Source organism: Alligator mississippiensis, chromosome 1, assembly GCF_030867095.1.
Source record: "Alligator mississippiensis isolate rAllMis1 chromosome 1, rAllMis1, whole genome shotgun sequence".
Classification (NCBI taxonomy): domain Eukaryota; kingdom Metazoa; phylum Chordata; order Crocodylia; family Alligatoridae; genus Alligator; species Alligator mississippiensis.
Window position 1 is genome coordinate 253,363,478 of NC_081824.1, and position 1,128,282 is coordinate 254,491,759.

Here is a 1,128,282-nt window from a genome sequence, read left to right on the forward strand (position 1 = left end):
CAAGGACTGAGCCCTGGGGGACCCCACTGCCCACATCCCTCCAGGTCAAAAATGACCCGTCCACCACCACTCTCTGGGTGCGGCCCTCCAGCCAACTAGTGACCCACTTGACTGTGTAGGTGTCAACGCCACAGTCGCCAAGTTTTTTAATGAGAATGGGGTGAGAGACAGTGTCGAAGGCCTTCCTAAAGTCCAGAAAGACTATGTTCACTGCTACACCTGCGTTTAAGGATTTTGTGACCTGGTCACAGAAGGCCACCGGGTTGGTCTGACAGGACCTGCCTCTAATGAACCCATGTTGGTTTCCCCTAAGCATAATCTCCCCTGCTGGCCCCTCGCAGATGTGTACCTGGATAACTCTCTCAAAAAGCTTACCCAGGATTGAGGTAAGACTGACTAGTCTCTAGTACCTGCATTTCTTGGTACTAGCAAACTGTGCATTAGCTTAATTTACTGTGCAGTAAATCCTGTGCATGTGCAGATGGTGATGCTTTACAGTGCATTAGATTAGTCTAATGCTCAGTAAAGTATCTCATGTAGATGTGCCCACTGAGTCAAGACTCAAAAAAGGTTGAGATTAAAACAATTAAGAATAAGAAAAGGAGAAATACATTCTGGGTTTTTTCCTGACTCCTGGTGCTTGGGTCACACTTTTAAACTTTACTGTGCAATCTGGAGAACTAGAAATGAATTTTAAAAAGGAAAATAAGATTATCACCTCATCCCCTAACCTAAGGAACTGGATTTTTTTTAAGCACAAAATACTGTGGCATTCACAATACAAGTGCAAGAGGTGGCACCACTGGTAACTTGTGGCCCTAAGTCACTTAGGCACTTTTTATAATCCTACCCAATTATTTTTTAATTTGTAGCAATTTAGTAACATGGTTGGCTCTAAGTAGTTTCTGTTCATATACTACTTGGCTAATATTTGGTGAGTAGTTACGGCAGTTAACAGCTTCTTCCCTACTAGCAGCTTACACTGACATATGATTGCTTTCCTATATGCAATTTGGCATGGCAGGGTATTTTCTAATGAAGATATGACCTAGATTGTTCCTAGCTGGTTTTGCTACCCCTCCTTCCTCACAGCTGACCATACAGCCAGACATCTCTTTTGCTGCTACTGCTGGTACCACTTTTTGTATATATTTATCTTAGTCTCTTATTCCCCTGCTGCTGCCTAAGGTGGAGCTGCCCTGATTTCCCCAGAATGCACTCAAACAGTGGTGTCAAATTCATCAGACCCTGCAGGCCGGATGTATGGTGCTGGGCTGGTCCACAGGCCAGATGAATTGCATAGGGCTGGTCTATGGGCAGAATGAGGCCCACAGACCAGCCCTGAATGCTGGATCCAGTGAGCAGGGCTGGCATGGTATGGACAGCACATGCAGTGCGCACCCTGGACCGGCCTCACATGCAGCATGAGTCCTGGACTGGCTCTGCACTCCACAGGCAGCACAGTCCTAGGTGCAATATACAGTGCATGCCCACCTCAGCCCTGCGTGCCACATACAGTGTGTGGGATCCAGAGTGCAGTTTATGTAGCCTGTGGGTCCACTCCAAGACCCATAGGCAGCACTGCAGGCCAGATGAAAGTCTGTGTCTTTCACACCCCTACACTAAAACACACCAGACAGCTTGATAGGGTCAGGTGCTCATGGCTGTGCTGCAGAGAGAACTAATGTGTAGGTGTAAATCATCCATATTGGTCTCACAAGCTGGAAGCAATAACAGAGTTATGACCATGTGGCAGGGCACTGTTAGCGCCTGCTACTTTAAGGGCCAGAAGGCAGCAGCTGGGAGGTGCCTGATGGGGGCAGCCATTCTGGATTCAGGGCTGCCCATATAAACAGGGCATTTTGCTGCTGGGAGGCCAGGCAACAACATTGCCTGGCTGTTGGTATCATCTGGAGGTAAGGGAGGAGCTGTAGGGGATGGTCAGGAGGCTCCTGGTCCTGGGCATGACCTAAAACTGCACCCTGCCAGGAGTGGGTGGCTTGGTGAGGCTCCCAGTGGCGCGGGAGCCCCAAGGAAATGCCAGGCCAGTTACCACCCTGGTGAAAGGCGGGTTGGAGAGCCTTAACCCCCAGCTCCCACAACTGGGTGGGTTACCCCCTTGTAGGGTCTGGAAGGTGGACCCCAGCGAGAGAGTGGGTCCATAGACTCAAACCTGTCTTGCCATCCCCCAACTGGTCCATGCTGGGGCCAGGATCAGAAGGGTCAAAGGGCCGGAGGCCCACAATGAGGGACGCCCAGAGCTGAGGGCCTGGGGTTCTGACTGGCCTGGAGGTGGGCCAAGGCCTAGTAGAGCCAAAGGTCCCGTGGGGACCACACCTGGAATGGGGATCAGCTCAGGGAGGTATGTACCCTAGAATGAAGGCGGCTTAGGCTGCCTGAATGGAGGGATTCAGGTAGGGTTCAAATAGCAGGATTCTGGGGCCCAGTGTGGGCCCGATGATATTGACAACAGCTGGATGCCATCTGTGAGGCTTGGGCTGCGGTGTAGGGGAGGAATGGAGCTGCAGATAATGCCCCCTGGCATCAGGGCAAGAAATGGGCAGTCTCCTGCTTAATTAACATTAATGAATTAATTAACAACAAGGCATGGTGGGTGAGAAGGCGGGTGGCTAGCCCAGAAACAGGTAGGCGGGCCACAGGAAATCGGCCCCGAGGAGGCCCCCTGTTACAGACCACTATGTCTGAGTGTCACGCTTTGCACAGATTGGCTGAAAGGCAGAAATAGATCTGCTATACTGAAATCTTTACTTTGAAGATACCTGTCTGCACCCGGGAGCTGTTCTAATTCTGAGAACATAGGAGAGGCAGAACATGGATATATGTATGGTGCAGAAGAGAACCTGGCAGTGTGTTGCAGTGGGATGGCGATACTACAAAGTTCCCCACTAGGTGGAGCTGTTGTGGTCTACCTGAAAAAACAATCTTAATTTTTTTGTGAGTTTTAGCTGCAGTATTTGAACCTTTGTCTTGAGCTGCTTCAAGCATGTTTTGAATCCCTACATTTGACATTCTGGGTTGTTGCTGAAGCACTGTGTTTTAGACTTGGGAGCCCAGAGGTAATAAAAAGGACTCACAGAAGCACCTCAAAAAGAATGAATATGATGAATTGCCCTGCAAAACCTCTTTCTGAGGGGCAGGCAATGAGTCTCTGAAGATGATCTGTTTTTTTTCCCCTTCCCCTCTAAAACAAGTGGCATAGCTCTAAAAAGCTTCTCCCTAGGGAGTTAGCTCCTTTGGGAAGGAGGATGGTTTGGGGATTAAAGATGAGTGGCAAAGGTTTTATGAACATGTTGGTTGTCTTCAGATATTGTAAAACATTACATCGTTAATGGGCTTGTATCTTTGCACCTTCTGTTTTTCTATCAGGAGAATGATTTTAGAGCTGTTTACATGCCAAACATGCATACTCGCAGCTGTGGATCCTGGAGAAGGGAAGAAAGCACAACTTGACTTAGAATGGCCAAGATCACACAGGGTGACTAGGGCCTTACCACAACGTACCTTTCTGAAGTCCCATTGCTCCTGTCATTAGAAGTGCGCAGCCTAGAACCTAGGTCCATTGTGAATCTGCTCTCACAGATCAGGTCCTTCCCAACATCCTTGCTGTCTTCCCCAACTCTCATATTGTCTTTCTTAATTCCCAAGATCCATTGTGCTTCCCCTTGTGTCTTGACTCCAAGTTCCCAACCATTCACAAGGGTAGAGGCTGGGGAGGATTAGGCTCTCCCAGACAATGGGCATGTCTACATTAAATGCTTAATACACAGTAGACTGATTAGTATTAATGTGCAGTAGAATTTGTTTACTGCTGTAGAATCAGAAAAAATAAATGCCTTAAACTTTGATCATACGAGTTATAAGATAACATAACCGCTTTGTGGAGAATTGCTGGCTCTGTATAGTAGAACAGATAAGGGAAAGTGTTTGTTCTTTGTAACTCCTCTGCAACTGCTTCACCGCGGCCTTGAAGATAGCAAAAATATGTACAACTCTGATTTCCAGGTGCAAAAAGGGAGTGTTATTTCTCCCTTTGTCTTCCCCCATAATTTCCCATCCTGATAACAGCAAAGCAGTATGAGCGAATGTTTGTTTGTAGCTGCTTTCCTAGCTAATTCCACTATATGATCATGTGAGTTGTAAGCGACTGTTAAAAAGTATATAAGCCTCCTGATTTTGCTTTTGGGGGGGAACCCCTTCCAAGTGCTTGGGAAATCCATGTCACTTTGGAGTCCCCCCTACAGCTGTAGTTTCATTTAAATAAAAGCTTCTGCTGACCTGACCCAAAAGTATGCTGTGTGTGTTTCCACAACACTGCTCATTAAGTGTCATGAAAAAACTATGCACCTTTGCTACTGTTCAGTGACACTGGCTACTGCACATTTATTTAATACATCATATTACAGGTACTAAACTTAATGTGCAGCAGCAAAGGCACTTTTGTGCACATGTAGACATACCCAATGAAAAGTTAGCATAGTGTGTGGGGATCCCATGAGATGAGGACTATATACATGTAGGAAGATGAAGTTGCTCCTCTTATTTTTGCTATGCTGGAGAGGTTGATCACTGCTAGTAAACATGTATTTGATATATACACAATAACACAGCTCATTAAAGCTGATGGTATTGCTTCATGCCCTTCAATCTGTGCATGTCAGGAGAAAAATCCACCAGTAAAGGCAGGAAAAAAAGTCAGAAAAGCACTGGTAACCTAGTCCTGAGAGGATGCCCAGAGGAAAAAGTTATTTTGGGAAGTCTCAGTTCTTTTGGGAAGCCTGGAACTGTGGGAAGGAAACTGCCTCTTGCTGTTCGATTCTGCTGTGTTCATGGAAATAGACCTGTGTATATTCTCTGTAAATAATAAGGATTGCACCAAGATATGCCTGATCACACAGTTCATCAATTTCTAGGCCCAAGGGGGCTACATTATTGTCCAGGTAGCGGTAGGAAAGACTTCAGCGTTAAATCATAATAGAAAATTAGCTTTTCTTTTCTCGGTTGATGTAGCGTAAAGGCACAGCTTCTTCATTAAAGTCAGTAGTGTTTGCCTGAGTTTGATGATAGGTCTTATCCTAAACATCACTGAAATCAGTGGAGATACCTCACTGGAAATATCTGTAGGTGCATAATTTCAAATGATATGAGTCAGCACAACTCTAGTATTATCACCTTTTATCCCTAAAGAGAGAAAAATGGCAGAAATGTTTTGCAGAGGGGAAATAGGGGAAAGCCCCTTAACATGCAATTTTTCACATCTCTCTAAAGCAGAAATTCTTGAAACTGACAAGAACAAAACATAATGAAACTTCTCGAAGCCAAAGCCCAGAGGACAAAGAGCTTTCCCTTTTCATTAATCAGAAGATGCTGATTTGTGAACCTGTCAATAAGGCTTATTGGAGCTGTGATTCATCTTGAGATAATTCTGAAGGTTATCTGGCAGCATATCTGAGCAGCCTAACTCGGGGATTAACCTTGGTTAAGGAATCAAAGATATTGCTTTAAGTTGAAAATCAACGTCAGTGGAATTTTGCAACTTGTAAAGTGCCTGTAATACACCCTTTATGCAATGAAAGTGTCAGTACCTTGTTTAAGAGTATATAAATAGACTGCCATGAAAGATACCACAGTAATGCCATATAGTCTGAGCTCCTGGCTATGGACAGAAAAGAAGCAGCAGCAATGTAACCAGCATCTTCTGCTGTGAAGTGATCATCTGCAGGGCTGAGGGCATTTTGATATGTACACGCACCTACAGAGATTGACCATTCATTTCACCTCAGCCTTCAGACAGCCATCATAAGGGACTGGGTTTCAGGCTCTACTAGCCTGAAACCTGATGAGGCAAAGGCTCCCAATACCCTTCGCTTCCCAGCCTCCTTACATTATCACTTAATTTATCTAAACTCCCACCATGTCACTGAATTATGTTTTCAGTAATGCTCATTGTATATTAGATGTTTTCAAAAAAGAAGAGAAAAGAAGGCTTGAGTTACCACCGTGAGGAGGAATACATAATCTAAAGACCAGACAGAGTAAGGGAAGAGGAAGGAGAGCAATAAGTATGTATGTGTTATTTGCCCATGTGTGTATGCACATATATTTGTTTCATATGCTAAATTACTCTCCAAGTTTTCCCTCAATACATCCATATAATTAAAGGAAATGACAACTCTAGGAGCTGAATGAGCAGCTGCTTCATACCTGTCATTTGGGGCTTATTAACTTGAGATGATATTAATAAACCAGTGCTACTATCACATGCTTGAGGGAGGAATGATGGTTAACCTTGTGTTTAACACGGAGAACTATCTTGGTTCTTTCTTGAGTTCTTCCATTGATTATTCCTAGTGTGATCTTAAGCAATCCGTTCATCTCCTGATGCTTCTCTTTCCCCATTTGTAAGATATGAAGAATGCTATCTACCTACTTCAAGCAGGGGCTGGGACATTAAATTCATTACTGGCCATGAGATCTTTTCTGTTCAAAGTGCTAGAACAGTAGTTCTCAACCTTTTAGAACATCCTCCCCTGGAACCTATATGGAAAATCGTCAAACAATTGCAACCCATACTAGAAGAAGACCCATTTCTTAAAGAGATCCAGAACCACCCATTCTAACCTTTAAACAAGCACCGAACCTCACCAACCTCATCACCAGAAACAAACTTTCTAAGGCCCAAAGCACACTGAACAGATCCAGACCATGCTGGGACAAGAAATGTATAACCTGCCAACACATCTCCACCACCCCCACGATAATGACACCCTACAACAGAACCATCAGCATTCCTGGATCTTACATCTGCACTCCAGAAATATAATACATCTCATTGTGATGGAGCACCTTTGGTGCTGGGGCAGCAGTTTGCTGCAAGCAGCTGAAGGAGCAACAACACCCAGCTGAGATGCTGCTCACGGAACAGCTTGGTGGTAAGGGAGGAACTACAGGGATGGCAGGAGAGTCCTACAGACCCAGCGAGGTCCAGAGCCCCAGGAAGAAGGCTTTGGCTGAGTGAGAACAAGGCCCAGCCTAAGCATGGGTCTGACAGCTGGTAGGCCTACAAGGGGCCAGGCAAGCCCCAGAGTAGAAGAGGGCTCTATGGTGTGACCCAGAAGGGTCCCCTCTGGAATATGGGAATCAGTGGCTGCTAGGCTGACTTTCTGATCCCTCACACTGGTCAGTACAAGAGGGCCAGGGCCTGAGGGTCGAATTAAGCCCAATGCGAGGGGCAGGCTAGGGCCACAGTGAGCTATCTGGCACCCTGACTGGCCTGGAGGTGGGGCCAGAGCCTGTAAGGGCTGAAGGTCCCTTTGATGGGGGTGGATATTACAGCCAAAGAGAGTAGGGGTCAGCCAGCATGCAAGCTGTTACGAAATCTGAATGGGCCCAATGAGAGAGAGAGAGAGCCCAAGTGTATCAGCCAGGAGCCCTAATGAGGGAACTAGATCAGGACAGGTAGGCCTGCTTCGTCCTGGGTAAGACCAAAAACTGCACCCTGCTGGGGAAGGGTGGTCTGGTGGGACTGTTTGTGGAGGGACAGTTCCCCAGAAATGCCAAGCCAGTTACCTCCCTGGTGAAAGGTGGGTAGGGATGCCTTAAAACCTCAGCCCCCACCATCCAGTGGGTTGTTAACACCAGAGGTTAGTTGGGCCAGGCACACCCAGGGGAAGGCACCTGAGCCCAGTGTGAGAGTAGCGGGCCAGGTACACTTGTCAAGAAGCACCTGAGCCCCATGTTGGGGCGTAAAGCCCCAGTGGCCCCAGGGAGGGACACTGGTAGTATTTTGGGTCCAAGCAAAGGAGCCAATTAAGAGTAGGGGCCTTGCACGCCTGTGAGGAAGCACCTGAGCCCAAGGGGCTGCAAGACCTCCGTGGACCCAGCAAGGGTGCAGTAGTGGAGTTGGCCTCAGTGAGGGGGCAGTAGAAGCATGGTGGAGGAGAGACCCAGTTAGACCCAGGTAAGTCCTTGGATGCCTGAGGTCGCAAGTGGCCCCTAGGTCAAGTGGGCAAGTAATTGGCCCTAATCAAGGAGTAAGAGTGATGAGTAACCCAGAGAGGGGCTCAGGTCAGAACTCTGCTCAGGGCAAGGCAAATTGGCTAGTCACTGTGCAGATGAGGCTTATGAGAGGGCCCAAGAGGCTGCGCACTGGCTGGCCAGGGAGTGTGAATTGGCAAGCCTGATGGCCTATGGGAGCTGCTCAAGCAAGCAGGGCAGGCTGAGTGTGGTCCAGTGTGGGGCAGTGAGTAGAAGACCCAGTGAGAGTGGGCAGAGTGCGAGTGGCCTGGTATGAGCTGCTTGTGTGAATGAGGCCCATTAGGGCAAGGAGAGAGAGGATGTATGTGTGAGGCCTAGCAAGGTGCTGAGTTTGGCCCAGCCTGAGCTGGAGCATAGAGCAACTAAAGGATGACATCTGTGAGGCATGGGACATGATAAAGGAAGGTTGGAGTCGTGTTCAGCACCCTCTGGCATCAAGGTATTAAAATGGGCAGCCTCCCACTTATTGTTACACCATTTTACTTTACATCAAAGGCGTGGCAGAAGAGACTGGGCAGACTGTCCTAGATAGGTGGGCAGACCAGTACTGTGACTGGGCCTGGGAGATTGTCCCCTATCATACCCATCTAGTGCACCACATGCCCTGATGGAAAATATTGAGGAGAGACCAAACAACAACTGTGCACCAGTATGAACGCACACCAAAAATCTATCACAGACAAAAATACCAATTACCTGTGGGTGCACACTTCTCACAAGACAACCACTCTCTCTCCAGTCTCTCAGTTCTAATCCTCAAGGGGAATTTACAGAACACTTTTCGTAGACAAGCCTACGAACTTTACTTCATAAATCTACTGGATACAAAAAATCATTGACTAAATATAGACATTGGCTTTATGGCACATTGTAACCTGCCTGCCATTCAATAACTTCTGGTAACCTCTCTACAGCTTACCAGCTACATTCTATCACCAGGTCAACATTCACCCCTTCCCCTCCACCTAGCTGTCTTGCACCTATTGTCTCCTATGGTCTCTGATCTTCCCTGACTCTGATTTCCCTGACTCTCTCTGTGCCTGAAGAAGAGTGTTTATGCCCAAAAGCTTGTAAAAAAACAATGTCTCCTACAATTTAGTTGGTCTAATAAAGGATGTCACATTTACCCAAAGAGCCTTGTCTGCCCTTTAGACTGAAAGCACTCCTCCAAAACTTTTCAGAATTTAGTGGCACCCCATTTAAATAACTAATATAAATATATTATGAATAGAATGGAGTAAGCATTATATTATTAATATTCTATTAATTAAATATAGACATATTATATTCACCCCTTCAGGCAACTGGTGGGAAGCACCCCCCTAGCAGGGTGTGTTTGTTTCTAGCACAGCAGTGGACTCCCCATATGTGCCTCCAGGTCACTGGTGGGGATTGGGAACCACTGGGACAAGCTCTTCCCTTAGTTGCCCAGGGTGATCTCCCTTGAAGTCTAACCCTGGGGCCCTAACGGACAGAGTCTGGGGATGCCCAGCCAGCAGGGGCAAGATGCCAGGTGGCACATGCAGCATGTGGGCAAATGCTGAGGGGGTAGGAGGGGCAGAGCATGGACAAAAGGACACACAAGGCCTGGAAGGGGATAGGCAACAGGCTAAGCAGGTGCTGCATGGTCACTGCTGCTGCTGGGGAGGTGAAACTACACAGTATACCTCAGTTTTCAGGAGGCATGTTGGAGTCAAACTGAGAAGCGACTGTAACAGAAAGGTGTTCCTGCCTGCCAGAGCCAGCCTTAGGTGTGGGTGACTGCCCAAGGCGTTGTGGTCGGGGGGATGATCCCTGCCCCAGGCAGGAGGAGCAGTGCCCAGCCTAGCCCACCCCTGTCCTCCAGCTACTGCTCAGGAAGAGCCGGGCTGGGCACATGTGGCTGGGGTGGCACCTGCTGCAGTCTACCCACCTTGCTCTACACCACAGTAGTGGTGCCTGCCCATGCACCTGCCTGGCGCACCATTGCTGTTCTGCCTCCTCACGAGACTGTGCCCCATGCCCCTGCCCAACTGTGTCCGTCTCTGATTGCAGCAGTGGCACTGACTTAGGGGTGGGCACCAAAATACAAGTTCATCCAGGGTGCTGTTTTCCCTAAGGCTGGCTCTGCTGCCTGCATGATGCAGGCAGGTGTACCTCTTTTCTTGCAGCTCTTCCTGGTTCAGCTCTGACATGCCTCCTTGTGGCCATCAGGCCTCGAACACCCGGTCACGAGCAGCTTTACCTTGTATGGTGGGTGATGTTTGCCTCGCACGCTCTCATTGCAGACCGAGTAGTTGTTCCCTCCTGAGGTGGTTTGCCCGTATCTCAACTGCCACGACTTTGAGTGTTCCCAGAGGGGGCTGCCTCCTCAGGGTCTCTCAGTTGGGTGTAGTCTGTCCAACGGTCACTTACGGGGCTCCGCCATCCCTACACCCTGTCCTTACTATGCCTTGTCAGTTGGATGGGCCAAGTCACTCCTTTATGGTGAGGTCAAGGATACCAGGCTAATCCCTGGTCCTGGGGTCTTTTTTTCTATACCTGACGGAAGAACCTTCGCATGGTCAATGCCTATTCTGGCCTCGTGGCCTATGTCACAATGGGATCTCTAAGGCTCCTGCCCTCAAAGCACTCGGGTATCTGGGCCCTTTTCCCTTTTCTTCTCAACCCCTTCATTCAGGGAAAAATGAAAGAAACACCACAATCACACTGCTAAGCCCTGGGACCCCAAGCTCTTTCCCTTTATGTACTTGCTTCGGTTAATCCCGTCTGCTCCCACTCTCAACCCCTTCATGCGGGGAAACATAAATTAAAACCCATAATGAAATTCTAAAGTGCCTTGCTTGGCGTCAAGCCAGGGCTTTCGGTTGTCCTCTATCTATAGCTCCGGGGTCCTTGTTCCCTTGGGGTCCACCCCAGGTACGATCCCTGTGTCGTCCCCCATCATCTCCTCTCTCTGGACCGGCTTAAGCCGGGTGTCTCGGGGCCTCCCCACATGCCTCTATTCCTCTTCTGAATTCAGGGTAACCACCATGCTCTTCCACTGTCCTCCCCGTTGCTCCTCTTGAAGCTCTCCCCACGGTGTTGTCTCTTCCTCCTCCCCATCGTTCCCCACAGCTCCCACCTGATATCCTGTAGTTCATCATGGGCTCGTTCCTCCTTGTTTCGTATGGGTTGTCTCCACAGTCCGCAGAGACTGTTTTTAATTTGTTTATGCAGCTGCCGGCGTGTTCCCTGCCGTCACCGGCACACTCCTCTTCAGGATCCTTCTCTGGCTCCTTATCTGAGGCTTCGTGCCTCTTAGGTCTCTCTGGGTGTGCGTTTTCCATCCGCACGCTTCTCCAGCTCTCTCCCCTCTCTTCCTCACTGCTGGTCACCATCTTTATCTTTGCTGGCCGGTGTTTATTGATGACGTCACCGGTCAGTTTCAATTGAATAAAGAAGCGACTGATGAGCCGCGCGGGTTCCCCTTCTTGCTCCCACTTCGCTGCCACTCCTGCTGCAGGTAAGTGTTTTTTCCTTATTTCATTTCCTTGGTTTGTTGTGCCCCCTTCTTGCTCTTCCCTGTGACACTCCTGAAACCGAGATGAGTGGGGCAGTTTCTCCCTGCAGCACCCCAGGCAGGTTTTTGTGGCACCCTGAGCTGTGCCACCTTGGTTGAGAACCACTGTGCTAGTGAAAGAATAAGGTAAAAGATGTCCTGACTGTCAGCAGAGGATAATCTGGCAACCCTAAACTATAAACTTGAGGACATACAAAACAATGGTTCCCAGCTGCCCATAACCATACTGTTCCTATTCTTCTGTGACTTATATACTAAGTTCCTATTTTCTGCCTTAACAATGAGCCTCTTTTCTCCAAAGACAGGAACAGATGTTGCATTTGACCCTGGATATGTTGTGCCTGCATTTGTCCTGGAACAAAAATATCCTGAGCTTCGTCTGTACAAACATCAACATTCAAATCAGGATTTAGTGAGTGGCTGAATGCAGCACCGCCATTTGCCATTTATTCAGTGATGTAAGCTTGGGGTAACTGTCTAGATGTACTTTGCAATATTCCAGGATAAACTATTATCTCTTATCTGGGAAACTTTTTTAGGGTTTATCTTGGGACAACAAACATGGATATCTGTATGATTGCACTTTGTCCAAGGATAAAACTGTGTATCTTGGAAAAAATTATGTATGTTTCCAGCGTAAGTCTGATATTGCCAATAATGAAGTATCTGAGGAGAAGAGGGGAGCTGGGGTAGGTGAAGACCTGTTACTCCTAGCCAAGCACAGGGAGTGCTGCACTAATTGAAGTGCCATCTACATCTTACAAATTTCTCTCTCTCCTTTTTCAGAAGTTGAGATGCTACATCAGGCTCATTCCTTATGGAATGTAGAAGGTAATGTAGTCACAGATGAGAGAAAGAAGGTTCAAGTATTTAATGTCTTTCTTACTTTAGTTTTCACAAATAGGGGTCAGCTACCAGCTGACGGGTGTAGGCGACAGGAGAGATAGGGAAGGAGACAAACAGCCTAGAGTGATGGCAGACCAGCTTAGAGAAGCTAGATGCTTTCAGATTGGCAGGGCTGGATGGGATGCACCTGAGAGTATTGAAGAAATTGGCTGAGGTAATTTTGGAGCCATTCAGGTGAGGTCTCAGATGGATGGAAAGGGAAAAATATAGTGCCCATCTTTAAGAAGGGGAAGAAGGAGGATCCAGGGAATTACAGACCAGTCAGCCTGACTTGTACATGGAAAGATCATGGAGCCAATCCTTAAGGAATCCATTGTGAAGCACCTGCAAGAGAATAAGGTGACCAGGAAAAGTGAGCATGGATTTATTAAGAGCAAGTCACACTTCACCAATTTTATTTCCTATGACAGGGGTGGGCTATTATTTTGGGTGGAGGGCTGCTTAATGAGATTTAGTGAGCTGCCAAGAGCCGCAAGGGTAGCCCTCTCCCTTGACAGGTGCCCCACTCCCTGGTTACCATCATGGGACTGGAAGTCCCACCCCTAACCCCTGACCTTTGCCACTGGAAGCCCCTCCCCTTGGCCCCAGAAGTACTCCTCTAGGGAACGGGGGATTGTCGTCTGAACCAAAAAAACCCAAATCATATACAGAAAGTCAAACATTTACTACAACGTATTTTAATTTTATTACAAAAAACATTTTTGTCATGATTTGTGTTTGTGCAGTATATATAGAGGTGACGGAATAATAGGTCAAAAATTATTTCTTATTCTTGTATTTTGTGTGGGTGGGGTGTGGTTGGGGTGGGTGAGTATGTTTTGTGGGCTGTGTGTGTCAGGGATTGTAGGGTATGTTGCAGGGGGTGTATAGGGCAGAGTGTTGGTGCATGGGGTTTGTGGGGTATGAGGGAGGGTAGGGGGTGTGGGGACTCACCCACTCATACTGTCCCCCATGGTGCACAGCTCTTGCTATCGATGGAGCCTCAGGGAGCTTGTGGCACTGCTGCCTGGTGGCATGTGGCTCTGGTCAAAGCTGCACATGGTAACAAGGAGCACAGCCTGCCCAGCCCGCCTTTATCACACAGCACTCCCCACCATGCACGTGCAACTCCCAGCACTCACACAGCACTCACACAGCACCATGCAATGGAGCTTGCTGCAGCCATGGAAGCAGGGGCAGGGCTCCCTGCCACTTCTGACGGAGTCCCAGCAGATGCACAGGGTGTGGAAGACAGCTGGGTCTAGCATGCAGGGCTTCCCCTGGTGCCGTGTGAGTGCTAGGAGCTGCCTGTGTGTTGCAGGGAGCGCCATGCGATAGAAGATGTGCTCCTTGTCACTATGCTCAGGTCTGGCCAGAGCTGCATGCTGCCAGACAGCAGTGTCATGACTGCCCTGAGCGCCCCTGCCTCCTGCTGCCCCCAGCAACAGGAGCTGTGTACCTTGGGGGGCGAGGGGGAGAGTGTGTAGGGGGTCCTCACACCCTTTACCCTCCCTCACACTCATACTCTGCCCACCCAAGCTCCACACTCCCACTGCCCCCCTGGGCACAGGCTGCACACTGCCACCAGCCCCAGACCTGTGCTCCCCATCCTCACCCAACTGCAGCCTCTCCCCCTGGCCGCAGCTTCTCCTGCCACCACTGCTTCCCTACCTGTTGCCTGAAGCAAGTGCTGCAGTAGGGAGACAAGGAGGAGCTGCTGGACGCTGGGGAAGCTGAGCAGGTCCCACGGTGGCTATAGCAGTGGTATCAGCAGCCCCACCCAGAAGGTGTGCGCTTGCTGGGCCTGGCCCTTCTGCGCACAAGGGTAGGAGTGAGCCACGGAGGCTGGGTGGGGTAAAATTCATTGATGTGCAATCACGGGCCAGATGGAATTGCCTGGCTGGCTGGATCCAGCCTGCGGGCCATATTTTGCCCACCCCTGTTCTATGATAAAGTGACAAGCTCTGTGGATGAGTGGAGAGCAGTGGACATGGTATACCTTGACTTAGCAAGGCTTTGGATGCTATCTTCCATGGTACTGTCATAACAAGCTAAGGAAATACAGACTAGATCCAAGTACTGTAAGGTGGATACACAATTAGTTGGATCATCATACTCAGCAAGTAGTCCTCAATGGCTCAATGTCTAGTTGGGAGGAGGTATCATGTGGAGTTCCCCAGAGGTCTGTCCTGAGTCTGCTATTGTTCAGCATCTTCATTAATGATTTGCATGTTTGGATTGAGCGCACACTTAGCAAATTTGTGGATGACACCACATTGGGTGGAATAGCATACACTGGAGGACAGGGCTAGAATCCAGCTGACAAGTGTAGGTGACAGGAGAGAGAGGGAAGGAGACAAACCGCCTAGAGTGATGGCAGACTAGGTTATGGATTAGTCAAGCTGGATGCTTTCAAGTTGCCAGGGCTGGATGGGATGCATCTGAGGGTACTGAAGGAATTGGCTAGGTTATCGTATGATCTGGATAAACTGAAAAAATGGTCTGCAATCAAATGAAATTCAACACGGACAAGTGCAAAGTCCTGAACTTCGGACTGAATAACTGCATACACAAATACAGCCTGGGGAATGACTAAGTTGCAGTACTGCAGAGAAGGACTGGGGGTTCACAGTAGACCATAAGCTGAATACGAACCAACGGCATACTCTTATTACAAAGTATGCCAGCAGCATCTTGGGTTGTATTAACCGGAGCATCCTTTGCAAATTAAGGGAAGTGATTCTTCCACTCTATTCAGCAGTGGTGAAGCCTCACCTGGAGCACGGTGCTGGACCCCACACTTCAAGAAAGAATTGGATGGTTTGGCAACAATTTTGTTGCACAGGGCAACAAAATTGATCAGGGACTTAGGAGGTGAGAGTTTCATAGTTTCATAGTTGGTAGGGTCGGAAGGGACCTGAGCAGATCATCAAGTCCGACCCCCTGCCATGACAGGAAAAAGTACTGGGCTTAAATGACCCCAGCAAGGTGTTCGTCTAACCTCCTCTTAAAGACCCCCAGGGTAGGAGCCAGCACCACTTTGCTTAGAAGTTGGTTCCAGATCCTAGCTGCCCTGACTGTGAAGTAGCACCTCCTGATGTCTAGTCTGAATCTACCCTCTGCCAGCTTGTGACTGTTATTTGTAGTCACTCCTGATAGTGCTCGGGGGAACAGGGACTCCCCCAATGCCTGCTGGTCCCCTCTAACTAGTTTGTAAATGGGCACTAGATTCCCCTCAGCCTTCTCTTGTGGAGGCTGAACAGGTTCAGGTCCCTTTGCCTCTCCTCGTAGGGCCTGCCCTGCTGCCCCCCGATCATGTGGGTGGCCCTCCTCTGAACCTGCTCCAAGTTGTCCACATCCCTCCTGAAGTGTGGCACCCAGAACTGGATGCAGTACTCCAACTGCGGCCTGCCCAGTGCTGCATAGAGGGGGAGGATCACCTCCTTGGGCCCGCTCACGATGCAACTGTGGATGCATGACAAGGTGCAGTTGGCCTTCCTGACCACATCCCCACACTGCCGGCCCATATTCATTTTGGCATCAGTAATGATTCCAAAATCCTTTTCTGCATCTGCACTGATGAGAAGGGAGTTCCCCAGCCTGTAGGTCTGCTGCTGGTTCTTCCTCCCCAGGTGCAGCACCTTGCACTTGTCAGTGTTGAAACCCATCCTGTTCCCATCCGCCCACCCCTGTAACCCTTGCAGCCTATTCCTCCCTTCTAGTGTGCCCACTTCTCCCCACATCTTAGTGTCATCTGCAAATTTGAACAGGGTGCTTTTTACCCCCTCGTCCAAGTCACTGATGAAGATGTTGAACAGTGCGGGTCCAAGCCCTGGGGGACCCCACTGCCCACATCCCTCCAGGTTGAATAAGACCCATCCACCACCACTCTCTGGGTGCAGCCCTCCAGCCAGTTAGTGACCCACTTGACTGTGTAGGTGTTGACGCCATAGTCCCCAAGTTTTTTAATGAGAATGGGGTGAGAGACAGTGTTGAAGGACTTCCTGAAGTCCAGAAAGACTACGTTCACTGCGACACCTGCATCTAAGGATTTTGTGACCTGGTCATAGAAGGCCACCAGGTTGGTCTGACAGGACCTGCCTCTAATGAACCCATGTTGGTTTCCCCTAAGCATAATCTCCCCTGCTGGACCCTCACGGACATGTTCCAGGATAACTCTCTCAAAAAGCTTACCCAGGACCAAGGTAAGACTAACGGGCCTATAGTTTCCTGGGTCATCCTTCCTCCCTTTTTTGAAAATGGGAACCACATTGGCCCTTTTCCAGTCCTCTGGCACAATGCCAGAGCACCACAAGTGCTCGTAAAGCTGTGCCAGGGGTCCCGCAATGACCTCTGCTAATTCCCTCAGCATCCTGGGGTGGAGGTCACCAGGACCAGCTGATTTAAATACGTCCAGTCCATCCAGAAGTTCCCTGACTAGGTCCTTTCTGACCCTAGGCCTGGATGCGTCTCCCCTGGAGTCTGAGGGGGTCCTGGTGGGTGGGCTGATCGGGTCCCTGCTCAGGAAAACAGAGGCAAAGAAATTGTTAAATAGGTTAGCTTTGTCATCTGGTGTGACGACCAGATTTCCTAGTGTGTCCTGCAGAGGCCCCACATTACCCGGTACCTTCTTTTTGCCCCCTATGTATTTAAAAAAGGACTTCTTGTTGTCCTTGATCTGGGTCGCTAGTCCCAGTTCCATCTCCGCCTCGGCCTTCCTGACCGCCCCCCTGCAGCCCCGAGCAACCGAGATATAGTCCTCCCTGGTGATGGCCCCTCCCTTCCATTGGGTGTACGCCTCCTTTTTAGCTAGGAGACTTTTCCGTATGCTTTTGGTGAGCCATGGGGGCTTTTGAGCCCTCTTGCCCCCTTTGGTTTGTGTTGGGATTAACTCCCTTTGGGTTTATGAAATTATGAAGAAAGGCTGACAAAGTGAGGGTTATTTAGCCTGAAGAAGAGAAGACTGAGGAGGTATTTGATAAGTCTTCATATACCTGAAAGGTGATTATAGAGAGGATGGAGATGGGCTTTTCTCTGTGGCTGCAGGGGACAGGACTAGAAGCAAGGGCCTCAGGCTGCAGTGGGGGGTGTTTAGGCTGGAGATAGAGGAACTTCCTGACTCTGAGAACTAGGGTTATTTCAGTTGGAGAAGGGAAGCCTGAGAAGGTATTTCAATAGCAGTCTTCGTATAGCTGAAGTGTGATTATAGAGAGAATGAGGCTAGGGTTTTTTTGTGACTGTAGGAGGCAGGACAAGTTGCAGCAGGGGGAATTTAGGCTGGAGATGTGGAGGAACTTCCTGACTGAGAGCGGTCAGGCATGGGAGCAGGCTGCCTAGAGAAGTTGTGGACTCTCCATGCTTGGAAACTTTCAAAAGCAGGTTAGAAAGGCAGAGCCAGGGATGGCCAGCCAGGGAGCAGCCTGTCTGGAGCAAAGGACAGAATGGATGACCTCTGGAGGCACCTTCTAGCCTGACTGCCCTATGAGCCCAGCTCCTACAGCCAGGATGTCAGTGCACTACTATGCAGGGAGCCTGGTTTTCTCTGATGAAAAAAAAAATCCCTAATTTTTGGATTAAAAAAAATAAGTAATCCCAAATTCACATATTTCTGCAATCAAAATGAAACACCACTATTTGGAAAAGGTGCACATATATGTATCTCTATATATATCTATATATATATATCCAAATAGATTTATATCTATCTATATCTATTATCTATAGATATACATAGATACACACACACACACACCATATATATATATATATATATATATATATATATATATATAGATGGGTCAGTGTTTGGGGTTATATATATATATGGTATATGTGTGTGTGTGTATATCTATATAGATCTGTTTATATATATATATATATATACACACGCACACCTTTTCCAAATGTATAGTGGTATATATATCTATATCTAGATATATAGATGTATATACCACTATGTATTAGTGGCGTTTCATTTTAGTAACGGGAAAATGTGAATTTTTGGTTTTGGTTACTTTTTTTGGGTAACTAGAAAATTGGGGATTTTTTTAATCAGAGAAAAGTAGGCTTCCTGCTAACGCGCCAAGAACACCCATAAGATCTTGACGTGACCGAGGCCCCTGTCCTAAGAAGGCGCATGCGCGTGGGGCGGTGCCTGCAGGCGGGCAGAACCTTCATAACCCCTGAGGGGGCGGGGGCAGCAGCTGCTCCCCAGTAACCATGGCAACAAGCCCCTCCTCTGCCCGGCCCCCGTCTGCGCAATATTTCCGGGGTGAGAGGACGCTTCCGCTCCTGCGTAGAAGGGGGTGGCAGGTCAAGATGCCGGAATCCTCTCGCTTGTCGGGCGTGGGCTACAAGCCACTGGTGGGCGTGTCGCTGCCGCGGACGCTAGACCCGGCCGAGTACCAGCAGTCCGAGCAGACACGCCAGCAGCAGGCCGAGCGCCTGGCCCTGCGCTCCCGCCTCAAGCTCCAGTACCAGCTGCAGCTCAACAACCCTCACCGCCATGGGCTTGTCGTGCGTGCAGGGCCGGGCCAGGGGTGGGGGCGGGGACCCCGGGGAGCACCTTTTCCGAATGCAGGCGCGGGCCCCGCCCCTCCCGCACCGTGGGGGCCCCAGTCTGCCCTGTGTTATTATGTCTCCACCTTCTCCTCCATAAACTTACCTGCAGGCTGCTGGGGGAGCTGCTCTCCACCCTGCCTGGCTGCCAAGTGCCTCCAATCAGCCTCTCTCCAGCCCCAAGCAGGTGGTGCAGGCTGGAGCTCTCCCAGCCTGCAAGGGGAAAACCGTGGTTTCCCATGTTTTTCTCCTTCAAAGGGGAAACTCTGTTTTTCTGCAGCAAAAGGAAAACCTGGATCCCTGTACATGATGCTGGGGTGATAGTGGCTATGATTTGGCAGTGTCTAGGGGAATCTGGGACAAATGCTGGCCCAGAGTCATTCAGCCCAGAACCAGGATTTGAGGCTTACATTTCAGGGCAGCCCCACTCAGGGTAAGGTGGTCCCCCTGACTTTTTCCAACTGTTGTCTCTAATACACATGTCCAGGAAGCTACTGTTTGGGGCCCTGTGGCCGTTTGCCACTTTTGGTGGTCTTCCAAGTCACCCCAGGCACTACTCCAAACCCACACATCTCTGTTGCAGGTGCTTGAGGTTCTGTAGAGTAGTGGTGCCTCCAAAGCTCATCTGAATGTGAAGAACTTGTGTTTATTCTTGCACAGGAAAGCTCTGTCTTAAAGTGTTACCTTAGCCTGTGAGGATTCAGTGAGATTTGGAGACTTCTTTTCAAGCCTCTTTCAGATTTCTTTTGAGAGGCGCAAAGTTCTAGGGGTTAGCACACAGGGGTAGGAGTGGTCTGATCTGTGCTAGATTCTTTTTCTGATAATTTGCTGGTTGTTTGTTGCTGACTCAGCCATATTGCACTTCAGTGGGGAAGAAGAAGTTGAAGGATTGACTAGTGTAGGGCTGTACCAGGAGTTGATGTGCGATCAGGAGATAAATGCGAGTCAAAAACTAGCAAGTTATATCTGCCCTGCCCTTTCAGTGGGTCTCCCTAAGAGCCTTGTCAGTGTAAACAAGGTTTCAATGATGAAATACTCTTGTTACTCGGCCATGTTGGCCAATACAAATACTGGTGTCTTCAGTTGTTTAAATGTGAGCTAATGAATCCTTGGAACCTCTTTAGGGTGCAGGCTATTCCTTCAGGAATAGGCTTTAAGAAAAGACCAGGCTTTGGGGATATTACATGAGCCTGAAGCTATATTATTTAGGAAGTGAAATTCCATTGCTTTGGTTAAGTGAGAGAGACATAAGATCCAGTTAATAAGCTTAGCTTTAGTCTCCTTGACTGAGAAACATAATAGGTGCCCCCTGAGGTGTAAAACAGGTTAATGTGAATCATATTACAGTTGAGCATTGCTCACTGCATTTTCTTTGCATTTAGGAAGATCCTGCCTTGCTTCGTTGGACCTATGCTAGAGCAAACGTCTATCCACATTTCAGGCCCACTATAAAGACGTCCCTGTTGGGAATTGTATGGGGGGTTGGACCTGTTGTATTCTGGACTTACGTCTTCGCAAAACGGAGGGTAAGTTTAACCAGATGCGTACAGCTTTTAATAAAAATAGAGCTCTTGGGGGCAAGAGTTCTTACTGGACTAAGAACATTTATTCCCAGGAGTACCTCATCTTGGTAGGGTAATGGAAAAGGAAGGAAAAATGTAGTATTAGGGTGACTTTCCCAAAGCAGTAGGGACTGACTGCAAAGCACTTCTAGCAGTGCTGTTTATATGCTCATGACTGGAGGCAATTCCTTATTGGTCTGGGAAACTTATTTTCTGTCAGCAGCTGTTGCAGTGCTCTGTTATCTGGGCTTTTCTTAATGCTGTCTATGTAAATAACTTCTGGTTTAAAATAACATTCTCCAAAAACTTCATTGACTTCTGATTGTTCTTACCTATTAGATGACAAATGAGAGAGTTTGCAACAGTCTGGTGCATTGTGATTTTTCCTGTCAGCGGAATAATTGAGGGAAGGTCTCTCCACTAAGCCAGTATTCTATTTAGTCTGTTTTTTTAATCTTTAGAGAAGCTTATCTTAAGTTTTAGAAGCACAAGGAGCTTTATTGTCATACAATTCAGAGCAATGTGAGATCCTTACCAGCGTGTTCAGTTTTTCAAGGAAGTGTGATACCTCCTCCTAAACCAATGCTATTACTCTTATCCACTGAACTTATGTCCATGTGGAACCAAGAGAGGGAGGGGAGGAGTGGTTTCCTTTCTTTTAAAAGACATGACCAAATCCTTGACCAAGAAGTGGAACTTTAAATTACACTGTCCCTTTAAAAAAAATGTAAGTCAGGTTTCTAGATGTTTAAAGGACCTATTGGTGGAACGTTCATAGAACTGAATTGCTCAAAAAGATGTTGTTTAATGCAGATGTCTCTTGCCAGTGTTTTGTAACCCAAATAGCCTGATACAAGAGAACTGGAAAATAAAACTGTCTGTATACAAGTGAAGTCAATTTGTTCCATCAGTGATGTTTAAAACTTTATTCTTTAGCACAAAACTGTTCTGTGGATTATCTGTCCAATTCTTTTAATTAAGTTACTTCCTTTGTATAGTGTTGAGGCCAAGACAGTGAATTAAACCCCCTCCTCTCAAATATAAAGGGTGAGAAGATCAGATCCAGAATGCTTAGAGCGTGAACTCTTTGGAAGAAGCTGCCTTGTGCTTGTTGTACAGGGCTGATGAAAGTGGGATCTTGGCTGACTAGGGTGCTTGGGTGTTACTGCAGTGCAAAGGAGAATACAGGCTTGGAATCAAGTGACATTTCTTGAAAATGAAATAATAATCCAGTACAGTTTCACTTGAGAGAGAAAATGGACACACATTATTTGGGACAATTTTTAATACTAGTCAGGACAAAGCCCTGTAGAGAACATACAGAGAACAGTCCTCATTGGTCAGTGGAAGTGAAGTAGATTATTGTTCTATCCTTTTTCTATTTTGGGGGTAGGAGCTTGTATGGTTTACTGATTTCTGTGTCTGGATGGATTGCTTTTCTGCCTGGCAGGTAAGGGGGAAAGACTGGATATTTTGGTAACAGCTGGGAGAATAAAACCACTGAAGTATGTGATCTCTCCAGCTCCCACTCATAAGTGCACGTGCAGTCTTTCAGCCTGAAGATAAGTTTGCGCCCTGGAGTGTTTCTTGTCTATCATGGGATAGTAATTTTGTTTTCTTCTCAATGTAGGCTCAAAAAGAGAAGGAGATCAAGGAAGGCAAACGTGAGCTACTGGCTCATCTCAGGTGTTGAGTCTGGGAACTAGATGTTGCAGCGTTGTTATTGGGCCCTTCATTGAATGTCCAGTATGTTGTACGTTGCTGAGATTTGATCCTATATAAAAATATAAACTGTATTACTCTTCATCAGTCTCTTATTCTTAATGGTTGTGGGAACTGTGACTTTGTGCACAATCCTATTGTCTAAAATTGAAATTGATAAGATTATAGATAGGAATATATTTGGGAATATAAACCTTTTATTTATTACCTTGGATCTACGTACAGGGCTTCTACTTAATACATGTAAGTTATGTACCTATCTAAGTGCAACTTAGAATGATTATTTAAAGTTATAGCAGTCCAAAGTATGCAATGAGTCCAGGATTCTTCCTGAATGTCTGTCTCGCAAGCATGCTCATTGTTTCTGCCTTGGAGCCAGTTAGGCTATATAGCTTGCTCTAATCAAATAACAGGGAACTTCTGATGACAGGTTTTGAATAATTCAGTAGCTGATCTGAGCAGGTTAGGAGGCTGCCTGACTGCTTCCTCTCTGAGTTACTGCCTTGAAATGGATTAAATTTAAGTCTCCATTTTACTTAAAACCCTGGAGGCCCCAACCCTCTACTCTTGTAAATTTCTTAGCAATTTAATAGTCTATTTCCTTAAGTAAGGATTGGTGGATTTACCCCATGAACTGAGAGCTCTTACAGTGTGTATGATCAGCTACATTTCCTCATTCACAAGAAGCATTTAAGTAGGGGAACAAGGACTTAAAAATAAAAAAAAAAGGGTAGTTGGTCATTGCCAATTTAGTATATATAATATATAATCTAAAGTAATTTCTGGGCTCCATTATTTAAGGATGGGGGTGGGGGGAGATAGAGAGGGTCCAGAGGCAGGTGGCAAAAATGATAAAGGGATTGCAAGGCAAGCCATACAAAGCAAGGTTGAGTGATAGGTATGTTTAGCTTGTATAAGAAAAGACTAAGGGATGTGTATGTGTGTTGGGGATGACATGGTAGCAGTTTTCAAATATTTGAGAGGTTACCATTTGAGAGATTAGGGAGAATAATTGATCTCTCTTGCTGCATTGGGCACTATAGGAAGCAGTGGTTGTAAATTGTGATGGTAGATTTAGATTAGGTCTCTCAGAAAACTTCTTTCTTTTATTAGAGTAAGATGGTGACAAACTGCCTGGAGAAATTGTAAAATCTCCTTCAGTGTAGGTTTGTAAGAAGATGCTGGATAAGCATTTGATAGGGATAGTTCAGGAATAGTATTCCACCATTTGTGCAGGGGTTTGGACCAGATGTTCCTTGAGGTTCCTTCCAACTCTATACTAGGGTCCAGCATCTGCAAAATGGGAATAACAGAGATCTCAGAAATATGCTTTGAATTTCTTGTGTAAGGTGGACAAAGTACTTTGGAAAGAAGGTGCTCTTCACAGGCAAAGAACTGGCTTACAGTGGCTAGCAGAGAGAGAGAGAACTGGGTTTGCCCTTTTGCCTCCTTATAGATTGTGTATGAAAACCCAGAAGAATGTCTTGTGCTTTTCCTTAATGTTACAAATACTGCTCTCTTCTGTCCTGCCTGACTGGAGAACTAGTAGGACTCTGAAAGGAGAAGCACCAATGGAGTGTTCATGAGGGAAAGGATTTTAATTCAGGCTGTCTAATTTAATTTTTTGTTTGGCCTCTAGATGCCATCACAGTACAGATGATAGAGAACACCTGTGCCTGTCAAGTGCTTGGGAGAAGAGGACTGTCTTTTTGTATATAAATTATTCAAAGCGCACTGTCCCTTCACGTGAGGCCTGCACATTCTCCCAATCCATTTGTGTGACCAAAGAGCAAACTGCGAGATAAGACTTTACATTCTTGATGCCACTGAAGGGAAATGCAAGTAGCAGGACCCTCTGTATCAAAAAGGAGCCAGAGTATAATTCCCATGCAGTCCCCTTTGATGGAAATGGCTAAATATTACTCAGCTAATTGGGACTTGAGTTGCCACATGTCGTGGGAGAAAACTCCCTGGTGTTGTCTAGCAGGCTTCGAGACCAGACAACACGGGTGAAGGGGTAACTGTAGTTTATTTACTCAAGTAAAGACCATAAAACAGCAAAGAGGTAAAAATGGCCCCGACTTAAGGGTGAGGCAGTCTTATATACATTTTTTAACAAAGAAACTACAAGGTTATTGAATATGCAATATTTATGGTAATCTCCTTATATGGTGCATTGTAAATCTCAGTACTTTTTCAGAGGAAAAAGTTAGTGTTATCTTATACATTTTAATCTGTTTTTCTGTGCTCTGTTGTATCATTTTTTTTTTCTCTGGGCCCCCCTTATCTTATCTCACTCCTAGCTGTAGCTGGTATCCAGTATACAGACTTAATTTCTGCTTTTTTTAACAAAATGGTTAAGGCACTTGACATAAGAAAATGGCTGGCTTAGAGATCATTTTGTCTTGTGGTCAGCAACATTGCTAGGCCACAGGTCATGCCTAGTGTTTAGCTACAAAGCTAATACTATTTAATAATCTGAATTATAGTTAACAGTATATTATAGAAAACTATTTTATTTTAGGGTAAAGACAAACTTGCCCATCACACACACGTAAATTCGCTCCTGCAGATGTATTTGTTTCAGGCCAGTTGAGCAAATTGTTTGGTAGGGGTTACAGAGGCATTACACTCATCTGGTCTTTCAGGGTGGGGCTACTGATAAAATCGCTGCACCTGTCTGAGCCTCTTTGGGCATGTCCAGACAAGCACACACATGCACTTTGCAGTGCCTCAAAGGCTTTTGAGGCACTGCAAAATGCAGGTGGCACAAGTCAAAAGGTTCTCAGCGCTGATTATTTGCTGGGTGGAGCCAAAATTAGATTCCAGGATTAAAAAACACTCAAAAAAATAAAAATAAAAAAGGCAGGGTGGCACATATGGCTGCAGCGTGTGCTGCCCAAACCCAGAGTCTGACCAGCCAGAGCCACACTCCAGCTGCCAGCCAGGTTACACATGCCCAGATCACCATCGCTGCAGCACTGGGAGGCCTCCCAGAACCCAAGGTAAGGCTGCTAGGGCCAGCCCAGGTGCTGCTATTTTTCCTTGGGGAAATGCACCTGCATGCTCATCTGGACATGCCCTTTGTGCAATTAAAAGGGACTGACAGTCTCTACTGATAGAGTTCAGTAGTTGGAGCTAGAATGTCCTGTTTACTAGTCTTGTTATTTTCAGACTCCTCCGAATGTTTCTTGAAAGGTGTGTGTTGTGCTGTGGGGGACTGGGTTGTTTCCTGGCTGGCTGTGAAGTGGCTCTATTCAGAGATGTGGAAAAGGTGAATTAGGATTAGAGAGAGGAGAGGGTTATATGCTGCAAAACTTCAGCATGTGTCCTGGCAACACATTATCACTAGTATCAATTGATGCGAGTGCCTACAGCAAAAGACATTCAAGCTTGCTGACTGATTTGGACTAGTGTGAGTTAACGCCCCCCCCCCACCCAAGTACCGTTTCAGCCCCTAGAGTACTTAGTACTAGTTTATCCCTTGGCCGCCTTGAATTTTCAGCCAGAGGCTTATTTCACTAAGAACAGGAAACTCAAAAATCAAAGGATCTCCAGTGCATCCTAGGTGGTAATACTCTGCATATTCACAGTGCCTCTATGCAGGGCTCTGGTTTGATGCTAAACCTACTGCTAGCAGTGTTTTTTTCCCCAAACAGAAGCAGCTGAGTCCTGGTTCCAACTGTTGTGCTCTAATTATTAGGTTACCTATATACCTCTCTCACTCTTGCATCAAATCATAGAACTTGCACCTCTCCTTCAAGATAGGTGATGCCAAACTTGTTCAACTGTTTCAGTCTGAAATTTGTACCTAAACCAGTGCTTATCAACCTTTTCACACTTGGGGCACTGTCCGTAAGTTTCCAGAACTTAGTGGCACCCAATTAAAAAACAAATATAGTATAAATATTATAAATGTAAGTGTATACTATTTATCAATATGTTACTAATCAACTGTAATATTATATTATAAAATATGAGTAAAATATTACCCCCCCTTTGGGCCTAGCTCTGCCTGCCCCACACATGTTCCCAGCAAGGCACCTGGACTCCCTACACATGGATCCAGTTTACTGCAGGTGACTGGGAAGTGGCAGGCCAATTTTGCCCTTAGCTATCTGGGGGCAATCCTACCTGAACTCCAGCCCTGGTGCCAAAACGGTGCAAGGGCAAGGTGCAAGGGGGGGGTGTCAGGGGGCTCATGCAGAGCTCCCCATGCAGTGGGGAGCAGCAGGGATCACCCCCCCCCACCCCCCCTGCACACACACCTGGCAGCACCCAGTGTGTGCTGGGGCTTTTTTTTAAACTCTGGGAGCTGGGGCAGGTGGGGGTAGCTGTGGAGGGGCTGGGGGAGTGGGTGGGGTCGGGGGGGGGCTGGGGGTGTGTGGGGGTTGGGGGGATGGCAGGGGTCTCCCTATGGTCCCCACCCCTAGTACTTACCAGCTCAGAGCCTGGCTGCTGCTCCCTGTTACAGCCACCAGGGACTGCCCAAATCATCAAAGTTCTCTGAATCTTTTCCGAAGATTCGGAGAGCTTTGACTCTCTGAATCTTTTCCGAAGATTCGGAGAGCTTTAAATTGATTCAGACCTTTAAATTGGTCCCCTGATCCGATTTGGATTCAGAGATTCGACCACTGAATCGGGCCAAATCACCACCTGATGCTTTGCACAGCCCTACAAGAGGCTCCAACTGTAGTAGTTTAGCTTGTGTTAAAGGCAGTGTGCCTTGTTTCTGTTGGTTTACAATAGTATAGTTGGCATCAGTAGCATAACTACAGATGAGTGAGGGGGCCATTAGCCCTGGGTGCTGAGTAAGTATGGAGGCAAGGGGTGCCAGAACAGACACAGTTATGCAGCTATGGGCTCCAGCTGCTTGGAGTATAGGAAGAAACAGGGAGGAAGAAGAGGGTCTGTAAGGGATTACATCTCCCAACCACTTCTGAATTTAGTTCTTTATATAATGGTTTGGCGTGGGGTTCAGTGTTGGGGGGGGGGTGCAGGCAGGCAAAAGGCTTACCTTTTTGTCTGGGGGACATCTTTTTGCTGTTCTACACAGCAAGAGCCTATAGCAGTCAGGACTCCCTCCTGGCTTCGACCTATAAGTCCTGGACACCAGCTGGTTTAGGGCTATAGGCTGGGTCATGTGTCACTGGAAGGATAACTTTCCCCTGATTGGCATTTCTAGATTTGAGCTCAGTTCTGGGTTGCATCTCCTGCCTTATCATTACCCTCTAACTGAGAGGCCATTCCTTGTGTGAGTGTAATGTTAAATGGTGGATCCTACAACTGCCTCGTGAAAAGTGTCTCATTTTCAGACAGATGGAGAGGGTGTCAGCCATCACCTCCTTTACAAGGTAGAGAGTTTGCGTCCACCACAGGGGGAGAGCTGCTCAAGTGTGTCAGCTCCCATGTGTCACGAGCAAAGCTTTAATTAGATACGTAAAAGCTCAGAATAGTGGTGTTTTTAATTGGTGTTCACAAGTTACACAGGCTTGTAAGGATAATTCATTTATTTGGTTGCTGCTTCTGTAATGACTGCACCGTAATGGTGCTTGATGCACTGAACTTTCTAGCCCTTCTGCATGCACATGCAGATTTTTCCCATCCTTGTACTTGGCCTGAGAGTACAGTGAGCCCTTCTGTTTACTTGCTGCTCTGGTTGAAATGACTCTTCAGTGGCTCCCAGCACTTATAGTAGCTCTTATCTAGGCAGTTGGAAGTCTTGAGGCCCCACCTGGTAACAGCCAGGCTGAAGGAGGACTCGAACATGAAGGCCTGTTGGGAACCACAGAAAACACCTCAGAGTAGGAGGGTGAAGGAAGAGGTTGAATAGGCACATAGTAACCCTGTTTTACTAGACATAGGTGTCAAAGAGGTACAGCACTCGCCACTGAAGAGAGCCTTGCTCCCACCTGCTCACTCAGGGAGAAGAAGGCTGCGATCACTAAAATCTGCTGAGATGCACCACTGCACGACTGTATTTTGGTAGGTTCCTGTGAACATCCTAGAAAATCAGAATTCCAAGGAAAGGCTCTGATAGGCCCCTATTCTTTAGAGCTAGTTGTTATTTCTGGATCAGTCGGAGGCGTTGTGGGGTGCCCCTTCACTTGTCCTCTTGTGTTGAAGACCATATTAATTAACAATCTGACCTCAGCTGGCATCAAATGAAGTGTCCATATTGTTAACCAAATGCTCAGGGTACAGAGTCCCAGCAGGGAACTCGGGGGCACTAAGGTGTTTCTAAAAATCCATCTTTGGGGTGGGGTAGGATTGCAACAATGGCCCCAAACACATGTCCAACATGAAAGCCAGGAACTGTGAATGTTTTGTATCACTGCTACCTGGCTGTGGAAGCTTTTTTCTTCTGTAAGGCTCTTACCATGGTCCCGTCTGCTACTCTCTCAGGCTCCAGCTTGGCTTTGCTTGCCTTCTCAAAACACTCAGCGTCTGGCCCGTGGGGGGTCATCATGCTGTGCAGACTGCCCCCTCCTGGCTGGAACCCTTTTTCCTTGGCCTCATAATGCCCTTTGATGAGCCCCATGAACTCACTCATGCAGTTTCCTGTGAAAATAGTCAAAAGTTAGGTGGTTGTCAAGCCAAGCCATCATAACTTGGCTGTGAGACCAGCTAAGCTCACTACTTAAGTTGAGCTGGATCTGGTCAGCATTTGAATCTGAGACCTCTAAGCAAGTAGTAATGGTGAACCAGTTGGTGGGTAGGTGGAAGGCAGGTCTATGCACACTTTTTTCACCAGCATAATTATGTGGATTCAGAAACAGAGGCTGTTAACACTCCCCTCCTAGTTAAGCCACTAAAAGGGGTACTTCTATCATATGCCATTATAGTCACTTTATACCAATATAATCAGGTTGACTCGAGGGCCTTGCACTACCTCCAGTGTATTGGTAGTAAAATTGTACATAGACAAGCTTATAACATGGCTTGACATTTATATACACTGTAGATCTCAAACCACTATATAAAAAGGGTCAGCATTATCAGCCCTCTATTATAGTTGGGTATAACAAGGCAAAAAAGAATTTCCCCAAAAATCACTCAGCGCATGATTGACAGAGCTGGACTAGAACCCAGGTCTATTCAGACCTACTTCAGTCTGATTCCAGTGTCCAAAGCACTAAGGCATATTGTTCTACATGTTTCTAAAACCTCCAGTCTGGGACAGTTGCTTGGTTCTTTTATGCTCATGGTTTCTTCTTGGACATAAATTACACAGTTTCTCTCTAGTGACTGGGGATAATATTATGTGAACTGTACTCATGAGAAGCAGTAGCTTGAGTAGTCCTAATGAAACTGGTAGAGTAAAGTGTGATAGAGTAGGATACCCCTCATATAACTGACAGCGGTTCAGTCTAACCCTGGAGTTATTATTAGGAGACATTCTCTCTGAGGGTAGGTATTTTAATAACTTTGGTCCCCACCCCCACAAACAATTACCAGGTGTAATTCCTACTTGTCTCAGCAGACTTGACTTGACCAAGCATTATGTCAGCATTATACCTGATGATAAGTGGGGTTCTTTTTGCATTATCAAGCCAAATTGCTGTAGCTGTGTTCTATCCAATTCATTTTAAGCAGAAGCTCATCTTTTCTTGAATGCCATTCATTAGCTAAAAATATAGCTGGCCTATATATGCAAGCAAATGTTCATTATTACTCATCCTTGAGCTTTAGCATCTTGCATAAGAATGGATCATTGTGAATTTTTCATAAAAATGGCTTATGAATTGTGTCAGGGATGCACAAAGTAGTATACAGAACTCCCAAGTCCTTGCACGTAATGCATCTGCAGCTGTAAAAATATATTGTAATATTTATAACATGCTGTAGGAAGGGTGGTCTAGTTCAGTGGTGGGGGCCAATCTTTTTGGCCAACTTGGCACAAACTAACTCTCCTTGGGCACGACTACATGTGCAATTAATGCAAATGAATAAACAGTTCATGCTGGAGTTTATTGTTCCTGGGAACACCAGTTGCACATCTGCCCAGGACTGCAAAACATTGAGCCAGGTTGGAGCAACCCCAGCTGACAGGGGACCCAAGGAATCAGCCTCCCAGCCCGGGGCTGCTCTGACCCAGCTCAACGTGCTGTGCCTGAGGCCCAAGGGTGCTTCTGTGTGGGGCTAGCTGGCACCCTTGTGACCAAGCCAGCCCTGTCAGCATCTACACATGTAGATAAATAACACCACCATAGGATAGTACTTATGTTAACATGTATTATCCTATGGCAGTGTTTATCAGTTTACGGCACCCTAATAGGGGCATATATGTAGACACTGAGACTTTATTACAGAACTAATTAGCTCTGCAGAAAACGTGTAGACATGCCCCCCTGAGTGCCAGTCTGATACTCTTCCTTTGTCCAGTCTGCTGGTGTATTCACTGCTCCCTGCCCAGTCTCCTCCTGTGTTTTCTGCTTCCTGCCCTGTGCTCCCTGCTTGATCTCCTGCTCTGCTTTCTGATTCCTGCCCTATCTGCTGCTGTGCTGCCTATCCCCTCCTTGATCTGCTGTGTCTCATGCAGAGCCTGCCTGTGCCACTTGTAGTGCTTGTGCTGTAGGTTGGCCAATTTCTGGTCTAGCTAATGGAACACTAGACTGGGTGGGACTTGAGAGATGACCCGGATTCCATGTCTGGTTTAGACACAAACTTCCTGTGTGATCTTGAGCAAGTTACTTAATCTACCATGTACTTCAGTCCCCATCTATAGAATGGAGATAATAGCAATGGTTCATTTGACTGAAATGCTGTGAGGAGAGAATCAATTCCGTGATTGTCAAGTATTTGGACACAGCAGATATGTGCAAACTGAACTGTACAACACAACATTCTCTGAATGCAAGAGCAGGAGATGATAGTGCTGTGGATAAAGGACTAGATTTTGCATAAAATATATGAGAAAGCATAACTGGTTCAGAGTTTGACTACTCATGTCCCAGACTCGCTCAGCCCCATTACCCCTCCAGCGCAGTGCAGAGCTCTTACTGCTTCACAGATTTCAGCAGGGTCTGAGGCGCTCAGCACTCTGCAAACCCAAACCCTCTCAGAGCCAGCGTGATGTGTTTGGTCCAGCAGTTTAGACCCTACCATCCCACTGGTGAAAAACAACCCTGTCAGTCTGAATTTAGTGTTTAACAAAGGCACTTGCAGTGACCTGGCACTGGCTTAATTGGTCTCTAGATGTTTTCACTTCACTTTTCATTATTTCAAATGAGAGCAGGCTAGTGGGCCAAGTGCTTGCTTCTAGGATTGATTCAGATGGCTGCACAGCTGCCCACTGTGCTGTCAAGGGACCAAGTTTCAGAAATAATATCCCATGCCTCCTCAAAGCTCTGTCCAGTAACAAAGGAAAGTGCTTATTAAACAATGTTGAATGCTTCCACATTAAACACCATGGCTGTAGCACCATGAAAGGTGCAGCTGTGGAGACTGAGGCCTCTTATTTATCTAGAGGAGAAGCACTACTTAGGTGGCAGTGAGACAAGCCTACCCCACATACAGCTTTGTCAACATCTCACCCTGGGTTATCTGTTTGGGGTCTGAGGGGCATTAAATCTGTATGGTCCTTTGAGTCCTCAGTTCTTGCTCAGGGACAGCCAGTAAGGTTTTGGGGCTTTTGCAGCGTAGTTGTCTGTCCACTGGGAACAAGAATAGTTAATCTCTGGCTTTGTTCTCTCCAAAGACTGTTGGGGTAATGGTAACAGCACTGTTCATCTTGATACAATGCAGTGAAGAAGGAGGATGGTTTTGTGGCTGTGACATTTAGCAGAAGTGAGCTCAGTCCCTAGTTCTGAGATAGACTCCAGGTTTGAGCTTGAGCAAGTCACATGACACCCTGCACCTCAGTTTCCCCATCTGTAAAATGGGGATAGTAATACTCTCTCATGCCCTCTGTCTCTCCTTTGTGATGAAATGATAAGCAATTCATGGCAGGGACTGCCTCTTACTACATGTTTGTACGGTCCCTGGCACAATGGGGACCCAAATTTGGTTGGGATTCTCCAATACTGTATGTGTACAGCCACAAGCTGCTGCTCCTAGCTGCTGTAAAAGGAAGCAATTTTGCTCTCATTTGTTTCTCCAAGGGCTGCAAGTGCCCCATGTTAGCTGGGCCAGAGTTTGTAGGTAAACTGTGCTTTGTTCTGGCACTGCTATGGAGGACAGCAAGCTTGCTTTGTGCCTCCCCCAGGTCCCCCCTTCCCAAGGGTAGCCGAGTCAACAGGAGGCGTACTGTGGTAGTAGGGTGGCCGGAAGGTGTGGTTAGCCACCCCCCATCGAGGTGGGAAGATGACGAAGTCCGCAAGAGCCACTCCCGGACGGGTGGATTTGGCCGTCAGGACAGTGAAAATGGAAGGGTCCTACACAAAAAAAGACAGACGGACAGATCAGAAAACATGGCCAAGTTCAGGCCTGTCAGCCCAACTGACTGAGGCCCGCTAGGTTAGTTGCTTTCTCACTCACATTTTCCACCTGATGTGTGGATGCTGAGGGGGGTTTGGAGTGGGTGTGAGAGCACCCATTAGCATAACTAGGGCAGGGTGACCATGGCGGCAGCTCCAGGTGCTGACTTGGGGGTGTGAAAAAATAACAGCTGCCTGTTCTGGGGGCTGGGGGAAGGAGATGGGCCTAGCTGTTTCCTCATTTGTCTAGCCTTGAAGGGACCTAGGTCCTGAAACAAGTACTTTATTCCCTAACTCCCCACTATGCCCTGGTCCTGTTTCCCCCTTTGCCTGGCTCCTGACCCAGGAGAGGGGCAGGGGATGTCCTGAATCCAACGCCTTGCAACACTTCCTCCTTCTGCCCTGCAGGGCTGGCTGGATTCAGGGGAGACCCTTTGGTTCTGCCCCTTTCATGTGCTGCACCCCTCCTCCTATGAGCTGTCCCCTCAGTAATGACACTAGATAGAAAAGGGTGAAGCTGAGACTGGGGGCAGGGGAAGCAGAAATGCAGGGACTTCCCAACCCCAGTTTCTGAGGGCACTGTGCCCAGCATGGAGACAAAGGGGGTGGCAGGACTGGAAGGTTGGTGCTGACAGGAAGGTCAGGCTAGGTACAATCAGGAGTCTTCTGGGAGTCTGATAGGTGCTTGGGCAGCAGAGGATGCTTGTGATGGAAGGAACCAAGGGTCTCTGTGTCGAGACCTGTACTTGCTTGCAGTAACAGTTGGCCATTGCTCTTCTCTACCTCCTCAGGTCTGTGGACCTCTCGTCACATTCCTGACAGATCAGTAACCCACTGGTAGGGCAGCAATGCTGTTCCCCTCTCTGGGGAGGAAAGCAGAGCTGGAGAGGGAAGGGGTCTGTTCAGGCCACACAGCGAGACAACCCAGAAGTCCAGCCCAGCAGGCTCCCCACATTGTTTCTGTGCAGGACAGTGACAATCAACAGGCTAGGAATATAACCTTCCAGCCCTTCCTGAGGCAGGTAACGATTGCCTCTCGCCTTTTAACCATCAAGGAAAATGAAGCATGGAAAGATTGCCAAGTGCTGATACTGGGATGCAGCAGGATGACTGCCTAAACTTTCCTCCCCACACCATCCTTCCCCCTAGCGTGCTTTACTGGAGAGGGGAAGAGGTTTTCTGCTGGTTGTCTGGCTAAACCCTTTCCAATCTCCCTGTGCATCCGCTCACAGAGCAGTGCCAAGAGAGAGTCTAGCTGAGTGCACCTGTCCCACTGGACTGGTTTTCTTATTAGAAAAGCTGCTCCCGCCGATTTTGGCTTTTTTTTGCTTTCCATAAGCATTGAAAGCTGTTGCCACCAAACCTGCCGGCTCTTCAGATATGTTCCTAGCTTCAGGCTCAGGAGGACCAAGGGAGGGAGTGTACTGTGTCATTTTCTCATTATGAGAGGTGACTTAGGATGAGACTGGGGCAAAATTCTCTTCTCTGAGTAGCCAAGTGGGTGTTGGATCCAATCTTCAGCACATGGGTGCCCCATTGGGCTGCATAAACCTGTTGTTAGCAAACGGGGTCACATGCAGTTGTGTGTGAGAGCAGGTGCCACACTTCTGAGACTGCCCTTCTATGCTAGAGCTGAGTTGGGTCTGGTATGAGAAGTGTTTGGGGGGGTGGGGAGTCCACATAAAATCTGATCGGAAAACAGGGACATGTAATACTTGCAGTGACTTTCTGGTGCAGTAGGGCTGCTCTACTCAGTGGTTAGTGATCATCTGCAGAGCTTTATAATCAACAGAAAATTATACTCTTGGTCAAGAGTCAATTTAGTCAGTTTTAAGCGCACAGCATTAATTTCATGATGGTTACCTAGAACGCTGTAGTTCACAAGAGTAAAACGCTCTCTGCGCCAGCAGGAAGTGAACAGGAGGGTTTAGCAGCTCATGAGGATAGAATTAATGATGACTGGATGTGGCCGGACTATTATCTCAGCAGTCCATGTGGTTGATCCACTCCTGTTCCCCTTCCCTGCCTGTTGGAACTATGAGGTCAGACCCACTGAAGAAATTTCCTGGCTATGATTATGCACATTTTACTACATTTGTCACCTGGTCCCCTTTGCTCCTGCTTGCTGTTTGTCTCATCCCCCTGTTACATATTGCTCTGTAGACTGCAGTTTCCCTGGGGCAGAGACCGTAAGTGGCACTAGAAAATATTAATTGGGGGAGCTGGGCAGTGTGGAGCATACCTGCTTGACTCTGCCCCTCCCTCCAACAGGGCCGTTCTGCGGCTGGCATGCGCCGGTGCTATGTGCATGGCAGTGGAGGAGCATGTGGCAGGGCGCTGGGTGCAGCACTGAGGTGGTGCTGGTGTTGGAGCTGCTGTTGCCGACCCAGTTTGAGGACTCTGAGCCCCATTGGCCCTGGCCTTCCACCACCTATACCACAGACTCTTATTTACTATGCGACTGTGTAGCACCTATCAGTGGGGCCTAACCTAGTTATAGACTTCAGGCACCACCACACCAGAAAATGTTAAATCATATCAGTAGTATAATAATAGTATAATAATAATAACTATTTGATAACAATTTGATGTTATGGGAAAAAGATTATGGTCCTCACACAGTAGTGACATATGAGGTTCTAATCGCATGCTCCATGTAAAGTGTTTCAGAAAAAAAAGGAAGTAGAAAACAGAAGTCATATCACTTTAGCATTTAGCAGGTATGCAAAAGAACTGACTTCTATCCCTCCTTTATGTATTTAGTGGGCAAAAGAAAAAGCAGCTATCAGGACAGGGCAGAACCAACTTCTTCCAACAGTTTTGACAAAGGAATGTCAGTGTTATGAAGCTGTCCTGGTGTGGAAAACTGGGCACTCTGTATGGGTGCTGCCATATTTTACTCAGCCCTGATTTGGCTCACTGCTGCATGGACTTGCACCCAATTGCTTAAGGCTGAATTTGACTTTGGCTTGGATCTGCACATGAATGGAAGGAGTTGTGGGTTAAGCACGGGGAGTCAGGATTCCTCAATTCTCTTCCCAGCTCTAGAGCTGATTCACTGTGTGGGCCACTGCATTAGTCATTTAGGCCAGGACTTTCAAACTTCAGTGCCTGCAGTTTTTCTCCTACCTCTATAGTTAGACACCTAGTAAGTGATCTGATTGTGCACAAGTTTTAAGCACCCGCAGCTCCCCCTGACTTTCAATTCCAATTCCAGTTTGCATAGCTCTGCCAGGCACACCCCTGGAACTTACCACGTGGTCAAAAGCAACAGAATTAATGACCATGAAGTTATCCAGATTGTACTTGTATGGTGTGTAGTTTCCATGCCAGGCTACGACATTGAATGGGGAGAAATCCTATTAAAGTCGATAAGAACAAAGGTAAAAGATTACATATGGAACACTCCAATGTGCTACTAAGATGCAAAGCACCACACCTTCTGGTATTTAATATGGATTTGTTGCTGGCAAAAGGTGGCATGTTGTGAGTGGAGGCCAGAGCCCTCTATTTTGCAAAAGAACAGGGCACCTTTTCTCTTGCTGCCCCCTGCTTATGGGCCTCAGCCACACACTGGAAGAACCATCTCTGGAGAAGAGCTGAAAGTTCAGTCTTTGAACTTGGCAACTCTGCTGAGGCTGTCCCTACAGAACAAGTTGTGACCATGATTTTTCTGTAATGGGAACCCCTGCCTGCTAGAAATTATATGTCCCTGTCTAGTCCTTTTTATATATACCACAAAATAGCGCTTGGAAGCAGGGAGGTAAAGGCCAGCACCTGTGTGGGAAGAATCATCGAAGCTAGAGTCAAACAGTTCTTTTAAAATATTTACTAAGGAAGAGAGAGTTTAGTGGGAGAGAGGAGTATGCACTAATGAGCCAAGGGCTTGCTCCCGCTCCCATATCAGCCAGTAGGAGTTTGACCATTGATGTGAGCAAGAGTGGTGTTATATGATTGACCATGCTGATAAATCATGAATCGCACAATATGCACAAGCAGTAACAAACAGCATTTCAAGTCTGACCCCTTCTCCCCAAAGAGGATTCTAATTTCCTTACCTGATGGGCTGCAAACAGCTTGCCCTGATACTTGCTGATCACTGTATAACCACCTGGCACTTGGCGATCTTCATACCAGGCAACTGGCACTAAGAAATCTCGAGGGTTAGCCAGACCATTGGCTCCTGGCACAGAGGGGAGAGACAGAGATTTCTGAGTAAACTTGTTAACTGTGTGGGGACCATTACACCTTCCTGCCTAAGGAGATGCCTTTTGTGTTCTGAACAACAATATGGGTGCCCCCCTGTGCTCCATAAAATGCCTATTATGCCAAAACAAAATTATTTACCCATAATCCTTGCTCTTATGAGTGTGTAATTGTGATACAGCCTAGCTTTTAAATCTATGTTCCCAACATGCAATCAAGAAAGAGTCCCCATAGCAAAAAATTGTACACTATTACCCATCTTCAGTGGCAGAGGGAGCATTATCTAGTGGTAAAGCAGAAAACTGGGGATCAGGTACTTCCAACTGTGCTACTGGCTGTTTGTATAGCATTAGGGAAAGTTACCTAGAATGCCATCAGATGCCTAACATATTTTAAATGAAATGATGTAATGGCACTTAGTCACATACTCCTTAGTGTATTATAAGGGATAGTTAATGTCTGTAGAGTATTTTCAAAGTACAAAGCATTGTATGAAGGCTAGGCATTCTGCTTCTCATTATTGTTACAAAGTACTCCGTATTCTTTGGATAAAAATGCAGTGCATTAGTACCCACTGCTGAGGTTTAACAGTTGGTATTTTCTTCCAGCTGACATTTTCTCAAAGCACAAGTAAAGTCAGAATAAACCAAGAATAAAATATAAAGCAACTTGATCTTGGAAGGGAGGTGGGTGAGTGGTGGGGAGAGGCTCTTATAATTATCACTCCTTAAAAGAAGTATTACACACAAGTACTATCATTTTCTTTTCTTGCAAAAAGTAAATATTATAATAGATTTTGCTCCCCCCTCCCTGCCCTGCCTCCTGCTTGGGGAAACTAAAAAATCCCCAGGATATCTTTTTGAAACTAATGAAAAAGCTTGTAATAATATAAATAATCAAGTGGAACAGACACTGACTACAACAGTCCCATGAAATTAATGTGTCCCAGCTGCACTGCTAAGGTTAAGACTGCTGAAGAATCTTTCTTATCACTGCACTCCACAGGACCTCAAGGTCTAAGACAAACAGTGAATGAGGCAAAGGGTCTGCAGAGCACTTTTTCTGCAACAAAGGTCATTTAGCTGCTGTCCAGCCATATAATTGCAGATTAGGTCGTCCTCCATTAATGATTTTTTAGAGTTGTCATTCACACATGGATAGAAACATTCTACTATGTTTTGTTTTGGGGTGACAATTTTTGTCATCTGAGGCCCTTTTCCAGGACAGATTTGCCAGGTTAAACACTCATCATTTTGACATTACTGACTCTGTTTCCTTCAAACATGTGTTTAAGGGTGTGTCCCACTGAATTTATAAAGACAGCCAAGCTTTATCATCAGTTTATGAGAGGGGCTACATGACATGGTTGCCAGGCTTATCCAGTGTCTTAAGAGGCCCCTTCCAGACCTGTGTGTCCATGACAGTTCAGAAATTTGGCCCTTTTTAACTCAAAATGCAAAACCAAATTCCACTCTCAGATACACTCATGTCAATCCAGAGTTATTACATGGATTTACTTGGATTACCTCAATTTACACCAGTTTAATTAAAGCAGAGTTAGGACCATTGTTGGTAGATAGGAAATGTAAATATGGTTTTGTTTTTTTTAATAATTTCAGATGGTGCTGAATTGGCATATATGGCACTCCCCAGTAAGGGAGTACATCTTTGTGGGATTCTCTATGGGATGGTAGTGAAGGAGTAATAATTTCTTTCTATACTCTCAGAGAATTAGAGGACTCTTGGCCTTCAAGTAGTTCGTTAGAGTTGTGGTTATGCTGCATAATAATACTGTCCATTCAACCATGAGTGAGCAAAGCGCATCTCTAGAAAAAGAGTGGGACCAAGTCGGGGCATGTATTGGGGCTTTGGATTTATTTTTGGTAAAGGACATTCTGAAGTCTTAAGCCTGTGTAGGCCACTTGAAGAGGGCTGGACCTGGCTGTCTCTAGTTCATATGAAGGCAACCATCAGGGAGGGAGGAGGGATGAATTTTGGGCTCTTAGTTCCTCACTCTTCCAATTCCACTCTCTCTCCACCGAACTTGCTATAAACTTGATGGAGCATCTTTACCGATGGGTCCCAGGTCTGGTAGCTCGAAATGCACCCCATACACCTCCAGGATGTAGCCCCTGGTTTCTCCAAACACCTCCACACTGAAACGCATCCCTTGCTAGATGGGAAAAATAAAAGTAGATATCAAGATACCCTGAGAATTACAGTCACTGGCCAAAATGAAACTAATGCAATAGGCAGTTGAGGCATGGTTTGTGGTCCAAATGCAGCCATCGACTTCATAGTGGCCCACAGGCAGCCCTCAAAGTTAATGTGGGAGGCCAACTGAAGTTCCATATCCCAGCATGCTGCATGCGACACTCAACCTACATCCAGATAGTCGAACTATAATGCATGGTTCTCTATTAAAGATTAGGTTGGCTGTGATTGTGAAATTGCATACCAATTAGGCCAGTTCCTAGTACATTGGGAAAGCAGCCTCTGATAAGCAAAATGTAGGTCTCTGAGGCGTGACTGAGAGAAAGTCAATGTTTTAATATTAGTAGGGTGCTTCAACCTCAGGCACCTCTAAAAAAAACCATAAGAAGGCAGCCTTCTGCCTCATCCTTACCTGAATGACACAGATTTCACTGGGCTCCACCAGCAGCTTGCCAAACTCAGTGGTAATCAGCAGCTTTCCTTGCTGTGGTACTGTGGGAAGGAAACATAAACACTAAAGGATCTGGAGAAGCCACAGCTTAGAAATCTTCTCCAACCAGGCAGTGCTTAGGGTGCAAATGCACATGTTTACTGTATAGTAAACTGACTTCTCTAAGCAATGGAAGTGGAGCAGACATGCTAAGTATTAATATAGCCAGGTATGGTTCACTTGAATCCAGGGTAAAGTTGCACCTAAAAGAAATGTACAGTTGCTTTACTGCCCTGGCAAGCTACTTGTCCTCTCTCTGTGACAATGTCATCTCTCTGGCTCAAGGCAAACTGTCTCCTCTCCATGCACTGACTGGACACTGCAGAGTGAAATCCAAGGTAAGTTGCTCCACAGTGACTGTGTCCTTTGTCTGCATCCCTAGTCTCTCAGATGAAACTGGCAACCACAACCAAGTCATCTAACCTGAATAGTGTAGTGTGAGACTGATCACTAGAGAGAGCCACCGGTCCAAACCTTGGCTGAAAAAATGGGCCAGATGTTGGGAGAAACAGAGACATGAGTTGATGGCAACAGAGATCAGCAATGGAAGGTCAACTCAGTAACTCACCGATCAGGAAGTCACCATCTGAACTATAAAAACACCTAAAGAAAAACAAGTATGTTCAGACCATCACAAACCACACGGGCACACACACTACAGGCTGCAACAGTAGGGCCCCTCAAGCAGTTGGAGTGCTGCAATAGAGAGCTTCCCATGCATGCATCAGGATGCCAAGTACAGGTGACCTCAGGGATCTCCCTGCCTGGCTGGTGGAAGCTAAGCACATGCAGGAGGCAGCAGGGGTCTAACAAATGGGTGGAGGAATGGCTCAGTCCTGCCTCTGCCAGTGGTCCATGACTCCCCACAGAACCTCCATTCTCACATCTGCACAATGGGCAGTACTACTGTATTGCTCTGGAGGTCTATTTATGCCTGTCAGGTGCTGTGCAAGTGCCCTCCAAGGGAGTGTGTGGCTTGAAGGATAAGGGATCCATGCACCCTGCTGATCCAGGAACCAAACCTCTCTTGACTCTGCAGTCCTTTCCCTGTCCTCACCTCCCTGCTGTATGTCTGTCTGCCTAGCCCAGGGCTTCCTCTAGCATTTTCCCCAGGCTGCCTATGCACTTTGGTGGTGTGCGCAGGAATACAGGGCATACTTAGGCAGTGCCATACATACAACAGCTGATGTCTATGACCTGCAGCATGAGTTATCTATAGGATCTGTGGACTCAAGCACCATTCTCACATGCAAACACCATCTTCTGGGGAACTGGGGCCTCAAACTCACAGTCACTGACCTATTGATCATGGAGGTGTTACAGAGGAAGATGTGGACAGCGATTCCGTTGCGTGACCTGGGCTCCCCGGCTCCACACAGTGTGTGCAACCCCTAGGAGACAAATGTACACAGTAATTTGTACTGGATGGAGTTGAGGTTCCTTCATCCATCAGACAGGCCTGCTCTCTTTGACTGGAAGCCCTCCTTCTGCACAGACCCCCTCCCCTCCATTGCAGAAGGCTTCTATGTATTTCTGCCATTGGCTTTTCATGAAAAGCAACCAGAGAGAGCTCCTAGCTAATCACAAGGCATCACCAGGAGACCATGGGTGAACAGAGCTTCTTGAAAGCCCATGAAAACTGAGGGTGTTGAAAACTGGCAGAAGATACAGCCCCAGACCTATGGTCACTGACAGGGAGAGGGCAAATTCTCCCCAAGCAGAACAACTCCCCAGGTGTCTATCCTCCCTCCCCCTTGTAGGGTTTGTTGGTGAGCTAGTAATAGGAACAGCAATATGCTGGAGTGCACATTTCTGAATTTCCCAAGGAACAGCCAATTTCTTCCTGGGTGCCATTGCAAACCCAGTTGGGGTGGGGAAGCAACACTGGCAGTGGAGTGGCTTGGAGGATTTCAATTTGATAGCTGTGGCTGCAGGAAGCCCCTGTGATGAGAACCCTTTACACAATGGTTGGCTACTCCTAACCAGACAGTTTACTAACAACATGTATACAGTCTATGAGATAGGGCAGGGCTCCTGCATTCTGTCCCAAGCTCTGTTATTCACTCCTTCTATGACCATGGGCTCGTCACTGCCTCCACTTCCTGCTCTGTGATGTGAACTGAGTTACCATCTGCTCTAATAAACCCCAAACAGATGCTCCAGAGAGTTCCACTCCTTTACTTACGCTCACAAAGTCCAGCTTCCTTTGAGAGGCCTTCGGGATCTCAAAAGGCTTCCACCTCAGCTAGATGAGAACAAGCAAAACATTGGGAAGAAAAGGATGCTATATTATCATGTGAACAACTGCAAAAAGAGCAGAGGCTCCCACCCAGCCTTCTGTTTCCCAATATACTTTCTCTTCAACGAGGGGGAAGAATGTTACCTGCCAAAGTAGGCTGTTGTCTACAAGAGCTCATGCTCCTCTGAACCTGTTAGTCTCTAAAGTACTGCCCTGCACTAACTTCTGCCTGACTTCAGGCTAACTGAGCTAACCAACTCTCTGTTTAGAGAGGCGGTGTTTTTGCTTCGTGCCTGAATACTTTGGTTTGAGGATTCATTTTTTTGCTTCAGTGGGCTTTTAAAATGTTTGCAAAAAAATTGTTTTTTGTTTTTTTTAAGACAGGTGCTCTCAAGATTAAAAAATCCTATTTAAAAGCTGTCTCCTCCCTCATTACTCTTTGTACCTGAAAAGCAAAACAAAAATCAGTTTAGCCAACCTTGTATTTATTGCTGATGCTATTTCATCACTGGTGGATTTTTATGCTTCACTTGCTATGCTGCTCCCTGCCCTTCCCTGTGCCTCAATCTCCCTGTCTGTGAAACAGGCATAATGACACTTATTCACAGAGGTGCTGGAGGCTGAGTTAATTGCTGTCTGCAAAGCAGTGGCAGAGCCCTGGAGACAGCATTAGGGAATTTCAAAGCATTTATTGTTGATGTCACAGTCAGCTTCATTCTCCAGCTCACCGGCACTAGCTCAAGGTTGCATTTGTGCTCCTAATTCAGCAAAGGCTTCAAAATAAACCAAGTCACCTGCAAGAACCAGAGAGCCCATGGCTCTGATGTTGATCTCACTGACCCTGAGTTTACACCAATGTAAATGCAATCAGGAGTTACTCCTTTTTACACTGGTATGAAAAGAGAGCAGAGTTTGGCCCTCTGCTGAACTGTTTTGTAAGCCATGAAACCAAGAGGATTTTGCAATCTTTTTTTTTTTTAATTAAATCTAAACATTGAGCTTATGCTACTCATCAGAGTCTCCTTGAGAATTAACCTTAGGAAGAAAAGAACGAGCCGGTGAGCTTGGCTGCACCAGATGCATCAGTGCATGGAACAGAGCAGGGGTTCATTGTTAATTAATCAGCTACACCCCAGGCCTGGCACTACTACTTGACGCATAATTACTCTGTTCTTTGAAGCCATCTGCTTCTAGAGAAGCCCTGCAGTTCAAGCCCTCTCCTGGCCGGTGGGGTCAGGTCAGCTGGGCAGCAATTCCTCCTGGCAGAATCCTACTGAACCCAGGGAAATGGCATTTGTGTTGCAGGTGTCAGTGTTGAAGGATATTAGGACTGGACCCTGAAAAGGGAGTTAGCAGAGATCTCAAAAGTACAGAGGAGAGAGTGTTGAATGAAACACCCATCACTTATCTTCCATTTTTACTAAATGTTGTACTTTCTTAATCTTGTACTTTTCTAAGAGACAGGGCAGTTTGGGGAATGTCGGGATGGATGGGCACATGAAAGAGAAAGGATGGCCCAGAGGTTAAAAGACAGGGCAGGGGGTCAGAGGACACATCTACATGAGATGTTTACTGTGGAGCTGCCTAATTAGCTCTGCAGTGAAGTTTAATGTCTACACATGCAGCTATATTAGGGTGTGATGAGTATGATGACATTCTTTAGTGTGTAGCAGTGCACATGTAGATGCTGATGGTACTGGTTAGGGCATGAGGGTGCCTCATGCAGGAGCTGCCTGCCAGCTAGCCCCACACTGGAGCACCTTTGAGCCCCAGCCAGCCCCTCCGCAGCATGTTGAGCCAGGGCAGAGCAGCTCCATGTGGGCTGGCTGGCTAACCTCTGTCGGGGCCTGCTGCCACCTGGGGCTGTTCCAACCTGGCTCAGCATGCTGCAGGCCTGGGTTCACGTGTAAACGTGGTGCCCGGTAGCAATAAACTGGCACAAAATGTGCCGGAGTTTATTGCTCCATGCTAATAGCATGTGTAGATGCACCCAGAAAGTCCAAAATCACAATCTCAAGGAACTCACCATCTCAAGAAATCTCACCATCACCTCTCTCTGTCTCAGTCTCCTCTCAGTGAGATGGGGATGATAATTACTTGCTTCACAGGTGTGAGGCCTTGTATCACTTTGAGATCCAAGGACATAAAAGGGCAGGAGAAGGGTAAAGGGTGTAAATGTGATTTAAACTAGACTGATTTAAACTAGACCTCACAGCTTGAGGGTCTGGGAACGGTGAGTGAGACATTTGCCCTCATTGCTGGATGCAAGGCCTTGGGAGGGTCTGGATGAAACATCTGTATGTTGGATGCCACATAACAACACATTGTTAGGGACTCTCTCCCAAAGAGACCTGGGCTGCCCAACAAGTGGTACCTTGGAGCTGGGGATGATTTAGATGTTGCAGAAAGTGGGGAAAAACCTCAGGAGGGATCAGTGTAGGACAAGGTTTTGACCTGGAAGGGTGTGGGCAGTGGGGTCCCGCAGAGCTCAGTCCTTGGACCGATACTCTTTAATGTCTTCATCAGTGACTTGGACGAGGGAGTGAAATGTACTCCGTCCAAGTTTGCAGATGACACAAAGCTATGGGGAGAAGTGGACACGCCGGAGGGCAGGGAACAGCTGCAGGCAGACCTGGACAGGTTGGACAAGTGGGCAGAAAACAACAGAATGCAGTTCAACGAGGAGAAATGCAAAGTGCTGCACCTAGGGAGGAAAAATGTCCAGCACACCTACAGCCTAGGGAATGACTTGCTGGGTGGCACGGAAGTGGAAAGGGATCTTGGAGTCCTGGTGGACTCCAAGATGAACATGAGTCGGCAGTGTGACGAAGCCATCAAAAAAGCCAATGGCACTTTATCATGCATCAGCAGATGCATGACGAATAGGTCCAAGGAGGTGATACTTCCCCTCTATTGGGCGCTGGTCAGACCGCAGTTGGAGTACTGCGTGCAATTCTGGGCACCGCACTTCAAGAGGGATGCGGATAACCTGGAGAGGGTCCAGAGAAGGGCCACTCGTATGGTTAAGGGCCTACAGACCAAGCCCTATGAAGAGAGACTAGAGAAACTGGATCTTTTCAGCCTCCGCAAGAGAAGGTTGAGAGGCGACCTTGTGGCTGCCTATAAGTTCATCACGGGGGCACAGAAGGGAATTGGTGAGTATTTATTCACCAAGGCGCCCCCGGGGGTTACAAGAAATAATGGCCACAAGCTAGCAGAGAGCAGATTTAGATTGGACATTAGGAAGAACTTCACAGTTAGAGTGGCCAGGGTCTGGAATGGGCTCCCAAGGGAGGTGGTGCTCTCCCCTACACTGGGGGTCTTCAAGAGGAGGTTAGGTGAGTATCTAGCTGGGGTCATCTAGACCCAGCACTCTTTCCTGCCTATGCAGGGGGTCGGACTCGATGATCTATTGAGGTCCCTTCCGACCCTAACATCTATGAATCTATGAATCTATGAAGAGTGTCAAGCATAGGAGCCTTTAGACTAGGCCTGGCCCTGATCTGCACTTTTGTGACCAGCATGAAATAACCAGGTTAGGGTACACCTCTAGGCTTTCCTTTTTAACACGTTTCTAGCCCTTGTAATGGCAGAGAAAACCTTCCAAATGTGGGCCTAGAATAAGTGCAAACTGATGCCAGGCTCTGTCTGAGTCTTCAGACAGCCTCAAGCAGTGACTTCAAGCAATCACCTCATTGGTGTGACAACTGTAAAGGCCAGTGGTGACATTTAAACATGAACTATTCTTCCCCAGTGATGTTAAACCCTTGAGGGCTGGTAATTGGGAGTCACTGCTTGCAAGGAAATGCAGGGAAAACACAGATCATGGAAGGTGGAGAAGGAAGAGAAGCGCATCAGAAACTGAGTTTGTTTAAAGAGGGGCAGATTTTCTCACTGACAATACTGAATGTGACAATAAGCTATCGAATAACTAATGAATAAAGGGTAAGTTATCACAGAGAGTCTGTGTTCACCCTTCTGTTTCTGCAGAAAACTCCAGTGATAGCAGTGTAAGCTCTTCTGTGGACTGAAGGCCGTGAATTTATATCCCAGCACAGGGGGCATAGTTTAACAAGGATCTGGCCCCCTCCTCCAAAACAGTTTGATCCCCCTGCCATGTTCGATGTTAGGACCAGCATCTTATGGTATTTGTTTGGTGGGTTGTTGAGTTGTTATTATGTTAGAACCCAACATACCGTACACTCAAGGGAAACACTTGCCCCGCTTCAGTGGGTTTTGGATGAAGTCCATACCTGTCCCGCTCTACGGGCTCCTTATGTATTGAACAGGTCCATAAAAGATTTCATGGAAGACTGTACTAAATTGCGCAAATGCTGGTCACTGGCACAGATCTAAGAAGGTCAGTCATGCCCGCAGACTGTGAGCACTTAGACAGACAGTGGACTGGACTTGTTTCTATGGCCAATTAGTTCTGACACTTGACACATAGACTACGACTGTACCCACAGCTTGCCAGCCAGGACCTCAGAAAGAAATGGAATACTGATGTCTCGTGGAGGTCTTCTGACTTCCAATAAATAAAAGCCGTTGGATACTAAGCTTCCAGAGTCACTTAGATACTAGAGTAGTAGGCTCTACCAAAAGACTTGGAAAAACAAGGAGATGTTCTCCTTGTGAGAGAAACTGAAACTCAACTCCATCTCCAAAAAGGGAAGTTGAAAACTGGCTCCCTTCAAGAGCTCTTTGAAATGCATTCCCTTCCCCTCAAATTGGATGTGTTGGTAGAGGGAGGGGAGGGGACAGCAGTTTTGTTAGTTTTCTTGAAGACAGCAAAGGTAAAGAGCGTAAATAGCTGCAGAGATTTTAGAGCTGGGTACCTACAAAAGGATAAATAATTTGAGATTCTGTTTGCAAAAGGCATCAGGAATGATGAAACTATAACAGCAGTCAGCTGAGAAGGGTTGTGAGGCAGAAATACATGCATATGATCCTGTCACAGCTATTTGGTGAGTGACTGGAAAACGTTCCAGCAGAACTGGGGAAATATTGTGATAAATGGTGATGCTGCCGGATGGTGGGAAATTAGCTAATGATGATGCATTGGAGAACAAAACCCCAGAGAGGCTAAAGCCAATGAAGACGAGATCATGTAGAGGGGAGGATGGCTGGAGGGAAGCAGCAGATTAGCGAAGACCAGAACTGTGTGGCTGGCAGGGGGAGGAAATCATGATTAAAGATGATGGCAAGGCTATAAAAGAGGCAAACAAATACAGCCCCTCTGCATGATTCTCCAGGATGAAACCTTGATTTCCCAAAGGAAACTGGCTAGAAGGGGGAAACATCTCAGGAAATGAAGAGAGGAGGGGGTGCATGTAGAGACAGTCTGTTTGCCTGCCTGCCGGGCAGATGAATTTTTGATTGGGGAAAATGAAGACTGAGGCACTGCAGAGGCTGTAGGGAGGAGACCCTGGCTTGCGGGTAGCCTTGAGACAGCACAGCTTGAAATCAGTGCTGGTCTCTGCTAACAGACAGCCAGGGTGCCAAGGGCAGCATTAGAGCCTGTCTGCACCAATTATAAGGTGTGCCCTTGAGCCTTTGCCTCAAGCCCATACCCAACACCAGGGCCGGATTAACCCTTTAGTGAGCCCTAGGCAAACAAACTCATGGCCCTGGGCCAGTTGAGACCCCCCACCCCAGCACTGCCACCCGCAGGGAGTGGGGCTTGCAGTCACTGTGGCAGCAAGGCCAGCAGGGAGGCAGATGGAGCCATTCATGACACCACCATAGAGGAAAGAACTGGTGCCCCCTGCAGCTCATGGCCCTAGGCATGTGCCTAGTTTGCCTATGTGTTAATCCGGCCCTGCCCAGCACCCATCTATATGTGAACCCCTGAACCTGGTCCCCAGGTGCTATCCAGGCAGAACCTGGCAGCTCTGTGGAATTCCCCAGTACAAGTTCAAGCCAAACCTGCCTGCAAAGCTCAGAAAATCCATCTTCTGCAATCCCCTGTTCCCTATTTCTGCTATTTCTGTATCCTCCCTCACCCCTCTGCTTTTCTCTCTATAAGGCAACCAACTGTCCTAGATTTTCCTGAACAGCCCCAGAAATCAGAGCTGTGTCTCCAAGGACTCCCTAAAATGGGACTCTCATTCCCAATTTGAAAAATTAGTGCTAGATCAGCATCAGGCAGGGTCATGCCTGGGGACAGAGTTTAGAAATCATGAGACTACAGGACCCCCAAAACTGACCAGCCCCTTTCAGTCTCTCAGCTGGTAAGAGCCAAATGTGGAGCATCTGGGACTGTGTCCAAGATTTTGCTCTCTCAGTGTTCATCCTTCTATTGCCTGTAAGTAGAGCCAAACCCATGAGAGAAGTAGACCATAGACTAATTCCTAGAAGGGCTCTGCAGGGGAACCAAGGATATACCATATTTACTCTCATACCACATATAGCTTTTTAATGAAAATTAACCATCCCAAATGGGGGGGAGGGGTCTTAAGTGAGGGAATTGGAGGCATGGGAGAATTAGAATGGCTGCCAGGGGCTGTTCTTGGCTCCCAGCCACTTTGAGTAGGGCCAAAGTCAACTTATTAGCATCACTCACCCTCCCCATGCAGCTCCATAGCTACAGATTTAACCCTCTCACAGCTGCTACCAAATTAACAGTAGCTTTTGAGGGAGCAGCAGCTGTGAGAGGGTTAAACCTCTAGGTGCGAAGCTGCAGGGGGAGAGTGAGTGATGCTGATGATGAGTGGATTCCAGCTCCACTCCATGCAGCCAGCATTCAGCCATGGCGAGTCTTTGCTGTGGCAGGTAAGATTCTGGGAAAAAAATTGTTCTTCAGTCTGTCTTCCCAAAACAAGATGCATATCTTATTCAGGAGTGTGTGATATGCTTGTAAATATGGTATCTTAGTGCTGATCTCAAGAAAGAAGCAGGGCATGATAGATGGCTGTAGTGCAAGCTATAAGGAGTAATGCGAGTGGGGAAGGGTTGATTCCTCTGGCTTAGACTTGTTGAGGGCAACCTCAAGGTTGATCCTAAATATATGTGGAGACAAACTCTAATTCACTAGGTTGTATGGGAAAGCATCCTCTGGTAGCCAGTGTACAGGACCAGGAGTCAGGATCCTGGTTCTAATCTTGCTGGGATTGTCAACTCACTGGGTGACTGGTTAGATCATTTACTTTCTCAGTACCTCCGCTTCCCTAGAAATAAATTAGAGATATTAATGTCTACTTAGCAAATGGGGCATGGCGGGGACTGAGTATTGTTTGCTGCATGCTGTGAGACTGCTGGGTGGGAGAGGCTAGAGACAGGCGCATCCTGGTTTCTCTCATGATTGTGTTTGACAGAATACAAATGTGACTTTTAATAAACTGGAATTGGCCTTCATTCCAGTGGTAGGTTCAGGCCTATATGTGTTTTCAAGACACATTTCCCTTGGTGTGCAATGTACAGGACCCTCCAGTAAAGCAAACATCAAGTTTCCAGCTCAACACAGCCTGTTGCAGCTGTTTCCTCTCTTAAGACATGGTTACCTGGTTGGGGTCAGGCTCCACTTCATCCCAGTCATGTGTCACCTGGCCTTCATGAATGCATTCAAAGGGCTTGTGGCAGACTGAGGGCAGAATTCTATAGAGCCAGCTGCAGAGAAGAAAAACACCCGTGTTACATACAGGCTGTGGCTAGATTAGGAGTGTCCAGCTTGTGTAAGCCCTAGGTCTTGCTTGCATATGCGCATTCATGATCCACGGGCATGATGTGCATCATGCCCGTGGATCACAAATGCTCATATGCAGGCAAGACCTAAGGCTTACGCAAGCGGGACACTCCTAACCTCTCCCCCATGGTCACCATCTGGTTCATCATCAGCACTTCTTGAATCCACATGGGCTCTCTCTAAAGGCCTCTGAGCAAGCACTGGCCAAACACAACCCTGTGCAGCTGATGAGATCTCCCTGGGTTCCAGCCCTTGCTGCATGTTATGTAGTAGATGGGCTAGGTTTTCTTTCCCTTTGTCTTGCAGCAGAACCACCTTGTGTTCCTGGAACTAGTTATCTGGGCCACCTGTCCTCAGACAGTGAGTCCTTCATTGCCTTGCTGAGGAGAACCAGCCACCCCTCATATGGACTGCACTGCACCCACAGCAGCAAGAGTTGGTTAGACTGCCAGGTGCTCTGTGGTATGTCCTGTACTCTATAAGAAAGGGGAAATGCCTTACATCAGTGGTTCTCAAAATTTTTTTTTCTCAGACCACTTGAAAATTGCTGAGGGTCTCAGCGGACCACTTAAACTTTTTTTTGTTCTACAAATCAAAGCACACAACTCATTTTATTATCAGTAGTCTTACCTTTCTAAAGTGTTGGATGTGCCTGTTTTTTTTAGCAAAGTTCTGGGAAGTCACGTGTAATGTTTGTCAGCTTTAGCCTTAGGTCACCTTTCTGCAGACCACCCGAATGGAGCTCGTGGACCAGTGGTGGTCCGCAGACCACAGTTTGAGAACCTCTGCCTTACATGAATTCCCTGCCTCTCCAGTGCTCCCCTGGGAATGAATTTTTAGCTTACTGCTGTCCTGTCTTTTCCTGAAATATACCTGCTTCTGATAGCAAGGAAAGGGTTAGTGTATTAGCTTGCTCCCCTGAGGAAAGAAGCACTAGGAGGAGAGGGAGTAAAGGTGACATGGGAATGTCTGCATAAATCGGTTTAATTGAACTCTAGCCATTGAGCTGTGGGTCTGGTGTTGTCTACTCTCTCAACCTCTCCATAAGCATAGCTCCTGTGTAGCTGGCCAGTAGGAAAAACTGTCTGGCCTTCCCTTTTACTGTGCACCAGGGTTGGGAATACAAAGTCCTCCCTTCTGGCTAGAGGTAAGCTCAAAAGCCACATAGGAGTTGATCCCTTAGGGGCAGTCAGACCTGAGACTTGTATTATAGCCTGGTCCTGCTTTCTGCATCTACCTGTGCTAGGGATAGACATTGCACACAAACCAGTTTAAGCGATCAGTTTAAGTGCACATAAACCAGTTAGAAAATGGCTGAAACCAGTTTGAGATAAACTTGGTTGACTGTAGTATCAGACTTAACTGATTTGGGTCAAACTGATTTATGCAATGTCTGTCCCAGACCCCTTGCTGGTTTAAGTTAAACCAGACACCCCCAGCATCCCAGCATGCTCTCTGGGCTGGGCAGGGCTCTCTGCCCCACAGGAGAGCTGGCCCTGCCCCCCTGTTCCTTGGCTGCAGCTCTGGCAGAGACTAGCAGGCTGCTTCCCTCTCCCCCTCATCACTCCCTACTAAGCAGGAATTCCCCCCTTCCCTCTGCCTTGCTGAGAGGTATCTGTGTATTAGCTAGCAGACCACATGCTGGCTCTGAACTGTGCTGTGACAAAGGCAGAATCAGCAGGTAGCTGGTAATGTCCCTCTGTTGTTTTCTTAATGGGGTGATAAACACTGAGTTAGGGGTGATACACATTGTTATCAATTCTCTGCTGGGCTAATAAAAGCATCCTGCTGGGGCCTGGCCATGCCTCCCACCGCCCCTCCCCCCCACCCACACCAGCTCAGTACTGTAGAAGGGAAGGGAAGGGAAGGGAAGGGAAGGGAAGGGAAGGCTGCTCTAGCTCTCCCCACTCCTCCCTCCTGGCTTCTATCCTGAACCACTGCAGGCATATGCCTGCATTTCTGGAATGAAAAAGGAAATGTCTATCCACCTACAAATCAGGTCAAGCTTTGCAGGTTAGACTAACCTGCAAAGTTTGAATCAATTTAGGCTCAGGCTTTTTGAATGTCTGTCCCTAGCCCAGAAAGCTCCAATTCCTATGAACCCCGACAGAGCCCAAGGCCCAACCCCTGTGGATAAATGGATTTCTGCTCTGCTTCTTTCCTGCTTGCCATGCCAATGGCTGGCTGCCCCTCCCCCTTGCTCTAAGCTGGGTGCCTGAACCAGAATACACACAAGAAATGGGCCAAACCAGGAGATGGGCTTTTAACCAGGCAGGAGGCCAGAGATAATCAGAAAGGCAATAAACAGGCATGCCAAAGCCTCTGATGTGGTGCCTCTGATGTGTTATCACTGCTGCAGTTAGGAGGAGGGGAGGGAGCACTCCCTTGGGAGATGGAAAATTTCCGTCAAGGACATCTGCACGCAGCAACAATGATTCAGTCCCTTCCCCATGCATGCCAAGAGAAAGCCGGCACCAGCCGGCAAAGCAGAGAACCATGAAGCAGCTCAGAGGATACATCTGCCTTTTGTTTGGATGAGGAGCAGACCAGACAGGGAAGCATCTGGGAGAGCAGCAACATGATATACTGATCCTCCATGATCAGGTAGGGGCCAGAGCAAAATGACGGAGATGAGGCAGAAGGACATTTTTTGGGACTGGAACAATCCAGCCTGTGCTGGGAATGCTTTTCGGTACTCTGTGAGATGGCCACAAGTGTCAGACTGACAGAAAGCAAAACCTGTGCAGAGACAGCCAGGCAGTGGAATTGCAAGCTTCCCCCATACCAGCCTCTACTAACCCTGGAGGACCTCCCCAAGAAAGAGAGAAGAGTTCAGCTTCTGCATGATGAGACCAGCCAGGAGCCTAGGAGGGGTGGTTCTGAGGGCAATGGTTTACAATGGCTGCTTGTAACTAAGCTGAGATCTTCACCTTATTTCACAGACTCACGATGATGCCACCCCCCCCTACCCCAGTAGTTCATCCTATGAGACATCTCCTCTCTTCCTTTGTCTCATCTATATCCCCTACCCAAGGAGGCCTTTCTTCCCTCCACCATTAGATAGGTCTCGTGCCTTACTCCAGCTATGACCTTTCTCCACCCTCTCTCACTCCCTGTTGTTGTTTTAAAAGTGCATTTCTATTGCCATAAACAGCTGATTGAATCGAGTCCAACCTTCTGGGATGCTCAAGGGAAACTGAGCATGGCCGGCTCTCCCCAGGCCTGCCCTGTACACAGCAATAATTTGTGGTAGTCACAAGTCAGCATCACAGTACCTCCTCTTATTGGTGGGCCTGGGGCAGGTGAAGGCTGAGCCTGAGAGCTGTTCTGCATAGAGACCATAGGGGCAGACCTGTGGGTTATTCTAAAGCAGAGGAGAAAACGAGAAAAAAAAAGGTTAAAAACAAAGCATCAGCATTCACCTTATGAATGGTACAGTAAATAGAGCTGCATCCATGTAATCCTGATTCCCCCAGGGGTGAAGGACCTAGAGACCTCCCCATCTGTTCAACAATAACAGGATTAACCAGCAATGATTCCTGTCTGGTGCCTCCTACTCTCAGGAGGCTACGTGTGAAATGGGTGTGAGCCAGCCTCTGGGAACAACTCCCATGTACAGTGCAGCTGACAGAGCGCTCTCAGGAGGCTACACAACATGTTCACTAGGATACACAGGGGCAAGATCGATAGAGGGGTTGCTGAAGGAAGGGAAGTATCAGTAAAGCCAAGAGAACCTGAACTAGGCCATCAAGTTGTGTTTTGATGAGTGGGCTCACCTATACCTATCCTATGCTTCATGTTTACCTGGCTAAAGGATTCCCCTACCTGTCCTGCTCTTTGGATCAGGAAAAGCTCCATTCAGCAGGCATTAAACATGGCACCAGGCTTCCTGCACCCAGTGGGGTTAGCTTGTAGTAGGGGCCCTTGCACCCAGTGGAGTTAGCTTGTAGAAGGGGCTTTCTGCACCCAGTGGGGTTAGCTTGAAGTAGAGGGTTAGCTTGTAGTAGGGACCCTTAACCCCTGCTACTTTGAGAGGTAGGGAACCAGTATGGCAGGGTTGCAGTTAAATAGGCAGCTAGGCAGGGGCCAGCTACAGAGCTATGTGGAGCCAAGGAAACCCACAAGGGGTTAAAGCGGTGTCAGGTAGAAAGCAGTGGCTACAGCTCAGGGTTTAAGGTGTAACACCCCAGGGCAGGCTGAGGGCTGAGTCACATGACTAGAGAGGGCAGAGCCCCAGGCCATTAAAACCCTAGGTACTGCCTGCTGCCCTGCCCTGCCCCCGGAACTGGTGCCTGTCACAGGGACATGCAGGGAGTAGGTTTTAGCTTTGCCCTGGGCCCCAGCCCCACGCTGTCACTTCCCCATGATCTTGGCCCCAGCCCCTGCCTGCCCATCCCAGTCATAGACACTGCTCCCTACCCGCCCGCATCCTCATCCTATTTGCCCAGCCAAGCACGCCCTCCCCATGTGGGTCCCAGGCTGTCTCCATGGAGACCTCATGCCTGCCTGCCCACCCACGCACCTCATGCCTGCCATGACTGGCTGCCCACCTGCTCCATCCAGTGCCCCTAGTTGTGCGTGCAGGGCGGATGGGCAGGGGTCACTGGGTAGTAAAGCCAGGTCCAGTGGCAGTAAAGACACTGGCAGTGGCAGCCAGAAGTGTGAGGGCAGAGTGAGCTGCTCCCAGGGGGGTTGTCAAGGAGCTGAGTCTGGCTACTGTGCCACTCCCACCCTGCTGCTATGCTGCCTGTCCCTGCACACTCCAGATCTTGGTCTGCCCGAGAGCCATGTGTGGGGATAGGGTGGGCTGCTCTCCGTGCCAGGCGGCACATCTGTGCCTGGGGCTGGTAGGACTGCCTGCATGGGCCACAGCCCAGGCTGACCCCGTGCCTGGGCCAGGCGGGGCCAAGGGACCCATCACTGGCCAGACAGAATCACCTAATGGGCTGGATCTGGCCCACAGGCCATATTTTGCCCATCCCTGCTTTTGGGTGATTGAGGTGGCAAGGTCAGAGCCCCAAGGCCAAAAGACTGTAGGTGGTGGGGCCACAACCCAGTTAGGCTGGCCAAGTTGAGCCCAAGGAAAGAACGTAGTATTGAGAAAGACCACCAAGAGCTCACCAGCCTCCAAGGGCAGCTTCACCACATCTTTACCATCAAGATGTGGCAGCCAAGGAAGCTGGGTGAGACTTTGAGAGGCAGAAGAAAGAGCAGGGCAGGACTAACACAACTACCAGAGGGCATTACTTTTACCCTTGGACCCCATCCTGTTACATAGCCCGTCTGGGTAGGGGCATTTTTGGTGGAACCCTCTGAATTTGAGCAGGGTTTCCAAACCATCCACCTAGATGCAACCACTCCTCCCCCTGACACACAATATTCCCCTGGGCTTTTGCTTGCTGTGTTTTAAGCAGCATCTTTGGAGTTAAAATCGATAGGCTTGTTCCTCCTTTTTGGTAAATAAACTTAAATATGTTAATTTAATTAGACTGATGCTGAATTATTTGAACTCCGTGAGAAACAAAGCCACCAAATAGGATAGGAAATGCCTCAATGGGGTGGACAAAACATTCATCCTCCTTAGCATCTCCAGGATCCTGCTGAATGTTTTGCTAAGACAGAGAGTCTGTCTGGTCCAATCTTTCGTCATGCATCTGCACCAGAGGAGGCCGGCGTTCCAGTCTCGTGTTCTGTCCTGACAGGATCCAGCCCCAGGTGTGACAGTCAGTTGAGAAGCTTACGTGGTCCCCCTTATCTTTTTGATCCTTTAACCTCACCTTGTCTGAATGGTTTAGCCTGAAGCAAAGGAATCAATAGGACTTGTAATTTTTATCTTAGCTAGCATCACTGCAGATGCCAGCCTTATTAACACTGCATAGAGGAAGAGAGCCACCTTTCAGACTTGGTGTTTTTCATTCATTCTTAAATTTTCCATTAACTCTTTTCATGTTGCATATATTAGGGAGTGACCAAACTTTGTTCAGCTTCATATACTGCAGCCAGGAGAATGACAGGTATAGCTAGTTTGCCAAGATGGATTTAGATTGCAGCTGTCTTCCTCTTCAACAGAGTGGTGAAGACCTTAGACTCTGGATCCCAGGATGCAATCATGCATTAAAATATGGGCACTGTAGGGACCTGGGGTTGCTCCTTCCTATATAAGGTGAGAGCAGCCATTAGTCTGCCCTGTGCATGTGGGTGAGTCTCTAGGCTGCATTGAACCATCCTTGTCTTGTGTGTTGCATTCTGTATTGTGCCCTCTGGGCAAACTGTTCTGAGAAGTGAGAAATGCAAAAGTTGGTATTCCTAACTCAACTTGAAAGAGGGCATGACTCTCCACAGCTTTGCCCCTTGGCATATCATTTATGCGTTAGCAGAGTGAAAAGTGAGTGCAAAACCATAAAATCCAGATGTGGGAGAGTTTTCCCTCCTACTTTGCCCAAGTATAAGTGATTATACAACAGGGACGGACAAAAGATGGCCTGCAGCCTGAATCTGACCCGCCAGGCACTTTCATCTGGCCTGCAGTGCCCACCAACAGATAGTGCTCCACCCAGCCCTTCCGCTCATGAGGGTGGGAGTGAGGCACCCATGCATACACATCCCCCGCAATGTACCCTATTGCGCCTTGCTCCCACCCTCGTGAGTGGAAAGGCCTAACCTGACTCTGCCATCACACAGCTTCCAGGTAGGGCTGCTGCTGCCCCTGCTGCAGCTGCCCCCGTGGGAACCCGCTTGGCTTCCCTAGTATCCAACTCACTCTGGGCAGCAGGTAGGGAAGCAGTGAGGGCAATGGAGCTGCAGCTAGGGTGGAAGCGCGGAGAGCAGTGCAGAGCCTGTGCCCTGTGGGGCAGCAGGAGCGTGGAACTTGGCTAGGCAGGGTGTGGGTGTGAGGGAGGGTGGGGGTGTGGGGACCCCCCACACACTCCCCCACATGGCGCACAGCCTCTGCTGCTGGCAGCAGCCGCAGGCAGGGTGCTCAAGGTGCTAGTGCCTGGTGGGGCACGGCTCCAGCATGCAGGGGTGAGGAGCATAGCCTGCCCAGCCGCCTCTATCATGGGGACTGCATGCTGCGCATCTGCAGCTCCCACACAGGGAGAAGCCCTGCACTGGAGTCAGCTGTCTTCCCTGCCCCATGCCGCACAGGTCCTCGGACTCCACTGGGAGTGGAGGGAGCCCTGCCCCCTGCTTGCCCCCCTGAATCCAGTGCGGAGCTTCCCTGCTGCGAGTGCAGGAGCTGCTGGCACACAACATGGAGCCCCCACAATAGAGGCAGCTGAGCAGGCTGTGCCCCTCACCCCTGTGTACAGTGCTGGCCGGAGTTGTGCCCTGCCTGGCACCAGCACCTGCACCAGGCACAAGTGTCCTGAGCTCCCCTGCCTGCTGCTGCTGCATGCCATGTGGGGAAGTGTGTGTGTGGGGGGCGGTCCCCACACCCCCTCACCCCACAAACCTCACACACCCACACCCTGTCCCCACAACCCCCACTGACATACACACACACCAACATACCCTATGCCCCACCAATACACACAGCCACACCCCCTTACAACTCCCCACACCCCACCATACACACACAGCCCACCTTACACACCCCCCCACACAGCACCCCCCACACACAATATACAAGAGTAAGACTTTATTTTTGAGTTATTATGCAATCACCTCTATATACAGTACGTATACACAAATCATGACAAAATATTTTTTGTAACAAAATTAAAACATGTTATAGTAGGTGTTTGACTTTTAGTGTATGATTTGGGTTTTTTTCTGGTTCTAAGATGGCACCCCCTGCTCCCAAAAGGAGTATTTTGGGGGATCGGGGGGTGGGGGGAAATGCAAGGGGCGGGACTTCTGGTGGCAAAGGTCAGGGGTTCAGGGCTGGGACTTCCAGTCCCAATATAGTGACCGGGGACGAGGCATCTGTCAAGGGGCAGAGCTACCCATAAACTGGCTCAGTGGATGTATCCTGAGACCAGAATCAGGCCCAGGTCTTTGATTCCACAAGCCATGGTGACTTGCTCTGATTACTGTAGTTGGATAGTGCAGAGTGAGTGAGGCAGAGGTGCCTCTGTTTAAAAACCAGGGGTAATGTAATGGAGTTAGAAATAAATTAATCCATTTTTCTTTACTTCTGACATTATCATAATCAGGCTGGCAGTTTCTTTTCCTGCCCACATCTCAGGAAAGTAGCCAGGACCTTATCTAGGACTTGTAATTCAGCCTAATCAGAGGCAATTTTCATAGGTGCACCCAGAGACACTTCTCAGTCAGGGCTATTTCTCTGCCAAATTTCAAGCCTCTACAATGATCCACTTCAGTGCTACAGTCAATTGAAGAAGTCACTGGAATTGCTTCATAATGAGGCAAGCATTCATTTCCCCCACCTTTTTTCAGTCTCAAACAGGGTTGAGCCATTTTTTTCTAGCTCCCTCTCCTAAAAATCACTTGGACAGAGATCAGGCTTGGGAGACTTCAGCCCCTGAGGTGAAAGGTCTGGAAGGGTAGGACTGACTTGGAGAGAACTTTGAATGGAGCACTTGAACTCTAGTTTTTGCTAATGCTCTGACACTGCAAGAAGGAGGCCCCTAAGCATCGCCTTGATGGCAGGGAAAGTGATGTCGGAGTGGCAGGGGGCAGTGTAGTGACAGAAGTTAGCATTTACAGATGCTTCCTAACAGGAGATTGAGGAAGTTGGGAATTGCGTGATGGTCCCTCAGTTTGCTAGGAGCAGTTAACGAGAGAGCAAGACCAAGGGACTGCAGAGGCTTGCCTACTGCTCCACAAATAAAGTTTCTTGTTTAGTTGTTCATGTAAGGCTGTTTTTACTGAAGCCAGGCACAGTATCACATTACCCTGTGACAATGAAGAATAACACATCAGTACCTGTCCCTCTGGTAAAGCTCCAGGGCAGCGTGGATCTTCTGAGACAAATTCGTTCCCAAATCCTGACATGTACTGCAAAATAACAACGCAACAGGCACACATGTTAGGAGTTTCAAACAAGCAGCTCTGCCTTCTCTAGGATCTCTGGACCCACTTGGGTATTGCCACGTGGTCTATTTTGGTTTGCTTTTTTTTCCATAAATGGTCTTTGCAAGGCATGAACTGGGGCCTAGCTCCATTCAATTTCAATGATACTGGAAGGCATGGGCAAGGTTCCCATGCTGTCTAATCTACCTGTGCATTTTGAATGTACCCAGCCCCAGATGAAGAAAGTACTTCATAGGCAGGCAAGACAACAGTTTGCCCTAGTTGAATACTAATGATAGAGGTCCTCCTATACAAGGAAATAAAAACTCTTTGCTAACAGTGTGCGGCGGGGGGGGGGATGGTTCCACCAGCTTTAAGACTGGGTCAGGGTTACTCTTTAAACAGGGATCTTCCTCAGTGCTTTAAAATCTACATGCCTCCCCATGTTGTCCTGTAACCAACACTGGAGCATGGGGAATAGCCAGTGCTGCCAGTCTGGAGCAAAGAGTTTCTGAGACATCATGCTCCCTACTACACAAGGGCCTGGAAGTAAAAATGTTGCTGCTTCTTTCACTAGATGCAACCAGGGCTCAAACTGCTTTACTGATCTTCCCTAGCCTGATGCCACCCATGGGGGGTTGGATTCCACCCTCACACCCAGGGGAGATTGCCACCCTGGGCAAATCTGGATTTAAAATGCTAGCAGGTGCTCAGCCCAAGTCTCTATGCTGATGCCCAACTGCAGAGCCATATTAGAGATAGTCATCTGCACACCCTCCTAGGCTGACTCTGCCTGTAGCTGCTTACCACAAAGATGGGGGGTGGCAGAGCTGAGCACAATCCTCATCCCTGCTTCTGCACAGGCATACAACTCCCCTCTACGGCAGGAGGAGCAAGGAGGAAGCCTGGGTTCCTCCCTTGTGGCACCTGAAATACCAGCTGCCCTCTTCTCCCAGACCTCCAAGAGGGCACAAAGGGCAAAAGCAAGGAGCTGAAAGCACAGGGGGGAGAGGAGGAACAGAGGTTTTGGGGCACAGCTTCCAGACCCTCAGTTGCTGGCTTCCTCTCTTCACCCTGTGACATGCTTGTGTGCAAACTAACAGTCCACTGGGCCAGCGTAGGTAAGACTCATCAGTGTCTGTAGCCCATGATATACAAGGGAGTGATGTGGGCAGCTTTACATCTGGCTGTCTTTAACTCCTTGGCTTAATCCACTAGATACCCATTTACAGTTGGGTAGGTAGGAGCAGCCTTTTGGCACCAAACCAGAGCAAGCTCCTCTGGAGCTGTAGTGAGATGCTGTAACTGCTCAGCTTAGAGTTAACTCTGAATTCCCGGCAGCTGGCATTGAGTTGATCTCTGTGTTAGAGAGAGGCAGGAGGCACCACACAGCAACCTGAACTGTGCATTAACACAGTTTTTGGCAATGATCAATGAACTCAGCTTCACGCAGAAGGTGGGAGTTAAATATTAACAACTCCATTTACAGGTTGCAGAGGTGAAGCAGAGAGAGGGTAGCTGGCTTGTCTTAGCTGCATGCAGCAAATCAGTGGCAAAGCCAAGATGAGAACCTGAGAACCTTGACAGTCATATTTTCTGCCTTAAACAGGCAGCAGTTAAATCTTCTCTGAAGAGAAGCTCCTAGTCACTGGAGTAGCTGCTCTGAGGTTTCAGTGCCAACCCCCCAACCTGAGTATGTGTGCAAGGGAAAGGCAAATCCTGGTTTGCAGCAAAGGCAGCTGCCCTCCATCTCACACTGTAGTCAAATCCCTATCTACACCAGTGTGGAAGCTATTCTGTAAGACTTTATGCCACTACAGCTACATCAGCGCAGACCACTTGACAGCAGACCTGGCCTCAGGCAACTTGATGTTTGGTCAGGCAACTCATGTTCAGGGCCAGAAGACCTAAAGCAGCATTTCTCACATTTTCCTCCCTGCAGGTGGGTGACATTTAAAACATCTGCCTTGTTAAGAGATGGGTGTGAGGATGCATATGCATGTGTGCTTGTGCTCCACTTGTTCTACTCTGAAGGGTCTCAAGGGGAAGGGCTCTGAAAGGCCAGCACACATTGTACCCTAATTCAGCTAAGAAAGAACATCTGTAAGAAAATTTGCATAAGAGAAGGGGAAAAACATAGATCGCTTAGAGCCTGGACTATCTGGGACCAGAGCACGTTCATCAAGCTGTCACAGCTGCCTCAAGTTGCACTGCAGGGTGCAGAGATGTCAGTTCTTGGGATGTGATTGCATGGGTAGCACTACTAGATGTGTTTAACACGCTGCTTGTTGTCTTGGCAGGTTGGGGATTGACCTCATGGAATGGTTCTCTTCTTCTAGGAGCTGCCATTGTCTCCCACTGTCAGGGAATGGAAAGGGACCCTGTAAAGAGCACAGGGATAGGGAGGGATACTGGAAAGGTTGGGGGCCCGGAGGCTGTGGCATGGGGTGATGAGGACAGAAACAGGATAGTGATGGGGCAGGAATGGTTGTTTCCCTGGTCAGTGTGGAGTAAAGGGATCTTCTCCCTGTCTTGGCTCTTAAAGTGGATCTATACAAGGTCCCTTGTAGTGGGACAGAGTTTCTCTTCCCCTGAGCACTCTGAAACCAGAAACCATATCTCAAAGGAGCACTGCAGTCGTGTCTGGGGGGAGATTGTTTAAGACTCTGTGTTTTGGGGGATCTAGCTCTTCATTTGTGAACTCCTGGGTCTAGCCATGCTGATTTTGATTGCTCAGCAACAACAGTCCTTGCAGCACTCCACCTGGCCTCACAGGGTGGAGTCGCAGGCCCCAACTCCTGGAGTCAGGTGATAATGTCAGACTTCTCAATCTCTCAGCAACATGTGCCTGAGTCTATTGACAGACTGAACCAATAGTGGGGAGAGGCATGAATGGTCAGCCTTTCATCTCAGGTGGACATTAACTCCCAGACCAGCCATTCCCAGAAGATGGGGCTCATTACCCTAAGTGACCCTGTGGCATTTACCGTGTGAGCCAGGAAAATACAGGGCGGCTTACACAGGATGGGGGGTTGTGAGCCCAGAGAGACTGGGAATGGCTACCTCAAATTGCACTGCTCTCAGGAGAGGGCTTGCCACCTCCAGCCCAACAGCAGATTGCCCACAATAGGAGAAGAAAAATGTAAGGGGCTTAGCTCACCGACACATGCAGATACATGCTGGCTGCTGGGGCAAGGATAGGGAGAAGGACTTCTCCTGCCACCCTTGCCTATCTGGTGGGTGGAAAGGGAACTCTTACTGCTCCCAAAGAGTAGGGTTTCCCAGTTGCTGGCGTTGTCCCTTGTGGGGGGATCCTGCCAAGGCCACTCCAAGTGGGGAAACAGACTTGTGACATGGAGGCAGAACCTCAGGGGTCCCAACTGTAGGGTGAATTTAGGGTCTGGACCATCCTAATCTAACCCCACTGGCTCTAAAGATGAAACCAACTGGGACCCTCTGGTTTAGAGGAGGACATTTTCCTCTTTTTCCTCTCTTGCAAATGAAAAATCACTGGGACTCTGCTGTCTTTAAGTCTCTACAAGCAGTGGTGCAAAATGCATATTGATATGCAAAGCAGTAGGTCACCAAAAGCAGCCCTGGCAAATGTGCTGTATTGGAGCACGCACTCTTCCCCCCACCTCTTCCCTCCCCCAGCCGTTCAACGGAAATGCAGCAAGATGGGATGGGACTGCAGCAGTTCCAGAATGAGTGAAGTCTCACTCACTGCATTCACCTTTCCCAAAGATGCAAACACACTGAGAGTTTGCATCGTGGCAGGAGGCAGAGAGAGGCAGCAAGGGGCAGGCCTGAGCCTGGTGTAACGTCATCTGCACAGAGGAAAAGTTTTAGTGCAAAGCACATGCTGCCTGAGAAAGAGGTGCTATGCAATCTTGTTGACTAGTAGATGCACCAACTTAATGTTCCAATTTAATACTGCGGGAGGGTGAGACAGTTCTTGGCTCTTCAGAGACAGGACTAGTCTGTGGCCCGCTACTCTGTCTGAGGAGCCCCTCAGATGGGTGGAAAACCCACCAGCCTGTGGCTCAGTTCACTGCTGCATGAAATTTTGATTAGGAAAAACCTATCAATTCTGCCCACCACCCCCAAGCTCAAAAGCCTCAAACATGCACAGCTGACTCAACCCAGCGGCAGGATCAAAGATCGGCTGCATCCAAATTAGGGTGCCCGAAAGGTCTACCCCTGCTCGTTTGCTGTGATGCAAATAAGCAAAAGCAGCTCATGATTGAATCTGCTCCACGTCCACGTTTTTGCTGCACTGCATCTAACACAGCCGAAGGGCGTGAGGATGACAGGAGAGCTCTGGGTGGCAGGCAGATTTCCAGCAGAGTGAGCCGCTGGCTGCTCCCCTCATACATTGTGCAGTCAGGGGGAGCTGCGGAGGCATTTATCATGCCTTATCAATACACAGAGCTTGGAGACTTGGGGGGGGGCTGCAGGTTTGTGGGGAAGAGCTGCTTTTTGGGAGCGCTCTCACAGCCCTGCCCTGCCTTCCCCACTTCAGTTGCATTGCTTTGGCAGGGGCAGGAGGCTGCTGCTGAGTCACTGTTTGTCAAATGAGGTTTCCAGCTCCCAGAACTGGGAGGAGGGGGTCACAGGTAACTGCTCTGAGAGCTGGAAAAAGACATCTGCTTCTCATTGGTGGTAGCCCGGGGGTGGGAAGACACATCCTGCCATTTATTTATTATGGAGTTGTTTATTTGGCTCTCAGGTTTTTGTTGCTGTTGTTTTATTTTGCCTTTTTCATCCTATGTTCAAAAAGACTCCCCTCTCATTTCCTCCCTTCCAGCTCAGTCTAACACCCTGCTTTGCCTGAGGTGTTTTGCTGTGGCTATACCGCGATGCATGTATAAACCAGGCTGGGAAATAAAGGCCTGAAAAGCGTTGGAGGGGGCCAGCACCAGCAGCTCCCCGGGGCACTCAGAGCTCAGGCACTGAGGCAGTGATGTAACTAGGGGTTGGACAGTGGGGACCAGCCCCTGGTGCCAACTTAGGAAGGGTGCTAGAATTGCCCCTCCCCACCCCCGTGGAGTCTGCCGTCTGGCAGGAAAAGCAGCTCCACGGCGTTGTTCTTGTAGCAGCAGCCAGGTGCACAGACACCACGAGGCTACTGTAAGAGCAACAGTTGGGGGAGCAGTAGGGTGACCACCCATCCCTAATTGGGCGAGACAGTCCTGGAATGGGATCATCAAGTCCTGGTCCCGGGCTGCATGACTCCGGGACAGCATTTGTCCTGGATTTGCAGCATTGTGCAGGGATGCGGGTTTCTCCTTGCAGTCTGGCAGTATTCCAGCCTGCAGAGGGTTGGCGGGAGCAGGACGCAGGGTGCACCATGTGCACATGCACGCCTGCGCACATGCACGTGTCTGGGAAAGAGCTGGGCAGCATGGAGAGCAGCTTTTTGCAGGTAAGTCTGTTGGGGGCAGAGGGAGTGTGTGGAGGGCGCAGACGAGGGAGTGGGGCAAGGACTAGGGCTGGGGGTGCTGCCCAGTCAGGGAGGTGCATGGGGCTCTGGAGCTGGGGCAGGGAGCAGGACAGAGTCATGGTTGGCTCATCCAGGGGCTGCGGGGGAGGGTGGTTTCCTGCTTCTGTGCGCTCCCTCCCACGGAGGGAACCATGGGGCAGGGAGGCAGATGCCCCCCAGACTTGTGTGCAGGGTGGGAGTGGATGTGGGCTGCCCACTGCAGGCTCGGGCCTCCCCGCCCTGCTGTTCTTCCCTCAGGAGCCCCGCGCCACCATGGCAATGATCCCCCTGCCTGCCTGGCAGCAGCTGGTGGCATGGGAGTTGTGCCCCCCACTGCTGCCAAGTAGGCAGGGGGCATGCAGTTGGCATGGGGCTCCTGGGGGAAAGGCAGCAGGGCATAGAGTCTGCATCTGCCCCCTCCCCACTTGGCTCTGCACCGGTTGTGCTGCAGGGGTGGGGAAGGAGGGGGAAGGCAGGCATGTGTCCTGGCTGTACATTTTAAAAAGTGGTCACCCTAGGGAGCAGACCATGTTGCAGCAGCAGCCACAACAGTGGTAGCAGCAAACAGAAGAAAAAAAAACAGGGACTGGCTATGAGTTCCTGGAATAGGTAAGATTTCTCTGCCCCACCTCCGACACACTTTCTGAGCCTCAACCCCTCCAGAGCTCAATGGCACCTCCTTGCTACAACCCCTTCCCCACAACTCTCCTGCTCCCCTGCATAGTTTGCCCAGGGTGCAAACCCTGCTTGTTACATGTTCGCACTGAGGGGAATGCCGTCCACGCTACCAGGAATACGTGGAACTGTCACTGTGTGACTGCAGTGCAGCAGGTCTAAATCCGAGTCCTGGCAGGCAGGCGGCCATATCAGAAAAATTTTGGCACCAACTGGCTGCCTTGTTAATCGACTTTACAGAGTAGCCGGACACTGAACAGGCCATTGAGACTGAAGTCTTCTTGCTGGACTGGGGTTAGAATAATAGAAAATGAGGGTTGGAAGGGACCTCAGGAGGTCATCTAGTCCAGCCCCCTGCTCAAAGCCGGGCCACCCTAACTAGATCATCCCAGCCAAGTCTTTGTCTACCTGGTCTTAAAAATCTTCAGGGATGGAGACTCCACCACCTCTCTGGGTAACCAGTTCCAGTGCCTTACTACCCTCCTAGTGAGAGAGCTTTTCCTGATATCTAACCTCAACTTCCCTTGCTGCAACTTGAGATCATTGCTCCTTGTTCTGTCATCTGCCACCACTGGGAACAGTCCAGCTCCATGGTCTTTCAAACCCCCCTTCAGGTAGTTGAAGGCTGCTATTAAACTCTCCCTGTTTTCTCTTTGCCAGACTAAATAAACCCAGTTCCCTCAGCCTCTCCTCCTAAGTCATGTACCCCAGCTGCTGAACCATTTTCATTGTCCACCATTGGACTCTCTCCAATTTCTCCACATCCCTTCTGTAGTGGCGGGGGGGGAGGGGGGCAATACTGGACACAGTACTCCAAATGTGGCCTCACCAGTGCCGCATAGAGGGGAAGAGTCACTTCCCTCAATCTGCTGGCAATGCTCCTGCTCATACAGCCCAGGATGCTGTTCACCTTCTTGGCAACAAGGGTACATTGCTGGCTGATATTCATCTTATTGTCCACTGTAACCCCAAGTCCTTTTCTGCGGAGCTGCTGCCCAGCCAGTCAGCCCCCAGTTTGTACCAATGCATGGGATTGTTCCATCCTTAGTGCAGGACTTTGCACTTGTCCTTGTTAAACCTCATGAGATTTCTTTTGGTCCAATCCTCCAATTTGTCAAATCTCTCTGAATCCTAGCCCTACCCTCCAGTGTATCTTACACCAATACACCCCCCAGCTTGGTGTCATCTGCAAACTTGCTACAGGTGCACTCCATCCCATCCTCCCATCCCATGCTGGGGTATAATGGAGAGAGACTGGTGGAAGCAAGTGCTGCCCATGGCCAAGTCAGCTGTCTAGGTAAACAGAAGGCTTCCTTCTCCAGGAGCAGTTCCAGCACCAATTCCTATCACCGTTTAAAAAAATGAGGCAGGGATGCATTGTACACAGGGCTGAAGGGCTGATAGCTGTGTTGACTCTTCTGCCTGTTATTCTGCTCCGCCCACCTTGTTCTGATCCTTCAGTCCAACCTAGGTTAGTGGCACTCGATTGGCTCAGTGGAGGGATTTTGTAAAGGCCTATCCAGTAGTAGCCTGTCCAGATGGAGCTATGGGAGTAGGACCCACATTTCCAATTAAAGAAATTTTAAATGAAAGACATTTTAGGCCTGTTAGGAACACCAATCTGAAATCCTCTCTTTCACTAAGTCCTTTAACGATACAAGACTGGGTAGTTACTAACAGCTACATGTCCTCAGTTTATCATCAAAATGGTTAAAATGCTCCCAGGTAGATGAGAGGCTTAGTGAGAGGCTGCTCCAGGGACCTAAGGAGATTTCTCTAAAAAGAAGAGTTTGCAATGGTTCTAGCTTTTGTTTGGGGGATTTTTATTATTATTTCTCTCATGATCCTGCAGTATATTATGTAAATGTGATCTTAAGAATTCATCTGATTATACTTTGTCTTTGTTTTGACATTTTTCAATAAAACAGAAGAGATGAAAGCTGAGCTCAACATAAAAAATTAAAGAATGCTCATTGATTTGAATGGCTGGGACACAAAGTGAAGTGCTCTCATTGGGAGCCATGCACTGACCTATAAACCATAACCTTTTGTCAGACGGATTAGACAGCAGGCATGGAAAAAATGCTTTTGAAGTCTGAATAAACAACCTGGAATATAATTAATGCCCCTTTTCAAACACTGTGCATAATACATTCTTCTATCAACTACTGATGCATGATACTGAAGAATAATGTATTCTTTCATACACAAAAACACCACTGCGTTCATCAGTTAAGACTGGGCTGCACATAAGGCATCTAGCACACACTGACCAATGCAATGAATAGACAAGGTGATGAAGAACACTGCTGTTCCTCCACATAGAGACGCACACCTGACTAGGAGCACAGTCTGCATGTACCACAGGCAGTGCACTTTCAGCATACCCACACTGCTCCCTGCCCTCAGGTTGTGTTGTGTTGTCTACTGTGGATGGTGGCTGTGCTGTTAGTGAAGCAGACACTTCTGGGTGGAAGAGTAGATGGTACATATTATTAAGTGGGGGTTAACTTTGTGTTTGGTGTTTACCTACACACAACTTTAAAAGGCAGACTTGGATCTTTCAGAGTAATGATGCTTAACCTCTATCATGCAGTCTCCCCAGGGGTCCAAAAATATGGTGAGGGAGTGGTGGCAGCATTAATTGCAGCTACCCTGCTGCCAAATTTTCAGACCTGTGGGGAGCCCCATGGGTTGGATGACATGGCCCTTATGTGCTAGATTGTGTTGGTGTGCCGTGAAACCAGTGTGTGAAGGGCACTCAGCCAGATCCAGTGTGTGTGACCAAGGCTATGCACCAGATTAGATCTACACATGGACCATGCACACCAACCTTCCATTGCCTTCAGCCCACAGAACAACCCTGCACATGGGATCTGTCTTGAGGACTGGCCCCAAACCATTCACGTGGTCCGCAGGACCAGAAGGTTTTCAACTCAGAACTTCCAAGTTTTGGAGAGATCCCACTCTTTCTGAAAGGACATTGATCTCTCTGACAGCAACAGGCTCCTACCATGTCCAGGCCACTGTATCCTGCTGTGGAAGCCTTGCAAGACCTGCAGACTTTGCTTGACCTAAAGGACATGGCAGGATTAGTGGGGGCTTGGAGAAGGTCATCAAGAATGAGGAGAGGCCTTGGAAGGAGAGCAGAGAGATCAGGACTGACTTATGGGGAGTCAGAAGGATGTGGTAGAGATGTAAAAATAGTGAATGATATAGCGCAGAAGGAAGGGAACGTGTCTGCTCACCCTGATGTGGAACACAAGTACAAGGGGACTGTTGGTGAGACAGAGGCAGAAAATGCATAGCCAAGAAAAGGTTCACAGCGGAGCGTTGGAACTCAGTGCCCTGTAATAACCATGCATCCTAAAGGACTGGGCATTTAGATAGATGCCAGGAATACCAAGAGTTATACAGTATAACTAGGGGTTAGCACTTGGGGCACCAGCCCCAGGCACCAACTTGGAGCCAAAGAATGGCAGCTACTGGCACTGCCAGCCTGCCAGCCCCAGCTGCTACCACCAGCCCAGCTGCTATCACTGCCCCTGCTGGCTGCTGCTACCCAGGGCACAGAACTTGTTTGTTACACCTCTGGTAAGAGCTGTAAAACAAACCAATCAGGTCACAGCATAACCTCTGCCTAACTGCAAGGTTTCCTGCACCTTCCTCAGAAGTAGCTGCAACCAGGTACTGTCACAGACTTGATGAACCGTGGCTCTGGTGCAGGATTGTAGTTTGCATATTTCTATTCATATGGAAAGGTATCTTGCCCTTGCACTGCATGCTATTATTGTACTTTTCATTCGCTACTGAAGCATCATGGTTTGGCTGGGAGATGGGTGCATATCACTCTCCCCATCTTGCCAACAGGGACCCCGAGCCTTGAGAGGGGAGATGGTATGCGAGCAATCACCAGTGACGTAGTAGCACAGCTAGGTTTAGAACTCAGGAGTCCTGACTCACGGTGCTTCCTACTACCTTTCGATGGTTGAAGAAACTCCAACAGCATGGAAACTGATCTTTCTCCTGGTTGCTTTGGGGTTAATGTAGAGACTGCAACAGCTGGGCAGATGTGGAAAGGCAAATCTCATTGGCTGTTTGGGAAACACCCACCAGCAGCCCCAGCACAGGAGGTGGCTGTTGGGGGAGGAAGGGGAGCACAAGCATCCAGATGTGAGATTCTCGAATGGGGACAGTCTGATCATGGGGGCTTTCAAAACAGCTCCGATGAAACACAGCAAAATCCTCCATCCTGAGGGAGGCAGACTTTAAACCCTACCGTGACATTAATGTAAAAAATAAATAGAAGGACTTTAATTTGAATGGATGAGATGTGGTATATATGGCCAGAGAATCACCCTTCCTCGACTACGTCTGGCTATCAGCCCCAGACCACCTCTCCCACCAGCCCTGCTAGCTGACCGCCCCCATTCCACCCCATGGACCAGGCACCTCCCTGCAGACAAATTCAAACAAGATCCTAAAAAGTGTTCCCCGCATCCTCCCCTCCACCCATTCTCTGGGGCTTTAAAGGATCATGGAACTGCCACCTGGGTGCTGGAGTAGAAGATGGACGAGAAAGAAAATCTTACACCCATGCACTCAGGACTAGAAGGGTCTGGGGCATCCAAATCACTTACCTTCAATTCTGCCATTCTCCTTAGTTCTTTCTCTATCCAGGGGACCCAAAGGTACAGTGGGTGGCTGGCTAAAATAATCTCTTGGAGTTTCCTACCAACAGAGTCTTTTGGCTGATTTGCTGGTGAGGATAGGTGCAGGAATCACACTGGCCTGATTGCAAATTGTCTGCCTGACAAGTCAGAAAGTCCAAGAGGGTTTTCAAACTGTTTACTCAACTCAGCCTGGGTTTAATCAAACACAGGCCTTTCTTCTCTGAACCAATCGAGGGATGGATCTGAGGAAGAGAGGGAAGGACCTTGTTCTCTCCATTCTCCTGCATTTTTTAAAGTGAGGAATGCTATCCATGTGCAAGAAAAGGGGAAAAAAAGGACTCTTAAAGGACAAGGCAGCATTTTAGGGGAAAGGAAATACACCTTTTTAAAATGCTTTCATTTGGATCTTTTATTATTATCCCTTCTGGCAATTTTCATCCTCAGATATCAGGCTACATTACAAATATTTCTTAATTCTGTTTCAAACTACTGCTGTGAGAAGGAGGGAGAGGGATTGTGTCCCAAGTTGCGGTGTGGCAGGCTGCATTTGTGAGGCAGCACGCAGCAGCTGTTCAGTGCCAGAAGTGAAGAAGAAATCAACACTCTATGGATTAAAGCAAGTCAAAACATTTTTAATATCCAAACTTTGACTTTTTTTTCAAAAAACAAAGGGGGAAAGTTCCCCAGAAGGTTTATAAAAATGTCCAACTGGCTGGAGAAGCTGGTCGAAATCAACTGAATATTGAGTTTTCAAATTTATGGGCAAAATACAGTTTGCATCTCTTTCTTCCTTTCTTCTGGACAGCCCCAGATTGGCACTGGAAAGGGGAATGTTGGAAGGCAAAATAGATTTGCACAAGTTGGTGTTGGGTCCAGACTCTGGGGTTAACACAGGGGTGGGCAATTATTTGGGATGGAGAACCACTTAAGGAGTTTTGGTGAGCTGTTGAGGGTTGGGGGTGCCGGTTCTGACCTGGCCTTGGCCCCCTGGCACAGCTGTTTACACCATCCAGTGTAGTGCAGGGAAGTGTGTGGAGGTGGGGTGGGGGCGGGGCAGGGAGATGCCTATTGAGTCTATCTGGCTCTGGCCCATCTGCCCTGTACCCATCACTGAGGGCGCTAGACATAGTGAATGGGCAGGGTCTCCATGGAGACTTGCCTGGGACCCCTGTGGGCAGGATCCACTTGGCCAGGCATATGGGATGGGGCCATGGAACTGGCACCCATCACAGAGACTGGTGGGCAGCAAATTGCAGCTCTGCTCCAGGCCCCAGCCTCATGCTGTCATTGCCCTGCAATCCTGTCCCCAAACCCACCTGCTCATCCCACTCCTGGATGCTGCTCCCCACCTGCCTGCATCCCATCCACCCAGCTGAGTGCACCCTGCCCGCGGGGGTCCTGGGCCGGTCTCCCTGCCCACCTGCCCCCTCCATGCAGCACCCCTGGCAGTGGGTGCAGGGTGTACAGGCCAGGGTGCCTTGGCAGTGAGGCCATGTCCGGCAGCCAGGGAGACACTGGCAGTGGCAGCCACAAATGTGAGGGCAGAGCGAGCTGCTGCCGCAGGGGCTGCTGGGAAGCCAAGTCCAGCCACTGTGCCACCCTGACCCTGCCACTGTGTTGCCCTGCCCCACAGAATACATCTCCTGGCATACCCAAGAACTATGCCTGGGGGTGGTGCGACTGGCTGCACGCAACACAGCTGGGGTTGCCCCCCACATCTGGGCTGGGTGGAGCCAAGGGATTTGCCGGAGGCTTGACAGAATAACTTGGTGGGCCAAATGTGGCCCACAGGCTGTATTTTGCCCACCTCTGGCTTAACAGCTATATTTTCACAGCACCTACTAGGCTTTCAGGAACAAACAAAAATAATGATTTCCATATGGAGAAAGAAATGAAATCCTGGAGAAAAAAAGAAAAATGGAAAATGATAGATGTGAGTAAAAACACAGGTGACAGAGGCAATGAGGAATAGGGAGCATTATCTATTTGCAGCACTTAATGCTTTCGGCCAGTGGTGAGTTTCTCACTTTCCAAATCAGCTGGTGCTAGAAATGTGGGGAAGCAGTGTACCCAGCCTAAGGAAGAATGACATCACACTCCAGTGAGCTTGTCTGATTACCAGAGTCTGCTTGACAGGCAGCATCTGACCTCGTAGACCGTGCATGTGCAGTAGAGGAGTTTGGTGCCTCTGGTTCCATGTTAGCCCAAGAAACCAAATCTCTTTAATCTGGCTGTATTGTATCATGCCACAACAGCTATTGGGACCCGACTGTGATTTGCTATAAAACACAGACCACAGCCCAGCAGCATTAAAATTCAGACACATGATTTTGTATTGACTTCAGTAAGCAATTTCCTTTTCTCTATATTATTGGTGTTGCCATTGCTACTACAGCAAGCCCAGAAGCCCTAGTCATGAACCCCGTTGTGCTAGGTGTTGCACAGAAACAGACGGAAAAAATGGCTCTAGCCTTGAAGAAACAATGGGCGTTTATAGATGTGCTCCGGCAAGTTGGGAGAGGACATGCTTTAATTAGTGCAGCTCCACGAGCCACACTAATTAAAAGTGCCCAGAGCATTACGTGTATTAGTGTTCCCATGATGAAAAATGGTGGCGGGGCACTTTGAACTAAAGCTCATTGAATGAGCTTTAGCTTAAAGCACCACCATTTTTCAGTATGGGGACGCTGACACATGTGACACTGGAGTCTACTGGAGAGCGCTAATTACCACACTCCTGCAGATTCGATTAATTGAGTCTGCTCTGATGCACTGTAATTACAGTGTATTAGAGCAGCCTCCCTGCATGTGTATAGGAGCCCATTCGCAGTAGAAGCTGTGAGCGAACAGGAGAAGACACTGGAGGAGACAAAGAGAGACCAAGGAGGCCTTGGTCTCTTAAGAACCAGTCTGGCAAGGTGGTCAGTATGGCACAGAGGCAGAACGTTATGGTTTTTGTCAGCTGGGTGGCAAAGGAGAGCCCGAGGGAGGAGTGTGATGGTATCTGCTGAGGTGGTTTTCCAGTGTTTTTGGTGAACTCCTCCCAGCCATAAGGGACAGAAGGAGAAGGCATAAATGCCATTGTTTGAGAGTTTAAGAGCTGGGCAATGCAGTCTGGTGACATGGGCCTATCATAGGTGAGAGATGATGTTTCCATACTGAATGAGGCATGATGGGCTGGGGCAGGGCCTTTGAAAGTAAAGGCAAGTGGTTTATGTCTGATATAATAGACAGGGGAGAGTAAAATCTGCTGCATATTGGTGCAACACTAGATTCAGTGTATTTGGATTTTAAGTTATGTGGGTTTTTTGGCTGCTGCCTCATCTACAAGAAAGCAGCCACATGAGCTGCCCAGGCTGCAGGAAAGAGGGGGACGTATGTGACATGTAGTGACATATATATAGTGATCAAACATGCTTTCTAGTTTTACTTATGTTGTACATGACCATTGTAAGGGTTAATTTGTGGTGTTTTGCCCAGGCTGTAGGTGTGTTAATGGTCTTCATGCCGTTGTATGCTTTGCAGAGTGGAGACCATATGCTTAAGCAGCTTCCTTATAACATACTCCCAAGGGAGTAGGAGAAGAGTTAATTAATGGGAGGTGTTTGTTATAATAGGGTTGGTCAATTTGCTGTGGCTCATTTCCACTGAAACCATTGAAACCTTGTAAACAAAGGTTGGTGTGGCAGGGGACCTTTGCTGCCTGCCACTTTAAGAGGCTTTAACAGGCTGTGGAGCAGCCCACAGGTGTGGTGTGGCTTAATGAGGTAGGCATATGACTGAAAGAGGGCTCCTGGATTGGAGGATGGGGCTGAGCAGCCTCACTATAAACCAGGCTCTCAGAACTGAGTAGGCAGTTGCTGCAGGGAGCCAGAGGGATAACGTTGCCCAGCTGGAGCTGCTGCTCCCACAACACCTGGAGCTCAAGGGTAGGAATTATGGGGATAGAGGAATTTCCTGGTCTAGGGGAATGACCTAAAACTACACCCTGCTAGGGTAGGATGGTGCAGTGGGGCTGCCTGTGGTAGGTGGTCCCCGGGAAATGCCACACCAGTGCCTCCCTAGTGAACAGCAAATATGGGGTGCCGTATAGCCTCAGCCCCCATGACCTGGTGGGTTATCCCATAGAGGGGACAGGCAAGGTTCCAGGCATATCATCAGCTGACTTCCTGCCTCTGGGGCAGGGGGCTGGACTTGATGATCTTCTGAGGTCCCTTCCAGCCTTAATGTCTATGAAATCAGGCCTGAGACCCAAGGAGTGTAAGGCCAAGAGCCCTAGTGAGGGGGCAGTGTACTGGACCCAGTGAGGGTGTGAGTGAAAGCAGTGAGAAGGCTGCCTAGAGTAGGGCTTGCACGGATGGGCCTGAAGGACTACACATGGGCTGCATAGAGCAGGGCCCATATGAGGGGGCCCAAAGTGCATAGGCCGGCTTTGAATGAGCTGAGTTTGGAGGGGCCCCGAGAAGGTGGACCTGTATGAGGGAGAGAGGACAAGCAGCTCTTTAACCTGATCAGGGAAACCCTCGACTGGCCAATGCTGGGGCTAGGATCAGATTGGTCAAAGGGCTAGAGCGCCAACTGCGAGGGATGCCCAGAGCCGAGGGCCTGGGGTTCCAACCGGCCTGGAGGTAAGGCCAGGGCCTGTGTGGCCAAAGGTCCCAGAGGGGGCCATTGCTGAGAGAGAGAAGGGTTCAAGGAGCTTGCAGCTCAGTGTAAGGGCGGAAATTAGACTGCCTGAGTAGGAGGGATCCAGGTGGGGTCCGGACATCAGGCAGGCATGGAATGAGGTCTATTTTGGGGCCAGGGCTACGTAGTGATACCATCTGGCATGGGACATGGTATAAGGGGAGGTTTGGATCCGTGTATTATGTCCTTGGCATCAGAGAGTAAAATGGGCAGCCTCTCACCTTATGAACAACTACTAATTGGTTACATAAAAGGTGTGGCAGGCGAGGTAGGTGGGTGGACTTCCCTAGACAGGTGGGTGGGCCAATGAGTAGACCGGCCATGAGATGGCTCCCTGTTACAGTTGGTTATAATGAGGTTGCACTGTACTGTGCAGTGCCTAGTACAATGGGGTCCAGATCCAAGCTGGAGTTTCTGGCACTTTTTTTTAATACACATATTTCATAATGATGTAGAGCACTACCTACTGAGTCACTGCCCATCACCCCTGGCTGCAGCACATAGATATCTCTTAAAGAACTCTTGTCCAAACACTGTTGTAGCCCTTTCTTGCATGGCATGTGAAAGCTGTTGGGAATCACAGTATGAGATTGTAGGACTGTATATTATTATGTTGTCCTAGTTTGACCACACTTGCAGGGCAAGGAAAAGAGACTGGCTTGAACAGAACTGTCTGGGAACATGGTACCACCACAGTGTGGAACGGCAGGGATGGGTTGTGTCATTGGTGCAGGCAGCAAGACCCGCTGGAAATCTGATGTGACATTTTCTGCCATATGTCACAGGCAGAGAGGCAAGTAGGAGCCACAGGGGATGTCATTGTGTAGCATGGGGTTCAAAATGCAACCAGGACCTTTGCTCAATTGTATAAACATATGTAGGAGGCAGTGTGGTGAAACGGATCCTTCCTGACAGGGTGAGAAATCTGCCTTGTTGTGTTTTATCCTGAAGTACTGTGTCTTATACAGGGTCAGATTCCTCCTCCCATCTCTTTTTCTCCAGCTAGAATGCCCCACTTTAGCAGCCTGCAGTCACAAAGTCCCTGTTACCTCATCCTCCCTGGCCCTGCACCTTTTGTATGCTCACTGTGTATTGCCAAATCGTGAACTGCAGCCTCTCTGGGGCTAGTGCAGCATTACTGCTATCTGTTTGTACAGTGCCTAAAGCAGTGGTGTCTTCCTCCTTCCTCAGCACTGGTTGCACAATATAATAAATAATATTATAAATTACAATGATATTGGTGTTCATTCTTTTCAGCCTTGCAGCAGACTTTTTAAAGAACGCATATGTTTTTGAAAATAGATCCGTGTGGAAAATCTAGTCATTGCATTCTGGAGCTCCCCTGAAACAGATGTTACTTATTATCGTTTTTTTGTTCATAAGAGGGCCCCGGTTGTCAGCAATGGAGACCAATATTTCCTCTGAGTCCCAGAACAAGTACAGTATGGATGGCAACAGGGCCAGCTGCTTCCATACTGCTCCCTTGGCTGAAATGTTTCTACTTCAGGAGGAGGGGCTGCTAGGAAGAAGAGGACCTTTAAAAACATTTCTGTCCTAAACATCTCAGGTTGGACTGCCAGCAAGGGAGCTGATTTCTGATTTGTGCTGACTTTTGTGACAAGGGCACTGGGGTGAGACCATAATTCAGCCCATACAGTAGAAGTAATACATGGAATCTGTACAACAGATGCAACAATGTTAGGTCTGAACAGTTTCATGGAAAGATCCAGGCCCTAGTCCTAAGCTTCAAAGCTATCCCCATCCTCCTTTAATAAATGTTTAACCCACAGTGGTTGGTGCATATCCACTTTGTAAACACATTAGCTTGCAGGTCAATAGTGAGGTAGGAGAGCACTTATTCCCAACCTTGACTTACCTCCTGCTCTCTGTCAGCGATCCAGAGATGGTAAAGCCAGAAAGTTTCATTGTGCTCATCTGGCTTGACCTCCTGTGTATCATAGTCTGTGTTGCAGAAAGAGCTGCTTGTGCATTTTACTTCCTACTTTGCCTTCTGAAATCTGACCTCTCTCTGGGACAATTTTTTTGTGGGGCACAGAGTAGAAACGTGTCCACTGTTTTGGCAGAGTCCATGCCCCAAATTCTATTTTGCCTCCAACACATTTAATAGACACTTACCTGGCCTGTTAGGTGTCACTGTCTCTACACAATCCTATTCTATCCCATGTAGCTGCTACAGAACAACTAAAGGCATTTGGATTCTTCTTGTGTCTCCATTTTGACCTGGGAAGATCCCCAAGTCCCTAAGTCCGGCTTATTTGGTATGCTCAAAAGCGGTGCAGCACAGTCTCAGTCTACATGTTCAGTGATCCTGGTCTAGGGTGGCCATTGTCCTCTGTCCTCTATTGATATGAAACCTGACACCTTTTGTGTGTCATAAAATAGAGGGACATAAAATAGAGTGGGACATAATGGTGTTGGGTTTTGTATCAACAGAGGACAGAGTAGCAGAAAACCAGAATGTCCTTTATGATGGCCACGCTATACTGGTCTGTCTGGGATGTGCATAGTCTGCCTAAGGAATTAGAGACTTGGAAAGATTCATAGATTCATAGGATCGGAAGGGACCTCAATAGATCATCGAGTCCGACCCCCTGCATAAGCAGGAAAGAGTGCTGGGTCTAGATGACCCCAGCTAGATACTGGTCTAACCTCCTCTTGAAGACCCCCAGGGTAGGGGAGAGCACCACCTCCCTTGGGAGCCCGTTCCAGACCCTGGCCACTCGAACTGTGAAGAAGTTCTTCCTAATGTCCAGTCTAAATCTGCTCTCTGCTAGCTTGTGGCCATTGTTTCTTGTAACCCCTGGGGGTGCCTTGGTGAATAAATACTCACCAATTCCCTTCTGTGCCCCCATGATGAACTTAAAGGCAGCCACAAGGTTGCCTCTCAACCTTCTCTTGCAGAGGCTGAAAAGGTCCAGTTTCTCTAGTCTCTCCTCGTAGGGCTTGGTCTGCAGGCCCTTGACCATACGAGTTGCCCTTCTCCGGACCCTCTCCAGGTTATCTGCATCCTTCTTGAAGTGTGGTGCCCAGAATTGCACGCAGTACTCCAACTGCGGTCTGACCAGCGCCCGATAGAGGGGAAGTATCACCTCTTTGGACCAATTCGTCATGCATCTGCTGATGCACGATAAAGTGCCATTGGCTTTTTTGATGGCTTCGTCACACTGCCGGCTCATGTTCATCTTGGAGTCCACTAGGACTCCAAGATCCCTTTCCACCTCTGTGCCACCCAGCAGGTTATTCCCTAGGCTGTAGGTGTGCTGGACATTTTTCCTCCCTAGGTGCAGCACTTTGCATTTCTCCTTGTTGAACTGCATTCTGTTGTTTTCTGCCCACTTGTCCAACCTATCCAGGTCTGCCTGCAGCTGTTCCCTGCCCTCCGGTGTGTCCACTTCTCCCCATAGCTTTGTGTCATCTGCAAACTTGGACAGAGTACATTTCACTCCCTCGTCCAAGTCACTGATGAAGACATTAAAGAGTATCGGTCCAAGGACCTAGCCCTGTGGGACCCCACTGCCCACACCCTTCCAGGTCGAGACCGACCCATCTACCACGACTCTCTGGGTGCGGCCCTCCAGCCAATTCGCCACCCACCGGACTGTGTAGTCATCCACGCCACAGCCTCTTAACTTGTTCACCAGTATGGGGTGGGATACCGTATCGAAGGCCTTCCTGAAGTCTAAGTATACGACATCCACCCCTCCTCCTGTGTCCAGGCGTTTCATAACCTGGTCATAGAAAGAGACTAGATTGGTCAGGCACGATCTGCCCGCCACAAACCCGTGCTGGTTTCCCGTCAGCATAATTTGCCCTGCTGGGCTCTCACAAATGTGAGCCTTGATAATTTTTTCAAAGACTTTACCAAGGATGGAGGTGAGACTGACCGGCCTATAGTTGCCCGGGTCCTCCTTCCTCCCCTTTTTGAAAATGGGGACCACGTTAGCCCTTTTCCAGTCCTCCGGGACTTGGCCCGTGCGCCACGAGCATTCGAATATTCCTGCCAGTGGCTCTGCAATGATGTCGGCCAGTGCCTTCAGCACCCTCAGATGGAGCCCATCCGGGCCTGCTGATTTAAAGGCATCCAGTTCTTCCAAGTGACTCTGCACCATCTAAGGATCTACGCGTGGCAGTCTGGTGCCTTGCTGCTGCCTCTCTACAACCCCAGTGAGAGACTTGTCGTGCCCCTCACTTAGGAACACTGAGGCAAAGAACTCATTGAGGAGTTCAGCCTTGTCCCCTCTGTCTGTCACCAATTGTTTCTGCCCATTTAGCAGTGGTCCTATTCCTCCCTGGGCCTTCCTTTTACTCCCTATATATCTAAAAAACAATTTCTTGTTGTCTTTTACTTGGGATGCCATCCTCAGCTCCATGGTAGCTTTGGCCTGTCTAACTGCCTCCCTACAAGCACGAGCAGAGGAGGTATATTCATCTTTAGTGATCTCACCTTGTTTCCACTTTTTATGTGCTCCCCTTTTGGCCCTTAGGCTGCCCTGGATTTCTCTGGTCAGCCAGGGAAGCCTCCTGGCCCCTTTCCCTTTTTTGCCTCGCTCAGGGATCGTCTTGCTTTGTGCCCGAAGGATTGTTTCCTTAAGGCACAGCCACCCTTCTTGGGCTCCCATCCCTTCAAAACTCCTACTCTGCAGTGCATCCTTGACTAATCACCTGAGTTCATTGAGATCAGCTTTCCTAAAGTCTAGCACTTTCACCCTACTAGTTACCTTACCCACTCGCCGTCTTATGTTGAATTCTATTATTAGGTGATCGCTGTCCCCCAAATGGCTACCAATCTGGAGGTCCCCTACCATGTCATCCCCTGTTGCCAATACCAGATCCAGTATGGCATTCCCCCTAGTGGGACCATGTACCTCCTGTGTCAGGTGGAGGTCCTGTACACAGGTTAGAAACCTGCATGAACGGTGGGACTTTGCTGTCTGTGACTCCCAGCAGATGTCCGGGTAGTTTAGGTCCCCCAGGACTACCGCCTCTTTAGCTTTTATGGTCTCCGAGAGTTGCCTCAGGAGCCCCGCATCTATTTCTTCCCCTTGGTGTGGGGGTCTGTAGCAGACCCCTACCACCAAATCCCTTTCTCCTTGACCCCCATGTAGCCTAACCCACAATCCTTTTACTTCCTCAACCTTGGATTCTGTCTTGATGAGGGTTGATGTATATTGCTCACTGACATAAAGTGCAACCCCCCCCCCCCTTTCTTCCCCGACCTGTCCTAAGGGAAAGATCGGGCTGAGTGATGGGGAAAGGAGACCCACCCACCATTTTTTCAATAGCCTAGTGGGTATGGGGCTTGCCCAGCAAGTGGGATACCTGAGTTGGAGAGGCCACTGAGTCAGAAGGGTTTGAACCCATACCTCTCACTTCCCAGGAGAATGCTCTAATTACCAGGCTATGGGCTAGACAGGACTCAGGGCATCCTCTCTTCTTCCTTGGGAGGAAGGTGAGCCACTGGGGGAAAATGAATGCTAGAACCCTGGGCTGAAGAAAGGAGCCTGACTTTGCAGCACAGTGAGGCAGGCACTCTGCTGGGAGAGAACCTTGGGTGCTGTGCCCTGCTCCCTGTTCTGCTGCATTTTTGCAGTAAAAATTCATTGGATAAACTTGCTTTCAGTGCTTATGATGAGGCTGTTATCTGTGGTGACTCTCAAGTTCTTTTTTTAAGTAGCTTATTTCCAGTACAGAATCTCCCAACCTTTAGGTACAGCCCACAAGCTTTGCTCCCACATATGTCAATTTGCATTCAATATGTTGCACTGAGACTCAGATGGTGATGGACGGGGCATGCTCATCATGCTTCATCATCTGACTTAAGTCACAGGTGTATTTATTACAGGATTGGTCTGTCCAAAGAAAACCCCTCTGGAGAGAAGAGGAATTAATATCTTCATGGGCCAGTCTTTGGTCTCACTCATGAGATTTGTGGATGAGACAGATGCTTAATGGTGGGTTAATTTCTGTTTCCAAAATAGAGGCACCTGACTTCTAGATGCCAAATAGAGAGGCATCACTATTACTGCACTCCCTAAATGTCTGCTCTTATAAAACTCCTCATCCTGATCCCAACATCTTACTCAGAAAGACTGAGCTGGGACATATTGGCTGTGCATCTCATATGATCAATAATAAAGTGTCCTTAGGGTTTCTATTAAAAATCAATTATGTTTTCTAATACAGAAAGCACCCATCATGGGGTGATTTAATATTGGACCTCATCCTGCCAAACAAAGATTGGTAAAAAAGGAGAAGTTATGAAACTTAATGACAATGAATATGTTACATTTAAAAATGTAGGCAACTGATAAGGGAAGCTAAAATAATCAATTCCATCCCAGTGGCCAGTAGGGTTAAAAACAGATACCAGTCTTTGGGAATCAGAAAAGGTCCTTGGGTCTCAGACACAGGTTCATTGCTAGATGCAGATGGCAAAAAGCATAAACAATGGTATAGAAAATATCAAAACCTTCAATGTATTTCCTCTCTGTATTTGGAGTAAAGCAGGTAGATATATCCATTCCATGTGATATTGTGCGTGGAGCAGAATGTTTTCCAGGCGAAATTTGCCTGCTTGAGCAACAGCAATCTATTAGAATTAAACACTTGCAAATTAATAGCCCTGAGCAGGATACAGTCAAGAGTCTGCAAGCAACTAGCTAAGGAGCTTTTGCAACTACTCACATCCATTTTCAGTTGAGTTTTTCCTGGAAAGCTGGGGAAACTCCAGAATATAAAAGGTGTGACCTACTGAACTACAGCTTGGTTACCCTGATGTCAGTCTTGAGCAAAATAGTGAAATGGTTCATTCAAAACTCCATCACTGAAGTAGTAGAGGCTAAAAATATAAGTAATGCCGGTCAATGTGGCTTCATTAAATGTAGATCTTATGAATCTCTCTCTCTCTCTTTCGAGAAAGAAAATCATGATTTTTAGTACAAGACTGCATGTCTGGCTGATCAGTGTAACAGACTTAATATAATGCACTTTAGTTTCTCAAGGCTGGTGGTTCTCAACCTGTTTGGACTCAATGGATGCCCCCTCATTGGACTCGAGGCACCCCTCCATAACTTGTGTGAATTGAGTGGTACCCAATTTCAAATACTAATTTATATATTACAGTGCTAGCTTCCTAGCAGCAGTGATGATGCGGGATGGTCCAAGCAGGGATAAGCCTGAGTTGGCGCTTAGCTACTTAGTTTATCTGCTTAGCTCCTTACACCTTAGGGCACTCTTCAGAAGATATAGTGACACCCCAGGGGGTCCTGCATCTTGGTTGAGAATCATTGCTCTAGGCATTTTACTTGTTTCATGTGACGTCATAATGAAAAACATGCATTCTTGTTCTCACACTTGCCCTGATGAGCTAATCACCTACCTCATGTCCTCCTTACAAAGGGTATCCCTTTTCATGCTTAATTGTATGCAGTGGACTCCTTTTGTTCCCAATAGACCTTTACATGAACTATAGAGAAATTTTTAAAGGCAGCTGAGGCAAAAATATTCTGGTTGTGTCTATGAGACTGAGTTGCCCAGAGCTGGTGTACTTAAGCACATCTGAGCAAGATAGGACTTCCTTGTTGGGTTCTTGCTAATTTATATGGCTGAGAAGCCCCTGGTTGGATGGCTGTCTAAAACCTCTCACACAAGGTATATGGATCTGCCACAACTCTTTCCAAACAATAAGGAAAGAGAGGGCTTGATGTGTCTGACATTTCCGTGCAAGTCTAGCCAAAACAGCCCTTCCATCCCCAACTCCATGAGCAAAAACCTTCCAGGCTCTATTTATCCATCCTTATGGCACAAAACCTTTAGCACAAACTCGCCCTGGTAAGTATATAAAACTGATATGACAGTGGCTCAGTTTTCTTGGCTAATGTTTTTTCTAGGGACTCAGGCCTGAATTTAATATGTTTCACAGGTAGTTGGACTTTAGGAGTGAAAGAAGCCTGGGAGCTTTTGATTCTGTTGAGGTTTTTTTTTTTTTCTTTCTCTCTCCCATACATTTGTCTTGGGGTTCATGATTGTTTTTCAAAAAGCTCAGCATCCATCTGAGGTCTGACTGTAGCGATGCAGCAGCAGGAATGAACCTACTTATGAAAGATTTACCTTCAAGCTCCCTCTGGTGACTTGTCAACTGGTGATAGGTTCATCCATAACTGTAATGGTCTTAATGTCAAAGGAAAATGGTGCTCTGAGCCACAGAAACAAGTCTGTGCTGTACAGGAATCAAAGTAACCAGACTCTTAGAAAGGGAAGCCAAAGAGGAACATAATGTCTGGTGAGGGGCTAGAGCAGCAGTTCCCAACCTCAGGTTGTGACCCAAATGTGGGGGCAATGCTGGCAGCACTGCACACAAAGGAGCCATGCTGCACCAGGAGCTCCCCTGGACCACCACCACCACCCTCCGCTCCCAGCAGCGGGTGGCAACAAAAAAAGGTTGGGAACCACTAGGCTAGAGGAAAGTGAGGTGGGGAGGAGAGCGCACCAGAAGGAGCAAAGCTTCTTTCATCTGCAGAACAGACCTGGGGTTCTCATTTGTGGAGAAAGACCATCAGAAACAAAGTGCCAGCTAACAGCTGCACTGGGTGGCAGGCTGAGGGCCATTAGTTTGCAGTTTATAATAAATGGAGATAACAGTAACTCCTATTTATGCTTTGGCAGCATCCAAGGCACCTGTTACAGGTTGAGTTAAACCTCCTTGGCCTATCCTTGGCAGGCATATCCTAAGGCCTTCATGTGAGAGAGTTAGCAAAGGCCATTAGGCTTGTCACTGGGCAAAGCACAGGTGTGTGCAAGTCTCATCTATGTGGCATGGTTTTGCTGAGCGGTGTTTGTGTATATGTGTGTGACAGAGAGAAAGAGTCAAGGGGAGAGAAAGCGAGAAAGTGAGAAAGACAGCCTGGCCAAGCAGCTGCTAATGCAACCCCAGGACAAGCCTGCTGAGAGAGCTTTCAGAGGGAGCCTAAAAGAGGTCTGGTGCTGGGGTGAGGGCTCGTTTGACTCCTCTCATGTTCCAGGAAAACAGGACTTTGCACGTTCTTTGTATACGAACAGGATTGCACCACAGAAATAGCTGACTCCACATCCTAACAGGAACACGCTGCCAGACCCTGCATCTTTGGTCAACTACTCAGGCTTAATCCAGATTGGTGTCCTATTATAATTAATCATCTATATTGCAGATGTACCCTAGAGACAGCAGGTGAAATCAGGGCCCTGATCACACAGATAAGAGACATTTCCTGTTTAAGATAATGTTAAAACAGTGGTTCTCAACCTTTTTCGTACTGGGACCCATTTGCAGAGATCGATAGCTTGTCTTGACCTACAGTGCCCTGCTCTGCCAGTTTCAGTGCCAGGCCACCTTCCCCCAGTGCCAGCAGGCATCTGCCCCTCTTCCCAACCGCCCCCCCATCCCCTCCGCATGCGCACACATGCATGCACACACTGCTCCCCTACCACCCCGACAGTCCCCAACCCCTGGCCCTCCAACCCCCTCTCCCCATATACTTACCTTCATTCGGCTGCTGGTGCTGCTCCCATGACCCTGCCTGGCTGCAAGCTGGCCATGCCCCAAGGAGCCCCTTGTGGGCTAGAACGCTGCCAGCCTGCAAGGAGTCACCTGTGCTTTTGCTCATTTTTCACTTGCTTGCGACCCTTTGAAATATTCTTGCAATCCACTTTGGGTTCGCAACCCACAGGTTGAGAAATGCTGGTTTAAAAGATGCAAATAGATGAAGGACTGGTACTGCAACATAAGGCTGTACATGACACAGCTTTGTTAGTCTTCTAAACCATTTTCAAGGCTGATTACAAGAACCATAACAATGGAAGGGACCCTCAAGGGTCATCTACTATAGGGGTGGCCAACTTGCGGCACATAGGTGGCTTGGGTATGTGGCAGATCAGGGAGGGGACAGGGAATGCAGTGACAGGGCAGAAAGAAGAACAGCTTATCGGGGCTGGAAGCAGAAAGCAGAGCAGTAGACTGGGCAAGGGAAGAGGATTGGAGTGGCACTTGGGGAGGTTATGACACTAATTTGTAGCATGCCAGCCAAAAAGACTGGCCCCCATTGATCTAGTCCAAACCCCTGCACAAATGCAGGAATACTATTTCTAAACCAGTGGTGAGCATTGCAGCCTCCAGCCTATTGGCTTAACCTGGCCTCTGGAGCTCCCTATGTGTTTGGAAATTTGGTGGTGGGGGGGCAGCGGCAGCATTAATTGTTGTAGCTTCCAGAGACACAGCAATTAACACTGCCACCGTACCCCCGCCATCAAATGTCTGGATCTGCAGGGAGCACTGCAGGGTGGCTGCCATGGTCCTGCACATCAGATCATACCAGACATCTTTGTGGCCAGATCTGGCACATAGGGCTGGGCTGGATCACTCCCACAGACTAACCCCACGCACTAACTGGATGCTAGATCTGGCCCACAGAATGACCCCACCCACAGGATCTGGCCTGAAAACTGGCCCTGTGCTACTCATCTGGCCTGCAGGAGCAGAAGAGGTTGAGCACTAGTGTCCTAAACCATTTCAAACAAACGATTGTGCAGACCTTTCTTGAAAACCTCCAAGGAAGATTCCACAAAAACCTTGGGTAGATATAAGATGAAGTGTGGCAGGGATAAGGTAGCTTGTATGTGTGAAGGAGTGGGAAAAGGAGGGAAAACAGACAGTGTGTCACTTGCTGAGCCATTTTGTAAGCATCACAGCACAGGTGAGTCCGAGTCCTGCTCTATGCATAGCGGTTGCACCTATGATTAGAAAGGACAGGTAGGAAGGAAGATGTTCTCCATCCCCATGCTGAACTTGGACCATGGAGTAGCACTGAGAGGGTAGGGACTAGGGTTTCATGCCTTTGCTCTCTAAGCCAACACTCAGTTGCTGGAATACCTTGTGCCATGGCAGATGGCAGTGCCACAGGATGAAGACTTCAGCTGGGAAGCACATTACAGAGAGGGTCATGGATGAGTCCCATTTCTGCTCAGCCTGCAGTTTGCCAGTAGAGGAACCTTGATGAAGGAAAGAGCAGCTAGAATGGGTTGGGTGGCACGATTTCAGAAGGGGAAAACTGGATCAAACGGCACAGCAAGCACTGGATGAGAGTTGGAAGAAGGGCAAGAACAGTGGGTCCTAAGGCTTGTCCAATTTATGCTCTTTGCTGTGCCCACACTACCCCCTTCTGCACTCTCTCCTAGAGAACCTGTTCCTATTTATTCCAAATCCACACTGTTAAAATGGAGTTAAGAGTTCATGTCAATAGCCAAGGTAAACCAAATAGCCAAGATGCTGCAATTAGCTCAAACGCCAAGGAAATTCAGAGTTAAAATTGAATTTAAACAAATCCAAACATGATCCTGTGTGGAAATACACTCTCAGGGCATTGAAACAACCCCAACTCTGCCCTTTCTTTACACTATGAAGGGAGAAAAATTAAAACAGATAACATGCCTTTGAAAGCCAATTTGTTCTCATCTAGACCCACAAACATCAAAATGCCTTTAATCACAACTGTGTGGATTTTCATAGAGTCACTGCAGGACAGAGCTAAGGGTTCTTTTGAAGAAAAAATCTTTCAAGAATAAGGAGCTACAAAGAAGTGAGTGTTAATCTTATCTCTCTCACACATGCAAACACTTGTACCTACGCATAAGATTGTACTCGAACTATACTGAAGTTTGAAGAGTCTCTAAAAGGACAGAGTTAAGGCTATTTGGGCGCTTCAGACTAAGTTGATATAATGGAAACATCCTAATTTTGGCAAGCCCTCAAGCCTCATTTCATTAAGTTTAATAATAAGAAGAACAATAACAATACCATCTATTTAATGCCCAATGTATTCAAAGCATTGTACATGGATAAACTGATTAATCATAACTACACCCCCGGATAAGCATTATTCACTGCTCAGATGAGAACAGCAAGGCTGCTGGGTGGTGAAGTAGTTTTTTAGGTCAAACAGTGAATCACTTTTAACAGTGGACAGAAATAGATTGTTCAAGTCCAGTTCTCATGGCTTGCAGGTGGGTGAGGATGAGAGGACAGACTGAGCTGGACCTAATACAGACAGGGGTCCTGGAGCTGGGATCGCAGGCAGGCCCCACTCCTGAATTGCTAATACTGCACCCCCATTCTCCTGCCACAGCCCCTTGCATGCCCTCTTTCCCCTTCCTGCTCACCTTCTCCCTTGAATGTCTTTCCCCCATCCCTCCCTCCTGCTGTTCCTCTAAACCCATTTTCCCCTCACCACTTACAGCTCAATTCTCTTGTTCAGCTCTCCCTTTCATACCATTTTTTTTGCCCTCTACCTCCAATGTCATCTCTACAGATCTCTTTCCCTCCCACTTTTGTCCCATGCTTCTCCTCTCGCTGTCTGTACCCACATCCCCCAACTCTGAGGGTCTGAAGTGGCATCCCATAAGCAGGGGTTGCTCCACAAATCAAGGGTGCTGGAGTGTTGGCCCACCTCAGAGGTTATCTAAGACTTTAGTCCTTGTGGCCTAACTAGGAAGCATCCCTGTGGAAACCTGCAATTTAGGAAGGGCCAGAAGAATTGGATCAAAGGGGCACTTCAGGCACTGGATACCTGGAGGATGGCTGAGAACAATGGCTCCTATGGCTTGTCTAATTTATCCTCTCTGCTGCACCCACATTGCTTGCATTCTCTTTTGCACTCCATGCTGGAGAATCTGTTACTAGTATTCCAGACACAGTGAAATTGAAGTCAAGTATTCACATCAGTAGCAAGGTACACTGAAAAGCAGACATGTAATGAATCCACTGTGTTCTATCCCTTCTGGATGTGAATTTACCTCTGAGATGTTTTTCCAGGCTGAGGCTATACTTGTGCCCCCTAGTAAAGCCTCAGTGCTGAAAGGTACAAATGCTAGCTACTCCAGACTAGTCCTAACCAGGCCCAAGCTACCTCAACAGCAGAGTCAGAAACAAGTCAAAACAAAGCTTTCAGTGACCACAGCCAAGGCCTTTTTGGGGGGATAGTTGTCGGCAGTCCCTTGGTATGAGAATGGCAGTCTTCCAGTAAATAGGGGAGTCATTGGTGGGCATGTCTACACATGCATTTATACTGGCTTAAATTTACTGTGTAAGTAGGAAAAAGTCAGTGTCTACACATGTAGATGACCCGAGACTTAATTTAGTCCTGGGTCAGAGCAGCCTGCCATGTACCCCTGTGGCCACCGGGGGGAGCTCCAGCATCTAGCCACATGGCTGCCAGCCCTTGGGACTAACTTTAGTCCCAAATTGAAGCCAGGAGAGGCGGCCAGCCAGGAGCCCTGGGGCTGGGCTCAGGCCAGTCACCTAGTGGCTGGACAGACCCAGCAGGGAGCCCCCCTGGGTTACTGCACAGTAAAGCATCTACATGTGTGTTACTGCGCAGTAACTAATTGGGCATAAATCACCATATTTACTGCACGGTACAGGCATGCACCTGTAGACGCATGCCCATATTGCACAGTAATTTTGGTTACTGCGCAGTAAATCCGCATGTGTAGATGCCCAGTGAGTCCATATTTAGGTAACTAATCCCAGATCCACAAGTTTGAATGCAGATATGGCGCACAGTTCCAGGAAGGAGTAGATCCTGGTGATGTTGAGTCACAGATCTTTTCCTTTGTTTCTCTTGTCTATCTACCTCCATAATGAGACAAGTTTGCGTGAAATGATCAAAGCCTCATCATACATCACAGCACCATTGCACACAACTCAATGTGCGAGTCTCCCAAGTACTAACGTTAATACTGAATTTATTCAGATTGGCCTTCAAGGTGTGCTTGCATTTTTCTTTTGCTCACCTCTAGAGCGGTGACCATCAGTGAGCTGGCAGTGCAAGACCTGTTTTGGGAGCTGGTTGTCAGGCATCCTTATGACATGTCCTTTTCAATGAAGCCAGTGCCATATAAACATGACATAAATGTTGGTGGCATTTGCTTGAGCAAGAAGGCTGACATTCACTCTTCTGCCCTTCCAGTTGTATAAAGGATTTTCTGAAGACATTTATGATGGTAATCTCCTGGTAACATACTTCATTCTAGAGGACTGCTGCAAATTCTGTTTAGATTTCCAAACAAAAGCTATGCTGGAATTGAGTTAACATGGGCCCACAAACACTGAGATACTTAATCACGCTGGAGAAGCTGAACAAGTCTGGGGTATTCTGCATCAGGTTATAAGGGGCAAGAGGAAAAGCCTGACACTGGGTGTGAGATTTCTAAAAGGATCTATTTTAATTAGTTTAGAATGCCTAAAACGATTAACAGATGACCCTGTAAAGGCTGCCATTCTGAGAATATGCTGTTTTTTGTTACCCATCAACCTACGCCAGAGCCGCTAACCACACAAACACACATCCTTCTAATCATTCTAATTGTTTTCACCGTTCAGACAGAGAGCCCCTCACCATGCAGCTAATATGACCTGACCACATGCTCTTGACTGAACCACCTAAACAGAGCACCAGTGTTGGGTTCTTAAAACCTTTGGAGCAGAGGTGTCAAACATATGGCTCATGGACAAGATCTGGCCCTTAGAACTCTGTTATCTGGCCTGCAGGGCTCCCACAGTGGCTGTACATTCAAGAATAGAGCATGCAGGAACAGGGCCCACCACCAAAATCTAGGGCACAGAGTCCCCCCTTATGGACACGTCAGTGGCCAGGGGTGAGCAATGGCTACATTAATCCCTACAACAGATTCCACTTACCCCATTGCATCTAGGGCTCCTCCACAGCTCCTAGAGGCTTCTTCAGCATACTGTAATTAATTACAAGGCTGCTTCAATGCACTGTAATTACAGTGCATCTGAGCAGATTAATCGAGTCTGCTGGAACATGGTAAATACTATGCTCCATACGACTCCAGTGTCACGTTGTATCAGTGTCCCTGCGCTGAACATGGCAGCAGGGTGCTTTAAACTAAAGCTTGTTCGATGAGCTTTAGTTCAAAGCACCCTGCTACCGTTTTTCAGCGTGGGGACACTAATACATGTGATGCTCCAGGCATTTTTAATTAGCGTGGCTCTCGGAGCTGTGCTAATTAAAGCACCTTCCCCTCCCTGCCGCCTCCCAGAGCATGACTATAAATGCCCCTAGAGCCAGGCCTGGGGCTAGGGCAAGTTTGACACCAGTGCTCTAGGAATGAGCTGTAGAACTTCTTGAGGAGTGGTTAGCTCCCAGAGGCCTGGGACCTATTCCAGGCACAGGCAGCATCAGCCCTCATAAAGGTGGGTCCCTGAGCAATGTTTGCCTGGCCCTTCCAGCTGTGAGGTTCAGCAAAGTTATGCTGCATTCAGCAGGCAATGGGCTGGTGCAGGACACTCAAAAAAAAAGTTGTAAGGAATGATTACCTTGGGTCAGCTCACAGCTCTTGTCCAAGCTGATGCTTTTTCCTATAGTAGCTGCCATTTTGCACTCTACATTCTGAGCCTTCATTTAAAATTGAATAAACCAAACTCTAGCTTTTAAGTTAGTAAAGGAAACCTTTCATATCCACATGAAGGTGCTGATGGTATCCTCAGCTGCAGGTGGCCTAACAAAATAGGTATGAGAGGCAAAAGCAATTCTTATTTCAATGGGCTGTTGATGCTGAAGTCTAATAATGGGCATGTAAGTGGCACTCTCAGCATGAAAGGAAGGAGGATAAGCATAGTAAGGCAATCTATGTCTAGCATCTGGTTTGCCACACCCCAAGAAGCCAGAGAAATATCCACAGGGTGAAGGAAAGAGTTAACCAGGAAGCAGACAGGCTCAACTGTCTTGTCCTGTTATACAGGTTTGTGCTCCTTGCTGCTCAGCCTAATTCGTCTTCACATTAGGGAAGAACTGCTCCTGTTTTAAATGTTGGGAAAAAGGAAATAGGATTTACTCAAGGCCACAGAGCAAGTCAGAGATGGAGGCAGGAGAAGTGGCTTTAATTCCTGACTCCTAGCCTAATGCTGTAATCACTCAGGCATATTCCCTCACTGAGCTGGCCCTGCAAACCAATTATGCACAGGGAGTAAGCGCATAGGTTTGCTGTTCTAAATTAGATCATCAGTTCATCAACTGGAAAGGAGCAACGACCCCAGGGAACTCAAGTTATACAGATGAGTTCTTTTTGCTGAGGGGAAAGGCTGCAACAGCTCCTGCATCAGGTAAAGTCAAAGCTCCTGCTAAAGTGACTCTCTTCTTATCACTCACAGGAGTTACAGTGAGGAGTTAAACTTTTACATGCTGGCATGTGCAGTAGAAGAGGATAAGACACCAACTATTCAGGGACTTCACTGCTTTACTTAAGAGAGCACTGTGTCATGCTTGTCAGAAAAGTCTATAAAATAGGATTCCTGGGGTCAGTTCCTGACCCTTTGGTAGGACTTGGGAAAAGGACTCTTATTTTTGAAGGCGTCCGTGATAACTCTTCTACACTTGTCTCGTGCCAGGCACCCAAAATTCAAAATTTTGAGCAGGTCTGAAAGTCTTGGTACCTTTGTAATCTCCACTACCAAATAAGGATGTTGATTTGCATTGTATCTCACACAGATTCTTGGAAGCTTAGTTTACCCGTATTTGTCAAGTGCTCTGAGAGCCTGTATGAAAGGGAAAGGGGAGGGAGGGAAATAAAGTATTTATGTTAATACTTTAATATATGAGGCTCAGTATTCCTGTCTGTCATGCTTGCACCTTGTTAGTGGCAACAGGCAGTTTATTTCCAGGCCACTGCCAAAGAAAAGCTGCAGGCTGATACAACACAGAGAATGCAGAACTCTACTTACTGTCAATTTTACTCCTGTATTTTATTTTCTCCTCCTCCCATTTATTATTAATCTGCATTTACATTTAACTCTGGCTTTCATCCTCTGGTAGAGGCCAAGCCAGTGCCATGTTACTGTGAGGAAAGAGGGAAAGAAAAGCAGGATCAGTATTGGGCTTTGAGATGCCCAATAGCCTCATCAAGCATTCTTCCATATCCCCAAGAATGATCCAGAAGCCACTGATTTTGAGAGTGCAGAAACTGTCAGAACCAACCAAGCAAGCAGTCTATTCATCTAGTGCAATGGGCCTTCGACTCAAAAAATGCCAGTTCTTAGCTTGTACTCATGTTCTGACTACAAAAAAAAATAGAGCAATTCTTCTGCTGCAAAGCTCAGAAAAACAGCAGCACCTCAGAGCTGCTTTTGACAATATGGATTCCTACTTGAAATCTCTGGGTTTACCTTGTGAATCATGTGTAGGTGTTTGTACACGTAAGACTGCTAATACTGTGTGGCACTCTTAAAAGGATCTTGTGGCACCCTGGTTAAGAATCACTGGCCTCTGATATCTTACCTCTCACAGTGCTAGAGTAGCTTCTTTATGGGAATGCACTTTCCAATCTGCAGCACTTATAGCCTCCAAACCCAAAGCACATAGGTGTTATTTCCCTTCTATATTTCTATCCACAGGTATTCTTAACTTTATTTTTGTCTTATCCTCTTCAGAGCCGCCTTGTGCTCCTGGTCTCAATAATAATCTTATTGTATTGAGTTTCGTGTGTCCTGCACATAAAACTGCTTCTTTCAAAAATGTGATTTTTTTTTTTCCTTTTAAAAGTTAATACAAATATAAGGAGATATTTAAATATGAAATAAGATAAATAGGAGCACAACATTCACCATCTCTCTCCTCTCCAAGGTAAACAATTCCAATCTAAACATCAATATAAACACCAGTCTCTTCCTAGAGAGATTTTTTTCAGGCGTTAAATCATCTTCATCACCTGTCTATTTTTGTTACACCCTTTTTGAGCAGAAATGAACACAATGTTCCAGAAGAAGCTGCACCCATTCATTTATATAGTAGCATTCTAATATTTCCTTTCTATTCCATTCCTTACACATTTAGATTCATTCTGCTTTCCTTGTTTTTCTTTACTTAAGTGCAAATGAAAAGCCCACTCAGTCTCATCTTTCAGCTAGAGGTAAAATGAATGTAATTCATTGTAGAGAGTTCATAAATCTTCCAAAATGGAGGAAAAAAATTACACATACATGCTGTGCATGATAATGCTTTCCACAGCTGTGTGGAAGACACTAAATATATTGCACAAATCCCAAAAGATCCCATATTTCCAGAAGGCCTGTGAGCCTAGGAGAGTCTAGACCCAAAGTCAGGTTTGGGGAATTTTCCCCCGTGCCTTCATCAGCATCAGTAGCTCCACTAGTTGAGCTGGCCAAAGCACTGCTTACTCTTTATTCTGCCTGGCATGAGCATCACTGCCTTGAAGCATTCAACAGGATAGGAATGTTGTTGCAAATGGAGAGAATGACTCTCCTGCTCAATCTCTGGATGGTGAGCAGTGTTCAGTCATAATGAAGGTTCTTCAGCGTACCTCCTCCAAATCTTTTTCTATCTGAAAAGCCAGGAATCTGGAGATAGGGAAGATAAAAGATTTTATGTCAGAAGCAGCGGGAATGTCTTCCAGCCCCTGAGAACATGCATATTACCTATAATATTACATATTATTGGGCAGCATCACTGCCTTCTCCTCCTGCTTTTCCAGGCTAGGGCTTGAGGGAATGCTCTGGCATACCGTTAGTGGGCACTGCCTAATGAACAAGATTCAATACAGAGGTCCTGATCATGGGTGTTAAAGACTATGTGAGGCATTCTGAAAGAGTTGCACCACAACATGAGCCCAGTTATTCCAGACAAATTCCAATTTGGTTAGTTACACAGTCCCTTACTGAGGTCCCTGCAAGTTCAACTGTACATAGAAATCTTCACCACCTCCTTTCCTACTGTGCTGTATTAGGAGAGAGGCTGAGGTTTGTCCCAGCCACCAAGAGACAGCACTTCAGCAGTCATTGGCATGACAGCCTTTATCAGTTTGTGAAGCTATCAGGATGAAACAGACTGCAATGATGTAAAATGTTTGTACTCTTTTTCTGCTGCATATATGCACAGTGCTGACACTGACCATCCATTCTCACTAAGAAGATCTATTCTAAACCACCACCAGATTCTCTGCTTCAAGAGATTTCTAACAGATTTACACTTCAGAGCATCTCATGGCAGCATCTCATGTAGCTGTCCATAAGACCATGGCTCAGGAGTCATCCTACTTGTCTACACAGAGGCACAGGGGAGGTTTCAGGGCAGCAGCCTCTCTCCATGTCCTTTCATAGCCATCTTCCCCCTTCATTCAATCTGTTATATAGCAGCAGTATCACAATGTAAAGAGGAAAGACATCTCAGAATTGGCCAAAAGCAGCATATGTGAATACATATGGGTGGGGCAAATGCTAATTTAGAACACATAAAAGAGACTGATGGGAGTATGCCCTGTTGTGGTAAATAAAGAAAAGTAATACATTTTAGCAAAAATGTCAGTTTAGTCAGGGCTTTTTGACTCAACATTCTTGACAAACCTCAACTGATGCAAAAGTGAACTCATAGGGCACATCCTGATACATGTGCAGGGGCATGCATTTGCTGCAGCACGCACCCCTGCATGTGGAGTTTGGTGCGGGGCAAAATGCCCCGCTTTGGGGAAACGGCTATTTCCCTGCTCTTCCTGGCTCTTGGTGTGTCGGAGGAGCCAGGGAACAACTAGAGGAGGGAAGATGCTCTGGCCAGCAGCCAAAACATCTGCCTGGAGGACCTAGCCTTTGTCTGTTGGTGCACAGTGTCACTTTTTTTTGTGGCATTTTTTTTTGGCACCAGGATCCCAGCTTTAAGGTGTTGCAAACCACATGTCCATGCTCATCTGGATGTGCCCACAGGGTGCATCTATGTCGCCTCCCTGCTGACAGAATAAGCCGTGCCCAGTCCCACTGCAGCGCATTAGGGACAGGCAATTAGTGCAGACTGCTCAGGAGTGGACTGAAGTGGACCCAAGCACCTCTCATCATTCCCCCAGCATTGCTGTCAGGCTCTCCTATGACAGAGCTTGAGTACAGCTCCAGGGGGGACATTCAGGGCTGCTGCAAGCTGTCTATTCAGCCTAGCTACCAGTCTCTGGTGTGCCTGAGCAGGAGCAAGTGGGTAGGGCTTATTTATTGGCAGCAGATCCAGGATCAGAATGGAGGCCTTACAGATGTGCCCATAGATATATTTCATGCCCACAGATATACTGCACAAATTCAGTCAGGTCTGAAAAGAAACAAGGCAACTTTACACAGGTTACAAATAATGTAGCTAACAAACTGCCTGGGGGTGGGAAGCAGGTTAAGTGGAACAGTTCAAATGTCACAGAACACCAGAGCTAGCTACCGTACTGTTGTAAAAATCTGCTCAGCAAACCTTAAAAACCACAAATGAGCAGAACCTTAGTTTTATGCCTTATTCCTTTATTCGAAAAATTATATGTCTAGCAGCACAGCACTCCCTGGCACCACTCTTGGGTACTAGTCCAATGTTGGCTCTGAGGGGAGAGGCAACACATTCACTAGCAATTTCACACAGCAATTTCAACACATTCACTAGCACTGTTTCCTACAGTATCCTCTATTTTTTGGGAGCCTCCCACCAAGCACTTGATGATTTGATCATATGCTGTAATCTGACTCGTATACTGGTATTACATTTAAGGACTGTTCTTCCATCCACGCTTTGAGATATACAAATGTAAGTTTCCCAGCTCACAGATGGGCAGAACAGAGCCTGCTGCAAATACCACACCTGTTTATGTGGAACAGATCACTTCAGGCAGTAACAAAGGTGGCTGTACTGAAGCCCTGGTGTCTCTCTGTTGCGTTTTGTCTTTACAGTATGCATGGTGACTTGCTTTTAATTTTGTATTAGACATCTGGGCTGTTACTGAGAGTGCAGATCAAAATAGTCAGCAGTGTGCCCTAATCTTTAGCTCACAGTCATAAAGATAACCTTTGGTTACCCCCTAAAACCATTCATATGAATAAACAGATCTTACATCACAGTGTCATACCCAACCAGTCAAACAACTTGAAGGCAGTTGCTTTAAATTATTATCTTCTTGGAATGGACATTTTCTCTTATTAGCGTACAGACAAAAATGCCTTTGTAGAATTGAAACAGGAGAAAGCAGATTTTTTTTTAAACAACCAACCAAAAATAGAATTAACTTAGGCAAAAAAACCCACAAGGGAAACTATAGCATACACTGATTTTCCTTACACTTTCTCACCCTCCCTATGAAGCTTTCAGCACAGGTATAGTTAGTAGACCTACATTTTTTTATTGTTTGTATCAATGTGAGCACACCACCCAAACATAAATCTCAGTTAATTCTTGTAACTTGTGAAGCAGGTTGGTATTATTTCCCTCCCACCCCTGTTTTCATTAGGGACATCCTGCAAAGAACAGAGGGGTGAAGTGACTTACCCAGTCCCCAATTCTACCTAGTTCTTTACAAATTTGAAAAGACTAATTTATGAACCATGTGGCATTCTGTGCCATTGCTCTGGTGGCTCCATTGCTTTCTGTAGCATTGTTTTCTTCTCCACATTATCTGATCCCCAATCCTGACATATCAATTTGAAATGGTATTAATATTTACTATTTCACCTGCTGACTTTTTTGGAGTCAACACATCCCAAACTGTGCATGCAGTTTGTACTAACTGACACTGCTTTTCCCCTGCATCCTTCCAGTATAATTATTAATTCCACTACTATTTATTGATGCTGAATCTGTGTTCAGTTTGAGGGCCCAAGATCTGTACTCTAAAGGACAGAGCTTTGTCTACCAACAAAACCAGAGTTTGCATCATACAAGAAAAACATGGGAAAAAAAAGAAGCACAGACCTGATTACCATCTCGTAAAAAGTACCTCTTCTCTATGACCTGGGGAAAGCAATCAGAGAATGGTCTTAGTAGTCATTGTATGTACCTAACCTTATAAACACAGTCAACACTTGTGCAATACAGCTGCAGTCACAGTCATCTAGAAGATGATGAAAATTCCTGGTTTTAGCTGCCTGGGACGGAGGGTGATATGGAAGCAGAGTCCAGCCTGAGGGGTAGCTCAGAATTATATAGCAACCCATCCTGTAAGAGAAAATCCTAGCCAAATGGTGGTGTTTACAATGCATGGACTATAGGGGAAAGGCAATTCCTTGGCTCCCAACACCCTTCCCAGGAGAATGAATGGTTGGTGCATGTAACACAGGACCAGTGCTGTGCAGAAGTACCTGCGCAAACTGTGCATATGCCACTTCTGGAACTGGAAGCAGTATAGCCACATGAGCACGCTCTTGCACCTGGGCTAATCACAGGGTTTGAACATACAGGATTCCAAACCAGCTCTCAGGAAGTGAAAGGTGAGTGAACTAGCTTGACCACTTCCTTAGCTTTTAGAATACACATGGGCTTCCTACTGTAAAATAGTGCAGAACAACTCAATTGAATCTACATCACCTTATCAAAAAACCTGCTGAGCTTGACAGCATTGGATGAACCTGCAGCCAGATAGCGGGGGTTGGTGCAGTCCTGGAACACACAAGAAGCAACTCAAAGTTGGGAAATGTGTTACACAATTTTCACTAAGGAGCAGGGAAACTGCTGGGAATCACCTGGTACATGGCACAACTCTTCAGCTATCAGCCTCTGAAGAGGAAGCAAACTGAGTCATGTCTCCCCACACAGAAAGATCAGCTGGAAATTTTTTGGAGGGTCCAGAATAGGGTGGCCATCACAGAAGACATTCCTGTTTTCTACTACTCTGTCCTCTGCCGATATGAAACTCGATGCCTTTATGTCCTATATTTCTCTCTTCAAGAGAAAAATAGAGGACATAAAGGCATTCGGTCTTGTATCAATAGAGGACAGAGGAAAACTGGACTATCCTCTATGATGGCCACCCTAGCCCAGAAGCATCCCTTTTGCAAACATGAGCTAGGATTTTTTTTATTTATTCCTTAGGACCTCTGACTTTTTCCTGTTAAAAATGGTTCCCTTAGTACCCAGATAAGCTAAAGGTGCTGGCTTGACAGCTCCTAAGATTGATACCTTCTATGCCCACAGAGTACAGCAGAGGAAGCTTCTTTTAGCCAGGTCCTGCATTTGTGTCTCAACCTGGATTTGGAGGCGTTTCTCTAGGCATAAGAGAAAGTCCAGCCTCTACACCTGTAAAAAGTCTAACTTTGTATCTATGTCTCCAGCTTTACTTCAGCTACCTATACAGCAAAGTGTTGATTCAACCAAAGAAATGGTACATCTGGGAAGAGATGTTGTCTTTGTTGGATTCAAAAGAGTTTGTGGAAGAAACAAGAACAGGATCAAGAAATCCTAACTCTAACTCCCTGCTTTAAAACTGAGAGCACTCTGACTCCCCACCTCCAGCATCTTCGTTTATCTGAACCACGGTTAATATTTCACCACTGGGTAAGCATGCAGTGCTGACAATGGTGCAAACAACCAGGAGACTGAGAGGGCAGGCTGCAGCAGTCCAGTTCCTGTAACTAGATCCTTATCCACTATAAAACCACCACCTTTTACACAGAGTGAAAACAACTGTTGACAGAAATACTAACCAAATTAATCTCTTCTGCATTGAAATCCTCAGCCAGGAAAGCTGTTCTGGTCAAAACTTCATTGCGCTTAGCCTCTGGGATCTGATCCAGTTTGGTTCCTATTACCAGTAGGGGAATCTGGTTATCAGCAAACTGTTCACGGTCATAGTCCCTGTGCAATGAAAACAGAATAAATATAGCCCTAGGCAAGAGAAACAGCTCCACAAGTTGACAAAGGGAAACAGTGTTCTATTCCTTCTACTCCAGGTGGGTAAAGGGATACTTGGATACCCAGTATGCTGAAAGACAGGAGATACATTTGTCTGGGCCATGTGGGAGGGTTCCTGTAGATGAATCATGGTAGAGAAGGATACCGAGAGGGAAAAGAGAAAAGGAATTTGCAGTTAGTACCCCAAACATGCATGAAGATTCTTATGTGAAAGCATCCACTGGAAGGTGTGAGATAACACAACATTAACTGGGAAAAAACAGAAATGGAAGGACAACTAACAGGCTGGTTTACTGCACATACACCAAAGGTATGATGTCATCTTATAAAATGGGTCAGGGGAGCTGCAATTAAAGGTTAGTTTTAAGCATTCTTGGTTAAATTCTGCTGTGATATCTATGAAGTCTCAAGTCTCTCTCACAGTATTCAAATACAGCCTTGTTTTCAAAGCTGCACCTGAATATTATAAATTCATACAAAGACACTCCATGAAGAGATAGGAAATTAATATCTCCCCTGAAATATTAGCCTCTCCTATGAAATAGCAAGGAGGATGCAATTAGATCAGCTGGGCATTAAATGACTCATACTACCACATGCAGGAAAAGACAACTGTTGTGACTATTGTGACTTTTGACAAGTTTCAAGTCAAATTTAAACAGCAATAGAAATAGCCTACACAAATGAAATTAATGAAATATATATTTTAAGAGAGAAAGACTAGCTCAGATGCAAGAGATCAATGATTCATTGTTAACTCAGAAACCCTAACTCAGACTATTCCCCCTTCTTTCTTCAACAAAAGTTCATTTCATTTTCAGGTATGTCAAGCTTCAAAAGAGTTATTCTTCTGCCCACAAAATCAAAGACTAAGACAAAAAAAAACAACCCCTCCACTGCTAATGTTCTTTTATTTAAATAGAAGAGAAGTGTCAATATAAAAAACAGCTGCAGGGAATCTGGATTTGGAAGAAATTCAAGATGGCAGCTCAATACCATATGGGCTGTAGAACCCCCGTCCCCAAGTTTTTAAAAACAAACAGAAGCACGTGTCTGTAGACACACACTTGTGTCTTTCTTTCCACCAAACACTACCTCGTTTCACTGCCATCCTTGCTTGCATGATTTCTCAAAGGTCTGAAAATCTTTTCAATTACAATTGTAAAAACAGAATAGGAGAAGATAGGAACAAATCCTCCATAAGATACAAAGCTAATTAGAAACAGGTATTCTAACAGATTTTTGCAAGGTCCTTGAGAAAAATCCTTCAGAGAAATCTGGCAGATTTAGTGACTTTTACTGCTTCTCAAAGTAAAAAGCCAGTCTGGACATGGAAACAATCAAACACTCAAGGTATTTTTTGTTGTTTTTAATGGTCCTGCATGCCACAAGCAGCCAAGACTTTAGGGCAGGGGTCAGCAGCCTTTTGGTGGCATGGATTGGAGCTTGTGATCTACATATGGCTGTAGGCTAGAAGTCTCTACTGTGGTCCCTGCCACCTCCCCCCACACCTCCATTGTGTCTGGAACACACAGATCTCCACCATGGATGCTTTGTGAAGGAATGGACCCATGCAGGACAGATTCAGACCATGGGCCATAGGTTCACCAGCCTCTACTCTAGTGTAGCAGGGAATTAAATAATTTTCACGTGGCCTCAGAAACATGGCAGGAAAAGCATGCAGACATATTCTTCTAAACCCAGGCCACTGTCAGACAACTGAAGAGCCCAGCAACAGCCAGGCCTGCTCTACAGATGCAACAGAAACAGCGCTTCTCTTCTGAAGTCCCCTGGCTCTTCTCATTTCGCCCTAGAGCCCTGCCCGAGAATTCTGCACTCAGTCAAATGTCTTGGAGAGTTCAAGTGTCCTTAGTGATGACCAGAGATGAACAAGGACATGATAGACCCAGATGATATTTAGGGCTGTGCGTGTGTTTGTACACTCACCCATTTGTTACGAGAACTCCTGTTGGAACCACATCCCTGTTGAGGGCTTCCAGTGACCAGCGATACAAGTTTTGAGAAGACTTTTTGTTGGTTAAGTCATGCACCAAAATGATGCCTAAATGGAGAGTTAAAAAAAGACAGGATATAACTTGACATGTTCCCTAACCTTTGTATTTGATCCAGAATCTCTGGAATTAAGAGATAGTTTGGTCTGAAACATTAGGAAAAGGGACCTGTTAGGTACTTCTTTAAGTAGTCTATCATTGTGGAAATATGATAGCATTTCTAAACATGACCTGAAGCAGGAACATAGTAGGATCTAGTTTTCTGCCCTCCTCTGTCTCACAATTAAAAACAACCTCCATATATTCCTTTTTTTAAACATACTTTAAAAAATGATCTTAAAATCATCAGGAATGCCAGTTTGTCTCATCTTACTTTGTTGGGGGTGTGCCTAGGATCTAGAAACATGGCTTGTGAACTGTCTTAGAAGTTAATTAACAGGGTGTTGCATCTTTAACAAAAGCATTTTTCTTTTTACTCATTAGCAATTTGAGTTAATAATTAAAAAAAATTGAAACGATGCATCTAGAAATCCTTACCCTTTTCAATTCATTTGATTGCATGTGTATTAAATGATAAGCTGTGCTATTAGCCCTATTATAAAGGGAAGCATTATCAGCCTTAATAAGACCCTGTTATTGGTAGAGTAACATTTTTACCAAAATGGTTCAGTTATCTCCAGGAACAAAAGTAGGAAAAAAGATGTGGTTTGGCCTATTATAAAAAAACAAAACACCTCTGCCCTTCTCTTTTGAGTACTCCTATGATATAGAGGGATTTGTTATTTGGGAGTGTGACAGTCTGTACCAGAGGTTGTTCTCTGCCTGTCTGTGAATATTTGCTTGAATTGACCAAGTAATAAGCCTTAAAGCAAACAAACTTAAAGAAAGAAAACACATACATACACACAAAACCCCCCAACATAATCAAAAACTATATCACAGTTCACTTGTGCTCCATAGAGACTCCTTAGATTCATGCAGCTCCATTCCCCAAGAATTCCATCTGGATTAGGTATGGGCCAGGCTGGGGCTGAGCAGGACTTCCCCTGCAATTGTTGCTCTGGGCTGCTGGGTCCAGGGTCAGGCTCTGCACTGACAGCAGGGAGTCTGCCACTCCTATGCTTTCAGTGATGCTCCTGGTGGGACCAGGCAACACGTGGAGAAGTATGCTGCTTGATTCAAATGAAAAGGGGATAAAACCCAGACCTAGTGAGAAAAGACTGGGAGGAGCATTGGTTGGGAGGCAGAGACTAGAGGCTGGCAATGGTGGGAGGAAGGAAAAAAATATGGTATTAGGCATTGCAATGAGGGGAGGAAGGAGACTTGGGAGCTATTCTTCTGCTGTCAGCAAATGTCAAGGAAAATCACTGGTAAAGTGTTTTGTTCCCTTCTACTGCTGATCCAAACAGGATACTACTCCTAACAGCTATTCCATCAGCTCAAGTGGCAGAGATCGGTAGGGAAAATCCAGTCCTGCCTATGACCTCTGTGTATATCTCTGTATGAGGGAGGAATTTCAGCTATTTTCAGTTTTCTAGGTTACAAACAACAAACAAAAATAAGAAAGAAAGGTTGCAAAGTGAAGTTCTTAAAAGATAGGAAATGTCAGAATTAAGGCTGCCTGTACAACCTTAAGTTGGCCCACTTGACAAGTAGGCACTATGATAGAGTCTTTACATGACCACATACTGCTTTTTCCAGAAGGGCCTCTATCCCACTAAGTGTGTAAAATGGACCTGCTGTAAGGATGAATCAAGGTGGTATAAGGAAGGAGACTGTTGTCTGCAGGGCCCATTTTATTTCCTGCAGAACCTGAAAGATGTACAAGAAATCTGAAACAAGGGATTGTAAGAAGAGAAAGGCTGGTTTCAGTTTGGGCATTTCAGTAGTTCTGGAGAACTGGATTTGATCCCTGGCCTTATTATTTTGGTACCTGACTTCGGATATGAGTTTTTGACTGGAAGAAATACAGAGCACTTGTCACTGCAACTGAAGTAAATTAAAATGAATCTGTGCTTTAAGTATCTGGAATATCAAGTGCTCTCAAAAACATTAATCTTTTATAAATTGAGACCTAAGGGGACAATGCGCCTTCACATCCCAGGAATGTTATGAAAACAGTCCAATATTTGGGAAGTGCCTAGATGAAATCCACAGAGAAGCCTATAAGGAAAGTAATACTTTTGTCTTCAGAGCAGAGTTTGAATAATGTATAGTAAAAAAGACTGGAGATGCATGCTGAATAATAATCAGAAAATATGGTACGGCATATCTGCTTGATGAGTGAGAATTATCCATTCTATGCAGTGAAGGAGACTGGGGTCTTGTGACAATAACAGTAGCAGAGCTAAGGACTGCATCATAAAGCACATGCAGAAGTGGCCTGAGTTAAAGTGATAAAGGCCATGCTAATTCTGGCGTTACCTAATTTTCATATGCTTGGCTTTGCAACTTTTATAGGATTTGACTTTGCTGCAAAATTCTTAAGTCCTTCATTCCTTCACAGAATAAAAGGAGAGAAGCTCAGATTTTCTAACATGAAACTAAATCTTTCCTTATATTGAATAATGATCAAAAATCCAATTTTTCATTACAATCCATCTTTAAAACCATAAATTATGTTTCTTAGGCAAACTTCATATTTGACCCTTCTAAATCCAAATAGGTATCCAAACAGATATCTTCCTCCTGGGTAGAGGAAGGAAAAAGAACCAATATAGCAAAACTTTTGCACCACTTAATACTCTCTTTAAAGGCACTCCAGTACCATAATGATGGGTGGAGTAAGAACCTTAATAAAATAATGTTTAGGACAGAAGTTTTCAGAAGTGATCCCTGGTGTGGGGGTACTTACCTTTCTTTTTCAGTGAACTCCTGCTTTGCTTCCAACAATGATTTATAGGAGATTTGATATCAAGTACCACATCATTCTAATTGAAATTTTCTTTCCCCCTCAAAACCTTAATTCTTTTTAGAGGATGCTTTTTCCTGAACCATCAGACCTATAGCATCAGTATTTCAAAGATGGAGATGCTACCATCTCTTCATTAACTTTTACCTGTAGATTTTGAGACTCAGCTGCTAAAATAATTTTGCAAAAGAAAAGAAGGCCAGACAGCAATCAGAACACTGACATTTTATAGGGGAAGTAGTTCTTAGTATGCTAGAGCATGAAATACTTGGCAGGACTAATTAAAAATGGATTTTCTGACCAAAAATATTTTCTAACATAAATATGGGATCAGACAGAAAGAGAGAAAAAAATTCTCAGAATCTTTATTATGCCTTTCTTTATTAGGCGAGACATGCCTTCATAGCTGCCTGCACAGCCTGAGGAAACCCCGCTGCAGCTTCAGGAACTCCCTGTTGTGCTAGTTCTGGAATGCTGAAGTGAAGCGAGATGCCGGATACTGCTCATTTGCATATCATTACCTAGGGTGGTTTTCCAGCTCATAGCTGGCTCCCTACAGATGTCTGACTTAAAGTTACGAATTCCTTTTGTGCCATGTCTTCAAGTGCACACAGCTTTATAGAGCCCAGCAAGGCTCGAGTGAACCCTGCCCCTGAACCAACAGAGATGTCCTACCACAGAAAGCAGTCAGTGACAAACATATTTACACTAAACATACTTTACCATTCACAGAGTTGTAAAATACTGCTCGTGTGCTTTTCATACTACTAGCGCTGCCCACTGAACCTCCAACATCCCACAATTCAGTGTAGTAGGTCTTCTCTTCTGGGGTCCCCTCTTTGTAGTCATGAATCTGATAAAAAATTCAACCCATATATGAACACAGTGCCAACTACAAAAGTGATCCATACAAAAACTGGAAGAGTAAAGATGTGCAGTGCCGAACCAGTACCTTTTAAATTCAGTACTAAAACTACATCCCAGGGTGCTGTGATGATCTCCTCTCTTAGCTAAACAGATTTGGGTTACATCAAGAAAGCGCCAATGAACACCCAAAGTGTTCCAAGAAAAGGTTGCAGTGGACTGAGAGGAGACAGTCCTTCTGAGATGCTAGTAAACTCTGAATGGGTGAAAAACAAGGCCCTGACCTCCTCCTGTAGTTAAGAACTACATACCAATTTTAAGAATAGCAGCATTGGTTATTGGAACTGGAATCCAGCCATGATATTTCCTTATTCCTCTAAACCCTTTATAAAGTTTAAAAACCAATTAATTAGTCACCAATTTTCTTTTTAAGATCTACTGGGCAGTTGTATTATAAAACTATGAAATACAAACCACCACATGTTTCCCTCAAAGATTTAAAAATCGCTGGCATCTTTTGCCCTAGGCAAAGAATCTTGGAAAGATGTTATCCACAATGGGCAAAGGAGTTTTTGTTTTGGTTTTTTTTTACTATGCCATATGGATTGCCACTGAGACTGAAAACTTCTTCATGAATACCCAGACTCTCCTGGACATCAGATTCTGCACTCAACAAACTATGCTTAGGCAAGATTTTATTTATATTCTGCTCACGAACTTCCTTAAATGAAATAAAGCAAATGAAATCTTTTCCTTCAATACATCTGGCTGGCAACATAACAGCATGGTAATGGTCTCCCAAGGAATTGTGAATTCAGTTTATTCATCCTCTGATTCAGAATTGACCACTTACCAAAAAGTAATAAGGATAATATCCTAGTGAGTATATATTAACTGTCACTGTGCTGTGATGCTTTGAAAGACAGATGTATCTTGGCTTCTGTAGCTGGTGACATTGTAAAGCTTAATTTGTGTAAGTAAAAATATTCAGTCTAGAGTAATAATATTTTTTTCTTAGCACTTTTCCCCCAAAGGATTCTAAAGTTTAACAGCAATGAAATGAACCTGACTTTGGGGTGGAGAGGGTCTGTCAGCTCATCACAGATAAATGAAAGAAGAGGAAATTTTACCTAAGGATGTTAGCTAAATTAAGCTATTCTTTAAGAAAACACCAGTGGTCATTTAATATTCATGAAAAATACCCAAGACTTTGGTATTTAAAAATATCATTCAAAAGACCACTCAAAACTTAATTATAGACATCTGAAAAGTGAAGGCCCAAACTAGTTCTGAATCAGATTTAAACTTGTGACCCAGAAAGCAGTGACCACAACATCAGAAATAACAACAGGAACAACACTGCAAGTCCAGAAGTTCACTTACTCGCACATCCACTGAGCAGCCCACAGTCCAAGATGGATTTCCCAACACCTGATTTTGGCACAACAGATGAACAAGTGAAGATTTCCCAACACCTGAAAGCAAACATATATTTAATTTGCATGATAGACAACACAGATCCTTACATTTGCCATTAACACCATATTTTTTGTAGGGGTGCACAGATATATTGGTCCGATATCGGATTGGTACCGATATAAAGAAAATTGGCTGTATCGGAAATCGGCCCGATGCAGCTGATAATTTGGTCGATAAATGCCAATGTGTGTGTGTAGCTGCAGCGCAGCACTCAGGCAACAAGGAGCACAGCGCAGCAGCATGGAGAGCTGCCTCCAGCTGGTAAGTTTCTTGTGGTGGAAGGGGCATTGGGGGGGGGGGGGGGGGGCGGGTGTTCTGCCACCACCACACACCTGGCACAGCCCTGGCTCAATGCCCAGCCTCCACCCATGTGCTGGGAAGGGCCGGGGCTGCACCAGGTGTGCGGTGGCACTGGGAGGGGGCTAAAGCGAAATTTGGGGTGGCTGTAGCCCCCTCCATAGCTCCCAACCCAAGCCCAGCCCTCGGTGAGAAGAGCCCAGAACAGCCTCAACTCCTGCCCGCAGGTGCAGTCCATCTGCCCTGCCCCATGCAGACCCAGGGGGCACAGGCTCCACCCCTCCGTGCCCTCCCAGGGTGCACACAGCAGTGGGAGCACCCCCCCAACAAGCCATGGCTCTGCCCCATGCCCTGTCCCAGCTGGGCAGAGGCTGCCCCTGCCCCCTCCCTCACCATGGGCATTGATCTGCACCCCCCACGCCCCTTCCCTCCCCTGCTCCCCTTCCACCACAACAGACTTACCAGCCGGAGGCAACTCTCTACACCGTATAGGAAATCTAATTGGTATTGGCTGATATGCCTCCTTAAAAATTGGATATTGGTATCGGACCCAGAAATCTCTATCGATGCACCCCTAACTTTTTGGTATGCCGTTACTAACATACCAAAAAATGGCACTACAATAATTAGTGGGTTCAAGCGATACTATTAAACCCAACATTTAAATGAATGTTCCAGCATGCAATTGCCTTAAAGAAGGTACTGATGATGGGTATGTGAGAAATACAAAAAGAGCTAACAGCATGCTGACTTTAGTTGGAAGGGTTGTATGAGGCCCATCATTTACAGAACATAAGAACTATCATTTACTGGTCAGCCCATACATCTATCTTGCCCAGTATCCTGTGTTACACAGCAAGGACTGCAGAGCCTCTTTCCTGTCCCTGGTCCAATCTCATCTCCAGGCAGAGTATCGCTGGGTACTGTCCACTGGAGCCTTGGACTTGTTTGAAGGCCAGTGGGCACTGTCTGGTGTGCTCTGCTGGGTGTCCCTCTTTGGCACACTAGCTTTAAACCTTTGATCTCACTCCTATCCCTGTTATGTCTTTAGTTGTCCCCAAAAAACAGTTGTTGCCTACCTACTGGCCTTCCTCTCTAAGGGACGCTTACAGTGTTTCTTTGAGGGTACTGCCCCATGTTCCCTAGGCAACAAGTAAGCTTGTTACACAGCAGGGATGGCAGAGTGACTTTCCTGTCCCTAGTGCAATCCCATCTCCAGGCAGAATATCACTAGGCAGTGCCCACTGGCTCCTTGGACTTGTCTGAGGGCCAATGGGTATTGTCCGGTATGCTCTGCTCAGTGTCCCCCCTTGCCACACTAGTTATTAACCTTTGACCACTCTCATTCCTGTTGTCTTTAGTTGTCCCAAGCAATTAGGTGCTGCCTTTCCAGTAGACTCTACGTTTAAGGGAGGCTAATAGTTTATTTGGTGGGAAATGCCCCATGTATCTTCTAAGGCAGCAAATAGACCTTTGTCACATAGGCAGAGGGGAGGCTGAAAGGGAGAGTGAACAAGGTGTGACTAGGGGTTTTCCCATCGCTCTCTGCTACTTGCGTCCTCCACCATTTAGGTTGTATGTCTTATTAAGTTGAAACATGGCTTATCCACCGTTATGACTGCTGCATCTAGTTTGGGGCACTACACAGGAAGAAAAGCACAGCTGAATTGCAAGGACCATGCAAGACAACTAAAGAAGTAAGTGGGCTGGCAAGGACTAAACGAGAGAAGAGTGGCAAGATGAGGGCAAGCCCCTTCAAGGAGCTGTTTTGCTGAGAGGAGGAGATGGTGACAGGTTACCCCTGAAGTATCTAAAGCCATGGCCCTCAACCTTCCCAGGCTCAAGGCCTCCCAGGAAAATGACAGCATTCAGGTCTCGCTCAATTTTGGGAAAAAAAGGAATACACAGAGGTTGTTTTAAACTGCAAGACAGAAGAGGGCGAAAACTAGATTCTACTACGCTCCTGCTTTGGATCATGTTTAAGTAGAAATGCTATCATTTCTAGCATTTAAGCTCCTTAAAGAAGTACACAACAGATCCCTTCTCCTAATGTTTCATACCAAACTGTCTCTTAATACCAGAGCTTCTGGATCAAATACAAAGGTTAGGGAAATGTCAAGTTATATCCTGTCTTTTTTAACTCTCCATTTAGGTATCATTTTAGTGCATGACTTAACCAACAAAAAGTCCTCTCAAAACTTGTATCGCTGGTCACTGGAAGCCCTCAACGGGGATGTGGCTCCAATGGGAGTTCTTGTGACAAACAGGTGAGTGTACAAACACACACACAGCCCTAAATATGCACGTGGGGTCATTGTTCATCTCTGGTCATTGCTCAGAGCACTCACAGAAGTGCCGTTTCTGTTGCACGTGTGGAGCAGGCCTGGCTGTTGCTGGGCTCTCCAGGAGTTTGACAGTGGCCTGGGTTTAGAAGAACATGTCCACGTGCTTGTCATGCCATGCTTCTCAGGCCGCAGGAAAATGACTTCACTCCCTGGTGCCCCAAAGGAGAGGTCGGCAACCTATGGCCCACAGACTTCGTCAGTCTTGCATAGGCCCAGTCCTCCAGAGCATGGGGGATGGGTTCCCGAACGAGGCTGAGCTAACTAGAGCCCGCCCCCCCCCCCCCCCGGGGGGGAGGTCCACAAAGAGGCCCAGAGCCACCTAGAGCGCCCCTCGCCCAGCGCCCCGCCCCCGCATCTACGCCCCGAGCGTGAATCGCAGCTATGGGTTCTACACCAGCTCCGCCCCCTGCTCACGTCACCGTGTGCGTCACTGCGCCCCCCTCCCCCGCCACCAATGCCCGGCGCGGGGGAGAAGGGTCCGGTACCTGCGCAGGCCTAGGGTGATAACGGGAACTCCCCCCCCAACTACTCACCGGAATCCCCCAGCACCAGCACCTTGACCCTGTCCAAAGCAGCCATCTTAGCCTGCCTAGCAACAGCCACTCAGCACGCCGCCCAATTGCGAGCTAACTCTCCACCCATTGGCTCCGCCTCTTCCGCTTTCCATTCGCCGAGGCGGGGAGGGGGCGGGATCAAAGGTGGCTATCACAGATAGCGATTGGTTCCCTCCTCCTGTCCACCCAGGATGGCGGGTGGGCGGACCTCTCCCTCTACCGTTGGCGTGCCGAATAGGCGCTTGCGTCACAGCCGTGCGACACCGCCCGCGTGCGCGGCTAGGAATTTGTGACGTGCATTGCCGGAGACGGGGGGCGCCAAGCACCACCCGGAGCCGGCAGGTCAGTCCCGCGCGCGCGGCGCCAGGCTCTCCGCTCCCGGCCTCCTGCCAGCTACTGCGCAGGCGCACCCGGAGCTTGCCCCTCCCGCCGGGCAGCGGCGGGGTCGAGGTCCGGGTCCGGCATCACGTGCCTGGCGCATGGGCCTCCCCGGCGGGCCGCACGGACCGCCCACGTGGGCGCGGGGTGGTGTCCCTCGGGCCCGTCTCCCCAGCCGCTCGAGGGGGGCAGCTGAGGAGCCAGTGGGGGGCGGAGGGGAGCGTGTCCGTTGGCAGCTGTGGGGAGAGGGGCCGAGGCGGCGCGGAGTAGTTGGGCATCTGCCTGGCCCCCGCCCCCACGCACTCTGCTCTGTGCCAGCACTGCTCGTCTGGGCCACCGTTGCCCTGGGGTGCTGCTGCTCCCTGCACAGAAACCGGGAAGGAGCCTCAGGTCCAGCCTTGCAGCTAGGGCAATCCTGGAGGCTTTTATCTTATGCAGCAGGGGGCGCGAGAGGAGCCAAGGGCAGTCCTCCTGCACTGGCTGCGGGTGCATGGGGATATTGTCCTTCTGGTCATAGACAGTAGGTCATAGTTAAACCATGTGGGCTGGAAGGGACTTCAGTAGGTCATCTAGTCCAAAGTCCTGCTCAAAGCAGGACCAGCCCTAACTAGATCATCCCAGCCAAGGCTTTGTCGAGCTGGGTCTTAAAAACTTCTAAGGATGGAGCTTCTACCACCTCTATGGGGAACCTGTTCCAGCGCTTTGCCACCGTCCTACTGAGAAAATTCTTCCTAATAGCTAACCTGAACTTCCCTTGCTGCAACTTGAGACCATTGCTCCTTGTTCTGTTGTCTGCCTAATATCTAACCCAGCGGTTTTCAACCTTTTTTGTACCAGCACCCATTTGTAAACATTGATGGCCAGTCCTGACCCAGTGCCCCCAGGCCCAAGCTCCCCAGTGTGTAGGGCAATGGGGGGCCCCAAGCAGCTCCTCGCAGGCTGGATATCTGACAGCCTGCAAGGGAAAACCCAGCGTTTCCTACATTTGTCTCCGTTTTAAAAGTTTGTTGATCCGTTTTTAAAGTTTGTTTGCAACCCTTTCATATATTCTTGCAGCCCACTTTTGGATCGTCACCCACAGGTCGAGAAACACTGATCTAACCTAAACAATCAAGAGCAGTTACCTACAGCAGAGAATACACAGGCATGCTTGCTCCTGGGTTGTCAAGGTCTGAGGCCTCTTGGGATCCCTCTTGGTGGTCTGAGGCAAGCTCTGGCCTTCCATCCCTGTGCGTTTGTGTGGAGGAGATGTAGACCATTTAGGGTCAAATGTCTGTAATTGCTGCATAAGGATCTCTTGGCTAGTTGTGGCTTGGCTTGGCTTGGCTTTGTCAGCAGTGAGTGTGCATCTCTGCCTTGCGTGTCCAGGTTCCCTTGAAAATATCCCTCAACATCTGCCTTCTTACGTACTACTTGTAGCATCATAGGAAATAGGGGTTGGAAGGGACCTCAGGAGGTCATCTAGTCCAACTCCCTGCTCAAAGCAGGGCTAGGGTTGTCACAGGGGTAGGCAATGTTTTTTGGCCGGAGTACTGAAAAACACCACAATGCCTACCTCGGAAGGTGCCGGCGTGCTGGCATGGCAGAAAAACAAAATGAGGGTAAGGGGTACATGGCAGGATGCCCTGGTTGTGCCCCTTGCCCCCCTCACCCAAAGCCCCTGCCCCCCCAGCCCTGCTGCCCCTTGCCCCCCAGCCTGGGCTCTGTGGCTGCCAGCAGCTACCCTGGCTCTGGGTAGCTGCTGGAGCCCGGGCTGCTCCCAGCAGGGCTTGCAGTGTCCCAGATGTCTGCTGGGAGCAGCCTGGGCTCCTGACTGACAGCAGCTCCCCAGACCCGGGAGGCTCCAAACAGCTTGTGCCAGGCTTTGGCATCAGCTCCACACCAGCACTTGCACCTGCATGTCAGAGTGGGCGATGGGGGAGGAGCCTGAGGCAGCTCAGCCCTGGTCTCCCGCTCCCGGCACAGAGGTAATAGCAGGGTTCCAGAGCTCTGCGCAACTGTTTGTAGCCAGCCTGGGCTCTGGGCAGCTGCAGCAAGCAGCAGGCAGGCTGCAAACAGCTGCGCCGTGCTCTACAGCTCCGGCATTAGCTCCGTGCTGGCAGTGACTGCATGCAGATCTCGGGGTGGGCTGCACTGCCCCGCTGTCTGCCCTGAGGTGCATGTGTAGTCACCACCAGCACAGAGCTGATGCCAGAGCTGTAGAGCCTGGCGTAGCTGTTTGCAGCCTGCTTGCTGCAGCCGCCCAGAGCCTGGGCTGGCTACAAACAGCTGTGTCAAGCTCCGTGCCGAGAGTGGGGGAGAGACTGGGGCTGCACTGCCTCAGGCCCCTCCCACCGCCCACTCCGACGCGTGGGTGCACGCGCCAGTGCAAAGCTGATGCCAGAGCCCGGCACGGCTGTGGGGAGCTGCTGCCAGTCGGGAGACTGGGCTGCTCGCAGCAGGCAGCTGGGATGCTGCAGCCCTGCTGGGAGCAGCCTGGGCCGGAGCTGGGGCTGGCTGTGGTGTGCCATGCTTGGCATAAGTGCCAGGGGTTGCTGACCCCTGGGTTACCATATGTCCAGTTCCAAAAAAGAGGACACCTGTCAGGGGGACACCTCACTCCCCATCCACTGCCCCCTGGCCCTGCCAGTACCCCTCAATCCTGACCTACAGCCCCCAACCTTGCTGCTGACCCACAATTCCCTCCCCCACCCTCCTGGTCATGCCAGTGCTCTTCACACTCAACCCGTGACCCTTTGGTGCTGCCAGTGCCCCACAGCCAACCCAAAAGCCACCCTACCCTATGCTCTCACTTCCAAGCCACAGTGTCCCGTCCCGTCCTCTCCTGTTCCATTCCTCCCCCCACCCCCGGCCGCCCTGCTGGTTCCCCTCACTTCTGACCTGCAGCCCCCTGCTCCACCCAGCTTTGCTGGAAGGGTCCCCCACTGCCCCTGTCCTGACCAGGCCAGATCACGGTGACTCTGATTCATGCGGGCAGCAGTGGAGCACGTCCAGCCTCAGCATTGGGGGGGGGAGAGGAAGGCGGCCTGTGGCACCCCTTGCCTTGGGCCATGGCTCCAGCACCAAGCTGGGCGGCTTGACCATGCCCCCCCCCCTCCTGGCTGCATCTCCTGGGTGCCCTGCCCCTGTGGGCATGGGCATCGGCCCCTGTGCCACCAGCCTGGCCGTGGAGCTCTCTGCTGTGCTCTTCCCCTGCTGGAGGGATAGGCGACTTCCCCCTGCCTTGCCACAGCCCCAGCACCTGGACACCTTCCCCCAGCGGCAGCAGGCACCCACGCCTACCTCACACACCCATCCCTCTATACCCACCAACAGTCACCAAGCCCTGGCCCTCCAACCCCGGCCCTCCAACCCCAGCCCTCCATAGATTTGCATCCAACTGCCGAGGTTGCTCCCATCACCCTGCCTGGCTGCATGCTGGCCGCATGCATATGCGTACACACTTGCATGTGGTGCTCTCTACCTCCAATTACCTTCCCCACCCCACCCACCCCCCATTCCTGCCAGTGGAACAGAGCAAAATCCCAGACATTTGTTTAGATTTCAGAAAATTGCCTGGATAGTAGGGGTGCACTGAAAGAGATTTTTGGGGCCAATCTCAATGGTTGATTTTTAACAAGTCATATTGGCCATAGGTCATAGGGAGCGTATGCCTTTGGACCTGTGCGCGGGGTTGGGTGGGCTACTGCTGCGGGCTGGGGCTGGTGCCAGGCTCTTCCTGTCAGGGGGCTGGACTGCCCTTGGGGCAAGTGGCAGCAGTGCTGGGAGGGGACTGGGGGGAGCCCTGCAGCCACCCCAGAATTTGGCATAGGCCCCTTGCCCCCATCCTCCCCTCCCAGCATTGCCACCACCTGCCCCGAGCACAGCCTGGCCTAGCCCCCAGCTGGGAAGAGCTTGTCGCAGACCCAGCTCCAGCCCGCAGCAGCAGCCTGCTCTTGCTCTGTGCACAGATCTGGGGGCAGGAGCTGCTACTCCCTCCCCGTGCCCCAAGATGAGCCACTCGGGGTTCCATCCCATGCTCTGTTCCAGCTGTGCAACACCTGCCCTAGCCCCACTCCGTCCCTCACCACAGGGGTCTTGATCTGCACCCCCTTCCCCCAGCCCTTTCCCTTCCCTTACAACAGACTTACCAGCCAGACCCAGCTGCTGTCCTTGCTGCCAGGCTGTGCTAGCCACCTGTGTGCTGCGCTGTGGCTGCGCATGCACAGGCCACTTATCAGCCAAAAAAAGCCAATTGCTGATGCTCTCGATTTTCCTTATTTTGGTGCAAATTTGATATGGGACTGATGTTTCAGTGCACCTCTACTGGATGGAGATCAGAGGAATCCAGCTCCAGCCCCTTTGGAACCACCCTGCAGGTAGTTGCTACCTAGCAGGTAGCTGCTATTAAATCCCCTCTCAGTCTTCTCTTCTCCAAACTAAATACGCCCAGTTTCTTCAGCCTCTCCTCGTAAGTGATGTTCCACAGCCCCCCTAATCATTTTTGTTGCTCCCTGCTAGACTCTTTCTCATTTGTGCATGAGACCTACAGTATGTCACTATGCAGTGGGGAGCCCAAAACTGGACACAGTACTCCAGATGTGGTCTCCTCATTGCTGAATAAAGGAAAGAATCACGTCCCTTGATCTGCTGGCATGTTACTACTAATCCAGCCCAGTATGCTGTTAATCTTTGCAAAAAGGACTCATGTCACGATTCAGACTGAATTGCTTTTGGGATTGGAGGATCTGGAAAGAGGAATGTAGTGGCAGACCCAGCACAGTAAAAAGGGGTGATGGGTGTTCAGGATTCCCTAACATGAATCCCTTGAGATAGGAAATCCTCCCTGTCATATGAAATCAAGATTAACTGCCTACTGTTCCAGCCATCTCAGGTCTTCCATATTAGTGCTTACATCTAAAGGGCACAAGTTCACATCTCCAGCCCCTATTTTACTCCTTTTGTGACTTAGCCTCACTAAATATGAGATTAGCCAGATCTTCTCTTGTACAACAACTCTGTCCTTCCATCTTGATTTATCTGGTTGCTCTTCTGTGAACTAAAATTTTTCTTCCCCTCAACCCTTTTGTCATTATCTCTCTGGGAACCCTTGAAAGGTTGCTTACGACATGCTGACAGCATGTCCCATCCAGAGTAGTTCCAAGCATGCCCTGCCTGCCTGCTCCCGTGCTTCATAAGGCTTCTCCAAGGAGCTGTTTTGATCAGCTGTCCTCAATTCTGCTGGAGACACAATTCTGTCTTCACTGGTATTTTCCAGGTTTGGAGCATGTTGGCAGGAACAGGTAGGCAGGGTACGCTTAGGGTGGCCACCCCACTGCCATGGCGTTGACAGACATGCAGCACTGACACTTGTGGAAAAAAACCCAACACTTTACTGGAAGAGAAAGCATGTTAGTTTGATTTGCCTCCTCAGCATCTGTATAGGTTGAGCACTTCAGTGGGGCTTTTTGGCACTTTGATCTAAAGCTTAGAACATTTCACACCCTGAGAGTGACATGATGAGCCATTAGAGTAGATTGAGGTTTGTAAGAGATGCCTCTGTTCAAAAGGACCTATCAACAACCAATTATCATTGGAAGCAATTCCTATCCACTGTTTGCAGCGACTATGTTATTCCAGTCTGATCCCTGGGAATGCTTTCTGGTCAAAGAAATGCTTCTGCTGGGACTGTACACCTTGAGGTTCCTGTTGAGCAATGGTTCTTAATCTTTACAGAGTCAAGGCACCCTTCAGAAAATGCCTTCTTTTGTTGCAAAGTGTATAACACATTGGAATGCTTTGAATACTATGAATTCTTATTTGGAATTTCATGTTTATTGCAAATCATGTTTACATACCTAATAGTGTTAAGGTTGTGCAGCACGTTACAGAACCCTTGAAAGGATATCAAGTGCCATGGCACCCTGGTTGAGTATCGCTGCTTTGGAGTGATAAAATTTTAGCACGGTATGTCTTCTCTTCCTATGTCAGATAACCTGTCATTAGTGACTGCCAGGTGTTGATGCTTGACAAGTCAGCATCCCCAGCCATGCATCTTGGTCATCTGTACATGATAGTAACAGGAACATCAGTGTAGGAATGAGAAAACAGATTGTTTCTGTCCCTGATTCTTCCAACTAAATCAATGTGATCTAGAGCTAATTGCATTTTCTGTGATTATCCACATCTATAAAAGAAGGTAATAATTCTTATGTAAAACAGCTTTGTGATATAAAAGTGCCATCCATCCTTGCTAACTTCTACTGATGGTAAATGGAGTTGTGTGTGAATGTGAGAGAACATTGCATCCTGACCTTACATTGTTCAGCTTCTATCTTGAAATATGGAACTTTGTGTCACTTCTGCTCTTACTACTTATGGCTCCCAAATGTTGTTTGCAAAAGTAGTAAAACTGCACCTTGATTTCAGACATTTCCTTTAGCAAATCTCACAGAGTTTCTACCACAGAATGGTATCAAAGATAATGCCCATAGGCCAGGATCGCTCTGGAGGCCTGTGGTCTGGCCGCTATGCTAGCTCTGGGTCATAGAGTCTCAGAGAAGTTGGGCTGGAAGGGACCTCCAGAGGTCTAGTCCAACCGCTTGCCTGAGGTAGGATCACCCCTATCCAAACCATCTCATACAGCCATAATCTAAACTCTATGTAAGACTTCATTCAACCATGACAACATAAACCTAACCCCCTAACCTGCTACAGGTAAAGCAGGAGAACCATGGCAGCCAGCCTCTTGAGCGTATATAAAATGTCAAAAATGCTTCTATAAAATGTCAATGTACATTGAAGAGGGCCTCACCTCCTGCTACAGGGACAGGCAAAACCCCCTACAGTCTATACCAATCTGACCATAGGGTAAAATTCCTTCCTGACCCCAAATACAGTGATTGTTTTGGCCCTGAGCAGAGGGGCAAGAGCCTCTAGCCAGAAACCTCTGGCTTTGGTCCTAGTGGGAGTATTGGCACACTCCAGTCTAAATCCCCAGCCTTGGCTGTAGCCTCTGAGGGAGGCTTAGAAACACCCTGATACAAGGGAGTGTGGGGCGGATCAGCAAATCCCAGAAGCATGGGAAATACCCATCGTAGAACATGGGGATAGCTATACCTAGATCATCCCTAACCAGTGGCTATCCAACCTCTTCTTGAACAGCTCCAGTGAGGGAGAGTCCACAACTTTCCCAGGCAATCTGTTCCACTGCCTTATTGTCCTAACAGTGAAGAAGTTTTTCTGGATACCCAGTCTAAACTTTGCTGCAACTCCAAGCCCTTGCCTCCCTGTCCTTCTCTCTGCAGCGAAAGAAAAGGTGCTGTCCTTTTTTATGGCATCCATTTAAGTATTTGAAGACTTATCATGTCCCCTCTTGAGTGCCCTTTTGGCAAGCTGAACTTGCCTAGCTTCTTCAGCCTGTTTTTGTATTACTTGCTTTTCAAGCCCTTGATCATCTTCATTACTCGCCTTGAACTTTTATGTATCCTTTTTAAAATGTGGAGCCCAGAACTGCACACAGTACTCCAGATGAGGCCTAACCAGTGCTGAGTAGAGAGATACTATCGCCTCCTGTGTCTTGCACCTAATGCTTCTATTGATGCAGCCTAAAGCTGTATTGGCCTTTGGTGCGGCTGCATCACGCTGCAAACTCGTACTGAGTCTGTGGTCTACCAAGACTCCTAAATCCTTTCCATAGAGTTGATGTCGATGTTACTTTTTTTCAAGTTAGCCTTGAGGACATCCTTGAAACACTTTTTTTGCCCTCCTCTTGAGCGTATATCTTGACAAAGCTGGGAGAATAAGACTTGCTTTGGGAGTCTGAAGTTGCACATTTGGATGACGTGGCTGGCCCACCATAGTATTATATTTATTCAGCCTGCATTTCTCCAATTCGTTTATGAATAGGTCATGTGGGACCTAGCCAAAAGCCTTTCTGAACTCCAGATACACTATATCTACAGCATTCCCTTTATCCAACCAAATAGTTACTTTGCCAGAGGAGATCAGGTTTGCTTGACATAATTTGTTTTTCTAAATCTATGCTGGCTGCTTGCAATCAGCCCTTCCTCCTCCAGATACTTGCAAATGGTTTCCTTAGTATGCTCCAGTAGCTTCCCAGGTATTGAGGAGAGGCTAACTGGCCTGTAGTTTCCCACATCCTCCTTGTCTCTTTTGAAGAAGGGCACTACATTGGCTCTTTTCAAGTCCTCTGTCATCCGGCCTGTCTCCTATGACTTCATGGAGATCATTGCTTAAGGCTCCCAGATCTCCTCCACCAGTTCCTTCAGTACCCTAGAGTGAAGTTCATCCAGCTCTGCTGACTTAAATTCATTCAGATCAAAAGAAAAGCTCTCCGACTGTCTCTTTTGTTATTTCCTTCCTCAGTTTGCCCCCTTCTTTATCCTAATAATTCTTATTAGGATATCTTAGGTATCTGGCTGCAGCTTTCTTTTTTTGTGAAGACTGAGGCAAAGTAGTTGTTGAGTAGTTTTGTCGTTGTGTCTCCGGTTAGGAGTTCCTTCTGACTTATTAATATAGGACTCTCAGCTTCCTTGGTCCTTTTTTGGCCAACATACTTAAAGAACCTCTTCTTGTCCTTAACCTCCTTTGCCAGTTGCAGCTCATTCTTTATCTTTGCATTCTTGATTTTGTCCCTGCAGGCTCTGGCTATTTCCAGGTATGCATCCTTGGTGACCTGCCCATTCTTCCCTTGCCTGTATGATTTCCTTTTGCATTTGAGGCATTTTAGAAGCTCCTTTTGCAGCCACATTATTCTCTTGTCATTCTTCTTGTGGTTCCATCACGTCGGGACAGTTTCTTGCTGGGCTTGCAATACTGTGTCCCTTAAAAGTTTGCAGCCCTCCTGGGCACTTATTTCCTTCACTCTGTCCTTCCATGACATCATGCCTATTAACTCCTTGAGTCAGACAAAATCTGCCTTTTTGAAATCCAGCCTCCTAATTTTGTTGACCTCATGCTTTCCCTATCTCAGGATCTGAAATTCTATCATATCGTGATCACTTCCTCCCAAGTTACCCATCACCTTGACATCCACCACCAGTTCTTCCCTGTTGGTCAGGACAAGATCCAACACAGGTGATCCCCTAAGTGGGGGATCTAAGTTGACCCTTATGGGGCCCGGCCTTACGGGCAGAGCCCAGGATGTATGCTGCGTGTGGAACCCTTTCTAGCTGCTCTGTGATCTTTGCCGCATATGGTGCCCCTTTCTCCCTCAGCCCCTGCCTGGAGTGAGCATCATCTGTCACAGTTCTGAACCAGCCAGGGGGTACCACGTGCAGCACAGATCCTGGAGCAGCATGAATGAGCACTGTATGTAGTGAATCTAGCATGGATGGGGGAGGGGAGGGTCTGTGGGTCCAATCCAGCCTGTTGACCAGCCCCTCATTACTGGGACAGATGAGTTTGACACCCCTGCTGTACACGCTTTGGAAAAATGCCTCTTTTCTTTTCTTTAACATTTCACACCATTAACTTAGTAACCACTTGCTTTTATTTCAGGGGATGACATAAAAGTGATAATTCAATTTTTAACAAGAACATAATATTTTCTTTCCGTTCTCCATTGCTGTGGGGTGTCTCCACTAGTAAAAATACCTGACAAATTTCATGCTCTCCAGAGAAAAAAGGCGCAGCAACTATGTGTTGTTGAGCCCAGAGATTGCTGGATCTCTACGCAGTGGGATTCAGGATGCTTTAGAAAGTATTTCAGAAGACATGGGGTTTGAAACTAGTTGGCTGTAGAGACAGATACATATGGTTAAAAACATGTTAGATAAGGGGATGGCAACCTCTTGTTGCAAACTGGCTGCTGTTTGCAACCTAGCTCCTGCTGCAGGCTGCAAGACGGTGCATCCTAAAGCATTCAGCAGTTGCTGTGTAGGAGATAGAACAGGGCAGGTGGTAGGACCCAGGGGACACTTCTGCTGCTGCCCTGGCTGGAGCATGCTGCATATTCCCACCCAGAACTGCCACCAAGGAGATCCAGTCTCTTCACTGCTGGTGAGCTTTAGGTTGCCGACCTCTTTGTTAGATGGATCTGCAGCTCACTGTGGTGAAAAGAGGTAGAGTAGTGTAGAGACTAGAAAAGAAGATCTTTTATTGCTTCTGAAATAGGTAGGGAGCTGCTGGAGATACGAGCTAGTGGACAGCATATTGAAGATGCTTTTTAGACAACTCACCAAATCATGATGGACTTTCTCCCACTGCAGCTCCTTAGAATCTGCTTATTTTTCTTTTTACACTTCATAGCTCAGGAAGATTGGAAAGCAGTTCTGTGGTTCCCCCCTTCAATATCCATTGGAAGACTATTGCTAAATTTAATAGAGCTCAGGGAGTAGGTGGGATGCGATACAAACAGGATTGTGTGTTGTTATCTGGGTCTTACCATAACTGTGTAGCATTTTAGAGATCCTTAGAGACATGGTTGCTAGCCTGTGAATTTATGATCTGAATTAATTGAACCAAAAACTTGAATGCAAGAGATACATAAAATAGAAAAAGGAGTTAAAGACTAGTTGGGACTTTGGTTCAATTTTATTTTTCACCTGTGGCCTACTGTGCAATTTCAGCAAGAAATTTCTTCTCTCTGCCTTGGATCTGTGGTAGAATAATGAAATAAGATTACCCAGGCAACCCAGTGGGACCTGCTGGAATGGATTTAACAACTCCCCCCTCCCCCCCCAACAAACAAACAAACAAAACCCCAAAGATCCATTTTAAATTGGAAAAAAAGAAAAAAAATCATAAACAAACTCTGCGTGAATCAGTCCTTTTCCCCAGCCAAAGTTCTTTGTATAACTAGAATGTCTGTGTTCCTGCAGGTGACCCTTCGTCTCCTGCTCTCAATTCTGCTTCCAAGCTGGGAAAGGTTCAGAGGATTTATGGAGGTCTTTTCTACTCGTAATCCTTGGCCGAGTTACTTACAGTTCATTTAACCCACTGGGTTTTCAACCCTTCTAGACTCAAGGCACCCCTCAATTGACTTGAGGCACCACTTGTAAAATGCCAGCTCTGAGTTTTTGCTTGTTTTTTGACTGCAGAAAAATAGTAGAGCAATCAGAGCCGTCCCTAGGGGTGTGCAGCGGCTGCGGGGTGGGTGGCAAGTGGCATAGGCGGAAGAAGAAAAAAAAAATGGGGGTGAGGGCTGAATGTGCACGTGCAGCTCACACACCATGGAAAAGTCTGAGGGAGGGGAAAGGGCCATGGGGGGCAGGGGGAGCAGCATTGCCCGGCACAGTGCCGTGCTGGTCCGGGCTGCCTCCTGGCCCCACCAGTTCGGCCCTGGCCCTAGCCACATACCGCCCGGGGGGGACCCAGAGATGGGGGCCGGGGCGGGCCCAGCCTTGGCTAGACCAGTGGGTCCGAAGGCTCTTGCCTCCGCGCTTCCTTACTGCCGCTGCTTCGAAAGTAGCCGGCGCCGCCATGTGCGTTCTGCCGTTGGGCACGCCGGGCAGTGAGGCACACGGTGCTGCACCACACCACTTTCGAAGGAGTGGCAGTGAGACATGGAGGTGCGGAGCAGAGTGCAGCTTGCAGCTGTGGCCTGCTTGCCCCATGCAAAAAGCAGGGGCCTGGGGCGGTCCCCCCACCCCTTGGCTGCCCAGTGCCGCACCTCTGGAGGGGCCACTGGGCTCCGATTATCATCCCACGACCCAGCCCAGCCAGGGCCTGATTCCCCATGACTGGGCCCCCGGCCAGGCCTGTTGTGGGACAATCAGTCCATGGGCGCGTCACAGGGGAGGCGGAAGGGGGGTGAAATTCACCCTCCCCCAAACTTTGGCTCCCCATGGTGCACACAACCATGAGAGCTGCCAGCCTGCGCTCCTGGAGGAGCTGCTGGGCTCCGACTGTCCCATGACCCGCCCCAGTCACAATGTATGGGGCCTCGGCCAGGCCAGGTCATGGGACAATCCCCACAGTGCAGCAGGCAGGGGCAGGGGTGAATGATTCGCCCTTCCCTACCCCGCTCTCCCCTGCATTGTTGGGGTCTTGATCTGTGCCTCCCCCAGCCCAGGGTGATAAAGAAGATTAAAAGAAACTTACCTGTCTGCATGCAGCTGGGCCAGCTGTGGTGGTGGCTGTGAGTGCAGGGTAGCTGAGTGTACCGCTCCTCCCCTTTGCTAGAGCAGCCTGCGGCTATGTCTGCTGCTGCCGTCCGTTTGGGGGTGCTGAGCCCCGTTAGGCCCCCCCTTCTGCTGCGGACTGGAGCTGGCAGCGCTTGGCGGCAGCAGCGTGTGGCGGCTGCAGTGGGGCCTTTACAGCATTGTCTGCGGACCCCCCACAAAGTGCGGGGCCTGGGGCGGTAACCTTGTGCCATCAACTAGTACCTTTTGAGTCTGACCCCGGAGCCAGTTGCCCAGCCATTGGACCAGTAAAATGGTGGAGGCCACAGTTCCCCACCTTGGTCATGAGAACATCATGGGAGACCAAGTCAAAGGCCTTCTTGAAATCCAGATAAATGACATCAACCCCATCTCCCTTGTCCAGGCAATGCATCACCTGGTCATAGAAATAGATGAGGTTGATCAAGCAAGACCTTCCAGTAATAAAACCATGTTGACTGGCATTCACTAGGTTGCCTTCCATTAGCCTGCTGCTTTTGTAGTACTCGTAAGCATCAATTAAAAAAATGGCTATCATACTTTTATTTAAGATCTCTGATGTTGCTGACAAATTGGAGTTCCCAAGTCATCCATACTGTGATTGCTATCCCATTCATACAATAAACATCACTGTCTTCATGGATTATTGTGATACTCGGGTAAATTGAGTAGAACGATAGATCAAATAACATTGGCAGAGATCTTGGTCAGAGTTCAGCAGCAAGTTTCTTTTGTGGCTGTATATGTAGTGAAGCAAACTTCCTTTGCCTCCATCATTACATCAGCACAATCCTGACTTGTGGCATTATTCCATTTAGTTTAAACTCTGGTCCCTCTTAGTGTCAGTTTGCATGTTGCTTATTGTCAGTTACGTGGCTACCACTACTTCTGCCAACCGCCTTTGTGCTGTCTCGAAATATGCCTAGTGTGAGTCCTCATGCCTTTACTCTTGTACCTGTGGCTCTTTTCTTCAGTGATCAGTGCAGCACGTGGTGACCAGACAGTCTTCAACCCAGCTATTATTTGTTTTCGCTGTAGAAATAAAGCAGGTAGAATAAAGAGGTTTTTGAAACAAGAAACAGTCCACGTATATGTCTAAGCAAAGGCATGTTATCCCCTGACCATAACCTGGGCAGACATGGCTGTTTCAGTCATTCCAGGTGTATATGGCACTCTGATTTCTCAAACAGCTTCCAAACAATTGCTTCTCTTTCTCTTGAATGAGTCCCTCTTTAAACTGATAATTATGTTATGGTGGTTGTCTTATGTTCCAGAGTATTTTTCCTGACTGTTGTTGTTTGTTAAAAGCCCCCTACATATTTACCAAGGGGTGGCTTTTCTCTAGCCATTGTTATCCTTCTTGCTTGATATTGCTGAGGAAGTCCCTGTTACTAACCCCCAATGTATTTATACAGTTAACCTGCCTAATAACCAGATCAACATTCCCAATTCTAAATTAATGTCCAAATCCATTAAGTTTGTTATGAGACAGGTTTCTCTGCACATAACCTGAATTCAGACTTAGCTTACTGCTTCTGTGGGAGTAAAATCATTCCTCAAGAGAATGACTGTAGAGCCCCCTTTCTAGAGTATGATGACAAGACTTTGGATGTAATAGGGTTGCATGAGTTACCACTTATGAGTTCAGTTCGTGTTCGTCCTCACTGGTAGAAGGCTAGAAAAAGTTGTTGGGGATTGCTGCTGGAAATGAGAAGGGCAAGATACCACCTGCTCTAAAGAGAGTGGTTTGCTACAGCAGTGGTTCTGAGTTTTTGGACCAGCAGGCCACTGTCAATTCAAAATTCTTCATGCCTGCCATGCATCCTTATCATCAAACCTCTAAACACTAAAAAGGTACACTGTCTGATATGAGCTTTGGACCACCTGAGGACTGCTCACCACGACCTCATTTTGGGAACCACTGGTTATCCCCTTGCGCAGTGAATTCTTGTAGTATGATGGTTGTCCTTAACTACTGCTCTTTATCAGTTGAATTATTTGGGGGAGAGATTATTGAGAAATCTATGTCAAAATAACTCCAGTTATAGGGACCTGAAGAATCTACCTGTCTTTGGCCAGTTTGGCTTTTGCCTGGATAAATATCCGGTGCTTGTGCTGATTTTATTTTATTTTTTAAAGATCCATTAGCTGTCTTCAGTATTCATCCACAAGGCCTGATGAGGACTCATAAGGCCACTCTTCTGTGCTTTTTTTCCTTTTGTGGGCGGAACACACAGGGATACTTCTGTCTATTGCAGAACTTGAGCTACATACTCTTCTTGCTAATCATTTTTAAATGGGTGATTGTTAAGGAGACAGTATGGTTTGCAGTGACTTTGATATAATTACATCTCTATAATTTATAGTTCTCTGCTGCAAAAGACAAATACTGCTTTGAAACAACCTGCCATTTGTATGTTTATATTTGGAGTGTAGAAGCAGGTTAACTTTGCATGATTCTTAAGTGTCTTTGCTAGGTGTGGGGAAATAGGAAAAGGAGATGTTGCAAGAATCCTGGCCCCCACTAGCTGAAATAATATGCTTCCACTGTTCATAATGTAAGAGATTGTCTTAGATCACTGGTTGTTACTGGGTGCTGAAGTAGCAGACTGTCATATACACTTGTTATCTGTACTTGTAAGATTATTTAGGCCATTGTCAGTTCTGAGTTAAAGGGGCTTAATGCATTCTGCATAAGGCTGTACTGTAAAACCAATGCAAAAGTCTGCAGCTAACTGGTCAAGGAAGTCCTTGCAGAGAAAATGCTTCTTTCCATTTTTGCTGCGTGGCAGGGTATTGTAGGAGAAGTGTCCTTGCTCTGGTGGGATGGAATGAGGGCTGGTTGGGAGACAGGATGCTTGAGGTCAAATGTATAGTTTATGGAACAAATATTCTTCTGAAACGTAGTGAATTCTACTCGTTTGGACCTGATGTGCTTTATTTAGTGTATGATCTTTGCATTAATGTTATACTGTGCCCAGCTTGAATAATCACATTTAGTGAATTCTGAACCAGTAACAGTCTATGGACAGATTCTGGCTTCATGTGCTCACTTGGCTTGAGAACATTCTTGACAGGTTCAGCCAGAGGCAGAATTTAGGTCCAAAATGGTTCTGAGGTACTGTGACTCTGTCTAAAACTTATTCATTGACACATGCAACTTTTAAGTATCCTGTGGCTCTGCTCAGGTCAGCTCTAACCTACACAACATGTTAAAAAGATTCATAGTTTATTTGTGCATAGTTCATTCATGCTAACTCTGGTGGAATAGTACAAGGTTTGTATCCCAGGTAAGTATCCCAGGCTTTCTTGTCGGTACATGAAGGTGTCAGTTAAATGGCTATCATAGTGCCCAGCCACTGTGATCTATAGCATGACAATTACCTCTTGGTGTTGCTTTTCTCAGTGAAGTTTGTGATGATGTCCAAGAACTGCCTTTTCAGGGCCTTTTTGCAGCCTGCAAACCAGTTTACACTGGAAAAGTCTCAATAGATGGGCTAAGGGCAATACACAGCCCCAGGTGAGGAAAACAGCAAGGTGGTGGAGGTTGTCATGGGAGAATGGTGAAACAAGGTTTTTATTCTTTACACATTGATGGGAAAGAGAGGGGACCAGGCTAGTTTTACTTATTGTTTACCTATCTATGCCTTACAAAGCTGAAGTATACAGATACTGAAATAGATAGGTCAAGCACCTGAGAGGAATATAATCTTTTCCAGTCTCAGGAAAGAGACGAGAGGAAAAGTATATTATAGGGTTTGGAGAGGGATTGAAAAGAGGCAAAGCTAAAGTTGGTCATGGCAGAAAGACATCTGTCACCGTGAGGGAGAGGAGGATTGTGCATATGTCAGGCTCCATGAATGCACTATTTGCAGGCTTCTGTTGTGCTGCACAGCAGGTGATCATTATATAAATGATGGCTAGCAAAAACCGAAGTGATCTCAGCTGATGGGAGTGAGTCAGCAGCTGCTGAGTCACACCCAGCACTTGATGAGTGTACAGTGATGGCTTTATTAGTGTGCTTTAAATGAAGATTACTGGAACCCTCCTTGCTTCTAAGAGTGATTGATGGTGGTGCCTTTCAGCTTTGAAGTGTGTGGTTTTGGATTCTAGTCTCTGGAAGAACCTAGCATTGTGATACTAACGAAGACAATAGGGGTAGATTATATTGGGACAGATTCCTTCCCCTGCTCTGCTTCTCCTTGCCTTGTGGTTTTGGTTTGTTGGGGAGGTGGAGGTGAGAGAATTCATGGAAGTGAATATTGCAATTGGCAGGATTTTACCTTATCTGTAACCTTAACTGTGATACTTCACCTTAAAGTTTCCTGGATGTAAGGAACAAATGCAGCACTTTCTCCAGTTGGGGAGGGCTTCTGTGTAGGACAGTGATTCTCAGTCAGGATGCCAGCATACCCTGGGGTGCCTTGAGATCCTTTCAAGGGTGTTGCAGAGTGCCACGCAATGTTAGCACTGTTAGGTATGTAAACCTGATGCACAAACTTGTAGATTTCAAATAGGAACCCATTTTATCAAAAACATTCTGACCTATTGCAGTTTGTCTGAGTTCTTTGGAAGTGGAAGAATGGCTCTGTAGTTTTTTTCTATAGTCAAAAGACAAGTGAAAACTAGCTGGCATTTCCAAGGGGTGCCTTAAGTTAAAAAATGTTGAGAACTACTGGTATAGCTGTTTGCCAACTAAATTGTGTTTGTGGGGGTAAGTGGGGGGGGGGGTGAAGGGAAGTATTATGTTTAGAAAAGAGACGCTTGAAGCGGGGGACATGATAAGGGTTTACAGAATACTAACTGGTCCAGAGAAAGTAGATAAAGATTTATTATTTACTGTCTCTCACCTTGTAAGAACTAGGGGTCACAAAATGAAACTAATGGGCAGTAAGTTTAAAACTAACAGGAGGAACTTCACACGGCGTGTAATTCAAGTGTGGAACTCATTGCCACAAGATGTTGTGGAAGCTGACCATTTAGCTAGATTCAAAAAGGGACTGGACAGATTCTTGGAGGAAAGGTGCATCAGTAGCTCTTGAGCATGGGAGTTAGGGATGCAGCCTCTGAATTAGAACTTCCTAGTCCTTAAATGCTATAGGCTGCAAGGAAGATGGGAACAGTTGGAAAAAACCCTGGTTGTACCCAGTTCCTTCTCCTTTTTAGCATCCACTCTCTGCCCCAGTGTGACACAGGCCTATTTGCCATGTTAGGGATTTGTGGGAAAAAGCCCACCGCTTGAAACTATAAGACCCCCTCAGAAAGGGAGGGTACTGGGAAAGTGGCAACTAATTGCTTAGAACAAACAACAGGGATGGGAGTGAAGGTCAGAGGTTTAAAACTAAAATGCGTGCCAAGTGGGGACACCAAACAGAGCACACTAGACAGCACCCACTGGCCCTCAAATGGGTCCAAGGAGCCAATGATGTTGCCTAGTGATACTCTGCCCAGAGATGGGCTTAAAAAAAAAAAAAAGCTTAAAATCAGTAGGAATTAGAGAGTGCTTGATTCAGCATTCCAAAAGCAGTTGTCATGCTCGATGCTTCCGGGGGATCTTCTGCACCAGGAAGCCAGAAAGGATGTGAAATATTATTGCTATCTTAAAGAAAGGGAGGTTGAAACAAATAGAGGAAGAGGAACTTGCCTGAAGCCTGCCTAGGATTCACTCTCAGTAAGGTGTAGAACTGAGGTAACTCAACTTACTTTTGTGCTTTAACCACTAGACAGCTCTGCTTTCCTTTAAGGGGGTGTTATTCTGCTGGCTGCTGTTAGGGTTTGGTTCTTGGCAGCAGTCTCTTGCATGTATGCCAGAGATCACAGCATGGGCAGCTCCTTACCTCACCTAACAGTGTTTCCTGTGGCTTTTCAGGAAACATGACACACTCTCCAGTACGTGGGACATAGGACCTAGACGTGGGCAGGAGGTTAAAGTGGAGAAAAATGGAGTTAAGGTGGGTCCTTGTGTGGTACCAAGGTTTTGCAGCCTTTTTAGAGCTTTCTGCAGTAACTTAAAGGGTGTGGGAGAAGATATCTTATGCTTCTTACACTCTTGGGCATTTTTAAACAAAACAATCCTTCATATTCAACGTGTTCTGCATGCCATTCGCTTTGTTTTGTTTATCACAGGATATTAGTATGCTAGAACTGTTAAAGCATGATGCTAGGAGAGACTAGTCCCTCATTTAACATGTCTTTCTCCTGCAAGGGTATGTCTGCCACACGGGTGTGGGCCCTCTGTGATATTATAACTAGCAAGTATTAGTAGACTCTCTTGAGCGCTTGGGAATTGTTAAGACTCAGTATTGGGTACCTGACAAAGAGTTACAAGTAAGCCTGCTGTACTTGCTGTTCATTTAAAAAGTTTGGGAAAGCATCAATAGCTTAGGAGTTAAGGGCATTATCAGGCAGAGTTCTTAAGCTGTCGATGCCCTAAAGTTAAGAGTGTAGGCCTTTGCTGCTTCTTTCTACTTGTGAGGTTCAGAAAATAACAGATCTATAGAAACTTGAGTGCAAGAGGGAATTTGTGTAACAGCTTCTTTAGTTCAGAGAAGGTAGAACTGAAATCTGCTGAATGTTCTTGATTTAAAAAAAAAATCACTATTTGGTCTCCACTTTGCAGTGAAAATACGGTTCTGTTCCTTGCTATGTTTGGTTACATCATTTATGCCTAGAGAGAGGATTTTGGGCTGGGAACAGGGAAATAAAAAGCTACCATCCTTTAGCAGTCTTTCCTTTTTAGATTTGTGTAACCTGGATGACAGCTGTTTCTTGAGTCAGAAATTTACAGTCCATCTGTTTGTTTTCACTGCAGTATACATGAGGCGTCGTTTCTGAATGTGATATGACAGACCCAGACGTTCTTACAGAGGTCCCGGCGGCTCTGAAGCGCCTTGCCAAGTATGTGGTGCGTGGTTTTTATGGCATTGAACATGCGTTGGCTCTGGACATTCTCATCCGCAACCCCTGTGTGAAGGAGGAGGACATGCTGGAGCTGCTCAAGTTTGATCGGAAGCAGTTACGAGCAGTCCTCAACACACTCAAGGGGGACAAGTTCATCAAATGCAGGATGAGAGTGGAGACCGCCCCCGATGGCAAGACCACCCGGCACAACTACTACTTCATCAACTACCGCCTCCTGGTCAATGTGGTGAAGTACAAGCTGGACCACATGAGGAGGCGGATTGAGACAGATGAGAGAGACTCCACCAACCGTGCCTCCTTCAAATGTCCTAGTTGCTTTAACACCTTCACAGACCTAGAGGCCAATCAGCTGTTTGATCCTATGACGGGTAAGATGCAAGCGTGTTGCACATTTGTGTTTTGTTTTCATGTAGGCTTCAGGATTTCAGATGTTCTTGGACTGAGTCACTTGCAATCTTTGTCCTGTGCTATGTAGGAGCTAGGGGGCACTGTGCTTCTGCTGGTGCTCTTGTTTGAATAAAATGCAAAACCAAGGACCTATGTGGTTCTGCTGTGAACTGTTAAAAGCTGCCGGGTTTTGCTTCGAAGGGGGTTGTATTGTGATAATGGATGGAGCAATATTTATATGGTTTGTAGAGGCAATTAACAGTGTTTGTAAAGTCTGTGTAAAGATGTTTGGGTGGCAGGCATTGGGGGAAATGGAAGCTCATTATCACATTCAAATTCAGGGGAGATTAGAGCAATGTGTCTTGGCTGGGCAGCTTTCCACCATATCCTGGTCTTGCCTGTAAACAATGCAGCTTATTGATAATTCACTGAGAGGAACACAAAAGTGGACCCTTGGAGAGTCTACTATTTAAGATTTAATTTAAGAGGGACAAAGTGGGAGCTGTTGGGTTGATTATTTAAATTCTTTCATTACACTACACAACTTTTTTTTTTCTCCTGAGAAAGTAGGAAAACCATGGAGAGCAGTCAGTGTAAAAGTTAGGAGGTACATTACTGTCAAGTATCAAACACCTGGTTAAAGCAAAAAAAAAAAAAAGTCAGATTTATCCAGGAATGAAAGCACATAACATTCTTCAAACCAATGTCAGCAGAGGACCCATCCCACTGATAGTGCATATGAGACCAGAATTATTTCTGAATAGCAGCGTCTGTTGGGGCTGTATAAGCGCCCTTATCCTCCTCTTTGAAGGACATTAATGGCCTCAATCCTCCCTCAGTTCCCACTCACTGCCCTTGGCAGTGACATGGAACATGCTGAGTTTTCAATCTTCTACTCTCCTGTGAGTCTCAAACGCATTCAAGTTAGCTTTTGTGAGCAAATCTCTCTTTGTTTCTATGTAGCCGAACTTTAATATGAAGAAAATCAATGAGAGGGGAAAAATCAAGGGGAGATCCTCCTGTGCAGCAGGGCAACGTTCTTTACAATAGTTGTTGTGTACATGGTAGATGGTAAGTTTGTCACATGGTGGTCCTATGTTCTTGATCATTGAGCATAGCAGCGGCCTTGTTTGCCTTGAAGAAGGGCATGCTCCTGATGAGCATTCAGCTGGTGTTCTTTCTCATCCTGTACCAAAAAACAATATGTAAGGTTCATATTATATCTACTGCAACAATCTTTGGAAGTCATACATGGTTTCATAGTTTAATAGTTGGTAGGGTCGGAAGGGACCTGAGCAGATCATCAAGTCCGACCCCCTGCCATGGCAGGAAAAAGTACTGGGCTCAAACGACCCCAGCAAGGTGTTTGTCTAACCTCCTTTTAAAGACCCCCAGGGGAGGAGCCAATACCTCTTCGTTTGGAAGTTGGTTCCAGATCCTAGCCACCCTGACGGTGAAGTAGTGCCTCCTGATGTCTAGTCTGAATCTACCCTCTGCCAGCTCGTGACCATTATTTCTAGTCACTCCTGGTAGTGCTCAGGGGAACAGGGACTCCCCCAGTACCTGCTGGTCCCCTGTGACTAGTTTGTAACAGGCCACTAGATCCCCTCTCAAGCCTTCTCTTGTGGAGGCTGAACAGGTTCAGGTCCCGTAGCCTCTCCTTGTAGGGCCTGCCCTGCTGCCCCCTGAGTGGCCCTCCTCTGGACCCTCTCCATATTGGCCACATCCCTCCTGAAGTGCAGCGCCCAGAACTGGATGCAATACTCCAACTGTGGCCTGACCAGTGCCACATAGAGGGGGAGGATCACCTCCATGGACCTGCTCGAGATGCATCTGTAGATGCGTGACAAGGTGTGGGTGGCCTTCCGGACCGCGTCCCCACACTGCCGGCCCACGTTCATTTTGGCATCAATAATGACTCCCAAGGTCCTTTTCTGCCTCTGCACTGACAAGAAGGGAGTTCCCCAGCCTGTAGGTCTGCTGCTGGTTCTTCCTCCCCAGGTGCAGCACCTTGCACTTGTCCGTGTTGAAACCCATTCTGTTCTCATCTGCCCACCCCTGTAACCTGTCTAGGTCCGATTGCAGCCTATTCCTCCCTTCTAGCGTGCCCACTTCCCCCCACATCTTGGTGTCGTCAGCAAATTTGAACAGGGTGCTTTTTACCTCCTCGTCCAAGTCACTGATGGTGATAGAGGAAAGATCCACCAGGTCAGATTGAAGCAGGTCATTGATGCCAAGTGTCCTGGCAATCAAACATGATGTTTTGCCCATAGTTTGAATGGGCAGGAGATGTCATTTCAAAGCCAACAATACCTATTCATAGATTTCTAGGGTCGGAAGGGACCTTGTAGATCATTGAGTCTGACCCCCTGCTCTAGGCAGGAAAGGGCACTGGAGTTAAATAACCCCAGTTAGGTGCCTGTCTAATCTTTTCTTGAACACCTCCAAGGTAGAGGAGAGCACCACCTGCTTTGGAAGCCCATTCCATATTTTGGCAACCCTCACCGTAAAGAATTTTTTCCTGATATCCAATCTAAATCTACTCTCCTTTATTTCTAATAACCCCAAGGGGCGCCCTAGTAAACAGAGTATCCCTTATTCCCTGCTGACCCCCCATGATGAGTTTATAGACAGCCACAAGATCACTTCTCAGCCTTCTCTTGTGGAGGCTGAAGAGATTCAGGTCCCTCAGTCTGTCTTCATAGGATCTTACCCACAGGCCCTCAGCCATACGAGTAGCCAGTCTCTGAACCCTGTCAAGGTTATCCACATCCCTCTTTCAAGTTCTCCAGGACTGACAGCCCTCAGACTAGCACCCTCTTTATCAATGCCTTTGCTTTTGAACATGTCAACACAAACCCCAACAGAACAAGAGCTGGTATTTGCTTGCTGAAGTTGGCAATGTGTCAAGAAACTGACCTGCATTTGTACCTCAGTGAAAGTGGCAGATCCCTCCCACAAGGAAGGCCTGAAATATCCCACTAAAGATGCATCTTCCAAGTCCACATTGACATGGAGGTCAGGGAGCAAGGCACCAACAAAAAAAAAATGGCACAGAACATCATGATATCAGTCCTGACTTCAGCACCAAGACCTGCCCTGGTCTTGAAGCTTGCAATAATCAGCAAGCCCTTCCAGTACTGAGATTTGCTTTAAAGCAGTGATATCGAAGTCATCTGACCCCCATGGGCCAGACAAGCCTAATTAGGTCTGTCTACTCACCCTTCACCCCCCTCATACTGGATCCAGCACCTGTGGCATTCACTCTGGGTCCCATGTTGCACACAGCAGTTGTCCTGGCTTGTCTGAGTTCCACATCACATGCAGTGTGGGTCCTGGAGCGGGCATCACATGCAGCACACATCCTGGACCAGCTGGAATGGGTGGCACAGATTGCAGAGTGACAGGAGCAGGCACCATGTGTGGCATGGATCCTGGAGCACCTGCATCATGTGCTATGGGGTCCTGGGTGTGGCACGTGGGGCTGGTCCAGAGACCCAGAGGCCAGATGATAGGGCTCCACAGGCTACATCCAGCCCATGGGCCATATTTTTGAGACCCTGCTTTAAGGGAGGGAAGTGACCTTTAAAGGAAGTTCCTAACTGACCTGGTACAGATCCTAGCTCCATGAATGGCGCGTGCCCCGATGGTTGGGGGGGCATGGCTGCGCTGGTAGTGGTAAGCTGGGAGCTCCTGCAGACGCCGCTGGCACTGGCAGCAGAGGAGTGAATGGGGTGTGGTGAGTGCTGCAGGGCATGCACCGCCACGCTCGAGGTGCACGTGCACCCCCTATGTGTCGCCTCTCCCTAGCTCTAACCACCTGACCTATCCTTAGCACCACTTTTTTAGTGGGGCAAAGCATTACCAGTACAAGGTTCTGTCTTTTGCATGCTCCACAGCACCAAGACTTTGCAAAATGTGTTGTTGTGGTAGTGGCACATCACAGATTGAGTTATTTTGGCCTAGGATAGATTTCATGGTAGAGAGGGCTTTCCTGCCAGATGATAGTGTCTTCTGGCTTCAGTCATTACTGAGTGGGGGAATCAAAACCAGCTGTGACATATGAACTTGCTTTACATCACTTACATTATTGCCCGACTTCACCTGAGACCTGTGCAGCTTTGGTGCAGGTGCCTTTTCACGTGCTTGAGGGAGGGAATTGGGTCATTTATCTATATCACATCATATATATATGATGTGAAATATATATATTTATCTATATTCAAACTCAGGGATAAAATGGTCTCCTGAGGAAATGTCGGCATATAGTCACTTTGGAGCTATCAGGCACTACAGTGCATTCCTGCTCCACTCCAGGGATCCAGAGTCGTAGTGCTAACAGATAACACCACAGCTTGGGAAGGAGCAACCAAGGTAATTTCTGCCCTGTCTGGAAGCCATTCATCTCTGGACTAGGTGAATCTGTTACTGGATTACATCACTGGCATTACATCTTTTTATTTAGAACTTTCTAATTATGTGTGGTTCTTCAGGGACCCAATACCATGCAGCAGGGGTTGTAACTCTTTAAAAGAGTGGTGGGCTGCCAAGCCCCCACTCCCACAGTTGGTCCTCTGCTGCTCTGATTCCCTCCCTGCTCTGTGCTGCTCCTTCCACTTATTGCGTGCCACCCAAAACCATGAGGGGCTGAGGGCACAGAGCAGGAAGCTTTAAGTGTCTGTGTGAATGCAGTCCCTTTAAAGCATCTGCATTCAAGCAGCAATTTAAAATGGCTCCTTTAAATTGGTGCCCCTTCCCTTTGCCCCCTTCACTGTATCAGAGCTGTCAGAGGTAACTCCAGTCCAGGTCCCCCCTCCCAATTCCTTTCTCATCCTCATGGTATTGCTTTCTCTGCGACTCTTGAGAGGCCTGAGGAAACTGAGGTGAGACGCTGGATCAAGGATCATGATAGCCCTAGCGTGCATCAGGCAGCTCTAACATTTGGGTCCGACCTTCTTCTGAGTACAGTTCTGATGACTTCATGTAGGCTTTCACGGCATCGGTCAGCCTACACCTGGACCCAGCTTTTATATTTCATCAGCCTGGATACTGGCTGAAAAGCTGTTCAGCTGGCATTCGAAATATTCTGCTCCAGAGCAGGAAAGCTTTGCCTAGACTGCATTAGAAAACCTTTTTCACTTAGCTTTACATATGGGCATTGGGGTACCAGCTGTCTCCCTTAGCAACCTGTTTCCTGCACCACCTACCAATGAAAATTGGCTTGTACATAGCCATTATATCAGCTTGAAATAAAGTGAGGTTCCAGCCCTTGTGGATCCCCCAGTGAATACCTGTTAAGCATCATTCTCTGAGAACAGGGTTACCTTTGGGCTTCTTATTGCATCCTTGCCTAAAGGTGCTTTACGTGAACCATGTGCGTCTCCTCCCTGTGTTCTTTCCCAAGCTTTGCATAACTCTTGGGGAAGCTCAACATAGTATGTTTGATGTAGTAAGGATCCTATTGTATTACCTCTGTGGTCAGAATCATTCAGAATACAAGCAAGTTTGTTCTGATGGGGTTAAGGGTCAGGCAGATATCCATGCAGTTTCCGACTGTATAGAAATGTGTAAGGAGCTAATCAAGTTATACAGGTTTCCCTCACTTTATGCTGCACATGCGTTCCTGGGAAACGGTACATAACTCGAATTTGCATAAAGGGAACCCACTTTACAATGTAACAAATAGGGATGCGTTCTAAGACCTCAACTGTACTGACCCCCAGACCCATTTCTGCCACTTTTACAAGACAATTTTGGTACTCACCAACAGCAGAGAGGGGTAAGAGATTCTTAGAATCCATAATGGAGATGACAACTACAGAAACATGTTGCAGACAGCGAGCAAGGAGCACAGATTCACACAGGAGACTATATTTTGGTGCGCATCACTCCCACAATGCTTCACACAAAGCAGCTGACTGCGGGCTTCCACCATACCGATCGCATAAGAGTACATTTACTTTGCATATAACCAATTTATGGTATAAAAAGGGTCATCTCATAAGAGCGAATTCACACATACCGAACCCGCTTAAAGAAAGGAAAACCTGTATTCATGATAAGCACATTAGAGCTCAGTTCTCTTACATAGCCTCAGATACTTGTTGAAGAATGTCCCTGTTCTGTCATTCTGTATTGTAGCTGTAGAGCACAGTCCATACTTTTACAAGACACTGTCCTTTGTGAAAGGCTTTCAGCTCAGATGCCAGTTTTGGTAGGGCAATTCTGCAGCTGTTGTTTAAGGTAAGAATCCTTGTACACACCTCCAAACACAACAGCTTGTTTAGTCATTCAGAGTGAAACACAGATTGGCATCATGCAAAGAGGGAATAATGACTTGCCCTGCAGTGACTGCGACTCTGAGGTGCATTGACCACATGAATTCCATGGTCCTGTTCCTTTAGGCTTCCATATTGGCAAAACAGTTGAAGAACTCTTGGGTCTGCTCCATCCCTTATAAAGGGTATAAGAGGATAGGTTATAGCCATGTTGGCCTAAGGACATAGGTAGACAAGGTTCTTTGGGTATCTTTTTTTCCAACTACTTGAGTTTGTCTAATAATTCTTCTTTGCAAGCTTTCAGATACAATTATCCTTGTGGTCCAGGATGTGTGCTGCACATGGTGCCCACTTCAGGACCCACACCGCACATGATGTGGATCCCAGATGACCCAGGGCAGCTGCTGTGTGCAACATGGGACCCAGAGTGGGTGCCACAGGTGCTGAATCCAGCACGGTGGAGGTGAAAGGGTGGGTACATGGACCCAAACTGGCTCATCTGGCCCGTGGGGGTCAAAGACTTTGACAGCACTGCTTTAAAGTAAATCCCAATACTGGAAGGGCTTACTGATTATTGTAAGCTTCAAGACTAGGGCAGGTCTTGGTGCTGAAGTCAGGACTGATATCACGACCATCTGCAGATGCTTCTTCATCCTGATAAAGAGTGTTTATGCCCAAAAGCTTGCTAATAAGAATTTTTCCAACAATTTGAGTTGGTTTAATAAAAGATATTGGATTTAACCAAAGAACCTTGTCTGCCTTTATAGGGGGAGACACTTGTACATCTAGGATGCAGGTGTAGCCCCACAGCAGCGGATGCTGCTGACCAACATAGTCTGATCTTGAGCACATGTCTGGCAAGAGTGGAACGGATGTGGATAGGGCACCTTGAAGAACCACAGTTAAGGAAAGTAACTAGCTGTTCTTTTTCCAAAAACAATTTCTGTCGTCAGCTCTGCATAGGAATCTTATGCTCACCCAAGCTCATAGCTGCTTGACTACCAATAGAAAGGTGGAAAGTTGATAACACTGGTACTTGTGTGTGAATTTTGTAATAAAATGTGCTGAATTAACTTGCCTCCTGGCTGAATCTCACCCCGCATCCACAGAGCAGGTAAAGGAAATAGTGGTAGAGCAAGTGCTACCTAATAATTGCCAAGGCTGGATTCAAATTGGCTGCCCTAGTGGTGAAAGGCTGTGTATCTCACTACCTGTTTCTTCACTTCTTCAATTTCCCTGACATACATCGATGTGAGTAGTTAAGATATTTTGTGCTCTAGTCACCCCTTCTCCCAAAGGAATCCTTCTACCTGTTGTGTTGCCACTGTCGAATGGAGGGCCTGAACACATGGCAAGCAGTGCCAGAAGGGTTATGATTTCCCCTTCACTCAAGATAAAGGCAGCACTCCAGTCTCCACCCTTACGTCTAACCGTGCCACAACCATTTGTGAATTAATGACACGGATATTTGTGAAGAGGCTATCCATGGCTTAAATGTGTAGTGCTCTTGAATTGTTACCACAGCATCTGTGTCTCTCTCTCTCAGCTTTAGCAGGTCTGTTTCATATAGGTGACAGGCTGTCAAATGGAGGGTTTATTTCAGCTGCGTGTTTTCCACTTGTGAAAAATTTTGAAAGAAACTGAGGTGTTTATTTCTTCATCAGAAGATGTCATGTTTAAAGTTTTTGAAGACTGGAAATTTGTCCACTGAGAGAAAATAATGGATGGTAGTGAGGGCAGGTTTTCAATGTGTATCGAGGTATAGATTGATGTGTGTGTCTGGTAGTCAAACTGATTGGTCCAACTTAATTAGAAGATGTATTTGAGAAAGTCAGCAAGCTTGCTTGCTGGACTACAAGGGCTGTTATGACTTAATTAAAATATTTGTATGTGCCACTTAAGTATTGGGAAATTTGCCAGCCCAAACAAAATGGCCTACCTTGATGACAGAAGTGGAAACAAAAGTTAATTCTTTCTTTTTCGTGAATATGCCTAAGAGTAGAACATTTTTGTCAGGGTGTCTTTTTTTTTTCTTTCTTCAAGTTGCAGCAGAAAGTAGCTTTTTCTATAATAGGGTTGATATCACAGTAGCAACCTGCTGCCTTTATGAAAGCTCTGCACCTCCATATTGGAAAGATGCTTTGGTCTGAAAAATGCTAGATTTACTCTAAAAGTAAGAGAATTAGACATTTCAATGTTTGGTTGAGCATTTACATGTTACATTCTAGCTCAAATGGCTTGTTGGTTCGCATGCTGTATTTGGAGAAAATGAAGTGTAATTGTTACAAGAACCTTTTTTGGATAGTATTGAGCCGAATCCTTCTTCTATTGAAGTGAGGGATTTTTGCCATTTGATTTAATTGAGAATAGGAATTTTTAGTGCTCAAGAGAATGTTACTGAATGTCATTTAGTTTAAGAAAAAATCCTCTTCCTGAAGGACAGGGAGAGATGTCAAAGGCTCCAGGATTGTGGGGTGTGTGTGCAATCGGGCTTCTTTCTACCAGTGAATTATAGTTTAGGAAAAATAGAAGGATCCCTCACTAGGTTACAGCAAGCACAAAAATTTTCTGTTTAGTTCCAGGTGGTAGAGGCTTATGGTTTTGGAACGAAAGCTCTAGTCCTGGCTCTGCATGCATGTGCGTGGTTTATCATGGAGAGGCTGTAGCCTGTCTGTAATCAAGGTTGAAGCCAGGATCCTCTTATATAAGCCTGATTATAATCCCTTTTATAAACACTAAAGCAAGAAAAGGGGAGAGAGAGCTTGGTGTTTTCTCAGGTTTTAAAAGTCGCATTAAGAGCTATAGTAGATTAAAAAATTGAATCAAATGTGTGACCTGAGATTTAAAGCTTGTAGGTTTTGTAAGCTTTGTAATGTATATGTCCATTTCTCTGCCCTTAAAAGAGAGAGAAAAAACCTCCTCTCAGTTTCTCAAAATTGGAAACATAGGTATAGACTGTCATGTCCAATTAGCACCAACGCGAGGTTTAAGAGTGGGAATAGTAAAAATGTTAAAGACATTGTTAAGCAGTGAAAGTGAAAGAGGGAAATCCAGTAACAAAAACAGCTCCATTTGCTCAGCTGCTCTTAAGAAGTGAAAGGAAATTCTAAAATCTGATCAAATGACTTTTCCTGCTGTGTGTCCAACCAAAATGCCTCCTAGGCCTAGGCAAGCTGCGCACAAGTCTACCTGCTCCACTGAAGAGCATGATTAAGACTTCATTTCACAGCTTCAGTTCAGGGTCATCTTTAGTGACCACCTCTGAGAAAGGTGCATTATCAGCTTGATTCTCAGGGGACCACAGCTGCAGAAGACAGCACTGGTAATTTGCTGGGTTTTTGGTTATAGCCATGTTGGTCTAAGGACATAGGCAGGTAAGGTTCATAGATTGTAAGGACAGATGGGACCTCGGAAGATCATCGGATCCAACCCCTTGCACCAAGCAGGGAAGACAGCTGGTGTCAAGTGACCCCAGCAAGGTGACTGTCTAGTCTCCTCTTGAAGATATTCAGGGTAGGCGATTGTATCGCCTCTGGAGGGAGCTTATTCCACACTGTGGACATCCTGACTATGAAGACGTTTTTCCTAATGTTGAGCCTGAACCAGTCTTCCAGGAGTTTGTGGCCATTAGGGGTTCTTTGGGTAGATGTGTGATATCTTTTATTAGACCAACTGAGTAGTTGGAAAAAAGTTCTTTACAAGCTTTTGGGCACAATCTCCCTTCTTCAGGCATAGGAAGTCTCTGTGCCAACACTTAAGTAAAAACATTAGGGCAAAGCTGAGAACAGAATCCTGGTTCTGTGGTGGTGGGCCCATGCTTTCTGTCCCGACAGTGGTGTCAACTCTCACACTGGGGAAACCAACCGTATGCATCTGCCTTTGTGAATGGTCTGAGATAACAGACCTAAAACATTGTGAATGTGAAAAAACATTATTATATAGGTTTTTCAGATGGGGCTCACTAAATTCAAAATTTTTTTCTTGGAGGCCCTATCATCTCAGTCAAGATAGCAGTCCTCAGCTCCCTTGCATCAGCATCTGCAGATTGATGGGTGTGTGGATTTTCAGTTTTTTCACTGCTGCTTTACTCTTCATGTATTTATGCTAGAAAATGTTTCCAATTGCCATTCTGTGAAGGTTTCATGCAGCTGGGGAGACTACAGCTGTTCCTTTAAGCAGGAAAGGAGCTAGCAAAGCAGGGAGGGCTGGTGTGAGAAGGAGCTTAGTTGAATGTCAGTAAGAAAAGTCAGATGTTAAATCAACTTTGCGAATAATGCTGCAGAGCACTTGCAATCCCCAGATGTTTGTAGACAATGGAACATCAGGGGCATCAGGTACGCAAGTGTCTTAGATTGAAAGTCACTTTATGTACAGCTGGAGATGGTGAACAGTGCGGTACTTCATTTGCCAGAGGTCTCTGGCAAAGGTTTTTGTTCTCTGTGCTTTAAAACCATGCAGTCTGCAGAAATATACTTTCAGGAGACAAATTCTGGCAACCTTGCAGCAATCTAAATAACTCAATACCATCTCTTTAAATGGATTTATTTTTAGTACTTAAGAAAAAAGCAGGCAGTCAAATATCCCCAAGTACTTTTGTCTGTTCATGCAGGTCAGCTATGTGCCGTGTGAGAGAGGACAAGCTGCAACTCACTATCCGGTAGAGGGAGCTCCACTGTTCTTTCTCTAGGCGGCAGTCATTAAATTTAACCAGAATAGAAAGCTTTCTCATTGCTTTGTTTTCTGCAGCTTGGCTAATTGTATGTCCAGTTGGGTGTTATGGCTTTGGTGTTTCCTTTCCCTTCTCACAGGCTAATCATATTTTTAAACCTGGTTGAGTACTGCATTTCATAGTCAGAGTCAAGGTCAATCAGAAAGAAAAATGTCAGGACTAGTCATTGAAAGGGAGAGTGGGCTGAGGTGAGGGGGAGAGTGAGAGATCCAACAGAGGATTAAGCAGACTTGTATTAGGCTTTGTTATTTATGGCACTTAATTAAGACATTTCATTTTTACTGAAAAAGTAAACTTTGAGTCAGAGTACTTACCAGGGTACCATACAAATCTGATACTCAAGCTAGAAGAAAACTTATAAAGTTAACTGTGGTGGATGAAAAATTTTGGGAGGTTTTTCCTTCTTTTCCTCTGAGTGCCTATATCACCTCCATACAGCTCTCTCCTATTTTTCTACTCTGCTTTCTATTTTTATTATTATGGGAAAAATCTGAAGGTACATATTACATTGCATTTATTCCTAGTTTCTAGTAAAGAAGGATGCAGTATGTCCAAAGAGTGAACAATGATTCATCCTAAAATTATATTGGAGAAGACATTAAGCAGGGTACTGTGGAGAATAGGACTGAATTGGCAAGGAGATGGAGTGTGTGTCCTAAAGTTATCCAAAGGCATCATCAGATTTTCCTGGTTGATGAAATCAGAAGTAGCTAATTTTCCCCCTCTTCATTTCATCGTTCTTGTTTTGGGAAATGACCTCAGGTGCCACTCAAGCGGACTTTTTTTTCATCATGCTGGTTTCCAGGGATGCCGTGTAGTAGTAGCATGTTGTTGACCAGAATCTCCCCCTACCCTTGCCCCCCTTCCTCTTTTTGTCCACTGCATGGGTGTGAAATTTAAACTGGCCCAGGAAGCAGAAATATTAAAATAAATTTTCTCTGAAGCTTCAGTCCTGCACAACCCATTCTTGTCTCTTGACAGCAGAATTTTTTACATTTAGAGTTTGGTTTTCCTAGATACCATTCTCCAACCCCGACTGTCTCAAAGTACCAAGTGCCAAGGTAGGGCACTGTCTATGCAACTTTGCTCTGGACTGGGCTGTTGCAAATAGAGGGTTTGGGCCAAACTCCTGATTTATGCCTAGATTTTGTATGTTGATCTCTGTAACGACCACATCTTCTCTGGGTGCCCAGCTTCTCCCTTCACTCTGGACTACTCCAGGCGCATCTGGCAGAAGCATCTGCCTTCTCTCACAGCTTAGTCTCCCCATTTCCTTGATCAGGCCTTGCACTAGCCTTGGGTCTTCAGTGTCAAGTCCAGATTACTTGCTCTCACTTCTAAGGCTATTAGCTAGCCTCACCTATGTCTTTCCTTATATTTTTCTTCTTACTCCCACTAACTCTCTATTCCCACATACTTGTCTTTCTATCTTCTTTGTCCCCATCTGATTCCATGTCTTCGTACATCTTTCATCCCTTTCCGCTTTCAAGCAGTTACTAGGAAGCACATGGTCCATGAAGCAGTCAAGGTATGTATCTACTCTTCTCTGTTCTATGCAGTATCAATTTATGTCCTTAAGCTACATGGGATCTGGCCTGGGCACTCTGAGTTTTATCTATTTTATGATACTTACATACATCTGTTGTCAAAACTGTGATTTAAAAACATAAAAGCTCAAAACTGGACTTGAAAAATCCACTCATCCTGACATCAGAAATTCTCCTCGGAAAGAAAAGGTTTCAAAGCAAGTGAAGAACTTCATCATCTAGTAAGTTTCTCATCTTCATGCATGGGAAGATAGCTTTCCAGGTGTAATTGTAATGTTAACTTTAGTGTCTTTGCTACTGCTCAAAGCTTTGGCAAGCAGCAGCAGAGTAAAACTGACCAGATGCTGCTCAATTTCAGCGCTGGTCTCCAGAACTGTGTCAGAAATGATATGGTAATCATGTCAGTTCCACTCTGCTTCAGTTTGACAAAGCTCTGTGCTACAACCAAAGGCAAATGGAGAAATTTGAACTTGAAAAAAACATGCATTTTTAATAGCAAATGAGACCTTTAGAATTATTTATCGGGGGATTACGTGGATTTTCTGTTACTTGAAATTGTTCAGTTAAGATTTGTTGCCTTGGTAAAAGATATGCCTCAGTTCAACCACGAGTTGAGTTCGCTGCAGGATGTCTTGAGTGAAATGTAACAGTCTGGGCTGGGCAGTATATTCAACTACGCAACCGTAATTATCTTGTTTGGCCTTAAAATCTTTTGAGTCACTGGATTTGTTGCCACTTTGGTGGCCATTCTTTTATATGTTGAATTAACTTCTGGTAGGTGTATCCGACTGGCAACAAGCATCAGATAACTTTTTCATGCCTTCTCCTACAGCTATACCTTATAGCTAGATTCCATAGATTTTCAGGGTCAGAAGGGACCTTAGTAGATCATCAAGTCCAACCCCCTGCCCTGGGCAGGAAAGAGCGCTGGAGACAAATGACCCCAGCTAGGGGTCTGGTGGACAAAAAATACTTGCCCTTATAAATAAGGGCTATTAGAGGGACATCTCTGGGTTTGTAAAGCCAATAAACAGATGTGGAAATGTTTTCCAGCCTCTTTGAGAATATTACTAAGTCTTTTCTACTTTAGTAAAACAACTTCTTCCATAGCATTCCTGCTTTTTCTTATTCTGCTGACTTGCTGTTCTTTTGAAGGTGCATGCCTGGTATTACCATCTCCCAAGTGCGTCATCCTTTTAGGCATGGACATCTGTTTAGATGTCAAATCAAGAACACACCTGGAATCCTATAACCTGTTGCAGTAGCTTGTGCCATTGGATTAATATTTAAAGTTATGGCATACAGACCTGGCCAAAAAAATCTTACCCTTCCATAGCAATTTGAAACGGTTGCTCCTTGTTCCTTCATCTGCCACCACTGAGAACAGTCCAGTTCCATCCTCTTTCGAACCCCCCCTCTAGGGAGTTGAAGGCTGCTATTAAAATCCCGCCTCAGTCTTCTCTCTTCCTGACTAAATAAGCCCAGTTCCGTCAACCTCTCCTTAGAAGTCATGTGCCCCAACCCCTAAACCATTTTCACTGGACTCTCTCCAATTTGTCTACATTAAGGAAACGATCCTTCGGGCACAAAGCGAAATGATCCCCGAGCGAGGCAAAAGAGGGAAAGGGGCCAGGAGGCTTCCCTGGCTGACCAGAGAAATCCAGAGCAGCCTAAGGGACAAAAGGGGAGCACATAAAAAGTGGAAACAGGAAGAGATCACCAAAGATGAATATACCTCCTCTGCTCGTGCTTGTAGGGAGGCAGTTAGACGGGCCAAAGCCACCATGGAGCTGAGGATGGCAACCCAAGTAAAAGACAACAAGAAATTGTTTTTTAGATATATAGGGAGTAAAAGGAAGGCCCAGGGAGGAATAGGACCCCTGCTAAATGGGCAGAAACAGTTGGTGACGGACAGGGGGGACAAGGCTGAACTCCTCAACGAGTTCTTTGCCTCAGCGTTCCTAAGTGAGGGGCACGACAAGTCTCTCACTGGGGTTGTAGAGAGGCAGCAGCAAGGCGCCAGACTTCCATGCGTAGACCCTGAAATGGTGCAGAGTCATTTGGAAGAACTGGATGCCTTTAAGTCGGCAGGCCTGGATGAGCTCCATCCAAGGGTGCTGAAGGCACTGGCCGACATCATTGCAGAGCCACTGGCGAGAATATTTGAAAGCTCGTGGCGCATGGGCCAAGTCCCGGAGGACTGGAAAAGGGCCAACGTGGTCCCCATTTCAAAAAGGGGAGGAAGGAGGACCCGGGCAACTATAGACCTGTCAATCTCACCTCCATCCTTGGTAAAGTCTTTGAAAAAATTATCAAGGCTCACATTTGTGAGAGCCCGGCAGGACAAATTATGCTGAGGGGAAACCAGCATGGGTTCGTAGCAGGCAGATCATGCCTGACCAATCTAGTTTCTTTTTATGACCAGGTTACGAAACGCCTGGACACAGGAGGAGGGGTGGATGTCGTATACTTAGACTTCAGGAAGGCCTTCGATACGGTATCCCACCCCATACTGGTGAACAAGTTAAAAGGCTGTGACGTGGATGACTACACAGTCCAGTGGGTGGCGAATTGGCTGAAAGGTCGCACCCAGAGAGTCGTGGTGGATGGGTCGGTTTCGACCTGGAAGGGTGTGGGCAGTGGGGTCCCGCAGGGCTCAGTCCTTGGACCGATACTCTTTAATGTCTTCATCAGTGACTTGGACGAGGGAGTGAAATGTACTCTGTCCAAGGTTGCAGATGACACAAAGCTATGGGGAGATGTGGACACGCTGGAGGGCAGGGAACAGCTGCAAGCAGACCTGGACAAGTTGGACAAGTGGGCAGAAAACAACAGAATGCAGTTCAACAAGGAGAAATGCAAAGTGCTGCACTTAGGGAGGAAGAATGTCCAGCACACCTACAGCCTAGGGAATGACCTGCTGGGTAGCACGGAAGTGGAAAGGGATCTTGGAGTCCTGGTGGACTCCAAGATGAACATGAGTAGGCAGTGTGACGAAGCCATCAAAAAAGCCAATGGCACTTTATCGTGCATCAGCAGATGCATGACGAATAGGTCCAAGGAGGTGATACTTCCCCTCTATCGGGCGCTGGTCAGACCACAGTTGGAGTAGTGCGTGCAATTCTGGGCGCCGCAATTCAAGAGGGATGCGGATAACCTGGAGAGAGTCCAGAGAAGGGCCACTCGTATGGTCAAGGGCCTGCAGACCAAGCCCTACGAGGAGAGACTAGAGAAACTGGATCTTTTCAGCCTCCGCAAGAGAAGGTTGAGAGGCAACTGTGTGGCTGCCTATAAGTTCATCACAGGGGCACAGAAGGGAATTGGTGAGTATTTATTCACCAAGGCGCCCCCGGGGGTTACAAGAAACAATGGCCACAAGCTAGCAGAGAGCAGATTTAGATTGGACATTAGGAAGAACTTCTTCACAGTTCGAGTGGCCAGGGTCTGGAACGGGCTCCCAAGGGAGGTGGTGCTCTCCCCTACCCTGGGGGTCTTCAAGAGGAGGTTAGATGAGCATCTAGCTGGGGTCATCTAGACCCAGCACTCTTTCCTGCTTATGCAGGGGTTTGGACTCGATGATCTATTGAGGTCCCTTCCGACCCTAACATCTATGAATCTTTTCTGTACTGGGGAGCCCAAAACTGTACAGTACTCCAGATGTGGCCTCACTAGTGTCAGATAGAGGGAAAGAATCACTTCCTTCCTACAAATTCAGCCCAATATGCAGTCAGTCTTCATCACAACAGGGGCACACTGTTGGTTCATATTCAGCTTCTTGTCCACTGTATCCCCCAGACCCTTTTCTGCAGAGCTGTTGCTTAGCCAGCCAGTCCCTCCCAGCAGATGCCAGTGTTATTGAAGTCCCTCATGAGAACCATGGCCTGTGATCAGGAAAGTTCTGCTAGCGGTTTGAAGAAACTCTCATCCACCTCATCCTTCTTGTCGGGTGGTCCATAGGAGACACCCACCACAACATTACCCTTGTTGCTCTCCCCTCTGACCTTAACCCAGAGACTTTCAACTGGCCTGTCTCCAGCTTCATACCAGAGCTCTGAGCAATCATACAGCTCTTTTACATATAGAGCAATCAAGAGTGCTCCTAAAGAGGACTCAACGGTTGACTCAGGTGAAGCCTGCCTGCTGTCATGCAATGCACAGAAGTTTGTGGATGAATAGGGGGCTTCATTCTCCAGGCCTGTCAGGGTGGCACTTTTTATGAATATTAAAGTTGTCAAAGATTTTGCTCAGCCCATTTGCCTGGGTATTTCCAATTCACCCATCACCAGGGATCTGAGTTCCTAATTAAAAAAAAACAATCCATGCCCTGCCCTACCCTACTGCATCTCTCAGGTCAAGAGGCCACAGTCTTTCTAGTGAGCAATTTAATCAATCTGAGAGAGTTTCAGGCAGACTGCTGTTTTGTTGCATTGACCCAAGGTCCTCAAAAGCTCTTACATTTTATGAGTAGGGACTTACCTTAATTGTGGCAGAAGTTCATGGCACAGCAGTGCCTTTGATCTTGCTTTTTTGCTGCGTGGCCCCGCTACTGCTGAGTGGCTGAGAGGCAATTTATGTTATGGTTTTTGCCTCTCAGCCACTCAGCAGTGTACGGGCCGGGAGCAGTCCGAGGCCCTCAGGGGGTTTTTTTCGCGCGGCGGGCTGTGGCCAGCAGCCCGGACATGCCGGGTCGGGGAAGGCAGGCGGCACGCTAGAATTAGGCATGGACGCTTAGTGGTTAATTAAAGATTATTTTACTTACACTGAAGATGGTCGCGGTGCGGGCAGGAAAACTTGCTTGAGTTGCAGTTACAGACAGAAAAGAAGAGAGGCGGACTAGAGTTCCTTCCCATGAACCTTCTAGCCCAATCCGGTTGAAAGCTCTAAACCGCGAGCCCGTCGTGTCAACCAAAGAAAGTAACTCGAAGCAAAGAGCTCTGAATACACTCTCACGAAGTTTGCTAGGCTCCGTGGAACTTGCGCGCAGGGAAGGGTATGTCGAGGGATCAGGCAGCGACGGGGAGAGGCGAGAGGCTGATCAGACCCCTATAGCCTTCTTGAGATGCACGCTGGGTCCGATAGGCTCCGCAGCACTTAGAGATCTTCACAAGATGTGAAGTTCTCCTCCTCCAGATGGTTGTGGAGTCCTCCCTTGCGGGGTTCTTCTCGGAGTTCTCCAGCTTGGGCGGAAACCGCTCAAGCCTCTTATACGGCTAGCAAGCCAATCGCTAGCCGCCACGTGGGAATAATTTAGAACTGGCCAATAGTGGGACACAAATTTGTATACAAATGGCGGGAACTCCTTGCACCGTGCATTTCTCTTTTGCAACCTAGAAATGCACCCTGCAAAGAAAGCTACAAGTGGCGGGAAATAATTTAGCAGTGCTGAAGCACACACAAACAAAAATCACACCCTTGGGTTGTGACAAGCAGCAGGTGGGAGAGGGGTGGAGAGTGCAGCAAAAAGAGCGAGATTAAAGGCATTACTGCTCCACAAACTTCCACTACAAGTTAGGTAGACCCCTATTTATGAGAAGTGGAGGGTCAGTTTCTTTTAAAATCAAGGTACGAATTTATTTATTTTTATTACCAAAGTAGTAATTCTATATTTGGTTCCCAGTTTTGTAATCTTGAATTATTAAAACAGACATGTACTTGTTCCTATTCAGTTTCCTAACCGTAAGTAGGGAAAAGTTTGTGTTGAATCTCAAATTCTTCTAAGAACTTTCATAGAGGAACATTTTATGAAATATTTGATGAAGACCATATTCAGACCACTGTTAAAATGCAAAAATGATATCCCGTGCTGTGTTTGAAACCACCACCACCTTCTGATATGTGAAAGTGCTAGACTTTAGGAAAGCTGATCTCAATGCACTCAGGCGATTAGTCAAGGATGCACTGCAGAGTAGGCGTTTTGAAAGGATGGGAGCCCAAGAAGGGTGGCTGTTCCTTAAGGAAATGATCCTTCGGGCACAAAGCAAGACGATCCCCGAGCAAGGCAAAAAAGGGAAAGGGGCCAGGAGGCTTCCATGGCTGACCAGAGAAATCCAGGGCAGCCTAAGGGCCGAAAGGGGAGCACATAAAAAGTGGAAACAGGGTGAGATCACTAAAGATGAATATACCTCCTCTGCTCGTGCTTGTAGGGAGGCAGTTAGGCGGGCCAAAGCTACCATGGAGCTGAGGATGGCAACCCAAGTAAAAGACAACAAGAAATTGTTTTTTAGATATATAGGGAGTAAAAGGAAGGCCCAGGGAGGAATAGGACCCCTGCTAAATGGGCAGAAACAATTGGTGACGGACAGGGGGGACAAGGCTGAACTCCTCAACGAGTTCTTTGCCTCAGTGTTCCTAAGTGAGGGGCACGACAAGTCTCTCACTGGGGTTGTAGAGAGGCAGCAGCAAGGCGCCAGACTTCCATACGTAGATCCTGAGATGGTGCAGAGTCACTTGGAAGAACTGGATGCCTTTAAGTCGGCAGGCCCGGATGAGCTCCATCAGAGGGTGCTGAAGGCACTGGCCGACATTGCAGAGCCACTGGTGGGAATATTCGAACGCTCGTGGCGCACGGGCCAAGTCCCAGAGGACTGGAAAAGGGCTAACGTGGTCCCCATTTTCAAAAAGGGGAGGAAGGAGGACCCGGGCAACTATAGGCCAATCAGTCTCACCTCCATCCTTGGTAAAGTCTTTGAAAAAATTATCAAGGCTCACACTTGTGAGAGCCCGGCAGGGCAAATTATGCTGAGGGGAAACCAGCATGGGTTTGTGGCGGGCAGATCGTGCCTGACCAATCTAGTCTCTTTCTATGACCAGGTTATGAAACGCCTGGACACAGGAGGAGGGGTGGATGTCGTATACTTAGACTTCAGGAAGGCCTTCGATACGGTATCCCACCCCATACTGGTGAACAAGTTAAGAGGCTGTGACGTGGATGACTACACAGTCCGGTGGGTGGCGAATTGGCTAGAGGGTCGCACCCAAAGAGTCGTGGTGGATGGGTCGGTCTCGACCTGGAAGGGTGTGGGCAGTGGGGTCCTGCAGGGCTTGGTCCTTGGACCGATACTCTTTAATGTCTTCATCAGTGACTTGGACGAGGGAGTGAAATGTACTCTGTCCAAGTTTGCAGATGACACAGAGGTATGGGGAGTAGTGGACACGCCGGAGGGCAGGGAACAGCTGCAGGCAGACCTGGATAGGTTGGACAAGTGGGCAGAAAACAACAGGATGCAGTTCAACAAGGAGAAATGCAAAGTGCTGCACCTAGGGAGGAAAAATGTCCAGCACACCTACAGCCTAGGGAATGACCTGCTGGGTGGCACAGAAGTGGAAAGGGATCTTGGAGTCCTAGTGGACTCCAAGATGAACATGAGCCGGCAGTGTGACGAAGCCATCAGAAAAGCCAATGGCACTTTATCGTGCATCAGCAGATGCATGACGAATAGGTCCAGGGAGGTGATACTTCCCCTCTATAGGGCACTGGTCAGACCGCAGTTGGAGTACTGCGTGCAATTCTGGGCGCCACACTTCAAGAAGGATGCGGATAACCTGGAGAGGGTCCAGAGAAGGGCAACTCGTATGGTCAAGGGCCTGCAGACCAAGCCCTACAAGGAGAGACTAGAGAAACTGGACCTTTTCAGCCTCCGCAAGAGAAGGTTGAGAGGCGACCTTGTGGCTGCCTTTAAGTTCATCACGGGGGCACAGAAGGGAATTGGTGAGTATTTATTCACCAAGGCGCCCCCGGGGGTTACAAGAAACAATGGCCACAAGCTAGCAGACAGCAGATTTAGACTGGACATTAGGAAGAACTTCTTCACAGTTTGAGTGGCCAAGGTCTGGAACGGGCTCCCAAGGGAGGTGGTGCTCTCCCCTACCCTGGGGGTCTTCAAGAGGAGGTTAGACGAATATCTAGCTGGGGTCATCTAGACCCAGCACTCTTTCCTGCTTATGCAGGGGGTCGGACTCGATGATCTATTGAGGTCCCTTCCGACCCTAACATCTAACAACATCTATGAATCTAGACTGGTTCAAAGGTCTACTTGGAAAACCAAGTCCTGTTCTGAACTGGTTCACTGTGAACTGGTTCAGTGTTACATGTGGATGCAGTGTTCTGTGACATGGGTTTGGTTTGTCCTCCAGGCATTCCACACGGGCTTGCTTCTCCTCCCTTCCCATCTCCCAGACACTGGTGCACCTGGCCACTTGGGTTTATAGCCAAGACAACACTGACCCCATCTTTTCCTTTTGTCTGCATTTATTTTAATCAATGGGCTCCCTGTCCTCCACTCCCTACTTGACCAGAGCCCCTCACTGTGCCCCCCCAGCTCTTGGGAACCACAAAGCATGGATCCAAGCACTACTCCCACCTCCAAGTCAGGCAAGTACACTGCAGACATTGGTCATTTACAGGCTATTGAAGTTTATTGAACTTATGTTTAGGAGAGATTGGAAAGCAGAAGAGTGAAAAGGCCCAGCTAGAGTGTTCTTAGAGGTGGCAGATGACAGAACAGGAAGCTATGGTCTCAGGTTGCAGCAAGGGAAGTTGAGGTTAGATATTAGGAAGGATTTTCTCACTAGGAGGGGGATAAAGCGCTGGAACAGGTTACCCAGAGAGGTGGTGGAAGCTCTATCCTTGGAGGTTTTTAAGACCTGGCTACACAAAGCCCTGGCAGAGATGATCTAGTTGGGGATGGTCCTGCTGTGAGCAGGAGTTTGGACTAGATGACCTCCTGAGGTCCCTTCCAACCCTCACTGTCTATGATGCTATGACCCATCTCCTGGGATCCACCCTTTGACAGTGCTCCCTTGTGCATAAGCTATGACAGTAGTTCACTTAACTGTTCATTTTGCCAAAAAAAGTGGGGGGGGACAGCTTTTCTGTTGTTGCAGTGTTAAGTAATATAGTGGTCCAAATGTTTACTCTCTTAAGGTCCCTCCAGTTAACAGAGAACAGTTAATGTTTGGAGGAAGAAATTTCTGTGGAACCCTGCTGGCTGTGCAGATAAGAGAATTAATGACTCTATTGCAGGAGGATCAGCTTTTTTTTGTCCTGAAGTAACAGAAAATTTGTTGCTTGGAAAACAAAAGACCCTTGGGTGTAGAGGGGAGGCAAGAGGAGGAAAATGGGTGATTAAGAACAGCAAGGACAGGCAATGCACATTTTAAGTAAAGATAAGCAAATAGTTCCCTGTTCTACATAACATGTGTTCATCAGGCGGAGGTAACAGTAGCAAGAGACATGCAACCCATTTGTTGTGAAGATTTGCATTTCAAAAGGATTGGCACAGTTATTAATTCCCTCCACCACGGATGGGTCCTGAAAGGCATTTCGTCAGAACACAGCATCCTATTTTAAATGATTGAAGGAATGTGGGTACAGGAGGGGAAGTAGTCAGCTGTTTTGGCAAAACAGGAGAGGGCTTGGTAATGCAGAATAATGAGGATAAAGCAAGTTTGCAGCTACCTGGGGGTCCGTGGAAAGCTGTCCTCTTGTCATGCTTTAAAGTCCTTTCTTCAGCTGCTGAAGTGTGTTAAGAGCTACATGTCCTCTGCTTATTGTTATGGACTAAGTGCACATGCTTGAATTAGGCCATGCTGGAAATTACAGCCAAAACACGCTGCCTTCTTCTCCTATGTTTCCTTTCCTATCAGGAAGAAACTATGGAATCTAACTGGGTGAGTCAGGTTAAAGGTTGGGGGGGGAGGAGGAGGTTAAATCAATCTGATCCTGCAACCACTCTTGTTGAATATACTTAAGTGCACTCTTCGCCTTGGGGGCAAGTTCTGGGTCCTGACATTAGGCACCTGGCATACTCTGGCACTAAATTCCCAGGTGCCAAGAAAAGGTGCTGTATCAACAGGAGACTTTAAGCTTTTTTTTTAGTTTGTACAATAATTGGATTGAATGCAGTGCTGGTGAAAAGGCTTTGAAGCCCGAAAAGTAGCAGATCTAGGGCTGGGCAAGGTAGGTGAGACAAAAGTGCAAATGGGTCATGGAAGGGTGAATTGTGCCTTAGTCTAGCAGAAACTGGAGAATTCCTTGCAATGCAGCAGTTCCTTGTGCCTTTTGACAAAGGTATGATGAACATCTGGCATTTCTTGTTTAAAGGAGGCTCCACTGACATGAGGAATTGCCCTTTGAAAATTTGGAAGTCAGTACTGTGAAAAATGTATATTGTAAGTGACTGCAACTCAGTGGTTCTCAATCCTTTTAGCCTCAAGGCCCCCTCCATAACATGTCTGAATTTCACAGCACCCCAGTTGAAAATCACTGAGCTAGATCTAAATTCAGAAAAATGGAGAGGGGCCTTGAGACTAAAAGCTGAGAATCACTGATCTGGCTGGTGCCACTTAAGGGTGATTGGGGCAGGAGCTTACCCTGCTGTGCCATGATCTTTCCACTGTCTGCCCCCCTCCCAACCCCAATTTGTACCTCAGGGCAAGGGCAGCTCCCACTGCTGACGCTGCTTCTGCAGGGTCTCAGACATTAGTGACTACTTAACACTAGCTGTGTTAGTCTGAAGTCTGGCAGAAGGCACAGCAGAGTGGCACCTTATGGACTAACTAAATCAGAGAGGCAGAAGCCTTCATAACAGCTTGCTTTGTCAGATCCTAGGAAGGAGCCCAGTTGAGTGAAAGGGAATGAAGGAAAATAATTTTCTCTTCCCTTTCACTTTGTGCATTCTGTACTACTTAGGCCTAATTTTTTAGATCTGTGGGCATTTATACACATGCTCCAAGTGTGGGAGGTGCTTTAATTAGAGTAGCTCTGAGAGCCGGTCTAATTAAATCATCTGGAGTGTCTTGTGTATCAGTGTCCCTGCGCTTCAAAATGGTGGCAGGGGTGCTTTATCGAAAGCTCATTGAATGAGCTTTTGATAAAGCACCCTGGTTGCTGTTTTGAAGCATGGGGACATTGATATACAAGACGTGGGAGGCTGCCACGTAATTACCATGCTCCAGCAGATTCGATTAATCAAGTCTGCTCCAGCACGCTGTAATTACAGCATGTTGGAGCAGCCTCCCTGGTTGGGTGCCTGTGCTCCCAAAGCCAGGGTTAGGTGTCTAAATACAGGCAGCTCAATTTTTCCCAGGGCTGCAGAGCCATTGGACTCGAAGAGAACTGCATATGTTCAAAACCTCTGAACGTGGCTTTTGAATTGCCATGAGGGTGGTACTCTAGAGCCAGTGCAGTGGGGGAAGGCCAAAACAGGACTCCCTGGGGTAATGGGACCGAGTTGTAGAACATATTGGAAAAGCTCTGACTGGGCTGCAGTCTCATCAAGCTTTCCCCATGTCCTTGTGGCCAGTGGGAATAAGGCTATAAAAATGAGTAGGGGAGAGCTCTTCATTTGTTGAGAGATTTGTTTTTGAATGCTTCTAATGCTTCTTAAATTGCTGCACTTAGTATTTACCGTAGATACCACAGTGCAATTAAGCTCCTTCGGTTAATGAACTGGATAGCAAGCTCCAGAAATCTTAGGTGCAGTTCCCTGCTCTGGCATAGGTTTTCTGCAATTCAGCTCGCTAAACTTGTCTCTGCCTGAGTTCCCCACCTTTAATGAGGGGATGGTAATGCCTCCTTTTCCCCAGGTCCTCTGGCTTGTCAGTTCAGACTGAAAGCTCCTTGGGGCAAGGATAATCTTTGTGTTTTGCACCATTGTCTATTGCTTTGCAGCTCTGATCTCATACCTTGTAGATGCTCTTGGAATATAAATCAAGAGTAAGACCAACACCTTAGAAATACCAAAGACCCTTAGTATTAAAAATTAAACTGATCAATCCATGTTTAGCTCCATTCCAACTTTTTGTCTGTCATTCACCTTTAACTAGAAGAGACTGACCTAAATAATCTGCTTTCAGATTTGCCAGTCTTAATTTGTGATGATGTTGGTTTTAGTTAAGGAGATTCAGTTTTGTCTGGCATAAGGAGTCTGCTGTACTTTGACCTGCTGCATAAGAAGAAAGCTGATGAGCTTATGTGACGGGCTTAGGCTCATTGCTGCTGCTGCTCTTCCTGCAACTGTGAATGAATTAATACTTATTTCTCCTGCTCAATTTTCACTTGCATTTGAATTGCCAGCATTAGATCATTTTTAAAATATAGTACCAACTAAAATAAATAAAAGGTGAACTGGCACACACAACTGTGTTTTTTCTGAGAGGCAGGAAAGGCAGTTTACAGGTCTCCTGAGGCTTGTGTTAATTCTGCTAGCTCTGAGATAAGTGTTTATGATACCAAACTTCAGTGTATATTTTGGGGAAGTAGGGTAGGAAGAGAGAGGATACACAGTATTGTGGGCTTGCCATATAATACTGCATTGCATTTTATCCTATATATTTGTTTATTGTAAAGTTTAATGGGAGTTTTGAAATGTTGTAGGCTTCTGAGTACAGGAAGCAAGAGTATGTGAGCGGCTTTGGAGATCTGTGGCTGAGGATGCATTTTGGCAGTAGTTTCCCCTTGGTGGACTGTTACCTGCATCAGAGCTGTTGAGATGCTTTTGTATTATAAGTGATCACATCGATATTTTGCTGATTGTTAAGCTGCTCACTGGAAATAGCTCTCTTCTGTGGAACACCAGTGCATGCTAATATATGCATTCCGTGATTTTGCAAGGTCAGAATTTTGATCATGAGCTTATACTGGCTCTTCATTTAAAAATTGCTGTCAGATTACTGCTTGTGTGATTTCAGAAGAAATCCTGCTGAGCTTTCTGTTATGTGCTTTTCCTATTCAAGCACACTGAAGTTTGTGCTGAGTGTTGGTATGTTTCTTTCATTCTCTTCATCTCATCCAGAACTTAACTTGTTACAGAGAATATCACTGAAGATTCAGTGCCTAAATAGCTGTAGCTCTCTGACTTAATCTGTCAAAGTACTTGTTTGGCCCTAATCACTGTGGTACCTGATCACAGATACCATAGAGGGGTGGGAGGAGGTGGTATTTTGCTTTCAGTCTTTCTCTGTACTGACAGTCCCTGAATTCCCCATCTGCCCCCTGCTTCTATATGTAGTGGAGCAGCAAAGTGTTGAAGTAGGTAAAATTTTCACAAGTGCCTGAATTTAGTTTTTAAGTAATTTTGGTTGTGTTCCTAAATAACTTTTGAGAATCTTTACCTACAATTGTTGAAAAATCTGTTTTTCAGCCTGCAGTATCTGGTTTTTTTCCCCAGCAATATTACTTGCACATTAATTCTGAAGTAACCCCTACAGCCTGGGGATAGGTAAGACATGATTAATTAATTATATAAATTGCCATGAACATTCATTCTGTGCCAAACTGCTTTTCTTGGAGCTTTTTGGTTTCCACAAGGGATATAAATCATAGAAATGTAGGGCTAGAAGAGACCCCAAGATATCATTCGACTCTTCTGCCTTTCTGAGCCACCCCTAACAGATGTCTGCCTAGCATGTTCTTGAAAATCTCCAATGCAGAGGTTTCCTCAACCTATCTAATTAGCCTGTTCCGGTACTTTGGAGCTTTATAGTCAAAGTTTTTTCCTAATATACAAAGCAAATGCTTTTTATTGCAAATCAAGCTGATTTCCTTTCTTACCCTTCCCTCACCAAGCTTGGTAATAACCTTTTAAATGTTAGAAAATGTTTATTTCCATTCCCCTCATTAATTTTGTTGGTTTCAGACCATTTCTCCAGTATATCAAGATCATTTTGAATTGCAACACTGTCTGTCCTTCAAAGCATGTACAGTCTTTCCCCAACTTGATGTCATCTGCAGATTTGATAAGAGGACTGTCTAGTCAGTGGTTCAAGTAATTGATAAAAATATTGAATAAACCTAGGTGCACTTGAGATGCCCTCCCAGTACAGCATAAAACCATTCATAACTGCTCTTTGCATGCGGTTTCAGCCAGTTGTGCATGAACTTTATAGTAGTTCTTTCTTTGAACATATTTTATTTTGCTCATGACATTGTAATATATTTTTGGAAAACTGCGTAGATTGTCACTACAGTCTAAAAGAAGCAGTGAAGATGCTGATGAGAAGGTCACATGGGATAGAGTAAGAAGCTTTACTCAAGTCAAGATACATCTCATCTCCCGTTTCCATCTTATCCAGCGAGAGAAGGAAGCTACATTTGTTTGACATGGTTTGTTCTTGACAATTCCACGTTGGCTGTTTCTTAGCATCTTATGTGTTAACTCTTATGTAGGTTTATAAATTGATAGTATAATGTCTTGTTCTAATATCTTTCAGGGTTTTTAATTGAGGCTGATCTGTCTATCATTTTCTAGGTTTTCTTTCCCTTCCTTTTAAAGATATGTGCTATCTTCCCCTTCTCTAATTCTTTGGGACTACCCTGTCCTCTGTGAACTATTGAAGATCATCAGTAACAGTTCAAGGATTGTTGTGCCTAGTATGTTAAAGTCACTTTCATCGGGTCCTATTAAGTTGAATATATCGGGTTAAACTAAGTGTCCTTTAACCTGTTCTTTTCAGGTTCTGGCTTGCTCTGCTATCTCCTTAGTTCAAGGGTGGGCAAAATACAGCCTGTGGACCAGATCCAGCCTGCCAGGCACTTACATCTGGCCCGCATCACCCTGCAGTGAATTGCACCCCCACCCACGAGGGTGGGAGCAAGGCGCCCACATGTACAATCCCTCAACATACCCTATTGGGCCTTCCTCCCACTGTCTTGGGTGAAAAGGCTTTGCCCAGCCAGCAGCTTCCAGGTGGGGGTCCTGCTGCAGCTGGAACCTGCTCACTTGGGGCAGCAGGTAGGAAAGCGGTGGGGCTGGTGGTGGTGGGTGGAGTTGCAGCTGGGTGGGAGCAGGAGTGGCCCGTGGGGCCTGCACCTAGAGGGGCAGCGGGAGTGTGGAGCTCAGCCAGGCAGGGTGTATAGTTTCATAGTTGATAGGGTCAGAAGGGACCTAAGCAGATCATCAAGTCCGATCCCCTGCCGTGGCAGGAAAGAGTACTGGGGTCAAATGACTCCGGCGAGGTGTTCATCCAGCCTCCTCTTAAAGACCCCCAGGGTAGGAGCCAGCACCACTTATTTTGGAAATTGGTTCCAGATCCTAGCCACCCTGATAGTGAAGTAGCGCCTCCTGATATCTAGCATGAATCTACCCTCTGCCAGCTTGTGACCATGTAGCTGTGGGGGGTGTAGAGGTCCCCCACACACTCCCCCCCATGACGTGCAGCCCCTGCTGCCTGGCAGCAGCAGCAGGCAGGGAGGTCAGCACGCTTGTCCCCTGCACAGGCGCGGCTCTGGCTAGTGCTGTGCTGAGGGAGGGAGTGAAGCCTGCCTATCCCTGGGGCTCTGTACCACGTGCCTGCAGCTCCACCACTCACTGGGGGGAGCCCTGCACTGGATCCTGCAACCTCCCCCTCTCCCTTCTGCACATGTCCCTGCACTCCACCAGGAGTGGAGGGAGCCCTGCCGCCTGCTTCCCCGTGAGGTCCAGTGCAGGGCTTCCGTGCTGCAAGTGTGGAGCTGCAGGCACACGGTGCAGAGATCCTGTGATAGAGGTGGTCCGCACTGCGCTGAGGGCGAGAAGCACATCCCCACAAAGCCTGCCTGGCTGCTTCTATCACAGGGGCTCTGCGCTGTGCGCGTGCAGCTCCACACTTGCAGCAGGGAAGCCCCGCGCTGGACTCCATGTGGAAGCAGGAGGCAGGACTCCCTCCACTCCCCGCCGAGTGCAGGGACCTGCACAGCAGGGAGCGGGGGAGGCAGCTGGCTCCAGTGCCTGGCTTCCCCCACTGCAAGTTCTGGAGCTGCAGGCATGTGGTGCAGAGACCCAGCAATAAGGGCAGGCTTTGCTCCCTCCCTTGGTGCAGCTCTGGCCACAGCATGTGGGGGGGACCTCCCCGCCTGCAGGCCATGGGTGGAGTGTGTAGGGCAGGGCACACCCTGCCCCCTCAGCCCCTATCAATATATACATACACCCCAACATACCCTATGCCCCCCTACACAGCCACACTCTCACTACCCCCCCACACTCCCACACCCCACCATACACACATGAAAAACACAATATAAAAGAGTGACACTTTATTTTTGAGTTATTATGCAATCCCTTCTATAGACAGTACACAATTACAAGTCATGACATATTTTTTGTAATAAAATTAAAATATAGTAAAATAAAATTAAAATGTAGTAGCTGTTTGACTTCTAATGTTTTTTTTCTGGTTTAAGATGGCAACCCCCTCTCCCAAAAGGAGTATTTGGGGACTAGATACAATTAATTTTTTTTTCCTAAAAACTAAAGCAGAGAAGGCATTGAATACTTCAGTCTTCCCCATGTCATCCATTAAATTCATTTCCTTAAGTAATTCAACTATACTTTTCTCTGACTTCCTTTTACTTCTGATGTATTTACAGAACCTTTCCCTGTTGCCTTTTATGTTCCTTGCTCATTGTAACTTACTTTGCACAATTGTGTTTCTGATTTTTATTCCTGTAGGTCAGTGCTGTTCTTTTCTACTTGCCCTTAGTCATAAACCCTCATTTCCATTTTCATATGATTGCTTTTTAATCTCCCAATGAAACCATTTTGGTCTTTTACCATACTTCCTTTTTTTTTCTGCACATTGGGAAAGATTGTACTGTGCCTTCTCTCTTGGTAACTGCTTGCTCACTTGCACTTGTACACATCCTTAGACCATCTTCCCCAAATCCCCTGCCTACAAGTTTTCTGAGTTTGTTGACATCTGTTTTTTTTTTTAATGCGTTATCCTTATTTTGTAGTTCTTTCTTCTTGCTCTTAATGAGCTCTTTTTTGTTTTGCTACTTGATGGCTGAAGTGGATACAGTATTTATTTTTTAATTTGAAAGGTATCTTTTTTTGTTTTTGAATACTTGCATAAGCTTTAATAAAATACCTTGAACTCTGTTGTGTCAGAAAAATGAATACTGTCTCTTGCTCATCTGTAATCTCTTAACTGGCTTTCCTCCACCCTAGAGCATGTTCCTTTTAAGTGCAGAACACTCTCCACAGAAAGGAAGGACACTTCTATTCTGTCTGTGACTGGTGTTACCATCTTTTCGTGACTTACCCTGGATGTGCATTATGTAGGCAATGAATAGATAAAATCAGGGTGAATATGACATTCAGATGATAGACTGGATATCTGAAAGCAGTTGAAAGAAAGTCCTTGGACAACACAAAAGATACCACTTAATTTTGCAGGCGTCTCTTCTTTTAGGACAGTCGTGAGACTTCTACTCTGGGGTCTCATTAATAATAAGCAGCTAATTACTTCCCTGTTTTCTGTTCAGTGCTGTCTGTGGTACAGCAGCAGGTGTCTGGTATGGTGCTAGCAGAGATGGTGTGTTGGTTTTATGTTTTTTTGGTAGCCTCCTTTAGGCTTAGTTCTAAGAAAGGACTCGCCCTAGATCGGCGGTGGGCAAAATATGGCCTGTGGACTGGATCCGGCCCCTCAACAGATTTTATCTGGCCCGTGGGTGGGCAGCTGTCAACTCATTGGATCTAGCCTGCAGGCAACTGGCTGCTCTGGCTCCAGACACTGTGGTGCTGGGCATGTGGGCAGGACTGCTTCCCAACAGCATCAGCTGTCCACATTGTGGGATCAGCTATGGATCCAGGTGGAAGCTTCTCCTAGAGCGGGTGGGTAGTGGTATCAACTATGGAGGCTGCCAGCAGGTTCAGGAGCCCTAACAGAACCTGCCAGCAGTGTCCACAGCTGGTGCTGCCACCCAGATGGCATAGGAGGAGCTCCCGCACAGAGCCCCAACCCGCAACCTGCTGGCAGCATCAGCTATAGAAACCATCAGCAGGTTCTGCATTGGGGCTCTAGACCCTGCTGGCTGCTGTCTCTAGTGGGTTATGGAATAGAGAAAATCCCACACAATTTACTGATTCGTTTGGATGCACTGGCTGGGGGAGTAGTTAGTTGATTGCACGATTTCACAATGATTACACACTTAATTCATACAACACAATTTTATTTTAAAACTCTTTGCTATGCATATAACACTGCTTAGCTTTAAGAAACACCACAAACATTAAGAACACAATAATTACATATATCAGAAACAATGATCCGAATGCACTTCCTTCCCAAACAATGCTATAAGAATTAGTATAACAAAAACAACTACAATTACAACTAAAAGTTAAATTTGAATCAATACTATTACTTTTCATAATATACTTACAATCCTAGAATTCCGAGAAGCCAAATACCTAAATACTGTTTCATTCCTCAGTCGTACAATTTAATGGGTTGGCCTCAGTAGTACGGTTCAATGGGCTCGCCTCAGCAATACGATTCAATGGGCTGGCCTCAGCAGTGATAGGACTAAGTCCCCTTCCTTCAGTCCCTTTTGGGCGCTCTGCAGCTTCAGCGTGAACTAAGAGATTCGTGTTCACGGAGAGGGTGGTTCAGGTGATCAGTCTGATCCGGCCTACACTTGCGATTCTTCCTTCGTTGTTCTGCAAGTATAGTCACCTCCAATTTGGGAGAGTAAGTTACAGTTTTTATTGAGTGAGTTACTGTCAGTGGGCTCCTCCTACTCAAACCTGTCATTACCCCCAAATTTGGGCTCGGATCTTACTCAACATATTCTTTTGCTTAGTAATTAGTTTCTTTTGTTGATCATTTTAATTACTTTGGGGAACTTCCATACCACTGCAAGTGACCTTTTCTTACCAATCTGGTCAAAAGGCTCTAGGGTTTGATCTCTCGGAACTCAGGATATTTGCTGAAGGGTCAATTTTAGGTTCTCTTTGTAAAAGACTTCTAAAGATAAAATTCAAGAGTTAAAACTTTAAGCAGAGTCTGGATTTTTCACACGTAGTCCAAAACAATGACCTAAATAAGGAGATAAATCTTATCTTCTTCCTGAAACTGGCTAATGGGCAACCATTACAAACATTCAAACTATTTCATCAATATGACAGCTGCACCCGCAGCTGACACTGCCATCTGCCTGCTGCGGCAGAAGTCCCTGTCCGGGTCCACAGCTAAATGTTGGGACTTTTGGTGAACTACAGCTTCTGGCTGGGTTCTGGAGGTTGGGAACGGTGGGGAGAGAGATGGATGCAGCCCTCAATACGTCGCCAAAACTCATTAAATGGCCCTCCAGCCGAAATAATTGCCCACCCCTGCCCTAGATCTACACACTTACTTGCCATTCATGAATCGCTTATTCCCTGATTTGTTGTGAACCTCCCAAGATTGCTGTCAGTGTATTTAAAGGAACCCACTTTTGGTTAAAAAGAGGACTGAAGCAGTAAGTCAGAAAGGGGCAGGAGACCCTTGGGTTTTGAAAATGTTGGAAGAATGGCAGGGATTTAAGTAGGATAGGGAGAGAATTATATGACAGTACCACTCTGGAGAGAAGTGGACTGAGAAAGAGAGCACTCAGGATAGGTATTATGAGCTTCTTGGGAACATGCATGCAGACAGACATCCTACAGATGGGAGAGAACGGAGAGGAAATTTTACTGATGTGCTAGTTGCTCTGGATGTTGGTGAAGACATTCAGATATCACGGTGAGGGCCTCACTGTAAGAATCTAATCAGAATGGCACTGAAGCCTTTGGCTTTTCTAGTGAGGGTTGCACATAAGGGATCAAAATCAGGAAACTCCTAAGATTAGCAGGGGAATTTACAAACATCAGCTCTGCCCCTTTCTGCATATGTATCAGAATGTACCTGTAAGTTACATGGCCATCCGCTGCTCAAAAGGAGCATGAATGTGGTATTTTTCTACATGGACCTTGCAAGCCACCTTATACAATGCAAGTCATTTGGGTGAAGAGTTTGCATCAAACTGTATGTCTGACTGCCTTAATGTTTTGAACAGAGTAAGAATGAAAACTTGCCAGCTTATATAGGCATCAGACTTAAAGAACAGCATTACTTCTTGTGAACGGCTGATTCACTGAGTGATATTCATTAATATACTACTTCCTGGCAGTGACCCGTATGGTGGGGTTCTGTAGGAGCATGTAGGTAACCCTGTGGCCATAGGACCTTTCTGAGTAGTAGCCACTAATATTATTACCCCTGGTGTGTTGGCTCTAACTGCAGTATTTGGCAATAAAAAAGCTAGCCTTGAAAAGCGAGCCAAGTGTCTTGGAAAGGGCTAACTGTGTGTCACTAAGGAGGTGCTACACATGTGCACGTCACATATTTTCAGGTCACTTAAGCCTCACATCTGGCACCCACCCACCCCTTCCAGTCCTGTAGGTGAGGTAGAATGGTATCATTACCTCCTTGTACAATTGAGGTGCAGGAAGGTTAAGTGACTCACTCATGGTCACAAAGCAGATCAATGACAGAGATGGGAATAGAACTTGAGCATCCTGACTCAGAGACCCCTGCTCTCAAAGAAGAAAACCCCAAAGGATTTCTGAAATGGTTTTAGACTGTGACATGCTTAGCTGACTATGGTGTGAAATGACAAAAGTAGAGTGACCTTCATCAGTTAATGCTGCTAAGATGGGAGTAAGAACCAAATTTGGATGGTAATCTAACTAAAGGGAAACTCAAATTAGTCTCCTCAGTTTTTAAAGTTGATAGAAGCTTACTTTAAAACAAAAAGACTGTAACAATACAACAGTTTGAATGAAATATGGGTCCGAGTGGTGCTCCATCCCCACACGCTATATCTGAATATCGGTACTATGTACCTAAATGCTGATTGTTGTTCTCCAGAATTGGAGAGCCTAAAAAACACCTGGTGTAAGAAAATTAGGCTCACAGTATCGAGATGTTTGCTGAATTTCATTTATTCAAGTGAAGCAGCTGAGTCCAGGAAAGCCATTCAACAGCTGTACATGCAGAAGATTTTTTTATCGTAATTTTAAAATCCTTTGCTGCTCTATCCTAGTCCCCTTCCACCAGCTGTTAATTATTTGACTGTATTTTGATTTATTAACATTGTCACAAGTGTCCAGGCCCAGACTGCAGCCTGTATTTAGGATGCAGAAGTAGTTTTAAGCAACTTCATCCAACCCAAGGTCCCCGATCCTGAGGCTGACCCAAAAGTCTCAGCTGGGGCCAAGAATCTGGATCTGAATCTGGCTCATCTATTTGATTGGCATCCCATGCCAGCTTAAGTAAGTTCTTTCCTTTTCAGCTCACTTTTACACCAGTGAGCCCTCTCCACCCAGAGAAACCTGAGGGGTAAACACAGTCCTTATAGCAGGCCCTGGAGATGAACAAATTTTGATCAATGGCAGAAGGTTCCAGAGTTGAGACCTTTTCACAACAAATGGCTTGCAGGTAATCCCTCTCCATTTAAACCAGTTTGGGGGTGGAGGGATGACATAGATGGGTTGTTAAGTTTAACATCTCAGCTGGATGAAACTGCCCCCGTGTTATGTAAGGAGAAAAGTAGCATATCTCTGTCACCAGACCCCACACTATTGCTTTGTAGATCAGAAAAAAAAACATTATAGCAGTCTGGCTGCTAACTGGCTTCTGAATTGTGGAGCACTCCTGTAGGGCACTGTTGTGCTAATTCCCAGGGAATAAGAGGATCTAGGGAGCTGGTGATGTTCACATGGCCCTGCCACTGTACAGGCTTAAGTGGTTAAATACTGGTTCAAGGTTATGAATACAGAGACATTAGCTTGTCATGGCAGACATAGTAAAAACCCTTTCCAAATGTTTGTGTACTGTTTGGCATATACCGGGAGAAAAGAATCCAAAACAAGAAGTTGATATCATAAAAGAATGGTTATTGAAAATAGTCTTAATCCAAACTTAATCAAAGTCCTTTTTCACTGACAGCTCTTTAGAGCTCTTTTTATTTTATCAGCTAGCTCTCTTTTAGTAGGGAAGAGCAAGTTCTGCTAGATATTTTACTCAGCTGTAAATTTTCTGCCAGCTTGTGTTCGGCAAAATAGATCCAAGGCAGGGAATAAGAGACCAGTAAAACTGTGAAAAATTCGGCTTTCTGTTGAAGTTCCCAGAATTTAAGACAGTTGGTCAGTCATAGGTGGATATTTGGACTAGCGAGATGTCCGTGATAGCTGTTGCTCTAGACTGACTCTCTTCCCCACTACGGGACATTGTCTGGCCAATCTGGTCATGTTCCTCTCTTTGGCTTTTGCTGGGTGGGTATTCTCATTTCATTGTCCTTGGCACTTCGGTAATGCAACAGGTTTCAGGTCAAAGGCAGCATGAGGGAAGAGCAGGAGCGGAAAAGAAACAGAGGAGGGAACAGGAGAAAAGAGCAGGACCTTGTGTGTATTTACTTCAGAGGTCCTTGCTGATTTAGTGGTAAAGGCCAGCTGTCCTGACTGTGTTGTGCTGAGGTCTGGGCATCTCTGTTGATCCTTGAGTTGCTGTCCTTTGTTAGTGTCTCTGGCTTCTGCTTCTGCTTACTTCCCCAAGGGAATCTTTCAAGAAATCAGGCTTCTCCTCTCCAGAGTCATTTCTTGTTTTGTTTTTGTTTTGTTTTAGGGGTCCTGTAGGGCTGTGATAAAATAGCCCATCTAATCATCATCCTGTTTGCCAATTAGGACTAATTTCTGGCAAAACCATATGGACCATTTCTTTTCTGCTTCTAGTCCCCTGCTGTTTATGATTTGTGACCTCATCCTGGCTGTCAAGTCATCTCAGTAGCTTTCCTCTGTCTGTGCCAATCCACCCTCGCCATCTCCTTTTTCTGACCCTTTCTGTTACCATTCATTGTTAAAGCCTATTGTAATGCTTTGTGAGCTTCCATCTACACTCAAACAGTTGGGCTTGCAACATGGGTGGGCCTGCTAGGCTCCAGGTATTACAGCAGTTTTCGTAGCATGGCACACCAGCTAATTGGTTGTGTTGGTGTATTCAGTACTTACTGAAGCATAGAAGTAGTGTAACCCCAGGCAGAGGAAATAGCAGTAATCCAGCCTTGAGGTAACAGAAGCATGGATCATTGTGAAAAGCCACATTGTCAAGTGCAGAGAAAATAAGGTTATTTCAGTTTCTTCAGCCGTCTAAACCAGGGATTCTCAACAAGGGGGTCACAGCACCTTGGGGGTGTCTTCAGATCATTTCAAGTGTGCCACAGGGGCCACACAATGTTAGGATTGTTAGGTGTGCAAGCGTGATTCACAAGCTAGATGCAGAGATACTAAATAGGAATCCATAGTGTTAATCACATTCTGAGCTGTTACGTCCTTTTTGAGTTCTTTGCAATGGAAGAACTGCTCTGCTATTTTTCCATAGTCAAAAAACAAATGAAAGTTGAGAGCTGGCATTTTCAGAGGGGTGCCTGGAGCCTAAAACGGCTGAGAACCACTGCCCAAAATGCTTAGGTGTGTGTGAGATTCCAACCCGACCCCTTTGGTTGCAAACCTTATGAACAGATGATCATCAGTGCACTGTATTTCTCAGTCAGGAGGCATGGTTTCATGTCTTCCACTTCACATTCAGCCCACAACCCTCATTCTTCTGCTGGCAAATTATCAGCTTAAGCTAAATTGATATATCTAAACGAGGGTTAAACTGGTTTGAGTGTGTCTTTGTTAAAGGTTTGTGCCTTTCTAAAGCAAATTGATTTTTAAATTGATCTAGTTAAACTGGCATGCTTTTAGTACAGGCAAAGCCAGAGAGCCGCTCCAGGTTTACTCCATACCAATCCTCGCAGCTACTCTGTGAATTGTAGTCGTTATCAAAGGCAGTTCCTGGAGGGAAAAGAATCAGCACGATCCTCCTGTGTGTTTTTTTTTTTTTTTTTTCTTTCCAGTCACCAAGGCATAGACTGTTCTGGTTGTGTTCATCCGTACGTAGGCTTTCAACCAGATGGACTGAAGGTTAAAAACACACAGCAAAGCAGGCTTCCAGTAACAATGGAGTTGCCTTTTCAACAGCCTTCTCTGAAAATGGCGATTCCAGACAGGGCAGCAGTTGGTGAAACTGTCCACCTCAAAAGAAGATTTTTTTGAGTGAGGATTGTAACAATTAACTCTTCCAAGAGCAGCTCTTCTAAGAGCAGCTTCTTTGCTCCTTCCACAGTCATCTGTTACCCTCTTTGATGAGGGCAACCTGGCCCTCACTATGGCATTTTTAGAAGCATATTGGATTTAAAAAACAAATCACCCCATATGTGTATGAGATGAGGGAGTGAATGAAGGCTAGCTGTGACTCAGCTCAGGGAGGTCTAATACATTTTGTGTTGGTGGGGGGGTGGAGGGGAAAAGCTGTCTGAAGTTTGAAGATATCATCTTCACTAACTGGGGGTGTGCATCTGTCATTTCTAACAAGAGCTCTCGGGGAGGGTGTTAAATTGGACATTGCTTTTGGATATTCAGTAACAGTCCCGGTCACACAAGTCACTCCCAATTTGTGCTTGGTAATAAGAATGTGCCCCTCCCAAATGTAGACATTATTAGAGGTATTCGTGCCTTTTCACCAAGTGTGTCAGTCAGGTATTTCACATAGACCTGCATATTCAGGATTTGAAACTGGCTGCAGAAGGCAGTTGCATGATTTAGAGAGCTGTTCCGCTCAGGACATGCAATGCCTGTCCTTTAATCAATGGCCAGTGCAGAGTGAAAACATTTGACACCTATAAAACCCAAGGCAGTCTGTTTTAGCATTGCTTCTCCTTCAGGTTCTCCTGCTGTCTAATGTATGTGTCTGTTGCTGCAAATTAAGCTTGTACTTGCTATATACCCAAAGAACTGGAAATACCTTCCTATTCACACTGTAACCAGCCATGTGTTCACCTTCTGGGATATGTCTATTCCTGGCTGGTCTTTAACTCTCAACAGTGAAGGACCCCTTTATCACAGAACATATTCCCCTTCTTTTTTGTCTTCCAGAGCCCAGGTTTGTTAACTGCCCAAGTATACTGCAAAATCCAGTTCTTCCCTAGAGCATTTGGAGAGCAGGGGATGTGACGTTTCAGGAATACAGTGAGCCTGGACCTCTGCTGTCCTTGTCTTAGACCACAAGTATGATCCATAAGCTTCTATGGCTGGACATCTTTGCAGCCTGACACAGTGGACCAAAAGGATACTGTTGACTTAGTCATGGAACAGGAGAACAAGGAGCAATGGTCTCAAGTTGCAGCAAAGGAAGTTTAGGTTAGATATTAGGAAGAACTTTCTCACTAGGAGGGAGATAAAACACTGGAACAGGTTACCCAGAGAGGTGGTGGTAGCTCTATCCTTGGAGGTTTTTAAGACCTGGCTACACAAAGCCCTGGCTGGGATTATCTACTTGGGGCTGGTCCTGCTTTGAGCAGGGGGCTGGACTAAATGACCTCCTGAGGTCCCATCCAACCCTCATTTTCTATGATTCTATGACTGGTCTGCTTCTGTGGAGGAATAGTTGGAGCCACTGGACTCGCAGGGCAGAGATGACCGCTGCTTTTCTCTGAAGTCCCTCACCCCTGGAGTCCCATAGGGAACATGGTATCCACACCTATGCCTCACCTATGTGAGACATCTGGGAGAAACAGAAATGTGCATGGGCTTAGCTGACAACAGTATGCCAATGAAACTGCTTTAGATCCCATCCTCTACCAATGCAGTGCTCACCTCCATTGAAATGTCAGAATGTTTCTGAGTAGCCAGCTTATAGCCACCTCTAGCCAAATGCTGGCAAGACCAAAGTGATGCTGGTCAGAAAGGAAGCTAGCTGCTTCAGAGAACTGACCAAGACACCCCTACTTCCTAGTGAAGGTGCACAGCCCCATTCTTCGGTTGTGCAAAGACTCAGGGTCCAGTCTGATTCATTACTGAGCATGGATTTCCCAAGTGGCATCAGTTTCCAAAGATTGTTTCACCTCTTGCTGGCTAGATAGCTAGGAGGCTTTGACCCTTCTCTGGGGCAAGACACTGTTAAGCTAATAGAAAAATAGGGCTGGAAGGGACCTCAGGAAGCCATCTAGTCCAACCTGGTGCTTGAAGCAGCATCAACCCTGTTTAAATCATCCTAGGCAAATGTTAGTCTAACTTGCATTTAAAAACTTCCAGTGGTTCCACAATCTCCCTAGGTAATCTGTTCCAGTGTTTAACCATACACATAGTTAGAAAGTTCTTCCTAAAACTCCCATGTTGCAATTTCAGTCTATTACTTCTTGTACTAGCCCTTGGGGACGGAGAATGATTGATCACTGCTGTCTTTATAACAACCCTTTTTTTTTATTTGTGGACTGTTATCAAATCCCCCCTTGGTCTTCCCTTCTCCAGACTGACTAAACAATCCCAGTTCTTCCAGCCCTTCCTCCTATATCTAGACTGGCGATCATTATTGTTGCTTTCTTCTGGGCCCTTTCTACTTTTTTCTGGAGTTTTTCACCTCCAGGTGGAATGTGTAATTCATTGTACCTGGAACTGAATGTGAAGATGATGCAGAGGCTCTAGCTGGTACAGAGTGAAGCTGCCAGCCTGCTCCCTGTTTCAAAGACCCTCTGATCATAGCATATCTCTGCTCAAGTCCTTTAGCTAGCTCCCAGTTACTTTGTGGTGCTACTTTAAGCCTTGGTTCTGATCTTCAAAGCAACTAATTGGCCCAACCTCAACCGCATCAGACACTGAATTTCAACCTAGAGCCACCACAAGAGCTCTTCTTCTCTAAGACAGTGCAAATCACAAAGTATGTTCACCCTCCAAGCAGATTCTTCACCCTCCAAGCACTTTCAAAGATGCACCTAGGTGAGCACAAGGTATTTTCTTATGGAGATTTTACATGAGCCACCATATTAGGGTAGTAGGGAGGGCATCAGAGATCCCTACTGCAGCAGTCCAGTCGATGCCATGCAGCTGTGATAAGAAATGGAGTCTGATACTAAGTAGCATTGGAAGCTCCCTAAGCAGCACTATTAAATAGGATCTGGATTACCCAAAGAGTAGCAGGGGCAGTAGAGCATTCAGTAGATATTTGCTAGAGGAGATGAATCAATAGACTGCACATGCAGAGAAGCAGCAGTTTCTTTCTCCTCTATGCCTGTGTTTATACAGCTGTTTCTCCTTCAGTGCAGTGCTTATTGACGCAAGATTGAACTCCCTTGCCTTGCACACTTCCACCACCCAACAGAAGAATGGATCCAAGGGGGAGATGCTGTTCCTGCTTTGCATGCTGCACAGGAGGGAGCAGTGACTAGTTAAAAATAAATCCGAGAGCAGATGGTGAGGCAGGTTATTGTGCATCCTCGGGCAGTGATGATGAGGATGGTGGGCCAGCTAACTGCTGGTTGCCTCCCGGAATTAATCAAGAAATGTTGTGGCATGTGGTAGATGAATAAAACCACCTTTGCACCTTGGGAAAAAGAGAGAAAGGAGGAGGGGCGTGGCTTTGTGTAACAAATGATCAGCAACACAATTAGCTTTCTAGAGCATGAGAGAAGACTGCCTTTGGAGACCTGATGGTTAAAAACCCATTTCTTTTTCTTGTTGGCCTTTATGTTCCTTTTTTATGTAGCTACAGCTGAACCCAGGTTCTGAACATAGGCACAAAGGGCAGGCTTGTTTGTTTTCTTCTTGGTTTGGCTACGAAGAAAAAGTCTTTGAAATTTGGAAAGCTTCTGAAGATGTCTGAGTTAAAAAGGTAGACCCTCCTTCCTGCAAGCAGGGGAAGCCGGAAGTATTGTAGCATGCTGTGCAGGGATGGGGAGAGGGAGGAAGTGATTTATTTTGTTTTCATAGACCTGGATCATAGGACAAGACTTGGCACATCTTGTTTTCAAAGCACTTTATAGACATTAATCCCTCCCACACCCAGCGAGGTGTGTAAATAAATAATCCCTTTACAGATGGGGAAACTGAAGAGCATGTAGGTTGACTTGCCCAAGTGAGCAAAAGCATCTGTAATTTAGGAGTTCTCATGCTGAGCTCAGTCTGTTACCCCCAGCTGAAAGTTGTAAACCCAGGGAGGAGTTCACTCATTTTGTGGGAATTTTCTTAATCCTTTTTGTTTGTTTGTTTGTTTGTTTTTGTTTTTTTGAGACCTTAAAAAGATTTATTAAAACTGTTAATGGAACCAGATTAGGAATTTAGAAATGGGGGTTCATTTTCAGTTGTGCACAATGAGAAGAAACTAGGGAAGTCTGTTTTTGTTCAGCCTAGTAAGGTATATGCAGTAAGCCATATTCCTTTTCCTGTCTGTTCAACTTTTTTCCTGACTGTCTGTTATCTTCCCCCATAGTGTATCCTGCCAGTAGGCATCATGCCTGACCTCCAGAGACACATTTTAGTCGGGTGTGGCTTGGAAGAAGGTTTTGATGTTCCTTCTTGGGTATGTTTAGGGGATAAATGGAAGATTTCAGTCTTCAGGACTGTCAGGCCAGTGACATTTGCCTTACGTAGATAAAAGTAGAGGGTCTCTGTTACTGTTTCATCCCTGCTGTTCACTTCTTTCCTTAGATACCACTCTTCCTTTTGTACTTTGTTTTACATGTGTAAGTGTGAGGAGATGGTCCAGTGCATGGAGCTGACCACACTGTGTGCTCCTTGCCACTTATTTCGGGAGGTCAAGGTTGCCAGCATCCTTGCCTACATCCAACAGATCCTACACAATGTCAATCCTCGCTCATATCCCCCAGCCCCCTAGTGCCAATTGTGGGGTCCCTGTCTCACCAGGCACACCCCCGCTCCCCCAACCCAGAACTCCTTGCTGTACCATCTCAGCAGGCTGTGGGATATCAAACCAGTTCATATCAGAAGAGCTTATCAGCTCCAGTTCTACACACTCCTGTTCCATACAGTTCACAATCCCATCCTTATGTCCTGCCTCCACACCAAATGCAGGACACCTTTGCTGAGTATCCCCAGTGGACCAGCTTTTATTCCATCTTAGTCCCACAACCCACTGGAAATCTAAGTTGGTAGCTCCTGCGTGGATCCCTCAGCACAGACATGTACTGAGCATGCTTTACAGACTTCCCTGACACTTGTCCCATTTGCAGCTACAAGGAGGTCCTGGCAAATACCTGTCTAGAGTGTGTCAGGCCACATCCCCATTCCACCACCTCAGAAACCTCTCATTATGGTTCTGGTGGCACTTTGTACTGTATACATGCCCATATATAACCCCACCAAGTCCTGGGACCATCTGGTCAAATTTCCTGGCCCTAGCCAAGCTCTCCCATCTACAAGACCAAGAAGGAGGCACTGGCCAGAGAAGCAGGTAATTGTGGGGCTGTCTTTCTTTCCTTTGTCCATTCACATATCCCAGCAGATTTTACTGGACAGCATCCGCTTGCTCTTTAGATACGTTGAAGGGTCAGTGGGCACTAGCTGGAGTTCTCTGCCTGATGACTTCCCTTGGCACCCTTGGTGTTATCCCGTTTCCTGCACTCCTGTTCCTGTTTGTTGCATGGACTTTTTGTTGCACAGAATTACTTGTACATATAGTGGCCTCCCTTCGCTGAGCCAATGAGGGAATCTCATTATTTCTGATGGACCTAGGCCTACTGTCATTGTATAACAAATAGGCCTGTCTGTGTGTAACAAAGAGGTGGAGGCAGTTCCTCTGTTCCTTTAAGCCCTTTACCAAATTTGAGCCCATGGAGGTGAGAGGAAATTAGCATAGAACAGGGATTGATTAAGTGAACCAAAGGGAGCTGGTTTCCCTGTGTACTCAGAAATTGCAAATGTAAATGATGCTTTTATCTCATCACCTAGTTTTTATTACATGAGGCCATTTGTTCCATCAGTATCTCTGTTGCCAGCCATACAAATGATATGAAAGGTTGCTAGCAGGTATCAATGGTAGCAGTAACCTTTAGACCAGAACCATTAATGACAGTCCCTCTGTCTCTAATGCATCCTTTCCTGTTGTTACTGCCAGCACAGGTTGCAAAAGTAGAAATCACCAAGCATACTACTGTTCATCACAGGTGCTTTTATCTTTATGCTTAGTTTGGCTCGACTGTAAAACTAGCTTTGACCTCTCTGTTTCCAATCAGTTTCACTTTGGCTCTTATGCAGTGGCACAGTCCTGTAGTAGTTTGGATTTCTAATGCTTGATGAGGAATGCTTACATTGAAAAAAGGAAAGAAAAGCAACCCCCTATACCTACACACTCACTGTTGTTGTTGTTTTAACATTCAAGCAAACTAGATTGCATCAATACTTTAAATAAGAAACGTATCCACAAAGCATTGTGGGATGCAGGGAACTTTGGCTTGATGTTTAAACCTTTTTAAGTATTTGGGACCCAGAAATGGGTATGTAACATGCATATTTAGTCACTGCTATAAGGCTGATTATTTGGAAAAAACTAAATTTTCAGGTCTTCAGAAGGGAAGACTGCCTCAGGAAGGTTTTGATTAAGGGCTTAAGGAAGTCAGAGGCAAAGAAGAAAGTCTATGAAAGCTCATCCCTCTCTGAACCAGTTAGTCTCAAAGGTGCCACTGTGTCCTGACTTCAGGGTAAAATGGCTAACCACCTCTTTACATTCAGTAGGAGTAGGAAGTTAACTTTCATGGTGAGCAGAGGGAGAATCCTCAGTATTTTTCAGGAGAAGGGAACAGACTCAATCCAGAAGTCAGGACATTGTAACCAGGTTAGGACCATAATATATAATGGCTTCTTAAAGAATTAAATGATACAGAGTACTTGCATGGCAGCCTTCCCTCTGCACTACAAATAACTCTGGCTGTAATTTCATGAGAAGGGTGTGCACTGAACTTCAGTGCAGGGGAATAGAAGGCACACTTTAAAGCCTGACCTGTCCTTGTGCTCCTCGAGGGTCAGTCTTGGATCTCTCAGTGTGCTTGGAGTTGATATTCAGACCTTGTCTTGGGGAATGTGGTCAGTGTCTCCTCAGCCCATGTATCATGACTTCCTGAAAGGGTGGTTTTCCCTCATGCTATATTGCCTTGGAAAGATCTCCCTTGCAGTCTTACGTTTCCTCTGTGAAGTGTGGGGGGGAGCTCTTCATGTGGAGGGGACATTGTGGGTATAACCTGATGCTGTGTGCCAGTTTCTGCTGAAGAGCGAGAGAGCATGACTGCAAGGAGGAGAGTAGATTACACTCTTTCAACACTTTTACTCCAAATGGTCTTTGCTAAATAAGGGTTTGAGAGAGGACTGTAAGGTTGCAATCAGCTGATCTGATCCTATTCAACTCTTCATTACCTTATTTCACCCTACACAGTGTGGCCTCTTAATTACTTGATTTTCTTACTCACTGTGGAGAATGCCCCACTGGCATGCCAGAAATCCTCTGCCTGAGAGGACATTTGTGAAGATGGGAGTCATTACTCTCATGCTTTTTGTCTTCTGATCAAATCTTATTGCAGAGCCTGGCCTGCAGTGCACTTCTTTCCATTTGTTTACCCTACTACTTTTTATCCAGGAAGGTGATGCGATAGAAATTGTCAAGGAAGGAGAGCTGGTCACTAAGTGCAGAGGGATTTTCTTTGTGCAAGATGAGTGAGAACTGAATTCAGCATCCCCTTTCAAACTAGGGAGATCCCAGTTTTAGCTTCTGGGGCTGGTAAAAAGTGACAAGGTTACCTCTTCGCATACATCAGCTCTTTTCCTTTTTTCTGCTTGAGTCCCTAGACTCCTCGCATACTCTTGCACTAAAAGTCAATAAACTCCATGAGCACATCTAAGCTAAAACTCCACTGCTGCTTCTTTGCTAAGACAGTGCAGGGAGATGTGTACACAGCCTGTGTAAGGGCTTCTGGGATTCAAACCCAGATCTTTGTTCACAGACAGAAACCAAGGCCACAGCACCACCAGACAGCAGACTAAACACCAGACCCTACTCGGTTTGGGCCTTCCCATGAGGTTTCTTTGGAGGACTGGGTGATCTGGGTCTTGGACCCTCCTGTTTGTGCCTGCTCCTGTTTGCTCTAATTCTTGTCTTGGATCTCCTGGCCCTGATCAGTTGCTTGCCCTGGCTTCAACTTCATCTCAACCATCAGCTTGATATCCTAGACTTGGAGCAATACCCAGCCCTGACCTTGGCATCAGAGTAAACTCTTGACCAGGCCTGATCTTTTTAAACTGACCACCTCTGCCTTGGTCACCTCTTATAGCTTGATCCCAGCTTTTTTTTTTTTAGAGCTTCTCACCAGAATCATGAATAAGGTTCAAATTGTGAACAGCAGCATCAGCTGCCTGTCCTTCTCTCCTCAAGCTCTATCCCTTTTGCTTTTTTTCTTCACTTCATTGCCTTTGAATGAGTGAGATTCCTTCCTCCATTTCTGTTCTGGAGACAAAGCCTGTAGTGACTGCATCATTCTGAAACTCCAATCCCTGTATAGCCATTCTGGCATCTTCCTGCAGTTTGGAGCTCAGATCTGTCCTTTGGACTCTGGCTTTCCATCTGTTCCCATTTTCTGCTCCACTTCATGAAAGAAGGTGGGGAGGAGTCAGTCCTACCAGTCTCTGCCTGTCTGACATGGCTCACTGCCTGCATTTTCAATGTGGTTCCCAAATTACTCTTGTTCTTGTTGACCATGCATACAAAAATATATCAGCTGGCCCTCTGGCCTGCTTTCAGGGCTTTGCTGGGCCATGGGTATGTTGGTTTGGTTGTTTTTTTTTGTCTGTCTGTCTTTGTTTCTTAGGGGGGTCTTACACAGCAGATCTAGTCATTTCAAGCAAAAGATACCAGGAATGTTAAGGGTGAAGGGAAAGGGAGCAAATCATGTGTATGAGTAAGGGAAGAGGAAGGATTTCTCTGTGAAGAAATACTTAAGAGTCCTAGTATTAACAAGAAAGAAGAATGAGCAGTGATATGTTCACATAAAAGTATAGAGGAGGCTGTTTTAGAGGTTTGCATTTACCCTCTTACAGAATACAAAAATAAAGTTGCACCTGATTAAAAAGTAGCTAATTCTAGGTTTAAAAGTAGCTACGATTATAATACATTGTTAATTTGCAGGACTTCCTCCCAAAAGGATATCACCAAATAAGTTTCAGAAAAAGGTCAGGTCTTTTGTTTGACTAAGATTAGAGACTGGAGCTTCACTAGAAAAACAAAAGCAAGTAATATCCTTCTTAGTATTTCCAAACATAAACTGAACACTCCAGCATGATCAAAGAGAAATGTCCACTTGTGATGCTGTATTGCATACGTTGACTGCATTAAAGGCCTTTTAAAGTCACTTTTTGAAACATCTGGAATAGACCGATAGACCCACCAGTCTGAGCTGGTGCATGTGAGAAAGAGGATATCAGGTGAGACTTGCCACTGGTATGTTTCAGTACTGAAGAGACAGAATAGCATATGTCTGTTCTGGGAATGGCATTTCTTCATCTTCAGGTAACCACTGATTAAAAGAACCCACATAGTTCTTCCTAAGAACTGGTCAAAGCTGCTCCTAAAATGGGAAGAATAGCCTGTTTCTTGTCTGTCCTTGAGGACTGAACTTTTTAGAGAGTAGAGCTTTGTACTTTGACTATTGTGAGGTTGAAGAACAGAAAGTTTTTCCTCTTTTTTGTGCTAGCCAATCCTGAAATGCCAATAAACAGGTTGTAATAAACAAGGCATTATATAGGATTTTGCTGCCTTGCTTTTTCATTTTTGCTCCTCGTGTTGCCAGCAGCTGCAGCCTGACTTCCAGCCACTCACTGAAGCACCAGTGTAGAAATAGAGGCTTTTCTGTTAGCCTTTCAGAGGGGTATCATGGGACCATGATTTGAACATTTTATCCTCACTCTTTTGTTCTTAAATAGATTCTTAGTGTGTAGAAGCAGCTTTGGGTTTCATGCAAATCCTGGAGGTTATTGTAATGAGGGAATTGCATTTGTTTTTAGTAATCCACATTGTTTTCTCTTGGAGGCCCAAGTGGATCTCTGCTGAAAGCTCATCCAGTTAGGAGCTTTAGTTGCCTTGCATCAGTTCTGTACTAAATTTGAAAGGGAAGGTTTTCTAATTGTAGTTGGCATCTTTGGGCCAGCTGGTGGAAGATGAAAACTTGATGACCACCAGCAGCCTTGCTAGTGTGTCGGGGCTGGGATCTCCTGCTCTCCGTCCTAACAGTGGGGTTCTAAGAGCTGCATCCAGCAACAAAGGCAGTGTCCTTGGGAAACGGGCATAAAGCATAGGAATTGTAAGCTCTTCTGCTGTTAACTTTCATAGTGTAACCTTGAGTTAGTCATTTAAAATCCTTGGGTAAAATCCTACCCATGAAACAGATATGTACCCACAAACAGTTTGGGCTCCTTGGGGGAAGTGGGGGACCATTTATAGTTGTATGTGTTCTTTGCTATTTTAAAGATGTTTTAAGAATTGGGGGGAAAAAAAAGAGTTACTTCAATCACGTGTGCTGAACTGTGGCTTAGTGGGGACCTTCTGTTTCTAGAACTGCCAGTCCTTCAGCCTTTATAGACGTACACATTACTCTCAACGAGAATAAATAATACATGAGCATATGTACTGGTTCAGTGAAAGTTCTCTCTGATTGGAGTGAGTCTCTGATTAACAGCAATTAAAAGTAACCTTTTCCCCATGTTTTGTTAATACTGCAGGTTGGGGTGGGGGGTCACCTCTTATCTATTTCTATTGCCATTTTACTTATGTTTAAAACAAGCTGCATTTAAAAGAATAGAGGTCACATTTTGCTAGCTTTGCATGCATTTGGGATTGTTGTTTCAAACCTCCCCAATTGTGGTGCCTCCCGAACATGCACTTCTGGCAGAATTACCTCATCCAAGTCAGAAATAGTTCTACTGAATAAACACCCTTAAATACAGTATCTGTTACATAGATTTCGGAATAATAGTGGCTTGGTAATGCAATAGATTAATGCACCTGGTTGGAATCCTGGCTTCAGTCCTAAATGAAAGGTTTAATCCCTACTGGGCAATTCTATATTCTAAGTCTATATTACACAGCAAAATATATATATTAAAAGAACATTAAGAATGCAAAGTTAAGTGTTCAGATGTTAGGAGATACAGCCTTAATTTGGCTCCCTTCATGGATGTAAGCTATAATATAGGCATGTGATTACCTTAATCACATGCCAGTTTGTCCATGGGATCCTGCTTCCTAAAGTGCATAGGACCATTCTGCTTTGGGGGATGAGTCAGGGTTGTGCAGTGAAAGGAGGTTGTTGTCTGTTGGCACCCCGTCATATCTGCTGCAGAAATCAGAAAGCGGTTCGGGAATCTTAATAACAGTCTGCTCTACCAGCCTGTCCTGTAATTTTTAAATGTGTCACCTGTATCTGGTGGTACCTGCTTAGGAGGAAGAATAAGTATTGGCTACTTTGGCAGAGCAGTGGGAGGAGCGAGGACAGGAGGAGTATTGTGGTTGCTTGTAGCACTCTTGCCTACTGCTGTAGTAGCTTAGAGCTAATGTGCAAGCTTCCTCGATGTATATGGCCCCAGCAGTGGCTCCAAAAAAGCAGGCACTGCAGATACTGCTTGTGCTGTTTGGAACAAAATCCACCATGCTTTCCACACTCTGTTCTGACCAGCACATTTATGGGCAGTTTTTACCTTCCCATTTTCAGATATCACCTGCCTGTTCTGGCCTCTCTCTGTCACTATCTTCAACCAATGTCACGTGTCTTGGCTGTGGCGAGATTCACTCTGGTCAGGGGTAAGAAACTGAAAACAAGGATTTTAATGTGTCAAGATGAAACCTGGTGCATTTTAGGTGAGACTTGCAAGGTGGCTCTTTGTTTCAGGCAGGATTTTGCATGGCAGAGTGTTCCCTAAATGCTAACCTTTCTTGTGCACCTGCTGGGGTTTGTGCCTGCACTGCGGGGAGTTGTAACAGTAATGTGCCCATTGAACAACTTTCTAGAGCCCCAGGCCAAAATGTTCTTCCTGTGTCACTTTTCAAAAGCTGGTGTTGTAGTCAGCTGTAGGCAGTGGGATGTCCTCAAGAGTTTGAGATCCAGTGGTAGCCCTATCTTGGAAAGATGAGATGTGGCATTGTTAGGGTTTATGTAACAGAGTGCTCCCTGGAATTTGTTTGTTTGTTTGTTTGTTTTTTAAGGCATATGCTGGAATAAACTGGAATATTTTTGTAGCCATGATGGCGATTGTGATTGGAAAAAAAAAAGCAAGGTTCTGGCATATTTTCTTTTTTGCATTTAGAAATGTGGGTTTTAAAGTGAAATAGGGAATGCAGATGTGTCTGGGGCATGGGGTGCACCACAAATGAGTGCAGACTCTAGAGGAGTAGAGACCACCGTTTCTCAGGCCAAGAGCCTGAAATGGGGCATCTTGACTTAGTGTGGTGCTTTTTCTTCAAGGTGCTTGAGGGGTTGCCCACAGGGTGCAGAATGGTCCAGATCAAGAAAGGAGCTCCTGAGTTTTCATCTCGGCTATACTGCTGTGGATGCTGAGTCTCCCTATAACCAATCCTGTTTCCCCTCATCCAGTTTCTAGTAGGCAAGTGTTTTCCTTCCCTCCAAGCCAGGCTGAGACATGTTGGTTTAATTTCTTCAAGGACGCATAGCAAGCAGGTTTTAGAGATGGAAATAGAACCAGCAGTCTTAGCTGCCAGTTCCCAGATCCAAACCGTTTACTGCCCTGGACTGCGGTACATCATGGGCAAATACTGACCTAGTATTTATTGCGACTGGCTGAGCCAAAATGCCTATCTTCAGTGAGTCAGGAGGGAGATGCCATTTGGTGCTATGGGAAATGGTCCTCTAAATCTTGGAAATCAAGGAGAAATGCCAAGAAGTTAATTATAGGTAGTGCTGTAGCTCTCCTGTTAAGGAATTTGATCAGATTCTGTTTTCTATTGCTCACAACTTTGTCAAATGTTTGGACTGAAATTTTCAATTCTGGATGTCTACCTTTGGCTGACTTGTTTTAGAGAAATCCAGCTGGAGCCATTTGTCCTTTCCCAAAAGTGAGGGTAAGAGGAAATTACATCCCTTTGCCCAGGTTAAAAGATTCTGGTGGCATGTCTTGTGAGCAGATCTAAAACCCCTGCGCTTTGAAGCAGGGAATTGAAATTTGGCAGAGTGCTTTACCTCGGTATCAAGGACATGCTTTCTGCTGTTCCCATGAAAATGCACCCAAATTTAGTGAAGCTGTCAGCTTCCGAAAATGTGCTGTTCTCACATGCTTGGTTGAGGCTTTTGGTTTTTGCAGCTCAGTTCCCTGAAGCTTCTGTCCTTGTGGGACATGGGACCAGCCTTAGATTGAGTGGGGCTTTCCCTGTCGTTGCAGCTCAGAGTTGCTGATGACTTTGTTGGGTTCAGCAGCTCGAGGGAAGAGCTGGGACTGAATCTGTGCCAAACTCAATTCTCCCTTTGCTGATGGAGCAGAAACCTTCACAAATGCAGAGGAGATGAGACCGAGCAGAGGCTGGGGAGAATAAGCTAGATGTGGAGATTTGGTGGCATGTGAGAAACAGACCAGAGCCCACGGAGGGAGGCAGGCTGTGAAAGGTTGAGACCTGAGGGCTAGGGTGTCAAGCCACAGGCCCAATCTAAGGCCTTGGCTTGACAGCTCAGCTGCTTATCTTGGCCTGCCACCCATAGCTAGCCCCCTAGGCTGGTCACAGCTGGTGTGAGGTCTCCAGTAGGACCTGACCCTCTACCCACTCCCTGTCACCGGAGTGACTGCCTGGGGTCAACTAACCATTCACTCCCCGCATATAAACCCTTGACCTGGAAAAGGAAGTGTCCAGGCAACAGGGCTGAACCTGACCCAGGTTTGCTGTTCCCTGTGGCTTGCTCCTTAGCTTCACTCTGTGCCTGATCTCCCAGCTTCTTGACTCAGTCCAACCTCAGATTCTGCTTACCTATCCCAACCCTAGTCAGTGCCTTGATCCCTGAGTGGCCCCAGACCTGGTCACCCACATCCTGGTGTAACAAAAGAGAGTGTGAGGGGAGATGGCTAGGGCTTTAAATGTAATGCAGTTGGAGTGGGGAGAGGTCTCCCCACTCCAATGTAAGGGTTGGAGTGGGGAGACTGAGACTGGGTGGGGAAGAAAACTCAGGGTGGAAGTGGGATTCCAAAGAGATGAGACTGTCAGATCCTGGGCAAGGACACTGGAGTTACAATAAGGCTGAGGCATGAAGACTAGAGCAGGGACAGGTTGGACGGGCTAGGATGGGCAAGGCCAAGCTTGGGGAGAACAGGTAGAAGAATCTGTTCCCACTTCTACACGTTCTCCAGAATGGCCCGAATGGAAACCAGGAGTCCAGAGTCTGTCGGTTAATAACCCCACTGGCCATCTGTCCTTCTTCCCCCAGCTCTGATCCAGGCAGAAGTAAGAGGTTGTCATCTTGTCAGTTGCTCCATTAGATCAGGTGGTGGTGGAGGTCTGCAGGGGAGCTAAAGGTTGCAATGTTGTGGGTGTAAAAAGGCTGACATATGGTTGAATGTTCCCCCCCCCCCCTTTAAAAATCCTTAGGGAATTAATCCCACCCAATCAATCCCATCCCCCTGCAGCCTCGATAATTTTCTTTTAATGTCAAGTCAAACACTCAGAAGGTAGGAAATGCCAGCATTCAAATTGCCTATACAACCTGTAATTTGGCCTTTAATTATATGGTAAGTTCTGTTTTTTTCCACAAGACTCCGTCTTCATTTACCACATAGGCTGGACCTGCTTTAGAGATGAATCAGGGTTGTATAATGCAGGGGGGAGGGTTCCACAGAGCTTCCACTTTGTCTGTTGCCAAAGTAGGAAAGATTTATGAGAGGAAGAGAAAGCAAGGTCATAGGGCCAAGGCATCTGGACAGTGCCCTGTAGCACTGGATTTGAGCCCTACCTCCACTGCATAGTTTCTGGTGAGTCATTTTTTAAACCAAACTTTTTGCAGGTGATGGCTGTATATGTACCTGTCTCAAGATCCTGAGGTCTGATTTGCAGCAAGGCAGAGCATCTTCCAGATCTGATGTTCCCTTGCTTTTGAGTACTTCCTTTTGTAGTCTTATTTTTTCTTATGCCTTTGTTCTAGGCCTGTGCCCATACAGTTACAGTCCATGTAATACATATGCTCACCTGTCTAATAACTCAAGGAGGCTGCTGACCCTTTTCTTTATTCAGGCCCCACCAACAAGATTTTACATGACTTTGAAGTGTTCAGGCCTGCATGTTCCAAAACCTGACCAGCAGCTTAATCTTAGGACGGATTTGGGGAGGGAAACCACCAGCATGTTCACCTTTGCACATTCAGCAACACCTGTGCCAGTCTTTGTGAGATGGTGTGCCTTGTACTTACAGACACAGCACAGATCATAGATTCTTATGGAGTACCAGGCAATGTGGATCATGCATGCTTACGTGTCTGGGGGGAAGCTGAGGGAGGGTATTTGTACCCCATTTGCCGTTTCCATGTTCCAGAAGAGTCATCTCTCAGCCTTTTTTGCCGGTGGTTCAGGACATCTGGCCAGCTTGGATTGCATAAGATTGCTGAGTGCAAAAGCTGCACTTGTGCCCTTGGTCAGAGATGATGTCAGTGTCGGTAGGAGGAGGATATATGTTGTCGCTGCAGTCTTAATGGTGCAATGTGCTTGAGGAGCAGGCGATATCACATAGAGGGTAGCCACTATTCAAAGTGCGTCTGATGGGACAAGGTCCTCTGTGATGACATGTTGCTGTGCACGTTGGAAAAAGTTGCTACATCAGTGTTGTTGTCATGTGCTTCTTAAGGCTGTGATGCTGGGTGGCCCTTGATGTGTCTTTGAGGACCCAAGTGAGGCCATACTTGGGATTTGGAAGTACTTAAGGGCACACTTCCATTTTGAAAGTACTGCTGGCTCTGGGGATGGAATGTGAATGAGATCAAACTTTGACTTTAAAGTTAACTGGACTGACAAATTGTATAACGTGTAGTTTATACATGAGTAGTGACACTTTTAACAGTATGGAAAAGTGGTCCCTAGCGGACTGGTGGAGGATTTGCCCTGACAGGCAACAGGTAAAACCAGCCCCTAAAATCTGCTCCTGAATGTGGGTGCCTCTTGTGATGTGCTGCCTCACTGTAAGAACCACGAGCATTCATGTCAGAAACTTGGCACATAAATCACTCCTGGATTCCTGACATAACTCATCTGTTGACATTTATTGTTTGCTCATTAAGAGCCCTGGGGTGGAGAAGTTGCAGTAAATCAGCTTTACCTTCACGAGCTCCATTAACTCAGAGTTGCGTTAACTTCCTGATGTTTAGGTCCTTGAATTGGAGCAGTCCAGACTGTTTTTAAACTTTGTTTAAGACTCATGGGAGCTCTGGCATGGAAGTACAAAAAACCTGAGCCACCTGATCACTGTATCATAGGGCTTCTGCTGCAGGGCTCACCATTCACCACTGCTCCCTCAATAACTTCATCATCTGACCTGAAATGTACTAATTATTCTAGACTTATTTGGGTTGTTCTGTCAATTTGGAAGTACTGCTGGCCCTGGGGGTAGAATGTGAATGAGATCAAATGTTATGACTTAAAACTTAACTGGACTGACACATTATATAATGTACAGTTTATACATGAGTGGTGGTGCTTTTTACAGCATGGTAAAAAGGTCTCTGGCAGACTGTTGTGTGTCTGCTCACCCCGGACTTGTGCTATCACCACTTCCGAATGTTGTTGCTGTTGCACCCAGGCAACATTAGCCTTGTAAGAAAGTCTGAGCAGCTTGTTTTGCCAAATTTCATACTGATACCAAACTCCCAAGCTGAAGATCTAGATTTGGATGTCAACACCATTGGAATTATTCTCTGGTGAGGAAACATTGCAGGGGAAGGAGCAGGGAGATTTTAACACAAAAACTGAACATTTTGCATAGCCTCCATTGAAGACACTTGCTCCTGCCAGCTCAAGTTGGGGTGTGTGGAGGTACTGCTGTCATCTTGATTTGTAGCACAAGGAGGAAGAGTTTACAAGCACAAAGTAACTTTACAAGCTTTTGTGAGATCCCAAGCATTCCAACTTCCTGTAGCAATCTGTAATTCTTATTTTTGTATGTATTCTGAGCACTGTCTAAACCTCCCAACTGCCAATAGTGTTAGGTAAGCATTATCTATGTATTGGAGGTGAAGAAGCAGAGGTAGAGAGAAATGTTGTGACTAAGCCCCAAGTTTCATAGATTCATAGACATTAGAGCTGGAAGGGACCTCCCACAGAAGAATCTACATCAGCAGCAAGGTGTGCAATCCCAGGAGTCCTGACTTTTGGATCTCTCTTCAGCACACTCTGTACCAGCAACACACAAGCCAGTTCCTTCTAGCCATTACAGCACCCCTGCACCACGCTGAGTCTGTTAACTGGAAGGAGAGAGCACAACAGTTCACACGCAGTTAAGTGACTTTAGGAGACTGCCCCTGCGCTCTTTGATAGAGACTGCTGCATTTCTTTTTCCCCTTCCCATCCATGCATCTCCCTTCAAAACTTTCCTCCCACCACATGCGCTCCTTGGCTGTGTGTGGACACTGTGGTGGTGATGTAGTGATTGGAGCACACTTGTGAAATGAATTGACTTCCAGTGCACCTTGCCAAGCCAACAAATGAGACAACTTTTAAAGACAGTGCAAGTTGTTCTCTGAGCAAGAGGGCCCTGAGCATGATGTTGCACTGATGTGGGCAGGTTAGTATCCCCAGTTCCCAATGGAAAATGAAACAGGAGGGAAATTCCTCACATGGGAAGTGCTTTAACCTAGTAGATTAGCCCAGGGGCCAGGAGGTGTACAAGTTCCAGTACAGCCTCTTACACTGATAATTTAACCTTGGGCAAGTTAATTCCAGTCTCTGAACCTCAGGCTCCCTATTAGTAAAATGGAAATAATATTTGCTGTCTTTATAAGGGTTTTGCAAATGTTTGTAAGGGGGGAAAGTTTTGCTCTCAGTTAATAGGAAGAGAAGTCCATGGTTCTCTTCTGCCAGCCCTGAATTCAGTTTCCAAGCAAGCAGATTTTAGAACTCCATGTAGCATTTAGAACAGGGGTAGGCAAAGTATAGCCTGTGGGCCAGATACCACTTGCCAAAAAATTCAGTCCAGCCTGCAGGTGATCAGCTGCCAACTCGCTGGATCTGGCCCACTGGTAGCCAGTGGCTCCAGCTGCCCCATGGTACGGGGTGGGCAGGTTGGTGGGCAGAGATGTTTCCAACCAGCAGCATCAGCTCTTGAAGCAGTGGCATCAGTTGTGGACGTCGGTGGGGGCTTCTGCCACAGTGGGTGGGCAGCAGCAGCAGCTGTGGATGCTGTCAACAGGTTCAGGAGCCCCTACAGAACCTTTCGGCAGCATCCACAACTGATGCTGCCACCCTCCTGACACAGTGAAGGCTCCTGCCTAGAGCCCCAACCTGGAAGAACATCAGGACCTGGGATAACAGCTGTTCACCAGGGCTCCCCAAGAGATAACAAGGTCTAACAGCTCCAAACTCCTGGAAGGCTAGTTTAGACTGGACATCAGGAAAAACTTTACAGTCCAAGTGTCCAGGGTCTGGAATAGACTCCCCTCAGAGGTAGTGCAAGCACCTACTCTGGACTCGTTCAAAAGGCGTTTGGGTGTTTATCTTGCTGGGATCATTTGACCCTAGCAGGCTTTCTGCCTATGGCAGGGGGGCTGGACTTGATCTCGTGAGGTCCCTTCCAGCCCTAATGTCCATGAAGTCTATGGAACCTGCCAGCAGCATCAGCTGTGGACCCAGGCAGGAGGCTCTGCCGCACTGGATAAGTGGTGACATCCACTGCACACACCACTGGCAAGTTCCACGTCAGGGCTCTGCAACCTGCTAACGGTGTCCACAGCTGATGCCACCACCTGCGCACTGTGGCGGAAGTCCCAGTCTGGGTCCACAGCTGAGCATCAGGGCTCCCGTTGAACTACAGCTCTGGCCAGATTCTGGAGGGAGAGAGAGAAGAGAAGAGAGAGCATAAGAGAGATGGAAGTGGCCCTTGACAGGTCACCAAAAACTCTTTAAGTGGCCCTCTGGCTGAAATAATTGCACACCTCTGATTTAGTATGTCCTGGATTTCCCAGGCATCATTGCAAGTGTACATTAAACTAACATGTTTTGCAGTTCCTTCAGTATTGGAACACATAGTGAAGTTCTGCCTGCGTGCTTCCCTGAATTCTTAGTCACAGATGGACAAATGAAACTGAACACACAATCCTACTGTGCGAGAGTTTAAAAATAGATCATCCAGAACTTCAGTGTTGCTGAGCCAATTTAATTACTTGTCTGCTTGGCTGGTTTGTTAGATCTCAATGAGATCTATAAAACAGTTTCCTAGCTCATTGAGTCCTGCCTACACAAAGCTGCTTACTGGAATGCAGTAGTTCAGTGTTTTTCTTTTTTTTTCTTTAGTCAAGCAACAATAAAGGGACTGAGGAGCTCTCTCTTTCCCTCTCTCTCTCACCCTTCTCCCTCCCCCCCCCCCCCCCCCCTTTTCTCCATTTGGAAATTTCCTGTGTTTGGTTGGAGGCCAAGCCTAGAAAATTCCTGGAGAAAGCCATGAGTACCAAAAGAGAGAGGGGTGTGTATTGTGGTTTTAGCAGCTTGAGTGCTGAAGTCTTCAGTAGTATAGAAGGAGCATCTCCCAACCCCAAGATTTTCGAGAGAGAGGTAATGCCATGTTCTCAAACAGACACTGCAGGCTCCTAAAATGGGAAACATTCAAGCATCCAAAAATAGCCTGTGAAATTGTTTCTTGCCATGCAATCATAGGCTAAATTAAAAATGTGTGACAAGGAGATGGAGGTGTGAGACTGGGAGATGTCTGAGCAGCGGGGCCTCCACCTGCAGGGCTGCATGGAGGGAGAAGCCCTACCCTGTGCTAGGTATCACTGGATGACACTGAAGTGCTTGCTTTGTTATCTGGGCAAAATAATAACCAGGTGCGTGATGTGTGGGAAGGGGATTGTCATAGGGAGAAAAGCTATTTGGTGTCAGGCTCCAAGAACAGCATGATATTTCTGTTTAAAACACTGTCTGAGGAGCTGGGCCTGTTGCTTTCCTCCCAGCTCTTAGCAACTTGTTTTCTGTTTAGGAACTTTCCGCTGTACGTTCTGTCAGACCGAGGTGGAGGAGGACGAGTCGGCGATGCCCAAAAAGGATGCGAGAACCCTCGTGGCGAGGTTTAACGAGCAGATTGAGCCCATCTATGCACTGCTGCGGGAGACGGAGGACGTTAACTTGGCCTACGAGATCCTCGAGCCAGAGCCCACGGAGATTCTTGCCCTGAAGCAGAGGTGGGCACAGGCACAGAGTCCTCGCCGGCCACTCTGCCTTTCTGTTGCATACATGTCTGGCTTAACTACTAGGGTTCACCTCTGCCTTTATGCAGCCAGCTGGGTGCCTTCATACCTTTTGGTGTTTAGCACTAACAGTGTAAGATGCTGATAAAAATAATCCTCTCCCCAAGGTGTTTATTGCCAGGAGACCCAAAGCTGCAACCAGTTTTCATAGAGCAGACTGAAGTTGCTCATGTCTTTTTAATAAGGCTTGCCAGCTCACAGGACATGATGGATACCTGCTTGTTGCATAGCACACTGCAATCATTTGGGGCTTGTCTGCCCGCCATGGCGCAGTGCTTGCTGTGCAGAGAGATCTCAAGCTAGCCATGAGCGTTCTAGCTCATGTACCAGAGTCTGCGCAGCACAGGGCAGCATCATGCAGGCATATCTAACCTAGCTGTGCCTGCACTATTCTGGAACTGGATGCAGTATAGCTGCATTAGTGCAGTGCTGCCCCTGGGCTAATACCCCTTCTTCTCAGCCATGTCTGATACTCTCAGCAATAGAGTCCCCTGTCCTGCACTGTGTGGACATAACCCTTGTTTTTCAAGACAATGTCTCAATGTGGGAAGGGCTGCAGTCGCTTTGCAGAGCTCTGTGCTCAGTATGTGGTCTCTAGGCCATACTTTGGACACAAAAGGCTGTTTTGCCATCAACTTTCTACTGCAAACCTTTTTCTTTCATCTCCTCCTTTTACCTTTACCAAGCTTTTGAAACTCTAAACTGCCTGCATTATACACTTTGCATTTTCAAACCCATTTATAACAAAGTTCTTGTTCAGAGAAATTATCTGTAATGAGAACCTTTTTTTATTCTTCTTTTCTCCCACTTATGACACACCTTTCCTTTATAGGGAAGAAAAACCTGTTATAGTCAAGAATGCTTTAATAATTTCCTCCCCTTGGGAAACCACACAGGATCTTTCAGAAGGTTTCTAACTGTACAAAAACAGATGACATTTAAATAATGCAGAAAGATGCAGGGAGCTGTCAAATTTCGTCAGCTGCAGTGAAATCTGGTGTGTTTCTCTCTTTCAATACCAAAAAATAAACACATCAGGAGCTAAGTTACACCAAGAGCAGGTGAAACCACCCCCACTGCAAATAGTGCTTGTGGGGTTTCTTGTTTTTGTTTTTGGGGTTTTTTGGGGGGGGGGGGGGGGGATCCTATTTTTCTTATACAGGCTAACCTTGAGGGAGGGCATTTCTCACATATTTCATGCTAAATGGTTTCTAATTAATGGCCAAATGCTGTGTCTGTCTATCCTCTCTCCCAGCCAAGGATTAACTAATCAACTAATTTAACTAATTTTCCCCATCTTACTGATAGAGAAAGGAAGGCCCATAGAGAAGTCACATAGCAAGGTCACATAGCGAGTCAGCGTCACCACAGGGATACCTTTTTGGAGTTTCTTTATTTCAGAGTTTAATGGCCAGACTGTGCATTAGTCAAACTGCAGAAAATGGCTGTAACACAGATGGGATAACCCCATCAAATGTGAGAGGCAGAGAAGAGTGGCCTTTTTCAGCCTCTTCCCATGGCTACATCATCCCTTCAAGCAGGAAATTAGCACAGCAAAGCCCTGGTGCAGCCCCATGAATAATGCTTAAATAGCAGCAGCACCCACTTACTTGGCTCTTAAATACTTAAAAATCATTGTAAATGATTAATTACTTTGTGCAAGGATTGACAAAATACATAGGCAGCTCTTAAATGGTTGCTTGAACGCAACTTAGTTCAGCATGTAGCATAACTTAATTATTTAGTAACTCTTATTAATTTAAGGCAGCTAATTGTATAAAAGGGCCACCATGAGATTTAAAAAACCCATAAAACAAAACAACCTCTGCCCTTTCTCCTCCTCCTCCTTCCTTGATTCTCCAAACCTGGGGTTATATATTCTCTGTCTCTTGCAGTCTTGAGTTGCTAGAATCCTTACAAAATTGACATTTGATCAAACAAAAAATATTTAGAATTCCCTGTCTCTTCCCTTCACACAGGAGCAAATAACTCCATGTATTTTCAGGAGAGCGTTAGCAGTAGCTGTCAACTCTGGAAATTGTCTAGCAGTCATGCATCTAGGAAGGTTGGGCAGATTATTATTCAGATTGTTCTAGGAAGTCTCCAGTGACACATTTTGCTAAACTCTGCAAAACATGAATTTGCCCCACACGAAGCTTATAATAAGAGCCTGTGTGTCCTAAACCAGTGCTGGTGGCTTTAAAAATAGGTTGGTTTTAATCTCCTCTCCCCCCTCTCTTTTCAATGCAACAGCACCTTATGTAACATTGGATTTCCTGATGGAATTACTTCTTGCAGTCGGGCTATCAAAGACCATGAGTCCGCTTACCCCTCTGTGTTAGAAAATGAGAGAAAGGTAAACATACTTCATCTCAGAGGCCAATATGCAAGTGGTTTACCTACTTCCCATGCATTTTTTCAGATCCTACAAAAAGCTGAGATGCACACTTTGACTTAGGTTTAAATTGTTATAATTTCTTGCGTACTCATCATTTCCTCTGGGCCACATCCTCGCCCTGCATAAGGCAGGTTTTTTTCATCTTAGGGTGTTTACAGACATGCTCTGGGAGGCGGAGGAGGGAGGATGTGCTTTAATTGGCAAGCCATGCTATTTAAAAGTGCCCAATTGTCATATCAGCATCTTGTCTTCACTTTCAAGGGCCCTGCCCCAGCCTCCCATCATGCCTCATTCAGTATGGAAACATCATCTCTCACCTCTGATCGGCTCGTGTCACCAGACTGCATTGCCCAGCTCTTAAACTCTCAAACCAGGGCATTTGTGCCTTCTCCTGCTGCCCCTTATGGCTGGGAGGAGTTCACCAAAAACACTGGAAAACCACCTCAGCAGATTCCGTCGGACTCCTCCCTTGGGCTCTCCTTTGCCACCTGGCTGACAAAAACCATAACGGCCTGCCTCTGTGCCATACTGACCACGTTGCCAGACTGGTTCTTAATACTGCCCCCTTGATCTCTCTTTGTCTCCCCCGGTGTCGTCTCCTATTGGCTCGTGGCTTCTACTGCAAATGGGCTCCTATACATGTACAGGGAGGTTGCTTCGACGTGTTGTAATTACTGTGCTCCAGGAGACTCCAGCATCATACGTATCACTGTCCCTGCACTGAAAAATGGCGGTAGCCCACTTTGAAATAAAGCTCATTCGACAAACTTTAGTTCAAAGCACCCCGCCACCATTTCTTAGCGTGAGGCACGTGATACTGGAGGCTGCTGGAGTGCAGTAATTTCCATGCTCTGGCAGACTCGATTCCTTGATTAATCAAGTCTGCTCCAGTGCATTGGATTTAGTGCGATGGAGCAGCCTCCCTTGTGTGTATGTGTCCTTAATCTTAATGATTAATGTGGAGATTTTCCTGATACAACAGCAGAGCCAGGATAGCCAGCCCTGTACCATAGAGCTGCTTAAGTCCCAGCCATTCCCAGCTGCAGAGTGGCTCCTCAGATCTGTTGCAGTCAGGCAAAATTTAGCACATCCCTTGCTGAAGCTAGGGAACCAACTGCCCCTGTGGTACTGACAGGCTGCTGAAGGGTGCTGCTCTCTGCCTTGTGTTGCTACAAGTCCATGAGCTTGAATGTTGGGTTTTGCCAGTCTGGTGTTTAATCTGCTCCTCCACAGCAGAGATACTGCATAAGAATACTTCTTTTTTCTAGAAGCTGGTAATTTCCCAGTCCTGCAGTTTCAAGGGGCTGCACCTTGTAGCTAACAGCATCACTGATGATGCTGTTGTATGAACAAGGAGGTCAGTGGAGCCAGGTTTACTTTCCTTGGGCTTAACTGACCAGACAGTAGATGCAAACCCTTTCTTTTATGCTTACCCTTGAGCATATTGAGGAGCTTAAATCCCTCACTCTATTCTCTGTAGATCAATCACAGTGCAGTAGATGTGACCATGTGCTCCACAGTGGTGGGGTATTTTATTTAAGAGTTAATGCTTCTTGAAATTGTTCTTGATACCACTGGGCAAATATATCACAACTCTATAGCATTTAACAGGAAGAAAGTAGGTTTTGAATTGGTAGATAGGAACCTTATAGAGAGGTGTGACACAGCCGAACATGTAGATGTAGATGTCATTACTGCAGCCCTGCAAAGGGAGACTTTTTTGCATTGTGTACTTTGTGGGGAAAGTGGATTACATAAAATTGTCAGGGTAGTGCTATAGTTACCGATATTTATTGTGTGGGAAGGAGAATGGTGCTTTTCACAGAACACATGCTTTTCTTTGAATCCTGAAAGGTATGAACATTTGAAATAAATAACAGAGATTGAAAAAGGTCTCTGTATGGTTCCATGGGTTACATAAGCAATGTACATGCATAAAAGTCTTTCTTTTGCCAGAAATTCAAGTATGTTAGAAAGTTTTCCTGGTTAGGCTGCCCATGGAAGAAAAAAAAACAGTAAATGTACATATGTGTGCAAAAACACACAACAATATTGTGCGTTGTGGCGTTAGCAACTGGCTGTTGAAATGCTGTATAGTCCTTGATCCTGCAAGAGGTCTAAATACTTAAGTCTTTTCTAGCTGAGGAAATAAGATGGTGACAGACTTGTGTGCATTTTTCCAAATCAACGTGTAAGTATCAAAATCCTGTTGAATTCAGCTGAGTGATTGTTATGAAGAATCACTTAGTGCACATCATTCCCGCATTACCACCAGATATCAGATCCTCCCTCTATAGGAATGGTTATTAAGAAGATTGTGAAAGAAAAGTACTGTACTGCGTTCCTCTGAGCCTGTCAGTTTTTGTATTAAGCCTGGCTGTGAAACAGAGGCAGTGTTAGGATCCATGGTGGATCATGTCCTGGACCAAAGGTGGGTGCCCATATGGAGATGCCTATCACTAGGTTTTGAAATCATTTGCAACAAGGTGTTTGAAATGTCTGCAGGAGATCTGCTGAGGTTAAAAATATTCATTTTTCATTGAGTCTCCTCCTTTAGAGGTCTGTGTGTGGTGTTGGGTAGCTGTTTTTGTAGCTTAGGCATCCCTCAAGTGGAGGCCTACAGCATTTCCCTTCTGTTGCTTTTCATAGTATCGTAGGGAAGTCAGGCTGGAAGGCACCTCCAGAGGTCATCTAGTCCAAGCCCGTACCTGAGGCAGGATCATCCCTATCCAAACCATCCAATACAAAGCCACCGTCTTAGCAAAACAACACAGTCAGCTCTGACACAAGACATAGTGCCATAACCTGCCACAAGTAAAACAGAGGGACACCAGCGGCCAGTGTCCTGCTGCTGTAAAAGTTGTTAATATACACTTGAGAGATTCCAGGACCCCTCTTGCATTTCCTGGTCCATACCTGTAGAAGACCAGGAGACTGTATAGTTGATGTGTTGTGGACTTGTTTCCAGCACTGTGCAGAGGGCATTCAGCTCTGTCTTTTAATCATCAATCCCTGGCACTGCAGTTTCTTGGACCAGATAGGCTTCTGCCTGAGTTGGACTTGGCTAAATTTCCATTCAGAATAGTAGCTGATGCTACATTCTGATCAGTAGCCCCTTATGAGTTCAGGCCTGGGCCTTTCCCAGTTCTGCCCAGTAAACCCTCCACTCTAACCCTATTCCAGTGCCAGGACAGTAGACTTTGCTCCACTGTATCATCCTGTTCCTGACCTGCAGCTGTGATTTTCCCCTGCCCTCAGACCCATGTCAAGGGCCCTGGCCATGGCCATCTAGTCTGGTTTTCTGTGTTCCAGGAGAATGAGTCAGGTCCTTTTTGAGCCCCATGAGTACTCCAAATCCTCAGATTTGAGCATCTGATACCCCTGTCCTGTTAGCCTGCTTGGTTAGACCTCAACACCGTGATTTATTTAGTACAGGACTGTTGCTGAACAGCCAGTAAATAATTTTCCAGCTAGCTAGCTGCTGCTCAGGAGCCATGTTTGCATCATTATGACGTTTGTTTCAGAGTATTTCAATATGAAACTAGGATGACCCATAATTCTTACCTATACATTCTCACACACCATGCTTAATGGCTTCCTTGCTTTCTAATATTTCTCCCAGAAATCACTCGTGTAGTTGAGGGAATTATGTGCAGAGTTTCTATTAGTCCTGGAAAGCTGCTTTGATGCCTCTGTTCCCAAATCCCATGCTTATCTTAGAAATTCCTTGCATCACATTTAAGAAATGGGAGTTGAGATGTTCAAGACAGGTCATTAAAGATTCTTAACTTTAATAGAAGGCATGTGCCTAAATCCCCAGACCTCCTTTGGCAATCTCCAGTGGGAATCCTCTGCTATACCTCTGGCTGGGAATGGGCTTACACTGAATGGTGTTTGTTTCCTTTTCCCTTTTTTCCCTTTGTATTTTATACAGCAAAGAACGTGCTGCTGCTGCAGGGGCGGCTGGCCTTGCAGGCGGGCACCATCGAGAAGCATGGGCTACAAAAGGGCCGTCGTACGAGGACTTGTACACCCAGAATGTTGTCATCAGTATGGAGGACCAGGAGGACCTTAGTCGGCCAGCAAATGAAGGGAAGCCAGCCAGGGAGAGACCCATTTGGCTACGGGAGAGCACGGTGCAGGGGGCTTATGACCCTGATGAGATCAAAGATGGTAAGGGAATGAAAATGGAAGGAAGGCCGCCCAATTTCCAGGTGCAGAGGATGATTGTGTCCCCCCAAATATCTGTTGTGTTGTCGTGCTCTTTCCGGGTGGGGTAAAGCAGTTGTAAGTGAGTAGGTGAACAGGCCGAGTGCCGAAGTCTGTCAGGAAAACCTAGCTGCCCATAGCTGTGAAGTTGTGCTGCTAAAATGTCAGTTGCCTGTTGCCTTTCCCTGAAGCTTCAGTGACAAATGTGTTGTCTACTTAAGAACTGTTTGCTTCTGGGTGAGAGAGACCCAGCTTCATCTGGAAAGCCACTGGACACTGACAGAAAGCGAGACATGAGTAGCACACGTGTTGAGTCCTGCCATGTGTTGAGCCCAAGCACACCCATGCTGCTGGCCAGATCCTTTCTCTTTGTCTGCAGTCAGTTGTTTTATCTGTTTGAGTTTTCAAGATATCCGTTAGACATGGATAACAGTACCACAGTAGAAAGGGCTCTGGTGAGTACGTTAGGAGAATCGGGCACCAGATCATTGCTGCTTCCTCCTTTTGCTACTGTCAGCCATCACCAGTGTGTTTATCATCTTGTGTGTTTATTTGTTCAGTTTTTATTCTTATTTGTATTGTTACAATAACGTCCAGAGACCAAAGTCAAGACTTTGGCGCTACTGTGCTGAGCATTGTACAAACACAAAATAAGAGATCTCTGCTCTGAAAACTTTGCAATCTAATTTAAGAAGAGACATAAAAACATAACATGGTCTACATGTGCTGTTACTTTAAGAAGACTGTTCCAATGAAATATGCTGTCATCTGAGATGTGTGAGAATAAAACTGGTGATGTCTTAAGAAGACAAGATGGCAGAGTGGAACCTAGTGCTTGCTGTCAGGTCTTCCTTATATTCCTTCATTAACAAGGAAGCTGAAACCACTCCTTTCCTGCAGACTGTCTCGCAGTAGGGGAAATGAATGGAACTCCAAACAAGATGGAGAAGTAAAACAGGAAGAAGTCAAAATATTGCTCAGTCATTAGTTAATGGCATTGCATATCTGCAGAGCCTTTACTATCACTGGATCCAAGCACAGCCTGTAGATAGAGCACTGTGGTGGTAGGGGTAGTCTCTCTCCCTGTACTATGTCGAAGAGTTTCGTGCTATTTGCTCCCTTCCCAAACTCTTGCATAATGTGGCTGTTAGATGTTTTTTGACATGTGCATACTTTTAAATCAGAACCTGAGGTCACATTGTGATGGGCTGGTATAAAACCCATGAATAGATGCGTTTTGACCACCACTGAAATACAACCCTGTCTGGTGTTGGAATGCAGCACCTGTTTACTAGCTTAATGGTATCGCTGGCCACATCTACATGAGATGCTGATTGCTCAGTAGCTCGTTACTTCTGCGCAGTAGTGTCGCATGGCATAAAGCATGATGCGATGCTGCAGACCAGTTGTAACTAGCTACTGCACAGTCATCGTGACCTAAAAATCGTTCGGTGACACTACTGTGCAGTAATGTTCCCCGATTACTACCAGATATCAGATCCTCCCTCTATAGAAATGGTTATTGAGAAGATTGTGAAAGAAAAGTCCTGGGTTCTAGGCCTGTATGAAGTGGCAAGTATTCAATTTGGATTCGGATTTGGCCGATTCAAAGGGACAGGGATTCGATTCAAAGATTTGAATCACTGTCTTGATTCGATTCAGCTGATTCAGATCCAAAGATTTGGCGCCAATTCAGAGATTCAGCCATAGACTAAACAGGCAGCAGTCCTTACCACGCTGGACACAGCTGCCTCCAGCTGGTAAGTCTGTTGTGGTGGGCCGAGGGAAGGGGTGTGTGTGGGAGGGAGATCAACGCACCCACAGTGAGGGAGGGATTGGGGCTGGGGCTGGGTTTGGGGCTGGGACAACCTGCCCTGCGGGGGCGAAGGGCGGCGGGGGAGCTCCCGTCAGTCCAGGAGGGCATGGGAACGGGATTGTACCCGCAGATCTGCGTGGGGCGGGCTGGGCCGCTATGGACAGGTGACAGAAGGCACTGGGAGCGGGGGCTATGCCCTCCTGCCACTCGCCCAGCCTCCCCATACCTCCTGGACAAGCTGTGGGTTTGCCCCGGCTGGGCAAACAGCAGCAGGGTACGGGGTCAGGCGTGTGCACTCGGATCGGCTGGGGACCAGCGGCAGGGGCTATGGGGAATTTTAGGGAGGCTGCAGCCCCCACCCCATAGCCTCTGCTCCACTGCATTCTGTGGGGCAGGGCTGCACTCTGGGCTGGGGCTAGCAGCCCAGAGCACAGCCCTGGCTCCACCTGCCCTACGCAGCCAGATGGTGGGCAGCTGGGGTTAGCCTCCTGGAGCACAGCCCAGCCCAGCCTGCCCCACACAGATCCGGGGGCACACGCCTGCTCCCACGCCCTCCCAGACCGATAGTGCATAGTGGTGGGAGCCCCTCTCCCTGAGTCCTGTGCCTCCCCACCCTGGCTGGGCAGCTTGTCCCAGCCCGAATCCCTCCCTCACTGTGGAGGTGTTGATCTGCTCTCCCCACGCCCTCTCCCCTCACCACAACAGACTTACCAGCTGGAGGCAGCTGTGTCCAGCATGGTGAGGACAGCTGCCTGTTCAGTCTATGGCCAAATCTTTTCCAAATCAATTCGGAGGCTTCTGATTTGATTCGGACCTTTTAATTGGTCTCCTGATTTGATTCGGATTCAGAGATTTGGCCGCCAAATCAGGCTGAATCTCCTCTGGATCAAATCGGCTACCAAAGCTTCACACAACCCTACTGGGTTCCTTTGAGTCTTGTCAGTTTAGTGTTAAGTCTGGCTGTGGAACAGAGGCTTAAGCATCTCATGTAGATGTGGCTGCTGAATAACTGGTTCGGACAAATGATGTCTCGTCATATCTAGAGAAAGCTGTAAGGGGAATTTGTGGAAACAGAATCTTTAATTTTTCCTGTTGGAATTTGGCCAAGGTGTACCAGACTTAACACTGGTTTTCTGATGTGGGAGATGCTGGAACCTCTCCACGAGTGGTCAGGGCTTTGGTTTAGATCTCGTCCAAAAGATCGATCTCTCCAGCTGCCTTTCACTTAACACTGTGCTTCAGTGCATGCAATGAAGAGCATCCACTGCTTCCTGAAGTCCCTGTATTTCTTTCATGAGAGGTACAAGGGTTGACCCAGAAGAACTCTGTTTAGACCAAGGTGTGCTGGAAGTCAGAAGTGCTGCAGGTGCAGGTTGTGTTTCCATCTCATTATCAGATAGCACTGCTAAGATGCCCTCTGTTTTACTGTCTGGTATGTTACTATGCTCACCTCTTACAGACAGTAGGTATCACTGCCTGTTCTTCCTGATCTGCAGCTACGCCCCTGACTGCTGTTACCAGCAGTCTGGCACCATGGCGCCTTCTCCCACCACACAACCCACACAGATCTCCATGGTTCTTGGGTGACAATGACATGCAGCAGAAAAAGGCAGGAAGGAAGAAATTTTGGACCTCATTGGCAGAAAACATTAGCTGATACTGTCTAGCACAGAGAATATTTACAAACTTATACCACTGCTATTTAGGAGACAAAGGCAGCTCACTTCTGAATGATACAAGCAGCAACATCACGTTTCATAGTATCCTTCCAGATTGTAAACCATTCGGTAAAGCTGGGCTTGGAGAGCAGCCGCAAAGAAACCTCTGAATAACCTCTGGAACTCCAGGAACAAGCAGCTGAACACAGAGCTGTAAACAATTCCCTCTTTCCAAGACTATGCCCTCTTTGCCAAGTCATGGAAGTGCTAACAACAATCCAGGCCCTTCCCATCTTCCCTGACTGGCAAACATGAGTGCACAACACCTGAGTCGTCTACTGTAACAAAGCTGATGAACACCACACAAAGAACATAGGACACCAACTGGTAGCCTTCAGTGACAGTGACATTGCTCAAAAAGGTATGGCTGCAAAAAATACCTTCTTCCACTTCCAACTGCCTGGGAAACGCCCAGACTCTACTGAAATCCACACACATATTATATGTATTTAGATCTTCAGCCTTGTTTGTTGTACGCCATCATACGCTGCAGTAAGACCATACGCCATGTGTGTCTCATAGTGTGCTGGTCTTTGCACTGGCTCCCTGCTAAATAGTTCCTTCCAGAAGTGTCTTGGATGCTCAAAACTATCGATGGGACTAACCCTAATTTCCTGAGGCTTGCATCTTCTCTCAGCAGACCCTTTTCTGACAGCACTATTCCACAAATGGAGAACGGTCAAATAAGGACTGAGATACGAGTGGAGACAACAGGATTTTTGCTGAAGCTCAGATCTGAATTCAGTCCCGCAAAAGAGAAGTGACCAAGACCTCATGTAGCTTAGTTTTTCCTCAATGATTTTCTTTCCCAAATTAGTACTCCTTCCTCCTTACCACATACTAAAAAAACCAAAACAGATGACCCAATGGTAAGTGCTGTTTTCTCCTAAGAGGGTGGACAAAGTATAATTCATGATTTGGTTTTTAAGCAGTTTTGGATGCTGTTGAGTGTTAGTGCGAGGCCTGGAGGTAGAACTTCAGTAGCTAGAATTGGTCTAAAGGTCATCAGGGGCTTGTCTGAGGAGGAGGGCAAGGGGCTTTAGTGTTTGACAGCAGAATCCAGTTGGCTCAGCTCAAGCAATCATTCATATTCATTGTCTCTTGGTGTAAGAGGATAAATTTGGTGTGGGGAATTTGTCCTAGTTTTTGTCCCTTCATTTCACATAAGGTTCTTAAAAATCCTTTAAAAAAATAATTCTGGGTTTTTTTCCAGACTACCTGGGGGTTTCATAGTAGCTAGGGTCAGGAGGGACCTGAACAGATCATCTAGACTGACCCCCTGCCACAGGCAGGAATTAATTTATTGGTTTATTTGTGTTGTGTGGATTCGAGCTCTCAACCAGCATAGGAATCTGATAAGAGGTGGTTTTTTTGGAGCTTTTCTGTAGCAAAGCCTTCATTTTAATGGAATGTTGTATTTGAGTCCTTGAACTGTAGACATCCTGCTTATCCAAACTATGTCAAATCCTTTCAGCTACTGAACAGCAAAGCCACACATCTCTCAGCTGGGGCACATCTCTCAGCTGGCCACACATCTCTCAGCTGGGGCGCTGCAATCCTGCAATTCAAGTGAGGTAGAGCTAGGAAGCAAGACATAAGCCCAACCCTTACAGAGGATGTCAGCTTGGAAAATAGTGGTCCTTTGATACAGTCTTTGCACACTCAGCGGCATATGCCTTAAAGGAGTTACTTAATTCCATGTGCCCTGGAGGATGGATGCCATTGAATAACACTGAGTTCCTGTGACAACTTTCCCTTGCTGCATAGTAGCGCTGCTGCTTTTCATACTGACAAATATTGCCTCGATGTTTCCTAGTAACTCTGTCTGTCCACATTTGTCTGGACTCTTCTGTCTGATAGTCAGATTGTGAGCTCTGTGGGAGCTACTGTCATTTTTGTTTTCTTTTTTTGTAGCATGCAGCACGGACCAATGCTTGGATGCACTATGGTTATTCATAGCAAATAACTAGTAATAAAAGGCCAAAAGAGCCATATTTTTGTGTGTATATGTTTATATTTATTTGTTTTTAACATTAAAACTGCCCTTACTTTTCTCTGTCAGGTGATCCTAAAGTCTAGGGAGCCATAAATTTAGGCTGCCGGAATATTATAGTAATTGTAGCGCTCAGCCCTGAACCTCCCTTTTCTAAAAGAGAAGCCTCTGTCTGCCCTACTCTCCATTCCCCTTGTTCATGGGTTTCTATATGGTATCTTGGGACTTGGGTGCATCCAGAATCCTTTGCATTTCCAGCCATTGCACTTCCTTTGAAGCACTGCTGTTACGAGTTCAAGGATGGGATTGGAGAAGTGGTCTGGCAATTACCTGTTGAATGATGTGCAATAGCAACCATTTATGCATTGAGATGATGTTCCTCAGACTGACAACACTTCCATTGGATCTTCCTCTTGGGGCAGCTAGCACTGGCACTATGCTATTGAGGCACATGGGCTTGGAATTTGGAAGCCAAGTTTCAGAGCCCACGAGTAACTTTCCATTGAGCTTTCCTGAAGCTCTGCCACCTGGGGGCAGATGTCTCTCTCTCCCAGACCCTCTGTTATTACTGTGATAGCACTGAGAGCCAACCATTCTTTCCTGGTTTTTTGCAGGTGGTCGGGATCTGGACACATTCCAGGAGCGTGAGGATGGCCGAGCAGCTCTGGACGATAATGAGGAGGTGATGCGTGCCCTGCTCATCCATGAAAAGAAAACCCCCTCTGCTTCCGCCGCCACAGTGGGAGGTGGTGCTGCCATCTCGAGTGCCAATGCCAGCGACTCTGAGAGCGAGACAAGCGAATCAGAAGAGGAGACCCCACCCCGCCAGCCTGTTGCCACAACAGTGTATGGGCTGGAGGATGAAGAGGATGATGAGGAGTTTGAGGAGGTGACAGAGGACCCCACGCTCATGGTGGCAGGACGTCCGTACTCGTACATTCAAGTGAGCCAGCGCCCCGAGCTGGTGGCCCAAATGACCCCAGAGGAGAAAGAGGTGTATATAGCCATGGGGCGGCGTGTGTTCGAGGACATGTTTGATTAACCCTTTCCTGCCATGGCAGCTTTTAAAAAGACAGATTTTAATAAGAGACTCCATAGCAAAACAAAAGACCAAACTGCATCTCTCCCTCCCCTGCAGAGTTGGTCATGCAGGGGCTGGGGGGCTTGGAACAGCTCATCTCAGGCATCTTGCCCACTGACGTGGGACTTAAAACTGTATGCCAAAAAGGGACAGGGCCATGGTGGGTGCATGTGTGTATGTGTTTGTGTGTGTATGTGTGAGAGAGAGAGAGTGCATATGTTGAATGAGAAAGTTTGCAAAATGAAATTCCTCTTCAGGGTGACCCAAGCTGGCTGCTGCTCTGCCTCTGCCCCCTGGCCCAATAGCTACCTCCTCCCCCTGAGAGCATTCGGCCTATTCTTTACAACAAGCCGGGAAGCCTAGCCTGAAGAAATCTAGGTCCGTGCTCTTGGAGGATTGGAGCGCTCTGTGTCCAGTGAGGCCTCTCCTCAGTATTGTAAAGAGGAGAGAGTGAGTCATGACAAGGCTGTGAATGCTGCGAGAGGCTCTAGATGCAGGGGTGTGTGAACAGGCAGTTAGTTGAACATGACTTGTCTTATAAAACTGGCATAGTGAGGTAGTGACCCCATTGCTGGTGACGGTCATGCACCGGTGGGTCTATTTCAGAACACCTGTATGTCTCTTTCCTTCCATCCTGTGCCCTCCTAACAGGCCTCTAGCACAACTTCTTGACTGGGTATGTAGCCATAACTTACTGTGACTCAGCCATGCAACTCAGGCCCAACCATGTATTTTGGCCAAGTTGTGTTTGAGATGGTTTCCCAACACAACTAGGAGGCCAGGAGCAGACAGCCCAAGACGCTGTAGTTGTGTATGAGGGTGCAAATGGGAGACTGCAGATTCACGGGAAAAGAGTGGAAGGCGAAGGCTCTGGAAAGGAATTGACCCTTCTCTGCTGAAACTTGGGTAAAGATCTTGGGTTTCCAACCTCTTGTTTTAAAGATCAGAGAATTTAGTCCTTTCTTTGGAAGGACCAGTCTGTCCGTGTTGCTCTCCCTTTTTCACCTGCCCCCATCCTCCCTAGACGGACACAACTTGTGCACACAGGGAGGCCATGGGGACCTCAGGGTAAACACCTTAAAAGTGACCTGATGTTCTGAGGTGCTTTCCTAGCATTTCACCGGATGCCGTTGGTTCTCAGCACTTCAAGGTCAGGCATAACTTGAAGCGCCCAGTTGTGACAGTCTTGGCTCAGGCACACATTTGCTCATTGTCAGTGTAACAAAACCCTTCCAAGGATCCAAGCACTGACTCACCAAGAGAATACCTTGAATATACTGTCACTGCTCTCTGCCCTAGTCCAAGCCCCAGCATTGCAGACTGAGCTCACAGCCAGACAGCACCAGGGAACCAGTATCACTAGGTTTATTTTCACCCGAATCTAAGGGGTTGAATAATAATTGTAAAAGGAATTATGCCGAGATGTGAATCCTGATGTTTAGCATGGCACTCACTAGTCAAATAAAAACCATTTTACCAGTGCCTCTCTAGCAATATCATATTTGTAATGTTTTATCTTTCAAGTGTTGCTTTTTTAATTGTTGTGTTTTTCTTATCCAGTGCTACTGTAAAACAGAGTGATGAAAGGAGTTTGTGCTGCAGAGCTTTAGAGGCTGTATCAAGTGCTGTTCTGTTGGCGGGGATGGTACAGCTTTGCTGAGAGCTTAAGCAGTAGAGCTGTTTTTTTACTGACTGCTTCATGTTTTGCGAGCCCTGTGACACCTCCTTTGTGGTTTTATTTTCAGCCTCTTGATATTTTACTCCCTTTAAAAATAGTGTTTTTAAATTTGCTTCTGTCTAGGCCATTTAAAAAAGGAACTAATAAAATGATGGATCTCTTCACAGTTGTCTCCTCTTCGCTCTATTGGTCACTCGATTGGAATTGTTGGGGCTGGTAGTTTGCGCTGTGTTTTCTGATATGTTTATTTAGGAGAAGATGACTAATTTAAGATCAGGCAAAGCTGTACTCTTGGAAAGGCTTCCAGCTTCTTCCAAACCGTAGCCTCGCATCAGTCTCTCATCAGCAGCTATTCCTCCGGTGCCTCCCAGAATCCTTTGCCCCAGTTTCTGTAGCATTTCATTAGTCTGAAGCCATGGCTGGTTTCTTTTATCAGGCAGTCTGTGGTCAGCACTCCTATTTTTTTTTCCTTCTGCACTGAGGAAGGTGCATACTAATGAAATGGTGGCTCTCTTACAGTTTTCTCACTGCCAGTTTAAATGGCTGTATTACATAGAATATGGAGTAAGACATGGATATCAAACTGAAGTGATGTCAAGTCATACCAAATAGCTGAGAGAACGGAGCTATACAGATTTCAGCAGGATAGAATACAACGCTGATATTGAATATAAGCAATTATATGTGGTGGGGACCACTGCTAGAAACTGCAGATCCGGCCTTAAAAGGTCTGAAGTTCTCATGCCCATAACTCATGGAAGAAGCTTCCATTAAGCTTTCAGTGTTCGCAGACAAAGGGCCCATGATGGTTAACGCTTTAGTGAAGGAACTGTGTGTTCCATTAGGACATCAATCAAAAAGCATGCAGCAGTCCATAAAAACAGATTATACTTAGCGTGTGTCACTACAGCTAATGATGGCTGGTAAGGAAATAAAGATTTTTTTTTAATCTACAATTTCTTGGCTTTCAGCAAGATATCCCAAACATAGTAGCAGCAGACTGACAATAGGGAATTAGTCTGGTGGTTTAGGGGGTGCTCCTGGCATTTCTGGCCCACCAGTGGAGAGGCCATGCTGCTAGAAAGCTGGAAACAGGATGTGTGAGCATGGGAGTCAGCATACAGACTTTTCTTCGTTCTTCTAGGAGCAGCTGCATCCCAGCTAGCTCGGGACAACTGCTCAGTGTTACTGCACAGGAATTGTCCTGTTGTGGGAAATGTTCTAATGAATCGGAGGATAGAGTTGATGGCATTTTTTAAAAATGTACTACTTGTAGGAAAGTTATACACACAAGCCATTGCTGAGAGTGACACGCCAACCAGTAGTAGCTGGGAGACCTATAAGCTAGACCTGTTCAACTTCTGAGCAGCTGAGGGACCCTGCCCCTACGCCAACCTGATCCTCCTTCCCCAACAGCAGCAGGAGTGATGGGAAGAGCTGCAGCTGAATGGGAGACCACAGGCTGCCAGTTAGACAGCCCTGCCATAAACAAAATGAAGACAAGGACAGGATTTAAACCCCCAAACTCGCCTCTATCAACTGGACATGCTCATTATTCACAATTTTGCTGCACTCTGTCACTTGTCACTTACTTACATGACCACCCTGCACAAATGCCCCTTGAAAATCTACTGCACCCAAACTGAGTCTCCTCTTCCTGTATCATTTTTGTTCTAATGTACAGAATATCATAAGACCAGTAAAAAACCGTCAGTCCCAGCTGTCACACTCTGGGAAAGCGACATTTCCATCACAGATAAGTGCTGTCTTCCCAGCTTAAAATTAACTTGCCTCCCTCAGACAGGCTAATCGCAGGCCTAAGCAAAGCAACCACGCTGGCTTTCTATTCAGAGAGGTGGTATCATCACTTGGGAATGGAGGAGTATTTGGATTTATTTCACAAGACGTCCCAAGCAGCAGCTACGTGGACTGGAATTGGTGCCTTGTCCTATCTTATCTTTCCCCGTGCTACTGTTTTCTTCAAGCAGGTTCTATTGAAGCAGATTGCTGCTCGGCTAGAGCCAAGAAAGTTGGAGATCTCCTGGAGGAAGGGCGGAAGAATAGAGTTACCCCCTCCCTGAAAGATCTAAGAACTTCAACTCCATGATGCCTGGAGGCGCAGGGCTTGCTGCTGAGATGTTTGACAGGGCCTGGTGCGGGGAAAGCAAAAAGCTAAGCTCTTGCTTCTCTCTCCTGCTGACCCCCTTTAGGGAGGGGGAAGTCGCAGGGAACAGATGAAGCATAAAGCAGGCTGCTTTTATCAATGAAATGGAAAGTTTACAGCAGGGGTAGGAGGGAGTAAGCTGGACCACCCACGCTTCAGCTGGGAGGTAATGCACTTGGATTTTCTTTGATTAAAATGCTCCATCAAGCAGGCCACTGAAGCCGGATGGGTGCCAAAGCTGTTGACTGCCCTGGGCTGGCATCCCAATCTCTTGCAACCTACCTGGGTAGAACTGTAGTGTTGTGATGGAGATAATCCCTAAAATTGAGGGGAGTGCCTCACACTGCTCTACAGTCTCATGAAGACCCGTATTTTTACACCCAGTATAATCACGGGGCAGGCTTGGTAGCATGAATGTAGTTGTTAACTGCCAACGATGTGTGAGCATCTCAACCCGGGCACAGAAAGGAGCAGCAGAACTCCAGTGTCCTCCACTCCCACCCCCTGTCTAGAGTTGTAATCTAGCTGTGAAAAAAGAGGAAAACAATGTGGCCTAAGGATGCACTGGGAGGCATGAGGCAAAAGGTGTGGGGGGAACACCCTGGAGTTGCTACCTATGCTGCAGGGAAGACTTGCATTCACTCCTCTCCCTTCAGCCCTGTGGAAGAAGGTGAAGAGCAGCCCGTACCTGCTGAGCTAATTTTCTGGAATGGGAGGGTAGTCAATAATTATAATGGCCAAGCAGTTCATCAGTAAAAACAGTCTGCCAACTGAGTATAATTTTCTTTAGGAGTCCCCTGGAAACTGATGGTTTTCATCAGCCCCTGTGGAAGAAACATCAAGGCAAGGCCCTGACTTCAGTGGGGCAGAACCCACAGGCCTAAAACTGCTTGGCTGAAGTGTGACCCCCAACGCTGGTGGAAAGGCCACCTCACCACCCTCCTACCCCATTGCCACGTCGGATCTTGGCCAGTCAGTGTGTCAGCCACTTGTTCCAAACATCTCCAGCAACATGACCTTGTATTTCAGGGTTGGCTTGGGTTTTTCCTTTTCAAACCCATAGAATCATAGAAAATGAGGGTTGGAAGGGACCTCAGGAGGTCATCTTGTCCAACCTCTGCTCAAAGCAGGACCAGCCTAGATTAGATCAACCCAGCCAAGACTTTATCTAGCCAGGTCTTAAAAGCCTCCAAGGATGGAGCTTCCACCATCTCTCTGAGTAACATGTTCCAGTGCTTTACTACCCTCCTAGTGAAAAATTTGTTCCTGATATCTAACCTAAACTTCCCTTGCTGCAACTTGAGACCACTGCTCCTTGTTTTGCCCATGATCTAGGGCTCAATCACCCTATGGCTTCCAGGCTCCCTCTTCTGCCCCTAGACTCATGCCACCACCCCTCGGCCCTGCCACCAATGCCAGATCCAGGACAGCTACCGCTGTCCCTGCAGATTGGGCATGGGAGATGCTGCATGGTTCAGGTCTGACCTGGGGTAAGTTTGACATCTGTGGTATAGAGGAGTCCTAGCTTTTTCCTGTTTGGATGCTTCAATGAACAGAGCCACCAGAAGGCTTATAAATTAACTATTTATCAGAGTTAATTTGAAAGAGAAAGAGCTTCCTGTGAAAAAAGTAATATTTACAAAAAGCCCCTTTAGGGAACTCCTAGGCTGTAAAAATGGCCTGAGGACGGCAGGCAGCATGATTCTGCAGGTCCGCACTGTTGTGATGGCAGCACACCCAGAGTCATCGTGTAACTGCAACAGGGGGTTTCTTTTCTAAATACATTTCTGACCTAAATTTAATTTCCAACCTTTTGAATAGTCTGAGCCTAATGAATCAGCCAGGGATGGCAAAGAGGCAGATCCAGCCGCATACTAACTGCTTCAGCTCCACTGCAGTGCGTTACAGACACTGCACTCTACCTCAGCTCCATGCAGTGCCTGGAATACACAAGTCCTGGCACAAGCTGGACAAATCAGCAGGAAGAAACCTTGGGCTAATTTCTCACAGAAGCAGGCAGAGTGGATTCAGCTTTCAGATGAAAGCTGATCAAACACTGTTCCGTACGTGTTACCTCCAAGCATGGGAAAGAGCCACATCACACAAGCAGGAAAGGGGGTTGTCACATGCAATTATGTAAGGGTGCCTTTGCTGCTCTTGTTTGTTTTTCACCTGGAATCCACCATCCTCAGCTTCTCACATCCCAACCAGTTGCTGTAGAAATAAGGATGATAACGAGGGTAATTATACCGTGAGCTAAAATTGTGAGCGGGGCTGGGAAGTCTGGTTCAGATAAACCTGTCTCCTTCTCAAACTTTAGTGTTTCTAGCCATCTGACAATCCAAATCAGTTCTTTCCAACTTAAATTTGCCCGATACTGCAAAACACTCAGGCGTTTTATTTTGGTTCTCCAATACCCTCATGATGTAAAAAGCAAAACTGGAGAGTAAAGGCAGTGGAAAGGCATTTTCAAATGTCAGGTGGGTTACTTAATCTTTCACTTCCAGGTTGCTGAATCACATCCACCCCTGATCCAGAGCGAATGTGTGGGAAAGCTAAAGCTGGTAAAAAACACAGACATAGGTCTGTAGTTGAATAATTTTAATTAACTGGTTTGTTGAATTTTCACCATTATTTGTACTGTATTAGCAGCCAGGATCACTGTTTACACGTCAGGACTCCGTGGATAAAACCTCTTAAGTCTTTACTTCAGCTACATGCCTGCACAATGCTAACCCAAGATGATTTCCCAGCCCCACTAATACATAGATTCATAGATGCTAGGGTCGGAAGGGACCTCAACAGATCGCTGAGTCCGACTCCCTGCATAGGCAGGAAAGAGTGCTGGGGTCAGATGATGAAGCAATGAAGCCAGGCTGGGTGGGTTGCTCCCGTGAGCCTGTTTATACATTTCTTGCACTGGAAAAATCTGGTAGATTTGGGGGGTATCTTTATATTTCATCCCTCTGAAATATTTTGGTTGCTGAATCTCTCACAATCTGTTTCCTTGCTACTAACAAGATGAGGTTTTTTTCAAATGCAAATATGTCGGTGAAATTCTTTTTGAGAAGTGGAGCTGTTCTCCCTTCTCTGTCATCTCATTATATTTACTTTGCTATAGCAATGCTTCCTTACAGGAAGATCTGCTCTAAACATCCGTCGCTGCTGTTACTAGTGATTCTAAACCAGAGCAAGCTGGGACAAAAGAAAATGTATCCTGCTTGTAACTGACCCCTGTCCAGAGACGTTTCACCATCACAGGCTCTCCCCAACCATGTGCTGATGAAAACCGCTCTGTGGGCTGATTAAACAGGTGCAAGATGTGCTCCATAAGAAGAGAAACATAAAGATGTTTGTGGGCAAGAGCTCACAACGCCTAGCCTGGTAGGCTACCCTGGCTCTGACAGAGACTTTTACTTCTGAGGAAGAGTGATATTCTGACAATGGACAAAATTGGAGTGCCTTGGTCTCTCTTGTTCTTTATACGTGGCACATTGTAGGGCAGGGGTGGACAAAATGCAGCCCACGGGCTGGATGCGGCCCGCCAGGCCATTCTGTCTGGCCCACGGGGCATCTAAAGAATTTAGAAAATTAATATTTATCTGCCTCTGCCTGCCTGTCAAGTGGCCCTCGATGGCTTGCCAAAACTCAGTAAGCAGCCCTCCACCCAAAATAATTGCTCACCCCTGTTGTAAGGTATGCATATTTGTTTTTCCTCATTATGGCTGGGATGTCTGAGAGGGACAGGAGCAGACTTTTTTGGACAAATGGTTACCTGTGAATGAAAGAGTGGGCTTCATGGCCCAGGATGCCCCTTCAGGCCCTCTGTTCCTATGTTGTTATAACACAGGGGACTAACAAATCCCCAGTTAGTCCCAATACAGTCACTGTAGAACCCTGTTTTAATGGACTCCCCCTTTTTTATCTTGGTGCAATAACATCCTGCAGCAATGAGTCCCAAAGCTTAGTCAATGTTGCATTAAAAAGTGCATCTTTGATGTGTTGGAAGATTGAGTGGAACTGAGCACTCACTTGTGTTCCTGTAATGGAAACAAGTAAACAGCGCCACTTGCCCGGGCTTCATAATTCTCCTCACACTTTGTTCACTTTAGGGTTGATTCATGATATGAATGTTAATGGCAATTTAGACACAAGCAAGTGCCAAAAGCAGATATGATCCACTAAAAGTTTTGTTGCCTAGATGGTCACTCCACTGCAATTATTCCAGTGTGCATGCCATATTTCACAAATATAAGATGATCCTGATTATAAGATGACCCCTGATAATTACATGCTCTATATGGAAAATTTAAAAAGTTTTTATAACTTTCCAGTTATAGGATGTAATTATTGGAGGTTTGTCTTGAATTAGTTCCCCTCCCACTGGTCACACAGTAGAGAAAATAAGCCTGGGGTCAAGTAGCCCCTTTGCCCCCTGCCCCACCAACTTCTTTCTCTTGCAGTCCCTTCCCCACTCCTTACTGTGAGACCCTGTATTCCCTGAGCACATGGAAGTGAGGAATATGAAAAAAAATGACCTTGAAATAAACATAGTAATTTGAATATAGTACCCATAGACTTAGTTCATTCAGAATTGATATATCTTGTCTTTTTTTAAACTGTTGCACGTTTTAGCACAGGTACTCCAGAATTTTGAGTAGCAGTTTGGCATCTACTTAAATATAGTACAGGCTATGCATGATATTATTCCCAAACCAAAAGGCTCATGATTTACCATGTCATTTATTTGGCTAGGGCCCAGCAGAATCAACAGCATTTCAAGCCATGGTGAGCCCGCAGCTCTGCACTGCTCAGTGTGTGTGTGTATACTCCAGATACCTGCCACAAAGGATCCATGTGCTAATTAGCCCCTACTCATGTCTGTATCCAAGTGCTCTTGTTATGAGTCCTGGGATCCTCCAAAAATGTATAGGCAGATGAGTTATAGAGCAGCCTAGTCCAGCTTCATGTCATGGGCCATGTCTAAGCGTGTTTGCATGGTATGTGGCATGACAGACATGCCGTTCTCCCCACTGCAAGGGAGCAGTGCAGAGGGGTTTTTTGACCCCTGGATATCCAGGGATCAAAAAACCCCAAGTAAAAATAAAATGGAGTGGTGCAAAGCCAGACCCTGGCTGGCCAGAGCCATGTTCTGCTGCTGGCCAGGCTCCATGCTGCTGCAGCCTAGGGAGGCCCCCAGGACCCCAGGTAAGGCTGCTGGGGCCAGCCCAGTGCTGGCCTCAGCCTCCCCTACCCCACCTAGGGTAACTTGCCGTGCACTAGAGCATGCATGGCACAGGAGTTCTCTGGAGACAACTAATGGCAGCATAAGGTGCACCACTGCTACTTGTCCCTGGGGAACCAAATGCCCATGCATGTCTGGATGTGGCCATGGGGGGCAGGGCCACACTAGTCATATATGACAGGTTGAGAGAGGGGGTGACAGAGGGACTCTGAGTGAACTGTTTGGGGCCCCCATTTGGTAATGTTTGCCAGACATTTAAGGCTTATGAAGAAACAGGAATCATTAGAAATGGGGGGGGGAGTGCAGCCCTGCTGTGGGAGTGAAGAGGAAGTCAAAACGTATGCAATATTGTGGCTCACAATGACTTGAAAAGAGTTGGCATTGAGGGGGACTGCATGCAACGGGCACTCATATAAAGCTTACTCAAATGGGCTCTGTTGACCTATTTTTGCAGCCTTTTACCTAAGATCAATTATTATTGGTACTAAGAAAAAGGTGTTAGGGCTGGTTCTGGCCCTCCTGGTGTTGGCCTGGTATTACAGTATCTCTAATCCTGGTGCTGGTTCCTTGTGGAGGGAATATCTGTCTGGTTGGGGTTTTTTAAGGCCCATAAAAAATGGTTTCCATCAGCCTGTTTGCCCAATAGGGGTCATTTGTCTTATAGTCATGTTCAGTGTTGGCTGCATTTGATCAACTTCAGAGTTGGTTTTCATTTTATTAAAAGCATATGTTGCTTTTACCAGCAGTTCAAAGATAGACAATATATTTAATGCAGTTTCCTTGTATGCAAAGGTAAGATGAGAGGCTTTTTTTCCCCTATGCTGATTATGGGGGGGGGGGGGGGGGGATCTCCGCTTGTATTTGAGTAAGTATAGTAATAAAATAACTTATTTTCATAAGCCTTATGCATGATGAATTGGGAAGTTTATTGTAATTTGAAACAGGTGGCATCCCAACCTTCTTCAAATTTTCAATCCTTTAATCCAGGAGTGTCAAAGACATGGCCCATGGGCCAGATCTAACTGCAGAGCCCCATTATTAGGCCCCCTGTGCTGCCCTTCAGTTTAAATTGATCTGCACATTGGACAAATCCCAGGGGAAGAGCCCAGGATGTGTCCAGCACGTGGCACTCATTCTAGCCTCTCTGGGATCCATACCACGTGCCCAGCTGGTCCAGGACACATGCCACACAAAATGCAGTCCAGACCAATGGGCAGAGGGCACTGCCTGTGGCATAGATCTTGGAATGGGTATTGCATGTAGTGTGGCATGCACTCTGGCCAGTCTGGGATCTGTGCTCCATGCAGTGTGCGCCCTGGTTGGATTGCCTTTAATGTGGTACCTGTTCTGGATACTCTGAGATCTGTGCCACATGCCCCAGCTGGTCTGGCCACTCCACTTCCAAATGTGGGTCTTAGAGTGGCTAGAATAGGTGCTGCATGTAATGCATCTGGCATACAGGGTGGGGATGGAGGGGTTCATGGGCCTGATCTATCCACTGGTCTGGCCTCCCACCACTCATTCACAGGGCCAGATGAGTTTGATACCCCTGCTTTCATCTTCTTGATTTTTACTTTTGCTTTTCTCTGCTCAGCTTAAAACTGGCCCTGGGATCTTTATTGCTACAGAAAAATAGGCTTTGCCATGAAACAAGACCCTCTGACTTCTCATGGTACTAATGAGCTCCTTGTGGAAATTGCTTATTTGCGTGGTAATGGAGTGTGCTCCGGGAAAGGTGTTACCTAACTTATTAGAACCACAGAAACAAATTAAATGAATAATATGCATGAAAGTTTATTTGTTCAGGTGGCCAAAAGCAATGAGAGAGATAGCACCTGAAAGAATAGCAGCCTGTTTGAAAATGTCTAGATCAATTTACATTTGCAATGGCTACAAAACCTCTCTGGGATGAGGTGAGTAAATTATTAAGGGAGAATTGGCCTAATCAGAAGACCATGCTGGGAAGGAAGGAATTCTAATTTTCCACATTCCCTAGCCCTTTTTTGGGATGAAAGGTTAACACAACAGCATCTGTTAGTACTCTGCACAACACCTGTAAGATAAATAAGTAATTGCAAATTAGCAACCACTGGAGTCTCTCAAAAGAAAGGACATGCCTACTCAACACAATGTCATGGTTGATGGCATCAAAGATGGTTGATGGATCTAAATATTCTGTTGATGTTCCTTCAGCCATTAAAAGAGGTCATCGTCCAGTGAGGCTCATGCAGTTGGTGCCAGATCCATGATGTATGCAACTACAAAGCTGTCATGGTTCTTTTGCTATGCTTTCCCTTCCCTTCAGCGTTCTACGTCTACGATCTGAAGGGCAGCCACCATTTTGTGATGTAGAAGTGAGACAGCATATTGTAAAGGAGAAAAACACCATGTGGTCTCCTGGAGACTTGACCTTTGTTCTTTCTTGCTTTTGTCCGTGGTTATTTTTTTTTTCCTTAACTGAAAATCAAAAAATCAAAAATAAGTCTATGCTTTGGTTGCAGAAAAAAAAATAACCCAGGACTGCAGGGTGCTATAAAGAGACTGAAGAAAGCTAATGGCTTTAGTTTGCTTTGCCATAAGCTTCTCAAAATCTTTTTTTCAAACAGCTTGGAGAGAAGGGTCATGACAAATAAGATGGTCTGCCTCCAGAACCAAGTGCTTGAGCAAGGACCTAAAAGCTGTTTGTTGGACAGGAATTAGCAGCTTGTCCCCACTATGGCAAGACTCTAATGTTTTCAGACAACAGACCATGTTATAATTCTCCCCATGGACTTGGTTTTACTAGATTGCTGACATCCTTTAAGATTTCTAGACTACATGAAAGCATAGGCTGGATGCTCTGCAGGCGTCTCATGGCTGTCCAGTGCAGAGTAAAGGACCTACCACTGCTACCAGCTGTAAGAGTTCTCTTTTAGCTTGAGACAAGCCTGTCCAAATTCTAGGCAGCTGAGGGCCACGTGTTGTTCATGCTACACCAGCGAAGGCCACACTAGTGATCCCTGGGCCTCCGGACTGCACCACACATGCAGGCAACCACGTTAACCCATCACCACACTGCTGTATTGTGCATGAGGACAACCATTGTACCCCGTGGTCAGCCAGTGCTCCCTCTGCACCACGCGCATGGGCAGCCCCCACCTCAGTTCCCTCACTGCACCATGCCGCAGGCTTCCATGTTGCCTGGGCTGTACAGCTCTACCCCCTGGGGCAGGAGCAGAAAGTGAAAGCTGAGTGAGGGGGAAGAGCTTAGAGACCCATAGATTCATAGATGCTAGGGTCAGAAGGGACCTTGACAGATCATCGAGTCCAACCCCCTGCCTGGGCAGGAATGAGCGCTTGGGTCAGATGACCCCAGCCAGATGCCTATCCAGCCTTCTCTTAAAGACCCCCAAGGTAGGGGAATTTAAGAGACGGGGACCCCTATCCCTATTATATATATAAAAGATGTATAAAAAGATCCTGTAACTTTAAGGATGCCAGCCCAGGGTGGGAGGGAGCCATACCTCCTCCTGGGAGTATATAAGAAGCTTGGCCAAAGGGACTAGGCAGTGAGAAAGGAAACAGCCTAGAGGCAGGAGTTTTGCAAGTGGGAATGACCGGCAGTATGCAGGATTACCACGAGCTCAGGTAAGGTGCATAGGCAAGCCAGGCCTGAGAGACTGCTGTGCAAAGAACAGATGTGAGCTACCCCCCTCGCCAGCTGAGTTGAGGGGCTGTAACAATTTTAAGAACAAGATGTGGCAGGTGAGATCACAGGGCACCAGGCAGTGGGGAGAGCAGACAGAGCTACTCTCCTCAAGAGAGCAGTCGTGTGCTCGAGGGCCACAGTCTGAGGGCATTTCAGCAGCAGCTGAAGCAATAAGGGGAGCAGCTGCTGAGTAGGAGCCTGGGGGCCACACAGTAAACTTTCAGGCACCAGCAGTTAGACTTCCCTGGCTTGAGACAGAGAGAGAGACCTGTGTTTCCAGAGCTGAAGAAACAGGGTTACAGACCCAGCTTCTGTCTTGGTAAGGATTTATAAAACAATGGTACTGGTTTCCTGAACCACAGTGACTCATTATGCCAGTCATTTCCTCTGTCTTTTGGGGTGAAAATTACTGGCTGCCATGTGAAATCCCAGGTGATCTCTACCCAGTACCCACAAGTCACTACAAATGCAACAGTGGGAGGGTTGTTTCTAGACAGGCCAGTCTCAGCGACAATTGGGAGACTCTGCCTGCCTGCACTCGCTGTGCAAAAATGTTCTATGGAAGTAAGAAGAGAGCCAGGGGAGGAACAGCCGGAGAGCAACAAGCGGGACACTTAACTTTAGCATAATCACAGCCCAGCCTTCTAGACATATGCAGAGAGATGTAGTGACTTTAATGCACGTACTTAATGAAAATCAAAGACATTCATCTCACCTGGAATGACTAATAATCCAAGGAGGCTACAGCAGATGTTCATCTTCATGTGGCTTGGGAGCTCCTGGGAGTGACCCCCAATAATGAACAGCATTTTAAAGAATGAGCCACACAATTTCTTTCATTTGGTTACAGGTTCTTGTAGCCTGGTTTTGATGTCTCTGGCATCCAGGCTAATTATGAGTTAAGTCTCTTGAGCAATTCTAAAATGATAGCTACTCCAATGGTGGCGTTCCTTCATAAGATGTGTGTAGCCCGAAGCTGTTAGGAAGAGTCAGGATACGGTAAATACATGGCAGGCTATGAACTTGCCCCACTCCCTTCCCCTGACTGCACCAAGGCAGTGACAAAAAGGTGCTTCATTAAGGTGTCTCTCAAGCCCCTTTGCATCATTCCAGCTTGCCAGATGACCCTCTGTCCCCGTCTCAGATCAAAGCAAGGGGCTATGCTGTGTGACACCTCTCATTCTGCTGCTGATACTTTATAGGTCTCAAGCCTGCAGTGAAGTCTCCACCTCTCCCATTGGAGACCTCCAACATTGAGCCCACGCAGCAGGAAAAGCTTTCTGCTGAGAAGGTTTCTGTTCAGAGCCAGGGGAGATGCGGGTGGGTGATGCTTTATTATGTGCTTACTGTTTCTGATTTGCCAGAGATCTCCAAGGGCACTCAGTTCAATGAGGTTGGGGTTTCCCTGCGGGTGAAACTTTCTGTAGGAATCAATAAGCTTCCTTCACTCTGTTTCTTTGGGAAATCATTGCAACAGGTACGGCCTCCCAGACCCGCTCCCTTGTTCTGAGAAAAGCAAACCAAGCACTTTTGGATCAGCCTGATTTGTGGCAGGTCCAGACTTTCAACCAATGTTTTGCACAGTGTTGCCTCTGTGGCACTTAGCCCTTTCAGAGCTCCCTGCCAGGCAATGGGGGCACTTTCAAATCCCCAGGTTGGCTGCTAGCATCTTGTTTGGCACAGAAAGCACGTGGGCCTGCTCCAGCCTAGTCTGCTGGCTCCTGCTTTCTTAAGAAGGATCCCTGTGAGCTTTGGCTTTTGGCAGCTTTTTTAGGCCATAGCTACAACACAGGAAACTGCTTACTGAAAGATTTCAAAGAACTGGCAAATTCTTCCTCCCTCTCTTTTTTTAAAGAGATAGGGCAGTCATTATGCCAAAGCAGCAATTCCTCTCCCCAGCCTCCATTCACAACTGACACAGCAACTGTTAAATGGCCCTTTAAGGACATATGCGAGAGGCCAGAATTGTTTTTGCAGGGGTTAAACAGTTTTACTGGACCAGCTGTATGGTTGGGAGGGATTTTAGCTTCCCAGCATAGAGTGCTCTTGAGCAAGTTAGTCTCTAAGGTGCCACCCTGCTCTGCCTTCTTCAGGTTTTAAAGAGAAGCAGATGCAGCCTGAGCTAAGTAAGGAATAGAAATAGTAGCCTGTGAAATACTCAGTATGTAAATAGCTTGCCTAAAGGAGCAGAGCAGGGCTGTAGAAAGAGCAATGAAATATTATCAGGGTGAGCTGCAAGACAAGAGAGGGAGTCGTGCTAGTCTGAAGCCAGGCAGACAAATGCAGTAGAAAGGATGATCTGGCTAGTGGAGAACAAGATGGTTCATGGCATTAGAGAAATGGAAAAAGTGACAGCCCCTGCCTCATCCTGGCCCTGCTGCTTCCTCCTACGGGTGGGAACTTGATTGCTACAACATTCCTGTCACAATGAACTGTTATTTAACAGCAAGAATAGAGCCCATCTGCATAGATCAGCCCCACCAGCAAAGAATTGCTCCTCTTGACTCATGCACTGAAGAACCAGACTGCCTCACTGCAACAAAAGGCCAGTGTGGAAAAAACCTTCACCCAGCTCTTCCAATTAACTCAAATGTCTGGCTCAGGGGGTTGTTATAAGGTAGGGTAGATATGTACCTTCATAGACTAATTAAATAAGATTATATATAGAGAGAGAAAGAGCACATGCTTTAGTGGGCTGAAGCTTTACTTGGTCAGATGTTACCACTCAAATAGAGAGCTTCTCCACAGGTACCGAACTGGTTTCCCTTTCTCGTTAATGTGTGTTTGGAGGCAGAGTTACTTGAAACTGGTCCCAGGTTTCTGTAGCATCTCTTCTGCCAAAGCACTTTACCAGCTGTAGGGATTGCCTCACCCATCACCAGCATGGACCTGCTTCTGAGAGAGAGCACCACCCTGCCATGGCAGCGCTGCCCCACGGGAAGCGGAGGGTATGGTAGAGAACAAAGGGAGGCAGAATACAGTGATCTGACCAGGGGGGCAGACATTAGAGAGCTAACAGCCTACACCATGAGCTCTGTAGGGACCACTGGGGTTGTTCTACATATGATCCAAAAGACAGCAGCTCCTGTGACACAGCAGCTCCTAGCACTGTGCTAGGGAGATGGTTGTGTCTTGTCTCAGATATGCACCATTGAATGCTTGTTAGCTAACACCAACATGAATAACAACTGACCAGAAGCAATAATAAATTTCCCGCAGGCTACCCAACAACCCGCACATGGCACCAACTACACTGGAATCAAACTAGTGTAACCCCTGGTAAAAGGCAGGGCAGAGGCTAACTGATTAAGGAGGCTTGTTTCCCTTCCCTAGCCCACCATCTCCTCTTCTGTATTAGCTGTTTTATCCCTTGCCATTGGGTACGCAGCTATGTCCAGAAGCCACCTCGTGCTGCTCACGTATGGTTCTGCCTGGTTACAGCATGGCGGGCTAAAATCTTATTAAAGAAACAACTTGCTGTTTTGGTTTTTTGCACATTTTTCCCCCTGATCCCTCAATTTTGTGCATCTAACCTGTCACTCACCCCTATTGGGAATTTAGTGCTCCTGAGGGCAAGGGACTTGTTCACTCGAGCAGGGTATGAGTGTGGCTGAGAGGGTCAGAGTCAGGGCTTTATAGCTGAGGGGCTTGCCACATTTTAATGGAAACACTAGTTCTGCTGGTTGCTGAAATTAGCATTTAGCATTGATCTTTTCCCTTGAAAACTAAGCTGCAAGCAAAGCTAACACATTAGCTGAGGGAGAGCAAATAACATTAGCAAATGGTATCATCATTAAATGTATTTTCTCAGTACAAGGCTAAATTAATATAATACACTTTATAGGGAAGAATCAACAGCAATCATGTTAATCAAATTGATACTTAAATAAACCAGCCCATGCTAGAAAATCCTATTTACAGTAGCCAAGTAATGGCTCCGGTCCTTTTGTGCAGTCACTTTCAGAGCATGAAGAGAATTTGCAATCATTTAAGTTAATGGCTTTACTCATTTTGTCCAGATCCCTTCTGCCTTACCTAACATAGCACACTGCTCCCCTGGCTTCCTGGATGTCACTGGTAGTGAGACCTGTGTGCCAGGATCTTCCCTGTTGTGTTGCACTCGGCTAAATGAAATAGTGATTGTCACAGAACGAATGTCCTGCGCATCTCTAGTTCCTTCTACCTCAACATCTCTATGCTTTACAAGCTCGGATTGATTGACTGTTTTTATTGTTATTTATTGATGAACTATTATGATTTCTTTCTTGATTAGCATGAGGTGTGTGCTAGGAACTTTGCAGACAGAACTTAACTACAGTATTTAAACAAACTTCATGGTGGTTGCTATTAGAAAAAAGGATCAGAACAGTAGGATGTAGCACAGTGGTCTCCAACCTTTTTAAGTAGGAGATCACCTTTGGCAATTAAAAACAACCCAAGATCTACCATGCACCACTGCCGCCACCCCTTCCCCCCACCCCCCAGCAGATAAGTCTGTGGGGAGGGAACTGGGGGCAGATCGAGGCAGGGGGAGAAAAAATTATTTGGGGGCATGCCTTTCCAGCAGGTAAGTCCTACTTGGCCAGGGCCCCACTCAGTGTACCCCTGCTCCTGTGGCACGGTCCCTCACTGTGGGGGCCCTGATCTAGCCTCCACCCCTTCCCTCCCACACAGATAGACCTGCTGGGCTGGGGTGTGTGCGTGCGTGCATGCACACGGGCACTCAGCCCCCCACCCCAGCCTTCCATCGGCTCCAAGAGGCTCCAAGATCTACCGGTAGATCAAGATCCACTGGTTGGTGACCACTGATGTAGCAGGACCAGGATGTGTAGAGGTATGAAGGACAGAACAGGATGTGGTAGGTAGAGGGAGGTTGTTGAAAGGCTCTAGATGTGATCAGAACTGAGTTGGGGCAGAAGGGATTTGCTGCAGCATTTTGTAATGGTTCAAAGGCATAAGGTGGCACATGGAGAGAGAAGAAAAAGGAGCTCCATGGAAGGAAAGGCTTTAGTGTGGGGTGAAGGGAGGTCATCAGTCCTGAAAGAAAGTGGATAGTCATGGCTGACAACATCACTTCAGTGCAGGCATCAGCTGAGTCATGGAAGAGGGATGAGTGGCATAAGTCTCACAACATGACTGAGAAACTGGTAAGAGTTAGGATCACAGGCATCACATATAAAGTCCCTCAATGAGTCACAGGCAAACCTGAGTCCAGAACTGCTGGCTCCAAGCCCCCGCGCTCACTCTGGACTGCATTACCTTCCTGTCAATGAGAAATGAAATTGTAACCTACTGCCTTTATTCCTTTCCCACAACTGAGACTTGAAGACTGATGATTTGTGAAATTCTCAGTGGTGGTACAGTACAAAATGGAACAGCTAAGCACTCCAAAGAGCTTCCTCCATCTGGGAAGCCAATCCCTCCTCTTTTTATCTCAACACAGTGAGCTGAGGTGCACAGTTGTGGACAAGGCCCCTGTCCTGGGAGATGGCCTCTTAGGGCACTTATACATGTGGCTGACATCTGCTCCAATGCGTTCTGTGTTGGAGCAGACTCCATTAATTTAGTCTGCTGGAGTGTGCTAATTAGCAAGCTCCAGTAGCCCCAGTGTCTCAAGTATTCAGTGTCCCTGTGCTTCAAAATGGTGGTGGGGGTGCTTTAACTAAAGTTCAGTGAACAACCTTTAGTTAAAGCACCCCTGCTGTCATTTTGAAGCGCACAATGCTAAATACATGAGACGTTGCAGGTGCTTTAAGTAGAGTGTGTCTCTCCCAATAGCTGCTCTAATTAACGCATCTCTCCTCCCCCACTCTGGAGCATGTGTAAAGATGCCCTGAGCTTCCTTGTAGGCTAGCAAATCTCTCTACTCCTTACAGAGACCCTACCTGGCTAACTTGAGGGGAGGACTGATATCTCAAAGCAACTGTGCTTTATACCCTTTGGCTGGAAACAAAAAGGTTTCACCCAGGGACATGGAGGTGGAGGAGAAATAGTGATATATTCAGGTACAGGCTATCCACCATCATAAAGTAAACAGCTTTCTCCTCAGTTTCTGCTTCTGGCAGTGATGCCCGAGTCTCTTGTTTCATCTTCAGCATTGGCACGTGGCTAGCTGGACCTGTTGCCTGCAGAGATGTATCTGACACCATATCTGGTCCTGGATGACCAAAAATATGAAGCCAAAAGTCGTTGTCTTGATAGATGTTGAAATAGAAACAATTACGCAGAGCAGCAGGCTATCACTCGGGTCATAAATCTCTCTCGCCAGAACATCTGTTCCCTGATCCTTAGCATAGCAATAGGAAGGTTCTTCATGCAACAAGGAGGCATTTGTTCCAGGACTGTCCAAGGGGCATCTCTAAGTAGAAATGGGATTGAGAGAGGGGTCCCAAAAATTAAAAAAAAAACAGTCAAAGAACTCATCGATGTACCTCAGCATTGTCATTTATCATTTTCAGCTGTAGGGCATTCAAGGTTCTCAAAGTTATGTGCATCAGATGCTTTGGTCTTTGTTATTTCTAGGCCCGGACATGAATATAAGTGATTCCTGCATCTGTGCAAGCTCATACCAGCTGCTGTCTAGATTGGAAATCAGCCTGTGCTGTCAGCAGCGGTGGGCAATTATTTTGGGTGAGGGGCCGCTTACTGAGTTTGGCAAGCCATTGAGGGCCGCATGACAGGCAGCCAGGGGCAGATAAATATTAATTCTTTAAATTTTTTAGGGGCCCTGCAGGCCAGATAGAATGGCGTGGCAGGCCACATTTGGCCCGCAGGGCGCATTTTGCCCATACCCATGTCATGGGAAGAAGCAATGACCACTTCTTGCAGTAGCTATCCAGCTGTTTCATTCTGTGGACCACTTTATAAACAAAAGACTTCTTCAAGGACTCATATCTCTTTCCAGCCCTGAGAATTACATTATTTTCAGCTACCTGAAAGGGAACTTTCAGGCTTCAGGGTCAGACTCTCTGGCTTATGGCATAAATGGAATATCCTAAGAAACTGGAAACAGCACTCATAATACCATGAAGCCTGAAATACAAAGGATGAGGCTAAGCTAAAGCCATGTCCCTCAAAACTGCCCCCAAACTAGCATGAAATGCAGGAATGAAGAAATCTTGATGAGCTCTGCCTAATTTTGCAGACTCAAGCAGAGAAGATTGGATTCTTTGGAGTATGCCTACACAGCATGGTCCAGTGTCATGATCCCGGTAGAGCTAATGAGCTCAGGCTGTATGCCCTGTGAATATGACTATTTTCCTCCCAGCGCCAAAGAGAGCTCTTTCAGAGCCAGCTTGGGTCTCTCTGCCCAGCACTGCATCGTGCTGTCAACCATCTTTTGAGTTTTTTTCCATCCCAAAGCTTGTTTCAGAAATATTAGGTCTTTCAACTGTCACAAACATGGAGAATGATCTTCTAGCTAAAGAACAAGATGGGCAGTCAGGGTTTCTAGGTTTTCTACCCTGAATTTTCTGTGATTTTTATTACTTGTAATGTAGCAGTGGCATAGTAATGATCAGGACCCCTAGGCATTGTACAAACATACCTGACAAAATCAGGTTGTTTAACTGTGCTTTGATGAACACTCAAATCTGTAAAATGGGAAGAACGTTACACTTCCAAAGGACAGCACAGTTTCAGGGTCTAATTCATGGAGGGTTTGGTCAGTGCCTGCAGAAATGAGTGGAAAATCTTCCATTGACCTCAGCAGACATTATATGAACCCTATTATGCTTCTGAAACATTTCGAGATACTGGGATAGATGGAACTGGAGCTGGTAAGGAAGGCTGTTTATATCATGCCATCTGTGCCCTTTCAGAATTTCAAGAAGTTTTTAGATTAGCGAGTTGCCTGCCATTGAAAAGCATCATTTTGATACACCTGGGAGTGAAACCCATTTCTTTATCCCCCCATACAAGGTCAGTTTGAGGAGGGCACATTCCCTTACAAACACCACTGCAACACTGTCCCTCACCTCTGACAGGAAGAGACCAACTCTAGGCCTCCTTTGGCTCTGCAAATTAGTGACAAAAATGGGCCAGAAAGGGCCTCCGGCATTCATGTGATACCCTGCACTCTCACATTCACATCTCCTCCAATAGTAACCAACTAGCAACATGCTGGGCACCGTTGATCTACTGGCAGTGCCTCACATATACAGCCTGACCATCAGCATTGGCAATCCCTCGCAGTCAAGGATGATTGTCTTCCGCGATTGCTTTATCTGTGGGTCTGAAGATGGCTGACGAGGCCACTCTGGGTTTGAGAAGTTCTGCTGTAATGCAGGCACATCTCTGTGCAGGGTTTCGGGCTCTGAATTCTTGGTATGGTCCGCAACACAGTTTCTGCCGCACCCACTTTTCTATCTCCTGTTGTCATTGTGAGGCTTCAAAGTACTGCAATCCTTGCAGCAGACTCTTCCTCCATTTGGAGCGGTCCTGGGCAATAGTCTCCCACGAGCTGATGTTGATGTTTCATTTGTTCAAGGTGGCCTTGACATCCTTGAAGTGCTTTCTCTGCCCTCTTCTTGAGCATACACCTTGACTGAGCTGGAAGAATAACACTTGCTTTGGGAATCTGGAGTCAGGCATCTGACATGGCCTGACCAGCAAAGTTGATGCTGGATGATCATTGCCTCAATGCTCGTGGTGTTTGCTTGCAGAAGGATACTAATGTTGGTGCATCTGTCTTCACACTGGATTCATAGAATCATAGAAAATGAGGGTTGGAAGGGACCTCAGGAGGTCATTTAGTCCAACCCCCAGCTCAAAGCAGGACTATCCCCAACTAGATCATCCCAGCCAAGGCTTTGTCTGGCCAGGTTTAAAAAACTGTCAAGGATGGAGACTCCACAGCCTCTCTGGGTAACCTGTTCCACTGCTTCACCATCCTCCTGGTGAGAAAGTTTTTCCTAATATCTAACCTCAACTTTCCTTGCTGCAACTTGAGACCATTGCTCCTTGTTCTGTCATTTGCAACCACTAAACAGTCCAGCTCCATCCTCTTTGGAACCCCCTGCATGATGGAAGCAGAAGCCAGCACATCCTAGGGCTGAATCTACCCTCCACATTTGACTTGATGAAGTAAATGAAGAGCTGAGAGCTTCACTTTTATCTCTAAAGCTCCCATGTGGACTCCCTTTCAGTCTGTCAGTACAGCGCTTGGCTGAGGCAGTATGAACATCACAGATCAGGCCTGACTGAAGAAGGGCTGTATTCACAGGAGGAGTCTAGTGCCTAACTGATGCTTAACAGTCCTGATAAGTGCCTAAAGACAAAATACAGATCCTCAGGCTGCCTGTTGTTGCTCTCTAACTCTAGGCACTATCTGAGGCTGGGTGGGTCTACAGCCACCCAGACCCTGATAACACTGGGCAACATGGCACCTAGCTTGTACCCAAGTCCAAAGCTCATGTTTCTCTTCTACCTTGCTTGAGGTGCCTGAACTCAATGGTGTTCCCTGAGGAACAGCTGGGGCCTCACATAGGACACTGTCAAGGGAAGGACCCCTTTTATCCAATAGCCCAGAGGATAGAGCAGTAACAGATCCAACCTCCCCTGTCGCTGAGTGGATTTGGACCCACATCTCCCCACTCCTAGGCTATACAGTAGTTTGCAAGAAAGGGCTGGTTTAGTTGGCTGATGAGGATTTACAGCCATAGCCCACGGTGGGGACTCACATACCCATAGCCCATGGTTGGGCTCTTAGGCTTGGAGGGGTGGGGTTTATGCCAAACTCAGCATTTCCTTCAGTCTAACTCTGGTGCTCCTTACTCACCTGGTGGGCTTTTATGCAGCACATTAAGAGGTGCCTGACTCTTCCTATGCAGTGCAGAGGGACCTCACTTTGGGCTGTGAATCCAGGAGATGTAGCAGGGCCCTGGAAGGTATAGTCTAAGCCCCTATTTGGATGGAGCTCAAAGTTACTAGCCTTTGCTCCACAGTTGCCTTTTCATTGATCTTTCATGTGAACAATTAAGGGACTCTTTCAGTGTTGCTAGACTGAAATGTATGTTGTCCCACCTTTGCACTAGCTGTGCAATTTTAGATCTTGTATTTCTTTTGAATCCAAATAACTTTTAACTCACTATTCATTGGCTTTCTTTTGTAATTTAATTCCAGAAATTAAAATTACCCTTCCTCTCCCTTTGTATTTCTTAGAAGCATCTTAAATTCTTTTGTATGGCTATAATAGTCAGCACATTAGCGTGGTTCAGGTTTGTAACTAAGGCAGGTGTTCAACACACTGCAGTTTTCTATCCTTCCCCTCTCCCACTCTTTATTTTTTTGGTTGCACCAGTACAGGCCCTGGTGCGCCTGTCCATTTCACAGTTTTGCAGGTGACTTAATCACAACCTTTGGCTTCCAGAGCCATTTTTTTTGCTTTTCTCATAATTTTTTTCTACTCCAAAAATACTTTCCATCTGTGCTAGGTTTTTTTTCTGATTTCTTTTGTTCCACTGTAGCCATCCCAGGTCTCCATCCTCATCACTCCATTGAAGATATAGGCCCATTGCTTGGCTTCTGGCTGCCTTAACATCTCTTCAGAGTTCCCAGTTCAGGGAGAAATTTGTGGGCAGGAAATTCCCAGAGAATATCACCAGCACCCAGGATCGTTGTTCCTCATTTCTGTAGAGAAATAACAACGGAGTCGCTCATCTGTTGTGTGAGTTGCCATCTGGAGAGAGTATCCCACACACAGAAATGAGTTATCATGAAGCTAGGGACTCAGGCACATCTTGGTGGTTTGAGCACATGTAAACCTTTCACAAGTGTGGGTAAAAAAGCCCAAAGCCCTCCCACTGTCAGAGACCTGGGGAACGCAGAGTTAAGATTGTACTTCTTAAACAGAGCACAGAAAACACCTCAAGTTTGTCTCCCTATAGGTGACAACCCTAACACTTTCCTTCCCTTCTTTTCTAGTGGGGGTTTGAAAATGGGCAGCACAGAACATGGCTCGATAGTGTGCCTCAGACATGCCTGCCTCTGTTACTACTCCATTTATCATGTCTAATGATCCTGATTGGCCTCTGGAATTTACATAGGGAGATTTCCAATTACATCAGAATAATAAGGGTTGCCAGAATCTGGAACGGGCTTCCAAGGGAGGTGGCGCTCTCCCCTACCCTGGGGGTCTTCAAGAGGAGACCGGACAAGCATGTAGCTAGGGCCATTTGACCCCAGCACTCTTTCCTGCCCAGGGCATGGGGTCGGACTCGACGACACGCTGAGGTCCCTTCCGACCCTAACATCTATGAATCTATGACTCTATGAATTCAGCAGTGTAACTTAAGGATGGAATTAGAGTAGTGGAGGGAGAGAGTGGGCACAAAGCAGCTACTGCCACAGTGGCAGCTGATTGTGCTGCACCAATTGGTACAGCAGGAGCCAGCACTGCCCCATGTGCTGGTAGCTGCCCAGGATGCAGGCCTGCCTGGCTATACCTCTGAAATAACAGCTTACCTTAAGAAGCCTGATCTTGTAAGGAGCTGAGGTGCTCCAGAGAGGAAGCAAGTGGTGGTAGGAACAAGTCTTTAATGTGGGGTGAGAAATTCCTGCTCATGGGGTATGCCCCATGTAAAGCTGCACAACCACAACGGGCCAGATTCTGACACCTTTTTCTGACCTTGAGAGGAATCTTATTCCATGAGGACTCAAGTGGCTTTCCTGGTGTCAGCCCCATTTTACATGGGCAGAGGGTATGAACCATTAATTACATTAGTGCAAAACACCCTGCTGTAGACAAGTCTGTGTGCATGCATGTGTTTCAGTCCCAGCAGCAGGTTTCTCCTCTCTTGCTTTTCCTCTGTAATGAAGACATTCTGGCAAAGGCCTAATTTTTCAAGGATGTTCATAGAGCCAGTTGCTCTAGCTTTGGCTTTCATGTTGGCCTAGGAAAAAAAAGGCTTTTTCCGCTGCCCCCATTAGTTCCTCTTTTAATTGGATCAGAATGAAAAGGAAGCAGTGGGATAATGTAATTGTTCTCTGTGCACAGTGAGGAACAAAGCAATGACAGAGCTAAAGTGTTCTGGTGTCAAGATAGCTTTGCCCCCACCTCCTTGCTTGACCACAAAGAAGGAAATTTGCTCTTCTCTCAGGAGAGGAAGTTACCCAACCCACTCCACAGGAGATAAATGACCTAGCTCACCTCTGGGTCCCAGAGAAACTCTAGTCCATATCAACTTATCACAAAGCATCAGCAGTGGCCTTCAGTCCATGAAACCCACACACCTCCAAGAACTTTCTTTCTCACAGCCAGGCACCTCCTGTCAAAGGCTCACATCCCCTACCATCCCTCTCTTCCCTGCTCCATATCTTGAACTTCAGATACCCCAGACTCTATCTTCTCTTAAGAGGGCTGTTCCTCCTTCCTGACATGTAGTATAGAGCTTCACAAGACACCTTTAGCCGAGTCCATCAGAATTTACCTTCATCCTTTTGCTGGCTCCAACACCTGGAATCCTGTTGGCCTTGCACAAGTTGCTTAAAATCCCTCTGCTGCAGTTACATACTTTGGAAAAGGAGGGCATCAATACACCCGTGCCCTGTGCCAGCCTGCAAAGTCGGGTAGCCATCATAGAGGACATTCTGGTTTTCTGCTACTCTGTCCTCTATTGATACGAAACCTGAAGCCTTTCTGCCCTCTATTTTTCTCTTCAAGAAGTCTGGTGACTGTCCCCTGCGATGGCCACCCTACTGCAAAGAGTCATTAGCCAGCTAGTCTTTGCACAAAGCTCTGAAAATGCTAGGTGCTCGCTCATCATGATTTGGCACGCCCTGTGACTCCAACTATCAGAAGGGCCGGGATCTTAGCTCTACCACCTGCCACAGAGCAGAGGCAGAGGAAAAGTGTTAAAAGTCAGTGAGCTTTCAAGGGGCGAAAGAGACTGTGTGAGGAAGGGAGATCTTTGGAAGATGAACCCCCTATTTTCTGCAGGAGAGGGTCTCATTAAAAAAGAGAGAGGTGTGATACTTTTGGTCAGGGCAAATGGAAGACTCCTGTACATCAGTTAGAAATATTCAGTCTTTCTGCTCCACTAGGTTTAAATCCAAGCAGCACTGCCTCTATTCTTCCTCCTCATCTGTTGTTGCACTTCCACGTGGGCTTTGCAAGTTTCTCACTTTCTGAGGAATGGTCACTAAGTAGGGAAGCAAGGCCCTATTTGGCCTTGCTACAGGCCAGATCTATCTTAAGCTCTGACTTGATATAGCACTAGATTTCTGGGCCCTTCATGTGTTTTCACCAGCCACATGCAGGGATCTCCTGGCAGGGCATTCTGTTCTGGGAGAGAGGCCAAGGGGCTGGTGGATGCTGCACGGAGGAACTCTGCGTGGAGGTGTGGGGATAGAAATGGGCTCAGGGCACCACCCCGCTGAGTGCCTCCACATGGTGCTGCAGAGAGAGGCCTTGGCTTGATCTGATGGAGGCTGGTGAGGAGGTCATCTGGCTTTGTAGGGGAGGGGAGCAGGGTATATGTATCTGGGAATGTGCTGGAATCTCAGTATGAGGTTCTGGAGGAGCTGGAACAGGGGCTGCAGCCTGGTGTTGATGTGCTGAAGTTTCCTTCTGCCCACAAAAGGGGCAAATGTTGAGAGACATGATGCACTGCAATGTTAATGTACCAACACCCATGGTTATGTGTAGAAGTTGATGCATTGTGTGGCAAGAGTGAAGCAGGGAATGGGGTGGGGAGAGGGTGCTCCTTGCCTTTTGCAAAGTGTATTCTCTTGATATCAGGATAATTAAAATGTGGAGTATGAGTGGTGCTTGTGAGGTACAGGTCCAGAGGCAAGCTGGCTGGATAGTGCAGTGCTGACTCAGGTGGTGCATTGGAGGTGGCTGGGGGTGAGGCTGATGTGGAAGGGGTCTCCTGACAGACTTTGGAGGGCTTGAGGAATAGGAGTGGGCCAGTGTGGGGTCCCTCTCCCGCAGGACTCCAAGATAAGGTGGAGAAGTGGGGGGTAGGGCAGTCTTCCCTTTGAGCCAGTCTGAAAGAAGAGAGGCTGGCAGGCCTGTTGGGGTTAGTCATTCATTGGCTTTCTATCCTCCTTCTCTTTCTTTCTGTTTTGCCCAGAACTGGGGAGAGGGTGAACCTCAAGAGGAGCTCAGCTGGAAGTCTTGGCTCTCTGCCCAGTGCAGACAACTCCCCTAATTGGGTGACAGCTAAAGTACATGGATCCATGCCTGAGAGGATCCAAGATTTCCCAAATGCGGGGAAGAGTGCAGCACTCTGCCTCTTGAACTATAGGGAGATGGGGGTGAGGGGTGGCTGCAGCCCCTGGGCCAGTGGACAACACCAGGGAGCCAGGCTGGGGGCAGGTGTATGAAGGGGTGGTGGGGGGAGGAGGGGTACTTGTCCTCTGCTGCCACTTCCACTGTTCCTGGTTGACCCAGGCGGGGTGGGGAGGAGCCCCAGGACTGCTCCCGAAATGCAGGTTAGGGAGCAGCTGTGCAGGAGCTGAGGGCAGTGGTGACAGCCACATGCAGGTTTCTCCTTCCACTGCCTGCTTCCTGCTCCCTCCCAACCCCCCAGGTGTCCCCTGGTGCCTGGGAGCAAGTGCTAGAAGGAAGAATCTTTGCCCTCTTGCTGCTGTTCTCTGCTGAGCCCAGCGCTATGCAACTGAAGCCCCTCTGGGGGCCGCTCTGGGGTTTCCCTTGTGCTGGGTTCTGCTGGGGACAGTGGTGTGGTGGCACAAGGGAGGTACATCAGCACTGCTGCACCCACCCTGGGTCTGCTCTTGGATCCATAACAGGTTCTGGGTGTGCTGGAGACTCACTGCCCCTTCTGCTGAGTTTAACTCAGCAGGGGGAAATTAATAGAAGACACCCTGACCCTACTAGAAAGCTGCACTTAGTGTTGCTCGTGTTGCTCTTCCTTCTTGTTCCACTGGATGACTGGCCAGCTGCCTGCTTCTAACTGCTCAGGAAATGGCTTTCCCTTCGTTTCAGCAAAATGCTACTCCCATGTCTATTAGAGGTTTCCTAGTGATGGCTGCTGAAGTAGGGATTCTTGGTTTGCGTTCGGCCTTTCCTGGCCAAATGCTGTCTCAGTGGCAGAAGGGGCTGAGAGGGCATGGCTGCATTCTAGGGTGGAAAAACCCCTAGTGAAGGTGTAATTGCCTCCAGAGCAAGCATTGGAACTCCAGGCTGCACACACTCACAGGGAAAAGAAATGCAAAAGTGTTAAAATCTGAAGATGCAAAACAAGGGCTCCTCAGGCACCCTTTCCTCTGTTCAGCAGTGAGTGACACCATAGAAAACATGTAAGAGTTTATCTTTGCACAAAAGTGGTTTTCTAATCTGGGATTGCAAATACAGCTTGGCTCTGATCTTAATTGAGAAGCAGGCAGAATACTCCAGGGCAGAGTTCATATACTCTTAAATCCTGCTGCCTCCCCTTTATTTGCAGCCACCTTGATACAGCCTAGATGGCTGAGGTCTAGAGCCTCACATTCTGCATTGCTGGATGCCTTCCTGATCAGAGTAGCTGTCATCATTTCTATCTTCATTGTCTCGCGTCTCCTCCAGCTGCTAGAAAGGCCTGGAGGCGTCCTAGAGTACAGTAGAGTAGGTGGTGTCTGCACCACCTCCACACTCGGCCCAGGAGCGCTGCTGAGAAACACCCAGCCTGCTTGCTCCCACTCAGCGCATGTCAAGGCCTGGAAGCTGGTGCGGAGTGGTCATGAGCATGTGCCAAGAAGCATGCTTGAGGTGGGGAACCTGAGAGCTGGGGTTGCTCTAAGCTCGTTACCTAGTCCTAACTTCTGGGCATTGGCAAGAGCTGAATAAGAGAATGTGCCTGTTGCATGTCCTATAGGCAGCCTCAGACCCAGCACAAAGGCAGTGCAGACAGCTCTTAGTCCTGGGGCCCTAAGGTACAACAGACTCAAACCAAGCAGCAGTGAAGCCCTGTGATCCAGCCAGGGCTGTCTTGTGTCATGCCTAGGCTGGGGGAGTTCTCCCTTGGACAGAGACAGAGCTGTGAGGGTCCCTTTGTACCACTCGAGCCCTTTTGCTCAGACCTGGAGCAGAGCCCAGGTGAGTAACTTGCCCGACTGCTTTAACATTGGTTCATTACATACCTGCTGCTGCTGCTGTGAGGCTTATTCTTTGTTTAAGTGAAATAATTTGTTAGGTGGCTGGGAAAAGAAATGATAAATGAATGCCGCTGCTGACTTATGGAAGGGGAATTTTCAGAAATGGAATGAGTGCAAGGCTGAGATGAAGCCAAATTTAAATGTCACTTTCCCCCTTGAAAGAGACTGAAGGGGAAAAATAATGTAGTCAGCTGAATGGTGGCGATGCAGTCTGAGCTCACTTGCATGTTTACTACCGGTCTAGCTGTCAGGTGTTGTCCATAATATACTTGTTAGGAAACTTATCCCTACACCAAAGCTGCCTCATTTTCAGAGAGATGTCATGGTTACAAACAAGGGTAGCTTTGTAAAAGTTCTTAGAACAACTGATAGGGGTCTCATTCTGTGGGAAGGGGTGGCTGTAGCTTCTCCTGCAGGAACAAGCTAGACAAATATGTTTCTGAAAGCTAGAACTCCTGAAAAAAGTTCTCCAGAACACGGACTACTGTACTTGGGTCTTGCTGTATTCCTGAAATACAGATGAGGCTGCATTCTCATGTCTCTTCCAGGTCTCTCTAAACGTTAGTGTTAGTTTAAATGGGGATATTTTTCTCTTTTTCTTTCTTTGTCCTCCCTCCAGTAATTGTTAAGAACATAACCTTATTGTGCTCTTTCATTATGACTTCCTGCAAGCCCTGGAGGTCCCGATGCTCTCAGAATGACACGACAGCCAGGCGGTTTCAGGGCTGCGTCTGTTCTGTGACTCAACGTCCCTGTGCTGTTCTCAAGACTTTGTATGACCTGTTAGGCTTTTTATATGAATTGCTGTGTATGGAGTCACGTAAAGTTTAAAGAGTAATGATTTGATTGTTCAGTCACTGCACGTTGTGTGCTGTCCCTTGACAGCAGTTCCTATGGGCTTGATGAGATGCAGAGTGTCTCATAGTGCAAGACCAGCCTCCATACAGGAAAGATGTAGCCAGCTCTGACACTTCCCCTTCCCCTCTCCTCCCCCCAAGTCAGGGAATATGGCTTGGGTGAGCTAAAACGAACTGTTGCAAGAACAGATGAGGCCTGTCAGAAGAGAAGAGAGGGGAGCAGTGACTCCACATCCCATCATGGTGCAGGTAGGAATGGGGAGCTCAGAGAGACCCCTGAGGACCCTGGCTCTACCCCTCCGGTGTAATACTGTCTGGACTGTCATGAGATTTAGTTGGAAGGTCATTTTCCTGTTGTCAGGGAGACCTGAGGCCTGGATTATGGCGTGGCTGGAGTAGGCCTGCAGGGTGTGGAGAGGGCCTGACTCTACCTCCCAAGGCGATGCCATTACTGTGTTGCTGTGCAGCCTGGCAGGGTGTGAGATGATGCTTTGACTGTTATGCTGCTGGGGAGACTGAATCTGGATTCCAATCCCAGGGCACCACTGCTGGGCTGCTGTATTGCCTGCACCACGATGGGAGTGGGCCACTGGGTAGGCTTCTTTAGGCTGCCAAAAGTCAGTTTTACTCCTGATTTAAGTGCCTGTGATCTTATTTTGGATTTGGCCCTTTAAGAGCTAATAGCAGGACAGGAAAGGAAGAAGGAGAGCAGGAAACAGGTATAGCTATGGAGATGATGGAAGGGGTGGGGTATAACTGAAGGAAAATGTAATGTATTAGCTTGCAGGGATTGACATCAGGAATGTCCTAGTCAGTGGAGATGCATGCACACATACCCAGTGAAGGAGATGGGCTGGCTTTCCCAGTCCCAGGGCCCACTCCATGTGCAGACAGGGTTCAGAGTCAGCTGAGCACCGGTGAGCAATTATCTGCTAATTAGCTGCTTGTAGGATTTCATAGATTTCATAGACATTAGGGCTGGAAGGGACCATGGAAGATCATCGAGTCCAGCCCCCCGCCCAAAGGGCAGGACGTCAGCTGGGGTCATAGGATCCCAGCAAGATAAGCATCCAGTTTCATCTTGAAGGTGTTCAATGAAGGCGCTTGAACAACCTCCGGTGGCAGGCTGTTCCAGACCTTGGGGGCTCGGACAGTAAAGAAATTCTTCCTTATGTCCAGCCTGAAACGATCTTGTAGTAGTTTGTGACCATTCGTCCTCGTCATCCCTTGGGGCGCTCTGATGAACAAACGTTCCCCCAGATACTGGTGGTCACCCCTGATAAACTTGTAGGTGGCCATCAGATCACCCCTGAGCCTGCGCTTTTCCAGGCTAAAGAGCCCCAGGGCTCTCAGCCTGTCATCGTAGGGTCTGCTTCCCTGACCTCTGATCATGCGCGTGGCTCTTCTCTGGACTCTCTCAAGCTTCTCCACATCCTTTTTGAATTGTGGAGCCCAAAACTGGACGCACTACTCCAGCTGCGGCCTCACTAAGGCCGAGTACAGGGGGAGAATGACGTCCCGGGATTTGCTTGAGAAGCATCTATGGATGCAAGCCAGTGTTTTGGTCGCTTTACTAGCTGCAGCATCGCATTGCAGGCTCATGTTCATCTTGTGGTCAATGATGACCCCCAAGTCTCTTTCTTCCATAGTGCTAACCAACATAGCACTGCTGAGCCTATAAGGATGCTGCGGGTTTTTTTTCCCAAGGTGGAGAACCTTGCATTTATCGGCGTTGAACACCATCAGATTCTCATCCGCCCACTTGCTGAGCCTGTCCAGGTCAGCCTGGATCATCCGCCTGTCTTCTGGTGTGGATGCTTTGCCCCAAGGTTTGGTGTCATCGGCGAACTTGGCCAGTCCGCTTCTGACTCCAGTGTCCACATCATTAATGAAGATGAAGAGGATCCATCAGCCATCTCTGCTCAGCCTATTATAAGACTATGTACAGGTTTGGGCTAGGTACATGGCCAGGCATGGGTCCCATTTTGTTCCAGGTTCCAGTTCTTAAATCTCTGGAAGTCAGGTCCTGCTGAATCTGGAGCTTCAGTTTGGAATGGGACAGCAGCAAAACATGATGTTCAGACTCAGGCTCGGATTCCAAACCTCTTACTTCGCAAAGTCCGGAGGTATTTGGACCTGTGGATTGGGTTTTGGAGCTACAAGAACAGCCTGGGGTAGCCTGTGCTCTCCAGCTTCCCAGAGCAGGTGCTCCCAGGGCTTAGTGGGGGGGCCTCAATCTTGTGCAGAAATTCCCAGGGTTCACAAGTTCACCCCCTCCTCTCTCTCCCGAGCCCTCGGAGTGCCAGTTTAGCATTCCCTTTTTACAGAGACATGCCCCAGAGATTCCCCAGGGTGCATTCTCTGCCAGCAGTGGGCCTGGCTTCCCCACTTAGAGACCTGCCTCAAAGATTTCCCCAGGGAGCATCTCTACAAGCAGGGAGCACACTGCCTGTCCCACAGGATCAATGGGCAGGACAACAGATAATGTGTTTCGCCCAATTAAGTAGATCAGCTATGCCATGACACATCCCAGCATAGCTGATCACCTTCATTGGGCAACATCTGTTTTTACCCTTTCCCACATCTTTTGCTGCAGCACTGAATGTGGGTGCTGGGTGATGTCTTTCAGTAGCTCTATGTTGTCTAACCATTTTAAATGATTTTTTAAATTCCTATGGAAATTTGGATGAAAGTATTGGCTTTTGCCATTTTTGTGACTTTCAGATTTTCCCCCTGGTATTAGTCTGTGACTTTCCATATATTTTACTGTGACACATCACTCAACCTAATTATGTTTCCCATTAGTAATATTAGAGAGTGAAGGTTGGCAGGAAAAGGAGGGAGGTCTTTATTTTAAATTAACTGCTTTATGACTGCAAGCAGCCCAGGGCCCTCGGAGATGGACAGACACCCACATACAAAATATATCTTAACAACTGAGCCCAAGTCGCTAAGGCTGCATGTCCAGAATACAGCATTATAGGAAGACACCCTGCAGTTTTTTCCTATCCCATTGTTCATTGGATGTATTCAAGATGCTTCTTTGAGTCACTTCTCTCTCTTGCCTTCTATCAGCATTCACATGTTATTCAGAAATGCCATTGGATAATAGCTCTGTAGTTTTGCTGTCCCAGAGATCATCTTGAGAAGTAGTTCTCAAAGTCTGTTTGGTTTGCTTTTTTTTTTTCCAGAAGCATTTCAGCACTAGCGTCAGAAGGAAGAAAATGAAAAAGGAACACATTAGTCTCACAGTGATCACTCTCACTAAAACACTTTCTTCACTGCTTTCCCATGGCTAAAACATTACTGGTTATTTATATTACAGTAGCCGGATTTCTTATTTATGATTTCAGATGAGTGGTGGATGTGACAAACAAAGGAGATTTTAAGTTCTACCATTTCGCCCTGTTGCCTTCAAGTTGCCAAGCTGCCAGTTGGTAGTGTAGAGCGTGAAAGCTGGAGTGGCATTTGGCAAAAAGGGGTGCTTGTATGTGTGACGCTATTAACATATACACGTGACAGAAATGTTACTTTGTGCAGCTTAATGGCGTCACACTGTACACATTCAAGAGTTTTGGGGGTTTTAAATGACTTTGCATCATTGCAAACTAAATTACATCTGCAGTATACAAATCACTGCTTGCGTTTTAAAATCATGGGGCCAGATCCCATGGCTGCGTCTACTCTGTGCTACCTCATCAAGCAAAGTAGCCAGAAAACTGCTTGAATGGAGGCATCCCCACCTGTCTCTTTACAAGGGCAATCTCTGGTGTTCTGGCTTTATGATGCTTATTCCCCAACACTTTCCCAAGGAAGGGAGCAGCTGGGGAGAGCTAGGAGAGGGAGTTCCAGTTAGTATCAGGAGCACAGCATATTACTTGGCCCTCATCTACTGCAGTTGTCTGCCTGGTATGACCACAGCTGAGAATTTAAAGTAATGTAAAGACTATGGCAAGTTACATGAGGAGCAAGCTCAGGAGCAAAGGGTAAGAGCTCCCTTCTTTCTTTACTTGCAACTGAGGATCTGACATTTATTTCTTAACTGCATCTTGGTGTTTAGTTCTTGTGAGAGGACTTCCTGTCCTTCAGACATTCACATGTCTGGGTCCAAGGAAAATGCATTTGATTGGTGTTCTTTTGCATGCACGTGTCAGAGCGGGGCCTTGCATTACACAGTCACACCACATTGGGCAGTGTGTGGCAAGGGAGTGCTGGCGGTGTCAGCTTAGGCATTGAGTAAGAAGTAGGCAAGAACCAATGCTCTTCTAACTTCTTGCTTAATGCAGGTTATGCCTTGTTGATCATTATAATTATGGAAACATAACTGATATTTTTTTAAAGCTGACTTGAGTTTTGACTATAAAACAGGGATTTGGCTTCTTTCTTATGTAAGAAAGATTTAATAGATTTCATAGACATTAGGGCTGGAAGATTTCATAGAACTATAGGCCCGTAAGCCTCACTTCAGTGCTTGGGAAGATCTTGGAGAGAATCATCAAGGAGCACAGTTGTGGGGCCCAGCAGAGGAGATCATGCTCCGGGGCAATCAGCATGGGTTCATTAAAGGCAGGTCCTGCCTGACCAACCTGATTGCCTTTTATGACCAAGTAACTAAATCCTTGGATGATGGTGCTGCCATGGAAGTAGTCTTTCTAGACTTTAAGAAGGCCTTCGACACTGTCTTTCACCCCATCCTCATCAATAAATTAAGCAACTGTGGCATTGATGCCCACACAGTTGGATGGGTAAAAAATTGGCTGATGGGGCGCACCCAGAGAGTAGTGGTGGACGGGTTGTACTCAACCTGGCGAGATGTGAGCAGTGGGGTACCCCAGGGCTTGGTCCTTGGGCCCGCACTGTTTAATGTCTTCATCAGCGACTTGGACGAGGGGGTGGAAAGCACGTTGTCCAAGTTTGCTGATGACACTAAGATGTGGGGCAAGGTGGACACACTTGAAGGGAGAGAGAGGCTGCAAATGGATTTAGACAGACTACAAAAGTGGGCAGATGAGAATAGGATGGGGTTCAATGTAGACAAGTGCAGGGTGCTGCACCTTGGGAGAAGGAATCCACAGCATACATACAGGCTGGGGAGTTCCCTTCTTGAAAGCACAGAGGCGGAAAGGGATCTTGGAGTCATTATTGACTCCAAAATGAACATGAGCTGCCAATGCCAGACCGCAGCCAGCAAGGCCAGCCGTACTTTGTCATGCATCCAAAGGTGCATCTCAAGCCAGTCCAGAGAAGTGATATTCCCCCTCTATGTGACTTTGGTCAGGCCGCAGTTGGAGTACTGCGTCCAGTACTGGGCGCTTCACTTCAAAAGGGATGTGGCCAGCCTGGAGAGGGTTCAGAGGAGGGCCACCCACTTGGTGAGAGGGCAGGAGGACAGGCCCTACGAGGAGAGACTGAGGGACCTGAACCTGTTCAGCCTCAGCAAGAGGAGGCTGAGGGGGGACCGGGTGGCTGCCTACAAGCTCATCAGGGGAGATCAACAGCAAATAGGCAGAGCCCTTTTCTCCCCAGCACCACCTGGGGTGATGAGGAACAATGGTCATAAGCTGATGGAGAATAGATTCGGGTTAGCAATCAGAAGGAAATATTTTACAATTAGGGTGGCCAAAATCTGGAACCAACTTCCCAGGGAAGTGGTCCTCACCCCTACCTTGGGCAAATTCAGGAGGAGGTTGGATGATCACCTGTCTGGGGTCTTGTGAACCCAGCATTCATTCCTGCCTGTGGCAGGGGGTCAGGCTAGATGATCTGTTCAGGTCCCTCCTGACCCTAGCTACTATGAAACTATGAAAGAGACTTCGCGAGATCATCAGGTCCAGCCCCCTGCCCAAGGGGCAGGAAGTCAGCTGGGGTCAGATCACCCCGGCAAAATAAGCATCCAAGCGTTTCTTAAAGGTATCCAGAGTAGGTGCTTGCACAACTTATGAGGGGAGTCTATTTCAGACTCTGGAGACTTGGATGGTAAAGAAGTCTTTCCTTATGTCCAGTCTAAAATGCTCTTCTAGCAGTTTGTGACCATTAGACCTTGTCTTTCCTTGGGGTACCCTGGTAAACAGGTGTTCCACCAGATCCTAATGCACACCCCTGATTTACTTATAGGCTGCCACCAAGTCACCCCTGAGCCTTCACTTCATGCATTTGTATTTACCCCACAGGGATACTATTCAGTGAGCTAGGGCAGAAGCCAGCTTAATACTACAGAATGGAATAAAGCCCCTACAATCATTAGCTGTTCCCTCAGCCACACATTAACATGTAAGCTCTATGTGTTAGCTTGGACAGCCCCTCCAAAGCTTTTAGGAGAAGCTGTTGCCCTCAGAACTGCATGTGGAGAGATAACCAGTAAAACCAACTTGCTGCGAGTTCAACCAGCAGTGGGTCCAGGAAGTACAGATAGCCTGACAGGCAGCTCCCAGAAGGAAACACCCAAACCTGCAGGTCCTACAGACTTAAACTGATCTCAGAATTCCCACTTGCAAAGGCCGGTCATACACAGATGGTTAACACTAGTAGCCCAGTGCTGCCACTGGTGAATGACATGCTGTGACTAATTGCCTGCGTCCTTGCAAAATGGTGACAGCACTGGGACAGAGAGGCTGGCCTGCTGAGAAAACTCAGAGCCCCTGCTTTACCAGTAAAGCTGCTTACTTGCAACCTGGATTACAAACTCTGGAACGACCTGATTGAGCTGTTGACTGGGGTGGCCAGTGGAGAGCTCCAGTGCAGAGATTTATTCTGACCCACGTCTCACATTACAACTGCAAGTCAGCGCACTGCACAAGAGTGCAAAGTTGGACATTTAGAGTGAGGAGCACCACATCTCACCATCTTCAGTGATTCAGCAGCCAGATGGCTAAAGAATATCAACCACCACCTGAGACTGCATGTGTAAGAAGAGGTCTTCAATGAAAACTTGGATTTTGGAATATGAACTGGGAGCCTTTGAGAGGAAAATATGCACCTATCCAGAAGCTGCAACACCAGAAGGCCACTTTCAGCGACTTCCTTTGAGTTTTCTGCTCAAAGGCAGCATAACTCCTTTGAGCCTCAGAGAAGCAGTATTGCCATGGGACCAGCCCTCAACAAGACTGGGTGTTTCCATGCTTGTGTTGAGCATATTATAAAAATTTAATTTTAGATGAATGTAGGAGTGAGTGAATGAATATGGTATCAAGCATACCCAGTTTACTGAGAAAGCAGCCTTGAGAAGAACAAACAAACCATCTACAAGAAGATAAGGAGAAAGCAGACACCTTGTCTCCCCTGTCTCAGGATGCTGTAAATCAAAGTAACTCCTTACCATACATCTTACCATCTGCATGCATATCTATGCCATGAGGTATATGACTAGAGCCAGCTCAACAGCACCACGGTGATTGGCTAAGTGCGTTGTCAAGGGCACTGCAGCAAAGTCTGCCTAAACGAAGTGTAAAAGGACAGAGAAGACCAGGCCCCGAGAACGCTGTATGCCATCCACATCAACTTGGGAGAAAATTACCGGCATCCCTCCCATAAGATCATCATGTCAAGAGGCACCGGGACTAGCCATTGTGACTGAACTGGAGTACCAGTGGATTGGCATGTGTGTAAGTATGAATGATTTTAGATACAGCATTGCTTTTCCCTACTTGATCTATGTGTGTCACTCAATAAAGATCTTGGTTGCTGAACCTGTGCTCTGGTCTTTCATTCATCACCTGGAGTAGGTCGCAAGCCATTGAGGGCCAGCCACTGCCTCAGGTTGAGGGCCAGCCACTGCCTCAGGCGAGATTCCCTGGCTCATTCTAGCGGATTTTTTGAACCTGCCCCTGGTGCCCTGTTTATAGGATGCAGCTGAGAGCACGGGTTCACACTCACGTTAGCTTGCACAATGAGGGGCTCTCTGTCTGCAAAGTGAGGATGGTTAAAATTATTAGTCAGAAAGATGCCTGTTTGTGGCTGGTGGCTTTGGCGTAGGTTGGTGGTTAATTGAAAAATACAGCGTAATCTCCTCAGAATGACAGCTTGTACAGGGCTGTCTCTTAATTAGCTAACACATTCGAAACTAATTAAAATGGATCCTTTCAGAAATCTCACACCCTCTGTCAGGGCCTTTTCTCTTGCTCCTAATAATCTGTTGCAGAAAACCCCAGACTTTCTCAGTTCCTCCAACATAATTAGGCAGCTCTGTCTTTGTGGACCCAGGTTGGACTTTCAGATGAAAACTATGCTGGAATGAACTTTTAACAAAGTTCATGGCAGTCTTCTAGGACGAAGTACATTACTAGACATTACTATGCCAAAACAAGGGGCTGGATGTGGCTATCTTTGGCCTATCTTTGGACCACCAAAGGACAAGAGTAAGGTGATGTGGTCCTGGGTGAGAGTAGCCCATTTGGACTAGCCTACAGTTACGCCTTTCAATCCTGAAGTTCAGCTATGAAGCATAATGCAGTACCAGGCTCACAGAAATGGATTTGTTCTTCTGACGAGAGAGACCTTGGTCAATTAAGTGCATCAGCAATTTCACTAGCTCTTGGTTAGTCAGAGCATTGGGGTTAGGGCTTTTCTTACAGAAGACACATCTGGGGGAGAGGAGAAAGGGAATAGGGAAGAACCAAGTTCATGAGGTATGGGGAGTTAGAGAGGCATTGGAGGGAGAGTACATATGTCATATAGTCAAGTAATGATGTTTACAAGCAGTGAAGCCAAACAGTGATTATCGCCATGAAAATTTTTAACTTGGGTCTTGTTTAGATGAGGATGAGGGAAGAGCAGTTTCTTGGGCCCTGTAAGGTGTAGTAAGGAAAATGGCATTATCATGAGGGCTTCAGTGCATGGTATTTATACTAAGGCAGGGGTGGGCAATTATTTTGGGCAGAGGGCCGCTTACTGAGTTTCGGCAAGCCATTGAGGGCCGCATGACAGGCAGCCAAGGGCAGATTAACATTAATTTTCTAAAATGTTTATGGGCCTCGTGGGCCAGATAGAATGGCCTGGCAGGCCACATCTGGCCCCTGGGCCACATTTTACCCACCCCTGTACTAAGGTGTTGTGCCACCACTAGTAAAACCATTGTTGGAGTTTCTAGGGATTTAGAGATTACAACCTTCAAACACAAAAAAATAAATTGCAGCCAACCCCACGGTGATTTCCTATTAAGTCTCCTGACAGATAAAAACAAATTGATTGCAGCACTAAAAGTGAGCAGTTCTCTCAGTGCAAGTGAGCCCCAATGTTGTCATGTGCAAGCACAAAGTAGTCCCACCCCTTAATAACAGACTTGGTACTTTAAAAACAGACAACTTCCAAATGCTGAAAACAGTCATGAGCAAAATTGAGTGGGAGGAGAAATTTAAACATAAAAATGTGAATGATAATTAAAAGTTATTTAAGAATGCTTTATTAGGTGCCAAAATTAACACGGTCTTGCAATCATATAAGAACACTTTAGTTAATCAGGATGGGTTTTTGTTGTTTGTTTTAAGAGGAGAGTGAAAGCACCAATTAAAATGGAGAGAAAAGAACTTAATATCTAAATAGAAAATAGAGAAGTTAATAGCAATGAGGAAAAAACAGTAGTTAGAAAATGCAGACAATGGGGAAGGGAGGGGAAGGTATTATCTGTAGTCATTATTAAGGACAATAATGCAGAATTCATTATGCAGATTGAGACACTGTAAAATCCAGGCAGTAATATATGTCTAATAATGGATTATGTTGGCAAAATTGTCAGTCTCAGTGCATACAGAAGTATTCAATAAATACTTATTTTCTGGATTTGGAAAGAGACAGGCTAATATACTGACATCTTACAGTCATAAAGAAATACTTCCTATTTCCTATTTCATCAATAATTAGGGAAGATATCAAACAGCAACATTTTCAAAGCAGCACAGCTGGATAACTTGAAACAAATCAGTATTAAAATGTTTAACAAGCCTTAGGTCATCAGGAAAGTCTGAGAGGACTAGATGGAAGCTAATTTTATGTCATTAATAAAAAAAAAGTGTACATAGGATGTTTTGGGTAATAATTGCTGCTTAGCCTGCTAGCAATCCCAGACAAAATGATAGAAGAGCTGATAGGCAGACAAGAAGAGCTGATGGTTTTTCTTTTATTGAAAATCGGTCTTGTCAATTAAATAGTCTATTTTATGGAATTACAAATTTGATTATGTACTGACATAATCTATTTAGACTTCTGTATGTCCTTTGACTCAGTTCTGCATGGCTCCCATTTAAAGAAATAACAATATACCATGTCTTAAAGGAACAGATCACCCCCACCACGAGTGTAGTCTGAGACTCACTCTCCTGAATTTAGTCCCCCTCCTTGTAAGAAGTCAGCATCGGTGTATGCAGCTCTTGGTTCATGGCAGATCCTGACGGAAGAGGACTGTAACACCAGGTACCAACATGTCAGTCTGGGGTTGGCTTCTTGCATTGCTTATATCCACATTAAGGCAGTATGATTGGTGATCAGGGTAAACGGGGCCCCAAGGAGATAATTCTGCAGGGATAATACCAAGGAGATAATACCAGAGATAATACCCCAAGAAGATAATCAACAGCTTTATGGCAAGACATTCCTTGATCATGGAGTAGTTTTCTTCTCAAGGACGATGCTTTTGGCTTAAGAATAGGACCAGGCATCCACCATCCTCAGAGTTTTGAGAGAGAATGGCCACAAGGCTTCGTTCTGAGGCATCTATCTATAAAATAAATGGGTGATTAGAGTCTGGACTGCAGAGCACTGGAGTAGTACACAGCATCCATTTTATTTCTCCAAAGACATCTGTGCATGCTGGAGACCTCCGCACTGCTCTGGGTGCCATCTTTTGCAGCTTGTTAGTTAGTGTAGCAGCCATTGATGATAACTGTAGAATAAAGGCTTGGTAATAATTTCCCAATCCCAATATAATTTCCCAATCCCAGAAAAGACTTTCGCTCCTTTTTTGTTTTGGATATAGAGGACTCTACTAAGGCCTTAGTCAGTGAGGGGTATAATCTCCCCAGTGCTGCTGTGACTCCCACAGTTTCTACTGAAATTCCTACTGCTGGAGCTGAAGCTGCTGGAACACTTATTGCTGCTGCTGGTGTAGCCCTTCCAGTCATTTTAGCAAGGCTTCCATATCTGTGTAGCAGCTGGTGGTGGCTGAGGTTGCCTGCACTCTCCATCACCTGTAATTGGGTCACTTACCCTGGTGGCTTCTGCAGGAAAGTTTGATCCCTTATGATCTCTTCACCCATTTTTCCAAAGTAAAGTTCAGTCTTTATTCCAGTGATTCTCACTCAGGGTGCTATGGCATCCTGAGGCACTTCAAGATCCTTTCAAGGGTGCTCCAGGGTGCCATACAATGTTAGCACTGTTAGGTACACAAACGTCATTCACAGGATAATCCCAGTGATTTTGGCTAGGAATCCATAGTGACAAAAATATTCCAACCTGTTTTGGCCTTTCTGTGTTTTTTGCAAATGAAGTATTGCTCTAGTATTTTCCCATACTCAAAAAAACAGTGAAAGCTAAGAGCTGGCACTTTCTGAGGGGTGCCTTGAGTCTAAAAAGGTTGAGACCCAGTGCTTTAAGCAAAAAACAAAGCAAGACAAAACAACTTTTGTCTTCTCTCAGATACTAAAAGAAAGGCCCCGTTCTGCTTGGGCCCCAGCACAGTTGCCTGGCTCCCCTTTGCAGCAAGCTGTTCTCTTCATGGCCTGCTTCCTTCTCCCTCTTGCTTTCTATTCTGACTTCAACATTTCCCAGTGGGACACATCTTCATTTCCACAATGACTCATGGCTGAGTCTCCTTAACAAGGCTGACTGTTCCTTCTTAGAGGGACAGACCAGTTTGTTACAGGGTGTTCCTGGTGGAGTCCCAAGATTGTCCAAGAGAGGGTTAAGAGATCATATGATTATGGTCTACAATATCTATGTTGGAGAGAGATCTGATATAATAAATGGCTTATTAATCTACTATAAAATGGTGTAACAGTCCAATGATAAGGAACAGAAGCTGGACAAACTGAGACTGGAAATAAGGTACACATTTTGAACAGGTAGGGTAATCTACCACTGGAACAGTTTTGGAATGTGATGGATTCTGCAACGCTTGACATCCTTAAATCAAGACTGGATGTCTTTCTAAAAGATTCATTGTATGTTTAATATAGATTCCTCTTCAGTATGTGGCAGTCATGCTAGCCATTCTAGGCTGATGCTGGCCAGTACGTAAAATATAAATGTAGTGTTGAAAAATACATGATTGGGGGTTGTTGTGTGATGGAGGTGTTCATGGCTACTCACTGGGTTTTATTGCCTTGGGGGATCAATCACTTGGCAACAGGAGGAAAGATCATTGACAGCTTTGAATGCCTGGAGTTCTCAAACCGTGATGGGCCAACTGATGGGATCCTTGTCTATGCTATCTGCTTCCCCCCTGCAACACATGCTGAAACCAGGCTTTATTGTTCATTAGCAGAAAGGGTGTTTTTCTTCATGATCTTCCAATGTATGATGAATCTCACAGCTAGAATCATGTAGATGAAGTGAGCAAGGCTCCCAGCCTCCAGGGGCATGCGGCGTTCATGCCTCTAGAGGTGGTATAATCACCCGCCCTGACAATCTTCAAAAAGCATCTTGATGCCCATCTTGCTGGGGTCATTTGATCCCAGGAGTCTTTTCTGTCCAAGTGCAGTGGGGCTGGACCCAGTGATCTGTAAGGTCCCTTCCAGCCCCTAACAACACCTATGAAACTATGAAAAAGCTACTGATCTTTAGAAACTCCCCTCTTATGATCAATAAAAACAAAACTTGCAAACAGTGACACCATGAGCATTACTGCTAGGGGTATCATTTTGGGTGATCCTCCTTTCATGATTTAGGAAGCTTTACCCAGGAAACATAGAAAGCTAGGACAAGAGGGGGCTTCTGGGATTATTGTTTCCAGTCTGCTACATTTGCAGGCTATTGTTTACCCAAGGAATCCCCTCACCCATGACTAGAAGGAACAATACCTGAACACTCATCATACTTTCCCACACCACTTATGTGAAAACATGAGAGATAAAGGCATTGCCAGTGCCTTGCCACTGCAACTTAGAAAATTTGTGTGCAGATCCAAGGTAACTTCTGCTGGAAAAGGGAAACTTTCCCCAGTGCAACTTTCTTGCATGGCTGGCCTCTCCAAATAGCTTGAACTTTGTACATGCAAAAGAAAACAGAATCAGTGCTGTGTTTATAGGGTGGTAGCTCTCAACTTTTTTAGGATCAAGGCACCCCTCTTTAGATTCAAGACACCCTTCATTATACTTGAGACACCCTCCATAACTTTTGTGAATTCAACAGCACCCCATTAAAAAAATTAACTTATTTATTTACTGTGCTTACCTACTTGCAGAAGGGCTGGGCAATGGGAGCTAGGGAATGGCCAAGCAGGGAAGAGCGTGAGTCCGCACTTATCGGCCTATCTCTTCACACCTGGCTTATCTCACACCTTGGGGCGCCCCTCAAAGAATCTTGTGGCACCCCTAGGTACCCTGGCATCTTGATTGAGAATCACTGACATGCCCTAGTCCAAAACCCACTGATGTTAATGGAAAGCTAATGTCAATAGGCCTTGAAAAGGCCCAGAGAATCTTGCACTTTCATAAGTGGAGTGTACTAGCTTTAAAATACTGATGATATATATATATATTTAAATGGAGGCCTTGGTACATATATAGCCCTGATTGCTGATGTCTCAGAGCATCTTTAACCAGATACAGGGTTTGATTCTGCCAGGCCCTGACCCTCCCCACAACACTGAGGAACTGAGGCCTCTTATTTCCTCCTGACCTCCTTAGGAGAGAAAGGCACTCAGCATCTTGCAAGAGTGCTCAGCATTCAGCAAAATCAAGCCCCCAGACTGTAAAACAGGGGGAGATTTTGTGTGTGTGTGTGTGTGAGATGAAGTATAGTGAAGGGTGCCTCAAGTATGTGTATATGTATGTGTACACACACACACACGCACGCACGCACGCACGCACACACACTTTTTTCACCAGAACCCTGGCAGTCAATGACAGTTGTGCCCTTAAATCACACTGCTCTGTTCTGCTTTTTATTTCCAGCAGTTGTGTGATGTACGTGAGGACAGAGACTCACTCTGAAGCATGTGATTCTTGGCACTTCTCATTGGTTTGTGACAGGACAGATATTCTATAAAGGCAGCCTGTTTTATTTACTTTGTACATTTGCTCTGTGTTTCATTTCGTGTTTGCTCTTTCCCAGCCAGTCTCTTCTAATATTCGCTGGATCCAGGGCAATGTCGTCGTAATAGCAATTGGTATGTCAGGCAGAGGACCAATACTGGGGAAGGAATTATGATCAAAGGATGACACACTTCTCTGCACATGTGTGAAGGGGCCTTTTAATTATTCAATACCAGCATTCAAAAAAATCTACATCTAAATTAAGGCATAAGCAGTGCAGCATGCAAGGTTCAGGGAAACCATTGTGAGCCCCAGCTGCCGAGGCTGTTGTTTGGGATGGAAGTGGGAGCTGCTGCCCAAACAGCAGAGAGAAGAGCACCCACGGCCTCCAGAGCTCAGAGTCCTGCTTCAAGCAGTGTGACCAGGAGTGGAATGAGGGTGAATTCTGGCATTGAAATGTCGTCAGGGAGACAACGGTTGCACAGCGCATTCCCAGTTCTCCAGAGGCCTATCCACGTGAATAGCTGTTGTCCTCTTTTGTTCAGAACAAGAGAAAAAGCCACCCTACTTCACTCCTCCTGCATTATCATTGGCTTTCCGAATCTCTGTGGGCATCCTGGTTTTTAAAATCCAAATGAATGTGGTGTCACCTCACCTCACAAGTCTACAGTCAGCTCTTCCTGTACGCTGTCCAGGTGCTGCTTATCTGGAAGGAGTTTTCTCTCTATTCATCCCTAGGGTCAGGCAGTTACTGGTCTCAGTACAATTTGACTACTGCAGTCCTTCCTCTTTTAGCAGCTCAGTCACGACTGCTGCCCTTGTTCTTTCCTAGTTGATTTTCCATCTATTGCCAAATCTCAAATGACAATATCTCTGTTCTCCCTTTGCTGCTGTGTCTCAGCAGCTCTCTCTCTGTCTCTGATTATTTATGATTTAAAATGGTGTCTGTATTATTTAATATTCGCTAAAACGTTTTAGGATACATTTCCCAAGAAAGAGGTTGTACTTGATAGAGTTGCACTGTGATAGAGCTACAGTGAAAGCTATCCCACTGTCTCTCTTAGCAGTCTTCTCCAATGCCAAGCAGTTAATTGGTTTACAGATTGAGAACCACTGATGTAAACTATCTTTTTAGACTCGAGGCCACTCTTGGAAAATGCCAGCTTTTTGTTTTCACTTGTTTTTTGACTACTAGAAAATACTACAGCAATTCTGCTGTTGCAAAGAGCTTAATAAAACCACCACAGGTCAGAATGTTTTTAACACCATGGATTTCTATTTGAAATCTCTGGGTTTAACATGCGACTTGTGTTTGCAGGCCACTAACAGTACCAACATTGCATGGCACTCTACAGTACCTTTGACAGTACCTCAAGACATCTCAGGGTGCTGTGGCACCCTGGTTGAGAATCACTGGTTTATATAATGTCTCACTCAGTGGTTCCACAGTAAGGCCATGTACATGTAGTGTGTGTGTCAAGAGGACATAGGATCCATCTGATAAATTGCGGAGTCTTTGTCCTGATATTATTTGCATTGTCCCATGCTGCTTATCATGCATTTTTGACCACTTCACCTGTACTTTGATTCCTAAACCATCTCTTTTGGGACTGCTTTCACTTTGCAAAACTTGGAGTGTCTCTCATCACCATCCACTGCTTCTTCCTCCACATCAACCTCAGGCCCACACTATCCTGGCTAGTAAAGGGATGTCAAACTCATCTGTTTGGATGAGTGATGAGTGTCCACAGGCCTGCAGACCAGCCCCACATTCTGGATCCAGTGCATGCCCTAAAATGCCTGGAGTGAGCCCCATGTGTGGCACAGTTCTGCTGCAGCTGCTTCCTGGCTGTGCTGTACATGGCAGCTATCCCAGGCTGTGCTGCATGTGGTGGCTGCTTGATTTCCTCACTGCTCCAGGACATGTGGTGGAGTGGGAGCTGTGTGTGGCACAAAGGACCATGCAGTGTACCCTACATGCTGCCTGTGGGTCAACTCCAAGACCCACAGCCAGCACTGGGGGCTGGATGATAGGGCTCTGCAGGCTAGATCAGGCCCACAGACTGCATCTTGCCACCCCTGGGCTAGAGGATCATGCTAAACATTTTCCCCCAGCACGTACATAGCTTGTAGCCATGTACGTTGAAAAAGGGTGAGGAGGTGGGAGTCTGTGTTGAACTAACCCTGAACTCCTTCCACTAGCACCAAGGGGATTTGCGCTTCTCCTGTGGTTCACAGGGAGTCCCCCTCTGAACTCTGTGCTCATCTGCATGGCAGCTGTTGTTGCACCAACTGATTGCTACTTGTGCCAATCTTCCCTATCCCTATTTAACAGCTCCAGCTGCATTTTCAAGTCAATAGATGGTGAGGGGATATATGCTTTTCTGTGCCTTTGTTAGTATGTTTCTGTTCTCTCCCCAGCCTATTCTGCTTCCTCTCATTCTGCCCTAGCTTTGGCAAAGCCTGGAGCAACATGCTCTCTACAGCTCCTTGTTTTAGTCCTCCCTGTTTACGGTAACAGCTTGTCTCCCGTTGGAGTACAGTGGTTCTTGTGCCTTCACATCATTGCTTTTGAAACCCTGAATAAATTCCAGAACAGGGCTGGGTTTTTTTAGTCTTGCTTTACACAGTTGTCTAAGCCTGGGGGGATTCTTGTTGTTTTTGCATTTGGTTTGTTCACAGCAGCTGGGTCCATGTTCTGGGATTATTACTCAATTTTCTGTAAGAAACATGTTTTTTTTCTTTCTTGTCTTCCTGGTCGCAAGCACATTAACAGCCTCTGGCCCCCTCCTCCCTTCCCCGCTGGGCCCTCAGTGCTCGCTCCTGGTATGCCTGCTTTTGTTGGTTATTGTGTTAAGCACAGAGATGGAGATGCTGGGATGTGTGAAAGTGCTTGCAGATACTTCAGTATTATCTTCTTATGCCAGCTACTCGAGTTAATCCCGAGTCTCCATTGTCATTTACGGCCGTCTTGTTTTCAGGTTGAGTGAATTGTATGCTCGCAGCAGGGCAGGCATAATACCACTGGCTAAGCAGAATCCAGGATGGCGCTGAGCCAGCTTCCTCACACACTGCTCTGCCAAGTCATCTCTCTGCCAACCTCTTGCTCCTCTTGCATGACTGATGACAGGTCTTTCCTGCCCCAGCTTCCTGCAGTGGTTGAAAAAATTCTCCGGCACTATCTTCCACCAGATCTCTCTGACTTTGGGCCTGTGTGCACCTACCCAGTCGGAAGTACTTTGTAGTTTGTTCTCCTTCTGAGAGAGCTGATGCTGTGTCCTGCTGGTTGTGAGACTGAGCCATGGGGAACAAGGTAGCTTTGGGCATCTGAAGGCTGTATTAAATCAGAGCAGCAGCACTGGCAAGCTTTGAAAAGGGGGGTCCCTGCATCTTCTTTCCTTGGTGAACACCTGTATTTTAAATATTCATGCCTATGGCACTGCATTTGAGCACTTCTCTTTATTTATTGCCGCCCACGGAGGGACAGTTCATTCTGGCTACTGTTTCCTTCGGAGAGGTTTACCTTCCTGTGGCTTCCTGTTCCCAAAGCCATCCATTTGACTCCATAACTTCATTTCCAGAGAGAATTACCTTCTGTGGGGTGTTGCACCAAAGATGGGTTGGGTTTGGAGGCGTCTCTGCGATTCTGCACGCTCTTACTGGTTATGAGTGTGTCTTTGAGCTTAGAAGCCAACATTATCAGTGCTTTGGTTTCAGTGCTGTTATTCTGGGGTCAATGTTCTAGTTTCTGATCCCAGTTGCAGTGCTGAGTTTCTTAGTGATCATGAACAAAATGGTCCACAACTCAGTATCCCCATCTACAAAATGGGGATACCAGTACTTTTCTTTTATGCAAGGCAAGTGTTGAGAATACATCACAAAATGTTCATGAAACAATTGGAGATCTTTTCAATTTTAGCAGAAAGGAAAAGTGCAGAGTACTTTGTTATTTTATTATATTATTAAAATATCGAAATGCTTAATAGCTCCTTTGCACTGAAAAAGATAATGGTGACAGGAAGCTGACTATAATAACAGTTAGCAAGGATTGGAGAAATCATAAAATGCAATCAGGAGCCATGGTTAAGAATACCCAGAGACCTTGAATGTGTACAGAATGTTAATCAACAGCACAATAAAATAGACTCTCAGAGCTAGGGAACTAGCTGTCATACATGGGCCACTGCATGTATTAGGGAGAACTCCAGGAGGAGGTGTGTAGTCCCAAAAGATTGTAAGAGAAAAGATAATATGAAATTACATTTCTTTTTAATAGAAGGGAGGATTTTTTTCCATGTATCGCCGAATTCTGTCGGGAAGGGAATTGGAACACAAATGTTGATATCAATAGCTAGTAAACGGGTTGGGCAATTAATAAAGCAGTTGCTTTCAAAGCACTGTGGGAAAATAAGGTGATAAATAGCAGGCAATTGGGGTCTGTAATAAATCTTAGCAAACTACATAATTACCTTCTTCGACAAGATAACAAGCCTAGTGGAGAAAGGGCACACATGGGAAGTTCCTGATAGAGTTCCCTGGGATGCCTTTCTAGGGAAACTGTTGGAAATCTGGATGGAAACTGGGGAAACCTTCTAAGGAAACCTTTCTAGGGAAATGGTTAGAAACCTTCTCAAACTTCAGAGCTACAGATGTGAGACACCAACAATCAAAATATGTGATAAACTGCCAACACATTGGATACCTGGGCTTTCTTGGGCATCAGGACACTAACAATGTATTTTCATGTATTTTAATTTTTCAACTATAAAACTTTTTTTTAAGGATGTTTGCTATCTGCATTCAGTAAACCCATTTATAAAAATAAAAAGGAAGCACATGGCCTTTCCACCATTGGTCTAAAAATGGACTTGAATCTCAAGCATTACGCCCCATGACAAATTCTTTTAACGACTGAACTTTATGAGTAGGGACCAACCACTAAATGGAATGGGGTACATGATTAGGCACAACAGTTTAGCCAACAGCAGCAATGCGTCAGAATCAGGAGCCTTCATTGCTGTTCCCAGCTTTGGGAAGGAGTGTATCCAAAGATTAATTTGGAGGTTACAGGCCTGCTGCATAAGCACAGTGATTTGGTATATTTCTTCTAACTGGCAGTAGTGGCCAAATGGGTGACAGCTGGATTTGCTTTGTTAGAGAGATGAGTTCTAGTCTTAGCTCTGTCTGGAGTAAATTTATGATACTGCTCAGTTAACTTGAGCTATGCAACACTAACTGATAAGGTTAGAGGTATAAATCCTTTCTTAGTAGGCAAAGTTATGAAATGGATAGGAACTGTACACAGCAATTAGTAGATCTGAGGTAAACTTTGAATTCACGGTCTTCCTGGCTTCCAAGTTAGTACATTTTTTCCTTAAGGTGAATAGTAGGGGAGGGGCTGCTCACATAAAATCTTGATATGACTTAGTCCATGGTTTGAGGTGCTGTTGTATAGCTATCACTGAAATGGCACTGGAACAGCTATGGCTATACTGAGCCTTGCTGGCTTTGGAACAACAATATGGTGCAGTGGCTGAAGTATTGCCTGTCCATTGACGCTTCTGTGGGTGCATCTTCACGAGACATTTACTGTGGAGTAGACTCCAGACAAGGGCCACCCATATGATTAGGGACTTGCATGGCAAGCCATACGAGGAGAGGCTGAGGGATCTCGGACTCTTCAGCCTAAAGAAAAGAAGGCTGAGAGGGGACCTGATTGTGGTTTACCGCTACATCAGAAGCATACATCAGGGGCTCGGTGAATGTCTGTTCACCAGGGTGCCCTGGGGGAAAACTAGAAACAGCAGCCACAAACTCCTGGAAGATAGTTTCAGGCTGAACATTAGGAAAAACTTCTTTACAACTAGGGTGTCCAGACTACAGAACAAGCTCCCCCCAGAGGTTGTGCAATCATTTACCCTAGAAGTCTTCAAGAGAAGACTGGATGGTCACCTGGCTGGGGTCATCTGACCCCAGATGTCTTTCCTGCTCATACAGGGGGCCCTGGACCTGATGATCCTTTGGGGTCCCTTCCAGCCCTATGATTCTATCTCGGGTCTACACATGCAGTCCTATTAAGCCACAGGAAACTAATTAACTCCATAGCAGGGTAGTACCTATAAATACAAGTATTATTCTGCTGAGGAGTTTTTACTCCACAGTACTACATGTGTAGATGCTGATGCGGCCAGCTGGGGCATGAGGGTGCTTCAGTGCGGAGGGCTGCCTGTCAGCTAGTCCCACACTGGGATACCCTCATGCCCCAGCCAGCCACTCCTCCACAGTATGTTGAGCCAGGTCAGAGCAGCCCCATACTGGTGGGCTGACCCCCTGCCAGCAAGGGCAGCCCCTGACAACCTACTGCAGTCCCGGGCACACATGTAAATGGAGCACACAGGAATGTAAACTCCAGAGCAGTATACATTGAAATGTGTTGTTTTGCCTTAGTAGCATGTGGAGATGCACTCTGTTTGTATCATGTACGGGAATAAAGTTGGGATTAATAGCATGAGCCTTTGACACTTGACTTAAAGGATCAGGTATGTTAGCACAGACATAGCAGCAGCTGACTCTGGAAACCCCTGCAGATGGTCTTACCATGAAAGGAGAACAAATAGCTGCATTGTCATGATTGGTCACTCAGAAACATGATTTAGCTCTTCCCTCCTAAATGGCTGTGTAAAAGGGAACCCCTGCCGCTGTTACTAGGAAGGCCTGAGAGGGCAGCCTACGCAGGGCCAGGAAGGGCAGCAAGGAGTAACAGCCCAGGTGGCCTGAGCCAAAGACTAAGAAGACCAGGCATTTAATGAGGCCATTAGCTGCACCTGGTCCCTGGGTGCAGCAGATCCAGTCACATGGCCAGAAGGAGGCCGGGCTTGGGGATATAAGCCCAATCTTATAAAGGGAAGCCCTTGTATGCAGCAGGAAGAGGAACTCCCAGGAGAGAGGAGCTGCTGGAGATGGACAGATAGACACCCAAGCCACCCGGGGGACCTGGGGTGAGATGACTCCAATAGAGGTAGGGCCTGCAGTCAACATTTACTGTTTGCTTTGTGAATATAGCAGGACAGCTCTCCAGGGGTGGCTGCGAAGCCCCTGGCCAAAATAATTTCCTTTTCCCTTCTTTTCCTGGCTCCATAGGCAGTCCACCTAGCACTCACCCTCCATACCTGGATGTTAATTGATATCAAAATGTGGGAGGCTGCGCTGATCTGGCTGTAATGACCACCAAGCAACCCTGGTCAATGCCTGATGGGCTCAGTGCTTGGCTCCGTTCTGTCCCTACACCACTACCCAAGCCTCACAGATGTCATCTCTGTTGATCGTATCTTTGCACATGCACAGCCCTCCTCTGGGCCCTCAAACCCCTTGATCTCTCCCTCCGCCCCTCTCCACTCACTGTTGACAAGCCCCTTCTGGGCTACAGGCCCCAATCCTTGCCCCTCTTGGGCTGTGGGTTCCTTGGTCCCCGCTCGGTCTTCAGCTGTGTCCCCCTGGACTTTGACCTATCTCTGGGCCTTGGTCCCACTCCTAGGCTGGGTGAGACTCATGGGCTCCTCTGGCCCCTCCAGTTTCTGGCCATGTTCATCTATGACCTTTGGCTAGTGTTGGGCCCTGGCCTTGCTCCTAGGCCAGTGATACCTGGGCTCTATGGCACTGCTAACACTCACCTTCCTGGGGTACAGTCCTCCAGGGTGGCTGGCCCTGCTGGCCCTCATCCCTCGTGGGCTACTGGATTCTCTGTTCCCACTCCTTACCAGCCCTTCTCTGTGGCTCTGGACTCCTTCTGGTCCTGTTTTTTGCCATCCCTTTTCTGTGGCTCTTGACCCTTTTGGTCCTGCTCTTTTTCGGTCTTTCTCTGGGCCTCTGGATCCTTTAGGTCCTACTCCTTCTCCCAGGGTCTCAGGGCTCCTTTTCTGTCTGTTAGGCCCAGTCAGCCTTAGGGCCTCTGTCCTTCCTGCTGGCATTCACCTCTCTTGTGGGCTCAGACTCTTTCAACCCCTTCCTGGACTTCAGTCTCCCAGCCCTAGTCCTCACCTGTGGACTCGGACTCTCCCAGGCTTTCCATTGGGCTCCAATGTGCCCTTCACTGGGTTTCTAGACCTATGGGCTCACTGGCCCTGCTGGTAGCTGCCCCAACTGTGGTCCCTCTACTTGGCCCCGTTTCAGGCCCTGGACCCCAGAGATTTCCTTTCCCTGTTTTTAAATTGGGGTGTGCTCCCCTTGCCTTCCCCTGCCAAAGGGTGACCTGCAAGGCAGTAGGGGCTGGCATTTTTGGGCACCCCATACTTGTCTTTCCCTGGGGTTTGCCACCAGCAGCACTTTCTAGGAGCTACCCCACAGCTGGGACCGCAAACCCCAGTAGGGTGCAGTTTTTGGTCATACCTAGGACCCACCTCCAGGTGATCCTACCCTGGCAATCTTTGCCCCTTCTGAGCTTGGTCTTTCATTTCCAGGCCTCCTGGCCCAAGCTCTCTCCCGTCTCCAACCCCCTCAGCAGGCCCTGCACACTTGGCCTTCTGGGCTGCAGACCTCTCATCAGGGCTCACACACTCCCCTCCCTGAGTCCCTAGAAACCTCCTCCACCTCTTCAGTTCCTTCCCAACCCTCCTGGCTGCTTCAGGGGTTACCCTCCACCTCCTGGAGCTGCAGTTAGCCTGAAGAGGTGCAGCCTCCAAGATGTTATTGCCAGCTTTGCTCAGGGCCTGGGCTTATACCTCTAAGCCCAGCCTTCCTCTGTGGTCAGATGGCTTCCCCTACTCAGCCCTAGCCCCACCTGCTGGCTCCCTGGGTCAGACTCCATAATTAGCTCCAGTTCTACCTGCAGGCCACTGCAGGCTGTTTCTCTCCTTAGTGGCAGATGCCCTAATTGTCCTGCCACAGTGAAGCAGCTGGCTTATGTTTTTGTTCCATTTTGAACTTGAGACTGGAGGACCAGGTTGTGGCTACAGGGGTGGAGGAAGCCACAAGCAGGGGTGCCTGGGTGTGATCCCCTGCATCTCTTCTTATTCTTACTGCAGAACATTCTGCCATTTCTGTGGGAAGGCCAGACATACCCGCCAAACATAGGAGTGTCAAGTGAGATGTGTGACTCTTGTGACCACGTGACATGTCTCCTATACAAACACAGGTACAAAAAGTTACTTCAGTTAGTCATGGTATACAACGAGGTGGTCTGTGATGGACATGGACCTTTTTCCTGTTCGACAATCCAGTGAAGAGACCATGAATCACACTGAGAGCATATGTAACTTGGAGTATAAGAATAAACAAATTGAAGAAATGGGGTACATCAACAGAAGAAAATTTAACTATGACAAATGTGAAGAGAGTAAACAGAGGAATATAGGAAGATCACTATGATACTGGAGAGATCCCAAAGAAGACTCGAGGAGTGGAATAGGCATTGGTAGGTATTGATGGCACAAAAATACCAAATTCTAAAATCAAGCGACGCCTGGGATTAATAAAAGCATCATGTGTTTAAATTTGTGAGCTATGCAGGGAGACTGAGTTGGGACATTTAGTTCAGTTTTTTGGCATCATGCTTCAAGACCTACTGAAGCCAAATGGACAGATGCATAAAGAAAGTTCCAACAACTGGCCATTTTGGGTACATTTAGTCTGCAGGAAAGAGACTGTGGGAGGCATTGTTCAGGATCACATGCACAGGCCCCACAGCTAGATGGGTCAGTGGGGCTAGTGGGAAGGAACTTCCGGCAGGCTTTAAACTAGGCTCGTCGGGGGGAGGGGAGTACGAGGGCAGGGGAAGCTGTGGACCACCAAACCATGTGGCACCCACAAGGACAGCCCAGCCTGAAGAAAGAGAGCATTGGAAACCTGAAAGCCATGGGGAGACCAGCACTACAGCACAGGTAAGAAACAAGAAGGTAAGAAACAATGGGCCCCTTGGGACTCGGAGTGGGGGGGCAGCAAAGACACCAGTCGCAGGGCTCAAGTGCCTATATACTAATGCTAGGAGCATGGGGAACAAGCAGGATGATCTAGCGCTCCTGCTTGCACTAAACACCTATGACTTAGTGGGGCTAACAGAAACCTGGTGGGATTCATCCCACGACTGGGCGGTACATATTGAGGGCTATAGATGGTACAGAAAGGACAGGTCGGGGAAGAAAGGGGGGGGGGGTTGCACTTTATGTCAGTGAGCAATATACATCAACCCTCATCAAGACAGAATCCAAGGTTGAGGAAGTAGAAGGATTGTGGGTTAGGCTACATGGGGGGCAAGGAGAAAGGGATTTGGTGGTAGGGGTCTGCTACAGACCCCCACATCAAGGGGAAGAAAGAGATTCGGGGCTCCTGAGGCAACTCTCGGAGACCATAAAAGCTAAAGAGGCAGTAGTCATGGGGGACCTAAACTACCCGGACATCTGCTGGGAGACGCAGACAACAAAGTCCCACCGCTCACGCAGGTTTCTAACCTGTGTACAGGACCTCCACCTGACACAGGAGGTACATGGTCCCACTAGGGGGAATGCCATACTGGATCTGGTATTGGCAACAGGGGATGACATGGTAGGGGACCTCCAGATTGGTAGCCATTTGGGGGACAGCGATCACCTAATAATAGAATTCAACATAAGACGTCGAGTGGGTAAGGTAACTAGTAGGGTGAAAGTGCTAGACTTTAGGAAAGCTGATCTCAATGAACTCAGGTGATTAGTCAAGGACACACTGCAGAGTAGGAGTTTTGAAGGGATGGGAGCCCAAGAAGGGTGGCTGTGCCTTAAGGAAACGATCCTTCAGGCACAAAGCAAGACAATCCCTGAGCGAGGCAAAAGAGGGAAAGGGGCCAGGAGGCTTCCCTGGCTGACCAGAGAAATCCAGGGCAGCCTAAGGGCCAAAAGGGGAGCACATAAAAAGTGGAAACAAGGTGAGATCACTAAAGATGAATATACCTCCTCTGCTTGTGCTTGTAGGGAGGCAGTTAGGCAGGCCAAAGCTACCATGGAGCTGAGGATGGCAACCCAAGTAAAAGACAACAAGAAATTGTTTTTTAGATATATTGGGAGTAAAAGGAAGGCCCAGGGAGGAATAGGACGCCTGCTAAATGGGCAGAAACAATTGGTGACAGACAGAGGGGACAAGGCTGAACTCCTCAACGAGTTCTTTGCCTCAGTGTTCCTAAGTGAGGGGCACGACAAGTCTCTCACTGGGGTTGTAGAGAGGCAGCAGCAAGGCGCCAGACTACCATGCGTAGACCCTGAGATGGTGCAAAGTCACTTGGAAGAACTGGATGCCTTTAAGTCGGCAGGCCCGGATGAGCTCCATCCGAGGGTGCTGAAGGCACTGGCTGACATCATTGCACAGCCACTGGCGGGAATATTCGAACGCTCATGGTGCACGGGCCAAGTCCCGGAGGACTGGAAAACGGCTAACGTGGTCCCCATTTTCAAAAAGGGGAGGAAGGAGGACCCGGGCAACTATAGGCCAGTCAGTCTCACCTCCATCCTTGGTAAAGTCGTTGAAAAAATTATCAAGGCTCACATTTGTGAGAGCCCAGCAGGGCAAATTATGCTGAGGGGAAACCAGCACGGGTTTGTGGCGGGCAGATCATGCCTGACCAATCTAGTCTCTTTCTATGATCAGGTTACGAAAGGCCTGGACACAGGAGGAGGGGTGGATGTCGTATACTTAGACTTCAGGAAGGCCTTCGATACGGTATCCCACCCCATACTGGTGAACAAGTTAAGAGGCTGTGACGTGGATGACTACACAGTCCGGTGGGTGGCGAATTGGCTAGAGGGTCGCACCCAGAGTGTCGTGGTGGATGGGTCGGTCTCGACCTGGAAGGGTGTGGGCAGTGGGGTCCCGCAGGGCTCGGTCCTTGGACCGATGCTCTTTAATGTCTTCATCAGTGACTTGGACGAGGGAGTGAAATGTACTCTGTCCAAGTTTGCAGATGACACAAAGCTATGGGGAGATGTGGACACGCCGGAGGGCAGGGAACAGCTGCAGGCAGACCTGGACAGGTTGGACAAGTGGGCAGAAAACAACAGGATGCAGTTCAACAAGGAGAAATGCAAAGTGCTGCACCTAGGGAGGAAAAATGTCCAGCACACCTACAGCCTAGGGAATGACCTGCTGGGTGGCACAGAGGTGGAAAGGGATCTTGGAGTCCTAGTGGACTCCAAGATGAACATGAGTCAGCAGTGTGACGAAGCCATCAAAAAAGCCAATGGCACTTTATCGTGCATCAGCAGATGCATGACGAATAGGTCCAGGGAGGTGATACTTCCCCTCTATCGGGCACTGGTCAGACCGCAGTTGGAGTACTGCGTGCAATTCTGGGCGCCACACTTCAAGAAGGATGCGGATAACCTGGAGAGGGTCCAGAGAAGGGCAACTCGTATGGTCAAGGGCCTGCAGACCAAGCCCTACGAGGAGAGACTAGAGAAACTGGACCTTTTCAGCCTCCGCCAGATAAGGTTGAGAGGCGACCTTGTGGCTGCCTATAAGTTCATCACAGGGGCACAGAAGGGAATTGGTGAGTATTTATTCACCAAGGCGCCCCCGGGGGTTACAAGAAACAATGGCCACAAGCTAGCAGAGAGCAGATTTAGACTAGACATTAGGAAGAACTTCTTCACAGTTCGAGTGGCCAAGGTCTGGAACGGGCTCCCAAGGGAGGTGGTGCTCTCCCCTACCCTGGGGGTCTTCAAGAGGAGGTTAGATGAGTATCTAGCTGGGGTCATCTAGACCCAGCACTCTTTCCTGCTTATGCAGGGGGTCGGACTCGATGATCTATTGAGGTCCCTTCCGACCCTAACATCTATGAATCTATGAACTTCCCTCCCATGTTAGGGGCGGGGAGGTCAGCCACTCTGACCAGCTTCACTTACATAAATTATAATTTTGTTTACCCCGAGCCTCATGCGCTGCCTTTGGTTGTTTTACACGGAGTTTGTCTGTGTTTTGATTGTATAATGATGGTCTGTTGCTGTGACTTACCCGTGACAAGGAAGAGGAGTTGGATAAGATATGCCCCAGAGCAAGGGAGTCACCCTTACTTGAAGATGGTATACTCTAGATTAGGAATGGGACTCAAAGCCTTTAAAGAGGGGTATGGTCTTCTGTACCAATCCTGCTCAAAACAGCTCTGTCTCAGGGAGCTGCAGGGCCCAGTGGGTTGTCTGCTTGGTTATTCTGGGATCCCTTTTCTCCTTCCTTCTCCCATCCCCCAAATAGAACAATCCTGCAGGGTTGACCTGGCAGCAGTGACTTCACTGTCTGGTAATGTGGCTAAAACTGCAGGGGAGATGCAGAGCTGGCTTTGCTATGAGGCCTGAGCATGAAGCTGGTTTTACAGTGCACTGACAAGTAATGGCACAGAGTGAAACTTTACAATGGGGCCTGAACAGGGTTCAGGAGGAGGGATTTGGACTAAGAGATGCAGACAGAACAAAGAGATGGAAGACAGCCATCTGCTAAATCCCCCAAACTACCACTGGATCAGGTGGGGACATGTGGGTGGGGACTATTGTCCATCTGAGAGTGCATCACAGATGGGGTTGTGATAGTGTAGATACTCAAGATAGATGTAAAGTGGCTAGTTTGGGTACTGAAAGCAGGTTAGGTGTGGCTGCATGGACTAATTTACCCTGGTAAGAAGCTGTGTATGATCACAGAAGAAGGGAACTGAGAAGTATGTTAAATCAGGAAGTAAAGCGCTGTGCTCTGGTGAGACTGGCAAACTAATTGCAGGGATTTAAATACCACCGTTAACCTTTTAATTACTTATCATTAGTGCAAAAGCTTTCAGTTAACGTATTTGCCCATCTTTAAATTGCTTTTGAGATCTTTGCTAGTGTGTATACGTGATAGGAACTAGTCTGTGCCAGATCCACAAAGGGGTCAAGGCTGTTTTAGCCATGGCTCACTTCCATTTGCTGTGGCTGTTGGTACATATAGCTTTGGAGGCCCTTGGTTCAATCCCAAGTGTACTGGACAAGATCGTGGCTGACTGGGGTTCAAGCTGCTGTTGGCTTCAGCTACTTGAGACAATTTTCCATAGGGTGCAAGATGTGTGTAACCTCATTTTGCACTGTATGGAAGCTCTATATGTGGGTTACACCTGTAACACACAGATCCCTCTCTGCACAGAGGGCATGAGTCTGTTCCACCTGGAAGAACATTTCTGGTTCAGTACAGATGATTATGTGTTGGGAGATGCCACAGTGAAAGCTGAAGAAATGTCAAGTAACTGGTGACATGGATCTCCAGTACCCAGGCCCAAGGAGGTAAGCTAATTAATTACTTCCTTTAGGCTCCCTGGGGGTTAAAAGTCAGAGGAAATAAGAGCATTTTCACTTACAACTGTGAGTTCTGACTGAGTTGTTTAGTGTTTGCTCTCAGCCCTAACATACCCTTAATGTTTCTCTTTGGCATGAGAATTAATTACCTAGAAAATATTTTGCCAAGTCTCCCCCTTCCACCCAAGAACCAATCTTTCTCATTTAATAGTGTCCTAGAGACAATAGCAGACTTAAGCAAGAGTACAGTCCTGCTACCAGACCAAATCTTCCTGTAAAGATCGATCAGTTCAGGACTGTAACCATTAAATGCCAGCGCAAGTGGCTCTGGTGCTCTCAGCGTGCAAGTTGTTCAGAATGGGTCACACTGAAATTGCAGCAGCACTGGCAGCAAGTGACTTCTAGAAAATATGTCCGCTCCCAGGAATCTACACAGCACTTGAGCTTTTCCTTTCCCCGCTTTGCCATGGACAAACCGGGGAGTTCAAGGGAGAATGACCAGGGACCTGAAGAGGCTTGCTGTCAGAGCAGAGGGAATGAACTAACTGCAGGATACACTGAGGGACAGCCAAGGAATGACTCCGGGCCATAGAGGAAAACTCCCTGTAAACTGACTGCAGTGGGGACTGAAGAACTAGCTGCTAGTATTCGAAGGGTATGAATGCTATGAACAAAGAAAGTTATTTAGATGGGGCATATTTTAAGACAGGTTGGATCCCAGGAAGAACTTCCAAACAGGGCATTTTAAGGCATTGAAGTTTACTCTAAAGATCACTTTGGACCTTGGTGTAGTAGATTTAACCTAAAATTTTCCTTTTGAGTCAGTGAACTGTATGGAAATGCTAATCTATATGAAGTTAAGCTGAAGCTGCATTTTCACAATACACGCCAACATGTGATTTACTATTAAAGGCCATAATAACTTTTCTTTGGAAATATGAGACATTATTATTTTAAAACTCCTTGGATAGTGTTTCTCCTCCTACTCACAACTTCTATCCTTTTATCTTTTATTCAGGTCATTTCTAATTCAGCAGAGTTTATAACCCTCCTAAAAAGATCAGGATTGGCCGATACCAGGGGTGGGCAAAATGGTGGATCCAGCCAGTGGCCAGACTCTGTTTCCCAGCAGCCCCTGCTGATGTGGCTGGGGCCAGTTTCCATGGAGACCACAGCAGCAGTCCCATTGCAATAGCGTGAGGCTGGGGTTTCTGTGGAGACCAGGCCCAGCAGCACGGGCAGGGCACACGGCAGGGTGCAGAGCTGCTCCAGAGCCAGGCTGGGCGCTTGTGGCAGTGAAAATGCAGCCTGCATGCCCGCAAATGGATGTGCAGGCTGCCGATCGTGGCTCTGCCCCGGCTCCTTGCAGTGGTGACAGCGTAGTCCAGACCTGGGGCAGAGCCACGGTCCACCGCTTGCACGCCCCTGCCTGGAGCATGCATTCTGCAGATTGCAGCTTTGCCCTGGCTTTGGACCATGCTGTCACTGCTGCAAGATCCCATCCTGACTCCAGAGCAGCTCCCGCCCTGCCAGCAGGGGTGGTGCTAGGGAGAGTGGAAGGGGCTTTACCCCCCAAAAATTCCCCATAGCCCCCTGTAGACACCCCTTCCAGCAGCACTGCCACCACCGCTGCCCACCCCGCACAGGTGGCAACGGTTGAGCCCACCCCACTTCCCTTCAGCCCCACCCCCCACCAGGAAGCGGCTGGTGCCACTACTGCCTGCCAGCACTGCTGGGGCCGGTCTCCATGGAAACCCTGGCCCTGCACTATCGCAGCTGCTGGGGTCTCCATGGAAACCAGCTCCAGGCATGTGGGCAGGGGCTACTGGGAAATGGAGTCTGCTGCCGGCTGGATCTGGCCTATACCAGGTCCTGACCTTCGCCCACGCACAAAGTAGGGTCAGTGATCCCAGCTGTTTTTTAACCAGCCCTGGAATCCTAAAATCTTTGCTGGGCTCTGTGTTTCATGCGTGTTGTAACTCCCGGGATCATTCCAAGCACCAGAACTGGTACGTGTTAGTTACTGAGGACGGTGACTTCTCTCTAATGTCCCTCTGTCATTACAGCTCACAGAGCAACCCAGAGAGAGGGGAGGAAAGGGACCAGCCTAGAAAATCTTCTAGCCTGTGGTGTGCCTCTGATCTAACTGTGTTGTGGCAGATGGCAGTGCTGTAAGTCAAAGTAAAGAGCCTTTTCCTGTGGCTACTACTACTATCAGAAACTTCCCAGCCAGCTAGGAAAGCTGGGTTGTTTTGTTGTTGTTGTTGTTGTTTCTAATGCACATTATGATTTTAATAGTGTGTGTGTAGGTGGCAGAGAACTGGATTTTTTTTAACTTCACAATCAAGGTGAGCAGAGGCAGCTGCAGTACATGAGAGAGAAACATGCTGTGTCAAAATACTCTCATCTATTATTTCCCAGGTCAAACTAGCAATCTTTCCAGCTCCCGCCTACCAACTTAGCTCACAGCTCAGGTTCCAGCAGCCAGTTCTGAGGAGCTCGCTCTACTTATTTATTTTTGCAAAAACAGAGCTAAAGATCAAGGTGAAATCATCAGTGAATAGATGCCAACTTAACCAGAGAATAACAGCCATCCTTCACACTTTGTATCCACAAGCACTAGTTTCATGCAGAGCTTCAGTGAGCATAGTTCCCACTGAGATAACCCAGGCAGTGTCCCTTTGTAATGCCAGGCAATTTGTTCAGCTAACTTGTACAAAGGCAGGATCCTAGAGGAAACAAGACAGTTTCTACATGAGTTAGTAGACCTGGCAAAGCCAGTGAAGAAGCTAGGGGTTTGCTACTCACCTGTGCTGAAGTTAGAGACCACGTGGTCTTACCCAGGATTTTACCTCACAGCAGTTCCTGGGGTGTTAAGTCCAGTTAAGGACATCTTTTTATTAAAAGCAGACGTGATTTTTCTCCAGGTTTGACCACAGGTCACTGGGAGCTAGAAACAGAGATTCTGACCAAAGAGTTACAACTCTCACGAACCTATAGCAACCACTAAACAAACTTCCTTTATGGGTTTGTGTCACCTCTTCACAGGTGTTGGCCTGTTATTTCTCCTTGTAACTGCCTTAAGTTGCTGGCCGACTGATGCCGCCATTTGGAATGAGACGATGCCTGACCCTCTGCCAGGATGCAGGAGCAGAAGATGGATCAAAGATCTTTTTCTCCCTCCACCCTAGATAGGCACAGAGTACAGTGTACCCATCTGGCTCTATGCTCTGCTCTCCTATCAGTGATGGCATGGTCCAGCATGGTCTGTGCTCTTTGTTTCCTGAAGCAGTATCCTATGGGGCTGACATCATTGCCAATTACCAATGACATGTTACTGGATTCACCCTAGGCTTGCTGTAGCACCCTCTTGGGGTGCAGACAGAAGTGCAGTTCCCTGGATTAACTCATGGTGCTTTACAGGAAGCGCCATCAGTTAGACCTATCCTGCCAACCCAACAGACATTAGCTATTTGGTTGGGAAGGAGGGAGATCGAGCTCCAATTTGGAGTCCACGCAGGGAAAGAGGCTGTCTCTGCAGCCTCTTCCCCTAGCTCTGCCCCCTCTCTCTCCCAGCTCCTGTGTTGACTCGGGATGGGAGGGGGAGAAGGCAGGGGAGGACAGTCCATTCTGAGGTTTGGTCAGCTACACTGGAGTGGAGTGGGGTGGGGATTGAAACCCCCCACCTCAGGGGGGCTCCAATCCACCTGCCTCACCCTCCAGCACTGGCTGAGCAACCCCAAGAATGAGTTCCATCTGTTCCTTTCCCTCTAACCCATTCTGAAAACAGCTCCAGGAGTAGTGCTGGGCTGTGTCAACAGAGCCCTGCTCTTGGCAAGTGCAGACAGAAGTTTCTGAGGGCGCTTCACTTTGGAGTGCCTTCATCTGAACCCGCATGTAATGACGGTTCTGATTTTTGTGGGATCGAGCCCTTTTAAAGCACTTTGCAGCTGTGCATTTGTGTTTGGTCATGGCTGTACAGCACTTTCAGGGGCCAGATCAGGTGAAAACTGTCACTTCTGTCTGCACCTTTGGCTGCCTTAGTTCTGTACAGCCTCTGCTCCCACCTTTCAGGGTCTTTGCCTGATGTCTTGCCTGCCTTGATGGTGTTAATGAAACGGGGAGGCTGCCCTTAGAGGGTAGTTAGTCTTAGGTGCTCTTCCTAGTCCTTTGGCTGCTCTGGAGGCTCAACTTAGCCCATTTGACTTGGGACTCCAGCCCCAGCACTCAGTCTCTCTCTTATCTTTGTCTCTCTCTGCCCTGGATTAACACTGGATCCTTCAGACCCCAACCCTTGTCTGGGTTTCACCCTTTTCCCTCAACCTGGAGCCTCTCAGCCCATGTCCCTCTTACAGTTCCCATCTGACTTGACTGGCTCGGTATTCAAGCCCATCCCCATCCCGGATGTCTCTCTGTATTTTTTCTTTAAATACCAGCTGCCTGGTCTTCCACCTTTCACGTGGACTGCTTTTGTACATGCCTAGGATGTGGTGGCTGGGTTTTCCTCCCATACCAATCCTACCTCAGTAGTCCCTACAACCTGGTTCCCAGCAAGGACATGTTTCCTTTTCCTCTCCCTCCTTCAGGTCTAAGTAACAGGTTTGGGTTCCCTGTTACAGACCACAAAAGCACAGGACAGCCCTAAAACCTAAACTATTTGGTGGAGGTTCCACAAGCCTCCATCCCTGCCCCCCTCCTTTTGCTCTGCACCATGTTTTTGGGCCTTTTCATCCACTCACACAAATTGAGCCATCATCTCTATCAGGGCCAGATTAATGCAGAGGCAAACTAGGCACATGCCTAGGCCCTAAGTGAAGAAGGGACCCAGCTGCATTTATTTTACATGTTACTTTTTCACTCAATTATAATATACAGTTTTAAGTAGGGGCCCACAAGTTTGTTTGCCTACTCAGGGTTAATTCAGCCCTGATCTCTATACATGTAATTGACAAATTTACCTCCCCACACCAGATCTGTCTCCTGGTCATGCTACAATCTCAGCCTCTCTCTCTCTCTGACATCTCCTCATGGCTGTTCAAGTATCACCCTCCCCGAGACAGAACATCTCATCTTTCTTCCCTTGTGTTCCTACTTCTCTTTTTAATTTTTCCCCCTTTTTTCCTGTCGGCATGGATCCTGCTGCCGCCCTTGCTGTTTCTTTCAGTTGGACCTCTCCCTATGTCCTCACATTCAGGCTGTCTAACCCTTGCTGATCCTTTTTGTATAACATCTGTGTTCCACATTTCCTAGTCATACATGCAGCCAAAATCTTGTCCAGGCCCTCATCGTATTACCTCTTGATTATTGCAACATCCTCTTCTCCAGCCTTATTCCACTTTCATCCATTTAAGATGCTATTGCAGAATAGGGCTGTGCGAAGCTTTGGGTGGTGATTTGATTCGGAGGAGATTCGGCCCGATTTGGTGGCCAAATTTCCGAATCTGAATTGAATCGGGACCAATTAAAAGGACCAAATCGATTTTAAAGCTCTCCGAACCTTCGGAAAAGATTTGGAGAGCTTTGATTTGGGCAGTCCCCGGTGGCTGCAGCAGCAGTTGGACTCTGAGATGGTAAGTACTAGGGGTGGGGGGAGGGGACCATGGGGGGACCCCTGCCAGCTCCCCCAACCCTTGCCCACTCCTCCAGGTCCCCCATGGCTGCTCCGCCTGCCCCAGCTCCCGGTGCTTTAAAGAAAAGCCCTGGTGCTCACTGGGTGCTGCCAGGTGTGTGGGGGGGGTGATCCCTACTGCCTCCCACTGCATGGGGGGCTCTGCCATGAGCCCCCAACTCCCCCTCATTCCCCCAGCCTCCCCACGGGTGCCCCACCAGGGCCAACTCTGGCCCTTTAAGGAAAAAAAAAAACAGAGAAAAGCCCCGGGACTCACCATTCCTGCAGGACTCGCCGCTTCTCAAAATCTTCACATGTTTTACAAAGTCACAAAAATATTGATGGATATTTTGATGGGCATTGACATGAGGTACTAGCAAATTAGGTCTACCCATATGCCGTTAGCGTTATGAGAGTCCTAGCTGCAGTGTAGTGTAGGCATTGTTATATTGGATTAAAGCAAGGACTGCCTAATCCTTTGTCCTGTCTCTGAAGGCAACCAGTGCTAGAGGCTTCACAGAACAGTTTAATGAACCCCAGAGTGGACAATTGTAGGATCACTGACCTATGGAGTGTTTTATTTACTGTCATTAGCAAGAAACTTGCCTTTGTGTCCTGAAGCATAAAGGCTTGTGTCCTTTTGGAATTTTTTTGGTGTGGTGTTTTATACCCTACCTCATACTATTTTGATATTTTAAGTCTCTAGTTTTTTAAAAAGCTTTTGAATTGTTATATAGTGTTGATGTTGCGCACCTGAGCACCCAGTTATGGTAAGCCACACGTAAAGAAGTAACATTTCAAAGGTGACTGAGAGACCCTGCACAGTGCGTAACAGTCCAGGAACACAGTGCTCATCAGGTGCGTTGGGATCAGTGGTACATCACTGTGGGCACGTCTACACATGCCCCCCATGGTGCAGTTGTTACTGTGCTGTCATTTAGTGCTTGCTTTAGGAAGTACTAAATAATGGTGCACAGTTATTTTTAGATGCTATATCACCGTAGCAACATGCGATAATGCGGTAGCTCACTGTTATGGCGATGTAGCATTGGCGTCACGGTTTGTGCCTGCCAATGCTACATTGCTGTAATGCATAACTTTAGCAACGTAGCATCTCATGTAGACATGCCCTGTGTGGCCAAATGATGGAAAGTACAATGTGGTAGTTTCCAGGCTCCTACTCACCCTTGAAATCTTGCAAAACCAACTACCTGTAGCCTATAAGAGGTTTTAGTGCAACTGGTGGTGCTTGTCATTTCCAGCTGGCAAATATGTCTTACATTTTTCTCACAACTTCTTTTCTTGCTGAGGAGATCACACACACCTGCATACTGTTTACTGCTGGTGTGGAGGCTTCTCCTATGGACAGAGCTGTTAGCACTGCCCACAGCTTGAGTTGCCAAACACTTTCTATTATAACACCTTGTTTTCAGTTGCTTATAATTGTGCCATACTGTAACAGCTCAATCTGAAATTTTCCATGCTGGGTGTCTGCTTCAGGCTGTATATTCTTGGAAATAGTCAGTGAATAGGGTTCAGCTCTTTCTGGGACTAAGATTATGTACTGATTTGTCCATGATAAAAAATTAACACAAACCAATACTCTGAAAGGCTCTAGTGAGTTCATGTTTTACAGCAAGGGCTTGAAATTCAGTGGAGATCTCATCTAAGTCAGCTTTTGTAGTCCCTGTGAAAATCTGCTCAAATCTGGCTGTGTTTACAAGCCTCTGAAAACAGCCAGTTGCACAGACCCAGTAGAAACTTGCTTGAAGTTGGCAGCTAAATTCTGCAAAGATTTCATCTGCACTGGGCATGTTTCAGGTCCAGGCAGCTTGGAATAAGCAGAGCTGCTTCTGTCACTCCCTCCAGTGCTCAGGGGCTACTGTAATACAGGAAGTGGAAACAGGGAGACCTACTCCATCTTGTGTTCTGAAGGATGGTCATTTTTGGGGAATATGGAGAAGAATGAAGCATCTTTGCTGGCATGCACAGGAATGAGAAACATTTGGCAGGGAGGGGACAGAATAACTTATGGAGGACATGCATGAGAGACGGGGGGGATAAAAAGAGGGAAGCAGAGATGGGGCTGGTAGGGGACAGAGATGTATGGGGTGTGGTATGCACATACATATGAGAGGACAAGGCAGAGAAGGAGATGGGGAAGCAAAAGCCTGCCATAGCTGAGCTTGTTGGCATCTAGTACCAAGAACTGAGACAGGAATCCTGGGTTCAACACTCCTTTGCCGTCAGCAAGTAGTGGTGAAACCCACTGGCAAAATGTGTATTTCCATTTAGAGGTTAGTCCATACGTGGGGTAACTTCTACTGGTTTGAGTGTTACTTCATTAGCTAAAGTCAGGGGTGAGCAAAATGCGGCCTGTGGGCCAGATGCGGCCGGCCAGGTCATTCTATCTGGCCTGCGGGGCCCCTAAAAATGTAGAAAATTAATATTTATTTGCTCTTGGCTGCTTGCCATGCGGCCCTCAATGGCTTGCCAAAACTCATGCTATTTTCCATGGGATGAATCAGGGTTGGGTTGTGAATGAGATGCTGTTGAATCTAGTGCCTCTGCCCATGAATGATGCGTGCCCCCCGCAGCTGGGGGGAGCACGGTGGCGATGGGAGTGCAGCGGTGGTGGCGGTAAGTGTGGAGCTCCCGTAGACGCCACCGACGCGGTTGGCAGTGGTGTGGACTGGACCCCCTACATGTCCAGTCCAGTGCCTCTGCCTCATTTTCTTGAAGGTTTGTTATGAATAACCAGACTTAAACCAAACATTTTGAGGGTGGTTGCCAGTTGTGTGTTAATCATAGTTTGGGTGCTCAACTTAAGACATTGGGGTTTCATTTGCAGAAATGCTGAACATTCGCAACTGCAATTGAAGTCAGTGGAAGCCAAAGCTTTGAGCACTTAATATGCCCTAAAAGTGCTAAATACTCTGAGAGATAAGGCCCTGCATATCTCACCCAATCTAAACAGGCACTTTTCAGAATTGTGGCTTTTATTTGTCTCTGTTTCTGTTTTTTCCCATCTTAATATCAGGGTATTAACACTTCATTGTTTTAAAAGGGTACAGTGGAGATAAATTCATCACTGTTCCTAGAATATTCAGCTACTATGGTGATACGACAGAAAATCCTAGGAAAAAAATTGGCTTTCCTAATTTTTAACATTTATGAAGGTAATGTTCTTTCAACATCACCTGTTCCAAACATAGCTTTATATTTTTATATTAATTTGCTATAGTAATTTCTTTAGTTAAAAGCTTTAATGGTGGGGACCAGCAGACTCAGTGAGTTTATAATGGTGTCATAGAAATGCAGGGTGGGAGGTAGTACAAGAAATCACCTAGTGCATCTAGTACAAGAGGGAAAATTACATCTAGACCAGTCTTAAGGGAAGTTTGTTTAATCTATTTTTAAAAGCCAAAAAAGGAGATCCTGATGTCCTAGATACCTTATAGATGGAAAGTTTTTTTATTTTTTTTTTCTCCCTATCTAACCTAAATCTTTGTTGCAAATTAAGTTGATTTGTTTTTGTCCTTTCTCCAGTGAACAAAAGGAACAATTGATCACTGTCCTCTTTATAACAACCTTTTACATTTTGGAAGACTCTTATCGTGTCCTCTGTCAGTCTTCTCTTTTGTAAACTAACACAGCACAATTTCTTCGGCCATTCCTCATTAGTCATATTTTCTAGAACTCTCATCATTCTTTTTGCTCTCCTCTGGACTCCTTCCACTTGTTTATGTCCAAAACTAGACACAGTATTCCAGCTGAAGGCTTATCAGTGCCAAGTAAAGTAAAAAAATCCTCTTTTGTGTCTTACACATGGTACTCCTGTTAATTCCTTCCCAAATTAGATTGGTCCTTTTTGCAACACTGCTGACTCGCATCCAGTTTGCAGTCCGCTGTAACCTTCAGATCCTCTTCTACAGCTCCGCTATCTAGCCAGTTATTCCTCATGTTGTATTTCTACCTTTGATTTCTCCTTCCTAAGTGTAGCACATTTTACTGGAGTTTATTGAATTTTGTCCTGTTTACTTTGAGGCATTGCTCCCATTTATCATACTTGCTTTGAAATCTAATCCTGTCCCCACTGCAAGAGCAGTCTCTTCCAGTTTGGTATCATCACATCAACCTTTGTTCCATCCTTAGAGTTATTAATGAAAATATTGAATATAGCCAGGAACAGAACCATTCCTCCAGGACTCCACTTAAATATCTTTCTAGTTTGACAAAAAACCATTCATAAATACTCTTTAAATGTGGCTTAGCAGCCACATGATGCCCTCACCTTATGGTGATTTCATCTAGACTATATTTTCTTATTTTGCTTATGAGCATGTAATGAGGGACAATATCAAAAGCCTTAATCAAGACAAGGTATATCAAATCTACTGCCTTCCCCTTCCCCCCCCTTACCACTAAGGTGTTCACCTTATCAAAAAAGGAAATGAGATTGGTTTGACTCTATTAGTTCTTAACAATTGGCAACAAAGCACTTTATCATTTTTTTGGCAAGAATTCTGCAATACAAACTATTTCTAGAATGAATTTATGTCAACAAGTGTTCATTCTAGAGGGACTCTGGCTTCCTACTTTGCCTGTTGATATTATCTACACAGTCTTCCACCTGTAGGTTAGTCGTTTAAATCAAGCTCTGGTCAACAATCTGACAGATGTGTTGCCATCTGCTAGTTTGTAAGTGACCTGGCTGAAATGAATTGACATTTCTTGTTTAATTCCTACAAGTGAGAGAGCAGACACATAATACAAAAACTGCCATTATAATTGGTATACTTATCATATCAAGCTCAGAAGAAAGACCTCAATTGCATGGACTACAGAGACCTCTTGGCACAAGCTTGTATGTTAGGAAGCCTACAGTTTTATAGAGTGTAAAACCCTGCTCTGATGTGAACACTGGAGCAAGTGGCTGGAAGCCCAGAGGTTGAGCATGTGGCGAGCCAGTAGGGGGTGCTCCTGCATTGAGCCACCTGCCTCACTGTGCCCGACCAAAAACCATGCTTTGGGTGTCTCCCCTGGGGCACCTACATCCAGCCAACCCCTTTTCTGGAGCACACTGGCAAGCCTGGGGTAACCACTGCCACCACCGGGCCCTGGTCTTTGTTAGGGCTCTGTGCAGCCCGGGGTACACAGACCCTGTTGACCTTGGGGGTGCTTATCTCACCATGGTATTTTAGGGTGCTTCTTTTAGCCTGAAGCATTCACAAGTAGCCTTCTGTACTGGAGGAAAGTAAAAAGCCACACCTACCTTAGCCAGCTGATCAAAGGGGGCTTTAAAGGCTAGTCTCACCCTCATAAGCATTTACATCAAGGTGTGCTATAACAGATAGCTTTATTGATCAAAGTGGGAGAGAGTGAGGAAGGAATACAAAACAACAGAAAATTGAAAGAAAACCTACTTGAGCAAACAGGGCTTGTTGGCCCTTTTGATATATATCTAGCTTGGTTAATTCTAAATTACTGGTTAAATTTCAGGTAAGTTACTCACATGTTCATCCAGAGAGCAATGGAGCTCTGGAGGCTTATTGCTGGTTTCAGGGTCCCAAAGATGACCACCTCCTCCAAAATGGAGTGACCCCTTTTTATAACTTTTGTGACCTCCTCACTAAGTCCCAGCCAGAAACAGGCAGTATTGGATGCAGACCAATCCTTTTAAAAGTCGCCAGCATCCTCAGGTAGAGAGACCAGGTTCACAGAACTGGTCCAGCAGGTCCCTTGGAGAGAAACTCAGGACAAAGGAATTTATACCCAGTCCAGTAGATGACTAGGCTTGGTTGCTTAAGCAACTAGGCAGTGTGAAGAGGAGACAGAGCGGGGTGGGCTGTCCCCTTACAGGAGTGAGGCAGACTAAGGATGATTTATTCACAGAGGGTTTAAGGCTACAACAGAAGCATTCATGGTGCAGCCATGCCAGATTCCAATTAACCTGCAAATTCTGCTAAATACCTTTTCACAAGGACATGGGAAGGAAAGGACAAACCATGGCTATATCTGGTTAAATGGATAAGAACAGAGAGTTTTACAGAATCATAGAACCCATAGGCTTGGAAGGGATTTCATTGGTCATCTAGTCCAAGCCTTTTGCCATGAAGGATCCACTAATCCTATACTCGTCTCAGACCCATGTCACCCAGCTTCTTGAAAACCTCCAGTGAAGGAGATACTACAACTTACCAAAGCAGCTTGTTCTACTGTCCTGCTGTTATGACAGTAAGAAAGTTTCTTCTGGTATTTCATCTAAATCTGTTTTGCTGCAGTTTGTTTCATGGCCTGCCCTCCGCAGCAGGGGAGAGCAGTTGTTCTCCCTCTTCTTTATGGCAGTCATTCACATTTTGAAAACTGCTACAATGTCCACCCTTAATCTTCTTTTTGCCAAACCAGGAATACCATACTCTCTCATTCTTTCCTGACATGAACTTCATTCCGACCCCCCTTGTCATCTCAGTCGCTCATCTCTGGATTTTCTGTAGTTTCTCCACATTCTCCTAAAATTGCAGGTTCCAGAATTGCGAACAGTTGATATGCATCTTAGGCATAATCAATGCTGTATGGAGTGATCCTATCACCCTCTATGTCTTGCATACTATCCTCCCCTTAATGCAGCCCAAAACTTCATATACTTCTTTGGTGGCTGCATCACATGGATGCTTCATGTTAAGTCTCTGATCCACCAGCTCCTTCTAAGCCATCTACTGCCCAGACAGGCAGACGGGTATCTCTCATTCTGTACTTGTGCTTTTTTTCTTCTTTCCTGGGTGAAGCATCCTACATTTGTCTCTGTTTTTCTTTATTTCAGAATCTAAGGTAATCATCAATCCAGTAGTGCTCTTCAGAACTATGGCTGTGTACATTTTGGTTGTCTCTAGCTATTACATTATTTATTTGTTAATAAGTGATAAGTGTGCTAAATGTCTATTTGGTCAAAGCTTGAGTGTTTGTGGAGTGAGTGCGGATAGTATAGTAAATTGACCCTAGGCATGGCAAGGAATGTGAGCAAACTCCCCATGAATCACTTTCCTGGAGACCTGGAGCCTCATTGTCTTATTTACATCCCAGTAATTCAGAAATGACTCCACTGAAATCAAAGGAGTTGCTCTGCTGAGAGAGAGGCATAAGGCTTTTGGGCTTTTTTTATAGATTGCTGCAAATATAGGAGCTCTTGCTTCCCTTTCCTGCTGTCCTTTGATCTCACTGTTATCCAGGGCTTATAACTAGATTTACTGTAACATGTGGAGGGCTAGACTGCACAATGGGTCAGCCTCAAAAGCTCCAGGAAGGCACACAATCTCCCTCCATCCATATGCTGGATTCTAGACTGTCCTGTTATTTGTACCAGGAAACAAGTTTTGTTCTGTACATGGTGAGCTGAATTTTTCTTTCTGTTTTCAGGTAGAACCCTAGGCCAAAATTGTCATACATCCGTTGCCTGTAGACATGCATCTAAATAAGCAGCCTGATTTTTCAAATACGCTGTGTCCTTACAGCCATTGCTGAAGTCAATTAGTTAAGTCTGAAAATCAGGCCACTTATTTATGTGCTTTGCCTTAGGCATCCCAATCTGAAAATGTAGACTCCACTTCTTTTTGTTATAAGTGTGCCTGTTGCAGTTATTCTTAACCTATCCACAGCTTTTCTGGTCAGAAGGTCTCAGAATACTTTAAAGGCAAGAAGAACCCTTGTTTGCCAAGCAGGAAAGGATCAGCGTTCTAGGACTGTGTTCTACCACCCTTTCCCTCTCTTCAGCAGGGGACAGGGTTAAGAGCAGTCTAGACTTTTAGGGGTGCTGCTCTCTTCTTCTCCAACAGGTGACATGATCACCCCTAAGGGATGGAAAGGAGGAGTCATGTCCTTGCTTTTCCATTAAAGCCAGAGGTGCAAGGTGGAGCAGACTACACAAACCAAATGGATGACAAGGAAGATTCATGTTGTATATTAGGAAGGACTTTACAACTTTGTGGGGTACTTCAGCACTGGAACAGAGTCCATAGAGCAGGGATGGGCAAAATGCAGCTCGTGGTTCAGATGTGACCCACCAGGCCGTTCTATCCGACCTGCGGGGCCCCTAAAAAATTTAGAAAGTTAATATTTATCTGCCCCTGGCTGCTTGTCATGCAGCCCTCAACAGCTTGCGAAAACTCAGTAAGTGGCCCTCTGCCCGAAATAATTGTCCGCCCCTGCCATGGAGGGAGATTACGGGGTCTCCATCACGGGAAGTTTTTAAAGTGAAGTTTAAGAAAATACTTTCAGGGAATGGTCCTGTCTGAAGCAGAGGTTTAACCTGGAAGACCTATTGACCTACACACAGACCAGAATGTCAAGCATACACAGGTCCATGAAGGAGCAAAGACTTTCAACACTCTGGTAAAATAGAATTATCCCAATCTACAGTTGCAGGGAGACCTGAAACACAGAGTGGTAAATGTACTTACCAGAGATTACACAATGAAACGGTGACAGAGCCAGAAACAGAAACAAAATCATGCTGACCCCTCATGCTTGCTGCATAGACACCCCTAAGTAGCATGGTGCACCAACTGAGAATTCAGTCTGCCTTTATGCCTTATGTCGACAGAGATTACTGAAAATTAATACAAGCAAATTTAACTCGCTGCAGCATGGCACCAAAGGATTGTAAACATGATGTTTAGCACTAAATGGGGATTTCAATGCAGTGATGGAAAGTTAGGGATAAAAGGCCTCTTGTTGCCTTATGTATAATTGTTCCCAGGAGCCTAAGAATTTCAGGGGCACCATGAGGTCAGTATGATTTAGCTGCCTTTTCTGAGGTAGACACAATCATGCCAGATACTGCCACTCCCATTTTCCATGGATTATCTTGGGCATTAAGATCCTGCTGCAACTCCGCAAATGAGTTGGTCTTAGGAGAGTTAGTTGCTGGATGATGAGTCTATTGTGGAAGCTGCATGAACTAATGCCTTGGAGGAAGGTAGAACAGAGTAGCTACTTAGAAAGATTAATGATTAGATTCATTAAAAGCTACTTATGAGAGAGGTGATCTTTTATGTGCAAGTCACAACCAATTAATAAAAATGGGTCAATTCGCCTGTCAGATGCAACAGCACGTATCCAGAGTTCAGGCTCCCTTGTATTTATGCATGAAATTCAAAAATGGAGGCCAGGGGAGACACCTACTTGCACAACACAAAAGCAGGCAAAGAATTTTAACTGCTGAAATCAGGGAACTATTCAACTACTTCTAGAAAGTCACTGGATTGCCAGAAAAGGACTGTGTGTGGGGTTCAGCTGTGGAGGTAACAAGGTGTGATAAGTGATTGGTGTAGTTTATTTGATCCCAAAGGACTCTTTTCAAATGATGCATACAGAACAATCTCTTCACCTCCCCAGCTCCTTCCAGCTGAACATAGTTTCCTCTGGGATGTGAGAGTGACAACTAAATTATGTGGCATAGCAGTGAGAAGAAGGAAGTGTTAGAATCTCGGCACAATATTAGTGCTGTGGGATCGCTGACATACCTGCAGGAGAGAGGGGACTTTATTTTTTAAGCTCTTGTTCCAGGGATTCCAACACAGTAACTTTTTATGGGAACTCATTTCCCTGCTTTGTACATGGAAGGCCAACTAATCTTACCAGAAATTTGTTTTCAGCGGGCATGTCTACACATACCTCTATGGCACCATTGCTACTGCGCCGTCATTCTAAAAGGAAGTACTAAATGACAGAATAGTAACAGCCCTTACTGTGCCATGCTGACAGCGCACATTTATTTTTAGCACTATAATGAGGGAGCAGATTGCTACGGCGATGTAGCTGTGGCATCACGGTTTGTGCCCACTGACACTATGTCACCGTAGTGCATTGCTACGGTGATGTAACACCTTGTGTAGACATGCCCAGCAAGTCTAAATCAACTGAGTTGTCCTCCCAAACTGTTGAACATTATTTGCTCACTACATCAAGGTATGAAGGTGGCCAGTAGTGTATGAAAACAAAGAATCAAATAACTGCCATCAACAACAGGGTGGAACAGGAGTGTATATCTTAGGCCCCATGCTCTTTAACATCTATTTTTCATTTCTGCTTCTTTATGCATTCAAGGACAACAATGATGGCATTTATGTTCAAACCAGACTAGATGGAGGCTTGTTCAACATTGTAAGGTTTAGAGCGAAAACCAAGGTGAAAGAGCTAGTTCTGAGAGACTTTCTGTTTGTGAATGATGTGGCTTTTGTTGCCCACAGTGAATCTTCTCTGCAAAATCTCTTGGGCAGATTTTCTTCATCATGCAAGAGCTTCAGGTTGACAAGAAGACTGTAATGATGTACCAAGGGGTAGAAGAACCAGTGCCTGACATCACTCTGGCGGGTAAATCTCTAGGTGTCATTGACAGGTTTTGCTACTTGGGTTCTACGATCAGCAGGAATCTTGACCTTCAGACTGAACTAACAGAATTGGAAAAGCAGCTAAGAATTATGAGCTATTACAGAAATGTTCATGGAACAACAACCAACTATCAACTAAGGTGAAGATATGGATCTATGAGACTTGCCTGCTTTATGGTTCAGAAACATAGACTAGACATGCTAGGCACATCAGGAGACCGAACAACTTCCACATGAGATGCCTGCAAAAGGTCCTGAAAATAAAGTGAGAAGACAAAATGCCAAACACAGAGGCACTAGAGTGTGCAGGACTGATACACTTGGAAACCACTATCCAGAAGAAGAGGCAGCAATGGCTCAGCCATGTCAGGAGAATGGGAGATCGTATCCCCAAGAATATTTCATACAGCAAGATTCGAGATGGCTCTAGAAAGCAGGGCCACTCTTTATGGTTATACCGCGATGTGTGCAAAAATGATATGAAGTTGTTCAAAATCAATGTAGAAAGCTGGGAGGAGCGCAATGAATCCCATCCAATCTGGAGGGAACCTCTGGCACTGGGTGCAGCTTGACATGAAGCAGCTCTGATCCAAAGGATGGAAGCAAAGTGAAAAAGAAGGAAGCAGCATGCTGTAAATTTGGACTCCAACTCAGACAGCATGTGGATCTGTGAAACTTGTAACAAGCTGTGTCGCTCTCAAACTGGGCTTGTCAGCCACAAGCAGATACATTGGGCACCTGACTAGGCCTCTTATACATACATACACCATGATCCAGAGGATCAACAGTTGCCTAAAAAAACAAAAAAAAAAGATTAAGTTTGATGGTCTGATTACTAAGTCACCCCTTTGAGTATTGTCTCATGTGGCCTGTTTTAGGAAAGAAGGATTGTGTTCGTGGGAACAAGACATACTTTATTGTGCTGGCAGTCAGTCACTTGAAATACATTTTTTTTTTCTTCTACAGATAGCTCTAATCTGCAGTAGCATCAAATATATGCGAATTCAGAAATGAAAACAAGAAGCTGTATCTGTAGGAAATATACATGAAAATGGATTACACTTTCCTACATGCTGCTCAGCAGTACGGTATATGGGAGCTGAAGATACCCTGGAGGAATAATATCTGCACTCACGTCAGGAAAGTATCAGTCATAAAATGGTGGAGGAAAGATAGCATTTCTTTATACCAGCTTAGTGTCATGATCTATCTAAGTACCTTTACATCCCCAAGAGACCTAAACATTCTAATACTAAAAAAGTCTAAGTCTGTCTGTCTATCTGTCTGTAATGTTTTATTTGTGCTCTGATTGGCTGACAAATTGCCAATTGGAGTGTGAAGAAGCATTTGGACAGGTGGCACAAGGGTAGGGACACAGGGGACGAAGCGGGGGGTGGAAGCAGCTGGCCTTGCTCCCCCCGGCCACTCCCTGGAGGCGGTAGTAACAGTGGGGACAGAATGGGGAGGGTGGGCGAAGTCATTGGAGCTGGCCTGGCCCCCCCACTTGCTCCTTGGAGGTAATGGCGGTGGTGGGGAGTGGGGTTGGGACGCAGTGGGGCAAGGCCATCAGTGCTGGCCTCAGCCTGCCCCTCCCCACTTCTGTCGTTGCCGCCTTCAAGGCCAACACAGCAGCTGTGGGATGAGAAGCGGGCCTGATGCGGAGGGGGAAGGAGCTGTTTTCGCCCCCCACCCCTGCTCCTTGGAGCTGGCAGTGCTACAGTGTAGAGTGGGTCCGGACCCCAAGTGGCAGGGGCGGGCAGTGGCCCCAGCCCCGGCATAGATGGGTAGTGGGCCCTGCTGTCGCGGCAGGCAAGTGAGAAGGGGGCCTGCACACACTGTTGCCCTCCCCCTGCTGCTGTGGCAGGGAACGGGGGAGCGGTCCCGGACCCCAAGTGGAAGGGTGGGAGTGGGCCCAGGCCTGACATGGGGGGGGTGGGGAGAGGAACGTGCTCACCTTGGCAGGGGGGGTGGCTGAAGCAGGCCTAGACTGATGCGGCAGCGGTGCAGGGAGGGGAGGAGTGGGCCCAAGCCTGGGGTTGTGGGGGAGGATCGGGCTTGCAGGGGTGGAGAAGCAGGCCCGGCCTGACATGGCAGTGACCAGGGGAGGGGAGCAGTGAGCCTTCTCCCTTATCCCCTCCTGTCCCCCCACTGCTGCCGGGTTGGCCCAGGCCCACTGCTCCCTGCCCCTGCCACGGCAGCCTAGCTTCTCCCCCCAGCTCGGGCCCAGTCCTCCCCAACATTGGGCCCAGGCCCACTCCTCCCCCTGCCACTGCAGCGGGAAGTGGGGGAGTGGGCTCAGACCCCAAGGAGCAGGAGGGAAGTGAGGAGCGGGCCTGGGTGAGGTGGGGGGTGCACAGGGCTCCATCTCCACCTGTGTCATTCTTGAAGGGCAATTGGCTAGTAGTTTATAAACTTCACAGAGTTTTAAAGGGATCCTTTTACTGGCCACTGATGTACACACACGTGATATATTGCAGGTACTTAACAAGTTGGTACAAGTGGAAGTGGCACTGAATGACCCAATATCTAACTGAACCCCTGGGGAGATGTTTAGATGGGTAAAGTGTAATTGTACCCGCCTGAGTCTGGTCAGAACAGAATGTTTTGGGATGCATGCAGTAAGGAACATGGCACAGGATCTTTCTTAGCCGTAACTGGTGCATAGAGATTTTGGTTTTGTAACTCATTTGCAAGATGACATCAGAGGCAGCCTAGTCCTACTATACTATGTTCATTGTATAACATGTCCCTGCTGTATCACAGCATTCTCCTCCTGCAGTGCAGTACTCTCTGGCACCATGCTAGGGTCAATATTAACTTGGGGTAAGAATGGCTCCTGATGAGTAACCTACATGACAACAGCCCTGATGCCCATCCTGAATTCCTTGACACTTCGCATAGATCCATCCATTATACGTTTCAGCTTTCAGACTTGCCAACATTCAAAACAGACAATTGAAATGTGTGACAAACGACTGAAATGTAGAATGCCAGGATTGTGGAATGCATGTTTTTCCATAATTGACAGATTGCAGTGGTTTCTGATTCTTAAACCTGTTGGAAGGATATTTTCTCACTTTATATATTAAATCAGTTTTCAAAAACAAACTTGGAGGAATATATTCTGTCATGTAAAACCATAATAACTTTCCGCATGGGTTTTCAGCACAGCTTGAACCTTGACCTTTCAGACCCCTAGTGCAGAGCTGCCACTAGAGCTGATAGAATAAATGGTGGTGTTCACTCTGTGGGTGGAGATGGGCATGACTCATGCTTTGCCAATGAGTTCCTCAATTATCTGCTAAATAGTCATCAACTACTGAAGATGAGGATTCTTGAATTCTTTTTCTGGGTTTGGGAGAAGTGTGTGGCGTAGGATTCACAAAGGGGAATAAGCACCCATTAGTGCACCATTGGTGCATTTGATTTAAAAGGCAGTAGGCCTGAGTAAATGTGGTTTAGGTATGACATACAGAGCAGGTTTCTGTTCTACCTCTTTCAGAAGCTTCCTGGTGCAAGTTATCGGATAAACTAACTTGGTTCAATGGCTAGGGAATTTACCTAGGGATTTTCTGCCTCTGCTCTCTTGCCGCACCAGAGACTTCCTGTTTAAACTTGGGCAGATTGATCAACCTCCCCAAGCATGTTAGTGCCATGTCCTGACATTCTGGGTGGGTGCTCTTGAGCATACCCTGCCTACCCACTCCCACTTGCATGCCCCAAACTGGGAAGTGTTGCAGGGAAACCAATCTCAGGCATTCCCCATGGCTGTTTTCAAGTATGCTGAAAACAGGGATCATTACTGTGACAGCAAAAACCCTGGTGGGGCAGAAAACATACTTAAAGAAACCTCAAAAGCTAAAGCAATATTTTTGCTCAACCAGAAACCATTTTCTTTTAATTTTTTTTGAAATTGCCAAAAATGAACCAAAAATGCAGTTATTCTCATGATTCTGAAGAGCATGGGTTGAGGGAGAATCTTCAGATCCAGGAGATGTGGCAGACCAAAAGGCTTGGGTTGCATGGGTTATGTAAACCTCAGAAAACCTCTGCACTGGGTTCCTCCCAGCTTGCTTTCAGAAGTGGGGCATACTGTCAGGTTTTTCAGAGAGAGGGAGTTAGTCAGGTTAATCCTGAAGTCAGGCAGAAGGCAGGGTAGGGTTGCACTTTGGAGACAAATTAATTCAGATATGCCTAAATCTTCATAAGTAACAGCTTATTTTGTCAGATGCTATGAAAGGACTTGTAAGGTATTTAGCTAGAAAGAGTGATTTAAGTACAAAGGACAGGGAAGCGGTTGGTAGAGGAGTGGCTGAATGAACCCAGGTGTTATAATCAGTGCTGGTGGCTCCAGTGATGATGAGGGGGGCACAGTTGGCATAGTCATGAACATTAGCCCTGATGATGGCACTAGTTCTGTTTCCAGTGCACTGCCTCACTTGGTCCTCACACACGGAAAAGTAAGCTGTTGCTTATGAAAGCTTATACATCTTTGTTTTTTGGGGGTTTTTTTAGGGATAATACAATCTCTCCAGCCAGATTCTCTGATGGAGGGGTGCAGGGGGGAAAAAAAATCTAGCCATGTCTCATCAGGGCAGCAGGAGGATGGAAACTGTGCTGAGACAGCAGCTCTAGATACAACTTTTTAGTGTCTAGTGTAATAGCTAGAGAATTAACAGGAATCTTTTAATTGCTCTCTAGGGATTACAACCTATCTGTACCAGGAATTGTAGGGCACACTGGAGCCTGATCACCACAGGCAATTGCTGTTGTGTAAACAGTCCTTTCCCTGGTTGCTTCACAGGATGAGTGGGAGGCCCTGCCCCCATGAATACCCTTTTGGATTTTGGAAAGTCAGTGGCACTTAGACTGAGGACTCCTCTATAGACCCTGCTTCTGCCTGTGATCACTTGTTAGCCTTTGACCCCTGAGAGAGACCTCCTGGGCCCAGGACAAAGGTATAGGGGAACAACAAAGGTACAGGGGAACAAGTTACTTGAGAGCCTCCATAGACAACAAAAAGCAGAGCTAGGGATGTCTCATAGGGCTTGTAGGAGTGCGGGGGGGGGGGGGGAGGGGGTGCTACACAAACAGCCAAGGCTGTTGGGAGATCAGTTTTGAACATGGACTGTGGGTCACATGAGCTAAGGAACTCGACCCAAGCTAAACCCAACTTAATCCCATGGAGTCTATAGATGTAGGCATGCAGAAAGTCACCATGGCACAGGCTTTATACAGAACAGTGTGTTCCAGAGACAACTGAACCCCATAGCACACAAGCCTTACCATCCAGATTCTTGGCTGATATGCCCCAAAGGCATAAAGAAAAGAAAAGCCCTGAGTGAAGCACAGGGAATAGTTTGAGGAATCATACAGAACAAAGCTTATTAAAAATCAAATTCCTGGCATAGAAAACATCTTGTTGTGAATCTCTTGGACTTCCTCTACTCATGGCTATCACTACCACCACCTTCCCCTTCACAGAAATATACTGACCATCACTACAGTATTTCAAAATGTCCGCAGAAGAAACAGTTTCATTACTTCATTTTCTTTTCAGATAAAGAGCTATAGAAACCCCCCCACACACATACACTTTTCTTACAGCATTTTTTGAATGATCTTTTATGTGCTGTCATGATGCCACATGAGCTGTACGTGTTATTTCATCAAGATATCTTGTAGATACACCTGTATGTTGGCTCCAGCTGAGCTTTGTATTTAGGAATCTAAAGGGCTGAAGATATCCTTCAAGATAAGAGGTACCCTTGGCTTTCTATATATGCTCCAAACAAAGAACATGGGTAAGGCTACAATTTTGATTTAGGAGGCATGTGCCATTCAGAGGGTAGAATGGGCAGGATCATGGGAGCTGTAGTTTAGCCAAAGAAGTTAGCCTACAGGGATGGATGGAGGTGCCAACCCTCCAAATGACTCCCTCATGGGAGATGCCCTACCCATGGAGGAAATGCTCTGGGTAAGGGTATGGTTTAGCTGTTTCTGTGTAGTTTAGTCTTTTTCTGCACCACTTTAGTGAAACGTACAAATAATTGTAGCCTTAACAATGGGTCTGCATCCCAGTAAAATGCCTGAAGGGATCAACTCATCCCTTGCATGGGAGAAGAGGTCAGCTTCCTTCATGGAACAAGCTGCTTCTAGCTTCAGGCTCTTCTGGGCACCTTCTATGGAAATGTGATGCTGAGAAGCAGGTGAGGAGGGTTTGGAGGAGAGAAGGATGTCCATTACTCTTCTTTCCATACCAAGCCCTTGAGAAAAGCTGACATAAAGCTAACATTATTCTTTTTTTTGTCTGCAACTGTCTTCACAACAGGTAAAATTCTGGTTGAAGGCACTGCTCAATGGAGCCAGGGAGCAGAGGGGCAGGGCCAGCCGTGCTCCCTGGAGCGGACAGCACAGCCCAACCCAGGGCTAAAAAGCATGCTGGGATACTAGGAGACTGTGTTTTAACTTGAACAAGGAAGGGGTCTGGGACAGAAGTTTCATAAACCGGTTTGACCCAAATCAGTTAAGTCTGATACTACATTTAACCAGGTTTATCTTAAACCAGTTTCAGTCATTCTGAAGCTGGTTTATGTGCAGTGAGCTTCTGTTCTGTTACAAGTTTAAACCAGTTTCTAATAACGTAAATCCGTTTATATGTTACTTCCGTCCCTGGCCCATGAAACAAACTGTTTTGGCTCCCACAGATTTTCTTGCAGAAGGTATCAGCGGAGAGCAAGAAGCTTTCATTCTTTTACAAAGAACAGAATGGAAGTGGATTTTTCTGAGCTGTGAAACTTTATAAGAAGAAAAGAAAAAATTGGACATGTTTGTTAGTCACTAAGTGGAAGCTACAGTGATAGTTTTCATTTCACTTCAGAAGGAGTGGAAACAATTGGAATCTCCAGCTATATTGGCCAGGAATCAGATCCTGTTCAACAGCTTGCAATTTTGGCTCTGCTTACTGATATACCACCAATGCAACCTTCACTTCATTTTGGAATGTGCACATTATCAGTTTTTTTCTCTCTCATCTTTTAAATGTCTTTTTAGCTATCTATTCAGAAGAGGTAGCAGCAGTATATATTGCATGAAAAACAACAGCTTAACAGTGTGACCTACTTCTTCAGCATCACCTCTCTTGAACCCAATGTGGCTGGCTCCATCCTGAAGCACAAATTAGAAAACTTTTAAAATTGTATCAGCTGTTGATGACCCTCAAGAGGACCTGTTCTTCAGCCGTGTGCCCTTCCCTGAGAAGATGAAAAGGGGGTGGCACAGCTGAAAAGGGGGATGATCCTTAGACAGCTGAGAAAGGGGCATTGCTGTCTCTCTCTCTTTCTGATGATGGATTGCTGCATATTAGGGACAGCAGCAACTTGGACATATTCCTGAATATCAGCATAGGCCGACTTGAAAAAAAATCCTTGCATGAGAAGAAATGGTTGCAGGGAAACATTATAGGACATTAGCTACATTTTCCCACAGGATTATTAAACAGAATTGAAAGATGTAGTACAGCTAACATGTTCCTGCCTGATTTCCTCAGAAGGGACTGTTTATTACAACATGGTTAGTGTTCTAGAAGAGACAGCAGTAATGTATTTATCGGTCAATAGTAATGTATTTGAAGATCCTCTGGACTTCTAAGAGGAGAGGAAACAGACAGAGAATTAAATGCTGTTGAGGAGAGAAGAACTGAAATATTGGGTGTCTCTCCATTCCCCCTTTCTCTTTCTCTCCCTCTAACTGTCTGAATCCATATGCAAAGATATACAGATTATTATTTTTTCAAGTTTAAGTTCATGTAGGTGTATTTGCAATCTACTGGTTTTTAATGAAGATGTTGGCAGGTATAGACTTCATTGTGAACGATGAACTGCACAGAGACCAAGGATGTAAGAGTCGAGGTTTTGTGAACTCCACAAGCTATATTTTTGGTTCCTATGATTCATAGAGCTAGTTTGAGTTAATGGACCTTTTTACCCTATAATTTAAAGTGAAGGATCTTTGGAGGACAGTTGAATTATAAATTGTTTTTTCTAGCCAAAGGAAAGCCTGCGGTCTCTGTAAGGGTTTGACCCATCTCCCCCAACCCTACTAAATTTAAGGCTATTGCATAGGGGTTTTCTATATGAAAAATACAGTATGTATTTTTTTTTCATTAGAATTTTTCTTTCTGCCTCCTTATGCTTCTATTTTATAATCTCTGGTAAGTGGAATGTCAACTTGGTCATGAAGTTTCAAACCCACAGTGCTGAGTGGGCTTGAAAGCAGTCAAAACAAGTTGCCCTACCCTAATTGAGACCTTCATTAGCAGGTATTCACAGGGCAATCCTGAATGGTAAATTAAACTAACATTTTGGAATACCTTATCTGTCATTTCAAATATCATCTATAATTTGCAAAGATTTCAAAGGGATGAAAGAAAAGGGCATATAATATCAAACTGGTAGAAAAGCTGACAAAAAAGTGACTATTCTCTGTAAGTCATGATATTGCTGGTTTGCTAAGACTTTTACCATTTTGCTTTAATAAAAGATTTTGTTTCCTTGGAGGATTTAAATTCAGTAGATTTTTGTCTAATGAATGCAGCTAACTCATTACATTCCATATCTCACAGCTGATTCCTGATACCTCAGAAATTCTGATGACTCTCTGCTGATATGCGTAGGTAGGTCCTCAGACACTATACCAGTAGGGCCATATAATACTTTCTGATGGAGAGATGATGTATGGTTAAAGAGCAGTAGATCGGTCTGGAATACAAATCTAGCTCGCTTTGCTGAGTGTCTTTATGAGACTAATTCTCCAAAATGATAAAAATTGTCTTTGAATAGCTTTTCCTTTTGGTATAGCCATTCTAGTCTATCAGAAAATTCACACTTTTCAAAAATGTCAGTAATGAGTTTTACAAAAAAATTAAAAGGGGGTGCATGTTGGAGTTGTGTCTTCCAATGTGCTGTAGCCTGTAGTAGCTACTGAATGTATTTTAGTGAACTTGTTAGTTCAGTCTTGGGTGTACTTTCTCCTCACAGAGCAAACCTTAGGGAAAGGATCTAGGCCAGGTGTGCGCAGAATATGGCTCATGGACCATATCTGGTTCAACAATTGATTCTGTTTAGCCCACGGGTGGGCAATACGGCTGTGTGAAACAACACTGTTTTGTTTAGACTTATGTTTTGCTGTTTTGATGGGACAGTGTTTTGCTTCAAGTTTTGTTTAGTTTCAAAGGCACTGTTTTGATTCATTTCATTGAAACCGTTTCACTGTTTTGACACTGTTTTGATGTTTTGCCCATAGACTATAATGAGGAAGCACAAAACTGCCAATAACTTTGTCATTTCTTGCCTGATTCAGATGAAACTTGCATGGATGCTAGCCCCTTTTGAGGCCATGAAGCCTGCCACATTTCAAGGAGATTGAGGTGCAGTTTCCCAGAAACCCCTGCACCTAAGTCTTGAAAGCGAAACTTGTGTCGTGTGTGTGTTAAGGCACAGCAGGGTCAAAACTGCAGGCATGCTAGCCCCTGCTGAGGCCACGAAGCCTGCCAGGTTTCAAGGAGATAGGTGCAGGGGGTTTCTGTGAAACTGCACCTCAAGCTGCTGACAAGCAAAACTCATGACGTGTGACTGTGTGTGTGTTAAGGCGCAGCTGTTTTTCCATCCCTCCCCCAGAGCACTGGGATTGGAAGGGACCTCAGGGGAGGATCACAGTCACTGGCCAGCTATACAGTCAATATGAGAGCATCCCTTCCCCCCGCTTCCCCCTCTCTCTCCTTACTTTCTGTTTCCTTGCAGGCAACCCCAGCTTCGAAACTCAAAACATTTCAAAACTTTTGAAACATTTTGAGTGCCCTCATTTTGTTTTGAGGCTGTTTCAAAGCCTTTCGTTTTGACTTCGCTGTTTTGAGCTCAAAACGAGTCAAAACAGCATTGAAACGAAACACCCTGTGAAATTTCGTACAGCCCTGGTGGGCAGCCCAGGCGGCGGTTTGGGCTCTGGCCTCTGCTGGTGCCACAGGGGATGCTGGGCAAAAGCAACCTCGCCCTTCAACCCACCCAACTCTGTGCAGCAGGCCCTGGGCAAGCTGTGCTTAGGCTCCAGCATCCCCGCTTGGGCTGGGTCAGCATTGCCCTGACTGCCTGAAGCTAAGAGCTGGTGGAAGCTGCCCCGGCTGCTAGAACCATGCAGTGGGTGCTCCGTACCTGTTCCCAGAGGCAGCAGAGCTTTCCTGGCACCTCCTGGCAGGTGAAGCCCCAGTCCTGGCCTTGCCCCATGCAGCGCTGTGAGCCAGCTCAGCCACATGCAACCTTTTACAGCCAGTGTGGCTTTCATCCTACCTGCCCAAATGAGGCTGCCCCCAGTGCCTTGGGGCTGGAGCTCCTCCTGGGTGAAGGGGACCCCTGAGCTGTGAGTGGGCACAGCCTGCATGATCTTGTGGGGAACCAAGGTAGGCTGGAGGGGGCTGCTAGGTTTTCCCATGCTCTGTGGGGACAAGTGTGAATGGGAAGGGTTGGGGGGCAGGTGGGTGTGAGGTGCAGGTGGCTCTTGAAGGGCATGTCTGGGTACAGACTAAGGCAGGAGCTTCCTTGTGATTTGGGGGGTGGCTGGGCAGTGGCAGGGCTCTGCTGCAGGTGGGGGCATCCTACCTTGGCTGAGTGCCCTGCTGGCTGTTATGGTTCCCTTGGGAGAGAGACTTTATTCTGAGCTATTATGCAATAGCCTCTCAAACGCACACAAATCAGGACAAGCATTATTTTTTAAAATAAAATTAAAATATGTTATAGTAGGATGTTTGAATTTTAGCATATGATTTGTTTTTTATCTATAATTTGTTAAAGTTATATCTTCACCATTCAGTTTATGTATGCAACCCTCAGCAACTCACCAAAACTTGTTAAGTGGCCCTCTGGCAGTGTGATGGCTAGTGAACTGTAAAAGGCAGTGCTATCCAGCGGGCATTAGGCCAAAGACAAGAGAGCTGTTTGTGAAGATGGAGCAGCAGACAGGGAGTTGGCTGCAGAGGGAAGGCCAGGAAATGAACTAACTTGAAAATGGTTGGATAAGAAGTCAAACCAGAAAGCAGCCTGGAGCTGGCAGGGGGCCACGGCAGCAGCAGGACAGAGAAGAGCAGCTTACATGCCAGTAGCATGAGGTGGCTGGGTGATCATGGAATGACAGTGCAGAAGGGTGCAACCTCTCTGGGAATGAGCTCTGAATAGTGGGACCCATGGATCGGTACTTAATTGCCCTTTTTGGAGAAGCGTGCACAAGCAGCCCAGGTGCTAGTCCTACCCCACCATAGGAGCCACCATTATATGAGTAGCCGACTCTATTAGTCTGCTTCCTGAAAGCTGATATCAGAGCAAGGACTGCCAATGCACCCACACACTTGCCCGACACCTGCTCTGACACCTGCTAATTAACACATCAGAGCATACTTGATTAATCGAGTCTGCTGCTAATTAGCACACTCCAGCAGCCTCCGCGTCATGTGTATTCAGCATCTTTGCACTTCAAAATGGCGGTGGGGGAGTTTTAGCTAAAACTTGTTAAATGAACTTTAGTTAAAGTGCCCCCACCACCATTTTGAAGTGTGGGACACTGAATACATGAAGCGCTGCAGGTGCTTTAATTAGAGTAGTTCCAAGAGATGCTCTAATTAAAGTGCCCCCTTCCTCTGCCCCACCCTGGAGCACGTGTAAAGATGCCCCTTGTGACTGTAATTTAATTTTCTTTTCTGCTACAGGTAGCTTTGTGATCACTCAAAAAAATTCCAGTCCTTGAAGGTTTTGGGGCAAACAAAACCAGGAAAAGATTCACCCTATATAGGCCATGTCCAGATGAGCACATGTTTGTGGTATATGGTGTTGCAGAGCCGTGTGCAGCGCCACACTCTGCACATGTAGGTGTTCACCGCTCTGCTACCTTGCAGCACGGGGGTGTGGATGGGGGGGGGGGGGGGGGGGGTTTGACCCTGGGCGATCCTGGGGTCAAAAAAACCCGTGCCAAAAAAAAGGGGGGTGGCACATGTGGCGACAGCATATGCCGCCCCAAACCCGAGCCTGGACGGACAGAGCTTTCTGCTGTGGCTGCAGTCCTGGGGAGGCTGCCAGGACCCCAGGCAAGGGTGCTGGGGCCAGCACAGTTGCTGGCCCAGCCTCCCCTACCCCATCTTGGGTCACATGCCACACACCAGAGTGTGCATAGCATGAGTGTTCCCCGGAGACATGTAGCAGCAGCATAAGGTTTGCCACTGCTACTTGTCCCCGGGGAAACAAATGTCCACCCTTATCTGGATATGCCCATAATGTCCTGCTGTCTGACACTGCTCAGCTGCAAGACTACAGGTCATAGGTTGTAGTCTCAGGTCTTTCACAACTTGATAATTATTTCCATGCACTTCCCAGTCTGTGTTATGAGCCAGTGTTTCATACTGTTTCCCTGGGGAATGCTGATTATTCCTCTGTTTTATAGATAAGACATCTACAAACTTGCACAAGGTTGTTGCATATAGACCTAGGAACAGAACACTGGTATCTCATGTAACAGAACCAAGTTACATCCATTTTGTACAGAGACTTTTAGAAAAAAAAATTAAAAGTAGGTGCTTTGTAACCTACACCAAAACAGTGCACCTGTGTGTCATTCTTTGGTGGTTAAATGAAAACTGGGTCATATCCACACTATAGTCACAATAGTGTAATGTAGACACACCTATCTAGCTTGGGTGCTGAGGGTAGTCTAGCTGTATTTGCATGGAGATTAGTGTGAGCTAACTCCTGGAGCATTTTCCCACCTTTCTGTGCAATTTTGTAACCCACACTGAATTGTGGGCTACTGCAGCTCAGCTGCTACCCATACTTGAGCTAGCTTGTGCAGTGTAGACATGCCTATAGTGGTTCATGACCTACTATGGCCCTATACTATACATATGCATCCCTTATCTTCAGACCCCATCATTAGTAGTACCATATGGTTCCAAGCCTTTTAAATCTAAATAGAGTCTGGTCCCTGTTTCTAGCTTTGGGACTCCAGAGAATATGCTTAAATTCAAGCTTCTTGTTTGACACCTTTTTTGGGGGACAATTGCCCAGCTGTGCTAGATTCTGAAATAAGATTCCAAGACCTCCAAGTCCCCAGTTGCTGAAACACGCCAAACTCCATCTATGCTATGAGATCTCTGCACAGAAGCTGAAGCCCTTAGGGGGGAAAAACATGGCAGAAGAGCAGGAAGAGTTTAATTTGGGACTTCCTTATCCACAGATACTCTGTATTCCAAAGTGCTTGAGAGTTACAGATCTTTGACAAACAGAAAAAAATCCCCATTCTTAGTCTGATCTCACCCCTCTGGAAATAGAAGTATGTAGGTATAATCCTTTCTGCCCTCTCTGTCAGTCAAGACCTTCCTACATGTACTGATGAATGGCTCCCCTGCTCAGAGCAGCATTCCTCCTCAAGTACAGTCTCTCTGCTTCTTTTCCATGGGCTCAGCTGGATGATTCCAGTCCTATTTTCCAGTCACAATAGTCTTCTGTGCAGGAAATACATGGTTCTATGGGTATGGACTAGCCATTTGAAATCATTTAATGTTGATAGTTCCAGTGTGTTGTTTTGATGGCTACTCTGTGATAGCCCTTCAGTGAGGTGTCAGTCCCCTCTCCTGAGCAGAGTGCTTATCTGGACTGTGCTTCAATAGACAGAAGCAGATCCAGGTGTGGTGCACTGGTGCACTTGCACCTCGCCGCCCCTTTGATTCCCGCTTCACCCAGAGTTTAAAACTAACTGCCTAGCAGCAGCATGCCTAGTCAGGCAGTGCTGAGGGAGTTGCTTGACTTCATGGCTCATTGTCATCTACCTGATCCCTTCTAAACTCTTCATTTCATGGGTGTTAACAACCCTCTCTTCTTTTTAATGGTCTTGATGTTCCACCAATCAAGCTATCCTTTGGTCTGCAGTTCAGTTGTCTGTTAGCTGCTCTTGGTAATGCAACTCCCATTTTACATCCCTGTAGGTTGGTTTTAACTCATTCCAATGAAGTTATATTTGTTTTTGCTTCAAGCTTAAACTGAGTAATACAGATCTAGGACCTCAGCATATTATGAAAGCTTCTAGTTTATTTTTAACTGGAGGAAAATGTGTACTGTTTTATATGTGACGATGCACCTCACCATCTGTATTTCCCTTTTCAAAATTCTGGATCCACCACAAGAACTCCATCTCAAGAACTAGGGGGAACCCACAGGACTGAATGATCAATAGGCAGATTTAACAAGAGGAAGCAGAATTTTACACAGTGCACAGTTAACTTGTGAAACTCATTGCAGCAAGAGGTTGTGGCAGCAGGTAGTATAACCAGGTTAAAAAAAGGGATCAAACACATTAATAAAGGATGAACCATTTGTAGTTATTAGAACAATTGGGGCTATATCATCTGACACCCACAAACCTATGATGGTTGCAGCCAGGGTGGTTATGACAGGGGATGAATCATACTAGACATGCCCCATTTATATACTCTCCCTGTAGATCATTTAGTACTTGCCGTTGTTGGAGACAGGCCTACTTGTTATATATTGTTGGTAGGCCTGGGCCCACCAGGAACTACAAGCCTTCCCCAATGGCTGAAATGAGCCCACTAAATGTTTAACAACTAATTCCATGGGACACATCATGAGAAAACAGGTACAGGGGGTGCAATTACACCACTGCACCCTGCCCTGGATCTACCATTGTGCATACTCCATCAGTAACCCCACAAACTTCCAGGATGATTTGTCAACCTCCTCCTGGCCCATGCCAAGCTCTCCATCTATCAGACCAAGAAAAAGACTTGGGTGGGGGGAACCTGGGCAAATGTGGGGCAGTTTTCCTGTCCCTTTTCCATGCACATCTCCTCTTTATTTATAGCTGGGGTGCTAATGAGCACACCAAGCAGAGAACTCCAGCTAGTGCCCACTGCCCCTTCCATGTATCTAGGGAGCCTGTGGACATCACTCAGTGAAACTTGGCTTGGAGAAGTGCATGGTCAAGGGAGAGGAAGATAGTCTCACAGTTGCTTGGGTTCTCTCTAGCCAGCACCTCATTCCTGGTTTGGTAGATGGAGAGCTTGGCCATGCCAGGAAGAGGTTGACTAAAAAGTCCTGGGGCTTTGTGAGGCTACAGATGGGAGTGCCTAGTGGCAGATCAAGGTGGGATGCCTTGACATAGTTGCACCCCACTTTTGTCACTAGTTTGTTGTCCAGAGCTTTGGTCTTCACTGCCAAAGTGAAGACCAAATGATGGGTGTGTAGTGAGATTTCTGCTTTATTGCCTTTTTCACCATCCTCAATCTGCTCTTGGGTCTGCATAAAATAAAAGTTGTAGGAAAAAGTGCAGCCAGGATACTGGACTAGATGGACCATTAACCTGACCCACTATGTCATTTTGTATGTTCTTATGTTCCATGCTCAGACAGCCAGTTCTTTAGCTTAAGTAGGAGGGGATTATGCTCTTAAATATTTCTATTGTCCCTAGAAAGAACTGAAATAGCATATTAATACCTCATCAGGATGATGAACTACCTTTTAATCAGTTAGTATCTAAACTGGATGTTAAAAATTATTTACTCATTTTTACCTCAGTTATCCCATATAACTTTACATTCATGGGTCCTAAAAGAGTTGGCTGAGAAGATCTGTGGCTCACTGATGCTAATTTTAATAAATGTTTGAATACTGAGGAGACACCAAAGGTCTGGAAGAGTACTAATGATTTGTGATTGAGTTAATAAAGAATGAATGAAAGGGAATATAATTAATGCAAGTTAACATTACTTTATCAAAACTGGGTCTTGTGAAACAAGCTCAAATCTCATTTTTGATGAGGTTACAAGTTTGGTTGATAAAGATGACTGTAATAGACTTTTCTAAGGCATTTGTTTTAGTAATACTTGGCATTCTGATTAAAAATTAGCATTATAAAATCTCAATAAAGAACACATTAAATGGATTAAGAACTAGCTAGCCCACAGGTTTCAGAAAGGAACTGTCAATGGAGAATCATCAATGTATGGGTTTTTATTACTGGGGTCCCAGTAGGTTATTGGGGTTTGGTACTAGATCTGAAATTATCCAACATCTTCATCAATGATCTAAAAGTAATTGTAGAATTGCTTCTGATGGAATTTGCAAGTGGCACGGAGATTGGCAGAATGGTAAATAATGACAAAAGTCAGGCTAGTCAAAGAAAGTCCCAGTCCTGGTTCTGTATTGTCATGCACAGATGCCCATCATCTTTACAGTGCCCCTTGACTCCAGTACATGTTTCTCTCCCTTTATGCGGGTTCTGTATGTGTGTATTCGCTCTTATGCGATGACCTTTTTATACCAAAATTTTGTTATATGCAAGGTAAATTCACTCTTAAGTGATCGGTGTGGTGGAAACTTGCAGTCAACTGCTTTGTGCGGTGCATTGTGAGAGTGATGCGCACCAAAATATAGTCTCCTGTGTGGATCTGTGCTCCTTGCTTGTTGTCTGTGACACGTGTTTCTGTAGTTGCCATCCCCATTATGATAGTGCCCTGTGCTTGTGTGTCCTGTCTGCTGTTGGTGAGTACCAAAATTCTCTTGTAAAAGTGGTAGAAATGGGTCTGGGGGTTAGTACAGTCGAGGTCTTGGAATGTATCCCTATTTTTTTAATTATAAAGTAGGTTTCCTTTATGCAAATTTGAGCTATGCACCATTTTCCAGGAACACATGTACAGCACAAAGCAAGGGAAACCTGCCTCAAACAAAAAGAGAAATTCATCTGTGTGGATGACGTTGCAGGATAGAGTCTTAATCAGCCGTTGATAGGAAAAGTAGAGCCAATCTTCTGTTATATATTTAATGTAGAGTTGATAATTGGATGAGTGATATGAATCAGTGAAAGTTGTAAACCAAAGAACCAAAGTTGCCTTATTGTACTGATGACGTTTAGAAGGGGAAGAACCCCTACTGTACATATTTATACTCTATTTAAACTGTTAGTGAACCACTCCAAAATGAGTAATGTTAAAATACTCTAGACTTGTGGCCCCCAACTGCTGCAGGCAACAACATATTATCATATTAACATATAGGCAACAGCATATTAACATACCCTTTCATTTTACTCACAGACACAGAAATTTAGAAAAGTTTAGACTGAGGTTGGTGCTGAGAACAAAGTATGGTGCTGCCTACAACGTGTTCTTTGCTCGGTCTTGTTGTCTGTGCATCAGTGACATTTGGAGATCACTGCTGTAGACCCATCTGCTTAAGAGGCATGCACTATTAAAGTAAATTAAAAATAGCCACAACAGGAAAGTGCACTTATGCAAAAGAACCACTACCAATATGTTAAGTAATATTCACCTCCAATTCATGCAGAATACAGTTGATCAGCTCCTTGGCTAGTCATATGGGAACGCATCTCTCTTTTATGATTCTCACTTTTCCTTTAATGCCTCCCTTTCCACCATGATGCTTGTCCTGTTTTCATTGTTCTATCTCTGTCCCTGTCTTCATATGTGACAAAAAAAAATCCAGTGGTTTAGAAGCCTCAGGCATCTGAGCTCCAAAGTCACTTAGGTCAGCACTTGGCAATGTTTTATAATCAGTGGGACAAAACCACTCAGCTTGGGTCTGAGGCAGGCTGGCAGTTCCAACCCAGCTGCTACTGCTGCTGCCACTGATGCTTCTCCCCACTGCTCAACCATGGCACAGATAAAGCTTCCCACCGATATATTGCTGAAGCCTCCTAGATCCACAGGCTGGAAAACATGGCTCCCTAGGTTGGATCTGGCCTGAGAGTTGTAGGTTGCCAATCCCTGGCTTTGGTGATTCTGAAAATTTTAGAACTTGGCCCTGTGTACATGTGAAAGATTATTTGGCATAGCCCAAGTGAATATAAACTGACTTAATTATACACTGGTAATACCACTTCTTCCAGTGGAGTTATTTGAATTCTGGTATAAGAATGCTTTTTTAAGTTTCGTTTTAATGCCTGACAAAGGAGTTAAGTTATAAAAAGCCATGCTTATATTGGAATAAGAATATCCATATGTGACTGTACTTGTATAGCTGTATTAGTATATCGGGTAAAAGTTTCCTTTTTGGACAAACAGAATGTCCTGTTTGTCCCCCTTGATCCACAGCCATCCTTTAATTTTGTTGCACTGTCACCTTTGCAGAGAACACTCTCTCAGAACTGTTTTCCCATTACACTATTCCATCATGGCTGAAATTTCGCTTCCAGACCTCTTTCCTGCCTACAAGAAATGACTATAAGATGATGCTTACAATAAGTGAACCAAAATCATTTTTCTTATTTTGTATTTATTTTAAAGACATCAACATAACACTTGGTTTTTTTTACCAGCTTTTTCCCACTGCTTTTCCCCTTCTTTTTATCAGATATCATCTGACATCAGAATGTAAGTACTTCATGGTAGGGATCTAATTTATTTGTATTGTGAAGTGTCTAATACACTTTTGAATGTTGTAAAACAATGTGTAATAATAATAATTGGTAGCCAGCTGTTAAAATTATGTATCAGGGTCTTCCTCAGAAAAGCAGTTTTGCTGACATCTCAGTAATGTGTCTCTGAACAGTGGTTTTCCTTACTTTTCTCTTAATTCCATTCCCTGCTTTTCTTCTTTCACTACATCTTTCCATCTCACCTTTCCCTTTTCTTACATCCATGGATTATTACTCTCATTCCATCCTGTATTTAACCCTGCAGCCTTCCTTTATGTAACATTATCATGTGATCTACCCTTTTGAGACTATTTCTTGAATAGCCTCAATCAGATTATGACTGAGAGCTCCTTTTCCCAAGTCTATATTCATATACTAACAGATCTGCTTACCTCATGCAATCCTGTTTCACTTCTGCATTATAATCATCTTCCTGGTCTACCATATTTCCTATACTAAATTCTATACTTTTGTCTATCACCTATGGTAGTTTTTAACATGCCTCCTTATATCACCTAGTTACGGCCTTCCCATTTTAATCAGTTTTGTTTTCACTATGTTGTCTTTGTTTTTCATGAGGCTTTTACTATAGCTATATTAGAACTTTAACCATGATAACTATGAATGCATCTAAATCCAGCAGTAACATCCAGACAGGGGTATTAAGATCTTTAGGATTACACAGTGAAAAAAATGTAACAGGTTGCAAATACTGTAGTGAAGGGTACAATATAAAAAACAGAAATAAATATACATTGCCAGTTTTTGTAAGGTTGTGGGTTTTACATAAAAACAATACTTACATTAGGCAGTAGATTGAATGGACAAAGTACACTATGGACAAAGTACTGTTGAAAGAGTTACAGATTAGGGGTGTGAATCAAGACCATTTAAAATGACATACAGTTAAAATCATGTAAATGATTCATATAACATCAAAATGTGGACATAGCTGCTCCCAATAAATCATCTCATCAGCAAGCCAGTAAATATATTGTCTTCAAGTTTTACTTCCCAGCATCATTGCTTTCATACTCTGGAGTTAGCCAGCTGCTTTTATTGTAGAAGAGCTCCGAGGTCTGTTCAATATCATGTAAAAGACTGTTGCTGTGAACAAGTTTTTACTCAATCTTGAGCTCTCAACTGTCCTGAGAGTTTCAGATCTGGCATGAGTCATTTTTAACAGCTACCACATTTAGTTTCAACCTGAAATGCCTCGTTAGACCTTGTAGTTAAAGGCTGTCGTTCAACATCATGTGCCTGAGTCAGAGATGCTGTCCTATATGACTTCATGAATCCAGAGTTGCACCTCTGGGACTCTGCCAGCAAAAGAACCTAAATACAATCCAAGACATGATCTTGCAGGCATAGCTGTGGGAACCTTACTACAACATAATATACTTCCGTTAACGAAGAATGGAGTCCCCTGTGGTTCAGTGATAGACGTTTAGGAGACCTGGGTTCAATTCCCGGATGCTGTATGACAGCCAGGGTGGCACCAAAACATCTGGACTCACTTTGGCTTCTGGATTCTACCTCAATGCCCTAAAGGGGGGATGGGAGGTCTGGGCAGCCTCCACTCCTTCACACTCCTGACTAGGCACCTACATAGATAGTCTGTTTGAACTTTTACGCATATACCATGATCCGGAAGGATCGATGGTTGTCAAACCATCAGAACAAATAGTATCTGGGAGCTTGTACCTTCCTTGGAGGTATCAGCTTCTGCCTACAATCAGATGCGAGGCACTGGCCTCAACGGATCCTTCTAAACCTATGCCTAGTCTGGTAGAAATGCCACTTTACTTCACTGCCAGGGAATCTCCTCCTATTGCAGCTACAGTAGCGGTAGAGAGTTGAATTTCCCCCATATCCCAGTCAGCCACTTTCTCTGTTCTTGCCAGGCCCTTTATTCAACCCAAGGGGTTGTCACAGTTGAAAGCAGTTTTATGAAGGGGTTAGATTACAGGCAGGGGCAGATTAACCCTTTGGGGGGGGCACAGGCTAACAAACTCATGGGCCCCTACTTAATACTGTATATTTATATTACTATATATACACACATACTTTATATATCACTTTATATAATTTTTTCACTCAATAATTGTAACATGTAAAAACAGCACAACTGGGTCACTTCTTCACTTAGGGCCCTAGGCATGTGCCTGGTTGGCCCATGCGTTGCTTCGGCCCCGAAGATGGGTTGTCTGGGCTAGTTTGGATAAGGATGATCCTGCCCTTGACCTGGACGGCCTCCAGAGACCCCATTCCCAACGATTCTAGCAAGGGGCCCCGGTGCAGTCCCTGCTCGCTGGCAAGCCGAGCGCACGGCCCTTTCCATACCGCTTCTGACCAGTGTCCCCCCTGGGTGGATGGTGCCCATGTCTCCCTGGCCCTGGCTCTGCAGCAGGACTGGGTCTTGGAGGCAGCCCTGCTCCAGCTCTGCGGCTGCAGGCTTTGGCCCTGGTTTCTTTTACCTCAAGGACGCCCCGCACGAGCGCCCCATTCCAGTCCTGCCAACCTCGTCACCTCTAGCTGAGCACGTGCTCGTGGGTGTGCACAGGTACGCGCGCAACGCGCGGGCATGGGCACTGCGCGTGCGCAGCCGCGCACACCTTCCCCTCCGCTCCGGCGCTGGGATAAGGCCTCCCCTCCCGAATCAAAGCATGGGGAGGGGAGAAAGGAGGTGTTCATTCTCGGCTTTCGATTGGTGGGGAGGGGTGTCCGTCTTTGAACTAGCCCAACCCAAAGCCAGCTGTCCGCGTGGCGGGGGCTCTATTGGCTGTAACGGGCAGTCAGTCATGCCTGGCCCCACCCCCATGCTTCTTCTCTCTCTCTCTCTCTTTCTCTCTCTCCCTCCCCCCCGCCTCCCCCCACTATTTTAACAGACGGGCACGCTCCATCTCCCCTTTGCCCCGCCCTTTCCTTCGGGCAGCCAATGGCGCAGCGGCAGCGGCGGATCACGCCCCGCCTCCTATTTTAACAGACAGTGGCTCCCCGTAGCCCCGCCCTTCCTTCCAAGCAGCCAATGGCGCGGCGGCGGGTGAGGAGCGCGTTGATTTGCCGAGGCTGCTGCCAATTAGGGAAGACGCGCGTGTTTGCCCCGCCCGTCCCCCGCGGGGGGGTGGGGCCGCGGCGGCAGCGGTGTCAGTACCTCGGAGAGCGCCGCCGGGGACGGGCGGAAGCAGCGCGGCGGCGGCGGGGCCGGCACCGCAGCACTCCGCATTCCCCACCCCCCCCCCTCAAGGAGGGAAATTTCAAACCCAGGCTGGGGGCAGGGGCCGTTGCCCTGCTTACCGGCACCCCCTGGACAGGGGGCTCAGGTTGCCCGGCGACACCAGCCCGGGGTGGCCTCGGTGTCCTGCACCCAGGGCCAGTGGTGCTGGGTGGCCCCTGCCCATCGCAGCCGGGTGGCACCCTGAGCCAGCGCAGGGCTGCCCAGAGACCTCTGTGCCTGTGCCAGCAGTGGTGGCCCACTGGCTGTGGGACTGCCCAGCAGCCAGCCAAGGGGGACTGCGGAGGGGTAGCCCAGTGCCTGGTGGGTGTCCAGGCCGGGGCGGCCACCGTCTAAGCACCAGCGGGGTTTGGGAGGTGTTGGGTGGTGGCTGTGAAGTGTGGCATGGGGCCCAGGATGGCGAGGGAGAGTTGCCTTCTGCGGTGGTAGCGGTGGGTCGGACGCTCGGGAGCAGGAAAGGCTGGTTCCCCTCCAGGCTGTGAATGGAAAGGGTGAGAGGAGGATCAAGGACGGCAGCAATCACTGGCGCTGCTAGGAGAGAGAGATAGACAGATAGCAAGAGGAGCAGGAGGAGGAGGAAGAGGCGGAGGAGAGAGCAGTGGCAGGGAGACAATCCACTCAGTCATACAGGCAGCAGAAACAACCTCCTTACCTCGTACTGCAAGTGGTTTGGGGGCTTTTGAATGTGGCTTGTTCGAATAAAAGGCGGAGCAGGAAAGGCAAGTCTGAGGTGATATAGGGAGAGAGAGATGAATCCTGCTTTTTTTGGATGCCGGCGTGCGTTTTAATTTATGGTCTTTGATTCTGTTTTTTTGTAACCAAAATATCTCGACTGGAGGTGGATTCTGTGAAAGAATCAGTGGCTGGGCTTGCCAGCCTTTCCTTTTTGAGCAGACATCCTAATTTTGCCTCTTGTGGAGCTTTTCTTTGATAAAGGACCTTTCCAGGGTAGCTCGTGCATCTGACAAAATGAAGTCTTTGTATTTTTCAGTCAGTTATACATAATACTGGCATCCTGTTTGGTACAGGGGACTAAAGTGCTGCCTCACTCTTAAGGAACAGCAGTGACTTTTTTTTGCTTCATGTAACTGAACGTGTTAAGGGACATTATTTCCCTACCCCCAAATCCTTCTAAAGATTTTTTCCAAAATGAAGAAATTTAATTTCCGCAAAGTTTTGGATGGTTTAACTGCCTCATCACCTGGCGGCAGCAGCGGTGGTAGCAGTGGCAGTGGTGGTGGTAGTGGGGCTGGCACTGGCTCCATGCACTCTGGAGGGACTGCAGGGGCTGCAGGGACTCCCAGAGAGGAAATCCAGGAGACCCTCATGTCGGATTATTTCCAGATTTGTAAGGTAAGGTTGGAGTGGTTTCTTCCATTAATTTGGTGCTGGAATAGAGTCAGATAGGATCAAATAAGTTAAAAATGTAAATATCAGGGGGCTTGCTGATGCTAGCATACGTTTCAGTTGATAACTGCAAAGATTGTTTTGGTTAATCCTGGGGTGATGGAATAGAAATCACACGGTTGTTCTTCCTGGTGCACAGTTGTAGTCAATGAATTCATAGAGATCTTACATTTAGAATCGAGGGCTCAATCCTGAGCTCATGCTCAGTCCTCCAACTGGTGACATGCTGGGGCTAGATAAGGAAATCAGCAGGAGCTAGTAAGAATAATATTTACAAGACAAGTGTTAGTTAGCAATTCAAACCAATATACTCTATTTTTAAGTATAGGGAAAGCATTAAATAAGGGTTAAATCCCATGCAATTAATTATATGCATGTTTTATGTTTTGTTTTATCATTTGGGATGCACTGAACACAAGCTTAGTTATTTTGCTTTGGTATTTGTAGTGAAAATAGTATTATAATACACTTCATGGAACACTGTGCATTGGATTGGTTTCTGTTTTTCTTAAGCATTAGTCAGATTCTTCAGTGAGAGTTCTGTCCAGGTAAGAAGTATAGGATCATCCTTGTGATTGTGATTTTTTTTTTAAATATTTTTTCTCCCAAAAGAAGAGCTTCAGTACTCTTCTAAAATACATGAACAGAATCGGTATTCGCTGCTTAGCATTTCTGACCAAATCACAATAACAACAAAAAATCTCTTCTAATAAGAAAATGAGATCATGAATCCAGTCTTGCTGTCTTTAGCTCTGACATCAATTCTGTTGACTTTCGCTGGGAGTTTTGCCTAAGAAAGGACTGCAAAATGGTATCCCTTAATATTAGCTTCTACTCTAGTATTTCTTATAACTAGCAAAAGGAAAATGATTTTATGTGGATTTTTAAAAATATCTCTGTCACTATTTTAATGCTTTTTTTTCTCTGCTCAAAATAAACTCAGCATTTCAAAGTGTTTGAAATTCACATTTGGCTCAAACTTTGTGTACATGATTTTAGCTAAGGAAGAGACCTTTCTGTTTTTCTTTGTTTTAATACCTTTCCTTGGTTGAATTGGTTTTCTTGATTTAATACCTTTTCAGAATAAAATAAGATAATGTGATGAATGTAAGGTTTATAGATAAAGATAATGACATTTATCTGCTTTAGATAGTTTTGTTTTATTAATCAGTCTTAAAAAAACACTTTTGGCTTGAAATTTGGGAAGTGTTCAATCATAACATTCTCTGTTTTGTTTTGGTGGTTTTGAAAAAAAGAAGAAAGATAAATAGGCAAGCTGTTTAACCAGGTAGAGTAGTTACTGTGCATGTGTCAACATAAATATTTAAAATTGATGAAGGGCATGTTCTACTCTTGAGGAAATCAGACACCTAGCACACGTTGGTTGGGGCATAATGTTTGAATCCTATTCCCAGTTAAAGCCGATATCAAGACTGACATGGATTTCAGTGAGTGCAAGATCAGGCCCTGTGTTTCAGTGAGCTTCTGATTAGGTTCTGGATAGTTAATAATTAAAAGGAGTTTTGCTGTTCTTTGACTCTTGTGATCAGGCTCATGGAGCTAAATTCATCTGTGGTCTACGTAGGTACAGCTCAGTTATTTCAGTGGCATTGTATCTTTTTAGAACAGGGTTCAATTTGGCCCCTTTTGTGTATTGCTCAATAATACAGTATTTTATCAAACTTTGCATGCTTTGTTAAGAGCCCTCCCTCCCCTTTCACAGTACAGTCAAAAGAAAATTCAAATAATCAAGAATTTGTTAACATATTATTTCTGACTTAAATCCACAAAGACAAGGGAATTTTGAGTTAAGGCTAGAACTCAGCACAGTACTCCACATTTATGCCACTTTACAGTGCCTTAGATTTTATTTGTCTCACAAGAATATATTGTGTGTCATATTTAGTGATACTTATTCAGGACACAGTGAATTAAGAACAGTGTCCGTTAATTTTTAGCCCTAACCCTAAATTTCCCTGCTTTGGCTTAATGTTTCTTTAAGATATTTTTGAGCTGTGACATGTGAGTGTCTTCACAATACACCATTTTTTGGGAAGATTTTGGCAAGCATTTACTCCTTCTCTGCTTAAAAAGAGTAGTCCTTTCATTCTTTAAAGAACGTATTAATCTGGAAGGTAATAACGTTACAGGAGAGGTTTTGGTTGCAGCAGCACTTGCTTATAAATGCCCAATGCTGCAGAGGTGAACTGTATAATATATGAACCATAGACTTTTTTGGATTAAAATGCATTGGCTGAAGACAAGCAAACTTGTCACAATGTTTGCTCTACAGGTCATCCTTTGTTAGGGCTCATCCAGTTGCAGGGCTTTGCAGTAATCTTATGATTCTGTTTGAATAAACCAACACAGCCCAAGTCCTGCATTATGAAGGATACAGGTGCACTGCTGTGCCTGGACAGGCCCCCAGTGAAGCCAGTGGGGCTCTACGCAGGTGCAGCCCTCTGCCTGCATGCTACAGGGTGCAGGACCAGAGCCATACATCGTGTCTCAGACCAATGGAAAAGAAATGTTGCAAATATTAAAGTAAAGGATAGATCACAATCTAAAATGTGACTTTTGCAGGCTACTTCTACATAGATCTTTTGTGGTTTCTATTGAATATTATTAAGTTGTCCAGGTGGCATGTCTGTAGGCCTGGTTCTATGGTCTTGGCTCACACAAAGCACCCATTAGGGCTCATGGCAATTTGAGGTTATTATGGTCTGCAGGATCAGCACAGATAGACCAACCGTCTAGATATTTTCTCAAAATCTCTCAAAAGTTTTCCTTTTCTTTACTGCTTCTTACATCTTTGTCTAGATGTAAAACAGAAAAGCTGACTCATACTTAAGAATTGTGGGGCCAATCCTGAATTCCTTACTTAGGCAAACCTTCCCATGCCAAGTGAATGAGATATTTTTCTTGAATAAAAATTGTAGGATCAAATCTACAGTTAGGATTCTGGTGTTACTAGTTATATATTTAAGGGTTAGTTCATCTGTTCCATGATATTTTTTGGGTTTTTATCACTGTACTGCCTATCTGAGATGGCAAAAAGTTAATAAAAGGAAATGAAATAGTGCCTTTTATTTTGAACCAGCAGAGGTACAAATCCTATAGTCTACATGGCTGCCCTTGGGAAGTAGTGTCCATGTGCGAATCATAAAGGTATTGATTACAGTTCAAATTAGCCAATTCAAATTTGTGATATAGTAACCTCATGCCAAAAACTGATCCTGATCCACTGAAATTAGTAATAAAGTTCACACTGATTTTAATGAGGATAAAATTAGTCTCATGTTATCCCTAAAGATCAGGATAATATTCTCATTTTAGTATTAAAAATGTGCTTTTCTGAGAGAGGCTTGTAAGTAAATCCAACCAGTCTCATTTTAGTATAGAATCTTGGAAGATCACATTTGTGTTGTTGCAAATCTCTTGGGTAAAACTTTGAATGGAAAGAATATAAATAAGGATACTAATAATTTTATTACTTTTACAGAAGGTTGGTTGGTAGGCATGCTGTTTCAAGAAGGTTGAATGAGAATGAAGATGTATACTTATCAGATCTATAGTCCTTGTTTATGGAAGAATCTCTCCCATTGAGAGCTACCTGAGTTTTTCTTGCTTAAGAACTGCAGAACTGAGCCTATGCTAATGATATATTAATCTGGATATGCAGAAATTTTGGGAATCAAGGTCTGAGTTAGGAAAATGAGAACTGTCCTTATGGATGAGACCTGAGATCAGTTTAGTCCAGCACTGTTGTGGCCGGCTCTAGATACCACAGAAGAAGGTTCAGGAACCCCACAGTGGGTAGATATGAGATAATCCACCCCTTTGGAAGTATTTTTCAAAAACTCTAAAGCATGAGAGTTGTTTATTTCTTCTAAATGTTGTGTTTACATTCACTATTACAACCGAATATTTTTATATATACAAGCAGCCAACATATTCCCCTCCCTCCCCCTCTTTAAATCTTGCTAAACTCATTGGGTTAATCATGTAGGCATGTAACCAGGGTACAGATTACACATTTTTCAAGAACAACAACATGAGGGCAAGAGACCCCCATGAGGGCCACTTTGCAGGTTTTTATTAGCAGCATCGCTTGCAGGATTGATTAGAAGGCTCATGGTTTGGGCAGAGGTGAGGCCTACTAACCCCATTTGATATACAGTTGAGGGATCTCCTGCCATTGAGATGCATGCCATCAGTAATCATTCTACCAGGACAGCCTCTGCATTTTACTGCAGATCTCTTGTCCCTTTAACAGTATGGCTTCAGTAGGAGCTGAGAAGCCGGTGGCTGAATCCCTCTCTTGCATATCGATACTGTGTAATAACCTTTTGATTATGGCAATTTAATGTTTTTGGTGCTTGATTTGATCTAAGTGATTTGTACTACAATGCATTTTGAATTGGATCCTATTAAGAGATGGAAGTGAGGTTTCCAGAGGAGGAAGGCCATCATTTAAACATTGGCATAGTCCTTCCTACCTAGTTGTCAGTCAGATTTCTGACTTAGTCAGGATCCAACAGCTGCTCTACATTTTGTGATCTCTTTGTTCTCTTCCAAAATTATGGGGTGGGGATGCAAAAAGGCTTTGCTGAGAACACATACTGACCTGCAAACGAGACCAAAACAAGATGCTATCTGATATGATACCTAGTGGCATTCCGTTCCTGCAATGCAGTGCCAAAGCAGTTCATATCTTATTAAATGTATTCCAGATGCATGATCATTTCTCATTACTCAATTTTTAACCCCTACGAATGACAGATGAATTTAGGAAAGTCTGTGCTCATGGGCTGTTAGCTCCTCATAATTCAAAGGGCAGAGTTAAGGTTGTTTCAAGGTTCTTAAGTGTGTGTTTACATACCTTGATATGTCTGGATTTCTCTTAAATGTAACCTTAACTTCTAATTTCCTGGGGTTATAGGTGCTGGCACCCTATTTTTTCAGTTTCTGGAGAGGAACATTCAATCCCACTGGGTGTGTCTACACGTGTGTTTTAATACACATTAAAGCATCACAAAAAAGTGCCCTTTCACTAATGTGCATTAAAATAGGCTAATGCACCTTTTTCTAGTACCTTACAATGGAGGTACTAAATTTAATGTGCGTTAGCAAAAGCTCATTACTGAACATATGCCCACTGAGAACAAAAGGAAATACTTTTATTGAGAAGGGCCACCTGAGGGCAGCCTGTGGCTATAGTTCCATTGGTAATAATGGAAAATGGTAGGCATTTAGAAATTCCTTGAAGAGTCTGCTTTAAAATTAATTTTAACTCCAGGACTAGTTAAAGGATTTACCTGTAAATTCTCACACAATTCATGTTATATTCAATCTTCCATGATTTTATGGAAGCTTTTTCACCTCTAACAAAGAATTTGAATCAAAATCCTTGTGTATCAATTTATCTGATCTACTACATTCTTAAAATGTGATAGTCTAGATCCTAAGAGCCTGTATATTTACTTACATCCACATAATCAGTGTTAAGAGAATGTTTTGGTTGCAAAGTCAAGCATTCAAAGTGGAGGAACTGATCTAATGAAGGTTGTCTGTGCAACTGTAATTTGGCTACTTTATGCAAATACATCGTGATACAGACTTCATTTACATGAAAGCATACCTTTTTCCCATAGCCTTATTTCATTCAGTTTTAGTTGGAAAGGGGTAACTGAATAGGAAATTACAGTGAATTTTGTAAAAAGTAAAAGTGAACTCCTTATGAAGTGAACAGTGACACCAGGAGTTCATCTGTACTTTAGTGGTTAATGCACTGAACTGATATATAGATAAACCTGCGTTTGTTAGTGTAAACAATAGGTAATACTTTGGGATCTCTCTTGTGTTATGCAGCTAAGTAAATTATGCACATATTGGATCTGCAGATGTGTAGCATACTGTATGTAGTTGATATACAGATGTGCAGCATCCTGTATTTAAAATGGTCTTCCTCCTTATCATTCAGCTTGTACCCTTATGTTTTCTCATCATGAGCATTCATCACAATGTTATTTGAAAGCTTTGCATGTTATTGAAAGCTACAGAACAGCCCAAGGACTGCATGCAGCCCAGCAGGGCAATACCAGTGGCCCACCATCATTTTTTTATTAAATTGTTTTATTAAACTGTGACAATTATGTGGTTGTATTGTTTGTTTTGATGTTCCCTGCTGAAAGTGATTTTGGATGTTTTTTCCTGGTTGGAAAAGAGCTTGTACTGGATTGCAAAGGGGCTAGGAGTGGCCTGGTTCATGGTATTCCACCCTCTGCATGGTGAGAAAAGGGCCCTTTTCTGAGAGCTTTGGCTCTGTCTAGAAGCTGTGGAAGGAGTTATAAGCAGAGGAGTATGCAGTCTGTGTCTGTGTCTATGCGTGTGCGCCCATGCTCACAAGAGCAAATGCCCGCTGGAGTCCATTGAAGCTCCAGAGAGTAAAGCTCCGAGAGCAGGGATGGAGGGCATCAGCTACTTGGGGACTGTGGTTGAAAAGGCTGGAGTAGTGGGGCATTGGCAACTAGCTGAGGGCCAGCAGAGAAGCCAGGGACTGAAAAGTAAGCTCTGGCCAGATGTGACAGTGAAGTGTTAGGAAGTAGTGTGTTTTGAACCATTATTTTATGTTCTGTCTTCTCCAGTTCCATTGGAAGGTTTTTCTCTTTAGTTCTTAAAGTGGGTCTTTTGTTATCCGCGAAACCTGACTGTCCCTTTAATTGGGTATCTCCCCTCAAGGGGACTTTGCACTCTCACTGCCTTGGCCGACTTGGGGTCCCATCATGTAAACAAAAAATGGGATTTGAAAAACAGAGTCTTGTGTCCTGACTGTGAGAAGATTTGCTAATCTGCATGTGCAGTGCAGAATGCATATGTGCTGAGGGCTGGCACCTGCTCAAAATATATCCTACCAGTCATGGATTCCATTGGAATGGATGTCTTGCAAGTGGCCCTCCATAATATTTGAGCTGTGTATCCCTATGTTAGGAATAGTAATGAATTGATATTCACTGCAGCCTTGTGCAGTAGAAAAGCATTGCAGTATTACTCCCATTTTATTGGGAATTGGGATACAGAAAAAATTAAGGTTAATATTGTCAAGAGTGCCCAGTAATCTTAAGTGTCTGTCCTGGGACTGATTTTTCAGAATGCTTAGGATTTTACAGCACTTGTGTCTTGAAAGTGTGGCTCCCAACAATGTTACTTGCAGATGTGAATACTCAGCAGTTCTACCAAGTGGTTCCCAGGTGTCTCAAATTAGACACCCAGAGAATGAGAAACGCCCATTGTTTCATAGCTTCATAGTAGCCAGGGTCAGGAGGGACCTGAACAGATCATCTAGCCTGACCCCCTGCCACAGGTAGGAATGAATGCTGGGTTCACAAGACCCCAGACAGGTGATCGTCCAACCTCCTCTTGAATTTGCCCAAGGTAGGAGCAAGGACCACTTCCCTGGGAAGTTGGTTCCAGATTTTGGCCACCCTAAATGTAAAATATTGCCTTCTGATTGCTAACCTAAACCTATTCTCCATCAGCTTATGACCATTGTTTCTTGTCACCCCAGGTGGTGCTGGGGAGAAAAGGGCTCTGCCTATTTGCTTTTGATCTCCCCTGATGAGCTTGTAGGCAGCCACTCGGTCCCCCCTCAGCCTCCTCTTGCTGAGGCTGAACAGGTTCAGGTCCTTCAGTCTCTCCTCATAGGGCCTGTCCTGCTGCCCTCTCACCAAGCGGGTGCCCCTCCTCTGAACTCTCTCCAGGCTGGCCACATCCCTTTTGAAGTGTGGCACCCAGTACTGGACGCAGTACTCCAACTGTGGCCTGACCAAAGTCCCATAGAGGGGAAGTATCTCCTCTCTGGACCAGCTTGAGATGCACCTTTGGATGCATGACAAGGTACAGCTGGCCTTGCTGGCTGCGGTCTGGCATTGGCGGCTCATGTTCATCTTGGAGTCAATTATGACTTCAAGATCCCTTTCCACCTCTGTGCTTTCAAGAAGGGAACTCCCCAGCCTGTATGTATGCTGTGGATTCCTTCTCCCAAGGTGCAGCACCCTGCATTTGTCTATGTTGAACCCCATCCTATTCTCATCTGCCCACTTTTGTAGTCTGTCTAAATCTAGTTGCAGCCTCTCTCTCCCTTCAAGTGTCTCCACCTCGCCCCACATCTTAGTGTCATCAGCAAACTTGGACAACGTGCTTTCCACCCCCTCGTCCAAGTCGCTGATGAAGATGTTGAACAGTGCAGGCCCGAGGGCCAAGCCCTGGGGTACCCCACTGCTCACATCTCGCCAGTTTGAGTACAACCCATCCACCACTACTCTCTGGGTGCGCCCCATCAGCCAATTTTTTACCCATTCAACCGTGTAGGCATCAATGCCACAGTCGCTTAATTTATTGATGAGGATGGGGTGAGAAACAGTGTCAAAGGCCTTCTTAAAGTCTAGAACGCTACATCCATGGTGACACCATCATCCAAGGATTTAGTTACTTGGTCATAAAAGGCAATCAGGTTGGTCAGGCAGGACCTGCCTTTGATGAACCCATGCTGATTGCCCCTGAGCATGATCTCCCCTGCAGGCCCCCCACAGATGTGCTCCTTGATGATTCTCTCCAAGATCTTCCCAAGCACCGAGGTGAGGCTTACAGGCCTATAATTACTTGGGTCCTCCTTCCTCCCTTTCTTGAAAATTGGTTCCACATTAGCCAGTTTCCAATCCCCCGACACCTGGCCAGATGACTACGAATGCTCATACAGCCGGGCCAAGGGCTGCATGATGACCCCTGCCAGGTCCCACAACACCCTTGGGTGGAGGGCATCCGGACCTGCAGATTTAAAAATGTCTAGCCCTTCCAGAAGATCCTTAACTACATCTGCGCTGACTGAAGGCCTGATAGAGCTATCCCCAAGATTGTCCCTGCCTCTGGTAGGTGGGATATCCTGGTCCCTGTTCAAGAAAACAGAGGCAAAGAAACTGTTAAAAATTGAGTATGGCATTGAGTATGGCTGTTAAAAATTGAGGTGGCATTGAGTAACCACTTGTAAAAGTTTGGCTGAAGTGACTTGCCCAGAAACACATAAAAAGACTCTGGCCGAGACACTAATAGAATGACATTCTCTAGCAGGATATTCAGTTGGTTCAATTAAAAGACCAGCAAATGTCCTCCAGTAGTCCTTTTCCTTATTTACACAACATGCTTTCCAGCTTCTTCAGCAAATAAGGTAAGGGTCCTACTGAAACCATCAGTATTCTCCTTTTACTACATAGTGCTGATTCATTCCTGTAAAGAAACCATTGTTTAGTTTAGGCAGTTTCCTGCTCAGTGTGCTGCCTTTAGTAAATCCCAGTCTGACATTAGCTCTTCCTTGCATTTTAAAGGGATGCAGTTGCTTAAATCAGGGATGTGGATTTGTAGATTTGGGCCAAAGCACCTTAAAGAAGTGTTATCTTCGTTTTATAGATGGAAAAAATGAGGCATGAGAAATGAAGTAACATAACCAAAATTATTCAAAATGCTCTGTTTTTCTTGGCTATAGTAAAAAAAAGAGATGCTTGAAAAAGCAGTTTACTTGGTTCCATGAACTTGTCTCAGCTGATCTAAGAATCTAGCTAGGAGTGAAGGAGGAGAACTGATGGGTATGTGGTTGGAAGTTGTAGTGCCAACCTGTGAGAGGGAAGAGACAGCTGTGTTGTTTAGTAGAGGTGGTTGGTAATGGTTACTTCCCTAAATATAATAGGATCTTATCTGGGGTTCTATGGTGTTAATTCCAAACCTAACGGTCCTGCTCAAAAGGAAAGTTTGTGAATTGTAACATACTGGTACTACAAATGGTTGTCTGCAGTTAAGGTCAGAGTCTGGGATGTCATATGCCTCCTATAGCTCTGTCTGCAGAATGTGAACCTTAATTCTCAAGACTCTGATCCTCTTAGTGCACATACTCAAAAATAGCCCCAGAGACTTCTGTAGGGTGCTGTGCAGCTACAACTGTCGACTCTCCCACGTCTGTTCATGGAATCAGGGCTTAACCAATTAAAATGAGTTGCATATGTTTTATACAAAAAGGCCTTCAATAAAAGAACATTCAGTTGTGAAGCAAATGACTCAAAAGTCAGGAACCTGAGTCAACTCTGGCCCCTTGTCTGTGTGTGTTACAAAGTAGTTTTTAATACATGATCATATATTATTATTTCCTTAGGGTGTTTGCCTAATTTATGGCTAGATACTCCTTTGTACACAGGTTGGTCTATAGTTTAGTAAGGTCGCTGTTTAATATTTATTTTCCTCATTATTTTCACTACAAGAGAGCTTTTGTTTGCTTCCCTACACATCATACGAACAGTGTATTTGATGAGTTATAAGCTTTGACCTCTACCTCATTCATCACATCCTGTCCCTCCTGTTTTTCTGAGAAACATGGAGGTGGAAGGGACCTGAAGGGTCATTTAGTCTAACTTCCTGTAAAGATGCAGGATTCACTGTTCCTAAACTACATCCAAAGTGGAAGTGTACTTTCAGTTACCCTTATGTAGCTTTAGTTCTATTGCAGACTTACTTTGTAGTACATGTAAAATAGATTTTTGGTAAAAAAACCAAAAAACCCCAAAAACATAACAAAGGACTCTTGTTTCACTGTGGATCTCTTCCTCATATGTTTTGTGCTAGTTTGCCTGCACTATGTATGAAGCAGTGTATCTACAGGAGAGATAGTATGTAGTGATGAATGTGGCTCCTGGCTGAAAGAACAGTAGAACAATGGAACAAACTGCCTGGAGAATTTGGAATCTCTTTCATTGGCAGTTTTTAAGAAGAGATATCCGAGATGATTTTGGAACAGTGAATTCTGCATGTAAATAAAGTGATCATTCTTTTGCTTCTTGGACACAGTGCAGTCACATACATCATCTGTGTAGAGGCCCACAATGTACATTTGTATTTGATTCTGATTTCACTCTGATTTCAGCATTTTACGCTGACTTGTTATGGATGTAACTGATTACACAAATTATAAGGCCATGGAGAGTCAGCCATAGAGGTTGCATCTTCATTTACAAGAAAAAGGGTTAGAGATAATGTTGTGTGGGCAAACTTGATATTGGGCTAGATTGAGATGCCTACAAAGTAAGGCATTGCCAGTGTTGCCAGCTCTCATGATTTTTGGTGTTGTTCTTGAAGTCTACTCTTCGGGAATGTGAAAAACTTAGCTGTGTGTGTGTGTGTGTGTGTGTGTGTGTGTGTGTGTACACATACATACAAAGAGCTAAGTTTTTCACATTTCCAAAGAGTAGACTTTAAGAACAATGCCAAAAATCATGAGAGTCTGCAGCACTGCATTGCAATACCCAACTTTGATGTACCTGGCTCTCAGGGTGGAATCCAGAATCTGATGGTTGATGCCTAGGCTCCTCAGAGTATGTAGACAGAGAATTGCTGATTTTATGGACTGTGATGATGTTTGGTATTATAGGTGCCCAAGCTGCTTAGCCCCGTTAAGATGGGAGCAGCTCTGGTCATGCTCAGAGGCCAAGTTTCAGGTACCAGGGTAGAACCCATGGAATATACATGTTTCCAGCAAAAGCTGAATAAGAGGTTTTTAGGGTCACAGATTTGGGCTTAGATGCCTAACTTCAGTCTGAGTCCTTTGTTATGTGCCCAAAGTCCATTCCTGGATCTGACCGTTCGACATTTTCTGCCTTTTTTTTTTTTTGAGCCTCACTTAGCAACCTTAATGTTGTTTTAAAATTTTAACATGACATTTTATATGAAATGCAAAGGAATACTTATAAGGCAGAGAAGAAGCATCCTGGGGAACCCTTCCATAGGCACTCACATCCGGAGTACCAGTCCAGGCCAGTCCTGAGGGCTGCTCTACATTGTGCCAGCTGGCAATGGCTCCAGTGACCATTTTGGTTCCTGAGGAACAGAAATGTCCCAACTACACATGCTTCTCCTGAACATGCTTCTTGTACCATGGGTGGAAATTGCGTTGTTTCCATTCAGCTGCTTAGGGATGTCAAGAGAATCCTCAGAGCAGATCTGCTAGTTTTCGTTACTGCCAAAGTGGCGTGAGGCAGCCACAGAAAAGCCAGGTTTCATTCAGTGTATTACTTCAAACCTTGTGAGAGGAGATATTGTCAAGCATCATATGCACAGAATTCCACATCCACCATCAGGGATCAAAAACAGTCCTCAAATTGTGTACAGCAGGACTGTCATAGACAGTTTGAAGATTGCTAATGATAAATGGTTAAATATTATCCATGTTGTGTGGTACCTTTCTCTGCAAGATATTATGTTGCAAGTGATAAACCTGCTTGAATATGCTCCAAATCTGGCATAAAATCAAAATTTAACTGGAACACTGAAAGACGTACAGTGTCTCAACATTCTCAACGTTCTTCATACTTAAAAATGGCTGAACCATTGTAGTTCATACATTCAAAAAATAAAATCAAACTCTCACAATCCCTACATTTGGACAGAGAGTAGTCTGGAAAAATTTCATCTTGAAGAGAAAGCAGAAAATGGTTACAAAATTGTAAAAGGCTTTTAAAATTAGAAAGGATTGGGGTATCTTAACTATAGGTCTTTCAATATATTCCACATATAATTTCCAAGTCAGTGACACTTTTTTTACTTCCAGTTAAGGATAGAGAAGTATTTTATTTTTGGTGTTTTGAATCATGGTGGAGGGAGGCAGGAACAGGAACATTTCCTTTTAGGACTTGCAAGCATGTTGAATATTTTACAATTCTGGTAAGTATCCACAGAGTAGTTCTCCACTGGACTAATGATAATCTGGACAGAGCATATTTTCTGTCTGCAGATTTTTATGGGTAAATGCTGCCACAGCAACAAAAATCAATACAAACTTTTACTTGAATTACTTTGACTGGGGCCAGATTCTCAGCTCCCACTCACAAAAAAACTCCCATTTAAGTTAATGTCCCACATGTACCTATGGTGAAGCACTGGAGTTAATGCTCACTTACAGCAACCTGAATTAGACCCACTGGGATTTTTACACATGGTGAGACTCCAGGTTTTCTTTCCTGTTCCACTGGCACTAATGGGTGTAGGAAGGGCTATAATGGGTGTGTCTACATGTTCATTAATATGCTGTAATTACAGCACATTAAGTTTAGTATCTGTAATAAATGGGCTGTAATCAAAGCTACTGCACATTAGTGCCAGTGCATGCTTTTTAAGTGGTGCTAATGTGCAGCACAGTAGACTAATTCTACTCTGCATTAGCATGATTTTTGCATGCTGGGCTAATGCGCAGTAGAATTAGTCTACTGTGCTGTTAGCGTCTCATGGAGATGCTTCCAGTGGGTCTTCAGCATGGGCTCTGCTATTCCTGTTTCTTTGACAGTTCCTCTACGAATATAAGTGGGATAGAGTGCTTTTGGTGGAGCATGGGGGAAAGGTTAGAAGGGATAATCACTCTCCACAGCATGTCTCCTTAAATCTGTAAGCATTTCTTCACAGTGGATAATACCCTGAAAAGCTTTATCGTTCATGATTTACCTTGCTTTCCAAAGGCTGGCCATAGCAGCACAGATTTAGATAGTGCTAAACTGGCATGAGTAAAGCCCAGGGAATAATATAAAAGTTGAAGTTCAAGGGGATTTTCCAAATTTTTCATTCTGCGTTTTCAAGAGCAGTCTTTGGAAAAACTGCTTTTTGAAACTCCTAAGGCTATGTACTGTGACTAACATGGTCATTTATATCTCTACGAAGTAGGTGTAAAACACAACCATACTGATCTGATAATGTTTTTCTGACTGTTTGCACATGTGCAAGTGGCTGCACTTTGAGGCAGCGGAGAGTCAGGGCACTGGATTTTCTTGGCCCTATGGGTGCGTTTACATGCGCCTATTTAAGGCACTTTAGCCCAATTTAAGGCACATTAAGGGCTCATGTCTTCACGTGTGTGCCTGTAATGCGCCTTAAAAATGGTGATTTTAGGCTACCCAAATTTAGGCATGAATAGCTAAAGCGCATTACTGCATGTGTAGACGTGTTAAGGTACATAAACACTTTGTATGGACTGAGTTGGGACTAACTTTAGCCGTGCCATATCAGTCTGCACACTTGGCATTAATGTGCATTAACGCATGCATGTATAGACCTGAGAATAAATTGCCTTAATGCACATTAAGATAATGCACATTCAATTTAGGCATACCTAAATTCACGTGTAGACACACCCTATGTAGACTTGTTCATGTAGTGAGGACTCCAAGTAAAGATTGGGGGATTCTTTCTTTAGTGTTGTGAACTGTGTCAGCTTTGATATACTTGTTTTTAAAGCTAGATTGGCTGACTAAAAGATGCAGTTTGATATTACTTTCTTGTTTTGGGCCAAAATAATGTGAAGAAATGAAGTCAGAATGTAAGTAACACCTTCTAGAAGTAGAATATTTCAAAAAAAGAGGTAGGGGGGACTTTCTGGAAATAAATGAAAAAAATGACATGCATTAGAAAAGAGATCAGTTTGATCTTAGTTTTCATAATCTTCTTTTTTTATATCTTTGAAATAAGGATATTACTGAATTGTATTCATAAATATTTGAGGGCTTTATTATATAAAAATGATTTAGGAAGTGTTAAGTCCTGCTTCATAAGGGAAAAAAAAGCTCTGAACTTAATACAAAAAGCTCTTTTATTGTATGATACAGGCTCATTGGTTGTCAGCTCAGATACTAATGATATATAACTTTTTATTTATTTATAAATAATAGGGGCAGTGGGTGATACTTATGGAATTGTTAAAACGATTGCTTAAAATCTAGTTTGTTTTCTCTTGGTCCATAGCAGAGGTTTCTCATGGTTCTGTAGTATTTTATTAAATAAGCTTTTACAGTGAAGTTAAATATCAGAAAAATTAAAATAGCAAAAAGCTGTTCTTTGCTGAAATTGTGGTTTTACTCTGAGGCTATATAAGCTTTAACCATCAGGGCACTGAATGTCTGAACTCAGTCTGGCCTTTGGATTCTGTCTCACTGGTTATAGGGGGAAGGTAGGTCTTGGGCAGCCTCCATTCCTCCATACTGTTACCTATGTGTATGTGTTGAAGGTCTTGGTGTGATGGTCGCAGCACTCCGTACAAGCAGATTTATCAGGCACCTGAAAAGACCTCTTACACTTACACCACGATCCAGAGGATTGACAGTTGCCTGCTGTGTAAATATCAGGATATCTTCTAGCTCAACTGATTCGCTCTCAGGGTCTAATCAGTCAGATCTTCTGATTATTTTTTTTGTAATTAAAAATAATTTTTCACTGAATTTTACATCAGCTAGCTCTGCAAAGTCAGTCATCAAAGCTAAGAGAGAATTGGCTGAGTTCTGTTAACAGAACTGCTTACAAATTTCCTATCTGTTATAAGCCACTTGAAGACAATGGAGTTATACAAGGTCATTAATGACCTGACTTGCACTTTAGACTTTGTTGTTATTACTGGTGATATTATATGAGAGAAAAAAATCTTGATTCTGAGATCCCAGAATAAGTGTCCAAAATTGACAGGTGTGTGTGGGGGGAAAAACAACAATTCAACTCTTTTTTTTTTCCTATAAAAAGAATACCCTTGATATAGAAATCAGAGTATTAATAAACATGTCCTTTCACAATGCCAGTTTTCAATTGGTGTTAACCTTACTGGAATCACCTAGCAAGAATCTATACATTTTGGAAAAGCTGAAAAGACTGTGTAAGACCTGTATAGCAATGAGCCCTCTGTGTTCACAGATCATCTTATAGAAGATTAGCTAGCTCTATGGCATTGTACCTTCCTTGAGCCTCAGCTCTCTGGATAGCCTTTCATAGTCTAGGGATCAATGAGTCGACAATCTGCAGGCTGAAGGTGGAGAAAGGGCAGGGTCCTTACCAGCCATGCCAACTGGAAACTAGCCAGATAGTTTCAAAAGGCAAGGGTGCAGTGGCAGCATAGGGACATGAGGAGATCTCTAGTGACTTGCTGGTTCTGGATCTCTTCCTCCAGCTGAAGAACACTGAGGAGGACTTTTGTTTCTTATGGGAGGGCTCAGCCCCCTGACCTCCCCCATAATTCAAACTCTGGTTTCCTGCAGTCCTTCAGCCTCAGAAGTTGTAATGCAGATCTCCTTCCCTGGTAGCCTGCAAGATGGCCCCCCTGGGCTCAAACCCTAAGTTTATATGTAGTTGAGGCACTGCTGCCCTGGTCTTATAACCTCCCTGCCCCCACAGGTGCTTGTCTTTAGGCTGACTGGCTGGTCTTCAGAGAAGCTTCCAGCCAGTACTGTGGCAAAGAAGTTTGGTGCCCGGGGCAAAGCCCACAGTGGCAGCCTGCCCTCGCCCTGTGCGCAAATCTGGGGAGCACATGCCCCCATCAAGCTTGCCCAGGAGTGCATGCCCAGGAGTGCATGCCCAGGAGAGATGTGGAAACCACCCTTCCCCCATCCCTGCGCCCTCCCCAAAGGAGCCACTCACTGCTCTGTCCCACACCCTGCCCTTGCTGGACAGTACCTGTTGACACTCTTTCTCTTCAGCGCAGGGGGCAGTTGCCTTGCTTGCTCCCCACCCCTTGCTATGGCACTGCTTCCAGCTGTTGGGGATAGGAGCTAATGCTCTGTTCCCTGGTACTGCTGTGGCATAGCTAGTTTTGCAGTAGGCAGACTGCCATACTAAGTAGTCTCTGCCCTGTTGAACTATGTCAGTGTTACTAGCCCCACAGGAAGCACTGTCCTAGCCTAAGGTGCACAGGTAGCCTGTTCTCTGCTACTCTGAGCAAGCAGCCTGGCCCACCTGGCGTTCTCTACTGCTAGCCCCTCAATAGTAACAGGGAGATTGGGCTTTCTGTTATCGATACATAGATTAAAGCTGAATTACACCTACATTCTAACCAAGGGACTCACAACTATCCAAAATAACTCTGAATTAAGTCATTTTCATCAGCATGTTTGTATTAAGTACTAAAATAATTAATGGTGTTAATAGATTTAAAAGAAAAAAGTACCATAATTTCTGAACTTTCGTGACAGGGAAACCTCTGGAGTTTAGAGCATATCACATTGTAAATTCATATCTTGTGACCATAGCTAAACATTTCTGGGAATTGTGCCCAAATAGGATAAATGCAATGACAATAGTCATGACTCAGCAGACCACTTTTAGGATGCTCCCAGTTTTTTCACTATGTTAAATAATATAAAAATTATGGGTATGTGTCATTCGTAATCTGTTTTTCCTTTTAAATCAAAGGAAAAATAAAACTAGAAGTACATCAGCCCATCTTTTCTTAGGTAAGTTGTATGTAGGAGCCACAGCGATACTTAGGGTTTTGTCACAGATCATAAAGGAAGCATTTGATTGAGGCTACTAACAACAGAATGTGATAATCTGCAATACTTTAACAAGCTTTACTATCTAAATTTAATAAGTGTTCATGTTCAGATGTTTATTTTTTCATTCATATTAGAGAACATGCTTATCCATTGTTTCAGCTATATTTGATAAAAAATTAAATTAAATTATACTGAAGAAAACTATAAATTTCCCTTAGCATAGCCCATTGCCGGGTCAGAAATTTCAGAATAAATAAAATATCTCTCCTTATGAATAGGAGACTTTCAGCTCATTCTTTGTCTCTCTAACAAGACTCTGAAAATAAATAGGGTTTACAGAACACACTAAAGCTTGGACATTCATAGATTTTTTGAGGCTAGAGGGACCATTCTGTTCAGTTAGTTTGACTTCTTCCAGAACTCGGGTCATGGACCCTCACCTGATGATTCGCATCATTGGTTATAGTATCTGGTTTCAAGCGTAAAGTTTAGAAGGGCATCCAGTTTGGATTTAAAGGCTTCAGCTGAGGAAGGATCCATTGCATTCCTAGTTACAGTAAAAGCTCTGTTATCCGACATCCATGGGGAATGGGGGGTGCCAGTTAATCAAATATGCAGGTTATCTGAGAGTTATACTGGGTGAGCGATTCAGTGATAAAGTCACGATACAGCACAAGTACAACGCAATCACAATGGTGGATGGTGGATGTTTACAACTGAGACTACTGCTAGCGACACCGCTCGGCAGCATCCTGAAACTTCCATAAACAACAGATCTATGAGAAGTGCATGGCAAGATGCCAGATGGCTATCGGAATTTTTCCGGATAGGTGAAGGAAGATTTGTATTGCTCTCTATGACAGGTGCCGGTTAATGGAACATTCTGGATGGTAAAGTGCTGGATAACACAGCTTTTACTGTACCTTGTTCCATTGGTTAATTATCCTCACTATTCAACAGTTGTGCCATATTTCTTGTCTGAATTTGTGCAGCTTCAGATTCCATTCTAAGCCTTGGTTCTCTTTATGGCTTTTCCCTGCTAGATTAAAGAACTGTTTATTATCAGAAATCACTTCCCCATCTAGATAATTATATGCCATGGACAAGTCAGTCATCTCTTAACCTTCTTATGTGGAAACATTAAGTCCCTGGTTTCCAGCATAAAGGACTAGCTATTGCTGCTGGCTTCCAAGATAGGCTTTCTCTAGCCACTGGATCAGCTGCAGCTCCCCGTTCAAGGGACTGTCCATATGACTGACTTTTGCTGAACAACACCCTAAATTTCCAGTCTATGAGTAGTGATTAGTCTGCTTCAGGGGTGACATGTAGGGGGTGCATGTGGGTGCACATGCCCCCCTGAGCATGGTGGTGCACCCCTTACAAAAAGGCAGCACCCACTCCGGCTGGCCTGGGATCCATGTACACGCCCCTGGCTGGACTGCACCTCACACAGCATCCATTTGGGCCACTCTAGGTGCAGACAGAAGAGCAACTCCTTGTTATAAATCATGGCACTTTTGCTCTGGACCTTGACTAGATAGCTCAGCTGAAGAACTTTGGCATCTGCTCTCAGCTCTGTATCTTGGACTTGACCCTTTGTCCTGCCTCCCTGGCTATTGAGCTTTGGCTCTTGGTTTCTTACTTCCCGCTAGGTCAGGAGATCAAGCTGCTGTTTAGAGCATTTGCCAGCTTCCAGCTGCTCTCTAGGAATGCCCCTCCTGCTTCCCAGCCCCAGCACTGTTTTCAGAATGGGAAGAGGGAAAGGGAGTGAAGGGAGCTCATTCTAGGGGTTGGCCTGCCAGCGCTGGAGGGTGGGGCAGGTAGATTGGAGCCCCCCTTCCTCCTTCCCGCCAACCTCAGGGAGGCTCCAGTCCACCTGCCTCACCCTCCAGCACTGCGTGAAAAACCCCCAGACCAAACTCCCTCCACTCCCTTCCCCCCTCCCATTCTGAAGACAGTGCTGGGAGCAGGGCTGAGCTGCATTGGTGTATACAGACAGAAGTTTCTGAGGGTACTCCATTTTGGAGCGTCTTCATCTGAATCCTCATGCAATGAGAGTTCAGATTGTTGCAGGATCGGGCCCTTTTAAAGCACTCTGCAGCTGTGCACTTGTGTTTGGTTACAACTGTAGAATGCTTTCAGGGGCCACATCAGGCGAAAATTTGTCACTTTTATTTGTGCCTTCTGGGATTTGCACTTCATGCAGCATGGGTCCCAGATTGTCTGGAGCAAATGCTGGATCCAGTATGCTGGCGGGGAGGGGCAAGGAAGGAGTCCATGGGCCTCATCCAGCCTGTGAACTGGTCCCATGCTACAAGACGAGTTTGACACCCCTGCGCCAGGACCATTGACTAGCCACTAAGCTTTGCTACTTTATGGACTGTACCACCACAAATAAATAGTTTAAATTTTTTGTCTTTTACTATTAGGCATGTTAGAGCTTGTATTGTTCTTGACCTTTGTATCCTTTCAGTGCACTTTATTAAATGTGAAGAATGAGGAATTGGACACATTACTCCAATAATGTCTTCAGTAAGGTGATATGGAAATGTAATATTTCCCTGCTCCCAAGGATCCCATTAATCTGTTTGGATACAGCATCATCCATTGTTCAGTGGGCTATTTGTTGTGACCGTTGTGTCCATTTCAGTTCATCTTCTGAATGTAACCTATGAGCTGTTTCAAAACCAGGAGTACAGTGCTTTGACCAGAGCGGCTAGTCCATTTTCAGGGCCTTGGTAAGTCCTATGTCTTTTTAAGATGAGAAACTGAATAGATCAGGGGAGGGCAATTATTTTGGGCCTCTTACCCAGTTTTGGCAGGCTGTTGAGGGCTGTTTGGGTAGCCCCACCCCTTGGCAGGTGCCCTGCCCCTTGACAGGTGCCATGCCCCCTGGCCACCATCTTGGGACCAATGTCCCAATGTCTTTGGTCCCATGTCCCAGGGCCAGCACTGGTGGGTCCCAAAGCGGGGCACAGGCTGGCAGGGGTCTGTGAAGCTGGGCTGGGCTGCACCAGCAGGGAGAGGGGGGAGCTGGCCCAGCTCCATAGAGCCCCTGCCAGCTGGGACCCCGTGCTCCTGCCACCTTGCTCTGGGCCCTGCCGGCACTGGCCCTGGCACACTGATGCAGACCCGGGCTCCCGCTGGCTCCCTGCCTACTCCCTCCCAGTGCCTCTCAGCCCCTGTTCAGGCAGGGGGCAATGCACAGCCCTGACCCCCTGCTTGCCAGCAGAGAAGAATCTGGTGCTGAATGCAGGGAAAAGTGGCCCCTCACCTGCTCCATGGCCGGCGCTCCCTGCTGCAGGTGCTCACAGCCCATGCTGGGCTGTCCTGAGCAGGCACAGGCAGCCCCATGTGGGCTGCGAGTGGCTGCAGCGTGGGGCGCTGACCACAGGGCAAGTGAGGGGCTGCTTTTCCCTGTACTCATCTTGTACTATGCTGCTCCATGCAAACACATCTCTCAGCCTTACCTCTGCCAGCCCCACTTCCCCCCAGCATGCAGCATCTACCTCCTGCTGGCCCTGTAGCTCCTTCCCAGCCACAGTGCCCCTGTCCTTATCCCACCTGGTACCTCAGACTATCTGGTCTGCACAGCCCTGCCTACCTGCAAGGCAGGTAGCCATTACCTGCAGGCAATGCCTAACAGAATGCAGTGGCAGTATATAGCTGGGTGGGAGGGGCTATGCTGGCTGCTGTGGGCCACAGAGCCCTTATGGAGAGCATCGTGCAGGGTACTCAGTGCTCTTCTGCTCAGACACAAGGTAGCACTCCTGCTCTATCTGTTCATCAACACTTGCATTCAGCCTTATTCTGATAATTAATTTTTAGTCAAGCTCTTAGTTTCTTGGGTTAGGGGTTTGGGGACAGCAATTATTTTTTTCCACGGACATGCATTTTTAGTCTTTATTTAATAGAGTGTCCACAAATTTACAGACAATTGGCAAGCCCCTCCTCCTTGGTCCTCTGCATGCCACAAACAGAGGCTGCCCATGTCACTTTTGGCACATTTACCATAGATTGACAACTCCTAGCTTAGCTTCTATTCAGTTCTTGTCATGCTGTCCTTTGGGCAGTAACTTCTACTGTTTTAGATATCACTACATGAAGGAGCATTTAACTGTTTTTTCATTTAGCTTGAATAAAGGGGGCTTAATGTATACAACCCTTGCTTTTAACCAGGTTTTCAATTGAGGTTTGGATCAAAGACATGACTGATGGCAGTCATTAACATCCTTCAGCATAACAATGCCTTAAACAGTAGAAGCGAGTAGAATGTGTATAAAGAATATCATTAAAAGATTGACATTTTGAATTTGTTCACATTTTCAGAGCTTTCATATGGAATATTTTAAAATTCTTTATTCAGTATTTTATGAACTTTTCTGAAAAAATATATTTTTCTCCTTTTTCACAGACTACAATAAACTTAATGAGTTCTATTTTTTGAGCTTTATTTTTCTGTTTCACTCTTCTTCTCTCCCTTTTTCTACTCTAATCTTTTTTTAAATGTTTCCAAATTTCTGAACATCATGATTCCTGAAGTTAGCTGAGAGCAGGCTTCTGCAAGTATAATCAGTACACCAAGTCCACTTGGTGAAGTTGAGTGGAAGATAGTTCTCAACTCTGGACCTTCCTGCCACTTGGGACCCACCAGAGTTCAAGCTTGGATATCATCTGGAAGTGTAAAGACTAACTCAAGCAGAAGCTTGAACATCATCTGGAAGTATTTGGGCAGGCATTTAGTGAGCAAAGCTAGGCTGGGATATTATTGAGGGGTTTTTATTTTATTTTAATACTCTACTTGTTTTTTAAAATTGTTTTGTTTTCTATTGTTAATAAGTTATGTGGTCACTTTGTAAGTCACCCTGGGCCTTTGTTGGGAAGGGTGGCACATAAATAAAATAAAAACATAAACTGGAGAGCAGCAAAAGGAAAATGAAATTTATAAAATCAGTCCCTAAATTTTCCATAACATCCTCGTATTTAGAAAAGTTAAAGGGGAGCAGTTTTACATTTTTCCCCTTTTAAAAAAAATCTTTTTTATCATTCTGTAAATTCTGTAAAGCTGAAAAAGTTTTGAAAATGTAAAGATTGGCAAACAAAACAGCAAACAAAAATCCCCAGAAAAGCCTGTGACATAAAAGAATAAGGAAGAACGAGGGAGAAAGGACCAAAAACCAAAACAGTTATTTTTTTAATTTCAAATTTCTTAGATGAATAAACACCTGGGAAGTTAAATAAAAAAGCTTTTATTGAAAGCTATTTCATACCCCAGAGTTGTTTGTTTTTTTTTAATGCTTTAATTTTAAAGTTTGACCTGTGTTAACCTGTAGAAATTGCATATAAAATACCATTTCTTATATGAACTGTGGTTTAATGGTTGCTAGAACCCAAGCTATATAGGAATCTGTACATATCCTACTGGGTGTCATATTATTTTCAAAATCAATATTTTAATGCAGAACTACCAAAAGCCACATTTGGATTCTTATCACTAGGCCATACAAGACCACTGGGGCCTGGAAAAAAAAAAACTGCACAACTGTGCTTTATTTGTATTATGCCCAATATAGGAAAATATCCTTATATAACTGGCCCACAACAGACCCTTTCTCTTACCTTTTGCCTTAAGAAGAAATCTTTGTTCTGTTATTTCTGTTTTACACTATTGGGGGTAGATAGCAGAGACTTTTAGCTCCACTTACACCTTGCTTCCTAATTCTTTCTCCCTCTTTTCCTTTCTGTCTCCCTCTCTCTCGCTGTCTTCCCTGCCACTTTGTCTTTTCTCACTTAAATTTCCCCAGCCTTCTTTGGGCTATTTCCATATCAAGGTTTTCCCAATACTCTGATTCCTTTGACACCGTGCCTTTTTGTTATTTCTCTGACAAGCTGTCCTTTCTTCCTTTTGCTCTACCTGAAGATTCCATTTAGGGGCGCCTACGCAAGATGCTAACTGCAGTAGCTGAATAAGACTGTGCAGTAGCTTGTCACAGCACAGACGGTGCTAATAAACTACTGCACAGTATTATTAGGCTACTCCGCAGTAATGTCACTTAAAAGATGTTTGCTGGTGCTGCTGCTCAGTAACGCTGGTTACTGCGTATTTATTTAGTACTTGCTTATACAAGTATTAAAGAAATGCACAGTAATCACTGCACAGTAGTGTCTCGCGTAGATGTGCCCCCTGTCTCCTCTGTGCTGCTTCTCTTTTTCTCTTGTATCCCTTTCCTCATCCTGCCACCTGACATGGGCTGTTGCTACTGATGAAGATTATTCTTAAACTGCTGCTTTTAGCTCTGCTGATGCTGTGAGGCACACAGTGAAGGAACCAGCAATGAATAGTGAAAAATACTGGTAATGAGCAGCTAAGTAACCTATAGAACAACCTTAAGAGCAGGTTCAAATGCTCTGGGTCCTCAAGGCAGAGAAACAGCTAAGAGGATCAAAGACCCATGTTTAAAATTTGCGGCATTTTTCAAATAAATGTGGACTGACTTTTGGAAATATACTTCCCGTGGAGCATGCTTGTAGTGGATGTCTCTGCATGTGGCAAAGCACTGCTTTAAAGGGCCAATTTATACCACTATATATGACAACTGTAAAAATAACAACACTTTACATTTATATATTTCTTACACAGGTGGATAACAGCAGTTCTAAAGCACAAAGGCTTCATTTCAGGAGGTGATCCCTATTCAGCAAGACTTAAGCACATGCTTATTTTTTTAGGTCATTATTTAAACCCCATTAATTTCAATGGGATTTTAGCACATGCTTCAAGTACAGCAGGAGCTTAAAGCCTTTGCTGGACAAGGGAATAAACTCACATGTTTTACTGGGGCCAAAGAAAATAAGAAAACAAATCAAATAAACACAAATTGAAGCTAGAACCTACACCTTGACATGTCATTGTAGATTTCATTATCCTTTAAAAAAATATTTTCTCTCACCTCAATCAGTTCTGCTTTCAGACTTTGCACAAACAAGCTTGGATATAGAAAATATTTATGAACTCCGTTTATCTATGAATTTTACTTTATTAGACTACACAGACCAATTTCTAAACGTATACCTTACTATGTAAAGGGAACCATTTAAAATCAGATTTAGTTCTCTGCTTTGTGAAGTTACTTACCGAAGATCAAAAATAATGTGAATAGTGATTGCTTTACTGACTAATGTCTCACCACAGGATAAAGTTATGAGAAGCTATCATCACTGTGTAAACAATTACATTAGTTCTTGCATACTAAATACTAGTGGGATTCTGTTGCTACAGCTACGGAAAATCTGATGACATCTCAGAAAGAATGAAAGGACTATGTTGTGTTCTGTTGGGCTTTAGTAACATTTGCTGCATTATGAGTGAAATACTAGCAATATGGCAAATCCTATATTAGCACAGGTAAATGAGTTGCACATAGAATATTTTAATGAGATATACATGCATCTTGGTGGGACAGATTTAAATAAACTTTGTTCCCTTTGTTTTTAAGAAGGAACTGAGAGGATTTTTGCTGAAATTGTTTCCTCATTTTTATTTGTGCTGTTCTGAAGGAAGCATTTTAAATATTGTATATACATACTTCTGTTCTTTCCTGGTTGTCTAACTCCCAAAAATGTCATTTATGCCTAGATTAGAAATTCTATTCCTAGGCTTATAACCCTGCACATATAGATAACTACATAAGCCCCTACATTTTGGCATGAGCGAGACAGAGCTCTCATCTTTCTCCCCTAATGGTTTAGTAACTAGGGTACTTGCTTGGAAAGCTGGAGGACGTGGACCCCCTTCACTTAAAGTGAGTTTAAACCTCAGGCTCTTTGAATTGCTAACATGACACTTTAACCACCATGTGATAGATCAGCCATTATCCAGGCCCTTCTCCTGCATTCCTGAAGTTGGTCCCCTGGGAAGCCATGAAAAGGAGATACGTGGGGCCAGCCAGAAGAGCAAGCCAAAGGGTGTGTGGTTTAGCGAGGTGCTTACTGGCTTGTGGGGGAAGGAGGAGTTCCTGGGTTCTAGCTGGGGCCCTTGTTTCCAGTGTACCACCCTCTTTCCCTTTGTTACCAAAGACTATATTAGTGGCTTATCTTCAAAAGGAGTAAATAATAGCTGACTTGTGGTTAGAGTGCTGTGCTGGGAGGTCAGACGCACAGAGTCAAAACCTCCTTCTGACTGAGGGATCCTAGAACCTGTAATGATTACCAGGTTCAGTAAAACAGAGGTATACCTGAATGAGAAACACTAACCAGTAAACTTTAATTATGGTGCAGCAGACAACCTCTGCAGACCCTTTCTCTCTAATTAACTAGCTACTTACCTCAGGGACCATCTCTCAATTACCAACTTTCTCAGTCTCATGTTAGGTAGCATCTCTAAGTTATAACTTCTGTCGCTACAGAACCTATGGCTTCCAGCTTCCTAGGGGAATGCCCTAGCCACTGAGCTGTGGGAGAGAAAAGATGGGTACACACATGGTACTTTTCTGTTCGAAATGTAAGTCTGACAATCATGATTTTTTTTGCCAACTCCATTTTCAGGCATCTAAGACTGCTACTTTTCCTCAAGAAGTATGTGTACTAGCCCTGGCTCCTACCACATGTTTGGTCTATGTGACTGCAGTGGCACATAGTTTTCAGTGTGTGCAGGGCTATGTGCCCAGTGATAGAATTCTAAACTGTGCATATATGCATTTTTGGTGCTTAGATTATCAAAAATGGCATGTATGTGACCAAATTGGGACAGTTAGATGACCAGGAAGAAAAGAGAATTGCATCCTTGGTGAGATCTGGGAAACACTGGGCGTGTCTACATGTGCATTTTTGCTGCCTTAAAGTTACTGCACAGTAAATGGGACTAGGCCAGCATCTACACGTGCAAGCGTTAAGGTGTTAAAGCACATTAACGCTGTGTGTGGACTGACTAGGAACTAAAGTTAGTCCCAAGTCAGTCCACATACACAGCTTTACTGTACAGTAAGACGTCTACACCTGCACTACTGAGGAGTGACTAATTGGGCGTAAATATGATACTTTCATGATGTAAATCACCATATTTACTGTGCAGTATGGGCATACACCTGTAGATGTGCGCCTGTACTGTGCAATAATTGCAGTTACTGTGCAGTAAATGTGCATGTGCAGATGCACCCACTGGGTTCACTTCTACTGCCTCCCTGGATGAAGATGTCAGAAATGTAGACAGACAGGAAGTCAGGTTTGTGGGGAGGAGTAGTAATGATCTTGTCTCTTTGCTTTTTCTGTCTCTCTTTTGGGCACATTCTTCAATGGGGCTTATTCTTCCAGGAATAAGTAGTCCCAATGTTCCAAAGAGCTATTTTGGGATTGTTTTTGTGATTTCATTCTTTGCTGTTCATATATTTTTAACCATGTAAATGGTTTCTAATGTTGTTGGTGTAGCATAGTTGTCAATGGTTTTTGGGTTAGATTATTTCTGTTAGATATGGTACAAAGCAAGGACTAGTGCAGGGGTGGGAAAAATATGGCCTGCAGTCTGGATAGGGCCCGCTAGGCCATTTTATCTGGCCTGCGGGGCCCCTAAAAAAATTTTAGAAAATTAATACGTATTTATCTGTCCTCGGTTCCTGTCAAAGATGACAGGAGCCAGGGTCAGTAGGACCCAGGAGAAGCTCCGGCAGGTTCCTGCAACAGAAGGGCCCGCCCAGCCCTGCCCCCCCAGCTGGAAACCCTAGCAGGGGCTTCTGGCCTGGGACCGTGTGGCTCCTCATGGTTGCACCGGTGCAGGGAAACTCAAGGGGTGGCGGGGGGAAAGGCAGGGGAGGACTGCGGGCAGGGAATGAGCTGGTGCTGAGCGCAGGGCAGAAAAGCGGCCTCTCCCTGGCCCCATGGCCAGTGCTCCTTGCTGCAGCCACTTGCAGCCCACACAGGGCTGTCCTGAGCAGACACAGACAGCCCCACGCAGGGTGCAAGTGGCTGTGCACCAGCCATAGGGTGGGGGAGGGGCCGCTTTTTCCTGTGCTCAGCACCAGCTTATAACCCTCCCCTGCTGCCAGCCTAGGCCCTGTGCCAGCTCCAGGCTCACCTGCTGGGGCTGCGTCGCGGTGGGAGCAGCTGCAGCCCTGCCTCTTGCTGTGCTGGGCGGTATTTGCTGCTGCTGCCTGCCAAGAGCTCTCACGCTGGGCAGCACAGAAGTGGCAGTGGCAGCCACACTGTAGCCTACCATGGTGAGCTCCGGGCAGGCAGCAGCAGCAAACACTGCCTGGTTCGGCAAGCGGGGGGGCCACAGGTGCTCCCGCCATGGCGCAGCCCTGACGAGCAAGCCCAGAGCTGGCACGGGGCCCAGGCTGGCAGCAGGGGCAGGTTACAAGCTGGGGCTGAGCATGGGGAAAAGCAGCCCCACCCCCAGCCCGTGGTCGGCACCCCACACTGCAGCCGCTCACAGCCCACGTGGAGCTGCCTGTCCCTGCACAGGAAAGCCCTGCATGGTCTATGAGCAGCTGCAGCAGGGAGCACCAGCCATGGGGTGGGGGAAGGGCAGCTTTTCCCCTGTGCTCAGCACCAGCTTGTTCTCTGCCGGCGAGCACAGGGTAAGGGCTGCGTGCTGCCCCCAGCCTGTACCACGGGGCTGATGGGGGCACTGGGAGTGAGCAAGCATGGGAGCCAGCAGGAGCACAGGGCCCACACCATTGTCCCGGGGCCGGGACTGGTGGGGCCCAGAGCAGGGCAGCAGGGGTACAGGGTCCCAGGCAGCAGGGGCTCTATGGAGCTGGGTCAGCTCCCCACTCTCCCTGCTGGTGCAGCCCAGCCCAGCTGCACAGGCCACTGCCAGCCTGTGCTCTGCTCTGGGCCCCACAGGCACTGGCCCTGGGACACTGGTCCCAAGATGGCGACCAAGGGGTGGGGCACCTGCCAAGGGGCAGGGCTACCCATGCAGCCCTCAACAGCTTGCCAAAACTGGGTAAGTGGCCCTCCGCCCGAAATAATTACCCACCCCTGGACTAGTGTATATCATCATCATTGTCAAGCATTTTTTCTGCCTCCATGATAGTCTTTCTTTTCATTAATTCTCCTAGCAAGTGTTGTAAAAAAAACCCCCCAGCCAGGCACTATTCTAGAATTCTTATTATTGGCTCTTACATTGATTCATTAATTTGATTATTTATATTCCTAGCTGTGTCATTAGTTCAATCCTGAGATTAAAATCAGATTCTCTTTCTGTAAATAGAGCCTTGAAATAATGACTTGAGTTCATGCTTCTAGGGCCATATCTTTGCCCTGGTGCAGTTTCTTCATGTCTCTTAAATTCCTTGTGCTTTTGGGAAATTCCTGAGATATTAAGAAATAGGACTGGCCTGGGGAATCCTGCATCATTCCTCTCATAGTTCTAAGGAGCATGCTATGATGTGTCTAGAGAGGATGTCTGAAATGTTACTGTATGCTAATGACCCTCAGTCACTGGAATAAACCAATGAGGGTCTGTAGCAAGATGGGCCCTGGGCCTCCCATGGTGCCCCCTAGAGCCATCCTAATCCTGTCTGCACACCTGGCCCTCTATATAACTCCCCTGTTCATCTTTCCTGCCAAAGCCTTGATGTTCCTTGATATTCACTGGGAGGCTTCCCCTGAGTCCTGGAGTGCCTTCACCTAACCTGACTCATCTCTCATGATTGCTGGGCCCTCTGCTCGCTATCTAAAACAATGCAGTTCTCCATGGTGTTTCTTGCACCCTGGCTGACCTACTGGTGCTCTGCTGGCACTGTAAGCCAGTAGTTACTGCCTATAGGCCAAAGGACCCTTATTTAAGCCTTAGGGCTTTTAATAGTGGCCTCCTGCCACGCCTGTAGCCATGTTTGTGCCTCACAAGTGTCACTTGGTCACCATTTGCCTTTCTGTATAGGCTTTCTTAGCCTTAGCCTACAGGCTACTCTGGCTGTTGATTGGTGGCCTAGGCCCACTGTCTCTGGCCTGGATCTTTTCCAGTCTCAGCCTCTTGTCAACTCCTGGCCACCTCTGTTGTCCCCTCTGGGCTCAGGCTTTGGCCTTTTTGGCCTCTGGCCACTTGTGCTGCCCCCTCTGGACTCAGGTCTCAGCCTGCCCCCATTGCTCCCTCTGTGCTCAGGCTCTGGATTTCTTGGACTCTACCAGCCTGTACTTTGTGTCCCTGCCCCTGGCAGGGCTCAAAACCAACATGCCCCTCAGGTGGCCCGTTGTCTCCTTTCCTCCCACATCAGCCACACCCAGTCCACCGGTATAAATTAAACAAAATCCAAGCAACTACTTTAACTTGAAGTCCCCTATTGGGGCTTTCCTACCACTGCCAGGCCACCTTCCCACTGGCTTTCTCTGCCCTGGGAGTACCTGCTCTGGCCTGCAGCTCCTACTTCCCACCAGTCTGAGCTGACAGAAGCTCTTCTCTCATCAGGGTTCCAGGTTGCACTACTCCTCTGCCTCAGGGCCCGGATTTATATCCCCATGGCTCCTACCCCTTCCTGTCAGGTATTTGCTTGACCAACTGCAGTTGTGTCCATCACCTTAATGGGCAGCTTAGTGCCTAGGTTGCAGCTGTGGCCTTTGCTGCCTTCTGTCCTGCAGCTAGCCCCTGTTTAACTGCCTACAGGGTCTTTCTGCTGCAGGAGCCCTTGCTCCCTGTTACAGGGTCATTATACCAGGCTCTGGCACAATTTACTGTATTCATTCTGCATTGGAATGAAGAAAATTGCCAAAATCTCAACATTTTTGCAGAACAAACATTGTTATTTTTGAGCCAGCCCAAAAACTTTTCATGATGTTACCTACTGGGCATGTCTACATGAGATGCTACGTCGCTGTAGCAACACGCAGCAACGAAGCATTGGCAGGCACAAACTGTGATGCTGCAGCTACGTCGCCTACAGGAACATGTTGGTATTACTAGAATTGCTACTAACGCTAAATATATCCTTTTTCTGTGGACAATAACTTATGAATATTAATAGCAAAATAAGTTATTTAGACCAGTGTGGTGTCATGCCTTCCCTTCATGATGAGGGAAGTGAATTGTCAACGGCACAGAATTCTTAGTTATCAGGCAAGAGAAATAGACACCAAACCCCTCCTCCAAAACCTAAATAGCAGAGATGCTAGAAAATATTGCCCTGGTTCCAAGCTTGAGTGGTCCCCTGACAGTTTGATATCTGAATCATTGCATGCTTGGGTTGAGTATACAGAAAATTACTAATACTAAATATTATGCTAATTATTTTGAATAGTCCCAGTCCACAGACACAGCAAAGCAGATTTCACAAGAAAAAAAAAGAGCCTGGAAATGTAGCGATGTATATATTTGTTAAATTTCTACCTCAGTGTAAAAAAATGTCTATTCCGCTATATCTATGTAAAACTAATGATAATGCCAATGGCATGTCTTTTTTAATTTGTGCAGTTTTGGGACTAGGGAGTAAAAAGAGGTTTTTTTCCCCCAGAAACAAAAGAGCAGGAATAGTTAAATTAGAACTGGGTCCATTTTCTTTCAGCAGATAGCCTGCTGAAAAAATAATTTTCAGTCATTCCAAACCTAGTGAATTTGAGCTGAAGTTGCCATTTGAGGATGGTGGGGGGAGAAGTAGACTTTATAGTCTACAAGAGGAGTTATAAACACGCTGTACCCTGTAGCTCAGTGGTTAGAGCAGTCACTTAGAATGTCAAAGACCAAGATTCAGTTTCCTCCTCTGCCTATAGCCCTGCTTCTCAGGACCTTTACTACCAGTCTACAGGAAGATTATTCTTAGTCTATTCTGTTGACATTGGCCATGTCTACCCAAATGCTGACTGCACGGCCATTTAATACTTGTTTATACAAGTACTAAATGACTGTGCAATAACCGGATTTACCGAATGTTTTTTTCGTGGCACTGACTGTGCAGTAGCATCACATCACGCTTCCTGCCACGTAATGCTACTGCACAGTAGGCATGGGCTTCTGCTCAGTCAGCGTCTCATGTAGACGTGGCCATTGTTCCTCTTTGTATACATAATTATACATTTCCTGGTACAGTGACTGTATCCCATTTGTTCCATCTCACAGGACAGCATCCTAACTACCAGGCTAGGCAGTCATTTTTTTTTAAATCTTGCTCTGTCACTATTGAAGCATTTGTGTAGGGTGAAAGATTAAAAATACTCAGTGTCTGTACACTGATTAACCAGATGGTGAGGACACTTTCTTGTGAGGTAAGAGAGCCAAGCTCAGAGGTACTTTCATCCAGGGGAGGGATCTGAAGACAAGTTTTGTCTTTCAGGAGAGTGTCCTAACCTTTGCTCAGCAAGGCATCCTGGAGTGGGTTTCCATCAGTCGTTCCTGTTGAAGCTGTTGATTATAAAAAAACTTAAAATCATAGAGCTAGAATATAGCTTCCTGGTCTGGGGCTGAGAGCACTCATTTGGTAGAGAGCGAGCCTGGTAAGCTTAGATTTGTTACTAGCACCTGGTCACAACACTGCAAACTATTACTTCAGGCTTTTTGCATCAGTTTATATTTAATTCATTTTTCAAGGGAGTCTCTACAGCCATTGGGATAGAAACACAATATTTTTAATAAAAATTTGAGAAAGGGAGGGTAATTTTGATCTTCCTAAAAATCAGAAGCAATCCCCCATTTGGAGAACCTCTATTATAGCATGATTTTTTGTTGTTGTAATTATTGCTATTAAAGCCTTTTACTTTGGACTATATTTTATTGGCTTATTGGAACTCTTTATGGGCATATTCCATTTCCTTTTGGTGCTCCTGTTTTTATAAGGCTGTATTTCATGTAATGTTGCCAGCTTGCAGCTAGGGTTGTCTCTGATAATGAAAAATAATACCTATATAGCGAATGAGGAAGATGTATTAGTATTGTTCATTAATATACCTACTGTAACTCATTTGGTACTACAGATGTGTATAACATATAGTGATGTTACTGGGTAAAGTACATAATTTAAAAGTAGATGGATGGAATGTCACTTGTATGGTTCTAAATATTTGTCTTAAAACTGGCTCTGACCAATACAACATCAAACAACCTAGAGTCTTTTATATATAGCTAAAATATCATACCTATCCATTTAGTGCTATGGTTCATACACACTGACTGTGTTTGTTTATTCTATTTCAGACAGTACGCCATGGTTTTCCTTATCTGCCCACTGCCTTAGCATTTGACCCAGTTCAGAAAATTCTGGCTATTGGGACAAGGACAGGAGCCATACGAATGTATCCTTTCATATTCAAAAAGTTTTTTACAGTTTCTCACACTTATGCTGCAGTGACATACATCAACTGAGGTAAGATGGTATTTTAAAATATTACATTCTGATATGTTTGATTTTTACTATTTGGATGGGAAGTATCTGAAGAAGTTGTGAATTTTTTATTATGGCATTAATACTGGCATGGCATTTCAGGTATGAATTTTTGACTTATGAGCAACCCTGGCTCATATAAAGGTAAATTATTTTTTCTGATCTGTATGTGAAGGTAGAGGGAATAAAAAACAAATGAATTAACTTCCAAATAAAAGTGCTTATGGAGGGAATTCTTTGGATATTTTCATTCTTTATGAATCTCTTTTAGAATGAGCATCAGATTTTCCTTTAAATCTTGCTCATTATACTTTAATAGGCCTAAGTCTTCAATTAACATTCTTGACTCTAGACCCTTTGGGACTCATTTTCACAGGAGAGTAGAACAGCCAGAGAACAATAATCAAAAAACAAGCAACAAACAAATGAAGAAAACATTAAGAAAGAGAGAAAGAAGGAGAAAACTGGAGATTTGTTTTTACTATAACTTTGAGCCTGAAAAGTGGTCAGATATCAAGTTGATGAGTGTGGGTATGAATGCTATATTAGCAGTAGATGGGAAAAATTAGTCAACATATTGACACAGCCTAAATTAAGCATAAACTAAATGATAACTAATGTTTTGAAATTTGAGAATCTAAGACGTACCTTTCAAAATGCTCAAGATATTCTTATTTATAAGTTTCAGAATTTTTCAGGGCTCAGATATATCCCCAGTTTTTTGGTTTATACATCAGCTGTAACTAGTAGTTTACAATAATAAAAGTAAGAACAACAGTACCCTGACCTTTAAACATTAACATATTAGTTTAACTCAAATCCAAGAGGATTGCATTTTTATTTTATTTTATTTTATTTTTTAACCTCTTCTAACACCTTGAGCCCATTATATGCTCAAATAAATCTGAGGTTTAAAATAAAAAGGCCAGACTTTACACAGTAGCTGTCTAATCTGTACGGGTTCTTTTGTTGCCCCCACTTCAATAGGATTTATTATGGGAGACTTTACACGTGCTTCCGGGTTGGAGGGGGTGGCTCTAATTAAAGCGCCTGCACCGTCACGTGTATTCAGTGTCCCATGCTTCAGAATGGTGGTGACTAAAGCTTGTTTTCCTAAATGGTAAGAGGGAAACTAAGTGAAACCCCTTCACTTGAATAATCAGCCAGTGCTTTATGTAATATGTCTATTAGTAGACATATTGGGTTGCAAGCCATCTATTTTTTTCTGGTTATTAACAGGGCAGTTTTGTCACTCATGCACCCAGGGGAATTCTATTTCCAGATACTGATGGATATCTAGGCAGTTGTGTGGACATGCAAGGCAGGGCACAAGGAGAAGGGAGGGCAACCAAGGCTTTCCATCTTCTCCCCGAAGTAGCTGAGCATGAAGGGTACTCACATGTCAAGCCACAGAAGACCTGGGTTCTAGGCCCCTCTCATGCAGGAGAGTGTTTGCACCTGGGTCTCTTTCACTTCCACACTCAGCTCTCTTGTCACTAGGTCATCCCTTTTTTCTCGGGGACTTCTTGTGAAGTTGGCTCTCTGGGCAGCCACCGGAGCGGGCTACATGGGAGATAACTGGGGCCAGGTGGAAGGGAGCAAGCCAGGGGCATGTAGCTCAGTAAGATGGTTGCTAGCCTAGAAGGGAGAAAGATTCTGGCTTGGACCTTTTCTCCCAGTTGCTCCCTTCCACCCAGGGCTGCTTTTCCCCTTTTTCCCCATGATTATAATAATGGCTCAGCTTCCAAAGGAGTGCCACAGACAAAACTAAAAAATGGCTGATCTGTGGTGCGGTGGTTAGTGTTGTGCTAAAAAGTGAGAAAGGCCTAAAACTCAGGACTTTTGGCTTCCCAGGTGAGTGCTGTAGCCAGAAGAGGGACCTACATACTCCTTTTATGTTTCTCACTCTAAGTCTGATAGCCATGGCTTTTGGTTGATTCCGGTGTCAGGCAGTTGAGGCTGGTGTGTGTCCACAAAGGGCAGATGTTGGCTGCTACTGTGCATGCTCAGGCTGAGTGACTTTGTAGTCATGCATAGTTGTCCACACATGCAGCGCTACATGTCCAGGGATAGAATTTCCTTGGGAGAATAAGTGCCAAAGCTGGCCTGCAGATATCTAAAAATGGCCACTTATATGACCAGGAAAGAAGAGAATGTCAGTCTTTGATTCCTCGCATCTTACGCTGAATACATGATATTCCTTGCATCTTATGCTGAATACATGTTGTTGGCTACAAATGTCCAACTCGGGATCCTTAAAATTCTAGTTTATTAGGCAAATTGAAACACTGTAATCATAAACCTTGGGGCTGGTCCCCACACACACACACACATGCACACATACACACACACAGTAGCAGGCCACAGAGTCAGGTATACCTATCCTACAAGCTCTGGAGTCTGTCGTTGAGGCTTCTTTCAGCGTGGTGTTATCTTCCAGAAGGGGGTCACCGGCTAGTCCTTCTGGCTGGACAGGTCTGGTCGAGTTGGAGATCAAGAGGGCACCCTTGAGGGTGACTTTTCACTGCCTTTTATCTGTCCCTGGCAGACTTTGGTGACTCCCCAGTTTTCTGGTTTGCCCAATCCAGGGGTCATTGACCCTCGTGGGACTTCCCCCCCCCCTCGGTGGCTACTGGACAGCATCTGTCAGCCCCAGGGGTCGTCTGCATGTACGTGCAGGTTTGGGAGTCCGTTGATGAATTTAGAATAGGGCTCTGGGAGCGGTTGATCTGGAGATACTCAGCCCAAAAGTTGGTCTCTGGTGTTGATTAAGTCAGGCCAGGGCTTCTAGCCCTTGATCAATGAGGTTTAGAGATTTCCCGGTTGTTACATTGTCTTCTATTGAGTTCAGCTTCCAGGTGATAATTGCTGCCTGCTTCCATATTACACATTCAATCATGTTATACATTCAATCACTGATTCACTCACTCTTTCACAGGCCAGCCTGATACAAGGAAGGGCAGTTTGATTCCTGCCCTTGTTAACAATGTTACAATGTATAACTTACTAAAACACATTTAGTTGAAAGGTGAGGAGTATAAAATATAAGCTACAAATGCCATGGCACACAAATAGATAAAAATACCAAAATACAAGGGGAGACACAAAATGCACACACACAAATTTTAAAACACAATTCCTTATCTTAAAGCGAAAGAAAAAGGAAGGAAGAAAGGTAGAAAAAGAGAAACATATCCAAAGAAGGGAGAGCAAATGCAGGCAAGAGGAAAAGGGGGCTTTCTGCTACAATGTTATTACGCTGACTACATGATTATCCACGTCTTGCACAAGGGCAAAAAGCCAGTTACACAACAAACTCTGGGTTGGTTATTGTTCTCTTAGTCGCATATTATTTCCCTGAATGAAGTAGATGGACTATATCCCATTCACCATATACATTTCTGGCATGGAAAATTCCCTCCAGGCTGGCATCTTTGACAGCCTACAACTCAGATGATCTTATTATATTTTTCTGTGGGGAATACCTATGTATGGGAAGGCATTAGAGCTTCAGCTGCGAAAATGTCTTTCATATTCCCACAGAGGGGAGGGTTTAGGGATTTTATAGATGATGCAAGAGTTGTAGGAAAGGGACCCTCCAGTTCCACCAAAGGCTGACTGTGAGATGAATGTAGGCGCAGAACCAGAGTTAATGCTTTTTCAAGGAGCATTAAGTTAAGTGTGGATATGCTTTGTCACAGGTATGGAAATCTTTGTGAAGATCAGCTGTTCTCCTAACCGTGCATAAAGCTACAGATCACTTGTGAAGTCACTTCTGAGAGGGTCAGAGGAAGGAGGGGAGAGGCAGTGCTTTTGAGGAGGCCCTTCCTTCCAGACCTCCCTAGGTAAATCAAATCCGCCAGCTCAGAGACCCCTCCATTCACAAAAAAACTTAAATGACAGTTCCAATATCTCAATCAGTCAAAAGCATCACCTAGGTTTCTCTTTCTATATTAACTAGAGACACAGATTAATTAACCATTGCTCATTTAGTATGTGTGCATAGCATGCCCTCACATTTAATAGTTGACCTAAGAAATAAAAGCAAATGTATAAAATTAATGTTTTTTTTTAATTTACAAGTTGACTGGAACATCTGAATTGTTTGAAAAGAACGGCCACTTTGTTTGCTCATAATTTACATGTGATTAGCCATGTAAGCAAAACTTATTGAAAACATTTGTATCTGGGCTAAAGCCTGTTATCCTAATGTCAACATTTTTACACCTGACTTATTGCTACCCTTCTTAAAAATGAAACTGTAACAGAAAAACATTAAGTACATGACAAAACTGAGCATGTTTTAAGGACTCTCTACATTAGACAATATCTTGCAAAAATAGCTTGTAGTGCATGGGTGGGGAAAATCTGGCCTGAGGGCTGAATCTAGCCCACCAAATGATGCTATCTGGCCTGCAGCTGCTCCTCTGAAAGAGAATTGTATCTGGCCCACGGCTGCCCTAGCTTTTGCCTCCTCTCACCCTTCTCCCTTCCCTGTGCTGTGGCCAGCTGCAGTAGCAGGTCCAGTGGCCAGGTGGCCACTCCCTGGCCTGGCCTACCTGCCCCTCTCCTCAGCCCCTAGTGCACACTCCAAGGCAGGGGACACTGAGCTCCTGGCCAGGCTTCTTTCCAGTGAGGCTGTCTACACAGTTCCAACCCTGCGGCCAGTTGCCGACCAGACAGACCAGCCCACAGTGAGAATCAAAGCTCAGGTAAGGTTCTCCCCACTGGCAGAGGAGGGAATGCAGGGGGAAGAGGGCTAGCAGCTACAGGCCGTCAGGGCTCTGTCAGGTTGGGCTGGGGCCTATTAGGGATGCAGGTGCTGCTAATGTGGGGCTACACTGTGTTCCTGCATGCCGCTTCATGTGGGTGCAGCTGGAATGGCTGACATGGCTCCTGCCTGACTCTGGCATGGGTTCTGCCCAACCCTAAGTCTCCAACATGCGGCTGGGTCAGGCAGGAGCTGTGCCAGCCGCTCCAGCTGCACCCATGTGGCCTGAAGCAGTGCCCGGGAATACAGTATGGCACTGGCCTGCCCAGGCCTGGATAACCTGTGGCTTCTGGCTTTCTTCTTCTGCTTCCCCTCCTCTGCCCCGAGTCCCTAGCATGCAGGTGGGCTGGGCCAGTGCTGTGCTGTGTTCCTGTGTGCCACTTAAGGCCACAGGGGCACAACTGGTGCAGCTCCTCTCTGACTCAGCCACATGCCAGGGACTTGGGGCAGGGATGGGGTGCAGGGAGAGCTGTGGGGAGCTTCTGTGTATGTGTGTATCTGCATGTGCTTATGTGCATGTGTGTGTGTGTGTGTGTGTGTGTGTGTCTGCGTGTGTCTGTGCATGCATGTCTCTGTGCCTGTGTGTGTGTCTGTTTGCAACTTTCTGCGCATACCTGCATGTGTCTGCACGCACGTGTATATGTGCATGCATACAGCCCTCAACAACTCAACAAAACTTGTTAAGCAGACCCTCCAGCCCAAATAATTGCCCATCCCTGTTGAGTGGATCATCAAAGAGTGTTCTGAGCCTGGTTAGTGCTAGAAAATGGAAAGGAGGAATTAACTCTTTAAACACAGGTGCTGGTGTTTTTTGATCCATCATCTTGATGAGACAGGACTATAATTGGACCATCACGAGGGAAATCCATTAAATCCATCAGTCTTTGGCTAGACTGAATGATTCATTATTTCCATTTTGGTAGTATGTAAAGGGCTCAGTTTGGATAAGACCTTGTTGTGCTACCCAAGATAAATACATAAGGCAGCAGCATTCTGGTCAAACTTTTGTAGTGCCAATTTGCCTGTGACTTACAGACCACGTGGTAATATAGTTGTTTTTCCTTCTGGTGAAGAACTGTTGTGTAATTCTAATATTTTGATGGCAGATGCAAAAACCCTGCTAGAAAATAAAACAAGATTCTGCTGTATGTGATTTTTCTATGATATTAGGGATATAATAGGACTTGGACTTGGTACAATTTTTCTGTGCATTTTCCATGGATAACATTGGAATGAAATGCAAAGCAAGAGCATGGAAGAATGAGATTTTTCTTATGAGATTATTTTCCTTGGTGAAATCAAAGTTCTTTTTTATATAGTAGGCCATATATAATATTCTGCTGTTGGTACTTACATATTCAGGGTGCTCGAACTATAGGTTTTTCTAATCAGCAATGCCCACTGTGGAAGGGTGTGAGCCCTTCCAATATTCCTGCTTCTGAATGATGGTATTAAGGGTAGAGCTGTTCCAAACACACACCAGTTTCTTTCTACTGCCTATGACATCAGTTGGAGAATATGCTGTCCTTGAACTTTCACATTTGTTTTTTAAGAGTATGAATGATTGTACTCTGTTAACAGTATTAAGCCTTTTCATAATACTACCCAACCTGGGATCTTTCATTTATTATATTTTTATTCATCTCCCTTCCAATTCATAGTGGGATGAGCCAATCAGAATGTCTGACCACAGGTCTCTGGGCTTTTAACACTGCCTGCATTGCATAGCAATCATGCTTCTAAATGACAGCCAGAGAAGGTGTTTGTTCTATCTCAGAGAGAGTTGAGCCTTTGAACACTGCAGTATTTGCCAGGTCCTCCTTGGAAAAGAACTGCATCTAGAGAATCACTCCTTCAGACCTTCCTCTTAGAACAGTCCATGTGCCCGGAATCTGAGCCTTGTTTCCTCAGTCCAAAAAAAACTAAAAGAAATCAAAGCTCCTTGAAAAGCAGCCGTTTCATCTTCCCCCAGGTAACCTTCCTGACGGAAAAGTCTCACAAAGAGCACAGAGCTTGTAAAGACAGAAGGCAAAGACTGTCTTCTGCCAGTCCATATGATTGGCTTTACAAGACTCCTAAGACTTGAATCTGATGTAACCCTGAATTAAAGATGACCTCCCCTGTAATTAGATTCTATACATGGAAAACTTATAAATTTGTTACAATTTTCCATGTATAGAATCTAATTACTGGGGGGGAGGATTATCTTTAATTCATTCCCCCACCATTGTAGCAGGAAAGATGGTGAGGGACAGGGGGGGGGGGGGGGGGGGGAAGCCAAGGAGCTTGCCCCCTGCTTGGGTCTGCAGCCTCTGCTCCCCCAGTTTCTGCATCTCCCTTCCTCTTCCCCCAGCCTACATGGGTCCTCCTGACTCATTTGTGCCCTTCAGGGCACCTGTAGCCTTAAGGGCTGTTCATGGTCTCCAACATCCTCTACAGTCATGCCCATGTCTTGCAGGTGATACTGTACCATCACTCACTTGTCAGGAACTCGGCCTTCTCGGTTTCCATCCCTCTTCTTTAGCTGGGCCTTCTAACCTGGGCTCATTGTGCTGGATATGGCTTCTGGGCTCTAGCTCTTGTCTCAGTACCTTGGTTCTGTTTCTTCCCTGCTTTGGGCAATGAATCCACTTTGGCTCTGTCTGGGCTCCTGTCCCATCTCCATCCTGCTCTAGGCACTGAGCTCTGAGTCTACTTTGGCTCTATCTAGAGTAGGGATGTAAATATCATTTAAAATTTATCTGCTTAACCACCTCTAATTATAATCAGTTAAACGGTTAACTGATAACACAGCAGCTTAGACAACTGCTGCTGGGAGCTGTTCCTGGAGCCCTTTGAGGGGTGGAGGAGGCAGTAGCGAGCCCAGCCAGACAACACAGCCCACCTGAAGTTCTGTTCTGGGAGGGAGGGAACACCTGTGAACCAGCAGCTAATTGCTTAATTTATGAGTTATTAGGCCACCTGCTGTTTTTCTCTTTAACTTCATAGGCTGTGGGTACTAGCTCCCCCCCTACCATCTTTCAATTCCTGTTGGACCACTGCATGGCTTCCCTTACCCCTTTTCCTGCCAGACTGTGCCCTGCCCCATTCTAAACAATAACTAGTAAGCTAATGGGTTATCACTGGGCTTATTGGTTGAACAATTAATCATTTAACCTTTCACATCCCGAGTCTGCCCCCTTCCCCTGGCTCCTACTTGGTTTCAGCCCATGGTAGGCTACCATCTCTCTCTCTAGGTTGTAGCCTGTCTTTGGGTTCAAGGCTAGTCCATGTCTTGGGCCCCCTCAGCCCTTGCTGGGCTCAAGGCACTTCCATGCCCTCAGGCACTATTGGGACTTCTGCCAACCCCTGATAGTCTGGAACCCAAACCACCCACCAATTAAACTGTAACAAAGGAAGAAGTATACTGGCTATAACAAACTTAACCTGCTCTAGTTGCAAACAGCAACAGTAGTTTGCTACCTTGCAGCAAGGTTTTCCTTTACCCTGGGTTGGGTAATCAGTGTCTTACAGGCAGTCCCCAGAGCAGCTCAGAAGTGAGCCAGGCATCCTCCTACAGCCTTCCAGACCAAGAGCTGTTCCTTCACTCTGCAGTTTGCTGGACCAGACTGCCTGACTTGGCTCAGGCCCTTAGCTTACAGGCTGCCTAAGCCCTGCCATTCCTGGTCAGGTGGCATTCTAGTCCCACAAGGGTTTTTCACAAGGGCCTGCAGATTTGTTGCCAGGCAGTTTATAACTGTTGCTCTGGCAACCCTTTGCTGCCCAAACTGGTCTCTGCCCTATTGCCTGGCAGCTAGTTCTGCAATAGGCAGTCATAGCCTCTTGCCCCAGGCTGCCTATTCCCCTGTAACCAACTCATCCTAGGTAGAGTTCTCCTGACTGCAGTACAGGTGTGTCCTTTTATCTCTTGCTTGTCAGCTCCATGCCTAGGCAACAGTGTTTCTTTGCTGCCTCCCCACCTGGTAGCTAGTCTGAATTGAACTGCCTGAGCTCTATCAGCTTCAGTTTCTCTCCTTAAAGTAACAGGGAGCCCTATACTCTCTCTGTTGCACCTTCTTGTGAAACAATGGCCTATGTGCTGGGTGCTGTCTTCAACTTGACAGACTATGGTTCCATGAAAACCCTTTTTATACAGTGAGTAAGTAGCTTATGTTAAGATCAATGTAAATAATGCAAAATATTATTGTAGTATATAAAATATTCTCTTTCAAAATGGCATATTGGGAGAGCTGTTTAAGTGGATTGTGTCCCAGTTTTTATTTTGGAGTTTATCCCACTTTTCATGGGATACTCAAACATTTATTGAGGGGAAGGAGAGACAGAGAAGACAGAATGATTCTATGGCTTTGTACTGTTATCTAGAAGAGAGAAGATCTGAGTTCTAGACTATGCGCCAATGCAGTTTAAGTAATTCATATGCAGCAGAAAAGCTTCAACAGGAATACTGAGAGATCCACAGTTCCTTAGTGTAAACTCAGCAGTTGGGGCACATGGGTTCAAGTCCCTTCAGATAGAGAGTTGAGAGAGCAGAGCCTGACTCTCCCATATCCTGCATGAATGCTCTTATCACTGGATTTTTGGATAAATTGAGGGATAGTATTGCCACCTTTATTTTGTCCAAGATACAGTTGGGTAGGAATTCTTACACCAAGCTTGGTGGAAAGCTTAGATTCTATAGAGCTAGCAAAAACAAGCAACTGTCCTTTCCTCCTCTTGCCTTCCCTGATAAAAACACCTGCTTGGCTTTACTCAGCCCTATATATCTCCCAATCTTAGGGCTGAGTGTGTGTGTGTATGTATATATATATGTATATGTAATATAGGAAAAGGAAAGTGAGCAGGAGGGCATGGACCAGAAGCTGGGCATAGGCAGCATTTTCTTAGCTCCTGAGTTATGACCAGATTGGACTTCAAAGAGTTGGACTGAATAAGGCCCTGAGGCAAGAATTTTATGAATATGAGACTACTGCTTCCCAGCGGCCTTCATTAAGGGATACATTCATTTGTTTTGGACTTTGTTTAGCTTGGTCTGTTTACAGGCATTAATTCTTTTAATTAATTCTAATTAATTCCTTATTTGCTAAATCAGGAGTGTCAAAAATAACACCTGTGAGCTGGATACAGCCCACAGAGCTAGGTCCTCTGGCTTGTGGGGCTGGAAATTTTGGGGGTGGGGTGAGTGGTTACAAGTTTCCAATACTGTGGGCTGGATCCAGAACAGAGAGCTGTGTCATCTGACCTATTGAAACAAAGCTTGTAGTTCAATAATCTAATAATAAAAAAGAAGTATTTTGTTTCAAAAGAACAGTACTTTATAATGCAGGATTCCTTTATTCTGTAGGGTATGAGTTTTGAAGTATGTGGTCCACCAGCCAGATGTGGTCCATGGAGCCATGTCATCCAGCCCACATGACTGTCATCCATTTGCCCCCACCCCCAAATTTATGACTGATAATGGGATTTGTCCAATTAGAATGGCCCTTGGTTCTATTTTCTTCACAGATTTTGAAACAAATTTTGCCACTCTATTGTGCATCCATTTTTAGCCAAAGCTGTAATATTTTTTTAAAAAGCAAGCTTGTTTTTGAGCCTGGATCCTATGTAGCTTCAGCCAAACTGTTCCACTGCCCCTCTTATTTCTGCTGTAAAAATGTATGAGGATCTGTATGCTGAAACACAGTTCACTAAAATATTAAGTCTATGCATTAAGTCTGCACAAAAATGCTCCTTTTAAATTGCATTCAATTAGTTATAGAATATCTGGGAAGCAGTCAGTTTTAGGTTTTAGAAGCAAAGTCAGGATCACAGATTTCTCCCCTTTGCTACCCACTTCCGACTATTTTTTGGCTTTTGTTCTGGTAGATTCATAATCACAGATTCCAGCCAAAGCTAGATCTATTTTTTGTACTTCTGTATTATAAGTTCAGTCCTACCAGAAAGCCAGAGTGAAGAGGTTGGATAGAAGAATAAATCTCATCCTTTTTATTAGTGTTCTTTGCAATAGTTTAAATGTATCCCCCAGTGCAATAATTTATACCAGTGGCTGCAAGACTTGCACCTGATGCTCATTTAGACTAAGGACCTCTTACACCACTACAGCAGTGGCTTCATAATTTAGCAACATTTCTTTAAATACACATGCAGCTACACTAAAGAGTTTCCTTTTATATTAGACATTGTAATATTTTTTTACTGCCAGTAGAAATGGAGACAGTGTGCAGTTAGTTCAGTGATATGAATCTTAATTCAAGCTTCAAGTTATGATCAAAATAGACACAGAAAACAGCATTCAACTCTGTGCATGAACATTGCTTGTGTAATTTATTCTTTTGCATATTCTGTAGGCTATGTACAAAGCAATAGCAGCTTACCAATTCTAAGCATTTTTCGACTGTAATTCACTGTGGCAAAGCTGGGTAAACCTATGTTGAACAAAATTAAGTGGAGCATGGAAAACTGCTGGTTTCCAAACATGTAGCCTAGGTTCTCAGAACCTTTCTAGATTCAAGACACCCAGCTCTTAATTTAACTTGTTTTGTGACTACAGAGAAATAATACAGCAAGTCTTCTGTTGCAAAGAAACTCAGAAACTTCACAACAGATCAGAATGTTTTTAACACTGCAGATTCCTATTTGAAATATGTGGGTTCATCTTGTGAAATGCTTATAGCTGTTTGCACAACAACAGTACTAATATTATGCGTGTAGCACTGTAGCAGGGCACTGGGATGTGCCTGCTCCTCTAAGTGAGCACCAGAGAGGCTGCTTGCAGGTGGCAGTAGGGAGCTAATGAGGGACTCACCTGATGGGAAGAGGGCTCAGGCTGGGGTTATATTAGCCCAGAGCCTACACTAATCAGGTCATCTTTTTCAAGCAGCCAAGCAGTGAGAAAAGTTTGGCTGCAGGGCTCCTAAAGGGACCTGGATTTGGGGCTAAACAACTGTGCAAGCCTGGGAACAGAGGCAAGTTCCTTGGACTGAGAGACTGGGTTTACAAGGAAGTGGCCTTTGTTTATGTTAAACTCCCAGAGGGATTGAGATGTGTACCAGACAGCAGTGATGTTGCTGATTCATTTGAGGTAGACTGGTAGTTTAGCTTTGAGCCTTGAGAACTAGTAATCCAGGAGCCCTCATACTGAGGTTGGGGCCTAGAGAGGAGCCCAGGAGCCTGGAAAAAGGCTGAGACCCAAACTAGAAGGTCTGAGAGAGAGGGTCCATGAGCTGAGAGTGGGCCAAGCTGGACTAAAGAGTCTGGAGGAAGGGCTGTGTGCAGGTCCAAGGGTCTAAGAGCCCAGGGGGGCCAACTGTATAAACAGTTGCATCAATGAGAGAGAACATCCTCAAGGCTTGGGATGCGGTATAGGGAAGATGAAGTAGCTGCTCAACTTGCCCTTAAGGCTCTCGGTGTCCCACAGGGGCCTAGTCAAGCTGAGAGAGACTTACCAAGCCTGAGGGCTCAATTGAGGCCAGTGGGGTCTTGGGAGGGACCCAGTGGGAATTTATTGGGCTTAGGGTTCACTCTAGGGCCTGTTGGTAGCCTCCCCATAAGGAACTGTTAAGTACATTCCACTCTGTAAGCATTTTGCTCCATTGTAGCTCCATATATTTTGTTCCATATATATTTTGCTTCATTGTAGCTCATGCCTACTCGTAACAGGAGATGCGATTTGAAGAATGATATTTCAGTAGTTTAATATGTTATCACTAGAAAACTGAGTGGATTTCTGAACTCATTGACATCAATTACACAAATTGCAAAGCCTTCAGAAGGGCCAGGATTTCACTATCACTGAAATGTACTTTTCTACCAAATATCACTGTAAAGCCTAGGTGATGATGGTGTGCTAGAATGATAAAATCATAGGGTTGGAAATGCTTAAGGGCTGTAATTACAATCTCATGAACCTGATTTGATTTTTTCCTTCTGGTACTTTGAGTACTGCTGCATAGACCTTGCTCTAGAAAATTTGTTCTAGTAACCTAATAGGCGAATGTTGGTTTTTGGTCACTCTGCATTGTGGTTGATTTTGGGTATGTATTTGTGATTGCCCTAAGCAGAGAACACTTCATCAATCCAACACAAAAATGCTACTTTTTAATCCGGCACAACAAATGCATTTCCAGTGTCTCAGATTTTTAGAAAAAAATGTTGCTTGAGATTATTTAACTATAAAAAGGCTGTTTTTACATGGCAGAAATGACAGACCTGTAGCACTTATTTATATACTATTTTAAACAGTCCCTTGGATATGTAACAATTATTTGATAAATTATCTAGCCTGCACTTGAGAAAAACGCATTAAATTCAAATAAACAATGTTGCTATCATGAAGAGAGAAACTCTCTTTTGAAAATGGTGCCAATAAAGGCATATTATAGGGAACACAGACTTGGAAAATATCTGTGTCAAACCCTGTTTAAAATACTTCTTAATGTTTTTGTCCTCATTGTTCAATTCCTTAAAGCTTACAATTCACTATGTGTCTGTTTTACAAACATGTTGGCTCAAGGTCAGAGGAAATGTGACATTTATGACTTCCTTGTCTGCACTGACTTCACTAGTCATATTAGGATAGTTCTGAGGACAGTTTTACTTGGTTAGATGTTTAGACAAATGGCTACTATGTAGGCATTATATAATTACACACATCATTGTTAAACTGACCAAATGCATAGAGCAGTGATTCTCAACCAGAGTACTGCAGCACCCTGGGTTTCCCTGAGATCCTTTAAAGGTGATGCAGAGTGCTGCACAATGTTAGCTCTGTTAGGTATGCAAGCATGTTTCACAAGATAAATCCAGGAGATCACTATGATTTCAAATAGAAATTCATAGTATTAAATGCTTTCTGATTTGGTCTTTCTGAGTTCTTTGCAACAGAATAATTGCTCTATTTTTCTGTAGTCAAAAAAACAATGAAAACTAAGAAATGGCATGAGGGTGGGGGGCTTCAGTCTAACAAGAGGTTCCCTGTAAGCATATTAACATGTATAAATAAAATGGTACAAACTTTTCTGACAGCTAGGCCTCTGGCAGATGTTAAATTGCAGGTACTATGGGATCTTTTGTGCAATCCCAACACTTACACTTTGTGACATGCCACAAGGGCATGGCAGGAGTTGTGATTGTGGGATTGAGCATCGGATCCCATCACACCATATTGTCAGTGCAGGGGGAGCCAACAAGAGGCATGCTTGGCTTCCCAGATTCCATCTGCTGAAAGCCACTGTTGGGTATCGGAACTTCCAGCTGGAGAGCCCTGATCAGCCGAGGGGGGCTCCCACCCACAGGAGCTCATTGGAGCCAAGAGCTCCATGTACTCCTGTGACTGAGCTCCAGTCAGCTGGCAAGTGCTCCATGGCTGGAAACCCCTTATCAGCTGACCAGCACTCCCAGTCTCTGGAGCCCACTGGAATTTTGAACAGCACTGGGAGCAGTAGCCATATGTACAATTAAAGGCATGATAAGAACCAGCTGTAAGTTATCACACATGTTGTGTAATACCTTTGTGGCTTATTCTTCATTTATCACACTAAGCAAATGAATGTGTGGCCTGGTCAGTATTTAAATCATTATTAACCAGTTAATTAGATCTTAAGTATAATACCTGTCAAGGGTCTTAATGATACATCAGGACTTAATCCATCCACCCAAAACCTTAAGCATGGAAATAAGGGTAGGAGAAAATTTCCTGTGTCCCTTGCCACCTGAATTGTTTTGAATGACACACAGCAGCCTTTCTTATCAGGCTTGTGTTGCCACCTTCAGTAGTTACCGTAAATCTGTATGTACCCTGTGTTCATGAAATTCACTGTCTTTCAGAACCTTAGTAGTGATATCATACTCTATTCAGTTACAGGAGTGGCATTAGAACTGTGGAAATATTTGTGAAAAAATATTTTGGGGTGGTCCAAAGCAAAAAAAGTTAGTTTTTCAGTAAAACAAAAAATGAAAACTTCATTTTTAATATGGACACATTTAATAAAAATGAAGGGTATTTTGGAATGATTTGAAAGGGGATTTGGTGCCACTTAGACCAAAAAAAGGCAGCAATAGTGGTATCCCCAGAGCTCAGTGGTTGAGACCCTTGCCAGGTCTGTGGGAAAGCCAAGTTAAAATATATACATGAATCAGAGCAGGAATTTAAACGGTAGTCTTCTGCTTCCCTGCATAGTACTATAAGCACTGGGACAGAAATTGACAATCTCTTCTTGATTCTGTTCCACTTTATTCATAATTGAAGTATGACCTGCAGACCAGATGTTTTCCCTTCCACAGACCTGCCCTAACCACCAGTCAAAAATCATTCACTGTTTCTGGCCCAATTAGTATTTCCTTTTTTATCAAAATAGAACTACTTCCACAAGAACAATTCCCAGTAGTTTAGGCACTCTTTTGGAATGTGGGAACCTCAATCCTAAAAGCCTGCTCTGCAGCAGACAGCAAGATGTGAATCTAGGTTTTCCACATCAAACCAATTTCCTTAACCACTGCAATAGAAGAGTGTGAGCTACTAACAATATCTTCTCCTTGTGCATTCTTTGCTGCTGATTACAAGCACTCATTACTTTGTTACTAGTGAGCATGCAATGTCTTTAGATCATATTGCTGTCTCACTTATGCAATCAGTACTAGTCTTAAAAAGAGCACTAAGGCTAGGGATAGACATTCAGAAAGCCTGAACCTGAATTGATTCAGTCTTTGCAGGTTAATGTAACTTGGCTAGGTTGAACTGGTTTGTAACTGTACAGATATCCCCTCTGAAGTGAAGAAATGCAGGCACATGCTTGCAGTGGCTCAGGCTAGAAGCCAGGGGGTGCTAGAGCAGCCCTCCCTCCCTTACACAATGCTGAGCTGGGGAGTGGGGGGCAGTGCATAGCCAGGCCCCAGCAGGACACTCTGATTAGGGAGGGGTTTCCCCCCACCTCGCTGTTCCAAGGGAGCCAGCAGCGAGTTGCATAGCATTTATCAGCCCATCAAGAAAACAGATGCCTCTCTCATTAGTTCAAGCTCTGAAACAACTTTTTGCAAGGGAGGAATGGAGAGACAATCAACAGGTCACCTGGTAATAACTCCAAAAAGCCCTAAGTAGACACTGTCCTATCTGCCTTTGCCCTGTCTGCCTTACCTTGACACCTCTCAGCATTAGCTAGCATACCACATGCTGGCTATGGTCCGTGCTGTGGGAGAGGGGATGGAGGGATCCCTGTTTGAGCAGTGAGGGGGGAGGGAGCAGAGGAAAGCCAGGCAGACCCTGCTGTGCCTATAAGTCTCTGCAGGAGCTCCAGCTAGGGAGCAGAGGGGTGGGGCCAGCTCTGTTCTGGAGCAGAGAGCCCCTCCCAGGGCTGCAAAGCATCTGGGATGCTGGTGGCCTCTTGTTTAAGTTAGACCAGGAAGAGGTCTGGGGCAGTTATTACATAAACCAATTTGACCCAAATCAGTTAATCTTGGTTGAATGTAGTATCAAAGACTTATCTCAAACTGGTTTCAGCCATTTTCAAACTGGTTTATGTGCACTGAACATCTGTTCTGTTATAGGTTTAAACCAGTTTCTGATTACTTAAACCGGTTTGTGTTATGTCTGTCCCTAGCCAAAGAGTAACTTTTCTGAAAAATCCTAATTCAAAGTCCCAACTATACAAGAGTCTCAAAGTGACAATGTTGTGGCTTGTTCAAAACCCTTCCATGCTTTCTCCCAGGTCTCTTCAGCCCATAGGTAAAGATCCCTGATGTGGACTTTATGGAATGAAATGTTCATCAGAAATTAAAATATATATAGTTGCATTAACCATAGGCTCAGAAAATACAATTTTTATTTATTTATTTATTTATTTTATAAACCTCAGCTTTCATTTCAGTCTTTGTTGCAGTTTGCAGTCTAGTGATGCACCACTTCTTATATACAGGCCATTATTTATGGATTTATCAAACTGAAAGCTTTGTGGAGGATTGAACTCCAACAGCTTGCATTTGTCTCATTTTGTCTGATTAAAAAATGAATATCAGTCACCATATCCAATGGTAACTGAAAAATTTGAGTGGTCTTCTATTAATGGAAGAAGGAACTTTACTAGATTAAGGAAGATAGTTTTCCAAAGCTGCTCTTTGCTTTTTGCCTTTTTATAAAGCTTCTGCGTGTTTTTCTATTATAATGCACACTCTGACTACTGCAGTACAATTATATAATTTCATTCATCTCCTGAAGGAGGTGATTCCATTGATTTGAGAATATGCAAATTAAATGCATTTTTAGGACATGATAATACAAACATCCATGAATAATTTTATGCGCATGACAAACCCTACTGACTTCTTTAGGACTGCGTCTGAGAATCAGGTCCTCAGTGTACTCTCATTTTAAATAAGTTCAGTTATAAATATACAAATAGCTATGAATAACTAGTTTTATTCCCTAAAATAGCCCAAATATTTCATAAACATGTAAATATTAAGAAGACACAATTTTATTTTATTCAATACATTAAATTTTAATGTTCAGTAGTGGGATTTAAAAACATGCAGACTAGAGGTTCATCTCCATTGCAAAATTGCAGTGGTGCTTTGCTGGAGTTTGAGAACTCTTCTGTTTTTTTTAGCTGCTGTTTCTTCAGAGTTTTTCTGGTGAACTTCCTTCTCAAGTGTTATAATATGCATCTTTTATTTGCTCTTCCTTGTATCTGTGAGATCCCATTTTATATTTTGTACAAGGCTTTCTGAATTCTTAATGTTTGAGATCGGGGCAGTGCCAGCCTCTTCCCTGGGGGGCAGGGGCAGGGGCTGAGGTGGGCTAGACAGAAAAAATTGTGGGGGTTGCACTATACATCTTCTGGCCAACATACGTGTTTTGGGGGGGAGGGGCGCATTGGGGGTTTTTGTTTTGTTTTGTTTTTGTTTGGTTGGGGTTTTTTTTTTTCTTAACAATACCCACTCAAGGAACTGTGCCTCTGTAAGCGGGAGTAGAGTAGGTTCAGTTGTGCAGGGAAGGTAGTGGCAGCTTGGGGGGTAGGCAGGGGTTTGAACAGGGGTGGTGCTGGGAAGGGTGGCTACAGGGGGGCCAAAGCAAATTTTGGGGTGGCTATAGCCCCCTGCCCCAAACTCCCCCCCCAATGCTGTCCCTGCTTTTTCTGTTTCCTTTACTCCCCATTATGCCTGTGATTCCTTAAAGTTTTCCCTTTGGAATTATGAGAAGCTTTTCTGCATGCTCTTGTCTGGGACCATGTTTTTTTGTTTGTTTGTTTTTTTTTGAGGTTTGAGGCCCCTCTGAGTCTGTAGAATATTTTCTTTGCATTGTGCTAGGGTTGTAGGCTGCTTTCTTGTCTACTTTATTAAGAATTCTGTAAAAACTCGTATATCTACTTTCCATTCAGGGTGCAAGAGTTTTATTTGTGTACTTCCTGAAAGAGTAGAGCCATCCAATTTTATACCTTTTATTAGTATGAGAGACCATACAGACACCATAGAAAGGGTGTTGTATGTGTGAGCTTCTTGCAGCAGTATAATTACCATATTGACATAGATTGCTTCTACTTAGGGATGGGGCTAGTGCATGTGGAACAGTGTGGCATGTCTGAGGACATGGTACTGAGCATGGTCAGTGTGTGGTCTGCACAAATCCTGGTGAGTGCTCTGTATCTGTCGTCTAAATACATTGAAAGGTAATATTCACAAGTCTTAAAAAAGACCAAACGAAAAACAACTGGGATATGGTACTGTTGCCTCTTGTTACATAGTGGTGCACTTTGATTGCAAAACTTTAACAAATGTCAGGATGGGAGGGAATTCCAATATAAGGGGGATCTGTGGTTACATGTAGTTGACACAGGGGCTTGTATGCCTTTCATCCTCCTAGCTGCCGACACAGGGGTGGAAGATTTGCTTAGGGAGAAGGAGCCACAGCTTAATCTCTGTTAAGCTACATCAATCCCTTGAGCTGCTTTAACATTGTATAGTGAAGAGCAACATCAGGCTAAAAGTAGACGAGTGAGACCTGCTGAGCCATTGAGCCATCTGTGCATGTTTCCCCCCATGTTTGCTCTGGGCATCTTACTAATATCAGACCCACAGTAATTAATCTAAAATCATTGTAAAAGGAACTCCCCCTCCAACTACAGTCAGTCAGAATAGAAGCCCCTCCAGCTGCTGCCACTACCCACAAGTGAAGAGAGAAGCCTTGCAACATAACCTGAAATTTGGTAATCTCAATCTAAACAAATTCAACGGATGAGGGCCACTTCTGAAAATGTCTTGCCTTCCATCTCCCAAAGTTTTTTATCAGGGGACTATGAGCAACTGTTTCAACTCCTAACTGTAGAGATGGCATGTACAGGAGAGGCATTAAGAACTATTTAATTGCATAGCTGCTTTTACTTTTGGTGCTACTCTTGTGGGTACTTAAATTAAAAAGAATCATCTAATTAGAGTAGCTCAGTTTTCACTACAACAAAGAAACACTCATTTTATTGTAAAAGAAAATCAAATCAGGGTGAAATCAATATGTACAATAAAAGAACAGTGTGACTTTCAAGGCAATAGAGCAACCTAGGGACTTGAGCTGTATCACAAATGTTTTGAGATCTAACTCCCCTGAGTTGGGCACATAATAGGATTTTCATAAACAACTAGGTGTCCATCTTCATTTTTCAGCACAAAGGTACTTTTCTAACAGATGATCAATGGAGTATCTGTAAACAGCTATGTGATTAACTCATGGGAATTAGGTGCCTCATTGCTTGTGAAAATCCCACATTTTTAAATTATTTAATACTTAACTTTACAATCTCAACCTTCTTTTAATATTGTGCTTCTGTATAGGGCATGAAGTGTAATCATGTAATGAAAGGGCCTACTGTGGTACTCATGACTAAATAATCAGTTTTGTTATAGTATCAGAATCCTAAATATTAATTCTTGATTTAATGTGTTTAATATTTGAGCCTCATAGTTGCATTAACAATCTTTGCATATAGTATAACTGAGTTTCAGACAAAGCCATAGCATATGAAATAGTCAGAAAAGAAATTTTTGAATTAAACATGGCATATTTTTAAAAATATCTGTTTCTATACCCTTTTAATTAAGCTATCTCTGATCCTGATTAAAACAATTATTAAAACTATATGCTCTTTTTTTATGTATCTCTTGTAATCCAAACTTTAATTTGTTTTCTCTTGTATGCTACTTACTTTCTTCCTTCCTTTGGATTATCCCATAAATTAAGTATAGTCGCAACAAAGTTTTATAAAGAAAAATCTATCTGCATGCCATGAAAGCATGGAATAGTATTATGAGATGTTGATGTTGGTTCCAAAGGCACAGAAAAGCCATCTTTATCTACCTATATTGCTGTTTGTGAAATAATAAAGCCCAGCTGAATCTGTCAAATAACAATAAATAAGGGGTGTCAAACATATAGCCTGTGGGTTGGATCCAGCCCACTGAACCATTTTGTCCAGCCCACTGGACTACCAGCATGGCCAGGGGGAGTGACGTGCCAGAGAATGGTGATTGGCAGCAGGGAGACGAGCAAGGGCTGACATGGCTCCAATTGGCCTTGGACAGTTTACTGCTCCTACCTCCCCAGCTGCTGGCTCCTGCTGCATACCCCATGCTGGATTTCATAGACAATAGGGCTGGAAAGGACCTCGTGAGATCGTTGGATCCATCCCCCTGCCCAGAGGTCAGGAAGTCAGCTGGGGTCAGATGACCCCAGCAAGATAATCATCTGTCCAAGGGGACGCTTCTTGAACATGTCCAGAGTAGGCGCTTGCACCTCTTCTGGGGGGAGTCTATTCCAGAATCTGGAGACTTGGACAGTAAAGTTTTTCCTTATGTCCAATCTAAAACAGTCTTCCAGCAGTTTGTGACTATTACCTTGTCTTCCCTTGGGGTGCCCTGGTGGACAGACATTCTCCCAGATCCTGATGCACACCCCTGATATACCTATCAGGCTGCCACCAAGTCCCCCCTGAGCCCATGCTTTTTCAAGCTGAAGAGTCCCATGCCTCTTGGATTCACCTCATAAGGCCTGTTCTCTTGACCTCTGATGCTGTGTATGGCTCTCCTCTGGACCCACTCAAGCTTCTCCACATCCTTTCTGAAGTGCGGAGCCCAGAACTGGATTCGGTACTCCAGCTGCGGCATCACCAAGGCTGAATAAAGTGGGAGGATGGCATCTTGGGTCTTGCTTGAAATGCATCGGCAGACGCAAGTCAGGGTTTTATTTGCTTTGACAGCTGTGGCATTGCATTGGTGGCTCTTATTTGTCTTGTTTTCAGTCATGACCTCCAAGTCTCTCTTGGTCATAGTGCTAGTGAGTGTAGCACTGCTGAGGTTATAGGTATGATGTAGGTTCTTTCTCCAGAGGTGGCGCACCTTTCATTTCTTGAAAGCCATCAGGTTTTGACCCACCCACTTTGCAAGCCTGTCCAAGTCGGCCTGAATTCCCAGTCTATCCTCTAGTGTGACCACACTTCCGTGTAATTTGGTGTCATCTGCAAATTTAGCCAGTCTGCTTCTGACACCTGAATCCAGTTTGTTTATGAATATGTTAAAGAGTACTCGTCTGAGTAATGAACCCTGAGGGACACCACTGGTCACTAGGCGCCATGTTGACTTGGTTCCATCGACTATCACTCCCCGGGTCCAACAGAACCAGTTCCCCAGCCATCCGACCATAACGTTGTCGAGGCCGCAGTTCCCCAATTTTGTCATGAGGGCATCGTGGGAGACCAAATCAAAGGCTTTTTTCAAATCCAGGTAAATGACATCAGCCTTTCCTCCCCTGTCCAGGTAATGTCACCTGGTCATAGCTGACCAATCTCATCTCCTTCTACAACCTATCCATAACAAAGCTGTGTTGGCTGTCTCTCAGGATGATGCTTTCTGTTAGCCTGTTGATGGATTCTTTAATAATTTTTTCCATGATCTTTCCAGGGATTGAGGTCAAATTGACTGGCCTGTAGTTCCCTGGATCTTCTTTCCTTCCTTTCTTGAAGATGGGCACTACGTTGGCCCTCTTCCAATCTTCAAGAACCTCTCCTGAGTGCCATGAGTTCTCAAATATCCTTGCTATTGGTCACGCTATGATGTTAGCCAACTCCTTTTAGCACTTTTGGGTGGATTTCATCAGGACCTGCTGACTTATGGATGTCCAGCCTCTCAAGGTGTTCCCTCACAAGGTCTTCACCAAATGTAGGTGTGTGGTCACCTGTACCCTTGTAATCATGTGTCCGATCAGGCAGGGTGATTCCCCTTGGGCTGGTGAAAAACCGACGCAAAGTAATCATTAAGGAGATTAGCTTTTGTCTGGGTGTTGGATGTCAGCTGCCCCATTTGGTTCAGCAGGGGTCCAGTGTTGCCCTTATTTCTCTTTTGGCTTCCCATGCATCTGAAAAAGGGCTTTTTATGGTCTTTGATTCCTGTAGCCAGTTTGAGCTTTGTTTCAGCTTTGGCTTCTGTGTCCTCTCTCTACAGCTGTGGGTCAGTGATGCATAATCCTACTTAGAGGTATTTCCTGTCTTCCAACCTGTATAGGCTTCTCTTTTTTTAAGATTCAGGTGGTCCATGAGTTTTCTACTGAGCCAAGGGGGTCTCCCAGCCCTTTTACTACTTTTCCTGTGGGCTGGAATGGGCTTCCTTTTGTGCTTTGCTTAAGGAGCAACCACTCATCTTGGACTCCCTTCCCTGTCAGATCATGATTTTTCAGGGCCTCGACAACCAGCTTCCTGAGTTTAGGAAAGCTGACTTTCATAAAGTTGAGGACTTCTACATTGGTAACTGTGGCAGCGAAGATCACGCTGCCAACCCAGAGGAGAGAGTAGGAAGAACCTCTAAGGAGAATAATAAATGCTGGGGTGGGTGTCCCAAGCATGAGTACTTACTGGATAACCCAACAAGAGCAAAGGAATGGAACACGGGGAGAACAGGAACACCCTGGTTTATTAGTTCCTGCTGGCTCTGGTTGGCTGGGCACGGGATGGGGAATACTCAAAACAAAACAAAAAAAACCCTATACCCCGCAGCAGCCAGAAGGGGAGGAGAAGATAGAGAAAGTGAGAGAGAGTGACAGACAGACAAACTCTGTGAAGAAAACCTTTAAGCTAAAGAAGAGTAGGAAACAGCATCCCAGGAGGGATAAAGGGACAAGAGCAAGGACCTGTCTCCCTTTGAGACTTGGAGGATTCTCCATACTTACCTGAAGAAAAGGAGTCGAAAGAGGTGACCCAACATGATCCAAAACACAGCTGACCATCACAATGCTGAGCCTGTAACCAAAAAAAGACATCAAACCATGAGTGAGGGTACTACAGGCAAGAGTGCTTGTGAAAACAGATGCTTGGAGTCCTGTAGCCCTCTGAGACACATATTTATGCTAAGTAAGGAATAACCTGACTGTACCCAGCCAGTAGTATCCAGCTTATTGAGTCAACTAGAAAAGAGCTGCAATAGGAGAATCGGGGAAAAAAAATCCTAGCTAGAAAGGCCGCGTCTGTGGGAGCTCCCTGCTCACTACCACCAGGCTTCCTCAGCCATGCGCTCTCAGCCGTCGGCGGCACACACCGTTCATGTGATCAACTCATGATCGCTGTCACCCAGCTTTCCTTCAATCCTCAGGTTGCTCACTAGATCATTCCCTTTGGCCAAAGCCAGATCTAGCAGCACCTCACCCCTTGTCATTCTGTGGACTTCTTAAGCTGGAGCTCATCAATGCAGGTGAGGAAGCTTCACGAGTGATCAGATTTAGCTGAATGCTCTTCCCATGAGATGTCAGGATGGTTGAAATCGCCCATGACAACCATGCCCCGTGAGCGTGCAGCCTCTAGGGAACTAATAGAGAATTCGTGGTTGAGGTCTTCTTCCTGGTTAGGAGGTCTGTAATAGACTCCTACAGTAATATCCCTTTCACCGCGTTCTCCTTGTATTCTAACCCAGAGGGTTTCGAGTCGTCCTCCATGGGTGCCAATGTCAGCTAGTAGGGAAGTGTACTGCTCCTTGACATAGAGTGTCACACTCCTGCTTTTCCTCCCAACATGATCCCTCCTGTACAAGGTATAGTCCTCTATACCTGTGGTCCAGTCATAAGTGGAGTCCCACCAGGTCTCCATTATCCCTATGAGATCATATTTGTTATTGCCTAGCCAAAAGGTCGGTTTCTCCTGTTTTCTTCTCCATACTCCTGTCATTTGTTTACAGGCAGCTAAGCCTGCCATCAGAAGCCCTAGGCTTCTTCGTGTGTTTAGGAGAGTCCCATCCTTGGGCTGGGGTCAGAGTAAGTTCAGTTGTATTTCCTGACCTGCTGATTATGTGTTTGCCACTTCCTGGGCTTGCTCTAACAGTTGTCTGCCCATCCCCTGGTGATCTTAGTTTAAAGCTCTGTCAAGCAGATCAGCCAACATGGTTGAAAAAAGCTTCTTCCCCATTGGGGTGATGTGGAGGCCGTCTCTTCCTAACAGACTGCTGCCTCTGTATCTGGGGTGCGGACTGTGATTGTGGTTGAAGAAGCCAAAGCTGGAGCTGCTGTTGTGGCAGGGGACATGTGGCAGAAACAGCTCTGGCTCCAGCATGGGACATGCAGTGAGGACTGGAGTTGCCACTATCACCACTGTGTATTGTGGTTGTATAATCATATTATATTTGTCCTGTAGCCCTGTTTTGGTTTTGGCTACTGCAAATACCAGTAAGGCAGTGTTTCTAGAAGTGCAGGAGTACAATTTTATTAGTAATATGTTATGAATATAACTTTTGAAGACCTGTTGCAATAAAATATCTATATCTATAGGCTTAGTCCATCTGTCTGTTTGTTTGTCCATAATGCTTGGGGGCAGGGGGCTTCTGGCAGGGTGTGGTGTAGCTGCAGCCAGTGCTGTCAGTGCCTGTCAAGAATGACAGGTGGGGATGGAGCCCTACCACCTACCACCCCACACAACTGCCACCTCCCCGGGGGGTTGGGTGGCATGGCTGGATGCAGAGCTGGAGGGAAGGGTGGCACAGGACCAGACATAGTGGGGGGGTGGCGGCGGTAGCCGTGTGCAAGCTTCCCGCCCCACTGCTCGTGGGAGGCAGCAGCAGTGCAGGGTGGTGAGTGGCAGCACTCCGTCTCTATCCACCCACCCCCCTGTCATTCTTGATGGGCAATTTTGCTAATTTTAATATAAAACTTAAGGGTCATGGGTACATTGGAATCGCTTTATGAAAGCAGACCCCCAGACAGTAGAGTGCAATATCCTATCTCCCAACATTGGCCATTAAAGGAAGATGCAACGTACCATGCATAATCTTGTAGAATAATCTGTGCCTTTTATTGGATCTGATAGTAATTTCTAATTGTTAGAAATTGGTTGCAATCCTAAAGTATAAAATATTAGATTCCTTCCAAAAATGTTCTTTATAACATTTTGGGTTGCATTCTGTTCCTTTCCTGATCATGTAGGTATCATGGTACTTCTAGTTGGGGTTTTTTTTTTTTTAAGAGCCAAAAGTACTACTTACACACAGGCAGGAATTCAATTCTTGGCCACATAGCCTCTACATGTCTGTGACTATGTACATGTGCAGACTGGCCACATTGGCTATGCACTGGCTATGTATGTAGCTGGGCAATTGGGTGTATCCCTTATGAATATGTAATGGAGTCTAAGGCCCAAAAATGTAGTTGACCAAAACTCATGACTGAAAGGACTTAGATTGGGGAATTGGGGAGGATGAAGAGAAGAACCTTCTCATCTTATGCCCCTAGTAGTTAAGTGGTTAAAGCATTCCACATGAGAAGTTGGATGTCCTGGATTCTGTCATGGAGAGGGGGCTGGTCAATGCCTGACTCTTTTCATAGTTGTAAAAGTGCTGTTCTGAGAAGCCAGAGACCCAGCTTCAAACCTGCTCTGTAAGGGAAGCCTAGAACCCAGTCCTCATGTTTCCCAGGTGGCTGACCTAGCCACTTGCCTCCTAGGGCAAAAGAAATTACTAGTGTGCATGCCCCGTGTGTCTGCTAGGCACCCATGTAGGCATGCAACCTACTCGGCAAAAGTGGAATCCCTACCTGTACATAAATGGCATTTTTAGTACTTAGGTGACCAAAATACTAACTAGATGGACAAATCTAGACCCTTAGATGACCAGGAAGGAAACGGAATACTACCCTGTGTTTAATAACTTTTATACGTTCTTTGCATCTGTGTAAGTCTACAATCTTTTTGGATCTTGTGGAATTCTTATCTACAATGACAACCTGTTGCAATGATTTACACAGTTTCATAGTATGTTTTGTAAAAAGCAGTTCCTTCATGTGTTGCAAATTTTTTCTTTCATTTTATTGAATATCTCCTTGTTGCTGTTCTTATGAAATAATGAGAATAGAATTTTTCAGTCTGTTTTTCTATAACATTCATTGTTTTTATAGGAAAGAACCATCACAGCTTCTCTTATTTGTTTCTCCTTTCTGGTAAATCATTACAATTTGTCTTCATGTAAGAGATTCTCCTATGTACCTAATCATTTTACTGCCCTTCCCTCCAAACCTCTAATTCTGCAATAACCTTTTCAGGAGGAGTGAGCATTACTGAACACAGTATTCCAGAGAAGGCTACAATATGGATTTATATAAAGGCATCACTTCGATATAATTCTTTTTTTTTTCCACCACATTTCTTATCTATCCTGACATATTATCTTCTTTCTTGACTGGGGCTTCATGTTGAGGAGTGATTTGCACTATGCTAGACATATTGAGCTATACACATTGCGCTAAAGTGATGCACAGTGGGTGTGTTTACACGTGTAATGTGCATGAATAAATTCCACAGCATATTTAGGGGTGTCTCAGCCAGTGCCTCTGCAGCATGTGGAGCCTGGTCAGAGCAGTTTTGGGCTGGCAGGTTGACCCCTTGGGTCCCCTGCCAGTCGAAGCTGCTCTGACCAGGCTTCATGTGCTGCAGAGTGGCTGGCTAGGGCATGAGGGTGCTTCAGTGTGGGGGCTACCTGCAAGCTAGCCCCACACTGAAGCACCCTGAGCTCCAGTCAGCCAGAGCAGTGTCTACACGTGCCCTGCTGTGCATGAAAACTTCACTACACGATAAACTACCATGTAGTTTATTGTAAATAAATTTACGATGCTGCGGAGTTTATTCGTTTTGTGTGCACTAATAGCAGCTCACATGTAGGCACCAAGACATCTAGTGTGCAGTTAACTAGTCAACTGTGCAGTAATCATCTCTTGTAGACATACCAGAGATGCACAGATCCCTTTCATAAGCTGATAATGGTAACTTAGTTCCCTGAAGGTATACAAGTAACTTTTCTCTCTCTCCTCCCACCCCCCCCCCCCATAGGCTTTAAACAGTGGCAGATAAAAATGCATGCAAAATAATTTCATCTCAGGAGTTGTTCACAAACTATGAACTTTAAACAGCTTTTTCATCTGCAGATGTTGCTACCTAACTCTTCACCCCCTTTCTAGATTGCTAGTAAATACATTGAAGATGTAGGTTAAAATGTTCTAAGGCACCTAACAATACATGCCTAAATCACTTAACAATGACTGGAGTACCAGATCATTTGGGCATTTTTGATGATTTTATTCCTTTTATATGGATTCTTGAAGTGTCCTACAGTAATCTTTTACCTTGGTGAAAATTGACCATGTATTCCTACTCTTGTTTCTTGGTTATCTTTGGGTCCAAGATAATATTTTGCCTCTTGCCGCATGACTGTGTTAGTTTCATTAGTAGTTTCTTCTGAGGGTGACTTGGATCTGGTCCAAGTTCCCATGTGGGGACCTCTACTTCAGCACTGGGTATCTAAAATTCAGGCATCTTGTCCAAGAAACGTGATCCAAATCAACATGGTTAAGCATCAAGGTTTCTCGTACGGTGAATGGGAGACCTAGATGCCTCCGAAAGTTCAGATCAATTAAGCACTCAGCATAAAGGTGCCAAGAGAAAATGCTAGGTACATGTTTCTGCCTGACCTCCTACTCCTCCGTGGAGCTTGAACATCTGACCTGGGGGTACAATATAAGTGCTTCTATCATCTCAAGTTATGGAGAGACTATAGAGTGGAAGTACCTACTTAAACCAGAAAACCTAATTTAACAGCAGCACCAAGTTTAATATAAAGAACAGCACATCATGTTCAGTCTTTAAGGGGGTAGTTGTATTCCCCATCTTGTATCCTTTAATCTAGTGTACTAATTTATAAAGCAGGAGACCTAGTTCTTAGCACTTAGGATACTCAAATTCACATTTCCCAGGAGAGTATTCTACCACCATATTATGGGCTGGCCTGGGTGGTGGGGGTTCCCTCTACCTGTTCTGATGGAAAGGAGACACTACAGACAAAAATACAATATCCATAGAGTCGTAAGCAAGAGAGAGTGTGCCTAGCCCAATGAAGCAGACCCTTCCTTGCAGGGTGGGGAGGTAGTTTTGAGTTCCAGTCCTTCCTACAAAGGTTAGTTCTGCGTTTTAACCAATTAATTGTCTAATAGATAAGGCAGAGACAAAGTCTAGGTGTCCAGGTGCATTTTCAGGTCAGTTATTTTCCCCATCCATTTTAGGCGCTTGGACAGTTTGGTAGATGCTGGAGAAGGTTATTCTGGGTTGGGTTTTGTGACTTATAAACTTTATTTGTGCTCAAACAGGAAAAATTTTAAGTCTCTTTGGATCTGGCTCTTTTGGCTTTCAGAGGGCTTCTGACTAACTAATGTCCTCAAGTTCTGTACTGGATGTACTGTGTTCATTATTAAAATGTTGTGAACATGTCAATAAAATAGATTAGTGAGGTGTTATTTTCTCTTGTATAAATAATGCTGATTTGACTAGGTGTGCTACTCTATTTTCACTGTAACTTTCAACTAGTCTGCCAGGTACAGATATAAGGCTTCCTGATCTATAATTACTCACACCATAACTGAGAGGTTTTTTTAAAATGCAGGTATGACATTTGTCACCCTCAAATCATCATGTGGTATGATTACTATTTTTAATATGGCTGCATATTTTGTTTTTTACCTTGCTTCATACTTTTGCTCCTTCTGAATGTATGGACATATGCCATCTGGGCCTGTTTCTGTTTTAGTTCTAAAGGATCAATTTGTTCCTGAATCTTCTCCTCTGAGGCAGTCTCCAGTAATATTGTATTTATTCACATACCATGTGCACCTTCCTCTTCTACCAAATCAGCCCTTCAAAACTGGGATGTGTGTCTTAAGCAGGGAAGCTGACTTTCTTTGCTGGAACAGAAGCATGGAGAAGCTGTCTGTACTGGCTGTCAAGATGTCTGCCGCTTCTCTCTGGGCCAGCAAGCAGCAGGGATGAATCCAGAGTTAACCTTTGCAAAGCTACTGCTGAATTGACCAATTTGGCAGCAGTTGTGAAAGGGTTAACACTCACTCGCATCTGACACAGCCCTTGAGATGGCTGAAGGTGTGAGTTGCTGAATGTAGTCAGCTGTCTTAGCCATGTCTCCTGGAAAAATAGTCTCTCTCTCTCTCTCTCCCTTTCTTTTTCTCTTCCTTATTATCTTCCCAAAAAAGTGTGTGTCTTATTTAGGAGTGTGTGGTATGTGAGAGAACCCAACCATAGAATCAATGGACTGGAAGGGACCTGGAAGATCAAGTCTGATCTCCTGCCATAGGCAGGAGTTTAATGAGTTCAAACTATCTCAATGAGGTGCTTATCCAGCCTCCTCTTCAACACCTCAAAGGTGTTTCTATCTACTACTAGAAAAGAGCAGGTACAGAGAAAATAACCTCATTAACAACATCCTATTGAAGTTCAGTGCAAAGAAATAATATAGCCTTCTCACTAATGCTCTCATTTTCCTTAATTGTTGCCTTTAACCTTAGGCAATTGTGAAGAGATGCCTTTTTTGGTAGTAATTTGTGACATACTTGTGTACATGTAAAAAAGCTCCCAAACATTTGCTTTCTGAAATCTCTTTTAGCCCTTGTAATTTTCTTGTATATCTCCTGCTGTAATTTGAAAGTGTGAATCTAGATTAATTCTACTGGCTTAAAATGAAGTTACTGTACACTTTCACTGATGCAAATAGGGGAAAAAGTTGTCCCAGAAACTTTATCTTGTATTTTTAAAATTGAAACATTAATTAGATTTTTTTTTTTTTTGCTGAGTTGTTGCTTTTCTAAAGATAGTAGTCAAGTTGTCTACAGCTCCACAAAATCATGCAGAAACCAAATTAATGCAAATGTTCTTTCACTGAGTCTAAGCTTTCTTCCCTACGTTTGATAGGAAAACAAGGATGTAGCGTGCATAACAGAAGTTAAAAAAAAAAAAAATTATTAATGGATCATATATCCTTAGAGACTTGTACATTCAGATGTATGTTTTTTGCCCAGCTACGCAGAGAAATTATATCCATAAGATCTCTTCCAGTGTCTCCTCACTTCATGCCAGCATAAAAGGAGCAGCTATATTGTCAAATGACTAATGACTTCCAGCTGAAGACTCTAGCCATCCCCTGACCCATTGCCAGAATCATTCTCTTTTTGGGTATGTACAGACTTTTGGGGAGGTTAGGGGATATTTAGATTGAGTTAAAAATGGCTACCTGATCTAAAGTAAATTGGGATAATGGGGAGCTTAGAGGGACAAGTGGGGTGTGCAGGGGGTTGAAGAGATCAAGGGGGCAAGCAGGGTCCTCAGGGGAAACTGGGGGGAACTGGGGTCCTGGGGGGTCTTGGAGGTATGGGGGGGGGGCTAGTGAGGTCCATGGAGAGGCAGTTGGTGGGGTCTGCAAGGATTTGGTGTGATCAGGGGGGTGGGGATTAGCAGGGTCTGGGGGCAGGCTTGGGGGAATGGGGGTATCTTTCCCCTCCTAGACCAGGCGTTATCTTTAGACCCCCAACCCCCAGACAAACAACCTCCCCAGCAAACCTTACCCCCCTCCTCCCCCCCCCCCAGTTCCACTAACCCCTCCTTTCATGTGGCCCCTGGCATGGGTGAATGCTGGTAAAATGGCACAGGGAGTGGCTTGCAGGATGGGGATTTGGCAGGCTCAGTGGAGGTTGGCTGGTCCTTGGGGAGGTGGGAGGGTCCAGAGGGCTAGAAGTAACCCAGTGATGGGGGTGGGTGGTGGGGCAGAGTTGGAAAAGTGCAGTTCCAGAGCTGTGGCCAGCAGGTGGGCTTTCCCTGTCCTGGGGCTGTGCTGGGAATTGTATATAAGTTCAATTAGATTGATCTCACTAGGCCCGATCAAAGTTGGACTATCTTGGTGGTAGGGTTAACTTAGATTGTGTTGGCCTTTTTTTAGACTGATCTAAACTTGCTGAACTTCTATACAGTTCACACTTAGGTAGGTCAATCTAAATATAAGATCTGTACCTGGGTGAACTAAGTTGGATGGGGTGGCCATTTTTAAGGTGATCTAACCTTCCCCCATGCCTCTCTGAACATCTGCACCTAGCCTTTGTCACTAACTCTTCTCCTGACCCTCTGTCCTACCAATTTTGACTATATGATGGAAGGTGTTTTAAATATTTTTGTGACAGGAGGGAAGGCAGGTATATGGAAGAGTAAACGTCTTGCCTAATCACTTTCTATATCTGCAGGGCCTGATTACAATTACCTTTGTATTTATTCTCCTTCTTAAAGCACAATATGAGGCTTGAAGGTGAATATATGCCTGCTTTTATTGGAAGGAGAGTTGTGCATGCTCAGTTTTCTTTAGCTGTAGACTTAGTTTGGGATAATTAGGCCCCATCTACATGTTACACTTAAGGCGTGATTAACTAATCACACCTTCAGTGGTCACCTGGCTACACATTCAGTCAATTACAGGTGTCTAAAAAAGAGGAATAAGCTACAAAAGTTATTCCACAAAATATATGTAATAACTTTGTAGCTGCTTCCTAGCATATCGTTAATTGAACATGTGCCTGGGGCTGAAAGCCCCATCAGCCGACTTGATCTCCCAGCTCGGGGGGGCGTGGTTCCTGAGCCTGGCAACTCTCTGCTGACACTGGTTTCCACCCCTTGCAGGTGGGAACTGCATCAACTGACAGGGCTACTAACTGCAAGGGCATTCCACTCATCCCTGTGCCTGAAGACTACAGTTGATGCTGGTTTCCAACTGTGGGGGTGCTTCGCACATCCTTGCAGCTGGGAGATCACATTAGCTGGGGTCTTCCTGCTGTGGGGACCTCTGAGGTCCCCCTGTGGCTGAGAGTTTTTGGGTTAGGTCAGTTGCTAGGACTTCCAGCTGCAGGAGTGCATGGTGAGCCCCTTGGCTAGGAGCCCCCTCAGTTGAGGGGGATCCCAGCTGCAGGAGCTTACTCCCTGCCAGTGCAAGGAGAGCCCAGGATCAGTCTCCCCCTGCACCAGCAATAAGGCGCAATTGGGATCTAATGCACAATCCCACAATCACTCCTCCTGCCATGCATGTGTGCCATGGCAGGAGGTATGATAGTGTGGATCATGCATTAGATCCCATCATGCCTTTATCTACATGTGTAGAGGGGCCCATTTTTCTTGATATAACTTATTAGTCTTTGAATTATAAAACCTAAGCTATAAATATTTCCATGTACTCAGTGCATTATTGATTCAGGTGTTTCATATCAAGAATGTTATCCGTATTAGTTTGAAAATGGTTGACAGGAAACACAGCATTTAGTAAAGTTGATTTTTGGCTTTCAGGGACTTGTAGAATCAATTGGAGGGAGGAGAAACCTTTATTGCTATTAATCAGTGTCTGTGTGCATAGCACTATGCTACAGGGGTTTAGGTTGTAGCTGTGTTGGTCTAAGGACATATTCAGACAAAGTTCCTTGGGTGAATTTAATATTTTTTTATTAGACCAACTCAAATAGTTGGAGAATAGTTATTAAGCAAGCTTTCGGATTCAAAAACCCTTCGTCAGGCTAAGGAAGTTTCAGCAGTTGGTGTATGCTCTTCCTGGATGGAATGAAAAGTAAAGAAGCCAGGGGCTGGGCTGGGGAGTCAGTTGCCAGGCAGATTATAATGTATCAAAAATCCAATGTCTGTGTTTAGTCCGTGATCTCTAGTATCCAGTAGGTTGATGAAATGGAGTTCATAGGCTTGTCTCTGGGAAGTGTTGTGTAAGTTTCCCTTGAGGATCAGGACTGAGAGATTGGAGAGAGAGTGGCCCTCCTGTGAGAAATGTGCCCCCACCGGTAATTGAGTGTTTCTGTCTTTGATAGATTTCCGGTGTGCATTCATTCTGGTGCGCAGTTGTTGTTTGGTCTCTCCTACATATTTTCCATCAGGGCATTTCGTGCATTGGATGAGGTGTATTACATTTCTGGAGGTGCAGCTGTAAGATCCTGGGATGCTGATGGCTGTGTCATGGGGTGTAGTAATAGTGGGGGTGGTGGAGATGTGTTGGCAGGTTTTGCATTTCTCATCCTGGCATGGTCTGGATCCTTTTGGTGTGTTCTGGGCTTGAGGAAGTTTGCTTCTGGTGATGAGGTTGGCGAGGTCCGGTGCTTGTCTGAAGGCTAGGATGGGTGGCTCTGGGAAGATCTTTTTAAGAATAGGGTCTCTTTCTAGTATGGGTTGCAATTTTTTGAGGATTTTCCGTACACGTTCAAGGGAAGGGTGATACGTCATAACCAGCAGTGTGCGATTTGTGGGGGGTTTTCTTCTGTACTGCAGCAGTTCTTCACGTGGTATCCAGGTGGCTCTTTCAAACATGCAATTTACCTCTCTGGAGGAGTGTCCTTGCTGGGTGAAAGCCTTTTTAAGATTGGTGAGGTGGCGATCCCGGGTGTTCTCTTCAGTACAAATGCGGTGGTATCTGAGGGCTTGGCTGTGTATCACAGCTTTTTTGGTGTGTTTAGGGCGATTGCTGGCTCTGTGCAGATATGTATGTTGGTCTGTGGGTTTCTTGTATACTGTGGTCTGTATTTTACCCTTCTGGATACTGATCGTGTCTAAAAAGGGGATGTTGGTGCTGGAGTATTCTAAAGAAAGTCGGATGGAGGGATGGTGATTGTTGAATTTCTGATGGAACTCAATCAGAGATTGCAGGTTTTCAGTCCAAATGATGAAGATGTCATCGATATATTGTAAGAACAGCAAGGGTTTGATGGTGCAGTTCTTGAGGAAGTCTTCTTCCAGGTGGCTCATTAAAAGGTTGGCATACTGTGGGGCCATTTTAGTGCCCATAGCTGTTCCCATCATCTGGAGGAAGTGTTGGTTATTAAAAGTGAAATTGTTGTGTGTGAGGATGAAGTGTATAAGGTCAGTAGTATCTTTGGGTTTGTATTCTGAGTTATAATCTTGTTCCTGTAGATATGTAAGGCAGGCTTGGATGCCATCCTGGTGTGGGATGTTGGTATATAGGCTGGTAACGTCCATGGTGGCTAGGAGTGTGTTGCTGGGAAGGTGGTCTATGTTTTTAAGTTTCCGTAGAAAGTCTGTAGTCTCTTGTACAAAACTTGCTCTGTGGGTGACAAGTGGTTTTAGGATTGATTTGGCAAAACCTGATATTTCCTCAGTTAGGGTCCCATGGTTGGATATGATAGGTCTGCCAGGGTTCCCTTGTTTGTGGATTTTAGGGAGCATGTAAAAAGTCCCTGGGTTAGGTAGCGGGAGGATCAAGGTCTGTAGTTTTTCTTGTAGTCTTGATGGCAATGATTTGATGGTCTTGTTGAGTTTTTGGGGGGGTGAAAAGGGGAGTAGGATCTTCTTGTAGTTCTTTGTAGTAGGTGGTGTCAGAGAGCTGTCTGTTGGCTTCCTTTATGTAATCCTCACGGTTTAGGATGACTATGGCTCCTCCTTTATCTGCAAGTTTTATTACTATTCGGTGGTTAGATCTTAGAGATTTTATGGCCTTTTTCTCTGGTAGAGAGAGGTTGTTGTGGTGGCGTGTGTTGCTGATTATTTCATTGTTCATTCTTTCCCTGAAGCAGTCAATGTAGCGGTCAAGGTTAGGGTTTCGTCCACTGCGGGGTGTCCAATCTGATGTTTTTTGGGGCTTTTTGGCATTGATCCTTTCCTGAATGTTGTCAGAGGATGAGTTGTTGTTGGGAGTGGGTTCAGTTTGGTCGTGGAAATATTCTTTGAGGTGCAGGCGTCAGAAGACTTCTAGTTCTCCACATTGAAGTATTTTGTTAGGGTATTTTTCTGGACAGAAATTTAGGCCTTTAGAAAGGACAGATTTTTTTCAGTTTTGGTAAGCATGTGTGTGGAGAGAGTGATAATATTTGTGGGTTGGTTGCTGCTTTCCGTTTTATCGAGTCTGAGGTTGGAATGTTGTAAGGTGTTGGTGTTGTTCCTCTGATGGTTGTTTTGTGGCTGGGGAGCTTGTTCTTGGAGTAATTTGTTCCATTTCTTCTTTTTATGTTGGATGAATGCTGTAGAAAGTTTTTTGTAGTCTCTTTGTATCTGCTGTATATTGTCAGGGAACATGCATGGATTTCTGTCTTTTAAGTTGTTGTAATATATGGTGATTTCCTTTCTGAGTTGGTCTCTTTTGGAGTAGAGTAGGCCCATTGCACTAGCATAGTGGAGATGCACATTAGTTTCTGTAGCCAACTGCACACAAGGAGTGAGGTGGCTACATACCATGATTGACTGCCTTTTTACTCCCCAGACGAAACAATCGGATACCCATTTACTCGGGGCATACTTTGGCCTACGCTGTTTCTGGAGCCATAGTAAGAAAACCCCAGTTGAGAACCATTGCTTTAATGTTTGTAATGCCTGTTATGTTTCTTGGATGGAGGGTGCAATAAGTGCAAATCATTATAGAAATCAATTTGTAAGCTGCATTACAGCACAGTTAGGCATTTATTTAACCTTCAAGAGCTATTCCATTGTATGATGTAAAATCTAAGGATAAATGTATTTGGCATACATGTTGCTCGTTTCTCAAATGTCAGAAGTTGTCTTCAAAATTTCATTGCACAAACAGATGTCATTTTGTATTATTTTAGGCCCAGCCTAAGGTAGGAAAATAGAGAGAAAACTAAATGTTAGAATAACGCAGCAGGAGAGAGATGGTTTTGTCACTCAAATGCTTCTGGAGTGCAATGACTTTTTTTAAAGGATGTCTAGGGAAATGCTGTGTAGCATGAAAATAAGATAATTAAAAAAAAATTGTCTTCTGTCTTGATTTCAGTTTTTCAGAATACAAAAAGAAACAGAAAAATATGGTATCTCTCTTGGTCTGAAAGTGGCTGATCACTTAATGGGTTTGTGGAGGATTTTGAAAGAGAATTTACCAAGGCAATAAATCAAATAAATTGTTTGTATAGCATATCAGGGAATCAAAGACTTCATTGAGCCAATAGGCACAGTTAGTTATCTTGTCCTTTTTTGACCTCATTGTAGAAACAAGTTGTCCCCCATATCTCTCAAAAGTAATTCCAAGGTTTTTTTTATTAAATTAAGCCTGCCTCCTTAGTTACCTCACTTTCTCTCTTTCCATTCTCCAAAGTCAGCTTTAGTGGTATTTGAGGTTGCCAATAGCTTACCTGGGCCTACTTCCTTCTCAATTTAGCATGCTCAAACTGAATGTAGTACATTTTAATATGGAGGTGCTTCTGAGCCAACTGCACACTTTTCTCTAGCTTCCTTACCCTAGGCAAACGCAGGACTACTGGGGCTACATTTTTATAGACTACTCAAGCATTTCTGCAGTTCACCTGAGTTTTCTTACATTTAGCTAAGCTGTAGGAAGGCAGCAAATATTTATCTGTAGATCTGTTTTTTAGCTAGGATGTTTTTTCACACCTGAGCTGGAAGGTTGGTGCCTCCTCCTTTGCTGCACCTCCTTTGGATGGTAGCAAGAAAGGAACAGAAAGAATGGGGTGACAAGTGGGGCAGCAGCACTACAAAGTCAGACCACAGGGTTCCCACAAATTTGGCCTTTCCAGGAATTCGTCACCTACTCAAGTCTGGCATTCCCCTGCAGCCTAGCCTGTTCAAATACTTTCTTTTTTTTTCCTCATACAACTCAGCATCCACTTTCTTGCATCTTCACATAACCAAGACCACCTCCCTTCTACTGATCAAGCATCAACCATCCAACTGCCTCTCCACTGCCTTACTTCTCTAACTTCTACCAGCTACTCCCAAATGTCCTCCAGTGTTATCTAACCCATGTATCCACTCAGCAAACTTCAAATCTTCCAGCCATCTGCCCCATAGTAGCTGCCTATCTGTGTACAGTTTACAGGTCCTATCCTTGCTACTGTTTGGAGCCAGGTATGTTGACCATAGATTTGAAATTTACATTTAGATGCAAATGATTTGGGTACATACAAATTAAGTGACTGAATTAGCACAATGTCACATACTGAGCTGCTTTAAAACTAGCACGGACATAACTGCATAAGCTGCATCTGCATCTTTTACTTCAATGCTGTCATACCTTCACAAAGAGTATACAATACCAAACAAATGGAAGCTGCATTCTGTTCATGATTTACAGCCAAATCATAAACATTTATGGAGGGCTTCAAACAGTTTAGTGGTGTATGAATTTATGGGTAATGATGTTTGCAATTTGCTATCCTAATTGATTTCAAACTGCGGGAGAAAAACAATAAAACTGAAAACATAGAACACTGTGATATTTTTCTAGTTGCGTGACTAAGATGGAATGAGTTCTAATCTACTTTAATGAAAAAGTAACATGGCTTTTACCTCCTCTGTTTTTAGTCTGACAACATGGCCAATCTGCACTAACTGTATGAACTAGGGCTCAGGGTAGATCTGGACTACACAGGCCCCTCCTGGGTCAGATCCATGAAGCCAGCAGCAGTTGTGATGGGTCCAAGTCCAGTCCAGTGATGCAGGTCCATGTTCAGGCAGCAATGCAGATTCAGGGGCTGGCAGCAGAATTGGTCAGCAAATCAAATAGCAGAGTGGGTCAGGGAATTGAGTAGCAGCATGGGCTGGAAGTTGGGTGGCAATGGGCCAAACAAGGACTGCCAGTGGCCATGTCCATTCGGGTTCAGGGACCCTACATTCTATGGCAGGCCATGCTCTGCTGGCCACAGCTTCCAACTCTTGGTCTCATGCTGGCTGGAATGGTTCCACAGGCCGGATCTGGCTTGCAGGCCATATGTTTGACACTACTGAGTTAGTTAGTCCACTCTAAAGAGTAATCTGTACATAAATTACCCAGCTTGGCTTCTGACTGGGTAGCTGGCCAAAGCTTTCTAGTCATGATACAAAGTTATAGAATCATAGAAAACAAGGGTCGGGAGGGACCTCAAGAGGTCATCTAGTGCAACCTCCTCAACTAGATCCTGCTCAAAGCTGGACCATCCCCAACTAGATCACCCCAGACAAGGCTTTGTCTAGCCAAGTCTTAAAAACCTCCAAGGATGGAGCTTCCACCAACTCTCTGGGTAACCTGTTCTAGTGTTTTATTACCCTCCTAGTGAGAAAATTCTTCCTAATATATAACCTAAACTTCCCTTGTTGCAACTTGAGATTGACGCTCCTTGTGTTGTCATCTGCCACCACTGAGAACATTTTAGCTTCATCCTCTTTCCCACCCTCGTTTCAGGTAGTTAAAGGCTGCTATTAAATTCCCTCTCAGATTTCTCTTGTCTCAACTGAATAAGCCCAGTTTCCACAGCCTCTCCTCCATAAGTCATGTACCCCTGCCCCCTCACCATTTATGTTGCCCTCTGCTAGACTCTCCAGTTTGAACACAGTACTCCAGTTGTGGCCTCACCAGTGCAGAGTAGAGGGGAATAATCGCTTCCTTTCCCTGCTGGCAACATTCCTACCAATGCAGCCCAGTATGCCGTTAGCCTTCTTGGCGACAAGGCTACACTGCTGGCTCATATTCAGTGTATTGTCCACTATAACCTTCAGGTCCTTTTCTGCAGAGCTGTTGTCTAGCCAGTTGGTCCCCAGCCTGCACTGGTGCATAGGATTGTTCTATCCTAAGTGTAGGACTTTGCACTTGTCCTTGGTGAGCCTCATGAGATTCCTTTTTGCCCGATCCTTCAATTTGTCTAGGTCACTCTGAATCCTAGCCCTACTCTCCAGCATACCTACTACTTCCCCCAGCTTGGTATCATCTTCATACTTGCTGAGGATGCACTCTATACCATCTTCCAGGTTGTTGATGAACATATTGAACAAAACCAGCCCCAGGACTGACCCCTGGGGCACTCCACTTGATACCAGCTGCCAACTAGACACTGAGCCATTGATTACTGTCCTCTGAGCCTGCTGCTGGAGCCAGTTTTCTATCTACCTTACAGTCCATCCAACCATAGCTCCATATTGCTTTAGCTTGCCTGCAAAAATGTTGTGGAAGACCATATCAAACGCCTTGCTAAAATCAAGGTACAGGCAGTCCTTGACTTGCAACATTTCGAGGTACAACTTTTCACGCTTACAACTTTTATACGTTGACACCATTTTAACTTTTTGACATCAGTTTCGACTTTACAACACTCGATCCGACGCGTCACTAGGTCAGCAAACAAGTTTGCTGTGTCACCCATCTCCCTGGAAAACATCTGTCCAAATTTCCTTGGACACTTTCTTTAAGAAAGCAGCCAAGACTCCAGAAAAACCTGCAGCCAAGACTCCTGAGAAGACTCCAGCCAAGAACCCTTCAAAAAGTCCAACCAAGAGCCCTTCAAAAAATCCAGCAAAGTCACCTCAAAGAAGTCCTTTGCAATCAATATGATTGCTATTTACAATATAAATATATTAATGTAGCTATATTACTTGACTAGAATTGATTGAGTACAAAATTCTGGGTTACTTTTGGTGAAAATGGTACATCAGGCCTTACTTCACAAATCAATCCCCCATTTATAACATTGTTTCCAATGGGAAAATTAGTTCTGAGTTACAATGCTTAGATTTAAAACATGGTTTTCAGGAACCAATTGTTTTATAAGTCCAAGGAATGCCTGTATACCACATCTGTTAGTCTCCCCGCATCTGCAGAACCAGTCATCTCACCATAAAAGGCAATCAGGTTAGTCAGACATGACTTGCCTTTGGAGAAGAAGGTGATTCAGAGCAGTCAGTTCACCAAATGCTTAGGAATGGATTCCTTGAGGATCTGCCCCATGATTTTTCCAGGAACTGAGGTGAGCTGACTAGTCTGTAGTTTCCTGGATCCTCCCTCTTCTCTTTCTTAAATATGAGCACTATGTTTGCCCTCTTCCAATCATCCAGGACCTCTTCTGATAGCCATGAGTTTTCAAAGATGATGCCCAAGAGTTCTGCAGTCACATCAGCCACCTCCCTCAACATCTTTGGGTGCATCCTATCTAGCCCCATGGACCTTGTACAGCTTGTCTAACTAGTCCCTAACCTGCTCTTTTACCACTGTTGGTTGGAAAAAAGAGGCCTATAGGCTGTGGAAGCAGGGGACAGTCACCAAGGAGGAGTTCATCTTCTTGGCTCAAGCCTGCAGGGAAACAGTGGGGAGAGCCAAAGCGGAGATGTAGCTTAGGCTGCCGACAAAAGTTACAGATAAAAAAAAAACAAAACAAAACAAAAAAAAATAACTTTTTGTTAAGTACATGGGCAGCAAAAAGGGTGCAGGATAGCTTGGGACCACTTCAGGATGAACAAGGACAACTGATAATAGATAAGATGACTAAAGCAGAGATTCTAAATGTATTATTTGTATCCATGTTCCTGGACACTAATACAAATACGCATCCCATTAGGACTTTAGACAAGCCCAGGATAGATACCAACCCACCAGCAGTTCATGCAGACTGAGTAAGGGGGCATCTGGAAGGGCTGAATGTATTTACGTCAACAGGCCCTGATCATCTTCACCCTAGGGTACTTAAGGAATTAGCTGGAGTCCTAGCAGCTCCGCTGGCACAATTGTTTGAGCACCCATGCCACTCGGGACAAGTCCCAGAGGATTGGAAAAAGGCCAATGTGGTCACTATTTTCAAGAAGAGGAGGAACCTGGTACCTATAGGCCGGTTAGCCTCACCTCTATTCTTGGCAAGACCTTTGAGAAAATAGTTAAAGATCACATTTGCGGGGGACCAGCGGGTAAAGTAATGCTAAGGGTCAATCGGCATGGGTTCATAACAGGCAGATCCTGCCTGACCAACCTAGTTTCATTTTACAACCAGGTCACAAAATGCTTGAAGGAGGGGGAACACAGGTAGATGTTGTTTACCTAGACTTTAAAAAGGCCTTTGACAGAGTGTCGCACCCAATTCTTATAAATAAACTATAAAAAAACTGCAATGTAGATTATTGCACAGTCCAGTGGGTGGAAAATTGGCTTATGAGACGCACCCAGAGAATGGTGGTAGACGGGTCAGTTTCTACCTGGTGACATGTAGGCAGCAGAGTCTGTCAAGGCTCTGTCCTGGAACCAGTACTATTCAATATTCTCATTAGTGACTTGGAGTAGTAAACACCCTGTCCAAGTTTGCTGCAAAACTGTGGGGGGAGGTAAACATACTAGAGGGCAGGGAGCAACTCCAAGTGGATTTGGACAGGCTGGGGAGGTGGGCAGAACAGAATAGGATGAAGTTTAACAAGGATAAGTGTCATGTGTTGCACCTGGGGAGAGAGAATCATCAGCACTCCTATAGTCTGGGAGGGACCATTCTAAGCAGCACAACTGTGTAAAGGGACCTTGGAGTCATAATTGACTTCAAAATGAACATGAGTCATCAATGTGATGAGGTAATAAGTAAAGCTAACCACACTCTGTTTTTCATAAGTAGGTGCATCACAAACAGGTCTAGGGAAATGATACTTCCCCTTTATACGGCATTGGTCAGGCTGCAGCTGGAGTACTGTGTCCAGCTTTGGTCGCTGGACTTCAGGAGGGATGTGGATAACCTGGAAAGGGTTCAGAGGAGGGCCACCCACCTGGTTAAAGGCCTACAAAAAACCCCCTATGTGAACCGATTGGGAGACCTGACCCTCTTTAGCCTCCACAAGAGGAGGCTGAGAGGTGATCTTGTGGCTGCCTACAAACTCATCAGGGGGAATCAGCAGGAAGTGGGGGATATGATGTTTACCAGGGCGCCAGTCATGGTAACTAGAAACAATGGACACAAATTAAAAGAGAGCAAATTCAGGCTGGACATCAGGAAAAAGTTCTTTACAGTGAGGGTCACCAAAATATGGAATAGGCTTCCAAGGGAGTTGGTGTTGTCCCCTTCCTTAGAAATATTCAAAAGGAGATTAGACAGATACCTGGCTGGGGCTGTCTGACCCCAGCACTCTTCTGCTCAGGGCAGGGGGTCAGACTCAATGATCTAATAGGTCCCTTCCAATCCTAATAAGTATGAAACTATGAAATGATCTAGTAGGGGTCACAGAGACCTGGTGCGACTCCTCACATGATTGGGGCATAGCCATGGAAGGCTGTGCCCTGCATAGAAGGGGCTGGGTAGGGAAGAAAGGTAGAGGTGTTGCTCTGTATGTGAAAGAGCAGTGCACCTCCTTGGTGGCTGACATCAGCTCCAAAGAAGAATGGCTTGAAACCCTCTGGGTCAAGCTGTGGAGGGAGTGGGGGTGCAGCAAGAGAAACCTAAATGTAGGTGTATGTTGCAGGGCACTAAGGTGCCTGCTTCTTTAAGAGCAGAAGCTGTCTAGGGAGAGGGCCTTAGGAGCCAGACAGAAACCTCATAGCCGCAGGTTACTATGACAGCAGGCTAATGAGGGAATTAGCCTGCTCCTGCACCTGGTCAGCTGACCGGAACAAGGCAGGGCCCTAGGCACATATAAACCCCAGGGCTGAGACCAGCAGGAGTTCATTCTCTGCCAGCAGCCAGGGGAAGGAGCCCACAGAAAAGAACTGCTCAGAGATGTAGTGGGCACCTGATCTGCTATATGCAGGACTAATGGGACTCCAGGAGATCATCGGGTACCCTGGGCTACAAGGTACTTAATGCTTGGGGAGAAGCTGGCCTCTTTGAAGGGACAGAGTGAACCCTGCCCTGTTCATATTCTGTTATAGTCCAGAGGGTTGTGCTTTCTGTTGCTGTTTAAACCAGTGGACCGGACTGAGGCAATTGTGGAAGGAGGCGGCCTCACTGGGGCACACTACAGTGTGGAGACCCCAGCACCAGGGGGCATAGTGACAAGGGGGGTGAGCAGACCCCAGTGCCAGTGGATGCAGCGACAACAGGGCTACGGAGAGCCCAGTGCCAGGGAGGGCACAGAGACAGGGCTGTGGAGAGCCCAGTGATGACAGGAGGCCAAGCTAGACTAAGGCCTTGGAAGGACAACATTTGAATGCCACCTGCGAGGCATAGGGTGTGGTAAAGGGGCAGTTTTAGAGCAACGCATCTAGCCCATAAGGCTGAGGGTGTCCTGTGAGGCATCCATCTTGAGCCAGGCCCAGAAAGGGGTCCAGGAACCCACAGAGTTCTGTGGGGTCCATCAGAACCCATGTCCAAACATATACTCAAGGGCAGCCTCCCTATTTATCATAATTACCAGCAAGACATGGCAGGTGAGAAAAGGGGAGCCTGAATGGCATGTTCTCAGAGCCCTAGGGGCATCATAGCCATCCATGAGGACTCCACTCCATGACAGTGTATACTACAGACCACCAAACCAGGGGGAGGTTCTAGAGTTTACCTGAGAACTGACAGAGGCTGCCTGCACTCAAGACATGGTCATCATGAGTGACTTCAATTATCCAGACATCTCCTGGGAGGAACACTTGGCCAGGTTGGATTGGTCGTATTTCTTCCTAACCTGCATTGAGGAGCTCTTCCTGACTCGGGAGGTGTGTAGGGCAAGCAGGGCAAGTCTGCTAGACTTGATCCTGGTCAAAAGAGACAACCTGGTGACCGACTTAAATATAGAGGGCAATCTGGGTGATAGCAACCATGAAAACATCATGTTCACTGTTTGTCATAAGGCAAACAAATCTGATAGCATGGTTAAAGTCTTGGACTTCAAAAATGCAAATTTCAACAAGCTCAGGTCACTAGGAGGGGAAGTGCTACGGGACCAGGGACCGAAGGCGAAAGGTATTCATGAAGATTGGTCCTTCCTTAAGGACATGATCCTTGAAGCACAAAGGAAGTCCATTCCCATGCAGAGAAAAGGAAACAAGGTCTGGAAAGCCCTCTTGACTAAACAGAGAAATCATGGTCCTCTTAAGAAAGAAGAAAGAGGCATATAAACAATGGAAGCTTAGGGCGGGATCCAAGGAGGACCATACAACAATGGCCTGCATTTGTAGGGAGCAGATCAGAAAGGCTAAAGCAGTGACTAAACTCAAATTAGCAATGGGAATCAAGGACAACAAGAAGTCTTTCTTTAGGTACATAGGGAACAGGAGGAAAACAAATGGGAGTGTGGGGCCATTGGTCAACAACTCAGGACAGCTGGTTACCAAAACTTGGGAGAAAACTGAATTCCTGAATGACTACTTTGCCTCGGTATTTCACTGGACCAAGGGGAAAATCATTCCAGGTAGGGTGCAGAATGAGCAGGGTAGGAATGACCACCTTCCTACTATTGCCATAGAATTGGTGTGTGATCAGTTAAAAAATTAGACATATAAGTCAGCAGGACTGGATGAATTTCATCCAAGAGGGCTAAAGGAGTTGGTCAGAGTTATTGCAAAACCCCTAAGGAAACTCTCCCAAAACTCGTGGCACTCTGGAGAGATCCCTAAGTACTGGAAGAGGGCCAATGTTGTGCCCATCCACAAGAAGGGCAGGAGGGAGGACCCAGGTAACTATAGGCCAGTTTTCTTAACTTCTATCCCAGGGAAAATCCTGGAAAAATTCATCAAGGAGTCTATCTGCAATAAGCTTGCAGAAGGTAGGATTTTGAATGACAGTCAGCATGGCGTCATTGTGTGCAGGTCTTGTCTTACCAAGCTCATCTCCTTTTATGACCAGGTAACCTGCCACCTGGACAAGAGAGAAGATCGACATTGTATACCTTGACTTCCAAAAAGTCTTTGATCTGGTATCCCACCATATCCTTGCAAGAAGGAGGATTGTCAGCTTGACTTTGAGACAGTCAGGTGGGTGGGAAACTGGCTTTGGGTTAGGACCCAGAGTCCTAATAAAGGGATCTGTGTTATCCTGGCAAGAAGTGGCCAGTGGTATCCCACAGGTCGGTGCTTGGTCCAATACTCTTAAACATCTTTATCAGTGATTTGGGTGTGGGGGTGAAGAGCTCACTGGCCAAGTTCACAGATGACACGGATGGGGGAGCATGCTTACGCTTGAAAATAGGCTACAGATAGAGGTGGACCTAGACAGGTTAGCAAGTTGGGTGGATCAGAACTGTATGAAGTTCAATGTCGAGAAATGTGAAGTGCTCCACCTGGGGATGAAAAACCTCCTGCACACTTACAGGCTTGGTGGTGCCAAACTGACCAGCACCACAAATGAAAGGGACCTGGGGATTATAATAGACCACAGTATGAATATCAGCCGGCAGTGCCATGCTGTAGCCAGCAGGGCAAATAATACATGCATCAATTGATGCATCTCCAGCAAAACCACGGAAGTGATTCTTCTGCTGTATTCAGCACTAGTGAAACTGCAGCTGCATCTGGTTCTGGTCACCACACTTTAACAAGGACATGGACAAGCTTGAGAGAGTCCAAAGAAGAGCCACCCATATGATCAGAAACTTGCACAGCAAGCCATATGAGGAAAGGCTGAAGGACCTGGGACTCTTTAGCATGACAAAGAGAAGGCTGAGAAGGGATTTGGTAAGAGCTTACTGCTACATTAGGGGAGTACACCAAGGGCTTGGTGAACAGCTGTTCACCAGGGCTTCCTTGGGGAAACCAGGAGTAATGGCCACTTACTCCTGGAAGATGGTTTCACAGGAGTAAAATGCTAGCTGATGATTGTAAATTAGACTACTGCACCCTAATTGCCACACAGGTGTAGACGGCAATGCTTTACTGCCCATTAACTTAGTCTGCTGTGCAGTAAAGCATCTCGTGTAGATGTGTCTAGTAAACCTCAGATCTATGCAAGAGGTTGTATGATTCTCTGATTAAAATTGTAGTGTCAAATGTTCAGAAATTAAGACATGCCAGGCTTAGGGTTAATCATGCTATCTTATTTCTGCATCTTGTGCTTTGCATGTTAATACAATGCAATTTTAAATGTCATGATAACATTTTTTCCCCATATGGGGCCTGCCCCCATGAGTGGGAACATGCATTTTCCTGGGGACAAGCAGCAGTGGCACATCCATGCATGTACACCCTGGCATGCAGCACGTTACCCTGCGTGGTGTAGGGGAGGCTGGGGCCAGAACCTGGGCTGGCCCCAGCAGCCTTAGCTGGGGTCCTGAGGGCCTCTGGGGGCTGCAGCTGCGGCAATCTGGCAACATGGAGCCTGGCCAGCAGCTGGAGCATGACTTTGGCTGTCCAGGCTCTGGTTTCCAGTGGCACACGCTGCTGTCAAATATCACACCACTTTTTTAAGGTGCAGGGTTTTTTGATAACAGGATCTTCTAGTGTCAAACACCACACCCTTCCCCTCCAATCCTGCAAAGCAGTAACTCTACTTAGTGCGTAGTCATTTAGTTCTTGTTTATAAACAAGTACTAAATGACTGTGCAGTAACAACTGCGCAGTCAGTGTCTCTTGTAGATGTGGCCAGCTTGTTATTAACAAAAGTTAAACCCCAGGAAAAGTGTTTAGTTCTTGAGTCTCAACTGTAAATGGATTTTCTTTCAGAGCAAGTTGGCAGAAACACTTATCTGCTCACATTACCTTTTACAAAATGTGAACATATGTACTTGCATCTGTTTGTAACTCTCATTCTTATTGGAAATCATCAGTGTTTATGGTTTAATTTGGCCTGCAGTTAAAACTGATAGTTTTGCCTGCTTGGAAAGAAGGTAATTTACTTTCTTAATGATCCATATTTCACTCAAAAGTTCAAAAAGGAGCATTAGAGTTGCTGACTGGGGGCTCTGTCTGGCTCTCATTTCTAGTGTTGCTGAGCCTCTTTATCTACCACTTTTTTTTTTTTTTGCTTCTGTATTTAGTTTCCCGATTTAGTAGGCAGTATTTCAAGGGCTCAAAATAAAGTTATATATATTAACTAGAACATAATTATGCAAATTCTATGCCACATATTTAGATTAAAAACTAATTATTGATATGTCTGTGATAAAGTGAAAAATCATCAAGCTTGTTGTTGATTCCTTGTGGTCCTGGCCTGGATTAACTTAACACAAACCTAAATTTCTTTTATTTCCATTTTTTTTAAAATAACCTATCTAACCTCCGCTGATAGAATTATGTAAGAGGCGAGAAGAAAAAAAATGTTTGTTTCTGCTTTTTTCTTTCTTTAAATAAAATATTGACTTGCTATAATACACTGGAACATATTATTCATAGGAAGTAAGGATAACATAAAATCAATCTGTAATGGCTTAGGATTGTTCACCTAATGCAGTGACAATAGATATGACTCTTTCATTTTCTAATTGACATGTAGTTCTTGTATTCGGATTCCAAACATTAAAGTCATGTTGTTCCTGAATCAACATTACAAAAATGGTTAAACAAATCTTTAGTCCATTGATATTATAGGAAAATTTTCAAACCTGGGTGCCTAATACTTGGTCCCTAAATCTATATTTAGTGGTTTTAAATATGGTTTGGTTGTCCAGACATACTGAGCACTTGCAGATGTCTTTTAAGGCCATAAGAAGGGACTGGGGTGGTGCGGGCGCTAGGGTGCATGGCTGACAGCTCAGAGTGCACAAATTCGAGGCCACAGCAGACGCACTTATGGCGCAGCCCTGTCAAATTCCAACAAATCTGAATTCTGCTAAATACCTTGTCATGTAAAGACACAAAATAGGAAGGAAAGGCAAGGAAGTCCATAAAAACTGCATGTACCTATGTTTGTCAATTTTTCATCTTTATGACTCCTATTTTAGGACAGGATAGTTAATCCTGTCCCTCAAAGTTTTTGCCCCATTATTTGACTTGTTGGTGCTGTTGTTATTATTTGACAGTTATGTTCTAAAGGTAACTGTTGGGTTGGGTTTCAGTTTGTTAGGCAGTCCCTGCTATAAAGTTCACTGTCTAAAAGAAAGGATATAAGACACACATGAGACAAAGAAGCAGGTGGGGACAGAGATGAGGAATACAGAAACAAAAGGAACAGGATATTTCAAAAGACTGAGTGGAATTACACAATTAATAATCTAGGTTTTAATAACATATCTGCTCTTCACCAAAACTACAGAGACAAAAAAGCAGTCCACATGTATTCAGAGCCTCCTTGCAGATACTTGGATGCCTGCTGTGTCCAGTGTTTCCAGCTTAAAAATTTGGTTTTGTCAACTTTGGCTCAAATTCCAGAAAAAAAATCTGTATATAAGGATTAGTTGCATATTTTTGGGTAGCATTGCTTTTGTCCTCCAAAGAAATATTCCTGCTTTGACTATCTATTCAGTTTCCTTTTAATTTTAAATAGTGCCCTCATTGGTTATTTTGGTTTTCCCATTAGGTTGCTTGGGGAGCATAACATCACTGTTTTTTAGTATTCAGAATATGTTAAACATACTCTTTCAAAATATTTTCAAAGCACATTACAACAAGATTCATCTTCTTTACTTGCTATGGTAATGATACTTTACTGCAATTGAGGAATATAAGTGTTCCAATACCAGAAAATCATTATTCTTGTTGTTCAGATTTGTTTCCTACCCTATCCAGAAAGGTTCAGAGTGACTTACAACAACCTGCAGATAACAAACAAGATTAGACTCCCCAAACAATTATAAGCACTTGAGATGAGAATCAGTCTTGTCCCACTTTTTGTGGTGGTGTTCAAGTGCCCATTGGGTGCTGCTCCTACCTCCACAATGTTGCAACAGTACCCGTGCACTGCATCTAAATGAGTTTCTTAACTTTAGTCACTTACGTACTAGTTGCTCCAAGACTTCATGAAGCAGGTGCTTCTGGTTTTGTTGGGTATGCTGAGCAAGGCCAAGAGTTGCCTTCTGTCTTCTTAGTTGGGGAGGTAGTGTCCCTGATAGTAGTGGCAGTACATCAACAGAAGTATGTTACAGACCCCATTACTATTCTCATCACTGAGTTCAGGGCAACATCAATTTTACTGGTGTGGCTACTGCACCCCCATGCTTGACAGCAGTATGCATATACTGGTGCAAGTGGTGATGTCCTTAGAGTGGAGAAATTGACTCCCCAGGTTGTTCCTGCCTATTGTCTTATAGTATCAATGCAACAGTTGACCTTCTTAGAAGTTTTCAGTAAGTGTTCTCTGTAGGAAAGGCTCCTATCCAGAGTTATCTGTGAAGGGAAGGTCATTACCATTCCAGTCAATCTTGATACACTTATATGTCATAGCATTACAGAGGTGGGACAGTGATGCAGTGTTTTTTGTTCAACTAAGCTTGAGTTTCCATTGGTGCAGGTAAGAAGCTACTGTATTCGTATCCCGAGACAAGGCAGTTTCTATTTTTGGGATGGACTTGTTGAAGGTGGACAGGGTCAAGTCACTTGTGTAGGCATAATTTTTGGCTGTGGTGGGTGGAATGTCAGATATGTATGTTAAAAAGGGTGGGTGCTAGCACTGATCCTTGTGGTACAATCATCTACATAATGGGGTATCTGTTTCTGTCTCCTCCACTGGTAGAGAGGATGAAGGATCTGTTTAATATTATATTAATGATAAAAGTCACCATTCTTCTGTCTGGGATCATCTTGAGTAGTTTGTACTCTAATCCTTTCAGCCAGGTAGTATCGTATGCAGCTGTTGGATCTACCAGCACAGGACCTACTTTTTCCCTTCTTTGAAATGCATTTTCAATGTCTTGACTAAGCCTTACTACCCAGTTAGTGGTGCATTTATTTTTGCTTAACCCTGCCTGTTCTGGTGGTAACTGTGTCTCAGTTTCAATTATTCTATTTGGTATCAGTCTTTCCAGTAGCTTGTAGACAACTGATAACAAAGATATTGGTCTGTAGCCAGCAGGGTTGTTAACATTCTTGCCTGGTTTAAGTAGTGCAATCATGTGAGCGCATCTCCAGAATTTGGGCAATATCTTGGGATAAATATAATCTCAACTATAATATGATAGTATAATATGATTATTACACTAATATCAGTTAATGTAAGGAGCATTCAAAAACATGTGAATTGTGTGGCGGTGGGCTAGTATTTGGACCAGATAAAGGCAGATGTGATATGCCTGCAAGAATGTGGGGAAACTGGGACAGAAGGAGTACAGCAGGGCTGGGCAACTATTTGGGCCTGTGGGCCACATAGAGGGTTTTGGTGAGCTGTCACAGGCCTGGCCAGCACCCTTCCCTTCCACCCGTACAACAGCTCACCAAAACTTCTTATGTGGGATGGGGCCACAGCGGGTGGGAAGTGGTGTTCAAGAGTGGGACCAATGAGGTGAGGTTGGGATCATGGAGCATTGATAGTGTAGGGCTGGGGCTGAGGCAGAGCCACAAACTGCTGCCCACGTGCCCCTGCAACAGGCTGCAGTTCTGCAGGCAGGGTTGTGCAAGGAGTGGATCACAGCTCTGACCTGACCCCGGTCCCATGCTTCTGCTGCCCCAGGATCCTGGACCCAGCCGGCTACAGCTCTCTGCCCGGCTGAAGCCCTATTCTGTCCTGGCTGTGCGCTCTGCCCGTGAATCTCCTGGCCAGTCTCCATGGAGACCCTGGGATCCCAGTGCAGTGGCAGCACAGGGTTGGAGCAGAGCTGTGATCCTCTCCCTTCATGCCTCTGCCTGCAGAACCACAGCTGTGTCCCAGCCCCGCGCTATCACTGCACTCCTTGAGGGACACGAGCAGGAGGCACCACTCGCATCACAGGCAGTTCCCCACCTGGCTGTCGCTAGAAGGAACCTGCAAGCCCTAACTTCTATTGTGCTAAACCAGGATGGAAACCTTGAGAGTGAGCAGTCCTGCCTGGACAGACACCTCACAAGTGCAAGCAGAGGAAGAGCTGGCAGTGGCAGTGGCTCTAGCATTGTGATGTCCTCCAGCCATTTCTTTGGGTCTCTTAATCTGCTGCCTCTCTTCCTGCTGCTCTTTCTAAGGAGACCTTCTGTAGCAAACTCCCTCGTAAGCTGACCTGTTCACTACTCCTTGGTTCCAAAAGGTTCCTTTCTTTCCTCCTAACTTGCTTTCTTTCATCAAGCTTACAGTGAACGGTTAGAGGGCGTTCCATGTAGTACCCAGCAGTTTCTCCCTGTAAAATGCCCGAGATACACACTGAATTACAGACATCTTGCAGTATTTTTTTTTTTTTTTTTTAGTAAGTCAAATAAGAGTTCAATAGGTCTCCTCCTGTCCCTCGATATCTTTTTAAGGTTCTTTTTGGCACCATTTTCAAACCTTGCTCTCCTACAAGTAAGCCCCAAAGGTCTTAATGATGTTTGGCTTTTGCAGACTGATCAGCAAGGATCTGGGTTTTCTGTTTTCCATGGAAAAATGGAGTAAACTGTGGATTTTTACCTCTTGCCGGAGGCAAACGCGGATTTCTCACTTTACCAGAGAAGCCTGCAGATTTTGCAGCTTTATGATGAGCCCTGTGCAGGCTGGCAGAGTTCCAGCCTGCAGGGGACTGGGAGGGAGCAGGAGGAGGGTGGTCAGGCAGGGGGTGCCATGTGCATGCATGTGGCCCCAGGCAGCCTGGAGAGCAGCTCCCATGGGTAAGTTGGGGGGAGGAGGAGGATGGGGATTGAGGCCCCCAATGGGGAGGGAAGGAGTTGGACAGGGCTGGGGCTGCTGCACAGTTGGGCAGTGCCTGGGGCTTGGGGCCCAGGGCTACAATGTGCAGCCACAGGTCCCTGGCTGGGAGTGGAATGGAGCCACGGACAGCTCATCCAGGGGGTCAAGGGAGTGGGGCCTACTCCCTGCCTCTGTGTGCGCTCCCAGGGGGCACAGGGAACCTGCATCCCCCAGATCTGTGCGCTGGGCAGGGGCTACCCGTTGTGGGCTCACGCTCTCCACCCTGCTGCCCTCCCCTGGGACCTCTGCAACCCAGTGAGTGTGACCTGGCGCTGCAAGGGACAGTGGAGCCATGCAGGAAGCTGCCTGCTGCTGCGAGCTCCATGCTTCCATGTCCTCTGAGCGCAACCCCATGCTGCCACCCCTGCTGCAGCCGTGCAGGCAGGGGACACCTTGCCAGGGCAGCACGGAGCAGTGGCAGGCAGCTTTCTGTGTGGTTCTGCTTTTCCCTGCAGTGCCAGGTCACACATGGCGGGCTGCAGAGGTGCTAGGGGCCCTCACCCTGTGCACAGATCTGGGGGGTGCAGGTCCCCCCTGCCCACCCTAGGAGTGCTTGCAGTGGCGGGGAGCAGCCCCACCCATGCCTGAGCCACATCAGGCAGGCAGCTTGGGCTGGGGGTGAGCTGGGTTCCACTCTGCTGCAACAGCTGCTGCCTCCTGCCAGGGGGCTGCAGACCTGGGTAGCCCTGGCAGCTGAGAACCCTCTCCTGCAGGGCTGGGGGGAGCAGGATCTGTGGGTGGGGGTGAGGGGCAGGAGCAGGGCTGTAGAGGCTAGGGGCAGTAAGGGGCACCAGCAGGGCTGGGAAACAGGGCGGGGGGGGGCTTTGTTCATGGGTTTTGGAGCACAGATGGGGAACCTCCGGGCCTCCAGTCAGCCAGGTACTCCGTTTCCCAGCCACCCCTGCCCACATGGAGACCTCTGCTGCATGCGTTGCTGGCTTGGCTGAGGGCAGCTCCGGAGCTGCTGGGAATGTGAGACAGGGGCAGCTTGCTCCAGAGCTGCGATCTCTAGCCTGCATGCTCTGGGCTGGGGCAGAGCCATGATCCCCTGCATGCATGCTCCTGCCCGGAGCATGCAGGCTAGAGATCGTGCTTCTCCCCTGGCTCTAGAGCAAGCTGCCCCTGTCCCATGTTCCCAGCAGGTCCAGAGCATCCCCCCTGCACTGCTCTGCTGCACATACTGCTGGCCTGGCTGAGGCTGGGGTCTCCATGGTGACTGGCACAAGCCATGCGGTCAGGGGCAGCTGGGAAGTGGAGTCCCTGGCTGACCAGATCCGGCCCGCAGGATGGACGTTCTCCATTCCTGGTTTGGAGGGTCACTTGAATGTAGCTCAGGATTCCCTTCGTAACAGATATATAAATTCCCTTTTGGAAGTTATGAGACCATCTACAACTACTGCCCAAGCACCACCCTTAATTGTTGGTATGCATGCCAGTACCAGATTCCTCAGAGCTACAGGAGGATCAGCCTCTCCCTGAGCAATGGGAAGGGACAAAACTCCTTCCAAGGACCTATACAAGTTTTCATTGGAGAAACATGGAAGACACCCCACCAGAGGACCAAACTAGGATTTCATTTGCCATCTCCTAGCAAATCAAGGTAATCTATATGGGGAACAGACAGTAACCTCTAGGTGAAAATGGGTATCACAGCACCAGGGAGATCCAGTCCCCTATTTGATATGTTATAGGTGGCTCACTCTGCCCCTCAAATCTAGTCTCATTAGCTTGGTGAAGGCTACCTGGCTGTTGCGGTCTTTATCTGTGCCTTTGTGTTAGAATGCAGATGGGATATCCTATGTTAACCAAAGGGCATTTACTCCTGCTGTCTACCCTACAGCCTGTCCTTGGTAGTATCTATTGCTTAGCTTAGGGCAGAAGAACTTTTCATTCTTCTCTGTTGATGCAGAGGGATGTAATCAGGAAGGTTCTGGCAGAAGAATTATACATAAGATCAGTAAGGCATTGGATGGGACTGGCATCCAACTACAGCCATCCTTTGTGAGATGCCAGGAGTCCCATCTTGAACTTGCTGCTGGAAAGATAGGAGGAGACAGCCAAGACACTGGTTACCACTAGCTATGGCCTTTCAAGACACCATCTGAGAGAAGCATGTGCCATCTTTGTTTCCATACCTCCTTAGTCAGAGTAAGAGAAGATTCTGAATCCCAGATAAGCCACTCCACCTTGCACATTAGCAGTATCTACGCATCATTAATTGTGTTAAGGGCAAACCTTCTTTCTCTCGTATATAGTTTTCATTTTCCTCTAGTACATAGTAAATGCACATCTCCTATCCTCCCATTTAGATAATCCCCCTCAATTAAGGGACTAAAATCTTGTCCTAACAAGCTTGTGGGCCCTCCTTATGAGCTTCTTGCTCCTTCCTCTCTAAAACAGTTATCTATCACTTCAGTTGTCATAACTGTTAGGTGAATGGGTGGTTTTAGCAAACTGGGTACACACTCAACCTTCAACGGTATACCATAAGGATGAAATGACCATGAAGTCCTACTCCAACTTCATGTTTAAGGTGGTTTCACATTTCTGTCTCTCCCTGCATACTGCCAGCTGACACAGTTCAAGCAAGGCAGTATCCTAAGGTTCTTATCCGGGAATGGGGGATGAACAGGGAAGTTGTTGTGGGGAAGTTGGCCAGGCTGTCTCACAACCTCCCCTTTTTCAGTATCAGTTTACTCCCACAGTTTCTAGTACTGTGTCTTACGACATGACCCCACCTTAAGATTAAAATGTTTGTGTTTGGTTATTTTGATTCGCTGCCACAATTTTGTTGACAACTCAATGACGGAAGAGAAATGGCGGTTTTCAGAAGTTTACAGTTCTCCTAAACTGGAATGGATGAGATGCGAAAGGCTCTTCTTTAGCACCGAGAATTTCTCTGAGGGAGAAATTTTAAATTTTTGTCAAAAAATACTGAAAGAATCTTTCAATAATGGAAAGTTTTAGGCAACTTAAATATACTGCAAGTTTCCCCTAAAATGAAGCCCAAATAAATTTTGGTGCTGACTGTAGTCCCTATGTTCCTTTCCTTCACTGATTCCAGGCTATGCAGCAGGATGAGAAGTACATCACTTAAAAAAATATACTTCCTGTGGCAAGCTTCTTTCTTTCCAGTGGGGCTCTAGCTTTGCTTGTACAAAAACAGACAGAGTGGGCTTGGTCAATCTTTGGATCTCCTCCTTCTCCCAACCTGTGGGAGAAAATAGCACAAGATATTACTGGCTTCTGCTTTTCATAAGAATATTTCCTACACTTTGAGCATGTCTACACGTTCATTAATGCACAGTGGTTACTGTGCTTGTATAACTAAGTACTAAATAAATGCGCAGTAACCAAAGTCACTGCACAGTAGTGATGGCGAATGCCTTTTTAGTGATGCTACTGCGCAGTAGCCTAACAATACTGCGCAGTAATGCATTAGCACTGTCCATGCTGTGATGCACTACTGTGCAGTATTATTAGGCTACTGTGCAGTTAGCATCTCATGTAGATGTGCTTTTTGAATAGCATTTCAGGGGTAGTAATTTCTGGGGAGGTGGAGGGACATTGACAGCACAAATCCATCAAAGACTAGTTTGTCCAGCAGCTGGACAGGTTGCAGAGCCTGGTGCCCTTACATAGATGATGTCCCTTTCTTCAGTAGTCCTAGAATCCTCAAGTGGTAATCCTAACCTAGCCTCTCACATCTTACTTCCCCTGCTACTCCAAACAAAAGCAACTACTCCACACATGGCCACCATGAGTTGCAACTTCTGTACTTTCAGTTCTTGAGTCAGAATAATTTGTCTGTGAAAAATCCAACATATTGTTTCATGTAATTTTATAAAAAGGTTAAATGTGTTTGAAAATAAGACTGATGTGCTATTAAATACACTGTTAAATTCTTTTAGGAGAACAAAGCATGTTCTTCAGCAAGGAAAATACATTACCATGGATTTGAAAGTAATGGCCCACCTCTAAATATCCCTGCAGTGCCTGGCACTCCAAGACAAAAGGGGCAGAGAAGCAGAATAGAAGTATTCAGATCCTCTTCAGCAGGATGTAGAAAAGTAAAGTATCAAAAAGTATGCATATGAAATAATCATTTAAAAAAAATTAAATTTCTGAAATTTTTGCAAGACCTGGTAATAAATTTCCATTCCATGTATAAAAATGCTAGTACTAGTCCCCTTCTCCTGGGGGTTTCTTGAATGGAAAAGGGCAAGGACAGATTACAAGATAAACAGCATGATTAAAAAAACACTGACTAATGCTTTATTCAAATGCAGAAACAGTAAATGGACATTTTGACTGCAATGCACTGCCTAAATTATTAAATAGCTGAGAAATGAAAATGAGCAGAATATTGGCAGGCCGCTTTGGAAGCTTATGTGGAGTTTGTCTTTTCCCTAATTGCTATTCTTTCTAAGGAAAATGAGAAGATTTTATTACTTGGGTTTGTTTAACCTAAATAGGTTAACAGATTTAAATTATTAGTCTGTGTTTCCAAAACATGGCATTTCAGGGGCTCCAGAGTCTAGTGACAGGACAGTCTACTCCTGCAGCTTTCCTAAGTTTTGTTTTCCCCTTTCTCTGGGAGAATAGGCACTTTTATGGGAGTGGAGAAGGTCTGAATTCTTTTCCCCTTTCCTTTGGCCTCAGATGCTCTGCATTCCACCAGGCCTATTGAGTGAAGCCCCACAGCACGTAAAAACTCTTGTTGTAGTGCCACAGTTGGTCGTCTTAGTGCTATCTCACTAGGATTCTTTTTCTCTTTTGTTTTTTCAACAATGTAACACGTTTTTTTTAAGTACACTTGTAAAAATTGTCATGAGGTCTTAGGGTTGAAAAGGACCTTAGTGATCATGTAGCCCAGGGGCGCTCAATCTCTGGTCCGTGTCCGATCTGGTCTGTGGGACTCGCCACAGATTGGGTACTTGGAAGCTGGGGAGCAGTGGCAATTTTAATACTGCCACCACTCCCCACTGTCAAAATACCAAGCCCTGTGGGGCAGGCTAGAGCTGGGCCACGACCTTCACCTCGCATAGCAAGATTGGACCCAGGAGATTGTAGCTGGTTTGGGGCCAGGCTGTGCCCTATTCTCTGCACAAGGACAGACCATGCCCCCTCCCTGCCGGGTGAGGCCACATCCTCTTCTGCCATGGAGGAAGCCACACCCTCTTCTTGCCACTTCTCCCCCTGTGTGGCTGGGTCCTGCCCCACACAGAGCTGGCACATACCCCCTTCCTTCTGTCCAGGTTGGGGCCAGGGCATGCCACTTTTCTGCTGCAGGGCTGGGCCACACCCCTTCCCCCCCCCATTGGTGCTGGATCATGGCCAGATCATGATCACTCCACCCATGGGGCCAGGTTAGGGTTGGACCAAGCCCCATTCCACTGTGTGGCTGGATTGGAGCTGAGCTTCCCCACTTTCCCACTTTGTGCAACCAGATGGAGCTCTGCCAGATCCAGCCTGTGGAGCATAAGCCCCTCCTGAGGCTGGGGGGGCACAGAGACCGCCAACAGGCGGCGGTGAGGACCGGATGAGTGGGGATCAGCCACAGGCGGCCACGGGGGTGGTGGGGTATCCCCCCCCCCCCGCCAGACGCCGAGCCCAGACATGCTGGCAGCACACTTGGAAGCGCCAGTGGCCCTTCTCGCGGGGGGGGGGGGGGGGGGTGTTACCAGTCCTCCACTGCCCCCCCTGCCCCTTGCCTAAGCTGAGAGCACTTGCTTTCAGGGAGGGGCACCAGTGCTCTCAGGGGGTGCATGCGGACCCCCTACACGTCGCCTATGCTGTGGAGGGATCGGGCATTGCCCATCTGACCTGTTGACCAAAAAGGTTAAGCACCACTGATCTAGTTCAATCCCAACACAATCCTAGAAAAATGCTTATCTATTCTCTTCTGGAAACCTGGCAATGAAGGAGATTCCACAATTTCCTGGGCATCTTTTCTACTGTCCTATTGTTCTGACAGTAAGGAAGCTTTTCCTGAGATTTAATCTAAATCTGCTTTGCTGCACTTTAAACCCATTGCTTCATGTCCTGTCCTCTGCAACAAGGGAGAACAGTTCTTCCCCATCTCTTTCAAATGTTTCCAAACTGCTATTGTGTGTCTGCCCCTCACACCCCAAAACACAACGCCTTTTCTCTAAACTAAATATAGTTGGTCACCTTGACCTTTTGTTGTGCAGCTCGTACTCTAGCTCCTTTATCACTTTTTGTTGCTTGCCACCTCTTCACCCTTCTTTATATTCAGAGCCCCAACCACGGCCAGCCCACAACTTTTTGCAGCCCTTTGCAAGAAATAGTTTTGGGGGCCCCTGCCCCAAAGAAGCTGGCGGCAGCAGCAACAGGGCCGTTGGGGGTCGGGGAAGAGGTGGCAAGTGGCCAGATGCAGGGGGCCCCTTAGCTGCAGGGCCCCCTGCAGCCACAGGTTTCGCAGTATAGGACGGGCCTGCCCTGGCTTCAACTTGCCTATGGTACTCTAGCTAAAGCCTAACTAATGCCAAATAGAGCAGGACTATCACATTCTATGCCTTTCATACAATACTTATGTTCAATTCCTCCAAAATTGGATTTGTTTTTTTTGCAGCTGTATCATGTTGCTGAGTCATGTTGAGTTTGTGATCTACCACAATCCCCACATCAATCTCAACAGTGCTTCTGCCTCGTCAGTTTGACCCCGTTCTGTTTTTGTGCATGTGGTTCTTTTTCTTATGTGGGCATGGTATTGTGCATTTGTATTTAAAAACTTTGCTTTATAATAAAGATTTCTAGGCAATATTCTGAGCAACTAATGGCAGTCATTGGAGTCGTTCCTCCACTAGTGCTCTCACTATTGTTAATGAATCTGGCCCCCGGCATGGAAAAAAACTATAATATACATGAATACATAGTCTTCAGTAGAATCCACTGGGTATTCTGCATCTGTGAATATTACCTTTCATATTTAGCACTTACATAGAGATTTGTATACCTGACTTTAGGTGAACCACTTGGGAAATTTTGCCCCAGAAATAAGGGACTTTAAGTTAAGAATAAAATATTATTACAATGTACTTTAATTCAATGAAAATAGCCTATTTGGAACAGATCATTTATTGGCATAACTCCAGAAGAATGTTTTATCTTAATGTTAGTGAATGATGATTGCTACTTAACTGGAAAAGTTATCCAGCATACATTTAGGTTGCTTGAAATGATTCTGGGGGAGGGAGCAGTACAGACATTTAGCCTGCAACTTTCTTCTCTCCCATGCCCCTCGCACCTTCTCCAGATCAGGGTGATTCTAGTCTGAGGAAAGTGTGAGCTGCTCCAGTCTTCCTGTTCTTGGAGAGACGAGCAGCAGGGCATAGCCGCCTGTGCATTTCTCTCTGAAGTGAAAAGGAGGCAGGGGCCTTGCAACACTATTCCCTCTGCTTGGATCCAGATGCCTGGGATATCTGAGCAGAGGGAGCAGTAAGGCAAAGTCCCCTTCCTGTTTCTCACTCTAAGGACTCTGAAACGTTAACCAGGGGTGTGACACTGCTCCATGGAGCTGAGCAAACGCCAGCAGGGTGTAGCCTCTTGCCTACTTCTCACATAGGGTAGCCCCAGTATGTGAGGAGCTGGAAGGGAACAGCTAGTAGCTGATCTTTTCCTCTCCTCTGTGCCTATAGGAGGGGCAGAAGCAGCTGCCTTCTCCAGACTTGGGAGACCCTGGTCTTAGGAAGGTCAGAGATCCTTGCTCAGTGGATCCTCTCCTCTTTCCTCCTGCTTCCTGGGAGGAGTTAAGCTGGAGTAGAGTGTACAAATGCTCATTTTCCTAAAGGAAACTTTCCTGGGAGTGACTTCAACTTTTTCAGTAGTTAAACTCAGTTTATTTTTCTCTTGGCACCACCATTTTTGGTCTGACAAAGTGTGAACATTTGTACACTTGTGGTTTCTACTGAGGGAACAGAATTCTCCTGGTAAAAACAAAATGTCTGTGCATGGTTTTCCCTGGTGCTGCATAGCTTCATAATGATTAACCAGATGCTAATAGACATGTATCTTTAAATTCTGACTGTTTTAATGAACAGATTGCTGATCAAAAAGTGTATTTTCTTCCTTAATCACAGAATCATAGAAAATGAGGGTTGGAAGCGACCTCAGGAGGTCATCTAATTCAAGCCCCTGCTCAAAGCAGGACCAGCCCCAAGTAGATCATTCCAGTCAGGGCTTTGTTGAGCTGGGCCTTAAAAACTTCCAAGGATGGAGATTCCATCACCTCTCTAGGCAACGCATTGTAGTGCTTCATCACCCTCCTAGTGAGAGGGGTTTTTTTCCTAATATCCAACTTAAACCTCCCTTGCTGCAACTTGAGACCATTGTTCTTTGTTCTGTCACCTGTAAGAACAGTCCAGCTCCATCCTCTTTGGAACCAACCTTCAGGGAGTTGAAGGCTGCTATCAAATCCCTTCTCAGTCTTCTCTTCTCCAGACTAAAGAAGCCCAGTTCCCTCACTCTCCTCTGAAGTCATGTGCCCTAGCCCCCAAACCATTTTCATTGCTCTGTGCTGAACTTGCTCCAACTTGTCCACACCCTTTCTATAGTGGGGGGCCCAAAACAGTACTTCAGTTGTGGCCTCACCAGTGCAGAATAGAGCAGAATTATCACTTCCCTTGATCTGCTGGCAACACTCTTACTAATGCAGCCCAGTATGCTGTTAGCCTTCTTGGCAATAAGGGCACACTGCTGGCTCATATCCATCTTATTGTCCACTGTAACTCCCAGGTCCTTTTCTGCAGAGCTGCTGCTTAGCCAGTTAGCCCCCAGCCTGTACTGGTGCATGGGATTGTTCCATCCTAAGTGCAGGACTTTGCATTTGTCCTTGGTGAACCTCCATGAGATTTCTTTTGGCCAGTCCTCCAAGTCACTCTGAATCTTAGCCCTACCCTTCAGTGCATCTTGGTGTCATCTGTAGACTTGCTGAGGGTGCACTCCACTCCATCCCCTCTTCCAGAGTTAATGAAGATATTGAACAAAATCAGTCCCAGGCTTGACCCCTGGGGCACTCCACTTGATACCAACTGCCAGCTAGACACTGAGCCATTGATTTCTACATGTTGAGCCCAACAATCCAGCCAGCTGAAGTCAAGGTGTATTATGTGCACTGCTTTTCCCAGATCCATAGAGCCAGTTATCTTATCAAAGAAGACAATCAGGTTGGTCAGGCATGACTTGGCTTTGGTGCATCCATGCCCACTGCTTCTAATCACATTCTCATCCAAGTGCTTAGAAATAGATTCTTTGAGGATTTGCTCCATGATTTTTCTGCGGACTGAGGTGAGGCTGCTAAGTCAATAAAGAGGATCAGTCAGTAATGTCTGAGTTCTGGCAGGCTTAGTCAAAAATAGTGTCACTGATGGTATCTAGCCAAATACTCCTAGGTCATGGAATTTATATGCACTATTCAAAATATGTTGCAAGCTTCCAGAACATTGAAAGCCTGGAAAATGAAGCTGTTTCTTTTTGAGGACATTTTTCTGTAGTCCTTTCTGGTGGTTAAATAGAAGTAAAACAGAAAATAAACCAAAAACTCCTTCAAAAAAACCCATGAAAATCTAAATCTGTGTAACCAAAGGTTGCAAGAAAATTAGAAAATTCCAAAGACTTAATGTAGCTCTTTAACCCTGTCCTTGTGCTTGTGTTATCACTTCGTCTCTATGCATGTAAGTGCATAGAATTTGAGAGGCAGTACGCAATAGCCATTTTTTACATGATGATGTGTGCCATGACAGTAGTGGGACCATGCCATGAAAAATGATTTTTGTTCCCCCCTTTTTTTTTTTTGTATTTTAAGATGAGTGGCATAGTGTGAGTGCAGAGCAGATTACATCAGAGCATGGTGTAGCTGTGTCCCTGGGGTGCAGGCAGAGTGTAGTAGCGGCAGCAGCAGTGTGCAGCTGTCTGGTCCTAGCACAGCTCCCCAGCAGCTGAAGCTGCACATGTTGCAGCTGGGCAGTAGAGGACTGGGAAAAGTAGTGGTGGGCACTGGGGCCAGACATCTGCCAACTGCTGCTGCTGTACACTGCCTGTACCCTGGGGACATGGCTGTACCACACAGTGGGGCACTCAAGCATGTGGAGCAGGGTGCCAGGCAAGCGTGCGGAGCAGGGTGCACCGAGACAGGTAAGTGGGTCTTTCTTTCCCACCCCTCTCTTCCCAGATCCAGCTGTTTACCAGCAGCTGGGAGCCTTCTCACCCAGGCTCTGCCCCTGCTGCACTGAATTCCATGGAGCCCTTGCCAAAAAATGTCCCCCCCCTCCCCCACACACTTCCTGCTTCCCCCAAGTAGGGTTTTCCCTATGTCTGTGTCCCTGCCATTTTTCACAGCCCCCCACTCCCTGGCTGTGATGTATGTGCAGCTTCCATCCACTGGAGAGCTACACCAGGACCAAATATCTTTGCAAGCTGCGCTTACTCCACCACTGTTGCTTTTCCCCACTACCCTTTTTAGGTGTAATTGTGAAGTGCAGAAAAAGTGTGCCCCAGGTATCGGTTGGAAAGCACTGTCCTAGATATACAGAATATTTTGATGCTATATATGTATATACCAGTAAATCCATAAAAGTAATCTATATGAAAGTGTAAGTTACTGGTTCTTGGGTTTTTGGTTGTGGCTGTATTGGTCTAAGGACATAGGCAGGCAAAGTTCTTTGAGTAGATGTGATTATCTTTTATCAGATCAACTGAGTAGTTGGAAAAAAGTTCTCTGCGAGTTTTCTGGCGCAATCACCCTTCAGGCATAGGGAGTCTCTGCTGTTCTGAGATCTCTAAGGAATGAGAGAAGCTAAAAGTGTGACAGAAGGTCAGTGAGAATGTAAATAGGTGGAAATTAGGAAAACAAAAGGTAGAGAAAGAAAGGGAGGGAGGAACCAAGGGGGACCAAAGGTAAGTAAACCAAAAAACCAAAGGTAAGCAAAGGAGACTACTGTGATAATTTTCCAAGGTAGAAGAGAGGCTGTCTGTGAAAAAGTAAATAGCTGGAAATTAGGATGACAAAGGATAGAAAAGGAGGGTGGAGTGGGGCTGGGGGAGGAGGTGGGAAAAAGAAACGTGTAAAAGGTCAGGTCTGGCAGGTACCTCATGAGTCAGATGTCAGGCAGGTTGTAATGTGTCATAAATCCAATGTCTATATTGAGTCCATGATTTTTTGTATTCAGTAGATTTATGAAGTGAAGTTTGTTGGCTTATCCATGAAAGGTCACTGGTTCTCAACCTTTTTAGACTCAAGACATCCTTGGTTAGAATCAGTTACCCCTGGCTAGACTTAAGACATCCCTTGGAAAATGCCAGCTCTTAGTTTTCACTTGTTTTTGACTATAGAAAATAGTTATTTTCCTGCCAAAAAAGAGCTCAGAAAGACCCCCCAAAGTCCAAATGTTTCTAACACTATGGATTCTTATTTGAAATCTCTGGGTTTATCTTACAAATCATGTTTGCACATCTAGTGATCTTAACATTGCTTGACACCCTGCGGGACCCTTGAGAAGGTGCCATGGATCCCAGTTGAGGAACCTAATATAAGTCATCTATATATATATATATATATATATATATATATGAAAACTCTTACTTGGACAATAAATGAATGATTTTACTATTTTAATTTTTCTATAAAATATAGTGACTGGATACTATTAAATATTGAAAATTCTTAAAGTAGGCTCAATAGAATGCAGTTTACCACGTTATATATTTGCATTTAGGGTGTAAGAACATTGATCTATATGCTTTATTATGGCCTTTGTATATTTCAGTAAGACTTGAACAGAGGCTTTTTTTTTTTTTTGTTACTGTAAGTGAAAACATGGCACCCTGAAAAATTAAGAGGTGTATCAGCATTCTTTGAGTTAATCGCATTGGGGATGAATTTTGAATAACAAATCTGTTAGAGAGAGAGTTAGCCGTGTCAGTCTTAAATCAGGCAGAAAGTAGGGCAAGGTGACATCTGATGAAATAGTCCATTGTCTATTGTAAGTGCCGCCTTGGTGCTGGCTGCTCTAATCACTGTTTTCCCCCATCACTTTTCTGCCACGCCTTGATGGGAGAAAAGGAATACAAGGGGGCTGACAGTGAATCATGCAACAGCGGATGTTTGGTGCTCCAGTCTCCACCGCAGGGCTCCATCACCCCTTATATTCTGTTAATGCTCAACCTGTATCCAGTTGATGAAGTAGATTCTTCTTTGGGTACAGGGACCTTCACTCAGATTATTTCTTCAATGGGCTGCTTTCCCTTCTCAATACTTTGTGTAGGTGGGGTCTTTCTCCCATCACCATCTTATGTTTGGTCTCTCAAGTCCCACTATAGAGACTCCTCTACTTGGGCTCTGTTTTTTGTTTGTATGTGTGTTTTGTTTGTTTTGTTGGGGTGGGGGGGTTGACACTCTTTACCTACTTGGATGCTTCCACGCAATTTTTAGTTGGGATCCTCTGCCTTCACTTCCTCGTCACTCCTCCCAGGGGTTCAGGGTCTCTCCCAGAGGACTCACCAAAGGTGTCTGTCTGACCTTGTCCATCACAACTCTCTCTTCATACTACTGGTAGTCCTCCTGTGATTGTTCAAGGTTTCTGAGCCTCCATGCAGATCCAGTGCAGCTTGCTTGCTGCTCCTGTGTCCCCTCTTTGGGGCACAAACACTCACCGGAGACAGTCTTTTACAGGTCCTTCCAGCCTGAAGGACCAATCAGTGGTGGTTCCTGTGGCAGGCCTTCTAGTTTCCAGAGTCCACATTGGCATCTGACATTATCAGACACGGAGGCAGTGCAACAGATTCACCACAGGTAAGGGCTCCACTGGCGTTCTTCCATCCAGGGGCCAGTAATGGTCCCCTGTTACACCTATGAAATGCCAACAGAAAAATGGATGATGATTGAGTAATATAGGAAGATTTCTGGAAGACTATGTGCATTATGCATTCTTCAGAATGACTGCTGTCATTATTTTCCCTTTTGGAGCTTTCCAGGAACTTTTCTTGGGGACATCCCCTACTCACTTTTCCAAAATGTCAAGTGCACTTAGTAAGATATCCAGTTCTAGGATCTCTACATTAGTTACTAATGGGAGGGGAGTTAGTTCTCTGTGAGGAACTGAGGCCCCAAAAACTGCTAAAATTTTCCTAAACTCCTTTCTACCATATCCCCATACCTGGCACAGTAGCATTCTTAATAATGAGAATATCAGCCCTGGCTGTTTACATGATTGAACAGAATGTGAACCCAGAGGAAGCCACAACCCATGTAAGAAATGGAAACTCTGTTTGCCTTCAAGAAGATGAACATTATAAAAGAGGAAAAACCCAAGGTTCTAGTTGACCCTGTGGATGAACAAGTAGCTCTACTAGAGGAACATTTGTCAAGCAGTAGCATTAAGAGACATTATACTAAGCCTAATTAGACTTTCCTGATTTTCAGTATATATCAAATTATACAAACTTACAAAAACCTACTTTGAAAAAAAAAAGGCCGTTCACAGGGTAATGTGTGGAAATACCTCTAACATTAAAATACTTAAATTCCTCTTGATGACACAATAGCAACTGAGAAGAGAAAACCAGACACATTTCCAAAAGAAGTATGAACTTTTCAGCAAATGTACTACAGTCATCTCCACTTCAGTTTAATGTTCTAAAGCAGTGGTTCTCAACCTTGCTAGACTCAAGGCCCCCCTCAGAAAATGCCAGCTCTTATTTTTCACTCTTGTTTTGAATACAGAAAAATAGTAGAGCAGTTTTTGTATTGCAAAGAACTCAGAATGATCACAACAGGTCAGAGGATTTTTAACACTATGGATTTCTATTTGAAATCTCTGGGTTTATCTTGTAAATCGTGTTTGCACATGTAACAGGGCTAACATTGCTTGGCACCTTGCTGGACCCTTGAGAGGATCTGAAGGTTACCCCAGCCTGGGTGCCATGGCACCTTGGCTGAGAATCATTGTTGTAAAGTGTGGAGGATTGAATAGGATCAAATTTGAAAGAGGTGAAGTACTGATATAATGCAAACATAATGGGTTTTGTTTATTTCTTTATATCTGTGGAAAATCCTTTAAGGAAATTAAACCATTAAAACTATATTAATGCCAAGTATTTAAAAAAAAAACATATTTAGAGTTAGGTCTCTTATTGTCCTGTTTTGCCTACGTGTGATTGGCATGGTTGCATACAAGATCACGCACTGATTGAGAAACCACTAGGACGGGGGCGGGCAATTATTTTGGGCAGAGGGCCACTTACTGAGTTTTGTCAAGCTATCCAGGGCCACATGACAGGCAGCCCAGGGCAGATTAATATTCATTTTCTAAAATTTTTAGGGGCCCCGCAGGCCTGATAAAATGGCTTGGTGGGCTGCATCCAGCCCCCGGGCCACATTTTGCCCACCCCTGCACTAGGAAGATATAAAATTGGGGTGCGTTAAAGATACATTTAAGTATTGCATTCTTACCAATATTCTTATTTCACTAGAAAGCATGAACAGATTTTTTTTTGTTTGCTATGAGCAGTCCACATTTCTGGTTTCCAGTAGTAGTCTTTAAGATTATCTTCAGCTTTTTGAGATTTTAGCAAAATGACATCAGTCCTTGCCTCTGAAGTCAGGGCCAGATTCCAACAATTTACTCAGTTTGTGTAGCCCTTGTTTTCTAGGGGTATCAGAATCTGTTATAAGCAAATGGGCCATCCAGATCTGTCACTGCTTTGGCAACCAGATGATTATGAAATTTCTTCACTAAAGGAAACAGACTTTCATGCTTCAAGAGACCAGATTGCTTCAGCCACAGGGTTTGGCGTCAGCTGCTTGACAGTTCCCTGATTCTATCATAGGCCATTAGTCAACTGGGACCTTATTTCAAACTAAATTTAGGGAATGTTTTTACATTTATGGTTATAAAGTTTGCCAAATTTGGGCTGGCTGAAGGAGGATTTTTTCCCCTGGGTCAGATTGGTAGGGATTGAGTGAGGGGTTGTCTTTCTCTGTAGAGTGTGGTATCATCTTTTCCCTGGGATCCTCTGAGCATTTATACACATGATCCAGAAGTAGGGGAGAAGGATTTTAATTAGAGCAGTTCTAAGAGCCACTCTAATTTGTACTTGTCTTTGTTGAACCTCATGAGATTCCTTTTGGCCCAATCCTTCAATATGTCTAAGTCACTCTGAATCCTAGCCCTACCCTCCAGTGTATCCACTACTTCCCCCAGCTTGGTGTCATCTTGGTGTCAACCTGGTCTGTCTGTGTATTTGTTTGTGGCTTTTCCTTGTTTTTTCCCCCAGTTATTCCACTTCTTGTGACTCTGTTGTAGTATGCACACAGCAAAACGTTAATTTCTGTTTAATTATCAGTTCTTAACTCTAGAGAAATAAGCATAGCAACAATTGTACTGAAATTCAGAAGCAACTAGGAGCTTTAATTTGATAGCTGAAGGATAAATTACAGCCTTTGCTGTTTCATGAACCAGTATTTACACTATTTCAGAGACATGAGTATTTTGTGTGATTAGGTGAACTACAAAATAAGCCACATTTCAAAGTACAAATAGTACTGGAGTTGTAACATTCTGAAATATAAATTATGCTAATTTATAAATTAGCATCCTCTCCAGAACACATTAAAGATCGTGATCTTGTATATTAGAATAACTAAACATTTATGCATTTTGCTCCTTTTTTATGTAGGGTTGTGTATATTTCTATATAATTGCCGAGATTAATGTTGTCCTAAATGTTTGCAGTGACTTATTATCATTTTAGTACTTTGGCACCTAATCACAGGTTTTTGTATCTGTTTTGGGGTACTTAACCTGAATCCCCTTATAGGGGACAACCAGCCACAAATATTAAATTCCTATAGACAAAATAAGTAAAAATATGGCAGTGCTCACTGGGGATGGTGGAACTGGATTCGGAACAGCTCAAGCAGAGAAACTACCTGGAAACTCATTTTTTACAAACAAACAGTGCAAATTACAGCCAAATATGTTCCCACTCCCCCATATACTTTTCAATAGTAAGTGGCCAGAATGGAGGCCTGAACAATTGTTGTATCCTAAGAAGGACCATAGATTTTTCTTCTAATTGAGTGTCCACATAATTTCCACCTTACATCTACATGTTCTGGGTGTGCAACATCAGTTTCTTTTGGAACAGCAGTGTCTGTTTGGGTCAAGCTTATGCCATGGAAGACCTAACAACCATAAGATAGGATTGACGTTCCTCTGATCATTTTAGTGGCCCTTCTCTGCATTTGTTCCAATTTGCGTTAATCTTTTCTAAAGATGGCTGACCAGAATTGTATGCAGAACTGTTTTTATTTCAGAGAAGTTTTGTTTATGATTACTTCAGACTGATGAATTCTTGGAGTAGTGAACAAGGGGTACTTCATTCAGATTCAAGCTATCCCAGCTCCTTCCTCAGTGTCCTTTATCAGGGATCTTTCTCATAAGATACTTCTAAGATAAGAAGTTACTTTTAAGACAAGATGTTGTCTCTCCTTTACATGTGTGAAATGGAAGAAGTATCTCAAGAATTCAAAGGGAAAGGTTGCAACTTCCACTGCTTCTTGATTCTGTCTCCAAAAAGGAAGATGGAGACCCCTCCTGGATTTTTCTTTCATACTTTCTGTAGGCTGGGAGAATTAAATTATTTCTGCTTCCTCAGGAATATTTCTTACTACCAGCATAGAATTTGGCCCCCTGGCAGTACTAAAGGTATTTGCCAATGTTCTAGCTGTAGGGGCAGCACACTTAAAGACAGAAGTCAGGTATATCCATATCTGGATGACAGAGTAATTCACTGAGCATCCTTGCAGAGGGCTGGAGACTGCAGATCTCTTTACCACTCTGGATCTCAGAATCAACAAAGACTAACGTAACCTAACCTTAAAGCAAATAACCAGGGTTATTGGTAGATTCCAAACCAGAAAAAGCGCATTCACTTCAACAGAGATTTTGGATGACAGACATCTGGCAGCTCCAAGCATGTCCCATAACTAGGGACCTACCAAAAAAATAGTGATTTCATGGATTTCATGAAATCTGGCATTGCCTGTGAAATTTGGCATGCCTTTGAAATTTGGGAAGGAAAACATACTGAAAAGAAAATGCTCGCTCCCCAGAGGGAGCCAGCAGTCCACAGGGTGTGGCAGTAGCCCACCGGGGCAGGGGAGGAGGGTCTCCCTGCTTGAAGGGCTGCCGGCAAAATGGCTACCACCCCTTCCCCCACTGCTGATTGGCTTCAAGGGTTTCCTGTCGTGTGGCCCCACTTCTCCTTCAATCAGTGGCGAGGGGCAGGGCCATATGACAGGCAGGCCTTGCAGCCAATCAAAGGTGAGGGGTGGGGCCACTGGTGCCCCTCAGCCAATCAGAAGAGTGGCGTCCTGCTGCACTCTGCCTGTGAAGTTCAGGGGCAGCTTCCCCAAATTGGGTAGGTCCCTACCCATAACACATGTGAAAAACTCTTTGAAGCCTCTAGAGGCATGGTGAGATGCATATACTTTACAGTCAATGTGTGAGACTTCACTTACATTTCAAGCACTCTTGCAGTGAATGAATGCATCTGTCCAACACAGCATAAGCAAGGAGGCAGCCCTCCCCAAGGGAGTGTTTTCATCACTAGATTAGTAGGCAGAATAGAAACAAGTGTGCAGTAGAGTTCCAGCCTCCATTTCCCTTCCAAGAAAGGTTAATTTAAATGCCTCTGCTCCAGGGGTGTGCAATTATTTGGGCTAGCAGGGCACTCGGGGAGTTTGGGTAAGCTGTCGTGGGCCAGGTAAGGACCCACCCCTGCCGCAGCAGCTCACTCAAACTCCCTAAGTGGCCCTCCAGCCCAAATAATTGCCCATCCTTGGGGCAGAGAGAACAAACGTTAGGGGAATCTAACCTTTGTTGCCCCCTTCTCCCTGCACCTCATCTATCAGCCTGAGTCCCTAGAACATGGCCAGGCTGGTGACGCGCTGTATTCTTACATGCTGGCTTGGGCCATATGGGTTCAGCTGGTATGGCTTTTGCCTGGCCTAGCCAAATGTCAGGGACCTGGGGTGGAGGAAGGGATGCAGGGAGAAGTGAGGAAACCGAGCGTGGCACCAGCTCAGCTGAGCATGGATGACCCGTGACCCCCCAGCCCCCTTCTACCTGCACCCCCTCCCTGGTCCCAAGTCCCCAGTATGCGGCTGAGTTGGGCAGGAGCTGCACCAGCTGCACCCATGTGGCTTGAGCCACTGCATGGGAATACAATGTGGCACTGGCCTGGCCCAGCCAGTGGGAACACAGCATGACACTGCCCTGGCAGCATGCCAGGGACTCAGGGCAAGGGAGGGGGATCAGTGATAAGGGGGCTGGGAGCTGTGAGATGTCCAGACTTGGCGAGGTAAGTGTCATGCTGTGCTCCCCACTTCATGTACCCTCTCCCCCAGCCTGAGTCCTTGGCATACTGCCAGGCTGGTGCCATGTTGTTTTCCCACATGCCGCTTCAGGCCTGTGGGTGCATACGGCTCGTGCCTGACCTGGCCATTTGCCAGGGACTCGGGGTGGAATAGAAGCTGTGTCAGCCACTCCAGCTGCACCCATGTGGTGCAGCCCAAAGTGATGCACAGGAACAAAGCGTGGCACTGGTGCCCACAGTTACCAGCATGATTCTTTACCAGGGCACAACAGGATTGACACGGCAACTTGTCCAATATGGTATTAAGCTTTATTAATAACCCCGAGACTGTACAGAAAAAATAACTGCACATATGACCTAACAGGCAGGACCAACTTCACAGTGATGGTCTTTGGTTAGTGCTGGTACTCAGATCCTTCACCAGGTGCATGGTGTTCCTAGACATCTTCTGACCCAGTTTCAAGAGGCAGGAAACTCGGCAGCCATGTCTCTCTCCAGTATCGCAGCACACACGCACGCACGCACACTTCTTCCTTTTATCCCTTGCTTTCCTTGTTCCTCATTCACTGACACCAACCAACATTCACATTTGTACTTTTTACCATATATAGATTTTAAACCGAAGGTGAGAAGGTGCATAGAAATTACTGTAGTTGCCAACTCAAGACTTAATTTGCAGCATCCTGCTTCTGTCTTGAGCCTAGTTTTGCTCACAGCTTTAGCATAACTCAATCTCATGCTACACCCATGCCCCTACCAGGCCCCGGCTCAGCAGAACCCGGATAACCTGCAGCTCCTGGCCCTCTTCCTCCTGCATCCCCTTCCCTGCCAGTGGGGAGAACCTTACCTGAGCTTTGACTCGCTGGGCCTAGGGTTGGAGTGGTGTGCAGACAACCTTGTTGGGCAGAAGTCTGGCCAGGAGCTCAGTGCCTTCTGCCTTGGAGCTTATATTGGGGGTGGAGGGGGTGCAGGGTGGAGAGGGGCAGGGAGGGGAGGAAAGTGGCAGCTGCTGCTGCTGCTGCTGGCTGGTGTGGGAAAGGGAGAAGAGTGAGAGGTACTGAATGCTAGGGCAGCTGCGGGCTGGTTACAATTCTCTTTCGGAGGAGCAGCTGTGGGCCATATTTTGCCCACCCCTGCCCTACTCAAACATGTGTAGTGTACCTAAATCAGCTACAGGTGCAAAGGATATGATAGTTTCATGAAGCCTTTCTCTACTTCAGGATGCTAGAATTCAGAATAGTTTGTTTAACATGCAAGACATTACTACCTCTCCTTCGAGGCCTCAAGGTACAAATGCTTACTGATAGTGGCACAGCAATCCATTACATCAACAGGAGAGGAGGAGCCGGTTCATTATCTTTGTGGCAGGAAGCCATATACCTATACAGCTGTAGGATCTGACATCACATTACCACAATAGTCCTCTTTCTTCCAGGGTTTAAAAACACCCTGCCTGACTGGTTTAGTAGCGATCTCTCCAAGAACCACAAGAAGTTCCTCTGGCTCTCAGTCTTCCAGACTATTTTACATAAAGAGTACTCTTCAACCCCTTCATACCATGACAGCATAAGTCTGCATTTTTGCTTCTGAAGAATTGGGAAGTCACAATTCTTCACAGATGCCTTTCTTGCCACTAAAGATCTGGTTGTGGTGTATGATATGTTCTCACCCCACCATGGCAAAAATTCTGAATGTTTTTCCACCACTCTAAGTGCCTTCTCTTCCCTGAGATCTCAGTATAATGTTGGCTGGTTTAATGTAGCCCTTAGAGGTGTCTGTCCTTTGGATTACATTAATTAGGGCATTACTGAGATTTGTGATTGTATTCATGCAGTAGAAGAGAGGGTAATACATCCTTACAGAGACTATCTGAAGGAGTGTTGGGCTATCTGTGTACTTCCTACATATTAACAAATTGCCCTTGCACCCTGACTCATTAGGTTTCATTTGAGTTGAACCCAGGCAACATCTACCACCATTCTGAACAATATTGCATTGATTGTGACATGGAGTTCACGTCATATTTAAACCATGTTATGAATCTTGGTGCAAGCGGATAGATCACATTTCAGTAAGGTAGTCCTTTGATGTTTAAGGATTCCTCTTATTCAAAGGAAAATAAGAGATACTGTTTGTTAAGTCAGCATGAGTGGAAAACTGCTGACAATCACTTGAAAAGCAAAATATACTATCTTACAGTCACTTTGAGATATATTTGTCTCTGTGACCCATTTGCCTCTGTGACATTCCTTTTTGATGAAGGAACTGAGAAGCTACTGAGGTTGTCCTGCCTCTTACACCCTTGGCCACAGTGATCAGGAGTAATAATATAACTAGGAGTGGGGACCCAAGCCCTGGGCACTAAGAGGGGCACATCTGAACAGAGGCAGAGAGGGCTGGAAAGGATGCATGGGGGCTCAAGACTCTGATTACTATGGATTATTGCTGTGGAGAATGGGGAAAGTACCACAGCCAAGGAGTTAACTTTTTTGCTTGTGCTTTGTGCGTCTGCTGTGGAAGTAAGTGTTTTATATTGTCGCTCATCATGGGATTTGGTGGCACCTGATGGGGGCACAGGTGAGAGACTTAATTCTTTGGCCGGAATTTTCCCTACCTTTCCCCACTCTGTGCAGCTGGAGCCTGTTAATGTTCGGGAGCTTCGAGTTTCTGGGTGCAGACAGAAGTTACATTTGTCACATGATTGCCCCCTTGAAAGTGCTATACATCCATGCCTTTACAGAAGTACATGGCTGCAGAGTGCTTTAAAAGTGCTTCATCACACAACAATCTTCAAAGCAGAGTGCCTTCATTAATGTCTGTCAGAGCATGCTGGGAGCAGGGTGCCGGTGCTATCTTCAGAATGGGAGGGGGTGGAAAGGGAGGGAAAATCTGGGGCTTGCTCGGCCTGTGGTGGAGGATGGGGTGGGTGGATTGGAGCACCCACCCCCAAGGACAATAAAAAGGACAATTAGAAGTCCTTCTTCAGATACATGGGAGGCTGGAAAAAAAACAAGGGCAACATTGGACCCCTGCTGAACCAAATGGGGCAGCTGACAACCGACACGCAGGAAAAAGCTAATCTCCTCAATGATTACTTGGCATCAGTTTTCCACCATCCCAAGGGGATCACCCTGCCTGACAGGACACAGGATTACCAGGGTAAGGGAGATCATACACCTAAAATTGGCGAAGATCTTGTGAGGGAACACCTTGAGAGGCTGGACATCCACAAGTCAGCTGGCCCAGATGGAATGCACCCAAGAATGCTAAAAGAATTGGCTGACATCATCTCATGACCAATGGCGAGGATATTTGAGAACTGATGGTGCTCAGGAGAGCTTCCAGATGATTGGAAGAGGGCCAATGTGGTACCTATCTTCAAGAAAGGAAGGAAGGAAGATCCAGGGAACTGCAGGCCAATCAGTCTGACCTCAATCCCTGGAAAGATCTTGGGAAAAAAATATCAAAGAATCCATCAACAACAGACTAATGAGAAGGCAATATTCTGAGAGAGAGAGTCAACATGGCTTCATTGCAGGTAGGTCTTGCCTGACCAACCTCATTTCCTTCTATGACCAGGTGATGCATTACCTGGACAAGGGAGAAGAGGTTGATGTCATATACTTAGATTTCAAAAAAGCCTTTGACTTGGTGTCCCATGATGTTCTCGTGCTAAAATCGGGGAACTACAGCCTCAACAACCTTACGGTCTGACGGCTGGGGAACTGGCTCTGTGGTCGGACCCAGAGAGTGATAGTCAAAGGAACCAAGTCAGCCTAGTTCATGGTAACCAGTGGTGTCCCCCTGTCACAGAGCACTGGGGTGCCCTGTGCCTGAGGAAAGAAAAACTGCTAGAGAAGGAGCCCTAGTGGTGATCAGGGAGCACAGCTTTGGGTTGCTGGGGCAACTAATGAGAGCCAGCTGACCAAAAGGGGCAGGGCCTGGTCCTTATAAAGCCAAGAAGCAGAGGCAGTTCCCTGCCAGCAGCCAGAGAGGCAGGAGCTCTGGGAGATGTGAGGAGAGGCTTGACTGGAGGTATTGCTAACAGCAGCTCCAAGATGCTGGAGCAGTGTTGTTGTAGCCAGATGGATTATGTTTGATTTATAGCCAGGAGGCTCAAGCTTGTGTTGCTGTTTGTTATAAGACCGGTGGTTTGGGTGAGGCTATTAGGGGTTGGAGGAGGCCTCATCGGGGACTCGCAATGGAGTGTGAGGACCCTGGCACCAGTGAGGGCACAGTATCCTCAAAGGGGCCTCACAGTGGAGAGTGAGGACCCCGGTGCCCAGAGGGTGCAGCTTACAGGTTGCTTAGACCCCAGCCCCCAGAGAGGGGAATTTTGAGAAGCCCAGTGCGGGCGTGATGAGCCCCAGAGGGGGCGTTTTGGAGAAGCCCAGTGTGGGCACAATGAGCCCCAGGAAGAGGGCAACTTAGAGAAGCCCAAGTTGGGCACAGCAAGCCCCAGAAAGGGGGCCATCTTAGGAAGAAGCCCAAGTGTGGGCACGGCGAGCCCCAAGAAAGGGGGTCACATGACTGAGAAGCCCAAGTTGGGCACGGCAAGCCCCAGAAAGGGGGCAGCACTAAGGAGAAGCCCAAGTGTGGGCACAGAGAGCTTCACATAGGGGGCAGTATTTTAAGGCGCCCAAGTCAGGCACGGTGAGCCCCAGAAAGGGGGTCACATGACTGAGAAGCCCAAGTTGGGCATGGCAAGCCCCAGGAAGGGGACCACCTAATTGAGAGGCCCAAGTTCAGCATGGCAAGCCCCAGGAAGGGGGCCATCTTAGTAAGAAGCCCAAATGTGGGCGCGGAGAGCCCCAGATAGGGGGCAGTATTATTGCGAGGCCCAAGTTTGGGTGCTGGGAGTTCCAGATAGGGGATCGCATTGTAGGGGGCCCAAGTTGGGCACTGGAAAGCCCCAGGAGGGGGCACCAAAAGGAAGGAAGGTCCGGGGAGAACAATAAGGGGCCAAAACAGGGACCGAATAGAGATAACAGCGATTTCATCTGTGAGGCTTGGGCTGTGGTATTAGGGAGGAAAGGAGCTGCCGACAGCGCCCCTACTGGCGGGGCAGGACAAGGGCAGCCTCCCGCTAATTAATTAATTCATTAATTAATTAAGATCAAGATGTGGCAGGTGAGACAAAGCGGGCGGTTGCCCAGAGACAGGTGCGTGGGCCACATTAAGGGTGGCCTAGAGTGACGACCTGTCACACCCCCCAGCGTTCAATACTCAGATCAGTACTCTTTATTATATTTATAAATGTTCTGGAACATTCAGGTGTCAGAAGTGGACTGGCTAAGTTTGCAGATGACACCAAATTATGGGGAAGTGTGGTCATGCTAGAAGATAGGCTGGGAATTCAGGCCAACCTGGACAGGCTCACAAGGTGGGCAGATCAAAACCTGATGACATTCAACATGGAGAAATGCAGGGTGCTCCACCTCTCATACTTATAGGCTTGGCACTGCACTCACTAGCACAACAACTGAAAGAGACTTGGGGGTCATGATTGATCACAAAAATGAATGAGCCACTAATGCAATGCCACAGCTGGCAAAGCAGATAAAACCCTGGCTTGCATCTATTGATGCATCTCAAGCAAGACCCAAGATGTCATCCTCCTGCCTTACTCAGCCTTGATGAGACCGCAGCTGGAGTACTGCATCTGGTTCTGGGCTCCGCACTTTAGAAAGGATGTGGAGAAGCTTGAGAGAGTCCAGAGGAAAGCCACACATGATTGAGAGGAGCAAGAGAGCAGGCCTTATGAGAAGAGGCTGAGAGGCATGGGACTCTTCAGCCTGGAGAAGTGAAAGCTCAGGGGGCCTTGGTGGCAGCCTATAAGTATATAATGGGGGGTGCATCAGGAACTAGGAGTACGTCTGTTCACCAGGGCACCCCAAAGGAAAACAAGGTCTAATGGTCGCAAATTGCTGGAAGACCATTTTAGACTGGACATAAGGAAAAAGGTCTTTACTGTCTGAGTCTCCAGAGTCTGGAATAGACCCCCCCAGAAGTGGTGCAAGCACCTACTCTGGATACATTCAAGGAACACCTGGATGCTCACCTTGCTGGGGTGATCTGACCCCAGATGACTTCCTGCCCTTTGGGCAGGGGGCTGGACCTGATGATCTTGCCCTTCCAGCCCTAACGTCTATGAACCCCGCACAACTGAGGTTAGCCCTTCCTGTGGAGGACTATGAGTTACATCAAGGACCTGGACATTAGTCAGAGCCTGTAGCTTCCCAAGGCACAAGCCTTACCAGGTATGCATCGTGAGGTCTCCAAGGAGATTCGGCTTAAATGGACGCTGTAATTTTATCTCCCACGCATGGGGTGCATGTGTCATAGATTGTAATATGTGTGGACAACACACGTCAGAGAACCAGCCATTGTGAGGCAAATGATTATTCTTTCTCAGATGTGTTCCTGCATAGATTGTTATTTTGTCTCCCTAACTGTTTGGCATATCTTCAGATTTACTGAGTTAGGACTGCCTTCCTCTGGGGAAAAATAATACCCTATTGACTTCTCCCCAGCACATGCATGCTTTTTAGAAAGCCCTGGAAAATAAAATGTATCCAGTTAAACTAATTTGTAAAATATGTTTTCAAGCTTTTGCTAGAAGTTAGTCAGCATTCAGCATTCTTAACACAGATAAAATTCAGGGCAGAAATTGTAAAGAACTTATAAGGGATATCTGCAATTTGGATGACTACAGAATTGTATTCAGTAATTCCAGGAGGTCAGGCAAAATCTTGTAATCTGTCACTCACCTGGCAGTATCTGTATCATTCATTTACCATGGTGTCTGTCTGCAAGGGACCTGAAGGTTTTTTTTATCTGTGTAATAGAATAGTTACAATTGTAGTATCAATAGCATTTTATTATCGCTTTAGGGAATAAAGAGATTTTTTTTGTTGCATAGCGGTTCTTATGAAAGACAATGATTAGCAGCAGTGGAAATTGCAGATCTACTGGTTTAAACTTTCAGAATGACTAAGGATTCTTGGATGTCACTCTTATTTGTGAGTGCCTGACCTTGACGCTTCACCGGGGCTCTTTTTTCCAGAAGGGTAGGTATTTGGTAATTCATGATAATTAGCAGGCACTCGCAACTGAGGCGTCCAAAATACTTTTTTTTTTTAAATTAGGACACTGTGTATGCTGAATATGTTTTCATTTCAATTTATTATAAAGTATTTATATTAAAGATTTACATGCTCTCAGAACTATTGAAGCAATTTTATATAGTACTTGCCTGGCACAATAATAATAATCATAACTTCATATTTAATAACTGTAAATCATTAAATCAGTCTGCCCCACATGGTTAAGGAAAGAAATTAGTTTTTTACACCAACTTCAGAAGGGTAGCATATTTGGATTTTGGTGGATCAAAATAGGAAGTACTTCCCAGGGTTGAGGAAAACTAACAGTAGTTACCACTCTGAGACATGGGAGGTATGTTAGGCAATGAGATTCCAAGTCATCGAGGGTTTTATTGGTTGAACTATCTTGAACTCTATGTTCTGACTAAGAGGCACCTAACATAGTTGATACACCACTGTTTTTTCCAATTGTGCTTTGGTCTTCCTGACTTCATCCCTGCATGCCTGAGCAATATTCTTATACTCCTCCCTAGTCATCTGTCCAAGCTTTCACTTCCTGGAAGCTTCTTTTTTGTGTTTAAGCTCACCAAAGAGTTCTGTATTAAACCAAGCTGGTAGTCTGCCATATTTGCTATTCTTCCTGCACATCAGGATGGTTTGTTCCTGTGCCCTCAGTAATGTTTCTTTAAAATACAAGCAGCTATCCTGGGCTCCTTTCCCCCTCAGACTGGCCTCCTAAGGGATCATGACAGTTAGTTTTTTTGAAGGAGCCAAAATCTGTTTTTCTGAAGTTCAGGTTCCATATTCTGTTCTGTTTTCTTCCTTTCATCAGGATCCTGAACTCATAGATGCTAGGGTCAGAAGGGACCTCAACAGATCGAGTCCGACCCCCTGCCTAGGTACAAAAGAGTGCTGCGGTCGGATGACCACAGCCAGATGCCTATCCAGCCTTCTCTTAAAGACCCCCAAGGTAGGGGAGGGCACCCCCTCCCTTGGAAGCCCATTTCAAATTTTGGCCACCCCCACCATGAAGAAGTTTTTCTTCATGTCTAGCCTAAATCTACTCTGTCAGATTGTGACCATTGTTCCTTACCCAAGAAGCGCCCTGGTGAACAGAGCATCTCCGATACCTTGCTGCATCCCCTAATTAATTTGTAGGCAGCCACAAGATCACCTCTTGGCCTTCTCTTGTGGATGCTGAAGAGGTCCAGGTCCCTTAGTCTCTCCTCAAAGGGATTGGCCTGTAAACCCTTAACCATGAGTGGCCCTCCTCTGGACCCTATTGATCAATCATCTTGTGGTCACTGCTGCCCAATTTGCCATCCACTTCTACATCCTCCACCAATTCTTCCTTGTTTGTGATCAGTGGGTCAAGAAGTCCATGGAGGGCCATGCTCAGATCTCCAACACTTGCACCAGGAAGTTGTCTCCAATGCTGTCCAGAAACTTCCTAGATTTTCTGTGCGCTGCTATATTGCCCTCCCAGCAGATGTCAGAGTGATCTGAAGTCCCCCATGAGAATCGGGGTCTGTGATCTGGAAACTTCCGCTAGCTGTTTGAAGAAAGCCTCGTCTACCTCATACTCCTGGCCTGGTGGTCCATAGCAGACACCCACCACAACATCACCATTGTTGCTTTCCCCTCTGACCCTAAACCAGAGACTTCCAACAGGCCTATCTCCAGTTTCATACTGGAGCTCTGAGCAATCATACAGCTCTTTTACAACTCCTCTTCCTCTTCTCCCCTGCTTGCCCATCCTGAACAGTTTGTACCCATCTATGACAATACTCCAGTCATATGAGCTGTCCCACCAAGTCTCTGTTATTCGAGTCACATCATAGTTCCTTGCCTGTGCAAGGACTTCCAATTATTCCATCTTGTTTCTCAGGCTCTATGCATTCATGTATGGACACTTGAGGTAACTAGCTGATTGCCCTATTTCCTCAGAAGGCCTCCCCTGGTGCCCCCTCCTTCTGATTTCTCAAAGTCTCCCACTTCCCAGAAGGATCGAGGAGAACACCGCCTGAGCTGCCTTCCCCTTCACCCTTGCTTTTCCCTTCACCCAGAGACCTGTAGTCACTCTTGCTCTGCTCAGGGTCACCCTTGGCAGTATCACTGGTACCCACATGGATGAGCAACATGTGATAGTAGTCAGAGGGTTGGACAAGCCTCAGTAACTCTTCCATGACTTCTCAGATCAATATTTGTTCTTCTACTCGCTGGCCTTTTCAGTGGTGCTTCCTGCTTTGTTTTCACTTTCTCCGCCACAAATCAAAGTCTAGTTCCAGCATCGAAATATAAACTATTAATTGCTATAAATATAAACTATAAATACACCTGTTCTTTGAATGTCCAAAGAATCTTCCTAGGAAATGGAACTCTTCATATGAGAGAACCTCATCTTCAGCACAGGTCTTTCATGAGGGATGTCTGAAAGCTAGCTCTGTATTTCCTCTACTTTTGGATTGCCTTTTGTGTCCCAGAAAGTCTGGACTACCACTGAGTTCTATGGACGGCAATCTGATGAGAATTGCCTTGCCTTTGTGACTCCTACAGCCTTCCTCAGCCATCGTCCTTAGCACTCAGTATCTTCATGTTTCACATTTACCTTTAGGTTTCTTCTCTTTTGGGTTTTCTTCCTACACGTTTTAGGCTGTTGAGATCTCCAAGCATGAAGTTGCCCAGTCTAAAACACACAATCTAGGGCACCTCCTTTTCACAAAGCTGGGGCAGCTTCAAAAGAAAGTTACTCTTAAGCCATGGAAAAGAATGCTAGAAAAGAGTATAAGTGGCAAGGAGCCCCCAAACTCCAGCTTTTGCAGCCCCCTGATTTCACTTCAGCTGCTTGTGACTCCAGTTGTCCCTATCCTATGTTGTAGTAGTCTTGGGGTGATGTTGTACCCATGATATTCCAAGGAAAGTGCTAGAGGAAAGGATTTTTGTGGGTGATGTTGGTGCAATAAAAGATATCACCCATAAAAATCTTTTCTCCGCTTATGTGATATTTTTATACATAACCATTCAAAGTTCTCTTCAATAAATGTTTTTATGTAACTTCCTTAGACTTCAGTTCATCCCTTTTAAATGGGTAGTGGTTTTTTTTTTTTTGTTTTTTGTTTTAATTATACCTCTGCTGATATTCATAGCTTGGTATCAAGCTTAAAAGTAACAGACTTCACCTTTCATGCTAAATTTGAAATCTTGGGCTTGTGAGGGGGAGGGCACAATATTTGGCTTGGTTCTGCTCCGAAAAGCATGAAAAATAAAATAAAATCTCACACTCACTGGATGAAAGAGACTGTATAAACAGGAGGGCCTGTAACTAAAACAGGCAAGTTAAACCATACAATTTTAAATGGATTTGCAAATGCTTTACATCAGCAAACGAACTGACCCTTCCTTCTGGCAGCCTGCCATATCAGTACACCTAATTGAGTGGGTGTCTATAAGGCAAGCAGTCCACTTTGTCTGCAAAATTATGAGTAGAAAACTCCATAAGTGTTTTCCTGCACAGTCTTTGGTATTTGTAAAATGGAAATAGATTGTGATCAATCTGACTTGTTCTTCCCATTCCATCTGTCTCACGTTATGCGTATACCAACATGACTGACAAAAATGTCATATAGAGGTCGTCATATCAAAAGCTGAGGTCAAAAGATAATCATAGCATCCAACATAATTTTAGACATGATGATTTTTTGGCAAAATAGTCTTTCCCTGATAGTTTGGAATGGAACCATTTTCTTTGGTCTTTAAGATTCTTTGTGCTAATAGCTGATTAAAATATACAGTGCATAATCTCTTGGAGAAAAACATGACACTGGATGCTTTTAACTCAACCAGCCAAGGAATATAAATGCAATATTGGTCCATCTTTAGTCTTATTAAATTGTACTTAAAATCAGCTTGTTCGTGATCTCAAATTCTCTTTTAAGAGACTTTCCATATGAATATCCTCATTTTTAGTGTGCATGCACAACGGCACTTGAGTTCAGAGATTTTTTGCCTTAACATTACCTGTAAGGCATGTAGTAGCCTTGCTCCTCCACATTTTCTGCACCAAAAGAATAAAAGCAGGATGCACTTCCTGCTCCTCAGTTCCTCTCAGCTTTATCAGCTCAAAACAGTATTCTGTTGGCTTTGGGCCTTGTTACACACCCATTTTAGGTGGCTCCTGGAGCTCTTAATCCCTAGATTGTTCATACATAACACATGGCAGTTTAAAGTTATGCTGGAAAGATGTGCACAGTGGTGTCCCCCAGGGCTTGGTCCTCAGACCAGTGCTGTTCAACATCTTCAGTGATTTGGACGAGGGCATGGTGAGCACACTGTCCAAATTCATGGATGATACCAAATTGTGGGGCAAAGTAGACACACTAGAGGGCAGGGCATGGATTCAGGCAGATTTGGACAGGCTGGAAAAGTGGGAAGAACAAAATAGGATTCAGTTTAACAAGGAGATAAGTACAGAGTACCGTACCTAAGGAGAAGGAATTGCCAACACATGCAAATTAAGAGATGACTTTCTAAGCAGCACAGAAGCAGAAAGGGATATCAGAGTCATAGTTGACTCAAAGAAGAACATGAGTTGACAATGTGACAAAGTGATCAATAGAGCTAACTGCACTCTGTCATGCACTAACAGGTGTATCACGAACAGGTCTAAAGAGGTGATACTTCCCCTTCTATGCAGCACTGGTCAGCCTGCAGCTGGAGTACTGTGTCCAGCTTTGGGTGCTGCACTTCAAAAGGGACATGGATAACCTTGAGAGGGTCCAGAGGAGGGCCATGCATATAGTTAGGGGCCTGCAGGATAGGTCCTATGAGGAGAGGTTGAGGGACCTGGATCTTTTCAGCCTCTGTAAGAGAAGGCTGAGAGGGGATCTGGTGGCTGTCTACAAATTTGTCAGCGTGGAAGGGGGCAGCAAGAAAAAGGAGATAGCAGATTTAGACTAGATGTAAGGAAAAATGTCTTTTATATAAAGGTTACCAGAATCTGGAATGGGCTTCCAAGGGAGGTGATGCTCTCTCCTACCTTGGAGGTTTTTAAGAGGAGACTGGACCCCAGCACTTTTTACACAGGGTAGGGGGTCAGACTCGATCTACTAAGGTCCCTTCCGACCCTGAAAATCTATGATTGGATATTAAAAATCTATGATTGGATACTAAAAATTATGGACTTAATATAGACATTGGATTTATGACACATTATAACCTGCCTGACATCTGACTCCCCAGGTACTTCTCCACCATTCATGCCTCTTCTCTCCCCCTCACCCAGACCGTCTCTCACCCACAGACTCTTCAATTTACATCTTCACTGACTACCTGTCCTGTATGCATGCCAGCCTAGCCTCTGGCTTCTTTACTATTCATTCCACCCAGGAAGAGCACACACCAGCTGCAGAAACTTCCTCAGCCTGACGGAGGGTTTTTGAACCCAAAAGCTTGCTTAAAATTTTATTTTTCCAACTATTTAAGTTGGTCTAATAAAAGATATCAGATTCACCCAAAGAACCTTGTCTGCCTAAGATTGGATATAAAAGATTCAGCTCACTGCCCACACTAAAGATCCACTTCCCCATAGCTTTCCGAGGAGGCTTTCTCATGAGATTATGCTATTTGCTGTTCTTGCTAGCCGTAGGTATAACAAAGTAACTCAGGTTGAGGACAGCCAATAGCATACTATTTCTGCAGGAGGGAAATTAGTTCACATCCTTCAGAGCACCTATTTTCATATTGCAGTCAGACCTTCCCACAGGAAATAGTTCCAATCTGAGGTGGTTCAAGATCACGCCTTATACAAGGTCCTTCCATTCATAATTATATGGCTTTTTCATGTCCTAGGACTGTTGGTGAACTGTGAGTGAAAATCTGATAACTGCATATGTAATAAGAAAAATATATTGAAAACTTCTGAAAAAATCTTTTAAAACTTTTAATAAATAATGTGGTATGAATGATTTTTGATTTACTACATCTTGTAGGCAACTATTGGTCCTCTGGATCATAGTGTAGGCGCAAGAGATCTATGTGACCATCACACCAAGACCTTCAGAGCATAATACATCTGAAGCTTATTTAGATATGTACACATTTTATAACAGCATGTGCATCCATTTTTGTGATCTTGTTTCCATTTTCATGGAAACTTTCTTACTCTGTTTTACAGTGATATTTCTCTTCCATTTTCCATAATTTTCAATTTTAATTTAACTTCTTAAACACAAACAGTTCTTTGCTGGCTGAGACTGTACCCCTAAGAGTTCCTGCATAGTTGTCTGGCACTCTCCTTCCACATTAAATGACCTGCAAGACCAAAATGTTAAAAAAAAAAAAAAAATGTAGGCTCCTAAGTCCAACATTTAGATGCCTAAAGTAATAGACTGATTCTTAAAAGTGCTAAGTATCCAAAAGCCTTCATTGACATATGTGGAAATGGCACTACTTGATTTTTTTTTTTTTTTTTTTTCTGGGATAAGAATAAAATTCCCAAATAACTCAACTAAATTTGAATTACCACAGAAGTAATAGATCACAGGTTATTATTGCCTTTCTGTCTATTCAAGGTTGCTATTGCCCTTCTGTCCTTTTTTATTTCAAAAAGTGTTTAACCAGAAACCTACTAGAATCATCCTTCCCCTGGTAATAAAAGATATTTGAGTATTATTTTCTTGTGTGAGGAATTATTCATATCCTAACTAAAAAGCAACTTTATGCTGTAAAAAAAACTAGTTAATGATTCAGGCAGCTCCATGCTTCCTTAATAAAACCAATAAAATATCTGGATAGCTTGGATTAAATGCTCTTTTTGGTATCTTGCTGTTAATTACAGAATACATCTTTTGGTACAGCAAAAATATTCGGAGGATGGTGTTTACACTGTGAAGAATAAGGAAATGTTTAATTTATCATCTAGATCAGGGGCGGGCAAAATACCAGCAGACTAGTTCCAGCCCGCCAATTGATTGACTCTGGCCTGCAGCTGCCCCTGCAGCACTCCACATGGGGCAGAGCGGCACTCTTGCCCCGAGCAGCCTGTGTCATGCTTCCGCCTGCACCCGCTCCAGCTCCTGGCTGCCTTCCACCCACTCCACCCACCCAGTGCAATGAGCAGCTGCCACCTGCAGACAGCTGAGTGGGTGAAAACTAGAGCCCCGTGTGCTGGGGCAGGAGCCACCCGGTTGCAGCTCTCCTGCACCTGGCTGGATTTGTGGTGCCTGTGGTGCACATCCTCCTGCTACCTGTGCGACTTGCTGCCTGGAGTGGTGCAGCCGGAACAGGAGGAGGAGCCATGGGAGGGATGGGGAGCTGAGCAGTACCCTGGTTGGCTGCAGCAGCAGCAAGAGCATCCCCACTGGGAAGCTGCTGTGCATATTGGCTGGGGCCAGAGCTGGGGCCAGGGCAGTGCTGTCAATGGGAAAGGGGCAGGTATGTGCAGGAGCATGGTGCAGGCTGCCCTAATAGGGGCTTAGTCCCATTTGGAGCACCCTGGGGGCAGCCATGGGCCAGATAGGGGTGGGGGCAGGCTGCACCTGCACTGTACTGCCTGGGCAAGCTTTGTTGCATGTGCCCCCTGCTCCCCTTCCTCCCCCTACCCTTAGCCAGCTCCCAGAACCTAGTGTGTTGCCACTCTGCACACACCCCCCCCGCCCTGCCCCCAGCATCCCCACACACTCATTCCCCCACACATACCCCCCAATCTCTCATATATCCCCCCCCCCCCACACAATATACAAGAGTAAGACTTTATTTTGCGCTATTATGTAATCATCTGTACTCAAAAAACATAAATCAGGACAAATTATTTTTAGAAATACAATTAAAATATGTTACAGTAGATGTTTGTTTTTTAGTATATGATTTGTTTTTATCTATAATTTGTTAGAATTATATCTTCTGAATTATTTATATGTGCTGCCCTTGACAGCTCACCAAAATTTGTTAAGTGGTCCACCAGCTGAAATAATTGCTCATCTTTGATTTAGATGCACCAAATAAGTTCAGCCATCATCCTTCTCAGTTTGTCAATGTGACATGAGGATCCTTTGTGTACCTTATACTGGTACAGTTTTGTGGATTGAAGATGCCTTTACTTAGTGCATCAATTTGTGCTGGTAGTGATAATGACATTTCCAGATTCATTTAGATTACTCAGAGTTAAACATCACTCCTGCTTTGATGCTGTTCATGAAGATATTTTGACACATTCGTGAAACAAGAATGCTTAGAGTGAATCATTTTCTGGACATAATTAGACAATTCACTTTGCTTCATTGCCTCAAGGTTCAATTTACGCAGTACTTCTTGATGCTTATTCCAGCATAATCAGAAAGTTACAGTACATTGACTTCTACGTTAAATTGATTTATAAAGTTGAGCTTTTACAAGAAGGTAAGTGAATCGGAATACTAAAGCTGCTCAACAGTCGATTATCAGATGGTCAATTTGCTTTCATAATTGATTACTTGTACAGAAGTTAGTGGTCTGCTTCCAGGGGCTTAAAATTTTCATATTATCAGATTAATTCCGTATTTATTGGGCACACCTACATGTGCTATTCGCATGCAGCAATAAACTCTGGCACATTGCACCAGAGTTTATTGCTCCCAGGCACTCTGTTTGAATGTACTCCCAGGTCGGCAGCATGTTGAGCTGGGTCAGAGCAGCCCTGGCTGGCAGAGGGCCCTGGGGGTCAGCCTGCCTGCCCAGGGCTGCTCCAACTCAGCTCAATGTGTTGCGGAGAGAATGGCTGGCACACAAGGGTGCTCCAGTGCATGGCTAACTGGCAGGCAGCCCCTGTACTGAAGCACCCTCATGTCCCAGCCACCTGGGTCAGTATCTATACATGCACTGCTGTGCATAAAAAACACTCTGTAGCAGGGTAGTACTTACTTGTGCTTACAAGTACTACCCTCCTGCGGAGTTAATTTGTTTCCTGCAGCCTAATAGGGCCACATATATACAGACAAGAGACCTTTACTGTGGAGCTAATTAGTCTACTTTGCAGTAAATGTCTCGTGTAGCTATGCCCATTAGGCTTTTCAGTTAATCATGACTCTAAATCTCTGAGAGAATACAGCTTAATTATAATAAGCACTTGCTTTCCAATTCTGTTTTTAGCAATAATAACCAACTTCTATTTCAAAATCCTGCTCTCAGGTGGTGATAATTTTCTGAGACTTCAACCTTTTGAGCTGAACTTTTCCATGCCTTTTTTTTGGACAAGTCTGAGTATAAACAGAGGAGAGAAATATTTTGCCATTCAATGTTTTTTGACTTTATATGTGGGCTGTTGAAATGACTGCAGTTTGCTAAATCACAGTTTTCATAGAAACCACATTAAGCAGGACAAACTTGTTCTAAAATAAATGGGTTTTCCTTTGATTGAATTTCAGATTCGTGAAAATTGTGCATTTTGCATGCACAGTTGACATTTCAGATGAATTCTTTTAACAGTTTGCTTATGGGGAAAAAAAGAATTGCCTATATCTGTGATAGTAACATCAGTGTGAACTATATAGTTCTAAGAAATGGTCAGAACAACCAAAACCACCTTTTTACTATTTCAAAAATATGCAATATCCTGTCTGCAACAGTGACAAATAGCGGATACTTTAGACATAAGAGCGTAAGTAGGGCACGTGTAGAGTGATTTACCCCTGTCATACCTTCCCAGTCAAAAACAATAGGTTACATCCATAACTATTGTGTTTAGTAGGCCCTGATGGACATACACACTACTAATTTGTCTAGTTTCTTTTTGGACCCGTTTGACCTCCCCAATATCCTGTGGCAATGAGTTCCATGTGTTAATTTATGCTGTGTGTTTAAAAAAAAAAAAAAAATCCTTTTGTTATATAAATCTATTCCCTACTAATTTATCTGATATTCCCTCATTCTTGTATTATGGGAAATAGTAAATAGCAGTTCCCTATTCACTTTTTCAAACTACTGATGATTTTTAAACCTCTATCATATCCCTCCCCAGTTGCCTCTTTTCCAAGCTGGAGTCATTCCTTGTATGGGAGCTGTTCTGTGCCCTTGATCACCTTTGTTGTCCTGTGCACCTTTTCTAGTTTTTCTATTCTTTTTTTTAAATGGAGCAACCTGAACTGTACATAATGTTCAAGACATAAGTGCACCATGGATTTATACAGTGGCATAATGTTTTCTGTTGTATTTTCCATTCCAGTTCTAATCATACCTAATATTTTATTTGCCTTGACTACACATTGAACCAATATTTCTCGAATTCTCCCCAGTTATTTCAAGATCTCTTACCCGAGTGGTAAGAACTAATACAATGCCATAACTGTATGTACAAGGATTAGTTTTGCACTTTGCACTTATCAGTGTTAAATTTCATCTATCACTTAGTTTTGTGAGATTTTTCTGTAATTTTTTATCTTCACCTTTTGGGTTTGACTTGGATTTTTTTTTTTAATCGTCTGTAGTCTTAGACCTTTTGCTGTTTACTCCCTTTGCCTGATCATTTTTAACAGGTTGGACCACTTTAGATTCCAGCACTAATCTCTGGGGGACCCTGCTGTTTTCTTGCTTCCAGGGTGAAAAATGACCGTTTTGTCCTGCCTTTTGTTTTGCGTGTTTTAACCAGTTATCAGTCCAGGAAAGAACCTTCCCTCTGATCCCATGACAGTGGTAACTAGGAAGAGAGCCAGCACCATGGGAACACCTATCTCACCATAATTCCCAAAAGATCTAAAGAACACAGTCTGAAAGTCTCTGGTTTTAAGAGAATTATCTAAGGCCTTTCTGGAGTTCTGTTACTCTTTTTGAAATGCTGGCAAAATTTCCCAGACACTGCTTTTAGTCCCCTGCAAACATGCTCTGTAATCAGGTGCTAATATCCATTTTTAAAGGGGTAGCTTCCATTAACCAAAATGCAAATAATTAATGTGACTGTATTAACTACTATAATATTAACCCAACATCCAAATCTACTTCTAAATGCAACATTTTTTGCAGTATAAATCATTTAGTCAAGTAATTATTCCAGAGACCTTGCCCAGGATGAGATCTATATTACACCAAAACTGCTGGTGTGTATTTAAAAAAAAAAAAGAAAAAAAAAAAGGGAATAATCAGATGGCAAAGTCAAGCATGCAAAAGTTAAGAAATGTCACAGTTAAAGTCATCCGTACAGCTTTAGCTCACCCTCTTTATGCAAGTGAATAATGGTACAACCTCTAATTATATTATTATACACTATTTATAAGTAGGTCAGCAGGCAAAGTTTGAACCTGAAACTTTTAAAAACAAAAGCATACATCTCTGCTATTTGAGCTATAGCTATAGCAATGACTAGTAATAGAATCAAGCTGCTGTTTTCCAGATGTAGTATAGAAAGGGACACAAAACATACAAACAAATCCAACACAGTAGTTTACGCAACTATTTTGAGAGACAGAATAGAGTAGTATGTATTAGGGCTGTGCGAAGCTTCAGGTGGCAATTCGATTTGGAGGAGATATGGCCTGATTCGGCAGCCATATCTCCGAATCCGAATCGAACTGGGGGACCAATATAAAGGTCCAAATCGATTCAAAGCTCTCTGAATCTTTGGCAAAGATTCAGGGAGTTTTGATTTGGGCATCCCTGGTGACTGCAGCAGGGAGCTGTAGCTGGACTGAGAGTTGGTAAGTACTGGGGGAGGGGGGCCTGGGGAAGGGGGGAGAGGACCATGGGGGGACCCCTGCCTGCTCCCTAGCCTCCCCTCATGGGTTCCCCCACTTGCCCTAGCTCCCAATACTTTAAAAAAAAAAAAAAAAAAAAGCCCCAGCTCACTGGGTGCTACTGGGCAGGGAGGTGATCTCTGCTGCCCCACGCTGTGGGGGTTTTCTCGGGTTTTTTTTTCTTTTTAAAGGGCCAGAGCTGGTCTGTGTGGGGGGGATAGGAGAGCGAGGGCGGGTTGGGGGGCTTGTTCAGAGCCCCCCATACAGTGTGGGACACTGGGGGGCAGCAGGGATCACACCCCCCCGCCCAGCAGCACCTGGTGAGTTGGGGCTTTTTTTAACAAGAGCCAGGAGCTGGGGCAGCCATTGCTGGGCTGGGAGAGGGGTGGGGGATGGGACTGGCCTGGCCTGGTTTATTTGGAGATTTGGCCAAAATGAATCAGGACAGCGATTCGAATCACCGAATCAAACCACTGTTCCCCGAATCGGCCGAATTCAAATCTGAAGCGAATACTAGCCGCTTCACACAGGCCTAGTATGTATGTGGATGCCTGGGTCCTCCGAGCAGAATGTGCTGTAATGTTTAGAGGCAGTCTAACCAAGCACTTAATATGGTGTCCTTTGTCTGAAACACAATATGGTGAACAGGATGATATTTAGGTCTGTCTTGTGAGAGACCTGGCTTTTCTGTCCAATGCCACCTTGATGTGGCTTTGCACATTCTCAGTTGTGTCATGTATAAAATGATTGAATTCAAGTTTTCTTTCCTTAACATAAGGGTATGAACTAACAGTTTGTTTCTGGTTTATTGGTCAGCGCACTTAACCTTCCCCCAGCATGCTGTATAGGCTATCTCTCACTCACATACCAAGTCACTCATTCTAGCTGTCACCAGTTGTGTGTGCAGGTTTGGCAGGTGTCTAAGCTGGACAGATCTGCTAGTTTCTCTGGGCATTGTGTCTTTGTCTTAAATACACTTACAATTTTTTCAAATTAACATCATTTATGAATGCGATTAGTGTGGGTATTTTGGTTTTCTCCATGCTTCCAGGCTTTGCTGGTTGCCACATGGGCCTGGGAGGAATTTTTTTCCTTCCTGTTGCTACAGGTGCTACAGGTTTTGTTTTTTTTCCCCCCACCTTCTTCAAAGTATTGGGTGTTGGTTGCAGCCAAGGCTGGAGATTTTAACTGGGGTGTACCAGTGCTTCTGCTGGGACTACAACCTGGAGGTCCCTGGTTAGAGGATCTTGGGTCTTCACTCAAAGTCAGACCAGTTACCGCATTTGGGATCAGGAAGAAGTTTTACCCCACGGTCAGATCAATTTTGGTGGTAGGGGGTTTTGCCTTCCTCTGTAACAGGAACATGGTCCTTTTCCTTGGATCTCCTGAATATATTTTAACAACTCTACCTGTAGTGGTACATTGACAGTGTCCTTGTTCCTCTATTTTACTTGTTGCAGGCTAGGGTGTTCTTGGTGTTTTGGGTCAGTGTGCTTTTGTTCAACAGGGTTGTTTGTGTCATTTTAGGAGTAGCTTAGATAAGCAGGTATGTAGGATGGTTTGGATAGGGATGATCCTGCCTTGAGCAGGGCTTGGACTAGATGACTTCCTGAGGTCCCTTTCTACCCTTCTTTTCTATGATTCTATTCTGCAATGTCATCCCTGTTATCTTGGTTTCTCTATATAGCAAATGAGCTTGCTAAAGCAGGTGTCTCTGTTCATGAAAAGAAGGGCAATATTGAGCAAACACTTAACATACAAATTGCTATTATTCAGTTGCTCCTGAGAAGGAAAAACACCTCAAAATTGGGTGCCTGTCTGCGTGGCTGTCAAGGTCCATTGAGCTTGCTAGCTCTTTTTTTGTTGGAAATTGTGACTTTTAATCACTGTCAATGTTTTGTGTGTACATTGTAAGGAGGACCTATAGATTGGTGGTTGCTCCCAGAATCATTTTGTGTGAAGCAAGAACTGAGCAAATGGAAATGTGAACCTGAGTTACCTCAACCACATTTTCCCAAAAAGCAGCAGACATGGCCTTGGCTGACCTAGGACCTTGTTGAACATTAATTTTAGGAGGCCCAGGGAGCTCTTAAGACCTAGACTGTCTACACATTAAGACACATAAACTAGTTTTAAGCACCCTTTAGGTGTTTTAAAGTTATGACACCCCAGGGTGGGTTATCTCTGATCCATGTTACCCAACTCGTGCTCCATGAATGTGTGGCCACTCCCCAGAGATAAGCCACCCAAGTTTGTCTTCCAGCATCCTTGGATGCAGTGTCCCCTTCCCCCACACTCCTGTTCTGTGTGGACAAACTTTCCACACCCTGAACTCTACTGCCTAGGAGGTGATACTGGCACCAGGCTAATTCCGTCTTCTGCCCCTGGGGATATGACCTGGCTGGGCAGCTTTCAGGGGAACAGACAAGTGCAGGAGGGAGGGCTAGAGGAGGGGAACAAGATAGGGGGCCAGATCAGGGTCCCCTTGAGCTGGTACTTCCCTCTTGGGCCAGGGGCAGTATCCCCATGATCTGGGGCTACCCCATCCCAATCCCAGTCCAAATTTATTAAACCATGACACTTTACTTACTCTTTATTTCATTTTAAGTTTTGGGGGTTTTTTTACTACTTCTTATTTTATCCTTTAGTGGCTTCAGTGGCTGACTTCCTTCATTTCACCACGCAAACTGAAGCTGCCATTTTCACCCATTACCTCTCCGCTTCCTATTTCACTGCCTGGTTCCCATCATTAAACTCTTCCCCCTTCCAGCCTATCGCTTCTACCCCCACCAGCCTATCTCTCAAACCCATCCCCACTTACAGCAGAGTTAGAAGCCTGTCCTGACTCGGCCACCCTCTAACGGCAACTCAACATTGTAACTTCTAGTCGGGTCTCTGCTCTCCAGCCCTCAAGTGGGAAGTCAAGCTGTGCAAGTCGGGGACAGTCAGGAAAGATTTTTAGCCTTAACAATGTGACTAACACTAAAACCAATTAACATTTAAGAAGCTTAAAGTGTAATACATAACACAGCCCTTAGCAGCTGCCCTTAGCTGAGCAGTGTGGACACGCGAGTCGCTGTTCTCCTTGCCCTCTCCAGGTGCTCCATTCTGTTCAGGATGTTATACTGCTTAAGCAGTGTGAATAGTACTATATCTGTGGGGAACAGTTTATGGTCATGTTAATTAAAATGTATTTATCTGTCATGCTTTGTGTGCTTCTGAATATAGGCCTTGCACTTGGGCAGGAACCCGGTGATTTTTGAGGTATTGCTTATATCACTAATTCTTAACCAAGGTGTAACAGCCTTGAGAGCCTTTGATGGGTGTCATGAAGTGTTAGCACTGGCACATGTGCAAAAATGATTCACAAGAAGAACCCATTGATTTCAAATAGGAGTCCGTAGTGTTAAAACTATTCTGACCTGCTGTGGTCTTTCTGAGTACTTGCAACAGAATAATAGCTCTCTTATTTTTCTGTATTAAAAAAAAAGGAGTGAAAACTAAAAGCTGGCATTTTCTGAGGGGTGCCTTGAGTCTAAGGAGGGGTGCTTTGCATCTGAGTGTTGAGAGTGAGTGATTTAGATCTTGTGCATGTTCACTGCACTGCTTTGGCCCAGCCTCTAAAAAACTCTCCCTCCTGTGTAATAGCAGGGTTGGTGGGGAGTTTGCTGGCTAAAAGAGGAAGACTGGAAGAGTTGTGAATGATCTATTCAATTAAGTAGGAGGAAAATGTATGTAGCTGTTAGTGGTAGGTTATACTATTAAGTATAGGCAGTCCTAGTGCATGAAGTGGCTTCTTACCCTAAATAGTTCCTTCTGGGTGAGATTTGATGGATTCTGTGGAGGCCACAAAGGAAATTCTCTTGACCTGTGAATACACCCTGCTCATAATCTTGCAGAATTATTTTGTGTTTCTTAAATTACTATACAAAAAAGAAAGTAGATAGAAGTGGAGGGCATAACAGGATGAGGCCACACACAGTTATAATGGTTTGGAAATATTCTTTTTTGATATGGTGGTTAAGCATTGTTTATTATAAATGTGAATTTTTATCAAAGTAAGTAATTTAGATGCTGTAAGGAGGTACTCAGCCTTCAGTGGGCGGAAAACCAGCTGCAGGGGGTTTGATAGGTTGCCAGACTGGAAGGCTGAGAACCAGCTAAAACCGATGGCTAGTGAATGAAGATGGAGTCACAAAGAGGGTTAAGAACTCCAGGAGCAGAATGCAAGGGAGGAGTGAGGCCAGGCTGGCAGGCAGTGGGGTTTGGCTTGTTTTATTTTTCCTAGCTTGGCTGACTTGTTTATCATGGTTGTAAAGTTTCTCTGAGAAGAATAAAAGCTGTTTTGAAAGCCTGAACTGAGAGCTGAATGACTTAGCTAAAGAAACTGGGTGGATGACCTGCTAGCAAGTTGCATGTCTAAGTAATCATGTTTTTAAATTTAGTTACAGAGCTAGGCAAACTATTCACAGCAAATAATTTATTTTGATCAAATTTTACTTGTGTCTACTAAATGCATTTCATTATTTTGCAATCTTATTATACAAGGAGTTTATGTGACTATGTCAACATATGGATTACTTGCAATTTGTTGACCAAGGCTGCTACTTTGAGTATTTGCTGCTTATAATTTGCTCTTCAAGGTTCTTGATTAACTTTTGCTTCTTGAACAGCTAACTATGAAAATGAAAGCTTTTGAATTAGTCAGCTGAATGCTTTCTGGCAAATAAATGGTGAAAAGATATGGTCGCACAAGTATTAGTGACACTTTCACTCTATGCAGATAATTCTTGGACTAAAACAGCTCTGAAACATGTTCATAGAAAAAGAATAAAAGATTGTGAATGATACTAATATAACATTTGCATTTTATTTGAATGAATGCTCCCAGATAGTTTTGCATGGTATTTACCCAGCTGTATTTAACAGTTTGCTGATTATAATACTCACTTATTAAAAGTGAGACGTCTCTGTCTAGCTTGTCACTTGGAAACAAATCAAGACTAACAGTAGTAAATCTTTCATTTGTGAATATTATTAGGGACACTTAGTTGTCCCTGAGACAGAGAATGAGAGAGAGGGAGAGCAAAATATATCACACTGATTTATTGAAAAATCTATAAATTATATCAATTAGACTGTCGAAATGGATAAACAAAGCAAAGGTCACTGCAGAGAAAACCTTCTGCTTCTTGAAGCAGAAAATGCTTAACCATGTTTATACAAAATTTTACCTAGCTTGACTTGCACATAAATAATATATTTTGGAACTTTAAAGTAGCCAAGAAATTTGTTAACATATATCAGCATTGTGTCTTGTGTAGATGTGCCCAGTGAGCAAGAAAGAATATCTTTTATTAGATCAACTTCTAGTTGGGGGAGAGACAATTTTGAGTTTCATGCATCTTTCATTAGGCCTCAGAAGCAGTCATAGTTCAAGCCAAGTAAAAATTTAAACGGTTGTTTTAGTTTAACTTAATTATGTTATTGAATTTAATCACTTGAAGGTAGGCAGTTATCATGACTGGAGCAAAGAGAAGTTGTCAGAGGGAGAGGTGAGAGAGAAATTGCAGTGAACCATAAGCCTACTGTCTCTGTTAAGTCCTTACAATTTGATGCCCATTGAAGTTATGAATTTCTGTTCCCAGCCCTTTCTCCTGAAGGTATAATGTATAGGTTACCTTTGAGAACAAGGACTGTAAAGTCAGAGATGGTGTAGTTCTCTGAAAAGTGTTCTCCCATTCATGAGAGGGTGTTTATGTCCTCTATCATTCTTTTGTGGGAGTTCACTCTGGAGCACAGTGGTTTTTTGGTTTAACTTGTATGGTTTTCATCCAGTGTATTGGACAAGGTCTATCACATACTGTGATAGACAGGTATAAGTTTCAGGGATTCTGATCATTTTCTTATAAGATGTATTGGCCCTTATTCACAAGGCAGTCAATGACCTGGGCTCAACCCATTTAAAAGATTACGTACAGTTCCAATACGAAGACTGTGTGTCACCGTTAACCATAATGGAATTTTAAGCTAATTTCTACATGAGATGGAGCTGTTATGGATCTTGTTCCAGAATATGGAAAGACTTCCCAGAGAAGCTGGGACCCACAAGTCACTGTCACATTCTTCAACAGTGAGAAGCATTTCTTGGACCTGGATTTCAATATAATTACATAGTGGTACATAAATTTTAAATCAGCAACAAAACCCTGCCAAAACACCATGCTGCATGGTAGAGAGACAATAAGAGAGAATTACTTGCACTTAAATATACTACAGGATTGGTCTCAAATACTGTGGTGATGAGGACAGTATAAGGGTGTGCTTACTTATTAGAATAAGCACCTGCTAACTTTAAGGAATGTTGGGTTGTTGTTAAAATTAGCACAAGCTGGGAGCAGTGACATGTTCAGGGTTAATACCCTCTGTAATGTGCACAGTCCTGAGCTAATGCCAGAGGGCTGGTGATCAGGGGTAGGGCTACGATCTGACAAGTCTGCTCCATGTGTGTCCTGCTTGCCAGTTCCCTAGCAGCAACACTCCCTCCCTCCAATATAGCACAGCAGATGCACACAAAGTACCCCCGCTCCCTCCCCCAGCATGTATCCCTTGGCACACCACCTCATATTCACAGACTTGCCTCTGGCCACTGCCAGGCAGCAGGGGAGGCATCAACCTGACTGTGTAGGGTGACATAGAGCCTGGGAACGTGTGAGGATTTTTCCCTGTCCACTCCCCCAACCCATCACAGCTGGACAGCAGGCAGAGGAACACTGCAAATGCAGCCCCTGCCTCCCCAGCAGCCTGGCAGCTCCTTCTGCCCACTCATTAGCTGCTGCTCCATTGTCACAGTGGGGGCAGTCTAGGACAACAGCCAAGCCACCTGAGAGTGGTGCCTTCTGGGATACTGGAGGACTGTGAATTAGTCATTTAATCTGTGAACAATTAGTAGTTAGGATAAATTGAGCTGGTTAGCACAGCTCAAAGATAACCCTTACTTCAAATGGTTTAACTTTAAGACCCCTACAGGGCACCTGGTATTTGTTAGTGAGTGAGTGAGTGATCCTTCATGCTTTAAGTGCTTTTAACAAGTTTGAATTGTAACTTCTAATCTCACCCTAAGAATCCTAAGAATATAGGGCACATTTACATGATAGGGGAAATGATTTAGGGGCCATGATAAATAAATAAGTGAACATAAGCTTCCACATGATGGCATAGCCTAGAAAATAAACTTGATCCCTTAGATCGATGGATAGAGCTGCATAGAAGTAGGGAGGTAGTATATATGCCTCTACTGAAGAGACCACTGTTAAGATATAGTTTTGGTGTCTGTCCCAGGGAGATGGTCACTGGAGGGCAGGGAACCCTCCCTGCAGTAGGACAGGGGATGAGGGTGACCCACCTCCACAAAGAAATCCCTGAAACCAGAGTAAACTTACCAGTTTCAGGCTGGGAAGCGCGAGATGAGCCACTTGGGGAAGAGCTGGCCATGTGGTTTATAAGCCGCACTTACTTCCAGTTGGAGCCGGCTCGGGCAGCTGACATCATTGTAGAACGCCGCCTGGCCAGAATAAAAGCTGGCACCGGCAGAGGCATGGGGAGAGCGGGGGAAATGGCTGGTGAGGAAGATGCTCTCCACGCTGAGTGCAGGCAGCACCGGCGTGCAGCTGAAGAGCCGGCGCGGGGAAAAGAAGAGAGGTCCTTAGCAGCAGGGAGGACCTGGAGCAGCATTGAGGGATGGCTCGAACCCCAGTCATGGGGACTGAGGGAGGAGAGGCTGCTAGCGTCCATAGATTAGTTACAGTCATAAAACAGATTATTATAATAGCTTTTTTTTAAAACAAGTACTTAATAGTATAACTTACAGACAGAGGTCTTGGGTTTCTCTACTAGTTCTCTGGCTGATCTGAAGTCAAAGAAACTTAGTTTTAAAACTGCACATTTTGTGCAGCAGCCTGTTGTGCCTTAGATGCTGCTATGTAGTTATGTCCTGATGGAGGGCTGTGGTGTAGGAGAGCCTGCTGAGGAATGTTGCTAGAGTGACAAATACTTATACATTTCCTGAGGAGTGGGGGAGCCAGGGCACAAGGGGAACAAAGTGGTCGGCACTAGCCAGTCAAAAGCTGGGTAGAATTTTTGTTAATTCAGTTCACTGCTTCAGCAGTTTCTGCCAGAAGGGTCCCCCTACAGCTAACACCGTGTTTGAAAGCTGCCACCCCTCGCATTCCAAAAACTGTGACAGCTCCTGCTATTCCAGGGTGAGTTCCTGTTTTAGAACAATTGGCCAGACTGGTGCAGATGAGCATAATTTATGTCTCCTACATAATTTGCATTTTGTAATGTATGTAATTTGTTGAATACTTCAGAGTGAACATTGCATATAAATATAAAATACCATAGAATATTTTGTTTGTTTGGGATGCACTCAGAGTCATCTGTTTCACTGGGATCTCTCCCAGAAAACTGATTTAGCTCAATGATGGTGAATGGGGATGATAGCTTCTTAATAAGAAGAGTATTCAAATAATTTGTATTTAATTGGAATTTCTTAGCTAGAGCCATTTATTTATATTGAAATGGAAGGTTTAAGTTAAAACAAAGACTCGTATCTCCCACTTAGTCCAAATTGTAAATACTGTCCAAACAGTGTTTATTTTGACTCTTCCCAGGAACCTCTCACCGAGCATATGTTCCCAGTCACCAAAATCTTCTAATGGTTCCCCTTTATTGTTGCAGGAAATTAAAAGCTTTTGTATTGTTTTGAGAAAAGATCATAAGAACACCAGCATAAATCTTGGACGTTGTTTCTTTTCATATCTGCCACAACTCTTCTATTTTGTCATTAATACTAATGTTAAGTCCCTAATTTCCTTCTACCATCTCCGTCCCTGTGCTTTGATGTGTTGTCTTTGAATCCAAGAATAGCCTCCCAATCCTATTATGCAAAAGTACCACTTTTTTTGGATAACATTTTAAATGCTCACTTCCGTATTTAAAAATTGACTTCATAATATATTTTAAAAAATTGTTATTTTTTTTTCTCCTTGTTTCCCTCTATCCTGTCTTTGTGTCTGCCATTCATCTGTAAGCCCAAGGGTAAGCATGAACTCTTAATCTTTTATAATATGTTATTCCCCCTACAGTAATGAGCACATTATGAACACTAAAATAATAAATGAGAATTATTAACTCTGTATATAAAGTTCCTTTGTCATTTACAATACATATTGAAAAGTCTGCTTTTGGTTTGCTTTTCGTAGTAGTTTCAGCTTTTATATTGATAGTACTGCAAAATGCTCTGTACCAAATTGCTTTTGTGCATGATAAGGGTCTAATCCAAAGCCCATGAAAATCAGAGAAATGTTTCCTTGGATTTCAGTGTGCAAGTCCTGAAGAAACTTTCCTGCCCAAACATACTAGTAGGGATAGTAGTTTCTACATTTATTTCAGTAACACTGCTGACAGAAATTATCACAACTCCTGCTTGCACACCCCCAAACCACTCATACTGTTTTACTATTGGTCATATGGTGGCTGGTAGGGCTGTGCGAAGCTTCAGTCCCTGATTCAATTTGGCAGAGATTTGGCCCGATTCGGTGGTTGAATCTCCAAAATGAATCGGGAGACCCTTTAATCTCTCCAAATCAAATCAAACCCCAAATTAATTTGGAAAGATTCAGTGATTTGGACACAGACACAGCTTTAAATGTTTTTTCTACATACCTCAAGGTATCAGGCAGCTTGTCAATGCTGTGATGGTGGGGTGGACAGTGTGTCCCACAGGAGCGCAGGGGGCTCCCCAGCATGCTTGGCAGCAGACCTGGAAATGGACCAGAAGCACTTCCAGTCCACTTCTGGGTCCACCAGGGAGCACGCATGGGGGCCCTGTGCCCCTCCCAGCTTAGCAACTGCTGCCTCCTGGGTCTGAGGGGTCACTCGGGGTCCCCCAGTGGCTGATCACTGAGCTAAGGGGGGCATGGGAGGCCCCCCTCATGTGCTCCTCCAGTGGGCCAGAAGTACTTCTGGTCCACTTCTGGGTTCACTGCTAAGCATGCGGGGGGCCCCCCCATGCTCCTGTGGGATGCTCCATCTGCCCCAGCATCGCAGCGTTCATGAGCTGCACCTGATAAGTTGAGGTATGTAGAAAAAACATTTAAAACTGTCTATGGCTGAATCGCTGATTCTCTGAATTGGCATTGAATCTTCAGATTTGGATTCGGCCAAATCAAATCGGGGACGGTGATCCGAATCAATTAATCAAATCACTGTCCCCAATTCGGGCCAAATCCGAATCAAATATGGACCGTTTTGCACACCCCTAGTAGCTGGTGCAGATGACTTCCTGGTTTTTCCTCATTAAGATTCTGGGGAAAGGAAAGTTATAGAGCTAATATTGGTGGTGACAAGGGTCTGGGTGCTGCTAGCAAGTCGGTGTTCTTTTTTCTTTTTGGTTTTATTTCCTGTTTGGGGAGGATTTTTTTCCTCTTTTTTTTTTTTTTTGGATTAAAAAAAAATCAAGTGTTTAAGTGTAGGTATATGGGAAAGGGGAAGTAAGTTTTATTGGACCTCTGTCACTTATAATTAAGTGGGGTGGAGAAGTGGCACTTTTATATAGGAATTCAAATATGTAAACATGCTACCATATTGCACATGATTTGGGGCACTATTTCTCAGAATCCAGCTTCTGAACATGTTGCTTGCTATTGTGAGAAGCCCACTGAAATCAGTGGTTTTTGCATGTACTCAGCATATCAAAATCTGGGCACTTTTTATCTATCTAAAATAGAACCACATTTGAAAATTTTGGGTTTAATATGCATGCCATGAACAGAAACTACCTATTTCATAAGACCCAGCTATTGGTAATCAAAATAAGTTTCATCTTGAGTGTTCTTTTGATTTGTTTCTCCTCTTCGGTAAAATTTGGCTCAGAAGTTTTCTTCTTAAATTTTCTTACCAGGACCGTTACCTGCCTGAGTTAGTTTGCATAAAATAGAATGCAAAGGCAAAGGAGAGTACTTCTATGCATACATCTTCATTCAAAGAAGAGCAGCAATCACAAGTAGAATGTTACGAAGCAGAAAAAAATACTCCAATGTGCACTTTTTCAGGGAAGAACACTGCTAATCGTATAAGACACGTTAGTGAACCCTCTTGTATATCATTAGTTTTGTGTGACTTAGATACATTAAAAAAACAGTCATGTACATAGATGTAGTAGAGATAAATACTATGGAAAATGAAATGCAACCAATTGGAATTTAAGATGTCCTAGCTGAATCTTCATACTAATTTCTGTACTTTTATTCACAGGGAGGAAAAACAGTCAAGAACCAATCACTCATAGCAAATGTTTCAGACAGGTAGTGCTGATACTTTAATTAGAACAGCTGAAGGCTAGCCTAGACTGCTTTGATTTACAGAAAGCAGGAACATTTGTTTAAAGCTAAGGTTAATTGCTAGATAGATAGGTCATGTCCTCTTGCAGTTTACTTCTTGTGATAAGGGAAATGTCAGAATCCTTGACTTTGACTGCAACAGTCTTGGTAGACCTGGTGTTGATTGCTACTGCCAACATGAGAGTGGTGCCGCAGTACTGCAGCTCCAGTTCTTAATCAACGAGGTAAGGATATATTTACATTGTTTAGTGTTGTTGTCTTTTTCCCCGCTCAAAATTCAGTTAAGTAATGCAGTGGACAGTGTGTAACTTTCCAGTGAACCTCTCAGACTAGACCAAATAAATTGGCTAACATAAAGCTATAGGTTTGATTCAGTTGCCTTTATTTGCAATGAAAAGTAAGGCTGTGGACAGAGCTATGTTTAACCTTATGAATAGAGAGGGGTGTTTAATAGTGTTGTTAGTCTGAAGTCAGACAGAAGGCAGGGCAGGGTGTCACCTTAGAAATTAATTGGTTTAGAGGTGTACGCATGCATAGCATCTGGCGAAGTAGGATGTCACTTATGAAAACTTACGCCTATCTGGAACAGTCTCAAAAGGTACCACCCTGCCCTGCCTTCTGTTTAATCTTATGAGACTCACCATGGAGTTATTCCTCAATGTGAGTAAAATATGCCAGAAATAGGCTCTTTATACAGTCATATGGCACTGAACAGAAGGCAAGCAGTGTGTATATACATATGTGTATATATGTGTGTGTATTTAGATTTACTGCCTTACTGCATAGACATCTATCAAATAGAAATTACTGTTGACAGGTGAACTAATAAAAATGGCACTAACAGAAAAAGTTCTGCTTGGCAGAAATTTATCATTGGAGAACACTCCAAGATAATCTGCCCTGATTTCTGCTTTTATTAAGGAAAGTGCTTTGGTATACATGCCGTAATAAAACTTGCCATAGAAGTAATTTTGGACTTGTAGTCCCTCTATCCTTTCCTTCTCATCTGCTCTTACCTCTGGCCTTTTGCTGCATCTCTTCTCCACCCCACTGATTCCTAATACATTTTCATTGAAGTCCAACAGCTTCCTATTTTCCCCCATGGTTCTGGGGAGCATTTGTAGCACAAGAGAGACCTTCTCCCTTCTCCCAGTTGGTGTTGCAGCGGACAGGAGCAGTAATGGTCATAGTATTACTCTGCAGTCCCAGGGCAGTACATACTTAGTCAGCTGGTATGGATGGGACATGCATAGTTCTGCTTACTGCAGATGGATTCTTCTGAAAATGCTGAACTTTAATAGGTCTCCATTGAACATGTGCAGGCTGTTTCCAAAGGCTCTGAATTTGGCCAAATGTAGGCAGATTTTCCTGGGGAAGGCAAAAGACACATCCATGACATGAAATTTGGCAAGAAGTTTGCTTTTAAGTCCAGTCTGCAAAACATGGAGGTACTAGCAGTGGTGATGCCTAGGGGATGCACAGGGGTGCATGTGCACCCCCTGAGAGCACTGGTGCACCCCGTGACTAGCTGTACTCACCACTCAGGCAACAGGTGGGGGGGGGCAGGTGGGAGTGCCAGTGCCCCCCTGCGAGCACCAGCCAGGGAGTGGGAGTGCCATGGTGCTCCCAGAAGCGGTTGCAGCCATTTCATGATCAGCAGCAGGGGGGACCCTCCCAGGGGGCCCACCCCCTGTTCACTGACTGGTTGCTGGGGGGGGCACATTCCCCACCTGACTAAGGTGGCACCAGTCACCCATGAGTGGTAGAAAAAGAAAATGGTTGCATGAGTTTTCTAATACAGGCAGACCCATATATGTTTTCTAAACCTTTTGCGGAGTGAAGGCTGAATTGCTTTACAATAAATGCTACTAACAAACTCAGCCCAAGACAAACACTCAACAGCTAACATTTGGCAAAATATACAGGATCTTGTAATAGAAAGCATCAAGCAAACTTAATGTATAGGTATCACAGCTTATTAACAGATTGATCTTTAGGGACAATAGGTTAATGTAGCTATTTAAAAGTGAGATTATACATGAGAATTGAAGGCGTCAGATTCTTAGGCAGGTGAAAGAAAGTTATGCTCAGACTTTCCTACTTATGCTGAAGTTGGGACAATTACTTTTGCTTTATATGTGTAAATACATATAAAGAAGTATGTCACCTTACAAATGTGATTTCCACCTCCCCCACCCCCATTTTCTTTCTGCTCTTTGTTTTTAATTCTCCATTTCCCAGGTCATCACCTACCTTCTATTCCCTCCAGATTGCTTTTAAAAGCTCCTTTTCTTTCCTCCAGTGCCTGTCTTCAGTGTTTCCCTTAAGGTGCTCTCTTTGTAGTTTTATCTCTTGTTTTTGTACTATTTCTAAATGTTTATCTGTTTTCATGGGTTTGGCTACCACATCTAAGTTTATTAATTAATCTCTCATCTTCTATCCAGTCCCATGTCTCTAACTGCTTTTCTGGCATGACTTCTTGGATATTCAAACATCTCTCACTCCCTTGCCTTTTCTTCTAATCCTCCATTGCTTCCATTCTCCACTGCATTTGGAAACTTAATTTTCCTTCCTATTTCCCAGGCCCATAATCTTTGATTCTACTCTCTCCCTTTTCCTTTTTCCTTACAGCCAGCTTTTCCCTAGCCTAAGGCATTTCTTCTTCTTCTTGTTTTTTAAAACAAAAGGTGGATTGTTGTCCGTCCTGAAATGGGAACACTACCACTCCAAACAGAACAGAGCCTAGCAATAGAAACAAGAGGTAGAATTCCTGCCAGCTCTCCAGCCAACCAAGACTGTGAACATGGGGAAGAGCTGGCTTCTCCAGTCTGCACATCTCCTGCCAATGAGGGCTACAGGGATATGCCAGACTCCATAGCATGCTGTTTTTCTGTGGATGGGGAGAGTCCACACTTCCAGCTGCTTCTTTGTCTCTTTGCTCTCAGTTCCTCTGGCTGAATTTCCCTGCTTTCTTACCTTCACCTCTCTTTTTCTCATTTCTGATTTTGGATTTTCTGTACCTATTTCCTTTTGCTGGTATGGTAAGCACACTCTTCTTTCAGTTGCTTTCCTCAAACCCAGCTTTGCAAGCAAATCCATCCTTTCTTCTTCCCCCACTTTCTGGTTTAACAGGCAGAAATATATTCAGTTTCATATGTCAGTCGTGGAATACCCCATTTTATTTTCCAGGCCACCTCAAATCTAAACAATTTTAAATAAGTGCAAGATCGGCCAAAGTTAAGTATTGCTTATTGCAGAATATCTTTTTCAGAAGGAATGCAGTTATTTCACAGATGCTGTACAGCTTCCTATTTGCAGATAATTGAAAGGGAAAAATCTGCATATGAATAACATATTGTACCATATTCTGTCTCTGATTGCTGCAGGGTGCCTTGGTCAGTGCAAGTGCAGATGACACACTCCATTTGTGGAACTTAAGACAGAAACGGCCAGCTATTCTTCATTCTCTGAAATTTAACCGAGAACGGTAAGGGAGCCTGAAAAAACAGAAAGGTGTTGTTTTAAAAGAGTACAAGTTAAATTTGACTGAATTATCTGTATTATGGTTTTGTTTTGTTTGAGTGATGCAGCTGTCTGTCTTAAAGATTTTTCTTTCATTATGATTCTTAAAATCCAATTTATATAGAGCATGTATCAACTCAGGGTCCGGATTTGGGGTGTAGTAACCCATTTCTGCTTTTTGCTAGAAATGTGTTTGTCCATGGTTTTCTGCTTAAACTGGTATGATTAGTAGATTTTAAGGCCAGAAAAGAATGCTATATGATAGGCCGTGACCCGAAATGAGGGGCATGTGTGCACAACACTTTAAAGCAGGTTAAATGCTTTTGCACTGCTTTAATGGTGTTGGTGTTTGCATGCGTTGGCAGGTATTTTGCCTTAATTTTAGCTGCTGTAGCAAATTCAGTGGCGTAATACGCCTTAAATGACTTGGTGCACAGCAAACTCCTCCTCTGAGTTTGTCTGCTGCCATACAGCTGCGGAGCAAAGCACTGGGCTCTGTGTGGCTCAGGGACTGTGCAAGAAGCCCATGCAGGCAGCCTGGCAGCAGCCCAGAAAGACAGGTTCTACCCAAGCAAAAAAAAAAAGCAGCGAGCCTGATCTTTTTATTTCCCACCCCCCTGGAGCCTGCCTGAGCTGCATGGTGGCCTGGCGATTTCCTCCGCAGCTGTGGTGCCCCCCAGGACCACCCGAGCTGCATGCCTGTGGGCGGGTGCCACTTCAGGGGAGTCCCTCCGCTGCCACAGAAGGACGCGCTAGCCCCCCTGCCCTGCAGCCCAGGAACTGCTCTGTGCACTTGCAGCTCACCTTCCCCTCCCGGCCACCGGAGAGGCAGAGAAGTATATGGGTGTATATGACACGGGGGTTTACTTGGCCCTAAATTGAAGTTGTGTTTTTAAAAACCCACCGCTTCAACTTAGGGCCCTTGTTTCATCTACACACACCCATTATTCTAGTCTGTTCTGCAGTATAACACTGGCCATTGGCACTCTATCCAGTAGCTCTTACAGGAAGGAAAGTATTTGTTTCTACACTGTAAGGATGTGGAAACAAGATTTCTTTTCTTGGCCAATTTGGCATGTATTATAATTTACTGAGAAAACTGGAGTGTTACCAGTATGGTACAGAGTCAGAATTTAAGATACCACATTTTCTTGTATATAGTATATACTCTTGCTCCCCCCATCCCTCAAAATTGGCATGCATGTCTTGAGTGGGGAAGCTGATTTTCGATTTGGGGTAGAAATGCCCTGCTTTGGTTCCTGCTCCATAGTACAGCAGTTGTAAAATTACTATTTAGGCAGCTGAGGGAATCAGTTGACTTACTGGCCCATTGTTCTTCACTCCATGGGTGTTAATGATCAACTTTTCTTTATAATGGTCTTTGTTTCACTAATCAAACCAAACTTTCTTAGGGCAATTCTGCTGTCTACTAGCTGCTCCTGGCCTTTCTTCTCATATTTCATAGCCGTGGAAATTCTTCAGCTCTTTTCAGAATCACAGGTCCCACAGAGACCCGTCCTCAGCAGCAGCTAGGGTTTCAGCTTTAGTTAAGCAGGAAAGGGAGGATGAGTCAGCTGAATATTATGGCTGTATAGAGCAGGGATAGAACTTAAGTTTGGAAAAATCTTTTTCTCTTTGTTTTACCTTTCAAAACCAGGGTGGGTATTATATTCAGGTATGTTGTATACAAGGAAATATGTAATTATGATGAATAGGTCTCAGATGATTCAGAATTTGGCTTATTTTAGTAATTAGTTTTACTTTCCAGGCATTTAATAGTTTAAATCACTGGTTGGATATGATTACTTAGAAGTTAGATGTCCATATTTAAAAACCTAAATTAAGATGGATATATATTTTGACAGGCTAAGAACTTGGCTCACACTGACATCAGTAAGAGTTGCAGGTAGAAAGAAAGAATGGCCTTTTTAATTATGGAATAGGTCTGGCACTTAAAAGAACTGGTTTCAGTTCCCAACTCCGCCACAGACTCCCCATGTTAGCTTGAACAAGTCAGTTACTTTCTGTGCTTCAGTGTAAAATAGCAGACAGAGGAAGTGTGTTTTATTTCTTAGATCAGGGGCTGGCACCCTATGGTTTACAGGCTGTATCTGGCCCAGGGACATGGCGTTTCAGCAGCATTTGGCAGTACTTGGCTTCATCTGTGAGCACTCTCCCCATGCTGTTGCAGAGACAAGTAGCAGCAACAGCCCAGTGCTGGAATTTACTCGCCTACCTGCCTCTGACCTGGGGTGGGTCATTCCAGCCCACAGCTATAAAAAAAAAAAAAAAATAAAAAAAAAAAAATCCTATTTCCCATCTTAGACTGTGAGCTGCTTGCTTCAAAAATTGTGTTATAGTGTATTTATAAAATGCCTGGAACAGTTTTGTTTTGGTAGAAATTATGTACTCAGTTTCTGAAGTTCAGGTAACTTTTGAATGCCTAAATGTATGGATTTATGTGCATACCTTTGGGCAGCCAAATGAGAATCTTGTGCAGTATTCCTGCATATGATGTTTGTGTTCCCTAGTATATTACATTTTGAAGAAGCAAACTGAGATTTCCCAAGACTTTGCTTGGGAATAGTTTTTCATGAGCTGTATTGTTATTGTTGCTTAATATTTATACTGTGGTTGCATGCACTTTGGAAGCCCTGTTGTGCTAGGCACTACAAACATAGAAATGTCAGTCTGTCCCCCAAGCCACTAAATCTAAAAGATGAGATGCAAAAAGTGGCTTCTAGATGTGAAAAACAGGGTAACAAAAAGTATGTGGACAATTCTTATCCTGTCACAGACAGTACTTTTTCATCATAATAATACAAACACTAAATGACAACGTACTTTTGAAATCTATATAATTATCCTGATTTTTATCATTGGTGTTGTTGCAGTACTTCCTGGTCTGTTTTTTTTTTGTTTGTTTTGGGGTTTTTTTGTTTTTTTTAATAGTACTAGGTCAGAAAAGTTTCCCCTGCAACATTCTGATTATTTCTGGCTGTGGATTAATTGAAATGGACCTGCTAGTCAGGAAGTTTAATACAATTTCAGGACCTTAGATGTTCCGTTATAGAAAATGGTTGATGTTTGTTTATTTATTTTTTTAATCCAAATCAGCTCACTCATCTTGCCATTAAGTATTTACACAGTATGAGTTCTAAAACACTTAGTCGTGTGAAAGAGCCCTTCCTCATGAAAACTGTTCCATGGTGGACAAAGGAAATACTTGCATAACTAATTACTAATCCACAGTAATAAGATTTGCAGAGTTAGTCTCATAAGTTATTCATGCTGAAAAATGTACTGTACTCCATTGATGCTATAGTTTGCAGTAACTGAAAAGTATTATCATAAACACCCTGGGCCAGATCTGAAGGAACCCAGTACCTAATTTTTAGGTGCCTGCCCCTTGTAAGTAGAATCCAAAGCTCTCTAGTCCTATACTGTGTATGTGGAAAGCTAGATGCATGAGCAGGACAGATTTAAGATTCTCATGTCAGTCTGGGTGGGGAAGTGCCTCAAGTTAATCAATGGGAAATGCTAAGGCTATGGGTGTTTTGAGATTCATTGAGCGCATCTACATGAGACGCTACATCACTGAAGAGACGAGCTACAGCGATATAGCATCAGTAGGCACTAACCGTGATGACGCTGCTACTGTGCAGTAGGTTCAGTAATGACCCGTGCGTTGCCAGGACTGTGCAGTACCAGCGGGTACCATCCAGTCATTTAGTACTTGCTAAAGTACTAGACTGGGGTCCTGGGTTCCAGGTCCTGCTCTAAGCATTTTTTTTATTTTTTATTTGCTAACTGACTAATGTAAAATCCTGGAACCAGTGCCTGGAGCTACCACTGCTGCTGCTATTGTCTTTCTTGTGTGCCAAGTGGCTGTAGCTACTACTATGCTTTTTGCTGAACTCAGTGCTATAGGTGTGCTGTTGATGTGCAGCAGGAGGACTGGACCCTCCAGGGAACTGAAGCAGTACTTTACCTAGTATCTGAATCCCAGTGGGGTTTAAGCTGGACATAGGCACCAGCTGCTCAGGCTGGGTGGTTATACACATAGGAAAAAGCAGGAATGCAGGCACCTGGGGACATCTATACAGCATCCACCTAAATTGCCAGGATTTTTCAGACCAGTTTTGAACTTGGGTGGCCAACCTCCTATTTCTGGCACCTAAACTCTTCTGTGCATCTTGCCCTTGTGATTTTGACATAGCTCTGAATTCATTACGGCATATAGTAGCAGCAAATAATGATCCAAACTGAGAAGTTAGTACAATTTTAAAGTGTAGCAGTTGTCTGAAAAGCAATTCTTTCAAATGGCAGTGTGGGCTTTATGTTTATTACTGTCTCTAAGGGATGCAGAGTTAAATTGGCTCAATATACAAGTAGAGAGAGTTTTCTAACAGCCAGCGTCTCAAACATAGCCTGGGTTCTGAGAGTCCAACCGGTTCCTTTCCTCTGCATAAATTGGCATTAGTAATGGTGGAGTACCTCCAACTGAATTACACTTTCAGTTTCATTTTTGCAACACGCATTTTCTGTGGGTTCTGTGTCACTGTACTGAAAGGTTGGGGGACTGCATTGTGTGGGCCCGCATTGGGCAGTGCAGTCCCTAACCACCCTGTCGCACTTCATGGGCCCCCAGGGGTTGGGGCAGGCAGTGGGAGCTGGAGGAGGGAGGTGAGCCTAGGTACTCTAGTGGCAGGAGAAAGAGCAAAAGGGGGAGCAGGGTCCAGACCAGGAGCCCAGGGGCTGTAGTTCAATCCCTTGGGAGCCATACGAAGCCAGCAGGCCACCAGTTGGATAGGCGTGTTCCAAATTGTTCCTTGTTATCCTCATATAAGACAAATGGGGATTAACCTGTTATCCATTTCAATATAATGTGATCCAGTGTATATGAGCTTGGACAAGACCTTAATAGCTTCCATATTGTTCTGTAACCTTCTTTCCCTAATAATAATTAGCTACATGCTTTGTAATTTGAACTCTTTGGAGCACGGGAGGCTCAGCATAAACTAAAAGCTTTTGTGTATATGCATGTTTAATCTTCTCATTAATGTATAATAAAATGTGTTGCTGTTAATGTCTTCTAGACTAAATGCAAGGTGCAGGAATACATCAGTTTTGTATTTTAAGTAACTGGCATAATCTACTATGCCATTAAGGGAATACATGTTTGCTGTCTGTATACTGGCAGCAGGTGTCCTGGTCCACTGATATGCTATCATTCCCAGTAACAAAGTCCATTTTTTGAATAAACAGATGCTTCAGAACAACAGTTCTTTTGTTGTTTTTGAAAGCGCTACTATGTTGTCATAGTTTTCTGACTTCATTTTTTGTATTTAAGTTTACTGCACTAAAGGTTGTCAAAAGCTTTTCTTATCCTGCCCCTTTCCTACATGGGTGTCACATTAATGAATTACAAATAATTTCATATGTTTTGTTTCTAATTTTCTAATTTTAAATAGTGATGAACTTAACATCTGCTATCTGGCAAGCATCAAGGAAGTATGATTAATATCCAAATCTCCCCTAACGCATTGGCCTCCTCCATGCTTATGCCCAGCAAAAACAATTAAAGGATAAAAACATGTGAGCCCAAGTTCAAGTCCAACTTTAGAAAGGCAAGTACCATTTATGGGGCTTAGCTGCACAAATGGAATTATGGCCCACTTACTAGGGTGATCACCTTTTCAAAAGGGGAAGGTGGGACACGTGCCTGGCGCCCCTTACCCCCGCCCCTGACAGTATGGTTGGACAAGAGTGGAGTGGGAGAGGGTGGCAGGAGGGGAGATGCAGGTTGCCCGCTGCAGGCTTGGGGCTCCCTGCCCTGCTGCATTTCCTTCAGGAACCCTGTGCTGGCCGCATGCCCTCTGCCCACCTGGGAGCAGCAGGGGGCACAACTCCATGCTGCTGCCACCACTGCCCCCACTGCTGCTGGGGGGGCAGGAGGCACCTTGCCAGGGAAGAACCCCTCGCAGCAGGAGGGGGTTAATATAGCTGCTGACACCACAGCAGGGTTTGTCCAGCTTGGCCACAGGTGAAGCTCAGGGGGGAGTAGTGGTGGGGGAGCAGCCACCGGCTGAGAGCCATGGGGCTGCAAGTTAACCCCTCCAGGACTGCAAGTGCTTGGGGCCAGTGGTGGAATAAGCCCTCTCTTGCTGGGAGGGGACTTGCCCCAGCACGGAATGAGCAGTGGAGGCCAGGCCCCACCCTGCCCAGCAACTAGAGCAGCAAGCAGTGAGGTGATGGGCAGCAGCCCATCATCGCTCCACAGAGTGCAAGCCCCTTCCCAGTGGGGCCAGCAGAGCTGCTGTGGAGCGCAGGAACGCTGTGGGGGCATGGCCAGGCAGGGCCCCTGGGGTGGGGGGGCACAGTCGGGGGTTATTGCTCCGGCCTCCAGCGAGGGGACAGCCAGAGGCCTATTCTGGGCAGGGAGTGAGTGTTGTGGTGATAGTCGACAGACCCGGCTACCATTGGGGGTACAGGGCAAACTAACTCTCCTCCCTGCCCCCTTCTGCCTCAGGGGCAATGGTGCTGCACAAGGAACGGAGAGCAACCGGCAGACGCTGTTCAGGTCCCTGCTGGTGGCACAGGGTGGTAGGAATTAAACTCCTCTCTGGCAAGACCCTGCCCCTGCCTGTCCCTGCTCGGGCTGGGGAGCAGAGGGTTGGAGCCAGCCTGGCTGGGCTGGAGCATAGAGCTCCTCCCAGCCCAGAGAGCATGCTGAGGGTGTCTGATTTAGCTTAAACCAGCAAGGGGTCGGTGACAGACATTGATAACCCAATCTGAGCCAAATCAGTTAAGTCTGATACTACATTCAACCAGGTTTATCTCAAACCAGTTTCAGCCACTTTGAAACTGGTCTATGTGCACTGAATATCTGTTTTGTTACAGGCTTAAACCAGTTTTTGATCACTTAAGCCATTTTGTGTAATGTCTTTCCCTAGCCTAGCTAATTGGTCGGGTGTCATTAGACCAGGGGTGGGCAAAATATGGCCTGCAGGCTGGATCCAGCCTGCCAACTGATTGGATCTAGCCTGTGGTTGGGAACCCACCAATTGATTGGATCCAGCCTGCAGCTGCCCCCACAGTGCTCTGCATGGGTCTGAGCCTTGCCTGGGGCAGCCCACCTTGCACTCCCACCCAGGACAGCAGCCCCAGCCAGCACACAGCTTCCCAGCGGGGTGCTCCCAGTGTGGCTGCAGCCGCCAGAGTGCTTCTTGGTATTCTAACCCCTTGCTGCTCCCCCTGCCTCTGCGCCACTCTGGGCAGGGGGGAAGCTGCAGCCATGTGGTTCCTGCCTCAATGTGTAGGACTCTAGCTCCAGGTCCCACCCACCTTCCACCTACTCTGCTGCCTGCAGGTGGCTGTTCATTGTGCTAGGCAGGCAGAGTGAGTGGAAGGCAGTAGGGAGATGGAGCCCTGCATGCTGGGGTAGGAGCTGTCTGGCTGCTGCTTCCCCCTTGCCCACAGCAGTGCAGCAGGGATAGGAGGATGAGGAAGAGGAGGGGCTGCTGGAGGTAGGGGAAGCCACACAGTACCCAGGGGGCTGCAGCCACATTGGAAACAGCTTCACTGGGAACCTGTGTACTCTGGCTGGGGCTGGAACCATCCAGCAGGCACAGGTGGGAGTGTAGCATGGGCTGCCCTGGGTAGGCGAGGATGGGGCTTGGTCCCATACCAAGTCCCATGTGGGCAGTGGTGGATCGGTTGGGGTGGGGGAGCAGAACTCTCCTGCACTACACCCTGGTGAGCTCTGCTGCATGCTCCCGTTCCCTCCCCCATGCCAGCTGGCCCCCAGAACCTAGTGAATGGACAGCCTCCCCCCCCCCCCAACCAGTCCCCCCATCAGTTCTTCCCCCCCCCCCCCACACACACACACACACTCTATATAGAATAATAAGACTGTATTTTGAGCTATTATACAATTGCCTTTATATAGTTACTCAAAAAAACACAGATCAGGACAAATAATTTTATTTCAAAAAGTAAAACTATAGTAGATGTTTGAGTTTTAGTATATGATGTTTTTATGTAGAATTTGTTAAAATGATATCTTGTGAAAGATTTTATATATGCAGCCCTCAGTAGCTTACCAAAACTCATTAAATGGCCCTCCAGCTGAAATAATTGCTCACCCCTGCATTAGACAGAGCGACAATACCATAATTTAGTATATAATCACCCTAGTCCCAGTCATGGCATTTTAGCTTGCCAATGAAATGAGTAATGGTTGGTATAGTGTGAAAGCAATATACTTTGCATTAGAGAGACAAATAAAAGAAGTAAATTGTATTTTAAATGCTCCCCTTGTAAAGAAAGGAGCTTGGGAATATGCTATCTCTACTGCCTCCTAACATCACGTACCACTAAATAATATATAAATGAACCTCAAAAAACCTTTATGTATTTCTAGATTTTTTTTATGACTGCTTGACAGTTGAGTTTTTTTAACATGGAAAATGATAACAGAAGTAGTACATGGTGTTTAAACAATGTTTAAGCTACTGTGTCTTGCTTAGATCTAGAAAGAAAACATGAATGTAATATGAAAAGGAAATTAATGGCAGTGGTCCAAATTCATCCATGGTTATTTCTACCCAAATCAATCAAGTTAACAGCTAGAATCAGTTTGACCCAGGCTTTTAAAATATTCAGTACAGTGGAAGTAACAGTTTAACAATACAATTTAATGATGATAGTAAAATTTACAGTTAGGGCCTGGACACAATATATTTGCCCTCAGGTTACTACTTTGAAGTGAAAATGGGATGGGCATGTGGTGCACAGTCCTAACACAAGGCAGGATTGTGCTGTGCTGGGAAGTGAGAGGTCCTGGTTCACACTCAATCTAGGAGAGAGGGCCCTAAAAACCGGGACCTTTGGCCTTCCATGTGAGTGCCTGAATTATTGTGAGGGTAAAAATTGGATTGTTTTCTGTTAGTTGCCAGTTTTTATGTTTTATCCATGCCTGTCCAGGAAGAGAATTTCTTTGGATGTGTAAATGCCGAGGAAAGAATAGAGTGCTTTGCATTATTCTTTTTAAGGGTCATTCTCATTAATCTTACATTCCTTTAACATTATAGATGTGGACATGTCAGTCAATAGATGCTCGTTTCAGCTACTGCTTTATAAGAAACACCAGGATTAAGCTAACTACCAAAATTTTACAATGCAGAGCCTGGCAACCTTTAAAAAAAAAATTATACCATTAACTTTCAGTTCTTTAACCTTAGAGGTATTGGTTATACCAAAGAAAGGACAGTAGTTTTATTCTATATCACTCTGAAGTTCAATCCATACAATTCAGATCTAGGCGGGACAAGGAAAAACTATCCACTCCTTATTTTAGAGAATATCAATATGCATACCCCAACTGGGCAGATAATGCAGTTTGAGTCTTTGCATTTTCAGCCCATCTCAGTCATAGATGATACAGTTTTAATATAGCTAAATCTTACTGCAAGACTGAAAGATTATCCTCTATAACTGTACTCATAGGCTAGGGACAGACTTTCATAAAGCCTGAGCCTGAATTGATTCAATCTTTGCAGGTTAGTCTAACCTGCAAAGCTTGAACCAATTTGGAGGTGAAGAGACATTTCCTTTTCATTCCAGAAATGCAGGCACATGCCTGCAGTGGATCAGGCTAGAAGCTGGGGGGGGGGGCACTACAGCAGCCCTCCCTTCCTTTCCAGATGGCTGAGCTGAGGGATGGTGTGGCCAGGCCCCGGCAGGAGTCTTTGATTAGGGAGGGGTGTAAACCCCAACCCTACCTGCAGTCCCAGGCTTTTCCCCCCCGCTCGCTTTCAATTTCCCTCTCCCTGTCTGCAAACCTGACAGGGCTGCAAACTAGAAGGGGGCTGATTAAAACCACAGTGTTTATCAGCCCATCAGCAAAACAAAAGCCTCTCTCATTAGTTCAAGGTCTTCCTAAAAAGCTTTTTCCAATGGAGCTCTGGCCAGGGAGCAAAGGGGCAGGGCCAACCCTGTTCTCTGGAGCAGAGAGCGTAGCCTAGCCCAGCCCAGTCTAGTCCAGGGCTGCAAAGCATCCAGGATGCTGGGGGACTCTAGTTTAACTTAAAGCAGGAAGGGGACAGGGATAGAAATTGCATAAACTGGTGTGAGCCAAATCAGTTAAGTCTGATACTACATTCAACTAGGTTTATCTAAAACCAGCTTCAGCCATTTTGAAACTGGTTTATGTGGTCTGTTACAGGTTTAAACCAGTTTCTGATCTCTTAACTTAGTTTGTGTGTAATGTCTGTCACTAGCACCAAAGATGCTTTAAACCCCAAGGGGCACACCTTGTGCCACTGCTACTTGCCCCTGGGGAATGCCTGTGCCACGCACGCTCTGGCACATAGCAGGTTACCCTGGGTGGGGTAGGGAAGGCTGGAGCCAGCAACTATGCTGGCCCCAGAAATCTTACTTGGGGCCCTGGAGGCCTCCTGGGGCTGGAGCCATGGTAGGAAGCCTAGCTGGCAGCTGGAGCATGGTTCTGGCTAACCAGGCTCCGATTTGGGTGGTGCGTGCTGCCGCCACATGCATCACCCCACCTTTTTCAGTGTGGTTTTATTTGGCCCCAGGATCTCCTGAGATCAAACACTCCCCCTGAGGTCAAACTCGGCCCTAAAGACATCTGCTAAGTTACTAAGTCACTTTTTCTGAGTTTTAAAGCAGTTGCTTTAAAAGAAATCTCCTGCTGAGTTGCTACCACTGAATGAAACAATGCTGTTTGATAAAGGCACCATTTTCAACTTAAGTGCTTTAGGCACTGTAAGTGTTGATACTATGTTTCTTATTGAGGAAAAGACGAGAGTCCCTGCAATGGTAAATATGAAACACACACTGTGTGAAGTAAAAATACTAAATAAATGCCAGTGGGCACTTTTGTTATGTGTATTGCTGTAATGCTGGTCATTTTCAGTTGGATGTTTTCTGTCAAAATATTGTATTTTGCCAAGCCAAAATATTTTGTAGAGAGAAATATATTTTAGTTTGGGTTTTTTTTAAATTAACCAGAACAAGTTTTAACATCTAGCATAGATTCTGGTTTGTTTCAGAGAAAATGGAAAACTTGATCTTTTTCAATCAGAAAACACGCGTTTCAGTAAAATTTTACTTTGCAAAAATGTTTCAAAGGGTTTGTTTTCATTCCAGTGTGCAACAAATAGTTTAAAATCTCACAAGTCAAACTAGAATTGTCATCTTTCAGCCACCTCCGCTGGCAGGATTATTAGCAGGTCTTCTAGATTGATTTATGTTAAGGTTTCAAGTTTTCCCCGCAAAAAGTGCTGGGTTTAAAAAATTTGCAGCAAATTCAATGGCTTCAATACTTTAAGCAGCACAACTTGTCAACATGTGATACCCTGTTCTTTTGAATCATGTAAACATACATGTCGTGCACTTTCATTACATTACCACATTTTCTTTCTGGGACAGCATTGGAACAACTTGCTGTGATCCTGTTCATAAAATCATTTACATTTCCAAAGTATTCCTTCAGTGGATCTGAGCTGGAACAAAAGGTATAAAATATATAAAGTCACTGTTATATCAGACTCAGCAATGCCCCTGCTCCTTAGTAATTACCAATGACAGGTTTGCACTTCAACTTTGAAGGGGCCTACATGTGTGTTTGAGTCTTGTAATTCATGTTCTGCATTAATTCTGTACATTTTAATCTTTTTAGTGTACTCTGAGGTATGTCTAGACACTGATACAGATAAAACTTTCATACTGTTTTATTAGCAAAGGCTGTAGAAATCTCAAGTAGTCTACATCACTCTACTAGCAGGGGGATTTCAACAGGCAACAGTTATATTTTAGAGAGGCACACTAGTTTCGTGTATGTATTTCTATTGCATTTTAAGCTCAATAGGGTTGTTTTTTTCAAAATACTATATATTTTTGTATGACCTCCCACAATCTCTATTCTGCTCCATCCCACAGTTTTTATTGGAATGCCAATTCATGATTTGAGAACTATTGTGTCAAAGACATAAAAAAATAAGCAACCCATCCATTGCATTAAATGACTTAGATCTTTATAATTAGAGTTTATTTTTACGTTGTCCCTATGCTATTCAAGCCCATGGCAATTCTGTATAGAATCAGATCCAGTGATTTCAGATACTTTTTCCTTCTGTCATATTAAACTCTGGGCATTAAGCCAATAAATCAAAAATAAAGAGAGCTGGTAATGCCAATGTTGAGATTACTTCATTAAGTGGCGTATTAGCAAGAAGAGAGAATGCAGATTGCAAGGAAACAGGGAACATTAATCACAAAGTCCCCGTCTACTGAAGCATAGCAAATGATAATAGCTGGTCTTCAATAAAACGGCATGATATTAATTGATGGAAACTGTAAAAAAATAAAATAAAATGTTTGATCATCAGTCATTTCCAATATACTGCCTTTGTCCAGCAAAAAACCCCAAAAACAAACAACCCCCCCACACACACATTTAAGAATTGTAGCATCCATCAAGATTTGAACTCATTACATTACCAATGCATTCTAGGCCCTCTATAAAATAATGCCATAGCTGTAAATGGAACCTTTTTTAAAGAAAAACAAAAAGGCATCTGCATCTCTAGTTTAATTTTCTAGTAGTATAACCATTAAGAGAAGGCAAACTCATTCAGATAAAGAAAAACTCAGATGTTTTAAATAAAGCCTTATTAAATATGCAGCTACAAAACATTTGGGGGTGCATTCAATACTTTTCTGGATATTTAGGTGATTGTATTTAGTCATTTGCATGGCTGAGTCCCAAAAATACTACTTTATACACAGGTTGACATTATTGCTATATTCATAGTCCTGTGTATGTGGCTATATATTTGCCCAAACTAGTCATACATTTTAGAAACAAATAGAGGAGAGAGAGTTCAAATTCCCATCCTTATCCCCAAATAGGTTTGTGGTTAGGGCAGTCACTTGGGAGAGCAGAGCTTCTGCTCTCCTCCTGCCTACCGCAGGAGGAGAGATGGGTATTCCTTGTGTTTGCATTGTTGTTCAGTGTGACAATGATTTGCAGTAGGGCTATTTTTATGTGGCCTAGAAGAAACAAGTGGTGAGCAAGTGGGTTGCTGCACACCAGCAATAGCCATTTAACAAGCCAATAAGCAGGAAAAATCCTGTCAGTCCTCTATTTTTTCCTCTGCCCACTAAAGGGGAAACCCAAGCTTATTTCTTTTTGCCTACCCAAACTCACTGCTCTTGTAAGCCCTTAAATTACAGTTGATTTGGGCCCATGGGATCTAATTTGTTCACTCAGGAAGAGCTTCTGCCTCATCAATCACCACTGCATAGCCTCTTCTCACATGTCCCCCTGCATGCAGCCTCCGCTCCCCTGCCTGCCCCTCTTACCTTCCCCCCACTTACCCTTGCTCAACAATAGCAGGCTCTGTCAGTGCTGTAGCCTGGGGCACTAAGCACAGCCCCAGCCTGTCCCAGTGGCACAAAGCCTGCATGGCTGCTACAGAGGCTGGTCTGGGGCTATGCTCAGTGCCTCAAGCTAGAATAGGGATTGGGCCTGCTGGCAAGGAGCAAAGGTGAGGGGGGAGCAAAAGCTGGGGCGAGGGGAGAGTAGAGGCTAAGCAGATGGGGGCAAGGAGTAGAGAAGGGAGAGCAGAGGCGGGATGAGGAGGGGAGGAGCAGAGATTGGTGGGGAGGGGGGAAGGAGAGCCTGAGGCTGGAGGGGACAGGCAGGAGACAGAGGTGGAAGAAGGCAGATACTGCTTGACCTCCCCACACCACCTGCCCCCCACAGCCTGCCCCCATGCAGCATTTGGGGGGGTGGGTTGAATTAAAGGCAACCCTCCAATAATTTGATTCTATACATGGAAAATTATAACATGTTTCCATTTTGGCTAGGGACAGACATTCAAAAAGCCTGAGCCTGAATTGATTTAATCTTTGCAGGTTAGTCTAACCTGCAAGGTTTGAACTGATTTGGAAGTAGATAGATATTCCCTTTTCATTGCAGAAATGCAGACACATGCCTGCAGTGGCTCAGGCTGGAAGCCGGGGGGCGCTAGAGCAGCCCTCTCTTCCCTTCCATAGTGCTGAGCTGAGGGGGGACTTGGCCAAGCTGAGGCAAGACACTCTGATTAGGGATGAGTTCCCCCCCCATAACTGTTGTTAACAGAGCATTGAGTTACACAGCAGGGATTTAAACAAGGAGTTGTTAGCGTTTGTCATCCCATCAACAAAACAAAGGGATCTCTCATTAGTTCAAGCTCTTCTTAAACCACTTTTTCCAGTTACCTGTTGATTAGCTCCAAAAAGCCCTAAGCCAACACTGTCCTGTCTGCCTTTGTCCCGTCTCCCACAGCACAAACCATTAGCCAGCAGGTGCTATGCTAGCTAATGCTGCGAGGTGTCTGTGTAAGGCAGAGGGGAGGGGGAAATCTCTGTTTGAGCAGGAAGTGTTGTGGGGGTGGGGAGCAGGAGGAAGCCAGGCAGATCTCACTATACCTGCTGGAGCTGCAGCCAGGGGGCAGAGGGGAGGGGCCAGCCATGCTGGGCTGGAGCAGAAATCAGCTAAGTCCAATACTGCATTCAACCAGATTTATCTCAAACTGGTTTCATCCATTTTCAAACTGGTGTATGTGCACTGAACATCTGTTTTGTTACAGGTTTAAAAGATGTAGGAAGTTTTAAACAGGTTTAAACCAGTTTCTGATCACTTAAACTGGTTTATGTGCAATGTCTGCCCCTAGCCTTTCTGTGTACAGAATCTAATTATGGAGCAGGGGGCATCTTTAATTCAGGGTAAGCTTAGATTTGAATAAATGTTTCTTTTCTGCTTTCCTTTCTGCCTTTGTGCCATTCCTTCTTTCTGCCTTTTTTTCTCATAGTCATTATAAATGGAATTTTGAGTCTAGTTTTAAAACTAAATAGAAATAAAAGAGCAGCAGTAGATTCTACTCTGTTTATTTCTGTAGTGCTCATTACTTTAGTATCTGAGCATCCCACATAGCAATTAAAATGTGCATAGTGAAGTATAAATGTAAATAGTGGTGAACTCTGCTCCTCAGCTCTCTCAGGTCAGTGGCTTTTGCTGACTGACCTGTTTGCAGTTTTTTTTTCATTGCTGTTGGTGTTGTTCCTCCACGTCTTCAAACGCTGTAGGGAGGGCTCTGCAAAAAGATGAATCTGATTATAGTCCAGGTTAGTCTTATTGTCTCTCTCAAGGCACAGCAGTCATGCGTCTTTGGTGATTACTTTAATCCTGACATATGAAAGATTGACCCAGCTCTTAGCCATATTGTCTCTGGACCTTGAATTGGCATCAGAAGCAAATTAGGAGTCTGGAAGGTATGGTTATTTCTTTGCAGTTTTTTTTTCTCTGACAGGGTTTCTTTGTTGTCATCACAAAGTGTTTCTTTGTCTTTGGCCCTTGATGCAATGATGACAATGGTTTCATCCTCCATCTAGTATCATTTATGTGCATCTCAGTGCTTCTAACACCTAATGTGCACCTTAGTGCTTCATCTGACTCAAAAGTAGTCACAGTCTGCAAGGGCACCCATTTGTGGCTCCTGCAGGTACTCTGCATCAGTTGTGGGCACCATGACCAGCTCTTCTGGGTCCTGGCCTTTTAGATTCTACAGTGGTGCCCACTGCAGTGATTCTGTATTACTACTCCAGGTAGCCACTGGAATTATTAGAGGATAGGACTGGTGTGGTCTTTTTTGTATATAGAGGGAACTGGATACTAGCTGAAACTTGGGCATACTGTAGTTCTGGGTGTCAAAGTTATTTGGCTGCTGTGGGGTTGATGGGTGCTCTGTAACCAGTCCATAGGCCAGATTAAGGTTGTAGGGCCAGATCACTGCCACAGATCCCCCCCACCTCCCCTGTGCCAGATCCAAAGCATGTGGCATCCACTCTGGCCAATCTGGGACCCAGTGGGAAGAGGCCTGACATCCTGAGTGCTTGGCTGCCACCAGGGGAACAAGCTATGATGCCAGGCTTCTTTCTGCAGTGCTCCAGTGATGCTGCGCTTTCTCAGTTGCTTGGCAGCCAAGCTGCCAAGAACAGCGGTGCTAAAAAACCTTGCACAGCAGCTTGTTTCTGGGGTGGCAAGCAAGTGCCCAGGCCAGAGCTGTGGTACTGGAGCCCCAATAGCACCATGGAAAGATAAGATAGCCCATAATTGTGGGTGCTTGTCTGCTGCCACAAGAACCAGCCATGTTATTGAGCTACTTCTTCTGGTGCTGCTGTGGCTCCAGCACTGCCAGTGGTACCCAGGTGCTTGGCTGCTGCTGCTGCAGGAAAGTCCCCTATCACAGCCAGAGTCGGGGAAGAATTCTGTGGGCCAGATCCAGCCCGCAGGCTGTATGTTTGACACACTTGTTGTAGTTTATAGAGCTACAGTATAGTTAGACTGGTGAGTTACAGAAGGTAAAGACTGTGCATGTGTACAGAAGTGCTAAGTGCACATTTTACAGTGCTTAATTCAGAGCACATTCTATAGCACTATAAAGTTACAGTGCTCTTGAACATAACAGAAGTGCAAGTTTTGATGTGGATGGGGCCTCTGAGCTTCCCTGCACTTTCCAGGGTATGAGGAAGGGGGCCCTCCACATCCTCCTGGGGCTTCTTTACTGGCCAAAAATTTAACCAGCGTACATAAGTTATTTAAAGACCTGTAGGTTGCTGAAGTGCTATAAAATACAGTGCTTCAAATTTAATACCTCATTTAACAAGGGTTAATATTAAATGCTGTACCCATTAAGTGCTGTAAAGTCATGCACTTCTGTTATGTCAATAAGGCACTTTAAATGGTGAGAGAGAATCTTCTGTACACACTCTTTGCTGTTTATCTTATGATGTGGATGTTCTTGTGAAGTATGTACCCTGACCTAGAAGTATGTACCCTGACCATAGTGTCTCTACATAGTAAATATAATCAGATATATGTTCACATGAATGTTGCTTCAAGGCTAGGGACAGACATTCAAAAAGCCTGAGCTTGAATTAAATCTTTGCAGGTTAATTTAACTTGGCTAGATTTGTAACCTGGCTAGGTTTGGAACCTGAACCAGTTTGTAACTGCACAGACATCTCCTCTGGACTGAAGGAATGTAGGCACATGCTGCAGTGGCTCAGGCTAGAGTCAGGGGGTGCTAAAGTTGGGGGGGGTGCTAGAGCAGCCCTGTCTTCCCTTCCACGCTGCTGAGCTGAAGTGGGGTGTGGCCAGGCAGGATGCTCTGATTATGGAAGGGTTCTCCCTTCTGCTCCTGACCAGCACAGTAGGGAGTTGATAACAGCATTTATCAGCCCATCCAGAAAACAAAAGCCTCTCTCATTAGTTCAAGCTCTTCTTAAACACCTTTTTCCACAGAAGGAATAGAGGGACCAGCTGACCTGTTGATTACCTCCAAAAAGCCCTAAGCAGACACTGTCCTGTCTGACTGACACCTCTCAGCATTAGCTAGCATACCACATGCTGGCTATGGTCTATGCTGTGGGAGAAGGGAGGGGGTAATCCAGGGAGTGGTGACAGTGTGGGGTGGGGCCATGGGAAAGTCAGGCAGATGCTACTGTACCTGCAGTCTCTGCCAGAGCTCCAGTGAGGAAGCAGAGGGGTAGGGCCAGCCCAGCTCTCTGGAGCAGAGAGCCCTGCCCAGGGCTGCAAAGCATCTGGGATGCTGGGGGACTCTGATTTAACTTAAACCAGGAAGGGGTCTGGGACAGATATTGCATAAACCGGTTTGACCCAAATCAGTTAAGTCTGATACAACATTCAGCCAGGTTTATCGCAAACCAATTTCAGCCATTTTCAAACTGATTTATGTGCACTGAACATCTGTTCTGTTATTGGTTTAAACCAGTTTCGGATCACTTAAATCAGTTTATGTGTAATGTCTGTCCCTAGCACATGTATTCAGTCTCCAGGCTATGGATCTATTGTGATAAGATCACTGATGTGTTTTCTCCATTATGCGGTTTTTAGCTTTTCCTAGACTAGAGATTCTAGACTAGGGTCTTTTTTTCATCTGGAGTTAACTGAGCTTAAGTTATAAATCATTTGGGTTAATTAACACAACTAAAAATTCTAGTCTAGTGCCTCTATTGTCATGCATCTCTTGGGGGATAAATCACCAGCATTTCTTTCCTGATACAAGTGTTTGTGGAGTGGCTAAACATTTACAACCGTGTTAGCTAATTGACTGCAAACTAGTTTTAGGTAATGCCTGGCTGTAATGAGACCACAGACTAAAGTCCTGACATATCATTAGGCTGCAAAACTATGGAATAACATCATCAATTTGGCACTGTTGCACAGACAGCTGGCTTTAGTTTCCTATTATCCCTACAGAGAAGCTAAGGCATAGGCCCCAACTTTCCCAACAATAGGTTGGATGACTTGCATTGCTACTCTGTAGATGACTTAGCCGCATATGACCCCCTCCTCCCAATGTCCTGAGGCCCTAGGCAGTTGTACTGGTTGTCCTGACACTGCGCACAAGGATTCATGATCTCCAAAGCAACAAAGGCCTGGCTTGTTTTTATCAAAGATCCCTTTTAGTGAGAGAGATATTAGGAAGTTAAAACATTTCAACTAAGCTTCTGCCTAGAGATAGGGCTGCAGTCTAGATGCATGAACACATGCATCTGCAAAATTAGTAACAAACAGAAAGGTTTTTTGAAGTATTCCAGCAATATGATTTTCATATTTTTCCCACAGCTAAAGGCAGGTTTCTTTAAACAATGGACTTTTACTTTTCAATACATCCTTCCTACTACACAGAGACTTCAGAGTGCTGCATTTGTGACATTTACCCATTCCTACGCAACAGAATCATATCATAAATATGGCGTTGTGACAAAGTTAAGAACTAGTGGAAAGACTGACTTGGAAGGACGTCTGTTCCTGTGCAATTACAAATGTTTATAATAGGGACATAGAGCACGAGTAGCTGGAAGAATGTAAGCTTCCTCAGAATGTTAGTGTCTCTCTTAAACAACAAGGTCAAGGCTTTCAAAAAGCAACATCATGCAGTTCATGGCTTTCAAGAGACTGGAGTCAGCCCTTTTCACAACTAAATACTGTCTAGGATAGGGCTGTCTAACTTCTAAGAGGCTGGGGGCTGCATGTCACATGGGGCACACTAACCTAAGCCAGGAAGGGTGAGTTAAACTGGAGCTGAGAAGCTTTCTGTTGCCCTTGCAACTGTGTTCTGAAAATGTATGCATTTGTTTCAGGGGTATAGGTCATAGCCATGTTGGTCTAAGGACATAGGCAGACAAGGTTCTTTGGGTAAATCTGACTGGTCAAATAAAAGATATCAGATTTACCCAAAGAACCTTAGAATCATAGAAAGTTAGGATTGGAAGGGACCACAGGTGGTCATCTAGTCCAACCCCCTGCTCAAAGCAAGAACATCCCCAACTAGATCATCCTAGCCAAAGCTTTGTCTAGCCAGATTTTGAAAACCTCCAAGGATGGAGCTTCCACCATCTCTCTGTGTAACCTGTTTCAGTGTTTGATTGACTACTCTCCTAGTGAGAAAATTCTTCCTAATATATAACCTAAACTTCCCTTGCTGCAACTTGAGACCGTTGCTTCCTGTTCTGTCATCTGCCACCACTGAGAACAGTCCAGCTCCATCCTCTTTTGAACCCCCTTCAGATAGTTGAAGGCTTCTATTAAATCCCCTCTCGGTCTTCTCTTCTCTAAACTAAGTAAGCCCAGTTCCCTAAGTCTTTTTCCTCTTAAGTCATGTCCACCAGCCCCCTCACCATTTTCGTTGTCCTCTGCTGGACTTTCTCCAATTGGCCCACATCCTTTCTGTAGTGGGGAACCCAAAACTGAACACAATGCTCCAGATGTGGCCTCACCAGTGCTGAATAGAGGGGAATAATCACTTCCCTTGACCTACTGGCAACACTCGTACCAATGCAGCCCAGTAAGCCATTAGCCTTCTTGGCAACAAGGGCACACTGCTGACTCATTGAGCTTATTGTCCACTGTAACTCCCAGGTCCTTTTCTGCACAGCTGCTGCTTAGCTAATCAGCCCCCAGCCTGTACTCATGCATGGGATTTTTCCATCCTAAGTGTAGGACTTTGCACTTGTCCTTGTTGAACCTCATGAGATTCCTTTTGGTCTAGTCCTCCAATTTGCCTAGGTCACTCTAAATCCTAGCCCTACCCTCCAGCATATCTACTACTCCCCCCAGCATGATTGGCCATGCACCCCCTGGAAGTACCAGCCGTGAAATTGGAAGTGCCAGCTGAAGTGCATTCCTGGTTTTGCTGCTGGCTTGGCCGCTGGGCAGCACCCCCCCCCTGCCCCCCATTGGCAATCTGGTGCCCCCCCCCGACTCTGGAGGCACCAGTCACCCATGCAGCTGTCTCTCTCCGCTGTGGGGGTTTATGGGGTATCCCTGTGGCTGTGACCCTCTCAGCTGAGGAGGCTGCCAACCTCAAGAGCTTGCTTCTTGCTGGTGCAGGTGGAGCCCAGGGCAGAGTATATCTCCCCAGGGCTCCCCCTACACCAGTAAAAAAAAAAGGTGTGATGGGATCTAATGCGTGATCCGGCAATCATGATTCCAGCCATGCACATCTGCCCATTGAGTCTTTACCTGCACATGTAGAGGGGGTTCCAGAGTCACGTTTAGTATTAACCTTGTTATGGTGGCTGAGTAGTAGAACTGTAGTTCTGAAGCTGCAGCTAGATATTGAGTCACCTTGGGGCCAGAATTCAGCCATGATGAACACATGCTGTGGCAGTTAAGATTCTGGAAAAATCTTTTTTTTTCTTCATTTTTCCTTCTCACAACAAGGTGTGTGTATTGGGGGGGGGAGGGGAGAGGCATGTGATATATGAGTAAACATGATAACTACCTGCCTTTGAAAATCTTCGTACTGGGACTTGCAAAAGCTTATGACATATTTTAGAAATTCTTCTCACACCTTTTATATTTTTAATTAAAATTTCCAAAGTCTGACAAATTTGTATTTGTTCCTCCTTCACATTCTTGTCAAATTTAAGGTACACTATTTCAGGTAAAAAGCATAATAAAAAAGGCCACAGACATTTGATAAGCTTTGAAAGCAGTACTGGGCACCCAGCCAGCTGACAAAACTAAATAAGGTATTATAGAAACACTATAAAATTTCTTATTATATTAGCACAAACCAGCATTCATAATATCCAGCAAGTGGTTTAAGATATCCAGTCTATTTTCCTAAAATGTAAATGCAAGACTAGTGAGACAAAAATATTGATACTTTCTCAAGTATTTTTCCCAAATAGTAGAGAAATACAATATATATTTTTTAATTATATACTTCCTTCCATGAATATTAAAAAGGCATTGTGTGCTGTCTAGGCTACATTTGGGTTGCAAATATAATTCTGAAATTAGAATTTTCTTTTACTGTACATCTTGCATGCTATCTTTTGCTTTATATACAAGATTGATATAAAAATGGTATTTGAAAACTATGCTAGACTTTTTCTGGTGGGTGTTTTAGACATTTCCATACAAATGTAGATACAGATATTATTTTACAACTCAGGTATGTAACGTCTAGGTATCAAAGCTCCAACTTTCAGTATCTTCAAAATTACTGGAACAAACCATAAAACAATCGGGTGTAAACACTTGGGAGAGAAAAGGGTGATCACTAGCAGCCACCATGGATATGTTAAAAACAAATCAGGACAAACCAACTTAATATCCTTCTTTGACAGAATAACCTGATACAGTTCCACATGACATTATGCGCAAGCTAGAAAAATGTGGGATGGATAGAATTACTGTTAATTCATTTGTAACACTAGAGCATATAATTGACTAAACAACTGCAAGCAAAGACTAACAACAACTGGATTGCTATCAGATTGGCAGGAGGTTTCAGATGGGGTTTCACAGGGTCTGAGATGGTTTAGGAATAGTACATCCAGTGGTTATATAGAAGGCTAGACTAGATGAGTCTTGAGGTCCCTTCCAAGCTTAAGATTTTGTCTCTCTCAAAAAGAAAAAGCCTCCTGCTGCTTGTAAGTTCAGGTCAGTAAGTCAGGGAATAAAATCAATAGCATATGGCTTAGATGGCTACTGTTATATATAGTAAATATCTGCAAGGATATTTCCTAAGCTAAACTTTGTTTATACAGATGATTAATTGAATACTTATAAATATTACGTGGATCATTGAAAGTAACTTTCTATTTACAAACCATTCATGATAGAATAATAGCATGACATTCACAAAATCATTAAAAATTCTTCACTCAGTTATAACCCTGACATTAATGTCAGCAGTCATGCATAAATTTAGACTGAGAAGGCAGTCACTTAAAAGCACTAAACAGAAAGATTATTTTGAACAGGGTACATAATCGTGAATAGGAAAATTTTGAGTGATGTTTAAGATCAGGAAAATGTCTTTAGACCATCACAGCCTTTAATACTACTTCTGTGTCTGAGGCCCTTCACAGAAGTTCAGTTAAAGATGTGATGGGATCTGATCCCCAGTCTCAACAACTGCACCAATTGTGGAATCAGGAATCCGATCCCAATTGCATCATATTGCTGGTGCAAGGAGACCCGGAGTCACTCTGCACTATCAGGTCACGTGCCTGACAATCAGCTTATCATTGGCTGGCTCTGGGGACCCATGGGGCCATTTAAGCCCCCTGTGGTGCCCGGAGCCAGCTGATAATCAGTTGATTATTGGCAGATCTGGCTCATGGGCTTCAGTCCTGGAGTCACTCCAGTCTGCAGTCAGCTGTCAGGGAATTCCCCAGGGTTTGAGCCCCAGGGCAGTTGTCATCAGCTGATCAGGATGGCCCCAGGGTTCAAGCCTTGGAACTGCCCCAATCTGCTGTCAATTTGCAGGGACTGCCTTGGTGCTTAGGCCCTGGGTCCATCACTGTCAGCCAATGATCAACATCAGCTGGTTGGGACCATTCTAGGGCTTAAAGTCCTAGGGTGGTCCCTGCATGGTGTGCCATACGTTCAAGTTATGGCACCATGCAAACCAGCCACAAAGACATTACTCATTTTTGGGGTAATACCTTCGTGGTTTGTGATTTTATGGCACCATAAATTCTATGAACATGTAGTCAGTTGCTATTTATGGTGAGATTATGATTCTGGCACAAATTAGGTGTTAATGTGTGCCAAGGGCTTTACTGTTCCAGCTGTTTCTTTTGGACTCTCCTGCCCTGTAGGTCTTTTGTTATGCTCTCACTGGTGGGAATTGTGTTGCAGTAACCTGTATACAGTTCTGTTTAAATTATCTTACTGTTTCAGATATAAACATTCAAAATATACAAAAAGAAACAACAATAATTACCTTTAATCAAAAATCAATGTTCACTCACAGCATTCAAGGAAAATATCACACTAATCAAATAAAACACAAAGAATTTTTCACAGTTTAAATAAGAATTAAATTGCACAATTATTACTCAAACACAGAATGTAAAATGTAGTTTCTAGAGCATGCTCTTCTGTTCTTTCAGAGTTTGCCATGTGCACTAGCAACTCCAAATCGTATATCTCTAGTTTTTACCACAATTTGTTTTAAGAAATACAAAGTTATATTCCTGCACCTATCAATTTACAAATCAAACTGTAAAATACTTTCTTAATGTGTATTACATTCCAAATTTGGCATGCTTGCTTTATTATTTAATCTTAACTTGTTCCTTTCTGTTCCCAAATGACTCTTTAACTATATAAGAGTAGATACCAGTGATTTTTTTAAAATTCAGTTAATCTGAATTGTTTTGACCAATTCTTTTGATGTGAAGATCTTGTGTGTGATACCTGCCCTTACTTGCCTGTTTTTAAAGATCTCTCTCTCTCTTTTAAATATTGATATGAACAGCTGAAATATGTAATGCGTGTGCCTGCATTTTCTCAGTCCAGAGAGAATGTCTGTCCAGTTTCAAATCAGTTCAGCCTAGTCAGGTTAGACTAACGTGCAAAGATTGAATCAATTCAGGCTCAGGCTTTTTGAATGTCTGTCCCTAGCCTGAATGTGTTGTGGGCTATACCCACACAAGGTACTTCCTGTGTACCCATTAATAAATGTTTTAACAGGATGTCACATGGGCCACAGTAGTGTTCTGATTGAGCCACATACAGCCCGTGGGCTGCAGGCTGAGAACCACCGCCATATACACTGTTATTCTAGGATACATTTACATCACAGCTGTTGCATACCTAGCTAGGACACTGTTAAGTATATCTTGCCCACTGCTACCTGTTTTCAAAACTCCAAACCCAGATATATGCCAGTGAGACAATACTGGGGCTGCACTCTGGTCATTTCTGGGGCCTCATTCTTTGACGTATTTGAGAGCAGTCACTTAGGATAACCCCAGGTGGTCAGCAGTGAGCCTGAACACCCAGGAATACAAGTGTACCCTGCTCAGGCATGCTTACTGATGTGATCATGTTGTCGTGCTGACCAGACCTTGAAGAAGAAGTCATATTCTTCATCTAGTTTACAGTTAAGAAGAGAAAATTAGCTGGCTTGCTTTGCCAAGCATAGTTTCCATATATCCAAGCATATTATTGATGTTATTTACCAATAGGTGTTCTTCAAGATGTGTTGTCCTTTTAGACATGCTCTACATCCTGCTCTCTTTCCACTCTTCCTCAGTCACATGCAATATATGACTCTGCAGTTGAAAGGAAACTCAGGAGCCAGAAGAGTGCTGTGCCCTTTATCCTCTTGCCAGAGTGTGAGAAGGGTTTGGCCTATATGTACTGCTAAGGCAAAAATTCTCTGATCAGGTGTTTGAGGCACGTGTGCAACCACTGTGAGGATGTGCACATGGACAACACTTCTCAAAGAACTCCAGTTACTGAAAGTAACTTCTTTTACTAGGGACACCCAGATTTGCTCTGGTTAAAATGAACAAACAACACCTATGGTCATTTTCCCCATAAATTGGGAAAAAATGGTTGGTCCTCCCTCGGAAGAAAAAGATTTTCCTGTCTTAGCACACAGTGCAAGTCAGAGGGAATGAGCACCACAGCAGTGAGACTAGACAAAAAGAGGTTCAGCTAAGCCCTTGTCTCCCATACCAATTAGGTGTTACAATTTAATGCTAAGCACCTCTGCTTTATACTGGCCATTTTTGGGGCCTTTTCCTATATCATGGAAAATAAAAAGTCCTTTTTTAGATATGTGGGGAGCCGGAGGAAAAGCAAGGGCAACATTGGACCCCTGCTAAACCAGATGGGACAACTGACAACCGACGCCCAGGAAAAAGCGAACTTGCTAAGTGGGTATTTTGCGTTTCACCAGTCCCATGGGACGGCCTTGACCACTATGGGTCAGGGAGGCCCAGTTGAGGGAGATTCCTTGCCTTCCATTGAAGCTGACCTCATGAAGGAACACCTTGACAGGCTGGATACCTTCAAGTCAGCCGGCTCTGATGGGTTACACCCAAGGGTACTCAGGGATCTGGCGAGCATCATAGCTCAGCCCCTGGCATGGATTTTGAGAGCTCTTGGCGCTCTGGTGAAGTGCCCGATGACTGGAAGAGGGCTAATGTCATGCCTATCTTCAAGAAAGGGAGGAAAGTAGATCTGGCAAACTACAGGCCCATCAGCCTGACCTCTATCCTGGGCAAGGTCTTGGAAAAGATTATCAAAGAGGCCATCCTTAACAGACTAGCTGAAGGCAATATCCTGAGGGATACCCAACATGGGTTTGTTGCGGGTAGGACTTGCTTGACCAATCTCATTTCCTTTTATGACCAGGTGACTTATCACCTGGACAAGGGGGAAGAGATCGATGTTGTATATCTTGACTTTAAAAAAGCCTTTGATCTGGTATCCCATGATCACCTCTTGGCTAAACTGGCTAACTGTGGCCTTGACCTCACCACGATCTGCTGGCTGGGGAATTGGCTCCGCAGTAGGACCCAGAGGGTGGTGGTCAATGGGAGCCAATTGTCTTGGTGCGCTGTGACCAGTGGGGTCCCTCAAGGTTCTGTCCTAGAGCCTATACTATTTAACATCTTCATCAGTGATGTGGACATTGATGTCAGAAGCAGACTGGCCAAGTTTTCGAAGACACCAAACTCTGGGGTAAAGCATCCACACCTGAGGACAGGAGGGTGATCCAGGCTGACCTTGACAGGCTCAGGAAATGGGCAGATGAGAACCTGATGGTGTTTAATGCCAAAAAATGGAAGGTTCTCCACCTTGGGAGGAAAAACCTGCAGCATACTTATAGGCTTGGTAGTTCTATGCTGGTTAGCACTACAGATGAAAGGGACTTGGGGGTCATGATTGACCACAAGATGAACATGAGCCTTCAGTGTGACGCTGCGGCTAATAAAGCGAGCAAAATGCTGGCTTGCACCCATAGATGCTTCTCAAGCAAATCCCGGGACGTCATTCTCCCATTGTACTCAGCCTTGGTGAGGCCGCAGATGGAGTACTGCATCAAGTTTTGGGCTCAACAATTCATAAGGGATGTGGAGAAGCCTGAGAGGGTGCAGAGGAGAGCCACGTGCATGATCAGACGTCAGGAAAACAGACCTTATGATGAGAGGCTGAGAGCCATGGGACTCTTCAGCCTGGAAAAGCACAGGCTCAGGGGTGATCTGGTGGCCACCTATAAGTTTATCAGGGGTGCTCACCAGGATCTGAGGGAACATCTGTTCACCAGAGCGCCTCAAGGGATAACAAGATCGAACGGTCACAAACTCCACCACGACCGATTCAGGCTGGACATAAAAAAGAACTTCTTCACTGTCTGAGCCCCCAAAGTTTGAAATAGACTGCCGCCAGAGGCGGTTCAAACACCCACTTCGAATACCTTCAAGACACATTTGGATGCTTATCTTGCTGGGATCCTATGATCTCTGCTGACTTCCTGCCCCTGGGGCAGGGGGCTGGACTCGATGATCCTCTGGGATCCCTTCCAGCCCAAATGTCTGTGAAATACCGTCAGAGGAGGTTTTGAAATCTTGCCCAGAATTATGTTGCAGTTTCTTTTTTGTAATTTTGGTATCAATTTCATGGCTTTGTATATTTGAGCTTTCACTCACTTTCTGTCCTATTATTCTATCAAGTAGCTTTTCTACTATCTTGTCAGTTCACTCTACTCCCAATCTTTTTCTGAAACTTGCCAGTTTTTGTACCACTCATCACTGAGTACGCAGGTCTGGGTATTTATTGAAATGATTTTCTATGCATACATCAATAATTTATATTTACCACAAAGTGCTAGGTCATTTTACCTACCCCTGAGTATGTAGGAGATTGACAAGGGTCTGTTTGAAAATAATACCAAGCACAGGTTTCTCAGACTTTGTATTCCTCTTTAACCTTTTCTTGGAGCTCCTTAGTTTGGGGCATGTACTAGTGCTCTGCAAGCCTAGAGTCAATCCCAGAAACATTAGAACATGTAACACACAATTAATTTTCCTAGTCTAGACATGATCTTGGGTTCAGGGAATCCTTTGGCAAGCACTATGCTTAATAGCAGTAGGCAAATTATAAAGTGCAGGCTACAAATATATACAAAAATCCTGGGTTTGTATTTCTTGTCCCCAGGAGGTGTGAAATGGGATAAAGTATACAGATACCTCAAGTCTCCCAGGAAAAACTCTTTCAGGAACAAGTTATTCATGTCTGTTGCAGGGATATTTTTCTCTTGGAGTGGCCATTTTTGGTCTGGGAGAGAGAGCCTGAATGTCTGGCTGTATACTTCTGGTTTCTACTAGATGAACAGTAGGCAAATTGCCTGGTAGAAACTAAACATTTGTATGTAGCCTGAGACTAATGTCAGGGGTGTCCAACTTGTGGCATGTATTTCACATGTGGCACAGGTAGCTTCTTCTTGTGGCACAAAGCAGATCGGGGATGGAGCAGACATCACAGTGGCAAATAGGACAGGGAGCAGAAAGCAGAACATGGGATTAGGGAGGGAGCTCAGGGAAAGGAGTGGAAAGCTGAGCAGCAGATTGGGCAGGGGAAAGGATCAAAATGGCCTTAGGAAAGAAGTCAGAGCTCTTTTGAAAGCATGTTAGACAAGACTGCATACTCTGGGCCAGATTCTATCCTTTACACTATTGTAAATTAGGAGGAACTCCACTGGAGTTGGTGCTTACACTAACATAGCAAATATAATCCAATGTAAGAGGATAATCAAGCCTTCTGTGTAGAAACAGACAGGCTAAACCATAATGAAGTTAGATGCTAGTATTTTATTTGGTATGTCTTGGTTATGTTCCATTTTAATGTCCTGTTCAATGTTGGATGCTTTGAAAGTCTATTATTAAATTAGGATCTATTTTGGAGACATAGAAATTCTTTTCAAGATACCACATTCAATCCATGCGTTTTCCACTGTCTGCATCATATCCTGTAAGTCTGAAAGACCATTTCAGCTGCTTTGCAACCTTTGGGCCTAATTCTGGATTGTGAAGCATCTGTTAAATACCTACAGTTCCCATGGACTTCAGTAGAATTTGCCAGTTTTCAGCAGATTCTCAGCATCTCCTAGGTTGAAGTCTTTTGTCAGCTCCATCATCTAGCTTAATGAAGCAGGTTGTTATAGGCAGGAGTGCTTCCCATTTCATGAACCATAATGATCTGATTTTCTTTATCATAGGCATTGCTTTTTTCTGCCTCACTGCTTTTGATTGCTTGTGTAGGCATCAAAATACATCTTCATTTGATTGGGGTTTATATGAATAATGGAAAAAATGGATTTCTTGTCCAAGCTAACGCACAGTATATAAGAATGCACTCTCTTTGAACTACTGTACTCTGCTGAAATGAAAGTTTTTCATTATGAACCTGAAATTTATTTGAAAAACTTAAGCATTGAACTCGAGCTCAGAACTTTGATTCTAAGATCATAAATCAGTCTTTATTAAATGTATATAATTGAAAAATAATGAAGTTTAGAAAATGGTATTATACTAAATAGTGCAGTTTTTTAGCATATTGAAAGCACTTGGCTTTTTGTGTAGAGGCCTATCAGTGCAATCATAATTAATAAATAATGTAACCATACCTTATTGATGTTACTACCCAAGTTAATGTTACTCTACAAGTGCTTGTAGATTTTAAATAAGGCTACCATACATAGAGATTATATATGCCAGCTGTGTCAAACATATGGCCCACGAACTGGATCTGACCTGTGGAGCCTGATAATCCAGCCTTTGGTGCTGCTCCTTTTGCTGTGCTGGGCCATCCCCATGAGCAATGCTTGGGACATGTGCTGTCCACGGTTCTTGGCTTGGGCCAGGTCCCAAGCAGCACTGGTTTGAGCCAGTGTCCTGGACAGGCCCATGAGTGCCACCTGTGCTGGATTAGACATGGGGGTAGAAGGGGGTGCCAGTGGGCCTGATCTCCTCTGTGGAGTGGCCTCATGCCGCTCATCTGGTCCGTGGAGTCAGATGAGTTTGACATCTCTGATATATACTGATGAGGACATGGGACTGTGGTTTACCCAGTGACAGCCTTTTCTCTATTCATTCTAGATATTATTTATTTTAGCCAGAAGAGCTTTAATTATCTGAAAGAGAGAGTGTTCTACTTTTTTTTTCCTTCAGTTGATATGTTCAAAATATAAGGCCACATGATTTAGTCCAGTGTGTCCCAAACTTTTGATACCTGGGCCATACTTTTTTCTGGACTAAAATTGTTGGCACACAGCACAGTTCACTCTTACTCCTGAAAAGGTGGGGGTGTGTGTGTGTGTGTGTGTGTGTGTGTGTGTGTGTGTGTGTGTGTGTGTATATGTGTGTGACAGAGAGAGGGAGAGAGAAACCAGCAGTGTGGCTGCAGTCCAATCTAGCAGCATGGAGCTTGGAAATTTGGTGGTGGGAGAACAGTGGCACTACTAATTGCAGTATTAATTGCCACCACTTGCCCGCTGCCAATTTTATGAACTGGTGGGGAACTCCACAGGCCATGTATGATATAGATAAAGTATCATTTTTCACATCATGCTTCCACCATTCTCACAGCACTAGCATGCCTCTTGGGGAATCACTAATTTAGTTGTTACGTGTGAGCTTCCCCCACCCGCCTGCACATACCCCCCTCGGGCTTTCTCAAGTACCCCCAGTTGACACCCCTGGGTTAGAAAATGGATTTGTCTAGGATGGTTTGGAGAAGGATGACCCTGCCTTTGGTAGGGGGCTTGACTAGATGACTTCTGGCGGTGCCTTCCAGTCCTACCTCTCTATGATTCTGTGATATTAAAAAGCTATGTCTAAAGGCCTAAACTTGCATCTCATAAAGTTAGTTCAGTGTGTGCTGTTGACACCATTAGGCCTTTAACAGTTAAATTTATTGCATACTGAGTCAAGTCAAATGTCTGTGTTCCAATTTATTCATCAAAATAAGATGTATAAAATGCAGAGACTTTTTGCTAGCCTTCTACATCAAGGTGAATTGCACCCTAAGTGAGGATTTCAAGGATGCACAAGTCAATTTTCCTTGAACCTGGAGCAATATAAAAGGCAAAAGTAAAATAGCTCACCTGAGTGCATCCAGCATAAAATGTTCTGATAATATGATTTGATAGCCTCAAAAGTACATAGCCATTAAAAGTATTGTGTGGGGCCTGCAGGGAGAGAAAGGAATATAATTTGCTGAGGATACCACATAAAGAATAATTAGAGATATAAGGCAAACTAGTTTCAAAATGAAACAATTCTTTCAGTTTAGGAGGTTTCAAATATTCTTAGCCCCAGAGGACATAAGCAACTTTAGCATCTTTGAAACAGGCAGATTACTTTGATTACAGCCACTTCATTATAAAATCAGCCCCCAAAGTCTATTATTTCATGAAAGTATGAACTAGTTATACACATATTGTTAAATATTGCACATTATTTAGGAAAAAAAGACATGATAAAATATTTATTTAGCAGTTAACTCTAATTTGTATCTCAAAGCAAGAAATATTTGTTTCTGGAATCAAATGAATGCCAAATATAATGAAATAATAAAGTATTGCATACCAGGCAAAATAATCGCTTTTAATAAAGACAGACCTCTTGAGTGATAGAATGCACTGTAGAATCAGATTAAGCTTCAGCCTGTGTAGGCAGCATACATGTAATTAGATTTGAACTGGCAACAGTTTACATGCCTCATGTGGATTTAGCTTTAAATTTAATGTAAATACTATAACGTCAAAAGAACTGACTCTGTTCATTCATCATCTTTGTCAAAATTGTTGTATATTATCATGAGAGACCATCATGAGATTCTTCCTAAGCAATAGAGCACTACTTCCTCATTCTGTAAAAGTGTGGTATAAATGCGGGAGTGAGAGTATAAATTAGCTCTCTGCTTGACTGCACTTGGTAATGCTCTATCCAGCTGCATACCCTCCAGACTGATTAAGAGCTAATAAAGTGAACATTTTTTATGTGAGTCATTATGTTATTTCCATTGTACAAAACATTAAACATGCTCATGTTTCATTAATTTCCTGTTTGCTGAACTGAAAAAATAGCTTTTTACAAAGGACACAAATCGGAAAGCCTAGATCAAATGGTTTCATAGTGTGGTCCATGTATTCACAAAAAGGTTGTTTTGTCTACTACCTTCCATACATGACTGCACATAACTATATTAAGAGGACTTTTCTTTCCTTCTCCTACTAGACACAAGTAGATTGGTTCTTCCTCTTTACTTCCTAGCTTCCTTGTTATAAAGAACTTGGTTACCTGTGGAAAAAGGAGTCCACATCATGCGATATCGCCACTTTTTCACAGATCTATAAGAAGTGTGCGAAAGACCACATTTTTGAGCCACCACCCAGCCTGTTCTGAACCCTGGGAAACAGAAAGCACAGCTGTTTCAACTGAAAGCTTATTGAAATTCTGTTCATTGGCACAGCTTTACATTGCATGTTTTTTTTTCTTTGCAGGATTACTTACTGCCATCTACCTTTCCAGAGTAAATGGCTCTATGTTGGTACAGAAAGGGGAAATACGCACATTGTTAATATTGAGTCCTTCATTCTTTCGGGATATGTCATCATGTGGAACAAGGCCATAGAACTGTAAGTTTAGGCTGTTCTATCATTTTCACGTTGCTGGCACTTGTCAGAATTGTTGCTGAGAGAATTCATTTATTACAAATGACTATGACTTTTTCATAATCTCCTATTTTAAGGATTTATTTGTGTAACATTGGTTGTTTCCCAACAAGATTTATTGAAATTGAATTTCTAGGTATATTATGGTGATTGTATGATCTATAATCTAAATATTTACAATAACTAAATATTAGGGTCCCAAATCATTAACAGAATAAATATTTTTGCTTAAAATAACCAATATACATATATATCCATACATCCCATAAACTCAGGAGCACCCTCTAAACCCAGTATTTTACATTGTGGTCATAGTTTGATCTTCAGCTTCTCCATAATAACACTACCACCTGAGGAAATTAATGGAGCATGTTGAGCTATGGGAGATTTTTCTCCCTGATTTAAGATGCTGCTGCCAAGGAGATCACAACCAGAATCTGTTATCCTTGACCATGGATATTATGACTTCTAAATCTTTATCTATAATGCGAGTAAAATGGAAAGAGGGAGAAAGAGAAATTAAAATGGAGGTTTGATGGATGAATCTGTTCCACATGTATTTTAAGAGGCTCTCTGCTAGCATACCGTATTGTATAGAGTAAAAGGTCCATTTCTGTTGTATTGTTGCAATTATAAAATTCTGAGGCAGGAATATTCCTGGTGGTATCAGCTGCTTTTTCCATTCAAAGAATCTCTTGTAGACTCTACAGATACTTTTTTCATGTTGTGAGAAACTTACAGTCTTCTTATTAGTAAATTGGATTTTAAGTAGACCAGAATGACTGCATTCAAGGGGAAAGTAGAGATACAACACCATCCCTTACAGAACTTAAGTTTGTGTTCCAACTAGGGGTCCTGCTCTTATGTAAAGTCAACTTTTCATCTTTCCTTCCAAATCTTTCCCTCACCCTTCCTTCTATATTGCCACTAGCTGTTTCAGCATTCCCTGTGTTCCACAAGCTCACATAATCAGTACCTATTTTTCAACTTTGCTCCTTCTTTTTTATCCCATAGCTACTATTACTGAGTACTTCCAATATTATCTCCAAAAACTATCCAGAATCGAAATAGTTTATTGTATTTCCCTTTCCTAAAATTTATCGCTGCCCTTAATACTGTAACCTTCACCTCTCTGGCTTGTCTGGCATTCCCTTGACTCACTGTTCAGTTCAGCTTTAGAAACATTTGGATGGAACTGTTTTTGTTGCATAATATTTAATGTGACAAGTATTGACAGTATCAAAATGAAACATTTTGATGTTTTTACATTAATTTTTTGAAGTTTCCACAAGAAATATTAAACTTTCAATGTTTATGCTGGTTTGGGATGAAAATAAAGTTCAAAATACTGGAATTTCCCAGGGAACAGAAATTCTGTTTTCCAGTCACTTGTACTTCCCAGTTAGTTGGCAGTTCCTTTGTGTAAATCATCACCAGCATGATATAATGACTATGACAGAGGGTGGTGAAGCACTGGAATGAGGTTACCTAAAGAGGCTGTGGAATCCAGATCCTTGGATGTTTTTAAGGCCTGGCTTGACAAAGCCCTGGCTGAAATGATCTAGTTGGATGATCTAGTCCTGCTTTGTGCAAGGGGTTGAATTAGATGGCCTCCTGAGGTCCCTTCTAACACTAATTTTCTATGATTCTAAGATAAGCCTTTCTTAATTAGCGATGACTAGAAGCATGTATGTACTAGCTAATAACACCTGGGGAGATTGCTTGGCCAATCTGTTGAACAGCATCACAGAAGAGACATGACCAGAAACCTTATACTTCTGAAAAAACAATTGGCTTGTGTTGCAGGGCACTAAGGTGCCTGCTCCTCTAAGAGCAGAAATTGCCTGGGGAGAGAGCCCAAAGAGCCAGACAGAAGCCCACAGGTACAGGTTACCATGGCAACAGGCTAACAAGCAAATTAGCCTGCACCTGCACCTGAACCTGGTCAGCTGACTGGAAGAGGCAGGGCCCTGGGCCCATTTAAACCCCAGGGCTGGGACTAGAGAGTTAATTCTCTGCCAACAGCCAAGGGGGAAGGAGCTCTCCTAGAGGAAGCTAGGGGGAAGAGGCCTGACTGCCCATTCAGCTTCTGGTAAGATTAAGGGACTTCAGGAGCTCTCCAGATACCCTGGCCTACAAGGCCTATAGTGCTGGGGAACAGTGATTCTTTTAAAGGGACGGAGCACACCCTGAGCTGCTTGAATTATGTTATAGCCCAGGGACTCATATTTTGATTTCTGTTTGTAAAACTGGTGGATTGGGCTGAGACTATTGGGGAAGGAGGAGGCCTCATTGGGGGCCCACTACAGTGTGGGGACCCCAGCACCAGTGTGGGTACAGTATCCAGGGTGCACGGACCCCAGTGCCAGTGTGGGCGCAGTATCTGGGATGCATGGACCCCAGCACCGAGGGGTGCCAAGAGAAAGAGACAGGACTGCAGAGAGCCCAGCACTGACCAGAGGCCAAGTGAAACTAAGGCATCTGAAAGACACTGTGTGAATGCCAGCTGCGAGGCTTGGGGCGGTTTGGAGCCACGCCTCTAGCTCATAAAGCTGAGGGTGTCCTGAGACATCCATTTTAGAGCGGGACCCAAAAGGGGGTCCGAGAACCCACAGAGTTCAGTGGGGTCCATCAGGACTGTCTCCAAACAAACCGCTGGCACAGCTGTTCAAGCACTCCTGATGCTCTGGCCAGGTCCCTGAGGACTGGAGAAGGGCCAACGTGGTGCCCATTTTCAAGAAAGGGAGAAGAGATGAGCCGGGTAAATTTAGACCAGTCAGTCTTACCTCTATTCCTGGGAAAATGCTAGAGAACATAATCAAAGAACACATTTGTGCAGGCCCAGCAGGGGAAACGATGCTGAGGGGAAACCAGCATGGGTTTGTCACAGGTAGATCCTGCCTGACAAACCTTGTAGCCTTCTATGACCAGGTCACACGCTGCCTGGACGTGGGAGCCGAGGCTGATGTCATCTTCCTGTACTTTAGGAAGGCCTTCAATACAGTTTCGTACCCTATCCTGATTGGGAAGCTAGCAGACTGTGGAGTGGCCACCCGCCTGTCCGTGTAGGTGTCCAACTGGCTTAGGGACCGCACCCAGAGAGTGGTGGTGGATGGTTCCTTCTTGGCCTGGAGGAAGGTGAGCAGTGGGGTCCTGCAGGATTCGGTCCTCAGACTGATATTATTCAATATTTTCATCAGTGATTTTGGACGAGGGCGTGGAGAGCACTCTCTCCAAGTTCGCTGATGATACCAAATTATGGGGCAAAGTTAGTACACCGGAGGGCAGGGAGCAGATTCAGGCTGACCTGGACAGGTTGGATCAATGGGCAGAGAGAAACAGGATGCAATTTAATAAAGATAAATGTAAGGTACTCCACCTGGGAAGGAGGAACCCCCAGCACACCTATAGGTTGGGGAGTGTCCTTCTCAGCAGCTCGGAGGCAGAGAGGGATCTTGGAGTCATAATTGACTCCAAGATGAACATGAGCCGGCAGTGTAACGAGGCCATCAACAAAGCCAATCACACCTTGTTATGCATTAACAAGTGCATGACTAATAGAACAAAAAAGGTGATGCTCCCCCTCTAAGCGGCACTGGTCAGGCCACAGTTGGAGTACTATGTCCAGTTTTGGGCGCCGCACTTCAAGGGGAATCTCAAGAGGGTCCAGAGGAGGGCCACTCGCATGATTACTGGCCTTCGTGATAGACCCTGTGGGGGGAGGTTGAAAGAGCTGAATCTCTCCAGCCTTCACAAGAGATGGCTGAGGGGAGATCTTGTGGCCGCCTATAAATTTATTAGGGGAGGTCAATGGGGAATAGGGGAAGCACTGTTTACTAAGGCGCCCCAGAGAGTGACTAAGAATAACGGGTATAAACTAGTTGAGAGTGGATTTAGGTTAGATATTAGGAAGAAATTTTTCACAGTAAGGGTGGCCAGAGTCTGGAATGGTCTTCCAAAAGAGGTGGTGCTATCACCTAGCTTGGACATCTTCAAGAGGAGGCTAGATAGTCACCTGGCTGGGGTCATCTGACCTCAGTCCTCTTTCCTGCCAGGGGCAGAGGGTCAGACACGATGATCCATTGTGGTCCCTTCTGACTCTACAATCTATACTTTTCTATAATCAGAAAAGTTTATTAAGGAAGCCATCCTTAATGGACTGGCCGACGCCAACATCTTAAGGGATAGCCAGCACGGGTTTGTTGTGGGTAGGTCTTGCTTGACCAATCTCATTTCCTTCTACGATCAGGTGACCTATCACCTGGACAAGGGAGATGAGATTGATGTCATGTATCTTGACTTCAAAAAAGCCTTCGATCTGGTGTCCCATGATCGTCTCTTGGAGAAACTGGCCAATTGTCGCCTTGGGTCCCCCACGATCCACTGGCTGGAAAATTGGTTCCGGGGTCGGACCCAGAGGGTAGTAATTGATGGAAGTCACTCATCGTGGTGTCCTGTGACCAGTGGGGTCCCCCAGGGCTCTGTCCTTGGACCCATACTGTTCAACATCTTCATTAATGATATGGACACTGGAGTCAGAAGCGGACTGGCCAAGTTCGCCGATGACACCAAACTTTGGGGCAAAGCATCCACACCAGAAGACAGGCGGATGATCCAGGCTGACCTGGACAGGCTCAGCAAGTGGGCGGATGAGAATCTGATGGTGTTCAACGCCGATAAATGCAAGGTTCTCCACCTTGGGGGAAAAAAAACCCGCAGCATCCTTATAGGCTCGGCAGTGCTATGTTGGTTAGCACTATGGAAGAAAGAGACTTGGGGGTCATCATTGACCACAAGATGAACATGAGCCTGCAATGCGATGCTGTGGCTAGTAAAGCGACCAGAACGCTGGCTTGCATCCATAGATGCTTCTCAAGCAAATCCCGGGACGTCATTCTCCCCCTGTACTCGGCCTTAGTGAGGCCGCAGCTGGAGTACTGCGTCCAGTTTTGGGCTCCACAATTCAAAAAGGATGTGGAGAAGCTTGAGAGAGTCCAGAGAAGAGCCACGCGCATGATCAGAGGTCAGGGAAGCAGACCCTACGATGACAGGCTGAGAGCCCTGGGGCTCTTTAGCCTGGAAAAGCGCAGGCTCAGGGGTGATCTGATGGCCACCTACAAGTTTATCAGGGGTGACCACCAGTATCTAGGGGAACGTTTGTTCACCAGAGCACCCCAAGGGATGACGAGGACGAATGGTCACAAACTACTACAAGATCGTTTCAGGCTGGACATAAGGAAGAATTTCTTTACTGTCTGAGCCCCCAAGGTCTGGAACAGCCTGCCACCGGAGGTTGTTCAAGCGCCTTCATTGAACACCTTCAAGATGAAACTGGATGCTTATCTTGCTGGGATCCTATGACCCCAGCTGATGTCCTGCCCTTTGGGCGGGGGGCTGGACTCGTTGATCTTCCGAGGTCCCTTCCAGCCCTAATGTCTATGAAATCTATGAATCTATTGAGGGCAACCTCCCTATTTATTACAGTTATACCAAGACGTGGCAGGAGAGACAGAAGGTGCCCTCAATAGAGGGTGCTCCCAGGGTTGGCATGGTCAGGGAGCCCTAGGGATATCACGGCCATCCCTGGGGACCCTGCCTCGTGACAGCTTGTCATACAAAATTATAATTGTATTGTCCTATCTTTTTATAATTTATTTTTAAAAGCTAAACTAAACCACTCCCTACCAATAAGGTGTTTATTTTCACCTTGCTACAAAAGGATTTGCTATCATATATCACACTTATTACCACCAAGGCTCTAAACCTTGTGGAAAGGTGTGATTTATTTCAACAACCCCCATGTGGGTGCTGAATATTTAATAGTGAGATTATCCCTAACTGTGCATAGGCCTGTTAATAGTACAGGGAGATAGATGGTTCAATCCCAATGTGTGAAAATGAGAAAATATAATTCAGCTAAGATGCCTCCTCCCCTCTGTACATCCTACTCATATATTTCTTGATATTGACTGGGCAGAGATTTATTTGCCTGCAGTTGGGGTATAAAATGAACTAGCCAGAGATTAGGTTTAAATGTGGAGAATAGCAAAGAAATATGTACATAGCATCTGTTTCTTTGACCCAAGGATGAAGTGAAATGGATTAAGTTGTAATGCAGTGTTTGTAGATGCTGTTCAATTAGTTCTTTCCATGCTGCTGCTTCCTGATATTTGTATAACTTTTTTTCCCTTTTCTGCATAGGTAGGTGCCGAGGGCAGATTTCAAATTTCTGGCTCCTGATGGCAGGGAATAGAACCTTAATGCTTAAATCAGAAGAGTGTTTAGCTGTTTCAACAGGAGATAGAGTACAGAATATGCCTGTGGTTATGTGTACCAAAAAACATTGCTCTCAGGTGTTAGTTTTTATATTATGTCTGTTTCCAAGGTTGCTGTGCAGCTGAACCAGCACTACTGTTGTCTTATAAGAAAAGTATAAATTACAGTACCTTTTAAACTTAATGAAGATATCTATTACAGTGTGCCGTAGGAGTATATTTCTGTTTTGTTTTGTTTTTTTTAAATCTCAGTTTGGCTGTATTTGTGGAGCATGTTTTCTTTGGGGCTCAGACATGGTTTTCTTTGATTGTTATCTTTTTGGCCAGTTTTACTTTAAGTTTCTGAGTTTTTACAGTTACACGTTGGCTATTTGTAATTGATGTTTTCAGGAAGAAAAACCTATATAAAGCAGCAGCTTTAGGCTTAGCCCTAAATGCACCTTGAAGATGTAATGGACAGTTATGAGCCTTGCTTGTTTTGTCTTGGGAAGAACCAAAGCTAGTATGTGTAGTATGTGGGATCACTTCGAAGCTGTTACCTCTCTCAAAGCTGGGGAGCAGCTTAAGTTATTTCTTGCCTCCAAGCAGGTATGCCTGGATTGAATTTATTGTCGTGAAAAGCCTAGAATAGAAGTCTCTCAGTGCCAAGTAAAAAATGCTGCCTTTAAGTCATCAGCTTTGAAGAACTGAAAGAACTTTGTCATGTCCTATAGCTTACTCATAGCCAGATTTTCTTCATCTCTGAGTGACTCTACCCTGAAACTTTTCATGAAGCAGGATGTGAGGTCACCAAAGCACCCTTACCTCCTTTAGTCTCTTCTTTCACTCATGATCCAAGTAATGGAATCAGAAGTCTGTGTTAACTCTCACAGTGTGACTTGAACCCCGTGTTCTAGAATTCTTCAAGGCCTTTCACTGATGACCCTTAAAGGAAGAATCTCTACAAAATTTAAGGCCTAGTAACGCTTCAATTTTGGAACTTTAAATTAAATATAATCTGTGTCTGAGTCACTGTAAAGCTAGGCTGTGGCTGGCTCTGTGTAGGTGAATAAAGAGGAGCCAGAATCCCAGTTCTCTTCTTCCTCTAGCACATGGTTGGTAAAGTCCACCATGGACCACGTTGCTTGTAGGATGGGGGCAGGCAATTATTTTGGGCAGAGGGCTGCTTTCTGAGTTTTGGCATGCCATTGGGTCCTACTGCCTCTGGCTCCTGTCATCTCTGAAAGGCAGCCAGGGGCAGATAAATATAAATTTTCTAAATTATTTAGGGGCCCCATGGGCTGGATAGAATGGCCTGGTTGGCCGGATACAGCCCATGGGACGTATTTTGCCCATCCCCATTTAGGATCATGAACATATTGGGTATCCAGAATGTGTTAGTACATTATTGCTGATAAAGTTCTCCTCTGAATATATTTATGAGTCACAGTCTAGCCCTTGATTATATTTGCTTTCAGAGAAGAATTAAAACCTGACGTGCTGTAATTACACTCTGCTGGAGTGTGGTAATTACTACGAGTCTGCTGGAGTCTTACCATGCTCCAGGGGCATTTATACATGTGGTCCAGGGGTTTGGTGGGGGTGGAGAGGGAGGGGTGAGCTGCTCTAATTAAAGTGCCCAAAGTGCCTTGTGTATCAGTATCCCCACCCTGAAAATTGGCAATGGGAGTGCTTTGACTGAAGCTCAGTGAACAAACTTTAGTTAAAGCACCCCCGTTGCTGTTTTTCAGCGTGGGGACGCTGATACACGATACTGGAGTCTGTTGGAGTGGTAATTACCATGCTCCAGCAGACTCAATTAATTGAGTCTGCTCTGATGCACTGTAATTGCAACACATCAGAGCAGCCTTGCCACACATGTATAGGTGCTCCAGCAGACTCCAGAGTCACGTGTATCAGTGTTCCCACACTGAAAACTGGTGGTGGGGATGCTCTAAAGTTCATTTGATGAGCTTTAGTTAAAGCGCCCCACCACCATTTTTCAGTGAGGGCATGCTGATACACAAGACACTACAGGCACTTTAGTTGCAGTGGCCCTCCACTCCCAGAGCACTTGTATAAATACCCATAGGATCAAGAGAGGTTTTTTTTTTCTCACAGTAAGAGACCTTATCTAACCTGCTATCAAAACAGTATTTAACTTCAAGGAGAAACAAAAACTTGAAAAACTTAGTTTCATGGAAAAGATATCCAGTTAACTGAATGTCATAATTGGCATTTTAAAATACTGTATGTCATCTGAGTTGCAATAGACTTCCCATTGCAGAGGAATGAGACAGGAAGATAGCTCTAAAGAGGTTTGTTCCCACAATTCTTGTCTCAAACGTTATCTTTACTTAAGCCATTTTCCCTTTCGACCAGGAGTGGGCAATTATTATTGGGCCTGAGGGCCACATAGGCAGTTTTGGTGAGCTGTCGCAGGTTGGGTCGGCATGCCTTCCTCTTCTCTCTCTTCCCCCCCCACCCCCCCACCCCCCCCGACCCTGCCCCACACAACAACTCACTCCCCCTGCCCTGCCCCACCCCGCACAAGAACTCATCAAAACTCCATATGTGGGATGGGACCCTGGGCAGCAGTGTTCAGAAACAGGGTGGGCAAGTCTGGGATCACAGGGTAGGGTCATGGGGCAGTGACAGTGTGGGAGACCAAGGAGGGAAGGGTGTGTAGAGGATGGCCACATGTCACTGCTGAGCCCACCAAGTAGGAAGAACTTAGCCTCGCTCTCCTTGCCTGTCTCCTCCCCTGGCCCGGAGCATACAGCCTACAGGTAGGAGAGGGAGATGCGTGAACTCAGCAGTGACTCCATATCTCTCGGGATGGCAGCAGCACTCCCTATGCCATGCACTTGGAAGCAGTGGCCAGGACCAAGTTGAGACCAGGAGAGCTGGACAGTGCTGGGGCACCCTTGTCCTGTGCCAGCCCACAGCTTGCCTTAGGATGCCTGCATGGCGGTGGCAGCCCCCAGCCCCACTGGCTCAGCATGAGGTATAGTGGTGCAGGGGCAGTGGCAGCAGTGGGAGCTGTGATGTGGGTGCTTCATCTGGGGCTGGGGCCAGAGTCCGGTGTCCATGGAGACCAGCCAGGAGTTGCACAGGGAGCCGCATCCATTCCTGAGGGCCGGTTTCCATGGAGACTGGCTGGGAGAGCATGGGCAGGGCAGGACCAGCTGCATGCACCACAACTCGGGCTGCCCCAATGCCTGGGCTAGTGAGGCTGAGGGACCTGCTACAGGCTGGGCAGAATTGCTACATGAGCCAGATCCAGCCCACAGGCTGTATTTTGCCCACTCCTGCTTTAGAGTATTGGTGCTATAGAGGCCAGATTATAACTCATAGTTTCTTCATTTCCCATCTCTGGCCCTCTCTACATGTTACATTTCTGCAGCACTGAACATGTTTATCATAGCATAAATGGCAAGGGTGCCAGTTGGAATTGGCTATCCATTGATATGAGGATGATGTCTGGTGGCAGGGAGGAGGGAATTTACTGGTGAATTTTAAAGTGGCTGAGGAGTCCAATCTGTGCTCTGCAAGTTTTTCCACAAATATGACAAGTGGTTCCTTGTGGGGAGCACAACTGTTGGCCAGGATGTTGTGTGCTTTCCTTCCTCCTCTGCTGTTTCTCAGCTTCCTGAGCAAGACAGTTCTCTTTAAAGTGGGCTGTAGCTTGATGTATGGTGCAGCACTATTGAGACCTGTTACCAGCTAGCACTTCACAATTTGTAGGGTTGATGCCACTCTTCATAAGGTATGCTTTCAGGGTGTCCTTGTAGTACTTTCTCTGTCATGTGTAGGTCCTCTTACCATGACTAAGTTGAATGAAAAGTGTCAGCCATCTGCACACAGTGGCCATCCTAGCAGAGCTGATGTTTCATAATCTTTGCTTCAATGCTGGTTATGTTAGCTGCACAAAGGATGCAGACATTGGTTCAGTGGTCTTCCCATCTAGCGAAGGATCTTCCTGATGCAACACTGATGGAACCATTCCAGGCACTTAAGATGGCTCTGTTATGTCACCCACATCTCACACCCATAATGGAGCTTGGGGATAACCACTGCATTATAGACCAGGATCTTAGCTTCCATCTGCAGAGCTCGGTCAGCAAAGATGGTGAAGCAACTTTCTGCAGGTTACGCTGGCACAGTGAATCCTATGTTCAACTGCTACCTCAAGACTGACTGACTGGGAGAGGTGACTGCCGAGGTATGGGAAATGCTCAGTGTTTTCTAGGGGTTCTCCACCAATGGTAATCTGGGGGGGAGGGCACCTTGTGCTGCAGCAGGCTGATGGAGCACTTTGGTCTTCTCAGTGTTAAGGGAGAGTCCCAGGCTTTGATAGGCACCTGAGAAAAGGTTGTGGGTGGACTGCAGATTGGTCTCAGTGTGTGCAAGGATAGCACAGTCATTAGTGTACTGAAGGTCAGTGAAACCAGTCTTGGTAACTTCTGTTTTGCTTTGAAGGCGCCACATGTTGAAAAGCTGGCCATCCATTCAATGTTCAACTCCAATTCTGAGATGAAGGCGGTCACAGATGAGAATCAAAATCACAGCAAGATAGATGGAAGAATGGGTTGTGGCAATGGTACAGCCCTGCTTGACACCCGTATGAATGGTAAATGGGTCTGTCTCTGATCCACTGCAAAGAACTGTGGTGGTAAACCTGTCATGGAGTAGCCTGAGGACACTGAACTTCAGTGGACAATCAAACCTAGCCAACATCTTCCATAAGACTTCACAACTGATGGAGTTGAAGGCCTTGGTTAGGTAAATGAATGCCATAAATATAGCTACTAGTGTTGTTCTCTACACTTCTCCTGGATCTGTCATGCAACAGAAATCATGTCGATGGTACCCTGAGATAGTCTAAAGCCACACTGGGATTCTGGAAGGACATCTTTGTCAAGAGGGAGGAGGCAATTCAGAAGGATGCGAGTAAGAATCTTCCTGGCAATGCAGAGGAGGGCAGTGCCTCAGTAGTTCCCACACACTGACTTGTCCCCTTTCTTGAAGATGGTCACAATGTTGGCATTCTTTAAGTCAGGTGGAACCTCCTCATTAACCATTAATTTGATGAGAAGTTAGTGAAATTTACACACTAGTGCTGTTCCACCAGCTTTGAAGACCTCTGTGGGGATGCCATCTGGGCCTGGTCACTTACTGTTCTTGGTCTGAGTGATGGCATACCTGACTTCCTTGAAAGATGTGGGATCAGCAAGAGGTTCTGTTACTGGGTGTTGAGGGATGGACTCGATGGTGGCAGCTGAGACCTCAGATTCATGGTTGAGAAGAGTTTTGAAGTGCTCCTTCCAGCATTGCTTGATGGATACATTTTCTGTGAGAAGGGTGAAGCCATCCTGGCATCGCTAGGGGGTTGGGGTCATTGGAATGTGGCCTGTGAATGGCTTCTATTGCTTGAAAGAATCTTCTCATGTCATGTTGGTCAGCAAAACTCTGCATCTCCATGGCCTTTGCTTGCCACCACTGGTTCTTGATGTCCCATAGCTTCCTCTGAACTACAGTTTGAACTGGTGTAAGCCTCTTGTTTTTGCTGGTTGGAAGGTTAATTTTGCCAACCACAGAAAGTGGCTCTCTTCTGATGCATAAGTGCTAGGATTTCCTCATTGTTCTCATCAAACCAATCTTGGTGACAGTAAGTGGAGTATCCAATTGATTCAGCACATGCCTTGTAATAATGTTTTTAAGCTCCTCCCAGTGTGCCTGGATGTCCTTAATGTCATCAGGTGGGTCAGAAAGCAACTCAGTAAGGCGTTGTTGAAGGGCCTCACATCTAGCTTGGTCTTAGAATGCCACATTCCTTTCAGTTGCTTACAGTCTTATTGTGTAAGCTGCATATCCATGATTGATCTGACTACAAGCTGGTCCATCCAGCAGACATCTGCACCTCTCAGGATTCAGGTGATATGGACATCAGTACAATCTGACAATAACCTAGTCAAGAAGGTGCCAGTGATTGGAGCATACATGTTTCCAAATGGTCTTATATTTGTCACTGTCTGAAGATAATATTTGTGATGAGCAAGTCATGCTCTGCACGTTTACTGAGGAGGATACCATTTGAGTTGACTTTCCCCACCCTCTCTTTCCCAATGATACCACTCCAGACTTCAGAGTGTTGCCCAACTCTTGCATTGAAGTCATCCATGAGGATGAGCTTGTTTACCTTGGCAGTGGCAGTCCAGACTGTGTCATGAGCACAGAAAAACTTCCTTGTTGATGGCATCATCAAGTGTGATGGAGTATGCACTGATGACCATAGGATACTGGTTGTTACTGAGCTGGAGGCAGTGTGTCATAAGGCATTCATTAATGCCCACAGGGAGTTCTGAAAATTGGCTGACATCTTGTTCTTGATGGTAAAGCCAACCCTGTGAATGTGCCTCTCTTCAGGTGACTTTCCTTTCCAAAAAAGATATAGCCACCTTCTTCTTTCAGCCGACCTTCATCTGCCCAGCAGGTCTCACTTAGGGCAGCAATCTTGATGTAATATCTTGCAAGTTCTCTGGCTACTCTGGCAGTTTTTCTTTCAGGTCACTCACTGTTCGGGGAGTCCATGAGAGTGCAGACATTCCATGTGTCAAAATTCAGTACTTTATTTTGTTGGTTTTGGCCACAAGTAAAGTGATCCCAGTGGATGTGGCAATCCAGACAGGGGGATTTGACACAGCCTATGTTTAGGGCACCTTTTCTAGCTCCTTCTCTATTCAGGGTGAGCAGAGGGAATCCTAAAGAGGACTGCTCAGTCACAGCTGCAACTGTCGAATTGTACTTCTGTTTCAGAAACTGCAAAACAACCATCACACAGCCACTGCCTATATGCAGATTTGTGAATAGGGGCTCCCATAAATCACTGTTCTTGTCCCCACTGCCACTCATCCATTGCTGCAGGACTTGGTTTGTGTGAGATGTTATGATCCCTGGCAGAGGCCTGCACATGACATCTTTTAACATGGGGAAGCTGGTGCGCAAGCAACAACCACACGAGCTTGGCAGGAAGGAGCCTTGAACCCAGTGGTAAGGATGTCCATGACAACCAGAGACCTCCATCTTGCTGTAGCCCTCATCAGCCTTCACAGCTGCAGAGAACCAGCAGGTCCTCAAGTACACTTGTTCTACCGTTGGAGTCTTCAGAAGTTGTTAGACCATGGTTAGTCTGGGACCTCGCCTCAGATATGCTCACCAGGGGAGACCCTACCAAGAGTATGCGTCTCTAGAGCAGTGCTTCTCAAACTATCTCATGTGGCGGACCAGCAATTTTTTTTTCCAGTGGGCCAGGGACCGGTGCCCGGTTCAGCCGGTGGCAGCAACTGCATGTAACAGTGCTACACAAATGTGCGACTGGCTGTTTCTTTCTCTTTCCTCACCTTGCACGACATGATGTTACCTGGAGTGTTGGAACATACAAACTGTGGCACTATGACATATCAATGTTATGCTTCTGAAAATATATTTTTTTTTCTTTCCTGGCAACTTGCTGTGGACCGGCAACCAGTGACTCGTGGACCGGCATCAGTCCACGGACTACCACTTTGAGAAACCCTGCTTTAGATGACATACCTCTGAGGGTCATTGGAACATACACGCCTCTCCACCATAACAAGGTTATGATCCAAGGAGAGGGCACCCAATTTAAGGTGCCATAAAGTGGCAAAGCCATGAATATTGTTTGTATGGCTGGTTTGTATGGCATTTTATCTTAAAGATGTGGCAAGTCAGCCAGCTGATTGTTGACCCTAGCCCTAGATCTGTGGTCACCCAGCTTTCAACTAGCCAGTGTAAGGGAAGCCTCAGGGGCATGATGGAAGGAGATACTAAACCAAATGAACTCTGATCAGGATGGGAACAGAATAATTACTATACAAAAGCTTGTTTTGGCCTGGTGAATTAGATACTGTAAAGAGGTTTGTAATTCTCCCTTCTCCTAGGTGTTTTTTCTACCAAGAAGATAACCTCAAGGGGAAAGAACTCTAAATAGCTAGAAAGGAAACGGGATAATTTAATGTGATCCCCTATTTATTATCTAAAAAACCTATTTTTTCTTGAGGTGATGAAGTTGCATGTATTTTAAAAAAGTTTAAGAAAATTGCCCAGAGAGCAGGGCAGTATGGCTTTTGTCAGTTAGGGCTCAGACCGAAGTTAAGTTTGTTTTTTTTTGTGTGATTGGCTGCCTGAAAGCATTTTACAGCTGTGCCATGATACATGCACAGCTGCAGAGTGCTTTTGAAGTGGTTGATCATGCAACAAATTAACCCTTATCAAATGAGCACTTTAAGGAACTTGAGTTAATTTATCACACAATTGGGGCTAGGCTGCATCAGCCAGCCCCATCCCCAGGGCTGGCAGCAGGAAGGGGAGGGGGAGTGAGCTGCTGGCTGGGGTTTGTCTGGCCTGAGCTGGACGGAGGGGGGTGGCTGGATCAGAGCCCCCCCCCCCCCTGCTTCATGGCCCTCCCCACACCCCTCTGTCCAACTCAGATCAGGGAAACCCCAGCCAGCAGCTCACTCCTCATCCCCCCCCCCTCCCCTCCCTTCTTGCTGACAGCCCCAGAGCTGGGGTGGGGGGGGAGAGGGGCCTGGGAGAGAGGGGCAGCTCATTAGTTGCAGGCAGGCTCAATTCTCCCCACACTGCACCCAACAGGCAAACGTTTGCTAGGTTGGGGGGCGGGGGGGCAGTGCTCTCACTCATGGTGCTTTATGTAAAGTACCATGTGTTAAAGTGGGGGCCTGCACATCTGTCAGCACCCATAATGTCCCAAAACCTCACCTCAAGAATAAATATTCTTTAGGCGGAGGCTCAAAATACTGCTTGTACCGCTGTGTCCCTTAGATTCATAGATGTTTGGGTCGGAAGGGACCTCAGTAGATCATCAAGTCTGACCCCCTGCTCTGGGCAGAAAAGAGAGCTGAGGTTATATGACCCCAGCCAGGTGCATGTCTAGCCTCCTCTTAAAAACCTGCAAGGTAGGGGAGAGCACTACCTCCCTTGGAAGACCATTCCAGATTTTGGCAACCCTTACTGTAAAGAAGTTCTTTCTGATGTCTAACCTAAATTTGTTCTCTGTCAGCTTGTGGCCATTGTTTCTAGTTACTCCAAGGGGTACCCTGGTAAACAAAGCATCTCCTGTTCCTTGGTCCCCTCCCCTCCCCCCCCGTTGAATTTGTAGGCAGCCACAAGATCACCTCTCAGCCTTTTCGTGCAGAGGCTGAGGAGATCCAGGTCCCTTGATCTCTTCTTGTAGGACTTTGGCTGCAGACCCCTAACTGTATGAATGGCCCTCCTCTGGACCCTCTCAAGGTTGTCCACATCCCTCTTAAAGTATGGTGCCCAAAGCTGGACATGGTACTCCAACTTTGCATCGGTCTTGCATCAGTCCCGTGGGATGCCCCTGCCCATTACGGGACAGGGAGGCCTGGGTGAGGGAGATTCCCTGCCCTCCATCATTGCTGACCTCGGGAAGGAACACCTTGAGAGGCTGGACACCTTCAAGTCAGCTGGCCCTGACAATCTGCACCCTAGTGTACTCAAGGAGCTAGCAAGCATCATAGCCCAGCCCTTGGCATGGATCTTTGAAAGCTCCTGGCACTCTGGTGAAGTACCTGAAGATTGGAAGAAGGCCAATGTGGTACCTATCTTCAAGAAAGGGAGGAAAGTGGATCCAGCAAAGTACAGGCCCATCATCCTGACCTCTATCCCAGGAAAGGTCTTAGAAAAGATTATTAAAGAGGCCATTATTAACAGACTGACCGACAACAACATCCTGAAGGGTAGCCAGCACAGGTTTGTTGCGGGTAGGTCTTGCTTGACCAGTCTTATTTCCTTTTACGACCAGGTGACCTATCACCTGGACAAGGGAGAGGAGATTGATGTCACATATCTTGACTTTAAAAAAGCCTTCAATCTGGTATCCCATGATTACCTCTTGGCAAAACTGGCCAACTGCAGCCTCGGGTCCACCACAATCCGCTGGCTGGGGAATTGGCTCTGTGGTCGGACCTAGAGGGTGGTGGTTGATGGAAGTCAATTGTAATGGTGCCCTGGTGACCAGTGAGGTCCCCCAAGGCTCTGTCCTTGGACCTATATTGTTGAACATCTTCAGTAATGATGTGGACATTGGAGTCAGAAGCAGACTGGCCAAGTTCGCCGCTGATACCAAACTCTGGGGTAAAGCATCCACACCTGAGGACAGGAGGGTGATCCAGGCTGACCTTGACAGGCTCAGGAAATGGGCAGATGAGAACCTGATGGTATTTAACGCCAAAAAATGCAAGGTTCTCCACCTTGGGAGGAAAAACTTGCAGCATCCTTATAGGCTAGGCAGTGCTACGCTGGTTAGCACTACAGATGAAAGGGACTTAGGGGTCACGATGGACCACAAGATGATTATGAGCCTTCAATGTGATGATGCAGCTAGTAAAGTGAGCAAAACACTGGCTTGTATCCATAGATGCTTCTCAAGCAAACCCCAGGATGTCATTCTCCCCTTGTACTCGGCCTTGGTGGGGCCGCAGCTGGAGTGCTGCGTCCAGTTTTGGGCTCCACAATTCAAAAAGGATGTGGAGAAGCTTCAGAGAGTCCAGAGAAGAGCCACATGCATGACCTTACGCTGACAGGCCAAGAGCTATGGAGCTCTTTAGCCTGGAAAAGCACAGGCTCAGGGGCAATCTGATGGCCACCTATAAGTTTATCAGGGGTGTTCACCAGGATCTGGGGGAATGATTGTTCACCAGAGTGCCCCAAGGGATGACAAGGTCGAACGGTTATAAATTCCTGCAAGACTGTTTTAGGCTCGACATAAAGAAAAATTTCTTCACTGTCCGAGCCCGCAAGGTCTGGAATAGCCTGCCACCGGAGGTGGTTCAAGCACCTACACTGAACGCCTTCAAGAGAAATTTGGATGCTTATCTTGTTGGGATCCTATGACCCCAGCTGACTTCCTGCCCCTTTGGGCAGGGGGCTGGACTCAATGATCTTCTGAGGTCCCTTCCAGCCCTAATGTCTATGAAAACTGCAGCCTGACCAATGCTGCATAGAGGGGAAGTATCACCTCCCTAGACCTGTTTGTCATGCACCTGCTAATCCATGATAAAGTGTGGCTAGCTTTACTGATCGCTTCATCACATTGACAACTCATGTTCATCTTGGTGTCAATAATGACTCCCAAGATCCCTTTCCATGGCTGTGCTGCTGAGAAGGTCCTCCCCCAGCCTGTAATTGTGCTGGTGATTCCTTCTCCCTAAGTACAGCACTTTGTACTTGTCTTTGTTGAACTGCATCCTGTTTTGTTCTGCCTGCTTTTCCAACCTGTCCAAATCTGCTTGGATTCATTCCCTACCCTTTAGTATGTTAAATTTACCCCATAATTTGGTATCATCTGTGAATTTGGACAGAGTTCTTTCCATGCCCTCATCCAAGTCACTGATGAAGACATTGAACAGCACAGGTCCAAGGACCGAGTCTTGGGGGACTCCACTGCCCACATCTTTCCAGGTCAATACCAACCCATCCACCACCACTCTGGGTGCGACCCCTAAGCCAGTTTGCCACCCACATGACCGTGTAATCATCTACGTCACAGCCTCTCAGTTTATTTATGAGAACAGGATGAGATACCATATTGAAGGCCTTCTTAAAATCCAAGTAAATGACATCTACCTTGACTCCTGCGTCTAAGCATTTTGTGACCTGGTCATAAAAAGAAACAAGGTTAGGTTAGTCAGGCAGGATCTACCTGCTGTGAATCTGTGCTGGTTGCTCTTCAGCATTGTCCACTTTCATGGTGAGTGAGATCAGCTGTGGGGGACACCCCGCCCCTCCCCCCCCAGGCCAGCGAGATTGGCTGTCGGGTTACCTCCCCCCTCGGTCAATGGGATTGGCTGCTGGGGGACTCCCTCCCCCCACCCTTCCGGTTGCTGACTAGTGTCAGGGGGGGCATGATTCAAGAGCGTTTCTCCTCATGGGACTGTATACTTCTTGTGTTAAGTGAAGGTCCTGTATGCAGGCTAAGAACCTACATTAATGGTTGGATCTAGCTGACTGCTCCTCCCAGCAGATGTCAAGGTAGTTTAGGTCACCCATGACAACCATGTCCCTTGACCATACAGCTTCTGAGAGCTGTCTGGAGAATTCCAGGTCCAGCTCATCCTCCTGATGTGGCGGCTTGTAGTAGACCCCCATTACCAAATCCCTTTCCCCCTGACCATAGGTGATGCATAGAGGGGGCATGTGCACCCCCTGAGAGTGCTGGTACCCCCCCTGACAGTGAGTGCTCTGGCTGGCAGGGGAGCATGGATAATGCTTACATCCCCCTAAAATTGGCTCCACCAGTGGCACATCAGTGGTGGAAGTGCCGGCAGCAGAAGTGCCAGCACTTCCACTGCCACTGTGCCGCATGTGGAAGTGCTGACCCTTCTGCCACTGCCGTGCTGCTGGGGGACCTCACCCCCACCCCAGTCACCAGCTGGCTGCTGGGGGACCTCCCTAGTCATGTCCCACTGGGCCCCCCCCAGACTTGCCATGCCCCTGATCCCCTTGCATTCTGTCCCACAACACCACTTCCTTGTGAACAGGGAGAAATTCTATTTCATGAATAGGAAATATAGGAAAATAAAATTGTTTGGAAAACAGCCCCCAGAATGTCTGTTACTGTAAAGCAGAGAAACTATTTACAGCATTGTCTAGGATCATGAGCTGATGCGAGATGGGAATCAGTATCATAGGAGTAGATGAGAGGTGATCAGTTGGGTAGGAATAGACCATAAAAGACCTCGCAAGGCAGATTGTATATGATGCAACAGAGAAGGAGCCAGTGGATGGGTACAAAAGAAGACATGGTCTGCACAATAGAGTAGGAAGGTGGTCTGTGAAGCAGCTTTCTGAGTGCATGAGCAGAACAGGATCATGTCTTTTAAGATCAAAAGAGATGAAGCAAGCCCAGAAAGAAATCTTAGCTGTATAGATGGGAAGAGGTGTTACATTATCTTAGATCAAGACTGTCCAACTCGTGGCCTGTGAGCAGCGGCGACATGTAGAGGGTTCATGGGGGTGCACGTGTACTCCCTGAGAGCACAGGTGCACCCCCTGCCAGGCCACACTCCCTGTTTAGCTGGTGGGCAGGGGGGCAGGTGGGAACACCAGTGCCCCACCCTTGCAAGTGCTGGCTGGAGAGCGGGGCCACTGGCAAAAGTGGCTCCGCTGCTCCTGGAAGTGGCTGCGGGATTTTGGATTGATGTCTGTTTTCATGGCGAGTGAGATCGGCTGTGGGGGACACCCTGCCCCTCCTCCCAGGCCAGCGGGATTGGCTGCTGGGTTACCTCCCCCCTCGGTCAATGGGATTGGCTGCTGGGGGACTCCCTCCCCCCACCCCTCCGGTTGCTGACTGGTGTCAGGGGGGGCATGATTCAAGAGGCACCAGACACCCATGCCTGTGAGGGGTTAATTTGCAGTCCCCAGGCTCCTGATCTGGCTGTCCAGCTACTACAGTTATTGGGGTCTTGAGGTTCCCCATCCCTCCTCTGGCTTCTACTTCCTGTCCTGGGGGGTGGAGCAGATCAGTGCAGCTTGTGAGAGTGAAAGATGATGCTGAAGCTCTGAAACCAGGTGAGAGTCAGGAAGGTGGAACTGTCTATAGAGATCAGTGCACAGGCAAGCAGGAATGATTTTATAGGAAGAAAGGTTCAGTTCCATTTTAGTCATATTAAACTTTAGCTGACAGCCAGACATCCAAAAAGAGATATCAAGAAATGAACTGAGATTTTAGTTTGGATAGGAGGAGACGGGTCTAGAGAGGAAGAGAGAGAGAAATCTGTAATTTAGCAGCATGGAGATGGTAGTTGAATTTTTGTGTCTGCAGATGGGATTACTTAGAAATATGGTATAGGAGGATAGGTGGATCCAAACCCTCACAGAAGGTAGAAAGAGGAATGAGCAGAAGGTCCTTTGAAAACCATAAAGAAGTAATGAAAAAGATATTATAAGCCTTCTGTTTCCAAGTGCTCATACTTTTTTAAATTTTCCTTTGACTTGGCATTTCTCAAATTTGCATACAGAATGTTGGCTGATCGATGGAGTAAGGAGGCTGCCATGGTCTTCCAAAGACTGATAGATGAAATAAGCAGCCTGCCCTGGTCTTCAGAGGACTTTAGATTGGGCCTTTTGTGCTGAGTTTTGAGTTCAGTGTAACTTTAGGGACAGATCGGAAATATGCCTTTGGAAAGTACATAAAATCATAGGATCATATGAAAGTAAGTCTGGAAGGGACCTCACAAAGTCATCTAGTCCAGCTCGAAAATTCCCAAGGGTGGAGATTCCACTTCTCTAGGTAGCCTGTTCCAATGTTTGACTACCCTCATAGTCAGAACAGTTTTACTAATCTCGAACCTAAATTTTCTCTCTTGCAGCTTGAAACCATTTCTTCTTGTCCAGTCCCCTGCAGCCCCAATGAATAGGTTATCTCTATTCTCTTTATAATTGTCCCTTAGGTATTTGAAGAATGTTATCAAATCTCCAATCAGTCTCCTTTTTTACAGACTACATAATCCTAGTTCTTTCAGCCTTTTCCCATAAATCATGTTTCCCAGGCCTCTAATCATTTTTGTCACTCTCTACTGAACCCTTTCCAATCTATGCACATCCTTCTTGAAGTGTAGGGCTCAAAACTGGACACAGCACTCCAGGTGAGGCCTCACTTTTGCCGAATAAGTGAAAAATCACTTCCCTTGATTTGCAAGAGAAAATTCTGTTAATACAACCCAGTATGTTGTTGGCTTTTGTGCACCAAGAGCACCTGTTGATTTATTCATCTTATGGCATCCTGTACATGGGCTGCTATAGGGGAAGAGTAAGAACTGGATTAGAACTCATAATCCTAATTTGGTCTTTCCTGCCCAAACCCTTGGCACACGATTTACTTTGTCCTCTGAATGGACAAATACTGGCTGCTGCATCATGGCTAAATAGCATTAAAGCTCTGCCCACTCACTGCACAGGAGGAGAGGTTTCAGTTCTGTGTCATCTGCTTTTCACTCTGCACTGTAATCTAAAATGAAGGTAGCTTCCTAAAGACGGTGACAACAGGCAATAAGCCTAGACACTTTTACAAGTCAAAATGTGACCGTTATCTTTGTGTAAGATTAATCTGCCTCCAGAAATTGAGTTGTTTTTTTCCTGTGCCACACATTCCATTTTCAAATCAGTTTTTTAAATATTCTTACGCTGAGTTGGTAAATGAGTTTGTGAATCCACTGATGAGAGGAGATTTATGATGTCCAGTAAGGTGAACCTTTGTGGTTGCAGTGAAAGTGGGACTACATTTCCCTTGCTGTCCTGATAAGTCATCACCAGTGGCACAGAAGTATCTGTTATGAACATCTTTCTTAACATTGTCATGATTAGCTATTGATAGTTCAATAACAGTGTCTAGCATAAGATTTTTTTTCTCCCCTCCATTTCTTTTCTTTTTTTGTTTTGTTGCCATTTTATGTATCCAGTTGGGGTTTTTTTTGTCATTGTCAGCAATGCCCCCATCAAAAAAAATTGTGTCAGTTTTCTTGTTTCTTTTTCATATATGCCAATTCTTATCCACTTGGAAGATTTGCATTTTAAGTTCCCTTTCACTGACATTTATGGCAACAGCTGAACAGGTTTTCCAGGAACGATGGAGTATTCTTTCCACAGTTTCTGTGCAGTTTCTACCCTTTTCCTATCCCTGAATTCTCCTGTTCAGCTAGTAATTTTTTAAAAATTCTACATTGAAATGTTCACCCTTGTATTCTTTTTTTGCTATCTTGGAGAGGGTGTCCTGTTTTCCTGATTAACTTTACTCCATCATTATATTTTTCTTCTTCTGATTACGAGGCATAGCCAGTGTCATCAGGATACCACCACCCCTAGCAAAATGACTGCTCAAAATAATGTCTCCATTTTGGTCACACTATTAGTGAAAAGAGAGAAGAAGAATGTCTTGCATTCAAAAGCTTGTCTAACTCTATGCCAGTTACATAGTTGGTCCAATAAAATATCACCCTAAGAAAACCTTGCCCCTTGCATAATTTCTGGACCATTACTGCAAAACATCACTCTTACTACCATGAAAAATGAAAGCATTTGGGAGGTGCTATAGAAGCTATTATCTCCACTGCCCTAGCTCCTCTTTACAAGTTGTTTGTTTTTACTTAATTGTTTCTATCCCTGCTAGGCAGCTTAATCTCTGTCCATGCTCCAGTAGAGCTGGTCTTTCAGCTTCAAATTCTCTTTATTGTGTTCGTCTCTCCTCTCATCTTCTCACAATTCATCCCCAGCTTCTTTCTGTTTGCAATAGAGGAATTCAAACCTTCTGTCGCATTGTGAAATATTTTCATTTACCTGTTCTTTTTTCTCATGGCTTTTCCCTTGTATTCTGCTTCCACGGGTGGTACTCTTGACATAATGTCATATAGGTGGTAGGCAGTAGAAAAGCACATGCAGAGGAGCATGTAGTTACAGCAGAGACCAGAGCTTTATTAAAGCTAACCCTCAAGTGACCATACTTCATTGTCTCTCTCACACAGGGCATCCTAGTCCTCTATAGGAACTGGATGATCAGTAATTTTATGCCTTAAATTGGTTGCACAGCATCTTAATCTCTTCAGTGTCACAGTAGCAGTGAGCACACACCTTCCTTGTCTCTTTGACAGTTCTGCAATATCATAGGTGACACAGAATAAAATACAGTTTGGTTTACAGTTAAGCTGGAGGGTTACAATAAGATTAAATATATTTTGGAGAAAAGATTTCTATAGGCAGTATAATGTGCTGTGCAGGAGTTGTAATTATTTTCATTGAAGCTATAATAGTGTCCCACAAGCACTATAACTAATATCATTGACATAATATATTTAACAAAATAATAGCCTTCAATACAATACTTGCAGAGCAGCCCTGCTGTCTGCACATAAGAGAAATTGCAATATTTTTAACTATAATAAAAACCAGCTGGGTGATAGTATAACTGGACTGTCCTAATATTTGCCATTATTTTAAACTGCATTATTGAACAATACTTTTCCCACCTGTAAGCTATTAATAGATAATGCATGACTTAAGTCCCCAAAGACTGCAAGAATAATTTTTACTAACATTGACTTTCCCAAAGAAGGAAATTGCAGTGTTACCTTTTTCTTAAGTTCAGCTCATTTTTGATTTATGGCAGGAGTGACAGCAACTGCTATAGTTAAAGCTGTACAACCCATAGAATTTTAAGTCCCTGTTCATGAATGCTCATTTCTGAAACAATCACCTGTCAAACGGAAATTTTCTCTGCCTGGTTTGTGCTTGATGAAGAGTTTTTTTTGTTTTGTTTTGTTTTGTTTTGTTTTTATAATCTGAGTGAGAAATGTACAGCTTTTTTTAATGGAATACCAACCAACTCTTAACTCACTATATTCCTTGTGCTTATTTCTTAATTGGCTTTTATGTTGAAACAGCTGGAATATGAAGTTGAAATTTGACAGGAAAATTGCATTGTTTGGAGGTCAGTGCCTCTGTACTTTTTGTGTACTTTTACAATGTGGTTTGCCTTGACTGAACCATGAACGTCGTACTCTGCATTAATGCCTACCCCACTTCTTGGATGGTTGTACAAAGCCTACTCAGAACAGCAATCCCTTCACCCTAAAAAATATGAAGAGATCTTGTTCTTGAGGATGGAGCAGGTTGTTAGAAGAGGATGTGGCCATGGATAGCTGGGGTGATAAGATTACCTAAATAAGGAGCACATGACTGGAAAAGGCAAGGTGGATTTGATTTAAATCAAATTGATTTAAAGCACAATTTAAAACACTGGCCATGGAGCCTCGATTTAATCTTTATTTTCTACAAAAACTGCATTTTGTTGTTTTCTATAATGTTAATAAATATTATTCACAACTGAGCGATAGATGTAGGTTTCATTTATAAAAGGTATACCCTATTCATTTTAAAACAGTGATATATTTTGATTTTTTTACAGACTAATTTTGCAGCTACATCAGAAAACTGAAATATGATTTGGTTATTTTACCAAAGCTAATTGAAGCATAGTTCACCTCCCAGTGACTTCACAACTATCTCCAGTTCACTAGATTAATCATGGGTATTTGGGGGATATTTTTACCATGCTGCCTTAGGAGAACAACTGTCACCAAAAACAACAGACATTTAAATTGTTTTATTTAACTAAAACAACAGGTTTACACATTTTGGATATTTTTCTTCAGTTTATTGTAACAAAGCAGGCATATGTATTTTGGAAGTTTTAACTATTTTAGTTATGTGAAATGTGTTTTAAACAAAAATTAAACAGATGATTTCAGCCAGGTCAACGTGAAAAACTTAAAATACTGAGTTATGCAGCAAACTCAGTCTTCACCTTCCTCTTCAATTTTTCATAGACTTGAAAAAAAAGACAAGTTTTCCTGCTTTTGCAGTTCCCAAGTGATTTCTCAATTTAGAATGAATTAGTCCAAAGGAAGAAAATATTATTTCTATACCCGCAGAAGAAGCTACTGCTGTTAAAAGCTGGATTATCACTTCAATAGTATCTGATGGATCCAAGTGCTTAAGTGACTTCCACCAGTTCACTGGTGTGACTTTTTTTTTAAAACCTCTTCAGTAAACATATATTTCTTGACTAGTTCAACCTTAGCCTTGAAATTTATTATAGTTGGTATTATGGAGGGATGATTGCTGGATGCCCATGTGATAGCCAACTCCTCTTCTTCAGCAGTTAAGGATTGACCCTGGTACCAAGTATTGAGAATATTGGCAAGAAAATGAGCTGGAGATAGTGCTTGATCCATTTGTTTTTTAATGCCTGTAATTTAACTCTGTGTATTTCTTTTTTTCAAGGTCTCATTCAGTTCCTTCCAAATTTCAGCAGCATCAGCAATAAAACAGCTATTTCCCTGCACTTTGTTCAAGGCTACAGAAATAGGCTTCAGGATAGTCAGTATATGTTCTACTTTTCTCTTCAGCCCAATGTTGAGAACTTTGACTATGACAGTCCCTTCTATGTTGCATAATTTTGTTCACAAATTGTCATCAGATTAGGCCAGTTCTCAATGTATCACTCAAAACAGTTCACTACTGAATTGCATTGCATGTCTTATAGAAGTCAGTTTGGTTCCTCCTGCTTTCTTCAGAGCAGCTGCTGCAAAGTGGTTGTTACAGAAGTATTTTGCAATTTTAGCAACATTAGGCTTTATTTCTGGAGCACTGGAGTCTTTGGCTAAGAGGTGCATCAAATGAGGGCTTCAGCCATATAGTATTAGCTTGTGGAGGTTATTCACTTCCTTCTGGATTTCTTTTCATCTTTGATACGTTTGCAGCATTGTCTGTGACAAAGCTACATACTAGATATTTGATTTCTTTTTCACAGTTTGTTATAGCTTTTAATGCTACTTCTCATAAGTATTCTGCTGTGTGTGCATTTCCTGATGCATCAATTGTGTCTGTAAGGTAGACAGTTCCTTCTTCTGTTGTCTCACAAGCACATATTACTGGATCATTGTGGTCATTGCTTCACTCATCAAGACTCAGGTTAACAATTTTCCTCTCTAGACTTTTTGCACACCGTTGAATTTCTTTCTCATACACTTTTATCCAGCAATTTGCCTGCTAGATCTGCTCTGTTGGGTGGACTGTAGCCTGGTTATAATGACTAAACCATATCAATGAAGTGGGTGTTCTCAACCATATGGGAAGGAGAGTTTATTGTATAAACAACCCAAGCATTTTTTTTTTTTTCAACAATTGGCTCTTCCTGTAATCTGCTGGTTCTTATTACAAACTTTTATCTATGGTTGTTTCTGGGTGATGGAGATTTTTTTTTCTTTTTGCTACAAGTGTAATGCTATGTGACATACATTTGACTAGAACACTGGTATCATTAGCAGATGACTCTGAAACTGTAGACAGTGATGATGATATTGAAGATGGCTAGTCAGTATCCTGTATGTTGAGGATGGATCCTTCTGAACAAAAGAAGTCAATACAGTCATTACATTACTGATCATTTATTATTACTAATTGCACTCAGTACTACTTTAGAAGTGAAACTGTAAAAGGAAGATTTGCTTATTTCAGCCATTATTTTACATCACAACTGCATTAAAAATATGATAGTTCCATAAAGTAACAACTATATTTTTGCTCAGATATTTTATGAGAATTCAAGTAGTCCAGAAATCCACCCAAAAGATATGGACAGGGAAGACAGGCAGTTCTTAAGAAAGAAGTATGAAATAAGAAAATGTACTAACCTAGAGATCCTGCATAGTTTCATAGTTTCTAGGGTTGGAAGGGAACTGAACAGATCATCAAGTCCGACCCCCTGCCCTGGGCAGGAACGAGTGCTGGGATCATAATACCCCAGCCAGATATCTATCCAACCTCCTCTTGAAGACCCCCAAGGTAGGGGAGAGCACCACCTCCCTTAGGAACCCATTCCAGAGCCTGGCAGCCCTAACAGTAAAATAATGCCTCCTGATATCAAGCCTGAACCTGCTCTCAATCAATTTGTGGTGGTTATTCCTTGTTATCCCAGATGGTGCCTGGGGGAACAGAGCCTCACTTATTTTCCACTGGTCCCCCCTAGTGAGTTTATAGATGGCCACCAGATCCCCTCTTAGTCTTCTGTTGTGGAGGCTGAATAGATTCAGGCCCTTTAGTCTATCTTCGTAGGGCCTGGCTTGCTGCCCCCTGACCATGCAAGTGGCCTTCCTCTGGACCCTCTCAAGGTTAGCCACATCCTTCTTGAAGTGCGGCACCTAGAACTGGATGCAGTACTCCAACTGTGGCCTGACCAACACCGCATAGAGGGGAAGGATCACCTCCCTGGACCTGCTTGTGATGCATCTGTACATGCACGACAAAGTGCGATTAGCCTTAATGACTGCTTCCTCGCATTGGTGGCTCATGTCCATCTTGGTGTCAACAATGACTCCAAGATCCTGTTCAGCCACTGTGTTGTTGAGAAGGGTGTTCCCCAGCCTATAGGCATGTTGCAGGTTCCTTCTCCTTAGATCCAACACTTTGCACTTGTCTGCGTTGAATTCCATGTTCAGACATGTTCCATTCATCATCTTCAAAGCAGCTTCCTTCTGAGAAGAAGCACTTCTCATGATGTTGTTTCATTCACACAACCAGGCCTTGCTTTTCTTTGTTACACTGTTTGCATTTTGCATGCATGCCTGTCTTGCCCACAGGCAGAGGAACTTTATTAAAATAGTCCCAAACAGGGCCTCTTTTACAGTCTGGCAAGCCTGTTGCCATGGTAGGTTTTCCCTTCTACCATACCAGTCCCTCACTAGATCTCTCACTAGTGGAGAGGCTGTGATCAGAAACGTATCCCTCCAGACTTCTAGAATATTCTGCTTAAAATGTTTCTCTTTTGTTTCTACTGCCCCTCCCTCCATGCATTTATCTCCAGACTCCTCCCCCTTGCCCAGATCTACTCCATTCCCAACAATCCTTTATTCATTTAACTTTTTGAAACTTTGTACTTTTAGAGGGGTAAGGGCTTGATTCTGTGTACGCAAACTTGCAGAGAGACAATAGGGCTGATGGGTAGGTAATCAGGTCTGTTCTCTCATTTCCATTTTACTGCTGTTGTTTACAAGGATATTATCTCTGGAGACAGATCCACAGTTTGAGAACTGAAATTAAGCATCACAGAGATGTTTAATGGGATCTTCTAGACTGACCAGAGTCCCATTGGGTAGAAGGTTTTCTTTAATCTTTACTAATCTATAGAGGAAACTCTGGAAACCCCTGGCCCTTAATATAGTCCATGACCTGTTGTGACCTATTTATAAAACTTTTCTAAAAAGGTACACAAATATATTGTCTCAAATAGTGTATAATTAGAAGTTATAATCCCTATTCCATGATGATATCTTTGAGCTAACAAATCTTAAATTAAAACTGTCTTTATATAGTTTTTTTAAAAGCATCTTTAAAAAATAATCAACATGATTAGATAAAAAAAATTGATTTAAATAAAAAATATCCATTTTTAAACTTTTTTTTTTAAATTGTTGATTTTTATCCATCCTGAGAAGAGGCTATTGGGTCTTGTCCTTTGCAGTTGTTAACCAAATGAACCCTTAAAATCAGCACTTCAAACTCGCCCCAACTGCAGAGTGCAATATTCAAAACACCAAGAACACCCAGTACCATGCCACAGATAAAGAAGACAAGGCCACTGCCAAAACCTGCCCACTGCAATAACAGACAAGTAGTTGGTTCATAGAAAGAATTCAGCATCTAAACAATGGCTTAATTCATTATGATTAAGTTAGTTTATAAGGTGCAAATCTACCCTGCCTTATATTTCTATCTATGCATAAAAAGAATGCAGGGTCACTACTGAGGGCACTGCCTTGGTCTGATATATATCTTCATGTCTCCCAAAGGAAAAAAATATGTAGACAGAAATGAAAGTACAATTTCTGAAAGCCTTAAAAAGAGCAAAGAGCAAATAAGAGCTATTTTTTTAGTTCAATCGGCAATTAGCAATTTAAGGTAGATGAGGCTTCTGAAACTGTACAGAAAAGAAAATAATTGTATGAAATAGAGGGTTTTTTAGACCGAGGAGAGGCTGGAAAGGTATTTGATTGTCAGTCTTCGAGGGCTAACAAGAGACAGAGAAATAAATGGTGTGCTACTTTAACTGAATGATCCTATGATTTCATTTCAAGTAGTGAAAGCAGGGCCTTCTTATTATTGAGTGCTGACTGGAGTTTACTGCTTTTAAAAAAATGGCAGTTAATTATTGGAAAAAGCAGGTCTCTTTAATTCTAGAATGAAACATTGATAGATAGACTTGGGGTGTATGTGCCCTTTGATTTCTAAATCAGTCTCCAGCCCTGGAGTCCTTTTAACTCCTTATAGCTTTTGCCTGTCCAAATAAGCATCATGGCAAAAATCACCCACAGCTATCTACAGCTGGCAGAAAATTGTTTCCTATTATGTAAGATTCAGACCTAGTCATACAATTCATATGGTCTCCAAACTTGCTCATTACAGCTCATTATACCTGGGAACAAATTATTTTGCATGTACACACTTAAGATTTTAATATAAATGTACAATTTAACACTTATTTAAGTGAGCCTGGTTGTCAATAGATCTAGTTTAAGAGATAATACACATTCTTTTTGCCTGACAGAGCAATTAAGATTACTATTATCTCCCAAAGTTTATATGCTATCCCACTGAAGATGGAAGATAATTCTTCCTCTGATAGTTTAAAATTTTATGCTGGCCACTGCCAGAATTTATTAAGATACCATAATTTTGGTAGCCAATATTAGCTTCTGGAAACCAATAATTTTGGGATCCCTGGGTAATATGAAGTGTATTATCTGAGTGTAACAGGGCACTGGCCCCGGGCTCTGTTATGGTCCACTCATGCCTGCTGGACCAGAGCCCTCCCAGATACTTACCCGGAGTGAGAAGCGTTGAGGTGAGCATGGGCAAGCCTTGGTGACACATTCCCTCGGGGCCAGGAAAAGAGGAAGAGGCCAGCTGGGGCAAGACCTGCCCCCAGGAATGAGAGCAAGTTTTTATTGGCCCTGAGTGTTTTACTGGAAGTCAAAGGGAGACGTCCAGCAGATTGGAAGAACCCCAGTGAGAGGAAAATACAAGAGCAGCATGACCCATGCAGGCTGCATAGAGATGTGGCATGGAAGCCAGAGCTGGAACCAAACCCCTGGAGCCGGGTTCAGCTGGAGCTCCAGAGTACAAGGGGCCAGCAAGCTGAAGAGAGGGACTGGGGATCCCTGTCCAGGGAATTGGAGTCAGCCTGTGGACATGGGTACTAAAGAAAAAGTCCATTTTGCCCACCAGGTCAGGAAAAGAAAGCCAGCTGGGCAAACCAGAGCTCCAAGGTTGAGAGTGGGGCCTAGCCAGGAGAGCTGGAGTCCAATTACTGGTAAGCTGTGGAATGGGACAGGGTGTAGGGGACGGAGGAGCCCTGTGAAGAGTATAATTGAACTAGAGCAACATCATCAATTATTGATTAGTGATAACACCCTACTTCCCTCCTTTCTTATTACTATAACACCAAGGCATAGCAGGTGAGAAAAAGAGACCAACAGTGATCATGCAAGAAGGTGAAACGTCATCAAGGGACAATCCAGTCACACTGGGTTAATTTATATTTGTGTTATAGTGAAGTAAAAGATGACTGCTTTTTGTAGTAAGGAAAAGGGGAAAGGGTGAAATAGGATATAATGTTCCAATTTAAAACCATTATAACATTATTTTTCTCTAACTTGCACAAATTATGTAACTCTCTTGAATTCACTCTAGTTACTCATACCTCACACTTGTGGGCGGACAGTCAAATGATCCCTAGGCCCTTCAATCCCTGAAAGGGTATCTGCTCCCATCACCTCTGGGAACCAACCCTATGAAGGAAAATTGTGTCAGAGCACGTCTCTGAAAGAAATCTCAGGGGCTTAAAATTGTTTTGTAAATTGAAGTGGATAAGGCATTCTAAAATCCAGCTTTCTCACTTCATAATAAAACTAGCTGTATAGGGATGGTGAAATGGATAAGACCCTACTGGAGCCAGAGCAAGCAGCTATCAAGCTGTTAAGACACCACTGTTTAAAGTGAAAGATCTGTAGCTTGATATTAAGACAGTATGAACAGGTACTGAAGCAGAGTCTGTAGATGTAAGGGTGAAAGTGGGTCCTGCAGAAAAATTACTTTGAGAGTCTCTTAATAAGCTACATACCTGCCATTCTAAGATAATAAATTGGAAGTAAATAGAGGAGGATTGGCAAATAAAATTAATTATAATTATAGAGAGTATGAAAGGAGTACTTATATTAAGTATGAAAAAAAAGTGAATCTAGAAAAATTTTATCCCATCAAGCTGGTATACAGATTGGTAAAGGAATCATATTTGGAATTGCTGTAAGTTGAAATAATAGCCTATTTTATAAAAGATCCCTTTTTACTATCTGGAGCTCACGATAGAGCTAGGGACAAGATAATAGAAAAGATATTACTAAAGAAAAAATTGCACTAGGTGTTAAAAAGCAAAAGAAATTCTATTACAAACCTCCAAGGACTTCGTAAGTATCATTCTAAGGTAGAAAGGCAGAGGAGTTAGGAAAATGTATGATAAGATATTGATGGCAGTTTCAATTTAAAGTTCTTTTGAATAATCAGAAGCAGGACTATTCCAGAGACTCTATCCAAAGTTAAAAGATATTTTAAAAAATCTCAGGTAGACAAAAACAAGGTGTCTCTGGGCCTCCTGAAAACTCAGACAATACAAGAGATAAAAGTTGCTTGCAAATGGGTATACCCAATAGGTGAGACAATTGTGAGAGAAGTTTAAAAAAAATAAAAGCACAGAGTCAGCACAAACAGAGAGGGAAAGTTTGGGAGCAAGATATAAATATAGAAATTGTCCAGAAAGAGTTGCAAATATTAACTCAAGGCAGAATTAATTCTATTTGTAGAACTGTTAAGGAAAATTACTCAGACTAATTGTGAACCATGTTACATGAATTGTGAAGATACAGCAGGTGTTTCTTTCACATAAAACAGCTTGTCTCAAAGACAAAATTATTGAAACATTATTAAGGACCAGTTAACTGAGCCAATATGTTCAACATTTGCCCAGGGATCCCAAAATTATTTTTAAGGGTTTCCGATAGCTATTGGCTACCAAAATCAGGATATCTTAATAAATTCTGGCAGAAGCCAGCATACTAAGCTACTGAAGGAAAAATTCACTCCAAGCTTCACCTGCATGGTGTATAAGATTTGGAAGATAATAGTTATGGATAAATTTCTCATGAAATGAAAACCAAATAAGGAAGACAGAAAACAAATATTTAGAAATGTATGTTCTATTAATTCCATAATAACATCAACTAGCTATGGAAAAGAGAATCATTCATTAAGACAACTTTGCAAACACATCTGAAGATATAGCCAGTAAGAAACATCATGTGAAAAGAAAACTGGTATTGCAAAACAGTGCATCTCATTTATAAGGAAAAAAAGAGCACACTTGCTTGACAAATGAAGTATACTTTACCTAAACTTAGATTTAATAGTGTGTGAGAGGGGAGGGGATGTGTGCATGTGCATACACATAGACGGAATTAGTGTGTGTGTGTGTACGTGCACACACACACACACACACACACACACACACACACACACACCCCGACAGAGGTAATACAGGAATATATTTCCATCACTATATATGGAGAATGTGTTCATTTATAGGCAGTAATAATTTTAAAAAGAAACATGCCTGTTATATACATTTATAGCATACTGAATTTAACTGCATAGACCTAGGGACTGAAGAGAGGCTGTGTCCTAACCTGGCATATAAAATTACCAGAACTTAATATAAGCAATGCCCATTAAGTATGAAGTAACCCATCTCCCCCACTGTGCTGTGATATTTAACAGCCCCAAAACTGGCTAAGTCCGATCATTTTCAAAGTTTCTAATATCAGCAGTGAAGCAGATTAACCCCTGTAATTTTTCAAGGTTTCTAATAGCCAGTTTCACAGCTGCAGCTAGAAGCCTTGAAAATTTACTAGCTAGTCAAGTTTTACCATCTCTTCTCATTTCTAATATCTATCCTGAAACTAACTACCTCCCATCAATTTTAAGGCTTCTAATAGCAGCCTTTAGGCAGGAGCCCTTCCTTCACTGTTTCTGGTGCCAGTTAGGGTGCACTTTAATAGCGTACAATTATATCACAAAGTAGGTAGTGGGGCTGAAAAGTTATGTCCTTAAGAGGTTTATGCATTTAACTGATATGCAGATAACCAATACTTGTTATTGGGACTTTTGTGTTTTGTTTTGCAGTTTAATACTTACCTAATGTGCAGGGGTTTAGGTTGTAGCCATGTTGGTCTAAGGATATAGGGAGACAAGGTTCCTTGGGTGAATTGAATATCTTTTATTAGACCAACCCAAATGGTTGGAGAATAGTTATTGAGCAAGCTTTCAGGTTCAAAAACCCTTTGTCAGGCTAAGGAAGTTGCAGCACTTGGTGCGTGCTCTTCCTGGATGGAATGAAAGGTAAACAAGCCAGGGGCTGGGCTGGGCTGGGGAGTCAGTTGCCAGGCAGATTATAATGTATCAAAAATCCAATGTCTATGTTTAGTCCCTGATCTCTAGTATCCAGCAGGTTGATGAAATGGAGCTCATAGGCTCATCTCTGGGATGTGTTGTGTAAATTTCCCTTGAGGATCAGGACTGAGAGATTGGAGAGACAGTGGCCCTCCTGTGAGAAATGTGCCCCCACCGGTAATTGGGTGTTTCTGTCTTTGATGGATTTCCGGTGTGCGTTCATTCTGGCGCGCAGTTGTTGTCTGGTCTCTCCTACATATCTTCCATCAGGGCATTTGGTGCATTGGATGAGGTATACTACATTCCTGGAGGTGCAGCTGTAAGATCCTGGGATGCTGATGGCTCTGTTGTGGGGTGTAGTAATAGCGGAGGTGGTGGAGATGTGGGGGCAGGTTTTGCATTTCTTGTCATGGCACGGTCTGGATCCTTTTGGTGTGTTCTGGGGTTGAGGAAGTTTGCTTCTGGTGATGAGGTTGGCGAGGTTCGGTGCTTGTCTGAAAGCTAGGATGGATGGCTCTGGGAAGATCTTTTTAAGAATAATAACCTAATGTGCATGTACTCATTTAATGTGCATATGAGTGGAGTACACTGTAGCTAAATTCGTATTTTGCATCATACTTATTAAATATTAGTAATGATTGTTCAGAAACATGTTACTGGAATTTATCACAAAATATCATAGAACTCTGAGAACGAAGTGGCAACATTTTTGTAGAAAAAAAAAGAATTGGTACAGTATTTCAAGTCTTGAACTGGACCTTGAAAAAAAAAATCTCCTTCTGTACCTGTAACACAAGGTGTCTTCAGTTCTCTCCGCTTTTTAATCCCACCACTCACCACTGGGCAACCTCTATTGGCTGGGTGCTCTTGTTTATGAATCTCATAGTCTTTCATGAAGGTTTCCATGTTTATCTGTACAGAGGCAGGCCTCCATCAGTGAATGAAATTCTGACAGAATATCTTGAAAAGCAGGCTCTCTTGCATATAAGGGAGAGAAAAAATGATGGAGACAAATGGAAAGGAAAAACACCCAGAAATTAGCCAGAGAAATTATTGCTATTCCAGGAACAGGGTTTGGGTTAAAGAAAGGGAAACAAGGAGTTGGCATCAAAGGGAACTTCCTGAATTGGTCTGAATAAGAAAAGGACAGGGAAAGTGAGAGGTAAAACACAGGCTTCAGAAGGTTTAGATCATGTTCAGATATGTACCATCTTCTTTGTGGCTTTCAGACTTACTTTCAATCTGTTTCAGGTTCCCTTGGCTTAATTCTAACACAGAGAGTATTAATGCAAATACCAACTTTTTCTACAAAGAGTTTACATAGTTTTAAATTGCTTTTATTTTGCAGATCCACAAAGACTCACCCTGGCCCAGTTGTACACCTAAGTGATAGTCCAAGAGATGAGGGGAAAGTGAGTACAATAATTAATGTCAAATGTTGTAATGTTTTGCAGCTCTCTCTGACCTCAGTAGGTTTTCCTTTTCATTCACTCACTGTTTAATTATATGCCTTCATTATACAACTTCAAGGTCACTCTAAAAAAAAAATCCTGCAGTAGAAAATTTTTGGAAAATATTTCCCTTTATACTACTATATTGAGAACAATACTTTGTTATAAAGTCTTAATCCAGGCAAAATTTCCAGTGACTCCGTGGTAGTTAGGCTTGAGTCAAGACTAATAAAAATTATATAAAGGCTTCAGAATTTGGCTAAGCATGCATTACAAATGAACAGTTATGGAGTAGACCTCTTTTCTTCTACCAAAGACTGACAAGAACATTCCATACTTGAAGCTTACTGCTGTTCATAAACAGAGATAAAGACATTGAGACCTGTCAGATCTGAAGCAGGACAAACCTTAAATCCAGCCTCTGACCATGGCTCCTCCAAGCAGACAGCTTCAGAGTTCATGCTGCTGTGGGCTTTACCCTCTTCTGAAGCCATTTTTCTCCCAGCCCAGATACTGGTGTCCCATGCCTCAGTCTGTCAGAAATCTTTGGAATTCAATATGTGTCTACCAGGTTGACTTTGCTCTGCTAACTTTTGTACTCTGAGTATAGTAATGTTCTCCAGAAACAAAAGCTAAATCAAAGTTTCTCCAGCCTAGCCCACTCCATCCTTGCTCCTCATTTAGCCAGATGATACTTAGGATTCAAGACACTGAAAAAAACCAAAGCATTTTGTGGTTACCTTTCTCTCTTGCCTCTGATGTTTACTCCCATGAGGAGTATGAATTATCCAAGTCAGAGTTCATTAAATCTTGTAGTACACTCAGAAGAAGGTTTGTTTTTAAAGTAAAAGTTGAGGCTGCTACTCTACATCAATGTAGATTTTGTTGACTTTCAGGTTTAACCAGCTAGGCCAAGGAGAAATTACTTCTCTGGCAATCTCTAGGAATTACTGTATTTTATTATGTCATCAACAAAAATTACCAACTACAACAAGTGGATGTTTCCCATCAATAAGGAGACTTAATGCAGATGCCATTAAATGGTATTAAAACCAAGATTTTAAATAATGGGTGACTAAACTTGGGAACCTGCCAGTAAGCATAGATTTTAAAAGTAGTGAACACCTGGTAGTTCTGTTTGAGAGATCTTCTATCTTTGCAGCTGCTTGATGCCACTGAAACAACAGAAAACAGGTGGCATGACCCCAAGATAGAGTAGATACGGAGATCTGGTTTGTTAGCTACCCTTAATGATGGTAAAAGAGAAACCTCCAGGTGACATCAGCAAACGTAGTTCAGGGAGAAGTAGTGCTAATCTAAGGTCAGTCAGTTCAGCTGTTCCTCTAGACAAGAACATTCTCACCAGGACTTCTCTCCACCTGAAATCCCAATAAACAGTTTGCATGATTGGCAGCACAATAGAGTCCTCATCATCTGTTGGGACATTCGCTGGTACTGGGATGTTGTTGTTGTTGTTGTTGTTGTTGTTGTTGTTGTTGTCATTAATAACAACAATAATAATAATTATACCACCAATCAGTAAACTCCATGGACTTCCATAGCAAGAGGTATGATATGACTAGGAATATCAAGCAAACAGATATCATAGATATTTCCTTCAGTATGTACTCTCATGGGAGTGGAAGTTTCAGAATAGGAATTTGAGATGCATTGGAATTTCAAATCATTGAACAAGAATACTGGGGAACACACACATACAGGATGGAAACCCTGGCATCAGTTAGTATCTATTTTTTTTTTCCTTTTTTCCTTTTTTTTCTGTCTTAACCTTTAGATGCAGATACTTGTCTTCTCTGTATCTCTGTTCTTCCTAAGGGCGAGGGGACAAGCAAGCATGGGCTCTAGGCGCTGGCTTAGGGGGGTGCAAAAAAAACTAGTCAACTACCCCTCTGCTCAAGTTATGGTAACCAGTAGAGAAAGCAACTGCAATAAGATAAGGCTTTCTTCTCAATCACTCCCTATCTTGATCTGCTTTCCCAGAGTACCATATGGCATGCTGATACCAGTGCTATCCAATTAGCAGCTTGCTTTCTGAACAGAATGTCTCCTCACATTTACTGTGGTGCAGAGTCCCATATGGATTTCATTAGAGTAAGAATGATTAATACTCTGGAATTCCTCCAGCATGGCTTGATTTTTGGCCTTGGACTTAATTCTTTAAGTTTCAGGTATTGGTCTTACATTTGTAAAATGCAAACCAGGCACTGTATTATACATTCTACCTTCACGTAATGAGTTTACACGGCACTATGAACACTTAGACCTGGCTTGGCTGAGAGACTTTCCATTTGTAATTCTTAGTATAGTAACAGGTTCCAGACATTCATTATAAAATAGTTGATTCACTAAACAAAATATATATATATATTTTTTTTAACCCAGTAAAGCTGTATTGTCATCAAAAATTCTAATGTATCCATAACTAAGTAAAAGTTTAATGTTATGGCTGCTTACTTTGGTCATAGCTGTTCACTACAAAAAGTTGTCTCTTGGTGCCAAGAAAACTGGAGGGCTTGAGTGAACTGTTTCCAGGATCGAAAGCTATGTACTGCCATTATATTTTCTCACCAGATGCTCACAGTTATGGAGAGTTACCAGACAATTTTTCCTATAGAAAGTAGAAGTTAAGTCATAATTTTTATTTCATACTACAACCTGAAGTGTCGGCCTTCTAAAATATTTTATACTGAAAGATATTTTGAAAGGAGTTTGGGATGGCTGATGGAAAATTCATGCACAATTTTGGTTTAATGCATAACTTTCTCTGATTGTTAAAATACAATTATCAATCCATGTCCTACAGGAATGATATATCTTGCATTACCACAGTTGTATCATAATTCAGAAAAAACTGTTCCTTTGTCTCCCCATTTGACAAATGGGTTTTGCTTTCCCATATTTACTTGAATATAAAACAGTCCCCCCAAAAATAGATTATTTATTTGGAAAATCTATACATTTGTTGTAATTTTACAGTTACTGCTACAGCAGAAAAAGCAGTGGCCGCGGGGGGGGTCGGTCAGGTTGCCCCCTTGCCCTTTGCCTTACCCATTTCTTTTTCCCGCAACCTTGCTCTCCCCGTCATCTGCACCCCCTGCCCCCAGCCTCTGCTCATCCCCCATCTCTGCCTCTTCCCCCACAAGTCCCCAGTTTCTGCAACTTCTCCCCCTGCTCTCCCATCTCTGCCCTTTGTCCCCTACAGTTTCTGCCTCTTCCCCTCCCCACCTCCAACCATTGCTGTCCAGCACCGTTGGGCTGCTTTGTCCTGGAGCACAGCACATAGAAACTCAGCTCTTGCCTGGCAGTGCAGCAGTGTCGGGGCTGCTGATTAGCCAGGCAGGCAACGCAGCAGTTATCACACTGCTGATTAGCTGGGCGAGGGAAGGAATTCCATGTGCTCTGCGCCTGGGAGAGATGCCAGCCCGAGCTGGAGCTGAGCTGTGCCTGACAGTAAGGGGAAAGGAGAGGGTGGACGGTGGGGCAGAAGCTACAGAGGGCAAGGAGGGACAGGAGGCTGAGGATCTTCTGCTTCCTCTAGCCAATGAGTCCAAAGAGTTTTACATACTTTGCCAGATACAGACCCCAGCTTGCCACATGTTGAGCACATGGCCAGAAGAGCAGGGGCCATCTTGCCCACATAAAAACACAGTATACAACTACCAAAAGCACACACTTGACCGTACACAATCCCAAGTGTATTTAGGTGTTACATTAGCATTTCTTGAACAGGGCCAGAAAGGACTTACCTGTGGCCACGCTAGCTCTTTGTCCAATGACACTTGAATTTTTCACTGCCATGAGGAGTCTGAGTATGCAATTGTGCGAGGTGCTGAGCACATCCTGTAAAATCCCCCTCCTCACCTAACAGGCTGTTTCCTACATAAGGAAAAGTGGGGGAAATGGTGTCCATATGCTATACGTCTAATGGAGAATTTTCAAAACGAAGATTTTTTTTCCACAGAATGGAGCTCTGCCCCTGCTGACTTCACTACATACAAAACTGTGTATTGGTAAATGTACAGGAACACCATATCTGCTCTTGTGATCTGACAAACTTGTGAAGCTCATCTAAGCGAGCTTCCCAAGGTTCCTCAGAGCTCTCAAGAGAACCGTACAAAGGGTATCATATCCCAATAAGCAAATCTGGTATTCCTAGATTGGTGTCTATCAACTATGAAGATAGGATTGTAGTGTTCATAATTTTGTCCCTGTTCTTCATCTGTCTGCCAGATGAGCTTAAATTGAACTGTTTCTTACTATGTGTTCAAGATTTTTCTCTTACCAAAAAGAGGTATTTTCTGTTTGGTGAAAAATTGTTGCTGGAAAGCTGAAATTGTTCTCCATTCGTTATTTGTGCATGAAAGAGGAGTAGAAACTATTTTTAATACCAAACAAGAATTTCTTTAATAGTTCTAAATGTTTTGAACTTGAGATGGTAATTGTTTGTTTTCCTCCACCAGTTGTTAATAGGCTATGAAAATGGGACTGTAGTGCTCTGGGACTTGCGATCGAAAAGAGCAGATTTAAGAGTTTACTATGATGAGGTAAGACTTTTTCATTCATTCAGAAAAAGAGAGTCTTAAAAGGTGTGTCAGTTGTCTTAGGAAGCAGGTGATACGTTTTAAAAGCATTGCTAGTTCTGCAGCTATTAATATACCATATTACTGTGTGATGCAATGCCTATAGATGGATCTTTAGCACTAAGAATCAGATCTTGAGACCTCTGAGCCTAATGCATAAGCCTCTGCAACACTTACCTCTGTTACTCTAGGCTGCTTACAGATATGGACCCTCCCCCCTGGGTCTTTACTTTAAGCTTGCTGCACTCCCACGCCAAACACAGTGCATGCCCAGAAGAGGTAGTACATTAGATGGACCTGGCATGCCCAACATCTGTATAGATCAGATGCTTCAGTGGGGCTTTCTGGCTCTTTTATCTAACAGTTGATTGAATCAACAATTAGATTAAAGCACCAAAAAGCCTTCCGAAGTGCCCGATCTATACAGATGTTGCAGAGCCCTAATGCACTGCTTCTTCTGGTAAAGTGCTGGTTTTGGAGGGAGGGTTTCACATCTGTCAGTGCTATTAGACCAGGGGTTTTCCACCTTTTTGGATCAGCGTACCCCCAGCAGCCAGGGAGGGGGGAGGCGTGTGGCCAGTCGCAGAGCATTTGTGGGGCAGGTGGTGCACAGCTGAATACGAAGCGGTGGCAACTGCCGTGTGTGAGCTTCTTCCACCCCCTGTATCTGCCCAGGTGGGTGGCACCTGCGTGGCAGTGTGGGATGGTGTGTGGTGGTGCTTCATCCCCGCCCACCCACACATAACCCATAGGACTTCTCGCGTATCCCCAGTTGACAACCCCTGTGCTAGACTGTAACAGACACGTTAGATAGACCTGTATGGGCTGGTCACCATCAGGGATGGACCCTGGGTGGCACATTTCTTTCCTGGTCATCTAAGTGGCATTTTTTTGGACATCCACAGGGCATTTGGGGTACCTACATGTCCAGGGGAATGGTATTCCTGGATTTAAAAGGACATCTACATAGTCAAGCAGACTGGTAACAACAAAATGTGAATGAAAGTCTTAGTGGCTAGAGTGCTTCCCTAGGCAGCCAGCAGACCTGGGTTCTGGGCCATTTAACCCAGAGAAGGTTTGAACCTAGATATGTTCTGACTTCCTTACATTGGCAATGTGTGAGAAGTGCATGTGCACCCCCCTGAGATTGGCCACCGCGCTGGCAGGATCTGTGGGCGGTCACCAATTGCCACTTGCCTATTCCCCCTCTCCCCCACCACTGGCAATGCTGCGGCTGCCTGTGGGTGGTCCCCGCTTGGCCTGCCCTCACCGCCAATGTCACCGTGGCCACCTGCGGGTGGTCCCCACTCACCACTGCCGCCTGCAGGTGATCAGCTTGCCCCCCCAGCCTCAGCAGGAACAAGGCATTCATGCTTCCTTAGATGGTATGTTAACCATCAGAGGTACTTTCTTTGAAGCTGGCTATGGGAAAGAGATCTGTGGAGCCAGGAAGAAAAAAAAAAAAAGTAGTGGGTTGTGGTTCAGTGGGGTGGTCTGCTGGCCTGAAAGAAAGAGGGCCCTGAATTCAAAACTGACCCCTTGCTCCTAGTGAACCAAAGCTTCCCCATTCTGTACTGCTCCTCCATCTGTTTTTTCTATCTGATTTTGTTAGTGGCTGCTGCTGCATATGGTCATTCTGCATGATCTTGAAGTAGCACATAGTCATCCGTGTGCAAAGAGCAACGTATCCAGGAATGGAATTCCTTCACACACGCACGCGCACGCACGCACGCACGCGTACCAAAAATGCCCTATAAACACCCAGGAAAAAATACCACTGGAGTGGCACAGATTACACATATGTGCCAGAGTTTATTGTTGATGTGCGCCTGGAACTGCAGTATGTTGAGCTGGGTTGGAGCACCCCAGCTGGCAGGAGGTCCAGGGGGTCAGTCTGCCAGCTCAGGGCTGCTCCAACCCAGCTCAACATGCTGTATAACTGGCTGGGGCACAAGGTTGCTTCAGTGCAGGACTGGCAGTCAGTCCCCGCACTGAAGCGCTCTTGTGCCCCTGTCAGCCTCTACAGGTGCATTGCTGTGCACTAAATAATGCTACCATAGGATAGTACTTGTGTTTATAAGTACTAATCTATGGCAGAGTTAATTAGTTTACTGCAGCATAATAAAGCCACTTGTATAAATGCTGAGACTTTACGGTGGAGCTAATTAGGCAGCTCTGCAATAAATGTCTTGTGTAGATGCACCCATTGTCATCTTTACTGGATATTTCCACTGCTAAAAACATGATATTAAACAGATATGTATTTATTACACAGAGATCTGGATCCCAATATGCAGATCTTTTCAACGTTATAGTCTCATACTCTGTTTCTTGCAATTTGTAATAAAGTTGGGAAATCCAATGAAAATTCAGCTCTTGTATTCAACAGAGTATTTTTTTAAAATACAGCTATTATATGTATGATATTGCACCTCCTAGCAAAACACAGCCCCCACTTCACCAAGTTCCCAATATAATCCAATCTAGACAAATATAGCAGAGGAGACAAAGGGAGATTCTGTAAAGAGGCCCAAGCAGTAATTTTTCCCTACTTCTCTTTTTGCTCCTTTTTTATGTATAAGGAACACGTAAACATTTATTTCCCTAAATAATCCTCTTTGTCTTGTATTCCTTAGTAAAAGAGGTAGGACTTTCCCCAAACTGAGATCTAAGGGTAGTGGTATTGGACTGGGATGGAAGCCATTGGGTCATAGGAAGTAACTCCCTTCCTTCTGGGTCATTGCATGTTCATTTCTGCCATTCCATAACCGATATGTTTTCTCTGGAAAATAGTTCCAAAGGTTGGGCTCCGGGGAAATTGAAGTGGCTTTCAAACTGTGGCTCCTTGAGCTGTTGCTGATGGTTTGCATGGTGGAATATTTCAAATATGTAACATAAGAATTTTGTTACAAAATGAGACCAGCAGGTTAGTTTAGTATTCTGTTTCTGGGAATGACCAAAATAAAATACTTCCAAAGACGACAAAATCTGTACATGCTGCTTCTTTGAAGTGTCATTTATACCTTTTGGATTTTCCAAGTTTCTGCTTGAGGGCATCTTTAAGGTTTCATTTTTTAAGCAAACATTTGCAGTGTAATTGTCTTCATTCTGAAGTGGTATGCCATATTCTTGTATTATAATATTCAATTGTATGAAGGTTCTAAGTCTTATTCTATCATTTTCTGTGCAATATTTCACCCATTGACCTGCACTCCTTTCTTTACCTATCTCCCCTCCCAAATGCATCCTTTCATTGTTATTCCATTTTCACTCCCTTGCCTTCTACAGCTGTCATCTCATTATTCAAGTAGCATACTTGTCAATTTTTATGTACATGTTTTTTCTCTCCATTCCCTATTTCATCTTTCCAGTATGCATTTGGCTTTCCCTTATCTCATCTTTTCAGTGTGTTCTCAACTTGTATAAAGCTCCACAGCTGAAAATGTCATTCTTTCCTGTTGAATTAATCATGCATCAGTTTCTTGTCTGCTATTTTAATGAGTTCTTTATAATGATGTTGCCTACATATTGATAATTATTGGAAATTTTGCTTGATTTTTAGAATGGAAGTCTGACAAATGGGAAATTGATTTGTTTTGCATCGCTAAAATGTTGAACATAAGGCAAAATGGCAAAGATGTGAACATAAAAAGCAGGACACCATGTATAATGGGACTGTACAGACAATGAATCATGATTTCCTTTCTTTTTATTTTGAGAAACTGCAGAATTATACTGCAGAATTTACTGAAGAAAGATATATGAAAGCAGGTAGCATACATTAGTAGGCCTGTGCAAAACGGTTAGTATTCACTTCGGATATGGATTTGGATTCAGCTGATTTGGATTCAACTGATTTGGGGCTGAATCTAACTGGGAGATTCAGCTTTCGCTGAATTGACCAAATCTCTGAATCAGCCCCGTCCCCTGCCTGATCTCCCAGCCCTGTCGATGGCTGCCCTGCCTGGCCCCAGCTCCCAGCTCTTTGAAAAAAAAGCTCACAACTCACGGGCTGCTGCCAGGTGGAGGGGCAATCCCCACTGTCCCCCACTGCCGAATGCTGCATGGAGGGCTCTGTCATGAGTCCCCATCCCCCGACCACTCTCGCAGCCCCAGCTCCCAGCTCTTTAAAAAAAGGGGGAAAAAAGCCCCAATTCACCGGCTCTTGCCAGGCAGGGGGGGGCAATCCCCACTGTCCAGTGCCGCACTGGGGGCTCTACCATGACCTCCCAGAAGCCCCAAGGCTGCTGCAGCAACTAGTGAATTTGGGGCTTTATTTTATTTATTTATTTTTTTTTAAAGAGCTGGGAGTCGGGGTTGGGAGAGTGGGTGGGGGTTGGGGGACTCGTGGCAGAGCCCCCCATGCAGTGGGGGGCAGCAGGGATCACCCCCCTGCCTTGCCTGGCAGCAGCCAGTGAGTGTAGGCTAGGCTTTTTTTTTTTTCTTCGAAGAGCCAGGCAGAGTAGCCATTGGGAGTGGCGGGGGGGGGGGAGTGGTTGGGAGAGTGGGCAGGGGTTGGGGGGGCTCAGGGAGGATGGAGGAGCAGGCAGGGGATGGGGCCTGGTGGGGGTCCGCCCATCACCCCCTCTCCCCCACCCCTTACTTACCAGCATGGAATTTGGGTCCAGCTCCCTGCAGCAGCGAGCGAGGACTGCCTGAATCTCCGAAGCTCTCTGATATCTTTTCCGAATCAATTCAGGCCTTTTAATTGGTCTCCTGATTCCATTTGGAGATTCAGCTGCCAAATCGGGCCTGTGCCCGCCTATGCTCTAATAGGCGTTCCCGCGCAGCTTTTGCCTGGGTAGTTGATCTGCTTAGTCCCGGGCCCATGGGGGAACCCCAGAGGGTACCTTGGCTGATGTCAGGAGACCCCCTGTAACTCGCCTGCCACGACTTTTGATGGATCCTCAGTGGAGGAGGTCTCCTTTGAGGGCGCCTCCAGGGTCGTCACGCCTCATGGTGGGCACTCATGGGGCTCCAACCTCCCCTACACCCCGGCCAAACACCACCTTCAGCCGCGGGTCTTCAAGGCTTGCGTTACCACTGGCCCCTACTTGTGTCTTCGCCCAGACGTCCCGTTGCTCGCTGGCGGCGGGAACTGGTATCCTGGGCCGTGCTCCGACCCGAGGCGGAAAGGCTCTTAATTTTCCGCCACCCTCGCTCCTATTCTAACACCCTCTGCAACACCACGTAAAATACCCACCACCATGCTCACCTGTGGGGTCTAAAGGGAAAGCTGAGTGACTCAGCCCGTGGGGCCTTGTGCTTCCCCGGTGCCCCTTCGGCTCCCGGCCTCCCCGTAGTTTCTTCCTCGGCTACCGGCTCTTCTGCCAGTTTCGCTGCTGGGTCTTACGCCGGCCCCACTGCCGGCTCCTTTGCCGACTTCGTTGCTGGCTCTCCCACTGGCTTTGCTGCTGCTGCCTGCTCCCTCGCTGGCTTCACTGCCTGCTCTCGTGCCGGTCTATCTGCCGCCACTGCTACCGGCTCCCTCGCCGGCTTCGCTGCTGGCTCTCACACCAGTTTCTCTGCCGCTGCTGCTACCGGCTCCCTCGCCGGCTTCACTGCCGGCTCTCACACTCGTCTTTCTGCCGCTGCTGCTGCCAGCTCCCTCACCAGCTTCACTGCCAGCTCTCACGCCGGTCTTTCTGCTGCTGCTGCAGCTGCAGTGGCAGCTGCTTTCACTGTCCCGGACCGTCAGCCTCTGCTGGGCTGCGCTGCCTGCTTCAGGCCCTCCTGCGGGCTCTCTGGCAGCCTGCCTTCCTCCAGTGCCCTCAGGGTTTCTTTTTATTTCCACCGGGTGGTGTCCCCAGCTGACGTCACCTGGCCCCACCTGAACATGGGTGCGGCTAATGAACCGCACAGGCGGTTTTCCCGCGCATGCTTCTCTGCTCCTTCCAGCCCCTGCGATTGGTAAGTAGGGGCTTTCTTCCTCTTCTGTTTTGGCTTGGGGTTCCCCCATAGCCCTGGCCTCCCCTTCTTCTTGGCGTCCTGGGGACAGGGCAGAATCTCCTCTGAAATGAATCGATACCCGAAGCTTTACACGTGCCTAGCATACATATGAAGGCCAGTTAAACAGTAACCTAACTAACTTCTGATGCCAGGTAGCTTTCTTTTTCAGTCATGTCATTTTATGATTGGCACATACCCTGGAAGTTGAGAAGTGTATATCCACGATATGTTTTAGATTATCTAAAGCAACAATGGATTTTCCTATTAAATGTTTAAACTTTGTTTGAATCCTGCTAAACTCTTGATTTTCCGTATATCTTGTACCAATGGGTTCTAGTAATCAATATGTTATATAAAATATTTCTTAAATCAGTTTTACTTTTCAGTTTAATTTAATGGTCCATTATATTTATATTCCATAAACACAAGTGCTACATTTATTTATCTTCTGAGTACTTTTCATCATTTAATCTATTCCTATTATGTCCCTTTTAATTGTTTGCCTGTCTAAACTAAACATTTCCACTCCTTCCAGTCTTTTCACACCAGTGAGTTTCTCCGAATTTCTAAGGCAGACAAGGTTCCTTGGGTGAATCTGATATCTTTTATTAGACCAACCCAAATGGTTGGAGAATAGTTATTAAGCAAGCTTTCGGGTTCAAAAACCCTTCGTCAGGCTAAGGACGCTGCAGCAGTTGCTGCGTGCTCTTCCTGGATGGAATGAAAAGTAAAGAAGCCAGGGGCTGGGCTGGGGAGTCAGTTGCCAGGCGGATTATAATGTATCAAAAATCCAATGTCTATGTTTAGTCCCTGATCTCTAGTATCCAGCAGGTTGATGAAATGGAGCTCATAGGCTCGTCTCTGGGATGTGTTGTGTAAATTTCCCTTGAGGATCAGGACTGAGAGATTGGAGAGACAGTGGCCCTCCTGTGAGAAATGTGCCCCCACCGGTAATTGGGTGTTTTTGTCTTTGATGGATTTCTGGTGTGCGTTCATTCTGGTGCGCAGTTGTTGTCTGGTCTCTCCTACATATTTTCCATCAGGGCATTTGGTGCATTGGATGAAGTATACTACATTCCTGGAGGTGCAGCTGTAAGATCCTGGGATGCTGATGGCTCTGTTGTGGGGTGTAGTAATAGTGGAGGTGGTGGAGATGTGGGGGCAGGTTTTGCATTTCTTGTCATGGCACGGTCTGGATCCTTTTGGTGTGTTCTGGGGTTGAGGAAGTTTGCTTCTGGTGATGAGGTTGGCGAGGTTAGGACCTATCACCCATTCCTTGAACCTATATGGAAAATCCTCAAAAAATTGCAACCCATATTAGAAAAAGACCCTATTCTTAAAAAAATCTTTCCAGAGTCACCCATCCTAGCCTTCAGACAAGCACCAAACCTAAACCCCTCCGAATTTCTAATTGTTTTATTGCTATTTTCTAACATCCCTTTGGTTTTGCTATATCAAAATTAGAACTAAATGCATTGTGCTGCTAGCTGAAGGTCTTAAACTGCTTATGTAATGGCATTGTAATATTTTAGTCTTATTTTACTGTCCATAGGTCAAATATTGTAAAATACTGTTTTCTGTTATGACTGAAACTGCATGCTCTCAAGAGATTTCATTGAGCCCCCTGGCAGATGTTAAACTAATGACATGATTTGGATGTGAGGAATTTTATGCCCCATCCCAAAAATCACACATGCTGCCATGCAACACAATGTTTCAGCTGGAGCATAAAATTCCTGAGATCCCAGTTGTGTGACTGCCAGTGCCACAGGTGCAACCCATATGTGGGGGGCTGGGGAGACAGTGCTATGAAGGTTATACACTGAGTCCAGAGATGAGGGTCATACAGCAGGATTCCAGGACCTAGGGTTACATACCAGGAGTCCAAAGCCAAATGGTCAAGCCTGAGGGAGCAGACAGGAACAAGACAGAAGATACAGGCTGGGAAAACAGGGAAGCAGAGAAAATAGGGAGCCAAGGCTCGTGGAGCAGACCAAGGATCAGGAACACTGGGAACAGACAGAGAGGAAGCTGTCTTGATGCAGGCCCTCAGCACAGCAAGGGCTACTGCTTTTTTACTTATTAATTTGCATTTTTCACCATTGGGGGTCTCAACATTTTTCACAAACTCCTGTATTCTTGGCTAAACAAATGTAATTTTTCTCATTTGCATGTGTGTTCTGTTACCTCACTAGTGACCCTTTCATGGTTTCTGAGCTAAAGGCACCTATGATCCCTCCTCACCTCCGAGTACATTTTTCCAGCTGTTAGGCCTCATACATAACCTTTTCAGAGTGGAACCAAGCAATTCTCAAACTCTTCTACCAGGTCTTGGGCTGCTATCCCCTGGTCCTAAACAAGGCTCTCCAGCAGATGTGAATTTGGTTCATTGCCTGCAGTCCAAGGTGATGACCAGTAGTACCCAGTGATTAGGCATACTTTGTAAAGCATAGTATTGTTTCATTTAAATTGAAAACATTTCAGGAAATTCAGCTCTTGGGACAAAAAAAAATCAATTGAAAAATGTTCCTGTTGCCAGGTGTCTCTCCATCTTCCACATGGTGATTCCAGTAGAAGTAAGCTTCCTATAGACCAGGGATGTCAAATTCACTTCCAGCTCAAGCCAGATCTAGACCACAGGGCTCCTTATGGGCCAGTTTCAGCCCAGGTCATAGGGTGGCTCTAGTGGCAGTGTATGTGGATGCAGTGCTGGCAGCAGCTCCATTTCCTGCCACATGCTGCATGCTCCATGCTAGAGCTGCTGCCATCAACATGTGTTTCATGCCATTGCAGCACCTTCAGTTCCAGCACAGACTACATGGCAGCAACAACTCTGGCACGCAATATAGAACATGTGGCGGCAGCAGGACTGGTGGTCAAGGAGCTAGGGTCACAGCATTGGTGAAGGGAAAAGAGGCTAGAGGGTGACTTGGGTGGTGTCAGCCCTCACTCTCTCTCTTGCTGCTGATCACCATATCTACCAGAACCTGAGGGCTCTGAATTTTGCACCAGGCCATTCCCTCCAGGCATGCCCCCCTACTTCCAGTGGCCCATTGGTAGTGCAGCAGGTCAGATGTGGTGGATCTGTGGGCAGTTCCAGTCCACTGTCCATATGTTTAACACTTCTGCTACAGACTCCCTAAGATCTCTAAGGTCTGAGAAGCATAATATATTCTTTTAATTTGCAAACTGGTCCAGTCTGTCTGCGTTAGGAAGCAGAATCATAACAGGGCAGCTCTGTGTGGCAGTGTGGCCAGCTGTCAGTTGTGGCTGTGGCTATTTTTGTAAGCCCTGCAGTCACTGTCCTGCAAAGGCTATGTCCAGGGCTGCTGCCCCAGTTGCACTCCCTCAACTATGCTACTTTTAAGGAGAGTGGCTTTAAAAGCTACTCAGTCTTTTGATCACTTTCTTCTCACAGGAATCAAGTACCTTCTAATTGTCACTTGCCCTTTGAACCATTAGCTCCAGCACTGAAAAGATAAAGCTAACAAGTTGTTTTACACAGGATGTAGAATCTGATCCTTGAAGTTAATAGCTTTCTCCATGGTCTTTCAAGTGCGTGTTGGGGTGTTTTGTCTGCAGATAGTTGTCATCTTCTTCATGAAAGTCCCTATTAAACAAAAGCAGTGTGAGCATGTAAGAAACTTTCCACTAATCCCATTATAAAATTATAATCTACTTCAGTAATGAAATTACATACAGGATTTTTATCATTACAGAACATGTCTTCATCTTCTTCCACCCTGCTTTCTAGATCTTTAATGACTGTATTAAAAATCTTTGCACTAACCCAAAATGTAAGCCTTCCAAATGGAAATCAAAATATACAAGGCTAAATTTTTTGTCAATATACACTCAAGAAGGCCTGGGTAGAAGACCACACCCCTCACTAGAGAGGAAGACCAGAAACCCTCACAGTCCATACCAGTCTGACCATGGGGTAGAATTCCTTTCTGACCCCAAATATGGTGATCAGTCTGACCCTGAGTGCAGGGGCAAGACACTGTAGCCAGCAACCTCTGGCTTTGGTCCCAGCAGGCGAATCAACACACCCTGGTTGAAGTCCCCAGCCTGAGCTGTAGCCAACACCCAGTGCCTCTGGGGTGGCTTAAAAACACCCTGGCACAGATATAGCAGATAAGAAGCGAGGAGGACAGGGCACAGGGGATAGGATGGGAGCAACCAGCAAAGTCAGAAGTGTGGGAAATACCCATGGTAGAAAATAGGCATAGCTACACCTAGATCAACCCCAAGCAGTGACTGTCTAACCTCTTCTTGAACAGCTTCAGTGATGGAGAGTCCAGAAGTTCCCTAGGCAGTTTATTCCACTGCCTCAGTATTCACACAGTGAAGAAGTATTTCCAGATATCCAATCTAAATGTACATTACTGTCACTCCAAGCCACTGGTCTGTGTCCTCCTTTCTGCAACAAGAGAGAAAAGGTACTTTCTCTCTTCTTTAAGGCAGCCCTTCAAGTGCTTGTCCTCTCTTAAGTCCCATATTCTAGTGTTTGACTTTAAATCCTGGTTTCACAAGGACTTGTACACTTGTGTAACTTTAAGAACCTGAGTACCACACACTGCAGGACAGGATTGTAAGCAAGAAGCTTTTTTTAGCATCTGTGCTGTTTAAACAGTTGAGAGAAATTAATTTGGCAATGGTTATTCATTGGAAAGGTTTTTAAATATTTATTTCACAGGAAATATAATAAAGCTACACATTCTTTTCAGCCTCACACCAGCTTTTTAAAAATTTCTAATACAAATATTTTTTAAAACCATCGCAGACTTGGAGTTCCCATTCATAAGCTAACATTTGTGCTATGTTTTTAAAATGAATCCACTTTGATTATGAAGATTTTTTGTGACTTCATTGGGTTTTTGTTTAAATAATATGATTGCATTGTGTCAGGCTAACAGGTGTCATTGTCACTGTCTTCATCAGGTGTTATTGATATGGTGTCAATGCTGAAGTCTCAGGAACTGCAGTTCTAGCAAAAGTTGCTGCCAGGAGATCTTGTTTTAAAGAATGACCACAGGCTACCTTCTGTGGCAGAGGCTTGGCCAGGTTTATTATCTACAAAGTATAGCCCTTACATGCTTTTGATCTGACAGAGAAGGTGTTAAAGCATGCATGCCCAGTATTCCCACAACACCATGTAGGTTCCCCTAGGCCAATACAAAATTCCTATACTTTCCAATTCTCATTTTATACAGAGGCCAAACCAAAGTATATATTACATTCCACCTGTATTTTGATTATCTTAAACCATCCTGTACCATGGGCTTGTTCCACATTCTGATCTGGGTGTTCCCATTTCGGTCTTATCATTTTGTTACTGGAATCTTCTACACCTTGTACAGCCATCTCCTCCTCCCATCTGGCAGGACTGCACATCTGGTCCACATGCCAAGTTTTGTTTATGCAAGGAGTTCATACATCGGTCAGGTTTGATGGTCTGGCATACTCTAACTGATGCTTTAGCAAAGCCATTGTGTGAGCAGTATATATATTGATCAGTGCTCCAGTAAAGCCTACAAGTGCAAGTGGTCCATGCAATATGTCTTGTCTATCACACGACTCGGTGACAAATCCTCCCAGCCACAAAGCTGTCTCACCAATCATTGTTTGCCCCACATAACACCCATCAACCCTGTTCCTTTTGGTTCTTCGCTTTCCTTCTTTGAATTTGGCCCCACTCTGTTCTCTTTTCTTTTATATTTACTCCTGACATTTCCTCCTCCTTCCTTTCCTCCTACAACTGCACAATTGTTTCTCATGTAGACCCATATTTAGGGAAGGATTCTTATTTAGGAAAGTTCTTGAGCACATGTTTAACCTTTGAAGCTGATGACTACATTCATACAACGTAAGGGAGTGCCATGCTGATAGATGCTGCAGCTGTGTTGAAATAAACCAGGCCTGTTCTGTACATGCACTCCCAAACCAGAAGCTGCGTGGCCACATGGTTCAGTGCTGTATATACCAGTAAGTTCTGCTGCTCAGCAGCACTTATTGGTGCACATACAGCAGCACACTAATGTGGCTACAGTACCTCTGCTTTGGGAACTCATGCACATAGAGCAACTAGAGCACCATGCTGTTTTGCACTGGATAGAAATCCCCAGTTAAAGCCCACTGATTTTCTTTTCCTTAAAGGTCTGCCTGAGCTTTGTATTTGTTACTGTCCTTAGATACTCTGCAAATGGAGTGCAACTCTATAGGGATTAGTGCCAATTAAAATAGTTGTACTTGGGCACTGTTGATTCTGAATATTTTGAATGATAGCTGGGTTGGACAGTTTTATGGTGTTGTACATTTTGGTCATGCTTTGCGCCATAATAGAAAATCCTTTGCTTGTTGAGATGATGTTTTTGAAATTTGTTTTTGGGCAGTGTGTAGGGGATACATTTGGCTAGTTACCATATGATTTGAAATATTTTTAATAAAGTCGGTGATCTTGGACCTTTCTCAGCAGCTTGCTGCAGATAAGTCTTGTTCATTTCAGAGGTCATGTTCTTATGCACCCCTTACATTCCGTCTCACAACATAAGCTCTCTCCCCAGAATACACACGTAAACTGTCTGACTCCCTCAGTGGGAGAGTTTTTTGCAAGGAGTTCCTTCTTCCCACCCAAGACCTATGGAAGAGAGACTGAAAGGATTCTCCAAGTCAGAGGCTTGGTGAGAGCAAGAACTCTGAGCTGGTTCACCCACATTCCTTGTTTTTCTCAGGCAGCCTGGCCTATAGTAAATGCTCACTGTCAGAATCCAGACCGGTCTGTGGTATGTGTAGAATAAATCTTAATAAATCTCTTCAGATAAAATTCTCTGCTTCTGTGGACAACTGCACTCTCTAGGAACAGCTACTACACACAAACATTAATGTACATAGTTGAATTTCTTTACCTTGTCTTATGAGCAGTTTGAGTGAGAGTATTATAAAGGGATGCTGACAAGCTCTGGTGGTGAGCTATAGGCAAACAAAGGGCAGCCCACTGCTTCTACATTACTGAAAATGGAGATATTCAAGAAAGCCTTTCACTTAGTCTCCCATGATGTCCTCATGGTTAAGCAGGGGAGCTGCAGCCTCGACCATCTCACAGTCTGATGGCTGAGAAACTGGCTCTGGGGTCGGACCCAAAGAGTACTAGTTGATGGGAGCAAATCAACATGGCACAAGGTGACCAGTGGTGTCCCTCAGGGCTCAGTACTCGGGCTGGTACTCGTCAACATCTTCATTAATGAACTGGATTCAGGTGTCAGATGCAGACTGGCAAAGTTCGCGGATGACACTAAGCTATGGGGGAAGGCGGTCACACTGGAAGACAGGCTGGGAATACAGGCTGACCTGGACACACTCGCAAGGTGGGCAGACCACACCTGATGGCCTTCAATGTAGAGAAGTGCAGAGTGCTCCACCTTGGGAGGAAGAACAAGCAGCATATTTATAGGCTTGGCGATGCTACACTCACTAGCACCACAACCAAAAGAGACTTGGGGGTCTTGATCGACCACAAGATGAATATGAGCTACCAATGCGATGCCATGGCTGGCAAAGCAAACCAAACTCTGGCATGCATCCACCAATGTATCTCAAGCAAAACCAGGGACGTCATCCTCCTGCTTTACTTGGCCTTAGTGAGGCCACAGCTGGAGTACTGTGTCCAGTTTTGGGTACCCTACTTCAGGAGGGACATGGATAAGCTTGGGAGAGTCCAAAGGAGACCCACCCATATGATCAAAGGCCGAGGGGGCAAGACTTAGGAGGAGAGGCTGAGGGACTTGAGACTCTTCAGCCTGGAGAAGAGAAGGCTCAGGGGGGACTTGGTGGCAGGCTACAAGTATATAAGGGGGGTGCACAGGACCTGGGAGGACAGTTGTTCACCAGGGTTCCCCAAGGGATAACAAGGTCTAATGACCCCAAACTTCTGGAAGGCTGATTTAGACTGGACAAAAGAAAAAACTTCTTTACAGTCCGTGTGAACAGACTCCCCCTCAGAGGTGGTGCAAGCACCTATTCTGGACTCATTCAAAAGGCATCTGGATGTTTGTCTTGCTGGGATCATTTGACCCCAGCAGACTTTCTGCCTATGGCAGGGGGCTGGACTCGATGATCTCATGAGGTCCCTTCCAGCCCCTAATGTCTATGAAATCTAACTGAAACTCGTACATTAAAATTATTAGTTTGAATTGCATGTTTCATGTTGGCTTTCCTCTTCTTCTCTATTCTCACTGCCTTTTCTTTAGGCTATTCATTCTGTTGCATGGCACCATGAGGGGAAACAGTTCATGTGCAGTCACTCTGATGGCAGCTTGACACTGTGGAACCTGAAAAGTCCTAGCAGACCATTCCAGACAACAATTCCTCACGGTAAGATAGATGCTTTCACACACATTAGAGAGAAAGATAGAAAGCTAAGTCCCTCATTTGATATTGAAATGGAAATGTTCTCTAAGCCTCTTTCAACAACCCTGCATAGACAGATAAATGAACTTAGTCAGACGTCACAGTTGAGGTAATATATGCATTTACTTTGAGTGAACATAGCAAGAGAAAATTAACTGTATCCCAATCAATAAATCATAAAGGAATCTAACTGTTTCCAGGAATTTTGCTTGGGCAAGATCGGTGTAGCTCAGAAAAAAAGGGAAATTTTAACTTTTTCTAAAACCTGTTAATTCTGCTTATTTTATCATTCTTTTTGAGAACTTCAAAATCCTAGACATATGCAAGATCTTTTTACAAATGATTCCTCCCTCAATTGAAATTAGAAATTTCTCATGTGACTTGCACAACTAGCCAATAGCCCTTGAGTTTCGTATATAAGCATACTGAACTCGTGCAAAAAACAAAAAACTGCTCCCAGTCAATCCAGAGAGTAAAAACCTTTACCAATAAATTGAATCAGGTCAATCTGAAGAATGAGTAAATCTGAGGAAATCAAGAGCTGCTCATGATAATAGAATTCAGAAAAATAGACCAAATTAGATAAATGGATTATTTATTGTTTATTAGTGACTGTGTGCCTCTTTTTGCGCCTTCTGAGTGCCTCCGTGAATGCTTGTTTTAAATGCCCTTAAGCTTGGCTCACATATGCATGCAGTAGTGCAAACTATGCTATTGTGAGCCACTATCCAGTGCCTCATACAGTGTTTGCAGAATCTGCAGGTTTTGTGAAATGTGGCATCATAAGGGCTGTGTGCATTTGAAATAAAATTTATAAACATCGCACATCTTTTAACTTTAGTAGTTTTCTGAGAAGAAAGAAAGTATGTCAAGTAAAAGAACAAGAGGAATCTAATTACTTTTTGACAAATGAATAGCCAAAAGGAAAGAGAAAATAGTTATTAGCACTGTGCCATTTGCTGTGCAGTTTGCATTTAAAGTTCTTTCTTGTACTATCTATATAACCTTTTCTTTTTCCAATATACTGGTAATTAGAACATTTAGTTGAGTTTATACCTTCTTTCTTTTCACAGGAAAAATTCAGAGAGATGGAAAAAAACCTGAGTCTTGTAAACCAATTCTTAAAGTAGAGTACAAGACCTGTAAAAGCAGGTATGTTTTTCACCGGTAGAAAAGTTTAGGTCTAATCTATGTACAGTATATGATTGTTCTTTGTAAAATAGGGTTAGTCATACACATTGTCACCTACAAAGCACTGCAAAACATTCATATGAATGAGAGATACTTTAATGATATGAACAGATGCTGTTTGTTCGAGGGGATTGTTTTATAATTAAATCACTGTATAGAACCCAGTGTAACTGAATTTTTTCCCCCACATACTATCTGAGCCATAGACTATCTTTGTAACATTGAGGAAGTTACCAAGTCACCAGAGATAGCCTCTGCATGTAATAATCTGTAGTCACTTTTCTAATTTATGCTATCTAAAACTTATTTTAAAAATGTATTGATTTTTTTTTTTTAAATGCAAGTCTGGAACTGGAATGGATAAGGACTCGATAAAGAATGAATATACATTTACAGGAACTAGAATGATAAGAAATCACTGTAAAGAATGAATATACAACACATTATACAATATACATAGTAAATGTCATTAAAAGGGATTTTTATTCCTATTAGTCATTTTTTTGGATCATACTTTGGATTTTAGCTGCCTCAGTTTTATCTAGGTCCTGTTTAGGCACCTAGGGTGCATCTACATGTGCACTTTACTGTGGAGTAGACTAATTAGCTCCAAAGTAAAGCATCACTGTCTACATGTGCACCAATATTAAGGCACAGTAAACTAATTAACTCAGCTGTAAGATAGTATTGTCAGGGACAGTACAAAGTAATGAAGTGCATGTGTAGATGGTGACAGGGGCTGGCTGGGGCATTAAAGTACAGGGTGCTGCCTGCTGCATGGCTGTATACTTTAGTACTCTTGTGCCCCAGCCAGCCCTGATGCTACCACCCAGAGCCCAGGGCTGACCCCCTGAGCCTACTGGCAGCCTAGGACTGCTCCACCCTGGCTCAAACTGCTGCTGTCCCAGGCACACTGCTTCGGAGTTTATTGCATCATGTTAATTTCACATGTAGATGCACACCTACAGAAACAATCTTGGGCTGAGCCCAATCCCCATGAATAGTTTTGAAAAAAGAAATTCCCCCTGAGAATAGCTTTGTTAGCAGTGCACTTCTATCATGTGCAGCAACACCATGTACCCACCACAATCCCCAGCAATTGCATTATAATGAACCTCAAATATACCCATCAGAAAATAACTATACTATAGCAGTGTTTGGATGATTACAAGGCATGTGTTGGAGTTAAAATTTTGTCTTATAATATGATCGTGGAGGTTATGGTGCATCTAGTGTGTTACTATACAAGATAGAAATATAAAGACCTTATTTATAAAAGGATGGCATCTGCCCTTGAAAATGGCGGATATGTTATTTCTTTCAGTTAAGATATGTTAAAGAAAGATACTTTCATTGGATAATTCTTTATTTTCAAAGTTTGTGGAGTGAAGGTGTTCTTAGGTGAGTTTAACTGGTTTCAAATGAAGTGTTTTTTCTCTTTTATGTGAATTTATATAAAAGTCCAAATTCACTTCAAACCTGTTAAATATACAACTTTATAAGCAGTGGCACACATTACAAAAAAAGAAGCTATTATTATATTAATGTCTACTAAATTTTTCCACATGCACTGTGCTTAAACTTCCTGTGCAGAATATGGGGGGTGCCACCTCATCCACAGCACCGTCATTCTCATGTCATTACTTTGCTGCCCTTTACCCACCCTCTGCTCCAGGATCCCATTGAAGTGTCTTCAGAGAACTAGAGTCTGTATGTGTGTGTGCACTGAGCAGATCTGCACTAAGCAGAGCCAGGCAGATGCATTATATCCACAGTTCTTCACTTCCCCTGAGACACTTGGTTACATGGCTTTTCTTACAGAAATCTCTGTGAGGGAAGCCACAGTTTAGAGAAGTCTGTTGAAGCTGGGTGGAAATTTTAAATCTAGTTGTCATTCCAAAAAGGAACAAAACCAAACACTTCTAAATTTATCTTGAAATGAAGTTTTTGAAAAAATGTTAGTTTCAGGTGAATAGTTACATTGGTCAAAACATTCAATTCCAGTAAGTCTGACCTTACTGAAATGCTCTTTCCATTCTTTTCATGGGGGGGCATGTGCTCCCGGATCTGCGCACAGGGGAGTGCAGGCTGCCACTGCAGGCTGAGGCTGAGGCAGTGCTGAGCTCTTCCCGGTGGGGTGTTGGGCTAGGGCTGCACTTGGGGTAGGTGGTGGCAGTGCTGGGAAGGGGGCTATGGTGAATTTTGGGGCACCTGCAGCCTCCTACCATAGCTCCCCTCCCAGCACTACCACCACCTGCCCCAACTGCAGCCCTGGCCCAACCCCACCACTGGGAAGAGCTCGGTGCCACCCTGCCCCGCCCACAGCAGCAGCCCACCCTCACTCCACATGCAGATCCGGGGACACATGCCTCCCATTCCCTCCTAGGGTGCATGCAGTGGCGGGAGCCGCCACACCCTCCCCTGCGCCCCCAGATGAGCCGCTCACAGCTCCATCCTGCGCTCCGCCCCAGCTGTGCAGTGCCTGCCCCTGCCTCGCTTCCTCCCTCACCACGAGTGCTCCAATCTGCCCCCCCCCCCACCCCTTTTCCCCACACCAGACTTACCAGCACGACGACGCTCTTCATGCTGCTGGCTGCATATCGGAATCAGATCAGTATCGGCCAATATGGCTTGTTAAAAATTGGCCATGTATTGTCCCAGAAATTCTCTATCAGTGCATCCCTAGTTGCAGCCCCCACCCACTCCAGGTCTAGTCCATGTGGTAGAGTTCCTTTGTGGGAAAAAAAAGTAGGGCAGTGCATGTGGTGGCAGCATGCATGTGCCACCCAAAACCAGAGCCTGGCTGGCCAGAGCCACTCTCCAGCTGCCAGCAGGTCCCAGCTGTAAGAGCACCATGGCTGCAACTTCCTTGGTCCCCAAAATCCCAGGTGAGGCTCCTAGGACACAGTTGCTGGCTGCAGCCTCCCGTATCCCACCTGGGTTAACCTGCCAGACACCAGAGAGTGCATGGCACAGACATTCCCTGGGGACAAGAAGCAGCAACAAATGGTATGCTGCTGCTTCTTATCCTCAGGGAAACAAAAGTCCACGCTCATGTGGACGTGGCCTATGTGCCATTTGTCATTCTTCGTCTCTTTTTCCAAGATGGCCTCTGCACTGTCTTTCTCTCAGGTGCCTCTCTAGCACCAAGAATAGTCTCTTCTAATGCTGCCTTGGAATCAAGTTGGTGTGTTTATTGCCCATTAGCCATTAATATAGCACTTAGTAACATAGGGCAGTTATGCACCTTATAGACGGACCAAAGTAGTTATATATGTGATGAATTAGTTTGGCTCACAAAATCTTGTGTGTGCGTGCGTGTGTGTAAGTAAGTACTTTGGTTAGCCTGTAATGGGCGGGCAAAATATGGCCCGTGAGCTGGATCCAAACTGCTAGGCAATTTCATCCAACTCATGGGCACTCGCCAGTTAATTGTACCCTGCCCAGCCTGCTGCACTTTGCTCCCACCCTCATGTGCAGGAAGGCCCCAGCCCCAGAGAACACGCACAGCTTCTGGGCAGGGCCGCTGCTGCCACTGTTGCAGCTGTTGGCAGACCTGCTTGGTTTCCCCAGCCTCCAGCGGCTCCTCCTCATATCCCTGCTTCAGCGCTTACTCCAGGCAACAGGTAGGGAAGCTGTGGCTGGGCAGAAGCATGGAGCTTGGGGCTGGGACTGGCAGGAGCGTGGAGCCTAGGGCCCACAGCCAGCAAGTGGTGGAAGCATGGAGCTTGGGTGGGCAGGGTGTGGTGTATAGGGTTTGTGGGGTTTTAAAGAAGGTGGGGGGTGTAGGGACACTCCCATATCCCCCCCACCGTGGCCCAGAGCCCTCACCACCAGTGGCAGCAGTAGGAGCCCTTAGGGCACCAGTGGCAGCAGTAGGGAAGACTCTTAGGGCGCTTATGACCCATGCAGGCACAGCCGCCTAGTGGTGCGCAGCTCCAGCCAGTTCTGGGAGCTGCATGTGGTGACAAGGAGAGGAGCCAGGCTGGTCTGCTTCTATTGTGCAGGGCTCATGAGCAGCTCCTGGGACTTGTATGCCACTGTGGGGGAAGCCCTGCACAATGGAGCCAACTGCTTTCTCCACTCCCTGCTGCCATGTGCAGCTCCTGGGACTCCACCAGAAAGCAGAGAGCAGGGCTCCCTGCCACTTCCAGCAGTCTTAGCAGGTGCACGTGGCAGCAGGTAGTGGGGACGGCAGCCGGCTCCATTGTGTGGGGCTTCTCCCCAATGGTGCGCAAATCCCAGGAGCTGCACATGAGCCCAATGCAATAGAGGCAGGCTGGCCTAGCTCTGCATCTTGCTCCTTGCTACCTCATACCCCCAACCCTCCCTCACGACCCACACACCTGCACCCATACCCTGCCCACATCCCTCCACAACCCTCCCACATATACACATACCCACCCTGCCCACACATACTGCCATACCTCCTCACAAGCCCAAGCCATACCTCCTCAACCATACCTCACACAGTCCCCAACACCCCCCCACACACTATATAAGAGTAAGACTTTATTATTGAGCTGTTATGCAATCACTTCTATATATGCTATGCAAACACATACAAATCAGGACAAAAATAATTTTTGAAATAAAATATGTTATAGTACATGTTTGACTTTTAGCATATGATTTGTTTTTTTCCAGTTCCAAAATGCCAGCCTCCCCTCTCTGCCCGCCCCCACCACCAAGGAGTACTTCTGGGAGGCAAGGGGAAGGACTTCTGGTGGCAAAGGTCAGGGTTTAGGAGATGGGACTTCTGGTCCCAAGTTGGCGACCGGGGACAGGGCACCTGTCAAAGGGCAGGGCTACTGTTGCGGCCCTCAACAGCTCACCAAAGCTCATAAAGTGGCCCTCCAGCTGAAATAATTACCTGCCCCTGGTCTGTAAGGTGCAAATCTACCCTGCCTTCTACTTCAGACAGGCACAGCTGTCTACATCTCTCTGCTTAGGTGGAACTCCACAGCTCTGGTTGCACAATTAACCCCTTTTTTCCATTGTACAAACTAGTCAGGGATACAGAGACATGTAACCTTATAACATGAGCACATTTAAATAGGAAATATTAAAACAAAACCATAATCTGTCACAGGATGTTTTGGCCATGTGAATTTTAAGTCCTTTTTAATATATACGTCAATTTGTATAAATCTCCTTATTTTGAGTACTATGAGTCTGTCAGAATGCTGACTCTTTTAATATAAAGCACTAGCAATATGAAAATAATAACTCTAACCTTAATTCCAAAATTTTATATCTTATCAAAGGAAAAATAAATGTACAACTATCTTAAAATGCTACAAATATTTCCACACACAAAATATAAAACCTTCATAATCTTCATGAATATTAATGGTTTTAAAAGTAAAGCCCAAACAGATTAACTACTTTTATAATTTCATTTTTTAATTTGAAAAACACTTAGGATTTATAGACAGTACAGAAGTGTTAGATTATATCATTTATTATTGTTTTTTGTTTTTAATACAGTGAGCCGTTTATAATCTTTTCTGGTGGACTGTCTTATGACAAAGCTTGCCGAAGACCAAGTTTAACCATCATGCACGGAAAAGCAATTACAGTGCTTGAAATGGATCATCCTATAGTTGAATTTTTAACTCTTTGTGAAACACCATACCCAAATGGTGAGTGTTTGAAGCAAAAATAGTACAAATTTATCAAGAAAGAGAGATTTTGTTATTAAAAAAGTAAATGCAGTGGCCAGATTTTGGTGTTCAATCAGTGTATTAAATGAGTTGGGAATCTTAGTTGTCAACCAACACTTGTCTACATCACAGAAAACAGCATCAGAGCTGACAGCAGTTTGAATGTTTGTTTGCTGTTTCAGCAGAGAGATGAAGAATGGGTTACAGTGACTGAACTCTCTCTTATACTGTGTACTGTTCCCTCCAAACTGAAGTTGCAGCATAATGATGAATCAAAAACTTACTTTGCTATTGCTCAAAAATAAGTAGAGAAGTTAATTCTCAGGCTACAACTCTGGCACATTTCTTTAGGATTAAGTTCCTAGTTCAGTGAAGTATTTAAGCTTGTGCTTAAACCCATCACTTGTGCACAGTGCACCTAAACACAGTAATAACTGTATATTTAGTGGCATCTTAATTGAACAGAGTAGATTTGAAACAGTATTGCAACATTTACATAGCTATTAGGGCTGTGTGAAGCTTCGGTGTCCGATTCGATACAGAGGAGATTTGGCCCAATTTGGGGACCGAATCTCCAAATCCGAATTGAATTGGGAGACCAGTTAAAAGTTCTGAATCTATTCAAAACATCCAAATCGATTTGGAAAAGCTTCTGAAAAGATTTGGCCAATTCAGGGATTTGGCTATAGACTAAACAGGCAGCTGACAGCTGCCTCCATCTGGTAAGACTGTTGCAGTTGGGAGAGGGGGTAGGGAAGGGGAGGGCAGGTTTGGGGCCCTGGCTGGGACAAGCTGCCCAGCCAGGGTGGGAGCATGTTACTTGGGCGAGGGAAGGATGGGATGGAGGCGCGGCAGCACTGGGAGTGGCAGCTCTGTCTTGCTGCTGCTTGCCCAGCTGGGGTAGGATATGGGCATGGCTTGCTCCAGGCAGAAGGGACCAAGCAGCAGCAGGGCATAGCCCCGCACTGCCAGTGCTGCTGCACCTGCATCCTGTGCCTCCTGTACCGGGTGGCATGCAGTGGCAGCGCTGGGAGTAGGGGCTATGCCCTGCTGCTGCCTGGAGCGAACCATGCCTGCATTGTGCCCCCCCCCCCCACAACGCCTGCTGGGCAAGCAGCAGCAGGGCATAGCCCACGCAGATTCCCTTGCCAGGGCAGAGGCGGGCACAACTGGAGGAGCTGTGGGAGAAGCCCCCATGGCTGCCCTGCCTGGCCGCATCCCCTGCCCAGCTCCAGCCTCCTGGCACTTTAAAAAAAAAAAGAAAAAAGCCCTACACTCACTGGGTCTAGCAGTGGCGATTGGGGTGTCTGGGCACTCGTGGCAGAGCCTCCCTGTGCAGCATGGGGCAGTGGGGGACAGCGGGGATCGCCCCCCCAACCTGGCACACACGCAGCAGTTGCCCCATGGCACGGGGGCAGCACAGCTCAGCAGGGTGCTGTGCACTGTCTGGGAGCTGGGGTGGCTCCACATGTCAGGTGGAGCCTGGCAGCACTCAGCCCCAGCTCCCAGACAGAACGTGGCACCCTGCTGAGCCACACTGCACCTGTGCCATGGGGCAGCTGCTGCACAGTTGCCAGGCAGGGGTGGATTGATCCTTATTGCCCTACGCTTCGTGGGGGGGGCTCTGCCACAAGTGCCCAGAGGCCCCAATCACCACTGTCAGAGCCAGTGTGTGCGGGGCTTTTTTCTTTTCTTTTTTTAAAGTGCTGGGACTAGGCTGGGGCGGGGTGGGCGATGGGGCTGGGCTGGGTAGGGCAGCCATGGGGGCTTCTCCCACGGCTCCCCCCATCTGGGGAGAGGCAGGCACAGTCAGAGAAGCTGTGCGAGAACCTGCAGCCAGCTGGCTGTGCCTGCCTCTCCCCATCCAATCCGAATCTCTCCAAATCGGCACTGAATCTTCCAGAATGGATTCAGCCAAATCGATTTGGGACAGTGATCCAAATCTCTGAATCAAATTAGCCTCTGAATCAGCCAAATCCGAATCAAATACTTCCCTATTGACACAGGCCTAATAGCTGTAGAAAAAAATTTAGGCCAAGTATCCTTTAACTATGAAAAACATTTCCCAGCAAAAAGATAAGAAATAATAATAGGGAATAGGTATAACTAGTTTTCCCCTCCTGTGCTGAAACACTTTGTTTTCTCTCCTTTAAAGTTTTCCATGATTTTTAACTCAACACCTGTAAATAAATTTCTAATTTAGAATACCAGAATTTGAATTCCAGAATGATAAGTAACATACATGAAAATGAGCTTTTGCCAAAGGAAGTGGTTTAAAAGTGGTTGAAAGACCAGAGTCTGCTCCTGTAAGAGCATCTTGGTATGTTAGGAATGGAGGAGCAAACCTAAATCTTTGACATCTTTTTCAGCTCCACGCAGTCTGACTCTGCCCAGCTCTACCTGCAGCACAGCTGCACCTCTTTCTTCACCTTCCATCTCTACTGCGTACCTCTGTTAACATTGTTTCTTCATTCATGCTTCCTTTTCACATTTTAAATAGTGGACCTAGTGAATCTCTTCTTTTGAGGTCTGAGGGATACACCATTGGGAATGGGTGCACTATGCATTATCAAATAAGCTGAATCAGCTGCAAAGAATAAAGCTTTAGATAATCTCTGTCCATAGCAAAACATCAATACCCATTCCACTGATAATTGGATTTAATGATGGGTTAACATACGGTTTCCTAAGACATCAAAGAGAACTCTTCTGTACTCCTTTCCTGTCCATTCAATACCATGTTAGCATGCTGTAATTTACCATGCTGTTTCTATCTCAATGTGTTTTTAACGAATACTTTCCCAAAGCCACTTGTCATCATGGTCCTTTCCCATTAGTGTCTGACTCTAATCAAAGGTCATACTTTCCAATTTGCAGATAAGTTTTCTAGTTGTTCAGGCTTCTTTTGCAAAACTCTTATTTAACACATAGTAATTGTTTAGTAAAAGGATTACATGATTTGGTTAATTTAATTAAAATGTCTGGTGGAAAAACTGTTTTATAAATGTTATGTTTCATTTCTTACTTCTAGAATTTCAAGACCCCTATGCTGTAGTTGTGTTACTGGAAAAAGATCTCATTGTTGTTGACCTGACACAAAGCAAGTGAGTACAAAGTCTGTTTGAAACTATTTTTGATACATAAATATCCAGAAAGTTTTATTTAAACCTGTTCAGACTTTCCAGAAAGGGGTGTATTCTTTAATTATTTTTTATTCACATTCACTGGAAACAATTTTACTCCAGGATAATTTAGACCAGTGGGATTTCTTGTTTTATCTGAGTTAATTCTTTTATGTAGGGAAACCAAAAAAAAAAGAATTATGATTATATAACACTTGTGTCCAAATATGATAGATACCCCCAAATGATTCATTATTGTCTCTGGTGCATTCCATCCTGGAGTTGTAATAATCATTCTCTTCCCCTTTCCAGTGAACATTAACATGTCTATTCAACAACAATATCTCATGATGCTAGTGTATGTGTATTTGTCTGCTTGTCTTTGTATAGTGTACTTATAATAAATGGTTCTGGGGTATCACCTGGATTTAACATGGGTTTAAAAAGGAAAATAACAAATGGGCATAGTGTAAAATATTGGTGGAAAGTTATGAAAATATATTTCAGGGGAAGTTCATGTTGCAGCTTTGATATGAATAAAAATAAAAACTTACGTTCCTGTAGAATTAGACCCCAGTAGAACTTGAAGATACCAAATTCAGTGGAGTTGCAGACACTGCAAGTTAGTATTAGATTCAAAGTAGTCTTAATAAGCTGGAGAAATAGTCCAAAATAAGGTGAATTAAATTCAGTAAGAAGAATTTCAAAGTCTTAGTGCAAAGAGAGAATAATTGGATGCACAAATACAGACTGAGGAATGACTGGCTACAGTATTGCAGAAAAGGACCCGGGGTTATAGTGGATCATAAGCTGAATATGAACCAATAGTATGCTCTTGTTGCAAAAAATGCCACTAGTACACTTGGCTGTACTGATAAGAATGTCACTTGCAAGTCAAGGGAAGTGATCCTCCCACTCTATTCAGCACTGATAATGCCTTTCCTAAAGTACTGTGTTCAGTTTTGGACATCAAGCTTCAATAAAGATGTGGACAAATTAGAAAGACTAGTAGATAGCAACAAAAAATATTAGAGGTATGGAAAAAGTTTTTTACGAAGAACTGGAATTAGTCTTGGATTAGTCTGGAGAATGAAAAACTGAGGGGCTATGATTTAGTAACAGACTACCAATACCTGAAGGGTGGAGGAAGGTAGTTAGCCATTAGCCTAAAGATAGGCAGAATGGAGGGCAGTGTGGCACTATGGCAACCCCCGGTATGCATGGCAGTGTGTGACACTGAAGGCATTTTGCTTGGCATGAGTGCATCAGGGCAGATGGTGGGGAAGAAGCTGGGGCTGTACTGCCACAACAAGGATTGGACCCTTTGTTACTCCCCCACCATCCACCTCTGGTATGCCAACATCTTACCAGTAGAGATTGCATGTGTTTTTGGTACTCTGTCCAAAAATGTTACTGACCCCTGTTATAGACTAGCTTGTTCAGAGATGCATGAACTTCTGTAGGCTGCAGCCTATGACCTGCAGAATTCATGGTTCTGCAATTTCCGCAGAAACTGTGGATTTGGTCAGTCTTTGCGAAAAAGCTCAGGGACCACAAAAAAGTGTCAAATCAACAGCAAGTGGAGGGAGAGAAAAAAAAAAGCTGCAAAAACAAAAAAAAGGTGGGAAGCCCTGGCATCCTGAAGCGAGGTTCTTATATTGTAGCAAGGGAAATTTGGGTTAGATATTAGGTAGAATGTTCTCACTATGAGAATGGTTAAGCATTGGAACAGGCTACCTAGAGAGTTTGTGGAATCTCTATCCTTGGAAAAAATTTAAAAACAGGTTAGAAAACTCTTGTCTGAGATGGTTTAGATGAGGATGGTCCTGTGCCGAGCAGGAAGTTGGACTAAATGACCTCCGAGATCCCTTCCAGCCCTGCTTTCTTAGAATTCTGTGATGGTTACTAACCAACATTGTGAATTTCTTTTGATAGCTAAATTATATTTGATACCCAATTCAGGAAGTCACTTAAGCATGTGTATGCTTAATATAAGGCATAGAAGTCCATTTAGGGGTGTAGACAGATGTAACAATTCAAACATTTCCAAGTGAAACCCACTCAGAAATGTTTCAAAAAGAAAATGCCTCAGCTAGGGGATATATGTATGTCTCCGTGCTGTTCCTGGGTAATGGAAAATTTCAAAATGCTGAAGGCTCCTCTACTACCCACCAGTGGACTCCAGAGCAGGCTGTGGTGACCTGTGGCTTCACTCTTAGCTCCCCCATGCTCCTCCACTCAGAAGTGGGAGTAAAAAGGAGGGGAAAGCTAAGAGTGTAGGCGAGGGGTAGAGGAGATTAAAGTTGGAGAGCCCAGTTCCAGCATCAGTAGGGGCGCCAGGGATCTGGCAGGGAAGGTGAGAGTAATATGCCCAACTCCAGCCCCACTCTAACTCGTGGCACTTTAAAAGAAGAGGCATGAGTTAGTAGTGACCCCCTGATCCAACAGATGTTCACCTGATGAATCAGGAGGAGCAAGGGTGGGGGGGGGAGGAGCAGGATTGAGCCTGCCTGTACTGGCCCTCCTGGCCAGTAGGCAGGTGTACTCCAGCAACCTCCAAGGAGGCTGCTGAACTACCCCTCTCCCCAGCTGTCAGTGGAGAGGCCGGGAAAGGAGCAGAAGTAGCTGCAGGACTGCTGTGTCTGGCCTGACCCTGGGTGGGGTATTTTGGGGGAGTCAGACTGAGCCCCTGAGGCAAGGGGGCTCCCTTCCACCCCCTTTCACCTCTCTAGCTCAGGCCAGGCTTGCCCAGCAGCTGCTGCTGCCACTTTCAAGAGGCCTGGCCAGAGCTTGGAGGGGGGAGAGGTGGCTCGGTAGAACAGAGCCTTCTCATCTCAGAGGTCTGTCTTGGCTCCCCACAACACCCCAGCCAGGGTAGCTGGCAGGGACTGTGAGGTGAGGGGCTCCATTCCACCGCCCCCTGCTCGAGCTCAGGCCTAGATAGCAGCCCAGCAGCTGCTACTGCTCCCTTCCCTCCCTCTCCACTGACAGCCCCAGGGGTGGGGTTGGCTGCTGCTTGCATCAGCCCAGCCCTACCCCTGTGTGAAAAATTAACCCTCAAGGGAAAAGAAGTTCCGTAAGAAACTCTAAAGCAGAGTGCTTTATCCTGTTACCTGATTTGATAAGGGATTTTTTGCCCAATCAGCAATTTTAGAAGTTCTCTGTGTGTAAGGTCATAGCTGTAGAGCACTTTCAGGGGCCAGATCACATGAAAAAATGTCATTTCTGCCTGCACCCCAAAAGTGAAATGCTTCAAAATAGTGCCTCATTTAAAGAGGTACTATTGTAAAGTGTTTCAGACACTTTTGCAGTGTTTCAAAGGGCTTGCATATCTGTACAGCTATACATACTACCTATATACATTTGTGAGAGCCCGGCAGGACAAATTATGCTGAGGGGAAATCAGCACGGGTTCATGGCAGGCAGATTGTGCCTGACCAATCTAGTTTCTTTTTATGACCAGGTTACGAAACGCCTGGACACAGGAGGAGGGGTGGATGTCGTATACTTAGACTTCAGGAAGGCCTTTGATACGGTATCCCACCCCATACTGGTGAACAAGTTAAGAGGCTGTGACTTGGATGACTACACAGTCCGGTGGGTGGCGAATTGGCTGGAGGGTCGCACCCAGAGAGTCGTGGTGGATGGGTCGGTTTCGACCTGGAAGGGTGTGAGAAGTGGGGTCCCGCAGGGTTCGGTCCTTGGACCGATACTCTTTAATGTCTTCATCAGTGACTTGGACGAGGGATTGAAATGTACTCTGTCCAAGTTTGCAGATGACACAAAGCTATGGGGAGAAGTGGACACGCCGGAGGGCAGGGAACAGCTGCAAGCAGATCTGGACAGGTTGGACAAGTGGGCAAAAAACAACAGAATGCAGTTCAACAAGGAGAAATGCAAAGTGCTGCACCTAGGGAGGAAAAATGTCCAGCACATCTACAGCCTAGGGAATGACCTGCTGGATGGCACGGAAGTGGAAAAGGAGCTTGGAGTCCTAGTGGACTCCAAGATGAACATGAGTCGGCAGTGTGACGAAGCCATCAAAAAAGCCAATGGCACTTTATCGTGCATCAGCAGATGCATGACGAATAGGTCCAAGGAGGTGATACTTCCCCTCTATCGGGCGCTGGTCAGACCGCAGTTGGAGTACTGCGTGCAATTCTGGGTGCCGCAATTCAAGAGGGATGCGGATAACCTGGCGAGGGTCCAGAGAAGGGCCACTCGTATGGTTAAGGGCCTACAGACCAAGCCCTACGAGGAGAGACTAGAGAAACTGGATCTTTTCAGCCTCCGCAAGAGAAGGTTGAGAGGCGACCTTGTGGCTGCCTATAAGTTCATCACGGGGGCACAGAAGGGAATTGGTGAGTATTTATTCACCAAGGCGCCCCCGGGGGTTACAAGAAATAATGGCCACAAGCTAGCAGAGAGCAGATTTAGATTGGACATTAGGAAGAACTTCTTCACAGTTCGAGTGGTCAAGGTCTGGAACAGGCTCCCAAGGGAGGTGGTGCTCTCCCCTACCCTGGGGGTCTTCAAGAGGAGGTTAGATGAGTATCTAGCTGGGGTCATCTAGACCCAGCACTCTTTCCTGCTTATGCAGGGGGTCAGACTCGATGATCTATTGAGGTCCCTTCCGACCCTAACATCTATGAATCTATATTCTCAGCTTTTTATAAGAAAAATTAGAACCTGTTCTTGTGAGCCCTTGCTCACCTAAATGATCCCATTAATTCTAGTGCAGCTCTTCATGTATAAGTAAGTATTAATAAGAAAACAGATTGCTGCCCCGGTACTTTAAACTGAATGTCACTGAGTGACTGTAATTCTTTAAAATAAAGACAATAAATATATTTCAAAGCAAATATGAAATAAGGAAAATGCCATCTGTTATGAATAGCAACGGTTACAATTTAGATTATTTTTTATTATTTGATGTAAAGATTGCTTTTTCTAATACTACTTGGCATGTCAGAGTGGTACTAATAAATTGTCTTCCTCAATTAGTTTTCCAATCTTTGAAAATCCTTATCCTGTTGACATTCATGAGTCACCAGTTACCTGCACAGAATATTTTGCCGACTGTCCTCCAGATTTGATTCCTGTACTCTATTCTGTAGGAGCTAAACATAAAAAGCAAGGATACAGCAATAAGGTAAGTAAACAAAAAAAAAAAAGAAGCCTTTTTATTAATGAAGATAGTATGACTGTAAAGAGCTAACGCTATATTCATAATCTCTTGCCAGAATATTTTCATTGTATGTCTTCTCTTATATTAAAATAAGTTGAAGAAAATTGATTTGAAAATCAAAACCTTGTTGAAGAAATGTGCCTATGCTATAGATACGATTCAGGCAATTAATTTAAGTATAACTGAAAGAGGTTAGGTGAGAAAATCCTCTATCATTACAGTTTGTTAACTTTGTGAGTCTGACTGCATTTGATGTACACTCAGTTTCAACCTCTCTGTAGTCATTTGAGACATGATCCTGCAAGTGGCTCTATATACGCAGCCTCTTGTCTACACATGATAACCCAAAGTCGACTTCATCTTCATTTGCAGATTCCATACAAGAGCAGGATCAGCATTATTCACTTTTCCCTAACTGAATGGAACTTTCCCATCAACAGGGAAAAACATCCTTGCACTTTTCATACACTAATTCCCAAGTGTTTGAGGTTTATTTATAACACTGTCTCTGCTGCAGCTAATAAATTAAGGACAGAATTCTGGGATGATATTTCAATTCTTCTCTGGTACATAAAAACATGCCTGCAGTAAATTTTGACCTCTTTGGAAGAATGTTCTTTGGAGCTAGTTACACTTCAGTATATAAGTCCAGGATATGTTAAAACAAGGCTAACATTTTCAACATTAGATGGCTCTAGTTAGGTTTCTAATCCATGTTTAGGCCATCTGGAAGTATGCTTAGTTTTGATAAATGATAATAAATGAATGGCCTGATTTCCAGAAGTGAAGAGAATTTGCAGAAGTCAATGGGTGCTGTGAGTGATCAGCACCGCTGAAAGTCCGTCTTTTTATTTTAAGTGCCTGAATATGGATTTAAGAGCCCAGTCTTAAGCAGCAAACTTCAGAAGTGTTGGCCTGATTTTATAGAAAGCTCCAGTAGAGTTAAAAGCCAGAACCAAATCCATTTGTTGTTTTTTTTTTAATGCATAGAATTATAAGTCATTATACAGAAGTCTTAATATGGAACATATTCAATTTAAAGAACACTAGTTTTTCAAATGTACAATTTTGCAATGTACAGTCTTCATTGTATTATCCACTGGACTCCATACTTAACAATGCTGATTATTAATAATGGTACATAGGGATCCAGCTAAAATGTTAATGTTCATTAATTATTCAAGTGATTACCTGAATGTAATTTCTTGATGTAGAGCCCCACTCCTGGCCTTCTCCCACCCCTCACCATGTTGTCAAGATTCAAATCTTTTGGCTAGTAGTGTTTGTAGGGGCTATATATGCATCATGTTTTTTGTATCCTATACCTTTTCCAGCTGTTCACTAGAAAGGAAACACAAACTGCCTAAGAAGCTTGCAGTCTATACATTGTGTTGTGTTGTTTGAAAAGGGGGGAAGAGATGTGAAATATGTGAATGTGCACATGAGAACCTAAAGTTACTTTTTGTTGAATCTGCAAAGGGCAATAAATGCATAGCTTTACTTTTTATTCACAGTATATTTCATGCTTGACAGCCTGGCAGCACTCTTTCCCATACTTGTGGCTGGAGTCAATCATTTCTGAATACCCTTGTACAAATAAAACACCAAGCCCAACCCTCAAGAGAGGGATGGGCTAAATACGGCCTGCAGGCCATATCCGGTCAGCCAAGCAATTTCATCTGGCCTGCGGGTAGGTGCCCACTGAGCCCTGCCCACTCCTGCATGGGCAGCATGCTATGCTCCTATCCCCATATGCTGGAGGGCCCCAGCCCACGTGCACAGGTTCAAGGTGGGGCAGCTGCTGCCGCTGCTGCAGTGACACAGGGAACTGCTCAGCTGCCCCAGCCTCCAGCAGTTTCATTTCATGTCACTGCTGCAGTGCTCCAGGCAGCAGGTAGGGAAGTGGGGGTGGGCAGGTGGGGAGGAAGCTGCAACTAGGCAGGAACATGAAGCGCAGGGCTGGGGTCTGCAGGAGCATGGAACCTGAAGCATGGGGCCCACGCCCAGCAGGGTAGCAGAATTATGGAGCCCAAGTTGGCCCAGTTCCATCATGTGGAGCTCCCCATGGCTCACATGCAGCTCCTGGGACTCTGCTGGAAGTGGCAGGGAGCCCCGGGTGATGGAGCCAGGCTGGCTTGGCCCTGCTCCCTGCTTCTCCGCTGAGTCCCAGGATCTGTATGTGGGAGCAGGGAAGGCCACTGGTTCAATTGCATGGGGCTCCCCACACAGTATGTGGATCTGGCCGGGTCCCAGGGGCTGCATATGACCTACAGGAAGCCCCATGCAATGAAACTGGGCTGGCTTGGTCCCGCTCTGTAATGCCATGGGCAGCTTCTGGAACTGGCCAGAGCCATAAGCCACCAAGGGGCTCTCCCTGCATGGGCTATGAGTGCCCTGAGGGCCTGCTGCTGCTGCTGCTGCCACCGGTGGTGGGGGCTGTGCACCACTTAGGAGGCACATGCACACCCCACCATACCCACCCTCCCTCGCACACAACCACACCTTCCCCCACTCCCTGCCTACAACCCCCACACACTGCCTACACGCACACTGACACCCATCGCACATATGTCCACACACACACACTCACGCTCCCCTACAGACCCCACCCCCAGCCCCCCCACATCCCATCACACACACATACACCAACCCCCGTGCCACACCCCACACACTCCCCCACACACACTCCTCACACACCCCACACAATATACAAGATTAAGACTTTGTTTTGAGCTATTATGCAATCGCCTGTATATATACTACACAAACACATGTAAATGAGGACAAAAATACATTTTTAAATAAAATTAAAATATGTTATAATAGATGTTTGATTTTTAACATATGATTTAGTTGTTTTTGGTTCCAAGATGGTAACGCGCCCCGCTGCCAAAATGAGTTCCAGGCAAGGGGGGGACTCCTGGTGGCAAAGGTCAGGGATTAGGGGGTGGGACTTCTGGTTGCAAGGGGGCAAGGCACCTGTCAAGAGGTGGAGCTTCTTTGTGGCCTTGGACAGGTCATCAAAACTCCTTAAGTGGCCCTCCAGCCAAAATAATTTCCCACCCCTACTCTAAGACAGCTCTGACTAAAGGCTCTGGTAGAACTGTGAGTCAATCACATAAACCTATAGAAGAGGGAGATAGGATTACTGCTTCTTTCAGAAGTGTAGATAAGAGAGTGAATTTATATCTATCATCATGTGTATTTCAATATAAATGGACTTCCTAGCCTGAAATAATTACCAGTGGAGCTCCAAAAGAGCGTATTTCCAGACTTCCAGCAATATTTCAGGGACCTACACTAATTACCACCAGTATCAAATCTGTAGTATCAACATCTCTTGGCACCACTTTTCTTGGCTCTGCTTACCTTGGCAATGGCCACTCTTTCACTGGCAGCTTGTACAACCATCTAGTCTGACTTTTTGCATAACATAAACCTTGGGATTTCTATGGATTAATTCTTGTTTGAACTACAGCCCAACTTTTACAAAAGTAATCTTAATTTAAAGATCGCCTCTACCACAACCTTTGATGCATTTATCAGGAGTCTGATGTGCCTTTTTCTGTGCTGCTCCATTCAGTTGCTTCAGTGTCATGTTGATGGAATGGACTTTCCTCCCCTATTCCAGATGTTTCTCCAGGATGCACTCTTCTCTTTAAGGGTGTGACTATGTTATCATTTGATATTGGTGGCCCTCTTAAAATCTGTCCCAAGTGCTGTCTCGGCATCTTTTGATGCTTTAGGTTGTTTTGCTGTACTTGGATTTCTCATTTTGTAACAAACTCTGTCCTAAAGACTGAGGGTCTTCTGCTGGCATCTGATTTCAAATGTGTTGATTTTCTTATCAATAACTTATGTGGATTTCCAAAGTTGCTTCATAAAGGAGGAAAGAAATGATGCTATTGTTGAAAATATCATTTTTGCATCTACTGAATATGATATTTTTCAGATCTTATCAAGTTTATGAAAGCTGCTTGTTGCTTGTGATATTATCAGTGAAGAATTACCCTCACTGATAAAATTAGCAGCTGGCTTTGAGTGTAAATTTGTCCGGCATCAACTTCCAGCCTTTGAAAACTTTGTATCTTTGTCTGATAGATGGAAGAGTTATCTGTTCTTAATTTGTATTTTCCTTATAGGTTCTTATAGACTATGATCAAATCATTCCTGAGGCTTCTCTTTGATAAACTAAATAAATTAAGCTTCTTGAGTTTCTCACTATACAAGGCAGGTTTTCCAATCTTTAAATCTTTCTCATGATTTTTTCTCTGAACATTCTTTAATTTTTCACAATACTCTTTAACAGTGGGCACCAGAACTGGTCACAGTATTCTAGAGTTTCACCAGTGCAAATACATAGTTCAAATAGCCTCTGTACACCTCCTCTATATTCCAATTTATACATCCAAGTTACTGCAAGAGAGAAACATTTTGGACCTGGCATCACAGAGGGAGCTCATGTTCAAGTAATTATCCATCAGGGTCTATAGTCTTTTCAGAGTCATTTCCTAGTATAGATTTTCATTAGACTCTATAATGAGTCTAATGAACGTAAATCTCCAGCCCAGATGAGGACTTTTTCCACTATGACTCAGGCAGCATCTGCAGTTTACTTGAGAAACAATACCCATATCAGAAGTATTCACAGCAGTTATTTGCAACTCAGTCTTTTTCTGTAGGCAAAACTATTTTCTGATGACAGCATCGGAGTCTGATGCTTCTTTCGGCAGAGCTTTGTTGAAGTTTTTATTTAGGTAAACAAGCAACAAGAATCTACCCCCACTTCATATTTGGTCACTATTGCTTAGTCATCAGCAGTTAAATATATCTGGACAATCACAAAGAAAGAGATGGTTACACATGTTAGAGAATCTGTGGTCCTTCAAGATGTGTTGTCCATGAATATTTCAGCACCCATCCTCTTTCCCCAGTACTACAGAGTCCTTTAACACCTGTCCTGTCAAAAGAAACAAGGGGAGTTGAGTCCATTCTGTCATTCAGGTCTTTGTGCACTTGTACACTTGACAAAGCTGGCCTTTAAAGCAGCTTAATTGCCCTTTTGCACTGCTTTAATGGCATCACTGTTTACCCCTGCGGCAATGTATTTCACTTTAATTTCGTCACAGCGTACACATGTGACAGCTTATTTTGCTTTAAGTGACCTTGTTATGTAGCAAGGTGAAACCCATCTGATGTATTTTAGCTCGGGACCCACACAGCTCGACCCCTGGCTGCGGGAGAGGCAGACAGGGAGAAAAAGGATCAGGCCCCTCACTGATTTTTTCTGGTGGAGCCTACCCATGTGTAGTGAGGGAGGGAGGCAGGTGAGTTGATGGGGGCCTGTCACTGTTATGTGACAAAAGTCTCTAAATTGAAGCAGTGGGTTTTTAATCAACGCAATTAAAAACCCACTGTTTCAATTTTAGGGAGAACTAAACCCCCACCACATGTACAAGCAGCCTTTGTTAGGAGGGGTGTGATGGCATATGCACAATAAAAACTGCTAACCAGAAGATTGGGTCTTGAGTAAAAGCAGCATGTGCAGAAGGAAATATGTACATAGATAATACATCTTGGGGAAAATATTACTGTATCGTAAAGTACCCTTATTTACTGTATTTTAAAGATAGATTGAGAAAGGTGTGTTTGTTCTTGGTCTGTAATCTGTTCTTACTCCCATTGAAGTCTATAAGGGCCTAGGTACACTTAAACTGTGAGCCACACAAATGTTGACGGGCGTTAGTGCTAGCTGGAGTTTGAAGCAGTCACACTTCAGGCCAGTAGGGGCCTGGAGGACTGAAAGGTAAGAATTCCCCCAGTCCCATTGTGGGCTTTACCCTGCCCCTGCTCCCTGGGGCTCCCCCATTTCCCCTCCCACCCCACACTTACTTGTGGTTGACTGAAATGTCCGTTCCAGGACAGCAGCCACTGCTGCCAGCCTGCTGCTCTTCTCTGGGCTGAGCCTGCCTAGAGAGCAGCAACAGTGGCAGCTTGACAGGCAAGTTAACCCTCCTGTGCCTGCTCCCCCAAGAAAGACAGCACAGGCAGCCACAAGTAAGGAGAGGGAGGGGGGTGGGCATTGAGCAGGGATCTAGGGTGCTTGGGGCAGCAGTGGGCCTGATTTGAGCCAGTGGCGGGGGGGTAGTCTAGAGTGGCCCTAGAGTGGTATAATGCTGAATTGCAGAGTGCTTAAAACCAGTTTCAGGTGTCAATGTGTAGACAGTCCAGGTGTTAAGAGCTCCAGGAGCCACCCAAAATTACTGTGTAACAGGGCCCTGAGAGTCTTGCTTCTGATTTCTTGCTTTTAAGGCCAAAGTCCACAATTTGTTCATAATCCATTTGCTAAAGAATGGAAAGATGAACTTCAGACTATACTTGCAGAACTTATATAGCTTGTCTTCTTCCCTAGCTCTCTGAGATATTTATACTGTGTTGTAAAGGACTCTGAAAATGGAATATTGATATATTAGTACTGTGACAAAATTATTTTTGTTTTGTTGAAATTGTAATTGAAGTGTGATACTTATACAGGGTGGCACATCCAACGTGGCATTTCTCTTTTCCTAAAATTCTTAATTTTAGATGGATGCTGTTAGTTAATTATTAGTGCGTGATAATGTATATTTTAAAAGCTAACTATCTATTTTAACATAGATATCTACACACACACACACACACACGTAGTGTTGGACATACAAAAGCAAGCCATGATCAATTCTATTACCAGATCCTTTGGCCTGCACTGCCCAGCGCTTAGGAAAAAGTTCCCTTTGTGTTATCATTATCAAGGTTGGCTGAACAATGGAGATGGCCACCGGCTCCATCTTCAAGAACAAGCTCCATGTAGCAGATAGGAACAAGAATCCTTCATCAGGCTTAATTTCAGGGCTCAACTATTTCCCTTCCTAATTTTGAGAAAAAGAATTTTGTCTTTTCTTCCTTGCAATGTGGTCTGAAAGTTCAATAGACTGCTGGGTGCTGGAAATAAAAAGGAATCTGATATAATTTTAGGGCTCATGATCTCATATATCTGCTATTCTGTGAAGTCATGTAAGTTTTCCTTACATGCCCCTCTGAGCACATTGAAGATGTGTACAATAGCGAGCAGGCATTTTAATGGGTCAGACTAGTCATCTGGGCAAAAGACAGAATACTTTTAGATGGAAGTATTGTAACTAAATGCTGATGTTTTTGAATTGGTCCATGGAGTTAGTCTGTCATTTGTTATTTAATATTTTAATTGTAGTTTCATTTTGCATGAGTGTTACTGGTTAAGTAAATGATAGAAACCTTCTGTTTTATCTTGACTTGCATATGTTGGAACAGCTAGTATCGGCTGAGGTGTGAGCATATTATCTGGCTCTGAAGCTGGAAAAAATACTTTTTCTCTTTGTTTAAAAAATCTGCTGTTAGCATTCTGGGCTTCAGTCTTGTTAATCTACATCTAAGGAAACATTGCAGTGTCTGATTGTAACTGCAGGCTACACCGGTTTTTTCACTGTGGGTTAAAATCCTGCCAGGTAAAGGGACTGAGCAAGAGTTGAGAATTTTCAACACCTCACAGGATCAGACCCTCTGTGAATCCTCCAGTTATTAAATGGGGAGAATAATACTTATTTTACTGAAGCAGTACAATGTTTAATTATGTGATTACATCCAACTTTGTTTAAAAGGTGCTACAGAAATGAAAAATACTATAGCTTCATCATTCCAAGCACTAATCTGGTGTATGTTCCATATTCAACCAGTTATAATGTTATAAATCACTTAGAAAAGTTACTGTGTAAACAAATCAGGGTTATTACCAGTCTCTCATTTGTGGACATTACAGTGTTCACCTTGGGCTTGCATTCATTTATGTTAACTGCCTTTGGTGCAATAGTCAAAGGTCCCAGTTTTAGCAAAGCACATAAACAATAAACTTAATTTAAGGATGCATTTAAATCCTGTTGAAGTCAGGGAGATTATGGAACATGCTTTGCTGAATCAGAATGTAAACAAATAGGGACCAATGTAAATCTAAGGATGATCTTGAAAGCAGAACTAAGAAAAGGAAAACAGACGAAGAAAGAAAAGCAAAGCTAACTTTTGTTAGGCACTGCCATACTTCTCCAAATTACAGCACTTAGTAAGAGCAGAATGTATTTTCTGAGAATTTAAAAGCAAATGTTTTATTTGTGTGAATTTCAATTATAATAAAATATATTATTTAAGTAATCTAAATACCTCATTTCAGATTTTTTTGGTCTTTAATGTTTTTGATAACACAGGACCTATTTCGTCCCATTTGGGTAAAACTAAGACTTTTGTAGTAGCTAGATTTCAAGATAGTTTTTTTAGGATTAATGGTAATTTTTTTCTATTGTTGCTACCATTTTCAAATAAAACTTGCTTCCGAGTTTCACATTTAGCATATATTTAAATGAACATAAAATCTTTGGTATAATTCCACATGCACTTGCCTGTTTGTCCAACATGCACATGTTGCCTGTTTGTCCTACCCATGTTCTCTCCATGTATTCATTCAACACAACTCACCTGGGTCACCTGCTGCCCATCCTCCCATACTCATTTGTTATGCATGCCTCCCCAAACACTTCACCACCTACTCCCATTCATTCCACACCATCCCATCCACTCATTTTGCATAAACACTGCTGAATTTACATAGCTATTCATTTTAGACCCCCTTCTCCACACCTCCAGATGCATTGATTCTGCATACATGCCTAACCACTCTATGATCCCCTTCCTTTCCCACCTCTCCATATTGTACATGCATTTTCATTCATTCTGCACAGATATCACCCTCCCCACTCTGTGCCCAGTTAATTCCATATACACATCCTCTTACTTAAAACAGTTCAATAGTTGCCTTCTGCAAGACAGACAGTTCCCAAGGGGAGGAGGGGTTATCACTGCTGTAACCCCAACCATTTATAAGCAAAGCCCAGTAACAGAGGGTGGCTTAATATGGTACATGCATGGCCTATTCTCTCATTTAACACCCCAAGTTCATGATTCTTTACTTTATTTTCATTTCCCCTTTCTTGGGCAAGGATCTCCCATAGCCAAGATCTCTACCTTGTTCTGAGACTGTCAGGGAGGAAAAGTGAAAAATAACTAATGTGTCTCTAAAAATCAGCTTAATGAGAAATATCACTTTCTGGAAGAATTTTTCATCTGTTGTTCACTTAATAGAGGTCTGTCAGAAATAACCCTGCTCTTTGAACCCATGTACTTGTGTTTAGGAATGGCCCATCAGTGGGGGAGCGTGGAATCTTGGAGCACAAACCTATCCTGAAATTATTATTACAGGGTAAGAACGGAATAGAACATTTGTGTTTCTGAGATGTTGATTTAGAACCTTTGACTGTGCACATCTACAGCTTATACCTCCATCCAGCAATAGAGATGGCTGACCAGAGCATCAGAATAGGCACACACCACCTCCATTTTTGGTGGTACATAGTACTCCTAAGGTGAAATTCCTCCTAGATCAGAGGGACCTTACAAGTCCTCATACAACACTTAAGGTATTACATGATAAGGTATTAAATAGCAACTAATCCTTTGTACTCAGAACAAATTAATCTAGGACCTAGGTTGAAAGCCAAGCTAGGAGGGTGCCCCTATAGCTATGAAGCTGAGAGCTAAAGATCTATGGGAGGAGGTGCTCAGGGCAAGGGAGTACTGTAGTCAGCTATGAGTACTAAGAGTGATATTCTGTTCCTTCCTTCTCATCTAAGTGATCAATTGAATGGCATTTTTGGCACTTACGCACCCAGAGCAATTATTTTATTGGATGCATAACCCTGGCTATGTGAACAACTATGGATGATTATGTAGGTATGCCTGCAGAGTATGTGCAGTAGGGTCCAGAGTATATATGCGCACTCTGTGTGGATGCACAATGGCCTTAGACACCCAAAGTCCCTTGACTACCAGATGTAGACTCAGAAATGGGGGAGGAAGGGAGAGACTTCCCAAGTTTTCCTCTCAGTACCTGCATGGCTAGGGCACTCAAGTGGGAGGCCAAGGAACCTGGGTTCTAGGTCCAGACAGGGTTTGAACCTGGGATTTTCTGACTTCCCAGCATAGCACTCCTGTTGCAGTGATACAGGTTAGCCATTTTTCCATCTATTCTCCAGCACCCATTTTAAAGCTGGCCTTCTGGGGGTCCAGGAGGGAGCAGGAAGCCAGAGGGTGTGTGGTTCAGGTAAGTGGCTAGTCTCCTGTCTGGGGCCTTGTCTCCAGTCAGTCAGAAGCTTCTTCTTTACACTGGCCTCTATTCATTTTAGCCACTACATTAATGGCTCAGTTTCAAAAGGAGCATCAGAAAAGAGCCTGATTAATGACTAATTGAGGTGCGGTGATTAAGGTGGTGTGCTGGGAAGTCAGAGACACAGCTTCAAACTTCCTCTGGGAATGGTGGTCCTTAGAACACATGTTCCAGCTTCCTAGGTGAGTGCCCTCGCCATTTAGCTACCGGAGAGAAAAGATGTGATCTTTCTCCTGTTTTGTTGCCAGTTTCCACATGCCCAGTTTACATAGTCATTCATGTGTACAGAGTTATGTGTCCAGAAATAGAATTCCTCTGGGCACGTAAGTGCAGAAATTACCTTGGAGATGACCAATCAGGACACTAGATGACTGCTGTAGAATGCCACCCTAAGAAACAGATGTCATTAGCAGAACATGAAACATGGAGCCAAAAGTTCCACAAGCACTTCTTTAGCAAAGTTGCTTCGATTTTAGGGGACTCTCTGGCTGGAGTGAATCTGGACCATATTGTTAATCCCTCCAAGTTTGTGTAAATTCTGGGTATTGTGGTTAATTTTACATTTTGTGATTTGTACCTTTAAGATCCAGCCTAGCAGGGAAACCTCAGGATAACTGAAAGTTTCTGACTTAGTCACAGTGCCTCCTGGGTCTTCAATATAGCACAGTACAACAGAAGCTCTGTCTCCTTTTCCACGATGAAGCCATCACTACCCTCAATTCTCAGCTGCTTTAATTGTGGCAACAATATGCATCTGAGAACTCCCTGTTCAGTACACAAGGTATATTACGGGGCTGAGGGATTTTTCTGTCTTTGAAAAGAAATACGCCCTTCCCCAGACCCTCAAAACGTTTTTATATTTATAAAAAATAGCACAACTTTAAGGATCAGTATCTTTGGACCTTTCAGGTATGCCCTCTTTTTGATGTCATACAACTCTCATTTCAATTGAAGGCATAATTAACCCCACCTTTTCAAAATTAGGCATATGTGGAACTTGAGTGATTACGTTTTGTGCTGACCCACTGCAAGAGAATGAATTTCACCTTCTATGCAGGGTCATTAGGTATTGTACCTTAAATCTGTCACTGGCCCTAGAATTAATTTAGTCTGTTTGGGGTCCTGAGCTACTGTAACTTGGAGTGTTAAATTCCATATTTTTGGAAGAGTGAAAGAAGTATTAGTTGGGGCTTGATTTAATTTATTTGAATCTAATCAGAGGTTTGGATTTTTTTTAAATAAATTAAGCTGTGGGTATAGTGCAAGTGAATGATCAGAGATGTGTTATAAAGCACTATGTCTTTGCAAATTATTATGTGTGTATTAATATTATATAATACACATTGCATGTGTCTACAGTTGCATTAATAGTATATACATTTAACTCTGTGTCACTTCATCTCTTATGAAAATAATTTACTTATGCTTGCTATATGTATTCTTTCTCTCTGCTGCTGTAGCTTCCATTGAGCTCAGAACTTTAAAAGTTCCAGCTCTTAAGATACAGTATGACCACATTCTGCTTTTGCCAATAATCAGATCCTTGAAAAAAATGTTAAACTTTTTATTCCAGACAAAAAGAATTATGTTATTGGTATTTTAGTTCCATGCCTTTTTAAGAATGACAATGAGAGGTTCTTCTAACTGCAGCTGCAGTTAATTAAAATTTTGTTAGTGGCCACATCTAATAGACTGGGCTAGATTGTGACTTCAGAGCCTCAGCCCAGACCAGAAAAGCACTATATAGGTTGTTTCTTAAAAACACAGGAATTCTACCAGGGCAATTTACTGGGCTCTGGCTGATGTAATCTGGATGTACTGAATTTTGCCCAGTTCTAGTTGTCACAACCAGTGAGTGGTAAAGCAAAGGAGAACTATTAGGGTCCCATTTTGTTTGCCCTTGCACACATGGAATAGCATTTTATTCTGAAAATATGCCCATTAAAACCAATCATAAAGAAGATGCTACTCATTGGGCGCATCTACATGTGCATATTAAGGCAGAACAATAAACACGTGGTGCATATCGCACCAGAATTTATTTATCCCAGGCACCATGTTTACATATGCACCAAGGAATGTAGCATATTGAGCTGGGTCAGAGCAGCCCTGGCTGTCCAGGGGATTATCCTGCCAGCCTGGGGCTGCTCTGACCCGGCTCAGTGTGTGGTGGAGGGGCTGGCTGGGGCACGAAGGTACTCCATTGTGGGGCTAGCCAGTAGGCAGTCCCTGCATTGAAGCACCTTCACGCCCCAGCCAGCTTGGTCAGCATTTACACATGCATTGCTATGTATGAAAAAAAAAAACTCTGCAGCAGGATAGTACTTGTATTTACAAGTACTAACTTGCTGCAGAGTATATTAGTTTCCTGCAGCCTAATAGGGATGCACATGTAGATGCCAAGCCATTTATTGTGGAGCTAATTAGTCTACTCCGCAGTAAATGTCTTATGTAGACGTGCCCATTGTGAGCAAGGGTGGAAGAATCTGGCGCTTACTGTTGTATCAACAATGGATCTTAAAATGAATAGAGTATCTTTGTGACAGTTTTAAATTAAAAAAACTCACTAAGTTACCACAAAGACTCCATAATATATAACATACATAACATGTATCAAAAGGCTGGAGATTTCTCTTAGATAATAGATCAAGATTTAATTTTTTATCTGAGCTTATCTATTAAAAAGCACATGCATTGATAAAATATGTGAGAGCTCTTTCTTTTGGAGAATTAAAATGAATAACATGCAAATTCCTAGGTAACTAATTTGTGTGGAAGCAATTATAGTGACATACTGTTGATCTGCATTTCCTTTGATGTACTGTATATGTACACTACAAATCAATTAATGCATTATGTTTACATTATTTCATTTGTTTAGATAGTATAAATGTAAATTGCATCACTGCAATTTCATATTTCACTTCAAGTTTAGGCTAGATTGTGAGAATGAAGGAAAGGCCAGCTAAGGTATTCTAACATAACAAATATAGTGACTCAGTTGAGCTGTTTGAATGATCAGTAATTGAGAGAAGATGAAATAATGTCATGTTTTGTATTAACCAACATTTAATTTTTTTTAAGTCATGCAGATGGATCAATAAAGTTTTGGGATGCCTCCGCCAGTAAGTTTCTATTTTTATTATAATATATGCCTGGATTGAGGGATTTGGTTAGGGTAGTGTAAGTAGAAACAATGGGATGAAATTAAGAAAAGAGTCATTAAGCTAAATATCATAAAAAAATTAAATTTTTCACAGTGAACTGCTAGTGTACAAAATAATCTTCCAAAGAGAGCAAAATGCCACAGTTTGTAAGTGGAAAACTAAAGTAAACTAAACCCCATGAAACAAGCTATAGGGGAAAATCCTGCAGTGGACACATGAGGATAGTCTTGACTGGATCAAACTTGTCTGTCCCAGTTCTAGTTACTGCCATTTCATGAGATCAGTCTCATGATTTCATGAGAGGTCAGGTATTTACAGGTATTTTTTTAAAGAGCTAAATATATCCAAAGACGATTCTAATTCAAGATGCTAGGACCTCTTGTGGGTCCACAGACTATGTCTAAGGAGTCTGAAAAAAATGACTATGATCAATCAAAAAAGTATGTGAATACCCACACTTACAATTGAAAGGGGTCCACACCTCCATTCGAAATTTTTTAGGGATCCACAAATGAAAAAAGGTTGAAAACCACTGTTCTAGTGTCTTTGTCCATTATAGTTTTTTCTGTGACCATTCATTCCAGTGTATAATTTTTGTTTAGTTTCACCCACATAGTTTCTATGTGGGCATTTGATGCACTGGATTAGGTGTACCATATTCTAGGACAGACATGTGAATTCTGATTGATTCATTGTGGGGAGTGTTGACCATTGTGGCAGTGGAGATGAGTTGACAGGTTTTGCATTTTTTGTTAAGACAGTGTTAGATCCCATTTGGTGCCTGTTGATCAGCAGGGAGTTTCTTTCTGATGACTTGGATGGTGTTAAGGGGCTGTCTGAAAGTCAGGAGTTGCAGGGGCTGGGAATATTTCTCTTGAGGTATGGTCCTTTTTGAGTATCAGCTATAATTGCTTGATGATCCTTCTTATTGGTTCAAGGGGTTACCAGGTGACAACCAAGGGTGTGCAGTCAATGGAGGTTTTCTTCTTGTTGCTGCAGGGAATTTGGGTGGCTCCTTCAAAGATGCAGTTTGTTTCTCTGCTAAAGGGTCCTTGCTGGGCAAAGGCAGTTTTCATTTGGCAATGTGGGTGTCATGAGTTTTCCCCTTGGAGCAGATGTAGTTGGCACCTGAGGGCCTGACTGTCATTTAAAGCTTTTTTGATGTGTTTGGGATGATTGCTGGTTTTGTGGACATAGGTGTGGTTGTCCATGAGTTTTTTTGTAGGCTACCATCCCAGATGTATATTGTTGTATCTAGACAGTTGATATTAGTGTGGAAGTATTCCAGAGAGAATTTTAATTGAGGATGATAGTTTTTTGAACTTGTGGTGGAAGTCACTTCTTCTCCCCCAGTTATGCTACTGATGCTCTGTCCAGGTCGTGGAAGTATTCTTTCAGGCAAAGTCTGCAGAATTTTTCCAATTCTTCACATATCAGTGTCTTGTCAGGTTGTTTCTCTGGACAGAAGTTCTCAACCTTTTGGCAAAGATCAAGTGAGCCCACAGTGAGCTCTGCTGCCATGGCCTGTCTGCTTCCTGTACCCAAGTTAGCTCATCTTAAGCTAGCTCGGGTGTCGCTGCAGTCTCCAGTATTGACATAAGCTTAGTCTAATGAGTCTAGATAAAAACAGCAGTGAAGACACAGCAGCAAGGGACTCAGCACATGATAGCTACCAGAGAACATATGCAAAGTCCCTGGAGAGTTTCTCCACTGATTATTAGCACATGTAAAAAGCCTGTGCCACTGAATCCATGCTATAATCACATCTTCATTTTGCTCTGTAAACATCCTGAAGATGCTGGACTTGAGCTACTGCTGTCCTAAATCTCATGCAAACAAAGGCTGCCTATACTTGTGCTCAGTGACGTTCTAACTGGAACGTGTTGGAGCAGACCTGATTAATCGAGTCTGCTCTGCATTCTATTTAAAATGCTACAGCATTGCCACCGCATCACATGTATTAAGCCCTCACGTTTTAAAATGTTCATAGGGCGCTTTAAGTAAACTTCATCAAATGAGGTTTAGATAAAGCAATCCACGACCATTTTTAAAGGTGTGGGGGCTTCATACACGTGACAGTAAGGCCCTTTAATTGGAGCGGCTGCCCAAGAAGTGCTCTAATTAACCTCCCACCCACCTCCAAGCACATATGTAGTCGCCCATAAATACCAGTGCTACGGAAATGCCAAATAAGTTTAAAATACTGCTGAATAAGAGTGGCCATGTTTTGCTGTCTCTCTACACAGGCAAAACTGACCAGAACAATATTGAAAGAAACTCATTGCGTCTTCCTCATCCCCACTCTGCAACACATGCACTGCTTTAAAAGTCCTGCTTTTGACCTCGGTATTGAAAAAAACAGTATCCAAAAAAGAAATGTTTACAAAACATAGAATACACCTCTCTTTCAGGACTAAACAGTCATGTTTCTCTGTTTACTTGCACCAGTGTTAATCTAAAGGAACCCCATTGAATGTAATGGAGTTCCACTGATATAAAATTGGTATGAGGAAAGAAGCAGGTCCTCATATTTCTCCCCATCCCAAAACGAAGCCTACTGGAGATGTTTCAATCTCATGTGAATAATAGTATTTTTCCTGTAGTCTACATTATTGTAGAAAGTTTTTTGTAATGGAACATAATATGGTTGGTTATATTGTAAAGTCTTTCAATCTAGGGCTGCGACCAGCACAATTGGGTCCCAATCCTGATTGCAGCCTCTGAACACTATTATAAATAATACACTGTTGTTATTCCATATTTGGGATGTTAACAGTATCCTATAACCCTCATGCTACTCAGGACACCAGAATTATCTATTTTTCTCCTTGAAGTGTCATGGGATCTCTAATTTGTAATAAGATAGCAGCTATAGGCAGATAAAAGAGATCTAAGTTTAATATCTTATTAGGAAGATGGCACTGACAGTGTTGCAAGCAGTTCTGCATCTCTTCAGTATTGACTGTCAAAGGAGCACTGAGTCAGAGCTTAAGTCTAAACATGAGACTGAAACTCGTGCTTTCTAAGTTTCTGGCCCAAAAAGAAAATGCTAACAAATGACCTATTTGTAAATGTCAAATTCAGGAAATCTGGCATATAAACCTTAGCAATGCTGTCCAAATTATCTTGTTCTGTTGAACTTTTATAACATTACATAGCAAGTCATGTCTAAAAGACCACCAACTAGGAAATCTAGTACCTAGGTTTGTTTAATGTTAAACAATATTTTAGATGTGTTTTAATATTTTGCAGTAACTCTACAGATGTTGTACAAGTTAAAAACCTCAAAGGTGTTTGAAAAGCAGAAATTAGGAGAAGGAAAATCCACAGCTGAGATTGTGGAAGAAGACCCTTATGCCGTTCAGATGATGTACTGGTGTCCTGAAAGCCGGATATTCTGTGTGGCAGGAGTCTCTGCATATGTTATTATTTACAGATTCAGCAAACATGAAGTTAATACTGAAATAGCAGTAAGTCCTTCAGAATTTTACTCAAATATTGATAATAACTGGAAAGAATAAATAATTTAGGCCATAATTTCCAAGATGGAGTGCTTCAGGTGAGCCTGCTAAAGTCATATGTTTGTATTGGAATAAAGCTTCCATTAAGTTGCCCAAATATAAATTCTGCAACATTATAGTTCAACCATTTTGGGTGAATTCCCAGGTCTATTGAAATCAGTGGCAAGGCTATAATTGATTTAATTGGAATTGAATTCCATTATTTTGGTGTAGCAACAAAATATAATACTGGATCAAGACTTGATTTGTTTTTGAGCTGTTGGGTTAGTCTCTGTTTTAGTTGTATGCTCTGAAATGTCTGTTGCTTTATGTGCCTTTATTATTACAAGATAGGTAGTAAATGATTTTCACTATGAAAAATAGAACAGAAAATTCTCAACATAGAATGTCACAGCATAATGTGTAAAGTAGTTTGTCTGTACTTTTTGATAGTCAACATTCATTTTTCACTTGCATGATAATTTTTACCACCTTTTTCATACAAATTTGGACTAGGTTTTAGCATGTTCACAGAATTTGTAAATAATCAAAGCATCCCTCACTACATCTCTTTGAGTTGAACCCATTTCTGGTGTCAGGACCCAGCCAGTTACCCTTTTGGGGTTGATTCACATAATTCTCCTGCTCTCAGGCCAGGCCTTGAACTGCAGTTCCCTGATACTAAACATGGTTATTTCAGCAAGTCTGAAATAACCCTTAGGTTCCCTTCCCCAGAAAAGCTGTGACTAGTACCTAATATAGTAGCAAAACAGCTTCATAATGCAAAGTATTATTTATTCAGAACTATAGCACTTAAGACAAAATAGATATTAAAATACTGTGCCTCTGCATATGCATGCCTATTTCTTCTGACTGCGGGTGTATGGATCTGGATGGACCTCAACTTCTTCTGATTCCTTCCACAAAGCCTTTCTCTTTGTCTGCTGTCCCAGATAGCACCTGAAAGTTGGTCTTCCACTGCTCCTGAGATGCCTTTGTCAGCATACAGGGCACTGACAGGTGTGCAGCTCCCTGCCGTAACTCATGGCACTTTATAGGAAGCGCCATGAGTTCCAGCAGTCCCCCCCCAACCCAGCAGACAAGCTGTATTGGGTCTGGGAGAGTGGGGGATCAAGCTTCACTTTGGAGCCAACTGCCTGTCTTCAGCCTCTCCCCTAGCCCCACCTCCCCCCCCCCCCCCCCAGCTCCAGTGTTGTCTTCAGGCTGGAGGGGTGGGAAGAAAGGAGAGGGACCTCCATCTGGGATTTTCTGAGCCTATGCTTGAGGGGAGTGTATGGATTGGAGCCCCCCCCCCCCCACACACACCTCGGGGGGGGGGGGGGGCTCCAGTCCACCCCTCCTCCCCCCTCCAACATGGGCTGGGCAAAACCCAGACAGAGCTCCCTTCCCCCCCTCCCATCCTGAAGACAACAGCAGGGGTGGGGCTGGGCTGCAGCAGCCCAGCCCCGCTCCCAGCACATGCTCACAGAAGCTAATGAAGTTGTTTTGCTTTGAAGCACCTTCATCTGAACATGTTCATTTGTTGCATGGTCAGGCACTTTTAAAGCACTCCATAGCGATGCATTTCTGTCAGGCAACGGCTGTAGAGCACTTTCAGGAGGCTGAGCATGTGATAAAATGTCACTTCTGTCAGCACCCACAGTACCCTTTTGATCTCTAGGCTTCCAGCCCTGCAAATCAACCATGTCACTTCAGCTTAAACCTGGAGATATGCCATTGCCTTGCAGTTGCTCCCCAGTGTTTGTTGGAACATTTGTTTATCTATAGCTATTGTGTTACCTGTTTGGTTTTTCCACAAGCACCGATTTAAGCTAGATCAGTACTTTCACATAAGAAAGATTTATAACCCATTGTACTGTAACGTCACCTCATCAAGCCACATGCAGTGTTCAGAAAATTATTATATCTCAATATCTTATATAATTTTATAGCAGTTCTACATTTTCCACAATTATCTAGCTTTTATCTTCTTTACTTTTCTAACTTTGTTTTTCAGCCAAATTGCCACTAAAAATGGGATTTTGTTGAAGTAAAAATCTATGTAAATGTACTATTCTATTTCTCAAATTTTAACTCCAGTATAGAAATGTTTACATAAATAGTGGTTCTGTGAAGTGTTGTTTCACCATGGTCAGTGAAGTCTGAATTTGCATATTCCCATCTCCATAGCAGATGGAGCCTCTCCATCTTCCCTCTGCAGCTTCTCCTCTGTTTAGATTCACTTGCTGTGTATCCTTCTGGTTTATACCCCTGAACAGTGACTTCTCTGCAAAAAAGAATAGGTGGCTAAGTTGTGATGCAGACATGTATCCAGGTTTCATGTGCCTTTTGGCATCTGGATCTATTTCTTCCTGTCCCAGGATGATAAATTTATGTTAAGTTCACCTTCTCATAGTGAGTGCACAGAGGATGATCCATGAATGTCAACTCTTCAAAGTTTCCTGTGGTGTAACATAGGCAAGAAGCCTGAGGTACTTCATGTTCTATTGAAAGCATCAGTCCTTTCCTAGTATGGCTTCCTAAGCCAAGCTTTGGAGAAGAACTACAGGAAAGAGTCTGTCTGTCTTTGGAAGTACAGAGAAAGGTCCAATGACCTTCATCATATAATAAATGAAAAATAGGTCTAGAGGAGGATCATCTAGTCCCATGCCCTGAAAAAGGCAGGATCATTTCTGTCCAAGCCATCCCTGACAGATATTTGTATTCAGCACTTGAAAACTTCCAGTATAGGAGATTACACAACCTCTCTAGGTAATCTTATTCAGTGCTTAACTGCTCTCAGAGTTAGAAATTTCTTCCTAATATTCAATCTAGAACTCCCTTGTTTCAATCAAGTCCATTATGTCTTATCCTGCCCCTGTTGACTCGCATAACACCACCCTCTTTATAACAATCAATTCTGCATTTGAAGACTGGTATCAAACTCCTCACTCAATCTTTCCTCCCCTCAAATGATGGAACTCTAAAACAAACCCCAAGCAGCTGATGCCTTTTCAAAATACCCACATGCAAATGGACCAAAACTGAGAGGATTCAGAGAAGCGCTGTGGAATTCAGAGCTGTAGGATCAGCTTAGGTTTTTCTTTTATCCTTAAGTGGAAACTAAGCCAACCAGATTCATATGGATAGTGCCACAAGTGTCACTTAGGGTCTGGTGTACACTGATATTTAGGCTTAACCATGAGATTGTCCTCAACAAGCCCAAGTCAGATGATCTCTTCTTCCCCATGTATACATTGTGTTTCTTCTTTTGGTGTGTTTTGTATCAAGTTTCTTAAAATAAATTGAACGGTTTTACGCTCACAAATTTTCACCTCCCTTAGAAATATCAGAGACCAATTAAAACATCAGGCTGCAGCTTCTGGGTCTTTGCTTGTAGGCAAAGATGACAAATGGATTGACTTCATAAGGATAAGGTTCATTTTTCAGGCATGTCACAGCAGAGAATCACCAATGGTGGTATAACTAGGGTAGGATGACTAGGACAGTCACCCTGGGCACTGACTTGAGAGTGGGGATACAAAATAAATGGCTTCTGCAGGTAGCCACATTTTTGCAATTGCCGTCATACTGGCAGTAAAATAGCATCCAGAAGTTGCTGCTGCCCCTGTGCCCTGGGTGCCCAGCTGTGTAGCTGCACACAAATTACCAAGCAGAGTTGGCAAAGTTTGACTTCCTTGTATGGGATAAAAGTTATTAGGCTGATGTTACTCTTTCATTCTGTCCAGCTCTTGCATGAGTTAAACATGCCCTTGGGACAACTTAAGAGGTCAAATGCTACTGACAGATCTGTAACTGCTACAGATGTCATCAATAAATCTTCCTGGCAGAATAATTCCAGTTTACAACAGGAGATTCTGACTGTGATACGCAGTGTTATTCTACAGGGCCTGATTTGGTAGCAAAAAGGCAGATGCCATCTTGAAAAAGGGGGAAGTCTGAATTGTTTTTATCTTGAAGAACCTTCAGGGGGGACTGGGGTGGTGCAGGTGCTTAGGTGCACAGTTGACAGCTTGGAGATCACAAGTCCAAGGCTAAAGTAGAAGAACTCACAGCACGGCCTGTCAGGTTCCAGCAAATATGTGAATTCTACTAAATACCTTGTCACAAAGACACGGGCAAGGAAGGCAACTTCAGTTATGAGGAAATCTATTATCTTTAAGTTCCAGGGGCAAAACTTGCTGTCCCACAGCAGGCAAGGAGGTTACTTTGAGATACTCACTTCTCCTATTTAAATTCTGCCATGTATCTTGTCTTATTGGTCAGCCTGCATGTTGCATGAAGTTCTAGAGGGCAAAACTGGTAAGATAATCAAAAACCTCACATCAGTCTATATTATCAGTTATATTATCACTATTTCCACAAAATTCATGCAATCACGATTTGGGTACTTCCATACTTACATAAAAAGGCATATGGAGGAGGTCCTTCACTAATGCAAGGGGTTCTTTTGTTATTTTTTTATACCCATAAAAGAGAATCTGTATCCCATAATGCATCTCTGGTGATTGAACAAACACATTAAGAAGCTTAAATGGCATGCAGCAACATTGGCTTGTAGTACTTTGCAGTCATATCTTGACCCCCCTCTCTCCTTGGTGATGCCTCTGGTTCTGAGACAGATAGATCCTGGCAAATACTTTGTGCTATCTTTTGGTTTCTCTCTGTCACCAGAAATCCTCCCCAACTGTTTGGCTGATGTTGGCTAACCAGCCATGTGGCTTAAAGGAGATCACCTAATAGTTCTGTGCCCTTGTGTTCCAACCCAATCTTTTGCTCGACTTACAAGTTTACACTGCCAATTCCTTAGGGCAGGGACTCTGCCTTCCTATCTTTTTGTACAGTGCTTAGCTCAGGGGACCCCTAATCCAACTGGATCCTCTGGGCACAACTGTAGTACAAATGAGAATATGTTCTCTTTCCTCTGGGTTGTTGCATTTTTGTTCAACACATCTAGTAGGGATACCATTCCAGTGCTTCCTGGATTGTTCTCTGCATCAGCCTTCTTTGAAGATACCATTCATCATAGCTGTAATTTCAGTTCCTTCTTACAGTATGCACTGCATCCCTAACCCAAATTCTTATCAAAAGAGAGACTCTAACTTTCCTCTCAAGCTGAACATTAGCCAGCCTGTATTTTTCCTCTTTCCTTGTTCACATTCAGGGAGTCCAACTTTTACACAATAGTTGGAAAAGTGTCCTATATATTCATTGTCTAAATAGGACCAAACTGGTGCACAAGATTCACAGATGTATGTGGAAGCAAGACCAGGAGGGAGGCCATCCCAGGACAAGTGAATCAGATCACATATGTTTAACTGCTAGAGTCAGACAGATGTCTACCCTCCTGTGCAACCTAAGGCATATTCATCTCAGTCTAACACAGCTTCCACAAGTCTCCATGACTAAAATGCACAGGTCCTATTAGAGCTGTGTGAACATCCTTGTGCAGTTTCACTCCTTGAAGTTTTTAGTTTGCTGAGCCCCAAGTCATTTAAGGCACATTACACTGCCAAATTTCCTACAGCAGCTGGAATTAATGCACAGTACGCCACTGAGGCGTGCAAACACTGACACCATTAAAGCAGTGCAAAAGAATTTAGCCCACTTTAAAGCGTCGTGCACACAAGCGTCTCATTTTGTCTACACGGCCTCAGTTTCTAAATCTGTCTTTGATTCTAGATCAGTTGGCCAATTCAGGAGAGCAGTCCTGCAGTCACTGTTCACTTGGGGTGGCATTCTGTTTCCTTCCTGGCCATCCAATTGTTTAGATTTGGTCATCTGCTTCCCATCTAAATGCCAAAAATGCCACTTGCCTGCAGGTGGGAATTCTATTCCTGGGCATGAAAACTTGCATGCATATGTTATTATCTATGCCTTCTCAGGCAGTGGCCCCTGGCCCTGATCTCAGCCCTTCTGGGCATTGGGCCCCTGGGCCTGTGTATTAGTGCCTTCATTCCAGCCCCAAGCGGGGCTCAAAGCAGTTGCATGCCCTTCAAGCACCACTGGGATCTCCACCTCCCATTACCAGTCCCAAACTTGGTCCACCAGTTAAATATAACAAAAGAAAAACCCCTCTGGCTGTAACATAGTCTCTGAACAGTTTATCTAGTGGGCTCGCATTTATAGCTGCTGGTTTCAACATAAACAAGCTCCTTGGCTGAACCAACACACTGCCCCCCATACTGGGTCCTATTTCTCTGCAAGTTATAGGCATCTTGCTTGCAGATCTCAGAGCTTCTGAAGTCAACGAGGCAGTCCCCTTCAGCCTTCCTCCTCAGGAGCTCTTTCTCTTTCAGCCTACATAGCCAGACTGACCGACTGGACTCAGGCACTGGCTTTATGTGCCCCCTAAGTCCAGCCCCATCCAGTCATGTGTTCCCCTTTTATGCCTGAGGACCAGTCTGTTTTCCCTGTTAGGGCTTGGCTTCACTGACTGCAGCTCTGGACTCCTGAGCTGCCCATAGACCTGTCCTATTTACAGCTTACTGCTCTGTGACTGTCTTCTTGGAAAGGTTACTCCTCCCCCCACCAGGGCAGCCACTATCCATGTAGCTACAGGCCTGTCTGTTTGCCTGTTAGTTGGCAGCTGATTTACAACCAGTTACCCTGTGTATTAGCTACCAGCCTTCCCAAGGCCAGCTTAGTCTACTACATCTCCCTCTTAAAGTAATAGGAGCCCTCTAACTCCCTATTACACTCTCCATCACAAAGATCTAATTTGGACAGTTCCCAAAGGAGGTACATATGACCATAGTAACTGAGATTCTCAGAATGATTGCTCCTGTGAATTCACATTCCCTGCCCATCTTCCCCTCTCTTGGGGTCTTGGGCTAGTTTTCCTAAATTAGTGAGAAGAGTTAAAGGATGGTTGGGGCCACATCCTCTGACATCCCCAGAGAGCATGGAGCAAGAAAACTGTTTGGACTTTGCTTGGTAAAACCACTGAAGAGTCCATGCAAGGAATATGGTTCTCCAGTGAATGTGGAATCATAATAATTTATCTCAGAGTCACCCACAGGGAAGGAAGATAAGCAGTTAACATGATCTGTTCTACGTGTTGGCTGAAACCTAGGTGGAGAGTACAGTACTGGCAGTGACAAGGTGGAGGTGTAGATGAGCCTTTGCACATGATTTAGTTAAGTTGCTTAGAAAAATAATATTAGAATAGTTACAGTAACTGCTGAGGATACTAATTAATATTTTTAAGTACTGGCTGGATTGTTGTATGATGTAGAGTGAGTGCTAGATTTCCTCTTCATCAGAAGTGGTGGCAATCTCTATTTCATAGAAATATACACTTTGGTATTTCTCTACCAGCCCTGGGATATGTGGAAGACTTAGCTGCTGGTGCTGATGTTTAGTTAAAAAACATCTTTGCTAACAGCAAATGGCAACCAAAATGTATTTTTCTAGTTGTTGAAACAGAATTATTGATAGTCATTTAAAAGCAGTGAAGTCCAAGGGAGATAATTTAATAAAACAATAACTTAGATTTTTATTTCCTTTAAGTCATTAGAGGTGCGGCTTCAGTATGAAGTGGAAGATATCATTACTCCTGAACCAGAAATAATTCCTCCATTTCCAGATGCCTCATCCCAGCTTCCTTCCTTAAAGAACCTTTCAGGCAGTACCAACACTGTTGCTTGTGAAGGAATGATGAAGGACAGTATCCCGTGCCTTAGGTAAGACTGCGCTTGTTTAAAGATTTATTCTTCTACAGGGCATGGTACTCACTCAAATAGATTATATTAAACAAGTTCATTAATTACCAAGAAAAGGAGATAAACATTTTGTTAATAACATTCAAGATAATACTGAGCTGGGCTACATAACAAACATGCGTGAGAACAGAGAAATCTTTAATTGGTTAAAAATGTGTCCAGAAAATACCAAATTAGATTCAGTCTGGAGATTCAGTACATCAGGGGGAAAAGATCTGAAAATAAAGATTAAAGGAAGAAACTTGATAAGCAGTTATACAAAAGGAAATGTAATGTTGATGTTAGCTTATAAATTTGACCTGGACTTGGGATATGAAGTGGCAGCAAAAGTCCCTACAATTTTCAGCTGAATACAAGTATGTCAACATGGGTCAGCCTTTAGGTTACACTACTGATCCTTGAGCAACTGAGGCCATGTACAAGTGTTACATTTCTGCTGGGGAAATCGCCATTCTCTTGGTAGAAATTCCTAATGTACAGAAGTTCATTCATTTTTTACCAAAGGAAACAGTCCTCCTCTGGAAAGAAACTCTTCCAGATTGACATCTAAAAGATCTCCCCTGCAAAAGAGTTTCTCTCACTAGAGTGAATGCCTATATACCTCTGCTTAGTTCTACAGGAGAAATCAAGCAGCAGCTTCCCCAGACTGGAGAAACTCTGGGGAGACTCCTGATCTTGGAGTTTTGCTGTTGCTGCCACCACAAATCTTCCTGAGACTGGGGACACCCTGGTCTTCAGAAGGTGTAGGCAGTATTGCCCTGCTGCTCACTCCCCTTCTAGAGACGGGGGGAGAGGCACAGGGCAGCCACTTGCTGATCCCCACTTGTTCCCCAGGGTCTGGGGAAAGCGTGCGGCAGTATTGCTTCATAGCTCCGTCTCATCCCCTGGTCTGGAAGAGGAGGGAGCAATGGGGCAATGTCCCCTACACTTCCCCAGACCAGGGTGTGGCAAATTTTTCCCTGCCATTCCCTACCCCCTTGAATGGGATGAGTGGAGCAGCCAGGCTGAATGCCTGTACTACTCTTTCCCTCAGAAAGATTTCTGAGAAATGTCCATTGCTAGAAATTTCCACTGCCAGAAATTAACACCTGTTTCATTAATATAAATGTTGTTTATGTTTATATTAATGAGAAGGGTGTGACCTTCATACAACTCTTATGTCCAAAACTACAAAATTTCCCTTCTTTGATCAAAAGGTACAGAGCTACACCTTTCCCTGTATGGAAACGTTGTATGTGTTTTAAAGAAAAACAACATGTATATTAATGAAACCAATATTAAATGCATACAGGTAATGAAATACAATTGTATTGTGTAAAAAAAATCAGGTTTTAGGAAATATTTAGAAGCAAGTAAAATGCAGTTTATATATACTTCAGCACTGTTTGTAGTAGATTAATATAGTCTGACTAATAACCCTAGTAAATTCTAGTTTTGAATGATTTCAGAACTCATCATTCCTTACAAGATTTTGTAAACTGTAATTTAACAGCAATTATAGTTCATTGCTGAGATCCGTGTTTGTTTTAATTTAGTGCATTTGTAATTATTTTCATCTAATTATTATTAAATATTTTAAATGACTCATTTGTTTCAAACTCAGTTTAAGTGATCATTGATTGATTTTTTCCAGTAACTCTCTTTTGTGCTCCTGAAAATAGCGTCTTGGAGCTTAGTAACAACATCTAATTACCATAACAATCAACTGTGTTGTTTATACATAAATAGCAGTGTTCACTTTGTTGCCCAGTTCATAACGATCCATCCTTATTCAATAAAGCAATGAGAGTGTGTCATTTTTAAGCACCTGATTAAACCCACTGAAATCAGTGGATTTAACGGAACAGCAAAAAAACAAACAAACAAACAAACCAAAAAAAGAAAGAAAAAGCCCTATCCTAGTGTCAATGATGTCTAAGAGAGTTTTACCATTTACTTCAATGGGGCTAAAGTTTTACCCTGAGTTATATTTTATCTATGTTTCAACTGTCTCCAAATCCTTTCCCTGATCATAACAAGTATTTGAAAGGTGTTTAGATACTAAAAAAAACCCTACTGACTTCACTCTGTGAATGAAAACTTGAACCATTCAACAGAAGTAGAGAAGTGATGAAAATATCCCATATCCCAAGCTTTGGTTCCCTGCTTTCTTTCAGGGTCATATTTGCAAGATCTTTCTGGCTTCCTATCTTACAGCATGTAGCATACAAGTAACTTGTATTCCTTGTATGTGAAGCCAAAAAAACTTTGCTGTTCATAGGGTCTAGCTGTATTCAGGTCTAGTCATATTGCTAGCCTTTAGCTGGAGTTTCCATTATATATAGCTATTATCTTTACACAGATGCACTTAATTGGTCTTTCCACTGAGCCTGAAAGAATTTGGCACACCTATGTTTTATCAAGGTCTGTAATTTTGTTTGAATCAAAAATCTGCTTGATGACAGCTGGTAGCTCCTTTTGGCATACTAGCCTGTTGATATTTGCGTTGAACATGAGCAGGACTTTGATTCAAACAGAACAAGTATTTTGTGCAGCAAGTGATTCTACTAAGAAGAACTACACTTAGAAGACTAATTTCAGACAGTTTCAGAGGCACTTGATGCATTGCAGGCTGATGGCTGTCCTGTCACAGTCTCAGCCTTAATCTGATTTACAGAAAAGAACTGGAACCACATGTGGGCAAAACTGAAAAGTAAATCAGAGAAGCTATGGAACCTTTCTGGTCTTGAGACAGTATGACTGATCTTTAATAACCCTGAGCCTGGAACAGGCTGGATCCCTAGGGATGGAAACAAATAGGAGCAAATAGACATTGCTGTCCTTTATGAAGCTGTATTAGCTCTGTAGTGAGAAAGTATGAGCCATCTGAGCCACCTCAGGCAGCTTGTACCTTCCCATTTGCCCCACTTATACAGAGGCACCCTAGGGAATCTTGGGGTACCTCTCCACAAGTGGGGAAGTGTAGGTTCCCCACTCGGTCAAACCTGCCCCCTGCAATTGCAGGAGTGGGTGTGGCTGAGTGGGGAAAGTGAGGTTTTTCCCTGAACAACTAGACCCATGCTCTGTGATTGCAAGGGAGCAGTTCTGGCTGAGCAGGGAAGGGCTTTTCCTCACTCGGCCAAACCCACAGGGGACAGGTCTGGCTGAGCAGGGAAATTGGAAGGATCACATCACCTGTTGTCCCGCACCCCCAAGGGCAGGACAAGGGGCGACATGTGCTTTGACCAGTGGAGCAAGCAGATCAGTTCTGCTGCAGCACAGCTGATCTGCTTCATTCAGCGATTACTATTTCTACCATAATGAGACTAAATCCCATCAGGCTGGAATGGGACTGGTAGAATGGAATTCTGAGGGGGGGTTTTCTTATGGTCTTCTATTGACTGTGGAAGATCCACATTTCTAGGCCAAATCCATGTTTGCAAATGAAGTTGTCATAGAAAAATGAATCTCAGTAAAATTGTGTTTCACTTCCAGAACCACATTGTCTTTATAGTTATACATTTCTTCTCTGAAAATATTAAGACTTTTTTTCATTTAAAAGGAGTAGTTTATTATGACCAGTGCTTGTACTGTACTTACAGCATCTCCAGCACCACCCGTTTAGACTTGTGTTTTGTAGGATGAACCTCATTAGGTTTTCTCTGAGTGTTATATTAACTGTGTTTTTATGATGCTGTGCAGCACTCCATGTGCTCTGGAAGACATTAGCTTGTTTTACACATCAAATTTATGCTATAGTATTAGTAGTAGTAGTAATGGTGGTGGTGTTAGTAGTAGTAGTATTGCATTCTAAGGTGCCTGCATGCCCCCTCCTGTTGCTGTATTACTTCACAGTGTTTAGTAAGCCCTGTGCGAAGTGGCTAGTATTTGCTTCAAATTTGGATTTGGCTGATTCATGGGACAGTGATTCGATTTGATTCAGCCGAATCTGATTCGGAGATTCAGCAGCAGCTGAATCTCCAAATCAGCAGGCCAGGCCCATCCCCTGCCCCATTCCCAGTGCCCCACCTGCCCCAGCTCAGGGCACTTGGGGGAAAAAAAAGCCCCAGCTCAGCAGGTGCTGCCAGGCAGGGAGCATGGGGGGCTCTGCACGAGCCCCCGAACCCCCCCACCCCACTCCCCTAGCCTTCTCACAGGTGCTCTGCACAGGCCAACTCTGGCCCTTTAAGAAAAAGAACCTGAAGAAACCATGGGACTCACCGCTTCTGCTGGTGGGGGGTGATCCCTGCTGCCCCACACTGTGGGGGCTCTGCACAAGTCCCCAAAGCCCCTAGGCTGCACCAGGAGCGGTGAGTCCTGGGGCTTTTCTAGGCTTTTTTTTTACCTTAAAGGGCCGGAGCCCCAGCAGGTGGGGCAGCCATTGAGGAGAGGGGGGGTCGAGGGGGCTTGTGCAGAGCTCCCCATGCAGCATGGGGCAGTGGGGATCACCTCCCTGCCCAGCAGCACCCAATGAGCACTGGGGCTTTTTTTGAAGGTACGGAGCTGGGGCAATCATGGGGGGGGGCTAGGGGAGTGGGGGGGTCCCCCCATGGTCCCCTCCCCTGCCCCTAGTACTTACCAGCTTGGAGTGGCTACAGCTCTTTGCTACAGCCACCGAGGACTGCCTGAATCATCAAAGCTCTCTGAATCTTTGCCAAAGATTCAGAGAGCTTTGAATCGATTCGGACCTTTAAATTGGTCCCCTCGTTCGATTTGGATTCGGAGATTCAGCCACCGAATCAGGCCGAATCTCCTCCGAATCGAATCACCACCTGAAGCTTCGCACAGCCCTAGTTTAGTGTGTTTGTTCTGTGAAGACCTTTTTATTATCTCATTTTATAAACAGAGAATTATGACAGAGAGACTATAAGCCAGATTCATAAAGGTATTTAGGCACTTAAAAAAGCAGATAAGCACAGATGGTAATGCAACCTTGTATCTTGCTAAAGAAATAATAATTGCTGATGTTCATCAAAATGTGAAATCTGTCTCCACACAGTTATACATATGCTGAATGACATCAGAAATATCAAGAAAATATCTCCATATGATCAGAATCCCCCCAAATCCCAATCCATAGTTGTTTGCCGTCAGTGAGCCATCATTGCTTTAAACTCCTGTGTTGTTGATTTTGAAGTTGGTAAGCAATACTACAAAGTTACAAAACCTTCCCACAACTGTTTTCAGCCAAAGTGACCCACTGTTTTAAAGGCATACAAGACCCAAATAATACTATAGATGTGAGACAATCTCTCAGTTCCTTACTGTTTTAAACTTTAACTTTTAAGACAAATTGTACACTGTCTTTAGTATACTGTATGAAGATGGCAAATGAACTTGGTCAGACAGAAGAGACGGGGACTAAAAAGACAAAGCAGCTGGCATACAGGCTGCATAACTCTAACAGCCTCCTGTGTACATATGCTTCAGGGTCCTGCTTTGCAGGTCACTGCACCTGCCCTGGCAAACGAGGAAGAGAGAATGCTTAACCACACCAAACTACATAGGCAGCCACGCAGGAATCCATTCAGTCTTTGAAACTGGATCTGGGATTGGGCAACTGTTCTAAAAGGATTAAAAGATTTAAGGAATACATTTGCTTGAGATGGAGGGACAAATGGAGTCTATGAACTGTTTATGAGCATTAGGATTCTAGATACCTCAGTGTGCTTCATGGTTTCTGTCATCATGGCCTAAGTACTTTGTTTATTTTGTTTCTACTTTTTCCCTTTTTCTTCTTAGTGTTAAGACTCGACCGGTACGGATGCCTCCTGGGTATCAAGCAGACCTTGTCATTCAATTGGTGTGGGTGGATGGTGAGCCTCCACAACAGATCACCAGTCTGGCCGTAAGCTCTGCTTATGGATTGTAAGTAACTAAAGTTTGCGTTGTACTGATTTATCCTTTACTCAGTCATGCCATACACAGTTCAGGTATACTACAGAGTTACCTACCCTACATAAAGTCCACATGAAAAACAAGTTTCCTGAACCTAGATCTTAAGGGAAAAGACTGCTAGGATAACTAACTCACATGTGGAAAAAGGTTTTGCAAGTTTGATTGTGGTGGGGAAGATATTACTTCAAAGTCAGAGCGTTGACAGGCATTTCAAAGAACTTTCAGGGGACTTGAGAGCCCACCTCTCCCTCACTTTCAGTTGAAGTTGGTCACTTGACTGGCTGAGGCCCCTTTGAACATTTCAGCCATATCTTGTGTATTAATATAAATTCATTTCTTTGTCTTGAAATCCTGGGTAATTCTTAATTCATGAAATTCAGAACTTCCTTTAATTATGCCTTGCCACAGTGCATTTGTCACAAAACTGAGGTGAACAAGATTTCTCACCTCCTGGCATTGCAAAGTGCACACCTTTGTAGGTCTCAGGCTTTGAGCCATTACCAAGCTCTGCAGAATCATGGAATTCTCCAACTATTAAATAGAACCCTAGTTTGCAATTCTCCCTTGAGGGCTAACTATTTTTCCTTCAGTAAGTCTGACATAGGTCACATACCTATAGTTCTGTTGCTTCTCCAGGAGTAGTGACAGTGGCAAGTAGCGACCAAACAGCCTCTTCTAAATAGAGTATTATTTATTTAAAATGAAAGCATTTCAGAGGAAAAAAACTTTAAAACAATAAAATAGACTATACATATGGCAAACTTGTCCCTAAGCTTATTCGTCCCTGATTCTGGGAAAGACCTCCTTCTTAAGATTCCCTCTATATTTTTTTTTCTCCATTAGTGCCCATTTCCCTCAGTAGCTGCTGAAAGTTTTCATCTCCTCCAGATCTGTAACAGGCTTTTTAACTCTTTAATGATCTTTTGATCTCTAGCCTCACAGCCTGGCAAAATGGCCGTGTCATTTTGGCATAGTCTGAGACTGCTGCTATTTTATAACTGCTCTCAGTTTTGTATAAGGCTGCTTACAATATTTATATTGTGGTTACATGTCCTGGGTCTGACCATGAACTGCATCTCTCTGGAGGGACTGGTGGCAACATGGTGGAGCTACTTGTGGCAGGATAGCTTCTATAAAATACCACGATGTTGCAACCTCCGGAGTAAAGCAAGTATAGGGTGCCTCAGAACCGTAGTCCCCACTGCCCTGTGGGCATTCCTTCGTGGGAGAAAAGCGAAGGGACGTCACCCAGACAGAAATGTGCCCATGCTGAGGCATTAGGCAGTCAGCGGCAGTTCTTATCTCTTGTTCTCTGGCAGAAGCTACAGTCATCGAGGCACTGAACATCTGGACTTGGTCTGGCCTTTGGATTCTGTCTCAGTGGTCTAAGGGGAAGATGTTAGGTCTAGGGCAGCCTCCACTCCTCCATACTCTTACCTAGGTGTGTGTGTCGAAGGTGTTGGTGCGATGGTCACAGGCTTCTGTACACATAAATTCATCAGGCTAGACCTGACTAGACCTCTTGCACATAACCAGGATCCATAGGATTGATGGGTGCCTACACTTATCTATAATTATAGATTGACCAGAGGTGCAATGGTCAGCATGTATAGCATCTCCACCAATACTTGGTGCTGTAACTTTATCTTTTTGCTAAGTAGTTCTCTTGCTTGATTTGATGTTGTTGCCTTTGGTGGGGAATGAGTTGAAAGAATTTAAGTTTTGCCTGTGTGTAGTGGATTTTTACTTTCAGTGTCCAAATAAATCCTTTGATTTCCATAAGAATAGATAGCAGATCTAAAGCAGATAGAAATACAAAGCTTGAAACAATAAAGCAGCTGACACATTGTGAAATTCAATGTACTTTAATTCTGTTTACTTTGAGCTTTGTCAAGCTTGAAATTAGAAATATTTACACTTATTTTCATGCAATCAACATGAATCATCAAATTACTTGTTCATATTATAAAAGTAGAAAAAAGAAAACATGCCAAAATTATGCAGCTATGTTAGAAAATCTATAAAGATATACAAAAACCATGAAATTCATTATAAATAGTGATCCACTGGGGACATTTCCTGAAAATTAATGACCATATTGCATGCACCTGGTTCTCAGCCCATCCAAATAGTAATTATTCAGGAAGGCTTATCAGGGTTAGTACTACTTTTATGAAACATAGAAAATTAATTAAGAGCATGGGCCTTTATTCCTTACACCAAAAAAAAAATCTGTTTTAAGAAGTTAAATGTATTTTGCCATGAAAAATTCAGTTTCTTTACATGCTTTTTTAAAAAGTGAATAAGTGCAGTAACTGATGGGAAATAATAAATTCACCCTGAATCTTTTATTAAGCTTATGACTGTACACACATTACAGAGTCATTATTAATTTGCCTTGAAGTCTGTTAGTAGTAATCTTCTCCTCTAAATGGTTTTTCCTTTGTCAAAGCTTCACTATGCTTTTCTTCTTATAGTTAGAATTATAAAGCTGAAGAGCATCACTCATTTTGTTAAGCCATTGTAAATCTAAATAATTTTTTTCTGCAGTTGCTTTTGACTGGGTGAAGTTCCCCAGGTCTGATTCTCTGCATAAGATTGTGGATCAAGGTCTTTTGAAAAGTTTTTGAAAAAAAACCCATTTTCAGGTGCAAAGAAAGGGGAAAGATACTTTTGCAGTTTTAAAAAGGTTTGTGACCTTTAGCTCACAGATGTGCCCTTTATGCTGTCCAATTAAAATCTGTTTTTATTTTTCTCACTTCCAAAGTTTTAAAAAAATCCATTACATAGATGCATTGGTTTCTTTTGAACTGGTCAATACATGTTTCTTTTTACTAAATGATGCCCCCAAATTCTTCTAGCACTACCCATGTGTGTGTAAGTAACTCAAGGCAAATTTTCTGTCTTCCCAAAATGCACATGAAACCTCAACTACCTAATATTTGAAAGGGCTGATAAGTTGTAGAAGGGTTCTAGAAGTAATAAAAACAAAACAACCAAATAAGAAATACCTGACTAAAGCTTAATTGGTCTCCTCAGACTAGTTAGAGGTCTTTTGCATTTTGTCGGAAAAAATGCTGTTAGTAATCAGACAAAGCTGATTAATCTACATTCAATGGTGCCTGACCTTTTTTCCCTGCAGGCTGGATGGGCTGCACCAGGTCTGTCTGCGAGCTGGATCCAGCTGGCATGGGCTAGATCCAGTGCACAGGGTGGGTGCAGTAGGATACCGATCCAGTGTGCAGGGTGATCCAGCCGTGAGGCAGGAGCAGTGGCCCTGATGCACAGCAATGGCCTCAATCCAGCTGTCATCTGGTTGTGTGGCAGAAGCAGCACTCTGAGTTTATTTCGTCTAGTCTTACTAGTTAGGGAAGGATAGGGTGAGCAGGTACAGCATGAAGAGGAGAGTCAAAGGGTCTCCCCTAAAGCCAACGTACCCTGCAGGACAAGAGAAGAAAGTGCAGCAGCATGGTCAGCTCAAGACAGGCCCAATTCCACTCCTGAGGGTAGTCGACAGCCATGCAAGAGTGGATGCAGGACCAGGCACTGTAGGAGATTCCAGGAGAGGGTGGAGTGCTTGTTTCATGGGAGACAGGAGCTAAGGTCCTCCCAGGCTAGACAGATGAAGAAGCAAAACAGCTAGGCCCATTTTCCCCTGCACCCAGAACAGGATCCAGAGCCTGGGTGCTCTTACACAAGCTACAAAGCCCCACTTGAACTTTATACCCCCAGTGAGAGAGTGTGAGCAGGTGAGTGACTGACCTCACAGACTGTAGCTGGGCTGAGATTTTGTAAATATTCTCAGGGTTTTGATTTCATTACCTTGATATCATTACTTTGCGTATTTGTTCATAGATTATATATACCCTATGATTTGTACACTTTTTAAATTGTCATTATTTGCCATGATTCTAATTATTACAACCATATTGGTGAACATGGCAATATTTGCATATTATTATAGCAATGAATTATGCAGTATGATTAAGGTAGTCTGCATCTAATTTGTGTAATGTTAATAGCAGCATTTTGGGATGCAAGTTTGTTATAGTTCAGGTCTATAAAATAATGTATAAGCTTCAAGGATTAAAGATAAGATCTTATGAGAAAATTATTTGCATAGTTCACAATAGTGGCTGTTTTAATTTTTTTTTGTATAAATTATATTGTACAAAACCCAAGTGTAATATCTGGGAGGAATGTTTCTTTTCTCAGAGTTGCATTTGGAAACTGCAATGGTTTGGCTGTTGTGGATTTTATGCAGAAGACAGTGTTGCTGAGCATGGGAACCATTGACTTGTACGGGTCAAGTGATCCATATCAGCGTCAGCCCCGTTCTCCTCGCAAAAGCAAGCAGTTCGCCGCAGGTAGGGAAAAAAAGCACAGTTGCTGTGAGCTTTACTCGGTCTTGGTTTTCTTGCCTGCAGCTTTTTATAGTGCTTTTGAAATGCATGATAATCTGCCAGCCAATGGGATACATAGAATGGCAGAAAGAAATCTGATTGTTCCTTAGGTACCAACACTTATGTAGAAACAAAATGTTACTTCATTACAAATGTAATGAAATTTGTCTGGGATGGAGGTCAGTAAGTAATCTCCCTAGCTTAGTCTCTGAGAAATTGTGAGGAAAAAAATAATTGGTTGTTTCTTTGCTAGCAAATTCATTATGTGCTCTATAACTATGCTGCTTTTTTTTCCTCTTGCCAAGTGCTTCACACCAATAAATAAGATCTGAATTTAAATCCTATATATAACCTCTACCAAACTAGTTGTATTTAAATAGTTATAGTTGAAGGACCAGGTAACAGAATTCTATCTGGCATGTTCATTAGGTAGCAGAAACAGCTTAAATAGGAAGTAGCCATATTCATTCTTTTCCTTTGGAGATACTAACCAGATCTTATAAAATCCATCTGTGCAAATGTTGTTTGTTTAAGGTCAAGAAGCACATGCTACAGCACTGTATCCATAGTTATGCATTGCATAATGGAAATGGGCTTCCACCAATACAATTAGTTTTTTGTCTTACATTTCTATTAATCCAAAAGTTCCACGTGAGTCAGAAAATTAGAAAAATTAATGTGTTACATATAAAGTGTGTGTGTATCTACAGCTATTTCATATTTGCACAAATAAATGTTGAAGTTATATAAAGGAATAGTTTTAGATGAGAACTGTAGTCTAGTCATGAATTTTGCACAGTAGAATTATAGTGTATTAATAGTTCATGACAAGTAAACATTCATAAACATGCTCTCTGCCTAACCACCCAATCCTGTTTTCATTGGAATCAGCAATCATTTTGCTAATAACCGCATTGGAAACAAGATTGAAATCTGAACAATTAAAGCTTAGAGAGAAAAACTTAAATCTTTGGTTTCTATTTCTGTCCCTGAAGAATCACTTTATTTCATTTTACAAATATTTAAACACATCAGACTTGATTCTCAGCTGTGACAAATGTAAAGATGCTATAAACTTGGCACAGTGAAGCAGAGCAGAAGAGAAGGCAGTTTTAAGTAATTTTCCCTCCCTTTACATGGCTCAGCCAGTCCCAAGCTACTCTAAGTTACTGAGGCTACAACCAAATACTGCAGAAATTACATAGGCAGGGGAAGATGAGTAATGCAGAGTGGACTGTACTAGCTTTTCACCACCTGAGGATTATCCATATTTGGGAGAACCTTGGCTACCCCTTTAGGACAACATTCCAGATGTGCTGCACTGCTAGAATGGAGCCTATCTTTATAAATAAGATGCCTTTTTTAGACCACTCTTAAAAATGATATACATGGATAAAACCTCAGCTGCTTTCTCACCATCCATCCCACACCCTTTACTTTTTGGATTATTTATTTTCCTTGTTATATCTCCTGACCTGAAGGTAAACATCTGCTGAAATTTCTTCACCTTGGCTGTTCTAGATGCTGGTTATGATATCACTTCCTTTCACTTTAGACTGTTTTTTCTCTCTTTCCTCTGCCTGCTGCTGATGCTGGTGTACTGGCATGTTCCAAAGACAACTTTTGCATGCGTGGGCTGTCTAACTTTTATCCTGATTTAACGAAACGGATCCGTACTTCCTATCAGAGTAAGTTCTATAAAGGTTAGGCAAATGGCTTTATCATGATCAGAAATACGCCTGACTTAAACCCATATGTTTGTGCTCCGTAATGTGTTTCCTTAAACACATTCAGCATGCATGCAAATTTCTAAAATTTTATTTTAGAAGAAATGTAAATCATATGTAGTTTTGAAAATTCTATTATCTTTCTTTATTACACAAACATTTCAGGTCTGTTTTTTCTACCAGTGAAGTCAATGACAAAATCCCATTGACTTTCACACGGCTTATCAGGCCTTGGAAGTGATTATTCAATAATATTAACGTCCTGATAATGATATCCATTGTTTTTGTGTTCATTTCAACATACATCTACTTATATGAAACATCTCTTGTTTTGAGACTCGTTACCTTAGTATCCTTGTAAATGAAGTGACTCTTCTACTCTCTTAGAAGGGCAGTGTGGTCTAAAGGAGTAAGCACTGGACTGGGAGCCAAGAATTCAGAAATTCTGCTCCTGCCTCTTAATGTGACTTCCTGTGTGTCTGTGGACAACTCATCCTGTCACTCTGATCTTTGGCTTCTCTGTTGCCAAATGGGAATGTACACTTATGTACATTCACATAGGGTTATGAAGATCCATTCAGTCAATGTACATAACATGTGTTGAAGATATAAAGTATATAAAATATAACTATTAAAATTTGATGTCAAGTATGCCAAGTATGTAATACACTAAGTTCTATTTCATATTTTTAAAAAGTCTTTTAGCTGGCCTATTTATGTGGCACTCAATTAACTGAAAGGCTAAGAGTTAATTAGGTCTCTAGGATACCCCTTGCTCATCTTTTTTTAAGCTAGTTTTTTGTGAATAACTGAATAAGCTAAGTACTCAGGACTGGGTAAGGTAGCAAAGGGGGATCATTTTTTTTAATCTAAAGCAAGTCTTTGTGCACAAATCCATTATGATCCAGTACCGTGTTTACACTACAAGTTCTGTTTCTCTTCTCTAAGCTGATAGCTCTGTTCCTGCTCTCCATGCATTTTCAGTTTATAGTATCAAACCAAGGTTTTTTGTACTCAAAGTAACTAAGACTATCACATTTTTAAAAAGTGAACCTGTCTTTAATAATACTAAGCCTATTATAAAATTGGTAACTTGTTAAGGAAATCATATAGAATGTCTTAAACCATCATTTCCCAACTCTTGCTAATGTCACTTCAAGTCTGTAACTAAACACAGGCTGCTGCCACAGGTGTTTCAAGATAGGATTCATAGGAACTACAGCCAAATGAATAAATAGGATCATCTACTCTGACTTCCTATATAACCTGGATGTAAATTTTTTCCCACATAAAAATGTACTGTCTTCTTTCCAACACCAGCACATAAATCAGAAAAGACCCTTCCCCTCTAAAACAACAATCCCCTGGAACCTATCAGCACTAAGTTACAAGAACCTGTTTCTTACATCCAGGCTAGTACTTTGGTTACTCAGGCATCTGGCTGAAAGCTCCCTTCATCAGCTGCCTCCACTGTCCCTTTATAATGTCTTGTTTTTATTTATATTATTTAATATCTGTATTGTGGTACATGCTATAAAAACAAAGGGCACTGACATATGAAGAAAACAAACAACACCCTCTCCCCACCCCCATGCTTTACCAAAAGAGGCATCAACCCAGCTCCCCAGTGTCTGTATAGATCATGCATTTCTGTGGGGCTTTTTGGTGCTTTTATCTAAAGCTAATTCAATCAGCTCTTAGGTAAAAGTGCCAGAAAAGCCCTGCTGAAGCACCCGATCTATTCAGACATTAGGCCATTTGGGTCAAACTAATGCAGTGCCTCTTCTGAGCATGCACTGTGATCGGTCAGTGTGGGGGCACACTAAGCTTAAAGTAAAGCACCATTTTTTTTTACATCTGTAAGCAGTATAGTTAATAACAGTCAACCACTCAAAATTTCTTATTTCCTCAAAGACATGACTGGCAGATGAGACAAAGATGTTGGCAGGGCTTGGGTGGCAGAGACAGCACCACAAATAAATAGAATGTGCAAATTCTCAGCCATTCAGTAGTAGCAATACTAGGCCTCCACATGCCAAGCCATTCTCAGATTGTACTCTACCATGTACCTTACAAAGGAGATGTTTTTGAGGAGAATATGGTGAGAGATTTCCTCACTCATAAGTGGAAGAAAGAGGAAAAGCACGTAAATAGTTGTTGAAGCACAGACTAGATGAGCTGAGGCTGCTGTTGCTTGGCACTCAAGTTGTACTGGCATTGTTAGCTGCCTCCGTATATATACATGAGTATAAAAATAAAAACACACATTTACCACAGCTGTAGTGACATATAATTGCTAATAGAATATCAAAGAACTCACCAAACTGCAAGAGAAAGTCAGTCTCCTTCAGACCATCCAATTAGACAAATCACCAAGAAAATAAAACTTACGAAGCGTCATGAGAGTAAAAAAATTAAGATACCTTTTGAAAGGTGTTTCAAAGGCAAAGACTTTTTGGACAGACAAGTCTAAGGACTCTAATCAAGAGTGTCCCAACCCTTAAGGCGGGAGCCACAGATCAAAGTTTTATGGGTCAATATAGAACAAATACCAACACATGCACCTCCAGACAAATTAGAAGCCAGAGTTGTTACTGAGCACAGGTGTGATATGCCTCACAAACAAAACCGTGCAAGTAGACAACTCCATTTTGAACCAATTGCAGTGTATTTCCAAGTTTGAAGCGTGCCCATGGGGTGGGTAATAGGGCAGAGCATAGCCCCTGCAGCTCCTCCTGCCGGGGCACAGGCAGGCACAGCTAGAGGAGCTGTGGGAGAACCCCCCACGGCTGCCCTGTCTGGCCCTATCTCATGCCTGGCCCCAGACTCCTGGTACTTAAATTAAAAAAAAAAAAAAAGCCCCACACTCACCAGATTTGGTAGCGGGGATCAGGGCCTCTGGGCACTGGGGACAGAGCCCCCTGTGCAGCATGGGGCAGTGGGGATCACCCCCCAGCACCTGAGCAGCAGCTCCCCCATGGTGTGGGTGCATCGCGCCTCGGCAGGGCACCACACACTGTCTGGGAGCTGGGGCTGAGCACTGCTGGGCTCTGGCTGACACATGGAGCTGCCCCAGCTCCCAGGTGAATCAAACGGGGCTGGGGAATTGAACATGGAGCTAGAGAATCAAACTGGGGGCTGGGGAATTGAACCCCAGGGGTTGGGGAATTGAACAGAGAGTTGGGGAATTGAACAGGTTCAATTCCCTAGCCCCTGGTTTAACTCACCTGGGAGCTGGGGGTGGCTCCACATGTCAGCTGGAGCTGGGCAGCACTAATCCTCAGCAGCCCCAGCTCCCAGACAGCACGCAGTGCCCTGCCAAGCTGTGATGCATCCACGCCATGGGGCAACTGCTGCATGGGTGCCAGGTCAGGGGGGTGTTCCCTGCTGCCCCCCACTGCCCTACACTGTGTGCGGGGGCTCTGTCACTAGTGCCCAGAGGCCCCAATCACTGCTCCTGCATCTGATGAGTGCAGGGCTTTTTTATATTAAAAAAAAAAAAAAAAAGTGCCAGGAGGCTGAGGCTGAGGCCGGGTGAGGGATGGGGCCAGGCAGGGCAGCTATGGGGGCTTCTCCCGCAGCTCCCCTCCACCCGGGGAGAGGCAGGCACAGTTGCCCAGGTGTGCCTGCCTCTCCCTAGCCAATCCAAATCACCGAATCTTTCTGAGTCACTGCCGAATCTTCCGAAGCGGATTCGGCCAAATCAATTCAGGACAGTGATCTGAATCTCCAAATTGAATCACAGTCCTCCAAATTGGCCGAATCCAAATCAAATACTTCCCTATTTGCACAGGCCTAGTGGGTAGCTAGGATGTTGTTAGGTCCATCCCAACTGGAGCACACCTCTGCTATGCTATAGATCAGGGGCGGGCAATTATTTTTGGGTAGAGGACCGTTTACTAAGTTTTGGCAAGCCATCAAGGGCTGCATGACAGGCAGCCAGGGGCAGATAAGTATTCATTTGCTAAATTTTTTAGGGGCCCTGCGGGCTGGATAGAATGGCCTGATGGGCCTTATTTTGCCCACTCCTGCTATAGATAAACTCTTAGAAGTGAAAAAGGATCTGGGCCTTTTTTTGTTCCTAGGCAGGTAATCACAGAGACATGACAAGAGGTCGTCAACAGTAAGAGAGCATAGGTTTGGGGTCAGAAAATTATAAGTATAGTCTTGGTTCTCTCATTATCGATCCTCCATAAGTGGTGCAATCTTTTCAAGACTGTCTTAATATTACCAGACTTAAAATAAGCCTGAATGACCATAAAAGCAGAACATTGTTATGATTTATACACCTGTGTCCTACCCCCTTTATTGGTCTCAAGACTGTGTAACACTGTCAGCTAAATAGATAGACTCACAGACCTCAGTTCAGCAAAAATGCAAGCAGCTTCTTAAGTCATATTGAATTAAAGTATTTAGTAGGGCTGTGCGAAGCTTCAGTCCCTGATTTGATTCAGTGGAGATTCAGCCCAATTCGGCTGAATCTCCGAATCAGGAGACCCTTTCATCTCTCCGAATTTAATTGGAACCCTCTGAATCTGAAGATTCGATGCTGATTCAGAGAATCAACGATTCAGCCACAGAGACAGGTTTAAATGTTTTTTCTACATGCCTCAAGGTACCAGGCAACTTGTGAATGCTGAGATGCTGGGGCAGCTGGAGCACAGGGGGGTCCCTAGCACGCTTGGCAGCGGGCCCAGAAGTGGACCAGAAGCATTTCTGGTCCACTTCTGGGTCCACAGGGAGCACACAGGGGAATCTGGCTCAGCAACTGGTGCCTCCTGGGTTGGGGGGGGGACACCCAGGGTCCCCCTGCAGCTGATCACTGAGGTGCGGGGGCCCCCCCATGCTCCTGTGGGATGCTTCATCCACCCCACCATCGCAGCATTCACGAGCCGTGCCTGTTTACCTCAAGGTATGTAGAAAAAAACATTTAAAGCTGTTTCTATGGCCAAACTGCTGATTCTCCAAATCAGCATCGACTCTTCAGATTCGGATTCGGCCGTATTGAATCGGGGACAGTGATCCGAATCAATTAATTGAATCGCTATCCCCGATTCAGGCCAAATCCGAATTGAATACAGCTCATTTCTCTGTTGAACAGGGAGTGCTTAAACTCGCATGTTAAGTTCTTCACTGCATCAGAGGCAGTGTTTGTAACCTTCTTTGGATTTTTCAGGAAGATATGTGTTCATAACAGGTAGTCTGACCTGAACCTCTACTGATCAACTATGCCTCCAGAAATGTTCAGTCTGGGACAGCTAATTTAGTTTGTAGCACAATTACACTGGGAGGAAGAACTGTAACTGAGAGCTGGTTCTGTAATGCTTCCATAGATGGAGCAATAGGAAAAAAAAACACATGACAAGCTTCAGTAGGCTTAAACTCTTAGGAACTGAAATCCAAACTACTTTTTAAAATACTACTATATAACAAGATTAGAATACTTAATTTTTTATTTCTAACAAATTATTACTTCAAAAAGCAATTTAAGAACATTTTAATATAGAAGCACTTAAGTTTTACAGGATGAAATAAGTATTTGGTGATAGATATAGTCGTTTTTTACAACATCAAGAGGATATTAGGTTCCGTATAATTAAATATAAATACAGATGCAAAATACAAACAGAAAGAAATAGGATCAAAACATCATTTTTAATCTGGTCTAAAAAACTCATCTTTGATTGATTTTTTTGATATCTATTTCTATTTTTCTATATATAGCACAACAGTTTGAGTTAGACTTTCCCCCTGGACATTTTGTCTCTGATATCATGAAGCTTCTTTGTGCTCATTAAAATCCTTTTCCAAGGCTGATTTGGACTACAACATAAGAAAACCAGCTGTTATTTATCTAAGAGCTTTAGCTGTCTTTGTTATAAGTATCGCTACCAGGTTTCAGTACAGGTCTTAAAGTTGCCTTTTAATATATATTTTCACAACTGTAATTTGCAGAGACACCTAGGCTAAGACCAGATACTGAAACTGAGAGCCAGGCACCTCTCTCTCCTGTCCCCTCAATGATCTCTCTGCTGATGCCCAGTGTGACTTATTGAATGCTGAGTGCACAGGAGCCAGAGCTGGCTGGAAAAGAAGGGATTTAGACAAATAGATATGGGTACAAAGGAAGACTCAGACCAGAAGCTGGTGGTGGAAGGAGGGAAGGGGAAGGACCCAGAAGCTAGGAGTTAGGCACCAAGGTGAGAATTGGACTGGCCAAGCAAAAAACAGAGTGAGCAGAGAGGCAATGGAGTTGGGAAGACAGACAGCGATTAAATGATAGGAAGAATGAGACTGTGATGGGGAGCCAAGAAGTGAAGGCATGCAAGAAGGGAGTGAAAGCCAAGGGGGATGAAGTACAGGACAGATTGGGTAAGGGTCTGCTGGTAGGGATTGGGAAGGTGAAAAAGACCGGAACATGGAAGGAGCCAGGAATTGGAGCAGAAAATCCCATGGTATGAGACAAGTGCAGGGACTAGAGCGGTGTGAGAAGCCTGAAGAGGAGAAATTGGAACTAGACAGGTATAGAGAATGAAACTAGGATAAAGAGCTGAGAGGGAGAAAAGAACAGACTGGAGGGATAAAGGTAATTGGATAAAGAGTTTGTATGCATAGAGGACATTCCTCTCCACAGCCAGTGGGACATGCTTTGATCCCAATGAATGTTGCATAATACTAAATACTCTAGGAATTATGGATGAGATTACACATTACAGTTGGATCATGTTAAGAGCATTTCAAACTTGTATGATTGCTCATTAAGACTCATTAACAAGTCCTAAATGCCCTCCAGGCATCTTGAAGTTATGCCAGTTTGGGCAAGGAGTATCTTTGAGCTGTGCTATCTAGCTCAAGTTAACTTCTGACTGTTTAACTGAGATAAAATGTCCTTCAGTATCCCAGGAGGCATCACTGCCAGGTGAACTAGCTATCTTCCAGTACTCTACAATGATAGAGTCCTGGGGACAGCTGGGGTAGTAAATGCATTGGGAGGGATGGGAAAAGGGTGAGGGAGAGCAGAGGAGCAACAAAGTGAGTCTGGGGAAGGGAAGGCAGGAGTGCAAGGGGGAAAAGGGTGAGGGAGAATGGGTGGTTGGAGATGTGTGATTTCATCTCAGGTGGACAGAGATCTGCCAGCTGCAGCCCCCTCTGTCTGCCAAATCAACCCCTCCATCCTTGGGTTACCCCCCTGCCACCCTGATTCCCCCCCTCCCATACTGGTCATATCACCCTCCTGCTTGCCCCAATCCCTACCCCTCCACCCTCATTGGCCCTTGAATTGTCCCCTCTGCCCTTTGATCACCACCCCCCGCCCCACTACCTTGATCCCCACCTCCTGCTGCCCTGACCACCCACTGCTTCCTGAATTGCCCTCCTACCCACTGAATCAGCTGACCTGATTACCCCATCTGCCCTTCATTGGCTCCTCCACCCCCAGATAACCATCCTGCCACCGCTGATTATTCTGAGACTGGTGGTGGCCAAAGCAGTGTGGGGGAGGTTCCTACTCCCTGTCTGCTGCCAGGTTCCCTGTAACCCTTGCCACCTCCATGCACCCAGATCCAGCCCCCCCCCTCCATGGTTGAAGAGCAGGCAGGGACAGGGAGTAAGTGAGACAGGTGGCAAAGAGCTACCAGCCAGCCATATTAAGTTAGTGAAATCTTTTGCTCTTAATCTTTCCCTCTATTTCAGTTCTTTACATGTAACTTAGGAAAAAAGCTACCCCAAGACTGCACAGAAATAGTGGGCAGCAAAAATAATTAGTTAACTTAATAAATATTTGTGAGGCATTCAGATGCTGTAGTGATGAGAACTATAGAGGAACTTGTGCAGAAACTATTAATGCTTCCCTAATGTTTTAGTGTTTGATTGTATTAAGGTTTCAATGGTCACTTAAAGTAGGGAGTGTCTGAGTGTGTGTGTGTGTGTGTGTGTGTGTGTGTGTGTGTGTGTGTGTGTAAGTACTTAAAGACCCTTCCCATCACCTTAAAATTTCTCCCCACTGTTGCCTTACAAACACTGCCTTTGAAAAGAGATTATTTTAGGTTCAGGTGCAGTTTACATTTTAAGATTGGAGTGATTTGACTGGACAGCCATAGGTGGAAGGAGAAAAAATTATTTGCAGGGGCTGAGCACGTGTGCGTGGCCCCCCCCCCCCCCCCTTTCCCCACACAGGTAAGTCAGTAGGGGAGGGGGCGAGGGAGGGGAAAGGGCTGTGGGGTGGGGGCGGGCAGATCGAGGCTCCAGTTGTGATGGAGGGAGTGGGGCTGGGGCAAGGGCAAGCAGGGCCCCGGCTAAGCCTGGCAGCAGGACAACAAGAGCCCGGGCAGCTCATCCAGGGGCACGGGGGGGCTCCCACTGCTGCGCACACCCTGGCAGAGGCCCACATGCCCCCCCTATCTCTGCATGGGGCAGAGGCAGCCACCACCGCGTACCACTCCCCCTGCTCTGACAGCCATGTGATGCCACATGCATCCCACCACGGGGCAGGCAGGGGGCATGGTGCAACCCAGTGGCAGCAGGCACACAGTGCAGTGCTACTCCCACAGCAGCTACAGCAGGGAACAAAGTGCAGTGCACAGTGGCAGCTGCCCCCACCTTGCACACACAAGGTCAGCACATGCACCCTTGTGGCCCCCACTGGGATGCACACAGTGGCAGAAGCCCCCCCATACCCCTGGACGAGCCATCCGGGCCCTGACCATCCTACCACCTGGCCTAGCTGGGTCCCACCCACCCCCACCTCTGCCCCACTCCCTTCCTTACCACCGGGGCCCTGATCTGCCCCCCACAGCCCCTTCCCTAAATAGATTGATCCAATTGCTGGGCTGTAATTCTGGCTGCACACGTGACCCTCCCCACCCCTGCTGCAGATGCCTGGAGCCTGTGGCTAGGCTGCCTTGCAGCCCTTCCTGCTGCCCTGTGTTTGGGGTGGCTGAACCCCATTAGCCCCGACCTTCCACCACCTACAGCACTGGAGTGACCCAGTCCTCACAGCTTAGAAAGTCTATTATAGCAAACCCCACTGTGTCTTCTGGGAGCTGTGCAGCTCAGGGAAGCAGAAAGCATTTCTTGCCAGGTGCAAAAACTGATTTGATGCCTCAGGATCAACTTCTTCATCCTACACCCTTTTCACATTCAAAACCTTGTTGTGAATGGATTTTACTATCTGTTTATGATATATCCAGCACAATCAGACTGTGCCTTCTAGGTACTTGTCAATGCATATAATTACACAATATACTACAGGTGAGATTGTTATTTTCCTGGTCATCCAAATGTCCAGATATGGTCCTTAGGACTGCATGAAGCTTTAGTCCCTGATTTGATTCAGCCCGATTTGGTGGTCGAATCTCCAAATCTGAATAGAATCAGGAGACCATTTAATCTCTCCAAATCAATTAAGAAAAATTCAGAAAGATTTGGCGATTCAGACATAGACACAGCTTTAAATGTTTTTCCCTCAAGGTACCACACAGCTCGTCAATGCTGCAATGCTGGGGCAGATGGAGCATCCCACAGGAGTGCGGGGGGCACCCCAGCATGCTCGCCAGCAAACTCGGAAGTGGACCAGAAGCACTTCTGGTCCACTTCTGGGAGCACATGAGGGACACCCCCCCCCCCTCCCCGCCCCCCTGGCTTGGCGATTGGTGCCTCTGGTGGGGCACCTGAGGTCCCCCTGTGGCCAATCAACCAGCTGGGGGAGGTGTGGGGGGCTCCCCAGCATGCTCCCTGACAGACCCAGAAGTGAACTGAAAGTTCGGTCCACTTCTGGGTTCACCGCCGAGCACACAGGGGGCCCCCCCCATGCTCCTGTGGGATGCTCCATCTGCCCCAGCATCACAGCATTCATGATCTGTGCCTGGTACCTTGAGGTATGTAGAAAAAACATTTAAAGCTGTGTCTATGGCCGAATCGCTGATTCTCCGAATCAGCATCAAATCTTCAGATTCGGATTCAGCCAAATTGAATTGGGGACAGTAATCTGAATCAACTAATCAAATCACTGTCCCTGATGCAGGTTGAATCTGAATCCAACTCGAATACGGCCCATTTTGCACATGCCTAATGGTCATCTACCTGTGACATTTTACTTTTTTCCTGGTCATTTACAGAGCATTTTTGGCACCTGTGTGCCCAGAGGAATTCTGTTCTTGGTTTTATAATTCTGTGCATGTGAACAACTACATGTGCACCCAGATTGGGCAACAAAATGAGAGAGAAAGGGGGAGTTTTTTGACTTTTTAAAATTTTTATTATACAAATATTAAAAACAAGTGGTAAAAGTGGAAAGATATGGAGCTCTCGGAGGGACTGAGCATGCAACACTTGTCAGTGACAGAGAACCATATGACTGGAGATTAAAACCCCCTCCTCCATGCCTCTCATGGGGTTACACATGTAGGATCAACTATCCATCTTCCACCTTGCAGATTGCCTCTTTAGTGATCCATCATGATACAAATTAGTCCATGTTTTCTGGCAAGGTGAAGTGTCTAAATTCAAATGTGACATGCACCCAGACCAAGAAACAGAATTGCTGAAGGGTGTTGATTTCTGCAGCTTTTCAGAATTGCCAGCTTAGCCTAGCCCAGAAGGAAATTGTCCAGGCCGGTCACGTTCCCCTTGACTACTCAGTAAAGAATAGAGACAATGTACACAACTTCAGAGAAGTTCAAGTCATCAAAGAAGGTGCTGAAGGCAGCAAAGAGCGGCTGCAGCCAGAGGCAGTCCAGAAAGGTATGGAAAAGAGGCTTCACCTTCTCCTCCTTGTAGGAAGAGCAGGCTGCAGACAGTACTTGATCTAAGTGACAGACAAAAGTGCCTGTGGCCAGGACTGCATGCAGCAGCTGCCACTGGAGGTCACCAGTTTCCTTAATGATGGGTAGCTTGTACAGGGTGTGCCAGGCTGGATGGGCTTGCTCTGGTGTTGCTACCTTTAGGCATTTTCTCCAAGTCATGCCAGGCAGGTGGTGAGGACATGGGTATGATGACATATTTTACACAGATTCACAGAAGTTTAGGGCTGGAAGGGACCTCGTGTGATCATCAGGTCCAGCCCCCCTGCGGAGGGCAGGAAAGACTGCTGGAGTTAAATAATACCAGCAAAGCATGTGTCCAGAGTCTGGCCATGTAAACCGTGAAGAAATGTTCCCATTTATCCAGTCTGAAACCTTCTTCTAGGAGTTTCGACTGTCCATATACCTTCTCAGACAGGATCTCAAAGCAGATTCCAACCATTGGTCTTATTGGGCATGGGGAGAGACAGCAGGGTGCCAGGCCTGCCACTTTCATCACTGTCCACAGATGGAGAAAAAGGCAGTGGTAGAGAGCATCTGTCTAGTGAGCTGCCATAGGGAAGGTTTGTCATGTATGGAGGTGGTCTTCTAGGACATCTGCAAGGAGAGCACTTTCACTTCAGCCAAAAGATGTAAAGCAAAATGAGCAGAGTGCAGGCCTAGCCAGTCAGTCAGGGCTTTGGCCGAGAGCCAGATGGATCATGCTGAGTCACAGGTGGATCAGTTTGGTGGTGTGCAACTGCACCAAAGAGAGAGCTTGCTTCCGACTCTTCCCCCCAAAACCTAAGCAGCTAGGGCACTAACCTGGGAGGCCAGGGGACCTCACCCCAAAAATGTTTGAACCTAGGTCTCTCTCATTTTCTAGCATAGTATATTGTAACCAATATACCACAGATCATCCATTTGCCATCCCTTTCTCCTGTGTTGTTTTTGAAGTTAGCCTCCTGGGCAGCAGCAAGAAGGAGGTATGTAGAAGATATGTGGGAACAGGAAAAAGAAAGCAAGCTAGAGGGTGTGTGGAACATTCCATTTTCAGGCACCTAAGTCTATTCTATGTCTACAAAGTGTGCAGGTATATGCCATGACCACTACTGTGTATCTTAGTCTGTGTGACTAGGTAGTCAGGCATAGTTGTCCATGTGCACAGGGCTGTCTATTCAGAAATCTAATTTCCCTCGACATGTAACTGCAAAAAATGCCCTTTACATGATCAAGAAATAGCCACAGAAGGCACAGGCTGAAGTGATAATTTTCATCTGATTTGGCTGCAGAAAGTGGTCTGTAGCCATGAACAAGTGCACGGTTGCAAACCACTTAAAAAATGGCTGATTGGGTGAAGATCTGAACCCTTATCTGACCCTCCCCGCCCCCAACATGGGAGGGCTCCAATCCACCCACCCCACCCTCCAGTGCCAGCTGGGGAACCCCTAGAATGAGCTCCCTTTCCCCCCTCCCATTCTGAAAACAGGTACTGGCAGGGAGGGAGGAAGGGCCATTGCTAGGGGAAACTGGCTATAGGCTCACAGCCAGCAGCTAGATTCCCCTTTCACCCTAGAACCAACAGTGAACTTCTGTTTGGTCCAGGGAATCATTGTAACTCAGATGGTAAACCTCTTCTCCAAAGGAGGACTTCCAGGGGCAAGGGGAGGGACTTTTGGTGGCACTGGTCAGAGGTTAGGGGTGGGATTTCTGGTCCCAAGATGGCGACCAGGGAGCAGGGCACCTGTCAAGGGGTGGGGCTACCCATGGGGCTCTTGACAGCTTGCCAAAACTCGGCAAGCAGCCCTCCTCCTGAAATAATTGCCCTGCCCTAGAATGACTTAAAACCATTTTATTCTTTTTGGGCCTTACCATTTCTGGTCAGAATCAGTCCAGCAGACTAAGGTGGCAGTAAAGGGAAAATCCCAAAAGTGAACGCTTTTAAGCATTTGCTGAAGTGGCTAAGCCCTTGTTCCTTCCTGATTTGTTTTCCCAGAGAGCTTAAATTAACACAATATATTCATATCATAAACATCTCAATAGCCAAAGCAATATGTAATATTCATAAGATATCTCCAAGAAGCTTCAAGTCTGCCACATTTTATTAGAGAATTGTGAAATGCACTGCATTAATTTATCTGATAATTAAATTGGAAAAAACCTTTGGAAGGTTAGGGGATCTTCATGTGTTCAGCACTTCTGAAAACCAGTCCACTTTCATTTAGGAGCTGAAAGGTGCCCTCAATTTCAATCACTTAGGTTTTAAACTTTTGACAGCAATTCCCTGCTAGTTTAAATACACCCTTTCCAAAAAGGTCTAAACATATCAGCAAAAGACATTAATAAAAGCAAGTAAGTCCTGTGTTCAAAATGGAGTCTGAAACAGATACTCATAGAAATCCCCAATATCAGCCTAATTCTTACATATAAGACAAAGGCAGTGCATAGTCACATTGGCCGTGTACACAAGATGCTGACTGTACAGTAGATCACTACTACTGTGCAGTAGCATCATGTGGCACGAAGTGTGATACAGCGCTACTGCACAGTAGTAATGAGCTACTGCACAGTCAGCGTCACCTAAAAGCCACTCAGCGATGCTACTGCTAACTCTGGTTACTGTGCAGTCATTTAGTACTTGTATACACAAGTACTAAATGTCTATACTTGTATACACAAGTACTAAATGACTGCTCGGTAACAACTGCACAGTCAGCATTTCATGTAAACGCAGCCATTGATGCCTAAATTTTAACATGCTTCCTTAATTGATTACACCCATATTTAATTGAAAGCTGAAAAATTAGAGCCTGTCTTGAATTGTCTTTGACTGTGTAAATGTTACAATCTTGCTAGCAACTCTCTTCTGTGCAGAGTCTGTATACAGTTTTGTGTTGCGACTCACAGTTGATAGAAACTAGCAGTAGTGTAGCTTGCGGGAGCAAAGGGGCACCAGCCTTTGGGCAGTGATTCAGAGGGCATGCCAAAATGACAAACCCCCATGGAGCCTGTGCCACTGCTGTAGCCCATGCTGAGAGAGCTTATGCTAAGGTAGCAATAGCCCATGCCATTGCCAGAGCTCCTTTCCTTCCCCCCATTATCCATAGTGCAAAAATTAAAAGTTATGCCCCTGGGTTTTCCTGCAACTCTCCCACAGGTATTCTAGCACCAATGTAGCTCCAGCAAGAGCAACAATTATGGTAGACAGGGCACAGTTTTATAGGCACAGTATTGTCTACCCCTGTTTAACACCGGTCTAAATAGTACCATAGTAAAAACGTCAGGGCTAAGTATAGACAGTCAAAAAGCCCGAGGTTGAAGCAATTCAGTCTTCTCAGGATAATCTAAACTGCATAGATTAAACTGATAAGCAAGTGAACAGACATTTACTTTTGAGTCTGGAAATGCAGCCACTTGCTGTAGCCCAGGTGAGAAGCAGGTGGGGTGCTAGAGCACATCTCCCTGCTCAACTGGAGCAGACAGCTTGGGTCAAGAGTAGCCCACCCACCCTGCGAGGGAGGGTTTGTGGGGGAGGTGCAAAGCATCCTGGGATGCTGGGGGACTGTGAATTAACTTGAATCTGGAGGGGATCTGGGACAGAAGTTCAATAAACCAATTTAACCTAAATTAGTTAAGTCTGATACTACATCCATCCAGATTTATCTTGAACCAGTTTTGGCCATTTTGAAAGCGGTTTATGTGCACTGAATTTCTGTTGTGTTACAGATTTGAACTGGTTTCCATTCACTTATGCTCGTGTATATGTAATTTCTGTCTCTGGCCCAGCAGCCAACCCACACTACCATTCCCACTGTTGTTAGCACTAGGAGATTGTACTTGCAATAGAGGGATAGTAGGAAATTATAGAACATGCTGAGTATAGACAACTTCCTAGAGACCAGGGTCTCAGAGCTCTGGGCCCTCCACATCTGTACAGATGCCAGAATAGGTGTTTTTGCAGGAGGTATTGTGGTTGCTTTAAACCCAGTGTCTTTGAAATGCCAATGGAGAGGGGTGACTCCAAATTGCTTGCTACCAGGGTCCATGGCTCACCACCACACACACATCCTAAAAGAGTATCAGTGTGTATTTAATACAAATGTCTAGAGTATCCTTCATAACAAGTGTTAATTGTTACTTTTGGATAGCCTTATATTTACATCTGAAAATTAACCATCATATCTCAATAAATATATGAGAACCTGAACTGGCTGGTTTTGTTGCCCATGCTCCATTTCTCCTCTTTCTCTGTTACTGTCTTCCCCTTTATACTTCAGTGGGATTTGTTGTCTTCCGTCCCCCCTCACTCCCCCCACACACACGCACCTTTTTTCAACAGCTGAAAACTTACATAATATTTTTCACTTTCGTTCGATAAAGATACGTGGGTTAGGGTTACCACAATCATCTAATTTCCAAGTTTTGCTTATGTGATTCTACTTACAATGCAAGGTCAGTTCTTATCTGCACAGAGACACTTAGAAAATAAATCTGAATTACTTGCCCATTTGGGCTGCTGATGGACATTGAAAAAAATGGCACTTAACTTTAAGCTTGGTGTGCCCCCACACCAAGCACAGCACATGCCCAGAAGAAGAACCACATCAATATGACCCAACTCACCCAGCATCTGTATAAATCACACACTTCAGTGGGTCTTTTTGGTGCTTTTATCTAAATAGCTCAGGGATGTTCAACCTTTTTTAATGTGTACCCCTTCTGATAGTTTCAGCTCCTGTACCCCTTTTTTGTTGTTGTTGTTTTGTTTTTAGGTGGGGGAGATTGAGGCCCCCACAGTAAGGGAGAGAGTAGGATTGGGGCTGGGGCAGGTAGGTGCTGCACCGGCAGGGCAGGGCATGGGACAGAGCTGCAAGCTGCTCATCTGGGGGCCACGGGGGGGGGCCCACTGCTGTGCGCACCCTGGAAGGGCATGGGGGGGGTGTCCCTGGATCTGCAGACAGGGTGGGGTGGACTGCCCCAGAAGTGGGGGAGGGAGTGGGGCTGAGGCAGGGGCTGTGCCACCGGGGCACAGCACGGAACTGAGTTGTGGCAGGGAGTGGCTCCCACCGCTGTGCACACCCCTAGGACATGGGGGCTGTGTGCCCCTGCCGAGAACAGGAGGACGTGGGGGCCCAACGCCCCTGCCAAGAACAGCCTGGTGCTGCCCCAGCCCACAGCCTGCCCTTGCCCCACATTCAGATCTGGGGGCATGCACTCCCCATGCCCTCCTGGGGCGTGTGTAATGGTGGGAGCCACTCCCCGTGCTACCTGGACAAGCCATTCACAGCTCCATCCCGTGCTCTGCCTGTCTGTGCAGCACCTGCCCCAGACCCATTCCTTCCCTCACCGCGGAGACCTATGGGAGCGGGGCTATAGGAGGGGCTGCAGCCACTCCAGAATTTGCCATAGCCTCCCCAACCCCACCTCACAGTGCTGCTACTGCCCCCCCCCCCAGCACACCCCAGCCCCCACCAGGAAGAGCTTGGTGTTGCCCCATCCCACAGCTGCAGCCCCCCCTGCCCCATGCATAGATCCAGGGGCACGTGCCCCCCCATGCCCTCCTGCAGTGCGCATAGTGGCGGGAGCCACCCCCGCCATGCAGTTCAGTCCCATGCCCCACCCCGGCTGCGCAGTCCCTGCATCTCCCTAGCCCCACTCCCTCCCTCACCGCTGGGGCCTCAATCTGCCCCTTCATACCCTTTTCCCCAAAACAGACTTACCAATCAGATCTGGCTGCTCTCCATGTGGCCAGGCTGTGCTCCTCGCCACCTACATGTTGTGTTGTGGCTGCACACATGCACATAGCGTTTATCGGCCACATCTGTTCTGTGTACCCCTTGCAACCTATTTAAGCACTCCTAGGAGTATGCGTACCCCTGGTTGATAACCACTGTAATAGCTAATTCAATCAGCTATTAGATAAAAGCTCCAAAAAAGCCCCGCTGAAGCAGGTGATTTATACAGATGTTGGGGAGCCATATGAAATTGATGTGGTTGCTTTTCCAGTAAAGTGCTGTTTGTTTGTTTTTATTTCCACATCTGTCAGCAGCCTGCTTGCCCATTTAAATCAGTGTAGGCCTCTGTATATGTACTCTAGGCTTGTTTACACTTGGAGTTATTCTGGAATAGCACTGTGCTTTAATTTTACTCTCTACTGTGTTAAGTTGACTTTCAAATGTAGACAAGCTTTCAGCCAAAGAAGTTGAAGCGTGTCCTAGTACACTCAAATCTATCTTAACTTTTGAACTCCATTTTTTTTTCAGGCCTGACTGAACTCAGTGATAGTCCAGTTTCCCTGGAGCTGGAGCGCTGCAAGTCTCCTACATCAGGTAAAGGTGATTGGCATCTCTTCCTGCAGTCAGTATGAGCCATTCATGTCCTGCATCACTGTGTTTCATTAATCCTTAGGAAGTGAAGTACATAGTCATTATGTTTAGATTTTGTTTGGAGGGAAAAAGCTTACTACATATACCAGAACAAAATGCCAAATCTGTGCATTTAAAGGAGAGTACAATTTAGGATATATGTGAGTGGAGAAGAGGATGAAATCATTTGAACTAACAGAGACATGCGGGACCCTGTCCTTGTATTTCATATGGACCCATTTGAGGTTCTTGTTAGTCTTCAGGTTGTTAGAGAGTGCTTGCTAAGTTTGTTTATGGACTGAACTTGTTTAAAAAGAGAAGTTCTGTAATAGTTGTTTTTTTTTCAATTGTATGATAGTTTGAAATATTGTGATGTGGAGAACGGTAAGTTTTAACCACTGGGACCAGCCAGTGGTTAAAGTGCTTCTAGAATTTTATTATAGAAACATCAAAGGAAAGCAAAGGACAAGGCCCTGTTTCTGCAAACATTACCAAGATATCTATTGATTTAACCTGGTTGAAATCAATGGCAAAACTCCCGTTCAATTCAGTAGGGTCAGGATTCACCCCTAGTCCTTAGGAAAGTGGGAATTAAGCCCTTTTTCCTAGCAATTTTCTTTGTGGTTGCCATATACAGAGGTTGCATTCCCTTCCTCTCCCCCTAAGTCTTTTGTCCCAGGATCCTACAGACATTCACACCTATTGTCCTGATTCAAGTACCTGTGAATTATGCCTGATAAAATGTGCTAACAGTTTTCCCCTGGGGCACTGCTGTGTACATCTGTAAGTTAATTGCAGCTCATTTAACTTAATTGTTGTTCATTCTAGGGAGGAGCCTATCAGGCTCTGTGTTCTCCCTGGCCACCTACTGGCACAGGAGCAGCAATGTGGCTTTTAAAAGCTACCATATTTACTCAAATAGAAGATGACCCTGATTATAAGATGACCCCCCAATAATTAGATTCTAAATATGGAAAAATTATAAATTTGTTATAATTTTCCAGGTATATAATTTAACTATTGGAGGTTTGCCTGGAATTTTTCCCCCTCCCACTGCTAGGGAAAATAAGTCTGAGGGGTCAGGTAGCAGTTTGCTTTCTCCTTCCCCACAACATTTTCCCCTGGCAGCTCCTTCCCCCTCGCCTTACTGTCAGACCCTGCTCTCCCTGAGCAAATGGAAGTGAGAAGCAAATTTGAAAACAATAACCTTTAAATTAAACATGGCTGTAGCAATTTATGTATAGTACCCATCCACTTAGTTTATCCAGAATTGATGCATGTTACCTATTTTTTTTTTTTTTTTAATTGCTGCAAGCTTTAGCACAGGTACTCCATAAACACACTTTTGAGTAGCATTTTAGCAACTACTTATATATATTAAAGATTATGCATGATATTAGTCCAAAGCTAAAGGCTCATGATTTACCACATATTTCATTGGGTTGGACCCCACCAGAGTCAACAGCATTTCAAGCCTCAGCGACCCCAAAGCTCAGCATTGTTCAGTGGACATACCTATACGTGCTATTACTGTACATGAATAAACTCCAGAGCTTTGGAGTTTATTGCTCCCAGGAATGCTGTTTGAACATGCACCCAGGAGCAATTAACTCCAGAGCAATAAGCTCCAGAGTTTATTCGTGTGCAGCATGAGGAGTGGGATCAGAGCAGCCCTGACTGTTATGGGGCCCCTGCTGCTTCCCCCACCTCAATATGCCGCAGAAGGGCTGGCTGGGGCACAATAGAGCTTCACTGCAGAGCTAGCTGGCAAGCAGGCCACACTCTGAAGCACCTTCATGTGCCAGCCAGCCCCTCCAGTATCTGCACATGCACTGCTGCAGAGTTTTTTTTTTTTACTCTGCAGCAAGATAGCATTTGTATTTACAAATACTATCCTGCGGCAGAGCAAATTATTTTACCCAGCTTAATAGGTGTGCACATATAGACGCTGAGATGTTTACTGTGCAGCTGATCAGTCAACAGTCCAGTAAATGTCTTATGTAGATGCACCCAGTATGTGTTTTTACTCTAGAAACCTCCAACAAAGAACCCATTTGCATATTAACCCCCAATCCTGATTGGAACCAAATTTTCTTCAAAAATTTATGAGACTGACGTACAGGGCAACCTGGTCTGGCTGTACCTCTTGGAAGGTGGGGCCATACTAATCATATGTGCCAGGCTGAAAGAGGGGGTGACAGAGGGATTCTGGGTGAACTGTATGCAATGTTGTGGCTCACCATGACTTGAAAACAAGTCAACGGTGAGGGGGACTATGCTTAATGGACACTGCCATGGGCATTTATACACATTTTTCTGTCCCATGATGTGCTGGAGATCTGCTGCTTTGAAGCAGACTCAATTAATCAAGCCTTCTCTGCACGCGAGCTAAAGTGAACTCTGCTGTGTTTTAGTTCAAAAGCATGTCACAGCCATTTTCTCAGCTCTGGCACACATTTATACAGCTGCAAGTGTTGCAGCGCCAGGTGCTTTTCAAAGTGCCTGGCACTGTGGTGCTTGAAGATGTAAAAATACCCCATGTGTCCTATTCAGATGGTCTATACTAATCTATTCTTGTGGTAGATGCCTATCATCATGTTTGTCCAATGTGGGCCATGTGTTTTATAGTCATGGACAGTGTTGGCTGCATTTAATCAGCTTCATACTTGGTTTCTATTACTGAGGACATGCTGCTTTTGGCACCAGGTTTAATGAGAGTATATTTAGTGAGATTTCCTTGTATGTGATTATAAAATGAGGGGCATTTTTCCCTATGCCAATTGTGGGTGGGAAGGGACTTCATCTTGTATTTGAATAAATACATATATGTGTAAAGGGCTGTACCATTCCTGCTTTGAAGAAGATAAATCAAAACCCAGGACAATCAGAACTGCCTCAAATGAAATGCGTTTACAGCCTTAAAGTAGGAGTGCTTAGCATTGTTTTCTAGTAGCTGGTTTTTTTTCAGTTTGGTGGAAATTTGCATCTGCAGCTCTAACCTAGTCATTTTGCTTCTGGTGCTGCATATTGCACCTCTTTTCCGTCCAATTGGTAAGTATTTTTAGCATTCTTATATTTTCCCTTTCTTCTATATTCATGCTGAGACAAACACCCACCCACATGCTCTTGAAACTTGTAGCTCACATATTTTTATTAGATTTCAAAGGAACATAGTCACGTAGAGTTTAGCCCAATAATTATGCAATGTGTAGTTTATTTGTGGAATTCATTGCCACTGGAAATGTGTAAAAGAGGTTCAACTCTAGGGTTGACTGTAATGCCCCAGGAGCCCCCTCAGCCCTAGTCAACCTGGTTCTCTTTGGGCAATCTCCCCTTCTCCTCGCTTGCCACACCTTGAAAAACATGATACTTTCAGAAAAGGGAGGATGCCCCAGGACTTCCCAAGTTAGATCTCCTCACCAGCATCAGTATTGTTGCTGCTTATCACCTTAAGGGCTAATTACATCGGTTCTGTCCTCCCGAGTACCTACACCCATGCCTCGCAGATATTGCCTATCCAATCAGTTTCCCTTGTTGGGACCTCGCCCCACTCAGCTTCCATCCCTTTTCTCTTGCTGGGCCACTTAGCTCAGATCCACTGTGTTGGACACAGCTTCTGGGTTCCAGCCCTGTCTCCACACTTCTGGGCTCCTGGGCCTCTGGCCACATCTCCACATTTCTCCAAGCTACCAGGCCCCTGGTCTCAGTCTTTGCCCTTCTGTGAGCAGGACGTCTTGTCCTAGCTACACCCTTCCTGGTTTTGGAGCCCCTAGCCCTGTCTCTGTCTTTTGAGTGCACAGGGCTCCTTTCCCCTGGCTCCATCCTCTTGGGCGCTAGGACCCCCAGCCCTGTTTGGCTTCTGCCTGTACCAGGCTTCAGTGCCTGAGCCTCCAGGGTTCTGAACTAAAACTCTAGCAAGGCTCAAAACACTGGTGTGCCCCAGGTGCCCTGCTTTCGGTTAGCCCACAATGCACCCCTCTGGTGCTCTCCCCTTTTAACCACTCCCAAACCACCACCAGTAAAGAACCTGTAACCAAGGAATAAGGCTTCAGGCTAACAAGCTAAACCCTCTCTGGGTCCAAATGTAAACAAGGGCTACCTGCCTGCATAACAAGGCTTCCCCTTAACCCAGGTAATGTTCCTCTGTAGGACAGCAGCACTGTTTGGCTTCCTTGAGATAGCCCAGGAACTAGCTAGGAGCTCTCCTGCCTTCCCTCTGCTCTGCAGCACTTGTCTTGGCAGCCTCTCAAGCCAGATTGACTGTGTAGGCTCAGGCCCTGAGGTTACAGGCAGCCCCCACTTAACGCTGTTTCACTTAGCTCTATTTTGCTATAAAACTCATTTGAAATTGATACCTGATTTTACGTAGCGCTCAGTGTTCATTATAATACTCATGATCGCCATCTTGGGTCATTAAAAACAATTGTGGTTGCCATCTTGGGTTGTCAAATACTTTTGGTTTAGCTCAACACTCGGTTTTTCAGGAACCAATTAAGAGCGCTAAGCAGGGGTTGCCTGTATACACACTAAGACCTGCCCCCTTCCAGTAAGGTGACTCAGCAGCCATCACAGATGTCTTAATTCTGACCTAAGGCCCTGCCTGCTCTCATAGATTCATAGATGTTTAGGTTGAAAGGGATCTTAGCAGACCATCCAGTCTGACCCCCCTGCCCTGGAAAGGACAGAGCGCTGGGGTCAGATGACCCCAGCCAGGTGCATGTCTAGCCTCCAAAAATTTCTGCACGCCCAGGCCCAGGGGGAATTCTGGGCTGACACCCAGCCTTGAGCTGACAACCTTCTGGCCCAGTACTCAGTACAAACCCGGCTAAGCCAGAGAGCCAAGCCAACCCACAAAGTTGGCCTGGTTGCAGCTCTTAGCCCCTGAGTAGCCTGGCTATCTATCCCTTGTGCCTGTTGCTGCTGGCTTTTGGCTATAACTCAACTAGCAGGTAGCTAGTTCCTTAGCATCTAGCTTTCCCTGAGCCAGCTCAGCCTGCTGCAGTTTCCTCTCAAGTAACAGGAGCCTTCTGGCTCCCTGCTACAAGGTGGTGGAGGCAGATAGCATAGCCAAGTTCAGCAAGGGACTAGCTAAATTCATGAATGATAGATCTATTAATGGCTATTGAAAAAAACAGTTGAAAATGTTTCCTCTGGCATCTCTGAGCCAATAGTGGTGATGCCGGGGAAGGTATGGAATAGAGGATAAGATCACTTTAGAGATATCTGGTTCAGTGCTCTCCCACTAGAGCAGGGGTTCTCAATCTTCAGGCCATAGCCCGGTGTTGGGCTGTGGCGGGTTGGCTGCCAGTCCACAGCACAGTCAGCTGCTGGATCGGAAGTGGCCGCGAACTGGCAAACCGCAGCCACCCCCCGAACTGTGCAGAGAGGCCACAGCTCCTTTCACAGGGCCCATAACAGCACAAGGTTTGGCCCACCCCCTAGCCCAGGAGGTGGGGGGGTATCCTCACCTGTCTTCTGGTCAGAAATTCCAGCTGCGGTCAGCTGTGACTGCTGGGCTGTAGTTTTGTGGGCCATGGCCACTTCCGGGCTGTGGTTTGCCGGACTGCGGCATAAAAATTTGGGGAACCCCTGCTGTAGACTATTCGCCACTGCCAGGAATAGGCCTATTAGATGTGATGTAAGATCACAGGTTTAAGCCCATCATGAATTACCATAAGCCTCCCTTAATAAGGGAAACCAGTGGGGACACATCAACTGATTTCTTGGGGCAAATAAAAAGAAAACAGGAAGGGGAGCGAGGTCATAGGTTAATAACAAGGATCCAGAAGGGGACACTGAGCAGAACACACTGACCAGTATCCATTGTCCCCTGAATGGGTGCCTGTGGATGCCAACCAGTGAAACTCTGCCTGGAGGTGTGAGCAGAGGAGTGACAAGAAGACAGCCTCACACTCACCCCAGATCCCCCAGCCAGGGCCTCCTTCCTGCTCTTACAGATAGCCAGGTTGGCCATACCCATAAAGATCGGTGGGACCATGGACAAGGAGTTCATAACAAAAAAGGCATGGGGAGAAGTGCAGCCAGAACCTCAACAGGAGGCTCTGAAGGAGGCAGAAGAGGGCCTTGACACATGGGACACTTAGGACATGCTAACTGCACTTAAAACACGAGCATCTGTGTGTGCAAACAGTAAAGTGTGATTGTATCATAGCAAAGTTAAGTCTTTTGAAGTGACGAGTATCATGTTAAGTCACACGTGTTCAGGTATAGTCAGACTGCTCCATGAAGAAAATATGAGCAATTTCTGTCCTCACCCAGCCATGACAACTGCTTTGCTGTACGAAGCCTCCTTATCAGTCCCAGTGTTGGCTCTGCACTTGAGCTGGTACAAGACTGGTGTGGTGTTGGGCCTGAGTCAGTTAGTTTTGGGTCCCAGCCCCCGCACCACAGTGGAATCTTGAAGTGGCTCTTGTGTAGTGCCCAGGGCGGCAGCCAACAGTCAGCTGACAGTCGGACCCAGCCTCAGCATCACACTGCACTGAAATCTTGAACTGATTCTGGCATGGTGCCAGAACAGGGACTGACCATCAGTAAGACATTATGTTAGAGAACATAATAAACATTACCATGCAGCTGTTCAGAATATGGTCTAACTTTTAAAATAGCATGGTAATGCTTACTACAATCTAAATAAAATGTGCTGAATCTTCCCTGTGACAGGGCCCTGAGCCACAGATGTTCCCATTGTCTGACTTTTCTCCAAAATCTGAGGACTAGAAAATTACATTTTTCATAAAAACACTTATGCATATGCTTAACTCTACAACAAGGAATAATCCACTCATACCTTACATCTGCCAGTGTTAAGTGGATTTTTTCCAGCAGTGTGCAACATTATTTTCCTTTCAGGAGTGGATCCAGAGGGAGTGCAGTGGTGTGGCTGCAGACCCCACTCTTCTGACCATGCAGCAGGATCAGCAGCCCAAAACTTAATTTTAAGTCCCAAAGGAAGTAAAATCCCTTTCCCCCGTGCTCAGAGGCACATCCTCTCCTAACCCCCTCCTCTCCCATACCTGTGCCCTCACCTGTCACTGTTGGTGTCTCCATGTCCTGGGAGTGAGGGGAGTTCTTGCTCTGCTCCATCCAGGCTGCGCAGGGGCTAAGCTCAGCCTGGGACACTGGCAGTGACAGCATGAGGGTGGGTTCCCTCACCCTGCCTGCTCCCCTGGGCATTCCCTGCCATCCTGGGAGCAGGCACAGGGAAGGGGAACCCACCCACCCACTGCCGCTGCTGTCCCAGACTCAGCCCAGCCCCTGGAGCTGGCTGGAGTGGGACAGAAGCTCGTCTTGCCCAGGGACAGCACAGAAAGTGGGCATACCTGCAGTGGCAGGTGGAAGGGGAGGGGTAAATGGGAGGGAAGGGGACAGGGACAGGAGGGGAGGCAAGGGGTAGAGATACGCCTCTGAGCATGGAGGAGAAGGGAGGGGAGGAATGCTTGCCTTCTTTGGAACTTAGTCTCCAGCTGCTGCTTCTGGGGTGCAGTCTGCCCACCTTAGTGGGGAGGAGAGGACACTGGGAGCCAAGGGTGCATCCAGCTCTGCAACACCAGTTACTGCTTCCACACCTCCCTTTATAAAATCCTGGATCCAATTCTGTTTCTTTTAGATTGATTTCCAGGGTTTTTGCACTGAAACTTATATTTGCTCTGCTGTTTAACAGTCAGTAAGGCAAACCATTACTGATTTAAATCTTTTTCCTATCTGAGCTCTTCCAAAATGTATAACAAAGTATATCTTTTTCCTGGAAACATAGCTGAGCTCTTGTTAGCAGTTTCTGTTCAAAAGTATTTATGACTTAAAATAGGGCTGTACCACTTCCAAATGGGTGGGGTCTGTACACCCTGCGGGCCGCACACCAGCAGGAGCCACACAGCCATGGGCTGCACCAGGGAGAGCCACAGGCACCCTGGATCTCACATTGTGCAGATGCCCTCCCTTCTTCCTCTGCACCTTGCGGGTAACCCTCCCCCACCTGCTGCACCATGCATCTGCACCTTGTCCCCCACTTCTGCACCAAATGCCCATGCAGACCCTTTCCCATGTCTCTGCTACACTACATGCCTGTGCAGCCCTAGGCTCACCCTCAGCTCCCTGTACCTCAGTGGCCTGGCCACTGTAGTGGGGGCAGGCAGCAAAAGATGGGGAGGGAGAGGGAGCCTGAAGACACCAGCAGCCGTTGTATCATGCACTCATATCTCCTCCCACTGCTTCAGCCAGGCAGGAGCCAAAGGCCTATAATCTAATCCCTTACAGATTGCATGTGGCCAATAGGCCACCCATCGGACAGTTCTGATTTAAAATAAAACATGCATTTGAGCCATCTCAAATATATTAAATAAAGTTAATAGGATAGCAAAAAGTAAGATGTCTCTACTTTGGCAGATCTGCTGTAACATGAGCCAAAAACTGAATCCTGCATATTTGAATAACTAGACTTTGAAATAGGATTGCCAGGGACTTTGAGTAGAAATTCTCACAACAGGGGCCTGTCTTGGTAGTACAGCCTCAGTACTGCAAGTAGCTTCCGCTGTAACCTCTAGGAGAGATTTGTGGCAGGTTCTATTGTGACCGAGGCTCCTTTGAGTTCCAGCTAAGCCCCATAATAGCTTTGCCAATGTAGGCCACTTGGCTATATCAGTGCATCTCCTATCCACCCCACTCTTGGTCTGATCCAGGCCAGCCCATTGTTTTGACTTGGCTATATCCAGGTTCTCCTGAAATACAGCAACATCACAACTCTCATTTTTCTACCTCCTGACCCTGAGCTCAGATCTTGCAAAATCAAGCCCATAAATGAGTTTAACCTATAGAGTCATTAATTCAGTTGAATAATTTTGTTACGCTCCTATTGTTTTTACCAAAATATGCCCTTTGCATTGAATCACTGATATCTTTACTTAGGGAACCTATCCTACAAGTATCTTTGAAATTAGTTAAAGATGCAGTGCTAATAGAATGCTCCCTATTTCTTACATCATGACAGTTTTCTCATTTCACTAAAAACCTAGCTGTCCTGCTTGGAAATAGTTCTGGTCAATTCACTAGAATTATCCTTTTATCTAGACCTGTTATATGATTTTAGAGGCCATAAGAGTTCAGTGAATACAGCTGGAAAATCAGAGCCCCATTCTGGAGGCCCCTTGGGATTAGGGTTTAGAATGCAAGTTTGATGGAGAGACGAGGTTCTTTGGGTAAATCCGATATGTTTTATTAGACCAACTCAAATTGTTGGAAAAATTCTTTTTTGCAAGCTTTCAGGTACAAATACCCTTTGTCAGGCTGAGGAAACATCTGCAGTTGGTCTATGCTTTTCCTGGACGGTGTAGTAAAAAAGCCATCTTTACTATTCCATCCAGGAAGAGCACAGACCAACTGCAAACACTTCGTCAGCCTGGTGAAGGGTTTTGTACCTGAAAGCTTGCAAAAAAGAATTTTTCCAACTATTATTAGACCAACTCAAAAACATATCGGATTTACCCAAAGAACCTTGTCTGCCTATGTCCTTAGGTCAACGTGGCTACAACCTATACCCCGGAAACGGTTTGATGGAGACCTTCCTTAAACTGAGATGGCCACCTAGGTTGACATTCTGTTCCTTCCTGATTGTTTAAGCAGCTATTTTTGGCCATCCATAGGCCATTTTTAGCATTTACATACCCAAAGGAATCTGTTCCTAGGTGTGTATGGATGACTAAATAATTACACAGACTCACAACAATGAAATAAGAATGAGCAGATGCTTTCCTATCTTTTTCCCAAGTAGTTTAGTGCGTAGGGCACTCACCTGGAAAGCCAAAGAATCCAGGTTCTGGGCTGTCCTTACCCTGATGAGGTTTAAAGCTAGCTGTGTCTTGCGTACAAACACAGCTACCACATATCAGCTGTAATGCAGTCCTTTCTAAGGTGCTCCTTTTCAGATGGCCGCCATTGGGAGGGATGTGGGATATATGTGGGACCAGGAGGAAGGAAGGAAGCAAGCTGTAGTGTTTAGGGATAAGTGAGGCGGTGGCTGGCCTGGGTTTTAGCCTGGACCCCTGCTCCCAGTGAGGCAGAAACTTCCCCCTTGGACTGCCTTCCATCCCCTTCTTTTCCAGTGACTCTGTTAGTGGCTTGGTTTCAGAAAGAGCACTGGAGAAAGAAGTGCTTAATGGCTGACCTGTGCTGTGCTGGGAAATGAAAGACAGCCAGGTTCAAACCCTTTGGGGAAGTGGGACCCAGGACCTCTAGCTTCCCAGGTACTTGTCTTAGCCACTGAGCTATAAGGTGTGGGGAGGGAAAGAGATGCACAAACGTGGCTTTTTCCTGTTCCAGAGACTAGGTCTCGTATTCAGAAATTTTAGCCAACTCCATTTTCAGGTGTCTAAGTCCACTACACATCCACAGAGTGCACATGTAGGTGCCATGGCCTTACTCAATCTGCACGTGTATGTAGTTGTGCACAGTTTTCCGTGTGCACAGGGCTATGCATTCAGAAATAGAATACCTCTGGACATGGGAGTGCCAAAATGCCCTGTAGACAGCCAGAAATGGCCACTTAGACAACCAGGATGTTACCTTACTGTCTAGCAAAAGGAAAATTTAAAGCCCACACTTTGAGAGCATTTGGCAGGAAAGGGAGAATATTTCTGATAACTAGTACGCACCCTTTAATAGGTTAGCGTGTAAATACTACAATGGTGCTTTCATGATATAGGAAATAAACTTAAAAAAAACAGTACAGAAGATTCCATTTGTATATGAATACCTAGGTTGTATCAGCTTGCACAAAAAAATCTTACTTTAATAGAAAAACAAATTAGTAAAAATTGCAGAATTCAAACGTTTCTTTTTGTAATGTGCAGGGATCCTGGTTTTCTCTGATTTAAAAAAAAATCATAAAAAATTTTATCTCACACACACACACACACACACACACACACACACACACACACACACACACACAGAGTGGTGCTTCATTTTAATCAGGGAAAAATGTGGGGTTTGGGTTACTTTTTTCTATCCAAAAAAATGGGGATTTTTTTTTATCAGAGAAAACTGGGATTCCTGGTAATGTATGTTTCATCAGAATAGTGATGTATGGCATGACAAACACTGACTTTAAGTCAGTTCATCCCCTGTTTAAAAATCTCAGACAATCTGAAAAATGTTGATTTCATGTGATATTTATGTGCACCAGTAAGATGCCTTATTTTAATTCAGACCCAGATTCATTCTTTAAATGAAGAAAGCCAAACCATGATTGTACCTATCATTTGTGATTTGGGATTTAAAAGTCATGGCCACACACTACCTTCCCCTGCAGTGTGATCGGTAAGTTCTATATAACTCTACAAAGAAAGGCCAGGAACTATGAGGCCATAGAGAGACTTCTTTAGCTCTGTTAAACTAACTGGGACTCCACACAAAAACTGGGGTCAACTAATCAGTGTCATACTTAGTAAACTTGTTGTTGCTTTAACCATACTTCATTGTTTCAGGAACTTGTAGAAGAAATGAGTTTGTTCTTTGTTTATTTGGCCATTTATGCACACAGTTACAGTAACCACCGATGCCTTTAAGAGCATACTCTGAGCTCAACAAACAAAAATAGATCTAGTCCCGTAAGTCTTTTCACTTGGCTTCCGGGTTGACTTTCTATCATCTGATAAAATAGGTAGTTTCCTATGAAAGCTTATGCATTTCTGAATGAGTTAGTCTCTAAGGGTATACATGTGCTTTGACGAGTTCTGATTAGAAAGCATCAGTGCAGACTTGATTAATTGTGGCCTTTTTGAAACACAAGGCACTGAATACATGGGATGCTGTGGCATTTTAATTAGAGTGGCTGTCCAGGAGCCACTCTAATTAAAACTTCCCCCTCATTCCACCCCACAGCATGTGTATATACCCCCAAGGGTGCCACCTTGCCCTGCCTTCTACTTTTCCTTTGAGATAAAAGGGATACTTTGCATATCTCTGAGTCTACAAAGTAAATGTTTAATGTGTTCACAGTCTGGTTAGGTTCACAAGCATAAGACTTTTTTTTTCTTAATGAAAGCTTGCATATTCTGTCATTAAAGGGTTACCTTACAGTTCAGGCCCAGATTTAAAACTTGCTTAAGAAAATAAAGCTCACTGAAGACAATGAAAAGATTCCTGTAGCCCTCAGTGGGTTTTGGCTCAGCTCCTCAATAAAAAAAATCTACTGCTTTTAAGTCTATTACAGTTTTCAGATACTACTAACTTGATTTAATCCCTTGGTTTAATCAGATGGGACCAAGCTGATTACAAGCTGCAGCTTTCAAGCTTCCAACTGTTCAAAAAAGAACATTTTAAAAACATTTTATCAATAAGTAGGGTGTTCCTTTTTACTCTGCCATAATTATAAAATGACTGAAGGGATTTGGCAGAGATTGAAAATAAACCTCTTCTGGCGGAGACTAAGTAAATCAAACAAAATGTTTAAAAATGTGTGTGTGAAAATATAGAATATAACGTATTTTGAAACTGTGTTGTTGTTTGCATCACTAGACATGACTATATGTATTTATTTAATTGGTTTTAAAGCTATTTAATTTTTAAGTATTTAAAAGGAAAATTTACTAGACTCAGAGATTATAGTAATTGCACATGTTCAGAATCTTACCCCAGCTCTGTGTGAATTATCAATTCCTTTTAAATCTGCAGAATTTGACTGGAAATCAGGTGACAGCAGGTTTCTTAACAAGATTCAAAACACCGCTAGAGCTGCATTAGTGAGCCCATATTTAGGGTTGTAACTAAGCCTGCTGGAATCACTAGAATGTGATTTTTTTTTTTTTGATTTTTTTTTTTTTAAACCTTTTCACCAAACTGCCTTTAAAGTTTTTTGCAGAAATGATTTGTTTTATGTAAGGACTTCTGGAATCAAATATTTTAGCAGAGTCAAATTATTTTTTTAAGGAAGTCTGAGTTCATATAGACAAAGTTTACAAACTAGCAGTATTTTATCACTTCCTGAAACTCTTCTTTTCTTAGAAGCCTATGCCTCCAAAAAATTAAAGACAGAGAGAGAGGTTCTGATATCAAATTCATGAGTGTTTGTACAAGTCAATTTGGGATCCCCCCTGCACTCCTGTGGGACCCTCCATCTGCCCCACCATTGCAGAATTCACAAGCCATGCCTGGTACCTTGAGGTGTGTAGAAAAAACATTTAAAGCTGTGTCTATGTCCAAATCTCAAAATCTTTCCAAATCTCTCCGAATGGTTACAAATCGGTCCGAATCAAATCAGGGACTGAAGCTTCTCACAGCCCTGCTACCTAGATGATTTAACTGGATGATTAATGGGAAGCTGCTTGGCTAGTGGATAGAACATGTGACTGGGAGTCAAAACACTAGGTTATACCTCTGGCTCTGGCAGAGACCAGCTGCTCTTCTTAGGATAGTCATTCCATCTCTGTGCCTCTGTTTTCCCTCCCAAAGTTTGTGCCTCTTGTCTGTTTAGGTTGTACAATCTCTTGCCAGGTCCTCTTCATATGTTTGTATGGTGTTGGGCACAGTGGTCGTAGTCTCAGTTGCCGGTTCTAAGCAGTATGGTAAAACAAACAAAGAAAAAGGGGAAATGCCTCTCGCCTCTTGAACTTTTACATTTCACTCCATTATTAGGTACTTCTAGCAAGATTTCTTTTCAGATACTCATTTCTTAGCAAGATAAATGTAGTTAACCTACTCCTGATCTCTTGGTATTTAATATATAACAAAGTATAGAGTAAGATAAATGGTATGGATATTAAAAATAGGCTAAGTAGCTGTCATCATTACTGTGTTTTCAAAAAGATTTTCCTTGGATAATGACACTCTATTTCTAATGTTTTTAAAATTAATGTTAATTTTAAATCTTAAAAGGGTCATTTCATTACTCATAGTTTTAATCCCTTGAAAGCTTGAAATCAATCAATTTTCTTTCCCTTTCTTTTCCTCTGTGCTTTGGTTTGTGGTTGTAAGTCTACTCGGTGCTAAAATTAAGTCTCAGTACATCTATGTTCCACACATGCCGGCCATGTCATCCTATTACTTCGGACATGGCACCTGTAATACACAAATCAAACACTGAGGTCAGAGGCCTGCCCAAGCCTAGCCCAGTAAAGGCATAGGGGGAAGTAATATCACTAATATCACGCCTGGTCACCTTTGGCTCCAGAACCTGAATGACTTATTTACAGCTGGGTTATGGTGGGCTGCCTTTGGTTCAAGTTTGGACTGAAGCTTGAATGGACACCTCTGGAGCCATAACAAGATGTTTTAACAACTCTGTCACCACAACCAGGAAAGAAATGGGATATGTACAGGAAAAGTACTGAACCCTATGTAATAGCCACCTTCATAATGGCCATTCGTAGCCCATGTATCCAGGTCTTACAGGCTCTGAAGTATTTGAAAGTAAGTTATCCTCTGGAGTACAAAGGACAGCTTCTCTCTGAAACCTTCCGCTAGTTTGAAGCAGAAAATTTACCATGGTTGGTTTTTACTTTTTCCCCAAGACTAAAGGAGCTGGTACCAGGGGTGCTGCTTAGTGCTTTCTGTCCTGCCCTGTGGTGAGGGAAGTGGCTTTTAGATAGTTGCTATTTTTCCCTTCTCCCTCTAAGAGTGCATATAATGGCAAAGACATGAGTCATTTTTTTAAAGGAACTTGTAGATACCAAGCTCCTTCAACCACTAATCAAGCAAAGATATTGCTGTGAGACTTGATTTGGTGTTCAGGATTGCCTGTAATCCCCAAAACAATAAACTGATTTAAGAAATCTTTTGAGTTGATACAAGAGACTTTAAGACTTCAGTGTAAAAAATCAAACCATCTGAACTATGAGAAGAAATAATTCTTTATAGTGATAACATTTTCAATAAGACAGGTTTTATAACACTTTTCCTCAGTTTTCAAATTAGAGCATTAGAAATAAAAGCTATGGAGGAAACCATTCCTGCTTTTAAAAATGTGACACAAGACTTTACTGTAAAATAAGACATTCTAAATAACTGAACCATATCATATGCTAGAGGGAGTTGTTTCTTCATTAGAATGATTGGATACATTGCTTTATATCTCAAATGAACACACATTTTAAATGCTATTTTGTACAATCTGGGATTTGAGAATTCTTGAGGGAAAAGGAGATGCTTGGTGTAGTTTTCATTAGAAGATACTGCCACAGTTATTTCGTAATGAGGCTGGTGCCCAAGCTTTTTGGATGAATAGCAGGGGGTTGATGCCAATGCCACATAGAGGGGAAGCATCACTTCCTTGGTTCTATTTGTCATGCATCTGCTGATGCATGATAAAGTGCGGTTAGCTTTGCTGATGATTTCATCACACTGACGACTCGTGTTCATCTTGGAGTCCACTTGGAGTTCAAGATCCCTTTCCACTTCTGTGCTGCTGAGAGGGTCATTTCCTAGCCAGCAGGCGTGCGGGATACTTTTGCGCCCTAGGTGCAGCAGTCTACATCTGCTGTTGTACTACATCCTAAATGTTCCATGGAAATGTTAAGTTGTGCTGTCTTTGAACTAGCATTCAACGTTCTGGGCTCCCATCTTGCTGACACTTTTTTCCTAAATCCATTGGGATGGTTTCACTGGATATGGCATGCACTAACACAGTTCTGAGGCTCACTGTCTCACCCACAGTCTGTCTGTGCACCCTCTGTCATTCATTTATCATCATGGTGTGGACTGCATCAATTTATTTTGGTGTGGTCGCTTCTCTGGGGTGTGCCAATCTTGGCTTGTCGTCAATGGTGATTCTCTCCTACTTAAATGCCAAAACTAGACACTTGGATTTGAAGGAGCAGCATCCTTCAGTGTTGCCCCCACAAGCCAATGGATTTCCTTTGGAGTGAAGCCTTTCTTATGGAGATACTTGATCTCCAGTCTGATATTCTTTTCCATTTTTCAAATTTACAGTGGTTGACTCACTTAGACACTTTCTTGTATGAGTTCTGCACAAAAGAAGTGGCTGCTAACAAAGGAACACATCAGAATATCTGTACATTGATCTTTGAATTCTGTTGGGCACTGTGATGGCATTAAATGGAGCAGGATAGATATATTCTTAACACCCCTTGCATATGAGGGAACTCTTATCTGGAGATGGATGAGATGGTACATGAAAGGAAAGGTAGAAAGAAGGTCAGAGAGCTAAATCATGGTATGAGGTAAGGAAGAAAAGGAAGAGGCTCAGGAAGGGGAGAAAGAGAGCAGATGCACAGATATCTGGTCAGCTGGATAACTTTTTTCAGAATTAACATCCCCTTTAAAATTGCTTAACTTATTCTCCCTCCAGGCTGAAGGATATGTGCACAGGGAATATTCTTACACTATGACCTGCTTGTGCTGCTGTGACTTACTGCCTGCTTTGTTTCTGGGGTGCAGTGTACCAGGCTAGCTAGACTTATTGATATTTGATCAATGGATGCCTGTGGTGAGAGACTGTATAAGTGCATTGAGTCTAGGAGGCTGACTGGATAGCTGGTAACATGACATGGTGTGTGGTGTGCAGCCACCACTTGTCCCCAGATATGAAAATTCCTCAGAATCTAACTTTTATGACCAGATGACGAGAATAAGAGTTGAGCCTGAGTGGGCTCGTCTACATGCTCATTAATGCGCTTTATGTAATGTACATTTAATCTACTATGTCCATTTATGAGGCACTAGAAAAAGGCGCATTAGCCTAGTTTAATGCTCATTAGCTAAAGAGCTTGGGCATTTTTAAACATGCTCCAGGGGTGAACTGGGAGCACTTTAATTAAAACAATTCCAAGAGTCTCTCTAATTAAAGAACCCACAGCGTCTCGTGTATCGGTGTCCCCATGCTTCAAAATGGCAGTGGGGGCACTTTAATGAAAGTTCATTTAACAACCTTTCCCCACTGCCATTTTGAAGCACAGGGATGCTGATGCACAAGATGCGGAGGCTGTTTGGAGCATGCTAATTAGTACACTCCAGCAGACTCAATTAATCAAGTAGTCCTAGTAGTCACATCAGTGAATTTGGATACAGTATTGCATTAGCTAAAGGAAGTAACAGCATATCATATCTTCTGAGCCCTTCTTGGAAAAAATTCTTTGTCAAAATTCACATGGACTTGAAACAGGACTGCAGGAAAGGGCTTCACGTAAAATAATGAAGCAATTAGCCAATTAAGATTCAATTGTTTATTTTTAGTAATAGACAACGTAGGTTTGATTTGAACATAGAAACCAATGTGACGTACATTTCTAAAACCAAAAATGAATAAGGAGATCAAAATGAAAGCTTTGGATACATTACCTTCTAAGTACTTCATTAATGACTTCTTCAGACGTTTTGTCCTATTTCAAAATCCTTTGATAAGACATTTAGCTACATGTAGTGGCTAACATGTAGCTGCATTTCAATTCCTCTGTAGTGCTTATTACTTGAAATTTTCACATGTAAGAAACATTGAAAGAAAAGTTTCCAAACAGAAGTAAAATCCTTGTTTTGTGGCTTAAGCAGAACAGTTTTAAGGTAATGACTTATTAAAATACAGGTAATCTTAAATTTTCAGGAAATGGACTGAACTCAGTGTAGTGTGTCAGTGTCTAGATAATATTACACTTCACGCTAAAACTGTTGGATTTCATTTCTATTTAACCTGTGTTCCCATCCATACAATGTACAATAATGTGTTCTACTTCCATGCCATGTAAAATAAGCCTTGTCCTTTTCAAATGATGTCTGAAGGTAGGATGTCATCAGAACCCATTGATTCCGCAACATCCTCCCATTGAATTCGCTTACAGGCATTTAAATACTTAGTCTGCTGAATCACCAGCACTCTCAACATTTGCCTTAATTTCATTTACTTTTTTTTTATTCCTGTCATAATGAGGTAAGATATTACTGCTCACACCAAAGACTATGTAAATCAGCATTCACTTCTTTACATCTGGAACAATGTTTTTTTTTCCAGTGATTCTTGATTCCAATTAATTTATTTTGCTGAATGATGGTATGCAAAAATATTTAAACAATATTTCTGCCTCTGTACTTTGATACAAAATGTGTGTGCAGACGTGCAACATTTTACGCAAAAGATGGCATGTTGTTCTCCCTCGCTCCCTTTTCTTTCATAATTATTAACAACTGCCTTTCTCCTTTTTCTGTTGTTTCAGTTAAAGGATCAAGAAAGTTAAGTCTGCCAACAGATCTTAAGACTGATCTTGGTACGGTAGGCGAAAGCCGACAGCTTTAAACTTCCTTACATTCATTTGGCAAAACATTTTTACCAACTGATCCATAAAATAGCTCAATGACCTCTGAAGGCTTTGTTTGGAAAGGCTTTCTTAAAAACCACCTATTAACCCATGCAGTTCTGTTGGCAGCATTCAGCATTTTGCTTGTTTAACATTCATTTATTTTATGTAAATACATTTTGCAAATCATGGCACACTGGAGTAATTTTTTATGATTAAATTACTTTAGAACCTTAGACACATTTGAACCGTTCTGATTAGTTGTCAGTGATGTTCATCTGTGCCTATAACACCCAGTGCATGCACTAGCCAATTTTCCTTATTTTCTGTACCAGCTCCATCCCATAACAGTGATGAGACGCATAGGCTTTTACATTTGATGGTGTCTTTGCTCTGCACTTCTGAGGTGTCAGATAAGGTCTCAGTCATCTGTATCTCAGAAGAGCAGTTGAGATCTGTTGCCAGATCTTACAGTGCATTATTTTTGTGTTGTATTTCTCAGCTGATTTCAGTTATTTCAGTGGAACTGCATAACAAGTAAGAGCAACGTCTGAACACAGGAAATTTAAAACCAGTTTTTAAAAGATAAATGAAAAATTATTGGGTCAGATCATGCCCTCTTAGGCACATACACGGAAGTGCTCCCATCATCCATGTTTACAGTAGGCTTAGCATGGCATGACTCTTGCCCCACCACACCCTCCAGAGATCTGTATGGGGGAATGTTAAAGTCAAAGTGAGCAAAGTTCATTGAGTTTGCACAGTTCTTTGGAGTTTTCGGAAGAAATATCTAATAAGGACTCAGTCATGAGGACTGTATTCTGCGCTCACTTTCAAGGGAAGCTTTTCATGTCAAATGACTGCAAGAGCCACATAAATTGTCTCTGACTTTGAACTAGCCTAACTCTCAGTGAAATCAATGAGAGTCTTCCTGTTGATTGCAGTAGGAGCTGGATTTAGTCCATAGTTAATGTAACTGAACGTGAATTTCTATCAGCAGGAGACATACTGGCACATAAGCAAATGTATGGCTATTGACCAAGGCAAAAATTAGGGGAGGCCCTTCATTAAGAAAGGTCAGGGGACTCAGAAAATCTTAACTACTGATAAAAGATGAGTAAAAGAATATTGAAAAATTCCGATGTTCAAATTGGTCTGTCCAGATGATAAAAACATGAGGACAAAGTAAATTAGCCACTGAATTTGCTGAATCACTGACAGCTGTCTTTGAGAAATCACATTTAGAAGAGTACTAGAAAACTTTGCAGTTAAGAAATGTTAATACTGATATTCAAAAAAGGAGGGAGGAATGATCCTGATAGTTTTGGTCTGGGAAGGCTAACTTTTATTCCTACTAAACTACCATAGTCACTTCTGTCTAATATGAGGTTTTTCCCCTTTTAACATGGCGGGGAGGTCCCTTGTCTTACAAATGAGTACCTGGGGTGGGAAGTGAGGAGCACGGGTTGGGGTGGGCAAGAAAAGGAGCAAAAGGGAAAATGGGTACCAGGGGCTGCAGTGGGGAGGGGAAGAGGTGGCCAAGGGCAGGCACAAGCAGGGAACAAGCTGACTCCCCCCACACACTGTCTGCTCCCCCCCCCAGTGATGGGGGGGGGGAGGGAATTAAAGATGACCCTCTAATAATTAGATTCTATACATTGACATTTTAACAAAGGTATACATTTTCCATGTATAGAATCTTGTTATTAGGAGGTCACCTTAAATTCAGGGTCATCCTCTATTCAGGTAAATATGTTAGTTGGACAAGTATTAATAACAATACTGAATAGGCAGAGAGACTATTGGAACAATAAGCAGAATGTGATTCTAAAAATAGATCATACCATACAGATCTGATTATTGTTTTCCTAAGAATTACACAAATTGATTAACATAAAGGATATATTCATGTGGTGCATGTAAATTTTAGTACCACATTCAATAGTGAGTGCTGAAATCTTAATTGAAAAGATAATTTATTGAACAAAACCATCACTGTAGATTGGAAATGCATGGAGTATGAACAAAATAATGACATATAATGATGTCTAGAACTGAGGATAAGTATTCACTGGACAGGATAGGAATCAATGTGAAGACTTGTCGTTATGTAATGTTCATTTTCCAGTTCTCCTACTAAAGCTGGGTCACTGTGCAAAAAATGAATGCAATGTGGACAGAAGGACTGGGAGCAAGAGGGAGCAAGGTTCAATAGCCCAAAGATGAGGGTGCTTTCTTTGGGGGGGGTGCGAAAGCTGACTGCTGGAGTTGCACTTCCATCAATACATGGATGATGCGACTCTTTCTCTTATCTTTGGACTTGGATAGGGCAGTGCCTTTGTTTTCCACTACTTTAAACAAAAATATGTTGTCTGAGACTTAATCTGTTTAAGTTTGATGGAAGTTAGGGAAAGTCTGTGCTACTGAAAGGAATAGTGATTGTTCCTAGAACTGAGGCCACCTTTTGTCACTGGTTCCTAGTTTAGCGGTACCTTCAGACAGGGTCGGATTAACCTTTTAGTGGGCCCTGCGCAGACAAACTCATGGGCCCCTAGCTGAATATGACATTTTTCTATTACTCTTTTTCACTCAATATGTAAAATAAGCACAACTGGGCCCCTTCTTCACTTAGGGGCCTAGACATGTGCCTAGTTTGCCTATGTGTTAATCCTGCCCTGCCTCCAGATCTCATTTTTCTCCTGGAATGCTGCCAAGCTTTGCTGGCCAGAAATGCCTTTTTTACTATCTGCAGTTGATGAAGTTCTTGGATGAAGAATTTATCTGAGTCAGCTATGAATCTGAAACCCTCTGCTTTTTAAGGCTGGCCAGAGGAAAATACTTTATTTTCTTACATGCCTACACTCCTAAATAGAACACACACGTTGTTTTTGGAAGAATGGAGAAAAGGAGATTTTTTTTGAAGTCATGATCACCTGTGTGACATAGAGTAAGTCCTCCTGGAAACCTTGAGTGTCCGGTAAAGGTGGCATCTCAGGAGACATTCTGGGTGAGGCATCAGAAAATTCCTGGCGGGGTATGTCAGCAACAAGGCTAGGCTCCAAACCCTTGCAAAGGATGTTCCAAGACTATGACTTCATTATTACAGGATCTTATATAAAGAACTATTTACAGTAAAGTGTTGTTTCCACACCACAAACTTCATCAAGATGCTGCAGACAGCATGCAACAGCTCACTTGCTCTGAACCAGCACAAAGTGCTCAGGCTATGAGAGGGTTAGCACTGGGCTCTTCCCCTTCTGCTTTCAGGGCCACAGAGAAGTGGTAGCCATTCTGGCTGCCATGAGTCGCAACATCTCTTTGACTCTTGTCCCTCTGTTCTATTTTGTCAAAGAAAAATCAGCTTCCCTGCATAAGATACGCTCCATAATTTTGAAGGTCTTATTTTGGGGGAAAATGAATAAGTGAATGAATGAATAACCCTGAATAAATATGGTACAGCCTCAGGCACCAGCCAAAAGTTTTTCAACCCACTGGTTTTAGTTTTCCTCCGCTAAACAGCTTCTTTCAAAAGATAATCATCATTTCTTGGGCTTTTTCACAGACATGCGAGGTGGTGATAAAACGTACAGCATTTGGAGTCAAAAACATCCTTAACAAAGTGTGTGGTGCAGAAGTGTAGCTGGGCAGTGTCATGCCTGGGGCAGCTGCAATGCATAGAGCATGCATAGTACTGATCAAGGTAGCATGATATTTGTGTGCCCTCCCTCATCCCCCCCCCCCCTCCCCCAACAAAGGTGTTGCCTGGAGCTGTTGCCCTGGTCATCACACTCCCTCCCTCCCGTCCTGTTACACTACTGATATGATGTTCAAATGGGAACAACATTAGACTGATATATATTCAGTTTTAAATATCTGCCTTTGTAGAACACGAAGGCTCACTGTTTTTCCTCAGGCTACGTGAAATGACATGCTGCCTTTCACTTGTAACAAGTGACTGTGTCACAATCACCTGGGTCTTTCCCCCATATGCCCAAATAAAATTTATAATAACATAAGTGCAGAATATCTTAAAGATTATGCTGTGCGGCACAATACAAATCCAGAGCCTTGTCATATGAATAATGTGAATATTTGAGTAATTTGATCATACATTCTAAAGAATTCATGTACCTGTTATACCTCTATCTGGAGTTTAAGAAAATCTTCTTTTATACTTTGATGACATAATTACTTTTCTCTTCATCCTGTTTTTCACCTGCTTGGTGAAAACCAGCTGAATGGTTCTAAACAGAATGTTACTGTTCCAAAAAATGCTGCAAAATCAAAAGCTATGTAAAATTACTTGCTCTAAAAATGGATTTATCAGAGGCTTGCTGCTATTGAAAATTCTTCAATGATTCTGGACAGGAAACTATTTCCATAGAGCCTCATATGGGTCTGCTGCAATCTATGCAAGTCTTGCCATTGGCTTCAGTGGGATGGACAAGGACCAAAATGCAGAAAGGAAACCTCTCAAAAAATTGAGCAATTTTGCAGTTAAAAATATTGGTTTTCTCTCCACAGATCAGTTGCTCTGTAAAGGATCTTTGCAAGTTCCATTAATCTGCACTATTCAAGGGCATACCTAGACTGCAGTCAGACCTTTATTGTTACCTAGCTAACTCAAGCAGTAACATCAGTAAGGATGCAGGGACATGGACTGCAGCATGAACTAGAATATATGTAAGATCTTAGTTGGGCTTGTATAGATCATTCTGAACATGTGCAGCTGCATTCTTCACTGTTGTTGCCTGTACTAGATAGATTAAAGCTTGTGCTGCAGTCACACACATGCATTGTAGGATAGATACAGGGGCAGATCCAGAGGGAGGGGGGATGTGGTTGCACCCCCCTTTGACTCCTGCAGTTATGCAGTTGCACCCCCCTTTGATTCCTGGTCCACCCAATGTTTAAAACCAGCTGCCTGGCAGTCGCACTAGCACTTCTATTTAGGCAGCAGTGAGAGTCACTTGTGTTCAGGGCTCATTGCAGTCTACCGGATTCCTTCTAGACCTCTTATCCCACAGGTGTTAATGGTCCTCTCTCCTTTTTAAATGGTCTTGATGTTCCATTCATCAGGCAATTCTTTCTTCTGCAATTCTATTAGCTGCTTCTCTTAATGTAGCTTCTAATACACAGCCCTGCAGGCTGCTTTTATCTCCAGCTAAAACCGTCAACCCAGGTGTGGAAACTAACTCAGGTGAACATCAATTCAGGCATGGACATAACTTTCAGGGAAGTATTAGATGCACCATCAAAATGTTCAAGAAGGCTTGATTTTGTTTTATGAATCAGAGATACACATTTAATTCTAATGACACCACGACTAAAGAAACAACATTTTTTATTTTTTACCTAGTTTGTTGTGTTTTTATACATAATATAGGCTATAGCAAATTAATGCAAATTCCAATCAAGTTATATTTGTTTTTGCTTTGATCTTTAAATAATACAGCCCATGGCCCTTAGCATATTAGTAAAACTTCTAGTTTATTTTTACCTGGAGAAAAATATGTATTGTGTTATATGTGATAATGCACCACACCATCTGCACCCCCCCCCCTTTTCAAATCCTAGATCCAGCCATGTGTGCATATGAAACCATACCTATTGACCATTTGCAAAACAGCTTTTACAACTGCATTAAATTAGCAACTAAAGATAGAGAAGTTTCTGTAGTGTTTCTGGAAGAGCTGTTATACCACAGGACTCTACTGGTCTAATAGTTTCATAAAATAATATAAAATGTGAAAGGCAAGTTTTTACAGAGTGCCCTCTGGAGGCTGCTTGCTCAGGATCCCTGTGGCCTTTTCTAGACTCTGAGGGTAGAAACAGACATTGCCTAACATTGCAGTTGTGCCTCCATAGCAATTTATATGGAGTCACAAATGCTGAGCAAATAGATGCCACTCCCTTTTTTTGTACCCTATCAGTGGTTTGACAAAAGGTACTAGTAAATTGTGCCATTTTATTGCAGCCAACGTATATTTGATGGATGGTGGTACAGTGTGGGCAGCCTGGAACTACTCTTACCCTCCTGCCACCCCGGGTACCTGCACACCCTGGTAAGATAAGTCCCCTCAAGCTGCAAGAGCTGCCTATCTTTCCCCTCTGACAGATGTGCCCCAGAAGCATGTCTCCACAAGTGCGGAAAACCCTTGCAGGTACCTTGCAGGTACCAGGGGCTCAGGGAATTGAGGGACTCGGGGAACTCAGAGAATCCTGAGCACCTCCACGTGAGAGACAGAGCAGCACAGGACTTGGTGCAGAGCAGCCAGAGACCTGGGAAATCCCTGGACAAGGGGATTACATTGCACTTTGTCTGGTATCAGACAGGGGGCCAGATGCAGGACAAGAGGTGATGAGTGTGTTGCCCAATAAAGCAGATCAGAAGTGGCAGGATATATCCTGCCACAGCTGATCTACTTTAGTTTGGTCACATCTGTTTCTATCAGGAGAGAGTCCCCCGAAGTCAGCCCAGGCCTAGCTTCTAGAGCAAGGGGAAAGCCCTGGTTCCTTCCCACTCTGAGACCCTGGATTTTAATTTCTCATCTTCCCTGGTACTCTGGGGCCCTGACTTAAGCAACTAGCATCCAGTTCTTCTCCCAGGTGAAGAACTTTACCTTTTTTGGGGAGACCAAGTGCAACCCAAAGTTCCAAGCAGCAAAGCATACAGTCTCTTTACTAAAGGCATTTATTGGGGCAAAAGCCAGAGGTTCTTTACTCTCCCCTCCAAAGGGTTAAGCAGTTCCTCTATCCCCAGTCCAGCCCAAGCAGCCCAGAGTACTGTCCCCTTCCAGTGTCGCAGGCTCCACAATGCTCCCAAGCTGGTCTCTCACTCCAAACTCCCTTCTCCCAAGCAGACACTCTCCTTCTCGGGCTTGCTCTTCCCATTGTTATGTTTATCTCAATCACCTTCCCATATGTGGGTCATCCCACCCTTATTGATTGGTCTACCTATAGGACCATCTTTTCAACCTCACAGGTAGGCAGATCTCTTTAACCCATTCCTTCCCCATATACTAGTTTTATGGGGAAAGTGAAGCATGAAGATTTACAATAACATGAACACAGTTAACCCAGGAATATTGCAATAAAACCCATAGCCTGTCACACAAAGTAATACCAGGGTGAAAGCTCTTGTCACTTAGCTTTCAAGAAATAAAATACTGCTTTGGTTATAGAAAAGAACAAAAAGATTTTTCATGAAATCCAGGCAGGAACATAAATGTATTGCCAAGCTGACTCTTTGATCCTCTCATGTAGGTGATAAGCTTTTCCAATCCAAAGGAAACCCTTTCAAAAATCTTACCTCCACCACTTACCGGGTTCAAAATTGTGGGAATGGTTAGTTCCCTGAAAGTGGCTTCTGATCAAAACACAGGTTTTTCCTGCCATCTACAGTTGATGAATAGATAAAACTCATGGAATTTGCTTTCCCTCACAGACTAATAGCCTTTGCTGCTATAGAAGGAAAAATAGGCCAACTCCAGCCCATCATATCTACAGCAGATGGGAGCCTTTTAGTGAAAGCAGTAAGGTCTCCAGTTTATCATTCAGCAGGTCCACAAAGAATCCAATTCTGTTGAGGGCTGCATGGGTACCCCCGCCCCTTGACAGGTGCCCCACCCCTTGGTTACCATCTTGGGACCAATGTCCCAGGGCCAGCACCAGTGGGGCCCAAAGCAGGGCACAGGCTGGCAGGGGTCTGTGGAGCTGGACTGGTCTGTACCAGCAGGGAGAGGGGGGAGCTGGCCTGGCTCCATAGAGCCCCTGCCAGCTGGGAGCCCGCGCTCCTGCCACCCTGCTCTGGGCCCTGTTGGCACTGGCCCCGGGACACCGGTGTGGGCCCCGTGCTCCCTCTGGCTCCCCGCCTGCTCACACCCAGTGCCCCCCAGCCCCGCGGTACAGGCTAGGGACAGCGCACAGCCCCGACCCCCTGCTCGCCAGCAGGAAAAAAGCTGGTGTCGAGTGCGGGAAAAAGCGGCCCCTCACCTGCCCTATGGCTGGTGCTCCCTGCTGCAGGTGCTCACAGCCTGCACGGGGCTGTCTGGAACCGGCACAGGCAGCCCCACATGGGCTGCAAGCGGCTACAGTGCAGAGCGTCAGCCACAGGGTGAGCGAGGGTCACTTTTCCCCACACTCAGCACCAGCTTGTAACCTGGCCCCGCACCAGCTCTGAGTTTGCCCGTCGGTGGCAGCAGCTGCAGCCCCCCCACCCATTTGCTGCACTGGGCCACGTTGGCTGCTGCCCACCCGGAGCTCGTGCACTGGGCAGCCCACAGGTGACAGTGGCAAACACTGCCTAGCACAGCAAGTTGGGGGGCTGCAGCTGTTGCTGCTGCACACAGCCCCGACGGGTGAGCCTGGAGCTGGCTGCGGGGTCGGGTTACAAGGTGGTGCTGAGTGCGGTGGGGGAAAAGTGGCCCTTCGCCCACCCTGTGCCTGGCACCCCGTGCTGCAACAGCTTGCAGCCCACCTGGGGCTGCCTGTGCCTGCTTTGGTCAGCCCTGTGTGGGCTGCGAGTGCCTGTAGCAGGGAGTTCCAGACATGGGGCAGGGGAGGGGCTGCTTTCCTCTGTGCAGGGAAGGAGCCCAGGGAAAAGCTGAGCGTGGGGGTGGGGGGGGAGTGGCCCTGCCCTGTGGCCCACGCTCCCTGCTGCAGCCACTCACAGCCTGCGTGGGGCTGTCTGGAGCAGGCACAGGCAGCCCAAAGCAGGCTGCAAGCAGCTGCAGCATGGGGCACCGGGCACAGGGTGGGTGAGGGGCTGCTTTTCCCTGGGCTCCTTCCCTGCCATTCCCCCACCCTTTCTCCCTTACCTGATATTCTGGTGCGGTGCAGCCACATGGGCCAGCAGGGGCTTCTGGCTGGGGGGGTGGAACCAAGCAGATCCTGCTGCTGTGGGACCCTGCAGGGCTTCCCCTGGGTCCTACTGCTCCTGGTTCCTTTCTTTTTTGAGCTTGCGCTTTTTTGAGCTGTCCAGGGGCAAGGGGAGGGACTTCCAGTGGCAAGTGTCAGAGGTCAGGGGTGGGACTTCCAGTCCCAAGATGGCGACCAGGGGGCGGGGCACCTGTCAAGGGGCAGGGTTACCCATGAAGCCCTTGACAGCTTGCCAAAACTCACTAAGCGGCCCTCTGCCCAAAATAATTGCCCACCCCTGTCTTAAACCCTGAGAGTTAAGTGCTAGAAGTGCTAAATTAAGTCTAACTTTTACTCTGTGGGCAATGGTGAATGTTATAAGACTTCCTGTTTTGATACTTCAAAGTAGCTTAACATTTGCAAAAGGAAATTTTATCAGATTCATGATCCATATTTCTTCTTCCCCAGCGACACTCATTCTGTCTGAGAAATCACCTGTAGGTAAATAGTTTAGGCACAAAAGTCAACCCACTGAGGTCTAACTCTGTTTTTACTCAGTCCAGATTCAGGAAAAGCAGCTGACATAAATGGGAGTATTCTCTCCTGATGCTTCAGGCCAGAGGAGTCTAAAATTGGGTCCCTTTAGTTGGGTGTCAATTTTGAAAAGTTGAGCTCATGTGGCTTAGCCTTGGCTTCCAGCAAGCCCTGACATTTTTAAGAATAGAAAGCCAGAAGCCATCTTTCTAGTTCTCATCTACAGTTGCTTGACAGTACTGCAGACATTTCATTTGCAGTTGTTATAAAGAGGCAATATCTGTTTAAATCTTCAAGGACATATATTATAAGTAATACCCAGTGCCCCTTCCTTCAGTTTGGTAAACTGATTGCTATTCACATCTCAGCATGAGGACCCATCCATCAGAAGAGAAGAAAACAACTTCAAAGCTTTTTTTGTCTGGTAGTAGTCATGGATATGATAGCACCAATTTTCCTTCTAAATAGGATTAAAGGAGTTTGACATATAGCTGTCAAACAATTTTTAAAGAGTTTTTACTTTAACAGAAATATGAGCTCTTATAATATGAGCTCTGTCAGTACAGAAATGACAAAAAAAAAAAATAGGCAGTGAGAACTTGGATGTAAAATAACTCTGGAGGCCATCTTGCCACAAAAATAAAGTTTGTTCTGTGGAATTTTCTAAAGGGACAGTTGGTGCATCTCCATGTGAAATTAATGCAACAAACTCCAACACGTACTGCTCCAGAGTTGGTTGCTCCTGAGCACCATGTCTACATGTGCACCCAAAACTGCAGGACATTGAGCTGGCTTGGAACAGCCTGGGCTGGCAAGGGCCTGGCAGGAGGCAGCCTGCCAACCCAGGGCTGCTTTGACCCAACTCAACGTGCTGTGGAAGGGCTGGCTAGGAGGCATGAGGGTGCCATAGTGCGGGGCTAGCCAGCAGGCAGCTCCCACACTCAAGCACCCTCATGCCCCAGCCAGCCCCATCAACATCTACACATACATTGCTATACACTAAATAACACCACCATAGGCTCATACTTGTGTTTATAAGTACTAACCTATGGCAGAATTAATTAGTTTACTGTGGCCTAATAGGACTACACAGGCAGGTGCTGAGACTTTACTGTGGAGCTAATTAGGTGTCTCCACAGTAAATGTCTTGTATATATGCGCTCACAGTTATGCAACAAGAGGCCACATTCTGACCTTAAATGCCCTGTTATACGTGTATATATTTGATGTTATTTTTTACATATAGAATGATTCATTTAATGAGAAGGATTCAGTTTCAAGGGGAGGGGAATTTGAGTTGAAACATCTGTGACAGGAATGTAATGTCTCGTACAATTGCTGCATTTACTTTCTCTTCAAGGCATCAAAACTGTTTTTTTCAAAATAAAAATTACTCAGTTTATTGCATATTTTTATTTTGACCATGGAAGCATTGAGAAGCATTACTCCATTAAGTTAGACAGCAGATGATAAGCAGTAAATGTTAGTTATAATAAGTTATTATGACTTGTTAGCAATAAAATGTTGCTAGGTGAATAGAATCCTAGTGTCAGGGTAGATGCATTTCCCTTCTCTTAAATCTTCTGCTGCTGTCTGATGAAAAGTTCATCATTGAGTTGGAAGACATTCTCTTCCTTTCCTTTTCCCTCTTCCTACTCACTGGTAGTGTCTACACATGCATTTATACCGGCTTAAATTTACTGCGCAGTAAGTGGGAATAGGCCAGCGTCTACACATGCAGGCGCTAAAGCACGTTAACTGTGTGTGGACTGCGCAGTAAGGTGTCTGTCTACACATGTGTTATTGTGCAGTAACTAATCGGGCCTAAATTTGATACCTGCATGATGCAGGTATCAAATTTACACTGAAGTTGGTGTAAGTTGTCATATTTACTGTGCAGCATGGGTGTGCATATGTAGTGCATGCCCATACTACGCAGTAATTTCAGTTACTGCACAGTAAATGTGCACGAGTAGATGCAACCACTGGGTGTGCATTAGACCCAGGAGCAGTTTACTCATGAGTAAACTACTTACAAGTAAATGCTCCCAGGCAGGTGTCCACACATGCAGGGAAGCAGGAGCAGATTTGCTGGTAATGGCAGCAAACTTTTCCCGCTTTTTGGGGCCATGCAATGGACTCCTGCTGCCACCCGGAGGAGCTGTAGCCTCCCCCTGGTTGCTAGCCTAGGGGCTGGTAGGGAGCACTAGGCTAGCAGACATCTCTCTCCTGCCTGGGGCTGGGATATTGCACTCTGTCCTGGGCTTCCCCCTGAGCTGGCAGCTCGCTGCTAGCTGCCCCACCAGTGGATCAGGGCAGGGGGCTACAGCCTACCCCACCCCGGCAGCTCTTTCTAAGCCCTGTGACTTAATCACATGATTGGGGCATGGGTTTGGGACCTGCCCCTGACTGGGACAGTTTCCAGCCCTGCTCCATGATCAAGGGGTGGGGACTGGAGAGCCTGTTCCCCACTCAGCTCCGTGATCATGTTACTGAGCAGGGAACAGGCCCCCCAGCCTGTTTCCCACTCAGCTCCGTGACCGTGGACCTAAGTGGGGAACAGGCTCTCCAGCCTCTGCCAGCAGGGAGCTCCCAGTGCCAGCTCTGTGTCTGCAGAGCTCAGGCTAGGAGGTAAGGATCTCCCAGCCCCCATTCCCTGATTGCAGTGGTGATGCGGGGGCTCAGAGAGAAGGATTTCCTAGCCCCACTTCCCAATCATGATCTCGGAGCAGGGGGCTTAGAGCTCTCTGCTGCTGGGGCAGGGGGAAACAGTCCCCCCCCCGCCAACTCAGATGGTAGAGCCCACCGCAGCAACAGACAGCTCCAGGGGGCAGGGAACAGTCTCCTGCCCCCTGGTGGCCGGCTGACTGGGAGCACATTTGCTTCCTGTCGGGCGTCTACACAAGTGGTTCTGTGCACTAACTAATCACAAGTAAATTTGCTACTTGTATTTTCAGGTAGCAGATTTACTTGCGATTAGCAAGGTGTACTGTGCAGTAAGCTTGTGCATGTGTAGACACACATGCTTACTGTGCAGCAAACTACACTACTGCACTGTAAAGCATCTCCTGTAGATGCATCCAGTGTACTCTTCAGAACATGGAGATACCCCTTTGCATTCTAGGGTCAGAAAAGACTTCCCTGTATATTAATAGTCTCAGCCTTTTTAGCTAAGTAGCTGTAACCTGAGAACACCCATTCTTGACATTCCTTTCAATTTTGTCTTTATCTCTCCCAATGGATGCTGTAGATGTCCTAGTTGCACTACTTGGAAAAAGGCAACCTCCTATCCCTTGCTTATAGCTAAATGTTATAGGCCAGTTGCCTTTTAGCACCTTCCATGTCTTCACTTTAAAAAAGTGAATTCTTACCTTGTGCTATCATGGGGTGCTTGTCTGCGTTACACCTCTCCTTATTCCACGTTATACTTTTCCTGTGTCCACATGACAAAAATCACCATTAAACTAGCTAAATCTCATGTGTGTGTCCACGTTATCAGCTGATTTTATCATTTTAGTTGGAGGGTTTTTTCATGGTAATTTAAAACATCTCCGACATGTCTTATTTTTAGCTCCTGAGCTTCTTCCAAGAGGTTTTTTTTTTATCATTTTAAATTTTCAACGTGGATCTGACTTACGCCCAGAAGTGGGATTTTGCCTGCTTTGCAGTAGTCTCACCACCGGGTGCCACTTGGGTTCACTCGGTAATCCATGGAAACCCATGGATTTTTATTGCAATGCTACAAGACTCCAGGGGCTAAACTTACAAATTTTTACTGGTGATTTAGTTCAAGGTTCAGATTAATGTAAAATACAACTTTTTTGGTGGTGCTAATGTTCCTTGACCTTCAGGAGAGGCAGTTTGAAATTCAGGGAGCAAATCCTAGCATGTGGGCTGGGGTGCCCCAAAACAGTGAATGGTGAGAGAAAGCCACTCACTGCGAGGAGGGGGCCCCTCACAGCCCCAGGCCCGGGCATAGGGCGGACTGGCAAGGAATTTTGCAAGTGGCTGACTGATGAACAGAGAAAGTAAAGTGCATGACTTGCCAAATGCAAGTCACAGCTAAGCAGGCTTTTGCCAATTCTGGGTGAGAACCCTAACATATAACATTGGGTGCATATGGTATAAGTCGGGTAGCTCTGGGTAATTAATCATGGAATAGGCCTTTGGCATACCGGAAGGTAATGCAGGAATGGGGATTTGTCTCTGTGGACTGCTTGCTAGGGCATGGCTTCCTCTATTCCTAACGGGGTAAGCAACAAGAAAACAATAATACTGCTGGCCGCAGAACAGTCACATTACAGAATGTTTTACTGAACTGGGTTGGTGTCTGTTCAAACACCTGGAAAGCCAGGTTCGGAGGTCTTCCTCAAGGCACAGACCGATGATGAGAGAGCTGTAACCTGAGCTGCGGGGAAACCTGAATTGACATGCAAATAAGGTTACTGTGAAATGCTGATAGGACAGTGCACTGTCAGATTTCACCACTCCAGGATTTTGGCAGAGTAACTCAACTGGTTTTAACGGTTCTGCTGAGGAATCGTAAGGTAATGGTCTTAGTGGGGATGGGACATGGCCCTCTCCAGTCCTACAGGAGGCACAATCACACAGAAAATATGATCATGCTCTACAGCCAAGCCACTGGCCCCCCACCCCTGTAACCCTGCCTATGTCCCTTACTTCCAACCTGAAGCCCTCTGCCCCACCAGCCTTGCCTGTGCCTCTCATTGCTAGCTAATCTTCAGCCCTCCGGCCCAGCTGGTGCCCCTCACTCCTGATCTGCAACCCCCTGCCCTTCCAGCCCCTTCCCCCCCAAGCCCTGCTGGTGCACCTCACTCCCTACCTACAGCCCCTTGCCCCTTCATCCCAGCTGCTGCCCCTCACTCCTGATCCACAGCCCCCTGCAGTCCCAGAAAGAGGCAGCAGTATGATTGCCAGGCAGAGCAATGGCAAGCAGAGGGTGGTCAAAGGGGGACAGGAACATGCTGCTGGGGACAAAAAATAGGTTTAGAAGGAACAGGAGTACCAGAGAAGAGGGGCAAGAGGGGGAACAAGTACTGAAGGGACCTGGCTGTAGGCTGGGCAGATATGACTGCAGGTGCTGATGATCTGCCAGTGCAGCAGTTAAAAGATTAACATTACAAATAGACTAAGTGATAAGAAAATTCCTCTCATTGAGGCTGGGCTGTTTCTTTCTTCAGCTCAACCCATACCATGCCCCTGCTGTGCAGGGGGTGGCGGTGTTAGCTCATGCTGGTCATGGTGTGGTGATCGCGGGGGGCGGGGGGAGTTGGAGTAGACTGATCGTGGCCCCCCCCCCAACCCCACTTTGAGGGTAGCTGTCCTGGGCATGGGATCCCTGGTACACAAGGAATCTTAATCAACCTCAATAAGAACCCCAGGCCACCCCCACGCCAGTTCTCAGCTTTGGAAAAAGTCCTGTTTTTTGATGTGAGAATACAAACAACAGGAGACACGGGATTCTTTCTGTTTTACGTCAAAATTCCTGTAGTAATGTTTCCATTCAGGCTTTAGCCTGGGCAGTGGCAACATGTAGAGGGTGCACAGGGCTGCATGTGCACCCCCTGAGAGCACTGGTGCGCTGCCTGACAGGTCACACTCCCCACTTAGGCGACAGGCAGGCAGGGCAGGCGAGCGCCGGCTGGGGAGTGGGAGCGCTGGATGAAGTGCCACAGCCGCTTCTGGGAGCACCGCAGCCACTTCCCGGTTGGCGCAATTGGCCGTGGGCCCCCCCTCTGGTCAGCAAGATTGGCTGCAGGGGGGATCCCCCCCCCAGTTGTTGAGTGGTCACTGGGAGGGCATGTGCCCCCCGCCAAACTAAGGTGGCACCAGTCGCCCGTGAGCCTGGGTACATGATACCCAGATGCCAACACACAGGGAGGTGTGGGAGGGGAGGGGCAGCCAGACCTTTTGTGTACCCTTGTGTAGCCCTAAGCATACCCCACAGCCAGTGCCCAGTGCAACAAGCATGCAGAAAAAGCAGGGGGCAGAACTGCTTTGGGACCAAGTTTGGGCAGGGGGGCAGCCCCTTCGGGAGGCCTGCAGTACAGATCCCCGATGCCAATCCAGACTTGCGAGGGGGAGGCAGGCAGGCTCACTCATGCAGACCTTTGTGTGAAAAGATTTCCTGCCCCAACCAGTAGCACCCCATGCAACAAGCAACAAGTGCCCAGATAAAAGCAGGAGAATTTGCAAGTGAGGCGGACAGCACTGCTTATTGAATTCAAAAATCCCCCAAAAAACCGTGGCTCTCAAGCAAAGCTGCCAACAGTTCCCCCCAAAAAAGCAACCAAGCACAACCCAAGAAAATAAACCAACCAAAACATCAAATCTTGCCCTAAAACACCAGCTGGCAATAAAGTAGTACTGAAAGGGCAGGAGGGTAAAATTGTTCTGATGTGCCCCCTAGTGCATTTTACTAGTTATAGCATAATAAGCCATTATGTGGTAAATCACGTCCGTGTTACTGAATTAGTCATCATAAACGAAAAAAGGAAAATTAAACCGGGAACATTTTTAATGGGTAAATGCCGATTACGTGGACAAGTGCCCATGTAATACCAAGCAGAGGGAAAACAGTTTAAACCTTTTCCATATGTTAGCAGGTCAGCGTAAAGACTATGTTGGTGTTTGGCCTTATCTTGCTATAAAAGTTTTTGTTAAAATTACAATTGCTTTGTTTTCACTAGGATTTAACCTTATGTTCCCTGCCATGTATTATCTAACACAGCATAAGTACTCAGTTTTTCCTCTTGTGAAGGCAATGCATTGAAGTTCAGTGTTTTGTATCATCAGGAACATTCCACTATAGTTACTCTATTTAAGAGCTTAATGCTTAAAAGCATCTGAAAATTATATATAATAAATATAATGCAAGTACAATCACATTATTTTTGGTCTAAGGTCTGGGCAACAGACTAAGTAAAGTAACTTCTCAGGTCTCCACTGTGGTTATAATGATGGCAGCATTGTATAGAGATGCATGAGCTAGCTGCTGGTACCCAAGCTAACTCACACATCTCTACACTGTGCTGTTTCTCTAGCAGTTATATGACTGCAATGTAGACATAACCCTTGTACTTTACCATGGAGCTCTTAATCCCACTTATCACCATTCCATGCACAAATTAATTTTTTATGCTAGGAGTTGTTTCTCCATTTTCACACCTTTGATTCTGTTTAGTTAGGCTGGCTCCTGTCTCACACCAGCATACTCAGTATCTCGTGAAAGCAAATATTTCTAGACAGTCTCTTCATTTTAGTGTCTTCTCATGTAATCTCCTGTAACTTCACAGGAGCATGCTTTTGTACTTGCAATTTGTTTGAAATAAACTAAATTTATATGTCACTATGTTTTCTCCTGACAAGAAGGAAGCTTCACTCTGTAATCATAAGTTTACACTTACTGTAGTAATTGAAAAACTCCAGTTAATGTCAAATAACATTTTTGACGATACTCAGTCCATTGTAGAAAGTATCATAGATTGGGAAAATGGAAATAGAGAGATGAAATGACTTAAGGTTATACAATAAGAACACAGGACTAGCAAGGGCTTCCTGACCCACTGAGCCCAGGCTCCTTTGTTTTCAGGTAACCAACCATTTACTCGAAGATTCCTAAACAGCTAACTTCAGCTAAAGACACAAAATCAAGGATAGCAGAAACAACGTATAATTTGCCAAAACTGAATCAAAGGAGAGGGCCAGTGCCACAACAGATCAGCAATAGGGAAGTAATTAGCAAGGCAAAAACACCCACAAGTCCTTATCAGTCTGACCTAGGGGAAAAATTCTTTCTTGAACCCAAAAGAGGTTATTGGTATAACCCTGAGTAGAAGAGCAAAACCTTGAGAACCTGAGAGGAAGGTTAAAGAGAACACAGATGCCAGTCATGTTAAAATTCCTTTGTGTGCGTACAGGTAACCAGCAAAAGCCCTGAAGCACGGGATTACTTGAAACTTTCCATACGGCAACAGAGTTAACTCTATAACCTAACTTTGGATTTGCAAGTACTTGGTTCCACATATCACCCATACCAACTGTTGAACCAAGAACTCTGTAACCTATCACACTATCCCATGTAGTTCAATCTTAATGCCACTCAGGTTCTTGTACCCACTACTTAGCTCAGAGGACTATTCCAAAACTTCACTTCTCTGATGGTTAGAAATCTTCTAATTTTCAATTTAGATTTGTTCCTCACCATTTTGCAGCTATTTGATCTAATCCTGGTATTGCCTTTGAGCCCCAAAGCTCTTCTCCCTCCTTCCCATTTACCCTTTAAAAGTATTTGTAAAAATATCATTCTATTTCCTTTCAATATCTCAGCAGTGGCACCGAGCCCGCGGGGGGTGGGCAGCAGGTCCAAGAGCCCCAAGCCCACAGTGGGCAGCCCACGTCTGTCCCCACCCTGTGCACAAATCTGCGGGGCACATGCCGCCCCCCCCATGCCTCCGTCCCCAGGAATGCACGCAGCAACGGGGAGCCAGCCCTCCCCAAATGAGTTGCCTGTAGCTCCATCCTGCTCCCTGGCCAGGCCCTGTGGCCACATGTTCCTGCCCTGCCCCGCCCCAGCCCTGGACTGCCCTACTCTACTCCCTGCCTCCCTCACCGTGGGGGGCCTCAGTCTGCCCTGCCTCCCCTACACAGACTTACCTGGAGGGAGTTGCAGGAGCTGCTCTCCATGCTGCCTAGCTGCCACATGCATGTATGCATGTGCATATACACGTAACCCCCTGCCTTTGATTGCCTTCTTCCTGCTGCCTGAAGCTCCTTGCAAAAGGAAACCTGTTATTTCCTGTGTTTTTCTCCTTTAAAGGTGAAAATTTGCGTTTTTCTCCTTAAAAAGGGAAATCTGTGTATTTCCATGACAAGCAGAAAACCCAGATCCATGACTCTAACAAACCATGGGTGGCAGTCTTTACTTTTTTTTTTTTTTTTTTTAAACAGGATGTCACATGGGCCGCAGCAGCGTGCTGATTGGGCCTCACACAGCCTGTGGGCAGCAGGTTGAGAGTAGCAGTTTATGATTATCTCTTTCCAATAATTTCTTAACTGCAGTTGCCTTGTACAGATGTGATTATATAAAGAATCTGTGGAGTGAATATTAGAGAGTTTTGTAATGCTTGCATCCTGCTAGAACTGGCTGATTACTGCAGTAATATTGTTTGCAAACAAATATTTGTATTCTAAATGGCTGCTTGGTTTGAAAATGGTTGCAGCTTTTTTCATTCACTGTTTGCAAATGCATTCTCTGCATGTGAATATCCACAGAATGTGTGTTCTTCATGTAAATACCTGTATTGACATGCTAATAAGGGTATGAATGTGTTAAAAATATCACTATTTGTCATTTTCCTGATTTTTAAGGGAAAATTATCCAACACAAAAGGAAGACTTACAATCTTGCTATCACTATGGCTCATTTCATAGATGAATTGGTTTGGGAAAAAATTAGATCAGCAATGATATCTATTAACAAATATTGCAGATTTCACACAACTTATTTATAGAATGTAAAGTTATTTTATTAGGCAGCCACAGATGACTTCTTTTACTAAGACCCTGGCAGACGTTATACTTAAGATGTGACTGGTTTGCTATTCGTGTCTTGCATAGTAAGCCAGCTACATGTTCAAGCAATTAATGACACCACATTGTGCAATATTTTTGGGTGGTTTCCATCACTTCTTAAATTGAACCTGTGGCAGGGTTAGGGGCTGCACTGGGGTCTCCAAACACCTCCAGTTTAGTCCCTGCCTGCTGACAATCAGCTGGTTCCAGGACTCAAACATGCCTCAGTGTGTGTGATCCCTGCCAGCCAGCAATTGTCAGCTGAATTGGGACCACAAAGCACTCCATCTGATTTGATCTTTTATCCCAAAATCTTGTGTCCTGCCATGTGCATGCAGCATGGCAGGAGGCACAATTACGGGCATTGGGGATCAGATGCTGTCGTACATTTAAATGAGCATCTGTCAGTGGCCTCTACTAGTCTCTAAGGTACACCCTGCCTTACCTCCTGACTGACTTCAGACTAATACAGAGATCCACCTCTGTTCTTTTAAGAAACTTGGTTTTCATTTCTCAATATTGTTAAATGTGTATTGAAATTACATTTATAATAATTGATTTGTACTCAAACACGTAAAATACTTTTTTTCTTCATTCTAAGAGCCGTGTGTGTGTGTGTGTGTGTGTGTACACACCAGGGATCGACAACCCCAGGCACGTGTGCCAAGCATGGCACGCAAGGCCATTTTCCTTGGCACATGTTGGGACCAGGGCCAGAGCGGGGAGGCAGCAGCTGTTTGCAGCCTCCAGGCTGCAACCAGCCCTGGCTCTGGGTAGCTGCTGCCAGCAGGAGTCCGGGCTGCTCCCAGCAGGTGGCTGGGGGGCTGCAAGCCCTGCTGCAAGCAGCCTGGGCACCATGGCTGGCAGCAGCTATCCCAGAGCCTGGGCTGGCTGCAGCTGGGAGGCTGCAAACAGCTGCTGCCTCCCCTCCCTGGCCCTGGCCCAGTCCCAGTTCCAGTCCCAAAGGGCACAGTGCTGGCACCTGCTGCCTTCCCAGAGCCCAGGGCTGGGAGACAGCTGGGGCCGGGGCAGAAAGGCAGCAGCTGTTTGCAGCCTCCTGGCTGCAGCTGGCCCAGGTTAAGGGTAGTTGCTGATAGCCATGGAGCCCCAGCTGCTCCCAGCAGGCAGCTAGATGGATGGAAGCCCTGCTGCAAGCAGCCTGGGCTCTGTGGCTATCAGCAGAACCTGGATTTTTTTGGGTGCTACCTTTTATTGGACCAATTGAGTGGCTTGGATAGGTGTAGACAAGCTTTCAAGTGCAATGCCTTTTTCTTCAGGTCTGTGGGGAAAAGCAGGCTTTTACTGTACAGTCCCCCAAAGTAAGTGTAGTCCCCAACTGTTCTGGAAATCTGTGGGACTGATCATGTCACTTGGGAGTCCATGTGTCAGATAGGCTATTAATGACATTTTTCATCTTTGCATATCCAGACTGGTGGACCTGCTAGACTGGAGCCATTTCTCTCAACCCTGCTGTAAGAAACTGGTCCAGAACATGAAGTATCTGGCCCAGGTCATCATTAATTGTTTTTAACCTTGGGGCTATCTAGGCTACACTGGGTGTGTCTACACGAGATGTTATGTTGCTGTAGTGATGAGCTACAGGGCCATAGCATTGGCAAGCACAAACTGTGATGCCTCCAGTATTGTGCAGTAGCAAAGAGCTACTGCCCAGTAGAGTCAGAAACAACCTGTGTGGTGCCAGGACTGTGCAGTACCAGCAGTTACTGAGCAGTCATTTAGTACTTGCTAAAGTACTAAATGACTGCTCGGTAACAACTGCACAGTTGGGCGCTGGTGTAGACGCACCCACTAGCTCATAATGTCATTCAAGATGCCAATACCACTGGCTGGAAATCACAGGAAATCAGTATGCTTCAATAATGTCCCTTTCTACCTTTAGGATACCAGGCAAGGAATGCCATCAAGCCAGCTACACTAGTCATCCAAGAATTTGTCCACCACATGAGAATTCTCAGCTGCTCAGTTATGGCCCCCTTTCACTCTCATTACAGCTTAAAGAGGGCCTTAGAATGAGCCAGATTCTAGTCTATAGAACACAGAGTGCACATGAACACCACCTATATACAACAGAAACTCCTTATAGAAAAAACTCGTTTCACATATAAACTGCTCAGGCCTAATGTGTAACAGAGACAGCACATTGCCAGACCCATAAACTTGAATCACTTCCCTCTATGGCTCCCTAAGTAAGGAAGGTCTGGGGTCATAGACAACATGTTACGCTGAGGCAGGCAAAATACAGCCCACCAGCCCATTCTATCTGGCCTGTGGGGCCCCTAAAAATTTAGAAACTTAGTATTTATTTGCTCCTGGCTGTCTGTCAAGAATGACAGAAGCCAGGGGCAGTAGGGCCCAGGGGAAGCCAGCAGGACTCAGCAGCCCAGAAGCAAGGTCAGTCCAACCCAGCCTGGCCCCACCCCCAGCACCCTCCCAGCCCCCCCAACCAGAAACCCCATGCTTAGCAGAGCCTTCTGGCCTTGGCCTCTGGGGCTGTTCCTGCCTCCCTGTGCCTGAGAGGGGAATTCAGATCAGAAGGGAGGATGGAAGGCAGGGAGGGCCACGGGCGATTGCCCCAGTCCTCAGGGCTGGGCCAGGCAGCTGCTCCTGAGTCCTGCAGTCTGGCCATGCAGCTGGGAGCCATGTGGTGCTGGAGCAGCTGACAGCTGGCAAGAAAGCAGGGAAATGGCAGCTACAGGTGGGGGAAAGGAGCAGCAAGCAGGCACATGGGGGTGCAGCAACAGCTCGGCAGGAGCATGGGGCCCATGCCGATGTCCTGGGCCAGCGCCAGCAAGGCCCAGAGTGGGGCAGCAGGAGTGTGGGGTTCAGCACCAGCTGTGCTGGAGGGTGGCATGGGTCCTGTGCTCTTGCCGCCCCTCTCTAGGCAGTGCTGGTGCTGGCCTCAGGACACCGGTGTGGGTCCTGCGCTCCACCCCAGCTGTTGCTGCATTCTCTATGCCTGCTCGCTGCCCATTCCCTCCGCCCATAGCTGCCATTTCCCCACTCAGCTGCCAGCCTCTTTAAGGACCAGGACCAGGAATGGGAGGGGGGGGTGTTCATAGGGCAAGTCCCCCAGACACATCCCAGCATACACAAGCACCCACACCCTCCCTTACACTGCCATACGCACAGGCCCCCACATCCACACCCCCTCACACACCCCAGCCACCTTCCCTCCCACACATGCCCCCACAAGCCCCATATCCACCCTCGACAGCTTGCCAAAACTCCATAAGTGGCCCTCTGCCCAAAATAATTGCCCACCCCTGTGTTACACCCCTCCAAGAAAGGAAATACGTTGAATTGTTCAACAGTATCCCCACAGTTGAGTCCTGAACAGTCTTGGTCAATCCCACATGGCTACTAGGGCATCAGTGATAGTGTAGGTCCTTCAGCACAGGGAGATGAGAAGTGATGGGCAAGGGTGGGTATTTTCTGTGCTATATCAAGGATCAAAGACAAATAAAAGCTTTCTGACTCAGAAAACATCTATCAACACCAGAGAATTGTCCAATTATGTAACTAGGGGTGGACAATCAGAGTATGAGCCTCAGGTAAGTGACGACGCATAGGGGGAGCACGGGAGTAGACGTGCACCCCCTGAGGGCACTTATGCACCTTCTGGCAGGCTGCACTCCTCACTTTGGCAATGGGCAGGGGAGGGGAGGTGAGAGCACTGGTGCCCCCCCTGCGAGTGCCAGGCGCAGAGTGGGAGTGCTGGATGTAGTGCCACAGCCACTTCCAGGAGTGCCATGACCACTGTGTGCTGTGGGGCTAGGTGGGGCTGGCCCTGCTTGCTGCCATGTGGGGCCAGGGACTCAGATGGGAACATGGGAGCTCTGCGCTGTGAGGCCAGGCAGGGCTGGCCCAGCGCGCTGCCTCCACATGGAGCCAGGGGTGAGAGCAAGAGTGAAGGAGCTGCATGCTATGGGGTTGGGTGGGGCTGGTCCCACTTGCTGCCCCATGTGTGGTTCAGTACACAGGTGGGAGCTTGGAGCTGTGTGTTATGGGGCCAGGTGGGGCTGGCCCACATGCTGCTGCTACATGGGGCCAGGGACTGGGGGTGGGAGCATGGAGCTGTGTGCTATGGGGTTGGCTGGGGCTGGCTCCATTTGCTGCCACCACATGTGGCTCTGGGGACTTGCACACTCTGTGGACTCCGAGTACCATCTCCCACATGCATACCCACACCCTCCCACTCCCCACCATACCCCCACGCCCTCCCACCCCAACCACACATCCCACACAGACACCTACACCATCCCTCACACACACCCTTACACCCTCCCACACACTCCCATCCCAACCACATACCCCACACCCTCCCACACCCACACATACACCCACACCCTTGCCCCCCACACACATACACACTCACACTCCCTACCCTCCCCCCACACACACCCACACACTCCACCCATGGTACCTACACCTCACCACACATACCCATTCCCCAACCACACACTTCCCCAACTACACCCCCACATACTCTCTTACCCCCCCCACACACATGCAATATACAAGAGTAAGGCTGTATTTTGAGCTATTATGCAATGGCTGCTACATACACTACATCAACACACAAATCAAGACAAAATATTTTTTTAAATAAAATTAAAATGTTATAGCCATTTGATTTTTTGTATATGATTTGTTATTTTTCATAGTTTTAAGATAGTTACCCCTGCCCATCCCAAAAAGAGTACTTCTTGGGCAAGAGAGAGGGGGCAGGACTTCAGGTGGCAAATGTCAGGGGTTAGGTATGGGACGTCCAGTCCCAAGATGGTGACCAGGGGATAGAGGTCTGGGGAGGGCACCTGTCAAGGGGTGGAGCTATCCTCATGGCTCTTAACAGTTCACCAAAATTTATTAAGAGGCCCTCCAGCCAAAGTAATTGCTCATCCTGAAGTATAGCAACAACTTCTGTCCATGATGCAGCGGGTGGCTTGCAGGTGCTTTCCAACCCTCACTCCTGTATAGATAAAAGCCTGATTTGGAACAGTGATTCTCAACAGAGTACCTTGATGCCCTGGGGTGCCTTCAGATCCTTTCAAGGGTGCTGCAGAGTGCCATGCAACGTTAGCACTTTTAGGTGTGCAAATATGATTCATAAGATAAACTCAGACATTTCAAATAGGAATCCACAGTGTTAAAAACATTCTGACCTGTTGTAATCGTTCTGAATTCTTTGCAACAGAAGAATTGCTCTAATATCTTTCTGTTGCCAAAAAATCAATGAAAACTAAGAGCTGACATTTTCCAAGGTGCTGCAAGTCTATTGGGAGGTGCTTTAAATCTATGGAGGGGTGCCTTGGACCTAAAAAGCCTGAGTACCACAGATTCAGGGACATGTTCTAATTCAGTGGCTCTCAAACCTTTTTTTTCGCGGACCACTTGAAAATTGCTGAGGGTCTTGGTGGACCACTTAATAAACTTTTTCTTTTCTGCAAATCAGAGCACACAAGTCACATTTTAATATCAGTAGTCTTACAAGTACAGATATTCTCGATTGTTCCGCAACTGTTTTGTGGACCACCTGAATGGAGCTTGTGGACCACAGTTTGAGAACCTCAGTTCTAATTCATTCTAATCATGAAAATGGCAGTTGTATTTGTCTAGTATATGCTGTATCTCTTTTTGAAATACTGAGTTCAACAAGCTGATGTTTTATATTCCTTTTAGATTCAGAACATGGGCCTGGAGAATGCAGTTAGATCTGTAGTGGTCACAGAATTTCTGGTCTGCTTTGTGATATCAAGACAGTTCATTTTAAATTTAAACTGATGGGAGCTGATCACAATATTTCAGTACTTGTTGTTTTAAACATAGATGTGATCTCATTGACAATTACTGGTACATCCTCTTCATAATCTTTATTTGATTTTCATTATTTTGTGTGCTTGAATGATCTCATCACTCCCCTTTGCATGCTTTAATAATATTAGTTTTACTCAGTCAGTGGAAGTGTCTACAAGTGCATTTATGCCAGCTTAAAGTTACTGCACAGTAAGTGGAAATAGGCCAGCATCTACACATGCAGACATTAAGGCACATTAATGCTGTGTTTGGAGTGACTTGGGACTAAAGTTAGTCCCAAGGCAGTTGACATACAGTGTTACTGCATAGTAAGGCATCTATGCATGAACTAATTGGGTGTAAATTTGATACCTGCATGATGTAGAGATCAAATTTATGCCCAAATCAGCCTAAATTGCCATATTTACTGCACAGTGCAGGTGTGCACATGTAGACGTGCACCTGTAATGTGTAGTAATTTTGGTTACTGTGCAGTAAATGTGCATGTGTAGACACGGCCGGTATTTTGGGCTTTGGTCCTTTTAAATTTGGTTCCAGCTTTGCATATAGGTATTCACAATGTTCTACTCTAAATGCTGTGAAGCACCTGAATATTTTTAGTAGGGCTGGAGGGTTGTTATTGCTGTGATAGTCCAGGAAATATTTGTAAGAGGAAAGGATTTTTTGGAGTGGTATGTTTTATTGGACCAACTGTGTAGTTGGGAGACATGTTAGATAAGCTTTTGGGCACAGTGCCTCTTCCTCAGGGCATTAGCATCTAGCATCCACCTCATTTCTGAAGGAAAAAAGGAGGGAGTCTAGAAGCCCTTTACCAGTATGTAGGTACTGATACACTGTATCAGCAAGTACTGGTGCCAGAGATGCAGCTAGACTCACAAAGTTGAGTTTTGTAAAGCTAAAATAAAATAACTTTTTTTCTGCAAGAAGTTTTGCAGGTATTATGTGTGCACTAGGGGCTTTTCTTGAAGTTGTGTCATTCAGGCCCCATCTACATGTTACACTTAAGGCATGATTAACCAGTTAATCATGCCTTAGTGGTCACCTGGCCATAAATTCAATCAATTAATAGTATGATTAAAAAAAGGAATAAACTACAGTTATTCCACAAAATATGTGTAATAACTTTGTAGCTGCTTCCTATCATGCCATTATTTGAACCCCCTCTGTGGCTAGGAGCCCCATCAGCTGATTGGAGCTCCCAGCTGGGGGTGTCCATGTGCGCCTCCAGGCCTGGGAGCTCCGAACCACACATCTCTCATGCATCCCTGCAGCTGGGAGACCACAGTTGCTGTGATCTCCAAGGCACGGGACATCCCACACAGCCCCACGACTAGGAAATTGCAGCTGGGAGACTGCACCAGCTGCAGTCTCCCAGCTGCAGGGGAGGTAGGGGCTTCATGCACCCCATGGTTGGGAGACGGTGAAGGTCCCCTGCTCCCTCCCCTCCCCACCCACAACTGGAAATTGCAGCAACTGTGGTCTCCCCGGGGGCACCCCCACAGCTGGGAGCCATCAACTGACCCAGGCACCCAGCCACAGGAGCTTGCATGATGGGATCTAATGCATGATCCATACAGTTATGCCTCCTACCATGCACATGTGTGATCCCATCATGCTTTTATTTGTATGTGTAGAGGAGCTTTCAGGTGTTACACCCCTGATCAACTCAATTATGCCAGCAGAAGTCTGTGGTTCAGGCATAGCCTAACAGGCCTTTTCAGGGATCTTGTGTTGTATAACTCTAGTATCTCAGACCCCCTTGCTTACTAACAGATGATTCACTAGCGTTACATAACTTTGACTCTTTCCTGTACAGAGTGGCAAATATTCCTCAGACCATTTATACCACAGAATTCTTTGTGCCTTGGAGTGCATACTTCTTAGCCTGTTAAGTACCTAAATTACCAAGTTCTTGGTGACCACTGTGAATTTGTAAGCACCTCATTACCTCAGCTTTTAACCTTTAAGATTCCTGACATTTCATGTGGCATACCTGGCCTCCTATCCAATATAACACCCTATTTTTAAACCAAAAAACAATAAAAATAGTTTTAAAATAATCTGTTTCAGCTGTCACATTCAATATTGTACTGTGATGCAACATCATGGAGTATGTGACAAAATTAAGCCACAAGGGATGCAGACAGTAGCCCCTGCACTATTTGACATCCGTGAGACATCGCATCGGATATATTTTATCATGAATTGTAAATCTTGCACAAAAGTCACAGAAAGGGACCTAAAGAGATCATCAGGATGAATTATACCTAAACCATTTCTGCCAAAGGTTTGTCTAACCCGTTCTTAAAACTTCCAGTGAAAGAAATTCCACAACCTCTGTAGAAGATAGTTTCCAGTGCTTAACCATCCTTACAGTTAAAAAGGTGTTCTTAAAGTCTAAACTAAATCTCCCATGCTGCAATGCCAATTACTTCTTGTCTTACTCCCATTACTTCTTGTCTTATCCCTATTTGGAAGATGATTACTATTTTTATAGGAACGTTTTACATATTTGAAGACAGTTATCGTGTCCCTATCTCAGTTTTATCTTCTCTAGAGTAAAGAAATGCAATTCTTTCAATTTTTCCTCTTCTGCACTTTCTCCAACTGGTCAACATCTTCCTTGAAGTGTGATGTTCAAAACAGGAAATAGTGCTTCAGTTGAGGTCATAGAATCGTAGAAAGTTAGGATTGGAACGGACCTCAGGAGGTCATCTAGTCCAACCCCCTGCTCAAAGCAGGACCAGCCCCAACTACGTCATCCCAGACAAAGCTTTGTCTAGCCAAGAGCTTGAAAACCTCCAAGGATGTAGATTACAGTACCTCTCTGGGTAACCTGTTCCAATGTTTTACTACTCTCCTAGTCAGCAAATTCTTCCTAATATCTAACCTAAACTTTTCTTGCTACAACTTGAAACCATTGCTCCTTGTTCTGTCATCTGCCACCACTGAGAATAGTCTAGCTCCATCCTCTTTGAACCTCGCTTGAAGTAGTTGAAGGCTGCTATTAAATCCCCTCTGTCTCCTCTTCTTTAAATAAGTCCAGTTCCCTCAGTCTTTCCTCATAAGTCGTGTCCCCCCTCAGCTGGACTCTCTCCAATTTGTCCACATCCTTTCTGTAGTGGGGGGCCCACAACTGAACACAGTACTCCAGATGTGTCCTCACCAGTGCAGAATAGAGGGGACTAATCACTTCCCTTGACCTACTGGCAGCACACCTACTGATGCAGCCCAGTATGCCATTAGCTTCTTTGCAACAAATGCACACTGCTGGCTCATATTCAGTTTATTGTCCACTGTGACCCCCAGGTCCTTTTCTGCAGAGCTGCTGCCCAGCCAGTCAGCCCCCAGCCTGTACCGGTGCATGGGATTGTTCCACCCTAAGTGCAGGACTTTGCACTTGTCCTTGTTGAACCTCATGAGATTCCTTTTGGCTCAGTCCCCCAATTTGTTTAGGTCAGTCTGAATCCTAGCCCTACCCTCCAGCGTATCTACTACTCCCCCCAGCTTGGTGTCATATGCACACTTGCTGAGGGTGCACTCTGTGCCATCTTCCAGGTTGTTAATGTATTCATTGAACAAAACTGGCCCCAAGACCAACCCCTGGGGCCAGTTCCCACTTGATCAACTCCACTTGATAATGGCTGCCAACTAGACGTTGAGCCATTGATTACTACTCTCTGAGCCTGATGCTCCAGCCAGTTCTCTATCCACTGTTCATTCTTCCAGCCTATACTTCCTTAGCTTGCCTGCAAGAACATTGTGGGAGACCTTATCAAAAGCTTTGCTAAAATCAAGGTAAACCACATCCACCAGCCTCCCTACATCCACAGAGCCAGTCACCTCATCAGAGAATGCAGTCAGGTTGGTAAGGCATCACTTGTCCCTAGTGATTCCATGCACACTGTTACTAATCACCTTTTTCTCCTCCAAGTGCTTAGAAATGGATTCCTCATACCACTACTCAGAAGAATAGAAGAGTTACTTCACATGTCTTACTTGCAACAGTTATGTTTATGCAGCCCAATATGCTAATTTCTTTTTCTGAAGCAGTGTTGTATTGTTGACTCACCATGTCTAGCCTGTGATCCATTATAAACCCCAGATCCTTTTATTACAGAATTGCTGCCTAGTAGGGCTGTGTGAAGCTTTGGTCCCTGATTCGATTCGGCAGAGATTCAGCCTGATTCAGTGGCTGAATCTCCGAATCCGAATTGAATCAGAGGACCTGTTTAATCTCTCTGAATCAAATCGGAACCCTCTGAATTGATTCAGAGAGATTTGGATACAGAGACAACTTTAAATGTTTTTTCTACATACCTCTAGGTAGCCGGCAGCTCTTGAGTGCTGTGATGCTGGGGTGCATGGAGTGTCCCACAGAAGCATGGGGAGCTCCCCATTGTGCTCAACAGCAGACCCAGAAGTGGACCAGAAGTACTTCCGGTCCATTTCCAGGTCTGCTGGGGAGCACGCTGGACCCCCCTCCCCCCCACGCCACCCTGGCTCAGCGACTGGTGCCTCCTGAGTCTGGGGGGCACCTGGGGTCCCCCTGCAGCTGACTGCCAAGCTGGAGGGGCACAGGGGGCCCCCCCATGTGCTCCCCAGCAGACCCGGAAATGGACCAGAAGTACTTCCGGTCCACTTCTGGGTTCATCACCAAGCATGTGGAGGGTACCTCCTGCACTCCTGTGGGATGCTCTATGTGCCCCTGCATCGCAGCATTCACAAGCTGCACCTGCTACCTCAAGGTTTGTAGAAAAAACATTTAAAATTGTGTCTATGGCCGAATCGCTGGTTCTCTGAATCAGCATTGAATCTTCAGATTTGGATTCGGCCAAATTGAATCAGGGACAGTGATCTGAATCAACAAATCAAATCACTGTCCCTGATTCGAGATGAATCTGATCCAATTCGAATAGGGCCCACTTCGCACATACCTACTGCCTAGCCAGTCCTTCCCTATTTTATATTTGTGCAGTTTATTATTCCTGTCTAGGTGTTGAACCTTATACTTGCTGCTCTTGAATTGCATCTTATTTCAGACAGTTTATCCAATTTGTCAATATCATTTTGAATTTTAATCTTGTCCTCTCAAGAGCTCGTAACCCCTTCTCCCTGCTGCTAATTGTATTAGTCATCTGAACATTGTGCGGGCCGGGTCGGACCCCAGGCCCTTTTTGTCACTCTGCACGCGGGCTGTGGCCGGCAGCCCGGGCAGGCCAGGTCGGAGAGGGCAGGCGCCGAGCTAGAATTAGGCACAGACACGTAATGGTTGATTTTAAGATTGTTTACTTACACCGAGATGGTCACGGTGCAGGCTGAGAACTTGCTTGAGTTGCGGTTACAACAGAAAACACGAACAGTCACATGGCGTTTGCTAGGCTCCACGCAGACAGAAAACACGAACAATCACGTGGAGTGTGCTAGGCTGCACGCAGACAGAACTCCGGATGTGCAGGACAAGCGCGCATAAAACTCGTCGGTACGTCTTATAAAAGGTTCCGTTCGAAGACGGGAAGAGGTGGGCGGTGGATCAGGCCGCCAAACTCCTCTGAGCGACACACAGGGTTTCTATTACCCTGCCGCGCACACCCAGAGTCCCCACGAGATGGATGCGGAGTCCTCTTCGGCTTGGGCGGAAACTGCTCAAGCCTCTTATACGGCTAGCAGGCCAATCGCCAGCCGCCACGTGGGAATAATTTAGAACTAGCCAATTGCGGGGCACGAATTTGCATACGAAGAGCGGGAACTCCTTTGCACCGTGCATTTCTGTGTTGCAAAGAAAATGCACCCTGCAAAGACCGCTGCAAAGTGGCGGGAACACTCCTTTGCACACGGGTTCTCTGTGCAGCAGAACTCCTCCGTGCAATGAAGCTGTAAACCCACGGGGATAATTCTTAGTGCCGAAGCACACACAAAAAATCTGACCTTTGGGTCATGACAAACATAATTATCCTTGTTGGTGAAGACTGAAGCAAAAAGGCATTTAAAACTTGTAATAGCTTCTCCTCCCCCAATTTATAGTAAACCAATTCAATTCTTGGTCGTCATCTTAATGCACACAGAATATTGTTACTCTTTCATGCCTGAAAGTGTGTAAAATCTTATTTTGTCTCTTGTTCTTGTCTCAACATATATTATTAATTTTTACTCATCCTTTGTCATTTGACCTAGTTTCCATTTTCTGTATGATTTTTCAAGAGTTCAGGTCACAGAAACACTGATGATTTGTTCTCTTAATACCTTAATACCTCAATATCTTTTCATTTCATTGGGTAGTTTAAATTTGTGCTCTTAATATTTTTTTCTTTAATGAATATCAGTTCTCTTGAACTTTTTCATTCAGACTTGCTTCCCAACCAAATCTGAGTTTATTGAACTTTGCTTTCTGCAAGTCTTTTTCCAGCTGTTCTTTCTCCTTCCTTTTTTAGAAAGCAGGAACTACCATTTCATGATCACTGTCACCCTAGTTGTCTTCTACCCTCACATTCTCATCCAGTTTCTTTCTTTCGATCAGAATCAGATCTGGAAGAATCTGCCCTCTTGGTCCTTTCTCATATTCCACAGTCGCATTTGATAGTCTGTTCTGCTGAAGTACCAATACTCTCCCAGTATAACTTTGGGTAGCTGCAATCCCACATTACCACCCAGTCCTGCTTTGTGGATGATTCTATTAGATGTTCATAAAAATCCTCACCCACCTGATCTTCGGGTTAGGTGGTCTGCAGTAGATTCCTGTCATGATATCACTTATTATTTTTCCCCCTTATCTTTACCCTATTGTCTTTAATGTATCTTTACTTTCAGTGGGTTTGTCTCCCATTATGTTCTGGACTTTGGAGTTAAGGACACGTTCTTTTTCTTTCTGGCCATCTGAGTGGCCATTCTTTGGTCACGTGCAGGGCATTTTTGGTGCTTACGCACCCTGAGGAATTCTATTCCTGGACACGTAGCCCTGTACACATGGATGAAAGGGAGACCTCCCAGCAGCTGAATGACTATGGTACTCAACTGGGAAGCCTGGGTTCTGGGCCCTTCTCACCTGCAGAAGGTTTAAACCTGAATCCCTCTCACTTCCCAGCACAGCCCTCTAACCGTAGCATGTCACCTATTATTTAGTTGCTTCTATAGTGCTCATTCTTAAGCTGGCCTGCTGGGCAGCCATAAGTGGGAGATATGTGCAGCAGTATAGGGATGTGGCCAAGCAACCAAGGCAAAAAGGAAGTGATGACTTCCAGTTGCTGCCACTGTTATGAATGTGAATGTGCAGCTACCAGCAGTAGTTTTTTCATGCCTCCTCCCAAGTCAGTGCCCAGGGCAAGTTGCCTCTATGGCCCCTCCTTCTAGTTAAGCCACTGAGTGTGTGGGGTCAGAAGAAAGAAAGCAAGCCAGAGGGTGTGTGGCTCAGTGCAGTGGTTGCTGGCCTACAAAGAAGGGGACTTTGGCTTGTAGCCTGGGCCCTTTCCTTCAGTAAGGCTGGAGCTTCCTCTGCCCCTGCCCTCCATCCATTTTTTCCAGTGGCTAGGGTAGTGGCTCAGTGTCAGAAGGAGTGATAAAGAAAGATGCAAGCAATGATTGACCTGTGTTGTAATGGTTAGAGTGATGTGCTAGGAAGTGGGAGATAGTCAGGTTTGAATCCCCTCTGGGTAAAAACTTTCAGGTTCCCAAGCAAGTGCCCTAGCCACTGAGCTAAGGGATAAAGCAAGGATGGTCACAAAGCCCTTCTCTGTTCCTGATGCCAAGTCTGGTAATCATGTGTTTTGGCTGATTCCATTTTCAGATGTCTTGGTCCACTGTGTGTCCACAAGGGTCGCTGTTGTGCATGCAGTTGCATATTTACAGATAGTCATCCATGTGCACAGAGCTGTGCATCCAGGGACGGAATTCCTCTGAGTGCATAAGTGCAAAAATGTGTCATGTAGAGGATCAAAAAATGGCTACTTAGACAACAAAGAAAGAATAGACATTCTCCCTAGTTGCACACACGATTGTTTTACAAGGCAACCCCTGAACCTTTATTTCCCTTCCTGTCTTTCCTAAACATGCTGTAACCTCCTATGTCAGTATTTCAATCACAGGAATTATCAAGTCTCTCTGATGCCAATTAAGTCACAATTTTGATTATATACTGTCCATACTTTTTGCATTAGTAAAGAGGCATCTGATAGGTTCACCAGACTGACCCACTATTTTCATTCTTGTCTGTCCTGTGACTAATTATCCATGTGCCTCACACTGATTTTAGGCCTTTCTTTGTCCAGCTTATCATAGTCTATATTTCTTCTTAATTTATGTCACTAGTCCTCATCAAACCATTTTAAAGTCCTCTTTATCAGGTTACCAAGTCTGTGACTGAAATCGTTCTTCCGTTTATTGACTACATGGATCTCATCTCTATTCAGTAGTCCACTTTTTGGGAAGATCTTGGGAAAGATGGAAGGATGCTGCTGTGAGCTAGAGAGGCACAACACATGCACAGATACTCTTCTGCCTCCTCTGAGAGTGTTCACTGTCTTCTCTAAAATCAGGTTTCAAAAATTAGGCAGCTGCTGTTTTGTGGCCTTTGAAAAATTGGATTAGATTGGAATAGAATAGTATTAAAGCATGAATGTGGGATTTTATTTTTAGCAATGCCTCACTAACCTCCTCCATTGCTTATATATTCAATTTAATCAATTTAATTCCCAAAGGGAGTTGCTGCACTTCCTAAAACCAGAGTATCTGATTTATGTTCTGCACAAGAAGCAGCTTTACATAGAAGGGAGGGGATTTTAAGAGACTGAAGGGAATTAGGTGCTTAATTCACATTGCATTTCCTTGCAATTTGAGCATCTTAGTTGTGTAGCCACCTGAATACAAATTGAGACAAACAGGCATATTATATGAAATGTTGAAGACAATCTGTTAAAATCTGGCATATCAAATAATATCACAGGTGTAGAGAATTTTATCTATTCTATAAAATTCTTGCAGAAAGGGGATTACAAATACTGTTTATATTTCTATTAAATTTTATTCTTTTCACTCCCTTTGGTTCCTCGGCACCTCCTAGGTTCCCTTTAGAGATAATTAGGTGTGCACCAAACCCTTTACAAAAGCTGAATTTTGATGAGTGAGACCAGCCAGATGAGGATATAGCTGTTGCTGAGGTTGAACAGTCAGCCTGTGTCCTTGAACAAAGACCCAGTCCCAAAGGACTTTCTACTGACATCTATAAATAGTTCAGGCACATTTGGGCAACTTCCCTAACTAATAACGTTGAACAAATCTTTCAGATCAGGCCAATTATCTCCAGTTTTTATATCTGCTCTTAGCTCAGTTAATACTTATGCATTGCAAGCTACCATAAGGACCATGAATATTGTGCCTCCTACGGAGCCATTTCCTTATGCAGTACAGATCTAAATTCCTTTAAAAAATGTAGTTAAACTCAATCATTCTTTCCTCTTTTATTCATCAGGACTAAATTGGTTTCATATGAACCAGGCATGACTCATACTTTTAAAAATTACTGATAATGCTATACATGCTGTTTTATCTAATATCCCACCAGCGGTGGTTTCATCATGTCACAAAGAAGCCTTTAACTGTACAGGATGGTGCTGTCATTTTACTGCTCTTGATACCATAGGATACAGACCTACCTGGGTCAAAATGATGTGCTTTGTATCAGTAGTTGGAATTCATATCCACTAATTACAGCTAACAGGTTTTAGCTTAAACTGAGGTATGAGAGAGGGCTGTTTTTTATCCCTCCTGACTAGCCCTTGTTGCATCTAATGAGGAAATCAAAGGTAGTCGAATGGACAATGTCTGTCCCTATATTGCACTTCACAACAATGATTATTTCATATTTATAAACAGCTTTGATCTATCATTTCCTGACATGGGTATCTTAAAAGAGTAACAATTTTTGGCTCTTTTTTTTTTTTTTTTTTAAACATGTAATAATAAAACAGACATTCCCAGTGAAGTGAAAGTTGTCATACACAGATGGATTCTACCCTTTATGAAGAGGATGGAGGATTTAGCATATTCCAAAAGGCTGATACAAAACCAGGGTGTGTGGTGAAGGGTACGAAGAGTTGCACCATCTCAGCTGCCCAGGGACTCCATCAAAAATGTTAATGATGGTAGATGTGGCATTCTGTTCCCTCTCTGCACCCCTAGGAAGGCACTGGGGGTGGCAGTAGGCAGTGAAACTCTGCTGGACTCTGTAACAAGAAGCCTAGGGCTCCTGTTATTTTAAGGATGAAAGAGCAGCTGGGAGAGCCTCAGGAGGGGAAAGCTGCTCATTATGAGTTGCCAGCGAGCAGGTCCCCAGGGATTTACCTGCTGCCAGTACTTGCAGCTTGCTCTGCAGTAGTAAATAAGCTAGAGCCCTGCATGCAGGACAAGCTACTACTGCAGCAGTAAGCTATCCTGGAGTTAAGCCAGTAAGCCAAATCAGGAAGCACCTGTAGCCAGCTCAGGAAGTCACCTAACTGGAAGAGGGCAGGGTCTGGGAGGCATATAGACCCCAGGCTAGAGGCAGGGAAGGCAGCCTGGCCCTTGAGGCCAAAGGGGAAAAAATCCCTTTTGCAAGTTGGCTGTTTTAGGAGGAATGACTGAGAGCCTGCCAAACCTAAGAAGAACAAGCAAGGAGCTGAGGGCTGGTAGAGAACAGCGATCCTGAATGAATGGTGGGTTTTAATAGCCAGCTAGTAGGCTTAGGTTTAAGTTGAAGACTGTGTGCATATGTTGTGTTTGAGTTTGAACTGGTGGTTTGGGTTGGAATTAGCGGGCATGCGAGGAGATTCCAGTAGTGCCTGAGGGATGCATGTTTGTTGTGAGCTTTGCCAGGTGCTGGTGCATGAGGCCCAGAAACAGCTTGGGTTAAACTGGCTGGTAGCTGAAAGCAAGGCTGAAGCCTAGCTCAGGCTGAAGCCAGACAGTCAGTGGGCCCAGTGTCCTGAGCAGGATGGAGAGAGCATCCAGAGCAGGGTGCACCCATGGCCCTGAATGGAGTGGAGACAGAGCCCAGGGCAGGACAAAAACCAGGTCTAGGGGCTTGTAGCTCAAGTGGGTGAGGATCCCAAGAGGAGCAAAAAGTAGGGTCAGGGGCCCAAAGCCCTAGATGGGCAAGACCAGGGCTGGGGGCCCACACCCTAGATAGGCGAGAACCAGGGTCAGGGCCCAAAAGCCCAGGAAGGGTGGAGACAGGGGCCTGGGGACCATAACGCAAGAGGGGCAGAGACTGGTGCACTGGAAGGAACTAAGAGAAGAGGATAGGAGGTCCCAGGGTGCCTGAGAGGCACTGGAAGCTTGAGCCTGCCAGGGGCAGGGTGCAAGCAGCAGTACAGCCCAAGAGGGGGAGAGACTGACAAGGGCATAGAAACCTGGTGAGGCATGAAATGAGAGACTAGGGCCGGACTGCTCACAAAACTGATTGGCAGCACCTGTGAGGCATGGGTGTGGTTGTAGGGAAGATTGGAGGCCATGAATAGCCAATAAGGCAACAGGTGCCCTGGGCTACGTACAGGCCAGGAGAGCCCACATAATGGGAAGGAGTGTTGAGAGAAGGGGGGGATCTGTTGGCAGGAAGATAAACCAAGTCTTGCTCATAAACCTGTGGGCAAGCTGCCTTTACTACTATTAAGAATATTGAGGCTACCTTAGAGACAGAGCAAAGCACGAATGGTATGACTACTTGGTGACATCATGGCTGCCCCTGGGGTGCTACAGAGACCCACCAATCTTTGCAGCTCTGACATCTTGGGTTCCAGAGGCAAAATTCTTTAAGTATTGGAGACAACACCCACCCTTCTTCTTCATTACATGCAGTAGAACAATTGGAAGGAAAATTAGGGCCTTAATAGTAATTTTTGAGTAAGGCAAATTCTAGTTCACACAATAGAAAGGCTTAGGAACTAATTAGATCATTATAACTGAGCCTGGTGTCACTGCCTATACCAGGAGTGGGCAAAATGCAGCCTGCAGGATGGATCTGGCCTGCCAAGCCATTGTTTCTGGCATCCCTCTCCTCCCTCCCCCATCCCCTGTGCAAGAGATACTTGCTGCAGCAGCTCCAGCTTCCAAGACTGCAGCTGGCAATAGAGCACAGCAAGGGCTCAGGCATATAGCAGGTTCAGTCTCTGCAGGGCTAGGGAGGGACCTATCACCTACAACCTTCCCTCCCTCTCCTCTCCCTGTGCCCTGGCTCCTGCTTCAGGTTCTGCACTAGGTTCCAGATGCCTTCCACTCCCTCTCCTCCCCTCAACTTGTGAGTTTGCATGTGGTAACAATGGAGCAGCAATACTGGAAACAGGAACCCCCCACAGCCATGAGGGTTAGTACTGCAGCAGCGCTTATCAAGTGCGAGCCTGAGTGTCAGGGAGGTCCAACACCCCTAAGACCCCCACTGTTTAGTTGAGGGTGATGAGACAAGTTGTTAGAGGGGTCACAACCATATGATAGGTCGTGCCTGTGCATCATGACCTAAGGGGAAGACCTTTTGGGGCCCTAGGGGTGGGCCACGCATCATGAGGGCAGGCCCTGTGGAGGGGCAGTGCTTCCCAGTCAAGGGGTGGACTTTCTGATGTCAGGGATCATGTGATGGGGGCAGGGGATTCTGGGACCAACACAGATTTCATAGACATTAGGGCTGGAAGGGACCTCGGGAAATCATCGAGTCCAGACCCCTGCCCCAAGGGCAGGAAGTCAGCTAGGGTCAAAGGATCCCAGCAAGATAAGTGTCCAAACACTTCTTAAAGGAGTCCAAAGTAGGTACTTGTACCACCTCTGGAGGGAGCCTATTCCAGGCCTTGGGGGCTTGGACAGTAAAAAAAGTTTTTCCTTACGTCCAACCTAAAATGGTCTTGGAGGAGTTTGTGACCATTGGTCCTTGTCATTCCTTGGGATGCTCTGGTGAACAGATGTTCCCCCAGATCCTGATGCACAGCCCTGATGTAGGCTGCCACCAGGTCATCCCTGAGCCTCTGCTTTTCCCAGGCTGAAGAGCCCCATGGCTCTCAGCCTCTCTTCATAAGGCCTATTCTCCTGCCCTCTCATCACGTGCATAGCTCTCTGGACCCTCTCTAGTTTCTCCACATCCTTCCTGAATTGTGGAAGCCAGAATTGGATGCGGTACTCCAGCTGCGGCCTTACCAAGGCCGAGTACAGCAGGAGGATGACATCCTGAGATTTACTTGAGAAGCATCTATGGATGCAAGCCAGAGTTTTGTTTGCTTTACCAGCTGCGACATTGCATTGGCGGCTCATGTTCATCTTGCGGTCAATCATGACCCCCAACTCTCTTTCGGCCTTGGTGCTAGCAAGTGTAGCACTGCCAAGCCTATAAGCACACTGAGGGTTTTTTTCCCCAAGGTGGAATACCTTACATTTGTCAGTATTGAATGTTATCAGGTTTGTATCTGTCCACTTTTTCAGTCTGTCCGAGTCAGCCTGGATCTCCAGTCTGTCCTCCATTATGGATGCTCTACCCCAAAGTTTGCTGTCATTGGCAAACTTGGCCAGTCCACTGCTGACACTAGTATCCACATTGTTGATAAAGACATTAAAGAGAACAGGTCCAAGGACAGAGCCTTGGGGAACACCACTGGTCACAGAGTGCCACGATGATTCGCTTCCATCGACCACCACTCTCCGAGTCCAGCCTTGGAGCCAATTCTCTAGCCATCAGACTGTGATGTAGCCAAGACCACAGTTGGCCAATTTTTCCAAGAGCAGATCGTAGGACACCAGATCAAAGGCTTTTTAAAAGTCCAGATATATGACATCAATATCTTCTCCCTTGTCCAGGTGATATGTCACCTGGTCATAGAAGGAGATGAGATTCGTCAGGCAAGACCAACCCACAACAAACCCATGCTGGCTGTCCCTCAGGATGTTGCCATCAGCCAGCTTATCAAGAATGGACTCTTTGATGATTTTTTCCAGAATCTTACCAGGGATTGAAGTCAAGCTGATGAGCCCATAGTTCCCTGGATCTACTTTCCTCCCTTTCTTGAAGATGGGCACCACACTGGCCTTCTTTCAGTCTTCAGGTACTTCACCTGAGCGCCAGGAGTTTTTGAAAATCTTTGCTAGTGGCTGGGCTACGACTTCTGCCAGCTCCTTAAGTACTCTGGGGTGCAGTCGATCAGGACCTACTGACTTGAAGGTGTCCAGCCTCTCAAGGTGTTCCTTTACAAGGTCTACACCAATGCTGGGTATAAATTCACCCTCACCCTGGCCGTCCCACATCTTGTTAGGCAGGGTAGACCCTTTGGGCTGATGAAAAACTGACACGAAGTAACCAGTAAGCAAATTAGCTTTTTCCTGTGTGTCGGTTGTCAGTTATCTCATTTGGTTTAGCAGGGGTCCAATGTTACCCTTGCTTTTCTTCCGACTCCCCACATATCTAAAAAAGGACTTTTCATTGTCCTTGATATGTGTAGCCAGGTGGAGTTCGGTTGCAGCCTTGGCTTTCCTGGTTTACTCCCTACAGGTATGAACCAGTGCAGAGTAATCCTCCTTTGTGGTGATTCCTATCTTCCATCCTTTATGAGCCTCTCTTTTTGGGCGTAGGAGGTCCACAAGTTTCCTTCTGAGCCAAGGGAGTTGCTGTGCCCTTTTGCTACCTTTCCTCCGAGATGGGTTGGACGTCTCTTGGGCTTCCAGGATTGCTCCCTTAAGGAGTGATCACTCCTCTTGGACGCCTCTCCCTGCTGAGTCTTGGTCCCTTAGTGCCTTGACAACGAGCCTCCTGAGCTTATCAAAGTCAGCTTTCCTAAAGTTGAGGACTTCTGCATTGCTGACTGACTTGCCAGTTTTGCAACAGAGTAAAAGTAATTAGCTCGTGGTCACTGTCTCCCAGCTTTCCTGTGATCTTTAGGTTGTTCACTAGATCATCCCCTTTAGTCAGTACCAGGTTCAGCAGCACTTTACCTCTTGTGGGTCCATAGACTTCTTGGGTCATGTAGAGTTCATCCACGCACGTGAGGAAGCTTTGTGACTTTGGATTCGGCCGAGTGCTCTTCCCTCAAGATGTCTGGGTAGTTGAAGTCTCCCATGACAACCATGCACTGAGAGCATGTAGCCTCAGCCAGTTCCCTGGAGAATTCCTGGTCAATCTCTTTTTCCTGGTTAGGAGGTCTATAACAGACTCCTACCATTGTGTCCCCTGTGCCACGTTCCCCATGTATTTTAACCCAGAGGGTCTCTAGTCACCCTCCCTGGGTGCCAATGTCAGGTTGCAGGGATGTGTAGCTATCCTTGACATAGAGAGCTACACCCCCACCCCTTTCATCTGCATGATCTCTCCTATACAAGGTATAGCTTTCTACACCCGTGGCCTAGTCATAGATGGAGTCCCACCAGGTATTCATTATCCCTATGAGATCATAGTCTTTTTTGTTTAGTAGGAGGACCGGTTCCTCCTGTTTGTTCCCCAAGCTCCAGGCATTGGTGTACAGACACGTAAGCATCCCATTGGGCGCCCTAGGCTTCCTCACATTCCCCAGAGGACACTGTTCCAGGGCTGGGGTAGGAGTGGAATCCCTTCAGTGGCCTAACCTGTTGGTTTTGTAGGTATTGCCTGGTGGGCTTGCTTTGGTGGTTGTCCACCCATCCCCTGGTGGGTTTAGTTTAAAGCCCGGTCAAGCAGGTCAGCCATTCTGACTGAGAAAAGCTTCCTCCCTGATGAAGTGAGGTGGAGGCCATCTCTTCCCAGCAGACTGCTGCCTCTCTCACCAAAGAGCGGACTGTGATTGTGGAAGCCAAAGCTTTCATGACAACACCAGCTCCTGCAGGGCACTTCACCCCTCTACCTCACTGTTCTGGTGAAAGAGAATCCTGAAACCTGATAATGGGGAGCCAGGGAAGCTCTGCTACCCCCAACCCCCTCCACCCATCCAAAAAATATCCTCCACCCCTTGTAGCACCCCCTAGCTGAAGACCTGCAGTTCTATGCAGCCACTGCAATTAAGCAGTTCAAGCAGGATGCAAGGAAGAAGTGGGGAGATGGGTGCCACAGGAACTGGAGGTATGTCCCCCAGCTGAAACAACTTCATTTTGAAATATTTCCAAACCTATTTCACTTAGAAACGTTTCAAAACTTAGTCCTTGAGATTGTCTGACCCTTCCTAGGTCCCCTTTTTCTTTTGCTTATAATCTTGCCACACTTAAACTGGTTTGGTTGAAATTGTTCATGCTGCATGTCTTCCTCAGGTGGATTTCTTTAAAACAAAAAAATTCAGCCAAAAATGGTTTGGCTGTTTCTAAGAATTAGGTTAAAGAAAAATGTATAGTTTTATCCACTTTAAAAAAAATTCTTGAAACCTCTTCTCTGAAATGCCACAAAACAGTGGTTCTCAACCTTTTTTGTACCAGGACCCATTTGTAAACATTGATAACCAGTTCTGACCCAGTGCCCCTTGCTCCCAAACCGCTGCTCCAGGCCCCACCCTTGCAGTGTGTGGGGCTGGGGTGGCTATGTGAGCTGGGGAGGTATATGGGGGGTGTGGGGGACCCCAAGCAGCCCCTCTCAGGCTGGAACTCTGCCAGCCTGCAAGAGAAAAGCCACAATTTCCCACATTTTTCTCCTTTAAAGAATAATCCATTTTTAAAGTCTGTTCATGACCCTTTCATATATTCTTGCGACCCACTTTTGGGTCATGACCCATGGGTTAAGAAACACTGCCATAGAACTCCAATATGTTGGAACAGAGACTTGAAATTTGGCAGAGAGATGAGATGGCTGTTGTGTAAGGGATGTGCATAGCCAGCCTTGGGGGTGGCAACATGGGCAACTGCCCAGGGCACTGTGGTCAGAGAGGCACCATGCATGCGAGCAACCTGGGCTTACAGCAGTGCTTTCCCCACACCCTGATTCAGGAGATCTCCACCCCATGCAGAAGTAGTGTCCAGCCCAACCCAACCCCTGCGTCCAGCCACTCCTGAGGAAGAGCAGGACCAGCCAGTGCAGGTGGCAGCAGTGCTGGCTTGGTGCCTGCCTGCCCATCTGCCTGACACACCATGCCGCTCTGCCTGCCCGCCAGACTGTACCCGGTGCCCCAGTAGCAACGTGTAGGGGGTGCATGTGCACCCCCTGAGAGCTGGTGCACCCCCTGTCAGGCCGCGCTCCCTGTTTAGCCAGAGGGCACGGGGGCAGGCAGAAGCACCAGTGCCCCCCCTGCAAGTGCTGACCAGGGAACGGGGCTGCCAGCAAAAGTGACAGCGCCATTTCCGGTAGGGGCTGTGGGACTTCCAGAAGCAGTGTGGCTGCTTTTTGCTGAGTGAGATCAGCCAGTAGTATCGGCTGCCCCTCCCCGCCCCCCAGTCACTGCCTGGTGTCGGGGGGCACGTGCCCTCCTTGACTCAAGAAGTACCAGTCACCCATGCTGTACCCCTGTGTGCCTACCTCTGCCTGCAGCAGCACTGCTGACTTGGAGGCTGGAAGTGGGGGCACTTGCCTATCCTGCACTCTCATTGCCTTGTCTGCCTGCAAAAGGAAGCAGCTTGATTCAAATACAGAAGACCAGGGAGAAGACAAAGGAATAGACTGGGACAATGGGTCTTGTGAAATGGGATCTGGAAGGGGAAGAGAAAAACTGCTACTAGATGCTGGTTTGGGAAAATTTGGGAGTGGCTGGGCAAGGAAACTGCAAATGGGCATTGGGGAAAAAGATTGGGAGCCACAAGAGGGAAGGTAGACTGGGACTGATTGGGCAGAGAATTGAAGTGAGACCTAGGAGAGAGAGGAGAGACCGGGACTGACTGGCTTAGGCCAGTGGTTCTCAAAATTGTTAGACTTGAGGGTCCCCTCAGAAAATGCCAGCTCATAGCTTTCACTCAATTTTTTTACTACAGAAAAATAATAAAGCAATTCTGTTTTGGAGAGCTCCAAGACTTCACAACACATCAGAATTTTTGACCAATGTGTCAAAAAAACCTATTTGAAGTCCCAGGGCTTATGTGTAAGTGTTTGAACACCTAGCAGTGCTAATATTATGCAGCAGCCTGCAACAACCTTGAAAGGATTTCATGGTGCCCTGGTTTAGAATCACTGGCTTAGAAAGTCTTTTTGTGGGAAAATAATGTGTGATCCTCTATGTCAAAACTGTCATTAGGCACATGTACAAATAAGCCAAATTAAGGTTTCATAGGGAGCCTTAATGTATCCATTTACTAACTTCTGGGTGTTTGATTTTGCAATCTTAAAAATGTTCTCATAGGAAAGTTTTGTATATACAAAATCATTTTATCCTGGTATAAAGTTTATCATTTTTTAGGAATATTAAAAGAAGAGGAATTTGAAGTTTCTATATAAAGTCTAAAAGTCTAATGGTATTATTTGAATAATCAAAATCTTAAAAGGTCCAGTTCTGATGTTAGTTATGTGTATGAGATTGACATTGTTATGATTTGTGATTATTGTACATGTTGCCAAATTCTGAATTTGTATTTTGTTCATTATATGTTATTTATATAAGTTATGATATAATTGTGTACCTGGCACTAAATGTGAATGATCTACAGACAAATACTTATTCAGTGGGAAAAAAAATTAGAATGGTTTGAAATAGCGTGCAAATTTAAAATGCTGTGATTTGTTTACTCACAAATAGGGCAAAGGCATTTCACAATTTAGGGAAGGAGGTGGAATTTGGGATGTAAATTATTCATTGTGAACTACTCATTCAGCTCTGATGTTCGCATTTAAGATTCAGTTACAACAAATGCCAATTCCAATTTAATTTAACATTGTCTGTGTTGTCTCACACTTGAGTACTCCTTTCACGGTAGCTTAAAGGATGTTTATTTAAGTTCAGATCCTGACATCGTGAGGCAGAAATAGCATTCAGTAATGTTCCTGTTATGTGAAGTATGAGGTGAAGAAGGAGTTTATGTTGCATTGTGTTATATATGAGCTATTGCCGAGCAAAATAAACATATATGATAGAAACAGAATATACCACTTGAAGAAATGGTGGCCTGTTCCAAATGTCCTCAAATAATGGCAGGTAGCTATTAGCCTCATTTGCACATGTGTATCTGCTTCTGGGATCGCTAACTGCAATCATTTGGAACCCCAGTGAACTCTGCCCAGTATAACGATAATATTATTAATATTATATTATAATTATAATCCTCAGTAATTTTTTAAACAAAAAAGCAGGCTGGTTTTCCAAATCATGCTATGCATGTTAGAAGTCACAACATTCACTGACACTCACTGTAAGCATTACCACTCATATCTCCATGAACTCTCTATCTGCATAGATCAAGAGACCACTTAGGGACTCAGACTCTCCAGCATACACAGCTAATATCCACAGTAATGTTTGATCTAGAAATAGTGGGTCTGATTCTCTTCTTGGATTTCAGTCAAGTCAGTGGAGTTACACCAGAGAAAAAACGATGCACAGGAAGAGTCAGTCAGGCCTGACTAGCTGACACTTTGATTGTTTGCCCCCTTTTATACGTAGAAAATAGTCACTCTTTTAAGGAAACAATGGGTGCGTCTACACATTCATTAATGTGCAGTGGCTACTGTGCATTAAATATAGTACTTGCAAAAGGAAGTACTAAATTAAATGTGCAGTAGGCTGCCCTACTGCGCATTAGTGCGATTGCTTTTTTCGTGAAGGTTAATGTACAGGAGAGTAATACTACTATGCATTAGCCTAATTGCATGGGTTTTGCCTTGACGCTGTAATGTGCAGTCAGTCAGTCTGCTGTGCATTAAGCATCTCAAGTAGACACACTCAGTGAGTGGTTCCTGTGATGTACTTGCAGAACAAATGCTTCTTTCTGTGGGAGGATTCATCTTCGGTTATTCCTAAGCATCAGCCTTTTCATCTCCCCTACATTCTAAAGGCAAGAACTGACACTCTTCCTTGAATCTTTTTATTTTTACAACAGACCATGTGAATGGGCACTGTACGAGCCCAACATCCCAGACTTGTGGGTCAGGAAAGCGACTCTCCAGTGCAGATGTCTCGAAGGCCAATCGCCGAGGACCAGGGAGGCCCCCATTCAGAAAAGCCCAGTCTGCAGCCTGCATGGAGATTTCTTTACCAGTCACAGCTGAAGGTGGGTGCCAGTGAGCATTCTCATTGGGTATGTGTTCGTTTCCCTTCTGCACAAGATGTGAAAGCAAAGGAGTTCCACGCCACTTAACATGGTCCCTGTCTTAGTCACTGCTCCTAACTGCTGTCTTCATTTGATTGTTTAGAATTAGAGTGATCCCTGTGTCTTAGTGTTGTTACTAACCAGCCTGCTGCTGAGCTCTGTGCTAGCTAGGATTGTGGTACACTAAGCTCCTGCCTTCCTTATGCCCCTGGATGCTTTGCTCTAGGAAAGCAATTCCTTGTAGGAGCTTATGTACAGTAATTCGGATAACGAGACATCAATGGCTTAACGTTGCCTGTCCCTGTTTATGAGCAGAGGGGTGTAGTTAGCCATATTAGTCTGCAGTCAAGCAGAAGGCTGGGCAGATTTGTACCTTGATAGACTAACTAAATTAGAGAGAGAGAGAGATAGCAGAAGCTTTCATGAGCTGGAGCTTACATCATCAAATGGTGTGGAAGGATGTGCACAGAGCAGTGTATAGAATGAAAAGAGTGGTCTGAATGCAAAAAATAGGAAGTGAGAGGAAGATGGGGAGGGAAAGCAGGAGGAGGGCAATGCTGGAAGAGGCATAGAAGCAAAGAAGCCATAGGAACAAAGAGCTCACAAAAGCTAATCCAGGTAATGGGATAAGAATCTATAGTCCCTGTTTATACTATAATTAACACAATCCACAATCTGTGGATGATTTCTTGTTCCATAATTTCCAGTTCAAATCAGTCTTTAAAAGTTTGCTGCCTATGAACAGCTACCCTGAGGTCAGCGATGGAGTGGCCAGGGAGGTTCAAGTGTTCTGCCACAAATCTTTTTGTCTTTCTGGAGCTAACATCAGATCAGTTTTCATTCATTCTTTCTACCTTCCTATCTTTTGTATTCAAATCACTCTCCATTCTATATACTGCTCTGTGCATGTCTTTTGACAGCATCTGATGAATCTACTCTGCCTTTTGCCTGTTTATTGAGAATTAATGCCCTTTCTGTCCCCAACAATTCCCTTCCTTTTTGCCCCTGGTACCATGGCTTGCAAGGGGATCCTTGTAAGGTAGCCCATCCACATCTTCAAGAGTTCCTGCATCAGGGGGATCTTTCCCAGCTGGATTCAGATCTTGTAAGGCCCATTTATGTGTGTTACTCCAGTCCTTTTACTCATTATATAGGAAAGAGAGAGCAAAGGTGAGGATTGCTCATATACTACTTCGTTGTAGAAAATACTTCTTTACATGTGTAAAAAAAGGTTTCTTTGTATATATAATCTGAAGAAAACACCCAAGCTCTCTCCTACAACTGGAGTGTTTCACCAGTAGAGGAATGCTGGTATACTGTACTGAGAAAGCAGTCCCAGTACAGACATTGGCACAAAAGTGCACTGCACCAGTACAGTAAAGCCACCCTTGCCCACCAGTAACACAAGTTATACCAGAAAAAAGTATAGTTTTTACCAGTACAATGATTTCTACAGTAGAGACTTCTGCTGGCACAACTGTGGCAGTCAGGGATCATATGTGTTCACACCGCAGACCAATAGAGCCCAGCTGGCTGAAATATTTAGCATTAACCTGGCTATAACACAAAGTCAGAGTATAGTCCCATGATGGCCAATCTTTCTGTCATGTGGGCCATAAAATAAGCCCTCCCCCTCCCCAAAGTCATATCTGACAGGGTCTGCACCCTGCAGTAACAGCAGTGGAGGCAGGGACTTGAGTTTCAGCCTTGCAGAGAAGCAGGAGGTGGTTCCCAGGACCAGGGAAGGGTTAGCCTGGCTCTAGGCAGCAACACCTCTCACAGGTGGTGTCGCTGCCTAGAGCCAGGCTAACCCTTCCCTGGTCCTGCAACCGTCACTGTTTTAAATGACAAGCAAGGATCCAAAGCCCTGAATTCATCAGTGGCTGCAGGACCAGGTTGACCTGGCTCTTGGCAGTGACACCTAATACCTCCTCTCACAGCAGCATCCTACCCTACTCCATGTGGCCAAAGGCTTGAGGCCCTGAATCCGTTCTGGCTCACGTTCCCCACATGGCAGCCACCCATAACTTTTATGGCCTGTGTGCTGCAGGTTAGCTTCCCTTGGTATAGTCTCTGAAGAACATATAACAAATGTATGATATTCCAGTCCCCTCATGACCATCTGCCTGACCTCTATCCCAGGGAAGATCTTGGAAAAAATTATCAAAGAGACCATTCCCAACAAACTGGCTAATGGCAACATCCTGAGGGATAGCCGGCATGGGTTTGTTGCAGGTAGGTCTTGCCTGACCAATCTCATCTCCTTCTGTGACCAGGTGACCTATCACCTGGACAAGGGAGAAGAGATTGATGTCATATATCTTGATTTTAAAAAAGCCTTCGATCTGGTATCCCATGATCATCTCATAGAAAAACTTGCCAACTGCAGTCTCAGCTACATCACAGTCTGATGGCTGGGAAATTGGCTCCGAGGTCAGACCCAGAGAGTGGTAGTTGATGAAAGTCAATCAGTGTGGTGCGCCGTGACCAGTGGGGTCCCCCAAGGCTCCGTCCTTGGGCCTGTACTCTTTAACATCTTCATTAATTATGTGGACATTGGTATCAGAAGCAGACTAGCCAAATTCGCCGATGACACCAAACTTTGGGGTAAAACGTCCACACCCAAGGACAGGATGTGATCCAGGCCGACCTTGACAGGCTCAGAAAATGGGCAGATGAAAACCTGATGACTTTCAACACTGAAAAATGCAAGGTACTATACCTTGGGAAGAAAAACTCGCAGTATGCTTATCAGCTCAGCAGTGCTACACTTGCTAGCACCACAACTGAAAGGGACTTGGGAGTCATGATTGACCATAAGATAAATATGAGCCACCAATGTGATGCTGCAGCTTGTAAAGTGAGCAAAACTATGGCTTGCATCCATAGATGCTTCTCAAGCAGTTCCCAGGATGTCATCCTCCCACTGTACTCGGCCTTGGTGAGGCCACAGCTGGAGTACTGCATACGATTCTGGGCTCCACAATTTAAAAAGGATGTGGAGAAGCTTGAGAGAGTCCAGAGGAGAGCCACGCGCATGATCAGAGGGCAAGAGAATAGGCCTTATGATGAAAGGCTGAGAGCCATGAGACTCTTCAGCTTGGAAAAGCACAGGCTCAGGGGGGACCTGGTGGCTGCCTATAAGTATATAAGGGATGTCCATCAGGATCTGGGGGAATGCCTGTTCACCAGAGCGCCCCAAGGGATGACAAGGTCAAACAGTCACAAACTCCTCCAAGACCATTTCAGGCTGGACAAGAACTTCTTTACTGTCCAAGCCCCTAAGGCCTGGCACAGACTGCCACCAGAGGTGGTGCAAGCACCACTCTGGACTCCTTCAAGAGACATTTGGACGTTTATCTTTCTGGGATCCTATGACCCCAGCTGACTTCCTGCCCCTGGGGCAGGGGGCTGGGCTCGATGATCTTCCGAGGTCCCTTCCACCCCTAATGTCTGTGAAATCTATTAAATATTTAGCCCTGGTCAAAAAATAAGCCTTCTGCAAACTTAAATGTAACTTTAAGCTAATCAGTGGTTCAGTTCTGGTCTGGAGTGAGACACATCTGTGGTTATTATATACCGTTAATGAATAATAACAGCCCTCTCCTGTGAATTCACACAAGTGCTTTTTCAATATTTCTTATTAGCAGTCACAGTAATAAAACATATCTCTCCTATGGCACTTTTTGACAATAAATTACAAGGCACCTTGCTGAGTTGGTAAGTAGCAAATTATAATAGAGATCTGTTTTATCAGTTAAAGTTTTAAACCATTCCAGAGATAATTATTTAACTTTCCTTGTCAGTAAGGGATCGTTGAAATTTCATTGATAACAGCAAAAGAATATTTAAAATTGTTGGTGGTGGTCAGTGAAATGGTATCACTAATATTTTAATTCTCACTAATGTCACTGAAATGCACTTTACCCAGTATTCCCTACCACAGTTAATAGAAGACTAGTCTGATTAGGGTATTTTACAATAAACTCTATGTATATGAGTATGCTTGTATATGTATGTATAATATATGTGCACACACCTGTTTCAAACATGCATACAACACTGCTGTTCAATTGACTAAAATGACCAGCCTGCTTGTGACTTATACTGTCTTGTTAATACTGGCATGAAACTGTTCTTTTAAAAGACTTGCATTTTGGAAACAAACCCAGGGTGTTATGTCCATGCATTTAGGTTAAACACTAGAAAAAGAATTCTGCCGCATTTGCTCTTTTGCTTTTCAGTTTTAGTAACTGATAAGCACTGAATGAATGACACTCAACAGCTCTTCACGCATCTCGAATTTTTGCATGCATTGCTTTGACCTATCTCAGTGGGGGGCTTATATTAAATGCTGTAGCAGAGAGTGATGTGGTTTAAAAAACAACAGGATTTGAGAGAGAAAATATTGAGAACAAATACTTTGTCCAGAATAACTCATTATAGTTCAGACTGACTGAAATCCCTTTGGCCAAGCTGTTAAGAAACTGTGCTAAGCTTTTCTTGACTGGATGTCAATATTTCACCCATAGTATAGGAATTTATGCTACACTAAGCAGCAGATGCAATTTGCAAGAACTGACTGACTGTTCTCTGAAGTGGTGAACCAGAGTATAAATTTTATTCCCTTGCTACATTAAAGAAAAAGAAATGGTGTTTCCAAGTCAGAACAAGGACATCTATTTGGTAAAAATGTATTTATTCCATTCTTATTAGGTGTGAGAAGAACTTTTAATGGGTCTTTACAGATTACTGTATGAGTAACTTTAAGCGCTTGTCATGCAGTCATGCATAGCAAACATCCTTCAATGAAAAGTTGGATACCTGTTTCTAAGGGGTCTCCTACTACACTGAGTCTCTGCTAATGACTTTAATTTCCCCTTTCAATGCCTGCTGTTTCTCCCACTGGATCATTGATTCAATAAGATAATCAAATTCATCTACTAACCCCAATATGCTTAAAATAATAAATGAACCATATTTTTCCACATTGCACAATAACCACTTAACCTGATCTGACCTTTTCATACAATGAAAAAAGTTGCATATTCCCAGAGTATCCATTATTTTTCAGTTGAACTTTATACTAGAGATTCGTTTTCCTTATTACCTTGCAGATGTCTTGCAGATTCTTCTTGCCTCTTGGTTTGAGGGGGATCCTTTTGGCAAAGAAATATCTCACCTAAAATGCTTCTGATGAGTCCCTCCATTAGTTAGACTGGCTTGGGAAGGAGAACTATGTAATCTTTTGCTCATCTAGCTATTTCAAACTATTCTGCTTCATATATGATATGATCTTTTACAGACTCCTTGAGAAAGAAACAACTAAAATATTTCATAGTAACAGAGAGATGGTGAATTTAGCTTGATCTTGAAAGCTTTAAAGCTTTTCAGATATGAGTAGGATTTTTTAAATACCTCCCTGAGCCAACAGACACTGCCTTCTGACTATTATCTCAGCTTCAGAGCCTGTTTTTCCAAAGGAATAATTTGTAGATCAGATTTTTCATTTGTTAACATTTGTCACTGGACAGCTAGTACAGTATTTCTCATATGCTTCTCATGCTATTTAAACTTGACAAACTTTCCAGAATGACTTCTGGCTTATCAGCTTTCATACATGTGTTATTTTCATAGCTGCACTAATAAGCTCACTGGCTTCTGAACTTGTCGTCTAACGAGACAAGTAAGAGAATCTTGCCAGCTGGTAATAGCCTGTTATTGATCCTGAACAATTCTGCCCTTCATTCTTCTGACAAATCTGCTTCCATTTTGGTGCATTAAAATATTTCTCGTTAGCACCATGTAATTTATCAGAAACCTTTGGTATAACAAATTCCATTTCAGCATTTAGTTTCCTAAATGAGTCCTCTGTGACTGTAACTGAGTTTCAGAATTATACACCTTAAAGTCAAAATCCTTTCCTTGTGTTCTAAATAACAGCTTGGATTGTTAAAAATGACCAAATTTTTACAACCTAACATACATTTTGCAGCAGATGCTGTTTATATTGTATAATTATTTATATAACACTTTTTTATTGCTCTCAGATTAGAAAATGAAACTAGCCTTATCACTTTCATTTTTAGGTTCTCATTCATTGTCTGGGATAAAAATACTGCAAGAGAAGCACTGCTGCTTATTTTAATGTGCTGCCTTTGAAATCAAACATCAGGAATAAGGCTCCTGCCCCAGCTCTGGGCCCAGCTGCCTCCTTCCTCTGGGTGCAGGAACTCCTAAGGATTTTGGATAAAACAAGTTGACACAGAATGGGGTTGTATTAACATTTTAACTAAACTTCTGTGGCAAGGCTACCTCAGCCCACTTGGCCTGCCCAGGATCTTTCTCTTGCACAGATCTCAGACTGCAGAAGGAGTCTTCCACAGAGGGTCTAGATAGACAGCACTTTAACACTAGGGTAATCAGCCTTTACCCTAGTGCAAAAAAGGAGCAGACAAATTACATAAATCCTTACACTGGTATAATTTTGTTCAATCCAGTGAAGAAATGTGGTGCAGAACTAGAATTTGGCAAAACCATACCAGTGTACGTGACACTGGGTCAGTGATGTTATAGCTTTGATGGTCCAGGAAATATAGGAGAGTCAGGGGGATTTTTTTTATATTGGAACAACTATATACTTGGGAGATAGGCAGGCCAAGTTCTTTGAGTAGATGTAATATTTTTTATTAGACTACCTGAGTAGTAGGAAAAAAAATATTTGCAAGCTTTTGGGTGCAGCCACCCTTCTTCAGGCACAGGATGTCTCGACTGTACTATGCCTGAAGAAGGATGGCTGTGCCTGAAAGCTTGCTAAGAACTTTCTTCCAACTACTCAGTTGGTCTAATACAAGATATCACATCTACTCAAAGAACTTTACCTGCCTATGTCCATAGACCAACATGGCTACAATAAAAAACACAGTATACTTGGGAGAGAAGTTTGACCATCTGTCAGGCACGTACTGCCCTCCCTCAAGTCACTAGCCTAGTGTTGTCTCTCCGCAGCTTATCCAAAGTAAACATTTGTTCAAGACAAATAAGCTATAAATACTGCTACTCCACCAGCTGCTGACAAGGCACTGTAATAGTGGCTACTGTATGCAGGTATCCTGGTTGTCTGTCTACTCTGGATCTTAGTATAACTATTATGTCAGTAGAAATATGTCTTCTCTCCTGGCCTAAGAGACAATGCTACAAAATCCTCCAAGTCCATTTTCCACATGGAAGAGGGGAGATCCAAACATGGACAATGATCTCAGTGTGGTTGAAGTGGCTCAAGATGTGTTTCTTTATGTAAGATATGCACCGTCAGTCCAAAATGATTTTTGTTTGTAACTTAAGGAAAATATTGACACAAAGGGCCTGTCTACTCTGAGTGTGGGAAGACTACCAAGAAGCACACTCAAGCCATTCCTGCCCAGCATGTACCAAACCCCAGCAATTTATCAGTCTAGCTAACTGACTATGCCTAAAAAAGAGAACCAGAGATTTGCTCTGGTCTCGGGGCTATAGTCAGCTAGCTACAGTGACCAATTCCTGGGCTTTGGTATATGCTGCATAGGATCAGGAGGTCAAGGCAGAGGTCCTAGACTCTATAGGGGAGCAATGTAGACCTGCCCTAAAGAACAAGAGTAGGATGCCATGGGCAAACCCTGTGTGTGTGCATGTACACTCCTCTGTGAACCAGTGCTCAGAAATTGCTTTGACGGCATATTTGTCAATAGCTACTGTCTTTGAACTATAATGATTCTACAATAGCACAGGCAATAACCCATTAGCTGCTGAGTTGGAAGTACCATCTAGAAGCCTATCTTTGCTGTTCCTGGGGGTTTTCATTGTCATTGTACAGGTGTTAACAATATCAATTCATAAATACTATCAGGAGCATTCTAGATGTCTTCAAAAAATTGCCTGCCTCTTTCATGTGTTCAGGTGTTTTCCCTTCCTTCCAATCTTCCCTGTTTAGTTATGGCTAGGGCCTAGTTTAAATCGCAATTTTGCATTTCTTGTGAAAATCATGAAATTAAGTGATTTGCTTGAAAAATGTGAGTTGCAACAAAATGCCACAGTATGGCTGCTTGCTGGGGAACTCCCATATCGTGGCATTTCATAGCAAATCGCATTTGTCAATTCGCACTAGGTACAGGAAGGGCTGTCTGCTCCTCCAGGCTGGAAAACTGGGATGCTGGGGGTTGGGAGCAGGGGGAGAGAACACACACATGGAGGAGCAAACAGTCCCCCTCCCCCCCGGTGCCAGAGTCATCTGCCAGGGCAGCCCCCAGATACCCCAACTCCCCATGCCTCAGTTTTTCCACCTGGAGGAACAAACAACCCTCCCCTACCTGGTGCCAGGGCTGTCTGCCAAGGCAGCCCTCAAGTGCCCCCAGCCCCTCTCTGCCACCCAGTTTTCCTATCCAGAGGAGCAAACAGCCCTTCCCCTACCCATCTCAAAACTTTCTCCTCCCCCTGTCCCTTTTCAGCTGCAGTGAGAGGCCTTGGGAGCAAAGCCTCTTCTGTTGCAATTAAACCTGGCCCTAAACCTGTCCTCTCAGCTAATCAGGAGCCTTGGGGGTTGGGAAGGGGGCGCCATGATCTGGGCATGAAAATGGCCATGATCAAGCCACAATATTAGTGGGTTGGCCAATGACTTAAACCAGGCGCTAGTTATGGCATATTGCCTTGTCATAGATGCTGTGGTTGTTACACTGGCAGATATCAGTCACTTTCTATTTTACATCTTTTGTTTGCTTATCTTTGCAGGGGGGCTACCTGGCATTCTTATTATACCAGGGTTTTTATACTTTTTAGTGTGTGCCTTTTTAATTGCTCCACAGTTACTTATCTGTGGCTGGAAAGCCTTGTTCAGTATTATAACTAAGATTTTTATCCTTCTTGTAAGCCCTGAATAGGTGCTTCTAAGAAGGCAGTAGGAAGTGTATTGCTGTTCTTTGGTAGGGCTAAGTAGAGGCCTCTTGAAGCTGCCTCAGTCTTTTTTCTTTGAGACAAATTCTGTTTCCAAATGTATATAAGTTTGAAGTGGTATGTTTGAACTGAAAGTCAACAAGAGCTGCCAAGGTGCACTGTTAACGGAAGTTGGGCCATTATTTGTAATTAACTGTTCTGGAATTCCATGACACATACAATGACATTTCCATTTTTACAGGCCCAATACACTTTTATGCTTGAAGGATCTTTCATCCAGCCAGCCATCTAAAATTACTAACGGTCTTGAAAGGCTGAGTAATCTTGTGTTTCTGACCTCAGCTTGTCAAAATGTGTCTTGGAAATGGAACAGGGGTGTAGGTTGTAGCCATGTTGGTCTAAGGACATAGGCAGACAAGGTTCTTTGGGTGAATCTGATATCTTTTATTAGACCAACTTAAATAGTTGGAAAACAATTATTAAGCAAGCTTTTGGGTTCAAAAACCCTTTGTCAGGCTAAGGAAGTTTCAGCAGTTGGAAGAGCACACACCAACTGCTGAAACTTCCTTAGCCTGATGAAGGGTTTTTGAATCCAAAAGCTTGCTTAATAATTGTTTGGTCTGAAGTTGGTCTAATAAAAGATATCAGATTCACCCAAAGAACCTTGTCTTGGAAATGGAAGGGTTTGAGTTATACACCTTCCTCCTTTCATTCTTTATAGCTATTTTGATAGCATGACTGCTATGAGAAGCTGCTCGCACGCCCTACAGTTTGTATTCAATTAGTCGTTTGCACTTCTGTGATCATTTTTAGAAGTCTAGATACTGCCATGGACCAGGGTTTCTGTATTATAGCATACACAGCCTTAGGGCCTATCTCCACCTTGACCAGACTGGCTACAAATCCATTTGTGAAGCCACTTATAATCACAAAGAAATCTTAGCATTTTTTTTTTTTCAATCTAAATATAAAGCTGTTTCCATAGTCTATACTTAAGAAGCATAAGACACTGGGCTATTTTCTTGAAAAAGCAGAGCGCCGCCTCCCTCCCCCCATGGGCTATTAAACTCTTTGCTGATGGACATATATGTTAGTGCCAGTGCTTCTGTGACAATTTTTTTAAATCTCCAAAACAGGTTTTGCTAATTATTCTAATTACATTCATCACCGTCATTAAGTTACATTCTAACTGTGATAAATTACAGTTCAGTAGCTTAAGTATCTAGGCATCTACAGGAATCTCTGTTAGGCCTCCTTCTTTCGAGGGTCTTTCCTTTTGCTTTTACCTTTCTCAGGCCCCTTGTGATAGAGTTGAAACCAAGTCTGCCTTTTGTTTCTCTAAAATTCTTCCTTAGCCCTGGAGAAAATCACACCTTTTTAATTTTATTATTGCCCCAGATCATCAGATCTCAGTGCTTCCTTCCACCCCATGTAGAGACTTGAAGGCTTTGCAACAGGGAGCTTTTCTGCATCTCAGACTGTTGCATTTTCAAATGGCCTTGATTCTGCACTAGTTACACACAAAAGCTTAGACCTGAATCTTTTCCCACAGACTCAACCTTTTCTTTTCTCTTCATTTAAAAAAATAGCTGCTATTCATAAAACATCTAGCAAGCTCCTAAAGAAGGGAACAGATCCTTCTTTATCAGGAAAATTATGCAGCAGCTGTGAGAAGGGAAAACTTCCTACATAGATGACAGCAAATGTTGGCCTTCAGTACCAGGATGTGTGGGCTGAACAGACCCCATTCTCCCCTATGCCGATACTATTGTCTCTTTCCACAGACAAAACCCAAGTGTTTGATGATTACTTAAGATTCCTTCCCAGCTCACCCAATCAAATGGATGTTTATCAAAACCTTGAACTCGGGAACGTGGACAGCTAATCTACACAATGCCTCCAAGATCAGTGCTGGCTATAGCTGAGCTCTCCATCTCCAGCACTGTAGGGTCTGGAGCAAGTGGAAGAGAAAGTGGGCACAGAAACATTCTTTGTTTCCCAGTGGGGAAAACTATCAGGATGCCAAGGGGCATAAGCTTAGTTCAGCTCATGAATCAGGTCAATTGTGGTAGCATTTTACATTTATTTTGCACAGGTGTAACCAGCAATAAAAGGAGAAAGAAGTGGGGAAGGCCTTAAGCACCCCTGGGAAGGGCCTGTTCTGTCTACTCCCACTGATCTCATCCCTGCCATATACCATGTTCACAAATGCAGGTTCATAACTTGAATGTGCTTGATGAATGCTTATGGCACAAGCTGCGAAACTTGAAAGAAGGGGCTGTTGAATTCTAAGAGCAAATCACCATTGGGATGAGGGGGATTTTCCCAGAGTCTGGTGAAGTCCTTCCATTTCTGCCCACTGCTAACTCAGGTCAAATAAGGATTACTAATTTGCCCTAGGACAAAGGCTTTTATTCCAGGATCCTCCAGATATTTGAGCCCATTGTTCCACCATAAGAACCTACAAAGCATCCAAATAAACACTTTGTCCTGGGACAATCAAGACTAATTCAAATTAATTGCCATTCAAACTGCATGTGTAAATGATTGTCCCACCTTACTCAGTGCAAGTCAAAACAAAGTTTGGTTGGGGGCTGGGGGAAAGGCGTGGGTCCTCTGCTGCAGGCAAGCTCCGTGGGCTCCTGCAAGCAAGCTCAATCCTCCCTCGCACCCAGCCCCACAGGCCAATGGTGGGGGGGGCTTTAACTCATGGCACTTTACATAAAACACCATGAGTTAGAGTGGGGGCCTGCACATCAGTTAATGCTCCTTGTGCCCCATCACAAACTACCCAACTTGAGCCCTGTGCTACATATTCAGTAAATTGTTTCAAAGCAGAGTAATAACATTTCTAGCAAAGTGCACTGGTGTAAATTTGCTCAGTGGTATTGCATCCTTCCTTGGGTTTTTTTTTATTATGAAAAATTATTTTTTGTTTACCTTAGAAAACAAACAAACCATTCCCATTCATTCCTGCTTCTCTGCCTGTAGCAGAGGACCCACACCTCTTGGCATGTACATGGGAATTTTCACAGGCAAAGGAGGACTTTTTGTTAAAATTTTTGGTAACCCACTGTTGTCTTGAGTTTAAGTAAACAAGGGGAAGGGATCTGAGACTATTTCCTCAGTGTGGTTCTTCTCATATACAGATTCCCATTTTCCTTATTTCTTAAGTAAATAAAAATGGAAGGCTGTTAACTAAGAACATTTGGTATTAGGAAGAAGCTTCTATGCATGTGATTAAGGACTGATACAAACTGCTCAGAGAATTTTGGACTCTCACTCCAAGTTTTTAAGCTCAGGTCTGGGATGGTTTAGACAGGGATGATGCCTGCTTGAGCAGAGGATTACATTAAGTGACATCCTGACATCCCTTCCAGTCCTATTTTTCTATGGCTATGATTCTGTCCTGCAGTTATCCAATATCTGCTTTAATGCAAGATACTCTCTATATGCCTGTCAGGCCTGGCCTCTCTTGGTCAGCTATCTGGTACATGTAAACCAGTACAGCCTGTTCCATGGTCAGGTTGTCGGTGACTAAACTGGTGCCCCCGCCTGGGCTAGCCTGGGTGAGGAGGGTGTGTGGACACCCAGCAGGGCTAAAAGCAAAGCCTGTCAAGTTCAGATGAGCTCCCTTTGAGCCAACAGCCATCCATACCTGGAGAGGAGATAGGCACCACAGGTCATTTAGTCTGAAGGATCACTTACGATGCACAGCATTTAAGGTGCGCCAACTGTCGCAGCAGCCTCAGGACTGACTTGACTTGACTCTCTATATGATTCCACATTAAGATGGTGAAATATTCTAAACTTATTGAATACTAAGGTCAAGTTTTGCACTGTACGTTGAGTATTTCAATTTTGCAATTATTCCATTTGCCTACCATTAATTGTAACAAGAAGAAATTGTTTTCCAGTATCCAAGTTAATTTTAAAACTTCTTTCAAGCTGAAGTTCCCTAGTGCTTCTGAAGCTCCAATTAGCATATCTCAAGGAGTTGTACACATACAGGTCAGGGAACTGTATTCATATTTCTGATATTAATATTACATGTCAAAAGCTATTCCAAGTGTTTTTCAAATATGAAGTATTTCATAGTTTCTGTACATACTAATAGGTATAATACACACAAGTATGCAAGTGAAAAACCCATCAGAGCTTGTTTCACTGTAAATGTTCCAGACTGCATTTCTTAATGCAAAATGACATGGTTTGGCTCCTACCCTATATGAGGAGTTAACTTTTTCCTCTATCATTCTTTTATACTCTTCTACCCTAGTGTGCTTCACCTAAAATCTTACAAAAATATGCCTGCTATATAAACAACATAACTGAAACAGAAATTGATATTGTGTGAGCTGGTATTTTAGGTTGTGATAAGCAGTTTGGGACTCTGGCCTAAGCTCTACAGTGTTTGTTTCTTTAAATCAAATAAGATCTCAAATTAAAACCCTAGATGCCAACAGTTGAAATTCTAAAAGTGCCTTAATCCTAAATTCAGATCATGACCATACTGTTTTGAATGTGAAAACATTTTAATCATATCAGTAAAGACAAGTGGCTCATACAGTAGACACTGACAGACACTATTAAATACCAGTATTTAACATCTACAGAACTTAAGTGCCTGTTGCAATGAAAGTGCATAACTGCGTCTTGTGCTTCATATCAAATGGCATTTTTGCTTTCACTGTCTCTTTTTATGGTTTTAAAACAGGCCAAACAAAAACCCAGGCCTAAATTTACCCACACTCTAGAGGAAGCAGAATAGAGATTAAAAAAAACAAACATTGTGGCTTAAGTTTGTATGTTCTTAAAGAGCTGGAACCTTTGTCGTTTTACACCAGTTTTACACCAGTATAAATCCATTGAAATCATTGGAGCTACCACAATTTCAACTGGTACAATGTGGTGGAGAATAAGGTGTTAAATATCTTTAGCAACTATTAAATAATGTTGAGGCCTGTTCCTGTTAGGCCTGGGCATCTCACCTGATCGGGTTCTAGGATACTAGATTTAGGAGTGAGTTCACATTCGTACCAAAGCAGTCCAAAGGCCAAAACAGGGAAATGTGCCTGAATCAGTTCAGCGGGCTCTCTAAAATTCCCAATAATTTTGCATTGGCACTTTTTTGTGCTTAAAACAGCTTCTGCTGCTTTCTAGTGCATTGTTTTAAAACATAATGGAGCTTTAGAGTGGCAATAGTAAAATGCGTTTAGAGATGTTTCTTTAGCCAGATATATGTGTACTGCTCTTATTGTTTGAATACCCTGTGATGTTAGCTCCTATCCTTTTGCTCCTCTGTGTTGCTGAAGCATTGCCGTCAGTGATTTGGTTCAGTCCCTGTCTATGTCTGTGTGGTGATTCTGTCTCTGAAATAATATTTGAAGATTAATTTTATGGATGTTTGTTTACAATCACTATCTGAGATCTGCCCCGGTTTAAATCGGTAATTTGGATATTTATGAAATAGTGGATTTCATTAAAACAAAATGTATTAAAATTTTGACAAGCGAGCATTTTGATATTGTCACAGGCTTCTGTTATATCACAGATTTAGGGCTTGGAACTTACAGAAATATGCAAACACAGAGTGTATAAATATTTTTGACTGCCTAGCTTTGCTTCCAGATTTTCCTGGTTTTGTATACAGTATTGATGTCATTCTTAAACAGAATTTATAAACAGATCAGTACAAAATTGATTAATTTAACACTGCACATTATAAAACTACAAATGAACAGTAAGTAGTTCACTATAGATTACAGGTCTCTTATAGTGAATGTATATCATACAGTGAAAATGTTCATCTTGGTCATTGGTATTTTTCTTGCGTTCTGTGTACTGAGTGATACTTTTTGCTTTCACAATTTCTAACCATAAAAATGAAGGATTTTATGCTTCCTCGTTAGTCTTGATTCTGTTATTTTGACATAATCACAATAACACCACCACTGAAGAGATGATACAGGGATATATTCCCCTTTCAAAGCCCTTGCATCAGTAAATGTGTATAGAGAAAGGAGAATATTCCCCTTGTGCATAAATCAAAAGCACCCACGTTCATTTTCATTACCATTCTCATTTTTTTTAACTGCATGGGGAAGTGAGGAAACTGCAGTGTTATTCCCAATAAGCCAAGAGAAAAAAATATTTGCTAAGAGGGTTGTTCAGCAAGGGTGGCAAGATTGGGTTTTATTTCAAAAGACTTGAACTAAAAGACAGAAAATACTATTCTTGAATTATTTTTTGAACACTCCAAAAAACAAAATCAAACCTCCTTCTAAAGTCACCAGCACACTGCAGCAGGACTACTGTGTCAGCCAAGGAAACCGTGCTAGGATTGTAACTGCTCGGGGCTGCTTTCATATAAATGTCATGATGATGGTTGGCTCAATTGTTCTTGTCCTTTTGCAATGCATGCATTTTTGTGGCAGTAGGTTACATTTCCAGACGGGCAATGCTTCAGCAATTACATGGAATCAGTACATTCTCACACGACGAGCGTCACTTTACTGCTTGCTCATGGATGGACAAAGGTAAGACTTGAAAAAAATGGCTTCCTTTTTAGCATGTTAGTTGAAGTATCCTGTTTTTTTTTCTGCCATGGTGAGGTGGGTAACAGAGGTCCCATGTTTTGGTGACATCATGCACAGTTAAAGCACTGATGTTATTTATTAGCATCATTTTTCCATAAACTAACTCCTGTTTACAGCTGGAATGTAAAATAGCAGTCAGTGTAATGTTCTGAAAGATAAGATGGTTCATGCTGGTCAAACCATGTCTAGATAACTCAGTCCAGGCATGGAGCAGAGCTGAGGAAACACTGAGGGGAATGAACACAGTTATTTATAGATTCATAGTTGTTAGGGGCTGGAAGGCACCTCGCAAGATCATCGGGTCCAGCCCCACTGCACTAGGCAGGAAAGACAACTGGGGTCTTTCCTGAAGTGGGCAGTGCCATTCTGATGGACTTGCTAGTTATTTTGCTGATTCTCATAATTTAATACTACTGTACTGTATGTAGAGCAGTTGTACATGGTACATGTTGTTATGCACTAGTTATGTATCAGGTAAGCAAACCTTAGCTCTCACGTGCCTGTGGTCCAATGCCACCAGCACTTTGCAAACTGTAGTACAAGAAGCACCTGTTGGGAGGTCCAAATGATTTGGCTTGTCATCATCGCTACTCCTCCCATGCTTCTAGCTGCTTTTCCAGGTGTCCAGGAAAGACCTGGAGATCTATTAGCATTAGTGGAAACGAGAAGGAAGAGCAGGTAGATTTCCCTGGAGGAGACGTTCTGAGGCTAGCTCCTCTTCTTAGTGCTGTCAGCCAACATCACCTCAAGAGAGGTGCATAAGGGCAAAAATGGAAGCAATCTTGAACTGGGAGAAGTGACAGCTGACCAAACTGTAACCACACTACAGCTGCTGCTAGTTTGGGGGTAAATTTGTGAAGGAGACCAAAAGGAGCAGGAGCCACAATACTGGGAGCTGATGCCCCACAGGTTCAATAACTCAGTCACTCACCTGGGCTGCCAGTGCGGATTAGTTCTTTGTTCATGAAGGGGATGATGTCTCTGAGGCCTTTGGAGTTGTCAACAGATACTGCTGCTGTCTGTGCTGGGGTGAACATTTGAGAGTGTTTGAGTGTCTAACCGATGGAGAGACCTCAGTGTTAGATCTGTAGCACAAGTTCATGGAGAAGTTCTTGGGGAGAGAACTGAAGAGACTCAGGGACCCCAAGGCAGGGAATGAATACAGAGGCTTAGGCAGCTGGTTGGGGGAATTTGCAGTCCCTGCTATTATGTGTTTTCTTGAGAAAGCAGATTGTGAAAGAAAATTCAGTTGCAGAAATTGGGGAAAAGCCTCCAGACTTTCATGGCCTTTTCCCTCATTGTCTATGAGGATAGAGAGATATGCTCCCATTGAGGCCAAAGGTCTGGATCTCCCAGTAGGAAAAGAATCTGTAAAATAGAAGGGAAAATGGTAGCCCACCCAAAGGACTGGTATACCCAGGCAGTGGTGCAGGGGGCATAGTATAGCTTGATTGCTCCTTGAGATTTCAGAGTCCATATAGATCTCCAGTGTCTGCAGACACATCGGGGCCTATCCATGTAAGTGGGCCTGGCCTATATAAAACAAGGGGGAGGGGGCAGGGAATGACATTCAGTCTATCTTGAGTTCCAGGGTGTATCCATGAGAAACCCTGATACTGGCTCATGACTAGGGAGAAAAACTTGTTGCAGATGTCAGGTCCTCCCATCACTCCAGAAGTTGGAGAGTTAGGTTATGCAGAAAGGTAATCAGAGAGTGTGCCCTTTGCATAGTGCTAGGGGGAAGCTGGCAGCATTTGCCTGTACCTGTTAGCAGGTATCAGTCTGGCTGGAAAAACCTGTGATGGCTTTTGCTGACCCACTGAGGAAGGTGCTTTTATACCACTCTTGGACAAAAAACAAAAGGGTGTCTAGGGAGGGGACTCAGAGCATGATCTCTGAGGAGGGTCCCATCCCCCCAGGAGAGGCCTATAATGAATTTTATAATAGTTAATAAAGTGAAACTCCAGGAAGGGGGAGAGTTTTTTTTGCTTTGTTTTAGAGCAGCCTGAGAACCTCACATAGTGATTGTGACCTTTCTCAAGTTAGGTTTTTCTGTTCAGAAATGTTCAGTGACACCAAAGTTTGAGCGATGTGTCATGCTGATCTTTTGAAATTCAATCTGAGCAGTGTATTTAATGGAAAATAGCATGGCATGTTCCCAAAAGTGTCCCCAAGATTATACCCATTAATGTCAATTCTGCTAAGAGGTATTAGTTAATTGTACTGCACGAGAGCAAGGAACATTTCTTCTTATTGAAAGGAAGGAAAAAACCCTGTGACACATGCAAATGGCACATCAGATATTTTAAGTGCTCTGTATGTCGCCTACACAGGTTGCACAGACGTATTTGTCCTTCCTGTGTCTTTTGCAGTCTGAATACTATTGTAATGGAATTTTACCCTATCCTGTCATTAGTGCTACCTGTTAAAGGGGAATATATTTAAATACATTTTGCGGTATAGGGAAGGTGGTGTTTGGCATTCTCAAGCTCTCTGCCTATCCAGGACTGGGGCAGCTCTTCAACCAACAGCTGGCAGAGTGCATGCTTAGCAAGTCTGTGGATGACACCAAGTTGGTGGAATTGCAGACACTCCGGAGGGCAGGGATAGGCTCCAGAATGACTGGATAGACTGGAAAAATGGTCCACAAGCAACTAGACTGGATTCACCAAGGACTGTGAAAAATCCTGCATTTGGAACAGAATAACCGTGCGCACACATATAGATTGGGGAATGACTGGCTTGGTTGCAGTGCTGCTGAGAAGGACTTGGGGATTACGGTGGACCATAGGCTGAATATGAGCCAACAGTGTGCTTTTGTTACCAAAGAAAGCCAGCAGCATCCTGGGTTGTATTAACAGGAGCACCATTTGCAAATCAAGGGAAGTGATTCTTCCACTCTATTCAGCAGTGGTGAAGCCTCACCTGGAGTGTCCAGTTTTGAGCCCCCCACTTCAAGAAAAAAGTGGACAGTTTAAAAAGAGTCCAGCACAGAGCAACAAAAATGATTAGGGTTCTGGGAGGTGAGAGTTATGAAGAAAGGTTGAAAGAGCAAGGGTTATTTGGCCTGGAGAAGAGAAGATTGAGGTGGGATTTGATAAGTCTCCAAATACCTGAAGGGTGATTATAGAGAGGATGGAGATGGGCTTTTCTCTGTGGCTGGAGGGGACAGGATAAGGAGAAAAAGGTCCTTGGGGTCTCACCCTGTAGGCATGAGCTGGGAGAGGGGACAGTATGTGTCTATCCCTAACTGACAGTCACTGTTGCCTTCAACCTAATACCAAGCCTTCAATCCTGTACTGTTGTCTTAACTCGGCTCAGGAACTGAGTGATGATTACTTCACTCCACTGAGTAGGAAGGTGGGATTGATTTGCATTAAGAGATGTTCCTGCTCCTACACAATAAGTAAAACCAAGGTCAGGTGAAGGGCAAGAAAATCTCTTCCCCAAGAGCTGCTGCTGCTGCTATCACAAGCAAAGGAGGGTTGTTCTAAACTCAACGTAAGTAGTACCCCTGTGTGAGACATAGGCCACAAGACAGCAGTGCTGGCACTGAGCCCTTCTTTCCTGCCCCATAAAGACAAGATACATGGCTTAATTTTACATGGATTGGTAATGTGTGGGTCTGGAATTATTTCATGCAGCTTAAAAGAGGTCCTTTGAGCCACAAGACTGGAGCAAATTCCAATTAGTTTATGCAAATCTCTGTAATAAGCAGCTATTTCTGACATGCAGCTGGAGAGATTCCACTGCATCTTTACACGGCTATTTCTGCACTACCAAGAAATTAATACCAAGCATCAAAATATTCACCCAGTTTGCAGCAAGCCAAATAATCCCTGTTCTCAGGCATTTGCATTTTCTGTGCAAATACATGCTCATGTATGTGAGCGCGCTCTGGTCCTGCCCACTCATATCTGCTTTGTTGTATTTGCCCTGTCTAAACAGAAAACCGAGAAAACTCCTTCAGCCGTTCCCGAAGCTCAAGTGTCTCCAGCATCGACAAGGAGTCAAAGGAAACGATCACATCTTTGTACTTCATGGAGTCCTTTGCCCGGAAGAATGACTCTGCTCTCTCCCCCTGTCTGTGGGTTGGAACAGGCCTTGGTATGGTCTTAATCCTCTCCCTCAATCTGCCACCTAATGATGATTTAAGACTGACAGAGCCAGTCATGGTGTCTCCGAGTGGTAAGAGTCCTTGTTTTCCTGTTCTTTGTCTTGTTAGTAAGGGAGGGCATGTGGCTGAAAGCCCTGCTCTCGTGAATATATTTACCCATAATAGTTCATTACACTGAGAGGGTACAGCCGGAAGGGTACAAAGAGATGCTCACAGCAATGCTGGCTGCAATGTACAGAGATACGGCAGCCTGTAGTGTCAGTTCTGAAGATCAAAGCTTGTGTAAAAACCCATGCATCCCCTGCAAGGACCTGGAAACTGGAAGAGTTTTTTTCAGGTTGCAAAAACAGATACTTTACCCACTAGGAAGGAGGTACCTTTGGGATGCCACTGAGTTTGTCAGGAGTCAAACAAAGACAGATAGTAAACAAAATATCTGTAATCTCTAGAAGAAGGCGTCTTTAGTTTTGTTAATAACGTCTGACACAGACGTCAATTTTAGAATGTCAAGTTCGTTACCAACATGAATCATTACTCAAAGCCCTCTGTGATGTAAGGAGCTGCTCCTGTTTTGTAGAGGGGCCAGCAGAGGTTCAGAAGATGAATGACTTTTTCAGTATTAAAGAGAGAGCCAGAAATAAAGCCCTAACTTGAGAGCTCCTGACTGCTAATCCTTTACTGCCTCCCTAGGACATAACTCCCTCTTAGGACAGTCTCAGCGGTAGGATTGAAAAAGCTAACATTTTGTACCAAGGAGTTTGAGAAATGAGGCAGGCCTGAGTTTCATACATGGTTAGGAATCTTAGTATTGCAAGAACATTGATGCTCACAATGGATATTGAATTGGGAGGAGGCACAGACAAGGGCAGGGTGGGGGCATGAGAGAGCAGAAGTGGGGCAGAAAAACAGAAATTTGGTTGCTTGGAAGAGATGAGTGTATAACTCAAGGAGAAACAGACACTGTATGAGAGGGGACACTTGGAAAACGGAAAACCTACAGTTGCCAGTAGGAGCAGATTGACCGTGAGTTTAAGGAGATGTGTCCAGAAAAAAAGCTAATGGAAATACAGGCTGCATGCATGGACATATCTGGCCACCAAGCAGAGAGGTTGTAGTCCTGTGCCCACATCTAGAGTACTGTGATCAGTTTAGGGGTTTCATCACCAGAAAGCTACTAAGGAACAGGAGGGGGTCCAGAGAACAGCAGACTGATTTGGGGCGGGCGGGAATAAGTTACAGGGAAAGAGCCACAGACACTGGTGACAGAGGTCATGGAGGGGGCTGAACACCCAGGAAATGGATTCAGCAGTCTTAAAGGGCAGCAGCCAGGAAAAATGGGAGGAGTGAGTTGCACCGTTCTGTGAAATGTGCCAAAAAGGAAAGCCTAGATGCTCCTGCATGGTGATGTGCAAGGGCAGTGCTGACAACTGGCTGTGTGGAAGCTCATGTGCCCATAAGAGAGCGCCTTGTTTTACAGGTACGGTTCTGACGTTGAAGGGAGCAGTGCTGACCTTTGCACGCTTGGACTGCATGGGAGCGCTGATCCACCCGCCATATGAAGTGTGGAGAGACCCAAACAGCACAGACGACAATGAGAAAACAAGAAAGAGGAAACTTGTCATGCACTCCCCTTCCGCCTCCCAGGACATGGGCGAGCACCAGTTTGCAGTTGTCTGCTCAGAGAAACAAGCCAAAGTCTTCTCACTGCCTTCCCAGACATGCCTTTACATTCATAACATCACAGAAACATCCTTTCTGCTGCGAGCAGACGTGGTGACCCTCTGTAACAGCGTCTGCCTGGCTTGCTTCTGCGCCAACGGGCATATCATGACACTGAGGTACTTCCCTAATCCTGTCAGGTAGCAAAACAGGGAAAGGCAATGGTGTCAAATGCTGTGGGATGAGCGGCAGCACCATGGTGATCCAGGGCAGGAAGCATGTTTCCAGGGGTGGATATTGCACAAGAAGCTTGTGTGAATTTACAGCTCTCTGGCTACTCTGCAGTGACTCTCCACATGGGCACGTCAGCCCAATCTGTTTGTGGGAGACAGGTTGCTCCTCTTTGAAGCTGGAGCAGGTGACTTTGCCCAAAGGCCACTCTGGCTACACATTAGGAGTGTCCACAAGGGGGGTAGTGGGACTAGTCCTAAACCACTTCTGTGCTGTAATCCACAGCCTAGTTCAGGGGGCAGTAATTTCCCTGTGTAGAGCAAACCTGGATGTTTTTAGTGTGCACACATTTCAAAGAAAGCCATTAAGAGTTTTGCTCTAGTAGAGAAGATCTCTGGGTTAGAAAGCCATCTCACCACCTAGTGCCTAGATTGCATTTGACAGTGAGAGTGTATCACAGAAGTACCAGCTCCTGCTTGCTGGATAATGTCCATTTAGCCTAGCTAGCTTCAGCCACTTAAGACTTGCTGCAGTTAACCACCAAGTTGAGTGGGTTGCTAAGTTACATCACATTACTAAGTTACAAAATGTGGTTCCCAGAAAGCACAAAGCCACCTGTGTGCAGTAAAATAAAGTCCCTTTATGCAAATTCCACCTAACCATCTGCTCCTCTTCAGCCTGCCCAGTCTTCGCCCCATGCTGGATGTCAACTACTTGCCTGTAACGGATATGAGGATAGCACGGACATTTTGTTTCACCAACGAAGGGCAAGCTTTGTATCTCAGCTCTCCCACAGAGATCCAGCGGCTAACCTACAGCCAGGAGATGTGTGACAACTTACAGGTAGGCCCCAGACATGTAGCTAGCCAGAGCGCGGCTTAGCTCTAAGGTAACGTGGCAAGGTCTTTAGAGGGCTAGTGGCCTCGTGCTGGAGGGCTCTTCCCACAGAGGAGGGCTGCAAATGGCTCAGCCACCTTCAACTGCAGCCAGGAGCTCTGTGCCACCAGTGCTTTGAGCTCACCACTCGCATCGTTCTCATGATGTCACCTGTTGATACCCTGCTCTCCAGTTTAAAACCTAGTGTAACTGCGCCTTTCTTCAAACAGGTCTCATAAACCAGATATACTTTTATTTTCGCATTGGAATCTTACGCTCCAAATATCATCAAGAAAGTTTGATTGTCCTGCACAGTGGCAGCATCACATGTGCAAAAAAGTAGCCATTTGTGCCAACACTTCCAAAGAAAAGAGAACCAGTTTCCTGGGATGGCAAAATAATTTAGTGTGAATCTCTAGTGAAAGACCATTTTTCTCCATCATTTACTTCTGGCCCTACAGGACTCATCCCTTGGTAGCTGTGAAGTTTTCAGTCCTCAGTCTCCCCAGTTAAATTGTCCACTTGTAGCTCCAGCCCCCTGCTATTGGCTAGAAGTTGGAAGTTCATTGGAAGTGGCAACCTCTGGTGCCTCCTGTTCTGTCTGCTGAAAGCCATCTCACCACCTAGTGCCTAGATTGCATTTGACAGTGAGAGTGTATCACAGAAGTACCCAACAGGATGCAGTTCAACAAGGAGAAATGCAAAGTGCTGCACCTAGGGAGGAAAAATGTCCAGCACACCTACAGCCTAGGGAATGACCTGCTGGGTGGCACAGTGGTGGAAAGGGATCTCGGAGTCCTAGTGGACTCCAAGATGAACATGAGCCGGCAGTGTGACGAAGCCATCAGAAAAGCCAATGGCACTTTATCGTGCATCAGCAGATGCATGACGAATAGGTCCAGGGAGGTGATACTTCCCCTCTATAGGGCACTGGTCAGACCACAGTTGGAGTACTGCGTGCAATTCTGGGCGCCACACTTCAAGAAGGATGCAGATAATCTGGAGAGGGTCCAGAGAAGGGCAGCTCGTATGGTCAAGGGCCTGCAGACCAAGCCCTACGAGGAGAGACTAGAGAACCTGGACCTTTTCAGCCTCCGCAAGAGAAGGTTGAGAGGCGACCTTGTGGCTGCCTATAAGTTCATCACGGGGGCACAGAAGGGAATTGGTGAGTATTTATTCACCAAGGCGCCCCCGGGGGTTACAAGAAACAATGGCCACAAGCTAGCAGAGAGCAGATTTAGACTAGACATTAGGAAGAACTTCTTCACAGTTCGAGTGGCCAAGGTCTGGAACGGGCTCCCAAGGGATGTGGTGCTCTCCCCTACCCTGGGGGTCTTCAAGAGGAGGTTAGACGAGTATCTAGCTGGGGTCATCTAGACCCAGCACTCTTTCCTGCTTATGCAGGGGGTCGGACTCGATGATCTACTGAGGTCCCTTCCGACCCTAACATCTATGAATCTATTACGTGGGGGATTGAAAAATGACCAGTGGTTGGCACTGGGAAGTGTCCGTCTGTATTGGTAGATATGGGACTTGTCTGCACCAGAGTGGAGGTGGGCCCTGGCACCATGTGTGAGCACCTGCCTGTGTACGCCCACTGCTGTGTTTCCAGGTGTGGAGCGTGCATGTGGGCACAAGTGGACGGGAACCAAGGAGGCCCCCTCGGTGGTGGGACCCTCCCCACCATGTAGAGTCCATAAGATCCACGCATGGCCCAGGTTTTAGTGTTGCTTCTTTTAATCTAACAGTAAGTACAGCCCCACCATCTCAGCTGAGCTGCCTCAGCAAATTGACTGAAGGAGCAGGCAGGCCAGGCCAGATTTCAACCTGCTAAAGTCCCCAGACTGTCTGCACTACTGGGTTAGACCAAGTTGTGAATGATTTGCACTAGCTGCTTCCACAGAAGCTGGCTTTGCCCTGATTCCCAGGTGAGGAAAGTTCCTCCCATTGCACTGCACATTAAAATGCATCAGCTATGAAGATGGTCTAATTAAACTAATTTATGCCAAGCAAAAAGGCTTCACCCTGTTAGAGCTTTACAATCAAAATGCAAATTAAAATGTCATTTATTGAACCAAGAGGGTAGCGTGGGGCTATTTGGAAAGAAGCATGAGCTGCAGAACTGGAAAGCAGGGTCTCAGCTGTACGATTAACAGTAAGTGGGGCTGCAAACTGAACAAGAGGGAGTTGCCAGTCCTTGCTGAGCCTTGGGGAGCAGCATGTCTGGGGCTGTGGGAATGACTGTGGAGCTCTGTTGCTCTCAGGACTGAGGTTTCAGGCACGCTTGCACTGACAAGCAGTAGGCAGAAAGGGCACATGGTCAGTGCTTGGTGCCAGGATGATTGATTGAACATATCTCCAAAGGATGAGCAGTGGACAAGGAAGGGCACATGTGGCCATGTGAGCAATGGAGGCTCCCTGCACTTCCTGAGGGCTACATGTGTCTTGGCTTGTACAGAGGGAGAGGAGGCCACCCAGCACTTCTTGCCCACCCAACACTACCTGCGCTGTAGCAGGAGGGAAACGATTTCCCTGCAGAGAATGGGTGCAGCCATTTACTTCCTTCCTAGAGCAGGGACAAGGGAAGTCAGGAGGAGGGGGAGATCACAGCTCCATCCCAGGGAAACTCATGGGGCATGGCTGCTCCACTCAGTCCCTGCACTGGGCTTCACTGACCAGGGAGAGGACCCCCTGAATGGGTGTCTAAAGAAAACCTGACTATAGGGACCCACCGGCACCCAGGTCCAGGCTTCTGGCCTGCTTGCGAATGCACAGAGTGGGCACCACATGAAAAGTAAGCCAGCAGCTGGCTGAGAAGCAGGTACATAGACGAGCCGCATCTAAACCTGAGCTCCAAGGTGGAAGCTCATCGCCCGTCCTGAGCCCTCTTCCTAAGCATTAGCAGCACTGAGCAGAAGCTCACAGCAGTGAGGAAAACAGAGTAGCCAGGAGCTCCTTGGCTGGCACACGATGGGGGCAAAACACATCACTCGCAGCAGAGCTTTGCACGGTAACGCAGCTTCCTCTCCTGCTTGCAGGTAGCCGTGTGAGCTCATCCGCAGTGTTTCTTCCTCCATGGACTGATTGCAAAACTTGCTCTCCACTAAAACAGACACACAGAAAGGGAATGGGCGCAGACAAGCCAACAGGCTGCGCCCGCCATTCTTTTTTTCCCTCCGCTGTTCCCTCGGCTGTAACCCTGGCCAGCCTGACCTGCTCTGTTCGACGTAGTAGGAAAGCTGGCTTATTTTTTCACCAGCTGACTAGTGCCATTCAGGTGTTGGCTCACCTAGCACCGGGTTTGCAATGCAAGGTGCTGCAGGATTAATGTAACTTTGTATTCACCAACTAGCCCACATCAGTGACTCCATCTTTAAAGTAAATAATGATTCTGACCTTGCTTGCTCCTAACCCATTTTCTTGTCTGCCTTTGGCCAGGACATGCTTGGGGATTTGTTTACCCCAGTGGAAACACCAGAAGCCCAGAACAGAGGCTTTCTCAAGGGGCTGTTTGGAGGAAGTGGACAAAACTTTGACAGAGAAGAGCTCTGTAAGTGATGCTTCCTACAACACAAAACACAGTGTGCTGACATAGCTGCTTCTCTGCCCCAAGCATGGAGGAAAGTGGTGGGGGGGTGAGGAATAAGGCAGGAATGGGCCCATTTGTGTAACCACAAAAGCTGAATGAGAAGAAGGGAGGGAGAATTTTCCTGCCAGGTTCTGCTAGAACAGGGGTGGGCAATTATTTTGGGTGGAGGGCCGCTTACCCGGTTTGGGAGGCTGTCGAGGTCTGCATGGGTAGTCCCACCCCTTGACAGGTGCCCCGCCCCCTAATTACCATCTCGGGACCAATGTCCCAGGGCCAGCACTGGTGGGGCCCAAAGCGGGGCACAGGCTGGCAAGGGGTCTGTGGAGCCGGGCTGGGCTGCACCAGCAGGGAAAGGGGGGAGCTGGCCCAGCTCCATAGAGCCCCTGCCAGCTGGGACCCCGTCCTTCTGCCACCCTAATCTGGGCCCTGCTGGCACTGGTCCTGGGATGCTGGTGCAGGCCCCCGTGCTCCCACTGGCTCCCCACCCGCTCACACCCAGTGCCCCCCAGCCCTGCAGTATAGGCGGGGGGCAATGCACAGCCCTGACCTCCTGCTCACCAGCAGGAAAGAAACTGGTGCTGACCACAGGGAAAAGCAGCTTCTCGCCTGCCCCGTGGCTGGTGCTCCCTGCTGCAGGCGCTTGCAGCCCACACGGGGCTGTCTGGAGCTGGCACAGGCAGCCCTACATAGGCTGCAAGCAGCTACAGTGCGGGGCACCGGCCATGGGGCGAGCAAGGGCTGTTTTTCCCCGCACTCAGCACCAGCTTGTAACCCAGCCCTGCAGCCAGCCTGAGCCCCACGCCGGCTCCAGGCTTGCCCGTCAGCGGCAGCAGCTGATGCCCCCCGCTTGCTGCATCAGGCAGTGTTGGCTGCTCCTGCCTGCCTGGAGCTCGCGCACTGGGCAGCCCACAGGCGATGGCGGCAAACACTGCCCAGCACAGCAAGTGGGGGAGGCCACAGCTGCTGCCACCATGCACAGTCCCAATGGGTGAGCCTGGAGCCGGTGCGGGGCCCAGGCTGGCTGCAGGGCTCAGTTACAAAGTGGTGCTGAGCTGGGGGGAGGGGAAAAGTGGCCCCTTGCCTGCCCCATGCCCAGCACCCCATGCTGCAGCCACTCACAGCCCACCTGGGACTGCCTGTGCCTGCTCCAGACAGCCCTGCGTGGGCTACGGGCAGCTGCAGCAGGGAGCTCTAGACACGGAGTGGGGGAGGGGCCGCTTTCCTCCATGCTGGGAAGGAGCCTGGGGAAAAGCTGAGTGTATGGGGGGGGAAGCGGCCCCTCCCCTGCCCCATGGCCGGCGTTCCCTGCTGCAGCCACTCACAGCTTGCACGAGGCTGTCTGGAGCAGGCACAGGCAGCCCCAGGTGGGCTGCGAGCGGCTACAATGTGAAGCGCTGGGCACGGGGTGGGCGAGGGGCTGCTTTTCCCACCCCCTGCTCAGTTTTTCCCCGGACCACTTTTCCCCGGGCTCCTTCCCTGCCCTTCCCCTCCCTCCCCCCCCCACCATTTTCCCCCTTACCTGATATTTGGGCAGGGTGGTGGGCCCAGGTTGTTGGGCCAGAGCCAGGCAGGCCCTGCTGTTGTGGGAGCCTGCCAGGCTTCCCCTGGGTCCTATTGCCCCTGGTTTCTGTCATTTCTGACAGGAACCAAGGGCAGATAAATATTAATTTTCTAAATTTTTTAGGGGCCCCGTGGGCCAGATAGAATGACCTTGTGGTCTGGATTCAGCCCACGGGCTGGATTTTGCCCACCCCTGTGCTAGAAGAAAAAGTGCTGAAGAAAGTTTGGTTTCTCTCTGCCCAAACACACCTCCTTCCTTAACAGGAGGGGCACCTGGCCAGTTGGCTGGGTCCAGTACTGGAGTGGGGGGTCTTCTCATGCCTGGCTGGACCATGAGGGTTAGGCTGCCAGTCAGCAGCAATGTAACCAAGTGCTTCAGCCCAGTGCAGAGGGAAGAGGACATTCCCTTGTCTCTGCCTGAGTGTCTGTCTCCATTCCAGTTGGTGAGGCAACCGCTGGGAAAGCCTCCCGGAGCCTCGCCCAGCTCATCCCTGGGTCAGGCGGGATCGAAGGAATGAAAGGCGCCGCTGGGGGCGTAGTTGGAGACCTAGCTCGTGCACGCGTCGCCCTTGAGGAGCGAGGCCAGCGGCTGGGAGAGCTGGATGAGAAGACGGCGGGCATGATGGCCAGCGCGGAAGCCTTCTCCAAGCAGGCCCACGAGGTAGGCATCCTTGGCCTGTGCACATCCCAAGGCCCTGCCCCAGACCAGGAGCCCCTGAAGATTGTCCCCACTTCTGGAACATTATAGCAATCACAGCCCACTGCCCTTCCACAGCCCTTCCACCTAATTCTGCCCCCTTCCCCAAGATGATGGGAAACTCCGGGGCAACATTTCTGTCTTAGACACTGTCTCTCCTCTCTCTCGGTCTTTTCTAAGCAGTTAGCACTCAGCCTGGGGCACTGCCTACCTCAGGGTGAGGTCAGGCTCTGCAAATTCAAGCAGGTGTTTCTGCTCTGCTTATGTTCACTCCACACTTGGGAAGTTTTCTTCATAAGTTCCTTCAGAACTGCTTCTGGGTCTTATTTTCTCAGTGAAGGTGAGGGCACAAAGTGCCTACCATTAAGATGGCTGTTCCTGCTATTCACTGACCCCTCACTGTGTGCCTCCTGCCAACATAGGAAACCCAGCACCTCTCCAGTGGACAGCTCTTGAGCCTTGTGTCTAATAGGAGCAATGGAAGAGGAGGGCCATTTCATTACTGTCTCTGAGGGCCTTGTTTAGATTCTCTCTACTGCCAAATGCTCAGTTATGGGAAGCTTAAGAGCCAAAGTTACTATCAATCCTAAACACATATGTCAAAGAGGCCATGTGTGGTAGACGATCTCCTCCACCAGAAGAGGGGAAGCTAGGGTGGAAGCAAAAATGTAGGCCAGCATGCAGGGAAGGAGCCTGGGGCAAATAAGCAGGCAAAGGGACCTGCTAGAGCATGGTCATGCTAAACTGGTTTGCACCAGGCAGGCCAGGTTAGCATGCAACCATGTAAAACAGTAGAGTGCCAACATCCAGTCTTGCCTAGGGTTAGGAGTCAGCAGAAACAATTTGCCTTAGGTAAAAGATCATTAAGGCATAGTTACCTGTAATTCTGGCTTTCCAGCCATTGGTCCAGCTAGCTGACCCCCACCAGGAAAGAGCTTTTGTTTTATTCCTATTGGCTGTTGTCATTGGCTGTTCATTGCGAGGGAAAAGTGCTCTGACAGGATAATCACTGTAAAATAGAGAGAGAAAGAAAGAGAGCTCGTACTGGCAGATGATAGGACACATCGAGTGTATACCAGTGCCAGGGAGTAGCAAACAGCAAGTCTCTAGCAGTTCCTATTTAGTCTGATGTAGAAAGCACAGATCTGTAAGAGAAATTCCCAAGAAGCATCTCCCCAGTGAAAAATGATGGGTAAGTGACATTCTTTGCCGAGGCGTAACAGAAAGTTAAAGCAGCCTTTGGGTGCAAGGTAAGTATTTCACAGCAGAAAAGTATGCTGTTGTGGTGCTTTTGCAGTGGCAATCACATTATGAAAGCTGCGGCAATTAACCAACCTCACTCTGGAGTGGTAGAGCTCCACTACAGTGGTGGAGGTATAGCACAGAATAACTTGGTACAAACCGGATCACCTGCAGAGCAAGTGCTCACAGCTCACTGTCATTTTGCTTATATCCCATCTCTGTAGCTGATGCTGAAATACAAGGACAAGAAATGGTACCAGTTTTAGATTTGCCATGAAGCTGCACCTGGCCTGGGTAAGAACACTGTTCGGGGATACAGAGCTTACTCCCAACAATGCCAGTCATTGGACAGAAGTAAAACTTTCTCCTAGAAAACGTTTTCCTGTTACTCATCGGATTCACCACCCCTGGGGGTCGTGGAGAAGTTTCACCATCTGCAAGATGGAGCCTGGAATGGTATTTAGTCCAAACACATGTAGGTAGTATTTTTCCAGAAGGAACTCAACAGTCACTTTGGCATGTAGTTTTTCAGAAACTCTAGCTACGAACTGTGGGGAGAATCTCTGGTTAAAAATATCTTGTACAAACTAGAATGTTAATGCACTTATAAAAACAAATAAAAATTTGCATGACGAATTGACATCCTAAAAGAAAAAAAACAAAACAGAAAAAGAAAGCATGTTGTGACCTAAGAAAAAATGGGATTTATTTCTATTCTGAGCAAAAAAATACTTAAAACAGCAAAAATCTTTATTTTTAAAAACCACAGTTCAAAAAGCCGGTACACTTGGAGCATGGCCGCTGCTGCTCTCAATAGAAACACGAGGTGAGCTTCATTTTCTCATTTGCTGCTATTTTTTTCCCTTGGCAAACCTTAGCGTGCAGCCAGCAGCGCTGTTTAATTCCTAGCAGAAGAATAAACTAGCGTCAAAACCCTACGGCTAACACATTGCTTTGTTCGGTGTCTAGAAAGGCCCCACTTGGGATGTCACCTGAGCTTGAGTTCACAGCTTTTTTGCAGCCTGGAGGGTACAGGCATTGCCATTGTGCAGAGGCAGGGTTCTTGCTGGCTGGCCATGTCCCTTGCTGGCTGGATGTATCGCAGTTGTCCTGCAGGGGTCTGTGGCAGTTCTCACCCTAGGAGATTCTGAATCACTTGGTTGCCTTGTTAGTCAGGCTGAGACGCAGAAGAGACTATTAGGAAGTAATTTCTGCTCCGGCTGGAGGAACTAGAGGGTGCAGTGCTGCAAGCTGCTGAGTCCTGTCACATCCAATAGACTGCAGCCGCTCAGCAGCTTGCAGGGAAGTTAAGCTATACTCAGATAATGCTTAGGAAATTGCCGGGTAACCCAATTTAAAGCCAGCTGGATACAGAACAAAGCAGCTAAGAGGCATCTGCAAAGCCCTGCAGACTGAATTGTGCACAGACCACTTCTTCCCCTGGCTTGTCTGGCTCTGCACCACTCCAAACCCTGCCATGGGGAGCACAGCACTGAGGAGCCTGAGTCAGCAGCAGGGCCCCTCACCAGCACAGCCAGCAAGACAGTGGGGAACTTGGCCTCTTGTTTAGATGGGGAAAGGCAAGCAGGTGTCACTGCAGTGAGCGACTCCCTGACTCCACTGGGGGCTCTTCCTTCCCCTTATTGTGCACATCTGACCTGCGTCTCTCTTGTAGCATTTTATCATTGGTGCATGAACAGAACACCTACTCTTTGACTCCTCTCGCTCCTGCTCTGTTAAAACCCTTTGCACCATCAACATGTCCACAACAGTCACAGGGGGAGTCAACTGTGGAGCTTACAGTCAGCTTAGAAATGAGGTACCCAAGTCCTGTTTTCAGGCACGTGCACAATGAGTAGGGAGGGAGTGTGGGAGAGATACCTACATTCACTCTCCCTGAATGATGGGCAATAGCTGGTGCCCCCCAGGTAGGTGCAGCTGTAAAATTTTGATGCAGAGGCTGGCTCAGGCCTAGTCAATGCTTTCCTTCATACAGGTCTATATAGTGGACGGGGCACTGGTGGCCTCAGGACACTGTCCTAGATCCTGCCTCTCCATGGAAAGCACCACTCAGGCTCCCATGCTTGCTCTCAGACCCTCTGTTCCTACTCAGCTCTTTGCTGCTCACAAGAGAAAATTGCCCTTTGCGGTATTTAACTGGGCTCCCGAACGCAGGGCTCACTCTTGCACAGGCTGCAGGATTGAAGGAAACAGCCTAGGTCTGAGAGGCTGCTCAGCTCAGATTCCTGTTACACCTGGATAGGAATTCAGCACCCTGCGGCCTTGGTAAGTCTCTTCACAGCTTAGAAGAGCAAGGCCGAGCCAAGTTACAGCTGACTTGGGCGAGCAAAACAATAGCAGTCAGAGTGAGCACTGAAGACATCACGGACACAGGCCTGGGCTTTGCTTAGCTCCAGTGCTCAGAGCTTAATAACTTAGTGGCCCAGCACATGGCAGACCACCAGGCTTGCAGGGGCAAGGCTCATGGACTGGGTGGGAAATGGTCTCCCTGGCCCTCACTTGCTGGGGGGAAACCAGCTGCTCCTTGGCACCTACATCCCACAACTACCCTGCTATGAAGTGCAGCAACATCAGCAGCCTGATGGTGTGGCCACCTCCACCGTGAGTGGTGCATTTGCTCCAGGCTGAGCCACCAAAGCACTAATACTCCTAGCAGCAAAAGCCCACTTCCCGCAGTGGACGCGTCCACCTCCCAAACCCACCCCTGGTAAAGCCCATTCTTCCTAACCACACTGCAGGACTGGAGACAGCTTTTATCCCTTCCCAGGGACAGGACAGGAGCACAGCCATACAGACTGAGGAAAGTCCTTCTACCAGGCTCCGAGCTGTACCTTACCCCTGGTGTCCTAGTATAAAGAGGACAGCTCTGGTCCGGGTTTGGTGCCAGGCTCACCATCTCGACTGGAGTGCTGCAGCAACCAGAGACCTGGCAGAGGAGTGGGAGACCCACTCAGCTGGGTAGCAGTTAATACTCAAATGATGGTAAGTGACTGGGCTGACAAGTAGTTCTAGGTAACTTCTCAGCTTGTTTCTCTGCGAGGCAGTGATAGTGTTCTGTCCTTGCTTGCTCACTCCTGCATCAGTTGCACCAACCCAAGAACAATTTAATAATTAACTGCTACAGTGCGCCTAGAGGGAACCGCATCTTCAACAAGTCATTACGCCACACATGACTTACTCTAGCTTACGCCGTGCTGCACAGGGAGGGGGGAGGCCACGCAGTAGCTCACAGTTTGCATCTCCTCTTGACAGAAAATCAACAAGAATTTAGCATCTTCCTCCAGCCCGAATGTTTTTGCCTGTTTTGTTTGAGCATCTTTTTCTCTAAAATGCCCTCCATGAGGTTACAGGTGCATCTTGCTTTCCTCTCTTGCATACTTTACATCTTTCCAGACAGTTACAAATGACTCCTTCTGTTATGTTCAGCACTTGTGACTATAACTATAAATTTTCTCATAGTCTGTAGAGATCTAAAAAGTTGTATATGTTTGTATATAGAATGTTCTATATATATAAATATATATATGTAATGTATATGTTGTACAAGTTTGTTAGTGCACACTGTTAAATGCTTTCTATCGAGGTTTACCATGTATGTGAGAAAAGCCTTCACCTAAAAAAAAAATGCCATGAAAGAAGGAGAAGTCCTGGCTGGTTTATTTCTTGTGAAATGAGGGGGAGTGTGGGATTTTTAAAAGGCCTGCCCTAAACATTATTAAAGGCTCTTTGTTAATATTGAAAGTAATAAAAATAAGCATTCAAAAAAGTGACAAGCAGAGCAGATGGTTTTCTTGCCGAAAGGAAAATCAGGACAGCAAGCTCTTAAGGAAGGATGTTGAAATCACATGTGCTTTTCACCTTTTCCACTAAAACAGCACCAGCTCATGCAAAATCCAACACTAAGGCACCTTCAGCACCTAATTCACAGCTCAAATTTGCAAACTAATTAACGAGCACACCATTGGCCAATTCAAGAGGTTTTTAATATAAATTTGTGCGATTAAAATTGCTTTCGTCTTCAGATAGTGGCATTTTTTGCTCTCAAAATACATAAAAAGTTCTCATACCCACGCCAGACAACTCAATCTATGGAACCCTGCCAGAGAGCATACAAGACGCACATTTATTTCTTACACACACTGCCGGTAGGCAGACTATGTAGAGAAAATGTATTCAGACTCCTGACATGCTTTGACAATAAGCAAGTCTTCACCATCTTAAGAATGGTTCTAGATTCAACTCCTAGAGGTAGAACAATACAAAACTTCAATCCTGAATTTTAACAAAAAATCCAAAGGAAATTCAGCAGGCAGTCCAGGCTTTAGTTTGTATAATTACACTAGTTTTCTAATGAGACTTCTTTTTTTTTTTTTTATGTTCTTATCTATTTGTACTCGAGTCAACACGGTCCGACCACACTCCTGAATATAAATCAGACTCTGTCTGACAAGACTATAGGTAATGGTCTAACACTGAAACAATGATACTCTGTTTATTACACATACTGTATGAAGTTAACACCCAAATATCTGCTGTAAAAGATTTTATATGTTCCTTTTTCAGAGGCCATCTCACACCCAGTCCCTTATGTGCACTATAATGAATATAGAGAGAAAATTATTTTTCAGTACACAATTTAACAAGTGAAAAAACACTGCAGCTTGTGTAAGAGCTGCATTCAACCTCAGGACTATTCCGTGTATAAATTATGTATATTTTGTCACAGGCAAATGAGCATCCTGTAACTGCACCCTGGGTCTCCCACGTCACATTTCAAAACCTAAAGGTGAATTCAAGCACAGTATATTTCAGGTCTTGATTGTTTTTCCTTGGTACGGTCTCAGTAAGAACACACTCTCTCTCATTAATGAGCTACATGTTTCCATTTGTAGTCAACACTTCATCTAGGTGTAAGAGCAATAGTCCTGTAAAAGAGTGTTTTCATTCATGTGTTTTCTGTTATGTGATTAATTGACAAATCCAAATATTGTACCTTTTTAATGATGTCCAGTATTCTGGCTCAGTGTCAAGGAAACGTGGACAAACTGTGTGTGGTTTTTGTTAACGAGTCCTCTCCTGTATTTCAAAATGAAGGCTAAAATCCTGGGGGAAACCCCACTCTCCTGCTGTGCTAACCATTTGCTGTTCAACAGGTATCCGAGATCAGCCTCACAAAGGTACCTTTGACTGAAGCTGTTCTGAGTCCCCAGTGAAAAAAAAAATGGGTGGAAAGAAAATAAAGGCAAGAATTGATATTAAGCTGTGTAATTCACTTTTTTTTTTCCAGACATTTCCAAGGCGTTTGGCTTCGATAACAGTTAATAGTGGATGTTGCTACATGGCTTACAAGCAGCAGTACAGCTGACAGTTACAGCTTTGGTCCATCTTCAGCTGCTTTGCAAGATCAGGACCAGCAGTGCCATCTTCGCATTCTCAGCTGTTACCTCTGTGCTCCAATTGCTCAGATATTCCTGGCACATGCTGGGAGAGTAGTGAGGTAGAGTGCAGGTCTGGCTGCCTCACACATGCAGTGCCACTTGTGCTCCTAAATTAGTTGGGTTCACTGAAAATCCCAGCCATAGGCTATTAATGAGTACACCATGGTGACACCATTTGCTTGTACAGTCTACCATCAGCGTGTAAAGCACTAGGATATGTGAAATACAAACATTAGGGCTGAAAGCAGACTGACATATGTATATACCAAGTTCAAACCAGTAGTGGATTTACCATGTGTCAGATGCTTCCTGATAACTGTTTCATACGACTCCTCATATTTTGTGCTAAGTAGTGCTGAAGCAGTTCCCCTCTGAATGTGACAACTCCTTCATTAGATTTAGATTCTAGTCCCCATGGGGAAACTGCTGCCAAGGACCGGCTGATGTTCAGTGGAGTTGCTGCCCCCTCCCTCACATCTTTGTCTGTTTTGTTCAGCAGACAACGCCTTATATAAAACCAAATGAGCAGCAGGACTGCATCTCTGACACCCCTGGTCTAGAGAAAATATGACTGCAGCTCCCATGCAACCCTTACATTTATCCATAGAGCTCCAGTATGAAGCTGGAGACAGGCCTGTTGAGCCTCTGGGTTAGGCAGAGGGGAGAGCAACAAGAGTGATGTCGTAGCTGGGGTCTGCTATAGATCAGCAGAGTAAGGACCTTGGACTTCAGAAAAGCAGACTTTGACTCGCTCAGGGAACTCATGGGCAGGATCTCCAGGGAAGCCAGTCTGAGGGGGAGAGGAGTCCAGGAGAGCTGGCTGTGCTTTAAAGAAGCCTCACTGAGAGTGCAGGAACAAACCATCCCGATGTACAGGAAGACCAACAAGTATGGCAGAAGACCAGCTTGGCTTAGCAGGGAACTCTTCAGTAAATTAAATCACAAAAAGGAAGTGTATAGTAAGTGGAAACTTGGACAAACAACTAGGCAGGAGTATAAGAACATTGCTTGGGCATGCAGGGATGAAATTAGGAAGGCCAAAGTAGAACTGGAGTTGCAGCTAGCAAGGAACATGAAGGGTAACAAGAAGGGTTTCTACAAGTATGTCAGCAACAAGAGGACGATTAGGGAAAGCGTGGGTCCCTTACTGAATGGGGGAGGCAACCTAGTGACTGAGGATGTAGGAAAGGCTGAAGTGCTCAATGCCTTTTTCACCCCAGTCTTCACAGAGAAGATTATCTCCCAGACTACTGCACCTGGCTTAGAAATGGACTCCTTGAGGATCTGCTCCATGATTTTTCCAGGGACTGAGGTGAGGTTGATTGGTCTATAGTTCCCTGGATCCACCTTCTTCCATTTCTTAAAGATGGCCACTATATTTGCCCGTTTCCAATCATCCGGGATCTCCCCAGTCACCATGAGTTTTCAAAGATAATGGCCAACGGCTCTGCAATCGCACTGATCAACTCCCTCAGCACCCTCAGGGGCATCCTGTTTGGCCCCATGAACTAGTGCACATCCAGTTTTTCTAAATAGTCCCTTACCTGTTCTTTGGCCACCGTTAGCTGCTTATCTCCTCCCCAGACAAGAACTGGCTGCTAGGGCAACTCTGTGACTGCTGGAGCACAGTGAGCAAAGGCGCTGCTGCAACAAGGCACAACCCCGAGACCCCCTTTCTTTCTCTTCTCATTCACTCACTGTTTGCTTCTGTACAGCCAAGGAGGAGGGAACCCACCAGCTGGAGCTGTGGCATGCAATGCTGTCAGATGAGAGAGACAAAAACGGGGGAAAAGACAACAAAACTCCAGAGTGGTGCAGAGGCCTCCTGCTGGCAGGTATGGAGGGAGGCGTCTCATCAGCCTGTGCGGTGGGAACCCAGTCACTGGCTGCCAGGTACCAGGAACCAAAAGCAGCAAAACCAACTGCCAGCTAAACAGCTGCTTGGCTCCACCATAGCAGTGGGGAACAGAATCACTCCCCCCTGCTCCCACCCCCAGGCAGCTCTCCCCTGGGAGACCTACCAGCTAATTTACAGTGAAGAACAAACAACTACAGATTCAGGCCCACCTCCTGAAACAGACTGTCTAGAAGGGCAGGAGATTCCCAGTCCAGAGAGGCAGACCAGCACCATACACTACTCCTCTCTTCATCAAGTTCCTTTTCTTGTCTCTAAAGGATTCTTCTCTTCACCCAAAACCTGCTCCAGCAAGCAGCCAAAGCGATGCCCACCTCCCCTGCCTCCCAGCACTGCCCGATTCCCTGCTTGGTCTTGTTAACGGTTAAAGAAAACCTAATCCGAGTTAAGGAGCAAAAATAGCATCAGCCAGGCGATGGCTCACAACCAGTGCCGATGCAAATCTGATGACTCAAATGCAGCAGCCCCCTTGCTCGCAGAGCAGCGGCCACCTTCATCTTCTCATTTGCTCTAAATTATTGCTTAATGATAATGAATCCACTGAGTTTGTTTATCACAATAAGTTTAGCTCCTTGTCAATCATTTTATTCATTAGCATTCCCCACAAGCAGGCCTTGCAGAGAACAAGCTGGAGATCCAGCCTCTCACCATTTCTAAAAACAGAACTCAGGAGGAAAATACAAAAATATATCAGAGAGCAAGTAACTAATTACAGTAACCCTGCAGAGGCCTGACACCAGCACAGGTGTGTCCCTGCAGGAGACTCAGGCACAAGGACCTTGTTAGGCTGGGATGACTCAGTAGCAAATGCAGACTGGCTCCTGTGTTCAGGGTCTCTTCACACCCCCAAAGCTCTAATCTCTTAATACTAAGGAGTTTCAAAAGCTCAGAGCAGAGAAAATTAACACCGCTCCACTGGCAGACGTACATACTGAAGTGTACAAGCGGTGTCAAATACCACAGTGACAGGCACAGCATAAAATAACACAGAGGGAACCGTGATGCAGCACAGACTGTGAGGTGAGGACCTGAGCAAAGGAGTAGAAGCGTGATGGTGGCCTGTGTCTTTCATGACTGGTCAGGTCTAAGCTGGGACATGGAACAAAGGTGACTGTTACTTAGAGTTTTGAATCTTGTCTTGCTCCCAACACATCAAAAAGGTATGGAAGACAAATGCCCAGTGACCTGACCCTACAGCATACTGACTGCATTCACACTGTTTTTAACTCATCACATTCATGAAGATTCAGTTCATGTGACCCCATCAGCAAGGTAACGGCCACAGGGAAAGCATCATTTTGACTAACAAGCCGTTGCACGCTGCCAGGCCTCTCTCAAAAGGCACCAACTGCAGCGCACTCCATCTCAGTGCAGCCTACAAAGACAGCATCAGACAGGCCCTTCTGACAAAGGGTAGGAAGGAAGTTTGAGAATGAGGGCAGAAAACAATAAGACGCTTCAAAACATTGTCAGGATGAAAGTGAAAAGGCTGGGGATATTTCACCTGGGAAGGGAGATGAATGAGGGGAGAGGAGATTAGAAGTTAACAGAGCAGATAGAGCAGATCAGGAGCCTCTGTTCTGCCTGTCATGTGATACACAAGGGGACCGTCAATGAAAAGGTGGAAAATTCAGGACTGGACCTTTCACCTGAAAAATCAATATGCCAATTTAATGCTAATAATCTCAAAAGTGAGTTAAACCTTTGGTCTTACACCAAGTCTCTATGTATTAGGGGTGAGGACGTGACCTGAATGTGATGAAGCCAAGTCTGCCTGCTATGGAGTTTTTTTGGTTTCTTTCTGAAGTATCTAGCAAGGGTGGCTGTTAGAGGACGCAGCTTGGATGGATGTTCAGGCCTGTGCCAGGCTGCACTTCCTATGTTCCTCAAAAAACACAATGTTCTACCTTTGTATGATGGTCAAGTAAGAGGCACTGAAACAAGAGCACAACCAGACTGAAAGGGAGGAAAACAGAGCAACTTTCAGCCCAGACTGACCAGCAGCAACCGCACTAAAGCACAAGAAAAGCCGGTATCTGAAAGAAGAATAATTAAGAACATGAAGCCCCCACTGGTTACATGAAACATCAGCAGCAGATGGGACCAGAAAATGCAGACGCTGAAGAAGCTGTTTGTTCTGGCCTTTCAGCTCTGGATTTTAACCAGGGAGATAGGGTTTGGGTTTTGGGGTTTTTTTGTTTTTTGTTTTGTTTTTTTTTTTAAATCGGTCCTAGTCCAGGCCTTCATTTTTAAAGGCGTTTTGCAGTTAGAACCCAAACAATATAATCCTAAGGGTCAATTTTAAGATGATCCTGATCGAGACAGCAGGGAACAGAGAACTGCTGCTATCCCCAGACCCTTGTATCAGATATTAAACCCTTCGCAGGCCAATGTCCCCTCTAGTAAGGAGAGCTCTCTCTTCCAGCTGACACGCATCACATGGGAAACCATTCAGCCTATTACACAGACATTTGTAAAACTGTTGCACACTTTAATAGCTTCAATTTGCATTGTAAAAAGACCCCAGCAGGGCCCAGCACACTGGCTAAGCAGTAAATCTGCTCCTATATACAAACACAATGACATGCTATTTTTTTGCCCTGTGTGCAATTCCACACAGCCTCTCCCTGAGTGATGCTCGTGCTTTGTTTTGTTAAAAAAAGTTCATCTGGATTTGGATGCAGTAAATTCATTGTTTTTTATAAATTATATCAGTGAACATATTTTAACATGAATTCCATTCAATTTTACACTTACAGCAATTAATATTTATATACCTTGAAATGTTCCTCGCTGCACTGAGTGCCCTCTCTCAAAGTTTCGCCTGTGTGAATACATAAGAGGGCTCCCTAACTCCAGTTTCTCCAGCAGCTGAATCCAGCAGTAAGCATGCTTCAAATTCAGTCCTTGCCCAAGGTCAAGCTGCATTTGGCCTGCCGAGTCTGTGGGGCTGCAGTGCTGTTGCAAGCTGGGTGTTCATTTCGCACCTACAGCTCCAGGTCCTGAAGGCCTCCCCAGCTGGGCCCAATCCTCACTTTAACGTTCAGTTTCACTGAAAGCTTCATGGCGTTCTCCATCTCATGCTTGACAATCTGAGCTACCTACAAGGAAACACACGGTTGGGAGCATCAGTGCTTTATCAAGGGGCTCAGACCTATGCACCCCAGATGCCCCTTCCACAGTCCCTATTTTGATTTGGAGCATGTATTTGGACTGATTCTCTACTTGAAGGGGGTCTGGGCCAACAGCATCGGACATACTTGAACCCAGAGGGACATAAGGAGAGGTTTGGGAAGGAGACAATTTCCCCAGGAGACTTCTCTCCCTGCTGCAGTCAGAAACCAGCTCTTCCAGACATTCTCCAAAGCAGGCCAAAGGGAGAAACGGAAACAAATCATTTAATGAGCTGCCTCAGCATCAGCACTGCACAGATCTCACTCAATTAAACGCTTTCGAATCCCACAGGGTCTCCTCTCACACAGCTGCAGAAGCCTCGGTACTTCTCAGAGCCCATTCTGAAAATAACAGCAGAGGCGAGACACAAAGGCCCACAAAGCAAAGGAAGTTCAGAGGTGAGGAGTGGAGCTCCTTCTTAGTGTTGGCTCAAGGAGGTACTCTGGGAAACCAACATTGGCCCCTGGGAAAACAAAAGCATTTTCCCCAGTCTCCTAAAAGCAATGTAATCACATGGACTTTCAACATGCTGAAATAGCCGTTCTGGCACGTAGCATACTCCAGTCATCAGGGGCTGCCAGCTTTTGATTCTGAAAAGCAGAACCAGGCACAGCACTTCCTGAATTTCCCAGGTCCTCTGGTACATACACCCTCATCTTCATCACTGCACACCTGACTCAGCTTCCCCCTTTTGAGCCTTTGCTCATTTCAGACCAATGCCCTACACCCTCTCTCTCGCACGAACATCCAAAACATGGAATCAGGGCAGGCAACAGAAAATGGTCTGCAGCAGAGAAAGACACCCTGGGTTGCAGCAAACGGTGTCAGCGTAGACAGCCCAGTAAAAAGACAAGGGAAGTGACATGCAGAACACCTGAGTCTGTGGGTCTCTCCAAATGTGCAAGTAAAGGCACAATGGGATCTGATATGGAATCCACAATCACACTTCCTGCCATACCACATGTGATTGTAGATTGCGTATCAGATCCCATTGTGCCTTTATCTGCACATCTTGAGTCCACATGTGCATGGCAGGAAGCCCGACTGTGGGACTGCACATCAGATCCTGTCGTACCTTATTGCACTGTATGTCCCCGCAGCTGGAAGTCCTGTCAGCTACCACAGTTTGCCCCCATGACTGGGGGTCTGTCACCTGCCGGCTCCTAGGCTCAGGGGCGGATTGTACATCCTCCCTCCCCAGTTGAGAGCCCTGGTCAGATGACAGGGCTCCCAGCCCCAGGGGTGCCCCTGGCCACATATTCAATGAATTGTGACAGGAACCAGCCACAAAGTTAGTACATATTTTTTGTGGAATCACTTTGTAGCTTATTCCTCCTTTTACCATGCCATTCACTGATTGAATGTGTGGCCAGGTCATAATTTAAGATGTGATGAACTGGCTACACATGGTAGAGGCCTGTGTGTATGTAATGGGAACCTCAGTGGGGGACTGTAGTGAGTGCTGGGCTGTGACCAGGAGTAGGCAGCTGAAATCAGGAAGCAGAACAGGAACACAGATTTCATAGATTTCATAGACATTAGGGCTGGAAGGGACCTCGGAAGATCATCGAGTCTAGCCCCTTGCCCAAAGGGCAGGAAGTCAGCTGGGGTCATAGGATCCCAGCAAGATAAGCATCCAGTTTCATCTTGAAGGTGTTCAATGAAGGCGCTTGAACAACCTCCGGCGGCAAGCTGTTCCAGACCTTGGGGGCTCGGACAGTAAAGAAATTCTTCCTTATGTCCAGCCTGAAACGGTCTTGTAGTAGTTTGTGACCATTCAACCTCGTCATCCCTTGGGGCGCTCTGGTGAACAAACGTTCCCCCAGATACTGGTGGTCACCCCTGATAAATTTGTAGGTGGCCATCAGATCACCCCTGAGCCTGCGCTTTTCCAGGCTAAAGAGCCCCAGGGCTCTCAGCCTGTCATCGTAGGGTCTGCTTCCCTGACCTCTGATCATGCGCGTGGCTCTTCTCTGGACTCTCTCAAGCTTCTCCACATCTTTTTTTTGAATGAATACAGCAGAGAACCATGTCAGGTTATCCTGAGCTACCCTCTCAAGCACGTACCTGGAAAACTGCACAGAAGCTGTGTGCATCAGGGCCCAAGACTGCCTTCCTAGCCCAGCTGTCCACATGGTGGGTTCAGAGCTCACCCTAGCACTGGAGGCTGCAAACCAGCAGCAACCCCACAATTCCCTGCCTGTCCTGCACTTCCTGTCTCAACTGCCCAAGCACAGCAGGACAGCTGAGTGTGCAGACTGATTCCCAAAAACTTCCCTGTTGCGCAGAGCCTAACAATGTTCAGCAGCCATCAGGTAAGATGTAGACAGGCAGGGCCTGGCTCCTGGGGCCGTTTGTTCTCCTGGCTGTGGACAACCCTCAGCATTGACCCTGAATGTCAGTGTGGATGCTCTCTCCATTCTCTGCAGAGCCAGAGAGTGAAGCTCATCGCTTGGGAAGTTTACAATGTTTGTTGTCAGAGGGAAACCTCCCAAGCGAATTAATCCCGCTTGGCCCCCAGGTGAAGGAGCAGATTGTTCCTCATCGGCAACGTCTGTGACCCTAAACCCCAGGTAGCTCCAAACACTTCCAAACGTTGCAGCTTTTGTCCATGTAGTAGCAATAGGTATTTCCACCCTGGCAGGCAGGCGGGAGGAGCAATGCAGCCCTGTTCTTCCTGTACAGAAGCAGTCAGGGTGTTTAACCCAAGGGATCTGTGTTTCTGCAGAGGCAGGCACTGCGACAGACCCCCTGCCTTGGAAGACAAAGTGTTCCCAGTATGTGCCCTGCCCAGGATGCCTCAAAACCTTTTCCCCTCTGTGGGCTACATTGCAATTTTTTTTTAGTTGGCCTAGTAAAAGGTAACATCTCTGAACCAAGAGTTTTAGAGTTTTGCATTTCTTTTTGTCTCAGACCAACACGGCTACCAAATGCATTTAAATAGATACATTTTCTGAAGAGCATCTTCCTCTGTTCACCATTGCACATATCATCTCGGTGACAACCATGGTAATCACTTCCAGAGAAATATTATCATTAGGGAAGTATTTATATATATGTAATTAGCAGACTCAGATGGCCTGATGACACCTATGCTGTCCCCTGCGACTCTGAGCCCTGCCCTTCCAGGGGAACCAAACAGCAGAGAAGCCCTGGGATTCCCTCAAGCTGCCAGCACTTCCTTGATTCAGGGTGCCTCCCACATACCCCAGACAGCTATGATCCAGCCAGTAGTCAACAAATCTTCCCCCCACCCCTCCCAATCTATGACCCAGCATCTTATGTACAGAGAAGGGCGACCAAAACTATAGAAGGGCTCCTGTATGAGGAGAGAATGAAAAGCCTATCTTTCTCCAGCTTGGAGGGGGGAGGGAAGAGATAATGGAGGAGGACTGATAGAGGTCAACCTTCTGAACTCCACTGAGGCAGAAAAAGATCTTGGAATCACTGCTGACTCCAGAATGAACATGAGTTGCCAATGTGATGAAGCAGTTGGCAGAGACAATTGCACCTTGTCGTGCATCCGTAGGTGCTTCACAAACAGGTTCAAGGAAGTTGCAAACAGTTGCAGCAGATTCAGCCAGACTGCAATAAGTCCCTTTTCAACTGGGGTAACCATAACCATTTCCTCTGCCCTCATGGACAAAACAACAGAGCATGGGATGTTCCATCCTTCATCTTTCTTGTGGTTACTGGTTTGAAACTGAGGTCAGGAGAATGGGTGGACTTAAAGGCACAAGCTCTAACATCTTGGTCACCATTCCCAGTCTCCTAGGACCCCTGTTATGTTACTGGGCCTCCACTGTCCTGATTCTGATACATGACCTGCCCAGACCAAGCCAGACAGATGGTGGATGAGGCTCAAATGTTGTGCCTCTGGCCATGCTTCAATCCATTCCCCATCTTTGTTGGTTGCATTGTATCCCCAGCTGACACTGTGACTGTTAAAATTTCCAATGACCACTTGTGTCTTATTGTTAGGGACCTACTGAATTTGTGATGGTGAGATTTTTGTGGAAAATGTGAATTTGGGTGGGCTCTGCAAAAAATGGCAAAATTGCTGCAAAAAAAGAATTTACGGAAACTGAATACTAACCTTGAGATAGGCAATTCATACTAGCTATTAAACGCTGGCATGCTGCATCCAGCTGCAGTTGCTGTCTCTTTGGGGTGAACACTTATCCATACAATGAGATGGCAACACTCAGCATCCACTGAGTTAACTGGTTTTTTTAATGGCTTTTGCAGGCTTAATCAAGGGATTAGGCCCATGGAAGCCACTGACATGTTATTAAGCAATCTAAGCACTTAATTAAGCTCTAAACTGAAATATCTTATTAAAATAAAGCTACATACAACATGAATGGTAACTAATACCAACTATATACACTTTATTAAAGGACATTATAAAAAGGAGTTCATTGGAATGGTGAGGCAGGGTTTTGCAGGGGCACAGAGATGTGGAAACCAGTCTAGTCTTTTCCACCTTTGGAACTGAGGGTGCCTGCCAATGTGCTGGGAGGCTGCTCTGACTGGGTGCTGTAATTACAGTGTGTTGAAGCAGACTTGATTAGCTGAGTCTGCTGGAGCGTGATAATAAGTAGGATCCAGCTAGCTTCCGCATCTTGTGCATCAGTGTCCCCGTACTTCAAAATGGTGAGGGGGGGAGGGGGGTTAACTAAAGCTCATTTGACAAGCTTTAGGTAAAGTGTCCCTGCTGCCATTTTGAAGTAGGGGGATGCTGATACGTGAGACACTCTGGGAGCTTTAATTAGAATGGCTCTCAGAGCCACTCTAATTAACTCTCCCCCACCACCCCCAGAGCACATGCAAAAATGCCCTGAGATACCAGTAGGCAACTTAACCTAACCTGGAATGGAATAGCTCTTGCCCACTTCCTAAATCCTTTCTACTTTGGAGTGACACTAGACTGCATACTTTTGTATAAAGCCCATGTAGAAAAGACAAAGTGCACAGTTAGTTTCTGGAACAACGTATTGAAAAAGCTCGTCAACTGCAAATGGGTGGCAATCCAACAACATTACCAACTACTCTGTTATTTGGCAGCTGAATACATGTGCCTGGTTTGAGAAAGATCAGCACATGCAAAGAAGCTAGACACGGTGCTGAACCAAAGTTGTAGGAGCGTTATTGGATGCCATCAACTAACAAATGTCAATTGTCTCACTTATTCATTAGAATCGCCGCACCAGACATCAGGAGAGAAGTAGCAAGCAAACCAGAATGCACCCAGAAGATCCAAAACAAAGACAAAAGGCACCCGATTACATGGCCACATTGTAGCTCCCAATAGAATAAAATCATGGAAAAGTTTTTTCCCTACAGTGCAGCCGCCGGTTAAAACACCAACAGCCACACAAATAAAAATGTGGCAGTCATGATTAGAGATGACCCAGGAGGAGGTAGGATGAATATCAAAACTCCCTACAGACTCAGAGCTGGAATGACCAACATGGAGAAGCTTGAACTGGCTCTGAGCAGGGGTCAATAAAACTAAAGAGAACATGCAGCTCTGGGGATACTCTAACGACACAAACACCATGTGTGAACCTGGGGTCTCCATGGAAACCACCGACAGTGATGTAGGCAGGGGCTGCCGGGAAACTGAGTTCGGCTCCCAGCTTGATCTGCCATTTTGCCCACCCCTGCACTACACTAGTGCAGACTAGACTAGACTAGTGCTTGACATCTTTACATCGCCATTTAGCTAAATTTGTCTCTCACACACAGTTTGCCATTACTAAATTATGCAGGCAGTCAAACCTGCAAAGAATTACAAACCTGAGAAGGGAAAGATTGTTGCCACTGTTCCTATACAAAAACATCTGACAGACCACAGCATGATGCACATGACCAAGTTACTTCTCCATGGATCAGACTGAGAACTGCTGCAGCAGCCAAAAAATAAATGTCTTATGCCATGCTAAAACCTGAACACCAATGGAAAAGAAGAAAGCAAATCACAACATAGCAAAATGAAGTTAGCAGCAAATCAAAACTAAGAAACAAAACACAGAAACACGCCTAAAAATCACAGAATTATAGAAAATGAGGGTTGGGAGGGAGCTCAGGTGGTTATCTATTGTACTCAAAGCAGGACCAGCCCCAACTAGATCATCCCAGCCAAGGTTTTGTCTAGCCAAGTCTTAAAATCCTCCAAGGATGGAGCTTCCACCACTTCTCTGGGTAACCTGTGCCAGGGCTTCACCACCTTCCTAGTGAGAAAGCTTTTCCTAATATCTAAGCTAAACTTCCCTTGCTGCAACTTGAGACGGTTGCTCCTTGTTCCTTCATGTGCCACCACTGAGAACAGTCCAGCTCCATCCTCTTTGGAACCTTCCTGCAGGTAGCTGAAGGCTGCTATTAAATTCCCCACCAGTCTTCTCTCCTCCAGACTAAATAAGCCCAGTTCTCCCAGCTTCTCCTCATAAGCAAGGATCCTGTTTTTCTATGTTTAAAAATTACAAATTCTCTGATTTAAAAGAAAAAAATTGCAAATTCTATGGTTAAAACCCCCAAAAATCCATGATTAAAATGAAATGCCACTATATATATATATATATCAGTATCAGTTGAACACAGTGTTTTATTGATACATTTACAATTTTAAATGCTGCTGGCCTTGTCGCCCCCCCCCAGCCCTGCCACTTGGAGGCGAGGTGGACAGCAGGGACTGGAGCGCCACCATGATGGAGAGGACGGAGCGGCTGCCTTGGAGGCAGCAGCAGCATGGGGTGCTGGAAGTGTAACACTGGGTTCGCCCCACCCCGCAGCAGAGCGCCGTCATGACAGTGGGGACTGAGGGCTTGGGGGAGCAGCAGCTGCTGGCCTTGCCTCCCCTGGCCCAGCTCCTTGAAGTCAAGGGCCAGAGCGGGCCCCTGTCCCCAACAGCAGCCAGCAGGGACAGGGAGGCGGCAAGGAAGAGGGGAGGGAGGGAAGGGGTAAGGATTACTGGTGGCAATGCATGGCCACCCGCTGCCGGCCCTGGCTGCCATGTGCAAGCTCCCCTTTCCCCCGTCCTACAGGCAGGGGGTGAGGGAAGCCCACAGGCCCACACCTGAAGCAGTGGAGGGAACTGGACCCGAAACAACGAGGGGGGGGGGCAGGAATGAGCCTGGGCCCGAAGCTGTGGGCGGAGAAGAGGGAGTGGGTCGGGACCCGAGGTGGCAGGGGAGGGAGGTGGGGGAGCCGGATCCTAACCTGAGGGGGGGAGGGAACGGATGCAGGCCTCTGTCCCCACTCCCCCACCCCCTGCCATGCTTGATGGGGAATTTGCTAGTAGTAAAATAGATTCTAAATGCATATACATTTTGGGTTTTTATCATGGAAAATCAGAGCTCTTCCTGCCCCTTTCACTCACCAAGACAGTTGCAGCTGTCCACCCCCCTGCAACTGCTTCGTGGCGCTGAGCAGCTCTGATGTGCCAGTGCTCTGTCCCTGCCACTGCCCCCCACTCACAAGCCCCAGCCCTGCCGAAGTCCATCATTCCCTATCCACAGCCCCTCTAGGCCCTGCTGGTGTCCCTCAATCCCCACCCACAGCCTCCCACACTCCCCACCCACAGCCCCCCATCTCCCCACCCCTGCTGGAGGGGGCCCCCAGCTGCCAGGGACCCAGGCCCCCAGCCGCAGCACCTGAACCCCAGCTGCTACCCACAGGAAGCAGTGGCTTCTGTGGCCCAGTGGGAAGCAGAGCATGGAAACCTCCCCCTTGGGAGGCACAGCCAGAGCACAGCCTGCTGTCGGAGCGGGGTGGGGGAGCGGGTGGAGGCTGTCTGCTGTGGGCTCAGGCTTCCCGCTCCACAGTCCTCCCCCTGGGGCCTCCACAGCTCAGTGGCCAAGACCTGGCACAGCAGGGCAGAGAAGCTTGATCCTGCCATGGTGAGGCACCCCCTGCCCACTTGGCAGCAGCAGGGGTGGAACTGTGGGATTGTGCCTCCTGCTGCTGCTGGGTGGGCAGGGGATGCCTCGCATACCACATTTTTCTGTTGCGAACAGAAAATCCAGATCCCTGCTCATAAATCACGTGCCCCAGCCCCCTAACTATTTTCACGCCTTCCACTAGACTTTTTCCAGTTTGTCCACATCGTCTCTGTAGCAGGAGGCCCAAAACTGGACACAGTACTCCAGATGTGGCCTCACCAGTGCCGCATACAGGGGAAGAGTCACTTCCCTCAATCTGCTGGCAACGCTCCTACTAATGCAGCCCAGTCTGCTGTCAGCCTTCTTTGTGACATGTTACAAGAGGAAGATGAAAGTTGGTTCATTTTTTTGTTGGAAACAGATTTAGTAACATCAGTGAGTTAAATCCAAGATAAAAAAATTCCAGGCTGAATCTAGGCAACACTGCCTTGTATAAATAAGGAGAGAATTCAAAATGGCTGCCCAAGAAATCTGCTGGCTGGACACACACCTGGACCATGTTACAGAAGACAAATGTGAAAGCTCAGGATGCTCTTTAAGTTGCACAGCTGTTCAGGAATGCAGTAATAATGAAAGTCATAAAAAGCCCCACCACATTTGGCTATGAATCCTTTGGAGATGGCAATGCCTACACCTGTTCCTGTGTCAAAAGCAGAAAACTGGCTATTCAAATGAGGACATTAGTCCCCTTCAGGATGAGTCTGGAAGCCATCCATGTCAGTCTTGGGGAGAATGGCCCCTTTGCAACAGGCAAGAGACATCCAAACCACGTCAGCAGGGTGAGCAACTCATGGTAAAACCCTGGTGCTCTGGGAAGAAATCCAGGTTGCTTTTCCCCCCCCCAACTTCATTCTATACTTAAAAATTCAGTTAAAAAAAAAAAAGATAAAAAACGCTCTAGCATTCCCCACTACCTTCCCTCCCTCCTGTTAGGAGCTTGCACCCAAAGGTACAAAACTGGCGATAGTTTCAACAGTTAACCCTGGAAAGCAACAAGGGCAGAGAGATATGACAACTGCTGGTGGAGAAGGGAAGGACACAGCCAAACAATTTTTTATGAGGGGCACAGAAAGGGGTCAGGATGAACTTTTCCACAGCTGGCCATAAACACTGGTATCCCATTTTGTAAAACTCCATCCAAGCAGTTATGAAGACTGCACTGATTTAGAAGTAAAATTTTCTCGATTTTAATATATTAAATAACATATTTTCAATTCCTAGCCTGGCATAACTCATAAAATAAAAAGGACCCAGGAGCATGTACCCAATGTTATGACTGCCTAATTTGTTTTAATAGATCTACAGGTACCCATATTATAGAGTAATGGTGCTCAATTACTGGTCCTCAGAGCCATGCCATCCAGCCAGGGGGTCCCCAAAAGTCTGGATTTGGAAGCGAGGGAGCAGTAGCAGCATTAATTGCCAGGCAGAGCCATGGCAATTAACACAACCACTACTCCTTCAAAGCCAAATTTCCAGACCCGTGGGGAGCACTATGGGCTAGATGACATGACTCCATGTGCTAGATGGCACCAATGTGCGGGGCCAGATCCGGTGTGTGGGGTTGTGTGACCACATGCAGTACAGAGCTGCTAGACTGGAGCACTGGGTCACACCTGCAGACCAAAAGCATGCTGGGTCCAGCCCATGGACTGGCCCTGTGCATGAGATCCAGCTCACAGACCAGCCCTACACCACTCATCCAGCCCAAGGGACCAGATATGTTAAGCACCACTGTTACAGAGGACCCAGAAAATTATGAAATAGTTATGTCTACAACAATGCAGTCTTCATATAATCTCAATTTTAAGAGTACTGCATTTCTCATTTCTGCATGTTTAAACACTGTGAGATTCTGAAGAGATCAGCCACTGGCAATCATAAATGGCAGTGAAAACTTCATGTGCCAACACCAGTGAGATTATGGAACTCTTATATTTCCCTAAACTTGATCAGAACCAGAGTACTGTAGGGAAGGTGCGCACGAACTGCTTCCAACCAGCAAATGGAGAAGACATCCACCAGTGCAATCTTTACATGGTGCTTTGTGTGAAGCGAGGGGAGGGGAGAGGATAGCACAGCACCTGCACCTCCCTGATCCAGGAACCTCTCCATGAGCATATCACCACTTGGCTCAGCTTCCCTCCCGTGATGTATACAAGATGTATACATATCCTCTTCTCTTACTCCAGAACAGATTGCCAGCACAAGACAACATCACGCAGAGTTACACCCCAGCTAGTTCATGTTACCTCCCAGAGCAGCTAACTAATCTGTGATTGGCACTGTCCTCTACCTGGGCTAATTAGATCAAAAGGGCTAATCAGCCTGCCTACATTGCTGCACTGAGGTAACTGTGCTGTTTTCTGTTTGGGAGGCAGGGAGCATGGAGAAGCACTTCAGCACATTACATGTCAAGGCAGGAATGTTGAGACATGCCAGTTGACTTTGTAGCCTATCCACAACACCTCCATGACCTGCCAACAGGCCATGGACTTCTCGTGGAGAACCACTGCTCCAGGAGACACACCTGTAACAGCATGAATCACCAGAGGCCTGAAACAGCTCATCCCAGTGACACAAAGATGCTTGAGCAAAGGGTTAACACATGAGCTCCTTATTACCTGACTCACAAAGGGTGGGAAGTGACACACACTTGTAAAGTTAATGACCACAAGAGCAGTGGTGCTCAACCTCCTGCCCATGTGGCCTGCAGCACTAAGTCATCCAGCCTGCAGGACTCCACAAAGGTCCAGAAATTTGGTGGAGGGGAGCAGTTACACCATGCCCCCACTGCCAAATCTCCAGACACATGGGGAGCCCTGGGCTCTGAGTGCTGGCCACAGCATTTGATTCCAGTGCACAGGACCAAGCAAAGGTGGCACTGGGCCCCAAGCCTGCTGTACAGAGGGTTGGTAGAGGGTGGTGCCAGGCCCCCGGGACCCAATTCTAGAGCACAGTGTCAGGAGGAGACGGTGCCAACTCCCCCAGGACCCAATCCCAGCACTCAGGGGGAGAAAAGAGAGGGTGGTGATGGACCCCAGGGCCTGATCCAGGCTGCAAATGGACCCTGTACCATTCAACTGGCCCACAGGGCCAAAAGATTGAAAACCATTGCACTGGGTCACTGCTCACTATTCTGGGAGTGTCAGTCAAACAGAGTGAAGGAATGGAGCCACAGCATGGGGACTCTTCTTTGACCTGTACTGAAATACTCAGTAACAGGCAGAGTTACTTAACCATGGATTGCTGTTATACTTGCTATTGAATCTGTCCTGAAGGAAGCCCTGAACACAAATATTTAAGGCACAGGTGGGATAGCCTGCCTGGACAAAACAAACAGCTTGCATTTTGTGAGTGCACGGGCACATTTCTGGAAGCTGTTGTGGAACATCCTGAAAAAAAAAGACTGGGGGAGGGAATAACAAATGAGAAAGCAAGTACCAAATGTAGCCTGTCCACCTTTCCATGCAAGAAATGAAATTGTGACCCAAGACACCATGATGCAGACACCTACTTGGCTCTATGAGGCAGAAATTCCCAAAAGGAAGAGGAAAAAGCTGCTCAACCAATACTGATGGCTATGGGAGCACAATTATACAGTGCAGTTAGAGAGGAGCTACTTCACTTGTCCAGAGCCAATGCAGAAGCTGGAGGCACATGAGGATAACAGTCTTATAACTAGGAACAACCCAGCTTGAGCCTGGCAACTAAGAGTTTTAGCTGTGGGATTCCCAGTTTAACCCATAACAAAAAGATCCAGGAGCATATACCTGACTTTATGCCTACCCAATTCGTTTTAATAAACCTATAGCTACTCATATTATACAGCAGTGGTGTTCAACCTCTGGCCCTTGGAGCTATGTCATCCAGCCCCTGGGGATCCCCAAATGTCTGGAAATTTGCCAGTGAGGGAGTGGCAGCAGCATTAATTGCCTGGCAAAGCCCAGAGCCACAGCCTTTAACACAGCCACCCCTCCTCCACTGCCATTTCCAGACCCATGAGGAGCCCCATGGGCTAAATGACATGACTCTAAGCATCAGATTGCACCAGCGCACAAGGTCATTCCGTGACAAGATCCAACACAGGGCCGGACTATATGGGATTGCACCTGTAGACCAACCACATGCTGGATCCAGCCATAGGGTCAGATATGTTGAGAATCACTGTTACAGAGGACCCAAGAAACAGACCTAACTGATCTGTTGTAATAGTAAGCTGGCTAGAAAAGCAAATGTCCCCTTACCTGAATTACATTATCTTCTGCAACCTCATAGAGGAGTTCATCATGGAGTTGGAGGATGAAGAAACCTCCCGTGATGGGGTGTAACATCCTTCTGTTTCTCCTCCTCTCTAACCTTCCTACATAGGTTTAACAGTACAAAAATATGAAAAGTTAACTCCCATTACGCACAGAAGTATGTCTTCACCGAAAAGATCAACACACACTGATACAGCAAGATTCATGTCTGGCAGAGCTTAATAATGAAAATATCCCTGCCTAAAGAGGTACATATATAAGTCATTATTACGCTATATATCAATATTCATAGAGCTGCTAGGAAGGGAGAATGTTAATGCAAAGTTTTCCCAAAACAAACATTTTATCCCTAACTGATCTAGATGTGAATCAGAACACAAAGGACAAGCACATCTCTTAGACCATCTGTTCCACAAGCAAATTTTAAACACAATCATGTTGGTTTTAATGAGAAGCTGGTTTATAACATTCTCCCGGCAATGAATTAGGGATTTTGCTCTTCTTCCAGAATACTTTTAAATGGCTCATTCCAAAAAGCCTGCAAACTTCTGAGAAGCCAACCAACGGCAGTAATCTGGAATTGCAGCTACTGCTTCTGAAAAGCATGAGCTGCCATTGCCCACAATAACAGGCACAGATACAAACTTGGATCCCAGCAGGCCAGGCATGACAGAAGTGGAATCCCTTTAGTATACTCCGTGTTAATTGCTTAAAGAAAATACCCAGAAATTAGCAAGTGAAAGGGACAAGTTGGGGGGGAGGCGGGAGGGAGGGGGGATCCCATTTACAAATGTTGGCTATCCAAGGCTTTGTTCCACTTTTAAAGTAAGGCTAACATCTAAACAGACCATTGCAGAAAAAACTCTTCTCACACAGTGCACACCTCTGGAAGGGGAAGAGGGTGGGAAAAGACAGCCACTAGGTAAACTGCTGAGAGATCCCTGCATTGAGCACCTCCAAAGCTTTCTGCCCACTTAAACTCATCTTAGCTGGGATTGCTGCTCACATTTCAAGCCTCTGAACTTCAGACAGCATTTAAAACTATTCTCTCTCAATGACTTTCTCCTTGAGTCACTGCAGTGCTTGGACCATTGCACAACTGGAAACTACCTCCGGGCTCTCACAGACATTTGATAAGTTTGTTATTGGTTCATAGCCCTGACACTTCACATGATATCAGATCTTGGCTTCACGAAGGGAAAAGCTACCTGACAAATTTTAGAGCTTCTAAAATTAGCTATTATTTTGATCTGAGACCTGTAATTGGAAGTACAGTATTAAGACAGCCTCCTGCTACGGACGGAAGGATATGAAATACCAAACAAATAAAAATCTAAGACCCCCTAAAGCAACTTTTCTAGAACAAAACGCAAATTAACAAAAAGCATGGCTTGTGCTGTGCTATAAAAGGTTTTAATGGCATTCAGCTGAGAACAAGCTGCTTAACTTGATTATAGCTTTACTAATTCATGAGTAATGTGGCCAACACAAATTTATGATGATTAAAGCTTCGTACAACACCATTACAAACAAATTTTAGACTTAATTCTAACGGAAGCGGTATTCTTTAACTAACTGTCACACCCAGTATTTTCTTGCTGCCTTCAAAGCAAAAGCAGTGATTCTCAACTAGGTTGCTGAGGCACCCTGGGTGCCTTCAGATCCTTTCAAGGGTGTTACAGAATGCCACACAATGTGAGCACTGCTAGGTTTGCAAACATAGTTCATAAGATAAACCCAGAGATTTCAAATACAAATCCAGTGTTAAAAACATTCTGATCTGTTGTGGTCTTTCTGAGTTCTTTGCAAAAGAAAAGTTGCTCTATTGTCTTTCTGTAGTCAAAAACTGAATGAAAACTAAGAGATGACTTTTCCAAGGGTTGCTTCAAGTCTAAAAGGTTGAGAATCGCTGAACTAAAGCATTTGCTTATTTTTTTTCTTCTCCTAAGCAAATCAGTAGTAATGTCAAAGAATAGAGCACAGGTGGCCTCCACGTTTCTTGACTCCAATTATTCACATTTTTTATATGCCCCCTGAACCAAACGGGTAATTGGGGGGTTTGCTGCAAACACACCATTTTTGTTTACAGGCTGAGCACACAGTCCTCCTTTGGACTTGTATGGTTTCGGGAAATAAATGGTTGTTCCCCACTCTTCGCCCAAACACCCCATGTGCTGAGTTTTGTTTTAAATAACTCTTACAAACTTTCAAGTTTTGCCCTCTGGCCTAAGGAGGAATGGAAACCTACCTGCCCTGTCCATCTGAAAAGAGCTCTCCAGGTGTCCATGGGACTTGATTGTGGAGGGGAAAGCTTCAAGCCGCCTCTGAATGTTCACAGTAGCTGTTTTGACAAGGTCAGCGGCAGAACCCTGAACAGTTGTATTCACAGCTTGCCGCTCTGCCTAAGGATCACAAACAAACCCAGTGTCACCTACACACAGCCAACCGTGTCTCTGGCTAAGCCTCATGCATCTGCCATGGGGAAAAGAAGTCAAGGCATGCTCCACAAACACAGGCTGCCTCTACACACTCGAGAAGAATTTCTATAAACTTAAAATCTACTAGTACTGAGGCTGATCTAGGTTGCCAGGCACCGGCCATTAGAAAGAAGCACTCTAATAATAGTCCCAAGATTTCATCCAGTGAAAGACAATCACAGAACCAACTAGATACATTATGGGGAATTTGTGCCTACTTCCAAAACCATCACATACTACCAGAAGCAGATGCTGGACTTCTCAGACTGGCATTTGATCTGCTGTGGAAAATCCTGCCAGAGATGACATTACAAACTGCAAAAACCAAACCTCCAACAATGCAGGGGCATTTTTCATGCAAGAGAGCTCTGTCTACTTCTGCTTTTCTCAGACAAGAAAGCTCTCTTCAGAGGTTGTTTCTGATCCTCTCAGAACTGAAATATATGAAGGAACATTTAGGGAAAGCTGAAACTAAAGATCAATTTTTTATAGGATTTAAATATAATTTTAACATAAGTAAAGACTGAACAGAAACTGTGTTTCAAACGCACACCAGAGCACAATTTAGATTTAGGAAACTTTAGCCCAAATAGTCTTTTTTTCTAACAAGAAGAAAATACAACATCAATTTTGAAAGTGTCCTGCTTCTCTTCACATTTATTTAAGATGCAATTTACTCCTTCCTCCATTCTTAATGCCACAAGTTCAGACTGAGCATCATACTGCGAAGTATAATGCTTTCTCAGCGAGATGATGGCTCTCCTACAGTCAATTCGTTATTAGGGAAATAGAGAAACAGTGACAGGTGTGTCTAAAAGTCACCTTGAAAAATATCTCCAATACAAAATCTCAGATTTAGTAAAAGTTCTGTCTACTCATCTCAGTTTTCCCTAAACATGGTCCTATTTTTCTTTCAAATTAGTGAAAATATTGGTTTTAAAATGTCCTCTTTCAAACAAATGCTGATGATATGTAATTCATGAACACTGTTGGGTGGGATTTGCTTTTCCCACAGAGTTAAATATATCACTACATTTTTTTAAATTACATGCTTTTATATTGATATATGACTCATTCCAATTCCAAGATAGGAATTATGAAAAGAGGTTAGAACAATGATAATTACTGTGTACCTCCTCACAGCAGATGTACCCCATACAGGGCGTAAGAAAAAGCTTTAATACTGAGAGTACCTGGAGAACACTGTGCTAAGTGGAATACTGAAATTCATAGCCAGCTGGCTAATGTGCATGATAAAGCCACAGTAATGACAGGATGGAAAAAAAAGTAAAGCATTAAAAAATAGGCTGATAAAGCTTTTTGGGGTGCAAAAACCTGTGCATGTCCCTTTATTTGAAAAGCATCAGGCAAAACTTGAGGCACTCCCACAATACAAATAATCAACAGCCTTGGAGCAGGTTGTCCCTAGCTCAACCTCAGAACAACAGTTAACATGTCTAAAAGCATGTCCATTTGTCTTTGCCATGTTACAGAAAAAGAGGGTCCATGGCTAACTAACTAATCTTCACATTTGTCACAGTTAGAATGAGGAAATAACTGTTCCAGCCAAATATTGGAGTGATGCTGTAGATACCACCCACAAAGATCCTTTCAGTAAAAGGAAAATTTTCACTGGTCAAAAAGAATGGCCCTCAACGTACATGAGCTTTGCTATAAGGGTTGGGGTCTCTGATAGCTGGCAGGTATCTGCGCCTCCCTAGAATGGTCTTCACAAAACCATCCCTGCTGCAGTTGTTCACCGTCTCCCGCAGAAACTTCTGAATCCCTGTGAAAGGAAACAAAAGAGAAGATGACCCACCATTCCACACTGCCTTGCCTTGCTCTCGTGCTCTGCACACTAGACAGCTGGTACTGCAGGACTACTCTGCCATCCATGTTTCCATCCAAGGCAGGGACACTAGTTTGAAATCACAAATATCAGAAGGCTAACAAGGTGGAGAAGTTGCAGTATTTACATTTCCCAGGCCTCCTGTGAGAGCAGAAGGTGAGGAATCACTTTCTTGGGTTTAATATCAGCTATGCTGAATGAGTTTGTCAGCTGGGAAAAGAAGGCATGGCTGACTGGACAGATGTCGTCCAAGAGGTAGGTAGGAAGCTAGTATTACACCAATACTGACTCTGACCAGGGTAGGACCATCACACATTTATTATGTGTATCAAGGGGTCAAGACCCAGAGTAGCACTGGAAAGAGGAATAAAATTGAAACAAAAGTGTTCGAGTCCATTTTAATATCCCAGACCATCCTGCAAGGAAAAAAGGGAATGTGACAAGGGGGGAGGGGTAAAAAGAAGCCAAGTCAAGAACTATACTCATTGAGAGGACTCCCTTTCACATCAAGTTTTGATGTGAAATGGACTTCCAGTTTTTAGACTTCTGAAAGATTTTTAAGGGTTTGCAAAAACTTGAAAATATATATATTTTTTTAAATTACATTTTACAGTAAAAAAAGAAAAGTGTTCAAGATCGTGATAGCATTAGTCAGTAAACTTTATATGCAATTTAGTATGACACGTGTTATTGCAATGCTGTAGGAAGAAAAGTAGCAAGACACTATTCTCTTTGTATTGTAGCCAGATGGGGCCACATCCTAATGGATCTCCTGATGGGAGTCAATCCAGAAGCCATCAGAAGTGACCTTAAGAACAGATTCAGTGAGGGAAGCACTATATCGTCACTTCATTATTTTTCAGCTCAGATCTAAGCTCTACTGCCAAAGCTAGCTATGAGTCATCCCACTCGACCTCTGCTCATTTCCTGATTGCAACTCTGCTGTTTAGGCGGTTTTTCCAAGGGAAAGTTAAGATGCTCCTTAAAAGTATGATGTCTTAATACAAAGTGTGTGGGAGCTGTTAAATAAGAGTGGCAGGGCTACCAGCCCTTTTAAGATGCAATGAAAGATAGAGGGAGAGCAGAAAAGATTGTTCAACAATGGCTGTTTTTAAAAACAAGTCCTCTGATGTAAAATCATTACGTATCTTTTACAGCTATATATTTGAATAAGAAACATAGTTATTTTTCTAAGTTGGGAGCTTAAAAATGAATTGCACTGACTAATGAGTAGCCAAAGTAACACAGTTATTAAAGCAACGCAGCATTTAACAATGCTTTGCAGAGAAACAAAGCAGTCACATATAAACACAAGCAAAAGCAGAAACTCCATTAGTATACTTATGTATAGGACTTTGAAAAGGTTCTCCCCTCTTCAATGCACTAAAGGAGTTAGGGATCAAACCAATCCCATATTAGGGGAAGAAAAGTGGTGCTGCAAACACTTGAGCCCTTACCTTTGTATCTAGATTTGAAGGAGTCAATGTAGCTAGCAGCATCATTTTCCTCAACACCCATCTGCTCTCCTAAAGATTTAGCTCCTATTCCATAGATGATTCCATAGCAGATCTACCAGAGGAAAGACAGCAGAATCACAATCACATAGTGAATGATTCAAAGACAGCAAATAACAATGTTGCATTAGGATTTCAGGGCACTTAAATACGTGCGGGGAGTCTTCTCTGATGCACTGGAAATCCAGTGTGTCAGAGCAGGCTTGATTAATCAAGTCTGCTAGAGTAAGTAAATTGACGCATGCTGGCAGCCTCACGCATCATGTGTATCGATGGCGCAGCACACATCACTGCTGAGAAAATGACAGTGGTCCGCTTTTAAGTGCACTGCCACCATTTTCTCAGTACTGAGTGCACTGCGCCACTGATGCACGCACTCCCAATGCAGTGCTGAGCACTTTTAATTAGTGTGGCTCGCTAATCAAAAGTGCCTGGCGCTGCATCAGGAACACATGTAAAAACGCCCTCAATCTGGAGCTTGCTGCTCAAAAGAAAATGTAACTTTGCCCTTGCGGAACTATGACATTTATCACGTACTTCAAGGACGAGACTTGAAGCTGAATCTTCTGAGGAAAATGAAATTTACTGTAACAGACCAGGCTACCGACCCACCCCTTCTAGGGTCTTGCATTTAAGTACCTTATGCACTGGGGGGTAGAAAAAACAAAAAAGAAAAAAAATCTTCCTTTCCTCATTCTCCCAGTAACATCACAACAAGGGTGACTAAAGAAATCTTCCAGGATCACCAGTGATTTACTTAAGCTCATCAATAGAATCCCCATCCCCCAGCAAGATATTTAAAAAGTATTCTTCCTAGAGAGGGACACAGTTACAGTACTATTTACTTCCTGGATTAGGTAGACGACATACTGAGGTGCCAATTTTGTTATCTAGCAACCCAAAGCAGCAGTTCTTGAGGAAGCCAGCAACCCTGGGATGATACCCTCTTACCCTCCTCATTAAGTTGCTGCATCCTATAGAGATAAGAACTTTTCCCAAAGATCACCTGCTTCGCTTGCTGCCTAGTATCATCTCTAACAGCTTCAGGATCAATCATCTTCCATTCGGCTGCAATACTCTTGAAGACATCAGCTCCACTGTTCAAGGCCTGAATGAGCCGACGGTCACCAGACAAATGAGCAAGGATCCTCAGTTCAACTTGGGAATAATCAGCAGCCAAGATTAAACCACCTAGAGCCAATCAACCAAGTTAATGCCAAACAATAACTTTTCATATGTTACCATGCAGCAATTTTGACAGAGTCCCATACCTGAACCCCTACAAGACTTCATTCTCATCACTTTACCTTTGCCACCATTTTAACTCAAGTAAAAAGGGTACAAAAAGGATGCAATGCATGACCAGACTTGAATTTCCCACTCATGCACACCGGAGGTAGATTACACAAGCTGCACAAAGTGAAAGGCAATGGAGAGATTTGGTTTTGGAGGCTTAGCAGACTACACTTCTCTGCTCTGAAAAGTTTTTCACACAAGATGATGAAAGGAGATGGGGTCTGGAGTAGACAGACTGATATCCAAATAGATAGATTGAAGCCAGCAGGTAAAGATAGTAAAGATACTTCAATGAATACCACTTATATTGCTCTATCAAGTGTAACTTTAAAATTATCTACATTTTCTAAAAAGTATGAACCTAAAGCCCTGGAATGCCTTCCCTACTAATTCTACAGGCAAAATCCATAAGCTACTACACATTTGTTTTCCAGCTAGATGGCTCAGAAAGATGCAAGCATTAGCGTTTACTCTGCTCCCCACCAGAATGAGCTTTCTGTTAGGTCTGCTACATTCTTAATGTAGCAAAAAGCTGGGACAGTGCCATATCAAGACATTACCTGGGAAGGGAACAAAAGCATGTCTCATGCTCACGGAAAATGGCATCCCTCTTCCCTTTGGCCCCTCTTCAGCCACAGAGTTTGAGCCCTGAGGCAAGATACTGTGATGCTTTCTACTTCTGTGGAGACAAAAGGATAGATGTGCTTAAGATTTCCAGTGTCTATTGCTGCTACATCAACTGCATTTACATTATTTTAAAACTCTGATTCAGTGTTTGCAAATAAGAAAAACAAACAACCCTCCCACCCCCCAAACAAACCAAGTCAAGAAACTTGTCTGGTTTAAAGTAGTCAACTTTAAAATAGCTGAACGGAGAAATATGAACAGAAATGATAATTCTTACTGAATATGTGTGGGCTTGAATTGTTAGGCTTCTTAACGTGATGCCTGTGAGTGTGCTATTAGATTCCTTTTGAAGTGTGGGTATATCCCTATCTGCTTACCACCAGGGTCGTCTCATTTCACACATTCATCATGAAAAGGGGATAAATGAGATTGAGGGAAGAAAAAAAAGAACACTACCTTTTCATTTCCAAAGTGCAGATGTAGGCTGTACCTCCTGCGCAGGCCTGCTCCATGTCCATTCCCTCCCCCGCATCCTTCCAAAGGACACTCAAAGTCTAAAACCCTGCCAAGACCATCCTCCAGCATTTAGGATGGACATGGTAGCTGAATCTGCAAAAGCTCCATGCATTCCTCTACCTTCTTGCAGCCCAGCCATAGCAGTTTCCAAGCTGTGTTAAGAGCGCACACTGCTCAGACAGATTTTCTCCTGGGAAAAACCGCAAAAACCTAAAATATTTTAAATATTCTAACCCCAAACACCTAAAATATTTTAACTGCAATGTGCACCTGCTACAGTGTTTGCCTCGAATAGAAAGTGAAAACCTGAGCTTCACAGCTCAGCCTTATTGGGAACGGTGCGCAAATGAGCTAGTCTAAATACCAAATATTCCCTCAGAAGTGCATTTTAATTCTAATTTTTGGGATGTATCCCTTTAAGTAAGTTAACCAAAATCAAGTTTTACTATTTAAAATCATTAACACTGAAATACAGCAGTGATTGTTCCACAGTTTATGACATTAAACCCATATCATATATGCTTTCACATGCTTTCCAAATGGTTCACATTAACACCAATTTAGGAAGCAGCAGGGTGTCCTCCAGAGCACACATTTGGGTCTGGTCCTCCCTCCCTGCTTGCTTTTCACCATGAGTAAGTGCTCAGCAATGATTTTAAGAGAAGCAATGTGCAGCGAGCCCAGGAACACTGAGAATAAATGCACCTTGCACCTTATATTCACTTGCAAAAAGGTATATTTTTCATTTTTCTTACCTCAGGGTAGTTAGGGCATGTAATCCGTCATATGGTAAAAGCACTATGAAGAAAAGGGTGTTGAAGACCTGATTTTCTCTACTTTCCCTTATGAACAGAACTGACCATACCAAGGTTACCCTGCAGTACAACTCATCCTGATAAAGTCCAGTCCCAGCTCAGTCCTTTCCTGATCCTGCAGCTCCTACCCACTCTCCAACACATATCTTTATGCCCCCTGCCTCTTCTTCCAACTTAGGCTTTCTACAGCTCCAAATTCCCCTGTAGGAAATGTGTGGATGCTCCTTAATAATGAATCATGGACCTGGATCTGACCCTAACATAACTGTACCATATGTGGAGAGAGGCATTCTCCCCCTCCCCACTCAAAAGGATCCAGCAGGGTAGGTAAAGTACCTTGCTACAGCTCTAAAGGCTTGAGTGTGAGCCCTTCTCCAGATGTGCATGAAAGGTGATCCCAAGGCAACCCAGCTGTAAATGGGTACCTAGTGGTTCAGTCTAGGAAATCAAAAGGTTGTCAGATGTGATATTAGCCATATCACTCCTCTACGTGGCATTAATGTAGAGGTTTCTACACTTAGGAAGACTTTTGACGTTTTTTTTGGATTCCCCCGAGGGGCCTGCCTGCACTGTAGAACTGATGGCAAGAAGGCAGCTCCTAATATTTTACACATAAAGGCTCCTAAGTGCCAATGCCTTACCACCACTATCCAAATGTTCCCAAAATGTGGGAGCCAACAGTAGACTAATGGCAAGATTCTTACAGACCACTGCGAACCCTCAAACTGGAAATACTATAAAGCAGAAGCTCCCAACCCCCAGGCTGTGGCCCGGAAGGGTTGGCTGCCAGACCGGAAGTCCAGAAATAACCAACATACTGTGGACCGGCAGTCAACCCTTTTTTACATTGAGTATAAAAAAGGGTTGGCTTCTGCTCCGCAGTATGCTGGTCACTTCTGGACTGCAGTTTGCCAGTCAGCAGTCACTTCCAGTCTGCAGTTTAATGGTCCGCAATCTAAAAAGGTTGGGAACCCCTGCTATAAAGGCATGTGGAAGCTAGTGCAATCCACAGACCAACTTACCATGGCCTCATGGTTTGGTAACCACTAGTCTATTCAGTCCTCTTGGCAGCCCTCAAACCAGTCCGACCATGTAAAGAATAATCCTGAGGCTCTATATATACTAGGAAGGATCTGCCAGGATAGACAGAGCGGTACACTGTCCTAGGATACAGAAAGCTTAAATTGGAAAAAAGTGCTTTTGCTGGTATATATACAATGATCTATACTGGAGCTCTTGTTAGCACAGAAACATGACAAAAAACTCACATCCCTGGCCAACTTTACAGTACCAACAAAACTTTTAGCATGGGTCTGGTCTCAGAGAATGTGACCCTTAGAAGTGTGCATGGGCATTGGCTTTGGGTCTGCAAAAGCAGAAGCAGAAACAGGAAGAAGCAAGTGTAGGAAATTATCAATTTTTTCTCTGCCGTGCTGAACTAAAATAGTGCAGAAGTGGCCCACTGTTCCCCTGCAGGCAAGCCAGAAGCCCGCAGCAACACTCAGGTGTTCTGCAACTCTATTCCCACCTGAGTCACCCAAGAGAAGCAGATGGTACTAGGCTGCCAGATGCATCTGCCACACTACACAGACATAACACCATTAATGGATCTTAACCCCATTAGCACATAGCCAGACAGCCAGCCCTGCAGGGTTCCTTTTTTCAGGGAGCTCTCATTTGGCACCCCATCCCTTTGTTTCCAAGTCAGAGACTCTAGCACTCAGCCTTCCAGAGTGAAAAAAATATCTTCCCTTGGGATTAGCAACATATTGCTTTTCCTGAGCACAGCAAGACAAAGCAGAGAGAAAAGATTCCACTCCACTTTCTACCAGTCTTAATGTTCTTACTTTTTCTTTGAGGATCTTTATTTGGGGGCAGACACTGAACAGAGTGCATGATAAAGAAAGGTCACGGGAATAAAGTTTTAGGATAGGAAAAAAGTAGAGGTTTTCAATGGGGGTGCAGAGAAACATTATTTTCTCCAAAAATTCTCCAATTAAGTCACTGACTAAAAGTCATGCCATCCGGAACAAGCACCCTCTTGGTGTCGTGTCACATTTAGGTAGAGCAGTCTCGTCTACTCTGGTCTAATAAGGCTTAAAGCAACAGAGCAGGGGCCAAGAGCAAGGAAACTTATCGACAGAGAGTAGGCGGGCAATAGTCAGAAGACAAAGACTAGGTCTGACCAGGATTTGGGAAAGCGTGTCACCTGCAGGTCTGGTTCAAGATGAAAACTTCAACTCTAGAAGACAGGCTGTGAAGAAGCATCTGGGCTGAGAAACTACTACTCTACTCCGATGGGATTTTTCTCTGCAGGGAACCCTGCACACAGCCAGATCCACTGTCAAAACTGCTGCTGAAAGCTTGGGCATAGTCAGTGTATTTTTGAACCCTGATTCACACCTCCAAAATGAAATCCAATTCCTACTCTAGGAAAGCAAACAGGGCAGGACCTTGCCACTCTTTAGGTCTTTTCATGAGGGTCCAGAGCTCTGTGAAGAAGTGATAGGAGGGAAAGACATAAGAAATAAAAATACATGTGAGCCAGCAAACTCCCCCACTGCTCACTCCCTTCCCTAGAATTCTAGCTCTTCTATGAAGAGGGCCTCAGACATCAACATGCTGCATCAGTGAAACCAAGACACAATATAGGAGACATTATTCCTCAACTGGAAAAACAGCACCTTGGACCCTGAATGCTCCAGAAGTGTGGCTCAATGGGAGAGGCCATGCTGGCATCTCTCATCCCGACAGAGCCATCTGAAAGAGGAGACTGAAACCAAGGGAAATACAGAGAAAAGTTAGGGGAAAGAATACAACAGTAGACCACCCAGGGCAAGATCAATATCTTCATCAATGACATGGAAGATGGGATGGAGCGCACCCTCAGCATTAAGTTTGCAAATGACACTAAGCTGGGGGGATAAGTAGACACACTGGAAAGCAGGGCTAGGATTCAGAGATACCTTAACAAATTGGAGGATTGGACCAAAAGACATCTTATGACGTTCAGTAAGGACAAGTGCCAAGTCCTATGCTCAGGCCGGAACTATTCCATGATAGCAGAAGCTGGGGACTGGTGGACTGCCCTTGTTGTGAACATGGCTAACAGCATACTGGGCTACATTAGTAGGAGCACTGCCAGTAGATCAAGGGAAGTGATCCTTCTCTTCTCCTTGGCACTGGTGAGGCCACATCTGGAGTATCATGTCCAGTTTTGGGCCCCTCCACTACAGAAGGGATGTAGACAAATTGGAGAGAGTCCAGCAGAGGGCCATAAAAATGGCTTGGGAGCTGGGGAACCTGACTTACAACAGGGGTTGTCAACCAGGGGTACGTGTACCCCCGGGGGTACTTTGAAATGTCCCTGGGAGTACGCAGGGGCGGTCGGGGATGGAGCGCTGCCACCCTGTGCCAATGCCTCACAGGAGCGCTAGACCGGGGCAGGCAAAATAAGGCCCCCAGGCCGGATCTGGCTTGCCACCTAAGTGTATCTGGCCCACAGGAGGGCAGCCACAAAGTCATGGGATCTGGTCCACAGGGAGCTGGCGGTTCCGGCTATTGGGTCATGCCAGGCATTTCCCAGCCATGCCCGCAGCTTAAATGAGCTCCAACCCAACATGCCAGAAGCAGACTCGGACAAGTATCAGCATCAGCTGTGGATACGTGCAGGTTCCAGGTGGGGATGGAACATTTGCCCAAGTCTGCAGCTGATGTTGCTGCATCAGCACAGCCACGCCAGTCCCCACTGGGAACTTGCCAGCAGTGTCCACAGCTGATGTTCCTGCCTGCCCAGCACTGCTTCCAGTGCGTGAGCTGGTAGAAGCTGTGGACAGGGCTGGGACATTGTGGATTAGGGCATGCTGTAGCTGCAGGGACAGTTTGGGCAGGGAGGAGAGACAGAGAGAGAAATTGGGGCAGCTGCAGGCAGAGCCGTCCATAGGGGTGTGTGGCAGGACATATCAGCCTGTGCGAGACTGGGGGGTGGAAAGCAGCTGAAGTGCGGAGCCAGGGAGTGGGGCGAGCAAGCTGGAGTGTGGTGTATGCAGCAGAGCTGGTGGCCGCACCAGGGCCTATATGGCACTGTCCACAGAGCCCCCCAAAGCACAGGGCCCGGGGCAGTCACCCTGATTCGCCCCCACCCTAGGGATGGCCCTGGCTGCAGGGAGGGGAGGCAAGGGGGAGAGAGAGAGAAAAAGGGATCGGGGCTAGGGCTCTGCTCCAAGCTTAGAAATTCAACCACCTCCTTTGGGAAACCCTGAACAGGTATAGAGTTCCTCCAGTCATCTCTTAAGCAGACAGTATTAGAGTTGGTAACAATTACATACACTCATCTGTGCCTGCTCTCTTAGTATCATTTCCACCTTGTGGCCCTTACTAAGATTTCCTCAGAAATCATATCTGCAAATGCAATTCCTAGCTTTTGAGCTTTTCAGACCTAATGCTGCACACAGAGGTTTCTCATCAGCTCCTTAGAGTGATGTGGTTTAATGCTGAGTGCTACTATGCTAATTACTTCCTAAATCAGCATATAGTGCTCAGCATTAGACCATACCACTGTTTTTATTGTTAGTTTAACTACAGTATGTATACTCAGCATCATACAAAGCATGCAGGAGAATTAAAAAACCCGTAAGTTACATATGCAAAAGGTTCTCTTGCTAAAGGTAGTGTCAAGATGTATTTATGAGGTTGAAATTATAGTACACTATTTTCTTCTATTTTACTGGGGGCACATACCTAACTGTCAAGTAGGCATATATATATATATATATATATATGAAGCAGCTAGTATTCACTCCAGATTCAGATTCAGCTGATTCGGGGGACAGTGATTCGATTCGGTAATTTGAATCACTGTCCAGATTCAATTCGGTTGAATCTGATTCGGCTGCTGCTGAATCTCCGAATCACCCAGAGCCATCCCCCACAGCCTGCCCATGGCTGCCCTGCCCTCCCCAGTTCCCGGCTCTTTGGAAAAAGCCATGACTCACTAGGTGCTGCTGGGCGGGGGGCGATCCCCACTACCCCACACTGCCCCATGCTGCACTGGGGGGCTCTGCTGAGACTATGCTAGTATGTGATTTCTGTGAAGTTCACAGAATTGATTCGGACCTTTTAACTGGTCCCCCAATTCAATTCGGACTTGGAGATTTGGCCACCAAATTGGGCCGAATCTCCTCCGAATCAAATCACCACCCAAAGCTTTGCACAGCCCTACTGTCAAGCTTTATTCAGAGTAGGCAAAACCATGACCCTGAAAAATAACATTAACGAAGGATTGGCTGCCCATCTGCAGGTGGGCTGACTGTTGGACCAGAAGTGACCACAGATCGGCAAACCGTGGACTGGCAAACCGCAGACTCAAAGTGACCAGCATACTGCAAACTGGCAGCCACTCCTTTTTTCATACTCAGTATAAGAGTATGCAAAAGAGTTAGCTACCTGCCCGCAGCATGCCTGTCACTGCTGGTCCACAGTTTGCCGGTCCGTGGTCGTTTCCGGTCCACGGCTTGCTGGTCCGCAGTTTGTCAGTCCTCGGCATAAAAAGGTTGTGAATCCCTGAATTATGAGAACTAGTATGAGGGTAGGGAGACATAAAACACAAGAAGAAAAAAAAAGTACTAAATTTGAATCTCTAGTCTATATGTAAGTCTACAATATGGCTGTCTTGGCCCAGTAGACTATTATTTCTTTGTAATTTTGTTAAACTTTTTTTTCTTTTTTTTAATTAAAGAGAAATTGATTTATAATAGCAGTTCAGCAGCCTAATTGCCTTTGCAAAGGGAGCTTTATAATAAAAATTATTAATAATAATATAGCACTGAGAATTCATTCACCAGGATGGGTGATCTAAGAAGTGGTGCTGTACACAAGTATATCTAATCTTAATTTTGTTCTCCCCAGAGGCAATATTGAATTAAACTAAACCAAGGAATTAAGAAAATCTCTAACCCCTGCTCAGTCATACTGTGCCTCAGTTTACCCAGCCATACAAATCAGGGAAGCAATACTAACCAACCCTGGAGAGGGGCTGTGAGGACGCAGAAACTCCCAAAGGTTAAGTGCTACTTAAGTGCTAAGTGCTATTAGTGTTACTGGGTATTTCACATGCCACCAGTTTTCAGATATTTCTCCTCCAAACAGAGAAATACGGAGCAACAAGTCACGGAACAGACACTCATAGAAGTCTATCTCTATCTCTGTGAGGGATAGAAAGAAGAAAACCGATAGTGTGACCATATTAACAGAAGTAGAGCAAGACAAATCGCTGCTAGATACTTCCCTACCTGGCTCCAGGAAGAGCTGAGACATTTCTTCGTGCTTGGGAAGGTGGGCTCTCTTCAACCAGGGTTGGCATTTCAATCTCAAAATCTTTTGGAACATTCTGGATATTTGGCTCTGCAAAGCTTATACGACCTAAATGAAACAGAAGCAAAAAATAAAATGAAGACCCAATAGAGGATAACCCAAAGTAGTAGAACATGTGTCAATGTACAGCCTGAGCACACTTGCACGTAAACTTCCCACCCCAAATATTTTGTGTACAGCAAAGAATTCAGGCAATTCAAGTGGCACATTCACTGATGCTCTGTGAACTAGCAGTATGCTGGGAGAAGCAAGGATACACTGGAAAACATCACTCATCAAGTAACTTAAAAACTAGTCTAACATGCCTGAAACAAATCTCAAATGGGAATGCTCTCCAGAGCCTACGTACATTTTGGAGCTGTGCTGCTTTTGTAAACTTCTTCCAAAATCAACAAGGAAATAAATATGCAATGCATGCAGAACCATTTGATGTCTTTCCCATTGAAAATGGACATGGTTTGTGTAATTCATCTGCTTGAAAAATTACGCCTGTCAAATGTAAGGGAAGAAAGCCTAACAAGAAAAGCATGCTCTTTGCAAGGATCAGAGTGTCACAGATAACTTAACAGAAAGATATACATGCCTGTGATCCCTGAAAGATTTCATAGATTTCATAGACATTAGGGCTGGAAGGGACCTCGGAAGATCATCGAGTCCAGCCCCCCGCCCAAAGGGCAGGACGTCAGCTGGGGTCATAGGATCCCAGCAAGATAAGCATCCAGTTTCATCTTGAAGGTGTTCAATGAAGGCGCTTGAACAACCTCCGGCGGCAGGCTGTTCCAGACCTTGGGGGCTAGGACAGTAAAGAAATTCTTCCTTATGTCCAGCCTGAAACGATCTTGTAGTAGTTTGTGACCATTCGTCCTCGTCATCCCTTGGGGCACTCTGGTGAACAAACGTTCCCCTAGATACTGGTGATCACCCCTGATAAACTTGTAGGTGGCCATCAGATCACCCCTGAGCCTGCGCTTTTCCAGGCTAAAGAGCCCCAGGCCTCTCAGCCTGTCATCGTAGGGTCTGCTTCCCTGACCCCTGATCATGCGTGTGGCTCTTCTCTGGACTCTCTCAAGCTTCTCCACATCCTTTTTGAATTGTGGAGCCCAAAACTGGATGCAGTACTCCAGCTGCGGCCTCACCAAGGCCGAGTACAGGGGGAGAATGACGTCCCGGGATTTGCTTGAGAAGCATCTATGGATGCAAGCCAGCGTTTTGGTCGCTTTACTAGCCGCAGCATCGCATTGCAGGCTCATGTTCATCTCGTGGTCAATGATGACCCCCAAGTCATCCTAATTGCCTTTGCAAAGGGAGCTTTTGATATGCCATCCTTATCAGACTTGTTTTATTTCAATGCCATAGCATATGCTACGTGTAACTAAAGACATTGATCAAAGAGCTATAAACTCTTTATTTTATAATGCATTAAACACACACCAATTTTAATATGGTTACATTGTCATCCTATGAGTATTTCACCACAGACATGTAGTTAAGGCAACAGCAGCAGACTTACTGTCCACAGAATGACTACTTATGAATGGGTTTCTCAGAAATAGTTCTCTATCTGCATTTAACATGGATGCAGGCAGTTCAGACGACAAGCTACCCAGAATCTAACAAACTCCAGTTTAAATGAAGTTTCACCATCTAAATTCAACCCAGTGGAAAGAAAGGGAATGAACAGCCACTGAAGTGTAGATCAGATTTGTCACTCTGGGTGGTAGAAGAGGATGGCTTGTCTCATCAGGTACCCAGAGGATTCTGGACATCTAAGCAAAAGAGGTTGTCAAGAGAACCTGTTTTCATCTATAGCCGGCTAGAAAGAAACTACTTTTATGCCATTACAGCAATAAATGCACGTGCCACCTCAGGATTGGTTTCCTGTGATATGCTTTGCATGGCACTACATCTGGACACCATCAAAAGCTACAGTCAGTGAGAACGTAAACAGCCAGCCTAACTAACAGCAGGATCTCAAAAATACAGTCCCACTTATGGACCACCTCCCAAAAACCTTCTGCATGCAATGCAGGGCATCAGTTTTGACATTTAAAAACCTAGAATTATTTGTGTAATTGCCTCTCTTCTCCTGTGATGTCATGGAGGCTGTTAACAAGCATTTTCATAGAAGGGCCTTGACTAACACATCCTAGATCTGAATTTCCAGACATGCTGCAAAACTGGGGGGTGGGGAGGACTCATTAGGCAGAATAAGCTAGAGGCACTTTGTACTAATTCACTAGAGTTTATGTATTTTTTAATACTTATGGCATCTAGAGTCTTGCACTGATACGCTATAGATAAAAAATGAATAAATAAGATGGAGCAGGAAACAGAACTCAAGATTTTCAAATCAAACTTCCATTTGGGCAGAGATTTACTTACTTTTAAAAGATTATGAAATTTTATTAAATTAATTTCATACATAATCTTTCTAGAAAGAAGAGTTAATTAGCTACCACAGTGCTGGATAAGTGACCATAATTAAGCATTCAGTTAGTGCAGTCAGACCTACACTTCCAACATAAGTAGTTTGTGGAGTGCAGAACCAACACTGTGCTCTTGCTATGGGAGGCAGAGACAGATATATCAGAGATAAAATCAATACACAGATTAAAAAGTATCCCTGGATCTTACATCCAGACAGGTTCTTCACTGATAATTCAGCTACATGCCCTTTGAAACACTGCTCAACGCTTTTCAATTCATACAAAAACCCCAGTGGGACTTCACATAAAATCAATTTGCTGAGAATCAGGTTTGACAGGCAGAATGGATTATAGTCCTAAAAGCATTTTTTTTTTTTTTAAGGAAAAAAAAGTGTGTGGGGGGGGGGGGGGGAAAGGGAAGGGTATGCTGAACCTTTGAAGGAAAATCAACTTCCTTTGCATAGGTCCAATCCATTTAATATTTCATCTTCATACAACCCATTTAAAGCTTCCAGGAAGAGTAAATCAAGAAAAAAAAATTCAACAGAGCATTAAAACCCATACTCAAAAAGGGATAATTTATAACCCAAATGAACTGTCCTAGGACAGGGTTTTTACTGGGTTATTTTCCTTATTTTACTTTTCAAGAAATTCTCATCTCTTAAAGCTTCAGATGACTCACTAAAGGTGCTGCTCCAACTCAAAGGTGGCACACTGAACATAATGAAATGGAGTTTATTACCCTGTGCACTGTTGGGACAGTCCTCGCACTCTATAGAAGTAAGTGTTGCTGCTAAGCTTTTGATGCTAAGCAAATCAGGGACTCCAGTATTCTCGTTAATGTCTAGTTTTTCACCACTGGAAACTCCTGCAACTATAATCAAAGGTTTATACCAGAGGGGCAGCCCTGTACATACTTGAAAACACATTTTTTACTTAGCTGTTCCAAAATGTCAGTTTCATCGTTTCACTGGATTGATCTGTTTGCCAGTGCTCTTCAGGGAGATTTGCTGGAGACAAGGTGAGGAACAGCAGGAGTATTTTTTAATAAATTAAATGCCAAGTGTGGGAAACTAACAAAAGGAAAGTCTATTCTCATATAACTCCTCTCAGGAGGGAGTGCTGATGTGTGGCAGTGGTGACTCAGTTTCCCCAAAAGTACATCGGTTTAACAGAAGGGTACAAACCAGACTGATTTATTCATGCTGCTAAGCATGAGGTCAGCAATCTGTTAATACAACCCATCAAGCCCATCATAGAAACCAGATAATACAAGTACCCTTTCTTACAATGCAACTTTAAACCTCAACTCCAAATGGACCCTTCAGGATGAGAATCTGCACCTTGTGCACAGCCCAAGCTGTTCCAAATGGCACAAGGACCTTCACTACTAAAAAAAAATCACACTGACCACACTAACTTCTGCAGCCTTTTAAGTACAATTCATTTAGGACTTGCTCTGTAGCTGCAATCAACTTCCATCTCTGTTTGGGCCGCCTCTGTGGGGAAGTCCATCCTTTTCCCAGTTGCATGCATATCAGGCTCCTCCACAATCTGCCTGAGGCCTCTTTCAATGATTCTTAGAGCATATCAAGGAGCAAGGTCTGTCCCCTGCACATAGAGGGAAACTAGCCAAAATGCATGTGTCCCAGCTGACACATCCTGCCCTGGGGATGACAAGCAACAGCACAAGTTACAGCTTGTCCCAGGTGGCCATAATCAGTGCCAGGGCTTGGGCAAATGATCCAGGCGCTATGATGCTCATTGGTTCTCAGCCTCACTTTTTACCCTGCCTTTGGCCATCTTGCACAGCAGGGAGGAAAGGTGTCCTTCATCATGAGGCTTTCTCCCAGGCACAAAGCCAGTTGAACACCCTTGTATCAGACTGGATCGCTGCAATTCCCTCTCATACTGCAGGAGAGAACTGCAGTGAACATACTTTCACTTTGCAATTAAAAACAAACAAACATTCTCAATCTGACTGCTCTCAAGGGCTACAACCATACTCAGGGGACAGGCTGGACATAGTTGCTTTAAAAGAACTGCTGTACCAAAGATCCAATGGTCACAAATGCAGGCTTTCTGTGACCTGAGACCCTCTAAGCAGGCAAAGAAAATAAAATATGGGTGTACTGATAGAGATTTTTTGGGCTGATAACGATGGCCAATTTTTTAATGAGCCATATCAGCTGATACCGATCCAATTGCTGATATGCAACCCCGCAGCATGGAGAGCGGGGACAGGGTGGTAAGTCTGCTTTGGGAGAAGAGGTGGTAGGGAGGGAAGGAGCGTGGGGGCAGATCAAGGCCCCTATGGTGAGGAAGGGAGTAGGGCTCGGGTTGGGGCAGGTGGCACACAGCCAGGGCAGAGTGCAGGACAGAGTCGCGAGTGGCTTGTCTGGGGGCTGTGGGGAGTGGGGTTGTGGCTCCCACCATTATGCGCATCCTGGGAGGTCATGGGAGGGCGAGGGCAGGATCTGTACGTGGGGCGAGGGCAGGATGCCACTGAGGGCTGCATTGGGAGGCTGGCCCAGGCTGCAATCAGGGTGGACAGCAGTGGCACTGGGAAGGGGCTACAGCTGGGGGGGGGGAGCTGCATCCACCCCAAAATTCACCATAGCACTCCCCAATTCCCCCTCCCAGTGTTCCTGCCACCCCCCCGAGCACAGCCCCCAGCCCAACCCCCACCCCTGCCGGGAAGAGCCTGGTACAGCCCTAGTCCACCATCGCCCTGTCTGCAGATCCGGGGGTACATGTCCCCCATGCCCTCTTGGGGTGCACAGAGTGGCAGAAGCCCGCCCCCCCCCCCCCACAGTCCCACCCACCATGGCTATGCAGCACCTGCCCCTACCCCAGCCCCACTCCCTCCCGCACCACAGGGGCCTTGATCAGCACACCCCCACACCCGCTCCCCCACAACAGACATAACAGCTGCACTTGGCTGCTCTCCACCCTGCAGGGCTGTGCTCCTGGCTGCCTGCAGATGCATGCATGCACACGGCGTTTATGGGCCACATTACTGGCCACAACAGCCAAAAAAATTTGATTGCCAATGCAGTCAATTTTCTTTATATTGGTGCCGATTCAATATGCGACCGATGTATCGGTGTACCTCTAAAATACAATTCTGCACACTACAAACACAGAGGAACAGATTTTATATTGCAAGTCTGAAAACACTTGTCACTACAAGACAGACCATTCTTTCCAAATGTTTGTGAATGCCACTCCAGAGGCCAGCAAAAAAATAGGGTGACATAAGGGTCAGCTGCCTGCCTAGAAAGACTACTCTCAGGTAGTTAGGCAAAACAAGCATATAGATAGTCTCAGGTAAGCATTCCAGAGTTGTGCAGCCAGGGTTTTTGGAAAATCCCTGCATTGTGGGAAAGTTATGTTGAGTCATTAAAAATTTCTATATAGAAACTTGAGTGTATATTACAACAGTAAAAATAGTTAATTCATCACTCCAAGTGGATTAGTAATGATGACTAATTATTATCCATGGGTTACTCATAGTTAGCTATTTACAACTTTTCATGAGATGTATTCTGCACGCCATATCATAGCTTGCCAAAGAATGATTTTTAATGTTTATAATGAAAAAAAAAATATTACAAAGATGTCAAATGCAATTGGCACACATTTTGTTCTCTGTATGAGAATTGTATGAGTATGCAGGTAAATGCTAAATGTACAGTTTCTTACTACAAAATTTCAGAGCACTCTCTATAAAATAATGATTTTGCTCCCTCATAATCATGTAGTCAAAGCTCATCACCAGAAGAGAAATGAACTCTTCAAAATGGAATAGTTGATGATCTATTTCCTCCTGATCAAGAGAAGGTAAAAAGGATCCAATGCTTTGCATGCATCAAACAGCTAGACAGGTGCTATGGATAGCGTAGGTCAGGGATGTTAAACTAACCTGGGGCCCAGAGCTGGATCTAGACTGTGGGGCTCCTCATGGGCTGGATCCAGCCAGAAGCACTGGGGTGGCTGCCATGGCCATTGCAGTGGTAGAGGGGTCCAATGGTGGCAGCCCAGAGGCTGTGAGGGGTCTGAAGGAGGGGGTGCAGGTATGCAGTGACGATTTGAAAGCAGCAGCACTAAGTCAAGCTTGCTGCCAATAGCCATGGCCAGCAGGGCCCTGAATTCCATGATAGGCCATGCCCCTTATGTCCTATGGCCCGCCAGTGGTCCCACAAGCTGGATAGAGAGGCTCAGAGGACCGGATCTGGCTTGTCGGCAATGTTCCCTCTAAGGAGCAGCAGTCCATGAGCGCGCCTGCTCGGTCCAGCGTGAGACACTTACTGAAGGATGCTAAGGGCTGGGGGCCGGGGGCTGGAGCCAGAAGCCAGTGGCTGAAGGCCAGGGGCTGGAGCTAGAAGCTGGTGGTTGGAGGCTGAGGCCGGGCCCGGAGCTGGTGGCTGGAGCCAGGGGCCGGAGTCTGGTGAAGGCTCCCCAGCTCCGGGGGAGTGCTCCGCTCCCCCGCAGTGCTGGGGAGTGGAGCACTTCCCCAGAGCTGGCGGAGCCCATGCCAGCCGCCCGCCCCAGCTCCATCCATGCCTTGCCTCACCTCGGGGAGGAGCCACTGCGCCCCAGTGAGGCTCCGCCGGCTCTGGAACACTGCTCCGCTCCATGGCTCTGACGCCACGTGCCTCCTTGCTCCCCAAGGCGATGTTGGGGAGAGGAGCAGTGTCCCAGAGCCGGCAGAACGTCACTGGGGCAGGCAGCGGCTCCTCCCAGAGATGAGGCAAGGCAGGGATGGAGGCTGGGGTGGGTGACTGGTGCGGGCTCCACCGGCTCTGGGGAAGTGCTCCACTCCCCTGGCACTGATGCAGGGGAGCAAAGCACTTCCCTGGAGCCGGGGAGCCCACGCCAGGCTCCCGCACCAGTCTCTCCTGGTGCGTGGCCTTGAAAAGGCTGTGCACGGCCACACTTTTAGTTGTGTGCAGTCACGCACGCATGCACCTTGGAGGGAACCTTGCTCATGGGCTATATGTTTGACACTCCTGGCATAGGTCAATAGTTTTTAAGACAAATAATAAATCAGGATAACATTCCATGGGGGGGCGGGGGGAGAGAGAGTTTGTGTGCGCGTGTGTGTGTGGAAACAGCTAATTGCACTTTAACAGGTAATCAATTAGTCAGTGTGCTTTGTATACAAATCAAGGAGACTCTGGCAGAGATCCAGGGGACTAACTAATAAGAATTCAGTGATGAGTTATCCTACTGACTAATTAATTAGATTTTCTTTTCTCAAAGTATATAAAAATAATGGATTTCGATATTCTGCTCCAAATCTCTGATACCTGGTAAATATGCCAGAGAGCCTCTAATAAGATAAATGCCAAACTTATGTCATCTTCAAAATACAGACCCAGCTGACACAAAGCCACAGTAACAATAATCATACTCAGCTATCAGAGTGAGCTTTACATCTGGTGATGTCAAAGTTCTTCTGAGAGAACACATTTCTTTGAACCAGGGAAAGGGAAGAATAGAGCAGTGAAGGGACTCAACCAGTGTCAAAGGCTGAACAGCAAAGCAAACCTAGGTCTCTACAATCCCAGTTTAGTGCTCTATACACTGGACCACATCTTCCTTGAATATATAAAAACATCAAGATGCAGCCACGGGCACAGACACAGACAGCACAGCACAAGGAATTAGCAATAAAAGGCAATAAGGAACAAGGAAAATAAGCTGGAGAAAGGCATCTGCAGCAAGAATGAAAATAAAAAATGGGGGTAGGAGGAAGAAGAAAGTGTTTAGAATATGCTCCCACTATATTTCTTGTCAGTGACCAGTGACACTTACCAGATGTCCTACACTCCTTATAAAAGTGTAGAAAAAAATGAGAAATTAGTAAAAGAACATAAGAGGAAGAAAAAGATACTACATACTGAGACTGTACTGACTGATGACATCTTATGGATGGATGGATGCGTGAGGGGGATAATACAAAAGAAAATGAGAAAGCAATTCAAAAATCCAACCTCCATGATGGCCAAAATGATAAAGCTAAATGAGAGAGGTTTTTTGATAAAGTACAGCATCATTTGGGAATTCTCAATTCTTCCACTTGTCACAACCCAATGATTTTAGTGCCTCAGCACGATGGAATTTTCCCGCCACATGAGAGTCTCTGTGCACAGCAAAAGTTTTCTGTTGCAACAGAAAACTCCGATGCAAGAGAGTTCCAACCATTCGTATGCAAATTTGTGTCCCGCTATTGGCCAGTTCTAAATTATTCCTACGTGGTGGCTAGCGATTGGCTTGCTGGCCGTATAAAATTCTGTGCGACTTCCGCCCAAGTCGGAGAACTTTGAGCACACTGCAGAGTGACTTTGAAGATTCCTGACTCGTGGCTGAGCTAATCGATAGTCTGATCAACTATCAATTTTCTCCCCATCGCCGAACGCCATCCCTCGACGTACCCTTTCCCTGCTGGCCTGGTTCGTGTACGGATTCGCTGGCCTGAGTCTTGCCAGCTGGAGCAACTCATGTGATTATTTAAGTGACCGGACCACCTGCGTCGCGGCTACTAGCGGCATAAGTAAAGCTTTTTTGCAACCAATACGCTTTGTCTGCCTCTCCATTCACCAGCCCGCCCAACAACCGAGCAATTTCTAGATCACCTCAAGTCGGCTCCGGATGTCTGAGACACCACTGGCTATGGGTGACTTCACTAAGTTTGCACCTTGATTTCCTCATTTTAAAGTGCAGATAATAGTTTCAGTACCTTCCAGAAAGAAAGGCAACTAATATAATACATGTTTTCAAATGGGTTTATATGTTAAAGTGAAAGATGCCTTTAAAATGCCTTTTAATACATACACATGTATGGGTGAAGTCAGGAATAGTTATAGGATTTGGGGGGGGTGGGGGGTGTACACACACACACACACACACATATATACATGCACACAGGAAGAATAGGAACATATATATACATATATACACACACACATATACACACACTGTGTATATATACACACCCACCTCCCCAAATCACATGCATTTGTGTGTATTCCCCAAATCCTGTAACTATTCCTGAAGGTGCACCAGAAACTTGTATATTCTATCTACTTAAATGCACACACACAAAACATATTAGTAACACTGTTTCAGTAGTGCCTAGCTACATAGGGTCCTGAATTTTAATTTACATTTACATTTTTCTGTATTTTAACATTTTTGATTTAGTTTGGTTTGAAAGTAAGCTAAAGGACACAATCAGTTCTTCCTGATCACCCAAACATGCTGTCAGAAACCAAGGGGAAAAAAGGATGTCATGATCATCTTGTTACCTGTAGCTGTATGAGTTTGGGAGATTGGATAGATCCTCTCCATCCCCAGTAAAGAATTCAAATGCTTCTCCCTCTGCAGTGGAAACACCACCTTGGTCATTGCATTAGTGATTCGCCTCCATTCTAGAATCAGGCCTGGTAATGGATGTAAAGTCTTTAATTTCTCCAGAACATCCTATAAAGTAAAGCACAAAGCTTTAATGGGCTGCCTGATAAATTCAATACAAAGTTTCTTTGGTTTTACAGAGAAGATTAATTCTAACCAACAGTGATATACCGAGAGGAAACTCTCCAATTCCATGGCCAGGGCTCAATATTACATGAGCAACAGCTCCACTCATATTTGCTGTACAGAAAGTAAAAACACTGTGACACATAGCTGCAATATAGAACATGCAGCCAGAGAAAATTATTTGAACAGACTCATTTGGTCTTGAGTCCTAAAGAAAAATTTCAGTCTGCTTTAACAAACAAGTCACCTGAAACAGTCAAATGATCGCCTGGCCTGGGTTGTCTCCTCTCTCCCAGATTAATGCTCCTCCTTCCTCTTCTTGTGCTTCTCTCCCTGCACCTCTCCTATTCTGACTGCGCATCAGGAGGACACAAACAGGCCCACTGACCACACTCCTTGTAGGGCACAGGTGATCACTAGCAATAAAAACTTTGCAGTTAAGTCAAAAGAGTTGCTTCTTATTGATCAACGAAGGTACAAGCAATTGCTCAAAATAAAATATAGGAAAAGAATTTAAAAAAAAATGCTGAATACAGCCATTGGAACTCCTAGTAGCATCATAGGGTAGCCAACACTGCAAAAGTTAGGTAACTCTCTTCACCCTTAGCATTACTTCTACAATACCCCACCTGGGCTAACACCAAGTGAAATCTACCAAGCTCCTCATCTCTTCACTGCTGCTAGAGCTTAAGACACCAGCATCTGCTTTCCAACCCACTTAGCACACTGAACAAAAGGACACTGGGGGCACAACACAAGTTAATGAGCCCTGAAAACAGGGAACAAGTAGATCTGCTCATATGTCTTTGTCTGACAAATGCAGCAGTGATTAACCCCAGGCAATCAGTATTAGAGCAACAGCTTCACAACAGTTAGAAATTGGTAGTTATGCTGGTGGTCCTGGATTGTGTACATGCTGTCAATATCGTACATGGTTAAAACCCATCTACGTAGCCATTCTGAAAAGCAATTTTTTTTGAAGGGCAGAACACAGAAGTGGTTTTAATAGGCAGAGAAAATTAATCATCGACAGTTAATCCTCCCATACAGGAGCCAGCAGACAACTCCAAAACAAACCTCTTTCTTTTGCAAGAAAAACAACATCTTTTTTTAATCTTTGTGTCTACATATGTATTTATATGGTATTTTTCTCCCTGACATCTAAGCATCCTTCAAGAAGATGACAAGAGATTCTAACTGTTGACCCTACACAATTCTTGTGCTATTTCTGTCTTGTAGACACAATTAGGTGGAGTTACACTCAGCCAAACCTACCATTTCAGTTATATCTGCAGTTACCCCTCATTCTCAGTTACATCTGTGCCTTAAAAAGAGGTTACATTTGAGTCTGCATGGGAGCAGACAGCACTAAAACTTATTTTTCCTCACTAAAATCCAATCAAACTCTGATGAGTACATGGGAAGGAAGTTATTCCTATAGTCACAGTACAGAACCACACGTAATTTAGTTGTACCTTGGTTGTACTGAACTGCTTGCCCAGCCTGATCCGGTGTCCTTTAGTAGTGCATCTTCTTGTGTAACCAAGAGTTTTCTTATTCCCTTGAGCTTTCACATCTCCATTTGGCAACTTCAGTTCCAAAAACAAGACCTAAAAGAGACCAGAGTTTCAAATTCAGTACATGTTTTTAAACCCCGAAATAAACAAGTGAAAGAGCACTTTAATAGCCTATATTCTAACAAAAGGACAATGCTAATGTTCCAGGTACTTAAAATGCTGATTAAAAGATCTGTGTATTGTCAATAGCAGTTCCTCCTCGTTTTAATTAACTACAAAATGTAGTCTAAAATCTAATTTTCTAATCTTAAAAAGTTTGGATTGCAAGGTGTTTTTAGACAAGGTAATTGATTCCTGTAAATGAGGCTACAGATATCCTCACTGCTCACTCCTTAATAACTGCTTGGCTGTAGTGACAGGAAGACAAGGAAAAGATGTAGGATGGAGGAGTAAGAGACTGATGCTGAAAACAAAGGACTAGACTGATTTAAATTTGAGAATTTTGTCTGGCAGCAAACCCCAGACTGTACAGAGGCAGGAGCCCATTTCCCCACATTAAGAACCTGTAAAGTATCCAAATTAACTCTTTGCCTTGGAATACTCCTGGGATTCAAATTAATTGCCATTTAAGACTAGTATACAAGGGCACCTATACACGTGTTGGATGTCTACTCCAACACATGCTAATTAGCATGTGTTGGAGCAGACTTGATTAATTAGCACACTCCAGCATCACCTGTATTGAATGTCCCTGTGCTTCAAAATGGCAGCAAGAATGCTTTAACTAAAGCTCATTCAACTAGCTTTTTAGTTAAAGCACCTCCACCACCATTTTGAAACATGGAATGCTAAATACACGTGACGCTGTGGGCTTCTTAATTAGAGCAGTTCTCAGAGCCACTTTAATTAACATGCCCCATCCCCTCTCCGGAGCATGGGTAAAGATGTCCTAAATGACTGTCTAGCATCTGTTTTGCTGCAAGTCAAATCTCAAGCTAATCAGCCCTGGATGTTCTGTTTTTAAGCCTGGATGTTACCTGGGAACTGACTTCAGGACACGAGGCATTGAAAGAGCACATTACTGGGACCTTTTATTAAAGAACTTTAGACATTAGCTTGGAAATTAGTTTTTTTCCTAGCAAACTACTATCAGTTGGAAAACTAGCCACAGTGAAGGATGCAATTCAACTGTCATTAGAAACACAAATCTTCACCGCTTATCCTGAATTTTCAGGTGGTATTCTGCACTATTTGATTATGTTCAATTACACAGCAGGCAGGGGAAAGTAGAAATGATTTGCATAGTATGAACAGCCTTGTATTAGAACGTTACATAAAATGGCAACAGTTCATATGAATTTCATGGGGTGCTCAATAAATTCTAACAGAACTTTTACACCAAATTAATTATCCTGAGTTGATATGCAGCTAGATCCCTGGGCCAGATCCAGACTGCAGGCCTCCTCATGTGCCAGATCGGGATCACGAGAAGCTTCACAGGCAGGACCCAGACATGGCAGTCACATGATGAACAATGACAGCAGCATGAGGGCTAATGCAGCTGTCACTCACCGCCTTGCTGCTGACATGTCCTCAGTGGGACTCCATAGCTGGGAATCTGGCAGCAGACCCTGCCCCCACTCACCCCACTCTCTAATCTCTGGCCCCTTTAGGAGCCCCACAAGCCGGGTGAAATGGCTCCGTGGGCTGGATCTGGCTAGCAGGCTATATCTTTGACATACCAAATTTACCACATTTTACAGGGAAAATACTTCCAAAAGAGGCTTTTTTTCCTTAGCTGTGATGAGTCAGAAGACATGAGAACCTGGAGAGTCATTAGTTCATGAACACCAACTGGCATCAGATCAGCATTATTGTTAGCAGAAATTCTGTGTTTGCAGGAAAGTAGGGAACATTTTGGGGAGTTTTTTAAACAGTGGTTGTTTGCGCATTTTGTCCAGTTTCCATGTTAAGAACAGTTCTGGTAGAGATACTGGTGGACACACATCAAGTAAGATGGTCAAAAGCATATGCATTGTTGTAGTCAGCACACTGCACATACAGAAAGGTGAACCATAGGATGGATCCCTTTGGGATTTACTTGGTTGGAAGGCATTATATATACAAATCTGCCAGTAACCAATTTATTTTTGGTGCACTAGTTCAAACCTGGTTTGAAATAAGATTCCCTTTTATTTCTGCCCAAAATGCCAGGCACAGCAGTAACAATACAAGCTGGTCAGTGCAGCTCAAGTACACAATTTCTTCAATAAACCAATACGGAGTAGAGTTAATTTCTATTATCAGGGTGTGGACACACAAATGCTTGGAACCCTTTCAAAACAGAATGTTTCAATGGGGCAGCAGCTGGCACACTCTAATTGCTATGTGTGAATGAGCTGAGAGCGATTCAAATGCAGCAAACCTGCTCCAACTTTAGTACTGCTTCATTCAGAGGTAAAGTTGGATCTGGTTTGAGGCCAGCTCATTCACACATAACAATAAGAAGCACCAGCTGCTGTCTTTGTGAAACATTCTTCTCCTGAAAGGGATCCAAGTGTTAGTGCATCCACACCCTCCAAGTATTAGCCAAAAAAACATTTTGACAACATTTTGGGTCTGAATTGGTAATAGATCCTGCATATTTTCTTAGGAAACTGACAGCTGATCATGAGTAGCTGTAGCTCTTTACAAATTAAAAGCCTAATCCTACAACATGTTGAATAGTACGAATACCTTCCTCGTCTGCTAAAGTCTGTGAAGGTGAAGATGCTCAGTAACACCTGAGAGAGACTCAGTCCCTTTCAACATAGAGCTCTATCAGAAAAATCAACCTTGATCAGAATTAGGTTTGTTTTCCATCTTTAAAGTCCAATTCTCCCACCAAATACCCCTCCACCAAGGTTTCTACCCAAATGTAAGAAGTTAACTTGATGAGTCCTTTAGAAGCAGCACTCTGTCACACCCAAGTCCCTCAAATACCTCTGCAATGTCATCAGGGCTGGTCAGGGAGAAGCTGTGGCCTGCCAGCTGGTATGCCTGGGTCTCAATCTCATTTAGTTTAGCTTGCATGATGTGTTTCTGGGTCTCACATGCCACTGTGCTAAAGCCAATTCCATTCAGCTCCAGCAGAGCCAAGCAATATTGTGTAGGCATCTCCACTTTGCAGAAAGCATCTGAAATAAGTAGAAAAGCTAAAAAATACTGATCTCCCCAAATGACCCTACTCATAAAGTTAAACTTCCGAACCCCAGGTCCTTTTTACCTGTTAGGTTTTCCTTCTGTAACAGTGTATTAAGCTGATTCATGATGCCAAAGATGAGCACAGACTCTACAGCTGCTCTGTACCGCCCAGAGTGATCAGCACTGGCACTAAGCCCCAAGCTCTGCACCCCTTGGCCAGTTCCTATTCCTTCAAGCAGGGGGAGTTCATGAGGGAGAAAGCTGGTAACCATGTTGTGAAGAGTACGTTCTTTAGAACCAGGATCCAGCAGCCAACATGCTACCTAAAATGGACATAAGCAAATACTGAACACTTTGGTTATTTTAATAATAACAGAACCATAAACACTATTTGGTAGTGAGCCCAAAAGTTCTCAACACCAGTGTAAACTTGTGCCTCAAAGCCCTCAAGTGAGACACCCAAGTCTTACTGACAGTCAATTAAATGCTTCTGAGAATTATTACTTAGTCAATAAAATGCACACAAAGCATTGGCTTCACTCAGTGGTTCTTCACAGATAATAAAGCCATGAAAATCGAACAGAAATGGAGTAAAGTCTGCACATGAAAAGGATTCTTTGTAAAAAAATAATGGCATTATAAGGATTGCTACGAAATGGGGATCTGTTAAAACAACCTAGCCTGACCCACATTTTTGCATATCAATACAAGTAATCAGGGCTCTGTCAGATGAATTCTACTATCAAATGACCCTTGTATAAACCAAGAAAAAGCAAAATTGGACCCTGTAATTGAAACATGTTTAATAGTTCTGAGGCTGCATGAAGAGCCATAACAGGATCCTTCTCGCCCTCCCACAATGACTCTGGGTTGCCAAACTATAAAGCAAATTTATTTTGCTATGAAGATTTGATGTTGCTCACACACAGAGCAGGCCATTTGAAAGTAAGGCTGCAATTCTTATGGGGTTTTTTAGAACTCCACTGTAACACTAAAGTTTAGGCTCTCTCTCGTGCTGGACATATTTAAATACAGTTTGCTTATCTATGTATTTTGATGCTGAATCATGCCACCCAACCTAAAGGTATGCTGGGCTACTTTATGCAAGCAATTATATCAACATTTCCTGGTGACTAAATCAATCAGAAGTGATTTATTAATTTTAATTTAAGCGGAAAGTACAAAGTTAAAAATGTCAGATATGCAAAATGGAAAAAGACAGACCAAGTCCAGAAATATCTCTAGTGCTCTGTAATTAATTACAAACCAAACAGACTAATCATCAAGTTACTGATAAGAAATATTATGAGTGAAAAGGTTTCCCCCATGATATTTATATAATTTTATTTGGAAAAGACCCATGGAGCCAATCATATATTAGGTTCATTGGCAAGTACACAATACTGTGGCAGTGACTTCTAATCCATGAGAAACATAAGCAAATACCTTAACCACAAGAAAAGCCTAAGTGTACTTCTAAACATACTTTTTGCATTTGTACTGTTTAAGGATCCAAAATACTCTGCAAATCAAAATTCCTATTTTATTCTGTCTGTTTTAAATGCAATAATGCTTTTTCAATTCAAATAAAACTTCAGCGCTTTTTTTAAACAGCACAATAAGAGGAAGGACCCGTGGACTGAGCTCATTTTGAAGCATGCTGTCTCTCTCCCCCTGGAGAGCTGTATTTGAGAGATGTTAGTGTTCAAGTGACACGTGGCTTAGAGCTGCATATAATTAAACAAACATTTGGAAACAATAAATCAAAGACCTGATTCTCAGGGGCTTTGGTAGCAGCTCAGCACCTTGGAAAATTTGGCCATAAAAAGTTTCTACATTTACTTCTAGCTATTATTGCTGCTGTGGAAAGCATCACTAAAACCTATGGCAATTTTTTTCTACTCTCAATAAACAGACAAATGACTTGAGCAAAGTACAAAGCACATCAAACACTGGTTTAAAAAAAAAAAAATGCAAGTTTTATACAAATTTAATTTCTTAACAAATCCCTGAACCTTTGGGTCCTCAAAGCTTCCTTCCAGGGAGATGCCACAGGCCATTAGCAGGGTCTTGTAGTGTTGGATGAAGTCGTACATAACCAGACAGTGCTTTCCCTCAGGCTCTTTCTGCAAGCAGGACTGGAGATGACACAGTCTCTCGGTGACAGATAGGTTCTGATCCAAAGCAGGGGGTGCCAAACTGGCACTGACTTCTAAGGAAAGGGGCACAAAAAACATCATCTCTTTACCCAGAATACCTAAGAAATAGATGAGGTAGCGTGGAGGTTTTCTAAAGCCAGCAGTCTTAAGCAGAAATATAACAGTAATAAATGCAAAGTGATTTTATATAAGGGATTTAGGAAGCAGTGTGAGTGCTTGTTTATTTATAAACAACAGCATGCATAGGCTGTCCAAAGAAATGGGGAGAATTAGCATCTTGCTCAGTCACATTCACAGGCAGATAAGCCTGAAAAACAACACTTTGTAGCCAGGAAATTCATTAGAAACAGAAGAAACACTGGAAAGCACGTTGCCATTGCCCTTGGCAAAAATTAACATGGCTGCTTTCTTCTGTCAGATAACGAGACTGTTAGGGACACTCACAGCTTCCAAAAATATGTCCACTAACTCCCAAACTAGGTGACAACTTTCACAGGGTTATCCACTCTCTGAAATGCCTAGCTTCCTACAATCTGGCCTGTCTGCCAGAGCTCTTACCAGCCTGATCGTCTGCCTTTTGCTGCAGTGAGACATAGTAGGCATCCTTTCCACCCCAGCACACTGCCAGCCCAACTATCAAGGTATCTTCACAGCCTTTGATAGGGAATCCATCATCTTTAACCTGGATCTGCTGGGGAGATCTTACTATGGAAATATTTTTTAAAGTTAAAATTATACATATAACATTTTAATCAATTAACATTCCAATAATGAAACAACCTAGAATGCCTTCATTCTCACCTATCCACCAGCCTCTTGTTTTCTACATTCTTTTTTTCAACACATCTTTACAACAGCAAGGTAGCCTGGGCATTGTAACAGAAAACCACTGCTTAGGAATTCTTAAAATGAGCTGGCCTTCTGTAGTATTACCATACTTACAGGAGCAGATGTAGGGTTTTGAAAAGGGGAGTGCAATGGAGATCTAACGGAGGGATGGGGGTGCAACCAGCAGTGGAGACTAAAGCTCTTGGTAAAGACTGTTCACTGTGTGTGCACTACATAATTTTAAAAAGGGGAGCGGGGGGAGGGAAGAGGCTGACCATGCCCTCACCTCACTGGATCCACCTCTGCATTCATAACATTTGAGGTATAACTGCACTCCCTCCTCTTGTATGGTGACACATTTATCATTTCTCTATCATAATTACATTCCCAATCCTGAAACAGTTTTGTCAATGCTGCTCCCATGGTCAGGCAAATATCTTAATACTTTCCCATGGTAGCAGTGATGGTTATGTGGAAAATCTGTTTATAGGCTATGATTAGGGAGCAAAATTAAAAAAAAAAAATCAATTTCACAAAGTACCTGGTAGAGACCTTCAAAGACCGAGGCTGGTTCATCCATATCACCCTCAGAGATGGAGGAAGGGAAACTACTCATTACTTTCATACCCCCTTCCATCACAATTGCTCTCCCCCCTCTATAGAAACTCCCTAAAACAGGATTGTTACTTTCTAGTTAGTGGAGGCTCTGAGCAAATTGCTTTGTTTCCGACTTCAAAAATATTACTTATTTAGTGCCAAGCTGAAAGCCATTTGTGTATGTCCTACTGCAGTAAACCACAACGGGACTCCACTTTAAAATAAGGGATGTGATGAAACTTTGGCTCATATTTACTCTGTGCACTAATGTGGAAGTGTGTGTTCTTCTGAATGAGTCAGACAGAAATGTCCCCATCTTTTAAATGCCAGTTATATTGGTCATTTAAGCGCTTGTCATTTGCCACACTTATAGATTTCAATGAGAAAAGCATCATTTATTCTATGATAAGCTTGCCGCTGATTCCAGATTAGCTCAACTCTCCAAGCCTCATAACAGAGCAACAGTACAGGTTCTTCTGTTTGCTTTAGCAATAATGCTCCTTACGAAGATGCAAGCAGCCATTATAGCAGATACTCTGCTTACTTTATTATGCTGGCTGACTGTTTCATGATGATGTTTTACTACGCACTTCACACAGCAGGCACATAGCCATTCACCAACATGCCCGCTATAAACCACAGGGATTGTACAAGCAAGAAATACTTAATGGCCATTGTTATGGGCTGATGATGGTAACAATCCTTCAAGTATTTTTGGCTCACACTCACTTTAACCACCTTCCTCTTTCCAGTTCCACCCTTCGGTGAAATGCCTAGGTCCAATACATGCCTTCCTCCAAATGAACTGGAAATTCACTGCAATTTCAGCAGCTGCCAACATTCAATACATATAGGATTTGTTCCTTATTTTCACAAATTTAAAATGAAAAAAATGCATATTTGTTCCTAATCTACTTTCATTTCATTTTGATTACTCTCAGCAAGCTAAACTGAACTTCTCTTCACAAACTAATGCACTGGAACATGAAATACAGGAAGGCAAAACTGACCTTGTTTGAATCTGCCGCCTATAGTTGATCTGGGGGACAAGAGACGTTTTGTTCTTTCGCAAGCCACTGAGATGGAAAATCTATTTTTGTTCCTCCATTCTTGGATGAAGGTCTGGAAGAGATCCATGTCACTTGCCACATCAATGATAGTGAAACTTTCAGCACTGCATGAAATAAGTGGCAAAACATCTTGAGATAACTGCAGTGAAAAGTCCTGGTCTATAACAGAATCCTCTTTTACAGGGTCATTCTCAAGTGGGCCTCCATTTTCTGGATTAAACTGTAGTGTTTCTATTTGCTGGTCTGAAACAGGTATGCCATTCTGCAGCACCTGACAGAATGGGCCTTCATTCATGAGGATGACATCTTTCTTTTTCCCAGACTTCAGAGAGGACGTGCCAAAACTCTTCGGTGCAGGCTCCATAGGCGGCGTTGGAGGAATAAGCCCATTGCTAATACCTGGCTGAGGATCACGCTTCCTGCTGCTTCCCTTGAGAAACTTAGGGGAACAATTTGGTTTTTGTTCCAAGGCTCCCCTATTGCTCTCTCTACCTGTGAAATAGTTCTCTAAACCCTGGCAAAGGGGTAATGGCTTTTTCTGACCACAGCCAAATTCAAACACTGCACCTTGCTCTTGGCTGCAGTTTGAAAGAACTAATTTTTCCTTTGAGCCAGGGATGCTTGGACTCGATGAAGCAGGTTTATTGCCTGAAGGGCTAGGCCACTTGTCTAGAATTTCTTGCAACCCTGGGCTTAACTCAAATGAATGTTCGCTCCATACTATAGAATTGGGGGGTTTTTTTACATTTTGCTGGGCTTTCTGGGGTCTTACACTTTTATCTCCTTTTATGTCCATTGGTCCGGAGTCCTCCTGAGCAATAGATTTTCTTAGTTCTGGCTCAACAAGAGCTGCTGATGGCAAGTCTCCTTGAAAAGGAGGTGAGCTCACATTGTCAAAAGCTTCAGCCAACTGGAAAGAATCAATTTCAGAGAACGTAAGAGACGCGTCATTACACTGTGGTGGCTGCTGCTGCTCAACCTGATTTATACTCCATACATCCTGAATAGGCCCCCAGCTCTGCTGATGGAGACAGCCAACAAGAGAGCTAGAAACGGTGTTAGGAGGAAAGGGTAGAATCCCCTGTTCCCTGGTTTCCACCCCTTCAGCTTCACCTGCACGAATACCAGAAGGGTCATTGACATCACCGAAACTATCTTCAAACAGCAAACTATTGCTTGTATTGAGACTAGTTTCAGGAACAGGGTGACATTCTACCTGTACATGTATGATGTGTAGATTCTGGCCATTGGAGACGGGGGCTCCATTCTGAAGACCTAGACAGACACTCTCCTTCACTGAAGGTTGGGTTAGGTAACCTTGTAAAAAGCTGCGTAGCTGGGAGTCAGTGACAGAAAAATCATTTCCTCTAAGGCAAAGTGCAGCATCTGGGAATTTCACTGCAGACTGTAAACAAGAGCTCACAGAGCCCAAAGTTTTAGCACTGCAACATAGATCGGTGGGCTGTTTCATACCAAGTGTTGTCACAAGACCTGAAGAGTCCATCTCTCTAAATGCCGCAACTAGGTTTTTATCAGCGACACTCTCAGTTTGAAAAGCATTATCACAGGGGAGTTTTGTGAAGGTTTTCTGCACAGCAATGGCTGCCAGCTCTGTGCCTTTCGCTCCCTGATGTCCTGCAATTTCAGATGCCACCTGCTGCTGTATTATCCTATCCGTCTGAGTATCCAACTGGAAGCTGTCCTCAAAGTATCCATAGCCCAAGGACAGATCGTGGGCATAACCATTTTTGCTACTTTTTGCAATACAAACAGCTCTGGATTTTATTGTGGAGTCTCTCAAAAAATCCTCAGGCTGATTATCAGCAGCTTTACCCACACCTCCACTCTTGAACAACACGCCATTGGGACTTTCGCTGCTATGTTTGCTTTTGCTTTGAATTGGGAAAAGGCAGGATTTAGGTTCATAACAAACAGTTTTCTGCTTGTGTGCACCATCACTCACATGTGTTTTTGCAGAACTGCTGACTATTTCATTACAGAGGTCTGTATCTAGAATCATTTGCTGTTTTCCAGATATCCGTTTAGCATATTTTTTTCCAGCATGAACTTTACTGTCTTTGGCACCAATATTCTCATTTTTCAACTCCCTACTAGGTATCATCAGGCCTCCCACAGTGTCACTTGTCTCCATTCTCACAGTTGCAGCATCCCTCATTATAAAATCCCTAGATGCCTGACAAATTGTTTTTTCTTTAGGCTTGCATTCATTCGTAACAGAAGGCTCCATAAGCAGTCCTTCCATTTTCTCTTTGCTTCCTATAAGTGGATAACGTTCATGAAAAGATCCTGAGATTTTGTCCTTGTGAACCAACGATCCTTTTTCTGTCAGTTCCTTATTACTTCCATCTGGAAAGGATTTACTTTCAGAATTGCTATGTCTGGAAAGAGGGGGCCCTTTTATACCTGTTATTTGCCTCCCTGACTCTTCAAGCAGTGACCTATGCTGCTTCAAAGCCCTGCTGCAGTTTCTATTTTGATTTAAGCTTCCACCCATTATTCTCCTTGGCCTACATACAGCAGAAGTTTTTGTTGGAACAAAGCTCAAGGTTGGTCTTTTGCCTTCTTCAGTAGGGGATTCTTGACTTGTTTCCCTGAAGCCTGCCTTGCTTTTTCTCTTGGAAGTAAATTCCATGTTTTCTTTATCTTTGCTCAGATGTGGTCGTTTTCTAGCACTCTGTACAATGACATCAATGTTTCCTTCCTCTGTTTGAATCTGATCTATCTGGGCCTCGCTCTGGAGCCTGCCCTTTGGGGTACTGGCACCTAGCAACCTTTTATTTCCCTTTTCAATCTTTGCTGAAGTCCCAGACTGAGAGTTGGGGTGAAGTCCATATCTTTCCTTGTTAAATGCTTTTAGGGTCTCAAATGACCCCTCCCTGCTCAGTCTGTATTTTCTGTCCTCCAGCTCTGACTCGCTGCTGATCATGGAAGAGGATGACTCAGAGTCCAGGTAAGAATCTGGGTTCCACTGTACTCCCATCACAGCCAAGTCCTGTTGCAGGAGCGTCCTAGCCTCCTCCACAATGAGGGAGGCAGCTTCATTTTCAGTGACATGCTTCATTCCAGCCATCCAGATGCAGCGAGTGTTCCTGCGCTCCTCAGCTGCCTCTTCGTCTTCATCCACCGCCCTACGAAGGCTAATGAAAAAGAAACAAAACAAAAGTCAACTAGGAAGTTCTGTAGAAACACTCACAGTGGCATTGATAAATGGCACCATGCTGCTCTGCACTTATCTTTAATTAGTACAACAGTTTCAGTGAAGCTTTAAGTTCAGTATATTTGAGGACTCTTTAGTTTGGACTCAGAAATAAACATTTCTTTTCTTTCTTTCTTTCTTTTTTTTAAAGAAGCAGTAATAGCAAAAGAGTAACGATGCTTAGACATGCTGGTTTCCCCACCCTCCTCCCACCACTGTGACTCGCACCTGGAATAACCTGTGTAAGAGTCAAAAGGCAGTTCCGTATTTTAACTCAACCTCATTTGTTAGCTGCCATACTGACTCACATTCTTGAGAACCTACTGCGCAGGGTACATCCACTAATTTCAAAAAGTTCTGAGAAGACTAAAGCCGCCAAGAAGAAACTCCAGTATCATTCACATTTCAAAATGGTTTAGAGAAACAGAGGTCAAACCACCTAAGTGTTGCAGATAGTGTTGTCTTCTACCCACATTAGCTGCAAGTGTGGGACAGAACTAGACTTTATTCACCCCCTACATAAACTGTAAGGGTTGTTTTCCAAGTAGATGTCAACGTAAGCTGAATTACAGCTTTTGTTGGGTTAATGGTTTAACCCAGAGCTGTCCAAACTCATGGCCCATGGACAGCATGCAGCCTGTAAGGAGTTAATTTGTAGCCCATGGACTTCCACCCAAGCACCACTGCCCCCACTGCTACTACCACTGAGCTCCACTTCCCTCCTCCACCTTTCCCTTTTTGTTCTGCTCCTGCAGTAGGGAGAAGCAGCTTGAGGGTGGGGGTGCAGACAATAGAGCCTTAGGCCCATGCTGTATGTGCTCCCTGACTTTTCTGAGGTTGGACAGACCTGGTTAAGCCTAAAAGGCATCTCAAACACAAACAACAATAAAACTCAAAGTGAGTGTGAATATACATCACTGAAATAATTAAGAATCTATTACAGGAAAGTAAATACATGAAGTAAATACCTCCAGAATTATTAAGGCTTCAACTGGACCTGCAAAACTGAAATTCAAGTATTTCTAATTGGAGATACTTCTACTAACAGACCAGTTTAGATTGGGAGGGGGCTATACCAATCCCAGCAACATTGCCATGTCTTGATACTCTGCACTAACGTAACACCATTAGAGGTTATGACATAAGGGTGCTGTTACAGGTTATCTTTAAGCTATTCTAAATCTGTTGAACATTAGGTAGTATTAAAGTTGGAACAATTTCAGGACAGTCACAAGTTAAGACTGAATGCCGACTCTGACCTGCACAACTGTGACTTGACACTAGAGGGCCTGGTGAGCAGCCGCATGGCCAGGATCCAGGACTCTATCCGTCTGGGAGTGGAGCCCCAGGAGTTAAGCACGGCCAGAACATGCAGCCCAGGGAAGCATGCCTCCCTGGGCTCCACGTTCTCACTGCCTGGTGGCTCTGCTCCTAATGTAGAGCCACCAGGGGTTAACTGTGGTGACAGCACTGACCCTGGGGAAACACGCCCCCCTGACTCCATACTCTCGGCATGCTCAGTATTAAGCAGCCCGCTCCCTCATCCCACCCCACCCACCAGGAACACAGGATGTTGGAGATATCCCGCAAATTCTCTTGGCTAGGGGAGAGCTGCTCAGATGTGGGGCAAAGGGCTTAACCCTCTGAGGGGAGGGCTGTGTGCCTGGTCCCCAGCCCAGGGGCTTGGATCAGGTCTCCTGGGGTCCTTGGAACCAGTGGCATAGTACTATGTGGGCCAGGATCATACCCACTGGGGGCAGGTGTGGTTGCAACTTGGGTCCAAGTACCAGCCTGTACGCAATAAAACGTGGGAGGGTGAAAAGTCTGTCAGGGGCAGAAGCGCTGGAAGCCATGCATCCTGGGATGCTGGATGACTGCCAGTTGGTAGCTTCATCTCCTTTGAGCAGATGAACAAAACCCTAGCTCAAGCTAGGTAGGATAGGTCAAAGATAACCTTAGTTTCAAGTGGCTTAACTTAAAGACGCTTAGAGGGTATTTACCAAAGTTTAAGATCCTTTAAGTTAAATGCATGGATGCTCCTGTTTTAAGTGCCTTTAGAATGGTTTACAGGTAACCTGAAACACCACCCCTATTATTCAATTAACACATCTTCTGTGAAGTAGGAAAGCATCATTCTCATTTTACACATCGCAAAATCGAGGTCAATGACTTCCTCACAACTATATCATGTGTCAATGAAAGAAAAAGGAAGAGAACCCAGATCTCCAAAATTTACACTATAAATCACAGGATGACAACTCGCTTAGAAATACTCTTGGAATTACACACAAAAAACTGACTCTGTTGAGTCCATTTCCTCTGTTGATGGTAAAAAGGAACAAAAAACACTTGTCTTCATTCCAGTTCCCAACTTGCTGATTTCTCACCTTTTGAATGGCACTGTAGTCTTCAGGGCAGTTTCCACATCAGCAGGATTTGCTTTCGCCAGGTCAGCCACAGTAATGAAGCCAGTGTTATAAAGAGCTCTGGCACGCTGCGCATTCAGCAGAGACACGCGAACCAGGTCACACAGCTCCCTATGGACACCAAAGGTGAGGCGGCTCTGAAACTGGGAGAGCAACTGTTCCATGTTGTGCCAGCCCAGCCGATTAGAGAAAACTGTTACCATTCCTGGAACAAACAAATTACATCGTTTTGACCTTAACACTAACTTCAGTTCTAAAAATGCTTGGATACTTTTTCTCTCCCCAATACAAATTTTCACATGCAAAAAAATGCAATTTAAACTAGAAAATATCTATTTATAAGCCAGGCAGCATTCTCAATTCCCCAATGCAATGAAAGCCTTATGTTGCTAAATGTCTTCAGCAGCAGTAAGAAAAACAGAGCAGAACCAGGAACTAAGCTGTTGCCCCTATACAGGATAGTTTACTAGGAAATCTCTAATACCGAAGACAGAAGTTCTATTTTTAATCAAATAAGATGGTATTCTAAGTCAGCTGAGGGACCACTTGGTTCAAAAAGAGGTCCTGGGCAGGTCAACACAATCAGTGGTGCCTGCCAGATCAGCTGAGGACCCAATCTAGCTAAAGCCAAACTGCCTGCCTCCCCCCCTCCCCCCAAGCCAGGGGGGCCCTCAGGCACAGCTGGCCACCCATCCAACTCAAGGAGGGCTGGGCATTTCAACTTCAGCAGGATTAGGCCTTCAACTGATCTAGCAGGTGCTGCTGACTGCCCATGCAGCTCAAAAAGAAGGGCTGGGAAGTCTGGCTCAGCCAACAGCTCTTGCCAACTAAACTGAGGGCCTAGCCTTGATGAAGTTGAATGGCCTTTTCCTCAGCTTGGGCCAAGTGGGCAGCCAGAAGCACTGATCACATCCTGCAACTAAAAGATTAGCCATGTCATACCCCCAGGATACCTCATAAGTAGCACCCCTGTCTAGGTGAGCAAGGATTATACTACTATTCTCTGAATCTGGCATCTGCCTTTGTAACTAAGTCAAAGGCACAACACTTAATAAAAGCTGTTAGAATACTCCATGTGGCTGCCTTACAGATTTCTGATACAGAAATATTCCTGGAAGTGGCAGAAGATGTAGTATGCTTTAGCTGACTAAGTTTTCACATTCAGGCGAAATAGCGCAACTGCCATCTGGTAGCAGATTGAAATGTACAGCCTGATTCATTTAAGTGTCTTCTAGGAGGAAATGGCTGGATTACTTGCAGATTCAGGAACACAGGAGCAGAGGACTGAAGGGACCTCTCAAGCTACTAACTCCTGGTTCTCTGCATCCACAGGCAACCATTTAGCCAAGGAACCCATAAAATCACTACCCCATCCCCTCAAAAACATCTACAAGGCACAAAGCCAGAGACATCAAGAAAGCCCTAGAACAGGGGTGGCAAAATACCACCCGTGAGCCAGATCTGGCCTGCAAGGCCATTCTATATGGCCCATGGGGCCCCTAAAAAATTTAGAAAATTTATATTGATCTGTCCTAGGTTCCTGTCAAAAATGACAGGAACCAAGGGCAGTAGGACCCAGGGGAAGCCCGGTGGGCTCCTGCAACAGCAGGGTCTGCCCACCCTGGCCCCCCAGCTGGAAGCCCCAGCAGGAGCTTCTGGCCTGGGAGTACGTGGCTGGCCCATGCCAGAACCTCAGGTAAGGGGTAGTCGGGGGTGTGGAAGACCCCGGGCAGGGGAGGAACCTGGGGAAAAGCAGCTCCTTGCCTGCTCCATGGCCTGCGCTCCCTGCTGCAGCTGCTTGCAGCCCAGCGGGGCTGTCCTGAGCAGGCACAGGCAGCCCCATGCGGGCTGCAAGCGGCTGCAGCGCCAGCCATGGGGCAGGTGGGGGCCCGCTTTTCTCCCCGCACTCAGCACCAGCTCATAACCTGCCCCGGCTGCCAACCTGGGCCCCGCACCAGCTCCGGGCTTGCCTATTGGGGCTGCGCACAGCAGCAGCAGCCCCCGCCCCCCTGCTTGCCGTGCCAGGAAGTATTTGCTGCTGCTGCCCGCCCGGAGCTCGCGCACTGGGCAGCCCAGACGCGATGGTGGCAAAAACTGCCCGGCGCGGCAGGCAGGGAGGCCGCAGCTGCTGCTGCTGTGCACAGCCCTGACGGGGGAGCCCAGAGCCAGTGCGGGGCCTAGGCTGGCAGCAGGGGTGGGTTACAAGCTGGTGGTGAGCACAGGAAAAGCAGCGCCCTGCGCTGCAGCTGCTCAGTTAAGGAGCTGTAGCCTCTGGAGACTGTGTCCAAACGTGCAGTTCTCCATCTTGATCCTATCACCTTGCACTGAGACAGTGTAATGTCTGTGGGATGCAACTCTGTAATAGAGGTTGCGCTGTGAAACTGCATGGGCTATCTTTGTCAACCTCTCTCTGCCAAAGAGCAGAGAAAGCTGACCATCTTCTCTCTGATAACAAACCAGAAAGACGAAGTACTCAAAAAGAAGGTAAGTCAAGTCTCCAGAGCATGGGTGGCCAAACCTATGGCACATGTGCCACAAGTGACACAGACAGCTGCTATATGCGGCATGTAAGCCCTGTGAACTCAGTAAAAGGATGTGCTAAAATGGAGGCGGTGGGCTCCCTAGCCACAAGGAACAGAGAAGGGGCTGGACAATGAGGTGCCAAGTGTGACCATCAAGAGCTAGGTTAATCTTTCCCTGGCCATGCAGTCACTGCCAAATCCAGGGTTTGGAGCATCACTCACCATATAAAAGCATGACAGTTGTATGGCCAGAGAAGAGTTGGCTTGGCTCTTGGCAATGACACCTTCCTGCAGCAGTGCCTAGCCCCAGATCTACTCTGCGTGGGCAGAGAGCTCCCCTGCTTTCATGCCAGCATCCCAGGATACAAACTCTATCAGGTATGGCTCTGGGGAACACGGATCAGAGCAGTACTCAGGGAGTGGATGCAGCTTAATTTGGGCCAGAAAGGTCACAGCAGCTCCAGAGTCTCTTAATCCCTATGACTCACCTGCGTAGGTGGCAGCAGACTGTTGTAAGGACTGAAGCTGGCCACGGCTACAGCCATATTTTTTGGTAATATCTTTTAAGGGAACCTCGCTGATTAAATCCAGTAGTGCCAGGCTGGTGAAAAACCTGTGACAAACATAGAGGTATGTAAAAAAGATACATATTCTTGGACACATTAGCACAAATGCTCTGTGATAACTAAGGGTAGCGATGCCCCGCCTTTTTGTTCCATGGGCCAGAAGACCACTGCCTGGTATGTCCATGGGCCAGATTCAGCTGGTGGGCCAAATCTGGTTGTGCAAGGGAGGAAGAGGGTGTGGCCAGCCCAACCCAGATGTGCAAGGGGGAGGAGTTATGGCCTGGCTCTGATGTGTGTGTGGTGGAGGGGGGGGCGGCAGCAGCCACAGGTGTGGCTCAGCTCTGACCTGGTTGCACAGATCTTGGGAATTGCAGCAGGGGGGCGGTGACAGTATTAATGGTTGCTGTGCCTCCAGCACTAAAATTTTCTGACCTGTGGGGAGCCCCACATGCTGGAAACCATGGCTCTGCAGGCCAAATTTGGCCTGTGGGTCAGGGGTTGAGCATCCCTGACTTAGGGAACTCAAAGGCCAACAAAAGAAGCAAGAAAGGTAGCTCCCCTGATTATTTTACTTAACACAAAGCTTCTTGCGACAACACTTTTCTTGCCTGATACGAATAAATTTGTAGGAAGCTGATACAAACTGAGCCACTTGCTCAATCAACAGGGGAACCTAGCCCAAACAACATTTGGGTTATAAACAAAACCTGGCAGTTCAACCATCTCCTACCACACAACCCTTTGCAAATTTCTGCCTTGGGCATCATATGCCTACTCATTCCTACCTCTTGTGGATAGCCATTTGTCGGTGCTGTTTCTCTGTTTTGACTATGATTTTACCCTTTACAGAGCGTGCAAGGAAGCCTTCTTCAATTCCCACCAGCTCAGCAACTCGCTTCATTGAAGCAGGCAGCTTCTCCCACAGGCAGAAAAACTGGTACCAGTCAATTGTGGTCCACTCCTCATACACAGGAGTGACCTAAAGAAACAAAGTTTATTCAGAAGCATAGACAGGACACTACATTAACAAAAAGGATCAATAAAAACATAATCCAGGACATGTAGTATTTGCACTCTATGCATCAATGAGACACTGAGCCATAACCACATGCCCTGAAAAAAGTGAAAACTAACTGCATTTTTAATGTTTGGCCTAATGAGCTCTGACTCATTAAGGTACAGTCTCATGATTACACAGTTGAGCATCCTTGTCAGGTTGTTCCAAATCCAACCCATTAAAATAAATGTTTTTAAGTTGCGCCTGTACTTTCAATTCATACAAGATTAAAAATGGTCTTAATATTAGATTAGCGCATGTCTGGAAAACATTTTTCTAGTGTGCTGCACTAAGAAGAACATCCAACAGCAGCCTCACTAGACATTACTGTAGTACTGAATCAAGCAAAGGAATACAGACTCTACCAGGTCGTAGTGAAGTCCACTTTCCCCCTTACTTGATGATTATCTTGAGCACAGAGGTCTCGATGCTGTTATTTATATACACAAAATTATCCAAACAGTTCAATTTCCAAGGCACAGAAATAAAAAAAAATTGTTTCTGGTTATCATCCAATCAGCTTATAGTTCGGTCCAATTTCAAAAGAGAGAATGCCTTGATAGCTATATCAACATACTGTCAGGCAAGGTTCCTTGGGTAGATGCGATATCTTTTATTAAACCAACTAAATAGTTGGAAAAAAGTTCTTTGCAAGGGTTTGAGCGCAAACACCCTTCTTCTTCAGGCATTGGGAGACTCTGCTGGAGAACTCGGAACAAAAGCAGAGTCTCCTAGTACCTGAAGAAGGGTGTTTGTGCCCAAACACTTTGCAAAGAACTTTTTTTTAACTATATAGTTGGTCTAATAAAAGATATCACATATACCCAAAGAACTTTGCCGGCCTATGTCCTTAGACCAACACGGCTCCAACCAACAACCCTGCAACATACTATCAGAGAATTTATTTTGAAATAACTAATTGACAACACTTAGAAGCATTTAATGCAGTGAATCTTAACCAGAAAGTCCTTGAAGCACTTTCTCTGCCTTCCTCTTAAGCCTACACCTTGGCTGAGCTGGGAAAACAGAACTTCTTTTGGAAGTCTGGAGTCAGATATTTAGATGATGTGGCTGGTCCAGTGAAGTTGATGGCAGATGATCATTGCCTCAGTGCTTGTGGTATTTGCATGAGAGAGGACGCTAATATTGGTGCACCTGTCTTCCCACTGGATTCAAAGGATCTTCCGCAGGCAGTGTTGATGTTACTTCTCCAGCGACCTGAGGTGTCTCCTGTATGCTGTCCACATCTCAGCTCCATATAGCAAGGTGGTGTGTATGTGGGGTGTGGGGAAGGGTGTGGGGATGTGTATGGATGTCTGGGGCTTATGGGGGCTATGCCAGGGGTATGGGTGTGTATGGGGTTTGTGGGAGGTTGTGGGAATGTGTGGCTGTGCATGGGGTATGTGGGGGGAGCAAGTATGTGTATATGGTGCGGTGTGCATGTGAGGCCCCACTACAAAACACATGCCCCCCCTCACATGCCCCCCCCCCCTCACACCCCAACCCCCAATGTGCACAGTTCCTACTGTCAGTGGCAGCAGCCTCAGGGCACTCACAGTCCATGGCAGATGGAGCCCTGCAAGTCTGCGCACAGTCCGTGGTTCTGGCAAGCCCCAGGACTGCATGTGGCTGGGCCGCCTCCAGCACCATCATGCAGGGCTCACATGCAGTTCCCGGATTCTCCATCCATGCCCTGCGCCACCAGGGGGAGACCCGCATGATGAAGCCAGCGGTGCAGATCATGGGGCTCAGCCAAGGTTGCAGGAAGCGGGGTGGAGCCAGCTTGGCTCCATAGTGTGGAGCTCCCCACCATTCCCTATGACCTGCACATGGCAGTGAGTGGGGCCAGACCACCAGCTCCACTGCACAAGGTTTGTTTTGAAGGCATGCAGCTTGGGTGGAGAACCTGGGAACTGCATGAGAGCCCCGGGGAGCTCTGCATGATCAAGTCAGGTGGATCCCACGCCTCCACCAGCCCAGGCCCTGCATTCCCACCCAGGTACTGCTTGGCTCCCACCCACCACCGCAACCCCCCTGCCCACTTGCCCCCACAGCCACCACTTCTGCCCCCCACACCCACTGCCATTGCTGCTTTCCTACCTGTGGGGTCAGGGTCAGTGCCATCCTGTGAGTGAGGGTGGGACAGCAGCATGTGCTGCCCTCATGGGAGTGAGCAGGTCTCAGCCCCATGCAAGCACAGCAAGGGCAGCCCAGGGTTGTACAGGATAGAGTGAATTGGTAGGCACCTACGCACAGGCTGAATGAAATCTTTTGGCAGGCTGGATGCAACCAGTGGGCCGTAGTTTGTCTGCCCCTGCCCTAAACCCACACTGAGATTCTGGGACGAGCTCTTCAGTAAGTGGAAAGACACAGTTCAGGAGGGTTCTCACAATGATCCCTCTTGTAGTGGACAGCAAGGTGATCCCTCTGTAATTTCCACAGTCAGACCCATCTCCTTTCTTGAATATTGTCACAATCATTCCTCATCACTCCAGATCCTTAAGATGAGGGGATGGACCTGTGATCTAAGCTGCTCTCATCCCACTTGAAAATTTTGGCAGGGATTCCATCTGCTCCAGATGCCTTGCCATTCTTTATCTGTTTTATAGCTTTCCTCACTTCATCAAGGGTTGGAGGAATTCCGAGATCCCCTCTGGGTATTACAGGATGGAATTGAGAACACTCTCGTCAACAACCATCTCGATCGAGGAGGTTTTCAAAATGCTTTTCAACAGATGCTGATGGTGCCCCTTTCCTTAGGTCTCAAGACGGTTAGTCACCAAGTACTCAGACCACAGATGGCTCTGGTGGCACTAAAGAAACTGTGCATATTGTGGATGCCTGTGAGATGTTGAATCTTCTTCACTCTGTCTTCCCACCAGCTGTTCTTCATATTGCAAGTCCTCTTTTGGGCCTCTGCCTTGGCTTGTTGGTGATTCAATTTCTTTTCGTTGGAGTTGGTGTCATTCTGCCAAGCACAAAAGGCCTTGATCTTGTGGTCAATGAACTCTTGGATCTCAACTCTCTCATCAAACCAGTCTTGGTGTTTCCTGGTAAAGAACCCAAGTGTCTCTTTGCAGGCGCTGATGTCAATGGAATTGAAGCCACACCAAGCGCTGCCATCATTCTCCCATTGTTGTTGATTGGAATTCAGCAGTTTTTCGTTGAGGTGCTGGTAGAAGAGGTCTCACTTGATTCGGTCCCTGAGTCCTTTCTTTGTTGACTTCCTGTCAGTGTTGCTTCTGCTGCAGCCATCGTTTGGGAGTCAGTTTGAGACCCATAACCAAGCAGATGAGCCGGTGATCAGCCCAGCACTTGTCAGTTCCTACCATAGCTCGAGTGGTGCAGACACCTTTGCGAGGTGCAGCATCTTCATGAGGAAGATGCTGCTGGAGTTAACTTTTACCATCGTTTCCTTGCCGATGGTTCTGTTCCAAAAATTCAAATCCCTGCCAACTCTGGCATTGAAATTGCCAAGCAGAGCAAGTCTGATTCCCTCCAAAACATCAGAAAGGACTTGGTTAGGGCTGGCATAGAATTCCTCCTTGGTTTTGCTGGCAGCATCAAGAGTTGCAGTATACATACTGATAACAATGATCCATCTCAAATTGGATCTCTGCCAATTTGAGATGGAGTCATGAAGCGTTCATTAATTCCAACAGGGAACTTGTTGAGTTAGTTCATTCTTAATGGCAAACCCAACACCATGAAGTCGGTGTCCTCCTTCCCATTTATCCTTCCAGAAAAGGGTATAGCCCTCTTTGTTCTTTGAGCCACCCATCTCCCACTTGCCAGCTCCTGCTCAGTGCAGCGATGTCAATGTTATGTTGCCTGAGTTCTCAAGTCATGATTGCAGTGCAGTGTGCCCTGGGTGTTCACTATTAGGACCGTCCGAAATTGATTGCGTCTTTGTTGATTTTGACCACAGTAGAGGTGATCCCAGTGGATGCAATTATCTAGTTATTTGCATCTGAAGAACAGCTTTGGGGAAAAGACAAATTATCTCCAGCCTTGGAACTGAACAGAATTTGCAAAAGTACTGTAGGCAAGGTTAATGGGAGAGAATCTCACAAACATTTTGTTCAACAGTGTACTTAATTTGAAATAATGTAAGACAAACTGCTGTGATTAAACACTCCGGGGAAAAAAAAATTATTATTATTAACATATCTGCCCCAGAGCATGAACAGAATTCATCCACTCATTTTTTACTTTTTAAGATCTGCCAACAGGGAACAAATGCATTGGTGCATGATACAAATGTCTCTGCCTTGCTTACTGAAAGTAGATAAAAAAATATAATATGCTCCTCCTGATACTGGCAGTCTCAGGCACATTAGGGATACTAGCAGATCCTAAAAACATGTTTGCTTTAGTCAACAGCTGGAGCAATGAAAAGGGCAAGCAGGGGAGTGTAGAGTTGACAGACAACCCCAATATCTTCTCTGTTCTAATCCCAACAATCCCAAAATCCCAGAGTTATTTTTCAAGGGTCATGCAGTTCCTTAACTAGAACTTTCAAACTGTCACTTTTTATCTTTACCAGGACAGAGATGCACATAATGGAGCCAGGGATATGTATTACATTTTGGACACTGTTTCTTTAAGCCCATGAACCTGAGGGTGCTTATAATACTCCAAATTATTTCATCACTGATCTTCACATGCTCATAGCTTCCTTTACATGAACTCTTGCTGGCTTTTGAAGGCCTTTGTGTACACACACACACACCCCCCATTAGTAACCTTGTTTCCACACTTCCCTGTAACAGATTCCTCTAGTTCAGGGGTGGGCAAACTACAGCCCGCAGGCCAGATCCGGCCCACGAGGCCATTCTATCCAGCTCACGGGGTCCCTAAAAAATGTAGAAAATTAATATTTTTCTGCCCTTGGCTCCTGTCAAAAATGACAGGAACCAAGGGCAGTAAGACCCAGGGGAAGCCCAGCGGGCTCCAACAACAGTGGCCCGGCCCCACCCCCGGAAGCCCCTCCTGGGGCTTCTGGCCTGGGAGTACATGGCTGCCCACCGGAATCCCAGGTAGGGTGAAGGGGAGAAGAGCAGGGGGGGACCCTTGGCAGAGAAGGAGCATGGGGGAAGAGGGGAAGCGGCCCCTTCCACATCCGGTGGCTGGCGCCCCATGCTGCAGCTGCTCGCAGCCTGTGTGGGGCTGCCTGTGCCTGCTCCAGACAGCCCTGTGTGGGCTGCAAGCAGCTGCAGCAGGGAGCACGGGCCACTGGGCAGGGGAGGGGCCGCTTCCCCCCCACCCCAGGCCCAGCTTTTCCCTGGGCTCCTTCCCTGCACAGAGAAAAGTGGCCCCCCACCCACCCCAAGGCCGGCGCTCCCTGCTGCAGGCACTAGCAGCCCACGCAGGGCTGTCCGGAGCAGGCACAGGCAGCCCCAGGCGAGCTGCGAGTGGCTGCAGCATGGGTCACGGGGCAGGTGAGGGGCTGCTCTGCTCCCCTCCCCCCAGTGCTCAGCACCACCTTGTAACCTGGCCCCACTGCCAGGCTGGCAGCAGGGCTGGGTTACAAGCTGGTGCTGATTGCAGGGAAAAGCAGCCCCTCACTTGCCGTGTGGCCAGTGCCCTGCACTGCAGCCACTTGCAGCCCACACGGGGCTGCCTGTGCTTTCTCCAGACAGCCTCGTGTGGGCTGTGAGTGGCTGCAGCAGGGAGCACCAGCCATGAGGTGGGCAAGGGGCTGCTTTTCCCTGCTCTCAGCACCAGCTTCTTCCCTGCCAGTGTGCAGGGGTATTGGGGCTCTGCATTGCCCCCCACCTATACCACAGGGCTGGGGGGGCAAATGGGAGTGAGTGGGTGGGGAGCCAGCGGGAGCACGGGGCCCACACCGGTGCCCAAGGGCCAGTGCTGGCGGGGACCAGAGCAGGTTGGCAGGAGCGCAGGGTCCCAGCCAGCAAGGACTCTATGGAGCCAGGCCAGCTCCACGCTCTCCCTGCTGGTGCAGCCCAGCCCAGCTCCACAGACCCCTGTCAGCCTGCACCCCACTCTGGGCCCCAGTGCATGCCCTGGGACATTGGTCCCAAGATGGTGACCAGGGGGCAGGGCACCTGTCAAGGGGTGGGGCACTTGTCAAGGGGCAGGGCTACCCATGTGGCCCTCCACAGTGTGCCAAAACTGGGTAAGTGGCCCTCCGCCCAAAATAATTGCCCACCCCTACTCTAGTCTCCCCTCTCCTGGCTGTAGCAGATGCTCAGACCCAAATGGACTGAACAGGCTTCTCAGGGATCAGCTTCCTTCCAAAAACTCAGACAGGCTTGAGCCACAGACAAGGCTCCTGCAGCTTCAAGTAGATAAAGTCCAGCAAGTGTATATACTTCAGTGGGTGTTTGACAAAGAGACTAATGAGTCCAAACAATGATTAAAAACCAGTTCACGTCAAAGCATCATGAGAAAATCCTCACTCCACCCTAGACCTTAAATATTTAGTTTTGAAACATTTTTGTTTGTGAATATGAGAAGAATAGAGACAAAATTGGGCTTAAATGGACACATGTTTAGTCTTAATTTCAGAAAGGCAGGTGTTTCCTAATAAGGATTATAAAAGTCAAACATGTTCTAAACTGAATACTTCTTCCAAAACACTCCACACCCTCCTCCCTAAGGGATCAGCTGAACAGAATACACAACACAAGAGACCCTGGATCCACAAGAGGCCCTGGTCTGTGTATTCTCTATTCTCCTCCACCTGCTTCAATGTCACCTGCTGTGAGAAGCAAGGAACCTACCAAATAGACAATGTGCAGGTCATTCTCCAGGACAAACCCCTTCATAGCTCTCTGGAGGTCAGCAAAAATTTCCAGGGCTTCCATTGGTGAAAGAGAAGAGGAAAGAGTAGCAGAGCCAAGATGCGTTGGGCAATAGACCTCTGCTGTAATAGACACAAGTATTTTATTTAAAGGTAAATATATATTTCACTTTCAATTTATACAGTACTTGATTAATACTATCCAAGCTTCACTGCACTTTTTTTTTTTTTGGGGGGGGGGGGGGGGGGGAGGGGGGGAGAACGATGACGACGGACACGGGACGACAAGAGAAGAAATAATGCGCCAAATCCACAGTCCACATGCAGAAATGCTATAAATGGTGTTCAACCTTTTGCTCATGTGGGCCAGACCAGTGGCTTGGGGCTGGTCTATGGACCGGATCAGGTCCCATGAGCCAGAACTGGGCACTGTGCTGCCTCCCCCAAGCTCAAGGCCAAGATCAAGGCCCATATCACCCAGATGTGAATCTGCATGCCTAGATTGGGCCCCAGGCCACCTTCACATGCAGATCCAGAGAGCTATCCAGCCCACAGGGCTCCCAATGGGTCCATAAATTTGGCAGCAGGGGAGTGGTAATTGCAGCTAATGTTCCCCTGCCACTAAATTTTCAGACCCCTGGGGACCTGTGCAGAACAAATGTCATGGCTCCATGAGTCCAGGGGCTGAACACCCACATTATAAGGCTACAATACCTTGTAACAGCTCGGGGCTTGCATGCCAGATGCCATGAGTCCTAATGAAATGGCCATTGCCTCCCTCTCAGAACACACACCAAAAACTAAATTAATGAAAAAGTTGAATTCACAACATCTTAGACACCAAGCAAAACATGCATCTTAAGCCTCTTTCAGCCCAAGCCCAGAAGTCTCAATTATAAATTTACTCCTTAGCAGTTGCAAAAATATTGTTCATTCAAAACTGCCTAAATTGCAGTCCAAGGGAAGGAAGTGTGGACTTACAATGCACAGGAGCAACCAGCTTTACCTTTCACTCCATCACTAGGGCCCGAAACCTGGATTAATTCATTCTGCAGCAGCCATGCCACACAAGCCTCGATAGCTCCATTCTGAACTCCGTCCTCATTTTTCTCACTCCCCTGCTCGTTATCTTTCAAACTGGCAACAAGAAGCGTACAGGAAGCATAGGTCCGGACATCATCTGGAGTGCTGGCCACTCCACCCACGATGATCTGTTAAGGAAGGTTTCATGCTCAGAAAGAAAGGAAGATATCTCCGAAAAGGAACTTAAGGGAAATTAATGAATTTAGAAAACCAGAGAACAGAGTTGAGTATCTGGGAGGAACATATGGCAAAAGCAAGTGCAAACTACTAGCTCCATAAAAGAGAGAAGCAGGAACTGTCTTCACAGTTATCTTGCAAAGAGAATAGATAGAACTAAAAGAATCAGATTGCTCCCTACAGGAAAGAGAGCACTTGTGCATAGATTTGAAGAATACTGCCATGCTTTGGCAGATGTAACACACATGCATTCAGTCTCACTGCAGTGTAAGGAGCTTGACCCTAGCTCATAGTTTAATTGCACAGCAGTGGCAAAGCTAAGGCAGAATGTGATTCATTAATTTTTGGACATAAAATAAAACAAGGAGCAGAATCCTGCCCATGGCTACTCATCCTGGTGAAGTTTTACTCTTTGTAAATGTATAACTGCTATCTTCATTTATAAAGGGTGTTATTTATTTTAGATTTTTACTTTAAAATTATGTGATTCCTGCATTTACTCAAATATCAGATGACCCCCCAACCCCGCAATCATTAGATTCTATATGTAGAAAATTTATTTTAAATTTTGTTTTTATAATTCTCCAGGTATAGAATCTAATTATTGGAGGCCTTGAATGCATGTCCCTCCCACTGCTACAGCACGGAAAATAAATCTGGGATGGGTCAGGTGGCCCCACTACCCTCTGCCCCACCCCCACAACTTCTTCCCTCTAGCAGTCCCTTCCCCCATCACTGTTAGATTCTGCTCTCCCTGAGACCATGGAAGTGAGATGCAGCAGGCAGCCCACCCTCGCCCCACACGCAAGGGCACTTGCCTCTCATGCCTCCCCCAGGGGTGAATGCAGCCATTCCCCTTCCACCCCACCCTGCAGGAGCTGCCCATGGCTCCACCCCATGCCCAGCCCCAGCTGGACAGCTCCTGCCCCTGCCCCACTCCCTCCCTCACTGTGGAAGCCTCAATCTGTGCCCCCCTATACCCTCTTCCCCCAAAAAAGACTTACTGGCCAGATGCTGCTCTTCAAGCTGCTGGGCTGCATATCTGCTATCAGATCAGTATCAGCCAATATGGGTGGTTAATAATCGGCCATCGATATTGGCCAAAAAAAAAAAATCTTTATTGGTGCACCCCTAAAGGTTCTTTAAATTAGGGCTGAAGTTACACCTGCAGAACCTTTTCTTCAAGTTACACAACTCTTTTCAAATGTAGTAAATAACTGTTTTGGTATACAAAACCATCACTTGCTCCTTTTCACTTGTACTCATTCTGCAAGTCTGTCTGAAGTTAAAAGCTTGAAAACATTGTTTTCCCACTTGTGTAAGCAGACCTGACTAACATCTATGGAGCAGATCTGTTCCTTTTTTAAAAGTTGCATTTCAGGCTAGAACTGTATTTTAAATGTTTCCTAATCCAGTTCTTTTCTTGCCTGCATTACTCAAAACCATTTGAAAAAGTCATGATGGTATTTGGAGCTTGGTCTAGATTTTGTAGTTTTACTGGTGTCAAGAGGGGAACAGACCATGGGGATTCTTAATTAAATGGACTGATTTTAACAATCTCTTGCCATTATGTGCGTCTGTTTGGGTTGGCATAGATCTTTTTGAATTAAAAACCCTTGATATCACCAGAGAATATTTTTATACATAAGTCTCCCCATCCCTCCAGCTATATTATGTATGGAGTATGAAGGCACACTCCATACATAATATAGCTGAAGGGATGGGGAGAGTTATAAATAAAACTATTCCCCCTTTTGTTGTACCACTGACTTTCCTTTCATTTGTGCTGCCACAAAAAGAAAAAAATTATGGCAGCACAAATGAGATGTCTGGTGATGTCTGTTTCCACGCTCTGGTTAAGGGTTTTCCTCTGCCTGTAACCTAAGCATATTTAATATAGAACTGGAAAGGGCCTCCTGGGCTATTAAGTCCAGTCCCCTGCATTCACAGGCTATTGCTAACCAAAGAAATCCCCAAAGTCAGCACTTTAATTAAAGGGAACAGTGTCCAGAACACTAAAAACACCCTACAACCTACCACAGGTAAAAAGCAGAGAAGAGGGCACTGCCAATGCAAAACATTCTCTCTCAGGTCTGACTACAAGAGCCACTTCTGGTCAGACCTGATGAAGAATGCCGTGTCTTGCATTCAAAAACTTGATTAACTCTACTACACAGTCAATCCAATAAAAGTTATCATCTCACCTTAAGAAACCCTTGCCTGAAGCATCTTTAACAGTTACGTATAACTATTCCTCGTAAGGGTAAAGGCACACAACATAATTGCTGTGGAATAATTTACCCACATATGACTCATGGAGACACATGAGCAGCTCTCATATTGGATACATGCAGCCAGAAAAAGAACTGGTTAGCACTTGGCAAACAGCTACCCTGGGGTTGAAATCAACTAGGGGAGTAGATAAATTGTGTGTTTCAGGTAGTAATCTTCTTATATAGCAAGGTTACTGTATATTTCTCAAGAGAGACGTTTAGTCTGGATTTGTTGTGCGTCTGTCTGCTCCACTTTCATTATGCAGTAAATGTTTTGCGCACCTGCACCCTGGCCTCACATGGACTAATACTGTAAACAAAGATCTGATTCGTTCCCAGGTGCCCCATACCTCAAGGATTGCTCGTATCATGCTAGAAGTAATTCCTTCCCCCTCTCTTCTGAGCAAGCAGCTGCGGACAGGCTTGAGGGATCCCTGCAGTAGAGCAATGCCTTTAGACCTCTCTGAGGGCTTGCACACTAGAATGCTCTCACCTATGAGAAAATAAAGACAAGATGCTCAAGAGACTAAAGCCATTTTCAGAGATGACATGGTTTCAAGTATATCATTTGTCCATGCAGTGGACATAAATCTGAACATGCTCTGAGCATGAGTAAGAAATTTCAATATACTGCAGGCAATGTTCCTTCTAGATCCTTGAGACATTAGCACTATAATAACTACACATTGTTCATTGAAGGCACAGTACAAAAGAGATGCCCTGAGAGCACTTGGGAAGTTGGTGGTCCCAAAGGTACAGAAATGTTCTATTTGTGTAATTCTTAGCAATGTCTATCCACTGCTGTGGAAGACTCCACAGATTCATAGTGTTAAACAGGGACCTAATCATCACTTGTTGCATTCCTCAGCATCAGTTCTAGTAAAGACTCAGAAGAGGATGAGAAAATGATGTTTCCTGTGCTGGAATTAATCAGTTCTATACTACACAGAAAAATCCATTTTTCCTCTCTTCTGCTCTTAGGATAGAAATAATTCTTACTCACAGAGTGAAATGACAGAGACTGGGCAGCTCCTATGATAAAACTCCACAAAGTTTAATTGATGTCTTACTCTAATATCAGCAGTTTAACAATAATATTTCCCAAAGGTGATAACTATATATAAAACTGTCAAAACAGAGACCACAAGAGATCAACTTATGTAACCGTGTGTTTTGCAACTAAGATGTCTTTGCTGTGGGAAGTGTATAAAATTTATAAGACATCAGTATATCAACACTCACTTAATAGTCTTTGTAAAGAGTATTTCCAAATATTGATGCATCTTCCAAGTACAGCAAAATAATGTATGCAAAGACCCAAAAGCCATGGAACAAAAATAAATACTATTTACTAATGTATGTATGAGATAATATGAATGGGAGAAGAAAAAAAGGGGATATGGAAGACAAATAAAGAGGGACAAACATTCCATACCTGGAAAACTACTGAACACTAAAAGCCAGCTACTCCAAATAGCTGTTGAACAAATAAAACAAGCAGGCCTAGTTGATGAAAATATACTCTTTTTTAAACCAAGGAACCAACTGATCTCAGTCATTTGAGATGTCTAGAACTAGAATGGACAAAGCGCTGGAAGGCCTCCAGCATCAAAGTCCTGTTCTATAACTATGTTGATCTTTACATTTCCTTTTGTTTATTAGGAAAAATCCTACCCCTATTATCAACTTTCATTCCAAGCAAAGTTGAAATCAATAGTTTTGTTGAACATCAACTGATGATAAATGTGTTTTATTCAATATATATGCAGCTGTTAAGACACTGGGTTTTTTCTGGTTTTGGCTTTTTTCTGGAATACAAATAAAAAGTCTTGATGGAAACTGGGAGAAGCACAAAAGCATTTCATTCTTAGGATTCTTAAAACAAAGCATTAATTTTGGTAAGGATATTTTTATCCAAGTTATTTGTCCAGGTGGAAGGTAGAATTTTGCCAAATTTTGGATCTAAAACTTTAACCTCATTGCTTGAAGGTTAAATCCATTCAACGGAAATTTACAACAGAACTTTCACTCACATCAGAGATTGTTAATGCCCTGCCAGGCTGGCCATGCCCCACAGAATTAAATCAAATGAGCAAATTATTAGAAGCAATAAGGAATTCAATGAAGAAAACAGACTGTTCTTCCAGTAACTGACATACAGACACCAAAATCAGTCTCATGCAGTGTAAAAGCATCCTCTGGGAATTACAAATTATATCCCCATTAATACTAAACGAATTCATCTTGATTAACTTTATCATACTGAATACCAAAGGAATTCATCATGATTAGTCACTAATTGTAAAGCACTGCCCTGGATGTAATTAGGTTAACACAGTTCTTAGAAAATGTTAATAAAGCCTCCACTTACCCACTGTGTCTGCTCCTTTTCTGCCAGCCCTCCCAGCCATCTGCTTGTAAGCCAGAATGTCCAGGAGTTTGCCACCAAACACAGGAGTTCGGATAATTACCCGGCGTGCAGGCAAATTCACCCCAGAAGAAAGTGTAGAAGTTGCTGCCAGGACTCGAATCAGTCCCTGGCGAAAGGCCCCTTCAATGACATCCCGTTCATCAAAGGTAAGACCTGAGAAGAGACTGCTTCCAGTGAGCACAGTAACAGCCTGTCTACCTTGAAGAACTGAAAATGTCATAACCACTAGTAGGAGAACCCATGCAAGAAGCAGTAATGTGTTAATGCACATTTGCCATGTGGTGATTGGATCTATGAAGGACAGTCACACAAGTAGCTTGGTCACTGTTTCAAAGTGTAATCAAAACAAAATAACTGAAGAATGTTTTTTCTTTAATCACTTAACCATTACGTAGTCTGTTATTTTAAAGTGGTGTTTCCCAAACTGTTGAGCATCTACCAGGGTGGAGGCAAGGGGAGGGTGACCAAGACACCCATGAATAACAGCAGCAAATTGACAGGATCTGCTTACTTCAGCCACTGCTTCTCCCACTAGCACAGGGAAATCGATAGCAGTTGCTGAAGTAGGGATATGCAAGCACACCTGACTTTACTACCGTGCGGACTTTTCTACAAGATTTGGGAAATACTGCTCTAAAGTATTTGTAGACAACATGAAGATTAAGAAGAGCATGGTATTTACTTCATATATTGCATGTTGTTGGAAAAAAAGGGCAATAGCATATTGAGCTGTATTAACAGGAGTGTCAATTGCAAATCGAAGTGATTTTTCCACTTTATGCGGCATTGGTAAGGCCTCACCTGGAATACTGTGTCCAGTTCTAGACCCCACACTTCAAGAAGGGCGTGTACAAATTAAAAAGTCCAGGTGAGAGCAACAAAAATTATTAGAGGCCTGGAAAACATGACTTAAGAACTGAAATAACTAGGATTAATTATTCTGGGGAAGAGAGGGGGGTGGAGGGGGTGATAACAGTCTTCAGATACCTGAAGAATGGTTATAAAGAGGATGTTGACAGACTTCTCTATGACACAGAGGACAGGATGAGTAGTGCTCTAAAACTGAAACAAGGGAAATTTAGGTTGGAGAGTAGGAAGAATTTTCTCACTTTTAGGGTGGTTAAGCATTGGGACAGGTTTCCATAGAAGTTATGGAATCTCCATCCTTGGAAATCTTTAACAGCAGCTTAGACAAGCACTTGACTCGGATGATTTAGTCGGGAACGACCCTGCCTTTAGGGGGGTGGGGGTTGGATTAGATTAGTAATGCTCAACATCTGGCCTGTGGGTTGGACACCACCCACAGAGCCATGTCATCTTGTCTGCAAGGTTCCCCGCAGGCCCAGAAATTTGGTGGCAGGGAAAGAGTATGTGTTAATGGATCCAGAGCCACAACCATTAACACTGTCACCACCCCACTACCACCAACTTTCCAGACCTCTGGAGAACCCCGCAGCCCAGATGACATGACCCTGCTTGCCTGATTGCACTGGCACAGGGCCCTGCCATGGCCAGATTTGATGCACAGAGTCAAGCCATGACCGAATCTGGTGTGTGGGGTCAGACTGGACTGCATCTCCAAATGGCCCTGTGATTAGAATCTGTCCTGCACTACCCCTGGGCTGTTCATCAGGCCCACTGGGCTAGAGAGGCTGAGCCCCATTGGACTAGATGACCTCCCAAGGTCCTTTCCAGCCCTATTTTTCTATGATTCTATGAGGTATTTTAGAAATAGAAGAAAAGAGAATTGTATGTGGCCATTACAGCAGAGCTGGGGGCTAATGGTTTCTCTACCACTAAGTCCTGTGATTTGGTGCCTGAACCTGGACTCCTCATTATTTTCCATTCTAGGTACAGGTCAAAGCAGCATCTACCTTTATGGTAGTTTTAGGCCTTGTTTTTTCTCAGGCCAGGCGTGCATTTTAGCTGACTCTGGATTAATCAATGTAGTACAGCTATTAAGGAACCCAGCTATCAGGAAGCTCAGGAATACCTGCATGATGAAATGCTACTCCCCATGGTAAAGTTCGCTGGAGCACAGAGTCCAGACCCGAGAGTGATTGTCTTAGCTGGTCCATCACCTCCTCTATTGCCTCTTTGTTCAAGGGGATTGGTGGAAGGTTTGAGGTTTTTCCTTTCATCAGAAAAGAGGAGGAGAAAGAAAGAATAATTAGCTGCTTTTAGCAGGACTACTGTGCTGCAAAGGCACAGCATGGATCAGCATATCACAGCCTCCTCCCCCTGCCCCTCTTACTCTCAGACAGCTGCAGGTTGCAGAACTCTCTAGCTATGATGTCTGCCAGCTTCTCACACCAGTTCTTGGATGGACAGAAGAGCAGGACTGAATGACCATCACGAACAGTCTCATAGCACAGGCTTACAACATGGTCCTCATCTCCCTGAATTGACACAAATAGCTTTTTCAACATATTTTTGCATCATACAAGCTTTGAAAATATTGCCAAGCTGGCTGTCATAACACACTTTAAACCTCCTACCCCAATTCAGAGAGGAACAAGGAGAAACAATGGAGCCACATTTTTGGAAGTCTAGGTTATTTATAGACAACACGTCAAAAGAACCAGTTACTCTAAGATAGGGACAGGCAAGCCCACGCGTCCTGCATCTTCTCCCCGCCACCATCACCAGTACCCAGCAACAGCTGAATGCACAGCCCTGGATCTAGCCTGCCCTGCACACACTCCAGACTCGTCTCAGCTGGACTGAACTAGCTCTGAACCAGCCAGGACCTGCGTGCATAGCCCTAACTCTGGGCTGCCCTGTGTCCACTCTGAACCTGTCTGCGCACGAGTGGCAGTGTGGCAGAAACTGCTGCCGGGCATGGAAGAAAAGTGGCCCCTGCCCCTCGCCAATGCCGGGCTCTTCTTGCTGTGGCCACCCCACTTTCCTCTTTTCCAGGAGACCTGCAGCTCCTCTCTGCTGCCATCACTACCGCCACCAGCACTGCATCCAAACCGCCCAGCGGAGCAGTGGTGACAGTAAAGAGGAGCAGCCCAGGCACAGGCTCTAGGCAGCAGCATCAAGAAGGGCCTGGCAGCAGTAAGGGGCTGGAACCGCTTTTCCCCCCACACCCAGCAATAGCTTCTGCACAGCTGCCACTGCTGCTCATCGTGTTTGGGAGGGTAAAGAGCAGGCACGGGGTGGGCCAAGGTCAGGGCTGTGCACGCAGGTCTGAGTTGGCCCGGAGCTGGTTCTCTCTCACCAGGGCAAGTCCAGAGTGGGTGCAGGGCTGCATGTGCAGGTCCCCAGACTCCACAAGGCTGGCACCAGCAGCACCAGCCAGACGGAGCTGCCATAGCCTGGACTGCCTAGAAATGTCGCAGGACTGTGAGGGCAGCAGATTGTGGCTCTGCCCCAGGCCCTACCCTGCACTATCACCGGCCTGCAATCCTGACCTTCTGCTCCCAGAGGCTGCTCTACACCCACCCATGGCCCCATCCCATCTGCCTGGCCAAGTGTGCCCTGCCCGTGGGGGTTGCAGCCCAGTCTACATGGAGACCCTGCCTGCTCACCTGCTCCATCCAGCACCCCAGCAGTAAGTGCAGGGAAAATGGGCCTGGAGAGCATCAATTGTCCATGCAAAAGCTCACCCAAACTCATTAAGTGGCCATCCAGCCCAATTAATTGCCCACCCTTGCCCCAAACCTTGCTTGTTATGCAACAGAGCTCTTTGAAAGAAGTTCTGAAGCACTTGTTCTTTGTAGAAGAGACCTGATTCGATCTCTCTCTCCATTTTTGCTCATGTGTGGTACAAGGAAAGCATACTAAAAGGCAGATAAACTGATTTCAAGCAGAACAAAGAAACTGCTTTTTGCTCATTATTTGATGGAGGGGCAGGAGTGGGGTTCAAAGTCATTTTATTTTTTTGGAACACAATACATAAAGACAACTACTACTGCTGCTTGTTAGGCCCCATCCCCCTGGCTGAAGTTACTACCTCTAGAAAAGTTGTCTTGACAGAAAGGTGAAGTGGAGAGCAAGCAGCAATGATCTCAAATGGAAGGCCTGTGAGCCCTGCTACAAATAAATTCAGATTCCTAGGAGGGAAAGTGAGAACAAACCCTTTCAGGACTACAATAACCACCACCAGAGCCTTAATGGAACAGAAATGGCAGAAAGAGCCACTAGTTCCATTCCTAGCAAGCTGGCTGAGGAACCCCATTTCTTTCACTCCAATTGCAATTCTAGAATGTCTGATACCCAAGTTCTGGGTGGAGACCACTAGCAATGAAGACTATGGCAATGTTGAGCCCATATCACACTAGGTCTAAACTAACTGTCAAAACTGAAGCAATTTGGATTAACCTAGCTAGGAAAAATTCATATCTATTTGTAAAAATGTGGTAGGTCTTAGAACCCCCCAGGGGAAGGCACTGTTTTTTTTTTATGGCATCTGAGGTCATGGGATCAACACATGGAGAGGGACTGTTGCCTAGTCACTTAACCCTTAGGAGAGGCTTGTTCAGTTAGCTCTGGTCTAGGTTCATAAGAGGAACAGGAGCGTCTCTGAGGGACAAAGAAAAACAAACAGATGAGCAGAAGAAAACTAGCTTAGGAAGGAGTTTAAGCTAAAGCTTCCGGTTTTCACATTACCATTAAAATCAAATTCCAAAAGGTAAGTTCATCTTTGAGCTTGAGTGAATGTGGACATGCTATCTTAAAAGTGAGGTAGGAATGTCCCTTGCTTGAAACTTTACACTTAAAAATGTACCAGCAAACCTAATTAGTCTAGAGCAGAGGGGGCCAAACTCTTTGACCAACAAGGCAAAAATTAGCCTCATAACCAGGGATCCAGATTTTCCATTTCCCACAGAAAAATAGAGTAAACCGCAGATTTTACCTTTACTGGTGGCAAAAGCAGATTTCTCATTTTACTGAAGAAGCCTGGAGATTTTTCAATTTTGTGATGCGCTCTCTGCAGGCTGGCAGGGTTCCAGCCTGCAGGGAGCTGGAAGAGAGCAGGAGGAGGGCAGTCAGGCAAGGGGAGCCACGTGCATGTGTGTATTTATGTGCGCACACAGCCACCAGGCAGCTTGGAGAGCAGCTCCTGCAAGTAAGTCTGAGTGGGGGGGAGGAAAATGAGGCCTTCATGGTCAGGGAGGGAGGGAGTTAGGCAGGGCTGGAGCTGGGGCCCTCCCCCAGGGCCTCAGCAGCCCGGCTGGCGCAACCTGGCACAGCATAGACCAGCAGAGCCACAGAAAAGCTGCTTGTCACTGCAAGCTCCGTGCTGCCCTTACAACGCACCCCCTGCATGCGCAGCAGCTTTGATCAGCACAACCCAGTGCTAGTGCCTTTACTGCAGCTGCACGCACAGGGGGTGCATCACCAGGGCAGCACAGAGCTCACAGCGACAAGCAGCTTCTCCACGCAGCTCTGCTGTTCCCTGCCACACCAAGTTGTGCCCATGACGTGAGAGGTGCAGATTGAGGCAGCCATGGTGAGGAAGAGAATGGGATGGGTTTGGCAGCTGGGGCTAAGGCTGGGCCTGTGCATGCTGCCCAGCCAGGGCCGGGAGACCATAGTCAGAATGCACAGCCGTGGGGCCCAGTAGTGAGAGCGGGATGGAGCCATGAGCAGCTCGTCCAGTGGCTTGTCCCTGGTGGCAGAGCCAGGTCCCTGCTACTGCACCCACTCCTAGGGGGGCATGTGCCCCCCTCCCCGATTTGTGCACGGGGCAGAGGCAGATGCAGGCTGCCCACTTCAGGCTCAGGGCTCCCCACTCTGCTGCCCTCTCCAGTAGGTGGGACCCAGCATGGGAAGGCAGAGCCAGTGGGGAGGCTTGGGGCAGCCACCACTGCCATGAGCCCCATGCTGGCCACGCCGCTATGGTGAGATGTCCCCTGTCTGCCCAGCAGCAGTGGGGCGGAGCGAGAGGGGGCACAATTCTGCAGCAGAGGCTCCGTGCTGCCACTACCACCAGAAGCTCCTGGCCAGCTGTACCACCATGTTGAGACACCCCCTGCACACCTGGCCCCCACTGTGGCCAAGTGGGGAGAAGGTGCCATGCCATGGCTGTACAGCTGATGCAGGGCTCCTGGGAGCAGCAGCACTAAGCCTCCCTGCCCCACTCTGCCCTCCGCACCAAGTTCCACCAGCTTTCCCCCAGGGGGAAGGCAGCAAGGAAGGGAGCCCTGACCCCTGCAGCAGGCAGCCTACACCCTTCCCTGCTACCCAAGGTGGGGGGGGGGAGAGGAGACTGGGATCCAGCAACAGCAGGCACTGCCTCCCGCATGCAGCAGCTGGGGCTCAAGCACTGCTGGCTGGCTGCAGCTGGCACCCACGGAGCAGGAAGCGAGCAGAGTGATCCTCTAGCCCTGGTAGCTGGGGCAGGGAGGAGGAGGGGGCAGGGGCTTTGGGTCAGGAGTGAGAGGAGATGGGGGAAGCTGCAGATCAGGAGTGAGGGCCATCAGCAAGGGGGTGATGGACTGTGGGCTGGGATTGAGGGGCACCAGCCGCGATGGGGGGTTGTGAGTTGGAAGTAAGGGGCACTGGGAGAGCTGTGGCTTGGGAGTGAGAAGCAATGGTATGGGCACAGGCATAGGCAGGGGAGGGCACCAGCATATCAGGGCTGTGCAGCATCATAAAGCAGCAGGGAGGACAGCTGCACCTGGACCCATGTTCTGGAGAACAAAGGGAGCAGGGGGAGCTCTGATTTTCCATGATAAAAAAAAAAACCCAAATGCCAAGATATACAAGTATTTAGAAATGATTTTATTCTAATGGTTGAGGCACTAGTAAGCTTTCAAACTGCTTTAAAAGTGTAAGTGCGTCAATAAAATATTGTGTTCAACTGATACCTATATATATAATGACGTTTCATTTTAATCATGGAAAAATGCAGATTTTGGGGGTTTTAAATCAGAGAATGAGGGATTTTTAAACAGGGAAAACCAGGATCCTCTCTAAGTGCCACTTCAATCCCCTCCCCCTACTTGGCTGGCTGTTCTGTTTTCTGTGCCCTGACTGACCTGCTGCTCTGTTTTCTGTTCCCTGCCCCATCTGCTACTGTACTGTATGCCACCTCGCCAGTCTGCCACAAACAGAGGCTACCTGTGCTATTTATGATAGTTTGGCCAGCCTGGGGTCTAGACTGTAGTAGCAGTGTTTGTCTGGAGTAACTGGATGGCAAGAGCCTTTAGTTACCTTCAGTTGCAGCATGGGCTGAAATTCCCGCACTAGATTCATTGACGAGTCATAAATATTGCTGCCAATTTTCACCCATTCCATGAGGGGCACAGGGCGAAAATCAGTGTGGTACAGCTCAGCATTAAGCCAGGAAGCCAGCAGGTGCAAGTTAGGGAGGGTGGCACTCATGCCAACAATTTGTATTCCACCAAAAGCAGGACTGCTTGCCTTTGCCTGTCTGTAATTGGTTAGAAGGAGATGAACATCAGTAAAAACCCAAGCTAGTGATCTGGTTCAGAAGACTAAACCCTCTCTAACCCTGCATCCTGACACACAAAGCAATACATTTAAATCCCTGAAAGAGAAGCAGCAATTACTCTATTCTTGGTGTGCATAACTATCGATGTTAGATACTCATCTGAAAATTACCCACCATTTTAAAAAAAAGTGTCTTTAAAGTGTAGCCTCTTGATGCAGCAACAACCACAAGCTGAGTGCCCAGCAGGAAAACATTGTTTTAAACATTTCCTTGTGGCGGACTTTGAGCAATCAAGTTATCAGAGTGTGGAAATAAAGAGATGGATCAGTTTTCACCATAACCTTTCTAAGCTTAAATACCACAATTAAGTCCCTTCCATTTTGTCTCAATTTCAAGCTATATAATCCAAGACTTGGGTTTTCAAAAGCAAGTGCCTACAAATGTAGAATCTGAAATCCTTATTTAAGCAACTAACTAAACTAACCAACCTCATTTTCAAAAAATGCTGAGCACCTATTAGTTTCCATTAAAGTCAGGAGGAACTAATGGATTCTCAGTGCTTCTGACAAAACTAACCACTTATTTGGACATCATAGTATTAAGATGTATGAGACTTTTTACAAAGATAATAGCCCCAAGTTTGGTACTTAAGTTGGGGCTCCGTTTTAAACCACAGAATACAGGATGGATTTGATTTCTGAAGTCATGTCTGCCAAAATCAGAGGTCCTGTTTAAGTCTAAATATCAGTCTAGAAATACCCAAAAGCTAATGATGGGCATATAGCCATGATCATGTGTTTCTGCTTTGTATAGAAGATACTTAGAAAGAAGTGGAATAACAGCAATTACATGGTTAAAATGACAACAGACACACAAGCTGGCACAATGACTCAGCAGAAAACAAAAAGGTTTTTTTCCTTTAAGAATAATGCCAGTGATTAAATGTCAAATTGAATTAACCTAAAGCAAAAAAGGAGAAAGCAAACCATTCCCCATTTTAAGTATTTAGTCCAGTCTAACGACCTTGATGTGAAGCTGACCGGCAGGTTAACTTCTTGTTCATCAACATCCATCAAGCAGCAACCTGCACACTATCCTGAACACTACTTGAACACATTTCTTTCAATGTTTATCAGTCATTTCTTGACAGTAGGATCTATGAGGTTATGGAAGTCTACTAAGGGAAGCAGCAGTGGTAAAAACCGTATTGCTTGGGACACTGAAAATTAAATAGGACAAGATGTAGAAGAGCAGCAGAAACAAATCCAATTTAAGCAAATGTTTAAATTTAAAAAGTAGACTAATTTGTTTTAAATTAAAACTTTGCATCAACTTTTTTTCCTGAAAGATTTCACCGTATGCCAAAGTACAAATTAAAAATATGAGGGTAAAAGTGTTTTTGACTACAGTGACAACCTCCAGGGAAATAATGTGATGAAACTTTAATAACCAGGAGATTGTATGTCACAGCTCCCCCCAAATTCCTGAAACCAGTCCAAACTTTCAAATGCTCATGGAATGGACATATAAACAATTTATCAAAGATAAAAGGCAGCACAGTTTTAACACACATCAGCTGTTCCAAAGTAAATGCCTGTACATAGGTTTTAGCTTGCCACTTATCAGTGGGGGTTATCTGTAGTGGCTTGCCTCTCTCTCTCATTGCTTATAAAGAGAAGTTTTTACTAAGAGACAACCTGCCATAAGTTATCTTATGCTTAAGGGAGGGGAGGGCAATTAGCATGGAGCAGTCAACTCCTAGTCAGTCATCCCTTTTACCCCACAGCAAATCATTTATGCGCCCATACCCTGAGAAAACACACGTATTTAATCTACCATGAGTTTTGTGAATTTAGTTGTGAAATCTCCGTCCCTGGAAATTTTCAAAAGCAGGTTAGAGCTAGGATGGTTGTCAGGAATGATCTTGCCATAAGCCAGGGGCTGGATTAAATGACTTTGTGAGGTCCCTTCCAGACCTACTTCCTATGATTCTACACATGCTTTGGTATTAAGAGAGACTAATCTTAGGTCAACCAACCTTTTGGTGACCTTTTCTGTAATAAAACGAACTTTGGTCAGCAGGAGTTCCAGCAGATAACCCCGGTGAGAATCTCCCAGCATGTGCAACTCATCCACAACCACCATACCTACAAAAAAAGAGAAGCTCTACAGATATTAGCTCCCTCAAAGCTTCCTGGCAATAAAATAAATAAATAAATCCAGTCAGTCCTTCAGCCCCACTTGAACAGCTGCAATAGGCAGCAACATTTTCAAATCTGTTACACTGCTCCACAAACAAGCAGCATAGCCATTTTTGCAGGATTTCAGGTAAGCTAATTCAAACTGCTGAGTGACAGTGCCAGTTACCCTGGCTTCATGCTAAGGAGTCTACCTACAGCACCATGCAGACAAAGCTACACTGCGTTTTTAACAAGGCAGCCCATATACAGCAGCATAGCGTGTTTGAGGACACCAGTGCCTGGCACAGTAAGTTTACTGTGTAAAAATGCTTTAGAAGCTAGTAGGACACATCTCAAGTACAGAGACCTCCATCCTGCAGGTATGCAGTACTATTCACATAAGGCAGGGGTGTCAAATTCATCTGGCCTCGTAAGCCAGATGAATAGCATGGGGTTGGTCCACAAGCCGAATCAGGCTCCTGCAACCCTGTCCCACCTGCATGCCTGACCCAGTACAAGTTACACCTGCTTAGGCTAGTCTGGGATGCTGGCCCAAGCAAGCATCATAGACAGCGCATGCCCCCACCACTGCGTGTGAGACTGGTCCAGTGCAGCAAGAGAGGCAGCACCAAGGGCCGGAAAATGGGGTTCTGTAGGCCAGGTCCACCCCACAGGCTATATATTTGACACCCGACGTAAAGAATAGAAGTTAGCTTTAAAGTGGTTGTCCAAAGAAGTACCCTTTTTGCTTCATAACAAAGTCTCTAATAGCAATGGCATCCATAGATGAAGAGAGAGTGCCGTTGTCCAACTCTCCACTCCAGGTTAAAGCTTCTATGCTTGCTACTGCTACTGAGGCACCTAGTCTCTCACTACACCATGTAATGTGGCAACCTAAGCAGTGCATAAGACAGGCAGGTCTGACAGTCAGGCATAACGCTACTCTCTGCAAAGAGGCACTTGCTTGAATTATTTGCAGGAGTAACCAAAGTACCCCAACAAAGGCACCCTAGTCTTTCAAAGTGAAGTGCAGCCAATGAGGACTACAGGTGTCGGCATGCAACATTTTGTCAAATGCAGCAACCAGCTGAGTGGTGCAGGCCAGGGCCTGTAGTTCTTCCACACAATTATCTCGACTGAAAACAAGAATAACTAGTCTCTTCTTCTATCTGCAAATTAAACATGACCCTAGAAAGTTGCTACCCTGACCTGTAAACTTACCTGCACTCCTGGGTTTCAAATTCACATCCTACCTTACCCGTATTAATGTTCAAACAGACAATCTTCAAGTTTTGACAGCCCTTAGTGGCAATTGCAGATGTAATTGAACTTTTCCAGCAAAACACAAAAAAGGAAGACCTAGAGATTATTTTCCTTCACTTTAATGTGAAAAAGCACACACATGCAAACTAAAAACGCACCTCTGGTAACACGTTACAAACCCATTCCCAGCTGACACAAACAAGGTGTTTTTTTCTAGTCTGGTCTCCTAAAATATCTCTAGACTCTTACACTGATACTACGGTAACACGTTACAAACCCATTCCCAGCTGACACAAACAAGGTGTTTTTTTCTAGTCTGGTCTCCTAAAATATCTCTAGACTCTTACACTGATACTACACTGCAGTTAGAGGAAGCTTTATCTTGTCTTGTTTACTAGCATTCAGGTAACTGCCACAGACTACATAAATAGTTAGCAAAAAATCAAACTGTTCTGAACTGCCTCATGCAGCAGAGAGCTTCTCTGGCAGTAAGAATTTGGTTTCTCTCAACAATTTTCAAAGGCAATCTGAGCTAGCAGCAGGGGGCTGACATCAACAAAAGGAACAGTTCCTGCTTGAGATGGAGCCCAGCCAGGACTGCAGTTGTCTCCCAATAATTCGTCTAAAAAGATAAAACATTCCATTAAGAAACAGTCTAAATTTAGAATTAATTAGGAGACAAGGTACAAATCTTGAAGCAGCATATTGGCTTGGTTTTGTTTACAGGTAAAGGCATTTCCACCCCATGCCTGTACTTTCACGCTTTTACAAAACTTACCTCCACATGTTCCCCTCCGAAATGGAATTTGTTAGGATTAGATTACTCCAAAAGAGACTCTCTCACAGGGGTGGCAAAAATTAATTTGCATGGTTTTAAACAAACAACCAAGTATCAGAAAGTAACATGCAATCAGCAACACAGTTGTTCAGAAGTTGGAGGGGATTTTAGCTTTCAAATAATTCAAGAAAATTCTACAGCCTTTGATGAGGTATGAACATCTGGAGAGCTGATCAGATCACACAATTGATTGTACACACCTATATGACCCTTCTCTGGCACATTTCCCCTTAGGAGACACAGTGAGGCACAGAAGTGGATGGATGCACCAGCACTAAGGAATTTGATGTATTTGGAGCTTTAAAAAGATGCTAGTATTAGACAGCACTTCCAAGCACACATCTGTTTGTCAGCTGAAAGTATTTATAGTGCAGTTTCCAGAGACCAATATTTCCATGTGCTCTCCTTTGGTCACATATGCAGACAAAACTATCAGTCTCTGTGTTTTCACACTCTCTTAATTAAAGATCTGCCAAGTTAGTACAATGAAAAACTAAAGCATTCAATGCACAGAGGCTGTGAAACTCAAGGGGAACGAAGGGTCTCGCAGCAACTTAATATGCATTACATTCTCTAAATTATCAAGGTTTAAAATCTCAATCCCAACAGTGCTGTAATATCACTGGCCAGGGCCAGTGAGAGAGGGATTCTGTACTTAGTAACTTCAGATAAACCGGTACCTGCTAGGCAAACACAAATGAACAAATGAGCTTTTTCATTGTGCTAGGAAAGTACAACTCCCTCCTCAAATGCACAGAGAAAACCCAGAATTTTCTAAGGCTACATTTCTCCCTAAAAGCATCTTATATTCAGTGAACAGCATCAAATCTAGTAATGATCCAGGCCAAAGGAAGTTTGTGACCCTGAAAGAGAACCAGCTTCCCATGGAACTATTACCAGAAAAAAAATCCTTTTTGGTCATGCAGCCCAATATAGCCAAGCCCCATGCAGGAATTTCACCAGCTGGACTAAAGAGAGGTCTACAGTTCTATCCCCAAGGCCCAAGCTGCCACCACATACACTCAACTCCATGCATCCATACGCCCTACCCCTAGAAAGCTTTCCTTGACACAAGCAGCTGTTGCCCAGATAAGAATAGCCACTATCACATCTTCTACCCACTGAACAATGTAAAGGAGCCCTGACATGGGATCCCTAAGCCAACAAGGCTGCTTGATGCCCCAGATGGTTAAACCTGCTTCTTGAGGCCCTAAATGGGTTCCCTATTGTCTACAATTCTCACATACAATCAGGCTGCATAAAAACACTCTTCCAAGGCGCAGATGGGTCACATCCTAGTTTTTTACCCAGTAAATCCATCTGGTTTTCCTCTATGAGTCTGTTGATTAGACCATTAGCTCTCTCAATCGTGCAGACAGCAACATCCAAGGTAGAGAAACGTCCAGCTGGGGAGGTGTTTCCCATATAGCCTTCAACCCGTACACCCACCTCTTGAAACAAAGCCTGTGGGCCAGAAGGACAGAACATTTATTTGTGGATTAGAAACTTTGGCTGTGATCAATGCATAATACCTGCTGGAAACCTGCCAGTACATTAATCCTAAACAGGAATGCCCAACACCATCCCACTTTACCAAATGAAGAGTACTGCTGACCAACTGGTGCCTGCTATCTCCCACTCAACTGTTCCTTTCTGTACCAAAAGAGGAACCAAAACCAGACTGCAGAATGAGATACACAGCTGAAATGGGACAAACAGCTTTATTACACTGCACACCATTAAGGAAGACAGGGAAACTTATATTGCAGCAGCCAAATGTGTCAGTGTTTAAAACAGCTTCTGAAAGGAGCCTTGTTCTTAGAAGACCAGAGGAAGAGTCTGAACTGCCTGCCACAGAACAGAGAGAGACCTATTATTCCCAATGTAAAGACAAAGGGTGAAAACAGACATCATTTTGCGTCGCCTTTGTGTCACCAGAAAAATGGTTTACAGTAGTTCAAAGGCCAGGCAAACAGATGTCCATAACCCCTTGTCATGCTACAAATGCCCAACATTTGTGGCCAAAACAAAGGTGGTATTAATCTGTGCCACTATTTAGTGGCAGACATATATTGGCTTTGTGGTGGGAGAGCCTGGGCAGCCTGGGGCTCCCACACTCTCCAGCTACCCCAGGGAGGTGCTTCCAGGGTTTGAGGGGTCCAGTCATTCACACTCTGGTAATTCTGCTTCATTAGGTGAAACACATGCTTCCCATTGATCTTGTGGGACAAGTGGCATGTTCTCCCAGGGCAGAAGGGGCTTGGTCTTGCACACCCTAGAAATTCCTTGGTGGGATGGGGCTCCTCAAGCCATGGGGCATCACTCCATAAGAGAAGAAAGCCAGGCAGATGCTCCTGGGACTTGAAGGGCTTGATCCTGTACAGGAATTCCCGGGTGTGCAGGATAGGGCCCCTCAAGTCCCAGGAAAGCATCACCTGTTGTCCCACAAAATCAACAGGCAGGACAAGCGTTTCATTTAATAAAGTGGATCAGATGCAACCTGGCACAGACAAACTGCTTCATTTGGCAACATCTATTTCTAGCCAAAGAGAAGGCCTTCATAGGATACCAGAGTATGAAATGCACTGAATATTCACAGTATTTGCACTCTGTGCGAGCTAGTTACAAACATCTACTTCCCAACTTCTGCTCAGCATGTCATGCACATCAGAGCCAAACCAGACTACCATGCTTCTACATGTCCGGAACAGCATCATTAATTCCTCTGATTATGGGCTGCATGATTACAGTAAAGGCATATTTTCCCATTAACAATCACTGCAGAAAGTGGTCTGCAAACAGCCCTTGCATCTGGGTTTGTAGCATTTCCTGGAAACTGCCCAGGCTCAAATAACATCTTATATTATCAAAAAAAATATTTAAGCTTCATGAACTACAACAAGGATAGTCTGTTTTTTTCTGCCTTTGCATTTAGTCATTTTTGTTACCTGTTTGCCTTGTATTAACTGAAGGTTATAACATTTGGGCTTAAAATGCGTCAAGGAAAGGGTTTTTTTGTAAATAAGTGTTTCTACTATAAATGTATGGCCTAATTGGAGAAACTGCAGCAGAACCACATTACATCAGAATATAAAGTTTTATCAATATCAAAATTCTTTACAAAGCTGGATGGATTTCACTGGAATATAAGTTTGGGGGAAAGCAAGAAGCATTCCACTACTGTTTAATCATCCCATTTTGACTTTTTCATTTTGAAATGACTTCTGCATTTCAATTAATTTTTGTTAGGTGAATTGTTAGGTATTACATTATTTTAATGAATTTTTGTTAGGTATTACATATTCTAACACGACATTTAAAAAGTCAAAACCAAAATGAAACATTTAATTCCACTTCAAATATTTGTAGGGATTTGGAGGATTTTCCCTTGTGGAGAAAACTGTTCCAGATCAGCAAAATCCCCAAAAAGTTAAATTTCAAAGGCTCAAAGCCAGTTTACAAAACAAGTTTCTGTCCTCTGACCAACTCTTCACCCCATTACCCTAATTTCAGGATATGCAGTCTATCTACTAACATTCTTTACAAACCTTGATTTGACAGGAATAAGCCACAGACCCTACAATCTGCTTACCTGAAGATAATACTTTTTCTCTTTGGCCACAGAGACAAATGGGAGAATGAACAAAGCTTTCTTATGGGTCTCCAAGACTCTCTTCAAAATGAGTAGCTCAGCAACCAATGTTTTCCCAGCACTGGTAGGAGCTGAAGTAAAGCAACAAAAGCAACGCATGTCATAACTTAAACTGTAAGAAATCAGGTACTGGATGGCTTTGGGCGTAGAAGTCAGACGCAAAGAAAAATTCTCAAAATGGCCTAAGACTCAATCTTAGGTACCCAAGTATCTTTGCACTATAAATGCTTTGCAAAACTTGACACACAGCTATTCATTTCTAGGATGCTGATGCAAATCCGGCTCCAATCAGCAATACTAAAAGTCATCCTCATTGTGATGACAGGTCAGTGGCCAAGTAAAACTAGCCTACTGAGCTCAGTCTAAATCCTAATTGAAAGAGAGACACTTAAAAAGCTCCCACAGTTGGCACTAGTTGGCTCCCTACTGCCGGTCTCTAAAGACGACCCAGGAAAGAAATGGACATGGAAACCAGTCTCTTTCCTCATACATGCAGGAGGTCTCACCAAATGGGAGAGAACAGAGACACTTGGTCTGTTCTTTCTCTCTTTTAGGGTAAAGAAGATTTCAGCCTCTGGGGATGCCATTCAACAGAATTCATTTGAACCTTCTCAAAGAAGCTTGTAATGCATGAGTCAGCCAGATCTCCACACACCTGAGTAAACGAGGTTCTTCCCCTCCAGGACTTGCCCAAGCATCAGGCACTCTGCCTGCCATTCAAACATATGCACAACTCCCAGGCTGTGGTATTTCTCCAGGACTGCTTTGGGAAGGCCCCAGCTTGCTAGAAGCAACTTGTCTGCTTGGTCCTCAGGAATGTTCATCCGTTGGCATTGCCCTTTGGAGAAAAATGCCATGTTAGCAGCAGCAGCATCACACTATCAGAAACCTAAAAATCACCTTGCTGGATCAGACCTGTAATGCATGTAGTTCAGTGTCCTATGTCCAAGAGAGGCCAGGACCAGACACTTGAGAGAAAGATGCAAGAAACCATATGGCAGACAACTACATAATAACATCTTCCCAAAGAAAGCTTTTTCCTTGCCCCAAATAATGAACAAGCCCTGAGGCACAAGGGGTTTTACATCTTCCAGGAATCTTGCGTATGCTTTTAATACGTACTATCCTAGATCTGGATATTCTTACCACCCATATGTATTTCTGAATTCTCTCACGTTCTGCTAAGCTCTTAGCCTCAGTGACTTACTGAGTTCCACAGGCCAACTGCACATTGCATGAAGCAGCACTGCCCTTTGCAGGAGTTTGCCACCCTTTAATTTCTGGACCATCTCTTAGTTTCCAGATAACAAAAAATGGTGACAAGAATCCCTGATCTTCTTTTCCTGTATCATTCATTAATTTGTAGGCTATTATTATATCATGAAGGTCCTGAACTTTTTCAGTCTTTTTTCATATGAGAGGTTTACTTTCTCCCAAACCATTTTCAGCACTCCCGCTAAACCCCATCAAACACCAGCATTTGATTTGGAAATGGGGTTGCCTGTATTGGTCCCAGGCTCCAGTTGGGGGTGCATCAGTGATTAACATACATTGACACTAGACAGCTCCCTGTACTTTGCACCCTGTTCCTTACACAGCTCTCCTTTTTTTGACTGCTGCTGCTACACACTATCCACTAAATCCACACAGCAATCCCACCCAGATGATTTCTTGACTTGTTCTACCTGAATTTAGAACCCCCACAGGCACCCGAGTAGAAGCACAGGCCTGGAACGGACCAGGATGATCCAGTCCAAACCCCTGCAGAGACACAGGATGGGCACCTGTCTGTTCAAGCCACTCTTTCCAAAGCACACTGCTCTGCATTTGCACACGAGTGGCATCCAGTGACAACCCAGATGCCTCACTCCATTAGGTCCCTCTCAAATTCTTTATAGCTTTCCTGTGCTCCACAATCCAAGCTCATCTTGTACTGAGTGCCAACCCGGCTGCCACTCCTTTTTCCAGCTCATTCACAGGAGTCACACACTCCTCCCCTTTGGACACAATGGAAACGGGAGGGGGAGGCTTTATTATTACTTCCTGTTGTTACGAATTATCATGGTTGTTATCATCAGCGATTGTTGTTGTTATTATGGTTGTTATTATCAATCACCAACCATGGTTGTTATTGATTATGTATTATCATGGTTGTTATCATCATCATTAACTGCTGTTATTATTATGGCTGCTATAATCAATCGTCAACTGTTGTTGTTGTTATTAGGGTTGTCATTATCATCTACAGATTCTACACCAATAGATGCTGACTTGTATTTTTGCTGAAGAGTGGGGCCTCAGATGATGGACATGTGCCCCCGCCCCCAGTCCCCCAATGTGTGGGGAACAGGGGTGTATGCACAGGCAATGTGTGGGGAGGCAGGAGGGGGCACAGGTGATGCAGTGGGGGAGGCACGTGCTCCCTGAGATTGTTGCGCCTACAGTGGGGCACGGGGCCAGAGCTGGGCCAAACCAGGCCAGCTCTGGGCAGGAGCTGCTTCTGCATGGTGGGACCCAGCACCAGCAGGAGTGCCATGCTGCCATAACTTCCAAGGTGAGGCGCCACTTGCCCACCCAACAGCAGCAGGGGCACAACTCCATGCTGCCGCTGCACCTCATCTTGCCAGGTAGTGTGGTGCTCCCTCCGACACCAGGTCCTGCCTGCATCTCTGCTGCAGCCATGTACCCTGCTGTGGACAAAAAAATCTCAGGGGGCAAATGCCCTCCTGCTGTGTTATCTTGGCACCCCTGCCTCTCGCTGTCACATTGCTTGCGCCCCCCCCACCCTTCTGCCGCATTGCCCGTGCCCCCTCACCACCCCATAGACTTACCTGGAGGGAGCTGTGGAAGCTGCTTTTGAGCTGTGGGAGCTGCTCTCCACCACTGTTTAGCTGCCACATGCATGTGCATGCACACAGTATGCCCTGCCTCCAACTGCCTTCCCCAAACCACCCCCCTCTCCCTCCCCAAGCAGCCCCTTGCAGGCTGGAACTCTGCCAGCCTTTCCTGCGTTTTTCTCCCTTTAATGTGTAAAAAATCCACATTATTCCACAATGAACAGAAAACCCAGATCCCTGGCTTCTGTCATTGTTCCTAAGAAATATTACATAATTTCCCTTAGGTTTTAGCCCTTACGGCCCTTTTCCCGAGGGGGCAGGGCCCTCAGGCTCCCACACACTCGGTGTCTATGTCAACACAAATTGCTGTTACTGATTATTACAGCTGCCACCATCACAAACCATAACAACGACAATAGTTATTACCACCATCAGCTATTGCTGTTGTTAATTATGGTTGTCATTTTCATCAACACGGATTACTGTCATTGATTGTTATGGCCATCACCATCACTAACCATAACAAGTTATTACCACCATCAACTGTTGCTGTTGTTATGGTTGTCCTGCATCAACCCCATTGCTGCTGTTGATTACAATGGTTGTCACCATCATTAACCATTCTTGCTGTTACAAGGGGCATCATCCTCATCATCCGTGATTGCTATTGCTGTTGTTACCCATCACTGCAGTCCTCATCATTGGTCCCCATGGCTCTCTCTATGGGTGTTACCCGTGCTCCTCACCAGCTCATGTTACCATTACTATCCCTACGATCACCACCAATAACTACTGCTCACAACAAGCCATGGCTGCAGTTATTGCTGTGATTTATTCTTCCAGCGCTGCCACGCTCTGGGGTTTGGGCGTTGTTTTAATGTCTACTCTTTGGAAACGAGAAAAGCATAGCTCTTTTTATATCTATATAGGTATATCTAGCTATTTATCTATCTAGATACACACACACACACACACATATATATATATATATATATATATATAAAGAACTACGTTTTTCCCATTTCCAAAGCACAGACGTTAAGCACAACGCCCAAACCCCGGAGCGTGGCAGCGCCGTTCTTCTTAACACCGCATCCCGGCTGCTGCTGTCCCTGCCTGGGCTCCCCCCATCCGTACCTGAGGGGCTGGGCCCGGTGGGGCTGAGCACAGGCCGGCGGGGCGGCGGCGGAGTAAGCGACCGCGCCGCCATGTTCGCGCCGCGCCATTCAAACCGAGCGCCGCCGCCGCCTAACGAACCATAGAGCAGGCGCCAGCAGGGCCAGAGCGCCCTCCCCATCCCGGAAGCAGAGCACTACAGGCGTGGAGGTGGGGCACCGCTCCTCAAAGCCGGGCGGTAACCATAGAGGCGGTCATAGAGCGCCCCCTGCTGCAGGCCACGTGAAAGGGGGGGGTGACGCGGCTAGGTGCGCAGACGCAGTGGCGCGCTACACAGTACGGGGCAGGGCTGAGCCGGGCCAGCTGTTAACTGGAGCACCCCTTAGCAGGGGGAAGGGGGGCACTGGCGAGCTCCCCCAGGACCATGGTGGTGCAAATACCTACCTTTGCTCCCCGTGGAAAAGCAGCCTGGCATTCACGGGGCAGGGGGAACTAGCCCCTGCAGCTCTTCTGCTCCGGGGCCCTGAGGGACATCCACCTTATAGTGCCACCAGACACAGCACCCTGGTCCAGATGTGCACAACTTCCAGCTACACATTTCATTTTCTCACCCGACGACCAGGAAACTGAGGTTGCATCTATCCCAGCAAGCCACGTCAAGGGCCATCAAACTGGAAGGACATCAAGAGCGTGCTACAGGAGCAGAGGCCCCAGGCATGAACACCACATGTCCCCGGAGACTGGGTGGCACATGGTGACTGTCCGCAAGCAGTGGTGGCAGCAGCCTGGCAGTGGCAAGGAGGGAGCTCCCACAGGCGCTGCTGCCACTTTTTGCACACATTATCATCCAATTTTTGGTTATTCAGTCCGGTATACAACCGGTACCTGTCCGTTAGCAATGTGTCTGTCTGAATGCTCCTGCTCTCTCTTCTCTGGTATGGAAAGCAAGTGCTTTAGGATAGGGACTATATTTTTTATTAGGTGTTAGTAAAGGAGGAGTCTATACGCAGGACTCCTAAAAGTACGGCAATCATGCAAATGGAGACCACAGGCTGAATGAACAATCTACTTCTCACCTGACTAGTCATTCAGGTCCTTGCTTTTCCCTCCACCACCCAAAGTCACAAGATGTGCAAGTGAAGCAGCATTTGGAAGCTTGTCTTTCTATTTTATCTTTCTTATGGATGAATGTAGAAGCTACACTCACGTCACCAACACTGCTGAGGAATCTATGCACTACCACAAGCAGTATTAAAGCACCCTGGCTTTTAACTATTTTTATTAACAATTCAGTGAGCCAAAATAACCTCTCAACATCTTAAGTCTACAAATAACATACACCCAGCAGGAAGCATTATTTCAACATGCTCCACCTTTGCCAGAAGCAGCTTTTTGCAAGTTCGGCACAGAATCTGAGAATTGCTCATGTATACCATCTATAACCCACAACGGGATGAATGGACATATTTTCATAAAACATACAATCCACTGCCAATTATCAATAATGAAACTATTAATAAAGCATTATTTACACTGGTTGAGGGGGAGAGGGGAATTTGGGAATCAAACTCTCCTCCTGCACAAATCTCTCCAAATGAAACTCTCTTCACTTCTAACATAGGAAAATAAGTTATCTTTCAAATCTACAAAATGAATCCAATAAGCCAGGATGTAGATGCATTGCATCTCTTCCAAGCAAGTGTTTTCTTCCATTTTACTTTTACTGTATATGAAAACAGTATTAATTTCACTAGCATTCCATGGAGCTTCCAATGAATCATGACTATCAGGCAATTCACAGATATTTGGGAAAGACAGAGCATGGTGACACCTCAATTTCCTTTCAGTATGTCACGCTGGCTGTTAAATTTATTTGGATTAGGTTTTGTTCTCATAGCTTGTTGGGTTGTAGAACATCAAATCCAAGGCTGTGTAACTGTTTACCAGTGGTTCAGAAACCGATAGACCAAATTTAAACAACAGGTCACATTTCTCTGGCCAGTGGTGGTGAAATATGCATCATTTCTATTAAACTCTCTAGAACCCTTGACAAATAGGGCAAAATATTCAAAGGTGTTCTAGAAGCACACACCAGAGCAGTATTTACTGACAGAGGTATCATTTACCTACTTCCTGTTCATGTGGATTTCACATTTCTATCCCGGTCCTAGGCTGGGACAATGCAAGTATTGTTGCAATTTGATTCCTGCTCCAAGACCTCAGAGTCCTCCATGAACAGACCTGTGGTGTCACACTGCATCGTCTTTTATAAGCCGTATCTGCAGCACCTGCCTCCTATGCCCTGTAGAAAGTGTTTCTGCATCGACAGAGGTTGTTGTTTGAGCGGTCTGACTGGTGAGTAAGGGTAATAAGATCTGTAGTACTCCCACAAATGCTGTGAAGACTCACCATTGGCACTGACATGAAAAAAACCCAAACAAAACAAGAAAAACTGGAAGCACAGTAGTTCAATCCAGCTCTGCAGTTTCTGTATAGATCGGGTGCTTCAGCAGGGCTTTTTTGATGCTTTTATCTAAAGCTGATTCAAGCAGTCATTATATAAAAGCGCCAAAAAAGCCCCACTGAAGCACCTGATCTATACACATGTTGGGTGAGGCAGGTCAAACTAATGTGATCTCTCTTTTGGGCATGCGCTGTGCTCAAAGTGGGGGCACACAGAGTTTAGCAGTTTTGTTTTGTTTTTTCCTATGTCTGTAAGCAGCCTATGAGATTAATCCAGCCTAGCTCTATGCAATTCCTACTGTGCCTTCACATAGGGTGACAGGGTCTTAGGATCCAGCAGGAATCAGGAAACACCAGTAGTACAAGCTTAACCGCCTCCTAGATCTACAGAAGAATTATAAAAGCACAGGGTTTTTGCAGCAACTGGTGTCCCAAATTCTGCAGCTGAAACCTAGCACCCATCAGAATGTGAAGCATTCCCACCCATTGGCATCCCCTACAATGAAGTTCTGATCTGCAGGAATAAAGGTCATTCCTTAATTTTCCCTTCATTAAAAAGAAATTTGAGTTTAAAGTGAAACTACATCCTTCAGGAACAAGAGTTTAATGCCACATTTCAACACATTAGGGCAAGGAATGCCATGCAGATACACATACACAAAGAGACATGTGCCACAGTTAAACTCCATTTGACAGGAGTAATCTCTCAAATAAATGTATTTTATTCTTTAAAGCCCACTACTTGCATATATTCTCTGCTGCTTTGTTTTATATGAGCCAAGTAACTCATACCCGATGTTTACAGAGAGTTTCCAATGCCATTCAGCACAACTACTTGGTGCTTGCATGAACCTGGCATTTAGGGAACTGATGCCTCTTCTCAATCTGTAAACCAGAAGGCTAAATATTTTGGGAAACAAGGAAAGGTGCATCTTCCTATGGAGCCTAGGCTCTAGAGGGCAACACATATGAAGAATATACACATGAAAAAGTTCAGAACAAAACTCGCCTTGACATAGTAGTACTGGGAGAAAAAGAATTGTGTTGAAGATCGTTTCTAGTTAACAAAAAGCAGAATGAGAAATGCATCCCTTTGTCAGATTAAAGAGACCCAAATCAGCTGGACTGTTGCCATCTAAAGTTAGTCCCCTGTCGCTACTAAAACATGCTTCAATCTAACAGTCAGAACAGTGTAATTCTGTTACAGCACTGCACCCCACTCCTTTCCTGATCATGTCATATCCCCAGAAAATCTCTGCAGTTAAAAAAGGCTCTGTTTAAAAATAAAGTTGACTTTCATCTGAATTTGGAGTTTTCTTCATTGTAAGAAAAACTGTGTTAGCATAAGATTTTAAGCTATTAAAACCAAGTTTACAAAAATCCAGAAGTGCTTGATTCTGAATAGCAGAAGTACTGTATTCTGAATGAGGGCTAACTACCAACCAGCCGAAGAATTTGGTTTCTTAAGTAGGTGCACAACTGGTTCATCAAGTCTCTGTTCTGTCCTTCAACCCAGTGCATCTCCACTAACACATCATCCCCTTCTTTCTTCAGATTCATCAAACACTTAAAAAGAAAGCGCCCACTAGTTCCTTGGGAAGTTTGTCCTTTTTCAGTTGTTAGCTTGCCAACATCATCTGGAATACTGGACTCCTCCTCGATATTACTGGAGTCTTCACTCACTAACACTGCTTCCACTTGCTTTGTTTCTGTGTCCTCTTCCATGAGGTCCTCGCTGTTTTCATCTTTTGCAGGAGAATCTTCACTTTGCTGGTCAGTCTTGGTTGAGCTGACATCTTCAAGTGTCACAGACTCTATTTCAGAACTTTCAGTCTTTTTTTCAGAATCTAAGCTCAGATTTTTTTGACTGCTTCTCTCCTCTTCCATTGCTTGCAGGATATCTTCAGAAGCTCGAGGAAGTTCTCGTAGTTGTCTTACTCTCTCTCGTTTCTTTCTTCTCAAATGAATCCAAGAATTTTCAATGGCTGTTAAAAAGAGACTAACTTCACCTTTTGCAGATGGAGCACTTTTATGCTGAACCTGTTACAGGAAAGAGCAGAATTTCACAATTACAATTTACAAAAAACGCCCATCTAGAATTTACTATACTGTTCCCACATGTAACACTTAATGTTGTACCTTCAGATCACCAAGTATTTTTTCTATCCATGCTGTAACCACAGCTATTGCTTCCACAACATCCCAGCCCATTGCTAAAGCTTTGCTGGATAATTCTTTGATTGTAGATGCCAGGACCATAAATGTAATCGGCTTCCGAGGCTTTTCTAATTTTCTTCTTTTAGAGGGAGGCGACTACAAAAAAAAAAGAGAAAAAACAGTGAAAACACAGAGTACTGATGGTCTTTGTGTAAGTCAATATTAATGTGATGGCTTTCACACACAATGCACAAAAGAAGCCAACTGTCACACCCATGTCTGTACTATAGCATGCATTTACTGACATGGCTTGTGCCTCACACTACTTTCACAGAGAACTTTTAAGACAGCCTGAAGAGGCACATATATTTTAAGCTGGCCTGCTGCACAGGGATGAATTTTATCCTAAAGTATTAAAAACCTTTATGGGGTCCCTTTGGTTGCCATCTGTTTCAACAGGAAACTGTCAAACATGGCTCTCAGTACTGCACAAGACCCTCTAATATTACAGCTCTGATCTTATACACATTGAGCCTGTTCACTACTTCTCTCACACTCAGTTATTGCACATACTAATTGTATGAAAGACATTTGGCCCCATAAAAGCAAACGGTTAATTTAGGTAGTAATCAAAACTTCAGTTTTACCGAGACATGGAAGCTGTAAGACACTGACAAAGTTGCACCTTAAACTGGAACTCCACAAAAAAGGTAACCTGAACAAATTCCAACTCTGTTCAAAAAGTGGCTTTTTTTGTTGTTAAATCCATATTTAGGCACCTAGAAAGAAGTGACCCACTGAAACCCAGAGACAAGTTTTTCTGACTGGATTTCTTTCTAGAGAAGCTGGGGTTCAAAAGAATTCTCAAGTAACAGTTGATTACTGGTCCAGTAAAGGACTAATACTGCCCCAAGTGCAGGCTTGCACTGCCATGCAGCTCAGACCATTGTTTTCCCCACCCAATCCCTAAGGTTGAAAGGAATAGTGTAATTGTGTTGTAGAGAAATGTAGGTGGCCGTGAAAAACAAACCAAACCCCAAAGGCTTACCGGCACATGTACATCATCATAGAAGCTCCATGCCAGCGCCCACCTCATGGTACGGCCTTGACAGAATTCAGTGTGAGTTACTTTAGGAACCTACAAAGAGCAACATAAAATTTCAAGTTAAAAAGCTGTCATTCTATTGTACACACCTTTTCACAGACAAAAAGCACTGTTAATATAACAAATTAAGGTTGTCCTATGTGTTATTCACCCTTCTAGAATGTGAAGGTCAGTAATACAAAACTTCTGGAAACTGGGAGATAAAGAGTTATGGTTATATTGGTGCAAGTCTTAACTCTGCCCTTAAAAGAAGGACTGGCCGTTATCAAGGAATAACGGCCACAAGTTGTTGGAGAGTAGGTTTAGATTAGACATCCGTAGGAACTACTTCACAGTCAGGGCGGCTAGGATCTGGAACCAACTTCCAAGGGAAGTGGTGCTGGCTCCTACCCTGGGGGTCTTTAAGAAGCGGCTTGATGCCTACATGGCTGGGGTCATTTGAGCCCGGTTTTCTTCCTGCCCAGGCAGGGGGTCGGACTTGAAGATCTACAAGGTCCCTTCCGACCCTACTTTTATGATTCTATGATTCTGTGAGAACCAAATGTGACCAAAGCATGTATATTTGCACTTCACCTCTGCAAAAAGTGCACACCCCTCAGGGAAAAGGGCACTTGATAGAAAACACAAGACAAAATCTTATGAATAAGGAAACAGAACAAGAGCTGCCTTGTCCAGCACTCAGAAATACTGAGCTTACTCCCCACAAATACCCTTTTCACATTAAACCTTGCACATGCTTACATCCATGGGATTCCATGCTATCAGTTTTACAGTTGTGACAGTTGTTGTCCTCCTAATGCTGGAAAAATATTCCCCAACTATCCATGATTAATCTAGTGAATTGGAGATAGTTCACCTCCCAATGACTTAACAAGCATCTGCTTCAATTAGCTATGGTAAATAAAATAATCAAATCATAATTCAGTTTTCTGATGTAGCTGCAAAATTAATCTGAAAAAATATCAAAATAAATCACTGCTTTAAAATGTAGTGCGTACCTTCTACAAATGAAATCTACATCTATATCTGAGTTGTAAATAATATGTATTAACATTATATCAAACAACAAAAATGCACTTTTTGTAGAAAACAGTGATTAAACCAAGGCCTCCTGACCAATTATTTAAATTCTGGTTTAAATCAATTTGATTTAAATCAAATCCACCCTGCTATAAGGCATGATCAACTAATTAACTGCACCATAAATAGTAGCAAGGCTATATGTGCAGTTGTCTGGTGGCATCATGAAGGGAAAAACCAGCCAAAAAGGTGTTCCACAAAATATATGGAACATCTTTGTGGCTTGTTTGTACAGTGCCATAACTTGTATGTGTAGCACCCAATGCTGATACTGTCAATCATTTGATGATAGAGGTAGTCATTGGAACTGGGACAACCCTGGTCCCAATGCTGAAAGTGACCTATTAGGAAAGCAGTTTGCCAAGTTAAGCGCATGTTTTTGGACATTCCTGTGCATGGGGATCCCAAAATCAGAGAGCTTCTGCCCAATCCTGGGGTGTGTGTGCTGGGACTTTTAAAAGTTGTGCGTGCAGTCCACGAAGGGGTTAATCAACTCCCCCTCTACAGCATTTGCAAAACCGTGTCCCAGGCTCCCTGCTGGCACTGGCACATTTGGGATCCCTGATCCCAAAATTCGTGCTTCCTGCCACATATGTGTGACATGACAGGAGACGCAATTGTTGAAATCGGGGATTAGATCCCATTGAGCTATTAAGTGAACATGTGCCAAACCCCTGAATGGAAGCAAACTTCCTCTATAAAAGAAGTGTGTGTGCAAGTACTCTGAAGCACATACAGGGAAGCTCAGACCTTTCCAGAAAGGCAACAACAACCAGTTCTCAGACCAATGACAAATCTGCAAAGCTGCTCCAACTAATCAACCTCACCATTACATATAATTACACATAACAAGGAATGCAGCTGAGGGTTCATGTAGATAATTCCCAAGGGCTACCAACAGCTCTAGGGCCAGAGTGAAGGTACATGCCAATGCAACCTTAACTTAGCATTCACCAACTGTCAGGGAATAGACACCTGATTGTCAGCAAACTCAGTATTCTGGAAGGTCACGAACCACCACAGACCACCCTTAGCCCTGCCTTTTGCGTAGCAAAGGCAGTGTTGTAGAAGTGCTTGTCATATATGCAGCCAAAACACTCCAGTAATACCACCAAACCTACAGAACACTCCCATCAGTAGGTCTTAAAGCACTGGATATTGTTATCCATAGTCGACACATATGGAAATGAGTGATGTTAAGGCCACCCAGCAGACTAACAGCAGAACCAGGAACAAACCCACACATCAAGTCCCAACCCAGTGTCCTCTTTAGGTCACCCTGCTGCTATGTAGTTCTGATGCAGAGTCATCCCCCTAATCCTGTAAACATTTCCAGGCATAGTTTATTTCCCTGTCTCAAATAGTTTGAGCTCCTTCATCTTGACCTGCTGTATGAAGGCTAAGTGCACTGCAAATACCATCCCTGACAGAAGTGGACTGGCAATGTGCCTTCCTAGGTTTCTCAAACTTCTACTAGGATCAGGTAAGGCAAGATGAGTGGGCAGTAACCATCTTTTCTGCTGCCCTTTGTGCCGCCCTGCCAGCCAGCACGTTCCCCGTCCCGGATCAGTGGCCCATCCCCCTCAAGGACTGCTGACTCCCACTGGGGAACCAGCATTTTATTTTTATTAAAGTTTTTTTTTATTGTTGACTTCACAGACAATCCTGGATTTCACGGTGTCCGCAAAATCCATGAAATCGTAATGTAAGACAATCCCTAGTCATAATAACAGAAGGGGAAGAATAGGATAAGAGCAACAAGGTAACAAAACATGAGACATAATTCTTAGCCAATCATAACTCACCATCAGGCCCAGGCATTAAACTGTAACAATATAGCAGGTGAGATTGTGAGGACAGACTTGCAGATGGCCTCATGGATTTCAACCAAGGACATTTCCCATTCACAAGAGAGAAAAATGCAGAAGTATTTATCCTGAAACTGGCATCACTGGTCAAGGCAGGAAACAACTTCATGGTAAAAGCTCAGAGAGAGGGGCCTCTAGAAGAAATTGGGATCGTACCATGGAACATGGGAAGCTATAGGGACTTAAAAGCAGGATGCCTGAATGACAAAGTCAAAATGATTTTGATGGCAGCCAGCTGAACTGATAAGAGAACACCTGTAGGCATCTGGTTCAAGGGAGGAGGATACTGAGTAGTTGAGATCCAAGATGATCAGGGCTTAAGAAAAGTTTTGGCAGTGTGAGTAGCGAAGGGAAATCAGGTCTTAGAGATGCAGCCTGGACATATAAAGTCAAGAATAGTCAAAGATGAAGCCAAGATTATAAATTTGAACAACAAAAAGGATAGTCATTCTGTCCACAGCAATACAGGAATTGGAAAGAGGGGAAGGTTTTGAGGGAAGATCAAGCATTCCATATTAAGTCACGTTAAGTTTTACTCAATAGCTGAACTTCCTCAAGGAAGTGTCAGAAAGACTAGTTGAAATTTTAGTATGAATAGATAAAAATTTGACCATTTCAGATACAGTGCTCAAAATATATTTATACATGAAATCATTGAAAAATAAAGTATAAAGAGAGAAAAAGAGGGAGCTGAGGACAGTTCTAAGTGACACACATCCCAAGATGGAGAAGAAAACCTACTGTACAAGATATCAAAGGAACAATCAGATATGTAGGAGGAGTGATCAGATCAGTGTCAGAGGCAGCTGCCTAGTCAAGAATAACAAAGAAGGAGTAAGTGGCCCCCAATATTTGGCCAAGAAGGTGTTATTAGAGGCTTTAGTGGTAGCCATTTTGATGAAGTGCAAGAGGTAAGAGACATGGAAGAGTAGCATTTCAGGACAGACATTGCCAATTCTTATCTGAAAACTCAACTGTGTTCCTCCAGGACTAGATCTTTGCAGTCTCCAGCAGCTTTAACTGGCCTTGTATTATAAAAAAATCCCAGAATTTAAAAAAAAGGATAACTTAAAATGCAATGGAAACCATGGATTCCATCATTCTTCATATTTACTGCCTCTACCCCATAATATCTGAATAAAAACAAAATCCATCACCCTGATGGAAACTTCTGCCAGAAATATTTACATCTATATCTGGTACCTACCCCTTGCTAGTGATGGTATGTAAGCTGCAGTATCAGAAAGTGAAAAGATTCTGTTTCTGCCTTCCTCCCCACCACGTGGAAGTCCTTACTGCAGGACAAATAAATTGAATAAATACAGAAATTGCCAGCCTCTGCTATTTCTAAGGAAACCCACTGAGATAAGATGCTGGTTGGAAGAAGCAAGAAGGCTAGTGCTTAACACCCAAAAAGCCGATTCACTGTTTAGTAAATTAACTGATCACCTGGGGCAGAAAATCAGGCCTCTTAATGTGTGTATATAGTCCTTCTCATACTGACTTCATTAGTATACAAGAGTACAAATTAACTGAGAAATAACATAACATCACAGGTAACTCAGCCAATGGCACTATATGATCTAAGCCACCACCCCTGGCTTAACTATAAATTATTAAAAACTTTGCTTAATTATTTTATAAGCAAGTTTCTTCAAACATAATTGAGGGACTAGTTTTCAATTTCCTTTAACTATGAAGTGTCCATATGGTAAGTCAAACGTGTCAGCCAGAAAGGCAAGGAAAATTAAGGTCCTAAAGGAGTTTAATAAGTTCTCAACAATTAATCTGGTAATCAAAGAGTACGTTCTGAAAAAAATAAAGAGGACACAATATCTCTTTATGAGAGTGAATCTGCTCCAAGTTTAAAACTCAGAGCTAATTCTGCCATAATACAGAAGCACCTTTCAAAGAACAAATTAATATTAAATGCCAGGGGTAGGTAATGCACACAGAAAAGTTCAAGAAAAAGTATATGCAAACTTACTATGTTTAGATAAAGACTTACCCCCTGGATACGAAGCTCTTCCTTTAATGGAGCTAAACTGCATTTCTTTCCTAGCATGCAGCTGTACCATCTGCAGACAACAATTTACAATCAGTGCTTTTTAGAAACACAGATCAAATGAAATTAGCAACTAACTTCAAGGACCATTTCCACCAGAAATCTAAAAACATCATTGAAGAGGAATCCTCTCCTGCTGAAATTGTACAATGTGCCCACATGTACAATATGATTTTGTCAAATGGACCAAGTTAGGGACCAAGGAAAGCACTGGAAAAGAAGCTTCCATACTGGGATTTTTACAGCATTAAAAGTTAGATACTAAGCTTTTAAAGAGCATCTAATTAGGCAAGAGTCCCATTCTGTGAGGCGACTCCAGTGGTCTGGAAAAATGTCAACCCTTAGCAATCACTTATTTTAATAGTTCAATTTTTACTTTAGTGTGTGAAGAGAATATAATTAACTACAAACTACATGCTTGTGTCAGAGAACCAGGCCTACTACCTAGAAATTCCACCCAATGAAAAACCAGTGTGAAACTGTTTCTCTCAATTCCCAGCTCTCTAAACCCCACATCTCAGAAAGTAGGATGAATTTGTTGAATCGCCTGACTATCCTGGTAAAGAGCAGAAATTGAGGAAGGTATGCATCTGTTGACATAGCTAGCTGAAAACATCTTTTTTAGTTAGCCCAAAATCTGGAATAGAATTAGTACAAATTCTTGCTGAGTTTTATAGGAAGTATGATAAAACAGAAGTAAAGTAACCGCCGGAACAGTGCAAGCGTCCTCCATGAACCTGCGTCCATCAGCACTGAAGCCTTGCTCTTGAGAAATCAACTTCAATGGGTGGGCCACTGCATCCGGGTGTCCAAGAACCGCCTCCCTCGCCAGATGCTCTTTTCCCAGCTCTCCACTGGCCAAAGCTCAAAGGGTGGCCAAAGGAAATGGTACAAAGACTCATTCAAGGTCACCCTCAAGCACGGAGGCATTGACACCAACGGCTGAGAGAAGTAAGCTGCTGACCATTTGGTTTGGTACCACCTGGTCCACTAAGGTGCACACCACTTCGAGGCCCAACACCTCAATACTGAGGTGGAACAGCAGCAGCGGAGGAAGGAGGAGGAGATGAACCTGGGGCTGTGAATCCCACTCTCCTGAGCAACAACATGCCCCCACCCTCCTTGCTGAAGAACGTGTGTATCCAGAATCAGGCTCCAGTCACCTGAGGACCCATATCAAGCCTGACAGACATCATCCTCAACTTCGAGGGACTGCCGACAATGACGACAAGACTAGCTTGGTTGATAGATTGCAGACCAATCTCATTACCTATCATGTGCAATGGTACAGGGAGTCCACAACTGTCTTGAAAGAATCTAGCACTATGTCTTTATCTCACAAACAGCAGTGAGGACTTTCATCCTACAATATAACCCATTACCAACTGGAAGTTAAATATAATTAAAAAAGTTGACACGACAGCCTCCAGTACTAACAGCCAATACATTTTTGTTTTTTCTCTGCATTTGGAAGAACATTTTTTATTGCATCACTCTCCTCTGCAAAGGAAAGACTAGCAAGCTTAATTTTCTTGTCTATTAAGGAATTGTTTCTACATCTGTTTCTTGATAATATGGTACTACAAGCAATTTTATCAGTTCAATCAGTCTCCAATTATATCACTTCTTTCCCTGTATAGTTTTCCTCCTAAGGAACAAAGCTGGTACTACCTGAATGTCTGCAGTAATTAGAACTGCAGCCAGACACATAAGAATTACCATAATCTATTACAGACCTCCCACCCAAAGTCCTGAGCTAGACCAGGAGTTTGCCCAGGAACTGGCTGAGGCAGCTTGCTCCAGGACCATGGTTGTCATGGGTGACTTCAATTACCCGGACATCTCGTGGGAGGATCGCTCAGCAAAATCTGAGCGGTCGCAGAGCTTCCTCTCGTGCGTGGATGACCTCTACCTGACTCAAGAAGTCTATGGGCCAACGAGAGGCAAAGCGCTGCTCGACCTGGTGCTGGCTACTGGGGAGGACCTAGTCGGCGACCTAGTGATCGATGGGAAGCTGGGTGACAGCGACCACGAGCTGATCACCTTCACCATCCGCCGAAAAGCTGGCAAGTCAGTCAGCAACACGCAAGTCCTTGACTTCAGGAAAGCCAACTTTGACAAGCTCAGGAGGCTTGTCAGTGAGGCCCTAAGGGACCAAGACCACAGGGAGAGGGCAGTTCAAGAAGAGTGGTTGCTCCTCAAGGGAGCGATCCTCAATGCACAAACTAAGTCTATTCCATCTCGGAGGAAAGGCAGCAAGAGGGCACAGCAGCCCCCCTGGCTCTCCAGGGACCTAGCAGACCTCCTGAGGCTAAAAAGAAAGGCCTACAAAGGATGGAGGATGGGAGTCACCTCCAAGGAGGATTATTCTGCGCTGGTCCGGTCCTGTAGGGAGCAGACCAGGAAAGCCAAGGCTGCAACTGAACTCCAGCTAGCTTTGAGCATCAAGGACAATAAAAAGTCCTTTTTCAGATATGTGGGGAGCCGGAGGAAAAGCAGGGGCAACGTTGGACCCCTGCTGAACCAGATGGGGCAACTGACAACTGACGCCCAGGAAAAAGCCAACCTATTAAACAGGTACTTTGCGTCGGTCTTTCATCAGCCCCATGGGATGCCCGTGCCTGCTACAGGGCCGGGAAGTCCGGGTGAGGGTGATCCCCTGCCCTCCATTAATGCTGACTTTGTGAAGGAACATCTTGAGAAGCTGGATACCTTCAAGTCAGCCGGCCCTGACAATCTTCACCCCAGGGTACTCAAGGAGCTGGCGAGCATCATAGCCCAGCCTCTAGCGCGGATCTTTGAAAACTCTTGGCGCTCTGGTGTAGTGCCCGAAGACTGGAAGAAGGCCAACGTGGTGCCTATCTTCAAGAAAGGGAGGAAAGTGGATCCGGCTAACTATAGGCCCATCAGCCTGACTTCTATCCCGGGGAAGATCTTAGAAAAGTTTATTAAGGAGGCCATCCTTAATGGACTGGCCGACGCCAACATCTTAAGGGATAGCCAGCACGGGTTTGTTGCGGGTAGGTCTTGCTTGACCAACCTCATTTCCTTCTACGACCAGGTGACCTATCACCTGGACAAGGGAGATGAGATTGATGTCATATATCTTGACTTCAAAAAAGCCTTCGATCTGGTGTCCCATGATCGTCTCTTGGAGAAGCTGGCCAATTGTCGCCTTGGGTCCTCCACAATCCACTGGCTGGAAAATTGGCTCCGGGGTCGGACCCAGAGGGTAGTAATTGATGGAAGTCACTCATCGTGGTGTCCTGTGACCAGTGGGGTCCCCCAGGGCTCTGTCCTTGGACCCATACTGTTCAACATCTTCATTAACGATGTGGACACTGGAGTCAGAAGCGGACTGGCCAAGTTCGCCGATGACACCAAACTTTGGGGCAAAGCATCCATGCCAGAAGACAGGCGGGTGATCCAGGCTGACCTGGACAGGCTCAGCAAGTGGGCGGATGAGAATCTGATGGTGTTCAACGCCGATAAATGCAAGGTTCTCCACCTTGGGAAGAAAAACCCGCAGCATCCTTATAGGCTCGGCAGTGCTATGTTGGTTAGCACTATGGAAGAAAGAGACTTGGGGGGTCATCATTGACCACAAGATGAACATGAGCCTGCAATGCGATGCTGCAGCTAGTAAAGCGACCAAAACGCTGGCTTGCATCCATAGATGCTTCTCAAGCAAATCCCGGGACGTCATTCTCCCCCTGTACTCGGCCTTAGTGAGGCCGCAGCTGGAGTACTGCGTCCAGTTTTGGGCTCCACAATTCAAAAAGGATGTGGAGAAGCTTGAGAGAGTCCAGAGAAGAGCCACGCGCATGATCAGGGGTCAGGGAAGCAGACCCTACGATGACAGGCTGAGAGCCCTGGGGCTCTTTAGCCTGGAAAAGCGCAGGCTCAGGGGTGATCTGATGGCCACCTACAAGTTTATCAGGGGTGATCACCAGTATCTAGGGGAACGTTTGTTCACCAGAGCGCCCCAAGGGATGACAAGGACGAACGGTCACAAACTACTACAAGATCGTTTCAGGCTGGACATAAGGAAGAATTTCTTTACTGTCCTAGCCCCCAAGGTCTGGAACAGCCTGCCGCCGGAGGTTGTTCAAGCGCCTTCATTGAACACCTTCAAGATGAAACTGGATGCTTATCTTGCTGGGATCCTATGACCCCAGCTGACATCCTGCCCTTTGGGCAGGGGGCTGGACTCGATGATCTTCCGAGGTCCCTTCCAGCCCTAATGTCTATGAAAAAAATAAATTGTGATATTTTAAGTTGCTTTAAAAGATCTCAGACTTACCTCCTGCTGGTCTAGGTTCCTTTACTTCCATTATCATACTTCCTATAAAACTGCAGTCTAAGAAATTGTTTCTTTTTGTAAGAAAAAATAAAAAAAAATTAATGCCTCAACAGGTCTCTAGCCCTGCAATCAATGCAGCTCTGCATTTTTAATCTCAAGACCTTCAAGACAGAAAAAACATTTTGGCAGTGCCTACATGATGTGCACTTCTAATGCAATACTCTGGCTCTGAGGGCTAATAATTGCCAGAGGTATGAACAAGGGAATAGCAAACTAGAGAAAGGAAAACAAATATTACCTCTCTATAGGCGACTCGCAAAACCAGTGAAATATATGGACATTTAATGTACAAAGTCTCAAGCTTATTAAAGGTTGCAGAGAATTCAGAAGATCTACAGGCATCATTTACAGTTTGGAAAAAATCATATTGCAGTGGACAAATCCATTTAGCGTACTAAAGAGAATGCTTAGAAGTGGTATCATCATAGCTTAGGCTCACTTCCTTACGTAGGGAGAAGGCAGCTGGTGCTAGAGGGCTCTAATCTAACAGATAAAGTTATGCTAAGACCTAATAGCTGGAAGTTTTAAATCAGTAATGTTCAAGATGAAAAGGCTGCATGTTTTAATTGTAACAGTAAAAGAGCATATTATCAAGGGATATGGTAGACAGCTCTTTCCTGTGCGTTTTTAAATCGAGGCTGGATGCCTTCAAAAAGGGGGCGGGGGGTAGGGAAAGTATTTTCCAATTCAACTACAGATTGCTGGACTACATGAAGTTCATTGGCATCAAGTGTAATGTATTAATCTGAAAAAGAAAGCATCTATCAACTGCTTTATTTTATGTAAACTTTGTAGTTCGTCGATGCGATGCAGGTTCATGTGTCAAATGAGTTAAGCTATCTCTTTGGAAAATGGCTATTAAGAGAAACAAAAGTTAATTTGCCACGTAATTGGATTTTCAGACAAACTAAGATATTTTGCAGTAGTAAAAATCAGTTTGAAGCAATTTCCTCCAGGGGGAAAACGGGACCAGTTCTTACCGCAATCTCTTTTTGAGCTGCAGACTATCATGGATTATTCTTTTTACAAATTCTAGTTCTCCTCCTTCAGCCATGATCTCAGTAATCCCCCCAGTGTTTACAGAGCTGGGAGGTGGGCGTCGAGGATTTCGAGAATTTACACCCTGGGCAAAAAGATCAAGCATTTATTAGAAAGAAAGTCATTCCCCTCAACTGTCTGCCAGGTCCTAAAGCCATCAAACCAACCGCACTCCCCACATAGAGTAATGCTTACACATTTTTAAGATCAATGTAAGTGTAACATTTTAATATTACACCTCTACCACCAGATAGCAGAAGTCTATCACAGCTCATTCCCATTTTTTCAGATGGGATGGCAAAAAACATCTTCAGCATCAGCAGAGGTGAAGACTTGCAGAAAAGTTGCATTTCACTGAGCATTCTGACACAGCATTCTTATTTCATGAGTACAAATTCTGAACCTTTTTAAAAAGTCCCCGTCATTCTTTTTCCCACCACAACAATGGGGAGGATGAATTTAAGATGACCCCACCCCCCGCCACCCCCCCGCAATAATCAGATTTAATATGTGGAAAACTGTAATAAATTTATAATCCATGTATAGAATCTAATTATAGGGGGTCATTTTTGATTCGGGTAACTATGGTATACAACATATAATCTGTAGACATACTATACCTGAGCTTCCAGCTGGTTGGCAAAAAAGGGAGGATTACACATGCAAAAATCATAAATGATCTCAGATTCCTCTTTTAGTGCATCCATTAGAAGCGTCTTCTGTGGTACTTTAACCACTAGGAGAAAAAGCAGGTTTCTTTGGTGAGGAACTAAAATTAACTTCAGTATCTTATATGTTAATTATAGCCTAAATCTGTCAAAAACATATACAAGGCAGAGCAAGCATTAACCACTCTCCATTGCAAATGAAAGCTTTACTCTCTCTCATTACAGGAACATATGTGAACAGGTCTTTCTTACACATGGTGTAACAGAATTGTTTTGCAGCAGCTATAATTATAATGAAATCTTAGATGCAACTATAAACCCAATCCTTATCCCCTCAAAAATTAGCACAATCTGTTGGATCAGTTGCAAAATGATCATCTAGATGAGAGCCAGAGGTAGAATGTTTACAAAATATTAGCTGCCAATTGGACATGAGGTTCCAGAATTACTACATCCAATAAAGCTGTTCAAAATTTGAACATTTTAACTTTTATGACTATTTAAAAAAGGAAAGGATGGGAGGAGAGAGAGGAGAGCCCTAGATTAGCAGACTGTCCTGGCTGAAGCATACTGCACAACATCAAACTTTACTTGAAATTAATTCACAAGGATCAATCAGAAAGCAATGTCTCCTATTTATTCCCCTTCGCTAAATATTATTGAAAAAAAATATTACAACTGCACAGAAAGTGTGTATATCAAGGTGACTGACGGAGAACGAGACCATGTTGATGTGCAAATGTTCTGTGCAAGTTTAGTACCAAACTTACTTGAACGTAGGACTAGGCTTTTCTACCCTGTTCAGCACCGGGAGGGTGGGGGTGGGGGCACAACCACTAGTCTTAGAATTGAGTACAGGTCCAGCTAACAGCTGCTATGGCTGGGAAAGGGGCACAGGAAGCGCAAAGGAAAAGGGCAGTGGGGGAAGGGGGAAAAGGGCAGTGAGGGGGACTGCCAGGAAATGGATGAGCAGAGTGAAGGGGCACAGGGAAAGGGACACGTGGAACAAAAGGAAATGGGATGGGAGAAGGGACACATGGAACAAGGGGAGTACAGTGCAGCAGGGAGCCGGAGCGCAGTGAAGGGCAAGAGCGCAGGAGAATGGTGCGGATGGGAGTCGAGGGGAAGGGACACATGGAACACGTGGAAAGGGTACAGAGGAAGGGGGGTGTGGAGGGGAGGGCAGGGAAAGGGATGGCAGGGGGAGCCCCACAAAAGATAGCCCTTTCAGCCAATCAGCAGCAGAGGGAGGGGTAACCATCTTGGCTGCTCCCCTTTGTGATGGCAGCTCCCCCTACTGGCATGCTGCAAGGCTGGGCTGCAGCAGTCACTGGCTCCCACTAGGAAGCCAGCCTTTTATTTTTAGTAAGTTTTTTCCCCCCGAGAGATTCCATGTAAATTGCAAGGACCACTAGTTTTTGCAGTGATCATGGAAACTGCTTTTTTCCATGGTTTCCGAGAAAACTGCAAAATCGTGAAATGAGTAGTTGCTTGGTAATATGAAGCAGTGGACAATAAAACAAAAGAGGAGATATGCCTTGATTTTGGCCCTTATTCTTAATGCAAGTAGCACAATTACACCTAAGGAACATAAAACAGGCTTCAAAGTATTAGAGAAGCTAGATGGTTTGTTCTTCATTAGCCTAGTATATAATATTTTCCAGTGATGGAAAGATTCATTTTCATCTTAGTTCTTCAAAGGAAAAAAAGACCACAAATAATCATTTAAGTCATTTACTTCATTCTTCCCACAGAAGCATATTCTATCCAAACAAGTTCCAACACCACCTGACCCACGACAACTAATGCTCTCATTAGAGGGAGCCAATCTAATAATGGCTTCTCGTTGTTTGAACTTTGTGCCACAGACAGGTAGGTTTCTAGGTCAAAGACATGTTTTATTAATCTTAAAAAAGGGAGAGGTTTAAGATAATCTTACTGCCAGCATATACATCTGCATGCTGACATTTTTAATTAATAAATGTATGTCTTGTACAGGGAAAATACTGGGTCAGTGACTCTTAGTACATTTCCCAGGCCATTTGTCTGGAGGAGAATATAGACATTATTTAGCCATTCAAATATGGGTGTATTTGGCAACAGACAGGCTTCTAGAATACACTTCTTTAGATACCTGGTAGGTGTAAAAGATCTAATTTTCAACCAGTAGTTTAGAGTTCTTAACTGAGCTAAGGTACTCACATTTATCAGAGTGCGTAAGCCTCCCAACTGTAGAATTACGTAGAGAGAAAAGCAGCCTTAAACATTAATTAGAAGCCTTTCTGGTTTTTGGATGCACCCTAGGGTCACCACCTCAGAGTTCTGCTCTATACAATAAAATGGACTCTACCTTGAATCTACAGACCTTTAGTGCTTCCAAAACTACTCTTCTATCTGTCTGCTTGTAAAAAGATAATACTCCACGCAAGGGTTGTAAATGTTAGAGCAAAACATTTTCTACGTGCTTATTCCAGCTCATATTTTTGCTAAAGTAGATTCCAAGGTAAATGAAGACACCACTTGTAGTTTCTTTTCCTATGAAAATCAATCTTGTTTCCCCCACCAAAAATACCTTGGTTTTCACTCAGCATCCAATTAGCAAAAGCAAGAATTCTCAGTTGTCACCAAACATGGCAAATACTTAGCTATGTCTGTTTAAAAATAGAAGTGGAAACATGGACGGAATTATAGCTACTTATATTTATTCTATGGTACCTTTTATAAGATCAGATAAATTATTCTGTTCCACATTTTTCTTTGCATAATTGAAGCACATATCATCCACTTCTGTTGCAAGGAAATACCAGCCATTCAATGTGGCTCCAAGTAAAGGGTAGATGCATGATGCCCCTGTACCTGCCAAGAAAGAGATGTAAACAAAAATCAATGAAACTAGAAAATTAAAGTTTACACAAATTGCCATCTTTTGGTACAATATACATGTTGTTATTACTGTTCATAGCAATCAGCTTCAAGAGAATGCTAACCAATATCCAACCAACCTGACAACGAGAAAGTAAATGCCTTTGCTTTCCGATTAAAACAAGAACATTTTCAAAGACGCATTTACTTCATGGAAAAATCTCACCTATTCCAGACATAGGAACCTCAGTCAAGGACTGATCAAGCTAACAGGACAGAGCCCAATTCACACACTAATGACCAAGTATAATTCCAGTCTATTCAGAAAGCGTAACTAATTTATTACAAAAATGTTTCTCTTCTGTATTTCTCAACTGAACTAGTCATACACTTTATTTATTGCATCAAACATGAGAACTTTTCTGTTCCTTCAAATATGGGTTTTTTTCTTGAAGGTTTGACAGTCTGAGGCTCAGTATAACCTATACAAGAAATGAGAACAAAATACACGCTTATTTTCTGATAAGAAAAAGAAGTGCATCTTAGTAATGGCTGGCTATCTGAATACAAAGTGACTGAATTGTACAATATACAACCATCTGGATGACACGTATTACTCAGTTACTAATAAATATGCATAAGTCAGTTTATCTGGCAGGACACTGAGCCCTCAAACCAATATTAAATAAAATGTGTCCGTAATACAAGAAAGATGGTAAGGGAGGACTGATGTCTTTCACCAGCAGAACTGGATATTCTGAGACAGTACTTTGGAATCAGGTTGAATTCTTTACTTCGGTGATAAGTGTTACCCCTACAGATTTTTATTCACACACACACACACACAGACACACACGGCCAAGCAAGCAGGTCGGGGAATACAGAATTATTTCCAATACAGTGGAACAACAGAAGTACTTGAGACAACCTTTGGGGGAGCTGTTAGACAGTACACTCAGAGATTTCTAAAAGAAGGTAAATTTCAGAAAAAGCGCATCTGAAACATATGTTAACGGGGGAGGGGGCAGGACAGAACCAAAAATTAACAAATGTCAAGAATACATTAAATTCACTTAAAAAGAAAGAAGGCAGTGGTCACTGAAGTTTCCAAACCGGAACTTTGTCAAATTCTAGCATTTTAATATTTCAGCTTCAGAAAGCTTAAGCAACAAACCTCTGTCAAATAAAATGGAATAGATATACCTAGGGAATCCACTTTCTCCTTTCAGTTTGATAAAGAATTTCTTTCACTCAGATTTACCTACACAAAATAATTCTTCCAAAGAAGAAATATCTACCTAAAAATGAAGATTAAAAAGGAATAACAGAGCTAAACTAACAAAAGGCACCAGTTCAGAGAACTTCTATTACTTCTACAGAATCCTTAAAAACATTTTAGAAATTAAACCCCATTTTTCTTAGATGTATATGCAAAAAGAGTTCTAGCTGCTGCCACGACAAGGAGAGCCTTTATTCCCAAACGGCAGCAAACATGTAAATTAATCACTGTTTAATCGTCTAAATCTCTGTTAACTGACTGGTTTAAACCATAAATAAATCAACTGAAACTAGAGATTTCACTGCTGGCAGATAGTAAGAGAACATTAACCTGTGTACATTTGACCTCACTTAAGTAATACAGCATACATGGCATACGGCAGGCTTATTCACCAGCCAAAGAATTTCCTGAAATGCAGAGGTCAAATAATCCTGAAAACCCTGGGACTGAGAGCTTTTCTTTTCCCAGCCATGTCAGCTGCTGCTGTCATAACAGACTCAACAGTACAACACAGACATACAGAAGAGTAAAGTGGCTCAACTGATGGACCCCATCAAACACAGCTCTGAATAAGTATGACAATTTGTAATGAGAAATAAACACCTAGGTACACGTTAAGCATGACTGCTTAAATAAAAGGAGCAATCAGCCTTAGTGAAGTGTGAACATCTCAGCTACCCTGTTCCAGCAAGACCTAGCCCAAATCTTTAAATTAGGTTAAGCAGTACCTTTTTATAATATAAAAATCAACAGGATTTGCAAATGGCTTGTTCTACCTAAATAATTTAAGTAGCACTATATGTGCTTATACCCTATTTTAATCTCTATACACAGAAAACCTACTGAATAGATATAGCAAACAGATCTAGTTGTATTTTCTTTGACTTCTAAGTCCCCTTTCTACTTTAGTCCCTGAAGAACTCCACATCAAAATCAATTGAGATTTAAAAATATATATATGAGCTGGGCTCTTATCATCAAATGCAAGCAACCTCCACTTAATGTGGAGGGCTGAGGAGAAGCAGTGAGCAGGGCCCACACTGCTACCCTGGAGCCAGAGCCAGTGGCGGCCCAGGGCTAGGTGGCAGGAGCTTGGTGCCAGAGCAGCCGGCAGGCGGGCTAGGAGGAAGCAGCGGCAGCAAGAAATGGTGAGTGGCAGTGAGTGGGAGGGTGGACACAAGCACAGAGCACACACCAGTGCCTCAGGGACCAGCAGGGGCCCACAGCAGGGTGAGACGAATTATATTTATTTACATTAATTCCTATACGAAATTGGGTTTTGCTTAATGCTATTCCAGTTAATGCTTGTTTTTTCCAGAACCAATTAACAGCACTAAGCGGGGGTTGCCTGAACACGTAGGAGTTGCAAGCTAAATTTCCACCAGGCAGGAAAAAAAAATAAAATCAGCAAGCTGGGAAGCAGCGTGATTAAAAAAAAAAAAAAAAAACCTTAAGCAACATGAACTAGAACAATGGCGCTCAAACTTTTGGCCCTATGGGCCAAATGAGTAGCATAGACCCTGGGAGGCCAGCACTGTGCCCTCCTGCCCGCCACCCACTGGGATTGGGCCTGGAGGGGCAGCACTGCTCCCTCTGCCCCCTGTATAATGGGATTTGGCCCTGGGGACTGGCACCACCCACATCCAGACCTGTGCACTAGATGCAGTGCACAGGGCTCACCATGGGTCCAGAGATTTGGCAGCAGTGGTGCAGTGCCACCGCTCTCCCTACCCTCACATGTCCAGACCTGTTGGGAGCCCTGGGGGCCAGATGACATGGCCCTGAAGGCCAAATATGGCTGAATCAACCCTGAACTATTCCTTTGAACATGGTAGCAAACGACCTTAAAAGCAGGCAGCCATCTGGCATGCTGCCACAGGGCACAATTCTGCATAAAGAGAAAATCTAAGCTTGAGAGAGTTCAAGACTGGGCCAGACCAAAAGTTCAGCTTAAGCAAGTGGCATTTGCTCATCTGAACCAAGGAGATGCTTGAGCCTGGGGAGGAACGCTCCGGCCTACCAACACTTGCAGGCACATTTATTTCCCCAAACTGTCCTGCGGGCATCAGCAGGTGAACGGCAGAACCTCTCTCCTCCTCCTAAGAGCGAGCAAGAGGGGGCACAGCGGGTACCTATGTCAATGCCTCGCCGCACAGCCAGCCCCTCGGCGCCACATGGCCCCACCAGGTCTTCCACCCAGTGGATGTAGTTGAGCCGCAGCGGGACAGTGGGGATGAGCCGCTCCAGCGGGATGTCAATGGCCAGGCCGAAGTCCTCGCGCAGCAGCGTGCAGGTCAGGGCGCGCACCGCCTCCGGGTCCTTGAAGTTGAGACTGCAACGAGGCACCAAGGCAGTTGGGGGGGCGGGCACCCCCGCGCTAGCCCCCCCCCCCGCCTACTCCGCGCTAACTCCTGGCCACAAGCCCTGTCCCTCCCCTCCTCCCGCGGGCCAATGGGAGCGGCGCGCACCTGGCACGGCCGGCCAGCGTGGTGTGCACGTGCTGGCGGAAGGCGGGGTACTTGGAGGCCAGGTACGCGAAGTCGGGCGGCGCGTCCTTGTAACGGTTCCGCGCGTGCATCGACTTGTTCAGCGCCATTGGGGGGACGCAGCAGAGCCGCGGGAAAAGAGTAACGGGGTAGCCCTGCGGCGAGGCAGCGCTCAGGCGCATGCGCGTCTCCCGCCATGCACCCCGTTGGGCCCGCCCCGCCGGCCAATAGGAGCGCGCGAGCTGAGCGGGACGTACCACATTGCGGAACAGAGTGGGAGGCTAGTGTGATGGCCAATAGGAGACGGGATGTACCATGTTGCGGAATGCAAAGGGAGGCGGGGGGAGGCTCCGAATCAGCCCCGCCCACTATAGCGCCGTCGCCCCGGCTCAGCCTGGGAGCGGGGCAGTGACGCAGTCTCCCCCTCGAGCGCTTCCCAGTGGGCGCTGCAGGGGGCGCACTTTGGAATGAAATGTTTCTGTTTCCCACCAGCAGTTTTGAGACCAAATGAAACCTTGATTTTTGGTTTTGGATTGAACTGTTTTGATTCAGCGTTTGGGAAACCAAATGGTTTTTATTTGGTTCTTCCCCTCTCCTCCTCCTCTTTAGTTGTGAAGTCTGAGAAACGGTATTGCCAACCCCACCGTGCCAAAAATCATGAGACGAACTCTTTAAAAAAATCAAGAGATTGGCTCATAAATCGTGAGATGCTATTTTCCAAGGGGGGGGGGGTGGTATTTGTGAAGGTGTGGGGGGGGTTGGAGCTGGGGGAGAGGGTCTGCTTACCCTAGGATGCAGGGTACTGTGGCTCAGGAGTGAGAGGCAACAGCAGGGCTGGGGGGCTGTGGCTTGGGAGTGAGGGGTGGAGACAGACACACAGACAGCATCCAGGTGTAAGTGAAGGAGAAAGGTTGGGGGGTGAAAAGGAAGGAGCAAAGACCATGGCCCCCAAGTGAGGGAGGGAGTGGGGCAGGGGCACACTGGCATCACGTGGCTGAGCTCCAAGGGTAAGGGCAGCCAGGCATAGAGCCCTGAGCCCTCAGCAGGCAGCTCACCTCTGCCCCACAGGGGACACATGCCTCGCCCAGGGGTGCATGCAGCTGCAGGGAGCAGTGCACCCCCCCCATACCTCTGGACAATCCACTCCAGCCCAGGGGCCCCATTCACCCCAGCCCCTCTCTCACTGTGGGGGGCCTCAATCTCCCCCTGCCCCTTCCCCTCCACAGACTTACCGGCTGGGAAAATCCAGAGATTTGAGGGATCAATCAGGAGATCATGAGTCAGAATTATTTTGACTTAGAAATCCCGAGTCTTGTGATGTTTTCTCTACAGTTGGCATTACTGGAGAAAACAGGAGAAATATTTGTCACGTGCTTTATGCAACCCTTTGACTCCTGGCCCACCCCAAGTCTAAAGCCAACTTGCCAGCAGCAACATTTCTAGTCAGGCAGCAGGATTAAAAGTGTCTCAGAGCTTAAAAATGGTGGCGGTGGCACTTGAACTAAAGCTTATTCAATGAGCTTTAATTAAAGCACCCCCACCACCATTTTTTAAGCACCAGGATGCTGAAACCATGGACAAGCTACCCATTGATCCACTCCACTCCACTCCCTGCCCAGGCCCCAGGTCCCATTCACTGCCATGACTGGGCAGCACCCCTAGCCCCTGCCCTACTCCCTCACCATAGAGGCCTTGATTTGCCCCACCCCCTTCCCCTCCACAGACTTACCTGCAGGGCCCTGGTCTCCATGCTACCCTGCTGCAGTCTTGTAATTGCCTGATAATCAGATTGATATCAGCCAATATGACTGGTTAATAAACAGCTATCAGTATCGGCCAAGAAAATCTTTATTGGTGCACCCTAATACAGAGAACAATCAAAGAAAGGAAGGAGAGAGGCTGGCCAGAGACAGTAGGGCACAAAAACACCATGCCTTGAGTGAAAAATAGGAGGCAGAGTTTCTCCAAGCTGTGAAGGAATGCTGTACATGGAGGAAGATAACAGTCAGGGCCTCAATGTGACATGTCTGTGGCTGATTCAGGCACAAGGGATGGAAGGAAGGAAGTGGTGATTCAAATTTCTGTCTAAGCATAAATGTCAGCAAAGGTATTAAGAAAGGGACAGGACTCCCTATCTGAGCTCTTCTTCTGAAAGTCTAAAGCCAAAAGGTTCAGCTTCTTCGTTATTGAGAGGGATAGGCTTGAGTCTGGTATCTAAAAGCTCTAAGAAGCTTCTTCCTACCAGGAGGAGACTTTTCCTTGGTGGATGAATTTGATTACATATCAGGTCAATCAACTTCAAAGGCTTGGGTGCCCCACATGGAAAAGTTACATGTCCAGTCAACACCACTGTCCTTTCCGAGACGCCTTAGCAAAGATCTAGTGACCTTTAAGTCATATTGCAAAGCTCATTATTTTCCTCTGAGCATTTGAAAATGGTCAAAATAATAAAAGTGTGGGAACTTTGGAAGAAAAAGGGATTTAAAACTTTTACGTGGCTTATTTTAGTAGTGGTGGATTGCAGCATACTGTGCTGCTGCCCTTCAGCTGTGTTTGGGTATCTGTTTTCTTGCATTTTCAGCAATGCCTTGAGCACATGGATAGTTAGTTGTATGTCCCATAAAGCAAGGCTTCTTAAAACATTCTGGAGTAAGTGGCTGTCAGTCTGAAGGACTTCTTACTACCAAGTAAAAGCAATTAAATTCCAGTATTGATAGTAACAGCAGCAGTATAGTATCAGACCAAATAGGAAGGAAGATATTTCTTCTATCAGAGAGCAGGCAACATGCCAGTGGTTATGGATGGTTATGCACCATCAGCCATTTCCTTGACTGGAATCAGAAATGTTTTTGCAAACAAGTAAACTGCCAGAGAACTGGCCAGAAGCAGAGGTTTCTAATGCCCTGATCAATTTGTTCCATGTTGGGTCATCTACTCGTGGGCCTGTTTGCCTCCTCTATGAATTCCAAGTTGTAGAAATGTTGTTCCATAGTAAGTGAACATGCATTCAGTATGAGACGCTTTCCAACTGAACTGTGGGGACAGACTTCATCTATGACATTCTTCCCTTCCCATTTCCTCTGCATGTGCTAACAAAGGTTGGACAGGATAAACCCAGGGTAGTTCTGATTTCCCCAGCTTAAGCATGGAGGGAACAGTATTCAGATGCTGGTAGCTACTTTTTCTCATTTCCTCCAGGTCAAAAAGTAACAGAATCCACATGCAGTTCATTTCATCTGACAATATAGCTTACTGGATTTATGAGATAACATTAACAACTGCAACACAGAGATTAGAGTAGTATTGTTAGAGACCAGGAAACTTTTCGCTGGTATCATGTTTCCTAGTAAGATAAGAAAAGGTTAGTTTGCTTAAAAAAATACTGCTTGTCTTTTATTCCAAATCCAACAACCCAGGATTTATTGTCCATAAATGCCACTAATGATCACGGGCAAGGGGCAGGGCCACTGGGGCCGCTCAGCCAGAGGTGTGGGAGAGCATCATGCTTGGCCAACAAAAATGGTTGCCAGCCCTGCAATTTGCACATGAAATCAGCTGGCAGCTGCCTCAAGTTCAATAGACTCCTATATATTTGTAAAGAACAGCATGCAAAATCTAAGCAGCCACTTTTTTCTTTCTTGTTTATGTCTAAAGCAACTACCATAAAAGGCAACCTTCACAAATAATAATGAGAGCTGTCAGAATCAGTTAGTAGTGATAAAAGCAGCTACTTGAACAAAGATGCAGCACATGGTGTAATGTATACAACAAAAAATGCAAAAAGAGATGGTGCATCCATAGTTAGGATTTACAAAGATAAGCAGCAAAAACATTCCTGATCTGGAATGTGATGTTGCAATATTCTGGTAAATAAGTTTCAAGGCAGCTAATCTTAAGCATCATCCAAATTTAAACCTGGAGTTTTTCAGGTACATATTAATCAATTTAAAGGCAGGAACGATCACTGCCATCTTTGTTACTGTTGCTGATCATTCCAAGTTTTAGAAAGATCTGATCTAGTTCGAGTGTCCACTGTAAAACCAGGAAAGCCACATGCTGTTGAAGAATTATTTTTAACTAGTTGCTCAGAGTATGGTGCCATTAATGTTGCAAGGAAGAGCAAGGTAACAAGACCTAATTTCTTTATTAGTAGGTTTTAAGGTGAGCAGTGTGACAGTCAAAACCAGAAGGATTAATAAGCAATAAATATGTGCTTCTTGGCTTTAGCTTTATATCCTAACCTCATCCTTTTTGAGGTTTCCCAAATCTCAAATAATTAATATTTTTTTCTGAACCTTCATAAATTGTCACCCTCTGTTTAAAAGTGTACAATGTGCTGTAGTCTCCCAAATGACATGGTTTCTCACAGAATACAAGTGCTATTGACAATGACAAAGAATAATACATTGCTGTTTCTTTTCTTTGCAGTGAAATGAATCAAACATGGGGACAACTGCTAGCCTTTTTGATGTATGAATGTGACAAATATTTTGTAGTTTGGAAATCTCTACCCAATACAAACTGTTTTCAAAATTTGAAATGGGCTTGTCAACAGGACTCGCTTTTTTGAGCATACCAAACGATAACATCTACTGATAGGAATCTGTCAGTCAACAGGGCTTGCTGGTCATTGCTTGCGTCATAGAGTAGTGCTGGAAGGGACTTCCGGATATCATCTAGTCCAGCATTTCTCAGCTTGTGGATCATAGCCCAAAAGTGGGTCATAAGAGTATATGAAAAGGTTGCAAACAAACTTTGAAAATGGATTCACCTTTAAAAGCATGGGAAACCGTGACTTTTCCTTTGAAGGCTGGCAGAGATTCAGCCTGCAAGGGGCTGCTTGGGGTCTCCCATGCCCCCCACACACACGCACCCTGTGCTCCACACACCAGCCCCTTCCCCACACACTGGGGGATTGGGCGTAGGCCAGGGGGCAGCAGGTCAGGACTGGCCATCCAAGTTTACAAATGGATCCTAGTGCAAAAAGGGTTGAGAACCACTGATCTAGTCCAGTGGTTCTCAACCTTGTTTGTATCAGAACCTGTTTATAAACATTGATGGCAAGCCCTGACCCAGTAAATCGTTTAAGTAGAAAACAGCCTCCCGGCCCTGCCAGTGCCCCCTCACTCCCAACCCACCCCCTCCCACCCCCCAGCCCTGCTGGTGCCCCTCAGTCCCAACCTGCTGCCCCCTGCCCCCCAGTGTGTGGGGCAAGGGATGAGGTGTGTGGAGCAGAGGGGGCATATGTCCCCCCCCCCCCCCAATTTGTGCACCCACAGCAGGCATGGGGCTGCAGCCTGGGCAGATTACTGGCTCAGGAAGAAGCCACCTCCACAGTCCAGTGGGCAGTACCTGACATGGGAGGACAGAGTGGGGTGGCAAGACTCATTGCTGCTGCCACAACCACCAGGACTCCTGCACCAGCTGTGCTGCCAACAGCGTGAGACGTTGGGGGTGGAGGGGGGGGGGAGAAGAGAGTAGTACAAGGAGTAATGGACCAATAATAAAATTATATATTAACTATGGACTGGTGGTATTTTTTTCACCCAGAAGTATATGGCATCAAGAAGGCTCACAATCATTGTTTTCAGGCACTCTTACATTTTTATGTATTGCATATACTGATTACCAAAGCAACCCTCTATGTTAACACAATCTTTAAAATTCTGTCTGGTACATTTCAAGTGTTATTGAGGATGAGAGTTTTGCTACATAAGCACATTAAGAAATTCTCTTGATGGCACCAAATCGTTCTAGTTGCTTTGATTTACTTTGTGTAATCCCCCTAAAATAGTTTGATTTTAAATGATTCAGTGCATGGCTAGTGAAAAAAAATCCTGAGAAATTAAAATTTGTAACAGGCCTTGATTTAAACATTCTGGAAAACTTGTTTTCTCTGTTAAACTTTGTTCTTGTCTGTTTGGATATTTATCATACATTCCTAAAAGCGATGATAGCTCTAAAGTAGTTTTACCTTTAGATACAGGTCTTTGTGCTGAGCTTACTTATTAACATCACCTAATTAAAAGAACAAGCACTAGCTGAAAAAGAGTTAACAGTATTTACAGTGCAGTGGGTTCTATTCCCAACTCTGGCTGCAACCTGGGACAGGTCATCCCATCTTTGTGCCTCTAATTTTTCTATTGAATAGTGGGAACAGTACTTACCTCCTTTGCAAAGTACTTCAAGAGCAAAAACTAAAAAGTATTATGTATTCGTCATTTACTATTTTTCTTTGCACTCAATTAACTGGATGTTAATTCATTTTCCTGCTCATATAAGATACTAATCCAAATGATTAATTCTACATGGTCTGTAAATTCACTTAAAACATACACCCTTTTAACAAACAATTCCCCAAGTGCCTTAAAAGTCCCCTGATCATGTTTACACACAACTCTTTTCCCCACCCTCAGGCAGCAAGTTCCTACCAGCTTCCCTGTGACACCACAACAATTAAATCTATATACAAAAAAAAAAAAAAATCAGATCTTTGATTTCACCAGTCTGGTGCCCCATCTCTGGCTACAGCCCATTCTACCTGCCTCTGAGTCACCTCAAACCCCTGTTCTCCTTTCCCAGTGCCAGGTAGAGGACAGTGAGGGGGAGGGGAAGGGAAGGAAAGAAGCATATCTGGAGCAGTATCCCTGGATGCTGACTTCTGGGTGGTCCAAAAATAGTTGCCCCCACAGCTAGCAATTGGCCACACTGCTGCTGGCAGCACAGCATCCAGCACTTCCCCAAGCACAGGGCTGCCCTGTCACACCTTTGGGAAAGAAAATAGACAAGTACAGGATGGATGCACAGTTACAAATGTGGATTTTATTTCAGAATTCTTAGTGTATTTACAAATTAAGAAAAAACCTCCTGCAGGCAACAGACTAAAAAATTCACATTCACAAGATATGACAATAATCTGTGCCCTCAGGTCCACCCACCCCACCCAGGCTCACAGCCTTACAATGAAAGCCAAATGTGGTAACTATTCCATAATAAGCCAGATCTCCCAATCCCAGGCAATCCTGGGAGAGAGACCGGGAAGTAGTGTGAAATTATTCAAAGGTCCAAAAATATATATACAGTTATATTTGCCATTCTATTCGATTCAGCAAATTGCCCAAAGGCAGGCATGCAGACGGATATGCCCACATGCCTGCCTCACCTGTGTGCAAGCAGAGACAGAGTGATGGGCGTGTGTTGTGGCATGCTGCACGTTTTCATACACTGTCATTCACATACCCACACAGACTTGCCCATTCACTCCAGTCCATGTGCATAGACATATGCAAATGCTTTTGTTAATGCTAACATACATACAGAAAAGAACTAGAGAAATAGCACCAACCATCTCACCTGACCTATCAGCCCCCTTATTTCTTTCTCAAGCACCCGAACAGACAGTAACTTCTTCCCATTTCCAACAGGGCCACAGCTCCTCAGTCCCCATGAGTACTCCTTTCCCAGGGCTGGAAGGCTGAGTTCTACGTGGCAAGCTGGCCTTCCCATCTTGGTCACAGAGTTCATATGGCTTGTCCTATAACCTGCACTACCCTATTAGAGCTGATATGGGACTCTTTTCTGGTTTAAAGGTATATATGATTTTGTGGTTCATTGAGAAGCAATCCTTTTCTCCACCATAATCTGCTGCCAACCCCAATAAACCCACCATAGGGGGTAAAAAAGAGAGATGGAGGAATGGCAAGAAACAAAGAAGGAAGGAAGTTGATTTTCTCTGAAGGGAACAAGCTGGAGAGAGAAGCACTGAAGCAAAAAGGGATTAGGCCTATGCAGGTGGCAGGGATTGGAGGGGAGGAACTAGGGCCGCCTGGGTAGAGCCTCCTGGATAGCCTCGCTGCAGCCACTAAGCTCCATCTGGTTGAGGACACAGCTGATGCACTCCACAGTGGCACCACGGCCCTTCTTCAGCCTCCACTGCTTCAGCATCTCATAGTGAGCATCCCGCACACGACGCTGCTCCATCTCGATTTGCTCAATTTCATAGTCACTCAGCCCCAGGCGCCGTACAAATTCCTTCCACCGGAATGGTGGCACATGGTCCACCACAGTATAGAGGACGTCAGGATCTGCAGGAGAGGGGGGAGATGTGAGCAACACGGTAGGGCACAGGAAAGGAAGAGAAGGGGACAAATGAAATCATGGGGCCTGCAAGCAGAAGCTGATAGTACTGTCTGTGTAAGCATCTACCCCAGTTCAAGTTGTGCACCTCAAAGACACACATCATATCTGGGTGCCTGCCTGAGCCTGCCCACAAAGGCACAGAGTGATATGCACCAGGCTGCTCTTCTATACATAGGCACAAGTGCAGCAGGTTACTCTTGTAAAAATACCTGCAGTGGGCCAGCACTTCACCTTCATACCATGCCATATGGCAGGCCACAAGCTCCTGGGCACAAGACTATGAGCAGATGCAGGAGGTATGCAACTACCACGCACCCACTCTGGGCTGGCCTCACCCAGGCACAAGGCCTTCTCCCTCCTTAGACAGAGGGATGCAGATAATGTACACAAAACAGACTCAGACTGCAATGCATCCCACCTCTTCCTTATACACTCACTGTTTGGGAGCTGAGCCTTTCCAGCAGGTCCCACACAGTCTGGTAGCTCCTGTGAATCTGTTGCTTTTGACACTGGCATTTCCACTGCAGTGACTGTCAGTGTTTCCTTCTGGGTGTATTCCACAGGGAAAACAGCAGTTTTAATCTTGTTGTTCATAGCCTGAGAGAGACAGTGAGGGTCTTGTCACATCAACAGGTTACCACAAGGTCAGCCAGGCTGTGAACTTGTAGCACATCAACTACTCTGTGGGTAAACTAGCTTGTCCAGACAATTCATTTACCTTGGAATCACCACAGAGGCAGTCCAGTACCTATCAGAAAGATGCTGCCACTGGAAACCAAATGGGGCAGAGAAGGGTAGAGAAACAGCAAGAACCTACTGCTCATCTTGCTTGTGGGAGCGCGGCTAAACATTTATTTCCTACAGAGCTTGAGGATTTAACTTTCTCTTGGCATCAGAAAAGGAAGTCTGGGAGGAAAAGTATCTTTTCAGCTCTGGGCTTTCCAATCTCAGAAGCTTTGTATCCCAGAGCAGGGAAGTGTCTTTCTGCATAGTCCAGGGAATACATTAGGGCAGGGTCACCATCCCGGGGAAGGCACAGTGTTTGGAGCCCCTTGACCCCAAAGAGATGGTGACAGAGAATGACCTCATAACTGCCACGAACAGCCTCTGAAGAGGAATTTAATGAGCTGGATCTACCCAGCCTGACCAAGTCAAAACTGAAAGAAGTGTGTACATGTGGAGGGGCAAGATATAAAAACAATCATCTAAGACTCCCAAGGGAGAGGGAAACACAGTAGGTCTGAGCCAGGAGATAGGACCTATCCCCCAGTAGAAAGGAAAAGTGGATCCCTGAACCTATAAGCCATGTCCCTAAGGACAGGCCCAGAGCACAATAGCTCATGCCATTTGGAAGCATAAGTCTTGGAGGCAGGCTGACAAGAACAGTTTTGCCCTAGGCCAGGCACAGTGGGACTAAGGAGAATGGTAATTTGAAGGAAAAGGGGAGGTTTCAGCACACACAGTGTTGTTTTACCTCAGGTATCTGCTCCTTGGTTGGTTGCTGCACAGAAACTGAAAAACAAAGGCAGGGGGAAAATTATTTTCACTTCCTGTCCTCCAAGGAAAACAGGAAAAGCAGCTCACGACCACGGACACCCTCAGAGCTCTAACCTCACTTGAAAGACTGTGGTAAAATGCACTCATCCCAGCACCATGTTCAAACAAGATGCAGGTGACAGGCAGGAGTATAGATGCAAATCTGAAAGAACCACACCTGGGAGCTTAACCTGCCCCCAGGGACCTCTGCCATGTAGCGAAACAAACCAATGGGATGCTGAGCCCCAAGTGACCCCCCTAACACTCACTGCGCCCATCCCTCCCCGGCTGGCATTGTACTCACCACAGGAGTAGAAAATATGACTTGGCCCATCTTTACGAATACGCCTGATCCATTTAACTGCAAGCAACAGCAGAGGAATGCCAATTCCGAACGCAACAACAAGGCTGATGAGGCAGATGATGAGATCTGGGTTGGGGAACAACTGAATGAGTAAAAGAAGGAAGGAGAGAAGACCTGGGATACAGCAGGAAAGGAAAATGCATGGAAGTGGAAGGGGAAGTTGTGGAGAGGCAGTAATGGGGGAGAGAAAAGGAACAGACAGGGAGTGATGCCATCTGGTCTCCCTGGACTTACCTGCCTCTGGGGAAACTACTGTATGCACTCGAATTGCTTTCTCACAAGACTCCCGGCACGTCTCTGTATTGCAGCTGAAAGAAGGAAGTAGAGGTCTGAGTAGGCAGGCAGGACATATAAGAGCAGAGTGTGCCATGTATTCCCAGGGACTCTTCCCATTTCACAGCCCCCAGCAACAGCACAAAGGGCAGGCTGGACCTGGCAGATGAGGCTATTCAATCGTGTTGCAGGTCAGTGGCCTGTGGAATCTGGCTTAGCAGAAAGAGGGCCCTAAGAGAAACTCTTCCCACCAAGACTGCTGCTGGAGTCATTCCCCAGGAGGTAGGGGGCTAGGGTGACCCACCTGTTACAAGGGTAACAGTTGTTTCTTTCCAGGAAAAATCCGTTGTGACAGTGACAGATGGAGTCTCTGTCTTTCTCACCTGCCAAGAAAAGAGAAAAGTGACCAAGGAGGAGAGGAAAGCAACAAGGGAAGAATCACCTGAGGGTGGGGAAAGGCTGTTTTCTCTTTGTGGGTGAAGGAATTACTATCAGGGAGTAGAAAGAAGGGGGTTAATTGTTCCTCAGAATCGAGGAAATGGGGAAATGTCACAACTCCAGAGTCATTGGAAACTGAGGGCCTCTACAACAGAGCTGGAGGATCGCTCTCATGCACAGAGATTGTGGAGGGGCACTGCTCTGGTGTGGGTGTGATGGGGCGGAAGGCTGGGAAGAGCTATGGTAGAGCAGGGAGAAACAAACCACTCCAAAGCAAGGAGAAGAGCAGATTCACATTAGGCAGGAAGAAGAAGTAGCTCCAGTGCATCAGGGATGGGAGGGAGAGTCAGGACCTGGAAAGGGGAGATTGCTCCAAGATGTGGGTGGTGCATGAACAAGACTTGCAGAGCAAAATGCTTTGAGGCAGTAAGAAAGGGAAGGAAAAGGAGAAGAAATTGCCTGATGAAGCGAGGGTGTCACACCAAGACCAGATTTGGGATGTGGCAAACAACTAGAGGGCAACAAAATGGCTCCAGGAGTGGTGGGGAGAGTCACTGTTCAGCAGGAAGCAGGGTGTGGGGAGGAACTAGGGAAGGAAATTGCCCAAGGAAAGAGAAAAAAAGAAGTCACTTCAGGGCAAGCGAGTGTGGCAAGGAAAGACCGGCAAGGTAGAAAGGGAGGAGGCTCCTCTACGAGGCAGAGGATTCGGTCCAGGGAGGGTGAGAGACATGGGAGGGGAAGACATCCATTGGAGGGAGAGCAGGAGAGGATACTTGGCTGGAGGACATGCTGCGGAACAAGGTGGAAATCAGACTAGAGCAGTAATTCTGAACCAGGACAATATGAGATCCTTTTAAGGATGAAGTGCAACACAACCAGGTATGCAAACACCTACACATGGTTCACAAGATAAACCTGGGGTTTTTAAACAGTATCAAACATGTTCTGACCTGTTGTGGCCTTTCTGAGTTCTTTGCAACAGGAAAATTGCTCTGGTATATTTTTTGACTTTGGAAAAAAAAAGTGAAAGCTAAGAGCTGGCTAAAAGGTTGAGAATGACTAGACTAGAGTAATGGAGAAGTCAGAGGAAGTCAAAGTCAGGGAGGTGGTGGGGGATGAAATCACTCTGTAAAAGGACATGACATTTCTCCAGAACAAGAAAGAGAGATGGGGAAAAACCACCTTCAAATCAGGGAGATGATAGAGAAGAGACCACTGCTCCTGGGAAGGAGTGGGAGTGACTGATCAATGGCAAGGAACAGAAGAGGAAGCAGAGGATGTATCTTGCCAGGAAAAGGAGCAGAAAAATCTTCCAGGGTAGGGGTAAAGGGTATGTGTGTGTGTTTAGGATCAATCCAGCTTGGTGAGTGGATCAGGGAAGAATTGCTTCAGAGTATGAGAAGAAAGTACCCAAGCCAGGGCAAAAGGGAGGGGAGATAGAAATCTTCTCTGAGGCAGACAGATCTTGCTCCAGTGACTGGGGAATAGGGGGAGAAAGTGTGTAACAAAGGCAACTTCTCTTGGACGTGGTCAGGGAAGGAAACTGCTCTTGGGGACAGAAGGGAGGTAGGATCTGTTCAGCAGGAAGGGTGTAAGGTGGATGGGGAGGGTGGCAGGAGCCAGTGGGAGTTGGCAAGACTGTTAAAGAACCAGAGAGGGTGAAACCATTCCCAAGCAAGAGAAAGAGGACAGAAGAGAAAGAACCACAAATTGCTCTGCGACCAGGAATATGTCTCCCCTAGGATGAGGGCAAGACAAGGAGGAACAGCCATTGCTTTATCCCAGCAGGAGCCAGCACAGATACTAGAAACAGTCCAGCCATGGCAGCATGAACTCTGTGCAAGTTAATTTACCCTGGGCAAACTCATTTCGACAGAACCCAGTTATCAGTACCACCTGGAGAGGGACTGTGGTGTGCACATACTATGTCACTCACATTGTTGCACGATGGTTCCGTTAGGACATGAGCTGCACTTCCTACATGAAGGTCCAGACAGATATTCTTTGTCCCGACAGCCACACACCGTGTTCCGCTTTGCGGTGCACTCAGACACTGTTATCTGGTTCTCTGAGGACAAGTGAAAAAGGGATGATACTACCCTTTTCCCACCCTCCCAGAAACAGGCCAGTCCAGACAGACAACAGTCACTGCGAGCCAATACAGAGTTGGCATCAGGAGCCTGATGAGCATTCCCATCTAAACTCCATTGCCCCTGTTGCTCTTGTACAAACCACCCATACCCTCTCTTCCCCTCCGCCTTCCTCTCCCCACCCAACAGCCCCTCCATTTCTCCAGCCCCTCATCCCCACCAGCTCCATTCCTCCCTGCAGCCCAAATTCTTGCACCATCACCCACTTCCCTCCTTCCCATCTCCTACTGAGGAAACTCACTTGGACCACACTGACTGCACCGGAAGCATTTGGGCACAGTGTTATGTACATCTGTGTATGTACCATTGGGGCATACTTTGCAGTCAGGCACCTCCTTACGGCTCCGACAGTGACCTACCAAGTAGGTGCCTAAAAAAGAACCACCTATTAGGAATCTGACAGGAAAAGAGATGCATTCCCCCAGGCTGGATGAGAAATTAGGAGGTCCCAAGGATTTGGGGGGATAGTGGGAGTAATAACTCACAGCTGAAGGTGTAGGGTTTGGGCAGGGGGCATGTGGGAGGGGACTGTTTCCTTAGCCCAGCAGGAGTTGCTCTCACCAGGATGAAGGACAGTGACAGCACAGGGGAAAAGAAGGAGGCCCAGAAAAGGAACTTCTATCAAGGCAAGAAGTTGCCCAGAGGGCAAGAGTTATTTGGCCTGAGTGTAAGTGATGGTAATGCCTCTAAGGCCTCGTTAACAGCTGCCCTCACCATTACAGCCTATCGTACCTGCGTGACACCGCATGCAGCAGTGGGTCTTATTGGGGTGTAGGTATTCTCCAATGTCACACTCTGGCTCCTTCTCTTTCCCCAAGGGGTAGTTGAGGCTTCTTCTGCTCAGTGTTTTCCCATGGGTTTGTGGGGTGTCTGGGGGTAATTTCGAGGATTCTTCACCCCATGCCCAGGCAGAGGTTAGAATGAGCTGCAAAGGAAGAGATGATAACTGTGAGATCCTTTGAAAGGACTCACCACAGGCCCCAGCACTGGCCCTCACCTCTGACTGTGACCCAACTAACCTCACCCATGTTCCAGCAAGGCGCTGGAAGGGACCTTAGGCCTGAGGATGGCGAACAACTGAAATCACGAGTCACGCTCAAGAAAACCCAATCCCTGTTGCAATTTTACTGAAACCTTTCCCTCTGTGCCCTCTTCTTCCATTTTCTTTTTTATATACTTTTCAAGCTGCTCAGAAACTAATATGCTCCAGAACTGCAAAGGCTGGCAAGCTGCAAGATAGCAAGTTGTCTTCTGAGGTTAAATGGTTTGGGTTATAGGACCTACTATAACCACTGTTGGAAATTACTATCAAAGCTGAACACTATCTCAGCACAGAAGTCCTTATAAGTGAGGTTGGTTTTGGTCAGCTTGTTTCCTTGTGTTTTGCTTTCTGTCCTTTTCTGTCCTTCTTATATACTATTCTAAGTTGTAGGTCTAATAAGTGTCCATCCACTTATGTCCAACTATCACAGGGCATTTTTCTCTTCTTTTCCTCCAGTCTTTTTCTCCCCAACATTTCCCCTTCACCACACCTCTATGTTTTGGTTAGAAAAATCAGCTAAGCAAAATCACAACTTTCTAAATGAGCCGACAAGATTTTTGGTCACAACCATACCAATCATCTCCATCTTTTAGAAAACGTTATAGATTTAATAGATTTTGGGGTTGAAAGAGACCTGTTAGATCGAGGCTGACCCCTGCCCTAGGCAGGAAAGAGTGCTGCGGTCAGATGACCCCAGTCAGGTGTTTGTCCAATCTCCTCTTAAATACCTCCAAGGAAGAGGATAGCACCACCTCCCTTGGAAGCATATTCCATATTTTGGCAACCCTCACTGTAAAGAATTTTTTCCCGATGCCCAGTCTAACTCTGCTCTCTTTCATTTTGTGGCCATTGTTTCTAGTTATCCCAATGGGTGCCCTGGTAAACATTGTATCCCTTATTTCCTGCTGTCCCCCACAATGAGTTTGTAGACAGCCACAAGATCATCTATCAGCCTTCTCTTGTGGAGGCTGAAGAGATTCAGGTCTCTCAATCAGTCCTCGTAGGGTTTTTTCTGTAGGCCTTTAACCAGATGGGTGGCCCTCCTCTGAACCCTTTCCAGGTTATCCACATCCCTCCTGAAGTGCAGCACCCAAAACTGGACACAGTACTCCAGCTGCGACCTGACCAATACTGCATAGAGGGGAAGCATCACCTCCCTAGACCTGTCTGTGATGCACCTACTTATGCAAGAAACAGTGCGGTTAGCTTTATTTATTGCTTCATCACATTGGTGACTCATGTTCATTTTGGAGTTGACTACAACTCCGAGATCCCTTTCTGCAGTTGTGATACTTAGAATGGTACCTCCCAGGCTATAGGCGTGTTGATAATTCTTCCTCCCCAGGTGCAGCACTTTGCACTTATCTTTGTTAAGCTGCATCCTATTCTGTTCTGCCCACTACCCCAGCCTGTCCAAATCTGCCTGGATTCGCTCCCTGCCCTCTAGTTTGTTTACCTCACCCCATAGTTTGGTGTCATCTGCTAACTTGGACAGAGTGCTTTCTACTCCCTCATCCAAGTCACTAATGAAGATATTGAATAGTACTGGTCCCAGAACAGAGCCTTAGGAGACTCCGCTGCCCCCATTTCTCCAGGTAGAAATCGACCCATCCACCACCACTCTCTGGGTGCATCCCAAAAGCCAATTTTCCACCCACCAGACTGTGTAATAATCGATATTGCAACTATTTAGTTTATTTATAAGAATTGGGTGCAACACTGTGTCAAATGCCTTTCTAAAATCTAAGTAAATAACATCTACCTCTAATTCCTTTATCCAAGCATTCTGTGACCCAGTCATAAAAAGAAACTAGGTTAGTGAGGCCTGCTATGAACCCATGCTGGTTGCCCCGTAACATTATTTTACCCACTGGTCCCCCACAAATGTGATCCTTAATTTTCTCCAAGGTCTTGCCAAGGACAGAGGTGAGGCTAACCAACCTATAGTTACCTGGTTCCTCCTTCCTCCCCATCTTGAAAATAGGGACCACACTGGCCCTTTTCCAGTCCTCTGGGACCTGTCCTGAGTGCCATGAGTGCTCAAACAGTTGCACTAGCAGATCCGTGTCACGGCGGGGTCCTCTCGGAGGGCCGTGATCTCCTTAAGGCCCCTCGCTCCGTGTCAAGGCACCCTCTAATTCTCGCCCGCCACGTCTTGTTGGAACATATGATTGGGAGGCTGCCTATGACTCCCTGGGCACAGCTACTCGGGACCTCTGTCCCCGTGTGTTCCGGAACCCCTGGGGGTCTCCCGATACGGTGGGTGTTCCTCGGACACCCTCGCCTTACGGGCTATGCGTGGCTCCTACCAGCCCCTAATACCACGCCCCAAGCCTCGCAGATGTAATAGACGTTGGTGTGTCAACACGCCCGCTTCCCGGGCCTCCTCTATGATCTAGCCCACTCTGGGCTTTCCCTGACGGTGTGGTCCCACATAGAGACTCTCTAGCGGGCCTCGGCCCTTCCCTGGCCAACCACACGGATACCCTCTCTGACCCCGGCTCACCGCGCTGCTACTCCGTGTCTTCTCAGGGGCAACTGCAGCGCCCTGCCTCGGTCTGAGGGGTGTTGCCGCACTAGCCTGCAGCCAGGCTCGCTATGCCCGTCTCGGGCTCCTCAATATGGCCCCTCTCGGGCTCCTCAATATCGCCCCACTCTAGGGCATGCCCGCCTTGGGCTGCTCAGTAATTGCCCCTCTTTAGGGCTGCTCAGTAATTGCCCCTCTCTAGGGCTGCTCAGTAATTGCCCCTCTCTAGGGCTGCTCAGTAATACGATGTGGCGCTCCCCCTCTTTGGGGCTCACTGTGCCCACCCTGGGCTTCTCAATGAAATCGCCCCTCGCTCTGGGGCTGGGGTCTATGTACCCCGCACGCAATCCGGGGTCTATGTCCCCCCGTCTGCAACCGACTGGTTGCATCTGCAACCCACTGGCCGTGCTCTTCGCCGCCAGTTGCTCCCGCACTGGCGTGCAAGCTGCGCCTTCACTGGCGCTGTGAAATTAATGCGCCCTCTTGGCACTAGGGCACCCCACACTCTCTGGGGTCCCTATGATTGAGGCTTCCTCCAACCCCTACAGACTCACCCAAGCCTCCGGGTGTAATATCACAACGTCAAAACAAAACCACAAGCCCCTAGGCTGTAACACAAATGCAAGCTCAAGCCGTCTGGCTGTAACTCAAACCCGAAGCCCTATGGCCATAACAACCTTGCTCCATATGACCATGGTACTTGCTGCTAGGCTCCTTTCCACATCCTCACTCCCAGAGCTCCTGCCTCCCAGGCTGCTGGCAGAGAACTGCTAGCCCGGCTTCAGCCCTGGGCTTCATAAGGGCCAGGCCCTGCCCCCTACAGGCAGCTGGCTCCCCTTAGTTGCTCTGGCAACTCGCAGCTGTGCTCAATTGGCTCTGCCAGGGCTCTCTCCCTGGCAGTTTCTCCTCTCTAGGAGCAGGCACTAAGGTGCCCTGCGACAATCCGCTATGACTCCAGCTAATTCCCTAAGTATCCTAGATGTTTTCCTTCCTCGCTTAATGAATACAGTAATGTTTTCCTTCCTCATTTAACAAATACAGTAAAAGGCTTTTATACCTTGCCATGGTTCTTGAGGTGTTAAGCCCTGGATCATAAGAAAAAACTCTTGACAAAGCACTAAGTGTGTAGTGTGTGAAAATCCACACTCAACTCCTAACCTGGACATTTTTGTGGACTCCGTGGGGATAACAAGTCTAATAATCCTTTTCCTTTTTAGAAGAGATAATTAACTCCTCAGTATGAAAAGTGTTCTGAGTACAATGTTTCCCCAACTGCTTGTTTTGAAAGTGGTATAAATATCAGCTGGGAAGAAATGGTATTTTTTTTCCTAAAAGAACTGTAACCAAGTAAAAGCCAACCTACTAAAGGTAAGCCACACTACACTTCTGTGGTTGTAGGCTTAGGAAAAGGCAAGTCTGAAGACCTGTCTGCTCCATTCCCCTCCAATTCCTCCTTAAGTTAGAGCAGGGGTAGACAACCTTTTCCAGCAAGGGCTGGAATGACTCATCCCACCTCAAAGGCTGGTGGGCAAACACTAGGACCCAGCCATTGTCTGTATGGCAGCACACAGAGTGCCCACAGGCAAAGTCCTGAGCCACCCGATGCCACCAAAGCCCCACAGTCCATGGCTCACCAATTATAAATTGCTGGCCTTCAAGTTAGACGTTTGGGAGGGACAATTATTCATTCAAAAGCCATTCAAACCTATAGAAAGGGCTCTATACCTACATTTCTGCCTGTCAGCTAGCAAAGGAAGACTCTCTCATTGCTAAGAGTTTCAGAGAGCTGTTACTATATTTACTTGAATATAAAATGAGGTTCCCCCCGACAAAATCAGTATGGACAGAAAATCCTTTTGTATTATATTCACATACAAAGCAAAAAGGGTGGGGGGACAGGCAGCTTCTGCGACTCTGACTCTGGTGGGGCCACAATCAGACCCACAGCAGCCTCCTGCCCCTCCTCCGCTGCTTATGCCCTGCCAACCCCACCTACTCCCTTCCCACCCCTTACTGTCAGGGGCAGCTCAGACTGGGGTCTCTCCCAGGCACAGAGTACATGGAAATTCCTGACACTGCTGCATGGCCAGGCCAGGGCTGAGCTTCTACGTGTTGTGCTTCAAGATGAAACAGCCCAAGCAGCAGCGTCAGACAGTTGTGGGGGAGAAGAGGCAGAGACTGGGGAGTTGGGGGGAAGGGGCAGAGACTGGGGAGAACAGAGGGGGAAAGGCAGAGACTAGGGGGAATTTGGGGAGAAGAGGCAGAGACTGGGGGGGAGGGACAGGGAGCTGGGGGGAGGGGATGCAGGTGTGTGGGGGGGGGAGAGGCAGGAAGGTTGCAGGGGGAAGAAGTGAGTGAGGGAGAGGACAAGAGGGCCATCTGACTGCCCCCTCCCAGCCACTGCTTTGCCGCAATACTTAGATTCTATACCTGGAAAATTATAACAAATTTATAAATTGTCCACATATATAGAATCTAATTATTGGTTGTCTTATATTCAAGTAAATACAGTAATTATAAACCATAGACAGGGGGATGTTAGCTTTTTTTTAGTTGCCAAAACAGCAAAAAAGATAAATAAATATGCATTTAAATATATTCTGTATGTGAGATGCTTAACCCATTCACCTAAAACACAGGAGGGAATTACACAGTGCCAAGATAATCCATCTGGGCACAAAGAACAACATCCGACAGACAATTAAAGATCGTGGCTGACTATTTCCTGGAAAATGGGTGAAAGATCATTCGCACAGATGGTTCAATTATAATCATGCTGACATTCTAGCCAAAGAAGCTTCCAGCAGGATACCATAGGGATTTCTAAAGCTGAATTAAGCGTAAATAAAGTATATAAAGTAAATATAGGAAATACTTGAACAGCCAAGCCAGAACAGGACATGCAGCATGCTCAGAATAATTCATATCCAGGCACATCCAATAACAGGAAAGGCAGAGTGAGTCAGATTTAGTGAAAGCAACAGGAGAAAAAAATTTCTAAGTTTTGCAAACTGAAAGACTGGAAAAAAACCCAAAAAAGCTGACACGTTCTTATTCCCCAGATCTTTGATCAGTAATAAAAAGAACCACAAGCCTGTTGAACCAAACCCAATGACTCAGACTTTATAAAAGAACTATTCAAGCAGAACGAAAAAAACCCCGCAGTGAACACTTCTCAAGAATGACTTAGAAATCATTGTGGATTGCACAGATGTAATCAGTTGCAAATCAAAGCACATTACAGACCACTGAGGCAGGTAACACATTGGAAAGATACATCTGTAAGTTGCTTTGTAAGGGGAAGTTTTGATGTGCCATCTACAACAGCTCAACCAGGCAAGGTACCACAGACCCCTGCAGCTCAAAGGATGGCTTTTCCATTGTCAGATGTATAATGCAGCTCCACCTGACCCATTCCGCTGTCCAAGAGAGGGAACATATCCATTCCAACAACACATGCTTGTTTACAAAAATCAATAGGCATTCCCCACACCAAATGATAGCTCAAACCACCAAACCACAGCAAATGAGTTGATGAATCACACTTTTAGTCACTGGGTTTTGCCTATGGGAACAGCGTGAAAGAACTTCATACTGCTGCTAAAGCCACCATGTGTGAAATACTGGGACTAAGCAGAAGCTTTGTGTTATTCCAAGCCAGTCATTTGGGCTGGATTTCTGTACTACACCACAATTTGCAGAACATCCTAAGTCAATTCTACATGGCTGCTCTAAACTTTTGCCTGTCACCTGGCAAACATAAGGGAAAGGCCTGTACATGCCTCATCTCCTGCATATGCTTGTGATGATACAGTCAAAGGCAACAGCAGGTCTTGGTACAAGCAGTTGTGAGCCCCTGGGCCATCTTCAACATGGCAAATTCCACCCCTGCAATTCACGCCACCACAGATGTTCCTCCCTAGCTTGGAGGTACCAGAGTTTTGCAGGGAAGAGGCAAAGAGATGCAGCTTGAAGGTAAAGACAAAAAAACAGTGTAGAAACAAATGGAAAAAGGGAAATAAAGATGGGAGCAAATCGCAGAAAAAAAATAAGCATGGACAGCTGCGGGAAACAGAGAGGCTGTTTGTGAGGTCAAGGGGCTATGATACTGTGCAAAGAACCCAGGAACTAACCTCCTAAAACAGTGATGCTTGTCCTTCGGGCCCCAAAGAACAGTGGCTAGGTCAGTTTATGGCCTTGATCCAACACAGGGTTAGCACATGGGGTTGGTCCATGGCTGCAATCTGGCATGCGAGGCCATGTAATCCAGCCTGCAGGGCTCACCACAAGTCTGAAAATTTGGAAGCAGAGCAGCAATTAATGCTGCCACTGCTCTCCTGCCACCACATTTCTGGACTTGTGGGACACCCCACAAGCCAGATTTGACCCCAGGCAGGAGATTGAGCACCACTGTTCTAAAACAATAATTCCAGGATAGTCATTTCCAGAGTGTACAGAACTTTCATTTCCTTGAAGAATAGACATGTGAGAGACTATTTCAGGGAAAACACCATTTTATAATGTTGGGGAGCTGCTAAAAAAGCAGGAAAAAAGGAGAGTTAGTGAAATGGCAGCTCAGATAGATTTCTGCCTGCCTACTGTAAAGAATAGGTAACTCTCTCCCCTTTTCTTTTACTGATTTTAAAAGCTCTTCTGTGTCATAAAGTTGTTTTTCCCCTGATATAGTCACTCACATGTTTCTTACCTTCAACTACCTGAAGGGTGGTTACAAAGGGGATGGAGCTAGACTCTTCTCAGTGATGGCAGATGACAGGACAAGGAGCAATGGTATCCAGTTGCAGCAGTGGAAGTTTAGGTTAGATATTAGGAAACATTTCTCACTAGGAGGGTAATAAAGCCCTGGAACAGGTTACCCAGAAAGGTAATCCATCCTTAAGAATTTTTTTTAAACTGGGGTAAACAAAGCCTTGTGGGTCTCAGACTGACCCTGCATGCAGTGCAGTGGGCTGGTCCAGGGCATGCACTGCATGCTGTCCAGGGAACCATTCCAGTGCAGGTACCGCATGTAGTGCACAGCCCAGACCAGCCCTGCATGCTGGATCTGGCACACAAGGCCAGTCAGTGGACCTGATCCAACCCACAGACTGGCCCTGCACCCCTCATCCAGCCCATAGGGCCAGATGGGTTTGATGCCCCTGTGATAATGAAGGGTCCGGGTTTTCTGGTTTCCACGGGGGGAAATTAAGAAAAACATGGATTTCCCCCTTTACCAGAGCACAATGCGGATTTCTCATTTTAGCGGAGAAGCCCATGGATTTTGAAGTTTTGCAAAGAGCTCCCTGCAGGCTGGCAGAGTTCCAACCTGCAAGGGGCTGGGAGGGAGCAGGAGGAGGGCAGTCAGGCAAGGGGCAGCATGTGCATGTACATGCATGTGGCCCCAGGCAGCCTGGAAAGTAGGTCCTGCAGGTAAGGCAGGGGAGAGAGGGGATTGAGGCCCCCTTAGAGAGGGGGGAGTTGGGCAGGGCTGGGGTGCATTGGGCTTGGGGCCCGGAGCTGCAATGTGGCCACAGGGCCCCAGCAGGGAGCAGGATGGGGCTGTAGGCAGCTCATCCTGGGAGTGAAGGGTGGGGCTGCTTCTCTGCCACGCTGCCCTGCTGCACAAGAAAGCTGCTTGCCACTCTGAGCTCCACAATGCCCTGTCAAGGTGTCCCCTGCCTGCATGGCAGCAGCAGTGGTGCAGGGTTCCCCTCACTGCTGCTGTGTGCACAGGAGACACAGCCTTACTGGGGCAGCGTGGAGCTCACAGCAGCAAGATCCCCCGTGTAGCCCCACTGTTCTCTGCAATGCCAGGTCCACCCACAAGCTGTGGAGGCCCCAAGGGAGGGCAGCAGAGCAGGAGCCCAAGCCTGCAGCAGGCAGCCCGCCCCACACACAGATCTGGGGGGTGCGGGTCCCCCCTCCCCTCCAGTAGTGTGCATAGCAGTGGGGAGCTAACACCCCTCCCGAGTCCACAGCTAGCAGGCGGCAAGCAGCAGGAGGGGGAGCTGGGCTCTGCTCCATTGCAACAGCCACTGCTTCCTGCCAGGGGTAGGAGGCTGTGGACCCTGGTCCCTGGCCCCACAGCCCTGGCAGCTGGGGACCGCCTCTGGCAGGGCTGGGGGGGGCAAAGGGCTATGAGTGGGGAGTGAGGGGCAGCAGCAGAGCTAGGGGGGGATTAAGGGGCATGACCACAGCCAGGGGTCTGTGAGGGGAAAGTGGGGAGTAAGGGGCACAAGCACAACCAGGGGGCTGTGGAGGGGAGTGAAGGGCTTTTAATTTCAATCATGAATTTTGGGGGTTTTATCAGAGAATTTGCCATTTTTTTATCAGGGAAAACCAGGAGCCCCGGTGATAATATATGGTGAATTATTTCAAGTATCACCTAACATAATGCCCGGCTCCAAATTATGGGATTTTCCTTTTTCGTTAACGGGACTGAGGCAACTAATGAGCCATTGCAGTTGGAATGTCCTTTCAGTTTTGCAAGTGAAACTAAATCCATCTCTGGCAAGATGGCCATCTTCAAGAATAATTTAATATGAGAATTAAGCTTGCTGACCTTGTAAAAGATGAAGGCACTCTTTTCATTAAATGATGGCTGGGAGAATATGAAGGAGCAAGAAATAAGGCTGAGGGAGCAACAATCAGTAAACCACAACAGGAAACCATGAGGTAGAGGAATGAAGAAGATAGGATTGTAGGATAAGAACAATAGAAAAATATAAGTCAATGCAGCGAAATGTGGGAAATATACAGCAGACACAGCAGGATACAGGTGAATCAGCAGTGGAGAGGAAAAAAGCAAGGTGACTTTAACAGGAAGGAAAAGGAAAACAACCAACTCAGATGCCTATATTTTGTGTACTTCTAGAACAGGATTAACTTGGTCCTTTTATATATGAAGGGTGAACCAGCTTCATGGTCCAAGAACAGCTATCCAACACTGGCAATTCAGAACCTCATTTAAAAGGAGGCAGAGCTGAATTTGTGTGATGGGAGCAATCTGTATCTTAACTCCATTTCTTAGTTTTCAGAAATTTCACAATGTGCAAATTCAACCTACTGGAAGGGCACAAGTTTGCCTGAGGCAATCCTAACACTACTAAATTCAAGGTAGAGAAACCTGAGGGGTACATAAGTATCTTACCTGGTGTGAACCCACTGCATGTTAACTATCCTGTAGCAAGTATGACGTAGCTTTGCCCTCAATGGCACTGAGTAAACCACCTTGAACTTCCCCTGCAGGGTAAGTTCCATTTGTCCAGCATTCATGTGGGCAGTTAACCACAGAGTAGCAAGTAACAAATTTGCTGTCAAATTCTCACTCTAGATCAGGGGTGGGCAAAGTACTGCCTGTGGGTCAGATCCAGGCCACCGGTAGATTGTATCTGGCCTCCTGCCCACACTGCACAGCTTACCCCACCCACCCAGGTACTGCTGGGCTCCCGCCACCTCCAACGGCTTCTCCTTCTCCTGCTGCACTGCTCTGGGCAGCAGCAGCAGCCATGGGGACCTGTGTCAGGTACCATATGCCAGCTAGGTGAGGGAAAGCTGCAGCTGGGCAGCTTCTGCCCTAGCATGTGGGGCTTCAGCTCCTGGCCACTGGCCACCCACTTGGCTGCCCATAGGTGCTCAGAACATGTCCCTATGGCTGCCACTGCTTCCCAGCCTACCTGCTGCCTGGAGTGGCACAGCAGGGACAGGAGGAGGATCCACTGGCAGGGGGAAGAGCTGAGCAGTACATGAGTGGCTGCAGCAGCAGCAGGAGTAGCCTTGCAGGGAAGCTGTGCATACTGGCTAGGGCTGGGGCCTGGGCCAGGGCAATGCTGTTGGCAGCCACGGGGCAGATGCAGGCCACAGTGCAGTATGGGCTGCCCCAGGTAGGTCTCAGCCCCATGCAGAGTGCTGCGGGGCAGATGAGGGCTGGACAGTTGGAGGGATGGGGGAGGGAGATGGACCCCACCTGCACCCCATCACCCAAGTGAACACTGCTGCACCCGTCCCTGGCACCCCCTTCCTCCCTCCCCTCACCCCTGGCTGGCTCCTAGGACCTAGTGCATGAGCAGCCCCCCACACACCTGCAGACCTACACCCCCCATCACTGGCGACGTGTAGGGGGTGCACGTGCACCCCCTGAGCATGGTGGTGCACCCCCTGCGAAAAGGCGCCGCTGACACTGCCAGAGGTGCCTGCGGGTGGTAGCTGTTCGCCACTGCCCCCCACCCTGCTGTTGACACCGCCAGCAGCGTCTGCAGGCAGTCCGTAATTGCCACTGACCGCCACTGACACTATCAGTGGCATCTGCAGGTGGTTGCTGACCACTGGTCAGCACTTGCCACCCCTCCCTTTCCCCCCCACAGCCGCCAACAGCACCGCAGCTGCCTGAGAGAGCTCCCCGCTTGCCGCCACCACACTCCCGCCACTGACAGCACCACTGCCTGCAGGAGTTCACCATGCCCCTTCAGCCTCTGGGCGTGAGTGGCATCCATGCCCCCATACACACAAGATATACATGAGTAAGACTTTATTTTTAGCTATTATGCAATGGCCTCCATATACACTACTCAAAAAAGTATAAGTCAGAACAAAATTATGTTTTGAAATAAAATTTAAATATCTTATAGTAGACGGCTGATTTTTAGTATATGATTTTTTAAATCTATAATTTGTTAAAATATCTTCTGAAAAGATTTTTTGCATGCAGCCCTTGACAGCTCACCAAAACTTGTTAAGTGGCCCACCAGCTGAAATAATTTCCCACCCCTGCTCTAGTGTACCTCTGTAACTTGTTCACATAGCCATGTCATTAATGAAAACAAGCTTCAGGGATACTTGCTCTCCCAATTTTATCACAAACCTCCTACTACTTTGTGATTTCCCAGCTCTTAAAAACAGTGATTATAGGCAAACCTCATAATCCATTGAAAAACTTTCTACCTCTCAGACTTGCAAAAATAAGCCTGGCGGCTCTAAAACCAGAAGGAAAAGAACCCAAATGTATTAGATTTTAAAAAATCATGGTTTTGTGGGGAAGGTCTCACTTGCAATTTTTAAATGATTGTGGCTGGTAGTAAGGCTCTCTATTTTAATAACATGTCCCCTGAGCCGGATTCCTCACAGCGCAAAACAAGTATTGCCACCAAACCCTGAATAACTGAGTACTACACAGAGGGCCATGGGTGAGTCAGAACAGAGCCGTCTCTCTGTTGAGTCAGTAGTGACCCTTATCAACCCCCACATTTACAAGGGTAGTTTATAAGAGTGGGGAGGTGCGTGGGGTCAAATTCCCAGGGAAGTGGTCCTCGCCCCTACCTTGGGCAAATTCAAGAGAAGGTTGGACAATCACCTGTCTGGGGTCTTGTGAACCCAGCATTCATTCCTGCCTGTGGCAGGGGGTCAGGCTCCATGATCTGTTCAGGTCCCTCCCAACCCTAGCTACTATGAAACTATCAAATCGCAGGAAGGAAACCCCTTAACCCTTTAGAGGTGTAAGAGGCTCCTAGCTGATCTTAGCACCTCCGGGGTTAAATGTTCAAACTTGCAACTCCCAGAAGCAAGTGCTGCCATTCCAGTAAGTCCAGCCTCCTTCCTGTTGAGTTGGGAACTCAGGAACAAACGGAAGCAGCTTAGCAGCTTGTGAAATGATCTGCTGCTGCTGTGTCAGGGATGGGGCAGAGGTGCATGGCAGCTGCTGGCTTGAGAACCTTGTGCTACAGTAACCCCTGGATTCACTTTTTTCACAAAACATTATTCAATATTTAGCCATGAAGAAGCCACTAGAGCTAAGAAATAAAACTCATCCTTTACTGACTCCTCTGAGTCACCTCACTATTGCACAGGCCTTGAAGAGTACTTCTGACACACTCCACCAAGACTCTGGTGCTCGTACACACTCCACCACCCTCACAGCAGTCCTACACCAGACCTCTCCCCCACCCACAGGCCTATGGTACTGCCTGTGGGTCTGAGAATGGTCCCATCCATAGTGGCAAGCTCCTTGAAGACTCCCAAATATAGTTTGACACCCTCTCCCTCCCTTTCTGCAAACATCCCTGAGACCACTTAACACACCTCCTACCCCAAGGTCTCTAAGTAAATGGTTTACTCTTATACAGCCACACAGGGCCAGATTCCAGACCATCATTAAACACCATTTAGGTGCCCAAGTGTAATTTTATTCTACACTGCTCAAGCTCCTGAAAAACATGAACATGGGTAACTTTGTAACACACCATTGCCTTAGACTTCAGACTAAATCTGAAAAGAGCAGCAAGAAGGAGGAGAACCCATTCACCTTTCTCTTATTTTTCAAGAACTTGAGAAGTGGAACAGCATTGCACTTTGGTGCTCAGTAGATGCAGTACTATCAGGCTAACAGGAATAAGCAGGAAGACTGGAAATGACACCAGGTGCACATGGTGGGGTAGAGGGCACTGGCTATGCTTGAAAGGGGAATGAGAGGGTGTTAGGGAGTGGTACTTGGGGGGCACTGGATACATGGGGAGGAAGAACAGGAGATACAAGAGGGAGAAATGGATAAAAGGAGACCTGAGCTGCTGCAGAACACTGGACACAAAGGAAAGGGGACTAGGCCTAAGAAGGGGTTGGGAAAAGGTACTGGATTCAGGACAATCCATGGAAGTGGAGGCACTAGAACTGTGAGCATTGACAGGAAAGTTCAGCACTGCATTTCCAGCAGAAATCAGAGACCTCAGAGCAAGTGTGTCAAAGATCAAACTTGCCAGCCAGATCGGGCCTGCGGAGCTCTATCAGCTGGGCCAGGGTGCTGCCTGTGGGTCTGAGAAAGGTCCCATCTGCCAATATGAGGAGCATGCTGGATCGGTCCCACATGCTGCATATGGCATGAGGCCAAATCTTGTGTGTGCCAGACAGGGTCCAGCATGCGTCCTGTATGAGGTGCCTGCCCTGAACCGGTCTGCAGGGCCAGTCTGTGGGCCCAATCCAGCCTGCAGACTGGCTCCACACTACTCATCCAGCCCACGGGGCCTAATGTTTGACACCCCCACCTTAAAGGGTTGTGGAGGCAAGTGGGGAACCTCAGGAAAAGCAAGCTCCCTCACTGCTGAGCAAAGTGTTCTTTCCTGTGGTGAGCAGATAAGGGAAAGCAGGATCCAGGTAAGTGACAGCACCTCAAGAAACATAGTGCAAGCCTTCAATTTCTCTTAGGTTTCCTTTTATCCAATTATCACATGGCTATATAAACAAGTTACTAACGTACACTCTAGAGCAGGGGTGGGGAATTATTTCGGCTGGTGGGCTGCTTACTGAGTTTTGGTGAGCTGTAGAGGGCTGCACGCACAAAAACTTTACAAAGATATTTTAGGTAAGGGAGCCTCTGCCCAACAAGCATGCCAGCTTGAGGACCATCACAACTCACTGCAGAGGCCAAAAAAGAGGCTCCCTCAGCAAAGGGCCCCCATGAGATGGGCAGAGGGTGACTTCCACTGAGTTACCCTTTCTACAGACAGGGAAACGGCAACACACAGACAGACAGGGCTCGAAGAAAGGGCACGGGCAGAAATACAACTCAAACAACCCTGACATCCCTTTTCCCTGTCAATCTGCCAGATACAACAGCTCCAAACACGACCCAGGAGATTTGACTCCCACCTCCTTTTCAAACCCTCCCACACCTAGCGCCATTTCCACACCTGGCACACCCCCCACCCTGGTCCCCGCAAGCTCTGATTCAGCCTTAAAGTCAGCCTCTCTCAAGCCCTCACTTACCATAATAACCAAGCCCACTGAGGGCTCCAGCGGGGCCATGCTCCTGCGATCTACGTCCCCATGGCAAAATCCCCGTGTCCTGAAAAGCCTCCCAGTCTAGAGACCCAGAAAAGGCCTCCCACTCCAACACGGGACTCACAGAAGGAGTGAGACAGATCGAAACTATCAGTGCCTGCAACTTCCTGCCAAACCAAGAGAGGCAGAAACAGGAAAGAGGGCGGGTGAAACATGGGAGGCAATATCAAACTGTACCCCTCCCCCACCATCCAATTTAACCCTACGTGTTCCACAGCACAGTGAGACAGAAATTCAGCACTTGCCCCCATTCACACTGCCCTCCCCCATGAGATAGAGACCCAGTCCCTCAGCTAAGCTTACCTCAGATCAATTCTTCCCTAGGGCATAGGGAGACCCAGGGAAGCAGCTTTTTTTTTTTTGGAGAGGGGGAGCAGAAGAGTAGAAAAAGTACCCACCCCTTTGCCTCTAGGAGAGCACAGGATTTGTTAACTCTTCCCACTCATCAAGGCTGAGAAGGACCATGAGCTAGCCCCAAAGCTGTAATCAGGAAACAATTTGAAGTGTAAGAACTCTGCACAACCAACTCTGACCTATTGCTATAAATCCCAATATGCCGGCAGATGGTGCTCTTTATATTAACGATCCACGCAGAAACTTTTTAAAAGATTCTTATTAAGGGGATCACCAGCAAGCTCTGTATTTTGGTTACTTTGCATTTTAAATGACAGAAAAAGAAGATACTACTTTTTAACAGCGCTACTACCTCAATTGTTTGCAGCAAGACTCTGGAGTTTAACAAGGGATAGTCATGGAAAATGTAGTTTCCTTGTCTCGTGAAAATCTGTTCAGATTGGGAAGAGTTATAAGCTATTGAAAGATGTCAACTGTCTCTCATGCAACTGTGGACAAAACTCCATCAACCCTTCACATCCATCAGACTGAGCGTCACCTCAGTACAGAAAAGTGCCTGGGTTTATGAGAATTAGGTTACTTCAACTCAGTGACGCAGCATTTTAAGGATGTCATGTTGTTCTCCATTATCTCAGCCTGCATTTAAAAACAAGAAGTCTTCTCCGAATTATTGGTCACGAAGGCTTTCCAAAACACTGTGAAGCAAGTACAATATATTCTAATGCACAACCTTGATCATCACCTCTGCAATGATCAAGTAGACATTAACTGTAAATGAATGGACTGTGCCATAGTAAGAAACACCAGCAGGGTTTTATGCAACTGATCCTGCTATCAGAGTTAAGGTTTGGTATTAAAGTGCAAGTTTCATGAATTTAGAGAACACTTTGAAACTTAAAGGTGGCAATAAATGCTGGGTTTTTCATTTTCTTATTCCCATCCCTTTTAAGGTTGTGTGTTAAAAACAGAGCTTTGGCTGATAATTAATTCATTACTAATTTAATAACAATCCAACTGAGTAAGCCTTGTTAATAATGGAAAATGGAGTGCTCTAAAGAAAAGTCAGTAGTGGTCTATAGGATCACAGAATGAAAAAAGTGCTCACTTGCAGATATGAAACAAACTGTAATAAAAAGTCACATTTCTCAAGATTTTCTAAGATTTGAGTCTTGCTGACCTTTTAATATATTTTAGCAATGTGGTTACATTAAAAGGGGAAACAAGAAAAAATTAACATCTATTTGCCTTGATGGTGCAAAAATGGTAGGGGTGCACCGATAAACATTTTCTTGGACAATATCGATAGCTGACTATTAACCAGCCATATCAGCTAGTACTGATCAGATAACCGATTTACAGGAATGCAGCCAGGCAGCGTGGAGAGCAGCGTTCTGCAGGTAAGTCTGTGGAGTGGAAGAGGTGTAGGAGAGAGAAGGGGCATGGGGGGCAGATCGAGGCCCTGACGGTGAGGGAGGGAGGGAGTGGGGGCAGGGGCTGGGGGCACTGCCCAGCCAGGACAGTGAATGGGACCTGGGGCCAGCGTAGGCAGCTTGTCCAGGTGATCAGCATCCTAGTGCTTAAAAATGGTGGTGGGGGTACTTGAACTAAAGCTCATAGTTTGAGTGCCACCACCACCATTTTTAAGCACGGGTACACTTCTGATGGGAGTGGAGCTGAGAAGGGCAAGGGTGGATGTAGGCTGCTCGCTGTGGGCTCAGGGCTTAATGCACTGTTGCCTTTGCCCTGGGGGCCTCGCACTGGCCGTGCATCCCCTACCCGCCTGGCAGAGAGACGCACAACTCACCACCCCCACTACTGCTGAGCGGGCAGGAGATGCATGGCCGGCACGGAGCCCCCAGCGCAAAGGCACCAGAGCAGAGAGCCCTAAGCCCACAGTGGACAGTCCGCATCCACCCCACACACAAATCTGGGGGGCACATGCCCTCCCCATGCCTCCCCCAGGGGGGTGTACACAGCAGTGGGGAGCCACCCCCATGTCCCCGTGCCCCCCGGACGAGCCACCTGTGGCTTCGTCCTGCTCCCTGCCCCAGGTCCCATTCACCCCCCTGGCTGGAGTTCCTGCCCCACTCCTCCCTCACTGTGGTAACCTCAATCTACCCCCCCCATGCCCCTTCCCCTCCACAGACTTACCCGCAGGGCACTGCTCTCCACACCGCCTGGCTGCACTCTTGGCCATGTGACTGCGCGCATGCACGTGGCATCTGGAGGCCCAATATTATATTTATTGGTGACATTATTGGCTACACTGGCCAAAAAAAGCCAATAGCCAATAATGGTAATTTTTCTTTTATCGGTGCCAATCCAATATGGCACCAATATATCGGTGCACTTCTAAAAATGGTTTAAAATAAAAAGTTAAAAGCACTTAGAATATCTCCAGGCAAGATCAACCTTACTTAATACCTGCCTTAAAAGACTGAGATGAGTAGAAATAAAAATAACGTGAAAACAGTATGATAAAAATGATAATGGAATCTCATTTGCTTGCTGTCCGTTACATTTGTAAATTCTTTGGGACAAGGATCCTGCCCTCATTTTTGCTTTAAAGCTCTCTTCTTTTGAGATTCAAAAGGTTGCATGAATTTCATTTGCTGCCCCCTTGGCTTCTCAAGGGCACACGTAGCTTCTCAAGGGCACACGAGAATCTTCTGCTTGCATCTCCCAAAACCACACAGCAGGACTGGAGAGGAAAATTTCATAGCAGCAACTCCTTGCCTGTGAACAATACGAGAGAGGAACAGGGTCTTCCCTGTACAATTATCTTTGTAGTGCAATCAGAAATCCTGTGAAGCCATTAACCAAAATACTAACTTGATCCTACCTAGACATGAGAATATTGTAAGTATGGACATGTCATATACTGAAATCTGGAGGAAAAAAAAAAAGTCTAACACTTAATTCAGGCATTTAAACCTTTCTAGACTAAGTCAAGGCACCTTTTCATTGATTTTCTTTATAGAAGGTTTGCTCACTTACTAGATAGGGGCTACTAACACTGTGCAGAAGACAAAAAGTTATCATCACTATGCATCGTATAATAATTCCTCCTTCTTCACCTCAAACTTGAGATAATTTTGCTTCTTCAGCCCCAGAGTTTCTGTAATATTGAACAGGAAAGAAAAAGCCAGGAGACTTGCTAGGCGACAGCCAGTTCTGACTTTAGAGATGGAAAAGACATGTCTAGTTTTGTTTAGCTTGTTTCCTTGTGTGAACACAGAATCAGAGAAAAGAAGGGCTGGAAGGGGCCTCTGGAGTTCACCTAGTCCTTCCACCTGCCTGACATCCCATACAAATCCTTGTCTAACCCCTTAATAAAACTATACAATCAATGCTATCTTGCAACCTAACTTACCACAAGGAAAGCAGGGGGACAATGGCGATTAGTATCCTGCTCCTGGAAGGGTTGTCAAACATGACCAAACAAAGATCATTCCCCAGGAACCAGGAACAAAACCTCAAATGTGCTTTTTAATAAAACCTATGGGGAAAAAGTCAGTCCCCAAAGGAAAAAGCCTTTGCCAGGTTTCCTCATGTCATTTCATAAGTGAATAGGTCCACTCTCATCCTCATCAAGTTTTTCAGTCTTCAGAGCTGATCAAAGTTCAGTTGAAGCCCTACAGTTCTTCATATTAGCCTCTCCACATTCCCCTTTGCTTTCCCTGTCTACGTTTTTCTGGACACATTGCAGGGCTCCAACTACAATTGGATAATGAATGGATGTTAATACTACAATTGGATAATGAATGGAAACTTCCCAGGTTTACAATGAGCTGGGAACAATGCCCTCGGTTTCTTTCTTGGATTTGGTAAACCCCCTGCGCCTTGGGAGAGTTTGCAAGAATCAGGGTTTTGTTGGTGGTATCTTCTCTTGCACCAACCATAGATCTGGGAGAGATGTTAGACAAGCTCTTGGGCACAAAGTGGCAATCCTCAGGGCTGGGAAAAGAAGCAGGTTATTTGCAGGCACTTTCATGGGTAAATACAGACTTCTGAAAAAGGGGCTGCAGATGGCAAGTTGCATCCTACACTCACAGAAAAGTAGGGCTGGAAGGGACCACCAGAGTTCATCTGGTTCAACCCCCTGCCTGAAGCAGGATCACCTCTATCCAAACCATCCCTTACAAACCATAATCGAAACTCTACATAAGACTGATGTCAACCGTGACACAACACAGACTTAATCCCCTAACTGCCACAAGTAAAGCAGAGAAACCACAACAGCCAATGCGCTGCTTCTATAAAATGTTCTAAATATATGCTCAAGAGGTCCTGGGTAGAAGGCTGCACCCATCCCTACAGAGGAAGGCAAAAAAACCCACAGTCCATACCAATCTGACTGTTCCTTCCTGACCCGAGATACGGTGATTGGTTTGACCTGGAACGGAGGGGCAAGACACTCTAGCCAGGAATCTCTCTGGCTTTAGTCCCAGCAGGAGCACTGGCATACCCCAGTCAAAGTCCCCAGCCTTGGCTGTAATAAACAGCCAATGTCCTGTGAAAGTTTAAAAACACCCCAACACATATAGCAGAATAAGAGAGGAGGGGTGGGGGGAGACATGGGAAATACCCATAAAAGAATATAGGCATAGCTATGCCTAGAACATTCCTGACCAGTGGCTGTTCAACCTCTTCTTGAACAGCTCCAGTGATAGAGAGACCACAACTTCCCCAGGTAGTCTTTTCCACCGCCTCACTGTTTTAACAGTGAAGAAGTTCACACACAAAAACAGCACATCTTTTTCTCCAGCTAAAAACAGACTGTAAGTTTTACTAGTATGCAAGCCAGGGGCTTAGGGCTGAATCATTCTGTTTAAGGGTGCAGCAAAAACAAATACAACTTCACTGGAATGAGTTAAAAGCTATCTGCAGCTCTGTGAAACGGAGCTTTGTGACCAGAAGCAGCAAACAGAATGGCAGAACAAAGGATAGCTCGACTGGTGGAACATCAAAAGCATTAAAGAAGAGGTGTTTTAACACCTGTGGAATGAGGAGTTGGAAGGGATCAGGTAGATTATAATGAGCCATGAACAGAAGACAGCCTCAGCACTGCCTGGCTAGAAATACTGCTGCCACTGCCAGGCAGCTCCTCTTAAACCTTGGGTGGAGCAGGAATCAAATTCACCTGGAAGGAGGCAAGTGCACCAATGCACCCCTCTCTCCCCCCCCCCCCAAAAAAAACAAACAAACACACACACACACACATAGACGAACATCTCTCCCAACTATGCAGCTGGTCCAATAGGGCGCATCCTCACAAGCACACACATATGGTTTGTGCTGCCGCACACGTGCACCTGTTTGCTGAGGTAATTTGCAGTGCAGTGGGTTTTGACAACAGGAGATCCCAGTGTCAAAAAGAAAACAAAAAAATGACTGCTAAAAAAAGCAGTACTGTGCATGCAGCAGCAGCAGGCGCCACCAGAAAGGGAGCCCTATGGGCCTGAGCCACACTGTGGCTGCCTACCAGGCTCTGACCACACACATCACTGCCCTGCAGAAGCCCCTAGGTAAAGTTGCTGGCCCCAGCCTCCTCTCTCCCACCTGAGGCAATTTGCACCAGAGCACATGTGCAAGGGCTGGCCCTTGCCTGGGGAGAAATAGCAGCAGCCAGCACAAATATGTACACACCCCTGCAGATGTGCACTCATGGCAACGTGCCCGTAAGAGTTATAACGAAGATGATCTTCCTTCTCATGCTGGACCATGAGGGCCACAACCCCACTGAGTGCTGGGCACGGTGTCTGGGGAGGAGCACAGGTTGCTAAGGAAACAGGCAGGCAAGGCTTTTGGGGTAACTACTGAGTGAACACAGTATGGGGGTGGAGGGGAGGGGGAAGAGGCAAACCCCCTCCTCACAGCCAGCTGCACTGCACCCACGACACTGAGCCAAGCCCGCGCCCGACCTCTGCCCTACCTCCAGCCCCGCCCCCAATGACACAACATGCGCGCGTAAAGCAGCCGGCCGTTGGAGGCACACAGGCGCAGTCACGCACCAGCTCAGAAGCCTCAGGGCCGGATCACGCAGGCAGGGCGCTGACGTCACTAACCGCAGGAAGCGGGAGGTGGGCGGGGGAACTGACTCAGCTCCATCGCCCAGCCCCGCCGCCCCAGCGCGGAGAAACCTGGGAACGGCGCTGCGCACGCGCGCTCCCCCTTCACTGATTGGCCGTGTATTTCTGGCAGTGCCGGTTCCTCGCGCCGCGCGGCCGCCCGCGTTTCCATGGAGACGGCCGTGAGTGATGCTCAGTCCCTTCTGTCCCCCACTCCTCTCCGACCCCCACACCCCCAAGCCTTGTTCTCGCGGCCGCTCTCCCCGCAGGAGCAGCGGTGGCTGCGGGAGGCCCGCGCCTTCCTCGGCGGCGCCATCGGCCCCACGCCCGGCGGCTGCGGCGGCACGGACCAGCTGGTGGAGGCGGTGCTGCGTGGCCTGCGGGGCCTGGGCGGCGGCGGCGGCGGCGGCGGCAGCAGCAGCAGCAGCAGCAGCAGCAGCGAGGTCCTGCCACTCGGCTACAGGTGCGGGCTGGGGGGAGGGGGGCGAGTATTCACACACACGTAGGTACGTAATCCATATGTGCAAGGATTACATGTGTGTACACGTGTTTGATATACATGTCTGTGTATATGTATGGGTTTTATATATAAGTATGGATATGCATACATGATGGGGTATAGATCTATTGCATATTTATGGGGGTGTGTGTGTGTGTGTGTGTATATGCGCGCGTGCGCGCACACATACACATGTATGTATATGTACACATACACATTTCCATGGCTGTCCCGCATTTTGACAGATGAAAGGAGACATACATATTTATATGTGTGGATTATAAATACACTTATGGATTATTGATTTATGTATACATATCTATATGGATTACAAATATACATACGTGTGTGTGTGTGTATACATACACACATCTATAACATAATCTGTGTGTATATATGTGGATTAATTATTTATTTAAATAGAGATTATAAAGTATATATCTCAGTGTGTGTGTGTATATATATATCAGTTAGTTATATATGGAGCTATATATATGGATTATTGTCAGGGCAGCATACTCTAGGAGGGCCGTGATCTCCTCGAGGTCCCTCGCTCTGTGTCAAGGCCAGCCCAAGGCACCCTCTTATTCTCACCCACCACGTCTTTGATGTTCAGTAGGTTCAGGAGGCTGCCTATGACTCCCTGGGCACGGCTAGTCGGAACCTCTGTCCCCGCGGTCCTTCTGGACTCCTGTGGTCTCCCAGTATAATGGGTGCTCCCCAGGCACCCTAGCCTTATGGGCTGCGCGTGGCTCCTACCACCCCCCAAGCCTCGCTGATGTGAAAGACATTGTTAGGTTAAACTACACGCCCACTCTCCCGGGCCCTTCTTCTATAATCTAGCCCACTCTTGGGTCTTCTCTACAATAGGGTAGTCCCCTCTGGGACGTCCCCTTGAGCTGCCGGTCTTTTAGACCCACCGCACTACTACCCTCTCTAGTACGGGCTCACCGCGCTGCTATTCCCTGTCCTCTCGGGGGGCAACCGCAGCACCTTGCCTTGGGATGCTGTACTGCTAACCCTTTCTGTCTGGGTCCACTGCAGCACCCTTCCCCTGTTCTGGGTTTTCCCGCGGTGCTAGCCTGTTACCGGGCTCACTCCTCCTGTCCTGGGTTTCTCAATTGGGCCCCTCTTGGGCCTCTCAAACCTTGCCCCTCTAGGGCTCCTCAGCAGTCGCCCCTCCCTGGGGCTGGGGTCTATGCCCCCACAAGTGACGCCCTTGCTGGTGTCTGCTGCATCCGTCCTGGGCTCCCTAATATGGCGCTCCCCCTCTTTGGGGCTCGCCGTGTCCACCTCAGGCTCCCTGATTTTATTTAAAAAAAAAAAAAAAAAAAAAAAAAAAAAAAAAAAAAAAAAAAAAAAAAAAAAAATCGCCCCTCTTTCTGGGGCTGGGGTCTACATACCCCACGCACAACCCGGGGTCTGTGTTCCCCATCCACAACCCACTGGTTGCACCCACAATCCACTGGTTGCGCTCCTCACTGCCAGTTGCGCCTGCACTGGCGCGTAAGCTGCGCCTTCACTGGCGCTGTGAGAATAATGCACCCTCCTGGCGCTAGACTGCGCCCTCACTGGCACTGGGGCACCTCACCCCTATGGGGTCCCTATGAGAATAATGCGCCCTCTTGGCACTAGGGCACCCCACACTCTCTGGGGTCCCTATGAGGTCAATGCGCCCTCTTGGCCCTAGACTGCGCCCTCACTGGCTCTAGGGCACCCCACCCCTGTGGGGTCCCTATGAGGCCTCCTCCAACCCCTACAGCCTCACCCAAGCCTCCGGTGTAATACACACACTAACCAAACAAAACACAAGCCTCCTGGCTGTAACTTAACTCAAGGCTGCCTGGCTGCAACAACATAGCTCCTGCACCACAGAGCCACCATCCTTCAGCCTGCTCAAGCAGTCCTCACATCTTATCCCCAAGCTCCTGCCTCTCTGGCTGCTGACCAAGAACTGCTAACCTGGCCTCAGCCCTGGGCTTTATAAAGGCCAGGCCCTGCCCCCTTCTGGCCAGCTGATTCTTATCAGTTGCCCTGGCAACCTGCAGCTGTGCTCCTTATCTCCGCTAGGGCTCCTTATGTACTGCCAGAGCTCCTCCTCTGGCAGCCTTCCCCTCTCTAGGAGCAGGAGCACCAAGGTGCCCTGTGACAATTATAAATATTGTGTGAGTGTGTGTGTATGTATGTGTGTGTGTATATATATATATATATATATATATATATATATATATATATATAGTATGTATATGGACAATAAATTCATATTACTATATAGACATGGATTACAAATTATAAGTACGTGTGTATATATGAACTATAAATATGTATAGCGGTTCTGTCTGCCTGTCTACCCATATATCCATGTGTGTACATGTACATGTATCTGTATAGATATTTACATATAGATATGTGCAGATTATATAAATATATATCTAAACTATTTACATAAGGAAAAAAAAACCTGAAGTGAGTGCACACACTTATCATCAGTGATTCTCAACCAGGATGCCAGGGCATCTTGCAATTCCTCCAGATCTTTTGAAGGGTGCCCTGAAGTGTGAAGAGATAAGCAGATAAACTAAACTCAGGCTTGCCCCTGCCTGGATGATCCTCCCATCCATGCTGCCAGGCCCCTCTGCAAGGAGGTAAGCACAATAATCTGTAAACTTAGTTTTTGAAATTGTGTGCCACTCAAGTCACAAAAGGTCTGGAGGGGTGCCTTGAGTCTCATGAAGGGTGCGTCAAGCCCAAAAAGGTTGACAGCCACTGATATGTGTATATGTATAGCACAAGCTTTCATTGGCCAGCACTCACTTCATCACATGCTGTGAAAGGACTTGTATAAGAAAGAGAGAGAAGTTTAAATGCAGAAGGAAGAAGAAGAGGGTGCCAGGGAGAGGGGCAGTGTTGGGAAAAGCAAATAAGCAAAGAACCCATAAGAATGAGAAGTCACAAAAGCTAATCTAGGTAATGGGGTAAGAATCCATAGACCTTATGTAAACGATACTTAATACAATAATAAGAGGTCTTGGAGTCAAAGCAGTTCTGAGCCTGGTGTTAGTGGAAGTGTGTCAACGTGGTCTTTAAACTACTAGTTTTCAGTCTCCATTTCTTATAGCAGTCACCCGTGAGGCTCTTTTCAAACCTTTGGCAGTTCCAACTCTCATTTTCAATGATTTTATGAAGGGACCTCAGGAGTAGAGGTGCACTGATACATTGGTCCCGTCATATTGGCACTGGTATAAGGAAAATTGACATTATCAGCTTTTTCTGGCTGATGTAGCCAATAATGTCGTCGATAAACGCCTTGCGCATGCGCACAGCCATAGTGCAGCACGCAGGCAGCCAGGAGTGCAGCCCTGCAGTGTGGAGAGCAGTGTCTGGCTGGTAAGTCTGTTGTGAGGGAAAGGGTGGAGTGGGGTGGGGTTGGAGGGGCAGGTTGAGGCACCTGCCCCTGTTCCAGCCCCACTCCCACCCTCACTGAGGGCCTTGATCTGCTCCTCCCATGTCCCTTTCCGCTCCCCTTCCCCCACAACAGACTTACCAGCCATATGCTACTCTCCACGTTGCCAGGCTATATATTGGTAGTTGGATTGGTATCGGTTGATATGACGCATTAAAAATTGGCCATTGGTATCGGCCCAAAAAATCTCTATTGGTACACCCCTACTCAGACAGTCATCTAGTCCTAAACCCTTGCTCAAAGCAGGATCATCTGCAACTAGATCATCCCAGCCAAAGTTTTGTCTACCTGGGTCTTAAAAACCTCCAAGGATGGAGATTTCACAACTGCTCTGGGTAACCTGTTCCAGTGTTTTTTACTACCTTCCTTGTGAGAGAGTCTTTCCTTGCATCTAACCTAAACTTTGCCTGCTGCAATTTGAGACCATTGCTTGTTTTGTCATGGGCCACCACTGAGAACAGTCTAACTTCATTTTTCTTAGAACCACCCTGCAGGTAAAGACTGCTATTAAATCCCCCCTCTGTCTTCTCTTCAGAATAATTAAGTGCAGCACCCTCAGGCCACCCCCCCCAGCCCCCTAACCATTTTTGTTGCCCTCCTCTGGACTCTTTCCACATCCTTTCTGTACTGGGGGACTCAACACTGGACACAGTATTTCAGATGTGGCCTCACCGGTGCTGAATAGAGGGGAAGAATTACTTAATTTGATCTGCTGGCAATGCTTCTACCAATGCAGCCCAGTATGCCATTAGACTTCCTCACAACAAGGGCACGTTATTGGCTCATATTCAGCTTCTTGTCCACTGTAACGCCCAGGTGCTTTTCTTCAGAGCTGCTGCTTATCCAGTCATTCCCCAGCCTGTACTGATGCATGGGATCAGGGTGGATAAAAATCAGTGATTTAAAAAAAAAAGCAGATTTTTAAAATTTAAATCAGATGTTTTTTATTTCATTGTATTTTTGATTTTAAGATGCTTTTTAAAAAAACACCATTTAAAGATGGTTTTAATTTAAGATGCATTTAACCTTAAAGTTATCATCATGGAATAAGGATTGTAACTTCTAATTATATACTATTTGAGACAATATATTGTAACATTTTTAGAAGTTTTATAAATAGGTCACAACAGGCCATGGACTATATTAGGGGCCTAATCTTATGTGGTTTCCAGAGGCTCCTCTATAGATTAGTAAAGATTAAAGAAAACCACTGTACCCAGTAGTCTTAGTGCTCAGCCTAGAAGATCCCATTAAGCGTCTCTGTGATGCTTAGTTTCAGTTCTCAAGCAGTGGATTTGTGTCTCCAGAGATCATAGGCAGACAAGGGTCTTTGAGCAGATGTGATATCTTTTATTGAACTAACTACATTTTTGGAAAAAAATGTTCTTTGCAAGTTTTCTGGCACAAATACTCTTCTTCAGGCATAGGGAGAGTGTGTTGTCTTTAGAGATAACATCCTCGTTAACAGCAGTATATGGAGGTGAGAGAGAACAGACCCGATTACCTACCCATCAGCCTTCTTGTCTCTCTGCAAATTTGGCTACACAGAGTCAAGCCCTTATCTTTCTCTAAAAGTACAAAGTTTCAAGAAGTTAAAATGAATAAAGATATCAGACAAAAAGAATGCATTTTTTGTAGAAAACAGTGATTAAATCAAGGTTTCCTGCCCAGTGGTTTCAATCGCTATTTAAAACAAATTCACCCTGCATGGGATTGTTCCATCCTAAGTGCAGGACTTTACACTTGTCCTTATTGAACCTCATGAGATTCCTTTTGGTTCAGTCTTCCAACTTGTTGAGGTGTCTCTGAATCCTAGCCCTACCCTCTAGTGTATCTATTACTCCCCCCAGCTTGGTAGTATAATTTGCAGTCTTTTGACACCAAACAGATCACATCAGCTGATGAATCACTTGGAGATGGTGGTTATTGGTTCTAGCACCAAGCCTTGCAAGAGTCTGTTTCTGTAAGATCTCCAGGATCGGTTTTGTGGCCAAAACCACGTGTAAATACCTAACCTCAGAGCATCAGCTCAGCTGCCATGATAATCCATCCAGAAATCTTGCTGACATCTTGTACAGCACACCTATGTGTCTGATGGTGTCATAGGCTGCTGTATGTGAGATCAAAGACAGCTAGCCCAGTTTTCTTCTTCTGTTAAAATTCTATTTTCAGTGTACATAGAATCTGCTACTACTTGGCCAAAAGTACTTCAGTTTGGCTGGAAACTTGCCTGAAGTTTTTCTGCCACGTGTAAATTTATTCAGTCCGGGGGTTTTCTGCTACAGCTCAGGGGTAATGTTGGGCAATAGGTGGATACTAAAGGATGGTCTTTTCTTGGCAATAGTATAACTGTCAACTTAGCTTTTCACTGTGTGACATATATCAAGGTCACCTGTACTATATGGGACATGAATATGGACAAGGAGTGTTGCTTCCTTTGCAAGGAAGGAAGTAAAAGGAGGTATAATATTAGGTTGTCAAAGCTGTATATTGCTGGAAACTTTAATCTTGGTCAAGAGGTGACATTGCTTACACTTTCCTGATTGACTCCTAAAATTTTTTATCCAAGTCTGAATTATTGACATTGGCAAGGTATCTGGTGACACTGTTTGTCGAGACTTATATCTGTTCAGTGGATTTTGTTCTTCATGCAGCTACCTGTGGAGTTTCTAACTCTTCCTGTTTGATTTTTGACTTCATTTCTGAGGTTGCATCTTCATTGCATGCTCTTTGGGCTACTTTTGGGCTCTCTAGCAGGAAGCAACATTAAATATTGTTTTGTCAGACCATGAGTATGTTTGATATGTTGTGCAGATGATATATTCCCTTCAGTTACTTGATTAATAACAGTTGCAGTGTATCCTTAAGCTAGAGCTCACTATTGATACGGTAGCGTCAGTTTGGCTTAGAAGGGGGCTGTGTTTCCCACTCAACATTTCCAAGGACTCTGGAGGTAGCTGTTAAAGTGTTGTCTCATAGAAGTGACCCAGCTGAAGTTAAAGGAGAAAACCTTGTTTCCTCCCAGTAGCGTAAATTTGCTACTTTCTTTGGGTTGTGAAGAAGATCTAGCTCGTAGAGGGAGGCTGATCTGCAAGGTCTAGCCTACTCTGATCACCAGGGATCCTGGTTTTCTCTGATTTAAAACAATTCCCAATTTTCAGTTTAAAAAAAGTAACCCCAAATCCACATTTTTCTGTGATTTAAATTAAACACCACTAATATATAGAAAATATATAGTGGTGTTTCATTTAAATATCATGGGAAAATGTGGATTTGGGGTTACTTTTTTTAAACCAAAAATTGGGGATTTTTTAAATCGGAGAAAACCAGGGTCCCTGCTGATCACCCCAAGTAATATGATATTTATTAAAGTCCTCCCTATAGATGGCAGGATATTGGAGCAGTGGTAGCCCAGGCACAGGCACTAATTCTAAGCTTACAGGCACTAGCCGACTTGCACAGAGTGATCCTGATTATATCATAGTCGAATGCAAATTACAGTTTCTCCACATCAGATAAATAGGTCAGCTGTGTTTTCCCGACAGCCTGTAGTTTGTGGTCAGAGATCATGAGCTGATTGGCAACGAGGAAAGTAAGATGGGTTTCCTGAAGGCAGATGACATCAGTGTTGTGTGGGTAGGTACTGCTTTCAGGAACAGAAAGGATTGAGGTTGATAAGCTGTTGACATTTCTCTGAACCACCTTGAGCAAAGGGCAGGAATTTAGTGCATTTCCTGTCCTTGCCCAGGCTAGCAGTAACTGAGATTAAGTGGAATCAGTTTTCTGGTTGCATCTTTGGTTTTCCCAAAGATAATCCATCAGGTTTACAACAGGCTTGAAGTTGCAGTGTACTTCATTCCTAGAATGAGGAAAATTGGTATTATCTCTCTTGTTTTCCTGTCTCTATTTCAACATGAAGAATAGGTCCAGAGCTTTCCCTGCCAAACTTCGTGTGACACACGCTATGAAACAGCATGCAGATCTTCACATTTTTGTTCTAGTTAAATAATATTAACAAGCCATAGACCTTGATGAGTCCCCAGTGGCATTACTTATCTGAAACAAAACACTTCAGGTGTTTTATTCTCTTGCCAGATTGTTACAGTAGACTCCTCTTCAATAAATGTCAGGTTCTTCTTGACCAAATTATCTCCCATTGCTTAGTTTCTGTTCATATTTCATTGCACTTCTGTTGTAGTCAATGAGAACTCTAACATAAATAGTGATCCAGCTTCACAGCCCTTTTCAAAACTGTTACCTACCCCTAATGGGAGCAAATAGTAAACTCATCAGCTGGATCACTGTCTGTGCTAGGTCTTCCAGTATTGCTGACCTTGTGTTAGTAATACCAGAGATTTTTTTCTTGGCAAATTGGACTTAAATCTGCAAGGTAATTATCATGGCTACTTAGATCATTGAAAAGCCAACTATATTGGAATGAGCTGACAACTTTGTTTTTTTTCTACCATATTTACCACATTTACTCAAATCCAAGACAAGCACCTCATCTTGGATTGGAGTACAAGGTAGAAGGGGAAACAGGAAGCTTCTGTGCCTCTGTTCCCCTACACCCTCTTCCCCTTTCCCCTCCAGGGCTCTGCCCTTTCCCTTCCCTTCATCACTTACCATCCAGCACAGGTTGAGCTCCATTCTGGTTGGGGGCACAGAGCACAGGTTAGCTTTGGCTCAGGCCCTGGCCTGGCCACGCAACGAGACACTACTGCTGCATGGCCAGGCTGAGTCTGCTCAAAAGCTACCCTGTGTGGGGAGGGGCAGAGGTGGCAGGGTGCAGGCATCATCAAAGGGTGTAGACACTGCTGGGTGGGAGGGAAACAAAAAGGGGTGGGGAGCAGATCACTTGCCTCCCCCTTTCCCGCTCACCCCTTATGCTGCTGCTGCTTTTCTTGCTGTAAAAGTGGGGGGACGAATTTAAGATGACCTTCCAGTAATTGGATTCTGTACATGGAAAATTATAACAAATGTATACATTTTCCCATGTATAGAAGCTAATTATGGGGGGGTGGGGCATTGTCTTGAATTCATAGTTGTCTTGGATTTAAGTAAATGTGGTAATACCTTGATCAGTCTCAAACTTCTAGTATCTTGCATGTAGTTCTCCCAGTGGCAGTATTTAGTAGTACTCAACATTTTTCTTCATTATGTCTCTAGCTTTAAGATCAGATATGTTAAGTTTGGTTGTAGTCTTACATCTGAAGGTAGGAGCCTGAGATCTCTTTGATTTGGCATTTCTCAGCTGCACATCCGTCAAGTCGGTCCAATTAAGATAAAGTTAACTTTAAGGTTGGCAGCTGTGTCCTGATCTCAGAACCATGAGTAGCACAGCCAAGCTTCTCCTTATAGCTCAGAACATCCAAGCACCATATGGGGAGACGGTTTACTCCACCTGGAATAGATGAGGCTCCTTATTGAGTCACCCCTGCCACTTTCTGCAATGCTCTGGGTTTTCTTATGGAATCTTCCATTCCAATTCTTTGTAAACTGGCTCTGCCTAAACTCTCTGGCAAGGGCAGAGCCTGAGATACTGCAAAAAAAGAAATCTAATCATCCAGCTCCCCACACTATCCCTGCATATTTTATTTTTTATTTTTTCCCCAGTTTTATCTCCATCTCCGACCTCCAGCATCAACAGTGTACACCATGCTGCAGTCACCTTACTTGGAGCACCACTGAGTTTAAGGAATGGGTTCGCCAAAGCGAAGGCCTTTTGTCCAAACAGAGTGCTCTGCCACGGGCTCACCTGATACTCATTGGCTATCTAACCGATGGAAGGCAGGAGGAGGGAGAGAAGCGGGTAGATGGCAGCCTATATGTGAAAGACAACAGCGGTGCAGTTCCTTGTGAGGTACATCAGCAGAACAACCTGATGGATTATGTTCTTACTACCATTTCTGAGAGGAAGCCCAGACTACTGGAAAGCTTAAACTGTTTGCAAAAGATATCTAAGGGCCAGATTCTATTTTACATGTTAGGCATGTAAGTGCAATCTTAGCCTATCCTTATCAAGTCCCTGAAAAACTAATATAAAATGTGGGTGGGTCCTCCTTGCTGCTTTTTTTGTGACTCAGTCTTAAGGATTAGATGATAGTGAGTCAGATAAGTAGATGCATGCATGGATTTTCAGGGACTCAGAGCAGAATAGAATTGCACTCAGGGTGTCTGTGTCTGCTTAGATGCCTAACAGGTGGAATATAATTTGGCCCCAGATATCTATTTTAGAAGGAGAAGGCAATAAGCCCAAATCCAGGGGAAATGGGCTGAATCATTAATTGCTTGTGAGCTAACTCCTGCACTTACAGGGCTGGAGAATTACTAGAGAAAAGAGATAAGATATGAAGATCGATGTTGGTGATTCCTGTTGAAGTCTAATTTCAGTTATTAATTAATGGGGCAAACCCCAGAAAATGGGGGCTCTGAAAGTCCTGGAAGGCTAATGGAGCCAATAGCAATAAACAGTGCTGCTTGAGTTACAGGTTCAGAGCAAAAACAACAGGAACCTGGGGGATAATTGGGCTCTCAGTAATGCATGTGATATGCCATCTCATGGGTTGGGTGCTGCTGTGCTAAAACCTGCCTGGAGGATCCAAAACAAAAAGGGTATAGGAAAATTGTAGGAACTGGAGAGTGACACTTGTGACAGGCATGTGGCTCTGTGTTGCTGCCTCTAGTGTTCTAGGTTAGGGGTGACCAAACACCTAAACTTTTAGCCACAAGCCAAAATCTTCTCACATTTGAGGACTGCTGACTATACAACTTGTACTCCAGAGTCAGTGATCTATGCACTGCTCCCACTGCTCTTTCTTCAAGAAGTGCCTTTAAAGTGCTTAGGAGTTGCATACTGCATGGGCATGTGGTTTGGCCACCACTGATTTGAAGAAATAGGAAGTGGGAGGCAGAGGCTGTTACATATGCAGTGTTAGGATGAGCTTTACAAGTAGCAGTGAAGGTGAGAGAGCTGGAAAGGTTAGAAATGCAGAGTGGAAAAACCAAGTGCGATTAAAAGTTAGGAAGCAAACTGTCAATAAATCCCCACTATTCTCTTGGAAGAATACCTGGGCTCAGGGAATGCCATTCCCAGCATTGAGGAAATTGCAGGTGGGTTTGTAAGGCTACGTTCACTTCTGGAGTGAAGAGGCTTTTCTGTCTCTCTCTTTTTCTATAGGTTAGTTACTACCTTTGTCTGGGGAGCAGTAAAGCATGGCTAGGTATTAATCCCAGCTCTAAAAAGAGTAATGAAAGTTTATGATGTGCCAAGGAAAGGTTATGTTAATGCCATAGATGACTTAGCAAGGATGTTGTATTATCACTGTTTCTTAAAATTTTAGCCCCTCTTCTCTTTTGGTTTAGCTCCTACATTTTGAGCTGGAATGGCTGGAGTTGCTGTTTCTCTTCCCCAGTTGGGCATATGTGCCACAGAAGGACCATCGCACAGGAGGGTATGTGGAGATCCTGGCAGACCCGGTACCAGTGAATCCTGTACCAGAGAGGATGGTTAACAAAATCCCTGTTATCTACCCAGCGCCAGCTATGCAGCTGCTCATCACCAGGTAATATTCAATATAGTCAATAGGCAGCGTGGCTGCTGTCATTGTTGCTTGTCACAGGCAAGGTTCCCTGTAAGGTGCTCAGCTGCGCACAGGTAAAAGTCTGGCCACGCACAAACTTTTTTATGCCGCGCACCCGCCGAGATAGGAACTGGGCTGCAGCGTGGGACACTTACAGAAGGTAATTTCCTCCCCGAGGCAAAGCGGAGGCAGGGGCGGGAGCCTGGCGTGGGCTCCGCTGGCTCCAGGGAACTCCTCCGTTACCCCACTTCACCTCCGGGAGGTGTCAGGGCTGGGGAGTGGAGCACTTCCCTGGAGCTGGTGGAACCCGTGAAGTGGTTTCCCGGAGCTGGTGGAGCCTGCACCAGCCCCATCCTCTATCCCTGCCTTGCCTCACCTCGGGAAGGAGCCACTGCCTGCCCCGAGTGAGGCTCCGCCAGCTCCAGGGAACTGCTCTGTGGCTCCGCCAGCTCTGGGGAAGTGCTTCACTCCCCAGCCCTGACGCCACGTGCCTTCTCGCTCCCCAAGGCAAAGTGGGGGAGCGGAACAGTGTCCCAGAGCTGGTGGAGCCCGTGCCAGGCCCCCAGGCCCCAGCCCCCGCTGCCTGCCCCGGGTGAGGATTTTACCTTTGTAAGTGTCCCACGCCTCACCGAAGCAGCATGCTTACGGACCGGTACTCCTTAGAGGGAACATTGGTCACAGGTCTGCCTAACCTCAAAGTGAGAACCCTTCAGAGAGGGAACTGGTTGGGTCACATCCATTCTGACAGAGAGGGAACAAAGGAGTTTATGAAATTACAAAATAACTGTATTAAATCCTTTTAGTCGAACAATAATCCATCTGCTGTTTTGCAGGTGTTTGTTGGAAACGACTTTGTTTGGCTGAGTTACACACTCATTTTTACAAGTAGAGATTTTATTATCGAAAATAAAATTTAGGAAACAACAAAACAATTGTAAAGATGATTAAAAATAATGTTTATGCATTTAAGTGACAGGGTTTATATTAACAAATGTAATGCAAACCTGTGGATCTTATGAAATGGCAAATCAAAGTAATACCTTTAGCCCAGGTAATTTTAGGTTATAATATTAAACAAATACTACAGTTCAGAGTCTTATCAGATTGCTAATTAAGTCCCATTAAACATAGCTGTCAGAATCAGAGTATATCAGTGTTGCCTAACCATATAATCTGTATCATTTATAAATTTGAAAACTATATGCAATAAATGTAGTAAATATAAATTTGGTTTAAATATATAATACCAGAATGCATCCTAGACAGTGCTGCATACTTGTCAAATGTTATCGCTTTCACATACATAAATAGGTTAATTACTGTAACTTTTTGGTTTTTTTCACCAGCAAATAATCAATTAGAATAATCTTTACTGAGTTAATTTAAACATTGGTATGAACAGTGGTACTTGGAGTTTAAAAGATCAGGCATTTATTAGGATGTACTTTTTTTTTTGCAAATTAGAGAAAGCTGGAGGATGTATGAGAATCCTGTTTTTTAATCTTTCTTCACTTGTAGTCTGTGTAAATCTTAATGGTTTGTACTACTGTCAGAATTTCTCTGCTGTGGATATGAGTTTTAGTTATAACAGGCTAAAAGCACCCATAGCAGGGTGCTTCAACTGTTTTAACCACACATGTTGACTTAAATAATGAAATTAAGTATAAAATGTTTGTGATGGGCTGATCTATGCTTCATATTTAGGTTATTTAAAAGGTTTATAAACTGTACTATGTACTCATAGTACGTTCTCTCATGTTCTCATAAAAAGTTATCTTACCACAATCATCTGTCACTTGGATAGGAGAAATGTGCATACAAAAAGAGTCTTACTATACATCAGAACTAATGAAGTTGACATTTACTATCAGCTTATATTGGTTGTCCTTGATTGAAATACAGATTCACCATCACCCTTGCTTTACAGTACTGTTATATATGGCACTGCACCTATTGATTCTTCCTTTGGATCTAGTTCATGAGAGGTGTATGGACAAAGCTTCCTCCCCCTGACTCCCAACCTGAACTTGGATTAAAAAAAAGCTTACAAGTGATACTACATAAAGTTTCAAGGTTTTGCTTGGCTTGGTTTATTTCAGCTCTCTGCTAATGGCCAACCATCAAAGTGTCTAGCTCCTTTTGTCCATTTGACATGTTCCTTATAGGCTTCGCTGTTAGTTTGTTCTGGAAGCCTGTGATGTGCCTAATGAAACAAGGGGCTGTTGTTTTTTTAGTTTAGAAGCCAACCATATTAGAGGTCACTCTTGCCGTTATGCTTTAAATAGACAAGATAGACCAAAAGTAGAAGAAAAGTAGTAGAGTAGTTCCTCACCCACTTCACAGATGGGGAACAGAGGAATACAGAAACTTAGTTGTTTGCTTGCCATTCTTCCTCTAGCTTTTAACCTGTTTAAAATTGACACCTCACTGCCCTCTTATCACGGAGAATTTCTAAGTGCATGACAACATATCTTCACCTATTGTTATTTGCCAGATAACAGTTCTCTCTCACTGACCATGGGCTTTGAATGATCTGAAACCAAAAAAAGGTTATATTAATGCCCTCCATCACACCCTCCTTTGGCAGCATAAGGAGGCACAGGCAACTGCATGGCCACAAAAACATGGCTAATTCATAGGACTCGACTATCACATGCACAAGGCACATACACACCTACAAAGACATACACATTGACTGACTGAAACATCTCAAAGAACCACTTATACTACAGGATCAGTACAGTAATCTTTCTAACTCTGCTAGTCCCCCCGCTGGTTTTTCTTAGTCTTCTCATTGCCAGATATCTCCATTTCCTCTTGTTGCTATGTAATAAATGAGAGACGTGAGAACTTCCCAGAAAGAAGGTTGCAAAAAACTTGCTTTTAATAGAAAGTGTTTTGCAATCTAAACATAGAGGTTGTTACCGGCTTGCAATTGGTATCTATAAATACAGTGTATTTTGTATAGAACAGCTGCCTCTGTTTTTGCTTAAAATCATGTTTTAATATCCCAGGTGATTGCATCTTTAATATTGTTTGTAGTAAAAATCATAATAATTGTGTATCAGTCTCTCTTTAAGAACAGTCTCTAAGGAGGCTCATTGCATTTAATTTTAGTGGGGGTTAAATTAAAATTCCCAAAAAAGGAAACGAGTGAGAAGAAACGTCAGGTCTTCCATCTTACTATAATTTTTTTTGACTGATCTCCCGTCTTGTGCAATGCTTGTCTCTAAGCCACAATTGGTACCTTTTGATCTGTTTCTAATTCCAAGCTTGGAGCTCTTACGGTATCGAATTGCCCGGTTCTGTAATGTCTGGTTCTGCTTCTGGCTAAAGAGCTGATCCTGGTGTTCTCTTGTGGGACCTAGAATTTACTTCTCATTTATAACAGAAGAAGGTTGCCGAGACAAATTCAAGCCAAAAAAACTTAAAAGACTACACCTTCTACCCAGGCTGCTTTGAGATCCTTAGATGAATGTGAAAAGTTGCTTTCTTGTCACCTCTCCCCATTAACCACCTTTGTTAAAAGAGGTGAATAAAGAATTCCTTCCTAGAACATATGAAGCATACAACTCTGTATGGGTCCAGGTGGATATTACTCAAAAGGCCAGCTCTTTTTTGTGGAGAATATGTCAAGAAATCTTAGATAAACCTAACGGGGTAAGAGTCCCTTTTTTCCAATATCTTCACATTAGGAATGATAGATAAATTTCGCAAAGCAGTCATTAGACCAGTTACCCCCTTAGAGCAATTCATATATGTAGATTCAAATATGTAGGTTCAAGAAAAAGATAATGTCTAAAATGCATGCAATTTTAATAGAGGAAAGAATGGATAGGGACTCAAGTCAATGAAAGTTTGGCAAGGAGACTTGAGTTGGGGTGATGTAGAGAAATATGGGAATAGGATTATCAATATAACATGTGTTTTACATGAAGAAAACTTGTATAAAATATAAATATTTCCAAGATGTATTTTTTCAATAGTAATACATCATGCTGGAGAGGTTGCGGAGGAAAAGGCACCTTTTTCCATATGTGGTGGCTATGCCCTGCGGCCCAATATTCTATGGAGGGAATGACCAGAATAGTAATTATTGTGATAAGTGATGACATCCCTTTGGATTTGGTGGTTTGTTTACTGAATGCCCCAGTAAAGAGAGTTTACTTTGTGTGGGATGAAAAACTGATATCCCTTCTGCTATTAGCTGCTAGATTATGTATCACTCAAACGCAAAAAGAATCACAACCTTCTCCCTCCCCACACACCCATTGAAAATGTGGTGTGCTATACTATGGGACATTCTGATGATGAAGAAACTGTCCCATCAGCTTGGAGCATTAAAAAAAGACGAAAGAAGAATAGATATTTAAAAATATGGATTCCACTTCTGACCCTTGCAGAAGACAGAAGTCAGCAGTCAGCAAGTCAGGGTCTGTAGCCAGAGTCTTTGAATATTGGTTAATATTATTGACTATAATTTTTATCTGCATATAAATCATCATGTTGTTCCCAGAAGCGATTAATTTGTTGCTGTATGTCATTTCCATTGTAAAACATAGACCTTATGCAGTTCCTGTGTGTTCCTGTTGTGTTGGAGTTTTGTTTCTGTAGTTGCCTCAATGGAAAGTTAATTAAAAAAAAAAATCAGCTTGTTGTAGCCTCATCATTGTCTGGGTGCACATGGGGTCATTCATCTGGGATCTTCTACTCCAGGTTGTTACAGCCAAGCTTTTTAGAGCCATTTAGAGTATGACTCCGGTTAATTTAAAGTAGCTTAATCTCCTTTTTGGAAAAATCTCATCCCCTTCCTGTACGAAAGGGGAGGGCTTGCATTACCATGGCTTACCCTTTCTTTCCATGACCAGTATATTCTTTGCTATGCACGTGCTTTGGTTTTATTTTTGGCATAGTTCTGAGTTCTGCTTCCTTCTCTTGTCTTCCTCTCCCTCTACCCCAACTTCCCCAGGGTTCCATGCTGGAAGAGAACAAAGCTGAATGTGGCGGGTGAGCTAGCCAGACTCGGCTCCCTCCTCTGTATCCACCACAAGACATTCTTCTTCCTCTTCCTGAAGTGCTTTACTTCAGCTGCTTGTGTCCCTGTGCTGGTGCAGGTAAGTCTTTGGGGCTCTGCTCAAAACTTGCCACATGAATCTTTGTACTGACGGTAGTCAGCCCGTGCCATAGAGGTTGTCTGCTTGTTCCCGTCTTGGCCAAGCAATGTACAAGGAATGCTACCATCCTGAAATAAGGCAGGATGCTCTTCAGGTGCAGTGCTCCAGAACAGTTTTGTGAGTTTGTGCTGGAGTGTCACAGAGCCCTGAGGACAGAGAGGGTGGTAGGCTGGGTTCTAGGGAATATGCTTGGTATAGGAAGTGTTCTTTTCTCATGCCAGGTTTGCTCATATTGCCTATGTTTTCTTTGTTCTAGAAACCTGCCCAGCTTGCCTGGCATCACGTGCTGCAGCTGGGCCATGGCTATGTGCTGACAGCACTGAGCATGTCTGGCCTGAAGATGTCTGGGCATAAAGTATTTGTCACCAGCTTCTCCTCGTGCCTCCGGCCCTACTGTGCAGAACAAGTAAAGGAACAGCCACTGGATGGTGCCTGGCAGGAAGGCCCAGTTCAGCCAGTGTGTCCCCAAGCCTCTGTGCAGCTCAGTAGCCTCCTGGAGCTGAGATATGAGGACAAGAGGCCAGTATTGACCAAAGAATCCAAGATCCTGTCATATGTGGTAGGGAGTTGTCCCCCATCATCACCCTTTCTTGCTCTTAAGGACCCCATCCTTCAAGAGGGCCCATGGACTCCCTTTGCACTATGGGCCCTTATGTCCTCAGGAGTCCAGCCCCCTCTGTACTGTGGGGCTTTTTGTAAACTCACTGCTTTCCTCCTTATTCTTGTTCCAGGGAACCATCACCCGAGTACTAAATGCCCAGGCTGGCCTCTATGAGCTTGATAATAAGGTCTGCCTGTGCCTTGCTTACCAACAGCTCTTGTACTTTGCCCGTGGTCTCCGACCAGGAGCATCTGTGGAGGTGAGCTGATGGGGCAGGGAGATGGAGTTTGTGGGGGAAAAACGGAATGGCTGAGACCCATGGCCTGTACATGAGTGATGTATGGAGTAGGCCTGGTGTAAAGGAAGGGGGGTGTCAAATCTTTTTGTTGACCTGTAGGTGGCACAGAAGCAAGTAAAACCAAGGTCTGACTTATGAGCTTGGCTAGCTGCCCGGGGTTTGCCTCTAGGGTTGACTCCTGGGCAGTATAACATACAGAGCTATCTGATCCTCTCACTCCTGTCTACCTGGTGCCAGTTCCATGATTGGCTCCTGGGGTTGATGGGAAATGCTGTGGGGAAATGAAAGGCTTTGTATGTGATGAGTGAGCATTTGGGAGGGGAGTAACATGGCTGCCACCTCTCTGTTAAGTCTTGTGTAGTATCTTTGGAGGTTTTTAAGGCCTGGCTTGTCAAAGCCCTGGCTGGAATGAACTACTTGGGGATGGTCCTGCTTTGAGCAGGGGGTTGGACTAGATGACCTCCTGAGGTCCCTTCCAGCCCTAACTTTCTATGATTCTCTGATCTTTCAGCTTCGAGATATCCACCTTTTGCAGAAGCCCCTGGGCTCGTTCCATTCCATTGTGCTTGGTGCCTGCTTGCACAGTACTGTACTCCTCAAGGATTTTTCAAGGCTCAGCACCTTCCACCAGCCTGTAGCCTCCTCAGGAAATCTCTATTTAGAGCTGCTCTTCCGCTATAACCTCAGCCTGCCGCTCTACCTGTGGGTGGTGAGCCTAATAGAGATGCTGGAGCAGAGGTAAGGATAGCTTTTCACCACCTTCACTGAGAAATGTAGCTGTATGGGCTGCTCATGTCCCTCTTGGACAAATCCCTGCCCCATTCCCACACATTTTCACTTATTTGCTGATGTCTCAAGTGGTTCCTAATGAAGTTCTCCGTCCCCAGTTGCTCTGCTGTCCCCTCCTGATGGAGTTTTAGGTTTGTTTCTAGGACTTACTCCTTGGCAATTTACACAGCATTGTTTTGTTCTGGAATACTTAAGGTTACTTTGTATACAGCTGTCAGCCCACACATTAAAAACAGGTGTAAACAGTTGCCTAAAACACCCTAAACAGAAACCTGTCAACAGCAATTCTTAGAAAGCAGTCTTCATCTGGCCCCATTTAATATATGAAGCATCCGTGTCTCTGTGGTGATGCTAGTTACAGACTTCATTTTTGTTTGTTTCTTGTGCAGTCTTGTTTTAAACAGTGTTTTTGCTTTCAGTCTCTCTCCTGACTTTCCTCCTGTTAGGTTTAGCCCTTTCTTTGGGCGCCGACAGCTGTTGCTGTTTTCCAAGCACCAAAGCCCAGGAGTAGCTGAGAAGTTTCTTGTTCCCCTTCTGGATGCTGTGGTACCTTCCAAGAACCAGGCCAGAAATATATATAGTGAGATCCTAGGAGAAATTCATGAGTGTCCCCTTCATCAGGTGAGCCCCGCTACTTGTGCTCCTGTCTATATATATGAGGGGAGGAGACTCAGATCTTTCTTGCTTTTTGTATCCCTTAGTATCAGCCCCTGGAGCCTCCATGCCAGGCCCCAGCTCTCTCTCTGCTGTGCTCTATGGCTGAGCAGAAAAGCTGGGAAACCTTTTGCCCATCCCAATTGCTGTCGCCCCTTGATGCTCAGCACATGGGCACCCAAGAGCTGAATTGCAGACTAGCCTGGTCCTACAGTACATTCTCTGCAGAGAGCTTCCAGCCCCGAATGGTGAGTCCCAAATTCTTTCTACTCTGTGGTCTACAAGCTCTTCCCTTCTCTCGCCCCATGAGGCCTGCCTGGGATGGGTGTGGGCTCCTCTTCACTCCTCTGACCTGTGGGTACCGCCAGCAGGAGAGAACCCTGCTTTTATTACCTGTGATGTAGAGAGTCTTCAGAGGTAGAATCAGAACAATAGGACTGAAAGGGACCTCAGAAGGTCATCTAGTCCAACCCCTTGCACAAGGCAGGATCAGCCCTGCCTAATCCATTTTAAGCAAGTGTTTACCTTAATCTGTTCTTAAATACTTTGAGAACAAGCCCTCACACAAAACTGCCAGACACAACGCCTGAAACAAAAGATAAAATCAAAACCTCTTTAACTTGCCACAAGTAAAGCAGGGAGGTGAGAACACTGTTGACATTTTATCAATGCAAGGACAGAAAGGAGGTTGTTTAAAATATGTTTAGGAGATCCAAGGAAGAGGACCATGCCCACTGCTAGAGGAACAAAAATCCTTTGCAATCTGTACCAGTCTGACCATGGAGTAGAGTTACTTACTGATCCCTAATGTTGGCAATCAGTCTGACTCTTCTGAGTGGAGGAGAAAGACCTTCTACCCAGGAACCAGTTCCCAGCAGGAGCATCTGTGCAACCAACTCAAAATGTCCAGCCTAGATTGTAGCCAGCACCCAGTGCTTCCTGATGTCTGTAACAAAGGGAGGAGACAAAATTACTTCCTGTCCCCATATGGCAACCAGCAAAGTCCAGAAGCCTGGGAGAACCAAATATCTTCCACTCTGTTACAACCTTAGGACCAGAAATGCAACTCCACAAATTACACACCCTGCCTGGAGAGTCAGAGCCCTCTTTTCTCTCATCTTGTTTCCCCCCCCACCGCTCCCTAAACGTATTCAAGCTGCTTTAATCTTCTTTCAGTGTTGTGGGGGTCTGCTTCATTTTTCCACTACTGAGCTTGGTCCTCTTTTATTTACATCTGCTTTGTGCTGCAGAGCATTTCTCATGGTCTCCAAGCAGTGCTCTGGGAAATCTCTGAGGTGTATTGTGGGGAGGAAGAGGGCAGATCTCCTGGGCTTTCCAGCTGTTGCTCTTCACAGAACACTCCAGGCATTGCTGTTCCTAACTCATACCTGGCTACAGTTTATCCAGTTTCTTCCTGAAAAGCCTGGGAGAGGCCTCCAACGTGGGAGAGTCCACAACTTCCCAGCTTTGTATTGTCACCTCTACAATGAGGGAGAATGGTTGTTCTCCCTCTTCTTCTTTATAGTAGCCTTCCACATATTGGAAGGCTGCTTTCGTGAGGTTTATAAATGGTCTCTCAGGGACATTTTGATCAACATCCTTCCCAGCTGGGGACTGTCTGATGGTCTTCACAACTTCCTTTCCTTTGCAGGTGTTGCTAGGGGTGCTGAGAGTCTCCTCCAAGAGCAGCTCCCTTCAGCTGCAAGACTATAGTGGTGTGCTCCCCTGTGTGATATGTCACAGGGATGGCAGCCCCTTCGCAGACACAACGCTCATAGGTACGGCCCACTTAGTACCATTTGGGGATCCTGGAATCTCGCTGCTTTGCCAGCAAGCCACAAGGGGTTTTGAACTCTATCACGGCTTTGTCCAGTGGATTCGGGAGCGGGGACACTGAGTTTGCTTTTTTACCCTCCTTCTCTGTTATTTGCAGGGTCGCTTGTGCAGGTGGAAACCTACCAGCTTGTTGTGGAGATGTTCCTTCAAAGTGATTTTCCCTCCTGGGAGCAGTTGCTGAATTTAGAGCATGTGAGGGAGAAGAAAACAGGGCAAGTTTCCCTGGAGCAGAAGGCTTTAGCCTTTGGACAGGGGAGCAAAGGAGTTACAAGTCCCCTAGCTTGGGCCTGGGCCAAAAGGTCATGTTTCTGGAGCTGTGTGCATGGGGGTCTGTGAGCTTGAGCAGCCCAAAACTGTGGGTGGAGGGAAGCATCTCCCTGGGTAGAGCCCAGTGTTGAAGCAGTCCCAGAACCCGTTGACTTGCACAACTTCCTGTACAACCAGTCTGGGCCCTCTTCACTCCTTCAGCCCAAGCATAATTGAAGTGCATGTCCACCTCTGCCCTGCAAGCTCAGGCACTTTCCTTATAACATGATGAAAAATTCCCTAGATGCTGTTCAACATCCTGGATTTTCCTCTTTCCTCCTGTGGTACCAGCCTCTCATTCCCCCAAGTTTCCTTATATGAGACCAGCCGCGCGCGCGCGCGCGTGTGTGTGTGTGTGCGCGCGCGCATGCATATACACCTGCTTTGAGTTCTTGACCATATGTCATTCATGTCACCAGTAGCTGCTGTGTAGAGAGGCTCCTCCTGCTTTCCTCCCCTTCCTGTCAGAGGCAGAGCAGGAATGGCGTTGGGGCTGTGCATTCTGCTCTTGGGTTGTGAATCCCTCTGCAGGGCTACAGCTATCTAATTTTTACAAAGCTGCTAAACTTGTGACTGGGCAACTCTCTTGTGCTGCTGGTGGGGTGGGTAAGGTTTCCTCTGTATTGGAGACAAACCCACCATCTTCACTCTGTGGAGTTTGCCACAGCCAGCAAGTTCCAGCTGTCTGTACTCATACCCTCCTGCTACCTTCCTTAGCATCTGTTGCTTGTCTGGGCCTCCAGCTAAAAGTCCCCATCCCAGCAGGCTGCCCTGTTTGGATTACCCTCACTCCAGGTATCAAGAGCTGATCCCTCCCCCCCTCCCCCCCCCCTTGTTTCAGTCTGTATGTGCAGTTCTACTTTGAAGATGTGCAGGTTCTCAGCCATCCAAAACCACTAATTGGGGAGCGACCTGCAAGCAGGGGCAGTCCCTGTCTGGGGAAGAAGAATGATGGTAACCCAAAAGTTGAGCTAGACTCGCCAGATGCAAAAGTGCCAAAATTGGAGGGGACCGAGGCAGGAGCCAGCAGCAAAGAATATTGTGCAAGAGACCCAGGCAGCACTAGCGGAGCCAGTTGCGTGTCTTGTCTTTTCCTGGTCACCCAGAAAGAGGGGCTTATGCCCCGCAACTACATGCCGTCAGGGGAAGGACATGAAGACAAACAGGAGCTGCAGCCTAGCTTCCAGGCCACTGTGCTGTGGATGGGCAAACCTCGGCTGTGGGCAAATCCCGGAGAAATCAGGAGCTTGCCAGAGTTGGAGCAGACCACTGACCACGTGGAGGGCAGTGAGACACAGCAGAGAGTAAGGCAGGGAGCAGGGGGGAAGGGGAGGCTTGGGGGTGGCCCTCCTAACAAGGTGTGACCCTAGTTCTGCATGAGAGGGTTGTGGGGAGCTCAGTCCCCAAGTGGAGGGAGCAGGGCTGGCTTGACCATGAAGTTCACAAGTGTTTTTGACTCCCTGCAACCTGCTGGGGGAGCTCCATGTTGCCTTCCTTCTCCACCTGCCTTTCCCCAGATCATACTCCCTAAAGGCCCTTCCTAGCCCAGCACTTTGTCTGCAGGGCACTCTGCCTTCTCTCTTCCAACCCCCTCCCCACCTTGATGGGCTGGTGCTTTTCTGTGCTCCTGTCCACTCTCACCATAGTGGACTTTGCCTTTCCAACCACCCTCCCTCACCAACTTGTCCCCTCATCCCATGCCAGGTGCTGCTGCTCTTCATGGGGAAATCAAGCCGATGGTTTCCAGTCCTGCACCCGGATGGGCTGTACCAGATTGTTGTGCCCCACTGCACGGTAAGGGAGGGGTGGCAGTGCTGACCTTCCAGATCCCCCAGCCACAGTGTAGCACTTTCTCTCTAGAGCTTGTTCTTCACCCTATCCAATCTTTCTATCACTAGCTGAACTGCCCACCACTCTGACTCTCCAGGGACTTTCCGTGCAGTTGAAAGTCTTTACTCACAGCCATGAGAGGCTTATGAGAAATGCATTAATGTCTTCTCTGCCACAGGTGAGGGAAGTAGAGACCCTGCTAGACTCGCTAATATGCTAGGAATGAGTAACAGGTCTGTTTTTTTGGGTGACAGAGGAAAGGGCTGGAATGGTGCTGTCCCTTGTCATACTCCAGCCCTGATCCTGACTGGCAAGGGCTTGCAGCCTTGACTGAGCATAGTCTTGGTTTCAGTCTCTCACAGTTACCTCTTCTCAGCCTCTCGATTGTTCTGGTCCAGCTCTGTATTGACTAGAAGCCTGTGTGCAAGGAGTCTGTCAATGCCCCGCTGACTCTTTCCTACTCAGGTCCCCCTTGACTTGTCTGCTGTGCTGCTCTCCTTGCAGGACTTGGGCGTGTTCAAGCAGCTCTGTCTCCCACCAGTGCCAAAGAGGGTCCTGGACCAGTCATGCTGCCCCTCCTGTCTGCCTGTCCCAGATACCTGGCACCTACAGCATGAAACCTGGATCTCCTGTCTGCCTCACCCCCAGGTATGCAGCACCACATTACCTTAGGGTTTCTATGATAGAGACCTTCCCTGGAGATCTGGCAAGAGATTATACAAGACTGTTCCTTGGCTGTTCGGCCGCCCTTGTGGGCTGCACCAGGGCAGTGCTGGGCTTGCACTTCACACAGAAGTAAGAAGGATGCAACCCCCAAGCCCAAGTCTGATGCAGGGGGCAGTGGTAGCCTCTCAGCCTGCCACAGCACTGTGCTGTTTGAGCTTGAAGAGGTATACAGTTGCAAGGCTTTGGGCAGATCTGGTTCAGGTTGCAGTGGCTGCAAATAATCCCATTGAGTCCGTCTTGCTTCCGTTTCTAGCTGGTGCCAGAGTCAGTGCTACTAAGTATGGGGCAGAGAGTCTCCTCCATCCCAGATCTACTCAACCCCAGGTATGTTGGCCTTTACTCTGCTGTATTAGGTTCCCTTCTGCTGAGAGATGAGGAAAAGCATCAGCATGAGTTCCAGCTGTGCTCAGCCGGTGGGTTATCTTAGGAATTTTCCTTTACATGAAAGTACCATCCAGGGCTGTGATCTTGTCTAATATATTAAGTGTAACAGGATCATGGGGGACATAACTGCAAAACAGAATCCAGAAATCCGCCAGTCCCGTGGGCATGTAATCAGTGCCTAAGATCTCTGCCTAATACCTCTTGTGGTAGGGATAGGGAGAAGGGACAGAACAGCTGAGTGCAGTCTGCTCAGATGTGATGCAGTTGTGCTGGAAGAGTATTTCTTTTTCTTGTACTCGTATACTTGTATCTGTACCGAAGTACACATTTTTTAAGGTTTCCTTTCCACCCATCTGACCCACCCCTCCACTTCCCCCTCTCCAGCCCAGAAACCACTCCCCTCTGTTGGATCTAGAGAAGGCAGAACAGAAGCAGCTGGAAGCACATGTAGGAAACTCTACTGTGGGACACAGGAGAGATCAGAGTGCCTGTATCCCATGTTGTCTTCCTTGTACCACATTGCCATGAGTCCCCAGTGGTAGTGTGCTGCAACCTGCAGAATACCAGCCTGGCTACCCAGTGTCTGTGATGTGGTTGACAGCTGTGTGGAACTAAGCCCCCCTCAGAGCTTCCACCCAGCTGTGACAGCTGCTATCTTGTGATGCCTGGAGCCAGCAGCTGTCCCCTAGAGTTTAATGGGAAGGGGCTGGGATATGGTTCGCATGGGGTTGGGCTCTGGGACATCCTTCCCACCCTGTCTTGACCTTCAGATGTGCTGCTTTTGCCAGCAATGATTTCAGGACATCCCTGTGTCCAGGAAAGCTCTGGGTGAGAGATGGATCCTTTAGGCTTCCCACATACTGAAAACCTAGGTGGGTGCAGGGGTAATGTATGTCCGGGTTGGACAGGCCCTTGGTGAAAGAAAGAGAGAGCGCAATTGCTGAACACAGTGACCCCTCCCCAGCACCGGACTCCCTGCACAAAGCACCTGCCTCTCCCATCTCGTGTTCAGCCAAACCCTTCCTTTCTCTTCCTCTGCTGTCACATCCTGACCACTCCGTAGGCTAGATGATGTCACAGGCAACATGGGCAAGCATATGCAAGCACAACAAATGCAAACATGGGGCAAAGTGCATGCTGCATACTTAATGTCTTGGTTATAGCTGTGACCAAGACCTTGATAGTGCAGGGAGCCCTGGAATGACTAAGCCTGGGTGAAAGTTGTGGCACCGTACTTTACTTCCAGCAGCTGGTGCCTCCAAATGAGCCCCTTTCTCTGCTCTGCACAGTAAGACAAAATCTTGCTTTCCTCTGCTCCCAGGTTTACAGGTTCCCTTGTCTCTTTCTGTGGTGAGATAGTAGAAAGGGCCTCATGTATACCTGTCGAGTACAAGAGACAGTCTGCATCTTCCAACACCCAAGGCCACAAAGGTGAGGGTGTGACTGCCCCCCAGAGATGAGTTGGGAAGCCCGGGCATGTCTCAGAGAAGGCGCTGCATCTTTCTGCATGCCTGGGGCTGGGGCACACTGTCTCCAACTGGCAAGTTGGGTGGTGGGCTGGGGCAGCCAGCAAGCAATTTGTCTTCAACCATCTTCCTACTCAGAAAGCCTCCTGCCCTCAGACCACAATGTAAAGCTGAGCGTCATCGCTGCTCCCAGCTCCTCCTTCGTGCTCAATGTTTACATTACCACCACCTTTCTGAAACATCTGCGGGGCTTGCTGCCTGGGGCCAAGATCCTCTTCCAGAACCTGGAGCGCAAAATCTCCAGGTACTTCTAGCTCTTGAGCTGAACCCAGACCCTGAATCCTTCCTACTGCTTTCCTCCTCAACGGTCTCTCTTGATCTGTCATCTCAGTCTGGATCCCAGTAGCTAGGCCCTGGATCTTTGTCCCTGTCCTCTTGACCTGCCATCGTGTCTCCCTGATGCAGAAACTAAAGCACTTCTTTCTTCCTCACCTCCTGGTCAGCTGCCAGGCCCATGCCCATACACCACGCCCATCCAGCCACCGCAGGAAGCTCAAACAGTGCCCTTCTAGGCTGCTCCTGACATTTCCTTCCTTACCCTGTAGATTCCACAATGTGTATTGCACCTACATTGCCTCCAGCTGCATCCGCATCGTAGCTCTGCCAGCCCCTGACGTGCTCCTTGCTCCCAGGTGAGTTTGGGCTCTGTGACCTTTCCTCCCTTCCTCATGTCAGCTCCTCTTAACCATGAGTCATTTGCTTTCTTCTGTCTAGCCCCAAGGGTGCAGCCTCATCTCCCCCGTTGGTGCTCTTGTCTAGCCTGCTACTTCAGCCCTGCAGCCTGTCCCATGCCCAGGCTTTTTGCCATCTCTCCCATGTCCTGGCACTGTCCCTGCACTGGATGTGCTCCCTCTGCAACAGCATCTTTAGAGAGGTACCCAAGGGACAATGGGGGAGAAGCCCGTGGGGGTGGGGGTGGGAGGGGGCTTAAGGATTCCATTGCGGCTGGCTCACGGCATTTCCCCTCTGCTCATTAGCGTTTGACAATGGCAGTAACAGCACGTGGCAGAAACCGACCTGTTCTGATTTTTCCCAATTTTAGAGCTGCCTTATCAGCGGCTGTAGCACAAACAGCTCCCAGCCTTCGGTGCTGCAGCAGAGAATGGCCCACAGAGAGATATTTGTGGCTCTGCTACTGGCCTGCCCTCCATGCCTGGCAGGGGTGTTGGGTGACCTAGGTGGGCTAGGCAGGAGAGGACCTGCAGCTTCCTAGCACATGGCCCTCCCTGCATGGACCCTGCTCCTACATCTGACCCAGAGGAAACCTCAGGGGAGAGGCTGGATTTCAGGGGCAGTTTCTTTCCTCTCAGATGCTGAGTCCCAGCTGAGCTGTCCTTCAGACAGTCCTTGGGACTGCAGTGAACCCTTTTCAGCCTTTGCAAGCAGGGGCACAGGTTCATCCTCATCCCTCACCCGCCTGCCCCTCCCCAGCTCTTAACTGCTGCTCCTCCTTAGGGGAGATGCACCCGACAGAGCCCACCCTGTCCATCATACACAGGAGTGAGTCAAGCCAGTGCTCGGTAAGTGGTGGGGGAGGGAAAGGGACAGAAGAGTAGGGAGAGGTGGGGAAAGGGCAGAGGTAGCCATGCTACAGGAGCAGGGACTGACCCAGCAAAGGTTGGTTGGGAACAGGGGATGTAAGGCAGAACAGCAGGGAAGAGTTCAGTCTGTCCCCCATTCTTTCAGGCATAAATTGTCCTCCTTCCCTGCCCTGCCCCCCCCACCCCTCCAGCGCAGTTCCCTAGTGCAGCAGCAGTGGCTGTCCATGTGCAGTTACCTTCTTTGTCCATCTCTTCTGGCCTGCAGGATTCTGGTGGAAGATGGAACTGGCGAGGCCCTGGTGCAGTGCAGGAACCAGCAGGTGGCTGCAGCCTTAGGCCTAAATTCTGCAGAGTGGGAAGCTGTCCAGAGCTGCGTGCAAAGCCGGGGCAGCATTTCCATCCAGCTTGGGGGAACTAGTGCTGGGACTGCAGTAAGTGGTTTGTCCTGGCAATGGCCCCAGTCCTGGGTCTGAGCCTCCATGGGGCCCAAGGAGAGTCCCTGGCTCCCAGGTACCTCTCTGCTTTGCTTTCCTTGAGCTCTGATGGGGTTGATTCCTTCCTCAGTGTGTGGAGGAGCCTGATGATCTTCTTGTCTGGTACCTGAGGAGCTTGTGTAGGAGCCCTGTTGCTTGCCGGCCCATTCTGCTAACTTTCAGCCTCGACAGGAAGCCCTCAAAGATTCCTCAGCCTGGTGAGTGCCCTCAGACCAATGATGTGTGGCTGAGGAACGAAGGAGCAGCTTCACTGCTTGGGGGAAAAGGGAGCATACAGACCAGCAGTCCCCAGCCAGCAAGCCTGGGTTGCAGTCCCCCAGCAGGATTGTAGCATGTGTAATGATGAGGGGGGCGCTATTGAGAGCGCTACCAACTTGGCCTGTCATGATCTGCAAACAATCAGTCTTGTCTCCAATGCTGCTTAGTGAAAAGGGATGCCAGACTGCAGGGGTGCTCTCTCCTACCCATTGGTGCCTACTCCAGTGCTTTGGCATGATGCCACATGGTGCTGTACTGCAGTGAGGGGCATGAGTGATTCAGCGAGGGGTGCTGTGCTGTTGCAGATGACATCTTTCAGGGATGTCTTCCCTGGTCTATAAGTCAGGTCTGTGGGAGTAGCTGTGTATTCCAGTCTGCCAGTTGAATGAGTAATGTCCATGTGCTTGCTGTGGACACCATAAGAAAGCACTTCTCCACAGATCGAGGATTGGTATCCATGTCCTGGCATACGTGCTTTCCTTATTCTGCCATCTTCCTGCCATTCCTGTCTTTCATGGCTGATGGGCACCACACCACTACCCCAATCTAACGCTGAGTGCAGGGGTGGGATGTGAGCTCTTCTTTGCGTAACTACTGATTGTATTCTCTCTCCACCCAGTTACACTGCAGCTGAGAAGATTCCTGGGCACGGAGGTGGAATTTATGTCCCAGGTGGGACCTCGCCCAATTCTAACAAGTCTCAATATCCAGGAGGCAGAACATAAAGTCTTATCCTATCTGAGCAGCAAGAGGACACTCGGCCTGAGACATGGCCCCTTGCCTATATCCACAGAGGACATATAAGGAGGACTCCAGTATAGGCTGGCAGCACTTGGAATCTCAGCAAGAGCACTGGCCCTGCAGTTGGGGCTGTGAGTGTCAGTAGGACTTGGAATCAGTGTTTAAAATGTGTGGGATTGCAAAGTGTCCATGGGTTGCATTTTTCCTGAATGCTGTCTTTCTGGGTCTTGGGCAGCTAACCAAAGTCCAGCTTCTGAGAAGGGCAGGTGCTTAGCTCTTCCATGAAGTCAGCTACTAGCTTGGACCCAGAGTGCAGGCTGTACATGTTTCAGAGGAGCATGATGTAAATAAAACTGTTTAATAACACCTAAGCGCTGCAGTGGCAGTCTGTTTTAATATTTAAACCTTTCTTTCCAGTATAAGGAACTTGGACAAAAGAGCATGTGTCCCAGTGTCTAAGAGCCAGAGAAAGGCACTGTCTACCTGCCTGAGAAATCAAGCAGCACAGTGAGACGGTTCCTAGCCACTGAGGCTGAAATTAGTAGCTAGGAACAGAGGTGGTTTGAAAAGCATCTGGCCTCAGAAAAAATTTCATAGATATTTCATAGACATTAGGGCTGGAAGGGACCTCGGAAGATCATCCAGTCCAGCCCCCTGCCCAAAGGGCAGGAAGTCAGCTGAGGTCATAGGATCCCAGCAAGATAAGCATCCAGTTTCATCTTGAAGGTTTTCAATGAAGGCGCTTGAACAACCTCCGGTGGCAGGCTGTTCCAGACCTTGGGGGCTCGGACAGTAAAGAAATTCTTCCTTATGTCCAGCCTGAAACGATCTTGTAGTAGTTTGCGACCATTCGACCTCGTCATCCCTTGGGGCGCTCTGGTGAACAAACGTTCCCCCAGATACTGGTGGTCACCCCTGATAAACTTGTAGGTGGCCATCAGATCACCCCTGAGCCTGCGCTTTTCCAGGCTAAAGAGCCCCAGGGCTCTCAGCCTGTCATCGTAGGGTCTGCTTCCCTGACCTCTGATCATGCGCGTGGCTCTTCTCTGGACTCTCTTAAGCTTCTCCACATCCTTTTTGAATTGTGAAGCCCAAAACTGGACGCAGTACTCCAGCTGCGGCCTCACTAAGGCCGAGTACAGGGGGAGAAAGACGTCCCGGGATTTGCTTGAGAAGCATCTATGGATGCAAGCCAGCGTTTTGGTCGCTTTACTAGCCGCAGCATCGCACTGCAGGCTCATGTTCATCTTGTGGTCAATGATGACCCCCAAGTCTCTTTCTTCCATAGTGCTAGCCAAAATAGCACTGCCGAGCCTATAAGGATGCTGCGGGTTTTTTTTCCCAAGGTGGAGAACCTTGCATTTATCGGCGTTGAACACCATCAGATTCTCGTCCGCCCACTTGCTGAGCCTGTCCAAGTCAGCCTGGATCATCCGCCTGTCTTCTGGTGTGGATGCTTTGCCCCAAAGTTTGGTGTCATCTGCGAACTTGGCCAGTCCGCTTCTGACTCCAGTGTCCACATCATTAATGAAGATGTTGAACAGTGTGGGTCCAAGGACAGAGCCCTGGGGGACCCCACTGGTCACAGGACACCACGATGAGTGACTTCCATCAATTACTACCCTCTGGGTCCGACCCCGGAGCCAATTTTCCAGCCAGTGGATCGTGGAGGACCCAAGGCGACAATTGGCCAGTTTCTCCAAGAGACGATCATGGGACACCAGATCGAAGGCTTTTCTGAAGTCAAGATATATGACATCAATCTCATCTCCCTTGTCCAGGTGATAGGTCACCTGGTCGTAGAAGGAAATGAGATTGGTCAAGCAAGACCTACCCGCAACAAACCCGTGCTGGCTATCCCTTAAGATGTTGGCATCGGCCAGTCCATTAAGGATGGCCTCCTTAATAAACTTTTCTAAGATCTTCCCTGGGATAGAAGTCAGACTTATGGGCCTATAGTTAGCCGGATCCACTTTCTTCCCTTTTTTGAAGATAGGCACCACATTGGCCTTCTTCCAGTCTTCGGGCACTACACCAGAGCGCCAAGAGTTTTCAAAGATCCGCGCTAGAGGCTGGGCTATGATGCTCGCCAGCTCCTTGAGTACCCTGGGGTGAAGATTGTCAGGGCCGGCTGACTTGAAGGTATCCAGCTTCTCAAGATGTTCCTTCACAAAGTCAGCATCAATGGAGGGCAGGGGATCACCCTCACCCGGACGTCCCGGCCCTGTAGTGGGCATGGGCATCCCATGGGGCTGATGAAAGACTGACGCAAAGTACCTATTTAATAGGTTGGCTTTTTCCTGGGCGTCAGTTGTCAGTTGCCCCATCTGGTTCAGCAGGGGTCCAACGTTGCCCCTGCTTTTCCTCCGGCTCCCCACATATCTGAAAAAGGACTTTTTATTGTCCTTGATGCTCAAAGCTAGCTGGAGTTCAGTTGCAGCCTTGGCTTTCCTGGTCTGCTCCCTACAGGACCGGACCAGTGCAGAATAATCCTCCTTGGAGGTGACTCCCATCCTCCATCCTTTGTAGGCCTTTCTTTTTAGCCTCAGGAGGTCTGCCAGGTCCCTGGAGAGCCAGGGGGGCTGCTGTGCCCTCTTGCTGCCTTTCCTCCGAGATGGAATAGACTTAGTTTGTGCATTGAGGATCGCTCCCTTGAGAAGCAACCACTCTTCTTGAACTCCCCTCTCCCTGTGGTCTTGGTCCCTTAGGGTCTCACTGACAAGCCTCCTGAGCTTGTCAAAGTCGGCTTTCCTGAAGTCAAGGACTTGCGTGTTGCTGACTGACTTGCCAGCTTTTCGGCGGATGGTGAAGGTGATCAGCTCGTGGTCGCTGTCACCCAGCTTCCCATCGATCACTAGGTCGCCGACTAGGTCCTCCCCAGTAGCCAGCACCAGGTCGAGCAGCGCTTTGCCTCTCGTTGGCCCATAGACTTCTTGAGTCAGGTAGAGGTCATCCACGCATGAGAGGAAGCTCTGTGACAGCTCAGATTTTGCTGAGCGATCCTCCCACGAGATGTCCGGGTAATTGAAGTCACCCATGACAACCATGGTCCTGGAGCATGCTGCCTCAGCCAGTTCCTGGGCCAACTCCTGGTCAAGCTCAGGACTTTGGGTGGGAGGTCTGTAATAGACTCCCACCATTGTGTCCCCTGTGCCGTGTTCCCCACGGATTTTAACCCAGAGGGTCTCCAGCCGTCCACCCTGGTCGCCAATATCGGCTTGCAGGGACGTGTAGCTTTCCTTAACATAGAGAGCTACACCCCCGCCCCTTTTCTCTACACGATCCCTCCTGTACAGGGTATAGCCATCTATCCCCGTGGTCCAGTCATGGGTGGAGTCCCACCAGGTCTCCGTGATCCCTATGACATCGTACTTGTTTGCACTGAGCAGGAGGATGAGCTCCTCCTGCTTATTCCCCAAGCTCCTGGCATTAGTGTACAGGCAGGCAAGTGCCCCCTGGGGGGCTCCTTCCTTGCCCACAGATTTTACCAGGGCTGGGGCCGGGGTGGGCTCCCTTGAGTGCCGTGATCCGCTGGCTTTGCAAGGATTGCTCAGTGGGCCAGCAGTGGCGGTAGTCCCCCTGTCCCCCAACGGGCTTAGTTTAAAGCCCGGCGGAGCAGGTCAGCCAGTCTGGCTGAGAAGAGCCTCCTCCCTAGGGGAGAGAGGTGGAGACCATCTCTTCCCAGCAGCTCGCTGCCTCTCTCGCCAAAGAGCGGGCTGTGGTCATGAAAGCCAAAGCCTTCCTGACGACACCAGCGCTGCAGTCTTTGGTTGACCACGTGGATCCTCCTCTCCCTCCTCACCCATAGCCTGAGACTGGGAGGATCGACGAGAACACCACCTGTGCCCCCAGACCCTTAAGCCCCGCTCCCAAATCCCTGTAGCACCTCATGACCCAGCTGAGAGCGCTCCGAGCCGTGTCATTGGTGCCCACATGAATAAGGAGCATGGGATAGTGGTCTGTGGGTTTGAGGCGCTTGGGGATCCTCTCTGCAATGTCCCGGATGCGGGCCTCTGGGAAGCAGCACACTTGCCGGGCTAAGGGGTCGGGGCGGCAGATTGGCCCCTCCGTCCCCCTCAGGAGGGAGTCTCCCACAACAAACACCTTACGTTTTGTCTTGGGGAGAGCAGGGGCGGGAGCTGCAGTTGGGCCCATGTTGCCTGTGGGGGCCGGCAACTCAGCAGGCTCTGCTGGGGCGGCAAGAGGTGCGTACCTGTTGCTCAGCTCTGGCGGGGCAGGGGCCTTGGTGCGGCGGGCCTTAGGGCCCTTGACCACCGTGGTCCATGCCCTTGGCTGGACAGAGCAGGAGGTCCCAGAGTCCTCCTTTGGCGTGGAGGGAGACTGTGATCTACCCTCCGCCTCCCGGGGGAGAAGGACCTGGCAGTAGGAGTCTATCTGCTGCTCGCAGTCCCTGATGGCACGCAGTCTCTGGACTGTGGCCTGGAGCTCCTCCAGCTGGCACACCAGAGACCCCAAAATGGAGCAGACCCCACAAGGGGAGGTCACCATGCTCCCAGGCCCCAGAGCCTGAAAAAGGGACAGGCAGCCCCTGCAACCGAGAGCCAGGGGCTCCGTCTGCGTGGAGCCCGGAACCAGGGGCTCCGTCTGGGTGGCTGTCTCTGAGGTGCCAGAGGGGGGGGCCGCGGAGCCCGAGGGGACCCTCGGGGTGCGGCGCGTGCCCACCCATGTCATGCCTCTGGTAGGCTGGCTATGGCTGGGGCTATCTTCCCTGGGGGGTGTGCAGGCATGGTCTGGGGCCCTCCCGTGTGCCCTCCCGCGCAAACTGCGCTAACTCACGCGCCGGCAGAGAAGCGTGCCTGTTTGCGCAGCTCCGGTGGTGTGACTCTTTGGGGGGCTGGGTGAAGTAGGGGCCTGGGCGGGGCTTGAGCCGGCCCTACTCCACTTAGCCGCCGCTTCCCACACACACATTAAGGGGTTAGCCCCCTTTCTCCATGGCTGTGCTGGGGGTCGGCGGGGGGCTCTGCGGCTGCTGGAGGGTTTCTGGGGGGCTTCGGGGGAGCGGGGGCGCGGCGAGCTATCACCCACACGTCTCTCGCCGCTTCCGAGCCTAACTGATTGTCAGGTCCTAAAGGATTTCTTAATGTGCTGCACTGGGGCTTTGGCTGTGTAACTCCATTCGTGGGAACGGGAGGTATAACAGTGACAAAGCACCCAAATGAATAGGAGGGAAACTACCCAGCAGCTTCAGCCAGCATCTCACTGAGTTGCATTTACTCTGTTTACATGTTCTTCCTGTGTCTTGTCCTCTGTGCTCTTTTTAATCATGCTACTGGCAGAGGTGAGGATTGTTGCTCCCGGTCTTGAGGTCCAAGTCTAGCAGCAGGAGGAAGAGGTTTGATGGAGGGGGAAGGAAGCACAAGGAACAGAGCCTACAGTCCCTTTGTGTTCCCACAAATGTTCCTCTCCTACAAAGGAGAGGTCCAGGAGAAGCTGCACAGAGACTAGACAGCAAAACTGGGAATCCTGTGTAGAGCTGACTTCTGTCTAGGTGCAGAGAGTTGCTGTGAGATTGCTGGCACATTCTGTGAAGCCTGCCTTAGCTTTTTGCTCCTGTATCTGGCGAAAAGATGAGGCCTTGAGCACTGTAATTGGGGCCCCTACCCCATTACTGGAGGCAAGAGGGAGTCAGAGCGCAGCTGGCTGGCGCCAACACCTGGAGGAACTGATGAAGGCAGAGGGCTTTTTAATCAAATAGCCACCTACCCTAGGTACCGCAAGCACAGTGTAGCCTGTGATTGACAGGCTTGGGGTGGAAGTGGTGGATCAGATGACCCAGAGAGGGGCATATACGCCAAGGGCCTGAGGCAAGGAGGCAGTCTGACCCTGCAGGCTGCAAGGGGCCCAGAGCCCATGAGGGGCGAGACCAAGGGGGCTGAGGGACACAGAGCCCACAAAGGGCAAGGTGAGCTGGGGACTGGCAGCCTAGGGTCCTGATATAGTGGACCTCAGGTGGAGAAACAGCTAGAGAAAAGTGTGTCAAGGCCAGAAGCCCTCAGCCCAGACAAGGGCCTAAGACCCCAAGCCCCCTGCCCTCTAGGGGCAGCCTCCCTGTCCACTCATAACATCAAGGCATGGCAGGAGAGATGACAGGGTGGGACTCTGCTAAGGCCAAAGGGGACAAGCAAGGTGGGGGTCAGGTGGCTGCCAGGGGCTGATTTTGTTACCCTGGTGCCAGACCTGCTACAAGTGCCCAGAAGTTATTTAATGAGTGGTAATGGAAGGTAAAAATGTCAGCCAGGTATGATTTGTAAAATGGCCACATGATGGCACTTGTGGTCTAAATACCTGGTGAAACCTAAGTCAGTATGGGTTTGTCTATGTGGGGAAGCTGCTGCAAATTAAGTTGTGGTGTGAACTTTCAGGCATTAGCTCAGTGATGCCCAAAGGGGTGCCAAAGTACAGAAGCACATTGAGATTCCCCCTCTCAGTGCTCTCCTCTCCTGTCCAACACCCTGCAGGTGCTCCCCTGCAGCTGTTCCTCTAAGGCAGGGGCGGGCAATTATTTTGGGCAGAGGGCCACTTACTGAGTGTTGGCAAGCCATCAAGGGCTGCATGACAGACAGCCAGGGGCAGATAAATACTAATTTTCTAAATTTTTTTAGGGGCCCCGCGGGCCGGATCTGGCCCGCAGGCCGCATTTTGCCCACCCTTGCTCTAAGGACTACTACTGCTACTGCTTTTCCTGCCCCTAGCCAGCCCATGTGCCAGCACCCTGCTGTGTTCCCAACAGTGCCCTCTGCTGTGAGAGGATGAGCGGACACAGAACCCTGCTTTGTGGTCCCGCTCATCCCCTCCACTCCTACAATTCCGGGGCTAGCTGGAGGGCCTGTGGGGTGTTCACTGTCATGTGAGACCCTGCAGGAACAGCCTCAGCAGCGGGGACTGCTCTTGCCCCAAGGTACAGACCAGGGGTTGGCAGGGGGCAGACAATGGAAAGATCAGGCCACAGCAGGGTGAGGTCCTTCCCCCACTGCCCATAAGCAGCACCAGCCAGATGACTTGATTTTCAGCTTTTAGCCTCAAGGCCCCTCTCCAGCTCCACATCTTTTCTGAATTTAGATCTTAACTCAATGTTTTCAACTGGGTTTCTGCAAAATTCAGACAAGTTACGGAGGGGGCCTTGAGGCTGGAAAGGTCGAGAACCACTGCGCTATCTACTCCACACTGACTGTGTGTGCATGCTCTTCGCATACAACAAGTGGAGTTAATTTAATTACCTTGTGCTTTACAGCAAAGTGAATTTGTACATCACTCACTTCATGGTAACTTTTCTCTGTAGGCAAAGCTTTACACTCTCTCCCAAGATTGATCCTTTAACATACTAAGAGCACTTAACCATACAACAGATGCAGTGTGTCAAGAAATATAAAAGGAATACGTTTTGCAGTGATTTTATATAATAATGTGAAAGATTTATGAAGCTTATGAATAATGTTCTGTATGATAAAGCACAAAATGGGATACTGATGGAGGGGTCCTTTGTAGGCCATCAAATCGTGGTAGAGAACTGTACAAGCAGTAGCTTAAATTTCACTTACTATGGAGGAAAGAAAAGCTTGAGGCCCCAAGGAAATTCTGCTCTCATTTTTTGTCCAGGCAAGACTGAGGCAGCCAACATACTACCCTTAGGGTTTGACAGATTTTAGATTCAAAGGTGGAGCACCAAAAACAAGGGGAAAATTTTAGTCTTTGTCTGCATGAATGAAAGTGACTTGATCATAGAACTAAAAAAACTAGGTGCAAGCCATCATAACCTGGCAAGCTTGTTACTTGTACCAAAAGAATACAGTCTTGAGCAAAAAACTGTTTAGTCACTTGAATGTGTTATTCTTTGGCTTCTATAGATCCTGCTTCCCCACTTGTGTGCATGTGGGGAAGGTAATCCTCTGTCAGTTGCTTTAACCGTCTGGTTTTGAATAACCCTCAATGTAGCAGCAGAGGTCCTCTCAGAAATGTTTACAGGCTTACACATGTTAAGGAGCTGCCCGTTCTTTCAGGGCACAACTTGTTGAAGAATCCTGTCTGTACTCAGCAGTTCTCTAGTATCGTATACAAGCCACGAAGCAGCAGCACCTCTCAGAAGACCATTTCAAGATGGGTTGTTTTAAGAACTTCACTAGACAATTTTCAGTGTTCTTCTAAGAGCTTAGAAAATCCAGTTCAAAACGCCAATGAACAAAGGCATTTCATTTAAAGGCTTTTCTCTGATAGTTCTGGACTATATCAGGTACACGGTAACATTTTGCAGCATCCTAATAAGCTTCCAAAAATGTATCTCGTTTACCTCAGTCTGATAGCTGTGGCAACAGCTCCCCGATATTTCTTGATGGATGTGCTTACAAGTTTCAGAAGAGCTGAGTGGACTGGCCCCGGGGTGGTCAACCTGCAGCACAGGTGTCAGAAGTGGCGCGGGCAGCCTCTGTGTGTGGCATGAGGCAGATTGGACGCAGCAGCAGATAGGGCTGGGAGCAGAAAGCAAAGCAGCACATCAAGGAGGGAGCATAGGGAAGGAAACAGAAAGCAGAGCAGCAGACAAGGCAGGGGGCACAGGACTGGGAGCAGAAGGCAGAGCAGCAGAGGAAGACAAGTGAAGGGGCACTTGGGGAGGGTGTGGGGCTAATTTGTGGCACATCTGCCAAAAAGGTTGGTCATCACTGGACTGGACCATGCTGAGAACTCCATCTAGAGCACACAAGCCCTGAGCACCCAGTTCCTTTTATCCATGTATTACAAATTAGCTTAATAAAAAACCCAACAAACTGCTGCCTGACCCCGTCCTGGTCTGTGTGCAATGAAAAGAAGGATATTAAACTTTCAAGTCCTAGCACACCTGCTGGCACTAGCAAGCTCACCAGCTGCTCATTTGGGTTTGCATCCTATGTCCTGAGGTTCTGGTTTCTAGGCCAAGTGGCTTGGTCTCATGTGCTGGATGTGGATGCATCGCTGCACTGTTCATAGAGGTATACCATACCAATCCATTCTGCACAACTGGACCTGAACAGGACACTATTTCATAGACCTTCTACCCCAAATTTACTTGCCACTCCCTTCTGGCCCGGACCATTTAATAAATAAGATTGCAAAAATGCCTCCCTAACTGAAAATAATGTGATTAAGGTTGCAAAATCCATGTAATCACAAATTAACACAGCCAGAATTAAGGCTGCATAGGACCCTTTAGCTCCCTTGTGCATTCATTAAAACAATCTTTAGTTACATGATAATAAGCTATGTTTTCTATTGGTTGCCCTACCTTACATGGTACCCAGAGTGAACCCTGTTCACATAATAAGCAATTGTTCAGTGCTTAGCTTATGGTTGTTTAGCATGGGTGGCTCCAGGCCTTATTTATTGCATGCTTTTCAAACCCTGCTCTGAAGATGCACTGGTTGGTTTCTTTGTGGGGGGGGGGGGGGGGGGGGGGGGTTATAACCCTTATCGTGATTGCGGTGGATTTGTCAAAAATATTAAGTTTTCTTTCAAGCATGAACAAATTGGGATTTTTTTTTAAGGATCTACAACTTTGTCAGATGTGGGAGGATTTTCATAGGGACAGTGCAGGGCAGAGTCCTGATACATCTGCTCCGAAGTGGCAGATGCCAGAGTCTTTCTGAGGGTCAAAATTTGAATATGATAAAAAAAGAATCATAGAAAATAGGCTTGGAAGAGTCCTCCAGAGGTCATCTAGTCCAGCCCTCCCCGCCTCCCTGTCTTTCCTCCTTCCCCCCTCCCCCCAGGCAAGATCAACTATACCTAAATCATTCCTGACACAGGTTTGTCTAACCTGTTCTTAAAAACTACCCAGGAAGGACAGTCCACAATCTCTCTTGATCATCTCTTCTAGTGCTGAACTATCCTTACTCAGAAAGTAAGTGATGCACACAATATTTATTTTCTCCAACCACTTTTGCTGAACAGTTAAAAAGCAAGACACGCTGGGTCTGAGGCAGGCACCTGCCAGGGAACTTTTCAACCCATACTGTTAATGTTTAGCAAAGTTTTAAGCAACTGAAGATGGCCTTCTAATAGGAAGTGCAATAATAGGAAGTACTGCCTGTCCCTTCCTACTGTATTAAAGCCAGAAGTGCAGATGGACAGCATAGGCTTTTCAGAAAAGAAGCCAGTTGTCTTGCAGTTCAGCCATTTCTTTCTCTTGTCAATGATTTCTTGTTGCACTGAGACTGGGATATCCAGGCCACTTCCTACAGGATGAAGACATCTACATTTGTGCTTGCACAAGAGACAGTCTTTGAAGCACTTAGCTATCCTGTGCTTATCCTTCATCCTGAATAACACTTCCTCCTTGAGGAGTGGTGGTTGGTTAGGCTTTCATGCCTTTAGAGTGGGACTGGAGGGTAAGCCAGAGTTTGATTCCCAATGAAACCTGCAGAATTGTTTTCAACTCCTTTTTCCGCCCCCAGCTTCTGAACTAGTAAAGCTGGCCCTTACAAAGAGTCAGTAAAACCCAGTCTCCCTAGGCATGGGGATGGCTTCTAGGGAACATTGCAAATAGTTCCTCCACCTTCAACAGACAGCCCAAATTCAGGTTCCACTGCCCGATGTGTGCTTCCAGGACACTTTTTTTCCCCCAAAGGCTTGATACTGTCAAAGGGACTCAGGGAATGCTTTAGAGTCCCTTTTTATTGACTCTCAGGAAGAGCTGTCACCGAGCACCAGGGTCTCATGTTTTCCCCTGCAATCTTCAGTCCAGGGTTAGAGAAGATACTGGTTGCCCCAGACTCTCTCAGCAACAAGCATATTTATATCGATAAACAAGGTGAGATGCTATTTGTTGGCCAGACTGATAATATTTCTCAATTAACATTTGCAAGAGACAGAAGCAGCCATGCAAGTTCAATTCAATGTAAAGACCACTGCCCCCTGGACACACAGCCTTCAGCCTCCCACTGGCTCCTTTGAGTCAAATGCCAGATGGGTTGGGCAGGAGACCCCACTGAGGGATCCTCTGGAGAGAATGCAGCTTGAGAAGAGTTACATGGAGACGGATCTCCATTTTTTAAGGACCACCTGATTAAGAACCCATTGATGCCTTGTAGGTCAGGAAGGAGAAAGGAAACGCACTTTGGTTCAGCATACAGTCCACACCCACGATTTACTCTCAAAGATTTCTGAACACCTAATAAAGCAGGTTCTTCAGCGGCCTGGATAATCGCATGACCAAGAAAAGAATTTGTGGGCATGCGTGTTACTGGTAGACCAATTTGCCAAGTGTTAATACCATTACTGAATGAGTAAATTAGCTGAAGAATACTTTGGTCAATATTTGTAGCTAGTTCAGTGCCTTATTAGGAATTATGTAATATTCTTGTTTTTTATATAACTAGTCAACTTTTTTACTCCTGCAAATTCTGCCCTTGATATTTTTTTCTAGAGGAATTCCACAGTGCAACTCCTTTCTCAGTATTACATTTGCCACCTTTCACCGTGGACGTTCCTTGATTCTTGCATTATGAGACAGGGTGAGTAGAAGTTTCCCAGTCTACTGTGTCTGTACCATCTCATGTAATACACTTTGGTCTTGTCAGGTTAAACAATCTGAGTGCTTGTGGGCTCCATTCATCTGAGAGCTTTTCCAGGGTGCTAATCACACTTATCATCTATCTGTGCCTTGCACTGGGTGGAAACCAGGCTCCCACTTCACAAAGCATTTCAGGATTTCAGCCTTTGTTTTTATTTCAGTGAAGAATGAGTCAAAGTCTTTTGGAATTTTTTTGAGACAAAATAAAAGCGAGACAGCTCAGAATTGCCTAATTGTTAGGGATTTCACTAGGCATGTGGGAGACACCTTGGGTTCAACCTCGTGTTCTTAATCAGGCAGAGCAGAGACTTGAAGAAAGGTCTCTCACATCCCAGTTGAGCAAGTGGCCTGATCCCTGGGCTACTCTCAGACGGACTTCTGTCTCTCACCTGCTTTGAGTAAGAATCCCACTATGAACCTGAGAACTTGCCCACCTTCTCTCTTTTTACAAGGGTGTTAATACTATTCTCCTTCTCTTTCTATGCTCACTTTTCATGTCTTGTGAAGATTTTACTTGCTTCCTTTTTCCAGGTCTTTTCCTTAAAACTGTGTGTATTTCATAGGTGTACATACATAGAGAGAGAATTAACAGCTGATACATTACATTACATTATATGTATGTGTGTTCATAAAGGATAGAAGCATCCAGTGAAGGGCAAGAGGAGATAAAGTACATGTTCATGTATTAAAACAATATATAAAAACATTGCTATTCCTAGTATGAAGGCTTATGACATCCTTTCAGTACCCCTTTGCCGTGAAGAAAATCCCTTATTAATTCTCAGTCTGTTGTCCATGTCTTAGCCAGCTTCCTAACAATTTTGCCTCTCATATCACAATGATAGAGTGCCTAAAAGGTGTAGAAGCCTTTTAAAGGTCCAAGTAAATTGCCAACCAGTTTTCTTTATCTCTTTTATTGGCACATCCACAGAATTACAAGAGATCAGGGAAGAATGGGCAAGCAAATAAAATTGGCCATTTTAAGAGAAAAGAATATAAAATTTGCTTACTCTGCTAGAGTCCTGAATTTGAGGGACTGATGATCGGATCCAACGTGGAAAACCTTTTCTCCAGGTGGGACCATGGAGAGAACATTCCCCACCAGTTTGGAGCATGGAGTTATTCTAAGCAAGGAAATGCATCCAGTGCCCCTGGTCACAACTCCGTCCACTAACTTGTCTTGGTGGAATTCCTCACCTTTCAGATGCCAGAGAGCAAGTATGTAAAAAACAGGCCAGGGATGCACAGAAGCCAGTAGCTCCCCCATGGCCAGGGGCAAACAGAACCGGCAGCAGCAGCAAAGCAAACTGAGCAGCAGGAGGAGGAACTTCGAATCAGGACTGCCACCTGGCCCCAAGGGCTGCAGGTAGCTGTAGCAGGTCTCCAGTCCAAGAGAGAAGGCAGGTGCAATGTGGTGTCTGTCCTGTGGGGAGACAGGAAAAGGCTCTGGTTTAGTAGCTTATGTGTGCTGTCCCCTGCTATGCCGACTATGATCCTTGTAGGGTGGCGGGAATGATACAGATGTGTCTGTGGGGCTAGGCAGTCGGGCAGTGGCATCTGCTTTCAGGGACTGTCCACATCATTCTTCTCCATAGGCTGCCACCTGGACAGCTCAGGTTAGCGCTGAGCATTTAAGACCCCTCCTGCATGTATCCCCTCCAAGCATCTGCCTGCTACTAGTGCAATGTCTGCCACCACTGTCACCACAGATATTGGCCAGACAATGGTTACAGGGAGGCACAGTGTCTGGTGTAGAGTTTATACCACCCAACAAGGGAGCACATCAGCTCTACAATCCTGTCCATCCTCCCCCCACACCTCTCCTCATGTCCTTACTTCCACTTGTATCTCCTCTGTGCACTTCTTCCTGGCAGGTCAGTATTACAAAGACAACAAGAACAGGAAGGGAAGAAGCAACCAATGAAGGGCAGGAGGAGATGAGGAAGCTGATGCCATGTTCAGGTTTATAAGCTGCACTTTTATCTTCTTTGTGACATTGGAAACTGCAAAGTAAGAGCAAGGACAAATTGCTAGCGTGAGAGGTATGGACACCTCGCTCACAGGTCAGTTTCCAGGAAGAGGAAGACCAATGCCCATGTTTTCCTTTTCCCCCTCCCAGTTTCCATCATTAAAGGTGGGAGCTGCTTCCCACTCTGGAGACATGCTGCTGGGAACATCCCACTGGGGCAGATTCACAGCCCTTAGCATGGACAACAAGAACACTTATCCAAGGTTGACATTTATAGGTCTTCATAACAACACTGAGGTCTGTAGATCCAGACCATGGCAAAACCAAAGGGATCGGCTAGTGCTGGGCAGATGGAATATGGCAGCCAACTCCTTGTTCGGTGGTGAAAGGAAGTTCTCGTGTAGAGCTACTCAAAATGTCAAATTTCAAAATTTTGGATAAAAAAGACACAGGTTGTTTTCAGCTATAATTTGTCCATTCCACACCCCCCAACCCCCCCAGCATCCTACCCTGCAGCAGGAGGGACAGGGTTAACTTTCCAGGTAACATTAACCTCAAGCTCCAATCTGAGGCAGGCTGGCATGTACCTGTCACTTGGATGTCCCCCGTGGCTTTGGCGATGTCATTCTTGATTACACAGGTGTAGGTGGTATTAGCGGTGATGTTGTGCAGAAAGGACACCACCTTCATAGTCACATTCTCTGAGTTCAGCTTGAAGCTGGTGTTGACAACCTCAGAGAGGTTGTTCCCCGTGACATTGGGTGAGGTCCACATAACCACCGGTTGAGGGAACCACCGGGGTGCCTCGCACCGCAGGGTCTCCCAACTGCTGTTGTAATCCACATGCACCTCTGGAGTGCTGAAGGCTGCAGGGAAAACAAAGCCAGACAGAAGAGGATGGGATGGGAGAAGAGCACCAACCTGTCTAAGTGTCAGGTGGGAAATGCCTGTTCCCCCCCCCCATCTACTGTAACCTAATATTTCTAGAATTCCTGTTGCTCCAGCATCTAAATACTTCACCTAATCTTCCAGAAACTGGAAGTTCAAATACCAGCCCCCATCCTTCCACACCTGGCAGAGTTCCCTACAGCTAAATGTATGCAGGTCTGTGTACAGAGCATCATACAGGACCTTGAAATGAAGCAGCTTGGGGTTACCTGCAAGCTCCCTGCAAGATAACGAGCCACTTGGGGTTACCTGCAAGCTCCCTGAACAACAGATTTTACCAGTTACAGCATGATCCTGTGAGACCAGGCACCTTGTGTAAGAGGAGAAACTAACTACCTGAGCTCCCATGGAAGGAAAAAAAATCAAAGACTCAGTGTCTCACAGATTGGCTGTCTGCATATGTTCAAGGTATCCAGGTTGTAGCAGCATTGGTCTACGAGTCCTGATTGCAAATGTTCAAGGAACTTGTAACCTACAAACCGGGATCATAGTGCCAAGGTCTGAGGAAACCCCCAGAGGTTTAACGTCCATGCCGAACAACTCCAGAAGTAACCTACCTTACCAGAAACTGTCCTGTACACTAGGGTCTCTCCCAGCACTGAAAAATGGAGAAAAGGCAGTTCTATCACCTGGCTGCGTTTGAGATGGGCTTTCTCTGGCTAACATGAAACGTTCTCAAATATGGCTGTTCTGTGCCGAAACAACACACACCTGAAATTTCTCACATCAGAGAAAACCTTCTGAGGAGGTTAAGGTAGCCAAGAATGTGATTTAATTAGAAAGCATGATAATACTCAGCATTTTGTGTAGCAAAGTGTCCGCAAAGGCCTTTATCGTGTTGAACTTCCTTTTAAAAATAAAACCTCAAGAAAATGGCATTCCACAAGAATAAAGAGGCAGGGGAGGAGTGGGCATTCACAACTACAGTGAGAACCGCAAGGACCAGGATGGTTTACACTGCTAAACTCAGGACTTTTGAAAATGCCACACAACTACTTTTGCCTGGCATCCTTTTCTACCATTGCTATAAGTAACGCTTAAGAAAGATCACTACAAGGGAATGGCTAGAGGGGAGTGTATTTCTGTAGACTCAATTGCCTCATTTCCCATTTGTGAAAGTTTTTCACATAGCAACGAGGGAGAGAATAATAGGAATAAAAATAGGATAAAATTGAATAAAAATAGGAAATTGACATTCTAAAGATATGCTTACGCTCTCTTCCTTCCTCTCTCTTTCTCCTTCTCTCTCCCTCTCTCCCTCTCCTGCAGCGTTTTATTTATGGCATCACAGATCTCTCCCCACACCAGGAATGGGGATTCCCAAACTGACCCAAACTGGGTTCCCCACTAGCCCATACCAGGCAGCAGTGGCCAGCTTCTCAGGGAACTTGCTAGGAGCTTTTGCTATGTACCTGCTTGGGCTCTGCAGGGCCAGGGTAAGCTCTCTGATAAGCTGTCTTCCTCACTGGAGAGTTATGCAATCTCCCTGTTCCAGAGAGATCAGGAAAGGTTTCATGGGTATGTCTCCAAGGTAAGCCATGGAAGCAGCTTCTAACTGAGTCCCAAGTGGTTGCGCCAGAGACATTTTTAAGAGCGGGTGGTTTCAGGGCCCGTGGTGATTTTGGAAGAACAGCGCCTGAAGAAATCAGCAATTTTTGGAAGGGAGCTAGGGAAAGAAAGGAAAGGAGGGCTCAAATTGTGAAAGCTATGGAAGTCTGATGTGTTTCTTCACCATTCTCATGCTGACTTCAGAGGGTCTCCCAGGGGATACTGCATACTTATCAGCAAAGCATGGCTGTACTCTGGGAGCCATGACCAGAAGCCATTGCATTTAGCATGATGGGGACAAGTAGCAGTGGCACTGCTTCTGGGGACAAGTAGCAGGAGCAGTAGCTCCAGAAGGCCAGGCTCCGGTTTTGAGTAGTGCACGCTGCCCTGCTTATTTTTTGGCATGCGCTTTTTTGACCCCAGGATCTCCACAGGGTCACAAACCCCACCCCGTGCTGCACAGTAGCAGTGCGGGGAATACTTGCATCTGTGGTGTGTGGCTCTGCAGATGGGTTTGTGGTGCCACAGACTGCTTGTCTGGACATCCAGTGGAGTGCAATGCTGGTGCTGGTGCTTACAGAGGGATGTAACCACAGCACACCACTGACATGTGTTGAGGCCATGCATTGGACCAGGTTCACAGATTTCATAGACATTAGGGCTGGAAGGGACCTCGGAAGATCATTGAGTCCAGCCCCCTGAGTGATCATGGGACACCAGATCAAAGGCTTTTTTTTAAATCAAAATATATAACGTCAATCTCTTCTCCCTTGTTCAGGTGATAGGTCACCTGGTCATAGAAGGAGATGAGATTGGTCAGGCAAGACCTACCCACAACAAACCCGTGCTGGCTGTCCCTCAGGATGTTGCCATCAGCCAGTTTGTCAAGAATGGTCTCTTTGATAATTTTTTCCAAGATCTTCCCTGGGATAGAAGTCAGGTTGATGGGCCTCTAGTTTCCCGGATCTACTTTCCTCCCTTTCTTGAAGATAGGCACCACATAGGTGTAGTGCCCGAAGATTGGAAGAAGACCAGAGTGCCATGAGTTCTGGAAGATCCGTGCCAAGGGCTGAGCTATGATGCAAGCCAGCTCCTTGAGTCCCCTGGGGTGTAAAATGTCTGGGCCAGCTGACTTGAAGGTGTCCAGCCTCTCAAGGTGTTCCTTCACATGGTCTACATTGATGAAGGGTAACAATTCCCCCTCACCCTGGCCATCCCATACCGTACTGAGCAGGGCCATCCCTTGGGGCTGGTGAAAAACCACATTGAGTTAAGTATGGGCAATGTAATTCTCTAGTGAAAACAAGCTTTGACCAGTATAAACCAAATTCAGAGACAACCTAAGCAAATAAAACCCAATTCAGTGGAATTGTATCCATCTTCAGTATTGGCCAACTAAACCATTACAGGAAGAATTAAGCATCCAGAAACTAAAATTTGGATCAAATTCTGAGTGATGAACACATCTGAAAGCCCCGTTCCTGGTCAACTGGCTCATATATAGCAGGCTTACCAGGACAGTTTCAGTTTGTCTTGGCTTTTCGTTGCTTTGTGTTCACTAGGAACAAAAAGAGGTACAAACAAGCATTCTATTTTATTTTCTTTGCTTGAGTGTGCAAATGAGGAAAATCAAACTGAACAAACTGATCACACTCCAGTAAGGAAGATCAAACTGAACAAATTAGCAAGGATCAAAGTTTGTGGAACTGAATGCTGTTTGAAGAGGAAAGAAAAATCAAATGGAAGTGGATACACTGGGCAAGTCTACACGAGACGCTAACTGCGCAGTCGCCTAATAGTAGCATGCTGTGCAAAACCCATGCTAAAAGTTACTGCCCAGTAATATTAGGCTCCAGCACAGTAAGCATCACTAAAAACCTGTGCTCCGTTGCTACTGCACAGTAGTGCAAGTTACTGCACATTGATTTAGTACTTGGTTAGCCACGTACTAAACTTAATGCTCAGTAACTACAGCTCATTAATGAACACGTAGACACACTCACTCAAGGATATTTTTTGATCAGACTGACGGCAGTGTTTCATGTAAGATCCAGCAGAATGCTAACATACAGAAACAATATCCTTTACCACAGAATGATGCCTGTTAAGCTAGAATTTGGCAGATGCAACCCTGCATGCATTTTTAAGGTTTATTTTTGTCTTTTATATAGATTATGTATGAGCCTGAAGATGTCACCAAAGCGTGCCAGATGTTGAAAACATGGTCGTTTTAGTCAGGTGTCTTCAAAATGCCCTGTTTGATTAACTCAAAACCAGACTTGAAAACTGTTCTCTGGCAAAGTGAGGGCACCAGAAATAAATCCTAGCTAGCTGTCCTAATTTCTGAGAAAGTTAGGAAGGAAAAAAGACAATCAAATTAGTAATGGAAAGAGAGAAATTCTGTGGGATGAGTGTTATGCTTAAAGCTACAAATTATCCCAGTACTACTTGCAATCGTTTTCCATTTTCTTTCTGAAAACATTTGTATGCATTTAACTTGCAACTGGCTTTTGTCAACATTTTTATGACTATAACAAGTTTTATATAGAATAAAGTACTTGTGATAACAAAGATTCACACAGCTACTTGCTAATGCATGGGTTTACATCAGAAGGATTTGCATAACTTTCTTTAAAATGACTTAGATAGTTCTGATCATCTAATTCCTTTTATTTTTAGCATGTCAGTCATCCACTATGGAGTAGAAATGATACCCCATGATGAGTGACCAGCTACACTGAGCAGATAGTGAATAGTTGAGAAAAATAGTCATGATACAACAACTCATTAGCACAAGGGTTAAAAATCATTATTTCTTATTTTGAATAATGAACAAATTAGCAAGGATCAAAGTTTTTGGAAAACCTGCAAGCAGAAAAAGAGCTACATTTGCTACAGCTTGTTATAATTACCTCACCCAGCTTTAGTTATAACCTTAATTATGGAGAGAAAATGCTGTCTCTCCATAATTAATAAAGTAATAATTATTATGAAACAGCCACCTGGATTCCTATGAAAACTGTATCAGACAGATGGTCCAATTCTATAAATAATTATAAACTGAATCATTTCATAGTCAAGCAAGTAGATGAGAAAAACATGAACATATGCCTCCTCCATGGAGAAAAATCAAAGCAGGACAATAAACTAATTTCCTCTCCCTGGACAAAGATGTAGAAAGAGAGGAGAGTCCCTTAACCTTTCTGAGATCTCTGGAAAAACTCTGACAGCCTTTTCTCATATTTAATTTCCTACCCACAGAATATCACTGTTTCATTGTCATGCGTTACAAGAGACACTTTGATCTAAAAAAGATGACGTTTCAACCAGTGCTATATAGTAGCTGCCCTTAAAAAATTTAAAATATAAAAAATGGACTATATCATGTATTTACTATTCCACATAACATAAAAATCATAATATGAGAACGCAGTAGCTCCAGGCAGTGACATTCAAAATAAAATGTCATTATTCCCCTAAATGAAAATTTCTCAACCCCCCAAAATATATCATCTGGAAATTTTCTTTAAAAATCATAAGATTTTGCATACAATTTAGGCATGGGTAGATCTAAGATTTTGAAAAGGGAGGTGCTGATGGTGTGGCACTTCATCACAAATAACATTTTTCAATAGTCAAACAGAAACTAGAAGCTTTACTAAAATGTCAGAGGTCTAGCACTACATTATTCAGTTTAAAATCAAAGCAAAAAAATGTAACTTTACTGGAAGGTATGCTAATTTGCTAGATTATATATAAAGTTTAAAAAATACAAAAAAACTAGGCAAAAAACCTCAAAATACTTAAAAGAGATTGCTTCATTAGTCCTGCAGTCACTATGGTTAAATCTTACTCAGGTTTGTAAAATAAAATCCAGCCTTCTTGACAGTACCTTCAATATTTCACTGTCAGTCATTTCTATACCTGAGTTAATATTACCGCATGTGAATTAAGGTTTTAAACTAGATTAAAAAAAAACCCGTTGGCAGTTGTGGAATAGAAGAAAGACAGTACCAGGAGTGGCTAACAAATAGCTAAAGCACACAAGAAAAGATAATTTGAACAGTGGAACATCAAGACCATTAAAAAGGAGGGAGGGTCATTAACACCTGTGGAGTGGAGAGAGATTAGTAGGAATGAGGCAGATTATAATGAGCCACTAAGTCAATTGACTCCGTCAGTGTTGCCTGAATAGAAATGCCACTGTCACCCCAGGCAGTTGCTTTGAAAGTTTGGGTGGAGCAGGAATCAAAATGGGGTATAGCTGCACCACAGCACCCACCCTGGATCTGCCCCTGGGCTCAGTCTTTACTGAAGACAGTTTTCCCCAACCAAATGGTCTTTCAGTAAAAATGTCCTGTCCAGCTCCTGTTGGGAGTGGGACAGCTGATGAAGGTGAATGGTCTTCACTGAGAGTGGAGCTGGGGCTGTAACGATGCTGAACTATACAGCTTGATTTGGGTGATGCCTGTCTGCCTTGGCCAGAGCCTCCCCAAAAAACAGTTTCCCTGGAAGATCTCTCTTCAGGTAGCTTCCCTCACCAGGTTTTCCTTACCTCCAGTTTTATACTCCAACACTGCCTCTCCATTCCCTTTGGATGTGGTCACAGAGCAGCGGTAGGTGCCAGCATCAGAAAGCTGCACATCTCTGAGCATCAGGGATGCATTCCCACTAATCACCTGCTCTGCAAAGACTGCCGTACGGCCCTGGAAAGTCTCGTCCTGGCTGTGCAGCTGGTCCTTGCCATCTCGGTACTCGTGGACCAGCCCAGCAACACCATCCTTTACCCACTGAATTACAACATTGCTGAGTTTGATGTCAGGCTCAAATGTGCAGCCCAAGATGCTGTTCTCTCCAATGTTCCCAGCAGAGGTCAAAGCAGTGACGCTGATGGAGTGTCTACCTGCAACAAGAAGCACAGATCCAGTGGCAGAGCCAGGAGAACATCGGGGTGCAAAGAACAGTAGCGGCAAGCCAGGACTCTGGAAGCACTCATGGGCCTCTGCTGAGTGAGACCAATGAATCCAGAGGCAGGAGTACCTCTTAATTTTGTTTAAAAAAAATAACAACTTGTACAAAACACCTGTGGGGTGCCTATGTGACATCCCCCTCTATTCTTAATAGCAGTGTCTAGCAAAAGAACAAGGTAAGAACTTTTATCAGCATCACAAAACCCCACAATCTTTCTTTGCCCAGTTACTTTTGAGGGGAGGGTTAGATTTTTTCTTACTTTCTCTTTTCAAACAGCTGATATATATAGGGTTCGAATTATACTCTGACTCTTGGAGGGGTCTGCAGCAGTGCCAGCCAGAGGCAGGAAGGAGCTGCTGCCTCCACCTGAGCTGCTTAGAAAAGCGTGGGGTGGACTGGGGGCTCTCGTCTCTTATGCCAATTGCCTGTCAAGATTGACGGGGGCTGGGGGGCAGGCGGGGACAGAGTGCCGCCACCTAGTGCACTGTGGTGCACTGTGGTGCTACTGATCCGCCTCCAGCCCCGTGCCCCAGAGTGAGTCACTAACTAGAGTCCTGTGCCTTCTAAGACAAAACTCCTCTCTTTCCTTTGGCTCACCTACAAGCCCCCAAACCACACTGCCTATAGCCCAAGGATGAAACAAGAAGAGAAGTGAGGAGACTGGATTTAAGCGACAGGAATGATGTTGCCCAGGAACTAAGAAGGCAGGTTCAGAAGGCAAGAGAGCAGGAGTCTGGTCTCAAACAATTAAGCACTTCTGTCTTCTTCGTCATACTGCCACCCAGACGGAGCCCCTGGTTCCGGGCTCCACGCAGACGGAGCCCCTGGCTCTCAGTTGCGGGGGCTGCCTGTCCCTTTTTCAGGCTCTGGGGCCTGGGAGCATGGTGACCTCCCCTTGTGGGGTCTGCTCCCTTTTGGGGTCTCTGGCGCGCCAGCTGGAGGAGCTCCAGGCCACAGTCCAGAGACTGCGTGCCATCAGGGACTGCGAGCAGGAGATAGACTCCTACTGCCAGGCCCTTCTTCCCCGGGAGGCGGAGGGTAGATCACAGTCTCCCTCCACGCCAAAGGAGGACTCCGGGACCTCCCGCTCTGTCCAGCCAGGGGCATGGACCACGATGGTCAAGGGCCCTAAGGCCCGCCGCACCAAGGCCCCTGCCCCGCCAGAGCTGAGCAACAGGTACGCACCTCTTGCTGCCCCAGCAGAGCCTGCTGAGTTGCCGGCCCCCACGGGCAACATGGACCCAACTGCAGCTCCCGCCCCTGCTCTCCCCAAGACAAAACGTAAGGTGTTTGTTGTGGGAGACTCCCTCCTGAGGCGGACTGAGGGGCCAATCTGCCACCCCGACCCCTTAGCCCGGGAAGTCTGCTGCTTCCCAGAGGCCCGCATCCGGGACGTTGCGGAGAGGATCCCCAAGCGCCTCAAACCCACAGACCACTATCCCATGCTCCTTATTCATGTGGACACCAATGACACGGCTCGGAGCGCTCTCAGCTGGGTCATGAGGTGCTACAGGGATTTGGGAGCGGGGCTAAAGGGTCTGGGGGCACAGGTGGTGTTCTCGTCGATCCTCCCAGTCTCAGGCTATGGGTGAGGAGGGAGAGGAGGATCCATGTGGTCAACCAAAGACTGCGGCGCTGGTGTCGTCGGGAAGGCTTTGGCTTTCATGACCACAGCCTGCTCTTTGGCGAGAGAGGCAGTGAGCTGCTGGGAAGAGATGGCCTCCACCTCTCTCCCCTAGGGAGGAGGCTCTTCTCAGCCAGACTGGCTGACCTGCTCCACCGGGCTTTAAACTACGCCTGCTGGGGGACAGGGAGACTACCGCCACTGCTGGCCTGCTGAGCAATCCTTGCAAAGCCAGCAGTTCAAGGCACTTAAGGGAGCCCACCCCTGCCCCAGCCCTGGTAAAATCTGTGGGCAAGGAAGGAGCTCCCCAGGGGACACTTGCCTGCCTGTACACTAATGCCAGGAGCTTGGGGAATAAGCAGGAGGAGCTCATCCTCCAGCTCAATGCAAATAATTATGATGTCATAGGGATCACGGAGACCTGGTGGGACTCCACCCATGACTGGACCACGGGGATAGATGGCTATACCCTGTACAGGAGGGATCGTGTAGAGAAAAGGGGTGGGGGTGTAGCTTTGTATGTCAAGGAAAGCTATACGTCCCTGCAAGCCGACATTGGCGACCAGGGTGGACGGCTGGAGACCCTCTGGGTTAAAATCCGTGGGGAACACGGCACAGGGGACACAATGGTGGGAGTCTACTACAGACCTCCCACCCAAAGTCCTGAGCTTGACCAGAAGTTTGCCCGGGAACTGGCTGAGGCCGCATGCTCCAGGACTATGGTTGTCATGGGTGACTTCAATTACCCAGACATCTCATGGGAGGATCGCTCAGCAAAATCTGAGCAGTCGCAAAGCTTCCTCTCGTGCGTGGATGACCTCTACCTGACTCAAGAAGTCTATGGGCCAACGAGAGGCAAAGCGCTGCTCGACCTGGTGCTGGCTACTGGGGAGGACCTAGTCGGCGACCTAGTGATCGATGGGAAGCTGGGTGACAGCGACCACGAGCTGATCACCTTCACCATCCGCCGAAAAGCTGGCAAGTCGGTCAGCAACACGCAAGTCCTTGACTTCAGGAAAGCCGACTTTGACAAGCTCAGGAGGCTTGTCAGTGAGGCCCTAAGGGACTGTGACCACAGGGAGAGGGGAGTTCAAGAAGAGTGGTTGCTCCTCAAGGGAGCGATCCTCAATGCACAAACTAAGTCTATTCCATCTTGAAGGAAAGGCAGCAAGAGGGCACAGCAGCCCCCCTGGCTCTCCAGGGACCTAGCAGACCTCCTGAGGCTAAAAAGAAAGGCCTACAAAGGATGGAGGATGGGAGTCACCTCCAAGGAGGATTATTCTGCATTGGCCCGGTCCTGTAGGGAGCAGACCAGGAAAGCCAAGGCTGCAACTGAACTCCAACTAGCTTTGAGCATCAAGGACAATAAAAAGTCCTTTTTCAGATATGTGGGGAGCCGGAGGAAAAGCAGGGGCAACATTGGACCCCTGCTGAACCAGATGGGGCAACTGACAACTGACGCCCAGGAAAAAGCCAACCTATTAAATAGGTACTTTGCGTCAGTCTTTCATCAGCCCCATGGGACGCCCATGCCTGCTACAGGGCCGGTAAGTCCGGGTGAGGGTGATCCCCTGCCCTCCATTGATGCTGACTTCGTGAAGGAACATCTTGAGAAGCTGGATACCTTCAAGTCAGCTGGCCCTGACAATCTTCACCCCAGGGTACTCAAGGAGCTGGCGAGCATCATAGCCCAGCCTCTAGCGCGGATCTTTGAAAACTCTTGGCGCTCTGGTGTAGTGCCCAAAGACTGGAAGAAGACCAATGTGGTGCCTATCTTCAAGAAAGGGAGGAAAGTGGATCTGGCTAACTATAGGCCTATTAGCCTGACTTCTATCCCGGGGAAGATCTTAGAAAAGTTTATTAAAGAGGCCATCCTGAATGGACTGGCCGACGCCAACATCTTAAGGGATAGCCAGCACGGGTTTGTTGCGGGTAGGTCTTGCTTGACCAATCTCATTTCCTTCTACGACCAGGTGATCTATCACCTGGACAAGGGAGAAGAGATTGATGTCATATATCTTGACTTCAAAAAAGCCTTCGATCTGGTTTCCCATGATCACCTCTTGGAGAAACTGGCCAATTGTCGCCTTGGGTCCTCCACGATCCACTGGCTGGAAAATTGGCTCCGGGGTCGGACCCAGAGGGTAGTAATTGATGGAAGTCACTCATCGTGGTGTCCTGTGACCAGTGGGGTCCCCCAGGGCTCTGTCCTTGGACCCACACTGTTCAACATCTTCATTAATGATGTGGACACTGGAGTCAGAAGCGGACTGGCCAAGTTCGCCAATGACACCAAACTTTGGGGCAAAGCATCCACACCAGAAGACAGGCGGGTGATCCAGGCTGACCTGGACAGGCTCAGCAAGTGGGCGGACGAGAATCTGATGGTGTTCAACGCCGATAAATGCAAGGTTCTCCACCTTGGGAAGAAAAACCTGCAGCATCCTTATAGGCTCGGCAGTGCTATGTTGGCTAGCACTATGGAAGAAAGAGACTTGGGGGTCATCATTGACCACAAGATGAACATGAGCCTGCAGTGCGATGCTGCGGCTAGTAAAGCGACCAAAACGCTGGCTTGCATCCATAGATGCTTCTCAAGCAAATCCCGGGACGTCATTCTCGCCTTGTTCTCGGCCTTGGTGAGGCCGCAGCTGGAGTACTGCGTCCAGTTTTGGGCTCCACAATTCAAAAAGGATGTGGAGAAGCTTGAGAGAGTCCAGAGAAGAGCCACGTGCATGATCAGAGGTCAGGGAAGCAGACCCTATGATGACAGGCTGAGAGCCCTGGGGCTCTTTAGCCTGGAAAAGCGCAGGCTCCGGGGTGATCTGATGGCCACCTACAAGTTTATCAGGGGTGACCACCAGTATCTGGGGGAACGTTTGTTCACCAGAGCGCCCCAAGGGATGACGACTAGGTCGAATGTTCATAAACTACTACAAGACCGTTTCAGGCTGGACATAAGGAAGAATTTCTTTACTGTCCGAGCCCCTAAGGTCTGGAACAGCCTGCCACCGGAGGTGGTTCAAGCGCCTACATTGAACACCTTCAAGAGCAAACTGGATGCTTATCTTGCTGGGATCCTATGACCCCAGCTGACTTCCTGCCCTTTGGGCAGGGGGCTGGACTCGATGATCTTCCGAGGTCCCTTCCAGCCCTAATGTCTATGAAATCTATGAAATCATTGTCAGTCTTACATTAGCTTCTGTTAGAAACCACAAATGACTCCAGGAGCTGTCCACAGACTCCCAGAGGATGGGAATATATTTGAGACAGAAAAAAAAGGATAGTGGGAGGGAACAGACAGGCTGGAATAAGTACGAAGAGAATGGGGAGCAGTGTAGCTCGGGGTGGAGCAATCGCACTCCTGCTGTGAAGCCACTGGGTGGGACAGACTAAATGATTTCAGCCCCTGTGTTCAGTGGTAGGTAAGATGAGTGAACATCTCCCATCATGAATGACTTTGTGCAACCCTGATAGTATTTGGGCCATGCAGTCCAAGAAATTTGCCAAAGGACTGATTCCAAATGAAGGGGTGAAGGACTGGCTTGACAGAGTCTCTGTGTCTGCATGTGTGAGAGAAGCACCCAACATCGCACAGAAGCAGATGGAAAAGGCAGGAAAGATGCAAAGAGTCAGAGACATCCTCACAGCATAACTCAGAAAAGTCAAGGGAAAGATATTTTTTAAGTAAAGTGCTGCCTGGCAAGAGGCATGAACCCAAAAACAAAGGAACTGTCTTGGATTCCTGCTGTAGTCAGAAAAACCAGGCTTTACATACATCCTCATTAGTAAGCTGGGTTTAATTTTTTTTAATTGAACAAATTATCAGCTCCTTTTCCTTAACAGAAACAAACCATAACAACCTCCCCCCCCCCCCCAAAAAAAGAAAAATCCTAAGTGCTTTTGTTAAAAGTAGCAAGAATTGAAAAAGGAAAGAGGTAGAAGGAAATCTAGAAAAATGATATGAAGTGGAAAACAGTCTGAGAAACAATATGGTGGCATATGTGGCTGTGGAAAGGGGAAAAAGTAGACAGCAGACTTGAAATGGGAGAATAATAAAAACACATCAACAAAGGCAATTTTAGCAGTGTTTACACAGTGAAATGCCTATATGCCAAATGATAAACAACAATAAAAAATGGAAGCAAAGGTGCTCTTGGAACAGGGGAGAATCAGAAACTTGCTTCAGGTTGCAGCTCTCACTGGTTATCCAACACAACTGGTTCATGCTATTCCTCCGCCTCTTCCTTATTTGTTGCACAGAACTGGACTTGTGAATCAGACTGGCAGTCAGATGCAGACAAGGATCATGTTCTGTATCTGACTGCAGCAAATACCTTGTCCATGGCTTAGGCTCCAGTTGCCTGGGGGACAATGTCCCACACTGGTAGGCTGTAGCCTGGCATCAGCAATAAATGCTTTTGTCCTCTCCCATCTGGACTACATTGAGACAGTGTATCTGGCAAGCAGCATCAGCCCCCAGAAAACCCTGCCACATGCAGAATATGGCAGCGTGTCTCTCCTGCCACGCCGGCCACTGCGAGTTGGTCAAACCTGTGCTGTGCATTCACCAGTAGCTGCCCATAGAGCTTCAAATCAAGTTCAAAGTCTCAGCAACAGTGTGAACCTACAACACCTGAAAACTTACCCAAAGAACTAAAGAAAGGAGAAAGAGTGACCCACACGAGGGATACCTATTGTGTCTCTAAATGCAGTCCTAGAAGGCAGGGAGATAATGTAGCAATAACAGCGGCACAGACCCTGCACAGTACAGACAAATGGACCCTCTTTGCCCTGCTTCATTCTGACCCTACTTCCAACTTCCCTGTGGCCCAGGGCAGTAGTTCTCATGCCCTGCTTCCCCCAGACCTCACCTGCTGTTCCATAGCCCGCTGCCAGCCCGCTTCCTCTATTCCTCCCTCCCTCCTACCCCCAGGTACAACCTAACAGCCCTCTCCCTGCCCCTGGCTGCTCTAGGCATGCTAGATGCAGCACAGGAAGCTGCAGAACTGTAGGCACAAGGCTGCACCTGGACAATTGTCTCCACCTTTCAACAGACCCTCATCAGCACTGACCACCAACAGCACCAACAAGGCCACCATCAGCACGGCACTAAAGCAGCTCTGCTGCTGGTCATGGCAAAGCCTGTGTGCAGAGAGAAGCTCAGTGCCAGGAATGTTTTGTAGAAGGGAAGGAAGTGGAAGTCAGCTGCCCTCATGGCCCACCTGCCATGCCATCAACCCACAATCCAGCTGAGAACTGCTGGTCTGGGGGGAAAGTGCAGGGGACCACAACCCAGAGACCATCAACTCACATTTTGCTGCTCCAGCTGCTGATTGCGTCTTTCTCCACTCACATCATTGTGTACTCCACTGAGAGGTTACACGGGCCCACTTACAACAGAGATAGGAATAGAACCCATCCCTCCGATTCAGCAGGACAAAGCTTCTGGCTTTTAGCCACTGTGCCTCTTGGGAAGATGCTTCTGGATGTCTGTGCTTAGCTTTGCAACCTGTAAAATGGGACTTCTGTACATTTCTGTTCTAGGTGATATGCATCCTTCAGTGCCTGAGCCACAGGGCTTGCCACCTCCCTGCTGTACCAGTGAATGTAGTTATTCCTTTAACTTCAGTGGTGCAAATGCTGGTGCTGATGGTTCTGGTTCAAATCCTCGTGGGTTCCCTGGCCTGGGAAATGGTACCAGTTTCCTTTTCTCAAACTCCAGCGAGTTACATAAAGGTCAAGTGGAGGTATAGCAGCACAGCTCCACATCCAGGGTGGCCATTCGGCACCTGGGGCAGTGTTGGCTCCTGCCATGCTGACTGTGGTAGTGCAATCAGCTGCCACTGCAGTAACATTTGTGCCTTGTATGAAGGTGGCGCCAAGGCTGCTGCTCTCATTACCCCTCACCCCAGCTATGCTACTGAAGTCGAGCTTTGTTAAAAAGAATGATGCTGAAGCTGCAAAGCAAAACCCCCCAAAGCCAGGACACGCCATAATGAAAGCAGTCAGTATAAGCTTATTTTAGCTGCCCTGGCCCTATGAATTACAATACAGCTTTTAGCAACACAGTGACAAGATAGGTCATTTTCATCACTGCAGGACTCCTTCCTCCATCACTGCACAGGATAGGGAAACTGAGACAGGTAGGTAATATGCCAGGGGGCCACTCAGCATTCCTGTGGCAGAGCCAGGGCTGGATCTCAGGGTCCCTTGGGGCTCAGTTGAAGATGTCTGAGAATCCCAGCACTGAAACAATCTGACATGGGCAAAGAGCCTGAATATTCAATGAAGAAAATTTTCAGGGCTGCAAGCAGCTTTCAGCTTGTTGGATGATTGCCTGGTAGCATGTGTGGGATGTGCCGATGTTTGTGCTGGAACTAAAGCCTGGAGCTTTCTGGTTAATGGGTTTTGTCCCTCTGCTCAGGTTCAGACTGGTCACTACATTTGGTATCAGGAAGGAATTTCACCCCATGATCAGAGTGGCATGGACTGTGGGGTTTTTGCCTTTCTCTGTAGCTGGAGGCATGGCCCTCTTCCTTGGATCTCTGGAGTGCATGTAACAACCCTTGCAATAGCAGGACATGAGCAGTACCTCATACCTCCACTTTACCTGTGGCAAGTTAGAGTGCTCCTGGTGTCTTTAGGCAATACGCCTTGTCACTGTGCAACAGGGTTGTTTGCGGAGTGTAAGGAACAGGTTAGATGCATGGGATGGTTTAGGCAGGGATGATTCTGCCTCAAGTAAAGGATTGGACTAGATGACCCCTGGAAGTCCCTTGCAGCCCTGCTTCCTATGATTCTATACTTTTTCAACGCCTTAAATAAAACACAGCAGGCATTTTAGAGAGAAGAAACAGTGACATCAGCTAACCCAGGCCACCACATACCTGAAACTCCAAAGCCGATGATCAGTGCAATCACTGCTGCGAGAATTAGGATGACGGTGATCGTGCTGTTTAAAAAAAGAAAGGATGTGAGAGACTATTTCACAGCTTTCTCCCCTCCACCTCCCACACCTGCAGGGTGGGGAGCTGTAGGGCTAAAGTGAGATACGTTGGCAGAGCTGAGGTAGCAGCAAGCTGGGTTGGTCGGTTCTGAGGTGCATTAGTAGAGCTCTTGGGGGTATTCAGGCCTAGACCGTTCCACCAGGAAAGGCAGCCATAATCCACTTGCTAACAGTGTTTCTAGTGGCCAATGTGAGTGGCAGCACTGTAAGCGGGGTCCATTCACATCCCTGCAACAGTCTGTTCCAGTGCCTCTGGTCTTGTTCTAGCAATGCAACCCTGCCAGCACCATTCTGCCATAGACAGAGCAAAGCATGTTTTGTTGTAGGCCTGTGTGAAACCACTGCTCAAACCAATGTGCATGCACAACCCTACGAAGCACAGCCCAGTTTTGCTGGGTTGTTACACAGCAAGTAGCATGGTGGAGGATTGAGCACTGTCAGTCTCTTGCTTCCGGTCTCATGCTGAAAAGCCATATGTGTGTCACACTCAAGAGCTACACCCCCTAACCCTCCGAGTTCAACCAATTTTGCACGCTTACCTAGTTCAGACTCTCTTAGTACATGGCTGGGAGATCATCAAGAAAAACCCAGCATGCTGGTGAGGCTGATGAGGCCTCCAGCAGCACATTTATCACATGGTTAACACAAGTCATGCAATAAATTGCAACATGCTGTCATCGTCGCTGTCCTTGTCAGGTGATACTGATGAAGTCGCAGGGACTGCAGTCTCAGCAAAAGTCCACACATGCCACACATGCAAGCAATTTAGGACACAATAAAATGGCAAGCCACCAACAAAGATGCTGCACATTTAATGGCTCCCCAATACAGGGCTCCCTGCATTCTCATACCTTTAAAGGTGTGCTGTGCAGCCCAGCATGGGAGAACTGGTTCCTTGATGCTGGAGTGCATGATGGGCCTTTCAACTTGCTGGTACACAGACCTTCAAAGTCACAGACTCCCCACATGCTGGCAAGTTGAAAAAGCACTGTGTGACATCAGGGACCAGGTTCCCAATGCTGGGCTCTCTGCCCACTGGCAATTGTACAATTGGGGGCTGAAGAAAGTTATCCCTGATCTCAAAAATCCCACATTCTTCCATGCATGTCTGGCATGGCAAGACCCCTAATTTTGGGGATCCAGGATAAGATCCCTCAGCTCCCATTACATAGCTAAATTATCATCTGCCAGGTGCCTGAGACACTGCACCAAAAGCCTGTCTGCTTTATCTGTCCAGTCTCACCACCAGCTACAGAGTCCAGCCTAGTCCCTCAATTAGCTACGTGCCATGCAGAGGGGAACCGGAAAAACCAGGCTCTTGACAGTCTTATCCCAGATACCCGAGAGGTCAAGTTTTCACTGCTGAGAACCAGAGCCAGAGGGCACTATCCAGTTGGCCAGTCTCTCCCGAGTAGTGTGGGAGGTCATAGGTCAGAAAAGAGGAGGAGGGGAATGGGCATTGCAAAAGTCCTGCCCTTGCTCACATGGCTTTCCTAGATCACTCTCTTCTTTCTCTCCTTATCTCAGTCCTTATACCCAGCAGGAAGCACTAATGACACGGTCGCCCTCAGACAGTCTGGTATGTGTCAGGGTTTCAAAATAAGAGAATGTGTTGAAATTCTACAATACTTCAATGCCATCTTACTGCAAACTGCAAAATGGGGTCCCACCCACCCCTTCTCTCCCATGCCATGGGTGCAGACCCAGGGACCTGGATCCATAGACAGGTGGTCTGGCCCCTGCTTTGCTCGATGCTTTGATTCTAATAAGTACTTGACAGCAACATTGACCCTCACACACCCAAGGACTCCTAAAGTCCTACAGTTGCTAATCCAGGACATCCTTACTTCTGAAGGGAAGTAAGAGAAAACCTGTACTAACTCACTGTGTGTTGAGACTCTGCAGAAAGTTACCAATTGCCAGCAGCAATTTTCCCTGAAGAGCCAAGAAGAGGTGACTGTGTGCATTTCTGGCTGCTTTGCCTATGAGCAATCTCTCTACTTTGCCCTCAGAGGCCAGTGTAAGGCTGGGCAAATCTGTCTTTTTCTCCTTTGGGACAATGCCCCTAACTGACCTCACAAGCTCTTTTGTAGCTACATACACACAGCTGAGGCCTTCTGGGAGGGCTGGCATCTACTGTCAGTCATTTGCATGCTATTGTGGAGTGTGGTTACTTGCCCATGATTACTGTAGCCCTCCCACCAGGGGGTTTCAAGAGGGGAAATAGTACTGGTCAGGCAGCTATATTGGCAGAATTTCAACTGTCATGATTCCTCCTTCCCTTTCCTCCCCAGGCCCCTCTTCACCAGTGTCCCATGCTCCTATAAAACTTCCTCTGAAATGACATGGTACGGAGGCGGCTATGGCTTGAAGGCTCAGGACAGTCACGTTGTTCAAAGCCAAATGTCTTTAGGCCCACGCCGGGTCCCTTTGGGAAGTTTGCCGTGGGACTGGAGATTGTGCCTGATGATGGAGAACCTCAAACGATTCAGAGCTGGGGTCTAAGGTGATCAAGTACTATAATAGCTGTTTGCTTATTCAAATTAGAGCTGCATCATCTCTGCATTTTACTTTCCTTCCATCAAGATGCCCTATATCCCTGCTTCTGTTCACCCTCCCCTGGGCCCTGGCTCCTCGGTGTTCATTCATTCATTCTTCACATTAGAGAAGACTTCAGCAGCCATTTCACTGCTTCAGGCTTCTGGCAAGTCAGAAGACTCATTTAACTCTGTACTCCCTCTTCAATCCTGCTGGGAGTCTTCAGTGCCTGACAAGTAACCCTCAGCTCTGTAAGGCCAACTCTTTTGCTTTCCTTTGTTTCCCTTGCTGGGGGAGAGGAAGTTATGACATATGATGACTCCCCCTCATCCCATTGCCAGATTGGCTCTTTGCCATGTTAGACAGACACTTGATTGGGATGGTTTAGATACGGATGATCCTGACTTGAGCAAGGGGTTGGACTAGATGACCTCCTCAGGTCCCTTCCAGGGACCTAGGTTTCTATGATTCTATGACTCACCTCCTTCTACATTCACTGTGTACAGAAAGGGAGCTGGGGCTCTGAGCTGCAGATATGTGAGTATCTCTTCAAAAGAAAAAGACAAACCAATTGCTTGAGTTTCAGCCAGCATCCAGCCCCCAATGGCTCCAAGCAGTCATGTCCCTGAATAACGTGATCAAAGGATTCTGACTGTTATTTACAGGCCAAAGAGCTCCAACAGATTCCAGCTGTTTACCTCTGGGTTGTTTGTAGGGTGGGTGGAGGGACTGACCTGTCACCAAGGAAGGGAGTTGGTTTTCTGTAATTGTTTTCCTGGCAGATATGTAAAACCTCTGTTGATATGTTACTGGAATGTGAAAAATATAGACATAGCTATACCATGGCGTCACCTGGATCAAGTAAAAGACTTGAGTCAGACATACTAAAAAATAAATAAAGGCAGCATTCAAAACACCACCCAATTTCAGGTAGTCAAATTTCTGTGTGATGGTTTCAGATGACTCTTTTACAGGTCAGAAAAAAATGTCCTCAGATTTCATCATGTCCCTCCATGTATTTCACTGAATAATGAACCAGGATTATCACATGATTTTCCATCCTCTTCTCAAGGTTCAGTCATTGACCAGGGCTAAAAACAGGAGGTTGGACTAGATGAACCTTAGCCTGGTGGTTCAATGACAGGGTTAGAGCTGGGTTGGCAGCTCTAGACAGCCAGACAAGATGGACCATTGTTCTGACCCAGGCCAATGTTAGGTGTTGGGACATTAGATTGAGAATACCATCCAGCACCTGGGGCCAATGGTTTGATCTGGTGTGAGGACTGACAGACTAGCTACAGTGGCTGGACTGGAATAGAAATCAAACTAAAAGATTTGTATATTTACAGTGGTAAAGCTACAATGAGTGTTTCTGAACACAGTGTACCACTAGAGAGGTTTTTAAGTCAAATATTTATAGAAAGAAGTCTAGATCTTTAAATCAAATTGCATGTCTTTCCTAAAGACAGGGTCCAGTTAAATCCTGGGTAAGATACAGGAATGACTAGGTGAAATTCCACAGCCTGCATTACATAAGAGGTCAGACAAGAGGAATCAAATGGCTTCTTTTGCCTTAAAACCTATGTAAGACCAAGGGAATCATCACTGGGTGTTTTGGCACCAATTTTAACACCGCCTTAATTAACAACATGCATGTTGCTGAAAATCCCTGTCTCCCTAACAGGCAGAAAGTCAACTCTACAGCACCATACTCAAGGCAGTCTTCCAGCCATCTCTGGTGAATTCTTTCAGCATTCAGACACTATTCCTGCAAGTCCTTACCCCTGTAACTATGAAGATCCTATCATGTCAAGAGTTACATTCTGGAGTCAAGTATTTTCATAAGGGCTGGAAGAAATTAACTTTGCTGTGGACATACTAAATTAACAAAATCCACTTTATTGGTGCAATGACTATAGCAGTCTCAGACGCCAGTCATTCTTTTACCATTGTTAAAAATAGGACTTTGAATAATCTGTATTATACATACACAGATATCTCTAATTAATTCAATGGTACTACTACTTGCATACTGTTTTGACTCCTCCCTTCTTATCCATGTTATGAAGTGTTTCAAGCGGATGGATCACCTTCTGAAGCGGAAATGTATTTTTGGCGCATATCCATGTTGGAATGATGGACTCCAGAGCCTCATTTGTTTACTCAGAAAATTATGGTCTGATCTGTGTATTAGGAAAAATATTTCTTGTAAGCTCATTGCTGACACCATTTTTATCTGATAGCTTCCACAGCTGGGATATTCATTTTTGAAAATATTCAAAACTGACTATGAATGAAAACCATAAACTAAGTTTTGTAAGTTTTTGAAGTGTAGTAGTGACTGTAGAGAGATTTCTCTTTTTTCAGGAGTGTTTTCTGCCTTGTATGAGAATCAAACATCTTCAAGTCTACCAGGTCTTGATGTGATATGATGTGGTGCGGTGCTCAGACCATGCCCAGTCCAGCGTTACAAACAACATGCATCATGTTCCAGAGCCATATACTTCTTGAAATGGAAGGTCTCTTTTGTCCCAGGGTGGCCCACTCCTTATCATTCAAGGCCCCCACAGCTTGAGCCCATGAGGATAGGCAACTCTCGCTTCAGGCCTACCTCACAGCAGAAACCTTGAAGACTCAGGCTGAGTGAATCCAGCTCCCACACTGGCCCTTTAAGGGTCACCCTTGGCACCAAAGCTCACCAAAGCCAATAACCAGTCATTGGGCCAAGTTGTGGTTTTTACTTATGTGTATGGCAGGTGGAGTCTGAGCATGTGACCATCTACGTCCTCAAACCCCACCAACTACTGTGAGGAATATCAGGAACCCACACCCATGATCTCTGCCAAGACTTTGCCCACCCAGTACTGATGTCACATCATCAAAACCTTCAGCCCCCAAAGAGTCTCTAGACCACTTCATGACAGTGACCTTCCTACATGTACATTGTGATTTGAAATAGCCAGCTCAGCTGGTGAGACCACCAACCACTTGCTCAAGATCCAACAAGTTCAACTAAAGGTCATGATTACCTTCCTCAACAGTCTGGGACCTCTGGGCCCAGGGAATAGCATGCATGAAGCATCTCCAGTTGTGCCTAAGAAGACAAAAGATAAAGCCATTCTGCCCAGGACTTTGACTACTATTCTCAGTACCTTAGTCTCAGCTCTACAGTTACCTCAGCTGTCCTGAAGAAAGCTACAGGGTCCAAATATCTGCACCCCACCTCTGCTGATAGAGAAGGTTGAAAACTAGGGCTGCTTATGCACATATTCATTTGCATTTAAATAAGAATGCTCTAGCTTTGCCTCACTGTCACATTTGTACCTGGCTTTTGAGTACAGGTCAGGCATAGCTGAGACTAATTCCCTCTTTTACCTCTCCACTTGCCTGAAGTTGGGAATATTTAGAGGTCAGGGGATATACAAGACTCAGATCCAAGGTTTGGATAGGTGTCTCTGAGCTAAGCAAGGGACAGGACAGGCCTCACTCACCCATTCAGCTAAGGCAGAGGACAGACATGTCACTGCTACAATCTTAACACATCATTTCACTTTGGTGCTCAGGGAGTGCACACAGTGCCTCTCACTGCTCACCATCCAGCTCTGTCACCCTTGCCCGCACTGATCAGTCCCTCACTCCAGGAACCATCTGGATGAAATCGGCAGCCGTGGGGATCAATTGAAGAGTCAGGTGGCGCTCAGTGTGTGCCAAGGAATCCCACTTTCAGGACTCAACAACCAAACCCTCTGGATGATCCAAGATGGTAACTCCCACCCTAGCCAGTGTAGCCTGATGCCCTAAACACTCCTGGGTGATGATCCAGGCTGAATGTGGCAAGTCCCTCTGAGCCAGGCACTTACCCTCTTTTGCTGCGTTAGCACCTTCTTCCCCCATTAGCTACTTTGGCTTCTCTGGAGTTAATCCAGAAGTGAAATCTTTGCTGAGGCTGAGCAGCAGCACAATCCAGGCCTTTGTGACTCACTGAACCTGCCTGTACCATGAAGATAACATTGACCTGCCACACAATGATGTTGTGAGGATTAATTAAGGCTAGACTGTGATGGTATGTACATCCTCAAGCAATGGGCATCTGGACTAAGCTAAGGCTAGCCTTGGAGGCATAAGTGACTCATCCATATGCCACCCTGCCCTCTTATCCATCCTTCCCTGCTTCCTCCTTGCTCTCAGGGGATAATAATTCACTCCTGTCCCCTGCCTGCAGTAAACTGTGACCCATCTTTAAGAGCTGAGTCAGCTTCTCTAGCCAGAGTTGGAGGCAGGAGGGCAGGTGTGGAAAATTGTTCTCTGTTCCTTCCCCAGTTATCTGCTGTGGGGAGGGAATTAGGAGACAAATACTCCTTTGCCCAGAGACCCAAGGTCTGGGCAGCCCTGCACAGGACAGGTAGTCTGGATCTAGCTCTATCTTACTTGGTTAAAACCAAATCCATTGGAGTGGATCTTACCTTTGTCTCAGCCTTAAGGAAGGGCTAGCATGCGGTTGAAGGTTTTGTCCTCCTTTTAAGCCTCCTGGCTCTGAGGAGCATCACAATTAATTAATGCTACATGTGAATCACTTGAAGCCACAGAAACACATACTGCCTTCTCCAGTGGCTCAAGTGAGCAAAAAGAACTGATAAAACAAACTACTTGTGAGTTGTGGCCAAAAGATTCAAAATGTTGGTTGTCTCAGTTTTGGGTCCCTACCCTGAGATGTGCCTTTAAGGGGACTTGATTTTCAGAAAGGAATCCTCTGTAAAACTAGCCGGTCCCCTTAGGGAATGCTCAGCTGGGTATCCTAGAATCACTAGTTACTTATAAAGTTTTGTTCTGGGATCTTTTACCCTTCCATAACTCATCTGGAATCCCCTGGTGAGGTGTGACCTACCACAGGGTGACCACAGGTTGTTATATTGCTCCTTGATATGTTTTGCAGCAACTCAAGTTTTAAAGAAAACAGCACAGTAGTCCATTTCAAATATAATCTTTCCTATTGAATTTAAACAGATTTGTGGCAATCATGAGTCCAGTGCACTGAGGAACCTCAGATCGTCTCAGCAGTTCATTTTCATTCTCCTTTCTCTATTGACTGCAGAGCCCTAAATGAGGGAACTTCCAGTTTCCATGAATCATCAGGGCCATCCCCTGTTTCTTCTGCTGCTTCAGTTAAATGTTACTGTCCAGACAAGACAGATATTCAGCCAATGCAAAAATTGTGATCATCTGAAAGAATTGAGTGGTGGGAATTAATTTGTCACACCCATCAGCTACTGCTGCTCTGACAAAACCAGTCAGGCTTGTTGCAGATGGTCAGTCAGGAGGACCACATATCTAAGAGTAACAGAACTACTTGCTACCTATATTCTAAATGCAAAGAAAATAAAGGGCCCATTTAACATTTATAATACATGTCATTAGATCTCATGATACTGTATTGCCATTTTCACAGCTTACTAAGAAATTGGTGCACTCTGCCAGGAGCATCATGGCAAGGCACTTTACAGTACAACGATTACCATATTTACTTGAATCTAAAGCAAGAATTTGGGGGGGAGGGGGAGGGCGCGAGACAGGGGACCCTGTCATCTTAGAGTCAAGTACAGGCCAGGCAAGCAACTGCTGTGGCTCCAGACAGGGCCAGGGTGGATCATGCAGCACATAGGGGGTGCATGGGGGTGCATGGTGGAGAGGGAGCATGGAGGAAAGGAAAGTTGGGGGATTGCAGGGGAAGGGACATGCAAAATAAGCAGGTAAGCAATAAGCAGGTAAGAAATAAGGGGCCCCTTGGGATTCAGAGCTGGGGGGCAGCAAAGGCACCAGTCACAGGGCTCAAGTGCCTATATACTAATGCTAGGAGCAAGGGACTAGCATTAGTATATGAACTAGCACTCCTGCTTGCAGAAAACACGTATGACTTAGTAGGGCTAACAGAAACCTGGTGGGATTCGTCCCACGACTGGGCGGTACATATTGAGGGTTATAGGCTGTACAGAAAGGACAGGGTGGGGAAGAAAGGGGGAGGGGTTGCACTCTATGTCAATGAGCAATATACATCGACCCTCATCAAGACGGAATTGAAGGATGAGGAAGTAGAAGGATTGTGGGTTAGGTTACATGGGGGGCAAGGAGAAAGGGATTTGGTGGTAGGGGTCTGCTACAGACCCCCACACCAAGGGGAAGAACTAGATTCGGGGCTCCTGAGGCAACTCTCGGAGACCATAAAAGCTAAGGAGGCAGTAGTCATGGGGGACCTAAACTACCTAGACATCTGCTGGGAGACGCAGACAGCAGAGTCCCACCGTTCACGCAGGTTTCTATCCTGTGTACAGGACCTCCACCTGTCACAGGAGGTACACGGTCCCACTAGGGGGAATGCCTTACTGGATCTGGTATTGGCAACGGGGGATGACATGGTAGGGGACCTACAGATCGGTGGCCATCTGGGGGACAGTGATCACTTAATAATAGAATTCTTCATAAGACGTCGAGTGGGTAAGGTAACTAGTAGGGTGAAAGTGCTAGACTTTAGGAAAGCTGATTTCAATGAACTCAGGCAATTAGTCAAGGATGCACTGCAGAGTAGGAGTTTTGAAGTGATGGGAGCCCAAGAAGGGTGGCTGTGCCTTAAGGAAATGATCCTTCGGGCACAAAGGGAGACAATCCCGATGCGAGGAAAAAGAGGGAAAGGGGCCGAGAGGCTTCCTTGGCTGACCAGAGAAATCCAGGGCAGCCTACAAAAAGGGGGGCCCCCCTACCAAAAGGGGGGCATATAAAAAGTGGAAACAGGGAGAGATTACCAAAGAGGAGTATACCTCCTCTGCTCACGCTTGTAGGGAGGCAGTTAGATGGGCCAAAGTTACCATGGAGCTGAGGATTGCATCCCAAGTAAAGGATAACAAGAAATTGTTTTTTAGATATATAGGGAGTAAAAGGAAGGCCCAGGGAGGAACAGGACCCCTGCTAAATGGGCAGAAGCAATTGGTGACGGACAGGGAGGACAAGGCTGAACTCCTCAACGAGTTCTTTGCCTCAGTGTTCCTAAGTGAGGGGCAGGATAAGGCTCTCACTGGGATTGTAGAGAGGCAGCAGCAAAGCACCAGACTACCATGCATAGACCCTGAGATGGTGCAGAGTCACTTGGAAGAACTGGATGCCTTTAAGTCGGCAGGCCCGGATGAGCTCCATCCGAGGGTACTGAAGGCACTGGCTGACGTCATTGCACAGCCACTGGAGGGAATATTTGAACGCTTGTGGTGCACGGGCCAAGTCCCGGAGGACTGGAAAAGGGCCAATGTGGTCCCCATTTTCAAGAAGGGGAGGAAGGAGGACCCGGGCAACTATAGGCCAGTCAGTCTCACCTCCATCCTTGGCAAAGTCTTTGAAAAAATTATCAAGGCTCACATTTGCGAGAGCCTGGCAGGACAAATTATGCTGAGGGGAAACCAGCATGGGTTCGTAGCAGGCAGATCATGCCTGACTAATCTAGTCTCTTTTTATGACCAGGTTACGAAACGCCTGGACACAGGAGGAGGGGTGGATGTCGTATACTTAGACTTCAGGAAGGCCTTCGATACGGTATCCCACCCCATACTGGTGAACAAGTTAAGAGGCTGTGACTTAGATGACTACACAGTCCGGTGGGTGGCGAATTGGCTGGAGGGTCGCACCCAGAGAGTCGTGGTGGATGGGTTGGTATCGACCTGGAAGGGTGTGGGCAGTGGGGTCCCACAGGGCTTGGTCCTTGGACTGATACTCTTTAATGTCTTCATCAGCGACTTGGACGAGGGAGTGAAGTGTACTCTGTCCAAGTTTCTGGATGACACACAGCTGTGGGGAGAAGTGGACACGCCGGAGGGCAGGGAACAGCTGCAAGCAGACCTGGACAGGTTGGACAAGTGGGCAGAAAACAACGGAATGCAATTCAACAAGGAGAAATGCAAAGTGCTGCACCTAGGGAGGAAAAATGTCCAGCATACCTACTGCCTAGGAAATGACCTGCTTGATGGAACGGAAGCGGAAAGGGATCTTGGGGTCCTAACGGACTCCAAGATGAACATGAGTCGGCAGCGTGACGAAGCCATCAGAAAAGCCAATGGCACTTTATCGTGCATCAGCACATGCATGACGAATAGATCCAAGGAGGTGATACTTCCCCTCTATCGGGCGCTGGTCAGACCACAGTTGGAGTACTGTGTGCAATTCTGGGCACCGCACTTCAAGAGGGATGCAGGTAACCTGGAGAGGGTCCAGAGAAGGGCCACTCATATGGTTAAGGGCTTGCAGACCAAGCCCTACGAGGAGAGACTAGAGAACCTGGACCTCTTCAGCCTCCGCAAGAGAAGGTTGAGAGGCGACCTTGTGGCTGCCTGTAAGTTCATCACAGGGGCACAGAAGGGAATTGGTGAGGTTTTATTCACCAAGGCCCCCCATGGGTTACAAGAAACAATGGCCATAAGCTAGCAGAGAGCAGATTTAGATTGAACATTAGGAAGAACTTCTTCCCAGTTAGAGTGGCCAAGGTCTGGAACGGGCTCCCAGGGGAGGTGGTGCTCTCCCCTACCCTGTGGGTCTTCAAGAGGAGGTTGGATATGCATCTAGCTGGGGTCATCTAGACCCAGCACTCTTTCCTGCCCATGCAGGGGGTCAGACTCGATGATCTATTGAGGTCCCTTCCGACCCTAACATCTATGAATCTATGAATCTATGAAAAGAAGGGGATTGTGGGGAAGGGGTGTAGGGGTAGGGTCTCATGGAGCATGGGGAAAGGGTGCAGGGGAAGGTAAGGACAGAGCATGGAGAGCATAGTGCTGGGGCAAATGTGTGAGAAAGGGTGTGCAGTATGGGGAACACAGGGAAAGGGTGCACAAGTGTGGGGAGAGCACAGGTGAAGGGATGTGCTGAGCAAGCTGAGTGTGCGGAAAGGGCATGGGGAAAGGGACGCAGAGTATGGGGGAAGTGGAATGTGCAGTGAGAGAAGCTTAGGGAAGGTGTGCAGGGAAGGGGCATCCAGTGTAAGGGGAGCACAGAGAAAGGGACACACAGAGCAGGGGGAGTGCAGGGAAGGGGTATGTGGAGCTGTGGGGCAGCTGCTGCAGCTCTGACCTCAACTGCAACCCCAACCCCAACTGGGGTTGGAAGCTGGAGGCTGAAGCCAGAGCCAACACTACTGCCTGCCCTGCAGGGTGCTCCACACCCCCAGCAGAGACAGAGCAGGACCAGCTGCAAATGTAAGGGTGAGGGGGGCAGGCACAAGACGGGGACAAGTGGTAGGATGGGAAAGGCACTGGGGGGGATGAGGGACAGGCTTGTGGAGGGGGTGGGGAACTAGTGGCAAGTTGGGGGCAAGAGCATGGAACAAGGTGCTGGCCTCCTAGCTGCTGCTTTCTCTGCCACTACTTTCCCTGTGGCAGTGGTGGGAGGGATGACTTTAAGACAGCCCTCCAATAACTAGATTCTAGACATGCCAAATTAGAACAAATTTATAATTTTCCATGTCTAGAATCTAATAATTGAGGGGTCGTCTTAAATTCAAAGTCGTCTTGGATTTGGGTGAATACAGTATTTATTATTACTACTTAGCACAGGAGAGAACCCTGTGCCTCATTTAAAGAATAAAGGAAGGTGCAGAAAGTATAACAAGAAGAAAGGGGTTTCATTCTCCCACACATGGCATTCTGCTGCTGCAGCTCATTCAAAAGACCTTAGTACCAGTCTGATCATTCCTAAAACCTCAACAGAAGAGATACCAGCATAGCTCTGCCACTGCGCCTTTATCCTATCTGAGAGCCCACAGCAAGGGAGATGGAGAAAGTTGGGGGTGGTTTCGTGACACTGGCACCTGGTCATTAGAAACCAGCCTGTGTCCTCCAGCTCATTTGACATGGAGTCCACCAACCAGCAACCTGGTGGAAACTGTTTCAGTGACTCCTGACCTGGAGACCAGGTGCCCCACACAGGAGAGACCATGTGTTATTTTAATTTTGGCTTCACCAACACAGCCAAAAGAAGACCAAATTATTTAACAAAGAGATGCTATCATTTTCCTCCCCTTCCAGCTCCTAATCTGTGCAGCTGTTATGTAGGAGTGAACAGGTGTGCTGCAAGTAAGACACTATACATGGCACATTCATAGGCTCTAAATTGCCTTCTACAGTGTCTTAGGCTGGCGGAGCTTTGCCCAGATCTTGCGCGCTGACAGTTGACATTCAGAGCTTTTCCATAGTCATTCACATTCTTGTAGCTGCATGCGGGTCAGAGATATTACAATCCAGATGTGTGGACTTCACTGGGAACTGTTCTTCACTGTTGCTGTAATGGGTAACTAGCATTAGGGTTCTAGGAGCATGCATGTACCAGTTTAAGCCACAGAGTCTATTGCTTATAAATGCTAAGCTAGTTGTCTGCATACTTTCCAAACTTAAGCCCAGTAAGCATGGTATTGAGTCAAACAGCAAATAATTTCCCTCTCAAAAGTAGAACAGCCAAAAATGCCAGAGGAGCCCACACCTCTGTGCATATAGTAATTCCCTTCCATGTCTCCAAAAGCAGATAAAGACTGTACCGTACCTCCAGAAAATGACCTGACCCTGGGAAGCCATGGTAACAGGATCACTTCAGGCAGCACTTCAGACTGCGCTGGGTGCTGGAAAAACCAATGCAGTATGCAGACCTGCCTCCTTCCCTGTGAGATGCATTCTTCAGGGTGCTCTGCTTAAATAGCTTGACTACGCAAAGGAGTGGTGACTCCCAGTACTGCAAGCTGAGGTATGAGGAAGCCATGGGGACGCAAGCAAGTTTCCCACCAGGCATGGTAAACAGCAGTAAGGCTCATGTTAGTCGTCACTAAATGAGGGCAGTGCTGACCCCTGTATTAAGGTTGCTCAATGATTGCAATTATGAACACATTTTCAACATGCTGATGTGTCTTTTTAGAGTCCCAGTGCCTCCACAATCTGCACCATGGGTCTGACATGACAGTGGGGCAATCCTGGGGCCTGAAAGGGGTTTTTAGCTGTCTTAATGCAACTCTGGTCAGCCCTTTCCTTTTTTGTGTCCTTCTGACAAGGTATTTAGCAGAATTTGCAGATTCATTGGAATCTGACAGGCTGCACCATCCGTGCTTCTGCTTTGGCCTTGAATTTGCAACCTCTGGGCTGTCAACTGTGCACCTTAGCCCCCACCCAAGTCAGTGATGGCCCTATTGCAAGCTTTTCAAATATCACCATGAGAGGTCTTCATTGCAGTCAACAGGGTTATTGTCTTAGGGATACTCCCCTAAGCTTTTGTGGCTTTCTCACAGACCTGAGCCGACCCAGAACATTCTCCCCAGTTTCTGTCGTGCTGAAGCAGTACATGGATCGCTAAGATCCATAGGTTTAATCATAGGAAGGGTGGACTGGACAAGTACTCCTTTAGTTGGCTGACTCCCTGAACTCCTCCACCAGCCATGATTGTAACCTGCTATCCCATAAGGGCTTCCACCCCCTCCATCTCCCTGCTGTAAAACTACCCAGCTCTTTCAGCTGCTACCCCCTGCTTAATTTGCCAGTTGTAGCCTCCTCCCTCTCCTCCCCAACCGCAGCCCTGCCCCACACTCCTTTGAGTTCCCTAGCCCAGTGTTTCTCAGCCTGTGGGTCATGACCCAAAAGTGGGTCACAGGAATATATGAAAGGGTTGCGAACTTGAAAAACGGATTCTCCTTTAAAGGAGAAAAACGTGGGACGCCGTGGCTTTTCCCTTGCAGGGTGGCAGAGCTCCAGCCTGCAAGGGGCTGCTTGGGGTGGTGCATGCCCCACATATACCCCCCCACCCCACACACCCACTCTGTGCCCCACACACTGTGGGGCTGGGAACAGTGGGTTGGTAGTGAGGGGTGCTCGGTCAGGACTGGTTATCAATGTTTACAAACAGGTCCTGGTACAAAAAAGGTTGAGAACCACTTCCCTAGTTCACAACCACATTCACTCCACATCAGCACCATACCTAGATTCCTGGTGGCCCCAGGCAAACTTTTAGTGTTGGGACCCACTTTGCCAGATAATGATAATAGTAATTGGACAACAGAAAAAAAATTACCATTTTCAGGCCCCCTTTCTGTCCAGGCCCTGGGCGGCCACCCGATTCATCCATGGCTGTGTCCGGCCCTGTTCCACTTCTGCTTTGTCACTCCCACTACAGCAAGAGAAGTTCATTGCTCACTGTTATACTCCATCTCTGCTGAAAATTTATTTCCCCGCAGTTATATTTGCTCCCTCTCCCCACATGAAGCTTAGTGGGGGAGAATGACTAGCTCTCCTTTACCCTAACCCTCCTTATCATTTTCCCCTTCCTGTAACTGTACTACCTCCCTCATGTTTGGCAGTGCCCATGTTCTTTTCATGAATTTCTTGCTAATGACGCTTTGTAGAAAAGGAGAGCATCCCAACTTCCTGTGCGACTACATTGACCTCATGGCTCTTACAACAGCGCTGGTCACACAACCATCTTGAAGAGTCTGTGCGACTCAGGAGGCATCAGGTCAGAAAACAGAAACAATGTTGGGGACTAGCCAGGACAGCCCAACTAATTATAAACTGCAGGTTTCCTGAGCAACAGCAGAGGAGGGAAAACTGTTGCAAACAACCTCATGGCAAAGCGGACTGTCTGTGAGCAGAGCTGGGAGAACAATCCACCATACATTTATTTGATGAATCTAGTCACTCATTCCCCAATTATCTGCAAATAGACTTTGATTTTCATTAATTGTCCATTATTAATTGACAGCTATTGGTGAAAAAGGTATTCAAACAGTATTTCCTCTCCCAGATGTCAGTGGCAGCAACCTACACATGAAAAGAGCCTAACAAGCATGGCTCTCTAAGCATAGAAGAAATGCCTTCTTCAGCAGCTCCCCTTCTGGATGATGAAAGGAAAGGTATAACGATGGTTCCATCCTCCTTAGCTGAAAGGATGGTTGTCCAAAATCTGCTTTGTAGGAGGAAAGAAGGGGAAAGGAGGACAGCTGGGTAAAAAAAGAGAATAATGAAGGCTTGGCTGAGCAATGCCCCAACCATTTTTTATTAGTTAATATTTATGACAGTTATTATTCATAAACAAGAATCAAACTGTTGCTATGTAAACTTGTGTACTGTCCCTACCTCAATAAAACCGACTGGCTCATTTCTGTCCACACCTCAAGCAGTTCCCCTTCTCAGTCCTAGATGGCACGAGGAACCCCAGCTGCCTCTGTGGTGGGCCCTAGTATGCCACCTCCTCACAAGGTTTGTGCAAGTGATAAGAGTCCAGGCACACCTGCCTGGGTATGACAGATTGTTCAAGTCTGGGCATAGAGCATACCCTACTCCTAAGGGTCCAATAGTTCAATGCATGGGCCCAGCACACACACAGACAGCAGCTGTGGGACTTAATGCAGTGTAGGGGAACTAGCAACTGGGATATGAGGGGCTGGAACCCCAAAGCTTAATGGGGCACTGCTCACATTCACCTGACTTAGGATGTAGAAAGATAACTAACAAACCAAAGTCCCTAGTAACTTTATAACAGAGTCACTAAATGTGAATGCTAAAAAGTTTTAATTCCACAAAACACTAGGTAACCCCTGAGCATTTAGACCTGTTATAAACAAGCACTTTAGGCAAGTAGGTGAAATCCAAATGTAGTCACAGTTCAGCCTTACGACAACATCTGCTGCTGTGAGCCCAGGCTGCATTTGTTCCAGTGGCCTACAAAGAAGGGGAAGCCATTTCTCTTTCCTAGCTTTCCCAGCTATGCGTGAGCAGAATGTAATGCCACCCTGCAGATGAAAAACAGCACAAACTCTATGGGACTCTGCCAAAGAGGAACGAACAAAGCAGAAGCAAGAAGCTGATGTGATCTAAAGCAAGGGGCATGGCTCAGTTCAGGTAATTTATTCCGCCAGTTTTCTGCACTGGCCAAAGGTCTGTGCAAGCTCCTCTTCTGGCACTTGCTAGGAGGCATACCTGAGCACTCAGATTGCCCCCAGCTTCTTCACATGCAACAGGTGCATTCACTTCAGTATCTCATTCCATTTCCAGCCACACACAGTGCGGAACAGGTGTTGCACTGACTCACATGGTAATGCACCCTCTAACTTAATCATCAACACCCTCTCCTCCAGTCCCACGGGCTTCCCTTGGATTTTACATAACCAGGTATCAATCTAGCCTGATCCTGTGTAGTTTGTGGGACCTAAAAAGATCACAGGCTGAGGCAGCACACCTAGAGGGAGAGTACAGCTTGCAGGCAAAATAGTGGATCTGTTGAGCGTGATTGTGATGTATCCACACAACTGAGATCAGAATCGAGCACCGTGTCTGGCAGAGGCAGAAGCAATAGGTCATGTGCCAAGCCTTTCCTAAGCATGTACAGAAAAGCTCTAGGAATGCAACCAAACCAGGACCTTTGGTCTCTTCACAACTATGTGCTGAGAACAGAGAAAGGGAGCAGAGGCAGAGAATGTCAACCCTGTAGAACAAGATGTGTCTTGACCCTCTGGGAGGTAACTGCACCTTCCTGTATGTGCTGATGCTTCCTCCCCATGACCGTTCATTTAGGATTGGAGTTCGGTGCCTAGTTACCAAATTCCACGTTCTCACTGAGCAGAAGTCAACGTTGTGCTTCCCACAGTTCATTCTAACCACATGCGAAAACAAGTGCTCACAGATATCCCCCAGGCAAAAGATAAGGCACGTATTTATTTTAACAGGTCTGTCTTTCCCAGCACACCCCACTGCAGTTCTGTCTCAGCAAGGTGCTTCCTGGCAACAGGTACCATCTCTGTAACCCTACTGAGATAGGCATGAGTCCCAGCCAGCAGAGACACTCCAGGTCTGTGGGGACTTCGTCATCTGTCAAAGTGCTACAGTTCTGAGCAGGCTCCGCTGCAGAGTCTTACCCAGTGGCCCACCTGGGCATTCAGAGTGTTTAACAAATCTTCCACAGCATGACCAGTGGGGAGAGCCAGGGTGACCTTTGTGCCCATGGCCACAGCCTTGGAATCCACCTACCCATCCCAAGGAAAGAGAAGAAGCAACATTAGTTTTGCTGAGACTATGAGAAAGAAAGTTCTAGTGGGTAGTGACTTCCTAAGTGTGCCCTGAAACCCATAGCTTGGCTGGTGGTGTAGAGGGGTCACTGCACACATGCATGTGTGCACACAGCACAAACTCAGATCCTTGTGCTGTGGACTGGCAGCACCAGAACCCTTCAAACCGCCTCTGGTAGAAAAAGACAGCTTATCCCTGGAGAACCTGATCTCACCTGTCTGTGCCATCTCCTGGAGCTTACAGACAAGGAATGTGCTCCCAATAGCTCATCTCCAGACCAGGCACAGGAGAAAAGGTCCCAGTGGGAAAAGGCCGTTCTTACTTTTACCACATGCAAACCTTAAAAGACAAACATGGGCCTTGCATGGGAGAAGGGAAGCCAGCTCTAATGAAAAGTGTGGCTAAACTGAACTTTCATTTTAGACCATGATCTGTACATAGCTGGGACTCAGAATGTTTCCCATCTACCAGGGTCAAGGGAAGCAGGGAGAGTTGAACTTTTGGGTGCTTAAAAGAGCTGAACCATCTGGACTTGGAGTCTTCTCTCAGCTGTATCTCCTGCCGGGATTGGACTACATTCACATTCCTCCAGGTCATGGGAGAGCAGATGCATAGGCTGGGGCAGGACTGAACCCAGAGCACTTAAAAGCACAGTGATAGGTGAGAGGGGATAGATGGGATATGACAAACACTTCTGGCTGAAGCTAAAGTTTGGAGAGAGCTCTGTGCTTACCTGGCATGGTCCCACCACAGGCACAGCGAGCAGCTTTCTGGCCTCCGCTGGAGCAGAACGTGCAGCAGTGAAACACACCCTGGTGCTTGCGGAATTTGTTCTTCACAGTTAAAGTGAATGGAGAGCCCTGATGAGGACAAGGGAACAGAGATGAGTGCTTGGCACATCTACTACCATACTGGGGCCCTGCTTGGTATCAAATGCTGCTTGAGTGATTCTGGGAATTACAGGCCTAATGAACCTAGCTTTAGCACCAGGTGACAAAACAGTGTATTAAATGCCCTCTAGATCAGCGATTTCAACATTTTTAGACTCAAGGAACCCCTGGATAGCCTAGAGGAGGCACCCCTCAGAATTTGACTAAACAAAAAGAATAGAGCAGGTTTTTTTTATTGAAAAAAAACTCAAAAAGACTACAACTATGGATTTCTATTTGAAATCTCTGGGTTCATCTTGTGAATCATGTTTTCCCACCTAGCAGGGCTAACATTTTGTCACCCCACAGCACCCTTGAAAGAATCACACAGTATTCCAAGATGCTCTGGCACCCGGGTAGAGAATCACAGCTCTAGATGAATGTGCGATGATAAAAGCAGCAGGAGTTCTGTGAAGGAAAGTTATACTTCTGTAATCTACCAGAATTCCTTGAACCAGTCAAAATAGCAGACAAAGGAGAAATGGTGAGAACTGATTTGTGCCTTGGACAACATTCTTCTCAAAAGGTGATTAAGAAAATTAGTTAGAGATAACAGATGGGCAATTAGGAAGAGAACCAGCAAAGGGTTTAGTGGGCAGCAACAAGTAAACTTGGAGGCCGGCGGCAATCTATCAGCAGGGAGCCTGTGAAATTTTTGAAAGAAACCAGAGCAAGAAGCAAGAGGGGACAACAAGGGAACTGACAAAAGGGAAGCAAGGGCCAAGCTGAGATGCTTTTCTGGGTGACTGCGGGAGATTCTTCCTAGGTAAGAGACTGATGCAGGGGATAAGGAACCCAGCCCCTTAGATTCCACTGGGAAGAATTGAGATATAAAGGTGGGACAGCAAAGATTCAATGTCTGCTGCACTATCAAAGGGAAGGAAGGAAGTGTCTCTGGTCAGAGAAAGGGAATCTGGAGATCTGTGGGTTCTCTTGGGAACAGCTTAACTGCCTGATTCACTCCACCCCACACAGTCATTTACAATGGGGCCCAATGAGCTGGAAGCCTCACCTGCACATGCTGCCCTTTGACAGAGACGCAGACAATGTATGTGCCCAGCACCTCTGGGGTATAAGAAACATGGTAGGTCCCATCGCCATTATCACAGATGGCTGGCTTGATTGCACTACAAACACATGGAGAGAAGCGAAAGCAGTCAGGATCTTACAAAAAACTCTTCTAATGGCAGGCCACTTTGTAGACTAGACATGCATGAGTGGGGAGGTCACTGTAGGGTCCCTCCAGTACATCACTACAACGCTTTTGACACAATAGCCATGAGATGCGCTGACCACACACTAGACAATGAAAGAGATGGAATCACCACTTGCAGGCAAGTACAAATAAGCAAAACCCAACATTCAGGAGCCCACATTGCTGCAGCCAAAGTACTTCTGATCTGCTACTTCCTTCTAACTCGGAAAGGAGGAGGGAGTGTAAATAACAGGGGAAAGAATATGAGGGAAGAAAGGAGAGGAAAATGAAAGGTAGCTTATCCCAAGAGGCAGGAGGCATCAGCACTGAAGGCACTTTGAAATGAAAATACAAATCACTGGGAGTGCTCAGTGGTAACTACCAATGCTGTACTGAGGCAGACCAGCGCTTTTGTTTTCTGTACTGTCTCTGAGAGCGGCCAGTGCTGTTTGCCTTTCAGAAGAAGATACAAGAAACCCTGCAGCAGGGGTCTCTGGAACAGCCTGCCTAGATAGAAAGTTTGTCCTTTGCTCCCATTAATCAGAACTGCTTTTGCCCTGAAACAGGATAGTTTATAACCCTTACAGAACAATGCATTTGGTTTCTGCCTGCCATTTCAACTGAAAACTCATCTACTTCATCTTCAGACATCACCCTGCCATTAAATGTGGCTCTGGATTGTTCAACAACTGCTGTGCTGCTCCCCAGATGCGACTATTTCTGCAGGGGAGGAAGCGATCACAGATGCACAGGAATGTGAAATCACGTTGATATGATTTCAGTGATCTCTCCTCCCACTATCAGAATTAACCTCCATAAGGACAGGTGAGTTGCGTGCACTTTTCATTCATCTCAAGCGGTCTGGAGTGCAGATGGAAGGACAAGAGATAAGTCCCATGGCAATGCTTCTGGTTCAGTAGATATCTACATACAAGGTGATGCTTCCCTTTCTTGTATTAGATGTAATTGCTGGCCTTGTCACTTCTGCTTGCTGTGTGGCCCAAACCAAGATATAACCCATATAGACGACTATCTATAATCAAAGCTAGACTCCTGAATGATGGCAGATTTCAGTTTCCCTCATAGCAGAGTTTTAGCATTTTGTTCTCTCCTACATCATGACAACCAATCAACAGCTAGGCTGGCAACCAGCTCTGGGTTAGGCCCCTCTGGAACCAGCTGTATCTTCAAAGATGACCATGACAGATTTTTTTTCCCCAACTGTGCTAATGCCCTTGCTGCTCTACAACAACTCTAGCTCACCGTAAAGCTTGTTTCAAAAGATTTTTGATTTGTTTCAAATTTTTTACCTTAGAAATACCCAAAGTGTCAAGTCTAGTTTTCCCTAGTTTTGCAGAAAGACTTCCAACCCTGTTTTGTTTGAGCTGATACTTCTTTATTGGAGGAGGAAAGGATGCTGAAGCTTTAACAAAGACACCTTTTAAAATGAGATATTGTCTGAAACCTAAGTCCCAGTTCTCTGTTGTCCTGCTCCACGTGCAGCCATGTATACCAACATAGCAGGAGTACAATAAAACACTACCAAGTTAGACAAGCTGCAATCCATATCAACTGTGTGGGGAAGAGTTTGTAAAAGCCTAAAACTTATTACTGAATGTTGGGAGCTAACAGCCACTGTATCAAACATACAGCCTGCAAGGCTTCTCACAGGACCAGAAATGCTGCAGTGGGGTGAACAGCAATGGCATTAACTCCCACAACAGCGAGAGTCACTGTATTGGCACGGCAGCGCCAGCACCCAGGGAGCTAACACTGCTGCTGCCCATCCTGCCACCAAAATTCTGGGCTGCAATCCTCACTGGGTATAAAGTTCTGTGCAGTGTTAACCTCCTGGGTGTTAGCCCCGCCTGCAGAGCAGCTCAGGCAGCCACTGGGGCCAACACTGCTGCCAGCTGCCCTGGCTGCCTGCTGCCAGACTTCTGGATCATAATCTCCACCGAGGACACAATTCTGTGGCAACAGGGTTAAAGGCAGCAACTGCAACCCCCATGGCTGTCAGGGCCAGCTCCAAGGAGGTTAATGCTATCACCATTCACCCCAGAGGTAGGTCATTTGGTCCTGGTCCTGGACTGGAGGGCCAAATTATTTTGACACCCTGGCTACAAGGGATCCACAGGCGGCAACTGTGATGCAGCTGCTGCATAGTCATGGCCAAGGGTGCTAGTTGTCTGCACAGCCTGTGGGCCATGTTGTTTCCCCACTGCCAAATTTCTGGACCCACGGGGAGCCCCAGGCCCTGCGCACTAGATCAAGGAGCGAACTAATTTACTCCACAGCAGGATAGTACTTGTAAATACAAGTACTATGCTGCTGCAGAGTAAAAAAGCCACTTCTGATCCCAGCATGCAGGGTTGAACAGGGGTGGCATTAAGCCCCAGGACCCAGTCCTGGCATGTGGGGGGCTGGAAGGGGTGATACCAGGCCCCTGAGACACAATCCCAGCATGCTGGGTTGGGAGAAGATGGTACCAAGCCCTCAGGGACCAATTCTGGCCCCAGGCCTCTGGGACCCAGTCCCATGGTGCTAAGGTGGAAGGGGGAGGGGTCCCCCACAGACCAATCCTAGGGCCCAGGGGTGGGATGGGGCAGGGCCAGGCCCTGCTACGGGCACTCAAGGCAGGAAAGGGGCAGTGCTGGGCTACAGGGCCCAATCCTGGCACATGGAACTCAATCCAGCCCATGGACCAACCCTGTCAGTTATCTGGCTCATGGGACCAAAAGGTTGAGCACAACTGGTCTTGGCCAAAACACAGTTATGCCATTCTCCAGGTGAATCCTGGCCTGACTACTGACATCTCTTACTTCCATGTGATTCTGAGCAGAGAAAAAGTGATGTCAGAAGTGGGAGCAAACTGCTAGCAAAAGCTTTAAAGACAGAAGGCAAGAGAATCACCCTGCATCCCCTAGAGAAAGCACTCACCAGTCCTTCTTATCCTTGTGAACAAGCGTGACCTTGACGAACTCTCCTCCTCTCCCCATTTGCTCCCCCAGTGCATCATTGCAGAGTAGAGTAAAGCTGGCTGACTGATTCTGATGGGCATGGTGGAGATCTGAAAAGCAGAACAAACTCTCCCATACAGAACAGAACAGAACAGAACAGAACAGAACAGAACAGAACAGAACAGAACAAAGCCACACTTGACATCAAACAGCTACCTTCCATCCCTAAATTGTTCCAACCTGGACTACTTCACTTCTGCTAAGGTTTTACAAGTTTCCTTTCATCTGGGCATCTGAGCTCCTTCCTACAGGATGTAAAAACAAGTATGTTCATGGTGACTAGGTGGGTATGGCTGACCATAGCCTCCACAAGTGGCAAGCGGGCCTTAATCTTCAGTGGCAGCTGAACGAACTCTGTTTGATGTAGCCTGAAAGTGAGATGCAGAGGTTGTATGCCTCTCTGCAGTCCCCTGGTTTCTGAACTCAGCTGGGAACTACTTCTGTCCCCCAGACAAAGACTGCTCTAGTGGGTGTTCAACTACAGTGGCCCCAAAGGAATACTGTGAAGGCTGGAGAGAGCCATAATGCAACTGCATTCCAGGCCAGCCCCTCCTAACCATCCTCGTTCCCACCCCACATGAGAAGCAGGGTACAGCACCATTCCACTCGTTCTACAGCACGCAGGGATCCCCAGGAGCTAGTTTAACTGATTTTGCAATCTCTCAGGCCCTTTGCTTGTTTAAAGGGAATACAGCAGAGACCAGAATCAGAGGTAATGTCCTTTGCAGTCACCTCTCCAGGATGCTGCCTGGAGGTAGCAGCATTGACCCCTGTGGCTGCCTGAGCTGCTGTATCTGCAGGGCCAGAACCCAGGAGGTTAATACCACAGTGGGGTTTGTGATTGCAAAGGGTTGGGCTGGCCACAGTTCTTCCCCTCCCATTCCTGAATGCAATTCATATGCTGTCTATTTTGCAATGTAACTGTATCCTCTTTAACTGCACAGGAATTGCAACCAAAAATGGTGAAGGGGAAGCAGCTGTCAAAAGGGCCGCTACTAGAAGCTTTGAAAATGAGGAGACAGTGAGCAGCTCAGACACTGACCAGCTCTTCTCATTTACAAAGCCCCTAATAGCTATCCCCAAAATTATTACAAGAAGCTCTCAGGCTCCATTTCAGCACGGTGTACAACAAACACCTACATACCGAGCTTTTTATGGCTCACTTGATCTCTCCTGCATTAATTCTGTCCCTGGCTAAGCAGAACTAGGTGGTATGTGGGCACAGACAAAAATGTTCCCATGGACTCTGTTCTAGGCTCTGAGTAAAGCCATTTCTTTGCAATTTCTTGGCAGTGAGCCATGATTACATTAGTGCAGAAAGTCTCCATACCTTCCCCTTGCAGGATGCACTTGGCTGGATCAACTGCCTTGTTGAGAACAGCCCCAAAAACCTCATAGCCATGGTACTGCCCAGCCTTCTCTTGGGGAGAGAACTGGATCCCATCATCCCCTCCAGGGTGCACACTGTAATCCACTCTGATCAGCCTCTTCAGCCGGCTCGCCACCACCCTTTTTGTGATAAGGATCTCCAGGTCAGAGCCATTGGTCAGGAGGTGTTCTGTAAACTCCACCCCCGTCCTCATGTCCAACAGCAGCTGCTCCAGCTGTGCTTTTTGCAAGTGCAACAGGTTCTCCTTCTGCACCTTCAAGTCATCCAGCTGCTTCAGCAGCCGGTCCCGGTGCTCTTCAATAGCCTGTATGTATCCGTCTGCAAATGCATGGATCTCTGTAGCCACTGCCTCCACACGACTGCGGATGGTGCTGCCCACCCCTTCAACCTGATGCAGTGCCTCTTCCAGGGCACCCACCTGCTGCTGGGTGCTCTTCAAGAGTTCCCTCATGGAGTCACCGTGCTTATGGATGACATTGCTGGTGAAGTCATAAGGGTGCTGCCGGTGCTTGTCCACCACACAGTCCCGGCACACAGGCCGGTCACACCGCTCACAGAACAGTTTCAGTTCCTCGGAGGGGTGGGACAGGCACAGGATGGGCTTCCCGATCCGGTTGTAGCCCTTCAGGTCCTCCATATCCACCACAGCATGGGAGGCTGTTTTCCTCTGTCTCCTGAAAGGAAGCAACCAGAAGTAAACCTGGGTGGGACAAACATGCCCTGTAGGCTCCTAAAAGCAACCCATGGCTACCTCACAGATTGTGTTCTGATGAGATGATGCAACACAGCAGGTGACATTCTGGCCTGATTCAGCAGATGGGCACATCACGCACCAGGACCAATGGTCTCCTGGGGCCACAGCACCACACTGAAGATGATAGCATGTGAAAACCATCCCATATTTGTAATTGTTATATATGTGTGGGTGTTATGTTACATAGTCTAAAGGCGCATATCTATCCTGACTTCTAAACCATTATGCTCAAAGTCCCCTTAGGGAGCCTGATCACAGTTTGAGAAGTGCTGCAGTGCATGCTAGGGTTAGCAGGAGGTGGCCTGAAATAGACTTGTTCAGACACTGCCACTTCTGTAGATGGACAGGAGATGCCAGGCTTCTTACCTGTCAGCCTGGCACTTTTCACCAGCGTTAGATTCACAAAAGCAAGTAACCAGGGGAGGAGACCAGACAATTTGGACTGGACAATGGCTAAATGACAACTTGTACTAATACCCCTCCTTTTTCCAGGCACTGTTTGTTCCTGTCTGTTTATACAATCATGCCACCTTTGGCACAGGAAACGGTGCCACATTCTCTGGTTCCTGCAGTCATCCTACGCCTCTGCCTTGCCACCTCTTAGTTCACTTCAGAGGCAAACACCTTTCCTTGCCCTGGGTAGTGCCTCTTCAGTTTTTCCCCACTCTGCTACTATTCAACACAACTCCTTTACCTCTGCAAATCAAAGGGAAATTCCCTTGTGTGACTACTGACTCACTGCCTCATAGAGGTGCTATGAGGAAAAATGTATTTATGTCTGGGAGGTACCCAAATGCTATGATACTGGGGCAATTAAGCATGTGACTTGCCAACTGCCTGGTCATAAATGGGTCAATTAAAGCCAACATCAGCACTTCCCCGACACTACCACCTTCTCCTCCAGGACTGAAATTTTCCACAAGAACTTTCCAATGCACCTGCAAGTACCTTTAAAACATTAATACAGTTGTTGTTTACAAATCAACCTCTTTTTGGGCAGCATCAGCAGAAAAGCAGAGGGCTGAACACCAACTGGAAACCAAACCTCCCTATCACCACCCAGTCATGGGGTCCCCTCAATGCCAGGCCTAGACAAAAAATAGGAAGCTTGCACTACCATTGCTCTGGCTGCAAGATGGGGGAGTTTGGGCTTCAGTCTCCAGGGCTGTTGTTCTCTGACTTTCCAGCAGAGCTAAATCCACTCAGATGGAAAATAGAGATGTCTGGAAACTGCTAATGTGTGGATTTAGATCATAGAGAAGTAGGGCTGAAAAGGACTTCCACAGGTCATGTAGTCCAAGCTCTTGCCTGACCCCACTGTGCCTCTGGACTGGGCCAGGCTGGATAGACAAGAGCAGCTCCCCCGTCCCTTCTCTGCCTGGAAGTCACGAGAACCTGGATCAACACAGGCTTTTCTCATGGCAGGGGCCAGCAGAATGTGCAAGGCTCTGTACAAACAGGCTGACACATCAACTGGAGACTTTCAACATGACTTGCCAAGGAGGCGCATGGTGCATTTACAGAGTTGTTGATACTGCATTGTCATTTAATACTTCCTTTAGTACTGTGCTGTTACTGCACCATGCCATTCTTTGAGGTTTTCAAGACCCAACTTGACAAAGCCATGGCTGGGATGATCTAATTAGGGCTGGTCCTGCTTTGAGCAGGGGGTTGGTCTACATGACCTCCTGAGGTTCCTTCCAACCCTCATTTTCTGTGATTCTGTGATGCCAGTGGCACACAGTTATTTTTAGCTGCTATGTCACCATACTGAAATACTACAACAAGGGAGTGTGTCACTATGGCGATGTAGCTGCGGCATCACAGTTTGTGCCTGCCAGTGCTACGATGCCATAGCATGTCGTTAGGGTGATGCAGTGCCTCGTGTATATGTGCTCACAGACTCCCATTTACTTCATCTGGAGGAATTGATGCTTGACACTTCTTGAAACTCATGCATCCAAAAACTAAGTGGACACTTTTGACCCAAGTGTTTACTCCAGAGAGTGGACAGCTGACACTGTGTGTGTACAATGCACAGGAAGAGAATGGCAGGAGGGGCTTGATGCCATGTCTGCCATCTCCCTGCATCGAATGCTCCCCCCACACCTTACCTGTGAGCTTGGCTGCAGAAGTGGCAGAGGTTGGCTTTGCAGGTGTGACAGCGCTTCGCTGCCTCCCCATCCACGCAGAGATCGCACACCACCCCGTGCCCTTGCGCCTGCAGTGTCTCCAGCAGCACCTCGTTCAGGGCCAGGTAGTCCGTGGTCAGTTCCTGAATTCCGCCGGGGGGCAAATCGACCTCCGTGTCGCAGACGGGACAAAGGATGCTGAGCAGGGGCTGCGGCAGGTCCCGGAGGAGGCACGATTGGTCTGAACTGGAGTCCGAGCTGCAATCTCCCTGGAAGCCCAGCACGGAGAAGGGCTCCAGCTGCTCCAGGCAGGGCAGGCAGAAGGTGTGCAGGCATGGCAGGATTTTGGGGGCTAAGAAGAGCTCTGTGCACAGTGGGCACCGGGTCCTGGGCAGTGCTCGGACCTCACCAGGGACTTTAGCCATGATCTTGGGCTGCTGCTGGGGGTCCGACATCACCTGGGATTGAGAGGATGGACGAGAAATTAAACCCTCCCCTGAAGCACCCACACCAAGGCAGCCCTGACTGCGCCCTGCACCGCCCACGAGCCTCCCTGCCCACCCCAGCAGCAGCCCCAATGCCCAGGGGACAGCTATGGTGCCAGGTGGCACAGCCGGGGGAGGGGAGCGGGGGGCAAAGGGGAACCTCGCGCGCACCCCTCCCCCACACCCGCCCGACTCACCCGGGCCCGACCCACCCAATCACAGCTCCCCGCTCCACCACTCACTGGACAGCCCCTGCTCCCAAGTCATTGGCTCTCTCTGCCCGGAGTGACGCCAAGACTCACCAATCGCCGCCCCGCCCCGCTCCAATCGCCCTATCAGTGCGCGCCTTATTCTGAGGGCTCAAATCCACAAGGCTTAAATAGCACTCTCCTCGCTTCCCCCTCCTCACCCCCACCCCACGCTTCAGTCTTTGTGGAGGGGACCGGCAGCCTTTCATATCAGCTCTCGCGTCTGCTCTGTGACTCAGCCCCAGGTGTCGTCCCCCCCATGCCTTATTTTTTTTTGCAAAAATCTAGTTGGTTTAAATTAAACTGTTTAATAAAAGATACCACCTCTCCTACCAGTTTCATAGATTTCACAGACATTCGAGCTGGAAGGCCTAGGGTCCAGTTGTGATTCGTCCTCTGCCCTTCTTCCTGCGTGCCCTCCCACTGCCCTTGGTGGCCCCATCAGCCTCTGCAATGTAGTCCAACAGCCCCTGCCTGACCCCACTGTGGCAGGTGAAAATATTTTTCACCTGCCTTCCCCTGCATCTCCCAGCATCCCCCTGGCATCCCCTACCCTCCCGGAGTCGTGGGAGCTCTGCCACGGTGCCGGCATATCAGTCCGGAGCTCCTCCCACCTTGGCCTTCTTGCTGGGAAGGGCTGGAGGCTCCCTGGAAACCCAGCGCTGAAATTGAGCTGGAGAGAAAGCAACCCCGAGCTGTGGCAAGCCTGCTTGGCACCAGGCTTTACTGGCAGTGTCTTGAGAGATGCCCGGGATCCTGGTTCAGATCGCCCCGTCTCCCTGCATGCCGTCCTCCCCAGGCTCCCAGCAGGTGTAACAGGGTGCACAAGGAGAGCAGAATGAGAGAGGGCCCCAGCCTCACTGCTTTCATAGACAGATTTCATAGACATTAGGGCCGGAAGGGACCCTGCGAGATTATCCGGTCCAGCATTAGTGTGAAGAAGCCCCCAGATTACCCCAGCTTGCACGACCAGTGTGCTGTTTCCCATCTCGCAGGAAGAGTGGTGCTTTTACATCCACTCCTGCCAAACAGCTAGCAGTCACACAAGGGGTTGGGCTGCTTGTTCAATAAAGAGTGCATTGCTTTTTAGTTCAGTGTCAATAACTTATTTTTCTTCTTTTCCCTCTAGTCCAATGTTTCTCAACCCGTGGGCCACAACCCAAAAGTGGGTCACTAGAATATATGAAAGGGTTATGAACAAACTTTAAAAATGGATTTGCCTTCAAAGGAGAAAAACGTGGAAAACTGCAGCTTTTCCCTTGCAGGCTGGCAAAGCTCCAGCCTGGCAGGGGCTGCTTGGGGCCTCCCTGCTCCATGCACCCATGTCCTGACCCACACACTGGGAATCTTGGGGCTGGCGGCAGTGGGTCGGGAGTGAGGGATGCTGGGGCAGGACTGCTCATTGATGTTTACAAATGGGTCCTGGTACAAAAAAGGTTGAGAACCACTCCTCTAGCGGAGGAATCCTGCTAGCACATGGCAGGTGAAGGCCAAGACTGGCTACTCGGACTGAATAGACAATAGAATAACATTTATGTTTCCATGACAATTTTGTCAGAGCTGATTTGGATCAGTGTCTCGACACAGTGGAACTTTCTAGCACAAGGCACGGTAAGGCAGGGGAAGTCTCGGCATGGTGAAGAGTTCCGGCGTGGACAGAGTTCCCGCCGAGGAAATGCAGATTTGCATAATACGATTGGCCAATGTTAAATTATTCCCACGTGGCGGCTGGCAATTGGCTCGCTAGCTGTATAAATGCTTGGGGGCATTTCCGCCCTAGTTGGAGAACTCTGCGATTCCCCCTGGAGGCAGCTTGATCACCTGCCAACGACTCCCCGTCGGCGAAGCCTTGCGACGTATCCTCCGTGTTGCATGCCCGAGTTAGACCTGAGCTACCCGGTCTACAAGAGCTCCTTGATTACCGATTAAAGAATAGAATTGTTGCAACTACGATTGCCTGCGCTGTATACGACTCTACAGTGTAAGTAAAGCTACCTCTGTTTTTCCAATTGATACGTGTCTCGTCTGTGCCTAATTCCGCTCCGGTGATAGAGAGTGCCCATCTACCTGTCACGGGATCGCAGCCGCAACCCCAGCTAGCGTTCCCAAAGACTCCTGGTCCTCGATTCCCCCTCGGCCCCCACAAATTTCTGTTAGGCAACAACAAAGCATTGTCACCAGCAAAAGACGACTAAGGAGGTAACTGGAATTCAAGGAGCCTGGGAAACTGCAAGAGACTGTAACAATGTGTGTGGATCAGGAGGGAGGCTTTAATGTGTTGCAGATAGGGCATTTGTTCAAACCTACTTAGGGACATAGAAGTTCACAGATACAAAGAGGGAGGTTGGATCATCTAATCCAACCTTCTGTATATCATAGGTCATTACAGTGGCAACACGTAGGGGGTGCATAGGGGTGCATGTGCACCTGCTGAAAGTGCCGGTGCACCCCTTGACCAGCTGAGTTTGATGCTTAGGCAATGGGCGGGGGGGGGGCAGGTGGGAGCACCGGTGCCCCCTCTGCAAGCACCAGCCGGAGAGTGGAGTGCTGTTGCACTCCCAGAAGTGGCCACAGCCGGAGCAATTGGCTGCAGCCACATCCGGAAGCGGCTGCAGCAATTGGCTGGAGCAATCGGCCGCTTCACAATTGGCCGAGGCGGGGATCCCTCCCCCAGTCAGTGGGATCAGCCATGAGGGACCCCTTCCCTCTGTCGCTGACTGGTCACTGGGGGGGCACGTGCCCCACCTAACTAAGGTGGCACCAGCCACCTATGAGCATTGCCTTTCATCCAGTTCCCCCTGTATTTGTGTTTGGCTAAAGCCAGGAAAGGCACTAGTCTTGCTACAAAGATGTCAGGAGATAATTCATTGCCTCTTACCCTGGTAGTCTGTTCCAGTAGTTAATCACTGTCAAAAATGCATGCTGAATCTCTTGTTTGAACTTGAATTTGTCTGGCTTCAGATTTCATACATCAATCTTGCAATAGAGGCATAAAAAAACACAAGAAGCCTTTCAATTCCTGGCACTTTCTCCCAGTCAGCCACATCAGCGTCTACACTTGTGGTGCTGCAGAGTAAAAATCTCCACAGCAGGATAGTACTTGTATTTATATGTACTTGTATTTACAAGTACTATCCTGCTATGGAGTCAATTAGTTTCTTGCAGCCTAATAGGGCTGCACATGTAGACGCAAGATGTTTACTGCAGAGCTAATTAGTCTACTGAGCAGTAAATGTTCCGTGTAGAAGTGACCACTGTAAATCAACTCACCTTTCACTCTTCTGCTTGAAAAGCTAAACAGACTGGTTTAAGTCTCTCATTCAAAACCGTTTACTCCCAACCTCTAATCATTTCTATGGCACTTCTGTACACCCTCTAAAACTGATCCCAATGAGTCCCTAAAAATGTCCCTATTCAATAAAGATTCCCAGAGGCAATGATTTTCTGAGATCTGTCAATCAGCTGGTTCTTCATCTATTTAATGTGTGCAGTACTGATAATGCAAATTATTTAATCAGAATATTATGTGTCCTAAGTGAAACTATTTACAAAAGCCTGTATTTATTAAGTCTACATCGTTACCGTCATCAACCAAACTAGGAATTTCATCCCAAAGCATAAACAGATACTTTGGACATCACCTATTTTCCATAAAACCATATTGATTGGAATTAATGATATTCCTGTCCTTTCTTTTTTTTTTCTTTCAATTAAAGAATTGTGGCTCAGTTTTTCCATTACTTTGCCTGGAACTGAGGTCAAGCTTTCTGGCTTATGGTTATCAAGAATATTCTGCTTGCCCTTCCTGGACGCTGGCTATAATACTAGCACTCTTCCAGTCTTCTGGAATTTTTCCAGTATTGCAAGATATACTAAAAATTAACATATACAGGCAAGGGAGCCCCTTAGCCAGCTCTTTCAGAACGAAGGAGTGCAAGTTATCAGGACTGGTTTTTTAAATAATATTTATCATTAATAGACATTGTTTAACATGCTTGGGTACTGATATATCAAAAAATACTGTGTCCTCTTTGTTTGGTACAAGCAAATTATCCTGCCTTTTAAATGTGATTCAAGAAGATACATCTGCTTCTTTTCAAATATAGAACAGAAATATTTATTGATTGCCTGTCCCACACAGTTACTAAATAGAAGATGCAGGCAATCTAGGGTGAGTCTACACAAAAGGCTACAGTGCCATAGCGACGCACTATGGTGCCATAGCGTCCATTGGCAAAAACCATGATGATGATGCTATGTCACTGTAGCAACACGCTCCCTCATTATAGTGTGTTGCTATGGTGACACAGCGGCCAAAAATAACCATGTGCAGCATGCACAGCGCAGTACAGACTGTTACTGTGCCATCTTTTAGTACTCCCTAAAGGAAGTACCAAAAGACAGTGTAGTAACAACATTGCCATAGCAACACATGTAGATGCACCCCTAGGACAGCATACACTGTCTTGGGATGTGGGTTTACTAGACTCTCATGCTGCCCTCTGCTGGACCATGGGATAAGTTCTTGTTCAGGATCTGGATAAGAGGACCAGGATTCTAGATAGGAGGTGCATCTACATGTGCCTTTTAACACGCGGCAATAAGCCCCAGAACTTATTGCTGCCGGGCACGTGTCTACACATGCACCCAGGATTGTGGCACGTTGAACCGGGGTGGAGCAGGCCTGGCTGGCAGGGGGCCCCAGAGGTCAGCCTGCCAGCCTGGGGCTGCTTCCCCTGGCTCCATGTGCTGCGGAGAGGCTGGCTGGGACATGAGGGTGCTTTAATGCGGGTCTAGCTGGCAGACAGCCCCCACACTGAAGCACCCTCTTGCCCTAGCCAGGCATGTCAGCATCTACATATCCAGTGCTGCAGAGTAAAAAAACTCTGCAGCAGGATAGTACTTGTATCTACAAGTACTATCCTGCTATGGAGTAAATTAGTTTACCTCAATCTAACAGAGTTGCATGTACAGACATTGAGATGTTTACTGTGCAGCTAATGAGTCTGCTGCACAGTAAACGTCTTATGTAAATGCTCCCAGTGGGCATTTTTCTCTAGCAGAGAAGGAAGTTAGCCAAGCAGGCATTTGGAGTATGGTGAAAGTCCATGCTTATGTGGAACTTGGTACATCACAGGGGTCATAACTAGGCAAAACATTGTGGACCATATCCTCACCTATCCTTGAGTTATACTTGCTGTTGTTTAAGATGCCAGATTTTCAAAAAAGCTCAGCTCCTATTTACATACTTTGATACGGGCCATATTTGCAAAAGTTCTCAATGCTTTCTCCTTAAGAAATCTACCCATTTGTTCTAGTGTCTAGTGTAAGCTGAGTTCTTGTGAATAACTTGCCAAATATAAAGGTAACGTGCTGAACCAAATATATAATTATGTGACCTTTTGGCCTACTAATGTTCAAGTAAGCACAGTCTCTGGGAAAAGTGCCCCAAATCCATAAGAAAAAAGGTGCATATATGATTTTTGCCGAAGGGCCATCAAGGCAGCTAACTTTCTGTTAATGATATAGTTTCCCTTTTCCTTAAATAAGGTAAGAAAATTGACTTCAGGACTTGACTTCTGGACTAACTTCCTGATTCAGCATTTGTCATTTGGAAAACCGGGCGCAGGGAGTGAAAGCCAGGCTGGGGAGTCAAAGGCTGAGCTAGACAGGCAGTCAGGGCAACGGCTGGAAACAGCTCAGTCAGTAGTTTATAGGTAAAGCTGGAAAGTGAGATGGAACAAGAAAGAGGTGGAAGAGGATGATGTTTTTGAAGGTGAGTACCAGGTCATGCTCCTGCCTTGAGGAAAGGAGCTGGGAAAAGAGATAGAGAAAGTGGAGCCAAGAAGAGCTGAGACCCAAGGAGGACAATGGACAGGCAAAAGGACGGGGGTGGGCTTGACAGTTAATGAAAAGGGGACAAGCGGTGGGGAGCGGAGCAGGGTGGGAGGGAAAGGAAGGGGTAGAAGTGTGCTTTAAAGCCAGGGTGGAGGGTGGTTTTTCTTCAGCCTCACATCCATCACTCACTCTTAGGCTAATTGTACCACCTCCAAATCACTTCTCAGGGACTTTCCCTGTACATGCCCCAGGGAATACCCTCTTTTTGACACCATACCTCCTTCTTCCTACAGCCTTCTCCTCTGGCCCCAGAGCGGTTCCTTTTAAAAAAAAACAACGAGGGTGACTCAGGGAGGTTTGCTTGAAAGACCATGCCCCAGACTGCATGCCCTGGCACTCAAGCCTGTTTTCCAAGTGCCAAATGCCCAGCAGTGCAGCTTTCCCCCATCGGGTACATTCCCCAGAAATTTGGCTCAATGCCGTAATCACAAGGCACTATCTAATAGCACTGCCGTCCTAAGCCTCCCAGCTCTGCACATGTGCTGTGCTAGATCTCGCATCTACTTACCCAGGAGAATGGCTTTTGCAGGCTTTTCATCCTGTGACATTGGCTACGTTTAACTTTTATCTTTTATGTTAACACTATTGAGCATAAATAATTACACCTGAACAACCCCTTCCATAGTGAATGAACAACCTGCCCAGCAACCATGAGCATTTTTCACTCTGTTTGTCCATAATATCACAAAGCAATGATGCACCTCCCCAGCCACAATGTCAATTACTGAAGCCAGTGACAGGGGACAGTGTCAGACCCTGCAAGCACTTGCACACATAAATGGGGTGAGACTCAGGTGTTGAGGCATTTGCTGTGTTGGCCCTTGCTATTGCAGGGAGGAAGGCAGGATGTGTAAATGAGGCAGTTTTTGGTCCAAGAAGTCAGACACTAACTCCTTGTAACTCAGAACTAGCTGCAGCTTGCAGATCTCAGATTCTGGGTGCCCCACACTGACAAAGCTTTCTTCTATGATGGAGCATCAGCTCAGCAAACCATTCCCACATCTTGGAGCCTGTTTATTCGCCCATTGAGAAGAGCCACAGCTTCACTACTTGTTTCCATACAAACTGTTTTGTATTTTCTATTCCCAAAATACTCAGGCAACATATTTGTCTGTTGGCATTAGCCGGTCCTGGAAACCCCCCTAAACACTTCAGTTCAGCAAAGCATTTTTTGTGTCTATCTTTAAGCATATGAGTAATCCCATCCCTATGCAGCAAAACACTGAAGTTTATATTTACAGTTCAGTATAACTTGACTTAATGTTTTGCATTTACACAGTGTTCATTCGCCAGTGGGTCTCAGTGTGCCTTATGAAGGTCAGCATGCAAGAGAAACTCTTCCTGGTCTCCTGGCTTGAGGCCATCAGCTTTTCTAGACCTTTTTTCTTTGCAGTCAGAACTAAGAAAACCGAGGAGGGTGTACACACAGCCCATATCCTAGGGCAGCACCTGTTGTCATTGCGTGTCAGGTGAGTGGCCCTGCTAAATGGCCAGTCCTAGCTTGTAGATGAACTGCTCAAACTCAGAAACAAATTGCACAGGACAGTGCTGCTCCTAGCTCAGAGCTGGGTCACCTGGCTCACAGGTGCCAAAGCATGGGCAGAAAGAGACTCCTTTTTATAATCTTTATAATTTCCCAAGGAGGAAGCAACTCTGACCATCTGAAACCTGAGCTGCTGCTCCTGCCTTTTTTGTTTCAAGATAATTTGCATCATCACAGAACTTCACAAGAGGTGAGAGACTCCATACCAACTATGAACTGCCTGCCCAGAGGAGTTTTCCATCTATTGACTCCTCTGTGAAATCCTATGAAATATGAACTTTCATTTCTACCCAGGAAAACTTTTACAATCTTTTCTCCAATGCCTGATGAAGGGTGTTTGTGTCCAAAAGCTTGCAATTAAAGAATTTCTTTGGCAAAAATCTTGTTGGTCTAATAAGAGATATCATCTCTACTGTGAATCCTGATTGCTAATTGGTTCCCAGGAATTCACAACTCCTTTTCCAGGTTTTTAGGCCATGCGTCTGAACAATGCCTTTTTGCCTTACCCTGAAGTCAGAAAATTGTCGTGCAGCCTGTTTTGTATGCAAAGTAGCACAGTTTGCACTAGGTCACAGCCACCAGCGGTGGAAATAAAACCCAGTCCTCCGCAGTGGCAGACCCAAACCTCATTGCCTTTGCTTGACTGCCTATGGAAATGTGGGTGCCCGATCTTCTGTTAGCCTACCTGCACGCTATACTTAGCTCACACAGCTGCTCCACAGGTGGGAGTGACTGTGCACTGACTGTGGGCAGAGAATGTGGTAGTTGCTCCAGAAAGAGGTTGATCTGACCTGATGCTTAGGCTTCTGTCCTGAAGAAATGGGTTCTGTCTTGCACTCAGCCAGACATTTGAGTGTGGTAGTTAGCATGTGTACATGGGAGGTGGACAAGGTGTACTTGGGAGCATCGCCCTAACAGCAGCTGGGACACCATGTAGCCATATCCAGGAGCTCTGACTTGACCTCAGTCTAGTTTCTTTATTTTTGTGAAGCATCAGCCTTCTAATATTTAGCCCCTCTGAGATGTGAGCCAAGTTCCCTGTTGAAGAGGCAGCATGGAGGGTGTGTGTAGTAGGTAGAGCTCTCTGGGGCCTGGTGCAAGGCTGTGGAATGGATTCCCGCTGCATCTGAGAACCCCAATGGCAAGGCACAGTCTTTCACCTGCAAGATCACACCCAGCATGAAGAAATGCACATATGTTAAAAAAAATAAAAATCTGCACTGTTCTTTGAGAGGCGAAAGAAAGCTGGAAAGCAGCGTGTGAGACAAACTGAAGTCCTGTCACTCAGAGCGGGAATGAAAGAAGCTCACCTACTGGTGCAACTGGTGCACTCAGGAACCTGAGAACAGAGCACTGGAACAAGTGAAACTAGCTCTGTACAAGGCTGTGTCAGTGTACAGGAGGAAGAAATTGATAACACAGAGATACTGGTCTCTAATCTCTTTCAGAGGAGGCTTAATTGCCTGTAACTATAGAGGCCTGTGTAAAAATTCAGTTTTTGCAGTGACAGTGCCCCTTTGGCATTGGCAGTGCCTCTTTGTAGATGAAAGCAGCTGCAGGCTCCAATGTCGTTCAGCATAGGCTTAGTTCACACTTGTGTTCTCTGTGACTTTTGGCCAGACACTCTGGTTTTCCCCATCTCTGCAGCTGTCAGGTCACGTCCTGTCACTTCAGCTTTTTAGTTGCATGTCATCTAGATCTGTGGTTCTCAACCTTTTTTGGACCAGGACCCTTTTGTAAACTTAAATTGGCAGTCCCAACCCACAGTCCCCCACCCCCAGGCTCCAGCCCCCCACTGTGTGGGGCAGGGGGTGGGTGTGTGGGGTGGCAGGCATGGGGGACCTCAAGCAGCCCCTTGCAGGCTGGAACTCTGCCAGCCTGGAAGGGATAAGTCACCGTTTCCCAGGTTTTTCTCCTTTAAAGGAGAATACATTTTTAAAGTTTGATATATTTTTAAAGGTTGTTCGTGACCCTTTTATATATTCTTGACCTAGAAAGTGGGTCGCAACCCACGGGTTAAGAAATGCTGATCTAGATCTTTCTTTCTTTCTTTCTTCGGCCTTGGTAGGTGCAATGTAACAGTGTTATTCAAACAAATAAAGAAAGAATGAAGAGAAGGGTCCAGTACATTATGGATTCACCGAGCTTAGTAGTATTCTGGAAACAGTCACACACACGTGTATGCGTGCAAATACATACGTATTTTCTGTCTCACGTAACAGCAAGCAGCCTGGTGATGCAGGTGAGGATAGGGTGGTGGAATATGACATCTGTCCCCTTGACCCCTCCTCCCTGTTGCAGAACCCAGGGGAAACTGGGACAAGAAGCCCAACACAACTGCTATGTCTGTAAGGTTTCAGGAGGGCCTGCCTCGTGGTGCCTGCTTATGCCTTTGCTCCTGCTGTGGATGTGCCTCCCAGGGAAGTGGTGGAGGAAAAGGTTGAAGGTGCCTTCTGGTTTCTGAATTCAGAAGAAACATCCCAGGGGCATATTTATATGTATTTATGTGAATGCCTAACAACTCTATAAACTCTGTGCATATTGGAACAATCACACGTGTCTACCCAAGTCAGCAGAGGAAATTAAATTCTTAATCCAATGTTAGCATCACAGGGGCATGTCCCCATGAGCATGCACATGAGGTTTGCAGTGCCTCAAAGCTGTTTGAGTTGCCACAAACTGCACATGGTGCATGTGAACTCATGCAATACAGCGGAGGGTTTTTTGACACTGTGAGATCCCGGTGTAAAAAAATACACCGCTAAAAAAAGCAGTGTGGCACATGTGGCAATAGTGTGTGCCAACAGAAACTGGAGCCTGGCCAGCCAGAGCCACAATCTGACTGCTGGCCAGGCTCCGAGTGGGTGGCTTGGTACCACCACTGCCTCAGAAGGTCCCCAGGTCTGCAAGTAAGGCTGCTGGCTTGGCCCATGTGAATATGGAAGTATTCGATTTCGATTTGGCCGATTCAGAGGACAGTGATTTGATTCAGAGATTCGGATTACTGTGCTGAATTGATTCAGCCAAATTGGCTTCGGAAGATTTGGCACTGATTTGAAGAGATTTGGTGATTCAGCCATAGACTATAATGGGGAATCACTGAAATACCTATAACGTTGTCATTTTTTGGCAGATTTGGATGAAAACAGCAGGGATGGTAGCCCCTTCTGAGGGCATGAAGCCTGTCAAGTTTCAAGGAGACAGGTGCAGGAGATTCAGGGAAACTGCACCTCAAACTGCTGAAAGCAAAACTCGGAATCTTTTTCCGAACTGATTCGGAGGGTTTTTTTGGTCTCCCAGTTCAATTTGGATTTGGTGATTTGGCCTCTGAATCGGGCCAGATCTTCTCCAAATTGAATTTGCAACTTAAGCTTTGAACACCCCCTACTGCTGGCCCCAGCCTCCCCTACCTCACCCAGGTCCCTTTGCCATGCACCACATTGTGTGTGCAGGGGCTTGTCCAGGGACAAATAGCAGCGGCACAAATATGTGCCGCTGCTATTTGTCCTGTGGGAAATGTGCGCCCCTGCACTGCATGTTTGTGGGGGTGCATCCCAGATATTAGTTGTGTAAAGGACCTATTTCATTCCACTTAGAACTTACTGTCTGGTGCTCCCATAGGACAATGCCCTGTGGAATATTTTCAGCACAATGTCCCATATACTTTTACATGTGATAGGCAGTGAGGTCTCCACCCCTTCCCCAGGGAGACTATTTTACAGCCTCTCCCACCTCACTGCCAGGAAGCTTTTCCCAATATTCAGCCTTTATTTTTTTGTTGCTTTACCTTTCTTCTGGTCCCACCTACATGGACCATCAGAGACGACATCACTTCCCCTTCAGCATTTACAATGTCCTAATACTATTTCTTCCTGGGTGTTTGGAGTGGAGGTGGATTTGGGGCAGAGCCTTGATTTGTGTGGGTCCACGGGAATGCTTCTTGGTGAAAGGCAATTTCTATAAATACACCTGGTGACGGGCAGTTTAAATATTGCAGGGCACTCAGTAATAACAAAGCACAACAGATGAACGTTATCAGCAGGTTCCTACTGTGCCTCACCTTATTGACTGTTTTGTCCAAGAAGGAGTTTCTTAGGTTGGAGTTAGAGGTATAAGGTTATCCGGATAACTTAAAAGGAAGACCTTGTCAGAACCCTGTCATTTTAGAAGAGCCCAGCTCTGGAAGGCAAAGGTCTGAGCCCATTCATTGAACTCGGGTGTTAGAATTTATGGGGGTTGTGGGCAAGGAACCGTCCACACCGCTGTCCTGTGCTGTCCCCATGGGTGCAGGTTGGTATCAGGCTGCCTCCGGTGGTTCTCTGGTCTCAATAGCCATCTGACGAGGGGGTGGTTGAGCATGGTACCTACCTGTGGCTTTGTGAATTCTGTAAAAGCGAGGGCTAAAGTCAGCTGCTCCCATAGGACTGGAAAGCAGAAGAACCCTTAAGCCTTCTACCCCTTTTTTGGTGCTTGACCATAACAGGTTTAATCTTGACCCCCAGGACAGCTTAGTTCATGCCCTACAGTCTCCTTGAACTGTGTGAGAAGTGCCAGTTCCTCCAGGGAGTACCCACATTCAAGAGGCCCTTCCCCAAGCCTGGGGTCACCCCAGCACCAAAGGAGAGCACAGAATCTGGGCTGGAGCAAACCAGGAGGTAGCAGGCTTGGGCTCTGTGACACTGTGCTGTTGCAAAACCTCTGGAGCTGCAAAAATGACAGTGAGGCCAGCTTCCCTTCTTGGTCAGTGAATAATCCCTTTTGTCTACAAAGCTGCTCCTTAGCCTGCTCTGTGTGTGTTTGGGGGGGGTACACACCTCCTTCTCTTGTGCACTATGTACTCACCCTCACTGCCCCACGCTGCATTTCTGTCTGCTTTCCTTGAGTTAGCAGGACCCATGGACGAGGCAGGCAGTTTCTGTACAGGGCACAAGGACGGGGTATGGCAGGGTAGACAGAGCAGAGCCTCATGGGATGGGAAGTGGGTGACAGTAGCAGAGTGAGGGCCTGCACAGAGGAGGCAGGGTGGGTCTGGGTGATGGCTGAACTTGTGGCCTTCCGGGCTGACTGCGCGTTGTCCCCAGAAGCTGTGAAAAAACTAAGGGCATGGTCCTTCAGCACAGCCATCCTGTCCTGCCATTTCTCCTTCAAGGATGACACGGACAACTTGGGAGAGGGAAGATATCCTGGAGGAACACGAGGTGGAAGACAACCCAGAGTATTATCAGTTTAAAGCTCTGCAGCTTCTATGAGTTTCACCTGAAGATAGTTTACAGGTTCAGCAACAACCATCTGAACAAGTTTCCCACCGTCCCATCTTGTGCATGTTTTTCTAGACCTACAAAAGCAGCCGTTTTGGAACAATTAGGTCCTCTTTCCCCAAGAAGTGCAGCCCTGGCAGAGGGGGCTGCAGAGACATCTGCACCAAACAGAACTGCACCAGGACTGAGGGGCGCTGGCAGAGCTGAGAGGACTGGGAGAATGGGCCAAGGGATGGAAGGCCTGCCAACACCTGTGGTTCAGCTAAAGCTGCTCCTCCCCATTTTTGACCATTTCATTTTTTAATCTTCTCTGATTGGCCAAATGTTCACCATGCAGCCTGCTAAGTCTAAACTGCTGTCCATAATGGATGCCCTCCTCTTCTACTTGCTTTGTCCATGCTGCATGGCTCAACCTGTCTGAGCTACTCTGGGGGAGAGGTCAGGGACTGGAACCAGGAGAGAGGCAGACTCCATTTTATTTCTCTTCTGCTCATTGCTTTACAGAGGAAGCCAAGATCATTGTGTCAGACACCCCTGAGTTAGTTGTGAAGTGACAGAACAACACTTCTGTTCGCTACAAAAGCTGCCCAGAACCATTACTGCTGAGAGGTAACATTAGGAAGGTGCTAAGTGTTTTGTTTTTTTGCCATACTTAGAAGCTGAAGCACAGGTGATATACACCACAGTCAAGGATGAAGTTGTGGCCCAGCTGCTAGCACAAGCATAATGTGGCCTGGTGTGTCTGGAAAGACAGGATCTGACCCACTACTCTACCATGCAGGTCTTTGAAAAGGAGGGCAGAGCTTACAGTTTTATCCCAAAATATCCAGATAGAAACCTGCTTTGGTTTAAGCAACCAGCCCATTGGAGCCATGCACAGGATTCATAGATTGTGAGGCTGGAAGGGACCTCAGAAGATCATTGGGTCCAGGCCCCTGCACCAAGCAGGAAAGATAACTGGGGTCAGGTGACCCCAGCAAGGTGACTGCCTAACCTCCTCTGGAAGATTTCCAGGGTAGGCGATTGCACCGCCTCTGGAGGGAGCTTATTCCACAGTCTGGACACCCTGACTGTGAAGAAGTTTTTCCTAATGTTGAGCCTGAATCGGTCTTCCAGGAGTTTGTGGCCGTTATTCCTGGTTTACCCCTAGGGTGCCCTGGTGAGCATTTGCTCACCGAGCCCTTGATGTACTACCCTAGCGTAGCACTAAGCTGCTACCAGGTCCCCTCTCAGCCTTCTTTTCTTCAGGCTGGAGTCCCAGGTGCAAAGCCTTTCCTTGCATGGCTTGCCGTGCAAGTCTCTGATCATATGGGTGGCTCTTCTTTGGACTCACTCAGGCTTGTCCATGTCTTTGTTAAAGTGTGGTGCTCAGAACTGGATGCAGTACTCCAGCTGCAGTCTCACCAGTGCTGAGTAAAGCAGAAGAATCACCTCCTCGGCTTTGCTGGAAAAAAATTCTTGCATGTCACTGGTCGCCGGGGGGGGGGTGGTGCATTCTGGGCACACATCTAGCCTTGAACACAGAGCCTTCTGGTCTAGGATTCAGCACACAAGCCCACAAGCCAGACAGCAAGGGCCCCAAGTGAGTGATCTTCCTGGGGAGCAACAGTGAAAATGGGATGCACCCTGCAATGAGGTATCATCTGATGCAGGCAGTGGTGTGGTCCACTGGACTGAGCATGGTGCTGGGAGTCAGGAAACCTGAATGCTAGTCTTCACTGTGCCACGGACCTGTGAAGTTAAGGAAGGCACTCCCCCTTGTGCCTCAGTTTCCTCATTTTAAAATGGGGACTGTGAGACTTTGCATCCATGGATGAGTTCTCTTTAGACTAGCTAAGCGTTACCTTCATACGAATGAATGCCGCACACAAACATCGTAAAGGCATTACCCTGTATCTCTACAACAGCATACTTTTCACTAAGAGGCTGCACCATTTCCTCCCCAGCCCACAACCACAGAAACATCTTCTGTTTCAATCATGTTGTGCACCTTCTATTCCTAGATGGAGAAAAAACTGTGATTCAGTGTTCTGGCACTGCAGCTAACACATGTGAGAAGTCACAGTCTGAGCCAGAGACCATGGCCAGTTTTATTTAATAAGTGCTCCCCACACCCAGTGGTGCTCAGAGCAGAGTGCTGCCATGCCAAGGGAAGCAGAACTATGATCACAATACCTATGTAATCACCCCCAAGTTTCTGTAAGTCTGGAGTTTACTTTCCTTTGGGGCTCTAAGATTCTCCTTAGGGATACACATGGGCTAAATGATTCTAATGCTGGTCTCTTCAGGGGTATGCTTTCCTAGTGGCTGATCCTCAAGTTTTGCAGTCTCATGTCACAGAAAGTTAGAGAGAGCGGAAGGCCCCAATGTGGAGTTTCAGCTTTATTTGCACTATAACTTAACTTTCTGTGAACAGACATGGTGGTCACGCACCTGTCAGTGCAGCCCTGTGTTGTGGGGCCTCCTACCCTTGGGAGGTGAAAACCCTCATACCTGGTATTGCTAAAAGCTTCAGGCAGGATATTAGGAGCAGAAATGCTAGAAAGTTGCATGCACAAAACACTGAGCTTCAAGGTGCTTCCTCAAGTTTTATTCAACAAACCCCAAACTCCTGGTTGATGAGCCCATGCTATACCACAGATGAAACACAGGACCCTTTGGACACTGGGGCAGGAGCTCTCTCATAGCTGCCTACTTGCAAGCTGTAGCTTCAAGGCATCTGGTCCACTTGTGCTCACTGAATGCTCCTCTTTTCCTTATTCAGAAAGGAGATACCAACCCATGTATGATCCCTACTATTTGGAGATAACCATCACTTCCACATAGCAGTCTTTCAGCTTCTCTTTTAGTCCTCACTTTGCAGAATGTGTCCATCCTCACCCCTTCCCTCCAAATAAAACAAACTGAAGCCTTGGTAAAAATTAAAATAAAATGACCACAAAGCAGGATGCTTGGTGAAGTGCCAATTTTTGTACACGCTTAAACTGGCATTTTCCAGGCAACGTGTGCATGCAAATGGGTCAGCACATCCATCCACCTCTGGGTGTATGCCCATACACATAACTTTGTTTCTCTGACAGGCTTCAAGTTGATGTTGTCTTGACCATTTAATATCGGAGTGAAAAATTAAAGCTGTTGCCTCGCAACAAGATGTGTGTTGTCTAGAAGAAAAACCCTGCAGTGTTCACATAGGCTTGTTTAGCTTATTTGTACAAAGTAATTGTTTTTGGATACTACTAGTGCCTTTAAGTTCAAAGGCAGTCAGCAAGCTGTGTTTGAGAACGCTGTGAGTGAACCTATAAAAGCTGGGCTCGTTTACATTAGAAGGATCCAAGTGAAGGTCCTATAATAAAGGGTCTGTCTAAATCATGTATTATAACATCATTTATAAATGCTAGTGTTATGCATGTAACTGCTGATTTGAGCATCTAAATACAGGATCTGGACGCTCAGAGAACCTGTTGGAAATACCACGTCTGAGATTTCATTGCCTCAGAGCTGTTCAGTTGTCTCATTATCCAAGGCCTGTTTTGCTGAGCTGCTGAGGGCTGGGTTGTTCAAAGGAGCAAAGCATGCAATTCCGTTAGACTTTAATGAGATCTTGGTGACTAATTCCCTTGGGATGCTTCAAAAATCCCACCTGAGTGTTTTGCAATAGTGATGTCTAAAGCATTCAACTTTTCTGGGATTCATAAGCTACTGCTCATTTTATTTATGAAATGCAGTATGTTGAAAACTTCCATCTGGGATTTATGCCTATATTCTAGGGTCTCGGGATGCTCCACTTCCCTCTCCCTCCTTATAATGTCTTCAGAAAAAGCCTTAAATGAGATCTTTTTTTTTTGGTTCTCATCTCTGCCTGCCCCTGTGTGTCTACCACACCAGTGATTCTTTAACCAGGATGCCATGGCACCCTGGAATACTCTGAGAAGCTTTTAAGGTTGTCAGGGGTGCAAACACCTACACATGGTTCACAAAATAAATCCAGAGATTTCAGATGGGAATCCATACTGCCAGAGACAGCCTGACCTGTTGTGGTCTTTCTGAGTTCTTTGAAACAGCATTGCTTTATTATTTTTTGGTAGTTAAAAACAAGTGAAAGCTAAGAGCTGGTGTTTTCCAAAAGGTGCCAAAGGTTGAGACCCAACAGTCTACCCCTACATACCCTATACATCCATTGATTCTTCAGACTGCAGGGTAGAGACCTGCTGCTTTGTTTTTTTTACATCTATAAAAGGATGAGGCACCTTGGCAGTAGCCTCACCCAGTTCTGGGAGTATGAAAAGGTGATATCAACTTTCTTGAAAATGTTGCCCTGAAATCCCTAATTAATAGTAAATGCTGGAGGAGAAACTGCCTCCAGTCAGGAAGTTCGCACTGCTAAAAATAAGAGAGAGATTTCCCATTGATATCTTCCCAACTGAAAAATTAAAATGAGGGTTCTTGGAGGTCATTTTCATAGCAGAATGGAAAATATTGTTTCAAGATACCATTTCACCTCATTTAACCTTTTTATTTATAAAAGCAAAAGGTCCACATTAATGTTAGTCCAGTCTCTGAAAACTGAAACTAAAAAGCCAGAAGTCTTTTGTTTCTGGATTTCTGATGCCCTTCCCCTTTTACTTTGACACCTATTTCTTCCTACCCCCTACTTCTAAAGGTAACGTAGTGTTAGAGCAGCAGAAACATGCCTCACTGCTCCTTTTTAATAAAACATTTTTTCCAACCTTTTCAGCTGGAAAAAGGAATGGGTAAAAAACAAGAAAGAAAAATGTTTTTGTTTCCATCCCCCCAAATCAACAAGAAACTTAGTCCATTTGGAATGACATCTTCTGGTCAGAGAATTGACAAATCTTAGCTGAAGTTTGTTTTCCCATGGAGCTCCTTTGCTAAATTTTCTAATAGCTGCAGTTTCCAACCAAATAAGATTGACCATAACAGATGGAAGCAAAGTAAGCAGGGGAACTGCAGCCTGTCTTTGAGCCTGTTAGTTTCTGGTTTTATGTTTACTGTGGCTTTGGCATTGTGCTGAATGCTGCACTTAAGACAAAAAGGAGGAAGCTGAAAGGCCTGGAAAAAAAGGGAAACTTTTTTTTGTATCTTGCTTCACAGGAAAGAAACAGAAACCCGCTGCCAAGAGAAAAAATTTACACTAAATGTAACATACCCTCTGCTCCCCCCCACCTTGTGGTGGACTGAGTCTTCCCTGACTTATCCCATGAGTCAACAGAATCTGTATCAACCGTAGCCATCAACCTGTTCCACCACTGCAGTCCGCACAAAGTTAAGATGAACATGCTAATGGCAACAGCTTCACTTTACTGCATGACCTAGAAGCGATGATTGAGAAGCACGTGCTGCTTGCTCAGTCTTGCCCCCAACCCTTGGCACATAAGGACAATTTACATACCACACAACAATAGCCTTATCCTGTCACAAGGAGTTTCAACAAAGTTTAGCACAGTTCTTCTAAATTCCAGCAGCAGCACATCTGCCAACACAAGGGAAGTTTCACATTTTCAGTTATCCAAATCCAGCTGCAGGATGCACCTTGTGCCCGTTGGAATAAAGCAGCTGCTGAGTACATCCCTGGACATCCAACCAATTCTGACACCTTAGTAGAGATGTACAATCTATCTGATAATTTTTGAGCCCTTCATAGCCCAACAGAGGTTTTTGCATCAACTTCAAGGGGGCTGGGTTTCACCAAGAAACTTGTTCCTTGGGCATTTTTTTTTTTAAATCAAAGTGTTTTTAGACGCACCCAGAGCAGGGTTAGAGGACTCATTCTATGCAGGGGATTTTACAGTGTGGCTGCTTTCAAGATAAGGGTTGGATTTTCTGACGCAGGAGATTCTTTCCAGTTTCATGTTTATAAATAAGATACTAGGCTCATGGATAAGAAACAGAATAAGTCAGCAGTGAACCCCTCCCATACTCGGCATACCTCCTTCATTAATGGGCATTGTAGAACATTTATACTATATGAAATATTCTGGAACCATTCAAAAAATAGTGCCCATGTGAGTGTGCTTGGATATGTAGCTATCTATAGCATACATTGTTGTTTACATTTTGCATCAGCCTGAGTAGATATTTTGACAGTCTTAACAACCAAATCAATATGTTGCACAGCACAAAGACTGAGGGACTACCAAATCTCAGACTTAGAAGTTGGGCTGGTTTAATGGAATCTTCTTTTTTTTTTTAAATATATTTTTTATAATTTATGAGTAAGGTTTTTTCCATGCTTCTAAACCTCACACAGCTGAAACGGTTTTTCTTGCACTTTCCACCAAAATAAATGTTTTCTGGGTAGACACCCCAAGGTTGAAATTTTCCATGTTCAAAAGGTAAAACTGTAAATTAAATGGAGTAAAAAAAAAGGGACAAATACCAATAGTAATAAAATTCTTTAATCACTCATGAATGATTGCTAGGTTAAAAAGTACCAAATAAAATGTACACAATATCATATGGCAACCCCTAGATAATGCAGACATGCAGAACAATTTAACATAGAACAGACTTCACTGTGGTATCAAAGAGATTGGCAGTCTGGGGGTGTCCAAAAAAAGCAAGTAGAGAAACTCAGGTTTCAATTTCAAAGTGACCTTTTCAACTTACTGTAAATGTCTTTGTAAAAAGAGAGAACCTTCAAGTCATCACTAATGGGCTAACCACACCCCCGAGGGCAAGGGAAGCAGATACTCAGTGAACCATCTGTTCCTGTGAGCACTCTGCAACCCTAAAGTTCAACTGTCCAAAGTTTTTCAAAACTAGAAACACAAACTGTGTGCAGGGAGGCAGGGGAATACCAAAACGGAGGATTTCCTGTTACAAAGAAATATTTATAATAATTTTTAAATGGTATCTTCTATGTTCACTGAAAAGAATGTACTTCCTCTGCTTCTAGCTCTTGTGCTCCATCCACAAGATTCTCTGGCTTTGAAGTCAGACCTGATAGGGGTAGCAGGAAGTCCACACAGAAAAAGAGTTGCAGGACCAAAGGACTCTCAGAAAAATGTTTTCTTTGCCTTGGGAAATGAAAATAGGTCTATGGCATGAAGGCCTTCTTTATGCAGACTGTTGAGAACTGCCTGGGGACTCTGGAAAAAATGGATTTTTCTCTTAAGCATTTCCCTCATTTTAAGGAAAATCTTGCTGAGGCTTGGTTCAGAGCGAGGCTACTCACTGTGACACAGAAGCAGTAAGACTGGGCACTTATGTGTACTAGCATGTGGGCGTCAAAAATTGAAGCATCACTGTGATCTTGTTTAAAATAAAATGTTTAAAAACAACAACAACAAAAAAGATTTATTAGTCCCAACTCTTTCATTAGAGGACTGTCTTTGTATAAGAATATGAACTTCCACAAACCATTCACCACATGCAGCATATCAAAAATAGTTTCTTTCTAATGCATGTGTATCCAGTCATGCTACAGACTAGCTCACCAATGGTGTTCAAGGCTGTTTGATGCATATGTGCGCACACAGTCAATCCTCAATCCTGGTTACCTTTGTTCCAATACATGCATCAGAGATGGCCATGGAAGGCATCTTCTCCAGAAGCCTCTTTCTTTAGCATGTATAATGTAATTTCAGATGTGTGCTGAGGGGCAAGTATAGCCCTTTATCATTCAACAGGAACTAGAAGATAATATCCTAGTGTCCATCTGAGCATCCCATTCTCAAGCCTGTACTTACGACTGCATTAGTTTGAAGGAGGACAAAGACACAAGAGTTGGATCTCTATACAAATGGCACTGACAGGTGGATACTTTGGTCTTACAGCCTTGGGGAGGGATGTCATAGTAGTCTCCAAAATATAATTTAAAAATAAAACAGGATTTGTGCAATTCATCCTCTCTTATAAGAAGTGTGTTGCTAGTGCAAACCAGCCTTCTTCTCTTTCCTTCTCCACCTGCTGAAGAGAGCAGAGATGAGACTATGGCATCTCTTGACTCACAGACTCATCAGTTATTACCAATTCCTACTTAATACTTAATTCCACATCTGTGGTAGCTGCTTTGTAACACACCCCTCCACTATGGACACTTCCCAAGAATACAAAGGCTTTTCTGCAGATGGCCCACATGACAGCACTGCTCTGTGGAGGGTTTTTTCAAAATTTCCAAGTTTGGCAGAAGGAGAGAAAAGTCTCACCCTAATCAGGACACTGGAAACGTAGAATCTGACAAATTTCCTCTAAGGTTTTTCAAGCATTTGTGCAAGCAAGTACATACAAAGGGCAAGCAAGCTCTATTCAAGCCTGCCAGCTACCTAATGCATGGCCCTGTCAGTGCATCCCAAGCCTCACTTGAAACCTTGCCTTGCTCTTTCAGCCACTGGCTGCTCCTCCTGAAGAATGCCAAAGGCTCCCTCTTCTGCAGAGTACAGTATTGAGTCCGAACACCCTCTGGGAAGATTTGGTCACAGCATTACTTCATGTGTAATTGTACAGTGTTTCAGATCAAGGGACTGGTTTCATTATTGCACTGTGAGAGATCCTTCTGCATGTTGTTCAGACTCTGGTCCGTTATCAATCAATGTACAGTATTTACTGGAATCCAAGATGAGGTCCCCCCTCCCCACTGAACATGCTGGGGAAGCCCCTCATCTTGGATCTGTGTATGAGGCATGAGAGGGCAGGCAGCTGTTGAGGCTCTGGCTCCAACTCAGGATCAGGGCTGCCTGCCCCCCAACAGCCTTGGTCCCTCCCATCTCTTCTTCCATCTTCCCCTCTGCCTCCTGCTTACTTGTGCTCCACTCCAGCAGGCTCTGGCTCCACTCCAGCCTGGGGCACAGAGCATGTGCTTGCTCTGGACCCAGCCTGGCCCACTAGCAGCAGTGGTGGTGACGGTGGCAGCTCCAGCGGGCCCTGGGGCTAGAGCTGCCACCTTGGTGTCACTGCTACAGGGCGGGGCTGTGGCCCTGCTCTGTGCCCCAGACTGGAATGGGCCCTGAACCTGCTGGAGCAGAACAAGGGTATGTGTGGGGTAGGATGGAGGGGCAAGCAGAGAAGGTAGAGGTGGAGGAGGAGCAGGCACATGGGGACAAGTGGGGTGGGAGGAAAACAGACAGTAGGGGTTAAGCTGCTTGACCCCTCCCTACTGCCTCCCCTACCACCTGTCCCCTCACCCTCTCACTGCCTTTCTGCTGTAGCAGCGGGGTTGGGGGGGACAAGTTTAAGATTACCCTCCAATAATTATAGTCTATATGTGGAAAATTATAATTAATATCTACATTTTCCACATCTAAAATTCTAATTATGGAGGTGGGTGGGAGGGTCATCTTAAATTTAGAATTGTCTTGGATTCAGGTAAATATGGCAATTACTGATCTCTTTGCCTTTACCCTGGTCTAAAGAGAGCAGAATCCAGCCTACATTGTCCATCTATATTCTTCATTATATACACTGACCATAGCAGTGAATGACCTTGGATAGAAGATTATTTTGACATGCAATCAAATGTCAGTCTTACCTTTGGCCTCTGATTGACAGGAGTTAATCTCACACTTCCTGAAGAGGTGCTTAATGGTGAACAGGCCTTACTAGAGGCACCTGAAGTTCTAAAATATATATAAGGTGGGGAAAGAAAGAGGAAGTGAATACTATGGCAAGGTCAAAAACCTCTGCATCAACTAACCAAAGCAAACAGCTTTTAGCAAAACATGTAAATCATTGTCATGAACATTTCTGAAGTGCCTAAGGCAGGCAAACTAGAAAGAGTCCACTTGAAAGAGTGGAGATGATCTAGGAAACATGGCATATGGAAAACAAGGACAAAAGAACAGAGATTCTTTAGTTTGGGGAAGAGAAGCCTGAGGGGAGATTTGTTAACAGTCAAATACCTGAAACAATGTTCTCTGTGCTTGAATGGGACAGGATAGTAACTGTCTTGCATTGAAACAGGGGAGTTTAGGTTGGAAATTGAGAAAATTTTTTTTACTATGACCACGGTCAAGCATTTGAACAGATGACTAGAGAGCTTGCCACCATTTTAAGTTTTTAAGAGCAGGCTAAACAATGCCTTGTCTGGTACTATTTAGGTAGGGATCAGCGTGCCCTGAGGAGGGAGTTGGATCAGATAGCTTTCTGAGGTCCATCCAGTCCTATTTTTCCAATGATTCTATGAAAAAAACCCTGCTGGATTGGGAAAATCCAGCTTTGTGACAGAAATGGGAAGACTTCTTTCCCCACTAACTACGCAAACATACTGTTAAGAGGGCTACTGTCCATCAGGTCAACCTGTTACTATACAGTAAAGCCAGCCCCACTCTTACATTATAGTGCCTGTAGGGTTACCAAAATGCGGCCATGAGCCCCTTCGATGTGACCCACCACCCAGGACTGCCCTTTTAAAATGGCTCTTCAGGGGTGACACTCTGGGTACCCTTGCCTTAGAATACAGCAGGGGGGTGGGGAAGTGAACAGCAACTAGTGCTAGTTGGCTTATGTTGCATCATGCCCAGAACAGAGTTACCTTCCTCCATGAGCAGATCTGGGATTTTGCAAAGGGGGTACAGATGGCATAGTACATCACCACAAATAACAACACACATTTTTCTACAGTTAAACAGAAACTATAAGCTTTCCTAATATGCTAGGGGTTTAGCACTATATTATTCTATTTAAAATAAAAGCAAAAACAAATGCAACTTTATTGGAATGTGCACTAATTAGTTAGAAAATATATATTAAGTTAAAAAAACATAAAAGCTAGGCTAAAATTTGTGAAAATAATCAAAAGATATTGCTTCGCTAGTCTTATTGTCACCATAGTTAAATGTACAGTTCTTATTCAGATTTGTAAACAAAATCTAGCCTTCTTGACGGTGGCTCCAGTACTTCACTGTCAGTCATTTCTACACTTGACTTAATATTACCACACCTGAGATAAGTTTTTTAGTCAGAACTAAAAACAGTCTGCAGAGCTGTGAAATAGAAGAGACATTATATCAGGAATGGCTAACAGACAGCATAACTGTAGATGACGCGGTGGTTGATGCAGGGAAAAAAAAGAAGAGCTCTTCAATGAGTTCTTCACTTCAGTATTTCTATGTACCGACCAAGCCAATTCCCCCACCTTGATCACTGACGGACGTCCACATGGCACCAGTCAACCTATGGTTAGTTCTGAAATATTTAAGGAGCTCCTGGAGGAGCTGGATGGGTACAAGTCAGCAGGCCCGGATGACCTCCATCCATGGCTGCTGAAAGAATTGGCCAGTGTCATAGCTGAGCTGCTGGCACAGCTGTTCAAACACTTGTGGTGCTCTGGCCAGGTCCCTGAGGACTGGAGAAGGGTCAATGTGGTGCCTGTTTTCAAGAAAAGGAGAAGGGATGAGCTGGGTAACTTTAGACCAGTCAGTCTTACCTCTATTCCTGGGAAAATGCTAGAGAAAATAATCAAAGAACACATTTGTGAAGGCCCAGCAGGGGAAACGATGCTGAGGGGAAACCAGCACAGGTTTGTCACAGGTAGATCCTGCCTGACAAACCTTGTAGCCTTCTATGACCAGGTCACACACTGCCTGAATGAGGGAGCTGAGGCTGTTGTCATCTTCCTGAACTTTAGGAAGGCCTTCGACACAGTTTCGCACCCTATCCTCATTGGGAAGCTAGCAGACTGTGGAGTGGACACCTACATGGTCAGGCGGGTGGCCAACTGGTTTAGGGACCGCACCCAGAGAGTGGTGGTGGATGGTTCCTTCTCGGCCTGGAGGAAGGTGAGCAGTGGGGTCCCACAGGGTTCGGTCCTCAGACCGATATTATTCAATATCTTCATCAGCAATTTGGACGAGGGCATGGAGAGCACCCTCTCCAAGTTCACTGATGATACCAAGTTGTGGGGCAAAGTTAGTATACCGGAGGGCAGGGAGCAGATTCAGGCTGACCTGGACAGGTTGGATCAATGGGCAGAGAGAAATAGGATGCAATTTAATAAAGATAAATGTAAGGTACTCCACCTGGGAAGGAGGAACCCCCAGCACACCTATAGGTTGGGGAACATCCTTCTCAGCAGCTCAGAGGCAGAGAGGGATCTTGGAGTTATAACTGACTCCAAGATGAACACGAGCTGGCAGTATAACGAGGCCATCAACAAGGCCAATTGCACCTTGTCGTGCATTAGCAGGTGCATGACTAATAAAACAAAGGAGGTGATGCTCCCCCTCTATGTGGTACTGGTCAAGCCGCAGTTGGAGTATTGTGTCCAGTTTTAGGCACTGCACTTCAAGAGGGATGCGGGGAATCTTGAGAGGGTCCAGAGGAGGGCCACCTGCATGAATAGTGGCCTTTGTGATAGACCCTACGGGGGGAGGTTGAGAGAGCTGAATCTCTTCAGCCTTCACAAGAGATGGCTGAGGGGAGATCTTGTGGCTGCCTACAAATTTATTAGGGGAGGTCAACGTGGAATAGGGGAAGTGCTGTTTACCAAGGCGCCCCAGGGAGTGACTAGGAATAACGGGTGCAAACTAGTTGAGAGTGGATTTAGGTTAGATATTAGGAAGAAATTTTTCACAGTAAGGGTGGCCAGGATCTGGAATAGACTTCCAAGAGAGGTGGTGCTATCACCTAGCTTGGAGGTCTTCAAGAGGAGGCTAGACAGTCACCTGGCTGGGGTCATCTGACCTCGGTCCTCTTTCCTGACGGGGCAGGGGGTCAGACACGATGATCCATTGTGGTACCTTCCAACTCTACAATCAATGAATCTATGAAAGGGTAGTTTGAACAGTGGAACATCAAGACCATTAAAAAGAAGAGAGGGTCAGTGAAAAGAGATTGAGGGAATCAGGGAAAAGAGGGAGTGAAAAGAGATTAGTAGGCATCAGGTAGATTATAATAAAGTCAATTGACCTCCTCAGTGCTGCCTGAATAGAAATGCTGCTGCCACTCCCAAGCACTTGGTTTTAGAGTTTAGGTGGAGCAGAAAACAAAGTGGTCCTTTGGTCCACCCCTGCCCCCTTCTGGCTCACAGAAGCAGGGTAACCACCATCAAATCCCCCTGCCCCCCTCCCCAAAGAGGTGAATGCCTGACTTGATGAAAAAGCTCCTCTTGGCTCCCCATGTCTCCCTCTCCCCAAATATGTATGTAAAGTATTTTTCCTTTGGGAGGGATTCTTCCTGTTTGTCCTGGAACCAGATGGATTTGTATTCTTCCCCAAAGCTTTGGCACCCTGGGTTTCTCTGCATCCCTTCAATAATGCAGTTCCCTCTACCCCATATCCAGGAAAATGTCAACAATCTAATTTCAATCATAAGAAGTCAGCAAGGTCAGAGTTTCCCAGGAGAGGTTGAGGTCATCAGAGGACATTTGTTATCCTGGTACAGTCCCTCTTTCCAGCTCTCCCAGTTAGACTGTGCTGAAGCCATGGCATGTCAATCAAATCTGGGAGAACACAGTGAAAGTGCATTTGAACAATTTGCATAAGTGACCAGTTTTGTACATGTATTTCATTCACCCTGACCACAGATAAATAATAAAAAACTGGTTTTCACCTCTGTGCACTGGGCCCACTGGCAGGGGAAGGAGTGCCTTCTTTGGAGCTGTTGAAAGCTTCTGCCACTGGAACAGACACCTCAATTGTCCTCTTTGCATTTCCTAGACAGTAAATTAGTATTACTTAATTCTAGCGAAGGAACAGGAACATTAGCAGCATCATTTGTTTGATTTTTTTCCTGCATGTGGCTTGATTTTAAGTTTCTCCCCCTCCAGTATTATGTTGTTATTTTTTCCATTTCCTTCATCTGGAATATTGAGTTATTAGATTTACACTGCAATAGTAGCTAGAGCCGCTGTTCCTGCATCAAGGCCCCACTCCATTCATTTGTGGGTATGCTCCCTAAACACACACACACACACACACACACACACACACACACACACACACACACACACACTCTTTAACCCTCGTGTTCCTTCTATGCTTTGTACATATAACCATTTTCCCTCTCTTTATTTTGCTTGTCATTAACACTCAGCCACTCCAAGAAAGGGTTAAATTGTCCTGCTTTCTTTTTGTTAAAAAGCCATGGTAGCTAGTCCACAGACCCTAAGCCGCATAAAGAATAAGCCCTTTACTGTCTTAGAAAGAGTGCTATAGACTTGTAGTTATCTCTGAGTATCTAATTAGTAGCCCTTGCAGCACCTCTTCAGGGGAACCAGAGCACAGGCAAGATCACCCCACAAAAGACCTCCTCACTGGATCGTAACTAAGAATCAGAATGCAAATTTGTGAAGTGGAATTGTTAAGACATTACAAATTAAGTGCTGGAATCTCCCTTGGAACAGCTCTGTAGCCAGGCCTGGTTAGGTAGAATATAGCTGTAGGGAGCTTCACTGGGATGAGGCATTCCCTTGCTACCTGTGAGAGAAGCCCAGTTGTGTCCTCTACCCATAAATCAGGCTGACTGTAACAGTGACATATCAAATAGACTGTTGCCCATGAAAGCTCAAACCTTGCTGAACTAGTTAGTCTCTAGCCACCCAGCTCTACCTTCTGCCTTACGCAGAAAAGTAACTTTAGCAAATTCTAGTTGAGGTGTGTTTAGTGGTCTAACAAAGGTTAGCAGCAGCGAATGAGATAGCCTGTACCCACCTGCCCTGAGTGCTCTCAGTTGGTCATTAAATGCTGTGTTGTGTACAGTTTGGGAACTACTGATTGAGTTAACAAAAGATAGGGGACTCTCACATAAGGGTTAAAATGCATCATCTTAGCTTTTCTTGTGCTGGATACATACCAGTCCAATTTATGGGTGGTGGTGGAATAGGAGAGATTGATGGAGAGACTGTGCTGACACTAGCCAATTTTTGCTGTTCTATCAGCTGCAGCAGTTTTCCACGGGCTTCTGCACTCTGACGATTCAGCTCTGCTATTCGCTCCTCCAAGTTCTTTGAGACTCCTGGAAAAGTCTAATAAACAGTTGGCTTTCAATAAGCAGGTTTGCAAGTTGCACCTTTGGGGAGGACATGCCATATAGTTCAAGTATTGTATTAATAAAATGATCATTCACACTGAATTTGAATTAGGAATTTAAGTAAACATCAAAACATTTTTCAGGTAGATCTCTGGTTTTATATGCCTTTTGTTGTGGCATCTGGGTGCTGTCCAAATGGAATCACATTAAATAGGGACAGTACCATGTTAAGCTGCACTGCCCACAGACAGCATACAGCTCTGTTTCTTGCATCATTGCAACCAACCATTAAAAAAACAAAACAAAACAAAACTCTGCCAGTGATCAACCATAATTAAGCAATCATGTGGGCAAAGGGATTTGCTCTGGATGTACAGGGCAGGAAGCATTGCACTACTCTTGAACTAGCAAGCTGTGCTCTATTTGAGCCAGCCTGACAGTGCTGTAGCAAAGAAGTTTGGTGCCTGGGGCAAAGCCTGCAGTGGCAGCCTGCCCTCGCCCAGTGCATAGATTCAGGGGGCACATGTCCCCCTCATGCTTGCCTGGGAATGTATGCAGTGATGGGAGCCACCCTTCTCCCATCTCCACGGCCCCCCAAATAAGTCACTCGCGGCTCCATCCCATGCCCAGGCAGCACCTGTTGGTGCCCCTTCACTTTGGCGCCCAGGGCAGTTGCCCCACTCACCCTCCCCTTGCTATGGCCCGACAGCCTGATATTCTGAGGGTGCAGTTGACCCTGGAGCAGCCAAATTCCTGTGCAAGCTAGTGTAGTATCTGCCCATAACTTAAACAGCTGCAAACAACTCAACAGCATGCCATACGCTGAAGAGTTGGGCCTTTAGGCTCCATTTAACTAAGAACATTTGGATCCCACATACCCCAACAATGCTGGACCACTGGTGCCAGTCAGAACAGAGGCTGTCATGTATTTTAGGCATCAGAGATTCTTTGGTGTTGCCTAACCCTACTCTGAGCAGTGGAGCCACTCTGCTGGTTAATTTTCCTAACGCAAGGTCTTCTACTCTTCTTTTCCCCAGAGGCATTGGCTTGACCCTAGTTAATTCTGCTAGCAGGGGGCAAGAGACCCAACTCATGTCTGCACCACAATCAGAGGTGTGTGAATGAGCCACATGTAGGCATACCCACACTGGCTGTAATCTGGTAAACTCAAGGGACAACAGGCAATGTGGATTCAAGTTGGACAGGGACCCTGGGTCTATGTTCTGGTTGCTAGCTAGTGCTGAGGCCCACACTGCTATGTCTACACCAGTGGTTACCATGGTCACCAGTGGTCTACACCAGTGGTCAAATTAACTCCAAAAGGCTCCGAGATTGACCTGTCAATCTCGGAGACTCTTGGAGTAGATTTGAGGCTGCAGCCTGGGAGCAGCCCAATGCCATGTGCATCATGCTGCTGGGCAGACAGGGGATGAGGCACAGCCCAATGGTGGGACACACGTGGTGTGGGGCTGCTCTCAGGCCAGATGCAATGTGGCTCAAGGCTCAAAGCCCAGCCCACAATGGCAGGTGCCTCCGATGTGCATGGATGAGGGGGCATGTGCCCCCCCTAAATGCGGGGCAGCATGGGCAGCTGCAGCAGTGGTGAGGGAGGGAGTGGGGCTGGAGCAAGGGCAGGCTCTGCACAGCTGGGGCATGGGATGGAGCCATGAGCGGCTTGTCCGAGGGGGTGCGGGGAGGGGGGCATGCAGCCCAGAAGGACATAGGGGCCATGTGCCTCTGGATCTGCACCAGCTGGGCTGCACTCGGGCTGGGTGGCGGTGGCACTGTGAGTGGGGCCATGGGGGGATGCAGGCACCTGAAAATTTGCCGTAGCCCCCCATAGCACCCCCTCCCAGCGCTGCTGCCCGGCCTGAATGCAGCACCGCTCAGCTCCCCACCGTGAAGAGCACGGTGCTACCTTCCCCTTCCTCCCTGGGATCTATGCAGGGGGGAAGCAGACTGGGGCTGGAAGGCAGTGCTATGCTCTTCATTGCGGCGGTCTGCACCACACTACTTTCAGGCTGGGCGGTGGTGCTGGGAGGGCGGCTACGGTGAATTTTTGGGTGCCTAAACCACCCCCCATAGCCCGGCTCCCAGTGCTACCACCAGCCAGCCCAAGTGCAGCCTGGCCCCAATTCACAGTGGCAGCCAGCCTGGCCAGGGCGCAGATCCAGGGGCATACATCCCCCATGCCCTCCCAGGCTGTGCCCCCCTGCTCCAGCACCACTTCCTCCCTCCCCATCGTTGGCAGGGCAGGTGGGGTGTAGATCAAGGCCCCAATGGCGAGGGAGGATGTGGGGCTAGGGCTGGAGCCTTGATCTGCCCCGTCCCTCCACAGCCCTTTCCCCTAGCACACCCCTAAATAATTTTGTTCTCCCTCTGCCCCAGTTGGGCCCCCCCCCCCCCCCCCGACTTACCTTTTGGTTGGGGCAGGGGGTGGCGCATGGTAGTTCTTGGCTTGCTTTTAAATTCCAAAGGTGATCTCTTACTTAAAAACGCTGGAGACCACTGGGCTACACTGATATGACCCACACTGACAAGAGGTAGCACAAACATGTTTGCCTGTCACAGGCCTGACTGAAGTGTGCACACCCCTAGTCTATCATATGTTCTTTGCTTGGTGGCACCTAGATACCAGTGATTTTGACCTATGAAAAAGCAGGTTATCTTCTTATCACAGCGACACAAGAAACTGCAGCTGCAGTTCCCAAGTGTTGAGTCTAGATGGCTCAAAGTCCTTAGTTATTCTACCTCCCTCCATTATAACAGGAGGCAAAAGTTAGGAACAAAGATTCCCAACATCCATAGGTTGTGAGCAAGCCAAGAGGAAAGGGAAGGCTGGGCCTCCTATCTCTCCATGACATTCTTACCTGTCCCTGGGTAGCTGGATCTAGAGCAGTGTGTATATTCTGCACTGTACCTAGCTGGTGCAGGCCATCCCCTGCCTCTTGAGAGCAGTCTTTGAATTTGCTCAACTGAGCTTTGATGAGAGCATTCTGCCGCGTTAGCTCAGCGATTTGTCCCAGCAGATCTTTGTTCTGAGAAAACTCTTCAGTGGCATTGGGCTTTGCCCCCTCCCCAGTAACACCAGGGGCCTGCCCCTGATCCAAAGAGGAGAAGATACTGCTCGCTGGCTGGCCATGCGATTGCAAAGAACTCTCAGAGTCCTTGGATGTGGGAGGAACTTGCCACCTTTGGATAAGCAGATGGTTCTCCCCATCTATGCTCTGTGTTCCCACAGAGGAAGGTGAGCTCTTTTCCCCACTTGCTCTCCTCTCAGTGCTCTGGGTAGATGGAGACACCTGGGAGGTAAAATGTGTTTGAACTGTGCTGTTCAGTGCTGCAGATGAGAAATAAAGGATCAGTAAACATGCAGTCTCCAACAAGATAATTTCACTTGATAGATCAGTGCTAGATAAAAAAGAAGCAGGAAAAAAAATAATGTGAAGTCTAATACCCACCCTCTAGGTAGGGATACAAGTAGAGTTATTCAGCTGTACTGTTATTCAAGATCCTGCCACACAGGCTCATTGCACCACTGGTTAATGTTTTCCAGGAGAGATTTGCGGAAATAATTTAGCATTTACATGGTTTAAAAACTAGCAGAGGGTCAGAGGAGAAGGGCTCAGCTTTTCAGTTGTTCACAACATCAGCTAACAGTTGTCAATTAATTATTTCATTGCTGATTCAGTCTTCCACTATGTCCCAACCTAAAACTGATATCAGAAGGAAAATACAAAAAAACCCCCCAACCTGGAGGTAGTTTAATGCAAGTTACTCACAGCTAAGCCACTAGAGGCAGATCTCAATTTGGGTGTCTGCTTTGCCCCCCAAAGAAAAAGGAACAATGTTTTATTTTGTCTCGTCTTTCATTACAGTACTGGTGTGTACAGGAGACACATAGGGCACTTTTACACGTGTTCTGGGCGTGGGCGGGGGCATTGCTTTAATTACAGCAGCTCTGAGAGCTGCTGTAATTAAAGCGCTGCTGCATCTCAGGTATCAGTGTCCCTTGCTGAAAAATGGTGGCAGGGGCTCTTGAACTAAAGCTTGTGCAATGAGCTTTAGTTCAAGCACCCCCACCGCTATTTTTAAGCACAGGGGTGCTGATACACGAGACACAGGAGGCTGCTGGAGTGTGGATTTCTAGTGCATTGGAGCAGCCTCTGAGCTCATGTATAGGTGTCCATATACAATGAGAGCACCAACTACTGTTCCACCATCAAGTCTGAATTAGGTTTGGCACTTAAAGGAGGGATTCCTCTGTTACATATGGAACGTACAGGGTAGCAAACCTTTCTCAATGAACAATGCATACTCTCTGGGAGTAAAGCAACTTTCCTGAGAATTTACAAGTAAATATGTTTGTGTAGAAGTGAGTGATTTTTAAAAGAAGGGCTTTTGAGAAATTTAGTACCTGTGTTAGGTACTAATCCTACCTAAGAATTCGAAAAAAAAAAAAAAAAAAAAAAAATCAGACTCTGCAGACAAGAAGGTCTTGTGAACCCAGCATTCATTCCTGCCTGTGGCAGGGGGTCAGACTAGATGATCTGTTTAGGTTCCTCCTGACCCTAGCTACTATGAAACTATGACTTCCATACAGCTAAAATCCTTACTGACTCCTTGCGCATAGGCCATATTCAAAGACTGTGTTTTTAAGGATGAAGTGGCAATTTCTATTGCAGAGAGCAGAAGGAGAACTGCAAGGCAGTGCAAGGTGGAGGTAGAGGGAGACATATGGCAACCAAAACAAACATCAGGAACAGGCAAAGAGAAGAAAAGAAAGAAATGCACTGTCCATTACAAAAGCAGGAGATTTAGATGCCAGGCAGCTTCTCAAAGGGAAAGGCAGAGGCTGTTCAAACAACAGGCTTGCAGAATTACATTGTGGGCTCAAGACTAAACAAGTTGAAAGAAGGAACAACATAGACAAATAATTAACATGTGGGACTCATTGCCACAAGATGTTGTAGAGGCAATTTAATCAGGTTCGAAAGGGACTGGATAAATTTATGCAGGAGGGGTCCATCAATAAGTACTGATAGATATGGGTGCAGTCCACAAATTAAGACTTCAACACCTCTGAATGCTGGAAGCTGTTGGGAAAGAGAGGAAGAGGGCAGTTCAGTCTGGATAGGTCCTTCATAAACATTCTTCCCCTTATGATCTGCTCTGTGCCACTGTGAGAGGCAGGCTGTTGGACTAGATGGACCTATGGTTTGACCCAGTCTGATACTTCTGATGTTTTGATCTCATCCTGTTCACAGAGAGACAGTCATCTTACCATTCTGAAGAGGAGAGAAGTCCTGGCTGCTTTTCTGTCTAGGTGGTGATAACAACACAGCTGGCTGGAACACATGCATGGGCAAACTGCTGCCCACTCCTACAGTGTCTGGGGGACATGACCACTGAGGATGCTGGACAGACAGTTCCTCTTGTGGGAATTTGAGCATATTGTCTCTGCAAGTATAAGTCTTGGGCAGAGTGGAATTCAAAACAGACCTCTCTGAAGAAAAAGAAAGACAAGGCAAGAATCAGGTGCATCAAAAATAAAACACATGTTGGTGCTTGCACAACAGAAAAATATCCCCATCAGAATAATTCCAGGTTTCAGATAACTGAAAACATGGAGGGGGAAAACACCATCTAAAGTAAAATATTGTTGTCTGAATGACAAATCCACAAGCAGGCTTGGAAAGGTTGTTACAAAACCTTACCACTCAGTGAAACAGTTCAGAAATGGCTTTCTGTTTCCAAGATGAAAATGTAAACACTCTGATCCCAAGAATGTCACACAGTACAGTGCTCTGCCCAAGCAGGTGACTATCAGTCATTCAAGCTATGAGCATACAGGTAAGTCTATTTGAGCAGGCTTTTCATGGTGAAGCTTGTTGGTCTATACAGACGTGTAGTAGTACTAAACAAGTATTTTTTGTCATTCTTAACTGCATAGCCTTCTTTGTAAAAACCTTGCATATCAAGCCCAAATTAATTGACCACAGTTGCCATTTTTATATAGGTTCCGGGAGAAGTTTTATTTTTACACTGGTGGCCCAAACAGCAGAGCACACACAAACTCCCATGTTATTTTTCCAGGCTTATACAAATGACAGTGTCAGCTAAAACAGGGTGGTCAACTTACGACACATGTGCCACAAGTGGCAAGGACAGCCTGTGTGTGTACGACAGGAAGCAGAAAGCAGAGCAATGGATCAGACAAGGGAAGAGGATCAAAATGGTACCTGAAGAGGATGTGGGGCTTACCTTGTGGCTCACCTGCCAAAATTGCCCCCCATTGAGCTAAAGCAACAGCAAAACAAACTTTTACTCCTTCATTCTGGGCATCCTCTTTCATTTTAACACTCCATCCACCCTCACAATTCCAACTATAGCAAACTCCTCTTGCTACCTAAGCAGTTGTTTGGAACACCACTCCTGCCCAGACCCTTTGGCATAATGATATTAGCAATGGACAAATGTGGTGCTTGGAACAGAGATAGAGGCATCACCAGTAACACACACACTTATGAGTAAGTGGAACCAGACAATATTTTATAGACGAAGCGGTCAGTGGTTCAAGCATGTAGGTCCATCTGCACTGTAAGACTGAGGGTGACAAAAAAAAATAAAAAAACCCCCAACACACTCAGAGCTGTTCTGACCTGTCCAACCCTTTGCAGGAGTTAAGACTGTTTAGTATTCTGCTAGACCAACTATTTGTTTGGGAGAGGTGCTGGACAAGTTCTCCAACACAAAATGCCTTTCCTCAGACTTGGGAAAGAAGCAGATACAGCTTCAACTACATGCCAGACAGACACCCAAACTGAGACATCACTTTACTGGTTAGCAGCGGGTAACTCTTAGATGCTGTTTCCAGAGATTTTTGCATTTTCCCTTTAACATCAATTCTAGGCTGGCAAAAAGATAAAAAAATAAGACTGCATTTTGATTAGATGGAACAACCAAACTTTGCAAGTAGAAGACTAATTTAGCAGTAAAATGATTTTTATAATATCACCAAGGAATTCTGAAAAATAAGTGAAAGGCTCAGCCCTTCTCCTTCTGGACCATATACTACCAGCTATCCTGAACTGCTGCTTCTGCTGCTTGGACAAAAGGCTGAGGGCAATTTCCAAGAATGCACCTAGAATTCTCACATTTCTAATTCAATGACAGCTCCCCACTCTTTCCTTCACAACACACACACACACACACACACACACACACACACACACACACACACACACACACACACACACACACACACACACACACACACACACACACACACACCTTGGATGTTTGTTGGATCTTTGATTGCAATTCCAAGACTGTTTGGACTCTGTTCTCTCTTAGGATCTGTCAAAAGGAGGCTTTTATATGCTAAAGTGAGTGAAGTGAGCTGTTCATCTGTTACCACCATATACTGCCGTAGTTGTTTCTAAGGGAAAAAAAAACAAAACAAAAAAAGTACAGAGATCTATATTCTAGGGAGAGGAAAAACAGATAATTATAACAATGAGAAGTCCACCCCCTCTCTTGGTGCCAACACTTCACTCTGGTCCCAGTGAAGTGGAAGGAAAAGATTTCTGTATTTGTTTGTTCTTTCCTTCCTGCCCAGCCCTACAGTTCAACAGTTTTGCTGTTCAATCACCCTCTTCCTTCCACACAAAGACTTACATTAAAGAAAGGCTAAGTTACACTAAGTCTGCTTATGTCACATTTTAAAAGGAAGTTTCTCAAAAGATTCTTCCTCCTGGTAAGTGTTGCATTTCTACATAATCCACTACAATATCCACCTCTGATTTCAGTCCTAAGACTGCATATGTAATTCCATCAAATTGTTTCAGTGCTACTATGCATCTCACCTAAGATCTGCAGCAGTTTGCTATTCTAACAAGTCTCACTGACGAAATGAAGAACCTGCTTAAAAACTTTTGGACACCTTGCAGTACACAAAATTCAAACCTCAAACCTCGACTGCTACACTAACTGTTTCAGACGAAGAACAAACAATGACATAATCAACAACAAACACTACTATAACCTCTCCCTCCCAGAGAGAAGGCCCATAGAATTTCTAAGATCCAACCACCAAATAGTAATAAAACCAGCAGATAAAGGAGGATCTATAGTTATCCTTAACCGTGAAGACTACATAAAAGAAGCCAACAGACAACTCTTTGACACCGTCTACTATGAAAAATTAGAGGAAGAGCCAACTCCCCTTTTCACCTCAAAACCACCATCACATCATTTCTACTGGAACCGTAAGAAAAACTTCAGACCCTGATCCCTGTACTACCCAATCCAACGACTTTTTTACATGATCCCTAAAATCCACAAACAAGGGAACCCAGGCAGACCTATAATTTTCAACCATGGAACCCTGCAGAAATATCAGGTTTCATTGAATCCATCCTAAGACCCCTTGTCACCCAAGGACCCAGTTTTATCCAAGACACAACAGACTTTCTATGCCTGCCTTACATATATATCTACAAGAGCAAGATTACAACTCAAAGTAAGACTTCAAGATATTACTGAACTTATAACAACTTCAGTTTCAACAACCAACACTTCCTCCAAGCCATGGGCACAGCTATGGGCACCAAATTGGTCCCACAATATGCCAACCTTTTTATGGCCCACCTGGAAGATGAATTCCTTAAGAACTACACCATCAAACACATGCTATACCTAAAATATATAGATGACATCTTCATCATTTGGACTGAAAACCTGCAGTCTCTGACACAAATTCAATTATTATCACCCCTCCAGACTATCTCTTGAATATTCCAGCACCACCATTTCCTTTTTAGACATGATGATCAATATTCAGAATGGTAAGATACAAACCACCATATACAAGAAATCCATGGACTAACATACTACACAGAACCAGCAATCACCCTGAACACACCAAAAAAGTTGTAATATATAGCTAAGGTCTCCGATACCACCGAATTTGCATTTAGAAGAATACCTGCAATCGTCAACGCTCAAATCTCAAAGTCTTTCACCCAATAGGGACTCTCCTCCAGAGAAATAGATTGCATGTTTTAAAGAGCCACCTGGATACCATGTGAAGAATTGCTGCGGCACAAAAAGAAAATCCCCATGAATTGCACGCCATTAGTCATGACATACCATCCTTCCCTGAAACCTATACAGAGAATCCTCAAACAGCTGCAACCCATACTAGAAGAAGACCCAATTCTTAAAGAGATCTTTCCAGCAGCACCCATTCTAGCCTTTAAACAAACACTGAACCTCACTAACATCATCACCAGAAGAAAACTTCCTATGGCCCAAAGCACACTGAATGGAATCTCATCCAGTGCACTAAATACCTTGATGGAAAATATGTAAGAGAAACCAAACAACAACTGCATATCAGAACGAACAAACACCACAAATCCATCAAAGACAAAAATATCTAATTACCTGTGGGTGCACACTTTTGAAAAGACAATCACTCTCCAGTCTCTCAGTTCTAATACTCAAAGGAAATTTACAAAACACCTTTCGTAGATGAGCCTACAAACTCCACTTCATAAATCTACTGGATACAAAAAATCATGGACTAATTAAAGACTTTGGATTTATGGCATATTACAAACTGCCTGACATCTAATAACCCTAGGTAACCTGGCTGCAGCTGACCAGCTACATTTCTTCACACATTTCCCTAATTTCCTTCCTCCCCTCCCAACTCTACCTATTGTCTCCCAAACTACTACTCATTTGCATTTTCACAGACCTGCATCTTGCAAATTAGCTTCTTTTCTACCTTGGAGAACACATAACACCAGCAGAATCTCCCTATGCCTGAAGAAGGGTGTTTGTGCCCAAAAGCTTGCAAAGAACATTTTTCCAACTATTTAGTCAGTCTAATAAAAGATATCACATCTGCCCAAAGTACCTTGCCTGCCTACGTCCACAGATCAACATGGCTACAACCAATAATGCTTAAAAACTTTTGGCACAGTAGTTTTTCCCTAAGTTCCATAAGCTGTCAGGAGAGGAAAGAGTCAATAACTCTTAGTACCTGTGTCGCAATACTTTCTTCCCTGACTAAGAGGATTTCAGCTGTCAGAGCATCAATCAACTCTCTGTGTTCATTCAGAACCCCCTCAAGCTTCTGCTTCATCACCACTTCTTGACGCAGCTGTATCTCACTCTGGAGAAAAAGGAGAAGAAAAGAAAGCACACTCAATACAAGTTCATGTAAGAACTGAGAGGAGATTCAAATCTTGCTATCAAGTTGATCACTGCTCTTGTTGCCACTGTTAAATGGAACCATCTTTTCTGCCCCAAGACTTTTCACCTAATGTTCAACCTGACATTGCTTCACTTGTGCTATTGTCACCTTCCCACAACAGCACAAGGAGTTGACATTTGGAGAGCCCTCCTCCTGATGCTTCCTTCCCCATGATTTAAAAAAAACAACAAATGAACTATTGGCATAGTGTTTAAATTCTCACTTTGCCTACCTTCTACCATACTGTATTACAGCATGCAAAAAGTCAATGTAATGGTGATGGCACATGACAATATCCTGATCTTCCTGGCCTTGTGGAGTGATACTGGACCAAAGGCAGGTCCTACAGTTTTGTTTTATTTTTTCTCAGAGGGCTTAGAACAGGATTTATGTTGTTACTATTTTCTGGTTTCTTTACTGGACACAAACAAGCACCTCATTCCACGGCAAAGAATTCTGTTGTCCCTATCTCCCTCCCCTTAAAGGGCAGGATCTACTTACAAGTGATCTCTGACATAACAGATTATACCACAGACCACACAATACCACATGAAGAATTAAGTAGGGCCCCTTCCACTTCCAGTGAAGAACTAGAATCTTTCCCTCTCTACTGATGTAGGCCACTGCCATCTTGTGGTTCATGCTGGTCAAAGGGAGGGGAGAGGTATCAGTGCCATCTTCAGCATGTTCAGCTCCACGCCATTGACACATCTCCTCGATTCTCCTACTGAATTTTACTGCTCTTGCTCAACAAGTGTGTGATAGGATGTAGCCCAAGACAAACCTAGAGAGGTCCTCACTGCAATCTTGTATGGACAGAGTGAGAGCCTAAAGAGGCCTTGTATACAAAAAGGACCACTAGATTGTGTCTGCACTAGACACAGCAAGTGTAGCATCTGGGCTGTTCCCTGAAGGGCTGTCTGACAGTGAATGACAGGATCTGAATCCTAATATTCTGAGAGTCTATAAAACTATATTTAAAAATACCACCAGTTATTTTGAATACATATCTAAATTTATACTTAAAAAGTGCCTTGGTTTCTCCCAAGAGCCAACAGCAGTCTATCTAGAATGAACAATATTACCAATTTTTTAAAACTGCAAACAAGCCAAAACTCCTAAAGATACTGAGTTTACAAAATGATGCACTCAAGAGTCAAGAGATTATAAAAGTTAAGGTTGTAAATTAAACCAAAATGTTTGGTTTAATTCATCTAACCTCCCAAAGCAGTTCAAAGTGTTCTCACCTCTTTGAGGTAGCGCATCAGACGACAGACAGCATTCACCAGTGACAAAGTAAACCCAGTGAGACCCTGACAATTCTGTGTTTTCTGGACCTCGCGGCCAGTACATCTCTCGTATTCCTCCAACTCATTCTCTACTTCATGTATCATGTGATTCAGGATATCCAAGCTGGATGTATTACTGCTTGGGAGGTTGAGGGTGATTGAATTAGCAAGACAATCATTCCTCTTTTGCTTAGATGGTATCTGTGTAGTTTGTTTTCTTTTCACTGAGAGAAACACAGACAGAATACTTTTACATTCCAGTTGCTTCTTTACAGTTCACAATTAATCTTTGCTTCAATGAATCAAGGAAAAACTGATCTCAGTCCCTGAACGATAATGGACAATCAAAGGTAAATCAAGCCCCAGTTATATCCAGGTCATACAGAGTCATTCAGGTACTTTTCTCCAAAGCTTTTAAACTACGAGTGCCACAGTAGCAAGTTCCAAGAAGTCTGGGCCCATGCCAAGTTTAAATACATGATAAGTGGACAGCTAAAATATCTTCTAAACAGCACCCAACTATAAAATTTGTTTACATTGTTATCTTTCTTGCAAAAACTTAAAATTATTTGCTAGTACCAAGGACAAGGAAAACATGCAACTAATTACCTTCACATCCTAGGTATACAAAAGGAGACCTCTACATGCATTTTGGGGAGCCCTTGCAGAATTAACATGGTTTACAGGTCCAATTCTTCTGTCACATGGCAGGTTTACAACAAGCATCCTATAATTGTTGAGCCCATGTAATGTTATTCCCCATATACCACTAGGAAATGAGCCACTAAATTGTGCCTAAACAGATCAAAGATCATCATAGCAGCAAACAAAAAGGCACTAGGGAGAGCACAGAAACTGCCATATAGAAATATATCAACAGTGAAGTGAGCAGCTTGAAGGATCCCTGTTTACATCCACCAAACTCTCATGGCCCCTTGCTACAAACTTTAGCAGGAGTCAAGCTGAACAGATCTTTTCAGGCACATCAGTCTGAGATTTCTCTGCAAACCAGAGAGTAAGAGGTAAGGCAAAGGGGCAGGATGGGACCTGCATCTTAAATTGTGTCTAGAACCAAACTACCAGCTCTACTCTGGAGGCATCTTTTCTGTCTGTAAAGCTACCTATGGTCTGTCAAGAGAGAGTTCTGGTCTGACAAACCTGAACAAATCCACGGGACTGGAATTGCTGCTGAAGAAGATTGCAATCTCCCAGAGTCTCAAAACATATGGCAGGCACATCATGGCCCTGAAAGTTCAAACATGTTTGTACCTGAATCTGGCTATTTCCCCACAGTGTGTGATGTGGTATTCCAGGGTGACCAAATCAGCACGTCAGAGGAAGTGTTTGCAGAAGCAATTGCATACAGAGTCAGTTCCTTGTGGCATTGCACCAGACAACAGCATTACATGGATCTCAGGTCATGTGCACCGAGCTATTAATGCATACAGGCTTGGTTTCCTAGCCAGTCGTTTTATAGAAATTACCTCAGTCAAGAGGAGTAAGGGGAACATTCTTTATGCATAGATTTCAGAAGTGCCCTATCGATGTATGCTCTGAGAGAGAGGAATTAGGAGGAGTTAAGGGATGAGATATGGACCAAGCAAAAACCAAATGAAAAAGCCCTAAACAAACAACAAGAACAAAACACCATTCCCCCACCTCAACTCACACAACATTGTCAGGGCCAAAGTTTCATTTTTTAAATATTTTTTAAAAATAACAGTAGTTAAAAATTCAACTGTCCTCCCCATTATTATTGCGGAGGCTAACTACTAACTTGAAGGTATGAAACAGACATTCTAGTCTTGCTGTAAGATAAAGCAACAATATGTTTTGTGCTAGACAGACGCTAGTGAAATCTCATAACCTTATGAAATAACAGAGCTGAAACACTTCGAGTGAAGTGTGTGCTGTAACCAAGGAAAACAGATGGGATGAGATTTTTTTCCCTTTACTTTCAAGGTAAATATTAAGCATAACTAAATCCAATAAATGCTCTTTGATCTTCAGTAACATTAAATGAAAAGCAGGATCTCAATCAGAGCTTCAAGGGATACTGGGGGGAAGGGAAAAGCAAATACATTGCCTCAACCATATATTACTTCAGAAAGTAAAAACTAAACCTTTTCCTGAAACTTGCTTGTGCTTCCTTGAGTTAGGGTTCAGCACTTGTCTTGCAATGTAAGGGGAGTCTGGAGTGTGCTCGTCATGCTCATCCTCATTCTGAAGCCTTGATTGGATTCTCCTGACCACATTAGTAGCATTAAGGGCTGATAAAAAAAAAAACCCAACAAATTACATGAAGTACTTTATGAGTGACATTAATGCATCAAAATATTTCAATATAAACACATTTAAAGTGCCAGTGCCTTACTTTGCTAACCCAACCCAGTTAGATCTCCAAAACTATACTCGTGCCATTTCCTCCTCCTGCACTTTATTCTGAATAGGATCCTTTGCCTACTGCCCTTTGAAAGATAACATCCTGCCAGATCCAACCTGTGTCTTCCAAAGGCAATGAAGCAGTCGTAGGAGTGACAGGTACATTTGTTTCCTGTGATGGGGCAGCTGTTTTCACTTTCTCATCAGCCCACAGCTGGGAGGCTCCCACAGAATTTTCCTTTTTCAGTAAACAGAGAAGCCTACATACAAAATAAGAACAAAGAAAACTATGGGGGTACTGAACTCTGAAGTGACAGCAACATGGACCAATCTTTACCATCTATCCAACAAGTGTCAAAATGAGATTGCTCAAACCAGTTTCCTTTTAATGCAAAACCCAAATCCTAGAAAATACCTCTCTCACTGTACTTTACTAATAAACACCCCCCACAATGTCCAAACATGAACACTTAACTACTCGCAAACATAGGATTCTTCTAATGCAGCACTGCTTTACTCATAGTCAATTCAGACATGTATTGTGAAGACTGCACACCAGTCCAATCTCAACAGAGATTCGTAAATACTGAATTGCTAAAGTGAATGCACCACTAATGGGAAGAGTGCAACGTAGGAAACAAGTCTATATAAACCACACTGGAACTTGACACACAACAATCATCATATGTACAATACAGCTACAGCAAATTCAGACCATTAAAATGTGTGCGAGATTATAGGTAAATACTACCCAAACTTCTTGAAAACTTATCTTACCAAATGAAACAAGTATAACATCTATTCTGTTTGTAGCATTTCTAAGACATACACGCTCTTCAACTTCAGCCTCCAATTATGACACACAAGTCTAAATCCAAGTCACTAATTAAAGTTAAAAAAACCATTAACAGGTTATGTGATAAATGATGTACATAGAGAATGTGCTATTTGCACATTTACTTATTGGTATAAGTGAACATAAGAAATAAATTTAGCTCTTCTTATAGAATTTGAGGCTCTATGTTAGTGGCAAGTTCCTCAGGGCAAAGATTCTGCCCCTAAGTGTTTTGAAGGAAATGAAGTAATGGTGAGTTTTTAAAGAGACATTTGAAGGAAGATACTGTAGTAGTTTTATAGATATTTATGACAGAACCTCTGTACAAGGGACACAAAGGTATCTGGTTACCTACCTGTGTTATGTGAACACTAGGAGGATAGAAATTCTAAGACATTGCTGGACACATACACTGACCTGTCCATGTCAATGCTGGACTTGTAGTTCTGAAACACATTCTGTTCATCTGCACTATCCCCTGAATGACAGGAGGAGCTTTCCCCTTCTATTTCATTAAGAGCCTGTTGCAGCAGGAAAAAAAAAAATCAAAAAAAAATCAATCCAACACAGACCATCTCAGAGCAATTTCAATCCCTCTTTTGGGAAAGAAGCAGGGGAAGTGAACACACTTTTGCTTCATCTTCCCACCTCTAAAACTGTATAAAAGTATGCATCTAAGAGGGTGAACATGGAGATAAGATTGTTAATATTTGTGAAGCACTCCATTACTATCACAACGCACCCTCAAAAACAAGCAAAGGAAACGAGTAAATCAGAGCTTGCTTTGCGTGGAGTGCAGTGATGATGACAATGGCCACGCATTGAAGAAAAAGGATAAAAAGAAATATTAAGCAGCTGCCTCATCCTCCGAGTGCTGTCCATGCTATCATTAAATGAAGCAGGTGTTCCATAAAAATACAACATGCGGTCATGCAATCAAGAACTACTGCCTAACTTACACACACATTGTACAAGACGGACACAATTGACAACCTTAACCTGAGTATGTCTAAACTGTCAAATGCCCAACTCTGCAACCTAAATCTCATGATTTTAATGAACTTGTACCTAAAGACACAAATGAATTGCATTTACATCATGTGCAAAAGAGATAAGAATTACCACAGTGATATTTCACTGTGGACAAGTCTGAGGCAGCTTAGTTCAATATTACAGCTTTACCCTTGTGGGTCTACATTACACCAGGACTTCTGGCTGGGATTTTCGGGAATTAGGATATCATTAACAGCTGGGCAACTTTCTTCCCTTAGAGCAGCTCAGTTTACATACTATCTATCATGCATGCAAGTCAAAGATGATGAAGAAAAATGCAGGAAACTAACACCTCAACTGTAAAGAAAACTGACTGGTACAGCAGTGCTGGCATACACCTTATAATAACATATTTACCGAAATCCAAAATATATAAGACACTCCCCCCCCAATAATTAGATTCTAGACATGGAAAATTTATACACTTGTTATAATTTTCCACGCATCTAATCTTAAATTTGTCCATCCCAACTTTGCAGCAAGACAAGCAGCAGCAGGCGGGCAGGCAGTGGGGGTCAGATGGCTTGAGCACTACCCATCCAAACTACCACTTGCCCTCCTGCTGCCTGTCCCCCTGCAATGCCTGCCTCCTACTATAGGTCCTGTGCTCCCCCTGCACCTTCCTCCCTGCCACTTGCTCCCCCTGTTTACCCCACCTGCTGCCTGCACCCCTGACCACCACTTGGGCCCTTTTCATACCTTCCCATGCCTACATCCCCTGGTACCTGCCCCCCCCAAATGTCCCCCTCATGGCACCTCCCTGTCACAGTTGGCTCTGGCTGAGCCTCACTCTGTTCTGGGGCACAGAGCACATGCTGCCTCTGGCTCCTGCCCGGCGGTTACAGTGGTGGCAGGTTTGGCCCTGATCCTGGGCCAGAGCTGCTGCCACCACATATCCCCTTCCCCTTGACTTATATTTAAATATAAGATGAGGAGTTTTCCCCATCCCGTGTTGAATGGTGGGGGGAACCTAGTTTTAGATTTAAGCAAATACTGAATTATGTATATGCACAAGATACAATGACATAGATTACTATAGACTCATGAGAGTAAGACTACACATTTAGGTAGCAGAAATACTTTTATTCTAAAACACTACTGGCTACCATTCCTGACCAGCAGGTCTCAGAGAGAAACTTCTGCTTGTTCTCAACCCAGAGTGACTATTTTTGGTATGGATGAAGATGTCCATTTATCGGGGGAAAAAGGGACACTGAAATCTATTCACAATTTTTAGAATACTTAAAATGCTCACTTTAAATGTTCAAGATGCAACATATGTCAGCCCTGCTAAAACTGCAGTTAGAAATAGTTCTTGACTGATAGGTAGTACACTCGAGGTGCATCTACACGTGCTATTAAAGTTATTAATGCGTCTGCAAACTCCAGCCCAGTTTGTGCTTGAGTTTTTTTCTCCAACATGCAGCATTTACATGTGCATGCAGGACTGCAGCACATTTTGCTGGGGTGACACAGCTCCCACTGGCAGGGGACCTAGGGGGTCAGCCTGCCTGCCCAGAGCTGCTCTGCCCTGGCTCAACGTGCTCCGGAGAGGTCTGGCTGGGGCATGTTTTGGTGCACTAAATAACTCTGTGATAGGATGGTACTTGTGTCGGGAAGTACTATCCTATGGCAGAGTTAATTAGTTTACTGTGGCCTAATAGCACCGCATGTGTAGACAGTGATGCTTTACTGCAGAGCTAATTAGTATTATAGTGCTTAGGAAGGGACCTAAACAGATCATCAGGTCTGACCCCCTGCCCTGGGCAAGAATGGGTGCTGGGGTCATATCAGTCCAGCCTCCTCTTGAAGACCCCCAAGGTAGGAGAGAGTACCACCTTACTTGGGAGCCCATTCCAGAGCCTGGCAGCCCTAACTGTAAAGTAATGTCTCCTAATGTCCAGCCTGAACTTTCTCTCTAACGATTTGTGGCCGTTATTCCTAGTAACCCTGGGCGGTGCCCGGGGGAACTGAGTCTCCCCCAATTCTCGCTGGTCACCCCTGGTGAGTCTGTAAAAGGCCACCAGATCCCCTCTCAGCCTTTTCTTGTGGAGGCTGAATAGGTTCAGGCCCTTTAGCCTCTCTTCATAGGGCCTGCCCCGCTGCCCTTGGACTATGCAAGTGGCCCTCCTCTGGACCCTCTCAATGCTAGTCACATCCCATTTGGAGTGTGGTGCCCAGAACTGGACTCAGTACTCCAACTGTGGCCTGACCAATGCTGCACAGAGGGGAAGGATCACCTCCCTGGACCTGCTTGTGATGCATCTGTAGATGCACGACAAGCTGCGGTTAGCCTTACTGACCGCTTCCTCGCATTGGTGGCTCATGTTCATCCTGGAGTCAATAATAACAATTGGTCAACTCTGCAGTAAAGCACACATGTAGATGCCCCCTTTGAGGGCAGTCAGGTGCATAGCCACACAGGCAGAGAAGCACACAGACAGAAATATCCATCTACTAAAATATAGGCTCTCCAATATACAGTCTATGTTGCCTACAGCAGGCTTGTTTGGCAATCAGATATGCAGAGTAGGCAGTTAACACTTCTACCGGATCTCAAACACTGTCATTGGTGAGCTATTAGTAGCCTTGAAACTGACTAGACCTGTCAATGTCAAGGTAACTAGGAAAGATGAGGAGCTCTGGGCAAGCCTTAACAGAATGGCTGAACAGTGGCTGAAACTAAAAAAGCCAAGAGCAGGCTGCTCACACACTAAGTAGCAGGCATGCTTAAGGTGGCTTAGGTAGGGCCTTCAATATTGAAATCAAAAGGATTTGTGCCTGCATTTCAGTGCAGGCAAATGCTAGGGCTACTTGCATGATTTAAAAGGCTATCTGCCTAAGCTGATGGTGTCTTTAATGGCTTATATCATGTATTTTAAAGAGAAGGCATGCCACTAACATGGTCAGAAGCCTCTTTCAATCTAAAGTTAATCAGTTCTATGTTATCTTCTGTATTTAAAAAATAGGGTAACATAAATGAAATAAGGGTAATTCAACATAAAAGTCGATACTTTGTGTACACAGGTTGGGAATTCATGCCAAAATAAACTCTTCTGTGCAAGTTTCTAAGTAGATGCAGTGTTCAGCACGAGTTTTAAAACTACACATAGCATAACAAGACGGCTTACTTAAGCTTGCTTTAGAACTCTAACTCTGAATTTCCTAACTTCTGTGTGAATGAAACCAGCCACAGAACTCTCCAAACACAGTGCCATTACATTTGCTGTCTTGAAACGCAGCCCACACACAGAGTACCTTACCTGGGAATCCATGACAGACTCACTGAGGATGGAAAGCTGGGTGGGAGGATCACGTTTTTGTATAATTGGACTTTGGGAGTATTCCAGGTCACAGTCAGGAGCCATGGTTACATTAGGGAAACCTAAAGCAGACAGAGACAGTCAGGAAATCACAGAACACAAATGGGCTTGTGGCAAGAAAAGGACTTTACAGGACCTCTGGGTCCCACTCCTACTAGTACCTCATGACTTCCCCACCAGCAAATAAGCACTTTATCTTTCTACAGCAGTTCATTTAAGTGAACAGGAAGATGAATGTCCCTTCTGTGTAACTCCTAGCAACTAGCCACAAGGTTACATTACATAGTCCTGGGAGTGTAATAATGCTGTAGTCAGGGAAACTTGTGTTCATGCCAAGACAAATGGTCATTAAAAGTGAAAAAAGGAAATGGCAGTCTATAGAGAGAGAGGAATAAAGATCTAGAACCTGAATCAAAGGAGCCCACCATTCTCCTTGACAAGGCAATACCCTAAATGTAGATCATAAACAAGGGAACAACCTCATTCATACATAAGTGACAAACCATAAACAGCAACCAAGACTATGTACCAAGACCATTCAGGACAATAAATCGTGATCTGCCCTACCAGATCAGACCTCAGGTCCTTCAAATCAAGCATCTTAACTCTAAGAGTGACCAGTACTGCACGTTTCAGGGGAATGTGTAAAAACCCGAAGAGGCTGATATAGGATAATTTGCCTCCCCACAGTAGGTCTTATCCTGATCTATAGTATTTTGTTTGAGTTGGTTCTCCTTTGCCCTACATTAACAGAATCAGTTGTGTTATCTTACCTACCAGATCAGTCAAAACTAGCCAATAAACCAAAATATACCTTGTACAAGTGCGTGAAGCAAGACTATATTTATAAAGCAAGTGTTGTAATCTTAAACAAGCTCTTATACAGAGGAGATGATTTACCTGTGTGTCTGCGAGGAGCATCCCCAAACAAGTCCTTCACCACAGCCATGGCCTGATCGGATTGTTCCAACACATCTTGCAGCTGGTATTGGTCAGATAGAATCTGAAGGGAAGCACAGAACAAGAGATATTGCATAGCATTAGGCACAGACAATTTCCCCAAAATGAAGTTGAGGAGATGACTTACAAAGAGGGATTTGAGTATCATTGTTCTCAGCAGTTAGTTTTAGAATAAGCAGCCAACAAATATGGGTTTAATTACATGTACAGTACAAACTTGCACCCAAGATTGAAAGGCATCAATCAGAATCTAGAAAAAACAAAAGACCCAATTTTTAAAGCAACTAGAATTATTACACTTGCCTGTCAGAAAACCAGGATTTATGGTAAGGAACCAATTATTATTATTGCCTCAACAACAACAGACTTGATCCTTTTTTCTTCTTACAACTTGAGAAATGCTTATGTCAAATGATGGCCGTATGCCAGAGATAAGCTCCATAAACAGCATGAGAAGACAACAAAAGTGGCCTAATATATGAAACCTTCCAACCAGTGCCAAAGAATTGCTGTTCAACAGCAGTGAGCCTGTATGCAAACTACCCAGTGTTTAGCTTCTCTTTTCTTATAGCAAGATAAATGAGAAGCGCACAAAGCAGTGTCCAGGACCTCCAGGTACCTGTCAGCATCATAGATTCCTCTAAAGCAGGGTTGTTCAATTGGCAGCCTGTAGACTGCTTCAAAGGGGTTAGTGTGTGGGCCAAGAGCTCCGACCCAGACACCACTCCCCCCACTGCTTCTGCTCTGGGACAGGACAGCACAGTGGCAGGGGACCTGCCCATGTGATAGCAGCAGCAAGAGGGAAGCTCATATAGTGATGAGGAGAGCTGCAAACGGTGGGTGTCCTGGGGAGACTGTGCAGCTTGTGGCCCCCAAAGCATGCGGCCTGCTTGTTTTGCAGCCCAGGGTCTGCAATCAGTGCAGTGTGCGATCTCCAGATATTCTAAAGTTGGTCAGCCCTGCTCTAATACTTTAGACCAGGGGTAGGCAGTCCCCAGCACGTGTGCCAGAGCATGGCATATGAAGGCATTTTGCTTGGCATGCACACGTTGGGGAAGTGGCTGGGGCTGAGCTGCCACAAGGATCGTGCCCCTTGTTTCTCCCCTGCCTTCTACCCCAGCACGCCAACATATTACAAGTCGAGGTTGTGGATCTTTTTGGCACACTGCCCAAAAATGTTGCTGACCCCTACTTTAGATTATGGGAAGCTGGATGTGGAAGTTCCAATTTCTGCAAAAAATTCACCAACCCCATCCTTAAATGAAAAGGCTACTATGAACATTTAATTCCCTGTACCATTCTTCTAGTATAGAGGTTCCCAAACTTTTTCTTATTGTGAAACCCCTTCCCAGTTCCCCAGCTGCCAAAGGCCCCTACCAGCATACATCTTGTATTTTAACCCCCTAAATGCCAATTATTATTATAATGAAAATTAAATCTGCCATTACACAATTTCTCCCACATACCCCACAGAGATGTTTTTTGTATACCACAGTTGGGAAATGCCTGTTCTAGTACATCACAATTCCCTAGTTCAAGACCTTGAAGATGGTCTTAAGGGACCTCAACAGGTTAAAATCAAAATCTCAGTAACCCTCTGTCTCCTTTCCTGGTTTATGCAGACTGATGTACTCATCTGAGACCCCTCTCAAAAATCCAACACAAGTCCTATGAAAACCAGGGTAAGCCTTTTTGTCAAAAGGATTCAGTCTCTAGAGGAGATGTGACTAGGAAAGTAAGATCAATTTTCAGATCATCCCCTGTCTGAAAATAAATTCTGTAGTAACCAAAAGGGAAGAAAACCCCATCAAACAATCCATAGTCCTTTGCTCTTCTTCCAGAAGAAGGGGGGAAAGGAAAGTCCATGAAGTCCAACGGGGATGCCTTATGGAGAAAAGTATTTTCCAAGTACACTAGGTACTACATGATGAAGGCTACTGGAAACCCTAGAACAGCTCAGGTAGCTGGAGAGAGTCCTTATGGCTCCAATGAATTAGCACTGCTAATTTGCTGATAAGCAAATCATGGTCATCTTCATCTGTACCTTCCTGCAGCTTCTGATACTGTCCAGCACCAGACAGTTCTGTCCTGAAAAAGGCTACATACAAGATAAACAAATATACCTTGAAACAACTTGGGTCATTTTGAAGACTAAACCCAATAAGTTATATGGAGAGCTGGCCCTACGCAGCTAGAGTTTCCATTTTTAGAGCCGCACAAGGTTTAATCTTTTCCCTCAATTTGTTTAATATCAGGATAGAACTGTTAGGAAAATTGGTCACAGAAAAATCAACATGTTAGCAGTACCCAGAAAATGTTTGGCTTTACAGTTCCTTTGCCTCACAGCAAGGCAGAGCTATATCTCAGCTCTCTCACTGCCTTGGAAGAATCAATCAGTCCTTGGATGAATTGGCTAGGTGAAGCTGAGACCTGGCAACACTAAGAGGAAAGTTGGTTGTTACCTCTGTTCCACATTTTTCTCCTCTGAAACTAAATATCACTGTGGTAGGAGTAACACCCAGTCTAACAATCTAGATCTTTTAAAGCCTTCAGAACTACTGGATGGCCAAAATGCAGGTGCAGCATCCACAGCTGCCAAATGACAAAAGATTCATAGATTCATAGATGTTAGGGTCGGAAGGGACCTCAATAGATCATCGAGTCCGACCCCCTGCATAGGCAGGAAAGAGTGCTGGGTCTAGATGACCCCAGCTAGATGCATATCCAACCTCCTCTTGAAGACCCCCAGGGTAGGGGAGAGCACCACCTCCCTTGGGAGCCCGTTCCAGACTTTGGCCACTCTAACTGGGAAGAAGTTCTTCCTAATGTCCAGTCTAAATCTGCTGTCTGCTAGCTTGTGGCCATTATTTCTTGTAACCCCCGGGGGCGCCTTGGTGAATAAAACCTCACCAATTCCCTTCTGTGCCCCCGTGATGAACTTATAGGCAGCCCCAAGGTCGCCTCTCAACCTTCTCTTGCGGAAGCTGAAGAGGTCCAGGTTCTCTAGTCTCTCCTCATAGGGCTTGGCCTGCAAGCCCTTAACCATATGAGTGGCCCTTCTCTGGACCCTCTCCAGGTTATCCACATCCCTCTTAAAGTGCGGTGCCCAGAATTGCACGCAGTACTCCAACTGCGGTCTGACCAGCGCCCGATAGAGGGGAAGTATCACCTCTTTGGATCTATTCGTCATGCACCTGCTGATGCAAGATAAAGTTCCATTAGCTTTTCTGACGGCTTCGTCACACTGCCGACTCATGTTCATCTTGGAGTCCACTAGATTGAAGTCCAAGATGATGTCCAGCTGATGAGATTCAGACCTGGCTACAGTGAGCCAGGTATTCATGCCATTCAACTTTAATTACTGAAACTCAAATCTATAAATAAAGCCACAAAACCCTGAAAAGGCTCCAGCTGGTACAGAATGAGGCAGCCTGTACCTAGCAACACAAGTTGCTATAAGCACATCACTTTAGATTTCCCCAGCAGATACAGACTATTGTTCAAATATTTGGAATCTACCCATAAAAGGGGCAGAGCTTCCCAAGAATGCACTTGTTGTGTGACTATGGCCTGTCACAACAGACATCCTAAAGGAACCATGAAAGGTCACCCTAAATGGGGAGGTACAGAAACACAGAATCACTGAGTTGGAACGGACCCAAGTTCATCTGCATCAAATTGGGAATATTATTACTAAATTATCCCTGCCAAATGCTTATCCAGTCTCCTTCTGAACTCCTCCAATGAAGGATGTTTCAAAACTTTCTTTGCATCTAATCTAAGTCTGCTTTGCTGTATTTTAAACCCACTTCTTCATATCATGCCCTCTACAGCAGGGGAAAACTGCTTTTATAGTAGGCTTTCAAATATGTAAAAACTGCTATCCCGTCTCCCTGAATCAATCTCCTTTCTTTCAAACTAAAATATGCCCTGTTCTCCCAACCTCTTCTCATATGGCTTGCTTTACAATTCCTTCAGAATCCAGCAACTTTTCAAATACCTCTTAAAATGAGAAACCCAGAACTGCAGTCAATATTCTACATGAGGCCTAAACATCTCAGCATGGAGGAAAAAAAAAATCTGCCACAGGGCTGCAGTTAACTTCTGCAAGAGACGGTACTCATGGGCCTTCTGCTCAGAAGTAAGCACAACATTTATCTGAGCTGGCTTCCTGTCGAATGTCTTTTCCTGGGCAGAAACCAACCATGAATGAAAATGCAAGTGATTACTTTTAAAAACTGGGAAAGAAGACATTTATTTCTAAATGCTCAAGAGAAATTCAGATACTTCTACGTTCCAATTCACCACAATAAAATAGACAGTGTATCTAGGGAAGCTGCTTTTATTTCAAACCGCTAGTGTCACTTCAGATGTACCCAATGAAAAAAGAAAGGAACTGTTCCTTTCCTCACACAACAAATCAAAAAAATTCCACTTCACACTCCTTGTTAATTATACAAGTTGGACTGAATGATCTAATAGGGTGAGAGAGATAAAGACTTATTATAAAGGCAACTGATATCTTCACTGAAGTTCCCTGATAGCAAACCATTCCATACTGGACATTTGCTAAAAATGCCATCAGTCTAGTTTTAAAAATACAAGTCAGTAAGTAATCAATCAGTAAGTGTTGCCCCATCTATCCAGCTTGTATTACACTGCTCATTTTGAGCCCTAGTTATATATCACACTAAATCTACACACTTTCGTAGCTTTCCTCATATTTAGTTTGGCTACATGTTAACTAGATAGCTTTTTTGATTTCACCCTGCAAGTCAGGTCCTCCAGACCACTGTTCAACTGAACTGCTCTGCACTACAACTGTATTGTCCTTTTATTGCGGTAGTGTCCACATACTAAATGTGTGTATAATATTATCTTTCTGTTGTAAGACATGCAGCTTTTGTATACAGAGCCAAACCTGAATTAAGCATTTTTGGAGCCACAACCACAATTTTAACTCCTGGTTTATTTGCTTTCACCCTCTCCTCTAGTTCTTTTCAGCTTCACTGCTTCCCAAGATTCCCTCTTCCACTCAGCCCTTGTATTTCAGCTCCCCACAGATTTGTTAGCATTTGCTAAAATGAAGCAGAAAAGAACATAATACTATCCTTCTAGTCTCTCCAGACCTCTTCATATTTCTTCCCTGGCTTCACTGGCAACTTCAGATGAGTCTCATTATTAACATGCCACTTTCTGTCTGCTCCAGATCATTTGGAAAGATGATTAAATCAGACTAGTCCTAACATTGCTACCGGCAGGTACCCACTAAACACATGTCCCTGGCTCAATGCACTAATATTTATAATCTAATTGTTTTATGTTATTAGAGATGTATCGTGTTATGTAAGCATTTACAATCCCTTCTCACTGAGAGTTTGAAACTAGATGCCACTGTAAAATCAAAATGTGTCTTGTACCGAGAGCTCAACTGTTTTGCCATTTTTAATTAAAAAAATCATACATCTTTCTTTGATCTACAGTCAGAAAGGAACCACACTGGTGATCTCTTCCTTATCTCATTTCTGCTCCCTCCAAATGGAGAAGTGACAAGGGACTCTGGATAGGCAAAATCTCACAGCACCGGGCTGAAAAGCCAGCAAGACAACTGAACAGACTAACCAACCTCTGCGCTGGAAGACAGAGGGAATGTTCACCCCATCATCCACAACAGTATAAATCTTCTGCCATTCACCACTAAACAGGACTTAAGCTACAGGTCTCCCACGCCCCTTTCTTCCAGCAGAGCAGGGGGTACTGATATTGCAAGCAATGGCAGTAGATTGTATTCTTCCTTCCTTAGAGCTTTTAGCATTGTCTTGGTGATGACAATCATATAAACATGTGGCTATTCTTCTATACAAATGTATATATAAGACTAGACTTATTAAAAAGTTTCTCTCAAGGAGGTGGCCTAGAGGGCAGATTAAGATGGAAAATGGACAAGTCACCAAGGGGAAGAAGAACAATAAAAAAACCTCACAGAAAACACTTTCTTCATCATTAGGCTTCCATTTCTGAATTCTTTAAGTCAGAGAACGGTTTATGTTTCTAGCTACCTTCGAAACCTTCTGGACTGCTTCCCTCCAAATGCATTTTTTCTTGCAATAGGAATGGGTCCCAGCACACTCCTATCCAACTACTTGGTACTTTATGGTATTTTGTATACTTGCCTAGAAGTTAATTGTTCTGGAACATTTCATTAATGTGCATTTGGCAGTCTGCTGTAAAAATGTGGAGAGACGATCTGAGAGCTTCAGGTGCTTATTCAAATTTTACACCAAGTATATGTATATTTTCCTTAACACATTTTGCTTTATTTGTAGAGAACAGGGTTTAAAATAGAGTTCAGGTTATGTCACTGCATCTTAAATATAGTAATTTTCTTCTATGCTAGGCTGCAATGATCTTGATGATATCAGATACAGGTTTCTCGATGTTTAATCTCCCAGCTGAATTTGTAAAAGGAGCGAGAGAAGGTCTCCCGTAATTACCCTGCAGGCTATTGACAGGCTTACTAAGCTGTAGTTATCTCAATTACCAGGTGTATACTGCTCGTCAACACCCTTCTCCAGCAAAAACAGCCTTCTTTGCCTAGTTCAGCTGTCATTTGTACAATTGCTGATGGTGACTGAAAGTGAATGAATAGTATAATTTGAGTTTGCAGAGGGAATAATTTTCAGCATGGAAGCAGGGGAATAATTTCAGCTAGTGAGAGGTTACTGTGTCCTAATGGGCTGCACTGAAAACTCAAAACTAAGCACAATAATGTTAGCAGAGTGCTTAAAACAGGGCCAAACAGCAAGAAACTAAATTCAATTCCCAGCTGAAGAATACTGTTACTAGAGCATCTGCCAGGAGCTACAACTCCTCAGGCCTTGTTTTATCAATTTATTTTCCCCGTTGTCTCTCACTAAATTTCTCCCTTTCTGCTCCTCCTCACTCTCTTTCCTTTACATAAATCCAGCCACAGCAGGTGCAGAGGCTCCCCAAGCATAAGAATTACTGTACTTACACTAAATAAGGGGGCATTTAGCAGCTGGGGTAGGATGTGAAGCATGCATAAGATGCGTGTCCCATGCACAGCTTAGAGTTTAGCTCTGCTAAAACCTGTACAGTGCCACATACAGGACAGAAAGGACAGGGCATAGACAGCTGTAACAGAGCACCACTTGGGGGAGGATTCAGCCAGGGCAGGAAATTTTGGCCTGCACTTGAGAACAACTGTCCAGTGCTATTACACATCCTTTGTAGAGGAGAGGAGAAAGTGGCAAAACATTTGCTTCTTGCTATTGGGAAACAAGTAGCTTACGCTGAAAGTCCTCACCTCTCGCATGAGGGCCAACTTCCTTTTCTCCAGGGAATCAGGAGCCCCCTGCCTCTGCTTCTTTATTTTTCTTTTCGGTGCTTTCTCTTGTAGCTCCAAGTGCACCAACACTTTATTCTTTGACTTATGTATCTCATGGCGCCGCAACTACATAAACACGGAAGAAAACCTGGTTCAAAAATCAAGGGATAAGCTAAAGTACAGGCAGCAGGTTAAGGTCAACAGATTTTCTTATTTTAATGTTACCATCTCATGCTTTGGGTCCCAGGAAGTCAGGGTAAATATCAGTGACATCAGAATGTCACCTACGATAGCGAAAACATTAAGTCATTTCACAAAACAAAAAGGGAAGGAGATGCACATAAACATATATTATATGCACTGTGTTTATCCACCCTATATCACTGAATGAATGAGTGTTTTTTTCAACAATACGAAAAACACCACACACTACATTAAAATTCAATCTGAGACTTATCCTTGAAGTTTTTAATCTGTGCATCACAACACAGTGAAAAACATTCTAGATATACACAGTAGAAGATATATCAGAAAGACAGTTAAACTGTCTTTTAAAGATATTACATAAAACAGGACCGTTAAAAAATAGGAGGCTGCTGAGCATATAATTGCCATGGTTGAAAAAAAAAAGTGTTTGGTACACAAGGAAGAGAGAGAAAGTGTTGCCAGCAACATACCCCATATCAACAAAAGTAAATATTTATAGTAAATGACCAAATAGATCATCTTGCTATAGAGGAGAGGCACATACAGTAAAACCTCTGTTATCCAGCATCCCTCGGGAATGAGGGATGCCGGATAACAAAATATGCCCGTTAACTGAGCGGCCGTGGCTGCTGCTTCTCTGGCCACATCTGAGGTGTCCCTCCACATCGCCACCCCTCCTGTGGGCTCCGCATATCCCCGCACAGCCCGTTATGCTCCTGGGCCGTGGGGGCTTGGCAGTGCAGGCTGCTTTGCCCCGGGCCGTGGGGGCTCGGAGTAACCAGAAGAGCCACGGTGGGCACTTCTGGTTTCACTTTTCCTTACAAGCTGGCATGCCGGTTAACAGACCATGCTGGCTTGTCAGGTGCTGGTTACCAGAGTTTACTGTATAGATTTTAAACTTACTATGTCCTCAGGAGTAGCCTGGTGCACTGTTAAATCATGGACAGTACTCTGTGGAATAAATAAAGGTTCACATCAAACATAAGAACAGAGATGGACACAGGCATAAAACTTAAGAAAAAATTCCTTTACAGTTTTACTCTTTAAGTTACCAAAATAATGAGTTTGGTTGGTTTAGAAGTAACTGCTTGTTTACAGAGCAGAAAATGCAAGAGAAAATCTGGTACAGATTAGTTTACAATTCTATACAGCATTCCAACAAAAAAACAATTATATTAAAAAATGGAGTTTGCGCTCAAGAGGTGGGATATGGCAATATTAAGATAACTTCTGAAGCCTTCACTCTGCTTCCTTGTGCATATACACAATTTCATCATCTTATTTAGTTATGTGACCAAATTGCTTCTCAAAGGGAAGAGAAGTTGTGGGTAAGGCATTTATCTAGAAATTGGGAGGCCTGAGTTAAAGTCCCGGCTCCTCCACAGATTTTGGCAAATCACTTAGCTTCTGCACACCTCAATTACTCAACTGTAAAGCTGGACTAAGAGCATTACCCTACCTCACAGCAGTATTGCAAGACACGACATTAAAACAGAGCTGTCACTGCACTGGTATAGCTTCAGAATTCAGGCAGTGGACACTAATGTTCCTCCCACTCCTTTTCTCCTGCTGCTGATTTAAGTTGCCAGCAAAACTGAAGACCCCAAATCAGCAGCAGGTAAAAGGGTCAGGGGAGCAAGCAGTGGGTTAAACCCCTGGGTCTTGGAGTCTTGCCAAAGAGCAGTTCCAGCAGCCATGTAGGCCACAGTTTAACTCAGGGGTTGGCAACCCCTGGCATGTATGTCAGAGCATGGCACGCAAAGGCATTTTGCTTGGTACTCATGCCTTGGGGAAGGGGCTGGGGCTGCGTTTCCACAAGAAGGATTGGGCCCTTCACGGCTCCCCCACTGTCCCGTTGGTGCACAAACATCTTACAAATCAAGGTTGCAGGTATTTTTGGCACTCTGCCCAAAAGAGTTGCCAATATCTGGTTTAACTTCGTGCACATGGCTCACAGGGCAGCCCTGCATTAAAGGATGTAAGGCACCCAGGATCTATGGCGATGCGGGTAATAGAAGTTCCTTGCTAAGAAATAATTCAATATAATTTTCACCGCAATCTCATGCATTTTAATGACAGAGGCCTTATGAGATTCATAAGCGAGTGAATGAATCAGGGCTTCATAGCATGTACTTCACTAACTATGCAAGATCCAAAATATTCTGTAACTAGTTTTGCCTATGTTTTATCCAAGCTCCCTGGGTTTTCAGGGTGTAAAGATGCAGCAGGTTGGAAATTCTAAAGCATTTTCAGAGAAGTGGAGAAACCAGTGTAAGTAAATGAATTATATCCTGTACTTTCATGTATAATACAGTTACTATGCAAACCCCAGTGCAATTTAAGCCGCTAGTGCAGAGGCGGGCAATTATTTTGGGCAGAGGGCCACTTACTGAGTTTTGGCAAGCCATCGAGGGCCACATGACAAGCAGCCAGGGGCAGCTAAATATTAATTTTCTAAATTTTTAGGGGCCTCGTGGGCTGGATAGAATGGCCTGGCGGGCCACATCCAGCCCATGGGCCGCATTTTGCCCACCCCTGCTCTAGTGCATTGAAGAACTATGTTGCAACCTTTTGCAAAAACTTGACAAAGGTACGTGGAAAAAGAAGCATGCTGTGAGGCAAGGTATAATTCTGTACTTGGGGGCTGTTTTTGTATTTTGGGACAGGGATATTCAATGACTACAAAGCTGCAGCTAAACAGTGCTTCAGTGATTAGCACCAAGTTTGAAATGTTAACCAATGTTACCATGGGTAGGCTTCAATTTTTATCTAGAGTTCATGCAGCATGAAATGAAAGGCAGTTAATTCTGCTATTGTTTCAGGCTGCCTGTATGTGAGTATATACAAGTAGCATCAGTCACACTGGGCTCTCTTTTAGAAGGTCCTCTGCAGCACACACATACTAGGCCCAATTCACCATTACCCAGCTTGTGTAACCCTCAGATTTCAAAATCATAAAACCTTTTGCGTTCATTTCCCACTAATGTAAGCCACTATAGAAGGATAAATACCTCTTTCCTTTCTTTTAGTGCAGATGCTTAGATCCCAGAGACAGGAGCTGATTCTGCAAGTTATGACTGTGAAGTCCGAGCAAATGGGACCTTACTGGGCATGTCTACATGTTCAATTAAGGGGCACAAATAAACTCTGGAGCTTATTGGTCCTGAGTTTTTTGATTCCAGAGATGCCATTTGAACGGAGCCTGGTTGGAGAAGTCCTGGCTGGCAGGAGACCCAAGGGGTCAGCTTGCCAGCCCAGGGCTGCTCCAGCAGGGCTCCTTGTGCTGCAAGGGGGCAGGCTATCTTAGTGCAGGGCTAGCCAGCAGATAGCCCCCATGCTGAGGAAGCCTGTGCCCCAGGCAGCCATTCTGTAGCACATGGAGACTATGGAGCAACCCTGGGTTGGCTGTTACACCTCTGCCTCCATGTGCTGCACCCCAGTCAGCCCCCCCTGAAGCATGTGGAGAGTGGGTTCTTATATTCTCACATCTCCATGTGCTGCAGAGCAGCTGGCTGGGGTGCAGTGTGCCTCAAAGTGAGGGCTGCCTGTCGGCTAGCCCCACACTGAGGCATCCTGTGCCCCAGCCAGCCGGGATAGTGTCTACATACGTGCTGCTGCACATGAAAAAACTTGGCAGCAGTGTAGTACTTGTATTTTACAAGACTACCCTGCTGTGGAGTTTATTAGTTTTGTGCGCTCTAATAGGGGTGCATGTGTAGGCGCAGAGATGTTTACTGAGCAGTCAATTAGTCAACTGTGCAGTAAGCATCTTGCCTAGACGTGCCCACTGATAACATAAACACTGCAATATAACAGAAACAAAAAGCAGCGTGAGGTTGTACATTTACGATCTAGTAAAATGCATTTCCTATAGGCCACGACGAAAAGGTAAATCATCCCCAGTCAAATGCTGTGTATACTGATCCGACTAAAGGAAACTAGTGGTTACTTCAGCGTAAAGGAACAAAAAAGAGGGTGCAAGTGAGTAAGGGCCATTATCTTCCTAACTTCAACTGTTTTGGTGTTAAGGCTATTAAAATTATAGCATTTTTTATAATGGGAAAAGTATTTTCCTCCTCCCCTACACTTTCTCAGAGAGAGGGATTGCTTTACTTCAAACTTTCCCAAAAATGCATATTGGCAGCAGAGATCATAGAGCTGAAAACGTTTGGTCTCAAAATGACCACATTGGAAAGGTTGGAGCAGGAAACAAAAGAGACACATAGAATGAAGGCATTAGCGCAACCCCAAATAAAAATGGCACCTGCACACCTGCTCTAAGATAGCAGCCGGTGTTTTAATTTGTCTGCAGGTCTTTAAAAAAGATCAACTTGGTATCCAGACTTCAAGCAGATTTATTTTTCCCAATTCCAAGAATACTAAGCCTCGTCAGTTTATTTAAGACTGCTATTGTGTATTAATAAGCTGCATGGCAGTCTGTCACTTGAAGCCTTTCCATTAGGGGTATCAAACATACAGCCTGTGGGCTGGATCCAACCCATGGAGCTTTATGATCTGGCTGTGGGTCTCTGGCTTGACCCTCACGCTCAGTCCCTGGTCCCATATGCTGCATGTGCTCTACCTGACACTGCACTATGCATGTAGCACAGGGGGATCAGTTTGGGGCACATGTTGCATGCAATCATGCCAGCCCTATGTGCCACAAGCACAGAGAGCCCCAGGGCCAGCATATGCTGCCTGCCGGATGAACTTGACACCCCTACTTTAGATTAGAAGTTCCCAAGCTTTTTAGACCCAAGGTCTCCCTAGAGACTCAAGGCAGCCTCCATAGCTTTTGCGAAGTAAGAAGCACCCCATTTCAAAACATAAATCATGTAAGACAGTGAACATAAGAACATAACAACTGCCATTGACTGGATCAGACCACAGGTCCATCTTGCCCTGTGTCACACAGGGGCAGAGTGGATGCTGGAAGGAGGGTGAATTGGGTATGACCGGGATTTTACTATGGTTCCTCTCTCCCTTGCAGCCTCCAGCATTTACGGGCTAAGAATTTTGATTCATGGGAATCTAAAAGCTAGGAAGTTTGATTCCTGGGCTGTGCCCCTTATTCCCATGCTCAATAGCTCCTGATGCCCCTTGCCTCCCAGAATGCATCAGATTAATGCGAATTAATCAGAGGAAGACCCCAGAGCATGCCTACCTGAAGTGTGCCAGGCTGCAGTCCCTACACTGCCTCCTTCAGATCCTCTTGCTGAGGATCTGGCTGCACTATTCCCTTCACCTGTTTATTACGCGCTCTCCGTCCATGGCCCCACCAAGTCCTGGGACCTCCCAGTCAACTTCCTCTTGGCCCTGGCCTTGGCCAAGCTGGCTGTATATCTTACCAGGAAGGAGACTCTGGCGAGGAGGAACCCTGAGGACTGCGGGAATGTTTTCACATCTGTTCATGTCTCCCAGCAGTTTCACAGGCTCTTTGCATTCACTTGAAGGGCAAGTGGCACTATTTTGTGTGCTCTGCATGGTGTCCCCAGTTGGCACACTTGTTTTAAAACCTATGACCCTTGCTCCTTTTCCTGTTTTTTCTTTTATTTGTCCCAAGGAATCAACTGTTACATCCTCAGTAGCCTCCTTCTTAAACAAAGGCTGTTAAATTTTACTGGGTGGGCCTACCCCTATACTCTTCCCCAATGGCATAACTAAAAGGCCTGTTATTAACCCATGACCTCCCTCCCCTTCCTTTTCATTCATCCCTGGAATTAGTGCATGTGTCCCCAGTGCCCTCCCTTACAAAGGGACGCTTACAGTATTCTGCAATGGGCCTAAGCCCATGTTTCAGCACATCAAATAGGCCTGTCCCACAGGGGCAGAGTGGATGCTGAAAGGGCGAGTGAACTGGGCACAACCAGGGTTTTTTCCACTTCATCGTTCCTCTCCCCCTTGCAGCCACCAGCATTTAAAGGGTAGGAAGTTCAGCAGCTGCGCCCCTCACTCCTGTGCTCGATAGCTCCCGCTCGATCCGGCAGAAGAAGAATTGCAAGGATCGCAAATGGAAAGAGAAACCGAGTGGGAGCCAGATCCTGGACTGGCCCATGAATTTCTACAGCTTCTGCTCATGCGTCCAAGCTGGGACCTCTCCTGCTGGTGATTACAAGTGCAAATTGTACAGACAAATCCTTGTTTTGCCAGCATGCCAAGGCTGTTGTTACAGTGGGGGGAGAGGTGGGGGGAGTCCTGGGACACAAAGTGCAGACAATGTCTCATTTGGTGTAGCAGGAGAAGCTTTGTGGCTTGCCAACTAAGGAACCTGGTGTCTTTCTGTTGGCAGGCTGGGCAGTCTTAAAAAATGGAGATGTTAATAACCAAGCAAAAATGCAGATGTTAATAACCAAGCAAAAGGGGGAAAAAAAACAAAACCCAAGCTGCGGGTGCCCTCTCTCCGCAGCCTGCATCCCAGCCCTTTGTGAGCACTGGGGGTCAGTGTTGCCAGGTGCATGACAACGATCATATCTGTACGAAATTTTCAACCGTTGTACAGTCTACGATCAAGAATTGTAAAACCGTTCAAATACAGGTTTCGAGGCCGCTCACTGATGCGGCACGTGCAAAACCCAGGTGACTCTCAAGGAGTCTGAACACACTTCGGGGCTTGCTCTCCGGCTCCGCGCTTTCTTATGGCGGCTGGCCTCGAAATAAAGAAATACTTCAACTTACGTCCCAGTCCCGCCGGGCCGGGGGCGGCCTCCGCGGGGCCTTAGGCGGCTTCCGGGCCGCGGCGCGGGGCGCGCGAGGCCGCAGCACCGACATGGCGGCGCGAGCAGACCCGAGGAGAAGAGACGCGAGGGGCGGGGCGGGCAGGCCTTGAAACTGCCGCCGGGCGCGCGTCGCCCTGGCAACGCCCCGCCCCCGCCCAACGGCCGCCGGGCGGCCAGGGCAACGGGACCGGCCCCCATGCGCGTGTCCCGCCCACTTCCCCTTGTCCCCGCCCTGTCTGCTGGCCCCGCCCCATAGGTGTGCCCCCCCCCCCTCGGTTCCGCGGACCCCCGCATGGAAACTGCTGCCCCAGGACAAGCTGTGAAGCAAGGACTCCCGCTCCCCAGGGACACCCTAGGAGCGGTCCCGAATGGAGCATCAGGCCCCTGTTAGTTACATTTCTGGGCGTTGGAGCCCTGTCTAAAACGGCACTAAATGTAATGTGTCCACTTAAAAAAACAAAAATACAACACAAAACAGTCAAGGCAGCTGGAGGCCAGCTCTCCCCAATATTTGCTGCCCCCAGGTACTGGCTTGAACCCCTGTCTGACCTGCCCACTGCCACAGCGTCTCTTCATCCCAATGTACAGCACTGACCCAGGCATGAACACACGTGCCCTCAGAGGCTGGGGGGTACAGCGACCCACCTGCAGGCAGTGGCGGTGGTGTCAATGGCAGAGACGTGGTGCTGGTGAGAGGGGAGCTCATGCAGGCAGCCACAGCGGTGTTGGCAGTGGGCTGAGCAGGGATCTCAGGCAGCCATGGCAGTGTCAGTGGCAGGGAGGGGGGAGGCGAGCACCAACCAGTTGTTGGCAACCATCCACAGATGCCACCAGTGATGGTGGTGGCCAGTAACAATTGGGGACCGCCCACAGATGCCGCCGGCGATGTCAGCAGCGAGGAGGGTGGGGTGGTGAGCAGTGACTGTAGGTGCAGCCAGCAGCGTCAGCGGCGCTTTTTGCAGGGGGTGCACTGCCAATCTCAGGAGGTGCATGTGCACCCACATGTACCCCCTGTGCATTGCCAATGGACCCATGCTCTGAAATCTTTCATTAATCCTCTCTGTCCCCCGTGTATTGTGTCCTTGCACTGTTCACAAACACCCCAGTCCTCATCGCCAACCTAGGGACCCATGGCTCTCTGGTGCCCCCACTGCATCCACACCCTGCTCATCCTTCACAGCGTGCCCTACCCTCTGGTGAGCCTCACTGCTGCCCTGGGCACCCTCACCTCGACTAATCCTCCTCCAACCACACCATGTCCTCATTCCTTCCGGCTGCCAGGCCCTTGCTGCCAGAGACCACTGCCCCAGTGATCTTCATAGTTTCATAGCTTCATAGTAGCTAGGGTCAGGAGGGACCTGAACAGATCTTCTAGCCTGACCCCCTGCCACAGGTAGGAAGGAATGCTGGGTTCACAAGACCCCAGACAGGTGATCATCTAACCTCTTTTTGAATTTGCCCAAGGTAGGGGTGAGGACCTGGGAAGTTGGGATTTTAGCCACCCTAACTGTAAAATATTGCCTTCTGATCTCTAACCTAAACCTATTCTCCATCAGCTTATTACCATTGTTCCTTGTCACCCCAGGTGACCACCACCACTGAGGACAGTCCAGCTCCATCCTCTTTCAAATCCACCTTCCGGTAGTTGAAAGCTCCTATTAAATCCCCTCTCAGCCTTCTCTTCTCCAGACTAAAGAAGCCTAGTTTCCTCCACCTCTTGTCATATATCTTTTGCCCCAGCCCTCTCACCACTTCTGTTGCTCTCTGCTGGACTCTCTGCAATTTGAACGCATCCTTTCTGTAGTGGGGGGCCCAAGACTGAACACAGTACCCCAAATGTGGCCTCACCAGTGCTGAATCGAGGGGAATAATCACTTCCCTTGACCTGCTTGCAACACTCCTACCAATACAGCCCAGTATGCCATTAGCCTTCCTCACAATGACGGCACGCTGTTGGCTCATATTTAGCTTATTGTTCACTGTAATCCCCAAGTCTTTTTTTTTGCAGAGCTGCTGCTTAGCCTGTCAGTCCCCAGTCTACACAGGGTTGTTCTGTCCTAAGTACAGGACTTTGCTCTTGTCCTTATTGAACTGTATGAGATTTAGTTTGGTTCAGTTCTCCAATTTACCTAAGTCTCTCCAAATCTTAGCCCTACCCTCCAGAATATCTACTACTCCACCCATACTGTAGCCAAGGGCCAGAAGAAGAACATCTGAGGAGACACCTGAGGTACCCTTAGTCTTGCATATCTGCTTTGCTTGCTTGAATAGCTCCCCAGATCATGCACCCGCAACTGGAGGGAGAGAGGAGCCCAGAAGCTCCTTTGAGGTGGCATAGACACTTCTTGGCTGACGAAGAAGAGTGTTTATGGCAAGGCATAGGCAACACATAGGGGGTGCATGGGGGTGCATGTGCACTCCCTGAGAGCGCTGGTGCCTCCCTTGAGAGTGAGTGCTCTCACCTTGGGTGACAGGCAGGGGGGGCAGGTGGCCCCCCCAGAAGTGCCACTGGTACTTCCGGGATCAGTGTCCAGCCGCAGGGGGATGCCCCCCTCTCTGCTGCTGTTACTGTTGCAGCTGCCTGCAGACAGTCCCTGCTCAGCCCTCCTTCACCGCCAACGTCTGCGTCACTGCCTGCGGGCAGTTGCCGTGCACCCCCAGCCTCAGGAGGCACGCCTCGCCTATGTGGCAGAGGATGGAGAAACCTCCCTCCGGAGGGTCAATGCCACTAAGTTTTGCAGCACCTCCCTTCCCCTCTTTTCACCCAGCAACAGGCTCAATGGTAGGTGGCACCTGGACACATTCTGTTCCTGCTGAGGAATCTATTCCCTTTGTCATAACATCTGCAGCAGTGGCACTGAAAACACCTGCTTTGAGGAAGAGCCACAGCACAAAAGTAGCCTGGTTGATACACCTGGGCCTCTGAAAATCTGTTTCCTGTCATGGTCCCTGGTAAGAAATCTATGAAATTTTCTCAAACAATGACTCATTTAAAAACCCCACACTCATAATATTAAGGAAACACCAAACTAAGAGACAGCCTCTCTAACATGTACCGATTCTCATTAATTTGTATGACTGAGAAATTGCGCATCCTCCAAGGACTCTCCAACTCTAACATAGAAACCTGCTACTCCCCATAATTTAACTTGCATTAGAATGTCAAAACTTTACTCTTGACTTGCCCGCAAGCACACAACAGACTTGCCATTTCGTCAGGGCACATATGTCAGAACATACTCACTGGGGTTGAAGTTAAGGTTTTGCATTATAGCCAGAGCTTCTGTAGTAGGTTGTTTTATTTTTGGTTGTTTATGACCAGGTTACAAAACGCCTGGACACAGGAGGAGGGGTGAATGTCGTATACTTAGACTTCAGGAAGGCCTTTGATACAGTATCCCACCCCATACTGGTGAACAAGTTAAGAGGCTGTGACTTGGATGACTACACAGTCCGGTGGGTGGTGAATTGGCTAGAGGGTCGCACGCAGAGAGTCGTGGTGGATGGGCCGGTTTCGACCTGGAAGGATGTGGGCAGTGGGGTCCTGCAGGGCTCAGTCCCGGGACTGATACTCTTTAATGTCTTCATCAGTGACTTGGACGAGGGAGTGAAATGTACTCTGTCCAAGTTTGCAGATGACACAAAGCTATGGGGAGAAGTGGACACGCCGGAGGGCAGGGAACAGCTGCAAGCAGACCTGGACAGGTTGGACAAGTAGGCAGAAAACAACAGAATGCAGTTCAACAAGGAGAAATGCAAAGTGCTGCACCTAGGGAGGAAAAATGTCCAGCACACCTACAGCCTAGGGAATGACCTGCTGGGTAGCACGGAAGTGGAAAGGGACCTTGGAGTCCTAGTGGACTCCAAGATGAACATGAGTCGGCAGTGTGATGAAGCCATCAGAAAAGCTAACGGCACTTTATCGTGCATCAGCAGATGAATAACGAATAGATCCAAGGAGGTGATACTTCCCCTCTATCGGGCGCTGGTCAGACTGCAGTTGGAGTACTGCGAGCAATTCTGGGCACCGCACTTCAAGAGGGTTGCGGATAACCTGGAGAGAGTCCAGAGAAGGGCCACTCGTATGGTCAAGGGCTTGCAGACCAAGCCCTGCGAGGAGAGACTAGAGAACCTGGACCTTTTCAGCCTCCGCAAGAGAAGGTTGAGAGGCGACCTTGTGGCTGCCTATAAGTTCATCACAGGGGCACAGAAGGGAGTTGGTGAGGTTTTATTCACCAAGGCACCCCCAGGGGTTACAAGAAATAATGGCCATAAGCTAGCAGAGAGCAGATTTAGACTGGACATTAGGAAGAACTTCTTCACAGTTAGAGTGGCCAAGGTCTGGAATGGGCTCCCAAGGGGGGTGGTGCTCTCCCCTACCCTGGGGGTCTTCAAGAGGAGGTTAGATAAGCATCTAGCTGGGGTCATCTAGACTCAGCACTCTTTCCTGCCTATGCAGGGTGTCGGACTTGATGATCTATTGAGGTCCCTTCCGACCCTAACATCTATGAATCTATGAATCTATGAATTTCTTGGTGGTAGAAGGTGAAGATGCAAGGTTTTTATGTGTTGCCTCACCCCCTCTATTTAAAATGCCCTGCTTGAAGAGGAGAACCACTTCTCAACAGGTTTTACTGCTGCTCTGGTTTCTCCTTAGTTTCATTTTCAGCTTGCTGGAACATGCACTGGGTGGGGAGCCGTGCTGAATGAATGGGGTATCAGAGAGGGAGAGATTGATGTAGGAAGAGAGAAGGTGATAGGGACATACTAAAAGTAGTTGAACAGACTACTGTTGCAATGCTGTTGAGTCACTCTGTAGGTTGGAGATTGCCCTGAATGTCAATGTCCATCCAAGGAATACATGCAGATATGATATATAGCTTGAAACTGAAAAGTAGGGGCCGATCTAGAATGAAAAGTAAATCCTTTATCTGGGGCAAAGACACGAGATAGTGGAGCAGGTTCACTCCTCAGCTTCTTCCGAAACTTGACACACAAGAGCAAACTGGCCACACTTCTCAGGAAAAACAGTAAGACAGTTGTTTACTTCTGGAATTATCTTCTATACCTTTCTAAACATGGCTTTAAATGTAGCCATATATAGAACAAGGCTCACTGGATATGCGAGAAAATAAAAGGAAACTGATTTCTTTCTGAAGAGACTTTGAAACCTGTCATTCCTCTTGATTTCTTATTTATTTTGGCATTTTGCTACAAATAGAAATCAAAACATGAATGGTAAATATAAGCTGGGAATGCAATATAAGACAAAGCCAACAATTCAGTTGTTCCATTCACTCAAGGAACTTCTCTCACAGCCCATTCTTAAATACTACAACTAGTACTGCAGTGAGTAGAGATTAATGTGTCTCTGCCAGCACGAGTGCCTCCCGAGGCTGGGTGGGGCACAGTGACCGCCTGAGGGCTGTGGCAGCAGTGTGGCAGCAGCAAGCAGGGACTGCCTGCGGGCAGCCACAGTGATGTTGGTGGCGAGGGCGTGCCGAGCGGTGACCGCCCGTAGGCAGCTGAGGGGGTGTTGGCAGTGAGGTGGGGTGGCAGGCGCCAAGTGGTGATCGGTGACTGCCCGCAGACGCTGCCAGCAGCGTTGGCAGTGGCCAATCTCAGGGGGTGCACAGCCAATCTCAGGGGATGCATGTGCATGTGTGCGCACCCCCTACGTGTCACCAATGTCTGCCAGATACCTTTTGAAATACCCTTAAGTTTCTGCTGCCTTTCACTCTAAAATGTATGGGAAAGCCTGGAAACCTACCACTTGTTCATCTCTCTATGTACCAGCCTCATGAGTAGCCAGTATCAGGTATTGCAAAGAATCTACTTAACCCCATGTAGTTTACTTAGAGTAGGACAGAGTCAGATAAATATTAGTTCTGTGACTGGCACAGGATTTCACACACGTGTGGTTTACACTATTTTCCTACAAGTCAGTATGATTTGGAGCTTTTCTGTGCAACTAATTAAAATCATACCTCCTTCTGGGTCTTTTTTTTACAGCATGGTTACTTAGTGAAATGTCATTTCACCCCTGTGTTTCCTTTTGAGAGCTATTGCTGTGCAGTGGCCTAATCCTCACATCCTTTTATGAGTCTCTGGCTCAATAATGCCTTCCTTTACCAAGGAGACAGATACCACTCTAGGTTTTGTTTGTACTGGGAAAGTTAGCTGCTTTGGAAAATATGATACCTACTTTATTAATTATTGTTACATAGCTCTTAGTCTGGTTTAAATTGGTTAACCAAGTAATCACAAGCAGCTGATACATTTTGTTACTGACCTACCTAGGAGCAAGACAGACTTTTCTCTAGGATTGTAATCATTACCATCCCTTGATGTTGCTGGAGTGCTGTGGTACATTTTGCCAGACTGGATCAACCAATGACCCTCCAATCCTGTTTGTAACAGTGTGTAGTATGGTGTTTGCATTCAAGAACTCATGGGAAATGGGTCATGCTCCAAGGAATGCAAATATAATACATATATTCAAAAAGGGGGAAAGTAGGACCTGTGACAGGGGCCCCTAACACCTGTTACTGAAGTGAGTGAGAAGGCTAGGATAATGTAGGCATCAGGCTGCAATGAGAACTGCAAGCTGCACAGCTACAAGCCGACCAGCCAGGTAATAAAGAACACCTAGACTTCCTAGGGGATCTGGAATATGGTGATCAGAAGGAGTGGAGCGCAGGAACAATATAAACCTAACTCCTGGGCTGAGCAGTCAGTGTGGACCAGACAGTAGGAGAAGGAGTTCCTTGGAGGAGGAATGCAAAGAGATGTGGTATATTGAGTAAGCCCAGAGGGGCTGAAGCTTGTGGATAGCCAATAACAGAATGCGGGGGAATGCCTCTGGAAAGGTACCTTGGTGAGTTGTCATGTTTTCACTGGGGCTGTTGGTGTTTTTAACTGTGAGGTATGGGTGGCTAGTTGGAAAGCCACTTGGGGTGCTCAGAGTTGGAGTATTTGAAGGTTCTACCTATTTGGGGTTCTAGCCCTGTAGGAGTTGATTTGAGGGTGCCAACTCTGTTGGAACTGAGCTTGTCCAATGCCTAAGATGGGCACTAAGTCTAGCCCTAGGATGGGGACTAAGCCTATATGAGGGCAGAGGTGTCCTGCAGTGAAACTGAGGTTGCTTGATTAGGCCAAAAAAGAGGTGATTCAATGATGTTACCTGAATATGACCATAAACTGCATCCAACTGAAGGGCTTGGTGGCAACATGGTGGGGCTACTTGTGGTGGGGTATCTCCTATAAATTACCACAATGTTGCAACCTCCAGAGTAAGGCAAGTATTGGGTGCCTCAAGCCTTGCCCCCACTGCCTTGTGGGTATTTCTTGGTTTGAGAAAGACAAAGGGACATCACCCTGACAGAAACATGCCCTCGCTGAGGTATTAGGCAGCCAGCAGCAGTTCTTATCTGTTGCTCTCTGGCAGAAGCTACAAGCATCAAGCACTGAACGTCTGAACCCAGTCTGGCCTTTGTATCCTCTCAACAGTTTAAACAGGGGATGGTAGGTCTTGGACAACCTTCACTCCTTCATAGTCTTGCCTAGGCATACATATAGAAGGTCTTGGTGTGATGGTTGCAGGACTCCATACAGGCGGATTCATTAGGCATCAAAGTAGACCTCTTATGCATACATCATGATCTAGAGGACTGATGGTTGCCTACTACAATGAGGGAGGAAGAAAGGCATTGGTGTCACTCTGGTAAAGTGAGGGCTGCCTTCTAAATTACTTGCAATAAAAGGCATGGCAGGAAAGTACAAGGCAGTGTTCTGGGAAGCTGGAGTGTCAAATAGGTCTGAGTTGCCTGCCAGAGGGTGCCAGAGCTGCCTTGGAGGGTGGAGGCCTATTACAGGACCCAGTGAATTAGAGACCAGTCAGATTAACTTAGATACCTGGGAAAGATACTGGAACAAACTATTAAATAATTGATCCATAAGCATCTTCAGGATAATAAACTGATAAGAAGCAGCCAGTATAGATTAATCACAAACAAATCACATTCATACAGTTTAACTAATTTTTTGATAGAGTAATTGGCTCATGGGGAAGCCATGGATGTGTCACATTTTGATAGATACATATATAGTAAGGCTTTCAACATTGTTTAGGACCAGACTTTTAAGGGTAAATTAGGGAAATATGGATCCAGATCAAATTATGAGATGGGTTTACCACTGATTGATAACCCATACTCAAAATATAGTTATTAGTGGTTTGCCGTCAATTTGGGTTGTTATGTCAAAGGAGAGTGGAGTTTCCTCACGGAGCTGGGCTAGGTTCAATGCTAGTCAACACAGTCATTACTGATTATACTGATGGACCAGATCATGTCATCTGCAAATTCTGTAAATGCACTAAGGTGGAAGGGCTGTAAGGATAGGATCTTGAATTCCATTACTGAATTTGAAAGACAGGATTAGAATTCAAAATGATCTTGATAAATTAGAAAAAAGGTCTGAAATCCACAAGATGAAATTTAATAAAGACCAGGGCACAACTTGCACAATGACAAAATGGGGAATAACTAACTGGCTAGGCAGCAGTTATACAGAAGAGGATCCAAGGATTACTGTGGACCACAAACTGAATGAACCAATAATGTGGCGATGTTACAAAAAAAAGCAAATACTGTTCTGGGATATATTCACTGAATTATAATAGTGGTGAATATTCTTCTCTCCTTGGTACTGTTAAGACCTGAGCCTGAGTTCTGTGACCTGTATGAGCCCTGCACTTTAAGAAAGTAGACAAATTGGAGAGAATCCAGTTGAGAGCAATAAGAATGATAAGAGATTTAGAAGACATGATTTATGAGGGAAGGTTGAAATATTTTTTCTAGAAAAGAAACATTTGAAGGTGAACATGATAATAGTCTTCAAATATGTAAAAGGCTGTAAAGATGAAAGCAAACAATTGTTCCTACTGTCTAGCAATGGTATGGTAATAGGAAGAATTAATTTGCTGCAGATTTAGGTCAGCTATTAGGGAAAACTTTCTCACCATAAGTATTTATATAGTTATTCACTAGAATAGCTTACCTGGGGACTTAGTGGAATCCTGGTTGATTGAAGTTTTCAAGAATAGTCTAGACTGACATCTGAAAGGGCGATTGAGATACTCAAATCCTACTTCAGGGCAGGGCAATAGACTAAACAGCCTCTTCAGGCCCCTTGAACGTTATAGGACTACCATTCCATTCTTGGTATTCATATACATACCTAACTTCTTTTTTAATTTTGCCAAATTCCTGGTTGGTGCACCAATCTTTTTCCAAAGTATTGAAAGAACTCACTTGAACTGCACTGCAGAGTGGGGAATTCTATGTGATGCCAATAGATCCAGGTAAAATGCAGGAGGCGATAGTGCCTCTTTACTCAGTGCTGCTTAGGCTTCATCTAAGTAGTGCAGTTTTGCACTCCACACTCTAGAAAAGGACATGGAGAAGTTGATGAGCATCTAGAGACAGACAACAAATAAGAGAGGGCTTGGAAGGCAAGCCATATGAGAAGAGGTTGAAAGAAATAGATATATTCAGATTGTGAAAAAGATGATTAGGAGGAGATGTGATAGTAGCTCTTCAGATATTCGCAGACTCCTGTAACGAAGAGGGAGAACACCTTTTTTCTGTCACTGTAAAGAGTGGGACACAGAGTAGTATCTTGAAGTAGCAGCAAAATAAATAGCTGTAGACTGGATACCAGGAAAAACCTCTTCATTGTTGGAACAGTGAGGTAGTAGAGCAGACTGCCTAGGGATGTTGTGGAAACTCCATCATTGGAGGTTTTAAACAGGAGGTTGAACGAGCATTAGTCAGAGATGGTCTAATAGTAGCTATGCCTGGAGTGTGCTGTGAAGTGAAATAGTTTGAAGCTCAGGACCTCTCCTTCCCCTATGCAACTCCCTCCCCCCACAATGGATGGCGGGGAGATCACAAGAGCTCTGTAGCACAGAGCAGATGGATATTGCAGAGGGTAATGCTTATCAGTAGGAGAAGGAAGCAGAGCTCCAGAACTGGCTTAGTTACAATAGAAGATTAAAGGGACTAGGATAGCTTTATGGAATAGATAGGACAACAGAAAGAGGCCTTCTGACTCTCCAGTTCGGGGGGGTATGAGTTGTTTGATGTCCCTGTGTTTCAGGGCAGGGTGGAGATGGTGTTTATTTTTTTCCTTGCTCTTGGGTTTACTAGTGGCCACACCGAGGGGGAAAAATTCCTTCCCAGTCCCTGTTGCTATAAGTATAAAGGTTTTTTTTTTCACGTTCCTCAGAAGCATTGTGTGTTGGCTGCAGCCATGACTGGGGATTTTGACTGAGGTGATGCTACTACTAGAATTAAATCCTGAAGATTCCTGCTTTAAGGGTCTTGCTCCTCCACTCAGGGTTAGACTGATTGCTACATTTGAGAAAAGGAAGCAATTTTACCCCAAGGGCAAACTGGCATGGACTGTGCATGGGAGGGGGTTACCTTTCTTTGTAGTGGGGATCATGGTCCTTGTAATAGGGGTCCCTAACCTCTATTGCAGATGAGATTGGACAAGGATTCAGGCTGAAAGCTAGAGAGCAAAGCAAAAGCTGTAAGCTGTGAAGCTACAGCCTGCTAACTAGGTGATAGAGAACCTCTGTGTGTGGATACCTTTAAGAGGGGATATATATAAGTTGTTGCATTTGCCTGGGGAATGCAGGAGGGAACAGCAGAACTGTAGGCAAAGTACTGCTCTCTGAATAAACAAGTGTTATCATTCTATAAGCTTAACTGCTTGGTATTTTGAGAATAACACATGGTACTAGGAGTGGGGTGCAAAGAAAGACAACAGAAATGGAGCATCTTAGAATTCCAGAGGAATGAAAGCTGTCTAGCAATGCAGTGGAAAACTAGAAGAAATTTTAAGCAGAGCTTCATCATATATGTGACAGCGCGTGGAGCTACAGAGAAGGAAGATTCACTCAAGGTAGATATTTCTTCAAATATTGCAGGCCCAGAAGCTCTGTCACATAAAAAGTTTGAGGAATATTGTATATTGTAAATGAAACCTTTAGACAGTATAATTTCCACATGAGACAGCAGAAAGAATGTGAGGCAATAGAGGAGTTTGTCAAAGGCCTTGGACTGCTGAGACAGACATGCAACTTTGGAGACCTAAAAGAGTCTCTGATCAGAGACTAAATAGTATTGGGTATAAGAAATACAAGTCACAGGAAAAGACTGCTAGAGGATCTTGAACATAATTTGGAAAGGGCAGTTAGGATGTGCCAAACGGCTGAGATAACAACAAATGCCAGGCTGCAGAAGCTGGAGGAAAAAACAGAACAAACTGAACTAGATTGCAAAAACCTAAGGCAACACACAAACAAAATAGAAAGGAGAACCCCATTATGAAACAGGCAAGTGGAAGCCAAAGAGAATTGCTTGAAGAAACAATGGTCAGTTGCAGATGCTGTGGGGGTTACCACAAACCTATGCAATGCCCTGCATTTGGCAAATGCTATGCAAGAAGAGGCCACAGGCAGGAACAAACATCCCCCTTTTCCCTGCCAGCATGATGCTCAGCCCCAAATATACAACGCAAGGCTCCAGGGCTGCTGGCTTCTTCACTGCTCAGGCCTCAACAGTCTTGGCTACCCCAAAATTGAAAAAGAAAAAAAATACACTTTGGCTGTGCAAAGTTCCCCTTCCTCAGGAACACTCTGAGTGCTCCAGTTGAAGTACAAACCTAAAATCTGGGGCTCAATGCTGAGCCCTGAAGCCTTCAGCCCCAGAGCCCTAGCACTGGTCCATTGGGGTCTAGGGCCCATGACAGCTTGCCAAGTGTTGGGTTGAAAAAAAAGATTTCCTTGTGCCCACAAGGGACTCACTTCCCAGTGGAGTCTCTGGGGCCACACCCAGAAGTGAACTCACAACATTCCCATCCCTAGTGCAGTGCACAAACCCCTGAGTCAGGAAATAAGACAGCATTTGCTTATGGTTTCCCAACCTCTTTGCCAGGACCAGCATCATGCACACATACATACATATGCACATCACCAACCCACAGTTAAAAAAACAAATTAAATGCCAGGAGGGCGGGCCCTGTGCCCCACAAGAAGAAGCCACAGGCAGCCACTAACATCCATCCCCCTTTTCCCTGCCCATATGAGGCTCAACCCCAGAGGTGCAATGCAAGCCTCCTGGGCTGCTGGCTTCCTCACTGGTTGAGCCTCAATGATCTTGGCTGCCTCAAAATTGAAAAAGAAAAAAAATGCCTTTTGGTTGCACCTAATTTCCCTTCCTCGGAGACACACTGAGTTCTCCGATGGAAGCATAAGCCTAAAATCTGGGGCTCAGCATGGCATACCAACTTTGGGTTTTGGCATGCCATGCTGAGCCCTGCAAATTTAAGCCCTGAAGCCCTGGCACTGGCCTGATGCGTTCTGGGACCCATGGCAGCTTGTCAAGTGACTGGATGAAAAAAACATTTCCTTGTGTCCACTAGGCACCCACTTCCCATTTCTGAGGCCACACCCAGAATTGAAATCATAGCATTCCCACTCCTAGATCAGCACACAACCTCCTGAGCCAGACAACAAAACTGTGCTTTTGCAACCTTCCTGCCTAGACCAGCAGCATGCAAACATACATACATATGTACATCACCAACCCACACTTAAATAAATAAAAAATAAATAAATAAAAATGTCAATACCAGGAGGGAGGGCCCTGTGCCCTGCAAGAAGAGGCTACAGGCAGCCAGAAACATCCCCCTTTTTCCTGCCAGCATGACGCTCAGCCCCAGAGATACAACGCAAGCCTCCAGGGCTGCTGGCTTCTTCACTGCTTGAACCTCAATGGCTGTGGCTGCCTCAAGGTTGAAAAAGAAAAAAAAACCTTTTGGCTGCACTGAGTTCCTCTTCCTCAGAGACACTCCGAGTGCTCTGATTGAAGCACAGGCCAAAAATCTGGGGCTTGATGTGGCATGCTGAAACCCAAACCCAGCTTTCAGCCCCAGAGCCTTGGTGCTGGTCTGATGGGTTCTGGGGCCCATGGCAGTTTGCAGTATGTCAGGGTGAAAAAAGAAATTCCTCATGTACACTGGGGATCCACTTCCCGGCCCAGTCTCTGGGAACACATCCAGGGTTGAACTCCCAACATCTAGCTCAGTGCACCCCCCTCCCCTCTCCACACACATATTTCAAGGCTGGGAGGGCCCTGTAAGAGGAAGCCATAAGATGCAAAAGATTCAATCACTTTGCAAGAGTTTGTAGAAAGGAGTAGGATGCAACACACAAGAAACAATAGGTGCATGGTCTATGCCAGGGATGGGCAAAATACAGCCCGTGGGCTGTATCCAGTCTGCCAGGCACTTTCATCCACCTTGTGGCATGCCCATGGGTGACTGGTGCCTCTTGAGTCAGGGGGGGGCACGTGCTGACAGTAGTTAGCAACCAGGGGTGGAAAGGTCCCCTGCAGCCGATCTCACTCACCACAAAGCGCCCACACCACTTCCGGAAGTCCCACAGTCATTTCTGGAAGCAGCACAGTTGCTTTTGCTGGCGGCCCCACTCCCCAGCCAGTGCTTGCAGGGGAGGCACTGGTGCTCCCACCTGCCTGCTGGCTAAACAGGGAGTGTGGCCTGACAGGGGGTGCACCAGCACTCTCAGGAGGTGCATGTGCCCCCCCCGTACCCCCCTATATGCATCATCACTGGGCACCCCACAACAAATTGTGCCCCGCCCAGCCTGAGGTTGGGGGCGAGGTGCCTACATCTGCCCCCAACATACCCTATTATGCCTCACTCCCACCCTTGTTGGCGGAAAGGCTGTCTCCACTAGCACGGGGTGGAGTTGCTGCTGCAGGCTTCCTCGATGTCCCACTCCCTCTGGCCAGCAGGTAGGGAAGGGGGTGGGAGCAGGGCCGCAGCTGGGAGGGAGTGCAGAAGGTGGGGCTGGGGCTTGCTCCAGCATGAAGCCCAGGCCTGGTGGGGGCAGCAGTGAGGACCAGTAGGGTGCCGGGGACCTTAGCAGGGCTTCAGTGGAACCAGGGCTAAGCAAAGGTTCATGGCCAGCCTCCTTATTTTTATCATTATTCCATCAGCGTGTGGCAGGCGAGATGCGTATGTGCCCTAGGGGCAGAGCAGGGCATGGTCACAGAACCACCAAGAGGCATCATGGCTACCCCTGGGTCCCTGACGTGTTACAGATAGCTGGAGACCAGTAGCATATGCATCTAGGGCACTCTTAAGTCAGAGTATCTATATGAACAAATTGAGAAAGAAAGTTAGCTCTGGTATATGGCTGTAAGAAATTTCATATATTAATTTATGGGAAGCCTGTGATAGCTGAAGCTGATCATGAACCCTTGGTAACTATAGCAAAGAAAGGGTTATCAGACATGCCACCCAGATTACAGAGACTTTTCTTTCAACTGCAAATATATGATCTAGACATACAGTACATGCCTGAAAAACAACTACTTATTACAGATACGTTGTCCAGAGCATATGACATAATGGGAAATGACAGAATTCCAGACTCAGACATAGTACATGTTAATCTAATTAAAAGAGTGATTCCTGTCACAGATAAAATATGAGCACTAATTGCAGAAGCTACTGCTCAGAACACCACATTGCCAGAAGTGATAACAGCTGTTTGTGTTGTTGGCCTGGAAAACATATATCTAGCCCTTACTCTCAGTTCAAGGAAGAGCTGTCAACTGGATGGCATTTTGAAACGTTCAAAGTCTCACAACTTGTTGTTCCAGTAGTTCTAAAGAAAGATATGTAAAACAGAATACACAAGCGGTATTGTAAAATCCAAAAGGATAGCAAGGGGTGCTCTACGTTAGCCTAACATAAATAATGACATAGAAGATGCTGTAAAGGCTTGTACAATGTGTTTAAAGCATAGATCAGTGCAAAGAAAAGAGCTCATGATGGTCATGGAAGAGCCCATAGCTGTGTAGTATCAAGTGGGCATTGATTTATTCATGCGTGCAGGAAAAAATTATGTATTACTGCTGGATTATTATTCTCACTATCCTGAAATTGCATTGGTCGAAAGCACATCAGCATAACTCACATCAAATCAATTTTTCCTAGACATGGGATTTCACAAATTGTGAGAACAGATAACGGACCTCAATTCAACTGTCTTGAGTTTAAAGAGTTTGCAAACAAATATGGATTCCACCACAACACTTCAAGTCCTAAATACCCACAATCCAATAGTCTGGTGGAAAATGGAGTACACATACTGAAGGAATTATTGAAAAAAGCTACAGATTCACGCACCAATGTTTACCTGTCACTCTTAAATTACAGGGCAACACCCATAAAGCATGGATCATCCCCAGCAGAAATGCTGTTTAACAGGAAACTCAAAACCAGGCTGCCAAATCTTGTGAATGATGCTCATCAGAATGAAAAGCAAGATGTAAAAACATTTTTAAAAATTGACAAACTCAAACAAAAATGGTACTATGACAGGGGTTCCAGGGAGTTACCACAACTGCACAACAAAGATATGGTGCTTATTTCAGATGGACAAATGTGGCAACAAAAGGCACTAGTTTTCCATCAAGTAGCTCCCAGATCTTATAAAATAGTCACCGTGGAAGGACAGGTGTTAAGAAGGAACAAACAACACTTGTAGTTTGTAAAGGGGAGAAAGGAAGCAGCATCACAAGATCGATCTGAAAAAAGAGCTGGCATTACAAAGCAACAAGAAACGAAAGGGGAGATTGCAAATGACACAGAAGTAGAGACATCTGAACAAGGAAACCAAACAAGAACTGAACCAATCAGGATTGAGAAACCAGAGAAACTGAGAAGATCACTTAGAACTAAAAAGCCAACCCAGATACCTGTTAAAATGTATTTTAACTATAGGTTGAACTAAACTGACAATGTCAGTATTATATGGGGATTTGTTACATGTAAAGGGGGAAGAAGTGTGGATACCTTTAGAAGTGCTATGTATAACACTCTTACCGTACTATAACCTTAACTCCTTGGTCTTTGGAGAACAACACATCCTGTGCCCCCCTTTGGGGATGGGGTGTATGGTGACTGGAAGAGGGGGACCGTAGAGAGCAGGATATAAGCAGGGCTCTGGAAGAGAGCAGGCAGTTGGACCCAGGTAGGAACCAGAAAGATGCTCTCTGCACAGAGCTAAGAAGCTGTGTTAATTGTGAGTGGGCCTAGGAGGGCTGGTGGAGTGGGGAAAAGCCAGTGGAATGATGGAGAACCTGAAGGAGTGCTTAGGGAGTGGGCTTCTCAGCCAGACTTAAGTTTTGGTTGTGTGTACTTTGATTTGAATTTTGGGCAAAGTAAGCTCCAAGACATATTGCAGCTGAAAAGGGAGAAGGGAGGCTGCTAAGGACACTGCGGTGAGTGCTATATGGTGTGTGTGTCATAGATTGTGAGCAGGCTGTGTAAGGCCCTGGAACTAGCAAGACTAACTGAAGGACAAAGAAACCCTGGTGAGACTGAGCTTACTGAAGGACAAGATACCTTGGAGAGGGACTATGTGTAATGGGGCAGAGCCACCCTGGAAAGAGATGGGTAAAGATGGATGTAAAATCAGTTCCTCCTCAAGATCTCTGAGCCACAGCTTATAAAGTGCCACAATTGTCCATGGCTTTAGGGAGTGTCTGAGTGGGATTTGGATCAAAGGGGCATCCCATTTGTATATGGGGTCAGCAGAAATGAGGGGAATGGACTTGAGAGTTGGTGTTGCCAGATGGGGATGAAAAGGTGATGTATGATTTAAGTAGAAAATGCAGGTACTGAGTCACACTAGAGTGAGGCAGAAAGATAGTGTGAGAACAAGTAGCATCCTTGATGCTGGGTATGAAATCTGAAAACCTGGGCCAGAAGTACAGGAGTTGAGGGATACTGCGTGTGGCCAGACTCTCACCCCATGAGTTTTTGAGAAGGAAGAGGGGTATGCAACAGAGGCCCTTAACTCCTGTGATTTGAGAGGACTGTAAGTTCCCAAATGGCTTTGTGTATGTTTGGTGGGGGAGGGGAGGAAGCGGAGAGGGGAAGGGGCATTACATCTGATCACACCCACAAATTGACTTCATGTCATTCATTCAGACCCTGTGGCCAGAAGGTTAGATGTTACTTGATTAGATGACTTCCTGAGGTCCCCTCCATCCTTACTTTTATATGGTTCTACTTAAGAAGTAGAGGTAGCTTAGTTCACTAAAGGGAAATGATGCATTTTGCAGGCTCAGTATGTAACTCTGAGGTTTAAAATATCCAACTCAGCATTAGCTGTAACTTTGCTCCCATAATGCTGCCAGAGAAGAAAGCTCCTGCTGTGCTAGGATAAGAAAATACAACGGTAACATGGGTTGTACCTGTACATTTTGGTGCTTCTAAGATGGCAACACTGACACGGTAGCTTGATACTGTCAATATGATGGTTCCCATATTAATAGTGCTTTTACCTTTTAATGAGGACATCACAGTTATTTGTTAATTAAAGGGAACTTTGATAGGAGTGCTCTGCAGTTTCCAAATGATGTAATGTAAGAGATCTGCAAAGCAGGGCTCTAACTTAAAATTGACTGGATTGTTGGAAGCACTGTTCTGCGTGCAACTTCAAAATATCATAGGCTCATAGAGAAGCTGGGCTGGATGGGACCTCCAGAGGACATCTAATTCAACTCCTTGCCTGAGGCAGGATCATCTTTATCCAAACCATCCTAGACAAATCCATAATTTTTAAACTCTTCGTAAAATGATTGTCAACACAAGACCTCACACCCTCACCTGCCACAAGTAAAGCAGAGGGACCATGGCAGCCAATGTCCTGCTTCTGTGAAAGGTTGTTAACATGCACTCAAGAGATCCCAGGTAGAGGGCTGCATCCCCTGCTACAGAGGAAGCCTAAACCTCCTGCAGTCCATACCCATATGATGATGGGGTAAAATTCCTTCCTGACCCCAAATATCAGTAACTGGTCTGACCCTGAGTGTAGGGGCAAGGCCCTCTAGCCAGGAACCTCCAGCTTAAGGTCCCAGCAGGAGCGTTGTCATGCCTTAGTCAAAATCCCCAGCCTTGACTGCAGCCAACACCCAATGTCCCTGAGGGAGGCTTAAAAACACCCTGACAGACTAGCAGAAGGAGGAAGGGGGCAAGCAGTAAAGCCTAGGAGAATGGGAAATGCCCTGGGGAGAAGCTAAGCATAGCTACATCTAGATCATCCCTGCGTAGTGGCTGTCCAACCTCTCCTACAACACCTCAGGTGAGGGGGAGCCCAGGACTTGCCTAAGCTATCTATTCCCTGCAGGTACCTGCAGGACGAGTCCAAAGAGGATGGAGGTAGACTGTTCTCAGTGGTGGCCCATGACAGAACAAGGAGCAATGGTCTCAAGCTGCAGCAAGGGAAGTTTAGGTTGGATAGCAGGGAAAACTCTTCTAGGAGGAGGGTAGTAAAGCAGTGGAACAGGCAGGGCTGGATACAGGCATGGATAAACATGGTGGCCGCCCAGGGACCAGACAGAAAGGGAGCCTGAAAATGGTACTTTTTTGGATCCAGTTATCATTATCTCTGGCAAAGCAGGGCCTGATACTAAAATTTCACCCAGGGCTGCCAGGAGCCTAGGTACCTGCCGGGAACAGGCAGGGCAGAGTTAACCCTCTATTGGGCCCTAAGAAAACAAATTCAAGAGCCTCTAGCTGAGGATGTCTTTTATTAGACCAACAAGATTATTCCAAAATTTTTTTTTTGCAGATATCTTGTTCGTCTAATAAAAGATATCCTCTCTACTACGTGTCTTGACTGCTTTTTCCTCTAGACCAATACTGCTACAACCTGGATACCTAGCTGAAAATGAATTTTTTCTATTCCTTTTTTTCACTCAATAATTATAATATGTAAAATAAGCACAACTGGGCCCCTTCTTCACATAGGGCCCTAGACATGTGCCTATTCACAGAAGTTTAGGGCTAGAAGGGACCTTGTGAGCTCATCGGGTCCAGCCCCCCCTGCCCTGGGAAGGAAAGACTGCTGGGGTCAAAATAACTCATGAATGCATACCCCTGGCACATTGGTGACGTATCGGGGGTGATACTTGAAAAAGGTGCTGCCCCCTCGCCACTGACACCACCGCCGGCGTCTGCGATTGCTGCTGGCCGCTGCTGATCCTGCCAGTGGTGTCTGCAGGTAGTTGCCGACTGCCAGTTGGCACTTGCCACCTTCCCCTCTGTGTAGACGGTGGCTGGTGGCGATTGGCAACTGCCCGCAGACGCTGGTGGCAGTGTTGGCAGCGGGGGGGGTGGTGAGCGATGGCCAATCTCAACGGGGGTGTGCATCCCCTGTGCGTGGCCAACGAAATAACCCCAGCAAGGTGCGCCTCCAGCCTCCTTTTGAGGCTCTCCAGGGCAGGTGCCTGCAGATGAACGCATTCATCCGGCCCTGGGAAGAGGTGGTGGCTCTCCCTCCAGGGCAGATGCGGGAGGTGGGGCTAGCCCAGGGGCAGGACTGGACGCCCCCTGAGGTCCGCGGCGGGCCCGGGGCCGCGCTCGGAGGAGGCTGCCGGCCGGGCCACGTGTGTGGTGCAACCACTTCTGGCCTCGCCTCCCGGCCGGGGGCGCTGCAGGCTCGGCGGGCGGCTCTCGGAGGCGCAGCTGCCCCCGCTCCTCTGCAGGAGGCGCCTGTGCAGAGCCGCCGCCGCCGCCGGGGCTGCGGGAGCCCGTGGCCGGCGCCGAGTAGCCGCGAGCGCCCCGCCATGGTCGTGCCCCCGGCGGGCGCACTGTGCGCCCTGCTGTGTGCCCTCTGCGCGCTGCTGCCCCGCGCCGCCCCGGCCCTGGCCCCGGCCCCCGCCGCCTTCGACCGCCTCTACCAGGGCGCCGTGAGCCTCCGCCGCGAGCAGCTCTACGCCTTCAACTACAGCTGCCGGCCCGGCCAGGTAAGGGTCCTCCCTGCAGGGGCTCGGCTCCCCCCCCGCCGCTGGGCTGCGGGCTTTTTTTGGGGCGGGGGGGGCACCTATCTCATCCCCATTCTGCAGCACCCTGTGTTGTTAGAAGATCCTGTGTCACCAAGTCTGTTGCAGGCAAGGCACTTGGACCATACTGAATCCCTGAGCCCTGTTAAATGGTGCTGGGCAGCACTGAGCTGAGGGCCTTAGTCAATCAAAGGCAATGAGGGTTGAGAGCAGGGGTGACTGGTGCCTCCCAAGTTCGGACCGGGTAGTCCCCCAGCGGGGGTGCAAGTGCGACATCCCACCAGCGGAGCCAATTTTAGGGGGGGCGCGAGCACCCTCCGTGCCCCCTACCAGCCAGAGTGCTTGCTCTCAGGGGGGGCATCAGTGCTCTTGGGGTGGGCACGTGCCCCCTATACCTCCCCTACACACTGCCTGTAGTTGAGAGGAGGGCATCTAGCCAGCTCCCTGTTCAAAGCAGGACCAGCCCCAACTAGATTGGGGATAAATAGCCCCTGGCATGGGTGCCAGAGTGTGCTACTGGAAGAAGGTGTTTTGCTTGGCATGTGTGGATGGCAGGAAAGGGGCTGCGGCTGTGCTGCTGCGGCAAGGATCGGGCCCCTTGCGGCTCCCCATTGTCTTCCTCCCTCTTGCCGCATCTTAGAAGTCGAGGTTACAGGTGTTCTTGGCACTCTGCCCAAAAACATTGCCAACCCTGAATTAGATCATCCCAGCCAAGGTTTTGTCTAGCTGGATCTTAAAAAAAACCGTCCAAGGATGAAGCTTCCACCACCTCCCTGGGTAACCTGTTCCAGTGTTTTACTACCCTCCTGGTGAGAAAATTCTTCCTAATATCCAAAAACTCGTGCAGAAATTTTGGGTGGCTCCTGGAGTTCTTACCCCTGGATTGTCTGCACATTAATACCTTCAAGTGGTGTTAAACACTTGCTTTGTGGCTCTAAATTATGACAGTACAGGGCAGGATTATCTCAGATGTGCATTATGCAGTTCCTGTCCCATTAAGATATGGCCACTCCCAGCAGATGTGCTGCCCAGGTTGAAGTCCTCCAGCATCCCAGGATTTCTCTCGCACCTGCCCACAGAGCAGGGCTAGCATCCTGTCCTGGCTCCCCAGGCCTCTAGTGGCAAGTCACAGCTGCTGTAGCTCCTAGTCCTGCCCCTGCTCCCTAGGCCTCTAGTACAGTGGTTCCCAATCTGTGGTACACAGACAACCTGTCAGTGGTACATGTTAACAGATTTATTATAATTACTTTATATGACAAAAATTTGCTGGTGGTACTTAAGGTTGTATCATTTTAAATTGGTGGTGCACAATCTGTCATGGGAACCACTGTTCTAGTGGCAAGTCACAGCTGTGCAGGGACAGTCAGAGATAGTTTCTAGACTGGTGGTTTTTAACCTTTTTCATTTATGGACACCTAACAAATTTCAAATGGAGGTGCAGACCCCTTTGAATTGTGTGGGTATTTACACAGTTTTGATCATCATTATCTTTCTCAGACCCCTTAGGCACCCAGGGGTCCTCAGAGCATGGGTTGAAAGCCACTGTTCTGAACTAAGGGTGTGAGTACTCTAAACTCTAAGCTAGCACTAACACTGATCAGCACTTGTGCGGCTCACAGTATCAGGTGTAACAAGGCCCTTGGGCGGTGCTGTGACCAGTTGCACGGGAAGGGTTAATTTTGTTTGCACAGCTCTGATTTGCCATTAGAAGGCTGGTGAGCTGTGCTCATGGTGTGGCTATGAGCCAAGATACCTGGGCTCTATCTTTGCTTTGTGAGGGAAGGAGCTGGGAGCAGTGCAAGGGGCTGAAGGACTGCATGTAGCTTGTTTGATCTCTGTGGAGCAGACTGAAGGTACCATAATGCAAGCTAGACCAGAATCAACCCTGGTCTGAAGTGGTGTAACTTCGAGGCATTTGGAAGACCTGCTGCATGAGTTAACAAGTGGACACTTACCTTTTAAGTGCCATTTGTATGGTCTAAGTGTAATGTGTGACTTCACTCTTAGATTATATTACGTGCCTTTTGTCACCTGTTTTAAAACATCTTTACACCCCAAAGGATACTAGAATGGCCAGGCTTGTACACATGGCAGCAGAAGAAAAGATATTTAACCTTGACTAAATTTTCAGTGCTTTCTACAAACAGCACTAAGTGTTTGTGTTTGCTATCAAGAAAAAGCGGGACCTTTCAACACAATCCTTTGCTTTGATTATGCTGCTGAATAGAAAATCATTTTGGCACCCTAAGGATTTCCCTTCTTCCCCCATGAATTTCCTTATGTAATAAAACACATCCTACATAATAACGCTACAATCCTATTTCAGGGTTTTGCTGATGTTAGAAAATCAATTGGTGTTTGCTTCCTGGCTGGACTCGAAAGGCCAAGTGCACATCCAAACAATAACCCTTACTAGCAAAAAGGGCATTTTGATAATTTGTTGTGCAGTGAGTTGTGCTTTCTCAGGTGCTATATTGCGGTGAGGAGGGACATTAGTGCAAATGCATTTGAAGAGTCCTGCAGTCCCAGAAGGTCAACAAGCTCAGGGCTCTGTAGCTGTGTCCCAAAAGTCTTCAATGCATCGTTCTTGTGAACTGAACTCCGAGGAGCTTGCATTGAAGTCAGACCTACAGAGACAATCTCTGCCATGCTGCAAGATAGGGAATTGCCAGTACATAAGGCTTAACTTCAGTTACACAACTGAACTTATTTTGAGGGCAATAAATTCTCTAAATGTTGCTAAGGATGCAGATGCCTGAAGGGAGAGGAGGGCATCTTTTGTTATGAACACCAGTCTAAGGGAGAGATGCTGGTTGGAGGAAGCCCTTGCTCTGAATTGAGATTAACTCTGCGGACAGATTCCTTCTACAACTCATCAAGAGTTATACTAGTACAAGTCTCTTTGGAGCCCTTCTTCTCCCCTTGTAAATGTAGGATGAGTGAACCTCAGCCATCTGAACAGTCTTAAAATTGGCATGGCACTGAAAATGTAGGCAACTTTTGCCTCCTGGTTTCCTACAGAAACTTGACTTAATAGTCATTCCCCTTTGCTGTTTCCTCCCTTCCCCCAAGTGCCTTTCTGTAACTAGTAGCTAGGCTTTGCTTACAAGCAGCTAGTTAGCCAGGTGTTCCTTACAAGCTTTCCCCCCTTGTCTGTCTGCCTCACTTTTTAGAGTTAGTCTGGGTTCTAGCTTACTGGCTAGCAACAGCTATGGGGCAGGCACATCTGGAGACAAATTGCATGGACCAACTAATGCTACTTAAGGGAAGGTGCAGAAGTACTTTACTCATGAAGGGCTGCTTGGGAACAAGGTGTTCTTAAGTGGCTTTTCTCTGAAGCAAGGAAAGGTCTAAGGTTTATATGACCCTAAACCCTGAGGTGCAAGGCTTCCTCCAGTCCTCCACCTTCACATCCTCCTCCCCTATCCCTTCCCTTTGCTCTGCTGTACGAAGTGGAAGGTGAAGGCTTGGAGAGCCAAAGTAATGATGATGAGACAGACATGTGGGCTGGCTGATGCCCCGTCAGCCTTTATGAATCCTCCAGTCACTTAGGCCTAGCAAGGGACTGCTGAGGAGGTTTGCATTCTTTCTTGCCCTTGCTGTAGTAGCAGACTGGGATCAGGAACATCATACCCAGTTCGTTTTCCCCCCATCTCTCTGGTACCTAGGAAGGACCAACCTCTGGAGACAAATGACTGCCTTTTTACACTCTCCATTTCTTTTCTTACTGCACTGAACCACATGTTGAGGGCAGGAGCAAGAGACAGCTTCCATAAGACCTACTTCTCTCACTCATGTATGCTACTTCTCTTCTTTCCCTTTGCTTGCTTGCTTTGGACCTGGCTGTAGAAGGTCCCATGCTCCTTTGATTTTTTGCTGAGCTTCCATGTACCTTATTAGGGGAAACACTTTCTCCCATTGGGCTAGAGAGCCATAGTACCCTTCTCTAAGAGAGAAATGAAGGCAGCAGCTGTGTTGGAGACAGAAGTCAAGCCCTTTGCTGTAGAGGACCTTGACTGGAAAGGCACAAATGAGAATAGCAGCCCTTTTATATTTCCCTTTTGATGCTTAAGCAAAATAAGCATTTAAGGAACGTTAGACTGGATTGAACTGGACTCCTGGATCACTGGGCATCTTTAAATGTGCTCTGGGGTAGGCAGCACTTTAATTAAAGTAGCTTTCAGGAGCTGTTCTAATTAAAGCTCCCGCAGCATTGTGTGTATTCAGTGTCCTGTGCTTCAAAATGGCAGCGAGGGCCCTTTTTAACTAAAGCTCCTCAAATGAGCTTTAGTTAAAGTGCCCTGCTGCCATTTTGAAATGTGGGGATACTGAATACATGAGATGCTGAGGCTGCTGGAGCGTGCTAATTGGCACGCTCCAGACTTGATTAATCAAGTCTGCTCTGACTCATGCTAAATAACATGTGTTGGAGCAGGCGTTGGGCATGTGTGTAGGTACCCACTGAGTCTAGTTCTTTGTTGCTGTCTCAGTCCCCTTCACAAACCAGCCAAGTCCCATCACAGGACTATGCATGGTGTTTTGCCCCCATGGTTTCTGCTAGGAGGGATACAGTAGTTGTCTCGCTGTGGGTACATCTACACTGTGCCAGCAGACTGCTCCATCCTGCTTCTGAGGAAAAAGCCCTCACCCACTTGTTCCCACTCCATATGCATCAACCCTGCATATGAGACAAAGTGAGTGCCCCTGGCACTGCACAAGGCCTAGGTTTCTAGGGTGCTCAAAAGCAACAGCTTGGGGCATCTCTGGGATGTCCTTATTGCCTCATTTTGGGGTTAATGTATGTGTGTATGGGGTGAATAGGTGGAGCTTGTCTCTTTGGCAGAGACACTGAGCTCTCTGCCTTCCTTATGCAGGTGTACTCTGTGAATCTGAAGGTGCACTGAGGGCTATACTACATTGACCCAGCTGGTTAGGAGCTGACTGAATGATGCCTGTGCCTTCACTGTCTTCTGTGCTGTTGGCTACAGAAATGGATTAACTATCATAGACAGGTGTGGTTAGAAGGAACCACTAGAGGTCATCTAGGCCAACCTCCTGCATGAGGCAGGATCATTCCTATTTAACCCATCTCATACAAGTTCTTGTCTATACTTTTTGTAAAACTACACAGTCAGCCCTGATGCATCTTGCCCAAAGATACTAAAAGCCCCCTAACCTGCCACTGGAAAAGTAGGGGGATGATGCCTCTCTGTCCTGCCACTACAATGGTTGTTAAAATGCCCTCAAGAGATTCAAGAGCAGAAGGCATATGGCCTTCTGTATAGAGGAAGACAGTGCTCTAAGAGTCTGTACCAGTCTGATCATGGGGTAAAATTCCTTCCTGATTCCGAGTCTGGCCATTGATCTGACCCTCAGCTAAGGAGCAAGAAAGTCTCTCTTGCTGGGAATCTTTGGGTTTGAGTCCCAGAAGGAACATATGCACACCCCAATCAAAATTCCCCAGGCTTGACTAAAACCAACACTCAGTGCTTCTGAGGAAGTAGTGGTGGTGGTGGAGAGGAACCCATGACCCTGTAGCACAGGAGGGGAAAAAAATCCTTCCCAGCCCCATGTAGCAACCAGCAAAGCCCAGGAGCATGGGAAGAAACAACTCCCAACATCACACTGTCTACCTGTACAGCCAGAACTCCTTTTCTGTATCCCCTCCATAAATATCCCAGCTTCTTTAATTTTCTTTCAGAACTAAGCTGGGTGTGGAGCTCTGCTTTGTTCTGCTGCTGCTGTGCATGTTCGTGTCCAAGACTTACCTGCTCTGTGAAGCAGAGCTCTTCCCATCATCTCCCAGCAATCCGTGTGTGTAGCGGGGAGGGGGAGGGGCATGTTCCTGGGCTTCTAACTCTTGCTGTACAATAAAGTCCAGACATGGCTACTTCTAGATCAGTGATGTTCAACCTTCCAGCCCTGTGGGCCAGATGAGTGGTGTGGGTTCAGTCAGCAGGCTGGATCTTGCATGGGGTTGATCTATGTGTCTATCCCCACATGTCCAGGCCCAGCTGTGCACTAGGCTGACTCTACAAATGTGGGTCCAGCTGTGCACTAGTATGATCTAGCTTTCAGCACCACATTATCTGGCCTGCAGGACTCCCCAGGGGTCCATAAAATTAGCAGTATGGGAGCAGCAGTTAATTCTGCCACCGCTCCCCTGCCACTAAATTTCCAGACCTTTGGGGAGCCCCATGGACTGAATGACATGGCTCTGTGGGCCAGGAGTTGAGCACCCCTGTTCTGGATCATACCTGACCTTTTTGAAAACCTCCAATGATGGAAATTCCACAACTTCCCTAGGTAGTCTATTCCACTGTCTCATTGATCCATGTCCTGCTCTCTGCACTAATGGAGAAAAGGTGTTCTCTTTTATCCTTACAGCAGCCTTTCATATATTTTAAAACTGCTATCATATCATATTTGCATGCACAAATACTGGAGAATGATTGGCTAGGATGCAATACTGCAAGTGGGATTACAGTAGACCAGTAGCTTTCAACCTGTGATCTGTGTCCCCCTGGAGGTCTGCAGACTGTCTAAGGAGTCTGTGAAAGATGACTATGAAAATAAAGTTTCAGATCCCAGAAAAGGCATTCCGTTTCCAAAGGGGTCTGCACCTCCATTCAACGTTTTTTAGGGGTCTGTAAATGGAAAAAACGTTGAAAGTCACTGCAGTAGATCATAAGTTGAATATGAGCCAACAGTGTCCTCTTGTTGCATGCAAAAAAGAAAAAAAAAAAGTCAGCAGTAGACTGGGTTGTAGTAGCAGGAGTGTCACTTGCAAATCAAGGGAAGTGATTCTTCCACTCTGTTCAGCACTGGTGAGACCACACTTGGAGTATTGTGTCCAGTTTTCAAGAAGGATGTGGTCAGTTTGGAAAGAATCCTGCGTAAAACAACAAAAATGATTAGGGATCTGTGGGGCAAGGCTATGAGGAAAGGCTGAAGGAACTAGTGTTAGTTGAGTCTGGAGAAGAGAAGACTAGGGAGGAATTCTGATAGTAGCCTTCATATATCTCAAGGTTGATGACAGGATGGAGATGGGATTTGCTCCATGACTGTAGGGAACAGGGCTAGAAGTAATGGCCTCAAGCTTCATCAGGGGAGATCTACATTGGTGATTGTTTCCTGAGAAAATGTCTGATTATGATGGTGGTCAAGCATAGACACAAGCTACCTAGAGAAGCTGTGGCATCTTCATCTATGGAAGTTTTCAAAACCAGGTTAGATAGACACTTGGCTGGGATGGCTTAGTCTGGGATGATCCTACCTTGAGCAGGGGACTAGACCTTGTGAAGTCCCTTCCAGTCCTACTTTCCTATGATCCCTTCTTAATTGCCTTTTCTGCAAACTGAACATGCTTTTTGGGATAGACCCTTGATATCTTTACTCCTATTGGGAGGCTGCTGTTGCTGTTAAGACATTTAAGAAATCAGTAACTGAAGTTCCTGAGTTTGGGAGATTGAAATTCTTGACCTAACATTGTATTATTTTGAAACAGGCATGTGTAGGTAAAAACATAAACCACAGAATCAGAGAAAAGGGGGGAGGGACCTCAGAAGGTCATTTAGTCCAACCCCCTACTCAAGGCAGGATCATCCCTGACTAAACCGTACTAGACAAGTGTTGTCTAACCCAGAGGTGTCAAACACATAGCCTGCTAGTCAGATCTGACCTGCAAGGAGCCCTGTGCTCTGGATTTAGCTTGGTAGCACAGGTGAGTTTGATACTCCTGGTTTAACTTGCTCTTAAAAACATCCAAGGATAGAGATTCCACAACTTCTCTGTTTCCAATGGGTACAGTAAAGAACACGGAGGACACCATTCCTGCCCCACGGAGCTTACAGAAGAGTTGTGTGTCTGAAAGGATGTCTCCTAGACTTCCTAATCTTAAGAGAAAAGGCTGAAAGACCTAGGACTGTTTAGTTTCCAAATACCTGAATGTTGATTATAGAGTTGGATGGAGATAGACTTTCTCTATGGCTGTCGAGGACACAACTAGGAGAAATGGTTTTAAACAGCAGCAGAGGAAATTTTACGTTGCGGGTTAGGAAGAGCTTTCTGACTGAGGATGGTCAAGCACTGGAACAGGCTGCCTAGGGAATCTATAGAATCTCCATCCCTGGACATTTTCAAGAGTAGGTTAGGCACTTTGCTAGGATGGCTTAGCCTGGGGTGACCCTAACTTAGCAGGGGGCTGAACTAGATGACCTCAAGAGGTCCCTTCTAGCTCCCCTTTCTTAAGGTCCTATGATCTTATTTTCAATGTGGTATCTGTACCACAGACCAAGTACATGACTCCCACAGGTGAAGGTGTTCACTGTGCTTTTGCTGTCCCCACTCAGCTGCACTCTGAAGTTGGTAGCCTACCCACTTATGTACCAGTTTGTTTAATATTTAACTGTTCATGTGAAAATTAATAAAGGCAACAGTTGCACAAGTGCATTCTGGAAAAAATATATGCAAACCACAGAGCCAGCTGTGTGCCATCAGAGCTCCAGCCAGCAATTAGATATGTAAACATCTAAATGGTTTTCTTATTTGTAACAGTTTAACTGGGGATCTCAGGGCTTGGAAAAGGGCAAGTAGCTCAGAATCCCAGGTGTCTTGCATTTTCTTTACCTTGTACTTTAAACCATACTCTGTAGGTAGGAAAATGTGCTAGAGCTGCTGTTCCTGCCCACTGTGCTTACCTAGAGGATGGCCTGGAGTAGAAGAATCATTTTTGTTAAATCTTGGTGGATTTTACTTTGCTGGCCAAATGGAGGAGGTGCCAGCAGGCAAGGAGAACCTGTTTTGCTTCTCTGGGCAAAAAGATGTCAAACTTGTAAGAGAACCTGAGCTGCTCCTTTCAGCACCATGAACTCTGCCAGTCACAGTTGGCAGACTGGCTCCTAATAGTTAACTTGATAAAGCCCACCCACATTAGTCATACTGTACACTCTCATGTATTACCTGGGAAAAGCTCAGCTTCCCTGCTAAGATTAAATCAAGTGGCTGTAGAGCCAGAACAGAAGGTACAGTGGTGTGGAACAGAAAGCACCAACTCGCCCTCTTTCTGAGAGGTTGAACCAGCTCTCCAAGTTCAGTAGGTAAAATAGAATCTGCCTTGTAGGCTTTTTCTCTCTGCCTTCAAGGGAATGATTTCCTGAACTCTGTCCTTCACCTTTCTGTGAGATAAAGATCATCATTTTGGGACTTTACAAGGGGGTTGAGAGCTTGCATCTTCATGTTTGTGAAGCACCCTTTAATTGTCACATTAAATATGTAGAGGGATTAGTGATGGTAGAAATGTTAATTTAAAGAAGTCATAGGACAGAAAATGGGGTTTTGCTGTCATGTCATTTTGATGTTTCCTATTTCAGTGTATTCCTACTTTGATCTGTGTCCTTTGAACTGCTGGTAGCAGCTATGTTAGCTCTTACTGTTCTGCAGCTCAGCTGAGATTCAACTGAATTCTCTAGTTTCAGGTGCTTGAAAGCCAAGGCTGGCTGTCTCTTTGGGACACCTCCAAATCGGTGTGATTCAGCAGCTTCTGTAATGTAGCTCCTGGTGCTGAAAGATGTTTGCAACTCTTAACAGCTTGTGTGTCTGTTTGCTGGACGTGTTCCCAGCCCAGTGGTTTGGCTTCCAGCCTTCAGTTTGTTGGGCCCACGACTAAGAGCTGTCACTATCAGCTGGACTGATAGTGCTCCAGGGTGGTGTCAGGGGAAGCTGAATATGGGTGTAATAGGGACCACTCCTAAACCATGACAAATTACAGGAGACATGCTCATGTTTTCCAGGTTCTTACGTTCTCGTCCTCTCACATTAGGTGGCTGCAGTAACTCCTGGTGGGAGCTCCTGACAGCAGGAGCCGCCATTTCCTTTTTCCCCCTGTATCCATGTACCTACCATTGCAAACAGCCACATACAACCCTTGGGGCTGCGCAGATCCCCATCATCATCTAATTATTGCTCCAGCAAGGCTTCTATTTCAGAGTTTTAATGACTGAATCCACGTTTGTCCCATCACCTGCATGAATTTAAGGCAAGATCCTTATGTTCATGCCCATCAAGAGAACAGAAGTCAGACATTTTCCTGACACTGTTACAAAGGCAAGGATGGGTGCAGGAAAAAGTCAATATTTGTCTTTCTGTTTGTGTCTGGAGCACTGAGAGAGATTGCCCTTCTCTGGCTTTCTTGCTTCTCCACCCACCTGGAAATGCAGAAGCCACTGAAGTTCATTCATGTAGAATGCAAGAAAACATTGCATTGGCATCAGCTTGGCTGGCAATGGCGGTGAAACTGGGCCATGACAGTTGCCTCGGGCCGCTTCCTCTGCAGATTTAATGCTGGAAGAGAGAGGAGCTGAATTCCCTCAACTGGTTGGCATCAGATCTACAGAGGAAATGGCCACTGGTCAGCTCTTGCGGCCCACTTTCAGGGCAGCTCTCAGCTGTCAAACAGAATGTTTTCCATGTTAGGAGATTTTCCTTGCATCCTACCAGTGACTCCCTCAAATGTGCACGTTATTTGCTCCTTTCAGGAAGGCTCTCTGTACCAAGCTTTATATGCCAGAATCCAGCTGCACCTTTTCATGTGGGGAGGGTTGCAGTGTGTTAGAATTTGATTCCCTGCCCCAAAATGAAAACCCTTAACGGTGTGGTTGTTGCTGGAGTTATTAGAATCTACTAGATCCTCTTCCTTCTTGGGTAGATTCTTTAGCAGTTTTATGTTTTGAAAAGTTTCATAGTTCATGAGATTTAAGGTTCCCTTTGTCCAAAAATAATGTGTCCAAGGAAGAGGATTATTTTCTGTGCTGAATAAGAGCTCTGTGGGTGCATCTACACATGCATATTAATGAGCAGAAATAAACCCCTGCACATCTTGTACTAGAGTTTATTGCTCCCAGGCACCACATTTACACGTGCGCCTGGGATAGCAGAACGTTGAACAGGGATAGAGCAGCCCCAGCTGGCGGAGGACCTGCGGTGTCAGCCTGCCAGCCTGGGGCTGCTCTGACCTGGCTCAGCGTGTATAGAGGGGCTGGCTGGGGCACGAGGCTGCTCCAGCGCAGGGCTAGCCAGTAGGTAGCCCCCACACTGAACCACCCTCGTGCACCAGCTAGCCAGGTCAGCATCTCTACATGCGTTGCTGTGCATAGAGTTGTGGGTTTTCTGGAAAATTTTGAATTGGAAAATTTTCCAATGCCCTAAATAGAGCACGATCTAATTTAGCATGTTTATTTGACTTATATTTAGTAAACAGAACTAAAAAAGTACGCCCATGTTAATTTTATGTCCCAATAACCACAAGTATTTGAACTGAAATATTTGATTAGGAAAAAAATTAAATACAACAAACTTAATATGGTTTAAATGTTACAGTCAAATGAATTCAAAGCTTTATGTGGAAAGAAATTATTTTTATGGGAATACTTGTAAAAATGTAAAGACAATATACTATAGCATGTACTTCCTTAACATTGTTTGTTTAAATTTAAGAAAAAAAGGAGGCACTGAAAACTTGACACACTAATTTTAGCACACCCAAAGAACCGTGCATGATGTGCTGTGCTTTGGTTTTGATTTGACCTGCACAGCCAGTTAGGTGAATTCATAACTTGATTTTTGGTTTGGAATATTATGTGAGTGTATTTACCCTCCTGCTTACAAATCAATAAAACATATATGCACTCTCTCACACACTTCCTAGGGATAATCACCTGAAAAACATTAATTACAACTTTGAAACTGCCAAGCTTGCCTAATATTGTATTGGCATCCAATTCATTGTTATTAATTACTTTTATGAAACAATTAATTTTTAGAAATTGAAAATTTCCCACGGAAAAATAAAACACTGGAAAATTTTCTACCCCACGATTCTGGCTGTGCATGAAAAGAGGCTGCAGCAGGATAGTACTTGTATTTACAAGTACTATCCTGATGCGGAGTTTATTACTTTCCTGTAGCCTAATAGGGCCGCATGTGTAGACGCCAAGATTTTACTGTGGAGCTAATTGGGCAACTGCAGCAAATGTCTTGTGTGGATGCACCCTGTATTTTTCAGCTAGAATTCAGTCCTTCCTGTGTGGCAGGTAGCACTGTTTCCCCCTTTTGATAGGAGGGCGATAACAGTTCTTGTGTCTTCAATTGAGGGGTCCCTTTTCTATTTTTAATTGCTCTCTGTCACAGGAGGGTATTTGGTCAGCTAAGCCAGTAACTATAATTGCTCTGCCTTCTGTTCTTTCACTTGTCCTTTTCTGTACAGAACGCAGTCAAAGGTACTTAAGAGAAACTTGAGGCAGATTCACAGGGAAAGACGGGAATCAGTATGGGCTCCACTGTACAATTAATTATTTGCTCTGTTAAGGGGTGTGATGGTACAAAGGATCCTATATAATCTAGAAATAAAAGCAGACCTATAAGGGTGTAAGGTAGGCTAAGGGCAATATGCCCTAAAAGCAAAGAAATGCTGAGCTGTGGGTACTACACTAATGCTTATGCCATACACTTCCACTGCTCTGGATCTCCAAAGCCATTTCTTCTTCTGCTAACCCCTCCAGTGGCCCCACCATCAAGCTTTTCTATACTATAACATAAAACCAGAGGTAGATCCCACTCCCAAGAGGAGTGAGAACAATTGCTTGTTTCCGTCCCTTCATACCTGCGTAGAGGGCCTACCTCTTTGTTTCTTGGCTTTCCAACAGTTGTACTCTCATCCTCACAGAACCATTAATGTAAAAACCAAATGTCCCTAAGCTTGCTACTTGATGGCAGGGAAGGGAGGGAGAGCTTGTTGTCATGGTTTAAGCAAAGGGAGGCACTGTGTTACCATGGATGGGCCTTAGGAGCATCTGGATGCATGGGAACCCTGCTTGTGCACCTTGCCAGCTTCTTGATCCCCTTTCAAAAAAAGCTTCTGCTTCTGCAGTTTCCTGGGCTTTGTATATTATGAGGATTTTGGCAAGATGGGGGGTGGTCCCCACTTGCTCTTTGGTGGATGGGGGAGATGGAAGGAGCAGAGAGGGCTGTAGTAGGGATGAGTCAGACTGCCCATACAGGCCAAGAGGGTGGTAACACCAGCACAGCAGGGACCCTTAATGGGCCACTTGAAATCCCCAGTGTCTCTCCTTGGTCTTTCTTTCAGATAGCTTCATCTGGGTCCATGCCTCTCAGAATTAGATCCTGTCGCTGAGGATGCAGGGAGAACAACATGGCTTCTTTCTTTCTCTTGTGAACACCCCTAGCATCAGCCAGGGATTTAACCTGTGATTTGCACCCAGTCTGAAAGCCTTCCTCTCTCCTTCAGGGATGTATTTGGTAGCCATGTTGGTCTGTGACAAAAAGAAATGCAAAACTCTAGAACTGTTGGTTCAAAGATTATACCTTTTATTAGACCAACTAAAAAATCACAAAAAAAAATCTTTTTCTGCAAGCTTTTGGGCATACACGCCCTTCCTCAGGCTCAGGGAAAATTAAAGATGGTAACAAATCCCCATAGGTAGAAAATATGCATTTTCCCTCCCCTCTGTATTCCCTCCCCTGCCCAACAAAACAGCTAGCACAGCTCGAACAGCCACCCATGCCACAATGAGCAGGAGCCTGTTCATACAGCTTTCCTTTAGGACTGAGCCCTCTGCCATCATGAGGCATCCCTGCATCCATGCTCCAACTCCTCCTTCCTTTGACTACCTTGTCAGTGGCCTTTTGTTCCCTTAACGGGGAAGCAGTCTTTGCCTTGTGATGCTGCCCTACAAGCACAGAGCACTTCTAGCCATGTCTCCTCTCTTGGTGCTTCTGATATTTTGTGCTGGAGAAATGCTGCAGCCCCCTCCATGCTATTCTGCAGGCACGAGGGGTACAGAGGTGGTGCGTGCTTGTTGGTGTCCCTGCACTGATGCTGAGTAGAAACCCTTTCTAGTCCGAACAACACAGGTTTGTTGGAAGTGTAATCTGGCAGAAGCCTGTGTTTGGAGGGAGAGGTTAATTCCACTGACTTTAGATAACATTGGAATGAATAATTTATTGAATTACAAGAGCAAAAGAACTTGGAAGGCTGTTTGTAGTCGAGGCTGTGCGAAGAAGATGGTGTGTGAGGCAAGTTCAGGGTTGTCTACATTTGAAAAGCCTGCACTTCTGGAAGCAGCGTCAGCACTCCCCCCTGGAATGGGACTTCGCCTGCTCAGCACTGCACCAAGGGGCCCAACTTGAAACCACAAAGAACAAAGTCATTGTGCAGGGAGAAGCGCAGGTGCCATTTCTCTGTGCTTACTCATCTCTTCTCTTTGATCTTTTCAAGAGCAGGCAGAAGGAGCACTAGTGACAGTACACAGCCACTGCTTTATTTCCCCTCAGGTTGGCTAGCAACTCATTGTATGACCCTTGGCATGCCTGTTCCCTTCTGCGTACCTCATTTCCTGTACCTATAAAGAACAAATAATATTTACCTACATAATGCGCACCCATTGCAAAGGATTCCAGAGCATTTCCCTCTCTGCATGCTGTGTACCTTCTGCACGGGAGACTAGTGTGCTCAGACTAGGGCAAAGGTTTTATTACTGTACTACCTTACAGTAGTGCTGTCACACCCAAGTTCCTTGTCAGCATAAAGGATTCTCTTGTGCAAGGTGCTAGACAAACACGGGGATACACAGTCCCTGAGCCAGATAACATTAAAATGTATGATTTAGTTTATGCTACATGTGCAATGGGTGAGGGTAGTAAGTAGTAATTGAACTGGAATCAGGCAAGGAGATAGTGGGTGACAAGGAGTTAATAGCCATCAAGGTGGCAAACAGTGAGAGTTGCCCAGGGTGTGTGCTAGCAGCCTTCTTCAAGAGAGCACCATACCTTGCCCTGGGGAGAAGAGTGACAGGGAGGGAGGACCTGGAAATGCTTGCTGGAAGATGGTGAAATGTAGATTGTTCTGTAGCATTTCAGGTTAGGTAGGGCCTTTTGTGTGCGTGGCTCAGGCGGTGTACTTCCGCGTCAGTAGGCATGGCTTTTTTTCATTAGGTTTCTGGGAACAGGACAGGAAATATAAAATGGTACATCAGCTGAGCATAGTCAGTAATGGGTCCTGAGTCTTAAGGGGCAGTGAAAGGAAGGTGGCTGAGTAGAAGGGATAGTGCTTGGTGCTGTCATTAAAAGCTGTTGGATGAAAAATTGAATCTATTATTAATGTGAGACCTCCCAGTCTTGTTGGGGAAACTATCAGTGAATAATCAGGGGTTGTTTTCTGGTTTGCTGCACTCTGGAGGGGAAGTCCTGTGGTCTTTTAACTCTTGAAGCTTTGTCTGTGGGCAGATACTGTTACAAAATGCTCCTGTGGCAGGGGTGGAATTGGGGACACGTACAGTGCAGTAAAAGCCAAGATCCTTCTCCTATGAACCTGCCAGTTTTGACTGGCAGGCATTCCCCAAGGACATGTTATCCTGGAGTGGCACTGGTTTGCTCTGTAATTAAAATTGCAGCTGAATCTCTCCTGTAATCATAGTTTTCCCTCTTCCCTGCCCAGCCCCACAAATTAAGTCTTAGCTGCATCTCAGAGCTTTCACATGTTCTTGTACACAATAAATGTGACACCTGGCTAAGTTTCATCACTGCAACTTGGTCTCTTCTGGTTTGCACAATGCAGCTGCACCAGTGACCAAAACTGGGACCACTTTGTCAATAAGAGTCACAACGAAATGGGTGACTCTTCACCTCATTTGGATATAAGGGAAGTGGGAAGGGTTCTCTACAGACAGAAGATCTGAAGTAGGAACCCTAAGACCACCTGTTATCTGATGGTAAATTTCTTTTTTTAGTAAAGGAAGAGATAGATCACTTTGGACTTCATGCACTGTTTGGAAAGTATTTGTTGAGCAGGTTGTAAAAGATGTCTGACCACAAATCCTGTATCCATGTTTTGACATACCCTTTCAGAAGAATGCCTAGGGTGGGGAGGAAGGGAGGTTATGGGATACAAGCAGGGTGGATAAAAATCAACAATTAAAAAAAATGTAAACAGATTTTTTTATTTGAATCAGATGTTTTTATTCAATCATTTTTTGTTGTTGTTGTTAAGATGATTTAAAAAAACCCCACAACTTTATATAAAGATAGTTAAATTTAAAGATAGGCTAAATCTCAAAGATATCATCATGGAATAGGAATTATAACTTCTAATTATATACTATTTGAGATGATATATTCATGTAACCTTTTTAGAAATGTTTTATAAATAGGTCACAACAGGCCACGGTCTAGATTAAAGGCCCAGTCTTGTGGGGTTCCCAGAGATTCCTCTATAGATTGGTTACAGCAGTTTTCTTTAATCTTTACTAATGAGACTTAGTGCTCAGTCTAGAAGATCCCATTAAGCATCTCTGTGATGCTTAGTTTCAGTTGTCAGACTGTGGGCTTGTCTCCAGAGAAAACATCCTTGTTAACAGCAGTACAGGCAGTCATCTACTTAAAATGTTTCAAGTTACACCGTTTCACACTTACAACGTTTATAAATTGACACCCTGTTTCAACTTTACAATGCCATTTTTTACTTTACAACGCTTGATCCGATGTGACGCCACACCAGTGAACGAGTTCACTGCATCGCTCATCTCCCTGGAGGACATCTGTCTAAACTATCTTGGACACTTTCTTTAAGAAAGCAGACAAGGCTTCAGAAAAACCTGCAGCCAAGACTCCTGAGAAGAGTCCAGCCAAGAACCCTTCAAAAAGTCCAGCAGTTGCCTCAGAGAAGTCCTTCCAAATTAATATGATTGCTATTTACGATATAAATACATTAGTGTAGTGTAGCTTTTCATTCCATCCAGGAAGAGCACACACCAACTGCTGAAGCTTCCTTAGCCTGACGAAGGGTTTTTGAACCTGAAAGCTTGCTTGATAACTATTCTCCAACCATTTGGGTTGGTCTAATAAAAGATATCAAATTCACCCAAGGAACCTTGTCTGCCTTAGTGTAGCTATATTACTCATCTATAATTGATCGAGTACAAAATTCTGGGGTATTTTTGGTGAAAATAGGATATCGGGCCTTGGTTCAGAAACCAACCCCCCATTTATAACATTGTTTCTTATGAGACAATTGGTTCTGAGTTGCAACGTTTCAGTTTAAGACCCGGTTTTCAGGAACCAATTGTCATAAGTCTGAGGACTGCCTGTATATGGAGATGAGAGAGAGAACAGACCTGATTACCTACCCATCCGCCCTCTTGTCTCTCTGAAGTTTTTGTACAGTCAAGCTCTTACCTCTCTCTAAAAGTGCAAAGTTTCAAGAAGTTAAATGAATAAAGGATATCAAACAACAAGAATGCACTTTTTGTAGAAAACAGTGATTAAATCGAGGCATCCTGACCCATGATTTAAATTGATTTGATTTAAATCAAATCCACTCTAGATACGAGTGAACTAAGAATGTTGAAGTGACCTGGAAGTTTTAACAAGGCTGTAAGTTGGTGAGAGAGGGATGACTCCTGCCTGGAGACAATCTCAGGCTTTCAGTTTCCAATTCTGTTACAAATACCTTCCATCAGCACAGCACTTCCTTTGAGGCTAAAGCACTGCCCAAGCCACTTCTAGAATTTATTGGGCAAAACGGTAGGATTTCAGTGTTGCTGGGGTTGTTTACACCAGTCTCTGCTGCCATAAACCCACAGTGAATCTGATTTCCTGCACCCAGATGCGTCTCAGTCCTAACTTTTTCAACCTGCCTCCAGACATACGAGAGTGTTTGTGTCCATGCTAACTTTGTGATTACTGGGTTATGGTTTACAATGAAACTCAACAGCATCTGGTTCTTTTTTCCTTTGTAATGCCTTCATTTGCTTGAGGTCTCTTTCAGTACTGCTGAGATCAGGAGTCAGCAATATACAGCCCATGGACGAGAGCCATTGAATCCAGCCTGCAGAGCTGGAGGTGTTTGCCTGCACCCCTGCTGCCACCGCTTCTCCTAGCTCTCCCCACTCTCCCAGATCTGATCAACTCGCTGCTTGGCCCTACCCAGCACAGGCAGAGGCAGAGGAGGTGTCAGAGCTGGGCAGCTTCTAGCTGTGTCTGTGTTGGGAATTTGGGACGTGGGGGGACGCGGAGAGAAGCAGAAACAGCACAGATGCAGTTTGCAGCTGCCCAACCCACGTGAAGCCCCCCTGTTAGCTGGAAGCTGTTCCCCCAAATAGCCAGGGAATGAGGGGACTGGGAGAAGTGGCTGTGATGTGGCACAGCTCTCAGCTGACTGCCCCAGCAGGGGTGCAGGGAAATTCCCCTGTCACTGACCTGCTGCTAAAGCCACCTGGCCTATGTTGACCAGAGTTAGGTGGCTTTGGCCTGTGGCTTAAAGGTTGCCAACTACTGGTTGGCAACCTTTAGAACACGGCCAGTCGGTTTAAATGACCTTTTCTATTAATTCAATATCACTTCTTATCTTTCCCAGTGTGCGAGAGGCCACTCAAGCAATTTATATGAACTGCTGTGATTTTTATCTAGATTAGAGCAGTGAGATGGAAATGCAGTCCAGTGATCTGACTTAAAGTAACACTCCTGCAGAATGCATGCCAAATTTGAACTAGGGAATCCCCAGTTCTCTCCCTTCAGCTGTTTCGTTGGCTGTATACACAGGTTATAGATGCCAGTGTTGCAATGGTATTCCTAGCTCAGTACACCTGTAGCTTTACAGCTAGGTGACAGCTCCACTTAATGCAGTTGATTGAGCCACAGGGACCTGACAGGAAACCCAGCTGCCCAGCTTGACTGCACAGTGCCAGATGTGGTCAGGCTAAACAGGGCAAGGAGAGAGAAAGAAGAGGAACCAAGATCGATTAGATCACATTTACAGCTGACATCAGATCAAACTGCTAAGAGAGCTTCCCAGAGTTGCCATTCTAGGATGTGGCTGCTTTCCTTGGTTTGGTTCCCTTCCCAGCCTGACCAGGAACCATGCATTCCAGTCCAAGACCCTGCCCTCCACTGGAAGGGCCTGCTGACAGTGCCTGATCTATGAATGGTCACAGCCAGTGCCTTGACCTGGGTGTCAAGGGTATCAATGACACCCTCCATGTGGTTTCATAGCCTTTTTAGCCAATGTTCAGGTAAGTCTTTTTTTACTTGTCACCACAACCCTGTTTTCCAGAACACTAGAATGATTAAAAAATTCTGTCCAACACCAGTGAATAAAGTACAAGGTGGTCGTGTCACTGCTGCTGCAAGCACCTTGCGAGCTTTACTATCACAGGAATGATGGTGCTGGCTCTGAGCAAAGGTGCAAAATTGCCAGTTGTTTGAAAATGGATGCTTAAAGTCAGTCTTCTAAATCCACAGTTTGGCTTGAGTGTGGGAAGTCTTGGCCTCTCCTGTTTCTCTGCTTCCAGTAGAGATGCCTCCATGCTGTTTTGGATAAAGAAACCAAGACACCATGCTCAGACTAATTCAGCTGGTCCTTGCCGTCTCACAGCATAGATTCATAGATGCTAGTGTCAGAATGGACCTCAATAGATAATTGAGTCCGACCCCCTGCATAGGCAGGAAAGAGTGCTGGGTCTAGATGACCCCAGCTAGATGCCTATCTAACCTCCTCTTGAAGACCCCCAGGGTAGGGGAGAGCACCACCTCCCTTGGGAGCCCATTCCAGACCCTGGCCACTCTAACTGTGAAGAAGTTCTTCCTAATGTCTAGTCTAAATCTGCTGTCTGCTAGCTTGTGGCCATTATTTCTTGTAACCCCCGGGGGCGCCTTGGTGAATAAAACCTCACCAATTCCCTTCTGCGCCCCCGTGATGAACTTATAGGCAGCCACAAGGTCGCCTCTCAACCTTCTCTTGTGGAGGCTGAAGGGGTCCAGGTGCCCCAGTCTCTCCTCATAGGGCTTGGCCTGCAAGCCCTTAACCATATGAGTGGCCCTTCTCTGCACCCTCTCCAGGTTATCCACATATCTCTTGAAGTGCAGCGCCCAAAACTGCACGCAGTATTCCAACTGCGGTCTGACCAGCACCCGATAGAGGGGAAGTATCACCTCCTTGGATCTGTTCGTCATGCATCTGCTGATGCACGATAAAGTGCCGTTAGATTTTCTGATGGCTTTGTCACACTGCCGACTCATGTTCATCTTGGAGTCCACTAGGACTCCGAGATCCCTTTCCGCTTCCATTCCACCAAGCAGGTCATTCCCTAGGCAGTAGGTATGCTGGACATTTTTCCTCCCTAGGTGCAGCACTTTGCATTTCTCCTTGTTGAATTGCATCCTGTTGTTTTCCGCCCACATGTCCAACCTGTCCAGGTCTGCTTGTAGTTGTTCCCTGCCCTCTGGTGTGTCCACTTCTCCCCACAGTTTTGTGTCATCCGCAAACTTGGACAGAGTACACTTCACTCCCTCGTCCAAGTAGCTGATGAAGACATTGAAGAGTATCGGTCCAAGGACCGAGCCCTGCGGGACCCCACTGCCCACACCCTTCCAGGTCGATACTGACCCATCCACTACGACTCTCTGGGTGCGACCCTCTAGCCAATTCACCACCCACTGGACTGTGTAGTCATCCAAGTCACAGCCTCTTAACTTGTTTACCAGAATGGTGTGGGATACCGTATTGAAGGCCTTCCTGAAGTCTAAGTATACAACATCAACCCCTACTTTTGCATCCAGGTGTTTTGTAACCTGGTCATAAAAAGAGACCAGATTAGTCCGGCATGTTCTGCCTGCTACGAACCCATGCTGGTTTCCCCTCAGCATAATTTGTCCTGCTGGGCTCTCGCAAATGTGAGCCTTGATAATTTTTTCGAAGACTTTGCCTAGGATGGAGGTGAGACTGACTGGCCTACAGTTGCCTGGGTCCTCCTTCCTCCCCTTCTTGAAAATGGGGACCACATTGGCCCTTTTCCAGTCCTCCGGGACCTGGCCCATGTGCCATTAGTATTCAAATATTACTGCCAGTGGCTGTGCAACGACGTCAGCCAGTGCCTTCAGTACCCTCGGATGGAGCTCATCCGGGCCTGCCGACTTAAAGGCATCCAGTTCCTCCATGTGACTCTGCACCATCTCAGGGTCTACGCACGGCAGTCTGGTGCCTTGCTGCTGCCTCTCTACAATCCCAGTGAGAGCCTTATCCTGCCCCTCACTTAGGAACACTGAGGCAAAGAACTCATTGAGGAGTTCAGCCTTGTCCCCCCTGTCGGTTACCAATTGCTTCTGCCCATTTAGTAGGGGTCCTAAATTCCACCCTGGGCCTTCCTTTTACTCCCTATGTATCTAAAAAAACAATTTTTTGTTATTCTTTACTTGGGATGCCATCCTCAGCTCCATGGTAGCTTTGGCCCGTCTAACTGCCTCCCTACAAGTGCGAGCAGAGAAGGTATACTCCTCTTTGGTAATCTCTCCCTGTTTCCACTTTTTATATGCTCCCCTTTTAGTCTGCAGGCTGCCCTGGATTTCTCTGGTCAGCCAAGGAAGCCTCCTGGCCCCTTTCCCTCCTTTTCCTCACATCAGGATCGTCTCCCTCTGTGCCCGAAGGATCGTTTCCTTAAGGCACAGCCACCCTTCCTGGGCTCCCATCTCTTCAAAATTCCTACTCTGCAGTGCGTCCTTGACTAATTGCCTGAGTTCATTGAAATCAGCTTTCCTGAAGTCTAGCACTTTCACCCTACTACTTACCTTACCCACTCGATGTCTTATGAAGAATTCTATTATTAAGTGATCACTGTCCCCCAGGTGACCACCCATCTGTAGGTCTCCTACCATATCATCCTCCGTTGCCAATACCAGGTCCAGTAAGGCATTCCCCCTAGTGGGACCATGTACCTCCTGCGTCAGGTGGAGGTCCTGTACACAGGATAGGAACATGCGTGAACGGTGGGACTTTGCTGTCTGCGTCTCCCAGCAGATGTCTGGGTAGTTTAGGTCCCCCATGACTACCACCTCCTTAGTTTTTTATGGTCTCCGAGAGCTGCCTCAGGAGCCCCGAATCTAGTTCTTCCCCTTGGTGTGGGGGTCTGTAGCAGACCCCTACCACCAAATCCCTTCTCCTTGCCCCCCATGTAACAACCCACAATCCTTCTACTTTCTCCTCCTTCGATTCCGTCTTGATGAGGGTCGATGTATATTGCTCATTGACATAGAGCGCAACCCCTCCCCCTTTCTTCCCCACCCTGTCCTTTCTGTATAGCCTATAACCCTCAATATGTACTGGCCAGTTGTGGGAAGAATCCCACCAGGTTTCAGATAGCCCTACTAAGTCATAGGTGTTTAGTGCAAGCAGGAGTGCTAGTTCATCCTGCTTGTTCCCCGTGCTCCTAGCATTAGTATATAGGCACTTGAGCCCTGTGACTGGTGCCTTTTTTGCCCCCCAGCTCCAATTCCCAAAGGGCCCCTTATTGCTTACCTGCTTACTGCTTATCTGTGCTGTACTGCTGGCCGCCCCATGGATTGCAGGTTCCCTATGTTCTCCTTCTTCAGGCTGGACTGTTCTTGTGGGTGCCACATGGTTTGGTGGTCCACGGCTTCCCCCACCCTCATCTTCCCCTCCCCCTGAGGAGCCTAGTTCAAGCCCGCCGGAGGAGATCCGCCAATCTAGAAGAGAACACACGCTTACCTTCGGGGGACAGGTGAAGCCCATCCCGACTGAGCATGTCCCTCGTCGTGATGTGCGGGTCATTGTCCAGGAAGCCGAAGCCTGCCTCGAGACACCACTGCTGAAGCCGCCAATTGGTCTCTCTAATGCAGTTCTCCTGCTGTCTTCCGCGTCTGCTCACTGGTAGGACAGAAGAGAATACCACCTGTGCACCGAACTCCCTCAGCACGCCGCCCAGAGCATGGTAGTCTGTCATCAGGTCATCGGGGGTTCTCCTGGCCGCATCATTAGTACCCACATGGACTAGGACCATGGGGTAGTAATCGGTGGGCTTAATCCTGGCCTGGATTATTCCTGTCACATCCCGAATCTTTGCTCTGGGCAGGCAGTAGACCCATTGTGCTGAGGGGTCCTGGTGACAGATGGGTCCTTCCGTACCTCTCAGGATGGAGTCGCCTATGACAATCACTTGACGCCTCCTCCTCTGGATCTGCTTGAATCTCTTGACCTGTTCAGAGTGTGGAGAATGCGACGTTGGTTTCTGCCCAGAGGTTTCCTCCTCTCCTTCCATCTCCTGCAGGGTCGCCAGGGCCTCGTACCTGTTCACCAGTTGGACCGGAGGAACTGGTACCGGTTTACTGTGAGCAGCTCCGGTCCTGGATGTGACCATCTGCCACTCTGCTGTGGAGGGCACTCCCCAGGGTGCTTCTTCCTTGGGTGCCTGGTCCTGCAGGGAAAGGAAATAACTGTCAATTTCATCCTCTGCCTCCCTGATCCCCCTCAGCCTGCTAACCTCCTCCCGGAGCTCCCTCACCTGCGCCTCCAGAGCCCTAAGACGGGCACCTGCCGGACAGGTGTGGGGGCCCCCAATCTCTGCCCCCCCTGGCCCTGCTGGGGATCCCTTGCAGGCCAGGAGGCAGGGGGACACCAGATCCCCCATGGGCTCGGTCTGGGTGAAGGCCTCAGACCAGCCCCGGGTAGGCATGGTCCCCCTGGGCAGAGGCCCTAGCAGCACTCCTCGTTGACACCATTGTATAAACTGCTGTTTGTTAGATCTGTGTGGTGTCTACGCTCTACCCCTACAGGAGTCTCCCTCCTGGCCCTTCCTGCCTGCCCGCCGGTGCGAACGCCTGTGCAAACACTGGTGCGCTCTGTTCGAGCTGCGCGGCTCCCTACCGGCTCAGCTATAAGGGACCCGGGGGGCTTCCCCTCCGGATCTGGCTCAGCTGTGCTGGGTCCCTCCGCCCCACTTACCTTTGGGGGATCAGCTGCTGCTGCCCCCGCTGCCGATTCCTCTGTTGCTGCTTCTGCCCCCGGTCAGTAAGTAAGTAAAGGGGCTACAAGTGCGTGCAGGACACACGTGTGCCTGGATCCTCTCCTTCCTGCTGCTGGTTCCCGAGAAGCATGTCTGCCCATCCTTCAGTGATGTGTCTAGTCCATCACGGCCATTGGCTTTGTCACTTGTCATTCCTCCTTTATGCTTGCTAGATCCAGGAAGGCAGGAATCCCTGACATGTGAGCAACTTTGAGGCCAGCAGAACTGGTTGCAGTTTCTGGCCAGACATAAATAGGAGTGGTCATTTTTGTTTTCCCCTTGTAACCTTTGGTTACCCAAGTGCAGTACAAATTCCACATGCTGTAGACTTACTATTCCTTCTTTCTCCAGAGTGCCTCAGTGTGTAAGAACCTGCAGGCTGAAACACAAGTGGTGGTGGTGATTTGGAAGATGACATCAGGAAGCTCCATGTGCTTGGAGAATTTTGCAATAGGTCTGAGGATGCCACATGGCTTCTAGCAGCAGCACAGAGACTATTGTTCTTCTAATAAAGATCCAAGTTCCTGCAAACCAAGTGGAGTCCCTTTTATTACTGCACTGAGTTCTGTGCGTCCTTTCCTTTCTTGTGTCCTTGTGACAAGGTATTTAGCAGAATTCACAGATTCGCTGAATCTGACAGGCCATGCTGTGACCACTTCTGCTGTGACTTTGAAGGGTGTCAGCCATGTGATTTAACACCTGCATCACCCTAGCTCCTGTTCTGTGTGTGAAACATGGTGGCTGCATGTGGCTGCATGTGAGAACCATAGTGAAGATTGTGTGATTTAAAACATCACTTGCACAGCAAAGAGAACTGTTAGCTCAGAAAGACTTGGAACCATGCACAGTTGGATTTCCAGTCAAAGAACCTGGTAGCAGTGTGGAAGCAGTGAAGGGAAGAGATGATTTTATACTGCAGCAAGCCCAAGAGAAATAAAGCCACAATAAATGCAATAGGAAAGGGCACTGAATTTTTTGATAAAGATGAGGTCTTCTCTGTGGCTTTATCTGAACATACGTACACTACAGAGGAAACCTACTAAAACATCATCTGGAATATCTGCTGCTATGTTGGTAGAGCAGCAATCAGTCAGATTCCAGTTTTGCTGTGGAGCCATGTCAAGTACCATGCTGTGCTTCCTCCCTCCTGTCTCTTCTGCTGTTGCACTGGTATTAGGTCCATGGCTTGCACTACTTGGCTGCCATGCCTACCACTGGATGGCACTCTTCAGTGTTGACCCCAATGAGTTTCAGGTGGTATTGTGTTGTTTTTTTTTATTGATAATCTGCATTTATCTACTGATTGTATAATTGTTTTACTGTATGATCAGTATCTGCTGTCATCTCCAAACTGATATTACTGCTGGGTAGTTTTGCTTAGGAACAGTTCTTTCCTTGTGCTTCTCTTGTGCAGGTACTAGGGAAGGAGTGGATTGTCTGTCCCCTCCAGTCTGCCTTCCATGCTGCCTCATGTTCAGGGTAGAGCACGGACCAGGCTGCCTTTGTGTTCCCTGTAGGAGAGAACTTTGGGCCGTGCACCTTGCATAGAGGAAGACATTTTGGGGGAAACATTATTTGTTTGTATTTGGGCTTTTCAAGCCACTGTCAAGCCTCCTAGGAATTGCACAAAACAAGCAACCCGGGGCTGGACCCGATGATCTTGCAAGGTGAGGTCCCTTACGGCCCTAATGCCTATGAATCTATGAATAAAACACCTCTGGTGCTCAGAGACCATGGGTCTTTCACAGTGAAGAGTGAATGTGCATCTTGCATTTGTTTTATTGTGTTTATTAATTCCATGGCTGCTTATTTGTTTCTCAGATAGTACCCTGAGACTGATGTATAGCATAGTATTGTGTTCCTACCTGTATATAGGGGGCAGTTTGTGAAGGTAAGTTATTTTGAAAAGTGTGCTGTTTATCCTCCTTAAATGACTCGCAGTGGAGGAAATACGGCATTGTTTTGGTGGAAAACTTTGGGCATTGGCAGGGGTTTAGAATTAAATTGCAATATTGGCCCCGGTGATTCTTTTCCCAAACACATTGTAACTGAGGCTATGGACACACATTACCAGTTTAGCACAACGAGCATCTAGGTAACACTATGGAAGATGAGCATCAACACGTTCAGGCCATCTGTAGCACCATGACAGTGGCACACCCATCAAAAAAAAATCCTTTTTCAAAGAAGAGCTTCTCTGTATCACTGTTTTGTAGTGTCATGTATAACATGGACAGCTGCATGTAGCACCACAGAGTCTCTTGGACCTCCTCAGCATCCCACAGTCCTGCGCCTCTCCATACTTTCTCTCCAAGGGAGAAGGAAGGACACTGGATTGGCTCTCTGACAGTCCATCCAGACCCAGTGTTATGGAGCCCTGCTTGGGGCTCTGCTGCCGCCACTGCAGCCACAGAGACACTGGCAGCGGCTGATTGTCTAGTGGTGGTAGCAGTTGGAACAGCTGCTGTCATCACTGCATGGGTAATAGCTGGTGTACCTGCAGCAGTGGCTGCTTCCAGCTGTTGCCATGCCTTTAAGGTGTCTTTGTAGCATTCCAGTCAAGGGCTGTGCATGTGTGCACACCCCTGTAGGGCTTTCTTTTTTGTAGCATTATAAATGAACATGTGTCTGTAGCCTAATTCATACAAATAAGTTCTTTTGCACTTTGAAATACCTTTACAGCTATTGTTGTCAGTTTTTTTTCCATTTTCAATTAACATATATTGTTCAACAAGAAATATATGGAAAATCCTTCACATCTATTGTATGCCAGTGAAAGTATAACACTACAGCTTTCATAGAAAAAGTAATATTTTAAAGGAGTCCTGTCCAATATGGGGAGTAAATGATATTTGAACTGTAAGACCGACCAAGGGGATGACACTTAAAAACATACTGCCATGTAAGAGGCACCGAACAAGACGTTGCTCTGAAGACTCCAAGCATGCGTTTTTTCTGCGGAACAGTGTCTTAAATACTAGCATATAAAAAGACAAGTGGCTAAGTAGAAAACAAGAAATCCCCCTCAGGGCACAAGGCTCATTTCTCTTGTGTGTCCAAACCCTGCTTGATGCATGATGGAACGTACTGATTCCAGGTTGGCCCAGAGGTAGCATTTGCTTAGATCAGCCCAGCAGCTGTTCTAACAGGCCACTGGATGGAGCTCTGCTTTGCTCCCTTCCTCCCACATTATGCCCCAAATGTTGGGTACTCTGGCATGTACTCCACTGGCCTTCTGTACCCAGGATCTGGCCCTTGTGTACCTAGTGACACAAACAGTTTATCATGAGAAATTGATCCAGGGCACCTGAGGTGCCAGGAAGATTTAGCAAAATGATTGCAGAATAAATGTAAAGGGTCAAGTCCTGAGAAGTACAGAGTGTATGAGTTTGAGTAAAATTTTCAGGTGCTCAGCTGTTCATAGAATAATAATAATAACCCTCTGAGTTTTTATAGGAATACAAATACACAGTACACTTACAGCTAATGTTAACTTGGTGATTTAGTATAAGATAACCAGCATTCATTCCTGCCCTTGAGTCCTAGGTTCATGTAGCAACCAACTGTAGGAAAGTTTTATGGGTTCCCTCTGACACTTAACTAAAGTTTACCCAGATAGATATAGATTATAGTAGTGCAGTCCAGTGTCAGCACTGTGCTATTGCAGGGCCCCTGCTCCAAGGACTTGTTTCAGGGTTAAGTGCTACTGTACGCTGGCACCTGTGATTGGAAGGGCTGGACTATGCATTCTCCTGGCATAAGTTTCCATTCATTGAATTGGTTATGTGGGCCTACTGAAATAGGGACAAGGGCTCCCACAATTGCACTCAAGTTGGAACTTCTTTTTTTTTTATTTAAGGAAAATTTTTCATGTCCCAGGTCAAATTAGCCAGATCAGATCCAAATCTGTTTGAATGATCCAGAAACTGTATGTGGCCCTGCTACCGGCAAGTAGTCTTCACCCCAGCCTCGGGCTTCAGATGCTTCCAAATCCTTTGGCAGGCATCTCACATGTAAACCCAAGCCCGGAGGCTTGAGGTTCGGGTGCCTCTAGGTTTTGCTTGCCCTCAGCTGTACAGCCTCCAGAGCAAGCTAGGGAGAAGTCTTCCATTTCCATAAAGTAGCCGCGTTGTTGAGATCCTCCCACTAGAAGCTAGCCAGTGGGAAGCTAACTATGAGGCTTTCATAGGGAGTTCTGTCCGCAAGCAGGCAAGGGTGCACCCTCCGCTACACAGTGCCGTTTTAATTGCATTACCTCGGTCAGAGTATTTCCCCTGCCACTATCATAGTCATGGTACTCAAGTTGGAACATTTACCACAGTTTGGTTTTTGAGTGTAGGTGAGCCTAGAAAGAGAGGAGGCTGAGACTGGGCATGCAGATTCTCCCAGCCTTTGTGGCTAGCGCCCTTCTTTATCTAGAACAGTAGGGGCCAACTTTTTTTGTCAGGTCTCACAAATTAGCTCCATACCCTCCTTGAGTGCCACTCTGGTCCCCTTCCCATGTCTGACCTGATGCTCTTCTTTTTGCTCTGTGCTCCCTGCCTGACCTGCTGCTCTTTTTGCCTCCTTCCCAATCTGCTGTTGTGCTGCCTGTCCCCTTCCTAATTTGCTGCGTGCCACACACATATAGGCTGTCTGTGCCAACTGTGGCACCTGTGCTGCAGATGGGCCACTCCGACCTACAGCATGTCAAGTATAAAATTTGCCCTGTTCTCTTCCCCACCCTGTTTTGTTTCCCTTTGTCCCATTTTTCAGCGCCGTCTGCCAGAGCAGGGAAAGTTTGAATGATTACTTCTGTGCAGGGTAGATTGTGAAGCCAGCAAATATGTTAGGGATGCCAGATAAGGACAGAGACCATCATACTAATTATTTTTTTCTTACTATGTTAATTTGACCTGCCTGATTCTGATCTCCAGGCAGGTCTACACAGCTCTCCATATGCACATTGACATGCGGGTTTGGATTCAGAGGGGGTGTAGTAAGGTAAATGCTTCCCTGCTTTGTTTTAAGCCCCTGAAACAAGTAAAAAAATCTCTCTTCCCTTCCCCTCCATGTTCAGCAGCACCTCCCATCCACCCCACTCCCCTCTAACACTTCTGCAGTCCTTGGGGACCCCGCGGCTCCAGAGCTGCTCCTGCCCTGCTCAGCTGGGGACAGCGGCAACTGCTGCAGTGAACAATGGTCTCCTGCTTCCTGCCTGGTTCCCTTGCCTGGGAGCAGGCTCAGGGAGTGGAACTCGACCCATCTGAGCCCTGTTCCCTATGCACCCTGTCCGGAGAGGGGTGCAGGAGTGTCTCTAGAGCCTCACCTCCCCCCACCTGGCAGCCCTCAGGTCAGCCAGGGAACATGGGGACAGTGGCAGGAGGGGCAGAGGGGCATAGGAAGGGAAGGGATGTGCTTCAGAGCAACAAGGGGAAGGGAGGAGGACAGGGAGAGGGTGATTGTTATCCGATTGGAGGACTTAAAGAAAAAGTCCTTGCCTGATGTTTCTGTAGGGTGGTCTGCCCACCCCAGTGGGGGGGAGAGGGTGTATCCCTACAGCTGTAATTGGTCTTCCTTCATCTCCACCTTAATAAAATCCTGGATCTGCCCCTGCCAACACAGGCTCCCTGGGCAGCCTGTCCAATCTTGAGGGGCCACTTTCATGTGTTTAAAGAGAAGTCTGCAGCAGTGTCCCTCCTATCCTCCTGTTTCCCTCCTGGGATTCCTAGTGAGAGGGGTGGTGGTGGTGGTATGGGAATAGGGTAGGAGGTCTCTTCACTGTTTCCAGCTTGGGCCCAGGCTGTGAGGCATAGATACCTGGAGAGGTCAGTTGGCAGGTGTGAAAGATTGGAGCCCTAGCAACATGTCTGTACTAGCAACTCCCCCCACCGTCCCCCAGTGTGGATCAGCTCTGCCCACAGAAGAGGCTTTCTGTTATCTGAGAAGTATAGGCTACAATGGCAGAACCCCTTCCCTTCCCTGCATGCACTAGGTCTGCAGCAGAGGGTCCTGCTGACTTAGCAGCAGCATCAGGGGCTCTGCATTGTAGATGAACCCTTGGCTTGCATTTTACATGCTTGTATGATCACTTTTCCCTAAAGTAACAGCTGTAGCGTGGACCTGTTGCAGTACCTGTCTCTGATCTGTTTACAAGCTGGTGTTGGATGGGAAGGAGCAGGAGGAACTGGGGAAACCCAGCTGGAAAGAAGGGGGGATACATTAAACTCTAATTGCAAAACTCATTATCCTAGGGAAGCCAGACCTGCTCTGTGTTCACATGAGCAGTGAATTAATGAATGCTGCTCTTGCTCCCTCTGCAGATTTGGGTAGGCAGCCTCTGGCTGGGATTGCACAGGGGAGGGTTTCTTCATTGCCAGCAATGCTAGAAAATTGGCTTTTTTATTTTTAATGGCAATTTACTTTTTGCAGAAGCTGCCAGATCCAGTCTCCAGAAGCGTCCTGGTCTGGTATCCTTGTGTAGACAGATTTCCTTGCTTCTTTGGGAGTGTGCACTCTCCCCAAGTAAACATGCATGTGTGTGTGTTCATGTGCATTTGTGCACAGAGATGCATGCTGTAAAAATGAAAAAGCTGTAAGAGGGGTTTCTCTGAAGCTTCTGGGCTCCAGCTTGTGCTGTCCTTTTGTGACAAAAGACTCAGATGGATGGGTTTGCCTTAAAATCCCTCTCTCACCTGGAAGGGAATAAAGTATTCCTTGTTGCCTTGGTGATGGGAGGAAGCAGGCATTTGTCACGGCATATCTGGCCTCTAGAGCAGACTGGCTCCTGCAGGTTTCCTGGGCTCACTGCTGCTCACTGCAGGCTGCAGCTTTCTTCTGTTTATGGCTTATCTTGTTGCTCAAAGTTAATTGATACTTTCTGGCCATAAGATGCTGGAAGGGACAGTGTCTTCTGCAGAGAGCAGTTTCTGTGGCACCTGGGGAAACAACTTCATAGTTGATCAGGACTTGGCAGGCAGATAAGCTGCCTGCCTTTATTTTTCCTTTGCTTTAAGACAGTGAGTCTCAACCATTTTAGACTCAAGGTACCCCTTGCTAGACTTATGGCACCCCTTGGAAAATGCCAGCTTTTAGCTTTCACTTGGTTTTTGACTACGCAATAATAATAGAGCAATTCTTCTGTTGCAGAGAACTTGGAGAGACCACTCCAGGCCTGAATGGTTTTAACACTATGAATTCCTGTTTGAAATATCTGAGTTTATCTTGGGAAACATATTTGCGCACCTAACAGTGCTGACAGTGTGTGGTGCCCTGCGACATCCATAACAGGATCTCAAGGTACATCCCAGGGTGTTGCAGGACCATGGTGGAGAATCAGTGCTCTAGGATCTTGGTAACTTCCTGCTGCATAGATAGATAAACCAAAACCTGCAGTCTTTTCTCTGATCCTGAGGAAGCAACCCAGGCTCTATGCTTCTTCCCAGCACCACAGCCTTCCCTCCTCCTCCTCCTTTTACCTTCTGTTCCCAGAACATTTAAGCGTCTTTGTGGCTACACCCCAATTCCCTTGTGAGTTCCAGCTGCTGCTAGCCTTCCAGCCAGGCAGACTCTTAACTGCTGACTACCTGCAGCTGTGTCTAGGCTGAGCTGCAGACCCAACACCTTACAGTTCGGTAGGCTTGCTTCTCAAAGCAGAGTTTGAATCCAAAGCCTTCTGTAAGGGTTTGGCTGGGACATGGGTGTCCAGGCCTGTGGGTAGGCCACCAGGAGGTCAGCAAGGCAGGAGTGCAGATTATCAGAGTGTCAAGATGGGGTCTAGGTTAGAGGCGGTGAAAACATGGGGACCAAGTTCCAGGAAGGCTGAGAGGCAAAATCCAAGAGGTATAGTTTAAGAAGTGAGCCAAGATCAGAAACCAGGGGTCAGAGCCAGTGCCTCGTTCCAGGGGAGATGCAAGGTCAGAGTCCACAAAAGCTAAAGCCAAGTCAGGGGCCAAGAAAATCACCAGGAGCAGTGAATGTGAGGTTTGCTAGAACAGACTGAGACTTGTCATGGTGTGCCTGCAGCCTGAGGCTGCCAGTGTGCTTAAAAGGAGTAAACAGTGATTTCAGCAGCTCCATCTGGTGCAAAACTAGGGCAATTTCGTTAGCCAGGGATCAGGGGCAGGTGTGATGGGTCAAATGCCTGGCCCAACTCGGCATGATTGATCAATGATCAGAGACCTTGTCGCCTTCCAGAGGAATCCAAACGAACTCTTCTACCTAGCAGCAGAAGCAGCCCCTTGTCTTTGGTTGTCAAGCAACTAGAGAGAATGCCTTGCTCTTGCTCAGTAAGCTACACTACTATTCCATTTAAAATATGTGCTTGTCTCAAGCGTCCCAAAATATGTGCTTGTCCCAAGTAGGAAGTGTCATACCTGCCTTTTCAGCAGGTGCAGTAAATACACACAAAAGAGATTTCACAATGTTGGTCATGATACCGCCAGGATGAGAACTCTGGGCCCTCTCTGTGGCAGAATCAACCCTTATCTACACTGCAGCTCATTAAACTTGGATTAAACTTGTGTGCTTGGCAGTGGTGTGTGAAACCCTCCTGCCTTTTCAAAGCTCAAGATGCACAGCTGCAGTGGACCAGCCGGCAGTTGTGTGTGAAGGTATCCCACTACAGTGAAGAAGCCTGGGGCTATCAGCAGGCAGGCAAAAGGTGGCCCTGTGGTTAAGGCAATGAACCGGGACCCTAGAGAATTGGATGACATGCTCATGTCTGTGCTGCAGGCTTCTGTGGAGTGCCAGACAAGCATCATTAAACCAGACCTTTTGGGTAGAGCCTACTCCCTTCATAAAAAGAAACACCATCCATTCCCCCCCAAGGTCATCTGTCTGAATAGAGAAGGTCTCATGCTCCATGGGTCACTCCCAGCTCTACCACAGCCTCCCTCCTGGTGAATCCTCTGCAGGTATCCCTGCCTTGGCTTCTTCAGACCTAGGTTATTTTTCCATCCTGTATGCTTGTGCCCCCGACTTTGATTTGTTTAGGGTTCAAGGAGCAGTTTGGGCTGGTCAGGGGCTGAGTAGTTCCCCCAGCTTGTATGAGGTAATCTTAGTTGCAGCTGTACCCTGTCTGGGGCAGGGTTGATGCTGCATTGGGTGTGCTGGGGGGAGGGAGAGATGATGGGAAGTGTGTTTGGAGATGGTGCAGGTCTGGGATCCAGTCCTACACTTGGTTTGATACTTTAAAATCACAAATAGTGGTTGGGTTCCAGCCAGTGTAGAGCGAATGACTTGCAACCAGCTCTGTAGCTGCAGGCTTTCCAGCTCAGCCCTGTCATGGGGGACCCCTGTGTCTAATTACTGGAGCCTCTGCCTGTGCTTTGCTAATGACACCAGTCCTGACTATTCACTCCCCTGCCCTGCACCTTCCCTCTCCCACCAGCACCTCTGCCTACAAAGTGGAATATCTTTCTAACTAAATTCGTAAAGTCGCTGTCTCGTTCTTTCTGAGATTCCACCTGGGAGCCCATCTCTGGGATATATCCTTCCCTGGGCTAAGTCAGTGCTTCTCAACCAGAGTGCTGTTTGCACACCTAACAATGCTAACACCTACACCTGATTCACAAGATAAACCCAGAGATTTCAAATAGATATCTGTAGTGCCAAAAATGTTCTGTCCTGTTGTGGTCTTTCCGAGTTTTTTGCAGTAGAAGAATTTCTCTGTTATTTTTCTGTAGTCAAAAAATGAGTGAAAGCTGAGAGGTGACATTTTCTGAGGGGACCCTTGAATCTAAAATGTTTGAATATCACTGGACTAAGCCAGTGGCAAGGGAGTGAAGAGCTCCCAACAGACACAGGGGCTGTTCCTGAAGTGCCTTCCACTAACTCCTGCTGATACGTCTCCCTTTCTCCCCAGGTGGATGCTGTGCGGGTGTATGTGAAGAGCGACTCCGAGGACCTGCAGTACCCTGTCCTTTTTGTAGTTCGCCAGCAGAAGGGAGTGCTCTCATGGCAGGTCCCACTGATTTTTCGAGGCCTGTAAGTGACAGAGATTCTCTTTCCAGTTTTTGTCCCTTTTTTTTCTCCAGAAAAAATATTTCCCTGGGAGCTAAAACAATCTTAGGTTAAGTCTTGGGATATTAGGGTGATGAGGGTTGTGGTTTTTGGCTTTTAAGTTTCCTATGAGCTCAAGGTTGCAGGCATTTGGTGAAATGGTGCTGGGTTTTTCCCACCACCATTTTTGCTGAAAGGTGAATTGCACAGATGTACTTAACCCAGCAATGCCCTTTTTCAAAGCCTTTGCGTAGAGCATGCCTGGCATTCATTCTGTAGGTAATCCTGGCAGTTTGCCCTGTTCTGGCCTGCTCGCACCTGTCCTCGTCTCCTCTTCCGGCTCATCAGATCTCTCGCTCTTTGGTTTCTCCAGCACTGTGCAAAATACAAAGTGCAGAGAATGTGCAAGGGAAACATTTCTTACAGCCATTAAGCTCTGTTGCTGTATCATTGGGCACCTTAGTGTGCCAGCTGAATGCACCACAGCAATTTTACATCTACAAGAGGAATGGGTAGATAATACTTGGGTCTTCCAAACATTTTCCTGTATCTGGCTTAATAAGCCAGGGAGCAGAGTAGCCCGGGTTCCCCAGAATAGCAGGTGGTATAGTTGTTGGGCAGAAAGTTCTGCTTTTAATTTTTGCAAATAGTGATAAATTCCTGAGTATCCTAAAATAGGGCTGTTTTTCTGGTCATCCATCACTCATGATAAACCTGGCTTTGTGACCCACCAAAGCCTGCAGAGCTAACTACTGATAAAGCCTGAAAGATTTGGTAAAGGTTGGGGTTGGGCACAGGAGTGGCAGGGGAGCCTCATGACTAACTCGAGGGCAACAGTGAAACCATGGTGTGATCTGCACATTGCACCTCCAGGTCACTCTCCTGAATAGTGGTGCCCAACTTCCCCACCACAGCCACATCTGAGAACCTCCCTGTCACTGAGATTCTGTCTCACCCACAAGTCACAGCTGAAGGGAAAATTTCCAAGTGATCACCCTTATTCCTCAGTGCTGCAGGGTGGTTTATTCTACTGCAGGGGGCATTCTATCCAGCCCACAGGGCCCCTAAAAAATTAGAAAATTAACATTTATCTGCCCCTGGCTGCCTGTCATGTGGCCCTCAATGGCTTGCCAAAACTCAGTAAGCAGCCCTCTGCCCAAAATAATTGCCTGCCCCTGTTCTACTGGCTCTGGTGCTGCAGAGTCCAGCTGTGCCTGGCATAGGTGTCCAGCCCGCTCCCTCCCTGCAGGACGGCTGGGCAAGGACTGTGCATGAGGCTGCAGACCTTTTTCAGTTGGACTGCTGAGCCAGAAAAATCAGGGTAGGGGGATTCATTTTGATCTGAAGGGAATTAAATGTTTGTATCTTGCTGAAGTGAGAAACAAACAAGGAAACAAACTTTTGTGCTGAACAGGATGTTTACTCTGACTTGAAATCAAATGCTTGGTACTTGTAGAGAAGGAAAAGCTCAATTACCAACCCCTGCCTGCCCCCCCTCCTTCCCCCCCAGCCAGGAAGAGGTCATAGAGCTCCCCCTTCCATCCCATAACCTAGCCATGGGGCATCTACTTGGATTATGGGCGGGGGAGGTTGAGTTTAGATCTACACACTGCAGGATTGGAATCGCCTCTTAGGAGGGGCTCCTCATCACCAGGTGCCTGGGCACCTGGTGGTGGGTGTCTGTGGACCACTCCTGGTGAAGATGTTCCATTTTGGATAAGATTCTGGTCTAATGACCAGTAAGAGAGAGAGAGGGAGATGAAGGCTGATGGTGAGGATGCTGACCTGAGGGTTGGGGCACCTGGGCATTGGCCTCTTTTCCCATGAACATTTAACTATTTATTCAAAGCAGAAGAGCTGGAGAGGCTGAGACCTCCCTGCCTTCTGGCACTCTCCAAGAAGGACGGAAAGGAGAAGAAGTTTGAATCCTGTGAGGCAGAAGAAAGAGTTAGACCCAAGTCCATCACACCCTGGTTGACAGTCCTGACTGGCAGCCTTTTGGGTGGAAGGAAGAGTAGGGCACTCCTATTCCCAACCCAGGAATTAGTTTTTTCAGGTGAAAACATTCTGCTGAAGATATCTGATCAAAATTTCCTTCCCTGGGTCTGGACTCTTTTATCAGGCAAGTAGAGCGCAGCTTCACCTCTGTGCAGGAGATTTTGTCCAGTGCTGCTTTTCCTTTTCTCCCTCTTTCCCTTTCCTTCTGTGAACAACAGAAGGGTTAGATCAGGGGGAGGAGAGAGAAATGGCAGGAGATCCCGTCCGCTCTGCACATTAGAATCCCCTCCTCCTTCTGTGAATCTTTGTGCTGTCAAGCATGGGGTTCATGTTCTGTGTACAAGTCTGGACCCTGGATTCTCAGTCTCAGACTCCAGCTGTGTGGGGAAAGGTACCCTGTTTGTCTGAGATGTAAAGGAGAAGAGCTTATTTCTGTCTTTTACCTAGTGGCTGTTGACTCTCTCTTTCTTTGGCTGATGCAGTTACCAGAGGACCTACAACTACCAGGAGGTGAGCCGGACCCTCTGCCCGACAGAGCCTGCACCGGATACTGGCCCCTTGGAGCAGGTCATCTTTGTTGATGTGGCTTCCATGGCCCCATCTCCTATCAAGTATGAGCTGCTGGTCACCAGGGTCAAGAACTTCCAGCTCATGTAAGTAGGGTGTGTGAGGGTGGTGGTTGTGTGATGCAGGCTGTCCAGGGACTGGACAGCTCCCAGTCATACACCGATGCACACAGGTCCAGTGCCTGGCGTTGCGCTTTGCCCAGCCTAGAAGATGAAACAGGGTTCTATGACCTCTGCAGACATGTCCCTTGCTGTTGTGCTGGGCAGTGAAAGGCCCATCCCAGCACAGCTTAGTGTGACTCACAGCTGCATGGCATTTCAGACTCTTTACTAAAACCACGTTCTCAGGGGAGGGGGGATCCCACAGGTCCTCAGAGGCACTGTACCTCAGAGAGCTGTCACCTGGATCATGAGGCCTGAGCTGCCATCTTCTGGTCACATCCAGATACATAGTGCCAGGTGAGGATAGAGAAATGCATCCCTCAGAAGGGAAGTGCAGTCTTCCTTGTGGTGATGGCAGGGCTGGCACTGGGAGCTACCCCACTGTATTGTCATTCTAGACTAGGAAGAATTGGAGCGGCCATTTCCACTTACCTTCAAGAACCCCCCAAGTTAGCTCCTCTTCTTGTGTCTGTCCTGAGGAGCATCAGTAGATCTTTTTTCTTCACCAGCCAGTGAGGCAGGCTCCCTGGGGCATGGTAGCCCCCTCACTGGGCAGCCTTTAACAGGAACAAGCTCCTTGTCTGTTTGTTTGTGCACCTCTCAACTAAGGGCAACAAAGGGCTGCTACACCAGGGCAGGCCACTGGTCCTCCTGGCCCAGCATCCAAGCTCCAGCACTGGCCAACCTTTCATTCTGAGTAAGGTGAAACCTACCTATGAAGCACCTAGAATGCAGTGCAGTGCTTCTTGGGTGGCTGTAAAGGGTGGGGACGGGGCCCTCTCCCTGACAGCTGTTTTAAGCAGGTCAGGCTTTGAGGCATGATGTCTGCTTCCCAGTCCTGGGGCGTAATCATAATGTTCTTCACTCCTTTTTTCTGATCTGGTTACAACCTCTGGCTCAGTGTCCTCTGGAGAGTGCTATGCTGTATTTCTTCTTAGGTTTCAATGTGGATTAGCTGTTGTGATACTTGAGGATGGGGGTTGGGTAGAGCTTGCCATGAGGACTCTGCTTACCTGCTGTTCCTCCATAGATATGTAGGGCCAGATTGCTTGCCGTGGTCTGTGCACAGAGGGGATTTGCTTCCCATGTGGAACAATTGGGTCAGCTCCTTCTGCAACAGGGGTGCCTGTACCTTTCCCCACACACAAATTCTTGTTGGCCTGGAGGGGTTTGTGACATGGGGCAGGCAGGATGGTCTAAATGAGAAAAATGCCTATTGCTCTCTTTAGCACCCATGGGGACAGCTAGAAGCAATGCCAGCTTTTTGTTGAGTCAGACTGTCTGCAGCTTTTCCACCCTGGGAACCTGTGAAAGAATAGACCCAATGAAGCTGTGCTGTTTGGGTGTTGATGGGGAGCCACAGGGGACCCAGACCTGACACTGGGAGGCAGTGTGTGTGATCTTGTGCCCCATGGCTTTAGGAGATCTGTGGAGTTGTGGGCCTTGCCCCTTCCTGTCCTCTGCAGTGGGGCTAGCAGAAAAGGGCTCTGGCTGCACTGCACAGGAAGAGGACAATCCTTTTGGCTTCATAAGAGCAGTTGGATCCCCTGTAGTTGTGTCCTGGAGTTGCCAACTTCTGAGAAGCTTTTGGTGAGACGGTTCTCTCTGCTTGAGCTTCCAGGGCTGGGTGTTTCAGACATCTCGTAGAGTGAGCCTCTGTGCCCTGCCCTGTGCCCCCCTCCAGCTGACCACATTTTGCCCTGTGTGTGCACACTCACTTCTACCCCTGTACAATGGGTTTGACTCTCTCCCGTTGTTTAAGTCCCTTAGAATGACTAAAAAGAGGGAGTGGCCCACCCTACAAACACACACATCCCACTGGTCTGGTTGCTTGAAACATTCCCAAAGGCAGCGCTACAGGACTGTCAAATTGGTGATTGTGCTGGCCTTGCTTCTATGAGCGTTAGGGAGCCTTCACCTTACCCATCTCTCTCCTTTCCAGGACAGACAAAGCCTTCAACTTCACTGCCAGCCCTTCTCAGCCACAGGTAAGCAGGAGTCTTTCATGCTGTCTCCTACATTGGTCTTTTCACCAGCAAATGGGTACAGACATGACCCTAGCAGGCATAGAGGGCAAAAACCTCTGTGAACAAGTCTGTTTTCCTCTCAGGATGAAGAGCTTTCCCCTGTTTTTGGCATCTTTGTGGGTTTAGAAAGAGGTACCAATGCAAAGCCTCTGCTTCTCACAGAGCATCTTTGGCACCATATAAAAGATGTTAAAAGCAGAGGCATAGCAAGGGCAACTCTATGCCCTGAGCAGTCACAGTGCTGATGGCACTGGTATAGCCAGCTGCCACTGCAGCTGCAGCTTTTTTTGTGCCCTCCCCCTCTATTTTCCAAAGGCAGTGGCCAGGCCTACTGCCCTGTGATCACCCTTACTCAGAAACTTTCCTTCAGTAGTCTGGGCAATCTGTTAGGAGTGGCAAGTGCCCTCCCTCCCTGCCCCCCAATGACCTAATCTGGCCTCTTTGAGTGCTTTATAGTAGGGCTGCGTGAAGTTTCAGTCCCTGATTCGATCTGGCAGAGATTTGGCCCAATTTGGTAGCCGAATTGCGGAATCCGAATCAAATCAGAGGACCCTTTAATCTCTCTGAATCGAATTGGAACCTTCCGAATTGATTTGGAGAGATTCGGAGATTTGGACATAGACACAGCTTTAAATGTTTTTTCTACGTACCTTGAGGTAGCAGGCACGGCTCATGAGTGCTGTGATGCTGGGGTGCATGGAGTGTCCCACAGAAGTATGGGGGCTCCCCAGTGCACTCGGCAGCAGACCCGTAAGTGGACCAGAAATATTTTCGGTCCGCTTCTGGATCTGCTGCTGAGCATGGGGTGGGCCCCCCTGCACTCCTGTGGGATGCTCCATGCGCCCCAGCATCACAGCATTCACAAGCTGCGCCTGCTATGTCAAGGTATGTAGAAAAAACTTTAAAAGCTGTATCTGTCTGAATTGCTGATTCTCCGAATCAGCATCAAATATTCAGATTTGGATTTGGCCAAATTGAATCAGGGACAGTGATCTGAATCAATTAATCGAATCCCTGTCCCTGATTTGGGCCGAATCTGAATCAAATAGGGCCTGCTTTGCACACCCCTACTTTATAGCCAAGCATTATTCCATTTCATCTGTTTTTGGTAGTTCTGCCCTACCTCTTAGGTCAAAGTTGTCTTTCATTGCCAGGTATGTCAGTCTGCCTGATTCTGCTGTCAGGTTTCTTACGTTGACATCTGTTTATGGTAGGAACACAAGGATGATGATGTTTATTACTTACAGCCTTGGGCAAAATTCGTGAGAGCCAATGGGAGCCTTTCTATTGAACTTAGAGGGGTTTGGATCAGGCTGAGTTATCTTTGATGTCATTGCAGTCTATCATCTGTCACAGCGGATGATATATTAGGTTGTTGATTTTAGTTGTGGTTGGAATGGTCAGAACACAGCTTAATAATTGGAAGCCCACCCTTTTTTGTAAATAACTGTTGAACATTTCATCAAGCAATTCTCTTACTATCTAGAGCCAGAGAAAAAGAAACCAAAATGAAGAAGGAAATAAATTGAAAACAAAAGCATTCACTGATCTCAAAACTCCATTCCTGACCATACTCTATTTTCCAGATGTGCAGAAAGGAATATAATGTATAGGAAATGAGAGGGAAGATTTCCTGGGTTAAAAGTGTGTGTGTGTGTGTGTGTGTGTGTGTGGCGGGGGAGGGTGTATTCTTATAGGGAAAAGGTTTTAACTTTTATTTTAAAAAAAAATCAAACAATTATTTGAGTGCTGACATACAATAATCTTAACATATCTCTTTGGAAGGAAGCCCTAGAGAAGAATCTTTCATATTTAATGTTTAGGTAACACTCTGGTTTCAGCCCCATTAAAAATGTTCTTCCTTTTCAATGTTTTTGCTAATTTTCTCCTTGCTTTTAGAGCTCATTGTTTGAGTAAGCAGGAAGATGAATGGCTAAAAGGTCTTTGCTCAGTAGAAATGCAGCAGTGCTCTGAAGATGCTATTGCTCATGAGCTGTAAAAAAAACAAAACAAAAAACAAAACAAAACAAAAAAAACAACAAAAAACAAAAAAAATTGTTAACGTTTTTGAAACTCTCCAAAACAGTTGCATGCAAAAAATGAACTATTTTAATCTGAGCAGAATTGAATGAACATTACTGCCAGAGGCAGGTGACTCTGTGCTCATTTTTGAAACCCATTTGTGTACTAGTGTGGGGTTAGGGGTTTTTAGTGCATCCAGAACTAGCTGAAATGCTGATGACTGGCAGAGGGCCTGAGTAGATGTAATAATCCTGAGGACTTCCATTACCTATTCAAGTTGGTGAGAATTGTGAGCTCCTTACACCTCTCAGGATTGGGCCCTAGATTAAGAGAACAGGTATTTTCACTTACAGATTTACTTTGTCCCAGATATGTGCCCTCCTAGAGGTGCTGTGCAAGAGTCTGAGGTATAAAGGCTACCTTTGCATTACATTATCTCTGTTCCAGGGACTGACATGGCCCTAGGTACAAATTAGAGCGTGCTCTGAAGGTGTTCTACTCTGCACAGTGCGGTGCTGTATAGAGCTCTCTGAGTTTGGCCTGAGCATGTTTGCTTGAATACCAATGCTGTCTCAGCTCATCAGCACACAACTCGGCTTGGGCAAATTTTCCCTGCTGAAAATGTACCCATGAGCAGCTTCATGTGACCTTGGCTACATGGCTTCTGGTGCCCATGCCAAGTCATTGGGAGCTAGCTTGGGGCTTTCTCCACACTATACAGTGCAGATGTACCTTTATTAATGGCAGTCTTGCTTGCCTACCACTGGATTACTGTTCAGCCTGTAACTGGAGCACTGAGCACTTTGGCTGCTTCATTGACTGGCCCGCAGCCCAGCTGCTATATGTTCCCATGCTAGAGTCTGTGCAGGAGGGTGGGAACTGAGTGGTGTGTGTTAAGGTCTAGAGCTGGAATATGGTGCAGTTGTTCATTTTGCAGTGAACTGTTCATGCTTGTATCAGTGGGGGCAGAAGGAAAGATCTCTAGTGGAAAATAACAAACTTGGAAAAATTCTGGTTTGGTTCTGCCCAAAACTTAAAGCAGAACCCTTGTCCTAGAGGGGAGAAGATATTTACCTGGCTCCTGAGGTAGGAAGGAAGGCTCGTATTCCTTACTAAGGACTGTGAAGTACAGAGAGTCCCCCAGAGTCTGGCAAATTTCTTCTCTGAGATAGGGAGTTGAGAAGCCTGAGAGCCCCAGCTCAGGTTTCATGTCTTAGGGCATTTACTTTCCTTGCTGGGCATCCTGAAGCTGCCAAACTTCTAGGCTCCATAGTGTAGCACTAAGATCGAAGACATTCAGAGTCCTTACTTGTGCGAGCGCTCCCAAAGCTGCTTTGATCCCTGGAGTGACCCTTGTTCCCCAACTCTCAGGGAGTTGGCCTGGACTGAAATTCGTCATGTCCTTGGCCATGGGGCTGCTGGCGAGTCATAGGCCAGGGCGCCTGAGCTCCCTGGAGCCTGTCTGATTTTCCATGAAATATTTTGGTATCGACAGACTGGCATTTTCTGACCTACCAAGAAAAAAATTATTCCAGTCAGCTTCTAATTGTAGTAGCCAGTTTCTAGTGGGTTATCACTGCCCCCCCGCCCCCCCACCCCCTCTTTGGCCACATTTAAATGAATTTTTTAGGGACAGAAAAAGGTGCTTCTCTGACTCCAGGGCCATCTGTCTGCTATATTTTAAGCCCCTACTTCCAACCATGGAGGAAAAGAAAAAAATTAGCATCGGCAAACTGACTTATTTTCCCCAGCCTTGTTCTCCAAAATGGTGGAATAATTTTCACTAAATTAAAAAAACCAAACAAACCGCAGAAGCCTGAGGCAAGTAGCAATCATGGATATATTTAGCCCAAACCATTCCATTTTGGTCAGGGGATAAGCCAGTGACAACAGAGGGAAGTGTCCAGCAGCCTTGCTTGCTGTCTGTAGGTTCACTGCTCTTGTTCCGTTTGCTTGCATAACAGAAACTGCACCTCTTGCAGTCTAGAAATGGAGTTTACTGTAAATTCACTTTTTAGAACTTTACCCACTGGCATACAGCAATGAGTGGGACTTGCTCTCTAACTCCGGTGCCCAGGTGTCTCTTGGGATATGCCCTGTACTACATAGATTTCATAGACATTAGGGCTGGAAGGGACCTTGGAAGATCATCAAGTCCAGCCCCCTGCCCAAGGGGCAGGAAGTCAGCTAGGGTCAAAGGATCCCAGCAAGATAAGCATCCAAATGTTTCTTGAAAGAGTCCAGAGTAAGTGCTTGCACCACCTCTTTGGGGAGCTTGTTTAAGGCCTTGGGGGCTCGCACAGTAAAGAAGTTTTTCCTTATGTCCAGCTTGAAATTGTCATGCAGGAGTTTGTTACTGTTGGATTTTGTCATCCCTTGGGGTGCTCTGGCAAACCCCAGATCCTGATGCACACCTCTTATGTACTTATAGGCTGTCACCAAGTCACCCCTGAGCCTGCGCTTCTCCAGGCTGAAGAATCCCATAGCTTGCAGCCTCTCTTCATAAGGCCTGCTCTCTTGCACGTGTGTGCTGAGAGGAAAGGGGACTGTTCTGTACCTTCAGCCAAGCCCTCCTGTGGAGTACAAGGGTTTTTTAAAACATCTGAAGTCTAAGATGGCCTGAGGAAAGCCTTTCAGGTCTGACCTCTCAGCCAGGTTTCCTGGGGCTGATCTGAGCCCTGGAGGTGATGGGAGAGGGACTCCCCTGCCCTCTAATTCATGGGACTTTGTTCTTTCCTCAGTATTTCCTGTACAAGTTCCCTCAAGATGTGGATTCTGTCATCATCAAAGTGGTATCGGAGACCATCTACCCCTGCTCCGTGGTTTCTGTTCAGGATATCGTGGTAAGTTGGGGATGGGAAAAGCCTTTCAGCCTGCAACAGCAAGGAATTGGAGCATGGTAGCCTACCTGGATCCCAACGTGCGAGACCATGAACCCAGTCGAGGGAAGCCTTGAGGAGTTTGCACTGTAGAGGAACAGCCTAGGGGCAGGGGAGGGGAATGAGGGCCCTGTGGAAGGAAGGAGAAAGGCCAACATGCTGAGATCTCAGGTGGCTTTTCTGTGGAGGTTAGTTAGGAAGAAACAGTTTTCTCATCCAGCCTTGTAATACTGAGCTATTGGTGACAATGCTCCCATCTTTCACCTGCTGGTGAGAGAGGTCAGTGGTACTGCCTTCTGTTTTACAGATGGGTAATTGGGGGCACAGAGATAACAGGACCTTCCCCAGTCACCCAGCAGGTTGGTCCTGGAGCTGGGAATGGGCAGCAGAAATACTTGTGCCTCAGAGAAATTTGTTCATGTTCTCTGCTTCCACTTAACCCTTCCCTCCCCCTTCCACAGTTTTTCTTCCTATGAAGTCCCTTCTCTTCCTGACTCTGTCAATGGTTGTTGGTCCTTCCCCCTTTGTGTCGTGGCTACTTCCCCTTGGCTGTCGCTTGGCAGTGAGAAGCAGCAGGCTGGGCCACCTGTTTTTCCAAGGCAGTCCTGACAGGCACTGGGAGGTTGGGGAGCAGTGAGAAAGAGAGGTAAAGGAGGCCTTGGCTGCTCTCTGAGAAACCCTGAGAGGAGCTGAAACAGCCAGAAGGAGAAGATGGAGTGGGGATCTCAATCCCTGCATGTGGCCCTGCATTTCAGGGTCCAGCTAGGGCAAACAGGTGATTGTACAAAATAGGGAAGTGAGGAGCTGTGGGGGCTGGAGTTGGGGGGGAAATGAGGAAAAGTGTTAGATTGCACATAACAGATGCCTTCTACCTGTTGTCTTGCTGCAGTGCACCATGAGCCACAGGCAGGGTAAGTGGCTTGGCTGCTTCCCCCGCCCTCAAGATTAGGCTGATTTAGTTTGGGACTTTGGAGGTCAGTGGAGTGCTGGTCATGGCTGAGGTGCTCAGAGCAGCTTTGCCAGGCCCTGCATGCACACTTAGCGCTGGGGCTGCTGCCCTAGTGATTACAGGCAGAGCCCTTCCACTACTCTCCATGAAGTCCTGGTGGGGTTGTGACAGGTAGTACCATGAAACTCTTAAAGAAGAATGTGGCTTCTGTTGCTTTTTTGAGTTTGGGGGAGCTTGGCCAGACTGACTATCTGGTGGCAAAGCAAGTCCGCTTTTCTCATGGCTCCCTACAAAATTCATTGGACTTTCTCATTGTTTATGTCTGTTTTAGTGCCCAGTATATGATCTGGACCACAATGTGGAGTTTAATGGTGTTTATCAGTCCATGACAAAGCAAGCAGCCATCACTATCCAGGTGAGACTCCCACCCCAGTGTCCCAGTGCTCTTTTTCAATGACTCCCTCTCTGTGCATCCACTGTGGATCTAGAATTTTGAAAAGGGGGGTGCGGATAGAGTGAGGTGCATTGTCACGTATACAACACCACATGTTTTTCTTGAGTTAAAAAACACTAAAAGCTTTACTAATATGCTAGGTACCTAGGGTTGTGTTACTCAGTTCAAGATTGAAACAAAAACAAATATAACTTCATTGGAATGAGTTGGGAGCAATCTGCAGGGCTGTGAAATAGAAGCTTCATTACCAGAAGCAGCTAACAGACAGCAGGATTGCAAAACAAAGGATAGCTTGATTGGTGGAACATCAAGGTCATTAAAAAAGAGGAAGGGTCGTTAACGCCTGTGGGTTGAAGAGTTTAGAAGGAATCAGGTAGATTGTAATGAATCATGAAGTCAAGTGATTCCCTCAGAGATGCCTGACTAGGAATGCTGCTGCCACTGCCATTGCCAGGCAGTTGGTTTTAAACTTTGGGTAGAACACGAATCAAAGGACCCAGTAGACCCCCACTGGGTATTGCCCTGGGCAGGGCCACCTCCAACCCCAAATGGGGAAGCTGTTTCAGGGAGAGAGAGAAAGTGACTTGCCTCAACCCACACAACAGGGTAGTGTCAGGGTTAGTTATAGAGCATGGGAGGTGGTCCGATTCCTTCTTTTGCTTTAATTTACCCAGCTCAGGCTGTCTTCCCAGAGAAGAGGCTTGGGGAGCTCCAGCCAGTCACATACTGCCTCAGCCCTAAAAACTGAAACCCTTTACAATCCCAGCAAGCATATGGAAAATTTGTCCATGACACTGCTTGGGCTGCACTTGCCCCATGGGTTAAGCAGGCCCAAAGGTCTCAAAACATCTCTCCCCAGAAGTTCTCACAGTACTGACTTACTTACCTGTGTTTTAAAATACTTGCTGTGCTTGTTCCTGTCGTGAGATGCTGGGATTTCTGTTACAAATTGGAATGTGCCCCACTATGTGAGATGGAGACAGGGCCGAAAATGAAGTTCCCAAGCCTGCATTTAGGAATCTGTATTAGGACCCTGATTCCTGGTAGAGCTGAATCCCCAGCCACTCCTGGCAGGACCTGCTGGTTTTGCTGGGTGCTTTGCACATGGGGAAGGCAGGATACTGATTCCAAAGTAGTGTCCTAGGGGCCCCATGCATGATGCCTGGCTTTGGAGAATCCTTTGCTGTCTGTCTGGAAGGAACTCTGGCTATTTCTCTGGAGAACAACAGGCCTTTCATTCCAGTAGCAGAGTGCTCTTCTGTCTGAGTCACTGATTAGATCTCATATTACACTGAGGGCATGCAGATATTCAGTGCAACTGCGCATTTTAGTCCAGTGTGACTCAGGTGCTCCAGCTGAACATGCCCAGCAGGGATAATTACACTTGTGGCAGCATGTGAACAGTGTGCTCGGGGAAGTAATATACACTAGTGAGCTCAGGACAGGGACTGGAACCAGGGCCCTTGTGTCTGTAGACCAGGGGTGCTCAACCTCTAGCCCATGGGCCAGATGTGGCTCACAGAGCCATTACATCTGGCCTACAGGGCTCCCTACTGGTTAGGAAATTTGTTGGCAGGGGAGTGGTGGCAATGAATACAGCCACCCTTCCCCTGCCAAATTCCCAAACCCCAAGCCTTGAGTGGGCAGTTGGAGCTCAGCCAGGCCAGACTTCCACCTCTTCTCACATTGGGCCAGGCCACACTCCCTTCCCTCCCATTGGGGCTTGGCTCTGCCACTTTCCCCCCATGGGGCTAGGTTGGGGCCTAGCCATGCCCCTGTCCCCCACAGGGCTTGGCCATGCCCCTTCCCTGCTTGCAGATGAACCTGGCACTGCCAGTATGGCCCACCAGGCAAGAAGGTTGAACACTGCTCGTCTAGACTATAGCCCTGCTGCTCTTAACTGAGGTTCAAACAGCACTTTGAGGGATTAAGCCGTTAAGGGCACAGTTTGGCCTTGGATCAGGAAATCTCTGCTGGTGCAGCTGGGATTGATTCACCAGTGACTTTCTTACAGTCAGGCAACCACATGGTGCAGATGCTTCTCTTTGCTTCAGCATCACTTAAGCTCAGCTGAATTACATAAAGCATGCCCCTGGACAGCCTCAGGCCTACACAGGTGCATCTATGCTGTGGTTCTGCACATGCAAAAGAGGATGCAGTCAATTCAGTGCAGCTTGTCTGGTCCAGATCAGACCTTTAGCTGCTTTAACCCCTTTAACTTGGATGCAGAAGTAGCTGCCTTGTCCTTCCTTCTAAGGTTTTCTTTGTTTTATTTTCATGCAGAAGAAGGACTTCACAGGTGAGCAGTTCTTTGTGGTGTTCGTCATAAAGCCAGAAGACTATGCCTGCGGGGGCTCTGTGCCTTCCACCATCCAGGGTAAGATGTATCAGGGGCTTTAGCTGGTGCTTTAACTTAAGGTTTCTCACAGGTTGGATGGTGGGCCTATGAGTGGATCTAAAGTTTTGAAAAGGGGGGTTGCAGGTGGTGTGGTGCAATGTCACATAACACAACACATTTTTCTCCAGGCCATTGAAACTAAAAGCTTTACTAATATGTTAGGGGCCTAGGGCTGTGTTATCCAGTTTAAGATCAAAACAAAAACAAATATAACTTTATGGGAATGTACACTGATTTGCTAGGTTATATATTTCAAAAGCACAGCAAACTAAGCCAAAATAGCCAAAAGATACTTTTCTGTTAGTCCTGTAGTCATCATAGTTAAATGTACATCTCTCATTCAGATTTGTAAAGCAAAACCTAACCTTCTTGAGCATCTTGATAGTGATCCAACACTTCACTGTCAACCATGTCCACCCCAAGTTAATGTTCATCTAAGTTTAACATTACCATACCTGAGTTAAGATTTTTAGCTAGAATTAAAGACAGTCTGTGTAATAAATGAGAAATACTACCAGGCATGGCTAACAGAAAGCAGAATTGCAAAAGAAAGGATAACATGATGAATAGAACATCAAGATCATTAAGAAAGGGGGAGGGTTGGTAACACCTATGGAGTGAAGAGATTAGCAATAATCAGGTACATTATAATGAGCCATGAAATCAGCTGACTCTGTCAGCTCTGTCTGAATAGAAATGCTGCTGCCCCTCCCAGGCAGTTGGTTCTAAAGTTTGGGTGGAGCCGGAATCAAAGCGGGGGGGGGGGGGGGGGGGGGGTGAAACTGCATCAATGCACCGCTCCCCCAGATCTGCGCCTGTACCATAGGTTGTTATTTGTGGCCCTCAGGTGAAATGGTAATGTTGTGTGTCAAAGGGAGCCACATCAAGGAAGTGTCACAGAGACGAGAGATGATTAGGGACCTGAGAAAAAACACAGATAAAGGCCAAGCAGAACAAAATTTGACTCTGCCCGGAGTTTCCTGCAAACCCTATTGAGTGGGTCTAGGAGTTGCATCTGTACAGGGAAGTAGGCCTATCCCCAGAGCTGAGATGATGACTAGGAAGCAGGAGAGCGGTCCTCATGATCAGTAATGACAAGAGCGATCTGTTCTGTACATGAAAGGACAGTATAATTCCCAAAAGACCTCAGGAGTGTTTCCAGTAGTGGGAGAACCCTACTTGCCCCAATATGGCATTGTTCTTCCAGTGCTTATGAGAGCCTTGGAGAGGATCTGCAGATGGGCATATTGGGTTGATTGTTATTTTAATGTCAGCAGTGTGCCTGGTGCTGTATACGATGCTTCTCTAAGGGAAAACTGTAGCCCAGTCTAAGAGTGAAGAAATAGTATGTGCAGAGGGCGAAGGGATGTGCGGGCAGCGGTGAGGCCCTACTTTTCCTGATGATTATTATAGGTGTCCTTCTGGCAGGCACCCAGAAAGGAGGTGAGTGCAGAATGGGGATCTGAATATTGAGAGTATGGCAGTTGGCATTGGGTGCAGAAAGAGGGGGAGGGCAGGAAAAGGCTCTAGTGTGAGAGTGGGAGAAGGAAGTGAACATCAGGGGCACCAGTTTGCAAGCCCTGGGGCGGAGAGAGCTGAGAGTAATGGAGTACCAGGTGGTGTGTAGAGTTTTGAGGCATTTTAAATGTAATACCATGAGCAGGAGGAAGCCAGTGGTAGCTTAAAGAGAGGTCTAGCAGGGCCTAAGCGACTGAGAAGGTGATCTTGGAGGAAGTCTGAAAGAGAGGCTCCAGCCAAGCTGATTACAGCTCCATCCTCTCCTCCAGTGCCATCCTCCCACTTGCAGGAAGAGGGGTCCCCGTCTCACAGCTCTTTCCCAGAGGTGACCAGGGCTATGGGAGCAGAGGAAGCAGTGGTCACCTGAGGGAGGCCAGGAGTGAGTGCTGTGGGGGAGAGGTTCTGGCAGGGTGACAGGAGATGGTGGCAGTGATGAAGGATCTTCATGTTGGAGAGAGCCCTCTGGGAGCTGTGCTCAACTAGGGAAAGTCCAGGGAGAAGGCTTGTTGGAAGAAGAGGTGGCTTAACCAGGGTCAGAGGCGGCCAAGGGCCATGGTGGGACCTTTGTGTGAAAGACAAAGCCCTTTGGGGTGAATGTGGGGAGGAAAGCCGCTGGTTTTGACAATGAAGTGTTGTATGCACTGTCAAGGTGCCAGATGGGAGGAGGGTGTAATGTAGAGGTGGGTTTGAAGAGAAGGGGAGCCAGGTCTCATGAGAACAAGAGGACAGAGAAATGGGGAGGAGGGTCAACATGAGTGACAACATGGTGTAGAGAAAGTGCACACCTTGTGTGTGTTGTGCAAAGACTGTAGCTGATGGGAGTGGTAATGAACATGGAGGGGAGATGTGTCCTGAACACAGGCATCCTCCGCATTCCCCACTTTGGGTTAAACAGGATCTGTGCATGTTTTCTGATGTATTTCATAGATTTCATAGACATTAGGGCTGGAAGGGACCTCGGAAGATCATCGAGTCCAGCCCCCCGCCCAAAGGGCAGGACGTCAGCTGGGGTCACAGGATCCCAGCAAGATAAGCATCCAGTTTCATCTTGAAGGTGTTCAATGAAGGCGCTTGAACAACCTCCGGTGGCAGGCTGTTCCAGACCTTGGGGGCTCGGACAGTAAAGAAATTCTTCCTTATGTCCAGCCTGAAACGATCTTGTAGTAGTTTGTGACCATTCGTCCTCGTCATCCCTTGGGGCGCTCTGGTGAACAAACATTCCCCTAGATACTGGTGGTCACCCCTGATAAACTTGAAGGTGGCCATCAGATCACCCCTGAGCCTGCACTTTTCCAGGCTAAAGAGCCCCAGGGCTCTCAGCCTGTCATCGTAGGGTCTGCTTCCCTGACCTCTGATCATGCGCGTGGCTCTTCTCTGGACTCTCTCAAGCTTCCCCACATCCTTTTTGAATTGTGGAGCCCAAAACTGGACGCAGTACTCCAGCTGCGGCCTCACTAAGGCCGAGTACAGGGGGAGAATGACGTCCCGGGATTTGCTTGAGAAGCATCTATGGATGCAAGCCAGCGTTTTGGTCGCTTTACTAGCCGCAGCATCGCATTGCAGGCTCATGTTCATCTTGTGGTCAATGATGACCCCCAAGTCTCTTTCTTCCATAGTGCTAACCAACATAGCACTGCCGAGCCTATAAGGATGCTGCGGGTTTTTTTTCCCAAGGTGGAGAACCTTGCATTTATCGGCATTGAACACCATCAGATTCTCATCCGCCCACTTGCTGAGCCTGTCCAGGTCAGCCTGGATCATCCGCCTGTCTTCTGGTGTGGATGCTTTGCCCCAAAGTTTGGTGTTATCAGCAAACGTGGCCAGTCCGCTTCTGACTCCAGTGTCCACATCATTAATGAAGATGTTGAACAGTATGGGTCCAAGGACAGAGCCCTGGGGGACCCCACTGGTCACAGGACACCACGATGAGTGACTTCCATCAATTACTACCCTCTGGGTCCGACCCCGGAGCCAGTTTTCCAGCCAGTGGATCGTGGGGGACCCAAGGCGACAATTGGCCAGTTTCTCCAAGAGACGATCATGGGACACCAGATCGAAGGCTTTTTTGAAGTCAAGATATATGACATCAATCTCTTCTCCCTTGTCCAGGTGATAGGTCACCTGGTCGTAGAAGGAAATGAGATTGGTCAAGCAAGACCTACCCCCAACAAACCCGTGCTAGCTATCCCTTAAGATGTTGGCGTCGGCCAGTCCATTAAGGATGGCCTCCTTAATAAACTTTTCTAAGATCTTCCCCGGGATAGAAGTCAGGCTGATGGGCCTATAGTTAGCCGGATCCACTTTCCTCCCTTTCTTGAAGATAGGCACCATGTTGGCCTTCTTCCAGTCTTCGGGCACTACACCAGAGCGCCAAGAGTTTTCAAAGATCCGCGCTAGAGGCTGGGCTATGATGCTCGCTAGCTCCTTGAGTACCCTGGGGTGAAGATTGTCAGGGCCGGCTGACTTGAAGGTATCCAGCTTCTCAAGATGTTCCTTCACAAAGTCAGCATTAATGGAGGGCAGGGGATCACCCTCACCCGGACTTCCCGGCCCTGTAGCGGGCACGGGCGTCCCATGGGGCTGATGAATTCATGTGGCCCAAACTCCTGGCTGTGCTCCTAAGCCCTGCGTTACCATGGAAGGTAAGAATTTGTTCAGATAGGCAGGGTGCCCAGCTACACTAGCAGAAAGTCAGCCAGTCAGAAATAATGACAATCAACTCAGCCTCAAGTCGGCAGTTCCAGGAGACCCATCTCTTATTCAAACTAATTGGAGAACATGCTCCTTTTTGTTATGCCACCTCAGCCTGTGGGTGCAGCCCAGGTCCCTAATAACATTCTTTTTTGGGAAAGCATAAAATACCCTAATGGTTGCTCTGCCTCAGCCTCCTCAGTCTGGAAGTACCTATGCGCATCTTGCAAGATGTAACCAAACACCCAGGAGAGCTGCTAGCTAACAGTCAAGCAGGGAAACATTTGTCTCCATGGAGATCCACAGCTCAATCCAGACCAGTGGTTTTTTGTCCTTAGCGTGACACAAAAATTCCTCGCAGAGAGAGAGGTCAGGCTGATGCCAGCAGTCTGCTTGGATTCCCCAGGCTTTCCTCACCCAGGGCAGGGCTGCTGGGTAACTGCATATTGTAGCACCTTGTGTTTCCTTGCAGTTCTTTTCCTTGTGCAGCTCCTCACATGTTGCCATGCAGGTGAGAAGCAGTGACCAGCGCATAGTGGAGAGTGGCAACTAAGTGACCCAACGCTGTAGAACAATCCCAGTGGGCTGATCTCAGGGAGAGGCAGGGTTGGCTTACACTTTGGTCTCAGCCAGTCAAAACCCTTAGCAGCATAGTAAAGGTCCAAGCACAGCTTTCTAGAGGAAAGATGTAGGTGGTGGGTAGAGCAAGAACTCTTGGGAAGAGAGTTCTAGCCAGGCCTGTGGCTTTACCACACACTCTTTTATTGACCTCACCAGGATTTTAGCTTCACTTACTTGGAAATGAGGATGTGAGAGAATGATGCTGGCTCTGGCCATTGAACGAGGCCTGGGGTAGTTAACTGAGTGCACCTTCCTTCTTACAGACAAGGGCAACCACACCTGGAACCTGCAAAGGACAAAACATCTTCAAGTGACCATTGTGCCCTCCATTCCAGGTGAGTATATGGGATTGTGGGAGCACCTGGGGCTGCTCCAGCATTTGCTTTCCTGGGCAGGAAACATTCCAGGAGCCCTGGGGAAGGTAGGGAACTCCCACCTGCACTGCAGCCCCAGAGGGAGGCACAGCTAGCAACTGTGTAGGACTTCCAGCTGCAGGAATGGGGGGCAGGCTGTCTGGGCAGGGGAGGTGCTCGCATCTTCTGCAAGGAGGGCACCTGGGGGCAGGAGCATTGGGCATGGAAGAGCAAGTCAGCAGGAGGTGCTGCAGGGGATGAGGTCAAGGGCACTCCCTGGAAGGGAGCCATGTATTTATTTTTTTTTCCCCTGGTACATGACTGTCCACCTGTCTTCTTCCCTCAGAGTCTGTTTATGTGCAGGCCATGCTCTTCAGCTTCCTGAGCTTCCTCTCCTTCTACATGGGTGCACTGATGGTTGCCTGTATGCACTATGTCAGGTAGGTAGGCTGTCTTGACAGTGGCGGCATTTGGGCCAAGTTTCCATTTCTCCTTAATCTCCAGGATCCAGGAAATCCAGGGCAGAGACCTCCAGGCTCTGAGGCACCAAGGTGCAGGTCAGGCCAGGCACTGCATCAACCTGATTGCCTGGTTTCCTGATCCCCTCCTGTCCTGTGCTTCCTTTGCTGGGGTCCCTGATCTGCCCTGAGGGGATGAGCCTGCCTCTGAAATAGCCACAGATGCTGCCTCATCTTGCTAACAGGTTGCTCTGGAGGCAGGGTCAATCCCTCTTTGGTCATTCCAGCATTTGCCATTGGTCCTTCCTCCCCCTCCCTTCCTCTTCATCTGCTGGCAGTGGCTGTGGCATTTGCAGGTTGTGGTTTGGCCTGTATCCCCATCCATCCTACCCCAGACTGCATGCCCCTGTGTCCTGCAAGGGTGAGCAGGGCAGCAGGAAGCCTGTCATTGTCTCCAAGGAGCTCCCAGCAGTGAGACTCCCCCTGTGCCTGTTCTCTCAGGAGTATAGTTCATCTAAAGGCAACATTCTTGTTAGGCAGGACTATGCAAGGAGCCTCATGGTGTCTGCAGAAGCAGACTCTCTGTTCCAGGCCACAGAGGCTTAGCAGAGAGTTGTGCATCTCTTGGCATATGCACAGGGGTGAGTTGTACCCTCTTCTCCAGTACTGGGGGTTGGTCACAGTCAGAGAACTCTGGGCAAGTGGTGTGACCTGTCCATTTCTGTGCACTGTCTCCTGTGCACCAGCCTGATATGGCAGCGCTTTTGTAGTTTATTCAAGTGGATGTTGGTGTGTTCATTTCCCAGAGTGTGGCAAGCTTGGCAGCTGAAGGCCATCAGCCAGGTTCTTCCAGCTCTCAGGACCAAATGGCATGAATTGGCCAGACTGGATTAGGTCACTGGTCGCGCTTCTGGCTGTGGCTAGCTGATGTATCAGAGGAAATGTCAGAGGAAATGGGATTACCTGCCCCTGGTTCCTGTGTCTCATGATGCTCTGCTGGGAGCAGAAATGTAGGTAGTAGGGGATCAGGCTACTCTCAGCTTAGTGCTGAACATCTGGTATTTGTCTTTTGAAGGGCTGTACAGTGCTGGCCTTTGGCTTTTGAGAAGCTGCAACCTGCAGTGGCTGGTGATTGGAAATGGGGGCAATGGGAAGGGCTGACTGAGTTTTTAGGGTATTGTCTGTGCTTGTTTCCAGGGCTCGGAGGAAGATGTCAGCTGAGAGGTACAGCCCCGATGATGGTAAGCTCCTGGGGACTTCCAGCCAGACAGGACAAAGGGCACAGCTAATTTTGTATAGTCCCTTTTGTCCCATTTGCCTTGAGTCTGTTTCAACCTGCTTCTTCTTCTGCCTCTCCCAGGGTCTTAAGGGTGAATGCTGGAATTCTCAGTTTAAGTGAGCTCCCCCTGTCTGCTTCTACCTTGACTCAGTTTGGGGGAAGCAGTTTGAGGGAAGGCTTTTCAAACGCTGGGCTCCAGAGGAAGTGCGTGGATGTTGGGGATGGGGGGATGGTTATCAGGAGCTCCACTGCATTTTGTTTCACAGATTTACATAATTAAAATGCACCAGGTAGAGAGGAATGCCCTTAACCCCAAGGCTGAGTCACCTGTTCTTTTTTGAACAGGTATTTTTAGTGGTTTATACCAGCCCCAGGCAGGTGTCTTGCATGCTGGGATTCTTCCTGCCTGAGCTGACCTTGGGGCGAGCTCTCTTCAATGGTGGGGTTGAGGATATAAGTGAGTAGATGACTGACTAGTTCAGCCCAGTGGTGTTTGCATTATGTATTGGACACTGGGTCCAATGTGCTTTCTGCTGCACTCATGCTACAGTTTTCGTTTGGAAAAGAACTGCATTGTAGGCATCACCAGAGGGGGAGAGGGAGGCTTGAGCAGGCTGGAGGCAGGTGGGTAGTTTGGGTTTCTGGCACCTGGGGAGGTATGGGAGGCTGTTTTAAAAACTGAGTGCCTGGGAAGCAGGGGAAGCCTTAGGTTTCTTTCTGCTCCCCTCTCAAGTGTAGCTTAAATTTGGGCAGTGGAAGGAGCTTAAATTACTTGTCTCCCCTCCTCTTTCCCCCTCAACAAACCTGACTCTCCCCTACCCTGATACCTTTCTGATGGATTACACCACAAATGCAGCTGGATGTTTCACAGCAAAGCAATCAGCAATGAATCTTTTTGCAGTTTGGCATTGCCAGGGCTCAGTGCTGAGACTCATGTTAGATGAATGGGGGTGATTCACTGTTCACAGTTGCTATTTTGGGCTCTCTGCCTGCCTTGCTGCATTACACAGGCTCTTATCACATCTGGAACGTTTTCTTCATGCCTGTCAGAGGAGGAGATAAAATGTGCGGGATGGCGACTCTGTTTTCAGGGCACAAGGCATGTGGCATGGGCAGTGTGAGAGGGCACAGAGTTGGAGGTGTGGTGGTAGTCACTACGAGTGAGAGTGCCATCACCCAGGTGGAGTTCAGGAAGTCAGAGCAGAATCTGACTTGGGCTCCAGAGGCTGCTGAAAGGGCTAAGGAGTCATCTGCTGAGTGCAAGAAGCCAGGACCTCAGTGGGGTGACAGGGCAGCTCCCATTAAGGTGGATACTGGAGAAATGTTTGCTTGTGCTTTCTGTGCTGGAGGCAGTGCCCTGGCAGCACCTGGGGTGCTCTAGATGTGCAGGTGCTGAGTTTCCTCAGGGAAGCTGATACCGAAGCACTGGGGCAGGATGGGAGAGGCATCTGTGCTGCCTGCAGCACTGCTAGTGAAGCCAGGGTACACAGATACTGCATGTGGCACAGCTGGAGGGTATATGGCTGGCTCCCAGGGAGCTGGATTGAGGGAGGGTCCCACACCTCTCTGCCCTTCCAGCAAGAGGTTTTCTCCTGCTCTCTCCCTGCTCCTAAGTTGCCCTCCTCTGCCTGCCTATCTTGACCTCCCCCATCTTGTTTCCTCCTGTTTCCTAGACTGCCCTCTGTACTGTTCTCTTCTTTCTTCCCCAGCTGGCCCTACAGCCCCTTATGCCTCTGTGCCACTCTGTTCCCCTGTTCTCTCCCCTGGACTGTAGGAGTTTGCCAGGCTAGGAGCTGCTCCATCCTGAGTGCCATTGCTTCCTGGGATGTACGATTAGTTGAACTCTGCACGGGGTGGTACAAGTGTCTGACATTACAATTTGTACCTCCTGGAACAGCCTGTCCCTCCCTCCCCTTCCCCCATGGCATTGCCCAGACACTCCCTACCTCTTGCCTGCTCTACGCCCTCCCTCCCCACTGGACTTTCCCTCCATTCTGGTTTGCTCTCCTGCCCACAGGGCACCCCCTTCTTATTGTCCTCCCCTCCTTGCCCATTCATCTTCCCTTTGCACCCCTTGTCCCCTTTCCTGAGTGAGCCACCCACCCCTTTTTCCTCACCCCCAAATATCCTGGAGCTCCTGTCCGCCCACTCCCCCAACACCCTTTCTCTCCATGTCCTGCCTCCAAGCTGTTTGCTATACTTGTGGGCCCTGCCTTCTCAGTGCCCTATGGCAGAGTAGCAGATCTGAGGGAACCTGTGGCTCAGTTCTGTCACCTGGCATGCCACACCCAGCAAAGCAAATGATGAGCCACAGGGCAGACGGGCACCTGAGGGGCTGACTCATGCATGCTCTAGGTAGGAAGCAGGGCTGAAACTGGGAGGAGAGCCTATGGCCTAGCCAGCCCTGGGGTGCTCAGTGTTACTGCTTTCTCTCCCTCATGCTGGGTCACGCCTTGGTCTACTATCACAAAGCCCTTCACACCCCTCTCCTGAATTACCAGTAATGATCATACATTAGATATGGAGCTTGGTAGTGCAAAGTGGTGTGCGTGCGCATGAACACACACACACACACACACACACACACACACACACACACAATTAGTGACTGTACATTAGACAGGGAGGTTAGTAGTGCAAAGCACATGTACATGCGTGCGCATCCCCCTCCCCCCTCTTCTGAATGACTACATTAGACCAGAAGATTGGTAGCACAAAGCAAGGTCTGAACCTAGAGCAGAGCAACTCCATGCCATGGGGAGAGGGAGAGGCTGAGGCATGCTCTACTCCAGATGCAGGGTGCACAAAACAGGAGCAAGAACCATAAAATATGTCTCATCCAAGAGCAGTGAAAACAACTACCCATCTGCAGACCAAGTTGGGTGGGGGAAGGGAGCATGGATATGGCAGCTTCATTGTAGGTAGTAGGCCACTTCCTTGTTTTCCTTGCAGGATCTAGGACCATGGCTGCATCGCGTCCTATCACAGCAGGCACACCTGAGGGAAGCAGCTACGGTGCTATTGGTACGGAGCATGCTGGATTTGGGCACTGAGGCCTGGGCAAAGGAGCTGATATATTTTCACAGTTGTTGAAGCTAGAAGGGGCTGCCAGATCCCCTCCCTCTGTTGAACCAGGGTGTCTAAGCCATTCCTTAGTCACTCCTGTATCTAGCCCAGTGACTGGGTCAATCCAGGACATTTTGGTCCTTGGGAAACTAAACTGCAGAGCGTGGGAGAGGCTTGGTGCCAGGAATTGATGTTACTCAGATGTTGCCAGCAGGGGATCTGCATCATGCCCCATGCTGTAGAACAGTGGTTTTTAACCTGTGGTCTGCGGATCCCTGTGGGGTCTAAGGGGTCCGCGAAAGATGACTGTGATCAATCAAAAGTATGTGAATACCTGCACCTACAATTCGATGGGGTCTGCACCTCCATTTGCATTTTTAGGGATCTCCAAATGAAAAAAGGTTGAAAACAACTGGCTTAGAGTGAGATCCTTCCAGCCTGACTGATGCTGATGTGATGAGGGAGGTGGGAGGAAATTCTTCCTGACCCCAGCCCAACCATCGGTCTGCCCCTGAGCAAGATGCACCTGCTAGCCCCGAGGGGAGGTTTTCTGCGCAGTGTGCTCAGGGTGTCAGCAGTGCCCAAGGTCCCTGCAGTGGTGAAGAGTTGAGGAGAGGGAGGCCTCTGTGATCCTAGCAAGTGAACTACACCCACACTACAGAGTAAGGTGAAGCCCAAGGTCCTTGCCAGCCTAGAGAAAAATTCCTGCCTGGACCCAAAGTTTAGTGCTCAGTCTGCTCCTGGAAGCATGAGCAAGTCACATCAGCTACATGGAAGACCCCAGGATTTGTCTCTTCTCAGGGGTCTCTGGCATGGACCCAGGGCTTGTGCAAGCCCCACTTCAGTGCAGGGAGGAAGGCAAAGTGCAGGCTTAAGGGCAGCAGGGACCCAAGCTCCTTTCTCCCTAAGCACAGTTTCCTTAGTCTCCTTGCCACTGTCAGGTCTGTGGGAGCTATATTGTGTGGCTGCTTCTGCTGGGCCAGTCCTTGTTGCCATTGCAGGGCTTAGCAATGGTCCTTCTAAGCCCAGGCCTGTTAAGGGGGTGCTCCACTCTAGACCTCCCACTTCTCACTGCTAAAGGATTAAAACACAGTGTCCTGGGTCTTCTACATGGCAGCTTGGAGTGGGCCAAGGCATTCAGCCCAAGGGGGTTGAATGGATATGGAAGAGACGGTGACTGTATTTTCTTGCAGCAGAGCATGGTATGTTTAAACCATGCTTATGGTGCAACAATTACCCCAGCCCAGGCCTGCAGGGAGGGGTGTGCTTTACTCTATAAATGCTACTGATTTCCTGACAGGATGTGACATGTGCAGAGTTTTCAGTGGGCTGCAGAGGGATTTGGACCCAAGGCTGGGAACTGGGGTAGGGTCAGAGACTCAGGCTTTCACACAGGCTATCTGACCCTTGTCCAGGATCATCCTGGATCCATTCAGATATTTGGGCAATAAAGAAGGGCCCCTTAAGACCCTCTTACAAGGAGTGAGAGGCCTTTCCCTGCTGTCTTCTGCTTCTTCAACCCCCCATCAGCATGCCCCATCCATGCCCTACATGAATCTGCATATAGGGCATGGATGGGGCTGAGACAAGCCAACTGAAGATGGTGCATGGGACCATCCATGTCCCCATCTGCTTCAGGGAGTCTCCTTAGGCCAGGGGTGCGAAACAAGGCATGTATCTAATTCTGTCCTGTTATTAGTGAGAGAAGTAAGATGCTGGGGAGAGCAGGGGCAGCTCCATGAGCGTATACATGAGGTTCTTAGAGAGGACATTCTTATCCCAGGGAGCTGGAGTGGTGAGTTCCCCCAGCAGGAGCTCTGGATGTGGTAGATGCTTTCATGTTCCTCCCTTTCGACCTTAACAGAAACCTTTCGTCCTTTGTCTCCAGATGAGTCAAGCTCCAGTGGTGGCCGACAGATGTCTTCCCCGGAGCATGGGCTCCGGCGTGGTTCTGACACAGACAGCTCTGTGGAGGAGGAGAGTGACTTTGACACCATGCCAGAAATTGAGAGCGATAAGAACGTCATTCGCACCAAGGTACTGTGGGCACTGCCTTCTGGTCCCATGTGCTGTGTGAGGTGGAGTGGAGGTATCAGGTCCAGGACTCCAGTGATTCACTGCCTTTGCTGTTCTTTAAAGGACAGATTAATTGTGTTTTATGTAATAAAGATTCTGATTGACACTTCACAGTCTTCCCAAGCCCAGGATATTCCCTGAGTGCTTTGGGGAAAAGGTACTGCTTAAGTGAGATTGAGCAATTCAGTCCAGAGACGAGAGCAAGGGGGGAAGTGCAGCCAGGAAGGCTGAGAAAACACCTAGATGAGATGGCAGGAAGCAGGTGAAGGCCGATCCTAACATCTATGAATCTATGAAAGAGTCCAAAAAGACACCAGTGAAAAGAGCAGAGAAGACAAGGAGCAAAGTGACTGATACATAAAATCTCTGCTCTGAGCTGTCAGTCTGTGGGAGATGCCTTCTCTTCTCACATCTGCCCCCCTCCCCCCCCCCCCCCCCCCCCCCCCCCCCCGCCGTGCTTGCTGTGGGGAAAGGCAGGTGGTTCCCAGTTCATTCCAGATGCAATATTAAGAGTGTGCCCATTGTTATGCAAGGGGAAGCTAGATCCATTATCTTTCTCCACATGGGGGTGTCCTGGAATATTATCTTGCTAGGAAGTAATTTGGTTTTGTCTCCTTATTGCCAGAGAAAGCCTTGGGCTTTCATCAGGAAAGGTCCTTTGCTTGCTTTCTCGGTGAATCAAAGTTACACCTTCCTGAAAGGGTTCACTTTTAGCCCTCAACTTGTATTGCCACAGCCCATCCACAATTCCTAAAAGTTTCCTTTTCACTCACGACTTTTCTCTTCCTCTCTCTTTCCTGTACTATATGGGATTGCAGATGTTTCTCTATCTGTCAGACTTGTCCAGGAAGGACCGGCGAATTGTCAGCAAAAAGTACAAGATTTATTTCTGGTGAGTAGAGGGGAGTTGGGCAGTACTGCAGTCTCTCCTTTGGGGAGTCTTTCCCTTTTCACCCTTAAATGTGGCTCCCAAATCTCACTCTTGAAGGCCCATTTAGAGCCTTTCTGGGCCCTGTTTTAGTGTCTAGAGTCCTGTTCACCCTGGCTTGGACATGTCTGTGTGTTGTGCCTGAGCCAGCGCTCACATTTTCATTTCCTCACACTGCTTCGTACCATCTGAAGGCAAGGGCAAGAGAGGCTGTTTGGGCAGTCCAGGGGACCATTTGTCTGGGCCTTGTTGCACCTCATCATAATTTACTGGCTTGTACCATAATTGCGAGAGGAACAAGTGACTGAAGCTTGGGCCTGGCAGCTCCATAGTGCCTGACTTTTCAACACCCCCTACTCATACCTGTCCCTAAACTTGTATACTTTCCTTAATGGGCTGGAGCTGGGGAGAGGTCAGCTGAACAGCAACAAGGAAGCTGGATTTATGAAAGAGCAATATGGATATTTCAATACTAAGGGACAAATATGAAACACTTCTGTCCAGCCTTAGTCAGCCCCTGCCTTGGGGGCTGGTGTCAGTACAGAAAGGAGATGGTGAAGGACTCCTGGTGAAGGTTGAGGGGAAGGGGCTTGTACCCTTGAGTTCATTGGCAGATGCACCTAATGCCAGATGAAAGCCCCCTATTTCACTTCTGGATGTCTCCATCTGCCTTCACATTGCTAGCCCCATTTTGCAAATGGGAGCTGATTCAAAGGGGATACTCCCTTATTCAGGAAGGCACTGAAGTGAAGCAGGCCAAAGAACCCAGGAGTTCTACCTCCCCATGTGCAACTGGGCCCCATGATGCTTTCCTTGTGAGAGCAGTTTGGGAGTCTGACTGGAAAGAGCCCCAGTGGAGGCCTGGGATGGGAGCTGGCTCAGTTGCCACAGGTGATGACTGTGTTCTTGCCCTCCACAGGAACATCATCACCATTGCTGTGTTCTACGCGCTGCCTGTGGTTCAGCTGGTCATCACCTACCAGACGGTGAGTGTTTTCATCTGTACCCTTAGCCTGGCCATCTGCTTCTCCTTCCTAAATGCCTCTTGGGGTCATGTGTTACCAAGATAGCAGAAGCAGTTCAGGCGACCGCAGTCTCCAGCAGTGTGCCCAAGGGCTGAATGATTTCCAAGTCACGTGGTGCTTTCTGTATCTGCCCAACTCTTGTCCCTAAACCCAGCAGTCACCACCATGAGCTGTGGAGAAGGCAGGGCTGGGAGTGACACACTTGGGTCTGCTGCTGTCTGCACCGAGTGCTGAACTCAGCCATTCTCCCAACCTGTCCAGCATGTGGCTCTGGCTTCCCATCTACAGCTTGTTGGTTTGCTATGAGGGAGACTGGGCTTCTAACCCCTGAACCAGTTCCCGTTTCTGTCTGTCCTGGCTAGGGCTCTCTGTTATCTTATGTAGCCCTTTTAGCCCTCACTTTCAAAAGCCTCCCAGCCTCCTGAAGGTTTTTGTGTATTTGTGTTCATGCATCTGTGTGTGTGTGCATGTGGAGTACTGTGGAGAGACTGGTGAGATGCGTGAGTGTTGCATTTTGCTTTGAAGGCACTGTGGATCTGCCACAAGTCATGAGCTCCTCGTTCAGGGGAAAAATTCTTCACTTTTCACACACAAGAGTCATGCACGTGAAACAGTTTCCTTGTTTCAATGCACAGGGCTCAGCAGTGAGCATGTCTTCTCTGCGGTGTGCTTTGTGGCACTCTTTCCTGTGTTGGCCTCTAGGCTGTGACTCCTGTTATGACTGTACCTATTTCCAAAGAGTTGTGCCCTAAACTTGCCCATCTCCTGCCTCAACCCTGTAATCTGGGTAAAGGCAGACCAATACAGACACGCCAGCATTTCATACTGGGAGCCAGCGGAAACCCCAGCCATGGGCTGGTTGCTAGAGCAGGAAGGGACAGAAGCATGTAGGCAGCTCCTTCAGAAACAAAGCGACACCTCCTTTGTGGCAGCCCAGGCCTATTGAACTGCATATCCAGTGCTCCTGTTTAACAGGTGCATGCCCTGCAGGGCAGGAAGGGTTTTGGAGAGCTAGGTAGTGCATTCTGACCCCTGTGGTCAGAGGAGTTTTAGTTTGCTGCGCCCCAAATCATTTAAGGCACATTACGCCGCTGAATTTCCTACAGTGGCTAGAATTAATGCACAATATACCTCTGAGGCGTGCAAACAGTGACACCGTTAAAGCGGTTCAAAAGCATTTAGTCCGCTTTAGTGTCGTGCACAGATGCCTTTCATTTCATCTACACACGACCTCTGTCTCTAGCCTCTTCCCAGGTATTCCAGTCTCTCACCCCTTCTAGGTTCTACTTTTGAAATGTAAATGTAGCTCCCTGCTTTCTTATGTCATGTCAGAGGCAGTTTGTAGATGTGCTTACCATTTTCTAAACCGTGTTAACTGATTTGCATCACACAGTTCGAATCCAATTTGAATTCAAATTAAGGGTTAATAGATGATTTGATCATTGATGGTCAGTGAGGTTTTCTTGCATTTCTTCACTTCTGCAGTAGAGACAGCAGGGGCTGTTAGACACTGCCCACCACTCACAGTTAGTCATAAAACTGCGCTAACTTGCTACACCTGGTGGTGGGCATGAGCAACAGCAAACCCTACATAGCTGCCATATATACATATTAATTAATACAGTTTATATTGACTAGTTTGGATTGCCATAGTCTGCATTAACTTTAATCCTCATTCAGTGAAGATTAGTTAATTCATAGATTCAAAGATGTTAGGGTCGGAAGGGACCTCAATAGATCATCAAGTCCGACCCCCTGCATAAGCAGGAAAGAGTGCTGGGTCTAGATGACCCCAGCTAGATACTCGTCTAACCTCCTCTTGAAGACCCCCAGGGTAGGGGAGATAGATTCATAGAATTCAGACTGGAGCTAATTTTAATTCAGACTACAGGCGTCCACATATATGTAGTGATGGCTGTAGTCTGGATTAAGCCTAGAAAAACATGATGTCTTTAAACAGCTGGAGTGTTTAAGCAGCATGGCCCCTCCCCTGCTAGCTCAGGTCACACGTAGCTTCAGAATCGGTTAAAGGGCCAGTGACTGTTATGACTATGCCAGGTCTTTGCCAACACTGGGGATACATCGTCTGTGGGTGCAATGAGACAGGCTGTGGGCTGGGTTCTGAGGAAGGCAAAGTTACTAGGGGGCAGGTTGTGGTGTTTGTGTCTTGCTTGAAAGGACAGGGCAGCCTTGATCTGATTTGCTCTGCCTTCAGTGTTGTAAGGACAAGCTAATGGCCAGCTTTCTGTCCAATCCTCCCCTTCTCTGCAGGTTGTGAATGTAACAGGCAATCAGGACATCTGTTACTACAACTTCCTGTGTGCGCACCCCTTGGGTGTCCTGAGGTGAGTGAACCCCAGCATGTAATTTCCCCTTCTGAGTGCGAGACTCTCTCTCAGCCATGCACGCTCGAAGGCTGTTCTCTTTCTCAGATACTGCTTCATGGGGGAGGGGGACCTCCTTGGGAGAGCGTGTTTTATACTGGCCCAGCTTATGAAGATGGCATTCATGACATCCTTAGGAGGGCAGGGCTGGGAGTAGGTCTCCCCATGCCCTGCCTGAATGGCAGGGATGGTTTCCACTGAGACAGTAAATGAAGCCCAGGGCCCTCAGGCACAAGGGAAGACAAAACTGTGTGATGCCAGGCTTTGAGTGGAGTCTTTGCATGGGAGCTCCCAAAGGTCATCCCTATGGCTGCCCTGACAAACATCTACTCACTGGGGAGGGCCACAGGGCTGCTCAGCCTTTACTCCAGACACCCAGAGGAGCAGCAGCTCTTCAGAGGGGTCCAGGTCAGCCTGGCTGTGTCAAAGAAGTCACTGTTCAGAGGGGCAGCATGGAAGAACCTTGTTGGGGTGTCTGGTAAGTCAGATCACTGGGCCAGGCCAGACCTGCTCTGCTGAGCAGCTAGGGCTGTGGGGCATGTGAAATCAGACAGCTTGGATCCTTATTGCTGCTGTGCCAAACTTTCCCTCCAGCCTAAGACCACATGTGTAGTTTGGGTGCCATACCCTGGCCAGAGTTGTGCAGGAGGTCAGACTAGCAGGAGGACCACTACTGGCCCTTCTGGCTTCAACATCCATGTCTTTGATGCCTGCTTGAACCAGCCCAGGTCTGGGGTGATGTTGAGTGGTCTGTTCCAACCTGCCTCACTCCAACTTGCTGTTATGGCCCCTGCCCATTTACCTCTTAGGGATATCCTTTTCTCTCCACAGTGCCTTCAACAATGTCCTCAGCAACATGGGCCATGTGCTGCTGGGATTCCTCTTCCTGCTGATTGTGCTGCACAGAGACATTCTCCACCGCCATACCATGGAAGCCAAGGATGCCTGCACGTTGGTAGGGATTGCATGGCTGGGACAGGGGGAGAGCCAGAGCGGAGAGAGTTGAATGGGGGGCTCCCTGGTGCCTATGCTCTGCAGGGCAGATCAGCGTTTCAGGATGCCATGAGGAGGAGGGTGGTGGGCAGGATTTGTTTTCAGGGATGCTGGAGGGGGAGGGGAGACATTCTTCTGGCAAGGAGCTGGTGCTGGATCTGTCATGTGGCCATTGCCACATGTCAGTCAGAGCTGAACTTGGGGATTAGCAGCAACACTAGCACAGAGTGAAGGAGAATCCTGCTCTGTGTCCCTCCCAATGGATGAGGTGGTTCTGGGTGGTCCTCTGCGGATGACAAGTGTCTCCTGTACATCTTGGTGTGCCTTACTATGTGAAGCCTCCAGAGGGCCCTGTGGAGAGGAGCCCAAAGCTGTGGAGGGAGCCTTCTAATGGTAATCTATAAAGAGGAGGAAAGCAGCCCCTTCGGTTCCAAGGGGCCATGGCTGGCTCTGCCTTAGTGGCCTGAACAGGAGCTTATTCCAGTCCTAGTGCAAGGAGCCTCTGCCCTTCCCACTGTGACCTTATCAACTATCACAGATCTGTACTGGGTCTGTTCAGTACATGGATAGGAGATATAGAGCAGGGGTTTTCAACCTTTTTGGGTCAGTGTACCCCCATTGGCTGGTCGAGGAGGAAGCCCCAGTTACCTGGGGCACTTCTGCTCCTACATGTTTGAACTTGGGCACAGAAGACTGCTGCTGTGCCTTGCTGGCATCCAACTCCCATGTGGCCAGCTACATCCTGCCTGCCTCAACTCTGTGTGGCTGCAGTGACCTGTGCCATGTGTGGCAGTAAGAGTGGCCACACTGCAGCAGCAGGGGAGGGGGTGTGTGTGTGTGCGCGTGTGCATGTGCGTGTGCATGTGTGTTTGGGCAACCAGCTTGAGCCCCCTACGGTCCTGCCTGGGAGATCAGCAGTGCTGTCACACTGAGCATGCTCTGTTGTCTTTCAGGAGTATGGGATCCCCAAGCACTTTGGCCTGTTCTATGCCATGGGCATCGCCCTGATGATGGAGGGGGTTCTCAGTGCCTGCTACCATGTCTGCCCCAACTACTCCAACTTCCAGTTTGGTAAGCAGAGAATCCCAGGCCAGAGGAGCAGACAACCTGCCCCACCCTTCTCTGCTCATGGGAAGGCAAGGTTTGCAGTGTTCTTCCACTCTGGGAAGCAGGATTTTGTGTGCCTACAAGTCATGCCCCTCACCCTGACCTGCATCGTGTTGGGTGTTCAGTGTGTGAAGGACTGGAAGGGTTTACACCAGTGTTTCTCAAGCAGGGTGCAGCACCAGCCTGGGGTGCCTTGAGATTCCTCTAAGGGTGCTGCAGGCTGCCACACAATGTGCAGTGTTTGTACTCTTAGGGGCCACATTGTCCAATATTGATGCTAGCTGTAGTTTCATGGTACCCCAGGAGGCTGTGGGCATCTTGCAGTGAAAGCCAAAAGAGAGCTGCAGCACAGAGTGGCTCAAAGAGCTCTGCCTGTTAGTGGGGGCCTTACCTCACAGCCCATCCCCTGATTTAGGGACAACCCTGAACAGTAACCCCCCATCCTCTGGGCCAGAAGCCAGGAGAAGCCATCCTCAATTTCCCTTTCCTGCTTCTTCCACAGACACCTCCTTCATGTACATGATTGCAGGACTCTGTATGCTCAAGCTGTACCAGGCCCGGCACCCAGACATCAATGCCAGTGCCTACTCAGCCTATGCCTCCTTCGCTGTGGTCATCTGCCTGGCTGTCCTTGGAGTGGTACGCTGCTTCCTGTTCCACACCGCCTCCCTGCATTGGGGCCCAGTCTCATTTTAAAGGAGAGGGGCTTCTTGCCTTGACAGGATGTGCTGCAGGGCAGGAGTGAAGAGCACTGTCACAGCTACGTGTGGAATCCTGGACTGAGATATTGGGGTGTGGGGGAAGGGGAACTCCTTATCCTTACTAGTATTTTATTTATTCCTGACCCAACATCATAGATTTCATCACAACCTTTGGTCCTCTGAATAATTACTGCTTGGAAGCAGACACTGAATTTGATCAGGTACCTTCTGGGTGCAGATCATAGGACACATGGTACCATGCAGAGGTGTCCTTTGCAGTACAGGCTGAGTTCTTATGCCTGGCCCTGGTATACCCTGTGCATGCCTCTGACCCCTCCCTCACAGCTAGCCATAGCCCCCAGAAGCCTACAAATGCCAGAAACCCATTTGGCCAGACAGCCCATGGAGCTGTTGCATCTCTTAGGCCCCACCAGCTACCAAATGTAGCCCCTTCCCCACCCCCCAATGAACCCAGGTCACTGCTTCACTGGTGACTGCAGGCTCCCGGCTATGGCAGCATGTTATTGAATACCAGCAAGACCAAAATTGACTGTGGCCCCAGTTCAATGCTGCCCCTGAAGAGCGGTTGCACTGTTAACCTCATTTTGCCTGGATTGCGCAATGTGCAACACAGCCCACAGTCTCACACTAAGAGATGGGAGCATAGGTACAGTAACTGGCAGTGCAATTACCAGAGCAGCAGGAGACCTCTGCGCAATTTCTGTTTTAATTGCTGCAGTAACTCTGGGCTTTTTTGGGGCATGGATGTACTATAATTGTGCTTTACTGTGGAAACCCAGAGCACTGCATGGGGAGGAGGTGCTGTGAGGTGGAGCACAATACAAAGAATTTACACTTTTTCCAGTACCCACGTATGCATATAGAGTTGGCTGCTGTGTGCTTTCAGCCCCAGTGATGTGACTGAGTAGAAAAAGCTGCTGGAAGGACAGGAACCCCAGGGGGAAGCATGTGGTCAGAACCCTGCTGCTGCTAAGGCATGTTCAAACCTGAAACACTGACGGTGGATTAATGCAGCTCTGGCACGTCATTTCCAACCTTTATTTAAAGGAGACTGAACAGAAAATGCAGACCATCCTACTTCTTCCGGTGCAGGGGGAAATTTTGCCTGGGTGGCTGTGTGGAAAGAGTAAATGGTAGAATCTGGCAGCACACAGGGTGTCCACACCTGACAATTATTCACCCTCTTGCAGGATATAGCATAGCTTTCACTCAATGGGAGCTTTCCCCCTGCTCCCTTCTTTGGGCTCTGGCAGGATTCAGTGCTTTTATTTCAAAAGTGTCCCAGGTTTCTGAGGTGCAGCTCTGGTGGGACTCAGGTGGTCAGTGCCCTGCAAAATCCAGCGTTTTCATGGAGGTGCCATATCACAGAGAGCAGAGCCTCTTCAAGGCCCCCCTGGTGTGACCTCTTTGGCTGTGGTTGTTGGCAGGCTCCTTCTTACTCTTTGGCCAACCTAGCCAGTTCTGTAGGGCCAGGTGGGGGATGGGGCCAGGTTACCGATGGTGGGCCCAGGAACCCACTGTTTTCTCTTCCTCCTTCCTTTTCTGCTTTCAGGTGTTTGGCAAAAACAACATGTGGTTCTGGGCCATCTTCTCAATCATCCATGTCTTCGCCTCACTGGCCCTCAGCACCCAGATCTACTACATGGGCCGTTTCAAAATTGGTGAGCACAGAAACTGGAGAGGGAAGGGGCTCTTTGCCACGAGTGCCTCTGCCTGGACTAAGTCAAGGGGATGGGCAACAGCCCTGTCTTTCTGCCTGTGTCTGTGTTCAAGCGGGAAGTCCATTGTCAGTGCTTCTGCAGTGTGGTCTTCCTGTTCTGCCAAGTGCATGCACCTTGGTCTCCCAGCTCCCTGTGAGCTTGCAGAGTGACCTGTCCTGAGCACTGGAAATGCTGGGCTCCTGAGGATGCAGCCCCAGAGTCACCATCCCCCCAGGGTATGATTCTTGTGCTAGGTTTGGGAGGGCAGCTTAGCCAAGCAGTGCTTACATGGGCTCCAGGAGCCATCTGCCTTCCAGGCTAGAAGTGCCAGTCCCCAAAGGCTGTTGTCTTCCACTCACAAACCTTTCTTCTTTGTCTTCTGCTTCCATCGGCCTCAGATGTCTCTGACACAGGTAACCAGAAGTCCCTTTCCTCCCTGTCTGGACTGAGCAAGCAGTGTTGCAGGCCAGAAACTCTGGCCCTGTGGGTTCTCTAGTAGTGAAAGTGCTGGTGTAGCATGTTGCACAGGAAACATGCTAAGTGGGCCACCTCAGCAGGCAGGAGCTCTGTGTCACTCCCACCCCTGCCTCTGAAGGGCTGGCCAGTGTGTGTGAAGATGTTTCTATTAGAGGCTGTGCTGGCTCCTGGTGCTGGTGCTGAGGGAGGAGCTGCCCTGCAGTAGGAGCAGCTTCCATCCTCTCCGAAACCTTCCAGCCATTTTCTTTTGGGGTGGGGATGAATTTCCTTTTGGTATTGATTGAAGGGCATCTTGCCTTTTGCCAGGCACCAGCTGCCTCCTGCAGGGTGTGCTGGGGTAGTGCCAGCACAGCAGTATTGGTGGGGGAGGGGAGCAGTGCCTACCTGCTGTGGTGTAGTCAGGCAGCTGGTAGCTCTCCAAATGCCAGGGTCCCCTTGGGCTCTTGCTGCCTCCCACCCTGTGCATCCTTGAGCTGAGTGGTTGATTTCCAAACAAACCTGCTGGGGGTAGGTGCCCCAGTCCATGTGTGTTTCCAGTTGGGTCCCCCCACTTACCAGCTCCTTCTGGTTTACTGTTCTGGAGACATTGGCTTTCCTGTCCTCTTCTTTCCGGCAGATTTTGGGATTTTCCGCCGTGCAGCAATGGTACTCTACACGGACTGTATCCAGCAGTGCAGCCGGCCAATGTACATGGTAGGCACTCCCCCACCCTGGCAGTCACTCCTTTGGCAGCTAGGACATGGGCAAAGCTGCCCAGAGCTCCCACAGGGAGGGCTGGGGGGTTCTCAGAGGAGCGGTTAGAGAAAGGATTGGATTAATAAGGAAAAAAATGTCCAAAAGTCCAACCATCCTCCACAAACTCATCTTGTTCAATTCCCCTTACACTACCCCTTTTGCATTCCCCTGCCCTCACCCCAGTTCTTTCTTAGCCTGCAATTAAGCATGTGACACTCCTGACCAAGCTAATGGGGTTCTTTCTGAGGGCGTTGGCATAAGGAGGTCAGCATTAGACTTGGAACAGACACCCTCACAGCCTTCCCCATGGAGTCATGTTTGTATCTCAAGCAGCAGGTGCTGGTATTTCTTCAGTCTAAGGGGAAGCATGATAATGACTCTGCTTTCTCCCCAGGACAGAATGGTGCTGCTTGTTGCTGGCAATCTAGTCAACTGGTCTTTGTAAGTAGTGTGTTTGCGGGTGCATGTGTGTGGGGGTGGGGTATGTCTGCAGGAACTCTTGAGGGCAGCCTGATAAGGTGGTGTTCAGTAGCATCTGTGTTGGAGTCTTTTGGAAGCTTCTTTTGCATCTCAGTAGCTCGCCTCAAAGGAAAGATGTGTTCCTGGCTTCAAAGAGCTGAAACCGGGTTCAGTGACCTTGTGGGACTTGCTGAGCTCAAGCAAGTGAGGCCTGCTCAGCTTGTGGTTGGGAACCCCAATGAAGCTGATGGTGCTGTAGTCAGCAGTGCTGGTGATTCAGGAGGTGGCCCTGTCTTCCCCTTTGAGCCCAGACAGAGCTACTGTCCTAGCCTTGGGCCAGGCCATATTGTTGAGGGACCAACTCTTGGATAAGCCATAAAGTCAAGGTCCTGTGCACTTGCAAATGTTCCCAATAATATTCCTGGGAATAGGTCTGTTGCTAAGAATGTCCTTCCTAGCTCAGATCCCATTTGGGGGACTCCAGTTGGCTTGTTTGGATTCCCCCCTGGATACTTAGCACTGGCAGAGCTGGAGCCCCCTGCACAAAGGACAAGGTCAACTTGCAGCAGCTCTGTGCTCCTTCTGCACCTTGAGACAATCCCAGGGAGGCAGAAGAGTCCAGGGATCTGTGCTCACTGATGTGAGGCTGCCTCAGTGCTCAGCATTTGCACAGTCCATCAGGAAATGGACAGGATCCTGATCTCTGCTGATTAATGAAAGTGGAGATGCTGATGATGACAGTGAGTTCTACTGGTTGGAGTTTAAGCCTAGCTAGCGCCCCATTTTTCTTTCATGCCTCTGATCAATTTCAAATGGCATTTCAGCCATGTTCTTCTTGTTCCCTGATCTCTGCATGGGGCTTCCAGACAACAGCAGAATGGAGGTCAAGTGGATTGGAAAGCACAGGCTGTGCCTGGGATGCAGGGAGGGTGGAGAGTCTGAGACTGCTTTTAAATCCTTTATTTAAAGTAGCCTGAAGACTTCCAGCAGACAGGAGAGCAGATCAGAAGAGCCACATCTGCTGCCCAACAGTCTCACGTTACATGCCAGGGAATGAGGAGCAGCAGGGGAGCCCTATTCCCCTCCCTGAGTCTTTTCCCCATGGATGGCCCAAGATGCTTTAGCCCCTGGAAATTAGAGCAGAGGTGTGAGAGCCAGGATTCCTGGCTTTGTACTGTGTCTGAGTTGCTTCCCCACTCTGTGCCTTGGTGTGCCCCTCTGTATTACAGGGCTGAGCCATATTCCCCTGCCTGCTTCGAGCTCTGGGAGACCAAAGGATGCCAGGGAGGGGCCCTGTAGTCTGATGGGGGCAGGGTGTGGCTGACCCCTTCTGACACCTCCCCATGAGGTTAATCTCAGTCTGTCCCTCCCTCTCTTCCCTCAGTGCCATCTTTGGGCTGGTGTACCGGCCAAGGGACTTTGCCTCCTACTTGCTGGGGATCTTCATCTGTAACCTGCTGCTGTACCTGGCTTTCTATATCATCATGAAGGTAATGGAGCTGGTCATGGGCTTTTGGACCCTGGTCCTGTTGGATGTATGTCTGCCTGCCTAGGGAGGGACGGCAGGCAGGGATTTGACACAGTAATTCCATGTCCATGCAAATCCTGGGCTAAGGCAAAGGGGTACCGTCCACCTTCTCCCTCCCCGCCTCCCAAATTCTGCTTGGTGCCTCACAGAAAGCCCATTAGCTCAAGCTTTGGGCAGTGAGAAAGAAAGGCTTTCAACTTCAACACACAGTTTAGTGAGGCATTGCTGTTCACCTGACAGCTGACTCTAGTCTGCCAGTGTCTGCCCCCACCTGCCTGTGTGATGGTGAAGTGATCTCCTACTGTGCTGCAGAGGCATAGGGCAGAGGGGCCAAGTAGTGAGTGTCTGATGGAGCAGCCCGGGAGCCCATCACAGCACATGACTGCATTGCTGGTTCCTTCAGGACCAGATGGGACAGTCACATACTGGTCTACATTAAGCCATCATGGCACCATGGCTCTCTGGAACTCCAAATCACCCATCCTGTGGGGTCCAGTACCCATGCTGGGAGCAGATTTGGGGTGATTGCCAAACAGTGCACTGCAGTCTGGGTAGGCATGAGGGGCTGGGTTGCTGCTAGCACCATGGCCCTTGTGATCTCCTGTTGGTGCTGAGGAGCAGGTAGGGAAAGGCAGTCTGGCCATGCATCTTGAATAGAACTTGTCAAACTCCTGGGCTGGCAGCAAATAAAGGGCATGCCAGGGCCCTGCAAGCCCTGGCAGCCCTAAAGGGATGTTCTGGCTCCTTGTGGAGAACAGATGCCCTGTGCAGACCCATCCCTCTGCGTCTGTTCTCAAGTGTACACGGGTTGGGGCTGTCACGCTACATTGTGCCCTCTGTTGAGAACATGTGCCTGGTCTGACCTTCAGGACATGTCTTGTGATAGTGTCTTGCTGGACTGTTCTGTGACCCTGTCCCTCTTGACCTTTTCAGCTTCGCAGCTCGGAGAAGCTTCTGCCCATTCCACTGTTCTGCATCGTGGCCACTGCCATAGTGTGGGGAGCTGCCCTTTACTTCTTCTTCCAGAATCTCAGCAGCTGGGAGGTAAAGGCCACCCCTTCGTTCAGCCCTGCTCATCTGTCCTTCTCTCTCTGTCTCCTGGTTCCTCAATTTCCTTGTGCCCTGCCTCCTTTCTCAATTCCTTTTAATATCCCACAAGAAATTATTTTAGGAAAATGAGTCCTAGGCCACTAAAAAAACAAAGAATGGTGACCTCCTTCAGCTCATGCAGAAGACAAACACTGTCATGGAGACAGGCCCTAAATAGCCAGTGCTGGCATAGCTGTAGCTGAGGGGATTATTTTCCATGCTGCTGACTTGCACATCCATTTGTGCACTACTGGGAAAGGAGAGGGCAACACAGTGCTGATTCTGAAGGGGCTTTGGCTGAATGTTGGTAAAGAGACAAAATGTCACTACACCTTGGTAGGACCTCAAGGAAGCTCTCAGGACCTGAAGAATTCCTCTGGAGGGCTGTTTCTGTGGAGGGCAAATGCCTCTGCTTGTGTTTTTTGGTGGGTAGTGTAAGGGTCTTTGTCTTTCCAGTCCACATCTTTACCTCCAGGGTTTCCTGATGTTTGAGTGCTCTCTGTCCAGTTCTTATGCTCCCTAGTGCACAGAGCACTTGTTTCAGATGTTGGCTCAGGGCCAGGAGAGAGCAGCAGAGAGCGGTGGTAGTTAATCATTTGCCCACTTGCTAGCCTAGTTTTGGATCCCATTTCCCTCTGGATTTGGGACAGTTCAGAGGTGTCTCACTGGTCCAGCAGGAATGGTTATCAGCCTCGCTAGGCTGGGCCCAGGAGATGGCAGTTGCAGGCCAGTAGCAGAGCAGGTCCTGAAAGCTGAGGCTGCACAAGTTCAGGCTGGAGGAAGGGTGCACATTTCAACTGAGACAGGTAACTGAATATCATAACATGTTACCTGGGGAGGAGGTGACCCTCCTTGTCCTGACACCTCTACCATGTATCAAAACCCTGTGTCCTGCTGAAGGAGATGGTTTTGCTCATCCCAAAGTGATTTCTGGGTGAGGCTCTAGGGCCCATGTTGTGCAGCCCAGTTAACTGGCACCATACCTCCTGGCTCTACAGCTCGTGAAGCCAGGCTTGGACATCCACCTCCAGGCCCCCAATCCACTTTCCTGCCAGCCTGTCTCTTTGTGCCTCCTCCTGGCTCTCTGCCTCTCGTGTTCTCTGTCCCTTCCTTTTCCCATACACACAGACTCTTCTGCCCAGAACTGGTGGATGAGGTGGGGGGCAGAGGCATTCTCATGTGATGCATGCACACAACACTCAGCCAAAGGGCCCTGCCCACTCTGAGACTGAGTACTTGTGCCTAGCCACCCTCAACTTTCTGCTCTCTCCCCAGGAGACCCCAGCAGAGTCCCGAGAGAAGAACCGTCCCTGTGCACTGCTGGGCTTTTTTGATGACCACGACATCTGGCACTTTCTCTCGGCTGCTGCCTTGTTCTTCTCTTTCTTGGTGAGCTTTGCTACACCCCGTGCTGCCCATCTCTGCTGTCCTGCCCTCACCCCCTTGGTTACTCCTCCTGCCGCTTATCTTTCCTTTCTCCTTTCCCTAGTTCCCTGCTCTCTTTACCTTGCTAGTATGAGCTGGTGGCCCCTGGTGCCCGCCCTCTGCCTCCACACTGACAGCCTGCTCATGGGAAAGCCCCCACTCCACTCAGGGCTCTTCATCCCAAGTGCCCTGCTCTTAGGCCAGCACTCTTCAGCAAAGCCCTTGGACCCTTACATATTCTTCCTGGGCTTAGGTCTATCCGTACCACTGATTTTCCTAGGGCCAGGGTCCCCGCCCAGGCAGCCCTCCTGGGGAGTGAGAGCCCCTCTGACAGCCCTACCTGACCCTGTTGTGTCACACCTCTCTGAGGGGCTCCAAGGTCACTGGTCCAGGTGGGACACTCCAGGACATCCGATGAGGCCTCCAGTGTTGAGCCATCCCTGCTTCTGGGCTTTCCTAATTCACGTGGTTTCACCTTCTACTCTCAGCCCCTTGGATGGAGCCTAGGTCCCAGTTTGACCTGCCAGTTCAAGGCCTAAGTCTGGGCTGAGCCCTGGGTTTGGAACATACACAGTCATTGGGTGGGAGGCAACGGGGAGGTGAGTAGAGCCTTCCTTCTCTGCTGCTTTCTCTTTCCCTAGCCCCGCACGTGGGCTCTCTCAGAAAGGTGTATCAGTAGGAGTTGGGGGTTTTGGTTCCTGCCCTATCCCAGCAGAACTCAGCTTTATCTTCCTTTTCCTCCTCTCTCATGTTATGCTCCCTGTGTCTTCAGGGGGAGGGGAGGGGCACCAGAGCTGCCATCAGCTCTGGGCAGAGAAGCCCTCTGGTCAGACAGCCAGGGCAGTGGCACAGCCAGCTCCCCTGCTGCTGCTCCCTGGAATCAGCAGGACCCTGCTGAAGCCACAGCACTGCAGGCTGTAGGAAGTGCCTGGGCATGGCTGACAGCCCTGCTGCCTGTGCTGTGCTTCTGCTGTTGCTGTAGCTTGCTAGAGAAAAGGAGGCAGGGGGACTCCTGGTTCAGCTCAGACTGCCGCACAGACGTGGTCCCTGTGCTGCCCCTCCATCTCTGCTCTCCTGCCTCCTCCTCTCTGGTTTGTGGAGGGAGCACTGTGAGACACACCACTGGCTGTGTGTGGTGATGCTCACCCAGGAGCCGTGTGTTCATTTCCTTCCAGGTCCTGCTCACCCTGGATGATGACCTGGACACTGTGCGCAGAGACCAGATCCCTGTGTTTTGAGCATGGCCAGGTCAGGTGCTCCCAGAGCCACTGGGAGAAGGGCCAGAGCCAGTGCCATCTGCAGGGAAGGAGCCTGCCAGTACCCATGCTGCACCAGCCCTCACCAGGAGGAGCAGGGGGGCTGATCCCACACTGGCTAAAGGAACAAGGAGGCCGAAACCTGCAGGGAAGATTGAGCAGCACATGCTCCTCCCATGTGCATGCATGGGCCAAGCCAACATCCTCACAGCGAGGCAGAGGAGCCATCATCCTCTGACAGCTGCTGGGAGGCACCAGGGGGGTGAGACAGCCATGGCCATGCTGATTGAAGAGGGTGGTTTCTTTCAGAGGTGACAGAAGTTGAGTTTACTGCCTTCTACAGTCCCATGTGGCCTCCTGGAGCTGCCAGGGGAGTGGGCCTCATCACCTGGATATAGCTCCAGGGAAATGGTGGGAAACATCCATCTCCCACCCGCTCTGACTCCTCTGCCTGCTCTGGGCTGGACCTCTGCTTCCATCTTTATCTTCTGTCCCTCATGGGTGTTGGGAAGGGACAGTGTCAAGCCCTCTTGTTCATGGTCATTCCCTGCACACTGTAGTGGCATTGCTGTCCTCAGCATCACTCCCTCTGCCTCTCTGCTTGTGCCCTGCCCTCCATGGGCCCCAGGGAGATGTTTCTGAGGCAGCAGGAAGCAGACCAGTTCCCAGTTTCTGGCTGAGGAGGGCTGCTACACAGCTGGCAGAGCTCTAGGACAGTGAGAGGAGCCACATGTGATGGACTGCTCTGCCCAGGAGGCAGTAGCTGTTGGAGATGGTACCTGTACAGGGTGGACTCCCCAAGAGCCGCAGCCCCAGGAATACTCTGCAAGACACAGATGTGCTGGCTTCTTTTCTGGTCCTCCTGGCCCCCTTCCCTCCTGCATATGAAATGGCAACTTCTCTTGCAGCTCCAGTGACCTGAGCAGCAGCTCTTTGTTATCACAGCCCTGTGCAAGACCCAGAGTGCTCAGCCCTCCAGAGGTGGGCATTCTAAAGGGCTCTGTGGAATTACAGCTGTGGTCTCGGGGCCAAGAGCCACCCCCTGAGCAAGCGTCGGTGTCAGCTGCAAAGGAAGAGGGCCAGGTCTGGAGGTGTCAGAAGCTGCATGTGAGCATTGGTCATTGAGCACTTCCAAATGTTGGGCTGAACATCTGCTCTGGGCTGGAGGCTGGCAGGGCAGGTCCCCAACATGGAGGGAGTGGGGAGCATCAATTTGTAAAACTCTGGACCAAACTCTTTCCCCTTCAGCCCTCCCAAAATACAGATTTTAGACTTTTTTAAAAACAGCTTCTGCACCCTTCCTGTTGCCAGAACTGCTGCATTATTTAAAAGCAAAAAAAAGTTGTAAAATGTTGCAGGCCTTGTGTTCGAAATGTGACCTGCTTTGCTCATTTTGAATTAAACAACAGAAGAAATGATTACGCTTGGCCTGCTGTCTAGCTTAGCTAGAAGTCTCTTCCTAGGCGTTTTTGGATTGTCCATGTTGCTCACTTCTCTGTGCATGCATGGTACTGTAATGCAAAACTCTGGCTTCCCTCACATTTCACCTGGACAAAGGGTCTAAGGTGGGTTCCTAACATACAGCCCGCAGAGCCGCAGGGCTTTGTCTATACCCATGCCCACGCTGGGGCTAAGCAACAAGGAACTGCACCAGGGCCAAGAAATCATAGAGAAGTCAGACTGGAAGGAACCACCATAGATTGTCTAGTTAACCCCCTGCCTGAGGTAGGATCATCCTGGAAGGTGTGCCCATGCCCACGAATGCTGCGTGCCCCCGGAGGCTAGTGGGGCACAGTGACTGCCTGCAGGTGGCTGTCGGCAGCGGGGGCATGGCAGCGGGGAGCAGGGAGCTCCCGCAGGCAGCCGCAGCAGTGCTGGCAGTGGGGGTGGGCTGAGCAGGGAGCTCCCGCAGGCGGCCGTGGCGGTGTCAGCAGGCGGGTGCACACCTGCGTGCACCCCCTATGCATCACTAATGCCTATGCCACTTCTTCCTGCCCTGTGCCTTGCACCCCCCCTCTCCCTCCCACCTCCCCAAGGCTGTGACATGGGTGCAGCTTCCAGCCAGACGGGAGCCAAGGAGCTAGAAGCTGTGCCCACTGCTGTTGCTTATCTCTGCCCTCCCCACCCCACTCACCACCTAAGCCTGCATCCTGGGTCCAGCTTGCCAGCTGGAGGGGAGCTGTACTGGGGCCAGGCTGTGGGGAGGGGCAGGGGTACGGAGAAGTGGCAGAAGCATGGAAACACTTTCCAGCTCCCTGACTTTGGTGTAACTCCTTTCTGGCTAGAAGCTGTGCTCACACTGCAGCTGGGGAATGGGGGCCTGGGGGAAATGACAGTTGTATAGCGCAGCTCCCAGCTGCATGGCTTCAGCTAGGGCATAGTGAAAGCCAATCCTCCACTGCTGATGCACCACAAGTCAGGCTGTTTTGGCCTGTGGCTTGAAAAGATTGCTGGCCAATGATCTAAGATGAATCTCTTTGAAGCAGTAGTCCTCTTCCAGGTAGGCTTCAGATTTGCTTGTTTGGGCCTCATGGTCTCTGGGTCCAATTTGTTGTAATTACAAACCAGGTGTGGGTCTGCCTCACCAGTCGTGTGGGTTCTTCCTGCCTTGCACATTAGCAAGAAAAGTTCTGCAGTCCCAAAGGTGTCCTTGCCCATTACTGTGCAGTTGCACTGTCACTGCTACTAACCAAGAGTAACATTTGGCTTTGCTCAGAGAGCTTTCGGAACAAGTCTGCTGGCAATAGATAGGCCAAGGTAGATTTTTGTTTTGCTATGTTGCCCCTGCAGAGCAAACTGGAATGAGGTGCTGGAATGATTTGTTACTTGATCCACAGAGCTGATGCTAAGACATCTGGAAGTGCAAATTTGCTAAGTGAGGTTCCCTTTCAGATGGTCTTTTCAGCATAATCAAGTTTAAGGATACAGGCAGTCTTTGACTGACGTTTCGAGTTGCAATGTTTAGCACTTCCAACATAAATTGACACCCTGTTTCAACTTTTTGATGTCAGTTTTGACTTTACAATGCTTGATCTGATGCGACCCCACGCCAGCAAACAAGTTTGGTGCATCGCCCATCTCCCTGGAGAACATCTGTCCAAACTTCCTTGGACACTTTCTTTAAGAAAGCAGCCAAGACTCCATGAAAACCTGCAGCCAAGACTCCTGAGAGAACTCCAGCCAAGAACCCTTCAAAAAGTCCAGCAAAGTCACCTAAAAGTAGCTCTTCCAAATCAATATGATTGCTATTTACAATATAAATACATTAATGTAGCTATATTACTCATCTATAATTGATTGAGTACAAAATTCTGGGTTAATTTTGGTGAAAATAGGGTATCGGGGCTTGGTTCAGGAGCCAACCCCCCATTTATAACATTGTTCCTATGGGAAAATTGGTTCTGAGTTGCAATGTTTTGACTTAAGTTATGGTTTTCAGGAACCAATTGTGTCATAAGTCCAAGGACTGCCTTTACCTGCTGTTTTTCATTTGGGCTGTGATGGCTTCTGAGAGGGTGTGGAGCAAAGTTTTCCACTTCCCATTTTAAGTGATCATATATGTATATAAGGGACTCAAACAAAGTCTCTTTGTCTCTTTCAACTCTAGAGTTGGCTGGTAACAGATAGTACCGCAGCTTCTGTAAAGTAAGACAGGGATGTTTAATCAGCTTGTTACTTTTGCAAGTAGAACCACACGTGAAAGTAGCTAGGTCCATCGTACATGTATGTAAACAACTTAGTGGCAAAAGGGAATGTAGATGGCTTTGGGCACCAGCCTTAACATCCTCTAAGCTCTGCTTACAAACATGCTAGCGCCTATTGAGTTCAGCTGGCAGTCTAGGTGCTGGGTGCTGAGGTTCTTGTGTTGGACACTCAAGATCAGTGACCCTTTTGGAATATGCTGGCAAGAAAATGCTGCAGAAACTAGGAGAGGAAAGAGCACCCCCCAGTGGTTCCTTCCACCCTCTCCCTTAATCCACAACCCAACAAGTTGTACTGAACCAGCTGTGAAACAAACTAGATAAGTTGCACAAGGCCCTGCCATCAGTCCTTTGTTTAAAATAAATGGCAAAGCCCAAGAGCTGCTACACTATTTCGTGGTGAAACAAAATCTGCAGAGGAGGTTAGAGAGGGAGAAGGCTGAGAATTAGGGGTGTGCGAAACAGGCTGTATTCGATTCGGATTCGGCCTGAATCGGGGACAGTGATATGATTCGCTCATTCAGATCGTTATCCTTGATTCAATTTGACTGAATCCAAATCTGAAGATTCAATGCTGATTCAGAGAATCAGTGATTCAGCCATAGATACAGCTTTAAATGTATTTTCTACATACCTCGAGGTACCAGGTGTGACTCATGAATACTGTGATGCTGGGGCGGATGGAGTGTCCCACATGAGTGTGAGGGCCCCCTGCATGCTCGGCGGTGAACCCAGAAGTGGACCAGAAGTACTTCCAGTTCACTTGTGTCCACCAGGGGGAGCGCACGGGGGGGGGGGCCCACCACGCCCCCCTCAGCTCAGTGATCGGCCGTGGGGGGACCCCGAGTGCCCCCCTAAACCCAGGAGGCACCAGTCATCGAGCCTGGAGGGGCGCAGGGGGGACCCACACCTGCTCCTTGGAGGGACTGGAAGTGCTTCTGGTCTACTTCTGGGTCTGCTGCCGAGCGCGCTGGGGAGCCACCCATGCTCCTGTGGTACATTTCATTCACCCCACCATAATAACATTCACGAGCTGCCTGGTACATTGAAGTATGTAGAAAAAATATTTAAAGCTGTGTCTATGTCCGAATCTTTCCGATTTGATTCAGAGAGTTTAAAGGGTATCCCGATTTGATTTGGATTCAAAGATTTGGCCACTGAATCGGGCCAAATCTCTGCTGAATCGAATCAAGGACTGAAGCTTTGCACAGCCCTGCTGAGAATAGACACTGGGAGGGGGGGAGGAGTGGGAGGCTTAGTATGTGTGTGGAGAAAGATCTCATTGCATGCAGCAACTGACAATACAGTAACAGATGGCAAGGTAATGCACACGGGGAAAGCAACAATCCTAACTATCCGTATCCAATGATGGGCTCTCAAATTAGTGGTTACCACTGAGGGCACAGACAGAAGTGACAGTTTTCATGCGCTCTGTAGTCATGACAACATACATGGCTGCAGAGCGCTTAAAAATGGCCAATTGTGCGAAAAATTACATTAGGGTGCTCAAAAGCAGAGCGCCTTAGGGAACTTGTGTTTCTTTAGTCTTCAAGGTCTTCTTTTGTAAGGCTTTTAGTAAGGCTCTTGATGTAGGCCCACATGACATTCTGATAAGGAAGCTGGTGGAATGTGGGCTAAATAAAATTGCTGCAAGGTGAATATGCAGTTGCCTCAATAGCACAAGCAAAGAGTAATTACAAATTGATCAATGTGAGAATGGCAGGAGGTTTCAAGTGCATTTCCATGGGGGTCTGTCTTGATTCCAGTACCTTTTAACATGTAATAATTTGGATGATGGCACACAGAGCTTCCTGATCAAGTTTGCAGATGACATGAGACTCAGGAGGACTGCAAACACTTTGGAGGATAGGAGTAGAATTCAAAAGGATCTTGATAGATTGGAAAGCTGGGCTAGAGACAACAATTAAATTCAACACAGGCAAATGTAAGATGCTACACCTTGGGGAGAATAATTGGGGGAGAGGGCTCCAATTCACCCACCCCACCTTCCAGCGTCAGCTAGGGAACTCCTAGAATGAGCTCCCTCTGGCTGCAGGCTCCCAGCCAGCAGCTAGATTCCCCTGGAACAAATGGTGAACTTCTGTTTGTTCAGTTACAGCAGGGAGCTGCACTTCTGTTTGCACCCTAAAAGCACAAATACAGAATGGGAAATAACTGGCTCAGTAGCAGCATTGCTGAGAAGGATCTGAGGGACTTGGGGGAGCACAGACTCAATACTGAGGCAGCAATGGGACACAGTCACAAACATAGCAAATGTGAGACAAGGATTTTTGTGGGTAATATTTTTTATTAGATTAACCATCTGCTCTTACCTCCAACCTGAAGAAGAATATGCTGCATTTGAAAGCTTGTCTACATTTGTCCCAGTCATACAGCTGGTCCAGGAAAAGCTATCGCCCACAGGAGTCCTTCCCTCTTGCAGACTCTTCATAGTTTCGTGGCTTCATAGTAGGTAGGGTCGGAAGGGACCTGAGCAGATCATCAAGTCTGACCCCCTGCTATGGCAGGAAAAAATGCTGGGTTCAAACAACCCTGGCAAGGTGTCTATCTAGCCTCCTTTTGAAGATCCCCAGGGTAGGAGCGAGCACCACTTCCCTTGGAAGTTGGTTCCAGATCCTAGCCGCCCTGACAGTGAAGTAGTGCCTCCTGTATCTAGCCTGAATCTACTCTCTGTCAACTTATAGCCATTATTCCTTGTTACTCCTGGTAGTGCTCGCGGGAACAGGGACTCTCCCATTGCCTGCTGGTCCCCATTGGTCAGTTTGTAGATGGCCACCAGATCCCCTCTCAGCCTTCTCTTAATGAGTTATTTTGAGATTATTGAATGGATATCTCTTCAAAACACCACTTTGGACCCTAATAGTGAAACCTATTTGGTGAGTAACATTGTGATGGCCTATAAAGATGGCACTTTCTGGTGAGGTGCCCAGATCTCTGCCACTTCTTGCTTCTTGGCATCTTTGAAAGGAACTCTTACCAATCCAGACAGTGGCCTAGGGTTTAAGGGGTTAATGTACAGGTATACCTTAGAGGAACCTCAGGTAGGTGCTAATGCAATATGGCCAATCCTATTTAATCTGAAAGACTGCTTTTACCTTGAATGAGGGAATAAAGATGGGATTTCCCAAGGCGAAGAGCTCTAGGGGTTCACAGAGGCTATACTGTGTGGTTTATAATATTTGTTTTGGGTTTTTTTATGCTTACTGCTTGTACAACTATATAGAAGGAATGCAGCTTTGCTAGACTGGTACCAGTTTGTATTAACTTGAACCTCTGCAGGAAAACCAAGACCAGAGAGAGTGCCATGCTCAAACCCAAGCCTCCTCTGAGCTTCCCCTTTTATTCTGCTCCTTTCTTGGCTACATAGACTTGTTGAAAATAAATGTGAATACAAGCACACTGTGGCAGCTGCCAGGTGCCTGATGAGGGCAGCTATTTTGAATCTGGGCCTGCCCATATAAACAGGGCAGTTTTGCTGTTGGAGGCCAGGCAGCAACATTGCCTGGCCAGAGGACTGATGATATCATCTGGAGGTAAGGAAGGAGCTGTAGGGGATGGTCAGGAGGCTTCTGGTCCTAGGCATGACCTAAACTGCACCCTGCTGGGAGTGGGTGGCCTGGTGGGGCTCCCAGTGGTGCGGGAGCTCCCAGGAAATGCCAGGCCAGTTACCACCCTGGTGAAAGGTGGGTTGGGGCGCCTTAACCCCAGCTCCCACAACCGGGTAGGTTACCCCTTTTTGTAGAGTCTGGAGGGTGGACCCCCAGAGAAAGAGAGTGAGGTCATGGACTCACGAACCTGTCTGAACTTCCCCAACTGGTCAATGCTGTGGCTAGGACCGGAAGGGTTGAAAGGCCAGGGGACCACCGCGAGGGATGCCCAAGAACTGCGTGCCCAGGGTTCCGACTGGCCTGGAGGTGGGCCAGGGCTAGTAGCCAAAGGTCCCAGGGGGACCACACCCAGAAGGAGAAGCAGTTCAGGGAGCTATGGTGCCTGGTATCAAGGTGGATTTGGTTGCTGGAATGGGGGGATCATAGAGGGGTTCAACACTAGGATTATGGGGCCCAGAGTTGGGCTGGTGATTGTGAGAACATCTGGATGCCATCTGCGAGGCTTGGGCAGTGGTGTAGGGGAGGAACTTCTATCCCGGGGAAGATCTTAGAAAAGTTTATTAAAGAGGCCATCCTTAATGGACTGGCCGACGTCAACATCTTAAGGGATAGCCAGCACGGGTTTGTTGCGGGTAGGTCTTGCTTGACCAATCTCATTTCCTTCTACGACCAGGTGACCTATCACCTGGACAAGGGAGAAGAGATTGATGTCATATAGACTTCAAAAAAGCCTTCCACCTGGTGTCCCATGATCGCCTCTTGGAGAAATTGGCCAATTGTCGCCTTGGGTCCTCCACGATCCACTGGCTGGAAAATTGGCTCCGGGGTCGGACCCAGAGGGTAGTAATTGATGGAAGTCACTCATCGTGGTGTCCTGTGACCAGTGGGGTCCCCCAGGACTCTGTCCTTGGACCCATACTGTTCAACATCTTCATTAATGATGTGGACACTGGAGTCAGAAGCGGACTGGCCAAGTTCGCAGATGACACCAAACTTTGGGGCAAAGCATCCACACCAGAAGACAGGCGGATGATCCAGGCTGACTTGGACAGGCTCAGCAAGTGGGCGGACTAGAATCTGATGGTGTTCAACGCCGATAAATGCAAGGTTCTCCACCTTGGGGAAAAAAACCCCGCAGCATCCTTATAGGCTCGGCAGTGCTATTTTGGCTAGCACTATGGAAGAAAGAGACTTGGGGGTCATCACTGACCACAAGATGAACATGAGCCTGCAGTGCGATGCTACGGCTAGTAAAGCGACCAAAACGCTGGCTTGCATCCATAGATGCTTCTCAAGCAAATCCCGGGACGTCTTTCTCCCCCTGTACTCGGCCTTAGTGAGGCCGCAGCTGGAGTACTGCGTCCAGTTTTGGGCTCCACAATTCAAAAAGGATGTGGAGAAGCTTGAGAGAGTCCAGAGAAGAGCCACGCGCATGATCAGGGGTCAGGGAAGCAGACCCTACGATGACAGGCTGAGAGCCCTGGGGCTCTTTAGCCTGGAAAAGCGCAGGCTCAGGGGTGATCTGATGGCCACCTACAAGTTTATCAGGGGTGACCACCAGTATCTGGGGGAACGTTTGTTCATCAGAGCGCCCCAAGGGATGACGAGATCAAATGGTCACAAACTACTTCAAGATCATTTCAGGCTGGACATCAGGAAGAATTTCTTTACTGTCCGAGCCCCCAAGGTCTGGAACAGCTTGCCACCGGAGGTGGTTCAAGCGCCTTCATTGAACACCTTCAAGATGAAACTGGATGCTCATCTTGCTGGGATCCTATGACCCCAGCTGACTTCCTGCCCTTTGGGCGGGGGGCTGGACTCGATGATCTTCCGAGGTCCCTTCCAGCTCTAATGTCTATGAAATCTATGAACGAAGCTGCAGATAGTGCCCCCTGGCATCAGGGCAAGAAATGGGCAGCCTCCTGCTTATTAAGATCAAGTAAACTATTAATGAGAAGGCGGGCGGTTAGCCCAGAAACAGGTGGGCAGGCCACTGGGAAGTTGGCCCCAAGAACTGCCCCCGCCTGCCCCCCCCCTTTACACCCAGTAACACATTCAAAACACTCATTTTAATTTTTGTTATTCCCTTACAGTTTATTGCAGGTTAATAAATTATTTTACATTTAAACTAAAGTTACACATATACTCTACTGAGCAGTAGACTAATTAGCTCCACAGTAAAGCGTCACTGTCTACATGTGCACCCGTATTAGGACACACATCCCTTGGCTGGAAAGATCTGGGGATGTTCCTGCTTTGAACAGGGGTTTGGACTAGATGACCTCCTGAGGGTCCCCTCCAACCCTCACTTTCTATGATTCTGATTTATTTTTTAATTTGATGCAAGAAGATATGTATGTTCTGTTTACATAATCTATGGAAAGAAAAATGTAAACAAATAAAAAGTTTCATTTAGGTATTTACGGAAAAGAAATATAAAAATATCACTGAAAATAAACTTAACAGTATTGGACTATTCCACCCCCGCCCCCTCCACATTTTTTTTAGTTTAGATCAAGTAAATAAAGTGTTACACAATCAAAACATGAGATTTGAAGACTGATTTATTTTCAAATAAATGCACTTACCACTGTAACATTAAAAATAATGTCAGCATGTTGGGCTGATGATTATGGACATCTTTGATACACTATAACTATTCTCATTGCTCCCAAAGGCTTTTGCTGATTCTGGTTTACATTAAGCATTTTCAAAAACATCAAGCAAGAGTCTTCTTATTTCAGGCTAAAAGATGGAAATGAGAAAGTAAAAAAGCATGAGGCTTTACAGAATAAAAACCAAGGGAAATGAACAATATGGCAATTGAAAGAGTATAACCCTAATCATTACTGGAACCAACAGCCACAAAACATCAGTAGTTTGGGCAGGACTGATGCACCAATTGATTTATGTTTCTAATTTTAACATGCATCAGAATTTTACCATTCAGCCACCATTCCACTTCAGGCTAGATATGTAGCCAAAACTCATAGGTATAACCCCCCCCCCCCTTCAAAACATATATTTAAAACATGAAATGTGTTAACAAACATACACATAAGCCAGATATATAAATGCCTATATTTTGAAAAAAATATTTCAGTACAAAGCAATTTTAAGATTTCTAAAAAAATGTTACAAATAACAGTAACTACACATAGGATGTTTATCACTACAACCATTATGAAACTTAGATTTAAAAATATATATATGATAGTGTTTTTATGTAAGGGACAGTTCTACACAGAAATTCATGGGGATGCAGCGGTGTAGTTGCACCCCACATTTGATTTCTGTTCTATCCAAACCTTGGCAGCATTTTTAGTAATAAATTTCTATGGGACTCAATTGACTTCATGGCTCTTTATAACCTGATTCCTGCTAATCTCTCTTCACTTCATAGGTATTAACAACCTTTTCTCCTTGTTAATGGTCTTGGTGTTCCACTATTTTTTTCTTGGGCAATTTTGCTGCCTCTTAGCCATTCCTGGTAATCTCTCTCTCCTATTTTACAGTCCCAAAGACCATTTTAATTTAAGTTAAAAATCTTAACTCGGGGATAGAAATAACTAAAGGTGAAGTATTGGAGACACTGTCAAGACACTCAAGAAGACTAGACTGTGTTTTAGGAAGTTGAATATGACATGTAAATTTAACTATAATGACTGCAGGACTAAAGAAACAATAGCATTTGACTATTTTGACCATTTTTGCCTAGCTTGTTGTGTTTTTTACACTTTGTATTACATCTAGAAAATTAGTGCTAACAAATAGTTATATTTCTTAGACATTAGGTTTCATAGACATTAGGGCTGGAAGGGACCTCGCAAGATCATTGTGTCCAGCCCCAAATTTATAGACAAATTATAGATAAAAACAAATCCTATACTAGAAATCAAACATCTACTATAACATATTTTAATTTTATTTAAAAGAAAATTTTTGTCCCGATTTATGTGTTTTTGAGATTGCACATTGGTTTCTGCTTTGATCTTAAACTGAATAATAGTGCTAGGCCCCTAGTATATTAGTAAAGTTTCTAGTTTATCTTTAACTGGAGAAAAATATTTTGTTGTGTTATATGGGATGCACCATAGCACCTGTTATATGGGATGATGCACCGTAGCACCTCTTTTCAAAATCTTAGATCCACCCATGCGTGCACATGTATATATGTAACAGGAAACATTGAAAAGTGCTACATAGTAAATAGCAAAAATGACTTAATATTTCTATACAGAACAGCGGATGAATGTGCTGGTTGTTGCCAAATGTTTTCTTCTTTTCTCTCACAACACCAATATTTTGAAGTTATTTACACAAAAATAAGCGAAATAAAAACTTTCTTCACTGTGCCATTAGTATTAAGAAGGTTGCAAGCAATGTCTTGAGCAAGTTCCCTAATAATGGCAGCAACTTCGATTCCAATTATTTTGTTTCCCTATACAGTAGAACTAAACATTTAACTGTTTGCTCAGAATCTTCTAATGGATGTATTTGTCCAGATGTTATAAACATGGGGCATATTAACATTAAAAAGGGAGAGATTAATCCTTCAGATATTTCTACATCCCAAATAAAATACTGTACTAAAAAAAAATCAAGTAGACATTTAGTAGCAAAATTAGTACAAGTTAAAATAAATGCTGCAGAAAAAGTAGAAGTAGAAGCTGGCTGTTATACCTTTCAATTAGGGATAATACTGATTAAAAAATATCCATTTAACCTGTTGTAATTACAATTTAATGGCTAAATGATTAATGGTTTTGGCAAACCCAGGGCAGGTGGGAGGGAGGTGGTGGGGACAGATGGACTAGTACATAATACAAGCGTGGGCAAAATACAGTCTGTGGCCCAGATCCAGCCCACCAAGGGATTTTGTCAGGCCTGTCGTGGGTCCCTCAGCCCCACTTGGACCAGGCACAGAGGGGCAGTCTGGCGTGTGGAACCTGTGGCCAGTCCCACCACTCCCAGCCACACGGCAGGACTGGGGTGGTGTGGTGGCCGGACTAGGTTGCTGGTAGCCCCAGTAGTGGTGGCTCCTAGCTGCCACCACCACCAAAACTAGCCCTGCAGCCAGTGCAACCCAGCCCATCCACCCTGCACCCATGGCCAGGGGTGGGACCCAAGTGGGCATGATGCATAGCCAGGTGGATGGCATGAGGCTGCAGGCTGACAGAGAGCGGTGACCTGGAGTGGAATGGGTGGGTGGATAGGGCCAGGGCTGGGATCTTGGGGTGGTAACTGCGTGGGCCCAGGGCCTGGGGCAGAGCCTCAATCCACTACCTGCAAATCCCAGTGATGGGTGCTGGTTCTGCAAGCAGGGACATATGTGGGCAGGGGATCTAGCTCTCCGCTGTCACTGCCCCAAGATCCCAGACCCGGTCCCATTCACCTGCAGCCTCATCCCATCCACTTGTCCGTGTGTTCAGCCTGTGCATGTACCAGATGGAGATCCTGGGATCATGGGGCAGTGACAGTGTGGGGCTGTGGCCTGGGGCAGAGCCATGATCTGCTCCACCCCCGGCAACCCTGACTCTGGAACCAGTACCCACTGCCGAGGCATGTGGGAAGTGGATCGTGGCTCTGCTTTGGGCCTCAGGCCTGCACTGTCCTGGCCCTGCCTGCTTGTCCTGCTCCTGGATGCCATTCCCTGCCCACCTGCAGCCCCATCCTGGCTACCTGGCCCAGAGCAGAGCCACTTAAGGAGTTCTGGTGGTCCCCAGGCCTAAATAATTGCCCACTCCTGACCTAATAGCTAAACTCTGTGGACCCCAGTACAGCCACTGGCAGCATCCCTGCTGCCTGCCTCAAGCAGCCCGGACTCTGTGGCAGGTGGCAGGGGCCTGCCTGGAGCCCAGGCTGCTTGTGGCAGATGGCAGGGAGGCTGCAAGCAGCTGCCCCAGGGTTTACAGAGCCTAGCTTATAGTACCTGGATAAAGCCTGTTCAGGTACTAATCCCTGCTCTCCCCTCCCCATCCTCCTTGCTGTTCCCTCCTGCCTGCCCTGCCAACTTTAAGGTTCCTGCTGGGGCACCACGTGGCTTCCCTTCCTCACCTTCCCTGCTGGACTGTGCCCCACCCCACGTTAAATGATAACCAGTAAGTTAGAACTAGTTTTCACAGCCTTATCAGTTAGACCGTTCACACTCCTACTTTCAATAATGCATGCAAATCCCTTATAATCATTTTATCAGCCATTTGGTTGAATTGATGATAGACATATGCCATCTAGTGGTTAACTCTCAAAACAGCTAACAAGCATATACAAAAAAACACTTCAAGAGAATGCTATTAAATCTGTTAACTCTCAATCTACCTCGCAGTAGGAAAAGGAAAAGATATAGCAAAAATCAAACAAAAATCCAGATATTAAAAGGCTCTTATTTGAATAGCATAAAAGATTGACAATTAAGATTTTTTCTTTTCAAATGACAAGAAAAAACCTTAGTAAATCAGTGCTTCTTAATACATATACTTAAGATTCATATATAGCTATTTCTTTTCCACAGAAGCAGCTAAAATGGAAAAGTTGTGAAATGAAACACTGGTTATAACTATTTTCTTAGAAATTTTCCAAAACACTTTAGCCTTAATTATAACATTCAGTATCTGTTTTTGAGAAAAATGTCAATACTGATGGTCTTATTTGGCAAAAAGCTTGTTTACATGTGGGGTGTACCTCTCTGAAGCAAAAACAATTGTGTCTATCTTTTCACAAGTGAAAAAAACTAATGGCAAGTCATACAGAGCCCTGATTTGGCCACTTACAAGGAAGTGAATATTAGGGAGTGTTTCATGAAAGCAGATTTGCACAGAGGAAATACCAGTTTGTTCTACAGAAAGAGCAGAGAAAGAAGAAAGGACCAAAAATAAGAAACAACACTTGTTTCATATGCTGTAAGCAACTTTCACTGGAGATATATGAAGTCATGCTTCTGGTTGAAAAGTAAAATAGTTGATTTAAAAATGTAGGTCACTGACTGAAACCATACACTTCAAACAACAAATGACTACAAATGACAGAAGCAACAAATGCCCACAAATTTTGACACAGACTAAAAAGACTTTCTAGTGCTATTAGTCTCTCAGTACCAGGCTGTGCAGACTGTTCGTTACCCCAGCGGCTCAAAACTTAAACACAGGCCAATAGTGCTGGAAGGATGAATACTTCTAGTTCTTGATCCTACTAGTCTGAACATTGCTCAGACAGTCAAGTGCCATATTTTCTCAAATATAAGACAACCCTGATTATAAGCTGACCCCCTAGTAATTGGATTCTATATATGGACAATTTACAAATTTGATATAGTTTTCCAGGTATAGAATAGTATTGGAGATCTGTCTTGAATTTGAACCCCTCCCATTGCTACAGTAGGAAAAATAAATCTGGGCCCCTTTGCCCTCCACCCTCCTTTCCCCACCAATTCTTCCCATGCAGCTCTTTCCCCCCAGTCTTTCGTGTCAGACCCTGCTCTCCCTGAGCACATGGAAGTGAAGGGCAAATCTGAAAAAAATAAGATCTTGAAATAAACATAGCTGTAGTAGTTTGCATGTAGTCCCCATATACTTTGTTTATCCAAAAATGCATTTCACATTTTTGAAACTGTTGCAAGTTTGAGTACAGATACTCCAGAAACACTTTTAATAGACCAAGTAGAGGAGGAGGAAGCAAAGAAGATGGAAGAAAGGATTAGTTTAAAGGAAGCGGAGGGAGCAGTGTTAAAAAACCTTTGAAAGAGGGAAATCACCAGGAGAAGATACATTGCCTATGGCATTTTATGAGAATTTTTTTGCATAGGTAGGAAATAGTGGAATCAGGAGAGGCAGGGAAAGATTTTACAAGAGCCATTGTGATCTTAAAAAAGGGGAGAAGGAATTCCTAAAAAACTGGAGGCCAATTACACTCCACAACGTTAATGGCCAAGATGCTGGCTTTGAGGATAAGGAAAAACCTCCAGAAGATAATGCATGAAGACCAAGTATGTGCAGTACTAGTCAGAAGGCTCTCTGAAGCGATCAGCGTGATCAGAGATACACTGTTCCACATCCAAGAGAGGAAAACAACCACAGTTATAGCAAGTCTAGATTTAGAAAAAATCATATGACAAAGTGGATCATGATTACCTATTCAAGGTGCTAGGAAAAATGGGGTTCCCAGAGAAATTTATATGCTGGATAAGGTTATTGTATAGAGAAGCAGAGAGTCAAGTCCAAATTAATGGACACTTAACTGGGACCTTTAAAATCCATACTGGGGTGAGACAAGCGTGCCCCCTGTTGCCACTACTGTTTGTTTGCAGCATGGAACTATTAGCACAAAGAATAAGCATAGACTAAGTCACATACAGAGTAACAATACAGAGAAGAGAGATAAAATGCGCACTATAGATGGATGATATGAATGTAGCAGTTAGAGATAGTTTCGATGGAAAGGGTGCTAAAGTATACATCAGAGTATGGAGAAGTGACAGGGGCTAAACTAAATAGATTGAAAAGCACCATAATGGGAGTGGGGAGCTAGAGGGACTCAGAGAAGTTGGGCCTTCAAATAAGAGAGAGAGAAAGAAATCAGAGTGCTAGGGATCCTGATGGACGCCAAAGGAAAAGGTAATATAGCCTGGGAAAAGGTGATGGCAAGACTACAGCAAATACTTTTGTTATGTTCCGGAAGGATACTGTCCTTTGCCAGATAAGTGGCAGCATTTAAGGCTGTGCTACTGTCGATTATTCTATATATGGAAATTGTACTCCTACCAACATGGCAGCAGATAGCAGAAGTACAGAGGGAAATATGTGTGTTCTTCTGGAATGCCAAGAGAGAAAAGTTGGGTAGAGTTGAACTGTACGAAGTAAGAGAGATGGGGTGATGGGGGCTGCCAGACTTGGGATTGTTCTTCTATGCGAAATACATAAGCATGACATGAAAGGTTGTAATGGAGGCAGAGGGGAAAGCACCACATATCACCCCATTTAATGCAGCTGCAGTTTTGAGGAAATGGGGAGGATGTCAGACCACTTTGAAGAGTCCATGGGAATGTGAATGGGGCCTCTACCCAGGTACTAGAATAAGAAGAAGATCCAGGGGTACCTGGCCCTTTTCTTCTCCTTCACCCCTCCTCTCTCCACCTTTTTCCTCTCTTACCTTTTGTGTGTTTGCTGGTGCATCCTGTCCCTGGTAGAGGTCCTTCCCCCTGGATTCCTGGTTAAGTGGTTCTAATGATCCCACCTCACTTCCTTCCACTTCATCTCTGTGTCTCTTTTGCTTTTGCTCCAATTGTGACACCAGAGGCAAACTCACAGGCAGGGGAGCCTGAGAGTGGCAGATTAAGATTTCCTGGGGCCTTGAGCAAACAGAAAGTTGGAGGCCTCCCACTAGGTGAGGGCAGGTTCCCTCTGCACCTGCTAGGGGGCTGTGGCTGGGCCCTACTGGCCTCCTCGGTATGTCTGGGGCAACCTAGGGGCTGTGGGTGCCGCTGAGGTGAAGTTGGTTCTGGCCCCAGCCTGGCCTCTCTGCCCAGTAGGTGTCGCACAGCTGGGGCTGCGATCCCCCAGCATCATGGGACAGCCTGGGGCTGGGGCCATAGCTGGCTTGAGGTAGGGGCACAAGCTCCATTCCCAGCTGCCCGCCTACCCCTCTGCCAGCCCACATAGCATGGGGTGGGGCTGTCTTGTCCTGTCCCAGTGGCAATGGTGCCAGCAGCCACCCGCAGATGGCAGGGAGTGGGAGCAGGAGTGGGGCCACCCATGAATCTCTACGATCATCCCTAGCCCCTGGCCCTGACCCTGGCCCAGCTGGAGGGGAGGAGGTGTGCGCTGCCTGCCCTGAACGCCCACAGCCAGGATGCCCACCTGGGCTGTGCTGCCCTGGTGCCCCAATCAGGGACCCCCAGGAAGCCCCTGATCAGCAAGGGCCCCTAGGCCTGGCCCTGCACGCCTGTGTGTTAATCCACCCCTGCCTGAAGCAAGATGGCCACCGGGTCCAGGTGCAAGCAGAGGCTGGTAACCCAGGGGGTGGAAGTAGAGGGTCTATCTGCTGCAGAGAGTCCTGTATAAGCCCAAGCCTCAGGCCAGGGCAGGTGGTCTGGCAATGGAAGCCGCTGGGGACAAAACCTTTTCTGAGAGGTGTGAGGACTGGATCCCAGCCTGCAGAGAGAGCACTCAGGTGGCAGCCCCAAGTGACAAGAAGCTGAGGACCTGGATAGGAAGCAAACTGAGTACCCAGGGCTCTTTCTGTTTTGCTTGCCTTTCTACTTGGAGCCCACCACCACAGTGTGTGGTGAGCTCTGTGTGGGACTTTCCTTTGAGCTGGCACTGGTGCTTGCATTTTGTGGTTTTTGTTTACCCCTGGAGGGCTGGGTTGTGGCTGTAGGGGAGGCAGAGCCCATTGAAAAGGGTTGACTGGGAATGCCCCAAACTTTAAATTGTGTTGAGTGGACAGAAGATAAGGACTAGAGTGTGTTCTGTGGCCAAATGAGGCTGAAATTGCTCAGACTGTAAGGCAGGAAGTGGCAGGGGAAAAACAGGACTCAAGGCTCCTCGCTGCCTACAAGAAGATATTGCAGGTGCTAGAACTTGAGGCCACAGGGTGTGACCATAGCTGAGCCAGGAGCTTGCAGCCCTGAACAGTGGGCCCCAAGCTAGAGGGCTCAGCAAGAGTATAATTGGGATGAGGCTGGGGTGGAGCCTCAGACCAGACAGGGCTTGACTCTTCAAAAGCATGCCTTGCCGTTGGTGCTGCCTCCCCTAATAATTTTGACATCAGGACCTGGCAGATGAGACTACTGAGTAGGAAAAAGACTGGAGGGTGTAGGTGCTAGTAGGCCTCTAGAGAGGGGTAATTTACCTTACGCTGAAGGGGAAGGCTCTTTTCTTGGCCAGGATGGTGGACCTCCACAACAGAAATTTAAACTAAAATTTCTGGGGGGGGACAACAAGTGGAGCAAGCCCAAGGGCCGATAAACAAACAACCATTACAACAGGAGGTGACAGGAAGGATACTACAGCATGAGCTGAGGGAATGGAGCTCCCTCAACATGACAGGAAACCAAAGACATCCAGCAGAGGACTCAAATGACCTATACACAAATGCTAGGAGCATGGGGAACAAATAGGAGGAACTGGCCCTCCTGTTTTCCAGCAGGGACAATGATATCAGGGATAACAGAGACCTGGTGAGACTCTACCCATTATTGGACCATAGCTATAGAGGGCTACACCCTGTGTAGGAGGGATCACATAGAGAAAAAGGGTACAGGCGTAGCTCTATATGTAAAAGAGTAGTATACCTCCTTGGAAACAAATTGGTACTAAGGAAAGGTGATTTGAGACCCTCTGGGGCAAGATATTTGGGGATGCAGTGAAAGGGACCTAACTGTAGGAATATATTACAGACTTCCGAATCAAGATGAGGAGCTAGATCTGGAGTTCTCCAGATAACTGGAAGAGGCTGCGAGAGCACGGCATATGGTCATCATGGGTGACTTTAACTACCCAGACATTAGGCCTGTGTGAAGCGGCTAGTATTCTCTTTGGATTCGGATTCAGCTGATTCGGGGGACAGTGATTCGATTCGGTGATTCGAATCACTCTTCCGAATCGATTTGGCTGAATCTGATTCAGAGATTTGGGTGCTGCTGAATCAGCTGAATCTCCAAACAGGCCCCATCCCCTGCTGGGTCTCCCAGCCCAGCAACGGCTGCCCTGCCTGCCCCAGCTCTGGACCTTTAAGAAACCCCCCCCCCCCCCAAAAAAAAACCAAAACAAAAAACAAAACAAAAAACAACCCCTGCACTCACCGGTTCCTGCCCAGCAGGGGGGTGATCCCCACTGCCCCCCCCATGCCCCGTACTGCATGGTCTCTCCATGAGCCCTATGAAACCCTGAGGCTGCCCGCAGTAGCCAGTGAGTTCAGGGGTTCTTTTGGGTTTTTTTCTTAAAGGGCTGGAGCTAAGGTGGGTGGGGCAGCCATGGGGAGGGGGGCTGGGAGAGTGGGCTTGGGTCAGGGGGCTCATGGCAGAGACCCCATGTAGCATGGGGCAGTGGGGGGCAACAGGGATCATGCCCCCTGCCCAGCAGCACCCAGTGAGTAGGGGCTTTTTTTTAAAGGGCCAGGAGCTGGGATGGGTGGGGCAGCCATGGGGGGGAATGGGCAGGGGTCAGAGGGCATTCAGTGGGGCTGGGGGCACAGGCAGGGGATGGGTCCTGGTAGGGGTCCCCCCCATGGTCCCCTCCCCCCTCCTCCAGCCCTCCCTCCCCTGCCCCTTACTTACCAGCTCCAAGTCCGGCTCCAGCTCCCTGCTGCAGCAGGCGGGGACTGCCTGAATAGTCAAAGCTCTCCGAATCTTTTCTGAATCGAGTTGGATAGCTTTGAATCAATTTGGACCTTTTTATTGGTCCCCAATTTGATTTGGAATTGGAGATTTGGCCACCAAATCAGGCCGAATCTCCTCCAAATTGAATCAGCACCCGAAGGTTCATACAGCCCTACCAGACATCTCCTGGGAAGAACACTCGGCCAGATCTGACCAGTCACATAGATTCCTGACCTGTATTGACAAGCTCTACCTGTCTCAGGAAGTATACGGGCTGACCAGAGGAAATGCCCTCCTAGATTTAGTCTTGGCCAAGGGGGGCGACTTGGTGAGTGATCTGAAGATAGAGGGTAACCTAGATGATAGTGACCAGACCGTGACACTATCACTTTCACTGTCTGACATAGGGCTGGGAAATCTGTCAGTAAGGTACAAATTCTTGACTTAAAAAAAGCTGACTTTAATAAGCTAAGGGCTTTAGTGAATAATACCCTATGGGATCATGGACCTCAGGGAAAGAGTGTGGACAAAGAGTGGTTGTTCCTCAAGGATACGATCCTTGGTGTACAGAAGTTGTCAATAAGTGTACGCAGAAAAGGTAGAACAAGGGCCAGTAGGCCATCTTGGCTCAACAGGGAAGTTGCAGATCTTCTGGAAAAGAAAAGGGAGACTTACCAATGATGGAAGCTAGGAATAGGCCCCAAGGAGAACTACATAAGATTGACGCACACCTATAGGGGTCAGATTAGAAAAGCAAAGGCGGTGGGCAAATTCAGGTTAGCACCTGAAATCAAGGGCAATAAAAAGTCCTTCTATAGGTACATAGGTAACAGGAGGAAAACCAGTGGCAATGTGGGCCCACTGCTTAATGCATCTGGACATCTGATCACTGACACCAAGGAGAAAACTGAACTCCTGAATGAGTATTTTGCATCTGTATTCCACCAGTCTAAGAGTGATAGCCTGCTGAACGCAAATATGACACAGAATAATTACAGGAGGGGTGATCACCTACTAACTGTCAATGTAGAGCTGGTGAAAGAACAGCTAGAGAGGCTGGATATCTATAAGTCAGCAGGACTGGATGAACCAAGAGTGCTGAACGAGCCAGCCAAAGTCATCGCAGGACCACTGGCAAAACTCTGAGAATTCGTGGTGTTCAGGAGAGGTCCCAGAAGACCAGGGGAATTAAGTGTATATATACAAATGCCAGGAGCATGGGAAACTAGAACTCTTGCTTGCGAGCAATAACTTTGACCTAGTAGGACTAACTGAAACCTGGCAGGACTCTGCTCATGACTGGGTGGTAGGAATAGAGGGCTATAGGTTGTATAGGAGAGAGAGAGGAGGGAAAAAAGGAGGGGGGTGTTGCTCTCTCTGTCAAAGAACAGTACACATCTTCCCTAATCAAATTGGGATCAGAGAATGGACAAGCGGAGACTCTGTGGGTTAGGATCCAAGGGGGTTAGGGGGGAAGGGACCTGGTGGTGGGGGTCTACTATAGGCCTCCACACTAGGAGGACGAGGTAGACAGGGTATTTTCTAGGGAGCTGTCAGAGGCTGTGCGGTCCAGAGATATGGTAGTCATGCAGAGCCTTAACTACCCAGACGTATGCTGGGAGGAACAGTCAGCTAGATCTAGCCGCTCACACAGGTTCTTAACCTGTATTCAGGACCTCCACCTAACACAGGAGGTAAGGAGTCGCACCAGGGGTAACACCTTGCTTGACTTGGTGTTGGTCACAGGGGTGACCTAGTGGGGAACCTGCAAATTCAAGGCAACTTAGGGGACAGTGATCATCAAATGATAAAATTCAGTATCCAGAGAAGGGTCGGCATTATATCTAGCAGGACGCAGATGCTAAACTTTAAAAAGGCTGACTTTAATAGGCTCAGGGGATTGGTTAGCAGGGTACTAGGAACCAAGAGCCTAGATGCTTTGGGGGTCCAGGATGGGTGGTCATTCCACAAGGAAACCATTCTTTGGGCCCAGAGTGAGACAATCCCATGGCAGAGGAAAGGAGGCAAAGGTGCCAGGAAGCCCCTTTGGCTAACCAGGGTCATCCAGGATACCTTAAGGACAAAAAAAGAAGCATACAGGAAGTGGAAGCAGGGGGTAGCTAGCAAGAAGGATTACATTTCCTTGGCCTGTGCCTGCAGGGAGTCAGTCAGGAAGGCCAAGGCAGCTCTAGAACTCAGGCTAGTGGCAGGGATTAAGGAAAATAAAAACTCCTTCTTTAGGTACATTGGGAGCAAAAAGAGGGTGCAGGGTAGCATAGGACCCCTACAGGATGGGTAGGGGGGCTTAGTGACAGATAGCAGGGACAAGGCAGAGATCTTTAACGAATTTTTTGCCTCTGTCTTCTTAAATAGGAATCTAGACAAACCCTAAATATGCATCACGGACACCAACAAGGGGAACATCAGCTGACCAATGGTCAGTGCTGACACAGTAAAAAGACACTTGGAGGGACTGGACGTGTTCTAATCACCGGGACTGGAGGAACTCCACCCATGGGTAATGAAGGAATTAGCGAGTGTCATAGCTGAACTACTGGCAAGGATATATGAGGACTCATGGTGTTCAGGTCAGGTCCCGGAGGATTGGAAGAGGGCCAATGTCATCCCAATCTTTAAGAAGGGGAGGAAGGAGGATCCGGGGAACTATAGACCAATCAGCCTTACCTCTATCCCTGAGAAAATCCTAGAAAAAATTCTCAAGGAACACATCTGTGGGAGCCCACTGGCTAATGTGATGTAGAAGGGTAACCAACATGGGTTTATAGCAGGCAGGTCCTGCCTGACTAACCTAGTTTCTTTTTATGGCAAGGCCACCAAATGTTTAGATGCAGGAGTTGAGGTGGATGTTATCTATCTGGACTTCAAGAAGGCCTTTGACATGGTATCCCATACCATCCTTATAAATAAACTGAGGAGATTTGCCTAGGATGATTATACGGTAGACTGGGTAGCAAACTGGCTCAAAGGTCGCACTCAGAGATTGGTACTGGATGGGTCGGTGTCAGCCTGGAAAGTTGTGTGCAGTGGAGTCCCTCAGGGCTCAGTTCTGGGGCCAGTGCTGTTCAACATCTTCATCAGACCCTTTTCTTGCCTGTCAGGGGCAGGGGGTTGGACTAGATGGCCCACTGAGGTCCCTTCCGACCCTAGAATCTATGAATCTATAAGACTGGAAGAGGGACAATGTTGTGCCCATCTTCAAGAAGGGGAGGAAAGAGGACCCAGGGAACTACAAGCTGATCAGCCTGACCTCAATCCCAGGAAAAATTCTTGACAAATTTCTGAAGGAGTCCATATGCAATAAACTAGTAGAAGGCAAAATTCTGAATGACAGCCAGCACAGCTTTGTTGTGGGTAGGCCATGTCTGATTAACCTCATTTCCTTCTACGACCAGGTTACTCACCACCTGGATAAGGGAGATGAGGTTGACATCATTTACTTGGACTTTAGGAAGGCCTTTGACTTGGTGTCCTATGAGGATCTCAAGGTAAAACTAGGGGACTATGGGCTCAACAATTCAACAGTCAGATGGGTTGGAAACTGGCTGCAGGATCGGACCCAGAGAGTACTAATAGACGGATCTGTGTTGACCTGGTGGAGGGTAGCTAGTGGGGTCCCCCAGGGTTCAGTAATTGGACCAGTGCTTTTCAACATCTGCATGAATGATCTGGATGTGGAGGTGAGAAGCACACTGGCAAAGTTCGCCGATGACACCTAGCTTTGGGGAAGTGTGGCCATGTGTCAGGGTAGGCTGATGATCCAGGCAGACCTAGACAGATTAGTTAGATGGGTGAACCAGAACCAGATGCTGTTCAACACTGTAAAGCGTAAAGTGCTCCATCTGGGGAGGAGAATTCTGCTACAAACTTACAGACTTGGTGGTGCTACGCTAGCTAGCACCATGTCTGAAAGGGATCTGGGGTCATAACTGACCATAAAATGAATGAGCCACCAGTATGATGCTACAGTTAGCAGAGCAAATAATACATTCCCATGTATCAACCAATGCATCTCAAGCAAAAATAAGGAAGTTATTCTCCCACTCCACTTATCATTGGTGAGGCCACAGCTGGAGTACTGCATCTAGTTCTGGGTGCCACACTTCAAGAAGGGTGTGGAGAAGCTTGAAAGAGCCCAGAGAAGAGCCACTCATATGATTAGAGGCCTGAAGAGCAAGAAATACAAGGAAAGGCTGACAGTTATGGGACTGTTCAGCCTAGACAAGAGAAGACTTCTGGGAGATTTGGTGGCAGCTTACAAATATATCAAGGGAGAGCATCAGGGGCTAGGTAAACAACTATTCACCAAAGTGCCCCAGGGGAAAACCAGGAGCAATGGTCATAAACTCCTAGAAGGAGGTTTCAGACTGGATATAAGGAAAAATTTCTTTACAGTTCATGTGACCAGTCTCTGGAATAGACTCCCAGCGGGGGTGGTGGAGATCTTCAAAAGGAGACTGGACGCAAGGTAGTTGATAGAATATGGGTGTCATGTGGTATCACGTTTTGTTAGCATTTGCTTGCTATGACCTGAATAACATGGCTTCAATACTTTTATGCATTCTATCCATGCCAATATCATGCCAGTAAAATCTTTGCACTAGGCTACACCATACACACTGTTAACTCACTCATCCCCATCCTGAGTCACCACCAGGGATGGAAGGTAGCCTCTGTTTCACAGTGCACAGCAAAAAAGACTCTCACAGGCAGATTACAGGAGAGATTCCAGTTCCAGTATGAAAGATTTCAATTTGCTTTTCCAGCACTGGTTGAAGAGCTATAAGAACTAGAGCACAACTCTTCATGTTTCTTTTGCCTGAATGCCTAATGAATTGTGCTCACTCATAGCCCTGAGGACAGGTCTTGATTGTGTTTTGAAGTTTCTGCCTATTTATTACTGTAGTGACTTCATGGCAGCCAAAACATTCATTTGTGATCTCATTTTCCCGTTGCACTCTTTCCACTCAATAAAACATGCACACAAGCTTCCACAAAACAGGAGAACACTTTTAAGCCATCGTGGTGCTCTTGGGAACTGTGTTGTATGAAATATCTTTTTTTTTAAGGCTCATACTTACCTGTCGCTATGCGCTACACCACTTTTTTTTCTTCAATGCAATACCCAAATTCATACTGGTATAGAAATTAATATTGTAAAAAAAAAAATTCTTTTGTGCTGCTACTTCCATAACATAAAATATTTAGTGGGAGTAGTGTCTTTGGCTATGCAAATCACTGGATTTTTTAAATTTGGATTTGATGGCTGGATGTATTTTTTTTATAAGTAGCAACTGTCCCCTTGAATTAACATCAGGTGACATTTCTTGCTGCAGACACAAAAGAGGCCAATGTGCTTCTAAAATGTTTATCCTCTGAAGGAGAAAACCCAAAATAAGACCTGACTTTACTTTGGTTCCCTTGCACAGCATTATAATCCCACAGTGGGTGTGTGTACAATTGCACTTACACCGACTTAAATTTACTGCACAGTAAATAACATAGCACTGGGAATGGGAAGTCAGTCCAGCTAGGCTGACTTCCCATCCCCGGTGCTAGATTGGGCCAGGGCAGGGAAGTCAGCCCAGGTGGGCTGACTTTCCATCCCTGGTGCTAGATCGGGTGAGGGCTGGGAAGTCAGCCCAGCTGGGTTGGCTTCCAATCCCCAGCACTAGGTCTGTCTGGGGACTGGAAGTCAGCCCAGCTGGGCTAACTTCCCATCCCTGGGTTGAACTAGCACCAGGGGTGGGAAGTCACCCCAGTTGGGCTGACTCCCTGGCCCCGGCCCCGACTGATCTAGCGAAACGTTGAAACAGCGTCGAACCAGCCTCACTGTTTCGACAAAGCAAAATGGAACAGCTGTTTCAAATCGAAATGAAATTCAATACGAAACGCTGTTCCATTGAAACCTTGAAACTAAAGGGGAAACAGAATGGTGCCATTCACACAGCCCTACTTTTCAGCATTCACTCTGTCCTAGCAAGAACATAATAACAATGAAGCATACCTTCAGCGTGCACCTTCCTTTGCTAATGGTTTTTGTTGCAGAAGGAAGTTACCTTTGTGGCTGAGAGAGTGATGTGGGACTCAAAAGGCCTGAGTTCAGTGTTCAGTTTTGCCAGAGATTTCCTGGCTGACCTGGAGCAAGTCATTATGGGTATCTTTACACATGCTCTGAGGATGGTTCTGAGAGCTGCTCTAATTAAAGCGCCCACAGCATTTTGTGTATTCAGTGTCCCTTGTTTCAAAATGGCAGCAGGGGTGCTTTAACTAACGCTTGGTTGATGAACTTTAGTTAAAGTGACCTCGCTGCCATTTTGCAGTATGGGAACTCTGAATACATGAAATGCGAAGGCTGCTGGAGCACACTAAATAGCACACTTCAGCAGACTTGATTAATCAAGTCTGCTTTGATGTACTGTAATTACAGTGTGTTGGAGCAGTGTCCCCACATCTGTACAGGCACCCTAGATTTCCTTGTGCCTCAGTTCCCTGTTTGCAGAAAAGATGAAAATGCTTTACTTCCAGCCTTAGTCTATCACCTTGGGGGGTGATAGATTGTGTATAAAGACACCTACCACAATGGTGTCCTGGTCCTGGTCCTGGTAGGGGTCTTTGCTATTCTAATACCAACTACTATTTCTAGGATTCCCATGGGAGTCAAATTTTTTACACTGTCTTTATTGTTAGAGCAGGGTTGGATTTTTCTTCTCTGTCTAAGTTATTTGGTTTCTGCACTCTGATCATCTGTGAGTATTTATCCATGGTTCATTACTGTATGTGTAAAGACTGTTAGCCACATCTGCATACATAATGCCTCTAATAGGCTTTAACTCAGCATCTCATAATGGCTATTCCTAAAATAGATGGATTTGATTCTACACTTTCATGGCATAGCTGGAAGCCTGGAGCACTGCAGTAAAGCACTGTTAAATGGGTCAGCACTGGCATTTCCTACCTCAGGACAAGCTAGTAATCAGTACATTGGCCTCCATTATAACATCAGTGCTTAAGTGGAATTCCTCATTAAAAAATCAATTGGTTTTTGTGGGGAGGAGGAGAGGAGTTGATTGCATGGTATGGGCTATTATTTTTTCATTCATCTGCCTTAAAAAACAATCCTAATTGATGCTTAGTACATTGTTTTCCCTACAGTGCTTGCTGTAGCTTGTTTTTACTAATAATTAATTAAAAGCTAAGAAAATGGAAAGCAATTACACATGAGAGAAAATAATCTTTTTGTGGACTAAGTTCAATTTCCAACTCTACCAAAGACTTGCTGTTTGACCAGCCACTTTAAGTGCCAGCCACTTCAGGTATGCCTACACAGCAAAATACAGTACCATGCCATGTCATGTTTTTCCTTTTCGTCCTCCTTCACCCTGAGGAATTAAAGTGAGGTCTGTAGTGCCTTCTCAGTGCTTGCTCTATCCTAGCAAGAACATAATAATAATGGGTACTGAACTTCTTTCCCTGCCTGTGCTCAGCACTGCCAGATGCTCAGGTAAGAGAAAAGAGGGGTGGGCTGTGTCCTAGACCCTAAGACACAGCTCATGCACCATCCCAGTATCAGATCAGTGTCTGAGACACATGCCACATGTTCAATTTAAGGCATGCTACAAATCAGCACAAAGGAGTGCAACAGTAAATAAAGAATCTCTTTATGGTTGGTTTGCCATTTTATCCTACCAGAAATTACTCAAGCACGGCATGTTAACCATGCCATGAATATATGTCTGCCTCTGAGGGCCCAAGAAGCTAGAATCCTGCAAAGCACACAGAGCACCTATACATGTGCAGCAAGTCTGCTCCGATACGCTGAAATGAGCTTTAGTTAAAGTGTCCTCACTGCCATTTTTCAGTTCAGGGACATTGATACATGACACACTCCGGGCACTTTAATTAGAGAGGCTTTTGGAGATGCTCTAATTAAAGTGCCTCTCCTGCCACTCCCAGAGCACATGTATAAATGCCCCAGTTACCAAAGAATTCAGTCCCGTGTGGCATTATGATTCTTGTGTGAATTATCAGAAATGGATGTAGGTATTTCAGCAACATAAGCATCCATCAGCCCTTCCCTGGTGTGAAAGACCAGAAAATAAGAGCACACAAAAAAGGGGCAAATATTTTGACTGACCTTGTAACATGGGCAAACTTTTACAGAAAAAAGGTGAGCCTGGTAGCCAAGAAAACATTTACTAAAATATCAAAACTTATATACATAGAGTGACATAATTTTGTCAATGTTAACTTTTAAGACTAAGAGAAATTGTTTTGTCCTTCCAAAGGTGCCCGAGGAGGTCATAGGCAAAGAAGACACTTTCACTATATACTGCCTGTTTTGCTATCCTCCCTTCCCACCTCAGCCCCACATCTGTGTTTTCTGGGGGCACAGCATTCAATATTATGGAGCCCAGATTCCCTTAGAGGCTCTGCCCTGCCAGAAGGGTGATTTTGTGAACTTAAGTTCTGGCATTTTTGAACACTGCTCAGCGAAGGTTTGCTTACAGAATGACAGGATTCTTCTGTGCAAGGGAACTCTGTTCCCGGGCCTGAACAGTGTCCCAGGCTTCGGCTTCTTTTCCCCAGCTGCAGGGTACGAAGAGGCTCCATCTGTCTGCAGCAAAGCTGTTGCTGGCTTGGGTTTAGTTAGTGGCTTTGCCACATAGGGAGCTGTCTGCCCAGTTTTGTGGAGATCTGTTGTACTTGTTGAAGCAGAGACCACCTTTGGCTGCTCCCTGGGAGCTCTTATCACTGTCCTATCTGGCCTCTTCCTCCCTTTTTGTGGAAACTGCCTTTTGTGACTGGATGGGGATGTGACGTCACTTGGGGACTGTTGTTGTGGACCTGCAGGGGATCCCAGGTGGAAGTCAGTGTCAGCTGTTTTCCTCCCTTGGGACTTAATGATTTTCTTGGAGATGCTCTCTGGCATCTGGAAGGTGAAGTGCTTGATGTTTGCACTTTGGTCTGATCCCTGCAGAGACTCAGGTGATGTTTTCATCTCCTTCTGGATCTTTGTATTTCTCTCTCCCAGGGGGCACTCTGTTAGCTGCCACTCCTGACACTGCCTCCCATTTAATTTCAACATGATGCCTTCTGTTATCTGCCACTCCTGAGCTTGCCTCCTTTTTAATTTTAGCATGAAGCCTAGGCTCATTTTCATTCGTCTCTTGTTCCCTTGAGTCTCTATTGACAGATGGGTGGGAAAAACAACCAGTTTGGGCAAGGCTGCTGTCTTATGTTGTCCCTGGTGGGTACACCTGGACTCAAGGCATTTGTAGCACAGCAGGCAGATGGGGTATTCTACCACTGCACCTTCCACGGAGAGGCAGGAGCTGCTGGGGTACTTGTTCAGTAGCTCCACCAGCAGGTTGTACTGCAGGTCACAAATGGCCTGCCTAGTGGTGGAAGAGTCAATGATGGCTTCTATGAGCTCTTCCAGGTCAGGCGTCTCTGGGCTGCCCTGCTGAGGCCGAATCCTTGCAGGATCCAAAGGGCTTTGCCCTGCTTCTGTCTCTCGCATTTTGTGAGGGCCTTTCCCTTTCCTTTCAGTGGGGAGCTCCAGACTCCTGGCCTGTTCGGTTCTGCTCCTGCTGTGTAATAGTCTGGATCTCAGCTCGCTCATCATGACTTCAGATGGTGGTGATGTCTGACTCTCTGTCTCTGACCTGGTGTAGACATTGGTTTTTATGTTTGTCCAGCTCCCTTTTGGGTTTCCACCTCTATCCTCCTCCATCTGGAGCTTTTGCTTTTTCTGGGGTTTGCCAGTGCTGCTCAAACTTGACCCAGAAATGCTGGGTGTCACCACAGGTCTCTGCCCTGGCGGATTGGGGCCATTTGGTTTTACTTGGTGGCCCTGTGTCGTACTGTTCCTGTCTTTTTGCATGTTGACCTCTTGCGATGTCCTGAGGTCTCGTGCAGGAGGAGAGGCTGGTCTCATGTAGGAGGAGAGGCTGCACCCCATCTGCAGTGCACCTCGATTTTCTGGAAAATCAGGTATGTTAGGTGCCTCTGCCCCATAAGGCATCCAGGAACAAGAATTGCCTATTTCCCACCTAGCTTCAAAGGGTGAGGGATGTAGATCCTCTGGCCAATCTTCATCAGGGACACTTGAAAAAAGATGTAGCAGAAATGGGAAGGGGTAGGGAACCACCTGCATAGGACAGGAGAACCAGCCTTCATTCTCCAGGTTAGGAGGTATAAACATCTTCCAAGAAGACTGGCTTATCCTAGGCAGGCCCCCTTTCTGCTTCACCTGCATGTTTAAAATAAGGTGCACTCTCAGGAAGAGCAGCTCATCCCACATAGTTAGTGGCACTATTAGGGCAGGGTGGCCAGGACAGTTGTCCCAAGGACCGACTTGGGGGAAAATAGAAAAAAATGGCTGCTGTTGCAGCCATGCAGGCACGGTGGCAGTAACTGGAACATGCAGCTGCTGCTGCGTGTGGTAGCTGCCCTGGGTGCCTGTCCGTGTTGTTACACCTCTGGGGGCAGTAATCATTTCTTGGTCATGGTTTGAGCTCCACATGGATGACTTTGGAGCTGAAGGTAGGAAAGCCTGCAGGCTTTCCCATGGGGTGTCCTGAAAGTCCCATTCCTGCTGGACTTTCTTGCTCTGAATATACCAGCTGAAGTTCTCTCTTACGTCTCTGACCAGAAAGTTCATCTTCATCTCAGCTAAATTAATGCAAGTCACCCTGGGTAGTAGAGAGTGTTTGCTGAGGTGCACCATTGATGCTGTGTCCAGGATGTGTAGACTCCACCACATGGTGAAGTGCTCCTGCCTTGTGTCAAGTTCAGTGGGATGGGTACCTGGGCCCATATCCAGCCAAGCAGAGCTCCAGGGATTCTCCTGCTTCTCACAGGGATGCACCAGGCTGGCTGGGGGAATCTCTCTCACTTGGATAATGCTCCTCTGGGATGCTCTAACTATCTGATGAGTCTCTGCTTGGATGTCTGGGTTTCTCTGATCATGAACTTCCAGTATGGTGGCAGATTGGTATGGCAGCCCACTGAGGACAGGCTCAAGAAACAACATGCTGCTCTGGGCCTTCCAGTATGAGAAGCTAGGAAAGCTGACGCAGAAGTCCTGGCTCTCCTGCACATGCGAGGGGCAGGTGACTGAGGTAAGTGGCTGTGTTGCCTTTCCCAGATGGCCAGTTTTGGTCTCCTCTGTGTCTATTTCAAGGTGGAGTACATTATTTTCATAACCTAGTGATAGCTCCTCTGGAATGGGGGGCTGTGGCTCTAGAAGCACACTGGTCTTTATCAAGGTGTCTCCAAAACATGGGCACAGAGGCGGGCAGCTCTGTGCTCTGGGCAGCTGTGAGAAGTCTGGTGCAGTGCTGGCGAAAGCCTTGCTCATTGGAGTGGTGCAATCATTTGTCACTATTGCCATGGCTATTTTTGCAGCCCCCAACAAAGGCAGCCCCCAGGGCTGTTGCTCCAGTCTCTCTCCCCTAGTTATGCTACTGCAGAGGTGCAGGGGAGCGGCCTGAGGGATCATTTGGGCGAGTGACTCTGTGTACAAGGTGGGAATCCCCAACTGGTTTTGGAGATGCTTCCACCTGATGTTGAAGTCCAAGCAACGTCTCAGGTTCAGCAGCTGCTCAGTCTGCTTTTGATGTGCCTTTGTGCCATCTTTGGGGCTCTTGGAGAGATGCAGTGTTCCGACTGGGGGAACTGATTCCTCCTCCCTTATCCAGCTGGCAAGCTCAGGTGCAGGTGAGGGGGCTTCTCTCATTGAAGAAGGACTCAGTGATGAGAGGGAAGTTGTATCATATTCCATAGAGACATGGGAGAATCGGGAAGTGGAAAGTCTCATTTCATTGGACCTTTGGGACACAGAAGGCATAGAGAAGAACAGGGTTAGTCACTCTGACAACTATGCATGGGGACAACATCCTGCTCAGGAACAGCTCAGACACTTGTACTTCTGCTTCAGTGCCTATAGAAAATAAGCTGGTTCATGGTGGTTTGAGGGGGGAACAGGCACAACCTTTTTTTTGCATGCAGGTGTACATGGGGCTCAAGCACAATGGGGGCACTATCTTCAAATGGGCATTTGTCAGTGAAAGCCAGAAAAAAAAAAATTAGGCTGAAAGGGGAATGTGGGTGTGTGAGAGAGAGGAGGGGGGAAACTGCTGTGTTCCCCTTCTACTGACCAGTGCACTAGCCCAGCAGCTCTTAGCCTGCAGGTCAGTTGTGGCCCACAGATCTGGAACCTGGCACCCTGGGGGCAGTTACACATACCATACAAGCACAGGAAAAATGGCCTGCCTGCTCCCCTCACTATATATGGGGGATGAAAGGAGAACTAGGCCTCTGTTTCAGGAGCCAGAGCCGATGCTTCTGTTTTAGGGAGCAGAGAACCCATACCCTAAAGAGTCAGAGACTATTTAATGGACAAGAACCTCTTGTGTGCCTTGGTGGGCGGGGATAGGAGAGAGATGGCTTAGCTAGCCCAGAGCAAGGGTAGACAGGGAGGGAGGGAAGGGAGGAAAAGCAGGGAAGTGGGCAGGGTGTATTCTCTGTATCAAGGAGAGAGGATACTTTGGGTGTCTGAAAAGGAATTTGGATTGTGAGTGTGCAAAGACTGGGGCCAAAGGTGGGTATTTGGGGCTTGTAGTCCTGTGTGTTGGGGAGGGCGGGGGTGAGAAATAGGGAACCATGTACTGGAAGGGACTGTGAAGGTTTTTTCTTGGCTGGGAGGGGAGGTGATTTTGGGGTGTGACTGAAAAGGAAAGGGCTCTGTATCATGGTTATAGATCCTTTGTCTCTGAAAAGATTCCTTGACAATTTTTGGGTCACTATTTTGAATGTTAGGTAGTCCTGGGGAATTGCCCTGCCCATATAACATGTGGAACCCTCAATGGTGAACATGTCTGAGGATGAGAATGGCTAGTACCAGTAGTGGGCTATTAGGAGTCACACTGTCAGTCCCCATAAAAGAGGTCTACATGGCACAGTCCAGGGATTATCTCCTGCTGGCTTGATTTTGGGGCCATGTTACATGCTGTGTTGCACCAGTCTTTCAGTCGCACCAGGAAGCTGGCAGGAGAGGGAGCAGGGGCAGTGTTCTGGAAATTGCCTGCTGGAAGCCTCTGTAGATACAGAAGGACCTGGTTCTACTCAATACCTGTCATTACTCATCTCCCTTTTGGTGGCAGCCACAAATGCTTCACTTTGGAAGATAACCTTTCAGCAAAGACTTGGTCCTTGGGGTTTCAGGATCCCAGTGGATCTGATTTTTCCTTGCCCTTTGTGTCCCTCCCTCCTCTGCCCTCATATCTCATATCCACCCTTTGGCTGTCTTACAATAGTAGGTCTTCATCAAGGGGATAGGTTGCATGCTGCCCCCTTCTCTCCGTGGTCTTGCAGGTGTAAACAAAGGGGAGATGTCCTGGGGGCACTCTGAAACAGCTGCATGACAGAAAGGAAATGGATAAGATGCCTGAGCTTGTCCCTCCCCATCATGGCCTCTCTTCACCTAAGACACAGTGCTCTCCTGAGGCAGCCCTACCACTTGTTATTCCCAACCCTCCTTAGGTCTGCCTTTCAATGGCCTGCGTGTTGAGGTGACCCCTGTTGAGGGCTGATAAGGGGAGAGTGCACCTTCCTGGCTAAAGCTTGTGTCATGTCCCTCCTCCAGCAGCTAGTTGATGTTCAGGATAACAGTCAGCTAGAGCTAGGATAATGGCCAGAGGCTCATGGAGTGCCTCTTCACTTATGATGGGAGCCCTACACTGCAATGCTAAAAGGCTTGTATTAAAATCCTGCTGGGGACCCAAGGCAGGGCTTTGGGCTGGTGGTGGGGGCCACCACACATTCAGGCTGAATAGCCAGGGGCTTGTCCCTGTCCCTACCCCTCCACACATGAAGGACAACCTTACTTTGCCTCCATAGCACCCGGGCTGTGCACTAGGCTGCTCTGAAACAGCATTTCCTCCTGGTCCTACGATGGGGGAGTCCAGTTCATTCTCTGTGTCCTTTTGGATTAAACGAGATGCATGATGCAAGAGGAAGGAATGAGGCACTGCACAGTGCATGGGAGAGCTATGTCAGAGGTTGCCCCTTACAGTGGGGGGAGTCAAGAGTGTCCAGACACAAGTGAGAGGGCAGGGAGAGGTGGGAAATAGAGCTGGGTAGGAATGTTACTATGATGCTAAAGGAAGGGACTTCGGGGTTTATGAGTGGTAATGCTTACCATGTCCTTACCGGCACCCAAGTCTCTTCCTGTTTTACCTCCTGGAGTGTGAAAGCTGGCAGAAAGGAGATAGAAAGAAGCTAGTGTTTGCTAGGGGAGGCTGCATCCTCTGACTCCTGAGCCTTTTGCCCAGGGGCAGCCAAAGAATGGAGCCCCAGCTGCTTTGCTTGAACAGCTCCTGCTATGCAAGGAGAGGTAGGAAGAAGCACAGACCCTCTATCTCTTTTTTTCAGGGGCCCAATGCAAAGCCCAGAGGCTGCTTACCAGTCTGCTTGTGCCTCTTCTTCTCTCGAGGAACCTGTTACACACAGAGAGAAAGCAGTGAGTTTAGAGGGGAACTTTCCTATGCTGCCAGGAAACTACTGAGCAATACCATCCAGATATCCATGACACAGGATCATAGGAACATTTCTCCCTATGAGAAATGACTGGTCTGTGAGGCATTGTGAGAGTCAGCTACAGTTCCCTGGGAGGAAGTCAGCATTAGTCTCCAGACCAGTAGGATCAGTGGACCTTTGGAAAAACTGGGTATTCATGGGACCCAGAGCCTGAAGAGTTGATAAGCTTTATGCAAAAAAAGGCTGCAGAGTTTTCCAGCTCTCCTTCAGGAAGAAGCCCATTTGTTATAGAACTGGCAAACACTGCAAGTGAAAGAGCTACAAAGGCCAGTGGTTTTCCACTCACATTATGCCATGAAATTAGGCCATGAGAGGGATTCCAGCATCTGGATAATGGATTTCCCTTTTACTCCTACAAAGAAATGGACCCAACGATCTTCCAAGGTCCCTTCCAGCCTTACAATCTATGAAGGCATGAGGAGTGAGGAACAGTCTATCACTATGGGTTTGGGATGGCTGGCTATTAATTCACAAATAGCAAATCCATGAATGGGTTTTGCAAATCCTCCTAAACATGGGCTGAGAAAACCATTACCTCTTAGCCCTGCCAAACCATGCTTTTTGTCATCACCAGTACCTTTACAGCAGAAAAACAGCAAAGCACGAGCCTAGCCACGTGACCCATGGACCTGGGAGCGACCAAGCACTGGTGGCCTTAGGATCACCCTCAGGACTCTTCTGGTCTTTAGAGCTGTCCTTGGCAGTCAGTTCTGGGCTTGAAGGGCCGCTAACTTATCCCATGATGCATACCCCAACTACTCTATAGGATTTATCATGTTAGCAATAACAATCTGAGGGGTGGTAAACATTCTAGGAGTGATTATATGTGCACTTCCAGGTCATTGAATCTTCTGTGCTCAAAGACAAGCTACTCACCTAGGTGGCATAGCAGCTTTTATGTTAGGGTTCTGCAGGCCTGGCCTCATGGACAGACACATTGAAGAATATCAATCAATCTTATTCAATAATTTTCCCTTGATGATTCTTTTTTGAGATCTGTCACTCAGTCCCTTCTTAATCTAGTTAACACAGGGGCGAGCAACTATTTTGGGCGAAGGGCTGCTCACTGAGTTTTGGCAAGGCATCAAGGGCTGCATGACAGGCAGCCAGGGGCAGATAAATATTAATTTTCTTAATGTTGGGGGGGCCCCATGGGCCAGACAGAATGGCCTGGCGGGCCGCATTTTGCCCACCCCTGATTTAACATGTGTTTGCTAGATACTGCAAAGCATCAACTTTTTCCACCAGAAAGCCTGTATACTACAAAACAATGCCTTACAAGCATCATTTGCATCTGTGCACTTACCATACGTTTATCAACAAAATTTGTAATCTCATCAAAGAATTAAACCAGGTTGATTCAACAAGACCTATTTTCCATAAGACCAAGTGGACTGGCATTACTTATATTCCCAGAGTTAATTTTATCCTTAGTCTTTAATTTGGTTATTGGTCAAATCCCATCTCATCTTTTCCATTATTTTCCAGGTTTTATTTTAGGCTACAAATTATCTCTGGCATGTTATGGGCCCTTTCCTGAATGTGACCAACCTAAGAACGAGTCCAGTCTTCCCGCATTGTCTCAGGAATACTAATTTATATAAAATGGACCTCAGTTATTCTCCCAGCCAACTTTTTGGTCTCTTAAAGTATCAATACATTTGCTCTGGGGTGGGGGTGTGCATTTTAATTTGAGTGGCTATTGTGAACCACTCTAATTAAAAAGCCTGCAGTGCCTCATGTATTTCAGTTTCTGGGGTCTGAAAATGGTCCAAAAGTGCCCCCACTGCCATTTTGAAACACGGGGGCACTGAATACACAAGACCCTGCAGCAGGCTGGAACGTTCTAATTAGAACTTTCTGGCAGACTACATTAATCAGGTCTGTTCCAATGTGCTTACAGAGCACATGTAAGAGTGCCCTTAGATACAAGTTATCTAGGCTAGATTACTTTAAAAAAAAAGCTTTATGTCCAGCTCCTGCTTTTGGATGATGGTAATCTACTCTTCCCCTTACATACCTGTCTTCTTAAGACGATACAGATGAGAAGTAAGAGCACTGCGACTCCTGCAAACACTATATCGGAGGTGGAGTTCTGTTCTAAGAATAAATCCATGTTGCTGAGTTTTAGCAGGAGGAATGACAAAAAGTCTCTTTCCTCTGCCTTTCACCCAACTATACTAAACTTGGGAGACCCTGATGCCCCTGGCAGGTAACCAGGCAATGATGTCATCTCAAGTCAGAATGGGGCAGTATTTGTGTAACAGTCCCACAGCCTGTGACCTGAAGTGTCTGATACTGTCTAGCTGCACTTAATATGGTCACAAAATATGATCTAGCTTAGCTACTGAAAGCAGTATAGCTGTGTTGGTACAGTATTGTGCTTGGGTGAAATGTCAGACTACTCCTGGGAACTAAGCTATTTTGTAGTTCTATAAAGCAGTACAGCAGGCCCTACAGACAACCGTGAGTGGTAGAGTCTGCATGTTATGGCATTTGCCCAGGTGCCTATACTCACTGAGAGAAGCATTATGTGATTGTTGTGTTATATCCATGCATTATATCCTGCAGGCGTGATATTTTAATGGATGGTATTTTCAAAAGCAGCAAGGCAATGCCCTAACTCTGCTCCTATTGCCTGAAGTCAATGGGAGCAGGTTTAGGCCAGTGCTGCTCACTTGGAAAATCCTACCTGCTTACATCAGTTTAAAGATAATCATGTATTGTACTGAGGCATTTTCTGAATTCAAGCCTAAAACAAGGAAGTGAAAATAGCTAACCTAAGCAGAGCCAAAAACATAAAAGTCAGCCTAGTCCCAGGCAGACAAGGTTCCTTGGGTGAATTTGATATCTTTTATTAGACCAACCCAAATAGTTGGAGAATAGTTATTAAGCAAGCTTTCGGGTTCAAAAACCCTTCGTCAGGCTAAGGAACTTTCAGCAGTTGGTGTGTGCTCTTCCTGGATGGAATGAAAAGTAAAGAAGCCAGGGGCTGGGCTGGGGAGTCAGTTGCCAGGCAGGTTATAATGTATCAAAAATCCAATGTCTATGTTTAGTCCATGGTCTCTAGTATCCAGCAGGTTGATGAAATGGAGCTCCTAGGCTCGTCTCTGGGAAGAAGTGTTGTGTAAGTTTCCCTTGAGGATCAGGACTGAGAGATTGGAGAGAGAGTGGCCCTCCTGTGAGAAATGTGCCCCCACAGGTAATTGGGTATTTCTGTCTTTGATGGATTTCCAGTGTGCATTCATTCTGGTGTGCAGTTGTTGTTTGGTCTCTCCTACATATTTTCCATCAGGGCATTTGGTGCATTGGATGAGGTATATTACATTTCTGGAGGTGCAGCTGTAAGATCCAGGGATGCTGATGGCTCTGTTGTGGGGTGTAGTAATTGTGGGGGTGGTGGAGATGTGTTGGCAGGTCTTGCATTTCTTGTCATGGCACGGTCTGGATCCTTTTGGTGTGTTCTGGGCTTGAGGAAGTTTGCTTCTGGTGGTGAGGTTGGCGAGGTTCGGTGCTTGTTTGAAGGCTAGGATGGGTGGCTCTGGGAAGATCTTTTTAAGAATAGGGTCTCTTTCTAGTATGGGTTGCAATTTTTTGAGGACTTTCCGTACAGGTTCAAGGGAGGGGTGATACGTCATAACCAGCAGTGTGCAATTTGTGGGGGGTTTTCTTCTGTACTGCAGCAGTTCTTCACGTGGTATCCAGGTGGCTCTTTCAAACGTGCGATCTACCTCTCTGGAGGAGTGTCCTTGTTGGGTGAAAGCCTTTTTAAGATTGGTGAGGTGGCGATCCCGGGTGTTCTTTTCAGTACAGATGCGGTGGTATCTGAGGGCTTGGCTGTATATCACAGCTTTTGTGGTGTGTTTAGGGTGATTGCTGGTTCTATGCAGATATGTATGTTGGTCTGTGGGTTTCTTGTATACTGTGGTCTGTATTTTACCCTTCTGGATACTTATCATTGTGTCTAAAAAGGAGATGTTGGTGCTGGAGTATTCTAGAGAAAGTTGGATGGAGGGATGATGATTGTTGAGTTTCTGATGGAACTCAATCAGAGATTGCAGGTTTTCAGTCCAAATGATGAAGATGTCATTGATGCATCTTAAGTATAGCAAGGGTTTGATGGTGTGGTTCTTGAGGAAGTCTTCTTCCAGGTGGCTCATAAAAAGGTTGGCATACTGTGGGGCCATTTTAGTGCCCATAGCTGTTCCCATCATCTGGAGGAAGTGTTGATTGTTAAAAGTGAAATTGTTGTGTGTGAGGATGAAGTGTATAAGGTCAGTAATATCTTTGGGTCTGTATTCTGAGTTGTAATCTTGTTCCTGTAGATATGTAAGGCAGGCTTGGATGCCATCCTGGTGTGGGATGTTGGTATATAGGCTGGTAACGTCCATGGTGGCTAGGAGTGTGTTGCTGGGAAGGTGGTCTATGTTTTTAAGTTTCCGTAGAAAGTCTGTAGTGCCTTGTACAAAACTTGCTCTGTGGGTGACAAGCGGTTTTAGGATTGATTCAACGAAACCTGATATTTCCTCAGTTAGGGTCCCATGGTTGGATATGACAGGTCTGCCAGGGTTCCCTTGTTTGTGGATTTTAGGGAGCATGTAAAAAGTCCCTGGGTTAGGTAGCGGGGGGATCAAGGTCTGTAGTTTTTCTTGTAGTCTTGATGGAAATGATTTGATGGTCTTTTTGAGTTTTTTGGTGAAAAGGGGAGTAGGATCTTCTTGTTGTTCTTTGTAGTAGGTGGCATCAGAGAGCTGTCTCTTGGCTTCCTTTATGTAATCCTCATGGTTTAGGATGACTACGGCTCCTCCTTTATCTACTGGTTTTATTACTATTTGGTGGTTAGATCTTAGAGATTTTATGGCCTTTTTCTCTGGTAGAGAGAGGTTGTTGTGGTGGCATGCATTGCTGATTATTTCATTGTTCATTCTTTCCCTGAAGCAGTCAATGTAGCGGTCAAGGTTAGGGTTTCATCCACTGCGGGGTGTCCAATCTGATGTTTTTTTGGGGCTTTTTGGCATTGATCCTTTCCTGAATGTTGTCAGAGGATGAGTTGTTGTTGGGAGTGGGTTCAGTTTGGTTGTGGAAATATTCTTTGAGGTGCAGGCGTCGGAAGAATTCTTCTAGTTCTCCACATTGAAGTATTTTATTAGGGTATTTTTCTGGACAGAAATTTAGGCCTTTAGAAAGGACAGATTTTTCAGTTTTGGTAAGCGTGTGTGTGGAGAGATTGATAATATTTGTGGGCTGGTTGCTGCTTTCAGTTTCATCGAGTCTGAGGTTGGAATGTTGTAAGGTGTTGGTGTTGTTCCTCTGATGGTTGTTTTGTGGCTGGGGAGCTTGTTCTTGGAGTAATTTGTTCCATTTCTTCTTTTTATGTAAGATGAATGCTGTAGAAAGTTTTTTGTAGTCTCTTTGTATCCACTGTATATTGTCAGGGAACATGCATGGATTTCTGTCTTTTAAGTTGTTGTAGTATATGGTAATTTCCTTCCTGAGTTGGTCTCTTTTGGAGTAGAGTAAGTGAAGTAGATGATTTCTAATTTTCTCTGAAGTTCTTCTGCATAACTGTGAAGCATATTTGGAGTTGTGTGTAGTAGTCAGGGGATTGTAGATGTTTAGTCCTTGGGGAATGAAGTTGTGTTTCTTGCAAAGGCTTAGAAAATATATGTCACTGTTGAGTTTGGCTTCTTTCTTTTTCATGTTGTACAGTTTCCATTTCAGACGGCTGAAGGACCTTTGTGTAAATTCTGACCTTACTCAGCTATATTCTTCCCTCAGTCTTATGAACAACTTAACCAGACCACCAATGCAAAAGATAGGAAAATTGAGATGAGGTTAATGCTTTGTGAATTTAGGTCCAAGTCACATCTTCACATTCTGGTATAAACACCACCCTTGATCATATTTCAAACTGCTAGACCTTCATTCTAATGTGATCACAAGGTTGGGATACTGTCAAAAGGACACTGTAAAAATCTCTATGGTCCATTGCAGTCTCTGTGCTTGAGCAAGTTGATTAAAATATAATAAATATAAACAGAGGCTAAAACTCTGGGGGGAAAAAAGCTCTTGCTTAGAGAGATGTAATGGAATATTTCTCAGTAATGGACAAACATTAGTTTATAACAGGGGTTGGCAATCCCCAGCAAGCATGCCAGAGCATGACACGCAAAGTCATTTTGCTCAGCACACCACAGGCCACAGTTGCTACCCAGAGCCCAGGCCACCTGTGGCAGGTAGCGGGGAGACTGCCAACAGGCTTCAGAGCCCCAGCTGGGCTCTGTGATGGTGGTGGCTGCATTGCCATGGAGTCCAGCTGTGCATCTTGGGGTGGACAGTGGGGGAAGAGGTGGGATTATACTGCCTCAGGCCCCTTCTCAGCCATGTGCTCCGAGGTGCACATGCAGTGCCGCTGCCATGGAGCCTGGCTGGGGGTCCAGGGCCCAGTGCAGCTGTTTGCAGCCTCCTGGCTGCCTGCCACAGCTGACCCAGGTTCTGGGTAGCTGCAGCAGGTGGCAGGCAGGCTGCAAACAGCTGCACTGGGGTCCCAAGCCCAGCGCAGGCTCCGTGGTGAGGGAAAGTGCACATATGCCTTGGGGTGCATGGCAGGGAAGGGGTGGGGGCAGTGCAACCCCAGGCCCTCCCTGCCATTCATCTGGAAGCACGCGTGTACCCACTGCCAGCAATGAGGATCAGGCCCCTTGTGGCTCCTCTGCTGGCTGCCTTTGGCATGCCAAGTTGATGCATGGATTGATGTTGAGGTGTGTTTCAGTCTAATCTCAATCCTGGGAAAAATCTTTGAAAAAATTGTCAAGGAGGCCATCAACCACAAGCTTGTAACTGGTGGGGTATTCAGAAGCAACCAGCATGGCTTTGTTGAGGGTAGGTCATGCCTAACAAACCTGGTGTCTTTTTATGACCAGGTAACTAACAAGCTGGACAAGTGACATGAGTTTGACATCATTTACCTAGACTTCAGCAAGGCCTTTGATACTGTTTCCCATGAAATCCTTTCAATTCAGCTGGGGTGGGGGGTGGTACTGGCCTAGACCAATCTATAGTGAGGTAGGTTGGCAGTTGGCTCAGCAGCTGATTCCAGGGAGTTGTAAGTGATGGGGTGGCCTCACCCTGGAGGGCCATCTCCAGTGGTGTCCCCCGGGGATCAGTATTTGGGCCCGTGTTCTTTAACATCTTTATCAATTACTTGGATGAGGGGGGTGGAAAGTGCAATGATTAAGTTTGCAGATGACACCAAGCTGTGGGGTAATGCAGGCACATATGAGGAGAGGGTAAGGGTCCAGGACAACCATGACAGCCTGGTCCTATGGGCTGAACAGAATCAGATGAGGTTCAATAGGGACAAGTGCCAGGTCCTTCATCTGGGTAGGAAGAACCTTCACTATAACTATATGATGGGTGGTTGTCCACTGGTTGGCACTGCATCTGAAAGGGCCCTGGGGGTGACAATCTATCAGAACATGAAACTGAGCCACCAGCAGGGTAAATAGAACTCTAGTGTGTATCAGACTGTGAGACTGTTGAGTCTGCAGTTTTTCCATGAGGACATCATTGGACACCAGGTCAAAGGCTTTCTTGAAGTCCAAAAATATGATATCCACCTCTTCTCCTTTGTCCTTTGCGTCACCTAGTTATAGAAAGGAACTAGGTTGGTCAGGCAAGACCTACCCACAACAAAGTTGTATTGGCTATCTCTTAGACTGTTACCTTCTGTTAGCCTGTTGTTAATAGTTTTCTTAATGATTTTTTCCAAGATCTTTTCAGGGATTGCAGTCAAACTGATTGGCCTATAGTTCCCTGGATCTCCCTACCTCCCTTTCTTGAAGGTAGGCACCACAGTGGCTCTTTTCCAATCATCAGGTACCTTGCCCGAGTGCTGCGAGTTCTCAGATATCCTCGCCATTGGCCATGCTATGATGTTAGTTAGTTCCTTTAGCATTCTTGGGTGCATTCCCTCTCATTGTGTTCCGTCACAAGATCTATACCAATGATGGGTATATGTTTGCCCTTCCCCTGGTGATCCTGCATCTTATCAGGCAGGATGATCCCATTGGGATGATGGAAGACTGGTGCAAAGTAATCGTTAAGGAGATTGGCTTTTTCCTGGGTGCCGGTTATCAGCCGCCCCACTTGCTTTAGCAAGGGTCCAATGTTGCCCTTGTTTTTTTTTCTTGACTTCCCACATATCTGAAGAAGGACTTTTTATTGTCCTTGATTCATATAGCCAATATGAGCTCGGTTTCAGCCTTGGCTTTTCTAGCTCGCTCTGTACAGGTGTAGGCCGGTGCTGAATACTCCGCCTTAGTGGTGTTTCCCATCTTCCATCCTTTATAAGATTCCCTATTTAGGTGCAGGAGGCCAAGGGGGTTGCCCAGCACTTTGGCTACTTTTTCTATGGGCTGGAATGGACTTCCCTCATGCTTCAAGAATTGCATCCTTGAGGAGTGACCACTTGTCATGGACTCCCCTCCCTGTCAGGTTATGGCCTCTCAGGGCTTCAACAACTAGCCTCCTAAGCTTGTGAAAGTTGGCTTTCCTAAGGTCAAGGACTTCCGCATTGCTGACTGACTTGCCAGCTTTGCGGTGGATAGAGAAAGTGATCAAATCATGGTCACTGTCGCCCAGCTTCCCTTTGATTCTCAGGTCACTCACTAGATCATCCCCTTTGGCCAGTACCAGGTCTATCAGTGCTTTGCCTCTTGTTGGTCCGTAAATTTCTTGAGATGAATAGAGCTCATCAATGCCTGTGAGGAAGCATTGCAACCGATCAAATTTGGCTGAGTGCTCTTTCCATGAGATGTCAGGGTAGTTAAAGTCGCCCATGACAACCATGCATGACAACTGGCTGAGAGCGTGCAGCCTCAACCAGTTCCCTGCTAAATTCATGGTTAAGTCCTTGCTCTTGATTAGGAGGTCTGTAGTAGACTCCTACCATTATATCCCCTTCACCACGTTCCCCTTTCATTCTTACTGAGAGGGTCTCAAGCTGTCTTTCTTGGTTACCAATCTCCACCTGTAGGAAAGTGTCCTGCTCCTTCACATAGAGAGCTACACCCCACTCTCTTTTTTGCAATACAATATCTCCTGTACAGGGTATTGCCATCTACACCTGTGGTCCAGAATCAGCCAATGTGTTGTGAACAGATCCAGAGACGTGCTCCTCCCCCTCTATTCGGTGTTGGTGAGGACACAGCTGGAATACCATGTCCAGTTCTGGGCACCACACTTCAGGAAGGGCATGAATAACCTCAAAAGGTTACAGAGAATGGGCATCCATATGATTACAGACCTGGAGGATAGGCCCTATGAGGAGAGACTGTGGGAACTGGGTTTGTTCAGTCTGAGCAAGAGAAGACTGAGAGGTGACCTGATAGCTGCCTGCAAGTACATCTGGGGTGAACATCTGGGCCAAGTACATCTGGGCCAAGATCTAGGGGAGCATCTCTTCAGAAAGGCACCCCCAGGGAGAACGAGGACCAACAGGCAGAAGCTAATTGAGGAAAAATTTAGGTTGGACATTAGGAAAAACTTCTTTTCCATAATGGTATCTAGAATCTGGAACACACTCCCAGCAGAAGTGGTACAGTCACAATCCTTGGAGGTGTTCAAGAGGAGGTTGGACAAGCACCTTGTTGAGCTCATTTGAGCCCAATAACCTCCTGCCCAGGGCAGGGGACTGGACTTGGTGATTTTACAGGTCCTTTGACTCTGATTCTATGGTTCACACTCCTGCCAAAAACTTTGCTGACCCCTTCCCTATGGGCTTTTTTCACCTAAGCATTAGTGCACAACAAATACCACTTGCCACATCTCTGTTTCCAATAAACAAACCAGTTAGTCTCAATTTTATACAATCTTCTCATTGCATGAAAATCATTATGCTTCTGTTTTATTTCTCACCTGTGTATTTCATGGGAAGTAATATTAACGCATGTGTTTACGTTATGACTCTGAGGGTTTTGCAGCTGTGTAGGAGTCAAATCCAAATTAGAATAACTCGATGCTTATAAACCAGGGGTCAGCAATATATTTGGGTAAAGTGCCAAAAAAACCCTGCAACCTCGAGTCAGAAGATGTTGGTGTACCGGGGCGGACAGCAGGGGAACCTTGAAGTGCCTGATCCTTTTTGTGGCAGTGCGTTCCTAACCCCTTCCCTGCCATCTGCCCAGAAGTGTGTATAGTCACTGCCAGCAACAAGGTGGGCTGGGGCTCTGAATGCCAGTGCAGCTGTTTGCAGCCTCATGGCTGCCTGCTGCAAGTAGCCTGGGCTTTGGGCAGGTTTTCATTCCTGTTTTCCTGGTCTCCAACTATTTCCTTTTTTGCAAATAGCCTCATTTCTACCTTGTATTCTATCACTGTAATGTCTCCCTTTAGCTTTCCTGACCCTGCTTTTGTCCCCCTCCCCTCTCTGCTTTACCTTTCTGCTTTACCTTTTGTCTTTCTAATTTCTATTTATTTATATTCTCACTGATATCCTGCCACACTTTAAGCTTCTCTCATTCCTTGGACTCTCAGAACAGCAGAAGGACTATACCTGAAGAAGGGTTATTGCACCCCAAAGCTTGCCAAGAACTTTTTTCCAACTACTCAGTTGGTCTAATAAAAGCTATCACATCTATGCAAAGAACCTTGCCTGCCTGTTCTTCATAAGGCCCCTTCTGGCCCTACTTTTCTCTGATGCTATATGCCTAAAATTTGTTCGACCTGTCTGCTCTAAAATAACTTTAGCCGTACTGTTATACTGTCATACCATTAACATACTGTCATACTGTTAACATCATAGGTCCACTGTTTGTAGCTGAAAGTACAATGGGGAAGTTACCAATAAACCTTTAAGAAGAGGGAAAAAACTACTTATGTAATACATAGATAGCTTGTTTTGCTAACATTTTGGAGAAAGAAAACTCAAACATGCTTTCATTCTAGAAAAGTAGGTAGAACAGAATAAAAAAAATAATTGAATAGTGATAAAAGTTACTAATCAGTGCAAGCTTTGGGTTTCTACAATTACTAATTCTTCTGCTAATATAATTATGAGTAAGCACACTTATACTGAAGACCGTATTGACTCAGTTTTATTTCAAAGCAGACTTTGAATATCTGTGAAAATGACTTGATTCTCTAGTATAGCAAAACACAAGCTATAGCAGGCATAGGGGAAATATCTGGGAATTCCAATAAAGTGACATTCAAACATGCCAGGTTTTGTTAGGTCATTTCTGCTTCATATTTATTTTATTTTGTCAAGCAATCAGGCAGATTCCTGCTGTAAAGACTACAGAATTCCCTTACTCTTTTAGAAATACTTGGTCCTTATTCCCTAAGGTATATTGAGTGGTACATATAGAGGTGATTACATAACAACTAAAAAAAGTCTCATTTTTGTATATTGTGTGTAGGGTTGTGGGGGTAGAGGGTGTGTGTGAGGGATGGGTGTTGTGGAGGTGCGCACATGTGTGTGTCAGAGAGCTGCCTGTGTGCTAGGTTCTGTAACCTGGCCAGGGGTGGGGGGAAGATGAGTAGGGGGCACATGTGGGGGCCCACTCTCTCTCTCTATCCAGCCTGTGGCTGCCCACTCAGTGCTTCCAATGGAGCTAAGCCCTGCCTGCTCCTATCTGGGGCAGCTTGCAACGTACTCCCATTCCTGGCCAGCCCAGGTACTGCTTGGCTCCCACCACCTCCAGAGGTTCCTCCTCCTCCTGCCCCTTCTGTGTTGCTCTGGGCATCAGGTAGCACGGGGAAGTGGCAGCAGCCATGGAGATGTGTGCCAGGCATCACACGCTCACACAGAGTGTTAGCCTCTTATTCTGCATCTGTAGTCATGTATCCTTGAGTGTGGCATCAAGAGGTTGGGTGCTAGTGAGGAAGCTCCTGTGTGACTTCAGACACTTATGTGCTGAGGGATGGTCACACATTGGGTGTCTCACATTTTTAGTTTGTTTCCATCCTTCTGTCCTACTAGCCACTGCTCTTATGATGTCAGGTGGAGTGATGCCATCCAGCAGGCACACACTGTTTAGGCTGGCAGGCTTCAGAAATCCTGTGATGTATTGGCTGCTATCATGAAGTCAAGGTGCTCAAGTATGGATGTCTCCCCTAAAAGACAAGTTACAAGGACGAGTTACAACTTATAACTTAACTGGTTTTAAGGACATCCATTAAATGGTATGTCCTCAGCTGAGAAAGAGCAAAAGGAGTAAACAGAAAGTGATTTTCCCCAGGAGTTAACCACAGGAGGGAGCCAGGGAGCAGGAAGCTTGCACAGCCCATTAGTAGATGTGCTGGGTATCTTTTTTTGGTTTGTTCTCTCTCTCTCACAGCCCAGGTGTCCTCCAGAAAGCAAAGGAGCCATAAATGGAGACTGGATCAAGCAGTCGTGACTTGTGTGGAAAGTGCCATGTTTGTGTTCCTCCCAGAGCAGGGGTTGGCAACGTTTTTAGGCAGAGTGCCAAAACCCACACAACCTTGATTTGTAAAATGTTGGTGTGCCAGGGGCAGATGGCAGGGGAGCTGTGAGGGACCTGATCCTTGTTGTGGCAGCACAGCCCTGGCCCCTTTCTCAAGGCATGTGTGCCGCACAAAATGTCTTTGTGTGCTATGCTCTGGCACTTTTGCAGGGGGTCACCAACCCCTGTCCCAGAGGGTTAAAACCACTTAATCTGTACTAAGTATAAGCTGGTGTCTGTCTTGGAGGAAAAGATTGAAAGGGTGGAATCACAGGTGTCCACACTATTAAGGAAAATGAAGGTTTCTTGGACAGGAGTTATGAGGGGCTGGCGCTGGAGAGACCCAAGGGAAAAGAAGAGATGACTTTTCTGGAAGAAGGAGAGTCCCCAGAATTCAAGAGAAACCTCCTGAAGTCAGCAACTGCTTTCAAGCATTGTGTGGTGGAAGGGCTGAGGAGGAAAAGGCAGAGGGCAGGACAGCAGCAGGCTAGAGCTGAAGGATGCAGCAGTCTGGAGAGCAGGAAGTACAGTGTCCTAGGGATAGAGGCTCTGAGGCCTGTGCACCAAGAAGGAAGAGAAGAGCGATAGTGGTTGGGGGGGACCTTCTGTGGGGGATAGAAAAACTCATCTGTTCTCACACAGGGGCTCTGGAGCCCAAATCCAGGGAAGCCTGCCACAGCTCATCCCTCCCTCAGGCCACACCCTAGCCCTGCTTGTCCGCCTGGGTACCAGCCATGCTGCTAGCAATGTCACCCAGCAGGTCAGGCGACCAGTGCCATAGCAAGGAATTTTGGTGCCCAGGACAAGCCCACAGTGGCAGCCTGTCCTTGCCCCATGCACAGATCCGGGGGCACACAGTCCCCATGCTTGCCCGGGGGTGCACGCGGCGGTGGGATCTGCCCTCCCCCCTGTCCCCACGCCCCCCTAAATGAGCCACTCATGGCTCTGTCCTGTGCCCCACCCTGGCTGGGCAGCTCCTGTTGGCACCCCGTCACTTCGGCGCCTGGGGCGGTAGCCCTGCTTGCCCTGCCTTGCTACGGCACTGCAGGGGACACTAGGAGGCAGGTGGACTGAGAAGCTTAGAGGCAAGCAGTCTCATCCGCCCTCCCTTGGGCCTGCAGCTCTTGCCCCTGCCCTGCTGCTCCAAGGCGGTGGTGGGGCCACGAGGCGGGAATGAGAAAGTCACTCAGGCGCAGGCCATAGAGAGTGCCAGGAGGGAGTCCAGCAGTGCCCCTCAGCTGGCACTCTCTGAGGCCTGCTTAATTTATGGTGCTTTATAAATTTAAACACTATAAATTAAGAGGTGCTTAATTTATGCCCACAGCTGGGCAGGTCGCTGCTTTGCTTTGCTTGGCTCCAGCCCGGCTGAGCAAAGCTGCAGGCACAGCATTGCCAGGCCTTAAATACGAAATTATTGTATTGGAAGTTTAAAATGATCAATTTGCTGAAAAACTTCAGTATGCTGACAAAATATGCCCATCAGCTGCAAATAAATCTTCTTGTTGACTTTATAGCGTTCACTGGAAACTGTTTGGAGCGAGGGAGAAGTGGGCCATCAAAGTGGAAGTCTTGCTCTGTTTTGAGGCCAGCAGCCCTGAGACTGCGTTGAGAGCTAACCCAAAAGTGGGCTCTCGACCTCCTGAAGACTCAGGACAAGCGCAGTGGCTTCTTAACTTGGCAGGGGAAATACCATGCATCTGTGCAAACAAGGTCTGTGTTTTTACCTGTCTGTGAGCATATTCTGAAAGTGGAATTTAGGTCCTGACTTCTGA

General features: G+C 45.9%; 13 protein-coding genes and 1 long non-coding RNA gene across 34 annotated transcripts; 6 read left to right on the top strand and 8 right to left on the bottom strand.

Annotated features, from left to right (window-relative positions):
- The first annotated feature begins 18,762 nt into the window (after positions 1-18,762).
- NDUFB4 (NADH:ubiquinone oxidoreductase subunit B4) lies at positions 18,763-22,397 on the top strand. Its single transcript, XM_006263503.4, has 3 exons — positions 18,763-18,997; positions 20,422-20,565; positions 22,232-22,397. Exons 1-3 carry the CDS (start codon positions 18,800-18,802, stop codon positions 22,292-22,294), a joined length of 405 nt encoding a protein of 134 aa, XP_006263565.1. The 5' UTR covers positions 18,763-18,799; the 3' UTR covers positions 22,295-22,397.
- Positions 22,398-27,770: 5,373 nt separating this feature from the next.
- HGD (homogentisate 1,2-dioxygenase) lies at positions 27,771-69,593 on the bottom strand. Of its 2 annotated transcripts, none has more exons than XM_006263504.4 (14): positions 69,348-69,593; positions 58,464-58,535; positions 52,850-52,938; positions 49,393-49,498; positions 41,837-41,896; positions 40,951-41,042; positions 40,220-40,254; positions 39,574-39,653; positions 39,021-39,120; positions 36,800-36,924; positions 35,996-36,100; positions 32,573-32,699; positions 28,703-28,884; positions 27,771-28,098 (listed from the first exon to the last, which is right to left on the bottom strand). In XM_006263504.4, exons 1-14 carry the CDS (start codon positions 69,360-69,362, stop codon positions 27,967-27,969), a joined length of 1,320 nt encoding a protein of 439 aa, XP_006263566.2. In that variant the 5' UTR covers positions 69,363-69,593; the 3' UTR covers positions 27,771-27,966. The 2 variants fall into 2 exon arrangements, with proteins under 2 accessions (XP_006263566.2, XP_059576488.1); XM_059720505.1 differs by lacking the exon at positions 69,348-69,593 and adding an exon at positions 62,635-62,639 and having other exon boundaries at positions 58,464-58,537.
- LOC109280353 (uncharacterized) lies at positions 51,611-103,442 on the top strand. The gene is made up of 2 exons (XR_009459008.1): positions 51,611-52,178; positions 103,097-103,442. It is a non-coding gene; the product is annotated as an uncharacterized LOC109280353 (long non-coding RNA).
- Positions 91,899-108,366, bottom strand: RABL3 (RAB, member of RAS oncogene family like 3). The gene is made up of 8 exons (XM_014603953.3): positions 108,228-108,366; positions 104,957-105,048; positions 103,433-103,562; positions 99,734-99,848; positions 97,579-97,729; positions 96,464-96,535; positions 95,852-95,890; positions 91,899-92,493 (listed from the first exon to the last, which is right to left on the bottom strand). Exons 1-8 carry the CDS (start codon positions 108,271-108,273, stop codon positions 92,428-92,430), a joined length of 711 nt encoding a protein of 236 aa, XP_014459439.1. The 5' UTR covers positions 108,274-108,366; the 3' UTR covers positions 91,899-92,427.
- A 106-nt stretch (positions 108,367-108,472) lies between these two features.
- GTF2E1 (general transcription factor IIE subunit 1) lies at positions 108,473-199,729 on the top strand. 2 transcript variants are annotated; one of them, XM_014603987.3, is made up of 6 exons: positions 108,473-108,590; positions 126,600-126,681; positions 127,542-128,019; positions 184,405-184,606; positions 191,005-191,243; positions 197,421-199,729. In XM_014603987.3, exons 3-6 carry the CDS (start codon positions 127,572-127,574, stop codon positions 197,846-197,848), a joined length of 1,317 nt encoding a protein of 438 aa, XP_014459473.1. In that variant the 5' UTR covers positions 108,473-108,590; positions 126,600-126,681; positions 127,542-127,571; the 3' UTR covers positions 197,849-199,729. The 2 variants fall into 2 exon arrangements, with proteins under 2 accessions (XP_014459473.1, XP_014459474.1); XM_014603988.3 differs by lacking the exon at positions 126,600-126,681.
- A 94,024-nt stretch (positions 199,730-293,753) lies between these two features.
- Positions 293,754-684,323, top strand: STXBP5L (syntaxin binding protein 5L). 4 transcript variants are annotated; one of them, XM_059720506.1, is made up of 28 exons: positions 293,754-295,140; positions 327,643-327,740; positions 428,033-428,114; positions 431,277-431,377; positions 463,335-463,469; positions 498,282-498,345; positions 502,866-502,949; positions 517,184-517,307; positions 518,417-518,495; positions 524,025-524,179; positions 527,232-527,304; positions 532,327-532,474; positions 541,765-541,832; positions 545,880-545,920; positions 549,215-549,432; positions 556,996-557,168; positions 562,929-563,054; positions 567,300-567,451; positions 569,104-569,175; positions 586,256-586,321; positions 649,339-649,509; positions 664,914-665,012; positions 669,021-669,260; positions 670,667-671,027; positions 671,757-671,922; positions 675,394-675,505; positions 677,545-677,765; positions 679,268-684,323. In XM_059720506.1, the coding sequence occupies exons 1-28, from the start codon at positions 294,937-294,939 to the stop codon at positions 679,307-679,309; spliced, it is 3,675 nt and encodes a 1,224-aa protein (XP_059576489.1). In that variant the 5' UTR covers positions 293,754-294,936; the 3' UTR covers positions 679,310-684,323. The 4 variants fall into 4 exon arrangements, with proteins under 4 accessions (XP_059576489.1, XP_006263570.1, XP_059576490.1 ...); XM_006263508.4 differs by lacking the exon at positions 664,914-665,012 and having other exon boundaries at positions 293,755-295,140; XM_059720507.1 differs by lacking the exon at positions 569,104-569,175 and having other exon boundaries at positions 293,755-295,140.
- On the bottom strand, positions 683,030-778,553 carry POLQ (DNA polymerase theta). 5 transcript variants are annotated; one of them, XM_019476340.2, is made up of 30 exons: positions 778,418-778,546; positions 775,099-775,281; positions 774,384-774,514; positions 772,099-772,255; positions 768,549-768,657; positions 766,270-766,489; positions 761,360-761,504; positions 761,099-761,239; positions 759,046-759,258; positions 757,025-757,167; positions 754,148-754,352; positions 753,122-753,261; positions 746,104-746,297; positions 745,241-745,365; positions 742,192-742,435; positions 736,528-739,745; positions 734,651-734,797; positions 733,949-734,145; positions 732,016-732,256; positions 731,733-731,926; positions 728,709-728,843; positions 727,002-727,176; positions 717,181-717,310; positions 709,493-709,611; positions 708,643-708,827; positions 707,580-707,691; positions 705,935-706,059; positions 704,045-704,198; positions 701,782-701,897; positions 683,030-689,518 (listed from the first exon to the last, which is right to left on the bottom strand). In XM_019476340.2, exons 1-30 carry the CDS (start codon positions 778,488-778,490, stop codon positions 689,405-689,407), a joined length of 7,785 nt encoding a protein of 2,594 aa, XP_019331885.2. In that variant the 5' UTR covers positions 778,491-778,546; the 3' UTR covers positions 683,030-689,404. The 5 variants fall into 5 exon arrangements, 4 of the variants coding, with proteins under 4 accessions (XP_019331885.2, XP_014459368.2, XP_019331886.2 ...); XM_014603882.3 differs by having other exon boundaries at positions 753,122-753,264; XM_019476341.2 differs by lacking the exons at positions 772,099-772,255; positions 775,099-775,281; positions 778,418-778,546 and having other exon boundaries at positions 753,122-753,264; positions 774,384-774,465.
- Positions 778,554-781,447: 2,894 nt separating this feature from the next.
- On the bottom strand, positions 781,448-802,021 carry METTL16 (methyltransferase 16, RNA N6-adenosine). Its single transcript, XM_014603995.3, has 9 exons — positions 801,813-802,021; positions 801,477-801,676; positions 797,919-798,059; positions 795,156-795,271; positions 794,478-794,620; positions 789,078-789,147; positions 784,065-784,154; positions 782,999-783,172; positions 781,448-782,899 (listed from the first exon to the last, which is right to left on the bottom strand). The coding sequence occupies exons 1-9, from the start codon at positions 802,010-802,012 to the stop codon at positions 782,291-782,293; spliced, it is 1,743 nt and encodes a 580-aa protein (XP_014459481.2). The 5' UTR covers positions 802,013-802,021; the 3' UTR covers positions 781,448-782,290.
- Positions 802,022-808,632: 6,611 nt separating this feature from the next.
- Positions 808,633-830,248, bottom strand: TNFRSF1A (TNF receptor superfamily member 1A). 2 transcript variants are annotated; one of them, XM_019476318.2, is made up of 10 exons: positions 830,048-830,248; positions 815,463-815,655; positions 814,972-815,100; positions 814,517-814,648; positions 812,447-812,525; positions 812,104-812,177; positions 811,810-811,935; positions 811,444-811,481; positions 810,407-810,566; positions 808,633-809,914 (listed from the first exon to the last, which is right to left on the bottom strand). In XM_019476318.2, the coding sequence occupies exons 1-10, from the start codon at positions 830,084-830,086 to the stop codon at positions 809,646-809,648; spliced, it is 1,239 nt and encodes a 412-aa protein (XP_019331863.1). In that variant the 5' UTR covers positions 830,087-830,248; the 3' UTR covers positions 808,633-809,645. The 2 variants fall into 2 exon arrangements, with proteins under 2 accessions (XP_019331863.1, XP_059576492.1); XM_059720509.1 differs by lacking the exon at positions 830,048-830,248 and adding an exon at positions 818,977-819,074.
- Positions 830,249-836,637: 6,389 nt separating this feature from the next.
- CTC1 (CST telomere replication complex component 1) lies at positions 836,638-865,616 on the top strand. 5 transcript variants are annotated; one of them, XM_019476313.2, is made up of 24 exons: positions 836,639-836,729; positions 836,817-837,010; positions 846,126-846,372; positions 847,875-848,074; positions 853,062-853,206; positions 853,523-853,825; positions 853,998-854,126; positions 854,677-854,903; positions 855,401-855,575; positions 855,656-855,856; positions 857,260-857,386; positions 857,542-857,656; positions 858,592-859,054; positions 859,455-859,544; positions 860,085-860,228; positions 860,560-860,630; positions 862,012-862,121; positions 862,295-862,460; positions 862,762-862,848; positions 862,931-863,090; positions 863,672-863,736; positions 864,023-864,188; positions 864,322-864,448; positions 865,129-865,616. In XM_019476313.2, the coding sequence occupies exons 1-24, from the start codon at positions 836,718-836,720 to the stop codon at positions 865,311-865,313; spliced, it is 3,909 nt and encodes a 1,302-aa protein (XP_019331858.2). In that variant the 5' UTR covers positions 836,639-836,717; the 3' UTR covers positions 865,314-865,616. The 5 variants fall into 5 exon arrangements, with proteins under 5 accessions (XP_019331861.2, XP_019331858.2, XP_019331860.2 ...); XM_019476315.2 differs by lacking the exon at positions 846,126-846,372 and having other exon boundaries at positions 847,925-848,074; XM_059720508.1 differs by lacking the exons at positions 836,639-836,729; positions 836,817-837,010 and adding an exon at positions 839,513-839,691.
- A 12,105-nt stretch (positions 865,617-877,721) lies between these two features.
- On the bottom strand, positions 877,722-908,950 carry VTCN1 (V-set domain containing T cell activation inhibitor 1). Its single transcript, XM_019476526.2, has 6 exons — positions 907,981-908,950; positions 894,761-894,825; positions 885,831-886,178; positions 879,367-879,645; positions 878,647-878,813; positions 877,722-878,233 (listed from the first exon to the last, which is right to left on the bottom strand). The coding sequence occupies exons 1-5, from the start codon at positions 908,010-908,012 to the stop codon at positions 878,692-878,694; spliced, it is 846 nt and encodes a 281-aa protein (XP_019332071.1). The 5' UTR covers positions 908,013-908,950; the 3' UTR covers positions 877,722-878,233; positions 878,647-878,691.
- Positions 908,951-910,447: 1,497 nt separating this feature from the next.
- TRIM45 (tripartite motif containing 45) lies at positions 910,448-923,097 on the bottom strand. The gene is made up of 7 exons (XM_019476524.2): positions 922,966-923,097; positions 921,882-922,357; positions 918,954-919,687; positions 917,544-917,673; positions 914,421-914,535; positions 913,213-913,339; positions 910,448-912,436 (listed from the first exon to the last, which is right to left on the bottom strand). Exons 1-7 carry the CDS (start codon positions 922,987-922,989, stop codon positions 912,285-912,287), a joined length of 1,758 nt encoding a protein of 585 aa, XP_019332069.2. The 5' UTR covers positions 922,990-923,097; the 3' UTR covers positions 910,448-912,284.
- An 18,634-nt stretch (positions 923,098-941,731) lies between these two features.
- SPICE1 (spindle and centriole associated protein 1) lies at positions 941,732-984,741 on the bottom strand. Of its 4 annotated transcripts, none has more exons than XM_006277198.4 (17): positions 984,596-984,736; positions 978,824-978,871; positions 977,693-977,839; positions 970,306-970,408; positions 969,346-969,467; positions 965,447-965,550; positions 964,312-964,454; positions 963,936-964,082; positions 961,771-962,036; positions 960,311-960,442; positions 957,550-957,697; positions 955,541-955,762; positions 953,127-953,596; positions 950,080-950,251; positions 948,838-948,940; positions 944,819-944,906; positions 941,732-943,257 (listed from the first exon to the last, which is right to left on the bottom strand). In XM_006277198.4, the coding sequence occupies exons 1-17, from the start codon at positions 984,686-984,688 to the stop codon at positions 943,204-943,206; spliced, it is 2,562 nt and encodes an 853-aa protein (XP_006277260.2). In that variant the 5' UTR covers positions 984,689-984,736; the 3' UTR covers positions 941,732-943,203. The 4 variants fall into 4 exon arrangements, with proteins under 4 accessions (XP_006277260.2, XP_019331952.1, XP_019331953.1 ...); XM_019476407.2 differs by having other exon boundaries at positions 941,732-943,260; positions 984,596-984,735; XM_019476408.2 differs by lacking the exon at positions 955,541-955,762 and having other exon boundaries at positions 941,732-943,260; positions 984,596-984,735.
- Positions 984,742-1,004,330: 19,589 nt separating this feature from the next.
- Positions 1,004,331-1,081,199, top strand: SIDT1 (SID1 transmembrane family member 1). Of its 4 annotated transcripts, XM_019476514.2 has the most exons (26): positions 1,004,331-1,004,555; positions 1,038,300-1,038,421; positions 1,040,917-1,041,087; positions 1,043,105-1,043,150; positions 1,047,953-1,048,054; positions 1,049,371-1,049,454; positions 1,051,777-1,051,870; positions 1,056,985-1,057,056; positions 1,057,421-1,057,514; positions 1,058,730-1,058,773; positions 1,061,764-1,061,835; positions 1,063,766-1,063,914; positions 1,064,772-1,064,845; positions 1,065,801-1,065,867; positions 1,068,178-1,068,251; positions 1,069,122-1,069,245; positions 1,070,237-1,070,354; positions 1,070,893-1,071,029; positions 1,072,665-1,072,773; positions 1,073,211-1,073,225; positions 1,073,906-1,073,982; positions 1,074,419-1,074,465; positions 1,075,868-1,075,973; positions 1,076,945-1,077,055; positions 1,078,376-1,078,489; positions 1,079,701-1,081,199. In XM_019476514.2, the coding sequence occupies exons 1-26, from the start codon at positions 1,004,376-1,004,378 to the stop codon at positions 1,079,761-1,079,763; spliced, it is 2,466 nt and encodes an 821-aa protein (XP_019332059.2). In that variant the 5' UTR covers positions 1,004,331-1,004,375; the 3' UTR covers positions 1,079,764-1,081,199. The 4 variants fall into 4 exon arrangements, with proteins under 4 accessions (XP_019332059.2, XP_019332060.2, XP_014459366.3 ...); XM_019476515.2 differs by lacking the exon at positions 1,061,764-1,061,835; XM_014603880.3 differs by lacking the exon at positions 1,073,211-1,073,225 and having other exon boundaries at positions 1,004,335-1,004,555.
- Positions 1,081,200-1,128,282: the final 47,083 nt, after the last annotated feature.

Coding starts and splice junctions, on each gene's coding strand:
- METTL16 (XM_014603995.3), bottom strand. CDS start 802,012: ATGCGCCTGAGCGCTGCCTCGCCGCAGGGCTACCCCGTTACTCTTTTC. Junction 795,272..797,918: donor TTTATCTGATCTTATAAAAG/GTACCATAGAAT, acceptor TTTTTCTCCTAG/TGGTTAAAGTACCACAGAAG. Junction 783,173..784,064: donor ATGATGATGTACATGTGCCG/GTAAGCCTTTGG, acceptor TTTTTTTTGTAG/TCGCCTCCCTCTAAAAGAAG.
- NDUFB4 (XM_006263503.4), top strand. CDS start 18,800: ATGCCGGAATCCTCTCGCTTGTCGGGCGTGGGCTACAAGCCACTGGTG. Junction 18,998..20,421: donor CTCACCGCCATGGGCTTGTC/GTGCGTGCAGGG, acceptor CTTTGCATTTAG/GAAGATCCTGCCTTGCTTCG. Junction 20,566..22,231: donor ACGTCTTCGCAAAACGGAGG/GTAAGTTTAACC, acceptor TTCTCAATGTAG/GCTCAAAAAGAGAAGGAGAT.
- VTCN1 (XM_019476526.2), bottom strand. CDS start 908,012: ATGGCTTCCCAGGGTCAGGTCATTTTCTGGAG. Junction 886,179..894,760: donor CATCGGCTTTGGAGTTTCAG/GTATGTGGTGGC, acceptor TTCTTGTTGCAG/GTAGACACTCCATCAGCGTC. Junction 878,814..879,366: donor GGGGGACATCCAAGTGACAG/GTACATGCCAGC, acceptor CTTACTTTGCAG/TTTCCAATGTCACAAAGAAG.
- STXBP5L (XM_059720506.1), top strand. CDS start 294,937: ATGAAGAAATTTAATTTCCGCAAAGTTTTGGATGGTTTAACTGCCTCA. Junction 649,510..664,913: donor TTTACCAGTCACAGCTGAAG/GTGGGTGCCAGT, acceptor TTGTGGCAGTAG/GTTACATTTCCAGACGGGCA. Junction 665,013..669,020: donor TTGCTCATGGATGGACAAAG/GTAAGACTTGAA, acceptor CTGTCTAAACAG/AAAACCGAGAAAACTCCTTC.
- SPICE1 (XM_019476407.2), bottom strand. CDS start 984,688: ATGTCGGTGCTGCGGCCTCGCGCGCCCCGCGCCGCGGCCCGGAAGCCG. Junction 962,037..963,935: donor CAAGCAAGTTTCAGGAAAAG/GTTTAGTTTTTA, acceptor TGTTTCTCTCAG/TGAAAAGAAAACAAACTACA. Junction 953,597..955,540: donor CTTCTCTCCTCTTCAGAATG/GTAAGATGACTG, acceptor TCTCATCTGCAG/CACTGAACAGCACAGTTCAA.
- TNFRSF1A (XM_019476318.2), bottom strand. CDS start 830,086: ATGGCCCCGCTGGAGCCCTCAGTGGGCTTGGTTATTATG. Junction 810,567..811,443: donor CCAAGGAGCAGATACCTGAG/GTAAAACAACAC, acceptor TGTCTCTCTCAG/GCTATGAACAACAAGATTAA. Junction 809,915..810,406: donor AAAGGCTCAGCTCCCAAACA/GTGAGTGTATAA, acceptor CCTCTCCTGCAG/ATCCTGACGTCCTCTATACT.
- RABL3 (XM_014603953.3), bottom strand. CDS start 108,273: ATGGCTGCTTTGGACAGGGTCAAGGTGCTGGTGCTGGGGGATTCCG. Junction 103,563..104,956: donor GCTGCTCAGTGGATGTGCGA/GTAAGTGAACTT, acceptor ATTTTTTATCAG/ATTCATGACTACAAAGAGGG. Junction 97,730..99,733: donor GGAGTTCTCGTAACAAATGG/GTGAGTGTACAA, acceptor TTCATTGCACAG/GGACTATGACCGTGAACAGT.
- GTF2E1 (XM_014603987.3), top strand. CDS start 127,572: ATGACAGACCCAGACGTTCTTACAGAGGTCCCGGCGGCTCTGAAGCGC. Junction 128,020..184,404: donor GCTGTTTGATCCTATGACGG/GTAAGATGCAAG, acceptor TTTTCTGTTTAG/GAACTTTCCGCTGTACGTTC. Junction 184,607..191,004: donor ATTCTTGCCCTGAAGCAGAG/GTGGGCACAGGC, acceptor TATTTTATACAG/CAAAGAACGTGCTGCTGCTG.
- SIDT1 (XM_019476514.2), top strand. CDS start 1,004,376: ATGGTCGTGCCCCCGGCGGGCGCACTGTGCGCCCTGCTGTGTGCCCTC. Junction 1,049,455..1,051,776: donor AAGCAGCCATCACTATCCAG/GTGAGACTCCCA, acceptor ATTTTCATGCAG/AAGAAGGACTTCACAGGTGA. Junction 1,071,030..1,072,664: donor GCCTGGCTGTCCTTGGAGTG/GTACGCTGCTTC, acceptor TTCTGCTTTCAG/GTGTTTGGCAAAAACAACAT.
- CTC1 (XM_019476313.2), top strand. Junction 860,631..862,011: donor CCAGATCTACTCAACCCCAG/GTATGTTGGCCT, acceptor CTCTGCTCCCAG/GTTTACAGGTTCCCTTGTCT. Junction 864,449..865,128: donor CTCAAAGATTCCTCAGCCTG/GTGAGTGCCCTC, acceptor CTCTCCACCCAG/TTACACTGCAGCTGAGAAGA.
- POLQ (XM_014603882.3), bottom strand. CDS start 778,490: ATGGCGGCGCGGTCGCTTACTCCGCCGCCGCCCCGCCGGCCTGTGCTC. Junction 757,168..759,045: donor AAAAGGAGCAGACACAGTGG/GTAAGTGGAGGC, acceptor ATTTTCTCATAG/GTGAGAGCATTCTAGTGTGC. Junction 689,519..701,781: donor CAGAAGATAATGTAATTCAG/GTAAGGGGACAT, acceptor GTTTCCTTGTAG/GTAGCTCAGATTGTCAAGCA.
- HGD (XM_006263504.4), bottom strand. Junction 41,043..41,836: donor GGAAGCTGGACTTTGTGAGC/GTAAGTAAAGGA, acceptor TTTGTCTCCTAG/GGGTTGCACACACTGTGTGG. Junction 39,654..40,219: donor AGATGGTGACTTCCTGATCG/GTGAGTTACTGA, acceptor TCCTTCCCACAG/TACCACAGCAAGGAAAGCTG.
- TRIM45 (XM_019476524.2), bottom strand. CDS start 922,989: ATGTCTGTGAAATCTATGAAACTG. Junction 922,358..922,965: donor CTGTGAAATCTATGAAACTG/GTAGGAGAGGTG, acceptor TCTCAATCCCAG/GTGATGTCGGACCCCCAGCA. Junction 919,688..921,881: donor TTCTGCAGCCAAGCTCACAG/GTAAGGTGTGGG, acceptor GCTTCCTTTCAG/GAGACAGAGGAAAACAGCCT.